Source organism: Ahaetulla prasina, chromosome 2 (genome assembly GCF_028640845.1).
Source record: "Ahaetulla prasina isolate Xishuangbanna chromosome 2, ASM2864084v1, whole genome shotgun sequence".
NCBI lineage: Eukaryota > Metazoa > Chordata > Lepidosauria > Squamata > Colubridae > Ahaetulla > Ahaetulla prasina.
The window spans coordinates 286,689,166-287,779,023 of record NC_080540.1 but is presented as its reverse complement, the minus strand read 5'-3'; the positions used below and the strand labels follow the sequence as shown (position 1 = coordinate 287,779,023).

General features: G+C 41.7%; 1 protein-coding gene across 1 annotated transcript; it reads left to right on the top strand.

Annotated features, from left to right (window-relative positions):
- The first annotated feature begins 115,318 nt into the window (after positions 1–115,318).
- Positions 115,319–1,042,100, top strand: DCC (DCC netrin 1 receptor). Its single transcript, XM_058168106.1, has 30 exons — positions 115,319–115,328; positions 115,660–115,980; positions 287,866–288,150; positions 332,545–332,695; positions 335,819–335,955; positions 527,766–527,920; positions 535,976–536,096; positions 642,518–642,674; positions 656,635–656,789; positions 680,399–680,547; positions 689,844–689,982; positions 704,825–704,874; positions 804,288–804,429; positions 809,126–809,236; positions 821,406–821,600; positions 845,367–845,462; positions 857,365–857,603; positions 865,945–866,083; positions 876,149–876,256; positions 888,522–888,716; positions 907,933–907,965; positions 922,266–922,331; positions 945,767–945,929; positions 973,117–973,343; positions 984,001–984,117; positions 994,120–994,275; positions 1,001,884–1,001,889; positions 1,013,552–1,013,764; positions 1,033,946–1,034,088; positions 1,042,011–1,042,100. Exons 1-30 carry the CDS (start codon positions 115,319–115,321, stop codon positions 1,042,098–1,042,100), a joined length of 4,269 nt encoding a protein of 1,422 aa, XP_058024089.1.
- The last annotated feature ends 47,758 nt before the right edge of the window (positions 1,042,101–1,089,858 follow it).

The window sequence follows — 1,089,858 nt, the reverse complement described above, 5'->3', positions numbered from 1 at the left end:
GTCACATTACCCCCCCCACCAAGCCATGCCCACAGAACCGGTAGCAACAAATTTTACATTTCACCCCAGGACCAAGGAGAAAAGCCCTTTCCATGGTGGCCTCATCCCTGTAGAACACAATACCATCGGAGATGACAACTAGTTTCGCCCTTTTGGCCTTTTGGAAAGGTATTAAAACTTGGCTTTGCTAGTTGGTTTGTGGTCCCAAGTCGGGCGGATACACACTGTTGGAGTGACCAATCTGGTAATAACACCTCATCCCCATCCTAAAACACAAATCTTACTAGATATTGGTTAATTGTTCTTACTGTCAGGAAATTTCTTCTTAGTTCTTGTTGTGTCTTGCCCGCTCTCACTGCAGCTGGGGTCTGCTTATCTGCTTCCGAACGCTGAAGAATGTCCTCCCGGCCCCAGCCCTGGCTCCATGCCCAAGCAGGCTGCAGAGGAGGGAGCACCCCCCGGCCCCAGCCCTGGCTCCATGCCCAGGCAAACGGAGCAGCTAGACCCCTCCCCCTCCTCCACAGCATGTGAGCCTGAGGACAGTTTATTTCCAACAGCTGCTGATTGGAGTGACCCTCGCATCAGAAGACTGGATAGGCGGAGGCAACAGAAGGAAGGGAGGGGCAGGCCTTAATGAGTGCTGAGTCATGGAGCCACACCCCATGGCCTATATAAAGGATCTGCTTTCTGGCAGTCTCTGAGTCAGGCAAAGTCGAACTTATCTTGCTGAAGTCACTTTCTGGTCTCCTGCCTGCTCTGAGGACTTTGCTAGGACTTTGGGCAGAGCTGCAGAGGCAAGCCTGATTCGGATTTCCCTGACCCGGCCGTCAGCGGAGGAGTGGGACACGACAGTTCTAGGTTGCTTTTCTCCTTGATTTTCCATCCGTTGTTTCTCGTCTTGCCTTCAGGTGCATTGGAAAATAGGCTGACTCCCTCTTCTTTGTGGCAGCCCGTCAAATATTAAAATACTGTTATCATGTTTCCCCCTAGTCCTTCTTTTCACTAGAGTAGACAAACTCAGTTCCTGCAACTGTTCTTCCTGTATTTTAGCCTCTAGCCCCCTGATCAACTTTGTTGCTGTTCTCTGCACTCTGTCCAGAGTTTTTCTATATATATTTTTATAACATGGTGATCAAAATTGGATGCAGTGTTCTAAGTGTGGTTTTACCAAGGCTTTATAAAGTGGTACTAATACTTCGTGTGATTTTGAGTTTATCCCTCTGTTTGTGCAATTTAGGATTGTGTTAGCCTTTTTGGCTGCTGCTGCACATTGCTGGATCATATTTAAGTGATTGTCCACTAGGACTCCAAGACTATCTTCCTAAATGGTTGGTATGCTCAGGTTGTTTCAATGTTTAGACTAGATTTGGAAGATATCCAAATGCCTCGGTAAGGCCACACTTGGAATATTGCATCCAGTTTTGGTCTCCACGATGTAAAAAAGATGTTGAGACTCTAGAAAGAGTGCAGAGAAGAGCAACGAAGATGATTAGGGGACTGGAGAATAAAACATATGAAGAACGGTTGCAGGAACTGGGTATGTCTAGTTTAACGAAAAGAAGGACTAGGGGAGACATGATAGCTGTGTTCCAATATCTCAGGGGTTGCCACAAAGAAGAGGGAGTCGGGCTGTTCTCCAAAGCACCTGAGGGTAGAACAAGAAGCAATGGGTGGAAACTGATCAAAGAAAGAAGCAACTTAGAACTAAGAAGAAATTTCCTGACAGTTAGAACAATTAATAAGTGGAACGACTTGCCTGCAGAAGTTGTGAATGCTCCAACACTGGAAATTTTTAAGAAAATGTTGGATAACCATCTGACTGAGATGGTGTAGGGTTCCTGCCTGGGCAGGGGGTTGGACTAGAAGGCCTCCAAGGTCCCTTCCAACTCTGTTGTTATGTTATGTTATGTTATATCTTGAGAAAGCAGAGATTAAACACATATTTCAAATGAGCAAAAATGCTTCTGACTGAGATCTGCCCAATGCAAGCATCTGTATTAAATTTGCTTGTCCAAAAGGATGAAGACTCATTAAAATAAGGCACCATCCAGCACTCTTTGTGTTAACCCTAGGAAGGCAAATCTTAAGACTAGTTCTTGTAATGTGTGACCTTTTCTTTTCCCCAGCTCTTCTTATTTTTGTTTTTGATTTGTGTGTGACTGATAGTTAAAGGAATCCTTTTCAAATCCTCATCCTGTCTTGTCACTTAATGATCTTCTTTTTTAAAAAAAAAAATGATGGGTGAAAATAGTTATTGGCAGTAGATGCTCAGGTCAGCATCCTCTAATGGAATTTAGTGCAGTACCGAAGCTTGGAAGATTAAGTATCACTGTCCTTCATTCTCCTTAATACCTGCTAACATCTGTTGCCCACAAAGCTATCGAGTTCTTTTTTCAGGAGCTCTTTTCTTTCTCTGACCATTTCAAGTAACATTTTGATTTTTTGAGCACCTGACTCAGCACCTGACTCTGACATTTGGTTCCCAGACTCTATATCTTTTCAACCTAGCAGAATTCACATACCTTTTATTTTTAAAAGAACCTATCTCCCAGGTTCATTTTTATTGTATTTTCCTTGCCTGAAAAATCGTGAATAGCGCTGATTGAACATCAAGCATCCTTTTGAATGAAAAGAAAAATAGAAGGCCAAAATGGCCTATTTTGGAATTGCTGTCCTTAAACCAATCAAGACACTTTTTTCCCCATGTGGGAATTCAAGATGGAATTTGTATTGACATATCCAGCCCAATGCTTGAGTGACCTAAAGGTGGAGCTTTTACCTCACAATCAGGAGGCTGTGAGTTTGATCCTAGGTAGAGGCAGATATTTCTTTCTCTGAGCACAATGAGAATGTATCTGCTGAATCAAACTTCGCATTGGTGACGGGAAGGGCAACTGGCCAGTAAACACTTAGCTCTGTTCAGTTGCCCAAACTCCACCCTGCATTAAAAGAAGATGATGATATTCAGCCCAATGCTTCTAATGATCAGACATTTTCAGATATAGACTTAGTGGCTCAGAGGATAAGATGCTGAGCTTGTCAATCGAAAGGTCGGCAGTTCAGTGGTTCAAATCCCTAGTGCCGCGTAACAGGGTGAGCTCCTGTTACTTGTCCCAGCTTCTGCCAACCTAGCAGTTTGAAAGCACGTAAAAAATGCAAGTAGAAAAAATAGGGACCACCTTTGGTGGGAAGGTAAGAGCATTCCGTGCGCCTTTGGCATTTAGTCATGCTGGCCACATGACCACGGAGACATCTTCAGACAGCGCTGGCTCTTCAGCTTTGAAAAGAGAGATGAGCACCACTCCCTAGAGTCAGGAACAACTAGCACATATGCGCAAGGGGAACCTTTACCTTTTTAACTATATGTTAGTTGCATAGTTGTATAGTTTTGAAGAAAAAATCTTGAGGGAAAATATAATTTTCAAATACTCATTGTGCAGTCTCAATTTTGATGATGATGATGAAGATGATGTACACCATATTATTAAGAATTTCATTTATCAACTCACAAATAATCTTTAAAAGTATCCCCAATGAAAATCCTTTTTCATAAAAGCAAATCATCCCTAAAACCCTAAAGATTATGAGGCATTGTGACTTCTTCTTCAATCTTCTGCCCCAAAGAAAAAAATTATAATCATTATTTTCCCAAAAATGTTTCTCCAATACTTCTTCATTTCATATGTTCTAAATATTGCACTTCTGTCTTCAAAATGGTTACCTGTCTAAGATATATGATAATGTTTTCTATAGGAATTGCTCCGTATTACTAAAATTACAAGACTTCATTTATAACTATTTGTAGGTAGGATTATAGGGAAAATATATGCACTTATGCATTACTCCTCTTGTCTGCAAAGAAGTAAATGTCATTGAGTAAAATGAATTTTTCTCCCATAAGGTGCACAAGGTCCACATAAAAAAAATAATTCTCTAGAAATCTAATTATTACCTGAAAATCACTGTTCATTTAACAAACTTGCCCTTTTGCATCATCATCATTATCATGATCATCATCAATCATCATACCTTTGAATTAAGATGATGGCATTCAGCGTGTTTTACTCATACTTGAAGAAAACCCTAGCAAATTGGAAATTAAGAAGCTAGGAGATTGACTCCTTCCACAGGTAGTGTGATCAGAAACTGATTAGAAAGATTAAATTGACAAATAAGGATGCCTGTGAAATCTACTAGACCAGGGATCTCCAAACTTGGTCCCTTTAAGACTTGTGGACTTCAACTCCCAGAGTCCCTCAGCCAGCTTTGTTGAAGTCCACAAGTCTTAAAGGGACCAAGGTTGGAGACCCCTGTACTAGACTACAGGAACGGAGGGATGAAAGAAAGAAAAAAATAGGAAAATGCTCTTCCCCAGAGGTCCATTTCATGGCTCACAAAATGAAACCTTTATGATTTACACAGACCAGCAACTGAACTGTAGACTGTGTGATGTTTCAATAGCAGATATCTGAGGAATCAGAGATTGGAGTCACTTAATGTAAAACAAGGGTCCCCAACCCCTGGTCTGTAGACCGGCACTGGGCCATGGCATGCTAGCAACCGGGCCCTGCAAACAGGTGAAGCCTCATCTGTGAGATGCAGATAGCATAAAAAACCACATCCTTTCCACTCCACAAGAAAATCCTTTCTCCATGGAACCAGTCCCTGGTGCCCAAAAGCTTGGGGACCACTGGTGTAGAACACAGAACATAGAGTATGTTCTGTCCTCCTTCGCTTCCATCCAAGTGATGGCTTAATTAGCCGGCACTATCAGCTCTGGCAGCAGAATAGCCAGCATCTGCCAAGAGCCTTCATTATCTTCCACGATGCTGGTGAGTCACCCACGAACAAACTTCAGCTCTTAAGTCAATCAGTGGATTTGCCTGTTACAAAGAGACACAGCAGCTCTCGCTGCCTTTTATATCCTGTGGGGTGTGGCTCCATGACTCAGCACTTCCTAGGCCTGCCCCACCCCTGCTTCTGTTATTCCCTCCTCTCCTGCCTACGAAACCTAGGGTCCAACGAAGCCTGATTGCCGTCAGCTGGGTCTGAAGATGTGGCCAGGGGGGGGAAGAGTCAGGGGATGGAGGCCTCATTATCTTTTTCACCTGGCCTGCCTCTGGCTCCTGGAGCTGAGCCAGGGAAGCCGGTGCTCCCGAGGTAAGTCCTGACGGCCCTTCCCCCTCACTTTCCAAGTCACTTTCTGGCATCAGGCCCGGCTCCAAGTCACTTTCTGGCAGGAGGGCCGGCTCGGGGGGCACAGACACAACAGAGTAATAGAGTTGGAAGGGACCTTTGAGGTCTTCTAATTTAGGGGTCTCCAACCCTGGCAACTTTAAGACTTGTGGACTTCAACTTCCCAAATCTGGGAGTTGAAGTCAGGGGTGAAATGCTCCTGATTCGGTCCAGTTTACCCGAACCGGTAGTAAAAAGGCTACTGGTTCACCAAACTGGTTGTAAAAAATATTTTTTAAAAAGTTCCAACAATCAGGTGAGCGACGCACGATCGTCGGAATTTTTTTTTTACTTTTTTAGCAATTTTTTCAGCATTTTTGGCGCATAGTGTGCATGTGCATCCAGAAAACGGTAGTAAACCGGTTCAGATTTTACCACTGGTTGACGTCCACAAGTCTTAAAGCTGCCAGAATTGGAGACCCCTGTTCTAATCCAACCGCCTGCTCAAGCAGGAGATCTTATACTCCTTTGGACAACTGGTTGTCTGGTCTCTTCTTGGAAAGTTCCAGTGATAGAACACCCACAACTTCCAGAGGCAAGCTGTTCCACTGATTAATTGTTCTCATTGTTAGGAAATTTCTCCTTAGTTCTAGATTGGATCTCTGTTTAATGATCTTCTACCCATTACTTCTTGTCGTTCCCTCAGGTGCTTTGGAGATTAGGTTGATCCTTTCTTCTTTGTAACAGCCCCCTCAAGTATTGGAAGATTGAGATGAGTGGCGTCTAAATTTGATAAAGAAACAAATAAAAGTTCTTTCAAATGATTGTAGAGCTGCACACTAAAAACGGGAGGGTGGCATAGTGTCTGTGATGAAATGGAAATTAGGAAAGGCAAGATGCCATCACATCCCTGCTTCTTTTATATTTGTGTCTATGTTCATTCTTTCTTTATTATTGTTTTTTATGCCACCCATCTCACTCTTACAGTGACTGGAAAGAGTAAGATCCATTGAATGAAAAATGACTTTTTGATGAGCACGTTATCAAAATGTATAGCCAATATAACCAAGCTCTGATGGTTGAGGTGAAAAATTCAAGATGGTGGATGTGACCTTGGAATGAAAGAACCACCCCTTTTAAGGTGTGTCATGGCCACCATTTTGATTAGAATGAACTTTTCACTTGCAAAGGTTTCCAAGCCCCAATCTTGCAGTGAAACTCTTGCTGTTGTTTTGATCACATATTTATTTTTTCTGGCTGCAAACCTCTTTTTCCCCTGTAAAGATGTTTGTGCTTCTTGGTCTCCCACATGGCAACCATTAGCAAACATGTTCATTTGTATAGTCTAATCTCATTACAGCGGTTCTGTGTGAATGACGGCTGAGAATCAGAGGTTTGCAACTATATCAGACTTCTTTCTTTCCTCTTTCCTTTACAAAAATACTAAACAAGGTTATTCAAGAGTTGATCATCATACAGACATCCTCTTTGTCCCAGATTTCTGTCTTTTCTTCATAATTCTACTTTCAAGTTTTCATCTTTTCTATAGTCCTTTCACCTCAAGCCACTTGTTTTATTGTTCTTTTATATTTTTCAGTAATAATAAATAGATATTATCCCCCAACCCCACTTGCTGAGAACTTATATTGTGAGTTACCATAATGTCAGCAGGTCTTCTTGAATTGATCAGAAATATAGAATATATATATATAGATCAAGGCAAATCAATAGATGCAATCTACATAGACTTCTGCAAAGCTTTTGACTCAGTAGTACACGATAAACTTCTCCTTAAACTAACATCCTATGGCATCTCAGGACCCCTCCACAAATGGATATCTGCTTTTCTGTCTAACAGACAACAAGTGGTCAAAATTGGCAATGCTTTATCAAATCCTGTTCCTGTCAAGAGTGGCGTTCCTCAAGGCAGCGTCCTTGGACCAACACTCTTTATACTATACATTAATGATCTTTGTGACCATATCTCAAGTAATTGTGTTCTCTTTGCTGACGATGTCAAACTATTTAACACCACAGACAACACTTCTATCATTCAAAACGACCTTGACCATCTAACCGCTTGGTCTAAAAATTGGCAGCTCCAAATTTCAACCAGCAAATGCTCAGTCTTACATATAGGAAAAAAGAACCCAAAAACTAAGTACATACTAGATGGACATTACCTTACAGACGACCCCATCCCGTTAAAGACCTTGGAGTTTTCATGTCAAATGATCTAAGTGCCAAAGCCCACTGTAACTACATAGCAAAAAAAGCTCTAAGAGTTGTAAACCTAATTTTGCGTAGCTTCTTTTCCAAAAACACCACACTACTATCCAGAGCATATAAAACATTTGCTAGACCAATTCTAGAATACAGCTCACCGGTTTGGAACCCTCACCACATCTCTGACATCAATACAATTGAACGTGTCCAGAAATATTTTACAAGAAGAGTTCTCCATTCCTCTGAAAACAACAAAATACCTTATCCCACCAGACTTGAAATCCTAGGCTTAGAAAACTTGGAACTCCGTCGCCTTCGACAAGACCTAAGTTTAACTCACAGAATCATCTATTGTAATGTCCTTCCTGTCAAAGACTACTTCAGCTTTAATTGCAATAATACAAGGGCAACCAATAGATTTAAACTTAATGTTAACCGCTTTAATCTAGATTGCAGAAAATATGACTTCTGCAACAGAATCATCAGTGCTTGGAATACTTTACCTGACTCTGTGGTCTCTTCCCATAATCCTAAAAGCTTTAACCAAAAACTTTCTACTATTGACCTCACCCCATTCCTAAGAGGACCATAAGGGGCGTGCATAAGCGCACAAACGTGCCTACCGTTCCTGTCCTATTGTTTTTCTTTTCTTCTTCCTATATATGTTTATATGGTTATATACTATATAATCTTTTTGTATGATGTTGTGACAAAATAAATAAATAAATAAATAAATAAATAAATAAATAAATAAATATATGTAAAACATTGAGCTTAATGGTGAAGGAAACCAACGAATACTGAGTGACAGGAAGAGTAAGGTTTTACTCCGTAACTTTCTTTTCCCTCTTGAGTTTGTATGAAAGGTTTTGTGTCAGGAAAATTGGCCTGGCGCCTTGCTTGGTTCTTGCCACCAAAGGGGAAGGGAGGGGGGAGACATTTGTGGCAATTCACACCTGTATATCAAATGGTAGGAAACAGGGGAGGTGGTGAGAAGGGGAAATGACAAGAGAAGAATACCAGATCACCAAACCAGCTTGTTCCATGATCTTCACGGCCCTTTGCCCTGAGAATGGAATGTTACCAGCTTCACACCTCAGAGCTTCTCAAAACATCACATTGGCTGGACAGGGGAACTGGTCATGGGGAGGAAGGATTGGGAATTGGAAAGAATAGCTTTGTTTTTGGCAGGGGAGCATCAGATTCCACCTGACTTTGCTGCAACCAATTTATTTCAGTAAAAGTTCATTTGCTTCAACTAAACGGAGTCACGAGTCCTACTTTCCTGAGAGAGCAAACTGGGGCAGCCCTGACACTTTGATTCAAGTGGCTTGAAATTGTGTTGTTAAATCCCACAATTCTTAATCACAAGTTTTTCAAGAGCAGCAATTCAATTTCCCAAACAATGAACAGTGAGATAGACAAAACACATGTGTGTGTGCGCGCGCACACACACAGACACACACTCATGCACCAAATACCAATCCATTACCGAAACCCTCCCCAAAATATAAATCTGTACTGTCACTTATAAAGATGTTTATTCTTCCAATAAAGCTTTTTTTTTTAAATGTCCCAGTCGAACTGTATTAAATGTGGAATAAATAAATCTCAAGGAAAGAAATTAAATTACACTGAGTTAAGACTTGCATCTTGTAATTAAAAGGAAGCTGAATTCATGAAAGCCCTAAATATAAATTAACATGTCTGTTTCCATTTTACACTCTCTTTTTTTGAGATGGGAAGAAATATGCATATGTTTGAGAAAGAGTGAGAACTTTACTTGTTATGATGCCCCATTTTTTTAAAAAAAATATTAAAAACATATGCCATTTAGCAAAGCATCTTGAGTTAGAAACTGAGTCTGCGTAAGGGTGAGAACCCTCAAATTTTTGTCACATTCTAGTGTGGCTGGAACTGTGAATAGGGTTGTTCAGAAGTAGATGTGAGACTATATAGATGAGCACATCAATCACTTTTTGGGTTGTCCTTGCAATGGATTCCACCTAAGTTCTAAAGTAACATCATCAGTGCCTGAATAAACATTTAAATAGACTATGTACATATATATGTATGTTTACCTTTGAGTTAATGGATGATCTTAAGCGTAATAACATTTTTAACACTTTTCCCCCCATTCCTTGTAAAGGATAGTGAAAGAAACATAAAAAGGACAATTTTAATTCTTGTGAAACTATGCTTTTTTGTGAATATTCAGAAAGTTGATATCAAATCCACATTATCTTTTCATCTACAGTGCTCACTACATGGGGCTCCCCTTGAAGAGCATCCGGAGGCTTCAGTTGGTTCAGAACGCAGCTGCGCGGGTAATAGAGGGAGCCCCTCGTGGCTCCCACGTGACACCTCTCCTGCGCAGACTGCACTGGCTACCTGTGGCCTTTCGGGTGCGCTTCAAGGTTTTGGTTACCATCTTCAAAGCGCTCCATGGCATAGGGCCGGGTTATTTACGGGACCGCCTGCTGCCACCGACTACCTCCCACCGACCCGTACGCTCTCACAGGGAGGGACTCCTTAGGGTGCCGTCCGCCAGGCAGTGCCGACTGGCGACACCCAGGGGAAGGGCCTTCTCTGTGGGGGTCCCCACCCTCTGGAACGAGCTCCCCCCAGGATTACGTCAACTTCCTGACCTTCGAACCTTCCACCGCGAGCTTAAGACACATCTATTTATTTGTGCAGAGCTGGCCTAGGGTTTAATTTTAAAATTAATTTTAAACAGGGTTTTGTATTTTTAACTATAGTTTTAAATTTGGCCTAATGGAATAAGTTTTTTAAATGTTGTTTTAACATGTATTTATTTTATGTTTTATAAGGCTGTAAACCGCCCTGAGTCCTTTGGGAGATAGGGCGGTATAGAAATTTGAACAATAAATAAATAAATAAATAAATAAATAAATAAATAAATAAATAAATAAATAAATACAGTGTATAGGGGATAATATTACAACTTCCTTGTCTTTTTTGTTGTTGTTGTTGGAAATCTATGTATTAAATACTTTTTATTTTTTTAAAAAAACAACAACAAGACATAACAAACATATACTCCTTCTTTAGATCAGTTTTGTTTCGGTATTCCTCTATTAGTTACATTTTTTCCCTCTCGTTTCCTTTAATTATACTTACCTTTTTTGTCCCATTATCCTTTATTTCTGTATAGATTCCATCATACCTATCATTATAGCAATTCATTTTCTTTCATGCACTACCCTTTTTTTGTGTGTGTGTGTATGTGACCTTTTCCCCTTTTTCGTCATTTACGATTTATAATTTCTATCCAATTATATACTTTATTCCATACTATATAATATTTCATATCTTCCTTTTCTTTTATCCCCTTTGTTAATTTATCCATCTCAGCACAGTCCTTATCACTTCCTCCTCTGATGGTATATTCTCATTTTTCCAGTTCTGTGCATAAGATACTTCCTTGTCTTTTACTGGTTTTAGATAATTTATTTTTTTTAATTACAGAACTTGCTCACAATGCAGATTCTTTTTGTCTTTAAAAAATCTTTTTTTTTATTGGACTCATAATCTGAAGTCCTCAGAAATTAAGTCAGTGAACTGATGCACCCAATGGTTTTCTCAAGTAATAGTGGTTCTATGTTTTAAAGCAGGCTATATCCAGTATTACATTTTAATAGGATGACTTCTTTTCCAATTTATTGCCATTTGCCAAGGGCTTCAGAAAGGGTTTTGTTGCACACACATTTACACCAATGCCAATGAATGATGTCTATTGCTTCCACATATAGACATTATATTAGCCCATGTAGACTTTGTATGGAGTCTGTAGAAAGTTAGTACCCACCCCTCTCCTAGAAGAATAAAATATTTTAGAAAATATTAAAAAGGGCAGAATATTATATTTCCCTGGATGAGAAATGGAGAAAACTGTTTCAAAGACAAAGCAGCTTCCTGCCTCCCCACACCTTTGTCAATGGGCCATTAAGGCCTCAGCCAAGCTCACTCATTCCCCCCACCTTTGTCAATGGACCATCATCTGCAACACAATAGGATCCATCTAGCAACAGAAACTTACCACATGGCAAGGCTCAAGCAAGCTTGAGAGACAACCTACAATGTTAGCTAAGACCCCTAAACCACCTGGGAGTTTCACAACCAATCAGGGTACATTTCTTATACAGGAACAGAAAACACTAAGGTGGAGCCCAACAAAAGGTATAAACTCAGGCACTCTCAGCATCTTGGGATCTTCTTTCCTCTTTGGTTCTTCACCCAACACCTTGAAGCATGTGATCACCTTTTCTGTTCAGGAACTCAAGCCATGTGATCCTGACCATCATTAAACCATCTTTCCAAGCAATCTCCATGTTTCCAGTGTCTATTTCTCCACTTGGAACTAAACTCAGAAGCACATTTCTTCCAATAAGTTTTTGCAAATTCAGTTCAAAGGATTATCATATTAGTAGCTTAGGTGACTAAAGTTATCAGAGATGAGGAGAAAGAGTAGACTGAAAAAAGGAATATTAAAAACTCATTCAGTCTATGTGATAGAAAAGGGTCATTTATTGGGGGTGGAGAGAATCCCGAATGTTCAGAAACATGATCAAGACCATAGAGTGGGAGAGCAACACATCAAAATTTATTTCTAGATTGAAAAAGGCCTTCAGTAGATGACAAACCAATTTTTCCTCCCAAACAGCTAGAGGGTTGCAATAACAACAGCACTTAGACTTATATACCATTTCATAGTGCTTTTATAGCCCTCTCTAAGTGGTTTACAGAGCCAGCCTATTGCCCCCAACAATCTGGGTCCTCATTTCACCCACCTGGGAAGGATGGAAGGCTGAGTCAACCTTGAGCCAGTGAGATTTGAACTGCTGAACTGCAGCTAGCAGTCAGCTGAAGTAGCCTAAAGTTTTTGTTGTTAGTCGCGAAGTCATGCCTGACACGTTCCTCCAGGTCTTCCTGTCCTCTACCATCCTCTACCATTTAAGTTCACACCTACTGTTTCAGTGACTCCATCCAGCCACCTCATTCTCTGCTGTCCCTTTCTTCTTTTGCCCTCAATGGATCCCAGCATTAGGCTCTTCTCTAGTGAGTCCTTCCTTCTCATTAGGTGGCCAAAGTATTACTGCACTCTAACCACTGCACCACCTGGGCTCTAGCATGAATACCATGAAAGACTCTCATGGATGTCTGGGTCTGGAGAAAATGTAGAAAAATATGTCTTTCCCAATTCTGCCAAGTTTGAAAAGCCAGCTAGATGAATAACTGATTCTTACTTCAACATTCTTTGAGTACATCTTTTGGAAGTTAATGCATCTGCAATTCCCTGCTCCTCATTCTCCTAACTATCCATATGCCTTTTTAGTCTCCAGTTCCTAGCTTGGAGCCTTAAGCAAATATATAGTTTTAGTTTGCTCTCTGTGAGCATGCAAATATTGATGCCAAAAAAGGAAGTAAAGCAATATCTTTCCTGATTTTCTTTATGTTTTTTTTATTAAATTGTAGTAGGTCTCCCTAGTAGGCCTCCCTGGGAGAAAAAATGGGCCACGGGGGCCCCACACCGCACCCCCCACACCCTCTTTTGGGCCTAGTAGGCCTCCCTGCAGTTACCTGGGAACCAAAACTGGGCACCTGGAAGGGGCGGGGAGGGTATGAATGGGGAGGGGCAGGGCCAAGCAATTTAACAACCGGTTTGTCTGAACCAGCTGAATCCCACCACTGGTTTCACCTTACCCACAGTGATGGTCTTCCTATCTCTGTATGGGAATTAAAGGAAGATGAATGAGATCCGGGGGTTTATGAAACTCAGCAAATCATCTTGACCCACTATAAATTTGAAAATTTCTCTCTTGCACAGGGGAAATAAATTCAAATGAGTCAGGCAGCTTTGGTATGCCAAGACTCATTGTTCTGTGCTTTAACCTATAATGTTTGCTTCTACTGTCTCCCTCTCTCTCTTTTTCTCACTGCACCCCCCCCCCCGCCCCGGTCTCTCTTTTCCCTACTGCAAATTAGAGTGACATTTGTGTATCTCAGAATAAAGTTCATTGAGCTGGAAACAAAACATTCTCCCACAACGCTCCCAGATCAATCTGAAAACAGGACTACAAGAACACTACCCATCTCTCCACACAACAATCATTTCTTTCTCTTTTTAGAGAAGACATAGAAATGCCGGGCTGGTAGTGATGAAAATCAATGCTATTCGATCAATATTGGAACATATGTCTGTTTTGGCCTTAGTCTGTTGGATGAAGTGATATTCAATGATTTAAGAAAAAAAAATGCTGAACAAAATTCCTTACCCGTCTCACAAAATTAGTAAGGATATTTTTGTTTATTTATTTATTTATTTACTTCTGTTGATTCAGTTCTACAGAGGAATTATTGAGTCTGTCATTTGCACCTCTATAACTGTCTGGTTCGGTTCTGCAACCCAACAAGAAAGATACAGACTTCAGAGGATAATTAAAACTGCAGAAAAAATAATTGCTACCAACCTGCCTTCCATTGAGGACCTGTATATGCACAAATCAAGAAGAGGGCCATGAAAATATTTACAGACCCCTCACATCCTGGACATAAACTGTTTCAACTCCTACCCTCAAAACGACGCTATAGAGCACTGCACCCCAGAACAACTAGACACATTCTATTCTATTCTATTCTATTCTATTCTATTCTATTCTATTCTATTCTATTCTATTCTATTCTATTCTATTCTATTCTTACTTACTTACTAGCTTACCTATCTATCTATCTATCTATCTATCTATCTATCTATCTATCTATCTATCTATCTATCTATCTATCTATCTATCGTACCTCAAAAGTAATTCATTTTTCTCATTTTTTATTTCCCCCCACATAGATTCATGTAGTAATAGAGATGCCTCTATATCAGTAGTCAACAACTGGTGGTTCATGGACCACTGGTGGTCTGTGAGAACATTTTGGTGGTCTGCAGAAAAATTATTTGCATTTTTTATATTGCACTAAATCAGGGGTCCTCAAACTACGGTCCCTGGGCCGGATATGTGCAATCAACGTTTGTGTTGCTGCAGAGAGTCTCCCCCTTCGGGGTCTTTTTGTGTAGATGAGAGGGGGTCAGAAATTTCGACTTGTGGTCTGCTTTGACCTCCTGGTGCTGGGCTTTAGGTGAAGGCTGGAGGGAAGTGCTGCTGGTGGCAAAGAACTGGAGGGCCTTTTTCCAGTGGGACTGCATCATGGCCTGAAACTGGCTGACCATCTCAGCCCACTGAGCCTCCAGGCACCGGTACCTGGCCTTGCGCTCCTATAGGTCTTCTCTCTGCTTGGAAAGCCTATGCTCATAGTCCTCAGTGAGGTGCTTCTGCTGAGCCTCCTTCTCGGCCAGATCCAATTTGAACTGAGCTGTTTTGCCAACTCTTTCTCGTGGTGGCTGCTTAGTTCCAACAACTGCTTCCTGTAGGGGGCCTAAGGAGCCCAGGCAGGGAGGTGAGGCGTGGCTGAGAGGGGAGGGGCGAATACAGACTGGTGAGGCACCCCTTGATGTGACATCGAGTTGGCCACGCCCACCCAGCCGGTCATTAGGCAGATCATATTAGTGGTCCATGGGATTTAAAATTATGAATTTAGTGGTCCCTGAGGTCCGAAAGGTTGGGGACCCCTGCTCTATATCTTCAATAAAAAATCAATTTGTTATTTTTGGCAAGGAATGTAATACCAAATCCTTTACTGTTGGCTTAGCAAATGCTGACGTTTCATTGTTGTCTTCTGCAGTGTTAAGATAAAGTAGCACAGCCAAAAAAAGACATGCATTGCATTGGTCCAAAGAGCTATATAAGCTTCTGAAGCATATGTCACTGTAATGAGAACTTTAACTCAATTTAAAAAAAATGTATTTGTTGTAAGTTATTAAATTTGGACTGAATTCTGATTGGGGAATTCTGCCCTATTTCCTCATTTATGGCCTCATAGAGGATACCAAAGGCATGCAATGGCTCAATGGTTAAAGACATTGAACATATCAGCTGGAAAGCTGACAGCTTGAGTTCGAGACCCGAGTGTTGTGCAATGGGGTGAGCTCCCATTCCTTGCCATAACTCCTGCAAACCTATAGTTCGAAACCCAAAGGTGCTTTTACAGGAGGCAACTGGACTTTCTTGGTTTTTTTTTTCTTTTGAAGACATTTCGCTTCTCATCCAAGACATGACTGGGAAGACTGAGAATCTCTACACACCTACAGTTAGAAAGCATGCAAATGTGAGGAGATAAATAGGTACCACTTTGGTGGGAAGGTATCAACATTCCCTGTGGTCACTTGACCACAAAAAATCTATTCTGACAATGTTGGCTCCCTCAGCCAAGAAATGGCGATAAGGACCATGCCCTGCAGTCAAACATAACTGGACAGGGAAGTCTTTACCTTTAGAGTTCACCAACCCAGATTGTCATGTGCAAAGCTACTATTCAACTAATAGAAACTTTAATTTTTTGCAAATCATTTCTGGGTGAAGGTTTTTCCTCTGCTGAAATGAGGAACAAGAATGTTGGATGATTTGCAAGGCAAGGTGGGAAACCGAGCTGAGGTTTAGAATTACAATAGCTTGAGATGAAAATTGCTTACGGTATATGGCTTCTGTTCTGCACGCATTACCCTGTCGTGAATTCTTATCATTCATCTCTGAAAACGTGGTAGAGTTTACCATGTTCTAATATTCCTGTGTGAACAAGGAATGATTCCCGAGAATTTCGAAGGGTTCAGTGAAATACTCGATGCTCGATACTTTCAGAATAAAAATCAGAGATATTTCTTACTAGGAAGGGTCTTATTAGAGTCTGGGTCATTTCAGCTTGGAACAAAAGGCAGGTAAGGAGAGGCATGCAAAATGCCCAGAAAAATATGGAAATAATAGAAAGAGATAAGAATTCTCTTTCTCTCACAATGCTGGAAGTTTGGATCATCCATTAAACGTAAGTACAGGGAGTTTTATATTCATAAGCAGATCAGCCCAGGCCAAGGAGATAGAATTAAATATACAGCAGCTGTCTTTGACCGATACACATTGTTCCTACATGAGATAAAAATGAAAGATGCAGTCATCCTTACTAGTTACTAGCAAGAGCTTAAAAACCTTCATAATCATAAATTAGAAGCACTGAAAGGGGCCCTAAAATTCCCCTACGTCAACTTTGCTGGAGGCGACCACTATTATAGCATCTTCATCAAAGCCTAATCCAGCATCTAGTTAAATATTTTCAGGGAAGAACAAATTTCTAAAACTCATCATCTGATGCTTGATCTATTTTTACATTCCATTAGCCCCTTCCTCAGCTTCTGCCTTTAACTACAAATGTAAATGCAAAGATAGTAACAGTTAAATAATTAATACAGTTTCTAATGGCATTCCATACTGTCCTACCGTCAGCGGCAAATATCAATTTTTCCACCTCGGTCTGTGACATTGATATTAAAACTTAACCTTGAGTTTTTTCCCCCCATCATTTCCTAATTCTTATCTCAAAGGTGGCACTGCAGGCACTATGATACATGAACCGAAGCTTTTATTTATCTTGATAACTACCTTTCCCCCCCAATAATTGCAGGTGTTGTTTCCTTTCTCGGTTAGTTGAGGTTTTCCAGAAGGAGGATCTTGATGACGTTTAGAAAATGACTGTCTGAATGGGTGAAGCACCAGGGTTAGCGTGGAAGAGGAAACCCAAGATCCTGAAATCTTGTCCCGACAAAGCCATACCGTGCGACTCTGTTGCTGAAATGATTGAAGAAACGTTGTTTGTGATGCAAACAGATGTAAATACATTTGTGCTACACTCAGGCAGATAAGAACATTTGAGTTATGAGCTGTCAGTTCTGTTGCTGTTTTGGAAGTAAAACGAAATATCTGGTTACTGTACCTAGAAAACTTTAAAAAAAAATAATTGGATGTAGATTGTCGTTATTTTGTTGAACGAGGGAAATGTGACGTTATGGCATTCCAGCAGAGCCTGAAATATATTAGTGGAATGATTCAGAGATTAGGGGGTCTCTTTTAATTCAAAGGAGGAATATGCCATCCATACCGCCAGCCAGGGGTGGTATTCACTTCTCCTCCTCCTCCCTCCTCCTCCTCCTCCTCCTCCTCCTCCTCCTCCTCCTTCTTCTTCTTCTTCTTCTTCTTCTTCTTCTTCTTTATTAAATTTCTATACCGCCCTTCTCCCGAAGGACTCAGGGCGGTTTACAGCCAACATAAAACAGTATATATAAATAAAATTAAAAGACAATATAAAAATCTAATTCAAATTGGCTAGCACCTATTAAAATTATTCAAAGAACAATAATAAAACCCCATTTAAAACAGTAATAATTAGGCCAACCCTGCGCGATGCAATAAAAAAGTCTTGAGCTCGCGTTGGAAGGTCCGGAGATCGGGGAGTAATCGTAACCCCAGAGGAAGCTCATTCCAGAGGGTGGGTGCCCCCACAGAGAAGGCTCTCCCCCTGGGGGTCGCCAGCCGACATTGTTTGGCTGACGGCACCCCGAGGAGACCCTCCCTGTGCGAGCGCACAGGTCGATGGGAGGCTATCGGTGGCAGCAGGCGGTCCCGTAAATAGCCCGGTCCTGTGCCATGGAGCGCTTTAAAGGTGGTTACCAACACCTTGAATTGCACCCGGAAGACCACCACCTACCGGTTCGCAAATGTGAGCACTCACTTCACTCACATGCATCCTGTCCACGCATGCACCCGGTCTTCCACGCATGCCCTTTGCTGGCGCGTGTGCCTTTGGCGCATGTGCCCAGCCTCATAAACATGACTAAATGGGATGGCATAGAGCCGGGGCAGGTGGGCAGGCCCATCCATGATTTCTGCTACAGGTTCGGGCAAATCTGTCCAAATCAGCTAAATACCACCTCTGCCCCCCCAGCTTTATGGATTTCTTCACATCAGTGATGGTTGAGTTAAAAATTCATGATCTACCTAGCTGTCTTCTTCCAGGACAGAGGTGGATGAACATCTGTTCCCTTTGCTTTTACAATATATTGGCTGTATTGGAGAAATGGAGTTACGTAGAACATCTGCTGTAGAGAATGTTGTTCTCTTCTGGTCGATAACAATGCAAAATACATTTTGATGATAAACATTTTCAAACTGTAAATTACGAGACATGAGTGTTCTTCCCTTCTGCTGTTTTTCCAAGGATTACATGGCAACGTCAGGTTGCTACTTAAGCCCTAGAGGTTTCTGGCAGAGGTATTTGCATTTCCTGCCAAAATAGATAATAAAAAGACATAGATGTTTTCAGGATTATACGATTGAAGAAAATTCACGCTGCCATGTTCTGCATGTGAAAACGTGATGGTTTTCCTGTTCTCTCATATGCAGTATTTTTGGGTGCTGCTCTGTGATATACCCACAAAAACCACAGCAGTCACATTCCTATACCCTGTTGTGCCACAACTGTGAGCCACAAAAGGAATGGACAAGCGGATAAACACCAGATGTGGAAGAAAATAATGGTTCGTTCTCATTTTAATAAAAAAACAGGCCGAATGCATCATTTCTGGATCAGTAGATGAAGTCATACATTGCTGTATCCCGTTTTCTTTTTGCCATTCTTACAATTTTGTGATAGAACTGATCCTATCATTTTTCATATGCAGAATTTCAAGTGACTCCCTCCTGAGTTTAGAAGGCTTATAAAGACTGTTTTATGAAAAGATTGGGTTGCTATGACTATTCCTCTTACAAACAGTTAGGTTCTCTCGCTTTGAATATTTATATTCCTGGTCTATATCTACTCGCATTGTGATTTATGGTGTCTAGTTTTGATGGATGGTGTTCTGTTTATTTTGCCTGTTGTTAACTCAGCTTACAGATTTGGAGAATTGTATGTCACTCAGAGTGGCTTTGATTGGTGTGGTTTATAAGCCTTCTAAATAAATGCATGGACAAAATATTTTCACAAAAAGTGACAATAGCATAACGTAGATCTTACGGCAGGGATAGTTAACGCTACTTGTGGATATCTATTTTAAGTTTCTTGCCCCACCTTTTTGGCATAATTCTTTTACTAAACATCTTAATGCAACTCTGGTACAACGTAGAGCAGTAACCTAGCACAGGAGTGTCAAACTCAAGGCCCGTGGGCCCGTGGGCCCGTGGGCTAGATCTGGCCTACAGATCTGGCCCACGAGGCTGCCCTGGAAACAGTGAAGGACTGGCCCACAATGCCTCTGCCAATGAAAATGAAGCTCAGGAGGGCTGCATATGGCCCTCCTGAGCTCCATTTTCACTGGCAGAAGGTTGCAGGAGGCTGTCACGCAACCAAAAACAGAGCTCGGGAGCCCGTTTTTGCTGGCATAGCGCTTGGGCCACCAGAGGCACCCCTGACATGAGTAATGTTGATCTGGCCACACCCAGCCTGGCCACATCCCCCCCCCCACAGGTCAAACACAACCCTGACGCAGCCCTCAATGAAATCAGGTTTGACACCTAGCACAATGTGATTCTTTCAGTCCACACAAACACCCAATTTTTCTAATTACTGATATCCGAAACTATATTAGCTGAATGTGCAAGGTCTATCGCATGTTCTCTCAGCATTTCAAATGTGCCCCAGACTTCAAATGACTACCTATTCCCATTTTAGGGGAAACTGAAACAGAAAGGGTTATGTTAGACCACACCTATGCACAAAAACATATATTTTAGGAAAAATGCTAGGACCTCAGATATGTAGATAGGAAGGAGGTGTGGAACACCTGGCTTGCTAAGAACATTAGGAATGACCTGGAAACCATCTTAATCATTGCACAGTTGAAACATATTTTCTTTCCTTCTCACTTTCCAATTCTCAAAATTTCCTGCCTCACCTCTTATTGAACAGGGTACCATAAAACAACCAGAGGACATTCAAGTGTTTTTTTTCCAAATCTATCTGTTACGAAGTTCAGTTTAAGATCCCATGGCTGATAGATTCCTTTTCGCACTAGGTGAAGTCTGGAGTTTGTATTTTTAACTACAGGTAACAATATGGGACTCAAATCATGTACTCATTGATAGAGATAAACTGTATTTTTTGGTCTCTAAGATGCTCCGGACTATAAGATGCATCTAGCTTTCAGGGAGGAAAACAAGAAAAAAAAATTGACCTCTGCCTCCCAGGATCCATCAGTATTCATCTGGCTAGCGTCCTTGCAGCAAACAGGAAACAGCCTGATCAGCTTCAGCAGATTATCGCAGCCTGATTTAGCATGAGCAGCTGATTGGCAGTTGGATCAGCCTCCCGGAATACCACTGATCAGCTGTTCCAGGCTGCAGGGATTGCCGCCGCCTATCACCACCTCTGAACATCCTGTTTTTGTCCCATTCCAGGCGGTGAGGATCGCCACCACCATCACCGATCACTGCCGATCACTGCCACCAGCTATTGGCGCCAGCAAATGGTAGTGCTGATTGGCAGCAATAAGTGGTGCTGATTGGTGGTAGTGGCAGAGGCGATAGGCAGCGGCGATCAGTGGCAGCGGTGGTGATCCCCACTGCCTGAAATAGGCCAAAAACGGGATGCATGGAGGCCAAAAATGGAATGCGTGGAGGCCAAAAATGGGGTGCATGGAGGCTGAAAATGGGGCACGTGGAGGCCAAAACTGGCTGAAGGGTGAGGGCCGATGGGTGGGCGGGGCTTTGGCAACGTTCACTCTATAAGACACGCAGACATTTCCACCCATTTTTTTGGGGGGGGGAAGTGCATCTTATAGACCAAAAAAATATGAGAACTTGATTTTTAAAAAGGAACATTTTAACTACAGCCTTAACTCCACACCTTCTGTTCACCTATTACAGTGGTACACTTTTCAATGGAAAATTGAATTCGGCAGTGAACAAGCCTACTATTCCTTCCTCCTCCTATTTTCCCTACAACAGGTTTGTGAGGTGGGTTGGACTGAGAAAGAGTGATTAGCCTGAAAGTCATCCAGCTGGCTTTCATACCTAAGGTGGGACCAGAGTTCTCAGTCTCCTGGTGATTATCCCAAAGTCACCCAGCCAGGATTCATGCCTGAGCCAGGACTTTTGTGGGAAAGTTATCTGTGCTCAAATAATCTTAGGAGCTGAAGAGGTGTAATGTAGATATTGTTATTTTCTGATATTGTCCTTCTCTTTGAAGCTAACTCTACTTTAAAGCTCTTACTCCCAATATACAAAAAAATATATAATAATTCAGACTTTAGATAGCATTTATAAACCCAGAATAACTCCCCGATACATTCTTTTTTTATTTATTTATTTTGTCACAACAGTATATATAATCATCAACATAAACAATAATTCATCATGAGAGAAAAAGTATATATAAGTAAAAGCATAAGTAAAAGTATGCATATAATACTATAATGAAGAGAACAATAGGACAGGAACGGTAGGCACTTCTGTGCTCTTATGCACGCCCCTTATAGTCCTCTTAGGAATGGGGTGAGGTCAATAGTAGACAGTTTTTGATTGAAGATTTTGGGGTTTTGACTAGAGACTATAGAGTCAGGTTGTGAGTTCCAAGCGTTAACAACTCTGTTACAAAAGTCATATGTTCTGCAATCAAGTTTGACATCCTCCTTCTTTCAGCCAGCTTCTCCACTAGAAGAGCTCATTCTGGTTACAATCATCTTAAGTTACCAAAAATGAATGAAAATGAAACTAGGAACCACTGTAAGACAAGAGAAGGATTCATAAAGTCTAGTTTTTTCAGTTTTCTATACAGTACATTCATGGACTGGGTAGAATCAAGGATTTAGGGTCACTCTTGAGGATAGAAAAAGTTTGTTTTTCTAAGAATCTTTGTAATTTTATTTCCACACTAAAATATTATGGATGTTCTATGGATGAAGAAAGCTCTTCAACGTCCTCCAAAGTTTACCTGATATTTTATTGTATGATAATATGTTGATTTTGTTATGCTTTTCACTGCAAATGAAAAGTTCCCCTCTATGCTTGGCAGGTGAGAATTGTGGAAGCAGAGAATAATAGGGATGTTTCTGTTAAAGACCACTTGTGAATTGTTGAGAAGGATAAAAGCATTTTATGAATCAAGGTGCTTGATCAAATACTCTTGAGTCAGCCAATTCTTTTCTGAGTGTTTTTTTTAAATTTATTTACATTTATATCCCGCCCTTCTCCGAAGACTCAGGGCGGCTTACACTATGTTAGCAATAGTCTTCATTCTATTTGTATATTTATATACAAAGTCAACTTATTGCCCCCAACAAACTGGGTCCTCATTTTACCTACCTTATAAAGGATGGAAGGCTGAGTCAACCTTGGGCCTGGTGGGACTAGAACCTGCAGTAATTGCAGGCAGCTGCTGTTAATAACAGACTGCATTAGCAGCCTGAGCCACAGAGGCCCCTGTTTACTGAAACTAGGAGACATTCGTGTGAATGATTATCAAAGAATTATAGTTGTTTATCCACTTGTAATGGAGAATTTTTTGCGATGCTCCTATGTTCCCCTCCATTTTTGTATCGGCATCGGCATTCATTAAGTAGTATCTTTTCACTTCCTTGCAAAAGTCATAGCTATTTGGTATAACTCACAATGATGTTGAATGCATTGTGGCATTATCATGCAAATGAAGCAAGACAAATTGTCCAATCAATTGCAAGATGATGTTAGGATACATGCAGTGGTGGTACTCAGCTGGTTTGGAATGGTTCGGGCAAACCGGTAGTGACAACCTGTGCCGTCCTATTTAGCCACGTTTTCTAAGCCGTGCATGAATGCAAGCCCCACGTGTGAGCAAAGCTCACATTTTTGGTGTGTGGTGAACCAGTGGTAAAATTATGTGAAACCCACCTTTGGATACATGTGATGTGACTTGCCACCCATCTCTTGCTCCTCCTGTGGACATCCATGAGACCAATGCTCATGGGGAGCAAATTTGAGGGAACCCAGGGGGAAAAAATCATTTTTTTCTCCCTTATCACTTATGTTAAGTTGGAAAGCCCAGGTGCCAGGCAGAAAGTCCAGTTAAACTAATTTATTGCTAATCATATTTATGCACAAGAATCTTCTCAACTGACAGTTAACATCTGCCTGGGATTAGATAAGACTCAGTGGAATTCAAGGAGGATTATAGTTAGTTTGCTTGTGACTAGGTAGGGATTCTAGGCTAATCCCTCTTTTAACTCTGTCCCATGTTCTGCCATTCCTTCTTCTATAACAGGCCAGTACAACAGGCCAACTTAAACAGTGTTACTTACTTACTTACTTACTTACTTACTTACTTACTTACTTGTGTCAGACACAACTTCACAACTAACAACAACAACTCTCATTGGCTCTATGTACTGTATTAAGCCATATTTTAATGATTTCTTGAATAAAGTACAAATGGATGGATTCACACTAAACCAAACTATATGCGTATGAGCCCAGCTATTATGATCTACTGCTCTGTCTCTCTCAGTCCAATGGAAAATATTTTCTATTATTCTATAATGACAGGTAGAATAAACAATGCAATTTAATATTAATTAAACAATTGCTGGTATGTCATAAGGCCTTTTCCCAATTTCTTCTAGTTGTGGCATTGTTGATTATTTTGCTAGTTCTAATATTGGGGATAATACAGAAACTGCTGGCAATACAGGGAGAATGTCGAATCATTATTTTCCAGTAAAATAGATTGGAAATAGACATCAGGAATCACCATTAATTTAACTGCCACGGTGGTGCAGTGGTTACAATGCAGTACTGCAGGCTACTTCTGCTGCCTGCCAGCCGCCTGCAATTTGGCATTTTGAATCTCACCAGGCTCAAGGTTGACTCAGCCTTCCATACTTTCAAGGTGGGTAAACTAAGGACTCGGATTATTGGGGCCAATAGGCTGACTCTGTAAGCCGCTGTAAAGCGGTATATATGTCTAAGTGCTATTGCTAAGTGCTATTGCTTTGCCTGTCTGATGTTGTTAGGGAAGGCTGGAACAGGGGTTCTGGGAATTCCCAGCTCATAGAAATGTTAAGAGCATAAGGTAGATGCCAGTGGTGAAATGTAAAATTTGTTACTACCGGTTCTTTGGGCATGGCTTGGTTGGGGGGGGGGTAATGTGACTGTGTGGGCGTGGCCAACTTTTTTTTTCCTTTTAAAAGCATTTTTTTTTGCCTTTAAAAGAAAAAAAAAGCCTCCGACAATCAGGCAACTCAGCTGGGATCGTCAGATCCTTTTAAAAGTATTTTTTTCTACAAACTCTCCGAAGAGGTTGTTAAAAAATGCTTTTAAAAGGCTCTGACAATCCCAGCTGAGCCGTGTGATCATCAGAGGCTTTTTTTTTTAACTTTTAAAAGCATTTTTTCGGCCAAAGGAAAAATGCTTTTAAAAGTAAAAAAAAATATTCTGATGATAACATGGCTCAGCTGGGCATGGGGTGGTGGGAGGCAGGGATTTTTGTTACCGGTTCTCTGAACCACCCGCCGCCATTGCTACCAGATCGAGCGATCCGATCCAAACTGGGAGTATTTCACCCCTGGTAAATGCATACGAGAAGGGCCACCATGCAGGGTGATAGATCTTACTAGAGTCCTTTGGGTCAGGTGTTATCACCTGAGGCCTAGATTAGACTGTTCCATCACTGCATATCAGGGAATGTATGCACCTGTCATTCAGGGACAGTTGCATAGCTGTTGAATTTATATTTCTGCAAATGTGAACGTTCTGGCTAGGGAGTGCTCAAACAGCAAAGCACAGAATATGGAATCAGATCAACCAATCAGCAGACAAGATGCCTACCTCCGCACAATATTCAGCTGGGATTTGGGAGATGTTGGGTCAGCCCATTTGTAGCCATCTGCAATCTACACTTAGCCTCTCAGTCCCTTCGCAGCATAGTTATGGGGTGATGCCTACATACAGTTGTGGACAACTCTAAATCAAGCTTAAGTGTTGTTGTTTTTTTCAAATCAGAATGAATGAAAATGATTGCTCTCAAAATTACAGTCTTGTGTTTCCTACTTCTACTTCAAGCTTAACCCACTCTTCCAACTTCAGGCTTAGACCAAAAACAACAAGAAATGTAATTTTTTATTAAAATTTCAACTCTGAGATATTGCTACAACTTTATCTCTGGGTAAATAGTGTCTCTCATATTGAAATGAGTTGTCTCAAAGGATGTCTTTGAGAATTTGTATGCCTGCAGCTGGGTAGTTTTTAGATATATAAATGCTGGAATAAGTGTGAAAAGTATAAAAGTGCATCACTTTGGTGTAGTGGTTGAGAGACTGATTTGGAAACCAGGAGACTGTGAGTTCTAGTACCACCTTGGGCATGAAAGCCAATTGGTTGACTTTGGGCCAATCGCTCTCTTTCAGCCCATCCTACCTCACAGGGTTGTTGCTGTGGAGAACATAGGAAGAAGGAGTATTATTTTTTCCTGAAGGCCATCTCTCTGCTAAACAAATAATTCCCTCAACACTGTCGAACTATTTACTAAATCTGCACTACTATTAATCTTCTCATCGTTCCCATCATCAATCTCTTTCCACTTATGACTGTATGACTGTAACTTTGTTGCTGGCAATCCTTATGATTTATATTGATATATTGACCATCATTGGTGTTGTAAATGTTGTACCTTGATGAAGGTATCTTTTCTTTTATGTATACTGAGAGCATATGCACCAAGACAAATTCCTGGTGTGTCCAATCACACTTGGCTAATAAAAAATTCTATTCTATTCTATTCTATTCTATTCTATTCTATTCTATTCTATTCTATTCTATTCTATTCTATTCTATTCTATTCTATTCTATATGTTTACTGCCTTTATTCCACCTTGATTACTTATCAAGGTGGAATAAAAATTTAATAAGTAAACAAATTATCAAGCCATAAGGTCTGAATTGCAGAAGTTTGAACGACCACTAGAAGACAGCAGAGATCCAGAAAATGGCAATACCCAGTTGCCATCTAGTGGTCATCTGAATTTTTGCAGTCTACAAAATAGGCTGAATGGGGATTTAAGTCTGAGATTCTCCCACTCATTGATTTCAAATCTCTCTGGGATTGTTCCCTTGCCTAGAGAAAAGAAAGACTAGGGGTGAAAAGATAGCAGCATTCTAGTATTTGAGGGGCTGTCACAAAGAAAAGGGGGTCAACTTATTTTCCAAAGCACCAAGACAAGAAACAATGGATGGAAACTAATCAAGGAGAGAAGCAACCTGGAATTAAGGAGAAACTTCCTGATAGAACAATTAACCAGTGGAACAGCTTGCCTTCAGAAGTTGTGGGTACTCCTTCATTGGAAGTTTTTAAAGGAGAGACTAGACGGTCATTGTCTGAAATGGTATAGCATCTCCTGCTTGAGGGAGGGAGTTGGACTAGAAGTCCTCCAGGGTCCCTTCCAGCTCTATTCTATTCTGTTCTATAACTTTGTTCATCACTTGGATCTTTGACTTTTCCAATTATATTTATGTTTAAACTCTGACTCCTTTCCTTTTGCTTTCTTGCTCAAGGCACCTCTTATTTATATTTATGTGCATAAGAAATTTGGCCCTGTCTGGGGCTAAAGACTAAAACTCTCAGGGTTAATTGGTTGGGTCAATTAGCTGAATTCTTGAGTTTGAGCTACACCTGACCTTCCTCTGACCCAATTTAGCAGATTGCAAAAACCAACCCCATCTTTCTTTCTTACACTATAGATGTATTTATTGTTTGCAACGTGTAAACAATCATTCTGAATTTAAGAGATGCGACTGAGGAAGCCAAAAGGCCTCAGGGTATGCCTTGATGCCTCTCCAGGTAGAAATTAGAAAAGGAAAGCTATCTGGAAGATGCAGATAGCTTCTTAACACTAGTGTGCTCTGATTTTTTTTTTTAAAAAAAGAAAGCTGCATTGAGGAAAATTTAAATTAAGAAAGGGTCGCTTGGAGAAATTGTGGTAAAATGGGAATTTATGGGAAACTGCATGAAGAATTACAGCAGAAATATAAAGATCCAGCACTCGCAAACTCTGTTTTAATAACTAAATAATAACATGGGAGGGATTTCTATGGAATTGCACACCTATATTAGGAATACAGGAAAGTCAGTTTGGTACAGTTTGAAGCAGTTTCGGTCACCACATTATAAAAAAGATGTTGAGACTCTGAGAAGAGTGCAGAGAAGAGCAATAACAATGATTAGGGGTGACTAAAACAAATGAAGAACAGTTGCAGGAATTGGGTAGATCTAGTCTAGTAAAAAAAAAAAAAAGTCTAGGGGTGACATGATAGCAGTGTTCCAATATTTGAGGGGATGCTACAAAGGACAGGAGGTCAACCTATTTTCAAAAGCATAGGAAGGCAAGCCAAGGAGCAATGGATGGAAACTAATCAAGGAGAGAAGCAACCTAGAACTAAGGAGAAATCTCCTAACAGTGAGAACAATTAACCAGTGGAACAACTTGCCTTCAGAAGTTGTGGGTGCTCCATCACTGGAGGCTTTTAAGAGGAGACTTGTACAAAATGATATAGGGTCTCCTGTTTGAGCAGGGGGTTGGACTCAAAGATCTCCAAGGTCCCTTCCAACTCTGTTATTCCGTTATTTGGTGGTGAAAAGCACCAAGCTAGAAACCTGAGAGGCTATGAGTTCTATTTCTGCACAAAACCAGCTGACTGACCTTGGGCCAGTCACTCTTTCTTAACCCTAGAAAGCCGGCAATGACAAAATGTTCTGAAAAACTTTGTGAAGAAAATTACAGGACCTTGTCCTGGGAGTCTGAAAATCAGACACAATTGATTAAAAGAAGAAGAAGAAAAATAGGAGTACATAAATAACCCACTGCCGCTACAGAAGATCAGTGGTGTTACCAAAGATTCCTGTATGAGATTTTTCCCCGAACAGTCACTATAGATCTCATTCAGTAAACCCTGAAAACAAAGTTGATGGTCTGTCTCAGAAAACGTTTGCTTGGAAAACATCCCAAATTCAATGTCTATGGAGATTCTCAATCATCCAGGTCATGTTTGTCCCAAAGAGGATTTTCCAAAACGCAACTGGACTTCCTTGATTACGCCCCCCCCCCCCCGCTTGAAAACGTTCCAATTCATGGAATATGCAGGGTGGGCCACCAGAGGTATGTGTGAAACCTTAGAAAGCCATTGTCATTCCCACAGTACTAATCCAAATAATCGAAGGATTTATTTCTGTGGACTGATTCATGATTTGCACCATGAAATGGTTTGTTTAATCCAGGTTTGTTGGCTAAGCCATAGCTTGCTGTGCGGTGCATTGCTCTGCCAGATAAATACAACCAGAGGCCTCCGATAACAACCTCTCTCCTAAATTGCCATGGAGTTACAATTGCCAATGTAACAAAAATGTAAAGTAACTATATATAGTCTACTTAAACTAACATAAATTACATTTATATTCAAAATGAAAGAATATTTAGTTTTTGCCATGTTCATTTCTTTAGTGCTAAGCAACATCTTTTGTAGTATAGGTATACGAAAAGACTCAAAATAGCAGCAGAAGAAGCGGAGAATAAGGAAGATGGCCTTATGGAGATACCATAAGGGTTGTTAAGTGTCTGGTTTTATGTCCTTGCATCCAGACGTTGTAGGTAGAGGTTCTTAAGAAGACATTAGACAATCATTTATCTGAAATGGTTTAAGGCAGTGACGGCTTTTTGTCGTCACATACCGAAAGCATGCCCACGCACCCAATGCACATGTGACACCCCATGCGCATGTGACACCCCATGCGCTCCCCACGCATGCACGCCCAACCGCCTCTTGCCCCGTTTGGGCCTAGTAGGCCTCCCTGCAGCCTCCTGGCACCAAAAACGGGCTGTGGGGAGTGTGTGCTGCTCCCTCCCACACTCCCCTCCCGCCCCATGTATGCACACATGCCCCGCCCCCTGCGCATGCGCATATGTCTCCTGCATGCACCCTGCCCCACACATGCATGACAGAGACCTAAAAATCATCTGACCGGCAGGAGGCATGCACGCATGCATGGTGGAGCTGAGCTGGAGTGATGGCTTGAGTGCCCTCAGAGAGGGCTCTGAGTGCCACCTGTGGCACACATGCCATTGGTTCGCCATCACAGATATAAGATAATAATAATAATAATAACAGAGTTGGAAGGCCTTCTAGTCCGACCCCCTGCCCAGGCAGGAAACCCTACACCATCTCAGACAAATGGTTATCCAACATTTTCTTAAAAATTTCCAGTGTTGGAGCATTCACAACTTCTGCAGGCAAGTCGTTTCACTTATTAATTGTTCTAACTGTCAGGAAATTTCTCCTTATTCTAAGTTGCTTCTTTCCTTGATTAGTTTCCACCCATTGCTTCTTGTTCTACCCTCAGGTGCTTTGGAGAACAGCCCGACTCCCTCTTCTTTGTGGCAACCCCTGAGATATTGGAACACTGCTATCCTGTCTCCCCTAGTCCTTTTTTTTCATTAAACTAGACGTACCCAGTTCCTGCAACCGTTCTTCGTATGTTTTAGCCTCCAGTCCCCTATCTTTTGCTGGAGTATGAGGTTGGACAAGAAGACCTCCAAAGTACTTTCCAACTCTGTTATTCTGTCTTCAGCTGTGTTATAGAGCAGGGGTCTCCAACCTTGGCAAGCTTAAGACTTGTGGACTTCAACTCCCAGAGTTCCTCAGCCAGCTTTGCTGGCTGAGGAATTCTGGGAATTAAAGTCCACAAGTCTTAAAGTTGCCAAGGTTGGAGAGCCCTGTTATAGAGCATCAACAAAGTTACCTGAAAGCTAATTAAAAAAAAAATCTTTATGAGGCCAATAACCCATAAATCATCATGGTGGGCCAACGCATAAAAGTGAAATCTGGCCCCCATGTGGCTACATGTCCAAACAGATGTTTGCTATGGTTCATTAATTTAATTACAGAAAGTCTTCTAAGAAACAAGAAACTATCCTAAGTCCACTAAAAGTTGGTGTGCGCTTCCTCATTAAGCCAATCTTTCTTTAGGAGATGAAGAGATGCATAGAAGTGGCAACTAATAGCATAAGAAAACATTGCCAAAAAAATAAGGGGTGGGGAGAAGGAGAGATAGGAATCATCTTCTTAGCGTCTCAACAGATGTTTCTCTCCACGAAATTCTAATTAAGTTTCTGACCCTTGAAATATGGCAAATAGGTAGAAGCAATTCTATTGGCCACAAGGAGACATCATGGTGGGATAATAGTTTGCCTGCTGTTCTTATTGATACCCTGAAACCTTGAATCAGCACTGGAGATACCATATTAGAAGAAAAAGACTTGACTTTTGAGTTTTGAACAGATTGAATGGGAATTTAGGCTAAGGATGGTAGTTTCAGGAGGGTGTGAGATGGCTGGGGAAAGAGGAAACCCAAGGCAATCCACCACCCACCACCCAAATAACACCTTTGAACTCTAGGCAACACTTGTATCCATGTCTTTGTCTTGTATAAATAAAAGACCTGTATTTGCAGAAGCAAGACATGTCTTCAAAGAGCAAAGCTGTACCAAGTCTCAAAGTGTTAATTTAAGCAATAAATAATGAAGAGAAACAGCCTAGAACAGGGCTGTCAAACTCATGGCCTGCGCTGGCCATGCCCACGCCCAGTTTAGCGAAGGTGAAAAAAAGTCATGATACATCACATGATGCTGCTGTGACGATGCGACTGTTGTGGTCTGCCAGCAGCCTGTGGAGCTGGCAATGGAGTCAGACAGCGATGAGGCTGAGGAAGAATATGGGCCAGTCCTGGAGGTTGGGGAAGGCCCGGAAGAGGGCTCTGCATCGGAGGCAGACTCCAGAGCCTCCAGAGACTGCCAGTAGTGAAGCAGAGGAACAGGAGGAGCCTGTTTGTAATGCACACATGAGAAGAGCTGCCGGAAGGCAAGAGCAGTGCAAGCAAAGAGGATGTCTCAGGATTAGGGCCAAGAGATGATTGGCCCCTCCCATAAGGCTTAAAAGACCAGCAAAGGCATTTGGGCTCTTTGTTGGAAAACAATGTTGATAGCTTTGTCTTGTTGCATTTCTTTTTGAATCGGCGTCTTCTGAACTTTTGCCAAGAAAGGCCTTTGGCAGTTTGCCTAATTGGACCAAGGTTGGTGATAGCACTGAGGAATTTGTGTTGGGAGGAATTTGCTTTGATTTAGTTGAACTACGCTGAGAATGAGTTAATTCTCAGCTGTTTGAATAAGGTTTGTTTGTTTTTACACTGACTGAGTTTCCTACTACCTATTTGTGCCTGGGTCACAACAGCGACTTTGACACTCCGGGCCTAGAACTAAGGAGAAAACTAAGGAGAACCAATCTAGAACTAAGGAGAAATCTCCTGACAGAACAATATTGGAATATCCTCCCTCCAGAAGTTATGGGTGCTCTAACACTGGAGGTTTTTAAGAAGAGATTGGACGCACGTTTGCCTGAAATGGTATAGGGTCTCCTGCTTGAGCAGGGGGCTGGACTAGAAGGCCTCCAAGGTATCTTCCAACTCTGTTACTCTGCATTGAAAAAGGAAGTTTGGTAAATGGGTTATGAAGCTGCGGGGATGCGTTTGCTCTACTACTGCTTTAGGTGGACCAGTGGCACACCCCCAGAGGTGGTATTCAACCAGTTCGGATCGGTTCACCTGAACTGGTAGCAGAAATCATGGGTGGGCCAGCCCACGCACTCTGGCTCTATGCCGTTCTATTTAGGCATGTTTTTGAGGTCGGGCGCATGCGCAGAAGGCCGTGTGCATGTGCAGGGGTGCGCATGTGCTCACATTTGCAAATCAGTAGAGAAAGTAAGTGAATACCACCCGTGCACACGCCCAAATAAAGCAATGCGAACAGTTCAAAAATTCCTTGAAATCGTCTATACCAAGTCTCCTTCTCCTCTCTCTCTCTCCTCTCTTTGCCTTTCCCAAACCACTTCAAGCAATTGGTCAGATGGCTTTGTGTTGGAGCAGGGGTTTCCAACCATTCTAGCTTTGCAGACCTGCGAAGTGGTGGGGGGGACAGAGAGGGGATGGTTCTGTGTGAACAGCCAACAAGTGTGTGCACAGCTTCATATGCACAAGTGATGGTCATGTGCACCCCCTGCTCACACAAATGCAATAGACATGCTCTCCTGCTGCTTGCGCAATTGGGGATGCACACATGGATGCTTGCCTGTCGTTTCCGAGGCCTGGTTCCAAACGGACCACGGCACAGTAGTGAGCCACAGCCCGTGGGTTGGGGACCCCGGAGTAAGAGCACTTGTGGCCCCAGGCATTTAGGATACCAGACAGTGAAGCTCCCCTGCATATCCTCATTTCCCTTCCCCTCCTTTATTGTAAGAGCTCAGTGGCTAAGACAATGAGCTTGTCGATCGAAAGTTCGGAAGTTCAACGGTTCGAATCCCTAGTGCTGCCTCCTAACGGGGTGAGCTCCTGCTATTTGTCCCAGCTTCTGCCAACCTAGCAGTTCAAAAGCACGTAAAAAATGCAAGTAGAAAAACAGGGACCACCTTTGGTGGGAAGGTAACAGAGTTCCGTGCACCTTTGGCATTTAGTCATGCCGGCCACATGACCACAGACGTCTTTGGACAGTGCTGGCTCTTTGGTTTTGAAATGGAGATGAGCATCGCCCCCTAGAGTCAGGAACGACTAGCCGGCATGTGTGAGGGGAACCTTTACCTTTTTACTGTAAGAAGACATTGAAATAAAAAAGCAAGTCCATCTAAGAATTTCTCTCATAAAGCGGGAGAAACTTACCTCACATTTGTTTTCAGTGCATTAATTATCAGTGCAGTGAACTACCTCAGAGGATATAAATATAATCATATTAGGCTTAATTACAGAGCATTAATTACAGGGGGACACTTTTAACTGTTGGCTTGGAATCGAGCAACATCTTTGTTGTACTTTTTTTTAAAAAAACAAAGTGTTGAAGAGCAGATGCAATTAAAGATGACTGGCCCCTATCCAGAAGCTAGCAATTGGGTCTTATTTACAATATATCTGTACTTATCTATACACGCGCCTATTCCAACAGAATATGGTGCAATATTAAACTGTAATTAATACATAGCATTTATGTAGGCATTTGTACAAAGTTAGCACCCACCCTTCTCCTAGAAGAATGAAATATTTTGAGAAATATTAAAAAAGTAGACTATTATATTCCCCTAAAGGAGAAACATGCTCTTAGAAAGCAGCCCTCACCTTTCTTAATAGCCCCAGCAGGACTGGATCAGCCTATCTACAAGAGAAAAGACATTCAGCTCCAGGGTGATGGGATTAACCCTCACTCAAGATCCAAACCACGGCAAAGCCATTAAGACATAATAGGAATTGCCCAATACCCTTTCAGAACATAAGCCTCTTCATTACATCATCACCATCCAAGCGTCAACCAAACCTGGGACTCAGACAACCTACAAAGTTAACTATGACCCCCTACAACAGCCAATAGAATACATGTTCTTGCACAGGAACAGGAAGTTCAAGTGCAAAGCCTAAGAGAAGGTATAAATACCGCTCACTCTTAACTCCATGTGGTCAGCTACCCAGAATCACACGTGCTTGGTGGTTATGCTTCATTAATAAATGGAACCTTTCTTTCCAATCAGCCTCCAGCTTTGATTTTGTCGCCAGTGCCTTTCTCCCAGCTTGGAACTCAACCAGGTGGATGTTTGTAACCTTCCCAGCTGGCTTCCGACAAGCAAAGTCAATGGGGGAAGCCAGATCTGCTTAATGACTGCAGTGATTTGCTTAATAGCTGTGGCAAAACAATCACAAATGTTGCTCAACTCACTTAACAACTGCCTTGCTTAACAATGGAAATCTTGGCCTCAGCTGTGATAGGAACTACCTGTACTACCTAGTCAAATCTGACCGGCCACATTGCACAGATTCTTAGAAGCTGATTCCTAATTGACTTGGATCATGAATTCCAAGAAGAAATAAAGCCAGTTCCAAAGCCCCGTTTTGTCCACTTACCCCAGTATTCAGAAAAAACTATCCTCTTCATGAAAACTTAGTAATAATGGTACAGCCACAGATTGCCTTATCGTTTAAAAGAAACTTGTCTGCTAGCCCTGAATTGATTTTATTTTTCAGCTATCTCTTTCTCCCACAGTCTGGGGTTTGGCTACGGTTTATCAAGGCCACACCCCAGCAGAAGGAGACCTTGACATCTGGTTCTTGAAGAAAAACATGGTTGTGTCATAATTCCTCCTTCCTTATTGACAGTTGGGTCCAATAGGAACACATTTATTTGTGACAACGGTCACCACTACATCCTCTAATTCAGGAGTCTCCAAGCTGGCTGAGGAACTCTGGGAGTTGAAGTCCACAAGTCTTAAAGTTGCTAAGGTTGGAGAGCCCTGCTCTAATTTATACAACGTTTCTCTTGGGATAAGAAACAGACACATTCTGTGGCAGAGCCAATGGGGTCATGGTAGATTTTAGATTCATTGGCTGATGTTCCCCCCAAAAATCAGGCAGCGGGCCAAGAAGACAGACTTTTTCCAGGATAAAAGAAAGAAAGATAAGGGCTAGCAAGGCAACCAAAATGAGCGTTTTATGGGTCAACTGTCAAAAATCCCAGGTAAGGTGGCAATCAAGCAATAGGGTCCTGCATCAAAGCAAGACCTGAAACTAATAAATAAATAAATAAAATAAATAAAAAAATAGCCTTTTTTATTTAAGAGAAAGAGAGAAAGACAAATCGACATTTTAAAATATATTCCATCAAGCAACACATTTTCCCCCTACAGGGACTTTGTGTATTGTTTGCTTTCGTATTTCAGCGTAAACCCATTTTGCAATCAACTTTGGTGTGTACAGCAAAGGAAATAATTTATGTCCCGTATTTCAGCAAAGGTCAGAGAATGCTGGATTTAACTCATTTGCTTAAATTTGCAAGGAAAGGACAGACGGAGCACTGATTAAAAGAAATTCATACCAAGTTACCTCTGGTAGTGTAGGAAGAAGAATATTCTTTTCTATGTCTAATTTGTGTCCCTTGAATATTAAAAGTTTAAGCAGGAGCAAAGATTGTATTTAGACGTGGCCTTGCACGCAAATATTCTTGCAGCAAATTGCGTTCAGAGCCAGAAAAATCTATATTTCTAGACATCTGAGGTAGGGGTAGTGGGACAACCAATGACAAAACCTATGATACAACATTGTGATGCAAACTCTACCCCTGTTGTACATGTGCATGCATATACCTAATGGGCGGAACTTATATCTTGATTACATAGTAGAGGTTTTATCATTCCGAAGAAACTCCTCGATTTTTGGACACCTGTGACAGAAGATTATAGCTCCGCTAGAGAGTCAAAATTAATATATTGAAATATTTCACACAAGAGGCATCCTACTAAATTTGCAGATGATGTGATTTATTTTGTATGGCGTAACAGAATACAGCATTAATGCATAAAATTGACAAAAAGAGCATATAAAATGTGTATCAAAATGTAGACTAGCAATTCTTCAGCTTCAACCTCAATAATACACGGGCACACAATAGATACAAACTCAAGGTAAACCACTCCAAACTTGAGTGCAGAAAATACGACTTCAGCAACCGAGTGGTCAACACCTGGAATGCTCTACCCGACTCCGTTGTTACATACTCAAAACCCCACAGCTTCAACCTTAAACTCTCTACTGCGGACCTCACCCCATTCCTAAGAGGTCCGTAAAGGGGGCATGCATAAGCGCACCAGCGTGCCTACTGTACCTCTCCTACTGTCCCCATTTATTTTTATTTATTTATTTATTTTATTTATTTAATCACATTTTTATACCGCCCTATCTCCCAAGGGACTCAGGGCGGTTTACAGCCTGATAAAACATACATATAAATACAAAATAAAACACCAATTTAAAAAACTTATTAAATAAGGCCGAATATTAAAATTACAATAAGATAATAAAACCCCGTTAAAACCAAATTTAAAATTTAAAATTCTAGTCCAGTCCTGCGCAGATAAATAGATGTGTCTTAAGCTCGCGGCGAAAGGTTCGAAGGTCAGGAAGTTGGCGAAGTCCTGGGGGAAGTTCGTTCCAGAGGGTGGGAGCCCCCACAGAAAAGGCCCTTCCCCTGGGCGTCGCCAGCTGGCACTGCCTGGCTGACGGCACCCTGAGGAGTCCCTCCCTGTGAGAGCGTACGGGTCGGTGGGAGGCAATTGGTGGCAGCACGGTCCCGTAAGTAACCCGAAGGAATTTTATTCATTCCTTCATTCTTATCCTTGTTCATACTTATACCTGCTATCTCGTACATGTTTGACAAACTAGTAAATAAATAAAATAAATACATGTAGATTGGCTTTCTCATGGTGCACCCTAGGCAACCTGATTTTGTCATGGCTAAATAGTTTACACATTCCAGTTGCTGGACCTCATGAGGGTTTTTCCCAGGAAGAAGCAGCACCATGAATGCCGAAAATCAAAGTAACAGCTCTTTTCAGAACCAACATAGTAGATGTCCTGAAAAATTGTATAGCTTAATGTGGAAGATATGAGCAGAGCTAAAGCAGTCTATTTACTTGGGCTTATGAATGATTACTCAGTGGGTGTTGTCCTACTACCAGAAGCTCATTGCATTGATGAAATCCAACTTAAAAACAAATGTAATCTTTCTAAGATTTAATCTGGCTGTAGCTACTTAAACATGCATAGAATTTCTATAGCAATTTCTTGTTCATAGTAGCCTCCATCTATGCTAGATCATTTTGAGGAAGATAAAAGAAAAAGTGTAGAGAAGAGCAACAAGTTTGATTACGTGATGGTAGGAATACTGCACCTTTCATAACTGTGAGGACCAGTTATAAATCCCTTTTTTCAGTGCCATTGTAACCTTGAACAGGTGCTAAATGAATGATTGGTTATAAGTTGAGGACTACCTGTCCTGCAGTGAAACTTTACATGGACTGCTTGAAGTTACACTCAAGTTACAACTGATCCAGAATGCAGCAACATAAGCAGCTGCAAGTACCCATGTATCACTGCTCCTGCGAAAACTGCAGTGATAATCAATAGGCTTCTGGGTGCAGTTTAAGGTGCTGAGTGCGATGCCTAAAACCATATATGACATAGGATTACATAATGGCAGGATTACCTGTGTCGTACTGTGTCAGCTTAATTGTAAGGTCCATCGGAAATGGCATGGTTTGTTTTTGCATCTATTGTCAGAGTTTGTTGCAGCACACAATCAGGTAGACAATTAATTAATTCTGCAGGATTCAACTACATAAGAAAATGTCTTTATATACAATACCATTGTAGGTTTTTCCACGTTGCAGAGAAGAGAAATATCAAGTACAAACACAGCACAAAATGGAAGCACAAAATAGAGAGGAGGCAAAATGGAGGAGAGAGAAGCCAGTCCCACCAAGCTTATATACAGAACTGTTAAGCCACGCCTAGGCTCCAAACTGTCTCTTATGGCCCCATACAACAAATACTATGTTTCAGTTTCCAAACAGTCCCCATTGGCTGACCTGTTGCTATCCCTATTCCAGTTCATGAATATTCTGGCATCTATTAAGCATTATTGGGAGGCAAGACTTCTGTCACTGTGCTTGTCCTTTAGAATAACATTCTCTTCAAGGTCTGTGTAGGTTTGGCTGACCTTCAAACGAACACCAAAGACCTTTCCATGGGCACAAGGGTAGGGCTTCTGGGGTGAACATACTGGCAAAGTGCTCATTGAGAAAATGCCTGGCCTTTTTCTGTATGGCCATTGGAATTCTTCAATTGCTATATGGTTAGCAATCCAGAGTTATGTAAGGATAGGAGGCTATACGATTTGAAATTACATATACATACAATTACATTCTTTCCCGCATGAGGACTGAATACATGGAGTCAAAGATTAAGGAGATGATTTTTTTGTTTCAGTTTGTTAAGGCCAGTGATCAAGCTAGATGGGGCAAGTTGGTTTGTACATACATTTGTAATAATATTATCTTTTTTTTTAGATTTGTTCAAATCCAGGAATAGGAGTGAGAGAGCAGGCTGCCCTATAACAACTGCAGCTGATTTCCCAGTTAAAATAGCTTGCCTTAGCTTGCTACTTGTATTTGTTTATAAGGTAGAGATGCAATTTAAATGGAGGAAGGAAAGGTTTATCCATTTCTTAGTGGCATGAACCTGATTTAATTTTCCCCTGAAGCTATTTGCAAGGTTATCTTAAGGTTTCTTATGCCTCTAACTGCCCTGTCCATTCTGATAATAGAAAATATTCTCTTCTCTTCTCTTCTCTTCTCTTCTCTTCTCTTCTCTTCTCTTCTCTTCTCTTCTCTTCTCTTCTCTTCTCTTCTCTCCTCTCCCCTCCCCTCCCCTCCCCTCCCCTCATCCCTTTATCTTCCCTTTCCGCTTTCCCCCTTTTTAATCTTTTCTCCCCTTCCCTTTCCTCTTTCTCTTCCCTTCCCCTTTCTCTTCCCCCCTCCCCCTCCCCTCCCCTCCCCTCCTTTTGTTTGACATATTAATTATTGACACACTGACCTCTGCTGGGGAGGATCAAGATGACCAAGTGTTGATTTCTCTGCTCTTTTGATGTCTTCACTAGGAAGTCCCTTCTGGGATGGCTTGATGCCATGTTGCTGAGCAGCCGGATCAATAAAACAGATACAGCCAGCCTTTCCTTCACCCTTTTCATTCTGATCACATTCTGCTGACCGCTAATCGCTGGTCAAACTGGGCAGTCAAACTGAAAGCATGAAAACATGATTGAAACGGGAGGGGGGGGCATTTTTTAAAAAAGGAATCTTGATCAGGCTGAAGGTGGCTTTATCCCTTTTGCTTCTATTCTTAGTTCTCGGGCTACCTTTATTCTGCAGGATAGATAAAGGGACTCTCCTGATCTCCCCCCACCCACTGCCACTGTAAAAAATACAAAGGCCAAGAAAGAGCCATTTCCTTTCCCTGAGTTTTATTTACCATCACAATGGAACAGTTTCCTTCTTTGTGTTGGTAGCTTTGCATCTCTCTCTCTCTCTCTCTTTCTTTCTCCCTCCCTCTTTCTGTGCGTGTATGTGAGTGTGTATTGACAGCGACAGAAAGGAGGTAGGAATGAGCAGATTATTTTACACAGAGTTCACTGGAGTTGTAAAAGCTGAGCAGCAGCCCTATTTCATTAAACTTCAGCCACTCCAACAAGGGGTGGGAAAGGGGGCAGAGGGGATGTGCTAACAGTGTTGGAAAAAAATGAAAACAGCATAAAAAATGATACTCTGTGGATTTGCCTTGTCCACTTCAAAAGGATTTCATAGGTTGACTATGCTATTCTGTTATTTTTGGACCATACTATTGATGAAACAATAGAATAGAATAGAATAGAATAGAATAGAATAGAATAGAATAGAATAGAATAGAATAGAACAGGACAGGACAGGACAGGACAGGACAGGACAGGACAGGAAAGGAAAGGATTCTTCATTGGCCAAGTGTGATTGGACACACAAAGAATTAAGACTGCCATTTTCTAATTTTCTGTGGAGTTTTGAGGGAAAGGAAATTGGGTTTTTTTTTAATCCCTTCAGAAAATGCTCTTTTTTTGCCCCTTTCATTTTGTGAGAGGGACTTCACAGAAATTAGTTTTTAGAATTAGATATCATTTAATTTGATGAAAGAGAATTGGCTTTTATATTTGAGGGAAATTCTCAGGGGTGGTACAAGTTGTTCTTGTGTTCACTTAGGGATGAGATTTGGGTGCTTGTGTGTTTTAGGTATTTATTTATTTTTATTTATTTTATTTATACCTTGCCTTTTTTATAGATAGATAACTCAGGGTGGCCAATACTCCTTCCTCTTCCTTCACACAATAACAACCCTGTGAGGTGAGTTGTACTGAAAGATAATGACTGGCACAAAGTCACCCAGCTGGTTTTTTTTGCCCAAGGCGGGACTAGAACTCATCGTCTCCTGGTGATTGGCCTAAAATCAGCCAGCTTTCATTCTGAAGGCGGGACTAAACATATAGAGGCACATATTTGCACAAGAAAACAATTCCAAAGCAGCTGTGTTTTTCTCATGTGGCTGACCTCTACATCTGCCTTGTGAGCTCAAAACAAAAATATAAAACTGTATTAAAGAGTTGCATACAGGTGGCAACTTTTTCCTCAGTATGTTCTGAAGCCTGTATGTTCTGAAGCCTGTGTTTGAAATTTATTTGTTTAATTTAATAGGGTCTCCTGCTTGGGTGGAGGGGTTGGACTAGATGACCTACAAGGTCCCTTCCAATTCTGTTATCCTGTTGCTGTTAATTTATGTATCACGTTTAGCAACTCGACATCTCGCTTGGATTACTGCAACGCTCTCTGGGGCTCCCCTTGAAGGGCATCCGGAGGCTTCAGTTGGTTCAGAATGCAGCTGCGCGGGTGATAGAGGGAGCCCCTCGTGGCTCCCATGTTACATCACTCCTGCGCAGACTGCACTGGCTACCTGTGGCCTTTCGGGTGCGCTTCAAGGTCTTGGTTACCATCTTTAAAGCGCTCCATGGCATAGCACCGGGTTATTTACGGGACCGCCTACTGCCACCGATCGCCTCCCACCGACCCGTACGCTCTCACAGAGAGGGACTCCTTAGGGTGCCGTCCACCAGGCAGTGCCGACTGGCGACACCCAGAGGAAGGGCTTTCTCTGTGGGGGCTCCCACCCTCTGGAACGAGCTTCCCCCAGGGCTTCGTCAACTTCCTGACCTCCGAACCTTCCGCCACGAGCTTAAGACACATCTATTTATTTGCGCAGGGCTAGCCTAGGGTTTTAGTTTTTAAATTTAGTTTTTAATGGGGTTTTATATTATTTTATTCTAGTGATATTTTTAATTTGGCCTAATTAATAAGTTTTTTAATTGTTGTTTTTACCTGTATTATTTGCATGTTTTTATCTGGCTGTGAACCGCCCTGAGTCCTTTGGGAGATAGGGCGGTATAAAAATTCGAATAAATAAATAAATAAATAAATAAAAACTGCCCATCACCCTCGGGGTGGGGGAGTTTGACTCAAATCTGAACTGTTGCACATCTGTACAATTCAACAGTTCTCCCATTGAGATGTTTTAAATCTGAAAGTGTAAGCAGCCAGTGGAGCTTGGGCAGAAATACAGAATGCAAATTGAATTTTTTCTCCTTCTCATCTTCTTCTTCCATCTATCATCTTTCTTTTCTAATATTGCCAGCAATAGCCCTCTCTAATACTCCACCAGCCATACTTAACATGCTGTCAGAGAAGTTTAAAAGAAAAACAGAACAAAATACTTAAGAAGTTGCAAAGCAGATCTTGGTGTCTTATTCCATAAGGCTCTTCGGATACATTGTCATCTTATCTGAAATATGAACAGACCAGAGCTTTTGAGGAGCTGTTAAATATAAAGCAAAAATAATCTCATCAGCTGGGAGAAAATTGGCCATGCTGCTAAGAATTAATTTTAGTACCTACATATCTGGAAGGTTGGAAGAAATGAGCATGAAAGATTAAATGAGGCTATAAAGCAGATTATACCAAATTAGGCTGCAGGTTAAAATGCCATTCCAAGGAAGGAAGGAAGGAAGGAGGAGAAGGCTGCATCACTAGACCAATCTACAAATTTTCTTATTGTTGTGGAGGAATATGGGAGGCAAACCTGAAGTCTGAAATTAATCATTTTATTTTACCATCTTGAGATAATGCATAAAATATTAACACATGGTATTCTAAGGAGACTTCCAAGCCCCAATGCCCTAGAATAGTTACTGATTTTCTCCTGTCTTACACAACCCCTTTGAAAATGTGATGAGTCACACAACAAATTCACTTTAGAGCTGCTCCAGGGTATTTCAGACAAATAGCCTTCTAGTGCTATCTGTTAGGGAGAAGGTCTCAATTGCATAGCAAGTCATTTACTATAAAATGACATGCTGATTGATGCAGAGAAGGTAATTCATAAACTAACTGAAGATCAACCTAGCAGAAAGGCAAAGCCATCTTATAGGGTTAATTTATGGTTCATTGTGTCAAGCAGATCCAGAAAACTGGATCACATGAATAAACCATAGTTCAGTTAAAATGGGATAAGTATGTGTTGCCCATCATCCTACTAGGACGATGTTGGAAGAAATGTCTTTCTGGGTTCAGTTCAGGGGTGAAATGCTCCCGGTTCGGACCGGATCGCGTGATCCGGTAGCGATGGGGGCAGGTAGTTCAGAGAACCGGTAGCAAAAATCCCTGCCCTCACCCACTGCCCACGCCTCAGTGTTCTTCTTCTCTGTCCCTAAAGCTCTTGGTGGTGATATAGCTGCAAACGGCCTTAAATGACTGCCACAGCACTTCAAAGGGCCGCACTACAGCTGATCAGCGCTGTAGTATTTTTAAAGAAGGTAGACCGGGGCCTGTCATAAAAGGCAATTGGTAGACCAGGGCCTCTATTTTTAAAGAAAGTAGACCGGTGCCTCCCAAGTTTTGTATACTTTATTATTTTTATTATTTATTATTATTGACCATGCCCATTCAGTCACCTGACCACCAAGCCACACCCACCAATTAAGCCACACCCACAGAACCGGTAGGGAAAATTTTTAGATTTCACCCCTGGTTCAGTTCCAAGTGGGGAAAAAGACACTGGATTCATGGAGGTTGGTTGGAAAGAAGGTTTATTGATGAACAGGATCATGTGGCTTGAGTTCCTGAGCAGAAAAAGGGCAGAGATGCTGAGAGTACCTGGGTTTTATGCCCTCTGTTGGGCTTTGAATTTGAGCTTATGTTCTGATTGGTTGTCAGAATCCCATGGGGCCATGCAGGGGTAACTGTGGGTTGACTTTTGAGTCCCTGGCTTGGTTGACTCTTGCTAGGTGATGATATAAAGAAAGGGCTTTGGGCAATTCCTATTGTGACTCTGCCTGAAGGAGGTAGATCTTCGTTATGTAGAATGGACTGGCTCAGGCCTTAAGGGCCCATTGACAAAGGTGGGGGGGGAGCTGAGTTTCTGCCTCCCTTTTAGGGGAAATATTCTGCCCTTTTAATATTTCCTAAAGTATCTCATTTTCCTAAGAGAGGGGTGGGTGCTAACTTCCTACAATGACACACACCATGTTTTTAGTGGAAAATTGGTAGTCTACATTTCATTTCTAAAACCCAAATATTTGATCTGAAGGTTTGAATTGCCAAATCAAATCTGAAATTTTAGATGATTGAACTGAATCAGTTCAGGCACTTTGGACAACTTTTGCGCTTGCAGGGAACTTTTTGAAATCAGAAGTCCAAATTTACTCAATTTGGCTGTTCACTTTGGAGGTACAGATTGAATGGAAATGATTTTTTTTTTTTGGAGGGGGGAATCAATTTACAAGTCTGAATCAAATTGGATTGCTGAGTTGAATGGAATAGAACCAGTGACTCACACCAGAGGTGCGTTTCAGCAGTTCTGACCAGTTCTGGAGAACCGGTAATGAAAATTCTGAGTAGTTCGAAGAACCGGTAGTACAAATTCTGACTGGGCCCCACCCCCATCTATTTTCTACCTCCCAAGTCCCAGCTGATCGGGAGGAAATGGGGATTTTGCAGTATCCTTCCCCTGGAGTGGGGTGGGAATGGAGATTTTACAGTACCCTTCCTCTGCCATGCCCACCAAGCCACGCCCACCAAGCCATGCCATGCCCACCAAGCCACACCCACAGAACCGGTAGTAAAAAAATTTGAAACCCACCACTGAGTCATACCTGATATTGCCTGACTTGCCCAGATTGCTTATATTCTCCAGGGGAAAAAATCCTCTCCATGCCTTGAAATAAGTGTTTAAGACAGCATTAAAATAGAACAGCCGGTGCTCCCTAAATTGAACTTTCAAAAATTTCAACAGGTGAGCACCGAGTCTGTCAGGCGCAAATAACCAGAACTACTTGCGAATAGTCTCAAGAAGAAGATTTATTATCAGTCACCTATGTTATAAGAATCTCATCAGAGTGACTGTACACTCTTGGGAATGGACAGATACTGGGGGGCTCAGGACTGCGCCCAGGGTGGATAAAAATCAATGATTTAAAAAAAAAAATAAGAAAAAATCAGATTTAGGTAGGATAGAAAGAAAATGTTGTTGCTGTTGTTTTAGTAAAAGGTGATATGATTAAAAGTTAGATAAGTGATAGAAATAAGAGAAGGGGGAATGTTAGTCTATACTCTTTTATATAATAAAACAAAAGTAACCATAAGAGAAATGCGGAATAATTGAATAATGACAGATTGCAACTAATTACAATTGTGTGTCATTATTAGAAATATATAAGTTGACTGAATCTAATAATTATGATTCATTTTACTGGTTTTATTTGTATTAGAATGTTGGACACCCAGGTGCCGCACTGTTCATGCATTGATTTGATAGGTTTGTAAAAAATTAAAAACTTCATTTAAAAAAATCCGATTTTTTTAATTTAAATTGGATTTTTTTTTAATTTAAATTGGATTTTTTTTTTATTTTTATCAAATTTATTTTAATAAAATGCTTTTGGAGTAAAAATCTATCTAAAGATACTTTTTGATTTAAGATACATTAATAATTTAGTGGATGAAATGGAGCTTAGTTATATAACATGAGGCTGTATGTTCTGGAATATTGGGTCTGTCGGTGAGTCAATAGCGGTTCAGAGGAGGAGCCGCTGCGGGACAGTTGCTCTTTAAAAAGTATGATTTAAATCGAGTTGATTTAAAACAAGCCTTTTTACGTGATTTAAATCAACGTGATTTAAATAAAATCCACCCTGCCTGTACCATTTTCTGCTGTGTAAGAACTCTTACCCCTCTTAACATCTCCTTCTATGAAGGGAAGATTGTACTTGTATTGTTCTTTTTTTTTTTTTTCTTATCTCTTTATTTTTATTGTGAGGGGATTTAAAGTTTTAGAGAGGGGTGGGAGTTTATGTATATTTAGTATATCTTAGCTTGTGATTGTTGGTTATAATACCCAATATTTGCTCTGGAAAGTCCGGGGGGGAGGGGGGAGGAGGGGGGGGGGGGGGGGAGAGGGGTGGAAAATGATACATTGATTGGTTATCAATGTACAGTAATGATTGAAGATACGAAATTAAAATTTGAAATGAAATTGGGGCTGCTCGACTGCCATTTCAGAAGGAAAGGGAGAGAGGAGTAGAAGGAGGGAAGAAAGTAGGTAGGAAAGAGTTGAGAAGGAGGAGGGGAATAAGAAGGTTAGAAAGGGTGGAAGATGGGAGGAGTGGAGAAGAAGGAAAGGAAGTAGTAAAGTGAAGGAGATGAAGGAGGGGAAAGTAGTAGAGGGTAGAGGGAGGTTGTGAAGAAAGGAAGTGGCAGTTGGGCGGGCCCGAACCAGTAATAAATATAAATTAATGATTAATGATGAATAACAGATTGTACATAAATATGATGTTGGAAAATGGAAATAAAAAACTTTTTTGAAAAAAAAAATCTCCTTCTAGTCTAGCTGGAGATTCTACAGTACCACAGTAAATCCTTAATGAAAATGTTTTTGAGAAAAATGTATGCAAAGCATTCTGAGTTCTTAAAAAAAAAAAGAAAAAGGTTCGGTCCTTGGCCACAATCCAATTATACTTCTTTTCATCCCTGCAGAAATCTACTAGAAATTCTCAAACTGCTGGTTGTGAGACGAAATGGATTTTGAAAACATTTCATAATACTGTAAGAGGGTGGGAACAATGTGCTCCCTGCTATAAACCTGTACCTCAAAAATGCAAACCCCAGATCAGCTCAGCATGAGCTTAAGGAGTGATTTGTAGCACCTTATCAGACACATTGCACTTGGGAAAGAACTGGGAACTGCATTGCTATGTTTTTGATTTCATACCTGAAATATTCCTTGTTGCTCATATCCTGATTGCTCGTTGCTTCTGTTTTGGCCACTTTTTACAGAGCCACGATTGGGAGCATTTTAACGAACTGCATTGCTGTTTGGTTTGGTGGCAGCAGTGCCTCAGATAGAAAGTCCATATGGAGAGTGGTAAGGACAGCCAAGAAGATTATCGGAAGCTTGTTTCTTGTCATTCAGGATATTGCTTATAAGCGCTATGTGCTTAGAGCTCAAACCATTGTTAGAGACCCCATACACCCTCTTCACGGTCTGTTTCTGTTGCTCCCCTCTGGGAGGATGTTTTAAAATATCTCTAGCAGGATTACCAGATTCTGTAACAGCTTTGTTCCCTATGCGATCCCCCTGGTAAGCTTGCAAGATTCGTTTCTCTCGCCATGTACATACACATATCTGAATGAGACTGTGTTGTTTCAACATGTCATAAATATATGTGGGTATATACATATGTATGTATGTATGTATGTATGTATTTATTTATTTATTTTGCCATGTTTAAGTAGTGCATATTAGAGGTGGAGACCCTCTGAGAGCTGTATGCAACGAAATTTCATTTTAATGTATGCCAATTAGTGTACATTCAAAGTGACAATAAAGTTATTCTAAGTCTAAGTCCAATATATTAACGTTTCTGTATCATTGAGAAAACAGTTCTGGTTTTTTTGCAAAACTTTTTAAAGCTCTATCAGTGACAGTGACTCTCAACATAACCTTCCAAGATTTTGAAGCTGCCTCTTTCTGTCTCTTTCGTTCTCTTGTAGACTTAAAAAATTTGGGGAGCCAACATTAAATTAAACATCTTAATATATACGTTGCTGAAAGCTCTGTGCAGACTGTTTTGGGGAAGAGGAGTTCATAAGAAAAATAGTTTTGAGAAGTCGGAAATGTTCTTTTTGAAACCATTTGGCTTGTGGGTGTATATGTATTATTAATATCAGCATGAATCAATCCACTGCACGATAAAGGATCATAGTATAATACAGGGGTCTCCAACCTTAGCAACTTTAAGACTTCTGGACTTCAACTCCCAGAGTTCCTCAGTCAGCAAAGCTGGATGAGGAATTCTGGGAGTTAAAGTCCAGAAGTCTTAAAGTTGCCAAGGTTGGAGACCCCTGGTATAATACATCTGTCCGCTGTAACTGTAGGTTAGTAGATGTTTTTCAGCTGTCTGGACTAGGGCTGAGAGAGAATGGCTGAAAGTCACCCCATCTGTTTGCAGATGCATCTGTTTTCATCAGGCAAGGCTCTTGTTCTAACAGCTTCTAGCCCAGCTCCTTTAACTGCTATGCAAAACTGTCTCCCAAGTGTGTGGAAGGATATGGGTGGTTATGTTCTGTTCCCCTTCGCCTCCGTCTGAGCGATGGCTTAATTAGCCGGCACTATCAGCTCCGGCAGCAAAACAGCGAGCACCTGCCAAGTGTCTCTCTTATCTCCCTCGACACCGATGAGTCACCCAGGAACAAACTTCAGCTCTTAGTTAAGCAGTTAATTTGCCTGCTAGGAAGAGGCACAGCAGCTGTTGCTGCCTTTATATCCTGTGGGGTGTGGCTCCATGACTCAGCACTTTGTAGGCCTGCCCCACCCCTGCTTCTTTTGTTCCTGCCTCTCCTGCCTATGAAACCTAGGGTCCAGCCAGGCCTGATTGCCATCAGCTGGGTCTGGAGGCATGGCGGGGGGGGGAGTCAGGGGATGGAGGCCTCGTTATCTCTTCCACCTGGCCTGCCTTTGGCTCCTGGAGCTGAGCCAGGGAAGCCGGTGCTCCCGAGGTAAGTCCTGACGGCCCTTCCCCCTCACTTTCCAAGTCACTTTCTGGCAGGAGGCCCGGCTCGGGGGGCGCAGACACGACAGGTTGGAAGGATGGATAGATAGACATAGAAATACCATTCATAGATTCTTTCCAATTCAAGTACTCCTCGTGTTATGACCATAACTGGGCCCAAAATTTATGCTGCTAAGTCAGGGATGTTAAACTCAAGGTCCATGGGCCAGATCTGGCCCATGGGGTGCTTAAATCTGCCCCGTGGGGCCAGCCTGGAAATAGCCAAGGACCAGCCTGCGGTGCCTCTGGTAGCCAAAACTGGGTGCATGAGGGCCGCACATCTCCTCTCCGCATCCTGTTTTTGACCTGGATGTCCTCCTGCAGCATTCTGCCACCCCCCATGCCCCTTTTTGGCCATTCCCCCTCCTCCTTCTCCTCCCTGCCAGCCCATGGAGGAGAAATACATGCTGATCCGACCCTTGAAAAATTCCAGTTTGACACCCCCGTGCTAAGTGAAGCATTTGTTAAGTGAGTTTTGCCCCATTTTATGACCCTTCTTGCCACAATGGTTAAGTGAAACCTTGCATTTGTTAAGTTAGCCACGTGGTTGTTAAGGGCATCTGGATTCACCATTGATTTTGCTTGTCAGGAGGTCGCAGAAGGTGATCACATGACCTCAGGACACTGCCACCGTCATAAATATGAACCAGTTGCCAAGTATCTGAATTTTAATCATGTGACCATGGGGATGTTGCAACGAATGTGAGTGTGAAAACCGATCACTTTTTTCAGTGCCGTTGTAACTTTGAATGGCCACTGTTGTAAGTTGAGGACTACCTGTACAGTGTTTGTTTTTTTAATCAGGTCTCTGGATGGGTGGGATGAAATCTGGAGTTGCAAGCTGGCAAAGTGGGAAGCAAAAGAAAGATTAAATTAAAAATGGCTTGGATGTGACTGGAGGCTGCCAAAAGAAAAGAAACCCACCCACCCCATTTCTCCTAGGGCAGGCCTATGGGAAAAGCAGGTGGACAGTTCTTTTGGAATGCTGGAATCCTCGTTTCCTTCCATCTTGGCTGACTTTCCTTCTGTTGTGATCCACCAGCAGCCTGCAGAGTTGGACAGTGAAGAGGGCTGGGGAGGACAATGGTCCAGTCCTGGAGTCAGGGGAAGGCCCGGATGAGGGCTCTGCATCAGAGGCAGAGATGGGGCCAGGGCCATCTGGGATTGATGCACAGCCTCCGGAGCCTCCGGAGACAGACAGCAGAGAGGCATAGGAACAGGAGGAGCCTGCTCCTAATGCATGCATGCGAAGAGCTGCCAGAAGACAAGAGTAGCTAAAGCAAAAAGGACGACTTGGGAGTAAGGCCAGGAGATGATTGGCCACTCCCAAAAGGCTTAAAAGAGCAGCAAAGGCTCTTGGGTTCTTTGTAGGAAAGCATCGTTGCTACATTTGGTTCTAATCGGCCTCTGAACTTCTGAACTGATCCTCATAGAAGTAATGAAAGTCAAACGAAGGCGAGGGCAGGGTCAATTTAAAAGCTACCTTTTCCAGGGAGAGCGATAGTAAATTGAAAAAGATGAAAATATTTAAGGGAGAAATTCTGAGTAGTTTTGATTCAGTTCTGTCACTCGCATGGATGAGTACTCATCCTGATCTTTCTTTTTTCCTAAACCAGCCTCAATTATTATTATTTTTTGCAACCTTCCTTGGTTCTGTCTCTTATTGCCACACACAAATATTGCCTACGTTTAACATAACTCTTCAGCAACTGGAACTTCCTGTCATCAGTTATAACTATACCCAAGGTAGCATATGTATGTTAGGTAAGTGAGCGAGAGAGCAATTCCAGTAATGGTCATGGCCAGTGACCTTTAGTAGAGATGGTGCAATGGATAAGAAATAATTACTTTTAGTCTATGCTCTCTCGGTGGTTTGTAAAAGCATTGCAAGTGTTTAAGCCATGGAGATTTATGTTGGAATCTCTCTTAATAGCATAATTGTGTTCTATATACAGGTAGTCCTTGACTTACAACCACAAATGAGCCCAAGATTTCTGTGTTAAGTGAGACGTTCGTTAAGTGCATGTTGTCCCATTTTGCAACCTTTCTTGCCACAGTTGTCATGTGAATCACGGCACAGCTAATAAGGAAGTAACCCAGTTGTTAAGTGACTCTGGTTTCCCCATTGACTCCGCTTGTCAGAAGATCGCAAAAGGGGATGACATGATTTCGGGACACAGCAACGGTCATAAGTATGAACCAGTTGCCAAGCATCTGAATGTTGATCCCATGATCATGGGGATGCTGCAATGGTTGTAACTGTGAAGTTTTTTTTTTATTATTTACATTTATATCCCGCCCTTCTCCGAAGACTCAGGGTGGCTTACAGTGTGTAAGGCAATAGTCTCATTCTATTTGTATATTTACAAAATCAACTTACTGCCCCCCTAACAATCTGGGTCCTCATTTTACCTACCTTATAAAGGATGGAAGGCTGAGTCAGCCTTGGACCTGGTGGGACTCGAGCCTGCAGTAATTGCAGGCAGCTGTGTTTTAATAACAGGCTTCTTACAGCCTGAGCCACACCGCCGTCAGGCTTTTCAGTCCAAGTCACTAAATGAACTGTTGTAAATTGAAAACTACCTGTATTTTTGTTGAGTGTGAACAGGGAGGGAAGGGAGGAAGGGAGAGAGAGAGAGAGAGAGAGAGAGAGAGAAGGGGTGAGGGAGGAAGAGGGAGAGAGAGAGAGAGACAGAAGGGGGGAGGGAAAGGGGAGGGAGAGAGAGAAAGAGAAAGAGAGAGAGAGAGAGATGGTTGTAGTTAATGCAGCCAGCAATAGTGGACGTGCCGGCCACCCAAGATTTATTTGCAGGTCAACCACTATACATTTGCAGCATTGCTACCTTCTGTAGAAGCAGAGCCATGATTTATTATAGGCTTCAATTCCCACATGCCAAGTATGTAGGTAAATGGAACTCAGCAAAGAGCACTTTATATATTTACGCTGTGTGGAAGCGGTTCCTCAACCATAAGCCACCAAAAGATTTAATTAACCTTTTTCTCGAGAAATCTCTGTCCATTGATCATTTCCTTGTTTTATCCCCGTCCCATTTAGATTCTCTTGTTTCTAAGGCCGCAGCACGGGAAATGATCCATTGCATCGCTGGGATGGAAAGATGGGGAGATTAGGGATGGGACAGGTGTCAGTTGCCATTCAGTTGCCAACTTATCCAGCTTTCTTAAGAAAGACTCCAGCTTTTCTGTTCCTGAATTGTTATGGCTAACAAGGCGGCTTGTTCTCAACCTTTTCTTTACTATGGACCCCCTTTAAATACCTTTTGTGGCCGGGGACCCCCCCCAAGTTAAAGGCCCCCTTAACTCAAGAGTTAAATCATAACATTTCTTCAAGACCATGGATCCCCTGTAATGACATCGCACACATACACCCCCCTACACACACAAAGGATTCTCTGGATCACAGGTTGAGAACCACTGGCACACCACATAGTGTACCATTCCACACATAGCATGCCACATCTGGTCTGTAAAAATCCAGAGGATTCTATACATCAGGGGTCTCCAACCTTGGCCACTTTAAGCCTGGTGGACTTTGTTGTCCACCAGGCTTTGTTGGCTGGGGAACTCTGAGACCTGAAGTCCTCCAGGCTTAAAGTGGCCAAGGTTGGAGACCCCTGCTATACATGGCAGGAAAGAGACACAGGTAGCTGTCATTCTTGGCTGCAGTCTCCTGATTTTGCAGACCAGTTCTGAGATGCCTATATGAAGGTCTTCTCCTTTCATTTGAACTCTTTTGCATTCCTTGTCTTTCTATCCCTCCCATTGTTCTTAATCTATTTACTTATTTCGTGGAGTTTTATCTCGCCTTTATTATTTTGTAAGCAACTCAAGGCGGCGAAGCTACTAAATATGACCACCTACTCCTGTTTTCTTCAGAAAAAACAACCCTGTGAGGTAAGTTGGGCTGAGAGAGAGTGACTAACTCGAAGATACCCATCAGACTTTTTTTAAAAATGTTGTTTTAATGTGATACACAATCTGACAAACACACAACATATAACATATAAATATCTCCTATTTCTAAACAGTGTTTCTTAGTGGTCTTCTTTCGCTTTTATACCTTTCCCTCCATATCATATTTGTTGTTTTATTTTCTTTCTCATCCCCTTTTCTTTATTTACATTAAATTATCTAATACTAATAGCTTTACTTTTCTAGATTCTTATGTATTTATTATTTACATATTGTACATTTCTAATAGATTCTGTAGATTCTAATTTCTCCCCTTTATTTTTTCCCCTTTATTTCTATTCTCAAGCCATTCGTACCATTTGTTCCAGACCGTGTAATAATCTGTCTCTTCTTCCTCTTTAATTTCTTTTGTTAACTTGTCCATTTCTGCACACTCTAAAAAACTTCCCCTATCACTTCTTCATCTGTTGGTATCTTTTCCTGTTTCCAATTTTGTGCATATGTTATTCGTGCAGCTGTTATAATGTGTAAAATCAGATATTTTATTTCTTTAGTGTATGTTCTCGTAAAGATTCCTAGCAAAAATGTTTCCTGTTTGCTTTCAGCTGGTTGTTCTGTTATTTTTTCTAGCCAGTTTTTAATATTTGCCCATAATTTGTTTGCCGCCGGACACGTCCACCATAGATGGTAATAAAGAGTGCAGAGAAGAGAAACAAAGATGATTAGGGGACTGGAGGTTAAAACATATGAAGAACGGTTGCAGGAACTCGGTATGCCTAGTTTAATGAAAAGAAGGACTAGGGGAGACATGATAGCAGTGTTCCAATATCTCAGGGGTTGCCACAAAGAAAAAAAAGTCAAACTATTCTCCAAAGCACCTGAGGGTAGAACAAGAAGCAATGGGTGGAAACTAATCAAGGAGAGAAGCTTAGAACTAAGGAGAAATTTCCTGACAGTCAGAACAATTAATCAGTGGAACAACTTGCCTGCAGAAATTGTGAATGCTCCAATACTGGAAATTTTTAAGAAGATGTTGGATAACCATCTGTCTGAAGTGGTGTAGGATTTCCTGCCTGGGCGGGGGTTGGATTAGGAAACCTCCAAGATCCCTTCCAACTCTTTTATTATTATTATTATGTTCCCTACCCATCAGACTTTCATGGCTAAGGTAGCACTAGAACTCACCATCTCCTGATGATTCGCCCGAAGTCACCCAGCTAGTTTCATGCCTAAGGTGAGACTAAAATTCACAGTCCCCTGATTTCTAGGACAGTACATTAACAACTTCACCAAACTGGCTTCTCTACTGCCACCTCTTTTATTACCATCTATTTTTCCTATTCTTACTCCACAGTAAAGCATTTTCAGAGAAGATGAAGATAAGCTAAGATAAGCTTGGCATCTTGGTTTCTTTTTTTGGGTGGGGAGCAGCGGTGAAATGTAAAATTTGTTACTACCGGTTCTGCAGGCGTGGCTTGGTGGGGGTGGGGGTAATGTGGCCAACGTTTTGTTTTTTTTACTTTTAAAAGCCTTTTTTCTACAACCTCTTCGGCCAAAGAGGTTGTTAAAAAACTGCTTTTAAAAGCCTCTGATGATCAGGCAACTCAGCTGGGATCTCCAGAGGAGCCTTTTAAAAGCATTTTTTCTGCATCCTCTTCGGCTGAAGAGGTTGCTAAAAAATGCTTTTAAAAGCCTCTGACCATCCCAGCTGAGCCGCGCAATCATCAGAGGCCTTTTTTTTTACTTTTAAAAGCATTTTTTCTGCATCCTCTTCGGCTGAAGAGGTTGCTAAAAAATGCTTTTAAAAGCCTCTGACCATCCCAGCTGAGCCGCGCAATCATCAGAGGCCTTTTTTTTACTTTTAAAAGCATTTTTTTCAGATAAAAAAGTAAAAAAAAACAACCTCTGATGATCACGCGGCTCAGCTGGGCATGGGGGCAGGGCAGGGATTTTTGCTACCAAAGCACCACCCGCCATCACTACCACCATCACTACCCGCCATCACTACCGGATCCGGTGATCCAGTCCGAACCGGAAACATTTCACCCCTGAGAGGGAGAGAGGAAAAGAGGCCGAGCCCAAGGGGTCCCGTTGAGTCAGGCCAAGCTTTAATGGAACCACTGAGCCTGAAGGGTCAATGATGAAGCCATCTTTCCTAGGAATTGAGTTCTCTGGAGAAAGCAAGGCTGAGCCACCATTCCAGGTTGACAATTCATCGGCTGCGAATGGCCTCATTAGAGAAGCGGCAACTCTTATTTTGCAAGTGTGTCATTAGGGAATCCTCCTTTTCAGTTTCCACGAGTTACAATCCATTAAGTGCAATGTTCTTCCTATTAGCCATTGCAGTTTATTAAAACTCTTTTTCCCTTGGACTGAAGACTTTTATTAGAAAGCCTCCAACTCAGTTTGTATCTACAAAGGCTTCTAAATCCATTCCCAGAAATGCTAGTTTGGCGTCCTGAAATGATGGAAGGGGGTGGGTGGGAGGTGAGTGGAAATCAATTTATTTCGTAAAAGGGACCATGTTTATAATCTATTGGCTGCCAGGTTCCTCTCTCTCTCTCTCTCTCTCTCTTTTGTTTCTTGCCCTTGACTTTTGTTCAAGAAACAGTCACATTAAAATGTTGCCCTTAATTTAAATTTATTTATAAAATATATGATTGTGTTGGCATCGGGTGGCTTAGTGTTCTCAGATTCAAGAACTGAGCATACATTTTCTCAGGCTGCCTCTTCCTCCCTCCATTTGTGCTGTTTATTCTCCTGTAGTTAGCTTCGTCAACTCATCGTAAATGCATAAATCTTATTTATTTTTTATCTTGGCTATATTCTCTAAAACATTGCCCTAAAAATAGCCCATGTGCCATTAAGTGATGGCATTAACTACAGTGGGAGGCACTTTTTGGAAACCCGAAGGAGTATCTTCTTTATTCAACCCATTTAATCCACCTAATGGGGAGCTCCCAGGAGAATTTAATCCCTTTTTAGGATTCCGTAATCCCTTAATTCAGGGTAGAGTCAGAGAGACCAGTTGGACCTGAGCATTTACTGACCGGATGCCCTTCCTGATGCCATGCAGTGTTCACAGCAGATAGTTTTGCTTTGTGCCCTGAGAGAGACACATCTGCTGTTACCTAGGATTGTACCCTTCTGAATGGGAGGCGATATCTTCACCACTACACTACCATGTCGTTCTCCCAGGGAAATCTACTAAAAAATCCAAATTTCTGGGATATTTAAGAGAGGGAGTTCTGAAAAGCTTGTTTTTTGATGGCAGGACTTTTCTAAGGAATTCCCTGACCCATGAAATCTGATCAATACCTACTTTGTTAAGTAGGCTTCGTTTTCCTCAAATAGAATGCGATAGAATCGGTAGAAAAGCTGTGGCTTTGTTTTGTTTTCCTACATAGCATTGTCATTAAATAGCTGGTAGGAGGAATGTAAAAACTAGGGTTACAGTTTGGCAAAGGAGGTGACATGTCATTCAAAACCTTACCGACTAGCTGGATCTCCTAGGAGTACCATGTAGGGTCTAGGGAAGGACATCCAGTCAAGATCCATTTATAAATCTGAGATTTTGTTATGGACCATCAATGCATATCTCTTAAATAGGGAACCAAGCAAGTTAACCATGAAACCTGTCAAAAATGTTTACTACAACAGTGCAAATGTTTTCATATCTATTAATATCATAGTAACAATGTCTAAATTTATAATTATACATCTATAAATAAAAATGTACATCTTTTATGCAAGTGAATCAGCTCCAGAAATAGTTTCTCTTTCTTCAGTTAAGGATTGATTCAGGGGTGAAATGCTCCTGGTTCCGACCAGATCGCCCAATCCAGTAGCATTGGCAGCGGGTAGTTCGGAGAACCAGTAGCAAAAATCCCTGCCCTGAGCCGCACAGCTCACCTGGGATCGTCAGAACTGTTTAAAAGCATTTTTTCTACAACCTCTTTGGCCGAAGAGGTTGTAAAAAATGTTTTTAAAAGGTTCTGGCGATCAGGCAACTCAGTTGGAATTGTCAGAACCCTTTAAAAGCTTTTAAAAGGCTCCTCTGGTGATCCCAGCTGAGTTGCCTGATCATCAGAGGCTTTTAAAAGCATTTTTTTACAATCTCTTGGCCGAAGAGATTGTAGAAAAAATGCTTTTAAAAGTTAAAAAAAAAGTTGGCCACCCTTACCCAGTCACATTAGCCCCCACCAAGCCACACCCACAGAACCGGTAGTAACAAAATTTTACATTTCACCCCTGGATTGATTGATTGATTGATTATGTGCTATTAAGCCATTTTTAACTCCTAGTGACCACATAGATTTTTTTCCATGATAATTTCTTTCCAACCTGTTCTCCCAACACTGCATCCATCATCATTCTAACTGAGTCTCTCTATCTTGCTTCTGGTATTCTTCTGCTTCTCTTTCCTTCCACCTCACCCAGCATTAGAGCTAAAGCCTTCTCTAAGGACTGGGTTTTCCCATAATGTACATAGAATAACAGATTTGGAAGAGACCTTGGAGTTCATCTAGTCCAACCCTCTGCTCAAGCAGAAGAGTCTCTACCATTTCAGACAAATGGTTGTCCAGTCTTCTTAAAATCCTCCAGTGTTCTGAAGGCAAGACATTCCACTGATTGACTGTTCTCACTGTTAAGAAATTTCTCCTTAACTCTAAGTTGTTTCTCTCCTTGATTAGTTTCCATCCATTGTTTCTTGTCCTGCCCTAAGGTGTTTTGGAGAATAGTTTGCTCCTCTCATCTTTGTGGCAGCTCCTCCAATACCAGAACACTGCTATCTATCTCCCCCAGTCCTTCTTTTCAGTAGACTAGGTAAAGGTAAAGGTTCCCCTCACACATATGTGCTAGTTGTTCCCTACTTGAGGGGGCAGTGCTCATCTCCGTTTCAAAGCCGAAGAGCCAGCACTGTCCAAAGACATCTTCGTGGTCATGTGTCCGGCATGACTAAATGCCAAAGGCGCAAGGAACGCTGTTACCTTCCCACCAAAGGTGGTTCCTATTTTTCTACTTGCATTTTTTATGTGATTTCAAACTGCTAGGTTGGCAGAAGCTGGGACAAGTAACGGGAGCTCACCCCATTATGCGGCACTAGGGATTGAGCCACCATGTCCCTATTCAGTTGACTAGACATACCCAATTCCTCCAACCATTCTTCATATGTTTTACCCTCCAGGCTCCTAATCATTGTTGCTCTTCTCTGTACCCTTTCCAGCATCTCAACATCTTTTTTATGTTGTGGTGACCAAAACTGGATGCGGTATGTGGCCAATGTAGGATGATTTGAGCCTGGTTGTCTATGCCTCAAGTGAAAACTCTGGGTTTATCCTAGAGTTCCCAGCTGCCGTTCCCTAACTTTTAACAATTGTCAAGTGGCTTTGAGGGACACTATAGACAGCAGCACACAAATAACTACATATACAGATGTGACTTGCCCAATAATTTCCTTTATTCAGATTTTTATTTAGGAATGTTGGTTAAGACCCTACTGTTTTCTCCGTCAATTTATGAAGTACAGATACGGCAGGCGAGAAAGTAATATTTTGAATCAAGTTTTGAAACAAGTTAAAAACTGATTCCAGGGAATAGAAAAGTTTCCAAGGTGGGTGTCTTTCTCTCTCTTTTCCTTTTGGCAGTTTAAATGTGGGACAAGGGAAATAATTTTTTTTGCAGCCTTATTTGAATGACTGATCTGTCTATATACCTAATTCCTTTTTACTGCTAGAAGCACATTTGATGAGGCATTAGTCAAGGAGGCTTTGACAAATATTGAGTTATGCTGTAGGTTAGATAAAGGTCCTCTACACTGAATTGCTATGAATCACCTTTTTAAAGTAAGCAAATACAAAGTGTGTCTTTTTCTTTCCCCAAATAATAATATTCCTTTCCAATTCTTTTCCACAGTTTTTTTTAACTTTACTGACTCTAAGCAGTTGATAATGTGTATAATAAAAATACAACAATAATAATAATTCATATGAACAATGCATAAATAATAGAAGTACTGTATTATGCACAAAAAATGTAAGGATGTAATGGAGTGGTTCTAATTCTGATGATAAATCTGTATTTGAGGATATATGAGCTCATCTATTAAATTAGAAAGAGGGAAGTAGAAATGTTCTCCATGAAGGAAGAAGCTGATTTGTTTTGTTTATATATGGAAAGAGAAAGTGGGGAGAGGGAAAGAGAGAGAGATGGAGAAAGAAGGGGGAGAGAAAGAGGCTGGGAGAGAGTGTGTGTTGTGACTCCGGCCCTCGAGCCTGTTCTCATGGAGGAGAGTGATTTGGAAAGTGAGGGAGAGGAGCCAGCAAGGCCTCCCTCTCCAGGACACTCCTCCTCCCTGGCAACGCCTCAAGTCCCAGTTGCTGACAATCAATTCTGGGAGTTGAAATCCACATGGCTGAAAGTGGCTGAGGTTGAGAAACACTGCTCCATGTGATCAAAGCTGCTACTTCACTTACAAATAGGGCGAAAGCAACAATCAGATTAAAATCTGGACATGTAATGTTTTGATCGACAGCTCAACTCTTTCTAAAATAAAACCATTTTATTACTCAAAATGGATGGTTGCCGGCACAGCTCAGGAGAATAACTTGAGATACTAGGTTTTAATTTTGTTTTTAGGGATTTATTGTGTTTGTAGTTTAATTGATATGAACTACCCCAGAGTTGTGATCTAAGATGGGTGACCATACAGAAAATATTTTGGGAGGAGCCAGGGCCTCTTTGGGGATGGGAAAACAGGTGGCACAGCCACTGACCAAATTAGGCATTATGGCTGATGGTCACAAAATAGGACGAGCAATTTGGAGGGGTGAGCCACAAAGCACATTGAAAGCATGCATTGAAATCTCCAGCACTGAGGTATGATGTCCAGTCAAGGGCTTGGTGAGGTTGTTTCAGTCACCTTCCCAAGTGATCTGAGATGGTGTACAAATTTACAATGATGCTTCCACTTTAACTGAAAACCCAATGAAATATAACTAAAGTAGTTATATAATAGCTGGAATTCTTCCCTAAAAGGCTTTGACTTAGATTATGAGAGACACTCAGAAATGACATTGTTTGCATGAAAACCCACATGCAATAGCAATCTAATCCAGGGCTCTCCAACCTTGACAACTTTAAGACTTGTGGACTTCAACTCCCAGAGTTCCTCAGCCAGCAAAGCTGGCTGAAGAGCTCTGGGAGTTGAAGTCCACAAGTCTTAAGGTTGCCAAGGTTGGAGACCCTTGATCTAATCACATGTATGTTTAAGGTTAACAACCTTATCTCTCTGATCTTTCTACCTGTCCATCCATCCCTCCATCCCTCCATCCATCCATCCCACCTACCCACACATTCATCCATTCAGTTTATCAGATTTCTATCCCACCTTTCATCTGTAAAGTGTTATATGGAGATTCCCCTTTATTTGTACCCACGCAACAACAAGCCAGAGAGGTTGCCTGGACTGTGAGAGTCTGCATGACTAAGGGAGAACTCAAATCTAGTTCTCCCTGGTTGTAGCTCAATGAATAGATAACTGGGACTGTCCAGAAAATCACATGAAGTTATGACTGAACTTTGCAATCTTAGGAAAATGCTTTTATGCGTTCCGTTGTCTTTCAGGGTCAAAGTGTGTTACCTCTGATCAAAATTGTTCCCGATCCAATAGTTCCCTTGTCATTCAAGCTACATTTTTGACACTGACTTTCCATTCAGTCACCCAGGCTGATGACTCCTGAGAAATATATTATTGACTCAGTGAACCTGAAAAGTAGATTGTAGTCTTTCTCCTTCCCCCAGAAGGAAAATAGAAAGTGTTGCAACCACTCTAATTTGGCTTGATGATGCTATTGCATTGCTTATGTAATTCTGTGATACGATCCCATAATCCATTTGGTACGATCAGCCAGGGGTGAAATGTAAAATTTGTTAGTACTGGTTGGCTTGGTGGTGGGGGTAATGTGACTGAGTGGGCATGGCCAACATTTTTTTTTACTTTTAAAAGCATTTTTTCTACAACCTCTTCGGCCGAAGGAAAAAATGTAGAAAAAAATGCTTTTAAAAGGCTCTGGTGATCCCAGCTGAGTTGCGTGATCATCAGAGGCTTTTCTTTTCTTTTAAAAACATTTTTTTTTTGCCTTCAAAAGAAAAAAAGGCCTCTGACAATCAGGCAACTGAGTGGGATTGTCAGAGGAGCCTTTTAAAAGCATTTTTTCTACAACCTCTTCCACCAAAGAGGTAGAAAAAATGCTTTTAAAAGCTTCTGACGATCCCAGCTGAGTCACGCAATCATCAGAGGCTTTTTAAAAAACTTTTAAAAGCATTTTTTGGCTGAAGAAAAAGTCCTTTTAAAAGTTAAAAACAAACAACCTCTGATGATTGTGTGGCTCAGCTGGGCATCGGGGTGGGGCAGGGATTTTTGCTACCAGTTCTCTGAACCACCCGCCGCCATCGCTACCGGATTGTGTGATCCGGTCCGAACTGGGAGCTTTTCACCCCTGCAACCAGCAAAAGGAAAATAATGATTTTTTTATTATTTTTAAAAATGCACCAAAGCACACTGAAAAGCACAATCAAGAAAACCAGAATGATGAGGAATTAAGGTTGGTCACAGAGTTATCAAGATGTTTGGACTAGATTTGACATTTATATCTACATATCAAGTCTTTCCCAAGAACCTGGAATAGGCAGATGCTGTTTGATGATGTTAAAGATATAGTTGTAAGGTGTTGCAAATAAAGCTGCCTTGTAATAGATTGTCCTTGTAAAGGAGATGGGACATCTCTCTTTCTGTTTTTGAAGTTTGATAGCCATGGCCTGACTTGTTCAATATTGTTCACAGAGGAATCGGTAGTGGTGATAGCAAGTCTCCTTGAAAGATTCCTCTCTTGATAACCTCTTCCAATGTACCACCACTGACCCAAAACCGTGTCTTCCCATTGTGCCATTGGTCTCTGCACAAAGCGTCTGATGTTTTTACTGGCTCCTGTTATTTCTAGACTCTTGATTATCCAGTCATGTGGTAGGGAGTCAAATGCCTTTTTGTAACCAATCCAAGCTACATTCAAGTTGGTCTTCCTTCTCTTGTACTTTTCCAAAATCATCTTTTTAGTTAGGACCTCACCTTTTGTTTCTCTGATGTTTGGGCAGTTTGTTTTCTGCTCAGAGAGAAAGATTATTCCAAACTCTTCTTTATATAGAATATTTTTCAGAGTACTTTGGTTTTTGTAAGGAACAGAAAGCTTCTGTATTGAAGAAATGGGTGGAGGGAAGGATTTGGCAAACTGGCACTATAACTAATAATTTTAGCTTATGTTGATTGATTTCTCCCATATTTAAAATCTATTTCAATGCTTTTTTTTTTTAGCTTCCATTATTTTTAGTTGAGATAATTATACAATTATACCTAATCAATGACATTCAGAATATGACACATCAGTAGCTTTGTTCATAGTTTAAGAAGTCTTCTCAACTAATTAGTCCTTGGAGAATTTCTATACTGCTCTTGTAAAAGATGCTTCTGATATAGCTGGCACTTTGCATGGTATTAGATAGATCGAAGCAAAATTTGGTGCCATCTGTTCTACGGGTCCATCTCGTTGGTGCTGAAACCACAGCATCCAATCCTCAGTTTAGTCTAATGGTTGGCATAGTAGACAACTTACTAAGTTATTTAACTAACTTATACATAGTTAAACAAACTATTTCCTTCTTTTAAAATATAATGAGAAGACCCATATCAAAAATGAGCATATAATTTATATGACACACAGATATTACAGATTTGGAAACGGTTCATCAAAGTTATTAAGTTCTACTATTAGACAGGAAAAGGATTTCATTCCAAATGCTGTATGGTTGACTGATATCAGTCTCTTTCTCCCAGAAAGAAGGTTTATAATATGCATTTATGGAATAACACTCTTCCATTAAAAAGAGAAACACTTTTGTGCTGTGGTTAAAGATAGCAGCCTAGAAATTGCTGTCTTTAACTGTTAGGAAACTATGAGTTCTATTCAGGTCCAGGGGTGGACTTCTGGGACTTCTGCAGGGTTCAGGCAATCCTCTAGCCAAGGATCGCTGGGTTTGGCGAACCCCCAAATGCCACTCCTGGCTGGCCATGCCTACCGCGCCATGGTCTGCCCCTCCCACCCCACCCTTCCCCTCCCAGGAGTCTCCACGTGGCCCATTCAACATTCCAGATAAGTACAGGGGATGCACGGAGGATCTGGGAGGGCAAAAAATGGGCCTACAGGAGGTTCTGGAAGTCCAGAAATGGGCCTGTTTCTGCCCTCCGGAGGGCCTCCAGAACCTGGGGGAAGCAGTTTTCACCTTCCTGAAGGCTCGAGGAAAACCTCTGGTGCCTAGGGAGGGTGAAAAACACCCCCCCACACACACCATGGTGCAGGAGGCCGACTAGGCCACGCCAACCATGGCCACGCCCACCCAGCAATGGGGCAGCAAACTCGTTGCTAAAGGATCTGAAGCCCCACCCCTGATCATGTCTGAGGTATGAAGCCAACTGGGAGTAGGAAACACCCTGGAAGCAGAGTCAAGAGAGTAATCAGCCTAGAACTTTTATGTTCCCACAAGGTTCAAAAGTATATTGAGGTTGCAAATGCTTGTAGTTTTGATATGTGTGAATAAATTTAGAAAGCAATTGCATAAAAAGTTGCTTAGCAACAAGATGTGATGGGATCTCTGTATTTTTAGTGACTAGACACTAGGAAAAGTTAGTTCATTTTATTCGTTATGGTAGGAGATGTTCTTATAAGAGCGCGCTAAAAATTTTACATGTAATAATAACAGTAACAGAGTTGGAAGGGACCTTAGAGGTCATTTAGTCAACCTTGCTCACACAGGAGACCTTTACTAGGAATTCAAAATGTCATTCAAATGTCATGTCTCCTTGAAAACCTGGTGTTTCATTTTAGATTAAGAAGGTGATTCTTTTGCTGTGTTTGTCACGATTTACTGTACACTAAATATTTATGATTTTTTTTGAAACCAAAAGGTGCTTTAAAAGCATTTTTTCACTTATATCCAAGGATTTTCTTACTGATTGGATTTTATTGCACATGGATCTGACTCAAACACTAGAACTTCCTTCCACAATATTCACCAAATGCTGTGGCCCTCATCTCAGGAATTAGGAATGCATTTATACCTACTCAAGATACTGGAAATTTTGATAGGCAGGAAGAAGAGTTAAGATGGCTCTTCTCTAGCAATTCAGAGAGTATTTCTAAAGTTATGCAAATATTTCTTTTAGTTTGGCAAGATTCTGTCTACAGGTGAAGAACAATGTCATTCTTGGTACTTGAGCCTGGCATCAATCTTGTCAGATTAATGCAACTAGGTTGATGTAACTTTTGATAGTCTGTGAACTGCTAAGGAGGGGCCATCTTAACTCGCTTCCTGCCTACCAAAGTTTCCAAACTTCATAAGAGCCGAGGTGGTGCAGTGGTTAGAGTTCAGTACTGCATGCTACATCTGCTGTCTGCTGGTTGCCTGTAGTTTGGCAGTTCAAATCTCACCGGCTCAAGGTTGACTCAGCCTTCCAACCTTCCAAGGTGGGTAAAATGATGACCCAGATTGTTGGGGGCAATATGCTGACTCTGTAAACCACTTAGAGAGGGTTGTAAAAGCACTATGAAGCGATATATAAGTCTATGCGGTATATAAGTCAGTAGCTAGGTGCTGCCGTCTTTGCCCTCTGGAATGCAGTCCCTCTGTCCTGGGACTATATTTCACCAAAAATACTAACAAACTGTGTTTAAGTAAGATGAAGAAATACAAATTAGCATAAACAGATAATAAGAGAGAAAATAAATAGGGCTAAAACATATGCCTGCCTGTCTGCCTGCATATCTATCTTTCATTTTATCTATCTATCTATCTATCTATCTATCTATCTATCTATCTATCTATCTATCTATCTATCATTTACTCTGCTTTGCTGTACTCTACTCTACTCTACTTGTCAGAAGACTAAATGCTTTCTTAAGGAGTTATGTTTATCTAGATCAATTTGGATTTGTTCCTAAAAGAACAGGAACAGTAGACTCAATTAGCCAAGTATAATATATTATGTTATATATAGTAAAATTATACTACCATTGCAATCATTAGATGTTTTAAAACCAGTTGACAGAGTAAGGAGTAAATCTTTTTTTTAAAAAAAGTCTTACTGGAAATGGATGTTGGCAGTAAGTTCATTTCTATCCTTTATAGTCACCCGCAGAAGCAGTAATTAAAATCCATGGCTCAGATATGGAATATCTTCAAATGAATAGGCCATCAAATAAGTATCCCCACATTCACTTAGTTTGTTTCATCTCATCACTGAAGAATTAATCATGAGTATAAGGGGGAGAGAAGAAAGAATATTCATAGCTTTAATGGAAAAAAAAACTAGAATGCTATCTCTTTTCAGGCAATATTTTTTCTTAGGAATCCAAAGATGTATCTTGGCTGTATAACATAAATTATGACAACAAAACATTTTGTTGACATTGTTCGGCAGTCTGTTCTACCTCAAATTCTGATTTTTTTTTTATCTCAAACATTTCCAATCCCATTGCTTATTACTTCACACCAGACAAGGAATTAATTATTCATTTAAAGAAAAGGATATAAAAGGAGGCACTGACAAGCTATACATTGTTGGTTTTATTACTATTATGGTTCCTCGCACAATCAGACAGTTGCTTTAGACTGGATTTGGTATCTTTATTCCCTATTGAGTCCTTCCCAAGGACCTGGGATAGGCAGATATGGTTGCTTGATGGGGTTAGAGGTATTGTCATAGTATGTAAACTGCTCTACTGAAACTGCCTTTTGCAATTGACTAATGGTGATTTTCTCAATGCCAATGGTGTTTAAGTGGTGCTCCAATTGTTATGGGATTGCAACCAAGTTACTATTGGTACTATCTTTGCTGCTGCTTCCTCTTCTTCTTCTTCTTCTTCTTCTTCTTCTTCTTCTTCTTCTTCTTCTTCTTCTTCTTCTTCTTCTTCTTCTTCTTCTTCCTCCTCCTCCTCCTCCTCCTCCTCCTCCTCCTCCTCGTGTCCACCATAGTTGATAAAAAGTCCCTTTACTTTTACACTTCCAACATTCATTTGACATAAAGGTAAAGATAAGGCTTCCCCTCGCGAATATGTGCTAGTCATTCCCGACTCTAGGGGGCGGTGTTCATCTCCGTTTCAAAACCAAAGAGCCAGCGCTGTCTGAAGACATCTCCATGGTCATGTGGCCGGCATGACTAAATGCCAAAGGCGCATGGAACACTGTTACCTTCCCACCAAAGGCGGTCCCTATTTTTTTACTTGCATTTTTTATGTGCTTTCGAACTGGTAGGTTGGCAGAAGCTGGGACAAGTAATGGGAGCTCACCCCATTACGCGACACTAGGGATTTGAACCACTGAACTGCCGACCTTTCGATTGACAAGCTCAGTGTCTTAGCCACTGAGCCACCGTGTCCCCATTTGACATATCTTTTGAAAATGAAGCTAGAGATGAAACCAGAAATTTTACTTTTGGGCATAATGAAAAAAGAACTGGAGAAAAAAATCTCCAAAATTTGTTACTCTATATGTTGGCAAGACTATTGTACACACAAAAATGAAAGGACACTTCGATTCCTACCATGGACGAATAGTTGCAGAAGCCGATGTTGTTGGCTCAAATGGCAAAATTGACTATTTTGATTAAGGAAAAGAATATAAATACTTTTTCTTCTGCCTCTGAAAGCCTCCGAAACAGAGCTTCAGGAAAAAAAGCCTCTGAAGTTCCATTTGGAAGGTTCTTTTCTGAAGCTGTTTGGGGGCTTCTTTTCTGAAGCTTCGTTTCTAATGCTTTTTTCCAGCCTCTGAAACCACCATTTGAGAAGCTGGGCAGGACTACATTCAGAGTATAAGATGCAGTGTAGTGTCCCACTCCTCCTCTGATGGCCAGGTCGGGGAAGTCCGTATCAAGCGTGCCTCTGCAGCTTTGCCAAAGTTCTGTCAAAGTTCTCAGGGCAGGCAGGAGACCAGGATGTGACTTCAGCAATCCAATTTAGACTTTGCCTGACTCAAAGAATGCCAGAAAGCAGATCCTTTATCTGAGGATCCTTTATGCTGAGTCATGGAGCCACACCCCATCCTTCATGGGGTGTGGCTCCATGACTCAGCACTTATCCAGGCCTGCCCCTCCCTTCCTTTTGCTGACGTCGCCTCTCCACTCTCCGGAAGTGTGGGTCCCTCCAGCCTCCAGCTGCTGGTAATTCCAGCTCGTGACTGGCTTCACACTCCCCAGGCTCACATGCTGTGGGGGAGGGGCCCAGCTTCTCCGTTTGTCCAGGCATGGTGCCAGGACTGGGGGCTGGAGGCATGCCAGGACATTCTTCTGCACTATCAGCATTCGGCAGGAGACGAGAGAGGCCTGGCTGCGGAGAGGGGGGCGAGCGAGGCACAACACGCAGCCAGATTTTCACCCTCTTTTTTGGGCGGAAAAGATGCATCTTATACTCCGAAAAATACGGTATTTGTATCCCACCTTTATTATTTTTACAAATAACTCAAGGCAGCATAGCCAATGAACCTTCCTCCTAGTTTCCCCACAGCAACACCCTTGTGAGGTGGGTTGGGCTGAGAGCTAGATGACTTGTCCCAATGTCTTCTAGCTGGCTTTCATGGCTAAGGCAGGACTTGAATTCCCAGTCTCCCAGTTTCTAAGATGCCTTAACCACTAGATCAAATTAGCTTTGCATTGATGTCAGGGTCCAGAACTGAAGAAAGAATGTCGTGATTTCTTTGTTGTTTTTCCCCCTTACACAGAATCTTGCCAAACTAAAGGAAAATACCACTCACATAAAGCATATACTCTGGGAACTATTGGGGAGGAGTTGTCTTCATTCTCTTTCTCTCACACAAACTATTTGCACTAAGTTACTCAACCAACAAATGCTCTGTCTTACACATTGGCAAAAAGAATCAGAACACAAAATATAAGCTAGGTGGACATGACCTCGTAGATGACCCTCACTCTGTCAAGGACCTTGGAGTAGTCCTATCAAATGATCTAAGTGCCAAAGCCCACGGTAACAACATCGCCAAAAAGGCATTAAGAGTTGTAAACCTAATCTTGCATAGCTTCTTCTCCGGTAAGATTACACTACTAACCAGAGCATACAAAACATTTGCTAGACTAATTCTCGAATACAGCTCACCTGTCTGGAACGCACACTGCATATTGGACATTAATACAATTGAGCGAGTCCAGAGATATTTTACAAGAAGAGTTGTCCACTCCTCTGCTCTCAACAAAATACCTTATGCCACCAGACTTGAAATCCTGGGTTTAGAAAATCTGCTACAATGTCCTTCCTGTCGAAGACTACTTCAGCTTCAATCGCAACAATATACGAGCACACAATAGATTTAAACTTATTGTGAACCGCTCCAATCTCGATTGCAGAAAATAGGACTTCAGTAACAGAGTTGTTAATGCCTGGAATGCACTACCTGACTCTGTGGTCTCATCCCAAAATCTCCAAAGCTTTAACCTTAGACTGTCTACTGTTGACCTCACCCCATTCCTAAGAGGTCTGTAAGGATTCCAAGGTCCTTGGAATCTGGATGACATTCCATTACATCCAATGCAATAACAGCATATAATTAATACATAAATCCAGTATAATAATAATTGCCAATAGATTAAATTCCAAAGAAACTGGCAGAAGACAATTTGCCTTAACTGAAAAATTAACCTAAAACAGCTATGACAAACTAATGGACAAATTCAGTTAAATTTGATCACTGTACATTAGTTATATTACTATATTATATTACTTATTGCAGAGAGTTGATGCAATAATTGCCATCCCAAGGGAACCTGAAGTGGAGAAAATTATTCTTGAAGAGTAGGGTAGCAACAGAAAATTCTTCTAGATAGGAAGATAGTTCCAAATCTTTACCCATATTGCTTCACATAGGGTAGGAACAGAAAAGTAGGCTGCATAGATATTTGGTTGTATATGAGAAGACTATATATCTGCTTTACTATTATTATTTTTTATTAAAAGTACGATAGGTTCTCTTTATATTTTTAAAAACTTCAGAAGGATGAACAATGTCCAATTTCATTTGGGACAGTCTCCTACAGCCCTCTGCCAGTGAAAATGGAGCTCAGGGGGATATGTGTGGCTCTCCCAAGCTCCATTTTCAACCACGACAGTCTCCTGCAGCCCTCTGCCAGTGAAAATGGAGCGCCTCCCCCATGAGTTCCATTTTTGCCTTGCAGAGGCACCATAGGCTGGTCCTTCGCTGTTTCCAGGGCAGCCGGCAGGCCAGATCTAAGCACCCCATGGGTCGGATCCTGCCCGCAGGCCTTGAGTTTGACCATAAAACGAATTCCTAGATTATACTCTGCCAAGGTTGCACTGCATAAATTGAACATTTTCTAAACTGTGGGAGGGAGGTATACCCAGTTCGATCCTTGTTATCACATAAATTCCAGCTGTTGATTTATTGCTCATGCCTGTACACAAAAATCTAGTAAACTAACCTTCAGTACTAAACTGGCGGTAGATAAGAGTTAATGGATTTTAAGAAGACTAAACTTGTATCATTTGTGACAATGTAACAATTCCAGGATGATTCCTCTTTTGACTATGCTCAACCTCTCCATCTTCTATGGAGAGTGGTAATATTTTGGTTAAATATTTTGGAAACATCTGGGAACCAGATGTTTCCTGGGTGTTGACAATTGGCCATAGGGAATCCTGAGATGGTTTACTGACTGCAGCTCCTCATGCATATAAATTCATCCAGCACAATAAATTGATTCACTTTTATTGTTAATTTGTTGTTGCAATGCAAGAGGAAATTAAAGTACATCTTTAAAGTACATCTTTAGTTAGATCAATGCTATTTAAGGAAAATGGCCTTGACCGAAAAATTAACATAAAATAGCTTTGACAAACTAATGAGGGACATATTTAATCATTGTGTGTTAGCTATAATAGTAGTATTTATTAATTGCAGAAGGTTTGAGGCAATAAAGTTCAAGAGTGCTAAATATTTTAAGAATGTACATACTAGTTGTTGTTGGTATGTCTCCAGTAAAGATCTTACAAAAAGGTGTGAATCATATTAAATCAAATTATATATTTATTATGGTCATAGGCCAGCATAAAAATAGTACAGATTATCTTCATTTAGCCACTGCTTCAAATACCGATTGTTCACAATTATAGTGCTGATGAAAAAGTAACTTTGTGACAATTCTTGCATTTATCACAACAAAAGTCTTCAGTATGAAACTGATAAGTTTCAGGTAGCAGCTATTAGCATGCCCCAGAATTCTCTTCATCAATAAATTGGATGAGAGGACAGATGGGGAACTCATCAAATTTGCAGATGACACTAAGGTGGCAGGAACAGCCAACCCTCCAGAAGATAGGCTTAAGATCCGGAAGGTTCTTGACAGACTTGAACATTGGGTGCTATCTAACAAAATGAAATTCAATGGTGAAAAAGTAAGGTTCTACATTTAGGCAAGAAAAACCAAATATATAGGTATGGTATAGGTGGTACCTGGCTCAATAGCAGTAACTGTGAAAGGGATCTTGGAGTCCTAGTGGACAATCATTTAAATATGAACTAGCAGTGTGCTGTAGCTGCCAAAAAAGCCAACACAGTCCTAGGCTGCATAAACAGAGGGATAGAATCAAGATCATGTGAAGTGTTAATACTACTTTATAATGCCTTGGTAAGGCCACACTTGGAATATTGCATTCAGTTTTGGTTGCCATGATGTAAAAAAAATGTGGAGACTGTGGAAAGAGTGCAAAGAAGAGTAACAAAGAGGATTAGGGGACTGGAGGCTAAAACATATGAAGATCAGTTGCAGGAACTGGGTATGTCTAGTTTAATGAAAAGAAGGACTAGGGGAGACATGATAGTAGTGTTCCAATATCTCAGGGGTTGCCACAATGAAGAGGGAGTCAAGCTATTTTTCCAAAGCATCTGAGGGCAGGACAAGAAGCAATGGGTGGAAACAAATCAAGGAGAGAAGCAACCTAGAACTAGGATGAAATTTCCTGACAGTTAGAACAATGGATCAGTGGAACAACTTGCCTCCGGAAGTTGTGGATGTTCCAACACTGAAAGTTTTTAAGAGATTGGACAACCATTTGTCTGAATGCCATCGCATGCCAAAAGCAGGGGGGAGTGGGGAGGAGCGCATGTGCGTGGCCATACCCATAATTCTATGGGTCCTGCCCCTCTGCATGTGCACATGATATCCCCATGCTCCTCCTGCTTTTGGCACAGTGGGCTCGATAGGTGCATTTTTTCCCTCTTCCCAGGCTCCAGAGCCTTTCTTTCCAATCCCACCAGAAGTCAGCAAATGGGCCATTTCTGGCCTCCAGAGGGCCTCGGGGTGGGGTAGGCCATTTTCACACACACCCCAGGCTCCTAGAAAGGCTTTGGAGCCTGGGGAAAGCAAAAAACCGGCCTTTCCCACCACCCCCAGGCCCTCCGGAGGTAGGAAACAGCCTGTTTCCCTACTGCTGGTGGACCCAGAAGCAGTAGGGCACATGTGCGCCGGAGATGAGCTTGCATGCCCACCATTATGGCTACACATGCCACCTGTTGTTATGCGTACCATAGTTTCGCCATAGTTTCACCATCACGAGTATAAGGTTTCCTGCATGAACAGGGGGTTCTAACTGTTCTGTTCTGTTCTGTTCTGTTCCGTTCCGTTCTGTTCCATTCTATTCCATTCACTAATTAGGGTCACAGAGCTGAACTTATTAATTTGTGATTAGCTCTTTTTAGGAACAGGGTGTGTTCCAGAGAAAAACAATTTATGAACAGGGTGCTTGTTAAAACAATCTCTGCCCTATGAGAGAAAGGGGGGAAAATAAATCAGACATAGGACATTGAATATCTAAATGTTACCGCAGCGACCAATGATTTTCACTGGGTGCCCCATGGAGAGCAGAAGAGAAATGCAAGTCAAAATAAGCAAGAAAGTGGTAAGATAACATTAGCTTCTTTGAATGAATTCAAGTTGCTGGGATCAGACAGAAAACATCTAAAGATGCTAAAGGATTTGATGGATGAAATCTCAGAACCGCTATCTGTAATCTTTGAGAGCTCCCGAGTGTCAGAATATTTGACAAGAGCTGATTTTCTTCCCATCTTTACAAAAGGAGAAAAAGTGGACCCAGCTTGACATACATGCTTGAGAAAATTCTAGCAAACATCAAGCATCTAAGTCCACAAGCACTTAGATAGGAACAAGGTGATTACTAGCATGAATTTGTTAAAAATAGATTGTGCCAGACAAATCTTTTTTTGCATTTTTGACAAAGTAGCTAGACAAATAATAACAATGATGATGATGATGATGATGATAATAATGATGATGATGATGATGATGATGATGATGATGATGATGATGATGATTATTCACCGATACATCACACAGTCCTAAATGCTTGGGAAGTGTTTTAGTGATCTGTGATATGAAATCCAGCATAGTTATCTCGTTTGCTGTGTATACTGTCATAATAATAATAATTGTAGACACTCTGGTATAAACCAGTGCAGGTGGTTCCAGTGGTACTCGACACACTGGGAGCTGTGCCTAAAGATCTAGGCAAGCACTTAAAAGCAATTGGTGCTGACAAGATCACCATTGGTCAGCTGCAGAAGGCCACCTTACTGGGATCTGCTCACATAATTCGCCAATACATCACGCAATCCTAAACGCTTGGGAAGTGTTCGACTAGTGATCTGTGATATGAAATCCAGCATAGTTATCTCGTTTGCTGTGTATACTGTCATCATCATCATCATCATCATCATCATCATCAATGCCGCAGGCGTAGTGTGGCTTACATTTTAGTAAGGCATTTGATAAAGTTGACTAGAGCCTCTTTGTTGATACTATAGAACAGGGGTCTTCAAACTTGGCTCTTTTAAGACTTGTGGACTTCAACTCCCAGAGTTCCTCAGCCAACAAAGCTTTGCTGGCTGAGGAACTCTGGGAGTTGAAGTCCACAAGTCTTAAAAGAGCCAAGTTTGCAGACTCCTGCAATAGAACAATGTGGTTTGAATGGCCCCAATGACAAATGGATCTTAACTTGGTTGAATAATGGTGCCCAATGCAGAGACTACAGAACTGATCTATGTCAGGGATGTCAAACTCAAGGCCTGTGGGCCAGATCCGGCCCGCAGGGTGCTTAGATCTGGCCCAGGGCCAGCCTGGAAACAGTGAAGGACGGCCCGTGGGGCCTCTGCCAGTGAAAATGGAACTCATGAGGGCTATGTGTGGCCTTCCCGACCTCCATTTTTGCTGGCAGAGGGCTGCAGGAGGCCATTTGCAGCCCCAAACGGAGCTCATGAGGACTGCATGAGGCTCTCCCAAGCTCTGTTTTTGCTAGCAGAGGGTTTCAGGAGGCCGTCACAGCCAAAAATAAAGCTCAGGAGCCCGTTGTCACTGGCAGAATGCTCAGGCCCACTACAGGTGCTTCCCCAACATGAGTGATGTCAAGCTGGCCATGCCCATCCTGGCCCCCTGAGGTCAAACACAACTCTGATGCGGACCTCAATGAAATCGGGTTTGACACCCCTGATTTATGTGTACAGGTAATCCTCAACTTACAACCGTTCATTTAGTGACCATTCAAGTTACAGTGGCATTGAAAAAAGTACCTTATAATTTTTTTTTTCAAATTTATGGCCATTGCAGCATCCCCAGGATCATGGGATGAAAATTCGAATGCTCGGTTCATTTTTATGATGGTTGCAGAGTCCTGGGATCATGTGATCCTCTTTTGCGATCTTCTGACAAGCAAAATCAAATGGGGAAGCCAGGTTCACTTAACAACTGGGTTACTAACTTAACAACTGCAGTGATTCACTGAACAACTGTGGCAAGAAAGGCTGTGAAATGGAGTGGGGCGGGATTCGACCGGTTCAGACCAGTTCAGGCGAACCGTTAGCTCTGACGATTAGCTCAGAGCGAACTGGTTTGCTTTGACGATCAGGTCAGCCTGCCTGTCTGCCCGCCCTTTCAGTTTATTTACTTTTATCTTCTCAGCTGATTGGCATGGCAGGGTGGATTGCTGTACCTCAGCTGTGTTACTCCCAAGTGGTAACACAGAAGGTTAGTATTTGTAAAACTGCGCATGCACGCACAGCGATCACTGAACCAGTTGTTAAACAGGCAGCATCCCACCACTCAGCGAAATTCACTTGACAATTGTCTTGCTTAGCAACATGAATTTTGTGCTCAATTGTAGTCGTAAATCGAGGGCTACCTGTACATGAAGAAAATTATTCTTGCCACTCTTTGACTCAGAAGAAATACTGAACTCTTTATGACGATATTTTTTTTTTAAAAAAGTGTACCTGCCCTTCTTTTCTTGCCCAAGAGAAATTCAAGACACCAAATCACAGATGGAGAAAATAGGTGGGTGGGGAAGACATCAATCCTTAACAACTCTTGTCAGAGCTCTGAAAAGAAAGTGGAAACCCTAACATTTATCTATTTTTGGAAAACAGAATTCTGTGTTTGAGAAGTCTTCCATCAACACTTTAAAAAAAAAAGAAGTGGAGAAAACAAAAGAAAGTTTGGGGGAAAGTTGTAAAAAAATAATCAGAAGCATTTTTTTTTTTAAAAAATCTTAGAAAATAATTGCTAGGTAGAAATAAGTTTTGCTTTTTTATTTTTTTAAAGTGTATTCTAAGATAAAATACAAATGAAGATGAAAAGAAGTGCAGAAAGAAGAGAAAAAGGAAAAGGAAAGTAATGATTATTTCCTACTTACTGCAGCAGAATACAAAAAAGGTTACAAGCTCCACCTTTTGTTTTACATTTCTAAATGTTTCGGTTCTTTAAAAACAAAATCATTCTAATCTCAAAACCCCAAATTAAACTTTCATTTTTGTTTCCATTTTGAGCACAAAATCCAGAAGTGGTTTCCAACTGGAAATAAAAATAGATATAGTCCTCTCTTTAATTAGAACAGTCAGTTTTGTGATCTCTGCCAATTTCACCAAGGTAGACGTATATTTTGGAAAGGGGCTGTTTTTAATCTGTCAGCTGCCTTCCCAGAAATGACATTGCAGGGTAAGGACCATAAGAGGTGATAATGACTACCTTTCATCAGGAGTGATCTGTTTTCCAATTCATATTTAATAACCGAACTCACCGTATGCTAAGATTAGAAATTAATATGTTAAAATCCAAAATGACAAAGCTGGTTGTGGATCACATCGTAGTTGTAGTTGCGGGGGTGTCAAACTCAATTTCATTGAAGGCTGCATCAGGGCTTGGGGGGCCAGGCAGGTGTGGTCAACTGGGTGGGCGTGGCCACCTTGACGCCACTTACCGGGCATGGCTGACTGGATGGGTTTGGCTGACTGGGTGGGCATGGCCAGCTTGATGCCACTCCCCAAACTGCTGGTATATTTCCTCTTCGAACTAGGTAGGTCAGGCGAAAGCCAAGCTGGCCCGATATTTCCTCTTCACACTGGGTAGATGGGGCCGAAGCCATACTGGCCTGATGTTTCCTCTTCGCATTGGGTAGACCAGGCCAAAGTGATGCAGGCTGGTCCCTTACATTTTCCAGGACAGCCCCGTGGGCCAAATCCGACCACAGCATGGGCCGCAATCAAGCCTATGGGCCTTGAGTTTGACATCCCTGGTTTACAGCAGGAGAGCCCAACCTTGGCATCTTTAAGACCTGTGGACTTAAACTCCCAGAATTCCCCAGCCAGCATTATTCCCAGGGATGATTTCTGGTTTAAAATCATAGAAGGAAACTTGGAGATCATCTTGTCTAATGCCTTGTCCGAAGCGGGAATCTATGCCTACCACAGAAACTCAACAGATTAGCCATTGAGTCTCATTTTAAATACCTTCACTATTAGAAGAGATTGATGATAGTCCTTCTGTTTTTAGTTTCACATCCTTCTCTTTTGTACTTTCTGCTATTGGCTTTTTAAAATCTTCCCTCTTTTAAACATCCAAGCAATAAATTCTTCATCGCTGCAGCCCTGGGCTTAGCTCACTAAATAAAACCTGACATTTCAGGACCGAATCTCCACTTATTCCCTAGGTAGTCATTTTGGGGTTGTGGAAGTAGGCAACTGCCAAAGTAGTATCAGTGAAGGTTTACTTACTGACCTAAATCCATGATCTCAGTATTTACATCATGTCTTTCAAAGGGATGTCCAGTAAAGGAAGAGCTTATACGGGTCACAGGTTACATAGCGACTAATAAATTCTACAAAAAGCACTTGTGTGAATTGGAAAATGGTCTGAGAGAATGATGGCTGGGTCCAAAATGCTATGTCTGATGCTATGTCTGGAATGTTCAGAAATGGATGGAAGAAAGGAAGGAAGGAAGGAAGGAAGGAAGGAAGGAAGGAAGGAAGGAAGGAGGGAGGGAGGGAGGGAGGGAGGGAGGGAGGGAGGGAAGGAAGGAAGGAAGGAAGGAAGGAAGGAAGGAAGGAAGGAAGGAAGGATGGATCTGTAAGATGAATCCCAAAGGTGCTTTTTCAGGAGGCAACTGAACTTTCTTATTTTTTCTTTGAAGACGTTTTGCTTTTCATCTAAGAAGTGAGTCCAGAGATATTTCATGAGAAAAGTCCTCCACTCCTCTGCTCCCAATAGAATACCTTATGCCACCAGACTTGAGATTTTGGGCTTAGACAACTTAGAACTACACCGCCTTTGGTCTGACCTAAACATAGTACACAAAATTATCTGCTACAATGTCCTACCAGCCAATGAATACTTCAGCTTCAACCACAACAATACATGAGTACACAATAGATACAAACTTAGGGTAAACCGTTCCAAACTCGATTGCAGAAAATACGACTTCAGCAACAGAGTGGTCAGTGCCTGGAATGCACTACCTGACTCTGTGATTTCTTCCCCAAACCCCCAAAACTTTAACCTTAGATGGTCTACTGTAGACCTCACCCCATTCCTAAGACGTTTGTAAGGGGCGTGCATAAGTGCACCAAAGTGCCATCCCTGTCCTAATGTCCCCTTTTATTCCTATCCATTTCATGTATTCATAATTATATTTATACTTATATCTGTTGTCTAATACACGCTTGACAAAATAAAATAAATAAAAAAGCTTCTTCAGCTTTGACAGGATAGTGGAGAATGGAAGGATTTATATACTTCGCAGACAGTTGGTCATTTGCATCCTTTTAGAGGGTCACTGAAGCACTTGGAGGTTTATCTGTGTCTTCAGTGCTCCTGGTTCCTATAGTCTGCAATTTTTTCCTCTGGAAATCCATTCCTACTCCCACACCGTTCCAAGGGGGTTCAGCGTATTAAAAAGCAGAGACATCACCCTGCCAACAAAAGTGCGTATAGTCAAGGCTATGGTTTTCCCAGTTGCAATGGATGGCTGTGAAAGTTGGACCATAAGAAAGGGTTGTATTGTGGGGACTTTGCTGCTCTCTGAACTTGGTGGTTTTCTTGCTAGCAATGATGATATTATCTAGTTTGGTAATGAAACATCTGCAAGAAAACCACCAAACTCAGAGAGCACCAACCCCCCAACCCCCAAAAAATGCATATTTTATTTCTCTCTGATAGATTGGAAGGGATAATAAGAGCATTTCCAATTACTAAAAACCACCCTGAATAGCACTGTGTTGTGTCTGCGCCCCCCGAGCCGGGCCTCCTGTCAGAAAGTGACTTGGAAAGTGAGGGGGAAGGGCCATCAGGACTTACCTCAGGAGCACCAGCTTCCCTGGCTCAGCTCCAGGAGCCAGAGGCAGGCCAGGTGGAAGAGATAAGGAGGCCTCCGTCCCCTGACTCTTTCCCCCCCTCAGGCCACGCCTCCAGACCCAGCTGATGGCAATCAGGCCTGGCTGGACCCTAGGTTTCGTAGACAGGAGAAGCGGGAACAATAGAAGCAGGGGTGAGTCAGGCCTAGGAAGTGCTGAGTCATGGAGCCACACCCCACAGGATATAAAGGCAGCAAGAGCTGCTGTGCCTCTTCGTAGCAGGCAAATTAACTGCTTAACTAAGAGCTGAAGTTTGTTCCTGGGTGACTCATTGGCCTCGAGGGAGATAACAGAGACACTTGGCAGACACTTGCTATTTTGCTACCAGAGCTGATAGTGCTGGCTAATTAAGCCATCGCTCGGACGGAGGCAAAGGGGGACAGAACACCCTGCTTGCTCATGCCTCATCTATCATAAGTTGGGACTATGACTAAACATGACCTCTCTTTTCGCCTAAACAACAAGAAATTTTTTACTTTAAGGTTTAAATTTAAAAACTCTGAAATGGGGCCAAGTAAATATTGGTGACCCATTTATGAAGCAGATCACATCCGTCTGATATCTCTGAAAGAAAGGATTGTGGAGGTCAGTTCATGCTACTTATTATTGACATTGAAATATTACAGGTAATCCTTGATTTACACCCGCAATTGAGCGTCAAATTTGTTAATTGCATTTTGCCCCATTTTATGACCTTTCTTGCAACAATTGTTAAGTGAATCACTGCCATTGTTAAATTAGTAACACAGATTCTTAAGTGAATCTGGCTTCCCCATTGACTTTGCTTGCCAGAAGTTTGCAAAAAGAAATTATGACAACCATCATAAATATGACTCAATCGCCAGGCGTCTGAATTTTGATCACGTGACTTTGGGGATGCTGCAACAGTTGTAAGTATGAAAAATGGTCATAAGTCACTTTTTCAGTGCCGTTGTAACTTTGAATGGTCACTAAATGAACGACTGTAAATTGACGAATACCTGTATACAATAAAACATATTTGCAATTATTTCATTTTAAAGACCAAAAGAAACAAATAAAAACTTCAGTCTCCTTTTCCTTTTTATTTATTGTTTCTAACTTCCTAAAGGCGATTAGGAAGTATTTTGTGTGTGTGTGTGTGTGTGTGTGTGTGTGTGTGTGTGTGTTTCTTTAAGTCCTCCACCAAATTATTCACTTGAACAGGTTTTCAAATGAAATCAGAAAGCTAGCGAGCATGGTGCTGTTTGCAACACAGGAATCCATTCGAAATAATTTTCAGATTGGAAAGCCACCATATGCTTCTGTTGTTTTCTGAGGAGAAAACCAGTCGCGTAGATAATGCTATGCAGATGGGACCTTGCTTGAAGGGGAACTCACACCAGGGCCTTGACTTACCTCTGGCCATCCTTGGAGCCAAAATACATCCCGATTAAACTCTACATGGATGGCAAAAATTTGCTGAAGGAAAACTGTCCATCCAAATATTTGTTATATATCAGCAAGTTCTGTTCATACAGTTGCTGGCACTTGATGCTTGACCGGCTTCATGCCGCATCCGTGAGGTAACGTAATGCTCTGTACTCTTTCAGCTTCAGTTAATTTTTCATGTCAGGTTTTAGGAGAATCTGAGTCTCAAATTGAAATCTTGAAGCAGTCAAGGGAAAAGAGAGAGTTTTTAGGAAGCAAGACTGCCCTATGGGTGGATGATTCTATCCCTTTCGTGTTTATCTTCCTGAATTTAAGCTGTGTGTTCAGTTGCACTTTTTATGCCTTTCCAGGGGGGGCTGGGGGGGGGATGCATTTGTAACACAACCTGGGACCAGTGGTGGGATTCAGCCAGTTCGCACCACTTCGGGAGAACCGGTTGTTAACTCTGTGAGCAGTTTGGCAAACTGATTGTTGGAAGAAATAATTAGGGCAGAGAACCGGTTGTTAAATTGCTTGAATCCCACCACTGCCTGGGACCCACTCCTCCATGTATATTCTCTTTACGAGCATTATTTTGTTAAGGAAGAAACAGAATAACAGAGTTGGAAGAGATATTGGAGGACTTCTAATCCAATGCCCTTCTCAAACAGGAGACCCTATATATTCTTTCAGACAAATGGTCATCTAATCTCATCTTAAAAACCTCCAGTGATGGAGCACCCATAACTTCTGGAGGCAAGCCGTTCCTCTGATTGATTGTTTTCACTTTCAGGAAATGTATTCTTAGTTCTAGGATGGTTTTTTTCCTTGATTAGTTTCCATACACTGCTTCTTGTCCTGCCTTCAGGTGCTTTGGAGAATAGCTTGACTCCCTCTTCTTTGTAGCAGCCCCTTAGATATTGGGAAACTGCTATCATGTCGCCCTTATTCCTTCTTTTCATTAAACTAGACATACCCAATTCTTGTAACCGTTCTTCATATGTTTATTTATTTATTTATTTATTTGTTCATACTTTTATACCGCCCTATCTCCCTAGGGACTCAGGGCGGTTTACAGCCACATAAAAACATAAATATATACAGAATAAAACATTAATTTAAAAAACTTATTCAATAGGCCGAATATTTAAAATAGAAATATAAATAATAAAACCCCATTAAAACCAAATATAAAATTTAAAAATTCTGGTCCAGTCCTGCGCAAATAAATAGATGTGTCTTAAGCTCGCGGCGGAAGGTTCGAAGGTCAGCAAGTTGGCGAAGTCCTGGGGGAAGCTCGTTCCAGAGGGTGGGAGCCCCCACAGAAAAGGCCCTTCCCCTGGCCGACGGCACCCTGAGGAGTCCCTCTCTGTGAGAGCGCACGGGTCGGTGAGAGGCAATCGGTAGCAGAAGGCGGTCCCGTGTTCTTATTGTTGTCTGACCTCTACATGTTACACTTCTGTAACAGAATCATCAGTGCTTGGAATACTTTACCTGACTCTGTGATCTCTTCCCATAATCCTAAAAGCTTTAACCAAAAACTTTCTACTATTGACCTCACCCCATTCCTAAGAGGACCATAAGGGGTGTGCATAAGCGCACAAACGTGCCTACCATTCCTGTCCTATTGTTTTTCTTTTCTTCTTCCTCTCTCTCTCTCTCTCTCTCTCTCTCTCTCTCTATATATATATATATATATATATATATATATATATATATATATATATATATATATATATATGCTTATACCTCCTTATATTTACTCATATATGTGCTTATATACTATATAATCTTTTTGTATGATATCTATATATATTGTTGTGACAAATAAAATAAATAAATAAATAAATGCATTTCCCCCGTATCCATTTTAGTTGTCTTTTTTTTTTCTACTTGTAAGTTATATCACCAGATTCTGGGGGGGGGGGGAAGTGCCTTGTTCTGAATGACCCAAACTCTTTTGGGCCAGAAGGACCCAGAGATTCACTTAGAACAGGGGTCAGCAACCTGCGGCTCTGGAGCCACATGTGGCTCTTTCACCTCTCTGTTGCGGCTCCCTGTCACTCAAAATATGCGTCACAGCCGCCAATGTGCGACACCCGCCACCATGCGATTTACTGAGTTTTTCAACCCCTGGTAGGCCAACCGTGGATAAATCCAAGAAAAGAAAAGTTTCAGAAGAAAACAGAATGCCTGTAAAAAATGCAAGTAGAAAAATAGGGACCACCTTTGGTGGGAAGGTAACAGTGTTCCGTGCGCCTTTGGCATTGAGTCATGCCCAGATGACCACGGAGACGTCTTCAGACAGTGCTGGCTCTTCGGCTTTGAAACGGAGATGAGCACCGCCCCCTAGAGTCGGGAACAACTAGCACATATGTGCGAGGGGAACCTTTACCTTTTCCAAAAACTTTCTACTATTGACCTCACCCCATTCCTAATAGGACTATAAGGGGCGTGCATAAGAGCACAAACGTGCCTACCGTTCCTGTCCTATTGTTTTCTTCTTTTATAGAAAAGATGATTCTGTAGCACATTCCTTTCAGTCTGAATTCATAGCCTGGAGAATTACTGTGATATTTGGAGAGTGTAAATGTGTTTTTCACATCCCTCTTTTCTTCATAGTGTCAATAACATTCTTCCTTAAGATTGTTCCATATGAAGAATTTGACTGTTCCATAAGAAGAAATTGACTGAGCCCTGAACTTCGGCAATATTTTCCCCAGAGAGTGTTAAATAGTCAAAACCTGGTCCCAGATTTATCCCAAAAGGTATACAGGCCCTTATTGTGGTGTAGAACAGATGATAAACTAGGAAAAAGATAATTTTGTCTCTGGAGTTTTTGCTGGTCCCCCCCACCTCATTCCCCTGATAAAGAGCCACTTTAGTTCCACAAAAAACATGCATTTCATTTGTCCACACATCGAGATAATTGATATGCATTAGCCCAGGGGTCACCAACCTTGACAACTTTAAGAATTGTGGACTTCAACTCCCAGAGTTCCTCAGCCAGCTTTGCTGGCTGAGGAACTCTGGGAGTTGAAGTCCACAAGTCTTAAAGTTGCCAAGGTTGGAGACCCCTGCATTAGCCTGTCCATATTTTCTGCTTTTTGTTTTAGATGTTGAGGATACATCATTTCCACAACAGGTAGAAGTTCGCTTCACATTCTGTCACCACTAGTTTGCCCAGCACCAGAAATGTGAGTGCGCTGTTGCGACGTCAAACAACATGGCAATTCACTTGCGTGCACTATCTTCACATGTGTGCAATGTCAAACAACACAGCAATTTGCTCACGCGTGCTGTCCACACATGAGTGCTGCGTCAAAACCACAGCGATATAGGATGGGATTGATCCTGGGAGGGTGGGCGGGTGGGCAGGCCTACCTGCAGTTCGCTACTACCGGTTCAGCCAAACCGGCCCGAACCTCTGGTAATAAGAAATACATTTTGTGTTTATTCTTCTATCTTGATAAAGCTAACTGGTGCTATTCCCCTTCCAATGTTGAGATTGAGATTGATTGGAGCAACAGGCTTGTCCTAGCTGAAATGCGGAGTAATTAATGCAGTCTTATGCTAATGGATGCAAATTCTGGAGTGTGCATAGATTTGCGAGGAGGGAGAGAACAAAAAGGGATTAAAGAGTTCACTCAAAGTACAAATTAATTTATTGCTTCATTAAATGGTCTCTGAAGGAGGAGGGGACCTATTAAAAGCGTGAACAAAGAATGGAAACACAGAAATGGATGCTTAAATATGTCACCTTTATAAACCTGATTTCGTTTTTGAATGTGTGTTGTTGTTTGGAATAGTTGGTTTAGCAACCAATGTGTTGTTATGTCCGATAGTTGAGTTTCTTTATAGGAACAGCACTTTATATAAGAGATGCTTTCATTGTAAAAAAAAAATCTTTCAGCATTTGCTCCCTTATTACATCTCATAAATTTCAATGTTTCAGTGTATAATTTATGAGCGCTAAATTATTTTTGCCCAATACACAGATATAGATTAAATTGTTTTTTGTTTTGTTTTTTACAAAATTAGGTGGTTTTTTCCCCTGTATGCTTAAAGTTGTGAAACGACTGTGTTATAGCAATACTATCTACTTTGATTTGAGAAGAATAGGAAAATAAAGCTTTAGCAGAATTTTGAGAGGAATATGTTGGTTCTCTAATTCCAGAATATATAAGAAAATCTGGAACATAATTGCACACTGAAGACAACACTTTTCAGAATATGTCAAGATAGCTTTTACTTCATAATACGCATAGAAACATCAACGTCAAAGAACCATTTGTTTATTTATTTGCTTATAAGATTTATATCTTATCCATCGTGTCATAACTCTAGATAGCTAACATGACAATAATAAAACCATCAATTCACCGATAAGCAAAAACTTCTCCATATATCCACATTCTTGGGCTTGCTGGCAGGGGTGGGCTTCAAAAATTTTAGCAAGAGGTTCTCTGCCTGGTTGCTGGGAGGGTGTGGCCATGGTGGGTGTGGCCTAGTTGGTACCACATGGTACCAAGTGCCCTGATGGCAATGGGGATCCCTGTCAAATGTTTCATCCATAATTGGGTAGTTTCGATGGCCAGGTCTCGATATTTCATGATTTTTTCTAGTTCTTTTTCCTCGATTCTGTCATTTCCTGGTACAGCGATATCAATAAACTGTACATTATTATTATTATTGTTGTTGTTGTTTTTGTTGTTGTTGTTGTTATTAAACGTGAAACTTAGTCAGATGAGTTTAAAAATGTGTCACAGATACTATTGACTGGTAATAATGGTTGATACAGGTTGCTGCCAGCATCCTAGATATCAACTTCTTCTTCTTCTTCTTCTTCTTCTTCTTCTTCTTCTTATTATTATTATTATTATTATTATTATTATTATTATTATTATTATTATTATTATTATTATCATCATCATCATCATCATCATCATCATTGTTATTATTAAATGAATAAAAGAAATAACAACAACAACAACAACAACAACAACAACGAAATATCACAAAATATTGTGACCTGCCAATCGAAACTACACAGCTATGGATGAAACATGTAACGGTGATACCCATTGTCAACAGAGCACTTAGTACCATGTTCAAGAATTTTACAAAACACATCAAAAAATTGCAGCTTCCTGCAATAACACCAACAGAACTGCAAAAAACTGTGCTACTCGGAACAACCTAGGACGTTGGCAGCAACCCTTTTCAACCATTAGCACCAGTCAATCATATTTGTGACACATTTTTAAATGTTCAGTTGACTTGAGTTTCATGTTTAAGGAATAAAAGATCATCATCATCATCATCATCTGTGATACAAAATCCAGCATAATTATCTCATTTGCTGTGTATACTGTCATTTTGTGTAAATAATAATAATAATAATAATAATAATAATAATAATAATAATAATAATAATAATAATAATAATAATAATAATAGCAGCAGCAGCAGCAGCTATGGTGGTGCAGAGGTTAGAATGCAGTATTGCAGGCTAACTCTGCCCACAACCAGGAATTTGATCCTGACCAGCTCAGGGTTTACTTCAGAATGAAATAACTCACCACAGCCAATTATTTAAAATAATTAAAACATTATTTCAATTTTTTTCATTTATATTTCGTTTTGCCCCTCCTTCGGCATCCTTTCTTTAAATTATTCTATTCCACTAGTTTTTCAATATTAGTGTCATGCCCCCATCAAAGCCTGAATCTGCCGGGGAAGATGAGCTGGAACCTGAGGGAGTGGCTTCTTCTGAGGGAAAATGGGGAAGGGCAGGGTCAATTAGCCAGGGCCTTTCAGGATTAGGTCAGCTTGTAGACCGGGAGGAACAGGGGCAGGATGAACATGAGAGACCAAGCTCAGGTAAGGAGTAAGAACCACCCACTCCTGATCCAAGAGCACTGAGAGTGGAGAGAAGGTGAGAACAGCACTGACTGAGCAGGTTACTTGGGAGAAGAGTGTCCCGCTCATCTTCACAAGGCACACCTGGGAAATGAGTCTTAAGGAGACGCTGTGGGGAAGGGCATTTGTCGGGAACAAACACAGTTCCTGAAGTGTTGAGTGCTGACATTTGAACTTCCCAAGAGTCCTTGTATTCTTTCTGACTTTCCAGACTAATTACCTGGATCCTTTGCTTCCTGAACTCCTTGATTTGCCCTGCTGTGTTTATTGCTGTGCAACCTTGGTATACATAGCTCTGGGCTGGTCTATTTGCAGCCAGAGGCTGCTTGAGGTGTGTGGGGCGGTTTGACATCACTTTGCTCTGGGACTAGCCAGAAACATGAGAGCGTTTGGGGAAATTTGGGGAAATAAAGGGGTGGTTTGAACTGCCAGCTGTTTGTGTTATCTCTGTGCCGTGCCCCGGTTCATCACAATTAGTGTAACTCTTCTCCCATGGTGAGATGTCCTGTGGTGAGTTGGCAATGGCAAGTTGACAGTAGCGAGTTGGCTGTGGCGAGTTGGCCGTGGCAGGTTGTCAGAAACCTGGTTGACTCAACCTTCCATCCTTCTGAGGTCAGTAAAATGAAGACCCAGATTATTGGGGACAATATGATGACCTTGAAATTGCTCAGAGAGTGCTGTAAAGCAGTGGTCTCCAACTTTTTGGCACCAGGAACCGGTTCTGTGGAGAGAGGGTTTTTTGTGGACTGGAGGAGGCGTGGTTTCATGTGCTGCCTGCATCCCGCAGATGGCGCTTCGCTTGTTTGTGTGGCCTAGTTTGTGGGCTGGTACAAGTCTACAGACTGGTGGTTGGGGACGCCTGCTGTAAAGCACCACGGAGTGGTATATATGTCTAAGTACTATTGCTCTTGCTAGTGCTATGCTCAGTTAGACCATTGTCTTCATCCTATATTCATCCAGTGCTGCGTTGTTAATAGCTATGATATATCATGCATTAATGTATCTACATCCAATGTACTTGAGATTCCAGAGGAATTTAGGATTTTCTCATTTAGTTGATAAACTGGAACGGTAACATGAATATTTCCTGAGCTGAATCTATCACTAATGGACAGACGTTTGTGAGGCATTCATTATCATCATGCCACATCTATGGGGATTAGAATGGAATGTGATAAGAAAGGAAGATTGATATTGCATTTACCAGACTGCTTGGCCTAATTACTTCAATCCACACATCCTTCCAAGAATTTTTTTTTAAAAAAATCAGGGTTTTGAGATGATGTTAAATGCTTGTTTGAAATGACTCATCTTGTCATATATTGAGTTTATGAACAAATTAGATCGTTTTTCAACCAGCATTGAGGCTGCAAAATGAAAACTATTGAAGACGAACACAAGGAATGGATTGGTTCATTCGTGGTGTTTAGACAAATGGAACCAAAAGATGTGTAATTACATTTTCCCATGCTTAATATGATGTTTACTGAAGCTGCTTGAAGGCTACCATTAGTGTTCACATATGATCCATAAGAAGGGGGTGAAAGTAAACAGATTTAGCCTGACTTTTAGAATTCATTAGTCAATTGGCTGTTTGGGACTTCGATTAATAAGATCTGAATGCTAGGTTGGACTTATAGCCCTTGAATTGCACCTTGTGGGAATGGAAACCCACTCCATCTGTTCACCTCCAAATCTAGCTTCTTGAACTTTGATTCATTTGCTAGATGAATCCCAGGGCAAACATTCAGTATGCATATTTATTTGGAAATAAGGCTTACTTTATCCAGTGAGAGTATTCTCTGGAAACTGTATTTAATGTGCCAAGTACTGATCTGAAGAATTAGTAGCTATAGGGTAAAAATACAGTGTTCTATTCAGGATAAAAATACTCTGAAAAGTTTTCAACCTGAGTTTTACATTTTTAAAATAAAAGCAAAAACTTGGAATTTGGGAATCTATAGGGTTGTATAACTTTCTAATGATGCTAGCAATGTACCAAAGACTTATTCAAAGTATTTTTCCCCTTAGTTCTTATATGCTACAAATATATTTTGAAAAATGAAATAATCCCAGCTGTGAAGCTCTGTTAGGAACCACAGGCATTTAAGAGCACAAAAGATTTTCTCCCCCTTTTCAACTTTATCACGTATTATTAAAAGAAAATGCACAGAATAGGCACCATATAAAGTGGCATTTTCTAGACTGACTTTTTCTTCTTCTTCTGGGGACATATTCACACTGTTTTGAATATTGATTTACAGGCTTATTCCATTGTCAGTTTTACAAAGTTGGCCACTGTTTATTCTCTCAACAGCCTTTCGGAATGCATACAAAGTCATTAAAAGAGTTGCATTAGTTTCTTCAATGAAGAAAATACATATGCATAAAGAAGGGACCCCCAAAAAAATTTCTATTAATTTTTTGATAGCTACAAATTTCATACAGTATAAAGGATTGAGCCTGATTGGTGATCTTCTTAAAATGTGTGTTTTCTTCAAATTCTTAGCTTTCTTATCCTGATTTTCCTTAAGTAGGTATCACAAGGAAAAACATTCCAGCTGCCTTTTAGAAAAAAAAGAAAGAAAGAAAGAAAGAAAGAAAGAAAGAAAGAAAGAAAGAAAGAAAGAAAGGAAGGAAAGAAAGAAAGCCCCTTTGAGACAACTATGACTTGGATGCAGGGTGGATTTGATTTAAATCACGTCAATTTAAATCATGATTTAAATCACTAGTAAAAAGTCAAGAAATTAAAAGACGCTTGCTCCTGGGGAGGAAAGCTATGGCAAATCTAGACAGTTTTTTTAAAATTTGCATTTATATCCCGCCCTTCTCCGAAGATTCAGGGCAGCTTGCACTATGTCAAGCAATAGTCTTCATCCATTTGTATATTATATACAAAGTCAACTTATTGCCCCCAACAATCTGGGTCCTCATTTTACCTACCTTATAAAGGATGGAAGGCTGAGTCAACCTTGGGCCTGGTGGGACTTGAACCTGCAATAATTGCAAGCAGCTGTGTTAATAACAGACTGTCTTAGCAGTCTGAGCCACCAGAGGCCCTGTTTACTAAAAAGTTTACTAAAAAGCAGAGACATCACCCTGACAACAAAAGTGCGTATAGTCAAGGCTATGATTTTTCCAGTTGCAATGGATGGCTGTGAAAGTTGGACTGTAAGGAAGGCTTATTTATTTTTATTTATTTATTTTATTTTGTCATAACAATATATGTAGGTATCATACAAAAGATTATATAGTATATAAACACATATATGAGTAAATATAAGGAGGTATAAGCATATATATAGGAAGAAGAAAAGAAAAAAAAACACAATAGGACAGGAACGGTAGGCACGTTTGTGCACTTATGCACGCCCCTTATGGTCCTCTTAGGAATGGGGTGAGGTCAATAGTAGAAAGTTTTTGGATAAAACTTTTAGGATTGAGGCCTTTGATTGAGGCCTGGTGCTGGAGAAGACTCCTGCGAGTCCCTTGTACTGCAAGGCGATCAAACCGGTCAGTCCTAGAGGAGATCAACCCTGACTGCTCTTTAGAAGGCCAGATCCTGAAGATGAAACTCAAATACTTTGGCCACCTAATGAGAAGGAAGGACTCACTGGAGAAGAGCCTAATGCTGGGAAAGATTAAGGGCAAAAGAAGAAGGGGACGACAGAGAATGAAGTGGCTGGATGGAGTCACTGAAGCAGTAGGCATGAGCTTAAATGGACTCCAGTGGATGGTAGAGGACAGGAAGGCCTGGAGGAATGTTGTCCATGGGGTCATGATGGGTCGGACATGACTTTGCAACTAACAACAACATAAAAAGGCTTGATTTAAACCAACTTGATTTAAATCGTAATTTTTAAAGAGCAACTGTCATCTCTATCCTGCAGCGGCTCCTCCTCTGACCCGCTGTTGACTCATCGACAATCCCATTCACTTTAATGGGATGGCTGGTAATGTAGCAGTGACACAACAAGGTGAGGGACATGGCAGGCAGCAAGTGAGTGGATGCCCGCTAACAGGTGCTGCCATGATGGATCTGAAATGACAGGTGCTCTTTAATATTATATTTATAAGCTGCTTAGAAGGTTTCACTTTCATTTTTACTGTTTGCCCTTCCTCCTCACACTTAGAGCCTGGTGGTATAGATGCATTTCTCTTCAAACAATCATGCAGTTTGTAGTGTACATAGATTTGCAAAACAATGGGATAAAGGAATATTCCTGAACTTTTTTTTAGAATAGAATAGAATAGAATAGAATAGAATTCTTTATTGGCCAAGTGTGATTGGACACACAAGGAATTTGTCTTGGTGCATATGCTCTCAGTGTGCATAAAAGAAAAGATATGTTCATCAAAGTACAACATTTACAACACAATTGATGGTCAGTATATCAATATAAATCATAAATGATTTATCTCATAGTTACTGTTAAATTGTGTGAATGCATCAATGCAGTGAATGTTATCTCAGCTTGCAATGCTTGGATTCATTGAATGGGTTTACCAAAAATGTTAATATTGCAGAATATAGTCTCATGATGCATAACTAAACTCCATTTCATGATGAATAAATTAAATTATTAATACATCTTCAATAAGCTTAAATAACTATCTTTACATAGGTCTTTACTCCAAAAGCATTTTATTAAAATAAATTTGAAAAAAATCAAAAAAATCCGATTTAAATTTAAAAAATCCAATTTAAATTTTTAAAAAATCTGATTTATTTTTATTTTTTAAAATAAAGTCATCAGTTTTTATCCACTTTGCTTGGATGACTGAGAATCTCCATAGACATTTAGCTATCACATAGAATAAGTAAGAGCCACATTTTCTCTGAGTTAATCTATCCTGGATGAATATGAGGGGAAGAAGGCCAGATGGCATCTGATGTATCCAGTGCCATATTCTTCCTCCTTTACCATTGAACTGATGAAAGAAGTAGAGATGGTATTAGTCAGGAAGTACGGATCGATTCCTTATATAAGACAGTTTATCACTATGGTTGTGTGGTGGAAATTACAGCTAGATTGGAGGGAGGTGTTAAGCAGGGATCTAGTTTGGAGTCATAGTATTGCAGCAAATGGCACAGACTTTACTTCCTTCCCCCAGAGTCTTTGAAGCCTCATCTTGCCATCTCCAAGGGAATGTGGACATTTTGCTGAGATTCATGTAGCTTAGTTGACTAGCAATAAAACTCCTGTTGAAATTCTTCATGATTGGTTCTGGTTGTTTTCATCTGACAGATTGTGCCTGTATGTGCCTGTATACTGATGGATTGTAAATTAGATTGAAGGAGAAGCTATGTAAAATTGTTAGATTATTCCTCTCCAGCATATTCCAACTTTGTTCTAGGTTCAATACACTTCCATGATGAGTAAAAAACAAATGAACCCTGTCTTCTGTCAGCAGGAAAGCAACACTGGATCAAGGCATATGACTGAATGTTAAACCGTATGCATAGATTGTAAGATATTCAAACATTGCTTTGTCCAAACTAGTCTTCTTATCTCTATTCTTCTCTCATGTCTCCTTACTGTCATACATTCCTCTCTCCAGCTGTATCAATAATTCTCTCCTCTTTCTTTCTAAATCATAAATAACATAATAACAGAGTTGGAAGGGACTTTGGAGGTCTTCTAGTCCAACCCCCTGCCCAGGCAGGAAACCCTACACCATTTCAGACAAATGGTTATCCAACATTTTCTTAAAAATTTCCAGTGTTGGAGCATTCACAACTTCTGCAGGCAAGTTGTTCCACTGATTAATTGTTCTGTCAGGAAATTTCTTCCTAGTTCTAGGTTGTTTCTCTCCTTGATTAGTTTCCATCCATTGCTTCTTGTCCTGCCCTCAGGTGCTTTGGAGAATAGTTTGACTCCCTCTTTTTTGTGGCAGCCCCTGAGATATTGGAACACTGCTATCATGTCTCCCTGGTCCTTCTTTTCATTAAACTAGACATACCCAGTTCCTGCAACCGTTCTTCATATGTTTTAGCCTCCAGTCCCCTAATCATCCTGGTTGATCTTCTCTGCACTCTTTATAGAGTCTCCACATATTTTTTACATTATGGCGACCAAAACTGAATGCAATATTCCAAGTGTGGCCTTACCAACCAAAAACCCTTCCATACTTCCACCTCTCACAATACTTGACAACACAGTATCAACAGTAGAAACCTTCAAATTTCTGGGTTCTATCATATCGCAAGATCTCAAATGGACAGCTAACATCAAAAACATCATTAAAAAAGGACAACAAAGAATGTTCTTTCTGCGCCAACTCAGTAAGCTCAAACTGCCCAAGGAGCTGCTGATCCAATTCTACAGAGGAATTATTGAGTCTGTCATTTGCACCTCTATAACTGTCTGGTTCGGTTCTGCAACCCAACAAGAAAAACACAGACTTCAGAGGATAATTAGAACTGCAGAAAAAATAATTGCTACCAATTTGCCTTCCATTGAGGACCTGTATACTGCACGAATCAAGAAGAGGGCCGTGAAAATATTTGCAGATCCTCGATCCTGGACATAAACTGTTTCAACTCCTACCTCAAAACGACGCTATAGAGCACTGCACACCAGAACAACTAGACACAAGAACAGTTTTTCCCAAGGCCATCACTCTGCTAAACAAATAATTCCCTCAACACTGTCAGACTATTTACTGAATCTGCACTACTATTAATCGTTTCATAGTTCCCATCACCAATCTCTTTCCACTTATGACTGTATGACTATAACTTGTTGCTGGCAATCCTTATGATTTATATTGATATATTGATCATCAATTGTGTTGTAAATGTTGTATCTTGATGAACGTATCTTTCTTTTATGTACACTGAGAGCATATGCACCAAGACAAATTCCTTGTGTGTCCAATCACACTTGGCCAATAAAAATTCTATTCTATTCTATTCTATTCTACCAAGGCATTATAAAGTGGTATTAACACTTCACATGATCTTGATTCTAACCCTCTGTTTATGCAGCCCAGAACTGTGTTGGCCTTTTTGGCAGCTGCTGGACGCTGCTGGCTCATATCTAAATGGTAGTCCACTAGGACTCCAAGATCCCTCTCACAGTTACTGCTATTGAGCAAGTACCACATATATCCACTCTCTTTATCTCTCCACCTTCCCAGAGGTGGCATTCAGCCAGTTCAGACCAATTTGCCTGAACCAGTAGTGAAAATCATAGGTGCCCCCTCCGCCCGCCCCCTGCCCTGGCTCTATGCCATCCTATTTAGTCACCTTTGTGAGGCCTGGCACATGCGCGGAAGGCTGGGCGCATGCATGGATGGGGCGTGTGCGAGTGAAGCATGCTCACATTTTGGAACCAGTAGGGAAAGTAAGTGAATACTACCCCTGCACCTTCCCCTCTAATTTTTCCAGAATCGAAAAAAAAACAAAAACCTTCGATAACTCAGATATTGGGCGTGTTATAGTTCCAATTAAGGAGGAAAAAAAAAACAAATTAGAATGTCCCTCCAAATCAAAAAAAGTGATTGAGCATTTAATTCCTCTGCTCATCTCAAAAATATCTGTTCTCATGCCAGCCCTTGTCATTGTGAATAACACTTGCTCATTCCCTGGCAGAAAGTTAATGGCCATTCCCCCCTTTGCAACCCACATTCATTCCATCAAATCGATTAGCTGCTTCACTAGAAGCATGTCTGCAACCATATCTCTGTCTCATCAACAGTTCAGCTGATGCCACCACCAGTTAATTACAGATAATGACTCGGAACCTGATCACACACTACATTTTTCTCCACCATGCCCCTTTTCGATTCCACACAAGTTGTTATTGTGCGTGCTAAGTTCTCTCTCGCGCTCCGAAAATGACAAAATCTGGATTTCTATTTGCATATTATGTTTATTGGACTTTTTCTTTTCTTTCTAATGTGTTCCTGCAAGTGCAGGGTCAGTTTCTTTCGCATCAACTCAGTGTTGATCCATTTGGTTGAAACAGGAATTAACTGACTAGATTGTTACATGAACCAGACACTGTGGGCTGAAAGAGAGTGACTGGTCCAAAGTCATGCCTTCACTCTGCTAAACAAATAATTCCATCAACACTGTCAAACTATTTACTGAATCTGCACTACTATTAATCTTCTCATAGTTCCCATCACCAATCTCTTTCCATTTATGACTGTATGACTATAACTTGTTGCTGGCAATCCTTATGATTTATATTGATATATTGACCATCAATTGTGTTGTAAATGTTGTACCTTGATGAACGTATCTTTTCTTTTATGTACACTGAGAGCATATGCACCAAGACAAATTCCTTGTGTGTCCAATCACACTTGGCCAATAAAAAATCTATTCTATTCTATTCATGCCTGAGGCGGGACTAGAACTCACAGTCTCCGGTGGCTCAGTGGTGATGGCACTGAGCTTGTCAATCAGAAAGGTTGGCAGTTCAGCGGTTCGAATCCCTAGTACAGGTCTCCTGTGTGAGCAGGGGTTGGACTAGATGACCTCCAAGATCCCTTCCAACTCTGTTACTGTTACTGGTCCTAGTGATTGGTCCAATGTCACTCAGACAGCTTTCATGCCTAAGGCAGAACTAGAACTCACAGACTCCTAGTTTCTAGCCTTAATCACTAGACCAAACTGTCTCTTTATGGTATTTATATGACTGATGGTGCAAATTTGAAAAAAATATATATGGAAGGATACAATGGGGTTACCTGATGAGGGAGAAGCAGATAAATGAAGTTACACCAAATCCAGTCACCTTTTAAAAATATGTCTTTGAGGATGGTCAACACTCTTAGATTGTCTGTCTAGAACAGGTGTTGTGGCTCCCGCCCCCAAACCTGGCCCTATGCCTGAAAGTGCCTTGGAGCCGGGCCTGCTGCCAGAAAGTGACTCGGAGCCGGGCCTGCTGCCAGAAAGTGATTTGGACAGTGAGGGGGAAGGGCCATCAGGACTTACCTCGGAAGCACCGGCCTCCCTGGATCAGCTCCAGGAGCCAGAAGCAGGTCAAGCGAAAGAGATAATGAGGCCTCCTTCTCCTGACTGTTCCCCCCCCAGGCCACGTCTGCAGACCCAGCTGACAGCAATCAGGCTTGGCTCAATCCCAGGTTTCGTAGGCAGGAGAGAAGAGAACAACAGAAGCAGGGGAGAGGCAGGCCTAGGAAGTGCTGAGTCATGGAGCCACACCCCACAGGATATAAAAGGCAGCAAGAGTTGGTGTGTCTCTTTGTATCAGGCAAATCCACGGATTGACTAGAGCTGAAGGTTGTGATTCACCAGCGTCTTGGCAGCTATCGAGGGCTCTTGGCAGACGCTGATTCTTTTGCTGCCAGAGCTGATAAGAGCCGGCTAATTAAGCCATCATTCGGACAGAGGCGAGGAGGACACAACAACAGGGGACCCCAACCTGTGGCCCGTGACCCACTACCGGGCCACTGATTAATTGCCACTGGGCCATGTGAGAGGCTGGCTGGGGTATGCATACATGGTCCCACTTGGTGAGCCCAATTGCGGGTGCTTGTGGCCCTGCTCACGCGAGCGTTGCCACGAATGTCATGGGAGCACATGCACATGCACACACAAAACACGCGTGCTTCAGGGGTGGGTTTTACTGACCTTTGCTACCGGTTTGCTCATGCACATGCCACTTCTCTGCATGCGCAGATCATATTTAATGATGTCCGGGCATGTGGGCGGAGCCTCCCACCACTGCTGTTACTGGTTCACCTGAACCGGGGCGAACCGGTAGCAACCCACCACTGGTGTGCTTTCCCCTCACACAAAATCATCCCCTCTTTCCCCCTCCCCCACTCTAGGCCTCCAACCTGGAAACATTGGGGTACTCTGGTCTAGACCTTTTTCAATCTGCATGAAAATAAGTTTATTTATGAATTGAGAAGGGTTTCTAGAACTTCTTTGGCCAAGGTAAACAAAGACTGAACAGACTCTAAACTCCCAATTTTTATACTTTTCTAAGATTGGGACTAATAGCACCAAATAGATTTATACTAGTTTTTACAACCCCAGACTGCATTAATGAGATAAGATGAAGAACATTCCTAATCTATTTATAAATTATATAATTTATTTATTTATTATTTATTTATCGTATTTATATACCGCCCTATCTCCCTAGGGACTCAGGGCGGTTCACAGGCAGATAAAAAAGTACAAATAAATACAGAATAAAATAACAATTAAAAAACTTATTCTACACAGTCGAATAATTAAAAAAGCAATATAAATAATAAAACCCATTAAAACCAATATAAATTTAAAATCTAGTCCAGTCCTGCGCAGATGAATAAATATGTTTTAAGCTCGCGGCAGAAGGTTCGGAGATCCGGAAGTTGGCGAAGTCCTGGGGGGAGTTCGTTCCAGAGGGTGGGAGCCCCCACAGAGAAGGCCCTTCCCCTGGGTGTCGCCAAACGACACTGTCTAACAGACGGCACCCTGAGGAGTCCCTCTCTGTGAGAGCGCACAGGTCGGTGAGAGGTATTCGGTAGCAGCAGGCGGTCCCGTAAATAGCCCGGCCCTATGCCATGGAGCGCTTTAAAGATAGTTACCAAAACCTTGAAGCGCACCCGGAAGGCCACAGGTAGCCAGTGCAGTCTGCGCAGGAGAGGTGTCACATGGGAGCCACAAGGGTCCCTCTATCACCCGCGCAGCCGCATTCTGAACTAAATGAAGCCTCCGGATGCCCTTCAAGGGGAGCCCCATGTAGAGAGCATTGCAGTAATCCAGACGAGACGTCACGAGGGCATGAGTGACCGTGCACAGGGCATCCCGGTCTAGAAAGGGGCGCAACTGGCGGACCAGGCGAACCTGGTAAAAAGCTCTCCTGGAGACGGCCGTCAAATGATCTTCAAAAGACAGCCGTTCATTCAGGAGGACGCCCAAGTTGCACACCCTCTCCATCGGGGCCAATGACTCGCCCCCAACAGTCAGCCGCGGACTCAGCTGACTGTACCGGGATGCCGGCATCCACAGCCACTCTGTCTTGGAGGGATTGAGCTTGAGCCTGTTTCTCCCCATCCAGACCCATACGGCTTCCAGACACCGGGACAGCACTTCGATAGCTTCGTTGGGGTGGCCCAGTGTGGAAAAGTACAGCTGAGTGTCATCAGCGTACAGCTGGTACCTCACACCGAAGCCACTGATGATCTCACCCAACGGCTTCATATAGATGTTGAACAGAAGGGGCGAGAGAATCAGCCTATAATCAGCCTATAATAAAAAATCTTATGTTCTGCTCCATTTTAATTGTATTCATATTTTTAAATTCTCTAATTATACAATCAAGGAGGTTCTAAAGCCACATTAAAAAGAAAAGGAGAAATAACGTGCGATGTGTATCTTGATATAAATTCATCTGTAGAGAAAAGACATGGTTAATAATCACTTGTAATTTAAGAGCTGAATAAATCCTACCAATCCCATGTATAAAACTTTGCAGATATCAAACATAAATCAAAATCCACCTTAACAACAGCCAAGAGGCCATATCAGAAGCTTTCTCAGCATCCAAAAAGAATTATATCTGCTACGTCTTGTCTGTTTGGAATAGAAGCTACTAGTACATTACTGAAAAATCTGATGTTGTCAGAAGTTTGATGGCTCAATATAAATTTACCCTGAATTGGGTGGATGATAGTTGGAAAAACATCCAATAATTTGTAGGCCAAAGTAGCGATTAACATTTTCGCATTCACATTTATCAAAGAAATAGAACTGCAAGGAGAACAAGCAGTTGATACTTGTCTGGTCTGTGCATAATTATAATGCCTACCTGATTAAAAACCAGAGATTTGTTTGAAAAAAAACCCCTTGACTTTAGACTTTGGGTCAAATGAAAAGCAACAGGCTAATGTATTTTTTGATGCTAAACTATGGGGATAAGCACGTTTTCCACGGATTTAATTATACTGTCTATTTCTTGAAGCAAAAGAATGTGTGTAAGAATAGCATTTGATCTTAGGATGAATGTGACTAACCAGTTTTCTGTAGAAAGGTGTCTATCTTATCTTCTGTTGATGAAGAATTAGTATTACAGAGTTGGAAGGGACCTTGAAGGTCTTCTAGTCCCGTGATGGTGAACCTATGGCACGTGTGCCCAAGGTGGCACACAGAGGCATGTTTCCAGGCACGCAAGCTATTGCCCAACTCACCTGCAGCTGCACATACATGCCCCCCCCCAGCTGGTGTTCGGGCCTCCGGTGCACATGCATGCAATTCAGGGGACCCAGCTGGTCATCGGAGCTCTCCCGTGCATGCGCGCATTTGCGCATGCGCATGAGAGTACTTCTGTGAGGTGTGCACATGCATAGACAGCTTTTGTGTGTGTGTGTGCACTGCATGCACAAGAACCACATGCACAGTTGGTGTGGTTGTGCGTGCAGTGGACGGGGGAGGAGCCACGTGTTAGCGCCGATAGCACAGGTGCGCGCAAAGCGCATACCTGTTCAGCACTCAGTGAGTAAAAGGTTCGCCACCACTGTTCTAGTCCAACACCCCGCTCATGCAGGAAAATGTATATCATGTCAGACAAATAGCTGTCCAATCTCTTCTCGAAAATCCTCCAGTGCTGGCAGTACCACAAGTTCAGGAGGCAACTATTTCCACTGATTTTGGAAAGTTTTGTCAATATTATATAGATTAGAGGTCTCAATTGTCTTTACAGTGGATTTTCAACTCCCAGACTTCCTCAGCCAGCTTTGCTGGCTGAGGAACTCTGGGAGTTGAAGTCCACAAGTCTTAAAGGGACCAAGGTTGGAGACCCCTTGATTAGAGCAACATTGAAATGATTCCTGATTAGTTAGGGGATCTGTATACAGGATTTACATTTACATTCCAAATAGATGTGCAAAATCTATTATTATATTACTTAATTTAAGTTTTAAAACCAATAACTTATTAGATTTCTCTCTCTTTCCCTATTATTATTGTGATCTGAAGTGCAATAAAAAGTCTATATCTATATCGGTCTGGAGATAAATGGGATGTATAAAGCAATAAGATTTCTTGGACTTTTTTTTTCTTTAAAAAATAAATTTTAATCAACTGTTGTCTCTTTTCACATGAAGTATGTGCCATAATGCAACATCAAACTCATGTTTTAGTGGTTTTCCATATCAAAGACAGTAATATAACTGAGTCCTGTTAGTATAAATAACACCTGCTGTTAAGTTCGGGAAGTAACGAGGCTGGAGACCCAGGGTAGTGACAACAGCTCTTTAATATAGGGTGAACCCAGCAACAGGCTGGGCGAAAACCCTCTCCTTTTATACAGTTCTGTTGGAGGTTTTGACCAATCAGCAACGTGCTGATTTCCCGCTCAAATATTTAAAGGTACAACATTAATACATAACACTCCTCCCCTCCCAGAAAACACTTTTCCTCTATTTACATAAATATTTACATGTTATTTTTCGACGTAGTCACGCAAATAACCTGGGCGTCTCCTAGTCCTTTCTGACCTGCGCGGTTCAGTTCTGGGTGGTGTTTTGAGCTGGTCGGAGGGGCTGTTTTCTCCTCCCAGCACTTTCTCTGGGCCAACGGGTTCGGATTATTGGCCGACTTTTTCTTGGCCATCCGCCTTGGATTACTTTTTCAATTTCCTGCCGCTTCCCTCGAACCTGATGGCGCCGCTGGAACTCTGGGATCTCAGCTAAGTCTTGCGCCTCCCGGTCATTGTTGGCTGTGGAATCAAATTGGTATTGATCATGATATGTTTCATTTGGTTCAGTTTGGTCGGTTATTCGCTTCCTTAACTGATCTATGTGGCGCCCACACTCTGTTGTCGGGTAGCTCTACCACGTATGATTTTGGGCCAGTTACTTTAATTATTTGTCCTGTGAGCCAACTAGGGCCGTCCCCATAGTTTCGAGCCCACACCGTCGCCTATGCTCATTTCCCTGGTCTTTTCTAGTTTTCCTTGTAACCCTCTGGTGTGTAATGGGATTCAAACGTCCAGTGGGCACCGGAGTTTCCGTCCCATTAGCAATTCGGCTGGGCTTTTCCCGTGGCCGTGCTTGGGGTTCTGTGCTGGATGGCTAGGAAAGTCTATTTTTGTTTGCCAGTCACCTGGCTTGAGCCTGACAATGCCTCCTTAGCGCCCGGACGGAACGCCTGCAAGGCCATTCGACGCAGGGTGAAAGGCGCAGAGAGGGCATGTCGGATGCCTTCCTCTGCCAGGTATTCTTCAAACTGGGCTGCCGTGAATTGAGGCTCATTGTCGGACACCAGAGTGTCCGCAATCCGTGAGTTGCGAATAGGTGGCGCAGGGTTGCGATTACTGCTTCGGCCGTAGTGGATTTCATGAGTATGACCTCCAACCATTTAGAAAATGCATCCACAACTATTAGGAATGTTTGGCCGTGAAAAGGGCCAGCAAAATCAATGTGGATTCTTGACCAGGGCCCTTGGGGCTTTTCCCATTCTCTGACTGGGGCCGTTGGGGGTAGAGGTCTGACTTGGCAAGCCTGACATTTCCCTACCCTCTCAGCAATCTCTGGCCCATGAGTGGCCACCACACATAGCTTCTAGCCAACCCCTTCATCCTTACGATCCCTGGGTGACCCTCGTGGAGGAGGTCCAATACCTTTCCCCTTAACTTTTCAGGAATTATTACACGATCACCCCATAACAGACACCCCCCTTGAGCTGAGAGCTCATCTCGTTTTTTGACAAATTCTTTGAACCTTTCGCCCGGCGCAGCGGGCCACCCTCTCTGTACCCAACCGAGTACAGTCCTTAACACAATGTCCCGGTATGATGCCCGAGCCACTTCCTTAGATGTGACTGGGCCAGAGTCCAAAGAGTCAATAAGTAGGATGGGTGTCCCTGGAGTGGGGTCTTCGGTCGCCCCAGGTAGTGGGCATCGGCTTAACGCGCTCATGCCCCACTTCTTTCCTGGTCGATGTTGCAGCTTGTAGAATAAGCGGCTAAGAATATAGTCCATCGGGTCAATCGTGGCGAAAAGTGCCACAGGCGTTGTCGCCAGCCAGTATTCCTAGTAGCGGTCTGTGGTCAGTCACGATTTCAAAATTCCGCCCAAAGACATACTCATGGAATTTTTGACCCTGACACAATGGCTAGTGCTTCTTTGTCTAACTGGCTGTAGTTCCTCTCTGGGGAGGACATCGCTCTAGAGTAGAACGCTATAGGGGCTTCTGTGCCGTTTGAAGTCTATGGCTGAGTACAGCCCCACCCCATAAGGAGGCATCGCAAACCAACACTAGGGTAATGAGTCGTGATATTGGATGAGCAGGCTATCACTTGAGAGCAGGTTCTTTACTGCTTCAAAAGCCCTATTTTCTGACTTTCCCAAGACCAAACAGTATTTTTCCCTAAGAGCCTATGCAGCGGTTCCAAGAACGGTTGCTTTGTTCTTTAAAAGACCGCGAAAATTAACCAATCCCAGGAATGCCTGCAGCTCTGCTTTGTTTTTGGGCGCTGGAGCCTTTCTAATTGCCTTAACCTTGCTCTCAGTAGGGTGAATTCCTTTCTTGTCTATCCGTAGCCCAAGAAATCGACGGATTCGACCCCTATCTGGCATTTGTTTGTCTTGACTTTTAACCCGCTGTCCGGAAAATGCTCAAGACCTTTCTTAACCGCCCCCAGTTCCTCCATGTTTTCCCTGAAATTAGGACATCATCAAGTAAGGAACTACCCTGGGAGCCCCTGCAGTCGTTCCATCAGGTTTTGGAACAGCCCTGGTGCCACACTGACCCCAAATTGCAATCGGTGCACTTGAAGGCACCCCTGTGCGTCACAATCGTTTGGGCTTCGGCTGTGCGGGCGTCTACTGGCAGTTGTTGGTAGGCTTGGGCCAAGTCTAACTTTGCAAAGACTTGCCCTTGCCCTAATGGGTGCAATAAGTGTTGCACTAAGGGAACCGGTAAGCGCTTTTCTGTAAGGCTTTGTTAAGCGCCGCCTTGTAGTCAGCGCAAATTCTAATTGACCCGTCCGGTTTTATGGGTGACGATTGGCGTCTCCCACTTTGCGTGATCGACTGGCACCAAGATCCCTGATTAATGAGCTTATCCAGCTCCTTATCAATTTTTGGTTTTAGGGCAAAAGGACTCTCCTCGCCTTAAGCCTAATGGGGGCTACCTGGGGGTCTAAGTTGAAGGAAATAGGGGTCCCTTTGTACTTGCCCAGGCAGTCCTTGAAGACATCTTCGAACTCGTTAAAGAGAATGTCTTTCAGGTTACAGTCACTTCGGTAGATGCCAGTCACTCCCATGCCCAGGGCACGAAACCAGTCTAGTCCCAACAGACTGGGCAGAGTTCCTTCGACGATCGTGATGGGCAGGGTCTTTTATGTGGACCATACTGACTCGGACGGAGGTGGTCCTCGAACAGGGATGCGATTCGCCTGGTAGTCGTGCACTCGTAGCCGTTGTGCTTGCAGGTGGCGCTTCGCGACGGACGGCAGCGACTTCGCCAGAGTGTCCCAGGACATGATGGTGATCGCTGATCCCGTGTCTACTTCAAGCCTGCACCGTACTCCCTCTATCTTGGGCTTTGTGAAGATCTTCTTTTCCACTTTGGTTGGTGACCTATAATGACAGTCGTTTGGTTAGACTTCGCGCCTTTCTTGTTTGAACCAATCGCGGGCCGCCTTTCCGGTTCCGCGTTTTGATTGGCCGATTTGAATTTTCGGCGGGAAGGTTGGGCCGCTCTGCAGACCTGAGCTAAGTGCCCTTTCTTCCCACACCGCCGGCATGTTGCGTCTTTAAACCTGCAGCGTTGGCGCTGGTGCTGCCCTCCGCAGCTTCCGCTCGCCACGGTCCTCAATGTCGCGTTTCTCGGTCCGGCAGACCCTTCCTCATCCTCGCCTCACCGTCGGATTCGGACTGAATCTCCTCCTGGTGTACTGGCGTTGCCTTTGTGCTTCGCTTGGATGGAAGAGGCTTTTGCAGGGTCTCTGCTGCTTTAGTAGACATTTCGTGTGCTCTGGCTTCGTCCAGAGCGTTGGCTAGTGTCAGGTTGCTCTTGGCTAGCAGCCGTCGCCGTAGACGGATGTCCTTGACCCCTCGGACGAGTTGCTCGAGTAGCACCTCGTCTAGGTCTCGGTATCCGCAGTCCTTGGACGCTCTTCTTAAAGCGGCCATGTAGTCACCGATGGACTCGCCCTCCATCTGTCTACGTTCTCCGAATTCAAACCGCTGCACGTATTTGGACGGCGTCGGCGCGAAATGGTTCTTCAGCAAAGTCTGCAGAGTCGGCCACGATACCGATTGTATCGGCGTTGGCTCTGCCAGGGCTTCCGCAATCTCGATGACCTCCGGCCCACAATGGCTTAAGAAGTAAGCCCGTTTGCGGTTATCAGGGATCCCCTGTAGTTCGTTGGCTTCTAAAAAGCTTTCGAAACGGGTCATATACGTTCCCCATTTCTCCTTGACCGGGTTGTACGGTGCGGGTGGCGTGTTTGCCATTTCCGCGTTTCTGCCCTGGGTTTGCTGGGTTCGGAACTATCGCGCTTCAGCTCGGTTCTGGTTCTCCTTAGCCTCGAGATCCCACCCTCGTCGCCAATGTTAAGTTCGGGAAGTAACGAGGCTGGAGACCCAGGGTAGTGACAACAGCTCTTTAATATAGGGTGAACCCAGCAACAGGCTGGGCGAAAACCCTCTCCTTTTATACAGTTCTGTTGGAGGTTTTGACCAATCAGCAACGTGCTGATTTCCCGCTCAAATATTTAAAGGTACAACATTAATACATAACACCTGCTGTTTCCTATACCATTTCATCACGTCGAAAACATATTTCAATAGGTCGCTTAAAGAATGCAGATTTTCATGAGCAGTAAACTTCATGGACGCAAGCCACTTTTTAGTGGTGTCCCCATTACATGCATTAACTTTAGTTGGCAGTGAATGGGAAATCAAATAATCTAGCTCAGGGATGTGTTTGACCTTGGGGGCCCAGGATGGGCGTGACCAGGATGGGCATGCCCAACTCAACACCACTCATGTCGGGTGTACCTGTGGTGGCCCGAGCGCTCTGCCAGCGAATTTTTTTATTATTATTTGCATTTATATCCCGCCCTTCTCCAAAGACTCAGGGCGGCTTACACTATGCCAAGCAATAGTCTTCATCCATTTGTATATTATATACAAAGTTATATTTATTGCCCCCAACAATCTGGGTCCTCATTTTACCTACCTTATAAAGGATGGAAGGCTGAGTCAACCTTGGGCCTGGTGGGACTTGAACCTCCAGTAATTGCAAGCAGCTGCTGTTAATAACAGACTGTCTTAGCAGTCTGAGCCACCAGAGGCTCCCCAGCTCCGTTTTTGACTGTAACAGCTTCCTGCAAACCTCTGCCAGTGAAAACAGAACTCGGAAGGGCCACCCACAGACCAATCATTTGCAGTTTTCAGGGCAGCCCCATGGGGTAGATCTAAGCACCCCACTGGCCGGATCTGGCCCCTGGGCCTTGAGCTTGACACCCCGATCTAGATAAAAGCAATTCTTAAATGCAGAAGAAATATTTTTTTTCCTTGGGAAGGATTACTAAAATGTCAGGTATCCAGAGGTGGACTTCTCATAATTTAACAACAAGTTCGCCCCAGCACCAAAAATGTGAGCACATGCATTTTGGGCATGCGCTTTACTCGTGCACATGCTTGCATGCATACGCGCAGCTTAAATAACACAGCTAAATAGGAAGGCATAGCACCAGGGTGGGTGGGGGCAGGCCGGCCGACCCACAGGTCACTATTACTGGTTCGCCGGAACCAATGTGAACCGGCTGAATCCCATCCCTGCAGGTATCTATAGAAACTTATAATCTTCCAGAACAGGGGTCTCTAACCTTGGTCCCTTTAAGACTTGTGGACTTCAACTCCCAGAGTTCCTCAACCAGCTTTGCTGGCTGAGGGACTCTGGGAATTGAAGTCCACAAGTCTTAAAGGGACCAAGGTTGGAGACCCCTGTTCCAGAAGAGCCAATACTTCGGATCTCAAAGCTTCATTATTTGATCCTGAAAAGTTTTTACTACTTCTAATTCACCAGTTTTAGAAGTTCACTGATTTTCCACAAACTTCCAAGTGTGAGATTCTGTTCTTGATCGCTTCTATTTTAGAACATCTAAGGTTGTCTTTAACATCTGCTCAAACAGTTGCTTTAAGAAGAAACAAAGATGGTTGGACTTTCCAGAATTCCATCCAGACAAATAATTAACGAATCCTGCCTGTTAATCTAAATAGTATTTTTTATGCTTATTCAAGGCATTTGGATGGGAGACACTAGTAGAATTCAGTTCCGAATATGTATGAAAATGTGTGCTACAAGCATATTTACTCAAAAGAAGGCATGGCTGTTTTTAAAATTATCTCCTTGAAAAGGCAAGTAGTTTTTTATATATGTAAGAGGTAAATGCAGACAAAATTTCTGGAGAATTTTAACTTTGGCTACTCTGAGATCATTGATAGAGGCCACTTTCAATCAATAATGTTTCACTTACTTGTGTGTTGATATGAATGGGTACACAAATACCAGCTAGGTGATGCAAAAGTGCTGGGCTAAGGCAAAGCTTTCATTATTAATTGGATTAATAAGAACTGATTAAAATTAATTAGCCCATTTATGAGATTCACTCCTTGAATATACCTTTTCCTGTCATATATAGATGACTTATGCCAGATAAGCAATAAAACACATTATTTATCTTCGTTTTTCCAGCTGAAATGGAAGAATGGGTGGATGGGTGGGTGGATGGATGAATAACATTCATAATAGAAATAGGTTGGCAAGAAGGGGAAGTTGTAGCAAAAAGAATAAAGAAAGAGAAAGAGATAGGAATAGAGATCTAACAGGAAGAGTTGGAGGAAAGGAATAGAATAGAATAGAATAGAATAGAATAGAATAGAATAGAATAGAATAGAATAGAATTTTTTATTGGCCAAGCATGACTGGACACACAAGATATTTGTCTTGGTGTATATGCTCGCAGTATACATAAAAGAAAAGATACGTTCATCAAGAATTCTAAGGTACAACACTTAATGATAGTCATAGGGTACAAATAAGCAATCAGGAAACAATCGCTATCAATATAAATTGTAAGGATACAAGCAACAAAGTTACAGTCATACAGTCATAAATGGAAGGAGATGGGTGATGGGAATGATGAGAAGATTAATAGTAGATTTGGTCAATAGTTTGATAGTGTTGAGGGAATTATTTGTTTAGCAGAGTGATGACGTTCGAGAAGGAACTGTTCTTGTGTCTAGTTGTTCTGGTGGGCAGTTGAGGGTAGGAGTTGAAACAGTTTATGTCCAGGATGTGAGGGGTCTGTAAATATTTTCACAGCCCCCTTTTTGACTTGCGCAGTATACAGGTCCTCAATGGAAGGCAGGTTGGTAGCCATTGTTTTTTCTGCAGTTCTAATTATCCTCTGAAGTCTGTGTCTGTCTTGTTGGGTTGCAGAACCAAACCAGACAGTTATAGAGGTGCAAATGACAGACTCAATAATTTCTCTGTAGAACTGTATCTGAGAAGGACAGAAAAAAAATGAGAAGTTTAGTTTAGATTTCAAAGGTAAGTTCCTCTTCTGCAGCAATGGCTGGAGTATTTCTAAAGGAGGAGTCTCCAACCTTGGCAACTTTAAGACTTGTGGACTTCAACTCCCAGAAGTCTGGGAGTTGAAGTCCACAAGTCTTAAAATTGCCAAGACTGGAGACCCCTGTTCTAAAGTACTCAGCATTGTATTTTTTTTTAAAAAAACTTGTTTATTCATCAAATGAAAGATACAAGTTTAAATGAGCAAAATGAGAAAAAATAAAATACAACGGGCGCAATAGGCACCCTAGTGCACTTACACATGCCCCCTTAGGAATCTCTTAAATATGGGGTGAGGTCCACAGAAGTTAGGATAGAATTAAAACTGTGAAAGTTGGCAGCTGAGACAAACGGGTAACGTATTCCATACTTTGACAACTCCGTTACTGATATTTGACAGCTCTGATATCTGCCATCATTTACAATTTTCTCCACTTTCTTTTATTTTCTCAGAAAATATAAAACATTTCTATTCATAGCTACTTATTTCAGGTGAGGGAAAAACCTATCAGATAAATGTGGAACTGAATGATGGCTCCCTCCTTTTGCTATATTGTAAACCTTGAGGCTAGTGTAAATACATGTCCAAAACATGAGAGCTGCAGCATCAGATGTTGCTGTTGTTTCAAGTTCAACTATCAGAGGGTCCTTTAGGAGAACGGAAGGAAATCTGAAGCCAAGGAAATCTTACGGAGGTTTGGAAATGTATGGTGTAGCAAAGTCCGGTTGGAACTCATTGTTATGTCTACCATATTTGGCAACAACATCAGAATTATGACAGCAAAGAATTGGAATTTCCCATCTCTTGTAGCTACTGTTTTATCAGTCCTCCATATCTGTGCAACTTAAGTGTGGTAGAACTACTCATGTTCTACTCCACACTCAGGCAAGAAACTCGGTTTTTCCATACTCTTGTTTTCTGACTTAAAGAAGTTAATGCATGACAGAATTGGCTTCAAATTTCTGACACACGCAGACAAAATCACTTACTTGTCTCATTAAAAGAGTAAAACAGGTGAATCTGAAAGCTATAGTGCAAGAAATTGTACAGATTGTTAGATTCGGGCAATAACGAGGCAGGAGACCAGGATAGTGACAACAGCTCTTTACTATATGGTGAACCCAGCAGCTCGGCCTGGGAAAACCTCCTTTTATACAGTTCTGTTGAGGTTTTGACCAATCAGCAACGTGCTTTTCCCGCTCAGTTTTCCTCCACAACTTTTAAAGATACATTACACTCCTCCCTCCCAGAAAAATTTACCAATATTTACATAGAATTAACATCTTATTTTTCAACGTAATCACGCAAGTAGACTGGGCGTCTCCTGACTCTTTCGGACCTGCGCAATTCATTTTCTGGGAGTGAGTCGAGCTGACCGGAGGGACTGTTTGTTCCTCTCAGCTCCTCCTCTAGGCCATCCGGCCCTGGATTATTTGCAGAGTCGTCCCTGCTGTTTTCAGGAGGAACGGTTGGCGTCGCTGGACCTCCTGGAACTCAGATAAGTCCCGCGTTTGCCCCGGGTTTGAGTCAGCTGTGGATTCAACATTGATAGTCAGGGCCTGTTTCGTCTGATTCTGATTTACCGTTATGCGTTTCCTTATTTGGTCTATGTGGCGCTTCCATACCCGGCCATCCTCTATCTCTACTAGATATGATTTTGGTCCTGTTATCTCTAGGATTTTCCTGCTAACCAGGTCGGGCCTCGCTGTAGTTGTGTGCCCACTAGGTCGCCTACTGTCATCCTCTTGTTTTTCCGTGTGTCCCTTTGTAACCGTCTGGTGTGTAGTTTGGGTTTAACGGTCTAGTGGGCACCTAAGCTTCCGACCCATTAATAGCTCTGCCGGGCTGCGCCAGTTGTTACACAGGGGTTCTGTGTTGGACTGCTAGGAATGTATCGATTTTGTTTGCCAATCGCCTGGCCTGATTCTGGACAATGCTTCCTTTGCGCTCGAGCGAAGCGTTCTGCAAGGCCGTTCGTCGCAGGGTGGAAAGGCGCCGAGAGGACATGCGGATGCCCTCCTCTGCCAAGTACCCCTCAAACTGGGTTGCCGTGAATTGCGGGCGTTATCGGAGACTAAAGTGTCGGGCAACCCGTGGGTTACAAATAGGTGCCGTGGGACTGAAATCACGGCCTCGGCTGTCATGGATCTCATGAGAATGATTTCCAGCCATTTGGAGTAGGCATCGACTACTACCAGAAAGGTTTGGCCGTGGAAGGGCGGCAAAATCGATATGGATCCTAGACCAGGGCCCTGGGGTCTCTCCCATTCCCGAATCGGGGCCGTTGGGGTAGCGGTCTGGACTCCTGGCAGGCCTGGCATTTCCCTACCCTTTCAGCAATTTCCGTGTCCATTAAGGGCCACCACACATAGCTTCTCGCTAGACCCTTCATTCTCACGATCCCTGGGTGGCCTTCGTGAAGGAGCTCCAATACCTTTTCCTCAATTTCTCCGGGATCACCACTCGATCCCCCATAGCAGGCACCCCCCTTGAGCTGAGAGTTCCCACGTTTTTACAAATTCTTTAAAACGCTCGCCCGGCGCAGCGGCCAACCTCTTTGTACCCAACCAATTACAGTCCTTATTGTAATGTCCTTGTACGAAGCCCGAGCCACCTCTTTGGATGTGACTGGGCCAGAGTCCAAAGAGTCAATTAGCAGAACTGGTGTCCCGGAGTGGGGTCTTCGATAGTCTCTGGTAACGGGCATCTGCTCAGGCGCCTGCATGCCCTAATTCCTTCCTGGCTGGTGTAGTAGTTTGTAAGAATACGCCGCTAGAAGATAGTCCATCTGGTCAGTCTGGGCGAAAGTGCCACAGGCGTTGGGCGGTCGCCTGCCAACAGGCCTAGCAAGGTCTATGGTCCGTGATGATTTCAAATCACGACCAAATACATACTCGTGGAATTTCTTTACTCGAGACTATAGCCAAGGCTTCCTTATCAAGCTGGCTATAATTCCTTTCAGCTGATGACATGGTTCGGGAGTAGTATGCAATAGGGGCTTCTGTGCCATTTGGCAACCTGTGGCTGAGCACAGCCCCCACCCCATAGGGAGATGCATCGCAGCTTAACACTAATGGCAGCGTGCCATTGTATTGGATAAGGAGGCTATCACTCGATAGGAGATTCTTTACCCCTTCGAATGCCCTAGCTTCCGCCTTTCCCCAAGACCATGCAGCCGTCTTTGCTAGTAGTTTATGAAGCGGCTCGGCTACTGTTGCCTTATTTCTTAGAAATACCGCGTAGAAATTGACCAGACCTAAGAATGCCTGCAACTCCGTTTTGTTCTTTGGAACCGGGGCCTTCCTGATGGCCCGTACCTTGCTTTCAGTGGGGTGAATCCCTTTCTTGTCTATCCGGTAGCCTAGGAATTCCACAGATTCAACCCCGATCTGGCATTTGTTCAGTTTAACTGTGAGACCGGCAGACCGGAAAATGCCCAAAACTTTTCGCAGCCTTACCCCTAATTCCTCTAGATTCTCAGCGGATACCAGTACATCGTCAAAGTATGGTACCACCCCTGGTAGTCCCTGCAATAACCGCTCCATTAGGTTCTGAAATAATCCTGGAGCCACACTAACCCCAAACTGTAACCGGGTACACTTAAAAGCCCCTCTGTGAGTCACAATTGTCTGCGCTTCGGCTGTGCTGTTATCTACAGGCAGCTGTTGATAGGCTTGGGCCAAGTCTAGCTTGGCAAAAACTTGCCCTTGCCCCATTGAGTGCAGTAAGTGCTGTACCACCGGGACGGGGTAAGCACTCTTTTGCAACGCTTTGTTAAGCGTTGCCTTATAGTCAGCGCAAATCCGGACCGACCCGTCCGGTTTGACTGGGGTGACTATAGGGGTCTCCCACTTAGCATGGTCAACTGGCACTAGAATTCCCTGGTTTACTAGCTTGTCCAGTTCCCGGTCAATCCTGGGCTTTAGGGCGAACGGGACCCTCCTAGCCTTTAGACGAATAGGGGCAACTTGTGGGTCTAAGTTAAAAGAAATAGGGGTCCCCGTGTACTTGCCCAGGCAGTCTCTGAAAACGTCCCCAAATTCTTTCATGAGTGCGTCTTTGAGGTTGACTTCGTTTCTGAAGATTCCAGTCACTCCCATGCCCAATGCTCGGAACCAGTCCAGTCCCAACAAGCTTGGCAGGGTCCCATCGACTATGGTGATGGGCAGAGTTTTCTTGTATTGTCCATACTCGACGTGGACGGACGTTACCCCTCGAACAGGGATGCGATTCCCTTGGTAGTCTTGTACCTTTAAGTTTTGTGGTTTCAGCTTGCGCTTTGCGATGGCGGGTAAGGCTTTCGCGAGAGTGTCCCAGGACATGATCGTGATCGCTGAGCCGGTGTCCACCTCCAATCGGCACGGCACCCCCTCAATCTTTGTTTTCGTAAAGATTTTCTTCTCTAGGCGTGTTGCTGCGTGACCCACTCTCACGACAGTCTGATTCAACTTCGCGCCTTTTTTGAATTGACCAATCACGGGCCGCTTCGCCGTTCCCGCGCTCTGGTTGGTCAGTTTGAATTTTTGGCGGGAAGGTTGGGGTGCTCGACAGACCTGTGCTATGTGCCCCTTCCTTTCGCACCGCCGACAAGTCGCATCCTTAAATTTGCATTGTTGTCGTTGGTGTTGCCCTCCACAACTCGCGCAGTCACGGTCTTCTTTCTCCGGCCTCCCGGTGTGGAAGACTCCTTCCTCCTCCTCACCGTCCGACTCGGCCTGGACCTCTTCATTGTGGACGGGGTTGATTTCGCACCAGCGTTGGTGCGACCTGCTTTGTAGGGTTTCCACCGCTTGGGTAGACATCTCATTAGCCCTGGCTTCATCCAAGGCGTTTGCCAGCGTCAAGTTGCTTTTGGACAGCAGCCGCCGTCGCAAACGGATGTCCCTGACCCCATTTTTCCTTAGCTGGGTCGAATGGCGCTGGCGGTGTGTAGCTGGACATCGCTGCTTTCCGCCCCTTGTTTGCTGGGTTCGCGTCTTCCTGGTGACTTCAGCTTTTTTTTCCTGGCGCTCTTAGCCTCGAGATCCCATCCTCGTCGCCAGTGTTAGATTCGGGCAATAACGAGGCAGGAGACCAGGATAGTGACAACAGCTCTTTACTATATGGTGAACCCAGCAGCTCGGGCTGGGAAAACCCTCTCTTTATATACAGTTTAGCCAGAGGCTTCATCCAATCAGCAACGTACTTTTTCCCGCTCAGTTTTCCCTCCACAACTTTTAAAGATACATTACACAGATGATATTTGTGTCTAGTAAATAATGAAATCTGGAAGAAACAGAAGACCTGTTTTGACCTCATTATGAAGGTTTAGGAAGTAGTTTAAAAGCTACAAAACAGTCAAGATGTTCTTTAAGAGTGCTCCACAATTTCATGTAATTGGGGGAAGATACCTTATTCAAAACACTGTTCCATCAAATTGCTGATACTCATGAATTAATAGAAGAGGCAGCTCGAGAAACATAGAAAATCTCCTTAGGTCAAGTCATATTAGTGGTATGTTTCCTAAGACAGTTCTAAAGTGGTTTTCCTAATTAATTGAGTCTTCCTTTAATCTATGGCTGTTCCAGAAAACATTTGAACGATTCTCACTGTGAAGACTTTAGAGCAAAAATGAAAAAGGGAAACACCCCCCCCCAAAAAATAAAAAGATAATAATTATGTAGAAGGTTGCTGTAATAAAACAAAAAAACGTACTGTAGATTTCTGTTGGTATCAGCCTTACAAGGTAGCTCAGACAGGAAGCACAGCAAGACGAAATAATTCAATTTTACTGTAAAGTTACATTATCAGTATCTTACAAGTCTAAAAATACATTTCTTTCCCATTGAATTTATAGCTGAGATGTTTGCTACTCTCCCATTCCTTTTGCAGACTAAACTGCCTTTATCTGACCCTTTCCTTGGTTCTTCCTTCTGTATCCCAAGATCATTCCCATATACCATACCAAATCAATTGGTTTCATGGATTTTTCAGAAGATCCTTAGCAAAATAATGAAAATCACCTGCATCAGAGATAGTATTCAGCCGGTTTGGACCAATTCGCCCAAACCGGTTGTTGTGGCTCCAGCCCCCTGCCCCTGGGCCTGGCCCCCTGCCAGAGAGTGACTCAGAGAGTGAGGGGGAAGGGCCGTCAGGGCTCCCTTCTGCAGGGCCAGCTTCCCTGGCTCAGCTCCAGGAGCCAGAGGCAGGCCAGGTGGAAGAGGTGACGAGGCCTCTGTCTCCTGTATCTCCCCTCGCCCAGGAAATGCTTCCAGACCCAGCTGAGGACAATCAGTCCTGGTTAGATCCCAGGTTTCATAGACAAGAGAGGTGGGAACAACAGAAGCAGGGGTGGGGTAGGCCTAGAAAGTGCTGAGTCACGGAGCCACACCCCACAGGGTATAAAAGCAGGAGGGGCTGCTATACTGCTTCGTGACGAACAAATCAAACTGCCTAGAGAGAACTTGAGCTGAAGTGCTGTTTATTTCTGACTTCCTGGTTGACACGCTGGCATCAAGAAAGATAACAGAAAAACCTTGGCAGATGCTCGCTGGGTTGCTGCCAGAGCTGATAGCTGCCGTGGACTCAATTGCCGGCTAATTGAGTCATTTCTTGTGCCTCCCAGACTGAGGTGGGGGGACAGAACACCGGTAGTGGAAATCGTGGTTGGGCTCTATGCCATCCTATTTAGGCACGTTTTTGAGGCCAGGCGCATGCACGAAAGGTGTGTGCACCAACAAAGCACATGCGCAGAAGGTCGGGCACATGCATGGACAGGGCGCGCACGCACTCACATTTGCAAACCGATAGGGAAATTAAGTGAATACCACCCCTGGCCTGCATGAACATTACGGTTGAGCCAGTTTTAATGTTAATTATTGGTTGCATCTAACGATTATACAGTAGTCATCTTGTCTCCATTGTTGATTGTTGACTTCAGCTTATAATGTTTGTAATTGTAATTTTATAAGACCTTAAAAGATGAACTGCAAGAAATTTCTTGGTTATGTTCTCAAAAACCTGTAGGACAGAATTCATATCATTCTTCTTGAGTTATTGGTTGCTTCTAAGAATTATACAGTAGTCCTCTTACCTCCATTGTAGAAGCTTGACTTCAACTTATAATGACTGTTGTAATTTGGTAACACTTTTCAAGAACTACAAGGATTGCTTGGTCATGCTCACAACAACTGTAGGACAGATTTCATATTATTCTTGTCGTATATAAACCAGCGACACCTCCCACTTGTTTTTTTTTTTCATACATGAACAACTTTGGAGTTTCTAGGCAGTATATTTCAAAGAAGATTTCCATTCCTTTCATATTCTTAAAAAAAAATGTTCACCAGTTATTCAAGCTGTTAAGCATCATATACCAAAGCAATTTTCAGATAACTGTAGCTTTTGACTGCATATGAATAACTGAAATTGCAGCTCACTGGCAGGGGTAATTGCATCAAAAGAGAGTTAATCTTTGTTTAACTCCCGTGACTTTATGTACTTGATATACTGAAAGCAATAAAGTGCCACTGTTTCAAAATAAGGAATTTGTTTTCTTTCGGTAAGATGGTAGAAGGCTTATCTGGAATGAAGAGTGGTGGGAAAGATGTAAAATCCCTTAAGAATCTTACATCTCGTTATAAAAAGGATACCTCTGGAATTTGGTTGAAATATGTTTTTCTTAGTGCTTCAGAACTTGGAAATTGGATTTTACCAATAAGGGCTCTGGGCTGATAATTGAAATGGTTTGAGACCACATAATCGCAATGCTATTCTTAAAAATCTCAGCAATCTATGGTAGGGTGCTTTGGAAGTGTACACTTAAAATACATCTTCCACAAAATGACAGGGCAGTGGAAATGAAGGAACAAGTATCTTACTGTACTTTCCTGCAAATAGAGTGGGATATGTAAATGGAACAAATTTACCTTAGTTTCCCCCTAAATCAATCTTTGTAGCTCATTTCATTTTTGTGTGCATTCATCAGCAGTCTATTCTGTCCCATTAAAATCTGAAACATTCAAGAGAAACATGTTTGAAAAGCCCATTGGAAATTAAATTGTTTGGAACCTCTCATCCTCTTTGTTTCCGAGGTCTCCTGTATATAAGCTCTCTTTCTATTAATTTTTTAACTGTTAAACTTTGAAATTAAAAGAAAAATGTCAAAAAAGGGAAATTACATTGTTTGAAGTACCTTTTTTCGATATGTTTTGGTGTAATTTGAAGATGAGATTGGCTTTGAATATTCAAGGAAGTTAAAAACTAGTGTGTGTGTGTGTGTGTGTGTGTGTGTGTGTGTGTGTGTGTGTGTATTTGTTTTCTGTGGTTTTCGTGGGTGTTTGTATGTAGGTCTTTGGTTATTCGGATTTTCTCCCGGGTAAAATTGGAAGTGTCTTGGCGACGTTTCGACAAAGTCTCATTCGTCATCTTCAGGCTTCAGATTTGTGCTTCTACCCAGAAGCATGAAGCTGAAGCCTGAAGATGACGAATGAGACTTTGTCAAACGTCACCAAGACACTCTTATTTTACGGGAGAAAACCCAATAACCAAAGACCTACATATATATATATATGTGGGGTTTGGTTCTGAGCCTCATAATTGAGTACTATGACGTTGACGAAACCATTCGTTCATTCAGGTTAGCTCGCGCTTCTGGGAGCAATGTCTACCCAGAAGCACGAAGCTGAAGCCTGAAGATGACGAATGAGACTTCGTCGAAACGTCGCCAAGACACTTCCAATTTTACACGGGAGAAAACCCGAACAACCAAAGACCTATATACAAACACCCGTGAAAACCTCAGAAAACAAATATATATATATATATATATATTCTTTAAATATGTATTCCTTTTGACTTATTGATCTAAATATACCCTCATATTTTAGATGTTGATATATCACATTAGAGAGCTAGTTTGGTGTAGTGGTTAAGGCACTAACCACTAGTGGTTAAGGAAGATAACATTGTTTAAAGTACATTTTTTGATATGTTTTGGTGTAATCTGACGATGAGAATTGGGTATTCAAGAAAGTTAAAAACTAGTGGATAGCTAAATTTGGATTTACGCAATATTCCAGCTTGTGCAGATATGCTCAAAAGTTGCAGAAAATGTACTCTTTAAGTATTTATTTCTTTTGACATTGATCTAAATACAGTCTCATGTTTTAGACCTTGATATATCACATTAGAGAGCCAGTTGGGTATAGTGGTTAAGGCATCAGGATAGAAACTAGGGGATTTGAGTTCTAGTCCCCTAGGCATGGTACACGGGTATACTTGCTGTCATGTGATGTATCATGACGTTTTTACCCTTCATGGAGCTGGGTTGCGTTTGGACTCTACGTGATGCAAATGGCCTGCGGGCTGCCGGTTTGACCCCCCCCTAAGTAGACATAAAACCAGTTGGGTGACCTTTTTTTTTTTTTTTGTTTACATTTATACCCCGCCCTTCTCCGAAGACTCAGGGCAGCTTACAGTGTATAAGGCAATAGTCTCATTCTATTTGTATATTTTTACAAAGTCAACTTATTGCCCCCCCAACAATCTGGGTCCTCATTTTACCTACCTTATAAAGGATGGAAGGCTGAGTCAACCTTGGGTCGGGCTCGAACCTGCAGTAATTGCAGGCTACTGTGTTCTTAATAACAGGCTTTACCAGCGTGAGCTAAACCGGCCCCTAAACCGACCTTGAGCCCGTCATTCTCTCTCAGTCATAGGAAGAAGAAAAATCTTGCCAAGAAAACGGCAGATGCTTGTCTAGGCAGGGGTGTCCAAACTTGGCCCCTTGAAGAGTGGTGGAGTTCAACTCCCAGAATTCCCCAGCCAGCATGAGCTATAAATATGAGCAAGTTGCTGGCTGGGGAATTCTGGGAGTTGAAGTCCACCACTCTTCAAGGGGCCAAGTTTCGACATCCCTAGTCTAGGAACACACACTCAAACACACACGTATATATCATATTAGGAATTCTTGATAAATGTATGAGAAGTCTCAGTACAGAGCTACCTAAGGTCTTATTTCCTTTTTTGGGTGTCTCCTTGCATTTTACTATTATAAAATACTATTGCACTGAGTGTTGTGACACTATAAAGAACATCATGTAATTAGATATATAATATGAGGTGGGACTTGGTAGCATTTGGAATTTGCTTCTCCTTTCCTTTGGAGGGGTTTGTTTGAGTAAACTGTTGAATAATTGATATCCTTTGGGAATTACATTCTTCTATGTGCAGAGGACTAAGATAGGAGTAATAAAACACTTAGAGTGGAACACAAGCTGAGCCCTCTAAAGTGAATTAGATCTTAAGATACTGATAGGCATCTGCTTTAGATGAATTTGATGCTAACTATTTCTTTTTTTCAACCTACTGTTGAGATTTGGAAAGTTAAAAGGCCTTGGGGAGTTTGGTTGAATTCTGAAATTGCAAATTAGTCTATCTTTCCTCGTTATTTTGTTCCTGCAGATGGCAGGATGGAAATATACACTTGATTAAATACTTCTTTAGGTTAACGAACGTTAGGATATACATACTTACACACACATATATATACTGACAAAGAAATAAAGGGAGACTAGTATAGATCTATTTCAAGGTATTTAGTTCTCATCAGCTAGCTGCACCTTCTGGGATTCGAACCTGGGCTTGCTTGCATATTAGGCGGATGTATTAACCACTAAGCCATAGGTTCTCCTCTTTGTCAGCTGTACCAGGGAAAATATTAAGTTGTTTAGGTATGTTGATGCTACAACTATATGTGGCACAGTATGTTTCCTAATTTTGGTTTCATTGCTGTTTAGAATAGATGGGGATTATTTTAATTGGTAACCTTAACTTGTAGTCAGAATGTTTCCTAAAATTAAAATCAAAATTAAATTTACTATTCCAGCTCAGGTAAAAAGACTGTATATTTCAAGGAGAGAGAGAGAGAGAGAGACAGACAGACAGACAGACAGACAGAGTCAGAGTTAGAGTCAAAGTCAGAGACAGAGATAAAGTTCAGGAAAGTTTCCAATTTTGACGATATTCATCTTGAGAAACAAGTCTTTCCTGGCATATAACTAACTGGATTATTGTTGGCTGTTCATCCCAACAGGTGCACAGATTATGGGATTTACAACATTGCATTTCCTGATTGAACCTTCAGATGCCGTCACCACACGGGGAACTAACGTTTTGTTGAACTGTACGGCAGAATCAGATCAAGGATTTCCTGTAATCAAATGGAAAAAGGATGGCGTCTTTTTAAACTTGGCAGTGGACGAGAGAAGACAACAGTTTTCCAATGGATCTCTTTTGATACAAAATATTGTCCATTCCAGACATCATAAACCCGATGAAGGCCTTTATCAGTGTGAAGCATCATTAGAAGGAACTGGAGCGATCATCAGCCGAACAGCCAAAGTTTCAGTAGCAGGTAAGGATTGAGGTTGGAATGAGAAGATATTTTATGGCTTATTTGAAGAAGGAATTACAAATCTGAAAGGTTGGGTTTTTTTAAGGTTTCTTTCATTTGCAAAGTTAGAATACATGGAATCTAGTAACATCTTCCAAGCTGATCAACTTTATTGAGGCATAAACCTCATTTATTGAGGAGCTGTAGTTAGCATACAGTATTGCAGGCTAACTGCCCACAGCCTGGAGTTTGATGTTGACCAGCTCTAGGTTGAATCAGCCTTCCATTCTTCTGAGGTCAGTAAAATGAGGACCCAGATTGTTGGCAGGGCAATATGCTGATCTTGTAAACCAGAGCTGACAAGCACTATGAAGCGGTATATAAATCTAAATACTATTACTATAAGGTTTCATGAACAGCAGCTCACTGGATCACTTGCAGGAGGAGATATGCTATTACATGAGTTAAAAGCTGAGAAAAGGCTTGGTGAGAAAATGGTGGGAAGCATTTATGCAATAGCTGAGACTGAGAAGAAGCTCTCATAGACAGCTGGGGGGGCTGAGTGTTACTAACAGTTTGCAAACTGAAAGGACAAAAAAAAATCCACTTTCCCTACTCAAGTCTGCTGGAATGGATTGGATTTTTTAATAGATTGGAATTTGGTGGCCAATTTTTGTAACTGTTTGTGAATGTGATGGACAAACTTCTACTCCTGATATTTTGAGGTTACTGAAGGAGAGTCCTTATAGGCTGAAATGTGCCATTGCCTTGTTGCTGTTGTCAGCTCTGATGTCCAATTAGGGCCCATGTATTATTTTGCTCATAGTCTGGCTAGTTTGTCCCTTGTAGAAGGACACTGTTGGCACACACTTGGCCAATAAAAATTCTATTCTATTCTATTCTATCTCAGAGGATAAGAATCTGGAAGTAATAACATTGTAGGTGATGTTGTGTGGACAAGTCGTTGTTGTAAATGTGGAGGCAGACTTGGCAAGATTTGGTTCTCATCTTTGTGACGTTACTGAGTGGGGATATAAAGGCGTTATAGACCTGCCATGAAGTGCTGTTAAAAATATAGTCATTTGGACTAAGTAGGAAGTCTCAAAATCTGGTATCTAGTTGTGTTTTTGTCTTCTCAATGTTTTAAATAGCCAAACAGTTTATCTTTGTTGGAATAGATTGCCTCAACATCCATGGTTGCTAGGATGATATGGTCCAGAGATCACCAGTAGCTTTCTCAATAAATCTGTGATTTCTCCTCTTTTACGTGATTTGGAATGTTGGTGGTTTTTCTGATGTTTGAAAATAATGGGCTGATTTGTGTGACCTGTATTTTGGGTGGTATACAATCTTTGGGGCAAAATACATTATACAGGTGATAGAACATATGTTTTGCTTTCTCTCTGGAGAATCTTGAGGTAAGGATCTGCATTTTATGTCTGACAATTTATAACTCGTTTGTAATTTAGTCTTCTCTCCTATTGCAAAATCTTATGCAAATGTAACCTGGAATTAAGAATAAATGGCAAGATGTACTGTAGAATCAGAACAAAAGTTCATAGATGACAAAAATAAAATGGAGAGATTGTTGTTTCCCAAGCTTGCTGGTGGCTTACCTGAAAATATCTTACTGATAATTCTTAATAGCAAGAGACAAGATGCACCTATGATCATGTCTAGTAACCACTTCTTGTGTTTTTGTAATAAAGCTTCATAACAGACAACTTAAAAGACAAGTCTTAGAAATTATAATATTTGCTGTTAGCCTGTTGCACTTAGAGAAATGTTAATTCTTTTGATAGCTGTCGGCAGTAATTAGCCTCAAGAAATCTTGCCTTGAGGAAAAATATAATATAAGGATGTTGAAAAAATATTTTTCTTTTGTTCAAACACTTGGTTTTTTCCCCCCTACAAAATTAGACATGACATTATTGCCATAGTAATATGTTTGTGCTATTCCTATTTGTCTTAAATGTCTCTAATCATCCCTTTCTTGCTCTGCACTGTTACATGCAGGTTTACGATCTGTAAAAATAAGAGGCATCTTTTGAAGCTAGGAATTAACTGGTTTACAGATTAATTCAGAGTCAGGAAAAAAAAAAAACCCTTTTCTAAGGTTGGAAGAAATGTCCATCTGGGTTCAGTTCCAAGTGGTGAAAAAGATGCTGGATTCATGGAAGTTGCTTGGCAAGAAGGTTTATTGATGAACAGGATCATGTGGCTTGAGTTCCTGAGCAGAAAAAGGGCAGAGATGCTGAGAGTGCCTGGGTTTTATGCCCTCTGATGGGCTTTGAATTTGAGCTTGTGTTCTGATTGGTTGTTAGACTCCCATGGGGGCCATGCAGGGGTGACTTTGTAGGTTGCCTTTTGAATCCTAGGCTTGCTTGAGCCTTGCTGGGTAATGATGTAAGGAAAGGGCTTTGGGCAATTCCTATTATGGCTCTGCCCGAAAGAGGTAGATCTTTGTTATGTAGAATAGACTGGCCCAGGCCTTAACGGCCCATTGACAAAGGTGTGTTTGTGGGGGGGAATGAGTTTCTGCCTCCCTTTTAGGGGAAATATCCTGCCCTTTTAATATTTCCTAAAATATCTCATTTTCCTAGGAGAGGATGCTAACTTCCTACACTAAAATGCAAACTGCACCTTTTCTGCTACTTTCTGCCTCCTTCTCACTTTATCGCTCGTGGAACTTGGTTGGTTTGGTTTCAGAACTTTGTGGTGACAGTTCATTTTTGGTGTGTGTGTGTAAAAAGTGTTACTTTTATGCCTTCTCTGCCAGCTTCGAAAATACATCAAGCTGGGGACAAGTGGAAACAGGATGATAAGGTGAAAGGAGTCTAAAAAGTGATCAAGCACTTGTATTAGTACTGCAGTCACAATAAGCAATAGACAATTTTCTTCCCATCATCCAATGGAACAGCCCTATAGCTAGATAGTGAAGCACTGGAGAAAAATAATGCGTTGGTGAATTTTTACGAAAGCCAGCAATTATTGGAGCCTGTCTGTTCTGTGTGCAAATGTGCCTTCTCCTTCTGTTTTATAAGCAGCAATACTAGAAAAACTGAGACTCCTAGGCAGAATGTTTATATATAGTACATATACATTATGAATATTGAGATAATTATATATATATATATAACTCTAATGGATCCCCTGGTGATATTACGGCAAATAGAATGAAATATGTGGCTCCGATAGACAGGATTCCTCAAAGTTTGATCATCCTCCATCTGTTATATTGAGTTATTTATTTGAATTCGGCACCATCTGACCGCAGATCAAATCTGACGAGCTATTAATAAAGATTTTTTTTTTTTAAAAAAGTCAATGTACAATAAATAATAAGCAAGGTGAAAGGTTTGAGCAAACAAAATAGAACAGGTTGACAGGCGGTGTTTACATGCTGAGTTCTACTGAATTTAAATTTATGTCTGTTAAATTCCACTCTATTAATTTTAGGGTGACTTTGTAGGTTGCCTTTTGAATCCTTGGGCCACTTCCTGAGGGTCTGTCTCACGGCACGTCTGAGGAACTTGTTGCGGCCTGGGAACGGGCCGCGGCAGGGGCCTTAGATCGTTTCGTGCCTTTGCGGCCTCTGACCCGGCGCAGGTCCCAACTGGATCCTTGGTTCTCCGAGGAGCTGAGGGGGATGAAGCGCCGGAGAAGACGCCTAGAGAGCTCCTGGAGGTCCAGCCGTTCAGAGGCTGATCGGACACTAGTGAAGTCCTATACTAGGACTTACCTAGTGGCATTGAGGAAGCGGCGTTGCTCGCCTCCTCCTCATTGCATCGGCAGATAACCGCCCAGCCGCCCTGTTTCGGGTGACTCGTTCCCTCCTTCACCAGGGGCGGGATGACCCGCTGCAGGGACGTGCTGAGGAGTTTAACGGTTATCTATCGATAAAATCGTTCAACCGGGACGGTTGGACCAAAATTGCGGCGACTCAGGTGAGACGTCCGAGGGTGGTCTTGGTGATGTTGTGTGGGATGAGTTTGACCCTGTGGCTCCCGAGGACATGGACAGGTTGTTGGGTAGGTTGAATGCCACCACGTGTTTACTGGACCCGTGCCCCTCCTGGCTGGTGCTGGCCACTCAGGAGGTGACACGAGGCTGGCTCCAGGCGATTACGAATGCTTCTTTGGTGGAGGGTGTCTTTCCGGCCGCCTTGAAAGAGGCGGTGGTGAGGCCCCTCCTCAAGAAGCCTTCCCTGGACCCGGCTGTTTTAGGTAATTATCGTCCGGTCTCCAACCTTCGCTTTGTGGCGAAGGTTGTAGAGAGTGTGGTGGCATATCAGTTTCCCTTACACCTGGATGAAACTGTCTATCTAGACCCGTTCCAGTCCGGTTTCCGGCCCGGCTACAGCACGGAGACGGCTTTGGTCGCGTTGGTGGATGATCTCTGGAGGGCCAGGGATAGGGGTTGTTCCTCTGCCCTGGTCCTATTAGACCTCTCAGCGGCTTTCGATACCATCGACCATGGTATCCTGCTGCGCCGGTTGGAGGGATTGGGAGTGGGAGGCACCGTTTATCGGTGGTTCTCCTCCTATCTCTCCGACCGGCCGCAGACGGTGTTGACGGGAGGGCAGAGGTCGGCCCGGCGCCTCACTTGTGGGGTGCCGCGGGGGTCGATCCTCGCCCCTTCTGTTCAACATCTACATGAAGCCGCTGGGTGAGATCATCAGTGGTTTCGGTGTGAAGTACCAGCTGTACGCGGATGACACCCAGCTGTACTTTTCACACGGACCACCCCAACGAAGCTATCAGTGCTGTCCCAGTGTCTGGAGGCCGTACGGGTCTGGATGGGGAGAAACAGGCTCAAGCTCAATCCCTCCAAGACAGAGTGGCTGTGGATGCCGGCATCCCGGTACAGTCAGCTAAGTCCGTGGCTGACCGTCGGTGGCGAGTCACTGGCCCCGATGGAGAGGGTGCGCAACTTAGGTGTCCTCCTGGATGAACGGCTGTCTCTAGAAGATCATCTGACGGCCGTCTCCAGGAGAGCGTTCTACCAGGTTCGCCTGGTGCGCCAGTTGCGCCCCTTTCTGGACCGGGATGCCCTATGCACGGTCACTCACGCCCTCGTGACGTCTCGCCTGGATTACTGCAATGCTCTCTACATGGGGCTCCCCTTGAAGGGCATCCGGAGGCTGCAGTTAGTCCAGAATGCGGCTGCGCGGGTGATAGAGGGAGCCCCTCGTGGCTCCCGTGTGACACCTATCCTGCGCAGACTGCACTGGCTACCTGTGGCCTTCCGGGTGCGCTTCAAGGTTTTGGTGACCACCTTTAAAGCGCTCCATGGCATAGGGCCGGGTTATCTACGGGACCGCCTACTGCTACCGAATACCTCTCACCGACCCGTGCGCTCTCACAGAGAGGGACTCCTCAGGGTGCCGTCAGCCAGGCAATGGCGCCTGGCGCCCAGGAAGGGCCTTCTCTGTGGGGGCTCCCACCCTCTGGAACGAACTTCCCCCAGGACTTCGTCAGCTTCCGGACCTTCGGACCTTCCACCGCGAGCTTAAAACACACTTATTTATTTGCGCGGAGTTAGATTTTAAATTTATGGGTTTTAAATTGGGTTTTAGTTTTATATTTTTAATCATAATTTTAACTATCGGGCTTTTAGAATAAGTTTTCTAATTGTTTTTATGTTGTATTTATGTATTTATATGTTTTTTAAGTGCCTGTTAACCGCCCCGAGTCCTTCGGGAGATAGGGCGGTATATAAATATGATTAAATAAATAAATAAATAAATAATAAATAAATCCTAGGCTTGGTTGAGCCTTGCTGGGTAATGATGTAATGAAAAGGCTTTGGGCAATTCCTATTATGGCTCTGCCCGAAAGAGGTAGATTTTTCTTATGTAGAATAGACTGGCCCAGGCCTTAATGGCCCATTGACAAAGGTGTGTTTGTGGGGGGGAATGAATTTCTGCCTCCCTTTTAGGGGAAATATCCTGCCCTTTTAATATTTCCTAAAATATCTCATTTTCCTAGGAGGGGATGCTAACTTCCTACACTAAAATGCAAACTGCACCTTTTCTGCTACTTTCTGCCTCCTTCTCACTTTATCGCTCGTGGAACTTGGTTGGTTTGGTTTCAGAACTTTGTGGTGACAGTTCATTTTTGGTGTGTGTGTGTAAAAAGTGTTACTTTTATGCCTTCTCTGCCAGCTTCGAAAATACATCAAGCTGGGGACAAGTGGAAACAGGATGATAAGGTGAAAGGAGTCTAAAAAGTGATCAAGCACTTGTATTAGTACTGCAGTCACAATAAGCAATAGACAATTTTCTTCCCATCATCCGATGGAACAGCCCTATAGCTAGATAGTGAAGCACTGGAGAAAAATAATGCGTTGGTGAATTTTTACGAAAGCCAGCAATTATTGGAGCCTGTCTGTTCTGTGTGCAAATGTGCCTTCTCCTTCTGTTTTATAAGCAGCAATACTAGAAAAACTGAGACTCCTAGGCAGAATGTTTATATATAGTACATATACATTATGAATATTGAGATAATTATATATATATATATATATAAAACTCTAATGGATCCCCTGGTGATATTACGGCAAATAGAATGAAATATGTGGCTCCGATAGACAGGATTCCTCAAAGTTTGATCATCCTCCATCTGTTATATTGAGTTATTTATTTGATTTCGGCACCATCTGACCGCAGATCAAATCTGACGAGCTATTAATAAAGATTTTTTTTTAAAAAAAAAGTCAATGTACAATAAATAATAAGCAAGGTGAAAGGTTTGAGCAAACAAAATAGAACAGGTTGACAGGCGGTGTTTACATGCTGAGTTCTACTGAATTTAAATTTATGTCTGTTAAATTCCACTCTATTAATTTTAGCCTGATTTTCAACCCTCTCTTGGACTTTCTAAAAAATCTTCTGCCTTTCATCTTCTCTCTCTCTGTCTCTATACAATAGAATTTTTCTTACAATAGTAAAAAAAAAACACTAATACTGGCTAAACTTAGATGAAAAAAAAAGAGAATGGAAAGAAATAATAAAAAAAAATGCAGGCTAAAAGGAAAAAGAAGAAAAGAAAAATATAATAAAGAAAAAAGAAAATATAAAAAAATGACTTCCAACCTTCATCGCAACAGGTATAAACATATATAATCACTCTTCGTTCTGTCTAAGGTTAAACAAATATCTCTTCATCCCATGTCCCATAAATTTATGGAATTTTCTGTTGAGCATCTCCTTTTTTTTTTTTTTTTGGTTTACATTTATATCCCGCCCTTCTCCGAAGACTCAGGGCGGCTTACAGTGTATAAGGCAATAGTCTCATTCTATTTGTATATTTTTTACAAAGTCAACTTTGTAAAAGTCATCCTGCACAATGATCAAGGTTGGAGAAAGAGGGTGTAATACAGGGGTGTCCAACCTTGGCAACTTTAAGATGTGTGGATTTCAACTCCCAGAATTTCCCAGCCTGCATGCTGGTGTTGTGGTCCGCCATCAGCCTACGGAGCTGGCAATGGAGTCAGACAGCGATGAGGCTGAGGAAGAACATGGGCCAGTCCTGGAAGCTGGGGAAGGCCTGGATGAGGGCTCTACATCGGAGGCAAAGGTGGGACCAGGGCCATCGGGGAGTGATGTGAGGACTCCAGAGCCTCCAGAGGCTGACAGTGGTGAGGCAGAGGAACAGGAAGAGCCTGTTCCTAATGCATGCATGAGAAGAGCTGCCAGAAAGCAAGAGCAGCTAAAGCAAAGATGACGACTCAGGAGTAGGGTGAAGAGATGATTGGCCCCTCCCATAAGGCTTAAATGACCAGCAACAGTGTTTGGGCTATTTTCCGGAAAACAACAGCTTTGTCTTATTGCATTTGTTTCGTATCGGCATCTTCTGAACTTTTGCCAAGACAGGCCTTTGGCAGTTTGCCTAATTGGACCAAGATTGGAGATAGGACTGAGGAATTGTGTTGGGAGAAATTTTCTTTAATTTAGTTGGACTATGCTAAGAATGAGTTAATTCTCAGCTGTTTTAATAAAGTTTATTTGTTTTTTCACTGACTGAGTTTCCTACTACCTACTTGGGCCTGGGTCACAACAGTTGGCTGGATAATTCTGGGAGTTGGTCCATAAGTCTTAAAGTCCATAAGTCTTAAAGTCGCAAAGGTTGAACATGCCTGGTGTAAAGTATTTGACAAATGTCAAGAGTTTAGGATAGAGTGAAGGCTGAGATTTGATTCATTATTCCTTGATGTAATTTCCATTGGGCTTCTTTCTATAACTAACTGTAGTTTCTTGTTGGAAGGAGAAATAAGTTTCAAAACGTATTTTAAGTTCCAAAGAGAAAGTTGCATGAAGTTAAAACTATAAACCAATATCTTTTTTTGTTGTTGTTAAGTATTAAATATAATAGTTTTACATAGAGGGGAAATAATTATCAAATCCCTCTTCAGAAAAACATAATTTATTTATTTTTCATTTAGTGGAATGATGTATAGCCTGTTCCTTAATAAATTTCTCAGAGCAGCTAGCAATTTTTAATATACAGCACAATAAAATTAAAAACTGCAAATCAAAGAGATACAAAAAAAGATATTAATATTTAAAGAAAGGGAAAAATTGGTTTGGTTTATATTTATTCTAAGTTCAATATACGAAATGAAAAAGAGCTTTGTTTAAAAAAATGCATTACTCCAAATGTTGCAGTCTATTAAAAAGGAATAGGTTATAATTGTTGTAAATAACTGTTACTCTCTACAATCTTTTCATCTTCTTCTGAAGTAGTACTCATACTTTAGACCAGGGGTTGGCAACCTGTGGTTCCCAGTGTTTTTTAACAACTGGTTCTCTGCCCTCTACCCCTAATGGGTAGGCGTGCTGGGGGTCATGTGACTGGTGGAAGTGAGTGACATCGAGTTGGCCATGCCCACCCAGGTTTTGTGGCTTCCGGTATTTTCTTTTCTGTGGGAAATGGGTCCAAACGGTTCTTTGAGTATTTAAGGTTGCAGACCCCTGCTCTAGACATTTTCACTCTTGTTTGGAGATTGTACACCTGAGTTATGTGCCAGAGCTCCATCCTATAGTCTGCAAAACATATAATGCCTTTTTTTAATTCACATTTTTCTACGCTATTTCCATCAATGGTTTATAGCTGGCAGTACATATTGAATTGTTTTTGCTACATTTACTCGTTCTCAAAAGTTTTATTTTAAAGGCTATCATTCTAGCGAAGATATTACAATAAATTACACGCACTTTAATATTTTATACACTGGATGGATGGTTTTGGTCCCTGAATTGTTACAATCTAATACTAGATTGTATCATTTAGAGGCAATAGCATCATCTACACAATTTTAAAATATGTTTGATGTATTTCAGAGTTATGAATGACAAAATACAGGGAGTCATTGAGTCAAACATATTTTCTCTCAATAAAGACTCTGAGCCTGATTTTATCTAATTTGTGAGACATTAGCTGTTTATAAAATAGTCCAGAATGGAAGCAATTAGATTACTGCTTTCAGAGGCTGTATGTGGATGTTTTTGAAAGCGGAGGAAAATCACCCAGAATTGCCAGTGAAAATTTATACAGAATGAAATTTGAAATAAATGTGGAGGCTTCTCAAATGTGACATCTGTGGGAAAATTGAAGTGGGCAAGATAAGAGTAGTGGAAGTTCTCTACAAGCTTTTTAAAACTTCTTAAGTTTATTTTTCCTCTTGCAAAAATGTTTATGAAACTGCTTAGACCAGTGGTAGTCAACCTGGTCCCTACCGCCCACTAGTGGGCATTCCAGCTTTCATGGTGGGCGGTAAGGGTTTTGTCAGATACTGAAGCACTTTCCTTTTTTTTTTATTTAATTGACTTTTTTTAAAAAAATTCATAGCATTATTTAAAAACATTTTCATTAGGTTTTCATAAAATTCCCTGTGACAATTTAAATTTCTGAAAATAAACTATTTGTATCGCCTGCACATAAGTTTAGTTCACATTACGTAAGTGAAACTAAATGGCACTATAGTGCGACCGCAAACAAAAGAGACTCATTTCAAAATAGCTCGCGCATCTCCCCCCATACCACCCAGCTGTAACAGACAAGCAGAGCTGATAGCCGGCGCCCCCCCCCAATCCACGATGCGCGAGAGGCATGCACAGATGATGATACACGGTGCATTACTGTGGAACTGGTGGGCAGTAAGAAAATTTTACTACTAACAGAGATACAAAAGTGGGCAGTAGGTATAAAAAGGTTGACTACCCCTGGCTTAGACAGAAGTAGAAGGTCATAGATCTCTATGCAGCTCTCTGAAAGAATGAACTCTATTGCTCCAATCGCATTTTTCATCCACCTTAGACATCTATGGAGACTCTCAAGCACCCAGGTCATAGTTGTCCCAAAAGTGCTTTTTCAAGAGGCAACTGGACTTTCTTGTTTTTCTTTGAAGACATTTTGCTTCTCATCCAAGAAGCTTCTTCAGCTCCGACTGGATGGTGGGGAATGGAAGGATTTATGCTCCTTGCAGACAGCTGGTCATGTGCATTCTTTAAAGAGAGTCATTTAGGCACTTGGAGGTTTGTCTGTATCCTCAGGGTGACCCCCATTTGCACTAGTCAGGTGGCCCTGAGAACACAGTTAACTTCCAAGTGGCCTAAATGACTCTCTTTAAAGAATGCACATGACCAGCTGTCTGCAAGGGGCATAAATCCTTCCATTCCCCACCATCCAGCCGGAGCTGAAGAAGCTTCTTGGATGAGAAGCGAAACGTCTTCGGAAAAAAACAAGAAAGTCCTTTTGCCTCCTGAAAAAGCAAACTTTGGGACATCCACCTTAGACCTTGATCTTGGTTCCCTCTTGAATGGGCACATATAGCTCAGAATGACTCAAGAACAAAAGCTGAAGAATTCAAAGAAGGAAGGGAAGGACTATCAGCATTGCACATGGGACATTCGTACCTCTGTCCCAGAGTAATTACCTCTGGGATGGCTATTTCTTCTCATCTCTTTCCTTCTCACATGGATGTTGTGTTTCAGTCATTGAATCATGTTTGACTCTTCATGACACTGTGGACCACAACATGCTATTTCAACTTTTTATTACTATTATTATTAATAATAATTTATAATATAAAATACAAACATACAAAACAAAATACTCTGTTTTTCCCAAAATAAGACATCCCCTGATAATAGAATAGAATAGAAAAGACTTTTTTATTGGTCAAGTGTGACCAGACACACAACGAATTTGTCTTGGTGCATATGCTCTCAGTGTACATAAAAGAAAAGATACGTTCATCAAGAATCATAAGGTACGACACTTAGTGATAGTCATAAGGTACAAATAAGCAATCAAATCATATTAGGAAACAGTCAATATAAATCATAAGGATACCAGCAACAAGGTTACAGTCATACAGTCATAAATGGGAGAAGATGGGTGATGGGAACGATGAGAAGATTAATAGTAGTGCAGCCTTAGTAAATAGTTTGACAGTGTTGAGGGAATTATTTGTTTAGCAGAGTGATGGCGTTTGGGAAAAAACTGTTCTTGTGTCTAGTTGTTCTGATGTGCAATGCTCTATAGCCTCATTTTGAGGATAGGAGTTGAAACAGTTTATGTCCAGAGTGCGAGGGGTCTGTAAATATTTTTACAGCCCTCTTTTTTACTTGTGCAATATATAGGTCCTCAGTGGAAGGCAGGTTGGTAGCAATTGTTTTTTCTGTCGTTCTAATTATCCTCTGAAGTCTGTGTCTGTTGGGCCAATCGGGCTTTAGAGTGCATGGCAATAAGTCCAAGCATTTATTTCTGGGTTCAAAAAAAATATAAGACAGGGTCTTATTTTCGGGAAAACATGGTAGTAGGAAATATCAACCTTTTGTAGAAAATGTAAAGCGTTCCAGCCTGAATCCCAAATATTTCCTTCCTTTCTATACCTGTTAAGGCTGAAAGACCATCTCATTGCAATCACCAGCATCTAAAATAGAATATTTGTTTGTTTGTTTGTTTGCATTTGTATCCTGCTTTATTAATTTTACAAATAGCTCAAGGTGGCAAATCCACCTTCTTCCTCCTACTTTTCCCACAACAGCAACCCTGTGAGGTGAGTTGGACTGAGAAAGAGTGACTGGCCCAAAGTCACCCAGTTGGTTTTTATGCCTAAGGCAGGACTTGAGTTCCTAATCTCCTGCTTTCTAACTTGGCACCTTAACCAAACTGACTCAAACTAAAGTAAACTAAACTAAAAACTAACGAAAAGTTGGATTTTAGACAAAGTAAACCTCAAAAAGGAAATATATGTTTTTTAAAAAATAGCCAAGATGTTTTATGCATGATTCGGCATTGGACTATAAATCACATTTTCCCCCCTCCTAAGACTTCTTTTGAGAGTCCTCCAGATCTTAGCAATCACCATTTGTAAAAATTGCACTCGGCTGTTCAGGAACGAGAGCAGCGAAGAGAAACTAAGAGGCTGCCTCCTACTTTAACATCTTATTAAAAGTCCCAATTTAACAGGCTGCTGATTATTGGTATTCCTCGTAATTGGCGAGTCCAAAGATAGAGACATTACATTAAATCATTTGGGTCCCTTCCTATCCAAGCGTTCCTGGGTCAGCGCATGGAGTTTTCTCTGGCTTGACTTGCAGATGTCAGCAGAGGTCATATGGGGTGGGCAGGGGATGGAAGGAGGAGAAAAGAACATTTTTCTTCATGCATCAATTCCATGCATAGGTAGTGATGAGATGGGTAATTGAAGAAGGGATTCTTGCTGTGATAATGATTGGAGATGAAAGGCATTTTGCTCTGATTCAGATCAGGTGTCAGTCTTGCAATCTGAGTTCTTTTGTGGGGAAGAGAAACGGGGATTAACTTTTACATCTGGGACACAACAAAATTTTGGAAATTCTAACGCTCGCTGGAAAAAATAAAATGGAAGGAGCATTGAATTGAAGGGAGCATAATGAGCTCGCTTTCCCCTTGAGCTATAACCACGCTGCTATGTTTTATTTCAATTAATATTTATATATCCCATCTTTCCACCAAAGATCTCAAAATAATGTGGGCTTTCCATCGTATTAGGACTGAGACACTGATCGTAGCACCAACAAGCACTAAACACAGTGGTGAAATCCAATTTTTTTTACCACCGGTTCTGTAGGCGTGGTTTGGTGGGTGTGGTGTGGCTTGGTGGGTGTGTCAGGGAAAGGATACTGCAAAATCCCCATTCCCTCCCCACTCCAGGGGGAAAGATATTGTAAACTCTTCTTTCCCACCCCACTCTGGGGCCAGCCAGAAGTGGTATTTGCCGGTTCTCCGAACTAGTCAAAATTTCTGCTACTGGTTCTCTGAACTGCTCAAAATTTCTGCTACCGGTTCTCCAGAACCTGTCAGAACCTGCTGGATTTCACCCCTGACTAAATACCACATCCATAAAAGCAGGGCTCTACCACACTAGACAGGACCAAAGGAGCAGGCTATGCAGAGACCCTCAGAGACGGTCCAAAACATAGTGGCAGGGTGGAAGATGCCGGCAGGTACAGAGTACATTGAACAGCACAACTAAGTAGCTGGCATTGTGTACAGGAACATCTGTAGAGAATACAGGCTAGACCCTCTTAAGTCCAGATGGGAGAGCCCACAAAAGAGGGCTAAGATCCTATGGGACTTCCAATTCTGAAAGATTGGCAGGTATTGGCCAATCAACCAAAGTATCGTGGTAGTAGGCAAAGAGTAGATGTCAGAATGCGCACAGTGTGACTATGTGAGACAACCCAGGAGCTAATACAGTAAACAGAGTTATTTAAATAGTGGTTTTATCTACAAAGGATATATACATACAGGTACTTTAGTCAGACTTCAAACAAACAGCAAACAGCAATTACAGCATGGAAGCATACACACACGCAGAGAGATGCCCCAACAGGGCCTCTTCTTATTACAGGTTCTTAAAGTGATATCAACCCAAAAATCTTGCTGACTCATTCCTAGCAGTACATCATTGTAGCAGTTGGTCAGCTCTTAAATCATTATCCTGACAGTAGAAGACAATGATGGTGATTGATATAATGATGCCAAGTGACAGTAACATCAGGAAGAAGGAGTATGAGAAGCTGGAGAAAAACTAGGCTCTGAAGGAGGAACTAAAGAGGATGTGGAAAGTAAAGTCCAAAGAAGTCTCAGTGGTTGTATAGAGGAACACTTGAAGCTGAGACTCCTAAACTCTAACAAATCCCAGGAACAATATGATAGCTCTTTATTGGGAAGAATGCTAGGAATAGCTAAGATATTTCACAGAACCCTCAAATTCCCAGGCCTCTGGAAGAGGACCAGAGATAGAAGAAGACACCAGCCACCTATAAGCAGTGGTGGGATTCAGGCAGTTCAGGCCGATTTGAGAGAACCAGTAGTTAAATTGCTGGCTGGCCTGCCCCTTCCAGGAGTCCCCACGTGACCCATTTTGGCTCCCAGGAGGAGGCAGGGAGGCTTATTAGGCCCCAAAACAGGGTGTGGGGTGAAAGGTGGTGCACACCCCTCACGGCCCATTTTAACTCCCAGGAGGCTGCAGAGATGCCTACTAGGCCCAAAATGGGGCACAGAAGGGCAGCGTGTCCCCCGCAGCCTGTTTTTGCTCCCAGGGGGGTGCAGGAGGCTGAGTGCTGCCTGTCACACCCCTGGCCACACCCACTGTGGCCATGCGCACCCAGCCGGTCATTAGAGCAGAGAACCAGTCTGAGAGGCATTGATTTAATTCAGACCATCCAAGGAATTTTGAAAACTGCTGAACTCCTTGAACCTTATGTGAGTTTAGAAACTTAGAATATCTTTATTGTCACTTTGAATGTACATTAATCGGCATACATTAAAATGAAATTTCGTTGCATACAGCTCTCAAAGGATCAAGGAGTCTTTTCATGTTATATACAACTTTGTTTAATACAAACATTATTTAATACAAACCATATTAAAAAGCCAACCTGATTGCTTATTTGTACCCTATGACTATCATTAAGTGCTGTACCTTAGAATTCTTGATGAACGCATCTTTTCTTTTATGTACACTGTACCAAGACAAATTTCTTGTGTGCCCAATAACACTTGGCCAATAAAAAATTCTATTCTATTCTATTCTATTCTATTCTATTCTATTCTATTCTGTTCTGTTCTGTTCTGTTCTGTTCTGTTCTGTTCTGTTCTATTCTATTCGGACCTTTAATAATGCCTGTTTTAAAAAAAGCATGCATAAAGATTCAAGGACATATTTTTTCAGATTGTGATATATTTATGGAGGTGGTCGCTGGAGAATTCATCTTCTTGACAGTGTCTTCTCCTATGACCCTCCTCGGCTGAAGGAGGAGATGGAGAGACATGGCTGGTATGCAGAGGAAGTAGAGGGTGAGATTTTAATTTGCTCAGGTATCAGATATAACTGAGGCTTTCAAATGTCTTCATAAACAAGGTGGCCAAAAAAAAAAAAAAACTTGAGAAATGAAGAGACATAAAATGCAAGAGAAACCGCAATCCTTATTTCACCTCCTCAGACCTTGGAAATTCTGGGTGAGATTAGGAAGTTTTAAAAAGAAGGAGAAATGGAAATGCAAAACTATTTGTCAGAGTGCACACAGCTTTACTATGTAGGGCAACTCAGGAGCAATAACAGCAAACACAGAGGTTTGTAATAAATAGTGGTTTTTATCTACAAAAGAATAAATACTATACATACACATGCTATAGGCAGAGGACAAACAATCAGCAAATTACAGCAGGGAAGAACACATACTGAGAGAGAGAGAGAGGGAGAGAGAGAGAGAGAGAGAGATGCCCTAACGGGTTCTTAAAGGGATAACAGCCAAAAACCTTGCTGACTCATTCCCATCATTGCACCATTGCAGCAGCTGGTCAGCTCTTAAATCACTACCCTGACATTATTTCTGTTCTTTTTAGCAACAATCTATGGTTCTGTCCAGAAAATTCCCAGAAGCTAATCTGAGATTGAAAGTATTTTCCCCACAGATATACCTTCTGTGTACAGGTAGTCCTTGACTTACAACTAATTGGTTAGCAACCATTCAAAGTTACGATGACACAGGGGAAAAAAACTAACTTACAACCAGTCCTTGCCCTTGTAAGTGTTACATCTTCCTCATGGTCACATAATCAAAAATTGAGCGCTTGGCAACTGGAATGTACTTTCGACAATTGGACTCTCGCACAGTTGCACACTCAATTTGATCACCACTTGTAACCTTCTCAGCAGCTTCGAACAGTCCAAATCAATGTGGGAAGACAGATTCACTGAACGACCTGTGGTGATTTGCTTAACGACTGTGTCAAAAAGGTCATAAAATGGGGCAAAGCTCATTGAACAACTGCCTAGCAATGGAAATGTTGGGTTCAATTGTGATCATAAGTTGAGGAATACCTGTAATTCAGTCCACAATTTCCACTTATATGATTAGTTCATTTAATAACTTTTCTAAATTGTTAAATTATTCTTCAAATAGATAATATTACATTTGGGAGGCAGCAAAGATTAGCCTCCATCTTTCAGTTTTGGCTACCCTGAAATTAATTCCCACAACACTGTCAAACTATATAATTAGACTGTATTACTATTCTTCTTCTTCTCATCCTTCCTATTACCTATCTCCTTTTCTGCTTATGATTATAACCTTGTTGCTTGTATCTTTAGGATTTATATTGTTTTATTTAGTTTCTTAGTATGATTTTGATTGCATATTTAGTACCTTGTGACTATCACTAAGTGTTGTATCTCATGATTCATGAGATGGATGTTAGCATTCCAGAAAAAAACCCCACTCCAAGTAAAAACTCCAAAGCAAGCATCTTTCAAAGTTCTATTTACTAGATAGTAAACTGGCACATCTGGGAAAACCCGAATCTGAGAGGTCCGGGTTTTCCCTCAGTAAATCGACCCCCACCCCAAAACCATCCCCTGACTCCGCAGTCAATCACATGCTCCAATCGCCAACCATCCCATCTCGAGACAGCACTCCGACCACTCCTTCTCCAGATGCAGGATCGACCTGACCTTGACCGACAGGAAGAATGCTATTATGTCTAAAGACAAACCCTCTACTAAATCCCCCCCTCCTACTTTCCCACACAGGAGAAAGTGGCAGCATGGAAGCTTAGTATGGCTTCCAAAGCTGACAATGTATTTATGAGTATGATCATGATTTATCACTATATCTTTTATGTACACTGACAGCTTATGCACCGAAGACAAATTCCATGTGTGTCCAATCACACTTGGCCAAATAAAAAATTCTATTCTAAAATGGAGAGACTTCAAAATCTCACTTCCAAATTTTGAAAGTTCAAAGGTTAGGTGATAGTTTGGTCTAAGCGTAAGGTCACTTATTGGCAATGCCTTTGTGAAATAAAGCAAAAGGAAAAAACAGTATTCATTCTTTTTTTTAAAAAAAATCAACACCACTTTGTTTCTGCCCTTAAAATACAAAATCGATTTGTTAGATAGAACTCTACAAATAGTTTCACTCTTGATAACAAATAATGCACCAGAGAACCAAGCACGCTGACAAAAATGTAAATAGCCAATCATAAATTTTCCAGAATGCCTGTCTACTACACACTTTGTATTAATTACTCCCCACCCTACCCCGGTGGATCTGTTCACTACAAAGTTTAATACTTCTGTATAGTGAGTAAATTTTTTAAACCATAAATAAGACAAATCTCCTGAATATCAAAGAATTGTTTTGGAGGACTAATAAGGATTAGAATAGAATAGAATAGAATAGAATAGAATAGAATAGAATAGAATAGAATAGAATAGAATTTTTATTGGCCAAGTGTGATTGGACACACAAGGAATTTGTCTTGGTGCATATGTTCTCAGTGTACATAAAAGAAAAGATACCTTCATCAAGGTACAACATTTACAACACAAATGATGGTCAATATATCAATATAAATCATAAGGATTGCCAGCAACAAAGTTACAGTCATACAGTCATAAGTGGAAAGAGATTGGTGATGGGAATGATGAGAAGATTAATAGTAGTGCAGATTTAGTAAATAGTTTGACAGTGTTGAGGGAATTATTTGTTTAGCAGAGTGATGGCCTTCGGGGAAAAACTGTTCTTGTGTCTAGTTGTTCTGGTGTGCAGTGCTCTATAGCGTCGTTTTGAGGGTAGGAGTTGAAACAGTTTATGTCCTGGATGTGAGGGATTGGTGGTGGAGGTAAAGATTTCTCCATTTTGTTATGCTACACCTTGGGCAAATATGTTCTTGCACTGTAGGTACAGGGAGTGCTCGACTTATAACCCCAATTGTGCCCAAAACTTCTGTAGTTAGGTGAGATAGTTGTTAAGTGAATTATGTTCAATTTTGTGACCTTTCTTGCCACAATTGTTAAGTGAATCATTGCAGTTGTTAAGTGAGTAACATGGTTGTTATGTGAATCTGGCTTCCTTGTTGACTTTCCTTGTCAGAAAGTCTCCAAAGTTGATCACAGAACTCCAGGATACTACATCCGTCTTAAATATGAAACAGTTGCTAAAGCATGTGAATTTTGATCACATGACCATGGGGGTTGCTGCAACAGTCGTAAGTGTGAAAAATGGTCACAAGTCACTTTTTCCCCAGGGCTGTTGTAACTTTGAACTGTCACTAAATGAATTATCGTAAATCGAGGACTACCTGTATTTGAATAAGAGCAAAAATTTGTGAATTTGTGAACATTTTGCTCGAGGTTATCTGAAACATTGCCTATAGCTGGTCATTCAGAAGGCTCGGCTGTATTTGTTTATATTCCTAGGAGTTTCACCCCCTGCATTGTCCCTTTCAATATTACCGTAGATGGCATGATTATGTCGGTTATGTTGATTGCTTTCATTTATTGTGTTTTATATCACGGAATAATTTTAGCTTTGAGTTTTTAGGAGATTAACAGAGTTGGAAGGGACCTAATAGGTCATCTAGTCCAACCCTCTGCTCAAGCAGGAGACCCTACACCATTTCTGACAAATGGCAGTCGAGTCTCTTCTTGAAAGCTTCCAGTGATGAAGCTCCCACAACTTTTGAAGGCAACTTCTGTTCCACTGATTGATCTGTTCCACGATTGTCAGAAAATTTCTCCTTATTTCTAGGTTGAATCTCTCCTTGGTCAGTTTCCATCTGTTATTCCTTGTCTGGCCTTCAGGTGCTTTGGAAAATAGCTTGATCCCCTCCTCTCTGTGGCAGCCCCTCAAATATTGGAACACTGCTATCATGTCTCCCCTGGCCCTTCTCTTCACTAGACTGGCCATGCCCAGTTCATGTAACCGTATGTTTTATACGTTTTATAACGTATAAATATGTTTTATGTGTTTTATTCTCCAGTCCCCTAATCATCCTGGTTGCACTCCTCCTCCTTTTCTTGTACCTTGTGCCCAAAATCTATTAAGATTGGAGGGTGGAGGGGAAGGGACATTCCATAAATAAAATTAAATATAGGATCTGTTATAGTCTGGACTGAAAAGATAATATTTAAATATAGGGAAAGTTTTGGATTGATAAGCACTCGTAATATCTACAACTGGCCAGCGATGTAGGCTTGTCAGAAATCCCATATGGGCGTTGTAATGTATCTTTAAATGTTTTGGCGGGAAACAAGCACGTTGCTGATTGGTTGAAGCCGCCGGCTAAACTGTATTTAAGGAGAGGTTTTTCCCCAGCCCGGTTGCTGGGTTCATCATATATTAAAGAGCTGTTGTCACTACCCTGGTCTCCTGCCTCGTTACTGCCCAGACTTAACACTGGCGACGAAGGTGGGATCCCGAGGCTAAAAGCACCAGGAAAGAGCTGAACGCACTACGAGGACCGAACCCAGCAAAATTCAGGGCGGAACACAGCGATGGCCAGCTACACACCGCCCGCGCCATTTGACCCGTCCAAGGAGAAATGGGGGACATACATGACCCGTTTCGAGAGTTTCCTCGAGGCGAACGAACTGCAAGGAGTTCCAGACAACCGAAAAAGGGCGATTTCTTGAGCCACTGCGGTCCCGAGGTCATCGACATCGCGGAAGCCCTGGCAGAGCCAACGCCGTACAATCGGTATCGTGGCAAACTCTGCAGAATCTATTGAAGAACCATTTCGCCAACACCGTCCAAATATGTACGGCGTTTTGAATTTGGAGAGCGAGACAGCAAGAGGCGAATCCATCAGCGATTACATGGCCGCCCTGAGGAAAGCCTCCAAGGATTGTGGGTACCGAGATTTGGATGAGGAACTGTTAGAGCAACTCATCCGTGGGGTTAGAGACATTCGCTTATGGAGGCGGCTGCTATCAAAAAGCAATCTAACGCTGGCAAACGCTCTGGACGAAGCCAGAGCTCATGAGATGTCCACCCAAGCAGCGGAAACCCTACAAAAGCCGCTCACACCAATGGCGAGCGCGAAATCAACCCCGGTCCACAACGAAGAAATCCAAACCGAATCAGACGGCGAGGATGAAGAAGGAGTTTTCCACACCGGGAGAATGAGCAAAGAAGACCGGGATGAATGCGGAAGTTGCGGAGGGCAACACCAGCGTCAACAATGCAAGTTCAAGGACGCTACATGTCGGCGGTGCGAGAAGAAGGGGCACCTGGCTCAAGTCTGTCGAGCACCCCAACCTTCCCGCCTAAAATTCAAACCAACCAATCAGAGTGCGGGATCGGCAAGGCGACCCGCGATTGGTCAAAACAAAAAGGGCGCGAAGTCAAATCGAACGACCGTGATAGTGGGTCGTGCAGGAACCCGCGTAGAGAAGAAAATCTTCACAAAACCGAAAATCGAAGGAGTGCCGTGCCGACTGGAAGTGGACACAGGGTCAGCGATCACAATCATGTCCTGGGACACTTTTGCGAAAGCTTTGCCGAAAATCGCCAAACGCAAACTGCAAACACAACGGCTAAAAGTTCAAGACTACCAAGGGAATCGCATCCCTGTTCGAGGGACAACCTCCGTCCGTGTCGAGTACGGACCACACAAGAAGACCCTGCCCATCACGATAGTCGAAGGGACCCTGCCAAGTTTGTTGGGACTAGACTGGTTCCGTGCGTTGGGAATGGGAGTGACTGGCATCTACAGAAATGACTTTAATCTAAAGGACAGACTCATGGACGAATTCGAAGATGTTTTCAAGGACTGCCTGGGCAAGTACAATGGGACCCCTATTTCTTTCAATTTAGACCCCCAGGTAGCCCCCATACGGTTAAAAGCAAGGAGGGTCCCTTTTGCCCTTAAACCCAAGATTGACAGAGAGATAGACAAACTCATCAGTCAGGGGATACTAGTGCCAGTCGATCACGCAAAGTGGGAGACGCCAATCGTCACCCCAGTGAAACCAGATGGGTCAGTTAGAATCTGCGCTGACTACAAGGCAACGTTAAACAAAGCCTTGCAAAAAAGCGCTTACCCGGTCCCCGTGGTGCAACATTTGCTGCACTCGCTGGGGCAAGGGCACGTTTTTGCCAAATTAGATTTGGCCCAAGCCTATCAACAACTGCCTGTAGACGCCAACACAGCCGAAGCCCAGACAATTGTGACTCACAGAGGTGCTTTCAAGTGTACCCGGTTACAGTTTGGGGTGAGTGTGGCACCTGGTCTATTTCAAAATTTAATGGAGCGACTTCTGCAAGGGCTCCCGGGGGTAGTCCCCTATTTTGATGATGTATTGGTATCAGCCGAAACCTTAGAAGAATTGGGGGAGCGTTTGAGAAAAGTTTTGGGCATTTTCCGGTCAGCCGGTCTAAAGGTTAAAGTGAACAAATGCCAAATAGGGGTAGAATCCGTAGAGTTCTTGGGCTACAGAATAGACAAGGAAGGAATCCACCCCACTGAGAGCAAGGTCAAGGCAATAAGAAAGGCTCCAGCGCCCAAAAACAAAACAGAGCTACAGGCATTCCTGGGTCTAGTGAACTTTTACGCGGTCTTTTTGAAAAATAAGGCAACCGTTGCCGAGCCGCTACATAAGTTACTGGGAAAGAATACTGTTTGGTCTTGGGGAAAAACGGAAGCTAGGGCTTTCGAAGCAGTAAAAAACCTACTCTCGAGCGATAGCTTACTGATCCAGTATCATAGCACAATGCCATTGGTATTAGTTTGCGATTCTTCCCCTTACGGGGTGGGTGCTGTGCTCAGCCACAGGCTTCCAAATGGCACAGAAGCCCCAATAGCCTTCTACTCCAGAACGATGTCCTCGACAGAGAGGAACTATAGTCAGTTGGATAAGGAAGCTCTAGCTATAGTATCAGGGGTAAAAAAGTTTCACGAATACGTTTTTGGTAGAGACTTTGAAATTGTTACAGACCACAGACCACTGTTAGGGTTACTGGCTGGCGACCGCCCAACGCCTGTGGCGCTTTCGCCCCGATTGACCCGATGGACTATCTTTTTAGCCGCCTACTCCTATAAACTGCGGCATCGGCCAGGAAAAGAGTTGGGGCATGCGGATGCGTTAAGCAGATGCCCACTGCCAGGGGCGATCGAGGACCCCACTCCGGGGACGCCCATACTGCTAATTGACTCTCTGGACTCTGGCCCAGTCACGTCTAAGGAGGTGGCTCGGGCGTCATACCGGGACATTATTTTGAGAACTGTACTTGGTTGGGTACAAAGAGGGTGGCCCGCTGCGCCGGGCGAGCGTTTTAAAGAGTTTGTAAAGAAACGTGGGGAACTTTCGGCTCAAGGGGGGTGCCTGCTATGGGGGGATCGAGTGGTGATCCCAGAGAAATTGAGGAAAAGGGTGTTGGATCTCCTCCACGAGGGTCACCCAGGGATCGTGAGGATGAAGGGTCTAGCGAGAAGCTATGTGTGGTGGCCTTTAATGGACTCGGAAATTGCTGAAAGGGTAGGGAAATGCCAGGCATGCCAGGAGTCCAGACCGCTACCCCCAACGGCCCCGGTTCGGGAATGGGAGAGACCCCAAGGGCCCTGGTCTAGAATCCACATTGACTTTGCCGGCCCCTTCCACGGCCAAACCTTCCTGGTAGTAGTCGATGCCTACTCCAAATGGCTGGAAATCATTCTCATGAGATCCATGACAGCCGAGGCCGTGATCTCAGTCCTACAGCACCTATTTGTAACCCATGGGTTGCCCGACACGTTAGTATCCGATAACGGCCCGCAATTCACGGCAACCCAGTTTGAGGAGTACTTGGCAGAAGAGGGCATCCGGCATGCCCTCTCGGCGCCTTTCCACCCTGCGACGAATGGCCTTGCAGAGCGTTTTGTCCGGAGCGCAAAAGAGGCATTGTCCAGACTCAAGCCAGGCGACTGGCAAACAAAAATCGATGTTTTCCTGGCCGTCCAACACAGAACCCCCTGTGCCACAACCGGCAGAAGCCCAGCAGAATTATTAATGGGCCGAAAGCTCAGGTGCCCACTAGACCGTTTAAATCCAAACTATACACCGGAGGGTTACAAGGGGGGACTTGAAAAAACAAGAGGAATGGACATAGGCGACCGAGTGTGGGCACACAACTATGGTGAAGGCCCGACCTGGGTAGCAGGAAAAATCCTAAACATAACAGGTCCAAAATCATACTTGGTGGAGATAAAGGACGGCCGGGTATGGAGGCGCCACATAGACCAAATAAGGAAACGCATAGCCGAACAATCCGAATTAGACGAAACAGGCCCTGACTATACAATGTTTGAATCCACAGCTGACTCAAACCCGGGGAAATCGCAGGACTTATCTGAGTTCCAGGAGGTCCAGCGACGCCAACAGGTTCCATTAGAAAACAGCAGGGACGACTCGGCAAATAATCCAGGGCCGGATGGCCTAGAGGAGGAGCTGAGAGGAGCAAACAGCCCCTCCGGTCAGCTCGACCCACTCCCAGGGAATGAATTGCGCAGGTCCGAAAGAGTCAGGAGACGCCCAGTCTATTTGCGTGATTACGTTGAAAAATAATATGTAAATATCATGTAAATATTGGTAAAGTGTTTTCTGGGAGGGAAGGAGTGTAATGTATCTTTAAATGTTTTGGCGGGAAACAAGCACGTTGCTGATTGGTTGAAGCCGCCGGCTAAACTGTATTTAAGGAGAGGTTTTTCCCCAGCCCGGTTGCTGGATTCATCATATATTAAAGAGCTGTTGTCACTACCCTGGTCTCCTGCCTCGTTACTGCCCAGACTTAACAGGCGTGACATTTGGTATCCCTTTTTCCAAACCCTATTCTGTCTCTCTTGCCTGTTTTTTGGGAGGAGGAGGCAGGGAAGAAGGTCTGTTGTAACTTGTGCAAGTCAAGGACTGCTTAGATCAGGGGTGTCCAAACTTGGCCCTTTGGAGAGTGGTGGACTTCAACTCCCAGAATTCCCCAGCCAGCATGAGCTATAAATTTAAGCAAGTTGCTAGTTGGAGAATTCTGGGAGTTGAAGTCCACCACTCTCCAAAGGGCCAAGTTTGGACACCCCTGGCTTAGATGGTGCAAATATTTTGGCAATGTTAGCAAAAGGGAGATCTTGCAAAACAGAGAAATGCCATAAAGTCCCATCCATAAAATATTCTCTACCAGTAAAGGAGAATATTTGTAACTCAGGGATGCAATGAGGGATCTCTGAGTTTGCTTAGTTTTCTTGCAGACATTTCATTTCATTACCTGAACTAGGTAACTGATGACTTTACCTAGTTTGGGTAACGAAAGGTCTGCAAGAAAACAACCAAGCTCAGAGATCCTCAAGGGCAGGGGTGGGCTGCTACGGGTTTGCCCGGGTTTGGGAGAACCCGTAGCTAACATTATGGCTGGTTCGGAAAACCTCCAAATCCCACCCTTGGCTGGCCCCTCCCAGCCAACCCCTCCCAGGAGTCTCCACGCGGCCCCTTTTGGATGCAAGGTAAGTGTAGGGCCCGCACAGAGGCTCAGGGAGGAGGAGAAACAGGCCTTCCGGAAGTTCCAGAAGGCCAGAAATGGGCCTGTTTCTGGCCTCCGGAGGGCCTCCAGAGTCTGGGGGAGGCAGTTTTTGCCCTCCCAGAGGCTCGAGGAAAGCCTTTGGAACCTGGGGAAGTCAAAAACAGGCCCCCCACTGTGATGCAGGAAGCCAACTAGGCCATGGCCACCCAGCAACCGGGCAGAGACCCCGTTGCTGAAATTTTTGAAGCCCACCCCTGACCAAGGGCCCCTCAAAAAGTTCTCGGTTGAACCAAATGCCAAAAATTGTTCGCAATAGGCCTTTATTTCAATTAACTGCTGGTAAACTGATGAGGATACATTATATTCACAAGCTGCCCATTTCATTTTTGTATTCCATAAAATATACCAGGCTTATTCACTGCAATGCAGAGAACGCACAGATTATGTACTCAACTTGTAAATGCAGAAATCTAAAAAAGATTTCCTCCCCTGTAATCCTCCATCTATGTTGGCCTTCAAGTTCCAGAATACTTAGCCAGAAAGATCAAATGTGTTTGTACACGTGAGATTTAAAAGTGTGCTGAAAGCAAGTCATTCCATCAAATATCATGACATGCTTAGCTTTACATAGCTAAGGTTCCATGTGGGAGAGAAAATAAATAAATAAAGGATTTGGATGACTTTACAAATATCCCCATGACTGAAGATCCTGGTTAAAGAGGTTTGGTGGTACAAATGGGTTTTGAGACAGGACTCAAACATAAGTCACAACTGTGTCTCTCAGGTCTGCCCAATCAAATTCCAAATGCTGAAAACTGATAACATGGTCTAGAACAGGAGTGTCAAACTCAAGGCCTGCGGGCCAGTTTCAGCTTGTGGGGTGCTTAGACCTGGCCTGCAGGGCCACCCTGGAGCCAGCAAAGGACCATCCTGCAGTACCCCTGACAGCAAAAATGGAGCTCACCCCTAGGGTCCATTTTCGGCTGTGATAGCCTCCTGCAGCCCTCTGCCAGTAAAAATGAAGCTTGGGGGGTGGGGTTGCATGCCCCGGACTCTATTTTTGATGGCAGTGGGTTACAGAAGGCCATCATGGCTGAAAACAGGGCTCAGGTTGGCCACGCACAGCCCCCTGAGCTTTGTTTTTGCTGGCAGAGGGCTAGCAAAACAAACTAAAAACAAAACAGAAGGAGAAATGTTTCCCTATTTGCATTTAAGCATGCAAAAGGAGAAAGGGAAAGAGGAAAGACAAAGAAAAAGAAGATGAGAAGAGAGCAAGGAATGAAAAATAAGGAAAGAGGGGAAGGAAGAAGAAAGAAGAATGAAGAGGGAGGGAAGGAAGGAAGGAAGGAAGGAAGGAAGGAAGGAAGGAAGGAAGGAAGGAAGGAAGGAGATTATAATGAGAATGAGCACTTGGGCATCACAGGTGCCCCTGATATGAGTGACGTCAAGCAGGCTATGCCCACCCTCGCCATGCCCACTCCAGCTATACCTATCCTGGCCATGCTCACCCCAGCCCCCTGAGGTCAAACATAACCCTGATGTGGCCCTCAATGAAGTAGAGTTTGATACCCCTGGTCTAGAATACTTGGCTTACAACCATTCATTTAGTGACCAATTGCACTGAAAAAGTGTCTTATGACCTTTTTCATACTTATAACAGTTGCAGCATCCCCATGGTCACACGAACAAAATGTGGACACTAGTCAAGGGGGTCATATGTATGATGGTTGCTGTGCTCAAGGTCATGTGATCTTCTTGTGACCCAGGCCCAAATAGGTAGTAGGAAACTCAGTCAGTGAAAAAACAAACTTTATTCGAACAGCTGAGAATTACTTCATTCCCAGCGTAGTTCAACTAAATTAAAGCAAATTTCTCCCAACACAAATTCCTCAGTCCTATCGCAAACCTTGGTCCAATTAGGCAAACTGCCAAAGGCCTTTCTTGGCAAACATTCAGAAGTCAAAAATAAATGCAAGACATAGATGAAGAAGAAGATGAAGCTACCAACATTGTTTTCCAGCAAAGCCCAAATGCCTTTGCTGGTCTTTTAAGCCTTATGGGAGGGGCCAATAATCTCTTGTCCCTACTCCCAAGTCGTCCTCTTTGCTTGAGCTGCTCTTGCCTTCTGGCAGTTCTTCTCATGCATGCATTGGAATAGGCTCCTCCTGTTCCTCTGCCTCACTACTATCAGTCTCTGGCGTCTCTGGAGTTTGTACCTCACTCCCCGGTGGCCCTGGCCCCACTTCAGCCTCATCACTGTCCAACTCGGTTGCCAGCTCCGCAGGCTACTGGCAGACCACAACAGATCCCCTTTTGCAACCTTCTGACAAGCCAAGTTAATGAGGGAAGCCAGATTTACTTATAACAACCGTATTACTAACTTAACAACTGCAGCGATTGACTTAACAAATGGGTCAAAAGTCACTTAACAACTCTTACTGGACAACGAAACTTTGGGTTCAATTGTGTTTGTAAGTTGAGAACTACCACTGTACCATGAAAGTTGGACTGTTTACTTCTTGAGCAACTTAACTGGCCAGATGTAAAAAGCAGAAGGCAAGCAACAAAACCAAGCACAAAGCCACAAGTCTCCAAAAACTCTAATCCAGAGATGGCTAACCTTTTCCGGACCAAGTGCCCAAACCATGCATGCGTGTGTGCGAATGAGTGTGTCCCCAAACCCCAAAAATGCAATATGTGTGCGGCTCCTGCACATGCGTCTGCCCCCACACATGCACATGCGCCCCCCCACATGCGCCCCGTCCCCCTGCGCATGCGTGCATGCTACCAATGACCAGCTGGCCAGTGGGAGGTGCAGGTGTATGCGTGGTGGAGTTGAACTGGGGCGACGGCTTGTGTTCCCACAGAGGGCGCTGCATGCCACTTGTGGCATGCGTGCCATAGGTTCACCATCACGGGTCTCATCTGACTTGTTGTGAGCCGTAACTTTGGAATTGTTTGCATAATTGGTGGCCATTTTATGTAGATGTCCCAAATTGTCTTCCTGTTGCCCTTCTTATATATACTTTCTCTGATTCTGCTCCTTTAATACATGGTATTTTGTGACACATCTGAAATAACAGCAGGCTCACACAAGGCATAAAACAGTCAAGACGAACCTGGTACCCTGCAGATATACGGAATTCCTTCCTAGTCAGAAACTCTAAGATATCATGTTTTGGCCTTTCGAACAGCCTAATCAATATATGCTGTAGAGTTTCAGCCCCATTTTTCAGTTCGTTCTAATACACTTCTGATACACCGTTTCCCCTAAAATAAGACATCCCCTGATAATAAGCCCAAACAGGCTTTTGAGCACATGCACTAAAATAAGCCCCCCCGAAAATAAGCCCTCCCTGAAAATATTTAAACGAATGTGCAGACGGTCCCCGCCATTTCCTCTGGTTTCTTCCAAGCACCCCAAAATAATAAGACCACCCTGAAAATAAGGCCAAGAGCTTATTTCAGGGTTCAAATTAATATAAGACAGGGTCTTATTTTCGGGGAAATGTGCTATTAATACCTATATTTTTACTAATTTGTACGTGTTTCTGTTTTACTGACAAACCATTTTTTAAAAATTCCAGCAAAGATCAATATTTGTTGCTGTATAAAATGTGCCTTCAGAAGCATAATTTTGTATGCAGTTTTCATTAATATATGCTGTCATATAATTATATTTTATATGCAGGTAAGATTCTGCTATGGACCAGTGATTTTTAAGTATCATTCCATAATATATGACATTGTATCCAGCTTTCTAAATTACAAATGATAAGGAATGCAGTTTACGAGCCATTCCTCAAATTATAGTTAATTTGAAAGTTCTTTCTTTCAAGATTTAGAAGGAAACACAATGATGGAAGAAAAATTTTAAATCAGTCTTACATTATGCTTTTGTTTGCTTCGCTGTTGGAGGAGCATATTTAATCATCTTTTAATTTTATTCTAATTTATTTGTTTCTAGTTTGATTCCACTTAAACAGTATTTTATTGAAAATAAGAAAGAGGCTATTTTAAAAAATTGTTAGTTAAAAAACAATGGAAATACTAAAACTTGGAGTATATAAGAGTATATAAGGCAAAGGAGAAACAATAGAAATCTCATAAGAAAAAAATTATCTATTGAATCAGCATTTTATAATTCTGCATTAGTGATAACACAACCATCAAATTCTATGTTTAGAAGGCAAAAAAGAAAGTTCTGTTTATTGACGCCTACCCATTTAACACGGTGGCTCAGTGGCTAAGACACTGAGTTTGTCGATCAAAAGGTTGGTATTTCAGCGGTTCAAATCCCTAGTGCTGCCGCGTAATAGGGTGAGCTCCCGTTACTTGTCCCAGCTTCTGCCAACCTAGCAGTTCGAAAGCATGTAAAAAATGCAAGTAGAAAAATAGGAACCACTTTTGGTGGGAAGGTAACAGCGTTCCGTGCGCCTTTGGCATTTAGTCATGCCGGCCACATGACCACGGAGACGTCTTCGGACAGCGCTGGCTCTTTGGCTGAGAAACAGAGATGAGCACCACCCCCTAGAGTGGGGAACGACTAGCACATACATGCGAGGGGAACCTTTACCTACTTGAATTTTCTGCTAACCCAGTAAAAAGGGATGTTTCAGCACAAATAATGTCTCTTCCCGTGGAAATATATAGCTCCTATCTCCATCAGAACTAACCATGAGCTTCTACAATTTTAAGCAGGACAATGCTTAAAATTGTCTCACAATAATGAGACATGGTTTGTTACTACTGAAAACCACTGCATGATGGTATTGGGGAATTTCAGAATTCAGTCTCATTAAAATGAAAAAGAAGAAAAGAACTACAGGCAATTGGCAGTGGAAAGTTGAAAGGTGAAACTAATTTTGCCTGCTTTCCTAGTTTCAGTTTAACCTTTTGGTTGATGGCATGACCTTTCTACCTGAATTCTATTCACTCTTGAAAAGTAAAGTTACAAGCATTCAAGTCTTGCCATTCGGATGGATAACATGGGATTTCCCAGAAAGGTATAAAATAATTGGATATGAAAAATAAAAGTATTGATTCTGCAAGACTACAAATCTGACTTTAAACACGTCTTTGTTCTTAAATTGTATTTGTTCCTTATAGAGATAGCTGCTGGGCAGAAACAAGAATGGAATTTAAGTTATGATGGATACTCATTTTGCTTCAATGACCGGAACAGGAAATGTATACAATCCCATTCTAGTCTCTTATATGGGAAGTCTTCAATTTACGACTGTAATTGAGCCTGGAATTATGCTTTTAAATCATGTAGGACATTAAGGAGGTCATCATGCAATTGCACCTGATTTTACAACCTAATTTGTGGTGTTTGTTAAGTGAATCATCACGATTGTTAAGGGAAGATGATGCCGTTAAACGAATCCATTGTTCGCAAAATGTAAATTGCAGTCATGTGACTGTTGGACACTGCAAACAACTATAAATGTGGGCCAATTGCCACACCCCCCCCCTCTGAATAACAGAGTTCGAAGGGACTGGGAGCTTGGAGGTCTTCTAGTCCAACCCCCTACTCAAGCAGGAAATTCTATACCATTTCAGACAAATGGTTGTCCAATCGCTCTTAAAAACCTCCAGTGTTGGAGTACCCACAGCTTCTGGAAGCAAGTCATTCCACTGATTAATTATTTTCACTGTCAGGAAATTTCTCTTTCGTTCTAGGTTAGTTCTCTCCTTCCTTAGTTTCCATCCATCGCTTCTTGTGCTGCCTCCAGGAGTTTCGGGGAATAAGATAAGCCTCTCTTCTTTTTGACAGCCCCTTAGATTTTTTTTAAATTTATTTATTTTATTTGCATTTATATCCCGCCCTTCTCCGAAGACTCAGGGCGGCTTACACTATGTTAGCAATAGTCTTCATTCTATTTGTATATTTATATACAAAGTCAACTTATTGCCCCCAACAATCTAGGTCCTCATTTTACCTACCTTATAAAGGATGGAAGGCTGAGTCAACCTTGGGCCTGGTGGGACTAGAACCTGTAGTAATTGCAGGCAGCTGCTGTTAATAACAGACTGCATTAGCAGCCTGAGCCACAGAGGCCCGTTGGAACACTACTATCGTATCACCTCTAGTCCTTCTTTTCATTAAACTAGACAGTCCCAATTCTTACAACCGTTCTTCATATAATTTAGACCGCAGTCCCCTAATCATCTTCGTTACTCTTCTCTGCACTTTTGCTAGAGTCATAAATGTGATCATGTGACTTCAGGAAAAAGATGGAACTTCACCAGAACTTTGAATCTAGGTTGTACATAGCCCTAGTCGCTTCTTAAAAACCTCTAGTGATGGAAGCACTCACAACTTAATATAATATAATATAACAACAGAGTTAGAAGGGACCTTGGAGGCGTTTTAGTCCAACCCCTTGCCCAGGCAGGAAACCCTACACCATCTCAGACAGATGGTTATCCAACATTTTCTTAAAAATTTCCAGTGTTGGAGCATTCACAACTTCTGCAGGCAAGTCGTTCCACTTATTAATTGTTCTAACTGTCAGGAAATTTCTCCTTAGTTCTAAGTTGCTTCTTTCCTTGATCAGTTTCCACCAACTGCTTCTTGTTCTACCCTCAGGTGCTTTGGAGAACAGCCCGACTCCTTCTTCTTTGTGGCAACCCCTGAGATATTGGAACACTGCTATCATGTCTCCCCTAGTCCTTCTTTTCATTAAACTAGACATACCCAGTTCCTGCAATCGTTCTTCATATGTTTTAGCCTCCAGTCCCCTAATAATCTTTGTTGCTCTTCTCTGCACTCTTTCTAGAGTCTCAGCATCTTTTTTACACCGTGGCGACCAAAACTGAATGCAGTATTCAAGTGTGGCCTTACCAAGGCATTATAAAGTGGCACTATCACTTCACATGATATTGATTCTATCCCTCTGTTTATGCAGCTCAGAACCGGAGGTCCTTCCAGAAGAACTGGTCCCTCCACTTTTTAATGGAAGCTCAGAGCCATTAATACACTGCTTATCTTTGTCTTAAGATCTTCCTGCTTCCAGATCAACCTTACTGAGATGGTATTACTATGTATATTTACTGTTTATGAGCCATGGTGGCACAGTGGTTAGAAAGCTACTTCTCCAGCTATTACAGGCTACTTCTGCCAGCTGCCGGCTGCCTGCAATTTGGCAGTTCGAATCTCACCAGGCTCAAAGTTGACTCAGCCTTCCATCCTTCCAAGATTGGTAAAATGAGGAGCCAGATTGTTGGAGGCAATGTGCTGACTCTGTACATCACCTAGAGAGGGCTGTAAAGCATTGTAAAGTGGTATATAAGTCTAAGTGCTATTGCTATTTAGACTTGGCATTGCTAACTGAATTTGGGGAAAAAAAGGTGAGAAGAAAGGCAAATAAAACAATGAGAATTGGCAGGACTATCAACTTGTAGCTGATGTGAAAAAAAAAAGATAATTCTCCTTTTGCTATAATAACTAATGAAACCGAGAAACAGCAGGACAGATAAAAGCAAGTAATTTGACACAGAGTGCACAGTTAACTCTGGAATTTGCATTCAGGGGCCTCTGTGGCATTAGCAGTCTGTTATTAACAGCAGCTGCTTGCAATTACTGCAGGTTCTAGTCCCACCAGGCCCAAGGTTGACTCAGCCTTCTATCCCTTTATAAGGTAGGTAAAATGAGGACCCAGATTGTTGGGGGCAATAAATTGACTTTGTATATAAATATACAAATAGGATGAAGACTATTGCTAACATAGTGTAAGCCGCCCTGAGTCTTCGGAGAAGGGCGGGATATAAATGCAAATAAAAAATAATTAAAAAAATAAAAAATAAAAACTGTGGACAGCAACAATGTGGGCAGATATAAAGGAATTGATGTATATACTGCATGGCATCAAGTCAATATTGGATCCTAGTGATCACACAGATAGGCTTTCTCAAAGGCTATCTGTCCCTAATCTGGTCCTTCAGGTCTTCCAACTGTGCATTCATGACCACTTTAATTGAGTCAATATTTCTGCTGGTTGTCTTCTTTTTACTTCCATCTTTCCTAGAACTATAGACTTATATGGAGACCTAGGTCTATGCATTATGTGTCTGAAATAGGGTAATTTGAGTCTGGTCATTTGTATCTTGAATAAGAACTCTAAGTTGATTTCTTTTCAAGGCTATCCATGGTATTTTCAAGAGACTTCTCCAACACCGAGGTTCAAAAGTGTTTGTAATCTTGCTATTCAGAATAACAGATTTGGAAAGGACCTTGGAGTCTTCTAGTCCAACTCTTTGCTCAAGCAGGAAACCCTACACCATTTCAGACAAATGAAATGTCATCTAGTTTCTTCTTAAAAATTTCCAGTTGTGGATCACCCAACTTCTGGAGTAAAGTCTAGAAAGAGTGCAGAAAAGAGCAAAAAAGATGATTAGGAGACTAGAGGCTAAAACATATGAAGAACGGTTGCTGGTATTGAGAATGAATGTCTAGTTTAATGAAAATAAGGATTAGGGGTGATAGCCGTGTTCCAATATCCCAGGGGCTGCCACAAAGAGGGAGTCAAGCTATTCTCCAAAGCACCTGAGGGCATGACAAGAAGCAATGGGTGGAAACTAATCAAGGAGAGAAGCAACTTCGAACTAAGGAGAAATTTCCTGTCAGTGAGAACAATTAATCAGTGGAACAACTTGTCTCTAGAAGTTGTGAATGTTCCAACACTGGAAGTTTTTAAGAAGAGATTGGATAACCATTTGTCTGAAATGGTATAGGGTTTCCTGCCTACGCAGGAAGTTGGACTAGAAGACCTCCAAAGTCCCTTCCAACTCTGTAATTCAATTCTATTCAAGTAGTTCCACTGATTAATTGTTCTCCCTGTCAGGATATTTCTCTTTAGTTCTAGGTTGGTCCCCTCCTTGATTAGTGTCCATTCATTGCTTCTTGTCTCGCCTTCAAGTGCTTTGGAAAATAGGCTGACCCCCTCTTCTTTGAGGAAGCCCCTCAGATATTGGAACACCACTATTGTTTCAACCCCAACCCCCTTCTTTTCATTAAACTAGACATAATCTATTCCTGCAACCATTCATCTGTTTTAGCCTCCAGTCCAACTTCTTCAAAGTTCAACTTTCACTGCCATTGACAAATTGCTAGAAAGAAAAACAATGCTATTTATGTAGAGAGAAAGTTACTCTTGTATAGATATTGGGAGAAACTAGAGAAATCCCAATTTATATCTTTTGTTAGCCATGGGCTCACTGGGTGGTTCTCAGAGGTGGGTTTCAGCAGGTTCTGACCAGTTCTGGAGAACTGGTAGTAAAAATGCTGACTGGCTCCACCCCCATCTATTCTCTGCTTCCCAACTCCCAGCTGATCGGGAGGAAATGGGGATTTTGCAGTAACTTTCCCCCAGGAGTGGGGTGGGAATGGAGATTTTACAGTATCCTGCCAAGCCCACCAAACCATGCCCACCAGGCCATGCCACACCCACAAAACTGGTAGTAAAAATTTTTGAAACCCACCACTGGTGGTTCTGAATAGCTTACTTACTATTTCTCTGTCCAAATTACCTCACAGGTTGTCCCTGTGAAAGCTTCCATGAGCTGTGAGAGGAACTGACATAAATGGAATAAATAAGCTTACAAAAGTGAAGGATGCTCAGATCTGCAGCATTAATATCACATTGGCAACTATGAGGAAGACAATGCTGGGTGAGCTAGTTGAGGTGCGTTAAAGTCAAGGCCTGCAGGCCAGATCCATACGCCACCCTCCCGAGCTACATTTTCACTGGCAGAGGGTTGCAATAGGTCAACCCAGCTGAAAATGGAGCTCGGGAACCCATTTTTGCTGACAGAGCTCTTGGGCCACAGGCACCCCTGACACAAGTGACATCAAGCTGGCCACACCCTCCTGCCCTGCCCCCGAGGTCAAACACAACCCTGATGTGGCCCTCAATGAAATCAAGTTTCATTGATCTAGTTAATATGGCAGAGTTGCTCTTTGGTCCCTGGATTTCACATTTAATTCATATTTTTATACATTTATCGCCACAGAGTTGTTTTGCTAAATGTCAGGGCAGTGATCAGGTGCCCAGGAAATTAGTTCTTTTGGATCCAGAGACAATGAACAAAGCAAATGTTCATTAAATAAATCTTAGGTTTTATTATTAATTCAAGCAAAAAGATTTAAAAGTATAATATAAAAAGCATACATATCAAGCAAGATGAAACATAAATCTCTTGCAAACTGCTAGGAGCTCCTTAATAATGACAGCAGAGCAGTGGTGAAATTCAGCGGGTTCTATGCGGCTTGGACTAACTAGTAACGCCAGAGGCAGGAGATTCTGCCCACCCATCCGGACATCATGACTTCCCGTTTTTGACCCTCTGCACATGCGTAGAAGGCTCTGCACTGGGGTGAAATGTAAAATTTGTTACTACCGGTTCTGTGGGTGTGGCTTTGTAGGGGAGGTAATGTGACTAGGTGGGTGTGGCCAACATTTTTTTAAACTTTTAAAAGCATTTTTTCTACAACCTTTAAGAGGTTGTAAAAAAAATGCTTTTAAAAGCCTGTGATGATCAGGCAACTCAGCTGGGATCGCCAGAGGAAAAAAAAGCTTTTAAAGGGTTCTGACAATCCCAGCTGAGTTGCCTGATCGCCAGAACCTTTTAAAAACATTTTTTCTACAACCTCTTTGGCTGAAGAGATTGTAAAGAAGGCTTTTAAAAGGTTCTGGCGATCAAGCAACTCAGCTGGGATCTCCAGAGGAGCCTTTTAAAAGCTTTTTTTTTACAAGCTCTTCGGCTGAAGAGGTTGTAGAAAAAAATGCCTTTAAAGGGTTCTGACGATCCCAGCTGAGCTGCCCGATCATCAGAGCTGTTTTTTTTTTTACTTTTAAAAGCATTTTTTTGGCTGAAGAAAAAATGCTTTTAAAAGTAAAAAAAAAACTTCTGATGATTGCGTGGCTCAGCTGGGGCGGAGGGGGGACAGGGATTTTTGCTACCGGTTCTCCGAACCACCTGCTGCCATCGCTACTGCATCGGGTGATCCAGTCCAAACCGGGAGCATTTCACCCCTGCTCTGCACATGTACAGAGATGGGGCACATGCTCACATTTGCGAACCGGTGGCAAAGGTAAATAAATTTCATCCCTGCAGCAGAGATACCCCAAGGATGGCCCATTTCAACAGTGCTAAGTTCTGTGCAGAAGCTACCAACTTAAAGGCCACTGTTAGGGTTTTTATTGAAACCATACACCATGGTCTTGGCCCAGGTTCTGTGGTCATTAGACTGCTAGACCTGACCTTGACCATATTATTTAAAAGTGTCTCAAAGGGGCTTTTTTTGAAAAAAGAACTGGACTTTGTTTTCCTTGATGACATTTTTCTTCTCATCCAAGAGGCTTTTTCACCTCTGAAGAAGAAGCTTCTTGGATGAGAAGCGAAACGTCTTCAAGGAAAAACAAAATCCAGTTGCCTTTTGAAAAAAGTACCTTTGGGACAACCATGAGCTAGATGACTGAGAATTTCTGTAGACATCACTTAAAAGTATGAGACTTAAAAGCATGAAGCTTTGCAGCTTCTCCTTTATTCAGCCTTTCTTTATTCCTGTATTCAACCGTCCCCCCCTTCTCCTTTATTCAGAAAGCCAGAGTGAAAAACAAACAGTTTAGCTCAGGATGAGCTCTAAAGTTTTCTTAATATGGAGGAGAAATCAAAATAGGTCACTAAACTCCTTGAAATAACAATGGTCTTCCATATTGCCAGTATAAGAGGAACCGCAAACAATGCATCATTAATTTCCAAGACCATTGTGCTGATCTATTTATCTAAACATTAGTTTGTTTGTACTTTCCCTTCTCTTGCCAAGACTGTTAGCTATGTGCTAAGAAAATGGGATTAAAGAAAATAAATCGAACAGGTTAAGTCTATTATGGGAAGCAGACGGTGAATTCGGTCATGCAAGCGAGCTCCATTGTCAACTTCTGCATGTCCCTCAGTCATCTGCAGATAAGAATTTTCCAAAAATGGTCATCAGTGTTTATACTTGTTCTATGCAATTGAAAACCTTCAAATAACAGGGATATTGATTGCAAAGGCAGAAACTGCAGACAATTTAGACAATCTTAGTGTAGAAATTTAGAAGAACAATCGACACTTAAGATGCAATTGCTTGAATTATCTCTTCTTTAACTGCAGTGCACAACCATCTGGGTAAAACAACAACTGGTGATGAATTTTTTTCTCTTTCATGAGAAATAGAACTATTAACCAAGTACAACTACTGGGCCAAAAGCTATCTTCTCAAGCTTTACTTTATTTTTCACACTTTAGCAGTTATTCTTTCAGCAAGATTTCACTGTATCATGATTAAAACAAACAAACTGTAAACTAAGGATACAAGAAGACCAATGACTCTATAGTGAAGGACCATTTATTTTACCCTTCCTGAGAATACAGTTAAATCCATTTCTAAGGACTATTTCACTTTCATCTAAGTGAAGTAGAGATTTTTATTGTGATATAACCATTTTTATACTCCAGATTTTTTTTTTCTGCTTGAAACAAAAGGCTGTGTTATTGCTATACAAAATCCACAAATAAATATAAATCCACAGTTAGGTATATTTTTTTATGGACTACCTAAAAACATTCTAAAATATGTCTGCCTCTTCTGCATTTGTCAAAAAAGTTAGAATCTTCCTTAAACATTTTTTGGGGGTGGTAATTATTCATATTTCATTTCACTTTTTTCTTCCTGCTTAGTAACTAACAGTGAAAAGAATATGTGCATATCACCTAACAATATTTGCAAAAAAGGTTTTGGGTTTTTTTTCTTTGGTTATGAGCATAGACATTTTCTATTTTTAGAACTAAAGCAGGCAAAGATATTTTGGATCTGATCTGATTGCACCCCATCCCCCCCCAAAAAAAGGTGCAAAGAAGAGTAACTAAGATGATTGAAGGCATGGAGACAAAAACATATGAACAGTGCAGAGGTGGCTTTCAGCAAGTTCTGACCAGTTCTGGAGAACCGGTAGCAGAAATTTTGAGTAGTTCAGAGAACCGGTAGTAAAAATTCTGACTGGCCCCGCCCACATCTATTCTCTGCCTCCCGAGTCCCAGCTGATTGGGAGGAAATGGGGATTTTGCAGTAACCTTCCCCTGCCACGCCCACCAAGCCACACCCACAGAACCGGTAGTAAAACATTTTGAAACCCACCACTGGAACAACAACATATTTACAAATTTCAGTAGATTGCTGAAGATTTTCTTAATGAAGACGATCCATTCTTTGGCTTTAGCTGTAAAGCGTCTCCCCCATCTCTTTCCCAGGTCTTCTGCTTACAAATCCATGGTACCTAGGGAGTAAAGCCAGATTTCTCAACAAAGAATAAATTACAGATTTTTTTGGGGGGAAAAAACACCTGCCAACACAAATGATGATTCTTAAGTGTGATGAAAGAAGCTACAATTGCTTCAGAAGATCAGGTGTTTCCAAAAGGGTTTGTAATGGAATGAATGCAACTTGTGTGCCTGTCTTCTTGAAGTTCCATAAACCATTGGAAATACACAGGCTTTATATCCCTGTAGGCGATCAAGGCTACTGAGCTCTGTTACAAGCAGTGCAAAATGCCAACTTCTGGAGCAGCGTCTTGACAGCAGTTGGCACCTTCCTTGCCTTTCAGCCTGGCATATGGAGTAGCTGGTCAGTTGGGAATCTCCAGCTGTTCCTTGGAAGACTTTTTGTTCTTGCTTCTCAGAGTTCTTGTAATCATGCCAGGCAGGATTAGGGATGAATCGAGAAATTTGGAAAGATCAGAATCTATCTGGCTTATTGAAAACAATCCAGAATGCCCATAGATAGGTACCAAAATTTACAGTTTTCAGAAAAGCTGCCAATTTGTTTTATGTTTTAATAGGGCTAGCCTGAATAAGTCATTTTAAATGGGGTTTTAGTTTTTTATACTGTTAGTTTTTAATATTTTGGCCACTATTTATATAAATTTTAGTCTGTTTTTAATTTTGTATTTATTGTACTTTTTAACTGGCTGTGAACTGCCCTGAGTCCTTCGGGAGAAGGGCGGTATACAAATGCAATTATAAATAAATAAATAAATAAATAAATATGCAGAAACAGACATTGATTAGACGGCACACACACAAATAAGTTTTTATTATAAAAATTGCAAACATTCCAGGAAAGCTGTTGATAAAAAATGCATCTGTTAAAAGTACAAAATAAAATTCTAACAAAATGAAATTCAGCGGGGGGAGTGGGGAGTAAGGTTCTATATTTAAGCAAGAAAAACCAAATATATAGCTATAGTATAGGTGGTACAGGGCTCAATAGTAGTAACTGTGGGAGGGATCTTGGAGTTGTGGTCATCACAATGTAAAAAAAGATGTTGAGACTGTGGAAAGAGTGTAGTAAAAAAGAAGATTAGGGGACTGGAGACTAAAATATATGAAGAATGGTTGCTGGAATTGAGTATGTCTAGTTTAATGAACAGAAGGACTAGGGGAGACATGATAGCAGTGTTCTAATATCTCAGGGGCTGCCTCAAAGAAGAGGGAGTCAAGCTATTCTCCAAAGCACCTGAGGATAGAACAAGAAGCAATGGATGGAAACTAATCAAGGAGAGAAGCAACTTAGAACTAAGGAGAAATTTCCTGACAGTTAGAACAATTGATCAGTGTAACAACTTGCCTCCGGAAGTTGTGGATGTTCCAACACTGAAAGTTTTTAAGAAGAGATTTGATATGAAAACTCCAAGGTCTTTAACAGGGTGGGGGTCATCTGTAAGGTAATGTCCATCAAGTATGTACTTAGTGTTTGGGTTTTTTTTCCAATATGTAAGACTGAGCATTTGCTGGTTGAGATTTGGAGTTGCTAAGTTTTAGACCAAGCGGTTAGATGATCAAGGTCTTTTTGAATGGTAGATGTATTGTCGGTGGTGTTAAATAGTTTGACATTTAACATTAAATAGTTTAATATCGTCAGCAAAGAGAACACAATTACTTGAGATATGGTCACAAAGATCATTTATGTATAGTATGAAGAGTGTTGGTCCAAGAACGCTGCCTTGAGGAACGCCACTCTTGACAGGAACAGGATTTGATAGAGCATTGCCAATTTTGACCACTTGTTGTCTGTTAGACAGAAAAGCAGATATCCATTTGTGAAGGGGTCCTGAAATGCCATAGGATTTTAGTTTTAGGAGAAGTTTATCATGTACTACTGAGTCAAAAGCTTTGCAGAAGTCTATGTAGATTGCATCTATTGTTTTGCCTTGATCAAGATTTGTAGTCCATATTTTTTTACAGTGGAGAAGTTGTAGGTTGCATGATAATTTTTTCCTGAAACCAAATTGTTTATTAGAGAGTAGGTTGTTTGTTTCTAAGTGTAAGGTGATTGATTGGTTGATGATTGATTCCATGACTTTGCAGGTGACGCAGCACAGAGAGATTGGTCTGTAATTTTCAACTAAGCTGGGGTTTCCTTTTTTGAAGATTGGGATGACTGTGGCTAGTGACCACAGTTTGGGAAGGGAACTGGTGGTGAAAGCTTTATCAAAGACATCTCAGCCAACAGAAGGAAAAGGGAAGCATCGCAGAAGAGATTTGGGATGCTTTGGATTTCTAGTTTTCTGGAAAGTCAAAGTAAAAGGAGGGAGATGAGTTTCAGATTTGTAAGTTTCTGTCACTGTAATCTTATAATAAAAGGGGTGTCAGCACTCATGGTTACCAAGAAGGTCTGAATGTCCTTCTTTAAAAGAAGGACACCGTACTTCATCCCACTGCCTTATCAAACTCAAGATTCCTTCTCCTTCTTGCTGTGCGCTAGACATCTCCTTCACCACTTCATCTCCCTGATGCCAACTCTAAATGTAGGTGCTACACTGGATCTGCAAACTTGGAAAGGCCACAAATGAAGGTGGAATATATGCATCCCTGGATAGTGTTGCAGGATCCAATCTGAGTTGGGGACTGGGACCATAGGTTTGTGTCTTCCAAGCTTTCATACTCGTGCTGAAGCCCATCTTCAGGGAACTTCTCTCTAGCAGAGCAGGGGTGAAATGCTCCCGGCGCAATCCAGTAGCGATGGGGATGGGTAGTTCGGAGAACCGGTAGCAAAAATCCCTGCCCCCCCCCGCCCACACCTTGCTGTTCCTCTTCTCTGTCCCTGAAGCTCTCGGTGGTGATATAGCTGCAAACAGCCTTAAATGACTGCAGCGGCACTTCAAAGGGCTGCACTGTCATGTCCCACTCCCCCTCCGACGGCCGGGTCTGGGAAGTCTGTATCAAGTGTGGCCACGAAGCCTCTGCAGCTTTGCCAAATTCCTGTCAGAGTTCTCAGGGCAGGCAGGAATCCAAGGTGTGACTTCAGCAAACCAGATGAGACTTTGCTTGACTCAAGGAATGCCAAAAAGCAGATCCTGTATATAGGCCATGGGGTGTGGCTCCATGACTCAGCACTTATCCAGGCCTGCCCCTCCCTTCCTTTTGCTGACGTCGCCTCTCCATTCTCTGGAAGCGGGGATCCGTCCACTGTGACTTTCCGTCCTCCTGATCTGCTGCTGGCAATTCTAGCACGTGGCTGGCTTCGTGCTCACATGCTGTAGGAGGGAGGTTTGTTTGCTCATTCTGTCTGGGCATGGTGCCAGGGCTGGAGGCTGGAGTCATGCCAGGCCGTTCCTCTTCATTATCAGACTCTGACTCAGATAGCAGGAGATGGGAGGGGCCCGGCTGAGGAGAGGAGGACGGGCAAGGCACAACACCGCACTATACTTTATAGTACTATACTTGATATTATTTTGATCAGCACTGTAGGCAGCTAGTAGACCAGTGCCTCTATTTTTAAAGAAGGTAGACTGGTGCGCTCCCAAGTTTTGTATACTTTATTATTTTTATTATTTATTATTATTGGCCATGTCACACCCACCAATTAAGCCCTCAGAACTGGTAGGGAAAGTTTTTAGATTTCACCCCTGTAACAGAGTGTGTGCTTTGGATGATTCTCTGTATAGTATTTATATGGTGCCTGTTGCATGTGGGTTTTAGATGTTGATTAACATTGGGTGTTGATGACTGGCTATTAAGTTGTTGGTTGTTGTTTGCTTGTGCTGCCGAGCCCTCGCCTTCTAAATACTTGATAAACTGGTGGTAAATCAGCATTCCTGTTGGCCCGTTTCCTAGGCTTCAATCACTTCCATGGCTGTTTTTGTGCCTGCTCATCCAACAATCTTTGTAGTAGCAAAATTGAATGAGAAAGGCAAAGCAACCTATTCCAGCAGCCTTTATTTTATTTGGCAAACAAAATCTCAGAGGAGCTGTTAACTTGATCTCTGGGAATCTTCCCTCTGATAATCAACAAGATCCATCAGATTCCTTGGGCAGACCAATCAAACAGTACTTCCCCACTGCAATTTTCCATGGTGATCAATCTGTGACAAAGGTCAAAGTTTAGTGCTTTCCTCTATCCACCTTCACATTCTATCACATCTGCCCTGAGACACAAAACAGATCTACTGTGTGATTTCTCATGTGTTGGACTCTCAAAAGTTCCATCTTTTCAAGTGTTGTTGATTTGACTGTATAGTGTTATGTAAAATTATTTTTATTGCTGTCTTGAAACGCTCTGGGATCCACTGGGAGGAAGACTATTTTGGTATCTGTAAATTGTAAACAGAATGAAATAGTCCTGTAATCTTGTTTAGGCAAAAAAAAATAATAAAGACTTATTTTTTTTTTGCATGAAGCTGCTGAAACCATTTGCATAGCTGGGGACAATTTAAGCAGATTTCTTTTATCCCCTTGGCTCTGCTTCTATGCAAAATAGTGGCTTAGCCCACACAGCACACAACACTTGCCAAAAAGTAGTTGGGTGGTTTGAGAATTCAGCATGAAATCTGGGAACTTGGTCATTGTCAAAACCTGAAATATACATCAGCCTTTAAGCCACAAAATGATGTTGCAATTTGGGCAAAACGTGCTACATGAACAAAGATTTACTTGAATTTAGAATATAGTGTGCTATTTAACACAGCTTTTGTCTAACTTAGTACAGTCAGTGGGTTTTATAAAATATCTCAATACTGTACAGAGACTGCTGTAGGAATCCAGCTGGAAAAATTTAGGGATCTTCTGGATTTTTACAGACCTGATACTATCTTTGAAGACTGGGAAGGGCTTAGATTTTACTACATTTTTTGCATCTATAATATTTCAAAATCTCAAAGTTCATATTTCTCAAGCTGATTTATTATTTCGATGAGAAAGATACTGAACAAAATAACAGAGTTGGAAGGGACCTTGGAGGTCTTCTAGTCCAACCCCCTACTTAGGAAGGAATCCCTACCCCACTTCAGACAAATGGTTATCCAATATCTTCTTAAAAACTTCCAGTATTGGAGCATTCACAACTTCTGGAGGCAAGTTGTTCCACTGATTAATTCTTCTCATCGTCAGGAACTTTACTATATTTCTTTGTAAAGTTGCATTTCAGAAAATTGTAAGAAACTTATTTTTCAATCAGTCGTTTAAGTGTTTCCTTTCCAGAGATAATTGAGTGTGAATAAATCAAATTTAATAAAGTAATGGTTTCAATTAGTACCTCATGAACATGCAAATTTAAAACAACAAAACACACTTCTTGTTTTGGATGCATTTTTAAACTGCCCTTCAAAATTTGTAGAGCGATTGAGGAAAAACAAAACATAAATGTTAACATCTTTTCAGTAGATATAAAAAGATATTTTATTCATTCATGGCATGATTCATTTGCTCAGAATGTTTTATCTACCTTTCAGTTTACACTTTTTAAGAGTTCATGATGTAAGTACAAATATAAACTTACAACAAATAGAATATTACATCAGGAGGAGCAAACAAAACAACCAATTTAAATCTACTTTGCAATTTTAAAAGAAACCAGTCTGTTGCCAAAATAGTGTCATTTGCTGTTCTCTTGACTGCTTTTGTTAGATTCGGGCAATAACGAGGCAGGAGACCAGATGAGTAACAACAGCTCTTTAGTTTATAGTGAACCCAGCAAGAACATGCGGCAAAAACCCCTCTTTATATACAGTTTAGGCTGAGGCTTCAACCAATCAGCAACGTGCTATTTCCCGCCCAAGTTTCCCTCCAAAACTTTTAAAGATACATTACACTCCTTCCCTCCCAGAATGCATTGTACCATATTTACATAAAAATTTACATCTTATTTGTCTAAGTAGTCACGCAGGTAGACAGGGCGTCTCCTAACCCTTTCGGACCTGCGCAATTCATTCTCTGGGAGTGAGTCGAGCTGGCCGGAGGGACTGTTAGTTCCTCCCAGCTCCTCCTCCAGGCCATCCGGCCCTGGATTATCTGCAGCTTCGTCCCTGCGATCGTCAGGAGGAACCGGTTGGTGTCGCTGGACTTCGTCGGACCCAGATAAGTCCCCCGTTTTTTCCGGGTTTGAGTCAGCTGTGGATTCAAACATGTGGTAGTCAGGGCCTGGCTGATCTGTTTCTGGTTTACTTGTTATCCGTTTCCTTATTTGGTCTATGTGGCGCTTCCAAAACCGGCCATCCTCTATTTCTACTAAATATGATTTGGGCCCGGTTATCTTAAGGATTGTCCCTTTAAGCCACGTTGGGCCCTCGCTGTAATTGTGTGCCCACACTGAGTCGCCTACTGTCATCTCCCTCGTCTTACTGAGTGCGCCCTTGTACCCGTCTGGTGTGTATGCTGGGTTTAGGCGGTCTAATGGGGACCTGAGCTTTCTGCCCATTAATAGTTCCGCTGGCTGCGGCCAGTTGTCACACAGGGGGTTCTGTGTTGGACGGCTAGGAAGGTGTCTATTTTTGTTTGCCAATCGCCTGGCCTTATCCTGGATAATGCTTCTTTCGCGCTCCGAATGAAACGTTCTGCAAGTCCGTTCGTCGCCGGGTGGAAAGGCGCCGAGAGGACATGTCTGATGCCCTCCTCCGCCAAGTACCCCTCAAACTGGGTTGCCGTGAATTGCGGGCCGTTGTCGGAAACTAGGGTGTCGGGCAACCCATGGGTTACAAAGAGGTGCCTCAGGACTGAGATCACGGACTCGGCCGTCGTGGATCTCATGAGAATGATTTCTAGCCATTTGGAGTAGGCATCCACTACCACTAGAAAGGTTTGCCCGTGGAACGGGCCGGCAAAATCGATGTGAATCCTAGACCATGGCCCCTGGGGTTTCTCCCACTCTCGGATTGGGGCCGTAGGGGGTAGTGGCCTAGACTCCTGGCAGGCTTGGCATTTCCCTACCCTGTCGCTAATTTCCTTGTCCATCAAGGGCCACCACACGTAACTCCTCGCTAAGCCCTTCATCCTTACGATTCCCGGGTGGCCTTCATGCAGAAGTTCTAATACCTTTTTCCGTAATTTCTCCGGAACCACCACCCTATCCCCCCATAACAGACACCCCCCTTGAACCGATAGCTCCCCTCGTTTCTTAACAAATTCCTTGAAACTCTCGCCCGGCGCAGCGGGCCATCCCCTTTGTACCCAACCAATTACAGTCCTTAATGTAATGTCCTTGTAAGATGCCCTGGCCACTTCCTTGGATGTGACCGGACCCGAGTCCAAAGAGTCAATTAGCAGGATGGGTGCCCCCGGGGTAGGGTCTTCGACGGTTTCCGGTAACGGGCATCTGCTCAGGGCGTCCGCATGCCCTAACTCTTTCCCCGGCCGGTGAATCAATTTGTAAGAATAGGCCGCTAGGAAGATAGTCCATCTGGTCAGTCTGGGTGAGAGAGCCACGGGCGTTGGGCGGTCGCCTGCCAATAGGCCTAGTAGGGGTCTATGGTCCGTGACTATCTCGAAGTCACGACCGAATACATATTCGTGAAATTTCTTTACCCCGGAGACTATAGCCAATGCTTCCCTATCTAGCTGACTATAGTTCCTCTCGGCCGAAGACATTGTTCGGGAGTAGTACGCTATAGGGGCTTCTGTCCCATTTGGCAATCTGTGGCTGAGCACAGCCCCCACCCCGTAGGGAGATGCATCACAAACTAGCACTAAGGGCAGCGTGCCATTGTATTGAATGAGGAGGCTATCACTGGATAGGAGGTTTTTACCTCCTTCGAATGCCTTAGCTCCCGCCTTCCCCCATGACCACACAGCTGTCTTCGCTAGTAATTTGTGCAGCGGTTCGGCGATTGTTGCCTTGTTCTTTAAGAACACCGCATAGAAGTTTATCAGGCCCAAGAATGCCTGTAACTCCGTTTTGTTTTGGGGAGCGGGGGCCTTCCTGATGGCCCTTACCTTGCTCTCAGTGGGGTGGATCCCTTCCCTGTCTATCCGGTAGCCCAGGAATTCTACTGATCCTACCCCGATCTGGCATTTGTTCAGCTTAACCTTAAGCCCGGCAGACCGGAAAATGCCCAAAACTTTTCTCAGCCGTACCCCCAATTCCTCTAAATTGTCAGCAGATATCAAGACATCGTCGAAGTAGGGCACCACCCCGGGTAGTCCCTGCAATAGCCGCTCCATTAGGTTCTGGAATAACCCAGGAGCCACGCTAACCCCAAACTGTAGCCGGGTGCATTTAAAAGCACCCCGGTGCGTGACGATTGTTTGCGCTTCAGCTGTGCTGCTATCTACGGGTAACTGCTGATAGGCTTGGGCCAAATCTAGCTTGGCGAAAACCTGCCCTTGACCTAACGAGTGCAACAAGTGTTGCACCACTGGGACGGGGTATGCACTCTTCTGCAATGCTTTGTTAAGCGTTGCCTTGTAGTCCGCGCAAATCCGGACCGATCCGTCCGGTTTGACTGGGGTGACTATAGGTGTCTCCCATTTTGCATGGTCAACAGGCACTAGTATCCCCTGGCTTACTAGCTTGTCCAACTCCCGGTCGATCTTGGGCTTTAGGGCAAAGGGAACCCTCCTAGCTTTTAAACGGATAGGGGCAACTTGTGGGTCTAGGTTAAAGAAATAGGGTCCCCTCGTACTTGCCCAGGCAGTCTTTGAAAACGCCCTCGAACTCCTTCATTAGTTCATCTTTGAGGTCGACTGCATTCCTGAAGACCCCGGTCACTCCCATGCCCAAAGCTCGGAACCAATCCAGTCCTAGTAAACTTGGTAATGTTCCGTCAACTATGGTGATTGGCAGGGTTTTCCTGAACTGTCCATACTTGACTTGGACGGTCGTTACCCCTTGAACAGGGATCCGATTCCCCTGGTAGTCCTGCACCCGCAGCTTCTGGGCTTGCAGCTTGCGCTTCACGATGGCAGGCAAGTCTCTCACGAGGGTGTCCCAGGACATAATCGTGATCGATGAGCCGATGTCCACTTCCATTTGGCACGGCACCCCTTCAATGTATGTCCTGGTAAAAATCTTTTCCTCTAGTTTCATTACTGCGTGACCCACTCTCACGGCAGTCTGGTTTAGTTTCGCGCCCTTTTTGAATGGACCAATCCCGGGCCGCTTCGCTGCTCCCGCGCTCTGATTGGTCGGTTTGAATTTTTGGCGGGAAGGTTGGGGGGCTCGGCAGGCCTGCGCTATGTGGCCTTTCTTTTCGCACCGCCGGCAAACCGCGTCCTTAAACTTGCAGTGTTGTCGTTGGTGTTGGCCCCCGCAACTCGCGCATTCGCTCCGGTCCTCTCTCTCCGGCCTTCCGGTGTGGAAAACCTCGTCCTTTTCCTCACCCTCCGATTCGGCCTGGACTTCCTCATTGTGCACCGGGGTTGTTTTCGCTCCAACCCCTGGCGCGTTCGGCATTTGCAGGGTCTCCGCCGCTTTGGTGGACATCTCGTGAGCCCTGGCCTCGTCCAGGGCTATCGCCAGCGTCAGGTTGCTTCTCGACAGCAGCCGCCGTCGCAGTCGGATGTCCCTGACCCCACAAATGAGCTGGTCGAGCAATGCGTCTTCCAAATCCCTGTATTCACAATGGTTCGCGGCTTTTCTCAACGCCGCCATGTACACACTAATCGATTCACCCTCGCGCTGTACCCGCTGTCGCAACTCGAACCGCTGGACGAACTTTGAGGGTGTCGGTGCGTAGTGTGCTCGAAGTGCCGTTTGCAGAGTTTGCCACGGTACCGACTGTACCGGCGTTGGCTCTGAAAGCGATTCTGCGGTATCGAAAACCTCCGGACCGCAGTGGCTTAGGAAGTACGCTCGCTTCCTATTGTCCGAGACTCCTTGGAGTTCGTTCGCTTCGAGGAAACACTCGAAACGAGCCATGTACGACCCCCATTTCTCCTTGGCTGGGTCAAATGGCGCTGGCGGTGTGTAGCTGGACATCGCTGCTTTCCGCCCCTTACTGTCTGGGTTCGCTAATTCCTGGTTAATTCAGCTCTTTTGGGTGACCTCGCTGCCTCGAAATCCCACCTTCGTCGCCAGTGTTAGATTCGGGCAATAACGAGGCAGGAGACCAGATGAGTAACAACAGCTCTTTAGTTTATAGTGAACCCAGCAAGAGCATGCGGCAAAAACCCCTCTTTATATACAGTTTAGGCTGAGGCTTCAACCAATCAGCAACGTGCTATTTCCCGCCCAAGTTTCCCTCCAAAACTTTTAAAGATACATTACAGCTTTCTTTCTTTTTTTTGTATAATTTGTGCTGTAGCGCAGAGAAGTAATTTAATAATGGGGTGGATGAAGCAGAACACACTTATAGATTTTGGATCCCCAGAATAAGTATGAATTGCAGGTTTACAATTGTAACATCTGAAGCAAAACTGGCTGAGGAACTCTGGGAGTTGAAATCCATAAGTCTTAAAGTTGTCAAGGTTGGAGACCCCTGTCCTAGGACATCCTTTTTTCTTTTAATATGCTCATTTTTGAAGTCAACTAAAGTATCAAATGCTTCCTCTCTTATATTAAATCATATGGGGAATATGGGGAAAAATTTCAGCTGAAGAAATAGGACAGCAAATGAGGAATATTAGTCGCAGAATCTATATTGGGCCTTTTGATATGCTTAAAATTAAATAGCAATACTGGTGGATTGAATTTTGCTGTAGGTTATTGCATCTTGAACAAAAAAGTGAGGAAAAAGGCTATTAAACCTTTTTATTGTTGTTATTAAAAAATAGGGCATCTATGGTTGATGGAGAAAATTGTATTGAGGAGGCAGAAAAAATGCACTTGACAATGGATAAAGTAAAGATCTGAAGAGTGTTTCATAAAAAAAAGATTCAGCTCTCAGAATATTTCAGTGCTCTGCTTCTCCCATTAAGATAAAAATCTTTTAAATCTTTTAAAACCCTTGTTCATTAAAAACGATACATGAAAAATAACTGCTTGAGATTATGTTGAAGTTTAGCAGATTGTGGACGATTTAAACCACCACAGCAAAAGTCTGCTTCAAACTGAACTCAGACCTGATGATTTTCTGGAGACGCATTTCTTTGCAATATAACAATTTGGAAATGGTTTTCCAGTACTTTCTTCTGGGATTTTATTTATTTATTTTGCCAACTGTCCTGGCAGTTTCCCATTCGGATGCAAATCAATCAGACCATGCTTAGTTCTTTGAGTTCAAACACCATAAGAAAAGGTTGTTTGGGGAAAACAAATCCATGAGAGGAATCTAGCGTATATAATGCATTATGAATGTGGAAAATATAAATTCTCCCAGCAAATTTGGGCAGAGGGAGAATGACTCTTCCGTTGTTTTTCTACCTACATGAAAAAGTGTCTGTCTGTCTGTCTGTCTGTCTTTAACCTTGACTTCTGTGTACATGTCCAAGTAGTTTCCTTGGCAACCCTGTAGAAGTGGTCTGTCAGTCATGTCAGGGTTCCAAGTTACAGACACAAAGAAATCAAAACTCTGAGGCCTGGAGTTCAAAGTAACCTCAAAGTAAGAATTTATTAGGAATGCCATATTGGCACAGCTGGTGAAGGACCCAAGATTTCCCCCACCTGAATCAAACCTCAAAGTTCATGCCCCCAGGTCACACATCCATCATATGGTCCAATCAGGTCACAGTCCTCCTTCAGCTGTCTCTGGTCCATGCCTTCCAACCACCTGGTGGGGATGTCCTTGGCTCCATGAGAAAGAATGTTATTTTGGCTACAGTTTCCCCTCTGATATCTCATCTTCCCCCCTCATGTTCCCACAACTACAACCGGCCTTGCTGTGGCAGCCCTGAAGATTTACAAAATGGTTCAGGGCTGACAATTAGCTTCTTTCTTCTGGAACAGAACTCAACTTTCCTCTCTAGGGTTGAGAGAGTCATTGGGCCAAATTCAACCAGCCAGCTTCCATGCTAAGAGAAGATTAAGTATGGGTCTTCCAACTCCTAGTCCAGCACCTTAATCAGGGGTGGGCTTCAAAAAATTTAGCAAGGGATTCTCCTTCCGGTTGCTGGGTGTGTGTGGCTATGGTGGGTATGGCCTAGTCGGCCTCTTGCACCACGGTTGGGAGGGGGGCATTTTTGCCCTCCCCAGGCTCTGGAGGCTTTCCTCGAGCCTCCAGGAGGGTGAAAACAGCCTCCCCAGGCTCTGGAGGCTCTCTGGAGGCCAGAATGGAACAGTTTTGTTTCCAGCCTTCCCAGACTTCTGGTAGGCCAGCTTTCCGCCCACCCTGAACCTCTGTGCGCGTCCTGCACTTACCTGCATCCAAAACGGGCCGCATGGGGACTCCTGGGAGGGGCAGGGTAGGCGGGTCAGCCAGGATTGGGATTTGGGGGTTCTCTGAACTGTACAGAATCTTAGCTAGAGATTCTCCCGATCCCCTGCAGACCCCCAGCAGCCCACCCCGGACCTTAATCCCTCTACTGCTGACTTTCTGTGAAAGTTACATCATTTTAGGGGATGCAAGTCCTTTGCAGCTGGGCTGATCAATACATTTCCAGTCCATTATTAAGTGAATCATGGCAGTCATTAAGTTAGTAATACAGATGTTAAGTGAAACTGGTTTCCCCCATTGATTTTGCTTGTCAGAAAGTTGCAGAAGGTGATCGTATGACCCCACAACACTGCAACCATCATAAATGTGAGTCAGTTGTCAAGCATCCAAATGTGAATCACATGACCATGGGGATGCTGCGATGGTGAAAAATGGTCATAAGTAATTGTTGGAAGCAAAATCCTGGTCCAGTTCCAAGCTGAGAATAAAATGGAGGCTGCTTAAAATAAAGGAAGTCCATATCAGTCCTGGAGGCCATCTTTTTCTTTGGATCTTCAGGGCTGCTACACTCAGTGCTGTGGGAAACTGGGAGGGGGGATTGCATGGAGTTGTAGAGATATCTAGGCATAATAACATTCTTTTCTCTGGGAGTCAAGGACGTTCAGCTTGCACCTGGTGTTGTGTCTGCGCCCCCTGAGCCGGGCCCCCAGCCAGAAAGTGACTCAGAAAGTGAGGGGGAAGGGCCATCAGGACTTACCTCTGGAGCACCAGCTTCCCTGGCTCAGCTCCAGGAGCCAGAGGCAGGCCAGGTGGAGGAGATAACGAGGCCTCCGTCCCCTGACTTTTTCCCCCCCAGGCCATGCCTCCAGACCCGGCTGATGGCAATCAGGCCTGGCTGGACCCTAGGTTTCATAGGCAGGAGAGAAGGGAACAACAGAAGCAGGGGTGGGGCAGGCTTAGGAAGTGCTGAGTCATGGAGCCACACCCCACAGGATATAAAAAGCAGCAAGGGCTGCTATACCACTTCGTGACAAGCAAATCAACTGCTTAGAGGGAGAATTAGAGCTGAAGTCCTGTTTATTCCTGGTTTCCTGGCTGACTCATCGGCATCAAGAGAAATAACAGAGACACTTGGCAGACGCTCGCTAGTTTGCTGCCAGAGCTGATAGTTGCAGGCTAATTAAGTCATCGCTCGTGTCTCCCGGACTGCGGAGGGGGACCGATCACCTGGAGTGACATGACTGGGAGGCATCTCCAGTTGGGATGGTGTATTGATTGGACCATGTGATGGACATGTGGGTGCAGGGGAAGGGACTTGGACTTTCTTTTGGGTGGGGAAAACCTGGGAAAACTTTCGGATTTGGGTTTTCACAGATGTGCCAATATGACATCTCTAATAAAATGGAATTTTGAGGAACTTCTATCCTCAGAGTCTTCTTTCATTGGGGGTGTTACTTGGAACCCTGACAGTCCATTTATTGATGAGCAGAATCAACACCCACCCACACACACACAGCATGTCGTTTATTAATGAACAGAACCACATGCTGGTTCTGTTCATCAATAAACAGAATCCTTCTTTCCAATCAGCCTCCATTTTATTTCCAGCACCTTTCTCCAAGCTTGGAACTGGACCTGGATTTTTCTTCCAACGTCACTTATTTTCAATGCTGTGGTAACTTCGGACGGTCACTAAGTGAACTGTTGTAAGCCGGGGACGATCCGTACTCTATTTCTTCCTGCTTGGTATCTCTCTGATAACCCTGACATTCAGCTTTGATCATTTTTTTTTGCAGTGCCCTCCTAGATGTTACAGATCAAGTATCAACTGCTGTTTTCCCTCAGACAAGTGAAGAGTGTGAATCTTTGATCTTTGATTGACATGCCATGGTTATAATGGCATGTTCAAAATTCATATGTATGTCAAAGAAAGAAAAAAAAAAGGCTTCAGTGGGAGGGTGGAACAAAAAGGAACATCAAAGAATAGATTAGAGTTTGGGGAGACACGCTGGAACTAATAAAAGCAAGCAAGACGCTCGGGGCTGCAGAGAAAAGTGGAAATGTTATTATAATGTTGTCAGGGAATCTGACTTTTCATTAAAAGCATCCAGAAGCCAAAAAAAAAAAAAAACCCCAGCTCTGCTATAATCCCAGTGTCTGCCTGTGAAATAATTTTGACAAGATCCATAATCATCCTCAAATACTCTCTGTGTTGCGTGTCTTACCAAATCTTTGGCAAGCTATGACCCGAACAACTGCTTATCCTTTTCTTAGGAAGATAGAGAGCATTTTAACATACAGCCAGCGAGTTGGGTGTGTGTGTGTTTTAATGTGTATTACTTTCCATTAGTATCCAGAGGGAGCTCATGCCGTTATGTAACCATCCTTACTAATCTTCCTTGCAGCATTGTGGGAATGAACGTATCCCTAAAGTCTTTCTATTATTCTAGGTCAGTTTATTGGCCCGCTATCAGGGTGGGGCACGATGAGGTGGGGTGGGGCAATGTTGGAGAGATCTCATCCTTGTTTTAGTTTAATACTTTTTAGTGACCATTTGAACGTAGAACAGCACTGAAAAAAGAGACTTATAGCAACAGCGCCTCTGTGGCTCAGACTGATAAGACAGTCTGTTATTAACAGCAGCTGCTTGCAATTACTGCAGGTTCAAGCCCCACCAGGCCCAAGGTTGACTCAGCCTTCCATCCTTTATAAGGTAGGTAAAATGAGGACCCAGATTGTTGGGGACAATAAGTTGACTTTGTATATAATATACAAATGGATGAAGACTATTGCTTGACGTAGTGTAAGCCGCCCTGAGTCTTCGGAGAAGGGCGGGATATAAATGCAAATAATTAAAAAAAAGCACTTAGACTTATATACTGCTTCACGGTGCTTTACAACCCTCTCTAAGCTGTTTACAGAGTCAGCGTATTTTTCCCAACAATTTGGCTCCTCATTTTACCCACCTCTGAAGGACGGAAGGCTGAGTCAACCTTGAGCCTGGTGAGATTCAATCTGCCAAATTGCAGGCAGCCGGCAGTCAGCAGAAGTAGCCTGCAGTACTGTGGTCTAACCACTGTGCCACGTAATCATTGTAATCATTTCTCACACAACAGTTGCGGCCTCCCCGTGGTCATGTGATCAAAATTCAGATGCTTAGCAACGTATTCAGGTTTATGATGGGTTGCGGTCTTCCAGGGGTCATGTTCCAATCATCCTTTGGTGACTTTCTGACAAGCAAAGTTAATGGGGAAGCCAGATTCCCATAACAGCTGAGTTACTAACTTGATAATCGCAGTGATTCATTTAACAACTGTGGCGAGAAAGGTCGTAAAATAGTGCAAAACTCATATAACAGGTGTTTCACTTAGCAAGAGACATTCAGGGCTCACTTGTGGTTGTAAGTCAAGGACTACTTTATTTTTCAGAGTATAAGGTGCACCTTTCCCCCCCAAAAAAGAGGGTGAAAATCTGGATGCATCTTATACTCTGAATATAGCTCCGCCCAGCTTCTCAAAGGGAGGTTTCAGAGACTGAAAAAAGCTTCAGAAAAGAAGACCCCAAACAGAGCTTCAGAGGCTTTTTTTCCTGAAGCTGTTTCTAAGGCTTTCAGAGGCAGAAAAAAGGTTTTTCTGAAACAGAGTTTCAGAGGCAGAAAAAAAAGCAAAAAAAAAAAAGCAAAATAAAAGCTAGGCACATAGCTCACAACCAAGGAACCTGTTGCTAAAGTTCACCTCTGGAAACAGCTGATTGGGGATATTCCAGAAGGCCCATCCACCTGCAAATCAGCCTATTTCTTATTTAAATAAATTTTCCTCCCCAAAAACTAAGTTGTCTCTTATACTCTGGTGCGTCTTATATTCTGGTGCGTCTTACATTCCGAAAAATATGGTACTTGTATTTGCCTCCCCTACTTGTGACTATGGACAACACAAAGATCTGTGACATTTTTCTTCTTTTATGTATCATTGCCTTAATCTTGTCTGGATACATCTAATAAATGTCTAATGAAGAGAAAGACTAGGGGTGATGTGATATATCTCATAAATGTCTAATGAAAAGAAAGACTAGGGGTGATGTGATAGCAGTCTTCCAGGACTGGATGGATTCTTACAGAGAAGAAGGGGTAGACCTGTTCTCCAAAGGATCAGAAAGCAGGCAAGATCATTAAAGAAAGATCCTACCTGGAACTAAGGGGAAATTTCCTGAGATTCAGAACAATTGATCAGTGGGCCCGCTTACCTCTGGAAGTGGTTAGTGGGCGCTCCATAACTGGAGGTTTCAAGAACTGGACAGCCATTTCCAGAGTATCCAACAGGGGAGTTGGACAAGAAGACCTCCAAGATCCCTTCTAACCCAATTATTCCATGTTCTATGAGTGACTGAAATTAGTAACTTGCAGGGGTGAACTCTAATTTTTTTTGTTACCATTTCTGTGGGCGTGGTTTGGTGGGGCGTGGCTTTGGTGGGGGTTCGTGTGACTGGGGGATCAAACAACAGAAACTCACTAGCAATGTCCTGCTGGAGCAGGGGTGAACTAGATGACCTCCAGATCCCTTCCAGCCCTGGATTATCCTCTGAAGCTGCATCTAGTGCCAGATTTGTACTCCTTCCTTCCTCCCTCCCTCCCTCCCTCCCTCCCTTCCTTCCTTCCTTCCTTCCTTTCTCTCTCTCTCTCAAAAACGCACCCCCACACACCCCATTTTTCCTCCCAGCAGGCTTGCTAGGCAAACCAAAAAATGGGGTGGGGGGTGGAGGGAAAGTCCGTTTTCCCTCCCAGCAGGCTTCAGGGAAACTTCAGGGAAGCCTGCTGGGAGGAAAAACGGACTCCTCCTCCCCCGTTTTTTGGCTAGTACCCAGCTGAGCTGCACGATCATCAAAGGCTTTTTTTTTTTAACTTTTAAAGCATTTTTTCTTCCGTGGGAAAAAATGCTTTTAAAAGTAAAAAGAAAACACCTCTGATCATCGCACGGCTGAGCTGGGCATGGGCCCGGCCCAAGGTTGACTCAGCCTTCCATCCTTTATAAGGTAGGTAAAATGAGGACCCAGATTGTTGGGGGGGCAATAAGTTGACTTTGTTAAAAATATACAAATAGAATGAGACTATTGCCTTATACACTGTAAGCTGCCCTGAGTCTTCGGAGAAGGGCGGGGTATAAATGTAAAATAAATGTAAAAAAAAAAAAATGTAAAATGGGCTGGGGGGGAGGGACAGTGATTTTTGCTACCGGCTCTCCGAACCACCAACCGCCATTGTTACCAGATCGAGCGATCCGGTCTGAACCGGGAGCATTTCACCTCTGGTAATTTGTCTCAACAAAGTACATCGTCACTTTGCAACCTATTCAGAAGTAGTATTCAGCCGGTTCGAATCGATTCTCCCGAACTGTTTGCGGAAATCGCGGGCGGGTCCACCGACCCATCCTGGCTCTATGCCATCCTATTTAGGCACATTTTTGAGACCGGGCGCATGCGCAGAAGGTGCGCATGAGAGCAAAGTGCATGTGTGAAAACCTGGGCGTATGTGCAGAAGGCAGGCACGTGTGCAAACTGGGTGCATCAAGTGAGTGTGCGCACATGGGTTGAACTGGTAGTAACAGGGGCATGCATAAGAGCACCAACGTGCCTACTGTTCCTGTCCTAATGTTCCCTTTGATTGTATCCAATTTTATATAGTTATTACATAATTATGATTATATATATGCTTATATATCGTATAGTTATTTCATGCTTATGCTTATATATACTGTTGTGACAAATAAAATAAATAAAATAACATAATATAATCTGAAACCCACCGCTGAACCTATCCTTAGTTTCTGCCAGAGAAATTTGTGCAGGGGCCCACTACCTACATAGAAGACTCTTCATCGCATTGGCAGCATTGGCAGGTGCTAGAGAAGGCTAGGAGGTAGAGTGTAGGAAAGTTTTTTTTAAAAAAAATCTGATGGGAGAATGAGTAGATTCTTTTCCAGAATCTTTGTTGAAGCAAAACACCTCCTTGAAAATCTATACATCCCTACATGGTTATAGATTGATATCTTGGAAGAACATCAGGTTGACGTGTGATTTTCTATGTTTAATAAAAAAAAAATAAAGGCAGAACTTCATTAGCAGGCATCAGGCAAGTATATCTACTCATAGGTTGGAATTATACAATCACCTTCCTTTTAATAATGCATTAGAGTCCCTTTCTCTCATCCCTCTCTTAATATTCTGTTGACTTTCGCATCGGTTTTCCGGATGCAGTCGGGCTATGTAAAATAGAAAAATAAAATCAGGTATGTTTTTGTCTCTTTCTGTTTCCCTCGGTGATAAGGCGGCTAAAAATAAAATTATGCTGCAATGGTAGGAAGGTGAAAGTTTGATTTATTGATTAATTTGTCAAACTTGAATGGCAACCATCTCACCATAGGCAACTTTTAAGTCATTATCCAGTTAAAATTATAATCAATCCAAGTTCTAGTCCACTTTCAGCCCCAGAAACATATTCTGTAATTTATGGAGGGAGGGAAAATGGGAACAGGAAGCACTACCAATATCATTTTGAATTCCTGAGGGAAGGCGGGAGGTTTTTCTCTTTCCTTCCATCTTTCCCAGCAGTCCAGCCTTTTCCTCAGAGTTGGGTCTTCATATAGTGTATCTGAAGTAAGATAATTTGATCTTGGTCATGTGTGCCTTGAGTGGAAATTCTAGATTGATTTGTTGATGATCCAACTGTTTGTTTTCTTGGCTATCCAGTGTTGAATTTTCTCCAGCACTGTTCAGAAGAATCAATACTCTTTCTATCCTGCTTCTTCAAAGTCCCAATTGCACTTTCATAGAGTGTATAGAGAGAAGAGCAGCAAAGATGATTAGGGGACTGGAGGCTAAAACATATGAAGAACGGTTGCAGGAATTGGGTATGTCTAGTTTAATGAAAAGAAGGACTAGGGGTGACATGACAGCAGGGTTCCAATATCTCAGGGGCTGCCACAAAGAAGAGGGAGTCAAGCTATTCTCCAAAGCACCTGAGGGAAGGACAAGAAGCAATGAGTGGAAAGTAATCAGGGAGAGAAGGAGAAATTTCCTGACAGGGAGAACAATTAATCAGTGGAACAACTTGCCTCCAGAAGTTGGAAGAAAAACTTCCAACACTGGAAGTTTTTAAGAAGAGGTTGGATAACCATTTGTCTGAAGTGGTGTACGGTTTCCTGCCGAAGCAAAGAGTTGGACTAGAAGACCTCCAAGGTCCCTTCCAACTCTGTTATTCTATTCCGTATATAAGAGATGAACCAGCTGAGCGCAAGGGTTCTTTTTACCTTTTTCATCATCAGTTTGGAGTCCCTAAACCCTCAACAGAGACCTACATTCACCCCTCCCTGAAGTCCGTTGATTCTTATCTGGGGCCACTTGGCATTGATGGTTAGTAGATCAGATTCTTGTGTATAGGTAGCATGGAATAAACTCACAGTTTATTTACTCCATCTGACTCCTGATTTCTTGTGTCTGAAAGTGTCACGGAGAACAACATGGCTTGCACAATCTTTGTAGATATAGACACTTCATGGTATCTGAACAACTTCTCCAAGGGAAACAACATCTTGAGATACTTGAGAGAAGTAACCTAGAACTAAGAAGAAATTTCCTAACACTGAGAACAATTTATTGTGGTGGCACAATGGTTAGAATACAGCATTGCAGGCTAACTCTGCATTCTGCTGCCAGTGGTTCGATCCTGACTGGCTCATGGTGGACTTAACCTTCCATTCTTCTGAGATGGGTAAAAGGAGGACCTGGATTATCGGGGGCAATATGCTGACTCTTTAAATCGCTTAGAAAGGGCTGTAAAGCACTATGAAACCATGTATTAATCTAAGTGCTATTGTTAACCAGTGGAACAAATTGCCTTTGGAAATTGTGGGTGTCTCAGCATTGAAGGCTTTTAAGAAAAGACTGGACAGCCATCTATCAGAAATAGTAGAGGTCTCCTGAGAGAGCAGTGGATTGGATTAGACAACCTCAAACATCCTGTTGTGTCTTCGCCCTCCCCCCACAAACCTGTCCCCCCCCCAAACCTGGCCTCCTGGCAGAAAGTGACTCAGAGAGCGAGGGGGAAGAGCCGACAGGGCTTCCCTCTGCGGAGCCTCCTTCTCTGGCTCCGCTCCAAGTCCCAGAGGCAGGCCAGGTGGTGGAGATGATGAGGCCTCTGTCTCCTGCATCTCCTTCCTCTCAGGCCATGCCTCAAGACCCAGGTGGTGACAATCAGTCGTGGCTGAACCGCCGGTATCGCAGACAAGAGAGACGGCAACATCAAAAGAAAGGGTGGGGCAAGCCTAGAGAATGCTGAGTCACGGAGCCACACCCCACAGGATATAAAAGCAGGAGGGGCTGCCCTATAGTTCTTGTGACAAACAAGCAATTGATTGTTGAAAATGTTGGCTGTACTTTGGCTCCTGGACTCTGTTTTGTTTCCTTCTGAACTTTGGGATTGTTCCAGCTCGGACTGTAGTCGCTCTGATAGATAAGAGGACTTGGCAAGAATAAATTACTGGCACATCTAGTCAGTTTGCGTTTCTAATTGATTGTGGTTGGGGGGACAGAACACGTCCCTTCGAATTCTGTTACTGTTGCTAAGGTCTTCATGGCTACTGTTCTATCAAGTGCTGGTCTGTGATATATTTCTTGACTGCTTGTTCCTTTACTGTTGATGATTGAGCCTAAAAGGTAGAAACTATCCAATATTTCAATACCTTCACTACAGTGGTGGGATTCAAAAGTTTTTACTACTGGTTCTGTGGGCGTGGCTTTGTGGGCGTTGCAGGGGAAGGATACTGTAAAATCTCCATTTCCTCCTGATCAGCTGGGACTCGGGAGGCAGAGAATAGATGGGGGTGGGGCCAGTCAGAGATGGTATTTACAGGTTCTCCGAACTACTAAAAATTTCCACTACCAGTTCTCCAGAACTGGTCAGAACCTGCTGAATACCACCTCTGCTTCACTGTCATCTCTAAGGCTGGTTGTAATAAATAAATAAAATAAACTTGGACAATAAATAAAATAATAAAAACCAATAGAATTAATAAATAAAGCAAACAAATAGACCAAATAGACCAATACAAAAACATGAATTTGGGCTCCTCCTTCGCAGTAATGTCACTGGACAATCACTAGGAACGACGGCCCCAAAACTGCTTAAAATATCTAATAGGATTCCTAATACAAATGATTAAAAAGCTTCAATTAATAACTGCTAGGAGCAAAGTAAAGTAATAAATTCATATGTTTATCACGTAATTCAAAGCTGCTTGAAAAATCTGTTCCCTTCCTCCATCAATACATATCAATTCTACTTATGAGTTGTTCTTTGAAGGAAGTGTGAGTTTTTCCACCGCAGGATAAAGAATAAAGTGGCCCTCTTCATAGAAGATTATGAATGAATGAATGAATGAATGAATGAATGAATGAATGAATGAATGACCTATGCCTATTCCTCTATGTCACGGGTGTTAAATTTATTGCATCACTTTTTTTGCCTTCACAGAGCTCGGGTGTGTGTGGCCTGCGTGTGATGCATCTGGCTCGCAGGCCCCAATTTGACACCACTGCTTTAGATAGAGGTGTCCAAGCTTGGCAGCTTTAAGACTTGTGGACTTCAACACCCAGAATTCCCCAGCCAACATCTGGGAGTTAAAGTCCACATGTCTTAAATTTGCCAAAGTTGGACACCTCTATCTAGATCTTTTGGACCACTCTTCCATTCAACTTGCCAGTGTCTACTCTGATGGGCAGGGACTTGTCAACATCTATGGCAGATACTTTTCAAAGATTATCCACTGATCCTATTCCTTTTGATTGATCATCATAGGGCTTCAAGCTGGAACCTTCTATATCTAAAGCAGGTATGCTTAAGCCTGAATATAAGCTTATTTTGATATTCTTGAAGTCCCTCAGAACTTAGTTCTCTTATGAGGCCTGGAGTATCCAGGAAACTGGAGACTTGCATAGATGGATCCATTGCAAAGCTGGTTAGTCTTATTCTTTCTTTTATTTATTTATTTATTTATTTATTTATTAATCACATTTATATACCGCCCTATCTCCCGAGGGTCTCAGGGCGGTTCACAAGCAAGTAAAAGACATATAAATACACACTAAAACCACATTTAAAAAACTTATTCTACAAAGCCGAATTAAAAAGCAATATAAATAATAAAAACCCATTTAAAACCAATATAAATTTAAAAACTAATCCAGTCCACTCTTTGCCAAGAGTTTTCCATCTCTGTTTTTTAAAAAAATAATGGTTACTTTTTAAAGTGATTTTTATATCTTGTTTTAATATTTGTGTTTTATCTGATCATTGTATATCATCCCGGGTCATTTTTTGTGAGATGGATGGCCATTCAAATTTAATTAATAAAATAAATCATCACGTTTTTGGCCTTCCTCAAGCACCGCCATTTTGTTCTATGTGAGTTGGTCTGACTTCATTTTTGTCTCCTTAGGCACCTTAAAGCAGGGGTGAAATTCAGCAGGTTCTGACAGGTTCTGGAGAACCAGGTAGTGGAAATGTTGAGCAGTTCGGAAAACCGGCAAATACCACCTCTGGCTGGCCCCAGAATTTTTTATTTTATTTTATTTTTATTTACATTTATATCCCGCCCTTCTCCGAAGACTCAGGGCGGCTTACAGTGTATAAGGCAAGAATGGGGTGGGAATGGAGATTTTGCAATATCCTTCTCCCTGGAGTGGGGTGGGAATGGAGATTTTGCAGTATCCTTCCCCGAGGAGTGGGGAGGGAATGGGGATTTTGCAGTATCCTTCCCCTGCCACGCCCACCAAGCCACACCATGCCCACCAAGCCATGCCCACAGAACCGGTAGTAAAAACAATTGGATTTCACCGCTGCCTTAAAGTCTCTGTTCAACATGACCAGATTGATTAAGCAAAATGAGAAACCTCACTTGGAAGGTGAATCACAGTAGAAAAATATTTCCCCCCGTCTGGCAATAGAGAGAGCGAGAGGGTTTTCCTCGCTTTGTAGAATTCACTCGAATCTGAGTAACATTATGTAAAACTCCATTGGAATAAAAGTGAAAAAGCGCTTTAGGCAATGCTAATATATTGCTGCGACTATTTCATCTGGAGATTTTGCTGAAATCTTCCACTGGACTTCTTTTGACTTTTTTTTTCTTCTTCTTCTGACCTTTGCACTAAGACTCCAATATAAAAAGGATCTAACAATTACAAGAGCTGAGTTGGGTGTTTAGCCAGCCACATGGTATAATCAACCATGTGATAATATTATTTTGGACTTCACAGAAAGGATTCTCTTATTTAAATGTCCTTATAGCTTTCCCTAGGGACGCGGTGGCTCAGGGGCTAGGACGTTGAGGTTCTTGATTGAAAGGTCTGCAGCTCAGCGGTTCGAATCCCTAGTGCTGCCGTGTAACGGGGTGAGCTCTCGTTCCTTGTCCCAGCTTCTGCTAACCTAGCAGTTCGAAAGCACGTAAAAAATGCAAGTAGAAAAAATAAGGACCACCTTTGGTGGGAAGGTAACAGCCTTCCGTGCGCCTTTGGCGTTTAGTCATGCCGGCCACATGTCCACGGAGACGTCTTTGGACAGCACTGGCTCTTCGGATTTGAAATGGAGATGAGCCCCCTAGAGTCGGCAACGACTAGCACGTATGTGTGAGGGGAACCTTTACCTTTACCTTTACGTATAGCTTTTCCTACATATAAAAGTATACAATGCCCCCCCCACTTAATTCATACCATTCAATGGGAGGAAATAGCATTTTCAGATAGCACTATTCATCTTGATGAATTGTAGCTATCTTGTCTTGTCAAGGTGTGTGTGGGATTTTTTTGGGGGGGAGGCATCACTTCAGTTATTGGAAATTATCTATAGAGATTCTCAGTCATCCAGGTCATGGTTGTCCGAAAGGTGCTTTTTCAGGAGGCAACGGGACTTTCTTGTTGTTTCTTTGAAGACATTTCGGTTCTCATCCAAGAAGCTTCTTCAGCTCTGACTGGAGGGTGGGGAATGGAAGGATTTATACGCCTTGCTTTGATACGTTTAAAGCAGTGGTGGGTTTCAAATTTTTTTACTACTGGTTCTGTGGGTGTGGCTTGGTGGGCATGGCAGGGGAAGGATACTGCAAAATCCCCATTCCCTCCTGATCAGCTGGGACTCGGGAGGCAGAGAATAGATGGGGCGGGGCCATTCAGAGGTGTTATTTACCGGTTCTCTGAACTACTCAAATCCTGGTACCAGTTCTCCAGAACTCATCAGAACCTGCTGAATACCACCTCTGGTTTAAAGCTATCTTTAAAGCTATTGTCTAGGACAGTAATGGTGAGTGTCGAAAAGGGCTTGTGCACATCTGGGCTGCAATCCGGAAGAGGAGCTGCCCAGGGCGCATGCATTCACCAAAAATGAACTTCCGGTTTCAGCTACTGAACTTCCGGTTTCAGCCAGCTACTCTTCCAGGTTTCTGGCATGCATGCGCACACAATGATCAGTTGGCTGGCGCGCATGCTCATGCAGGAAAATGGAAGATCAGCTCTTCTAGTTTCCAGTACTGCCGCATGCAAAAAGGCCAGCGGATCGTCGCGTGCGCATGTGCGCCAGAAACCCGGAAGAGGAACAGGCGATGCTGCACATGCCAGGCAACATGTCTCCGCGTGCCATTTCGAGCACGCGTGCCATAGGTTTGCCATCTCTGGTCTAGGATAATTCACAACTCTTGACAATTCACAGGATTAACCCAAATTATTGTTAAATCCTTAAAACATTCATAGCAGTATGAATCATCCGAGACAGGAAAAAAGGAAGGTTTCCAAGCATTTTTACAAGCTTTGTTTTCTTTTCCCCTGACAAGATTATCTGTGTATCACTTGAAAGAAAAACCTGAAAGCACACTGCTGTAACTATAGCGAATTTAATAACGTCTTGTCCCTTGTGCCTGCAAATTGGATTGATTTTATAGGTAGAATTAGGAAAAAGGATGTTCCTCAAAAGATCGTCTTAAGATGTGTGGGGGGGGAGGCTGCGTAAATAAAGATAGCTCTTGAAATAGTTTTTTCAAGGCTATTAAAGTTAATAATAGCATTTAAAACCAAACCTAGAAAGATGCCAGTGACCAAGGTACAGCAATGGGTGGAATAGCAGTATTCATTTCAACTCTCAATGGAGTGGAGAGACAGTGTTTTGCAATTTTATTTATTTATTTTATTTTATTTATTTATTTTGTCAAATACATATTAAATAATATCTATAAGCATGAACTGAATACATAAAATGAATACAACTAAAGGGAATATTAGGACAGGGATGGTATACACATTCATTCAATCATTCATTCATTCATTCACTCATTCATGTATTTATCCTATTTCCAACTGTCCATCTCCCTCAGAGAGGGGCTGAGGACAGCGTACAATAGAACCAATATAAACATTGTATAAAATTAACACTCAAATCAATTGAATTAATTTTAAAACGTCATTTTTAAAATAATAAAACTAGCATTATAGAATTTCAAAAAGTGAAAAATTCCAAGACAGGGGTAGCAGTTGTTAATATACAGTAGTGCCAAAATTGTGGAAACCTTTTGGGAAAAATGTATTTTCTAAAACTAGCTAATAACATCACATTTTTTGGAGAGTAGTACCATAAAATTATATATCAATGGAAAGATAATTTAATCAAGAATGTAATGCTATAGCTTTTATGAAGGATTTGCTATTAGAATATCAGTTACAGTATAAAGCAGAAAAGTGAAACATGTCGAAAAAATGAGATAAGCAAAAATTATCACCATAGAAAAAATGAGCTATACAAAAATTACCATGTGAGTTAATACTTAGTTGGGTAACCTTTAGCATGAATTACGGCCTTACAAGATCTTCCCATGGAGTGAACCAAATCTTTTAGTTCTGCAGCTGTTATAATGTGAAACCAAGATTGAATGATTGCTTCTATTAACTGGGTTTTATTGCTGGGTCGCTTCTGACTAACAAGTTTCTTTAGTCGGCTCCATAGATTTTCAATTGGGTTAAGGTCTGGGCTATTCCTAGGCCATTCCAGCAGTGGAATAGGATTATCTTGAAACTCCAAAAAAAGGTAGTGTTATTAGCCAATAAACCTCAAAAATACACTTTTCCCAATAGGTTTCCACAATTTTGGCCACTAATGTAGGTATGGAGCAGGGGTCTGTAAACTTGGCTCTTTAAAGACTTGTGGACTTCAACTCCCAGAAGTCTTAAAGAGCCAAGTTTGTATACCCCTGGTATGGGGGGTTCTTGTGGGGCCAGCCCCACAGTTGTATGGGCTTCTGTGTCCCCTTGTTTAGATCCAGATTGAGTCTAAGAAGCAAATTTTCAGAATAGTAATGTAGCTACTCAGTGATATAGGCAAGTGAGCTAACACCCATAATGGCATAATAAGGGAAATGCAATGTGTGTTGTATTCAGAAGAGGACATTTTTTCACAGTGGCATGGATTGCGGGGGGGTGTGGGGGGGGGAACCAGCTATGGATAAGTGCTAGTGTTCAGGAACAAAAAGTAAAATGGTTGCTAATTTCCAGGAAAGCACATATAGTTCTCGGCTTACGACCACAATTGAACCAAAAATTTCTATTGCTAAATGAAACATTTATTAAGTGAACTTTGCCCCATTTTATGCCCTTTTTGGCCACACTTTTTCAGTGAATCACTGCAGCTATGAAGTTAGTACCATGGTTTTAAGCGACTCTGGCTTCCCCACTTGTCAGAAGGTTGCAAAAGTTGATCACGTGACCTCGGGACATTGCAACCTTCCTAAATATGAGCCAGTTGCCAAGCATCTGCATTTTGACCATGTGACCAGGAGAAAACTGCAATGGTTGTTTGTGTGAAAAATGGTCATAAATCCCTTTTTTCTAATGAATAGAATAGAATAGAATAGAATAGAATAGAATAGAATAGAATAGAATAGAATAGAATAGAATAGAATTTTTATTGGCCAAGTGTGATTCGACACACAAGGAATTTGTCTTGGTGCAGATGCTCTCAGTGTACATAAAAGAAAAGATCAAGAATTCTAAGGTACAACACTTAATGGTAGTCATAGGGCAGGGGTGAAATATAAAATTTGTTACTACTGGTTCTGTGGCTGTGCCTTGGTAGGGGATAATGTGACTGGGCATGGCCAACTTTTTTTTTTCTTTTAAAAGCATTTTTTCTACAACCTCTTTGACCAAAGAGGCTGGAAAAAATGCTTTTAAAAAGTTCAGACGATCCCAACTGAGCCGAGCAATCATCAAAGGCTTTTTTTTTTTACTTTTAAAAGCATTTTTATGGCCAAAGAAAAAATGCTTTTAAAAGTTTTAAAAAAATCCTCTGATGATCGCGTGGCTCAGCTGGGCATGGGGAGGGCAGGGATTTTTGCTACCAGTTCTCCGAACCACCTGCCGCCATCGCTACCGGATCGAGCGATCTGGTCCAAACTGGGAGCATTTCACCCCTGTCATAGGGTACAATAACCAATCAGGAAACAATCAATATTAATATAGATTGTAAGGATGCAAGCATCAAAGTTACAGTCATACAGTCATGAGTGGAAGGAGATGGGTGATGGGACCAATGAGAAGATTAATAGTAGTGCAGACTTAGTAACTAGTGTGACAGTGTTGAGGAAATTATTTGCTTAGCAGAGTGATGGCGTTTGGGAAAAAACTGTTCTTGTGTCTAGTTGTTCTGGTGTGCAGTGCTCTATAGCGTAGTTTTGAGGGTAGGAGTTGAAACAGTTTATGTCCAGGATATGAGGGGTCTGTAAATATTTTCACAGCCCTCTTTTTGACTTGATGCCGTTCTAACTTGGAATTGTCACTAAATGAATTATTGTAAGTCAAGGACTATCTGTACATTATAATGGCAGCTGAAGCATTCTTGCCGAATATGAGCACAGCATGAATCTAAGTGATCAAGGATAGTGAACTATAACAGGTAGGATGTTTTGCCACAGGAAATACACTATAGGCCAAACATAGCATCTTCATGCGATCAGAGAAGAAGCAAAGATAAAGGAGAATATGTGTAGCTCTGAAATGGGACAACTTGCCATGGCCATCTTGCTGCAGGACAACTCATTGTGAGACGAGTAATATCAAAGAAATGTGGAATAGAATCATTAAAGAAAGGATGCAAAAGGAGGGACACAATGAAATGTGGATGGCAAAAATTAAAATATTTTAAATATTTACATCCAATTGTTAAATTGCCCTGCAGCGAATTGTCTTATGTGAGTTGGCCATGCGAGTTGGCCGTGGTGAGTTGTTCTACAGTGAGATGGCCATGGCAAGTTGACCACGGTGAGTTGGTCCCAATTTGACCCATTCTGGGGCAATACATATTCTCCTTTGTCTTTGCTTCTGCTCTGATAGTATGAAGATGCTGGGTTTTGCCTATTCTTATAACACTTTTTCACTTTTTGAAATTCTATAATGGTATTTTTATGATTTTAAAGCTTTCTAATCTTAAATTAATTCTGATTTGAATGTTAATTTTATACATTGGTTATATATTGGTTATATTATACATTGCCCAGAGCCCTTCTCTGAGGAAGATGGACAATTAAGAAATAGGATAAATACATGAATGAATGAATGAATGAATGAATGAATGAATGAATGAATGAATGAATGAATATGTTTATAGAATTGCAAAGCACTGTCTCTCCACTCCATTGAGAGATCACATATGAAATGTGTCAGAGTTTGTTGCAGAAATCACATCCAGAAAGCACACACAGGTAACTGATTCAGCAGAATTCATTAACTTCTCTTTATATACATAATAACACATGAAATAAATATACAATACCAATGGCAGATTCTCCAACATGGTAGTAGTTACAAGCAAAACACAGGCAGAGGAGAGAACAGTTTTAGTTTCAATTCAGCAGACAGACTAGACCAGACTTGCTAAGCCACGCCCAGGCTCCCTACTGCCTCCAGCAAATACTGTTTCAGTTTCCAAAAAGGCCCCTTTGGCTGGCCCAGTTGCTATGCCTAGTCATTGGCTGACCATGTACCATGTCTTCCCAGTCATGAACTCTCATACACATTGACAAAACGAATACTGATATTCCACCCATTGCTGTATATTGGTCGCTAGCATCTTTCTAGGTTTCGTTTTAAATGTTATTATTAACTTTAATAGCCTTCAACAGGCTATTGGCCAAATTGGGTTGGCCGTGGCAAGTTGGCCATGGAGAGTTGGCTGCGGCAAATTGTCATAGAGCCATATAGCTCAAGCCGTATAGCTTAAAAGGAAGGATCTTTGGTGCTCTCTGAGCTTGATTGTTTTCTTGCAGATGTTTCATTACCAAACTAGATAAGGTTCTTTCCTTCAAGAAACAAAGAAGAGGGAGTCTGTACCAGGAGTGCTATTCAGCAGGTTCTGACAGGTTCTAGAGAACCGGTAGCGGAAATTTTGAGCAGTTTGGAGAACTGGCAAAGGCCACCTCTAACTGGTCCCAATGGGGTAGGAGTGGAGATTTTGCAGAACCCTTCCCTTGCCATGCTCATCAAGCCACGCCCACCAAGCCACACCACGCCCACCAAGCCACGCCCAAGGAACCAGTAGTAAAAATATTTGGATTTCACCACTGGTCTGTATCTGTTTGAAAGAAAGGCAGTAAAATGTGAGCCTAGATGAGCAATTTCTTAAATAAAACACAGTTGGATATATAAAGAGGGAGACAGTGTATCCTTAACTCTTATACACACCTTCTTCATAGTAAGTTAAACGAAGTTGGATCACTGATGTTAGATTTGGATTCCAGCCTAAAAATACACACAGTAAGTCTCAGTAGTAACTCAGGCAGATGGGGAAGGAGAAAAGCTTAAGTATTGTAGTTTTCAAATGTCCATTGCCTGGAGCACTTTTAATGGCACCACTGCTTACAGAATACATAACCCACTGTTGTAAATTCTTGATCCATCAGCTGAACACGCTCAAGATATCTTTCTTAGCCTAAAGGGTATGAAACTTCAAGTATCGTGATTTTATAAGCAGAGACGGGGAAGAGTTTCCCAAGGGCCAAGGGTTTCCAACAGGCCAATGTGTAGCCGGGCTGGATTTGACAATCTGTGATATATTAGTGGAGAACTTTGCTGTTCCAGGCTATGCTCAACATTTGGAGAGGAACCGTGAAGACAAACTGCAGTCTGGATGAAACTGATCCCCAGATCTAAGTTTATGATATTTTGGAACAAGGAAGCTTAGTGGAAACATTCTGTGCACTCAAATGAGGGAGAGGATGGGGAGGGAGGGAGGAAGAAAAGGAAGGAAGCGAGGGAGGGAGAAAGGGAAGGAAGGAAGGAAGGAAGGAAGGAAGGAAGGAAGGAAGGAAGGAAAAGGAAGGAAGGAAGGAAGGAAGGAAAAGGAAGGGAGGGAGGGAGGAAAGAAAGAAGAGAAGGAGGAAAAAAGGAAGGAAGGAAAAGGAAGGGAGGGAGGAAGGAAAGAAAGAAGGGAAAGAGGAAAAAACAAAGGGAGGAAGTAAGGAAGGAAAAGGAAGGAGGGAGGGAGGGAGGAAGGAAAAGGAAGGGAGGAAGTAAGGAAGGAAAATGGAGGGAAGGAGGGAGGAAAGGAGGAAGGAAAAGGAAGGGAGAGAGGGAGAGAGGGAGGGAGGAAAGAAGGAAGGGAGGGAGGAAGGAAGGAAAACAGGGAGGGAGGGAGGGAGGAAGGAAGGAAGAAAAAGGAAGAGAGGGAGGGATGGAGGGAGGGAGGGAGGAAAGAAAGAAGGGAAGGAGGAAAGAAGGAAGGAAGGAAAAGGAAGGGAGGGAGGGAGGAAAGAAGGAAGGAAGGGAGGAAAGAAGGAAGGAAAAGGGAGGAAGGGAGGGAGGGAGGAAGGAAGGAATTTGCATTCAAAATACATGGTTATTGCCCTCCAAGCTGAAAATGCTATTTGCTCTAAGGCAAAAGATATGAGGGTGTGGGAAGGGGGAGAACTGCCGCTTTATCATATTCAAAAAAAGAATCCATTACAGAAATCACATTTTTTTTAAAAATGAAAACTCTTCGGCTGTATCATCAGGTGACCGGGAGCATGACATAGGCCGGTTATTTAATCTCTTATGTTTTCATGTCTTCTTAAGAAATTAACATAAGCCCCCACCAGCATAGAGGAGAATTTTAGGGGCATTTCCCCCCCCACCCCAATAAGCAATCCAATTTGCCAGTGTAATATGATATATATATTGATTTTAGATGCCTATTGTGAGATCTTGAAGACGTTAAACGGGGTTGCAAACCCTTCTCCTGATTGCAAAGCTGCTATTTAGATGATCCCCGGAATGATAAAAAGCCTGATCGAGGGATGCAATTTCTCCACCTGGCGAGGTGTGATATCTCAGTCACTCTTTTCAGGAGGAATAATTGCAAATCAGAGTGCAGATCTTCATGACTTTTCATGGGATATATCACCTGAATTCCTGGAAGCCCACTTCTTCTCAACAGAGCCAATCATTCAGAATGCAGCTGGAAGGGACCTTGGAGGTCTTCTAGTCCAACTTTTTCAGACAAGTGACTATCCATCTCTTCTTAAAAACCTCCAGGGATCAACATAGGACAGGAGTCAGCAACCTGTGGCTCCGGAGCCACATGCGGCTCTTTGGGCCCTCTGCTGTGGCTCCCTGTCAGGTGATCCCGCCACTGGCTGGCCCCGCCCCTCACCCTCCCCTCCCAGTAATTCCTCGCCTGGTCCGAGAAGGTAAGGGCGACGGTGGGGGATGGAAAAGTGGCCAGGCCAGAGACAGAGAGATACAGAGAGAGGGGCAGAGAGAGAGAGAGAGAGAGAGAGACATAGAGAAATACAGAGGGGGAGGAGAGGGAGGAGAGGGAGGGAGGAAAGAAGGAAGGAAGGGAGGAAAGAAGGAAGGAAAAGGGAGGGAGGGAGGGAGGAAGGAAGGAAGGAATTTGCATTCAAAATACATGGTTATTGCCCTCCAAGCTGAAAATGCTATTTGCTCTAAGGCAAAAGATATGAGGGTGTGGGAAGGGGGAGAACTGCCACTTTATCATATTCAAAACAAGAATCCATTACAGAAATCACATTTTTTAAAAAAATGAAAACTCTTCGGCTGTATCATCAGGTGACCGGGAGCATGACATAGGCCGGTTATTTAATCTCTTATGTTTTCATGTCTTCTTAAGAAATTAACATAAGCCCCCACCAGCATAGAGGAGAATTTTAGGGGCATTCCCCCCCCCCAATAAGCAATCCAATTTGCCAGTGTAATATGATATATACATTGATTTTAGATGCCTATTGTGAGATCTTGAAGACGTTAAATGGGGTTGCAAACCCTTCTCCTGATTGCAAAGCTGCTATTTAGATGATCCCCGGAATGATAAAAAGCCTGATCGAGGGATGCAATTTCTCCACCTGGCCAGGTGTGATATCTCAGTCACTCTTTTCAGGAGGAATAATTGCAAATCAGAGTGCAGATCTTCATGACCTTTCATGGGATATATCACCTGAACTCCTGGAAGCCCACTTCTTCTCAACAGAGCCAATCATTCAGAATGCAGCTGGAAGGAACCTTGGAGGTCTTCTAGTCCAACTTTTTCAGACAAGTGACTATCCATCTCTTCTTAAAAACCTCCAGGGATCAACATAGGACAGGAGTCAACCATTTATGACTGTAGGACTGTAACTTTGTTGCTTGTATCCTTATGATTTATATTGATATTGTTTCCTGATTGCTGGATATTGATATTGTTTCCTATGACTATCATTAAGTGTTGTACCTTAGAATTCTTGATGAACGTATCTTTTCTTTTATGTACACTGAGAGCATATGCACCAAGACAAATTCCTTGTGTGTTCAATAACACTTGGCCAATAAAAAAAAAATCTATTCTATTCTATTCTATTCTATTCTATTCTATTCTATTCTATTCTATTCTATTCTATTCTATTCACAACTTCTGGAGGCAAGCTGTTCCACTGGTCAATTGTTCTCATTGTCAGGAAATTTATCCTTAATTCCAGGTTGCTTCTTTCCTTGATTAGTTTCCATCCATTATTTCTTATCTTGCCTTCTGTTGCTTTAAAAAATAGGTTGACCCCCTCTTCTTTGTGGTAGCCCCTCAAATATCGGAAAACTGCTATGTCATCCTAAACTCTTCTTTTCGCTAGACTAACCATACCCAATTCCCGCAATCATTCATCATACGTTTTAGTCTCCAGGTCTTTAATCATCTTAGTTGTTCTTCTCTGTACCTTTTTTCCAAAGTCTCAACATCTTCTTTTACAATGTGGTGACCAAAACTGAGTGTTTTGTTGCCATGTGCTATATAGCAGAAGGGGGCACTGGTTTAATGCAAGAATAATCATATTTGACTGACTGGTTATGAATCTTATTTAAAATTTAATGCATTTTTTGACTTGGACTTCTGTGTAGGTCCTGACATGACATTGAAAAGCTAACTTTAGCTTCAACCGGAAAATGGTTGCAATGCTCTACCTTGGAAACAGGGAGAAGGAGGAGAAGAAGCTTTCTCCTACAGCATGAATCAGAACCAGACATGGGATAAATATCTGAATGTCAGAAGATGGCAACTTAATCTATGTTTCCCACCCCACCCCCATCCACTGTGATATCTGCTTCAGCACAATGCAGAGAAAGGCAGAGTTATGGGTTGAAGTACTGAAGACATCAATATTACAAGCCAGGATGACATGAAAATGACAACAGAGGTGCTGGGATGTCATTGCACATATGGTATAATTTGTCATGTTTGGCACAAGTACATAAAGCACATTTACCACTCCTGTGAGAAGGACAGGAGGTTAGATTGTGAGTGATGGTCAGCCCTTTAAGGTAGACTAGTTCAAGAAACAGATGCTGCAGGGATTACCTGAATTTTATGTAATTGTTGAAGAACAGAGCAACACAATTTTAAAAACTGGTCCATGGTTGTTGTTTGTGTTTCCTGTCTTGTCTTATACCAAATAATGTCAAAATGGAGTTACCTTGAGTTTCTTTCTGACACTTCCTTCGATTTCTGGTCTACGTAATCTCTTCTTCAAGCTTCTCTGTTATGACTCCTATCTTCCTCTCTTAACAGCTCTTTCATACTTCCCGTCAAGGTAATCTCTAAATTACTTTACAGTCACTGGGGGGATGGGGAAACAGGTAGGTGTGATGGTCAAGAAAGGAAGGAAGAGTGTTTCTGATTAACAACAAGATGGGTACAGTCAGGTGCATTATGGTGGCAAACCCAGATTTCAAGGGAATGCTTAGAGCTCTTAGGGCAGAAAGGATGGGTCCAGAGGTGGGTATTCGGACCAATTTGCCTGAACCAGTAGCGGAAATCGCTGGTGGGCCCCACCACCTGCCCACCCGCTCTGGCTCTATGCCATCTTATGTAGGCACCTTTCTGAGGCCGGGCACATGCGTGGAAGGCGCGCATGCCAGCAAAACGAATGTGCAGAAGGTCGGGCGCATGCATGGATGGGGCGCACATTTGCATGTGCACATTTGCAAACTGGTAGGGAAAGTGAATACTACCCCTGGATGAGTCATCCTTTCAAGGTAGACCAGGTAAGGCTTACACCTATAAGTACAAGCTCTAACTTTATTGTAAGATGACATTAGCAGAACCTTGCAAGTCCCCCCCCACTGCCTTGACTTTTGAATCCAAGAGGGAGAATTCCTTTTGAGATGTTTGCTAGGCCTCCATTTCTTCTGCAACTGTCGTGTCCCACTCCTCCTCTGACGGCCGGGTCTGGGAAGTCTGTATCAAGCGTGGCCACAAAGCCTCTGCAGCTTTGCCAAAGTTCTGTCAGAGTTCTCAGGGCAGGCAGGAGTCCAAGGTATGACTTCAGCAATCCAAATTAGACTTTGCCTGACTCAAAGAATGCCAGAAAGCAGATCCTTTATATAGGCCATGGGGTGTGGTTCCATGACTCAGCACTTATCCAGGCCTGCCCCTCCCTTCCTTTTGCTGACATCACCTCTCCAGTCTCCGGAAGTGTGGATCCATCCACCCTCCAGCTGCTGACAATTCCAGCTCGTGACTGGCTTCATGCTCCTCATGCTCACATGCTGTGGGGGAGGGGTTTATTTGCTCGGTCTGTCCGGGCATGATGCCAGGACTGGGGGCTGGAGGCATGCCAGGACATTCGTCTTGCTCAGTCTGTCTGGGCATGGTGCCAGGACTGGGGGCTGGAGGCATGCCAGGCCGTTAGTCTGCACTATCAGTCCCTGGCTGCGATAACAGGAGATGAGAGGGTCCCGGCTGCAGAGAGGGGGGCGGGCGAGGCACAACAGCAACCTCAGCCGCCACTTGTCTGACTAGTGCCTAGTCTGTGGCTCTTCCTCTCTTCAAGGTCATTCCCACACACCATTACGGGACAGCTTTGAGGCACAGATGGAAGAGCCGATATCAAAACAATGGTCACATAAGAGAAACCAAATTCCGGGGCAAGAATCTAATGTGAGTAAAAGTCTCAGCAGGGGCCCCTGTCTAGATTTCACAAAGATAAAGTACATTCAAACTTGCAGGTTTCTATTAGTTTAGCTCTACGATAAAAGTAATATTGTTAGCTACAGCTAGAATTGTGTTTGCACAACAATGGAAAAATGAAGACGAAAATGTTATTTAAAAAAATATTAGAATGTGCAGAAATGGATAGACTAACATTCAAAATTAAGGAGAAGGAAGAAACTGAATATTTTTTTTTAAATAGTGTATGTTGTATCAATGACTAACTAGCAAAAACAGAAATTAGAAACATAAAAGCATAAGGAAGGAAATGATTAACTACATTGAAGATTTACTAAAATGGCTAAGCAAATATTATTTTTATTATGTGATTATTATTAATGTTATGACTATCATCATCATCATCATCATTATCATTATTATTACTATTTCTCAAAAACAACTGTACCCCGACAACACACTGTTCATATAGACATTTATTTATTTATTTATTTATTTATTATATTTGTATACCGCCCATCTCCCGAAGGACTCAGGGCGGTTCACAGTCAAAAAACAACAGAAAACATATAATAGATAAAAAACAGCTAAAAGAATAGATAGTTAATTCAATTGATGCTCTAACTTTTAAATACAAATTTAAAACCTCATTTAAACCCCTTTTTTAAAAATCCCAATTTAAAATTACATTCAAGCTAGTCCTGCTCTTCGAAACAGCAACGTCTTCAGCTCGCGGTGGAAGGACTTGAGATCGGGGAGTTTACGAAGCCCCAGAGGGAGCTCGTTCCAGAGGGTAGGGGCCCCCACAGAGAAGGCCCTCCCCCTAGAGGTCGCCAGCCGACATTGTTTAGCTGACAGTATCCGGAGGAGGCCCTCTCTGTGAGAGCGCACTGGTCGGTGAGAGGCTAATGGTGGCAGTAGGCGGTCCCGTAAATATCCCGGCCCTAGGCCATGGAGCGTTTTAAAGGTGATGACAAGTACCTTGAAGGGAACCCGGAAGACCACTGGGAGCCAGTGCAGATTACGCAGGAGGGGTGTTACATGGGAGCCAAAAGGTGCTCCCTCTATCAATATTAAAAAAAAAAACTTGCAAGTTTCTATTAGTTTAGATTTATGATAAAAGCAATATTGACCTACATGGCATTGGTTCCTAATTTGTCTACCTTAAAGGGCTGACCTGCAATTCTAGAGCTTAAATATCCTGCCGTAGACTCTCGTGGTTGGCAGCAATGAAGCCATGATGAATGTTGGGGCTGAATGGGAGAGGCATTCAGAGGCAGACTGAGTTGTTTTGTGATGTTTCCTTTGGCAATTCACAAGCAAATGAAATGGACCGACTGGGCATCGTTTGCCAAATCACCAAATATAAAAGCCCAGTCATCCCATTTTCAGTTGTCAAGCCACAAAGCAGCTCATTCTGTCTCTGAAGATGCCAGCCACAGCTTCTAGCAAAGCACTGGAACAAAAGATCACAGGCATTTAGCCCCAAAGCTCATCACCGCTTCTACTGTAGAGTTAAAATTGCTTAACAAGGCTTAGTTAGAACTAACTTTATATCGGCTGGGATCAGGGGTGAAATACTCCTGGTTTGGACCGGATTGACTGATCCAGTAGTAATGGCGGCGGGTGGTTCGGAGATAGCAAAAATCCCTGCCCACCCCCATGCCCAGCTGAGCCGCGTGATCATCAGAATCTTTTTTTTTACTTTTAAAAGCAATTTTTCTTCGGCCAAAAAAATGCTTTTAAAAGTTTTTTTAAAAAGCCTCTGATGATCGTGCGGCTCAGCTGGGATTGTCAGAGGCTTTTAAAAGCATTTATTCTACAACCCCTTCAGCCAAAGAGGTTGTAGGAAAAAATGCTTTTAAAAGTAAAAAAAAAAAAAAGTTGGCCACGCCTACCCAGTGACATTACCACACCACCACCAAGCCACACCCACAGAACTGATAGTAACAAAAGTTACATTTCACTCCTGGCTGGGACTCTAAAGTCAATCCATCCCATCCAAGTGCAAACAGTGGGAGTGGGGGGGCAAGGCTACATACAGAGATTCAGAAGGCAGGGTCAATTACAATTTGCAATTCCCAGAAGGAGGTGCACTGAATGAGTGTGGTTATACCTGAACAAATATGCATTTCAGTTTTTTCAAACTTGGCAACTTTAAGACATGTGGACTTCAACACCCAGAATTCTGGCTGGGGAATTCTGGGAGTTGAAGTCCATGCATTGTCAGGTTGTCAAGTCTGAGAAACACGGCAATAACTGAACTTCATTCTAACTTGCTCAAAGTTGCTTTTGAGGCATTTTTGGTTTCCCGGAGGACAGGGAATTGAATTTCTAGCATTAATCTACTCTTCTATACTGTTTTGTTTAAGTCACTGTTGCCAAATAAACACTCTATAATCAGATCACACACAAAAGATCATTTTACTTCAAAAAATTAGAACTTACTAGAGTTTAGTAAATCTATCACTTTCCCCTGATATTAATATTAGTATTTTCTCTTGAACTGAAACATTCCATCAAACAATTTCAAGGTACAATTAATGAAAAATGGTTTTGGATGGCTAGGGATTTCTGTTGAGTGTTGAATTTGGAATTTGGCAATGTCTCCTCTTCATAAAGATTTCTTAGTGGCTGAGACAATTTCATCATTGTTCAGAATGTCAGTAAAGTAAAGGCCATTTAAGGCTCAAGGACATACTTTGCGAAGAGATTTGATTAAACCGTGGAGTATTACCATAGCAAAAAACAAAACAAAACCCAGAATGTGATTTGTTTAGAATAGAATAGAATAGAATAGAATAGAATAGAATAGAATAGAATAGAATAGAATAGAATAGAATTCTTTATTGACCAAGCGTGATTGGACACACAAGGAATTTGTCTTGGTGCATAGGCTCTCAGTGTGAATAGAATAGAATAGAATAGAATAGAATAGAATAGAATAGAATAGAATAGAATAGAATAGAATTCTTTATTGGCCAAGCGTGATTGGACACACAAGGAATTTGTCTTGGTGCATAGGCTCTCAGTGTAAATAGAATAGAATAGAATAGAATAGAATTTTTTATTGGCCAAGTGTGATTTGACACACAAGGAATTTGTCTTGGTGCATATGCTCTCAGTGTAAATAGAATAGAATAGAATAGAATAGAATAGAATAGAATAGAATAGAATAGAATAGAATAGAATAGAATTCTTTATTGGCCAAGCATGATTGGACACACAAGGAATTTGTCTTGATGCATAGGCTCTCAGTGTGAATAGAATAGAATAGAATAGAATAGAATAGAATAGAATAGAATAGAATAGAATAGAATAGAATTCTTTATTGACCAAGCGTGATTGGACACACAAGGAATTTGTCTTGGTGCATAGGCTCTCAGTGTAAATAGAATAGAATAGAATAGAATAGAATTTTTTATTGGCCAAGTGTGATTTGACACACAAGGAATTTGTCTTGGTGCATATGCTCTCAGTGTAAATAGAATAGAATAGAATAGAATAGAATAGAATAGAATAGAATAGAATAGAATAGAATAGAATAGAATTCTTTATTGGCCAAGCATGATTGGACACACAAGGAATTTGTCTTGATGCATAGGCTCTCAGTGTGAATAGAATAGAATAGAATAGAATAGAATAGAATAGAATAGAATAGAATAGAATAGAATAGAATTCTTTATTGACCAAGCGTGATTGGACACAAGAATTTGTCTTGGTGCATAGGCTCTCAGTGAATGAATAGAATAGAATAGAATAGAATAGAATAGAATAGAATAGAATAGAACAGAATAGAATAGAATTCTTTATTGACCAAGCGTGATTGGACACACAAGGAATTTGTCTTGGTGCATAGGCTCTCAGTGTAAATAGAATAGAATAGAATAGAATAGAATAGAATAGAATAGAATAGAATAGAATAGAATAGAATAGAATTCTTTATTGGCCAAGCGTGATTGGACACACAAGGAATTTGTCTTGGTGCATAGGCTCTCAGTGTGAATAGAATAGAATAGAATAGAATAGAATAGAATAGAATAGAATAGAATAGAATAGAATAGAATAGAATAGAATAGAATTCTTTATTGGCCAAGTGTGATTGGAAACACAAGGAATTTGTCTTGATGCATATGCTCTCAGTGTACATAAAAAAAAAGATATCTTCATCAAAAATTCTAAGGTATAACACTTAATGATAGTCATAGGGTACAAATAAGCAACCAGGAAACAATCAATATCAATATAAATCGTAAGGATTCAAGCAACAAAGTTACAGTCATACAGTCATAAGTAGAAGGAAATGGGTGATGGGAACGATGAGAAGATTAATAGTAGTTTGGTTTTTTGCATTAACATCATATGTGAATCTGAGAAATAATAGATTTATTTCTATACTATACAGCAATATAAATCAATCAGTTGTGCTTTAGCTTAATGGACCAATCATAGCTTCTTCTTTCAGAAATTCAGATCCTTGTTCCATAGGTCTGTTATTACCTACACATCTTTCTCAAAGGATACAAACTGCAATAGAAGAGAACATTTGTAACTCAGGGTTGAATTGTGGGGTCCTTTGTAATCTCTGAGCTTGTTTTTTTTTCCTTTGCAGAGTTTCATGACCCAATTAAGTAATGTCATCATGCACTGATGATGTTATCTAGTTGGATAATGAAATGTCTTCAAGAAAATCACAAAGCTCAGAGGGCACAAAGACCCCACAATTCAACCCTGAGTTACAAATGCTCTCTTTTATTGCAGTTTGTATTTTTTTGAGAAAGATATATGGGTAATAGCAGATCTATAGAATCATAGAACAGAATAATAGAGTTGGAAGGGACCTAAGAGGTCTTCCAGTCCAACCCCATGCTCAAGCAGGAAACTAAAGTATTGTCAGGGTTCCAAGTAACACCCCCAATGAAAGAAGACTCTGAGGCTAGAGGTTCCTCAAAGTTCCATTTTATTAGAGATGTCATATTGGCACATCTGGGAAAACCCAAATCTAAAAGCTTCCAGGTTTTCCCCACCCAAAAGAAAGTTCAAGTCCCAGCACCCCCATGTCCATCACATGGTCAGATCAATGCACCTTCCCAATTGGAGATGACTCCCAGTCACAACACTCCAGGTGCAGGGCAGGATGTCCTTGACTTTCAAAGAAAAGAATGTTATTATGGCTAGATATCTCTCCACTCTCATGCAATCCCCCCTCCCAGTTTCCCATAGCACTAAATAGGGCAGCCCTGAAGATCCAAAATAAAAGATGGCTTCCAGGACTGACAACTATGTCAGACAAATGGTTGTCCAGTCTCTTTTTGAAAGAGTGGTGGAGCACTCACAACTTCTGAAGGCAAGCTATTCCATTGGTTGATTGATCTCGCCCTTAGGAAATTTCTCTTTAGTTCTAGGTTGCTTGTCTCCTTGGTTAGTCTATTGTTTCTTGTCATGTGTTTTGGTGTTTTGGAAAATAGGTTGACTTCCTTGTCTTTGTAGACACCCCTCAAATATTGGAATACTGTGTTGTGACCCAGGCCCAAGTAGATAGTAGGAAACTCAGTCAGTGCAAAAACAAACAAACTTTATTATAACAGCTGAGAATCATCTCATTCTCAACGTAGTTCAAGTAAACTAAAGCAAATTCCTCCCAACACAATTCCTCAGTCCTATCACCAACCTTGGTCCAATTTGGCAAACTGCCAAAGGCCTTTCTTGGCCAAAGTTCAGAAGACACCAATACAAAACAAATGCAGCAAGACAAAGCTATCAGCGTTGTTTTCCAAATGCTGTTACTGGTCTTTTAAGCCTTATGGGAGGGGCCAATCATCTCTTGGCCCTACTCCCGAGACATCCTCTTCACTTGAGCTGCTCTTGCCTTCTGGCAGCTCTTCTCATGCGTGCATTAGGAACAGGCTCCTCCTGTTCCTCTGCCTCACTACTATCAGTCTCTGGAGGCTCTGGAGTCCGCACCTCACTCCCAGATGGCCCTGGTCCCACTTCTGCCTCTGATGCAGAGCCCTCATCCGGGCCTTCCCCAGCCTCCAGGACTGACCCATGGTCTTCCTCCACATCATCGCTGTCTGACTCCATTGCCAGCTCCACAGGCTGCTGGCGGACCACAACATACTGTTTTCATATCTCCCCTAGCTCTTCTTTTCTCTAGACTAGACATACCCAGTTCCTGCAACTGTTCTTCATATGTTTTAGCCTCCAGGCCCCTAATCATTCTTGTTTTCACGCTTTCCAGAGTCTCTCCTAGATGAATAGGAATCCAAAAGAAAAAAGTGTGCTTTTGCTATTACTTGTGAGTGATGCCTCCTATCTTTTTTGACTCTGTTATTCTAGAACAGAAGCTGCCACCATCTCCACCTGAAAGAGATATTGATATGAATATTGTTTGTCATTGCCATAAAAATGTGCCCATAAAAAAAAAAGAATCAACAGCAAGTAGTAAAAGACAATCAAATCTGGTTAAGACAGCATTGCAAAAACTGTCATGAACATTTGCCAACTGAAGCCTGGGAACATTCTTGCTTGATTTCCCAGTATGATGATTGATGATGTAGAGGTTAAAAACACAACACAATGCTAAATGATTTTTCACTGGTCTGTCCAAAAGCATTTAGGTAGCCCAGATGAATAGAGTAGGGGGGCTTTGCAAAGCTATGATAATATTCTAAGCATTGATTTGCTCTTACGTTTTTATGCTTTCCCCTTCTGAGTGATTTCCTTTTTACTAAGCATTGCTTTCAACAGTGATTAATACATATGACATTGACATTGTACATAACCACCTAGCATGGCTTTTGAAAGAGTACCCAGCACAGAAGCATATAAGGCTTAAATAAACATTTCAGTACAGAATAGTTGTAAATGATTTGGGAAACTGATTTCAGAAGATGATGGGTCTATTACAGCAATATGCAGCTTCACGCCGCACATCCAATCTGCTTTAATTGAATCAACATTCCGATTTGTTTGACAATTTGGATGAAATCCTCGTACAATCAAATCCTGCATGTACCAAAGGTATTTCTTAAAGTCAAACTTAGTTCCTGACTCCCAGATTTGATTTGGTGCACTGAACTGACTCAATTTGCTGAAGAGAGTCCCAAATTCAGATCAGAACAATGAAATGATCTGAATCAAATCCAGGAACTGAATTGAATCAATGTTTTGAATCCAACTGGAGCCACAACGCATACCTCTTGGATCACAAGTCATATATATATATAGGACTTGCTCCTAGAAACACGAAGCTGTAAACACCAGCATGAAGATGACGAATGAGACTTTATCGAAACATCGCCAAGACACGTCCAATTTTACGCGGGAGAAAACCCAAATAACCAAAGACATACATACATACATACATACATACATACATACATACATACATACATATATATATATATTTTCTGAGGTTTTCGCGGGCGTTTGTATGTAGGTCTTTGGTTATTCGGGTTTTCTCCCACGTAAAATTGGAAGTCTCTTGGCGACGTTTCGACGAAGTCTCATTCGTCATCTTCAGGCTTCAGCTTCGTGCTTCTGGGAGCAATGTGTGATTGCAGCTGTTTCTTCCTTTTTAACTGCTAGTGGGGGTTTGAACTGATTGGGTGGGAGCTTGGCTGTGATCTGATTGGATGGGGGGGGGGTTGTGCTCTGATTGGCTGGGGGGTGTCCTGTTTGGGTGGGGGCTTGGTTGTGCTCAGATTAATCTGAGTTGCAGGGGGATTTGAGCTGGTGAGTTGCATTGCTGTTGTTTGGCTTCGTGTTTGTGGTCGTGCTACATCTTCATAGTGGGTGTCAGTCTGCTGCATGTATGGATTGGAGGGGTTTGAAATGGCTAATGTTGCAGCTGCGGTCTGGCTTCTGGTCCTTGGTCGTGCTTCCTGATCAGTGTGGGTTTGGGTCTGCTTTCTGGGTGGATGTGTGGTGGTGACATCCTGTGTGGACCTCGTGAGTGTGGGTCTGGTGTCATTCCTCGTGTTAGGGACTCGTTTGTCAATAAGGGCGGGTTTCCAAATGGCTGGTAGGCAGGAGGTATCATCTCGTTTGTTCATGCTGTGTGGGCGTTTTTCTATCTCGATGGCTTCTCTGATTATTCTGTTGTTAAAGTGTTCAGTTTTGGCGATAGTTCTGGTCTTTTTAAAGTCAATATCATGTCCTGTGGCTTTAAGGTTTGGACCAGGGAAGAAGTTGGTTCCTCTTTTTTGACTGAGTTCTTGTGTTCTTCAATGCGTGCACTTATTCTTCTGTTGGTTTGTCCGATGTATGTGGTGGGGCAGGCGGTGCATGGGATTTCATATACTCCTTGATTTTCTAACTCAATTTTGTCTTTGGGGTTTCTTAGGATGGTGGATATTTTTCGGTTTGTGCAGAATGCTGTCTTGATGTTGTGTTTGTGGAGGATCTTGCTGATTCTGTCTGTGGTGCCTTTTATATATGAGAGGAGGGCTGTGCCGTTTTCTTGTTCTCTGTCTTGGATTTTAGTGTGGGGTTCTTTTTGGATTAGTTTGGTAATCTTATTTCTCTGGAATCCATTGGATGTTAGTACGTTAGTGAGAGTGTGTAGTTCGGTTTTTAGGTGTTGTTCGTCAGCTAAGCGTTTTGTTCTGGAGATGAGTGTCTTGGCTACGGAGTTGATCTGTGCTGGGTGGTGGTGTGAGAGTGCATGCAGATAGCGGTTTGTGTGTGTTTTCTTCTGGTAGATGGTGTGTCCTAGGGAGCCATTGGATTTCCTGTAGACTAAGACATCTAGGAAGGGAAGTTGGTTTTTATCTCTGTTTCCATGGTGAACTGTATTTTGGGGTGTAGGCTATTGAGGTGTGTGAGGAAGTTGTAAAGTTTTTCTTTCCCGTGTGGCCAGATTATGAAGGTGTCATCTACGTATCTGAGCCAGAGTTTGGGTTTGTGATCAGATTTTTCTAGTGCTTGGGTTTCAAAGTGTTCCATGTAGAGGTTGGCAATGACAGGTGAGAGGGGTGCAACTCAGACTAATCTGAGCACAACCAAGCCCCCACCCAAACAGGACACACCCCCAGCCAATCAGAGCACAAAAAAAGCCATCCAATCAGAGCACAGCCAAGCTCCCACCCAATCAGTTCAAACCCCCTCTAGCAGTTAAAAAGGAAGAAACAGCTGTAATCACACATTGCTCCCAGAAGCACGAAGCTGAAGCCTGAAGATGACTAATGAGACTTCGTCGAAACGTCGCTGGAGAATAGCCTAATGCTGGGAACGATTGAAGGCAAAAGAAGAATGGGATGAGAGAGAATGAGGTGGCTGGATAGATTCACTGACGCAGTAGGTGTGAGCTTAAATGGACTCCAGAGGATGGTAGAGGACAGGAAGGCCTGGAGGAACATTGTCCATGGGGTCGCGATGGGTCGGAAACAACTTCATAACTAACAACAAACAACAACAACCTCTTAATGTAAGAGATATACTTGTAAATAAGGACACCATTTGCAAACGAATAATAATGCTACTATTTTTTTTAAAAAAAAATCACCTGTATTGAGGAATGGGATAACTTATTTTTAATATTCTACTGCAAGATGCAGTGATAATCACCAGTTTGGTTAGGTTTTAATTATGGCAGAAAAAATTCATGGATATTGTTTATTAATACAGTTATTAGCCATGGCACTTAAGTAAAAACTCCATCTTCGGAGAGAGCAGACCTCTAATTGCCTGGGGCATAACTTAAGCATTAGATACGCCTGTCTTCATTAGGTATGGAAGGGCATCCAAATTCTTGGAAAAGAGACTCTGGCTTCAAGATGCCTCTGCATTAACTGGGAGATTCAATGTCAATGGTGCAAATGGTGAATTATGACTGATCATCACACTTACAACTGTTTCAGCATCCCATGGTCACACGATCAAAATTTGGATGGCAGGCAGCTGACTCTAGAAAGAGGGCAGAGAAAAGCAACAAAGATGATTAGGAGACTGGAGGCTAAAACATATAAAGAACGGTTGCTGGTATTGGGAGTGTCTAGTTTAATGAGAAGAAGGACTAGGGGTAACATGATAGCAGTTTTCCAATAATCCAGGGGCTGCCACAAAGAGGGTGTCAAGCTATTCTCCAAAGCATCTGAAGGTAGGATAAGAAGCAATGGAGGGAAACTAATCAAGGAGAGAAGCAACCTAGAATTAAGGAGAATTTTCCTGACAGTTAGAACAATTAACCAGTGGAACAACTTACTTTATTTTATTTTATTTATTTTATTTGTCACAACAGTATATATAAGCATAAGCATGAAATAACTATACAATATATAAGCATATATATAAGCATAAGTATGTAATAACTATATTAATTGGATATAATGAAAGGAAGCAGTAGGACAGGAACGGTAGGCACGCTTGTGCTCTTATGCACGCCCCTTACAGACCTCTTAGGAATGGGGTGAGGTCAATAGTAGACAGTTTTTGTTTAAAGCTTTGGGGATTTTGAGAAGAAATCACAGAGTCAGGTAGTGTATTCCAAGTATTAACAACTCTGTTTCTGAAGTCATATTTTCTGCAATCAAGATTGGAGTGGTTAACATTAAGTTTAAATCTATTGTGTGCTCGTGTATTGTTGTGATTGAAACTGAAGTAGTCTTCAACAGGAAGGACATTGTAACAGATGATTCTATGAGAAACTCAGGTCATGTTGAAGGTAGCAGAGTTCTAAATTTTCTAAACCCAGGATTTCAAGTCTGGTGGCATAAGGTATTTTGTTGTATTCAGAGGAGTGGAGAACTCTTCTTGTAAAATATTTCTGGACACGTTCAATTGTATTGATGTCTGAAATGTGGTATGGGTTCCAGACAGACGAGCTGTATTCAAGAATTGGTCTAGCAAATATTTTACAGTATATGCTCTGGTTAGTTGTGTAGCGTTTCTGGAGAAGAAGCTACGCAAGATTAGGTTTACAACTCTTAGAGCCTTTTTTGCGATATAGTTGCAGTGGGCTTTGGCACTTAGATCATTTGATATGAAAACTCCAAGGTCTTTAACAGGGTGGGGGTCATCTGTAAGGTAATGTCCATCGAGCTTGTATTTAGCGTTCAGATTCTTGCCTCCAGAAATTGTGAAAGTTCCAACATTGGAAGTTTTTAAGAAGAGATTGGATAACATATTTGTCTGGAATAATAGAGAGTTTCCTGCCTGAGCTGGGGGTTGGACTAGAAGACCTCCAAGGTACTTTCCAACTCTGTTATTCTATGTATGTATGAGAGCTGCAGCATCTCAGGGTCACATGATCACCATTTGTGACCTTCCCAGCTGGCTTCCAACAAACAAACTCCACTGGGGAAGCTGGATTCATATAATGGCTGTACAGTTCCCTTAACTGCAGTGATTTGGGTAACAGCTATGGCAAAAAGTGATTGTAAAAATGAGGCATGACTCACTTAGCAACCGCCTTGCTTAGCAACCGAAATTCTGGACCCAGTTACAGTCGTAAATCAAGGACTACCTGTACTGTAATTGTTTTCCTTCTTTTTTTCATGCTTTCTTTAATTAGTCAAAAGTTCCTCATCCATGCTAACTTGCTCCATGACAGTGAATATGCTTATAGGGAAGAGGTGAAGGCTCTGGATGGATTGGTGCAATAAAAGTAACTTGAATCTAAATTTTAATAAAAACAAAGGAGGCCGTTGTAGATTTTAGAAAGAGCCAACATGCTCATACTCCACTCAGAATCAAGGATGCAGCCATAGACGGGGTCAATAGTATTAAGTATATGGGGGTGCAGATAACTAACAATCTGAACTGGTCTCTGTACACATCATCCTTAGTGAAGCATGCAAACTAGCATCTGTGTTTCCTGCATCGGATGAGGACAGCACATCTTTCTTCTTCTGTCCTAGCCACTTTTTACACAATTTGCACAATTGAGAGAGTTTTAACAAACTGTATGTTTGGTTTGGTGGCAGCAGCTCAGGGGTGAAACTCAGCAGGTTCTGGAGAACCGGTAGCGGAAATTTTGGGTAATTCGGAGAACCGGCAAATACCACCTCTGTCTCGCCGCAGAGTGGGGTGGGAATGGGGATTTTGCAGTATCTTTCCCCTGGAGTGGGGTGGGAATGGGGATTTTGCAGTATCCTTCCCCTGCCATGCCCACCAAGCTACGCCCACAGAACCGGTATGGGAAAAAAATTTGAATTTCACCCCTGCAGCAGCACCTCCGATAGAAAGTCCATACAGAGAGTGGTAAGGACAGGCCGAGAAGATTATAGGAAGCTTGCTTCCTGTTATTCAGGATACTGCTTATAAGTGCTATGTGGTTAGAGCTCAAAGCATTGTTAGAAACCCCACACACCCACTTCACGGTCTGTTTCTGTTGCTCCCCTCTGGGAGGAGGTTTTTAAGTATTTCTAACAAGACTACCAGATTCTGTAACAGCTTTGTTCCCTACACCATCCGTCAAGTAAACTCGCCATATATGTACAATGTATTGTGTACATCTGAACTAGACTGTGTTATTTCTCTGTATCACATAGTATGTGTGGGTATATACATAATTATGTATGTATGTATGTATGTATTTACTATTTATTTATTTAGTCATTTTTATGTAATGTATGTTGGAGTGGTGACCCTTTGAGAGCTGTATGCAATGAAATTTCATTTTAATATATGCCGATTAATGTACATTCACAGTGACAATAAAGTTGTTATTCTATTCTATTCTATTCTATTCTATTCTATTCTATTCTATTCTATTCTATTCTATTCTATTCTATTCTATTCTATTCTATTCTATTGCTAGTCCTTTTGTTTTGTCACTGCTAGAACCAGAGGAAGGAACACAATTTGCTAATGGGTTAATTCCTCCACTGTGTATAACTGTAGACTTACAATTTTTTTTGCACTTTTTCACTCTACCCCCCCAAAAAACCTCTTTAATTTTCTAGATGTGGTGAAAATCTAAAAATATAGGAGTAGAGGTGCCTTTATACTGAAACTGTGTTATGCAGTTTGTTTTCCTTAATTTAGTTAAAAAAATAGTTGGGCTTTTTGAATTTGGAATATATACATTAGTTTTTGGAATCTCTTTGGCTCACCATAGATGCCACTATTTAATAATAGACAATTGCCAGATGTTTTCCAGCATACATGAGACCAGCCAAGTACTTCAATAGCATCCGGCTGCAAAAATAAAAAAATGAGATAGCCCAACTATGAATAGAAGATATTTATGCAAAACCCACTGGTCTCATAAAATATTAAATCTAAGAGGGACTGCGGGACATAAAGGACCTGACCAATCTGTATTTGCACTCCAGAGCAAGCTGTGGTTTTGAAAAAAAATAAATATATTGGTGAACTGAATTCATGCTAAGAAAAGTTCCTTTGTCCTTTAATTCTGCCTTTCCCAGATATCAAGATACTAATAAAACAATATACATGCATACGAGGTAGATTACTCAAGCATAACTTCTGCAAAATATCTCACACTATTTAATACGGTATTCATAGGGTCTATTCATCATATAACCCAGATTCACGTTCCTTTTGGTCAGGGACTTCTCTTGAGCCTCCGAGAGGATGAAAACAGCATCCCCCAGGCTCCAGAGGCCCTTCAGAGGCCTGTTTCCAGACTTCCAGACCTTCCAGGGGGGCCGTTTTTCACCCTCCCCAGGCTCTGGAGGCTTCAAAATGGCCTCCCCCAGGCTTCTGAGGCCCTCTGGAGGCCAGAAACAGGCCCATTTCCAGACTTCCGGAAGGCCCATTTTCACCCTCCCCAGGCTCTGTGCAGGTCCTGCACTTACCTGGCATCCAAAACGGGCTGTGTGGAGACTCCTGGGGAGCCTCCTGGGACAAAAAACAGGCCGTGGGGGACATGCCACAGCCACATGCACTCCACCCCCATGCATGAGTGCGCAACCACCACCCCCGCACATGTGCATGACACCCGCGCATGTGCATGACACCCGCATCTTTTTTTTTTGTCACAACAGTATACACAAACATCGTCATAAATAAAAACAAGGTATCATGAAAGAAAAATATGTATACATAAGTAAAAACATGCAACAGCTATGTTAATTTGGTATAATGAAGGGAACAATAGGACAGGAACGGTAGGCACTTTTGTGCTCTTATGCACGCCCCCATGCTGCATGAGCATATCCCACAAGAGCCCTGCCACCTGCACATTCTGAAAATCAGCTGGCTGGTGGGAGGTGAGCATACGCATGTGCAGTGAAGCTGAGCTGAGTGACGGCTCGTGTGCCCGCAGAAAAGGCTCTGCGTACCAGCTGTGGCACACATGCCATAGGTTCGCCATCATGGATCTAGAGTGTCTGCTGGGTTCGCCATGGTGTTCTTATCTCTTGCTCTTCGGTTCTAGCTTGGTTCTTTTTTTTTTCTTTCTATTTCCTATTGGATTGTTTTTGTATTGTCTGGGGTATTGTGAGTTGTGCAGAGATGTGGAATCAGACAGAATGAAATAAAAATAAATAAATGAAATGCAATAAAAGCTAAAATAAAATAAAATGTGTGATCTACTAAATAACAACAAAATCTGCTTTAAAAGTTTGGGATTGTTCTTTTTTTTACTTTAAATAAAATGATGTTTTTATTCATTTTTTTTTCTCCCACTAGAGAAGGAAAGCTGGGGAATCCATTAAATAATGGTAGGTAAGAATAGGCTAAGGTTGTTGTGAGGGAAACCACTATCAAAGTCCGGGGTAAGACAGAACAATCTTCCCTAGCTAGGGAATATTTCTACATCTGCTCTTCATCTTTCGGCTACCTGTCAACGTTCCGACTGATGAACCCCACTAAAACACACATGGTTGAGACGATTCAATCTCCAAATGCAAAACTTTATTGAGTACATTATTTTGGCACTGATGAGGGCAAAACCAGATCTACTCATTACCGTGCAAACCCACATAATTAAAGTATATGATTCTCCCTCCCCCCTATTATTGCAGGTCACATTGTCCAATTGTATTGTTATGAGGAAAAGTCTTTGGTTTTGGCAAAAACTTGTCCAAGTGTCCTTGGCTCTCACAGTTCATCTTCTTGATGTCTGGAGCCTTCATTCCATCTTATCCCTCCCTCCCGCCTGGTTTGTTGGCGAGCTGAGAAGCAATAATTGTTGCAACAGCAAAAGCACACTTCAAACTTGACACTACTATTCAAACACTGAAATAGCCATTCCTGTAGATATTAAGGATACGTTAAATTCATTTAAGGATCAGTGATCTATTAAGCATTAATTTCAAGCATAGAAAATCGCAGAACGTAGTTCTTAGTCCCCTGAATTCTTGGCTGAAGAAGTCTCCATGCCAACCTGAGATGTAAATAAAAATGCTGGCTATCTAACCCAATTCTGAGTTTTATCAGAACGTTAAATCATTAGCGAGGACACAATACGAAACCCGGAAAAATTCAACCTTGTCTTCCACTTCATTTTCAGAGGTCTCCACAAAAACCTTTGAAAAGCCTCAGTGGAACAGTTGGTTCTATGATTTGCTTGATGGCGTGGGGAATTTTGAGAAAATCCCTTCGGGCAATGCACCAGAAAACATGTGTTATTTAGGAAAAAAGTACACTACAATAATACATGGTTTTCCTGGAAGGAAGACATAGATTTGCTGATGGAACAAACAAGTAAGGGTGTTTAGAGGCTTTTGGTGCTTAAAACACTGGAAAAAAATTTTTTAAGGGACTGTTCAGCTGTGTGACCTCTTTAACTCTGCTGAGGTCAATGAAAGCCCATCAGACCGCTGAATAAATACTAGCGAGGGAAGTTTAAGCTCCTGGGGGCAAATGTATGAAGCAGAAAATGAGGTCTTAACAGCAGCTTTTAATGGGACTTGTCTAAGTAAATCCCGCCAGTGAGTGAAAATATTTCCCCGTTCTTTTCACTAAGTCCCACTTGCTTGCTTGTCCTACTTTCTGCTCATCTCTCCTTCCAAGTGTCCATTAACGTTTTGGAGATTCTTGCTACTCTTGCATTATCAGAGAAGTCAGTGGGATGAAATGAAAATATATCAGTTAATCAAAAGTGGCATTCTAGGCTGCTTTCCTTCCTTCCTTCCTTCCTTCCTTCCTTCCTTCCTTCCTTCCTTCCTTCCTTCCTTCCTTCCTTGCTTTTTGTCGTCTCCTTCTTCTTCTTCTTCTTCTTCTTCTTCTTCTTCTTCTTCTTCTTCTTCTTCTTCTTCTTCTTCTTCTTCTTCTTCTTCTTCTTCTTCTTCTCCTCCTCCTCCTCCTCCTCCTCCTCCTCCTCCTCCTCCTCCTCCTCCTCCTTCGCTGAAGGTAAAGAATACCGACCAGATGACTGCAAGGAATATAAATCCTTCCATCCTCCACCATGCAGTCAGAACTGACGAAGCTTCTTGGATGAGAAGCGAAATGTCTTGTTGTGTCTTGCCCGCTCTCACAGCAGCCGGGGCCTTCTTATCTGCTCCCGAACATGGAGGAATGTATGCCTCCCGGCCCCAGTCCTGGCTCCATGCCCAGACAAGCTGAAGAGGAGGGGGCACCTCCCGGTCCCAGCCCTGGCTCCATGCCCAAGCAGGCTGCAGAGGAGGGAGCATCCCCCGGCCCCAGCCCTGGCTCCATGCCCAGGCAAACGGAGCAGCTAGACCCCTCCCCCTCCTTCACAGCATGTGAGCCTGAGGAAAGTTTATTTCCAACAGCTGCTGATTGGAGTGACCCTCGCATCAGAAGACTGGATATGCGGAGGCAACAGAAGGAAGGAGGGCAGCCCTTAGTGAGTGCAGGGTCATGGAGCGACACCGCATGGCCTATATAAAGGATCTGCTTTCTGGCAGTCTCTGAGTCAGGCAAAGTCGAACTTATCTTGCTGAAGTCACTTTCTGGTCTCCTGCCTGCTCTGAGGACTTTGCTAGGACTTTGGGCAGAGCTGCAGAGGCAAGCCTGATTCGGATTTCCTTGACCCGGCCGTCAGCGGAGGAGTGGGACACGACATGTCTTCAAGGAAAACCAAAGTCCAGTTGTCTTTCGAAAAAGCATCTTTGGGATTTTCATGTCGTTGCCCCAAAAAGGTACAAGCTCATGAAGCCTTCGGGTTTTTTGCTGTTGTTTTTAGAATGGCAAAAATGCAACGCACAAAATGTCACAACACATAGAGAAAAGGGGCAGAGCTCACATCGCAATGCTGTGGCACCGCTTTCATTATTCTGACATGCTCCTTGGCCTGTCTTGTTGGAGGCTGCTACGTGGAGCTCAATTTGGAAGGAGATTTGACTTTTCTTTGGCTGCTTCCTACTGTTGTGCTCAACTTTCTTTTACCAGAGAAGGGAAATTGATGGCTGTTCAGATTTCGCTGAAGAGAATTCCCAGCAGTTTTGTTTTTTTTCAGCATGGCCAATGAGGAGGTGTGCTGGGAGTTGTCACTCATTAATAATTGGTGCCTGTTTCTACCCACACTGACTGGCAGCACTTTCTCAGCCAGGAAATTTCTATAGCTTTATGTGGAGATGCTTGAGGCTGGACCTGAAATGTTTTGCATAAAAACCATACTCTATTGCTATGATTCTTCTTCACTGTACCACAAGGGACTTTTCCCCTTCCCCTTTTCCTTCCATTTCCACTACCCCAGATTAGAGAAGCAATAGGTTTAATTCCTTTTCCAGCCCCACTTCCTTTCCCATTTTAAATCCCTGCATGTTAGAGGCAAGGATTCACTGAAAGTTGTGGCTTTATGTTGTGTCTCACCCACTTTCACCGCAGCCGGGGTCTTCTTATCTGCTTCCGAACGCTGAGGAATGTCCTAGTATGCCTCCCGGCCCCAGCCCTGGCTCCATGCCCAGACAGGCTGAAGAGGAAGAAATACCTCCAGCCCCCAGCTCTGGCTCCATGCCCAGGCAAACGGAGCAACTAGACCCCTCCCCCTCCTTCACAGCATGTGAGCCTGAGGAAAGTTTATTTCCAACAGCTGCTGATTGGAGTGACCCTCGCATCAGGATATGCGGAGGCAACAGAAGGAAGGGAGGGGCAGGCCTTAATGAGTGCTGAGTCATGGAGCCACACCCCATGGCCTATATAAAGGATCTGCTTTCTGGCAGTCTCTGAGTCAGGCAAAGTCGAACTTATCTTGCTGAAGTCACTTACTGGTCTCCTGCCTGCTCTGAGGACTTTGCTAGGACTTTGGGCAGAGCTGCAGAGGCAAGCCTGATTCGGATTTCCTTGACCCGGCCGTCAGCGGAGGAGTGGGACACGACATGTCTTCAAGGAAAACCAAAGTCCAGTTGTCTTTCGAAAAAGCATCTTTGGGATTTTCATGTCGTTGCCCCAAAAAGGTACAAGCTCATGAAGCCTTCGGGTTTTTTGCTGTTGTTTTCAGAATGGCAAAAATGCAACGCACAAAATGTCACAACACATAGAGAAAAGGGGCAGAGCTCACATCGCAATGCTGTGGCACCGCTTTCATTATTCTGACATGCTCCTTGGCCTGTCTTGTTGGAGGCCGCTACGTGGAGCTCAATTTGGAAGGAGATTTGACTTTTCTTTGGCTGCTTCCTACTGTTGTGCTCAACTTTCTTTTACCAGAGAAGGGAAATTGATGGCTGTTCAGATTTCGCTGAACAGAATTCCCAGCAGTTTTTTTTTTTTCAGCATGGCCAATGAGGAGGTGTGCTGGGAGTTGTCACTCATTAATAATTGGTGCCTGTTTCTACCCACACTGACTGGCAGCACTTTCTCAGCCAGGAAATTTCTATAGCTTTATGTGGAGATGCTTGAGGCTGGACCTGAAATGTTTTGCATAAAAACCATACTCTATTGCTATGATTCTTCTTCACTGTACCACAAGGGACTTTTCCCCTTTCCCCTTTCCCTTTTCCTTCCATTTCCACTACCCCAGATTAGAGAAGCAATAGGTTTAATTCCTTTTCCAGCCCCACTTCCTTTCCCATTTTAAATCCCTGCATGTTAGAGGCAAGGATTCACTGAAAGTTGTGGCTTTATGTTGTGTCTCACCCACTTTCACCGCAGCCGGGGTCTTCTTATCTGCTTCCGAACGCTGAGGAATGTCCTAGTATGCCTCCCGGCCCCAGCCCTGGCTCCATGCCCAGACAGGCTGAAGAGGAAGAAATACCTCCAGCCCCCAGCCCTGGCTCCATGCCCAGGCAAACGGAGCAACTAGACCCCTCCCCCTCCCCCACAGCATGTGAGCCTGAGGAAGGTCAATTACCAACAGCTGCAGACTGGAGTGACCCTCGCTTCAGAAGAATTGATAGGCGGCAGCGACAGAAGGAAGGGAGGGGCAGGCCTGGATAAGTGCTGAGTCATGGAGCCACACCCCATGGCCTATATAAAGGATCTGCTTTCTGGCATTCTCTGAGTCAGGCAAAGTCTAACATATCTTGCTGAAGTCACTTTCTGGTCTCCTGCCTGCCTTGAGAACTTTGCTAGGACTTTGGCAGAGCTGCAGAGGCACGCCTGATTCGGATTTCCCTGACCCGGTCGTCAGCGGAGGAGTGGGACACGACACTTTATATTTGTTGTTTATTAAAAGGAATTGTGGTTCATGGATAGACAAATATGTACAGTGGTAGAATAACTTTTCTGAATCTATCATTCCCTAATTTGGGATGTACCAGGGTTGAAATGCTACTGGTTCACACCGATTTGGGCAAACCAGTAGCGGAGGTGACAGGTGGTTTGGAGAAACGGTAACGGCAGCAGCGTCCACCTGCCCAGATGTTATTACTTCCTGGTTTTAACCAGGAAGTAAACTTTTTTTATCCTCTGCACATGCGCAGAAGGCTTTTGCATGCACAGAGGGTCCAAAATCACACGACATGCACACGCACTTCCGAACCAGTAGGGAAGGTAAGTAGATTTCACCCCTGGGGTGTACAAACATGTTAGCCTAATCTACTCAAACACAGGCAAGCTGATGTTTAAAATATCCGGAAGGTCCCAACTGATAGACTAATGAATCAGGTTTAAGTCTGAATAAAAGCAGGGATAAATAAGATTTTAGTAGTATTGCAGAGAGAGAGAAAAAGTGAATTTCACTCAACTGCTGGATTTCTTTTTTAGCTACACCCAAAGTTGCTTTTTCAAAAAGTAACTGGGCTTTGTTTTTCCTTGAAGAGGTTTTGTCTCTCATCCAAGAAGCTTCTTCAGTTCTGGCTGAACGGTGGAGGATGGAAGGATTTATATTCCTTGCAGTCGTCTGATCATGAGCACTTTGGTTGTTACAACACAGTCCTTTCAGCAGTTTTAAGAAGGTCCTACACCCATTTGCACTATTCAGGTGACCCTGAGGGCATGAATAAACCTTCAAGTGGCCTCAACGACTCTCACAAAAAGTGCTAATGACCAGATGACTGCAAGGAAAAATAAAATCCAATTGCCTTTTGAAAAAGCGCCTTTGGGCAGGGCTGGGCTTCAAATATTTTAGGAAGGGATTCTCTGCCTGCTTGTTGGGTGAGCATGGCCATGGTGGGCATAGCTTAGTCGACTCCTGCACCACGTGTGGGGGGGGTGCCCTCCCCAGACTCTAGAGGCTTTTCTTGAGCCTCTGGGAGGGCAAAAATGGCCTCCCCAAGCTCTGGAGGCCCCCTGGAGGCCAGAAACAGGCATGTTTCTGGCCTTCCCAAACTTCCAGTAGGCCCGTTTTTCGCCCTCCCCAAACCTCCGCGTGCGCCCTGTTCTTACCTGCATCCAAAACGGGCCATGTAGGGACTCCTGGGAGCGATGGGGTGGAGTGGGCAGGGCCAGCCAGGAGTGGGATATGGGGGTTCTCCAAACTGCATAGAATCTTAGTTAGAGGTTCTCCTGAACCCCTGCAAACCCCCAGCAGCCCTCCCCTGCCTTTGGGATAACCATGACCTGGATGACTGAGAATGCCCAGAGACATTTTTAGCTACACATTCTCCAGATCTTCTGCTCAGTTAAGCAAGGTGCAAGTCAGAAGCCCACAGAAGCTGAAAATATTTACTTTCTATGAGTTATTAATTTAGGAGCAATGATTTCCCAGAAAATATTTTTGCACTGTTTTCCAGTAGGCAATAATTCATAACAGAGGCATAACTTTGGCATTGCTAAAGCTCATTGGAATTAGCTTGATTATCCTTCTCCTTCTCCCACCCTTCCTTCTCCACCACAAACACCTGATAATAGGTATTGTTGGCACCTATCAGAGATTCTCAGTCCAGTAAACAGGGGGACCGAGAACCATGAACAAAGCAATTTCTAATATTCAAGCAGAACAGATGCCTAGATGTAAACCAGGCCTCTCCTGTGGCGGCCATGATGGAACATCAAAGAAGAAGAAAATGAAACAAACCATAACAGGTCAAAAAATCACAGCTGGCAAAATAGTGCATTCCTTTGAAAAGTCTTGATGAAATTACAAAGAGCCATTTCGCTGTGAAAAGTGGAGGTTTCAGTGTTTTAGCAGATTTAATAACATTTCTTAGGGAAAACAAACACAGGTGTGCCTCAACTTAACCACAGTTCACTTCATGATCCTTTGAAGTGACGATGGCGTTGGGAAAAGTGGCTTACGACCATTTTTCACACTTACGACCTTTGCAGCCTCCCCATGATCCTATGGTCCAAATTCAGATGCTTGGATAATAATAATAATAATAATAACAACAACAACAACAACAGACTTGGAAGGGACCTTGGAGGCCTTCTAGTTCAACCCCCTGCCCAGGCTGGAAATCCTACACCACTTAAGACAAATGGTTATCCAACATTTTCTTAAAAATTTCCAGTGTTGGAGCATTCACAACTTCTGCAGGCAAGTTGTTCCTCTGATTAATTGTCTTATCTGCCAGGAAATTTCTCCTTAGTTCTAGCTTGCTTCTCTCCTCGATTAGTTTCCACCCATCGCTTCTTGTTCTACCCTCAGGTGCTTTGGAGAATAGCTTGACTCCCTCTTCTTTGTGGCAACCCCTGAGAAATTGGAACCCTGCTATCATGTCACCCCTAGTCCTTCTTTTCATTAAACTAGGCATACCGAGTTCCTGCAACCGTTCTTCATATGTTTTAGCCTCCAGTCCCCTAATCATCTTTGTTGCTTTTCTCGTGTTTATCATGGTTGTAGTATGATCAGCTTTTGCGATCAACTTTTGTGACTTTCTGAGAAGTAAAGTCAATTGGCAAGCCACATGGTTCACTTAACAACCATGCTGCTAGCTTAGTAGCCGTAGTGATTCACTTAACCACTGTGCAAGAAAGGTCATAAAATAGTGCAAAACTCCCTCAACAACTGCCAATAACTCACTTAGCAATAGAAATTTTGGGTTAAATTGTGGTTGTAAGCCAAGGATTACCTAGAAACAAGGGTCAAGGCTCCGTGTTGTACACCATTTGTTCAGTGGCTATTCATTACACAAATGTTTATGTGACACCCAGTGGTGGTATTCAGCTGGTTATATCCGGCTCATGTGAACCGGTAGCAGTGGCTGCAGGAGGCTCCACCCACCCACCTGGACATCATCACATCCCGTTTTTGACACTCTGCACATGTGCAGAACGTCCTGCGTATGCGCAGAGGTGTCACACGTGCACTCACGTTTGCAAACCGGTAGTGAAGGGGACACCTGACTGGACTAGGCATTGGTCCCCTGAAGAATTCCCTCTTTTGCGTATTGGAGAAGAAAAGGAATGGGAAATCTACACTATCTTGTTGGGTTCCAAATACATTGCCTTTGTGTAGTCCAGAGTCGGCAACCTTAAATACTCAAAGAGCTGCAGAGGTCTTAACCGGAAGCCCCTTGTTGTGACCCAGGTTCCTGGACCCGGACTCCTGGACTCGGATGATTCAGAAAGTGAGGGAGAAGACCTGGCAAGCCCTGCTTCTCTTGGGCCCTCTCCCTCCCTGGCACCCACTCAAAGGGAGGAGGAGGGGCCGGCAAGGCCTGATTCTCCTGAGCCTTCTTCTGATTTGGCAACGCCCCAAGAACAGTTTTGGAGTGATGCAAGATTGCGCAGACGTGACCGGCGCGCGCAGCAGAAGCAGCGTTGGGATAAAGCCAAGTAATGATTGTCATGCAGTGACATCTGCAGAGACTATAAATAGGAGGCGGGACTTCCTGGTTTTTTGTCTTGGACAAAGCAATGAATTTGCGCGGGCAAACTGTATCAATGGAGGGAAGAATATATTCGTGAGTAATTCTGGCCTTATCTATAATTTCCTCGTTATCTCCAGAAACTTAGCAGGCCCGTGGGTAGACGTGGCCAGGACATTTATCTATGTAAATAAATTAGAAAAGGAGGCCTCTGACTGACTCTTTGCTGGGAGTATTGGGGGAGGGAAACAGAACACCCCTGTTCAATTTGGAGCTGAGCAGAAGTCCTGTTTCCCCATCATAGAGCCTCCTTCTAGCACAGCATCCTTTGTTGTTGATTTGTTGTGCTATGAGATTTGCTTAATGCTTTTGTCATCAATATACTTTTTCATTCAGGGATCATATATTGCGGTTGTTGTTGTTATTCTTTATTAAAATGTGCATGCCATTGCATCATTCCAACTACCAGCAGCTTACAACAAAAGTAAACAAAGTAAAACAGCTACCATTATAATGAAATATCCATAGTATGAAGGGAAAAAAAACACAGACACACACGATAAACATAGAAACAAAAATTACTGCCCATAACTGGAATAACCCTCAAACTCCCCATATAAGCAAAACTAACAACAATGATAGTAAAAAAGTAATAATAACGTTGGTGATCGATCACATTCCAAGACTCCCTGGAAGAGTTCAACCTTCATTAACTTCTGGATGGCTGTCACCAAAGAGGCAAGTTGAACTGTAGAGATTACAGACAAACAATAAATCACGCTGCTTTGATTCATGAACATAAAATGAATCCATCGCACCTTTTACCAAACATTGCACAGTGGCATAAAGTAATTCTAGTTAGTCCTTAGATCTGTATCTTCCCAGTTCTGAAATCAGCAATATTTTCCTTGGGGTAAATATTGTGTTAAAATTGGTTTTAAAAAGAGTTTCCTTTGAGCTTTAACTCAAAATTTTAATTTTTGCTTACTTTAGGCACACATCCATGTGGTTTTTTGGCATCAGTAAGAAAGCGATTTGAAAGTTTTCTTTTAGGATTGTTTTTTTGGTCTGTCCAGGGTAGCCTAATTCCCTGGGATGCCTTGATATTCTCTATATTCTCTTATAAATTGTTTCAACTTCTACCCTCAAAATGATGCTATAGGGCACTACACACCAGAAGAACTAGACACAAGGACAATTTTTCCCCAATGCCATCACTGCTAAACAACTAATTCCCACAACACTCTCAAACTATTTGCTAAGACTGTATTACTATTAGTCTTCTCTTCCTTCCTATTACCAATTTCTTCCCACTTATGACTATAACCAAGTTACTTGCATCTTTATGATTTATATTGTTTTATTTGTTTCCTAGTATGATTTGATTGCTTATTAGTATCCTACGACTATCACTGTGTTGTATCTTACGATTCTTGATGATTTTTTTTTCTTTTATGTACACTGAGGGCATATGCCGTGATAGCTCAGGCTGTTAGAAGCCTGTTATTAGAACACAGTAGCCTGCAATTACTGCAGGTTCAAGCCCGGCCCAAGGTTGACTCAGCCTTCCATCCTTTATCAGGTAGGTAAAATGAGGACCCAGATTGTTGGGGGGGCAATAAGTTGACTTTATAAATATACAAATAGAATGAGACTATTGCCTTATACACTGTAAGCCGCCCTGAGTCTTCGGAGAAGGCCGGGATATAAATGTAAATTTTAAAAAAAAATGCACCAAAGACAAATTCCTTGTGTGTCCAATCACACTTGGCCAACAAAGAATTCTATTCTATTCTATTCTATTCCATTCTATTCCATTCCATTCCATTCCATTCCATTCCATTCCATTCCATTCTATTCTATTCTATTCTATTCTATTCTATTCTATTCTATTCTATTCTATTCTATTCTATTCTATTCACACTGAGAGCCTATGCACCAAGACAAATTCCTTGTGTGTCCAATCACGTTTGGCCAACAAAGAATTCTATTCTATTCTATTCTATTCTATTCTATTCTATTCTATTCTATTCTATTCTATTCTATCCTATTCTATTCTATTCTATTCTATTCTATTCTATTCCATTTCATTCCATTCCATTCTTCAAGTGCTAACCAGTGGGCTGGGAATGCTTTTGAAAGTACTGTATTTGGAAGAATAACAGAATAATAGAGTTGTAAGGGAGCTTTGAGGTTTTCTAGTCTAACCCCCTGCTCAAGAAGAAAATCCTATAGCACTTCAGACAAATGGTTGACCAACATCTTCTTAAAAACTTCCAGTGTTGGAGCAGTCACAACCTCTGGAGGTAAGTTGCTCCACTGATTAATTGTTCTAACTGTCAGGAAAATTTTCCTTAATTTTATGTTGCTTCTCTCCTTGATTATTTTCCATATATTGTTTCTTGTCCTGCCTTCAGGTGCTTTGTAGAATAGGTCAGCCTCCTCTTCTCAGAGAAAGGAAGGAAGGAGAGAGAGAGGGAGGGAGGGAGGGAGGGAAGGAAGGAAGGAAGGAAGGAAGGAAGGAAGGAAGGAAGGAAGGAAGGAGAATGTGTTATCCAGGAACAAATAATTTTAAAGCTCTTGGCCTACCATAGATACATGAAACTAGTTGTTGACTTGATTACTTTATTAACCTAATTATTCAAGCAAATATTATTTAATGGATGCATTTCTGGGATCCATGTATTTGACAAAAGTAAATGTGGAACATCATATTGCGAATAAACAAATGGGATCTGCAAGAAAATATTGTCACCTGAACTTCAGTCCTGTTCAAGGCTCCCATCAATAAATCACAGTCCTTTTCCAAAATAGTCCATTCTTGTTCACATAGTCTTCCCCTTTTCTCTCTTTTTCGCTTCCCCTTCAATCATCAATTTTCTGTCTCCGTAGAACGTGCTCATCAACCCATTGAAGGACTTTTTTAGTTCCTCACCCATTTTTCTTTTGTTTTTCTCTAGGTAAGCTTTGTTTTTTCCTGAAATCTTTGGAGTCCCCATCCTCTGCCTGTTGGTACACTTACATTCATGTCTGGATTATGTAATTTTTGGGGAAGTGATAATGGATTGTCCATGTAAGGCTCCATTATGAAAACACTGACTTTTCCCATAATGTATAGAATAAATTAAGGATGTTCTATCTTTTGAAGAAGGGCTCATCAGCAGAAAGGCCATTTCCGTAAGTGGGTAATTTTAATATCAAAGTCATCTGAAAGGTTACCAACGGTCTGTAAGATGAAGGGAAGGGATTATAACACTAATGAGGCAGATCAGTTCCAATGAGAAAATAATAATCATCTTGTAATTAGGGCATCCTCTTTCCGTCTAAACATTGGCCATAAATAACTAAATCCTTCTCCATTATTTGGTTAAAGGGTATGTAATTGATTATCCCATAATATAGTTTTAGCGCTGAAATTGCAAAATTAATTTCCTTGCTAATGTACTGCACTCTTGATTTAGACAGTGCATCTTTTTGAATAAAATGTATACCCTTGAGCTTATTTGTGCAGCCACATTCGATAGATCATAAATTCCGCTGAATCTGGCAATGCAGGTTATGTGTCTGTCGGTGCAGAAAGCAGAATCAAATTAAGACGGTCCAGTTCCCATATCAACCCAGTAATCTAGGCAGGTCTTTGTTTTAACCTGGATGAAATAGGAATGAAATATTTTTATATGTTTGCAAAGAGGCCAGGTGTTGTTCTTCTAAAAAAAAAAAAGAAACTAAGAAATGAAGCTTTCTCTCTATTGTCCTTCTGACAAAACAGCACCCTAAGACTTTTCTATTCAACACACATTTAGAATTTCAACAAATTCCTCAGGGGTTTTAATTATTTTATATATGTTTAATTAGGACTCTTGTTCCAGTAATACAGCTCTTTGCAGACGAGTGCTCTTCTTTATTAAAGACACATTTCATTTTTCAGCCTTAACAATCAGTTTCTTAAATAGTCTATTACAGGGGTCTGCAAACTTGGCTCTTTTAAGACTTGTGGACTTCAACTCCCAGAATTGAGAAAGCTGGCTGAGGAACTCTGGGAGTTGAAGTCCACAAGTCTTAAAAGAGCCAAGTTTGCAGACCCCTGGTCTATTATAATAGGTTGACTTTTGTTTCTAGATTCAAGCCAGGATCCATATAAGATGATGCAAATCTAGTTGAATGTAGGACAGTGGTGGGATTCAACCAGTTCACACCACTTCGGGAGAACCGGTTGTTAACTTTCTGAGCACTTTGGCAAACTGGTTGGCAGAAGAAATCATTAGGGCAGAGAACCAGTTGTTAAATTACTTGTATCCCACCACTGATGTAGGACGTTGATTTAGATTACTGTGAATCAGAGGTGGGTTTCAGCAGGTTCTGACCAGTTCTGGAGAACCGGTAGCAGAAATTTTGAGTAGTTCAGAGAACTGATAAATACCATCTCTGACTGGCACCACCCCCAGGTATTCTCTGCCTCCTGAGTCCCAGCTAATTGGGAGAAAATTGGGATTTTGCAGTAACCTTCCTCTGCCACACCTACCAAGCCATGCCACGCCCACCAAGCCACACCCACAGAACCGGTAGTAAAAAAATTTGAAACCCACCACTGCTGTGAATCATCCTTTATGTCCCAGGACTCAAAATTATTGTCTAATGAAGACTAGTTTGAGAGATGCATAATGATGATTTGCTTAATTAGAGATGACAGGAAAATCAAAGAAAACTATGGAAATGAGAAAAACCCATGAAGCTATATATACTCCAGGTCAAAAGGTAGCCTGTTCCTCTATTAGCCTATCATATAAGGAGATGAATGGTGTTACACTAACTGGATTTATTTCATAATGGAACCAACATTTTGGGGAGGTGAATAATGATTAATATAAGCTATTGTTGATTTTATGCCTTGTGTGATTTATTTAGCTATGTTTTATTAAACAAAATACATTCGCAGGGCCAATGAATTGTTGCTATTATGGTTGGTGCAGCGTGCAGATCCAGCCAATGGTAGCAATTAGTCATGCTTTCTTTCAATAGAAGAGAATAGCTCAGGGCTGAACTGTGGAGAGGAAGGAAGGAAGGAAGGAAGGAAGGAAGGAAGGAAGGAAGGAAGGAAGGAAGGAAGGAAGGAAGGGTTATGTAGTCCAAGATGCTTTCTGAGCTTGGTTGTTTGCTTGCAGATGTTTCATTGCCCAACTAGATAATCATGAGGTTACCTAATTGGATAATGAAACATCTGCAAGCAAACAACCAAGCTCAGAGAGTATCTTGGACTACATAGCCTTTCTTTCTTTCTTTCTTTCTTTCTTTCTTTCTTTCTTTCTTTCTTTCTTTCTTTCTTTCTTTCTTTCCTTCCTTCCTTCCTTCCTTCCTTCCTTCCTTCCTTCCTTCCTTCCTAATAAGAAGTCTTATGCAGAACTGTAATCATTTTTTTTAACATACAGGTACTGATACCCTGGGAATTCTCTCCTAAAGTTGGAGCAATTTTGTGAAATTGCCCATATCCAGTGGTGGGATTCAGCCAGTTTGCACCTATTCGGGAGAACCGGTTGTTAACTTTCTAAGCAATTCAGAGAACCGGGTGTTGGAAGAAATCTTATTTTGTTTTTTTCCCACTTTACAGGGCTAATCCTGTAAGGAAGGCAGGAAGGAAACATTCTGGTGTTGTTTCTAGCTTAATCTTAATTGCCCTGCTTACAGAAACTGCCTTTCTGGTTAACCCTTATTACATTGTAACAGCTAAGGTGAAGCACCATCAACGTGAGTGATGTTCAGTTGGCCACGGCCACACGGTCACATGACCTCCATGCCACACCTACCCAGCTGGTCATTAGGGCAGAGAACTGGTTGTTAAATTATTTGAATCCCACCACTGCCCATATCCCATCATTATAATATCACCGTTACTGTCTTTTTCATCGATTGTAATAATTGATTTAGAATCATAAAAACCAATATATCCCAATCAGCTACTCCACCATCTAATTAAGACAGAATCTTGAAATTACCTTGAAGGGAACAACATTAGTTTTGTCAAGTAGCACCAAAAACAAAGGAACTGGCAGGACAGTTTAGAAATATCTCCAGGAACCTGATGCCAATTTGTTAACTTGCTTATAAAATGATGTAGGGATCTTCATAAATTCAATTCCAGTGTGACTCTCATCAAACATTTACCCATCTATGTAACTGTGGTAGTTGGTGGCCCTATTATATAGAAGGTTGGTGATTTGTTGGAATTTTCTTGGAGGGACTCCAAAGAAATGAATGAAAAAAAAAATCCTCAGCTTGGCCAAAGCTGAAGGAATTTATGCAGTCTTTAATGGCAAGTAGAAGGAAGCTATTTCATTTCCATCCAGTTTCTGGATGCACAGCACATGAAAGACAAACAATCGCTCATGTTTTAAAGATGTTGATAATACTCACTTTTGGAAACTTCTGTGGTTGAAATGCCAGCTACTTTATCGACTCCTTACTTCCTGTCTGTGAAGTAGATGAAATAATGTTGTGTCTGATTGGCTGGCATCCAGGTTCTATTGATTGGCTGTTGTCCACCAGCATTCAGTGAAGAAGGGCTGATAAAATATATACTCTTCATGTTCTGTATTAAGATGGGGCCCTGATGCTTCAATATAATTGATAAAGGGCCATTGTTAATTCCACTCATCCCAGTCAGAAAGTCCATGAGGGGAGGTAAAAATAATTCAAGATGGAGCCCATCACTGCACTGTCACAGTTCAACCCAGTGGTGGGATTCAAATAATTTAACAACCGGTTCTCTGCCCTAATGATTTCTTCCAACAAACAGTTTGCCAAACTGTTCAGAAAGTTAACAACCGGTTCTCCCGAAGTGGTGCGAACTGGCTGAATCCCACCACTGGTTCAACCCCTTTTTAGTGTGTTGTGGCTACCATCTCAAGTTTTGAATACTCCTCCATATAGGCTGCTTGCAGTCTCTTATTGGTCTCCAGTCTCTAAATATTATCCGTTCGGCATTCAAACAATGATAGAATGCTATCTATTTATAAAATATATTGTCCACCCAGCTTGTCACAGGGTAAGTTCTGGATGGCTTGCAATCATAATGTTCAAAGCATTTCTATCGAGTTACCATATTCGTAAACATTCATTTATTTCTTTACAACATTTAAACTGGACTCCTGGCAGTTTACAATTATCTGAAATATAAAATTCAGAAAAAAAGTCATTTAAAATTAATAAATACATAACAGTAATATGATCCCTGGGGTCCATATTATAGCAATGATACCAGAAAGTCATTAATACCCTTTCAAAGCTCAGTGGAAATGCTCAGTTTATTATTTTATTATTTTATTTATTTATTTGTCACAACAGTATATATAAGCATAAGCACGAAATAACTGTACTATATATAAGCATATATATAAGCATAAGTGTATAATAACTATATTAATTGGATATAATGAAAGGAAACAATAGGACAGAAACGGTAGGCATGCTTGTGCTCTTATGCATGCCCCTTACAGACCTCTTTTTGTGGCTCCAGCCCCCGAACCTGGCCCCATGCCCGAAAGTGCCTTGGAGCCGGGCCTGTTGCCAGAAAGTGACTTGGACAGTGAGGGGGAAGGGCCGTCAGGACTTACCTCAGGAGCACCGGCCTCCCTGGCTCAGCTCCAGGAGCCAGAAACAGGCCAGGTGGAAGAACTAATGAGGCCTCCATCCCCTGACTCTTCCCCCCACCCAGGCCATGCCTGCAAACCCAGCTGACAGCAATCAGGCGTGGTTGAATCCTAGGTTTTATAGGCAGGAGAGGAGGGAACAACAGAAGCAGGGGAGGGGCAGGCCTAGGAAGTGCTGAGTCATGGAGCCACACCCCACAGGATATAAAAGGCAGCAAGAGCTGGTGTGTCTCTTTGTATCAGGCAAATCCACTGATTGACTAGAGCTGAAGGTTGTGACTCACCAGCATCTTGGCAGCTAACGAGGGCTCTTGGCAGACACTGGCTCTTTTGCTGCCAGAGCTGATAAGAGCCAGCTAATTAAGACATCGTTCAGATGGAGGCGAGGGAGACAGAACACCTCTTAGGAATGGGGTGAGGTCAATAGTAGACAGTTTTTGGTTAAAGCTTTGGGGATTTTGGGAAGAGATCTCATGATCCTTCCTACTTTTTGGGTTTTAAGCAGGAGGTGTCAGAAAAATTACGACAGGGATAACTGGCTTGTGGCAGCCAAGCGTTCATAGCGACGTCGCTTTTTGATCCTTCGATGTCGGCTCTTCCTATCATTGTGAAGCAGAATTCGCCAAGCATTGGATTGTTCACCCAATTTATTTATTTCATCAAGCATGCATTTTATGACAGATACAAGTGTAAACTAATAGGGAACGTGAGCTGGGTTTAGACCGTCATGAGACAGGAAGTTCCGACTGAATTCCTAAATGACTTCAGGGAAGGTTTAATTCAGAAGCCTGGTAGTGAGCAGTTCCAAAAGTTTGGAATGTAAACTGTAAATATTATGTTTTTACTCCTCTACTTCTTTGGTTTCAGATGGAAAAGAGATGCTTGGCATCTCAGCCTGGGATTAATGCAAAAAGAAAATAATTGGTTCTATCTAAAGGAGGCAGTCCAGCAACTATCCAGTTGCAAAACCATAAAGGGCTTTGAATGTAGAGCTAAATTTATTTATGTATTTTTATTTATTTATTTATTTATTTATTTATTTATTTATTTATTTATTTATTTATTTATTTATTTGTTTATTTATTTCATCAAGCATGCATTTTATGACAGATACAAGTGTAAACATAATTATAAATACATGTAAAGGATATGAATAAAAGAAAACATTAGGACAGGGATGGTAGGCACACTGGTGCACTTACACAGACCCCTTAGGAATGGGGTGAGGTCTACAGTAGACCATCTAAGGTTAAAGTTTTGGGGATCTGGGGAAGAAACCACAGAGTCAGGTAGTACACTGACCACTCTGTTACTGAAATTGTATTTTCTGCAGTCTAGTTTGGATCGGTTTACCATGAGTTTGTATCTATTGTGTGCTCTTGTATTGTTTTGGTTGAAGCTGAAGTATTCATTGGCTGGTAGGACATTGTAGCAGATGATTTTATGTACTATGCTTAGGTCAGACATAAGACGGTTTGCACTCAGCAGCTTACTGGAAGCCATTGCACTGCCTGCAATATTGCCACTGTATGTTCAACAGATGGGTTGTTTCACTCCATATGTCCGGGTTCCAAGTAACTGCGTGGGTGATAGAGGGAGCACCTTTTGGCTCCCATGTGACACTCCTCCTGCGTAATCTGCACTGGCTCCCAGTGGTCTTCCGGGTTCACTTCAAGGTACTTGTTATCACCTTTAAAACGCTCCATGGCCTAGGACCGGGATATTTACGGGACCGCCTACTGCCACCATTAGCCTCTCACCGACCAGTGCGCTCTCACAGAGAAGGCCTCCTCCGGATACCGTCAGCTAAACAATGTCGGCTGGCGACCTCTAGGGGGAGGGCCTTCTCTGTGGGGGCCCCTACCCTCTGGAACGAGCTTCCTCTGGGGCTTCGTCAACTCCCCGATCTCAAGTCCTTCCGCCGCGAGCTGAAGACGCTGCTGTTTCGAAGAGCAGGACTAGCTTGAACGTAGTTTTAAACTTGGGATTTTAAAAAAAAGGGTTTAAATGAGGTTTTAAATTTGTATTTAAAAGTTAGAGCATCAATTGAATTTAACTGTCTATTCTTTTAGCTTTTTATGTATTATATGTTTTTCTGTTGTTTTTGACTGTGAACCACCCTGAGTCCTTCGGGAGATGGGCGGTATACAAATATAATAAATAAATAAATAAATAAATAAATAACACCCCTAACAAAAGAAGACTCAGAGGCTTGAAGTTCCTCAAAGTTCCATTTTATTAGGGATGTCATATTGGCACATCTGGGAAAACCCGAATCTGAAAGCTTCCAGGTTTTTCCCACCCAAAGGAAAGTTCAAGTCCCTGCCCAGCTCCCACATGTCCATCACGTGGTCCAATCAAAGCACCATCCCAACTGGAGATGCCTCCCAGTTCCAGCCATCCAGGTGCAGGGCAAGATGTCCTTGACTCTCTGAGAAAGGAATGTTATTATGAATATATATCACCCATGCTCCATACAATCCCCCTTCCCAGTTTCCCACATTAGTAAATGTAGCAGGTCTGAAGACCCAATGCAAAAGATGGCTTCCAGGCCTGACACCATGTGCAATCCATTGTAGTTGTTAATCTGAGATGTGAAAAATGTGTGGATAATCATTGTCAGAGTCCCATGCTCTGGGACGGATTGCAACTGGTGCACAAGACAAAAATTGAGAAAAGCTTCCCCCTAGCTCAGAGCTTTGCTGGCTGAGGAACTCTGGGAGTTGAAGTCCACAAGTCTTAAATGAGTTTGCAGACCCCTGTCCTAGCTGAATCTTCTACCCACACATTTAGCAGCAGCCACAAGTCAAGGAGGACCTCAAGTCATGGATTTGGTCCTCTAAGGTGAATGCTAGTTTGTCCCTCTTATAACTATTGAGGCTGACAAATTGTCCAGTTGGAAAATCGCCTGGACAAAGAGCCCTTTTGCAAAAACTAAGCCTTGGTTTCCCGTTTAAACTCTAACAGCCTCCAAATACCAGGTCAAGACATAGATGGCATTCCCAGACTGGAAACAACAAGGTAGCCTGAAGAGGTGACATAGAAAAACCTTGTGGCACTCCAACTATCTAGACCAGGGCTTTCAAACTCACAGCCTGTGGGCCTGATGCATCACACACTGGCCATGCCTTAAACTGGTTTAGCGAAGGGGGAGAAATGTCCTGATACGTCACATGATGACACTGTGATGAAACAACTTTGACACCGCTGATCGGGACAATTTTTCACTCTCACTTACTAGTACTACCAATCCAGGAAGTGGCAAAACCACAACAGAACAGTGCCCCTCATTGCTTAACCATGCAGGCAAGCCATCAAGACTCATTGTCAATGAGTATGAAAAGTGATGATAAGTATTGAAGGACCAGGAAGGAGGTACTTTGCCATCCAGACCCTGATGAAGATCATCTACCAATGTCAGTTCTTCAAGGCATAGGTTGGAGTGAACCATTTAGATCAGAGTTCTCCAACCTTTCTGGCCTTATGGAGCAGCTGGAGGGGAGGAGAGGGGATGGTTCAGAGGTGGAATTCAGCCGGTTTAGACAAATTCAGGTGAACCGGTAGCGCCAACTACCCGTTGCCTGCCTCTCCACCCCCGCTGTATCCTGTCCTTTATTTCCTGTTTTGTAGCTCATCTCAATCGCGTGGCACAGCTGATTTCCCCCCTCGCTGTTCTACTTACCGGGGCTGACCTGGAAGGTAAGCAGCTGAGCTTTTAAATGCTCCATTTTCAGCACAAGCATCTTGGCCACACGTGCACGCGCAAAGTGTGTGCTCACCGAACCGGTTGTTAAACAGGCAGCAATCCACCACTGGGATGGTTCCATGTGAGTGGCCAGCAAACACACGTGAACAGCTCCATTTGGGTGAGCAGCATGCGTGTGGACCTGCCCTTCACACAGATGGAGCTCATGCAAGTGGGGATGTCTGTTGCACATGCACATGCTCGCCCATTTCTGCGGCCCTGTTGCAAACACCTCACGGTCCACTACACTAGTGGGCTATGACCCAGAGGTTGTGGACCCCTAATTTAGACAAGGAAGCCAAGAATTCTGAGCATTTTTGATAAGTATAGGTGAAAATGAGAAAGCCATAATCAAAAAATGTTAGTAATTGTTGTGTTTCAGAGACAACCCTCATATAAAGAAACAACGTTTAACTTTCTGCATTTCTCTTTTTTTCCCCCTTCCTATCCTACATAATCCACTACTTGGCCTTTTCAGCAGACTGGCCTTTTCCCATTTGTTCTTTATTATTTGCTAATAGGTTGCTTTTCGCTGATTGTATGTAATGAAAGTCTCATAACCATGGCAACCAATCCAGCCTGAATTCTGATGGGAGAGCCTTGAAGTAATCAACTTTTTAGGTTATTCCATAATAGCTGCCCCACTATTTTCCCATAAGTCTTCCTAAGGAGAGAAAAATGACCAGGTGATTATGACAATGATCTAAATTGTATAGATCCAGGAAGGAACTCTTTACAAGGGAACACCACTTGTAAACCACTTGTATACCAGGGAACACCTGCTATAGGTTCTCTTGCCTGAGCAGGGGATGGGAGTAGAACAATGGTCCTCAACCTTTCTGATTTTGCAGATTGGCAGTGGTGGCAGCAGCAGCAGTGGGGAAAGAGTGGATGGTTCCACACGAGCAGCGGGGGTCCACCACTAACACAAATGGAGCTTGGCGCACAACGACAAGCATGCACCACTCATGCAAATGGAGCTTGGCGCACAAGGGCAATCATGCACCACTCACACAAATGGAGCTTTGCACACAAGGGCAATCATGCATCACTCACGCAAATGGAGCTTGGTGCACAAGGGCAATCATGCATCACTCGTGCAAATGGAGCTTCGCGCACAAGGGCAAGCATGCACCACTCACACAAATGGAGCTTCACGCATAAGGCCAAGCATGCACCACTCATGCAAATGGAGCTTCGCACACAAGGGCAAGCATGCACCATTCACGCAAATGGAACTTGGCGCACAAGGGCAATCATGCACCACTCACACAAATGGAGCTTTGCGCACAAGGGCAAGCATGCACCACTCATACAAATGGAGCTTCGCACACAAGGCCAAGCATGCACCACTCACGCAAATGGAGCTTGGTGCACAAGGGCAATCATGCATCACTCGTGCAAATGGAGCTTCGCACACAAGGGCAAGCATGCATCACTCACACAAATGGAGCTTGGCGCACAATGGCAAGCAAGCACCACTCGTGCAAATGGAGCTTCGTGCACAAGGGCAGGCATGCACCACTCACGCAAATGGAGCTGCAGGCACAAGCATACTCGCTTGCCACTTGCACGGCCCGGTACCGTGCCATGGCCCAGGAGTTGGAGGGGGCCCAGGCTAGAAGACGTCCAAGGTCCCTTCTAATTTCGCTTTCTGTTCTGTACTGTTGAGCATTTTATTGATTTTATTTGAAATTATACAGTGGACATTTACATCTTAGTTTCTATTGCACATGTTTTAATTGGAGTTTTGAAATGCACCAGGAATCTGTTTAGATTTGGCAGCCTATAAATCTAATAAATAAAGTCCCAGATGACTTTTGAAGCATAACTATGTTGTGTGAACCTACCCGACGTGCTTTGGACTTGAGGTTTAACTGCTGTCTCAGGGTAGCAGGGTGGAAGGGCAAACTAACAGCAAGTGTAAAACACAATCTTCTTCTTCTTCTTCCTAGCATATTCTCACAAGTGCAGGGTTTGCTTTTTGGATCATTGAATGTTACTTTGCATGGTCAGCTGCATCTCCAGGGCGCAGGCCCGCAGCTTGCATATCTTTGTTGATGGTGTCTTGCCATCTCTATTTTGGGTGCCCTCAAAGGCACTAGCCAATGACTTCTAGTCTTAGCAATGGTGGACATTCCTGCTCTCAGGACATGTCCATACCAGCGGAGTCGACCTTCTCTCATCTTCTCTTTAATTGGTGCCAGACCAAAATGTTGTCAAATGTTGTCATTTGTGATATGGTCAAGAAGGGAGATACCAGATATCCATTTGCATTTCCATGGCATGGAGATAGCTTTTATTCTGTTATTGCCGCCCACCATTCAATGCTGTACAGTCAGTGGTGGGATTCAACCGGTGAAGCAACCGGTTCACTGAGTGTACGCAATGCATTTGAAAACAGCTTTAAAACCTACCTTCTATTGCAGCCCCGGTAAGTAAAAGAGCCCCGTGCGCTCTCACAGAGAGGGACTCCTCAGGGTGCTGTCGGCCAGGCAGTGCTGACTGGCGACACCCAGGGGAAGGGCCTTTTCTGTGGGGGCTCCCACCCTCTGGAACGAGCTTCCCCCAGGACTTCGCCAACTTCCTGATCTTCGAACCTTCCGCCGCGAGCTTAAGACACATATATTTATCTGTGCAGGATTGGACTAGAATTTTTAAATTTTTAAATGTTTAAATTTTAAATCTGGTTTTAAATGGGGTTTTATTATTTATAACTCTATTTTAAATATTCGGCCTATGTAATAAGTTTTTTAAATTAATGTTTTACTCTGTATATATATATGTTTTTATATGGCTGTAAACCGCCCTGAGTCCCTAGGGAGATAGGGCGGTATAAAAGTGTGAATAATAAAATAATAAATAATAAATAATAAAACAGCTGAGGGGCGGCAATCCGCTCTGCTGTGCCTATCAGCTGGGCTTCAAACAAAGGAAATATAGGTCAGCATAGCGCAGGGGTGGGCGAGCTCAGATGATTGTCAGAGCAAACTGGTTCGCTCTCACCTGATCGTCGAAGATATCAATTCGCCTGAACCTGTCCGAACCGGCTGAATCCCACCCCTGCATACAGTGCAACCGGGTGGATGGTTCAGTGGTGGGTTTCAAATTTTTTTACTACCGGTTCTGTGGGTGTGGCCTGGTGGGTGTGGCATGGCCTGGTGGGCGTGGCTTGGTGGGCATGGCAGAGGGAGAATACTGTAAAATCTCCATTCCCTCCCCAATCCAGGGTAAGGTTATTGCAAAATCCCCATTTCCTCCCAATCATCTGGGACTCGGAAGACAGAGACTAGATGGGGTCGGGGCCAGTCAGAATTTTTACTACTCTCTGAACTACTCAAAATTTCCGCTGCTGGTTCTCCAGAACCTGCTGAAACCCACCTCTGGGATGGTTGTCTTGTAAATCTTAGATTTAAGACGGGTTAGCATTCGCCAGTTACATAACACACTGGTGAGTTCTCGCCAATGCCTCCAGGCTGCATTCACCCTTGCTCACACCTAACCATTGATGTTGCCACTGCCATTGGAGGGAATGTTATTGCATGAAACGCATATCCATGCAAAGTTATTGCTCCATGAACAAAATAAAACACGTCAAAGTTTGTCAGCTGCAGCAGCAGACAGAATTATGACCCATCTGACTTCCAGTTACACCTCAGTGATTTCTGCAAACATCAAAAAGAAATCTTAAGGTGCTGCAGCCGTGGCAGGAGTGTTTTAAACAAACCATCAAGGAGATAAAGGTCTTAGGGAATATTGCCAAAGATTGACCAGATTAAGAACCCCTTTGATCTTCCTATCTTGGAACTGATTGTCTTTAGAAGCCGAAGTTAAATTTTACACCAGTAGACCTTTACACCAGTAGATTTTACACCGGTAAATTTTACACCAGTAAATTTTACACCAGTAGACCTTTACGCCTGCCAACAAAAGTGTGTATAGTCAAAGCTATGGTTTTCTCAGTTGCAATGTATGGCTGTGAAGGTTGGACCATAAGAAAGGCTGATTGCCAAAGAATTGAGGCCTTTGAACTCTGGTGCTGGAGAAGACTCCTGCGAGTCCCTTGGACTGCAAGGCGAACAAACAAGTCAGTTCTAGAGGAGATCAACCCTGACTGCTCTTTAGAAGGCCAGATCCTGAAGATGAAACTCAAATACTTTGGCCACCTAATGAGAAAGAAGGACTCACTGGAGAAGAGCCTAATGCTGGGAAAGATTGAGGGCAAAAGAAGAAGGGGACAACAGAGAACGAGGTGGCTGGATGGAGTAACTGAAGTAGTAGGCATGAGTTTAAATGGACTCCAGAGGATGGTAGAGGACAGGAAGGCCTGGAGGAATGTTGTCCATGGGGTCGCAATGGGTCGGACACAACTTCGCAACTAACAACAACAAAAGATAGTCCATAGCACTAATGCTTTGAATTTAGAGGTATTATGATTGCAGAAAGCGCTGCTAACCCAGATTTTAATATCTACAAGAAACTATTTTCAATCTGCAATCTGAAACAAGTAAATAACCTTATTATGGAGTATGGCATTTTGTGACTACAGACACATTGCTATAATTTTCTAAGAAAATGATAGTTGTTGTTTTTTTACTTCCCAGTCTGGCCTGCAGCCCTGAGATTTCTAGGTAGTCTCCACAATCCAAGTACCATGCAAGTAATTTTCAGTAATCCAAGTATTAATCAAATCTTCCCTGGCTGTGTTTTTTTTTTTTTTTTTTGAGATAAGTTTAAATGGCTAGGGGCTGCCATTTGCTGAAGTGTAGGAATAAATAGAAGCTGCAATTAAACATCATTGTAGTTCAATATCCTTAAATAGAATTATTCTTTCAGATTTCCAGCCACCCAGAATAACAGAGTTGGAAGGGACCACGGCGGTCTTCTACTCCAGCCCCCTGTTCAGGCAGGAAACCCTGTACCATTTCAGACAAATAGTTGTCCAATGTCTTCCTAAAATCCTCTAGTGTTGGAGCATCCACAATCTCTGGAGGCAAGTAGTTCCATTGATTAATTGTTCTCACTGTCAGGAAATTTCTCCTTCATTCTTGAGGGGTTCTCTCCTTGGTTAGTTTCCAGCCATCCATTCTTGTCCAACCTTCAGGTGCTTTGGAGTATAGGATGACCTATATTTGATGGGTGTGGCATGGCTTGGTGGGCGTGGCAGGGGAAGGTTACTGCAAAATCTCCATTTCCTCCGGATCAGCGGGGACTTGGGAGGCAGAGAATGCAGTAGATGGGGGTGGGGCCAGTCAGAGGTGGTATTTATCAATTCCCCAAACTACTCAAAATTTTTGCTACCAGTTCTCCAGACCTGGTCAGAACCTGCTGAATAACACCTCTGTTATTCACCTGCTGAATAACACCTCTTCTTTGTGGCAGCCCCTTAGATATTGGAACACTGCTGTCATGTCACCCCTAGCCCTTCCTTTCATTAAACTAAACATACCCAATTCTTGGCAAGACATCTTGCCAGAGTAAAGTATTTATCTCTTCTATTATTAAATATACCCTGAGAGCTGCTAGGGAAGGTCCATCTTCACCCTTTTCTGGGATACCAAATATTCCAAGCTATTCTGATTCTTTGCTGTCTGGGAAAGTGCCCTCCTCAAGCAATTCTGGACTACATTCCACCACAGTTATCTTCCATTAGAGTCTTTTAAGAGACTATTTGCACATTTAAAATCTTCGGAATCTCAAAGCAGCCTCGTATCTTGTTAGCAAGCTATACAATATTAAAGAAAGATATTTGGCAGCAGCCCCTTTGGATTTTTTATGTAACCTAATTTATTCATGGGGTGGCCTTATATCCAAATTCAGATCATTTATTTACTTTATTTATCCACTGAGGCATATATGCTGCTCCATGCAAAGGCTCCTCTGAGTATTTTACAACTCCAAGGTATGGTATTAAGATTAGAAACGTGCGACAACATTATTTGATAGATAGGAAAGTTATAGATCTCACATATGCAGATCATAACCCTATAATTGTAAGATTAAACAGAAGAACAGAGGATCAAACAGTAAATTCCTTTACCGATACAAGGGAAACTCAAATTGAAGTTCCAACAGGGATTTAAAAGGTTCTTCCAAATCAGTTGGCTCTTTATTTACTGCATGGACTCCAGTAAAGCATTTATGGAAGATCTGTTTATTGCACTGGAATGCAATAGAAAGGAAGCTATGCAAAAGCAGACTGGTGAATAAATTGAAGCAATTAGAATCAAGCATAGCCCTGATTTGGATTTAGGACAAAAGATTTGTTGTGGCTCCAGTCCCCGAACCTGGCCCCATGCCCGAAAGTGCCTTGGAGCCGGGCCTGCTGCCAGAAAGTGCCTTGGAGCCGGGCCTGCTGCCAGAAAGTGATTTGGACAGTGAGGGGGAAGGGCCATCAGGACTTATCTTGGAAGCACCGGCCTCCCTGGATCAGCTCCAGGAGCCAGAAGCAGGCCAAGCGAAAGGGATAATGAGGCCTCCTTCTCCTGACTCTTCCCCCCCCCCAGGCCACGCCTGCAGACCCAGCTGACAGCAATCAGGCTTGGCTCAATCCCAGGTTTTGTAGACAAGAGAGAAGAGAACAACAGAAGCAGGGGAGGGGCAGGCCTAGGAAGTGCTGAGTCATGGAACCACACCCCACAGGATATAAAAGGCAGCAAGAGTTGGTGTGTCTCTTTGTATCAGGCAAATCCATGGATTGACTAGAGCTGAAGGTTGTGATTCACCAGCGTCTTGGCAGCTATCAAGGGCTCTTGGCAGACGCTGATTCTTTTGCTGCCAGAGCTGATAAGAGCCAGCTAATTAAGCCATTGTTCGGACGGAGGCAAGGAGGATACAACAAGATTTAAAAGATTCAGGGCCAAGCAACCCTGCAGAATTCAAATTCAGGTTCCACATGGAGTCGCACTTCTGGATTATTGCAACTGAGGAAGCTTCACTGGAACACAATATGCCTGCGGAAAAAAAAGTGCTTTCTGCTTAGATACTGATCTCCAGAAGCTCCAAAGAACTCCAACTAAAAGTATGGATAACAAACTGAATTGCCCTTATCCCCCATAATCGTCCAAAGATCAAACGGTTTGTAATTAATTAGACACACTGGAAGACCTATAAGAAATGACCCTTTGTCAAACGGAGAGCAAAATTTGATGGTAGAGTTCTTGGCGCTCTCTAAGGTTGGTGATTTTGTTTCAGCATCCAACTAGGTGACATCACCATTGCTAGTGAGTGTGAGGTCTATTCCCTGTGTTTATACAGTGATTTGGTGGGGGGGTTTCACATTGGTACATCCTTGATTCTTTCTACTTGCCACCTGGGAAAGCCAAGGGAAATCATCAAAACCATAAAAAAAGTGAAAGTTAGAATATTTTGGACATGAGATGCAACGGCTAGAAAAATATGGCATCCTTCATTTAATGAAGTCTGTGGCTCAGACTGCTAATGCAGTCTGTTATTAACAGCAGCTGCTTGCAATTACTGCAGGTTCTAGTCCCACCAGGCCTAAGGTTGACTCAGCCTTCCATCCTTTATAAGGTAGGTAAAATGAGGACCCAGATTGTTGGGGGCAATAAGTTGACTTTGTATATAAATATACAAATAGGATGAAGACTATTGCTAACATAGTGTAAGCCGCCCTGAGTCTTCGGAGAAGGGCGGGATATAAATGCAAATAAAAAAATAATAAAATAAAATAAAATAAAAATCCTCCAAGGAAAGATTGAAGGCAAACAAGGTCCAGGCAGAAGGAGAACATCAGGGCTTCAAAATCTAAGGGACTGGCTTGGACAAAACTCAGCTGCTGTTGATAAAAATAGGACCACCAAAATGATCGCCAAGGTCCAATGATGGATATGGCACAGGAAGAAGAAGACTTCCTTGATTAGCTTTATTGTTTTCTGCTTGTTTGTCTTGCTTATCTGGTTGTTTTGGTGGACAAGTTGTGTTCTGGTCTGTGTTTCCTTCTTAGATTTTTATTCTCTCTTTTGAAGGGTATGTAAATGTGCTTTACATGTACCTATCCGAACTAGACAGTGTTGTTTTTCTGTGTCATATAATATATGTGGGTATATGCAAATTTTGTATTTATTTTGTCATGTTTATGTAGTATATATTGGAGATGGTGACCCTTAGATGAAATAAAATTTCAATTTAATGTATGCCAATTAGTCTACATTCCAAGTGACAATCAAATTATTCTTCTCTTCTCTTCTCTTCTCTTCTCTTCTCTTCTCTTCTCTTCTCTTCTCTTCTCCTCTCCTCTCCTCTCCTCTCCTCTCCTCTTCGCCTAGCCTAGCCTAGCCTAGCCTAGCCTAGCCTAGCCTAGCCTAGCCAAGCCTAGCCTAGCCTAGCCTATTCTCCATGTGCTTAATGATGCTTTGTCTGAATGCCAAGTTTCAGGAATTCCCTAGCATTGTTTTGATTTAGCTTGATCTCAGATGCTCACAGTTTTCCAGTTGAAATTATGATTGAGTCGCTCCATGTGTTTTACAAGATGTTTCATTATGTCTTCTGCTAATTGGAGTCCATGGATGTGCTTTGCTAATCTTACGCTTGTCTGTCCTATATAGTTGCTGTATACATCAAAAGTTGTAGATGACGCCTATTTTTTCTTCTTGGGTTGCTGGTTTTTTTTAGTTGTTTATTTAAGGTGTTTTAGAGAACTTTAGTTGGTTTATGCACTATGGTGATGCTACGTGCTTGTAATAGTCTGAGATGTTTCTAATGTGTGGCATTGTTATTCTTTTCACAGCTTGTGTTGGTTGAACGATCAGGTACTTTATCAAGTTTATTATTTTACTTTAGTATTGCGGTATTTGTTGGACTTGATTTGTAAATTGTTGGTGAAATAGGACTCAGAAATTGAATACATTAAAGGCTGTTTGATTAAACAGATGCAGAATTTAGATACAATAATTGATTGGTTCCTGATTGCTTATTTGTACCCTATGACCATCATTAAGTGTTGTACCTTAGGATTTTTGATGATCTTTTCTTTTATGTACACTGAGAGCATATGCACCAAGACAAATTCTTTGTGTATCCAATCACACTTGGCCAATAAAAAATGCTATTCTATTCTATTCTATTCTATTCTATTCTATTCTATTCTATTCTATTCTATTCTATTCTATATGTAAAACCAGGAATTTCAATGGAAGAAGAAGAATAAATTCATAATGGAGATAAGTTTGCATCAGGACTCAAAACAAGGGCAAAGCTATATCAGAGCACTTTAACCTTTTAGAACATTGTGTTACTGATTGCAAAGTACACATTTGGTGCAAAAAAAATAAAAATAAAATGCTATCTGCATAACTGAGCAAGAGTTTGCTGACCACAAAAGGTTTCATGCGATTTCAGAAGCTAGCAAATGCAACTGTTTCCTTTTAACCATTACAATGATTAATTGATAAAGTACTTGTAATCACTCACTTCTCTCGTGTAATTGCACAATCACCATGTCTTTCTCTTTTCTTCCCTACCCTACCTCATCCTAATTTAAATCCTACATCAGTTTACCCACTCGTTGCATCTATTACAATGAGTTGTAGCTCATGAAAATGTACAGTAATGGCCAAAATTGTGGAAACCTTTTGGGGAAAATGTATTTTTGAAGTTTGATGGCTAATAACATCACTTTTTTGGGGAGGGGGAAGTTTCAAGATAATCCTATTCCACTGCTGGAATGGCCTGGGAATAGCCCAGACCAAACCCAATTGAAAAACTATGGAGCCGACTAAAGAAACTTGTTAGTCAGAAGCGACCCAGCAACAAAACCCAATTAATAGAAGCAATCCTTCAATCTTGGTTTCACATTATAACAGCTACAGAACTAAAAGACTTGGTTCATTCCATGGGAAGATGTTGTAAGGCCATGATTTTTTATTATTTATTTATTTGTCACAACATTATATATAAGCATAAGCATGAAATAACTATACAATATATAAGCATATATATAACCATGAGTATGTAATAACTATATGAAATTGTATACAATCAAAGAGAACATTAGGACAGGAACGGTAGGCATGCTGGTGCTCTTATGCACGCCCCTTACAGACCTCTTAGGAATTGGGTGAGGTCAATAGTAGATAGTTTTTGGTTAAAGCTTTGTGGATTTTGGGAAGAGACCATTTTAGCAATTTTAACTTTTAGCATTTAGATATTTTAGCAATTGACTTTAGCAATTCATGCTAAAGGTTACCCAACTAAGTATTAACTGACATGGTGATAATTTTTGTATAGCTCGTTTTTTCTATGGTAATAATTTTTTGTATATCTCGTTTTTTCTATGTGTTTCACTTTTCTTCTTTATACTGTAATAGCAAATCCTTCATAAAAGTTATTGCATTACATTCTTGATTAAATTATCTTTCCATTGATATCTAATTTTATGGTACTACTCAGGGGTGGGTTCTACTTACCTTTAGTACCGGTTCGCAACGGGAGCGCACTCTCGCACCCGCTTCACTCATGCATGCACGCTTCTGCGCATGTGCAGATCACCAAATGTGACATTAGGGCGGGTGGGCGGAGCCTCCTGCCATTTTTACAACCGGTTCTCAAGAACCAGACAGAACCGGGAGCAACCCACCAGTGGTACTACTCCAAAAAAAAGTGGTGTTATTAGCTAGTTTTAGAAAATACACTTTTTCCAAAAGGTTTCCACAATTTTGACCACTATTATATGCCTTTAATAAAATGTGATAGGCTGAAAAGGTGCCACCAGCCTCCTACTGGAAGATTGAGAAATACTATTGTATCAGTCAGAATACAGGTAGACCTTGACTTACGACCAGAATTGATCCCCAATTTTTTTGTTGCTAAGCGAGGCATTTGTTAAGGGAGTTTTGCCCCATTTTCCGACTTTTCTTGCCCCCTTTGTTTTATTTTATTTATTTATTTATTTTTATTTATTTATTTTAGTCGATTTTTATACCGCCCTTCTCCCGAAGGACTCAGGGCGGTGTACAGCCATTAAAAATACACAAAATACACATTAAAAACAAGATGAAAACAAGACATATTATAGGGTGGCTGAAAATTTAAAACAATTAACAAACCTTAAAATATAAATAACCCCAATTAAAATTTAATATAACTTTTAAGCCAGTCCCGCTTGAATAAATAGGTGCGTTTTCAGCTCACGGCGAAAAGTCCGAAGATGTTAAGTGAATCACTGCAGTTCTTAAATTAGTAACTCAGTTGTTAAGTGAATCTGGCTTCCCCATTGACTTTGATTGTCAGAAGGTCGCAAAAGGGGATCACATGACCCTGGGACACTGCAACGGTCATAAATGTGAGTCAGTTCCCACATGTCTCAATTTTGGTCACTTGACCATTGGGGATGCTACAATGGTTGTAAGTGTGAAAAATGGTCATAAGTCACTTTTTTCAGTGCAGCTGTAACTTCGAAAGGTCACTGAATTAACTGATGTAAGTCGAGGACTACCTGTACTCCCAGGTGCAGACTACAGGTAGTCCTCGAGTTATGACCACAATTGAGCCCAAATTTATGTTGCTAAGCAAGACATTTGCCAAGTGAGTTTTGTCCCATTTTATGACCTTTCTGTCAACTCTCAAAATGACTATAACTCAGAGTTTGCTTTACATTTGAACGTGCCAATGTGATGTACTCAATAAAAAGGATCTTTGAGAAAGCAACTGCTCAGTCTTTTTTTAGAATAGAATAGAATAGAATTTGCAGATGACACCAAGCTGGCAGGAATAGCCAACACTCCAGAAGATAGGCTCAAGTTACAGAAAGGTCTTGACAGACTTGAACATTGGGCGCTATCTAACAAAATGAAATTCAACAGTGAAAAAAGTAAGGTTCTACATTTAGGCCAAAAAACCAAAATGCACAGGTACCGTATATGTGGTACCCTGCTCAATAGTAGTACCTGTGAGAGGGATCTTGGAGTCCTAGTGGATAACCATCTAGATATGAGCCAGCAGTGTGCAGCAGCTGTTAAAAAAGCCAACACAGTTCTGGGCTGCATAAACAGAGGGATAGAATCAAGATCACGTGAAGTGCTAGTACCACTTTATAATGCCTTGGTAAGGCCACACTTGGAATATTGCATCCAGTTTTGGTCGCCACGATGTAAAAAAGATGTTGAGACTCTAGAAAGAGTGCAGAGAAGAGCAACAAAGATGATTAGGGGACTGGAGGATAAAACATATGAAGAACGGTTGCAGGAACTGGGTATGTCTAGTTTAACAAAAAGAAGGACTAGGGGAGACATGATAGCAGTGTCCCAATATCTCAGGGGCTGCCACAGAGAAGTGGGAGTTGGGCTGTTCTCCAGAGCACCTGAGGGTAGAACAAGAAGCAATGGGTGGAAACTGATCAAGGAAAGAAGCAACTTAGAACTAAGGAGAAATTTCCTGACAGTTAGAACAATTAATAAGTGGAACGACTTGCCTTCAGAAGTTGTGAATGCTCCAACACTGGAAATTTTTAAGAAAATGTTGGATAACCATCTGACTGAGATGGTGTAGGGTTTCCTGCTGGGCAGGGGGTTGGACTAGAAGGCCTCCAAGGTCCCTTCCAACTCTGATGTTATGTTATGTTAGAATAGAATAGAATAGAATAGAATAGAATAGAATAGAATAGAATAGAATAGAATAGAATAGAATAGAATAGAATTCTTTATTGGCCAAGTGTGATTGGACACACAAAAAATTTGTCTTTGGTGCATATGCTCTCAATGTACATAAGGAGAATAAAATACATTCATCAAGAATAAAAAGATACAACACTTAGTGATAGTCAAGGTTACTAATAAGCTATCAAATTGTACTAGAAAACAAATAAAAACAATGTAAATTGAAAGATACAAGCAACATGGTTATAATAATAAGTGGGAAGAGAGAGATACTAGTAAGGAAAAGAATAATAATAGTAATAATAGAGTCTTAATAAATTATTTGACAGTGTTGAGGGATTTAGTTGTTAAGCAGAGTGATGGCATTTGGGGAAAAACTGTTCTTGTGTCTAGTTGTTCTGGTGTGTAGTGCTCTATAGCATTATTTTGAGGGTACAAGTTGAAACAATTTATGTCCAGGATGTGAGGGGTCTGTAGATATTTTCACAGCCCTCTTTTTGACTTGGGCAGTATATAGATCCCCAATGGAAGGCAGGTTGGTAGCAACTGTTTTTTCTGCAGTTCTAATTATCTGTAGAAGTCTATGTCTGTCTTGCTTGGTTGCAGAGCCAAACCAGACAGTCATGGAGGTGCAGATGACAGACTCAATAATTCCTCTATAGAACTGGATCAGCATCTCTTTGGGCAGTTTGAGCTTTCTGAGTTGGCGCAGAAAGAACATTCTTTGTTGAGCTTTTTTTATGACATTTTTGATGTTAGGTGTCCATTTTAGGTCATGAGATACGGTAGAACCTAGAAACTTGAAGGACTCTACTGTTGATACTGTGTTGTCTAGTATTGTAAGAGATGGTAGTATAGGAGGCTGTCTTCTTAAATCCACCACCATTTCTACGGTTTTGAGTGTATTTAATTCCAGATTGTTCTGGTTACACCACAAGGCTAGTCATTCAACCTCCCATCTGTATGCAGATTCATCGTTGTCTTGAATGAGACCAATCACTGTTGTATCATCTGCAAATCAGTATTTTAACAGAGGGGTCTTCTGAGATGCAGTCATTGGTGTATAGAGAGAAGAGTACTGGAGAGAGCACCCAACCCTGGAGGGCTCCTGTGCTAATTGTGCAGGTACCCGATGTGACTTTGCCTAGCTTCACCTGCTGCTTCCTGTCTGTTAGGAAGCTTATGATCCATTTACAAGTGTGGTCAAGTACAGTTAGCTGATTTAGATTAGTTAGAAGAATATCCGGAATGATGCTATTGAATGCTGAGTTGAAGTCTACAAAGAGTAGACTTCAAAAAGTAGACTGCAAAAAGTCTACAAATTAGTCTTGAACTACCGTAGTTTTCAAAGTATAAGACACACCTTTTTCTCCCAAAACTGAGAATGAAAATCTGGGTGCGCCTTATACTCCGAATGTAGCCCCGCCCAGCTTCTCAAACGGAGGTTTCAGAGGCTGAGAAAAGCATCAGAAAAGAAGCTTCAGAAAAGAAACCCCCAAACAGAGCTTCAGAGACTTTTTTTCTGAAGCTGTTTCGGAGGCTTTCAGAGGCATAAAAAAGTTTTTTCTGAAATAAAGTTTCAAAAGTTTCAGAGGCAGAAAAAAAAAGCAAGGCACAGAGCTCACAACCAAGGAACCTGTTGCTAAAATTCACCTCTGGAAACAGCTGATTGGGGGTATTCCGGGAGGCTGATCCACCTGCCAATCAGCTTTTTTTCTTATTTTCCTCCTCCAAAAACTAAAGTGTGTCTTATACTCCGAAAAATACGGTAATTGGGAGCATTATTCGGAACCATGACACTTTATTCATGACCTTCCTTGTTGTTAAGTGAATCACGGCAGATCTTCAGTTAGTTACATAGTTGTTATGTGTGTCCTGGCTTCCTCGTTGACTTTGCTTGGTGGATGATCGCAAAAGGGGATCACAAGACCTCAGGACATTGCAACCATCATAATTATGACTCATAATTATGAGTCAGTTGCCAAACATCTGAATTTTGATCACGTGATCAGATGCTGCCATGGTCGTAAGTGTGAAAAGTGGTCATAAGTCACTTTTTTTCAGTGCCGTTGCAACATAGAATGGTCACTAAATGAGTTGTTGTAAGCAAGGACTACCTGTATTTATGTCAACAGATGGGATGCACAAAGAAAATTTAACAGGGTAGCTGCACCAGACGCACCAGCATCTGACTTACATTTCCCAGCATACAACTTGGCAAATGTAAGTCAGTATGTCAGAAACAGATGAATTATATTAAAGACCCTTATATTAAAGGGTCTCTGAGTTGCTATGGAAAGTGACATTGTAAAACCAACATGGCGAATCATACATACATATATATATATATATATGTATGTATGTATGTATGTATGTATGTATGTATGTATGTATGTAGGTCTTTGGTTGTTTGGGTTTTCTCCCATGTAAAATTGGAAGTGTCTTGGCGACGTTTCGACGAAGTCTCATTCGTCATCTTCAGGCTTCAGCTTCGTGCTTCTGGGAGCAATGAAGCTGAAGCCTGAAGATGACGAATGAGACTTCGTCGAAACGTCGCCAAGACACTTCCAATTTTACACGGGAGAAAACCTGAACAACCAAAGACCTACATACAAACACCCGTGAAAACCTCAGAAAACAAATATATATGTATGTGTATGTATGTATGTATGTATGTATGTATGTATGTATGTATGTATGTATTCCCAGGCATTTCCAAGAGTGAAAGATCAAAGTGGCTTTGAAAGCAAGTTGTCATAAAGTTGAACATTGACTAATGTCCAACTATGCAGACTTCCAATGTCAAGCAAGAAAAAACAAGGGAAAGTATCAACCAACATTTTCAGGAAAGAGAGGAATAGGAAAAAAAAAAATGGGAGAGCTTTTTAAGAACATGAGAAACCCTGGGAAAAATTACTGCTTAGGCAGGATTATTCTAAAGTAAACCCAGAAAAGTCTTTTTTTTTTAAAAAAAATTCTTCCTAGAATTTTCTCGCAAGAAAATACTTTTTAAAAAAAAATCAACAAATATTGATCCACTCGTCATGATTAAGTTGATTAACCAGCTTGTCAACTGAATGGGATGTCATATGCTGAGAGAGACTGATCCAATCTTGGCTTTCTTGCCCAGGATAGGACTAGAACTCTCAGTCTCCTGGTTTCTAGCCTGGTGTCTTTACCACTAGACCTAACTTGTTCTCTTAAACCCCCCAAAAGGTTTTGATTAATGCAAATGAATTAAAGGAAGGTGGAACGAGCACACTAAATTCCTTCATGAATTAAATTGTAGAATGTAAGAAATATTTGTAATGGGAGAAATCAATCCTACGCAAATGTAACGTCCAGCATATGATAGACCATCTGTCAAATAGTGAAGAATGAGACCCAGATGCCACTGAACTGTTTAAAGAACCGATTAAGTCCTTAAAGCTATAATTTTATGTTTTATTCTAATATAACGTAAGTTCTATAATTGTCAGCAATTATACAGCGGGACTAAACAAAAAGGGTTGGAAAAGAAAGGAGACGTTATAGTATATAAATGTAAGTGACCCATGAGTGAATGTTGTTGGGTCATGCTAACAAAGTTTTGCTTTAAAACCTTAAAAAGAATAGAGCCATGCAGGGGGAAGAGATCAATTGATATTAATTAAGAAGACAAAAATAATGTCTTCATACTTAATGAACCTCCAACTCCTGTAGTGGCAGAAAAGTAAATAGTTTTGTTTACTTTAGGGCTGAAAATAAGTACAGATAGTGTGATGGGGTAGTAAGAAATAGGTGAGTCTAGAGAGGAAGGCAATGGGAGACTTAGACAAGATCATGAAAGAGAAGAATGTTTCAATAACAACAAAGATCTGATTTTTTATAGAAAGGAGTGTGTGTAGTATGTGTGTGTGTGTGTGTGTGTTTGTGTGCGTTCATTCTGTCACTCTTAATGTTCATCTTTCTATAAAAATTCAGATCTTTCTTGTTATTGAAACATTCTTCTCTTTCGTGAACTTGTCTAAGTATGTATTTGTTGTTGTTAGTTGTGAAGTCGTGTCTGATCCGTTGCGACTCCATGGACAATGTTCCTCCAGGCCTTCCTGTCCTCTACCATCCTCTGTAGTCCATTTAAGCTCATGTCTACTGCTTCGTTGACTCCATCCAGCCACCTCATTCTCTGCTGTCCCCTTCTTCTTTTGCCCTCAATCGTTCCCAGCATTAGGCTCTTCTCCAGTGAGTCTTTCCTTGTCATTAGATGGCCAAAGTATTTGAGTTTCATCTTCAGGATCTGGCCTTCTAAAGAGCAGTCAGAGTTGATCTCCTTTAGGACTGACCAGTTTGATCGCCTTGCAGTCCAAGAGACTCGCAGGAGACTTCTCCAGCACCAGAGTTCAAAGGCCTCAATTCTTTGGTGCTCAGCCTTCCTTATGGTCCAACCTTCACAACCATACATTGTTACATTGTTAAATATGTATATCTAAGTATAACTTGTTTGTGTGTGTGTGTGTGTGTGTGTGTGTTCATTCTGTCACTCTTTCTTAATGTTCACCTTTCTATAAAAATTCAGATCTTTGTTGTTATTGAAACATTCTTCTCTTTCCTGACCTTGTCTAAGTATGTATATCAGGGGTGAAATCTACTTATCTTCCTTACCGGTTCGGAAGTGCAACCACCTTCTGCGCATGCACAGAAAGTAAAAAACACATTAAAACCAGGAAGTAATAACACCCAGGCAGGTGGGCGGGGCTTTGCCCCGCCATCGCTACCAGATTGCCAAACCAGCGGCCACAATCGCTACTGGATCGCGTGATCCGGTCCGAACTGGGAGCATTTTACCCCTGATGTATATCTAAGTATAACTTGTTTATACGTGTGTATGTGTGTGTGTTTGTGTTTATTCTGTCACTCTGTCTTAATGTTCACCTTTCTATAACCATACAAGTCTTTGTTGCTATTGAAACATTCTTCTCTTTTGTGAACTTGTCTTTATGTATATCTAAGTATAACTTGTGTGTGTGTGTGTATATGTGTACACACATTTAAATTATGAATTTGGAAATTAATATTGAAAATACCATGAATTGAAGGAAGAACCAATCAATCAGACTGAGTACATCTAAAGATTGCTACCATGAGTGATGACCAGCAAGTAAAAGCTCATATTACTTCAGACATGTGTGGGAGGAATTGATGGATCTGAAACAAGAGAGGATCAACAGACAGTATCAAATTACTGGCATGTCCATGAAAAGAGCATTAATTGTGGCTGAAGTGAGGTGGAGCTGATGGACCAGTTTCACCAGGTCAATAAAGTTGAGTCTGACTTCATGATAAGCAGCTTTAATAAAGAAAGAAAATCCATACTTGCTATAAAACTTGTTTCTAGCAAAGTGTCCATCCATATCAGGGGTGAAATCCAGCAGGTTCTAACAGGTTCTGGAGAACCGGTAGCAGAAATTTTGAGTAGTTCGGAGAGCTGGCAAATACCACCTCTGGCTGGCCCCAGAGTAGGGTGGGAATGGAAATTTTGCAATATCCTTCCCCCAGGAGGGGAGGGAATGGAGATTTTGCAGTATCCTTCTCCTGGAGTGGGACGGGAATGGAGATTTTGCAATATCCTTTCTCTGCCATGCCCACCAAGCCACGCCCACAGAACCGGTAGGGAAAAATTTTGGATCTCATCCCTCGTCCGTATCTTGTGGTATTTCGTGGTATCTGTTTACTAAAAGGTCAATACCTAAGACCAAAAGGTGTTTTTTTAAAAATTTCAGGCTTAAAGCAGCTTCTTTAAAGGAGACAGGAATATACCCCACACTCAAAGAGATGTTGGCAAGCCTTCATTAAAAAGTGGGGGGATGAGTTGCAGCAGGCTAGTTCAATAAACAAGTGGCAACAGTCATCATTCTACATCCTGTCTACCACCTTGATTGAGATCTTACACCAGCTGAAAAGAATCCATAGGAACCCGAGGAGTGGTTTCCAAGGCTACCACCCATATGACCTGGAAGTACGCTGGAGTCCAAATTGAGGTGAATTTGATTGACTTTACCTGCGAGAAAGATGAAAATTGCTCATAGCAAACCTCTGCCTAGATCCCGTTCCTCAACGTTTTGATTAATTTTGTCCCAATGTTGAGGTATTATTAAGACACTCTTCCTATCTCCCCGTGACTTAAATCCTGTTATTTTATGTCGTGCACTCCAAAACCATAAAGAATAGATTATGGTCTTCTGAATGATATATTTTTCTTTCTTCCTTTCTTTCTTTTTCAATATTTGAAGAGTGCAACCTGTACAGCATTAGGCTAACCCTTTCTATTGCTTCACTCTCTCAATTCCTTCCTTCAATAAGGCTATATAAGCACTTGATGTTTAAGCAGTTCCACTTCTAGGCTCCTGCTGGCTTGATTCTAAGCTGTTTGCAAGCCATTCAATCGGAGCTGAAGCCTACCAGTCCTCCCATTGGACAATTCCCATGGCCATATGTCCCTTCCTCATTATTCTCTCCCAGGGAAACAATTATTTTACTATATTTATATTTGCAATTATTTGACAAATATTTTACTAGAAGAGTTCTTCACTCCTCCGAAAACAACAAAATACCTTATACCAACAGACTTGAAATCCTGGGATTAGAAAATTTACAACTCCGTCGACTTCGACATGACCTGTGTTTAACACACAAAATCGTCTATTGCAATATCCTTCCTATAAAAGACTACTTCAGCTTCAATCGCAATATTACAAGAGCAAAAAATAGATTCAAGCTAAATGTCAACCGCTTCAAACTTGATTGCAGAAAATATGACTTCCTTAACAGAGTTGTTAATGCTTGGAACTCATTACCTGACTCCATAGTCTCTACTCAAAATCCCAAAATCTTCAACCAAAAACTGTCTACTGTTGACCTCACCCCATTTCTAAGGGGGCTATAAGGGGCGCGCATAAGAGCACTAAAGTGCCTACCGTTCCTGTCCTATTGTTCCCTTCATCATATCAAATTGATTTAGTTGATGCATATTTTTATACATATTAGTATATTTTCTTCAAAATATGTTGTTTTATCTATGACAATTGTTTGTGTATACTGTTGTGACAAAAATAAAAATAAAAAATAAATTGTCAATTACTTTCTTCGCGTAGAGCAGGGGGTGTCAAACTCGATTTCATTGAGGGCTGTGTTTGACCTCGGGGGGGCAGGTGGGCATGGCCAGTTTGACATCACTCGTGTCAGGGGGCCTGTGGGGGACTGAGCACTCTGCCAGCAAAAATGGAGCTGGTCCTTTGCTGTTTCCAGGGTGGCCCTGTGGGCCAGGTCTAAGCACTCCACAGGCCAGATCCCCTGGTGTAGGGGAATCTTATGATTTATATTGATATATTGATCATCAATTGTGTTGTAAATGTTGTACCTTGATGAACGTATCTTTTCTTTTATGTACACTGAGAGCATATGCACCAAGACAAATTCCTTGTGTGTCCAATCACACTTGGCCAATAAAAAATTCTATTCTATTCTATCTTCCTGGACATATATAGTTTTGTGTGTGTGTTTGTGTTTATTCTGTCACTCTGTCTTAATGTTCATCTTTCTATAAAAATTCAGATCTTTCTTGTTATTGAAACATTCTTCTTTTGCCCTCAATCGTTCCCAGCATTAGGCTCTTCTCCAGTGAGTCTTTCCTTGTCATTAGATGGCCAAAGTATTTGAGTTTCATCTTCAGGATCTGGCCTTCTAAAGAGCAGTCAGAGTTGATCTCCTTTAGGACTGACCAGTTTGATCGCCTTGCAGTCCAAGAGACTCGCAGGAGACTTCTCCAGCACCAGAGTTCAAAGGCCTCAATTCTTTGGTGCTCAGCCTTCCTTATGGTCCAACCTTCACAACCATACATTGCTACATTGTTAAATATGTATATCTAAGTATAACTTGTTTGTGTGTGTGTGTGTGTGTGTGTGTGTTCATTCTGTCACTCTTTCTTAATGTTCACCTTTCTATAAAAATTCAGATCTTTGTTGCTATTGAAACATTCTTCTCTTTTGTGAACTTGTCTTTATGTATATCTAAGTATAACTTGTGTGTGTGTGTGTATGTGTACACACATTTAAATTATGAATTTGGAAATTAATATTGAAAATACCATGAATTGAAGGAAGAACCAATCAATCAGACTGAGTACATCTAAAGAATGCTACCATGAGTGATGACCAGTAAGTAAAAGCTCATATTACTTCAGACATGTGTGGGAAGAATTGATGGATCTGAAACAAGGGAGGATCAACAGACAGTATCAAATTACTGGATGTCCATGAAAAGAGCATTAATTGTGGCTGAAGTGAGATGGAGATGATGGACCAGTTTCACCAGGTCAATAGAAGTTGGGTCTGACTTCATGACAAGCAGCTTTAATAAAGAAAGAAAATCCATACTTGCTATAAAACTTGTCCTTTGCTGTTTCCAGGGTGGCCCTGTGGGCCAGGTCTAAGCACTCCACAGGCCAGATCCCCTGGTGTAGGGGAATCTTCCTGGACATATATAGTTTTGTGTGTGTACATATTACTGTGTATAAGTTACAAAATTACATTGAATATAGGTAGTCCTCAACTTAAAGCAGGTTATTTAGTGACTGTTCAAAGTAGCAACGCCACAGAAAAGCATGACTTATGACCATTTTTCACATTCATGAATTTTGCAGCTTACCCATAATCATGTAATCAAAATTGAGACGCTTGGCAACTGGTTATTTTGTGACCCTTCAAAGTAATAATGCCTTAAAAATGACTTATGGCCATTTTTCACACTTACAACCATTGCAGCATCACCATGGTCGTATGGGGTCGAATTCAGCCATTTGGCAGCTGACTCATATTTATGACGGTTGCAGTGTCCTGGGGTCATATGATAACCTTTGGTGACCTTCTGACACTCCAAGTCAATGGAGATGCTAGATTCACTTAAAACAACCGTGTTACTAACTTAACAATTGCAGTGATTCATTTAACAACAGTAGCAAGAAAGGTGTTATGTCCTCCTCGCATCCGTCCGAACGATGGCTTAATTAGCCGGCTCTTATCAGCTCTGGCAGCAAAAGAGCCAGCGTCTGCCAAGAACCCTCATTAGCTGCCAAGACGCTGGTGAGTCACAACAAAAGGTCATAAAAAGGTCAAAACTCATTTAATAACTGTCTCACTTAGCAACTTAAATTTTGGGTTTGATTGTGGTCTTAAGTCAAGGACCACCTTTAAACGGAAAAGATTAAGACAGATATTTATCTTTGAGACTGATTTATATTTTCAAATATATTGTATATATGCCTTTGTATTACCTGAAGCAAATATATGTGTTGTGAATAGAACAGAATAGAATAGAATAGAATTCTTTATTGGCCAAGTCTGATTGGACACACAAGGAATCTATCTTGGTGCATATGCTCTCAGAGTACATAAAAGAAAAGATACGTTCATCGAGAATTCTAAGGTACAACACTTAATGATAGTCATAGGGTACAAATAAGCAATCAGGAACCATATCAATATAAATAGGGGCCGGTTTAGCTCAGGCTGGTAAGGCCTGTTATTAAGAACACAAAGCCTGCAATTACTGCAGGTTCGAGCCCGGCCCAAGGTTGACTCAGCCTTCCATCCTTTATAAGGTAGGTAAAATGAGGACCCAGATTGTTGGGCGGGCAATAAGTTGACTTTGTAAAAATATACAAATAGAATGAGACTATTGCCTTATACACTGTAAGCCGCCCTGAGTCTTCGGAGAAGGGCGGGGTATAAATGTAAACAAACAAAAAAAAAATCGTAAAGTTACAAGCAACAAAGTTACAGTCATACAGTCATGAGTGGAAGGAGATGGGTGATGGGAACGATGAGAAGATTAATAGTGATGCAGATTTAGTGAATAGTTTGACAGTGTTGAGGGAATTATTTGTTTAGCAGAGTGATGGTGTTCAGGAAGAAACTGTTCTTGTGTCTAGTTGTTCTGGTGTGCAGTGCTCTACAGCCTCATTTTGAGGGTAGGCGTTGAAACAGTTTATGTCCAGAATGTGAGGGGTCTGTAGGTATTTCCACAGCCCTCTTTTTGACTCGTGAAGTATACAGGTCCTCAATGGAAGGCAGGTGGGTAGTAATTGTTTTTTCTGCAGTTCTAATTATCCTTTGAGGTCTATGCCTTCTTGTTGGGTTGCAGAACCAAAGCAGACAGTTATAAGTGGTGCAGATGACAGACTCAATAATTCCTCTGTAGAACTGGATCAGCAGCTCCTTGGACAGTTTGAAATTCTTTGTTGTTCTTTTTTGATGACGTTTTTGATGTTGGGTGTCTATTTTAGGTCTTGAGATATGGTAGAACCTAGAAATTTGAAGGTCTCTACTGTTGATACTGTATTGTCTAGTATTGTAAGAGGTGGTAGTATGGGAGGTTTTCTCCAAAGTCCACCACCATTTCTATGGTTTTGAGTGTGTTCAGTTCCAGATTGTTCCGGTCACATCACAAGGCTAGTTGTTCAACCTCCCGTCTGTATAAATCACCCTGCTCTGGCAGGAGAAGCATTCAAGAATTTCACTACCTGAATTGGAGTTGCCTGTTGGGAGAGGCGGATTTTAATTTCCATTTTTTCAGACTTATTACTGGTCTTTTCTTTTAGTTTACATCACTTGATGGAAAAAAACAACAATAAACATACAAAATTCAGCTCCTTTCTGGCCTTAAGTTAAAAGCTCTTATTTAATCCCACTGGAATGCTGGCAAGCATTATGTTACGGGACAAATTCAATAGGTACACTTTAATATAAGAAAGATATTGCAAATATTCTGAGAAGCTCACAGGAAAAGCTCAGATTATAAAATATTTTATCCATAGCATTTTAATCTCAATAAAAACTTGATTTCTTATTATCTCTTGGAACCTGGCAGAAAATCCTGTTTCATCTGTTTTTTTTATCCACATACTTAAGCAGGCACCCAGCAAATGGCCACATTCTAACAGACTTAATGTGTAGTTGTTTATCCACTCTTTGCTAGTTAGTTGTTGATACATCCCTGTCCTGTTATCATATCCCCTTTAAACAGGTGGATGTTGTCTAATTCTCTTCAAGGGTCTAATAGCTTAAATACAGCTGCTCCTTGTTAGAATAAGTTGAAATTGAGCTTAAAGTGTGTAAACATCTTAAAAAGAAACTTACTTATGAAGCTATCCAAGTAGAAAAACAACTTTGTTTTGCTTACAACATAAATATTCAGCCAGAAAATCAAATTGGATTTCTAGTGGTCATGCTGAGTGATATCAGCAAATAAACCCTCAGCCAAAAAAACAAAACAAAAACATTTACAAAACTAAAGGTTTTTCTTGTAAATCATCACTTTGGTTTGAGTTATTCAAAGGTACATTCGATAAAGTTACAAGCAACAAAGTTACAGTCATACAGTCATGAGTGGAAGGAGATGGGTGATGGAACGATGAGAAGATTAATAGTGATGCAGATTTAGTGAATAGTTTGACAGTGTTGAGGGAATTATTTGTTTAGCAGAGTGATGGTGTTCAGGAAGAAACTGTTCTTGTGTCTAGTTGTTCTGGTGTGCAGTGCTCTACAGCCTCATTTTGAGGGTAGGCGTTGAAACAGTTTATGTCCAGAATGTGAGGGGTCTGTAGGTATTTCCACAGCCCTCTTTTTGACTCGTGAAGTATACAGGTCCTCAATGGAAGGCAGGTGGGTAGTAATTGTTTTTTCTGCAGTTCTAATTATCCTTTGAGGTCTATGCCTTCTTGTTGGGTTGCAGAACCAAAGCAGACAGTTATAAGTGGTGCAGATGACAGACTCAATAATTCCTCTGTAGAACTGGATCAGCAGCTCCTTGGACAGTTTGAAATTCTTTGTTGTTCTTTTTTGATGACGTTTTTGATGTTGGGTGTCTATTTTAGGTCTTGAGATATGGTAGAACCTAGAAATTTGAAGGTCTCTACTGTTGATACTGTATTGTCTAGTATTGTAAGAGGTGGTAGTATGGGAGGTTTTCTCCTAAAGTCCACCACCATTTCTATGGTTTTGAGTGTGTTCAGTTCCAGATTGTTCCGGTCACATCACAAGGCTAGTTGTTCAACCTCCCGTCTGTATAAATCACCCTGCTCTGGCAGGAGAAGCATTCAAGAATTTCACTACCTGAATTGGAGTTGCCTGTTGGGAGAGGCGGATTTTAATTTCCATTTTTTCAGACTTATTACTGGTCTTTTCTTTTTAGTTTACATCACTTGATGGAAAAAAAACAACAATAAACATACAAAATTCAGCTCCTTTCTGGCCTTAAGTTAAAAGCTCTTATTTAATCCCACTGGAATGCTGGCAAGCATTATGTTACGGGACAAATTCCAATAGGTACACTTTAATATAAGAAAGATATTGCAAATATTCTGAGAAGCTCACAGGAAAAGCTCAGATTATAAAATAATTCTGATAACGCCCAATAAATGTATCTGTTGGGTAAACTCAACCTCTTGGAATATTATATTCTGGGCCAACTTAGTTCTAATGTAGCATTTCTTTTTTAACAGTGAGTTTGAATTGCATTAAGAATGTTTCTAATCAGCTTATTCAATATTCATTTGTCATTTGGATAATTTGGTTTTACAGGTAGTTCTCAAGTTATGACTGTTCCTTTAATGATCATTCAAAGTTACGATGGAGCTGAAAAAAGGTGATTTATGACCGATGCTTGCCATTTGGACCACTGTAGCATCCCTGTGGTCATTTGATCAAAATTCAGTTGCTTGGCAACCAGCATTTATGACAGTTTCAGTGTCCCAGAGTCATATGATTGCTATTTGAGATCTTCTCAGCTAGTTTCCATTAAGCAAAGATAATGGGGGAAATAGGATTCACTTAACAACCGTGGTATTATTTAGGTAAAGGTAAAGGTTCCCCTCGCACATTCATGCTAGTCATTGCCGACTCTAGGAGGCAGTGTGCTCATCTCCGTTTCAAAGCCGAAGAGCCAGTGCTGTCCGAAGATGGTCATGTGGCTGGCATGACTAAACACCAAAGGCGCACGGAACGCTGTTACCTTCCCACCAAAGATGGTCCCTATTTTTTCTACTTGCATTTTTACATGCTTTCGAAACTGCTAGGTTGGCAGAAGTTGGGACAAGTAACGGGAGCTCACCCCGTTACACGGCAGCTCTAGGGATTCGAACCGTTGAGCTGCCAACCTTTCGATCTACAAACTCAACGTCCTAGCCCCTGAGCCACCGTGTCCCTTGTGGGATTATTTAAACTCCAGCAAAAAGCGGGTTGGATTTGAGACTTCAAATATACTTCTCAATTTTAAAAAGGTAAAGGTTCCCCTCACACATATGTGCTAGTCATTCCTGACTCTAGGGGGCAGTGCTCATCTCCGTTTCAAAGCTGAAGAGCCAGTGCTGTCCGAAGACGTCTCTCTGGTCATGTGGTCGGCATGGCTAAATGCCAAAGGTGCACGGAACGCTGTTACCTTCTCACCAAAGGTGGTCCCTATTTTTCTACTTGCATTTTTTACGTGCTTTCGAATTGCTAGGTTGGCAGAAGCTGGGACACATAACAGGAGCTCACCCCATTACGCGGCACTAGGGATTCGAACCGCCAAGCTGCCGACTTTTCTGATCGACAAGCTCAGCATCTTAGCCTCTGAGCCACCCTGTCCCTTTTTCCCTACTTTAGGATTTGTTAATTAACAGAGTCTAAAGGAACAGAATTACCAGTACATTCCTGCAAGAAATCCCTGCAACGAGATAAGACATTTTTCATTCAAGAAAGCTATATAGCTTTCTTGCAAACTTAATTTGTACTTTATAGATAGATTTTTAATCTTGGAAGCTCGGAGTCCTTAGAGGTTCTCAGTCATCCAGGTCATGGTTATTCCAAAGGTGCTTTTTTTCTGGAGGCAACTGGACTTCTTGATAAATATTTTTTGAAGACGTTTCACTTCTCATCCAAGAAGCTTCTTCAGCTCTGACAGGACAGTGGAGAATGGAAAGATTTATATTCCTTGCAGACAGCTGGTCATTTGCATCCTTTTTGAGGGTGGTTGAAGCAGTTGGAGGTTTGTCTGTGTTTTCCAGGGTCACCTGAGTAGTGCTGCTGGTTCCTGTAGTCTGCATTTTTTTCCCCCTCTGGAAATCCATTCCTACTCCCACACCATTCCAAGGAGGTTCGTCCCAAATTGTATAGCTAGAAGTCTTAGTAAAACTTGATAGCTCAGAGTTTCCTTCAGTTTTAATTTGCATGCGGAATTTCATTCCATCAAAAAGAAAAAAAAAACATTCAAGTCCATTTTTTCTGTTTTCCAGGGTTAGATAATAGAAGAACAGAGTCCTTCTCCCCCCCCACCAATTCAATGTCTAATACAGTAGGTAACGAAGAGGATAGAGAACCCCACTTAGTGACATAGTCGGTCTATAAAACAGGTCAGATGATTCTTATGGAGAATTATAAAATATTTTATCCATAGCATTTTAATCTCAATAAAAACTTGATTTCTTATTATCTCTTGGAAGCTGGCAGAAAATCCTGTTTTATCTGTTTTTTTTAATCCACATACTTAAGCAGGCACCCAGCAAATGGCCACATTCTAACAGACTTAATGTGTAGTTGTTTATCCACTCTTTGCTAGGTAGTTGTTGATACATCCCTGTCCTGTTATCATATCCCCTTTAAACAGGTGGATGTTGTCTAATTCTCTTCAAGGGTCTAATAACTTAAATACAGCTGCTCCTTGTTAGAACAAGTTGAAATTGAGCTTAAAGTGTGTAAACATCTTAAAAAGAAACTTACTTATGAAGCTATCCAAGTAGAAAAACAACTTTGTTTTGCTTACAACATAAATATTCAGCCAGAAAATCAAATTGGATTTCCAGTGGTCATGCTGAGTGATATCAGCAAATAAACCCTCAGCCAAAAAAACAAAACAAAAACATTTATAAAACTAAAGGTTTTTCTTGTAAATCATCACTTTGGTTTGAGTTATTCAAAAGGTACATTGGATAAAGTTACAAGGCAAGGTAATATTCCTTGTCAAACTTAAAGAAAATAAAAAATGGATTTAAAACATAAAATAAAATGTACTCTCAGTATCAGCTACTAAATTTCTACAACAGATATGGAAAGAAACAACAGCAACCAAAGCTATTGCAGTCCTAGGTTGCATCAACAGAGGGATTCAAAATCATGTGAAGTGATAGTACCACTTTATACTGCACTGGTGAGACCACACATGGAATACTCCATCCAGTTCTGGTAGCCACAATCCAGAAATGATATCTAGAAAGAGTGCAGAAAAGAGCAACAAAGATGATTAGGGGACTGGAGTTTACATCATGAATGATTGAGGGAAATAGGTATGTCCAGTTTAACAAGAGAAAGACTAGGACAGTGATAGGGAATGCCAAAAAGGTCATGCGGAAATGTTGGGCATGCGCTTGTCGGGGCTACACTCCAGAAAAGCCGAACTTACAGGTTCTAGCGCACATGCGTGCCTTATGATCAGCTGTTGGCTCACATGCAGAGGCTGGTTTTCAGCACTCCCTCACGCGTGAAAAGATCACGCTCCGGAAAAGGCTAACTTCCAGGTTCTGGCATGAATGCGTACCCGACAATAAGTTGGCTGGCGCAAATGCGCATATTGGTTTTCGGCATTGGCAGATGCACAGACAGGTGATCCGAGGTGCCCGGCCGAAGTTTCCCACGCCTCTTCAGTGAGTGCTCCTCTAGAGACGAGAGCTTGCAGATGACCGATCTGGCTTCTGCAATAGAGAGCAAAATCCGGCTGCTCCCCAGACCACTCGCCTTTTACAGCTCCGAGTCCCAAGCGGCAGGAGACGAGGGCTGCTTTGCACCACTGGCTGGGCAAATATACCAAAGCGTAAGGCTGATGCTGCGCAAGTGCAAGTGGTGCTTCGCTCCCACAGCTTCCAGCCATCGCAATCGCTGCTTCGGTCCGCTTGCGCCGTAGCTCCTCCACCAGGGTGCACCGGCAAAAATACAAAGATTTCTCCATGAACCATCAACATTTTCTCACAAACCACCAGTGGTCTGCGGACCACCAGTTGGTGACCGCTGCTATAGACCAAGGGTATAAAACCCACGGCCCGCAGACTGGATGCATCACACACTGGCCACACCCACACCTGGTTTAGCAAAGGGGGAAAAAAGTAGTGATATGTCACGTGACGCCGCCGTGATGACGCAAGTTTGACACCCCTGCTATAGACACTATTTCATATATTAAATGTAGCTCCTGATTCATGGAGTGCAGGCAATAGAATGTTGACTTGCAAGGTTGTCTCTAGGTTAGTGTGATCACTCTTGGGGGTCAAAGTGGGCATTTGACCTATGACCAAAGTGTGCCAGAACCAATCAATCTTTCTGACTATTATCAGAAAATGCTTTGTGTAGGATGGATAGGATGAAATGTACTAATCTAGCCCGAATATTCTTTATCCTACTAAACAGCATTCTGTGAGAGGCAGAAATGCTTGTGGTGTTTCTTTTGAAAATGTTCAATGACACGCTAATTTTTTTTTGTAATGCTAACGGCTTATCAAATGAACTCTCAACATCTGTACAGGTTGTCAGAGAATTGCTTTAAATATGGATTTCCTCAGAACAGTGCACAGCATATGTTTCCATAATTACACCAACGTATGGTTTTGCATATTTTACAGCATGTTCCAGTTATTCTAGATTGATCTTGTTAATATGGTGAAATCCAGCCTGGCCTCTCCACATTACTAGTTGAGAAGGTCCCCACTGGTAAACAAGATGTCGGACTGAACAGGTTGAGGTTCAGTCTGACCAAAGTCTTCAACTGTAAAGCTAGCAAGTTTGCAAAACTAAACTCACTTGGGATAAATACTCTGGAATCTGAGACCACAAATATCTGTTGCCAGGCTCAAGGAACCAGAAATGATACCATGAGCTTATTAAAGTTTCTTTAGTATTGTTGCATGCTTGTTTACAAGAATCTGGCCAAACTGACTGCATTCATGTCAAGTGTGGGGAAATTAGGAGATTCAGGCAGTTCAAAGGAGTATAAAGATTTAATCAGCACCGAAGGCCATCTTTTTCTTGGGATCTTCAGGGCTGCCACACTTAGTGCTGTGGGACCAGTGGTGGGATTCAATCAGTTCGCACCTATTCGGGAGAACCGGATGTTAAATTTCTAAGCAGTTTGAAGAACCAGTTGTTGGAAGAAATCTTATTTTGTTTTTTTTCCACTTTATAGGGCTAATCCTGTAAGGAAGGCAGGAAGGAAACATTCTGGTGTTGTTTCTAGCCTAATCTTTATTGCCCTGCTTAGGAGAAACTGCCTCTCTGGTTAACCCTTATTACATTGTAACAGCTAAGGTGAAGCATCCATCGACTGAGTGACATTGAGTTGGCCATGCCCACATAGTCACATGACCACTGAGCCTCGCCTACTCATCTGGTCATTAGGGCAGAGAACCGGTTGTTAAATTATTTGAATCCCACCACTGTGTGGGACAATAGGAGAACAACGGCATTTCCGTCTACCATTGTCACTAGTTCTAATAACAACTTTGATGATTCCAAGTTTACCCATGGCACTAATACAATGTTTATTTGGTTTTGATGTGATAGGATCCCAACCAATGGACTTGTAAAACCAATGGCTTGGTCTAGTGGACCTTTCGTGTTTCTTAAGAGGTCCCTAAGGGGGCGTGCATAAGCGCACCAACATGCCTACCGTTACTGTTCTGCTGTTCCTAATTATATGTAATCATTCTATGTGTTTATGGCTATGTTTTGCCAATTTATATCCTTTTTTTGTGCCAATTTTTTTCATGTGTCCATGTCTATTCTGTTACTTGTTTTCTTGTACTTGTTGACGAATAAAATAAAATAAAATAAATAAAATAGTGTGTGAAACCAGCACATTATAACTTATTCAATAGATCATGGTAAAATAAGCCGTGTTTTAGCACTCTAGTTGAACTTTATTTCCAAAGCTGACTCCTCTGATAGCTTGCTAAAGCATTTTAGAGTAAATTAGCCAACCTGCTTGGACAGTATAGAAGTTGATTACACAAACAAAGAAACAACCTTTGAACCAGATCTTCCTTCACAGATCATGGTGATATTGCTGTCTTTTAAAACCTTTGGACCATATGTCTCACGGAACATTAACTGAGCCCAGCTGTCAAAGCACGCAGCAATAACTAGATGACCTTGTCTCATCAGGAAAAAGCTGAAGAGGCTCAGATCTGATTAGCACCTGGAGGGTAGAGCTTCAGAAAATCTTAAGACTTGTAAGTTAGCGTGGGAAGTTAAATAGAATCCTGGAAGAAAATAACCGTCCACATCCACATTGCTACCAAAAAAAAAACCCTTACCCAAAGTCATTAACTTGAGAAAGTCTTTATTTTATATAAGCCTAGCAGGTATCACTATGGGACGTGGTGGCTCAGTGGCTAAGATGCTGAGCTTGTCGATCGAAAGGTTGGCAGTTCAGCGGTTCGAATCCCTAGTGCTGCATAACAGGGTGAGCTCCCATTACTTGTCCCAGCTTCTGCCAACCTAGCAGTTCGAAAGCACATAAAAAATGCAAGTAGAAAAATAGGGATCACCTTGGTGGGAAGATAACAGTGTTCCTTGCGCCTTTGGCATTTAGTTATGCCAGCCACGTGACCACGGAGACGTCTTCGGACAGCGCTGGCTCTTTGGCTTTGAAACAGAGATGAGCACTGCCCCCTAGAGTCTGGAACGACTAGCATATATGTGCGAGGGGAACTTTACCTTTACCTTTAGCAGGTATCACTAGTTAATAAATGGTATGCGATTGTCCCATTTTCCCTCTCTGAAAAAAATGTCATGGTCATCCAATTTTTCTCAACCGCTTTGGAGATGCTGAAAGTTCTTTCCTAAACTTCCAGAAAAGTTGATTTGAATTATTTTGGATCACTTAAAAATTCCTGGTTCAGTTATTTCATCTGAACCAAGATCAAACTTTAACTATTAATGGTTTTAGGCAAAATCCAGTAATGATTTTATTTGGTGGTTCCATTTAAAGAACTGTTGAGGTTTCAGGAGAATGAGTTTAAAGATCCTTCCTTCCTCCCTCCCTTCCTTCCTTCCTTCCTTCCTTCCTTCCTTCCTTCCTTCCTTCCTTCCTTCCTTCCCACTAATAAACAACTTTTTAATACAGATAGTCTTTGATTTATGTCCATAACTGGGACCAGAATTTCCACTGCTATGCAAGGCAATTGGTAAACAATTTGCACTCCAATTTTACATCCTTTTTTCCATGGTTGTTAAACAAACCATTGCAGCTGTTAAGTGAATTGTATAGTTGTTAAGCAAATCTGGTTTTCCCCCCATTGACTTAGCTTGTCAGAAGCTGGCTGTGAAGGTCACAAATTCAATCACATGACTCCAAAAAGCTGCAACCTTCATAAATACACGCTGGTTTCCTAATGAATGCCCGAATGTTGATCATGTGACCATGGGACTGTTGCAATAGTTATAAGTGAGCTGACTAGCTGTAAGATAACTTTTTTTCTGTGCTTTTGTAACTTCCAACAGTCATTGAATAAATGGTTGTAAGTTGAAGACTAACTGTAGTCCAAACTACTTCTTGTTGCAACGGGATGAGCAGCAAGTCAGTTTGAAACCACTGGGGAATGTGTATTTTATTTATTTATTTATTTATTTATTTATTAATCAAATTTTTATACCGCCCTTCTCCCAAAGGACTCAGGGCGGCTAAAACACCAAACAAAATAAATACAGGATAAAATACAATTTAAAAAACTAATTCAATTTGGCCCATATTAAAAATTAAAAGTAAAACCCAATCAATTAAAACCAATAAAAACTATAACCCTATGCCAGACCTGCGCGGATGAACAAGTATGTTTTCAGCTCGCGGCGGAAGGTTCGAAGGTCCGGGAGTTGGCGAAGTCCTGGGGGAAGTTCATTCCAGAGGGTGGGGGCCCCCACAGAGAAGGCCCTACATCTGGGGGCCGCCAGCCGACATTGTCTGGCGGATGGCACCCTAAGGAGTCCCTCTCTGTGGGAGCGCACGGGTCGGTGAGAGGCAATCGGTGGCAGTAGGCGGTCTGGTAAGTAACCCGGCCCTAAGCCATGAGGCGCTTTAAAGATAGTAATCAGCACCTTGAAGTGCACCCAGAAGACCACAGGTAGCCAGTGCAGACTGCGCAGAAGTGGTGTCACATGGGAGCCACGAGGGGCTCCCTCTATCACCCGCGCAGCTGCATTCTGAACCAACTGGAGCCTCCGGGTGCTCTTCAAGGGGAGCCCCATGTAGAGAGCATTGCAGTAATCCAAGCGAGAGGTAACCAGAGCGTGAGTGACTGTGCATAAGGCATCCCGGTCAAGGAAGGGGCGCAACTGGCGGATCAGGGAAACCTGATAAAAAGCTCTCCTGGATACGGTCGTCACATGATCTTCAAAAGACAACCGTCCATCCAGGAGAACACCCAAGTTGCGCATCCTTTCCATCGGGGCCAATGACTCGCCCCCAACAGCCAGCCGCAATTGCAGCTGACTGTACCGGGGTGCCGGCATCCACAGCCACTCTGTCTTGGAGGGATTGAGCTTGAGCCTGTTTCTCCCCATCCAGACCCATACGGCTTCCAGACACCGGGACAGTACATCGACAGCTTCGTTGGGGTGGCCCGGGGTGGAAAAGTACAGCTGTGTGTCATCAGCGTACAGTTGGTACCTCACCCCAAAACCACTGATGATCTCACCCAGCGGCTTCATATAGATGTTGAACAGGAGAGGCGAGAGAATTGACCCCTGCGGCACCCCACACATGAGGCAGATAACAGCACATAACAGCAGCTGCCTGCAATTACTGCAGGTTCTAGTCCCACCAGGCCCAAGGTTGACAGCCTTCCATCCTTTATAAGGTAGATAAAATGAGGACCCAGATTGTTGGGGGCAGTAAGTTGACTTTGTATATAAATATACAAATAGAATGAAGACTATTGCTAACATAGTGTAAGCCGCCCTGAGTCTTCGGAGAAGGGCGGGATATAAATGCAAATTAAAAAAAAAACATTTATCCTCCGTTCTGCAAGATGAAGAATGTGATGTTAAACAAGCTGCACATCCGCTGAATTCTTCAAACAAAGATGATTCCCCCCCCCCCCGTACTTGGTCTAAGATAACATTTTTAGCTTTAATTATAAAAAGTCTTTCTTAAATGTACATAATTAGCAGCAATGTTCTTCTTATCGCTAGGTGTGGGTGTGCGTATAAAATCTTAGTTATATAAGTTGACTCGAAACTTTGCAGCACCCTTATTATTTCCAGTTCTTTTCTTCTTCTTTTTTTTTTAAAATGAACTTCGTAACAACTGAAAGCAAACCATTTACGGAATCACTTGTATAAATTAATCCTAGTGGCAAAATTACTCATCCCACCTTTTGAAAGCCCACATTTTTTCTATCGCTACCGTAATATAGATGTCTGGGATTCCGAACTTCTACTTCTAAAAAATTCCAATCAGGGGTGGGCTTCAAAAATTTGAGGAAGGGGTTCTCTACCCGATTGCTCGGTGGGCGTGGCCATGGTGGGCGTGGCCTAGTTGGCCTCCTGCAACACAGTGGGGGGCATTTTTGTCCTCCCTGGGCTCTGGAGGCAATCGGTGGCAGTAGGCGGTCTGGTAAGTAACCCGGCCCTAAGCCATGGGGCGCTTTAAAGATAGTAATCAGCACCTTGAAGTGCACCCAGAAGACCACAGGTAGCCAGTGCAGACTGCGCAGAAGTGGTGTCACATGGTAGCCACGAGGGGCTCCCTCTATCACCCACGCAGCTGCATTCTGAACCAACTGGAGCCTCCGGGTGCTCTTCAAGGGGAGCCCCATGTAGAGAGCATTGCAGTAATCCAAGCGAGAGGTAACCAGAGCGTGAGTGACTGTGCATAAGGCATCCCGGTCAAGGAAGGGGCGCAACTGGCGGATCAGGGAAACCTGATAAAAAGCTCTCCTGGATACGGTCATCACATGATCTTCAAAAGACAACCGTCCATCCAGGAGAACACCCAAGTTGCGCATCCTTTCCATCGGGGCCAATGACTCGCCCCCAACAGCCAGCCGCAATTGCAGCTGACTGTACCGGGGTGCCGGCATCCACAGCCACTCCGTCTTGGAGGGATTGAGCTTGAGCCTGTTTCTCCCCATCCAGACCCATACGGCTTCCAGACACCGGGACAGTACATCGACAGCTTCGTTGGGGTGGCCCGGGGTGGAAAAGTACAGCTGTGTGTCATCAGCGTACAGTTGGTACCTCACCCCAAAACCACTGATGATCTCACCCAGCGGCTTCATATAGATGTTGAACAGGAGAGGCGAGAGAATTGACCCCTGCGGCACCCCACACATGAGGCAGATAACAGCACATAACAGCAGCTGCCTGCAATTACTGCAGGTTCTAGTCCCACCAGGCCCAAGGTTGACAGCCTTCCATCCTTTATAAGGTAGATAAAATGAGGACCCAGATTGTTGGGGGCAGTAAGTTGACTTTGTATATAAATATACAAATAGAATGAAGACTATTGCTAACATAGTGTAAGCCGCCCTGAGTCTTCGGAGAAGGGCGGGATATAAATGCAAATTAAAAAAAAAACATTTATCCTCCGTTCTGCAAGATGAAGAATGTGATGTTAAACAAGCTGCACATCCGCTGAATTCTTCAAACAAAGATGATTCCCCCCCCCCCCGTACTTGGTCTAAGATAACATTTTTAGCTTTAATTATAAAAAGTCTTTCTTAAATGTACATAATTAGCAGCAATGTTCTTCTTATCGCTAGGTGTGGGTGTGCGTATAAAATCTTAGTTATATAAGTTGACTCGAAACTTTGCAGCACCCTTATTATTTCCAGTTCTTTTCTTCTTCTTTTTTTTTTTTAAATGAACTTCGTAACAACTGAAAGCAAACCATTTACGGAATCACTTGTATAAATTAATCCTAGTGGCAAAATTACTCATCCCACCTTTTGAAAGCCCACATTTTTTCTATCGCTACCGTAATATAGATGTCTGGGATTCCGAACTTCTACTTCTAAAAAATTCCAATCAGGGGTGGGCTTCAAAAATTTGAGGAAGGGGTTCTCTACCCGATTGCTCGGTGGGCGTGGCCATGGTGGGCGTGGCCTAGTTGGCCTCCTGCAACACAGTGGGGGGCATTTTTGTCCTCCCTGGGCTCTGGAGGCTTTCTTTGAGCCTCCAGTAGGGCGAAAACAGCCTCCCCAGGCTCTGGAGGCCCTCTGGAGGCCCATTTCTGGCCTTCCTAAACTTCCAATAGGCCTGTTTTTCACCCTTCCCGAGCCTCCACATGCACCCTGCACTTGTTGTTGTTAGTTGCGAAGTTTATTAATTTTATTTTTATTAAGTTTATTAATAACTGTATTAATAAACAATATCCATGATTTTTTTTTCTGCCATAATTAAAACCTAACCAAACTGGTGATTATCACTGCATCTTGCAGTAGAATATTAGAAATAAGTTATCCCATTCCTCAATACAGGCGATTTAAAAAAAAAAATGGTAGCATTATTATTCGTTTGCAAATGGTGTCCTTATTTACAAGTATATCTCTTACATTAAGAGGTTGTTGTTGTTTGTTGTTAGTTATGAAGTCGTGTCTGACCCCATGGACAATGTTCCTCCAGGCCTTCCTGTCCTCTACCGTTCTCTGGAGTCCATTTAAGCTCACGCCGACTGCTTCAGTGACTCCATCCAGTCACCTCATTCTCTGTCGTCCCATTCTTCTTTTGCCCTCAATCGTTCCCAGCATTAGGCTCTTCTCCAGTGAGCCCTTCCTTCTCATTAGGTGGCCAAAGTATTTGAGTTTCTTCTTCAGGATCTGGCCTTCTAAAGAGCAGTCAGGGTTGATCTCCTCTAGGACTGAATTGTTTGTTTGCCTTGCAGCACCCTGCACTTACCTGCATCCAAAATAGGCTGCATGGGGACTCCTGGGAGGGGAAGGGTGGGGTGGGTGGGTCCAGCCAGGAGTGGGATTTGGGGGTTCCTTGAACTTCACAGAATCTTAGGTAGAGGTTCTCCCAAACCCCTGCAAACCCACAGCAGCCCACCCCTGATTCCAATATGTAATATGCCTCAATGTATTGGCTCTGAACTGAATCCATTTTTCCTGCAGAGAAGTCTTATTTTCTTCTGCATCCTCAGTGGGATGCATCCATTGTTTAGTGCGGCAAAGAAATTATCTATTTATGACAATAGAAATGCCGCTGTGAAATTTCAGAATTTCATTCCACCCAGCAAACCGAGCAAGCAAGCTAGCTTTTCTTTCAGGAGTCTACTTTCTAACCCATCTTTTAGCATGCGAGTGCATCTTATCTTTTTAATTTTAAGCATTACTCAATTACTAAGGTAGGAGAAGAAATAAATGGATGGAAGCTTATCAACGAGAGAGGGCCAACCTTAGAATTAAGGAGAAACTTTCTGTCAGTGAGAACTATTAATTGGAGGAACAGCTTGCCTTCAGGAGTTGTGGGTGCTCCATTACCAGAGGTTTTTAAGAAGAAACTAGATAGCCATTTGTCAGGAATAGTACTAGTAGTTCTCAACTTACGACCACAATTGAGCCCCGAATTTATGGTGTTAAGTGAGACGTTTGTTAAGTGAGTTTTGCCTAATTTTACAAGTTTCCTTGCTGAAATTTTAAGTGAATCACTGCTGTTGTTAAATTAGTAACACAGGGTGCTAAGTGAATCTGGCTTCCTTGCTGACTTTGTCAGAAGGTTGCAAAAGGCGATCCCATGACCCTGGGACACTGCATGTTGTGTCTTGCCCGCCCTCAGAGCAGCCGGGGCCTTCTTATCTGCTCCCGAACACGGAGGAATGTATGCCTCCCGGCCCCAGCCCTGACTCCATGCCCAGGCAAACGGAGCAGCTAGACCCCTCCCCCTCCTCCACAGCATGTGAGCCTGAGGAGGGTTTATTACCAACAGCGGATTGGAGTGACCCTTGCATCAGAAGACTGGATAGGCGGAGGCAACAGAAGGAAGGGAGGGGCAGGCCTTAATGAGTGCTGAGTCATGGAGCCACACCCCATGGCCTATATAAAGGATCTGCTTTCTGGCAGTCTCTGAGTCAGGCAAAGTCGAACTTATCTTGCTGAAGTCACTTACTGGTCTCCTGCCTGCTCTGAGGACTTTGCTAGGACTTTGGGCAGAGCTGCAGAGGCAAGCCTGATTCGGATTTCCCTGACCCGGCCGTCAGCGGAGGAGTGGGACACGACACTGCAACCATCAGTTGTCAAGCATCCAAATGTAAAAAAATCACATGACCATGGGCATTATGCAATGAGTAGTGCGGTGGCCTAGAGGTGGAGCTCTCGCCTCACAATCAGGAGGCTGTGAGTTCGATCCTAGGTAGAGGCAGATATTTCTCTCTCTCTGGGCCCACTGAGAATATCGCTGCTGAATAAAACTCCGCATCGGCGACAGGAAAGGCATCCGGCCAGTAAACAGTCAGCTCCATTCGGTTGCCCAGACTCCACCCTACAAGGGATTATGGGGTCGTTAAAAGAGGATGATGGGGATGGGGATGGGGATGCTGCAATGGTCAAAGGTCCTAAGTCACTTTTTTCAGTGCTGTTGTAACTTTGAATCAGGGATGAAATCCAGCAGGTTCTGACAAATTCTGGAGAACCGGTAGCGGAAAATTTGAGTAGTTCGGAGAACCGGCAAATGCCACCTCTGACTGACCCCAGAATGGAGATTTTGCAATATCCTTCCCCCAGGAGTGGGGAGGGAATGGGGGTTTTGCAGTATCCTTTCCCTGGAGTGGGGTGGGAATAGAGATTTTGCAGTATCCTTCCCCTGCCATGCCCACCAAGCCACACCCCACAGGTAGTAAAAAAAAATGTGGATGTCATCACTGCTTTGAACGGTTACTAAGTTGTAAGTCAAGGTTCACCTGTTTAAAGTCTCCTTCTTGAGCAGGGAATTGGACTAGAATAGGGGTCTCCAACCTTGGTCCCTTTAAGACTTGTGGACTTCAACTCCCAGAGTCCCTCAGCCAGCAAAGCTGGCTGAGGAACTCTGGGAGTTGAAGTCCACAAGTCTTAAAGGGACCAAGGTTGGAGACCCCTGGACTAGAAGACCTCTGACGCCTCTTCCAACACTGTTATTCTCTATTATTTCTATCGGTATCATCTCCTCTCTTCCCAGTGGTGGGGCAATTGGAGGTCTCCACCTGTTTTCCTTCCCTTTGGTAGTAATCAGAAGCAACCAGAGGCCGATAGTTCCTTTCCATTTACCACCCTTTAGATGCTGTGCACATTGAAGGGAGGAAGAGGGACGGATGGGAAACAGGCTTTTCATTTCTCTGTTAAATAACCTTGCAGTCTCTAATTCGAAACAAACAAAGCATCTCAAAGCATTTCTCCTTGGAGGATTGTGCTGAGTGTTACTAAATTGCTGAATATTTAATAGTCATACACATTCTCCAGACCCCAAGGTCTGTCCCCCCAATGATAAGCTCTTTTTTTATTAAATGAACTTTAATTACTTAATAATTAGACTGTCTGTAGGGAGAAGATAGGGATCTTGATAGGCTTCCAACCAGGCTGTAGGGCAAATCAAGCTTCCCGTAGCATTTTTCTTTTTTGATTAGAAATGAAAAGCAGGTGTGCTAAGTCTTTGCCGAGGCCGTGGTTAGGAGGCAATTTTCCCTGAGGGGATGAAGATTTGATGAGAAGTTGAGTTGCGAAAGACATTGTTCTGTGATGATTGTGCAAATTAACATGAACGGAAGGCTGAAAAAAAAAATGCTCACGACAACCTAACACGCTTGGAGGAAGAGATGAAGCTGACAAAGAGGAGGCGGCCACAAGAGTTCATTGTGTATTTCCAGCTCAACACAGAAAAGGAGCATTTACAATGCTTCCTTATAAAAAGCCACCTTGAGTTCCAGTTACAGTGAGAGAAAATAGAATAGAAAATAGAATAACAGAGTTGGAAGGGACCTTGGAGGTCTTCTAGTCCAACCCACTGCTTAGGCAGGAAACCCTATAGCACTTCAGACAAATGGTTATCCAACATCTTAAAAGCTTCCAGTGTTGGAGCATTTACAACTTCTGGAGGCAAGTTGTTCCACTGATTCATTGTTTTAACTGTCAGGAAATTTATCCTTAGTTCTAAATTGCTTCTCTCCTTGATTAGTTTTCACCCATTGCTTCTTTATTTATTTATTTATTTATTTATTTATTTATTTATTTATTTATTTATTTATTTATTTGTTTGTTTGTTTGTTTGTTTATTTATTTATTTATTTATTTATTTATTTATTTAATTTTGTCATAACAATATACACAAGCATAGCACAAAATATTATATAATATATAAACATATATATGAGGAGAAACAAGGTAGTATAAGCATATATATATATATAGGGGAAGAAACAATAGGACAGGACTGGTAGGCATGTTTGTGCTCTTATGCACACCCCTTAGAGTCCTCTTAGGAATGTGGTGAGGTCAACAGTGGATAGATTTTGAATAAAGCTTTTGGGGTTATGAGAAGAGACCACAGAATCAGGTAATGCATTCCAAGCATAGATAATTATGTTACAGAAATTGTGTTTTCTGCAATCTAAACTGGAGCGGTTGACATTAAGTTTAAATCTGTTAGTAGCTCTTGTGTTATTGTAGTTGAAACTGAAGTAGTCATTGGCAGGAAGGACATTACAACGGATGATTCTATGAGCTAAACCCAGGTCCTGTCGAAGGTGACGAAGTTCCAAGTTTTCTAGACCCAGGATATCAAGGTTCTTGTTCTACCCTCAGGTACTTTGGAGAATAGCTTGACTCCCTCTTCTTTGTGGCAGCCCCTGAGATATTGGAACACTGCTACCATGTCTCCCCTAGTCCTTCTTTTCATTAAACTAGACCCAGTTCCTGCAACCGTTCTTCATATGTTTTAGCCTCCAGTCCCCTAGTTATCTTTGTTGCTCTTCTCTGTACTCTTTCTAGAGTCTCCACATCTTTTTTACATCACGGCGACCAAAACTGAATGCAGTATTCCAAGTATGACCTTACCAAGGCACTATAAAGTGGTATAAACACTTCATGTGATCTTGATTCTACCTCCGTTTATGCAGCCTATAATTGTAGAGAACTTTAAACCTGTATCATGTCTCTCCAGAAGTAGAGACAAACAACCATAGAGAGATGTCATTAGGCTGCTCATTACAGGTAATCCTTGACTTACGACCACAACTGGGACAGGATTTTCCATTGCTAAGCAAGGCAGTTGTTAAATGAGATGTGCCCAATCTTATGACCATTTTTTGCCATGATTGTTCAATGAATCACTGCAGATGTTATGAGAATCCAGCTTCCTCAGTTGACTTTGTTTGTTGAAAGTTGGTTGGGAAGGTTGCAAATGGACCAGACCCCGGAATGCTGTGGTTGTCATAAATATAGGGGGTGCTGTTGCCAAGCACCTGAATTTGGATTGTGTGACTGAGGGGATGTTGTGATAGTTGTTAAGTGTGAGGAATGGCCATTAAGTCTTTTTTTTCCCCAGTACAATTGTAATTTCAAACAGTTGCTTAAATGAATGGTAGCAAGTCAGAAAGTACTTGTAGCTATTGTTACTCTTCTCTTATTGGCCTCCAAAGCCTGTTCTTTATAGGTGGGGTTGGCAGTTTCCCTGCAATCTAATGCTCCTCAAAGACAGGTAATACTAGTAAATGCCATCTCCTAAACATTGTTAATAATAGTGCTCCTTTCATTATTAGAGGAAGGCCTGGCCTTGCAAAATACAAATTATCTATCTATCTATCTATCTATCTATCTATCTATCTATCTATCTATCTATCTATCTATCTATCTATCTATCTATCATCTATCTATCTATCTATCTATCTATCTATCTATCTCATAGTCATTATCTATCTATCTATCTATCTATCTATCTATCTATCTATCTATCTACCTATCTATCTATCTATCTATCCATCCATCCATCCATCCATCTGTCTAATTCATCTATTATGTATTATCTGTTTGTTTGTTTGTCTCTCTCTCCCTCTATCTTCCATCTCTCTCTCTCTATCATCTATCCATTTATCCATCCATCCATCCATCCATCCATCTAATTCATCTATTATGTATTATCCGTTTGTTTGTCTATCTCTCTATCTTCCATCTCTCTCTCTCTCTATCTTTCTCTCTCTCTCTCTCTCTCTATCTTCCATCTGCTATCTATCTATCTATCTATCTATCTATCTATCTATCTATCTATCTATCTATCTATCTATCTTCCATCTGTCATCTATCTATCCATCCATCCATCCATCCATCCATCCATCCATCCATCCATCCAATTCATCTATTATCTGTTTGTCTATCTCTCTATCTTCCATCTGACTGACTGTCTATCTATCTGTCTGTCTATCTATCTATCTATCTATCTATCTATCTATCTATCTATCTATCTATCTATCTATCTATCTATCTATCTATCATCTATCTCATTCGTCTATTATCTGTTTGTTTGTTTGTTTGTCTATCTATCTTCCATCTGTTACCCACCATCCACCTGTCTATCTCTAGCTAGCTAGCTATCCTCTATCTATCTATTATGGAAAAGTCTCCCCCCCACCTCCCCAGAGAAAGCTCTGAGAGATCCAGATTGATTGAAAATTCTGAAAGGCTGTCTCTTATTTAAGCAAACTGCTGTAATTTCTGGTACTAATGCATAAATCAGAACACAAATTCTAGATGGCATCCTTCAATTGTTTTTGCAATGCAGTTCTCAGATTATATTCTTTATTAAAAACACATTTTGAAAACAATTAGGCCCCTAAATAATTTTTGAGGCTTTTTTTCCTTTCTTTTTATAAAATACAAGAGAGATTCACAGTTGATCTTGTCAGGAGGAATTTCTTGTCTGTAGAAAAGGTTAGAAAACCATTAGAAAAGGTTGTCATATCAAGTTCAGGGCAAGTTCTGCTTCACTGAAGATCTTTAAACAGAAGCTGGGTCATCTTCTGTCAGAGATGCTATATATGTTGTCCTTGACTTATGACCACAAGTGAGCTCAAGCAAGGAAGCAAGGAAGTTGTTAAGTGAGTTGTGTCTCATTTTACAACAATTTTAGCCAGGGTTGCTAAGCAAATCACTGCAGTTGTTAAGGGAATCATGCAGTCGTTGAGCCAGTCTGAATTCCCCCCACTGACTTTGCTTGTTGGATGCCAGCTGGGAAGGTTTCAAATGGTGATCAGTTGATCCCGGGATGGTGTAGCCATCCTAAATACAAGCCAGTTGCCGAGCACGTAAATTTTGTTCAATTTTGATCAACATCATGGGGATGTTTCAACGGCCATAAGTGTGGAAAAATGATCATAAGTTACTTTTTCCAGTGTTATTATAACTTCAAATGGTTAATAATGGTCAGCTTTTATCCGTGGGCTGTCAGACTCCTGAATGCAACATAACATCATAAGCATGTAGTATGATAGATTTGCAGAGCTGGCGCAACATGTTCATATTAGTGCAATATATCATAATGCAATGTTACGCACATATATGTATAGAGGATTGCATGTTGTAGTATGATTTATTGGATTAGGGATTTTTCTTTCTTTCACTGTGAGCTATTGATATGTATTTATGTTGTGGGGGTACATGTAGGGCAGTGGTAAAATCCAATTTTTTTTTACTACTGGTTCTGTGGGCATGGCTTGGTGGGTGTGGTGTGGCTTGGTAGGTCTGGCAGGGGAAGGATATTGCAAAATCCCCATTCCCTCCTCACTCCTGGGGGAAGGATATTGCAAAATCCCCATTCCCTCCCCACTCCTGGGGGAAGGTTACTGCAAATTCCCCATTCTCTCCCCACTCATGGGGGAGGGATACTGCAAAATTCCCATTCCCTCCCCACTCCTGGGGGAAAGATATTGCAAAATATCCAGCCAGAGGTGGTATTTTCTGGTTCTCCGAACTACTCAAAATTTCCACTGCTGGTTCTCCAGAACCTGTTAGAACCTGCTTGATTTCACCCCTGATGTAAGGAGGCTTAACCAATCTCATTGTACACGTTTTGTGCTATGACAATAAAGGTTGAATTGAATTGTAAAGAAATGGTTGTAGTGGATCCTGAAATAGAAGACAGTTGGACAAGATATCTTCTAAGGTCCAGCTTTATGATTCTATATGGTTCTATGAGCCGTGGTGGCACAGTGGTTAGAATGCAGTATTGCAGGATAACTCTGCTCACATTGCCAGGAGTTCAATTCCTTCAATCCTGACTGGTTTAAGGTTGACCCATCCTTCCATCTCTCAAAGGTCCGAGCTCTGGATCTAACCCACAGTCAGGTTGCCACTTGCTTTGAGTTTCCAATGGTTTATTAAGCCGGATTCTCGGTACACAGTGAGTTCCCAAAAATATAGGATTAAAGTTGGTGCTGGGAGCCTCCTCACAGAGTCTTTTGAATGCTGGAGCCACACCCTTCTGCCTCTGGAGCAGCCGGCAGGCCCAATCAGCTGATTGTCAGATCGCCCACAGAGTCAATCCACAGGCCATTTGACTGGCTTGCAGGCAATCATGATCCAGTCCGAATGCAAGACAGCTGACAATCAGCTGTTCATCGGCATCACATGGCTTGCCACCACTTCGATGTTTGACAGCCAGTCTTCCCATCACCCACCTCCTGTGCTGGGATCCCTCCCCCAGGTATGGCAAACCACGGGCCGGGGTTTGACACCATCCTTCCGAGGTCGGTAAATTGAGGGCCCAGATAGTTGGAGGCCGGCCATATGCTGACTCTGTAAGCCGCTTAGTGCTGTAAAGCATTGTGAAGCGGTATATAAGTCTAAGTGCTTATTGCTGTTGCTATGACAAGACAGCTGTGTAACTGAGGATATACAGAATTGAAGTGGAACAGATTTAGAATATCAGGAAGCCTAGCAGCCATGTAGGAAGTTATTCCATGTTATCAATAGATGAGGAGAATATTCAATGTCAAAGCAATTTTGAAATTCAGATAATACCAGATACCTCCTGTCACGAAAAAAAAAGGCAGAAATCCTTCCTTTCTGATTCCAATTCATCTTTGCTGCTATGTTATACGGTATTCTGCTGCCGATACCAGAAATCTAAAAGTAGTTTTAAACAGCTTCCTGAGGTCATTTAGAGAACTGTGTCGCCGTATGTATTTTTTAATTTAAACAAGCTTAAAAGGGACATTTTAATCTTTTCTTCTTTTCGAGAACATGCTGGATGGTTTGACATCCTGACACCGTGCCAAAAATTGAGTGTGAAAACCAGGAAGAGTTTGTGTTTTTATTTTCCCTGGTGACTAGAAGGAATGAAAGAGAACTAGCTAACAAGTCTTTTGCTCTGCAGTGTAAAATGAAAAAAAGTAAAATAAAATAAAATCAATCTGCTACCATGGGAACTTTTAACCATAGAAACAAGAAAGGGGATTTCCTGTAATTATTGGCAGCCAAGATGGCTATTTTAGGAAAAGAAGGTGAAGATGATGAGTATCCTCATCAAATGCAAAGTTTTTGTGGCCATCAGGCAAGTCAGGTAGTCCTTGACTTACAACAGTTTAATAATAATAATAATAACACACACACACACACACACACACACACACACACACACACACACACACACACACACACACACACATAATAATAATATTATTATTATATTTCTCTACCGCCCTTCTCCCGAAGGACTCAGGGGGGTTTACAGCCAACTAAAACAACAGTAAATAAATACAATATACAATTAAGAACAATTTTAAAAAACCTATTCAATTTGGCCCAATTAGTTAAAATATACAATAAAACCCTAAAAAACCCATTAAAATTAGTAATAAATATCTATTTTATGCCAGTCCTGCACGAGAGAATAAATACGTCTTCAGCTCGCAGCGAAAGGTCCGGAGGTCAGGAAGCTGTCGAAGTCCTGGGGGAAGCTCATTCCAGAGGGTCAGTGCTGCCACAGAGAAGGCTCTCCCCCTGGGGGCCGCCAGCCGACATTGTTTGGCCGACGGCACCCTGAGGAGGCCCTCCCTATGAGAGCGCACAGGTCGGTGGGAGGTAATCGGTAGCAGCAGGCGGTCCCGTAGGTATCCCAGTCCTAAGCCATGGAGCGCTTTAAAGGTGGTAACCAACACCTTGAAGTGCACCCGGAAGACCACAGGCAGCCAGTGCAGCCTGCGCAGGAGAGATGTTATATGGGAGCCACGAGTGGCTCCCTCTATCATTCGCGCAGCTGCATTCTGAACCAACTGGAGCCTCCGGGTGCTCTTCAAAGGGAGCCCCATGTAGAGAGTACATGACAGTAGTCCAGGCGAGAAGTGACGAGGGCATGGGTGACCGTGCATAAGGAATCCCGGTCTAGAAAGGGGCGCAACTGGAAACCTTTAGTTTGTTTAGTGACCATTCAAAATTACAACAGCATTGCAAAACGTGACTGATGACCGTTTTTCATAGTTTTGATCTAGTGATTAAAATTCAGATGCTTGACAACTGGTTCATATTTGTGACCCAAGATCATGCAATCACCTTTTGCGACTCTCTGACAAGCAAAGTCAGCGGGGGGAAGCCAGATTCACTTAACAAACCAGATGACTCACTTAGCGTATCAAGTGCAGGGATTTACTTAACAACTGTAGGAAGAAAGATTGTGAAATGGGCTCAGCTCAACAAATGTCTCACTTAACAACATGAATTGAGATTGTAAGTCAAGGACCACCTGTTGTACATGATACTTGAGGTAAGGCCAGAGTTGAACCCAAAATTTCTGTTGCTAAGTGAGACGTTTGTTTAGTGAGTTTTGCTTCATTATACAATCTTTCTTCCCACAATGAATCACTGCTTGTAAATTTCTAAGACGGTTGTTAAGTCAATCTGGCTTCCTCATTGACTGTACTTGTCAGAAGGTTGCAGAAGGGATCACTGTGTCCCTGGGACACTGCAACCGTCATAAATATGAATCAGTCAGCCAAGAGTTTGAATATTGATTATGTGGGCATGGGGATGCTACAATGGCTGTAAGTGTGAAAAACATAAGTCACTTTTTTCAGCACTGTTGTAAGTTCAGTCACTAAATGAATTGTTGTAAGTCAAGGACTATCTGTATTTTTGCTATACCAGAAGTAGAAAAATCTAGGTTCCAAACATTACCTAACATTGGAAGATGGGCTGAGTTCACTGCAGCTACCAACACAGCTAATGCAATCTTGGGCTTCATCGACAGAGATACAGTACTAGTACTTTCTATCTGTAAGTGGTAAAGGTAAAGGTTCCCCTCGCACATACGTGCTAGTCATTCCCAACTCTAGGGGGCGGTGCTCATCTCCGTTTCAAAGCCGAAGAGCCAGCGCTGTCCGAAGACATCTCTGTGGTCATGTGGCCGGCATGACTAAATGCAAAAGGTGCACAGAACGCTGTTATCTTCCCACCAAAGGTGGTCCCTGTTTTTCTACTGGCATTTTTTACGTGCTTTCAAACTGCTAGGTTGGCAGAAGCTGGGACAAGTAATGGGAACTCACCCCGTTACACAGCAGCACTAGGGATTCGAACCGCTGAACTGCCGACCTTTGGATCGACAAGCTCAGCGTCCTAGCCCCTGAGCCACCGCGTCCCTCTTACCTGTAAGTAGTAGTAAGTTACTACTCAACTTACAAGCACAATTGAGCCCAAAATTTCTACTGGCTAAGCAAGACAGTTATTAAATGAATTTTCCCTCACTTTATGACCTTTCTTGCCACAGTTGTTAAGTGAGTCACTGCAGTTAGTAATACGATTGTCAAGTGAATGGCTTCCCTATTGACTTTGCTTGTAAAAAGTTCACAAAAGGGGATCGTATGACCCCAGGACACTGCAGCCAACATAAAATGCATGCCAGTTGCCAAGCAATTTTTGATCACACGACTGGGGGGATGCTCCAACAGTTGAATGAAAAATGGTCATAAATCCAGAGATATTCCTGCTGGGAATATTCAACATGAAAAAGAGTAAAGAAATAGGATACCTAATTCTACATATAATAACAGCTGCCAGAATAGTGTACGCACAGAAGTGGAAAAACGAGAATATACCAACGGAGGAGGAAGTGATAAAAAAAACTTGGACTGTGCTGAGATGGATAAACTAACAAAAGAGTTAAAAGAAAAAGAAGAGTCGGAATATTACATAGTATGGAACAAATTGTATAATTGGCTAGAGACTAGAAATACTAGATGATGAAAAATGGTGAAATGCTTATATATACATGTATATAAAATGGCAATGTATGAAAGAAAATGAATAGTTAGAAGGGTAGATAGGATAGAAGATAAAAAGAAACAAGAGAGAACGGGACAAAAAAGAAAAGTATAATTAAATGAAACGAGAGGGGGAATAAGGATGTAAATATGAGAAGAATAAGGAAACGAAGCTGATGTAAAGAAGGAATATAAGTTTTTTGTCAATGTATGTTATGTATTGTTCATTTTTGTTAAAAAGAAAAATGGTCATAAATCAATTTTTTCAGTGCCATTATAACTTCAAATGGTCACTAATGAATAGCTGTAAGTTGAAGACTACCTGTGTAGTAAACACACTACCACTTCTATTGTAACCAGTACTGATCACCACACTAAAACAACGAAGCTGAGAAAATGGATACCGTCTAGTGACAAATGATAAAAATGGTGAGGGACTTCAAGGCTAAATTTTATGAAGAATGGGTAAAGGAACTGGGTATGCTTAACTCAAAGAAGAGAAGGCTGAGGAGAACCTGATAACAATCACAATAGCACTTAGACTTATATACCACTTCACAGTGCTTTACAGCTCTCTCTAAGTGGTTTACAGAGTCAACCTATTGCCCCCAACAATCTAGGTCCTCATTTTACCCACCTCAGGAGGGAAGGCTGAGTCAGCCTTGAGCCTGGTGAGATTCAAACTGCCAAATTGCAGTCAGCTGGCGGTCAGCAGAAGTAGCCTGCAGTACTGCATTCTAACCACTGTGCCACCTCAGCTCTTAATAGTATTCCAGTAGTGTTCCCATGTTATGGGGAAGGAGGAATGGATTTTTGTTCTCTATAATTCCTGTAGATAGGACCAGAAATAATAAATTGAAACTTTAGAGGAGATCCAAGTTTGAAGTAACAAAAAAATTTCTGATCATGAAGTCTATTCAGTGATAAAACAGTTTTCCTCCTGGAATCATAGGCATTTCCTCACTGGAAAATTTCAAATAATGGTTGGACAACAATTTTGATGCAGATTCCTGTCCTGGACTAGGAGTCCTGCCTCAATTACTGACTCACACAAAGTTGGTACAGTATATCAGTTTACTTAAAGTCAAGAGATAACAGCTTGCAAACCGGAGTCTCAGATAGTTGCCTGAACGATATGCTGTCAAATAGGAACGTTCAAAAGAATAATCCAAATACAGTCCAAATTTCCAAGAACTGAGCCAGAGTTGTCAGCTAATTCGACGTTTCTAACATAAACAGGATTCACATCATGCAAGAGCCACAAATCAGAGATTGTTTCCAGTAAAGAGAACATGGATCAGAGCTGCTTATTAAATCAGGCTGCAGCCAGCTGTTATCAATCAAGAGATTTCCTCTTTTGCTTGGCAAGAAGCCTAATAGAACAATGTTGCTCTTTACTCATCCAGGTGTGGGGGCCAAACGTCATCAAAATTAGCTGACTGTTCCAGCTGTGTCTATGTTTAATCAGCCTCAAGTGATTCTTGTCTTTATGTCTCCTAAGATGCAGAGGTTCTGCTGGAGCCTCTTCTTCGATGCCTGTCTTGTCTGAGTCCATGGCCATGACAGTTAGACTAGACCAGGGGTGAAATCCAGCAGGTTCTGACAGGTTCTGGAGAACCGGTAGTGGAAATTTTGAGTAGTTTAGAAAACCAGCAAATACCACCTCTGGCTGGCCCCAGAGTGGGGTGGAAATGGAGATTTTGCAATATCCTTCCCCTGCCATGCCCACCAAGCCACACTGCACCCATCAAGCCATGCCCACAGAAGTGGTAGTAAAAATAATTGGATTTCCACCACTGGACTAGATTAACTATATAGTTGATTGGATAGTGTTATCAGAATTGAGGAGTTCTAAGGAGAAAAAAGGACAATGAAGAGGATGGAGATAAGGGTCTGAAAATGAACCTTTTTGATGGTGGCCCCCACAACATAGAAGAAACTTTTAGATGCCTGTCCGTTCAGCCTTTCAATTTTTCACAAAGTTTTAAGACCATTTTATTCTGGATAGCATTTGTGCCTTAATAGTAATAGTGCTACTTTTTCCAAATGTTTTTGACAGACTTTTCAGTCAGTAATTTTCATTCATAGGACACAGAATAATAGAGTTGGAAGGTACTTTGGAGGTCTTCTAGTCCAATCCTCTGCTCAAGCAGAAGACCCTACACCCGTGTTGGCGAACCTATGGAATGCGATTGAAGCAGCACACAGAACCATCCCACACGGGATGCGTAGCTGGTCTTCATGTGCTGGAGTAAACCCAGAAGAGCAGTGTTCCAGACAGCAGCACCGGCACCCAAACTTCCGGGTTTCTGTCAGGTGCATGCACGAGAGCCAACTGTTTGTCGGCTGTGCTTCTGCACCGGAAACCAGAAGTTCAGCTGCCGGTGTGCGCATGCGTGATGGAACACTGCTCTTCCGGGTTTCAGTACTTCCATGAGTGTGAAGGCCAGTGAGGCTACGTGGTCCAGGCAGGATTGTTTTGTGTGCCATTTCCGGCATGCAGATCAGTACACGGTGACGTAAAAGGTTAGCTTTCTGTCGTGTCCCACTCCTCCGCTGATGGCTGGGTCAGGGAAATCCGAATCAGGCGTGCCTCTGCAGCTCTGCCAAAGTCCTAGCAAAGTCCTCAGGGCAGGCAGGAGACCAGAAAGTGACTTCAGCAAGATATGTTTAGACTTTGCCTGACTCAGAGAATGCCAGAAAGCAGATCCTTTATATAGGCCATGGGGTGTGGCTCCATGACTCAGCACTTATCCAGGCCTGCCCCTCCCTTCCTTCTGTTGCCTCCGCCTATCAAGTCTTCTGATGCGAGGGTCACTCCAGTCTGCAGCTGTTGGCAATTGACCTCCCTCAGGCTCACATGCTGTGGAGGAGGGGGAGGGGTCTAGTTGCTCCATTTGCCTGGGCATGGAGCCAGAACTGGGGGCTGGAGGTATTTCCTCCTCTTCAGCCTGTCTGGGCATGGAGCCAGGGCTGGGGCCGGGAGGCATACTAGGACATTCCTCCGTGTTCGGAAGCAGATAAGAAGGCCCCGGCTGTGGTGAGATCGGATGAGACCCAACACTTTCACTGCCCTACACCATTTCAGACAAATGGTTGTCCAGACTCTTTTTGCAAGCCTCCAGTGATGGAGCACCCACAACTTCTGAAGGCAAGCGTTTCCATTGGTTGGCTGTTCTCATGGTTAGGAAATGTCTCCTAAGATGCAGAGGTTCTGCTGGAGCCTCTTCTTCGATGCCTGTCCTGTCTGAGTCCATGGCCATGACAGACTAGACCAGGGGTGAAATCCAGCAGGTTCTGACAGGTTCTGGAGAACCGGTAGCGGAAATTTTGAGTAGTTTAGAAAACCAGCAAATACCACCTCTGGCTGGCCCCAGAGCAGGGTGGAAATGGAGATTTTGCAATATCCTTCCCCTGCCATGCCCACCAAGCCATGCCCACCAAGCCACACCGCACCCATCAAGCCACGCCCACAGAAGTGGTAGTAAAAAAAATTGGATTTCCACCACTGGACTAGATTAACTATATAGTTGATTGGATAGTGTTATCAGAATTGAGTTCTATGGAGAAAAAAGGACAATGAAGAGGATGGAGATAAGGGTCTGAAAATGAACCTTTTTGATGGTGGCCCCCACAACATAGAAGAAACTTTTAGATGCCTGTCCCTTCAGCCTTTCAGCTTTTCACAAAGTTTTTAAGACCATTTTATTCTGGATAGCATTTGTGCCTTAATAGTAATAGTGCTACTTTTTTCAAATGTTTTTGACAGACTTTTCAGTCAGTAATTTTCATTCATAGGACACAGAATAATAGAGTTGGAAGGTACTTTGGAGGTCTTCTAGTCCAATCCTCTGCTCAAGCAGAAGACCCTACACCCGTGTTGGCGAACCTATGGAATGCGTACTGGAAGCAGCACACAGAACCATCCCACACGGGATGCGTAGCTGGTCTTCATGTGCGCGGGAGTGTCTAAACCCAGAAGAGCAGTGTTCCGTTGTGCATGCTTGCACCGGCACCCAAACTTCCGGGTTTCTGTCAGGTGCATGCACGAGAGCCAACTGTTTGTCGGCTGTGCTTCTGCACCGGAAACCAGAAGTTCAGCTGCCGGTGTGCGCATGCGTGATGGAACACTGCTCTTCCGGGTTTCAGTACTTCCATGAGTGTGAAGGCCAGTGAGGCTACGTGGTCCAGGCAGGATTGTTTTGTGTGCCATTTCCGGCATGCAGATCAGTACACGGTGACGTAAAAGGTTAGCTTTCTGTCGTGTCCCACTCCTCCGCTGATGGCTGGGTCAGGGAAATCCGAATCAGGCGTGCCTCTGCAGCTCTGCCAAAGTCCTAGCAAAGTCCTCAGGGCAGGCAGGAGACCAGTAAGTGACTTCAGCAAGATAAGTTTGACTTTGCCTGACTCAGAGACTGCCAGAAAGTAGATCCTTTATATAGGCCATGGGGTGTGGCTCCATGACTCAGCACTCATTAAGGCCTGCCCCTCCCTTCCTTCTGTTGCCTCCGCCTATCCAGTCTTCTGATGCGAGGGTCACACCAATCAGCTGTTGGTAATAAACCCTCCTCAGGCTCACCTGCTGTGGAGGAGGGGGAGGGGTCTAGCTGCTCCGTTTGCCTGGGCATGGAGTCAGGGCTGGGGCAGGGAGATTCTCCTTCTGCAGTTTGTGTGGGCATGGAGCCAGGACTGGGACCGGGAGGCATACATTCCTCAGTGTGCGGAGCAGGTAAGAAGGCCCGGCTGCTCTGAGGGCGGCAAGACACAACACTATCCTCACCGCAGGGCCCTTCCCCGGGCTGACGATCGGGATGCGGTCGGGCCGGGTTCTGCTCGTGGAAGGCCCGCACCAGGTCCGGGGCGTGACGCCGGAGGCATTGACCCAGGTGAACTCGGTCCCGTACCGCCACGCCACCAGGTATTGGAAGCGCCTTCAGCCAGCGGGAGTCGCGATGCTGTGCACTGTACCTCCGCCCGCCCTCGCCGACAGCGACGGGTGGCGCTGGGCGCCGAGGGAGACGGCGGGCCTCAGGGACCAGCAAGGACCGATGGAAGACGGGATGGATCCGCATGGAACGCGGCAGGGTCAATCGGTAGGCCACCGGATTGATGACCGCCGACGGGAACGGACCGGCGAACCGTGGTCCAGTTTCTTCGCCGCCGGTCGGACGGGAGATGCTTGTGGAGAGCCACACGCGTCTCCGACCACCAGTGGGGTGTTGCCCGGGAACGATCGGCGACCCGCTTGTAGTCCTCCTTCGCCCGATTCAGCTGCCGACGCACCATCTGCTGGACCGCTGCAACTCGGAGAGAAAGGACTGTGTCTCGGGAACCGGGAGTCCGGGGCGCCAGAGGAAGAGCCGCGGATGGTACCCCAAGTTGGCCAGGAACGGGTGGTCTGGGTGGAGGTGTGTTGGGAGTTGTTGAATGCGAACTCCGCCAGGGACAGGTAATCGCCCAGTTGTCCTGCTGTTGGTTCACGAAGCACCGGAGGTACTGTTCCAGGACGCCAATGATCTTCTCCGCCCGCCCCGCCGGTCTCCGGATGGTGCGCCGACGACAGGCACACCTGCACCCAATGCGCCATCAGGCTCTTCCAAAGCGGGCCGTGAACTGCACCCCACGGTCCGACACCACCCTGTCCGCAGGCCGTGGAGGCGGAAGACGTGCTGCAAGAAGAGACGGGCTGTCTTGGTGGCGGTGGGCAGCCCGCGGCACGGGATGAAGTGTGCCATCTTGGTGAGCATGTCCACCACCACCAGCACCGTGGTGAACCCCAAGGACGGCGGCAGGTCCGTCAGGAAGTCCATGGAAATCGCCCCAGGGTCTGTCAGGAGTCGGCAAGGGCTGGAGGAGACCGAGGGCCCCGTGGCGGCCTTGGCTTGCCGGCCCGGCACGCAGGACGCCACATAGGCATGGACATCATGCCGCACCCGGGGCCACCAGAAGGTCCGCGTTACCAGGTTGAGAGTCTTGAAAAACCCGAAATGGCCCGCGGCAGGGTTGTCGTGGCACTGGGTCAGGACGAGGGACCGGAGCGCCCTGTGGCACATACAACCGCCCCGAACTTGAGTACGCTCCTTCCAATGTCCACGGAGACGTGGGGCCCGCCTCCGCTCGCCGCTGCTGAGACCAGGCGTCTTGGCGCTGCGCCTCGCACCCGGGCCCGTAAGTCCACCGGTTCCCGGCGGCGGCGCCAAGGCTTCCGCCGCAGTACAGTCCGTGGAGGAAGAGGGTCTTGGGCGCCAGGTACTCCGCTTACGGGACAGGGCGCCGCCCTCGCCAGGCCACTGGGGATATAGGTGACGCGAAGTTGAACCGGCAAAGAACAGCGACCACCGGATCTGCCGCTGGTTCAACTTCCGAGCCGTGGTGAGATGTTCGAGGTTCCGATGGTCCGCTCGACCTCCACCTGATGCCGGGCCCTCCAGGTGGTGCCGCCACGCCGAACGCGCCTTGATAGCCAGCAACCTTTTCCCAGATGGTATAGTTGCGCCGGAAGGGTTGAGCTCGCAGTAGTACGCGCAGGAAAAAGAGTGCCGCCATCCGCCGGGCCTGTAGCAGCACCGCCCGAGGGCGACGCTGGAGGCGCCCGTCTCACCACAAAAGGCCGGTGCGGGTCGGGATGTCGCAGGATGGGCTCCGTGACGAAAGCCTTCCTGAGAGCCGTGAAGGCTTCCTCCCGCGGGGACCCCACCGAACGGGACCTTCTTCTGAAGGAGCTGGGTGAGCGGAGCCGCCAGCGTGGCGAAGCCCGGATGAAGGTCCGATAGTAATGGGCCCAGCAGCCGCTGGACATCCTTCACCCGACGCGGGCTTCCCAGCTGCTCAGGGCCTCCACCTGCGCTGGTCCATGGCGATCCTCGGTGAGAGGATGTGCCCGAGGAACTCAATGGACGACCGGAGGAAAACACTTCTCCAGCTTGGCGAGCTGGTGCTCGCAGGCGCTGCAGGACCAGGCGGAGGTGCTGGAGGTGACTTTCCTGGACCGAGTAGACCAGGATGTCGCCCAGGTAGATCACCACGAACCGATCCAACATGTCCCGGAACACATCGCTCATAAAATGTTGGAAGACGGCGGGGCGTTGGTCAGCCCGAACGGCATGACCGTGTACTCGTAGTGTCCGTACCGGTGCCGAACGCCGCCTTCCACTCGCCCCTTCACGCATCCGCACCAGGTTGTAGGCCCCGGAGGTCGAGCTTGGTAAAGATGGAGGCCTCCCGCAGCCGTCCATCAGCCCGGATGAGCGGCAGGGGTAGCGATTCCGCACCGTGATGGCGCTCAGCCGGCGGTAGTCGCAACACAGGCGCAAATCCCCGCCTTCTTTTTACGAAGAGGACCGGGGCCGACAGAGGGACTTGAAGGCCGGATGAACCTCGGGCCAGATTTTTGTCCAGAAAGTCCCTGAGGGCGCCAACTCGGCTCGGACATGGAATACAGGCGCCCGTGGCAGCGGGCGCCGGGTTGCAGGTCCACGGGCAGTCGAGGGCCGCGCGGGGTAAGCGGTCCGCCTCCTTTCGCTGAAGACGCCAGCGAAGTCCTGCAGCTCAGGGGCACGGCGACGGCCGGGTGAAGACGCCCTGGCCGGGCGAGGTGTGGCGGATGTGGTCGACACACTGCAGGCTGGGAAACGAGATGGCGCCCGCGACCAGGCCACCTGAGGGTCGCGTCCGCAGCCAGGCCAGTCCGAGGATCACTGGGAAGTGGAGGTCCGCCGTCACGTAGAAGCGAATCGCCTCCTCGTGGTCCCCGGCGGCGAGGCGCAAGGGCTGCGTGGCGGTTAATGGGTCCGCCACCAGCTCCCTCCCGCCGATGGTCTCGACGCCATCGGAGGGTCTACCGGAACCAAGGGACACCAAAATGGTCCACGAAGGCCCGGTCCATAAAGTTCGTGGTGGCCCCTGAATCCACCAGCGCGTGTGCGGGATCCTTCCGCCGGTCACCCACCCACACCCGGTGTCCAAAATCAGGTGCCGAGGGGCCCCGTGGCGGCCTTGGCTTGCCGGCACGGCACGCAGGACGCCACATAGGCATGGACATCATGCCGCACCTGGGCCACCAGAAGGTCCGCTACCAGGTTGAGAGTCTTGAAAACCCGAAATGGCCCGCTGCAGGGTTGTCGTGGCACTGGGTCAGGACGAGGACGGAGCGCCCGTGGCACATACAACCGCCCGGAACTTGAGTACGCCTTCCAATGTCCACGGAGACGTGGGGCCCGCCCGCCGCCGCTGCTGAGACCAGGCGTCTTGGCGCTGCGCCTCGCACCCGGGCCCGTAAGTCCACCGGTTCCCGGGCGGCGCCAAGGCTTCCGCCGCAGTACAGTCCGTGGAGGAAGAGGGTCTTGGGCGCCAGGTACTCCGCTTACGGGACAGGGCATCCGCCTCCGTTGTGGCCACTGGGGATATAGGTGACGCGAAGTTGAACCGGCAAAGAACAGCGACCACCGGATCTGCCGCTGGTTCAACTTCCGAGCCGTGGTGAGATGTTCGAGGTTCCGATGGTCCGCTCGACCTCCACCTGATGCCGGGCCCTCCAGGTGGTGCCGCCACGCCGAACGCGCCTTGATAGCCAGCAACCTTTTCCCAGATGGTATAGTTGCGCCGGAAGGGTTGAGCTTCCGCGAGTAGTACGCGCAGGGAAAAAGAGTGCCGCCATCCGCCGGGGCCTGTAGCAGCACCGCTCCGAGGGCGACGTTGGAGGCGTGCCTCTCCCCCAACGAAGGCCGGTTCGGGTCGGGATGTCGCAGGATGGGCTCCGTGACGAAAGCCTTCCTGAGAGCCGTGAAGGCTTCCTCCCGCGGGGACCCCACCGAACGGGACCTTCTTCTGAAGGAGCTGGGTGAGCGGAGCCGCCAGCGTGGCGAAGCCCGGATGAAGGTCCGATAGTACTGGCGGCCCAGCAGCCGCTGGACATCCTTCACCCGACGCGGGCTTCCCAGCTGCTCAGGGCCTCCACCTTGCGCTGGTCCATGGCGATCCTCGGGTGAGAGGATGTGCCCGAGGAACTCAATGGACGACCGGAGGAAAACACTTCTCCAGCTTGGCGAGCTGGTGCTCGCAGGCGCTGCAGGACCAGGCGGAGGTGCTGGAGGTGACTTTCCTGGACCGAGTAGACCAGGATGTCGCCCAGGTAGATCACCACGAACCGATCCAACATGTCCCGGAACACATCGCTCATAAAATGTTGGAAGACGGCGGGCGTTGGTCAGCCCGAACGGCATGACCGTGTACTCGTAGTGTCCGTACGGGTGCCGAACGCCGCCTTCCACTCGCCCCTTCACGCATCCGCACCAGGTTGTAGGCCCCGGAGGTCGAGCTTGGTAAAGATGGAGGCCTCCAGCCGGTCCATCAGCCCGGATGAGCGGCAGGGGTAGCGATTCCGCACCGTGATGGCGCTTCAGCCGGCGGTAGTCGCAACACAGGCGCAAATCCCCGCCTTCTTTTTACGAAGAGGACCGGGCCGACAGAGGGACTTGAAGGCCGGATGAACCTCGGGCCAGATTTTTGTCCAGAAAGTCCCTGAGGGCGCCAACTCGGCTCGGACATGGAATACAGGCGCCCGTGGCAGCGGGCGCCGGGTTGCAGGTCCACGGGCAGTCGAGGGCCGTGCGGGTAAGCGGTCCGCCCTTTCGCTGAAGACGCCAGCGAAGTCCTGCAGCTCCGGGGCACGGCGACGGCCGGGTGAAGACGCCCTGGCCGGGCGCAGGTGTGGCGGATGTGGTCGACACACTGCAGGCTGGGAAACGAGATGGCGCCCGCGACCAGGCCACCTGAGGGTCGTGCGTCCGCAGCCAGGCCAGTCCGAGGATCACTGGGAAGTGGAGGTCCGCCGTCACGTAGCGAATCGCCTCCTCGTGGTCCCCGATGGCGGCAGGCGCAAGGGCTGCGTGGCGGTTAATGGGTCCGCCACCAGCTCCTCCCGCCGATGGTCTCGACGCCATCGGAGGGTCTACCGGAACCAAGGGGACACCAAAATGGTCCACGAAGGCCCGGTCCATAAAGTTCGTTGGCCTGAATCCACCAGCGCGTGTGCCGATCCTTCCGCCGGTCACCCACCCACACCCGGTGTCCAAAATCAGGTGCCGAGGGGCCCGGGTCCACGCCGCCATGTCTGGCGGGTTATCCGTGCCCGCCTAGGGTTTCCCTGGCCGGGCCTGCCCTGCTTCCGACTGGCCAGGCCGGGATTCGGGACGGGCGATGTTCCGCCGCCTGGGGCATGCGGCGGCGAAATGGCCGGGCTCCCCACAGTACAAGCACAGCCCCTTGGCGCCCGCCCGCCTCCTGGGCCGCCAGGCGAGGCCTGGCCGCCTTAACTCCATGGGCTCGGCGCGCGCCACGGCGCGGGGTGGCCCGGGACGGGTCGGCACGGGTCGAGGGAGGGCGACGGTCTTGACGGTTGCGGGCGGCGACAGGACGGGCGTTGCTGGAGACGGGTGTCGAGGCGCAGGCAGAGGGGCACCAGGTCAACGAGGGTCCGCGGCGCCCACCCGAGCCAGCTCGCCCTGGAGCTCTTCCGAAGGCCCTCTTGAACGTCCGCCAGTGCCGTGTCGCTCCAGTCCGAATCATGGCACAGCAACCGGAATTCGCGATGTACTCCCGGAGGGGCGGGCCCTTGTTGGATCTCTCCGAGGCGCCAGGCAGCCGCCTGGGCCCGCACAGGGTCTTCATACATCAGGCGAGTTGCCCCAGAACCCCTGGTAGTCCGCCAGCAAGGGGCTGTCCCTGAGCACCAAGGGCGTGGCCCACCGCGCAGCCTGGCCAGACAACAGGTTCATCACGGGCCACCCTGGCCCGGTCATCTGGAAAGTCCCCGCCGCATTGCCATGTAGGTCTGGCACTGGGCCATGAAGGCCGGGAACATCTCCATCCGCCCTGAGAACTTCTCCGCACCGTACCGGGCTGTGGCGCTGAGGAGGAGGAGGAGGAGGAGGTTGGACTGCTGGGGCATTCCCAGCAGCCAGTTGAGCAGTCAGCTGGGCGACTTGCTGTTGCAGTTGCTGGTTGTCTGTTTGTAGCTGCTGCACAATCAGCGCCAGCTGTTGCTGATCCATCTTGTAGATGTGTGAGGAGTCAGGCAAGATGTCGTGTCCCACCTCCGCTGACGGCTGGGTCCGGGAAATCAATCAGGCTTGCCTCTGCAGCTCTGCCAAAGTCCTAGCAAAGTCCTCAGAGCAGGCAGGAGACCAGTAAGTGACTTCAGCAAGATAAGTTTGACTTTGCCTGACTCAGAGACTGCCAGAAAGTAGATCCTTTATATAGGCCATGGGGTGTGGCCCATGACTCAGCACTCATTAAGGCCTGCCCTCCTTCCTCTGTAGCCTCCGCCTCCAATCTTCTGATGCGAGGGTCACACCAATCAGCTGTTGGAGTAAACCTCCTCAGGCTCACCTGCTGTGGAGGAGGGGGAGGGGTCTAGCTGCTCCGTTTGCCTGGGCATGGAGTCAGGGCTGGGGCAGGGAGATTCTCCTTCTGCAGTTTGTGTGGGCATGGAGCCAGGACTGGGACCGGGAGGCATACATTCCTTAGTGTGCGGGAGCAGGTAAGAAGGCCCCGGCTGCTCTGAGGGCGGGCAAGACACAACAAGCAGTGTTCCGTTGCGCATGCTTGCACCGGCACCCAAACTTCCGGGTTTCTGTCGGGTGCATGCACGAGAGCCAACTGTTTGTCGGCTGTGCTTCTGCACCGGAAACCAGAAGTTCAGCTGCCGGTGTGCGCATGCGTGATGGAACACTGCTCTTCCGGGTTTCAGTACTTCCATGAGTGTGAAGGCCAGTGAGGCTACGTGGTCCAGGCAAGATTGTTTTGTGTGCCATTTCCGGCATGCAGGTCAGTACACGGTGACGTAAAAGGTTAGCTTTCTGTCCCACTCCTCCGCTGACGGCTGGGTCAGGGAAATCCGAATCAGGCATGCCTCTGCAGCTCTGCCAAAGTCCTAGCAAAGTCCTCAGGGCAGGCAGGAGACCAGAAAGTGACTTCAGCAAGATATGTTTAGACTTTGCCTGACTCAGAGAATGCCAGAAAGCAGATCCTTTATATAGGCCATGGGGTGTGGCTCCATGACTCAGCACTTATCCAGGCCTGCCCCTCCCTTCCTTCTGTTGCCTCCGCCTATCAAGTCTTCTGACGCGAGGGTCACTCCAGTCTGCAGCTGTTGGCAATTTACCTCCCTCAGGCTCACATGCTGTGGAGGAGGGGGAGGGGTCTAGTTGCTCCGTTTGCCTGGGCATGGAGCCAGAACTGGGGGCTGGAGGTATTTCCTCCTCTTCAGCCTGTCTGGGCATGGAGCCAGGGCTGGGGCCGGGAGGCATACTAGGACATTCCTCCGTGTTCGGAAGCAGATAAGAAGGCCCCAGCTGTGGTGAGATCGGACGAGACCCAACACTTTCACTGCCCTACACCATTTCAGACAAATGGTTGTCCAGACTCTTTTTGCAAGCCACCAGTGATGGAGCACCCACAACTTCTGAAGGCAAGCGTTTCCATTGGTTGGCTGTTCTCATGGTTAGGAAATGTCTCCTAAGTTGCTTCTCTCCTTGGTTAGTTTCCCTCCGTTGTTTCTTGTCTTTCCTTTTTGGTGCTTTGGAAAATAGGTTGAGCCACACATCTCTGTGGCAGCCCCTCAAATATTTCTTTTCTTTTTTGGTTTGGGGTGGGAAGATGCAAGAGAGGTAGAATTTAGTATAAGGTTCGTTTGATTGTGTAAACTGCCTATCGTCTTTGACAAAGGACTATGAACATTTTTGTACAAGACGATAATGAGATCCTTTCTTGACTGATGGATTATGTGCCATCTAATTGAGGTTAGTTCTTAGTGAACACATAAATAGATTATCTTCAGTAGAATTACTCACCACTTTGGTTTTTCAGATTTTTCAATGGTGCACTCATCACTGCTATGATTGAGTCCAGATAATTTTCTTAGATGTATTCAAATTTCATCACAGACTTTTTTTGGTATGCTCCATTGTGTACTTTATTGTATTTCTATACCCCTAGCAGATGGTAATTCTGGGTGTTTTTTTTTCTTCAGCACTTCCAGCAAATAATCTCTGCTGTCAAATAATGTTTATCATTATGAAATTTCTTCTAATCTTTACCCCATATCTGTTGTCCTTACCAATACAATCCTTTGACTAGACTGACATATTGCATTAGATTATTATTTGTTAAAGCGTGATTTTGAATATAATGAAATTGGCAGGTTTCACATAATCTGACAGATAAAACCTGGAGAAAAAATATATATGAGAGTTTGGTATATTACATCATCCAAAAATACTGCTTCTTTTCCCCACCCGGAGCAATTTCTGATGCATTTATGCAAGTATTCCTGTAATTTATTCTAAAATGGCTATTAAGTAATTCCTTAATCCAAACTTTTCCCAATTAAATCAAGCTTTTTTTTTTCCTGGAGGATTTGACTTCTTATATTTTAATAGAATAGAATAGAATTTTTTATTGGCCAAGTGTGATTGGACACACTAGGAATTTGTATTGGTGCATATGCTCTCAGTGTACATAAAAGAAAAGATGCCATCATCAAGGTCTTACAACACTTAACGATAATCATAGGGTACAAATTTAACACTTAATGATACAACACGTAACAATAGTCATAGGGTACAAATAAGGAATCAGGAAACAATATCAATATAAATCATAAGGATACAAGCAACAAAGTTACAATCATAAGTGGAAGGAGATGGGTGATGGGAACGATGAGAAGATTAATAGTAGTGCAGATTTAGTAAATAGTTTGACAGGGTTGAGGGAATTATTTGTTTAGCAGAGTGATGGCCTTCGGGAAAGAACTGTTCTTGTGTCTATTTGTTCTGGTGTGCAGTGCTCTATAGCATCGTTTTGAGGCTAGGAGTTAAAACGGTTTATGTCCAGGATGTGAGGGGTCTGTAAATATTTTCACAGCCCTCTTTTTGACTCGTGCAGTATAAAGATCCTCAATGGAAAGCAGGTTGGTAGCCATTGTTTTTTCTGCAGTTCTAGTTATCCTCTGAAGTCTGTGTCTGTCTTGTTGGGTTGCAGAACCAAACCAGACAGTTATAGAAGTGCAGATGACAGACTCAATAATAATAATAATAATATGAAGAACATTTATCAGAATCATCTTGGATAATTTGTATTGCTGTGGTCTGATTTTTTCCCCTGATTATTATGATGATGATTTGTCACACAGTCAGTCAGATGTTCAGATCGGATGTTGCATTTCTGTGTGCTTATTGAGCTTTTCCCAAGGATTTGTGATGGGCAGATGTTGATGTTTTATGGTGTTAGAGGTATCGTTGCAGGAGGTAAACTATTCTGAGTAAGCCTCAGACTGCAATTGACTGATGGTGAATTTGTCAATGCCAGTGATGTTCAAGTGGTGCTCCAGTTGTTTTGGGATGATTATTTTATTTATTAAATTTGCTTGCTTCCTATATTGTTGCAAGACAACTTTCGGCAGCTTACAACCTCAAAATAAAACCACACACACACACACACACACACACTTAGGAAATCACAATAAGGTCATAATGAAAGTATAGATTGTAACTAAAAGTAAGGAAGGAAAGAAGCAGAATATATGTGTGGGGAGCTGGGATCTCCTATTAATCGATTCACCACCTCTAGTTCGATAGTCACTCAATGTTGAGAAAATATATCACACAAAATAAATGATCTGGTTTTAATCTAGGACTTTAAATTGTTTTTAGCTGAATTATATCTTGAGGAATGGCATTATCACAAAATCTCATTGCTTGAAAGGCTGAATATTACTATACTAATATGTGAAAATCATGTCCGCTTGGAAGTTTCAGGTATGAAAAATCAGGATCATACCCATTAAATTCCAGTTAAACTGATTTATTGCTCATGATTGTATAGAAGAATTTAGTCAACTCTTGGTCAGCACTAAATTGGTGCTGGATAGGAGTTAACGGAATTCAAGATAGGCTGGACCTGGATTGTTTGTGGCAACATAATGATTCCAGGCTAATTTCTCTCTTTACTCTCTCCCACTGATTGTGTCTTTTCTTCTTCTACCAGAAGGCAATTAACTAAATTTGCCAAAGCAACAAATAGAAAAATATTGTTTTATAATATTTTTTTATCAAGTTGTAAGCTCTCCAAAACTACCGTATTTTTCAGAGTATAAGACGCACAGGAGTATAAGACACCCCTTAGGTTTTGGGGAGGAAAATAAGAAAAAAGCTGATTGGCAGGTGGATTGGCCTCCCGGAATACCCCCAATCAGCTGTTCCCAGAGGTGAATTTTAGCAAGAGCTTCCTTGATTGTGAGCTCTGTGCCTTGCTTTTTTTTTTTTTTGCTTTTTTTTTCTGCCTCTGAAAGCCTCTGAAACAGCTTCAGAAAAAAAGTCTCTGAAGCTCTGTCTGGGAGCTTCTTTTCTGAAGCTCCGTTTGGGGCTTTTTTCCTATGCTTCGTTTAGGGCTTTTGTTTTAAAGCTCCGTTTGGGGCTTTTTTTCTAAGCTCCGTTTGGGGCTTTTTTCAGCCTCTGAAACCTCCGTTTAGAAGCTGGACGGGGCTACATTCAGAGTATAAGATGCACCTGGATTTTCACTCTCTTTTTTGAGTGGAAAAGGTGCATCTTATCCTCCGAAAAATATGGTATGTCATGGGTGAAATGGGTGGCATATAAATTTAATAAATAGATAAGATGTGCATTTGTGTATATATGTGCATCTTTTAGATTTATAGTCTTCCTTAATTTCAATTATCTTTTCCTTTCTGCAGGTCCACTGAGGTTTCTGTCCCAGACAGATTCCGTTACAGCATTTGCAGGTGACACGATTTTATTAAAGTGCGAAGTGGTTGGTGAACCTATGCCTACCGTCCACTGGCAGAGGAACCAAGAAGACCTACTTCTGAATCCTGGTGACTCTCGAGTAGCCATTTTGCCTTCTGGATCTTTACAAATCAGTCGGATTCAAGTAGGGGACAGTGGGATCTATAGATGCCTTGCCAAAAATCCCGCTAGTTCAAGAACTGGAAATGAAGCAGAAGTCCGAGTTTTATCAGGTAAGGTTATGCGTTAGTCATAATTCTTTCCCTGTTTTGTGGAAAAATTCAGGACAATTCTGCTCTGTCCCCTGAATGGCAGCTCTTCAGGCACTTGAAGAAAGGGTTCATGCAGTCTTCTCTTCCCAAGGTTAAGCATACCTACTAACTCCAGCCATTCCTCATAAGATTTTCTTTCCTTATCATCTTGCTTGCTCATTTGTCCATAACAACAGGATAATGGAGTTGGAATGGACTGTGAAGGTCTTGCAGTCCAACCCCCAGTTCAAGCAGGAGGCCCTATACCAGGGGTGTCGAACTCAAGGCCTGTGGGCTGGATCCGGCCCACAGGGTGCTTAGATTTGGCCTGTGGGGCCAACCTGGAAATAGTGAAGGACTGGCCTGCAGTGCCTCTGCCAGCAAAAACGAAGCTCACGACGGCCATGTGCGGCCCTTCCAAGCTCTGTTTTTGCTGGCAAAGGGTTGCAGGAGGCTGTTTTGCTAGCAGACTGCTTGGGCCCCCACAGGCACCCTTGACAGAAGTGGTATCAAGCTGGCCATGCCCACCCTAGCCATGCCCCTCACGCCCCCCCCCCCAGGTCAAACAGAAACCTGAAGAGGCCATCAATCAAATCGAATTTGACACCCCTTCCCTATATTAGACAAGTGGCTATTCCACCTCTTCTTAAAAGCCTCCAGTGATGGAGCACCCACAACTTCTGAAGGCAAACCATTCCATTGATCGATTGTTCTCGCTATTAAGAAGTTTCTCCTTACTTCCAGATTGCTTCTCTCCTTGATTAGTTTCCATAAGTTGTTTCTTGTCCTGCCTTCAGGTGGTTTGGAGAATAGGTTGACCTCCCCCCCCCCTTCTTTGTGGCAGATCCTCAAATATTGGAATACTGCTATCATGTCACCTCTAGTCCTTCTTCTCACTAAACTAGATATGCCTCCAGACACGCAGGCATTTATCAATGCCTAAAATGCAGTGCCTGGAACTGGATCAGTCTTCTCGACCTTCTAGAGCAGTGATGGTGAACCTTTTCGGCACCGAGTGCTGAAAAGGGAGCACTTCACGCGTGCACGCTCATCAGGGCCACAACCAGGAGGAGGAGCTGCCCAGGGGGCATGCGCATGCCAGATAAGGGACTTCCAGTTTCTGGCGCACGCATGCATGCCGACCAGCAAGTCTTCTGGTTACTACCATGCATGCACACGCCGATCAGCTGATCACATGCCGATCAGCTGAAAATGGAAGACTGGTTTCCAACACTGCCACACGCACAAAGGCCAGCTGATCATATTGTGCTTCATGTGCGCCAGAAACCCGGAAGAGGAACGGGCGATGCCGCACGTGCCTGGCAACATGGCTCCGGGTGCCATTTCAGGCACACATGCTATAGGTTTGCCATCACGGTTCTAGAGCAATTTTTCGTAATCTTGGCAACTTTAAGAAGTGTAGACTTCAAGCTGCCAGACTCCACACATCTGAACGTTGCCAAATTTGAAAAACACTGCTCAGTGTAAACAGTTTTCTAAACTATTGTTATGAAGTGTTATGAACTTGAGGGCTGAGTGAATTAACATCTGCTTTTAAATAGATGCACGCAGAGCCTCAATCCCTTTTGTGGCTAAATTTCTAAGTGAAATACCAAATTCATGTCCTTCACATTTAAAAAGCAGCAATTTATTTTTTGTATTTTATATTACAATCATTGTCAACAGATACGTTTATTTTGTGACAAAAATCAGGAGTTTGGTAGCACCCTTTCTGACTAACACGTTTTATTTAAAGGCACAAGCTTTTGTCAGCTACTGTGGTCTCCTCAGGTCAACCATGCACCAATAGAAACCATGATTTTTTTTCTAGAAAAAAGAATCACAATCTGGCTTTATTTTTTAATTTTTTTAAAAAAAGATGATCTTTTCAGTGCCAATCTTTTGACTTGTCGCATGATGTTATGCATTGACCCTGGATGAATATATATGGAATTAATTGCAGTTATATTTCAGGCTGTATCCATTGGTGAATGGGGTGATGCAAAAATATTAAGTATTTTCTAGTAAAGTAATGTAAAAATTGCATTAACATATGCAAAAATTGACTCAAGGCGGAAATAGATTGATTCATTTATCTCCAGCAAGGGATGCTTTGAGCTGCTTCACATTCCTGTTAAGAACCAACTGCATAAAGAACACCACAATCTATCTGGTGCAGATAAGTGTGGAACGTATTATTTCTCCATGTACAAGATAATGTGCAATTACAAAGTGTTTAGATATACATTATGCAGCGTGTTATTGCTGGATGTCCCATGTGCAGTGGCTTAATTCTGTGTTGAAAAAAAATGTTCTCGTTAAGACAGCTGCTTTTTTAAACTTGTCTTTGCTTGGCAGTTCTTTCATTTTATTTATGAACAGTTAGTGGTGGTTTTACTTCTGCTTTAACTATCACTGAGTTTCATTGTTTGTTTCTGCATTTTATAAATCCCTTTCTTTTGGGAGTGCAACTTCAGGAGCAATAATGCCCTACATAAACAGACTTCTGAAATTACTGTAGATAACAATCCATATATGGTACATATCAGGGGTGAAATGCTCCCGGTTCTGAACTTCGGAGAACCGGTAGCAAAAATCCTTGTCCCCGCCTCCCATGCCCAGCTGGGCCGCACAATCATCAGTGGCTTTTTTTTTTACTTTTAAAAGCATTTTTTCTTCGGCTGAAAAAAGGCTTTTAAAAGTTAAAAAAAAGCTCTGATGATTGCCCGGCTCAGCTGGGATCGTCAGAGCCTTTAAAAACCATTTTTTTCTACAACCTCTTTGGCCAAAGAGGTTGTAAAAAATGCTTTTAAAAGGCTCTGAGGATCCCAGCTGAGTTGCCTGATCGTAAGAGGCTTTTTTTTCTTTTAAAAGCATTTTTTTTGCCTTTAAAAGAAAAAAAAAGCCTCTGACGATCAGGCAACTCAGCTGGGATCCTCAGAGCCTTTTAAAAGCATTTTTAAAAGCCGAAGAGGTTGTAGAAAAAATACTTTTAAAAGTAAAAAAAAAAGTTGGCCATGCCCACCCAGTTACATTACCCACCACCACCACCAAGCCACACCCACAGAACCGGTAGTAACAAATTTTACATTTCACCACTGGTCCATATTGAACTCTACAACAAAAACACACACTTTTTTTTTTAGGGTACCAAGCTTATAATTATATGGAACTATACAACGTGTGTGTGTGTGTGTGTGTGTGTGTGTGTGTGAGTGAGTGTGTGTGTGTTTGAATTACTTGAAAGTTGATACAGAAAATAAATGATTGGTGGAATAAGTGGTCGTTGTGAGGAAAGGTTGGTTAGAAGACACTTAGGAAAGTAGGACATCCCTTTACCGGAAGAGGTTCTTTATCAGTTAGTTCATTATTGAGTTCTCTGACTGGATGTCTCCAGATTGTGGTGGATCCTTTGATCTGGACTGAGCTTGGGACCATCTGCATGAAGAGTCTGAGTGTAGTTCCCGAACTCTCTCTCTCTCTCTCTTTCTCTTAGTAGACCACAGCCATGGAAGTTTTTGCTTCAGATTGTGAGTTACCTGAATGAATGTCTATGGAGATTCTCAGTCATCCAGGTCATGGTTGTCTCAATGATGAATTGATGAAACTTCTTCGATGAGAAGTGAATCATCTTCTTCTTCAAAAGAAAAGAAAACATAGTCCAGTTTTGTTTTGAAAAAAGCACCTTTGTGTTCTTACCTAGGCTTCCTGAGACAGTAAAAAAGCACACAATTATGCCCCCAAAACCCTCTTTTTATTTCAATGGCTGTGAATTCTGTTCATTCCCAGCCCGTGATGAGTCACAAATAGTTTGTAAAGAGTCCGACAGAAGTCTGCCACAGTCCTTCGGGATAAGGCTAATAAGCACCCAGCTTTATCTCCCTTGACGCTGCCAAAGATCTAATTGGCAGTTAGCTTTGCAAGGCCACATGGAGCACAGAGTCAAAATGGACCTTCAGAATTTAAACTGACCAGCATGAACAAAGTTGCTTCCTGAGCCTTTGCTCCTCCTTTATGTCTTATGGGAGGCACCAATCATCTCCAAGCCTTACTCCTAAGTCGCCCCTTTTGTCTTAACTGTTCTTCTGGCAGCTCTGCACATGCACACACTGGGAACAGGCTCCCCTTGTTCCTTTGCCTCGCTGACATCAGACTCTGGAGGCTCTGGAGTCAGCAGATAACTCCCAGATGGCCCTGGCCCCATCTCTGCCCCCAATGCAGAGCCCTCATCCAAGCCTTCCCCAGACTCCAGGACTGGCCCATGTTCCTCCCCAGCCTCCTCACTGTCCGACTCTGCTGCCAGCTCTACAGGCAGCCGGCGGACCACAACACTTTGAGAGATTACCTGCATTTTACTCACCGTCTATAACTCCATCCTACCCACCTTTGTAACAATGTGCTGAATTGTTCTAGAGCAAGAAAACAACAATACAGATGTGCCCTCAACCTCCATGAGTTGACAAGTTTGTCATGAAGATGAACGGTCTGTAAGCTGAAAACATCATTGCATACTAAACATTCTGTAAAACTTATTAGTTGCAGTTGCAGTATTTGAAGTTGAAATGATCACTGTGTACTTTCTAGAGATCCAAGAAAAAGAGAACCAAACAAGAATATCAGCAAATAGCCCAAGCCTGTAAAGATGAAGTGAGGAAAGCTAAGGCTCACAATGAACAAAGGCTAGCGACAAAAGTAAAAAATAACAAAAAAAGCTTCTTCCAACATGTTAAAAACAAGAAAAAAGTCAAGGAAACAATTGGCCCATTGCTGGGAGAAAGTGGCAAGAAGGTGACAAGCAACAGGGAGAAAGCAGATCTACTTAACTCATTTTTTGCATCTGTCTTTACACAAAAGGAAAAAACAATCCAACCTATCAAAAACAGCACCACAAAAAACAGATTAGGAACACAAGTTAAAATAGGGAAGAAAATGGTAAGTGAACACCTGTCTACCCTAGACGAGTTCAAATCACCAGGACCGGATGGATTACACCCCAAGGTTCTGAAGGAACTGGCAGACGTGATCTCAGAACCACTGAACTATATCTTTCAAAGATCCTGGAGCACAGGGGAACTGCCAGAGGACTGGAAAAGAGCTGATGTAGTTCCCATCTTCAAAAAAGAAAAAAAACGCAGATCCAGGAAACTACAGACCTATCAGCCTAACCTCAATACCAGGAAAGATTCTGGAAAAGATAATCAACGAATCACTGAACACCTAGAAGCAAACAAAGTAATAACCAAAAGCCAACATGGGTTTGTCAAAAACAGATCATGCCAGACTAATCTTATTGCATTCTTTGACAAAGTGACAATATTAGTGGACCAGAGGAATGCTGTCGATATAATTTACTTGGACTTCAGTAAAGCATTTGATAAAGTAGACCATAACCTGCTACTAGATAAAGTGGAAAAATGTGGGTTAGACAGCACCACCACCAGATGGATTCATAACTGGCTGACCAACCGCACTCAACGTGTAGTCCTCAACGGAACTACATCCACATGGAGGGAAGTATGCACTGGAGTACCCCAAGGCTCTGTTTTAGGCCCAGTACTCTTCAACATCTTCATCAATGACTTGGACGAGGGGATAGATGGGGAACTCATCAAATTTGCAGATGACACCAAGCTGGCATGAATAGCCAACGCTCCAGAAGATAGGCTCAAGATACAGAAATATCTTGAAAGACTTGAACATTGGACACTATCTAACAAAATGAAATTCAACAGTGACAAAAGTAAGGTTCTACATTTAGGCCAAAAAACAAAATGCACAGGTACCATATATGTGGTACCTTGCTCAATAGTAGTAACTGTGAGAGGGATCTTGGAGTCCTAGTGGACAACCATTTAGATATGAGCCAGCAGTGTGCAGCAGCTGCTAAAGAAGCCAACACAGTTCTGGGCTGCATAAACAGAGGGATCGAATCAAGATCATGTGAAGTGTTAATACCACTTTATAATGCTTTGGTAAGGCCACACTTGGAATATTGCATTCAGTTTTGGTCGCCACAATGTAAAAAAGACGTTGAGACTCTAGAAAGAGTGCAGAGAAGAGCAACAAAGATGATTAGGGGACTGGAGACTAAAACATATGAAGAACGATTGCAGGAACTGGGTATGTCTAGTTCAATAAAAAGAAGGACTAGGGGAGACATGATAGCAGTGTTCCAATATCTCAGGGGTTGCAACAAAGAAGAGGGAGTCGGGCTGTTCTCCAAAGTATCTAAGGGTAGAACAAAAAGCAATGGGTGGAAACTGATCAAGGAAAGAAGCAACTTAGAACTAAGGAGAAATTTCCTGACAGTTAGAACAATTAATAAGTGGAACGACTTGCCTGCAGAAGTTGTAAATGCTCCAACACTGGAAATTTTTAAGAAAATGTTGGATAACCATCTGTCTGAGATGGTGTAGGGTTTCCTGCCTGGGCAGGGGGTTGGACTAGAAGGCCTCCAAGGTCCCTTCCAACTCTGTTGTTGTTGTTGTTGTTGTTGTTGTTGTTGTTGTTGTTGTTATTATTATTAAAGACAAACATTCAGAGCTGAGTTCCAGACTGAGCAGACCTGAGTTATGAGTCCAAAAGGGTCTATCTATTAGCAACACAAAATATTGTGACACACACTCCTTGTTTACAAGTTGGAGGGCACAAAGGAAACATTTAGCTTTTGTGAGGCTTTCCAAAGATCAGTTTTTTAAAAAAATTAAGAACTAAGACAAAGGAGAATTGTGATTTATATGTAGTCCTCAATCATGAATATGTTACACATTGCATGATTCAGTGAGCAAGGAACTTTGGATATAAAAGCAATGCTTGAACAATGGGAGAATATGTGGACGAAAGGTTTAATATTGACATTAAATAACAATTTAACAGAAAAAGTTTATAAGATGATTTATTGCTGGTATTTAACACCAGACAAGCTGTCAAGAATGTATAAAGGTATTTCAAATGAACGTTGGAAATGCGAAAGTAAAGAAGGGACTTTTTGTCACTTTTGGTGGACATGCGACAAAGCAAAGAAATATTGGAGTAGGATTCACATCTTAATACAGAAGGTTCTCAAAGTGAATATAAAGATAAATCCAGAAATTTTTTCCTTTGGGTTTAATAGAAAAAGACTTAGGGGGAAAAACTGGAACTTTGATGTTATATATGCTGATGGCAGTAAGAATATTCTATGCACAAAAACGGAAGGACACTTTGATTCCCACAATGGACGAATGGCTGCAAAGTTGATGGAGTTAGCAGAGATGGCTAAACCAAGCGTTGGCAACCTTAAACACTCAAAGAGCCATTTGGACCCGTTTTCCAAAGAAAACACCGGGAGCCACAAAACCCTTCCCGTGCCTGACTATTTCCTGAGCGGCCACAAAACTAGCAGATGTAGTTGACTTAAATGTTCTGTTTTCTTTTAAAACTTTTCTTTTTTTGGATTTAGCTATGGTTGGCCTACTGGGAGTCGAAAAGCTCAATAAATCGCGTGCCAGCACGTGTCACTCATTGGCGGTTGTGACTCATATTTTGAGTGACAGGGGGCCGCAGCAGTGGGATGAAAGAGCCACATGCGGCTCCAGAGCTACGGGTTGCTTACCCCTGGGCTAAACTGACTGCTTGGATTAAAGGAAAAAAAACACAATTTGTTGTGCCTCGCTCGTTCCCCCTCCCCCGCCGCAGCCGGGCCCCTCTCATCTCCTGCTATCTCAGCCAGAGACTGATAGTACAGAAGAATGTCCTGACATACCTCCAGCCCCCAGCCCTGGCACCATGCCCAGACAAACCGAGCAAACAAACCTCCCTCCGATAGCATGTGCGCCTGAAGCCAGCCACGAGCTGGGATTACCGGCAGCTGGGGACGAAACGATGCAATGGATAGATCCACGCTTCCGGAGAATGGAGAATCAGCAAAAGGAAGGGAGGGGCAGGCCTGGATAAGTGCTGAGTCATGGAGCCACACCCCATGGCCTATATAAAGGATCTGCTTTCTGGCATTCTTTGAGTCAGGCAAAGTCTAACTTGGATTGCTGAAGTCACATTCTGGTCTCCTGCCTGCCCTGAGAACTCTGACAGAACTTTGGCAAAGCTGCAGAGGCTTTGCAGCCACGCTTGATACGGACTTCCCCGACCCGGCCGTCGGAGGAGGAGTGGGACAGGACACAATTAGTTTTGTTTCTCCTTGGCAGCCGCTTCTGGACTTCAGGCTTGAGGTGGAAAAAATATATAAAAACTTTGATTTTGGATGTTTACCAATTATATAGATTTGTTGTTAGAGAAATGGCTAGTTTATACTATTACGTAAAAGTAAAAAAGTTGAGGTTTGATGTTATTATCTTATTCCATTGCACCAAAGGAAGTCGGAAATCAGTGCCTTTTCTTTCCTTTTCCCCTCTTTTTTACACATTTCTCTTCCCTTTCCCCTCAGAAACAGATGACAATAAGCTTTGTACATATTGTAGGAAGTTAGCACCCACCCCTCTCCTAGGAAAATGAGATATTTTGGGAAATATTAAAAAGGCAGAATATTTCCCCTAAAAGGAAGGTAGGTACTCAGCGCCCCCCACCTCCCAGTCAATGGGCCATTAAGGCCTGGACCAGTGTATTCAAAAGATCTACCTCGTTCAGGCAGAGCCAAAGTAGGAATTGCCCAAAGCCCCTTCATTACATCATCACCCAGCAAGATTCAACCAAACACAACAACCTAAAACCTATGACCTCTGACAGCAACCAATCAGGATACTTTTCCTGTGCCCCCGGAAGTTCAGAGCCAGAAAGGGTATAAAACCCAGGGACTCTCAGCATCTCTTCCCCTTGTTGCCCAGGACCTCAAAACCATGTGGTCCTGTCCACCGTTAAACCTTCTTTCCAAGCAACTTCCATGAACCCAGTGTTTTTTTCTCCACTTGGAACTGAACTCAGATGGACATTTCTTCCAACAATATAAACAAATAGATGGAAACCTTATGATTGTTCATGTTTAATTGTTCACTTTTTCATAACCTTGCATTCAGTAACTATTTAAATTCAGCTTGTAATCCAGAAAGGCAAAATGTTCCTTCCTTCCTTCCTTCCTTCCTTCCTTCCTTCCTTCCTTCCTTCCTTCCTTCCTTCCTTCCTTCCTTCCTTCCTTCCTTCCTTCCTTCCTTGTATTAGATTCCTAATACAATTTCAAGGCAATCAATGGTAGAAAAATGAAGAAAATCTTGTTAATCTATTTATTGTTTAACATTCAAGAGCCAATTAGCTTTTTAGATGATTCAGTACTATGCATAAATTGAATGCGTCTCTGTGTGAAGTTAGAATAAGATGACTATAATGCAGCATTAAAAGAAACTGGTACTCTGTCATTAAAATAAAACAAGACACAACAGGCTTTGCTTTAAAAAGCCTGATGGTTGTTAAGCAACAGCTACATTAAAAAAAAAAAATAGAACGTCACACCTCCTTAAGCACTTAAACTAACCCAACCCCAGTCAGTTCAGGAAGACTGCATTCTCATTCAGGAGAATTGCTTTAGTGTGTTCAAACATAAAAGAATAATCAATTAGAAGAAATCAATTCTGTGGGTTTTGCTTTCAGTGTAGTAGCTTTGCAGGCTCAACATCCTTTTGCATCCATATGATGCACCCCATCTGCGCCCACTTCTCCCTCGAACACATATGCAATTCATACAGTGTTCATCATTTTATTATAGAGTAAAACTAATAATGTGGACCATATGAAAGGCTGAGCACCAAAGAATTGAGGCCTTTGAACTGTGGTGCTGGAAAAGACTCCTGCGAGTCCCTTGGACTGCAAGGTGATCAAACTGGTCAGTCCTAGAGATCAACCATGACTGCTCTTTAGAAGGCCAGATCCTGAAGATGAAACTCAAATAATTTGGCCAGCTAATGAGAAGGAAGGACTCACTGGAGAAGAGCCTGATGCTGGGAAAGATTGAGGGCAAAAGAAGAAGGGGATGACAAAGAACGAGGTGGCTGGATGGAGTCACTGAAGCAGTAGGTGTGAGCTTAGATGGACTCCAGAGGATGGTAGAGGACAGGAAGGCCTGGAGGAACTTTGTCCATGGGGTCACGATGGGTCGGACACAACTTCGCAACTAACAACAACAAAAAAAAAACCTAATAATGATGGAATGAATAATGAATCCAAACCACCAAGAATATTTCAGAAAGACCAGTTTTGGTCACTAAAAATAGACATTGAGAGTTTAAAACAGAGGGCAGAAAAGAGCAACAAAGATGATTAAGGGAGTGAAGGCTAAAACAAATGATGAACTGTTTAAAAACTGAGTATATCTAATCTAACGAAGAGAAGGACTAGGAGTCCCATGATAGCAATCTTCCAATATTTTAGGGGCTGTTACAGAGAAGAGTTGACTTATTCACCAAAACACTTGAGGCAGAATAAGAAGGTAACGGAAACGGAATTGGAAGGGACCTTGGAGGTCATCTAGTCCAACCCCCTGCTTATGCAGGAGACCTGTACTAGGGTTTCGAACCGCCGAACTGCCGACCTTTCTGATCGACAAGCTCAGTGTTTTTGGAATGGATGGAAGGTCCATTCTTAGGATGGAAGGATGGAAGGATGGAAGAGAAATCCAATCTAGAACAAAGGAGAAATTTCCTGACAGTGAGAACAATTAATCAGCGGATTAGTTGTGGGTGCTCCATTGCTGGAAGTTTTCAAGAAGAGACTGGACAGTCATTTGTCTGAAATGGTGTAGAGCAGTCTTCAGTCCAAACCACCCTTAGTCCATACATCAGCGGGGGGTTTCGGATTATGTTACTACCATTTCGCCGCATGCATGCACGCTTGCTCCCTTCGTTCATGTGTGCGCCTGGTTCACATGCGCACCTGCCTTCCGCACGAGTCCCGACTTCCACGCATGCACTTTGCTCACACAGGTGCCTTCCGTGCATGCAACTGGCCCCCAAAATGTGCCTAAATAGGATAGCATAGAGCTGGGCGGGTGGGTGAACCAACCCGTGATTTCCGCTATCACTTTGGGCGAACCGGTCCAAACTGGCTGAATACCACCTCTGCCACACATGTGGCGATGAGCGCGCAAGTGCACGAGTGGTATAAAGTATCTTGCTTGAGCAGGGGGTTGGATTAGAATAGGGGTCAGCAACCTTGGCAACTTTAAACCTGGAGGACGTTAACTCCCAGAAAGCAAAGCTGGCTGGGGATTTCTGGGAGTTGAAGTCCTCCAGGCTTAAAGTTGCCAAGGTTGGAGACCCCTGGATTAGAAGACCTCCAAGGTCCTTCCAACTTTGCTCTTCTGTTATTCTGTTAATTCAAATTTTGATGGTTAGTTCATTTTTCCTATAAGTGAGAAAGTTTCAGAGATGCAGTGGTTAAACCAGATTATTTTTTTAAAAAATAATTCAACTGACATTTTTAAAGAGATTATTGTGGGAGGGAGGTAATAAATGCCCTATTTTCCCCCTCTTTCTGATTACTGGAGATAATTTAAACAAGCTTAATATCCAGCACTCCAACTTTAGTTCTATTACAATGAATTCATGTTTGCAGTTTTTCGTTTCACAGGAGGTCAGTGACTGGCTTCACTTACAGCTTTCTATGAAGACTGTAATTTTAGATTGTCCTTTGGCTGTGCTTGATCAAAATTTGGATTTGAAAAAAGATAGTTGATAACCTCTTGCTGTCTCTCCATGGGAACCCAGTAGGCAAGTTAATCATCAGAAAATATGTCTCATTAGAATTAACCCAAGAGAAGTAAGAAAAATCTTTCTGCATGTGAAAAGAATAATAACAGACATTTGTGATTCAGAAGAACTTGGAATCACTTACACTGTTAAGTATTTTAGGGTTACATGATGCAGGATTAATTTGTCCACCAATATTTAATTTTAAAGTCTAAGAGAAACAAAAAAAACCCCATACAAATAGAATAGAATAGAATAACAGAGTTGGAAGGGACCTTGGAGGTCTTCTAGTCCAACCCCCTGCTTAGGCAGGAAACTCTACACCAGTTCAAACAAATGATTATCTAATCTCTTCTTAAAAATTTCCAGTGTTGGACCATTCACAACTTCTGGAGGCAAGTTGTTCCACTGATTAATTGTTCTGTCAGGAAATTTCTCCTTAGTTCTAGGTTGCTTCTCTCCTTGATTAGTTTTCATCCATTGCTTCTTGTCCTGCCTTCAGGTGCTTTGGAGAATAGTGGCAACCCCTGAGATATTGGAAGACTGCTTCATGTCTCCCCTAGTCCTTCTTTTCATAAGACTAGACATTGTTAAGCTACTGAAGTTCGCAGATGACACAACAGTGATTGGTCTCATTCGAGACAATGACAAATCCGCATATAGACGAGAGGTCGAACGACTAGCCTTGTGGTGCAACCAAAACAATCTGGAACTGAACACACTCAAAACCGTAGAAATGGTGGTAGACTTTAGGAAAAACCCTTCCATACTTCCACCTCTCACAATACTTGACAACACAGTATCAACAGTAGAAACCTTCAAATTTCTGGGTTCTATCATATCGCAAGATCTCAAATGGACAGCTAACATCAAAAACATCATCAAAAAAGAACAACAAAGAATTTCAAACTGCCCAAGGAGCTGCTGATCCAGTTCTACAGAGGAATTATTGAGTCTGTCATCTGCACCACTTATAACTGTCTGCTTTGGTTCTGCAACCCAACAAGAAAAACACAGACTTCAGAGGATAATTAGAACTGCAGAAAAAATAATTGCTACCAACTTGCCTTCCATTGAGGACCTGTATACTGCACGAATCAAGAAGAGGGCCGTGAAAATATTTGCAGATCCCTCGCATCCTGGACATAAACTGTTTCAACTCCTACCCTCAAAACGACGCTATAGAGCACTGCACACCAGAACAACTAGACACAAGAACAGTTTTTCCCCGAAGGCCATCACTCTGCTAAACAAATAATTCCCTCAACACTGTCAGACTATTTACTGAATCTGCACTACTATTAATCGTTTCATAGTTCCCATCACCAATCTCTTTCCACTTATGACTGTATGACTATAACTTGTTGCTGGCAATCCTTATGATTTATATTGATATATTGATCATCAATTGTGTTGTAAATGTTGTACCTTGATGAACGTATCTTTTCTTTTATGTACACTGAGAGCATATGCACCAAGACAAATTCCTTGTGTGTCCAATCACACTTGGCCAATAAAATTCTATATCCAGTCCAAGAAAGTAGTACTATTTAACATCTAGTATAAGCCATATTCCAGTTACAATGATCTATTTAATGACTTTTAAAGTGACTTGAGTGGTCAAAATGAAAAAAAAAATTGACTTATGACTGGTCCTTGCCCTTACAACTGTTACAACATTTCTTGGGCATGTCAGGCTGGGCAACTGACATGAATTTACAATGGTTACAGCCTCCCATGGTCTCATGGTTGCCATTTGGGATCTTCCCATCCGGCTTCTGACAAGGAAAGTCGATTCACTGAATGACTGCATGATTCATTTGACAACTGCTTTACTTAGCGATGGAAATCCAAGTCACAATTCTGGTCATAAGTTAAGAACCGCCTGGAGCAAATCATAGAATCCAGATGATGTCAGCATACATTCAAGATGCGGTCAAGTGGAGATGAATTAGATCGGCAGTGTCAAACTCAAGGCCCGCAGGCCAAATCTGGCCCATGGGATGCTTAGATCTGGCCCGCAGGTCCACTCTGGAAACAGCAAATGACTGTTTCCAACCACGATAACCCTCCTGAGCTCCATTTTTACTGGCAGAGGGCTACAGGAGGATCCCACAGCCCTGCCCAGGCTACCATAGATGTCCCCAACACGAGTGATGTTGAGCTGGCCACAACCCTGATGCAGCCCTCAGTGAAATTGAGTTTGACACCCCTGAATTAGACAAAGAACAATGGTTTGCTCTCCAAGTTTGTTTCAGTTTAGTTTCTGAATGTTTTGTTACCAGACTAGGTAGCATCATCATTTCATCATCATCAGAATTTTCTTGTCCTATTCCTCTTTAGCTTATAAATGTCTTGTGTGCCAGTGTGGTCGGTTGGTCGTGTGATTGGTTGTCCATTTGGAGCTATATTTAAATTCTGAGCAGCTGATTGGTTCTCTTGTTGATTGGTCCTTCGAACAGTTTGCTTTCTTACATATTCATATACTGGATCTAGATCAATGTGCTTGTTCATTGCTCCTTTGGTAGAATACCGGGCTTCAATAAATTGACATGTTGGCACGGCCAATGATTTTTGTTCCTTCCCAATCGAACTGGTGTTGTTTATTATCAATGTGGTTTGAGATCAGGGATTTTTTGCAAAGAACAGTGGTGTAACAGATTTTTCAGATACAAGTAGTCCTAGACCAGGGGTGTCAAACTCAAGGCCCGTGATCCAGCCCAAGGGGTCCTTATATATGGCCCGTGGGGCTGCACTGGAAACAGTGAAGGAATGGCCCACAGTGCCTCTGACAGTGAAAATGGAGCTTGAGAGGGCTGTGCACGCCCCAGCTCTGTTTTCCACTGGCAGAATACTGCAGGAGGCTGGCACAGCCAAAAACGGCACGGGTGACGCAGTGGTGGGTTTCAAATTTTTTTACTACCGGTTCTGTGGGTGTGGCTTGGTGGGTGTGGCAGGGGAAAGATACTGTAAAATCTCCATTCCCACCCTATTCCAGGAGAAGGATACTGTAAAATGTCCATTCCCTTCCCAATCCATAGGAAGGTTATTGCAAAATCCCCATTTCCTCCCAATCAGCTGGGACTTGGGAGGCAGAGAATAGATGGGGGTGGGGCCAGTCAGAATTTTTACTACCGGTTCTCCGAACGACTCAAAATTTCTGCTACCGGTTCTCCAGAACTGGTCAGAACCTGCTGAAACCCACCTCTGGAGTGACATCGAGCTGGCCACGCCCACCCTGCCCCTCTGAGGTCACACACAACCCTGATGCAGCCCTCAATGAAATCGAGTTTGACACCCCTGTCCTAAACTTATAGCCATTTATTTAAAAACTAGCAAGTAGCACTTAGGATCATCGCAGTGTCCCTATTGTCAAATTGGTCACAACTCAGCATCTTGAGACGTGGCAAGTATTTCTGAGGGTTGCAGCATCCGGTGTGTGTGTGTGTGTGTGTGTGTGTGTCAAATGATCTATATCTGCGATCTTTCTGGGAGGCTTCCCACAAGCCACGCCAGTGAGGAAGTCTGATTTGCTTAATGACCACAGGAGTCACTTAACAAATGTGGCCAAAAGGTTATAAAATCAGGCATGATTCACTCAATGACTGCATCACATAGCAATGGAAGACACAATTCGAATTTTGGTTGTGAGTTGAGAACAACCTGTATACTATCTGTTGCCCTTCATCACTTTCATCATAAAAAATGTTTGTAACATGAATTATACTCCTTTTAGGGCCAGATGGACTTGAATTAGAGAGAAAAAGAGAGGCCAGGGCTCCTTTATGCTATATTAGCCTATATTGATTATCCATCTTTATCTCAGAGTGTCTTAATGTGACAAAGGGCATCTTGCACAGATGGCAGAAGCAAGCAAGATCCCTTGGTCTCTAACTGGATAAACTCAGTATGTAAAAACTGCCTTCAAAACAGCAAGGGGTAAAAAATATTGCGATAATGTAGGTTTCCATCAGTGGTGGGTTGCTACCGGTTCACCCCGGATTGGACGAACTGGTAGCGGCAGCAGCGGGAAGCTCCGCCCACCTGCTCAGATGCTTCTGCGCATGCGCCCATGAGTGAACTGGTAGCGACGGGTTTTGAAACCTACTACTGTTTTCCATCTATTTGTTTATATGTAATAATGTGTATTAGAGGTACTTCTGCCAGTTACATAACAGAATCACAGAATAACAGAGTTGGAAGGGATCTTGGAGGTCTTCTAGTCCAGCCCCCTCCTCAGGCAGGAGACCCTCTACCATTTCAGACAAATGGTTGTCCAATCTCTTCTTTAAAAACCCCAGTGTTGGAGCATCCACAATTTCTGGAGGCTTCCCACAAGCCACGCCAGTGAGGAAGTCTGATTTGCTTAATGACCACAGGAGTCACTTAACAAATGTGGCCAAAAGGTTATAAAATCAGGCATGATTCACCCAATGACTGCATCGCATAGCAATGGAAGACCCGATTCGAATTTTGGTTGTGAGTTTAGGACAGCCTGTATACTATCTGTTGCCCTCCATCACTTTCATCATAAGAATGATGAGAGTATAACATGAATTATACTCCTTTCTAGGGCCAGATGGACTTGAATTAGAGAGAAAAAGAGAAGCCAGGGCTCCTTTATGCTATATTAGCCTATATTGATTATCCATCTTTATCTCAGAGTGTCTTAATGTGACAAAGGGCATCTTGCACAGATGGCAGAAGCAAGCAAGATCCCTTGGTCTCTAACTGGATAAACTCAGTATGTAAAAACTGCCTTCAAAACAGCAAGGGGTAAAAAATATTGCGATAATGTAGGTTTCCATCAGTGGTGGGTTGCTACCGGTTCACCCCGGATTGGGAGAACCGGTAGCGGCAGCAGCGGGAAGCTCCGCCCACCTGCTCAGATGCTTCTGCGCATGCGCCCACGAGTGAACTGGTAGCGACGGGTTTTGAATTCTACTACTGATTTCCATCTATTTGTTTATATGTAATAATGTGTATTAGAGGTACTTCTGCCAGTTACATAACAGAATCACAGAATAACAGAGTTGGAAGGGATCTTGGAGGTCTTCTAGTCCAGCCCCCTCCTCAGGCAGGAGACCCTCTACCATTTCAGACAAATGGTTGTCCAATCTCTTCTTTAAAAACCCCAGTGTTGGAGCATCCACAATTTCTGGAGGCAAGTCTATCCACCGGTTAATTGTTCTCACTGTCAGGAAATTTCTCCTTAACAGATTTAACAGAGTTGGAAGGGACCTTGTAGGTCATCTAGTCCAACTCCCACCACCCAAGCAGGAGACCCTACACCATTTCTGACAAATGGCAGTTCAATATCTTCTTGAAAGCCTACAGTGATGAAGCTCCCACAGCTGTCAAGCTGTTCCATTGGTTGATTGTTCTCACTGACAGAACATTTCTCCTTAGTTCTAGGTTGGTTCATAAAAAACATATACATTGTAAGGAGATAGATTAAATAATTACATTATTTTGGAAAAGTAAGAGAACTGTTCTGGATCAACTTTTGTTGAGTGTTCCCATAGTGTACAATTAGATGTCAGTGGGAAGCCAAGACATCATCCTACTGCTAATGTTTCCTAGCAACTGGCATTCATCGTGACACGGAATTGATAAACACTTCTTTCTAACTAGTTATGATTATAGATTTATATGAAAGTATTTAAGGGATGTTCCTAACCTTTGGGGGTACTTCTTTCCCTTTGCTGTAAATTAACAAGATGTTCTCCCCCCACCCCACCCAAGGAATGCTTTTCAGATTTCCCTAATTTTAGTTTAACTGACTTTGTTTTTATTTTTATTTTTATTTTACTTTAACTGGCAGTGTCAGATTTACTAGGCTGGCTGAATTACCCCCTGAAATTGGTTTGAATGCAAGTATGACTATAAATAACAAGCCAAAAGGTGAATAGAAATGAGCACGGACATGGACATGCATTCTTTATCAGTGCGTCACTGTGGCATGGAATTATTCAAACAAAGTTAAAAGAATAATAGAGTAATAAGAGACAAAATGAATAGCTGTCACAAAAAAGTGCTGATTCCTCTGTTCCCCTGTTGAGTGTGTTGGCTTGTGGCCCGGTGTGGTTTTTAGTCTGCTCCTTATTAAATAAATTTGCACTTCTGCGATCAATCTGGGATTAGTAGGATAGCTTTTTCTTTGCTTAAGAAACAAGGGAGTACAGACCGGAGTCACAGCAAGAAGCTTAAGTAGAACCAGCTAATGTGTTTTGCATGCGCGTGAAGTTGGGGATGGATCATGCAGTCAATCAGAATAGAGCTGGAAAGAACCTTGGAGGTCCTCTCGTCAAACCTCCTGCTCAAGCGGGAGACCCTATACCAGGGCTGTCAAACTCGCAGCGCACGGGCCAGATGCGTCATGTGCTGGCCGCGCCCACGACCCATTTAGCGACTGGCAAAAAGAGTCACAACATGTCATGCTGTGATGTTGCAAGTCTGACACCCCTGCCCTATACCACTTCAGACAAGTGGCTGGCCAGTCTCCTCTTAAAAGCCTCCAGTGATGAAGCACCCACAACTTCTGGAGGCAAAGCTGTTCCATTGGTTAATTGTCCTCACTGTTAGGAGCTTTCTCCGTAATTCCAGGTTGCTTCTCTCCTTGATTAGCTTCCATCCATTGCTTCCAGTGGTGGGTTTCAATTTTTTTTTACCACCGGTTCTGTGGGTGTGGCTTGGTGGGTGTGGCAGGGGAAGGAGGCCTCTGTGGCTCAGACTGCTAATGCAGTCTGTTATTAACAGCAGCTGCTTGCAATTACTGCAGGTTCTAGTCCCACCAGGCCCAAGGTTGACTCAGCCTTCCATCCTTTATAAGGTAGGTAAAATGAGGACCCAGATTGTTGGGGGCAATAAGTTGACTTTGTATATAAATATACAAATAGGATGAAGACTATTGCTAACATAGTGTAAGCCGCCCTGAGTCTTCGGAGAAGGGCGGGATATAAATGCAAATAAAATAAATAAATAAATAAAAAGGATACTACAAAATCTCCATTTCCTCCCCAATCCAGGGGAAGGTTACTGCAAAATCCCCAATTCCTCCCAATCAGCTGGGACTCAGGAGGCAGAGAATGGATGGGGGCGGGGTCAGTCAGAGGTGGGATTTACCGATTCTCTGAACTACTCAAAATTTCCACTACTGGTTCTCCAGAACCTGCTGAAATGCCTTCTGGTGCTTTGGAAATAAATTGATATTCCTACAATAGGTTTTAGTTCATACTTTTCCTCCCTAAATTCTGCTTCTTTATCCCCAGGTGTATTTTCTGATTTTAGCTAATCTAAGAATTTGTGGCTCAGATGTTTTGCATGCAATTTACCAACTAGGATTAAGAGTCCAATAGAATGATAGTTAGCTGGATTGCTTTTTGTACTTCACTTGCTATCTCTTAACCTTTGGGATTTGGGGCCTGTTCAATTTACATGCGTGAATTAAGGTGTATGGTTGTCACTATTCCCCATTCACCGCTTTCTTTTTATTAGTTCAGATAGTACTGGCAGTCCTCCACATAGGAACACAACTGGGACCAGAAAATTTGTCATTATGCAATGCATAAATTTTGACCTTGATGAAGGTATCTTTTCTTTTACGTACACTGAGAGCATATGCACCAAGACAAATTCCTTCTGTGTCCTATCACACTTGGCCAATAAAAAATTCTATTCTATTCTATTCTATTCTATTCTATTCTATTCTATTCTATTCTATTCTATTCTATGCATCACATGACCGCATCTGTCCCAAAGGTTTTTTTTCAAGAAACAACTGAACTTTCTGGTTTTTTTTCTTTGAAGACATTTTGCTTCTCATCCAAGAAGCTTCTTCAGCTCTGACTAGACGGTGGGGAATTGGAAGGATTTACATTCCTTGCAGACAGCTGGTCATTTGAATTCTTTTAGCGAATTGTTAAGGCCATGTGGAGTTTTATCTCAGTCCTCAGGGTCACCTGAGGGATGCAAATGGGCGTGGAGCTTTTGGGGAACTGCTGAATGGACTGTGTTGTAGACTGGAGGTAGATGACGTCGTATCCCTCTCCCTCTGTTGGGAGACGGCTGTTCAATTTTGACATAGATGGCCTCTTTGACCTCTATTTCAAAGAAAAAAACAGAAAAGTCCAGTTGCCTCTTGAAAAAGCACCTTTGGGAAAATCATGACCTGAGAATAGACATGACTGCACCAGATTTTACCGCCTTTTTTTTTTTGGTTACCAAGTTTGTTAAGTGAATCACTGTGGTTGTTAAGTAAGAAATCACATGACCAAGTCTGCCAGCTTCCTATTTGACATAATGGGTAATCCATTACTACCTGTAGCAAGGTCTGGCTAGACACAAGAACAGTTTTTCCCTAAATGCCATCACTCTGCTAAACAAATAATTCCCTCAACACTGTCAAACTAGTTACTAAGTCTGCATTACTATTAATCTTCTCCTTATTTCCATCACCCATCTCCTTCCACTTATGACTGTATGACTGTAACTTTATTGCTTGTATCCTTACGATTTATAATGATATTGTTTCCCGATTGCTTATTTGTACCCTATGACTATCATTAAGTGTTGTATGATTCTTGATGAACGTATCTTTTCTTTTATGTACACTGAGAGCATATGCACCAAGACAAATTCCTTGTGTGTCCAATTACACTTGGCCAATAAAGAATTCTATTCTATTCTAATTGGTTGGAAGACAGCTGGAAAGGTCATGAATGGCAATCGCGTGACACCAGGACACTGCAACCATCATCAATGTGAACTGGTTGCCACCCCCCTTGGGTTACATCATGTGACTGCATGGACACTCTGACAGTTGTATGTGTGAGAACCGGGCATAAGTCACTTCTTTCAGGGCCATTGTAACTTCAAATAGCAATAGCAATAGCACTTAGACCTATATACCTCTTTACAGTACTTTACAACCCTCTCTAAGTGGTTTACAGAGTCAGCCTATTGCCCCCAACAATTTGGGTCCTCATTTTACCCAACTGGCAGTTGGGTAAAACTGGAAGGAGAGGAAGACTGAGTCAGCCTTGAGCCTGGTGGGATTCGAACTGCCGAATTTGCAGGCAGCCTGCAGTCAGCAGAAGTAGCCTGCAGTACTGCACTCTAACCACTGCGCCACCATGGCTCAAATGGTATTAAACGAGTGGCAAGGATAACCTGTACTGTGTCACTGCTTTTCTTCATTCAATCTATCAATCTCACAATCTCAGATATAAGTGCCATTCAACCTGGCAAAGGATCTGCGTCAGAAAGAGGCTGACAAGTATTTTCCGCAAGCCAAGCTCTGCATGATTTTCCTACCTTGATTGGTAGGTAGAAAGTTGATGATCTCTTCACACGTTATTTAATTACTAAAAAGCTGCACAGAACCTACCAAGCCACTTGGTATTATCTGTGCACTTCTTTGGATATAAGCCTCCTAAGACAAAGGTGTCCAAATTTGGCAACTTTAAGACTTGTGGACTTCAACTCCCAGAAATCCTCAGCCAGCTGGCTGAGGAATTCTGGGAGTTGAAGTTCACAAGACTTAAAGTTGCCAAGTTTGGACACCCCTGTCCTAAGCCGTCTGTTTCAGGCTTAAAAAGCATTGTTCCTCAAAAATGAAAAATTCACACCAGGTTAATTTTCTTCTCCTGGAAAAGAAAAGTTTTTTTCTAAAAAAAAATATCAAAATTATGGAATTAGCACACATTTTGTCATAGTATTAGCTAAACATGCAGAAAGAAATTGATCAGCTTTACCAAGAACTCTGAATGGCTTGTAGTTTTATTTTTATTTTTATTTATTTATGTATTTGTCACAACATTATATATAAGTATAAGCATGAAATAACTATACGATATATAAACATATATATAATCATAAGTATGCAATAACTATATGAAATTGGATACAATCAAATGATTGTATTGTATCCAAAGAACTTGGATACAATAGTTGGGGCAATTAGTAGTAGTATAAGTAGTATTTTATCTGTTCACTCTTTCTTGTGCTTGTTTCTCTTGTTTCCCTTTCTTCCGTTGCCCTAATTTAACTGCGATCCCTTTTCTGGTTTCATTTCAACCAACAAATGACATCTAAAGAGTTCACACAATATGGATTCAATGGGGTGAATTGCATTAATGCAAATAAATAACATAATAAACTGATCTCGCCACTAGTCAAAACATTCCTATATTTCGTTATACATTTGATGAAAATATGAGCTGCTGGAGATCACGGTAAGCATGTTATTATCCCCTTTCCTCCTGATTGCTTTAGACTTTTGCTTATCACATCTTCTGACAGTGCAAAGTCAGGCCACAATTTCCATCTTGTCAGAGAGAGAGAGAGAGAGAGAGAGAGAGAGAGAGAGAGAAGAAGAAGAAGAAGAAGAAGAAGAAGAAGAAGAAGAAGAAGAAGAAGAAGAAGAAGAAGAAGAAGAAGAAGAAGAAGAAGAAGAAGAAGAAGAAGAAGAGGAGGAGGAGGAGGAGGTAAAATCACATCCCACAAAGGTTCCCTGCACTGTGGTAAGACGCCTTAACAGATTCTCTTTATTGAGAGATGAGTATCACTTTAATGAGAGATTTATCCATCCGGGTTCCAGAAGCTTCTCTTTGACTGAGGGGATTAATAATGCCACACCCAAGGCCTCAAAGGCAAAACAACTGAGGTGGTGCGGTGAAGTTGATAAGACCTAGCATCGTGTTTTTTTTCCCCCTGCCTCTTTTCCCCTTAAAGATCCTTATCAGCTTTAATCCCTTTCCAATTCTTCGCAAATCAACCTGCAATTGCTAATCAACCATCTTTGAAACTGCAGAAACAAATCACAAGGTCACCCTCAGGCCCTGCTGTCACCAGAGATGAAGGGTGAAAACCCAGGGTCATCACCTCATCGTGAACAGCTCAACCGTATTTGGCATCATGTGTTTGATGATGTCACCAGGGAATAGCATGCCTCTTGCCCTCAGTTTCTTTCTTGTAGATCAGGGGTGTCGAATTCATGGAGGGCCGTACCAGGGTTGGATTTGATCTCGGGGGGGGGCAGGGGGGGCATGGCCAGCTCGATGTCACTCACGTTGGGGGCATCTATGGTGCAGTGATGGGTTTCAAACTACTGGTTCTGTGGGTGTGGCTTGGTGGGCGGGGCATGGCTTGGTGGGCGGGGCTTGGTGGGCATGCCAGGGGAAGGATACTGTAAAATCTCCATTCCCCCCCCACTTCAGGGAAAGGACACTGCAAAATCCCCATTTCCTCCTGATCAGCTGGGACTTTGGAGGCAGAGAATAGATGGGGGTGAGGCCAGTCAGAAATTTTACTACCGGTTCTCCGAACTATTCAAAAATTCCGCTACCGTTCTCCAGAACTGGTCAGAACCTGCTGAAACTCACCTCTGCTATGGTGCTCTGCCAACAAAAACAGGCTTCCAAGCTCCGTTTTTGGCTGCAAACGCAGTGGTGAAATGTAAAATTTGTTACTACCGGTTCTGTGGGTGTGGCTTGTTGGGGGTGGGTGGGTAATGTGACTGGGTGGGCATGGTTAACTTTTTTTTTTTACTTTTAAAAACATTTTTTCTACAACCACTTTGGCCGAAGAGGTTGTAAAAAAATGCTTTTAAAAGCCTCTGATGGGGGGCGTGGCCATGACCGTGGTGGGGTAAGGACCTTTCCTTCACTTCACAGGGCTTAATAATGAAGATTTATGAGGATTAATGCTGTTTGGAATGCACCGTTATGGATGAAAGTTAATAAATCATGAAGTGGAAGTGTTAATAGCCCAGCAGACTGAATTTAAAACTGGTAGGTCATCTGAAACTGCTTGAATTAAGGAGTTTTTACTGCGTGGGATGACCGAACTGGCAGATACAATGAGTTTGGAATAAACTGCTGTCTTTTGCTTTCCTTATTATAATTATCGTGTTCTGTGTTAAATGCTGAGGCTAAGGAATATCAAAGACTGAATTTGCTAATGAGAAGAATTTTAATTGAAGAGATCGATCTTTTGTGCTGGACTGACTGGCTGACTGGCTGAAGAAGCTTTTATTAGGTGGATAATTTTTTTTTAATTATTTTTCTTTTGAGAGGAAATTAATAGCTTGTTTATATTACAGAAAACAAAAAAAGGACTTTGTTTTGAAGTTCAAGCTGGTTTGTTTGTTTTTTTCTCTGCCGACGTGGAGAAAAAATGGCGCTGATTAAGCTGTGAGGTAATTGTGTTTCTTTGTGGAGTGAATATGACTCATAAGTTACTGATAAGCTACTAACGAGTGCAAATAAGCCGTTTCGCTTCAATTAAAGATTGTCGTCCTTGATCTTCATCAAGACCCTCTGTAAAATTGGTTTGACTGCTGTCCTTTGATCTTCACTAAGACTCTTTGAAAAATTGGAATCCCAGTTTGAGAAATTTTTGGTTTTTTTTTCAAAATGACTCAACAACTTTCAGAAACGCAGCAAATTGCTGCAGCTTTAAATAAAATTGGGGAAAAATAGCAGCACTATCAGGCGTATAGATAATTTGACATTTAAACTGACATCCGAAGTGCAAAATTTAAAGCAAGATATGAATGATAACTTTGCTAAACAAAAAGAGGAAATGACAATGATTAAAGATGAAATGGAGCAGCTGCATGTGCATGAGGCAAAAGTAGATCGGCAAATTGGCAAAATATTTTATAAAAATGAGCAGCAAGATAAGAGAATTTGTCTTTTGGAAGAAGAGATGAGGAAATATAATTTTGTTATCAGAGGAATCTCGGAAGAAAGGGAAGATAAATTGAAACAGCGGGTTTTGAAATGGATTAATGATTTGGATACGCAACTTACGTTCACAATAGCAGACCTGGCAAGCGTTTTTAGAATTGGATATAGAAGGCAAAATGGTTCTAACAGGAATGTGCTTGTCAGGTTCGCAAATCTTGGTGATAAGTTGGAAGTTATGGCCAAGTTAAGAGAGTTGGGAGATGCTTTGAAGTTTGAAGGGAAGACTATTCAAGTCTTCCCGGATATATCAAGAGAAGAAAGGGCATGGAGATTTTTTTTAAAACCAATTACAAAAGTTTTGAGAGATAATGGAATTAAATACAATTGAGGCCACCACAACAATTGAAATTTTTTATAAAGGAAGGATGCGTACAATCACCCCAGATATAGATGCATTATTATATTTACGGAGCTTGGACTGATTGAGATGGAGGATTTAATGGAGATAAAAGATCAAATGCTTCAGATGGGTGGAACATACGTGGAAACATCAATCTCAGAAGAAGAAAGGGGCTATTGGGGCAAGACTCTAAAGGGTTAAAGAGGAAAGAAATATCACCTGTGTTGGTTGAACAGAAGAAGAGTCGTGAGGATACAGTAGGAGAAGAAGCAGATAAGAGTCTTGGAAAATATGAAGCTGAATGCGGGTCATCGCTATCTTTTTTTTTGAGTGATGAATTTAAATAGACAGCGCGAAGAAGTGCCCGGGCATTGGCACGTCCCCTCTCCCCCATTCTCTTTATAGAGGCGAAACCGATGAGGATGTGGGGGAAGAAGATTGTTTGTATTTTATTGTTTGTTTTGTTTTTTGTTTTTTTTCTGTTTTCTTATTGTTGTTTATATGGTAGTTTAATGTCGGGTGGTGGGGGGCACAGAAAGGAAGATGCGGGGATAGGATTAAAAAATTTATATTTTAAATGGGAGTTATAAAAATAATGTCATGGAATGTGAAGGGTACAGGGAATCAGATTAAAAGAAGAAGATTGGAGCTTAAGATTAAAAGGGATTTACCAGACATTTTATTTTTACAAGAAACCCATCAGAAATCTGAAGATTCAAATAGAATGTATATAAAAGGTATGCAAATATATGAAAAAGCATTTGGAACTTCAAAAGCTAGAGGAGTTGCAACACTGATATCAGATAGGGTGTACTTTGAAAAACATAAGGTAATTTTGGATGAAGATGGAAGATATGTAATAATTGTTGGAAATCTTAATGAGGAAAAAGTGACACTTGTTAATTTATATTTACGAATGGAAAACAAAGAGAATTTCTTGAAAAAATAACAAAAATTTTGGAGAATGAAAGTGTAGGGAAAGTAATTGTGGCTGGGGATTTTAATTTAATCAGAGATAAAATAGACAGTACTAATCCCACCCGCTGTGGAGGAGCAAATAAAATGGGGATTTTAAATATGTGGATGCTTCGAAACGGCGTGGTTGATGTGTGGAGAGAGGTTAAAGGAATTGAGAGAGTATACACTTTTTTTTCTAAGATATATAATACATATTCTAGAATTGATTATATTTTTCTTTCTAAAGATTTGTTGAATAATGTGGATAAGGTAGATGTGGGAATTTTTAAAGATTCTGATCATGCAGAAGTTATGGTGGACTTAGATTTTAATTTTGAGAAAAAAAGAAGCTATTGGAGATATGACGAGAAATTGTATAAAAATGAAAAGGATAAAAAATGGATACTTAAAAAATTGGAGGAAAGTTGGAGATTAAATGATAACGGGGAGGTTAAATTTGAAATTGTTTGGGATGCGATGAAAGCGGTGTTTAGAGGGGAGAGTATTAAATTATCAAGTAGGAAATATAAAAATTATAAAAATTAAAATGGAAAGAGATAAAAATAAGATTAAAGAATTGGAAAATCAATTTTGCTTACTAAAGAAAAAAATTCTTCAGGAGCTTAATATGTTAAGAAATAAAATGATAGAAGAAGATACAGAGTTAGTAAAAGAAATTTGAGATTTTAAATAGGAATTTTTGAATTTAGTAATAGAAATTCTAAATTATTGGCAAAGATGGCGAAAGATAAAAGAGAGAAGAGAGAAATTGGAGTTTTGATAGATGATAGAGGTATAAGATGTTATAAAAAATTAGAGAAATGTGAAGTGATTAGAAACTTTTTTCAGAATTTATATTCAAAGAAACCAATTAATCGGGGAAAATTGCAAAGCTATTTAGAAAAGTATGTGGTGAAAATTGATCAAACATATAAGGAATTGATGGAAGAAGATATAACACAAGATGAGATTAATGGAATAATACAAAATTAAAATTAGGAAAGCTCCAGGTGAGGATGGATTACCTGTTGAGTTTTATAAAGAATTTAAAGAATTAATAATACCAAGACTGCAAAAATTATTCAATGGAATATTACATGGTGGGAAGTACCTTCATCATGGAATAGAACGGTGATATCCTAATTCCTAAACCAGATAAAGATTTAGAAAGGATTGAGTCCTATCGGCCCATTTCTTTAATTAATCAGGATGCAAAGATATTTACTGCTATTATAAGTAATAGATTAAATAGATTTATAGATAGATATATAAGTTATAATCAAGTAGGCTTTGTGAAGGGTAGATACATGAGTGATATTGTTAGAAGAGTATTAAATATTATAGATGTAGCTGAATATAATGGTGATAAAATTGGTATAGTATCATTGGATATTTTTAAAGCTTTTGATTCTGTACAATGGGAAACAATTAAAGTAATTGTGGAGGCTTTAGGCTTTGGTAATAAGTTTATACATGTTATTTCAAAATTGTACCAAAAGAGCAGTGCAAGAGTGAAGGTGAATGGAATATTAACTGAAGAGATAAAATTAGAAGCTGGTACGAGACAAGGATGTCCCCTGTCCCCAACATTATTTTTATTGGCTATGGAAATATTGACAAAAATGATAGAAAAAGATGAAGAATTAGAAGGATATAAGGGGTATAAGATAAATTTGTATGCGGATGATACTTTAATTATTTTGAAAAATGTAGAGAAAGATTTGAAAAAGATATATAAGCATTTGATAGAATTTGAAGAAATGACAGGATTGAAAGTAAATTGGTCAAAGTCAGAATTATTGATGGATAGTAATGGTAATGAGTCTGAGAATATGCAAGAGCAATTTGGGATAAGGATTAAAAACACATTGAAATATTTGGGTATAGTGCTTTCACTTAAGGTTAAAGAATTGAAAAAACTTAATTATGATGTGGTGATTAACGAAATTGAGAAGAAGATAGATAAATATAAAATTTTAAAGTTGTCTTGGTTTGGTAGAATTGCAATGTGTAAGATGATGTTGCTGCCCAAGTTCAACTTTTTATTCGAGATGCTACCACTAAATCTGACAGAGAAAGATATTGAAGGATATCAGAAAAAACTGGATAAATTTTGCAATGGTGGCAAAAGACCCAGATTAGTGAAGAAAATGTGGTATCAAAATCAAAAGGAAGGGGGATTAGGAATCCCCAAATTATTTAATTATTACTGTGCGTATGGTATCCGGATAGTGGTAAAAATACTTAAAGGTGAAGATAATTATTGGAGAGATTTAGAGTTAAGGGATATAGAAATTTGGATCAAGGTGGTTTTTAGATAAAGCAAATTTAAAATGTGTAAGTAGAAGTTATTGGTTAAAGGGATTAAGTAAAATGTGGAACAAATTTGTTAAAATTTTAATTCCGGATATAATCTTTTTGGGGGAGACAACTGGAATTTGGCCGATTAAAAATAATATAAAACGTAATGAAGTGATTAAAGAGGAAAATATAGAAATTATTAAAGATTGGATAAAAGTTATGGGAAATGAAAGGAGGAATAAAGAAATTATTGAAAAATTAGGGTTAAGTTGGTTTGAAAAATACAGATAGAAAAATGGACAAAAAAACTAAAGGAAAATTATTCGATAAATAGATGTGAAACTGAATTTGAATATTTAGTATCTCGGATTATGAAAGATGAAATTGGGCTAAAGGGACTCGTTAGTAGGGTTTATAAGATTATAAATTCTGATGAAAAATTACAAAGAGTGATGAGGACAAATTGGGAAAAAGATCTTAATATTGAAATACCAGAATCAGATTGGAATGTGAATTGGAAGAGTAGAATTATGAGAACTTTATCTATAAGGATTAAAGAGCACAATTATAAAGTTGTTTGGAAATGGTATTTGACTCCAGTAAGATTGTCACAAATGGATAAAAACTAGTAAAAATGTTGGAGATGTGAGATGGAATTGGGGACTTATGAACATATGTGGTATAATTGTGATAAGGTTAAAAGTTTTGGCAACAATTGGAGAAAATGATATTTGAAATGATGGGGAAAGTAATAACATTGAGAGTGGAAACTATATTATTGTTGGTAATTAAGGAAATAGAATTAACAAAATATGAAAAAGAATTGATTAGAATTATGATTATAATAGGTAGAATTATAATAGCTAGATATTGGAAACTAGATGTGATTTTTAGAATAGAAGAGTGGAATTCTGAAATGTGGAAATTAGCTTTAAATGATAAAATGACATGTGATATTAAAATTAGAAGTGGTGTGTATAAAGAAGATATTTTCTGGAAGACTTGGAAACCATTTGTGGACTTTGCGCTTGGAACATTGGACGCTTCAGTACCTGTACCTCGAGAACGCGGATTTTGGCAATCATGAGGATATATCCGAAGACCCAAATCTTCCTTTTATGTATAGCACAAGGGTGTAATAATGTATTTTCTTTTTGTTTGTTTGTTGCAAAAAAAATAATAAAAAAAAAAAATAAATAAAAAATAAAAGCCTCTGATGATCCCAGCTGAGTTGCCTGATCATCAGAGGCTTTTCTTTTCTTTTAAAAGCATTTTTTTTGCCTTTAAAAGAAACAAAAAGCCTCTGATGATCAGGAACTCAGCTGGGATCGCCAGAGCCTTTTAAAAGCATTTTTTTACAACCTCTTCAGCCGAAGAGGTTGTAGAAAAAAATCTTTTAAAGGGCTCTGATGATTCCAGCTAAGCTGCATGACCATCAGACACTTTTTTTTACTTTTAAAAGCATTTTTTCGGCCAAAGAAAAAATGCTTTTAAAAGTTAAAAAAAAGAAAACCTCTGATGATCGCGTGGCTCAGCTGGGCATGGTCAGGGGGGCAGGGATTTTTGCTACCGGTTCTCCGAACCACCCACCGCCATTGCTACCAGATTGGGCGATCTGGTCCGAACCGGGAGCATTTCACCCCTGTGCAATGGCCTCCTGCAATCCTCTGCAAGCAAAAACTGAGCTCTGGTTTCACTGGCAGAGCCACCACGGGCTTGTCCTTCACTGTCTTCAGGGCAGCCCCACAAGCCAGATCTAAGCACCCCATGGGCCAGATCTAGCCCCCAGGCCTTGAGTTTGACACCCCTGTTGTAGATGCTGCGGCCTTTTCAATTATTAATTTGGATTAGGGTTGGAGGTTCATTCTGCGAGCTTATGGGTTGGTTTCCAACTGTTTTGTTAATGGGCTAGGTAACATCTTCAGTGGAATTTAGGGGATGTCAATGTTGGGGTTCTTCTGCTTATAAGTGCTTTGTGTGGTCAACGGGTCTTGTGATGGGGAGGTCACATTGGGTGAGGGTCACGTCAGGTGAGGGTTTTGTGATGAGTCAGCTGTTGTCGTGTCCCACTCCTCCGCTGACGGCCGGGTCAGGGAAATCCGAATCAGGCTTGCCTCTGCAGCTCTGCCCAAAGTCCTAGCAAAGTCCTCAGAGCAGGCAGGAGACCAGTAAGTGACTTCAGCAAGATAAGTTCGACTTTGCCTGACTCAGAGACTGCCAGAAAGCAGATCCTTTATATAGGCCATGGGGTGTGGCTCCATGACTCAGCACTCATTAAGGCCTGCCCCTCCCTTCCTTCTGTTGCCTCCGCCTATCCAATCTTCTGATGCGAGGGTCACTCCAATTCCGTTTGCCTGGGCATGGAGCCAGGGCTGGGGCCGGGGGATGCTCCCTCCTCTGCAGCTTTTCTGGGCATGGAGCCAGGGCTGGGACCGGGAGGCATACATTCCTCCGTGTTCGGGAGCAGATAAGCAGACCCCGGCTGCGGTGAGAGCGGACAAGACACAACAGCTGTGGGTCACATCAAGTGAGAGTGTTGTGATGGGTCTTGTGATGGGGAGGTCGCATCAAGGTGAGGGTCATTGAGAGGGGAAGTGCTGGTTGGGGGCGTTGCATGGGTTGGTTGAGGATTGGTGCCACCGCTGGTTGGCTGAGGAGATAATTTGGATACTTGTGATGAGGCTGTAGGTCAGAATGCTGCAGATGGTGTCTTGGAGATGAGAACAACAAAATTTGAACTGTGGTCTTTTGGATCCTCAGTTCAGCCTCATGTAGAAGAATCCTGTTGTGCCTCGCCCGCCCTCCTCTCCTCAGCTGGGCCCCTCCCATCTCCTGCTATCTGAGCCAGAGACTGATAGTGAAGAGGAATGGCCTGGCATACCTCCAGCCCCCAGCCCTGGCACCATGCCCGGACAGAATGAGCAAACAAACCTCCCTCCTACAGAGTGTAAGCATGAAGCCAGCCATGTGCTAGAATTGCCGGCAGCAGAGCAGGAGGATGGAAAGACACAGTGGACGGATCCCCGCTTCCGGAGAATGGAGAGGCGACGTCAGCAAAAGGAAGGGAGGGGCAGGCCTGGATAAGTGCTGAGTCATGGAGCCACATCCCATGGCCTATATAAAGGATCTGCTTTTTGGCATTCCTTGAGTTAAGCAAAGTCTCATCTGGTTGCTGAAGTCACACCTTGGATTCCTGCCTGCCCTGAGAACTCTGACAGGAATTTGGCAAAGCTGCAGAGGCTTTGTGGCCACGCTTGATACAGACTTCCCAAACCTGGCCGTCGGAGGAGGAGTGGGACATGACAAATCCTAACTCAACAAGTCCAAATTGGATGGTTTTGCAGACTGCTGCAACAACACTTTAGCATATAAGCTTGCAAACTACAAGACAGGTATTTACAGGTAGTTCTTGACTTACAACAGTTAATTTAGTGGCCCTTGAAAGTTACAATGGCACTGAAAAAAAGGACTTATGACAGTTTTTCACACTTAACCACTGTTGCAGTATCCCCATAGTCTCATGATCAAAATTCAGATGCTTGGCTAACTGATCCATATTTATGACAGTCGCAGTGTCCCAGGGTCCTGTGATCAACTTTTGCAACCTTCTGACAAGCAAAGTCAATGAGGAAGCCAGATTCACTTAACAACCATGTGACTAAATTGACAACTGCAGTGATTCACTTAACAACTGTGGCAGGAGTGAAATCCAGCAGGTTCTGGAGAACCGGTAGCGGAAATTCTGAGTAGTTCAGAGAACTGGCAAATACCACCTCTGGCTGGCCCCAGAGTAGGGTGGGAATGGGGATTTTGCAGTATCCTTCTCCTGGAGTGGGGTGGGAATGGAGATTTTGCAGTATCCTTCCCCTGCCACGCCCACCAAGCCATGCCTACCAAGCCACACCACACCCACCAAGCCACGCCCATAGAACCGGTAGTAAAAAAAAAATTGGATTTCTCCACTGAACTGTGGCAAGAAAGGTCATACAATTGGGGAAAAAATGCACTGAACGGCTACCTTACTTAGCAACAGAAACATCGGGCTCAATTGCAGTCGTAATTCAAGGACTACCTGCATTTATTTGTTAAATTTATTTACTACCCATCTCACTGTCCAAAGTGACTTGCAGTGTAGTAAAGAATAGAAATATAAAAAAGAAAATTATAAATACGAACAGAATTAAAATTACAAGGATTAAATACAGGTTAAAAAACAGAGACTTGATTGTAGTGGAGGCGGTGCCTCCTCTGTCACTGCACCAATGAGCTCCAGCTTCTTCATTGGGGACCTACCCCAACAACCAAAAGATCCAGCTTTTAAGGCTCTTCCTGAAGGCCACATGGTTGGGGGGTGAATCTCACCTCTGGAAGCAAGATGTTCCAAAGGGGAGAGGCCGTGGCAGAAAAGGCTTTTCTCCTAGACCCCATCAGCCAAAGTATCTTGCTGATGGGGTCCTTGGTATGCCCCTTCTGCTAGTACGAATGGGGTAGGCCAGACCCATGGGAGCAAAACAGTTCCTCAGATAAAATATATGAAGAATGGTTGCAGGAACTGGGCACGGTTAGTCTAGTGAAGAGAAGAACCAGGTAGACATGATAGCAGGGTTCTAATATTTGAGGGGCTGTCACAGAGAGGAAGGGGGTCAAGCTATTTTCCAAGACACCTGAAGGCCAGAAAAGGAATAATGGATGGAAACTGAACGAGGAAAGATTAAACCTGGAAATCAGGAGAAATTTTTTGACAGTGAGAGCAATCAACCCATGGAACAGAAGTTGCCTTCAGAAGTTGTGAGAGCTTCATCACTGGAAGTTTTCAAGAAGAGACTGGACTGCCATTCATTAGAAATGGTGTAGGGTCTCCTGCTTGGGCGGCGGCGGGGGGGTTTGGACTAGATGACCTACAATTTCCCTTCCAACTCTGTTAATCTGTAATCTGTATATAGATGTTTACAATTTTCTCACCCTTCCTTCCTACTGTTTTGAAGATTTTGCATCATAAAATTTGGCCTCCCTCAGCCAAGCGGCCTCTACATTTTTTTTTGAACAAATCCCTGCATCCCATGTGCCTGATATTCAGGAGTGGAAGGAGTTGTACCCCAAAACATAGGAAAGGTTGGGAGAGAATGCCCTGAGCTTTTTACATGACCGGGTCACGTAAACTACACCTTTCTTGCCTGCCGTAAAAATCATGAGGCAAGGCAATCCACTAATCATAGTAGCCAAGTCTCAAATTCATTTTCAACTCACTCCTATGTTAGATTACGAGATGTCCTCTGTGCGCTTGTGTTTCTGCATATGTGCAGCGAAGCAAGTCACCTCTCATTTATTACAATCCAAGCCCCATATGTAGAAATGTGTAGTTTAATATCTGTCTCAATTATAGCTTGAATTATATCATAGGATATCAGAAAGTAATCAGTGTTTGATTATGTTCCATATGTTTGTCAAGAAAACATATAGCCATTAGCTGGGGGGATTAAGCTGCTGTAGTCGAGCTACTGATATGCCGTGCTTAGAAACTGGGATGAGATGCATTGGATTTGTATCTGGAAGAATTTTCAGAAGACACTTTATAAAACTCACCTCCAAGAACAGGCAAGATTTACAGGTCTGACCGGCAGCGTTGTATCTAGAAGTCATCTGTTCTGATCTTAGCAGAAGCCTTTAACTCTTATCTTCCAGGAAGGTCAAGATTCTGGTAAGGTGAGGACAGTTCCTTACTTTCATATTCCTCCAGCCTCTTAACCGCACAAATAACTTTTCCTATTTCTCACTTATTGAGTGAGTGAAGAGGTGCTCTTGTCAACCTAAATCGGGAAATGACAACCCTCGTCTTTCAGTGGACTACAGAGCAGCAAAACAAGAAATTGTAGTAGTCAGTCAAGCCATTTGGCTGCAGAGCTCGGTGACAAAAACAAGATCCAAATGGAGTTTCTTTTATGTCAAGAATCAGGGTTTTGAACACAGAATCTTGAAAACTCAGATGGGAACTGCAGAATCTTCCTTTGTTAGTGAATTCATTCAGGGATAATCTCTTTGAAGCTTGGCTGTCTCTTGTCTCCCATCCTGTTTGTATGAAGGATCAAGAGTCCTTATATTTGAGAAGCATGGTTTTATTATTATTATTATTATTATTGCCATGAATTAGGGTTTGGAGCACAGAATTTTGGAAATTTAGATAGGAACCCCCAAATCCTCCTTGGTTAGTGAACTCATTAAGGAAGAATCTCTTCAAAGTGTTGGAAGAAGTATCCTTAAGGGTTCAGTTCCAAGTGGGGGAAAAAGACACTGGAAACAGGGTGGCTGCTTGGAAATATGGTTTTAATGGTGGACAGGATCACATCCCTTGAAAATTTTGGGTGAAGAAGAAAAAAAGGGAAGAGATGCTGAGAGTGCCTGAGTTTTATGCCCTCTCTGGAAATTTTGAATTTGAGCTTGTATTCCGATTGGCTGTCAGACTCCCATGGGGCCATGCAGGGGCAGCTCTGTAGACTGCCCTGAGTTGGTTGACTCTTGCTGGGTGATGATGTAATGAAAGGGCTTTGGGATTCCTATTATGGCTCTACCAGAAGGACGTAGATCTTTGTTATGTAGAATAGACTGGCTCAGGCCTTAATGCCCCATTGACAAAGGTGTGTGTGGGGGGCTGAGTTTCTGCCTCCCTTTTAGGGGAAATATTCTGCCCTTTTAATATTTCCTAAAATATCTTATTTTCCTAGGAGAGGGGTGGGTGCTAACTTCCTACAGAAGCTTGGCTATCTCTTTTCCCCATCCTGTTTATACGAAGGGTCAAGGGTCCTTATCCTTGAGAAGCGTGGACTTTTTTTGATTGCCAAGAATTAGGGTTTGGAGCACAGAATCTTGCAAATTTAGTTAGAAACCCCCAAATCCTCCTTTGTTAGTGAATTCATTAAGGAAGCATCTCTTTGAAGCTTGGGTATCTCCTTTCCGCATCCTCTTGATGCGAAGGGTTAAGAGTACTTTTCCTTGAGAAGACAGCAAAGTCTCTCTTAGGTGTTGATTGTGTGGGAGAAGTACCACTTGCTTTCCCCTGTCAGCCTCCACACAATTTATCTTCAGAAACAAACAAAAAGGTACTGCAGTTGTGTAGAGTATACACACACAAACACTGGAACTCGGAAGGTTGATTGAACCTTCTTTTTCTTTTTCATACTCCAGCAACAAAACACTGGAGAAACAAGGGATGGAGAGGGAAAAGTTGACTAGATAAGAAGATTGGGAGCAGAAGGTGATGGCAGAGGTTAACTAAACAACAAAACGACAAGAAGTTTTAAGGAGGGTATTTATAGGTGTGTGTGGGTGTGGGTGTGTGCATGAGACAGGTTAGTTTTATTTTGGAAATAAATGCTATTTACCAGCCAAAGGAACATAAGTAAGGAAGGGCTGCTGCTTTAGTTCTGATTATACGATGCCTTTTAAAAATGTCACTGGATTTACTCAGTTCCTGCTTGTTTTACTTGTACTCTGTGCCTTTTATATATTGTAATCTTGGGTGAGGGATTTGCTTATAGAACCAAGAGCAAAGGTTCCGAAGATCCTTTTTCCAAATGCCAGTGTTAAATCTTTACACTAATTCCTCTTACTTCTTTCGGTATCAGAATACATATCCTGTACATTTGCATTTTTGAAAAACATCCTAAACCTGGTAGCGGCTTTTTCCCTGCATTTTTTTCAGTTTTACCCAGTTCATTTTGTATGTATGTATCAGGGGTGGGTTCTACTTATCTTTACTACCAGTTCGCAGCGCATGCGCAGAAGCTTCCTGATGACGTTGGGGTCGGTGGGCAGAGCCTATCCCCGGTTTGGCTACCAGTTCACAAGAACCGGTTTGAACAGAGGTGCAACCCACCACTGGTATGTATGTATGTATGTATGTATGTATGTTTGTAATGTATGTAATGTATGTATGCCTCCCAGTGGTGGGATTAAAATAATTTAACAACCGGTTCTCTGCCCTAATGACTAGCTGGGTAGGTATGGCCCAGTGGTCATGTGACTGGGTAGGCTTGGCCAACTCAACCTCACTCATGTTGATGGGTTCTTTGCCTTAGCTGTTACAATGTAATAAGGGTTAATTAGAGAGGCAGTTTCTGTAAGCAGGGCAATAAAGATTAGGCTAGAAACAACACCAGAATGTTTCCTTCCTGCCTTCCTTACAGGATTAGCCCTGTAAAGTAGGAAAAAACTGTAATGTATTACTGTAAGTTTTGGCGGGAGTTTTAGGCGGGAAATATCTCGCTTCTGATTGGATGCAGCCTCAGGCTGAAGTGTATATAAGGAGAGGTTTTTCTCCAGAGTTTTGCTGGGTCACACTATATTAAAGAGCTGTTGTCACTAACCTGGTCTCCTGCCTCGTCAATACCCAAACTTAACATTGGCGACGAGGATGGGATATTGAGGCAGAGCACCAGAACAGAGCTGAACTCACTACGAGAATCAAACCCAGCAAGGTGACGGCGAATGCAGCGATGACCGGCTACACGCCACCCACTCCGTTTGACCCTGCCCAGGAGACATGGGGAATATATATGACCCGTTTCGAAAGTTTCCTGGAGGCAAACGAGCTACAGGGAGTCTCCGACAACCGCAAACGGGCTTACTTCATAAGCCACTGTGGGTCCGCAGTCATCGCCGTCGCAGAAGCCCTAGGGGAGCCAACACCGCTACACTCCGTGTCGTGGCAGACCCTTCAGACCCTCCTGAAGAATCACTACGCACCAGCCCGTCCAAATACGCTCGACGGTACGAGTTTGGGGCGCAGGCAACAAGAAGGCGAGTCTATCAGCGACTACATGGCAGCCCTGAGACAAGCCTCCAAGCATTGCAGTACCGCGATCTGGACGAAGAGCTGCTGGAACAACTTATACGGGGGTCAGAGACATCCGTTTGAGGAGACGGTTGCTAGCCAAGAGCAACCTGACATTGGCAAACGCCTGGACGAAGCCAGAGCCCATGAGATGTCCAACCATGCAGCAGACACCTTACAAAGCGACTCACGCCGATGGCGGGCGCAAAGCGAGCACAGTCCACCACGAAGAAACCTATCGTGAGTCAACCAGCGAAGAGGAGGAAGAAGTCCACTACACCGGAAAATCGACAAGGAAGACCGGAGGAATGCGGAAGTTGCGGGGAGAGACATCAGCGCCAAAGATGCAAGTTCAGGGACGCCATTTGCCGGCGGTGTGAGAGGAAGGGGCACCTGGCTCAAGTCTGCCGAGCACCCCAACCTTCCCGCCGAAAATTCAAATCGGCCAATCAGAGCGGCTCTGAGTCAGAGATGCAAACCCCACATTCCCGCCGAAATTTCAAACCGGCAAATCAGAGCGCAGGATCGGCAAGGCGACCCGCGATTGGCCGAGAAAGGAAGGGCGCGAAAGCAAACAGAATGACAGTCACCATAGACCACGCAGCTACCCGCATAGAAGAAAACATCTTCACAAACCCGACAATTGAAGGCGTACCGTGCCGACTGGAAGTAGACACAGGATCAGCTATCACAATCATGTCCTGGGACACTTTTGTGAAAGCCTTGCCGCACATCGCAAAGCGCAAGCTACAGAAACAACGGCTCCGGGTGCAGGATTACCAGGGCAACGCATCCCTGTTCGAGGACAACGACCGTCGAGGTCAAGTACGGACATAAGAAAAGACCCTGCCCATCACGTTAGTCGAGGAACCTTGCCAAGCTTGCTGGGGCTAGACTGGTTCCGGGCGTTGGGAATGGGGTGACTGGCCACCGGCGGATGCAACCTGCAAAACGCCCTAATGGAGGAATTCGCAGACGATTCGAGGACCGTTTAGGCAAGTACAAGGGACCCCTATCTCCTTCAATTTAGACCCCAAATAGCTCCCATTAGGTTAAAGGCAAGGAGGGTTCCTTTGCACTCAAACCTAAATCGACAAAGAGTTAGATAAATTAGTCAGCCAGGGATACTAGTGCCAGTTGACCATGCCAAATGGGAGCGCCAATCGTCACCCCTATAAAGCCAGACGGGTCCATAAGAATTTGCGCTGATTACAAGGCTACCTTGAACAAAGCATTGCAAAAGCGCCTACCCAGTTCCAGTAGTGCAACACTTATTGCACTCACTAGGACAGGGACAAGTTTTCGCCAAATTAGACTTGGCACAAGCGTACCAACAGCTACCCGTAGATGCTAGCACAGCTGAAGCCCAGACCATTGTAACGCACCGGGTGCCTTTAAATGCACCGGTTACAGTTTGGGGTGAGTGTGGCCCGGGCTATTCCAAAATTTGATGGAGCGACTCCTACAAGGCTACCAGGAGTCGTGCCCTATTTCGATGATGTGTTGGTATCGGGGAAAATTTGGAAGAACTGGGGAAGCGATTAAGGAAAGTTTTGGCCATTTTAGGTCGGCAGGATTAAAGTTAAAGCAAAAAAATGCCAGATAGGGGTCGAATCTGTTGAATTTTTGGGCTATAGAATAGACAAAATGGATTCACCCCACTGAGAGCAAAGTCAAGCGATAAAGAGAGCCCCAGCACCCAAAAACAAGACAGAACTCAGGCTTTCCTGGGTCTGGTAAACTTTTACGCCGTGTTTTTAAAAGACAAGGCAACCGTTGCTGAACCGCTGCATAAATTGCTTGGAAAAACACTGTTTGGTCTTGGGGAAGTCAGAGAATAGGGCATTTGAGGCAGTAAAAGTTTGCTATCAAGCGATAGCCTGTTAATACAATACAACAACAGACTGCCGTTAGTATTGGTTTGTGATGCGTCCCCTATGGAGTAGGAGCTGTACTTAGCCACAGACTCCCAAACGGCACTGAAGCCCCTATAGCGTTCTATTCACGAACGATGTCCCGGCTGAAAGGAATTACAGCCAGCTAGATAGGAGGCTCTCGCAATAGTGTCAGGGGTGAAAAATTTCACGAATCGTTTTTGGGCGAGACTTTGAAATTGTCACTGATCACAGACCGCTATTGGGGTTACTGGCTGGCGACCGCCCAACGCCAGTAGCACTCTCACCTAGACTGACCAGATGGACTATTTTCTGGCCGCCTACTCCTACAAACTGCAGCATCGGCCTGGAAAGGAGCTGGGGCATGCGGACGCATTGAGCAGATGCCCATTGCCAGGGAAATCGAGGACCCCACCCGGGCACCCCGTTCTACTAATTGACTCTTTGGACTCTGGGCCAGTCACATCGCAGGAAGTGGCTCGGGCCTCCTACCGGGACGTTGTTTTAAGAACTGTAATCAGTTGGGTTCAAAGGGATGGCCCGCTGCTGCGCGAGCGTTTAAAGTTTGTAAAGAAAAAGGGAATTGTCTGTGCAAGGGGTGCCTGCTCTGGGGGATAGGGTGGTAGTTCCAGAGAAGCTGAGAAAAAGTCCTGGAACTCCTGCATGAGGGTCACCCAGGAATTGTGAGGATGAAGGGTTTGGCTAGGAGCTATGTCTGGTGGCCCCTAATGGACAGGGAAATCAGTGACAGGGTTGGCCGATGCCAAGTATGTCAGGAATCCAGACCACTACCACCCACGGCCCCAGTTTTGGAGTGGGAGAAACCCCAAGGCCCTTGGTCCCGCATACACATTGATTTTGCCGGCCCCTTCCACGGCCAAACATTTCTAATTGTGGTGGATGCATTCTCCAAATGGCTGGAGATCATCCTAATGAAATCCACAACCGCTGGAGCTGTCATCTCAGCACTAAAACACCTTTTCGCCACGCACGGGCTACCGGACACCCTCGTGTCCGATAACGGCCCACAGTTCACCGCAGCATTATTTGAAGGGTACCTGGCTGAAGAGGGCATCCGACATGCCCTCTCAGCGCCGTTCCACCCTGCGTCGAGCGGCCTTGCTGAACGCTTTGTTCGGAGTGCAAAGAAGCGCTATCACGGCGGCCCGGCGATTGGCAGGCACAAATCGACGATTCCTAACTGTCCAACACAGGACCCCTGTGGCCACCGCCGCAGCCCAGCCGAGCTATTAATGGGGCGGAAGCTACGGTGCCCGCTAGACCGGCTACACCAACTACACGCAGACGGGTTCAAAACAAAACCAGATAGAATCCGAGAGTTAAACATAGGAGACTCAGTGTGGGCACATAATTACAGCGACGGCCCTAACTGGAAGAGGGGGATAGTCATAGACAAAACGGGCCCCAAATCTTATCTAGTGGAACTAGACGATGGCAGAATCTGGAGGCGCCACATAGATCAATTAAGAAACAGATTGAGCGATAAGGCAGAATTAGGCGAGACCAGCCCTGACTATGATATAATTAACCCCACAGCTGACTGGAGCCGAGAACAAACAGAAAGCGTAAGCCAAGAACCAAACAGAGACTTATCTGAGTCAGGCGAGGTCCAGCGACACCCTCCGGTCCCTCTAGAGGACAGCAGATCCGAGCCGGTAAATAATCCAGGGCCGGTTGGCCGGGAGGAGGAGCTCAGAGGAACGAAAAGTCCCTCCGGCAAGCTCGACTCAACTCCTGAAAGTGAACTGCGCAGGTCCGGGAGAGTCAGGAGACGCCCCACGTACCTGCAGGACTACGTAGAAAAGTAATATGCAAATATCGGCAAAGTGCCTTCTGGGAGGGAAGGAGTGTAATGTATTACTGTAAGTTTTGGCGGGAGTTTTAGGCGGGAAATATCTCGCTTCTGATTGGATGCAGCCTCAGGCTGAAGTGTATATAAGGAGAGGTTTTTCCCCAGAGCTTTTGCTGGGTCACACTATATTAAAGAGCTGTTGTCACTAACCTGGTCTCCTGCCTCGTCAATACCCAAACTTAACAAAAACAAAATAAGATTTCTTCCAGCAACCGGTTCTCCGAACTGCTTAGAAAGTTAACAATCGGTTCTCCCGAATAGGTGCAAACTGGCTGAATCCCACCACTGATGCCTCCCCTTTTTAATGTGTGTTGTCCATGCAAGTAAGTAAAAAGAAGGCAGGGCTTTAAGTCAGCCGTCATGACAGCCATCTTGAGTGATTTTGGCCACCCTTTCAAATGTTTTTTGATCGCTTCCTGTACAGATAAGAGATGATTAATCTGCCTTTTTTCAGTCAAATCTAAATGAGGCATTCTATCTCACTGGGTTCAAAAAAAGGACCTGAGATAGTGTAGGAATCTGAACAAGAAGGTTTTATGTTGTTTTAACAAGCTAATTTAATTTTCACAGTCCAGTATATCTTGGTGAGATCAAAAAGAGATTGCACAACCATTTGTCTGGAATGATATAGGATCTTCTGCATGAGCAGGGGGTTAGATTAGAAGACCTTCAAGATCCCTTCCAACTCTGTTTTTCCTGTAAGCATTGACAAATACAACCTCCCTTGTTAAATGTAATTCTATGAAATCTTCAGTTCCTATAACACAACACAGTAGAAAATTATGGCTTTCTAATTGTTCCTATTCAAATTGTAAACTGAAGCAATCAAATTCATGTTTTTAAACTTATATAAAACTTAACCCTTAATTCAATTAAAATAATTTTGAGTTGATCGTTTACTGTTCTCTATCTTTCTCCCCATCCCAGTTTCTTCAATTGTAACTGCATTTCATTTAGGCAATTCAGAATGTAAGAAGTGGAAAAAGTTGTAATGATAATTACGAGACATTTTGTGGTAATTGTGCTGGGGAAAATCAATTATACTTCTAGGAGGGAGAACAGTTATTTTATTGAGAAATGGCCATGATAATTGCATAGAAAACGATTATTGCTTACTTCCGAATGCTAAAAAAAGAAGAAGATACTCTTCTAGGGTTCAGTGGATCTAGGAACAAGAGCGGTATTAACAATGAAGGAGACGGACATGGTGGCTCAGGGGCTAAGACACTGAGATTGTCGATTGAAAGGTCAGCAGTTCAGTGGTTCGAATCCGTAGTGCTGCCATGTAAGCACATTCGAAAGCACATAAAAAATGCAAGTAGAAAAATAGAGACCACCTTCGGTGGGAAGGTAACAGCGTTCCGTGAGCCTTTGGTGTTGAGTCATGCTGGCCACATGACCACGGAGATGTCTTCAGACAGTGCTGGCTCTTCAGTTTTTAAACGGAGATGAGCACCGCACCCTAGAGTCAGGAACGGCTAGCACATATGTGCAAGGGGAACCTTTACCTTTAACAATGAAGGAAACAGACGTCAATAATGTTTCTGCAGGATTTTGAGATGTTAAGATGGCAAGGAAAACGCATCTCCTATGTTTGTAATGTTTGTACCAGGAAAATGAAGATGTGAGCTTCGAGGTGAATTGCGTCCTGAAAGTGAAAGTATTCATTTGCCAAGATAACATAGCCTAATCAGAGATGGTATTCAACCGGTAGTGGAGATACAGCCTGAACATCCAGCTGACACACTTATAATAATAAATAATAATAATAATATTTAGTTAATAATATTAAATAATATTAATCCTAAAAGATAAGATACTATATAAGTATAGATTTAGAGAAGGCAGTAAAGATGATCAGAAAATTAGAAATTGACCCCAATACAGGTACAATCACAATCAATCCCAAAAAAATTTGTCACAGTTAAGGGAATCATTGCAATTGCTAAGTTAGGAACACATTTCTTAAATGAATCTAGCTTTCCCCATTAATTTTGCTTGTCAGAAGTTGGTAAAAAGTGATCACGTGACCCTGGGTCACTGCAACTGTCATAAATACATTCAGGCCTGGAAGCCATCTTTTCACAGGCGTCATTGTCAGGCCTGGAAGCCATCTTTTGCACAGGCCTCAGACCTGCCACGTTTATTACTGTGGGAAACTGGGAGTGGGGATTGTATGGAGCCAGGGTGATATATATAGTCATAATAACATTCCTTCCTCAGAAAATCAAGGACAAATTGCCCTGCACCTGGAAGGATGGACTTGGGAGGCATCTCCAGTTGGGACGCTATTTGATTGGACTATGTGATGGACATGTGGGTGCTGGGCAGGGACTTGAATTTTTATTTGGGTGGGGAAAACCTGGAAACTTTCAGATTTGGGTTTCTCCAGATGTGCCAGTATGACATCTCTAATAAAATGTAGCTTTGAGGGACTTCAAGCCTCAGAGTTTTATTTTGTTTTATTTTGTTGGGGGTGTTACTTGGAACCCTGACATATCTGACATATCCGTTGCTGAGGATCCAAATTTTGATCAGGTGACCCTGGGAGTGAAACACAGTCATAAGAAGCTTTTTTCCCAGTGTCGTTATAACTTTGAAAAGTCACTAAACAAATGGTTGGAAGTTGAGGACTACCTGTAAGGAACTGGGATCATTTAGATTTGTGTGTGGGGGCGGGGGGGAATAATAATTTGAACATACTTGTTCAAATATCAGAGGAACTGTCATTCGGGGATGTTTAAGAGCCTTTTTCTTCCAGGGCAGGGGAAAAAAATGATTAAGTTATATATAAGCAGATTCCAAATGAAAGTTTGGATCCCCCGATGATAATATCCGCTTCATAATGGAACCAATTACCCAGAGAGGTGGTGGGATCCTCTTCATTGACTGGGTTGAAATGCAGCAAAGATAACAAGAAGCGAGGTTTTGAACTCATTGATCTCCACGAAATTATAACTATTACTCTGTGATTGAGATTCATGGGGAAAAAGCAAGTTATTTGCAGAGGAAGAAAGAGACCTATTTTGCAATTGAGGCCTATTAATGTATCTCGGAATGATTTTATTTAAAGGATGCATTTCATCCAAAAAAAAAAAAAAATCTCACTCACTATTTTTTTTCCCCTCCGGTACTGGAGTAATCATGAGAAAGCTTACAATGAAAGCTGGGCTGCCTTGTTATCTAGAATCGCTATTTGAAATATTTTATTTTCTCCCTCTATTAGGTAATATACAGCTCTTCACATAGTGAAGGAGGATACTGTTAGCTCTCAAACTATGAATATGCCTCCCACCCCTGTGCTTAACCAAAGAAATGTACTTGATACAGCCACCAAGATTTCTATACTTATTTGTTATTCTCCTTTCTCTTTGTTTGTATTTTAATGTCTGATGCTATAATCTAATAAAATATTATTTTAAAAAGGATAAGGATAGGCATTTCTGTTGTTCTAGCTTGAATAACATTATCTGCCATTTTTCTCTTATACATTTCCTCTCCTCAGATGACACAATAGATTCCCACTGTGATTATTTAAACACTGTTCCCCATTGTTACTAAGAGAAATAAAGTGGTTGTTATAGAATAACCATTCTTTCTTTCTTTCTTTCTTTCTTTCTTTCTTTCTTTCTTTCTTTCTTTCTTTCTTTCTTTCTTTCTCTCTCTCTCTCTCTCTCTCTTTTTCTTTCTTTCTCTTTCCTTCCTCCCTCCCTCCCTCCCTCCCTCCCTCCCTTCCTTCCTTCCTTCCTTTCTTTTTTGTAGATCCTGGATTGCACAGGCAACAATTTTTTCTTCAGAGACCATCCAATGTGGTGGTTGTAGAAGGGAAAGACGCCATTTTGGAGTGCTGTGTTTCAGGCTATCCAGCCCCAGCATTTACGTGGCTGCGAGGAGATGAACCAATCTCATTCAGGTATGTAGAGGATTTAAAACCCATGGAAGGGCTGGCTGTATAAGTTTGATTGATAAATAAATACTGGTAGTCCTAGACTTACAGCCATTTGTTTAGTGACCATTCAAAGTTACCTGAAAAAGGGGAGATATGACCCACTTCCAGTACCTACAACATGGTCATCCTTTATGGCCATTTGCACTATTTCACAGTCACATGACCACATTTTATGACATTTCTTATTTTATTCATATCCAGCCTTTATTCGTTCTACAAGTAACTCAAGTTGGCAAACGTGCCCCACACTTCTTCCTCCTCCTATTTTCCACACAACAACAACCCTGTGAGGTGAATTGGGATGAGAGGATGTGATTGGTCCAAAGTCATCCCGCTGGTTTTCATGGCTAAAGCAGGACTTGAACTCATAGACTTGAACTCATAGACTCCTGCTTTATAGCCTAGTGCCTTAATCACTAGACCATTTCCCCCCAAAACCAGCACTCATTTCTGGTAGCAAACAATTAATTTGCTTTAAGGCCGGGGTCTCCAACCTTGGCAACTTTAAGCCTGGAAGACTTCAACTCCCAGAATTTCTGGCTGGGGAAATTCTGGAAGTTAAAGTCCTCCAGGCTTAAAATTGCCAAGCTGGAGACTCCTGCTTTAAGGCCCCCGCATTCACTTAACTTCCACAAAAAAAGATCATAAAATCCAGTCGGCCATATTACCATTCCCGACCAATGACTGTTGTCACAACAATAGTGGGCAGGGTCCATTACAGTTGTAACTTGAAGACTACCTGTAAGAGTTCAAAGAATTTTGTCTGGTGGGATCTAGCAGAAGTGTCTTTTTGCCATGACCTTCAATCTTTGGAGCATTTTTCACCTAAGGGAAAGAGCCGAGAGCTTTTTTGTTTGTTTGTTTGTTTCTTTGAGTTCTCACACATCTCAAAATTGCTCAGGTTATTAAAAACTGATCTGTGACCTCTTCCTTCTTGTTGTTTGAACTCCCAAATCTGCAAGAGTAACAAAATTTGAGACATGGCACAGGGAGAATTAGACCTGTATATAACATCCCAAGGGTTCATAATCCTCACCAACCTTCCCTGAGCTGACATAAAATTTTAGAACACTGAAATAGAAGCGTACATCACATTTTTCTGTACATCACTTGCAATATTTGCCTTCCAATCTTTGCAATAATCCCAACAGGAAGAAGGGACAGGAAGAACCAAAGCTGTAGTGTTTGTTGGATGCAGTCAGTTTTGTGGATTTGCCCCATCCCTTTTCTATGTGGATCCTGATGTTGCATTTGCATATGGAAAGGGAAGAGCTTGCAATGCCTGGTGCCGTGAGAATTTAATGAAAAGAAGGACCAGGGGTGACATGATAGCAGTGTTCCAATATCTCAGGGGCAGCCACAAAGAAGAGGGAGTCAATCTATTTTTCCAAAGCACCTGAAGGCAGGAGAAGAAGTTATTGATGGAAACTAATCAAGGAGAGAGCCAACCTAGATTTAAGGAGACAGAACAATTAATCAATGGAACAGTTTGCCTCCAGAAGTTGTGAATGGTTCAACACTGGAAGTTTTTAAGAAGAAATTGTCTGAAATAGGATTGAGCAGGAGGCTGGACTAGAAGACCCCCAAAGTCCCTTCCGACTCTGTTATTCTGTTTTGTCATTCGAGCAAAACCTCAAACTCCTGTCCATAGGTAGAAGCATTTAAAGCAATATTTCCCAACCTTGATGATTTCCAGGTATTTGGACTTCAGCTCCCAGAATTTTCATTTACTAGCCATGCTGGCTGTGGAATTCTGGGATTTGAAGTCCACACACATGGGAATGCCCAAGGTTTGAAAACATTGTTTTAAAGTGTCACCTGTAAAGCTCTCTGTGGCATAAAGCCAGGTTATATGTGGGACATCTTTTCTCTCAGGACATCTACAGTACTTGAACTATCAGTCAGGTAGGTTGGAATGCTCCTAAGCCTTTCCTTTTAACATTGGCACCTTATGGTAGCTAGGAAGCCTGTCTGTGCCTTATGGAACATTCTTCATCCTGAAGTTTGGAGCCCACCACATGCCTAGCCTTTTTTAAAGACCTGCTTTCTCACACACACATACACACCCCAAGTGCTGGGATACGATGAGGTGCCTACACAATGAAGCCTTAATTTAGTGCCAGTTTTTTTTTAAAAATGCATTTGGTTTTAATAGTTTTTTTTAAAAATAATTTTTATTTCCATTTTCCAACATCATATTTATGTACAAACTATTATCCATCATTAACCATTAATTTTATCTATTATTATAAAATATTGTTATTATAATAGGTTTTAATAGTTTTTAAATGGTTTTCTGTCATTTTAATTTTAAATTGGGAGTTTCCCAGTTTGTGATAAGATGGCGGGGGGAGGGGGGGCTACATTCATGTTTTAAATAAATACACAAAATTTCTCCATTCTTTCATCCTTGCCATACTTCACTGAGAAGCTAGAAATCTTGGTGTTTCCTAGAACAGGGGTCTCCAACCTTGAAGTCCAACCTGGTGGACTTCAACTCCCAGAATCCTGTTGAGAATCCTCTCAATTCTGGGAGTTGAAGTCCACCAGGCTTAAAGTTGCCAAGATTGGAGATAATAATAATAATAATAATAATAATAATAATAATAATAATAACAACAACAACAACAACAACAACAACAACAACAACAACAACAACAACAGAGTTGGAAGGGACTTTGGAGATCTTCTAGTCCAACCCTCTGCCCAGGCAGGAAACCCTACACCATTTCAGACAAATGGTTATCCAACATTTTCTTAAAAATTTCCAGTGTTGGAGCATTTAAAACTTCTGCAGGCAAATCGTTCCAATGATTAATTGTTTCTAACTGTCAGGAAATTTCTCCTTAGTTCTAAGTTGCTTTTCTCCTTGATTAGTTTCCACCCGTTGCTTCTTGTTCTACCCTCAGGTGCTTTGGAGAATAGCTTGACTCCCTGAGTCAAACTATAAAAGAATGGAATTGCCATGTTTCAGATCTTTGAGCAAAAGAAAAGTTGTGATAGAAATCTAAAATAAATCAACCCATAGAGAAAATGACCCGTGTATATTGTCTTACTTGAAACAGTGATATTATGTCAATCTTTCAGGGCCAAAAAATATTCACTCTTGGCTGGCAGTAACTTATTGATTTCTAATGCAACGGATGATGACTCCGGAATTTATACCTGTGTGGTCACATACAGAGATGAGAACAGTAGTGCATCAGCTGAGTTATCAGTATTGGGTAAGTAGAAAGAACTATTTTTGCCTCTTATATCACATTCTTCGTTGCTGAGTACTGATCCTGGTTAGGAAGGCCATCAGATGACCTTATAATTTTCAATTCTTTTGAAAGGACGGTTTGGGTTTTGCAGATTTTCTGCGGCGGAATTATTTTACAGAGCGAATGCTTATTTATTAGCACTGTGAAAAGGAACCGTGTGAGTACGTAAGTCATTTGAGAAAATAAAAAAAACACCACCGTTGACTATCTTGTTGTGTCTATAGAAGAGAGGTTATGAATTCACAGGGAACAATTATCATTCTTTCTTTAGTGTTTCTCTCCCAGCACTATAGTCCTCCTGGAACTGAACAGCAGCCTTGGGACTTTGTTCCCATTGCTAGTAGATTGTGGGGAAGAACAATAGAGATGCTTGTTTTGAAGTCTGACAGCTTAGACAGCTTCTTGGAGAAGGCAAAGGGCGATAGTAGAGTTTTCACTTTCTTTCCTCTGTTGTTGAATGTCATTGGTTCACGTACGTCACCATACTGATGCAGATTGAACTCTTCAATGTTTTAATGTTGATGATGCTGGGCTCCTTGATGCTCTCTTAGCTTAGTTGTTTTCTTGCAGGAGTTTCATTACTCATTCATTATCCACTGTATATGTTATCTATATATGTAACCAGTGGTGGGATTCAGCTGGTTTAGGCAGGTTCAGGCGAACTGGTAGTTAAAAGGCTAGCTGGCACTGCCATCTCCACCCCGGGTGTCACAATGCACCCCATTTTGGCTCCCAGATAAGTGCATGGAGGTATCCTAGGCCCAAAATGGGGCGTGCGCTTCCCCCCCATGGCCCGTTTTCGCTCCCAGAAGGCTGCAGAGAGGCCTACTAGGCTCAAAAGAGGGCATGGGGGGAGCAATGCATTGACCCCGCGGGCCGTTTTTGCTCCCAGGGGGGTGCGGGAGGCCAAGTGCTGCCTGTCACACTTCCTGGCCACACCCACCAGGGCCACACCCACCCAGCCGGTCATTAGGGCGGAGAACCAGTTGTTAAATTATTTGAATCCCACCACTATATGTAACATATGTACTGGTCAGGATCGAACTCCAGGCAGCAGGCAGAGTCATCCTGAAATACTGTGTTCTAACTACAGCACCACCATGGCTCTAGTTGATCTGTTCCTAACCTGAATTTTCAGGTCCCCCAATGGTGCACTCATTGCTACTGTAATATAGGCTATCCACTTGCTGCTGGCCATTTTCTTCTATTTCTTTCCACCTTTCCCAACTTTAGCTCCTTTTTCCAGAGAACTAGATCTTCCCATAACATGTCCAAGGTAGGATAATTTGAGCCTCCGTTGAGAACTCTGGGCTGATTTGTTTGATGGGCCATTAGTTTGTTTATTTTGGCAAATATTAAAATTCAGGAAACCATATATAACCACACGGCATCCATTCACCAAGAAACAAAAACACACGAATAATAACACAACTCATGTACCCACCTGACCAAATTCCCAGGGGAAAAGCCAGGTCTTCAATGCCTTGCGAAAGGCTAATAGGGTTGTTAGTTAAAACTTAGTTTTCGGTACAGTAGTTTTTAACAGGGGTGAAATGCTTCCAGTTCGGAATGGATCGGCTGATCCGGTAGCAATGGCAGCGGGTGCTTTTAAAAGTAAAAAAAAAGATTGTGCGCCACAGCTAATCACCCCCCCCCCAGCGCACATCTCTACTTACCCCATGCCTCCTTTTCGCATGCACTGAGCACACACATCTCGCATTTGGTGCAGCTAACAAACCGGTAGTAAACCAGTTCATATTTCACCACTAGTTTTCACTAAGTTTACTAGGTCAAAACTTAGTTTATGTGCCAGAGCAAATAGTCTTCGCCTCCATTATTTTTTTCTCTGCAAAGAATTAATTCATGACATCTGACAAATAGTTTAGTCCTGTTCTTCCCTCTTCCAAGTGCTGTTTAGCTTGTTTTTAAGGCTGATTGCTATATCTAAAGGAAACATTTATTTATTTATTTATTTATTTATTTATTTATTTATTTATTTTGTCACAACATCATACAAAAAGATTATATAGTATATAAACATATATATGAGTAAATGTTAGGAGGTATAAGCATATATATATATAGGAAGAAGAAAATAAAACAATAAGACAGGAACGGTAGGCACGTTTGTGCGCTTATGCACGCCCCTTATGGTCCTCTTAGGAATGGGGTGAGGTCCATAGTTGAAAGTTTTTGTTTAAAGCTTTTAGGATTATGGGAAGAGACCACAGAGTCAGGTAAAGTATTCCAAGCACTGATGATTCTGTTACAGAAGTCATATTTTCTGCAATCTAGATTAAAGCGGTTAACATTAAGTTTAAATCTATTGGTTGCCCTTGTATTATTGCAATTAAAGCTGAAGTAGTCTTTGACAGGAAGGACATTACAATAGATGATTCTGTGAGTTAAACTTAGGTCTTGTCTTGTCGAAGGCGACGGAGTTCCAAGTTTTCTAAGCCTAGGATTTCAAGTCTGGTGGGATAAGGTATTTTGTTGTTTTCAGAGGAATGGAGAACTCTTCTTGTAAAATATTTCTGGACACGTTCAATTGTATTGATGTCAGAGATGTGGTGAGGGTTCCAAACAGGCGAGCTGTATTCTAGAATTGGTCTAGCAAATGTTTTATATGCTCTGGTTTGTAGTGTGGTGTTTTTGGAAAAGAAGCTACGCAAAATTAGGTTTACAACTCTTAGAGCTTTTTTTGCAGATTATTCTCCACCTGAGTCTTGACAGATTTGGTATTGCTAATTGGGAGAACACCTACAAATGAGCTTGTTAGTGCCTTGTTTTGAAGTCTGACAGCTTAGACAGCTTCTTGGAGAAGGCAAAGGACGATAGTAGAGTTTCACTTTCTTTCCTCTGTTGTTGAACGTCATTGGTTCACGTATGTCACCATACTGATGCAGATTGAACTCTTCAATGTTTTAATGTTGATGATGCTGGGCTCCTTGATGCTCTCTTAGCTTAGTTGTTTTCTTGGAGGAGTTTCATTACTCATTCATTATCCACTGTCTATGTTACCTGTATATGTAACCAGTGGTGGGATTCAGCTGGTTTAGGCAGGTTCAGGCGAACTGGTAGTTAAAAAGCTAGCTGGCACTGCCATCTCCACCCCGGGTGTCACAATGCACCCCATTTTGGCTCCCAGGTAAGTGCATGGAGGTATCCTAGGCCCAAAATGGGGCGTGCGCTTCCCCCCCACGGCCCGTTTTCGCTCCCAGAAGGCTGCAGGGAGGCCTACTAGGCCCAAAAGAGGGCATGGGGGGAGCAATGCATTGACCCCGCGGGCTGTTTTTGCTCCCAGGGGGGTGCAGGAGGCCAAGTGCTGCCTGTCACACTTCCTGGCCACACCCACCAGGGCCACACCCACCCAGCCGGTCATTAGGGCGGAGAACCGGTTGTTAAATTATTTGAATCCCACCACTATATGTAACATATGTACTGATCAGGATCGATCTCCAGGCAGCAGGCAGAGTCATCCTGAAATACTGTGTTCTAACTACAGCACCACCATGGCTCTAGTTGATCTGTTCCTAACCTGAACTTTCAGGTCCCCCAATGGTGCACTCATCGCTACTGTAATATAGGCCATCCACTTGCTGCTGGCCATTTTCTTCTTCTATTTCTTTCCACCTTTCCCAACTTTAGCTCCTTTTTCCAGAGAACTAGATCTTCCCATAACATGTCCAAGATAGGATAATTTGAGCCTCCGTTGAGAACTCTGGGCTGATTTGTTTGATGGGCCATTAGTTTGTTTATTTTGGCAAATATTAAAATTCAGGAAACCATATATAACCACACGGCATCCATTCACCAAGAAACAAAAACACACGAATAATAACACAACTCATGTACCCACCTGACCAAATTCCCAGGGGAAAAGCCAGGTCTTCAATGCGTTGAGAAAGGATAACAGGGTTGTTAGTTAAAACTTAGTTTTCAGTACAGTAGTTTTTAACAGGGGTGAAATGCTTCCAGTTCGGAATGGATCGGCTGATCCGGTAGCAATGGCAGCGGGTGCTTTTAAAAGTAAAAAAAAAAAAAAGATTGTGTGCTGCAGCTGATCACCCCCCTCCCCCCCAGCGCACATCTCTACTTACCCCATGCCTCCTTTTGGCATGCACTGAGCACACGCACCTCGCATTTGGTGCAGCTAACGAACCGGTAGTAAACCAGTTCAGATTTCACCACTGGTTTTCACTAAGTTTACTAGGTCAAAACTTAGTTTATGTGCCAGAGAGCAATGAATCACAAATAGTCTTCGCCTCCATTATTTTTTTCTCTGCAAAGAATTAATTCATGACATCTGACAAATAGTTTAGTCCTGTTCTTCCCTCTTCCAAGTGCTGTTTAGCTTGTTTTTAAGGCTGATTGCTATAGCGAAAGGAAACATTTGAAGATTATTCTCCACCTGAGTCTTGACAGATTTGGTATTGCTAATTGGGAGAACACCTACAAATGAGCTTGCTAGTGCCTTGCTTTGAAAGCAATCTTTGCTCTTCTTTAACTATTTCTTGGCTTGTTAGCACTCACTCAAGGAAAGAAATCAGAAGAGAAATCAAAATAAATAAGCAAACACACAATCACAAGGGGCTAATTGCATTTATTTTGTTTTCTACTGCACTGCTGATAATTTTGTTAGTTTTCAGCTTTGCTTTTTTTTCTCTCTCTCTCTCCATTTAACATCTGCCTGCTTCCTGGAAGTTATGTCTCCTCTCTTTTCCGCCTTTATTAGTGCATTTACTTGATGTTCTAAATATTCAACGTGGAAAGTGCTTCCAGATTTTACAGGCTGTTTGGAAATTCCTTGGCTGATGTCTCATCAGTTTGTTGCCTTCTGTATAATAGGAAGCCTGCTACTTTTCTGCATATATTTTTGCTGTAAATACGCATTATTTTGTTGCTGAAAATTTTAAAAACCACAACTATGCATTGCATTCCAAAATCTCATTTTCATTTTTTTACTACCGGTTCTGTGAGCACGGCTTGGTGGTGATGGGGTTAATATGACTGGGTGAGCGTGGCCAACTTTTTTTTTTCTTTTAAAAGCATTTTTTTCTACAACCTCTTCAGCCAAAGAGCTTGTAGAAAAAAAAATGCTTTGAAAGGATTGTGACAATCCCAGGTGAGTCTCGCGATCATCAGAGGTTTTTTTTTTTACTTTTAAAAGCATTTTTTCACCCGAAGAAAAAATGCTTTTAAAAGTAAAAAAAAAAAAACCTCTGATGATCGCGAGACTCAGCTGGGCATGTGGGGGGAGGGGGGAAGTGGGGGGAGGGATTTTTGCTACTGGTTCTCCGAACCACCCGCCGCCATTGCTACCATATTGGGCAATCCGGTCTGAACCAAGAGCATTTCACCCCTGATGTACACTCAAAAACAGGGGTGTCCAACTCGATTTCATTGAGGGCCACAACAAGGTTTTGTGTGACCTTGAGGGATTGGGGTGGGTGTGGCCAAGGTGGATGTGGCCAGCTTGATGACACTTGTGTCTGGGGCACCTGTGGTGGCCCAAGTGCTCTGCCAGTGAAAACAGGCTCCCGAGCCCTGTTTTTGGCCACGACAGCCTCCTGCAGCCCTCTGCCAATGAAAAAGGCCAAAAACCGAGCCTGGGAGCCTCAGCTCCATTTTTGCTGGCAGAGGCAACAAGGGCCAGTCCTTCATCGTTTCCAGGGCAGCCCAGAGTTGAAATCCAGAAGGTTCTGACAGATTCTGGAGAACCGGTAGCGGAAATTTTGAGCAGTTTAGAAAATCAGTACCGGAAATTTTGAGTAGTTTGGCGAACTGGCTAATACCACCTCTGTCTGGCCTGAGAGTAGAGTGGGAATGGGGATTTTGTAGTATCCTTCCCCCAGAGTGGGGTGGGAATGGGGATTTTGCAGTACCCTTCCCCTGCCGCGCCCATCAAGCCATGCCCACCAAGTTACACCACGCTCACCAAGCCACACCCACAGAACCGGTAGTAAAAAAATTTGGATTTTACCACTGGGGCAGCTGCACAGGCCAGAACTAAGCATCCCATGGGTCGGATCCAGCCTGTGGACCTTGAGTTTGACACCCCTGTTCTAAAACTTCATTTTGCACAGGGATTTCTCCCAAGTTAACCTGTCTATCTAGGTTTCTTGCTTTTAGCCGTGGGAAATAGTATCATAGGTTGCTCCTTTTTAACTTCAAGCCCAAGAAGAGGCTCTATTTATAACTTGATTACTGCATGGCACTTTTGATGCTTGTGGTTATCACACAAAAATAATAGTATTTGACCAAAAAAAAAAGTTGAATGTTGTTCTGTGGATCACCTGCTGAGCAGTGAAGTTATAGTGCTTCACCCCTGTTTTCTTCCTATTACAAAACATTTTCTTTTCCTTGAGACAATTTGTGAGATGGTATGTGTGCTGTTTGACATCCACGCATGGGGAAAATGTCTCAGTTCTTGGATCAAAGGTCTGAGTTTACTACTATGTCAGTTTTCTTGAACCCCTGAATTATGTGAAGGTTTATTAAGAGTTCGAGGTGACAGCTCACCATTTTTCATTACCGTATATACTCGAGTATAAGCCGAGTTTTTCAGCACGTTTTTTGTGCTGAAAAGCGCCCCCTCGGCTTATACTCGAGCCAAGCCGTTCAGCCCTTCCTCTTGCAGCGAGTCCTTTCTACCGCAGGCAGCTAGCTCTCGTTAGTGCGCGCATGCGTCTTATTCCTATGTGGACACCGCGCACCCCTCACGCACAATTACCCAGCGTTGGTTATAATTGTTGACAGCGTTGACAGAGGCACGAGGAGGCGAGGCAAGGCAAGGGACCCGACCGAAGAGTTATAATTGTTGACAAATACACACGCGGGGGCGAAGAGTGAAAACCCTCCCGGTTTCAAGCGAAGGAAGGGCGCCTGGCTACACCGCCCCTTCAAAGAAATAGCTGGCATTCCTCATGGTGACGGTAGCGCAGACACACACACACACACACACACACACACACACACACGCTCGCCCTCCTAAATTCATTTCCCCCACCCCACCCCACCCCTTTTTTCTTGGCTGCTTCTTCTTTTTCTCCCTCCCCCCCCCCGGCGCCGCAGGCCGTCTAGGGCTCTCCTTACCCAGCCCCGGCAAGGGCGGTCAGCTGCCAAATCGCACGTTTCCTCTCCTCCCACTGAGGAGGTTTCAAGCTCTGGATTTAAATACAACCGAAAGGGGACGCTGGGGCTACAAACAAGACAGGGGAGGGGAGGGGAGGGGGGAAGGGGAAAGGGACGGAGGGAGGGAGGGGAGGTCGAGGGGAAGCGCAAGAAACTTGTCAGGTAAAACTCAACAGGCAAGGGCGGAAAAAAAACAGGGAACTGGGAAAACGCCCCCAACTAGGGAGAAAAGGGGAAGGTGGTGTTTTTTTTTTAAAAAAAAAAACAAAAGTCCCGAAACCCAGCGACGGAACCTTTTTCAAAACCGGCTGCCGAGCCGAGAAGTGACGGACGGACGGACGGCCGACTCGCGAGGCCAGAAGGTAGCCCAGCCGCCCCTCGTCAGGCTTTTCTCAGTTACTGCGGCCCCGCTCTCCCTCCCTTCCGTAGCGGTTTAGCAGGGCTGCTTTGGAAGAGCCTTAAACGAGCCCGTCCTCAGCCACCCCTCCCCTTCCCCTTCCTTCGAGCCTCCAGCTCCAGCAGCAGTCTATCCCGGTGACGCCTCCCGTTTGCCTTCCTGGAGCCTAGCGGCCCCTCCCTCCCTCCGTGGCGGTTCAGCAGGGCTGCTTTGGAAGAGCCTTAAGCGAGCCCGTCCTCAGCCACCCTCCCTTCCCTTCCTTCGAGCCTCCAGCTCCAGCAGCAGTCTATCCCGGTAAGAACCGCCGTCTACCTTCCCGGAGACTGGCGGCCCGATCTCCTCCTTCTCTAGCGGGCAGGTGTCTAGGGCTAAAGAACCTTGAGCTCCACCACCCCTCTCCCTTCCCTTCCTTCGAGCCTCCAGCTCCAGCAGCAGTCTATCCCGGTGGATCCCAGCAGTCTATCGGTGTGACGCCTCCCGTTTGCCTTCCGGAGCCCTGCGGCCCGCTCTCCCTCCCTCCGTAGCGGCTCAGCTGGGCTGCGAGCCCGTCCTCAGTCGCCCCGCCCGGCCCTTTTGCTGGCCTCGCCTGGGCAGGGCTGGGCAGAGCCGTGACATCACCTCCGCCCACCCGTTGCCGTCCGCCGCCGCCGCCGCCGCCGCCGCCGCTGCTCGCCTCCGTCCTCCCCTCCGCCTCCTCCAGCAGCCAGCAGCGTGGCCGGGGCGCTCGGCGCGGCAGGGCCGGGCTGGCGACGGCCTCTCCTGGCGGCAGCAACGGCGGCGGCAGCAGCATCAACAGCACCAGCAGCACCAGCGGCTCCCGCAGCAGCCCCCGCAGCCGCCTCCTTCCCGGGCGCCACCTGCATGAGCCACCGCAAAGGCGACAAGCCGCCCATCAGCATCCAGGAGCACATGGCCATCGACGCCTGCCCAGGTCCCATCCGCCCCATCAAGCAGATCTCCGACTACTTCGCGTTTCCCCAGCGGCCTCCCGCCGCCGCTTTGCTCAGCCGGAGCCTCCTCTCTCTCTCTCTCTCTCACACACACACACACACACAGAGAGACTTCTAAAGTGGGTTTAATGATATTAGAGACCCTTATTGCCCTGCCAAAAAAAAAAGAGCCACCCCAACGCCTATGAAAATTAACCTTCTTCCAAGAGACACTGTGCAGGGTATTTTCACTGTTGGTGTGCATACAGGCTTAGATTTGTGCTGGGTTCTTAGTACTTAGAGCACTGACCTTCAGAGGCACCCTGGTCCCTTGGAAGCTAAAGGAGGACTCATTTTCATGCTTGCAGTGTTCAATTTGGGAAGGGCATCCAAAGAAGTGGTAGATCCTTGTGCGTCCAATCACACTTGGCCAATAAAAATTCTATTCTATTCTATTCTATTCTATTCTATTCTATTCTATTCTATTCTATTCTATTCTATTCTATTCACTCACTCATTCATTCATTCATTCCTTGTGTGTCCAATCACACTTGGCCAATAAAAATTCTATTCTATTCTATTCTATTCTATTCTATTCTATTCTATTCTATTCTATTCTATTCACTCACTCATTCATTCATTCATTCATTCCTTGTGTGTCCAATCACACTTGGCCAATAAAAATTCTATTCTATTCTATTCTATTCTATTCTATTCTATTCTATTCTATTCTATTCTATTCTATTCATTTTATTTTGTCAAATACATATTAAATAATTATATAAATATAAGCATGAATTGAATACATAAAAGGAATACAACTAAAGGGAACATTAGGACAGGGACGGTAGGCACGCTGGTGCTCTTATGCACGCCCCTTACAGACCTCTTAGGAATGGGGTGAGGTCAATACTAGATAGTCTTTGGTTAAGGCTTTGGGGATTTTGGGAAGAGACCACAGAGTCAGGTAGCACATTCCAGGCATTAACAACTCTGTTACTGAAGTCACATTTTCTGCAATCTAGATTGGAGAGGTTCACTTTTAAGTTTGAATCTATTGTGTTCTCGTGTATTGTTGTGGTTGAAGCTGAAGTAGTCATTGATAGGAAGTACATTGTAGCAGATAATTTTATGAGCTATGCTCAGGTCATACCAAAGGCGGCGTAGTTCTAAATTTTCTAAAGCTGGGAATCCTCCTTCCCCCTTTTGCACTTTTATTGTTTTTCGTTCAAATAAATATTCATGTTATTTTACTTGGCTCTATCTTTATTTTTTACATTGACCAGTAGCTGCCTCATTTCCCACCCTCGGCTTATACTCGAGTCAATAGTTTTTCCCAGTTTTTGTGGTAAAATTAGGTACCTCGGCTTATATTCGGGTCGGCTTATACTCGAGTATATACGGTAATTAAAAAAAAAGAAAAGTAATTTTAAATTTTAAAATTCTCTTACCACATTTAAAGAACCACATGAATAATACTTATCAAATGATGATCTGGTTATTGATGCAATGCATCTTTTACACCCACTTTAAAAAAAAAACACCAAAAATGTTTTGATTGGCAAATGGTTTGGATTACAGGAGATTTGATGTATGTCTACCAAATATCTTTGCATTAATGTTAATCAAAACAAACTTTCATCTTAGCAGTTTACAATGCACTGACATTTGAAAACTGTGGTTAGGGACCCTACTGTGCATAATATTTTGCTTTTATGATTCTAAAGTAAACTGTTTGCTTAGTGTCATTCTCAGACCTTTTTTTGGAAGAATGTGTGCTCAATTTAGAACTGGTTTAGTGTCGTGTCCCACTCCTCCGCTGACGGCCGGGTCAGGGAAATCCGAATCAGGCTTGCCTCTGCAGCTCTGCCCAAAGTCCTAGCAAAGTCCTCAGAGCAGGCAGGAGACCAGAAAGTGACTTCAGCAAGATAAGTTCGACTTTGCCTGACTCAGAGACTGCCAGAAAGCAGATCCTTTATATAGGCCATGGGGTGTGGCTCCATGATTCAGCACTCATTAAGGCCTGCCCCTCCCTTCCTTCTGTTGCCTCCGCCTATCCAATCTTCTGATGCGAGGGTCACTCCAATCAGCTGTTGGTAATAAACCCTCCTCAGGCTCACATGCTGTGGAGGAGGGGGAGGGGTCTAGCTGCTCCGTTTGCCTGGGCATGGAGTCAGGGCTGGGGCCGGGAGGTGCTCCTTCTTCTGCAGTTTGTCTGGGCATGGAGCCAGGACTGGGGCCGGGAGGCATACATTCCTCCGTGTTCGGGAGCAGATAAGAAGGCCCCGGCTGCTCTGAGGGCGGGCAAGACACAACATTTAGACTGGAAAGGCCTTTTTGTCCATAAGTGACCTTCTCCAATCACGTTGATTAGAATAACAAAATAACAGAGTTGGAAGGGACTTTGGAGGTCCTTTAGTCCAGACCCTTGCTCTATCAGCAAACTCTGAATCAGGAAATCATTTCAGACAAATGACTATCTGATCCCTTCTTAAAAACCTCCAGTAATGGAGCACCACATTTTCTGAAGGCAAGTCATTCCACTGATTAATTGTTCTATCAGGAAATTCCTCCTTATTTCCAGGTTGGTTCTCTCATTGATTAGTTTCCATCAGGGGTGGTATTCACTTAGCTTCCCTACCGGTTCACAATTCTGTGCACACATGCCATCTTCCGCGCATGCGCAGAGCCTCAAAAATGTGGGAAAATGGGACGTCATGACATCAGTGCGGGTGGCCAGGGCATCCCGCAGTCGCCCCTACCGGTTTGCCAGAATCACAGCTTCGATTCGGCTGAAGAGGCTGTAGAAAAAATGCTTTTAAAGGGTTCTAATGATCCTAGCTGAGCCGCACAATCATCAGAGGCTTTTTTTATTTTTAAAAGCATTTTTTCAGCCGAAAAACAACCTCTGATGATTGCGCGGCTCAGCTGGGATGGGGTGTGGTCAGGGATTTTTGCTACTGGTTCTCCGAACCACCCGCCGCCATCGCGGGTGGTCCGAACTGGGAGCATTTCACCCCTGAATGAAAGTGCTATAACTCAGGGACAGTCACTGTTCAGTCTTCCCGCGAACACTTCTGAGCCTTTAGGAGAGCAGTGGGCAAAAATTATCTTTCTCCATCTCTTCACCACACCTCCCTGATTAGAATGTTGATCGCCTGGAGAGGGCTATAATCTAAAGGTTAGATGGCACCAAATCTGACGGCGGGTTAATTGAGTGACATTCAAGGGCAAGAAGTCTGAGAAACCATGAAATTTATGCCGCCGAATAATCAGCCTCTCACCATTAAGAAACAGAAAGGGATGCAGTCTGCAAATATCTGTAAGCATAACTGATTGGTTTTCATGGACATTCTGTCAGCTGCTGGGTTTTATTTCAACAAGTCAAAACTCCTGGAGCCCATCGCTTGTAAGAGAGACAAGTTTTTAAACACCAGCACTTGACTTTTCCTACAAAAAAGGGTTCAGCAGCAAATTGAAATCCAAAAAATTTTCTGAAAGGAGGTCTCCAAATCTATGCATTTTTGTTCAACTTTCACATATTGCATTCTTGATGCATTTCCTGCCCCCACCCCATGTATGAATGAATACCCCCCCCCCAATGTATGAATGAACATTTGGCACATAGGTCAGAAAGATGTACATTTGAATAAAGTGACCAGATTTCAGCGATGGCAAAGCGGGACACCATTGACCGGGGGAGGAGGGGGGACTGTGCATGCTCACTGAGTCTCGCCACCTGGCTGAAGGAGGAGGAGTGGCTGCTGCTTCTCAGCTCTTCCAGGCAGGCTCGGCTCCCCTCGGCTCTCCTCTCGGCTCTTCCAGGCAGTGGGCGATCTCGCACCCCCTTCTCCGCCACTCCCCCTTCTCTGCCTCCTCCTCCTCCTCTTGCGTTGCCGCCTCCCAATTTCAGAATGGGAGTGGAAAAAAAAATCGGGACTTTTTTGAAATGCCATGGGACGCGGGACAAATTATTAAAAAGCGGGACTGTCCCGACATCTGGTCACTATACATTTGAAGCAGTGGTGAAATCCAAATTTTTGGTACTACTGGATTTTGGTACTACCACTGGCGTGGCTTGGTGGGCATGGCAGGGGAAGGATAATGCAACATCTCCATCCCCTCCCCACTCCTGGGGGAAGGATATTGCAAAATCTCCATTCCCACCCCACTCTGGGGCCAGCCAGAGGTGGCATTTGTCGATTCTCCAAACTACTCAAAATTTCCACTACCGGTTCTCCAGAACCTGTCAGAAGCTGCTGGATTTCACCCCTGATTTCAAGTATGCAAAAGGCAGAACTGTAAGAACCATACTGCAAAATTTGGAAAAGTTCTCGACTTATCCAAAAGAGGTGTTTAACAATCTGAATCTTAGAGGGTTCATATTAGAGGACTTGGTTAAGCTTGTGGACAAAGCAAAATTCTTCAGCAACCCTACGTAAAAGGCTAATTTTGTAAATGTTCTCTCAGAAATATATATGGATTGACTATTTAAGTCAACCATTTAAATATGAGTCAGCAATATGCTGCGACCATTCAAAAAGCCAATGCAAACCTAGGCTGCATCAACAGAAGGATATGTTGTGGTCTGTCAGCAGCCTACGGAGCTGGCAACGGAGTCGGACAGTGATAAGGTCCATCGGAAAGTGAGGTGTGGACTCTAGAGCCCCCAGAGACTGAGAGTAGTGAGGCAGAGGAAAAGGAGGAGCCTGTTCCTAATACATGTATGAGAAGAGCTGCCAGAAGGCAAGAGCAGCTTAAGCAGAGAAGACAACTCGGGAGTAGGGCCAAGAGATGATTGGCTCCTCCCATAAGGCTTAAAACAGACCAGCACCAGCATTTGAGCTTTGCTGGAAAACAGCGTTGTAGCTGTGTCTTCTGCTTCATGTACATCTTTGTTTTTGTGGCTTCTGGATGTTTGCCAGGAAGGGCCTTTGGCAGTTTGCCTAATTGGACTAAGGTTTGTGAGATAACTGAGGAATTTGTGTTGGGAGGCATTTGTTTTACTTTGAGTTGAACAACGCTGGGAAAGAAGTAATTTCCAGCTGTTCGAATAAAGTTTGTTTTTCCACAAGTTTATTACTACCTCCTTGGGCTTGGGTCACAGCAGGATAGAATCAAGATCACGTGAAGCATTAGTACCATTCTATAATGCCTTAGTAAGACCACACTTGGAATACTGCATTCAGTTTTCATCACCATGATATAAAAAAGATGTTGATACTCTGGAAAGGGTACAAAGAAGAGCAATTAAGATGATTAGGGGGCTGGAGGCTAAAACATATGAAGAACGGTTGCAGGAATTGGATATGTCTAGTTTAGTGAAAAGGACTAGGGTGGTAAGAATGTAAAACAAGAAACATGGTTTGAAACTAACCAAGGAGAGAACCAACCTAGAACTTCCTAACAGTGAGAACAATCAACCAGTGGAACAGCTTGCCTTCAGAAGTTGTGGTTGCTCCATCAGTAGAGGCTTGTAAGAAGAGACTAGGCAGCCATTTGTCTGAAATAGTATAGGGTCTTGAGCAGGGGGTTGGACTAGAATACCTGCAAGGTCCTTTCCAACTCTGGTAATGGTGATGATGATGATGATGACGACAACTTGTATTACTTATTTCTCATGATTTATATTGTTTACTTAGTATCTTTGTATGATTTATGTTGATTTTTCCATTAGTACCCTATGGGCTATCCCTAAGTGTTGTATCGTATGATTTATGATGAAGGTATTTTTACGATGACTATGATCACGATTTATCACTTATTACTTGTATGTACACTGAGAGTTTACGCATCGGAGACAATTTCCTTTTATGTCCAATCACACTTGGCCAAAAAAGAATATTCTATTCTGTTCTGTTCTGTTCTGTTCTGTTTTGACTCTACTCTACTCTACTCTACTCTACTCTACTCTACTCTACTCTACTCTACTCTACTCTACTCTACTCTACTCTACTCTACTCTACTCTCTATTCCTATGCCTATGCCATGCCACCAAGAATTAATATTCAGAGAGAAATTTCTTTGCATCCAGAATTGGAAACATGAAAAAAAAAAAAAAACCTCTTCAGTTGCGATGCTCCAGTTATAAAATCTCCTCTCCCCCCTTCAAAAATAAATGAACACTTTAGATTGGAATTGATGCTAGTTTTTATTTGTGTAAAAGGACATATTCATCCACCCAAGTTTTTAGTTTGCAGGAAGCATAGGCCAATCTCAATTCATTTTCTGGTTTTAGTGGATCGTACGGTCTGAACTTCAGCGGCTCTGTTTATAATATTTCATCTTTGATTGTATTTGCTATGGGACAGATGATATATAAATAAAGAACTCTTCCACTGTTGATAGCCAAGTTCGTCCATGCAGCTGTTTCAAAAGAACAATAAGCCTCTCTCCTGTTCTTTGATTTCTTCAATAATTGCACTCGTTCGGTTTAAAATACAGTCATTACGGAATGAAAATAGTGGTTAAGTTTGCCTACTCAGGTCACCTGTTCTTTTCAGCAAAAGGGAAAGAATGAGTTCTGGACAAATAAAAACAGAAAAACACATTATTTGTTATACGACAATGGGAAAAAAAATCACAGCTGCCAGTTCTTTAACTGGCGTTGGCCTTCATAGGCATCGAGTCCTTCCCAAGAATTCTAGGATGTTGTAAAGTATCGGAGTAGCATAACTGTCTTTTGTGATTGACAGGTGGAATTTTTTTATTATTATTCTCATTGCAGAGCTACAATAGCGACAGTCCCAAGCTGTCAGACAAATCTTTTTGAGTTCTCAGATTGATTATCTGACATCAGGAACAGGGAGGAATTAAAACCTTAATCCGCCAACTAGAAATTTTTTGATTTCTCTCCTATAATTGGTTTATCTGGATCTCAAAGTGATACCTTTCTTCCATATCTCTACCAGCCATACTGATTGTCACTTAGCAAGACTACCATTCCTCCCTCCCCACATCCCTCCCTCCTTTCTCTTTCCTTCCTTCCTTCCCTCCTTCCTTCCTTCCTTCCTTCCTTCCTTCTTTCTTTCTTTCTTTCTTCATTTATTTATTTATTTCTTCCATTCAAGTTGACTTCACATTTTGAGCCCAGAGATGGATTGTTATAATTATGCTTTGATGAACTATCAGGTGAAGTAAAACCAGCTCCAAGAGGTTTGTGCATAATGTTTGCTGAATCCCATGCCTTTGCAAAAGTTTCTGGATCTTTTCTTGGTTCCATTTATTTATGTATTAATAAAATAATATTGATTGATATGAATACGGGGAGGTATGCTGGATACATTTTATCCATTCATTCATTCATTTACTTAGTAAGTTATCATTCTGTTTAAAATATGGGATTAAAAAAATCAAGAAGTAGTTTAAAATAAAATGCAATGAAAACAATTACTTTTTTTAAAAAAAATGTACATATATTTATATCCTATATTTCCATTTCAAATGGCAAAGTTGTCTTGACCAAAATATATGTGTATATCTATAGAGTTTATATCCAGAAAAACAGTATTACACACAAAGAGAAAGACAGAGTGAGAATAAAACTTCAAATATAGACCAATAAAAATGAAAAAAAGAAAGGAAAAATGAGCATTGTTAATCTCAACTTACTCAGCTCAATGACTCTCTTTAATTCTGGCTCCCTTAATAATTGAAGTTTTTGAACAATCTGCTAAAATAACTGCAGAATTTGGGGGGAACTGTTTTCTAGACCAGGGGTCCCCAACCCCTATTCCATGGACTGGCACCGGGCCATGGCATGCCAGCAATTGGGCCGCGGAAACAAGAGAAGCCCCATCCACAGGATGCAGGCACCACACAAAAATATGTCCCCTCCAGTCACCGGAAAAATCTTTTTCCACGGAACCAGTCCCTAATGGCCAAAAGGTTGGAGGCCACTGTTCTAGACCAGGAGTCTCCTACCTTGGCAACTTTAAGACTTGTGGACTTCAACTCCCAGAATTCCTCAGCCAAATTTTGCTGGCTGAGGAACTCTGGGAGTTGAAGTCCACAAGTCTTAAAGTTGCCATGGTAGGAGACCCCCTGATCTAGACTATTTCAAAATGACATCTTTAGATGCCAGTCTGTCATTTAATCTTGAAATATTTTTTTCCCCTTTTGGCCTTCCTAATTCACCTCTGGCAATTGAACAAAAAAATCTCAGAAGAAGACAGTCTTGTCAGTCCCACAAGGATAAACCAGATTTTTAGAAGCCTCATTAATTTGGTTCGGGTGAGGACTTCTTTTACTGTATAGTTTCTGTAACAAAATCTTGCAAATCTGAATGTGCTTTCCACCCAAACAAGAAATCTTAAGTTGTTGTTGTTGTTGTTGTTGTTGTTGTTGTTGTTGTTATTATTATTATTATTATTATTATTATTATTATTTACTTTATTCATTAAACATGAAACTCAGTCAAGTGAACATTCAGAAATGCATCACAAATACCATTGACTGGTGATAATGGTTGATACAGGTTGCTGCCAGTGTCCTAGGTATCAACTAAGTACCTTCTTAAGATATTCAATGTTCCAGGTAGCGCAGTTTTTTGCAGTTCCACTGGTGTTATTGCAGGAAGCTGCAATTTGTTGATGTATCTTATAAAATTCTTGGACATGGTACCAAGTGCCCCGATGACAATGGGCATCACTGTTACATTTTCCATCCATACCCATGTAGTTCCGATGGCCAGGTCGCGATATTTCATGATTTTCTCCAGTTCTTTTTCTTCGACTCTGGCATCTCTTGGTACTGCAATGTCAATAAATTGTACATTTCAGTTTTTGACAACTGTGATATCTGGTGTGTTGTATTCCAAGTGACGATCTGTCTGTATTCGAAAGACCTATTCTTTTATTCATTAAGCATGAAACTCAGTCAACTGGACATTTAAAAATGTGTCACAAATACCATTGACTGATGCTAATGGCTGATAAGGGTTGCTGCCAGCATCCTAGGTCAACCAAGTATCTTCTTAAAATATACAATGTTATGAGTAGCACAGTTTTTTACAGTTGTTGTTGTTGTTTACATTTATACCCCGCCCTTCTCCGAAGACTCAGGGCGGCTTACAGTGTATAAGGCAATAGTCTCATTCTATTTGTATATTTTTACAAAGTCAACTTATTGCCCCCCCAACAATCTGGGTCCTCATTTTACCTTCCTTATAAAGGATGGAAGGCTGAGTCAACCTTGGGCCGGGCTCGAACCTGCAGTAATTGCAGGCTACTGTGTTCTTAATAACAGGCTTTTACCAGCGTGAGCTAAACCGGCCCTTTACAGTTCCGCTGTAAAAAAATGCAATTTGTAGGAAGCTGCAATTTCTTGATGTGTTTTGTAAAATTATCGGACATGATACCATGCCCTAATGACGATGGCTATCAGTTACATGTTTCATCCATAAACATGTTGTTGTTATTATCTCTTTTATTCATTAAACATGAAACTCAATTAACTGAACATTGAAAAAGGCATCAAAAATACCATTGACTGGTGCTAATGATTAATATGGGTTGCTGCCAGCATTGTTGTTGTTGTTGTTATTGTTGTTGTTGGTGGTGGTGGTGTTATCTTTTATTCATTAAAAATGAAACTCAGTCAACTAAACATTTAAATATATCACAAATATCATTGACTGGCTCTGATGGTTAATACAGATTGCTGCCAGCATCCTAGGTATAGAATAGAATAGAATAGAATAGAATTTTTTATTGGCCAAGTGTGATTGGACACACAAGGAATTTGTCTTGGTGCATATGCTCTCAGTGTACATAAAAGAAAAGATATGTTCATCAAGTACAACATTTACAACACAATTGATGATCAATATATCAATATAAATCATAAGGATTGCCAGCAACAAGTTATAGACATACAGTCATAAGTGGAAAGAGATTGGTGATGGGAACTATGAAACGATTAATAGTAGTGCAGATTCAGTAAATAGTCTGACAGTGTTGATGGAATTATTTGTTTAGCAGAGTGATGGCCTTCGGGGAAAAACTGTTCTTGTGTCTAGTTGTTCTGGTGTGCAGTGCTCTATAGCGTCGTTTTGAGGGTAGGAGTTGAAACAGTTTATGTCCAGGATGCGAGGGATCTGCAAATATTTTCACGGCCCTCTTCTTGATTCGTGCAGTATACAGGTCCTCAATGGAAGGCAAGTTCAACCAAGTATCTTCTTAAAATATATGTTGTTCTGAATAGCACAGAATTTTGTGCTTTTGCAGCTCCACTGGTGCTACAGCAGAAAGCTGCAACTTCTTATTTAATATTATTATTATTAATATATTATTATCATCATCGTCGTCGTCATCATCATCATCATCTGGGAACATTCTGAGATGTGTTTGAAGTTCATTCTGAATTTTCATCGCACATTTGCGCACACACAGAAATACACATCACTGAATGGATGCAAATGACAGAAATGATTGCTAGCATTTTCAAAATTGTCTTCATGCTAAAACTCAGCACCAGTCTTCTTTTGATTAAAGTAACCAAGGTGAGAAAGGTATTTTAAATTTTTTCCCCTTAAAAAAAAGTACTATAGACACACACAAAGCGGATGGGGGCAGGAATGGAAATTCCAAACTACTCAAATATCATTTTTTTTTCTATTTATTTCAGAATAGTCAAATGTAACATATATAGAACAATCGTGGATGTCTCCTTTGAATTTATTTTTACTCTTTCCATCTGGACAATTAATTATAATTGTAATATATTGTAAATGCTATTCTGTGTTAATTAAATTCCTGCGTCAGAAAAAAAAAAAGATCTATACTGCAAAGGTCATGAGCTTTAGGCAGATGGCACCCAGATTTGCAATTGCAGATAATGTCAAATAGGGGTTGGCATTTTCTGCAATTAGAATGGAGTTTTACATCTTTATCTGACCGCATAGTTTTCCAGGATGATATGTTTGCAACCTGGTACTTAGCGCCATGTAATTTAGACCTTCTACCATGCTGCTCCGTGCCCTCTTTCCTTCCTTTCCCAGCATTATAACTTCTCCAGAGAACTAGGACTTCTCATAGTGTGTCCAAAATACGATAATTTGAGCCTAGTAATTTGTGTCGTCTGAATTGATTTGTTCTACAATTTGTATTTTAGCAACTAAATTTAGTCTGGAGGCTAAATTGTGTGATGAGTGGTTAAGGGAGCGATATATGTCTAGCCGATCGAAGAGAAGGATTAGGGATGACATGATAGCTGTCTTCCAGTTCTTGAGGGGCTGCCACAGAGAAGAGTGGATTGGCTTAGTCTCCAAATCACCAAAGAGCAGGACAAGTAGTGATGGACAGAAATGTATTAAAGAGAGATCCAAGCTAGAATTAAGGAGAAATTTCCTGACAGTGAAAACAAATTAACAATATTACATTTGTGTCCTATTTAGGTGCTTCTAGGTTGAAAGGATTAGCTAATTATGTCACTTTTGTCTAGGGGATGCCTGAGGGGGCTCCTTTCATATCCCTGTTATTTTCCTACCAAAGTGGTACCTATTTATCTGCTTGCATTTGCTTAAAACTGCTAGGCAGGCAGGAGCTAGAGCAAATTGATAGGAACTCATTCTGCCTCATGGATTGTTTTCAGGTTTCAAACCACCAAGCTTTTGACCTCACAATGGTCTATTGACTCAACATCCTAACCACATGAGCCAGTGGTAGTAATTAAGTGGCCTCTTAATTACAATTAATCAATGGAATAGCTTGCCTGCTGGAATTGTGGGTATTCCATCACCAGAATTTTTCAAGAGGAGACTGAACAATTATTTGACCAGGATGGTATAAGGTCCCCTGCTTTGAGCAGGAAATTGGACTAGGTGATCTCTGAGGCCCCTTCTAGCTATATGGTTCTATGTTCTATTATTATTTGTTCATTTCTTTGCCTATCAAAGATATCCTCATGTGTCTTCTCCAACATCAAAGTTCAAAACTATCAATATTCATTCTAGCATGCTTCTTCAAAGTCCAACCTTCTCCTCCATAAAAGGAAAGAAGGAAAACCAATTGTCAACATACTAGTGTTGGAAGAAATATCCATCTGGTTCAGTTCCAATCTGGGAGACACTGGAAACATGGAGGCTGATTGGAAAGATGGTTTATTGATGAAGCAGAACCATATGAGTGTGTGGTTCCAGGTAGCTGACAAAATCGAGTTGAGAGTGGGTGGCTTTTACACCTTCTTCTTCTTCTTTTTTTGCATTTATATTCCGCCCTTCTCCGAAGACTCAGGGCGGCTTACACTATGTCAAGCAATAGTCTTCATCCATTTGCATATTATATACAAAGTTAACTTATTGCCCCCAACACTCTGGGTCCTCATTTTACCTACCTTATAAAGGATGGAAGTCTGAATCAACCTTGGGCCTGGTGGGAATTGAACCTGCAGTAATTGCAAACAGCTGCTGTTAATAACAGACTGCATTAGTCTGTTGAGCCACCAGAGCCCTTTTGGGCTTTGTATTTGAACTTCCTGTTCCTGTACAAGAAGATGTCCTTTGTGGCTTGGTGGGCATGGCTTGCCAGGGGAAGGATGCAAAATCTCCATTCCCACCCCACTCCTAAGGAAAGTATATTGCAAAATCTCCATTCCCACCACACTCCAGAGGAAGGATACTGCAAAATCCCCATTCCCTTCCCACTCCTGGGAAGGATATTGCAAAATCTCCAATCCCACCACACTCTGGGGCCAGCCAGAGGTGGTATTTGCTGGTTTCCTAAACTACTACTGTTGCGAAGGTTGTAGAGAGTGCCGTGGCGCGACAGCTACCCCAATACCTGGATGAAGACGTCTATCTAGACCCGTTCCAGTCCGGCTTCCGACCCGGATACAGCACGGAGACAGCTTTGGTCGCATTGGTGGATGATCTCTGGAGGGCTCGGGACAGGGGTTATTCCTCTGCCCTGGTCCTATTAGACCTCTCAGCGCTCGATACCATCGACCATGGTATCTTGCTGCGCCGGTTGGGGGATTGGGAGTGGAGGCACCGTATATCGGTGGTTCTCCTCCTATCTCTCCGACCGGTCGCAGACGGTGTTGACAGGGGGCAGAGGTCGACCGCGAGGGGCCTCACTTGTGGGGTCCCTCAGGGTCGATTCTCTCGCCTTCTGTTCAACATCTACATGAAGCCGCTGGGTGAGATCATCAGTGGTTTCGGGTGAGATACCAGCAGTACGCTGATGACACCCAGCTGTACTTTTCCACCCCGGACCACCCCAATGAAGTTGTTGAAGTGCTGTCCCGGTGCTTGGAAGCCGACGGGTCTGGATGGGGAGAAACAGGCTCAAGCTTAATCCTCCAAGACGGAGTGGCTGTGGATGCCGGCACCCGATTCAGTCAGCTGCAGCCGCGGCTGGCTGTTGGAGGCGAGTTATTGGCCCCAAAGGATAGGGTGCGAACTTAGGTGTCCTCCTGGACGATCGGCTGTCATTTGAAGATCATTTGACGGCCGTCTCCAGGGGCCTTCCACCAGGTCCGCCTGGTCCGGCAGTTGCGCCTTCCTTGATCGGGATGCCTTATGCACGGTCACTCATGCGCTCGTTACCTCTCGCTGGATTACTGTAATGCTCTCTACATGGGGCTCCCCTTGAAGTGCGCTCGGAGGCTTCAGTTAGTCCAGAATGCAGCTGCAGCGGGTTATAGAGGAGCTACGTAGCTCCCATGTAACACCGATCCTGCGCAGGCTGCACTGGCTGCCTGTGGCTTTCGAGTGCACTTTAAGGTGTTGGTTATGACCTTTAAAGCGCTCCATGGCTTAGGACCTGGGTACTTACGGGACCGCCTGCTGCTACCACACGCCTCCCACCGACCCGTACGCTCCCATAGAGAGGGACTTCTCAGGGTGCCGTCCGCCAAACAATGCCGGCTGGTGGCCCCCAGGGGAAGGGCCTTCTCTGTGGGGGCGCCCACACTCTGGAATGAGCTTCCCCCGGGTCTACGTCAAATACCTGACCTTCGGACATTTCGTCGCGAACTAAAAACACATCTCTTTATCCGCGCGGGGCTGGCTTAAATTAGTTTTAAGGGGAAATTTTATTAATTTTAAATGGGGTTTTTAGTATGGAAATTTTTAATCTCAGGCTAATTTAAATAAGTTTTTTAAATGGTATTTTAATCTGTATATTGTATTGTTTTATTTTTGCCTGTACACTGCCCTGAGTCCTTCGGGAGAAGGGCGGTATAAAAATTAAATAAAATAAAATAAATAAATAATAAATAAATACTCAAAATTTTTGCTACCGGTTCTTTGAACTGCTCAAAATTTCCACTACCGGTTCTCCATAACCCGTCAGAACCTGCTGGATTTTGTCTTTGTTCAGACTTTGCTGCAGGCAGTTTCAAAATATCCTGTCTTGAATGGATGACCAAATCTGCATTTCTAAAAGGTGTCTTCTCAGTTTCTGTTTGGGGGCAGGGAGATTGGGGCTGCTTCCTGCTTCTAAAAAAACATGTTTCTCCATTTCTCATTCTGGGGAAATTTAATATTCTGCCCTTTTAATATTTCTCAAAATATTTCATTCTTCTTGGGGGGGGGAGTGACTTTCTACACTGGTTTATACACTACTTCATAGCAACTAAATATATTTTCCAAGCCTTTATTCTTGCCTTGCCACATGATGGTCTATGGCCGTGATGGTGAACCTATAGCACACATGCCACAGGTGGCACGCGGAGCCAATCTGTGGGCACGCAAACATTGCCCTAGCTCAGCTCCAGCATGCATGTACATGCTGGTCAGCTGATTTTCGGGCCTTCCGGACCCACCGGAAGTCGGGAAACGAGCTGTTTCCAGCCTCCAGGGGGTAGGGAAGTCCATTTTCGCCCTTCCCAGGCTCCTAGAAAGCCCCTGGAGCCTGGGGAGAGCAAAAAATGGGCCTTCTGGTCCCACCGGAAGTCGGAAAATAGGCCACTTATGGCCTCCAGGGGGTGGCGGTGGGGAAGGCTGTTTTTGCCCTCCCCAGGCTCCTAGAAAGCCTCTGGAGCCTGGGGAGGGTGAACAACAAGCCTACTGGGCCCACTGGATCATCACATGCCAAAAGTGGGGCTCGCACCGGGGAGGGCGCACATGCATTGGGGGGGGTGCATTGAATTATGGGTGCGGGCACACACACGTGTATGACCCCCATTCCCCCCATTTTTGGCACGTGATGGCCAAAAGGTTAGCCATCACTGGTCTATGGCATATTTCCTGAATGCTGATCCATTTACTGTTGATACTTCCTGCTAAAGAGCAAAAGCTATCCACCACCTTAGTATCTCCATTATCAATTCTAAAGTTGGTTAGGTAATAATTGCCATTTATCTGGCCTTCTTTACATGTAATCGTATTCCTATTTTTTTCACTCTGCTCCTTGACTTTCATTAATTATTAAAGCTTGCAGATCATTTGCATTTTCCGCTATCAGAGTCATGTCATCAGCACGGCTCACATTATTGAAGCTTATTCCTCTACTCTAAAAACATATTTATCTTCCAATTCAGGCCTCCCTCAATAAATGTTCAGGATACAGAGAGTACAATGCAAGACTTTATTCTTGGCAGATGGAGGTGGGAGGGGTCGAAATAGGAGAGCTCTGGTGAATAAGACAGAGCGGCACTATTTCATTCTGAGTTTCTTTGCAATCTTTTCCAGCGTTTACTCAATTGTTCCACTTTCAGACCTCCCCTCTTCCTTTATGGTGAGGGCTTCAGTTCTGCAAATTGTTGGAAGATTTTTTTTAAAATGAAAACTGCCAGCTTGTGCTTCTTCAAAGCCACTGTTTCTCCTCTGGTTCATCCAAGCGTTCAGTTGAAGTGCGCCAGTCCCTGAATGCTTCAAAGTTGAAACTGATGCTGCAAATATAACCAAAACACTTTCCTTCCTGCTTGGTTTTTTTATTTTTATTTATAAAATTTATTGGCTGCCCATCTTATCATAAGATAACTCTGGGTGATATCAAAATAAATGTTTGTTTGTTTGTTTGTTTGTTTGTTTGTTTGTTTGTTTGTTTATTTATTTATTTATTTATTTATTTATTTATTTATTATTTATTTATTTATTTATTTATAATTGCATTTGTATACCACCCTTCTCCCGAAGGACTCAGGGCGGTCCACAGCCAATTAAAAAATACAATAAATACAAGTTAAAAACAGACTAAAATTTATATAAATAGTGGCCAAAAATATTAAAAACTAAGTAATACAAAAAACTAAAACCCCATTTAAAATTACTTATTCAGGCTAGCCCAGCTCGATTGAATAAAAGAGTCTTCAGCTCACGGCGGAAGGTCCGAAGGTCAGGGAGTTGGCGAAGCCCCGGAGGCAGCTCATTCCAGAGGGCAGGAGCTCCCACAGAGAAGGCCCTACCCCTGGGGGTCGCCAGTCAAAATTGTTTCCCCAACAGCACCCCAAGGAGGCCCTCCCTGTGGGAGCACACAGGTTGGTGGGAGGCTGTTTGTGGCAGTAGGCGGTCCCGTAGATAGCCCGGTCCTAAGCCATGGAGTGCTTTAAAGATGGTAACCAACACCTTGAATTGTACCCAAAAGACCACCGGAAGCCAGTGCAGTTCGGAGAATATTTGTCTCTTAAGTCAGGGGCAGGGGTGAAATGCTACCAGTTCAGATGAACCGGTGGTAAAAAAATGCTACCGGTTTGGGTGAACCGGTATTCCCAACAATCAGCTGGATGACAATCAGCTGTGATGCACTATTTATATTAGCTAGAATTGTCAGATTTCCTGCTTTCTAGCTAATCTAAATTGAGTGGCACAGAGAATTCCCCCTTCCCCTTGCTATTCTACTTACCTTTCAGATTCGGAAGGCTTCAAAATGTTCCTTTTTTAACTCTGCACAGGCGCGCTCAGGCGAAGTGCGCACTTGGTAGCAGACTCACAGAACCAGTAGCAGACTTCAGGGGATTTCACAGCTGGTCAGGGGTCCCCAAGATTCAGGCCATGGTCCACTACCGGGCCTTGTGACTTTTGGAACCAGGCCATGGAAGTGGCAGGTGAGTGTGTGTGGGTGTGTGCATCTCGATTCGCGCTAGCAGCGGGTGAGCGTCTGCACGTGAGCTCCATTTGCAAAAGTGAGAGGCACATATGCCAACCACTCACAGAAATGGAGCTGTGCATGCTTGCCCACTGTGCACGGAAAACCATTCCCTCTCCTCTCCCACACCAGCCTGCAAAGCCGAAAAGATTGGGGAATTCTGTCTTAAGTTGCCCAACAACATTAGTAGTATGGTCCACCAACCTTTTTTCAGAAACTTTAATTACAGAGAAGTTGTTTTTTTTTTAAATACACATTCCTGCTCCAGGTTGTCCAAAGCACAAAGAATTTGGAAAAAACAACAAGCGTATCTCTCCAGTAGTCATTAAGATAAAAAGCATGTTTCCCATTATTACACTGGGTTTCTTAAATCTTTCTTTATTTTCACCAAACTGGTAGGTTTTTAAATGCACAGTGAGAGAGGTGGTATTCAGCCAGTTCGGACCGGTTCACCCGAACCGGTAGCGGAAATCATGGGTGGCCCCATCCTGACTCTATGCCATCCTATTTAGGCACGTTTTTGAGGCCAGGAGCATGCGCTGAAGGCACACTCACATTTGCGAACTGGTAGGGACGCTGTAGCTCAGAGGCTAGGATGTTGAGCTTGTCAATCGAAAGGTTGGCAGCTCAGCGGTTCGAATCCCTAGTGCTGCCGTGTAACGGGGTGAGCTCCCGTTACTTGTCCCAGCTTCTGCCAACCTAGCAGTTTCAAAAGCATGTAAAAAAATGCAAGTAGAAAAAATAGGGACCACCTTTGGTGGGAAGGTAACAGCGTTCCGTGCGCCTTTGGCGTTGAGTCATGCCGGCCACATGACCACGGAGACATCTTCAGACAGCGCTGGCTCTTCGGCTTTGAAACGGAGATGAGCATGGCCCCCTAGAGTCAGCAACGACTAGCAGGTATGTGCGAGGGGAACCTTTACCTTTACCTTTTTAGGGAAAGTAAATGAATACCACCCCTGCACAGTGAGTATGTTTGCAGTTGAGTCAAGGAGGCAAAATCTCCATTCCCACCCCACTCCTGAGGAAAGTATATTGCAAAATCTCCATTCCCACCACACTCCAGGGGAAGGATACTGCAAAATCCCCATTCCCTTCCCACTCCTGGGGGAAGGATATTGCAAAATCTCCATTCCCACCACACTCCTGAGGAAAGTATATTGCAAAATCTCCATTCCCACCACACTCCAGGGAAGGATACTGCAAAATCCCATTCCTTCCCACTCCTGGGGAAGGATATTGCAAAATCTCCATTCCACCACACTCCAGGGAAGGATACTGCAAAATCCCATTCCTTCCCACTCCTGGGGAAGGATATTGCAAAATCTCCATTCCCACCCCACTCCTGAGGAAAGTATATTGCAAAATCTCCATTCCCACCACACTCCAGGGGAAGGATACTGCAAAATCCCCATTCCCTTCCCACTCCTGGGGGAAGGATATTGCAAAATCTCCATTCCCACCACACTCTGGGGCCAGCCAGAGGTGGTATTTGCTGGTTTCCTAAACTACTCAAAATTTCTGCTACCGGTTCTCCGAACTGCTCAAAATTTCCGCTACCGGTTCTCCATAACCTGTCAGAACCTGCTGGATTCTGCCTTTGTTCAGATTTTGCTGCAGGGAGTTTCAAAATATCCTGTCTTGAATGGATGACCAAATCTGCATTTCTAAAAGGTGTCTTCTCAGTTTCTGTTTGGGGGCAGGGAGATTGGGGCTGCTTCCCGCCTCTAAAAAAACATGTTTCTCCATTTCTCATTCTGGGGGAAATTTAATATTCTGCCCTTTTAATATTTCTCAAAATATTTCATTCTTCTTGGGGGGGAGTGACTTTCTACACTGGTTAATATACTACTTCATAGCAACTAAATATATTTTCCAAGCTTTTATTCTTGCCTTGCCACATGATGGTCTATGGCCGTGATGGTGAACCTATAGCACACATGCCACAGGTGGCACGCGGAGCCAATCTGTGGGCATGCAAACATTGCCCTAGCTCAGCTCCAGCATGCATGCACATGCTGGTCAGCTGATTCTCGGGCCTTCCAGACCCACCGGAAGTTGGGAGACAAGCTGTTTCCAGCCTCTGGGGGGTAGGGAAGTCCGTTTTTGCCCTTTCCAGGCTCCTAGAAAGCCCCTGGAGCCTGGGGAGAGCAAAAAATGGGCCTTCGGTCCCACTGGAAGTCGGCAAATAGGCCATTTATGGCCTCCAGGGGGTGGTGGTGGGGAAGGTTGTTTTTGCCCTCCCCTGGCTCCTAGAAAGCCTCTGGAGCCTGGGGAGGGTGAACAACAAGCCTATTGGCCCACTGGGTCATCACATGCCAAAAGTGGGGCCAGATTGTTGGGGGGCAATAAGTTGACTTTGTAAAAAATATATATATACAAATAGAATGAGACGTGATACATTGTAGCGCCTGGTCTATGGCATATTTCCTGAATGCTGATCCATTTACTGTAAACCAAAAAAAAGCTATCCACCACCTTAGTATCTCCATTATCAATTCTAAAGTTGGTTAGGTAATAATTGCCATTTATCTGGCCTTCTTTACATGTAATCGTATTCCTATTTTTTTCACTCTGCTCCTTGACTTTCATTAGTTATTAAAGCTTGCAGATCATTTGCATTTTCCGCTATCAGAGTCATGTCATCAGCACGGCTCACATTATTGAAGCTTATTCCTCTACTCTAAAAACATATTTATCTTCCAATTCAGGCCTCCCTCAATAAATGTTCAGGATACAGAGAGTACAATGCAAGACTTTATTCTTGGCAGATGGAGGTGGGAGGGGTCGAAATAGGAGAGCTCTAGTGAATAAGACAGAGCGGCACTATTTCATTCTGAGTTTCTTTGCAATCTTTTCCAGCGTTTACTCAATTGTTCCACTTTCAGACCTCCCCTCTTCCTTTATGGTGAGGGCTTCAGTTCTGCAAATTGTTGGAAGATTTTTTTTTTAAATGAAAACTGCCAGCTTGTGCTTCTTCAAAGCCACTGTTTCTCCTCTGGTTCATCCAAGCGCTCAGTTGAAGTGCGTCCCTGAATGCTTCGAAGTTGAAACTGATGCTGCAAATGCAACCAAAACACTTTCCTCTCCTGCTTGTTTTTTTTATTTTTATTTATAAAATTTATTGGCTGCCCATCTTATCATAAGATAACTCTGGGTGATATCAAAATAAATGTTTATTTATTTATTTATTTATTTATTTATTTATTTATTTATTTATAATTGCATTTGTATACCACCCTTCTCCCGAAGGACTCAGGGCGGTCCACAGCCAATTAAAAAATACAATAAATACAAGTTAAAAACAGACTAAAATTTATATAAATAGTGGCCAAAAATATTAAAAACTAAGTAATACAAAAAACTAAAACCCCATTTAAAATTACTTATTCAGGCTAGCCCAGCTCGATGGAATAAAACAGTCTTCAGCTCACGGCGGAAGGTCCGAAGGTCGGGGAGTTGGCGAAGCCCCGAAGGCAGCTCATTCCAGAGGGCAGGAGCTCCCACAGAGAAGGCCCTACTCCTGGGGGTCGCCAGTCAACATTGTTTCCCCAACAGCACCCCAAGGAGGCCCTCCCTGTGGGAGCGCACAGATCGGTGGGAGGCTGTTTGTGGCAGTAGGCGGTCCCGTAGATAGCCCGGTCCTAAGCCATGGAGTGCTTTAAAGATGGTAACCAACACCTTGAATTGCACCCAAAAGACCACCGGAAGCCAGTGCAGTTCGGAGAATATTTGTCTCTTAAGTCAGGGGCAGGGGTGAAATGCTACCAGTTCAGATGAACCGGTAGTAAAAAAATGCTACCGGTTTCGGTGAACCGGTATTCCCGACAATCAGCTGGATGACAATCAGCTGTGATGCGCTATTTATATTAGCTAGAATTGTCAGATTTCCTGCTTTCTAGCTAATCTAAATTGAGTGGCACAGAGAATTCCCCCTTCCCCTTGCTGTTCTACTTACCTTTCAGATTCGGAAGGCTTCAAAATGTTCCTTTTTTAACTCTGCGCAGGCGCGCTCAGGCGAAGTGCGCACTTGGTAGCAGACTCACAGAACCAGTAGCAGACTTCAGGGGATTTCACCGCTGGTCAGGGGTCCCCAAGATTCAGGCCATGGTCCACTACCGGGCCTTGTGACTTTTGGAACCAGGCCATGGAAGTGGCAGGTGAGTGTGTGTGGGTGTGTGCATCTCGATTCGCGCTAGCAGTGGGTAAGCGTCTGCACGCGAGCTCCATTTGCACAAGGGAGAGGCACATATGCCAACCACTCACAGAAATGGAGCTGTGCGTGCTTGCCCACTGTGCACAGAGAACCATTCCCTCTCCTCTCCCACACCAGCCTGCAAAGCCGAAAAGATTGGGGAATTCTGTCTTAAGTTGCCCAACAACATTAGCAGTATGGTCCACCAACCTTTTTTCAGAAACTTTAATTACAGAGAAGTTGTTTTTTTTTTAAATACACATTCCTGCTCCAGGTTGTCCAAAGCACAAAGAATTTGGAAAAAACAACAAGCGTATCTCTCCAGTAGTCATTAAGATAAAAAGCATGTTTCCCATTATTACACTGGGTTTCTTAAATCTTTCTTTATTTTCACCAAACTGATAGGTTTTTAAATGCACAGTGAGAGAGGTGGTATTCAGCCAGTTCGGACCGGTTCACCCGAACCGGTAGCGGAAATCATGGGTGGCCCCATCCTGACTCTATGCCATCCTATTTAGGCACGTTTTTGAGGCCAGGAGCATGCACTGAAGGCACACTCACATTTGCGAACTGGTAGGGACGCTGTAGCTCAGAGGCTAGGATGTTGAGCTTGTCAATCGAAAGGTTGGCAGCTCAGCGGTTCGAATCCCTAGTGCTGCCGTGTAACGGGGTGAGCTCCCGTTACTTGTCCCAGCTTCTGCCAACCTAGCAGTTTCGAAAGCATGTAAAAAAATGCAAGTAGAAAAAATAGGGACCACCTTTGGTGGGAAGGTAACAGCGTTCCGTGCGCCTTTGGCGTTGAGTCATGCCGGCCACATGACCACGGAGACATCTTCAGACAGCGCTGGCTCTTCGACTTTGAAACGGAGATGAGCATGGCCCCCTAGAGTCAGCAACGACTAGCAGGTATGTGCGAGGGGAACCTTTACCTTTACCTTTTTAGGGAAAGTAAATGAATACCACCCCTGCACAGTGAGTATGTTTGCAGTTGAGTCAAGGAGGAAATTAGTAGGTTTACTGATCAAATAGATGATCAGTAAAGTTCAGGTTCACAATCTTAGTGAGAAGTATTTTCCCCAGTGGCTACTTCTGGCATTATCCAGTTCAATGAGGAAAGGCATCTGATCACTTTAGCAGTGTCTGGATGATGCTGTGAAGACTTGTTAGGAGGCAAGGAAAGTGCCAGAGAAGGCAGTTGTAAGGATGTAGAAAGTGGTGGAGGGTCCAACTCACACAACAGTGATTCTGGGAAGTGTACAGTGTTAAAAGTCCACAGTTTAAAACCCACAACTTAAACCCCACCTCATCTTGGGGAGGTGACAACAGAATCAGACAAACCACTTGAGTGGCTCTGAACTGCGTCCCCAAGCCCATTAATAAGACCATGTCTTCAAGTTCTTAATGGAAAAGCAACAAGATGGGAGCGCAATCTTATCCCTGGGGAAACGATGTTCTGAAGGGAGGGAGCCACTACAAAGAAGGCCTTTTTTCCCCTATGTCCCATCAGATGTAATTCCTTGATTGTTGAGATCTGCAACATGCTCTGCCTTCTTACTCTTGTGGGCCAGGTAGATGTAACAAGGGAGAGGTGGTCTATCAAAAATGAAGCTATCTAGTTGGGCAATGAATTGCCTACAGGCAAGCAACCAAGCTCAGAGCACCAAGAACTCTACTGTTCAACCCTGAGTTACATATACTTCTAGTACACCCAATACATCCATTGGATATAGCAATGTATGGGTACTCAATCAGACCATTGATTCTTCTGGCCAGTTATTGCCCATAGCAGCGATTAAGTGCAAAATATCCATGGAGGCCAAGGTGCTTACACGACCTGTAGATGGCAACCCCCCAAAATGAAATAAATTTAATAGGAAAATATCCAAATTTTATATGAGCAGTGCTGAAGTCTTGTAAGACTTTGAGTGAGAATGTGAACCTTATAAAATTGTGAACGCTCATGGGGATTCAGATAAAATTATTTTTAGTTTATGATGCCAAATTTGTGTGACTGGACCTCAGCTTGGAGTACTCTAATGCAGGGGTCTCCAACCTTGACAACTTTAAGACTTGTGGACTTCAACTCCCAGAGTTCCTCAGCCAGCTTTGCTGGCTGAGGTATTCTGGGAGTTGAAGTCCAGAAGTCTTAAAGTTGCCGAAGTTGGAGACCCCTGCTCTAATGGACACTATAACAACTTACCTAATGTTTTTCAAAATCTCATGAACTTTGCTTGCCCAGAAAAGTTGAGAAGAAGTAAACCATAACAGAATAACAGAGTTGGAATTCAACATTTCACATGCAAAGCATTACCAAGGGGATAGTTTTGCCCTTTTTAAAGGTGGATACACCAATTTCTCCATATTGAGTATTGCTGTTGTACATTCATGATCATTATCCAAAGTAGAAAGTATTACGAAAAATTGATTTTTCCCTTGAATTTTATCCACAATATCATGGTTTGTTTTTTAGCATGATTAAGCCATACTTGGGGGGAAAAAACCCTTCGATTTCCAATTGTTCATTCAGCCCCATAATTTTTTCCACTTTCAATAATCTATTACAAGTATTTGGAAACGCGTTACTGCATTCAGAAAATAGTATTTAGCACTTATTTAGCAATAGATTTTATCATCTTAGGAATCAAATGTTATAGGTAGGTATTGCACCTGTAACCTATGTATTTATTAAATTTATATTCTATTTTCCACTGCAAATAAGGAACATGTCCTCTAATAACATGACATGATGAAATATACAACCATCACTAAAATTTAGAAGTAATTAAATGCAAAGTCTCCTTTGAGACAAGCTCAATTGTTGCTAACTTGATAATATATATATATATTAATCCAGTTTTAGGGAAGAGTATAGAATGTGGAATCAACAAAATACAAATGGGGCTGAACTTGGAGCATTTGTGGATACTTAAGGATTCTAGGCTAAATCCTCACTTGACTCCACCACTAAGCTCTGACAAAAGTGAACTTTTGTGACATCACCCCAACTTTTTTTACTTCTGCTCAGAGGACATTGTTCACCTCTGCCTTGCTGGGCAAGCCTGCATTACTAACTTTCATGAAATCTAAGCACCTTTGCTTGGGGTGGGTACCTTTCTAGAGGATAAAGAGAATGGCCTTGAAGGACAGAAGGAAGAACCTGAACCAAGGCAACAGTCAAATAAGAGAGTCCTGAACCAGGGCCAAGAAAGCAAATTGCCACAAAAGACTCTCTATACTTCACACAAAGATTAAGGAACAGAGGGGAAAATACATTCAGACATGCAAGCTTTTTGGTATAGGGTCTCCTGCTTAAACAAGGGATTGGATTAGAAGACCTCTAAGTTCTTTCCAACCCTGTTATTCTGTTTTCTAATAAAACTAGTATAGGAGCATGGTGGCTTATGTGGCTAGGATACTGGGTTGGAGGTTCTGCATTTGAGACCCAAATGCTGCGGTGGGGTGAGCTCCCATCTTTTACTTCAGGGAATGTGAAAGGATCCCCAACTGGATATTGTTGTGACGGAGGCCCAAGTAGTGATTACCAAACATAATTCAAGCCTGAACAAACTTATTTTATTAAAACAGCTGAGAATTAATCCATTCTCAGCTTAGTCCAAAACAAATTCTTTATAAACAGTCCTGTGGCATTGTCACCAACCTTTGTTGTCTTTGGCAACCTGCCAAAGGCTTTTCTTGGCAAAACCCTCACAAAGTTCAAGAGACGGTGACAAGAAGCAATGGAATCAATGTTGCTTTTCCACAAAGAAGCCAACAGCTCATTGCTGCTCTTTTAAGCCTTATGGGATGGCCAATCATCTTCTGGCCTTACTCCAGAGTCTTCCTTATTGCTTCAGCTGCTCTTGCCTTCTGGCAGCTCTTCTCATGCGTGCACTAGGAACAGGCTCCTCCTGTTCCTCTGCCTCTCTGTTGTCTGCCTCTGGAGGCTCCAGAGTCCACGCATTGCTCCCAGATGGCCCTGGCCCCATCTCTGCCTCTGACGCAGAGCCCTCGTCTGGGCCTTCCCCTGACTCTAGGATTGGCCCATTATCCTCTCTAGCCTCCTCACTGTCCAACTCTGCTGTTAGGTCCGCAGGCTGCTGGCAGACCACAACAGATATTTCCTAGGCAACGGTGATGTCACCAGCTGATCCTTTCACCCCAGAAGTGCCTTGGTGCTTCTGACAGGAGTGTGATGTGATCACAGTAGTGCTGGCCTAGATGGCATTGGTTTTTTTTTAGGCTTGCAGAGCTGATTAGTAATAAATGTATTTAATATGATTTTCAATTTTTTCTTGTATTTTTACACAGAGAGAGAAGGACTAGCAAATCATAGGTGTATTACTTTGCAGTAATAATTGTATTCTGTTTATTGTATATATTTTCAAGGTCAAAATGCAAGGCATTGAATGAAGTAACTTCATCATTTTTATTTTCTCTTTTCTCAAATAAATGAGCAAATAAGAACATTTTCGTGAAAACCCAGGCACTATGCCAGTTATACCTAATGGTCTTGTTGCTGGGGTACTTCAGAACTTTGACAGAGCCTTTGAGACTCCTCAATGAATTCCTGTTCCTGAAAAAAAAAATACTGTATTTTCAGACTATAAGATGCACCAGTGTATAAGACGCATGAAGATTTTGAAGAGGTAACTAAGAAAAAAAAGTTTTTGCCCTCCCTGGACCTCAGGAGCACTCTGCAGGCCTCCCAAACCCTTTGTGTGCCCCATTTTTTGCCCTTTTTTGTGAAAAACAAGGCACACAGAGGGTTTGGGAGGCCTGCAGAGAGCTCCTGGGGGCTGGGGGAGGGCAAAAATGCTAATTTTTGTGAAAATCGGGCAAAAAACAGACCTGTTTTTCACAAAAATGGGACGTACGGGGCAGGCTTTGGGAGGCCAAAAATGGCTGTATTCGGTGTATAAGATGCACCAACATTTCCACCCTCTTTTAGGGGAGGAGAAAATTGTGTTTTATAATCTGAAAAATATGGTACCTCATTGATGCTGGATGCAGAAAATGAGAAGATTCTTATGAAAGAATAAAAAGTAATTATAATTGCCTGGCATCTGTTTCCCAGGTAGAACATTTATGAAAGTAACATTGCTCATTTTTTAGTGTGTGATATTTCCAGAAATAAATTTGACCCACACCTGCGCTAAACTGCAGTTCCATTCACTCCTTCCATGAAAAGAAAACTAGGCATAAGGGAAACGTATTGTACGCCAATTTCATTATGCCATACCTGCTTTTTCTAAGCAGAATTACCTCTTTTTTTTAAAAAAAAAAACAACCCCTATTGTCATGACTTATTTTGTAGGGAAAAAAACATTACAGGCCAGGGAATCCTGTTCTCTGAAAAAGGGCAGTCAAAAAACAGATTTTTCATTTCAGAGAGAGCAGTCAGTGATAATAACAATGAAATTGGTTCTAGATTGGAAATGCAAGTTTGAAATATCCAGAAAGGGGAGAAAGAACACCACAGATAAACATCTATGGCCACAAGATGAATATTCATCTCACAGCGTCCTGGCCGAAAGCCCAACTGAACAGTTAACTTTCTGTAGTCTTCTAAATGGGTCAGAGCCATTTGGATCTCATAGATGGTGGACAAGGGCATGCTATTCCACAGGTCACGCACATTAAGAGAAGCAGCAGCATCAGAACCATAGGGCTGAAAGGGACCTCAGAGGCCTTCTAGTCTAACCCACTGCTCAAGCTAGGAGTCCTTTTTCCGCCCCGGACAAATGTTTGTCCAATCTTTACCTCCAGTAATGTAGAACTCACAAGTCCAGGAGGCAATTAATGTTTCATTAATGAATTGCTCTCACTGTTGGGAATTTCCTCCTTAGTTGCAGGTTGAATCTTTCTTTAATGAGCTTCCATCCATTGCTGCTTGTCCTGTTCTCAGATGCCTTAGTTTTTCTTTCCTGTGACAACCTTTCAAGTACCAAAAGACAGCTATCATGTCCCCCCTAATGCTTCTCTTCAACAGGCTAGACATACTTAGTTCATCACATGCTGTAGTCTCCAGGCCCCTGATAATCTTGGTTGCTTTTCTCTGCACTCTTGCCAGGACTTCTTCATCTTTTTTTTTTTCTATCATGGCAACCAGAACTGGACACAGTAATCCAGGTGTGGCCTTATTAGCGCAGTACAAAGCGGTACTATAGAATAGAATAGAATAGAATAGAATAGAATAGAATAGAATAGAATAGAATAGAATAGAATAGATTTTTTTATTGGCAAATTATATTTCAAATATCTGGCCCTATGCCATGAAGGGCTTTATAAGTGACAACCAGCACCTTGTATTTCTTCAGGAAGTGTACTGTTAACCAGTGACTTTTATATCAATATACTAAAACATTTATTTATTTATTTATTTTTAAAACAGAAGGAACACTTTAAAAAATATCTTCTTCAGCTACCATATTATAAACACAGGAACAAGAGCAATGAAAATTAAATACTGATTCTGTCACTCCATGGTTATAAGGCTGAAGGGAAGGGGTGAGCCCCCTCAGGAGTGGCTGTCCAGAAGTTGCCGAAACTGAAGTTTTCTGGAGAAATGTTGGGATGTGACTATTGTCCTTTAGTTAATTTTTTTTTTTTTGCATTTATATCCCGCCCTTCTCCGAAGACTCAGGGCGGCTTACACTATGTCAAGCAACAGTCTTCATTCTATTTGTATATTTATATACAAAGTCAACTTATTGCCCCCCAACAATCTGGGTCCTCATTTTACCTACCTTATAAAGGACGGAAGGCTGAGTCAACCTCGGGCCTGGTGGGACTGGAACCTGCAATATTGCAAGCAGTTGATGTTAATAATAGGCTGCATTAGCCTGTTGCGCCACCAGAGGCCTTTCTTTTAAACAGTAATTTGCATGGCTATGTATCAGTATAATTTGAGACCCCACACATCCACTTCACAGATGTTGTTTCTGTTGCTCCCCTCTGGAAGGAGGTTTCAAAGTATTTCTAGCAGGACTTTGAGATCCTGTAACAGGTTGTTTTTTTTCCCCCTTGGCATCCATCTGGTAAACTTGCAAACTTTGTTTCTCTTGTCATGTACATGTATACATCCGAAATAGACTGTGTTGTTTCTCTGTGTCATATAATACATGTGGGTACATGCATAATTTTATATAAATTTATGTATTTATTTGTCAAGTTTATTTAGTGTATTTTGGAGGTGGTGACCCTTTGAGAGCTGTATGCAACAACATTTCATTTTAATGTATGACAATTAGTGTACAGTCAAAATGCCAATAATGAAGTTATTCTAAGTCTAAGTTCTAAGTCTAAGTTGTTGAATATTTTCAGAAAATATTTCTTCATCATTTTGAACCCTAATCCCTTGCAGTGTGGAGTCTGGGCAACTGAATGGAGCTAGCAGAGTGATTTAATGGCTGGATACCTTTCCTGTCTCTATTGAGGAGTTTGTCCAGCAGATATACTCTCAGTGTGCCCAGAGAGAGAAATATCTGCCTCTACCTAGGATTGAATTCACAGTCTCCTGATTGTGTGGTGAGAGTTCCACTTCTAGACCAGAGCACCACTCCGTTTTCAGAAAATATTTGCTGGGATGTAAATATTACTTTTGTTGTCACTAACTCGTATCCAACTCTTCATGACCCCTTGGATCATAGCATGCCAGCCCCCCCCCCCCCAATAACTCATCCTCTACTGTCTCCTAGAAAGTTCATTGCATTGAAGACACTATCTAATTATCTCATCTTCCTCTGTTCCCTTCTCTTTTTGCTTTCAATGTAGATATTATATATATATTTCATGATATTTATATTGTACGTGATATTGTAAGTGGCCATGCATCTGCTAGGAATTAGGAGTCCCTGCAGATTTTACTCCACTAGTCTTTGCCAACTGTAGGGAGCGGTGCACGTCTCCATTTCAAGGCCATTGAGCAAGTGCTGTCTGAAGTTATTTCTGTGCTCAGCATGACGTCAGGGAGTGCTGTTACCTTTCCACAGAAGTGGTACCTATTTATCTACTTGCATTTGCATGCTTTTGACCTGCTAGGTTGGCAGGAAATAATGATGCCTACAGCCTCACATTAAACTGCCCGCCCAAAGAAACTGCTCAAATAAAATGTGATTATTCTCTTCTACAAGTGTTCCGCCTCTAGTTCATTAAGGTAGTGAAAAATAAGTGCACAGTAAAGTCTAATTCATCTACAGGTATGGTTTAATTGAATAAATTGAAATGAAACATTGCCCATAAACCACACGCTGAGCATAACTAATATTTTTATAAAGGAAGAACAAGCTGCATGGCTTGTTCTTGACTACAAACTGAAAAATAGATTGATGTTGTCCTTTTTTTTTAAAAAAGCATAGACACACAAAAAACTATCTTGTTTTAATTGCTTGAATCTATGCCAGGGACTAAAACAGAACAGTAAGGGAAAAGAAATACATTCTCCACTCCTAATAGCTGCATGGATATGTTCATCTAATTTTCTTAGCAGCAATGCAGAAATGTCTTAGGGTAGTCCAACAATGAGCATTCTGGGGTCCCCCATCTTAGCATTAACCAAGCTGAACTCTGTTTAGCTTCCGAACCCAGGACAGACCAATTCTCGAATATAGCTCATCTGCCTGGAATCCACACTGTATAATAGACATTAAAACAAGTGAGAGAGTCCAGAGGTATTTCACGAGTAGGGTACTCCACTCCTCAGCTTGCAGTAGAATACCTTATGCCACCAGGCTTGAAATTTTGGACCTGGACAACCTAGAACTATGCCACCTATGGTCTGACCTAAGCTTAGTACACAAAATTGTCTGCTACAACCTGTCAATGACTACTTCAGCTTTAACCGCAATAATACACAGGCAAACAATAGATAAAAACTCATAGTAAACTTCTCCAAACTCGATTGCAGAAAATACATCTTCAGCAACAGAGTGGTCAATGCCTGAAATCCACTACTTGACTCTGTTGTTTCATCCTCAAACCCCCCAAACTTTAACCTTAAATTGTCTATTGTGGACCTCACCCTATTCCTAAGAGGTCTGTAAGGGGGCGTGCATAAGCGCACCAGCATGCCTACCGTCCAGTGGTGGGTTGCTCCCAATTCTCCCAGTTCAAGAGAGCTGGTAGCGGAGATGGTGAAGTGACAATGCACCGGTTCGCTCCGACCATCATCTGGGCCCTCCCGCCCGCCCCTGCGCTATATTTATCTTTATTCCTCTGTTTTTAGCCCAGCTAAATGGCACGGCAGAGCAGATTCCAATGCCTCAGCTGTTCAGCCTTTGAATGCATGTGCGTGAAGTGAACCAGTGATAACACCAGTTAGAACCCACCACTGCTACCATCGCTGTCCTATTGTCCCCATTTATTCATACTCATTTATTATGCTTATATTTATACCTGTTCATACTTATATGTTTATATATTATGTTCATACTTATACTTCTTTTCTCATACACGCTTGACTCATCATGAAATCTCCAGAACTGTAAAGCCTACAAACTTGAAATTTGGCATATATATTCCTCTTGGCTTCTAGGTGCTTGCTAAGAAAGGATTTTTTGAAATGGCCATCAGATCATTAGTATTTCATATCAGTGGTGGGATTCAAATTTTTTTACTACTGGTTCTTTGGGCATGGCTTGATGGGCGTATCATGGCTTGGTGGGCGTGTCATGGCTTGGTGGCCATGGCTTGATAAGCATGGCAGGGGAAGGATACTGTAAAATCTCCATTTCGATCCCACTCCAGGGGAAGGATACTGTAAAATATCCATTCTGATCCCACTCCAGGGGAAGGATACTGTAAAATATCCATTCTGATCCCACTCCGAGGGAAGGATACTGTAAAATCTCCATTCCGATCCCACTCCAGGGGAAGGATACTGTAAAATCCCCATTTCCTCTCAATCAGCTGGGACTTGGGAGGCAGAGAATAGATGGGGCTGGGGCTAGTCAGAGGTGGTATTTTCTGGTTCTCCAAACTACTCAAAATTTCCTGTTCTCCAGAACTGGTCAGAACCTGCTGAAACCCACCTCTGTTTCATATACAGTATATTCATATACAGTATATTAACATGCTCTGATGCTAAGGAGTTAGATGTTTGTTCTGTCCTCCCCCGCCTCCGTCCAAACGATGGCTTAATTAGCTGGCACTATCAGCTCTGGCAGCAAAAGAGTGAGCATCTGCCAAGTGGCTCTGTTATCTCCCTCAAGGCCAATGAGTCAAACAGTAATTCAGCTCTTAGTTCAGCAGTTAATTTGCCTGCTATGAAGAGACATAGCAGCTCTCGCTGACTTTATATCCTGTGGGGTGGGGCTCCATGACTCCGCACTTCCTAGGCCTGCCCCACCCCTGCTTCTGTTGTTCCCGCCTCTCCTGCCTATGAAATCTAGGGTCCAGCCAGGTCTGATTGTCATCAGCTGGGTCTGGAGGTGTGGCGGGGGGGGGAAGTGTCAGGGGATGGAGGCCTCATTATCTCTTCCACCTGGCCTGCCTCTGGCTCCTGGAGCTGAGCCAGGGAAGCCGGTGCTCCTGAGGTAAGTCCTGATGGCCTTCCCCCTCACTTTCCAAATCAATTTCTGCAGGAGGCCCGGCTCGCGGGGCGCACACACAACACTGTTCTATTCTCCTTCTGCACCTGAAAAGTTCCAACTGCCACTTGCCTCACATTCCGTTACCTCAGGTCAAACTAGTAGACGTTCCACTCCTTCACTCAGGGGCGGTCTGGGGCTCCTTACAGTGCTAAACATCGCTACCTCACCAAAATGTCTACGCCTTCCACCTATAGAACTGCTTCCAGACTCAAGGTGGCGGGAGAGATATTCCCTTATGTGTTTCAATCACCAACTGTTATGTCCTGCACCAGCAGTGGCGGCCCCTAGTGGTGGAGATGGTTTCTTGTTCTGTTCTGATTGGCTCCCACTTTGACAGCCGAGTATAAAAGGGCTGTCAAAGCAGGCGCGCTGTTCTTGTGTTGTTGCTGGTCTCTGTGAGTTAAAAATAAACATCTGTGAACATCTGTGAACATCTGTGGAGCCTCAATTATTACGGAACCCACAGAATATAATACCAACCACCACTGAGCCAACGGATTGTGAACTGAATTTCTCCTGCATAGAGTTCCAGGCCCAACTCACTTCTTACACTGTCCTCCTCAGTTCAGACGAATCTGTTCCTTCTACTGTAACACCAATTAAAGGGTTAAGACTGTCTTTCTGTTGCCCGGAAGTAGAACAGATGCTTCCAAATGACATTTTTGGAGGTAGAGAGGTGAAAGAGGGAAATTTTATGCCAACAGTCAAATACAGGGGCAGGTCTACCACAGAATAGGGAGTATCATGGCAGGGCCTCAGTAGCAGACTTCATTTCTCCAGGTATACCTAGTTGGTGATGATGACAATGAGAGTCTATCAAGACCATGGGGTTGCTACAATGGTCGTAAGTGTGAAAAATGGTCATGAGTAGCAAAGCACGGTTATCCAGCTAGTATTAAATAAATTGCAGAAGAAACCACAATGCCTTGCAGTGTTTTAGGACACCAGAAATGGTAACAACCGCCTCATTTTTGCATCTCCTCTCAAATCTTTACAGCATTATGAAAGCATCCGGGCATGGATAAGTCAAGAGGATAATAGAAAATAAACCAGTTGGTTTGATTTTTTTGCTTGTTCTAAACCAGGTCAGTAGCAAATACTAAAGGCAAGACCAAGCAACATTCTACAAACCTATTGAAAAGGCAGTAGTGAGCCAGATCAGAAAACAAAGCTGCAGAGGCAATGCCAAGATATAATTTCAAGATCAAGAATCAAGGCAGGGGTGATTCAGTGGTACGTTGCTTTGCTTCCTGCTTAGAATCCTTGTTTGTATTCTTTAAACATAAAAAGAGCTTGAAGAAACTTGAAAATAGGATTTGCATAACATCCACATTCTCATTAGAAACTATTGGCTAGGGCAAGCTTCAGATACATTTGGACCTTAAATTCAAAGCTATGACTTTGCAGAACTGGGAGCCATCTTAATGATGTCAAAAGGACACAAATGTTCAGGTCTAAAGAATGAAGGAAGTGTTCTCTGGTGTCCCATAGATTTTCATTCTCTGTTCTATCAAAATACCTTGGGAGAAGGTCTCTATTTCCATGCAGAACAGCAGGGATGAATGTAAGCCATATGTCTGCTGTAATAAGGAATACTTGGCAGTATCTAAACCCAATTTCTTTGGCTTCAGTGTAATAAGAAGAAAGCTTGTCCCAAAGGTGCTTTTTCAAGAGGCTACTGGACTTTCTTGTGATTCGTTTTGTTCTTTCACTGAGAAGTTGGAGCTGTGCTTTCTGCAGGATGACACTGTACTGTTAAACACAGGTGTAGGCTGTTGGGGGATGAGTCTGTGTTGTCTGCATGTCAAACTGAAGGGCAGATGGCTCCTGTAATCTGCCATTTTTTTTCCTGGCGATCCATTCATTCTCCTGCACCATTCGAAGGGTGTTCATCCCAAAGTATATACCATATTTTTCAGAGTATAAGACACACCTTTTTGCCCCAAAAAAGAGGGTGAAAATCTGGATGTGTCTTATACTCCAAATGTAGCCCTGCCCAGCTTCTCAAAGGGAGGTTTCAGAGGCTGAAAAAAGCATCAGAAATGAAGCTTCAGAAAAGAAGCCTCCAAACAACTTCAGAAAAGAACCTCCCAAACAGAGCTTCAGAGGCTTTTTTTCTGAAACTCTGTTTCGGAGGCTTTCAGAGGCAGGAAAAAGTTTTTTCTGAAATGGAGTTTCAGAGGCTGAAAAAAAAAAAGCAAAAAGCAAGGCACAGAGCTCACAGCCAAGGAACCTGTTGCTAAAATTCACCTCTGGGAACAGCTGATTAGGGGTATTCCGGGAGGCCAATCCACCTGCCAATCAGCTTTTTTTTTTTTGTTTACATTTATACCCCGCCCTTCTCCGAAGACTCAGGGCGGCTTACAGTGTATAAGGCAATAGTCTCATTCTATTTGTATATTTTTACAAAGTCAACTTATTGCCCCCCCAACAATCTGGGTCCTCATTTTACCTACCTTATAAAGGATGGAAGGCTGAGTCAACCTTGGGCCGGGCTTGAACCTGCAGTAATTGCAGGCTTTGTATTCCGGGAGGCCAATCCACCTGCCAATCAGCTTTTTTCTTATTTTCCTCCCCAAAAACGAAGGTGCATGTTATACTCAAAAAAAAAAAAAATGGTAGTTAAATGTCTATGGAGTCAGTTTACTTTTACAATTATAATGGTGGACAAGGACAAAGAAGGGTCAAATTCAGATTTTTCTTGATCCATGAAATCTTACTGGGTGACTTTAGTTCTTTAGACTTTAGTTTAGCATTCTCTGTCTCTGCCTCAGCACAACCTACCTCATGAAGTTGTTATTGCTAAAGACAGAATTTCACCTTGAGCTATGGGAAGAAAAGCATATTTATCAAATCAGCTCGAATAATCCAGTCTCTTTGGATGATTCCAGTTTGAGGAAGTCATGTGTGGCCTTTTCTGGAAGGCTTTTGATAATGATCAACTGCTATGTAGCTATTCAGGAGCCCCAAGCACTATTTCCCCCATGTATAGCCCAAATGATTGCTCAGATAATTAGGACAGGGACAGTAAGAAATAAGAAATGGGTCAGCAGCTAGGATTTTGGACCCAGCAATGTACCCTTTGTTCAGATTTAAATCTTATTAAAGTTGAATAAATTTTAAAATTACCATTTTAATAAAAATATTTAATTCAGATTGTCATGACAATGATACATCAGAGGACAATAATTTTTGAACCAGGATACTGGGAGGGAGGGGGGAAGGGAAGAAGAAAGGAAGGATGGATAGTGGGTTTCAATTTAGTTTGTTGCCGGTTTGCTTCTGTGTGTGTGTGTGTGTGTGTGTGTGTGTGTGTGTGCGTGTGCAATGCTTCTGCACATGCATAGACGTGTCCAGGTGGGTAGGTGGAGCCTCCCACCGCCTCTACCGGTTTGCCCAATCTGGGGCAAACCGGTAGCAAACCACCAGTGGAAGGAAGGAAGGATTTATGATGCTCTCTGCCAGCTACCAACTCAATGGGGAAGCCGGCAGGAAGTGGGAGGTCATTCTCACTCCCATTGTTGTTGTTTTTCTTCCGTGCATAATCATTCTTTTTTCTATTTAGCTATGACAATTTCTCTGAAACAGTGACCCAGTATCTAGTAATCATCTAAAAATCCATGAGATCAATTCCTGGTAGAGTGTTTTAACGCCATAGAATAAGAGCTAGCTGTGCATCTCTGATGATTCCTAATAAGGATGTCATGTTCTGACCCCTGGTTGGTCAGTGTAGGTGGGGAAATTTACAGGGCACAAAGCATGAAGTTACGGCAATCAGCCAAGAAGGAAGTGTCACCTATGTGCTTAACCTCTGGTGCTGAAAAGGAGAGCCTCCATCAGACCCTTAAATCTAGATCAGGGGTCTCCAACCTTGGCCACAAGTCCAAAAGTCTTAAAGTTGCCAAGGTTGGACTCTACCCACTAATTCCACTGGTGGGTTTTTCTTTTTTCTTTCTGTACAAATCCGCAAACTTCTAATGCCTTTCTCCTCTCCTCTCTTTCTTTCATCATTATCTTACTTATTGTGAACTCATTTTGTCATAAGTAACATCTGTAAAAAAAATTGACAGAAAAGAAAAAGGATCCCTCTTTGGACAAACTGACAAACTCTATTTGTATGTTTGGGTTCATTCATTTTAAAGGACTCTTGTTTCATATGACCTTATTTTATACAAATTATGCCAAATGGGGATTGTGTCTAGGGATGGGCAGCTAGGGGTTTGCAGGGATTCAGGAGAACGTCTACCTAAGATTCTGTGCAGTTTGGAGAACCCCCCAAATCCCACTCCTGGCTGGCCCCGCCCCGCCCACCAGCTCCTCCTGGGAGTCCCCACGCAGCCTGTTTTGGATGCAGGTAAGTGCAGGGCACACATGGAGGCTCAGGGAGGGCAAAAAATGGGCCTACCAGAAGTTCGGGAACGCCAGAAACAGGCCCGTTTCTGACCTCCAGAGAGTGTCCAGAGCCTGGGGAGGCTATTTTTACCCTTCCGGAGGCTTGAGGGAAGCCTCCAGAGCCCAGGGAGGGCAAAATTGCCCCTCCCACCATAGTGCAGGAGGTCGACTAGGCCACGGCCACCATGGTCGTGCCCACTCAGCAACTGGGGAAGAGAACCCCTTGCTAAAATTTTTGAAGCCCACCCCTGATTCTGTCATTGATAGCTTGTAGCTTAGAGTCCCTGCCTAAAAATCCATAACTCTGATGGGAGGTTGAACAACTAGCCTCGTAGTGTGATGGGAGCAATCTGGAACTGAACACACTCAAAATCGTACAAATGGTGGTAGGCTTTAGGAGAAACCCTCCATAATTCCATCTCTTACAATACTAGACAACACAGTATCAACAGTAGAGACCTTCAAATTTCTACCATATCTCATGACCTAAAATGGACACCCAACATCAAAAATGTCATCAAAAAAGTGCAACAAAGAATGTTCTTTCTGCACCAACTCAGAAAGCTCAAACTGCCCAAAGAGCTGCTGATATAGTTCTACAGAGGAATGATTGAGTCTGTCATCTGCACCTCTATAACTGTCTGGTTTGGTTCTGCAACCCAACAAGAAAGACACAGACTTCAGAGGATAATTAGAACTGCAGAAAAAACAATTGCTACTAACCTGCCTTCCATTGAGGACCTGTATATTGCACGAGTCAAAAAGACGACTGTGAAAATATTTACAGATCCCTCACATCCTGGACATAAACTGTTTCAACTCCTACCCTCAAAAACGACACTACAGAGCACTGCACACCAGCACAAATAGACACAAGAACAGTTTCTTCCCGAACGCCATCACCCTGCTAAACAAATAATTCCCTCAACACTATCAAACTATTACTAAAACCACACTACTATTAATCTTCTCATCGTTCCCATCACTCATCTCCTCCCACTTATGACTGTATGACTATAACCTTGTTGCTTGTATCCTTACGATTTATACTGATATTGATTGTTTCCTGATTGCTTATTTGTACCCTGTGACTATCATTAAGTGTTGTACCTTATGATTCTTGATGAACGTATCTTTTCTTTTGTTTACACTGAGAGCATATGCACCAAGGCAAATTCCTTGTGTGTCCAACCACACTTGGCCAATAAAAAATTCTATTCTATTCTATTCTAACTCAATACCCAGTACGGTAAATCCGCCGTTGCTTTTAATTTCTGGGCTTCTTGGATTTGGGAGGCTGTTTTGGAAGTCACAGAAAGTCAGGCTGCAGATATTGTCAGTTTCCTATCCTTAAAATATTTCTTTTCAGCCTTTAAACCAGCATGCTGGAAAAAGCTATGGCATGTTTTTATAACCTCTTCTGGAGGTATAAAATATAAGACTTTCCTGAAGTCATAAATTTTCAACTTCACCAACCAATCAAGCTGGCTAAGGACAGGGAAGAATTTTGAGCCTGGAGTGATGGTGCTGTTGCAAAGGTCCCAGAGCTATTCAGGCAGGCTCAGTCTATGCCCCAATAAATTTCAACTCAGTGTAGTGTCAGTAGCTCATTTGACAGTTACATTCTCCTCTTTCCCAAACTTAGAGGGGACTCCATTGCAAAGCATAACTGAGAAAAAACTGTAGTTGATAAATTACCAACTCTTCATTTTGAAGGTTACTTTGCAAATATGAAATCTGACATTTACCAAAAGAATAAATTTTCTTTATTTTCTTTATTTTATTTTTATTGCCTTAATACCTCCTCCTCTTTTCATAATGTTTCTGTAGTTATGATTAATCGTGGTTGGCTTGACACTATTATATATTTACTACTCAGAATCTGTAGTTTTAACCTACCGATTTCCCTCCTTCTTTCCTTTCTTTCTTTCTTTTTTTCAATTTTATAAGTTTGGATATTGATTAAAAAGTGAGAGAAAGAGGCAATCCAGCACTTAAAATTAACAGAGATAGAAAGATTCCCTAAGGTAAGATTCACATTTTGTTTTCAAATGTGCCTAAATTTATTCTACCGATTGAGGAGTGCCGAAAATTTCTGTTGATGCTGTTCCTTCTGTATCCTCCTCTTCCTGTTCTGAAAAAGACAAGCATCAATTTCTAATTTCCCTGCTAGAGTTTATTTATTTTACTAGATTATTATCCTGTCTTTATTACTTTATAAGTAACTCAAAGTGACAAATATACCTTATAAAGAGCCACGGTGACATAGTGGTTAGAATACAGTACTGCAGGCTATTTCTGCTGACTGACTGCAATTTGGCAGTTCGATTCTCACCAGGCTCAAGGTTGACTCAGCCTTCCATCCTCCCAAGGTGGGTAAAATGAGGACCCAGATTGTGTGTATGTGGGAAGGCAATATGCTGACTCTGTAAACCGCTTAGAGAGGGCTGTAAAGCACTGTGAAGTGGTATATACCGTATTTTTCAGAGTATAAGACACACCTTAGTTTTTGGGGAGGAAAATAAGAAATAAGGTGATTAGCAGGTGGATTGCCCTCCCGGAATACAGCTGTTCCCAGAGGTGAATTTTAACAACAGGTTCCTTGGTTGTGAGGTCTGTGCCTTGCTTTTTTTGGCTTATTTTTCCGCCTCTGAAACTATGTTTCAGAAAAAACATTTTTCTGCCTCTGAAAGCCTCCAAAACAGAACTTCAGGAAAAAAAGCCTCTGAAACTCTGTTTGGGAGCTTCTTTTCTGAAGCTCTATTTGGGGCTTTTTTTCTGAAGCTCCGTTTCTGATGCTTTTTTCAGCCTCTGAAACCTCCATTTGAGAAGCTGGGTGGGGCTACATTCGGAGTATAAGACGCACCCAGATTTTCACCCTCTTTTTTTTGGGGGGAAAAGGTGCATCTTATACTCCGAAAGATATGGTAAGTCCAAGTGCTGTTGCTACTGCTAATACTCCTCCTGTTTTCTCCTCAACAGCAATCCTGTGAGATGGGTTGGATTGAGAGAATGTGTTTGACTGATTATCATATCTAAGGCAAGACTGGAATTCACAGTCTCCTTCTAGGTCTTAACCTCTATAGCAAATTGGCTCTGTTAGCTTAATACTGGGAAAGCAGAGAAACTGAAGATCATTGTGCAATGGAACATACTCAGTGCAAAATAAAATTCACACGCTTCGTCTCTTTTGGAATCACAGTGTTTTTCAGAACCATCACTTCACTTTCAGGAGCACCCCATACATTTTTCTTCTCTTTCATTTTTCCAAATGCGTTTTCCTCCTTTTTCTCCAGGAGTGAAAATGATTGACATAAAATATGCCTGTAACTTCAACACAGCGCTAGATCTAAGTACTACTGGAAAAATAACTCTCAGAAGTGGCAAGTTTTCAGTTTTTGAAAACAGCGAGATAAATGAGGCAGCTGGACCAGGTTGAGAAACCAGTTTGGAAAGATTTGTCATTTGTTATTATTATTGGCTGCTCTTCTTTAGAGCATCATGCCTGGAACAACAACAACAACAACAACAACAAACAACAAAAAGACCTTGTTTTGGCAAACTCTTCCTGACTTGAAGGGGATGTCAACTTCTTAACAAGGGAAGCTGCAGCTGCCATTATAAATTTTCTAGGCTCATTTTCCACAGCTAATTATACTGCTCTGCTAGTTGAGCTGATTATCCTCAACGTTCTTTGTGTCCTACGGGATGCATTTTCTGCGGCTCAATCAGCTGGTTTTTTTTCCCCTCCCCTGTCCAGGAGTGCAGTGAGTCAACATGAACGTGTCACATGCATCTTTTTCAGTCTGCAGGGCTGTCAAACTCAAGTCGTCATGAGTTGTTGTGTGACGTATCGTGACTTTTCCCCCTTTGCTAAACTGGCCAGTGTGTGATGCATCAGACCCATGGGTCACAAGTTTGACACTCCTGGTCTATTGTAACATTTGATCTAGGTTACTGAATTTTTTTTAAAAAAAATAGATCTAGAAACATTGATCAACAGAAGGCACTTGTGGATTTTGCATACTGATGATCTCCTGAATTTGATAAACTGTGATAACTCCCCCAGATGCTTCCCTAGATACCTATCAAGATGTCAGCTTAGAGAAGGATGAACCAGGTCTGGACACATCTGGAGGGGAGTTGGTCAATGGTTCCAAGCAGCTATCTGATGGGGGATTGGCTGAAGCACAGTTGCAGTAGACAGCCCTGAGGCTTCAAGTGGGAAAAGCATGCAGCTCAGGGGTGAAATGCTCCTGGTTCGAACCGGATCATGCGATTCGGTAGCGATCGGGGTGGGTAGTTCAGAGAATCGGTAGCAAAAGTCCCTGCCCCAGCCATTCCTCAGTGTTCCTCTTCTCTGTCCCTGAAGCTCTCAGTGGTGATATAGCTGCAAACGGCCTTAAATGACTGCTGTGGTGCTTCAAAGGGCTGCACGACAGCTGATCAGCACTGTAGGCAGCTAGTAGACCAGTGCCTCTATTTTTAAAGACAGTAGACTGGTACCTCCCCAAAAAAGGCAATTAGTAGACCGGTGCCTCTATTTTTAAAGAAGGTAGACCTGTGCGCTCCCAAGTTTTGTATACTTTATTATTTTTATTATTTATTATTATTGGCCATGCCCATTCAATCACCTGACCACCAAGCCATGCCCACCAATTAAGCCACGCCCACAGAACTGGTAGGGAAAAAATTTAGATTTCATCCCTGATGCAGCTGTATCTGTTCAGTGAAGAGGAAGAGGAACTGCCTTCTGCATCTAATCCAAGAACACTTAGGGCAGAGAAAAGGCATGAACAGTAAAGGTCAGCCCTATTACATGTGAGGAGGCAGCCTCATCTTCTTGATGAGCTGCACCAGAAATTGGTAATTTAACACAGCAGACAGATGTGCATATGCCGTACCAAAATCAGGACATGAAGATGCCTTGGTTTGGGGGGTGGAGCCTCCCACCGCCAGCACTACCGGTTCTCCAAACTACCTACCGCCAGTGCTACCAGCTCCCACGAGCCGGATAGAGCCGGCAGCATTTCACTCCTGGTTCATTTCCTAGCTGTGTGTTTCCTGGTCATTGCGATTCCTGCCTTGCTTTGGATTGACAACATGTTTTGACTTGGATCATGCCTTGAAAACTTTGGACTCTTCTTGCTTCATGAAATCTCTTGTGGATTTAATCTTGCCTGGTGAGTTTATCTTGATTTGAAGACTTTCAAATACCTTGAGGACCCATTGGTCATTGCTATGCGAACTAAGATTGGTCTACCTTTGGCTGGACTTAATTGAGACAGTTCTCAGTTTTTGGTGAAGGGAATTGCTGGGGAATATTAATAAACCCACTAAACCACTGTTATGTATGTGAGCCCATGGTTGGGTTTTCATGAGAAGATGCTAACAGTCTATGACTTATCTTAATAGATGTGCTCTTAAGTCTTCATTCAGACTCAGAATTCGATCCCATCATCACATTAACTCTTATTTATTTTATTTCATTTCATTTAGATAGCCACCCATCTCACTTACGTGATTCTGGGAAGATCACAAATTAGAACATTAAAGACACGTTTGTATAAATGAATTCAAATAATTGAATTATTACTTTGAAGACACTCTCCTTGGGCTATTTAATACAGTCCAAGAAATTAATGTAGTTAAGCATTAGAGCCCTTGTTTTATATGATGGTTCAGTGCTAGGCATTGTCAAGGAGAACTGAATTATGGAGTTGAATTGGATGACAGAATGAAGAAAATCTACTGTGCTAATCTCCCAAGCAAATAACACAATAAGTCTGAACTTGGGATGTCTTTGCTTATACTAAAACAAAGGCATCCAGAACAGTGGTGAAATCCAATTTTTTTTTACTACCGGTTCTGTGGGCGTGGCTTGGTGGGCATGGCGTGGCTTGGGGGCGTGGCTTGGGGGAGGTGGTGTGGCTTGGTTGGTGTGGCTTGGTGGGCGTGGCAAGGGAAGGATATTGCAAAATCTGGGACCAGCCAGAGGTGGTATTTGCTGGTTCTCTGAACTACTCAAAATTTCCGCTACTGGTTCTCCAGAACCTGTCAGAACCCGCTGGATTTCACCCCGATCCAGAATTACTAGACCAAGCTTGAATGCAATACCGCCACCATTCCATGGAAAATGTCTATGGAGATTCTCCATCATCCAGTTCATGGCTGTCCCAAAGATGCTTTTACCGAAAGGCAACTGGACTTCCTTTCTTTTTTCTTCTTTGAAAATGTTTTGCTTTTCACCCTAGAAGCTTCTTCAGTTCATCCCATGGGAAAATACATGGTTTAATCAGTGCTTGGCATAGACAGGAAGACTTAAAAAAACAAAAAACGATTGGACTCCTGGGAAATTTGCTGCTGATTAGCATCAAACACAGAATGATCCAGAATAAGAAAATTCCATTGCTTCAGCAGGAAGACTAGACACAATCTTTAGCTCAAACCAGAAAGAAAGCCTTATGCCCCAGATGTTCTAAACTTTTCATTATAAGTTATTTTGATTTAATCAAGGAAATTGCATGTAATTTAGTTAGGGATTTAGGGAAAACCCATCATGCTACAATTCAGTGAATGTCTCGTTGGAAGCATCATTATTTATCACACATGCGAGAGCTGATTCCATCTGTCTAAAGTTGCATGCAATGCCATCCTAACAGATGACATCAACAATATGAGACATGCAGCTGAGTGACTCATTTAGATGAGCACTCTAATCATAATATGGTTGGTTTCCATTTAGGGAGAAAAGGGACACATCTCATTAGCAAGGACCTTGTGTCCAATACAAGTCAGTATACTTATTTGTAAAAAGCTCCAGTGCTTTATTTAAGGGATTTTCCCTTCTGATTGATTAGTTCACTTACTCTGTTCCACCAGTGGAGAATTATTAAGTGAACCCAGAAAATCAGCAGAGTCAGCAAACTGGAACAGTAGCTTGATTAAAAATGGATGGTTAAGCTACTGAGGGCTCTTAGCGATAAGAGAATGAGTTGGAAAGTGATGGCTTGTCTAACATCAATAGCTGGAAAGGAAATAGGGTATTCTTTTTTAATGCAACGGATCATTCATATTATGGCTTAGGGCCTGGGTACTTACAGGACCGCCTACTGTTACCTCATGCCTCCCACTCACCAGTACGCTCAGACAGAGAGGGACTTCTCAGGGTGCCATCCGCCAAGCGGCTGGCGGCCCCCAGGGGAAGATCCTTCTCTGTGGGGGCTCCTACCCTCTGGAACGAACTTCCCCCTGGTTTGCGCCAAGTGCCTGATCTTTGGACCTTTCGCCGCGAGCTGAAAACGTATTTATTTACTCGCGCGGGGCTGGCTTAAATTTTAAATTTTAAAATTTTAAATTTCTAGATGAATTTTAAGGGGTTTTTAGATTTTAAATGTTTTAAATTTCGGCCAATTATTTAATAAGTTTTTTAATTTTGTTTTAATTGTATATTGCTTGTGTTCTTATCTTTGGCTGTAAACCGCCCTGAGTCCTTCGGGAGAAGGGCGGTATAAAAATCTAATAAATAATAATAATAATAAAAATAATTATACGGGAAAAGTCAAAAGTTCCTGTTGACTTTCTATATTTTTTAGGGTGTATTATCAGAGGCTAAAACATATGATGAATGGTTGCAGAAACTGGGCATGGCTAGTCTAGTGAAGAGAAGGACCAGGGGAGACATGATAGCAGTGTTCCAGTATTTGAGGGGCTGCCACAGAGAAGAAGGGGGTCAAGCTATTTTACAAAACACCTGAAGGCCAGACAAGGAATAATTGGATGGAAACTGAACAAGGGCAGATTCAACCTGGAAATAACAGTGAGAACAATCAAGAAGTTGCCTTCAGAAGTTGTGGGAGCTTCCTCACTGGAAGCTTTCAAGAAGAAACTGGACTGCCATCTGTCAGAAATGGTGTAGGGTCTCCTGCTTGGGCGGGAGGTTGGACTAGATGACCAACAAGGTCCTTTCCAACTCTTTTAATCTGTTAAAAATATGTTAAAGAGCCTGCAGTATACAGGGCCCAAAATTTCTGTTGCTAAATGAGACATTTGTGAAGTGAATTTTATCCCATTTTACAATTTTTCTTTCCACATTGATTAAGCGAATCTCTGCCACTGTTAGATTAGTAACACAGTTGTTAAGTGAATTTAGCTTCCCCATCGTCTTTGCTCATCAGAAGGTCACAAATGGTGGTCACATGACCCCGACACACTGCAACCGTCATAAATCCAAGCCAGTTGCCAAGCATCCAAATTTTGATCATGTGACTATGGGGATGCTGTAACAGTCATAAGTGTGAAAAATTGTCATAAATCACTTTTTCGGTGCCACTGTAAGTTTGAATGGTCACTAAATAAAACTATTGTAAGTCGGGGACTATTTGTACTGGATTGATTTTGCTAGCAATTGCATGTGAAAATAGTACTTGTGACTTTTGACAAGCAAAGTCAATGGGGAAACCAGATTCAATTCACAACCGTGTTACTAACAATGACAATGATTCACTTAACAGCTGCGACAAGAAAGGCCGTAAAGTGAGGCAAAACTCACTTAATAACTGTCTCGCTTAGTGACATAAATTTTTGGCCTCGATTGCAATCGTAAATCGAGGACTACCTGTATTAACGTCTCTGAACATAGATTATTTTGCGCCTGTCACAAATCAGTTCATAACATTTTGAAATGTAAAACAAAAGAAGGGGAAAGGGTTCCATTGGAAAAAAAGATGGAGAGGGGGGCAGGGCAGGGCAGGGGTGAAATGCAACTGGTTCACACCAGTTCGGGAGAACCGGTAGTGACGGCGGCGGGTAGTTTGGAGAACCGGTAGCGGCATCAGTGCAAGGCTCCACCCACTTGCCCGGATGTCATTACTTCCTGGTTTTAATCAGGCAGTAATCTGTTTTTTACCATCTGCGCATGTGCAGAAGACTTTGTGCATGTGTGGAGGGTCCAAAATTGCATGTGACGGACACACGCATGCACTTCTGAACCAGTAGGGAAGGTAAGTAGATTTCACCCTGGGGCAGGGGTAATATATTTCTTGAATTGCTCTCATTGTGAAATGATTTCTCAGAAAAGCTTCGGGCTTCAAAGAGAAAATTAAAGTTCATCACTATAGCCAGCCCTTAACCTTTAACTATAATAATTGACTTTGGGTATCATACAAGTGATTATATCATTATGATTGTTTGTGTACCTAATAACGGAACTGGAAAATAGGACTTCAGGTATTCAAAGGATCAAATTAAAACAGTTAATTTTGTACAGGTGTTTTTTCTACATTTTTATAATTGAGGCTGTGAAGAAGTCTTCTTCAAATATTTCTTTTAAAATACTACTTACGTTGAATTGCACCCTTAATTAATTCATTTATTTGATATGTTTCAAGTGATGTTTCTCATTCATAGAGTAACTCATCAGCACTGGTAAAAAGTGTTTTCTTTAATGCAAATAGGAACAGGGTTCCAATCTGGCTGGCATAATCTATGTTCAAAAATGTTCCAAATCTATTATCACACACCCCCCAGGTGATGTATGGGGCAGAGAAATTTGATGGATAATATCTCTGAATTTCTGCATAGGAAGGAGAAATCTATCAACGACAGGTAGTTCTTGATTTACAATTAAAACTGGGACCAGAATTTTTGTGACTGAGAAAGGCAAGAGTAAATTGTGTCAGATTGTATGACTTTTTTCCCCAGGTTGTTAAGTGAATTACTGCAGTTGTTAAGTGAATCACATGGTCATTAAGTGAATCTGGCTTCTCTCCTTGAATTTGCTGGTTGCCAAATGCTCAAATTTTGATCACATGGCCATGGGGATGATGCTAAAGTTGTTAAAGTGTGGAAACAGGTCATAAGCAGAGGTGAGTTTCAACAGGTTCTGACCAGTTCTGGAGAACCGGTAGTGGAAATTCTGAGTAGTTCGGAGAACTGGTAATAAAAATTCTGACTGGTCCCACACCCATCTATTCTCTGCCTCCCAAGGCCCAGCTGATTGGGAGGAAATGGGGATTTTGCAGTAACCTTCCCCTGGATTGGGGAGGGAATGGAGATTTTATAGTATATTCTTTCCCTGGAGTGGGGTGGAAATGGAGATTTTACAGTATCCTTCCCTTGCCACCCACCAAGCCACAACCACAGAACCAGTAGTAAAAAATTTGAAACCCACCACTGGTCATAAGTCTCTTTTTTCATTGTCAGTGTAATTTCGAATGGTTGCTGAAGAAATGGTTATAAGCAGCGGAGAAAATTGTCTAGCATGGCCTCATTTTTTTTCTGGTAAATATATGTGTCTTAGATATGTGTCTCTATATCTGTGTGTCATCTTTCTTATGAAAAGAAATGTGAAAAAGCTGACCTCAGCTATAAAAGTAAGAGCAACCAAGCTGGCTAAAATTCAAATGTTACCCAAACCATTTTAAACATTTTTATGTCTGCTTTCAGAACTTAAAAAGTGGGTGTGATTCCCCCCTCCAATTATTTGGCATGTTATCTCAGTCTTCACAGTTCTGATGAATTATACCTCACACCTAGGATGACTACTCTGATAGTATAACTGTGTCTAATCAAACTGTTGCTTAGGGTTCCACACTATTATTAAAGTCTGGTGGTAGTGCCTTGACTGAGTTGAGTAGGAGTCAGAAAACAGAAATTCTGTTTTCATGTTTCCCCAAATTCTTGTCTTGTAAAAGTTATACCTGCTGAGTAAATAGCATGAAACTGAGTCCCTGTGATGCTCTTGATGGAATCAAATATTTATAGCAAATGCAGAGGTGTATCTTAAATGGATACAACTTTGCAGCAAGGGTTAGCCCCCAACATTTTAGTGTTTGCAAATGCCTCTTATGATGCCTATGGAACATGATATCTCATAGACCAGATGATATTTTTAGCTTTATTATTGTCAGAAATATGAAGACTACAGCATAGTCTGAAAATGTATTACAGCTTTCCATTATTCACAATACATCCATGTCTGAATCTTAATAGAGAAAAAGTGATATCAAAAGGGACCAATTTTATCCCACCATCACCTGCATTAAGAAGCAAATGTTGAGAGAGCGTGGAAGGGGGAGAGAGAGAGATGGGGAAGAGAGAGAGGGGGCTGGAGGAAGGAAAGGAAAGGAAAGGAAAGGAAAGGAAAGGAAGCTTGCTGTTCATACAGATTGCTTCTGATCTAAATTAGGGACATATGTTTTAAGTAAACAAGGAGGAACTGTATTCTATAGTGATTAATGTGACCTAAAATTTGAACTTTGAGGAATTTAAAAAATATGAAATGTATACATGTGGGAGAAGGGCTCATGAGGTCATTAATTTATTAACTAAAATTATATAATGCTTTTAATTATTATTTTTCAATCCCAAAATAGCGCACACTAAAATCTTCTCCAAAAACGAATAAAATGCAACCAAATGGATTTAAACCAATATGAACCAGAGTGAAATAATTTCCATGAATAGTTGAATGACCAGGATCTGCACCTGGTAAAAACTATGTTGGCAATACAATCCTGCAAATTGAGAACAATACCAATTTTTAAATTGGACCTTCATTACCTGTAGACGTGCATGATTTTTTTTTCATTAAAAACGTATTTGTAGATTACTGGAATCGGGCAGGGAGAAATGCTTCTGTTCATCTGTTACTTGAGCTTCTGTACTGAAAATGAAGAAACGAAGGACGTCCTGAGTTATGTTAGGACCTCCCTAAACCAATGGTTGTTAGAAAGAATGTTCTTCGGGATGTTGAAAAAAAATCAGGATGAATTTTGTACTTAGCCTTTTTTAAAAAAAACAAAAAACAATACACACACATCCCAATTTGGTGAGCTGTAGAATTGCCCCCAAATTTATATTCCCTTCAAGACAGTGAGGATTTACAAGTTGCCCGAAGCTAGTTTTAAGAGTGTTGAGAAGTCTGCTTTATATTGTGAACACTCATCTGTTTGCTTGTTCCATCAAGCATTTCGCTGTTTCAAATCAAACAGCAAGAATCTAAAACTGCTGGTTATGTTTCATTTTCTGAGTCACAGGAGGCAAATATGACTTTTGCTCCAGGGGTGAGGCTAGTATTTCTTTTTGAAATTAATGATGGAAGTATTTCTAGAAGGTTCCATAGTTGACACTGATTCTTAGAAAGTAACAGAATAAGAGAGTTGGAAGGGACCTTGGAGGTCTTCTAGTCCAACCACCTACTCCAGCAGGAAACCCTATACAATTTTGGACAAATGGTTTTTTGTTTTTTTTTTGCATTTATATCCCGCCCTTCTCCGAAGACTCAGGGAGGCTTACACTATGTCAAGCAATAGTCTTCATCCATTTGCATATTATATACAAAGTCAACTTATTGCCCCCAACAATCTGGGTCCTCATTTTACCTACCTTATAAAGGATGGAAGGCTGAGTCAACCTTGGGCCTGGTGGGGCTTGAACCTGCAGTAATTGCAAGCAGCTGCTATTAATAACAGACTGTCTTACCAGTCTGAGCCACAGAGGCCCGTTGCCTAATCTCTCCTTAAAATCTTCCAGTGATGAAGCACCCGCAACGTTTGGAGACTGGAAATTTTTTCCTTAGTTCTAGGTTGCTTCTCTCCTTGATTAATTACCATCCATTGCTTCTTGTTCTGTCTTCAGGTGCTTTGGAGAAGTAGAGTTAAGCAAGTCATTAGCCTAAAAGGTCTGCAACTTTAAACACTCAAAGAGCCATTTGGACCCGTTTCCCACAGAAAAGAAAACAGCGGGAGCCACAAAATCCTTCCCATGCCTGACTATTTCTTGAGCAGCCACAAAGCTAACATATGTACTTGAATTAAACATTCTGTTTTCTTCTGAAACTTTTCTTTTCTTGGATTTATCCATGGTTGTCCTACCGGGGGTTGAAAAGCGCAATAAATCATGTGCCGGTGGCTGTCGCACATTGGCGGTTGTGACATATATTTTGAATGACAGGGAGCCACAGCAGAGGGGTGAAAGAACCACATGTGGCTCCAGAGTCGCAGGTTGCTGACCCCTGGCCTAGAATCATTACAGTATTGTGAACAATCTAATAATAATAATAATAACAACAACAATAACAACAACAACAACAGAGTTGGAAGGGACCTTGGAGGCCTTTTAGTCCAACCCCCTGCCCAGGCAGAAAGCCCTACACCATCTCAGACAGATGGTTACCCAACATCTTCTTAAAAATTTCCAATGTTGGAGCATTTACAACTTCTGCAGGCAAGTCGTTCCACTTATTAATTGTTGTAACTGTCAGGAAATTTCTTCTTAGTTCTAAGTTGCTTCTTTCCTTGATCAGTTTCCACCCATTGCTTCTTGTTCTACCCTCAAGTGCTTTGGAGAACAGCCCGACTCCCTCTTCTTTGTAGCAACCCCTGAGATATTGGAACACTGCTATCATGTCTCCCCTAGTCCTTCTTTTTATTAAACTAGACATACCCAGTTCCTGCAATCGTTCTTCATATGTTTTAGCCTCCAGTCCCCTAATCATCTTTGTTGCTCTTCTCTGCAGTCTTTCTAGAATCTCAGCATCTTTTTTACATCGTGGCGACCAAAACTGAATGCAATATTCCAAGTGTGGCCTCACCAAGGCATTATAGAGTGGTATTAACACTTCACATGATCTTGATTCTAGCCCTCTGTTTATGCAGCCCAGAACTGTGTTGGCTTTTTTAGCAGCTGCTAAAAAACATTTAGCCCCTCTACATTTAGCCCCTCTTGAATTCTGTTCTGACTCTTTTCTAGCACCAATTTAACACTGACTATTAGTTGACTAGATTCCTGTATTATTGCTTGAGCAATAATAGCTTATATACCCCCCCACAACGTTTTACAGCACTCTCTGGAAAGTTTACAATGAAGAAGCATTATTTGCATATTGCCCCCAACAATGTAGGTCCTCATTTTAACAACCTCAGAATGATGAAAGGCTGAGTCAACCTTTTTTATTTATTTATTTAATTTTGTCACAACAGTATACACAAACATTGTCATAGTAAAAAAAAAAGAAAAACATATCATGAAATATATATCTTGAGCCCCATCAGGCTCAAACTCTAGCCTGTGGGAAGAGTTTGCCTACAATACTGCATATTTAACTACTGTACCACCAAGGCTTTTAATTAATCATCTTAACTGCAACTTAATGCATCGTTCAGATTCTTTGTGCCTGGCAGTGCCTGGCCAAAAATCACCTTTCTGGCTTTTCTTAGTCTTTATAGAGTGGCATTAGTACCTCTAATGTGATCTTGATTGAATGCAATTTAGGATTGCATCGGCTTTTTTGGCTGCCACTGCACATTGCTGGCTTATATTTAATTGATTGTCTGCTAGAAAAACTGGCTTCTCCCGTATTTGTGACAAAGGAGCAGAGCTTTGTCACAAATATGGGAAGAGCCAGATTTTCTTGATGTTTTTTGGGGGATTGATTGTGTCTATTTTTAAAGGATGGTGTCAGTTGTAGTTTCAAGTACATAATATGGGATGGTTACTTTGTTTTTTGGCTTTCTTGCTTCAGAATAATAGATCTGAGATGTTTGGAAAGTTGTGGTTAGGCAGGGTCATTGAATCACAAAGAAGAAAGTCATCAAGCCACATAACAGCCTTGTAAATTGCTTTATTCTTCTTCTATCCCTAAATTACACTTAGGGATAATCCGATCTGTCTTGAGTTAGAGTGAATCCAATCAGTTTGTAGCCATGATTTATATATTAAGATAATATGGGATTCAGAGCAGTAGTCCATTTTTAAAAAGTAGTTAAACATGACTCATGAATCTATTGGGAATTAAATGTTACAGCAGAAGCTGCCTAGAAGTAGTCTAAAGGAAGGGAATAACAGAGTTGAAAGGGACCTTGGAGGTCTTCTAGTCTAACCCCTTTCTCAAGCAGGAGACTCTACACCAGGGGTCTCCAACCTTGTCAACTTTACGACTTGTGGACTTCAACTCCCAGAGTACCTCAGCCAGCTTTACTGGCCGAGGAACTCTGGGAGTTGAAGTCCACAAATCTTAAAGTTGACAAGGTTGGAGACCCCTGTTCTATACCATTCTAGACAAATGGCTGTCCAGTCTCTTCTTAAAACCTTCCAGTGATGGAAATGTTCTAGCTATTTCTCCGAAAATATTTAAAACAATATTTGCCAAGAAGAAGGGGGAAAAAATACAAAGCTGTTTCTGTGTTATATTAATTTGTTCTAAGCTACCTCAAAGATCATTTCAAGGAACCAAAGAATATTCTTTCCAATTTCTATTTTAATTAGGAACCAGTGGGAGTGGGGAATCTATTGGCTCATATTTTCAGGCAGTATTATAGGTTCTAAAATGGTTATACTTCAATATTCACACTTTTCTAAATTTCTGGTGTGGTTTGAAAATGAGGAGGCCTATCCGAAAAAGAGATGTGGGGGGGAGACTTTGAGCAAAACTGAAACTAGCAGAATTGCTTATCTCTTGAAGAAGGGGTGGGGTGCTAACATTCTACACTAATTTAAGAACGGCAGTGATTTTCTTAACAACTGTGGCAAGGCATTTCGTAAAAAAGGGGCAAGATTCGCTTAAGAACAGAAATTTTCTGCTCAATTGTGTTTGTAAGTCGAGAACTACCTGTACTTGATACAACCACTACCTCCCCGAAGACTTGACAGTTAATCCGATAAGTGTAAACTGTTCTGTCTCCTTCCCCACTTCAGACCCACGAGCTGGCCTTCAGCCAGTGGATTCACGGCTCTTATCAGTCCTGGCAGAGAAATCGCAGCTGCCTTCCAAAGTTCAAACAAATGACTCATGTAGCAAGACTTTCAGCTCTTTCTGAAATGGATCAGCTAAACTTTGCTTCCCGTGGAGTGAGAGCAGTCCCAAAGCTCCTTATATATCCTGTGGGGTATATATCCCCACCCTTCCTTTTGATGACGCCGCCTCTCTAATCTTCTGAAGCGCGGGTCAAGCCAAGATTGATTATTATTATCAGCTGGGTCTGAAGGCATAGCCTGGGGAAGGGAAGAATCAGGGGATGACGGCCTCACTACTGGTCTGGTTCTGGCTCCTGGAGCCGAGCCAAAGGAATCGGTGCTGCTGAGGTAAGCCTTACCGGCCCTTCCCCCTCACTTTTGGAGTCACTTTCGGGCATGGGGCCAGGTTCGGGGACTGGAGTCACAACAGTAAACTGTGAATGCCTCAAAACAACATTTGTAAAGTACTCCAATAAAAGTATCATTTTGTAAGGCAGAAAACATTTGCATACACTCATACATACACAGTCATCCAGAAAGGCCTTGCCTTAAGATAGGATTTGTGTTTGTAGTGTAATACACTAACTCTAGCAGGCTTTAAAAAGTATTTTACAGCACAAGGTGTTATCCCCAAAACTTGGCCCAGATTCAGTAAAGTAATGAAGCATATGTTTTTGTCTTGTACTTAAACATCTAATTAAGTGCTCTAATGAATTTGATTCTGTAATACTGAGAGTTTTTTCCAGTTTTATTGGAAGACTTGCAGTTTTGTTTTGTTTTACAGCTAAAACCATTTTTTCCAGGGTTTCTTTGAACGTTTAATTAAAAATCAGGTTACCCTCATCCCTTTTCAGTTATAATAATTCATACTTAATTTGCTTCCAATCTGTCTTTATTTTCATGTTTGCTTATTACTTGTGTTGCCTCCTTAGAATCATGTTAGCTCTTTTTTTGGCATGCGGGCCTAAATATAGTTGAATCTTGGCTTGCTCAGTTAAACTCGGTGTGCGAATTTCTGAAACCGGAATGCTGAGATAGTGATTTACACATTTGCAAACTCTGGGTTGCATCTAAAGCAGGGGTCTCCAATCTTGACAACTTTAAAACTTGTGGACTTCAACTCCCAGAATTCTGGGAGTTGAAGTCCACAAGTCTTAAAGTTGCCAAGGTTGGAGACCCCTGATCTAAAGCAGTGGTCACCAACTGGTGGTTCGTGGACCACTGGTGGTCCGTGAGCAAATTTTGATGGTCCCCAGAAAAATTATTTGCATTTTTTTATATTGCACTAAATCAGGGGTCCTCAAATTAAGGCCCCTGGGCTGGATACATGCAATGAACATTTGTATTGTTGCAAAGAGTCTCCCCTTTTGGGATCTTTTTGTGTGGGTCGGAGGGGGGCAGAAATTCTGACTTGGGGTCTCCTTCAGCCTCCTGGTGTGGGGCTTTGGGCGAAGGCTGGAGGGAAGCGCCACTGATGGCAAAGAGCCGGAGGGCCTTGTTCCAGTGGGATTGCCTCAGGTCCTGAAACTGGCTATCCATCTCAGCCCGCTGAGCCTCCAGGTGCCGGTACTTGGCCTTGCACTCTCATAGGTCTTCCCTCTGCTTGGAAAGCCTATGCTCGTAGTCCTCAGTGAGGTGCTTCTGCTGAGCTCCTCCTCAGTCAGATCAATTTTGAACTGAGCTGTTTTGCCAACTCATTTCCATGGTGGTTGCTTAGCTCCAACAACTGCTTTCCTTTGGGACCCTAAATAGCCCAGGCGGGCAGGCAAGGAGTGGCGAGTAGAGGCTGGCAAAGTGCTCCTCGACATGAGTGACATTGAGTTGGCCACGCTCACCCAGCCGGTCATTAGGCAGATCATATTAGTGGTCCACAGGATTTAAAATTATGAATTTAGTGGTCCCTGAGGTCCGAAAGTTTGGTGATCCCTGATCTAAAGCATGAGTATCTAACCATTTGGCTTTCCTGGGCTGCATTGAGTACAGATGCTCCTTCACTTACAACTACAACGTTTGAAGTTACAACAGCACTGAAAAAAGTGACTTATGACCATTTTTCACACATACGACCACTGCAGCATCCCCATGGTCACATGATCAAAATCTAGATGCTTGGCAACTGACTCATATTTATGACAGTTGCAGTGTCCCTGGGTCACGTGATCCCCTTTTGTGACCCTCTGGCGTGCAAAGTCAATGGGAAAGCCAGATTCACTTAACAGCCATATGATTAACTTACCAACTGCAGTCTTTCATTTAACAACTGTGGAAAAAAAGGTCATAAAATGGAGCAAAACTCACTTAACAAAGGTCTCACTTAGCAGTAGAAATTTTGGGCTCAATTGTGGTCGTAAGTCGAGGACTACCTACCTGTAAAGAGGAATTCTCTTGGGCCACATATAAATATATATTATACAATTTTATATTATAAAATTACATAATAATGTTAAAGCTTTGCAATCACGTCGGATTGCATTGTTAGCTGTCCAGGGCCACATGCAGCCATTGAACCATAGGTTAGACATGCCTGACCTAAAGAATCTAGCCTGTATTGCTATTTTTAGTCTCCTACTTAGAATACAAAATACAGAAAAACAGAGTTAGAAGGGACCTTTGAGGTCTTTTAGTTGAACACCCTGCTCAGGCAAGAAAAATTATACCATTTCAATCAAATGGTTGTCCAATCTCTTCTTAAAAACTTTCGGTATTGGAGCATTCACAACTTCTGGAGGCAATGTCGTTCCACTGATTAATTGTTCTAACAGGAAATTTCTCCTTAGTTCTAGGTTGCTTCTCTACTTGATGATGATGATGATGATGATGATGATGATGATGATGATGATGATTTATTAGATTTCTATACCGCCCTTCTCCCGAAGGACTCAGGGTGGTGTACAGCCAAAATAAAAACAAACAATACAGTATACGATTAAAACAAGAATTAAAAAAACTTATTACACAATTGGCCTAAGACTTTAAAACATTTAAAATTCTAAAAACCCATTAAAATTCATAATATAAAATTAAAAACCAACAAAATTTAAGCCAGCCCCGCGCGAATAAATAAATGTGTTTTCAATTCGCGGCGGAAGGTCCGAAGGTCAGGTATTTGGCGTAAACCTGGGGGAAGCTCGTTCCAGAGGGTGGGAGCCCCCACAGAGAAGGACCTTCCCCTGGGGGCCGCCAGCCGACATTGCTTGGCGGACGGCACCCTGAGAAGTCCCTCTCTGTGAGAGCGTACGGGTCGGTGGGAGGCATGTGGTAACAGCAGGCGGTCCCGTAAGTACCCAGGCCCTAAGCCATGGAGCGCTTTAAAGATAATGACCAGAACCTTAAAGTGCACCCAAAAGGCCACAGGTAGCCAGTGCAGTCTGCGCAGGAGTGGTGTTACATGGGAGCTACATGGAGCTCCCTCTATCACCCGCGCAGCTGCATTCTAGACTAACTGAAGCCTCCGGATGCACCTCAAGGGGAGCCCCATGTAGAGAGCATTACAATAATCCATTATTAGTTTCCATCTGTTGCTTCTTGTCCTGACTTCAGGTACTTTGGACAATAGCTTGAGTCCCTCTTCTTTGGGGCCACCCCTGAGATATCGGAACACTGCTATCATGTCTCCCCTAGTTTCATTAAACTAGATATCCCCAATTACAGCAACTGTTCTTCATATGTTTTAGCCCCAAGAACCCTTATCACCTTTGTTGCTCTTTTCACTTTTTCTAGAGTCTCATCATCTTTTCTATAATATGGTGACCAAAACTGGATGCAGTATTTCAAGTGTGGCTTTACCACAGCATTATAAAGTGGTATTAACATGTCACATGATCTTTTTTTAAAAAAATTATTTTGTCACAACAGTATACACAAACAATTGTCATAGATAAAACAACATGTATTGAAGAAAATATATAAGTAAAAATATGCATCAATAATATTAATTTGATATAATGAAGGGAACAATAGGACAGGAACAGTAGGCACTATTGTGCTCTTATGCACGCCCCTTATAGTCCTCTTAGGAATGGGGTGAGGTCAATAGTAGACAGTTTTTGGTTGAAGATTTTGGGATTTTGAGTAGAGACTATGGAGTCAGGTAATGAGTTCCAAGCGTTAACAACTCTGTTACAGAAGTCATATTTTCTGCAATCAAGTTTGAAGCGGTTGACGTTTAGCTTGAATCTATTTTTTGCTCTTGTAATATTGCGATTGAAGCTGAAGTAGTCTTTTATAGGAAGGATATTGCAATAGATGATTTTGTGGGTTAAACACAGGTCATATTTAAGAATATCATATTTTTTCCATTTAAGAATCTTGATTCTTAAATGGAAAATCCCTAGAATGAAAAGAAATAACAGCCATTCTGCTGCATAGATCAAGAGATAAGATATATATTATATTTATTTATTTGATTTCTATAACTGCTCCTCTCACCAAACAACTCTGAGGGGCTCACAATTTACATATACACACACACACACACACACACACACACACACACAATTAAAAATCCTGAAAACATTGAAAACAATAAAAACAGTAAAAAGAACCATTAAAATAATACAAAATTAAAACATATTTTGTTTTGATTTTGTCTAATTAAATGTCTAATTTTGTTTCAGTGAAATATTTTTACAAGAAATTGTGAGAGGAATATCTTCTTCTTTCACTTTTTTTGAGTACTACAGCCACTGAAGCGAATTACTCCTGAGACATACTCACACTGGTCACTCACTCATTTGTTACTTCATCTTGTTTTACCACACACATAAATCTTTCATTCCCTTGAGGTCAACTTCCACATTTTTCTTGACATGCTCAACTGTCACTTCCATATAAACAGAGTAGGCACAAATGTACTATTTTACAAAGCCATGTTTCCTACCAGACTAACTGTGACGTATCTATCACCATTTGCAAGCCTTCCAATTTCTCCCTCCCTTTTTCCATGTATGGAACAAAGCAGAACAGAATAACAGAATTGGAAGAGACCTTGGAGGTCCTCTAGTCCAACCCCCTGCTCAAGCAAGAGACCTATACCATTTCAGTCAAATGGCTCTACAGCAGCGGGGTCAAATTTACATTGTCATGGTGGCATCATGTGACATATTTGGACTTTTTCCTCCCTTACTAAACTGGGTGTGGGCCTGGCCATCACATGACACATCCGGCCCATGGGCTGGGAGTTTGATACCCCTGCTCTACAGTCTCTTCTTCAAAGCCTCCAGTAATGGAGCGCCCATAACTTCTGAAGGCAAGCCATTCCATTGGTTATTTATTTTCACTGTTAGGAATTTTTTCCTTCGTTCCAGGTTGCTTCTCTCCTTGATTAGTTTCCGTGCATTGTTTCTTGTCCTGCCTTCAGGTGCTTTGGGAAACAGGTTGACTCCCTCTTCTTTGTGGCAGCCCTTTAGATATTGGAAGACTGCTATCATGTCTCCCCTCGTCCTTCTTTTCACTAGACTAGACCTTCCCAATTTCTGCAACCGTTCTTCTTATGTTTTAGCATGCTTTACATGTGTAGAGTAGCTTCTGTCCAAATAGGGATGTGTAGTTCTTTGGCTCCAAGGAATACAAGGTGTTTCAGAGAGGAACTGAATGTGCTGTACAACCTAGCACTTTCTTGAAAACGTCTTGCATTTTCTTGACATGACAGCTCTATCTGTCTCCTCCATTCGAACAAGCACAAGCAAAGTCACAGCTTTGTTAATACGATGTCTACAGGTGCAGCGACTGCAACTGCTGATTCCTCAAAAATCTTTTTTGATTCTGATCCAAAAAGTTGCATATTGTTACTAACAAGACGTGCACATTCATTTACTTGCCTGCATAATGTATGCATTACTCATAGCTATTCACTCTGTTTCCTTGTCAGACACGATGACCTTGGTCTTCGATACATTAATTTTCATATCTGTACTCTTCGCTGTGCTATACAAGCTGTCTAACATTTGCTGCAAGTCATCCAGGCTCTAAGGCAATCACCCATAATTTGTATTCAGAGCCCTCCCCCACTTGCACAAACTCATGGGTTCCCAACCAACATACCCCTTAAGTCACCATAAGCATTCCTTACAGATTTATCTATGCATTCATTAAACAATCACGCAAATATCAGACATACTTTTCTTACTCCACACTTAGCGCTAAATCCAGGGGTGGGATTCAGCCAGTTCGGACCAGTTTGGGCAAACCGGTAGTTATGCCCAGCAGCATGACCCACCCACCTGCCCCAGCGCTATCCTGTCTTAAAGAATTGCTGTATTTTTGACGCAACATGCATGCGCGAGCGAAGCTATCCTGTCCTATACAATCGCCCTGTTTTTGATGCAGCGTGCATGTGTGCAACACACACGCACAAGTAAGCTATCCCATCCTAAATAATCACCATGTTTTTGATGCAGCGCGTATGTGCGTGTACGCATGCTCACATTGTCGATTCTGGCCGAACCGGTTGTTAAATTATGCGAAGCCCACCTCTGGCTAAACCATTCACTGACCATTCAAGTTATGCTCATGCATTCTGTTTTCTATTATTTAGCATTCTTTTTTATTGAAAGAGTTTTAAAAAACAAAAACATTTTCCCCCTTTTTCCCCCCTCTCCCCCCAAAAAAAACCCCCTTCCCCCCTCCCCCCCCCCCCGGCTTCCCGGGTCAATCACAAGGTATTGTTATACATAAACCAAACATAGAATAAAATTTTCCTTCCAATCCAAATAACCACATCCAAAGCTTTTCATCTCCCAACCCCTCCCATTACATAAAATAACTTTCTAATTATTCAAAGGCAATCTGATATTTCTTAATCTGATATCTGTTTTGTAGATAATCAATCCATTTTTCCATTCAATTAAATATCTTTCCTGCGTATTGTCTTTTAAAAACGCTGAGATTTTAGCCATCTCAGCCAAATTAATGACTTTCAGTATCCATTCTTCTATTGTAGGTACCTCTTCTTTCTTCCAGTATTGTCCAATCAACAGTCTTGCTGCTGTTATTAAATTCAAAATCAATTTAGTCTCAATCCCTGTACAATCCATTATAATTCCCAAAAGGAAAAATTGTGGCAGGAACTTTATCTTCTTCTTCAGTACATTTTGAATAATCCACCAAATTCTTATCCAAAAGACCTTAATTTTCTTGCAAGTCCACCAAATATGAAAATATGTAGCGTCATCACAATCACACCTCCATTATTATTTAGCATTCTTACTGTACTCAGAAACCAATCTTCAGCTTCATATTCACACAAAGCTTTCCATTATCCGTAAAAGTACGATGAAGTAAAATTTCCGCTACCGGTTCTTCAGAACTTGTCAGAACCTGCTGGATTTCACCCCTGAGGTAGTCTGAATTATGACTGTAAGTCATGCTGGTTGTTAAATGTAACCACACCCGACTTTATTACCTTTCGTTAAGTGAATCGTTGTCATCATTAAGCAAATACAGTGGTTGTTAAGTGAATCCATGGTCTACAATGGATTTCTGGCAGATAGATCTGGAAAGCAGAAGTGCATGAGGTTTTCTGGCAAAGAAATTAGTAAACCACAGTTAGGTGAAATGCCTGTAGAGATTCTCAGTCATCCAGGTCATGGTTGCTCCAAAGGTGCTTTTTTTTCAGGAGGCAACTGGACTTTCTTATTTTTTTGTTTTGTTTTGTTTTTTTCTTTTGAGGACATTTTGCTTCTCATCCAAGAAGCCTCTTCAGCTCTGACAGGACGTAAAGGATAAGAAGACGCTTTTTCAAGAGGCAACTGGACTTTCTTGTTTTTCTTTTTCTTCGAAGATGTTTCACTTCTCATCCAGGAAGCTTCTTCATTTCTGACTGGATTGGTGGGGAATGGAAGAAAAAGAATGCAGATGACCAGCTGTCTGCAAGGAGTATAAATCCTTCCATTCCCCACCGTCCTGTCAGAACTGAAGAAGCTTCTTGGATGAGAAGCGAAATGTCTTCAAAGAAAAAAAAACAAGAAAAAAACAAGTAAGTCCAGTTGCCTCCTGAAAAAGCACCTTTGGAACAATCACAGTCATGTGATCACTAAAGACTGCAAGTGGCCATTTGCAGCCTTTGGTGGTCACATGACTGCAATTTCCTAATTATTATTATTATTTTTAACCAGAAAATATGGGCTGGTTTCTGAGCACTCCAAATCTGATCACGTAACCATGGGGAGAGCTCAGCCTTTGGAAGGTTGAATCTGGGTCATAAGTAGCCCTGAGGAAGTCTGCTGTAACCTTGAATGATTGCTCAGTGACCGGGCATAGGTTGAGGACTACCTGTGTTGTACATCATACGTATCTTTGTTTCACCTTCGTGCGTTTGCAACAATCATTCTTCTACCTGATTTTTGTTTGTCTCAGGCATGCCCTCTTTTACTTCATCATCCCATCATGCATTATTTTCTATACTTTGCATTAGCGCATTACGTTTTTTCTAAAATGTCATATCCAGGAATGAGAGTTGCATTCCTTCTAAATACATTTCATCAGTCATCTACATTTTTTTTTTTAAAAAGTGTAAAATTAGCATTTAAATCCATACCATTGAATGTATTTTCTCCCAGTTTTTTTTCCTTGTCTGAATGCTTTTTGCACCCCACCTCCAAAAGCTCACATTTCTAAATATCTTTCAGAACCATCCAATGCAATTATTTAAACTGAAAAGCGCAATACAAAAATCTGGCAGAGGATCCAATTCCAATCCACCTGTTGGCTGGATTTTGTCAGATTGTATAAAAAGTCACAATTTGCATGAAGCTCTCTTAACTTTCAAATGCGCTTGTGGGGAAATATACAAGCTGTGTGGAGCTACCTCGCTGTAGCTTCACTGTGTAGCACATGAACTGGCATTGCAAATATATATATATTTTCGAACACTCTGAAAGAAAGATTTTCTTGCAGCATCTTTAGTTGGTTTTATTAAAAGCAGTTTAAATTCCTGTGCCTGCAGCCTTTTGGAATTATAGAGATGGGCTTCCGAAATTTACATTTTAATTGAGGCAGAAGGCAGAATAAGGCAAGAACAGCATTCACACATTACAAGGCAGAATAAATAAGATATGTATCAGCCAGAGGAAAAGAAGTGGTTTGTCATTTTTTTTTATTCACTGTTTCCCTCTTGTGTTTTACTTTTGAATACAGAAATGTGATGCGTTCGTCTATCTGGTTGGTTTTCATCAATTTGCTGCAGCTAAGAGACATCTGTGTTTTTGAGAAGGTTGTCTTGTTAAAATCTGGAGAACAACTTGGCACAGCAGTTAGACTATATTTAATTGTCATCCTCATGAAGATGCAGCTGGAGATTTTTTTTTAAAAAGCCCACCATGAAAACTAGCATTTAGTTTCCAGCTTCACAGTATTCTTCAAGAAAAATCTAGACTTGTAAAATAAGCATTCTTTTCATTTTACACCTTGGTTCTCCATAACTTTTTGATGCTCCCTAATTTGCTTGTTTTGACATTGTACTCTGCCGCTGCAGCTAAATTACCAGTTATAAGCAGCTGTTTCCAGTTAGCCTGTTCATGGCTTTGGTCTCATATCATTTTATGGATAGTCCTTTATCTGCTACAGTTAATGGACAGACCAGGGGCATCCAACCTTGGCAACTTTAAGGCTTATGAACTTCAACTCAGTCATCTCGTGGCAAAATGGGTGGCAAACATATTTCATAAGTCAATCAATAATAAATAAGTAAACTCTCAGAATTCCCCAGTCAGCCATTCTGGCTGGGAAATTCTGAGAGATGAAGACCTCAAGTCTTAAGGATGTCAAGTTTGGACACCCCTAGTATAGATCTGTATTGATACGAAATACAGAGAATGAAATATGACATTGAGTTTCATGGAAGTATAAGTAAACGGTAGTCAAATATTTCAAGTTTGAAGTATTTGCCCCTTGAAATTATAAGAGATGACCAGGCTAAGCCCGAGAGAGGGGGTCAAACATGTCATAAATCACAAGCCCTGCATACCCACAAGAGATCTAAGAATAGAATAGAATAGAATAGAATTTTTTTTTTATTGGCCAAATGTGATTGGACACACAAGGAATTTGTCTTGGTGCATATGCTCTCAGTGTACATAAAAGAAAAGATACGTTCATCAAGGTACAACATTTACAACACAATTGATGATCAATATATCAATATAAATCATAAGGATTGCCAGCAACAAGTTATAGTCATACAGTCATAAGTGGAAAGAGATTGGCGATGGGAACTAAGAAACGATTAATAGTAGTGCAGATTCAGTAAATAGTCTGACAGTGTTGATGGAAGTCCAGCCCATCTTGAATGCCTTTCTTATCTCCCACTCATTTCTCTTGACTGATAGTTGGTCAGATTCTTGTAGAGAGTTTAAGCTTGCAACAAATCTGTATACTTATTTGAACTGCCTGAGTCCCCTGATTTCCCCAGCAATTGACATAAACATTTATTTCTGACCTTACTGGAATGATTTTGATGACAGAAGAGATTGTTCCAGTGTTATTGAAATCGAACTGAACCTGGAATGAATTGTTCCATACACAAATCAGACCTCTTTGGATCTAGGCATACTTCTAGTGAAGTTGGAACAGATTGTTCTAGCCCAGGGGTAATCAAGCTTTTTATACCTACTGCCCACTTTTATATCTCTGTTAGTAGTAACATTTTCTAACTGTCCACCGGTTCCACAATAATAAGCTGTGTATCGTTGTCTGCGCATGCCTCTTGCGCATTGTGGAGTGGGTTTTGGGGGAGGGCGCCGGCTACCAGCTCTGCTTGTCTGTTACAGCTGGATGGTGTAGGGGGAGATGCGCAAGCTATTCTTTTGTTTGCGGTCGCACTATAGTGCCATTTAGTTTCACTTACGTAACGTGAACTAAACGTATGCATGGGCGATACAAATAGTATATTTTCAGAAATTTAAATTGTCACGGGGAATTTTATGAAAACCTAAGAAAATGTTTTTAAATAACGCTATGAATTTTTTTTAAAAAGTCAATTAAATTAAAAAAAAAGGAAAGTGCTTCAGTATCGGACAAAACCCCTACTGCCCACCATGAAAGCTGGAACGCCCACTAGTAGGCGGTAGGGACCAGGTTGACTACCACTGTTGTAGCCTTAGTATGATTGTTTCATAGTTAGAAAATTCTGATCCAGAAATGTTTTGCACATCACTCCATATATCTTTAATAATCAGATAGTTGCATGGTAAATATACATTTATGTTTGAGAAATCAGCCAAAATTACTTACCAGCTAATAGTTACAAATTCAACTCAGTATTTAATTGAAGATGCCCAGAAATCTCTATTTGATGGACTAAAACCAAGGCATTTTAATTTAATAGTGCTAATATTGGATGCTCTAATTTAACTAATTTTCAGAATACTAAATTCCATGACTTAATGATCTGTAAAGAGCAATGTGCTTTTTCTGGGTTGACAGACTGGGTTTTTATATATAATATAATATAATTATAATCTAATCTAATAATATCCAAATAAAAGCTATAGCATAAAATCTATGAATACCAAAATGATAACAGAATAATGGAGTTGGAAGGGAACCTGGAGATTTTCTAGTTCAACTCCCTGCTCAAGCAGGAGACCTTATACCATTTCAGATAGGTGGCTATCCAATCTCTTCTTTAAAATCTCCAGTGATGAAGCACCTACAATTTATGAAGGCAAAGCTGTTCCACTGACTAATTGTCCTCACTGTTAGGAAGTTTCTCCTTAAGTCCAGGTTGCTTCTCTCCTTGATTAGTTTCCATCCATTGTTTCTTGTCTTGCCTTCTGGTGCTTTGGAAAGTAAATTGATATTCCTACAATAGATTTTACTTCATATTTCCCCTTCCTAAATTCTGCCGCTTTATCCCAGGTATATTTTCTGATTTTAGTTAATCTAGGAATTTGTGGCTCAGATGTTTTGCATGCAGTTTACCAACTAGGATTAAGAGTCCAATAGAATGATAGTTAGCCGGATTGTTTTTTGTACCTCACTTGCTATATCTTAAGGTAAAGATAAAGGTTCCCCTCGCACATACGTGCTAGTCATTCCCGACTCTAGGGGACGGTGCTCATATCCATTTCAAAGCCAAAGAGCCAGCGCTGTCTGAAGACATTTCTGTGGTCATGTGGCCAGCATGACTCAATGCCAAAGGTGCATGGAACGCTGTTACCTTCCCACCAAAGGTGGTCCCTATTTTTTCTATTGCACTTTTTATGTGCTTTCGAACTGCTAGGTTGGCAGAAGCTGGGACAAGTAACAGGAGCTCACTCTGTTATACGGCAGCACTAGGGATTTGAACCACTGAACTGCTGACCTTTCGATCGACAAGCTCAGTGTCCTAGCCCCTGAGCCACCGCATCTCTGTTTTTAAATTTAAATTTTACATTTTAATTTTAATAATTGGGATTATGGGCCTGTTCAATTTACATGCGTGAATTAAGGTGTATGGGTGTCACTATTCCCCATTCACAGCTTTCTTTTTATTAGTTCAGATAGTACTGGCAGTCCTCAACCTAGGAACACAATTGGGACCAGAAAATTTGTCATTAAGCAATGCATCACATGACTGCACCTGTCCGAAAGGTGCTTTTTCAAGAGGCAACCGAACTTTCTGGGTTTTTTTCTTTGAAGACATTTTGCTTCTCATTAAGAAGCTTGATTATTCTCACTATTAGTGTCGTGTCCCACTCCTCCTCTGACGGCCGGGTTTGGGAAGTCTGTATCAAGCGTGGCCACGAAGACTCTGCAGCTTTGCCAAATTCCTGTCAGAGTTCTCAGGGCAGGCAGGAATCCAAGGTGAGACTTCAGCAACCAGATGAGACTTTGCTTGACTCAAGGAATGCCAAAAAGCAGATCCTTTATATAGGCCATGGGGTGTGGCTCCATGACTCAGCACTTATCCAGGCCTTCCCCTCCCTTCCTTTTGCAGACGTCGCCTCTCCATTCTCCGGAAGTGGGGATCTGTCCACTGTGTCTTTTCATCCTCCTGCTCTGTTGCCGACATTTCTAGCACGTGGCTGGCTTCGTGCTCACATGCTGTAGGAGGGAGGTTTGTTTGCTCATTCTGTCCGGGCATGGTGCCAGGGCTGGGGGCTGGAGGCATGCCAGGCCATTCTTCTTCACTATCAGTCTCTGGCTCAGATAGCAGGAGATGGGAGGGGCCCGGCTGAGGAGAGGAGGGTGGGCGAGGCACAACAATTAGGAAGTTTCTCCTTAGTTCCAGACTGTTTCTCTCCTTGATTAGTTTCCATAAATTGCGTCTTGTCCTGCCTTCTCGTGCTTTGGAAAATAGGTTGACTCCTCTTTGTGGCAGCCCCTCGTATATTGAAAAACTGCTATCATGTCACCCTCTAGTCCAGGGGTGGGTTCCACTTACCTTTGCTACTGGTTCACAATGGGAGCATGCGCTTGCTTGTACTTCTGCACATGTGCAGATCATCCATGATGACGTCGTGGCAGGTGGGCGGAGCCTCCTGCTGGCTTTACTACCAGTTCTATAGAACCGGACCAAACTGGGAGCAGCCCACCACTGCTCTAGTCCTTCTTTTCATTAAACTAGACATACCCAGTTCCTGCAACTGTTCTTCATATGTTTTAGCTTCCAGCCCAGGGGTGGCATTCACTTACCTTCGCTACCGGTTCACAAATGTGAGCGCACACGCATGCGCAAAGCCTTCCCGGCATGCACAGAGGGTCAAAAACGGGAAGTGATGACGTCCGGGCAGGTGGGCAGAGTTTCCCACAGATGCTGCTACCGGTTTGCCTGAAGTGGATAGAACTGGGTGAATACCACCACTGTTCCAGACCCCTAATCATCTTTGTTGCTCTTTTCCCTGTAGTACAATTGTGTCCTGCAATTGTCTTTATTGATATTATAGATTAAACCAACAATTGCAGTTCTGCAGTGGTAACCCATCTTTATTTGTTTAGGAAGTAAAAGTTCAGAAAACCCTGTCTGCTTAAATATATTGATTTCTCTCTCTCTCTCTCTCACATACACATCCAAACACACAAAGACATTAAAAAGGGTAGGCTAAAATATGTTGCAAGCTATTTCAGTGTTTTCAGCTTGCTTCTAACGTGCACCAAAGTAATGCCAAAAGTAATTAAGAGTGGAAGACTAAGAGAGAAAAAATGAAGAAAGTGAAAGAAGGAAAGAGAAGTTGAAGGAACATTTTGATTTTACCCCCGGTATAGATAATAACTGGACTGGAACTGAAGCAGGAGGTCCAGTCATTTTATTGCTAGCAGTCATTCCAATCATAATATGTGCAAAAAAAAAAATCCTCCTACCAATTTATTTATATTCCATGCAAACCCATTTTCAGCTATTGTGTCTTCTCAGAAGTTTGTGAAATGTCATTGTCCCTCACTTCACAGACTCTTAATTTCTCACCTGCCCCAACGACAAACTTTGCTGGGGGGTTTGTGAGCAGAAGGTGGCCGAGAGTGGTACTAAGGAGCGGTAATATCCTGAACAGATTGGAGAAGAAGAGATTGTCCATCTCCAGTCCAAAGTATGAAGCTATTTTTGGCAGAGGCATCAAGCTTGTGAAGAAAAGGAGATGTTTTGGTTGCCAGTGAAATTGGCAATGGTTTTCAGCCATTCTCTTCGATTATAAGATGTGCCTGGGCCTGAAGGAACACCTATTAAATTGTTATTGCCCAGTGAGAGATAAATGAAGAGAATTCAGTTTGGCAAATGCAGGAACAATTGACACGCTCGTTGTCCTTACAGCTTCTTTCAAAATTCCGAGAATTTATCTGGCTGTTTGTGTGAGAGAGAAAAAAGTGCTTAATTTAACAAAAGAAGAAAACCAGAGGTGGGTTTCAGCAGGTCCTGAGCAGTTCTGGAGAACCGGTAGTGGAAATTTTGAATAGTTCTGAGAACCGGTAAATACCACCTCTGACTGGCCCTGCCACAATCTATTCTCTGCCTCCCGAGTCCCAGCTGATCGGGAGGAAATGGGGATTTGCAGTAACCTTCCCCTGGATTGGGAAGGGAATGGAGATTTTACAGTATCCTTCCTCTGCAACGCTCACCAAGCCACGCCCACCAAGCCATGCCACATCCACCAAACCACACCCACAAAACTGGTAATAAAAAAATTTGAAACCCACCAACTAAAGAAAACACTCTTGATCAAATCTCCATTGGCATCCTTTACCTTTATAAAGAAGACCAAAATGTCAGAAACACAGTCTTGAGCCACACATTTGTCTGCAAGGGGTTACTGATAGTAAAACGGAATTATTTTCTTTTCTTTTTTTTATCTATCCTGAAATTCTGACTTTTTGTCCTCTCCTGACCTCAGCAATCTTCAGTTTATGGCAACCGGTCTTTGATTTATGACCGCAATTACAGCCCGGATTTATGTTGCTAAGTAAAGCAGCTGTTAAGTGAATTGCAACCAATTTTATGACTTGTCTTTTTTTATATATATTTATCATGGTTGTTAAGTGAAATACTGCAGTTATGGAGTGAAAAAAATGTGTTTATTTAGCAAATCTGGCTTCGCCCTTTGGCTTTGCTCATCAAAAGCTGGCAGGAAAGGTCACAAATGGTGATCACTCAATCCTGTGATGTTACAACTATCATAAATACATGCTCATTGCTAAATGCTCAATTTTTGATCATGCGACCAGAGGAATCTGGGATGTTCGTAAGTTTAAGGCACTTTTTTTTTTTTTTAGTGTTGCTGTAACTTCAAATGGTTGCTGAACAAAGTGTTGTGAGTTGAGTAAATGGATGGAAACTAATCAAGGAGAGAGGCAACCTGGAATTAAGGAGAAACTTCCTAACAGTGAGGACAATTAAACGCTGGAACAGCTTGCCATCAGAAGTTGTGGGTGTTTCATCACTGGAGGTTTTTAAGTAGAGACTGGACAGTCACTTGTCTGAAATGGTATAGGGCAGGGGTCACCAACCTTTCGGACCTCAGGGATCACTAAATTCATAATTTTAAATCCTGTGGACCACTAATATGATCTGCCTAATGACCGGCTGGGTGAGCGTGGCAAGATGGTCATTTGACTGGGTGGGCGTGGCCAACTCAATGTCACTCATGTCGAGGGGCACTTTGCCAGCCTCTACTCGCCACTCCTCGCCTGCCCGCCTGGGCTATTTAGGGTCCCAACAGGAAGCAGTTGTTGGAGCTAAGCCGCCACCATGAAAAAGAGTTGGCAAAACAGCTTAGTTCAAATTGGATCTGACCGAGAAGGAGGCTCAGCAGAAGCACCTCACTGAGGACTACGAGCATAGGCTTTCCAAGCAGAGGGAAGACCTGTGAGAGTGCAAGGCCAGGTACCAGCGCCTGGAAGCTCAGCGGGCTGAGATGGTCAGCCAGTTTCAGGCTATGGTGCAGTCCCACTGGAACAAGGCCCTCCGGCTCTTCGCCACCAGCGGTGCTCTTCTCCAGCCTCTGCCCAAAGCCCCGCATCAGGAGGCTGAAGCAGACCCCAAGTCAGAATTTCTTCCCCCCTCCAACCCACACAAAAAGGGGGAGACTCTTTGCAGCAATACAAATGTTCATTGCAGGTATCCGGCCCAGGGGCCTTAGTTTGAGGACCCCTGATTTAGTGCAATATAAAAAAATGCAAATAATTTTTTCTGGGGACCATCAAAATTTGCTTACGGACCACCAATGGTCCACAGACCGCCAGTTGGTGACCACTGGTATAGGGTCTCCTGCTTGAGCCAGGGGGTTGGACTAGAAGACCGCCAACAGGTCCCTTCCAACTCTATTCAGATTGACTGATTGAGGACTACCAGTGTAGGCAACACAGAGTGATGCCTTGCTAATGTTGGAATAAGTAAGAGAGAAGCACAGTCCAAAGCATGGCTAAGAGAACTGGGTATTAACATAATCTACCCTTGAAACTAGTATGAAACTAGTATTAATTAGCCACCACTGAATTCTCAGGTGTTCTCATCCAAGTACTAACTGTATCTGATCCTGCTTAACTTTTAAGGCCAGCCAAAATCAATCAGAAGCTGCCACCTGCTGAATTTCAATAAACTGAAATATTTCAAAAGCATTTGCAGTAACTGCCTGTACTAAAAAGTGATTTTCTTTATTGCTGTATGAGTTTTTGGGAGGGAAATGGAAGAGACAGCACTATTTTCAAGAAAAATCTTGGACCCTCTGAGTACTTTAGCTTGCGCCAAACCAGCTGTATCTAGTTTGTCACAGCATTTGCTGATAAAGAATTAGGGAAGCACTGTTTCTGTACACTGTTTTAGGGGATGTTGTATAAATCCCTGGTAATCCTGTACATTCTTTCCATTTGAAAGTATTTTCATAAAGAAATGATAATTTCTGCTCTCTGATATTTTTTGCCTGGAAAAAGTGATTACTGATCTGGTAGCCGAGGGGCTGTTTGCAAATGTCTTTTTTTTCACAGAACAATCATTTGGAGAAAATTCTCATGCACCTAGTAGAAATACCCAGGTGAAAAGTGGAGATTGAATAGCAGAATTCAAATAGGAAAGAGGTGAAGGAATTTCTGCTCTTCTTACTCTTTCTTTCACAGTGCTAACTCAAATCGCTTTGGCAAAAGTCAAAAGAAAAAAAGAAAAGCAATAAATTTCACATGGCATTATCCCTGATCTGCGTTTGCTTTCTATACAGCCTTAAAAGGACAGACATGTTTGTGAATAAAGAGCCAATACCATCCATTGGTCCAGATGCTGGATTGTGCAGCACTAACCAGTTAATTTTTCCTTCTTTGTTCATTTTCACTTTTTATGCCCCAAACTAGAAATTATCCAGTGCAATATCTTAACATGACAAATTCATCTTAGCAAGCTTCGCAAAGGTTGCGTTATAATTTCAAATAAGTACTCTTTAATGTAGTATATAATTGATGTTAAAATAATCCTTCACGTATCCTCATTCATTATATTTACTAGGAAATGAACAATTATGGTAGGGTGTCAGCCTTCTCAAGTAACCTGGACAAGAAACATGACCAGATAAGCCAATACTATTTTATTGTAAGGTCTACACGAACAGAATCTTGCAAGTCTGAAAGTACAAATCCACCACCTTTGCAGGCTAAGAACTTGTAAGTGGGGGTCACTTCTGGGTCTCTTTCTCTACTCATTATGCAACTGTGGGCTATGTCTTCTCTTATCTGGCCATTTCTTGGACAATACCTGTTCCCTCAAAGGCTCATCTCTCGAGATCATCCCCATGCACCATTACAGGTAGTCCTTGACTTACAATCTAGGGAACTAGCTATGACATCCAAGCTCCCTCGCAACTCTCTTAATTTTGCATTTTGTATTCTGCTACAATACAAAATTCCTTGCTTCATGTCTGTAGAGATTCTCAGTCATCCAGGTCATGGCTGTCCCAAAGTGGCTTTCTTTTTCAAGAGACAACTGGACTTTCTTGTTTTGTTTTGTTTTTTTGTTTTTTTTGAAGACATTTCGCTTCTCACCCAAGAAGCTTCTTCAGCTCTGACAGGATAGTGGGGAATGGAAGGATTTATATTCCTTGCAGACAGCTGGAAATTTGCATCCTTTTAGAGGGTCCTTGAAGCACTTGGAGGTTTATCTGTGTCCTCAGGGTCACCTGAATGATCTCCTAGTTCCTGTAGTCTGCAATTTTTCCTCTGGAAATCCATTCCTACTCCCACACCATTCCAAGGGTGTTCACCCCAAATTATATATCCCAAAAATTGCAGACTACCCTCTGAAAGGATGCAGATGACCAGCTGTCTGCGAGGAATATGGATGAGAAGTGAAACGTCTTCAAAAGAAAAAACAAGAAAGTCCAGTTGCCTCCTGAAAAAAAGCATCTTTGAGACAACCATGAGCTGGATGACTGAGAATCTCTACAGACCTTTAGCTATACAATTCGGGATAAACACACTTTGAATGGTGTGGGGGTAGGAATGGATTGCCAGAAGAAGAAAAATTGCAGACTACGGGAACCAGAAGGACCACTCAATTGACCCTGAGGATACTGATAAACCTCCAAGTGCTTCAAGGACCCTCTAAGTGGATGCAAATGACCAGCTGTCTGCAAGGAATATAAATCCTTCCATTCCCCACTATCCTGTCAGAACTGAAGAAACTTCTTGGGTGAGAAGCAAAACGTCTTCAAAATAAACAACAAGAAAGTCCAGTTGCCTCCTGAAAAAAAAAAAGCATCTTTGGAACACCTTGCTTCATGTGTTTCGGTGCAAATAAATTCCACTGTTAGAGTCTCGCTAAGTGGTTCAACCCACATAAGTTAAAGACATTTTTGAATTACATCATCTGATATTTTAGATGGTCTTATGATTTCACAGACTAGTAGATTTCACTCTTAAGTCTACCCTGTTTGACCAAAAACACTTCGTACAAGTCGAGTTGATTCACATATCGTACTAAGATATGGTTTGTTGCAACCATCCTTCACTGCCCAAGCCATAATGGTTTGATTCACTCAAATCATTAAGCTACAAATCATGGTTTATGAAATTCAATCATTTCATAAAGCAATCTAGTATGGTATTTCCAGATAACACAAAAAATATATATTAGCTCCTGCACTTTGAGGATATTAGTCCTTTAAGAAATGTAATATCGAACACTTCACAAAGTTTATAAGGAACTTTTAAAATTTCAAAACAGCTAACATAGTTAATGTACAATGGTCAAAGTTTTCCTTTGTTTTGTTCCAACCTAATTAAAATAGAAAGAGAAATTAAAGCACTTTTTGAAAAAAAAATATACTTGGCAATATAACTTTTTAAAATAACAGAAAACATTAAATTGAGACCGAATGAAGTAGATAACTATAAAGATTAATTGCTCATATTAAGTGGTTTCCTATTGGTTTTATAATATCTGGTTTTCAATGTTCTCTATATATGCAGTCAGACAGAAATGGTAGTAACAGACTGGTATGCAAGCAGTAAAAAAAAATGATTAATTAAATATTCCATATTGAGAAAAATAATTAAAGATTTAACTATATAACTAATAACTATATTTTCTATAGATGGGAGACAGGACAAAAACAATTTTAAAAAACAACATAGGCTGAGATGTCTCACCAGGCTCAAGGTTGACTCAGCCTTCCATCCTTCTGAAGTTGGTAAAATGAAGACCCAGATTGCGGGGGGCAATAGGCTGACTCTGTAAGCCATTTAGAGGGGGCTGTAAAGCAGTATATATATATATATATATATAGAGTCTTATGTTCAGCCTGAGAAACCTTGGCGGCGTTGCTCATCATCTTCAGGCTTCAGCTTGAGCAATGTGATTGCAGCTGTTTCTTCCTTTTAACTGCTAGTTTAACTAGCAGTTAAAAGGAAGAAACAGCTGCAATCACACTGCTCCCAGAAGCACGAAGCTGAAGCCTGAAGATGACGAATGAGACTTCGTCAAACGCCGCCAAGACACTTCCAATTTTACGCGGGAGAAACCCGAATAACCAAAGACCTACATACAAACACGCTGAAACCTCAGAAAACATATATATATATATATATATATATATATATATATATATATATATATATATATATATATATATATATATATATATATATATATATATTTATTTACATTTATATCCCGCCCTTCTCCGAAGACTCAGGGCGGCTTACAGTGTATAAGGCAATAGTCTCATTCTATTTGTATATTTACAAAGTCAACTTATTGCCCCCCCAACAATCTGGGTCCTCATTTTACCTACGTTATAAAGGATGGAAGGCTGAGTCAACCTTGGGCCGGGCTTGAACCTGCAGTAATTGCAGGCTGCTGTGTTCTAATAACAGGCTTCTTTACAGCCTGAGCTACCATGGCCCTAATAAGTCTAAGTGCTATTGCTATTGCTATACGACTCAGGACTGTAGACTGAGCAACTAGGACTTCGGGGGGGGGGGAAGAAAATTCCTAAAATGGGGCAAATCTCACTAAACAAATGTCTCACTTAGCAACATTTTTTTTGGCTCAATTGCGGTCGTAAGTTGAGGATTACCTTTAATTAAAAGCTATTGATTTTCCTGATTGCCACCAAAAACTACCCCCCACTGTTTTACCTAGGTAATTGTAATTAGAATTTAGGTTGTGGTTGGTTGGTTATTTGATCTCCTTCATAAAATCTAGTGGTGCTGTGAATAATTGGCTAGAATTAATGCCACCATATTGTAGAGAGGGCTTGAGGCTGGGCAGCTGGTGTTTTTTTAGGCACTCACTCAGTTATGAGTAATAACTGAGATAAAGTAGCTAGCTCTCTGGTGCCATGTTCTGTCTGAATACATCAAACCAGCAGTATATTTGTATGCAGGGAATAGGAGCTGCCAGCAGCAGATAGACAGGCAAGCTCTTAATTTTCTGTTGGATTGTTATCGTTTTTTCTTTGATACCCTGAATCTTCCCTGCTTTTGTATTTGGTTAATTGCCTTCTACATTGTTGATTTTGTAAGCCACTGAGAATATGACAACGGAAGAGCAAATGATCACTTAAATACGCACAGTGCAGTAACTTTCCGCAAACTGGGCACAATAGGGGCTTTTTAGATGGGAAGCATGACTAAATGAGTTGATTCTACTTCATTATAAGTCTACGTTATCAGAACCTTGCAAATATGAAGGTAGAAACCTTTAACCATCTGATCAATTAGTGTTGGTCAGGGGTGTCAAACTCAAGGCCAGATGCGGCCCATAGGGTGCTTAGACCTGGCCCATGAGGCTGCCCTGGAAACAGCAAAGGGCCGGCCTGCAGTTCCTCTGCCAATGAAAACAGAACTCAGGAGTCCGTTTTCTCTGGCAGAGTGCTCAGGCCACCATAAGCGCCCCCAACAGGAGTGACATCAATCCGGCCATGCCCACACTGGCCCCCCAAAGTCAAACACCACCCTGATGCAGCCCTCAATGAAATCAAGTTTGACACCCCTGGTGTAGGTCCTTCCTAAGTTTCTTTTCTCTGACCATTAAGCCCTCAGGAGCTCCTCCTTTCCTTGTCTCCTTGTTTCCTAGGCAGCATCTCTTTCCTTTGCCCCCCCCCCAAGCCATCCATACCTTCCATTACAGGATGTGAAACAGGGATTTCTGTGGGTTGGTGTTTGTTTGTTTTTTATTGGTGAGTAGATAGACAAAAATCTATTGCAATGTCCTTCCTGTTGAAGACTACTTCAGCTTCAATCACAACAATAGAATAGAATAGAATTTATTGGCCAAGTGTGATTGGACACACAAGGAATTTGTCTTGGTGCATATGCTCTCAGTGTACATAAAAGAAAAGATACGTTCATCAAGGTACAACATTTACAACACTATTGATGGTCAATATATCAATATAAATCATAAGGATTGCCAGCAACAAGTTATAGTCATACAGTCATAAGTGGAAAGAGATTGGTGATGGGAACTATGAAACGATTAATAGTAGTGCAGATTCAGTAAATAGTCTGACAGTGTTGAGGGAATTATTTGTTTAGCAGAGTGATGGCCTTCGGGAAAAAATTGTTCTTGTGTCTAGTTGTTCTGGTGTGCAGTGCTCTATAGCGTCGTTTTGAGGGTAGGAGTTGAAACAGTTTATGTCCAGGATGCGAGGGATCTGCAAATATTTTCACGGCCCTCTTCTTGATTTGTGCAGTATACAGGTCCTCAATGGAAGGCAGGTTGGTAGCAATTATTTTTTCTGCAGTTCTAATTATCCTCTGAAGTCTGTGTTTTTCTTGTTGGGTTGCAGAACCGAACCAGACAGTTATAGAGGTGCAAATGACAGACTCAATAATTCCTCTGTAGAATTGGATCAGCAGCTCCTTGGGCAGTTTGAGCTTACTGAGTTGGCGCAGAAAGAACATTCTTTGTTGTCCTTTTTTAATGATGTTAGCTGTCCATTTGAGATCTTGCGATATGATAGAACCCAGAAATTTGAAGGTTTCTACTGTTGATACTGTGTTGTCAAGTATTGTGAGAGGTGGAAGTATGGAAGGGTTTCTCCTAAAGTCTACCACCATTTCTACGGTTTTGAGTGTGTTCAGTTCCAGATTGTTTTGGTTGCACCACAAGGCTAGTCGTTCGACCTCTCGTCTATATGCGGATTCGTCATTGTCTCGAATGAGACCAATCACTGTTGTGTCATCTGCGAACTTCAGTAGCTTAACAAATGGATCATTGGAGATGCAGTCATTGGTATACAAAGAGAAGAGAAGTGGGGAGAGCACATAGCCTTGGGGCCCCCTGTGCTAATTGTACTGGTATTTGATGTGATCTTGCTTAGCTTCACCTGCTGCTTCCTGTTTGTTAGGAAGCTTGTGATCCACTTACAAGTCTGTTCCGGTACCTGTAGCTGGTTTAGCTTAGTTAGAAGAATGTCTGGAATGATGGTATTGAATGCTGAACTAAAGTCTACAAAAAGGACCCTTGCATAGGTCTTTGGAGACTCAAGATGTTGTAGGATGTAGTGCAGAGCCATATTAACAGCATCATCTGTTGATCTATTTGCTCGGTATGCAAATTGCAAGGGGTCTAAGAGCGGATTCGTGATGGTTTTCAGGTAGGAAAGCACTAGCCTTTCAAAGGTTTTCATGACTACAGATGTTAGAGCAACTGGTCTGTAGTCATTCAGTTCCTTGATGGTGGGCTTCTTCGGCACTGGGATGATGGTAGAGCATTTGAAGCAAGAAGGAACATAACACATCTCTAGTGATTTATTGAAAATATGGAGGCCAATTGGTCAGCACAGACTTTTAAGCAAGAAGGAGTTATCTTGTCTGGGCCTGGAGCTTTTCCTGGCTTTTGTCTGTGAAATAGGTCCTGCACTTCCTTTTCTGTGATCACTAGGGGTTGTGAACCCAATGAAATGGGGTCAGTTGTAGGAGGCTTGGCTGTTGTTGTTGTGTCTGAGATGGGGGTTGTGGAGATAGGTGGCTGTAGTTTCCTTTCAAACCTGCAGTAAAACTCAATACAAGAGCAAACAATAGATTTAAACTTAATGTTAACCGCTCCAATCTTGATTGCAGAAAATATGACTTCTGTAACAGAGTTGTTAACGCTTGGAACCCACTACCTGAATCTGTGGTCTCTTCTCAAAATCCCCAAAGCTTTAACCAAAAACTGTCTACTATTGACCTCACTCCATTCCTATGAGGTCTGTAAGGGGCGTGCATAAGAGCACAAACGTGCCTACCGTTCCTGTCCTATTGTTTCCTTTCGTTATATCCAATTAATATAGTTATTACATACTTATGCTTATATATATGCTTATATATTATATAGTTATTTTCATGCTTATGCTTATATATACTGTTGTGACAAAATAAATAAATAAATAAAATAAAATAATATTGTTTGTTCACAAAGAACAGGATAGGAAAAGGTCTAGGAATGAATGCTTACAAGAATGGTATGGACCTAAAATAGCTTGATCTGAATTATTCCAAGTTAAAACAGCTCTGAAGTTCCCAGTAACATCAAGGACAGCTCTATCAATGGATTGGAGAATACATACAATATACAATTTTTATTCATTTTTTGCAATAATGGTGAATATCTGTAGCTCGGGTGTAGGATGAGGGTGAAGGTTCCTTCTCTGAACTTGTGGGTTGGTTTTCTGAATGTTTCATTACCAGGCTAGGCAACATCTTCAGAGGAGTTTAGGAGATCTGCTGAAGGTGTTACCCAGCCTCAGTGGTGGGATTCAAATAATTTAACAACTGGGTCTCTGCCTTAATGACTAGGTGGGTGGGTGTGGCCATGGTGGGTGTGGTCAGGGGATGACAGGCAGCACTCGGCCTCCTGCACCTCCCTAGGAGGAAAAAGAGGCTGCGGGGGTAATGCGCCATTCCCCCGCACCCCATTTTAGGCCTTGGAGGCCTCCCTGAAGCCTCCTGGGAGCAAAAACGGGCTGCGGGGGAGGTGCACTGCACACACACACACACACACACACACACACACACACACACGTGCCCTGTTTTGGGCCTAGGGGGCCTCCCTGCACTTACCTGGGAGCCAAAATGGGGTGCATGGGGACTCCTGGAAGGGGCGGGGCGGGAAAGGGCGGAGCCAGCCAGCAATTTAACTACCGGTTCACCCGAACCGGCAGAATCCCACCACTGCCCAGCCTGGTAACAGAACGTTTGAAAACCAACCCACAAGTTCAGAGAATGAACCTCCACCTTCATTTTATTCATCATCCCAGCCATTTCCTCCAAAATAAATCTGGATGGGAATAAACGTCGATTGCTTCCTGGTACAGATTATCCCTTGACTTACAACTACAATCGAGCCCAAAATTTCTGTTGCTAAACGAGACATTTGTTAAGGGAGTTTCATCCTATTTTACAACCTTCCCGGCCACGGTTATTAAGCGAATCACTGCAGTTGTTAATTTAGTAACACAGCTGTTAAGCGAATCTGGCTTCCCCATTGACTTTGCTCGTCAGAAAGTCACAAAAGGTGATCACATGATCCTGGGACACTGGAATCGTCATAAATATGAGTCAGTTGCCAAACGTCTGAATTCTGATCACATGACTCGGGGGATGCTGCCACAGTTGCGAGTGTGAAAAACATTCATAAATCCCTTTTTTCCCCCTGCCTTTGCAATGTCGGATGGTCACTAAACAAACTGTTGTAAGTTGAATACTACCTATATATTCTTTTTTTAAAAAAAGAATAAGCCTTTTAAGTTGATGGGGGTTTTCTCCCCTTCATTTTCCTTTTAAAATTTTTATTAGTAGCAACTGGAGAAGTCATGTGTCCTGGGGCAGGGGTCTCCATCCTTAGCAACTTTAAACCAGAAGGACTTCAACTCCCAGAATTCCTCAGCCAGCAAAGCTGGCTGGGGAATTCTGGGAGTTGAAGTCCTTCAGGCTTAAAGTTGCCAAGTTTGGAGACCCCTGTCCTGGGGTATTGTGTGCTCAACTGTGCATGTGTATGGCGGGCGGGCGGGGGGAGGTAATTCCCCAAATTACTGCTGGTTAAGGGTGAATTCTGAGATAAACTGTTTGCTTACTGTTGTTGATTGAATAACTACTTTTTGCTGAGTAAGCAAAGACTGTAGGGGGATTATAATGCAGTCAGGCAGTAGGGAGTGAACTCCGTTTACTGAGGGGGAAAAAACAGAAGTCTAATTAGGCAGGTTGGCATAGCAATTTAAAGAAACATCCTTAAAATATTCCCTCTAAATCGAAGGTTCATACTTGAGAGCATGAGAAAGGAACAAGAAGAAATAAAAGAGTTTCTGCCAATGGCTTTAAGCAGCAAAAGTGCTGATGAACAGGAGTCTATAATTATATTCTGAAAGGCTTTGTTTATCTTCCTACCCCAATTAACCTGACATGCATTTCCAGCAAATGAAAGTTCATAACAATCCTTGAAGAAAGTAGCCAAGATTGCAGTGGTACATGTTGACATTTTAGCTACTTAAGAAAGGATGAGGAATTTATCAGTTCCAAGAAAGAAGCTCTATAATAAGAATCTTGATAGAATCAAGATCACGTGAAGTGTTATAATGCATCACTTTATAATGCTTTGGTAAGGCCACACGTGGAAAACTGCATCCAGTTTTGGTCGCCACGATGTAAAAAAGATGTTGAGAGTCTAGAAAGAGTGCAGAGAAGGGCAATAAAGATGATTAGGGGACTGGAGGCTAAAACATATGAATGAGTTGCTGGAACTGGGTATGTCTACTTTGATGAAAAGAAGGACTAGGGGAGACATAGTAGCAGTCTTCCAATACCTCAGGGGCTGCCACGACGAAGAGGGAGTCAAGCTATTCTTCAAACCACCTGAGGGCAGGACAAGAAGCAATGGATGAAAACTAATCAAGGAGAGAAGCAACCTAGAACTAAGGAGAAATTTCCTGACAGTTAGATCAATGAATCAGTGGAACAACTTGCCTCCAGAAGTTGTGACTGCTCCAACACTGAAAGCTTTTAAGAAGAGATTGGATAACCATTTGCCTGAAGTTTTATTTATTTATTTATTTATTTTGTCACAACATCATACAAAAAGATTATATAGTATATACACATATAAACATATATAGGAAGAAGAAAAGAAGAACAATAGGACAGGAACGGTAGGCACGTTTGTGCGCTTATGCACGCCCCTTATGGTCCTCTTAGGAATGGGGTGAGTTGTGTAGAGTTGTGTAGGGTTTCCTGGCTAAGCAGGAGGTTGGACTAGAAGACCTCCAAGATCCCTTCCAACCGCTAACAGAAATTGACAGTGAAAGTAGCTTTCACAAACGAGATAGTCCCCCAAAAAGTGTTAGGACCCACACAACTGGGCAAGATCAAGCAAGCAATTACTGTATACAGTTTTCATTCAGTGAGGTATATTTAATATTACTCTGGGTAAAAAGAGAATCTTGCAAAGTACAAGAGGGGTGTTCGGTGCCCATTTATAGTGAATTCATTAAGGTGGAATCTCTTTCAATGCTCTGAAATGCTCCTTCCCCAGTTTCTTTCATCTGAGCTGAGATACTCTTTACACGAGAAGCTGCCAACAGATTTAACTTTTATCTTTTGATTTTTACATCTGTTCCCCCCCCCTTACATTACTTTGTCAGCCTCTTCATAATCTCTCACACAGAGAAGCCAAAATAGATGAAAATTGCAACCAGAAGCAAAAGACATGGAAGACCTGCTGAAGACAATTTTTTTTTCTGAATGAACTAAGAAATTGTTCGAGGCCAGTATTTTAGGCTCTGGCAAACAAAACAGTTTCTGAGTGTTTAGAGTGTCACTGCAGGACAAGAAATAGAATGGTGGGTTCTTTATGAGAAAAGTCACAGAAATTGGTGATTCACTGCTATGCAAAACTGAAATAAAATTGATGCCAGCCAGATTCTTAGGCTTGTGAAGTGCGCTCTTTGCCAAGAGCAAGGAGCAAGAACACAACAAAATACTTATAGAATTCACTGACAAGAAGCCTTCCTGCAGTGAATATTATATAAAATAACTTTAGTTGCATCACCATGTACTGTGAAAATGCCAGGAAAGAATTCAAGTCCTGGATGCAAAGAGAGTCTTGTTATTTATCCATAGAGAAGAAAAAGAAAGGAGAATAGTGAATGGAAGGGAAATGCTATACAGGTGTTGATAGATCTGTTTTTGAGGGTCAAGGAATAAGTTATCTGCCTCATTTGTTTCTGAACCATGGCAAACTTATAGCAAGTGAACTTCATCTCCCAGAATTCCCTAGCCCTCAAGATGAAGTTATGAAATACCCAGGAATTGGGCATGGCTAGTCTAGAGAAAAGAAGGACTAGGGATGACGCGATAGCATTGTTGTGGTCCACCAGCTATGCAGCTGGCAACAGAGTCAGACAGTGATGAAGCTGAGGAAGAACATGGGCCAGTCCTGGAGGCTGGGGAAAGCCTGGATGAGGGAGGCAGAGATGGGGCCAGGGCCATTTGGGAGTGAGGTGCAGACTCCAGAGCCTCCAGAGGCTAGAGGAACAGGAGGAGCCTGTTCCTAATGCACACATGAGAAGAGCTGCCAGAAGGCAAGAGCAGCTAAAGCAAAGAGGACAACTCACGAGTAGGGCCAAGAGATGATTGGCCCCTCCCATAAGGCTTAAAAGACCAGCAACAGTGTTTGGGCTTTTTGTCGGAAAACAACGTTGATAGAATTGCTCTTTGTCTTGCTGCATTTATTTCTTGTCGCCGTCTTCTGCTTTTGAATTTTTGCCAAGAAAAGCCTTTGGCAGTTTGCCTAATTAGACCAAGGTTGGTGATAAGACTGAAGAGTTGTGTTATGAAGAATTTGTTTTGATTTAATTTGGACTACACTGAGAATGAATTAATTCTCAGCTGTTCTAATAAAGTCTGTTGGTTTTTGAACTGATTGCATCTACTACTACCTACTTGGGCCTGGGTCACAACAAGCATTATTCCATTATTTGAGGGGCTGCCACAAAGTAGAGGGGGGTCAACTTATTTTCCAAAGCACCAGAAGGCAAGATAAGAAGCAACAGATGGAAACTAATCAAGGAGAGAAGCAACCTGGAATTAAGGAGAAACTTCTTAACAGTGAGGACAATTAACCAGTGGAACAGCTCTGCCTTCAGAAGTTGTAGGTCAGGGGTGTCAAACTGGTGGCCTGTGGACTGGTCCAGATGGGTTATGCACAGGCCACACCCACCCCAGCTCTGTGAAAGAAAAAATGTCATGAAAAATCACATGATGGCAACCTGACGCTGCAAATTTGACACCCCTGTTGTAGGTGTTTCTGTTGTGACACAGGCCCAAGTAGGTAGTAATAAACTTAGTCCGTGGAAAAAACAAACTTTATTCAAACAGCTGGGATTTACTTCATTCCCAGTGTCATTCAACTCAAAGTAAAACAAATGCCTCCCAAACACAAATTCTTCAGTTATCTCACAAACCTTGGTCCAATCAGGCAAACTGCCAACGGCCCTTTCTGGTAAACATCCAGAAGCCACAAAAACAAAGACGTATATGAAGCAGAAGACGAAGCAGAAGATGCAGCTACAACGTTGTTTTCCGGCAAAACTCAAACACCGGTGCTGGTCTGTTTTAAGCCTTATGGGAGGGGCCAATACATCTCTTGGCCCTACTCCCGAGTTGTCCTCTCTGCTTGAGCTGCTCTTGCCTTGTGGCAGCTCTTCTCATGCATGAATTAGGGACAGGCTCCTCCTGTTCCTCTGCCTAACTACTATCAGTCTTTGGAGGCTCTAGAGTCCGCACCTCACTTCCTGATGGCCCTGGCCTCACCTTAACCTCATCACTGTCCGACTCCGTTGCCAGCTCTGTAGGCTGCTGACGGACCACAACAGTTTCATCACTGGAGGTTTTTAAGAAAAGACTAGACAGCAATTTGTCTGAAATGGTACAGGATCTTCTGCTTAAGAAGGGATTAGAAGACCTCCAAGGTCCTTTCCAGCTTTATTCTGATTGATTGATTGATTGATTGATTGATTGATTGATTGATTGATCTCTGGGAGTTATAGTTTACACATCTTAAAGTAGCCAAGGTTGATCTAATAACAGAATAACAGAATTGGAAGGGACCATGGAGGACTTCTAGTTCAACTCCTCAAATAGGAAATCCTATAACATGTCAGACAAATGGTTGTCCAATATCTTCTTAAAAACCTCCAGTGTTGGAGCACCCACAACTTCGGGAGGCAAGCTGTTCCCCTGATCATTTGTTCTAACTTTCAGGAAATTACTCCTTAGTTCTACAATCTAGACAATGAAATGCTAGTGTAAGATTCATTCTTCTTCTTAAGGACTGTTAGAAAATATGATTACCTCCTAACCTGATTTGGGACCACAGGTGGGCTTTAAACTTTTTTTGGGAGATGTTTGTGTGTGGAAATGAAAAACCTGAAGTAAGGACATATAAGTAGGGGTAGAAAAGGGGAGTGTTGCTTCTTACACTAGTAAAAAAAACACCGGAATATTAGGACAGGGACGGTAGGCACGCAGGTGTGCTTATACACGCCCCTTATAGACCTCTTAGGGATGGGGTGAGGTCAACAGTAGACAGTTTAAGCTTAATGTTTGGGGGGGTTGGGGAAGAAACTATAGAGTCAGGTAGTGCATTCCAGGCATTAACCACTCTGTTATTGAAGTCATATTTTCTGCAATCAGGTTTGGAGTGGTTTACCTTGAGTTTGTAGCTATTATTTGCTCGTGTATTGTTGCGGTTGAAGCTGAAGTAGTCATTGACAGGTAGGACACTGTGGTAGATAATTTTATGTACTATGGTTAGGTCAGACTGAAGTCTGTGTAGTTCTAAGTTGTCTAAGCCCAAAATTTGGAGTCTGGTGGCGTAAGGTATTTTATTGCAAGCAGAGGAGTGAAGGACTCTTCTTGTGAAATATCTCGGACTCTCTCAATTGTATTTATGTCCGATATGCAGTGTGGGTTCCAGACAGATGAGCTGTATTCAAGAATTGGTCTAGCAAATGTTTTGTATGCTCTAGTTAGTAGTACAATATTACCAGAGAAGAAACGACTCAATTGTTAACATTAGGTTAACAACTCTTAGTGCCTTTTTGGCAATGTTTTTACAGTGGGCTCTGACACTTAGATCTTTAGAAATGAGTACTCCAAGGTCCTTGGCAGAGCGAGGGTCATCTATAAGGTCATGTCCATCTAATTTGTATTTTATGTTTTGATTTTTTTTGCCAGTGTGCAAGACAGAGCATTTGTTTGTTGAGATTTGAAGTTGCCAGTTGTTAGACCAATCTGACACATAGTCAAGGTCTTTTTGAAGGGTAGTTGCATTGTCTGTAGTGTGGAATAGTTTAACACTAGTTGATGAAAAACCATTCTGTCTCATAAAGTTCATGGTTTTCATTGTCTCATGGACTAATGCTCAGAGTATGGAAAACAAATTAGAAGAATTTAAATGATTTGAATAGAAAAACACATTTCATTTAGAATGGTCACTTGGCAGAGCATTGCCCACAACTACAATATAGCAACTATTTTATTCAAAGCAACAAATCAATTGAAATCGAGGAGGAGAAACTCTCTATCTTAAATATCCCTGATCAGATAGCCATGCCAGTGACCTTGGCAACGCTACAAAGAACATCTGGATTAAAATAATCCTGGAGGAACAAATAAATCCATTGCTGTGGTAGTTGTGAGATGTTGACTGCCAGACCAAGGAGAAGATGTGGATAATGCTTTCCATAAGCAAATTGGAGATATTTCAAAAAGGCCTGGAGGTATAGTGATGGCAAATCTTAATTATCCCAACATCTGTTGAGAGACAAACTCTGCCAAGCACGATCCTCTCACAAAATTCCTTGACTTGTCTGTCTGACAGCTTTTTCCTTCTGAGGATGGAGAAAGTCACAAGAGAATTGGTTACTCTTGACTTCATACTAATCAATTTGAAAGACATAAATGAGGAAGTAGCACTAGCAGAAAAAGTGCTTGTGGAAAAGTGACCATATATTGCTAGACTTCTTGATGTTGTAAAAAAGTAAAACAGAGTAAAGTCAAACATTTATTCTGGACTTCAAAAAAACAGATTTTAATAACCTTGGACCATTGGTAAATAAAATCCCACTAAAGAAGAAGCTAATGGAGAAAGAAGCTTAAGAAACCATCTCTATCTATTAAAACTCTTCATTTATCTATTAGCAGCCTATTACATAAATGACCTTTGTGATCATATTATAAGTAACTGCATTCTCTTCACCGATGATGTAAAACTATTTACAACCAACAACAATGCTTCTACCCTTCAAAAAAACCATGACTTTGTGTTGGAATGGTCAAAAAATTGGCAACTCCAAATCTCAACCAACAAATTCTGTTTTACACATTGGCAAAAGGAATCAGAACACAAAATGCAAGCTGAGTGGACATGACCTTGTAGATGACCCTCACTCTGTCAAGGACCTTGGAGTACTCATATCAAATGATCTAAGTGCCAAAGCCCACTGTAACAACATCACCAAAAAGGCATTAAGGGTTGTAAACCTAATCTTGCTTAGCTTCTTCTTCGGTAGTATTACACTACTAACCAGAGCATACAAAACATTTGCCAGACCAATTCTCGAATACAGCTCATCTGTCTGGAACCTGCACTACATATCAGACATTAATACGATTGAACTTGTCCAGAAATATTTCATTAGAAGAGTCCTCCACTCCTCCACTCTCAACAAAATACCTTATGCCAGCAGACTTGAAATTTTGGGCTTAGAAAATTTAGAACTATGCCACTTCGGTATGACTTAAGCATAGCTCATAAAATCATCTGCTACAATGTCCTCCTACCTGTCAATGACTACTTCTGCTTCAACCACAACAATATACAAGCACACAATAGATAGAAACTTAAAGTGAACCGCTCCAAACTCAATTGCAGAAAATATGACTTCAGCAACAGAGCAGTTAATGCCTGGAATGCACTACCTGACTCTGTTGTTTCTTCCCCAAAGCCCCAAAACTTTAACCTTAGACTGTCTACTGTTGACCTCATCCCACACCTAAGAGGTCTGTAAGGGGCATAAGAGCACCAGCGTGCCTACCATTCCTGTCCTAATATTCCCTTTAATTGTATTCATTTTATGTATTCATAAAATATATATATTATCTAATACGTACTCAACAAATAAATAAAATAAAAAGCAGGGAATTCTTAGGAAAGGAGAGAATAGAAGCATTTTGTAGAAGTACTGTGCAAGAATTTACAGTAGTGTCCAAAATTGTGGAAACCTTTTGGGAAAAGTGTATTTTTGAGGTTTGATGATTAATAATGTCACTTTTTTTTTTGAGTTTCAAGATAATCATATTCCACTGCTGGAATGGCCTGGGAATAGCCCAGACCTTGACCCTATTGAAAGTCTATGGAGCCAACTAATGAAACATGTTAGAAGCGACCCAGCAATAAAACCCAGTTGATAGAAGCAATCATTCCATCTTGGGTTCACATTATAACAGCTGCAGAACTAAAAGACTTGGTTCACTCCGTGGGAAAACATTGTAAGGCCATAATTCATGTTGAAGATTACCCAACTAAGTATTAACTGACATGGTGATTATTTTTATATATCTAGTTTTTTCTACGTGTTTCACTTTTCTTCTTTATACTGTAACTGCTATTCTAATAGCAAATCCTTCATAAAACTTATTGCATTACCTTCTTGATTAAATTGCCTTTCCACTGATATATATATATATATGGTACTACTCCCCAAAAAAAGTGGTGTTTAACTAATTTTAGAAAATACACTTTTCCCAAAAGGTTTCCACAATTTTGGCCACTACTGTATACAAATTCCAATCGGAATGAGTGAGGAAAAATGAGGAAAGCGGAAGAATTTCATGTGGCTATAGGAAAGGGAAAGGGAAAAAGAGAAAGAGGCGGTCAGCCCAGAAATGAATAAACCATAAATGATATCAGGAAAGTGAAATCTAAGAATGAACTGTGAGTAGTATGAGAATCTCCTTAGGTATGTTCATAATCAAAGGAAAAGAAAAGAATAAGCTTCCTAGTTGTTCAGTGAAGATGGCAAAATGTAAGTAACAAAGAAAAATAGAGCTCTGTGGCTTCTATTTTGGTTCAATCTTCTTCAACTTCAACAAAATGTCCCTTAGGACATTAGGGCATTGTGGTGAACAGGGGGAAAAAAAAGTCAGGGATAATGCTTGAGACTGATTGAAACAACCTTTCTGAATGCTTCTTTAATCCTTTGTATTTAAAATTCCAGGACCACATCAATTATATCTTGAGTAGGAAAAGGAACGTTTGATGGAATATCTCATCGTTCCCATCCCCCATCTCCTCCCACTTATGACTGTATGATTGTAACTTTGTTGCTTGTATCCTTATGATTTATATTGATATTGTTTCCTGGTTGCTTATTTGTACCCTGTGACTATCATTGACGAATATATCTTTTCTTTTATGTACACAGAGAGCATATGCACCAAGACAAATTCCTTGTGTGTCCAATCACACTTGGCCAATAAAAAATTCTATTCTATTCTATTCTATTCTATTCTATTCTATTCTATTCTATTCTATTCTATTCTATTCTATTCTATTCTATTCTATTCCATTCCATTCCATTCCATCCCATTCCATTATATTCTTTGAAAAAAATTGGGAACTGCTAGCAAGGTGGAGGAGTGTGAAGGGAGACAATTCTTATTCCTATCTATCATTTCTCCCAAGGGACAATCACGGTTTGGAGGAGAACCACAAAGGAAGAGGTGTTTTTTTGGTGGTTTTTTTTGGGGTGGGGGGCTGGATTGATTTTTATTTATTTATTTATTTATTGTTTATATTTATATACCGCCCTATCTCCCAAAGGACTCAGGGCGGTTTACAGGCATTTAAAAGCAATAAATACAATCTAAAAACAATTAAAAAACTTATTCAAAAGCCTAATAATTAAAAATATAAAAAATTAAAACCCAAGTTAAAACCCACAAACTAAAATCTAACTCAGTCCTGCGCAGTTAAATAGGTATGTTTTAAGCTCATGCGGAAGGTCGAAGGTCCGGAAGCTGACGAAGTCCTGGGGGCAGTTCATTCCAGAGGGTGGGAGCCCCCACAGAGAAGGCCCTTCCCCTGGGCGTCGCCAGACGACATTGCCTCGCTGACGGCACCCTGAGGAGTCCCTCTCTGTGAGAGCGCACGGGTCGGTGAGAGGTATTCGGTCGCAGCAGGCGGTCCCAGAGATAACCCGCCCTATGCCATGGAGCGCTTTAAAGGTGGTCACCAAAACCTTGAAGCGCACCCGAAGGCCACAGGTAGCCAGTGCAGTCTGCGCAGGATGGTGTTATACGGGAGCCACGAGGGCTCCTCTATCACCCGCAGCCGCATTCTGACTAACTGCAGCCTCCGGATGCCCTTCAAGGGGAGCCCCATGTAGAGAGCATTGCAGTAATCCAGGCGAGACGTCACGAGTGCGTGGGTGACTGTGCACAGGGCATCTCGTCCAGAAAGGCGCAACTGGCGCACCAGGCGAACCTGGTAAACGCTTCCTGGAGACGGCCGTCAAATGATCTTCCAAAGACAGCCGCTCATCCAGGAGGACGCCTAAGTTGCGCACCTCTCCATCGGGGCCAATGACTCGCCACCGATGGTCAGCCGCGGATTTAGCTGACTGTACCGGGATGCCGCATCCACAGCCACTCTGTCTTGGAGGGATTGAGCTTGAGCCTGTTTCTCCCCATCCAGACCCGACGGCCTCCAGACACCGGGACAGCACTTCGATAGCTTCGCTGGGGTGGTCCGCGTGGAAAGGTACAGCTGGGTGTCATCCGCATACAGCTGATACCTCACGCCGAAACCACTGATGATCTCACCCAGCGGCTTCATGTAGATAAAGAACAGAAGGCGAGGATCGACCCCGCGGCACCCCACAAGTGAGGCGCCTCGGGCCGACCTCTGCCCCTGTCAACACCGACTGCGACCGGTCGGAGAGATAGGAGGAGAACCACCGATAAACGGTGCCTCCCACTCCCAATCCCTCCAGCCGGGCGCAGCAGGATACCATGGTCGATGGTATCGAAAGCCGCTGAGAGGTCTAATAGGACCAGGGCAGAGGAACAACCCTCATCCCTGGCCCTCCAGAGATCATCCACCAACGCGACCAAAGCCGCTCTGTGTTGTAACCGGGCCGGAAACCGACTGGAACGGGTCTAGATAGACGGTTTCATCCAGGTGCAGGGAAACTGATATGCCACCATATTTCTACAACCTTCGCCGCGAAGGTTGAGACCGGACGATAATTACCTAAAACAGCCGGGTCCAGGAAGGCTTAAGGAGGGGTCTCACCACCGCCTCTTTCAAGGCGGCCGGAAAGACACCCTCCACCAAAGAAGCGATCGTAATCGCCTGGAGCCAGCCTCGTGTCACCTCCTGAGTGGCCAGCACCAGCCAGGAGGGGCACGGGTCCAGTAAACACGTGGTGGCATTCAATCTACCCAGCAACCTGTCCATGTCCTCGGGAGCCACAGGGTCAAACTCATCCCAGACAATGTCCCAGACAATGTCACCAAGACCACCCTCAGACGCCTCACCTGAGTCACCGCAATCTTGGTCCAACCCGTCCCGAAGCTGAACGATTTTATCGTATAGATAACCGTTAAACTCCTCAGCACGTCCCTGCAGCGGGTCATCCCGCTCCCCCTGGTGAAGAAGGGAACGAGTCACCCGGAACAGGGCGGCTGGGCGGTTATCTGCCGACGCAATGAGGGAGGAGGTGTAGCAATGCCTCGCTTCCCTCAATGCCACTAGGTAAGTCCTTGTATAGGACTTCACTAGTGTCCGATCAGCCTCTGAACGGCTAGACCTCCAGGAACTCTCTAAGATTGGGGGGGAAAGATTGATGTCAGAACACAAAAAAATCCAGCATGCTGTATGTGTTTTATTTATAGGCAATTCAAAGCTGTTAGAGACTGGCTTCCTTCCTTTCATGCTTCTGATGTTATGGAGAAGATGGTAGTCTCTTCTAAGGAAGGTCTTCTCATGGATCGTATTTAAATATTGGTCATATTCAGGGGTTGGCTTCAAAATTTTTAGCAAGGGGTTCTCTGCCCATTTGCTGCGTGGGCATGGCCATGGTGGGCGTGGCCTAGTTGGCCTCCTGCACCATGGTGGGGGACATTTTTTTCCCTCCCCGGGCTGTGAAGGCTTTCCTCAAGGCTCCAGGAGGGCGAAAACGGCCACCCCAGGCTCCAGAGGCCCGTTTCTAGCCTTTCCAAACTTCCGGTAGGCCTGTTTTTCGCCTTCCACAAGCTTCCACATGTGCTCTGCATTTACCTGCATCCAAAACGGGCTGCGTGGGGCAGAAGTGGGTTTCAGCAGGTTCTGACCATTTCTGGAAGAACCGGTAGCGGAAATTTTGAGTAGGTTGGAGAACCGGTAGTAAAAATTTTTGATGGCCCTGCCCCCATCTATTCTCTGCCTCCCAAGTCCCAGCTGATTGGGAGGAAATGGGGATTTTGCAATAATCTTCCCCTGGAGTGGGGAGGGAGTAGAGATTTTACAGTATCCTTCCCCTGCCATGTCCACCAAGCCACATCCACCAAGCTACACGCACAGAACCAGTAGTAAAAAATTTTGAAACCCACCACTGGTGTGGGGACTCCTGGGAGAGGCAGGGTGGTGTAAGTGGAGCCAGCCAGGAGTGGATTTGGGGGTTCTCCAAACTACACAGAATCTTAGCTAGAGGTTCTCCCGAACCCCTGCGAACCCACAGCAGCCTATCCCTGGTCATATTATCAGGATGAAAATATTCAATAGCATCACTTTTAAAATGTTAAAGGAGAAGGACCCAGAGAAAAGAGAACCGGTCAGTTTGACATTGACACACAAGAAGATTTTAGAGCACATCAAAGAGAGATTATTCTGTAAGCTCTTTGGAAGCTTGGATTTGTAAGAACGGAATCTTACCTGACTAAATTTACTGCCTTTTTGATGTGTTACTTCCTTAAGAGATTGTGAGAGTGCTTCAGACAAAATATATATTTCTGGACTTCAGCAATGTATTTAGTAATATACAGTAGCTCATGGCATACTGATTAGCAAAGTAATTTACAGATATAAGATGAAAAAAACTGACTTGATGGCAGAGATATTGGAAATGCAGTTAATTGTAAATTGAACATAAGCAGGATATCAATAAGGGAGGACCTGCATATACTTCTGTGGGAGACTGTTTCATAAAGTGGGGGCTGCCATACAGAAGAAGCTCACAATAACTGTCTTCTGGATAAACATTTGTCAGTTTCCTGGAAATGGAGGCAGGCTCTAGTGAAGTGAAAGATGACCCAAAGTCCTTCATATAACAGGCCAGCATGCAAAATGATAGATTTGGCATTCCTATCGCTAATATTATTTAGAAAGTTGGAAGACCCAGCACCTGAATGTAGCTGAAGACTGTTGTGGTCCACCAGCAGCTGGCAGCTGCAGACCTGGCAGCAGAGTCAGACAGTGAGGAGGCTGGGGAGGACAATGGGCCAGTCCTGGAGTCAGGGAAGTCCTGAATGAGGGCTCTGCATCAGAGGCAGAGATGGGGCCAGGGCCATCTGGGAGTGATGCGTGGACTCCGGAACCTCCAGAGGCAGACAGCAGAGAGGCAGAGGAACAGGAAGAGCCTGTTCCTAGTGTATGCATGAGAAAAGCTGCCAAAAGACAAGAGCAGCTGAAGCAAAAAGGGCCTCTGTGGCTCAGACTGGTAAGACAGTCTGTTATTAACAGCAGCTGCCTGCAATTACTGCAGGTTCAAGCCCCACCAGGCCCAAGGTTGGGCCTTCCATCCTTTATAAGGTAGGTAAAATGAGGACCCAGATTGTTGGGGGCAATAAGTTGACTTTGTATATAATATACAAATGGATGAAGACTATTGCTTGACATCGTGTAAGCCGCCCTGAGTCTTTGGAGAAAGGCGGGATATAAATGCAAAAAAAAAAAAAAAAAGGACAACTCAGGAGTAAGGTCAGAAGATGATTGGCCACTCCCATAAGGCTTAAAAGAGCAGCAACAATCTATTGGGTTCTTTGTGGAAAAGCAATGTTGATTCCATTGCTTCTTGTCAGAGTCTCTTGAACTTTGTGGGGGTTTTGCCAAAAAAAGCATTTGGCAGGTTGTCAAAGACAACGAAGGTTGGTGATAAGGCTGCAGGACTGTTTATGAAGAATTTGTTTTGGACTAAGCTGGGAATGGATTAATTCTCAGCTGTTTTAATAAAATAAATCTGTTCAGGCCTGTATTGTGTTTGGTAATCACTACTTGGGCCTCGGTCACAACAAAGACTGTGCTTTGTTAAATTAAGATATGTCTAATCGCACAGTTGGATTAGCAGCCCAACTCATAGATGACCACCCCTTCTTTCTACTCTTCTTTCTTCATTGCAAGCGGGAAAAGTGTTGTGTTGTGTTTTCCCTACAAGGGAGAAATGCCCATTTTCTTAGAATGAAATGAAAATATGATGTGAGTGATCTAAATGGATTTAGGTCTTGGTATACTTTGTTTCCTTGTTTCCTTTCTTCTCTGTTTTGGAGCCATCTACAAAAAATAAATAACACAGTTTTCCCAACCTATTTCATAGAAATCCTTTCCTCCCTTTGCCCTGAATTTGCTACAGCAACTGTTGAAGCAGCTACTCACATAGGCTTTGTTGATGGAGGAGAAGTACTACGCCCAGCTGAGCATGACATAGAATAATCCAGACAAAGTTCAGTTTTTTATTTGCTGGCGCTCAGTGGACAGAATCTTGCCAGATTAAAGCTTTACTACTTTCACTGTAATAGATATAACTGGGAAATTCTAGGGCGTTCCTATTTTTAGTCTCTTCCTCTGTTTTCTGTCCATCTCTGAGTTGGGCTACCTCTTGCCTGATTGCCCTTATGGAATGTGTACCCTCCTTCCTAGGAAATTGTTGCTTCATTGTATTCTATCAAACTATCTGGCCCAGGGGTGAAATCTAATTTTTTTTGCCACCGGTTCTGTGGGTGTGGCTTTGTGGGCGTGGCTTGGTGGTCATGTGACTAGGTGGGAGTGGCCAACAGGACATCAATCCTGTCTGTCTGTCTGTCTGTCTGTCTGTCTGTCTGTCTTTCTTTCTTTCTTTCTTTCTTCTCTCTCTCTCTCTCTCTCTCTCTCTCTCTCACACACACACACACACACACACACACACACACACACACACACCTGATCTGAGCAGCAGCTGCTGTGGGAGAAGGAACAAAGTGCTCTGGGAGGGCAGGCGGCCCAGCCTGGAAGAAGTGTGTCATGGGGTGGATGCAGACAGTAGGATCCGAGGCAGAGGGGAAGGCAAGCAGGTGTGGGGGACCGCTGGGAAGGCAGTGTGGAAGACAGGCAAGCATGGCAGGGCTTCAAGGAAGGGAGTAAGCTGCTAGCTCCTTCCCCGCAGCCCTGCCATGCTTGCCTGCCTTCCTTATGGGCTTCTGCTCACCTGCCTTTGCAAGCTTGCCACTGGGACGCCAGGAAGGCAGCATGAAAGCATGGCAGGACTGCAGGCTGTGGACCGGTTTGGTGGCATGGCCACCCAAGCCATTGCTCCCAGTTCGGCGAACCAGCCCCAATCTCCGCTATCTATTCGCCCGATCCGGTCCAATCCGGTAGCATTTCCCCCCTGATCTGTCCCTCTATAGACACCATCCCTCACAAAAAAAACCACCCAGTTCTGTTGTATTTTTATCTCCCATTACAAAATCTTATGGCCATCATTTTGAAAACCATAGCAGTTTGGCCTTTTCAAACAGTAGCTGGGGATGGGATCAGTGGATTCCACGCTCTTCAATGTAGTCTATTTTCCACATGACATTCAAGGGTTCCTATTAAAAAATTTTTTTGGGGGGTGGGGCAATATATGCAGTAAAGGATTTTTACCACAACCTCTTCGGCCGAAAAAGGTTGCAAAACAATGCTTTTAAAAGCCTGTGATGATCAGGAAACTCAGCTGGGATCGCCAGAGGGAAAAAAAGCTTTTAAAGGATTCTGAGGATCCCAGCTGAATTGCCTGATTGCCAGAACCTTTTAAAAGCATTTTTTACAACCTCTTCAGCTGAAGAGCTTGTAGAAAACATGCTTTTAATGGGTTTTGATGATCCCAGCTGAGGTGCACGATCATCTGTGGTTTGTTTTTTTTTACTTTTAAAAGCATTTTTTCTTTGGCCGAAAAAATGTTTTTAAAAGTAAAAAAAAATACTCTGATGATCGCACGGCTCAGCTGGGCTTGGGCTGGGGGGGGCAGGGATTTTTGCTATTGGTTCTCTGAACCACCCACCGCCATCGCTACCGGATCAGGCGATCCGGTCTGAACTGGGAGCATTTCACCCCTGGTACATATCCTTATTACAGCACGGTTGTCCAAAATTTGAAGAGTGCTTTATTTCAACAAAGATGTCACTTAATTACCCTATCAAAGCAATGTCTAAAATAGACATACAGATGAGAATGAAGCAACCACCACATTTCACTTTGTGAAACTTCTAACACATCAGTTTGGAATGGCCACATCTCAACACTTTGTGTAGACCTGGAATTTGTTTCCTCCTTTAGATGACCATCTTTTCAAGGCAATTCATGGAATATAATGTGGCATATTGATTAATTCTCCTGAAAAGGTCATCAGTATTGCTGAGGTAAGGTGTTAACAATATACCAATGACACCTGTTTGGTCACTCTTTATCATCCAATCGTAAATTAGTTATTGATGCCCTTGAAAGTTCCCTGACTTTAATCATAAAGATGAATGCAAATACTTTTTGCTTTTGGATGCAAAATTATTCAGTTATTGCTTCTTGAATAACTCCATAACCTGGAATGCACCCAAATATTAAAAATACAGTCTTTTGGGAAAACGGCATTTGCATAAAAATGTGCCTAGTAAGACATCCATAGAGGATACATGATAAACTAAATGTCTCCAAAGGAGCGGAGATGGCTTTGCATTGAGATCGGCCAGAAGGTGTTTTCCAGCTGGCAAAGTCTCTTTGGAAAAAGGAGAGATCACCAGATTCCCCATATGTACATTGGACAGCTGCTTCTCATGACTAGACAACAGGAACAGAGGTTTTTGTGGTTGATTTGTGAGTTGAGCTGTTGGCAGTCTAGGGATTCTATCTAACCTCAGAGTCATAACATAGCCTTTATACAGGTTCACCTTGTCTCACTTCTCAATCATTTTTAATCATTGCCTTTTAACTGCTTTTTAGGAACATTAGGAACCTTTGTAACAGCAAGATTTTAGAGCACTAGATGAATCATCTTTAACCCTTATCAAAAGGAGATTTAAATACAGAGTCCCTTTGGACAGCAAGATAAGGAGCATACAAATTTAATAAATATAATACATGCATACATATTTAACCCTTAACCACAGACGTACTATTCTGGCTACGCTAGTACAGACATGAGGTCATAATGACCGCTCTAGCTGCTGGCCACAGTCCAGGTAATTGCACTACAATATTGTGGCTAGTGGTTCTGGATCTATTGCTTCCAAAAAATGCAGACCACCATTTGAATTTGTTCTTGCCATATAAATTATTGCACGACATAGATTGTACCTGGTTATCAATTTCATCAGGAGCTTCATCATTGCTAATGTCAAAATTGGCAACGGCGATGGGTTCCCCCTCGTCCATTACCAAATTTTCTTGCAATCTGATTCCATTTAACTCAGATCACTCTCTGCTTCTCCATAGCATGTTAGAACAGTTTCTTTGAAGTTTGGGTTACCAAATCACACTCTTTTTGGCGGAAAACACGGCCCCGACATTATAAAAAATATACACGTTAACAAAGATCTGCAGTCAAAATGACCGCAATTCAAATTCAAACACTGCTACAAAAAAACATCAGATAACATATGTAAGCGCCATGCTGCATACACTCTTACTGGCGGGAAAACAAAAGCTATTTGCAACCAGAAAGGTCCATTTCTAAAAATAGGGGTGTTTCAAACATTTTGGAAAACTGTTGCGGTGACGATGAAGGCAGGTCTGTCGTTATGGTTTAAAGACATTTTTTAAATAATTATTGAAAAGCTAATAAGAATGTTGATTTTTTTTGGAAAGTTACAGAAGGGTTAACGATTCAGATGGAGTTGAAGTAAAATTTTGAAATAATTCTAAGTATCCTTCCCATGGGAAAACGTTTTATACAGCATAATAGGAATAGACTTTGAAGTTTGGATACTAGAGAGAACCATAATGAGTCCCAAAAATTACAATTAAGGAGAGGAATATTTAATTTTGATTTACTAATATAGACTGGAGCAAAATATTTTTACATTGGATGTACTGAAGTATATTTATGAACAATGGACCTAGACGATATTTAAAATGTATACCATTGTAATTAGACTATGGAAAAAAGGAACACCTTTTACTGCATAGGACTGAAACCAATTTCAAAGGGGAACAAAAAATGACAGACTACAAAAATATTGAAAAAGATGCTACACTAGATATATAACTGAATTCAGCTGACCTCATCATAATAAAAATGATATACAAATAGCAAACCAAAACAGTGATCTGGTTAAATCTCCTATATTTACCAAAAAAAAAAAAAAAAGTTCTGAAAAAGAGACAAAGGCACAAAGAAAAAAATAAATAAAATAAATAAAATTCAAGGATAGTATTTAAAGATCAAGATTGTTAAAAGTAAAAAAGAAAGAATATAAAGTTGGTTTATTTGATTAAGGTTGATTAATGTTCAGATGGATATGTTGTTATCTCTGGTAACCCTTAATGGAGTTTTATTAAATATACTAGTCACTGATTTCATCAAAGGTCTTCAAATATTTTTACTTAGATGACATAAAATTAATAAACGATGCAGAGGATCAAATGCTATAATGTTTGTTCCCCAAAGCGCAGTGCTTGGATATCATTTGGTACCCTTGTGCTATAAAAAGCTGCGGTGGCGCAGTGGTTAGAGTGCAGTACTGCAGGCTACTTCTGCTGATCACTGGCTGCCGGCAGTTTGGCAGTTCGAATCTCAGCAAGCTCAGGGTTGACTCAGCCTTCCATCCTTCTGAGGTCAGTAAAATGAGGATCCAGATTGTTGCGGGCAATAGGCTGAATCTGTAAACTACTTAAAGAGGGCTGTAAAGCACTGTGAACCAGTAAATAAGTCTAAGTGCTATTGCTATATTCAGAAGACAGACCTGTCATTCAGGTTCTGTCAGCTTTTCCAGGCAGACCAGACAGAAAACAACAACCAGATGAGCTAATTCTACATTATTGTAAGGCTACATTAACAGAACATTACAAGTCTGAAATTACAAACCTTCCATCACCGACTTTATAGCCTGGAAGGGTTTGTGTCCCTTCTAAGCTTTTTTCTCCACCTATATGTTAATATATATTGCTAGTCCATGAATGGAATGGAGTGGAAAATTCTTTATTGGCCAAGTGTGTTTGGACACACAAGGAATTTGTCTCCAGTGCACAAGCTCTCAGTGTAGGTACAAACAACAAAGTGATAAGTCATAGATCATAAATCATAAGATGCCAACAAAAAGTTATAAATCATAAAATACCAACAGGAGAAAGTAGTAGGAAAGATGAGACGATGAAAAAGGATAATAGCAATACAGCCCTAGTACATGGGTAAATATATTTAGGCATAAGAGAGTGCTGTGGGAGTTAGGTGTTGCAGAGTGCAAAGTGATGGCACGGGGTAAAAAAAAACTTATCTTTTTGTCTAGTTTATTTTTTTGGCATGCAGTGCCCTATAGCAGCATCCTGAGGGAAGAAGTTGAAATAGTTTATGTCCAGGATGTGAGGGGTCTGTAGATATTTTTTCAGTCCTATTTCTGGTTTGTGCCATATATAGGTCCTCAACGGAAGGCAAGTTAGTTGTTCTTTTGCCCTACACTATATAAATAAATAAATGGGGGACACGGTGACTCAGGGGCTAGGACGTTGAGCTTGTTGATCGAAAGGTCAGCAGCTCAGCGGTTCGAATCCCTAGTGCTGCCGTGTAATGGAGTGAGCTCCCGTTACTTGTCCCGGCTTCTGCCAACCTAGCAGTTTCGAAAGCACGTAAAAAATGCAAGTAGAAAAAATAGGGACCACCTTTGGTGGGAAGGTAACAGCGTTCTGTGTGCCTTTGGCATTGAATCGTGCCGGCCACATGACCACAGAGACGTCTTCGGACAGCGCTGGCTCTTCGGCTTTGAAACGGAGATGAGCACCGCCCCCTAGAGTCGGCAACGACTAGCACGTATGTGTGAGGGGAAACTTTACCTAAATAAATAAATAAATAAATAAATAAATAAATAAATAAATAAATAAATAAATAAATAATTCTCCACCCATTATGCAGCTTTGGGCTATCTGACTGCTTCCTAGGCAGCATCTCTTCCTCCCATTTCCCACAGTGGTTGCCACATATAGTTACAGTTTCCTGCTCTTTCCCCCCCTTTGCCTCCTGTTTGCTATAGATGGGAAGATAAATATAAATAGAAAGTAACATTTGCCTCAACCCCACTTAGTGCCTTAATGCTTGTAATGTTTGAGGGGATACGTTTCAGAAGAGCTGAGCATCACCTTGGAGACCGAGTTACGGATTTTCTATGAAGCAGCCAGATTCAATTTGGTGTTTAGTTTTCCTTTCAAATGGTCTTTTGTTCCCCTTCAAACTGAGGTGAAGTGCATTGACCAGACTTTGTGCTGTTAACATGTACTACCCGGCCTTCTTGGAACAGCAATTTGCGCACACCAAAGTTGCTCCAATCTTGTCAGCTCTGATGAGACAAGGACATAAGTTGCAGACATTGTCACTGCGTATCAGACAGATTCATCACTTCAGTCTTGGCCTGTCAAGGTCTCCGTAGGTTTTTGTAATGACTTAGTAAAAGCCCGTGAAAATAAATTCATTGTGTGCAAAGTTGTCGGCTGACTCTACTCTCAGAATCCCAGATTCATATTCTCCCTCCCTCCCTCCCTCTCTCTCTTCTCTCTCTCTCTCTCCCTCTCTCTCTCTCTCTCTAAATATATGTGTGTGTGTGTATATACGTGTGTATGTATATACACACGTATATAGTTTTGTTTTTGTTAAATCAATATTTATATAATTGCTTATTAGGAATGGGAAGAATATATTCACAACACCTTAAAGAATGAATTTTCTGTGCAATTCTAGGAAAAACTGCCCAGAATCACTTTGACACAAATTGGGTGGCAAATAAATTTCATAATAAAAAAATAAAAAGAAGCTGCAGACAGGTTCTTCATTTTGATTGGGAACAGCCTAGATTATGTATGTATGTATGTATGTATGTATGTATGTATGTATGTATGTACGTACATATGTATGTGTTTATCTGTCTCTCTGTTTTTCTTCATCACAGACATGTACATACACTTACACATCCACTTACAGCTGTTGCAGCATCCCCATGGTCACGTGATCAAAATTCAGATGCTTGGCATCTGACTCGTATTTATGACAGTCATAATGCTGGTAGAATCGGTAGAATCCCACCCCTGAGCTAGAGTTCTCAACTTACAACAGTTCAATTAGCAACAGTTTGAATGGCAGTGAAAAAAAGTGACTTACACTTACAACCATCACAGAAGCCCCTGGGTCATGCGATCCAAATTCAGACATCCATGTATTGATGAAATTTGCAATGTTATTGGGACGTGGGACCTCCATTTGCAACCTCTGAAAACAAAGTCAACGGGGGATACCAGGTTCGCTTAACAGCTTCATGACTCACTTAACTGGAGTGATTCACTTAACAACTGGGGCAAACACAGTCATAAAACCGGAATTTTGCAATCCAGTGTTCGATGCACGTAAGTTGATTGCAGCAGTGATGTGATTAGATTAGTGATGTAATCATTAGCGATGATTAGATTTTTATCCTGCCATTTAAATCCTCACTTAACAACCATTTTGTTAAGCAATGGAAATTCTGGTCCCAATTCTGGTCATAAGTCAAAGGCTATCTGTAACATGCATAATGGCATCCTTCTCTGTGGGTTGTCCATCGTGGTTGCCCATGGTTGGTGTTTTGTCAAGATTAACCATAGAGGCAGGGGTGGTATTCACTTATCTTCCCTACCGTTTCATAAATGTGAGCGTGCATTTGGCCTTCCATGCATGTGCTTTGCTGGTGCGCACACCTTCCACGCATGCGCCTGGCCTGAAAAACATGCCTAAATGGGATAGCATAGAGCCGGGACAGGCAAACTCGTGATTTCCGCTACCGGTTCGGGCAAATCAGTCCGAACCGTGTGAATACCACCTCTGCATAGAGGTAATTTTGAGGATTTTGTACCACTCTGTTTCCTGCTTTGATACAGGTGAGTTCTTGGCAAAATAATTACAATGTACAAATCTATTAGGAGTGGAGCAGAATAAATGCTAGTAATAAATACAATCAAACAATATTGAATTACTGAGAATGGAAGGAATTCCACTGAGCCCTCATATATAGTCAAACTCATCTTGTTGTTGTTGTTTTTTACTAAGAAGTAAGCCAAATTGAATTAAATGGTAAACTGAACAAGAACTAACGGGCAATTCTGTCTCAATGTGTTTAATGCTTGGAGAGATGGAAGAAAACATGCAAAGCCACAAAAGCAACCGAGAGGAAACTTATGTTTTTAATTCTCTTTTTTGCCAGGGATAGTTGCATTTTCTGAAAATACGATGCTTTTAAAATGTACAAAAGGACATAAGGAAAAAGGATGCTGGAGACCCAAACTGTTCCTTATTACCCAGCTGTCTTTTATGCTTTATGATATGAAACAAAACATTTTGAGAATTGCTGTAAGGAAACCAAATAAGTAAAGTAAATCTGCAAAATATACATTCCCCAATAAATCTGGGGGGAGAGGAAATATGTAAATATGTTTTATTTCATAATTATAAAGAGATTTTCTTCTGAAACCTTACTACATCTAGATTTTAACTGTTCAGCGCACTCATGATCACCCACAAAATAAAGTATGCAATCTAGTTCCCGAGTGAACCGAGACACCCATTTTAAATAAAGTATTGTTTCTATAAGAAATTAAGAATTGTAGTCCAAAAGAAGCCCGGTTCAGACCTTATTTCAACAGCTTACAAGTGAGTTCTTGGCACAATAATGATAATGCCCACACAGTGCCCATATAATTCACATTGTTCATTCTCTCAGTTTGGTTTTATCTAAAAGAATATGAAAAAAATAATAATTCCAGAAGTGCTATGCACACAGTTCTGCCATATTTTTGTTCCTTTCCTTGCCACACTACCGCAGAGTCTCTAAGTCCATATCCACAGAAAATCAATTGTAGAGGAATCTGATTATGATTGGTCCAAATCAATTCACTGCAGGATGGAAGCATCTTCATTGAAGGAAAATCTCCCATGCTATATTAATTTAATACTGCTCCAGTATGAATTGACGTGGTGGCTCAGGGGCTAGGACGTTGAGCTTGTCGATTGAAAGGTTGGCAGCTCGGCGGTTCGAATCCCTAGTGCTGCCGTGTAACTGGGGTGAGATCCCGTTACTTGTTCCAGCTTCTGCCAACCTAGCAGTTAGAAAGCACATAAAAAATGCAAGTAGAAAAAATAGGGACCACCTTTGGTGGGAAGGTAACAGCATTCCGTGCACCTTTGGCATTGAGTCATGCCGGCCACATGACCACGGAGACATCTTCAGACAGCGCTGGCTCTTTGGCTTTGAAACGGAGATGAGCACTGCCCCCTAGAGTCGGCAATGACTAGCATGTATGTGCGAGGGGAACCTTTACCTTACCTTAGTGTGAATTGAATGATGAGTGGTGTTTTTTTTCAACTCCCAAGGTAAGAAACAATGGTTGGGAACTAATCAAGGAAACAAGAAATCTAGAATTAGGGAGAAATTTCCTGACAATTGGAACAATTAATCAGTGAAATGACTTGCCTCCAGAAGTTGTGAATGCTCCAGCACTGGATAGTTTAAAGAAGAGATTGGACAACCTCTTTGTGTGAAATAGTATAGGGTTTCTTGCCCGAGTATAGGGGGCTGAACTAGAAGACCTGCAAGGTCCCTTCCAACTCTTTTGTTCCGTTATTCTGTTACTGCCACCTAGCCAACAGTCATGCTTAAGGGAAGATCAGAACCAGGGGTGAAATCCAGCAGGTTCTGACAGGTTCTGGAGAACCGGTGGCAGAAATTTTGAGCAGTTTGGAGAACTGGTAGTGGAAATTTTGAGAAGTTCGTAAAACCAGCAAATACCACCTTTGGCTGGCCAAGCCACACCCACAGAACCAGTAGTAAAAAAAAAATGGGTTTCACCACTGATCAGAACCTATGTTCCTAATCCAGTACCTACAGCAATATCCCGTACTGGATCTTTTTATGACTACTCAAGCAGTGTTCCCATTTTTTCTTTAACTTTTCACTTTCTGCCCTTCCACCCATGTCCTTTTTTTCTGTAATTTTCTTTTTTCCTGGATTAAATCTTCCTTTATCTAACTCTGTTTCTCTTCTCCACAGGTACTAATTTTTCTTTGCTTGCTTTGTTTCCTATTTTATTAGTGATCCTTTATTTATTTATTTATTTATTTATTTTGTCACAACATCATACAAAAAGATTATATAGTATATACACATATAAACATATATAGGAAGAAGAAAAGAAAAACAATAGGACAGGAACGGTAGGCACGTTTGTGCGCTTATGCACGCCCCTTATGGTCCTCTTAGGAATGGGGTGAGGTCAATAGTAGAAAGTTTTTGGTTAAAGCTATTAGGATTATGGGAAGAGACCACAGAGTCAGGTAAAGTATTCCAAGCACTGATGATTCTGTTGCAGAAGTCATATTTTCTGCAATCTAGATTAAAGCGGTTTACATTAAGTTTAAATCTATTGGTTGCCCTTGTATTATTGCAATTAAAGCTGAAGTAGTCTTTGACAGGAAGGACATTACAATAGATGATTCTGTGAGTTAAACTTAGGTCTTGTCGAAGGCGACGGAGTTCCAAGTTTTCTAAGCCTAGGATTTCAAGTCTGGTGGGATAAGGTATTTTGTTGTTTTCAGAGGAATGGAGAACTCTTCTTGTAAAATATTTCTGGACACGTTCAATTGTATTGATGTCAGAGATGTGGTGAGGGTTCCAAACAGGTGAGCTGTATTCTAGAATTGGTCTAGCAAATGTTTTATATGCTCTGGTTAGTAGTGTGGTGTTTTTGGAAAAGAAGCTACGCAAAATTAGCTTTACAACTCTTAGAGCTTTTTTTGCTATGTAGTTGCAGTGGGCTTTGGCACTTAGATCATTTGACATGAAAACTCCAAGGTCTTTAACGGGATGGGGGTTGTCTGTAAGGTAATGTCCATCTAGTATGTACTTAGTTTTAGAGTTCTTTTTTCCTATATGTAAGACTGAGCATTTGCTGGTTGAAATTTGGAGCTGCCAATTTTTAGACCAAGCGGTTAGATGGTCAAGGTCGTTTTGAATGATAGAAGTGTTGTCTGTGGTGTTAAATAGTTTGACATCGTCAGCAAAGAGAACACAATTACTTGAGATATGGTCACAAAGATCATTAATGTATAGAATAAAGAGTGTTGGTCCAAGGACGCTGCCTTGAGGAACTCCACTCTTGACAGGAACAGGATTTGATAAAGCATTGCCAATTTTGACCACTTGTTGTCTGTTAGACAGAAAAGCAGATATCCATTTGTGGAGGGGTCCTGAGATGCCATAGGATGTTAGTTTAAGGAGAAGTTTATCGTGTACTACTGAGTCAAAAGCTTTGCAGAAGTCTATGTAGATTGCATCTATTGATTTGCCTTGATCTAGATTTGAAGTCCATATGTTTTTGCAGTGGAGAAGTTGTAAGTTACATGATAACTTTTTCCTGAAACCAAATTGTTTGTTCCTTCATTAGTATTTAGATGATTCATTAAAAGTTCTGCAATATTGCAGAAGCTGAACTGGGAGGCAGGCAGCAAATACAGACAATTCTGAGATAATGGAAATACTAGTAACTTTAAAAAAAATACTGGTAGAAATTCTTATTTGATTGAAACAGTGAGAGTCTCCATCTTAGTATCTAAGGACAAGAGCTTCCCGTAACATTGTCCTCCAATTAAGAATTGTTGATATATAAGTGGTTCTTGGAGGAACGGATATTTTGTTTAAGAAGATTCTTTCCTACTTAATGCAATCTATCAACAATCCATCTACAAAATTCCCGAACTCAGGATTCTTTCATTCTAAAACTTCTTTAAATCTCTGTTACTTTTTTTTTTTTTTTGCAACTGAAGTTGGACTGTGTGTGCATTAGAAGTCATTTATAATTCTGAGCTGAGTTTTCAATGTGCACTTTAGATTCTTATTAGCTTCAAGTACTTCTTTTTTTTTCAATTTTGTCTTTTAAAACATCCTTAGGCTTAAAAGTCTTTCATATCTGGTTAATGAAGTTTGATGTTCATATATTTGGTTAATGAATTTTGATGTTCCAGTAGACAGTTCTGGGACTCAGGGAGATTTTAGATGGTCCATTTATTTCCAAACTTAATCATGTGGTTTATTCTGCTTGAAAGGACTGGATGGATGCCTTATTGTAAGGTCAAAAGACAAGAAGCATCAGCCCAAGTGCTTAGGTCGTGGGTCATATTTCCTTTGAGCCCCAACAGCAGCTATTGAAAGGATTGAATTAGTAGTACATAGTGATGACACCATATGAGAGAGCTTGGCTCTTGGGAACTTACCATCATGTTAATGATCTTAGCTAGGTTTGGTTAGAGTCATATCATAAACATCTTTCATGTTCTTAAAAAAATAATAGTAATAATAGAAACAATAGCATAAAGAAAGAAAAATGTTTTAAACAAATACAGTAACAAATAGAAGAGTGCTTCAGTTAAGCTTCAGTTTAGTTTTGGTCACTACAAAATAAAAAAAGATGTTGAAAGTCTAGAAAGAGTGCAGAGAAGAGCAACAAAGATGATTAGGGGACTGGGGGGCTAAAACATATGATGAATGGTTGCAGGAACTCGGTATGTCTAGTTTAATGAAAAGAAGGACTAGGGGAGACATGATAGCAGTGTTCCAATATCTGAGGCTGCCACAAAGAAGAGGGGGTCAAGCTATTCTCCAAAGCACCTGAGGGCAGGAGAAGAAGCAATAGGTGGAAACTAATCAAGGAGAGAAGCAACTTAGAACTAAGGAGAAATTTCCTGACAGTTAGAACAATTAATCAGTGGAACATCTTGCCTCCAAACATTGTGAATGCTCCAACACTGGACATTTTTAAGAAGATGTTGGATAATCATTTGTCTGAAGTGGTATAATGTTTCCTGCTTAAGCAGGGGGTTGGACTAGAAGACCTCCAAGGTCCTTTCCAACTATTCTATTCTATTCTATTCTATTCTATTCTATTCTATTCTATTCTATTCTATTCTATTCTATTCTATTCTATTCTATTCTAAACTTGTTTTCTGGCAATTTTGCAGACATGTTAATTTAGTTGTTTTTTTAACAATGAGATTGAAGTAGGTTGCCTTTTTCATTTTCTGGAAAGATTGGTGGGGGTGTTTTTTTGTTTCCCCTTTTAATTTCCATCAGTTTCCTTCTGGTCTTCCATCAAAGTACTAGAATATAAAATCATAGGGTTGGAAGGTCTTCTAATCCAATCCCATGGTTAAGGCAAGAGACCCATACTGGTCAAATGGTTGTACAATTTTTTCTGAAAATCTCCAGTGATGGAGCATCCACAACTTCCGGAGGTAAGCTGTTTTACTGGTTAATGTTCTCACCGCCAGTAAATTTCTCCTCACTTTTAGGTTGGATCTCTCTTTAACAAGCTTCTACCCATTACTTCTTGTCCTGTCCCCCAGGTGCTCTGGAGAATAAGCCAACCCCCTCTTCTCTGTGACAGCCCCTCAAGTACTGGAAGACAGTTATCATGTCCCCTTTAGTCCTTCTCTTTGATAAGCTAGATATACTCCTTCAACCATTCATCATACATTTTAGCCTCCAGACTCTTTATCAATTTTGTTGTTCTTCTCTGCACACTTTCTAATGTCTCAGCATCTTTTTCTTTTTTCGGTATGTCGGTGATAATCAAGTCTAACCATGAGATACACCAAAGTTTGAACACGTGAGAAGCTGCAAGGCGATTTCAGTGCAGAAGACAGATTGGCTTACTGTGAGCCAAGAGTCTTACCATACCTTTGAGGCCATTTTCTGATATCAAGCTAATGAAATTGCTTGCCTTCCAGGTGTCATAACACCGGTGGCTGTTTTGAGAAGGAGGCTGCAACTAAACTTGTATTGAAACTAGTCCTTCTCACAGTTTATTCATTATAATGTAGGCGATTTGATGTTACTGTCACCAAAAGCATTTTTCAAGTACTCTGAGCCACTATGGAGTTGTGATGATGGGCTGATGCATAGAAAGTCGCCTTCTACTGAATCAACCCTTTCCTTATCTTTACTTCTGATTGCTTACCTAAGGAGAGTTTTTATTTAAAAAAAAAATGAAAAGGACTTGCCATGCTCTGATTTTTTCCCTGCTGTGCACAGGAATTTTGGATGTATCTTACTTTTAGATGAAATGATATAACAATAAATATAACAACAGAGTTGGAAGGGACCTTGGAGGCCTTCTGGTCCAACCCCTGCCCAGGCAGGAAACCCTACACCATCTCAGTCAGATGGTTATCCAACATTTTCTTAAAAATTTCCAGTGTTGGAGCATTCACAACTTCTGCAGGCAAGTCGTTCCACTGATTAATTGTTCTAACTGTCAGGAAATTTCTCCTTAGTTCTAAGTTGCTTCTTTCTTTGATCAGTTTCCACCCATTGCTTCTTGTTCTACCCTCAGGTGCTTTGGAGAACAGCCCAACTCCCTCTTCTTTGTGGCAACCCCTGAGATATTGGAACACTGCTATCATGTCTCCCCTAGTCCTTCTTTTTATTAAATTAGACATACCCAGTTCCTGCAACCGTTCTTCATATGTTTTAGCCTCCAGTCCCCTAATCATCTTTGTTGCTCTTCTCTGCACTCTTTCTAGAGTCTCAACATCTTTTTTACATCGTGGCGACCAAAACTGGATGCAATATTCCAAGTGTGGCCTTACCAAGGAATTATAAAGTGGTATTAACACTTCACGTGATCTTGATTCTATCCCTCTGTATATGCAGCCCAAAACTGTGTTGGCTTTTTTAGCAGCTAATATTTCTGATTGCTTACCTAAGGAGAGTTTTTATTTTTTTAAAAAAAAATTAATGAAAAGGACTTGCCATGCTCTGATTTTTTTCCTGCTGTGCACAGGAATTTTGGATGTATCTTACTTTTAGATGAAATGATATAACAATAAATATAACAACAGAGTTGGAAGGGACCTTGGAGGCCTTCTAGTCCAACCCCTGCCCAGGCAGGAAACCCTACACCATCTCAGTCAGATGGTTATCCAACATTTTCTTAAAAATTTCCAGTGTTGGAGCATTCACAACTTCTGCAGGCAAGTCGTTCCACTGATTAATTGTTCTAACTGTCAGGAAATTTCTCCTTAGTTCTAAGTTGCTTCTTTCTTTGATCAGTTTCCACCCATTGCTTCTTGTTCTACCCTCAGGTGCTTTGGAGAACAGCCCAACTCCCTCTTCTTTGTGGCAACCCCTGAGATATTGGAACACTGCTATCATGTCTCCCCTAGTCCTTCTTTTTATTAAATTAGACATACCCAGTTCCTGCAACCGTTCTTCATATGTTTTAGCCTCCAGTCCTCTAATCATCTTTGTTGCTTTTCTCTGCACTCTTTCTAGAGTCTCAACATCTTTTTTACATCGTGGCGACCAAAACTGGATACAATATTCCAAGTGTGGCCTTACCAAGGCATTATAAAGTGGTATTAACACTTCACGTGATCTTGATTCTATCCCTCTGTATATGCAGCCCAGAACTGTGTTGGCTTTTTTAGCAGCTAATATTTCTGATTGCTTACCTAAGGAGAGTTTTTATTTTTTTTAAAAAAAAAATTAATGAAAAGGACTTGCCATGCTCTGATTTTTTCCCTGCTGTGCACAGGAATTTTGGATGTATCTTACTTTTAGATGAAATGACTTGGGTTTGATTGTTAAACCTTAAGGGCCTTCTGTTGCATGCTTATGTTATAAATGGTCAGGAATCTGTGTGAAATTCAGGGACAATTTGGAAGTATAGAAGGAAGGAAGAAGAAAGCATTATTAAGATACGGAGCTTCTGAAAGTATTTAGCATAAGATCTTTAAAAGAAGGTCACAGGCCTTTGATGGCCTCATCTAAAGCTACAGTTAGGGAAGGAAGGAATATATTTCAAAAGTCAACCCAGCCTAGTTACCCCTTAGTAGTTAGCAACTAGCTCGCAGTTGCTAACAGAAAATCTAATGAAGAACCTCTTGATCCCTCAAAGAAAGTCAAAAGCATTCAGAATATTTTTCCATCTAACTAAGCCAAGCATGCTAACCACAGATGGGCTTCACATAATTTAACAATCCGGTTTACCCAGCACCAAAAATGTGAGTGTGCGTCTTGCATGCGTGCAGCTTAGAAAACCTTGCTAAATAGGACAGCATAGCGCTGGGGCTGGTGGGCGGGCGGGCCCACCCATCCACAGGTCGCTTTTACCGGTTTGCTCGAACTAGTCCGAACTGGCTGAATCCCACTACTGATGCTAACAAGCCCTTCTTCATATTCCTACCCCAACAAGTATTTTTCAGCTGATAAACTTGAGAACAGGACTGTTAAAAGCAGGGGCCTTCCTCAGGGTTGGGGCCAAGATATCAATATGGTAGGCACAACCACACAATCCGGGCCTTATTTCTTTTATTGTAACTGCATTGTTACAACTACCATCCTGACTTGTTTAATTCTTCATCCGGCTAAATAGCTGTTTATGGTCACACAAAACCTCAGGATATTCCCTTCAATAAAAAAAAAAGATCCTAATCTACTACTAACTGGAAATCTTTACAAAACAGAACTCAACATTCAATAGTCTTCCCTTTAATCTTACTTCTTTAAGAATATACTCAAGACAGACAGACCTCGACTTACGATCACAATTGAGCCCCAAATTTCTATTGCTAAGTCAGAAATTTGTTAAGTTGAGTTTTGCCCCATTTTACTACATTTTACTACTTTCCCTGCAACCTTTCCTAAGTCAATCATTGCAGTTGTTGTTATTACAACAAGGGCCACTGTGGCTCAGACTGGTAAGACAGTCTGTTATTAACAGCAGCTGCTTGCAATTACTGCAGGTTCAAGCCCCACCAGGCCCAAGGTTGACTCAGCCTTCCATCCTTTATAAGGTAGGTAAAATGAGGACCCAGATTGTTGAGGGCAATAAGTTGACTTTGTATATAATATACGAATGGATGAAGACTATTGCTTGACATAGTGTAAGCCGCCCTGAGTCTTCGGAGAAGGGCGGGATATACATGCAAATAAATACATAAATAATGTTGTTACATGGTTATTAAGTGAATCCAGCTTCCCTGTTGACTTTTCTTGTCAGAAGGCCAGGAGAGGGGGTCAGATGACCCTGGAACCAAGTGTCATAAATATGAACCAGTTGTCAAACATCCGAATGTAAATCATATTTTTTTTTTATTATTTGCATTTATATCCCGCCCTTCTCCGAAGACTCAGGGCGGCTTACACTATGTTAGCAATAGTCTTCATCCTATTTGTATATATACAAAGTCAACTTATTGCCCCCAACAATCTGGGTCCTCATTTTACCTACCTTATAAAGGATGGAAGGCTGAGTCAACCTTGGGCCTGGTGGGACTTGAACCTGCAGTAATTGCAAGCAGCTGCTGTTAATAACAGACTGTCTTACCAGTCTGAGCCACCAGAGGCCCTGTCAGAGTTTGCAGCAGACACAATCAGACACAGTTAAATGAACTTCAGCAGGATTCAAATTACATAAGAAACATCTTTATATACAATACTGTACAAGAGAATTCAGCAAACAATATCAGGAACACAGAAGCAATACTCATAGAAGCAAGTCATTACAGAGTAAAGAGATACAGAGGCAAATATATTGTAAATATATTTTATTTAATATATTATATTGAATATAATATGATTAATAATTAACTAATTTTTATAATTTAAATATAATATAATTTAATATATATTAAGGGCCGTGGTTTAATATATATTAAGGGCCGTGGTGGCTCAGGCTGTAAGATAGCCTGTTATTAAAACACAGTAGCCTGCAATTACTGCAGGCTCGAATCCCACCAGGCCCAAGGTTGACTCAGCCTTTCATCCTTTATAAGGTAGGTAAAATGAGGACCCAGATTGTTGGGGGGCCAATAAGTTGACTTTGTAAATATACAAATAGAATGAGACTATTGCCTTACACACTGTAAGCCGTCCTGAGTCTTCGGAGAAGGGCGGGATATAAATGTAAATAATATATATATATATATTATATATATATATATATATAATATATTGTACAGAGGTTCTCATTAGAAGCCAAACCAACTCAGATATATTTCAGCAAGTCTAAGCCATGCACAGACTTCAAATTGTCTCTTATGGCCCCATACAAACAAATACTATGTTTCAGTTTCCAAACAGCCCTCAATTTGCTCATCCAGTTGCCATGTCCTATTCTAGTTCATGAATATAACTCTGACACATATGACCATACGGAGGCCGCAACAGTTGTAAGTGTGAAAAATGATCATAAATCACTTTTTTCAGTACCATTGAATAGTCCACTAAATGAATTGCTGTAAGTCAAGCACTACCTGTAATTACCTGTTCACACTGAGAATCAATGGGCTTGCTTCCACAAAATAATGGTGTCCAGGTAGAGATTCAGGTATTGGCGCTCCTTCAGAGATGTCCTCACACTGGTTCTCACAGGATTTTTATTGAAATTGGATCATTTGACAAACACTTGTCTTTCAGTCATCCAGTCCAGTGACATTAGTGCAGAAATACTGCATTCAGTTTTGGTCGCCATGATGTAAAAAAGATGTGGAGACTCTAGAAAGAGTGCAGAGAAGAGCAACTAAGATGGTTAGGGGACTGGAAGATAAAACATATGAAGAATGGTTGCAGGAACTGGGTATGTCTAGTTTAATGAAAAGAAAGACTAGGGGAGACATGATAGCAGTCTTCCAGTATCACAGGGGCTGCCACAAAGAAGACGGAGTCAAGCTATTCTCCAAAGCAGGGATCTCCAACCTTGGTCCCTTTAAGACTTGTGGACTTCAACTCCCAGAGTCCCTCAGCCAGCAAAGCTGGCTGAGGAACTCTGGGAGTTGAAATCCTGTAAAGGATCAGGTTGAGACTGCTTCAAAGCACCTGAGGGCAGGACAAGAAGCAATGGGTGGAAACTAATCAAGGAGAGAAGCAACTTAGAATTAAGGAGAAATTTCCTGATTGTTAGAACAATTAATCAGTGGAACAACTTGCCTTCAGAAGTTGTGAATACTCCAACACTGGAAATTTTTAAGAAGATGTTGGATAACCATTTGTCTGAAGTGGGGTTTCCTGCTAAGCAGGGGGCTGGACTAGAACAGGGGTCTCCAACCTTGGCAACTTGAAGACTTGTGGACTACAACTTCCAGAATTCCTCAGCCAGCTTTGCTTTGCTGGCTGAGGAATTCTGGGAGTTGAAGTCCACAAGTCTTAAAGTTGTCAAGGTTGGAGATCCCTGGATTAGAAGACCTCCAAGGTCCCTTCCAACTCTGTTTATTCTATTCTATTCTATTCTATTCTATTCTAGTCTAGTCTAGTCTAGTCTAGTCTAGTCTAATCTAGTCAAATTATTTTGTACCAGAGTGAATATTGTGTAAGAACACATTTTGGAACATGTTTTCCTAATTTAGGATGGAATCCAACATATGAGAGGAGGGGTTATTTGTCTGCTAGATGGAGACAGATTACAATGGATATTTTCAGTTTCTTTCTGCATTTTACCAAGATGACTATCATCCTCTTGCTTACATTATACTGATTACAAAGTGTTAGTATTTGGTCTGAAGAAGTGTGGGCTACGCTCGCTCGGTTCTGCCTGAAGGCTGCAGGGCTGAAATATATCGCTAATTATGTGGTTGTTAGTCTCAGTGGGTGGGAGAGCAAAAAAAAATGTTAATCAGCTTGAGACTTTTTGCCATTAATTAAAGTAAGCTTTCTATGATTTAATATGATGTTGATGATTTATGCTACAACAGAGCCGATCTGCTCAGAGATTTAGCAGAATTTATTTCATCGCTGCCTGAGAACTGAACCTTCTGCATCTTGCTTTGAAGTGTGTTGCACTGGAATGGATTTGTTCTTAAGGAAATAGACATAAATATGTCTATTTATACATAACAATATGCATAAGAGCACCCCTCCTTTATTAATCTCATGTGTGTGTATGTGTGTGTTTGTGTGGTGTGTGTGTAGGGAAATACACAGAGCTGTATTTCTGCCTATCTGTTGTGCCTTGCTCGCCCCCCTCTCTGCAGCCAGGCCCCTCTCATCTTCTGTTATCTCAGCCAGAGACGGATAATGAAGACGAACGGCCTGGCATGCCTCCAGCCCCCAGTCCTGGCACCATGCCTGGACAGACCGAGCAAGACGAATGGCCTGGCATGCCTTCAGCCCCCAGTCCTGGCACCATGCCTGGACAAACTGAGCAAATAAACCCCTCCCCCACAGCATGTGAACATGAGGATCAGGAAGCCAGTCACGAGCTGGAATTGCCAGCAGCTGGAGGGTGGAGGGATCCACGCTTCCGGAGAATGGAGAGGCGACGTCAGCAAAAGGAAGGGAGGGGCAGGCCTGGATAAGTGCTGAGTCATGGAGCCACACCCCATGGCCTATATAAAGGATCTGCTTTCTGGCATTCTTTGAGTCAGGCAAAGTCTAATCTGGATTGCTGAAGTCACATCTTGGACTCCTGCCTGCCCTGAGAACTCTGACAGAATTTTGGCAAAGCTGCAGAAGCTTTGTGGCCACGCTTGATGCAGACTTCCCCGACCCGGCCGTCAGAGGAGGAGTGGGACATGACATTATCTCTCATAGAGATACATAAGCAAGAAGCAACCTAGAACTAAGGAGAAATTTCCTGACAATAAAAACAAGGCATCAGTGGAACAGCTTGTCTCCAGTAGTTTGTGGGTGCTCCAACACTGGAAGTTTTTTTAAGAAGAGATTGGACAACCATTTGTCTGAAGTGGTGCAGGGTTTCCTGCCCGAGCAGGGGGTTGGACTAGAAGACCTCCAAGGGTCCCTTCCAAATGTATTGTTAGTGTTATTTGACTTCTTTCCATGAGAATCTGCCTGCCAACTCGCATTCAGTTTGCAATCAACTAGTACTTAGAGATCATTTTCACAAATATAATTATACAGTGTGGTATATATTCCGCAGATTGTCCAGTACTATAAAAGTGTGGTTGTCCAAGCAGAAAGCCAGAAGACTCCAAAAGATCTTGGATTATTAATTTTTTAACGAGAGTGGAACATCCATTCTGTTCTCTTCCATTCCTTGCCACCACCACCATCACCCACTCTCTAGATCAAGGGTCTCCAACCTTGGTCCCTTTAAGACTTGCGGACTTCAACTCCCAGAGTCCCTCAGCCAGCAAAGCTGGCTGAGGAACTCTGGGAGTTGAAGTCCACAAGTTGTAAAGGGATCAAGGTTGGAGACCCCTGCTTCAAAGCACCTGAGGGCAGGACAAGAAGCAATGGGTGGAAACTAATCAAGGAGAGAAGCAACTTAGAATTAAGGAGAAATTTCCTGATTGTTAGAACAATTAATCAGTGGAACAACTTGCCTTCAGAAGTTGTGAATACTCCAACACTGGAAATTTTTAAGAAGATGTTGGATAACCATTTGTCTGAAGTGGGGTTTCCTGCTAAGCAGGGGGCTGGACTAGAACAGGGGTCTCCAACCTTGGCAACTTGAAGACTTGTGGACTTCAACTTCCAGAATTCCTCAGCCAGCTTTGCTTTGCTGGCTGAGGAATTCTGAGAGTTGAAGTCCACAAGTCTTAAAGTTGTCAGGGTTGAAGATCCCTGGATTAGAAGACCTCCAAGGTCCCTTCCAAATCTGTTTATTCTATTCTATTCTATTCTATTCTATTCTAGTCTAGTCTAGTCTAGTCTAGTCTAGTCTAATCTAGTCAAATTATTTTGTACCAGAGTGAATATTGTGTAAGAACACATTTTGGAACATGTTTTCCTAATTTAGGATGGAATCCAACATATGAGAGGAGGGGTTATTTGTCTGCTAGATGGAGACAGATTACAATGGATATTTTCAGTTTCTTTCTGCATTTTACCAAGATGACTATCATCCTCTTGCTTACATTATACTGATTACAAAGTGTTAGTATTTGGTCTGAAGAAGTGTGGGCTACGCTCGCTCAGTTCTGCCTGAAGGCTGCAGGGCTGAAATATATCGCTAATTATGTGGTTGTTAGTCTCAGTGGGTGGGAGAGCAAAAAAAAAATGTTAATCAGCTTGAGACTTTTTGCCATTAATTAAAGTAAGCTTTCTATGATTTAATATGATGTTGATGATTTATGCTACAACAAAGCCGATCTGCTCAGAGATTTAGCAGAATTTATTTCATCGCTGCCTGAGAACTGAACCTTCTGCATCTTGCTTTGAAGTGTGTTGCACTGGAATGGATTTGTTCTTAAGGAAATAGACATAAATATGTCTATTTATACATAACAATATGCATAAGAGCACCCATCCTTTATTAATCTCATGTGTGTGTATGTGTGTGTTTGTGTGGTGTGTGTGTAGGGAAATACACAGAGCTGTATTTCTGCCTATCTGTTGTGCCTTGCTCGCCCCCATCTCTGCAGCCAGGCCCCTCTCATCTTCTGTTATCTCAGCCAGAGACGGATAATGAAGACGAATGGCCTGGCATGCCTCCAGCCCCCAGTCCTGGCACCATGCCCGGAGAGACCGAGCAAAACGAATGGCCTGGCATGCCTTCAGCCCCAGTCCTGGCACCATGCCTGGACAAACTGAGCAAATAAACCCTCCCCACAGCATGTGAACATGAGGATCAGGAAGCCAGTCACGAGCTGGAATTGCCAGCAGCTGGAGGTGGAGGGATCCACGCTTCCGGAGAATGGAGAGCGGCGTCAGCAAAGGAAAGGAGGGCAGGCCTGGATAAGTGCTGAGTCATGGAGCCACACCCCATGGCCTATATAAAGGATCTGCTTTCTGGCATTCTTTGAGTCAGGCAAAGTCTAATCTGGATTGCTGAAGTCACATCTTGGACTCCTGCCTGCCCTGAGAACTCTGACAGAACTTTGGCAAAGCTGCAGAAGCTTTGTGGGCACGCTTGATGCAGACTTCCCAACCCGGCCGTCAGAGGAGTGGGACATGACATTATCTCTCATAGAGATACATAAGCAAGAAGCAACCTAGAACTAAGGAGAAATTTCCTGACAATAAAAACAAGGCATCAGTGGAACAGCTTGTCTCCAGTAGTTTGTGGGTGCTCCAACACTGGAAGTTTTTTTAAGAAGAGATTGGACAACCATTTGTCTGAAGTGGTGCAGGGTTTTCTGCCCGAGCAGGGGGTTGGACTAGAAGACCTCCAAGGGTCCCTTCCAAATGTATTGTTAGTGTTATTTGACTTCTTTCCATGAGAATCTGCCTGCCAACTCGCATTCAGTTTGCAATCAACTAGTACTTAGAGATCATTTTCACAAATATAATTATACAGTGTGGTATATATTCCGCAGATTGTCCAGTACTATAAAAGTGTGGTTGTCCAAGCAGAAAGCCAGAAGACTCCAAAAGATCTTGGATTATTAATTTTTTAACGAGAGTGGAACATCCATTCTGTTCTCTTCCATTCTTTGCCACCACCACCATCACCCACTCTCTAGATCAAGGGTCTCCAACCTTGGTCCCTTTAAGACTTGCGGACTTCAACTCCCAGAGTCCCTCAGCCAGCTTTGCTCTGGGAGTTGAAGTCCCCCTGTCTTTAAGGGACCAAGGTTGGAGACCACTGCTCTAGATCTAACTTTTTTCTAAGGATAAAGTACCCAGACCAGCATAGCATTTCTTGGATGAGTGCTCCAAGCAGTCAGGCCCTTCCTTCTTTCCTTCCTCCCTCCCTCCCTCCCTCCCTTCCTTCTCAAGATCTTCCTTCCATCCTTCTCAAGACCAACTTTCCTGCCTTTCTCCATTCTTCCCTCCCTTCCTTCCACCTAGAGACTCAGAACAAAATTAAGTTGATTCTAATTATATGCTATTTTGACTTCCCAGAGGTAAGAAGGAACACAAATGAAAATGGGAAGGGCATCAAGATGGGCTATCAAAGTTTGATTTTGAAGGGGAGAACAACAGAGAAACCTATATTTAATGCCCAGTCAGAGGTTTTTTCCCCTCCATCATCAACCACCAATAATAGCAGCAACATTTTATTTTCAGCGATAAGATAGATAAATTTGGTAGAAGAAAAATTCACGAGAGCAAGAAGAGCTACTGACATTTCGTTAGAAAGGATATTTAGAAAGAATATATGGTTTAGAAATTGGAATTACCTTAAGAAATCAATTTTATTAACTGATTGAGGTACACATTAATATAAATGCCCCATAAAGTTCTAAAATAAAATCTATTACTCTTTTTAATGAAGCATTGACCTGTAGAAGGATTTAAAATTTTGTGCCTTTCCATTCATTGCAAATCTCAATATCCATTTTTCACTAATATTACATGACATTTCAGGTCTGATGGAAAATTATTGCTACAGCCTTCACTTTCTATACTAATATGATCAATTTGTTTTTTAAGAGCTAAGCCATTTTTCGTTTTCAGTAGGTACTGCTGGTGGCTAGGTCATTGTCAGCCCAACATTTATTAGAGAAGGCAGCTAATGGACTAGTGGAATCATTAATTACTTGCCCCTACGAAGTAAGTTTGACATATCTGAAGTTGATGGAAAATGCCCTTGTTCTCCAGACTCTTAGGGATCTGGATGATAAAGACTCTGTGAAGCAGATTCAGGAGACTGGTGAGAAAAACAGAGTGAGGAAACATAGTTTGCAAAGATAAAACTAAAAGCGAGGCCTCCCAACGGAGATGGGAAGTAAAATACAATACAGGTAGTCCTTGACCTACCACCACAATGGAGCCCAAAATTTATGTTGCTAAGTGAGACATTTATTAAAATTTGGCTCATTTTATGACCTTTCCTGCCATAGTTGTTAAGTGAATCATTCCAAATCATATGATCCAAGGGTGTCAAACTCAAGACCCAGGGCCCGAATCCGGCCTGCGGGGTACTTAGATCTAGCCTGCGGGGCTGCCCAGGAAACAGAAAAGGACCAGCCTGCAGTGCCTCTGCCAGCAAAAATGGAGCTCAGGAGGAGCTGTGTACAGCCATTCTAAGCTCCGTTTTCACTGGCAGAGGGTTGCAGGAGGCTGTCGTAGCCGAAAATGAAGCTTGGGAGCCCGTTTTCTCTGGCAGAGTGCTTGGGCCTCCACAAATGCCCCTGACCCAAGTGATGTTGAGCTATCCATGCCCACCCCAGCCCCCCAAGGTCCAACACAACCCTGATGTGGGCCCTCAATGAATTCAAGTTTGACATCCCTGATATAATCCTTCATCTGGTTGAATGGCTGTTATGGTCACCCAGAACCTCAGGATGATCTCTTTAATAAAAATATCCTAATCTACTGCTAGCTAGAAATCTTTACAAAATAGAACTCAGCATTCAATAGCCTTCCCTTTAATCTTACTTCTTGAAGAATATGCTCAAGACAGACAGTCTTGGATAACTGTTTGTCTGAAATGGTGTAGGGTTTCCTGTCTGGGCAGGGGGTTGTATTAGAAGGCCTCCAAGTTCCCTTCCAACTCTGTTGTTGTTGTTGTTGTTGTTGTTGTTGTTGTTGTTATGTAAAATCTTCTTCAGTTGAACTTTGGTTCTTGGGAAACATTCCTGTAGTATTCTTGAAAATAATACAAAAGAACTTTTAAGATCAGAAACTACCAGGTGGCCTCCCCTTCAAGTACCAACCAAGCATGATCCTGCTTAGCTTCTAAACCCAGACAAGATTGTCCCCATACATCTAAAATTGGTAGAAAGATGTAACTCTTATTTCAACAGACATAAAATATAAGGTTTGTATTATTGTTTGTATTATTTTTCCTGAATATATGTTTCCATGAAGAGTTATATTATAAATAGTTTAAATTTTAAAGCCTTCTTTAAAATTGCCCTAGGAGGTAGAATCTCAGCTTGGGACCTTGAGTAGATCAGTTGTTATCTACAGCAGAGAACGGGTATCTCATCCATAAATCAAGATATAGACATTTTTTTAATACCTTCAAGGGCCTTGTGGAACTGTTAGGTTTATGAATAAATGCAAGCACATTCATCTTTGAACATTCTGTCTGTGTGAAGTCTAAAATCATAGTACAAAGATGAAACAGTACATTTTGTTCAGATAAATAGCTAGATGGTAGACATTTGAATAATTCAGCATGATTGGGAAGCATATAATCTGCAGGAAAGCACTAAGATTCCACTTTAAAAACCCCTTGAAACCTCATGAAAAACCTCAATAAACATTTTATTTAGCAACTGCTTAAATTTATGTTCTCTGCGTTTCGGTACAGCCTCCTCTTTAGTCTTTTTGTTTTACTTGCCTGATTTGTGCTAAAGACTTTCCTAAAACAAAATATCTATTGTGCTTAGTCTTTATCTAAAATTGTTCTCCATGAAGTAATGATAGCATAATTGTTTTTGCCAAGAATGGTCCCAGTGATTCAGAAGTTTCACAATAGGGCCATGAATACGCTTTCAAAAGCAATTGTTGGTTGTATTTGTATCCCTCATCCTAAAACAGCCATTTGTCTCCGTGTTTGTAGGTATATGGACTTGTTTCACTCTGTCATTGCAATTAATTGGAATATGGATTTCTTAGACACGTCTAGTTTGGTGTTCATTTGATGAGCTTCTTCCTTTCTCCATCTGCATAACCATCCATACCAATGGAATAGGTTTCTGTGGCATGATACGTTAAATGTAAAAGTTAAGATGGTGGTTTTCCAGCTGATGTCACAGTGAGATCAGGTGCGGAGAGCAGGTCTCTATGTTCCCATGCCGAGTTCTCCCCGTTGGTGGGCTCCAAAAGGAGCCAAAGCCACAATGGAGGAGTGGTGAAGCAAAGAGCGATGCCCTGTGAGGTTTTGGAGAGTCGTAGCTCTCCTGTTTGAACTGGGGCTTACTTTCCCTCTCAGCCATGACAAGGAGAAGAGACAGCCTAAGATGTCTTGGGTACTAAGGACCAGTTCTGTGGAGGCAGATTTTTCCACGGACTGAAGGGGGTGTGGTTTCACATGCTGCCTGCATCCCATGGATAGGGCTTAATATGTTTGCGTGGCCAGTTTCTGGCATGCTCCAGACCAGTCCTGGTCCACAGACTGATCTAAGCCATTTTTTAACATGCATCAAGTAAAAAGGGCAAAGTTTTGATCACATGATAGCATCTGTCATCTTGACTTTTTTTTGACCCACTCTTAATGCCCCTGTGACTAGAGATAGAAGAGAAAATGGGAACATTCTGAACACCTAGATCCATATATTAATTTTAGATGTCTCAAATATCTAGAAATTAAAATGTATGCTAAGTTGCTTTTCTGAAGATCGTGGTTAGAAACTTCAATTCATGAAATGTGCAAATATGAACCCAAACAGGCATCCTAGGAAAATGTAGGAGAAAATGAATTTCCTGTGTAAAATTATTTGTCAATGGTATAGTCACGAAAATGGCTGCAATACTGAATGCATCCAGAGAAATGTTCAACTGCAGCTGTACCGGTATTTTTCTCTGAAAAAAATTTCTCTTTGAAAACATGAGTTGTTCTGTAAATGAATTTGAACAGTTTTTGTGACAAAGGCGGTGAAAAATGAAATCACACATGCTTTGATGCTTTCAAGTCTGATAAGTGAGATTCCTAAAAGAAAGGAAGATTATTTTTATTAATTAGTGAAAAGGCTATATCAAACTCAAAACAAAGCACCACATCAAAAACAGAAAAGTAGGAATAGGTGCAATTATTTCACCACTTGAAAATATGCTTATATAAATTAAACAATCTCAGTCTGTCCTAAAAAAAACAGTCGCCCATTTGGGCATCCCTAACCAAATTTGAAAGTGCAGTTCATTACATTTATTAAGAATGTAGATAATCTAATGTTAAGATCCCAGTGAACTGTTCTCACTAGAAATGGATCTAGATCATTGATTCTCAACCGGGAGAACTTTAAGATGCATGGACTTCAATTCCCAGAATTCCTCAGACAGAATTCCCAGCAATTCTGGGAGTTGAAGTCCATGCATCTTAAAGTTGCCAAGGTTGAGAAACACTGATTAAGATACTGGATCCTTGCTAATACAGCTAGTCCTCAACTTACAACCACATCTCAGCCCTAACTTTATGTTGTTAAGCTAGAAATTTGTTAAGCCTTGTTTTACGATTTTTCTCACCACATTTGTTAAGTGAATCACTGCAATTGTTAAATTAGTAATACGCTAGTTAAGTGAATCCGGTTTCTCCATTGACTTTGCTTGTCAGAATGTTGCAAAAGGTGATCACATGACCCTGGGACACTGCAAACGTCATAAATGTGAATCAGTTGTCAAGCATCCAAATGTAAATCATGTGACCATGGGGATGCCACAATGGTCATAAGTGTCAAAAATGGTCAAAAGTCACTTTTTCCATTGTTGCTGTAACCTCTAACAGTCACTAAACAAACTGTTGTAAGTTGAGGACTACTGGTACATATCAATGAAAATCAAATCTAGCATGCACTATATCTTCTATAGTTGATACATCCCATATGCTTTCTGGATATGATGTTTTATGGAGTTGCCAATATTTTACTACTATGTCTAAAACTTGTGTGCATTTTGGCTTCCAATATGAATGTCTTTAGATAATAGCAGATAATAGCAGCCTAATATTTATCTATTGTCTTTTTTTTTTCAAATGTAAAAAACAAAGTTGCTATAGAATGTGGAGGGATGGTTGGTGAGATCAATGGCTTTATGATTTTGAATATAATAATAATAAGAATTGGTTTTAATAAGATATAGGGGGAGAGGGGTAATCTGCAACTCCAAGATCCATGCAAGCACTAAACAATCTTGTAACAGAAACAAAACTCTTGCTGAAGACTTCCCTAATGTCACACTATTTGAGGAAGGAAACACATTAAAACTGTACTGCAAGACTACAGTAAATTTAACAGATTACTGTAATCTATTGTTTGGTTTGGCATTTTGGACCCTTGCATTAAATAAATTTTGCATAAATAAACTGTTGAGTCAGTGTAAATATGACTTTAATAAGACCCAATGTTTCAGAAGTACTGGAATAGATAGCACCACCAATAGGTGAGGATGATTTTTCTTCTATGTATCCTTTCATATGTCTATGGAGATGCTTAGTCATCCAGGTCATAATTGTCCCAAAGGTGCTTTTTTCAAGAGGCAACTGGAATTTCTTGTTTTTCTTTGAAGTCATTTCACTTCTCATCCAAGAAGGTATCTTTTCATACTTTTCTGACATCGAAGACAACATTAATGAAACAAATTTAATGTGAGCAATTGAGAAAACCCTTAACTCAGGGGTCAGCAACCTGCGGCTCTTTCATCCCTTTGCTGTGGCTTCCTGCTGCCAGTCAGTTCCACAATTGATAGGACTTTCAGTTAGGATAGGTAGAGGAAAAAGGATGGTGGGAGGAACCGGACTTCTGGTTGGCTCCAGAATTGAACAGGGGGTATCTGGTTTGGGCCTTTGAGTGTTTAAGGTTGCCGACCCCTGCCTTAACTATTCCAATTATTGCAGGCAATGTTATATGTTTCCTCCTTGATATCTTATTCTTTATGTACGTTGTTGGCCAAGGATCAGTCAACTATGATAGCTTTTCTATAGCAGAAATTGGTGGGGGATAAGCTGCTCAAAAGAGTTCGTATTTCATGATTTACCTGATATGAATTTTCATCCTTCCCTACTTGAATACCAGTAGTCTTCAACTTATAATCACAATTGGGACCAGAATTAACCACAAGTTGGTATGTTGTGTATGTTAAATATCTTATGACCATTTTTGCCATTTTGTTAAGTGAATCACTGCAGTTGTTAAGTGAATAACTGCAGTTGAATAACTGCAGTTGTTAAGTGAATCATGGGATTGTTCCCCCCTCCAAGTTTTTTTATTTTATTTTACATATACACATCAATGCTTGGACAATGTAGCATACATTTTGGTGCAAATAAGAATAAAAACATTAATCGCATTTGTTACGTCCTCAAACTTGTATAATTTTAATATTAATACATATATTTGTATTAAATTATAGTCCTTAATTATTTAATTATTCAATGTTTCAATATATTATTCTAATGCCAATCACAATATTGTTTACACGTATGATAATTCCATCATTCAATTTCTAATCTTTCCTTTAATTATTGCTTTTATCTGATTTTATAAAAATGTGTATATTAATAATCCCTCCTCTCTCTTATTTCTATCTCCATTCTAATTTTTAATCATGCCACCGTTATATTAAAAAAAATACATTTCCTTTTTACCCCCATCTCTTTTCCAGAATAATACTTTAATTCTTTTTCACTTTCATTTAAAAAAAAAAACAATAATAATATTAATCATATTCATTATACTCATCAAGCTAATATAGTTCTAACATTAATACACATAGTTATGTTAAGTTTTGCTTTTCCATTATTTAATTATTTGATGTTTCAGTATATTATTCCGATGCCAATCACAATATTATTTAAACATACATACTAATAACACCATTCAATCTCTAATTTTCCCCTCTTTGTTATTGCTTCTTCATGGCATTGTTAAGAAAATCTGGCTTCCACACACACACACACCCTTGACTTTGCTTGTTGGAGGTTGACTGGGAAGGTCACAAATGGTGATTACATGACCCTTGAACAGAGCAACCATTGTTAATACCATGCCAATAGAATAGATTAGAATAGAATTCTTTATTGGCCAAGTGTGATTGGACACACAAGGAATTTGTATTGGTGCATAGGCTCTCAGAGTACATAAAAGAAAAGATACCTTCATCAAGAATCATAAGGTACAACACTTAATGATAGTCATAGAGTAGAGTAGAGTAGAGTAGAGTAGAATAGAATAGAATAGAATAGAATAGAATAGAATAGAATAGAATAGAATAGAATAGAATAGAATAGAATAGAATAGAATAGAATAGAATAGAATTCTTTATTGGCCATGTGTAATTGGACACACAAGGAATTTGTCTTGGTGTATATGCTCTCAGTGTACATAAAAGAAAAGATACCTTCATCAAGAATCATGAGGTACAACACTTAATGATAGTCATAGAGTAGAGTAGAGTAGAGTAGAGTAGAGTAGAGTAGAGTAGAATAGAATAGAATAGAATAGAATAGAATAGAATAGAATAGAATAGAATAGAATAGAATAGAATTTTTTATTGGCCAAGTGTGATGGGACACACAAGGAATTTGTCTTGGTGCATATGCTCTCAGTGTACATAAAAAGATAAGATATGTTCATCAAGAATTCTAAGGTACAACACTTAATGATAGTCATAGGGTAGAATAGAATAGAATAGAATAGAATAGAATAGAATAGAATAGAATAGAATAGAATAGAATAGAATAGAATAGAATAGAATAGAATAGAATAGAATTCTTTATTGGCCATGTGTAATTGGACACACAAGGAATTTGTCTTGGTGTATATGCTCTCAGTGTACATAAAAGAAAAGATACCTTCATCAAGAATCATGAGGTACAACACTTAATGATAGTCATAGAGTAGAGTAGAGTAGAGTAGAGTAGAGTAGAGTAGAGTAGAATAGAATAGAATAGAATAGAATAGAATAGAATAGAATAGAATAGAATAGAATAGAATTCTTTATTGGCCAAGTGTGATTGGACACACAAGGAATTTGTCTTGGTGTATATGCTCTCAGTGTACATAAAAGAAAACATGCCTTCATCAAGAATCATAAGGTACAACACTTAATGATAGTCATAGAGTAGAGTAGAGTAGAGTAGAGTAGGGTAGAATAGAATAGAATAGAATAAAATAGAATAGAATAGAATTCTTTATTGGCCAAGTGTGATTGGACACACAAGGAATTTGTCTTGGTGTATATGCTCTCAGTGTACATAAAAGAAAAGATACCTTCATCAAGAATCATGAGGTACAACACTTAATGATAATCATAGAGTAGAATAGAATAGAATAGAATTCTTTATTGGCCAAGTGTGATTGGAATTTGTCTTGGTGTATATGCTCTCAGTGTACATAAAAGAAAAGATACCTTCATCAAGTTGGTACAGCACCAACAACACTTAATGATAGTCATAGGCTACAAATTTAACACTTAATGATATAAGTTGATTTTGATTACATAATATAACAACAACAACAACAACAACAACAACAACAACAGAGTTGGAAGGGTCCTTGGAGGTCTTGTAATCCAACCCCCTGCCCAGGCAGGAAACCCTACACCATGACAGAGTGGAAGTGCTGCACCAGTTGTAAGTGCAAGGACCGGTCTTAAGTCACATTTTTCAATGCCATTGTAATTTCAAACCGTCACTAAATGAATGGTTGGAAGTTGAGGATGACCTATTAATGTAGTGAAGGCACAGAGTGCTTTATTCATCCTCCCAGAAATGCTTTCAGAAATACTAGATAGCAATAAAGCACAGCAGAGACTGCTGAGGGGCTCCCTAGCTTACTCATTAAAATAGGTGCAATCAAAACCAACAGAATGGAGAACATCTCACACCGTTTTTAAATTAGAATTCTTTATTAGACACACAAGGAATTTGTCTCCGGTGTATAATCTCTCAGTGTACACACAACAATAGTGATAGATCATTATCATAGTCATTGTGAGTGTTGTGGTGGCCTAGCAGAACGGGTCGCCTCACATTCGGAAGGTTGAGAGCTCAATCCTAGGTAGTGGCAGATATTTCTCTCCCAGGGCGCAAAGAAAAAAAAATCTGCTGAGAACTCCACGTGACGTCAGGAAGGGCATCCGTCCAGTAAACGCTCAGCTCCATCCAGTCGCCCTGACTCTACCCCGAATGAGAGTCATAAAAGAGGAGTATTATCATAGTCATTGTAAAAATGCATTCATCATATAACATTAGATACAACACTTAGTGATTGTCATAGGATACTAAATAAGCAATCCACATAAATCATACTAGGATGCTAAGTAGACAATTTAAATTGTAAGATACAAGCATCAAAGTTATAGTCATAAGAAGATAAGGAGATAGGTAATAGGAAGGTTGAGAAGAAGAATAGTAATACAGTCTTATAGTCTGACAGTGTTGTGGGAATTAGCTGTTTAGCAGAGTGATGGCATGGGGGAAAAACTGTCCTCGTGTCTAGTTGTTCTGACTTGCAATGCCCTATAACGTATTTACTTCTCCTAACCTAATGTAGCAGATCTAAGTTTCAATGGCTCTATTCAACAATAATGCAGAGAGAAACCTGTTGGAACAAGCCAGTAAGAAGCCACTGCAGAAATACGAAAATGATAAGAAATAGAGGAGACCACTGCCTACTAACTCTTTTAGCACATATTCTGGGGAGAAAATGGGAATGAATCGGGTTTTATGACCACGACCCATTCCAAGAGTGTGACTTTCTTGTTGTTGTTTTTTTTCTTCAGGTCAGATGCCAAAGCTGCTGGAGCAAATATAAATGCACTGCAATGAGATTAGATTGTAACCAAATTGTCACATTTGAGACTTGGTTCAGAGCAGCTCAGAAAATAGTAATAATAATAGAATAGAATTTTAGAATAGAATTTTATTGGCCAAGTGTGATTGGACACACAAGGAATTTGTCTTGGTGCATATGCTCTCAGTGTACATAAAAGAAAAGATACGTTCATCAAGGTACAACATTTACAACACAATTGATGGTCAATATATCAATATAAATCATAAGGATTGCCAGCAACAAGTTATAGTCATACAGTCATAAGTGGAAAGAGATTGGTGATGGGAACTATGAAACGATTAATAGTAGTGCAGATTCAGTAAATAGTCTGACAGTGTTGAGGGAATTATTTGTTTAGCAGAGTGATGGCCTTTGGGAAAAAAACTGTTCTTGTGTCTAGTTGTTCTGGTGTGCAGTGCTCTATAGCGTCGTTTTGAGGGTAGGAGTTGAAACAGTTTATGTCCAGGATGCGAGGGATCTGCAAATATTTTCACGGCCCTCTTCTTGATTCGTGCAGTATACAGGTCCTCAATGGAAGGCAGGTTGGTAGCAATTATTTTTTCTGCAGTTCTAATTATCCTCTGAAGTCTGTGTTTTTCTTGTTGGGTTGCAGAACCGAACCAGACAGTTATAGAGGTGCAAATGACAGACTCAATAATTCCTCTGTAGAATTGGATCAGCAGCTCCTTGGGCAGTTTGAGCTTACTGAGTTGAAATGAAACTTTAACTGTCCTATCCCTAGGGTGCCATGCTTGCAATAAGAACAAATGTGTTCTCCATAAAACAGATGAGTTATCATTTTTCTTTGAAAACTTTTTAAACATACTAGAAAAATTATACAACCTGTGCTTGGATGGGGTGGGGGTGGCGGAGAGGAATGGTTCAGCTTGTATTATTGTGGATGGTTGCATAATAATATGCAGATGTTTAGACTGGATTTGGCATTGTTACCCACCTATCAATTCCTTCCCAAGGACCTGGAATAGGGAGATGCTCTTCTTTGATGGTGTTAAAGCAGAGGTGGTTCTGACCAGTTCTGGAGAACCAGTAGCGGAAATTTTGAGTAGTTCGGCGAACCGGTAGTAAAAATTCTGACTGGCCCCGCCCCCATCTATTCTCTGCTTCCCGAGTCCCAGCTGATTGGGAGGGAATGGAGATTTTACAGTATCCTTCCCCTGCAGTGGGGAAGGAATGGAGATTTTACAGTATCCTTCCCCTGCCATGCCCACCAAGTCACACCCACATAACCGGTAGTAAAAAATTTTGAAACCTACCACTGTGTTAAAGGTACTGTTGCAGGCTGTAAGCTATTCCAAGTAAAGCTGCCTTTTGCAATTGACTGATGGTGATTTTATTAATGCTGACGGTGTTCAAGTGATGCTCATGTTAAGTCATGTTCTTGGATAGTCAGCTGGTGGTTGGCTTGTTCGATTGCATCTATTTTAATGAAGAAGCTAGGGAACCCTCCTCCCAAGTCTGCTTTATTGTTGTCTCGTATTTGTGGAGGTGTTTCTGGGAGGAAGAATAAAGCACCAATGATACATTACAGGTAGACCTCAACTTATTGAGTCCTTCCCAAGAACCTAGATAGACAGATGTGGATGTTTGAAGATGTTAGAGGCATCATTGCACGATATACCATATCGGACTATAAGATGCACCAAGATTTTGAAGAGGAAAACAAGAAAAAAATAATTTTTGGCCTCCGCGCATCTGGTTTTTGCCCTCCCCGGCCCCCAGGAGCACTCTGCAGGCCTTCCAAATCTTCTGTGTATCCCATTTTTGTAAAAAATGGGCCCATTTTTGGCAAAAATGGGAAGTGAGGGGTTGGGTTTTGGGAGGCCAAAAATGGCTGTGTTCGGTGTATAAGATGCACCAACATTTCCATCCTCTTTTGGGGGGAAGTGTGTCTTATACTCCAAAAAGTACAGTAAATTCTTCTGGATTAAGCTGCCTTTTCCAATTGACTGATGAAGAATTTGTCAATGCTGATGATATTCAAGTGGTACTCCAGTTATTTGGGAATTGCACCCAAGGCACCTCTGATTAATTGCTTTCTTTTGCCACAGTCCTCAGATATCCTCCTTTTTGGCTCTGTAATAACCTATCATTATTTCTTTGTTTTAAATCTTTGTAGATTTGGGATGGGGAGGAAAAAACACCTTTTTTTCATAATCCTGCAGCTACGGGCCCTGGTTGTTCAGCTGATAGGCTTGAATATTATTACTATTGCATTCTCCCTACTGAATGGTCAACCTGAGCCTACTGTGCTTTGGATGGTATATTTAAAATAGAACACCTGACCAGTTAAATTGCTATTAATTAGGAATTAAAGTCCAATTAAATTTGTCAACTGTATTTTGTTTGATTACTTCTTTAAAAAAACAAAACCAAATAATTCTGGGGTGTATATGTGTATGGTTGGCACATCTCAGCTTTGTAAAAAGAGGAAGGAAGGAAGGAAGGAAGGAAGGAAGGAAGGAAGGAAGGAAGGAAGGAAGGAAGGAAGGAAGGAAGGAAGGAAGGAAGTGATTGGAAGTCAAGCATGGCCAATGCTATCTCTGAGTTTTAAGTTTCCAGGCAGATTGGAATTAATTTTCATTGGAAAACAAGACATTGGAAACAGGAATGGTGGTCTATGAGTAGTGTGAAATATTACTGAAAGGGTTAAAGATAGAGGTTCCCTTCGCACATGCTTGCTAGTCGTTCCCGACTCTAGGGGGTGGTGCTCATCTCCGTTTCTAAGCCGAAGAGCCAGCGCTGTCCGAAGATGTCTCTGTGGTCATGTGGCCAGCATGGCTAAATGCCAAAGGCGCACAGAGCACTGTTACCTTCCCACCAAAGACGATCCCTATGTTTCTACTTGCATTTTCTAACGTGCTTTCGAACTGCTAGGTTGGCAGAAGCTGGGACACGTAACGGGAGCTCACCCCATTACGCGGCAGCACTAGGGATTCGAACCGCTGAACTGCCGACCTTCTGATCGACAAGCTCAGCGTCTTAGCCCCTGAGCCACCACACCCCTTTATGAAAGAGTTAGGCTGCATTTAATTATTTCTGTTGGCTACCGCTGTACACTTTGAAAAGTATTTGTGAATAAATATATGTGTTGCCAAGATCTTCCTTCTTCCAGACTCGCTGTCTCTGAGTTGTTCTAACTCATACTGCTGGGGCTAGGACAATTTCTGTGCGAAGAATGTTCTCTACTGCTGCTCTATGGTTCCTCCCAAAGGAAATACTATTTATCCCATCATTAAAGAGAGGGAGAGAACTCTGTGGCTGAGAAAGGAAGAATCACTTTGGCCTTCTACTGTGGGAATCAAAACAAACCAACTGCAGAAATGAATTCTGTATGAACCTCACATAGCAGGTGTCTGTAACGAAAATAAATATGCAGCAAACTAACCTGAACTTTGAGTCTTCCAGGATTCAGAGAGCAATTAAAGACCTATACTAATCATATGTACATTGATTAGCTATTGCCACTCTTCTCCTTCCTGGCTAGAAAAACAGCTTAATTCAATACAAAAATGTTTATTATTTATGCCCTTAGAATGGTTACTCTATCTCTCCACCCAGCGCAGTTTCCCTAATTCCCAAAGACGGAATCAATTGCTGGCATCAAAACTAATCATTTCAGCACTGAAACACTAAAATATAGTGTAGGATTTCACACTAAATAATGCAGATCTCCCAGATTCCCCATTGATGCAAATCAAGAAACAGAATAATGGATAAAAGCAGAAGATAGAGACCGGAAAATCAGCACCGAGAGGCAACAGAGTCCTCCCAACACTCTTGGTATATTCAGTATTGATCTAGCAACTCTGCAGAAAGTATTTACAAAGCTTCTATATAGAGTTTGGCTGAAATCTATCCTAAATCAAGAAATCAGATATCAACATCAAATAAACTATGCCTCCCAAAACCAAGAAATACACATTGTGAAGTAAGTGTCTTTATTGTTCCACCCTTATAGACAGAACCTTGGCAAACTGAAGCAACCTATTATCTAAATCAGTGATTCTCAACCTATGGTCTGCAGATCCCTGGGAGGCCACAATGTCATCACAAGGAATTTGCAAAGGCTTGGAGAAACCATCATCATCTTTTAACAACCCCATAATCCCTCGTGGGGTGAAGTCTGGTCAACTGAATGGAGCTAGCGGAGAGTTTTAATGGCTGGATGCCCTTCCTGTTGCCAATGGGGAGTTTTGTTCAGCAGACATATTCTCATTGTGCCCAGAGAGAGAAATATCTGCCTCTACCTAGGATCGAACTCTTGCAGGCTTGAAGAAATGTTATGATTTAAATCTTGAGTTAAGTCTTGGTGGTCCGTGGCCATAGTCTGTGGCTACAAAAAGAAGTCGGTGGTGAAGAAAAAGTTGAGAACCGCTGATCTAAATCAATCAAATACTCTGCGAACTGCTAAGGAGGGACTGTCTTCATCCTCTTTCTCTCGCACAAACTCTCTGAACCAAGCTGCCTCTTACTTCTCTAGAATGGAACTTCTCTCTCTTGGGAACCTGGCCCACTACATTCCATCACAATATGCTTGCAGACTTGGGACCATTTCAGATTTCCATGCAACCTATGAGTCAGGGTTGAGAGCGCAATAGTCTTAGTACCGAACATATTTGGGTTACTTCGGACCAAGTGCTAATTAACAAGGTTGCCTTTACCACATAATCATTTCAACACTGTGCAATGCCTTGTTAGGTAAGAAAATTATTTCTGTTTATAAGCAAGTGGATCTGCACTTGGAAACATACAATCCATGAAAAAAGAAAGAAGAAAGAGGAGGAGGAGGAGGAGAAGGAGAAGGAGAAGAAGGAGAATATAAATTCACACAGCTAATTTAATTTCAGTAGTACTTTTAGGAAGCCCAAACTAACCCCTACATTTTAAGATACTGTAGATCATGTGCCTGTATATCTCCTTATGTCACTGTTTGTTTGTATCCCACTTTTATTATTTTTACAAATAAAAAGACAGTGGACATATCCAACAACATCTTCCTCCTCCTTATTTTGTCCCATAACAACCCTGGGAAATGGATGGGGCTGAGAGAGAGTGACTGGCCCAAAGAGACCCAGTTAGTTTTCATGCCTTCTGAAGTTGTTGATACTCCATCACTGGAGATTTTCCAGAAAACTTTGGACAGGCATAAATATCCCTGCATTGGACAGAAGGCTTGAGTACATGTCCTCCCAGATCTTTTCTACCCTATGATTTATGAGTTTACATATGGATGTCAGTTGTCATTAAAGTTAGAATTATGTATATATGAGGCATATTCCTCTGGATGATGGGTGTTGCTTGATTGATAAGATGAGCATAGTCAAATTTCAAGGTTAGAAAAAGAAGCTACGTTTTTGTTGAGTGCATATTTTTTTTATTTCAAATGCACTCATCAATAGCTTAGAAACCTGTTGATAATCAGCGCTCTGGTTTTAGGCCTTTGATTTCCCCAGATCTCAGTGCAAATCTTATGGGCTCTTTTATCTCAGCTGAAAACTGTTAACTTCTTCTTAATCAAGATTGTTTGTTAGGGGGCAAAAACAATTTAAATTTTATATGCATCGTAGATTGAACAACTTAATTCTACTATCTGCTTTGCTACTGAAAAGGAAGAGGGAGGGAGGGAAGGAAGGAAGGAAGGAAGGAAGGAAGGAAGGAAGGAAGGAAGGAAGGAAGGAAGGAAGGAAAGGAAAGGAAAGGAAAGGAAGGAAGGAAGGAAGGAAGGAAGGAAGGAAGGAAGGAAGGAAGGGAGGGAGGAGGAGGAGGAGGAGGGAGGGAGGAGGGAGGGAGGGAAGGAAGGAAGGAAGGAAGGAAGGAAGGAAGAAAGGAAGGAAGGAAGGAAGGAAGGAAGGAAGGATGAAAGGAAAGGAAGGAAGGAAGGAAGGAAAGAAGGAAGGAAGGAAGGAAGGAAGGAAGGAAGGAAGGAAGGAAGGAAGGAAGGAAGGAAGGAAGGAAGATAGGGAGGGAGGGAGGGAGGGAGGGAGGAAGAAAGGAAGGTCTTTTAGAGAAATTTTGTGCTACCTCACCCCATCAGCTACAAAGGGTTTTCCTGAAGGTTATTCCAGTCTGATAGAACAACTGTAATTCTAGATTGGAAATCCAGATATATGGCTTGTAATTTCACTCCAATATTCATACAAAATGAATACTATCCAAAGCATTTCCCTTCCAATCATTATGAAGAAGTATGGGAAGCTTGTATCATGTACATCACAGCAGCTGAGTTTTTCATGTAGAGTAGGGAAGCTGGAAGCCAGATGGCTAAATGGAATTGAACAATAGGAGCTCTACAAGAGTTCCATCATTTTGACCATGAAATACACTGTGCTAATGTGCAACGGAGATGAAGATAAATCAGTGCAGATTTATCAGATAGTAAGTGGGTATGACAGCATAGCATCACACGGAAATGCTACCAGTGGGGAGGGGTTCATATCATGTTTCTGGAGATGACCTTCCAGGTCTTTGGCAGCTGACTACATCCAAAAATAAAGTTCTCAAACCATTATTTTCACACAGTTTTGCTTAACAAGGGATGAGATTACATCCCTTCAGCAACTTTCTATTTTTACCCCGTTATTCTTCTAGTCCCGTAATGGCGAACCTATGGCAAGCGTGCCAGAGGTGGCATGCAGAGTCCTCTCTGTGGGCACCCACGCCATCACCAGCTACTCTTCTGGTTTCTGGCGCACACATGCACACCGGCCAGCTGGTCTTCACGCGTGCTGGAGTGTGGGAAACCTGAAGACCAATTGGCCAGTGTGCATGTGCTCGCCGGCCACCTGGTATTCCGCTTTCAGGTGCACATGGTCTTTGGGTTTCTGGCGCTCCAGCACATACAAAGACCAGCTGGTTAGTGGGTACGTGAATGCTGGAAACCCAAAGGTCAGGTGGTCTTTGGGTTTTCAGCGCTCCGGCACGTGTGCCCACATGCAGGCATGCATGTTCTGGTTTGGGCACTGAAAAAGTTCACCATCACTGTCCTAGTCCATTAGGGTTCATTTTCTGTTTTCCTTTCTAACAATCTTCCTGTGATCTGAGGAGGAATCGAACTATCTTTTGAAAACAGAGAAGCTTGCTGAAGATGAAATACTTTGGCCACCTAATGAGAAGGAAGGACTCCCTTGAGAAGAACCTAATGCTGGGAAAGATTGAGGGCAAAATAAGAAGGGGGCGACAGAGAACAAGGTGGCTGGATGGAGTCACTGAAGCAGCGGCGTGAGCTTAGATGGACTCCAAGAGGATGGTAGAGGTCAGGAAGGCCTGGAGGAACGTTGTCCAGGAGGTCATGATGGGCCAGACACAACTTCGCAACTAACAACAACAAAAATGTATATAGTTCTCTAAATAGTGTTCTTTATAATGACTGGACCAGCTATTGTATGCCCTATGTGCCACAGGAAAATATAATATGACTAGTCAAAACAGGACATATTTCTATCACCATCATGTTGGATCTGCGATCCCGCTGAAGCAGAAGACTCCCATCTCAAATAAGTGATCCAGAAGAATATTACACTTGAAATACTCAGCAAAACTTCTGAGATGAGAAATATTCGTAAGTGCCAGAGAGTGCTGCTTGAGGCAAATTATGTCAGCTCATCACCTTGACAAAGAGAATTGTGTCACCTCTACTCTATGAAACTCTTGGCTGAGGCTAAATCAAGATCTGTGCTCTTAAAGAGAAATAGAACTATTTAAATGACCCCTATTCATCTGAAACAATTCCAGATTTTAAATGGTCTTTTAGGAAGAACTATTGATACGTCCAATGAAAAGTGAGTTGTTTATGACTATATTAATCTTTTTTGGTAAGATTTTTCAAAAGCATTATATGTTTTGTGTGTGAAAGCAATTTCCCGCACTTTTGGGGTATTGCTATTTTAACAAAAGATGTATTTTAGTTTTTCCAGTACTGCCTAATAACAATTCTGATATTCGCCATAGGAATCAAATTTATTTGCTCTGTTACATCAATTTGTATGCTTTCAGAATAAATTGGGGAGGAGAAATTCATGAATTGAGAAGCATGATTTATTTTATGCTCAGGACAAAATTGTCTCCCTCAAAAGAGTCTCAATGGAACATTCTGAATAATCTCTCCCTGATATAACAAATCTTGAAATAATTTAACTGTTCCAGCATAGGAAACTGTGAAAATTGTCTTCAAAACTCTTGTTCCACCGTGTCGTGTCCCACTCCTCCGCTGATGGCCGGGTCAGGGAAATCCGAATCAGGCTTGCCTCTGCAGCTCTGCCCAAAGTCCTAGCAAAGTCCTCAGAGCAGGCAGGAGACCAGAAAGTGACTTCAGCAAGATAAGTTCGACTTTGCCTGACTCAGAGACTGCCAGAAAGCAGATCCTTTATATAGGCCATGGGGTGTGGCTCCATGACTCAGCACTCATTAAGGCCTGCCCCTCCCTTCCTTCTGTTGCCTCCGCCTATCCAGTCTTCTGATGCGAGGGTCACTCCAATCAGCAGCTGTTGGAAATAAACTTTCCTCAGGCTCACATGCTGTGGAGGAGGGGAGGGGTCTAGCTGCTCCGTTTGCCTGGGCATGGAGCCAGGGCTGGGGCCGGGAGGACATTCTTCAGCATTCGGAAGCAGATAAGCAGACCCCGGCTGCGGTGAGAGCGGGCAAGACACAACACACCGTTTTGTCCCCTAGGGCAGTGATGGATAACCTTTTTGCCATCGTGTGCCAAAAGCGAGGGAAGTGTAGGGAGGTCGCATGCACTTGTGTCCACACCCATAATTAGATGTGCCCCGCCTACTGCACTTGCATACGCGACCCCAACCCCGTGCTCCCCCCGTTTTTGGCACAGTGGGCCCGTTTTTTGCTCTCCCCAGGCTCCAGAGCCTTTCTAGGAGCCTGGGCCTCTCCGCCACCCGGAGGCCCTCTGGGGGCCAGAAATGACCCATTTCTCTACTTCTGGTGGGCCCAGAAGGCCTGAAAATCAGCTGGCTGGCACGCACATGTGCGTTGGAGCTGAGCCTACGTGCCCACTGATATGGTTCCGCGTGCTACCTGTGGCACGCGTGTCATAGGTTCGCCATCATGGCCCTAAGGCCACAAAAGTGAGCTTTCCCCTGTCAAAAATATAATTTAAAAAAAAGTATTTTTGAAAACCATAAAAAGTTCCTCATAGAAACACAAAACAACAGTGAGAAAACATGAATCTGTTATGAAAATCCCTATATCCTCATCTCAACAGATTTTTTTTTTAGAAGATGCTGCTTCCATTTCTGTTAATTTATTTGATGCTTTTAAAAATAATCCCTTGGTCAATATCTGTGCAGGTTAGGTGGCAGACGGCATAGACTATCATAGCATCTAATTGTGCATCTCTTTGGGCATGCGCCTTCAAGTCAGTTGACTCCTGGCAATTCCTGGAATGAGTCCCTAAAGAAAATTATATTAGCATAGAATTTTAGTTTTTGCCTTCTCTTCTGCTGCTTTTTCTGAATGCTGTCAGCCAATGGTCTCTCTCTCTCTTTAGAATGGGTGAAATGGAATGGTAGTGAAGGAGGCTGTCCAAGGCTGAAATAATAGGTTGTGCCTTCATCATCCTTTAATGACACCCAGTGGGGTCACCCACTCACTAAGGGTCACCTGGCTATGCCATTAGAAGTCTAGGGACCCTATCATATCTATCTAGCCAGCCAGCCAGCCAGCCAGCCATCTACCATGTTTCCCCAAAAACAAGACCGGGTCTTATATTAATTTTCGCTCCAAAAGACACATTAGGGCTTATTTTCTGGTTAGGTCTTATTTTTGGGGAAATACAGTACTAATGGCATCCATCTGGCTGACAATCGTAACGGGGGCTTATTTTGGGAGTAGAACTTATATTACAAGCATACTGAAAAAATCATGCTAGGACTTATTTTCCGGTTGGGTCTTAATTTTGGGGAAATAGGGTCTCTCTCTCTCTCTCTCTCTCTCTCTCTCTCTCTCTCTATCTATCTATCTATCTATCTATCTATCTATCTGTCATCTATCTGCTATATGCTGACTCTGTAAACCACTTACAGAGGGCTGTAAAAGCACCATGAAGAGGTATATGTCTAAGAGCACTGCACACCAGAACAACTAGACACAAGAACAGTTTTTTCCCGAAGGCCATCACTCTGCTAAACAAATAATTCCTTCAACACTGTCAAACTATTTTCTGAATCTGCACTACTATTAATCTTCTCATCGTTCCCATCACCAATCTCTTTCCACTTATGACTGTATGACTGTAACTTTGTTGCTGGCAATCCTTATGATTTATATTGATATATTGGTTTCCAATCACACTTGGCCAATAAAAATTCTATTCTATTCTATTCTATTCTATTCTATTCTATTCTATTCTATTCTATTCTATTCTATTCTGTTCTATTGCTATTATCTCTATCTATCTATCTATCTATCTATCTATCTATCTATCTATCTATCTATCTATCTATTCCCCCCCCCCAACCTGCCAGCCAGCCTACATGATATTAACTAAGATGATCAAAAGCCAATCCAATAAAGTGCTTCTTTGTTCTCTAAGCAGATAATCTGTCAGTTTTTTTCACCAAGGAGGTATACTCATTGTATTATTCTTTTGTAAATAAAAGATCAAACACTAATTGCTGTATTCTTCTATCATATGCATATTTTTTCTCTCAAATAGCAGTTCCAAAATATTTCTTATAAAAATGCTTATTACTTGGAACTTCAGTAAACCTTATAGTATTTATCTGCAACATTTATTAAGTTATCAGGACCAGCAGTATTGGACAAGGTCAAGACTGCAAAGGGCAAACTGATAAGGCCTTTGCACCAGCATGTAGGTTTTAGAGATTAACAAAACTGACAGCCTAGAACAATTTTGATTATACCTCCTAGAGGCCTTTTCCCAAAAAAACCCTTTTATCAATAATCAATAAATTCAAACTAATCCAGCAAATGCCTGGGAAAAGTGGAGTTCAAAAGAGCATTAATTTGGATACTACCATAATTGCAAATAGCACTCTCAAACACATACAATGATGGATGAGATTTGTTTCCTGAATCTCTGATTAAATTTTTCAGAGTTCAATAATCAGACAAGTATAGTGGAAAAGTATAAGGCTACCACCACAAAATTCCTTAGCTGTTGACTGACATTTTTATGTAGAGTAGAGTAGAGTAGAGTAGAGTAGAGTAGAATAGAATAGAATAGAATAGTCTTTATTGGCGAAATGTGATTGGACACACAAGGAATTTGTCTTCAGTGCATAAGCTCTTGCACATAAAGCTATAAGTGATAAATCATGATCCTAATCATCATCAAAATACATTCATCATAAAACATACAACACTTAGTGGTAGTTGCAGGATACTAAATAAACAATCAACATAAATTGTCCTAGGAAACTAAATAAAACAATATAAATCGTAAAATTAGAAGCAACAAAGTTATAGTCATAAGTAGAAAAGGAGATAGGTAATAGGAAAGATGAGAAGAATAATAGCAATACAGTCTTACTAAATAGTTTGACGGTATATATATATATATTGAGCATTAAGAATTTTGGTTCTTGCTTTCATTTCATCAGAAATATTTCAGCACTGGAAGAATTATAAGATCCTATATGTCAGGCACAAGGAGCCAGAACACCGAGGGTTGATCAGAGTAGTATGTTGATTGCTATTCACCTGTTTGCAAGAATCATAGACTAACTGTACTGACTACAAGGTGCTTTCCACTGCTTCCTCCCCTTCAGCAATTAGAGGTGGCCTAGAGGTGGAGCTCTTGCCTCACAATCAGGAGGTTGTGAGTTCGATCCTAGGTAGAGGATAAATGTAGGGTCTCCTGCTTGGGCAGGGAGTTTGTCTAGATGACCTGCAAGGTCCCTTCCAACTCTATTAATCTGTTCTCTGACAATTACAGGCTTGCCAGTTTCTTAACACTCCCTTCCCTCACTTCAGTGGCAGGTGATATCATATCTAAAGGTAGAAGTGATCAACCCTAGTTCATCCAAAGTTTAACTACCATCATAAATTGGATTATTGGAAGCTTCTGTCTATACAGGTAGCCCCCAACATACAACCCCAATTGAGCCCAAAATCTCTGTGGTTAAGTGAGACATTTGTTAAGTGAGTTTTGCCCCATTTTACAACATTTTGTGCCACAGTTGTTAAGTGAACCACTGCAGTTGTTAAGTCAGGAACACAGTTGTTAAGTGAATCTGGCTTCCCCATTGATTTTGCTTGTCAAAAGGTTGCAAAAGGGGATCATATGACCTTGGGGACACAGCAACGGGTGTAAGTACGAGTCAGTTGCCCAGCATCTGAATTTTGATTGCATGATCATGGGGATGCTACAAAAATCATAAGTATGAAAAACAGCCATAAGTCACTTTTTTTCAATGCCGTTGTAACTTTGAATGGTCACTAAATGAACGGCTGTAAGTTGAGGACTACTTATAGGTGGACAGAAGACAAGTCTTCTCGTAGAGATCTGGTAGATCTTCTTCTCGTTTAAGAGGGATACTCCAACTGTGGCTCTGGGTAAGTTGTGTTCTGTCCTCCTTCGCCTCCGTCCGAATGATGGCTTAATTAGCCGGCACTATCAGCTCTGGCAGCAAAATAGCGATCATCTGCCAAGTGTCTCTGTTATCTTCCTCGACGCCGATGGGTCACCCAGGAACAAACTTCAGCTCTTACTTACTCAGTTGATTTGCCTGCTACGAAGAGGCACATCAGCTCTCGCTGCCTTTATATCCTGTGGGGTGTGGCTCTATGACTCAGCACTTCCTAGGCCTGCCCCACCCCTGCTTCTGTTGTTCCCTCCTCTCCTGCCTACGAAACCTAGGGTCCAACCAAGCCTGATTGCCATCAGCTGGGTCGGAAGGCATGGTCTGGTGGGGGGGGAAGAGTCAGGGGACGGAGGCCTCATTATCTCTTCCACCTGGCCTGCCTCTGGCTCCTGGAACTGAGCCAGGGAAGCTGGTGCTCCCAAGGTAAGTCCTGACGGCCCTTCCCCCTCACTTTTCAAGTCACTTTCTGGCAGGAGGCCGGCTTGGGGGGCGCAGACACAACAGGTTGCGCTATCCTGTACATAAGTGGTTTGTAACTTCAGTCCCTCTTGGATTCATTGTTTCCAGATCACAATTATGATCTTTCCTAGATTGGAAGGTATTGCTTAGATCTTTCCTAGATTGGGAGGTATCTATGCCTTAATCACCTTTTGTTTAGACTACTGCAATGCAGGGGTAAAATGCTCCCGGATCGGACCGAATCACACAATCTGGTAGCATTCGTGGCCGGTAGTTCAGTGATCTGGTAGCGATGGTGGAGCAAAGCTCCGCCCACCCACCCTGGTGTCATTGCTTCCTGGCTTTAACCAGGAAGTAATGTGGTTTTTACCTTCTGCGCATGCACAGAAGGTTTTGCGCATGCACAGAAGGACTGTGCGCGGTGCGTACCCTTCCAAACCAGTAATGAAGGAAAGTAGATTTCACCCCTGCTGCAATATACTTTGTAGAGAGCTTCCCTTGAACACCACATGACATGTCCATGCGTGGTCCAGAATGAAACAGTCTGTGTACCTCTTCATGTAATATTTGAACAGCAAGAATTGCACTGATCAGCAATTTTCTTTCTGGTTGTTACCCCTAAAGCTCTACATGCTTAGGAACTGGATATACATACGACTTCCACCCTAGTTTATTCCTCCATCCCCAAAATGAATGAATATTTCCATGGCCCTGCCACATACTAGCCAATAGTTTACATGTGAAAAGGGAGTTATAGTTACTTTCTCGTTTCCTACTAAGTAACATTCAAAAGAACTTTTTTTTTTCTTATTGCTTGTAGAGAATAAATCGAAACCATTTCAAGGGATAGTCTGCATTTTTGATGTGTTTGGGACCATGGTAAACCACTCAACTATGAGCGAACAAGAGTCATGTTGGAACAGTAGTTAGAATGTAGTATTGCAGTATTGCAGGCTAATTCTGCCGACTGCAAGGAGTTCGATCCTGACCGGCTCAAGATTGACTCAGCCTTCCATCCTTCCTAGGTCAGTAATATAAGGACCCAGATTGTTGGGGGCAATACGCTGACTCTATAAACCTCTTAGAGAGGGCTGTAAAGCACTATGAAGCGGTATATAAGTCTAAGTGCTATTGCCATTGCTAAGAATCACCATTCCTTTTTTAGGTTCCTCTACGGTCACAAATCAGTGTCCTTAGAAGAATCAAATTGAAAATGTGGAAAGGAAAGGAGGAGAGGGAATCCAGTGCTGAAATTTGGATTTTGCTGCCAAAGAAAATCTGAAACTTCTTACAGTGCTTAGGATATTATCCCAAGAATCATAGGATTATGCACTTAATCAATAAAATCTCATTAGTTAATTGACTAAGAGATATTTCATTAACTCTAATTTAATATAATTAGAGAAGCACAGTAGTAATGTTTTATTAGAACTTTGAGAGAAAAAGAAGAGTCACGCTTTCCAAAGCTAAAAAGTAGCTTTATATTTAGTCATTTTATTTATCATTTTATTTCCTTTGGGGAGGTGCACAGATAGTCCTCACCTTAAGACCACAACTGAGCCCAAAATTTCCATTGCTAAATGAGACGGTTGTTAAGTGAACTGCGCCCCATTTTACAATCTTCTTTGTCGCAGTTGTTAAGCAAATCATTGCAGTTGTTAAGTGAATCACGTCATTGTTAAGTGAACTGGGCATCCCCATTGACTTTGCTTCCTGGAAGCCAGCCAGGAAGGTCACAAAGGACGATCACATAACTCCAGGACAGTGCAACTGTCATAAGTACATGCCAGTTGCCAAACGCCCAAATTTTGATCATGTGACCATGGGGATGCTGCATCGGTCATTGCTTTTTTCAGTGTCCCTGAAACTTCAAGTGGTTGCTAAATAAATAGAAGAATTACAGGTAGTCCTCGACTTACAACCATTCATTAAGTGACTGTTCAACATTACAATGGCACTAAAAAGAGGGACTAATGACCAGTTTTCACACTTAAGACTGTTGCAGAATCCCCACAATCACATGACCAAAATTCGGACGCTTGGCAACGGTTCTTATTTATTTATTTATTTATTTATTTATTTATTTATTTATTTATTTATTTATTTATTTATTTATTTAAATATTTCATATTTATTTGGGTCATATTTATGACCGTTGAAATGGTCCTGGGGTCACGGCATCCCCTTTTGTGACGTTTTGTTGAGCAAAGTCAATGGAGATGCCAAATTCGCTTAACAAATGTGTGTTCCTAACTTAATAGCTGCCATGATTCACTTAACAGATATAGCAAGAACAGTCGTAAAGTGGGGCAAAACTCCCTTAACAAGCGTCTCACTTAGCAACAGAAATTTTGGGCTCAATTGTGGTCCTAAGTCGAGGGCTACCTGTACCGGTATTTATTCTCTGGATTGAGTAGTTGTTCTTCATTCTTCAGCCATCTGAAATGACACAGGGTTTCCTGCCTGAGCAGGTGGGTTGTACTAGAAGAGTGATGGTTTATTTATTTATTTTTATTTTTATTTTATTTGCATTTATATCCCGCCCTTCTCCGAAGACTCAGGGCGGCTTACACTATGTCAAGCAATAGTCTTCATCCATTGGTATATTATAGACAAGTCAACTTATTGCCCCCAACAATCTGGGTCCTCATTTTACCTCCCTTATAAAGGATGGAAGGCTGAGTCAACCTTGGGCCTGGTGGGACTTGAACCTGCAGTAATTGCAGGCAGCTGCTGTTAATAACAGACTGTCTTACCAGTCTGAGCCACAGAGGCCCATATATGGTTAACCTTTTGGCCACTGAGTGCTGAAACTGGAGCATGCATGTGCGCCAGAGGTGGGATTCAGCAGGTTCTGACCATTTCTGGAGAACCGGTAGCAGAAATTTTGAGTAGTTTGGAGAACCGGTAGTAAAAATTCTGACTGGCCCCGTCCCCATCTACTCTCTGCCTCCCAAGTCCCAGCTGATCGGGAGGAAATGGGGATTTTGCAGTAACCTTCCCCTGGATTGGGGATGGAATGGCGATTTTACAGTATCCTTCCGCTGCCACACCCACCAAGCCACGCCCACAGAACCAGTAGTAAAAAAATTTGAAACCGTGGGTGGGGGAGGCTGTTTTTACCTTCCCCAGACTCCAAGAAAGTCTGGAGCCTCGGGAGGGCAAAAAAATGGGTCTACGAGGCCCACTGGTAACCTTTTTACCATTGTGTGCCAAAAGCAGTGGGAGCATGGGCGGGACGAAGAGGAGTCGCACGGACATGCATGGGAGGGTACGGGGTCATTAAATTATGGGTGTGGCACGCACACGCGTGACCCACTTTTGGGACACGGCAGCCAAAAGGTTAGCCATCACTGCAGTAGGGCATGATAGTCATAACATAACATAACATAACAACAGAGTTGGAAGGGACCTTGGAGGCCTTCTAGTCCAACCCCCTGCCTAGGCAGGAAACCCTACACCATCTCAGTCAGATGGTTATCCAACATTTTCTTAAAAATTTCCAGTGTTGGAGCATTCACAACTTCTGCAGGCAAGTCGTTCCACTTATTAATTGTTCTAACTGTCAGGAAATTTCTCCTTAGTTCTAAGTTGCTTCTTTCCTTGATCAGTTTCCACCCATTCCTTCTTGTTCTACTCTCGGGTACTTTGGAGAACAGCCCGTCTCCCTCTTCTTTGTGGCAACCCCTGAGATATTGGAACACTGCTATCATGTCTCCCCTAGTCCTTCTTTTTATTAAACTAGACATACCCAGTTCCTGCAACCGTTCTTCATATGTTTTAGCCTCCAGTCCTCTAATCATCTTTGTTGCTCTTCTCTGCACTCTTTCTAGAGTCTCAACATCTTTTTTACATCGTGGAGACCAAAACTGGATGCAATATTCCAAGTGTGGTGCAGAGCAGTTAGGAGAAAACTTGAGTCAATGTGATTGATAAGATTAATCTTACTGATTGGGTTAATTTATAGGTCTGCCAAAATGTTTAATGAGGGACGGATAAAACGAGATGTATCTCCTACACATGGAACATTTAAAGGCATAGCAATCTGTTGTTAAGTTTTTATTTAAACTAGACCATTGTCCCATTCCCCCCGCCTGCCCGCCCCAAAAAATTCCTTAATTTTGTGTGTTTAAGGTTAAACTGTTCCCAGGCATAGATTGTTAAGCTTTTTGGCTATCTTGAATTGTAGTTAACACTTTCACTATTTCAATAGAAGAGAACGCAGGTAGCTCGGGCTTGAACTGTGGAGTTTGTGATGTTCTCTGAACTTTGTTGCTTGGACGCAAATCTTTCATTACCCATCTAGATAACACCATCAGTGCATGGGTGGATCAGTGCACTGAAGATGTTACCTAGATAATGAAATGTCTGAAAGCAAACAACCAAGCTCAGAGAGCAACAAGGACTTCATTTTCACTATCCTGTTAGTGCCTTGTAACCTCAGGAGCCAGCACTGATTGCTTTTGGTAGAATTCACAATACTGCCATATGAAAGATGAGATAGAGAGAAAGATAGTGATAGCAATAGAGATGATGGAGACAGAGATACTGTATATTTAAAATCAAATCCCTCAAGTTTGCTCCTAACTGCTCTGCACCAGAAGCTTTGTTTCTTTTGGAGGTTTGTAAGATGTCCCAAAGAATATAAAATTGAGATGAGGATGGTGTCATAAAGCCACAACGCTACTTTCATCCAAGTCACAAGTTTGACCGCTTCTGTGGTCGTCGCTAAGAACATTGTTAACTTCATTCCAGTGGTGAAATCCAATTTTTTTTTACTACCAGTTCTGTGGGCGTAGCTTGGTGGGTGTGGTGTGGCTTAGTGGGCGTGGCTTGGTGGGCGTGGCAGGGAAGGAGACTGCAAAATCCCCATTCCCTCCCCACTCGGGGGGGGAGGGAAGGATATTGCAAAATCTCCATTCCCACGCCACTCTGGGGCCAGCCAGAGGTGATATTTGCCGGTTCTCTGCACTACTCAAAATTTCCGCTACCGGTTCTCCAGAACCTGTCAGAACCTGCACCAGTCCTTCACTTTTCTGCAATACATCATTTGCATCACACGGTAGGAATGACTTAGCAGCCCGATACTGAAATAGTAGTGGATTTAAATGGGGAATGTGTGAAAGCCACCCAAGTGTAGATTATCAATTTGGCAGATTGTATAATGTTGGAAGAAATATCCATCTGGTTCAGTTCCACGCTGGGAGAAAGTCACCGGAGACAAAATGGAGGATGGAGGCTGATTGGAAAGAGGGTCCATTTATGGATGAAGCAGAACCACATGTTTGTAGTTCTGGTGCAGCTGAGCACATGGAGTTGAGAGTGAGGGGTTTTTATACCTTCTCTTGGCTTCACTTGAGCTTCCTGTTCCTGTGCAAGGACATGTATTTTATTGGCTGTTGCCAGACTCCCATGGGGCCGTGTACAAATCCTAGGATTTTGTCTAAGCTAAGTTTGGTTGAAGTTTGAATTGCTGGGGTGAATGCAATTGAGATGATGCAATGAAGGGGCTTTGGACAATTCCTATTGTGGCTGAAGGCTAAGCCTACCTTTGTTGGAACTTGGGTTAAGGTATTTGCTTATGAATAGGGCTATCTATCTCTTTATCTCTTCAGTGCTGACAACTGCTGTGGGCTATTAAAGAAGGTGGGGGCTGCTTTCCAAGAGCATATTTCTCCATTTCTCATCCAGGGAAATATAATATTCTGCCTTTTTAATATTTCTCAAAATATTTCATTCTTCTAGGAGAGGGGTGGGTGCTAACTTTCTGCAATAATAATGTTTTGGTTTGCCTTTATGGATACCAGCAGCGGAAGTACGAAAGGCATGTGATATGATGTCACTGTGGCATCTTCTGGACAACTGTATTTGCATTTCAAGAATCTCCTATCTATTCTTGCTGGTGGACAAGCTAAAACTCCCAGCTTGTTGAAATATCAAAAGAGACAAAAATCTGAAATGCATAAATAATTCTCTGCTCTGAAACACTTTTTTTCCCCCTCCGAGGACAGATACGATATATTTCCAACATAATCAAAGGGGGAAAATATTTTGTCCCAATTTTGCACAGAAAGGTATAGTCCAGCCCACTTAAAGAAGGGGATGGTTAGAATGCTGGGTTTAAAAGCAAGAGCACCTAGGTCAAAATATCAAAAACAGTTGCTGAACCAGGACTGCCCCCCTGTCCAATTTATGAATCAGTGCCGCTGTGAGGACAATGCAGAATACACCAACTTGATATCCATAGGGGGAAAAGCAAGATACTAATGTTATATATACGAAACAAATAATTACTCTGCGATGTTGACCTTCAGGAATGTGCAGCGTATCATTATGTATTTCGGAGGCCATCTTCTAGTTCCATAATAACTCCAGTTATGCCAAATGGGGCTCTGAGTAAGAAAGTCAATTCTAATTTGGAGTTGCTTTATTTTGATTTGTTGTGTTTCCTTTGGGTGGAACATGTCTGGGTTGTTCAGGAAAAGTAAGAAGCCTCATTAAGATCTGTGAAATGCCTCAGGTGAAGGATGCAGAGATCCCCACTCCCCACCCCCATGAGCAGAAGGCCTCTGAAAGGAAATTCAAGGTGAATTTTGCTTGTTTTGAAAGAGAAGCCTAGAAGCATTTTGATCTGCTTCACAAATTTGCATAGGGGATTTTCACACTTTGGCAAGAGAAGGAAAAAAGAGAAAACTAAAGGAAGCTGGAGTTTCTATCTAGCAATGAAGAAGAACCATTTCTTATATTGTAGCATATGCCATCTTCCTTCAATATCATTATATACATACATACATACATACATACATACATACATACATACATACATACATGTATGTATGTATGTAGGTCTTTGGTTGTTCAGGTTTTCTCCCATGTAAAATTGGAAGTGTCTTGGCGACGTTTCGACGAAGTCTCATTCGTCATCTTCAGGCTTCAGCTTCGTGCTTCCCAGAAACACGAAGCTGAAGCCTGAAGATGACGAATGAGACTTCATCGAAACGTTGCCAAGACACTTCCAATTTTACACGGGAGAAAACCCAAACAACCAAAGACCTACATACAAATACCCGTGAAAACCTCAGAAAACATACATATATATATATCTTTGGTTATTCGGGTTTTCTCCCGCGTAAAATTGGAAGTGTCTGGGGGACCCGTTAAAATATCCCCCCCCCAAATGTAAGTATCTGGTAAGACCCAAAAATGCTTTTTCAAAAAGCAACTGGACTTTCTTTGTTTTTCCTTGAAGATGTTTCGCTTCTCGTCCAAGAAGCTTCTTCAGTTCTTCAGAGGAACTGATGTTCTTCAGGAAAATTGAAGCAGCTTCTCGGATGAGAAGTGAAATGTCTTCAAGGAAAAACAAAGAAAGTCCAGTTCCCTTTTGAAAGAGCACTTTTGGGATAACCATGACCTGGATGACTGAGAATCTCCATAGACATCTATCTGGTAAGACTTCATCCCAAAGTAGAGGAAAGACTGATTAAATATTTAAAATAAATAACAAAAAGCCAAATAAAAGTTTAGTTTATATAAAAAAAACTTAAATGAATTAAGAGGATTTGGACAAAACAGTATCTCTGTGGGAAAATAAATTGTTTGGTCTATTAGGAAAGAGATGATTGGTTGGAATTTCAGTATATATATATTCTCTTCTCACCCATATTGGTGCTATGTGTCTTGCTTCCCAGGAGTTTGAGAGTTCTGCGGAGTAACTTACCATATTTCCCCGAAAATAAGACTGGGTCTTATATTCATTTTTACACCAAAAGACACATTAGGGCTTATTTTCTGGTTAGGTCTTATTTTGGGGAAAATATGGTACTAAATGCACCCATCTGGCTGACAATCTTAACTGGGGCTTATTTTGGGGGTACGGCCTATATTACAAGCATCCTGAAAAAATCATGCTAGGACTTATTTTCCAGTTGGGTCTTATTTTGGGGGAAATATGGTACTAAATGTATCCATCTGGCTGACAATCTTAACTCAGGCTTAATTTGGAGGGAAGGCTTATATTATGAGCATCCTGAAAAAATCATGCGAGGACTTATTTTTCAGTTGGGTCTTATTTTGGGGAAAATATGGTACTAAATGCAGCCATCTGGCTGACAATCTTAACTGGCGCTTATTCTGGGGGGTAGGGCTTATATTACAAGCATCCTGAAAAATCATGCTAGGACCTGTTTTCTGGTTGGGTCTTATTTTCAGGAAAACAGGGTAGTTTTGTCTGCCACTGCACTTTTCTGGAGAGAAAGTACGTTTATATGTGTGTGTATATATTTGTAGGTATGTATATAAAAAACAATACATTTATAAAATACATAAGTTTATATACTGGTAGTCCCCTTCTTACAGCAGTTCATTTAATGACTAATGGAAGTTACAACAGCACTAAAAAAAGCAGCTTATAACCATTTTTCACACTTACAACCATTGCAGCATCCCCATGGTCACGTGACCAAAATTCAGGCGCTTGGCAACTGGTTCTTATTTATGACGGTTTCTGTATCCTGGGGTCATGTGATTCCCTTTTGAGACCTTCTGATAAGCAAAGTCAATGGGGAAGCCAGATTCCCTTAACAACCATATTACTGGCTTTTCAGCTGCAGTGATTCACTTAACAGCAGTCGCAAGAAAAGTAGTAAAATGGGCTAAAATTCACTTAACAAATATTTCAGTTAACAACATAAATTGCTAATTGTGCTCCATTGTGGTCGTAAGTTGACCAGGTCGTACCTGTACATACCGTGTTTCCCCAAAAATAAGACCCTGTCTTATATTTTTTTGAACCCTGAAATAAGTGGTTGGCCTTATTACCATGAGCACAAAAGCCCGATTGGGCTTATTATCAGGGGATGACTTATTTTGGGGAAAACAGGATATATACATATATAAATATATGCATAACCCGGGATGCTGCATCACAGCCATCTACTCAGGACATTACATCACCGAACCCAAGAGTCTACAACACCAAAGCTCAGGATGTTACACAACCAACCACCCAGGATGTTACAGCACAAGACTCAGGAGGTCACATTCCCAGAACTCAGGACGTTTCCACACAGCCCATTACCCAGGTCGTTACAACACAAAAGACTAATGGGCACACAACTAGGACCACTACCCACACAGGATACTACAAAACAGCCGACTAATCTGCAAACACCCACTCCACCTACCAATCAAAATGCAACCACACAGCCAACTAACCCGCTTACAGCAACAAAACCAACACTCCGCACCTCCCCACCAGTATTTATAGAGAGACGGCAGCTCCAACCACGCTTTGCTCGCACAAGCACAAAGCCAAAAGTACTAGCCTGAAGATGACGAGTGGGACCTCGTCGAAACATCGCCTAGATATTTTCAACATTACACGGGAAAAGACCCAAATACGCCAATACCTACAGATATATATATATATACATATATACATACATACATATATACATACATACATACATACATACATACCCTTCATCAGGCAAAGTGTCATGGCCTCTAGAAAAGTTGAAAAATGTGTTGTTTTTAATTTACTTCCTTTGCTTTGAATGATTGATACAATACCTGAATTTAAAGATGGAGCAGAACAACAAAATGTTTGTGAATCATTAATGCTACTGCTCCATAGGCTCTTCAAATAAATAAAAGCATTTTATTTATTTATTTATTTATTTATTTATTTATTTATTGTTCATACTTTTATACCGCCCTATCTCCCTAGGGACTCAGGGCGGTTTACAGCCATATAAAAACATATATATATACAGAGTAAAACATTAATTTAAAAAACTTATTACATAAGGCCGAATATTTAAAATAGAGATATAAATAATAAAACCCCATTAAAACCAGATTTAAAATTTAAACATTTAAAAATTCTAGTCCAGTCCTGCGCAGATAAATAGATGTGTCTTAAGCTCGCGGCGGAAGGTTCGAAGGTCAGGAAGTTGGCGAAGTCCTGGGGGAAGCTCGTTCCAGAGGGTGGGAGCCCCCACAGAAAAGGCCCTTCCCCTGGGTGTCGCCAGTCGGCACTGCCTGGCCGACGGCACCCTGAGGAGTCCCTCTCTGTGAGAGCGCACGGGTCAGTGAGAGGCAGCAGACGGTCCCATAAGTAGCCCGGCCCTATGCCATGGAGCGCTTTGAAGATCATTACCAAAACCTTGAAGCGCACCCGGAAGGCCACAGGCAGCCAGTGCAGTCTGCGCAGGAGAGGTGTTACGTGGGAGCCATGAGGGGCTCCCTCTATCACCCGCGCAGCCGCATTCTGAACTACCTGGAGTCTCCGGGTGCTCCTCAAGGGGAGCCCCATGTAGAGAGCATTGCAGTAATTTTCACTTGTTCACTGTTTATATTGGCTAATATTTGATATCTAGCTGTTTTTTTTAAAAAAAGTTTTTTATTTTTTTACAAACATATCAAATCAGTGCGTGAACATTATGCCCCCTGGGTGTCCAACCTTCTAATACAAATAAAACTAGTAAAATTAATCATAATTATTAGATTCAATCAACTTGTATATTTGTAATAATGATACACAATTATAGTAAATTGCAATCTGTCATTATTCAATTATTCCATGTTCTCTCTTAGTGTTACTTTTGTTTTATCATATAAAAGAGTATACACTAATATTCCCCCTTCTCTTGCTTCTATCACTAACTTTCAATCATACCACCTTTTACTGAAAAACATTTTCTTTCTATCCTACCTAACTTCTAATTATGTTCCCTAACTAAAAAAAAAGAAAAGAAAAGAAAAAGAGATAAAAGCAAAAACAAATCAACAAAATGTTTGTGAATCATTAATGCTACTGCTCCATAGGCTCCTCAAGTAAATAAAAGCATTTTCACTTGTTCGCTGTTTACATTAGCTAATATTTGATATCTGGCTGTTAAATGTCATGTAATTCCTTTCAAAATGTGTCTTGATATTGTCTTACTTCTCTTCATGGCTTACAACCTTTATCGAATTAGATTGTGGCGGTTAGAGACCTGACTTGCATATCCCCAACCCCAATAAAATATGCATTGTGTTCATCCAAACACTAAAATTCCAAAGGTCATTGAATACCAAAATGTACGGTAACATTTTGCCTGCTTACAAAATGACTTGGAGAGTATCAAAGGCATTAAAAAAAATATTGGTGCTGTGCTCTCAGATCTCCAATAGAGATTCTTCCAGATTCCACCGAATGGTTCTGTAATATTTATAGATGGAGGGACAATAGTAGATTGAATGGTGTAGCCTCTGAAAAATGCCAGCGGTGCAACTCACATAGAGTCATATGTATTGTAGTCGTATCTCTTTGATCCCCTATCACACACGCAAAAAAGTCAAAGCACAACGTTGGGCTAAAGTTTTCAGATATCTACAATTAAAATAGAATTCGAGAGGAAAGTCTCGGTTAATCTTGTTCCCTCTGCTCTCCCACCGAATTCTATATTAACAGTCCAAAATGTATATTAAGGATGACAATGAATGTCCTAAGAAGCTATTTTAGAGTTTAAGGCTAACTCCCATTATGTCTTGGCATCAAACGGACATCCATAATACGAGTCTCCGTGTTGTGTCTCGCTTGCTCCCCCTGCCGCAGCCGGGCCCCTCTTATTCTCCTGCCGGATGCTGATAGTTCGGAAGAATGTCCTGGCATGCCTCCAGCCCCCAGCCCTGGCACCATGCCCGGACAGGCCGAGCAAGACGAAGGGCCTGACGTGCCTTCAGCCCCCAATCCTGGCACCATGCCCAGGCAAATGGAGCAACTAAACCCCTCCCCCACAGCATGTGAGCCTGAAGAATGTGAAGCCAGTCATGAGCTCAGATTACCAGCAGCTGGAGGCTGGAGAGATCCTCGCTTCTGGAGAATTGAGAGGCGACGTCAGCAAAAAGAAGGGAGGGGCAGGCCTGGATAAGTGCTAAGTCATGGAGCCACATCCCATGGCCTATATAAAGGATCTGCTTTCTGGCATTCTCTGAGTCAGGCAAAGTCTAAGTTGGATTGCTGAAGTCACTTCCTGGTCTCCTGCCTGCCTTGAGAACTCTGATAGGACTTTGGCAGAGCTGCAGAGGCACGCTTGATACGGACTTCCCCGACCCGGCCGTCAGCGGAGGAGTGGGACACGACACTCCGATTCTTTCCAATCTTTCCCCCAGAGGTCTTCAGTAATTGAATGCACTTTTAAGAGTTATATCGGAGGCGACGATGGCGTTCCCACAGCATGTCTTGCGATATTTAGCCGTAGCAACGGTATACACTAATCTGCTGAATTTCTTCTGTCAAAACCAAATACTCCATATGGCATTCCTGACTCTAGATATTCCTAAAATCTGCAACAATTAATTGTAAACTATTTGTGATTTGTAATAACAGAAAGTAGCATACAAAGATAACTCATGTGTTTGCTGTGTACTACAAGTAGGTGATGTGTTGTGCCTAGCAGAGGTTCCCTAGCAAAATCCCTAGCAGAGGGATTCACTTACCCTCCCTACTGGTTCGCAAATGTTAGCACACAGTAGCATGCACAGTAGTCGCGCATTATGTCCAGGCAGGTGGGCGGAGCCTTCCGCAGTCGCCACTACCAGTTCGTGAAACCCGGAGAGAACCGGCTGAATCCCACCACTGGTGCCTAGTAAGATTTTTTAGGAAGTTGAAGAGAAATACAGTGGATAGCGATCAAAATTAAGAAGACAGTTGGAATCCTTGGAAGAGCCATGGAAAAAATGTTAGATAGGTCAGGATTGCAACCATTAGGTCATTAAGCATTGGGTCTGTCTGAATGAGATCTAATTAATTGATCAATAGGGCAGTGCAATGCTTCAGATTCAAAACTTAAGTGGATGTTTTGGCAGTTGTGTAACATTTATGCACAGCTGTTTAAACAGTTCTAAGTTCTCTCAGGATTATGCAGCTGCCGTACTTAAAGCACGAAGTGATTCTGAACGAATACATGTTTAAAGCAGGGGCTACTTTCATGTCCTCACACACTCTCTAAAATACATTGTTGTTTCAATTCAAAAAGGCCGCAGAGCCCTACTATCTTAAATGCAATTTGAAAGTTAAAAAAAAAAAAAAGTACGCAGGATCCAATCTGGGTTGGTCCAGAACCAGAGCTTTCGGACTCATGTTGGAGCCCATCCTCAAGGAATCGCTATCTACTGGAAGTTAGTAGAGAGAGGTTCCCTGAGGAACTTCTGGAAGAGGGAATCAGAATCAGAATAGAGCTAGGAGGGACCTTGGAGGTCTTCTAGTCCAGCCCCCTGCTCAAGCAGGAGACCCTAAACCAGGGGTCTGCAAATTTGGCTCTTTTAAGACTTGTGGACTTCAACTCCCAGAGTTCCTCAGCCAGCTTTGAAGTCAGGGAGCCAGGGAGTTGAAGTCCACAAGTCTTAAAAGAGCCAAGTTTGCAGACCCCTGTCCTCCTATACCATTTCAGACAAGTGGCTGTCCAGTCTCTTCTAAAAAACCTCCAGTGATGAAGCACTCACAATGTTTGAAGGCAAGCTATTCCACTGGTTAATTGTCCTCACTGTTAGGAAGTTTCTGCTCAATTCCAGGTTGCTTCTCTCCTTGATTAGTTTCCACCCATTGTTTCTTGTCCTGCCTTCTGGTGCTTTGGAAAATAAATTGACAACTTCCCCTTTTGGCAGCTCTCAAATACTGAAATACTGTTATCATGTCCCCCCAGTTCTTTTCTCTAGACTATCCTGCAACCCTTCTTTGTATGTTTTAATGTCCAGACCTTTAATCATCTTAGTTGCTTTTTGCACTTTTTCCAAAGAACAAAGAAGTTCCCTAATGATGCACTCTAGCACGAGTCCAAAACTAAACCTCTGGTCCCAGTGACCAACTCAGGCTGGATCTTGCTACATTATCCTGGGAAATGTATATTTGCCTTCATTCATTAAAAAAAAGTATGTTGGAATATCTATCCCTTGAGTGAGAAAAAATATATTTCCCATAAATCCTTTATTTATTTATTTATTTATTTATTTATTTAAATTTTTATACCGCCCTTCTCCCAAAGGACTCAGGGCGGTGTACAGCCAAGGTTAAAACAATTAAATATACAAAATTAAAATATCAATTAAAATACATATTCAATAATGGCCAAATTAAAACCGTCAAATTGACCCAGACTAAAATACCCCATATAAAATTACTAAAAATTAAAAAATTTGAAAATTTAAAAATCAAGCCAGTCCCGCTTGGATAAATAAATAAGTTTTCAATTCACGGCGAAAGGTCCGAAGGTCAGGTAGTTGGTGCAAACCGGGGGGAAGTTCGTTCCAAAGGGTAGGTGCTCCAACAGAGAAGGCCCTTCCCCTGGGGGCCACCAGCCGACATTGCTTGGCGGACGGCACCCTGAGAAGACCCTCTCTGTGAGAGCGTACGGGTCGGTGGGAGGCATAAGGTAACAGCAGGCGGTCCCGTAAGTACCCGGGCCCTAAGCCATGGAGCGCTTTAAAGGTGGTAACCAGAACCTTGAAGCGCACCCGAAAGACCACAGGTAGCCAGTGCAGACTGCGCAGGAGTGGTGTTACCCGGGAGCAACGTGGAGCTCCCTCAATCACCCGCGCAGCTGCATTCTGGACTAACTGGAGTCTCCGAGTGCACTTCAGGGGTAGCCCCATGTAGAGAGCATTGCAATAATCCAGACAAGAAGTGACGAGAGCATGAGTGACCGTGCATAAGGCATCCCGGTCCAGAAAGGGGCGCAACTTTGTGACTTATCAGAAAGCTATAGAATAGAATAGAATAGAATAGAAGAGAAGAGAAGAGAAGAGAAGAGAAGAGAAGAGAAGAGAAGAGAAGACTTTATTGTCACTTTGAATGTACAGTATACTAATTGGCATCAATAGTGGGTTTCAAAACCTGTCACTAGTGGTTTGCTCACGGACGTGCATGCACTCACACACATGTGTGATGCTTCTGCGCATGCACAGAAGCGTCTGGGCAAGTGGGCAGGTGGGTGGAGCCTCCTGCCGCCGCCTCTACTGGTTCACCTGATCTGGGATGAACTAGTAGCAACCCACCACTGATCGGCATACATTAAAATGAAATTATGTTTCATACAGCTCTCAAAGGGTCTCCATCTCTAATATAAACATAAATATGACTAACTGACTAACTAACTAACTAACTAAGTGAATAAATAAATAAATATGCATGTACCCACATTTATTATATGACACATATTGCAAGTTTACCAGATGGATAGCATGAATAACAAAGCTGATACAGAATCTGGTAGCCCTGCTAGAAATACTTCAAAATCTCCCACAGGGGAGCAACAGAAACAGTGGGTGTTTGGGATCTCCAACAAGGCTTTAAGCTCTAAGCAGAATAGCACTCAGAAGCCATATCCTGAATGACAAGAAGCAAGCTTCCTATAATCTTCTCAGCTGTCCTTTGTTGTTGTTAGTTGTGAAGTTGTGTCCGACCCATCGCGACCCTATGGAAGCAGTCCTTCCTGTCCTCTACCATCCTCTGGAGTCTATTTAAGCTCACGCCAACTGCTTCAATGACTCCATCCAGCCACCTCATTTTCTGTTGCCCCCTTCTTTTGCTCCCCAATCGTTCCCAGCATTAGGGTCTTCTCCAATGAGTCCTTCCTTCTCATTAGGTGGCCAAAGTATTTCAGTTTCATCTTCAGGACCTGGCCTTCTAAAGAGAAGTCAGGGTTGATCTCCTCTAGGACTGACCGGTTTGATCACCTTGCAGTCCAAGGAGGAGGACTTCTCCAGCACCATAGTTCAAAGGCCTCAATTCTTTGTCCTTACCACTCTCTGAATGGACTTTCTCTCTGAGGCACAGCTCTCTGAGGCACTGCTGCCACCAAACCAAACAGGGATGCTGTTTGTTAAAATGCTCTCAGTCATGCTCTATATAAAGTAGCCAGGATAGGAGAAAGATGTGCTATATGAATATTCCAGACTTCATTTTTATCATGTTTATCCCGACTGTGATACTGAAATTGTGCACTATATGCTATTTTATTTGAAATAAGACCATTTGTTGGGCTGTACTCTTTAGGACTGGGTAGATCAGTCAAGTCATCGGTATTCAATTCAGCGTATCTCATTCAGTTTGAACGAATACATTGAGACTTCAAATTTGCTTGATTTTATTCCAATTTCTGAATTCTTTTTTTTAAAGCATTTTTTTTTTGCATGCACAGAAACATCAAAACAATCTGAATTGATCTGGCGTCATTTCTTGATGATTCAAATGGGCTTTCTGATTAGTTTGGCAAAATCGATTCCATTTAGCAATTCCACTCCCTTGCTTCAAAACAATCTTTGAACTGAATGTTTGTACAGACTTAGGGCCCATTGTAAAACAAATGAACAAACAATGGGAAAAAAAGGAAATGTGAAAAAAAAAAGGAAACAGGAAGTTTTTTGAAAGAAAGAACCTCAAACATTTCTGCTTGAGTAGCTGACCTTATTATCTATAGTTCTTTAAGTTTGCATTTTTTTTAACTTCCCATAATCTGTAAAGCATGGGGGAAGATAAACAGTCTTGTGAAGGAAATGTCCTATTCTAGCTGTTTGCCTTGTAAAATCTCATCCTAAACTTTACTGAAAGAAGGAAAACAACTAAGTAAGGTTTTAGAACAGATTAACCTTTATTTCTTAAGACTGTGAGTTGAGAAGATTTTTTTAAAAAGATTAGATTTATTGTGGGATTTCAAATTTTCCCTTTACTTTGACTCAGTAACATCTGAATGTGCCAAATGGCCTGAACTTTACAGCCAAAAATGTTCCTTGGGTATTTATACAGTTTGTCGCCTAAAACAGGGGTCTCCAACCATGGCAACTTGAAGACTTGTGGACTTCAACTCCCAAAATTCCTCAGCCAGCAAAGCTGGCTGACGAATTCTAGGAGTTAGAGTCCACAAGTCTTCAAGTTGCCATGGTTGGAGACCCCTGCCCTAAAACAAGCCCCACTATTTAGAAAGTTTACTTTAGATCACACTGAAAACAACAGTTTTCACCTTGTATATTTTTTTAATTGTAGATAAAATGGGAACCCTTCTTTGATTTGACAGGCCATCTGAGGATTTTGAACTGAGCTAAATTTTCAGGCAAAACAAAGATCAGCTATTTTTAGCACTGAATATTAGAAATAAAAGCAAAGGGGGGTGATGGCAAAGTTTATTGGGAAATTAAGCAGACATTTACTATGAAATGAATGAATGTTTTAAGAATAAAAATGAAGGGATTATTTACAGTATTATCTAGTAAGGTCATGTGTCCTAAATTAACAAGATAGAAGTTATGTTGATGATGGTTATTGTTAAGTTTGGGCAATGACGAGGCAGGAGACCTTACAAGTGACAACAGCTCTTTAGTTTATTGTGACCCAGCAAAAGACCAACAGGCAAAACCCCTCTTTAAATACTATTTTGTCTGAGGCATCAGCCAATCAGCAACGTGCTTGTTCCCGCCCAAACTTCCCTCCTAAAGTTTAAATACATAACACTCTTCCCCTCCCAGAATGCATTGAGCCACTTTTTTGCATGGAATTTGCATGTTATTTTTCCACGTAGTCACGCAGGTAGACAGGGCGTCTCCTAACTCTTTCTGACCTGCGCAATTCATTCCCTGGGAGTGAGTCGAGCTGGTCGGAGGGATTGTTTGTTCCTCCCAGCTCCTCCTCTGGGCCCTCCGGCCCTGGATTACTTGCAGAGTTGTCCCTGCAGTCTTCAGGAGGAACTGGTTGGCGTCGCTGGACTTCTTCAAGTTCAGATAAGTCCTCCGATCGCCGCAGGTTTGAGTTAGCTGTTGGTTCAAATATTTGGTAGTCAGGGTCTGGTTGCGCGGTTTCTGATTTGTTTTGTACCCTTTTACGTAATTGATCTATGTGGCGCCTCCATACTCGGCCATCCCCCATGTCCACTATATATGATTTTGGACCTGTTACTCCAGTGATTGTTCCTTTAAGCCATGCTGGGCCTTCACTATAGTTATGTGTTCACACTAAATCACCTGTTGCCATTTCCCTGGTTTTTTCCTGGATGCCTTGGTACCTGTCAGGGGAGTATGTTGGGTTTAATCGATCTAAGGGACACCTGAGTTTCCTAACCATCAATAGTTCGGATGGGCTGCGCCCTGTGGCTACACAGGGGGTTCTGTGTTGTACCGCTAGAAAGGTATCGATTTTGGCTTGCCAATCACCGGGGGTGATTCTAGATAGCGCTTCCTTGGCACTGCGAACGAATCGTTCTGCAAATCCGTTCATCGCCGGGTGGAAAGGCGCCGAGAGGACATGTTGGATGCCCTCTTCTGCTAAGTACCCCTCGAATTGGGTAGCCGTGAATTGCGGGCCGTTGTCGGACACTAGGGTGTCTGGCAACCTATGTGTTACAAAAAGGTGCCGCAATGTTGTAATTACGGCTTCGGCTGTTGTGGATTTCATGAGCAATATTTCTAACCACTTTGAAAATGCGTCTACCACGATTAAAAAGGTTTGCCCATGGAATGGCCCGGCAAAGTCTATGTGGATCCTGGACCAAGGACCCTGGGGTTTCTCTTCTTATGGGGGCTGTTGGGGGTAGTGGCCTTGACTCTTGGCAGGCCTGGCATTTTCCTATCCTGTCGCTAATGTCTTTATCCATTTGTGGCCACCACACATAACTCCTCGCCAGGCTTTTCATCCTCACAATCCCCGGGTGCCCCACATGTAACAGTTCCAACACGTTTTCTCGCAGTTTTTCTGGAATAACCACTCTATCCCCCCATAACAGACAACCCCCTTGAACCGACAGTTCCGAGCGTTTTTTTGTAAAGTCTTTGAAATGATCTCCCGGTGCATCGGGCCATCCCCTCTGTACCCAACCGATTACAGTCCTTATAATAACGTCTCTGTATGATGCCCTAGTCACTTCCTTAGAAGTGACTGGGCCGGAGTCTAGAGAGTCAATTAATAGGATGGGCATCCCTGGGGTCGGGTCTTCGATCGTCTCTGGTAAGGGGCATCTACTCAATGCGTCTGCGTGTCCTAGGTCCTTCCCCGGACAGTGGGACAATTTGTACGAGTACGCCACCAGGAAGATAGTCCAACGGGTCATTCTGGGCGATAGTGCAACCGGAGTTGGACGGTCCCCCGCCAGGAGTCCCAATAGTGGTCTCTGGTCTGTTACTATTTCAAATTGTCGCCCAAATAGGTATTCGTGGAATTTTTTAACTCCCGAAACTATGGCCAGGGCCTCTCTGTCTAGCTGGCTGTAGTTTCTTTCTGCTGCTGACATCGTACGGGAGAAATATGCTATGGGGGCTTCCGCTCCGTTCGGTAGCCTATGGCTGAGGACAGCCCCTATCCCGTAGGGTGACGCATCACAGACCAGCACTAGTGGTAATGTCCCGTTGTATTGGATTAGCAGGCTATCACTGGACAAAAGGTTCTTAACGCCCTCGAATGCCCTAGCTCGACCTTGCCCCATGTCCAAACAGCCTTTTTTGCCAATAGCTTGTGCAGCGGCTCTGCTACTGTTGCCTTATTTTGCAAGAAAACCGTGTAGAAATTCACAAGCCCCAAAAATGCCTGTAACTCAGCCTTATTTTTGGGAGCCGGAGCTTTTTTATGGCTCGCACTTTGCTCTCCGTGGAGTGGATGCCTTCTCTGTCTATTTGGTACCCCAAGAATTCTACGGATTCAACTCCTATCTGGCATTTGTTAAGCTTGACCTTAAGTCCAGCAGACCTGAAATGCCCAAGACCTTCTGTAGTTTAGCCCCTAACTCATCTAGGTTCTCTGCTGAAACTAGTACGTCGTCAAAGTATGGCACGACCCCTGGTATTCCCTGTAACAGACATTCCATTAGATTTTGGAACAACCCTGGGGCTACGCTGACTCCAAACTGGAGTCGAGTGCATTTGAAAGCGCCTCGATGTGTTACAATCGTTTGCGCCTCAGCTGTGTCATTGTCTACGGGCAATTGTTGGTAGGCTTGGGCCAAATCGAGTTTGGCGAAGACCTGCCCTTGTCCCAATGAGTGTAACAGATGTTGCACTACGGGAACGGGGTATGCGCTCTTTTGCAACACTTTGTTAAGCGTTGCCTTGTAGTCAGCGCAAATCCAGACTGATCCGTCCGGTTTGACTGGGGTCACAATCGGTGTCTCCCATTTGGCATGGTCGACGGGGACTAGTATGCCCTGGTTTGTTAGTTTGTCTAACTCCCGGTCAATCTTGGGCTTAAGGGTGAAGGGGACCCGCCTAGCCTTTAGCCTAATGGAAGCCACCTGGGGATCTAAATTAAACGAAATAGGGGTCCTCATGTACTTGCCCAGGCCGTCCTGGAAGACGTCCTCGAACTCTTTCAGCAGTTCATCCTTTAGGTTGACTCCGTTTCTGTGAACCCCGGTCACTTCCATCCCTAGGGCTCTGAACCAGTCCAGGCCTAGCAAACTTGGAAGGTTTCCGTCTACGATGGTGATCGGTAGAGTTTTCTTAAAATTCCCATATCTCACTTTGATGGACGTGAGTCCTCGAACAGGGATCCGGTTTCCCTGGTAGTCTTGCACTCTCAGCTTTTGGGTTTGTAGCTGGCGTTTTGTGACATCTGGCAGGTTCCTTGTGACGGTCTCCCAGGACATAATCGTGATCGACGAGCTGGTTTCCACCTCCATCTTACACGGCACTCCTTCGATGTGCATCTGTGTGAATATCTTCTTTTCTAGTCGCATTGATGCGTGACCCACTCGTACAGTTGTTTGGTTCAATTTCGCGCCTCTTTTGGATGAGCCAATCCCTGGCCATTTCGTCGGTCCAGCGCTCTGCTGATTGGCCGGTTTGAATTTTGGGCGGGACAGTTGAGGGGCTCGACAGGCCTGTGCGATGTGCCCTTTCTTTTTGCACCGCCGGCAAATTGCGTCCTTGAATCTGCAATTTTGTCGTTTGTGTTGGCCTTCGCAGCTCACACACTCGTCCCGGTCGCCTCTCTCTGCCCTTCCGGTATGGAAGACCTCTTCTTCTTCCTCGTCCCCGGATTCGGCCTCGACGACCTCACTGTGGACTGGCATTGCTTTTGTGCCGGTGTTCAGTGTGTTCGGTTTCTGTAGGGTCTCCGCCGCTTTGGTGGACATCTCGTGTGCCCTTGCCTCGTCCAGGGCCAGGGCTAGGGTTAGGTTGCTTTCGGACAGCAACCTCCTCTGTAAACGAATGTCCCGGACCCCACAAATGAGTTGTTCCAATAGGGAGTCATCCAAATCCTGGTACTCACAGTGGTTCGCGGCTTTCCTTAATGCGGCCATGTACACGCTTATCAATTCGCCCTCTCGCTGAAATCTCTGTCTTAGCTCGAAACGCTGAACAAACTTCGACAGCACCGGTGCGTAGTGTGCTTTCAGTGTCATTTGCAGCATTTGCCATGGTACTGACTGTACCGGCGTTGGTTCTGACAGCAATTTGGCGGTATCGAAAACCTCCGGTCTGCAGTGACTCAGGAAGTAAGCACGATTGTCTGAGACTCCCTGTAGTTCGTTTGCTTTGAGGAAACACTCGAAACAAGCCATGTACGACCCCCATTTCTCCTTGGCAGGGTCAAATGGCGCTGGCGGTGTATAGCTGGACATGGCTATGTAACCGCTTCTGATACTGGCTGGGTTTTGCGAATCCGTACTCCTTCAGCTCTTTTCCTGGTCTCGCTGCCTCAGTATCCCACCTTCGTCGCCAATGTTAAGTTTGGGCAATGACGAGGCAGGAGACCATACAAGTGACAACAGCTCTTTAGTTTATTGTGACCCAGCAAAAGACCAACAGGCAAAACCCCTCTTTAAATACTATTTTGTCTGAGGCATCAGCCAATCAGCAACGTGCTTGTTCCCGCCCAAACTTCCCTCCTAAAGTTTAAATACATAACAGTTATGACCTGCAGTGACCATCATTTCAACTCCCTATGAACCCTTAGGGCAGGGGTGTCAAACTCAAGGCCCACGGGCCGGATCCAGTCCACGGGGTGCTTAGATCTGGCCTGCAGGGCCGTTCTGGAAACAGTGAAGGACTGCACACAGCTCTCCTGTTTTCACTGGCAGAATGTTGCAAGAGGTCGTTGTAGTCAAAAACGTAGCTTGGGAGCCCATTTTCTTTGGCAGAGCCCTCAGGCATGAGTGACATCAAGCTGGCCATGCCCACCCCGGCCATGCCCAACTGGCCCCCTGAGGTCAAACACAACCCTGATGCGGCCCTCAATGAAATTGAGTTTGACACCCCTGCCTTAGGGTATAATACATTATACCCTGCCTTAGGGTATAATACATCTTCTTTGTTCCGTCCATACAGATTAATTGACCAACCATAAGCATGTTAAAAATGTTGCAGATTTCCTGGACCCAGTCCGTCAAAAAGTTTCAGGTGGCAGGGACTAGAAGAACATTTTCTGTTATGGTTCTTGCTCTTTGGAGGTGAGGTGAGATCTGCCCTCATCATTTTGGCCTTTAGGAGGGGAGTTAAGACCTGGCTCAGCTGGATGGGTCTTGATGGGGGAGCTCTAAATTGGAAGTGTCTGGTGAAGTAATAAAGAAGATGCCACATCTGGATGATCCTAGCCTTCAAGTGATTTTCATTTATTGTTGCCAATACTTCAATATTTATTATTTTAATTTTAAACTACCCAAAGTCACTTTGCAGAATGGGTGACATGCATATTTAATATATAAATATAAAGTAAGAATGAATTTAAAATATCCATTTTTTTCTCATGTGAATTATAAAGGACTTTATGGATTCTCTAATCCAAGCCTTGATCAGTGCAGAATTATATAAATCCATAACTGATCCAATCCTATTTGAAAATCTCCAGAGAGCAAGGAGCAGAAGGGAATTCAACTCAACGAATTCTATATGCATTATTCTGTATAATGCTATATTATTTGGATAGGTTAGGAGCAGGCTACAAGACTTCCAACTGCATGTTAATAATAATGCTATGCAGAATATCCCTGAAGGGTTTTTAATACATCGGATTCTCATGCTAAAAGACATTATAAAAAGACAGCTGGGTTAGATTAGGACAGCCAGAAATCAAAATGAGTCTGATAATCCTTTTTGTGTCTAGGAAATTTTATTAAAAACATAGTCTTTCATGAACTATACCTCCCTTCATTAGAGCATAGAACAGCAACATATGTACGTCAGGGGTGAAATCCAGCAAGTTCTGACTGGTTCTGGAGAACCGGTAGCGGAAATTTTGAGTAGCTCGGAGAACTGGCAAATACACCTCTGGCTGGTCGCAGAATGGAGTGGGAATGGAGATTTTGCAGTATCCTTCCCCTGCCCACCAAGCCACACCACGCCCACAGAACCAGTAGTAAAAAAAATTGAACTTCACCACTGATGTACATCATGAAAGGAGTTGCAGAGTCCGTTATAATAAAATTGGTCAGTTTGAAATGGTGCTACCAGACTCCTACCGATTCAGAAATCTTCACGACATGCCTACTTACTTTGCAGAGATAAAACTTAGCAACAAAGATGATTCTGCCTGACTCTTTTGCTAAACCTATTCCTTTTTGTTAATTTTGTCTGTAGGATAGTAAGGCGACTGATAATGTAGTATTGGGGAAGAATAAAGGAAGGAAATATATATTGCAGTGTGCAGCAGCTGCTAAAAAAGCCAACACAGTTCTGGGCTGCATAAACAGAGGGATAAAATCAAGATCACGTGAAGTGTTAGTGCCACTTTATAATGCCTTGGTAAGGCCACACTTGGAATATTGCATCCAGTTTTGGTCGCCACGATGTAAAAAAGATGTTGAGACTCTAGAAAGAGTGCAGAGAAGAGCAACAAAGATGATTAGAGGACTGGAGGCTAAAACATATGAAGAACGGTTGCAGGAACTGGGTATGTCTAGTTTAATAAAAAGAAGGACTAGGGGAGACATGATAGCTGTGTTCCAATATCTCAGGGGTTTTGCCACAAAGAAGAGGGATTTGGGCTGTTCTCCAAAGCACCTGAGGGTAGAACAAGAAGCAATGGGTGGAAACTGATCAAGGAAAGAAGCAACTTAGAACTAAGGAGAAATTTCCTGACAGTTAGAACAATTAATAAGTGGAACAACTTGCCTGCAGAAGTTGTGAATGCTCCAACACTGGAAATTTTTAAGAAAATGTTAGATAACCATCTGACTGAGATGGTGTAGGGTTCCTGCCTAGGCAGGGGTTGGACTAGAAGGCCTCCAAGGTCCCTTCCAACTCTGTTGTTATGTTATGTTATGTTATGTTATGTTATGTTATGTTATGTTATGTTATGTTATGTTATGTTATGTTATGTTATGTTATGTTATGTTATGTTATGTTATGTTATGTTATATGGAGATTCTCGCTCAACCAGGTCATGGTTGTCCCAAAGGTGCTTTTTTCAGGAGGCAACCGGACTTTCTGGTTTTTCTTTGAAGACGTTTTGCTTCTCATCCAAGAAGCTTCTTCAGCTCTCTTCCAAACAGCTTCTTGGATGAGAAGTGAAATGTCCTCAAAGAAAAACCAGGAAGTCCAGTTGCCTCCTGAAAAAAGGACCTTTGGGAAATGAAGGAAATGAGAAGGAATACTATTATGAATTTTGCTGCCGGTTGTAATTTTAGAATCTGCATGTGGTAGGGTTTTCAAATCATTTAATTTTATTAATAAACTCCCCTATCGCTAGTCTTGTTCGGAGCCCTATGTTATCGCTAGCTGTAATAATGAATAATGGAACTAACCATATCACGAGGAATAACAGTACCGTACTAACTGGAGACATAGAACGAAAATGGATTGTCTAATAGAGACAAATAGAATATGAATGAAAAGGCAATGAGCCAGACTTCCATACAATTGTTACAAGGAAATCCATGCGGCCATTTCCTTCGGGTTCTTTGTCACTGTTCTTTGGCAGAAATGAAATTTCAGAGATCGATCGCCAACTAGCATAGTTGCATAGGATTAATGACTTTGACATTGTAGAAGCATTTGAAAATGTGATAAGTTCTAAGGGTCTGAAGGATAATAATAGAGAATCAGTGAACTCTGTCAATATTTTTGTAGCTGCTCCCTTTCTGAGTTAGGTTCCTGGCATCTGTTTTGAATACTGATTGGCCTCATTCTGGTAGGGATCTTACCTGAATTCAATCAGAATTATGGAGCCCTGAAATGTCATGGTTGCCGTCAGAAAAATATTGAAGGAAACACATCCCTGTGTGCTTAGGTTTTAAGGAGGCCACAAGGAAGATTCTTAATCAAAACCACAGCAATGAGCAATGATGTACTCCATCATGGTTCCCCCCCCCCTCAATTGTATGTTTTTGAAACCTAGGCTCCACCTGGCCTCTGAAGATGCCAAGAATAATTGCTGGCAAAAGCTTAAGAAACCTTTAGTTGTTAAATCCTGAAACTCAATACTGTCCAAAAAAGCAAAAAAAATAATAATCATTTGAATGTAGCAAATATATTTATTGCTGGAGCTCTGAATTTGATCAAAGTTCTGGGAATGTCATTTTTTAACTATCAGATCCTATAGCCTCAAAATATTAGATTTTAGATTTTAGACATTAGATTTTGCCTAGATTTGTGGTTTCATATGAGAATGTAGACTGTTGATTTTCCTCATGGCCTGATGTGTGTGTTTGTGTGTGTGTGTGTGTGTGTGTGTGTGTGTGTGTGTAGGTCTTTGGTTATTCGGGTTTTCTCCCGCGTAAAATTGGAAGTGTCTTGGCGACGTTTCGATGAAGTCTCATTCGTTATCTTGAGGCTGGTGTTTATAGCTTCGTGCTTCTAGGAGCAATGTGTGATTACAGCTGTTTCTTCCTTTTAACCGCTAGTGGGGGTTTAAACTGATTGGTTGGGAGCTTGGTTGTGTCCTGATTGGGTGGAGGTATGCTCTGATTGGATGGTGGGGTTGGTTGTGCTCTGTTTGGCTGGGGGTGTGTTCTGTTTGGGGGGGGGGCTCAGAACATAACCATGACCTACATACAAACAACCGCGAAAACCTCAGAAAACACACACACACACACACACACACACACACACACGTGTGTGTGTGTGTCTATATATATATATATATGTGTGTGTGTGTGTGTGTGTGTGTGTGTGTAGGTCTTTGGTTATTCGAGTTCTTTCCTGCGTAAAATTGGAAGTGTCTTGGCGACGTTTCGACGAAGTCTCATTCGTCATCTTCAGGCTTCAGCTTCGTGCTTCTGGGAGCAATGTGTGATTGCAGCTGTTTCTTCCTTTTTAACTGCTAGTGGGAGTTTTGAACTGATTGGGTGGGAGCTTGGCTGTGCTCTGATTGGATGGATTTTTTTTGTGCTCTGATTGGATGGGGGTGTGTCCTGTGTGTTCTGGGCCACCCAGAAAGCAGACCCAAACCCACACTGATCAGGAAGCATGACCAAGGACAAGAAGCCAGACCGCAGCTGCAACATTAGCCATTTCAAACCCCTCCAATCCATACATACAGCAGACAGACACCCACTATGAAGATGTAGCACGACCACAAACACGAAGCCAAACAACAGCAATGCAGCTCACCAGCTCAAATCCCCCTGCAACTCAGACTAATCTGAGCACAACCAAGCCCCCACCCAAACAGGACACACTCCCAGCCAATCAGAGCACAAAAAACCCCATCCAATCAGAGCACAGCCAAGCTCCCACCCAATCAGTTCAAAACCCCCACTAGCAGTTAAAAAGGAAGAAACAGCTGCAATCACACATTGCTCCCAGAAGCACGAAGCTGAAGCCTGAAGATGACGAATGAGACTTCGTCGAAACGTTGCCAAGACACTTCCAATTTTACGCGGGAGAAAACCCGAATAACCAAAGACCTACATACAAACACCCGCAAAAATCTCAGAAAACAAATATATATATATATCGCATATCGCATATCGCATATCGCATAAGCAGTAACTATTATTAATAATGTTTACTGGCTAGTTGCCACTGAGCCCTGGCAGAACCTCTACAGAAGTAATTTGGTATATGCCATAATGGATCTGAACATCTTAATCCTTTTGAGACACATTTTTACATATACTATGGAATTTGTATTAGTTATGAAGTTCCTCCAACCTCTGACACATAGCATAGGTAAAGATAAAGGTTCCCCTCGCACATATGTGCTAGTCGTTCCCGACTCTAGGGGGCAGTGCTCATCTCCCTTTCAAAGCTGAAGAGCCAGCACTGTCCGAAGATGTCTCCGTGGTCATGTAGCCAGCATAACTCAACGCCAAAGGCGCATGGAAGGCTGTTACCTTCCCACCAAAGGTGGTCGCTATTTTTCTACTTGCATTTTTTATGTGCTTTCGAACTGCTAGGTTGGCAGAAGCTGAGCCAAGTAATGGCAGCTCACCCCGTTACACGGAACTAGGGATTCGAACCGCTGAACTGCCGACCTTTCGATCAACAAGCTCAGCATCTTAGTCACTAAGCCACTGCATCCCATCGGACACATAGTATAGGATATCCTAAAGTTCTTTATCCTTCTTGAAAAACATGAAGTATCATTCTAAATTAAAGTATTTTCCCAACAAAAATTTGGGTTAGAAATGTTAAATTCACGCAGGCATTTAAGGGAAAATTTTTATAAAATGTTTTATAGATGGCATTTAGATCCTAAGAAATTATTGTGTATGTATCCAGATATGCAAGCAAAATGTTGGAGATGTAATTGTGATGATGCTATATATTTTCATATTTGGTGGACTTGTAAGGATATAAAGGCCTTTTGGATAAAAATTTGGTGGATTTTACAAAATGTTCTGAAGAAGAAGATAAAGTTCCTGCCGCAATTTTTTCTGTTGGGAATTATTACGGACTGTACAGTAATTGAGACTAAATTGATTTTAAATCTAATAACAGCAGCAAGATTACTAATAGGACAGTATTGGAAGAAAAAAGAGGTACCTACAATAGAAGAATGGATATTGAAAGCTGCCAGTTTGGCTGAGATGGCGAAAATATCAGCCTTTTTGAAAGACAATATGCAAGAAAGATATTTAAAGGAATGGAAAAAATGGATTGACTATATTCAAAGTAGATATCAGACTAAGAGTTATCAGACTGCTTTTGAATGATTATGATGTATTATTTTTGATTGTTTTTGGGGGAAGTTAGGAACTGATGAGAATTGTAGGAGTATAATTGAGTTGGGACGAAAATTTTTTAGCATATGTTTGTTTTATTTTTAACTATACCTTGTGCTCGTTGCAGGAAGTCGGGGGAGAGGGAGGAAGTTGTGAGGAGGGGAGGGGGGAAAAGGGGGGGAATTTTTGTAAAACTTTTTGAATAAAAAAAAAGTATTTTCCCAGCTAGCTGTGGTTCTTGAAGGAACAAAAGAGTTGCTTTTTTCTGGATATATATATATATATATATATATATTCTGAGATTTTTGCGGGTGTTTGTATGTAGGTCTTTGGTTATTCGGGTTTTCTCCCGCATAAAATTGGAAGTGTAACTGCTAGAGGTTCCCCCTCTAGCAGTTAAAAGGAAGAAACAGCTGCGATCACACATTGCTCCCAGAAGCACGAAGCTGAAGCCTGAAGATGATGAATGAGACTTCGTCGAAACATGGCAAGACACTTCCAATTTTACGCGGGAGAAAACCAGAAAACCAAAGACCTACATATATATATATATATATATATATATATATATATATATATATATATATATATATATATATATATATATATATAGGCAAGTTTCTTAAATTGTAAGGATGCATGATTGTTGTTTTCCAAAGAATAGCAACAAGACTGTAGCCATTTCTTTTAACTTTAAGAATGTTGAGAAGATAAATCTGCATTTACCAGCTTGTATCTATTGTTTCTAAACCTGGCAGTATATCCTTGAGTGTTTTGCAGTAAAAGAAAGAACACGTAGCTATATTTTAAAAATAAAGATGGGAGAAATTACTGATGAGAGGTAACATTTTTCCCACAAAGGCTGTGGAATAAAACTGAACATGCTGCATTGTGTAGTTTCAAGTGACAGCTACTTTATTCTTAAAAAAATGAGAATTGCTTTGCAGCAATAACGAACCCACTTCATATGAAATTATTTACCAAATCCTCCTTTGAATTTTCCCTAATGAGTTTGAACCAATCTGAATTAGCATGACCTCATGGCTATTACCCCAGTTTGTGGCATTCCTCTCTACATTGAGCCACTACATTCATTCAGATGGATTAAGGACCCCTTATTTTAGCTCCTTCTACCCTAAATTTTTAGACTTGGCAGTGGATTCATCTGGCTCCATCGCAAAAGGAAAAGTAGACCAGGAAGACAAAACAGGATCTTGAAAGAAAGCAATAACGAAGCACTTCCATACACTTTCTGAAAAACATGGATATAACCAGTGGTGGGATTCAGCCAGTTTGCACCACCGGGAGAACCGGTTGTTAACTTTGTGAGCAGTTTGGCAAACTGGTCGTTGGAAGGAATCATTAGGGCAGAGAACCGGTTGTTAAATTACTTGAATCCCACCACTGGATATAACAGGATAATAAAGGGACTTTGGAGGTCTTCTAGTCCAACTCTCTGTTCAGGCAGGAAAGCCTATACCATTTCAGACAAATCGTTGTGCAATCTTTTCTTTAAAACTTCCAGTGTTGGGGCATTCACAACTTCTGGAGGCAAGTGGTTCCACTGATTAATTGTTCTAACTGTCAGGAAATTTCCCCTTAGTTCTAAGTTGCTTCTCTCCTTGATTAGTTTCCACCCATTGCTTCTTGTCCTGCCTTCAGATGCTTTGGAAAATAGCTTGACTCCTCCTTCTTTGTGGCAGCCCCTGAGATATTGGAACACTGCTATCATGACTCCCCTAGTCCTTCTTTTCATTAAACTAGACATACCCAATTCCTGCAACCATTCTTTATATGTTTTACTCTCTGGTCCCCTTTATCCATGCCAACGCTCTGTTTGGCTTGAGGGAATTTTTATAACTTTTATTTCCCCTTGGATCATAAGCACTTTTTTTAAAAAAAGAAAGTCCCTTCATATATATATATGACCTTCATATAAAAAAGTCTCAACTTCAGTCACTTGGTAACTCCAGTTTGAAGAGATTGTAGACAAAAACTTGGCAAGTTAAGAAAGAAGGTTATATGACCCATGAGAATGGAAGTTGGTTTTTTGTTTTTTTTAACAAAAATAATAATTTCTAAACCTTTGAGGAAATAGCCTGTTCTGAAAGGTTGAATGCATTTTCTAGTTAATCTTATGTTATTTATTTGCTTTATTTCTTTCCAGAGATACAGTTATGTGGGCATCACAGAACAGACGTGTTCACACTTTCATTTTCACGTGGGCTTTTAATTTTCAATGAAAGAATGGCTTGTGGTTTCCAATTATTTTTCTCCTTTGTGTCTTTCCTTGTATAGCCATGTCTTCAAAGAAAATTCTAAGCCTCAAAGCAAAAAACAAGCAAGTTATTTCAAAGGATACCCCTCCTTAAAAAATAAAAAGTTTTGGAACACTCTCTGACTTATAAACAGACTGGATGGCAGTACATGTATTAATTTAATAGCAGTACTGAATGTACGTAGAGATGGAAAGTATATGCATTTGTAAATACGCATTGGAGAGGGTTTGAATGCAACACCTAATTATAAAATGGATATTTCTATAGGGAGAGGGTGTCAAAAAGTCACATTTATGTCACCACCATGAGATTGAAATTCTGCCCCCTTTTTAGAATAGAATAGAATAGAATAGAATTTTTATTGGCCAAGTGTGATTGGACACACAAGGAATTTGTCTTGGTGCATATGCTCTCAGTGTACATAAAAGAAAAGATACCTTCATCAAGATACAGCATTTACAACACAATTGATGGTCAGTATATCAATATAAATCATAAGGATTGCCAGCAACAAGTTATAGTCATACAGTCATAAATGGAAAGAGATTGGTGATGGGAACTATGGGAAGATTAATAGTAGTGCAGATTCAGTAAATAGTTTGACAGTGTTGATGGAATTATTTGTTTAGCAGAGTGATGGCCTTCGGGGAAAAAACTGTTCTTGTGTCTAGTTGTTCTGATGTGCAGTGCTCTATAGTGTTGTTTTGAGGGTAGGAGTTGAAACAGTTTATGTCCTGGATGTGAGGGATCTGTAAATATTTTCACGGCCCTCTTCTTGATTCGTGCAGTATACAGGTCCTCAATGGAAGGCAGGTTGGTAGCAATTATTTTTTCTGCAGTTCTAATTATCCTCTGAAGTCTGTGTTTTTCTTGTTGGGTTGCAGAACCGAACCAGACAGTTATAGAGGTGCAAATGACAGACTCAATAATTCCTCTGTAGAACTGAATCAGCAGCTCCTTGGGCAGTTTGAGCTTACTGAGTTGTCGCAGAAAGAACATTCTTTGTTGTCCTTTTTTGATGATGTTTTTGATGTTAGCTGTCCATTTTAGATCTTGCGATATGATAGAACCTAGAAATTTAAAGGTTTCTACTGTTGATACTGTGTTGTCTATGGGTGTCATATGTTTATGGGTGTCATATGACCCACACATACATTCATTCATTCATTCATTCATTCATTTCATCAAGCATGTATTTTATGACAGATACAAGTATAAACATAATTATAAATACATGAAAAGGATACAAATAAAAGAAAACATTAGGACAGGGATGGTAGGCACACTGGTGCGCTTATGCACGCCCCTTAAAGATCTCTTAGGAATGGGATGAGGTCTACAGTAGACAGTCTAAGGTTAAAGTTTTGGGGATTTGGGGAAGAAACAACGGAGTCAAGTAGTGCATTCCAGGCATTGACAACTCTGTTACTGAAGTTGTATTTTCTGCAGTCTAGTTTGGATCGGTTTACCATGAGTTTGTATCTATGGTGTGCTCTTATATTGTTTTGGTTGAAGCTGAAGTATTCATTGGCTGGTAGGACATTGTAGCAGATGATTTTATGTACTATGCTTAAGTCAGACTGAAGACGGCGAAGTTCTAAATTGTCTGAGCCCAAAATTTCAAACCTGGTGGCATAAGGTAATGTAAAATTACCTTATATAATATACCTTATAAAGTAATGTAAAAAAGGAAGCTGGGGCTTCAAATTACACATACACAAGTAATATTTTTATTCCCCTTCCTTCTTTTACTATTCTGATTTGCCCATTTGCTTTCTTTTTCTTTCCTCTTGGAGGCCATCAGAGGAGGTTTTCAAAAATAGTCTGGACAACAATTTGGCCAGAATGGCATAAGATCTCCTGCTTTGAACCAGTGTTGGACTAAAAGACCTCCAAGGTCTCTTCCAGTTCTACAATTCTATGTTCTTTAAGGATGCCTCTGACATGCGAATAGCTTCAAGCACAGGATCAGGAAGAAGCTGGTTAAACACATACCCAAACATGGCTAGTTCCTTGTTCCCTTGCCTTGAATTAGTCCTTCGATCAAAATGGCTTCCCTTTCTGCAAAGTAGATCAAACAACTATGGCACAATTTGCATTAATTTACTTATTATTATTTTTTACGTATTTCAATAAAAGCCCCAAAGAGTTACCTGTTAATGAGGACTTGTTGAATTTAGCAGTTGGCAAGTCTTTTAAAAACCTCAGTACTGAAATCGAAGCAGCACTCAGAGAGTTAGTGAAAACAGCAAGAAAATCAGTTGCTTTTCTCTCGACAATATTTATTTTCAATAGGGTGACTGTTCTCCTTCAGCTTTCTCAATTCAGTAGATTGGGTCAGCTATTTGCTGAGCTGTTATGCCTTTCCACACTCCCATAAATAAATAAATACTTGGCAGCCCTCCAAACACATCCCCATTTGGGTCACTTAAGTTTATAAACCAGTGGCTTCTTGCAAATGGGCTTAGCTCAGGACTTTCCAACATTTTTGTTTGCCTGGACAACATTGAGTGAAGAGGAATTATCGTGGGTTGCATATGAAATACATACATGGATAAATAGAAAAATCACATAATAATGTTAAAAGTTTGCGATCTTGAAGGACCAGCTGTCCAGGGCCTCATGCGGCCCATTTGCTGCAGGCTGGACATGTCTGGTTTATCTTATAGTATGAATCCAGGCACTGTTCTTTGTAAAGCATGAGTTACAAACCTGGAGTGTTATTCAAATATCCCTTCCTCTCCATGGTTATTCATAGCTTGTATTTTATCGTAATTTTCCTTATATATATACTTTATTGAACTTTTTTACATTAAAAGCATAGGAAAAAAGGAAAAAGAAAAGCTTATATCATTTATCAGCTATTTGTGGTATTTTTCATCTAACAATAATCCGTGCAATAATGACAAACATTAAATTATACATATTTGTGTTCTTATTTTATCTATTGATTATACTTAGTAACTAAATATTCCTATCTCCTTTCCATCCATCCATACCACCATTCCCATATACCATAAAATACTGATGTCTCTTTATCCTTCAGACTCAGAGTTAGTTTGTCCATTTCTGCACAATTCATAATCTTTTGTATAATAAGTCTCTCTGTGGGCACACATGGCTGTTTCCAACATTGAGCGAAGGCCATCCTAGCAGCAGTTAATATATGTAGTATTAAATATTTTATACTCTTCACGTATTTTTTTTAAAAAAATCTCCAATAAAAAAAGTTTGGGTTCTAGATCCAATTGTTCATTCGTGATTTCTTGTAGCCACTTTTTAATTTTTAACCAATATTTACGGGATTCGGGGCAGGACCACCACATATGGTAATATGTTCCCTCTTTATTTTTACATTTCCAGCATATGGGAGACATTTTGGGATACATTTTCGCTAGTCTCGAAGGGGGTAGGTGCCACCTGTAAAACATTTTATATGCATTTTCTTTGTATGCTGCTGATTTTGTTAGTTTATAATTTCTGTTCCATATTTTCTCCCAATCTGATAAATTTATATTGTGTCCAATATTTTGACCCCGTGCAATCATACATCCTTTCACTACTTCTTCTTCCAATTCTACTACTAGCAAGTATTTATAAATTTGGGTAATATTTTTTTTGTCTGGCCCTAGTAAAAATTTTTCTAATTGCTGTAATTTATCCTATCTTCAGTTACAAAATCGATACAAACAAGATGTAAAAGAATATGGAGTATATTTTATCGTAATTTTAATGTGATTTTATATATTTATGGTTTCAGCTTAACGTTGTAAGCCACCCAGAGTCCACTTGGGATGAGATGGGTGGCAAACAGATTTAACAGATTAACAGAGTTGGAAGGGGCCTAATAGGTCATCTAGTCCAACCCCCTGCTCAAGCAGGAGACCCCAAACCATTTCTGACAAATGGCAGAGAAATGGCTACCGGGTGGCCCACATGCAACAGTTCTAGTACCTTTTCCCGTAATTTTTCCGGAATAACCATCCTATCCCCCCATAACAGACACCCCCCTTGAACAGATAATTCTTCCCGTTTCTTCGCAAAGTCCCTGAAACGCTCACCCGGCACAGCGGGCCATCCCCTCAACACCCATCCAATCACAGTCCTTATGGTAATGTCCTTGTAAGACGCCCTTGCCACTTCCTTGGACGTGACAGGGCCAGCGTCCCAAGAGTCAATCAGTAGGACGGGTATCCCTGGGGCTGGATCTTCAATAGTCTCTGGTAACGGGCATCTGCTCAAAGCGTCCGCATGCCCCATCTCCTTTCCGGGCGGTGGACCAGGTTGTCCGAGTATCCCGCCAGGAAAATAGTCCATCGAGTTAGTCTGGGTGACAGTCCCACGGGCATGGGGCGGTCGCCCGCTAACAGGCCCAACAGGGGTCTGTGGTCCGTTACAATTTCAAAGTCTCGGCCGAATACATATTCGTGAAATTTTTCACCCTGAGACTATAGCCAAAGCCTCCCTATCCAGCTGGCTGTAGTTCCTTTCAGCCAAGACATTGTTCGGGAGTAATATGCTATAGGGGCTTCTGTTCCATTCGGTAACCTATGGCTGAGCACAGCCCCACCCGTAGGGGATGCATCGCAGACCAGGACTAATGGCAACGTGCGTTGTATTGGATGAGGAGGCTATCACTAGACAATAGGTTCTTTACCCTTCAAATGCCCTATTTTCCACTTTCCCCATGACCACGGCATTCTTAGCCAGTAGCTTATGCAGCGGTTCGGCTATTGTCGCCTTGTTCTTGAGAAACACCGCATAGAAGTTGACCAGACCCAAAAATGCCTGCAACTCCGTTTTATTTTTTGGGGCTGGGGCCTTTCTGATGGCCCTCACCCTGCTCTCTGTGGGGTGAATCCTTCCCTATCTATTCTGTAGCCCAGGAATTCTACGGATCCGACCCCGATTTGGCATTTGTTTAGCTTAACTTTAAGCCCGGCAGACCGGAAAATGCCCAAAACTTTCCTAAGTCGTACCCTTAGTTCCACTAGATTTTCGGCTGATACCAAAACATCGTCAAAATACGGTACCACCCCGGGTAGACCCTGTAATAGTCGCTCCATTAGATTCTGGAACAGCCCTGGGGCTACACTCACCCCGAATTGGAGCCGGGTGCATTTGAATGCGCCGCGGTGTGTGACAATGGTTTGCGCTTCGGCTGTGCTGCTATCTACTGGTAATTGCTGATAGGCTTGAGCCAAGTCTAGTTTGGCGAAAACTTGCCCTTGTTCCAATGAATGCAGTAAGTGTTGCACTACTGAGACGGGGTATGCACTCTTCTGCAATGCTTTGTTTAACGTTGCCTTGTAGTCAGCACAAATCCGGACTGACCCGTCCGGTTTGACTGGGGTGACTATGGGTGTTTCCCATTTTGCGTGATCAACGGGCACTAGTATTCCCTGGTTTACTAGTTTGTCCAGTTCCCGGTCAATCTTGGGCTTTAGGGCGAATGGAACCCTCCTAGCCTTCAACCTGATGGGGGCAACCTGGGGGTCTAAATTGAAGGAAATAGGGGTCCCCTCGTACTTGCCCAAGCCATCTTCAAAAACGTCCTCGAACTCCTTCAGCAGTTCACTCTTGAGGTCGATTTCACTACGGAACACCCCGGTCACTCCCATGCCCAAAGCCCGGAACCAGTCAAGTCCAAGCAAACTTGGTAAGGTTCCGTCGACTATGGTGATTGGCAGGGTTTTCTTGAACTGTCCATACTTGACTTGGACTGACGTTCCCCCTCGCACAGGAATTCGGTTTCCTTGGTAGTCTTGAACTCGTATATGCTGGGACTGTAACCTGCGCTTCGCGATGGCTGGCAAGTCCCTCTTGAGGGTGTCCCATGACATCATTGTGATAGATGAGCCGGTGTCCACCTCCATCTTGCAAGGTACCCTTCGACGTGTACCTTTGTAAAATCTTTTCTCTAGCAGCGTCGATGCTAGGGCTACTCTTGCTGAAGTCTGGTTTAACCGCCCTTTTGAATGGACCAATCCGGGCCGCTTTGCGGTTCCCGCGCCTGATTGGTCGGTTTGAATTTTGGCGGAAGGTTGGGGGCTCGACAGGCCTGCGCTATGTGACCCTTCTTTTCGCACCGCCGACACGTTGCGTCCTTGAATTTGCATTGTTGTCGTTGGTGTTGGCCCCCGCAGCTCATACATTCACTCCGGTCCTCTTTCCCCGGCTTCTGGGTGTGGAAAGCCTCTTCCTCTTCCTCACCTTCCGACTCGGCCTGGACTTCCTCGTTGTGGACCGGAGTTGCTTTTGCTCCAGCTCCTGGCGCTGTCGGCTTTTGCAAAGTTTCTGCCGCCTTGGTCGACATCTCATGAGCCCTAGCCTCGTCCAGCGCTAGGGCCAGGGTTAGGTTGCTCTTGGACAGCAGCCGGCGTTGTAATCGAATGTCTCTTACCCCGCAAATGAGTTGTTCGAGTAAGGAGTCCTCCAAATCTCGGTACTCACAGTGATTTGCGGCTTTTCTTAGCGCTGCCATGTACACGCTTATCGACTCGCCTTCTCGCTGTACCCTCTGCCTCAACTCGAACCGTTGCACGAACTTTGAGGGTACTGGGGCGTAATGCGCTCGAAGTGCCGTTTGCAGCGTCTGCCACGGTACCGACTGTACCGGCGTTGGCTCTGATAGCGACTCTGCGGTGTCGAAGACCTCTGGACCGCAATGGCTCAGGAAGTATGCCCGCTTCCTGTTGTCCGAAACTCCTTGTAGTTCGTTTGCTTCGAGGAAACACTCGAAACGAGCCATGTATGACCCCCATTTCTCCTTTGCTGGGTCGAATGGCGGTGGCGGCGTGTAGCTGGACATCGCTACTCTCCGTCCTTGAAACTGGCTGGGTTCGCGCCTTTTTTCCCGATCTCACTGCCTACATCCCACCTTCGTCGCCAGTGTTAGATTCGGGCAATAACGAGACAGGAGACCAGATGAGTGACAACAGCTCTTTAGTTTATAGTGAACCCAGCAAAGAACGTCCGGCAAAACCCCTCTTTATATACAGTTTTCTCCGGTGCATTAACCAATCAGGAACGTGCAAGTTCCCGCCTAAATTTCCCTCCAAAAACTCTTAAAGATACATTACAGTGTTCTTATTTTATCTATTGATTATACTTAGTAACTAAATATTCCTATCTCCTTTCCATCCATCCATATCACCGTTCCCATATATCATAAAATACTGATGTCTCTTTATCCTTCAGACTCAGAGTTAATTTGTCCATTTCTGCGCAATTCATAATCTTTTGTATAATAAGTCTCTCTGTGGGCACACATGGCTGTTTCCAACATTGAGCGAAGGCCATCCTAGCAACAGTTAATATATGTAGTATTAAATATTTTATACTCTTCACATATTTTTTTTTAAATCCCCAATAAAAAGAGTTCGGGTTCTAGATCCAATTGTTCATTCGTGATTTCTTGTAGCCACTTTTTAATTTTTAACCAATATTTACGGGATTCGGGGCAGGACCACCACATATGGTAATATGTTCCCTCTTTATTTTTACATTTCCAGCATATGGGAGACATTTTAGGATACATTTTCGCTAGTCTCGAAGGGGGTAGGTGCCACCTGTAAAACATTTTATATGCATTTTCTTTGTATGCTGCTGATTTTGTTAGTTTATAATTTCTGTTCCATATTTTCTCCCAATCTGATAAATTTATATTGTGTCCAATATTTTGACCCCGTGCAATCATACATCCTTTCACTACTTCTTCTTCCAATTCTACTACTAGCAAGTATTTATAAATTTGGGTAATATTTTTTTTGTCTGGCCCTAGTAAAAAATTTTTCTAATTGCTGTAGTTTATCCTATCTTCAGTTACAAAATCGATACAAACAAAATGTAAAAGAATATGGAGTATATTTTATCGTAATTTTAATGTGATTTTATATATTTATGGTTTCAGCTTAACGTTGTAAGCCACCCAGAATCCACTTGGGATGAGATGGGTGGCAAACAGATTTAACAGATTAACAGAGTTGGAAGGGGCCTAATAGGTCATCTAGTCCAACCCCCTGCTCAAGCAGGAGATCCCATACCATTTCTGACAAATGGCAGAGAAATGGCTTTTTCTTGAAAGTCTCAAGTGATGAAGCTCCCACAATTTCCGAAGGCAACTTCTGTTCCACTGGTTGATTGTTCTCACTGTCAGAAAGTTCCTCCTCATTTCTAGGTTGAATCTCTCCTTGGTCAGTTTCCATCCATTATTTCTTGTCTGGCCTTCAGGTGCTTTGGAAAACAGCTTGACCCCCTCCTCTCTGTGGCAGCCCCTCAGATATTGGAAGATGGCTATCATGTCTCCCCTGGTCCTTCTCTTCACTAGACTAAAATAAAATAAAATAATATAATATAATATAATATAATATAATATAATATAATATAATATAATATAATATAATATAATATAATATAATATAATATAATATAATATAATATAATATAATATAATATAATATAATATAATATAATATAATACGAAAACATTAGATAGATAGATAGATAGATAGATAGATAGATAGATAGATAGATAGATAGATAGATAGATAGATAGATAGATAGATAATAAATAATAGCCAACTGGTTTATTTACTAAGCCATGATAAATAAAACATGACTTGATGTATAGAACAGAACAGAATAGAATTTATTGGCCAAGTGTGATTGGACACACAAGGAATTTGTCTTGGTGCATATGCTCTCAGTGTACATAAAAGAAAAAATACGTTCATCAAGGTACAACATTTACAACACAAATGATGGTCAATATATCAATATAAATCATAAGGATTACCAGCAACAAAGTTATAGTCATACAGTCATAAATGGAAAGAGATTGGTGATGGGAACGATGAGAAGATTAATAGTAGTGCAGATTCAGTAAATAGTCTGACAGTGTTGAGGGAATTATTTGTTTAGCAGAGTGATGGCCTTCGGGAAAAAAACTGTTCTTGTGTCTAGTTGTTCTGGTGTGCAGTGCTCATATTGTCGTTTTGAGGGTAGGAGCTGAAACAGTTTATGTCCAGGATGTGAGGGATCTGCAAATATTTTCAGGGCCCTCTTCTTGATTCGTGCAGTATACAGGTCCTCAATGGAAGGCAGGTTGGTAGCAATTATTTTTCTGCAGTTCTAATTATCCTCTGAAGTCTGTATGAATGTATGAATTTAGTCATGATGTCACTGGCAACATGAGCACTTGAGAAAGATTCACATGTTCAGAGAAAGTCAACCGATAGAGGCAAAGGTGCTATATAGACAAAATTGTATCAAAGGTGCTTTTTCAAAAGGCAACTGACTATATTGCTTCCTTGAGAAAGACATTGCGCTTCTCATCCAAGAAGCTTCTTCAATTCTAAATGACTGAAGGGGATTAAAACTGAAGAAGCTTCTTGGATGAGAAGCGAAACATTTTCCTCAAGGTAAAAACCAGGGTTGGGTTTCAGCAGGTTCTGACCAGTTCTGGAGAACCAGTAGTAGAAATTCTGAGTAGTTCAGAGAACCGGTAGTAAAAAATTTGACTGGCCCCGCCCCCATCTATTCTCTGCCTCCCATTTCCCAGCTGATTGGGAGGAAATTGAGATTTTACAGTATCCTTCCCCTGTCACTCCCACCAAACCACGCCCACCAAGCCATGCCACGCCTACCAAGCCACACCCACAGAACCGGTAGTAAAAAAATTTGAAACCCACCACTGGTAAAAACATAGTCCAGTTACCTTTTGAAAAAGCACCTTCGACACAACCATGATCTGGATGACTGAGTATCTCCGTAGACATTCGGAAATTGTACTTCACAGCATAGGACAATGCTGACTCTGTGTTTGGGCTTAATGCCACAATCTTGGGAGATAAAGAAGAGAAACAGAGTAATTCATGGATTCTAGAGATGCAGGGCTGGCCCCGGAGAGAATCCTCTTGGCAGCCTTGCGGTTCTTCTAAAATAATAATGAAAAATAAGAGATGAACAAATGCATAGGACCATCAATAAGGTCTGAATATGGTTTATTTCAAACTGCCGCAGGGCTTATGCTATTGTGAACAACATATGAAAAAGAGCAATATGTTTCTAACCGGTGAAGTTGGGTTCCTTGCTTTACTAGTAATCAAATTAGAATTTGATGATTGCTTCACATTTGATCGAAATGGTACCATCTCATAAAAACAGGGAGGGTAGTAATATAATGGAGTGCCTATAACTGCAAGGCTTAGTCTGATTCCCTTTCATCTTTTTGCACTTAACTTTTAGAGCTGAGAACAAAGGTTATCTACTCCCTAGAGCAACAAATTGACAGGATAGGAAGAAAGTAGACTAGTTCAGCTGTGATCCTTCTTTTTAATATTTCCACATTTATTTTAATTTCAGCTTCTACCCCCAGAGATTTTTTTCTTCTTCTTCTTCTTCTCTATCTCAGAGCTGCATCATGCAAGTTATAAAATTCCAGCTGTACATTATGATTTCTATTCCTTCTTAGGTTTGCTGTTTGGGGTATCCTTTGGACAAAACCTTGATGAAAAATAAATCATGAACATTGATTGGGTTTAAACTTACTTGTTTTCATTCCCCTCCTAGATTTGTGATTCTTCTATCTACTTCTGAATCAAGAATTATAAGAGAGGTTGTCGGTAGTTAAAATTAAAATCCATGTGAAAATTCAAATAGAGTCTTTTCCTATATTTCCAATAGAAATATATATATATATTTCCAATACATACATACATACCATATTTATATTTACTATATAAGTTCAAGGTTGACTCAGCCTTCCATCCTTCCGAGGTGGGTAAAATGAGGACCCAGATTGCTGAGGGCAATATGTTGATGCTGTAAACTGCTTAGAGGGGGCTGTAAAGAACTGTGAAGCAGTAAATAAATCTAAATGCTATTGCTATATAAGAGCCATGATGGCACAGTGGTTAGAATATGGTTTTGCAGGCTGACTCTGCTCACTGCCAGGAGTTTGATCCTGACTAGCTCAGGGTTGAATTAGCCTTCCATCTTTCTGAGGTCGGTAATACGAGGACCCAGATTTTAGGAGCCAATATGCTGACTTTGTAAACCACTTAGAGACAGCTGTAAAGCACTATGAAGCGGTATATAAGTCTAAGTGCTTATCCCTTCTCATTCCTATGTGTCTGCCTCAAACTCGGGTCCTGTACTAAAGGCCTGGGAGTTTGAGTGTTCTGTGCAGGATCTTAACTATTCCTAGCACTGCACTGTTCTGGATAGAGAACTATATGGTCATTCCCGAGATCTGTTAGAGCCCCTCTCCTGGCTTAGGAGTCACAGCCCCAAGTGTTCCTTCCTACTACCATTGAGATCACCTTGGCTTTTTACATTCTACATTCTCTCTAGTTCATCCTTCAGGGCCTAATACTTCTCCAGCTTCTCTTACTCCTTCCCAATGTTACCGTCATTTGGTACTGTTACATCAATCACCACCAATGTCTTCTGATTCTTGCCTACTACCAGGTTACCTGGTTGATTAGTCAGTACTATCTGTCTGTCTGGATCTGGAAGTCTCACAGGATCTTAGCCCCTGTTATTTTCTATGAACTTCTATGGAATCTCTTATCTGAACTTGGGATGGTCTAGCCCAGGGGCCTCAAGCCTTGTCAACTTTAAGATTTGTGGACTTCAAGTTTTACTGGCTGGGGAATTCTGGGAGTTGAAGTCCTCAAGTCTGAAGGTTGCCAAGGTTGGAGATCTCTGGTCTAGCCCATACATGGTGCAAATATTCCTGCATACAATGCCAACTATTGTTCATGTTGTTCGTGCCTGGATTGTTGTATGTGTTGAGCTGTTTCTGAAGCCTCTTTGCATAGTCCAGACCTTGGGTCCTGTCTGGTGTGGGCTTCCTTGAAGACTACTTGGAAACTTCAGCTATTCTGGAAATAGTTAGCTCTAATGACAATCATAATTTCCTAATGGAGAAGTGCCCCAGTGCACTGCCTGTATATTGAGGTCAAGGTGGTTGTAATACCTAAAGCCAAGTGAGCATAACTCCCAGACAGACACCCCTTTTCCTTACTCACTCAAATTTTGATCATACATGCTGTCTTTACTTAAGCTTGCTTATTTGTACCCTATGACTATCATTAAGTGTTGTACCTTAGAATTCTTGATGAACATATCTTTTCTTTTATGTACCCTGAGAGCGTATGCACCAAGACAAATTCCTTGTGTGTCCAATCACACTTGGCCAATAAAAAAGTCTTCTATTCTATTCTATTCTATTCTATTCTATTCTATTCTATTCTATTCTATTCTGAGTTTAAAATTTGGATTAGAATGGCGCTTACCACATTAGATTTGGCATTTAGGAACAGCAGCCAGAGATCAAGGTCTCCAACAATGTACAAACTGAAGTTGGATTTTCAACCCCTTTCCTGTGATAACCCTCTTTTCCTCTTCTCTCTCTCTCTCTCTCTCTCTCTCTCTCTCTCCTTCCTTCCTTTCATCCTTCCCTCCCTCCCTCCCTCCCCATCACAGCACAATTTCCTAGTTCCAGTGCTCATCAGTTGACCAGACTATTTCCTAACTTCTCATTTCCCCAACTGTCTCTTCAAGAGCTAGGTGACAGTCGTGCTAGTCTTGGGAATAACCGCAATAAATCTCAATGCATTTGAAAAGAGCAAATGCTGTCTGCCTTCCCCTGGCTTTACCCTCTGCTGACTGAAAGAGGATGTCATTTCCAAAGAAGACATTTTGAGAAAACGGTGAAGTCACCTGGTCATGCACTTTCCACAACTAGCTCCTTTGCCAGTAATCTTACAATTGGCTGCTGAGGTACTTTTGTGGGCTCATTATAGGACATTCTTGGCATTGTTCATTGTAAGCTTGAATACTTGCATGTCTTTGATACAGAATTTCATTTCTTGGCATCTGAGCTCTTGTCACAAAGTAGAATGAGATACCAATATGGAGAAAAAGAGTTTTCAGAAAATAAAAAGAAAATGGTTTTTTTTGAAGTCACCCAGTAATGTTTCATTGTCAGTGGTATATTGGCAGAAGAAGGAAATTGAACACCGTTCTCTTTTGAAATAATTTATTACTATCTCCTTTGAACAGCTAGGAATTGATTACAAAAATTCTTTGATCTCCTATATTGCATTCCTCTTCAGGTTTGTAAAATCTAGTACCCTACAAATAAATTGGCTCTTATAATTCTACAGCTGTTGTATCATGTTGTTTGGGGAAGAATGGGAGTTGAACTCCCAGCACATCAACCAGGATACAAGCCTGGGAAGTTAACAGACTTAACAGTAACAGAATTGGAAGGGACTTTGGAGATCATCTAGGCCAACCCTCTGCTCACGCTAGGGGTACTAGGGATTCGAACCACCAAACTGCTGAGCTTTCTGATCGACAAGCTCAGTGTCTTAGCCACTGAGCCACCTAGTCAGGCTTAATATCAAGTTAATATCATTATTGGTTATTTTTATTCATCTTTTTGTATTATTCCTCTTTGAAAAATGACATTGCTTCGTTTAACTTTGATAACTGTTTAACATTATCAAAGATATACACAATTTTTTTCAAAGCTGTATGATAAAAGAAATGTTCCAAGCTCTTTTTCCTTTATTCTTTTTCCTTTACAATTTTGTAACAATTGATTCCAACAACATCCAGAGATATTTTGGAGAATTACTGCTACACTACCTTGTTCTGACATGCCTATTTTTAACTTGGTACAGGTAGTCCTCGACGTATGACCACAATTGAGCCTAACATTTCTGTTGCTAAATGAGACATGTGTTATTTTAAAGTTGTTAGCTTTGATATGGTTGTTTTAATATAGAATTGCTGAAGACCAAGGATGTATATTTTTAAATAGACATATGTTTCTTCCTTGGCTTACATATTTCATAAAAGTCCTTTGGGTTGATGGTTATTTACCTCATCCCAGTTTTGGGCGTGATGCTTTAATGGCCCTTTTATAACTAGTGGACTTCAACTCCCAGAATTCCTGAGCCAGCCATGCTCAGTCATAAAGGGGCCATTGTTCCCTACCTCTGCTATAACCACTACCCCAAACTGCCTCTTTAGATATCTATAAGGGTAAAATAAATATAACAATCTATAGGTCTGATAATTTTGCAACCCAAAGAACTCAGTATTAGTTATACATGCATATTCTATTAGATAATTCCTCCTTGTATTGATACAACTGTAAAAACCGTATTATTCAGACATTACGCATGGCTGCTTCAGAAACACAATTGCATTTTCCATGTCAAAAAACAAGCCGTGGATGCTATCCTGAAAATTAAAAATCTAATCTGGCTTTCTTGCAGCTATGAATATTCAAAATAATGAATATTGTTCCCTTGTTGAAAGCTGACGAACAGGACCGATTCCCTCCACCTCCCGTCTTTTTTGATGATAGAAAAACTCATTAGAAATGTGATGTTATTAGCAGTTTCTCTTGAATTGCAAATTTCTATCATACTATAACTAGTATTATGATAATGATGAAATTAAATTAAATTAGCATATCACATACTATACAGGAAAAGTGTTAATACATTATAGTAATACAAGACAACAGATAATTGCCAGCTTAATAAGAATTTGTCCTCTGAAAAGATCATTTGGCTTACATCTTCTTCCTGCAGGCTTGGAAAATTGTTGCTCATACTAGTTTATTTTGTAAAGCCAATCACAGGTTAAGTAAAAGACTATCTATCATAATACTTTGGAACTGGATGGTATATTTTTATTTATTTATTTACTTATTTATTTATATCTTGCCTTTATTATTTTTATAAATAACTCAAGGGGGTGAACATACCCAATATTCCTCCCTTCTCCTATTTTTTCCTACAACAACCCTGAAAGGTGGGTTGGGCCAAGAGAGAGCGACTGGTCCAAAGTCACCCAGCCAGCTTTCCTATCTAAGGTGGGACTAGAACTCACAGTCTCTTGCTGATTGGTCCAAAGTCACCCAATCAGCTTTAATGTCTAAAGTGGGACTAGAACTAATGTTCTCCTATTTGCCCAAAGTTACCCGGCCAGTTTTCATGCCTAAAGTGACATCGTAACTCATCTTCTCTTGGTGTTTGGCTCAAAGTTACCTAGCTAGCTTTTTTGTCTAAGGCAGGACTGGAACTCATAGCCTCCTGGTTATTAGGCCAATACCTTAACCATCCAATTTTGATCTACTGACTAGGTTTCGTCTGATAGCTGAGGATTTGTCACAGATAAATAATTGCATATCGGTTTTCTGATAACAGCTTTCCTTCCCGCCTTGACTTCTGATCTCTCTTTCTCTTTGTTCTTGCAGTTCCTCCGTGGTTTATCACTCACCCTTCAAATCTCTATGCCTATGAAAGTATGGACATCGAGTTTGAATGTGCTGTCTCCGGAAAACCAGCCCCTACAGTACAATGGATCAAGAACGGAGAAGTTGTCATTCCTAGTGATTATTTTCAGATAGTGGTAATTATCAGTGCTTGTTATATAACACCTTGTGAAACCAGTTCAACAGCATCAATCTCAATTGTAAAATGATTCCAGCAAATTTGTTTTTTTTTTAATGGTCATAGAGCAAGGTGAGCTTTCAAAGTTAGCACTTGGCTAATAATGTACACGGCGGCTTAGTGGCTAAGACGCCGAGTTTGTTGATCGAATGGTTGGCAGTTCAGCAGTTCGAATCCCTAGTGCCGCGTAACTGGGTGAGCTCCCATTACTTGTCCCAGCTTCTGCCAACCTAGCAGTTTGAAAGCATGTAGAAAATGCAAGTAGAAAAATAGGGACCACCTTTGGTGGGAAGGTAACAGCGTTCCGTGCGCCTTTGGCATTTAGTCATGCCGGACACATGACCACAGAGACGTCTTTGGACAGTGCTGGCTCTTCAGCTTTGAAATGGAGATGAGCATTGCCCCCTAGAGTCGGGAACGACTAGCACATATGTGCGAGGGGAACCTTTACCTTTTAATAATGTAATAAGATACATCAATTAAATGATTGTGTTGAAAGTAAGGATGGAGAGGAAAAAGATGAAAGCCATTTCTCCCATGACCTTCTGTAATTTCTGTTTCAAGTAGTTTTAATCATAAGAACGATGCCCAACAAGCCATCATTACAGGTATATATCTACATATGATAGGAACTGGAAATACCTCACAGAAGGCAGCTCCTTGAGAGTCAGGGAATACGTCTCAAACTAATCCTGCCAAGACTGCAGACATAACCCTTGTAACATCTTCCCTTTTTCATTAATGCAACTATCACATTTTAAACCCTTATAAAACCTTATTAACCTTATAAGCATTATATATATACATTAAAACAATATAAAACACTGTATTATTAAAACATTATAAACATTATAAAACATTGTGAAACATACAAAGGTCCGATGCAAGCAACTGTAGCATCTTCCCTTCATATTAACACAACTATCACATATTAAAACATTAGAAAACACAACTATTACATATTAAAACATTATGAAACATTATGAAACATACAAAATTCCAGTGCTAGCAAATGTAACACCTTCCCTTCATATTTACACAACTATCATATATTAAAACATAATAAAACATTGTGAAACTGTCAGCCTGCCCCAGATCAGTGTTTGAGAAAATAAAAACCCAACTCCATCATGTTGAAGAAATTGGTAATTTATATCAGACAAGTCTGGATGCCGCAAAAGCAAAGCTGGAACTGGAAGTAAATCAAAACCCCAGAGTCATATTCTCTCCTGAACCCTCCCCCTACTAGAGGTCAATTCAGTAATAGTCCAATGTCTTCTCCCTCCTCAGCCACGTGTAGTTTCACTTCCGATATTCTCCCTCTGTCAATCTTCTGGATGGAATGTGGAGTCAGCAGCTGCCGTTACATTCACGCGCCAAAACAATTCAAACATCTATTTTCAAAAAGGCTTTTCCCCTCTCCCACACATGCAATGTCAGCCGACGCTGGGAACAGTGAAAACCTCCCCCCTCCTCCATGAAGCAAATAAGACATTCAGTAGAGCAAACTTTTAACAAGGTAATAAAACAGTCAGATAATCTAGTAGGAGAAATACACTAAATTAAAGCGGAGGCTGACAGAAACATACAAAGTTCCGATGCAAACAATTGTAACAATTCCCCCCCACCCCTTTGCTCTTTTCTAATAACTGGGTTTTTTTTTAATTTCTATATAAGTGATTTTAATTAGTCATCATCTGTTGAGAGTGATGATATCATAACACTACGCAATAATTTAGCTAGATTTGTAGACCAAATCAGATCTATAAGAAGGTATACTTTGCAATGCAGGTTAAGTGGGTGATTTTGACCCAGTTAAGAACTTTTGTAGTACTCCTTGAAAAAATACCCTTCCAATTATACTCTTCCAATTCTGACATATGTTTAAACTAAGTAATAAAGCACCCATATCTTATTTGTACCAAGCCCTATTCAAAATGTGCTTTATTCAGTGACTTCTCCTCAACCATGGCCTGCTACACTCAGGGCCTCTGGTGGCTCAACAGACTAATGCAGTCTGTTATTAACACAGCTGCTTGCAATTACTGCAAGTTCAAGTCCCACCAGGCCCAAGGTTGACTCAGCCTTCCATCCTTTATAAAGGTAGGTAAAATGAGGACCCAGATTGTTGGGGGCAATAAAAGTTGACTTTGTATATAATATACAAATGGATGAGACTATTGTTTAACACAATGTAAGCCGCCCTGAGTCTTCGGAGAAGGGCGGGATATAAATTCAAATAAAAAAATAAAATAAAAAAAAAGTATCATTGACTTAATCTTGAACTCACGAGACAGTTTACAAAGTGATAGTCCTTAAATCAGTGTTTTTCAACCTCAACAATCTTAAGAGGTTTAACATCCAGAAATCCCCAGCCAGCATACCCAAATTTTTGGAGTTGAAGTCCATATATCTTATAGTCTGTAGAGATTCTCAGTTATCATGGTTGTCCCAAAGGTGCTTTTTCAGGAGGCAACTGAACTTTCTTGTTTTTTTCTTTTGAAGACATTTTGCTTCTCATCCAAAAAGCATCTTCAGCTCTGACAGGATAGTGGGGAATGGAAGGATTGTGGGGAATGGAAGATATAAATAAAATAAATGGATATAAATCCTTCCATTCCCCACTATCCTGACAGAGCTGAAGAAGTTTCGTGGATGAGAAGTGAAACGACTTCAAAAGAAAAAAACAAAGTCCAGTTGCCTCCTGAAAAAGCACCTTTGGGACCACATATCTTAAAGTTGTTGAGGTATGGATGGAAACTAATCAAGGAGAAAAGCCCTAAAATTAAGGAGAAATTTCCTAACAATAAGACACTGAAACGGCTTATCTCCAGAAATTGTGGGTGTGCCATCATTGGAGGTTTTTAAGAAGAGATTCGATAACCATATTTTTGAAATGGTATGGAGCAGAGGTGGGTTTCAGCAGGTTCTGACCGGTTCTGGAGAACCGGTAGCGGAAATTTTGAGTAGTTCAGAGAACCGGTAATAAAAATTCAGACTGGCCCCGCCCACATCTATTCTCTGCCTCCCGAGTCCCAGCTGATCGGGAGGGAATGGGGATTTTGCAGTATCCTTCCCCTGGAGTGGGGTGGGAATGGAGATTTTACAATATTCTTCCCCTGCCATGCCCACCAAACCATACCCACCAAGCCATGTCACACTCACCAAGCCACACCCACAGAACCGGTAGTAAAAAAATTTGAAACCCACCACTGGTATGGAGTCTTCTGCTTGTGCAGGGGATTCAACTAGAAACCTTCCAACTCTGTTATTCTGAGAAACACGGCCGTATATAAAGGAACCACAGAACCATCATGCCAAGCAGTCTCATTCTGATTTTGCTTCCTTCTTTAGTTATATGTTAAAAAAATGGGTGCCTTTTGTTACATGCACTTTTTAACAAGCCAAAAGTAACTTCTTCCCAATAAAAACTAGACATTTGAAGAAAATTTCCTGTCAGGAGAAAAAAAGAAAAATTGATTTCCCCATTTTCAGTCTCCCATAGGCCCAATAATTTCCAAATGGTGTAGTAGTATTTTTCATGTTTAAATCTGAAAAAAAGGCCAGAAGGGAGTCCTTGAGGCCAGGAGGTTTCAGAAAATCTCCACAAAACAGAGAAAAATTGCCAAAGAAGTTATGCAGCACTGCAGTATAAATCTGTAGCTTGACCTAAAAGGGAATACTGTAAGAGCATGATCACTATACAAAGATCTGAGAAAAAATGTCGGGTCTTGATGCATATTCAGAGAAAAATGGGCTTGAGATCAAACTGTGAAGAATATTTGCTGTTCAGAGTGAAACTGTTGGGTTCTTGGTGCTCTCTGAGCCTGGTGATTTTCTGGCTAGCACTGATGATGTTACCTAGTTGGGTAATGAAACATCTTCCCCCCCCCCAAAAAAAAATCAAGCTGAGAGATCACCAAGAACCCCACAGATCAAACTGTTTGATGTGTGGGGTCCTTGGTGCTCTCTGAGAATGGTTGTTTTTTTTGCAGACGTTTCATGACCCAACTAGGTAACATCATCAGTGACTGCAACTGTGCGACTGAAGAAAAGGCCCATCATTATATGAAAATTGAGACTTTATCAAACAGCATATACACACATTTCAGAAAGGAAGCACCTTGATACAGAACTTCTGTAATATTTTTAACAGAACTGCTAAATCAAAAGTTAATATTCTGTATCGTAAATGGATACCTGTGTGACAACTCTGCACTCACAAATGTGGCATGTTATTTTTTATTTCAGAAGACGTTTACTGGGGCTTAAAACACTATGACCACACAGTACTATTCCCCAGTTTTAACAGCTTAGTTGTAAGCGATGTAACACATCTCGTACATAAGGCCATTAGTCTGCTGATACAAGACCCTTCTGTCAATAAATGGACAATGATGATCTAAATCAAACACCTTTTATTTATAAATGGCTTGGAATCCTTTCTCCTTATTTTCAGAAAATATCTGTTCAAGTCCATGCAACCTTACCTATTACTGTTTATAAGAAAGACAATAATAATAATAATAATAATAATAATAATAATAATAATAATAATAATAATAATAATAATAATAATAATAATAATAAAGATAATGCAATTTTGCTTGCCTGGAATTTTATTTTGCAGTTCTAAGCAAAACTGCTTCTATTTTCTTTTGTGTTCTCACTCAGAAATCTAAGTTTTACAGCAGAGGGTGCCAACTTAGAATTTTGTAGCTGTCGAACAGACTGACCTTCAAATCATTTTTCTTACTCGGAAGAAATATTTGAAAAACAAGGAGAAAACAATGAACAATTCAAATGCACTTCATATGCAAGATAGTAGTGGAGATGTTTTTTAGTAACAATTTTAAGTGCTAGATAAGAAATGTGAGCTACATTCTGCTCTGCAACATTATTGTTCTTTTAACAGCATAGTCTTTGGCTTTATAGCAGCGTAAACAAATAAGAGTAGCACATTTGCTTAGAAAATATACATTTTATTAAAGTTCTAGGATAGTGATGAGGGGAGATACATATGAATAGATATCTATATATTTGTCTCATTCAATGTTTTCTCAATGAAGTTAACATTTAGGCTTTTTTAATAACTATTTTCTTCTATAATTAGGAATCTCACATGCTAAAAATGTTAAGACGTAATGTATTAGTAATTTTTAAATTTATTTATTTTTATTTATTTTGCTATTGTCTTCTTCTAGGTTCTTTTCTCTTTTACAAACATCCTGGGCTAAGCTATAGTTTAGAAATACCCCTTATGATAAAGCATAAAATTTAGAATAAAACAGCACTATAAAACAATGCCTGCTGTTTAAATAAAAAAAGGCAAATGCAGAAAACAAAAGATATAAATATCAACATTGTCAACTTTACCATTTTTCTCAGGTGCTTAGCAGGGTTCGGTATGAATCATCTTTATCTCCCTGAGGAGAATATTTGAGAGCCTTGCTCAAATCAACAATATTTCAGAAAATAAAGATATGTGACTGCTCACTTTTTCATCTAATTTTATTAAAGCTTTCAATTAAAAAGTAAAAATTAATACAAACTACATTTTTTTAAAAAATAGAGGGTGTAGAAAAGGAAAAACAGAGAAAAATACAAATTACTTCATCCTGACAAGTACAAACAATGCTTTGTCACTACTCTCTTAAAATACAACAGATGCATTCTGCTCGTGATAACTCATCTCTCAATTTTAAACAAAATTTTGAAAGTTATTCATTTCTAGTCATGTGACAGCTACCTCCGTATATTGGGAAGTTTGCTTAGGAGGAAATGAATTGTCCATCCCATTTCTGTAGTTTCTGGGAAATTCAAGTACGATATACAGTTGAGGTAATTAGGTTTGTCTAGCACAGTGATGGCGAACCTTTAAAGCACCGAGTGCTGAAAAGGTCATGCGGAAATATTGCACAAACATGCACATGCTCGCTGGGGCCACACTCCAGAAAAGTTGAATATCCAGGTTCTAGCATTCATGCATGCCTGAAGATCAGCTGGCCAACGCCCATGCGCAGGCTGGTTTTCGGCACTGCTGCACACGTGAAGGCATCGCGCTCTGGAAAAGCCAAACTTCCGGGTTCTGGCGTGCATGCACACCTGACAATCAGCTGGCCGGCGTCCATGCACACACCAGTTTTCAGCACTGCCATGTGCGGAAAGGATAGCTGATCATCGTGTGCACATGCATGCCAGAAATCCAGAAGACAAGCAGGCAAGGCTGCGCGTGCCGGGTGACATGGTTTCACATGCCACTTTGGGCATGCGTGCCATAGGTTCATCATCACGGGTCTAGCATATCAAAGAGAAGAATTGAGGGGACATGATAACCATCTTCCAATACTTGAGGAGAAATCACAGAGTAGAGGGGAAGAAGCAATGGGTGGAAGTTCATCAGAGGGAAATTCAACCTGCAACTAAGAAGAAATTTTCTGACAGAACAATTAATCAATGGACTAGCCCAGGGGTCTCCAACCTTGGCAACTTTAAGCCTGGCAGACTTTAAGCCTGGCGGACTTCAAGCCGCGGTGTGGCTCAGGCTGTAAGAAGCTTGTTATTAAAACACAGCTGCCTGCAATTACTGCAGGTTCTAGTCCCACCAGGTCCAAGGTTGACTCAGCCTTCCATCCTTTATAAGGTAGGTAAAATGAGGACCCAGATTGTTGGGGGGGGCAATAAGTTGACTTTGTAAATATACAAATAGAATGAGACTATTGCCTTACACACTGTAAGCCGCCCTGAGTCTTCGGAGAAGGGCGGGATATAAATGTAAATTTAAAAAAAACAACTCCCAGAATTCCGAAGCCAGCTTTGCTGGCTGGGGGGTTCTGGGAGTTGAAGTCCACCAGGCTTAAAGTTGCCAAGGTTGGAGACCCCTGGACTAGCCTGTCTCTTGGAGTGATGGGTTCTCCATCACTGGAGGTTTTCAAAAAATAGACTGGATAACCATTTGTCTGGGATGGTAGAGGTTCTCCTGCCTTGAGCTATCACTAATTGCAACCTTCCCAGCCAATTTCTGACAAGCAAACTCAATGTGGGAAAGCTGGATTCATTTAACAACTAAGTCACATGATAGTGAGATGGGTGGCCCATAAATTTGATAAAGAAATAGAAACAAACAAGCAAACAAATAAATAAATGTCTACTGGATTAATATAATAACTGCAGCGATTCACGCAAAAAGTTGTAAAATCAGATGTGATTCACTTAACCACCTTGCTTAGCAACCAAACTCCCAATTGTGGTTCTAAGTAGAGGATTATCTATACAGGTAATCCTTGACTTACAACAGTTCATTTAGTGACCGTTCGAACTTACAATGACACTGAAAAATGTGACTTATGACCAGAGGTGAAATCTACTTACCTTCCTTACCGGCTTGGGAGTGCATGTGTGTGCACCACTTTTGATTTAGCGTCACATGCGCATGCAGAAAGGTAAAAAACACATTACTTCCTGGTTAAAACCAGGAAGTATTCACATTCAGGTGGATGGGTGGAGTTTTGCTCCGCCATCGCTACTGGATCATTGAACTACCAGCCATGATTGCTACTGGATTGCGTGATCCGGTCCTATCCGGTAGCATTTCACTCCTGCTTATGACCATTTTTTCACATGACTGCTGCAGCATCCCCATGGCCATGTGATCAAAATTCAGACACTCGGCACGGGACTCATATTTGTGTCCGTTGCAGCGTCCCGGGGTCAAGTGATCTGCTTTTGTGACCTTCTGATAAGCAAAGTCAATGGGGAAGCCAGCTTCACTTTAACAACTGCATTATTAACTTAACAATGGCAGTGACTTCTCTTAACAACTGTGGCAAGAAAGGTCGTAAAATGGGACGAAACTCACTGGACAAATTACTCACTTAGCAACCTTAAATTTTGGGCTCAATTGTGGTCAGAAGTCGAGGACCACCTGTACGCAAAACAAGTTGTTCCCAATGTGATCCCTTCCTTGAATTCACAGCTCCAATATAACCCTTTGGTTTGTTTTCTCTCTCTTTAGGGAGGCAGTAATCTGCGGATTCTGGGCTTAGTAAAATCAGATGAAGGCTTCTACCAGTGTGTAGCCGAAAACGAAGCTGGGAATGCACAAACCAGTGCACAGCTACTCATCCCCGAACCCGGTAAGCTGCAAAGAATGTACAGAATTTCCCGTTTCAATTTGTATGATTAACAGAGCTTTGAAATATGCCACCTTCTCCGGTCTGTGGCAGCATCCTTACTCATATGCTGGTTGGTTGCAATGACAGTGGTGGGTAATCACTCACGATATGCGTCAGCGGTTTCTACTTCAGGAGAAAGCCATTAGAATTTCCCTTAGAGGGAAGTGAGAAACCTCTGAGTTCATCAGAGCTATGGAGTATGTTAGATAGATGCATAAAGTATCTCCCTTGGGCAGAAATCCCATCTGGGTGGATAGAAACACATCCATGTCTAAGTGGTGCTTTTACTTCTGCTGACTCCTGGGATGAACTTTTCAGGAGCTTTATATCCGCCTCAAACAACCAGACCCATACGCGGAGAGTTCAAGATAGCTATTTTTATTATAAAGGAGACCCTGCGGATTTTATTCTGCTAGCTTTACCTACCGTATTTTTCGGAGTACAAGACGCTCCAGACTACTTTTGCACCTACTTTTTTTGGTGAGGGAAAAAAAGAAATCTGCCTCTGCCTCTGCCTCCCAGCAACTTTGCCTCATTGCAGCAAACAGCAAACAGCCTGCTTTACTTTCATTTTCATTTTCAGCATAGCTTGATTAGCACAAGAAAAAAATATATGCTCCCAGCAATTTACCTCTTTGCAGCAAGCAGCAGAGACCCGCGCAAAACAGCTGAGAGTCAGGAGGGCGATCCAACAATCAACTTGTGCTAATTAGGCTGCGCTGGAGCCGAAATGGGCTGTTTCTTCTTGCTGCTTGCTGCAAGGAAGTAAATTGCTGGGAAGCAGAGGCCAGACGGTGGGGGGCCAGCGGGTGGGTGGGGCTACATTCCGTGTATAAGGCGCACCTAAATTTTCACCCCCTTTTAGGGGGGAAAAAGATGCGTCTTATACTGCAAAAAATACTGTATTTATCTACTTGCATTTGCATGCTTTTGAACTGGTAGGTTGGCAGAAGCTGAGGCAAGTCACGGGAGCTCACCCCATTATGTGGAGCTCAGGTCTCGAACCTGGACAGCCGGCTTTCCAGCCGACAAGCCCAGAGTCTTAACTACTGAGCCAATGGGCTGCCCCAACTATTTATTATGTTCTTTATTATAAAATATAGGATTCATCCCAGGACTGACAGCATTCTCTTGGGAACCAACAGATATAAGGTCCCGAAGTTTGGTCCTAGCCCTTTGGCAATTGTGCAGTGACTCCCTGCTAATTCTGCACTTGAGTCCTTTATTTATTTATTTATTACTGGTAGTGAAAGCTTTATCAAAGATTATGCTTAGGGGTTCTGCTATATTAGTGGAAAGTTTTTTTAAGAGGTATGCGCATAGTCCATCAGGTCCAATAGATAGCGATGGTTTCAAGTTATGAAGAGCTTTTTCAACGTTATCTTCTGTGAAATCTATATGGGTTAAGTCATCATACTCAATGTTGGTGCGTTTATGGAATGTCGGATATGTGTTATTGCTGTTAACAAAAACTGAGCCAAAGAAACTGTTGCATAGGTTAGCTTTAACTGTTTTGTCATTGTATTCTTTGTATTCATATTATTATTATTATTATTATTATTGTTGTTGTTGTTATTATTATTATTATTATTATTATTATTATTATTATTATTATTCATATCATTTGTATTCATCATTGTATCCTTCTCCTTGCCAGGTTGGGTGCTTCCCAACGCTTTATGAGAAGGGAAGAAGAAGAAGAAAAAAAACCAGGGAAAATTTTCTTTGTTTTTTAGTAGCCAGTGCATTTTGACAAACAAAAGTGAAAAAACAAAAATGTGCATCCAATCCAATCTATATCCAATTCATGTCAGTGTGACATTCCTCCAGATTTAATCTATCAAACAAATGCACTGTGATCTTTTTAAGCGAAAGTGGGGGGGGAAATTGCCCTAGATAAAGTATTTTAGTTTGTATACATTTTCCCCAATGTACACTTCCATGCAATTTATCCTTATATATTCATTTTATGTAATTATCCTTAATACATAATGTTGTTTACATGAGCATTCCCAATGCACGCTTTTTTCCCCCTGCACGCTGCCAAATGTACTTTTTTGCCTGCAGACATGTTTTTAATATGCAGCGTTGGAGTTTAAAAAGATTTCGAGACAACTGATATAGTATAAAGTACATGCCAGTTCATACCATAGCAGTTTCTCTCTCTCTCTCTCTCTCTTTTTTGACGGATTGCAGAATTGTTCTTGGAAACATAGAATAGATTTTTTTTTTTTACATCCCTGATGGAAGATAATGTCATTCATGGGCCTGCCTATCCCTGTTGCAAACTGTTTATTTCCATATGGGCAGCTATAATTAAAATACTTTGCATTGGAACAAAAACATCATCCGAGGATGCTCAAACAGAATGCCTTATCTGGTTATTTTAAGCTGCCTTGTATTGGACCATTGTTTCAGAATTGCTTTGGAAAAGAGGAGCAGGTGAACGATAAGAAAAGAAATAATAGGTATGCAGGATATCCTTGCACTATTCTTCAGTAACAACAATTATTGCATCTCAGAGTCCTGCAGTCAGTCAAGAAGAGAGCAACAGTGAATAGGGAGGAGATGAAAAAAGGTAGAAACCCACTAATTAAAACAGAAATAATAATAAAAAGGTACACAGTGGCTTAGTGGATAAGACGCTGAGCTTGTTGATCGAAAGGTTGGCAGTTCAGCGGGTCAAATCTCTAGTGCCGCGTAACTGGGTGAGCTCCCGTTACTTGTCCCAGCTTCTGCCAACCTAGCAGTTCGAAAGCACGTAAAAAATGCACGTAGAAAAACAGGGACCACCTTTGGCGTTCTGTGCGCCTTTGGCATTGAGTCATGCTGGCCACATGACCACGGAGATGTCTTTGGACAGCGCTGCCTCTTTGGCTTTGAAACAGAGATGAGCACCACCCCCTAGAGTCGGGAACAACTACCACATATGTGCGAGGGGAATCTTTACCTAGTAATAAAAAATATAATAGAGCTGGTCTTCAACTTAGAATCATTTATATAGCAACTGTTTATTATAATTCATTTGCTAATTTCCACACCTGTCCTAGAAAGAAACAGGTAATTCAATAGAAGAGAATGCGTATAGCTGAGGGTTGGACTACGGAGTCCTCAGTGCTTTCTCAGCTTGGTTGTTTGCTTGCAAACATTTCATTGCCCAACTAGGTAATGTCATCAGTGCTACAGTGGGATGCGGGGCTTCCTCCTTGTTGATATATAGTAGCTTGCCCTGCCAGATTGGTAGAGATTTGATTAGGGGTAATTGATTAGGATAAGGAACTAGCAAGGAGAAAATGACACTCTCATAATACTGGTAGGGCAAGCTACTGTTTATAAGCAGAGAGCAAGCCCTACATTCACTAAGAGTGATGATAGCAATAGCACTTAGATTTATATACAGCTCCATAGTGTTTTACATCAGGGGTCTCCAACCTTGGTCCCTTTAAGACTTGTGGACTTCAACTCCCAGAGTTCCTCAGCCAGCTTTGCTGGCTGAGGGACTCTGGGAGTTGAAGTCCACAAGACTTAAAGGGACCAAGGTTGGAGACCCCTGTTTTACAGCACTCTCTGAGTGGTTTACAAATGTCAGCATGTTGCCCCCACAACAACCTGGGTCCTCATTTTATTGACCTCGGAAGGATGGAAAGCTGAGTCAATCCTGAGCCGATCAGGATCGAACTCCAGGCTGTGAGCAGAGTTTAGCCTGCAATATTGCATTCTAACCACTGTGCCACCATAGCTCATGATATTACCTAGCTTTGTAATGAAACAGCTGCAAGCAGATGACCAAGCTTAGTTAACTGCTTGAAATTATAACTGTGAAAATTGAAAACAGTGACTTATGACTGGTCCTCATACTTACAACCACTGTAACATCCCCATGGTCACATAATCAAAACTCAGGTGCTTGGCAACCAACATGTATTTATGATGGTTGCAGTGTCCCAGGGTTGCGTGATCACTATTTGCAAACTTCCCAGCTTGCATCTGACAAGCAAAGTCAGTGGAGGAAGCTGAATTCACTGAGGACCAGAGGTGGGTTTCAGCAGGTTCTGACCAGTTCTGGAGAACCGATAGCGGAAATTTTGAGTAGTTCGGAGAACCGGTAGTAAAAATTCTGACTGGCCCTATCTATTCTCTGCCTCCCAAGTCCCAGCTGATTGGGAGGAAATGGGGATTTTGCAGTAACCTTCCCCTGGAATGGGGTGGGAATGAAGATCCTTCCTCTGCCACACCCATCAAGCCATGCCATGCCCACCAAGCCACGCCCACAGAACCGGTAGTAAAAATAATAATAATTTGAAACCCAATACTGTGATTCACTTAACAATTGCAGTGATTCCCTTAACAACCGCAGCAAAAATTATAATAAAATGAGGTGGGATTCACTTAACAGAAACCTTGCTTAGCAACAGAAATTCTGAGCCCAATTGCCGTCAAAATTTGAGGGCCACTTTTAATTGGGTTTTTTGCTTTTTTCTCCTCTTCATATTCACTGTTATTTTCTTCTGTTTGACATTCATGTCTAAGTAAACACACCCAATCCAAAGGTTTTTGACCAGTGATCCTGAAAATAGTCTGAATCATTTCATTTATAGTGTACACTTAACAAATGTATGTGATACGTGGATTACAAAGCATATTGAATACTCTTGTTGGAGATTCCTTTTCGAATGTTCTTCTGAGCCTGTAAGAATTCCAGCATAGGACAGGGTAGGGACACACATGTGTTTCTCTTTTTATGTCCATGTGCTCAGTCAATGTGCTTCCTTCACTTACCTTGAATTTAGCTACTTAATTAGTATTTGTGGCCATGGACACTATTGCAAAGATTTAACATGAACAAAATACATGGCAAAACCAGAGAGCAGTAGCCTCTGGAGGGGTGGTACATAGGTAACATGGACCAATGTCAGCAGCACACTGGTGTCCTGTTGCAAATCTTTCTGACTTGTATTATGACCATGATGGCGAACCTATGGCATGCATGCCAGAGGTGGCACACAGAGCCCTCTCTGCTGGCACGTGAGCCCCAGGTCAGATCTTCGTGGCGTTTCTTTTGTGAGCTTCTATTTTCCTGCAAACGACGAACTAGAAGCTCACGGAAGAAAAAGATCTTAGCTATTGCTGTGCTGCCGGTGTTGGGATGCCCTGCCTCCCATCAGCCAGCTGGTCGTTGGGTCTCTGCTACGCATGCGCGCATGCCTGCCCATGCACACCTTTTGTGCATGTCCATGCATATGCACATTCACGCATGTCTGTGCCTGTACAACTTTCAGTTTGGGCACTCGGTGTGTAACAGGTTCACCATTACTGTATTATGACATTCAACACAAGCTGTGCTGTTGCCAAATAGTGTGGAGAGAGGCTGGATGGTAGAGAGTTCTCTGCATTGGACTCTTGTGTATTAATAAAAATCAATGAAGGACGCCTAAATGTGATACTGAATTTATCGGTGCTGATCATCTTTATGCTCCCTCCTCTCATTCCATTGGGAGAGCATTCCATAGATAGTGCTTTGTTTCCCATCCCACTCCTTGGTGCTTCCAGGTTGAAAGGATTAGTTGGTGACATCACTGTTGCCCAGGGGACACCTGGTGTCCTTTCATGTCCCCATGAAGTTGCCCACCAAAGTGCTACCCGTCTATTTACTCACGGTTGCTCATTTTTGAACTGTTGGGCTGGCAGGAGCTGGAGTGGGTGATGGGAGCTCGCCCGGCTACGCAACAGCAACTGGGTCTCAAACACAAGCCTGACGATTGTCAGCCCAGAATGAGCCCTACTTTGTTTTATTGGCAACATGATTGTGAACTCACATGTTCACTACTGGCACTCAGCTTAGATTTACCGTATTTTTTGGACTATAAAACGCACTCTCCACCTCCCCCCCCCAAAAAAAAAGTGTGTGCGCATGTGCTCACATTTGCAAACTGGTAGGTAAAGTAAGTGAATACCACCCCTGGTTGTAAGGATATTTTATCCACCTATTTATTTGTTAATGACAAACTAGAATTTCCATGTTCAACTCATGGTATTTCACACCGATATCAGCCTTCCTCCTCTCCCTGCTACAATGCAATTTAATTCACCTCTGACAGCTGTTATTTGATTTTTGGTGTGTGTTGTTGTTGTTTTTTAAATGATTTGGCATTAGACTAAAATGAAAGCGAGCAGAAAGGAAGGCAAGTCCTAAAAGGTGACGGAGACCCATTGCAAATGGTCTCCATCCCTTTCCCGGCCCCTATCAGTGATGGATTGCTTTCCCTTGGCAATTTAATCAGATCTCCATACAATGCCACCCTGAGTCCTCCGAGAATTTGGAAACGGCAGCCTGCACAGATGGCAGGAGAGGCAGAGAGAAATACAAATGGATCACTGGGTTTGACCACAGCGGGAAGAACATTGTTTAAAATTTCATCAATAAATGGGCACCATTCCTTGCTCACACAGTGCAAATGCCGGCTCCACATCTGTCCTGTTCCTGCTTCTCCATGGGCCCCACGGACAAGGACTTTCCCCTGGCAATTAGGACAATTCGCTTTGTGCTGAGACCCAGACAATAACCTATTAAAGTAACCCATTTGCTCTTGGTGGATATTTATAAAAGCCTAATGAGTTTTCGATATAGTATTGTGAGAGGTGTCTAGCTCATCCTTCTTGCAGTCGTTACATCTGATGAAAGGCTAGGAGGAAGGTGTTAATGGAAGATGGATCTCTGTATGAAGAGGCACCATCAGGGATAATTCATCCCAAATGATTGAATGCTAAATGCTTTTCAAAGTAAGGCCAAAAGCCTCATTTTAAAAATGAGGTCAGGACTATGTTTTATGTTTGAGGACTATGGGAATATAGAAATAAATGTACACCATGTTCTGTGGGCTTCAGCTTTCTGGAAATCAATTATTATTATTGTTGTTGTTGTTGTTATTATTATTATTTTATTTACACAAAATGACAGTATACACAGCAAACAAAATAACTATGCTGGATTTCGTATTATTATTATTGTTGTTGTTGTTGTTGTTGTTGTTGTTGTTGTTGTTGTTGTTGTTAATCTTTAGTCATTAAACATGAAACTCAGTCAACTGAACATTTTAAAAGGCATCACAAATACCACTGACTGGTGCTGATGGTTGATACGGGTTGCTGCCAGCATCCTAGGTATCAACCCAGTACCTTCTTAAAATATATGATGTTCCAAGTAGCGCAGTTTTTTTGCGGTTCTGCTGGTGTTATTGCAGGAAGCTGCAATTTGTGATGTACCTTATAAAATTCTTGGACATGGTACCAAGTGCCCCGATGACAATGGGCATCACTGTTACATGTTTCATCCATAGCCCTGTAGTTTTGATGGCCAGTTCGCAATATTTCGTGATTTTTTCCAGTTCTTTTTCTTCAACTCTGGCATCTCCTGGTACAGCAATATCAATAAACTGTATGCTTTGGCCCTTGACAACTGTCATGTCTGGTGTGTTGTGTTCCAAATGATGATCCGTCTGTATTCAAAAGTCCCACAAGATCTTCACCTTATCATTTTCTATAACTTTTTCCACTTTGTGCTCCCATGACTTTTTGGCTACAGCTAAATCATGTTTTTTACATAACAGCCAGTGGATTAATTTAGCAACTCGATCATGTCTAGTTTTGTAATTGGTTTGTTCAATTTTGCTGCATTCACATATTAAATGTGAAGCAGTTTTGACTTTGTTGTTGCATAGTTGGCAGTTTGGATTGCCAGTGGATTTTTGTATCTTTGCTTTCATGGGATTAGTTTGTAGTGCTTGTTCTTGAGCAGTGAGTATTAAACCTTCTGTTTCTTTCTTGATGGTTCCCATCTTAAGCCATGGCCATTATTTATTTATTTATTTTTATTCCTATTATTATTATAGCAAATTTTACCCTTGAAAACCTACTGATCAATTCCAATTTTCAGAACATGGAAGTGTGTCTTCATAACATTCCCAGAGATCCAAGTGGTGGATTTTGCACTACATGAGTAGTTATCCATTCTCAGACCTCTTCACTTTTACTTAAAATACGCTACCTACTGTATACTGACTTATGGGTAATAACTTATGGTTCTGACGGTAAGAGTTGCCTTGTAGTGAGATGGGCAGCAAACAAATTGAATGAATGAATGAATGAATGAATGAATGAATGAATGAATGAATGAATGAATGAATCCACATCAGCTAAAGCTAACAGGTTCCCACAAAAGCAGGTACTAACACAACCTGAAACCATATGTTTGTTGCATTCCAGAGAATGGTAATCATATTAACTATTTGACTGATTCTGAATAATGTGAATAGTGAAATCACATGAATTACATTTTTTTTAAAAAATTGATTGATTTATTAATTAAATTTTTATGCCACCTATCTTGCTGTCATGCAACTCTGGGCAGCTTACAATTTGAGAAATCTGTATTGCAAAAGAATCATGGGACAATAATTATAGCATTAAAATTGTCAGTGAAATAGCTAAGATGGGGGGTGGGGTGAGGACATAAAATGGAGTGGAAGTGGGGTCTTCTATTTAATGCAGTAATCACCTCTGCAGAGGATGACATGCCCACGTCCAGATCTCAGACCAAGTGGCAAAAGGAGGTTTTTAGGCCCTTACAGAAAGTCAAAAGGGTAGGAGCTGTCCAAAATAAATAAATAAAAACAGATGTGAAGATCCGTTTAAACCGATTTATTGTTACCTAGCCTATGCACAGGTATCTTCTCAACTAACAGTTAGCACCTGTTTTGAATTAGATATGTGTCCATGGAATTCAAGGGGAGTTGGACTTAGTCTGCTTGTGGCTACATCCTCTTGTGGTCCGCCAGCAGCCTACGGAGCTGGCAACGGAGTCAGACAGCGATGAGGCTGAGGAAGAGCATGGGCCAGTCCTGGAGGTTGGGGAAGGCCCGGATGAGGGCTCTGTATCAGAGGCTGAGGTAGGACCAGGGCCATCTGGGAGTGAGGTGCGAACTCCAGAGGCTCCAGAGACTGACAGTAGTGAGGCAGAGGAACAGGCTCCTCCTGTTCCTAATGCACACATGAGAAGAGCTGCCAGAAGGCAAGAGCAGCTCAAGCAAAGAGGATGACTCAGGAGTAGGGCCAAGAGATGATTGCCCCCTCCCATAAGGCTTAAAAGACCAGCAACAGTGTTTGGGCTTTGCCGGAAAACAACATTGATAGCTTCATCTTCTTGCATTTATTTTGTATCGGTGTCTTCTGAACTTTTGCCAAGAAAGACCTTTGGCAGTTTGCCTAATTGGACCAAGATTGGTGATAGGATTGAGGAATTTGTGTTGGGAGGAATTTGGTTTAATTTAGTTGAACTATGCTAGAATGAAGTAATTCTCAGCTGTTTGAAAAAAGTTTGTTGTGTGTTGTATCCCCCTCCCCACTTCACAGAGTTGACGCAGAGAAACGCGTCCCACAGTCCTTTATATTTGAAACAGACCTGATTTTCTGTAGTGAAAGCAAGACTTGGCAGTTACAGTGCAATGGCCTGCCAAGTTCTGAGTTCTTTATCTCTTACAGAGACAGAAGCCCACGTGTCCAAGATCTATTGCCAAGAGCTCACAGAAAAACGCCTTTGCACAGTCCAGGCCTTTAACTCCCAAATGACCAATCTGCAGTTCGCACTTGGTAGCTTTTGTCCATCACAAGGGCCTGATGGCAACTCCACCCGCTTTTATCCCCTGTGGGGTGTGGCTCAGTGACTCAGCACTCTCTGGGCCTGCCACAACTCTTCCTCTGCTGCTCACGCCTCTCTTTCCGACGCTGCCTAGGATCAATCCAGGATTGATCCTCCTCGTCCTCTATCTGTGGGGGCTCTGACATGCCTTCTTTCTGGCCTTCCGCTGGCACTTGAGGCATTGCCAGGAAGGAGGGACCTGGAGCGGGAGGCCTTGTCGGCTCCTCTCCCTCACTCTCCGAGTCATCCTCCTCCATGAGGACAGGCTCGGGGGCCAGAGTCACAACAGTTTTTTTTTACACTGACTGAGTTTCTTACTGGGTCCCAACACATCCTGATTCTAAGCTGATCCCCTTTTCACTCTGTTGATTCTTCTCCTATATCAGCGGACCTTAGATATTTGATTTTATGCAAAATGATGCAAATATATAATGAGGTATATTATAATGACCTTTGTTTTCAGAAAGAAGCATGATGGAAGTTTTTCAATAAAGGGGAAATATAGAAAAACTTAGTGTCATGCTCATATATCATCTTTACAGATGTTGTTAACACTATACTATGGCAGCATATGATGGTACAATGTTTCAATCAATTTCAGGATGAAAACTCATCAATGAGGAGGAGGAGTATAATTTATTAACCTTGTATGATATCAGTTTCTCAAGGACTCTAGAAGGACCCGAGGAAGAAATCTCTGCCCCTCCCACTTTCCCTTTCCAACCCAGCCTTCCAAGGGGACCCGAGAGGAAGAAATCTCTGCCCCTCCCACTTTCCCTTTCCAACCCAGCCTTCCAAGGGGACCTTTGAGGGAGAAATCTCTGCCCCCTCCCCACTTTCCCTTTCCAAGGCAGCCTTCCAAGAGGACCTCTCGAAAAGAGCGAAAGCTTTCTCCTGGTCGTTTTACCACCACCATACCCTCCACGCCGGCCATCCTAGGCTGGGTTAGAAACAAGGAGGGGGAAGTTCAAGGACCACATCGATGGCACGAGCTCAGATTGCCGGCTGGGGATGATGGGCGCTGCAGTGCGATCTCGGGAGAGACTAGGGGGGAAGAAAGAATGACTGTTTCCCCACACCCTAGGATTGGGGAAAACATTGACCCCCCCCCCTTAGTTGCGGGAGAAGGGTTGCGCTTCAAAGCGGTCGCCTCCATCCATCAATCCATCCTTCCTTCCTTCCTTCCTTCCATCCTTTTTTTTTTCCCAGCGAGCGGCGCGGGGGGGTGGCACGGAAGCAAGACGTGTCACGGGGCATGTGAACTGGGTATGTCTAGTTTAGGGTGACATGATAGGAACATTCCAATATCTCAGGGCTGCCACAAAGAAGGGGGAATCAAACTATTCTCCAAAGCACCTGAGGGCAGGACAAGAAGCATGGGTGGAAACTAATCAAGGAGAGAAGCAACCTAGAACTAAGGAGAAATTTCCTGACAGTTAGAACAATTAACCAGTGGAACAACTTGCCTCCAGAAGTTGTGAATGCTCTAACACTGGAAGTTTTTAAGAAGATATTGGATAAGCATTTGAAGTGGTATAAGGTTTCCTGCGTAAGCAGGGGTTAGACTAGAAGACCTCCAAGGTCCCTTCCAACTCTATTATTCTGTTTTTTTGTTCTGTTTTCTTTCTAATCTATCTATCTATCTATCTATCTATCTATCTATCTATCTATCTATCTATCTATCTATCTATCTAATTAGCTAGCTAGCTAGCTATCATTATCTCGCTTCAAAAGACAAAACCTAAACACGAAGTTGTAGCTGAATAGCCCTACATAATTTAGCTTTTTCCAAGCTGGTGATTTCCAAAGGCTTTGAAATGCGACTTTCCTCATCCTCTGCCAGGATAAGCTGATGTGCTCAGAAGGCTGGGAATGGTGGCATTTCACATTTCTTGTGGGCAGAAGGTGGACCCTATGTTTCCTTGAAAACACCTCCCAATATTTATTAGAGTGACTTCTCTCCCAGAAGAAAGGTGCGAGCGCTGTTTAACAATCCGTCAGCTAAATCCTATCGAGTCAAAGGGCCAGTCAATGGGGCTAGGATGAATTCTGGGTCACCAGGGACCCTTTTTGTGCCCGTTCCCCAACCAGGGCGGCCAAGCAGCCGCTCTTTAGCGGCTCTGGAATGGATGTTGAGGTAACCCAAGAGGCAGCCTCTTTTCAACTCCCCGCCTTTTTTAAACGCGTCCTGCCGGGCGGCGACAGGGACGCGGACACCAAAAGCGGCGCCTGCTCTTCTCCGCTTTTATTTTATTTTAGTATTCAATCGGCAGCAGAGGCTCGAGCCTTCTGGGGCGCCGGAAAAGGAGCCGAGGAGCTGCAGCAACGTTGCAAGAGAGCAGAAAGAGGGGTGGGGAGAGAAGCAAAAAGAAGAAGAAGCAGCAAGCTTTCCAGCCGACTTCGTGTGGCGCGAGAATCCGATCCACCGCCTCCTTCCCCGGCCGACAGGGCTGAACTGCCGCTGCACCACCACTTCCCAAAACAGATTTCCAGACTTGGAAGCAGCCCGCCAAAAGGAGGAGGAGGAGGAGGAGGAGGAAGGCGAGCGCCGGCTGCTCCTGCTGCTGTTTCGCCTCCGCCCCTTCCAGCGCCTTGACGAGAGCGAGAGAGAGCAGAGAAGGAACCGCGCCGTCCGACCGGCTGTGTGTGTGTTTGTGGTGGGGTCTCGTCCCAGCCACCCACCCACTCGCTCCCTTTCCTCTTCGGAGCGTGGGCTGATCTTAGCCGCTGTCGGCGGGCCGCCGCCTCCTCCTCTTCCTCCACGCCGCTCCTCTTGCACGCCTCAACCCCCATCCCCCACCCTCTCCGCGCGTGAAGGTCACCTCCTCCCTCTTCCAGGCGGCGGCGGCGGCGGCTCCCGGCGGGGCGCCACAGCCCGCAGCTCCGCCTCCCACCTTCCTCCTTGCTAAAGGGCCAAAGTCGGCTCCGCCGCCCCGCCGCGGGGACCGAAGGTCGCAGTCAGCGAACGGTGAAAGCGACATGCCGAGCGCCACTCCGCTTTCACCGTTCGGCTGGACTGCGACCGCTTGGCTCGGCTCCGCAGTAACTCCCGCCAGGCTGTGCCGCGAAGAAACCATTTAAAAGCCCAACTTCTGAAGCACGGAGGGAGAAGAAAGAAAGCCCTGGCGGGGCTTTTAAATGGTTTCTTCGCGCACCGAGCTGCCGGTCGCAGTCCAGCCGAACGGTGAAAGCGAGCGGCGCCGCATGTCGCTTTCACCGCTCGCTGGACTGGGACCGCTTGGCTCGGGTCCGCAGTAACTCCGCCAGGCTGTGCCGAAGAAACCATTTAAAAGCCCAACTTGAAGCACGGAGGAGAAGAAAGAAAGCCCTGGCGGGGCTTTTAAATGGTTTCTTCGCGCACAGCCTGGCGGAGTTACTGCGGACCCGAGCAAGCGGTCCCAGTCCAGCCGAACGGTGAAAGCGAGCGGCGCCGGCATGTCGCTTTCACCGCTCGCTGACTGGGACCGGCTTGGCTCAGGTCCGCGCGGCGAACTGCTCAGCCTTGGGCAAATCCCGCCGGACGATCTCGCCGCCTCTTTGGCGTCTCCTGTGCGGGGTTCCCGAAGTACATCAAGACGTAGACTCGAGTATAAGCCGAGGGGGCGCTTTTCAGCACAAAAAACGTGCTGAAAAACTCGGCTTATACTCGAGTATATACGGTATGTGTCCATGGAATTCAAGGGGAATTGGACTTAGTCTGCTTGTGGCTACATCATCTTGTGGTCCGCCAGAAGCCTGCGGAGCTGGCAACGGAGTCAGACAGCGATGAGGCTGAGGAAGAGCATGGGCCAGTCCTGGAGGTTGGGGAAGGCCGGATGAGGGCTCTGTATCAGAGGCTGAGGTAGGACCAGGGCCATCTGGGAGTGAGGTGCGAACTCCAGAGTCTCCAGAGACTGACAGTAGTGAGGCAGAGGAACAGGCTCCTCCTGTTCCTAATGCACACATGAGAAGAGCTGCCAGAAGGCAAGAGCAGCTCAAGCAAAGAGGATGATTCGGGAGTAGGGCCAAGAGATGATTAAAAGACCAGCAACAGTGTTTGGGCTTTGCCGGAAAACAACATTGATAGCTTCGTTTTCTTGCATTTATTTTGTATCGGTGTCTTCTGAACTTTTGCCAAGAAAGACCTTTGGCAGTTTGCCTAATTGGACCAAGGTTGGTGATAGGACTGAGGAATTTGTGTTGGGAGGAATTTGGTTTAATTTAGTTGAACTATGCTGAGAATGAAGTAATTCTCAGCTGTTTGAAAAAAGTTTGTTTGTGTTGTGTTCCCCTCCCCACTTCACAGAGAAGACGCAGAGAAATGCGTCCCACAGTCCTTTATATTTGAAACAGACCTGATTTTCTGTAGTGAAAGCAAGACTTGGCAGTTACAGTGCAATGGCCTGCCAAGTTCTGAGTTCTTTATCTCTTAGGGAGACAGAAGCCCACATGTCCAAGATCCATTGCCAAGAGCTCACAGAAAAAAGCCTTTGCACAGTCCAGGCCTTTAACTCCCAAATGACCAATCTGCAGTTCGCACTTGGTAGCTTTTGTCCATCACAAGGGCCCGTTGGCAACTCCACCCGCTTTTATCCCCTGTGGTGTGTGTCTCAGTGACTCAGCACTCTCTGGGCCTGCCACAACTCTTCCTCTGCTGCGCACGCCTCTCTTTCCGACGCTGCCTAGGATCAATCCAGGATTGATCCTCCTCGTCCTCTATCTGTGGGGGCTCTGACATGCCTTCTTCCTGGCCTTCCACTGGCACTTGAGGCATTGCCAGGAAGGAGGGACCTGGAGAGGGAGGCCTTGTCGGCTCCTCTCCCTCACTCTCCGAGTCATCCTCCTCCATGAGGACAGGCTCGGGGGCCGGAGTCACAACAGTTTGTTTTTACACTGACTGAGTTTCTTACTGGGTCCCAACACATCCTGATTCTAAGCTGATCCCCTTTTCGCTCCTATATCAGCGGACCTTAGATATTTGATTTTATGCAAAATGATGCAAATATATAATTCACACCATTTGTTTGATGAAGTTACACACTGACCCCCGTTGTGGATCCTTGTTGCACCAGAATTTTTAATTCTTGGGGACAGAATATTTAAAAGCATAACAGAGTTGAGTTTCATCAACCTGCTGCTTTACATTTCAGAGAGATTCTATGAGCCATCAAAGCCATTTGGGAAACTGTCTTCAGCTTCAATGCTGGCCAGCAGATGGACACTAGGATGGCTGAGAAAATGTCATTTGCATTTCAATGCTGTTGTGGGGGGGGGGAAGAAAGGAAAGCAATAAAAACAGTGGTCATCCTGCTTGCCCCAATTTTGCTGGCATTTTTGGAAGGAGACATTTCCCATAATTCCGGAATAAGTTCCACATGTCCTTATTATAAAGGACAAAATTTCCAAGCCTATCTGCCAAGGCAAGAAGCGCTGGGACCACAATAAACTCTAGAGCCAACTTACTGTAGATCCAGTTCTAATTTGAAATAATATCCAGTGTTGAGCATGTGTCCTTGGAATCAGTTCTTGTTAATAGGATCCATCCATTCCATGGTGAGGTTCATTCAGTTCTAATATCTGTAACACGTTTTTGGCATTTCAGCTTTTCTTTTTAAAAGAAGATTATATTGCTAGTTTTCTTTTATTTGTATGTGATTTCAAAAGCCACTTTTCATTATTAAAAATTATCCCGGTGTGGAAGGAGAATATACAATAAAAATAAAGCAACACGAAATTCCATCAAATTAAAATATTACAAGAAGAAAGGGGAGGAAAAAAAAATGCAATGCATCCACAGAAATGCATGCAGACAGTAAATCTAATCAATTGCTCACTCAGAAGTAAATTGGCTCCCACCTTCCAGAGGTCTGGCTAATGAATGCAAAGCTGGTGAGATTTAGACAAAATGCACTTATGTTTAAACATTATTACAGTTTTATTGCAGTACTGTATATGGGATTAATATTTAATACACTCTTTAATATGCACACATGCACATGCATCTGTATCCACATTACGCTACCTGTGCTTTGATGTTTGCTTTGACTCTACCATCTGTAGCAGGGTCACCTTAAGCCTTGTCATTGCAAAATTGCCAATAATAGGCTTTTCATTCGCTCTTCTGTAATGTAATTCCCTGCCTCTTATTCTGTGGAAATCCACGAGAGGAATCTGTGTGGTGTTAGCAGTATCCTGAAACTGAGAACAGAGTCACCCTGCAGGTAACTAAATAGCAATAGCACTTAGACCTATATACCATTTTAAAGTGCTTTACAACCCTCTCTATATGGTTTACAGAGTCAGCCTGTTGCCCCCAACAATTTGCCTCCTCATTTTACTGACCTCAGAAGGATGGAAGGCTGAGTCAACTTTGAGCCTGATGAGATTTGAATTGCCAAATTGCAGGCAGTCGGCAGTCAGCAGAAATAGCCTGCAGTACTGCAATTTCACCACTGTGCCACCGTGGCTCAGATAAATGTAAATTCCTTTAGATGCTCCTTTCAATGTTTATATAAATATAAAGTTGAAGAGGGTGGACATCAAAAGGTCACTCATGTCCAGATGGAGGCTAATTAGGAATTGGACACCTTTTATTTATTACATCTCTGTAAGATACAACCTGGTTTCAATTTGTGCCAATGTGGAGCCATAGTAGGCAAGAATGGTGGGAGGGAGGAAGGGAGGGAGGAAGGAAAATGTGCTAGCCTTGTCTTTACGAGAGGTATGGTTTGTTTTTCAAGTGACGCTTTCATGGATGCATTAATTTGTTCCATGAAAAAAATTAAGGGAGAGAGAACGGCATGATTAGCTTTTCTTGCATCTAATACATACTCAATTGGATAAATGAATAAATATTCATTTCAGACCACCATTCTTCTTGCTAGCTTGCAAACATGACTCTGGCCATGTGAGAACATTATTAATCTTTAATAGCTGTAGATCTTGTTTGGGTTGGCTAATTTACAATAATAATAAAAAAACACCCTTGTATTACAAACAATAGGCTGTTAGATAGCTCCCACTCTTGGCTAGATTCAGTCATCCAGAGAATATATTATAGGGCATCCTGGAATCACTTGCAAAAATTAGTTGTTATGAATCATTGGCCAAACGCTTCCTACTTTTTGTAAGTGTTTCTCTCTCCATATGGGAGAGAATTATGGCAGATTAAACCTATCTATTGGTAGATTTTAAAGCAGAGTTAAGCAACTGGTAGCCCTCCATTCTTGCTACACTGATTATGTGTCAAGAACATATGGAAGAATTTGAACCAAGTGTTCTAAATTACACTCACATCGGTCCTCCAGGAGCTGGAACAAACATCAAAGTACATCAAACCCAACTCACCAAGGGGAAATGTCACCTGGGTAGTTACAACAAACTTGAAATACAATTTATGGGGTTGACATAAGAGTGCTATTATAATTTACAGTCAACAAGGGGACTGCTTCGGAAATCAAGACCATTTTAGAACAATTCAATGATTGCAGCATTGACTATTTGACTCTTTACTGAAACATTGGAAAACTAAAATCATAGGCATTTGTTGTGTGTGGGGGAGGGGAGGTCCAACCTTAGCAACTTTAAGACTTGTGCATTTCTGCTCCATAAGTTCCCCAGCCAGCCATGTTAACATGTTGGCTGAGGAATTCTAGAAGTTGAAATTCAAAAGTCTTAAAAGTTGCCAAGGATGAACACTTTTGCTTTAGAGTTTCATCTCCTCCTATTGAATGTACCTTAGATATTACAATCCCAACACATCATACATCTAAAACCAGGGGTGAAATCCAGCAGGTTCTGACAGGTTCTGGAGAACCGGTAGTGGAAATTTTGAGTAGTTCAGAGAACTGGCAAATACCACCTCTGGCTGGGAATGGAGATTTTGCAATATTCTTCCCCCAGGAGTGGGGAGGGAATGGGGATTTTGCAGTATCCTTCCCCAGGAGTGGGGAGGGAATGGGGATTTTGCAGTATCCTTCCCCAGGAGTGGGGAGGGAATGGGGATTTTGCAGTATCCTTCCCCAGAAGAATAGAATAGAATAGAATAGAATAGAATAGAATAGAATAGAATAGAATAGAATAGAATAGAATAGAATAGAATTTTATTGGCCAAGTGTGATTGGACACACAAGGAATTTGTCTTGGTGCATATGCTCTCAGTTTACATAAAAGAAAAGATACGTTCATCAAGGTACAACATTTACAACACAAATGATGGTCAATATATCAATATAAATCATAAGGATTGCCAGCAACAAAGTTACAGTCATACAGTCATAAGTGGAAAGAGACTGGTGATTGGAACAATGAGAAGATTAATAGTAGTGCAGATTTAGTAAATAGTTTGACAGTGTTGAGGGAATTATTTGTTTAGCAGAGTGATGGCCTTCGGGGAAAAACTGTTCTTGTGTCTAGTTGTTCTGGTGTGCAGTGCTCTGTAGCGTCGTTTTGAGGGTAGGAGTTGAAACAGTTTATGTCCTGGATGTGAGTGGGGTGGCAATGGAGATTTTGCAGAATCCTTCCCCTGCCATGCCCACCAAGCCACGCCCACAGAACCAGAAGTAAAAAATAAATAAATTTTACCATTGTCTAAAACCATACAAATGCTCACACACTTGAGATACGCAATTACTTTTTGTGTGTGTTTTAAGGCTATGTATCTTTCCTTTCACATTCGTCTATTAGTCTGTAGTCTCATAGTACATTGATAAATAAAGTCTCTGATTTTCACAGTTATAAGTCTGACCTCATCTCATCCTTTTTATCTTTCCTTTTATCATCTGTGTCCTTTTATTCAGCCTGCCATGTTTTAATGATGATGCTTTGTTCAAATAGGAAGTTTAAAGGTATTTTTTTCCCCCTTTGAACAGCTATATAATAATTTTAAGATATCCTATTTTGAAGAGCGGCAGCATTCATGCCAGTGTTTGATTTGATCACCACAATATAAAAAAGATTTTGAGGCTCTAGAAAGAGTGCAGAGAAGAGCGACAAAGAGGATTAAGGGACTAGAGCAGGGGTCTCCAACCTTGGTCACTTTAAAACTTGTGGACTTCAAGTTTGAAGTCTGGAAGTTGAAGTCCACAAGTCTTAAAGTGACCAAGGTTGGAGACCTCTGGACTAGAGAATAAAACATATGAAGAATGATTGCTGGTATTGGGAATGTCTAGTTTAATGAAAAGAAGTACTAGGGGTGACAGCAGGTTTTTCAATATCTCAAGGGTTGCCACAAGGAAGAGGGCATCATTCTATTCTCCAGAACACCTGAAGGCAAGGCAAGGAGCAATAGATAGAAATTAATCAAGGAGAGAAGCAACCTAGAACTAAGGAGAAATTTCCTGACAGTTAAAACAACCAATCAGTGGAACAACTTGCCTCCAGAAGTCTGAACCATTTGTCTGAAATGATTAGGGTTTCCTGCTTAAGCAGGGGAGGGGGTTGGACTAGAACAGGAGTCTCCAACCTTGGCCACTTTAAGACTTGTGGACTTCTACTCCCAGATTTCCTCAGCCAGCTGGGAACTGGCTGGCTGAGGAACTCTGGGAGTTGAAGTCCACAAGTCTTAAAGTGGCCAAGGTTGGAGACCCCTGGACTAGAAGATCTCCAAGGTCCCTTTCTAACTCTATTATTCTGTTGTTTTGCAATGTTGCAATTTGATGAAACATTTTGTTTTCCAACAAGGTTAAGAGAAATGAATCCTCTATTTCAGGAGTGTCAAACTGGTGGCCCATGGGCTGGATGTGCCAAACATAGGCCACACCCACCCAGGCTCCTCAAATGGGAAAAAACGTCGCAAAAGTCACGTGACAGCAACATAACGAGTTTGACACCCGTGCTCTATTCTATGCCATCCCATTCCTTTTCTGATGAAAACACCAATGTATGTGGGAGAGCAGGAGCCAAGCAGTGTCATGTGTTGGAGATTGAAGCATTCTGTTATGACCCAGGCCCAAGTAGGTAGTAATAAACTTAGTCAGTGGAAAATTAAACTTTATTCGAACAGCTGGGAATTACTTCATTCCCAGCGTCGTTCAACTCAAAGTAAAACAAATGCCTCCCAAACACAAATTCTTCGGTTATCTCACAAACCTTAGTCCAATTAGGCAAACTGCCAGAGGCCCTTCCTGGCCAATGTCCAGAAGCCACAAAAACAAAGACGTACACGAAGCAGAGGACACAGCTACAACGTTGTTTTCCGGCAAGCTGAAACACCGGTGCTGGTCTGTTTTAAGCCTTATGGGAGGGGCCAATCATCTCTTGGCCCTACTCCTGAGTTGTCCTCTCTGCTTGAGCTGCTCTTGCCTTCTGGCAGCTCTTCTTATGCATTAGGAACAGGCTCCTCCTGTTCCTCTGCCTCACTACTATCAGTCTCTGGAGGTTCTGGAGTCCGCACCTCACTTCCCGATGGCCCTGGCCTCCTCACCTCAGCCTCATCGCTGTCCGACTCCGTTGTCAGCTCCGTAGGCTACTGACGGACCACAACACATTCTAGCTATGCATCTGAACATTCCCATATCAGGAATCTGACATGAACAGGGATTAGTGAAGTTGGTTTTATAATTATAACGAAAAGGATATATATTTGCAGGAAATTCAGTATAGAGATAGGCAAAGCTTAGCACTTATAAAGAAGAATATTTGTAGTTTAGGGTTGAATGAGGGATCCTGGGTGCTCTCTGAGCTTTGTTGTTCTCCTGCAGATATTTCATTACCCAAACTAGATAGCATCATCACTGCTAGAGCACTGTCAGTCTAGCACTGATGATATTACCTAGTCTGGCTAATGAAACATCCGCAAGAAAACTACAAAGCTGTTAAAAAAGCCAACACAGTTCTGGGCTGCATAAACAGAGGGATAGAATCAAGATCACGTGAAGTGTTAGTACCACTTTATAATGCCTTGGTAAGGCCACACTTGGAATATTGCATCCAGTTTTGGTCGCCATGATGTAAAAAAGATGTTGAGACTCTAGAAAGAGTGCAGAGAAGAGCAACAAAGATGATTAGGGGACTGGAGGCTAAAACATATGAAGAACGGTTGCAGGAACTGGGTATGTCTAGTCTAATAAAAAGAAGGACTAGGGGAGACATGATAGCAGTGTTCCAATATCTCAGGGGTTGCCACAAAGAAGAGGGAGTTGGGCTGTTCTCCAAAGCACCTGAGGGTAGAACAAGAAGCAATGGGTGGAAACTGATCAAGGAAAGAAGCAACTTAGAACTAAGGAGAAATTTCCTGACAGTTAGAACAATTAATAAGTGGAACGACTTGCCTTCAGAAGTTGTGAATGCTCCAACACTGGAAATTTTTAAGAAAATGTTGGATAACCATCTGACTGAGATGGTGTAGGGTTTCCTGCCTGGGCAGGGGGTTGGACTAGAAGGCCTCCAAGGTCCCTTCCAACTCTGTTGTTATGTTATGTTATGTTACAAAGCTCAGAGAGCACCCAGGACCTCTTGCTTAGCATTTGATTAGGTACCTCCTACAAGGAAGGGTGCTTAAGACCATGAGCTCTGGGCATGTCTTTGGGGGAAAGAAGGAAGAAACGAATGATATCAGATTAGCAATTACAGGCAGTCCTCGACTTACAACCATTCATTTAGTGACCATTCAAAGTTACAACAGCACTGAAAAAGTGACTTCTGACTGATTTTCACAGTTACAACAATTGCAGCATCCCCATGTTCACATGATCAAGATTTGGACACATGGCAACTGGTTCGTATTTATGACGGTTGCATCAGTGGTGAAATCCAATTTTTTTTACTACCGGTTCTGTGGGTGTGGCTTGGTGGGTGTGGTGTGGCTTGGTGGGCGTGGCAGGGGAAGGATACTGCAAAATCTGCATTCCCACCCCACTCCTGGGGGAAGGATATTGCAAAATCTCCATTCCCACCCCACTCCTGGGACCAACCAGAGGTGGCATTTGCCGGTTCTCCGAACTACTCAACATTTCTGCTACCGTTTCTCCAGAACCTGTCAGAACCTGCTGGATTTCACCCCTCGGTTGCATGGTCCCAGGTTCATGTGATCACCTTTTGCAACCTTCTGACAAGCCAAGTCAGATTCACTGTACAACTGTGTTACTAATTTAACAACTGCAGTGATTCACTTAACAATTGTGGCATGAATTGTGGCATGAACTTGAATTGTGCATAAAATTGGGCAAAATTCATTTAACAACTGTCTTGCTTAGCCACAAAACATGAGCTGAATTGTGACCATAAGGTGAGGACTACAAGTACTGGACAGAGTGACACAAAAGAGCAACTGGCAAAGTGAGACAAAGTGAGGACAGAGACTAGATCCCTAAATCTCTTTGTATACCTCACACAGAACTGAAAAGTTAATAATGGACCTCCCTCAATCAGATTCCTTCTCTATTCCTCTCTTTCTCATCCTATAAACCAGACAAAAATAGTGGATTCTTTTCAGCATAAATGTATTGGGTGGTTCATATTAGGATAATATATGAACGGTGTGGTGGCTTAGTGATGAAGATGTTCATTCAGAAAGTTGAGAGTTCAATCCAAGGTAGCAGCAGATATTTCTCTCCTAGGGCACAAAGAAAAAAAATATCTGCTGTGAACTCTGTGTGGCATCAGGAAGGGCATCCAGCCAGTAAATGCTCAGCTCAGACTCTACCCTGAATTAAGAAATTACAGGATCATAAAAAGGGAGTCATATTAGGAAAATATTTCTTCAGGACTTTTAGTATACTCCAAATAAGATTCTTCCCTACCTCAAATCTGCTATTAAATTTGCAGATTAAAAATAATTGTAACTTTGCAGTTTGTAACAATGCAAAACTTTGCATCTTTTTCAAAGATGATCCCAAGTAAGGAAATATTTCTATATTCTTTCCATCTCCGTGCTGCTATGCCATTAAAAATTGTACTGACTACTTTTAACCTTCAAAAACTTATTGGGAGATCTAATCATGAACTCCCATGTCACATCTGTTTTATCATAAGAAGGAAAAAAAAGGAAAGTATCTTTTATGAAATCAGTTGGAAAAGGAAATTACTGAGCCCAATGAACAAGCAGAATTCAGAAGGGGCAGAGGCACTAGAGAATACCCTACATTCTTAACATCCAAAGGATAATGAAAAGGTTTAGGGAATTTCATTTCCATTTTAATTATTATAGAAAGGCTTTTGATTGTGTAGACCATAATACATTGTGGATAGTCCTTAAAAACATAGATGTACTTATCTGCTTCTTGAAGAATTGACACAATGCTTAAGAAGCCACAATTAGATCAAACATGAAACAGCTAAGCAGCTTTCATGAGAAAAAGGAATTATAATTTCCAGAAGAAACATCAATAGTCTCAGATACATACACCGATGATGCCACTTTGATGGCTCCCAGAGAGGATGATATAAGAATATTTTGTTGACAATAAAGACAATATAAAGATATATTTGCATATGAAGGTAGATAGGTAGGTCAAGGGATAGTACCAACATAATACAGATATGTGCAAAAGGTGAAGCAGAGCAAATGTCTATTGAGATTCCCAGTCATCCAGGTCATGGTTGTCCCAAAGGTGTTTTTTTTTTTCAAATGGCAACTGGACTTTCTTATCAGGATCGAACTCCAGGCTGTGAGCAGAGTTAGCCTGCAATACTGGATTCTAACCACTGTGCCACCATAGCTCATGATGTTACCTAGTTGTGAGCGTCTGCAAGCAGACAACCAAGCTCAGAAAGACCATCAAGAACCCGACTGCAACATATACCATAATTTAGAGTTGAAGAAAAAGACTTATATGAGAGAGACAGATGGGATAATCCTTCTAATTCAGGGGTGTCAAACTCAAAGCCCTGGGGCCGGATCCGGCCTAGGGGGTACTTAGATGGGGCTGCCTTGGAAACAGCAAGGGACCGGACCGCGGTGCCCCTGCCAGTGAAAATGGAGCTCGGGAGAGCCATGGGCAGCACTCCCAAACTCCATTTTCACTGGCAGAGGGTTGCAGGAGGCCATCACAGCCAAAAATGGGAGCCCATTTTTGGTGGCAGACCACTCAGGCCACCACAGGCGCCCCCGACAAGAGTGATGTTGAGCTGGCCATGCCCTCTGGCCACATCCACCTGCCCCCTCCCAAGGTCAAACACAATCCTAATGCGGCCCTCAATGAAATCGAGTTTGTCACCCCTGTTCTAATTCATGACAGCCATGTTATGAATGAGCAAGCAACAGCCCAGGTACATGTTTCTTGAGAATGCCATGACACAATTTCAACTTTTGGCAAAAGCCATATGCCCATCAGATTCAAAATTATGACTACCCCGTCTAAAGTCTTTTGAAGACAAGGCTCTTGGTTCATGTAACTATTTTTTGGAACAGACCTGGGTATTGTACAGTTCTCAGGCCACATCTGGCCCCTTGGCTGTCATTGTGTCGCCCACATGAGGTCAACTGGAAGTTAGAAAATAAAATATAAATAGGTGTGCTGCAAAGTACAGGAGAAAAAACTGAGTGCGCTCCTTTAGATCAGCGGTTCTCAACCTGTGATGATTTGCCAGGGGTCGCCTAAGACCATTGGAAATATGGGAAGTATACTTGTGAGTCGAAGAATCGCGCTCCAATGGTTGATTCCACAAGCCAGCTGCAGGCTCTTCAAATTGCTAGCCAAAGTCAGGCGCGATGAATTAAAAAAGAGAGAAATCTTTGCTCTGATGTCTCCCTCTCAAGCCAGCTGCAATCACTCCCAATCGCTAGCCTAATCTGGCTTCAGGCGCGATAAACTTAATAGGGGAGGAGTCTCCACTTTAATGCCTCCGTCCTCAAGGCAATCGCAAGCAGTTCAGATTGCTAGCCAATACGGCTTCAGGCGCGATAAATTCAAAATGAAAATAATTTTATAGTTGGGGTCGCCACATTGTGGGGAATTGTATTAAAGGGGTCGTAGCACTATAAAGGTTGAGAACCACTGCTTTAGACACTTGGTGAGAGAATGAGCTTTCCTGCTGCTGGGACAGAAGAGCAAGGTGGGGCAAAGCTCCACGCTTCCTCCTCCCTCAACATGTGGGCTCTGGTGGCAGAATTAGGTTCTACCTATGCCAACAAAAGTGCATATAGTCAAGTTTTCCCAGTTGCAATGTCTGCAGTGGTGAAATCCAAATTTTTTTACTACCAGTTCTGTGGGCGTGGCTTAGTGAGCATGGTGTGGCTTGGTGGGCGTGGCAGGGAAGGATACTGCAAAATCTCTATTTCCACCCCACTCTGGGACCAGCCAGAGGTGGTATTTACCGGTTCTATGAACTGCTCAAAATTTCCCTACCGGTTCTCCAGAACCTGTCAGAACCTGCTGGATTTCACCCCTGAATGTATGGCTGTGAAAGTTGGACCATAAGAAAGGCTGAGCGCCAAAGAACTGAGATGTCGTGTCCCACTCCTCCGCTGACGGCCGGGTCAGGGAAATCCGAATCAGGCTTGCCTCTGCAGCTCTGCCCAAAGTCCTAGCAAAGTCCTCAGAGCAGGCAGGAGACCAGTAAGTGACTTCAGCAAGATATGTTTAGACTTTGCCTGACTCAGAGACTGCCAGAAAGCAGATCCTTTATATAGGCCATGGGGTGTGGCTCCATGACTCAGCACTCATTAAGGCCTGCCCCTCCCTTCCTTCTGTTGCCTCCACCTATCCAATCTTCTGATGCGAGGGTCACTCCAATCAGCTGTTGGAAGTAAACTTTCCTCAGGCTCACATGCTGTGGAGGAGGGGGAGGGGTCTAGCTGCTCCGTTTGCCTGGGCATGGAGCCAGGGCTGGGGCCAGGGGGTGCTCCCTCCTCTGCAGCTTGTCTGGGCATGGAGCCAGGACTGGGGCCGGGAGGCATACATTCCTCCATGTTTGGGAGCAGATAAGCAGACCCCGGCTGCGGTGAGAGCGGACAAGACACAACATGAGGCCTTTGAACTATGGTGCTGGAGAAGACTCCTGCGAGTCCTTTGGACTGCAAGTCGATCAAACCAGTCAGTCCTAGAGGAAATCAATGCTGACTGCTCTTTAGAAGGCCAGATCCTGAAAATGAAACTGAAATACTTTGGCCACCTAATGAGAAGGAAAGTCTCTCTGGAGAAGAGCCTAATGCTGGGAAAGATTGAGGGCAAAAGAAAAAGGGGATGACAGAGAGCGAGGTGTCTGGATGGAGTCACTGTTGCAGTCGGCGTGAGCTTAAATGGACTCCAGAGGATGGTAGAAGACAGGAAGGCCTGGAGGAGCGTTGTCCATGGGGTCGCGATGGGTTGGACATGACTTCGCAACAAACAACAACAATTGGTTCAGCCTTCCACAATAGCTCCAGTTTCTCCTGTGGCTCTTTGGGAAAACGAATTGCCCACCCCTGCTTTGGAACAATTCTAATTCCTGAATAATTCTTTCTCTACAATGCAATTCTTCATAGCATTTTATCTTTTTTTTAAAAAAGGAAGAAATATTTTTGGTTTTGTTCTACATGTATTATGTTGTGAATTATTCGATTAAACTTACCTTCGTCGCTACACCTGCTTGAGTTTGACTCAATTGCAGGGTAATTTGTCATCCCTGTGCCCATACTTTTTCCCTGGCGCAACTGCAGGAAAGATAGGGATAGGAATTAGTTATTTTGTTTCCTAGAAAACAATCAAAAGTCCCTAGGATTAGAGGGCTAGCGGTCTTCTGCTGAAATATAAAGAATAATGACAGAGTTTTCTGTAACACTCCAGGATCTTTTTAAAATTTCCTTTATGAGTGGATTTGCAGCACTAAAGTACTTGAATAATAGCAGCAAAGTAATGCACCATTTAGTTCCATATTAGTGAGTTGCAGGTAATTAAGTACAAAGATTAACACTGTAATACATAGTGTATGTTTATCTACACATCTATCTATCTATCTGTCTGTCTGTCTATCTTCCATCTATCATCTATGTATAATTTGAGTTGCTGAATGTGTTTATGCTGAAAAGTGTGCTTGATTTTGATCTGTTAAATACAATGTCCAGTACTGACAGTATGTGTGACCTTCTTTACGCCAGACGTCCACACTATGAATGGGAAAACCATTGGTTAGTTGAGCTAGCTGTGAATCATAACTTGCACTGTGAACACAGTAGGCAATTCTGTTTTGAATCTGCATTGTGAACTTTTTGGCGGAGGCCAGCATTTCATTTTGCATTAGGTTTGGCCTTATTATACAGGTATTTGCATCTTTGGTTGAAATTTCAACAAGAGAATATTCAATCTATGGAGAAACTAGCTGCACTGAGTGGATTAGATTCATACGCCTTCTAAAAACCTGGGAAAGGTTTTGCAAATGCAGTGGGAAGAGTTTAATACCGTAAGCTCATCTGATAGTGCCTAAGTATATGTACATTTATGTGTGAGAGGGAGAGAAGGAGGGAGGGAGGGAGGGAGGGAGGGAGGGAGGGAGGAAGGAAGGAAGGAAGGAAGGAAGGAAGGAAGGATTTGAAAAAATAAACAGTTTTTATGTCTTCTCTTCTGGAGTTGCACCTAATTATACAATGATTAGAAATTTGCAGGAAGAAGAAGAAAGCTTCCGTAAAAGTTGTTGGGTATACAGAATACTATAAAAAGCTAAATTGTTCCTGTTTAACATCACATGCCTTGAACACTTATTTATCTATCCTTTTTTTTCATATTTGAACATTGCTATTCCCAAAAGCATTTTGCATATAATCAATAACTCCTTCAAAAAAACCCGCAGAGCTAAGGAAAAGGGGTGAATGACATGGCTATGAGTTTGGGATTATTCACTTGACATTAAGGATTTTTCTACTGCCGCTTCCACTTTATGCCACCAGTGGGCACTGGGTCTTTTGTGAACTGGGTTGACAGATGAAAAAAAGAATGGACATTCCAATGAGATCTCTGAGTGAAAGGCTCAAATGCTACTGACGTATTAAATGCATATGTTCTCTGACAGATGTCCTTAGTGTTTGCTAAAGTCGATCACCAGATGTAAACTGTCTCAGTTAAACCCACTCAGCATGTGATACCTGGATATCTTCCAATTTGAATTATAAAGATGTTTGCATTTTGGAATGAAGAATATGAAGTGCAAGTTATAATACTCATGTGATGTTTGGTACTAATACAGAATCAAATACTTTAGAATAGAATAGAATAGAATTTTTATTGGCCAAGTGTGATTGGACACACAAAGAATTTGTCTTGGTGCATATGCTCTCAGTGTACATAAAAGAAAAGATACATTCATCAAGGTACAACATTTACAACACAATTGATGGTCAATATATCAATATAAATCATAAGGATTGCCAGCAACAAGTTATAGTCATACAGTCATAAATGGAAAAAGATTGGTGATGGGAACTATGAGAAGATTAATAGTAGTTCAGATTCGTAAATAGTTTGACAGTGTTGAGGGAATTATTTGTTTAGCAGAGTGATGGCCTTCGGGAAAAAAACTGTTCTTGTGTCTAGTTGTTCTGGTGTGCAGTGCTCTATAGCGTCGTTTTGAGGGTAGGAGTTGAAACAGTTTATGTCCAGGATGCGAGGGGTCTGTAAATATTTTCTTGATTCGTGCAGTATACAGGTCCTCAATGGAAGGCAGGTTGGTAGCAATTATTTTTTCTGCAGTTCTAATTATCCTCTGAAGTCTGTGTTTTTCTTGTTGGGTTACAGAACCGAACCAGACAGTTATAGAGGTGCAGTTATAGAGTTATAGAGTTATAGATAAAAAAATCACCTTGAATGCTACCTTCGTCCAAAATGTAGGCTATTGTTTGGATGCATGACTTAAATATATGAAGCCGCTTGTTCACTAACTCCAGTCCCAAAAATGGGAGTGGGGGAGAGTTTATGGTCAGGTTGATTTCAGTGGTGGGATTATTATTATTTTTACTACCAGTTCTATGGGCGTGGCTTGGTGAGTGTGTTGTGGCGTGGTGGGCGTGGCTTGGTGGGCATGGCAGGGGAATGATACTGTAAAATCTCCATTCCGTCCCCAATCCAGGGGAAGGTTACTGCAAAATCCCCATTTCTTCCCAATCAGCTGGGACTCGGGAGGCAGAGAATAGATGGAGGCGGGACCAGTCAGAGGTGGCATTTACCGGTTCTCCGAACTACTCAAAATTTCTGCTACCGGTTCTCCAGAACTGGTCAGAACCTGTGAATACCACCTCTGGTTGATTTCCTAACTTCCTAACAGTGAGGACAATTAACCACTGGAACAGCTTGCCTTTAGAAATGTGCTTCATCACTGGAGGTTTTTAAGAAGAGACTGGACAGTAACTTGTCTGAAATGGTATAGGGTCTCCTGCTTGAGCAGGGGGTTGGACTAGAAGACCTCCAAGCTCCCTTCCAGCTCTATTCTGATTGATTGATTGATTGATTGATGTGTATAGATTAGCAATGTAGATCTGAATATTGGAGTAACTTTAAATGTTGAACTGAAAAGACTTTTGGGGAAAAATCTATCATATCAGGTTGCACTACTAAAATCCTAAAGATATTGAAAAGGAAGTAAACTTCAGGACAGACGTTTCTCCTCCTCTTCCTCCTCCTCCTCCTCCTGATTCTTCTTCCCCTTCTCCCTCCTCCTCCTCCTGCAAGACAGTCCCTTTTATACAAACAAACCTAATAAAAATGAACAACTCACCCTTCAAAGAAAAAAGAAAAGAACAACACTACAAAAAAACCAAAGAAAGACAAAAAGGCTATAATTACAAATATGTTCCCACTTCACCTGATTTTTTATAGATCTTTGGGGGAAAAAAAGTAAACCAAGCTTTCAGTAATCACCAAGCCTGTCCAAGAATTATTGTTCCAGAGGGAAAGAGAATGTAACATTTTCTGATTGACAGAATATATTGTATAATTTCCTCAAAACCTGCTAGATCAAAGATCTGTAAAATCCAAGCTTTTAAATCTGGAGTTAAAAGTATTTTTCCATCTCCTACGATTATTCTTTTTGCTATTCCTAGAGCATAAAAAACATCGGAACGTGTTAAATCCCAGTAGCAGGCATACAATTCAATACAATATGCTTGTTGTTTTAAAAAAACGTTTTACCAATAATTCTATCAATATATTTCATAACATTGCTCCAAAAGGAATACAGAAAACATGACCACAATGTACTGTGTGAGTTAAACTGCCCTCAGAATACTTCTTAAATAAACATTATTAGGCTTGATCTATATAAAAAGAAGTTCCTCTTTGTATTCTCACTGAGAATGTTACATAATAGAGAGACTTACGTTGCTTTCTAATGATTCTCTTGTTCAACAACAAAGGTATTATTTAAATAAAATATTTGACATTCTTACTTTCAATGAGTTGAATCAAAGAGCAGGTGGCATTCCCATTCTGCTGTAAATATGCCTCCATATGTTCTATAAAATCTTATTTGTTAATCTTTCCTTCTTTTTCTGTATTAGTTGATTTTTTTTTTCTGGTGCCTTGAAATCAATGTTGGCTTTTGATGATTGCCTGGTTTAGACCAGGCAAGGGTTTTTTTTGGCAGCATTTGATAGAAATGCTTTGCCCTTGTCTTCTTCTTCTTAGGGACTGGTCCAAAGTCATTCAGCTGGCTTCATGCCTAAGGTGGGACTAGAACTCACAGTCTCCTGGTTTATAACTGACTTCCTTGGTGCCTTAACCACTACTCCAAACTGGGTCTCTGCTGGTTAATTTACATGATTTGCTACTGGTTTATTTATTGATCACGGGAAAGGATAACCAATTTTGACATCAATATTTCCTCTTGTCTATACCCAAAATATCCTTCTTGCAGGACATGTTTCCATTTTCTCTTCCCTACTGTCCATGAATCCTTATGTGTTTGTCATCACTTTTAAATTGAGGCTTTAAAATTGGGAAGAAGTCATTCGACCCATTTGTCAGCTTTCTCAGATAGACCAGACAAGAAACTCAACTGGATCAGCTAATTCTACTTTATGGTAAAGCTACATTAACAGACTCTTGAAAGTCTGAAAGTACAAATCTCCCAAGATCTTTGTTTTTTTTAGCCTGATAAGCTAGGGAGGTTACTTTCTGAGTTTCTTTCTTTGCCTGTTATGAAATCAAGGACTATGCACTCTCTTATCAGATTGTTGAAATGTCTTTAAATATTAGTATATCTCTTATCTGATTGTTTTCCAGGCAGCATCTCATCATCATTTCCCAAGGTCATTCCTCTGTCTGTCATCTGTCTGTCTGTCTGCCTGCCTGCCTGCCTGTCATCTCCCTCCCTCCCTCCCTCTCAGCTCTCTCTCATCTTCCTTCCTTCCTTCCTTCCTTCCTTCCTTCCTTCCTATCTATCTATCTATCTATCTATCTATCTATCTATCTATCTATCTATCTATCTATCTATTCAAATTTGTATACCGCCCTATCTCCCGAAGGACTCAGGGCGGTTCACAGGCATATAAAACATTTATATACAATTAAAATAACTATTAAAAAACTTATTCTAATGCCAAATATTAAAAATATAAATATAAATCTTAAAACCAAATTTAAACCCCTGTGAATTTAAAAATCTATAAATATAAAATCTAAATTTAAAATCTATCTATCTATCTATCTAATTTATTGGCATCCATCTTGCCTTTCAGGCAACTCTGGCTTATGTGTATACCATATATCATTTGATTTCACTGCTTCCTATCCAAAAATATTGTCCTCTACTGTTTTGCTATCATTCATTCATTCATTCAGAAAATTTATGTGACTGCAAAACTCAGTTGCTTCTCTTTTACTGACAAGTGTGGGTTTACTGGCAAACTCAAAATGGGTGGTAACTAATTTGATGAAATAAATAGCAATAGCGCTTAGATTTATATGCGGCTTCATAGTCAGCATATTGTCCCCAATAATCTGGATCTTCATTTTACTGATCTTGGAGGGATGGAAAGCTGAATCAACTTTGAGTCAGATTAAGATTGAACTCCAGGCCGGGGACAGAAAATTAACTATAAAGTGGCATCTGGGTTTTTTGTGTTTTGTTTTGTTTTTTGTATCTGTATATAGGTGCAAAATGTGTAACTTTAAAAATAGATGCATCTCAATGTTAAAAGGTTAAAAAATACAGCCAAGAATCTCCATAGCATCAACAGGATTCACTGTTTTTAACCTGAAAATCCAGCATCATCACTTTGATTTACAATAGCAGAGTGAGCAGAAAAGGTTATGTGAGAACTTGGGTGCCATCAGTCAAACAATGCCGACTGGCGGCCCCCTGGGGGAGGGCCTTCTCTGTGGGGGCTCCAGCCCTATGGAATGAGTTGCCTCCGGGGTTGCGTCAACTCCCCGACCTCCGGTCCTTTAAACGCGAGCTCAAGACTTTCTTATTCCCCTGTGCGGGGCTAGCATGAGGAAATTTTAAGTGGGGTTTTAGGATTGTTTTACTTTAGTTTTAATTTTAAATTGGCCATTTTATAATCAGATTTTTAATATGCTTTTTAATTTGTCTATGTGCTCGTTGTTTTTACTTGGCTGTGCACTGCCCTGAGTCCTTCAGGAGAAGGGCAGTATAAAAATCTAATAAATAAATAAATAAATAAATAAATAAATGAAAAGGGTCTGTGTGAGGAATGGGAATTCTGTTTAAATCCTTGAAACGGTTCTTTCTTTCCTAACTCTCTGTATTATAGATGGATACTGTTTATAAGGAAAGATAATAATGCAATTTTAAATTTTCAGTAAAGAATTGGTTGCCTGTTTTTTTTTAAAGCATTTTATTTAATCTAAAAATTTTCATATTGTGAATTTTTGATATATATATTTTTCCCGCTTATGGCTATATCCATGTTGCTTGTATCTTTACAACTTATATTGTTTTTATTGCTTCCTAGTATGATTTGATTGCTTATTAGTATCCTATGACTATCACAAAGTGTTGTATCTTACGATTCTTGAAGAATATATTTTATTTTTTCTTTATGTACACTGAGAGCATATGCACCAAAGACAAATTCTTTGTGTGTCCAATCACACTTGGACAATAAAGATTTCTATTCTTCTATTCTATTCTATTCTATTCTATTCTATTCTATTCTATTCTATTCTATTCTATTCTATTCTATTCTATTCTATTCGTTAATTTGGTGGAGTTGCATTATGAATATCTCTAAGATCAGAGTTTCTGTATTTTGATTAGTATCTGTTTCTTTTAGGATTCTTGCCTCAATAGTTTTCAGTTTCAGATTTTAACTAATCTGATTTCTCATTCACCTTTTTTTTATTTATAATTGTTCTTTAGGGATCCCTGCTTTGGCCTGAATTTTTTGGGGTGAGTGGGAAAATGAATAGGAAGGGTTTGGGCTGAATAGTTTCAAAGAAATAAGGTATTGGAAATGTATTTGCAAAAATTCTCAAAGTTAATAGTTGAATATTTGAGTTGTATACAGTTCTGCTTATGAGAAAAAAAGAAGGGAAAATATATTTGCTTCTCTCACGTATGTGATGTCATACACCAAGCCATCATTTCTTTTAAGAGAGAAAGCTTTCTTTAGAACAAGGCAATAGGCATAGAGTTAAGGAAGCCCAGGAAATATTTTGTCAATAGAGCCCCAAGGATTGCATTTATCGATCTCATTAGTGTTTAAAGATGTAGTAATGAAGGACTGTCAATTTTGCTACCTTTCCTTTTGAACATGTGGGCTTCATTCTCCTCTAGGCTCTTTTAAGGGCTGATTATTTCCTCCCCTCTACTCTTATAAAAGATTACAAAGCTACAAAAGAAGAAGCAAGGTTAGGGTTGGCTTTCTGCCACAGAGAAATGAAATCCATTTAATTTACCCTGACTATCCTTGTTATAGGGTTAAATATAGACTAAATAGTTTAATATGGATTTATGCAATGTGCTGACTCTTGTGTGTGAAGAGGAAACCCAGTTGAGTCTAGGAACTGATAGTCTCTTAATGAGATCAAAAGAGCACTCTTGTACTGTGACATTTGGCATTGTGTGCGTGTGTGCGGGGTTTTTTTTTTTCCATACTATTATTAGAACTGTTTGTGTATTTTTGGAGCTGTGTGGCCTAGCCAACTTTTCACTCTAATTTATATAGAGCATTTTGCCAGAGACAGTATTCCCCAAAAAAAAAAAGTAAAGTTTTCCAATCAAGTGTAAAATGCTTATAAATTTATATTAAGAAAACATTTTGTTTCCTTTATGCCTTGTAATAAGCGATCTCTAAGACACAAAAGCTATGCAGAAAAGCTTTCCTTCTTATCTTCAGTGGGTGGGGGGAAATAAATAAAGAATGGCATTGTGGGTAAAAATGCAAATACTGCTGTCTAGCTCTGAATGACAGGATAAAATAGGCTTTGCATCCTTTCCCCAGCTCCCCTCTGTTCGGGAATAATAGATATCACAGACCTGGTTTCAACATTAATTATTTAGCTGGAATGATCTGTTGATCATTTATGGAATGGGATTCCTCCTAAACTCTGGGCTGCACGAATCCCGGAGAAATGGATTCTCTTTGTACCCAGGCATTTTCTGAACCAGGTTACTTGGCCTCTGTTAGCTGCATTTGTAATTGATGTCTAACTTGGAATGGCAATGTCAGCCTCTCATTTTAAGGTTTCGACCAAAGCATTGGGTAGCTGCATTTGTAATTATAATAGACTTTATTCTTATTTATATTCAGAAGCCGTTCCTTCCACTGAAACGGAAAGGTGGATGGATGGAAGGCAGCGTAGGTTTCACAGAGCGGTGAAAACCTCTCGGAATATGCTGGTTTTCTTCTCCAGAGGACTAGACTTTCAAAGAGAAGATTTATGGCAGCATTAGAATTGTTTTTGCTGGTTTAGTTCAGGCATTTAAATAAACCAGTCATGGTTGGTATCCTTTGGGGCTATTTAGGAAGAGAGCAGAACAGCCCACATTGTCCATTTGGGTGTGTGAAACAGCAGATTTGGAGTTTTATGAATGAATAAAAAAATCTTTCACCGTTATCAGCATCCCTAGGTATAACATTTCAGTCCCATCTGATTTTCAGTGGAAGGAAAAAAAAATATGGTTGGGTATTTTATGCCTCATAGGCTGGTCCTGCATGTATTCCATCTTCACCAGGGCTGGGAGGGGTGAGCGGATAAGGGACTCTTCATATCAAGCAGGAACTTATCCTGAATCAGCCCTGATACTCAGGATCTCTTTCTCTGCTTGTGTTCTTGGAAAGGCAGATGAACTACAGGAACTGGAATTAGTCAGATGACTGGGGCATTTCATAGCAAACCTTATAGCTGAGTGTCTTGAACCATTGCAGTGAAATACGAAATGAGATGGAACATTACACCAAATATTATGATCCATCCATCCAACCAACCATCCATTAAATTTTACGATGCACACTGAGGTCCTGAAAGGCAGAGACGAGATGCAAAGAGACTACAATTTAAACAAAAATCAACCTCTTCTTTTTCTCTAGTTTGGGTATATCTAGTCTAATGAAAAGAAGGACTAAGGGAGACATGATAGCCATGTTCCAATATTTCCAGGGGCTCCTACAAAGGAGAGGGGAGGGGGAACTATTTTCCAAAGCACCAAAAGGCAAGACGAGAAGCAATGGATGGAAACTAACCAAGGAGAGGAGCAATCTAGAACTAAGGAGAAATTTCCTAATGGTGAGAGCAATCAACCAATGGAACAACTGGCCTTCAGAAGTTGTGGGTGATCCATCACTGGAGGCTTTTCAAAATGAAACTGGACAATTATTTATCTGACATGGTATATGGCTGTGATGGCGAACCTATAGCAGGTGTGCCAGAGGTGGCACACAGAGCCCTCTCTGCTGGCACGTGCGCCATTGCCTCAGGTCAGATCTCCGTGGTGTTTCTTTCGTGAACTTCTGTTTCCCTGCAACAATGAAATAGAAGCTCACAAAAGAAAAAATATCTTACCTCTTGCCCCGCTGCCAGTGTTGGGATGTCCTACCTCCCACCAGCCAGCTGGTCTTTGGGTCTCTGCTGCGCATGCACGCATGTCTGCACATGCACTCATGTCCATGCATATGCATGTTCATGCATGTCCATGAATGTGTGCATTTGCGCACGCACTTGCACCTTTCAGTCTGGACATGCATGCGCATGCAGTTTGGGCACTCGGTGTCTAAAAGGTTTCCATCACTGGTATAGGGTCTCCAACTCAAGCAAGGGGTTGGACTAGAAGACCTCGAAGGTCCTTTCCAACTCTATTATTCTGTCCTATGTCTTAACTGCTCCCTCCAATCTGATTTATTCAGCTAATTCTGGTGCCAATATGCCTGCGGATACCTCTTTATCATCTCCAGTCTTCTGTCTCACTTGATATTATATTGAATGCAATATTTATTTGAGAGAGGGGGGGGGAGCATTTTATAAAGAAAAATTGCCACCCTGGCACCTCTTTTAGTCCCTAAAATGTCTCTGAGATGTGATTCTCAACATGTCCATTGGACTTGAAAAAAGGGCAAACAAGAGTAGCAAGAAAAGATTGGCAGGTACTGGTCTGGAAAATTGGTACTTTCTAAATAATTGATAGATGGGTAAAACCTCTAAGTAGACATTTTGTAAGAGCACTTACAATGTGTGCTCAAAATTCAAAGGTGCCCTCCTACCAAAAAGTTTGGAGTACTTTATGGAGTCATCTTATCAGGATAGGAACTAAGTGGTGCTTATGCTGGTGTAGACTTTCCTGGCCAGTATCTATTGAGCACTGTTGAGCTTCATGGATTAGTGATCTTGGTCTATACGGGCAATTCTAGCCAAAATCACTGGGAGGCACGAAGCATGTAAATTTAATAAATTATGATGTTTGGTCATACAGTCAGCCAGATGTTTAGACTGAAAAATTGGCATTTTGATCCACCTATTGAGTCCTTCCCAAGGATGTGGGATAGGCAGATGTTGTTCTTTTACATGATATAGAATAGAATAGAATAGAATAGAATAGAATAGAATAGAATAGAATAGAATAGAATAGAATAGAATAGAATAGAATAGAATATATTTGTTTTCTGAGGTTTTCGCGGGTGTTTGTATGTAGGTCTTTGGTTATTCAGGTTTTCTTCCTTTTGAGGAAGGAAGAAACAGCTGCGATCACACATTGCTCCTAGAAGCACAAAGCTGAAGCCTGAAGATGATGAATGAGACTTTGTCGCCAAGACACTTCTAATTTTACACGGGAGAAAACCCAAATAACCAAAGACCTACATATATATCTACACACAAACACACACACACACACACACACAGACACACACACACACACACACACACACACATATATATATATATATGGATCCAGGTCCCCCTCCCCACAGAAATGGCAGGATCACAATAGGGATCTGACACGTAGTCGACCAGATGTTTAGACTGGAATTGGCATTATATCCCCAATTGAGCTTTTCTCAAGGATCTGGGGTAAGCAGATTGGTTTGACGGTGTTAAAGGTATTGTTCACAAAATCTTGCCAGTCCTTTTGCCATGCCTAACCCCAAAAATAATGGCTCATCTCTTCCGTGTGAGCAATACACATTTAAAAGTGGGTGGGACTTCTATCACCTGGTTTGAGTAGCCATTTTGACATTGCTGATTCCCTCTATTCCTTCATAGATGCTCCTATGATCTTAATGCTTTCCCCCAGATTTGTTAGTCAGTGTTACTTGGATAAGAGAAGGAGCAAAGCCATCAGCCCCTACACTGAAATTTTATCACAGTACAATTATGGCTGAGGTTTCTTCCAACAAATTGTGGCCGAGCAGTGCAACGGATGGCAAATGAAGTGACTAATATTTACCTAGAGATGAGTGCAGAAAAATGTTTGAAAAAAATATGATTAGAAATGGTGGTTTTATGGTACTTCTGAACTATGGCTACATCACTGAGATCAGTTGTTAGGCAATAGCACTTAGACTTATTTATTTTATTTGTTTATTTATTTATTTTGTTAAATACATATTAAATAATATATATATAAGTATAAGCATGAATTGAATACATAAAATGAATACAACTAAAGGGAACATTAGGACAGGAGTGGTAGGCATGCTGGTGCTCTTATATACCATTCCATAGTGCTTTACAGCCCTCTCTAAGTGGTTTACACAGTGAGGATATTACCCCCAACAATCTGGGTCCTCATTTTACTGACCTCGGAAGGATGGAAGGCTGAGTCAAGCGCAAGCCTGTCAGGATCGAACTCCAGACTGCAGGCAGTGTTTGCCTGCAATACTGCATTCTAACCACTGTGCCACTGTGTTATATAACTGGGTTTCAATGCTAAATATGAGAACGCCTCTGTATACAGAATGCTGTAGTATGACTAGGTAATTCAAGGCATTTCATTTTTAATAGAATAGAATAGAATAGAATAGAATAGAATAGAATAGAATAGAATAGAATAGAATAGAATAGAATTTTTATTGGCCAAGTGTGACTGGACAAACAAGGAATTTGTCTTGGTGCATATGCTCTCAGTGTACATAAAAGAAAAGATACGTTCATCAAGGTACAACATTTACAACACAAATGATGGTCAATATATCAATATAAATCATAAGGATTGCCAGCAACAAAGTTACAGTCATACAGTCATAAGTGGAAAGAGATTGGTGATGGGAATGATGAGAAGATTAATAGTAGTGCAGATTCAGTAAATAGTTTGACAGTGTTGAGGGAATTATTTGTTTAGCAGAGTGATGGCCTTCGGGAAAAAACTGTTCTTGTGTCTAGTTGTTCTGGTGTGCAATGCTCTATAGCATCATTTTGTGGGTAGGAGTTGAAACAGTTTATGTCCTGGATGTGAGGGATCTGTAAATATTTTCACGGCCCTCTTCTTGGTTCATGCAGTATACAGGTCCTCAATAGAAGGCAGGTTGGTAGCAATTATTTTTTCTGCCGTTCTAATTATCCTCTGAAGTTTGTGTTTTTCTTGTTGGTTTGCAGAACCGAACCAGACAGTTATAGAGGTGCAAATGACAGACTCAATAATTCCTCTGTAGAACTGAATCAGCAGCTCCTTGGGCAGTTTGAGCTTACTGAGTTGGCGCAGAAAGAACATTCTTTGTTGTCCCTTTTTAATGATTTTTAATGATCCTGACTTTTCTTCCTGTGTCTCTGCACTATGTTCTTGAAACTGTCAGGTGCAACAAAAAAAATCAGGACCATCGGTTAGATTGCAGCATAGAAGATTTATTCAACCCTAATCCTATTAACTAAAGTTTAACAGTAAATTGGCACCAGATAAGGGTCAATGGAATTCAAAGAGAACTGAACTTGGACCGCTTGTGGCCACATAAGCACTCTAAGCTGATGATGCATTTAACTCTACCCCCAGCTTTTCTCCTACAGAAATAGTCTCACTCACAAATGTTGCTTACTGTTTCATCATGGGTCTCCTCATATTCCCACCTCACACATATGCTTACTGTCTTCCTAAAGCATGCACTCTTTGGCCTGAAGCTTTGTTGTCTCAAGTGCCCTTAAGAATGCTGTGCAAATTGATGCAAAGGGTGGGATAAACCAATGTCTTCAGCTAACAAGAGGCATTGAGAGTCTTGAGATGTATGGAAGCCTTGACCTGGAGGATCATGTCTTACTCTGCCATTGCAATTATTGTATAACCTTAAGCGAAGGCATTAGCAACAAATATTGCTGGTAAATTAGTTTCTTATTTTGTTTTCTGCTGCTTCAGAATTCAAAATCCAACAAGATGGCATATAAGGGGGGAAATGGTGCTCTCCTTTCAAGTTGCGCTAAGACTCTGGTCCAACCAAGTGCAAGTCTACCAAACCATTAGCCATGGAGACTAGTATTTTGTTTAAGAGAGACGGGGGTGGAGAGGGAGAGAGACGGAGGGAGAGAGAGATGGAGAGGGAGGGAGGAAGGGAGGGAGGGAGAGAAAGAGAGACAGAGAGGGAGGGAGAGAGAGGAAGGAAGAGAGAAAGAGAAAGGGAGGGAGGGAGGGAGACAGAAAGGGAGGGAGGGAGAAAGAGAAAGAGAGTGAGGGAGGGAGAGAGAGGAGGAGAGGAGAGAGAGAGAGGCAGAGAGAAAGAGGAGGGAGGAGAGCGAGAGGAGGAGGGAGGAGGAGGAGGAGGAGAGAAAGAGAAAGAGAGGAGGAGAGAGAGAGAAAGAGGGAGGAGAGGAGAGGAGAAAGAGGGAGGAGAGAGACAGAGAGGGAGGAGAGACGGAGGGAGAGAGAAAGAAAGAGAAGGAGGGAGGAGAGGGAGGAGAGGATGGAGAGAGAGAGAGAGAAAGTGGGAGGAGGAGAGAGAGAAGGAGGAGAGGGAGGAGAGAGAGGGAGAGAGAAAGAGAAAGGGAGGGAGGGAGAGAGAGGGGAGAGGGATGGAGAGAGAGAGAGAAAGAGTGGAAGGGAGAGAGATGGAGAAGGAGGGAGAGGGAGAGAGGGGGAGAGAGAAAGAGAAAGGGAGAGAGGGAGAGAGAGAGGGATATAAAGAGAGGGAGGGAGGGAGAGAGAGGGGAGAAAGAACATTATCTTGGTGAAGAATATGGAAGCATCTAAGTGGTTTAGAGAAAGTATATTACTTTCTTTAACAGGATATTATCTCCATATCTCTTCTTCATAAGAGATTGTCCTTGACTTACAACCACAATCGTAGTACCTGTGAGAGGGATCTTGGAGTCCTAGTGGATAACCATCTAGATATGAGCCAGCAGTGTGCAGCAGCTGTTAAAAAAGCCAACACAGTTCTGGGCTGCATAAACAGAGGGATAGAATCAAGATCACGTGAAGTGCTAGTACCACTTTATAATGCCTTGGTAAGGCCACACTTGGAATATTGCATCCAGTTTTGGTCGCCACGATGTAAAAAAGATGTTGAGACTCTAGAAAGAGTGCAGAGAAGAGCAACAAAGATGATTAGGGGACTGGAGGATAAAACATATGAAGAACGGTTGCAGGAACTGGGTATGTCTAGTTTAACAAAAAGAAGGACTAGGGGAGACATGATAGCAGTGTTCCAATATCTCAGGGGCTGCCACAGAGAAGTGGGAGTTGGGCTGTTCTCCAGAGCACCTGAGGGTAGAACAAGAAGCAATGGGTGGAAACTGATCAAGGAAAGAAGCAACTTAGAACTAAGGAGAAATTTCCTGACAGTTAGAACAATTAATAAGTGGAACGACTTGCCTTCAGAAGTTGTGAATGCTCCAACACTGGAAATTTTTAAGAAAATGTTGGATAACCATCTGACTGAGATGGTGTAGGGTTTCCTGCCTGGGCAGGGGGTTGGACTAGAAGGCCTCCAAGGTCCCTTCCAACTCTGATGTTATGTTATGTTACAATCGAACCAAAATTTTTGTTGCTAAGGAATGTATTTGTAAAATAAAAATTGCTCCCTTTTACAACCTGTTTTGCCACACTGCAGTTGTTAAATTAGCAACACAGTTGTTAAAGTCTCCCATTGTGTGATCTTCTTTGTTTACAAACCATTGATTATTTAGTGAAACATCATGTTTATTCGGATAAAGAAGTACCGTAAGACCAGCCATAATAGGAAACCCGTTTTGTAGGTGTTCTCCCAATATCCTGCTTGTCATTGGCTTAGACCAGGGGTGTCAAACCTGCATCGTCACAGGGGCGTCATGTGATGTATCAGGACTTTTCCTCCCTTTGCTAAACCAGGAAGGGGCGGAGCCAGCACATGACGCATCTGGCCCGCGAGCCGCGAGTTGGACACCCCTGGCCTAGACCAATTTTAATATCCTTGTTCATTTTTTAAGCTCTCTTAATAGTTTCCTTTAGTGTTGGATTAACTATTCTCACCAAGTTCCCCTACATTCTGTTACACTGACAGGGTTGTTGTCAGTAGGAATGACAGCCACTTTAGTCTTTGATTCACCAGTACAAATCTGATGTAATTTCATTAAGTGAAACAGATTTGTTCCAGATTTAAATTAATGTAATTCCCTACAAAGCAGAGATAGATAAAAATTGAGACAGCTGCTCACTTATTGATGCAGAACCAGGCATTAAATAAGAAAAAAAAATGTGTTTATTTTCTTCCCTCTTGCTCATTAAAAACATATCACCTACACTACAATAGCAGAAGCCCGAGTTCAATCAGGTTTCTTCCTTTGTTCCTTTCTTGTAGAGACCTACTAATTTTTCTTAGGGCCTATCCCGATTTCCTGTTTGCTAGAGTGGGCACCAACCAATGTTTTGAGGAGGGAAGTAGAAAGTCTGTCTTTTTCTCATCTTCCTTGCATCTTAAATGTAACTTTCTGGCATGGTTTTCTGCTGAATTTTAAATAAGTCCTTTCATCATGTGTCACCTTGTATGTATTTTTTTTTAATTTGCATTTATATCCCGCCCTTCTCTGAAGACTCAGGGCGGCTTACACTATGTTAACAATAGTCTTCATTCTATTTGTATATTTATATACAAAGTCAACTTATTGCCCCCAACAATCTGGGTCCTCATTTTACCTACCTTATAAAGAATGGAAGGCTGAGTCAACCTTGGGCCTGGTGGGACTAGAACTTGCAGTAATTGCAGGCAGCTGCTGTTAATAACAGACTGCATTAGCAGTTTGAGCCACAGAGGCCCCATTGTCCATTTCATCTGGTGCTTTTTAATTCATTGGCTACCTCACAGAGGAAAAATCACCCTTTAATGGAGCCACTTGCACTGCTATCTTTTTCACCTTCCGTTTACCTTGACTCCTAACTTAAAGCTTTCTGAATGCGTTTTAAGCAGGGGTGGGATTCAGCCAGTTCTGGCTGGTTCGGGAGAACCGGATGCTAATTTTACATCTGGTTCGCTAAACCAGTAGTTGCAAGGACCGGCTGGCCCCGCCCACCCCTCCCTTCCCCTTCCAGGAGTCTCCATGCAGTCCATTTTGGATGCCAGGTAAGTGCAGCACCCACATGGAAGCTCTGGGAAGGCAAAAAACAGGCCTCCTGGAAGTTCTGGGAGTCCGAAAACAGGCCTGTTTCCAGCCTCCAGAAGCCCTCCGGAGCCTGGGAGAGGCTGTTTTGCCCTCCCGGAGGCTTGAAGAAAGGCTTCCAGGAAGTTCTGAAAGTACAAAAATGGGCTTAGGCTTTCCAATCAGAGGGAAGACCTGCAGGAGTGCAAAGCCAGGTACCTGTGCCTGGAGGCTTAGCGGGCTGAGATGGTCAGCCAGTTCCAGGCCATGAGGCAGTCCCACTGGAATGAGGTCCTCTGGCTGTTTGCCACCAGCGGCGCTTCCCTCCAGCCTTTGTCCAAAGCCCTGCACCAGGAGGCTGAGGCAGATCCCAAGGTAGAATTTCTGCCCCCCTCTGCCCCATGCAAAAAGACCCCAAAGGGAGAGACTCTCTCCAGCAACAAAAACGTTCATTGCATGAATCTGGCCCAGGGGCCATAGTTTTAGGACCCCTGATTTAGTGCAATATAAAAAATGCAAATAATTTTTCTATGGACCACCAATTTTTTTTGTGGACCACCAGTTGGTGACTGTGGCTGTAGTCCATTTGTCATCAGATGTCCAGGAACTCAAATGTCTAGGACAGTCCTTGTTGACCCAGGTGATGACTAATCCAGCAGAGCAGCAGTCCCCAACCTTTTTGGCACCAGGGAATGGTTTCATAGAAGACAATTTTTCCATGGACCATGGGGGGGATGGTTTTGGTTTCGCTCGCTCACCCGTTGCTCATCTCCAGCTGTGCACCCTGGTTCATAACAGGCCCGGGGGTTGGGGACCCGTGGAGTAGAGTCTTTTGTAAATGATGTCCCATCATATCTTTTTTATGAAAGAAATACTTTTCACCTGGGTCCTCTGATGAGACCTGTTCAGTATGGTTGAACTTCTGGCATAATTCTCATTTTCCTCAGGGCACAACCATATCAAGGTACTGCCTCACTGGCAGGGGTAAAATACTCCTGGTTCGGACTGGATCAGCCGATCCAGTAGTGATGGTGCAGGTGGATCGGAGAACCGGTAGCAAAAATCGCTGTCCCTATGCCCATGCCCACCCAATCGCTCGCTTGCTGCTTATTTTAAAAAATGCTTTTAAAAGGTAAAAAAAAGGCTCTGATGATCACAGCTGATCTGTGCGATTGTTAGAGCCTTTTTTTAAATTTTAAAAGCATTTTTTGCAACCTATTCGGTCAAATAGGTTGTTAAAAATGCTTTTAAAAGGTAAAAAAGGCTCTGACAATCACAGCTGAGCTGCCTGATCATCAGAGCCTTTTTTTTACTTTTAAAAGCATTTTTTACAACCTAGTTGTAAAAAAATGCTTTTAAAAGTAAAAAAAAAAGATCGTGCAGCACGCACGCGCAGCCAGCGAACCAGTAGTAAATTGTTTCAGATTTCACCACTGCTCACTGGGTGTTTTATCTTTACTTATTTTATTTATTGTATATGCCATCCAACTCATTGTCCCAAACAACTCCAAAATGAATAATATAGTGGTGATGGGCCAAGCTGTTTAGTATTTATCCTAGATGTAATTCTTGATCTTTGCTTTGCTGATTTGCAGGATATGGGTGTCAAACTCCAGGTCATGGGTGTCAAACTCATTCCATGGCCAGGGTGGATGTGACCAGCTTGACATCACTCGTGTTAGGGGCGTCCATACTGGCCCAAGCACTTTGCCAGCAAAACCAGGCTCCTGAGCTCCATTTTCAGCTGCAACAGCTTCCTGCAACTCTCTGTCAGTGAAAACGGAGCTCAGGATAGCCACCAGCGGCCCTTCCAAGCTCTATTTTTGCTGGCAGAGGCACCACAGCCCGATCCTTCAATGTTTCCAGAGTGGCCCCGTGGGCCAGATCTAAGCACCCCATGGGACAGATATGTGCTCCAGGCCTTGATTTTGACACTCGTGTTCTAGACTAACAAGAGAGAGGAACTGTTAGAAGATATAGAAATACTACTTTTGGTTGTATGCAGTGGTGGGATTCAGCCAGTTCGCACCACTTCGGGAGAACCGGTTGTTAACTTTCTGAGCAGTTTGGCAAACTGGTTGTTGGAAGAAATCATTAGGGCAGAGAACCGGTTGTTAAATTATTTGAATCCCACCACTGGTTGTATTGATCATGAAATAATAACCCGATGTAAATCATTTAAACAAAATATTTTGATGCCTAGTATTCCTCTTACTTCTACTATACAGGAATATACAAAGTTCCGTAGAAGTGAATTATTTGTACTGTTCTCTACAAAATAAGTAACTAATACTTTCAGAGGCAACCTCTTTCAACAAAGCTTTAAAGTAAACTTTATAGAAAGTTTCCTTTCTTTGTCTTAAAATTGCATTCAAAGCAACTAAGATTAAAAAGAGAAAGGAAATAAGATCAAATGCGCTGAAGATACAATGAAAAGATACAAGAAAATGCAGGGAAGCAAAGGCAAATATAACCTCAAGAGTTGAAATTCATAAAAAGATGCAATATCCCTATCATACCCACAGTTGGGTCTTAGAAAGAGCAGAACATAGGACAGTGTAGTAAGAAACTTTGGACTGGAGAATTTGAAGGTTGAAGAAAATTGGAAAAAAGGAAATACACCAATAGAAGAAGAACTGTTAAAGAAAATCTTTGATTGTACCGAGATGGACAAATTAACAAAATAAATTAAAGAAAAGGAAGATACAGAATATCATGTAATATGGGATAATTCGTACAAGTGGCTGGAGACTAGAAAAAATGAATAGTGATGAAAGGGGAGAAACAATAAGTGCAAGATGTATGTAAGATAATGAATAAAATGTACAAATTTAATATTGTAAGTGGTAGGAATTGTAGAGTAATAAGGGATAATAGGACAAAAAGGATATAAATAGTATAAAGGGGACTGGGAGAAAATGTAAATATTAGGAGATCGTGCTACAAAAGAGTTGTAAAAAGGGAATGTAGGTTGTGTGTTTTGTGTTTGTTGTGTTGTGTTATAAATAAAAAACTTATTAAAAAAAAAGAAGAACAACTGTGGACTAATTTAAAGAAACATACATCACCAGTAGAGTTAAGCGTTTGGAAGCCTAGCCTATTAAAGATGATTGAAACCTCATCTAGCTAAAGCCATCTTCCGATCTTGGAAAATACTAAAACAACTTTAATGGACACCTCCGAAGAGATCAAGTTAGCATTCCAAGTCCTTTGGGAAGAGATTATTGGGAAAAACCCCTCCCCCCCAAAAAAAAGCTTCTTTAAAGAGAAGGAAAGAGGAATCAAAATGAGGAAGAGGAGGAGGAAGAGAAAAGAAACATCTGGAAATTGAGCTCTACTGTCTATACTCCCTTGTCCAAATGCTGTCCAATCTTGCTGAAATTCTTTTTTTTCCAATTCCCTTGTCCAATCTGCTGAAATTCTTTGAGCAAATGAAAGCTCTCGCCACCTTCCAAGGACATCTGTTCCATTGTCAAATCACTCTTATCATTAGGAACCTTCTCCTAATATTTATCTGAATTTTGCTTCCCTGTAATTTCCACCCATCGGTTCCTTTACCTCATTCTCCCAGATCACCTCCTTCCCATTGGCTGAATATGAAAGCAAGAAGGCATCATTTCCATGTGCCCATCCCAACGCAATGGGAATCCGTTGAATATTCAAAGATTTACATCTTGAGTTCCTATATAATTATTGACACCTTCTCACCATTGAGAGTCTACTCTGGTACAGCTGCCGTGGAACATGTGTACATTATTGTTGCCAGCGCAGGCTGATTGGCATTCATGCATGAGTGTCTTTTTATTTTCTCCTTGGCTGCTGAGAGTAGCTTGGAAACTAAAGAGCTTCATCTATTAGGCGTGACAGATTTGTATTTAGCGGTAAATGGCTGACCTTGCTTAGACTCCCTCATCCATTCCTATCACAACCACCCCTCCCTCTTCAGATGAAAGATTCTGCTTAACTCCAGCTTCCTGTCTGTTGCCTTGGAAACATGGACAAAGCAACTTGGCTAAGAGAATATTTAATAAGGGGATATCTCTGTTTTAAGGATGGAGGGTGTGTGCCCATGCGCGCAGGTGCTTTAGAGTAGCCATAGGTTTGAGCAGTTTCAATCAATCAATGAATCAGATTAGAGCTGGAAGGGATCTTGGAGGTCTTCTAGTCCAACTGCCTGCTCAAGCAGGAGATCCTATACCAGGGGTGTCAAACTCGCGGTGCAGCGGTGAAATCCACTTACCTTCACTACTGGTTCAGGAATGGGAGCACGCGTGCCTCTTCTGCGCATGTGCAGAGGGTAAAAAACGAGACGTAATGATGTCCTGGCGGGTGGGCAGAGTCTCCCGCCGCTGGTGCTACCGGTTCACCCGAGCCGGATAGATCCGGCTGGATTTCACTACTGTCGCAGTGTCACGTTGCTGTCATGTGACATATCGCAACATTTTCCCCCTTTGCAGAACTGGGGTGAGAGTGCCTTGAGCGTGACGCATCCAGCCCGCGGGCCACCAGTTTGATATTTATTTATTTATTTGTTTGTTTATTAGATTTATATACCGCCCTTCTCCCGAAGGACTCAGGGTGGTTTACAGCCAAAGTAAAACACAATTACACAAAAATTAAAACACTTTTAAAAATCTGATTCACTTAAAGGCCGAAACAAAACTTTAAAACTATAATAAAACCATAATGACCCCTAATTAAAATTACCAGCCTTGTGCGGGAAAACAAAAAAGTCTTCAGCTCGCAACAGAAGGTCTGGAGGTCAGGGAGTTGTCGTATCCCTGGAGGCAGCTCATGATACTCCTGCTCTATACCATTTAAGACAAGTGGCTGTCCAGTCTCTTCTTAAAAACCTCCAGTGTAGGAGCACCTACTGTACAACTTCTGAACGCAAGTTGTTCCATTGGTTAATTGTTCTCAGTGTTAGGAAGTTACTCCTTAATTTTAGGTTTGCTTTTCCCCTTGATTAGTTCCCATTCATTGTTTCTTGTCCTGACTCTGGTGCTTTGGAAAATAAGCTGATCCCCTCCTCTTTATGACAACCTCTCAAATACTGGAATACAACTATGATGTCCCCCAAGTCCTTCTTTTTTCTAGACTAGAAGGAAGACTTTTCCATCAAAAGGAAAGTGCCCCAGACAAAGGTAGACATGGTGAGCATGGTCCCTGGGAAATAGTCTCTCACATGAATGTGGTAGTTATGATTCAAAATATACTTAAGTGTTTATAGTAACCCACTTCATTTCAGTCGGACTTGTAAACAATGCATAGAGCCCAAAGTTAACATTACACCATAATTGTACTGTCAAAGTTTCCAGTGAAGTGAGATTAAGGTTTAGCTTCCAGAAGGTTTAGGTATATGTAAAAGACTTTCTTGGCTAATAAAGCTGATGTTTTCATTCCCCCCCCCCTCTGCTATTGGGAAATATGTGTATGCTAGTTAACTGGAAAGTTTGGGCTCGTGGAAAGCTCTTAGTATCATTCATTGTGAATGTTGAAGGTTTTTCTCTCCGTCTCTGGAGATTCTCAGTCATCGAGGTCATGGTTGTCCCAAAAGTGCTTTTTTCAAGAGGCAAGTGGTCTTTCTGGTTTTTCTTTGAAGACATTTCGCTTCTCATCCAAGAAGCTTCTTCAGCTCTGGCTGGATGGTGGGAATTTCCCCACTGCCACCACCATCCAGTCAGAGCTGAAGAAGCTTCTTGGATGAGAAGCGAAACGTCTTCAAAGAAAAACCAGAAAGACCACTTGCCTCTTGAAAATAGCACCTTTGGATTCCTTTAGAGTTGAAAAAAAAACCAAGGGCAGTCTTCCTTAAGAGACCAAGCTGCTATCTTAAATGTATCTGCTCTGGGCCTTTGAGTGATGTGACTCCAACCATAGCTGTTTACCAAGCTATTGCAGGAATCTTAACTTCTAAGCAGGAGATGCAGCTTCTATGCCTCAGAGGTTGTCCACTCCTTTACTGATGCGTAAGATAGCAATAAAAGATCACCATACCACATCCTAGGAAGCTGCTGAGGACCAGTAGAGCAGTGCTATATATTCTGCTGAACTGGAAATTAGTTGCCATTTTAAATTCCCGTAGTAATTTTTGTCTTAACTTTAGCCTAAGGCCAAGAATTTTTAGATTTTTTTTAAAAAAAAACCTCTGTAAAACCATTCCAAATCATCATCATCATCATCATCATCATCATCCTGTGGAACTTTCAAATATAGATGGATTGTTATTTAGAAAACAACACGCCAGATATCACAATCATCAAAAACCGAAGCGTACAATTTATTGATCTCGCTGTACCAGGAGATGCCAGAGTCGAAGAAAAAGAACTAGAAAAAAATCACGAAATATTGTGACCTGGCCATTGAAACTACCTGATTATGAATGAAACATGTGACACTGATACCCATTGCCATCGGGGCACTTGGCACCGTGTTCAAGAATTTTACTCAGTACATCAAGAAATTGCAGCTTCCTGCAATAACACCAGCAGAACTGCAAAAAACTGTGCTACTTAGAACATCGTATATTTCAAGAAAATACTTGGTCGATACCAGTGGTGGGATTCAAAATTTTTTACTACCGGTTACTACCGGGAATGGAGATTTTACAGCATCTTTCCCCTGGAGTGGGGAGGGAATGGAGGGAATCTGGCTGTTAATCGCCCTGAGTCCTTCGGGAGAAGGGCGGTATAAAAATTAAATTATTATTATTATTATTATTATTATTATTATTATTATTATTATTATTATTATTATTATTATTATTATTATTATTATTATTATTATTATTATTATTATTATACAGTATCCTTCCCCTGGAGTGGGGAGGAAATTGGGATTAAAATTGGATTAAAACCATCAAGTTTTATTCAGAAAAGAAATGGAAATATGGTGGTATTTTACTGCATTTTTTTCGGCTTTAGAAGTATGGATTGTTTATTTTTTTTTAGCTATGGGAGACAAAAATGAAATACTCTTGGAAGAAAAATCTTGCTCAGTTTCATCACCCAGGATGGCATTTTATAGAGAAAATCCAAATCATTATAACCTTGACAGTATATTAGGAACAGACACAAGGGTATAAACATCCACCTCTCTTAAGTAATTTCTTCAGTGGATTAGTGATGCTTGAGCTATTGCTAGTATCAGATATGCATGGATATTTGTTCCAGTAATTCTGAGAAATTATAGGCAACGTGAACCAAAACGTGTCCCTGAACCCCACAAACAATTTTAAAGAGACAAGGGTAGGCAGGAAAAAAAAGGTGGGAAATGCATCCTTTTTCTTTTGTTCTGCATTGTTTTTATTCAGAAGTGCATTTGAGGGACAGTTCTCTCAAAGCAGAAAATAGGAGTGTTTGTGAAGAATCTATTTTGCTACAGAATAAAAATAAAATGGAAAACTGCAACCAAGCAGACAACGATAGGCCCAACGTCCAGCAAATTTCATGTTGATGTAACACAAAACGTCACTTTCTGGGCTGGGCTACAAAAATTTTAACAAGGGGTTCTCTGCCTGGTTCCTGGGAGGGCGTGGCCATGGGAGGAGTGGCCTTGTCAGCCTCCTGCACCATGGCAGGGGGCATTTTTGCCCATTCCAGGCTCCGGAGGCTTTCCTTGAGCCTCCGGGAGGGCGAAAACTGCCTTCCCAGGCTCCAGAGGCCCTTTGGAGGCTGGAAATGGGTCCATTTCTGGCCTTCCTGAACTTCCAGTAGGCTGTTTTTCAGCCTCCCCAAGCCTCCATGTGGACCCTGAATTTACCTGCATCCAAAACGGGCCACATGGGGACTCCTGGGAGGGGCGGGGTGGGCAGGGCCAGCCAGGAGTGGGATTGGGGGTTCTCCGAATTGCACAGAATCTTAGCTAGAGGTTCTCCCGAACCCCTGCAGACCCCCAGCAGCCCGCCCCTGGGGGTACTGCAAACAAATGAACCAAGTTTTAAAACATAGTTCTCTGATATGTATCTGAAACCTTCCCAATTTTACGAAAAGTCTTCAATCTGGTGTCTTCCAGAGCCATTAGCTGAAACAATCTCCTTTAAAAAAAAATGATGCAAAGGAACCTGATTAAAACTGAGCTAGAAATCCATTGGAAAGTGGGCTTTCAAGGCCTACAGGAAACCCATAGGTGTTAGGTAAAATGTGCTCAAAACAGGATTTCCTGCTGTTTTTATATATTGTCTAAGATCAGGGGTCTGGAAACTTGGCTCTTTTAAGACTTGTGGACTTCCACTCCCAGAGCAAAGCTGGCTGAGGAACTCTGGGAGAGGAAGTCCACAATTATTAAAAGAGTCAAGTTTGCAGACCCCTGTCTAAGGTCAATCTCTATGGAGATTCTCGGTCATCCAGGTCATGGTTGTCCCAAAGGTGCTTTTTTTCCAAGAGACAACTGGACTTTCTGGTTTTTCTTCGTAGCTGTTTTGCTTCTCATCCAAGAAGTTTCTTCAGCTCTGACTGGATGGTGGGGAACAGAAAGATTTTTATTTCTTGCAGACAGCTGGTCATTTGCATTCTTTAAGATAGATCTTGGCTAAAATCAACCATACTATTAAATCATGTTGTTTTGTTTTGGGCTTTGATTCGGTGTGTTGTAGAAATCTAGCCATTGGAGTTAGTAAATTATAATTTCTCTCTCTCTCTCTCCCTCCCTCCCTCCCTCCCTCTCTCTCTCTCTCTCTCTCACACACACACACACACACACAATTAGATGTGTGGCAGGAAGTGTGTCTAGGATCACGACAGTTGCACAAGAGTATTAGTGGAGTCTTTGGTACTCACTGGTTTTGTTGCAGATGGGTCACTTCCAAACTAGGTAACATTATGAGTACTAGGCTAGGTGCTAAGATATGTAATATTTTTATTTTTGGCTTCTAAAACATTTTGTAAGTATTTTCTTTGTAGGCGGCCAACAACGTCATCTTATAATTTGTTCCCCATAATTTCCCCCAATCCTCTAATTCAATATTATACCCAAAAAATTTTGTCCAAATTATCATCATTTCCTTCACCGTTTTGGTACATTATTAAAGTAGACTGTGGAGAACCAACCAATGTCTGGGAAGACCATATGCAAATGAAGAGTTGCTTACCTCTGCTTTATTATGCAGTATAAGGATAAGCAATTATTTGTTCAGTAAAAAGTGGTGAACCGTTCCATGGTTTAGCCTGATTTAAATGCAAAGAATTCCCATATGAGGCACAGAATAGTTTCTCTATCTCCCCCCTCCCTTTTTTTTTCCTGCAGAGTTTGAAGAAGTTTTTTTTTAATGGAACTATATAGTTGGAGACCGTAATGCAGATGTAGATTTATGCACCAAATATATGCAGAGTCATCCTAAAACATCAGTTTCCATTCTTGTAATAGTTTAATTACAAATAACGTGTGTAAAATACTGTTCCCCAAATCCAGTGGTGGGATTCAGCTGGTTCTCTCCGGATCAGATGAACCAGTAGCTGCGACTGCGGGAGCTCCGCCCACCCGCCCGGACATAATGCGCGAGCACTGCGTATGCACAGAAGGCCGAGCGCATGCGCATACGAGGTGCGTGCACTCACATTTGCGAACTGGTAGGGAAAGTAAGTGAATCCCATTGCTGCCTGAATCCCAATCATAATATCTATGATAAGTACAATATTTTACAGAATATTTTACAGAAAATATATATAACATACATACATACATACATACATATACATATACATATACATTTGTAGGTTTTCACGGGTATATATATGTAGGTTTTGGTATGTTTGGGTTTTTCCCCGTGTAAGGTTGAAAGTATTTAGGCAGCATTTCGATGAGGTCTCACTCATCATCTTCAGGCTGGAATTTTTGGCTTTGTTCTTATGTGAGCTAATGTATGTATGTATATATAAAAGGAAGCCTGAAGATGACGAATGAGACTTCGTCGAAACGTCGCCAAGACACTTCCAATTTTACACGGGAGAAAACCCGAACAACCAAAGACCTATATATATATATATATATATATACACACATTTATATATGTATGTATATATATATATATATATATAGGTCTTGGTTGTTCGGGTTTTCTCCCGTAAAATTGGAAGTGTCTTACGATGTTTCGACGAAGTCTCATTCGTCATCTTCAGGCTTCAGCTTCGTGCTTCTGGGAGCAATGTGTGATCGCAGCTGTTTCTTCCTTTTAACTGCTAGTGGGGGTTTGAACTGATTGGGTGGGAGCTTGGCTGTGTTCTGATTGGATGGGGTTTTTTCTGTGCTCTGATTGGCTGGGGGTGTGTCCTGTGTTGGTGGGGGCTTGGTTGTGCTCAGTCTAATCTGTGCTGCAGGGGGATTTGAGCTGGTGAGCTGCACTGCTGCTGTTTGGCTTCGTGTTCGTGGTCGTGCTACATCTTCGTAGTGGGTGTCAGTCTGCTGCATGTATGGATTGGAGGGGTTTGAAGTGGCTAATTCTCCCGCGTAAAATTGGAAGTGTCTTGGCGATGTTTCGACGAAGTCTCATTCGTCATCTTAAGGCTTCAGCTTCGTGCTTCTGGGAGCAATGTGGGATTGCAGCTGTTTCTTCCTTTTTAACTGCTTTTTAACTTCATCGAAACGTCGCCAAGACACTTCCAATTTTACGGGGGAGAAAACCCGAATAACCAAAGACCTACATACAAACACCTGCGAAAACCTCAGAAAGCACACACACACACACACACACACACACACACACACACACACACATATATATGTATGTATGTAGGTCTTTGGTTACGAAGACCCACGAAAATCTCAGACAACAAATATATATATATATATATATATATACTTTCTCCAGAACAAAATGCTTAGCTGATGAACAACACCTAAAAACCGAACTACACATTCTCACTAATGTACTAACATCCAATGGATTCCAAAGAAATAAGATTACGAAGCTAATCCCAAAAGAACCCTGCACTAAAATCCAAGACAGAGAACAAGAAAACGGCACAGCCCTCCTCCCATATATAAAAGGCACCACAGACAGAATCAGCAAGATCCTCCACAAACACATCAAGACAGCTTTCTGCAAAAACTGAAAAATATCCACCATTCTAAGAAACTCCAAAGACAAAATTGAGTTAGAAAATCAAGGAGTATATGAAATCCCATGCACCGCCTGCACCGCCACATACATCGGACAAACCAACAGAAGAATAAATGCATGCATTGAAGAACACAAGAACTCAGTCAAAAAAGAGGAACCAACTTCTTCCCTGGTCCAACACCTTAAAGTCACAGGACATGATATTGACTTTAAAAAGACCAGAACTATTGCCAAAACTGAACACTTTAACACCAGAATAATCAGAGAAGCCATTGAGATAGAAAAACACCCACACAGCATGAACAAACGAAATGATACCTCCCGACTACCAGCCATTTGGAACCCTGCCCTTATTGACAAACGAGTCCCTAACACGAAGAATGACACCAGACCCACACTCACGAGGTCCACACAGGATGTCACCATTGCACATCCACCCAGAAAGCAGACCCAAACCCACACTGATCATGAAGCATGACCAAGGACCAGAAGCAGCTGCAACATTAACCATTTCAAACCCCTCCAATCCATACATGCAGCAGACTGAAACCCACTATGAAGATGTAGCACGACCACAAAGCCAAACAACAGCAATGCAGCTCACCAGCTCAAATCCCCCTGCAACACAGACTAAACTGAGCACAACCAAGCCCCCACCCAAACAGGACACACCCCCAGCCAATCAGAGCACAAAAAAACCCCCATCCAATCAGAGCAAAGCCAAGCTCCCACCCAATCAGTTCAAACCCCCACTAGCAGTTAAAAGGAAGAAACAGCTGCGATCACACATTGCTCCCAGAAGTACAAAGCTGAAGCCGGAAGATGACGAATGAGGCTTCGTCGAAACGTCGCCAAGACACTTCCAATTTTACGCGGGAGAAAACCCGAATCACCAAAGACCTACATACAAACACCCGCGAAAACCTCAGAAAACAAATATATATATAAAATCAGGTAAAGCTTCCCCTCGTACATACGTGCTAGTCGTTCCCGACTCTAGGGGGCAGTGCTCATCTCCGTTTCAAAGCTGAAGAGCCAACACTGTCCGAAGACGTCTCCGTGGTCATGTGGCCGGCATGACTCAACGCCAAAGGCGCACGGAATGCTGTTCCCTTCTCACCAAAGGTGGTCCCTGTTTTTTCAACTTGCATTTTTTATGTGCTTTCGAACTGCTAGGTTGGTAAAAGCTGGGACAAGTAATGGGAGCTCACCCCGTTACGCGGCACTAGGGATTCGAACCGCTGAACTGCCGACCTTTCAATCGACAAGCTCAGCGTCTTACCCACCAAGCCAATATACATACATACATACATGCATGCATGCATGCATGCATACATACATACATACATACATACATACATACATACATACATGTATATATATATATATATATAGCTTTAGTGTAATTTGGACATGATGTGTGTGCATGTTTGTGTGTATTTGCCATGTCCAAAGCTTTTTCTATTTCCTGAGATTTTAGTCATAACATTAATTACACTAAAGCCGATTATTTCTGATCTGCCTCCCTAATGCATCGTCTGTTTTGTTCACAGCATTTAGGTTCATTCTGTTGTTTCTATAAGAAAGAGGGATAAATGTACTCTGAATGTGTGTGTGTGTGTCTGTGTGTGTGTGTGCATACCAATTGTAGATATACTGAAATAAGACTAATATTGTTTTCAGTTATCATCAGTTAGAGAAACGTTCCTCAGTTCCACACATCTCATTGGACAGATAAGAAATTCATTACTTTTTTTTTTTAATCCATTGTAACATTCTTTTTGTGCTGGTCATTTTTACATGCATTTCTGATTCCACACGTCTGCTGTTTGAATGTTCTGCATGGTGTACTCTTAAGTTCTGCCTGAGGCAGTTTGTCTTTCTGCCACTTTATATATATATATTTATAAATATATATATATATAAACATTCTCATGACTCGAGAGAAGAAAAAACAGCCCGTAAGGCAAAAAACAGCACGTTGTATTGCACATTGATCTGCTTTGCATTCAGTAACTTTTGTTCTTCTGTTTCACTTAGCTGAAATAGATGTTTCCAGACTTGCTGGGTTTCCCCCCCCCACCCCTTGATAAAAGCATATTGCGGTTTGTTTCAAAAGAGTTGAACTATTTTTCCTATGAAAAGGGAGGTTATTCAGTAAGATTATATTCTCAAAACTAACTCCTTCCTCCCTCCCTCCTTCCCTCCCTCCCTCCCTCCCTCCCTTCCGTTATGTCTTCAGGAGGTGGGGGATGTTTTTACCAACTCAATGATAATAGGTCCCTGCTCCTTGTCCACAAAGCAGGCTGTGAATTAAAAGGAAAAAGTCTCTGTAGAGTCCAGCTTCATTCCTTCTGTCAAATGTAGACATTCTGTGAACAACTGTTCGTATTACATGTTGCTTTCTTGGCAACAATAAAAAATAAAATAAAATGCTGTTAAAGTGATTAAAATCGAGCTAAGTGTGTAAAAATATTTACTGCCAATCCTTCATAAATCCATTTTTGAGATTTGCTGCCATACCCCTCCTATTCTCAGCTATGCCTTTTTACTTATTTATCTGTCTGGGACTGATTCAGAAAACCTAAACAGGTTTGGATCTGGTTAGTATTTGGAGAGGAGACCAGCAGGAATTCATAGCAGAATTTGAGGCTAATCTGAGAAGTAAAAAAGAAAACAGATTAATTAATCCGAAAAGAAAGAAGGGGTAAACCCTTTCCATAGTAAATCAATACAATGCACAGGTCCCTTAATTCAGCAAGTAATTCTACTTGAAGAAAACTACCTACTTATAAACTACTTTAACTGCACTTTCCAAATAAAGAAAACTTTGAAATACTGTATTTTACAAAATAAAATTTGACAGTACAAATTTTGGAGGCACCTGTGGGTATACTCTACTCTGTACAAACTAGGTATTCAGGATAAGGTTGATACCCTGAAATTCTAAACAGGGCTTATCCTGCGTTTGACTTTGGAAGCTGATGGCCTAAGATGAAAAATATTAATAACAATTATATTTCCTCCTTCTCCTCTCCTCTTGCACTTCCCGGACAGGTGATATAGCAGTATTGTTTCTGTTGCATCCAGTGGGAAAATTATCTTTTCAAAAGCAGGCAGTAGAGACTAGAAATAACATTCTTATTTGGGGCTGAAGTGCTGGGTTATTTACATGCAGGTCAGTTTCAGCCCACCCGATCTCTTCTCTCCAGAATAACGTGAGCCTTCAAATCATTCTGACTAGACAATACAATACCATACAGATTCCTGCAGGCCTCTCAATTTGATTACATTTATGGTTGGATTCCCAAAATTTATTTTGGATGGGGGAAAGAAAGAAGGGTGGTGGTTAAGGAACACACATCAATTATCTGAGACCAAACGGAATATACACAGAGCAATTTTCATATAACTCGTGATGAAAAAAAAATGCATAACCAAATGCAATTATTTCTTTTGTGCGAAGGCAAATAAAGTGGGTTTCAAATACCCAATGGTGAAGTAAAATTGTAACCAAATGCAATTACCACCTTGAACTTGAAAAGATCTGAGCTAGCGTGATTATAAAATCCCAGGGCAAAAAAATTAATGAAGAAATAATGAAAGACTCTGTTGGAAACATACTCCGTCAGCCCCAATTTTCATGTATGTCACTGCTCTTGATTTCATTTTCCTAAAATCTGAACAAGAAACAATACCATACCAGATAATGTGGCTGGGGGATGTGAATATATGTCATGAAGATACTGAAAAAATATATATTTTCTTTGTAGGTTTTGAAAGAGACTGGCTCTGGGGGCTGTCAAAAATCAACATCCAAAATCTTTAAATATAGTACACAGCATCTACTATGCTTTGGAAACTTCCTACCCAATGTAGATAAGAATTTCTCAACCTCAGAAACAACAGTAGGACAGGGATGGTAGGCACTTTGGTGCGTTTATGCACGCCCCTTACAGACCTCTTAAGAATGGGGTGAGGTCAACAGTAGACAGTCCAAGGGTAAAATTTTGGGGGTTTGGGGAAGTAACCACAGAGTCAGGTGTGCATTCCAGACATTGACCACCCTGTTGATGAAGTCATATTTTCTGCAATCGAGTTTGGAGCGGTTCACTTTAAGTTTGCATCTATTGTGTCCTCGTGTGTTATTGCGGTTGAAGCTGAAGTAGTCATTGACAGATAGGATGTTGTCCACATGTCTTATGGTTCCTGAGATTGAGAGAGAGTGATCTAGATCCCCTGGTCCATGGACCAGCACTGCCGACAAACAATGCTGACTGGCGACCCCCAGGGGGAGGGCCTTTTCTGTGGGGGCTCCTGCTCTTTGGAATGAGCTCCCTCCAGAGTTACGTCAACTCCCTGACTTCCGGACCTTTAAACGCGAACTTAAAACCTTTTTGTTCCACCGTGCAGGTCTGGCCTAACACAATTTTTAAATGTGGGGATTTTTATGTGGGTTTTACGACAGTTTTAACTATTGTGACCAAATTTTAGAATCAGTTTTTTAACATGTTTTAATCTTTGTTTATGTTGTTTTATCCTGGCTGTAAACCGCCCTGAGTCCTTCCGGAGAAGGGTGGTAAATAAATAAATAAATAAATAAATAAATAAATAAATAAATAAATAAATAAATAAATAAATAAATAAATAAATAAATAAATAAATAAATAAATAAATAAATAAATAAATAAATAAAGCCAGAAACTGGGCCGTGCAAACAAGCGAAGGATGCATTCTGTGGGATGCAGGCACTACGTGAAACCATTCCCCCTCCAGTCTTTGGAAAAAAAACTTTCTCCATGGAACTGGTCCCTGGTGCCCAAAAGCTTGGAGGCCACTGAGCTAGATAGTGGTAGCTTTTGAATTTTAATTTCCACAGGAAAATGTGGAATTTGAGGTAAAGTTTGGAGATTCTACTATGGAAGATTTTACTATGTCACAACCAGCAGTGGGTTTCACATTATGTTAGTTCGCCCCACGCACATGGGCACTTTGTACACGGGCGCATTTGGTTCGTGTGTGCATCTGCCTTCCATGCATGCACCCGGCCTTCTGCGCATGCGCTTTGCTCATGCATGCACCTTCCGTGTATGCAGCCGGGCTCAAAAACATGCCTAAACAGAATGGCATAGAGCCGGAGCAGTGATTTCCACTACCGGTTTGGGCGAACCGGTCTGAACTGACTGAATTCCACCTCTGGTCATAACATGTTGGAGACTGAAAATTTATTAGCTTGTAGGGACCCAGTATTTTTATTTTGTGTTTTGCTCTACTGGGAAGAAGCTGGCCATGAGGCTATTCTTGAAATGAAGGCTGAGTTGTCTTAGCTGGCTAATTCTTGTGTTTTTTAAAGATATCAACATATTAGCATTTAAGGGTTAAATAGAAGAAAGAAGGAATTTCAGAGCATTCTAATAACTTTCTAAGATGACCAAGTGAAGCCATAAGTACACAGCATATGGGAGAATTGTCTGGATGTGACTTTGTTCAAGTTCACTTGGAATTTAGACGTTTTAAATGGTGTGGTAGAAATAGAGCTGACACATATGTCTCTTGCTGTATATATAATAAAACCTTTTAAGTCAAACAAAATCTAATTCAACTTACCCAGTCAAGTTCGAAGCATTGATTTAGATTGAGACAACAATGCAAATCAGTTCAGAAAATCCATTCAGTCATTCATTAAGCCACTATAATTTATCTTTCAAAGCAGGTCAACTTGATTTGGATTTTTGTGCAGGAATGTGAAAACTGCCAAATCACCTGATTCAGTAGACGTGATAGAATCTCCATTCAATCAAATCTCCAGATCACACCTGTTATGTCTTAGCCAGTGATGGGATTCAAAAAATTTTACTACCAGTTCTGTGGGCGTGGCTTGGTGGGCGTGGCATGGCTTAGCAGGTGTAGCTTGGTGGGCGTGGCAGGGGAAGGATACTGTAAAAACTCCATTCCCACTCTACTCCAGAGGAAGGTTACTGCAAAATCCTCATTCCCTCCCGATCAGCTGGGACTCGGGAGGCAGAGAATAGATGGGGGCAGGGCCAATCAGAGGTTGTATTTACCGGTTCTCTGAACTACTCAAAATTTCTGCTACTGGTTCTCCAGAACTGGTCAGAACCTGCTGAATACCACTTCTGGTCTTAGAGTACAGAGATTACCAGATCAATGGGTTAGTTTAGTTCTACTTAGTTCTGCTTTTGCAGATCAATTTCCAGGCAAAGTTTTAGGACCAATAGAAGAGAATATTTGTAGCTCAGGATTGAACTGTGGGGGCCTTGGTGCTCTCTGAGCTTGGTTATTTGCTTGCAGACATCTCATTACCCAACTAGGTAACCATCATCATATTTTATAAATCTGGCAGCATTTTTTCCAACTAACAATTTTTATTAAAAAGCAAAAGCTATATCCTGCAGCTCCCAAAAGCTTATTATGATTAATAAAAAGGTGGTAGCAGATTTCTTTTAAGTTTGTCCTAAGTTTGTCTCCCTCTACAATGTCCAGCAAATTTTTGGATCTTTGATTAAATAACTGTAAACAAAATTCCCAGGTGGGACCTAAATGAATGAGAAATTCACACGTTTTCTATATTGTACTAGGTACTTCAGGATTTTATTATTTTTTAATGTTTAAAATATCAAAAACTCCAGCCATTTTTAATATTAGATAGTATTTCTTCTTCTTCAGAATTCCCTGCATTGGCATGAAACTATATTAATATCTTGAAATTCTGCAGTCTTGAAGTTCTGGTTTTCTTTTTTGGTTTATTTGGGGCGGGGGATTGGCAGGGAGTATATACTGGAATAGCTCAAGGGTGAAATCCAGCAGGTTCTGCCAGGTTCTGGAGAACCAGTAGCAACAATTTTGAGTAGTTCGGAGAACTGGCAAACACCACCTCTGGCTGGTCCCAGAGTGGGGTGGGAATGGAGATTTTGCAGTATCCTTCCCCTGGAGTGGGGTTGGGATGGAGATTTTGCAGTATCCTTCCCCTGTCATGCCTACCAAGCCACACCACACCCACCAAGCCATAGAACTGGTAGTAAAAAAAAATGAATTTCACCACTGGAATAGCTCCTGCACATGTAAATTGACATCTCCTTCCATTTCTCCTCTTTGTGTTCATCCTGTGTACTCACACAGCAAACTGGGAATTTTAACATCCTTGCATTTATGTCTAGTTATCTGTAAAGTTCATTTGTCTGCCTGATTGCGATGCGAGATTGTCCCTTGTCTCTATTGGTATGGTTTAGGGGCAAGACCAAATGAAGCACTAATAGAAGAGAATGAAAGTATTATTAAATAGTAGGACTGCATTTTTCATGTTAGATTTAATTTTTGAAAATCTACTTATTAAATATAGGAAATACAAAATAATAAGAGTTGAAAGGGACCTTAGAGGTTTTCTAGTCCAACCTCCTATACTATTTCAGACAAGTGGTTGTCCAATCTCTTCTCCAATAATGAAACACTTACAAGCTGTTAGGAAGTTTCTCCTTAGTTGTAAGTTATTTCTCTCCTTGATTAGTTTCCATTCATTGTTTCTTGTCTTGCCTTCTGGTGCTTTGGAAAATACTATAGGTTTACCCCATCTTCTTTGTGGCAAATCCTCAAATATTGGAATGCTGCTGCCATGTCACCCCTTGGCCTTCATTTCTCTACCCAGTTCCTACAACTGTTCCTTGTATGTTTTAGTCTCCAGGCCTTTAATCATCTTAGTTGCTCTTCTAGGCACTCTATCCAGAATCTCAAACATCTCTTTTTATAAAGTGGAGACCAAAAATGGATGTTGCATTCCAGGTGTGGTCTTACTAAGGTTTTATAAAGCGGTACTAATACTTCATGCAATCTTGATTCTTGTTGTGGTCCGTCAGCAGCCTACGGAGCTGGCAACAGAGTCAGACAGCGATGAGGCTGAGGTGAGACCAGGGGCATCGGGAAGCAAGGTGCAGATTCCAGAGCCTCCAGAGACTGATAGTAGTGAGGCAGAGGAACAGGAGGAGCCTGTTCCTAATGCATGCGTGAGAAGAGCTGCCAGAAGGCAAGAGCAGCTCAAGCAGAGAGGATAACTCGGGAGTAGGGCTAAAAGATTATTGGCCCCTCTCATAAGGCTTAAAACAGCAACGGCGTTTGGGCTTTGCCGGAAAACAATGTTGGTAGCTGTATCTTCTGCTTTGTCTATGTCTTGCATTTATTGTTGCGACTTCTGAACGTTTGCCAAGAAAGGCCTTTGGCAGTTTGCCTAATTGGACTAAGGTTTGCGATAGGACTGAGGAATTTGTGTTGGGAGGAATTTTCTTTGATTTAGTTGAACTATGTTGGGAATGAAGTAATTCCCGGCTGTCCGAATAAAGTTTGTTTGTTTTTTCACAGACTGAGTTTATTACTACCTACTTGGGTCTGGGTCACAACAGTTCTGTTCCTCTGTTCATACAACCAAGGATTACTGTTATGTATTCATGTATGTACCTTTAAATATTTGAGCGGGAAATCAGCACGTTGCTGATTGGACAAAGCCTCCAGCAGAACTGTATAAAAGGAAAGGTTTTTCCCCCAGCCTGTTGCTGGCTTCACCCTATATTAAAGAGCTGTTGTCACTACCTTGGTCTCCAGCCTCGTTACTTCCCGAACTTAACATTGGCGACGAAGGTGGGATTCCGAGGCTAAGGAGAACCAGAACCGAGCTGAAGCACGATAGACCCGAACCCAGCAAACCCAGGGCAGAAAAGCGGAGATGGCCAGTTACACCGCCCGCACTGCTTGACCCGGCTAAAGAGAAATGGGGAACGATATGACCCGCTTCGAAAGCTTTAGAAGCCAACGAACTGCAAGGAGTTCCAGATAACCGAAAAAGGGCTTATTTCTAAGCCACTGCGGTCCGGAGGTCATTGATATCGCGAAGCCCTGGCAGAGCCATCGCCGTGCAGTCGGTGTCGGCCAACTCTACAGAATTTACTAAAGAACCACTGCACCAACGCCGCCCAAATACGCGGCGGTTTGAATTGGAGAGCGAAGGCAGATGGAGGGCGAATCCATCGGTGACTACATGGTCACAAGAAAAGCGCCCAAGGACTGCGGATACCGCGACTAGACGAGGTGCTCTCGAGCAACTCATCCGAGGGGTCAAAGACATCCGCTTGCGGCGACGGCTGCTAGCAAAGAGCAACCTAATCGCTGGCCAACGCTCTGGACGAAGCCAGAGCACATGAAATGTCCTCCCAAGCGGCAGAGACACTGCAGAAGCCGGTCCCACCAAAGCCGAGCGCGAAGGCAACTCCGGTGCACCAGGAGGAGGTTCAGACCGAATCCGACGGTGAAGATGAGGAAGGGGTCTGCCGCACCGAGAAACGCGACAAAGGGGACCGAGACGAATGCGGAAGCTGCGGGGGTCAACACCAGCGCCAACGCTGCAAGTTTAAGGACGCGACATGTCGGCGGTGTGGGAAGAAAGGGCACCTAGCTCAAGTTTGTCGAGCAGCCCAACCTTCCCGCCGAAAATTCAAATCAGCCAATCAGAGCGCGGAATCGGCAAGGCGACCCGCGATTGGCTCAAACAAAAAGGCGCGGATTCCAACCAAACAACTGTGGTCATAGGCGCGCCGACCCAAGTGGAGAAGAAGATCTTCACCAAACCAAAATAGAGGGAGTACGGTGCCGGCTTGAAGTAGACACGGATCAGCGATCACCATCATGTCCTGGGACACTTTGGCAAAGTCGCTGCCGTCCGTCAAGCGCCACCTGCAAGCACAACGGCCACGAGTCCACGACTACCAAGGTAATCGCATCCCTGTTCGAGGACCACCTCCGTCCAAGTCGAGTACGGTCCACACAAGAAGACCCTGCCCATCACGATCGCCGAGGGACCCTGCGCAGTCTGTTGGGACTAGACTGGTTTCGTGCCCTGGGCATGGGAGTGACTGGCATCTACAGAAGTGACTGTAACCTGAAAGACATTCTCTTTAACGAGTTTGAAGATGTCTTCAAGGACTGCCTGGGCAAGTACAAGGGGACCCCTATTTCCTTCAACTTAGACCCCCAGGTAGGCCCCAATAGACTTAAGGCGAGGAGAGTCCTTTGCCCTAAAACCAAAATCGATAAGGAGCTGAATAAGCTCATTAATCAGGGGATTTTGGTGCCAGTCGATCACGCAAAGTGGGAGACGCCAATCGTCACCCCCATAAAACCGGACGGGTCAATTAGAATCTGCGCTGACTACAAGGCGACGCTTAACAAAGCCTTACAGAAAAGCGCTTACCCGCTTCCGTGGTGCAACACTTATTGCACTCTTGGGGCAAGGGCAAGTCTTTGCAAAGTTAGACTTGGCCCAAGCCTACCAACAACTGCCCGTAGACGCCCGCACAGCCGAAGCCCAAACGATTGTAACGCACAGGGGGGCCTTCAAGTGCACCCGATTGCAATTTGGGGTGAGTGTGGCACCAGGGCTGTTCCAAAACCTAATGGAACGACTACTGCAGGGCTCCCAGGGTAGTTCCCTACTGATGATGTCCTAATTTCAGGGAAAACATAGAGGAATTGGGGAGCGTTAAGAAAGGTCCTGGGCATATTCCGGACAGCCGGATTAAAAGTCAAGGCAAACAAATGCCAGATAGGGGTCGAATCCGTTGATTTCTTGGGCTACCGGATAGACAAGAAAGGAATTCACCCTACTGAGAGCAAGGTCAAGGCAATTAGGAAGGCCCCAGCACCCAAAAACAAAGCAGAGCTGCAGGCATTCCTGGGGTTGGTGAATTTTTACGCGGTCTTTTTAAAGAACAAAGCAACCATGGAACCGCTGCATAGGCTTTTAGGGAAAAATACTGTCTGGTCTTGGGGGAAGTCGGAAAATAGGGCTTTTGAAGCAGTAAAGAACCTGCTCTCAAGTGATAGCCTGCTCATCCAATATCACAACTCATTACCCCTAGTGCTGGTTTGCGATGCCTTCCCTTATGGGGTGGGGGCTGTACTCAGCCATAGACTTCCAAACGGCACAGAAGCCCCTATAGCTTTTTACTCTAGAACGATGTCCTCCCCAGAGAGAAACTACAGCCAATTAGATAAAGAAGCACTAGCCATTGTGTCAGGGGTTAAAAAATTCCACGAATATGTTTTTGGGCGGGATTTTGAAATCGTGACTGACCACAGACCGCTACTAGGAATACTGGCTGGCGATCACCAACGCCTGTGGCACTTTCGCCACGCTTGACCCGATGGACTATATTCTTAGCCGCTTATTCATACAAGCTGCAGCATCGACCAGGAAAAGAAGTGGGCATGCAGACGCGTTAAGCCGATGCCCACTACCAGGGCGATCAAGACCCCACTCCGGGACGCCCATCCTACTTATTGACTCTTGACTCTGGCCCAGTCACATCTAAGGAAGTGGCTCGGCATCATACCGACATTGTGTTAAGGACTGTACCGGTTGGGTACAAAGAGGTGGCCGCTGCGCCGGGCGAAACGGTTCAAAGAATTTGTTAAAAACGAGATGAGCTCTCGGCTCAAGGGGTGCCTGTTATGGGGTGATCGTGTAATAATTCCTGATAAGTTAAGGGAAAGGTATTGGACCTCCTCCACGAGGGTCACCCAGGGATCGTAAGGATGAAGGGGTTGGCTAGAAGCTATGTGTGGTGGCCACTCATGGACGCAGAGATTGCTGAGAGGGTAGGGAAATGCCAGGCTTGCCAAGAGTCCAGACCTCTACCCCAACGGCCCCAGTCAGGAATGGGAAAAGCCCCAAGGGCCCTGGTCAAGAATCCACATTGATTTTGCTGGCCCTTTCCACGGCCAAACGTTCCTAGTGGTTGTTGATGCATTCTCTAAATGGTTGGAGATCATACTCATGAAATCCACTACGGCCGAGCAGTAATCGCAGCCCCGCGCCACCTATTCGCAACTCACGGGTTGCCGGACACTCTGGTGTCCGACAATGGGCCCCACCACGGCAGCCCAGTTTGAAGAATACCTGGCAGAGGAGGCATCCGACATGCCCTCTCTGCGCCTTTCCACCCTGCATCGAATGGTTTTGCAGAGCGCTCCGTCCGAGCGCTAAGGAGGCATTGTCCAGGCTCAAGCCAGGTGACTGGCAAACAAAGATAGATTTCTTCCTGGGCATTCAGCACAGAACCCCAAGCACGGCTACAGGCAGAAGCCCAGCCGAATTGTTGATGGGACGGAAACTCCGTGCCCACTTGACCGCTTGAATCCCCATTACACACCAGAGGGTTACAAGGGGAACTAGAAAAACAAGGGAAATGAGCATAGGCGACTGGGTGTGGGCCCGAAACTATGGGGACGGCCCTAGTTGGCTCGCAGGACAAATAATAAAGATAACCGGCCCAAAATCGTACTTGGTAGAACTACCAGACAACCGAGTGTGGAGGCGCCACATAGATCAGATAAGGAAACGAATAACTGATCAAACCGAACCAAATGAAACAGATCATGACCAATACCCATTTGAATTCACAGCTGACAATGACCCGGGGGAGGCGCAAGACTTAGCTGAGGTCCCAGAGTTCCAGCGACGCCATCAGGTTCCCGAGGGAAACAGCAGGGAAAGTTACAAAAGTAATCCAAGGCCGGATGGCCAAGAAAAAGAGGCTGCCAATAATCCAGGGCCCGTTGGCCCAGAGAAAGAGCTGGGAGGAGAAAACAGCCCCTCCGACCAGCTCAAAACACCACCCAGAACTGAACCGCGCAGGTCAGAAAGAACTAGGAGACGCCCAGGTTATTTGCGTGACTACGTCGAAAAATAACATGTAAATAAATATGTAAATAGAGACAAAGTGTTTTCTGGGAGGGGAGGAGTGTTATGTATTCATGTATGTACCTTTAAATATTTGAGCGGGAAATCAGCACGTTGCTGATTGGACAAAGCCTCCAGCAGAACTGTATAAAAGGAGAGGTTTTTCCCCCAGCCTGTTGCTGGGTTCACCCTATATTAAAGAGCTGTTGTCACTACCTTGGTCTCCAGCCTCGTTACTTCCCGAACTTAACAATTACATTAGTTTTTTTGGCTGAAAGGGAAAATGGTAGGCTGAGCAAATTCATGGAACCTAGGTGCCTGATGGGAAACAGGATGAGTCAAAAGCTTATGGCTTAAAAGCTTTGTTGTTGTTGTTAGTTGCGAAGTCGTTTCCGACCCATCGTGACCCCATGGACAATGTTCCTCCAGGCCTTCCTGTCCTCTACCATCCTCTGGAGTCCATTTAAACTCATGCCTACTGCTTCAGTGACTCCATCCAGCCACCTCGTTCTCTGTCGTCCCATTCTTCTTTTGCCCTCAATCTTTCCCAGCATTAGGCTCTTCTCCAGTAAGTCCTTCTTTCTCATTAGGTGGCCAAAGTATTTGAGTTTCATCTTCAGGATCTGGCTTTCTAAAGAGCAGCCAAGGTTGATCTCCTCTAGGACTGACTGGTTTGATCGCTTTGCAGTCCAAGGGACTCACAGGAGTCTTCTCCAGCACCAGAGTTCAAAGGCCTCGATTCTTTGGCGCTCAGCCTTTCTTATGGTCCAACCTTCACAGCCATACATTGCAACTGGGAAAACCATAGCTTTGACTATACACACTTTTGTTGGCAGGGTGATGTCTCTGCTTTTTAGTACGCTGTCTAGATTTGCCATAACTTTCCTCCCCAGGAGCAAGCGTCTTTTAATTTCTTGGCTGCAGTCCCCATCTGCGGTGATCTTGATTTTGGCTTAAAAGCTAAATTTATCCAAACCCAAAAATCTTTAAGAAGAAATAACATACTAGGACTAAATCCATGCTAAAAAAAAAGAGTTGAACTATGACAAAGGTGTGTCTTGTGTCACAGTTTAAACATGAGCTATTGGTCAGGTAGGATATTAATTATAACCATTAGCAGTAATTAACAGAACTGATAAATGCAAAGATCTCACTCTACATGACACTATGAATTATAACTACATAAGCTGGATCTGGGTCACATGTTGGCTGAAAGGTGGGCAACTAGTTTGTGTGTCTGTCATGCACACACAATTTAATTATGTACGGGTTCATTTAACATACTGGTGTTATTTTTCTTGACTCCTTGTGATTTACAGTAACCACAATGTGAAAGGGGAATAAATAAAACTGTAATATAACACAGTCAATGATATCCCTCAGCCTCCCTCAAAATAACCATTACAAAATAAGGCTAACCTGCTCTCAAGGTAGCAACCTTTCTATTACTACAATAATGCTTGTGAAGTCTGTCCCCTTCACCTCTCCATAAGGGAGACCACCCAGCGGGCTTTGTCATACACTGTATAGGTCCATTTTAGAGAGAAAAAGATGCCCCTGTGGATATATAACAACTTACCAAACTACCATATTTTTTGGACTATAAAATGCACCGGAGTGTAAGACGCACCTTAGTTTAGGGGAGGAAAATCAGAAAAAAGATGATTGGCAGGTGGCCATCTGGAATACCCCCAATCAGCTGTTCGCAGAGGTGAACTTTAGCAACAGGTTTGTTGGTTGTGAGCTCTGTGCCTTGCTTTTTTTCCCAGCCTCTGAAACCTCCCTTTAAGAGGCTTTTTTTCAGCTTCTGAAACCTGCGCTTCAGAGGCTGGGCGGGGCTACATTCGGTGTGTAAGACACACCCAAATTTTCACCCTCTTTTTTTGGGATGGGGGGGGTGGGAAAGGTGCATCCTATACTCCCAAAAATATGGTATGTTTGGTTTTAGAACAGAAATCTCCAAACTTGGCAACCTTAAGACTTGTGGGCTTCAATTCTCAGAATTTATCAGCCAGTCATGCTGGCTGGAGAATTCTGGGCATTGAAGTCCACAAGTCTTGAAGTTATCATGTGTGGAGCCCCCCTGCTTTATAGAATAAAACCAGCACTTTGCATAATGCCTGGAAGCTCCTTGGTAAACACTGCAGTGGGTAGAGCACAGTTGTTAAACAGTAGTGATAATGGTCATTCAGTAGAACAGTGCATTATGGGCCAGTGAGAGCTTCCAGTTTTTGAAAGCACTCCCTAGTACCATTGGGTGCAAATAAGAATATAAGTTACATCTACCTGTAGGAATTTAGCACCCACCCCCCTCCTAGAAGAATGAAATATTTTAGAAAATATTTAAAAAGGCAGAATATATTTCCCTGGATGAGCAATGGAGAAACATGTTTTAAAGACAAAGCAGCTCCCTGCCACTTCCTGCCACGCCCCACCTTTGTCAATGGGCCATCATCTGCATCATAATAGAACCCATCTAGCAACTAAAACTCACCACATGGCACCTGGGAAGATTACATCAGCCAGCAAGACCCCCACCCCCTGGGAGTCTGACAGCCAATCAGGGTACTCTTCTTGTGCCCCAGAAAGTTCAAAGCTCAGAAAAAGCATAAAGCCAGGGAGCACACAGGATCTCATCCTTTTTCTGTTCAGGAACTCAAGCCATGTGATCCTGACCACCATTAAACCATCTTTCCAAGCAGCCTCCATGTTTCCAGTGTCTTTGTCCCCACTTGGAACTGAACCCAGATGGATATTTCTTCCAACATACCTATCCTACCAGGTCATATAGAGGGAGCATGCTGCTAGTCCCTTTCCTTAAATGTTGTCATCTGATGGGAGCTGGGAAGCATGCCTTTTCCATGGCATACCTTCCCTATGGAAGTCTCTACCCCCTGGTAGTGTGGCAGGTCTCTGCTCTCTTAGTCTTCCATAAGACTTTGAAGACCTGACTTTTCTCTCAAGAGTTGGTAGGAAATTAGATAATCGCACATTAGAACTGATTTGGTGCCAGGCTTTTGTTGTTTTTAATATTTCAATTATTCAGTTTTACAGTTTCAATATTATATTGAATATGTTTTATATTGGGGTGAGGTTTTTTTGTTAAATATTTTTATATTATATGTTTCTTTTTTAAAAAGTTTTGAATGGGAACTGTCCAGAAATGGTTGAAAGATAAGTGGCTATATAAATGTTATAAATAAATAACTGTTGCCATGGTGTTCCACTCCAGGTTAGCCTATATAATAACATGATAGGCCAAAGCTTGACAGAGGTTCCCTAGATATGGTCTCCACTTGCTCCCATCTAGTAAATTTGAGTCCAAGAGGACCCTAAAGTAGGGGTGTCCAAACTTTGCAATTTTAAGACTTGTGGACTTCAACTCCCAGAATTCCTAAGCCAACAAAGCTGGCTGAGGAAATCTGGGAATTGAAGTCCACAAGTCTTAAAGGGACCAAGGTTGGAGACTCCTGTCCCAAGTCATAGACCTGTAACTGCATGACTGTAATTTTGTTGCTTATATTCTTGCCATTTATATTAATATTGATTGTTTCCTAGTATGATTTGACTGCTTATTGTACCGTATGACTGTCACTGGGTGTTGTGCCTTGTGATTCTTGATGAGTGTATTGTGTCTTTTTCTATAACTGAGAGCATATGCACCAAAGACAAATTCTTTGTGTGTCCAGTCACAATTGGCCAATAAAGAATTCTATTCTATTCTATTCTATTCTATTCTATTCTATTCTATTCTATTCTATTCTATTCTATTCTATTCTATTCTATTCTATTCTATTTCTTCAGGAGCTGTGATCGTCCATATGGAGTTACAGCCAGGCTGACAGAGATCAATTCTTTGTTGGTCATTTCAATCTGGGTTCAACCAAGGTTGTCAAACTTGATTTCATTGAGCACCACATCTGAGTTGTCTTTGACCTCGGGGGACTGGGGTGGACATGGCTGGGGTGGGCGTGGCCAGCTTGATGTCACTCATGTCGGAGCACCTATGGTGGCCCAAGCACCCTACCAATGAAAATGGGCTTCTGAGCTCCGTTTTCGGCTGCAATGGCCTCCTGCAACCCTCTGTCAGTGAAAATGGAGCTTAGATGGGCCACAGGAAGCCCTCCCAAGTTCTGTTTTCATTGCCAGAGACACCATGGGCTGGTCTTTTGCTGTTTCTAGGGCAACCTTGCAGGCCAGATCTAAGTGACCCCGTGAGCCTGATCTGGCCCCCGGGGTTTGAATTTGACACCAAACATACACCATGAGATGATTTCTACATCCCATCTTGTAGTAGATCAAAAGTAGATTTGGTCTCAGCATTAACTCTTATATTAGATGATCACAAGGTGTTTGCCATTCCTATGAGTTGCTCTGTTAATCAAAAGGGTCATGTAACCCAGCTTTTCTATGGATGCATGAATGAACATGCTTGGAAAATAATTGTCTCCTGCAGTATGATTTCAAATGAGGAAAATTACAATAAACCAAAGACATCTTTACTTAGTGTTGTTCTAATTCTCATTCTTTGCATCTGTTTTTTTTTTTTTTTAGTCATCTTACTGTTTACAAGGGATGGAATGTAAAACACACAATACTAATTATCGCATAATGATTATGAATAATGAATCTTGGGAACTTTGAACACAGCAAAGATGCATTTTGATGTCAAGTTTCATCCCTCAATTATTTAAAACTTGATAATTATGTGCATGTTTTTAAGTCTGCCTCCATCAGTGATTAAGACCTCAGCTATAAAGAATATTTTGACGTGCTATATTAAAGAGTCTATTTAAGAATGAAAAGCTAGCCTTCTAAAAATATATATTTTGTTCATGAATCTCATAAAATCAAATCTAATTGATCAGAGGATTTGACAGAACAAAGCTAAAAAAAAAATCTTCTTTTCTTAAAAATTCCAGTAAAAGGGGATTAGAAATTCAAGATTTGTTTAATGTTCTGTGAACTTTGAATGTAATTTAGTTCTTCTACAATGGAAGATTTTAAGTCTGATTCAGGACAAGTTGCTCAATTTATGGGAAAAAAACTTTTCAAATAAATGTGATAGCTTGTAACAGCTTGCAAGTATTAAGTGTATACTTATCACTTATAACAAGTCAAAAACAGCACACGTACATTGTTATGGTGTACTTGTGTGCAAGTATCACAATATTTGTTATTAATTCCCATCAGAATTGCACAATGTTGGGGTTCTTTGGACCTTGGTTTTTTAAATGACATTTAAAATGTCTGTGGTACAAGAAGCGAAACTAATTTTAGTTTGCATTTAAATGAAAATAATTAAATGCATTTTAGCAAGTTCCTTATCGTATTAAAAGCTCCCATTTTAGGGCCATCTTTAGACGCTCTTGATGGTAGCATAAAGAAAGGTCCCCTGCCTTATCTCAAATAATCTGTTAGACTCAAAAGGATCGAGACCTTACCTTAAGTATCAGCACAGAAGATTTATTCAAACCTATACATAAGAATCTAGCCAACTAAAAGTGTAGTACCAAATTGCCACCAGATAAGGGTCAATGGAATTTTGAGGAATTGGACTTGGATCATTTGTGGCAATGTAATGACTCCAAGCTGATGATGTGATTAACTTTACCCCACTAGCTCTGCCTGCTTTTCCCCTACATCAGGGGTGTCAAACTCGGCTCATCACAGCAGTGTCACGTGACGTACCAGGACTCCCCCCCCTTTTCTAAACCAGGTGGGGACGGGGCCAGCACATGAGACATCCGGCCTGCGGGCCACAAGTTTGACACCCCTGCCATACATCATCAGTTAACAGATTAACAGAGTTGGAAGGGACCTTATAGATCATCTAGTCCAACCTCCCTGTTCAAGCAAGAGACCCTACAACATTTCTGACAAATGGCAGTCCAATCTTTTCTTGAAAGTCTCAAGTGATGAAGCTCCCACAATTTCCGAAGGCAACCTCTGTTCCATTGGTTGATTGCTCTCAATGTCAGAAAGTTCCTCCTCATTTCTAGATTGAATCTTTCCTTGATCAATTTCCATCTATTATTTCTTGTCTGGCCTTCAGATGCTTTGGAAAATAGCTTGACTCCTTCCTGTCTGAGGTAGCCCCTCAAATATTGGAACACTGCTTATCATGTCTGCCCTGGTCTTTCTCTTCACAAGACTAGCCATGCCCAGTTCCTGTAACCATTCTTCATATGTTTTAGCCTGCAGTCCCCTAATTATCTTGTTGCTCTTCTCTGCACTCTTTCTAGAGTCTCAACATCTTTTTTATAGTGTGGTGACCAAAACTAGATGCAGTACTCTAGATATGGTCTTATTAGGGTTTTATAGAGTGGTATTAGTACCTCACTTGATTGCATCATTCTGTTAATACAATTTAGGATTGCATTGGCATTTTTGGCTGCCGCTGCACACTGCTGGCTCATATTTAGCTGGTTGTCCACTAAGACTCACAAGATCCCTCTCACAGTCACTGCTATTAAGCCTGGTTTCACCCAGTCTACATGTGCACTTTTAGTTTTTCTTACCTAAGTATAAGACTTGACTTTTACACCATTCTCTTCTTCCAGCTTTCCCCAAAATCCTTGAATTCAGAGAGGATGGCAGACATGTTAGTTAATTCATTTAATATTTACTTACTTATTTCTGTGCTATTCTAATCCATGAAGCTATTGATTTTCTGATTACATTTAAATTGATGTATCGTTAAGCTGATATATCTACTGTTGTGTACTTCCAGAAGTTGTTGAGATAGAGGTGTGTGTTGAAATTTAATGAATGAAATAAATACATTCCAGATGCCTAGGTTTAGAGATACTAATGCCAGGTTGGAAAAAAAATCCAGATGATGACTGGATGGCAGCAGATAATTATAGTTTTCTACAGATAGGATTTTTGAATTTTTGCAACCTCTACATCTCGGCAAACATAAGGAAAGGGAAGGGAAGAGAAGAAGAAGGAAGGAAAGAAGGAAAAATTGAAGGAAGGTCTATATATGATAGCAGTGATAGCAGTGTTCCAATATCTCAGGGGCTGCCACAAAGAAGAGGGAGTCAAACTATTCTCCAAAGCACCTGAAGGTAGAACAAGAAGCAATGGGTGGAAACTAATCAAGGAGAGAAGCAACTTAGAACTAAGGAGAAATTTCCTGACAGTTAGAACAATCAATAAGTGGAACAACTTGCCTGCAGAAGTTGTGAATACACCAACACTGGAAATTTTTAAGAAAATGTTGGATAGCCATTTGTCTGAAATGGTGTAGGGTTTCCTGTCTCGGCAGGGGGTTGGACTAGAAGACCCCCAAGATCCTTTCCAACTCTGTTATTATTTTATGTTATATAGTAATTGTAGAAAATAAAGGTAGCAGGGCTAATGCATAGTCTTTTTTGATTTTCTGAGCTAAAGCAAAACGAATTAGACCAGTTTGTATTATGTACGTTATAATGATGATTAAATTTGACAACTGTTTTTTTTTTTACCAGTCTGGACTACTCATACAACAAAAACATATTTATGATAATAACTTGCAAAAAAACAAAAAAACAAAAAACACCACACCATGGCATGATTTCAACAGTCTATATTGTATACGGGCTATTTTTCAGTCTTAAATTCTCTACTGGGATTTATATCAAATTAAAATCAAAATTGATTCCTGGCAGCAGCAGATGACTTTCGTTAGAAGAATACAATAGTTTATCATTGTGTTTGCCTAAGATATACCTATATGTTCCTTGCTCTAAAAACTGATTTTTTCCCCCCTATGATTTATACATTGAAGCAATATCCAATCTATCCTAGAAGTATAAAATGTGAGCTGCAAAAATCCGGACAGCCAAAAGGAAGCAGCAAAGAGATAAAGAAAAGTCTAACTGCTTCTATCTTATGCTCATCTGAAATTTTGTAGAACAATTATGATAGCATCAAACTTTTATACACACACACTGAAGTTTGGAGTTCGTAGTATGATTCCTAAAGATAGTGGAAGATAGTGGAAGATAAGTGGAACGATTTGCCTGTGAATGCTCCAACACTGGAAATTTTTAAGAAAATGTTGGATAGCCATCTGACTGAGATGGTGTAGGGTTTCCTGCCTGGGCAGGGGGTTGGACTAGAAGGCCTCCAAGGTCCCTTCCAACTCTGTTGTTATATTATATTATAAATTTACGTCTAACATTTGAGGCAGATGAAACTTTCAGCATTGCTGCCTGGGCTTGTTCCCATTTCTTTGGGAGGCAAGTCCACACACAGAGTAGAAAAGGATACATAAAATTAAGGGCCTTTCCTTTGGAATTTTTGGTCCCCTCGAAATCCAAGGACATCTGGGTAAAATTAACAGATCAAAGATCTTCAAAAAAGGGAAGATTTGCCAGGAAAATGGTAGAAAAACTGTGTGCTGCTAGACACTACTTGCCACCTGGTAATGCATGACATAGAAAGAGACTATGCAAGAGGCTAAAGTTGTCCTGAAATTTAGGAAATTTGGCATACCTAGAATGGAATAATTCAGACTCTACTCTATTCAGTTTCTGCATGGCTAGACAGCTGCACTGAGGTTCATGCCTTGTATTAGTATTCCACATCTTCTGATGTGGAAATGGGAACAGTTTTGGTGATCGATTCCTTTTTTGTTCCCTGGGATGTTTACCTGCATGAGGTACAGAAAGAATATTAAAATGATCTATATAGCTGCAAAAGTACAGAAATAAAACATGATTTAAGAGTCCACACATCTTAAGGTTGCTGAGGTTGAGAAACACAGCTATGGAAAGATCCGTGCTTCTTTTAAGTCACCACATTCTATATTTTAGACATTATAGAATTAGTTATACTGTTTTAACGCTGAATACTAGGCCAAAGTTGTTTATGTAGGTCTCTGAAACTCCTAGTATCCATACTAGAAAATAGCTGTTCATCAGCATCGGGAATATTATAGCCATCCCCAGCCTGTTGATGTCCCCAATTTGGGTCTAAACCTGGTATGGAAACCAATGATGGATGCCAGACGCGAGGTGCAGGTTTTCTGATTGCTTTTTATTTGAGTACTCCAAGGAAACGGGCTCCTGGCCAAAATGCCAAGCACCAAAAACAAAGGATTAAGAAAGCTTTATATATTTTCACTAAAGGAGAGAAGGTGGGATAATAAGAAATACCATCTAATAAACATTTTAGTAATAATTCTACAATTTGTTCTATTGATCTCTAGCTGTCCCTATTCCTAAGCCTTGGCTAATGAATGCCCCAGGAGTTATCTAATACACATTTAATTGGCTGCAGGCCATCTGTATTCCTAACTTTTATATGAGGCCTGCAAGTTGTCTAACTCAGGGGTCTCCAACCTTGGTAACTTTAAGCCTGGAGGACTTCAATTCCCAGAATGCCCCAGCCAGCTTTGCTGCCTGGGGCATTCTGGGAGTTGAAGTTCACCAGGCTTAAAGTTGCCAAGGTTGGAGACCCCTGGTCTAATTGTTGTTACTTTTATCAGCTTTCTAACTACCCAGAATTGTTACAAGATTTACACATGCATATTTCCTGTAGATAAACGTTTTTTTGCCAGACATACTCCGCAATTACAGGCTTCCTGATTTACTTTCAAGTGTGTATCATGATCTGGGTTTATTTTAGCATACAGTCCATCACTGTGTTAGATCTCATCTAAGGACCACAATTCTGCTTGTAAAATAGCATTTTCATTCTCTTCTTTCCTTTTAAAAGTCTGTAGAGATTCTCAGTCATCCAAGTCATGGTTGTCCCAAAGGTGCTTTTTCAGGAGGTAACTGGATTTGCCTTTTTTTTCTTCTTTCTTTCTTTTGAAGACGTTTCACTTCTCATCCAAGAAGCTTCTTCAGCTTTGACAGGACAGTGGGGAACGGAAGGATTGATACTGACCTGTCAAAGCTGAAGAAGCTTCTTGGATGAGAAGCAAAACATCTTCAAAAGAAAAAAAACGAAAAAACAAAGTCCAGTTGCCTCCTGAAAAAACACCTTTGGTTTCCTTTTAAAACTTCTACTCTCTTCTCAGAATTAAAGAATTCTCCAAAATGGCACCCAAGGTGACAAATAGACTTCATGCAGATGCCTTTGCCTCTCTCAGGACTGTTTATGGGGTCAATTTGAGTAAAACAGAGGTGGCAGATAATCCATCCATTGCCTGCCAGAAGTTTCCATAAATTTCAGGCAGCAAGGCAGGATATTACACAGTTAGTTTAGGTATCTAGATCAGGGGTCTTCAACCTTGGCAACTTGAAGACTTGTGGACTTCAACTTTGCCGGCTGAGGAATTTTGGGAGTTGAAGTTCACAAGTTTTCAAGTTGCCAAGGTTGGAGACCTTTGCTCTATGGTACATTTTACAGATAGTCCTTGATTTACAATCAAGCAAATCAAAGCTCGCTGAGGAATTCTGGGAGTTGAAGTCCATAAGTCTTCAAGTTGCCAAAGTTGGAGACCCCTGATCTAGATGATCACAGGATGCCTCTCCATGTTGAAGGATCTTTGGGTGATTGGTACCAGTTTTCCTGCTTGCCAGTTTTTTCCTAGACCCAGTTCAAAATGTTGAGTATCCTCTTATATAATTAGCATTGGAATGGCTAAATACCTGGGTTTCTTTTCTTTGCATAATGGATTGTATCCATCATCACTAATTAGCAGATGATCTCTAATATATCCAGATATATCCAGGCAAATTCATTTCAGTATACTAATCTTTATTTGGACTGGTACAAAATTTTCTTATTCTTCCATCCCACAAAAAGTATATCTAGATAGTTATTTGTTGTGCCCTTCTATGCTTTTAACTGTTAAGGGTTTTGTTTTTTTTTGGTCACAACAGTATATACAATCATCAACATAAACAATAACCCATCATGAGAGAAAAAAGTATATATAAGCAAAAGTATAAGTAAAAGTATGCATATAATACTATAATGAAGGGAACAATAGGACAGGAATGGTAGGCACTTTTGTGCTCTTATGCACAAAATTCATTTGGTTTACTTTTAAACTTACAGTGTTATCTACTTAGGATTCTGCATTAAGTAAAAAAATAATTACTAAGAAGATGAATACAATGTTGAGAAAAGGAGTGGATTTTAAGACATTTGTTACAGTTGTGAATTCCCTTAGTATTGCCATAAAATAATGTTTTTATTTTATTTATTTATTTGTCGAGTACGTATTAGATAATATATATAAGTATAAGCATAAATTGAATACATAAAATGAATACAATTAAAGGGAACATTAGAACACAGATGGTAGGCACGTTAGTGCTCTTATGCCCCTTACAGACCTCTTAGGAATGGGGTGAGGTCAACAGTAGCCAGTCTAAGGTTAAAATTTGGGGGGTTTTGGGATGAAACCACAGAGTCAGGTAGTGCATTCCAGGCATCGACTACTCTGTTGCTGAAGTCATATTTTCTGCAATTGAGTTTGGAGCGGTTTATCTTAAGTTTGTATCTATTGTGTGTTCGTGTGTTGTTGTGGTTAAAGCTGAAGTAATCATGTACAGGTAGGATATTGTAGCAGATAATTTTATGAGCTTTGGTCATACTGAAGGTGGCACTTCTAAGTTTTCTAAGCCCAGAATTTCAAGTCTGGTGGAATAAGGTATTTTGTTGTGAGCGGAGGAGTCGAAGACTCTTCTTGTGAAATATTTCTGGACATGTTCAATTGTATTAATGTCCGATATGCAGTGCGGGTTCCAGACAGATGAGCTGTATTTGAGAATTGGTCTAGCAAATGTTTTGGTTAGTAGTGTAATATTACCAGAAAAGAAGCTACGCAAGATTAGATTTACAACCCTTAATGCCTTTTTGGCGATGTTGTTACAATGGGCTTTGGAACTTAGATCATTTGATAGTCCTTCGGGAGAAGGGCGGTATAAAAATCAAATAAATAAATAAATAAAATATGAGTACTCCAAGGTCCTTGACAGAGGGAGGGTCATCTACAAGATCATGTCCATTCAGCTTGCATTTTGTGTTCTGATTCCTTTTGCCAATGTGTAAGGCAGCATTTGTTGGTTGAGATTTGGAGTTGCCAATTTTTGACCATTCCAACACAAAGTCAAGGTCTTTTTGAAGGATAGCAGCATTGTTGGTGGTGTTAGTTTTACATTCCTTGAATGTGGACATGCGTGAATGTGAAGACCTTTCTTTTCTTTTTCTGTTTATCTAATCTACCAGTACTTTTGTTATTGTGTAAATAAAAATGAAACAAACTCCATGAATCTTCCTTACATCTTAAGTTTCCCTACAGACATAAAAGAATGTGTTTCACTCATAGATCTCCTGTTTGCTCTTATAGCCTAAATTAAAAAACATCTCTACCTTGCAAAAATTACACTAAAGAATAAAATCTAATGAATTTAAATGGACAGATCAAGCATACATTTGTATTGTAACTAAATCAAAGGCCTGGGCTGCTTTAGAAGAACCTTTATGTGTTTATTTGAATTTCTTAGCTGCCCATTTCCAAAACAACGTGCATATTTATTTAAGAAAATTGATACGGCTGCCCAACTCAGTCTCTGTGACTCCTGGGAGCTTATATGAGCAAATCTCATATAAAATGCAACATAAACTGATACAGCCCCCTCCTCCCCAACCCCCGAGACAACAGTCAGTCAAATAAGCCCCTTGATGGGCTCCATCCCGCTCTGAGTTCCCCAGGCCTGTTAGCAAAACTAAATCTTCAGGGGCTTGTGAAGTATTCTTCACTACTTGCTACTCATAAGAATGTATCTGGAGTACTATGCAGTTTGGTTGTCACATTTCCAGAAGTGTATTGATAGGGTTGCGAGGAAAGCAATGAAGATGATACACGGACTTGAAAATGTGCGTTATAAGGATAGGCTAAAGGAGGAGTCACCAGCCTTTTGGACCTCAGGGACCACTGCATTCATAATTTTAAATCCCCCAGACCACTAATATGATCTGTCTAATGACCGGGTGGGTGTGACTAGGTGGTCATGTGACTGGGTGGGCATGGCCAACTCGATGTCACTCACATTGAGGGGCACCTCGTCAGCCTCTACTTGCCCCTCCCCTCCCAACAACTCCTCGCCTGCCCACCCGGGCTTCTTAGGGCCCCAGCAGGAAGCAGTTGTTGAAGATAAGCAGCCACTAGGAAAAAGAGCTGGCAAAACATCTGGCTCAGTTCAAATTGGATCTGACCTAGGAGGAGGCTCAGCACCTCACTGAGGACTATGAGCATAGGCTTTCCAAGCAGAGAGAAGACCTGTAGGAGTGCAAGGCCAGGTACTGGCACCTGGAGGCTCAGCGGGCTGGGATGGTCAGCCAGTTCCAAGCCATGAGGCAGTCCCACTGGAATGAGGTCCTCTGGCTCTTTGCCACCAGTGGCGCTTCCCTCCAGCCTTCGTCCAAAGCCCCGCACCAGGAGGCTGAAGCAGACCCCAAGTCACAATTTCTGCCCCACTCCAACCCACACAAAAAAATTACTGAAGGGGGAGACTCTCTGCAGCAACAGAAATGTTCATTGTACATATCTGGCCCAGGGGCTGTAGTTTGAGGACCCTTCATTTAGTGCAATATAAAAAATGCAAATAACTTTTCTGCAGACCACCAACATTTTCTCGCGAATCACCAGTGATCTACTGGTGATCTGCGAGTTCGTGACCGCTGGTAAAGGACTTCAGGAAGTTCAATCTGGAAAGAGGAAGACAGGGTCATTCTTGACATAAAGACTTGCATGTTTCCAGTTTCAGAAATGTTCGAATCATCCCCTATACAACACGTTGCTATTTTATTTTATTTTTAAAAAAGGATAACTGAAAGAATAATTAAAAATGCACAGGGTATAACTAATGAAACACAGACAGGTGTTTAAAGCATTAAAATATTACCATAATATCTACAAAGGCCTAGGAGAATTAAAATAGTTTTTGCCAGATGGTGACAGGATAGTAAAGTGTGTGTGTGTGGGGAGGTGTAGCCATACCTGGGGAGGACATCACAAGTTCAGACAGCCACTACACTTTAATGTGAGAGGACAGTTGCAATGAGGTTTTTCAAAATGGACCTAAACTATCAAGGTAAAGGTAAAGGTTCCCCTCGCACATACGTGCTAGTCGTTCCCAACTCTAGGGGGCGGTGCTCATCTCTGTTTCAAAGCCGAAGAGCCAGCGCTGTCCGAAGACGTCTCCGTGGTCATGTGGCTGGCATGACTAAATGCCAAAGGCTCACGGAACGCTGTTACCTTCCTACCAAAAGTGGTCCCTATTTTTCTACTTGCATTTTTTACGTGCTTTTTGAACTGCTAGGTTGGCAGAAGCTGGGACAAGTAACGGGAGCTCACCCCGTTATGTGGCACTAGGGATTCGAACCGCTGAACTGCTGACCTTTTGATCGACAAGCTCAGCATCTTAGCCACTGAGCCACCATGTCCCTTGAAGCTAAACTATATTTATTTATTTATTTATTTATTTATTTATTTTGTCACAACAATATATGTAGGTATCATACAAAAAGATTATATAGTAAATAAACACATATATGAGTAAATATAAGGAGGTTTAAGCATATATATAGGAAGAAGAAAAGAAAAACAATAGGACAGGAACGGTAGGCATGTTTGTGCGCTTATGCACGCCCCTTATGGTCCTCTTAGGAATGGGGTGAGGTCAATAGTAGAAAGTTTTTGGATAAAATTTTTAGGATTATGGGAAGAGACCACAGAGTCAGGTAAAGTATTCCAAGCACTGATGATTCTGTTACAGAAGTCATATTTTCTGCAATCTAGATTAAAGCGGTTGACATTAAGTTTAAATCTATTAGTTGCTCTAGTATTATTGCAATTAATAATAATTAATTATTTATTAATTAAATATTAATAAATAATATTTAAATAATGTTTATATGTAGATCTTTGGTTATTCGGGTTTTCTCCCGCGTAAAATTGGAAGTGTCTTGGCGACGTTTCGACGAAGTCTCATTCGTCATCTTCAGGCTTCAGCTTCGTGCTTCTGGGAGCAATGTGTGATTGCAGCTGTTTCTTCCTTTTTAACTGCTAGTGGGGGTTTGAACTGATTGGGTGGGAGCTTGGCTGTGATCTGATTGGATGGGGGGGGTTTGTGTTCTGATTGGCTGGGGGGGTGTCCTGTTTGGGTGGGGGCTTGGTTGTGCTCAGATTAATATATATATGCTTATACCTCCTTATATTTACTCATATATATGTTTATATACTATATAATCTTTTTGTATGATGCCTACATATATTGTTGTGACAAAATAAAAAAAAAAATAAAGTTTGGGTAATGAAAGCTCTGCATGAAAATAACCAAGCTCAGAGCACTGAGGACTCCTTAATTCTAGTCAGTACTCTTTCTCCCCCTCCCCCCCCCCTTTTTTTTTTTGCATGAAATGTTTCTGTGTCATCTTCAAGGACAAGAAGAAAACTTCTTGACTATTTGTTTAGTGATAAAGACTTGTCATCGTTTCATCTTAAACAGAAATATTTTAACCTGCCCTCTTTGGAGACTGGCTGCTGAAAAGACATATTCCTGTCACTACGCTAAGAATCTTTTTTTTTTTAATTTCTTTTTGTCACAACAGTATACACAAACAATTGTCATAGATAAAACAACATATCTTGAAGAAAATATATATATATATAAGTAAAAATATGCATCAACTATATTAATTGGATATAATGAAGGGAACAATAGGACAGGAACGTCAGGCACTTTTGTGCTCTTATGCACGCCCCTTAAATCTGTCCCATTTCTCCGCCCACCTTTCAGATAACGTGCATTATGGATGTTGCACTGTATCCTGATCACTGATCCTATACATTCCATCAGTGTGTGGCCAAGAAAGAAGTCTATGTACTCACCCCAGAGATGGTTTATTTAAGATTATGAGTAGTCTGTCTACTCTTTTCTGATGATCACCTGGTTAGATTTGGGGTGATATTGAATAAAAGTCAACACAAAGTTTAATTCCTCACTAGGAGACTTAGAAAGGCACCATGACACGTAAATATCACAATGAATAATGAAGGTGCGAGCAACACAACCCAAGAACTTTAGAAACCATAAAATGTCTTCAAAAGTTGTTGTAAGTAAGGGCTTTGGTTCATTTTGTTCATTGATTTGCCGTTTCTGTTTCACAGCCACAGCAGGCAAGGCTGCAACAGTGAAATACATTAGTATGGTTGAAGGTATTGGATCTGTAAGAACCCTTCATAATAAATCTTCACAGGACTCTCTATATAAACAAATATGGCCCATGAGCACAAGGAATGTAAAGACGTGTTCTCCCAACAAATATTCTGACAGTTTTCTTGCTCACCAGCCTAGTCAATGTCTCCTGGGTAATGTTCTCTCCTCTTTGAAACTGAATTGATTCCAGAATAAGGGAGCAAATGTCAATCTGAAGGACCTTTAATCCAGCTGGTTGTTTTAATGTAGAATTCTCAACAGCCGTTCTTGCCCATATTGCTTTATAAGTTGGAGCTAGCCTGGTTGAAATGCTTCTACTATAGGATATACATTCCACAGGACAAAATCATGCAAGATTGAGAGACATATGTAGTCCATAGGAGATAATCCTCTGATATTTTTTCCTCCCACTTAATGGCAATCAGCTCTGAGTTTGACTGGAAGACTTAATCCTTCCTATATAGGATTTTTTAAAATCCACATCATATGAGTTTCCCCAATAACTTATATTTAGCATGAATACTATGGATACTAGTATTATTTCCCCCGGGGAGTTGAACAATAAAATGATCACGGAGAGAAAGAAACATTAAGTATTGAGATTTCTTTCTTTTTCAGTTCACTTGCTGTCCTGCTCCAAATTTCAATTACACACTCAAACACGGTTGCTATGGAGATTAGTAGTTTACTCAGGTTTGAGGAGATACCGACAGAAAAGAAAAGGACTGTAAACCAAAACAGACCCTCTGAAACAGGAAACTTGCTTGAGTGATTTTGCTTTCAAGAGGAGGATGTAGAAGAATAGTCAAAATCCAATCCAAAATTCAGAGAGCCAGGTCAGAGTTGTCAGCCAGTCTAAACATCAGAGTTTCATGAGTAGAATCCACAAGAAATACTTGAGCTAGAGATCAAGTAATTGTTCCCAATGAACGGACATGAGTCAAGACTGCCTCTTAAATCAGGCTGCAGCTTGCTGTCTTTAATCAAGATGTTTACTCCCTTGCTCTGCTTCCCATTGTATTCACTGGGTAAGGGGGCTTGGATACTTGACATAATCATCAAACTGTTCAGGTGGTTGCAGAGGTTTGATCAGCCTCTGGCGGCTTTGCATCTCCTGTCATCTGCACCTCTATAAGTGTCTGTTTTGGTTCTTCAACCCAACAAGACAGGCACCGACTTCAAAGGATAATTAGAACTGCAAAAAAACACCAAAAACCAATTACTACCAATCTGCCTTCCATTGAGGACCTGTATACTGCACGAGTCAAAAAGAGGGCTGTGAAAATATTTCCACACTCGCATCCTGGACATAAACTGTTTCAACTCCTACCCTCAAATGACGCTATAAAGCACTGCACACCAGAACAACTAGACACAAGAACAGTTTCTTTCCAAACGCCATCACTCTTCTAAACAAATAATTCCCTCAACACTGTCAAACTATTTACTAAACCTGCACTACTATTAATCTTCTCATCGTTCCCATCACCCATCTCCTCCCACTTATGACTGTATGACTATAACTTTGTTGCTGGTATCCTTACAATTTATATTGATATTGATTGGTTCCTGATTGCTTATTTGTACCCTATGACTATCATTAAGTGTTGTACCTTAGAATTCTTGATGAGCGTATCTTTTCTTTTCTTCTGAGAGCATATGCACCAAAGACAAATTCTTTGTGTATCCAATCACACTTGACAAATAAAAAAAATGATTCTATTCTATTCTGAGACTGACCTTCCATAGGTTCATCTGGTGCAGCTTTATCAGAACAGCATTTGAGTCCTGGGACATGACACTTACAGTATATTTCTTCTCTTGATATTTTTTCCTCTTTTTTTCTACTTGGTGTTAATTATTCACACATGTTCATTATGAATCTCTCCTCATCTGCTTTCATTTGAACTCTCTGTTGAATTTATTGCATGTGCTATAACTACTTGGGATGCTAAAACAGGCCATCCTCAACTTACGACCACAATTGAGCTCAAAGTGTCTGTTGGTTAAGTGAAACATTTGTTAAGTGAGTTTGGCCTCATTTTACGATTTTTCTTGCAACAATTGTTAAGTGAATCACTGCGGCTGATTAGTCTGTTAAGTGAAGCTGGCTTCTCCATTGACTTTGTTTGTGAGAAGGTTGTAAAAGATGATCACATGACCTTGGGACACAGAAGCGGTCATAAATATGAACCGGTTGCCAAGCATCTGAATTTTGATCCCATGATGATGGGGATGCTGCAAACATTGTAACTGTGAAAAATGTCCATAAATCACATTTCTTTAGTGCTGTTGTAGCTTTGAATGATCATTAAATGAACTGTTGTAAGTCAAGGACTACCTGTACTTTTATTTGGGAGCAGATATAAATAAGTTAAGGGATGCGGTGGCTCAGAGGCTAGGACGTTGAGCTTGTCGATTGAAAGGTCGGCAATTCAGCAGTTCGAATCCCTAGTGCTGCCGTGTAACGGGGTGAGCTCCCGTTACTTGTCCCAGCTTCTGCCAACCTAGCAGTTTCAAAAGCATGTAAAAATGCAAGTAGAAAAAATAGGGACCACCTCTGGTGGGAAGGTAACAGCGTTCCGTGCACCTTTGACGTTGAGTCATGCTGGCCACATGACCACGGAGACATCTTCGGACAGCACTGGCTCTTCGGCTTTGAAATGGAGATGAGCACCGCCCTCTAGAGTCGGCAACGACTAGCACGTATGTGCGAGAGGAACCTTTACCTTTACCTTTATAAATAAGTTTGCATCCCTCTGGATACATCAGTGATTTTTCATAGGTCTCCAAAAATAGATACATAGGAAACTACTCGGAATGATACAAACCCATTGCTCTAAGCCAGCTTTCCTGACCTTCTTCTCATAAATCCAGACTAATTTCATTTTAGACAAGAAACAATGCATACATCCTCAGTTAACCACCATAACTGCAACCAGGAGCTTTGTAGCTAAGTGACATGATTGTAAAACGACAACAACAAAACCCACATGATCACAGAGACTTAAAAGGTTTCCTAAGGGAACATTTGTGGGTGCCTGATTTTTTTTTGAATCCTTAAGCACTTGCTCCTTCAACAACCTTCATGGTTTTATTGACTAATTGCTTGTGGCTCATGTCACCTCAACTATGAAACAAATGCAGCATGGCCTCCACAGGTCTCGATTGAGACGGATGGTGGCAGTAACAGGACTCCTTCAAGATTCAGGTCCTGATCACTGTTATTTTTGCCAATTGATTTTCCAGCGTATGGTGTGTCAGTTAATTACTGAGCCCCGCTCAATGCCCAAATGAAAGCACCCATTATGGCTGTATTTCCAATTGATTTTTCCTCGCAAACATGAACAGCAATTTGCCTGTCCAGTGAAGGAGAGCAATGAAATAATATATATTTTTCAAAGCAATCTTGATGAAAATTCCCCAATGGCTGCCTGAAAGAATGAGGATGTGAGCTTCTTTTGAAACGCAGCTTTGAAACTTCAGCTCCAGGTAGAAGCACAATGGAATTTTATTCAGAATGAAACAGAAATCACATCTTGAAGCTTTTCCCATTGAAGTGGATGGGGTGGGAGGGGAATCCAAGAAACCTATATAAAAATGGATTTGCTTTGGTAAGATAAAGTTTTAATACTTCATGGGATCCTCAACAAGGTAAGTTGTAGCTGTGCCTTGTTTGAACTGAAATTAGAAGGAATTTAAAGATTTCTCCTCATGCAAGAGAAGCATTTTGATATGTCTAGCGAACTCTCTCTGAAAGATTCAACTAGGCCTTTTAGACATCATCATGTTTCTTGTCGAGTTCTTTTAGTATCATCCTTTTAACATCTGATGGGGATACAGTATGGGGATAATTCTGATTGTGGCTGATAGATGCCAATCTGCTATAGGGATATTTATATTTGGTGTTTCTAAAATGTGTTTTTTTATTATTAACTTATATATGTATGTGAAGTGAAAGTTTCAGCGTTCTTAAAGGACTGAGATAGAAGATGAGATAAACCTGTGTTTAACTCATAGAATCATCTATTCCAATGTCCTTCCTGTTAAAGACTACTTCAGCTTCAATCACAACAATAGAATAGAATAGAATAGAATTTTTATTGGCCAAGTGTGATTGGACACACAAGGAATTTGTCCTGGTGCATATGCTCTCAGTGTACATAAAAGAAAAGATACGTTCATCAAGGTACAACATTTACAACACAATTGATGGTCAGTATATCAATATAAATCATAAGGATTGCCAGCAACAAGTTACAGTCATACAGTCATAAGTGGAAAGAGATTAGTGATGGGAACTATGAGAAGATTAATAGTAGTGCAGATTCAGTAAATAGTTTGACAGTGTTGATGGAATTATTTGATTAGCAGAGTGATGGCCTTCGGGGAAAAACTGTTCTAATAGATTTAAACTTAATATTAACCGCTTCAATCTTGATTGCAGAAAATATGACTTCTGTAACAGAGTTATTAATACTTGGAACACACTAACTGACTCTGTGGTCTCTTCTCAAAATCCCCAAAGCTTTAACCAAAAACTGTCTACTATTGACCTCACCCCATTACAGTCATACAGTCATAAGTGGAAAGAGATTAGTGATGGGAACTATGAGCACAAACGTGTCTACCGTTCCTGTCCTATTGTTTCCTTTCATTATATCCAATTAATATAGTTATTACATACTTATGCTTATATATATGCTTATATATTATATAGTTATTTTCATGCTTATGCTTATATATACTGTTATGACAAAATAAATAAATAAATAAAAATAAATAAAATAAAATATCTGGCTGACATTATTAGGGCTCAGAAGCTAAGCAAAGATGGGTCTGGTTTATACATGGTTGAATGACTATGATGGAATTCCAATCTTGTAGAATAGATTTTATTTTGTTTGAGTGGCATTTCTGTCCATGAGTTTAATGAGCTTGAGTCTCTATTGTGTTTGCGCTGGGTCATTCACGGTTGGCTGTGGCCCTAATCTCTTCTCCATTCTGTGTTGTTCATCCATCTTGAGGGGTGTTTTTCTCACTCATGGGGCAAATGAGGCTAGAGTCATTAACACTAGTTGCTGTGGAGTAGATAGTTAACTTCTTCTGCCAGCTTGTTTGTACGTAGTCGGTAAGGTCTGTTGTTGTTGTTAGTTGCGAAGTTGTGTCTGACCCATCGCGACCCCATGGACAATGTTCCTCCAGGCCTTCCTATCCTCTACCATCCTCTGGAGTCCATTTAAGCTCACGCCCACTGCTTCAGTGACTCCATCCAGCCACCTCATTCTCTGTCGTCCCCTTCTTCTTTTGCCCTCAACCTTTCCCAGCATTAGGCTCTTCTCCAGTGAGTCTTTCCTTCTCATTAGGTGGCGGAAGTATTTGAGTTTCATCTTCAGGATCTGGCCTTCTAAAGAGCAGTCATGGTTGATCTCCTCTAGAACTGACTTCTTTGTTTGCCTTGCAGTCCAAGGGAATCGCAGGAGTCTTTTCCAGCACCAGAGTTCAAAGGCCTCAATTCTTTGGCACTCAGCCTTCCTTATGGTCCAACTTTCACAGCCATACATTGCAACTGGGAAAACCATAGCCTTGACTATACACACTTTTGTTGGCAGGGTGATGTCTCTGCTTTTTAGTATGCTGTCTAGATTTGCCATAGCTTTCCTCCTCAGGAGCAAGCGTCTTTTAATTTCTTGGCTGCAGTCCCACCATCTATTACCATCTGTAATAGCTGAAAGCCAGAGACATGGTGGAAACAAGGACTTGGTTTGCCTCCTGATCTTGAAAAAGAAAATAGCCAGCAAGAAGATGGTAGCAGGTCACTTCCATTTTGTTGTGAAAAAAAAGTCCTGTATGGATGAGTCTGTCAGGTGACTCCAAATCCAGTCAGGTCAAATTAGCAGCTATCTGTGTTCTTTGTCCTAACAGTGGAAATTAAAAAAAGAGGATGGAGTGATTCTCTACCAAATAGTAAAGGTAGTTTATGTATTATTATTGTCAAAACATAATTTTCTCCTCATGAAAATTTAACGATAGTGTGGCATTGAGGAAGCATCCTTGTTTATAAATCTCTAGATATAACAAGTTATCAAATTTTCTCTGTGCTGGCAATCCAGACTTTACAATTATGCTATCAGTCTTTTCTTTTTGATTTTGTTTTATCTTTAGTTGGATGAGCAATTTAGAAATGAGCAATTGCTGATATAAATATATTTAAATCCCAGAAATCTACTGAATTCTTTGGAAAATGGAAAGTTAAGAAAAGATTAGGATGAGTCAGAAGTTAAATTCCACTAAGTTTTCTTCCAACTTTTAATATGTCCTGCCAGCTACACATGTATAAAATGTGGGAAACATTCATTTAATAGAAAAATCAATGCCATGAATGATGCTGAAATGCACTTATTTTGAGCAATAATGGAAGCCGTCCTCTATAAAATAGAATAGATTTTTTTATTGGCCAAGTGTGATGGGACACACAAGGAATTTATCTTGGTGCATATACTCTCAATGTACATAAAAGAAAATACATTTTCATCAAAAATTCTAAGGTACAACACTTAATAATAGTCATAGGGTACAAATAAGCAATCAGGAAACAATCAATACCAATATAAATTGTAAGGATACAAACAACAAAGTTACAGTCATACAGTCATAAGTGGAAAAAGATGGGTGATGGAAACAATGAGATATGGGAACAATAGTAGTGCAGATTTAGTAAATAGTTTGACAGTGTTGAGGTAATTATTTGTTTAGCAGAGTGATGGTAATGAATATAATGAATATATATGAAGGTCATGTCCTAAGATCTGATATACAGTTTGACAACAAGACATATTAGTAAGAGAGGAAAATATTGTCCCAAATTTACCAGGTGAATTTCTATGGCTGGAGATGGACTTGAATTTAAACCTGGGGCTACCCAATCTTCGCCCAACACTTTAACCATAACACCACATCATTTCTACTACAACGTACCTAGTGAAACAGTGGCGCAAGATCAAGTTAAGATAAAACTGACTCACATATCAGAGATAGCCACCTTGCCAAATAGCCATTTTGCCTTCGTTTACTGAATGCCTTTATATCTTGTTAACTTTATCTTGGACAAGATAGTTTAACATATGGTTAAAGGGTTGCTTGGGACTAAAATAGTCCCTTTCCTGATCTAATGCTAGCTGGGTCTTCATCTTTATGTGATGAACTCAAACCTGGCCTTGAAACTAGTCAAACATCCTTAATGAACCCAACTATTTATTATTTTTATTTATTTATTTACATTTATATCCCGCCTTTCTCCGAAGACTCAGGGCGGCTTACAGTGTATAAGGCAATAGTCTCATTCTATTTGTATATTTACAAAGTCAACTTATTGCCCCCCCCCAACAATCTGGGTCCTCATTTTACCTACCTTATAAAGGATGGAAGGCTGAGTCAACCTTGGGCCGGGCTTGAACCTGCAGTAATTGCAGGCTGCTGTGTTCTAATAACAGGCTCCTTACAGCCTGAGCTATTACGGCCCTTCTATCATTTCTATCATTTCTGTGTTTTCCAAAGTCTTCAGAGTTTTGGTATAGAAAAATAAAAATGCATTTTTGTTAGTACAATGGTACATTTTTATTATTAGAAATAATCTTAAATACTCATGAGTTATTCCTTTTTTTTAAATAAATGTAAAAGCAATTTAATAAGACATATTTGACCATCAGCTGGCATGGTCTGCTTTTGTTTGCACGCAGTATTAGATTTATAAGATGGCTCACTTTTTTGTGTAATACTAATATTTTTAGCTCTATGCTTCTTCACATCACTGTATAAGAACATTAAGGAAAACAAATCTTCTGATGTTATTTAGAAAAAACAGCAGAAATGTTTTTTTTTATTATTTGGCAGCATATCATTATATCCCAAACTCCAAAAAAATAACAAAAAAAATCATCACGTTTTCTACCTAAAGTAGAAATGAGCAGGAAATGAGACAGCAGTTGATGCATTCCCACTATTTATGATTACTTAATGAGTTTTTATTACTTTAATTAATCATTGCTGGAGTTATTCCTTTTCATTTGCCTACATAATGGATTTTGAGCAGAAGCGACACATGCAGGCGAATAAGCTTTCTGCTGAAACTTCACAGTTGTACCGGTGGATTTTCCATGTTTGCAAACATTAAAGGAAAGAGACTTTCAACAGAGTTTTGGCTTTGCAATAGCGGACCTTACTCTGTTGCATGCAAATTATGATTTCCTGGATAGTGTTGCCCAAAGTTTATGTTAAATCTGTACTGTACTGTACTGTAAAGAACCACAGTGGCGCAGTGGTTAGAAATGCAGTACTGCAGGCTACTTCTGCTGATCACTGGCTGCCAGCAGTTTGGCAGATCGAATCTCACCAGGCTCAAGGTTAACTCAGCCTTCCATCCTTTCTAGGTGGGTAAAATGAGGATCCAGATTGTTGGGGGCAAGATACTGACTCTGTAAACTACTTAGAGAGGGCTGGGTGAAGTGGTATATAAGTCTAAGTGCTATTGCTATTTTCAGTGGGAAAATGTGGCTCTTGATTCCAGAGCTCGTATTGAGATTGAATGTAATTTTCCTTTGGTATGCCATTCTTTCTCCCTGCACAAATGTTGCTCTCTGTAGTGGGAGGATCAAAGATATACTTGTCAATCTATAATAAGTGCTGCTTAGTGTTCAAGAAGATCCAAGTTTAAATTTAATAAATATATACATACATTCATATATACTTCCATCTTCTGTTATTCCCAATATATGCCCGTAGAAGGAATCAACAGATTTAGCTGAACATTATCTTCATAAATTGTGAGAAAAGCCAGTGTCATTCAATCACTCCCTATCAAATGCTACAGTACCCTTACAACGTGTTTGTGTTATATGTATGCACTTCTTAGAAGCGATAGGTCTTGCCCTTCATTCATTTATCTTGTTATACTTTCTGTGACATGCCAGCTCCACTTAATCGTTAATAACAGGTTTTACAAGAAGGCGTGATGCCCCTGTTATGACCTGATGAACAATCATTTTCTTCTGTTTGCATCTGTTTATCCACTTGCCTTTGAATGTTCTGCCCTTGTGCTGGCAGATCGTATTATATCAAGAGATTTAATGAAAATCAGAGTGGTCTGTCTTTTTGACAATGTGTGCATGTTATTTGTTTTTCTGTATTGGAAAAAAATAAATGCAATTATGATTATAGTACCTCATTATCTTCAGGTTCTTCCAAAATATTTGTGGAAGATCATTATTTTATGTATCTAATCCTGGGGCAGGCATGATCCATTGTGTTCATTGGTTGAATCGCAAGGTTCAGTCTCCCAAAATGTATAAGCCCATTTATATTTATATTTACAGATATACACATACAGATATTTAAATGGAAAGATCCATAGGAGGCTATGGAAGCAGAGATGCTTAAATAAGGAAATGACTCTACTGCAGAAGGGTGATAAAATAAATTGATAAGTCACTTTGCCAGTGAAAGTTATGAAATTTCCTACAGTGGTAATCAGCTGGGTGATGTTATTGGTTGCAAATGAGGCTGTTGAAAAGGCTATTTCAGTTTATTTTTGTAGTTATACCTATTGAATGCTGAACTGATCTACTAGTTATCTCTCTTCCTTGATAAATCAGAGAACGGAATGAGAAGGTGTATTGTTCTGATTTTACACTGCATTTGGAGTGAAATTCAAGATTGAGACAGCATTATTCAAAAGTACTTTAAAAAAAAATATCTTCAGAACCGTAAGCACAGTTCAGCAGAAGAACCAGTTCCCAGATTTTAGACTCCTCTCTGCTAGGTAGGTGTATTGAAGAGAAGCTGGATAGTCACATGTCAGATAATTCTTGCACTGAGTAGGAGCTGGATCTGATGCCATCAGTGGCGGAATGGAGTGGAATCGGAATGAAATGGAGCAGAAAATATGGAATAGAATAGAATAGAATAGAATAGAATAGAATAGAATAGAATAGAATAGAATAGAATAGAATAGAATAGGAATGAAACGGAACAGAAAATATGGAATGGAATGGAATAGAATAGAATAGAATAGAATAGAATAGAATAGAATAGAATAGAATAGAATAGAATAGAATAGAATAGAATAGAATAGAATAGATGGAAGGGACCTTGGAGGTCTTCTAGTCCAACCCCCTGCTCAGGCAGGAAACCTTATAACATTTCAGACAAATGATTGTCCTGTCTCTTGTGTCTCTGATTTCTCCGATTGTTCTCAAATAAAGCCAAAAGAAATGGGAGGGTTATACAGTTGTATAACTCCACCTCCTAAGTGCATATTCTTGCTGATCCCATTGCCAGATAGATTAAGTCATGCTGCATCGGAAACCAGGAATATGCCAGCCTCTTGGATTCAAAAGTTAGCACTCTAATTTAATTGATCTTTGGATTCCATTCAAAAATGAAGTCACTTTGATTTATACTCCTTCTGAACTTGCAGGCTAATGGCAAAGCCTTTAGGCAAGTCACTATCATGTCTTACAAGAGAGACATTGAGGATAAATGAGTTGAAAACTGTGAATTGCTTTGCACATTGAAAATGCCCATGGAGATAATTAACAGTAATGGATCTGACTCGTAGATTCTTTCCTGAGTCAGTCAGTGTGTGCAAGGCCTAATATTGAGGAAGCATCACTTGTTTGAAGGCCTGTATCAACCAATTTGAAAGATAGCTCCTTGGACAAATATCTTGCCCAGGAATAAAATGTTTGAGTATGCTTTAAAAAACCCCGAGTGATTTAATAAGTAAGCTGCAAAAATATACAAATAGATACAGTTGCAGAAGATTTGCTTTTCTGCACATATTTTTGGGGTGAAGCCAACCATTTGCAAAATAGATATATACATGTGGATTTTTCCATACTACCAGCAAATGTTTTATCAAGAGTACTGCCATTTACATAACAAAGAAATAAATAAAAAGCGGAGGCAAAAGTTGCTATGAAATGACAGCTGAATGCAACATTGATGCCAGGAAATGTAAATTCAGTTTGCTTTCAAAAAGTGTCCTTTAAATCTATGGAGATTCTCAGTCATCCTGGTCATGGTTGTCCCAGAGGTGCTTTTTCAAGAGGCAACTGGACTTTGTTTTTTTCTTTCAAGATGTTAACTGAAGAAGGTTCTTGGATGAGAAGCAAAACGTCTTCAAGGAAAAACAAAGAAAATCCAACTGCCTCTTGAAAAAGCACCTTTGGATTGTAGAGTAGAGTAAAGTAGAATAGAATAGAATAGAATAGAATAGAATAGAATAGAATAGAATAGAATAGAATAGAATAGAATAGAATAGATGGAAGGGACCTTGGAGGTCTTCTAGTCCAATCCCCTGCTCAGGCAGGAAACCCTATAACATTTCAGACAAATGGTTGTCCTGTCTCTTGTGTCTCTGATTTCTCCGATTGTTCTCAAATAAAGCCAAAAGAAATGGGAGGGTTATACAGTTGTATAACTCCACCTCCTAAGTGCATATTCTTGCTGATCCCATTGCCAGATAGATTAAGTCATGCTGCATCGGAAACCAGGAATATGCCAGCCTCTTGGATTCAAAAGTTAGCACTCTAATTTAATTGATCTTTGGATTCCATTCAAAAATGAAGTCACTTTGATTTATACTCCTTCTGAACTTGCAGGCTAATGGCAAAGCCTTTAGGCAAGTCACTATCATGTCTTACAAGAGAGACATTGAGGATAAATGAGTTGAAAACTGTGAATTGCTTTGCACATTGAAAATGCCCATGGAGATAATTAACAGTAATGGATCTGACTAGATTCTTTCCTGAGTCAGTCAGTGTGCAAGGCCTAATATTGAGGAAGCATCACTTGTTTGAAGGCCTGTATCAACCAATTTGAAAGATAGCTCCTTGGACAAATATCTTGCCCAGGAATAAAATGTTTGAGTATGCTTTAAAAAACCCCGAGTGATTTAATAAGTAAGCTGCAAAAATATACAAATAGATACAGTTGCAGAAGATTTGCTTTTCTGCACATATTTTTGGGGTGAAGCCAACCATTTGCAAAATAGATATATACATGTGGATTTTTCCATACTACCAGCAAATGTTTTATCAAGAGTACTGCCATTTACATAACAAAGAAATAAATAAAAAGCGGAGGCAAAAGTTGCTATGAAATGACAGCTGAATGCAACACTGATGCCAGGAAATGTAAATTCAGTTTGCTTTCAAAAAGTGTCCTTTAAATCTATGGAGATTCTCAGTCATCCTGGTCATGGTTGTCCCAGAGGTGCTTTTTCAAGAGGCAACTGGACTTTGTTTTTTTCTTTCAAGATGTTAACTGAAGAAGGTTCTTGGATGAGAAGCAAAACGTCTTCAAGGAAAAACAAAGAAAATCCAACTGCCTCTTGAAAAAGCACCTTTGGATTGTAGAGTAGAGTAAAGTAGAATAGAATAGAATAGAATAGAATAGAATAGAATAGAATAGAATAGAATAGAATAGAATAGAATAGAATAGTTGGAAGGGACCTTGGAGGTCTTCTAGTCCAACCCCCTGCTTAAGCAGGAAAACCTACATCATTTCAGACAAATGACTATCTAACATCTTCTTAAAAACATCCAGTGTTGGAGCATCCACAACCTCTGGAGGCAAGTTGTTCCACTGATTAATTGTTCTAACTGTCAGGAAATTTCTCCTTAGTTCTAAGTTGCTTCTCTCCTTGATTAGTTTCCACCCATTGCTTCTTGTCCTGCCCAAGGGCTGGCTGAGGAACTCTGGGAGTTGAAGTCCACAAGTCTTAAAGTTGCCAAGGTTGGGGACCCCTGCTTTGGAGAATAGCTTGACTCCCTCTTTAAATCTTTTTACTTTTTTTGGTTCTATAGTCCTTTTAGTTGCTTACTTGGCAATAAAGGTCACAGGAACCAGTCACATGGTTCACAATTTACCAAACCAAAATTAGCTGCATTATGCTTAATTGCAATGTGGTTTCCAGCCATTGGTTTGTATGTGTATGTTTGCTTACAACTGATTGGCACTGATTTCGGTATAATAACAAGTCTGTACAGGTGACAGTTTATTGCCTTCTTGTGGTTACTAACAGTAGTAGTTATTTAGTTGACTTGTAAAGGTGGAAGGAGCCCTTAAACAATCATCTCCAACTTATTGCAATTATTTTCTGGGGTTTGTTGACCTTATTGTAGTCGCTGCTGATTCGCATCCAGCTGGTAATCAACTACTTATTACCAAGCCAAGTAGCACCAATCGTATATATTTCTACATTTGATTTTTGTTTCCTTAATGGAAAGCTTTGCACAGATTTCTATTACTTTTTGTCTGTTATTCTCAGCCAGTTCCCTTAATCTGTCAACCAGGCTCTGGATTTTCTAAGTTTTCTGATACGTGTTCTCTTCGCATCCCCATTTGAATCAGTGATAAAAATGTTGTACCCTGTTCTGAATTCTATGTTATCCTATTTGATACCATCCTTCAGTTTGATGAAGAATGATTCTTGAGGACTCTGAGTGCAATTTCCATGCCAGTTAGCCAGCGCACACTTAACCAGCTTGCTAGCCTGAATGCCATGTGGCATTTTGTCAAATGCTTTGCTGAAATCAAGTTATATTATTTCTACAACATGACCACAATCTGTTCAAGGCATATACCTTAACAAAAGAGATCAGATTAGCCTGGCAAGATTTTGTCTTGACATTTTGGGGCAATCATCACATTATTTTCCAAGTACTTACAGATCAATCTCTATCTAATTTGTTCAAGAAGCTTGTGATTCCATCATCTCACTGATTATTCCGTTGCAGTTCAGCTGAATTTGCTTTCATCCCTTTGGCAGATAGGAATAATATTTGCTGTCTTCCAGTTGTTTAGCACTTTTCTTTAGCATTTCTAAAAGATAACATGTGAGTTCTATTAGACAGATGGAAACTCCATCACTGCCCCAGGATATAACCCATCTGACACTGGGAATTTAAAGTTATTTAAAGAATTTAAAGTTGAGTAAGTATTCCCTGCCCATGTTTATCACTCTCACTTTTCAGCTTCTTCATAATTTGCCTTCATTCTTCCCAAAGAATATAATGCTGTCTCTTCAGCTCTAGACTACTTGAATAGGTTGATTAATGACTTACTCCTTTAACCATCTCTTATACATATGATGGTGTTGTTTTGACTGTTGTTCTTCTCAAATCTTAATTAAGATTTTGTGAACTCAGACTGAATATTTGAGCTGTCTTTCTTCTTTCTTTGTTTACATTGTTTACAGCTGTGCTTTTATAGTACTACTACCTTTTCTAGGAATTTTTTTTTTACCTATTTGTAATCTTTTTCTTATTATCTACTAATAATTCTCCAATGCTTATTAAATCCCATCTTTTTGAAGTCCAACATATACTTTTGACTACACTCAGGGACACAGTGGCTCAGTGGCTAAGATGCTGAGCTTGTCAATCAAAAGGTCGGCAGTTTAGCGGTTCAAATCCCTAGTGCCATGTAATGGGGTGAGCTCCCCTTACTTGTCCCAGCTTCTGCCAACCCAGCAGTTTGAAAGCACGTAAAAAATGCAAGTAGAAAAATAGGGACACCTTTGGTGGGAAGGTAACAGTGTTCTGTGCGCCTTTGGCATTTAATCATGCCGGCCACATGACCACAGAGACGTCTTCAGACAGCGCTGGCTCTTCAGCTTTGAAACGGAGATGAGCACCGCCCCCTAGAGTTGGGAACGACTAGCACATATGTGCGAGGGGAACCTTTACCTTTACCAGCCATAGGTTCCCTTAAACTCGTGAACTCCAGCTTTACGTATTCTTTTAGTCATGTTCCTATTACATCCACTCCATTCACAATGTTTTCCTCCGTTGATTAGGGTTAGGATTCCTCAATGTCTTTCTGCCATTCCCTAGAACAGGGCTGTCAAACTCGCGAGCCACGGGCCAGATGCATCACACGCTGCCCACACCCATGCCCGGTTTAGCGGAGGGAAGTCATGATACGTCACATGACGCCACCGTGACACCACAAGTTTGACACCCCTGCCCTAGAAGAATGCTGCCAGCAGTCATGTATTTTGCAGAAGAACCAAATTTGTCAGAGTTTGTACTGCAACAGATGTAGGGATAATTAAAATTCACCCTCATTATGGGGATTCCCTACCTGTCTGAAAGAGCTATGGTTTGTTTTTGAATCACAGCAACCATACCTTCTCTTTGGTGGAAGGCAATAGCAAACAGCATGAAAGTATTGTTTTATTTATTTATTTATTTATTTATTTATTTGATCATATTTATATACCGCCCTATCTCCCGAAGGACTATTGATCCTTCTACACTCTATGGTATAATTCATTCACTTGGGAAAAATAATTGTGCTTATGTGAATATTTTCAACACACAATGTGACATTTCCTCTCTTTCAAATGCTTCTTGTCACTTTGAATAAGTTACACTTTTCAATTGCTATGTTTGGATCTTATCTTGCAGTGGAATTTGTGGGTGGGTGTTTGTGGGTGAGTGGGTGGATGGGCAGACACCTTCAAGTCATTTTGTTGTTGTTGTTGTTTTTACTCCTGGTGACTGCTTCATTCTGTTATTATATAATTCTAGTTTTCATGTAGAGTCAGTTTCCTGACCTAGTCTACCACAGAGGTCTGACAGGAAATGCTTGTTTACAAGTGACTATGGTTTCTTGGAACCAAATACTGTGTTCTAACCTAGGCTTCTTTAGAAAGTATCCAGCACAAACTTAGTCCCGGCAAACCTCTTTAATTCATACGGCTGTGAATTATTGTCATTCCCAGTTCGAGAGGCTTATCAAACAGTCCTTCAAGGGAGTGTTTACAAACACTCACCTTATCTCCCTTGGAATGCTGACAAGGCCAAACTTAGCACAGAGTCAAACAGAACTTTTTCACAGCTTTTACCGACCAGATGAACTAATTGCTTCCTGCAAACGTTCACATTCTGTTCACTCTTCTTTTATATCTTATGGGAGGGGCCAATCATCTCCAAGCCTTACTCCCAAGTCGACCCTGTTTTCTTAATTGTTCTTGTTGTCTGGCAGCTCTGTGCATGCGCACGTTAGGAACAGGCTCTCTCTGTTCTTCTGTCTCTCTGCTGTCAGACTCCGGAAGCTGCACATAACTATCAGATGACCTTGGCCCTTTCTCTGCCTCTGATACAGAACCCTTGTCCAAGCTTTACCCAGCCCCCAGGACTGGCCCAAGTTCCTCCCCAACCTCCTCACTGTCCAACTCTGCTGTCAGCTCTGCTGGCCACTGGCTACTGTTCCTCTGTAATATCATTATTTCCCTTTCCACTCCTTTACATTAAATGGATAACTGGAACCATCACCTCAACAGACAGATTTGTAAGTTCCCTTCATAAACATTATATCCGAAGCCCATAGTAATATGATTGGGGCTGTTATTGGAAGTATTATTTGATTCCACAAGGATAAACAGGAAGACATTGTCAAACCTGAAACTTACTTACTTACTTACTTACTTACTTACTTATTTATTTATTTATTTATTTATTTATTTATTTATTTATTTATTTATTTATTTATTTATTTATTTATTTATAATTTAATTTCTATACCGCCCTTCTCCCGAAGGACTCAGGGCGGTTTACAGCCATATTAAAAACAGAGAATATACAAAATATAAATAACAAATTTAAAACGAAATATTTAATAGGCCTAATTAACTAAAATGGTCATAGACCGACATAAAACCATTTAAAATTTAAAATTATAATTAAAATGCACTTAGGCTAGTCCCGCATGTTTAAATAGTAAAGTCTTCAATTCCCGCTTGAAGGTTCAGAGGTCGGGGAGTTGGCATAACCCCGGAGGTAACTCGTTCCAAAGGGCCGGTGCTGCCACAGAGAAGGCTCTCCCCCTGGGGGCCGCCAACCGACATTGTTTGGATGGCGGCACCCTGAGCAGGCCCACTCTGTGGGAGCGCACAGGTCATTGGGAGGCTGACCTGACTGAAGCCATTTTGAGGCTTCAGTGTTGTCACACTGGAGCTGAGGGGTAAGGAGGGGGGGAATAGAGATAGCTGGGCTTTTATAGCCAAAACCAAGGACATTCCCACAGGTGGCCAGAGAGAGGAGGAGTAAAGTTACCAGGCAACCAGATGACACCTTGATTGGATCATGTGACTGGTTGTTTGGGAAAGGGGGAAAACTTTTACTTTTAATTAGGTGAAAACCATGGGAACATTCAGAGTCAGTTTTCACCAGGCCTTTCCAATATGATATGTCCAATAAACCAGTTCTTTGAGGAACTTGCTTGCCTCAAAGTCCTGTTTGTTGATGGTCTATTACTTGGAACCCTGACAGACATAACAGTGGATTTTGTTTTATCATAACATTAATCCATGTTCCCATAACACAACACTCTTCACAAACTGATGGAACCAACTGGGCTACCCTGGGTGCTCTCTGAGCTTGGTTGTTTTCTTGCCGACATTTCAATATCCAAACTAGGTAACATCATCAGTGCTAGCTGGCACATGTTATTTCTGTTTTCATGGAGATGAATCGCCAAGTTCCACAATTCTTCTCTTTGTCATCTTGAAGGCTACTACAAATACATGCCATTTGTTTTCAGGCAGGAGCATAAACATTCATTTTATTAGGAATTCTAGATGGCCTACACAGGTTCCTCTTTCTCTAAACAACCATAGGTCTCCCCAGCAATAGTCTAATAACAATAGTTGGATTGACAGGGTCATCAAAAATCACCCTATGAGCTTCCATGGCTGGAGGTGGACTTGAACCTTGGTTGCAGGTAATTCCGGTCACTTCATCGTTATTTCATTTCTTAATGAAAGCTCCATTGATGGGGGGAAATGTCAATATGTTATTATTTTCTCAGGCAAGGAAGTTAGCCAAGTATAAGCTCTAGATTTGTGATAAGCTCCCATGTGACATCACTCCTGCGCAGACTGCACTGGCTACCTGTGGCCTTCGGGTGCGCTTCAAGGTTTTGGTTACCATCTTTAAAGCGCTCCATGGCATAGGGCCGGGTTATTTACGGGACCGCCTACTGCCACCGATTGCCTCCCACTGACCCGTACGCTCTCGCAGAGAGGGACTCCTTAGGGTGCCGTCTGCCAGGCAGTGCCGACTGGCGACACCCAGGGGAAGGGCCTTCTCTGTGGGGGCCCCCACCCTCTGGAACGAGCTTCCCCCAGGACTTCGCCAACTTCCTGACCTTCGAACCTTCCGCCGCAAGCTTAAGACACATCTATTTATCTGTGCAGGGCTGGCCTAGGGTTTTAGTTTTAAATTTAGTTTTTAAATGGGGTTTTGTATTATTTTAACGATAGTTTTAAATCTGGCCTAATTTAATAAGTTTTTTAAATGTTGTTTTAACTTGTATTTATTCTTATGTTTTATTAGGCTGTAAACCGCCCTGAGTCCTTTGGGAGATAGGGCGGTATAAAAATTTGAATAATAAATAAATAAATAAAATAAAAGATTTAGAGGAAAATCTCACCAACTATGTTAACTGCTAAACTCTTGTCAGTCCTTCCTGTCGACGTCTTCAGGCTGCTCATTCCTTGAAAATCCTTTTTGTTAGGTTATATTGAGGAAAAAAGCTACACAAAGCATATTTGCTGAATTATTAAAAATGGATTGTATACTGAAATCAAAGACAGTGCCAGTTAGGTCAGCTAGCTGTCCTGACAAAGGGCACTTCAGAGGAACTTTGAAGTATGAGTGAGTTCTCCCAACTAGAGGGGTTAACATCTTGTTGACCAGCAACAAAAAAAAAAGAAAGGTGACTCAGCCTGTACTTACCTATGGCAGCAATTTCTATTGAAGTATTGGTCTTTCTTTGTTAGGGTTTGTCTTGCTTTCAGCTTCTGTAAATGGATTTGTTTTGACAATATTTACAAATACAAGATGAAGATTAAAAAAACAAAACTTAGGACAAATCAGGAGTAATAGACAATCCTTTTTAATATAAACAGAAAGAAAAATATAGGGGCTAGGAATTAAAATCAGCCTTCAGTCCAACTTCACTCCTGGGTTCTACATGAATATGTTCATATCGTAGGTAATAGCGAAAAGTGGATAGCAATGAGCGGGGCAAGCGGGCAGATGGGGTGAGTGGCGGGTGGGCGAGCGAGGTGCGCAATGAGCAGACAGGCGGGGATGGGGTCAACCAGATGTGGTATTTGCCAGTTCTCCAAACTACTCAAAATTTCCGCTACTGGTTTGCCCGAACTGGTCCGAACCAGCTGAATACCATTTCTGATGATGATGTTTCTTAGGTAGGTCATGAAATGTCTGCCAGCAAAGAGCCAAGCTCAGAGAGCATCAAGAACTTCCCCATTTTTGTTTTATCAGAGGAAGAAACTCAGTGACTCTTCTGGATTTGCATTGTAATTTATACTTAGATTTTTATTTATTTTTTTACTTTTTGATGGTGCTCAGAGAAAAAGAATTCAGAACTCATGGTCTAATTCTCCAATCTCTGTGATGCACAGATTGAGAAAATTTTAATCTTCTCACAAGAAAAGATTGGATTATAAAAATGAGAGAGCTCACGGAGATGGCAAAGCCAAATAATTTGGATATGGGGAAAATGATAAACACTTTTTTAAAAAAGGATAGAAGATTTAGATGGATTGAAAAAAAAGAAAAAAATAGCTGAAAGGAAAAAGTGACCTGATGATTTATGTTTAAATATTAAAAAAAGTTAAGGAGGAAGAATAAGATGGCAGTTACTTGATGAAAAAATGGCTGGAATTCAAAATTCTGTGTTTTATCCTCTTTACTTTTTCTTGGTTCCTATCTTTTTTCTTGTTCTTATTTTTAAAACTTTTCTTTTTTTAAAATAATTTTATTGTATTGTGAAATTCTAATGAATTTGAAATTCCACAATAAAATGAATTCTGATGTGAATTCTAATTGAATATTTAATAAAAATAAGGCAACCTATCAATCTCACCTTTCATCATTTAAAAAGGTAAAGGTTCCCCTCACATATACGTGCTAGTTGTTGCCGACTCTAGGGGGTGGTGCTCATCTCTGTTTCAAAGCCGAAGAGCCAGTGCTGTCCGAAGACGTCTCCATGGTCATGACTCAACACCAAAGGCGGTGGAAACACTGTTACCTTCCCACCAAAGACGGTCCCTATTTTTCTACTTGCATTTTTTACCTGCTTTCGAACTGCTAGGTTGGCAGAAGCTGGGACAAGAAACGGGAGCTCACCCTGTTATGCGGTGCTAGGGATTTAAACCGCTGAACTGCCGACCTTTTGATCGACAAGCTCAGCGTCTTACCCACTAAGCCACTGCATCCCCTAGCCACCGCTCCACCATCATTTACATACCTATAATCAAAAAAGGAAAGCTTTATGCTCTCCCACAAAGACTGAATTGCTAAAAATGGAGGCAAGCAGCTATCCAAATAACATCCATTTTAAAGATATATAATCTTACCTATGACTTCTATCCCCCAAGATGAGCAGAATAAAATGTCTCTTGCTTCCTTTCCTTCCACTGTGGCTGGAAGTAAGAAACATTTGGTAGAACCTCAACCACCATAAAGGGGCCGGTTTAGCTCACGCTGGTAAAAGCCTGTTATTAAGAACACAGTAGCCTGCAATTACTGCAGGTTCGAGCCCGGCCCAAGGTTGACTCAGCCTTCCATCCTTTATAAGGTAGGTAAAATGAGGACCCAGATTGTTGGGGGGGCAATAAGTTGACTTTGTAAAAATATACAAATAGAATGAGACTATTGCCTTATACACTGTAAGCCGCCCTGAGTCTTCGGAGAAGGGCGGGGTATAAATGTAAACAAAAAAAACAAACAAAAAAAAAACAAACTTTAGTACAACCATAGAGGCTGTGGTAGGATTCAGCCAGTTTGAGAGAACTGGTTGTTAAATTGCTGGCTGGCACCGCCCCACCCTGCCCCTTCCAGGAGTCCCCACATGCCCCTTTTTGTCTCCCAGGTAAGTGCAGGGAGGCCTACTAGGCCCAAAAAAAGGCACAGCCCATTTTTGCTCCTAGGAGGCTGCAGGGAGGTCGACTAGGCCCAAAACGGGATGTGAGGAGGGTGGCACGGCCCCCCTCCGAGGCCTGTTTTTGTTCCCAGGAGGCTGCAGGGAGGACTACTAGGCCCAAAACGGGGCATGGGGAGGGTGCGGCGAAGCCCCTCCAAAGCCCGGTTTTGCTCCCAGGGGGGTGCAGGAGGCTGAGTGCTGCCTATCACACCCCCTGGCCACGCCCACCATGGCCACGCCCACCCAGCCAGTCATTAGGGCAGAGAACCGGTTGTGAAATTATTTGAATCCCACCACTGCTTATTGGCTTATTCATATGGATTCTTTCATCTTCACTCCTATAAAGCCATGGTGTCTATTTCCCCAAAGGCAGAAAGAGAAGGAAAACTAGAAGATGGGCCTTGTCTGTTGTAGCACCTTCTTCATAGAATATCCTCCACTCAGAAATAACCTTGGCCTTTCATTAGGCTTTAAAAATTTGGCTATGTACACCTGGGATTAACAATGTGTTAAGAGCCCCATTTTTTTTGGCTTTACTTTTTGTATGTTTTTATTGTTTTACTGTTTGTAACTATTAAAACTGTTTTATAGTTTTAGAATTCTAAGTTATTCGGAGTTATTTGGCTGAGATGAGCAGCTATAATAAATTAAATAAATAATCTTCTATGGAGATCCTCACTCATCCAGGTCATGGTTGTCCCAAAGGTGCTTTTTCAAGAGGCAACTGGATTTTCTGGATTTTCTTTTGAAGACATTTTGCTTCTCATCCAAGAAGCTTCTTTGGCTCTGGCTGGATGGTTTCTATAAATAAATAAACAAATACATAAAATATAAATTTTATATTTATATAAATATATATAAATATATATATATTATATATATATAAATATAAATGTCCAAGGGGACATTTCTACTTTTCAAATTAGCACCAACTGTCATAGCCAAAGGATTCTCAAAGGCTGCAGTTTATTTGCTTTTAAATATTTACTGTTTTTCCCCCCCATTTCTGATCACTTATACTGTTTGGGAGCCCCTCAGCCTACAAAGATCCACATGATTGTAATAAATGCATTCTACATTACAAACTTCAGTCTTACAACTGTGACTGTTTTCTCAAATATTGCCCCCTCTTCGATTGCTTACTTGTGAAAATCAATTTATTTCACAACACTTTGGGAAGTTTTTCATTTTAACTCCTTGTTTTCCTTTACAATGTTGTTCTTTTTTATTTTTATTGATTACCTTATTTTTCGGAGTATAAGACGCACATTTTTTCTCCAAAAAAGAGGGTGAAAATCTGGGTGCGTCTTATACTCCGAATGTAACCCCCTCCAGCTTCTCAAACGGAGGTTTCAGAGGCTGAAAAAAGCATCAGAAATGAAGCTTCAGAAAAGACGCCCCCAAACAGAGCTTCAGAGGCTTTTTTTCTGAAGCTGTTTCAAAGGCATAAAAAACAACAACAGTTTTTTCTAAAACAGAGTTTCAGAAGTTTCAGAGGCAAAAAAAAGAAAAAGCCCCCCCAAAAAAGCAAGGCACAGAGCTCACAACCAAGGAACCTGTTCCTAAAATTCACCTCTGGGAACAGCTGATTGGGGGTATTCCAGGAGGCCAATTCACCTGCCAATCAGCTTATTTTTTATTTTCCTCCCCAAAAACTAAGGTGTGTCTTATATTCCAAAAATTATGGTATGTTGCTTCTGTGGCATTATGTTACTATAGCCCAAACTATTTGTAATATGCTTTCATCTTCAGGCATTTTGCATGTCATTAGTTGTGAAACTGGGGAGACATAAGAATGGCTAAGACATTCTGTGTTGTATCCTAATCTTTGAACTCTTAAGAATAGAACTGTCATTGTTTTTAAGCTGGGACATTTGTATGATGAGGGCAGTCCTTGACTTACAAACATTCGTTTAGCAACCATTCAATGTTACAATGGCACTGAAAAAAAAAGTAAATTACAACCAGTCCTTGTACTTACAGCATCCCCATGGTCATGCGACTAAAAATCAGTGCTTGGCAACCCACATGTATTTACAAGGATTGCCATGTTCAGCGGTCGTATGATTGACCTTTCCCAGCCAGCTTCCAACAAGCAGTCAATGGAAGAAGCCAATGGATTTGTTGACAACTGAGTGATTCACTTAATGGCAAAAGAGGCCATAAAACTGGGCAAAATAACCTCACTTAACAATCACCTTGCTTAGCAAAGGAAATGTTGGTCCAAGTTATGGTTGTAAGTTGAGGACTACCTGTATTTACCTGCAAATATAGTATCTTGCCAAAATCCAATCTGCTTAAGTACACTTACAGAAATGTTGGGTTATGACATTTAATATCCCATTTCTTTCTTAAAAGAAACTGTGCTTTAATTATCCCAAATGTAAAATTGGCTAATAATTTTATGAGCAACAACAAAGGTAACACAAGAGTCGGTAATCTTATGAATGCTTAAAGGGTTACCGTATCTGCACTGTGGAATCTAGAAATCTACTAAACAAGGCAACCCAACGTACAGATTTGTACTTCTTGGTTGTCATCTAATATTCCGTTTTTTGCAGCTCAGCTATGGTAGCCCTGCTATAAAGAATTTTTAATCAGAAAAGTGAGTTGGAAAAAAGAGGAGGATATTTATACAAAGGCTAATCTATAGGTTTGTAAAAAGAATATGAATTGTTGATGCATTTAAAGGAGAAGTTTTATGGCTAGTTTTTTTTATCTCTTTCTCTCTCTTTCCCTGTGTTTATCCTAGCCACAGTTGATTTATCTAGCCCTGTGTTTTCTGAAATGTTAGTTGTACCTATGACAGTGCTTCCCTCCCACCCTGCAAGCCCTACACCATCTGTTTGCCTGATAAATTCCTCTCCTTCCCCTTCTTTAGCTATCCCAAGTTCCAGGATCCTTCCCTCTGCTCCCCGAGACGTGGTCCCTGTCTTGGTCTCCAGCCGATTTGTCCGTCTCAGCTGGCGTCCACCTGCAGAAGCCAAAGGGAACATTCAGACCTATGCAGTCTATTTTTCCAGAGACAGCATCAAGAGGTAGGTCTGGATCATGTTGGATATCTCTAAAGACACAGGTGGGCTTCTTCTTCATTGAGGAAGTTCAAATTCTGAGATCTGCATGAATCATATAATCTGATTTACCTAGTGATTGATGCAAGAGATAGAAGACAGCTAGCTAGCTAGATAGATGGATAGAGGCAGTCAGTCAGGCAGAAAGAGAAGAGGGAGGGAGGAGGGAGGGAGGGAGAGATGATTAGAGAGAGAGAGAGAGAGAGAGACAGACAGACAGAAAGACAGACAGACAGACAGAGGGATGACAGAGATGATGATGATATAGATAGATAAATGATGATAGATGATAGATAGATAGATAGATAGATAGATAGATAGATAGATAGATAGATAGATAGATAGATGATAGATAGATAGATGATAGACAGACAGACAGACAGACAGACAGACAGATATTGAATGTTTATGTATGTGTATGTTCTGTTTCAACTGCTCTAGAAAAAATTCTCCTTCTCTGCTTTATTTTCAATCATACCTTACATTTAGTTAGCATATGATCATTGGGTGTACTTGTGTACGTGAAATGAACGAGGAACAAAATATAAAACATGAAATAAGAATGCTAAATTATGGGAGATGGTGGAATTAGGCACAAAAAACATCCAGTGGTACAGAAAAGATAAAAGATCTTTAACAAATACTTAAAAGATGTAAAAATAGGTGCTACACAAACTTGAGGGGAGAGAATATTTCAGAAGGTACGCCCCATTCTGGTAAACCCAGAGTGAAGTCCAGTTGGTGCTCTGTGATTCTTGAAGACTTGCAGTAAGACTTCCCCAAACAATGAGTAATCGACAGGTTGGCAAAGGTGAAGCTGCCCTAAGTTCAGGGCCTTCTATGTCATAATCAACACCTTGAAGTTCGGAAGATTAATTACCTTTTCTTGAGCCAAATGCAAAATGTGGATATATTCATAAGGTGTATACAGTTTTTCAGGGGAGAAAAGTCTAGTTGTGTGGTAGGTTGCTTTGAAATAGCAGAAAGGGCAAGAGGTGAATGGAATTGGTACTTACTCACCTTAGATAAGGTTATCAACGCTGCAAATCAGTGGTGGAATTCAGCCAGTTTGGACAGATTCAGGCGAACCAGTAGCGGCGATCGCCCGGCGGTATGCCATCCTATTTAGGCACGTTTTGGAGGCCAGGCACATGTGCGGAAGGCGAGCGTTCTTGGCGAACCAGTGGTAAAAATATGAGAAATCCACCTCTGCTGCAAATGATCTAAACATTACAATATTAGCATCAGATGCCATACTACTTAACAAGTAGTTAAGAAAGTTTCCTGGTTTTGAAACTTCTTCATAAGGCAAATAGGTTAAAAGTCCACTAAGAGATAATTGGTTATGGGATGAATCTCCATCCACAACCAAGCAGAGAAATCCTATTTGTAAAGACAAGCTAACTCAGAGAGGTCAGTTTGTCCCAACCAATTGTTGAGATGAAGTCAAGTGTCTCATCATAATAGAACATCCTACAGAATGATGGTGCTTCACGCAACTTTACCAATGGAGTGTTTTTTTTTCAATAATTCACCAGTTATAATTACCTGCCCTGTATCATGAGTCTCTAACTTTGGAATCTATACCTGTCAAATCCATCAGTGAGGTGGGTTCCCATCAGACCAAAGGCTATATTGTGAAGAATTAGAGATCCATCAGTGTTAGGATGGCAGGCAGGTAAAAACAAGGAAAGTGTCAACTTCAACTCAGTTGTAATTGAATTCATGGCCATGTGAAATGCTACTGAAGTATTTTCGCATTGCTTCCAGGCAAATACAAACCAAGTTCAACCTTGCTTTGCTTTAGAATAGTCAGATATTATGTCAATTATTTTACAAAGTATTTAAAAAAAAAATCTAAAGAAACCAAACATTTTTCAACTGTTTAAATCATAGGTGTCCAAGTTTAGGAACTTTAAAACCTGTAGACTTCAACTCCCAGAATTCCCTAGTGCTGTCTGGGGGATTCTAGGAGTTGAAGTCCACCAGTCTTAAGTTTCCCAAGCTTGAACCCCCTGGTTTAAATAGTCTAATATAGATACATTTTAAACTGTTTCAACTCCTACCCTCTAAATGACGCTACAGAGCACTGCACACCAGAACAACTAGACACAAGAACAGTTTTTTCCCGAAGGCCATCACTCTGCTAAACAAATAATTCCCTCAACACTGTCAAACTATTTACTAAATTTGCACTATTAATCTTCTCATCGTTCCCATCACCTATCTCCTTCCACTTATGACTGTATGACTGTAACTTTGTTGCGGGTATCCTTATGATTTATACTGATATTGATTGTTTCCTGATTGCTTATTTGTACCCTATGACTATCATTAAGTGTTGTAAGTGCTGTATCTTTTCTTTTATGTACACTGAGAGCATATGCACCAAGACAAATTCCTTGTGTGTCCAATCACACTTGGCCAATAAAAATTATATTCTATATATTTTAAAATTGATATGATTGTGGAGAGGAGAGGTTACAATAAACGGTTTACTATGCAAACATTTGCATGAAATAATCAATATAAAACACAGTATCTTTCCTTAGTAGAATCTATTTATATAAGGAGTATCATCATCCATTTAGCTAGAGGATATAAGCACTCAACATTGGGCTTAAAATGCCACATTTAATTAAAAAATAAAACTTTGAAAAAACGATTTAAGATTTTGTATGGTGGTGATGACAGCCTCAGGTCTTGTGAACTTTCAGGCTTTCAGCATGAACAAACTAAACACAGTTTCCTTTAAGTGCCTGGGTAGAATACTGAGTCATTTATTTTTTCTACATTTTTTTTTTAACCAAAGATCTATTTTTCTCCTTATAATAATAGCAGATCTGACATTAACCTGAGGCATGCAGAGAAATTGTCAGACAAATTACTGTAACTCCTGAGAACTGAATGATTCTCGGTATTGCAGAATAACAGTGATTTTGCTTCAGAATTGACAGTTTCCCCATGATTGGCATGGCATCGTTCTGTGACATGACTCCAGCCCTTATACATGCCTGGATTGCTGAAGTCCTATGACATCTCCCTAAAAGCTTATGCTTACGGTATACGGTTTCCTGCTTGAGCTGGGGGTTGGGTTAGAAGACCTCCAAGGTCCCTTCCAACTCTTATTGTTCTATTTTCTTGGAAAGATGCAATGGAGCTTTTGATGACTTGAGCTTTTGATGTCTTGAGACTAACTGCAACACAGTTAACTTTTCACGATTACTTTCCTGAAGCATTCCCCTAACATGGACGTCCTTCCATCCCCAAAACTTAAGTCTGTTTCAGAGATAAAGTAACGTTTTCCCCTTTGAATTAGTTATGGATGCCACATGATGGCCTTCACTAGCATTCAGTTATGTAGTCGGATGAGCCTGTGGAGATGTCCTTGATTTATGACCACAATTGAGGCCAAATTTTTTGTTGCTAAGCAAAACAAGTAAGTTAAGTGAGTTTTGCCCCGTTTACATTTATTTTCCGCACCTCACTCCCCAATGGCCCTGGCCTCACCTCAGCCTCATCGTTGTCCATTGCCAGCTCCGCAGGCTGCTGGCGGGACCACAACAATTCTTCGTAACTGTTACAAAACTCCTTTATTGGTTAAAAATAAATAAATAAGATAATCTGGAATAACCCTGATTTACTTTAACTATTTAGTGGCTCATTTCCTCAATCTGAAAAGAGAGATGTAAAAATAATCTCTTCATCTAATATGTTGAACTATTGTGATGGAATACAGGCAGGAAGGGAATAACCAGGAGGAAGGGGATTCATTTCAGAGGAGTAAGAGGCAACTCAGTTTAGATATTATATGGGTGAAAAAAAGGGTGAAGGAAACTTCTCCATAATAGATCACAGAATATATTGTGGATGCAGATATGAGCTGTGTGGTGGCCTAGTGGTGAAGATGCTCGCCTGCCATTCAGAAGGTTAAGAGTTCAATCCTAGGTAGCGGCAGCTGAAAAAAAAAATATGCTGCAAACTCCATGTGGTGTCAGGAAGGGCATCTGGCCAGGAAACTCTCAGCTTTATCCGGTTGCCCTGACTTTATTCTGAATTAAGGGATTACAGCAGGGGTGGGTTCTACTTACCTTTACTACCGGTTCGCAGCGGGATCGCGTATGCATGCGCAGAAGCTTCCTGATGATGTCAGGATCGGTGGGCGGAGCCTTCCCCTGGTTTTACTACCAGTTTGCAAGAACCTGTCCGAACCGGGGGCAACCCACCACTGGATTAAAGGATCATAAAAAAGAAATTTTATTGTAAATGCAGATACTAGAGTCCTCAGTCTGGCAAGATTGTCTCTATAGGTATATTTTTAAAAAAAACAGCTTTGGGCCTATATATCAGATTTTGTTTGCATACCACATTTTATTTCTAGGCTATAAGGGGCTGAAGAGGCCAAATGATTCTAATAGCTTTTAAATTCATTTGTAAAAAGTAGCTTGAGGAAGTAGGAAAGAAAAATAATGCCACTCATGAGCCCGTTTTTCTTTTAACTGAGTATTGAACAACCAGAAATACTACCAAGATTCTTTTACCTTGAAGCAACTAATTAGATATTTAATAGATTATAGCAGCAGTTGTCAGCTACCTACTAAATGTGCAAAAATGATGCAATTACATTTTATCACTCTGAAACATTTACAAATGTTGTTCTACCTTTCTGAAGAGTTCCATGTTTTTGAATCATTATTGAGCAATTTTCTCATTTTCTCCATGACTTCTCAGCATGTCCTTGCTGCCAACACATTTTAAAATAATATTTTACCATTACTGTATTTTATTAACTTTATGAAGCATTTTGTATTTTTGTTTAATCACCTGATTTTTTAAAAGTCCCAAAGACTGAAAATGCAATTTACTGTTTCTGATTGACTGAGGAGCCATTGTACATATCTGCTCATTTTTTTAATTCATATCCTGCCTTTAATGTTTTTTATAAACAACTGAAGGCAACAAACATACCTGATACTCCTTCCTCCTCCTATATTCCCTGCAACAACAACCCTGTGAGGCGAGTTGGATTGAGAGACAGTAACTGGACCAAGGTCACTCACTCAGTTTTCATGCCCAAAGTGGACTAGATTTCACAGTCTCTTGGTGATTGGCCCAAAGTGATCTAGCAGGAGGCAGCTAAGGCAGGATTAGAACTCACAGTCTCTTTGTGATTGGCCCAAAGCCATTCATCTGGCTTTCATGTCTAAGGCTGAACTAGAACTCAGAGTCTTCTGGTTTCTAGGCCAGCACATTCACTGCTGGCTCTTATACTTCATTGAAGACTTACGATAGCAATAGCATTTAGACTTATATCCCACTTCACAGTGCTTTTACAGCCCTCTCTAAGCAGTTTAGAGTCAGCATATGGCCCCCAACAATCTGGGTCCTCATTTTACTCACCTTGGGAAGGATGAAAGGCTGAGTCAACCTTGAGCCAGTGAAAATCAAACTGCTGGCAGGTGGCAGAGTTAGCCTGTAATACTGCATTCTAACCACTGCACCACTACAGCTGTTATACCATATTCCATGGGTTATCTTCCCCCCCCCCCAAGTCATGAGTCACAGATAGTGAGGAATGCAGGATGACAAAGAAAAGAAATGTATGTGACTATAGTTATTCTATCTGCCAGTCACTTTTCAACATCCTTTAAGTCTGCATTAAGTTCTTTTTAGGACAGTGATTGCAGTTAACCGTTAAATACTGGGACCACACTTTGAAAAGTAGTTGGGATACACCCATGGTCAGGACAAACGATTCACGTTTAATTTAATTTAATTTTAATATCCTTCAAATCAAATTAATTCAGAGTAATCAATACAATTACACTCCAGATATTTACTTATAAGGCCATTGCAAGGTAGTTTAATTGACCTTGATTTATTTATTTATTAATTTATTATTTACATTTTTATACCGCCCTTCTCCAAGGACTCAGGGCGGTGTACAGCATAGATAAAACATAAGTACCAAAACATTTAAAATACAATATTCATTAAAAAACTAATTCGATAGGCTGAATATTAAAATAAGTGTATAAAATTTTAAATAAATTAAACCCCTTAAAAACCCCACTAACAGACCCACAATTACAATTTATCATTAGGCCAGCCCTGCTTGGTGAAAGAAAAAAGTTTTGAGCTCGCGCTTAAAGGTCCGAAGATCAGAGAGAAGACGTAGCCCCACGGGTAATTCATTCCACAGGGCCGGAGCCCCCACAGAGAACGCTCTCCCCCTGGGGGCTGCCAGCCAACATTGTTTGGCCGATGGCACCCTAAGGAGGCCCCCTCTGTGAGCGCGCACTGGTCGATGAGAGGCTACTGGCGGCAGCAGGTGGTCCCGTAAATATCCTGGTCCCATGCCATGGAGCGCTTTAAAGGTGATGACCAAAACCTTGAATCGCACCCGGAAGACCACCGGCAACCAATGCAGCCTGCGCAGGAGAGGTGTTACATGGGAGCTATGCGACACTCCCTCTATCCCCCGCGCGGCTGCATTCTGTACCAGTTGGAGCCTCCTGGTGCTCTTCAAGCCCCATGTAGAGAGCATTGCAGTAATCCAGGCGGGAAGTAACGAGGGCATGAGTGACTGTGTATAAAAAGTCCCGGTCAAGGAAAGGGCACAACTGGCGAATCAGGCGAACCTGATAAAAAGCTCCCCTGGTGATGACCATCAAATGGTCTTCTAAAGACAACCGTGCATCCAGGAGAATGCCTAAGTTGTGCACTGATTCCCTGGGGGCCAATGATTCGCCCCCCACAGTCAGCGATGGAATTAGCTGACTGTGCTGGGACGCTGGTATCCACAGCCACTCCATCTTGGATGGGTTGAGTCGAAGTCTGTTCGTCCCCATCCAGACCCGAACGGCCTCAAGGCACCGGGTCATGACATCAACGGCTTCATTGGGGTGGTTCGGGGTGGAAATGTACAGCTGAGTGTCATCAGCGTACAGTTGACAACTCATCCCGAAACCACGGATGATCTCCCCCAGCGGCTTCATGTAGATGTTGAACAGGAGAGGCGAGAGGATCGACCCCTGTGGCACCCCACAAGTGAGTTGCCTAGCGGTCGACCTCTGCCCCCCTGTCAACACTGTCTGTGAACGGTCGGAGAGGTAGGAGGAGAACCACCGAAAAACGGTGCCCCCCATTCCCATTCCCAGACCCTCCAACCGTCGCAGCAAGATACCATGGTCAATGGTATCAAAAGCCACTGACAGATCTAACAGGACAAGAACAGAGGAACAACCTCTGTCCCGTGCCCTCCAGAGATCATCAACCAACACAACCAAAGCCGTTTCCGTGCTATACCCAGGCCTGAAGCCGAACTGGCATGGGTCTAGATAGACAGTTTCCTCCAGGAAGCTGCCATGCCACCACACTCTCAACAACCTTTGCCACAAAGCGAAGGTTGGAGACGGGACGGTAATTAGCCAAAACAGCCAGGTCCAGGGAAGGCTTCTTAAGGAGGGGCCTCACAACTGCCTCTTTCAAGGTGGCTGGGAAGACTCCCTCCACCAGAGAAGCACTAATAATTCCCTGGATCCAGCCTCGTGTAACCTCCTGAGTGGCCAGCACCAGCCAGGAGGGACACGGGTCAAATAAACATGTGGTAGCATGTTTATTCCATCCTTGTCTAAAAATTCAGAAGACTCCCTCCCTACGTGGCTATGAGAATGAAACAAAAGAACAAAAGTTTCAGCGATGGGAGTGAATAGCATAAAACATTCACTTGCTTTGCACAACATTAACTCCAAGTCAACATCTTCGGTGAATAAATATGAACTGCTGTGGCTGGAATCAAATGGGATCAGATGCTGCAATTGACATTCGGAGTTAAGCATTGTTAACCTGCTTTCCACGGGCTCCGTTATCAACATTCTTTATGGCTGAACCATTGTATTTTGCAGTCCTTGTAGAAAGTCTCTATATTTCCAGTAAGCACCTAAGATGAGAATAATGAGAACGAAGCGAAGCATGCCTTAACTTTAGGGGTGGGGGAATGGATTAAGCTGGGTCCACTGCATTTATTTCAGATCTGATGTCAATGAAAACAGAGCCTATCGCAAGAATTATGGACAGAATTACTGCTGTAAACCTTGTTTGTATCTATGTTTGCTTTGAAAAATTCTCACCCAGAGACAAATTTAATGGTCTGTGATTGTTTGAGCTCTTAACCCATTACTCAGTATTTCTTTGGGCAAATTTGAAATTATTTAATTTTTGCCATGCTTCATTTCTTATTTAATTTTGTTTATATAATAATAGCCTGAAGAGTGGTTATGAAATAAATATTGGAAGTCGGGAGTGAAATGTTATCATTTCTCCTTTCCAGATAATGGATTAGTTAGTTTGGGGCCATTAATTGGTGATCTATGGCATAACATGGATTCCATGGGATATGAAACTAACTTGTTTGTTTGGGTTTTTTCAAACAAACAAAACAAGTTGTTAGAAAAATAAATACTATTACTTTTCTGACAAATAGAGACTCACCTAAAGTACAATAAAATAATATCTGTCAAGTACGGGAAAATCAGGAAGTCCAGGCAGTTCAAAAGAATATAAAGGTTTATTGCAAGCTAGAATCTGAACTACTAACAGTAAAAACAAATAGGTGGCAGATAAGAGTCAGTGGAATTCAAAATGGGCTGGATTCAGATCTCTTATGAGCTCAAAAAGACTTGAGACTGATGATCCACTTGATCCCTTCCTCGGGCAGGGGATCATCTCCCTGATCATCTCCTAAAAGATCAAATGCAATGAAATACTAAATGAATATTAAATTACTTTTTAAAAATATTTCAAATATTCCAAGGAAGGGGCATCCACACATTTTTTAATGCTTTCTCATTATCTTAATTTTCCAAATGGAAAATATTTTTCCAAAGCTGTGATTTGCAAAATAGGAACTTCAAAGATTTTGTTAAGGGAAACTAGCCAAGACAGAAAAATTGTGTTTATATCATGGACAAGAAAATAGACAAGTAAGCATGTTAAGTGGCCTGAACTAATTTCCTGGAGACAGATTTTGAAATTAATCTGAGTGCTTAATTTACATACATTTTCATGAGGACTGCAGGTTATCCTCCTAGCTTGCAAAATTTTCTCAAAGAGCCAATAATTGTCCAGGGTTGAAATGAGCAGAGGCGCTATATAATGGTTTGAAATCAGCTGAGTTTTTGATTGGTACAGGCATAATGAGATGGGTTCTTCAGGTTATAATTTGGAGTTAAAAGATAGAAATAGGGTTAGGCTGTCACACATTGGGGCAATCTTCAGCTGCCTTTTTAAATAACAGAATTGAAAGGGACCTCGGAGGTCTTCTAGTCAAACCCGTTGCTCAATCAAGAGACTTTATACCATTTCAAGCAAATGGTTGTCCAATCGCTTCTTAAAAACCTCCAGTGATGGAGCACCCATAACTTCTGATTAATTGTCGATTAATTGTCAACAATGTTGACTGGCGACCCCCAGGAGGAGGGGGCCTTCTCTGTGGGGGCACCTGCCCCCTGGAATGAGCTGCCTCCAGGGATACGACAACTCCCTGACCTCCGGACCTTCCATTGCGAGCTGAAGACTTTCTTGTTTTCCTGCGCAGGGCTGGCTTAAAGTAATTTTAATTAGGGGTTATTATGGTTTTATTATAGTTTTAGAGTTTTGTTTCGGCCTTTAATTGAATCAGATTTTTAAAAGTGTTTTAATTTTTGTGCAATTGTGTTTTATTTTGGCTGTGAACCGCCCTGAGTCCTTCGGGAGAAGGCCGGTATATAAATCAAATAAATAAATAAATAAATAAATAAATAAATAAATAAATAAATAAATAAATAAATAAATAAATAAATAAATAAATAAATAAATAAATAGTTCTAATGAAGGAAACTTCTCCTTGTTTCTAGATTGGTTCTTTCTTTGATTAGATTCCCATCTATTGTTTCTTGTTCTGCTTTCAGGTGCAATTGAGTATTCCCAGCTTGGATCTGAGCACAGCTCAGCTCTGACTGCAAGAATTAATTTATTTGGAAGTTCCCAAGTGACATTCCATGTAACATGGTGCTTTGTTGTTCCCTGTCCTTCACAGGCTTTTTTTGGACAGTCAAGATCCATCCATCCATCCATCCATCCATCCATCCATCCATCCATCCTATTCGTCTATAGCCACCCATCTCACAAAATGTGACACTGGATAGCATAGATCCTACATTGAGGTCAGATCTAGAGCGAGTACAGAACTAGAAGCAGTGAGACATGGATTGTTCCTCAACTTGGGTGCTAGGTTCTAGTCCTTCAAAGTCTCAGGTCGCATTTTGCTTTGCCTAATGACATATATTACCCATCTGATTTCTTCAACCTGCTCTTAAATCCTAAATCATTGACCTGGGGACAAGTCCACAGTTTGAAGGTGGGTAGATGGACCTCTTACAGCTTCACAAATTCGACACAACTTCACTCAGTTCCTGAACAGTCCATTTATTCAACCCAGAGCTGTTAATGAATGTTGTCTGAGAAATGGTTTCAGGTTGTTAAGTGTTGTGTTTATTTTTCCTTTACTAATAAGCTTCAACAAGCCTAACCAGGTTTCTGATTTCCCCTCCTTAGTTCCCCAATCCCTTTGGATGGGTTAGTATCGTAATGGCGAACCTATGGCATGTGTGTCCAAAGTGGCATGTGGAGCCATGTCGCCTGGCACGCATGGCATCGCCTGTTCCTCTTCCGGATTTCTGGCGCACATGCACATGCACCAATCAGCTGGCCTTTGTGTGTGTGGCAGTGCCAGAAAAGGGAAGAGCTAGTCTTCCATTTTCCAGCATGAACATACACACCAGCCAGCTGATTGGCACATGTGCATGCATGGCAGTAACCGGAAGATTTGCTTGACGGTGTGCATGTCCCCTGGGCAGCTCCTCTTCCTGGTCCTCTTCCTTAGTCACGAGGTGCTCCCCTTTCAGCACTTGGTGCCGCAAGCATGCACGCTGTTTCTTTTTGGCACTCAGTGCTGAAAAGGTTCGCCATCACTGGGCTAGTATAACCCTGCATTAGGGGTGAAATCCAGCAGGTTCAGACAGGTTCTAGAGAACCAGTAGCGGAAATTTTGAGCAGTTTGAAGAACCGGTATTGGAAATTTTGGGTAGTTCAGAGAACCAGCAAATACCACCTCTGGCTGGCCCCAGGGTGGGGTGGGAATGGGGATTTTGCAGTATCCTTCCCCTGCCACGCCCACCAAGCCACGCCCACCAAGCCACACCATGCCCCAAGCCACTCCCACAGAACCGGTAGTAAAAAAAATTGGATTTCACCACTGCCCTGCATACAAATCTGCTGTGGTATTCTAACCTCATCCTATATGGATTTGTGTTATTAGTGCTCAGTACAGCTAGAGGCCTAAGAATTCCTGTCTGGAGAGATTTCTACCAAGTTAAAATTGGTGAGATGTTTATTATTTGACTGTTACCACACCCCATAAAGTTGTGTTGATTGATATTTTTAACGATCAATTTCTAAACAGTACACAATGTACTTGTACTTCTTGTACTTTTGGAAAAGAAGCGTAGCTTCTTTTCCAAAAACACCATACTACTAACCAGAGCATATAAAACATTTGCTAGACCAATTCTAGGATACAGCTCGCCTGTTTGGAACCCTCACCACATCTCTGACATCAATACAATTGAACGTGTCCAGAAATATTTTACAAGAAGAGTTCTCCATTCCTCTGAAAACAATAAAATACCTTATCCCACCAGACTTGAAATCCTCGGCTTAGAAAACTTGGAACTCCGTCGCCTTCGACAAGACCTAAGCTTAACTCACAGAATCATCTATTGTAATGTCCTTCCTGTCAAAGACTACTTCAGCTTTAATTGCAATAATACTAGAGCAACTAATAGATTTAAACTTAATGTCAACCGCTTTAATCTAGATTGCAGAAAATATGACTTCTGTAAGAGAATCATCAGTGCTTGGAATACTCTACCTGACTCTGTGGTCTCTTCCCATAATCCTAAAAGTTTTATCCAAAAACTTTCTACTATTGACCTCACCCCATTCCTAAGAGGACCATAAGGGGCGTGCATAAGCGCACAAACGTGCCTACCATTCCTGTCCTATTGTTTTTTTTTCTTCTTCCTATATATATATATCCTTAAAGCTCCTTATATTTACTCATATAAGTGTTTATATACTATATAATCTTTTTGTATGATACCTACATATATTGTTGTGACAAAATAAATAAATAAAACAATATTCATACCAATTTACTGCGACAATGAGTACCGCGTGTCATAAATAGTAAATTTGGACAGATGTCATGTAGGAGTTGGGGGGGAGGGAATTTTTCTTTCTGTAACTATTCAAGATGCTCCTTGTGTTTTGTTTTGTTTTTCACTTCAGTGGTTCTTTTTTTATTGAAAGAGTTTTAAAAAACAAAAACATTTTCCCCCTTTTTCCCCCCTCCCTCCCCAAAAAAAAAACCAACCCTTCCCCTCCTCCCCGGCTTCCCGGGTCAATCACAAGGTATTGTTATACATAAACCAAACATAGAATAAAATTTTCCCTTCCAATCCAAATAACCACATCCAAAGCTTTTCATCTCCCAACCCCCTCCCCATTACATAAAATAACTTTCTAATTATTCAAAGGCAATCTGATATTTCTTAATCTGATATCTGTTTTGTAGATAATCAATCCATTTTTTCCATTCAATTAAATATCTTTCCTGCGTATTGTCTTTTAAAAAAGCTGAAATTTTAGCCATCTCAGCCAAATTAATAACTTTCAGTATCCATTCTTCTATTGTAGGTATCTTCTTCTTCCAGTATTGTCCAATCAACAGTCTTGCTGCTGTTATTAAATTCAGAATCAATTTAGTCTCAATCCCTGTACAATCCGTTATAATTCCCAAAAGGAAAAATTGTGGCAGGAACTTTATCTTCTTCTTCAGTACATTTTGAATAATCCACCAAATTCTTATCCAAAAGACCTTAATTTTCTTGCAAGTCCACCAAATATGAAAATATGTAGCATCATCACAATCACACCTCCAACATTTCGCTTGGATATTAGGATACATACATGATAATTTTTGGGATCTATGCCATCTATAAAACATCTTATAAAAATTTTCCTTAAATTCTGTGCTTGTGTAAACTTAACATTTCTAACCCAAATTTTCTCCCATGTTTCCAACATTATTGGTTCCTGAATATTCTGTGCCCATTTTATCATACAATCCTTTACCAAATCCTTTTCCGAATCTATTTCAAGCAACACATTATACAATCTCTTTATATGCTCCTGGGTCTGATTTCTAATTTGCTTTATTAAATTTTCCTCCCTTTGCATTATACCAATTTTTTGATCTTCTTTCCATCTAGCACTTATTTGCCCATATTGAAACCAAGTATAATTCCTCCCTTCTTCATTTAATACCTGTAATGATTTTAATTGCAATCTACCTCCTTCAGCATACAAAAGTTCTCTATAAGTAATCATTTCCTGTTTCTGTTCTATATTTATATTCTCTATTGCATGTCTAGGGCTGTTCTTTTTTGTTTTTGTTTTAGTACTAGCCGGTGCTTTAATCTCCTGTTCCCATCCGTTTTTTTTTTTCTAGTTTATGCTTGTCAGTGTTTTTGTTTTATCGCTTTAGATTTTGCTTTTCTGCTATGCGATAAGATATTGATGATTCGCTGTTAGATACTGCACTGAGAACCTAATAAAAAGAGGTATATAAAATGATAATGACCGTAGCAAGACAGGAAGTCCTTCTCCTTCTGTTTAGCCTAGACAGTTCATCACAGCCATTCCTCAATTTTCTCTCCCTTATGATTTTATGAAACCTCCTGGAACGTTAGTTTGGAATTCTTTCTTTTTTTTTTTTCATCTTGACATTTATGTTTTCTTGCATTGCTCTTTTTTTTTTGGTTAGGGAGCGAGCGCTGAATACCTCCCAGTCTGGGTTGCTCCAGCTTACAGTGGGGAATCTGAAACCTGAAGAGACCTATACCTTCCGAGTAGTGGCCTACAATGAATGGGGACCGGGAGAAAGTTCACAGCCTATCAAGGTGGCAACACAACCTGAGTGTAAGTACATTAATTGGGTTCTAATTGGGTTTTGATGTTCTTGCAAGTTATTTTTACTATGCTTATGTATGGTTGTAAAGTGATATGATGTATGGTATGGTATGGTATGGTATGGTATGGTATGGTATGCTATGCTATGCTATGCTGTGCTGTGCTGTGCTGTGCTGTGCTATGCTATGCTATGCTATGCTATTATGCTATGCTATGCTATACTAAATATGCTATACTATGCTATGGATAAAGTGGGAGATGTTACATCCAGGGGCATCTGTGTGGTAGAGAGACAATAACAGAGCAACACATTTGAAAGGGACCTCAGAAGTCTTCTAGTCCAACCTCCTGCTCAAGCAGGAGCACCTATACCACTGACCTTTTAGACACCGTGCCCAAACTGCATGCGTGCATGAATGTGCACATGTGCAGGCATGCACAGGCATGCGCAGATGTGTGCAGATGTTTGCAGACATGCACAGACATGTGCATGCATGTACATGCGCGGACATACACACATGCGCAGCAGAGACCTGAAGATCAGCTGGCCGGCGGGAGGCAGGGCATCCCAACACCAGCAGCATGGCAAGAGGTAAGATCTTTTTCTTTCGCAAGCTTCTGTTTCATCGTTTGCAGGGAAACAGAAGCTCACAAAAGAAACGCCACGGAGATCTGACCTGGGGCGACGGCACACATGCCAGAAGAGTAGGCTCTGTGTGCCACCTCTGGCACACATGCCATAGGTTCTCCATCATAGCCCTATATCATTTCAGACAAGGGACTGTCCAGTTTTAAAAACCTCCAGTGATGAAGCACCCTCAACTTCTGGAGGCAACTCGTTCCACTGGTTGGTTGTTCTCGCTGTTAGGAAGTTTCCACTTAATTCCAGGTTGCTTCTCTCCTTGTTTAGTTTCCACCCATTTCTTCTTGTCCTGCCCTCAGGTGCTTTGGAGAATAGTTTGTGGCAGCCCCTGAGATATTGGAACAGTGCTATCATGTCTCCCCTAGTCCTTCTTTTTCATTGAACTAGACATACCCAATTCCTGCAACCGTTCTTCATATGTTTTAGCCTCCAGCTCCCTAATCATCTTTGTTGCTCTTTTCTGCACTTTTTCCAGAGTATCTACATCTTTTTTATAACACAGTGACCAAAATTGGATGCAGTATTCTAAGTGTACTAAGGCTTTATAAAGCATTAGTAGTATTTACTAAAAGTACATGTGAAATTTTTCCTAATACTGCATGTGTCTTGCTTCCATCCCCCTGTTAAGTGAAAACTAGGATTGTATTGGCTACTTGGCTGGAGGGATAGTTAAGATAAGTCAAGACAACAGCTACAACGATGGAATGGAAACCTGTCCTCATTTTATCTGTGGTTGGACTGTTGTCCATTTTGATTTTTTGATTTTTTTAAAACTGCTGCTCCTTCCCCTGGATGATTAGATCGTGTACTTTCCTTCTTTGTCAAATCCCTTTACCCCCAAGTTGTAGATAAATCCTCTATGGGGAATTTTATCTTTGGTACACCACACCCACACATGCATTGGAGTGGAAGCAAAATATGTATTTTTCTAGCCCATAACATGCATATATTCCCTGTGCCACAGGTACAGTATGCACCTGTGATCTTACTATGGTATTGCTATTTATCCTCAGGGGAGAATCTTCCATCTACTCAAGGATGTTACCATTTTGAAGGCATCCAGTCTTCCATTCTTAGTACAGGTAGTCCTATACTTACAACAGTTCGTTTAGTGACCATTTAAAGTTACGACAGCACTCAAAAAAGTGACTTATGCCTGTCTCTCATACTTACGACACTTTGAAGCATCCCCATGATCATGTGATCAAAATTCAGATGATTGGCAAATGGTTCATATTTATGACTGTTTTTGTTTCCCAAGGTCATCTGATTACCTTTTGTGACCTAGTGACAAGCAAAGTCAATGGGGAAGCCAGATTCACGTAACAACCAGGTTACTAGCAATAACAATAGCACTTAGACTTACCCTGTTTTCCCCAAAATAAGACATTCCCTGATAATAAGCCCAATCGGGCTTTTGAGCGCATGACAGTAAGGACGAGCGCTTATTTCAGGGTTCCAAAAAATATAAGACAGGGTCTTATCTTCGGCGAAACATGGTATATACCACTTTACTGTGCTTTACAGCCCTCTCTAAGTGGTTTACAGAGTCAGCCTAATGCTGCCAACAATCTAGCTCTTCATTTTACCCACCTCAGAAGGATGGAAGGCTGAGTCAACCTTGAGCCTGGTGAGATTTGAACTGCCAAATTGCAGAAGTAGCCTGCTGTACTGCACTCTAACCACTTTGCCACCATGGCTCATGATACTAACTTATCAACTACACTGATTCCCTTAACAACTGTGGCAAGAAAGATCGTAAAACTGAGCAAAACTCGGTGTTGTGGCTCCAGCCCTACCCCACTGCCAGAAAGTGACTCAGAGAGTGAGGGGAAGGGCCGTCAGGGCTCCCTTCTGCAGGGCCAGCCTCTCTGGCTCAGCTCCAGGAGCCAGAGGCAGGCCAGGTGGAGGAGGTGACGAGGCCTCTGTGTCCTGTATCTTCCCCCGCCCAGGAAACGCTTCCAGACCCAGCTGTGGACAATCAGCCCTGGTTAGATCCCAGGTTTCGTAGACAAGAGAGGCGGGAACAAAAGAAACAGGGGTAGGGCAGGCCTAGAAATTGCTGAGTCACGGAGCCACACCACACAGGGTATAAAAGCAGGAGGGGCTGCTATACTACTTCGTGACGAACAAATCAACTGACTGGAGAACACTTGAGCTGAACTATCTGACTGAGCATTTGGCCTGAATTGCTGTTTGCTCCTGACTTCCTGGTTGCTCCGGTAACGAGCTCTGTGACACTGGCATCAAGGAGATAAGAAAACTTTGGCAGACAAACGCTGGTTTGCTGCCAGACCTGATAGTTGCCGTGGACTAAATTGCTGGCTAATTGAGTCAGTTTGCGTGCCTCCCGGACTGAGGTGGGGGACAGAACACTTGGTTAACAAATGTCTCACTTAACAACAGAAATGTTGGGCTCAATTGTGGTCATAAATCGAGGACTACCTGTAGTGGATGATTTCTCTCTTTCTGGCAGAGGACCTGACTAGGAATAGAAATACCAATAGCACTTAGACTTATATACCGCTTCATAGTGCTTTTACAGCCCTCTCTAAGCGGTTTACAGAATCAACCTATTGCCCCCAACAATCTGGGTCCTCATTTTACCCACCTCGAAACGATGGAAGGCTGAGTCAACCTTGAGCCTGGTGAGATTTGAACTGCCGAACTGCAGCTAGCAGTCAGCTGGAGCAGCCTGCAGTGCTGCACTCTAACCACTGCGCCACCTCGGCTCTTAGAGACTTCTACACACATGCCACAATGACAGACGCTGTGATAGCCTTTTTAATAACAGCGTATGATTTTCTATGGCATATCAATATTGCTTAATGCAAGCTTAATAGGGAGAATTATACCTCAGAGTAATTTAACTGAATTGCAGTTTAGTAGTTCATACAGCTGACAGTCTGTAAAACATTTCCATGTTTGTCATTGCTGTGTCCTATTAGAATGATACTCACGGTTTCAGCCTTTCCTAATAAACAATTTTTTCTTAAGGGCAAAACACACCTTGCTATTTGAAATGCTGTTATGTGTGTGCATACGTATGCCTTTAAGTCAATTTTTGACTCCAGGGGACTGCCTGGGCTAGTCCTCGCAGGTGTTTTGGCAAACATTTTTGAACGTGGTTTGCTTTGCCTTTGTCTCCTTTTTAGGGCTGGGAGAAAGTGGCTGGCCCCAAGTCACCTAGCCAGCCAGCTTCATGCCTAAAACAGGACTAGAACTCACAGCCTCCTAGTTTCTAGCCTGATGCCTCAACCACTAAGCCAAACTGGTAGCACCAGAAAAAAAGTGCAGGTAGAACTCAACTTACAACCACAGTTGGAATCAGAATGGTCACTCTTAAACAAAGCAATTATTAGGTGAACGGTATCTGATTTTACAACCTTTTGTTCCCCTAAGCGAATCCCTGCAGTTGTAAAGTGAATCACGAAGTTGTTAAGCAAATCCAGCTCCCCCCCCCCCCATTGACTTTGCTTGTCGAAAGCTTTCTGGGAAGGTCACAAATGCAGTCACATGGTAAATAAGGGCCAGTTGCCCAATGCCTGAGTTTTGATTACATGACTATGGTTCAAACAATTGTAGACTGGTCATAAGCCATTTTCTTCACTGTCATCGTAACTTTGGATGGTTGCTGAGCAGATGATTATAAGTCAAGGACTTCCTGTATTCCTCCCCCCCATATACTTTTTATATGCTTATCTGCCCCTTCCTAGATGTTTATGTATGGTGTCAGCATTCCAAGTGTTACACCCATAGAACTTAGAACTCAGAGGAAGGCAAATTCCTCAGAGAACAGTTTTACTGGGTATATCATATTGGCACAACTGGTGAAAGTTGACTCTAACAGTTGACTCCATGGCTTTCATCTAATTAAAGGTAAACATTTTCCCCCTCCCCCCCCAAGTCACTGGTCACACTGACCAATCCAAGAGCTGGATGGTTGCTTGGTTACTTCACTTCTCCTCTGGTCAGCCACCTGTGTGAATGTCCTTGGGTTCCCACAGGAAAGTTGTTGTGTCTCCTCCGATCTCACCACAGCCGGGGCCTTCTTATCTGCTTCCGAACACAGAGGAATGTCCTTGTATGCCTTCCGGCCCCAGCCCTGGCTCCATGCCCAGACAGGCTGAAGAGGAGGAAGTATCTCCAGCCCCCAGCTCTGGCTCCATGCCCAGGCAAACGGAGCAACTAGACCCCTCCCCCTCCTCCACAGCATGTGAGCCTGAGGGAGGTCAATTGCCAACAGCTGCAGACTGGAGTGACCCTCGTGTCAGAAGACTTGATAGACGGAGGCAACAGAAGGAAGGGAGGGGCAGGCCTGGATAAGTGTTGAGTCATGGAGCCACACCCCATGGCCTATATAAAGGATCTGTTTTCTGGCATTCTCTGAGTCAGGCAAAGTCTAAACATACTTGCTGAAGTCACTTTCTGGTCTCCTGCCTGCCCTGAGGACTTTGCTAGGACTTTGGCAGAGCTGCAGAGGCACGCCTGATTCGGATTTCCCTGACCCGGCCGTCAGCGGAGGAGTGGGACACGACAGTTGTATTGTTTTGGCTACAAACCCCATCTAACTATTTTCCCCCTCCCTCTAGTGCAGTGATGGCAAACCTATGGCATGCATGCTGGAAGTGGCCCACAGAGCCATCTCTCCAGGCACGCCAGCCATCACCCGTTGCTCTTCTGGGTTCAACACATTAGAGCCGTGTTGGGAAATCTTTTCAAACGGAGGGGGGTTGGAATGGAGATTTTGCAGTATCCTTCCCCTGGAGTGGGGTGGGAATGGAGATTTTGTAGTATCCTTCCCCTAGATTGGGGTGGGAGTGGGGATTTTGCAGTATCCTTCCCCTGGAGTAGAGTGGAATGGAGATTTTGCAGTATCCTTCCCCTGCCACGGCCACCAAGCCGCGCCCACAAAACCGGCAGTAAAAAAAACTTGGATTTCACCACTGCGTTAGGGAAACAAAAGTTACTGTACTATAAAATATTTGACAAGTAGCTTCCCACAGAAAGGGCCCCCTTTTAAAACTCAAATGTGGAGTGGCAGATGTTGTTACTCTATTTTACTTTCTTCAAACACCAATCATTTAAGAAATTGACAGCGGTAGCAGTTTGAACAGAACACCTGAGGGAGAAGCAAACTCTTGGAGTTTGGAGTCAATGGTGTGGCATTTGGAATGGTGCACGTGGCCTTCGGGGCTTAATGACTGCTTTTGTAAATCTTCTGTTCCTCTCCTCCTGACAGCGCATGGTCCTTGAATAAGACCTTTATTTGACAGATTTCATTATATATTTTTTTTATATATGCTCAGCTTGTATGCAATTTGGAGTCACGAGCTACATCACAACACTTGAATGACTTCATGGCCCAAAATATATTTTTGTTTGAAAGGTAGTTGTTCTGCACAGATGTTTAACGGGAGAATCCAGATTTGATTTATTCAACATGCAAACAAATTTAACATTTTGTTCCTTTTGATACGCAGGAGAAAAAAGACCATCATTGTACTTAACCCTAAGGCTAGTTCTATCATGGTGGTTTATTATTCTAAAATAATAATAATAATAAATAAATAAAATAAAAATTATATCACTGTGGTTTATTATACTAAAAGGATTGCTCTTCTCTTCTTTAGTCCAGGTCTTTTGGAATTAGGCAGTATTGCATTACACTGTTATGGACTATCATTCATTCATTCATTCATTCATTCATTCATTCATTCATTCATTCAATTTCTATAGCCGTGCTCTTCAACCAATTGATTCTGGGTGGCTTATAGTTCTAAAATTATGAAAAAATTAAAACAAACATTAAAACAATATTGCAAAATATCTTCCATGGATGGTGAGACAGATGAGATGCCAAGAATAATTCCAGATTTTTTAGAAAGCAAGAGGTTTGCAGAGAAGTGAAAGATCTAGATGGGACCTTGGAGGTCTTCTAGTCCAAACTCCTACTCAAGCATTTCAAACAAGTGGCTGTCCAGCCTCTTCTTAAAAACCTCCAGTGATGAAGCATCCAAAACTTCTGAAGGCAAACTGTTCCACTGGTTAATTGCTCCCACTATTAGGAAATGTCTCCTTAATTCCAGGTTGCTTCTCTCTTTGATTAGTTTCCATCCTCTGTTTCTTGTCCTGCCCTTTGGTGCTTTGAAAAATAAGTTGACTTCTCTTCTTTGTGGCAGCCCCTCAAATCCTGGAATACTGCTATCATGTCACCCCTCGTTCTTCTTTTCTCTAGACTAACCAAACCCAGTTTCTGCAACCGTTCTTCATATGTTTTAGTCTCCAGGCCTTTAATCATCGTAGTTGCTCTTCTCTGCACTTTTTCCAAAGTCTCAACATCTTTTTTTTGTAACATGGTGACCAAATCTGGATGCAGAATTCCAGGTGGGGTCTTACTAAGGTTTTATAAACTGGTGCTGATACTTTCACATGATTTTGATTCTGTGCCTCTGTTTATACAACCAAGGATTGTATTGACTTCTTTGGCTTCTGTGTTGGATGAAGCAATTTATAGCCCAACTCCCTATTAAATGGATCCTATGGAAAGAAACCATAGGAACCAGTGATGTCATTAGTAATAACGTTGACACAGAAATGTGAGTGGACCTAATAACAAGCACTCTTATTCAAGTTATAGAATGAACATATATACCTGTGACTCATTTCTGATCTGGACTGTGAGTACCCAATACATGCTCACGTCTCCTCGTTTCTTAAGGTCCTAAAAGACATAAAACAGAGAGGCTGTTTCAATAGAAGTAAAGCATCTGTTTTTGTTTTTTTGTTTTTTGTTTTTGCTGATAATTGAATAGCAATAGCACTTAGACTTATATATCACTTTACAGTGTTTACAGTCCTCTCTAAGCAGTTTACAGAGTCAGCCTATTGCCCCCAACAATCTGGCTCCTCATTTTACCCACCTCAGAAGGATGGAAGGCTAAGTCAACCTTGAGCCTGGTGAGCTTCGAACTGCCAAATTGCAGACAGCCGGCAGTCAACAGAAGCAGCCTGCAGTACTGCACGCTCACCACTGCGCCACCACGGCTCATTGAACACCCTAGCAAAAAATATGTCCATAAGGTGGCTCATTCTCTCTGTCTCCATAGTATCCTGGAGAAGCATTCTTTACCATAGGTTTTCTTTGGCCTTCATCACAGGGACAAAAACAACTGCAGTGAAAGTATGTAGAAAGTCATCGACTTACAATCACAATTGGACCCAACATTTCTGGTACGAAGTGTGGCAGTTGTTAAGTGAATTTTGTCCCACTTGACAGCCTGTCTTGCCCCAATTGTTAAGTGAATCATGGCAGTTGTTAAGTTAGTAACATGGTTGTTAAATGAATCTGGCTTCCCCCATTGATTTTGCTTGTCAAGAACACTGCAAAAGGCGATTAGATGACTCTGGAACATTGCAATCAGCATAAATACTGGTTAGTTGCCAAGCATCTGAATTTTGATCGTGTCACCACGGGGATGCTGCAAAGGTCGTAAGTGTGAGAAATGATCCTAAATCATTGTTTTCAATGCTACTGTAACTTCTAACAGTCACTAAACGAAGCATTGTAAATTGAGGACTATCTGTATAGCGAGCATTCTCTTTTTGGAGAGTTGAGAAGTGAATTGCTCGAGAGGCTTAGATAACCACAGACAAACCATGGATAGTAAATGCAGGGAGGAAAAAAAATGATAATCTTCTCCTGTTTTCTTTGTTTCTGGGACAAATTTGGCCAATTCTTCATTTTTGCAGAGTATAATATGTAGCCAGGATTTCGGGAATAAAAAGACGGGCATGGAAAGAGACTTATTTTTCTCTTGGAAGGACTTCAGCCTATGGTGCATGCAATTCCATCACAGAAATTGTTAACTAAATAGAGGCCTTCATTTTAGAGGATCAAATAAATAAATGAAATGGTGAAGTAAAGCTGACAGTCTTTTAATTCACTCTTTGAATTTGTAGGGTTTTTTTGGTTAGATTTATCAGTGCCCTGTGCATGACTAAAGTAAATAAACCCATCATCCCATGATAGACAAATGCCAATGAGATAATTCTGTCACCTGCATATTGTCAGAATGTACTTGCCAGTCAGCTAGGATTAAATTCTGCAGCTAATCACACCATCCTATTTTGTGAGAGCAGCTTTAAATGAGGACAAAATCCTGCATCCTGGATAACTCTATTAGATCAATACCGTCAACTTGCTTTCAGCCTTAGACTTCAATATGTAAGACAAGGAAATGAACATAACTTTTAATACAAAGTAGAGCTGCTGGTCATCTGAGTCAAGTTTTAAAATCAATAATTCCTTCCAGATTTATCACAAAGAAATTATGTATGGGAAAGAGCCGCAGTGAATATTAGAAAGACAAGTTATGAAGAGCAACGTGTTTCCAGCGTGTAAATTAAGGTGCCTTTGTAAGGGAGTAGCATAGAGCATTAAAAACTCCTGTAATATATTGTGCAAGAAACTCTGTGTGAACTATCTCATTTTGTTTTGACTTTCTCTCACTTGAAGCCTTACAAATATGTTGGGATGGCAACTCCTATTAGAACAGGTCAATAACTCATAGGGTGCCCTGCAGAGAATCATGGGAGCTATACCTCAGTGTATATGGAGGACATCAAGTTAAAAAAAAAAAAGTTCCATTTTAGGCATTATGGTAGATCTGGTTCACCTGTTCTATGATATCATGAGAAATTCTTTTTTTTTTATTTGCATTTATATCCCGCCCTTCTCTGAAGACTCAGGGCGGCTTACACTATGTTAGCAATAGTCTTCATCCTATTTGTATATTTATATACAAAGTCAACTTATTGCCCCCAACAATCTGGGTCCTCATTTTACCTACCTTATAAAGGATGGAAGGCTGAGTCAACCTTGGGCCTGGTGGGACTAGAACCTGCAATAATTGCAGGCAGCTGTGTTAATAACAGACTGTCTTACCAGTCTGAGCCACAGAGGCCCTTTGACCTCAGATACTTCAATGTCCATCTGCATTGGATATTTAAAACTCAAAGGGTACAAACACTGTCCCCAGGGAATAATCTCTCCTTCCATAAAGAGCATATGGTTGTCCATTTAATGCATCCAAAGATAAAGTCATAACCAATGGAACAAGAGAGTAGCCAGTGTCAAGAACCCAGCCAGGATTGATGGGTATTCTACAAAGCAAGAATCACAGATAAACCAGAAGCTTGAAGAGCAACTGTGGAGCACAAAGGACAAATCAAGAGAGAACCAAAGGACAAAGGATAGAACTCAGATGCTCAGGCAAGTCTCCACTCCCAACTGCAAGTTTCTTCTGCTGGCTTTCTTTCTAGAAGAATCTGAGGGTCGTTATGGGTGACTAAAAAGAGTCCAAGGTAGAACATTCTTCACCAAAATGGCCCTCAGCTTCAGTTCAGTAGTTCATTATGCAAGGCAGCTCCACATACTGTAGGTTCCAGTGGCACTTAAGGTAGAAGCCTTAGAAAATGTCCTACATATAGTATAGGGATTCTGTATTTGCTTTCATACTTAATGTATTGTTGTTGTTTAGTTGCTAACTTGTGTCCAACTCTTTGCAACCCCATGGACCACAGGCCCCCCTGTCCTCCACTGTCTCCTGATATCTGCCCAAATCCATGTTCATCGCGTTGATGACACTGTCTAGCCATCTCATCCTCTGCCATCCTCTTCTCCTTTTGCCTTCAGTCTTTCCCAACATCAGGGTATTTTCCAATGTGGCAAGAGATGTCATAAAATGGGGCAAAACTCACTTAAGAACTGTCTTGCTTACCAATGGAAATTTTGGGTTCAACTGTGGTCATAAATCAAGGACTACCTGTATCTATTATGAGAACTTGAAGGATTGTCTTGATAGCAATGGATAGATCTGACACTTGGACTTTTTCTAAAGCAGTTAATTTTGATTTGTTTCAAAGGCATCTCTGTAGATGGAAAACACTACGCTATATTATCTCATTGAGAGATTTAGCTTCTAGATTTTCCCTTTTTTTCAGGGGGAAAAAAAAAGACCAAGGCCCAATTTTTTCCCCAGTATGAAATATTTCACTCTTCAGAATAGCTAAAAGCCCACGACCAATTTGTCCTCTTCATCTTTAGCTACAGTGAGGGAAATTGTGATTAAATGGTTCTTTGAATAGCCCGATAGTATATTTCGTTCACTTTTGGGCCTGATACAATCTGAAAGGATTTGACAATTATTACAAAGTAAAACAGATCTAATCTTTCCCTTTGTGAGGGAACACAAATAATTTTAGATGCATTTGTGATTATTTTGGAAACTGCTGTCTGAAATCTACTACAGAAAGCTATTTGTCTTCTTCCAGCTTTCTCTCCACCAGCCTAAATCTTCCAGGGAGGTAATGAACTTTTTATCTGTTGAATTCCAGGACTGAAATTGGCATAATCATTGCTGAGGTTTCAGTTAGTAACTAAACGTTTCTGATGTTCCAGAAAGATACGACCGCACCATTTTATTTTTTTGTTACAATAATGGCATTATTGATCGTTTTTGTCTGGATAGGAATGAACTCAAAGGGTTTAAGGGTGTGATCTTTCATCGCGTCTTCTCCATCAGAAATGGTTATCAAGAAAAGTCATTTTAGGAAAGCATGTGTAAGACTGCCATGATAAATTTCCTCATTTCGTTTTTTTTTTCTTTCCCCTGACTCTTTCAGACCTTTTCAGAAAGCGGGCAGCTCTCAATTTCATTTCATTCGAATTCATTTTGGGTGTCTACCTAGGAAAAATGAGGAGTAACTTAAATAAATGCATTCCATTTGCTTAAAATACTTCATATTAAGTGGGTGTATACACACACACACACACACACACACACACACACACACACACACACACATTTAGATCTTGTTTCTGTGAAGAATGGTCTCTTCCCACATTAACTTTTAATTTTGCTTTAGGCTGATTTCTTTATGGCTACCATAATAATCGGGTCATATTTGCAAGAAGGCTAGAATTTCATTGGCATTTCTGTGAATTCATGTGGAAATATGTTAGAAGGTATTCTTTTCAGCATATAATAAGACGACTACAAAAAATGCAAAAGAAGAACACACACACACCCCAACTACCAGTCTTTTAAGAGGATTTGTAATACCTCTCAAACTAATTGCAATCGTATAGTACATACTGTTGGAGGATTATCATAAATTACTCACCATTTGTGGGAAGCTTATAATCATCTTTATAAGTCCACAACTTCAGAGCTCAGAGAACTCTCAGCCCAATAAGAGTGATGATTGTACAGATTTTTTCATCTGTCTCCAAAACCTAGTCAGCATCCATCTTTCTTCTACCATCACTTATCATAACCCCACTCATTCTTTTTCCTTTTCTCTTTGGAGGAAGTTTCATAATGCAGGGATCCCCAATCCCTGAGCCGCGGACTGGTACCAGTCTATGACTAAGTCATAGGAAGTGGACCACGCAAGTGTGCAAAGTTTCATGTACACATGCCCAGGATCTAGGTAGCACATGAAACCATTCCCACCCCTCCATATCCATGGAAAATTGTTTTCTATGGAAGCAGTCCCTGGTACCCAAAAGGTTGGGGACCACTGTCATAATGGATGTACTATTATGGATTGTCTATGGAGATTCTCAGTCATCCGGATCATGGATGTCCCAAAGATGCTTTTTCAAGAGGCAGCTGGACTTCTGGTTTTTCTTCAATGACGTTTTGCTTATCATCCAAGAAGCTTCTTCCACTCTGACTGGATGGTGGGGAATGGAAGGATTTATATTTCTTGCAGACAGCTGGTCATTTGCATTCTTTTAGCGAGTTGTGAAGGCCACCTGGAGGTTATATCTGTGTCATCAGAGTCACCTGAGTGTTGCAAATGGGTGTGGAGCCTTCTTGGAACTGCTGAATGGACTGTGTTGTAGACTGGAGATAGATGATGCTGTATCCTCCCCCACCCTTGAGATAGAGCTGTTCAATTTTGACGTAGATGGCCTCTTTGACCCCTCTTTCAATCCAGTGGTCCTTTCTGTCTAAAATGTGGACTTTGGGTGTTTTATCCTTGGGGTGGACAAACTTCTGCCTTAGTGTATTCTTGGGTTTGAAGTGTGCATATCAGGGGTGAAATGCTCCTGGTTCGGACCAGATCACATGATCCGGTAGTGATGGGGGCGGGTAGTTTAGAGAACTGGTAGCAAATATCCCTGGCCTCCCCACTGCCCACGCCTCGCTGTTCCTCTTCTCTGTCCCTGAACCTCTTGGTGGTAATATAGCTGCAAATGAACTTAAATGACTGCCGGGGCGCTTCAAAGGGCTGCACTACAGCTGATCAGTGCTGTAGATGGCTAGTGCCTCTATTTTTAAAGAAAGTAGACTGGTGCCTCCCAGAAAAAGGCAATTGGTAGACCGGTGCCTCTATTTCTGAAGAAAGTAAACCGGTGCGCTCTCAAGTTTTGTATACTTTATTATTTTTATTATTTATCATTATTGGCCATGCCCATTCAGTCACCTGACCACAAGCCACACCCACAGAACCAGTAAGGAAAATTTTTAGATTTCACCCCTGGTGCATGTATGTTGTATTGGCTGAAGATCCTCCTGAGCTTTTTCAGAAAGGAAAAAAACTAGAAAGTCCAGTTGCCTCTTGAAAAAGCACCTTTGAGACATTAAGCGTTGGTTGTTGGTTTACACCGGTGGTGGGTTGCTCCTGGTTCTGTCCGGTTCTTTAGAACTGGTAGTAAAAGTGGTGAGAGGCTTCGCCCACCCACCCGGACATCATAATTGACTATCTGCACATGCGCAGAAGCACAAGTGCAAGAAAAGCAAAGCAACCACACACGTACTCCCATTGCAAACCGGTAAGTAAAACCCACCCCTGGTTTACACCAAATGTAAATCAATAAAATCCTGGACTTAATCTAGTCCAACCTGTAGGAATTACTGATGAACATTTTAAAGACTAATGAAACATAGAATCACTTCTCGGTGAAATGCAGATTTCAACCTTTATGGATCAACAGCGGTAAAAGTGTATATGTGCTGAGATTTTTTTTTTTTTTTTGACAAATAGCTGTCATGTCTTCCAAAATTGTTCAGAGCAGGATAGCAGGGATTTCATTATGCTAATAATTACATTGCCTCCAAGCTTTCTGAAGCTGCGTCACCCCACAGAGCCCAGAAGCAAATTTTCTAGAAATGTAATTAAAGCTGTTAACTGCAGTAAGACAAGAGAAGACGAAGAAGAGAAATCACAGACAATCAAATCACACTCCTGTTTATTGATAGGCAAAGGGCTTCACAAACAGCTTGCGCTGGATTTTTTTTTTCCCTCTGCAGAAAATTAGGAGGCGTAAAGCAAAGTGAACTGTATTTTATTTATTTATTTATTATTATTTATTTATTATTTAGATTGTTATACCGCCCTTCTCCCGAAGGACTCAGGGCGGTGTACAGCCAGATTAAAACAGAACAATATACAGATTAAAACCATAGTTAAAATAACATATTCTAAGAATGGCCGAAAATTAAAACCGTCAAATTTGACCCATCAATAAAATACACCAGTTAAAAATTATTAAAATTTAAAAATTTAGAATATTAAAATTAAGCCAGTCCCGCTTGAATAAACAAGTACGTTTTCAATGTATGTATTCTTAAGGCTATAAATAGAAAGACTGCTGGTTCTCATTATTAGGGCCACATAAGTAGGTAAGATAAAGAGGAAGGAATTGTAAGACTTCATCAGTCTACAAAGCAGGAAAGAGGAATTCTTGGAAAATAACTTGTCTCAGATCTTAAAGAAACCCTTCAAATCAGTACAACGTTGATGGGCCCCATCATTTTCCTTGTCAGGCCATCTTGAAACTTGGTGAGATATTTTAAGGAGAATTTAAGGAAAACGGCAAACAGAGTCTAGGGCGGAGTCAAGGAAGTCATCTGTCTAGATTCCTTACGTTCCCACAAACGGTCTAAGTCAGTGGTGAAATCCATTTTTTTTTTTACTACTGGTTCTGTGGGTGTGGCTTGGCGGGCGTGGCAGGGGAAGGATACTGCAAAATCCCCATTCCCTCCCCACTCCTGGGGGAAGGATATTGCAAAATCTCCACTCCCATCCCACTCTGGGGCCAGCCAGAGGTGGCATTTGCAGGTTCTCTGAATTACTCAAAAATTCTGCTATTGTTCCTCCAGAACCTGTCAGAACCTGATGGATTTCATCCCTGGTCTAAGTCCAATCCCTCTTGAATTCTGTTGACTCTTATCTAGTTGACTCCTATCTTAGTGCTGACTGTTATTTGTACAGATCCTTGTGTATAGTCAAGAGCAATAAATAATCTTAACTGGGATTCGATGTGTGGCTTCGATTTTTTGCACCTGACATGGAAGCCCCATTCAGGAATATCCTACAGCAGAAAGGACCATCATCCCCTGCTCTCCTCTCTCTTCCCCCCTTTCCCATTTTCCAATTCCTCTCCATAGAACCGTACAGTAAATCCTGGGAATACAGATGATGGAGCACATGTAGGCAAAATCTTGCAGTCAGCAGCATAATGGATGGTTGGTATACATACCCTGCTCCTGCTCCTGCATTGGAAATTTCATAATAAGCTGGAAAACACAAAAATTGCACAAAAATGCATTGTTTTAGGGTGATTTCTTGCAGAAATATGCAAACTTATACAGAACAATTTCCAGAGTAAGAAAAACATACAGAAAATATCTGTGCAGACTTTTTTTAAAGAAAAACAACAACACTACAAACTAATATAAACATAGCTGAAATAAATTTAAGATGGCACTGATTGGTTCATCCCTCCCTACTGTCTTTGATTAATTTAGAGATTTAACTCTGTCCATCAATCATTTATTTAAGATTGTTTTACAGTATAGAACACCATATCATACCATCCTTGCAGATGTATATTTGAACATGTGCTTGACTTAACACTTTGGGACAAGTCACTAATTTGTATAGGATTTAATAGTCTATATCTGTCAATGAGAACCAGACATGCAGCTATTGTACAGTTTACTTGTAATAAAAATTCAAATTGTACAAACTGGCTGTCATTACATACACTGCATGTGCCTTTATTTATTTTCCTTTTTGGGGAAAAAAATAAATTCCATCCTTCAAAACTGAATTATTCCAAGACAAACTAATGATACTGTAAAATGATACTGTAAAATTGCAGAAATCGATAAATGCAAAGCAACAGCCCAACTAGTTAAGATGGTTTCATGCAGCACAATTTAGTATGTTAATAGATCAATATACTAAAAGGCTTGAGAGGAAGAAAAGGAAAAAAAAAATATTTGCACAGCACTACAAAGACAATAAATATATTTTCCAGTAGAGTAATGGGATTGTAGAACTAGGACACTAAATGAAATAATAATCCAGCTACTGTATGTAGAAGACAATTGTTCTGTTGGTAAGAAAATTCTCGTGTCTGTTTCATTTTTCTATAATTGAAGAGAACTTAAGGGAAATGAAAAGAGAAAAAAAAAAGCCTTAGGCATTAACGTTCAGTAAACTGAGACTTAATGGCAGGAAGACATGAGTTTATTGAAAATGTTTCCATAGAAAGAATGCAAATAGAAAGTTTGGGAGATGAAACAGAAAAATAAATAAATAATACGAAGTACTTTTTAAACTCCATTGTTTTTTGTTTTTTGTTTTTAAGGTGACATATGATGTTAGCTTCCTATTAATTTCTACTTCTGCATTTAAAAGCTTGAAGTGAATTTCTATTTTAGATTTTCTATTTCTGCATTTAAAAGCAGTGAACTACAGCTTATTTGCTGTAAATGAAATGGGCCTTTGAAACTAATAGCTGGATATTAAGATGTGACTTCTTTGGTTCTTCTTCTTTGTCCACCTAGTTTATGATTTATTTTCTCTCATCCTCAAAGGGATGGATAAAAGCCAAACATTAATGGAGATTAATAGGTCCTCACACTGGAATAACATTAAACATATTCCTTTTACCAAATCCCCCACAAAGAGCCCTTAAAAGCTCCTGCAATTAGAATTATAGGATCAAAATGCTGAATACAGAAAAGAAGAGTTGGAAGGGATCTTGGAGGTCTTCTAATCCAACCCTTCCCAAGAAGACCCTATACCAGGGATGGTTAACCTTTTTGGTGCTGAGTGCCCAAAATGAGTGTGTGCATGAATGCACACGCGCATGCCCAAACCCCCAAAATGATACACACACCTGCGCATGTGCCCTGCGCCCCGTTTTGGCCCTGGAAAGCCTCCTGACCAACCTTCATCCCTCACGCATGTGCTCCACCCTGCTGCGCATGTGCGGCAAAAACCCAAAGACCAGCTGGCCGGCGGGAGGTGCGCACACATGCGCGGTGGAGCTGGGCTGGGGTGATGGCTGGCGTGCCCACAGAGTGGGCTCTGTGTGCTACCTATGGCATGCATGCCATATGTTCCCATCACGGCCCTATCCCATTCCAGGCAAGTGACTGTCCAAGCTCTTCTTAAAAAGCTCCAGTGTTGGAATACTTACAACTTCCGAGGGCAAGCCATTTCAATGATTGTTATCAGTGGTGGGTTTCACTTACCTTTGCTACCTCTTCTCTCGCAGAGCGTATTTGATGTGCAGAGCATATCTGATGAGGTCCGGGCGGGCAGGCAGAGCCTCCCGCTGCCGCTGCTACCTGTTCGCTGGAGCAAACCAGTAGCAACCTCCCACTGATTGTTATCACTGTCAGGAAATTTCTTCTCACTTCTAGGTTGGATCTCTTCTTGGTAACTTTACATCCATTACTACTGGTTTTGCCCTCAAATGCTTTGGAGAATAGATTGTCCTCCTCTTCTTTGTGACAGCCTCTCAAATAAAGTAAGGCTACTATCATATCACCCTTAGTCCTTCTCTTTGTTAGATTAGACATTCCCAGTTCGTGCAACCATTTAACATATGTTTTGACCTATGCTCTTTTCTGCATTCTTTCTAGAGTTTGAACATCTTTTTTTATATATGGTGACCAGAACTGAAAGCAATATTCCAAGTGTGGACTCACTCAAAGCAGTACTAATGCTTCATGTGGTCTTGATACTATTCCTCAGTTGATGCAGCCTAGGACTGCATTGGCTTTTTTGGCACCTGAAACACACTGCTTGCTCATACTTAAGTGGTTGTCCACTAGGACTATATCACAGGCATCCAAGTCTAATTATGATAATGACAAAATGGGTGTCACAAATCACAATGCAATTGTGCCATTTCTTTGTCCTTTTATAACCCCATCACAGGGTTATACCAAAGTAAGGAAGGGGTAGATTTTGACACTCACTACACCTGATGGATGCCTACTGGAGCTGTGATGGTACAGTGGTTAGAGTGCAGTACTGCAGGCTACTTCTGCAGATTCTCACTGGCTCAAGGTTGACTCGGCCTTCCATCCTTCCGAGGTCGGTAAAATGAGGACCCAGATTGTTGGGGTCAAGATGTGACTCTGTAAACCATTTAGAGAGGGCTGTAAAGCACTGTGAGGCGGTATATAAGTCTAAGTGCTATTGCTATTGCTATTAGGCCAACAAATTCAAACCCCTAACATTCCCTATTCCTCCAATCCCTCTTTATTATGACTTAACTTCTTACATTATCATTCATTGTCACTGATATTCATTATATTGGTCATCATTATTGCCAAATGCATTGTTAGAATGCCATTTTGAAACAGGCATCTACTAAAGAAATTGCTCCATTCTATCACAATCTGTCTTTTAATTTAAGATTAATATTTTATTTTTCTCTTTGGCATATTAATGTTATCAGGTTTGATTTCTCTGAAGTTCATCTGCTGTAATCCTGTTCTGATGTGGAAGTATCACTTCTGATCCTTTCCTACTTCCAAGAAGTAGCCTGCATTTATTTGCAGGCTGCTTATCTGAGTTCCATAATCCGAAAATTCAGCTAAAAGTTCACAAAATTCATGAAGATGATTACAGTCTAGTCAAGCTGTAAACTGAATATTGAGTAGTGTTCAGTATCACTATGCATAGATATGGACAGTGGGGAAAAGGTAATTTAGACCACACAGAGATTTGCATATAATACTTGTAAGCAACTTCTTAAAGAAGTTGTATCTTTAAGTTCTCACATCAGCAGCTGCAGGAATTCAGACAATCTGAGTTTAATTTTTCTCTCAAATGAGACAGTAGTTTGTCTGCTACCATCAACTACAGCTGATTTATGAAAAGTCCTTGGCGCTCTCTGAGCTTGCTTGCTTTCTTGCAGATGTTTGATTACCAAACTAGACAGGGGTGAGATTCAAAAATTTTAGCAACCGCTTGCTGGGTGGGCGTGGCCATGGTGGGCAGGGCCTAATCAGCCTCCTGCACCATGGCCGGGGGCAGAGGGCGTTTCACCCTCCCCAAGCTCCAGAGGCTTTCCTTGAGCCTCTGAGAGGGTGAAAACAGCCTCCCCCAGGCTCTGGAGGCCAAAAATGGGACCGTTTTTGGACTTCCAGAACTTCTGGGAGGCCCGTTTTTCACCATCCCAGAGCCTCCACGTGGACCCTGCACTTACTTGGCATCCAAAACAGGCCATGTGGAGACTCCTGGGTGGAGCGGGGCAGGGTGGGTGGAGCCATCCAGTCCTTGTCACTACCGGTTCAGCGAACCAGATGAAAAATTAGCATCTGGTTCACCTGAACCGGTCCAAACCAGCTGAATCCCACCTCTGGAACTAGGCTTGATTTTAAATTCTAAATTTTAAATTTTTAATTGTGGGTTTTAAATTCTGTAATTTTTATGGGGTATAAGGTTATTTTAAATTTTTTGGCTAAATTTTGAATCAGTTTTTTAAGGGTTGTTTTAATTAAGGTGTATGTTTTTGTTTGTATTTTATTTGCCTGTTCACCGCCCTGAGTCCTTCGGGAGAAGGGCGGTATACAAATTAAATTATTATTATTATTAGGTAACATCATCAGTGCTAATGATGTTACCTAGTTTGGGTCATGAGGCATCTGCAAGAAAACAAACAAGCACAGACAGCACCAAGGACCCCTCATGTCAGCCCTGAGCTACAAATATTCTCCTTTATTATTACAGCTCAGTTACGATTCATATTCTAAGTTTTGCCCCTTTAGATTCAAATGATCAATGGCAAAGCTTCAGATGTAAAAAGTGCGCCTTGGGTCCTCCTTGCAACTGAGGTGAATTTATCTCAAATGAAGACTTGTCGATGGCTGCTGATTTTCAATCATTGGTCAAACTTAACTTTCCTCCAGCGGACCTAGTTTCTTTCGTAATCTTTGCTAAGTTTAATTTAGCTGGGAAGGAAACTCCATTAATTAAACTGCTGAGTTATAGGTTCTCTCCAGAAGTGTTTTGTTTTGCTTTTTTTTTTTTTTTTGCTACCTTTATGTGCTGCAATCAAATCAAAGTGCTTCTTAAGGAGGATGTTCTGGATGCTGAATGACAACATGAGTTAAATCTAGTCTCTAATAATGTTAGGTTCTAGAGAACTGAGTTTGCAGCCAGTAAAACATAGAATAGAATAGAATAGAATAGAATAGAATAAAATAGAATAGAATAGAATAGAACAGAACAGAACAGAACAGAACAGAACAGAACAGAACAGAACAGAACAGAACAGAACAGAATAGAATAGAATAGAATAGAATTCTTTATTGGCCAAGTGTGATTGGATATACAAGGAATTTGTCTTGGTGCATATGCTCTCAGTGTACATAAAAGAAAAGATCATCAAGAATTATAAAGTACAACACTTAACGTTAGTCATAGGGTACAAATAAGCAATTAGGAAACAATATCAATATAAATCGTAAGGATCAATATAAACCGTAATCATCTTGGACCTGCCTAACCATTTTAGAAGTTTCTCTCAGCTCTTCAGCTACACAGGCAATTAATTATCATAGGAAAAACATACGTACCTTTGTGGCATGGGGCAGAAAACAAGTATATTCCACAAATTTTGTAAAGATGTATGCAATATCCCAAAGGTACTTTTTCAAGAGGCAATTAGAATTTCTTGTTTTTTTTTCCTTTGAAGACATTTTGCTTCTCATACAAGAAGCTTCTTCAGCTCTGACTTTTCTTTCTAAAAAAAACCCCCCAAGAATATCCAGTTGGCTCTTGAAAAAGCATCTTTGGAACAACCATGACTTAGATGACTGAGAGTCTCCATAGACATTTAGCTATGCACTTTGGGATGAACATCCTCAAATGGTGCAGGAATATGAACGGATTGCCAGAAAAATTGCAGGCTACAGGAACCCTTTCAGCAGTTCCAAACAGCCTCCACAACGCCCATTTGCAGTACTCAAGTGACGCTGATGATCCAGGCAAACCTCCAAGTGGAGTCAACGACTCTCTAAAAGAATGCAACTGACCAGCTGTCTGCAAGGAATATAAATCCTTCCATTCCCCACCATCTAGTCAGAGCTGAAGAAGCTTTTTGGATGAAAAGTGGTGTAAGGTTTCCTTCCTAAGCAGGGGGCTGGACTAGAAGACCTCCAAGGTCCCTTTCAGCTCTGTTATTCTATTCTATTCTCTGATCTGGCTGATTGAGAATCTCCATAGATCTATGCAGTACATTTATTCTGCCTCTTTTAACAAACTTTCCAGGCTACCCAGCAGTGGTGGGTTTCAAAAATTTTTACTACCGGTTCTGTGGGTATGTCTAGGTGGGCATGACATGGCTTCGTGGGTGTGGCAGAAGAAAGATACTGTAAAATCTCCACTCCCACCCCACTCCAGGGGAAAGATATTGTAAAATCTCCATTCCGTCCCCAATCCAGGGGAAGGTTACTACAAAATCCCCATTTCCTCCAGATCAGCTGGGACTCGGGAGGCAGAGAATAGATGGTGGCGGGGCCAGTCAGAATTTTTACTACCGGTTCTCCGAACTACTCAAAATTTCCACTACCGGTTCTCCAGAACTGGTCAGAACCTGCTGAAACCCATCTCTGCTACCCAGATGAATTCCTTCTTTCCTGATCTGTTACAGAATCTACTTCTGCGTGTTACACGACAGAAATTTGCCCAATGGGTCTTACCGCAGTGTTTCTCAACCTCATCATCTTTAAAGTGTATGGACTTCATCTCCCAGAATTCCCCTGCTGCACATCTTAAAGCTGCTGAAAAATGGTCTGCAGAGAGTGTATCCACAGATAATGAGGAGATCCCAAATATCAGCAGGCAGTCTGTCTCCCCAGTTGTACTCGATAAAGTTCTGGTGCTTTTATTTGGTGATCTCATTTATTATTTATCATATTGTTTGCATGTTTTTCCCCTGGTCAGCTTTCTAAGCTGTGAGCTTTTGATGATCATCATAATAATAAATCATTATTTCATTTCTAGTCCTTTCAAAGTGTAGAGAACAGGTCTTTGAATGATATTACTCCAGATGGGTTAAAAAGTGCTATTGCAACCTTACGTTCCCCCTTCTTACAGCGATCTGATGCTAGTAATTTCAATTTTTCCTTACAGGATTCAGGCTGAGGTCCCCAAACATCTTCACAGAATTTGTTCTGAACCTTTTTCAACAACTTCTGAATCCTTCTTCATGAAAGTTTTCAAGTCATTATTGCAAATATAATGGTCCCGAGACTGAACCTTGTAGCACCTACAGTATTTGATGCCTCTTTCCAATATGATCAGGGACAAGCACTCTTAAAGTTTTCAAGCCACTGGTAGACCCATCTTGCAGCCTCAGCCTATATTTAATTAGGTTTCTCATCAGAAAGCCCTGCAGTACTTTGGCAAACACTATTCTGAAAGTCAAGATTCATGATGTGCTATAATATCCCTTGTCAGTCTGCTCCTAATAAGACTAAATACTCCCAGTAACTTCAATCGCTCTTCACAAAGTTTAATTTGTCGTCTCCTGATAATCCTCATTACCTTACTCTGAACATATTCCAATTTGCCTAAATCCTTGTTAAAGCCTTCTGTGTAGAATAGAATCGCATTTATATCAGATTGATTGCTCTGAATCACTTGGGCCCTCCTTCCCTGCCCCTGGAAGATGGGAGCAGCATTAGCCTTCTCCAAGCAGTATTCTGTTGTCCAGGATTTCACAATAAAACTTGAAGTCATCATAGATGCTATTGGAATTGATATGGCCATAATACTATCCTATATTAGTGGCCAAAATTGTGGAAACCTTTTGGGAAAACACCACTTTTTTTTCCAGTTTCAAGATAATCATATTCCACTGCTGGAATGGAATAGCCCAGACCATAACCCAATTGGAAATCTCTGGAGCCAACTAAAGAAACTTGTTAGTCAGAAGCGACCCAGCAATAAAACCCAGTTAATAGAAGTAATCATTCGATCTTGTTTCACATTATAACAGACTGCAGAACTGAAAGACTTGGTTCACTCCATGGGAAGATGTTGTAAGGCTGTAATTCATGCTAAAGGTTACCCAACTAAGTATTAACTGACATGGTAATAATTTTTGTATATCTCGTTTCACTTTTCTTCTTTATAACTGCTATTCTAATAGCAAATCCTTCATAAATGTTATTGCATTACATTCTTGATTAAATTATCTTTCCATTGATAATATAATTTGATGGTACTACTCATAATAGTACCACTACTATTGTACTACTCATAGTAGTGGTGTTGTGGTAACACCACAAAAAAGTTTTAGAAAATACACTTTTCCCAAAAGGTTTCCACAATTTTGGCCACTACTGTAATTTTGTATTTGAACTCCCATTTTATGACCCTGTAATCCCTCAATCTGGAATAGAGTTGGGGGTGACAGAATGGACCTGAGAATTTACTGGCCAGATGCCCTTCCTAATGCCATGGGGAGTTTGCAGCAGATATTTTTTCTTTGCATCCTAGGAGAGAAATATCTGTGTAGGATTGAACTCTCAACCTTCTGAACAGGAGGCTAGCATCTTCACCATTATGCCACCACACCGCTCAACTTTATATCTGAACATCTGAACTATTCCTGTTTATTTTTTTCCCCCCAATACAGTGCAAGTTCCTGGACCAGTAGAAAGCCTCCAGGCTGTCTCTGTCTCACCTACCTCAATTCTTATCACATGGGAACCACCTGCCTATGCAAATGGCCCAGTGCAAGGGTACAAATTGTACTATACAGAAGGACCAACTGGGAAAGAACAGGTGAGGAAATGAAGGCATTTATAGCAGTTAAAATGACAAAAAAAATGGAACGAATAAATCCCAGAAAGGTGGAAAGTTTTCTAAATTTGTGTGATTTAACATCTTCATCCCTCCCCCCCAGCCCCCCAGCCCCCCCCCCCAAGAGGGAAATGTGATTCTTTGATGTAAGCTATGCATTATCAAAATGTGGGCACTCAGTGACATCGGAGAAATCTGGCAGAAGAGAGCGTCACAACATTAGGCAGTAATTCTTGCTTTTTCTGTGTTTCATTATTCAGACAGGAAGAAGTAGATTTCTTAGCAGGAATGTGTCTCTAGTTACTTTGCCAGAGATGGAGATTTTCTGGCTTTTATTGGGCCATTTTTCCCAGTTGAATATAAATTCCATTCTACATTTTGTAGGAGAAAAATGGTATTTGGTCCATCATACATTACAGGGGAAAAAAATTTAGCAACATAAAATTATAATTTCCCTTACTTAGGACACATTCCTACCACTGCTGTTTCTTAAGCTGCAGTCTTTAGAATTTGGATGTATGTGAGACACCTGACCTCTGACATATAGAAAATATTATATGTGCAATAGCATTTTACCTGTTTTTGTGTATCCTTTAATACATTAAATTGTCAATCCCCTGTTCCTACTTACAGATTTTACAGACATCTTTTTTCCTTAGACAATTGTATTTGGGTATATACAGTGGTGGGATTCAGCCAGTTCGCACCGCTTCGGGAGAACCGGTTGTTAACTTTCTGAGCAGTTTGGCAAACTGGTTGTTGGAAGAAATCATTAGGGCAGAGAACCGGTTGTTAAATTACTTGAATCCCATCACTGGGTATATACTATTGTTTCTAATTTGCATAATGTATATTGATGCACTTCTCTCCAGTTGCAAACCACACTGTGTGTAGTTGGAATTGTGCATACATTACAGGTTCTCCTTTATATCCAATAGGCCTAAAACAGGTGTTGGGTTTTAAGTAAATGTAACTTTAATATATTTTAATTGTATCTCAGCCATTTCTTGCAGGAGTATCACACAATCCCAAATTCTATATATCACAATCTGAGAAACAGTAGTTGTAGGAATAGATCCTAGAAAATGATTTTTAAAAACTAAAGTTATGTTATGAGGGATCAATTTTTTGGAAATTTAGGAATGAATAACTCCATAATGCTTCCATAGTCAATTCTTATCACATGGGAACCACCTGCCTATGCAAATGGCCCAGTGCAAGGGTACAAATTGTACTATACAGAAGGACCAACTGGGAAAGAACAGGTGAGGAAATGAAGGCATTTATAGCAGTTAAAATGACAAAAAATGGAACGAATAAATCCCAGAAAGGTGGAAAGTTTTCTAATTTGTGTGATTTAACATCTTCATCCCTCCCCAGCCCCCAGCCCCCAGCCCCAAGAGGGAAATGTGATTCTTTGATGTAAGCTATGCATTATCAAAATGTGGGCACTCAGTGACATCGGAGAAATCTGGCAGAAGAGAGCGTCACAACATTAGGCAGTAATTCTTGCTTTTTCTGTGTTTCATTATTCAGACAGGAAGAAGTAGATTTCTTAGCAGGAATGTGTCTCTAGTTACTTTGCCAGAGATGGAGATTTTCTGGCTTTTATTGGGCCATTTTTCCCAGTTGAATATAAATTCCATTCTACATTTTGTAGGAGAAAAATGGTATTTGGTCCATCATACATTACAGAAAAAAAATCTTTAGCAACATAAAAATATAATTTCCCTTACTTAGGACACATTCCTACCACTGCTGTTTCTTAAGCTGCAGTCTTTAGAATTTGGATGTATGTGAGACACCTGACCTCTGACATATAGAAAATATTATATGTGCAATAGCATTTTACCTGTTTTTGTGTATCCTTTAATACATTAAATTGTCAATCCCCTGTTCCTACTTACAGATGTTACAGACATCTTTTTTCCTTAGACAATTGTATTTGGGTATATACAGTGGTGGGATTCAGCCAGTTTGCACCGCTTCGGGAGAACCGGTTGTTAACTTTCTGAGCAGTTTGGCAAACTGGTTGTTGGAAGAAATCATTAGGGCAGAGAAGCGGTTGTTAAATTACTTGAATCCCATCACTGGGTATATACTATTGTTTCTAATTTGCATAATGTATATTGATGCACTTCTCTTCAGTTGCAAACCACACTGTGTGGAGTTGGAATTGTGCATACATTACCGGTTCTCCTTTATATCCAATAGGCCTAAAACAGGTGTTGGGTTTTAAGTAAATGTAATTTTAATATATTTTAATTGTATCTCAGCCATTTCTTGCAGGAGTATCACACAATCCCAAATTCTATATATCACAATCTGAGAAACAGTAGTTGTAGGAATAGATCCTAGAAAATGATTTTTAAAAACTAAAGTTATGTTATGAGGGATCAATTTTTTGGAAATTTAGGAATGAATAACTCCATAATGCTTCGATAGTCAATTCTTATATAGTGAAATGAAATATAATTAATTGCATACATACATACATATATACATATATACATACATATATATATATACATATATATATATATATATATATATATATGTTTTCTGAGGTTTTCACGGGTGTTTGTATATAGGTCTTTGGTTGTTCGGGTTTTCTCCCGTGTAAAATTGGAAGTGTCTTGGCGACGTTTTGACGAAGTCTCATTCGTCATCTTCAGGCTTCAGCTTGTGCTTCTGGACGAGAGCTGAAGCCTGAAGATGACGAATGAGTTTATCGCCAAGATAGAAAACTGACAATAAATCTCAGAATGTGTGTGTGTGTGTGTGTGTGTGTGTGTGTGTGTGTGTGTGTGATCTATCTATCTATCTATCTATCTATCTATCTATCTATCTATCTATCTATCTATCTATCTATCTATCTATCTATCTATCTATCTATCTATCTATCTATCTATCTATCTATCTATCTATCTATCTATCTATCTATCTATCTATCTATCTATCTATCTATCTATCTATCTATCTATCTATCTATCTATCTATCTATCTATCTATCTATCTATCTATCTATCTATCTATCTATCTATCTATCTATCTATCTATCTATCTATCTATCTATCTATCTATCTATCTATCTATCTATCTATCTATCTATCTATCTATCTATCTATCTATCTATCTATCTATCTATCTATCTATCTATCTAGCTATCTAGCTATCTCTCTATCATCTATCTATCTATCTATCTATCTATCTATCTATCTATCTATCTATCTATCTATCTATCTATCTATCTATCTATCTATCTCTGTATCATCTATCTAGCTATCTAGCTATCTCTCTATCATCTATCTATCTATCTCTGTATCTATCTCTGTATCTATCTATCTATCTATCTATCTATCTATCTATCTATCTATCTATTGTATCTATCTATCTATCTATCTATCTATCTATCTATCTATCTATCTATCTATCTATCTATCTATCTATCTATCTATCTATCTATCTATCTATCTATCTAGCCGGCTATCTATCTATCTATCTATCTATCTATCTATCTATCTATCTATCTATCTATCTATCTATCTATCTATCTATCTATCTATCTATCTATCTATCTATCTATCTATCTATCTATCTATCTCTCTATCTATCTATCTATCTATCTATCTATCTATCTATCTATCTATCTATCTATCTATCTATCTATCTATCTATCTGTCTATCTATCATCAGTTGATCCATTAAAAAAATTCACTACCTGACAAGAATCCCAGAATATATGTTAACAATATATAGCGGGATAAGGAAAAGTACAATAGAAACAAAGTTATTGTTACCTTCCCAAGGTTATGTAGCTCCATTATTTTTCAATATCCTGTTCTCTCACATATACATTCACACATGCTGTTGAATGACCCTCCAGATTATAGTTTACTTTACTCAACTGGAAATTAAAGGATTGGCAGAGAGTAGAAAATCTTAAATTTGCTTGTGGAAAACAAAACACACAATACCAAGGTAAGGGAATGGCATCTCCATGCAAGAAAAGGTCCAGGTTGTTGTATGCATCAATTTCATAGCTGCAGTCTTTTAATGTAGGTTGAGCTGAGAAGGAGTGACTGGCTCCAAGTCATCCATCTTTGAAGAAGAATAGAACCTGGTTGTTTTTGCTCCTAAGGCCAGTAGCATAAAACTACTCTGCATTGACTATTTTACTTGATGTCTAGTTAAATTCTAGGATTTCAGCGTCTCTGGAGATTCTCAGTCATCCAGGTCAAGATTGTCCCAAGAGTGCTTTGTTTCAAGATGCAACTGGACTTTCTTGTTTTTTATTTGAAGACATTTCAAATTAACCCATCTAAGAAGTTTCTTCAGCTTGAATTTCAGCCTTAATATAAAAAGAATACTGATTTGGTATATATTATGAGTTTCCAGTCATTTCATATAGTAGCCTATTTCTTCTTCTCTGAAAATATTTTGCTACACAGTATAGAGATACATGACTGAATTATTTTTTCAAACATTAATTTCAAACTTCAATAAGGAATTAGTCAACAAACTGAAGATCAAATAAACAGAAATTATAGTCGCACTACAAGTTCTAGGAAACTATAAAACCAGACTTTGTAAATTAACTCAATCAAGAAAAATATTACCTGAGCAAATTGCATATGATAGTTGTACATATTTTGACGCAATCAATTTCTGATTTCCCCTAAACTCTTACTGTCGATTTCCATATTAATTTTGCCCTAAACGGTTCTTGCAAGTTTTGTAATTTCTCCCATTAGAGAATTCCTGCAGAAGGTGGACGGATTTAATCAAGTAACTAAAGATTACTAGCCAGCATGTTATAAACGAATACTTTTTTTTTAAAAAATCACATTGTAATCAATGCTGACATTGTTGCCCAGTGATGTGCTTATTTGAGAATAAATAAATTTAAAAGTCTTTGTTCGTAAGTTCACAATATATAACTTATTAGAGCATTGGTCAGCCATAAAGTAATGATTTCGACTCTTTAAGTGCTTAAAGAGCCAGTCTCATTAAAATATTTTACAATGCAGAAACTACGTTGAAATTTGGAGAATTTTATTTGAGATATTAGAAGATATTGCATAGGGAGAAACAAAACGTTATCAGATCTCATGAAAGAACCCCTAAACTTCAAAGTTTTAACTTTGCTTTCTCTGTTTTGGTGGTCAAGGCATGTGTAGGATAATGTAAAGCGGATGTTGGGAAAAAAAAGGTAACAAGGCCAAATTTAGAAACCAAAAGTCATGGATGCAGTTGTCATGTTAGTTTCCTTAAAACAAACAAACAAAAAAATATTTTTATTTCTTGGGGTTCTAGCTCAATGCTAAAAGTTCTTGGTTTGTAAGTTGAATGTTCAATTACCGAGAATGAATTTTTAGGAAGAAAAGCAAACTTGCTAAAACCCTGTAAAGCTTCTCTCTTTTAATATTCAGCAATACTACATGGACCTCTCTGACTTTATGAGCCAAACCAGATACAATTCATTACTTGTAACTTGGAAGCTGTTCCATTATCCCTGGATTTTACTTTCTAATCAATGGACGTCTGTTAATGCTAGTGCTTAGTTTCTTATAGCTCTTAGATCAAGGTAGTAATCTTATTGGCAAGCAAATTGGTTAAAGTAACTAATTAAATTGGTTATCAGATCTTCAGCCAGAGTTAATCTATTTGCAGACAATGAAATGTTATGATTTGAGGACCCTCTGGATTTGCTTCTGGGTTCCACAAGAGACCCTCACATGGGTGGGTGATAATTCCTCAATGATTCATTCATCAGTTTGGACTTCCTTTCCCAGAGAGTAATATCTCGATATTTTCTCTAACATCTTTTACAAGAGCTAGTGGGGATTTGAACTGATTGGGTGGGAGCTTGGCTGTGCTCTGATTGGATGGGGGGGGTTTGTGCTCTGATTGGCTGGGGGTGTGTCCTGTGTTGGTGGGGGCTTGGTTGTGCTCAGTCTAGTCTGTGCTGCAGGGGGATTTGAGCTGGTGAGCTGCATAGCTGTTGTTTGGCTTTGTGGTCGTGCTACATCTTCATAGTGGGTGTCAGTCTGCTGCATGTATGGATTGGAGGGGTTTGAAATGGCTAATGTTGCAGCTGCGGTCTGGCTTCTGGTCCTTGGTCGTGCTTCATGATCAGTGTGGGTTTGGGTCTGCTTTCTGGGTGGATGTGCGGTGGTGACATCCTGTGTGGACCTCGTGAGTGTGGGTCTGGTGTCATTCCTCGTGTTAGGGACTCGTTTGTCAATAAGGGCGGGTTTCCAAATGGCTGGTAGGCGGGAGGTGTCATCTCGTTTGTTCATGCTGTGTGGGCGTTTTTCTATCTCAATGGCTTCTCTGATTATTCTGTTGTTAAAGTGTTCAGTTTTGGCGATAGTTCTGGTCTTTTTAAAGTCAATATCGTGTCCTGTGACTTTAAAGTGTTGGACCAGGGAAGAAGTTAGTTCCTCTTTTTGAATGAGTTCTTGTGTTCTTCAATCGTGCACTTATTCTTCTGTTGGTTTGTCCAATGTATGTGGTGGGGCAGGCGGTGCATGGGATTTCATATACTCCTTGATTTTCTAACTCAATTTTGTCTTTGGGGTTTCTTAGGATGGTGGATATTTTTCTGTTTGTGCAGAATGCTGTCTTGATGTTATGTTTGTGGAGGATCTTGCTGATTCTGTCTGTGGTGCCTTTTATATATGGGAGGAGGGCTGTGCCGTTTTCTTGTTCTCTGTCTTGGATTTTAGTGGGGGGTTCTTTTTGGATTAGCTTGGTAATCTTATTTGTTTGGAATCCATTGGATGTTAGTACGTTAGTGAGAGTGTCTAGTTCGGGTTTTAGGTGTTGTTCATCAGCTAAGCATTTTGTTCTGGAGATGAGTGTCTTGGCTACGGAGTTGATCTGTGCTGGGTGGTGGTGTGAGAGTGCATGCAGATAGCGGTTTGTGTGTGTATTCTTCTGGTAGATGGTGTGTCCTAGGAGCCATTGGGTTTCTGTAGACTAAGACATCTAGGAAGGAAGTTGGTTATTAACTTCTGTTTCCATGGTGAACTGTATTTTGGGGTGTAGGCTATTGAGGTGTGTGAGGAAGTTGTCAAGTTTTTCTTTCCCGTGTGGCCAGATTATGAAGGTGTCGTCTACATATCTGAGCCAGAGTTTGGGTTTGTGATCAGATTTTTCTAGTGCTTGGGTTTCAAAGTGTTCCATGTAGAGTTGGCAATGACAGGTGAGAGGGTGATCCCATGGGTGCTCCTTCTATTTGTTTGTATTTTGTCCATTATAGATGAAGTATGTGTTGGATAGGCAGTGGTTGGTCAGATCTAGGATGTGCTTGGGGGGGTTATATTTGTTTTGGATAGCTGTCAAGGCTTCTTTGATTGGCACTTGGGTGAAGAGGGATATGACATCAAAGCTCACGAGTAGGTCGCTGGGCTGTAAGTTTTGTTTCTTTATGATCTCTATGAACTGGAATGAGTTTTTTACGTGTGAGGTGATGGATTCTGCATAGGGCTGTAGTTGTTTGGCGAGAAATTTGGCTAGGTTTTGTAGAGGTGAGCCTATGGAGCTGACTATGGGTCTGAGTGGGGTTCCTTCTTTGGGGAGGCCATAGAGCTTAGGGCATCTGGATGATTTCTCTCTGGGAATGATTCTTTGTTGGATTTCTTCGCTCATGGGGGAGGCTTCTATTTTGGATCTAGTGGGATTTTCTAGGTAGGTGGTGGGGTCTGTGTTTAGGGGCTTGTATGCAGGGTCTTGGAGTAGGTTGGTTAATTTGGTTTGGTAGTCAGATGTGTTCATAACCACCGTGGCGTTGCCCTTGTCTGCTGGTAGGATTATTATGCTGGTATCTTTTTTCAGGTTAAGTAGTGCTGTCTGTTCCTCTTTGGGTAAGTTGCTTTTGGGTGGCTTGCTGGTGCAGAGGATGTTGGAGATCTCGAGTCTGATTTTGTTAGCGTCATCGGGGTTGATTTTGGTCAGGCTGGTTTCAACTCCGCATATAATGCTTTCAGTGGGGATGTATTTGGGAGTGACTGCAAAGTTGAATCCTTTGGAAAGGACATCGGTTTCAGCTTTGGTGAGGATCCTATCTGAGATGTTATGCACTGTTTGTTTCATGTGTTGCTGTGAGGGTGGAGGGGTTTGTTTCTGGCGTTCTTGTAGTCTTCGGAGTTTGTTGGTGTGCGTGTCTGTCTTGAGGGTGGTCTGTGTTTCGGCTCTCCAGACGGCAAGTTGTTTGGATTTGTCCCAAAGTGCAGGGTGCATCTTGTTGCTGAGTTTGAGGTGAAGTGTGAGGAGATCTTTGTTGATTTGATCTAGGAGGAATCTTTTTGTGTGAAGTTCATTTCTGATTAAGGCCAATTCTGTTCTTTTAGGATCGTTTGGTGGCTGCAGAGTTGGAGTGGAATTTCAATTGGAAGCATTTGGGGATTAAATTTTGATCATGGCAGTTTCAGAGGAATGCGAGGTCACATAAAATGGAAGCTCTTTGGACTTCTAGTTTTCATAGGTCCTGGTCAGATGGTGGATTTCCTCCCGTAGAGGTGCAATATTTGTTTTCTGAGGTTTTCACGGGTGTTTGTATATAGGTCTTTGGTTGTTGGGTTTTCTCCGTGTAAAATTGGAAGTGTCTTGGCGATGTTTGACGAAGTCTCATTCGTCATCTTCAGGCTTCAGCTCGTGCTTCTGGGAGCAATGTGTGATCGCAGCTGTTTCTTCCTTTTAACTGCTAGTGGGGATTTGAACTGATTGGGTGGGAGCTTGGCTGTGCTCTGATTGGATGGGGGGGGGTTTGTGCTCTGATTGGATGGGGGTGTGTCCTGTGTTGGTGGGGGCTTGTTTGTGCTCAGTTTAGTCTGTGTTGCAGGGGGATTTGAGCTGGTGAGCTGCATAGCTGTTGTTTGGCTTTGTGGTCATGCTACATCTTCATAGTGGGTGTCAGAACCATAGTGGGTGCTTCTGGGAGCACGAAACTGAAGCCTGAAGATGACGAATGAGACTTCGTCGAAACGTCGCCAAGACACTTCCAATTTTACGCGGGAGAAAACCCGAATAACCAAAGACCTACATACAAATACCCGCGAAAACCTCAGAAAACATGTGTGTGTGTGTGTATGTGTGTGTGTGTGTGTATAATATTTATTTTATCTATCTATCTATCTATCTATCTATCTATCTATCTATCTATCTATCTATCTATCTCTATTTACTGTATCTATCTATCACAATGTTCTAATCTAGTATTTTCATGCTGTCATATTTTTATGGATTTTTTGTTTATTCTTTTCTGCATCCAGACTGTAGAAGTTAATGGTGTATCGTACAAGCTGGAAGGTCTGAAAATATTCACAGAATACACTCTCCGCTTTCTGGCTTACAATCATTATGGCCCAGGAATATCAACTGAAGGCCTGACAGTTAGAACTCTTTCAGATGGTAAGTTAGAGCTACGAAACATTAGGATGTACAATTAATCAGACCTGATTAATGTAATTTGAAACAAGTGTCAGCTTGGTTTGGAAACCCAGTGGCATTTGACGAAATATCTGGACTTATACTCTTCTGAATCAATGACTTGTTGATATGGTTCAGAGAATGAATTTGGTTTCCTAATTCACTCAGACTACCTTCCAATTAGATCTTCAAACTAGATTCTCATGGTCATAAATACTGCTATTTAGTTCTCCTCTTTCTTCATTATATATTCAGGTGTTGGCAACTTTTGCACATCATAAAACACTTGGTAGTTTATCCTCCTGAAAGGACATTGAATGGTAGATTGGATCATCCACTTATTCCCTGGTTATATTTTGAAAATTGTTGTTGAATATATGCCAAACAGAAAAAGAAAGAGAAAGCAAAAGACATATGGAATTAGGGATTTTGCTGGATAAGTTTTGGATATCCTATATAACATGAGAATATTAATGAATGAAATCAGTGTCTGTCTGTCTGTCTGTCTGTTATCTATCTATCTATCTATCTATCTATCTATCTATCTATCTATCTATCTATCTATCTATCTATCTATCATCTATCTATCTGTCTATCTATCATCAGTTGATCCATTAAAAAAAAATTCACTACCTGACAAGAATCCCAGAATATATGTTAATGAATGTATAGCGGGATAAGGAAGAGAGTACAATAGAAACAAAGTTTATGTTACCTTCCCAAGGTTATGTAGCTCCATTATTTTCAATATCCTGTTCTCTCACATATACATTCACACATGCTGTTGAATGACCCTCCAGATTATGGTTTACTTTACTCAACTGGAAATTAAAGGATTGGTAATAGAGAGTAGAAAATCTTAAATTTGCTTGTGGAAAACAAAACACACAATACCAAGGTAAGGGAATGGCATCTCCATGCAAGAAAAGGTCCAGGTTGTTGTATGCATCAATTTCATAGCTGCAGTCTTTTAATGTAGGTTGAGCTGAGAAGGAGTGACTGGCTCCAAGTCATCCATCTTTGAAGAAGAATAGAACCTGGTTGTTTTTGCTCCTAAGGCCAGTAGCATAAAACTACTCTGCATTGACTATTTTACTTGATGTCTAGTTAAATTCTAGGATTTCAGCGTCTCTGGAGATTCTCAGTCATCCAGGTCAAGAGTGTCCCAAGAGTGCTTTGTTTCAAGATGCAACTGGACTTTCTTGTTTTTTATTTGAAGACATTTCAAATTAACCCATCTAAGAAGTTTCTTCAGCTTGAATTTCAGCCTTAATATAAAAAGAATACTGATTTGGTATATATTATGAGTTTCCAGTCATTTCATATAGTAGGCTATTTCTTCTTCTCTGAAAATATTTTGCTACACAGTATAGAGATACATGACTGAATTATTTTTTCAAACATTAATTTCAAACTTCAATAAGGAATTAGTCAACAAACTGAAGATCAAATAAACAGAAATTATAGTCGCACTACAAGTTCTAGGAAACTATAAAACCAGACTTTGTAAATTAACTCAATCAAGAAAAATATTACCTGAGCAAATTGCATATGATAGTTGTACATATTTTGACGCACTCAATTTCTGATTTCCCCTAAACTCTTACTGTCAATTTCCATATTAATTTTGCCCTAAACGGTTCTTGCAAGTTTTGTAATTTCTCCCATTAGAGAATTCCTGCAGAAGGTGGACGGATTTAATCAAGTAACTAAAGATTACTAGCCAGCATGTTATAACGTAACTACTTTTTTTTAAAAAAAAATCACATTGTAATCAATGCTGCACATTGTTGCCCAGTGATGTGCTTATTTGAGAATAAATAAATTTAAAAGTCTTTGTTCGTAAGTTCACAATATATAACTTATTAGAGCATTGGTCAGCCATAAAGTAATGATTTCGACTCTTTAAGTGCTTAAAGAGCCAGTCTCATTAAAATATTTTTACAATGCAGAAACTACGTGAAATTTGGAGAATTTTATTTGAGATATTAGAAGATATTGCATAGGGAGAAACAAAACGTTATCAGATCTCATGAAAGAACCCCTGGGAAACTTCAAAAGTTTTAACTTTGCTTTCCTCTCTGTTTTGGTGGTCAAGGCATTGTGTAGGATAATGTAAAGCGGATGTTGGGAAAAAAAGGTAACAAGGCCAAATTTAGAAACCAAAAGTCATGGATGCAGTTGTCATGTTAGTTTCCTTAAAACAAAACAAAACAAAAAAATATTTTTATTTCTTGGGGTTCTAGCTCAATGCTAAAAGTTCTTGGTTTGTAAGTTGAATGTTCAATTACCGAGAATGAATTTTTAGGAAGAAAAGCAAACTTGCTAAAACCCTGTAAAGCTTCTCTCTTTTTAATATTCAGCAATACTACATGGACCTCTCTGACTTTTTTATGAGCCAAACCAGATACAATTCATTACTTGTAACTTGGAAGCTGTTCCATTATCCCCTGGATTTTACTTTCTAATCAATGGACGTCTGTTAATGCCTAGTGCTTAGTTTCTTATAGCTCTTAGATCAAGGTAGTAATCTTATTGGCAAGCAAATTGGTTAAAGTAACTAATTTAAATTGGTTATCAGATCTTCAGCCAGAGTTAATCTGTTGCAGACAATGAAATGTTATGATTTGAGGGACCCTCTGGATTTGCTTCTGGGTTCCACAAGAGACCCTCACATGGGTGGGTGATAATTCCTCAATGATTCATTCATCAGTTTGGACTTCCTTTCCCAGAGAGTAATATCTCGATAAACCCCCTTTCTCTAACATCTTTTACAAGAGCTAATGGATGAAACAAATCAAGTAGAGAAGCAACCTAGAACTAAGGAGAATTCCTGACAATTGTTAGAACAATTGATCAGTGGAATGACTTGTCTCCACAACACTCATTTGCAGTACTCAAGTGACGCTGATGACCTAGGCAAACCTCAAGTGGAGACAGAGACTGTCTAAAAGAATGAAAATGACCAGCTGTCTACAAGGAATATAAATCCTTCCATTCCCTACCATCCAGTCAGAGCCGAAGAAGCTTTTTGGATGAGAAGTGAAACATCTTCAAAGAAACACAAGAATATCAGTTGCCTCTTGAAAAACCACTTTATGTCTAGTTTAATGAAAAGAAGGAATAGGGGAGACATGATAACAGTGTTCCAATATCTCAGGGGCTGCCACAAAGAAGAGGGAGTCAAGCTATTCTCCAAAGCACCCGAGGGCAGGAGAAGATGCAATGGGTGGAAACTAATCGAGGAGAAAACCAATCTAGAACTAAGGAGAAATTTCATGACAGGTAGAACAATTAATCAGTGGAATAATTTGCCTCCAGAAGTTGTGAATGCTCCAACACTGGAGGTTTTTAAGAAGAGTGTTATGTTCGGGAAGTAATGAGGCTGGAGACCAGGGTAGTGACAACAGCTCTTTAATATAGGGTGAACCCAGCGACAGGCTGGGCGAAAACCCTCTCCTTTTATACAGTTCTGTTGGAGGTTTTGACCAATCAGCAACGTGCTGATTTCCCGCTCAAATATTTAAAGGTACAACTCTAATACATAACACTCCTCCCCTCCCAGAAAACACTTTGCCTCTATTTACATAAATATTTACATGTTATTTTTCGACGTAGTCACGCAAATAACCTGGGCGTCTCCTAGTCCTATCTGACCTGCGCGGTTCAGTTCTGGGTGGTGTTTTGAGCTGGTCGGAGGGGCTGTTTTCTCCTCCTAGCACTTTCTCTGGGCCAACGGGCTCCGGATTATTGGCCGACTCTTTTTCTTGGCCATCGGGCCTTGGATTACTTTTTTCAATTTCCCTGCCGCTTCCCTCGGGAACCTGATGGCGTCGCTGGAACTCTGGGATCTCAGCTAAGTCTTGCGCCTCCCCCGGGTCATTGTTGGCTGTGGAATCAAATTGGTATTGATCATGATATGTTTCGTTTGGTTCAGTTTGGTCGGTTATTCGTTTCCTTAACTGATCTATGTGGCGCCTCCACACTCTGTTGTCGGGTAGCTCTACCACGTATGATTTTGGGCCAGTTACTTTAATTATTTGTCCTGTGAGCCAACTAGGGCCGTCCCCATAGTTTCGAGCCCACACCGGGTCGCCTATGCTCATTTGCCTGGTCTTTTCTAGTTTTCCTTGTAACCCTCTGGTGTGTAATGGGGATTCAAAGCGGTCCAGTGGGCACGGAGTTTCCGTCCCATTAGCAATTCGGCTGGGCTTTCGGTGGCGTGCTTGGGGTTCTGTGCTGGATGGCTAGGAAAAGTCTATTTTGTTTGCCAGTCCCTGGCTTTAGCCTGGACAATGCCTCCTTAGCGCGCCGGACGGAACGCTCTGCAAGCCCATTCGACGCGGGGTGAAAAGGCGCAGAGAGGGCATGTCGGATGCCTTCCTCTGCCAGGTATCCTCCAAACTGGGCTGCCGTGAATTGAAGCCCATTGTCGGACACCAAAGTGTCCGGCAATCCGTGAGTTGCGAATAGGTGGCGCAGGGTTGCGATTACTGCTTGGCCGTAGTGGATTTCATGAGTATGACCTCCAACCATTTAGAAAATGCATCCACAACTATTAGGAATGTTTGGCGTGAAAGGGCCAGCAAAATCAATGTGGATTCTTGACCAGGGCCCTTGGGGCTTTTCCCATTCTCTGACTGGGGCGTTGGGGTAGAGGTCTGGACTCTTGGCAAGCCTGGCATTTCCCTACCCTCTCAGCAATCTCTGCGTCCATGGTGGCCACCATACATAGCTTCTGGCTAACCCCTTCATCCTTGATCCCTGGGTGACCCTCGTGGAGGAGGTCCAATACCTTTCCTTAACTTTTCAGGAATTATTACACGATCACCCCATAACAGGCACCCCCTTGAGCTAGAGCTCATCTCGTTTTTAACAAATTCTTTGAACCTTTACTTGGCGCAGTGACACCTCTCTGTACCCAACAGTACAGTCCTTAACACAATGTCGGTATGATGCGAGCCACTTCCTTAGATGTGACTGGGCCAGAGTCCAATAGTCAATAAGTAGGATGGGTGTCCCTGGAGTGGGGTCTTGGTCGCCCCAGGTAGTGGGCATCGGCTAAGCGTCTGCATGCCCACTTCTTTCCTGGTCGATGCTGCAGCTTATGCGAATAAGCGGCTAAGAATATAGTCCATCGGGTTAATCGCGGCGAAAGTGCCACAGGCGTTGGTGATGCCAGCCAGTATTCCTAGTAGCGGTCTGTGGTCAGTCACGATTTCAAAATTCGCCCAAATACATACTCGTGGAATTTTTGACCCCTGACACAATGGCTAGTGCTTCTTTGTCTAACTGGCTGTAGTTCCTCTCTGGGAGGACATCGTTCTGAGTAGAAGCTATAGGGGCTTCTGTGCGTTTGAAGTCTATGGCTGAGTACAGCCCCACCCCATAAGGAGGCGCCGCAAACCAACACTAGGGGTAATGAGTCGTGATATTGGATGAGCAGGCTATCACTTGAGAGCAGGTTCTTTACTGCTTCAAAAGCCCTATTTTCTGACTTTCCCAAGACCAAACAGTATTTTTCCTAAGAGCCTATGCAGCGGTTCCATAGCAGTTGCTTTGTTCTTTAAAAAGACCGCGTAAAATTAACCAATCCTAGGAATGCCTGCAGCTCTGCTTTGTTTTTGGGCGCTGGAGCCTTTCTAATTGCCTTAACCTTGCTCTCAGTAGGGTGAATTCTTCTTGTCTATCCGTAGCCCAAGAGTCGGATTCGACCCGATCTGGCATTTGTTTGTCTTGACTTTTAATCCGGCTGTCCGGAAAATGCTCAAGACCTTTCTTAACCGCTCCCCAGTTCCTCCATGTTTTCCCTGAAATTAGGACATCATCAAGTAAGGAACTACCCTGGGAGCCCTGCAGTAGTCGTTCCATCAGGTTTTGGAACAGCCCTGGTGCCACACTGACCCCAAATTGCAATCGGGTGCACTTGAAGGCCCCCTGTGCGTCTGTCGTTTGGGCTTCGGCTGTGCGGGCGTCTACTGGCAGTTGTTGGTAGGCTTGGGCCAAGTCTAACTTTGCAAAGACTTGCCCTTGCCCCAAAGAGTGCAATAAGTGTTGCACCACGGAACCGGGTACGCTTTTCTGTAAGGCTTTGTTAAGCGTCGCCTTGTAGTCAGCGCAAATTCTAATTGACCCGTCCGGTTTTATGGGGTGACGATTGGCGCCTCCCACTTGCGTGATCGACTGGCACCAAGATCCCTGATTAATGAGCTTATCCAGCTCCTTATCAATTTTTGGTTTTAGGGCAAAGGACTCTCCTCGCCTTAAGCCTAATGGGGGCTACCTGGGGTCTAAGTTGAAGGAAATAGGGGTCCCTTGTACTTGCCCAGGCAGTCCTTGAAGACATCTTCGAACTCGTTAAAGAGAATGTCTTTCAGGTTACAGTCACTTCGGTAGATGCCAGTCACTCCCATGCCCAGGGCACGAAACCAGTCTAGTCCCAACAGACTGGGCAGAGTTCCTTCGACGATCGTGGTGGGCAGGGGCTTTTTATGTGGACCATACTCGACTCGGACGGAGGTGGTCCTCGAACAGGGATGCGATTTCCCTGGTAGTCGTGCACTCGTAGCCGTTGTGCTTGCAGGTGGCGTTTCGCGACGGACGGCAGCGACCTCGCCAGAGTGTCCCAGGACATGATGGTGATCGCTGATCCCGTGTCTACTTCAAGCCTGCACCGTACTCCCTCTATCTTGGGCTTTGTGAAGATCTTCTTTCCCACTTTGGTTGAGGCGCGCCTATAATGACAGTCGTTTGGTTAGACTTCGCGCCTTTCTTGTTTGAACCAATCGCGGGCCGCCTTTCCGGTTCCGCGTTCTGATTGGCCGATTTGAATTTTCGGCGGGAAGGTTGGGCCGCCTGCAGACCTGAGCTAAGTGCCTTTCTTCCCACACCGCCGCATGTTGCGTCTTTAAACCTGCAGCGTTGGCGCTGGTGCTGCCCTCCGCAGCTTCCGTGACTCGCCACGGTCCTCAATGTCGCGTTTCTCGGTCCGGCAGACCCTTCCTCATCCTCGCCTCACCGCCGGATTCGGACTGAATCTCCTCCTGGTGTACTGGCGTTGGCTGCGCCGCCTTGGATTGAAGAGGCTTTGCAGGGTCTCTGCTGCTTTAGTAGACATTTCGTGTGCTCTGGCTTCGTCCAGAGCGTTGGCTAGTGTCAGGTTGCTCTTGGCTAGCAGCCGTCGCGTGAGAGAATTCCTGCAGAAGGTGGACGGATTTAATCAAGTAACTAAAGATTACTAGCCAGCATGTTATAACGTAACTACTTTTTTTTTAAAAAAAATCACATTGTAATCAATGCTGCACATTGTTGCCCAGTGATGTGCTTATTTGAGAATAAATAAATTTAAAAGTCTTTGTTCGTAAGTTCACAATATATAACTTATTAGAGCATTGGTCAGCCATAAAGTAATGATTTCGACTCTTTAAGTGCTTAAAGAGCCAGTCTCATTAAAATATTTTTACAATGCAGAAACTACGTGAAATTTGGAGAATTTTATTTGAGATATTAGAAGATATTGCATAGGGAGAAACAAAACGTTATCAGATCTCATGAAAGAACCCCTGGGAAACTTCAAAAGTTTTAACTTTGCTTTCCTCTCTGTTTTGGTGGTCAAGGCATTGTGTAGGATAATGTAAAGCGGATGTTGGGAAAAAAAGGTAACAAGGCCAAATTTAGAAACCAAAAGTCATGGATGCAGTTGTCATGTTAGTTTCCTTAAAACAAAACAAAACAAAAATATTTTTATTTCTTGGGGTTCTAGCTCAATGCTAAAAGTTCTTGGTTTGTAAGTTGAATGTTCAATTACCGAGAATGAATTTTTAGGAAGAAAAGCAAACTTGCTAAAACCCTGTAAAGCTTCTCTCTTTTTAATATTCAGCAATACTACATGGACCTCTCTGACTTTTTTATGAGCCAAACCAGATACAATTCATTACTTGTAACTTGGAAGCTGTTCCATTATCCCCTGGATTTTACTTTCTAATCAATGGATGTCTGTTAATGCCTAGTGCTTAGTTTCTTATAGCTCTTAGATCAAGGTAGTAATCTTATTGGCAAGCAAATTGGTTAAAGTAACTAATTTAAATTGGTTATCAGATCTTTAGCCAGAGTTAATCTGTTGCAGACAATGAAATGTTATGATTTGAGGGACCCTCTGGATTTGCTTCTGGGTTCCACAAGAGACCCTCACATGGGTGGGTGATAATTCCTCAATGATTCATTCATCAGTTTGGACTTCCTTTCCCAGAGAGTAATATCTCGATAAACCCCCTTTTCTCTAACATCTTTTACAAGAGCTAATGGATGGAAACAAATCAAGTAGAGAAGCAACCTAGAACTAAGGAGAAATTTCCTGACAATTGTTAGAACAATTGATCAGTGGAATGACTTGTCTCCACAACACTCATTTGCAGTACTCAAGTGACGCTGATGACCTAGGCAAACCTCCAAGTGGAGACAGAGACTGTCTAAAAGAATGAAAATGACCAGCTGTCTACAAGGAATATAAATCCTTCCATTCCCTACCATCCAGTCAGAGCCGAAGAAGCTTTTTGGATGAGAAGTGAAACATCTTCAAAGAAACACAAGAATGTCAGTTGCCTCTTGAAAAACCACTTTATGTCTAGTTTAATGAAAAGAAGGAATAGGGGAGACATGATAACAGTGTTCCAATATCTCAGGGGCTGCCACAAAGAAGAGGGAGTCAAGCTATTCTCCAAAGCACCCGAGGGCAGGAGAAGATGCAATGGGTGGAAACTAATCGAGGAGAAAACCAATCTAGAACTAAGGAGAAATTTCATGACAGGTAGAACAATTAATCAGTGGAATAATTTGCCTCCAGAAGTTGTGAATGCTCCAACACTGGAGGTTTTTAAGAAGAGATTGGACAACCATTTGTCTGAAGTGGTCTAGGGTTTCCTGCTTGAGCAGGGGGTTGGACTAGAAGACCTCCAAGGTCCTGTTTTATTCTGTTTTAATATTAATGCTCAGCATTTCCACTACAATATAATGCTTTACCTAATTTTTGTCTCTGGTTTTTTTAAAAAAAGGTTCCTTTACATTGAATTGGGTATTTTACTCAAGAGTATAATGCCACAATTTTGCATATTTTTCTACCGTTTTTATTCAATTTCCTAAAAGAGATTTGCTTTTGAATTTTTTTCCAAAGCAAAAAGGGATTTTGGTGATATTCAGATGAATAAATTTTAATTTTCTTGTATTTATTTATTGAAACATATTGCAAAGGTATGTGTGATAGTTGTGTTTTTAATTGTACAATTGTCTCTTCAACATTCAATCACTTCACTTGTTTTTCAAGGTTTCCATGAAATTCTGAGCAGCTAATTAGCCCAAGTAAATACCTTTTCCCTCTGGTTAAATTTTGAAAATTGTCCTCCCATTTTAATTACTTAATTTTTTTTTATCGCTTAAGCAGTACCTTTATTGTATGACACCTTGACAGCTGTTTGAATACAATAATTGATATAAGTCAGAAACGAATGAATGGGCCTATTTTCATACTGAATTAAAAGGAATTTTACAGAGTATATCCTACAGTAAAGCAATCACTAAAGGTATTAGAATCAAAGCAGAACCACCATTGCCCCAGAAAGCAAAAGAAATAAACTATTGTAAAACATCTATTGGAAAGGTGAATTTTTCATTTTCCAATTTCCTTACCTTGAGCCAAATTGTGTAAGGTATGGGGAACCAAGAACAACACTTACAACTTAGATGAGGGAATAGAAGGGGAACTCATCAAATTTGCAGACGACAGTAAGCTGGCGGGAATAGCCAACACTCCAGAAAACAAGCTCAGGATCCAAAAAGATTTTAACATTTTGAACAATCAAACAATATGAAATTTAAAGTGGAGAAAAGCAAGGTTTTACACCTAAGCAGGAAAAAACAAAGGTACAAATACAGATTAGGTGAAACCTGGCTCAAAAATAGTAACTGTGAGAGGGACCTTGGAGTCCTGGTGGACGATCACTTAAACATGAATCAGCAGTGTGCAGCAGAAGTAAAAAAAGCTAATGCAATCCTTGGTTGTATAAACAAGCATAATCACATCTGGAACACTGTTTTGGTCACCTCAATTACAAAAATGATGTTGAGACTTGGGGAAAAACGTGCAAAGATTAAAGGCCTGGAGGCAAAAACATATGAAGAACAGTTGCAGGGATTGGGTATGGCCGGTCTAGAGAAAAGAAGGACTAGGGGTAGCATGATAGCAGTTTTTCAGTATTTGAGAGGCTGCCATAAAGAAAATGGGGGTCAACTTACTTTCCAAAGCACCAGAAGGCAAGAAAAGAAACAATGGATGAAAACTAATCAAGGAGAGAAACAATCTAGAATTAAGGAGAAATTTCCCAACAATGAGGACAACTAACCAGTGGAACAGCTTGTCTTCAGAAGTTGTGGGTACTTCATCACTGGAGATTTTTAAGAAGATACTGGACAGCTAGTTATCTGACAAGGTATAGGGTCTCCTTCTTGAACAGTGGGTTGGACCAGAAGAACTCCAAGATCCCTTCCAGTTCTATTCTGATTGATTGAACACAATAAATTGCTCAACAGAATCTTGCCAGACTAAAACATGCTCTGTATAACTATCAGATAAACATTGTGAAGATTTTGGCAGAATCCTTCCTAGGTCTCTTTCTATGTACTTATTGTTGATTTGGCTCTTCACTCTTCCCTCCTGCAACTTAGTGCCAAATTCCATCACATCTTGGTTCCAATGATAGGAACAATATATGCCTGTCAATGTGGTCCTATCTTAGTTTCTCTGCTTCTGACATCAGATCGCATAAGCAATACTGTGGCTATGACAAATATGCACTACAAAACGTCATATGACTTCTAGACAGCAGCCCAGAGATTGAGATATCAGACTATTTATTGTCCAGGTGTGATAACATCATAGAGCACTAATCAGTTAATATCCCTTCCTGTACCCCACCTAGTTGACCATTTGCGAAAAAGACATCTGAGATTTCAATACTTCCTTCAATTTGTTCCAGGTATCAAATGGGTGTATTTAAGATGCAAATATACTGACCAGCTTTTGCAAAGAGAGTTGGGTGGTGGAGAAATTTGACAAAACAGATCTGTGTCTTAGCTTAAGGTCTAACAATAAAGCCCTTCTCAGTTTATATTTGAACAATATTATTGAGGATCATAGCAGGCAATATGCTCCAAGGTAGAAGCTCCCAGTGGGACTGCATGGACTCTGGGTCCTTCTTCACTGTGTGGGATGATCAATGCCCATGATGGGAAGAAGTCATTAGAAAGCAAAAATAGCTTTACTTCTTCTTAGTGAAAACTTGACAAACAGAATTATATGTGCTCTAAGTCTAAGAAATACTTGATTCCATGAAATAAAATACTTTCCCCTACAACTGGCATTCAGTGGCTTTGACATTTTGCTCATCTGTTTGGAGGTTTCATGCATAATGAACAATCATAAGAGCCAATGATCAATCAAGAGGATAGTAAGATCAGGAGAACATAGGATGGTACCTTTTTCCAAGCCAGGCCATTAGCTCACATAATGATAACATGCTGGTGTTGTGGCTCGCCAGTGGCCAGCAGAGCTGGCAGCAGATTCGAACAGTGAGGAGGTTGGGGAGGAATGTGGGCCAGTCCTGGAGTCTGGGGAAGGCTTGGATGATGGCTCTGAGTCAGAGGCAGAGAGGGGGCCAAGGCCATTTGGTAGTTCTTTGCTGCCTCTGGAGTCTGACATCAGCAAGGCAGAAGAATAACAGGAGCTGTTCCCAGTGTGTGCGTGCGCAGAGTTTCCAGGAGACAGGAACAATTAAGAAAATAGGGTCAACTTGGGAGTAAGGCTTGCAGATGATTGGCCCTTCCCATAAAAGACATAAAAGAGAAGTGAACGGGATGTGAGCTTTTGCAGGAAGCAATTAGTTCATTTGGCCGATTCAAGATTTGAAAGTTCTGCTTGTGGCTCTGTGCCAAGTTTGGCCTTGCCCTGTGTGTGGAAATTAGCTCTTCAGCAGCCTTCCACGTGAGATAGGTGGGAGTTGATAACCTTACTCTGAAAGACTGTAAATGAAAGTAATTTACAGCCATAGGAATTAAAGAGGTTTGCCGGGACTAAGTTTGTGCTGTTTAATTTTTAAGGAAACCTAGGTCAGAACAGGAGGAGGAATAATCAGAGTTTTTGCTCTCATCCACTTATTTTTCTAATCAAATGGAGTCTATCAAAACTAGGTTATGGAAGATGTGGAGGTTCCTCAAGAACAGGGGCATTTTAGGACTGGGTGAAGCCCTCAGGTTTTTGTAGTCCCCAGAACATCCTTTGATCATAATTCTGAGCGCTACGGTAATAGTGTGGTTTTTCTGCTGTTGATGAGACAGATAATATGAAAAAGTTTACTCAAGTCCTAAAATGAGCTTCAGAGGAAGATCTTAAAAGTCTTCTCTCAAGCCAAGGAATACAAAAACAAACATTCCACCTCTGACCTTGCTCAATGTGAACCTTAAGTTCCTCTAAGTCTTAAGTGCACAGAAATTGTCCATTTTTTTACCTTAGAGCAAGACAGAAATGGCTCTTCAATTTCAGCAGGTCAGAAATGATGTTGACCGATATGGACAGAGGATCAAATTCTTTCTAGACTTGCTTATTCCGTGGAGTTATATACTTTGGTGATTTGTAAAAAGCTGGTGCTTGGCATCTCTTTCCTGCAAGAATCTCCATGCAGACTGCTAATCTGATTTTCAGCAGAGGTATAAATTTCCAAAACACTAATTAACAGCAATCAAAACTTCAGACGAAATAATCGAAACAAAGAAATCAGGAAGCATCAGCAAAAGAGAAACCATGAAACAGTCAGAGGTGGTGAAAATAACAATCACCTATAAACAACAATAGTACCATTAAAACATCAATTAAAAAGTTTGGTATATTAAATTGTTTGGATCTGGCACCTAAAGACTGTCATGGTAGGTATCTGCTGGGCAGTCCACAAGCTGCCTATAAGCACTGGGACCAAATGAAGATTACTGCCAACATTGACAAAGGGTTGACCATTTGGTCAAGGCATCCCTCTTCCCCACAGACACGCAAAGATATAGTACACAATGACAAGAAGAAGCCTAATTCAATGTAAGAGGTGGTCTACTGGGATGAGTCCCATTAACCTGTAGGACAGTGGTTCTCAACCTTTATAGTGCCGCAACCCCTTTAATACAATTCCCCATGATGTGGCGATCCCAACAGTAAAATTATTTTGTTTTAGGCAGCAATCTCAGTGCGCCTCAGCAGCCGCAGAAGGGGAAAACAAGTGGCAAACTGTTTTTTTGAATTTATCATGCCTGAAGCCGTATTGGCTAGCGATCTGAACTGCTTGTGATTGCCTTGAGGACGGAGGCATTAAAGTGGAGACTCCTCCCCTATTAAGTTTATCGCGCCTGAAGCCAGATTAGGCTAGTGATTGGGAGTGATTGCAGCTGGCTTGAGAGGGAGATATCAGAGCAAAGATTTCTCTCTTTTTTAATTCATCGCGCCTGAAGCTGAATTCACAATTCTTCGACTCGCAAGTATACTTCTCATATTTCCGATGGTCTTAGGCGACCCTTGGCAAATCGTCATTCGACCCCCAACGGGGTCGCGACCAGTGGTGGGATTCAAATAATTTAACAACCAGTTCTCTGCCCTAATGATTTCTTCCAACAACCAGTTCACCAAACTGCTCAGAAAGTTAACAACCGGTTCTCCTGAAGTGGTGCGAACTGGCTGAATCCCACCACTGGTTGCGACCCACAGGTTGAGAACCGCTGATGTAGGACGTCTATCATAGCACCACTTTGGAGCACTGCTATGTCAGAACTGCAGAGCCATTGTGGAAGACCTACAATAGTTGACTTAGATAGAAGTTCAAGGGTAGAGATCAGATCTTTTTTTTTTAAAGGGATCTGGGGCTCTTGGTGATTGCCCTGCATTGTCCACTCTAGAGGGAAGAACTAATCTCCATTAACAAAATCCCTGTATCTCCAACCTAATTTTCAAAGCCAAAACTACTCAAGTACCTTTTAGTAGGAGAGTAGCTATGAGGCCCAGGCATCCCAAAAGACTTTTCTGCCTTTCAAAAGGCAATTTGACTTTTTTTCTTGAAAACCTTTTGCTTCCCATCCAAGAAGCTTCTTCCGTTCTGACTGAATGGTGGAGAATGATTGAATTCAATCAGAATGGAAGAAGCTTCCTGGATTGTGAAGCAAAAGGTTTTCAAGAAAAAAAATAAGGCAGTCCAGTTGCTTTTTTTAAAAAAACAAACAAACACCTTTGGGACAACCATGACTTGGATGAGTGAGAATCTTCATAGACATATGAACTCCAGAGCTTCAATAAGCAAAGAATCTTCTATTTATTTATCATTTAATTAAATTTATATGCCACCCATGTCGCTATCAAGTAACTCTAGAAGAAAAAAAAGCAGTATAGAAAAAAAAAAGGCAGCACAGTACAGGGTTCTACTAACATTGCTGGGCCAACTTACACCTCTTTCTTTTACAGAAAATTGAGTTTACAGAAAGCTAAATTTTTGAATAAAGTGGCTAAAGATTATTGGAAATGGGAGGAAATTGTGCAGATGTGTTTAGTTTTCACCTCAGCGGGGAAGTTTTGAGATGCCAGCTGGAAATGTTCTCCCAATTGCTTTCTCGTTATTAAAGTGAGGAAATGTGATATAGATGGAACTTTGGGAAGGGGAGGGGAAAGAGTTATCGTTTATCTTGTGTAACTCTAATTACAGCTTTTCCACTTTCATCCATTTTTCTCCCCCATCCCTTTGCATTTCAGTGCCAAGTGCTTCTCCTCAGAATATCTCTTTGGAAGTGGTGAACTCAAAGGTAAGCCAACACACTGTCTTCTTACCTGAGATCACTATGGATGTGTGTCTGTTCATTTATGGGCTCCATGGGTCGTTGTCCTGAACTATCACTCTGGCATAGTTTTCTCTGATGTTGGAGTCTACCTCTAGAGGCAGAAGAATGTAGGAGGCAGCTCCCAAGAGCCCATAGAGGGTTGAAGGCATTAAGATAGGAGAAGCTGCTCAGATAAATAACACAGGGTCCCATTTTCATACTCTTCAATTTGTATTATATGTGTATAAAATATATAAGAACCATGGTGGCGCAGTGGTTAGAATGCAGTATTGCAAACTAACTCTGCCCACTGCCAGGAGTTCAATCCTGACCAGCTCAAGGTTGACTCAGCCTTCCATCCTTCAAGACAATCCAGAGGATCCAGACAATACGCTGACTCTGTAAACTGCTTAGAAAGGGCTGTAAAGCACTGTGAAGCGGTATATAAGTCTAAGTGCTATTGCTGTTTAACCTTTTTTGTGTTACATGGAAGCATGTACATATCCACCTCATTACCTTTATGATAAAGCTTTTCTGCTTTGTTTGCATTTAGGGTTAACCAGCTACCAAAATTCTAGGTTAAGACAGCTGTGAATAATTTGTGTTTCCTTTCTTTTGAAAAATGGATGTACAAAATGTCCCCTTTGTAATTTGTTTCTTATAATCAGGACATTGTGGGTTGTGCATATACTGGGCTTTCAACATTCCCAGTGGTAACATAAATTATCTGAATTCTAAACTTTGATGGTGAGAGTGCCCTTAAACTCTAAGTTGGTCTCTAGACAAATTAGGGTCTACCAGCATCATGTTTCAGCTTTTCATGGATGTGGTTTCATTTAGAGGCAATTTCATTTCTTCCTTTTGCAGGCAATGTTTAGGAAAAAGAATAGCCCCTTTTCAGGTTGAGAGAACTAGGTTTCCTACTATTCAGCACATCTTAAAAGGGCTACATTTAGAGTATCCAGATTATTCTGTGATAGCCAAAGTGTGTAGTAGAAAATTATTTTTTTCCAGGACTGATAAAAATGACTTTCATTACTGAATTTCCTACTTCCTTTCAATAAATTAATGATTTCATTGGGTGAGGCTTATAGTATTCCCTGCCTGGAATTCTTTTTGGAATTTCCCACTCTAAAGACCCTAGTTCTTATTTCTGAACAGAAATTGCTAGGTATGAGGGGGGGGGGAAATGAAAATGTAATTTTCTGTCCAAAGCCTGTCGTTGATCTAGAACAGTACCAATAGAAGAGAATGTTTGTAGCTCAGGATTGACTCTAGAACAGTGTTATCCAAACTTGGCAACCTTAAAATGTATGAACCTCAACTCCCAGAATTCCCTTGGCTGGCATGCTGGCTGGGGAATTCTGGGAGTTGAAGTTCACACATGTTGAGGTAGCCAAATCTGGGGGAAAAAACCCTGATGTATAGGGTTGGGGAGTAACCAGTGGTGGAATTCAGCCAGTTCGGGCCGGTTCAGACGAATTGGTTGTTAAATCAATGGCTGGCCTCTCCCAGCCCCGCCCCTTCCAGGAGTCCCCATGTGCCCGATTTTGGCTCCCAAGTAAGTGCAGGGAGGCCTACTAGGCCCAAAATGGGGCTGGGGGGGTGCGCTCCCTGCAGCCCGTTTTTGCTCCCAGTGGGGTGCAGGAGGCCAAGTCATGTCATGCATGTCATGCATGTCATACCCCCTGGCCACACCCACCCAGCCGGTCATTAGGGCAGAGAACTGGTTGTTAAATTATTTGAATCCCACCACTGGAAGCAACAATTCCTTCTCCCCCTCTTGGCAACCTGGTTTTTGTTCCTATTGGATCCATAAAATTGGCTCCTTAAAATCAGAGGATCTCATTTTGTGCGTCTGTGCACATGTGTTTTATAGACATACATTTTTAATGTAGTTAAATGTGCACTGCTATTCTTTTTTGTTGAGTATCCACTCCCCTATCTCATTAGCTGTGCCAGCAAACATGTCGCCATTCTCTAGAAAGGTAAGTTTGTACAAGAAAGGTGGCTGGGGGACCATTTCCCTCTTTTTCGCATTGTATAAGTCAAGGTGCCCTGAGTATTGGAGAGCCATGCTTAATTAAGAAAACTACTCTGCTTTGTTAGAATTTGAGCAGATGTGGTTAGTTATTAATTGTGGGTAAACAAGACTATATGCAAGGTATTTGCTGACTCCAAGAAAGAGAGGACGGCTGCTTCTGATGCTTTTAATGAGGTATTGCTCTTGTGGCATACTTGATGGTGCAATCTGGATTTTGTAAGTTAATGCCAGCTTTCCGCCATAGATACTAACAGTTCCTTGTCCCCACAAAGCAGCTCATTTGTGTGCTGGATGCCAAGATCGGAGTCATCAGAGGCAAGAGACTGAAAGAGCAAGGAACGAAATGGCTTATTCCTTTAAACAAGTCTTGACAGTGATGAATTGCCCTCTGTAATCTGGGACTGTTGAAGATAGACCCATCAAGGAGCAAATGATGGCCTCATTTCACAGTTCAGATGGTACAGTAGGTGGACTGTCCCTAGGTCTCAAAAACACAGAAGCAAACAAATCTCTGGGCGACAGGCTGGACAATGAACCCATTTAGAACTTGCCTAGAGTTACGGACAGTGAGATATTTGTCTTAGGCTGACAGTTTGGGGTATCTACAGAGGGTAGCAAATGCTTTGGCTTGGAGGCATCACAGGTGGTCTACCAAGAAAAAGAATTTTTAAATTATATGTCCTCATTGCATTTTAAATGATGAATGGAATATGTAGATCAGGCGTAAACTGTGGGGGTCCTTGGTGTTGTATGAGCTTGGTTGTGTTCTTGCAGACATCCCATTACCCAACTAGGTAACATCATCAGTGTTAGTAGGGAATGGTGCTTGCTCTTGTTGTTTATATTAGTAGTTTGTCATATCAGTGTTGGTAGGAGTGGTCTTGGTGGTTCTTTGCTTGGAATGTCTGCAAGAAAATTGTGCAGATGGTGACACTATACCTCTTGTTTATCTTGAAATGATACTTGTACCCAGTGGTGCAATTCAACCGGTTCTATCCGGCTCGGGAGAACCGGTAGCACCGGTGGCAGGAAGCTCCGCCCACCTGCCCAGATGTCATCATGTTCCTTTTTTGACCCTCTGTGCACGCGCAGAAGGCTCTGCGCATGCATGGAGGTGCGTGCGAGCACTCACATTCGCGAACTGGTAATGAAGGTAAGTGAATTTCACCCCTGCTTATACCTCTAGTTCAGTTGTCTCCACTGTTGTGGTTACCAACATGAAATCCATGATCACCTTCAGTTGCCTTCTTGGTAACTGCCCATTTTTTGTTTCTTCTGATTTTAAGAGTTCGGATACGTTAAATTCAGAAAAAAACAAAACAAAACAAAACACCAAGCCCTATCACTGGTATTGCTTTCATTTCTTAGCTGTATTTAGTCCCCAGATATATCCTATCTGTATTCTTAGGAAAACAAACAATGGAGGCAGCCAGTATTTAATTCGGTGCAGACAGGTAGACTTAACTGCCCAAAGGGGGAAAAAAATTAATGTAAGCCAGGCTAATAAAGAGCAAATTGAGTCACTAAAAAGTAGGGTGAGAAATGAACTCATCTGTTTGTCTTTGGGCAAATGACTCAGTGCAGCCATTTTGTGAAAGCTCTCCATTGGGCTATCAAAATTCTAATTTTTTTTCCTTGTCATTCCTCAAGACTGTAGACTACAGTAATTATTTTGGCTGCTTTTCCCCCCCAGATTTTCTGACACTGTTCCCTGAAGTTTTTTTTTTTTTTAAAGAAAACAGATGATGGAATCAAACTCGGTATGGTTTTTAGTCAGTGAGGTTGTGACTCAGCCTCTTCTTACTTAAATATGAATTCAGATAACACAGGTTATGTATTGACTTACGACCTCAATTGGGACCAGAATTTCTGTTGCTAAGCAAGGTGGTTGTTCAATGAGTCATGCCTGATTTTACAACCCCTTTTGCCATTATTTGCATGTAGCATTGAGGCTAGATGCCAAGTTCGTACCTACTCTTTTTTTTTTTTTTGGTTTTCTTCATTTGAGGGTTTTCCTCAATTAATTGTGCAATCCTTACATTTAAAAGTTGTTTAACGAATCACTGCAATTGTTAAATGCAACATGGTTGTTAAGTGAGTGGTGTGGTGGCTTAGAGGCAGAGCTCTCACTTCACAATCAGGAGGCTGTGAGTTCGATCCTAGGCAGAGGCAGATACTTTCTCTCTCTGGGCACGATGAGAATTTATCTGAAAAACAAAATGCACAGGTACAGTATAGGTGGTACCTCACTCAATAGTAGTAACTGTGAGAGGGATCTTGGATTCCTAGTGGACAATCACTTAAATATGAGCCAGCAGTGTGCTTCAGCTGCCAAAAAAGCCAAAACGGTTCTAGACTGCAATAACAAAGGGCTAGAATCAAGATCATGTGAAGTGTGAATTTATAATGACTTGGTAAGGCCACACTTATTGCATCCAGTTTTGGTCAACACAATATAAAAAATATGTTGAGACTCTTGAAAGAGTGCAGAGAAGAGCAAAAAAGATGATTACAGAACTGGAGGCTAAAACATATAAAGAACAGTTGCTGTAACTGGGTATGTCTAGTTTGATGAAAAGAAGAACTAGAATAGAATAGAATAGAATAGAATAGAATAGAATAGAATAGAATAGAATAGAATAGAATAGAATAGAATTTTATTGGCCAAGTGTGATTGGACACACAAGGAATTTGTCTTGGTGCATATGCTCTCAGTGTACATAAAAGAAAAGATACGTTCATCAAGGTACAACATTTACAACACAAATGATGGTCAATAGATCAATATAAATCTTAAGGATTGAAAAGAAGAACTAGGTGTGACATGATAGCAGTGTTCCAATATCTCAGGGGCTGCCACAAAGAAGAGGCAGTCATGCTATTCTCCAAAACACCTGAGGGTTAGGACAGGAAGCAATGGGTGGAAACTAATCAAGGAGAGAAGCAACCTAGAACTAAGGAGAAATTTCATGACAGGTAGAACAATTAATCAATGGTAAAACTTGCCTCTAGAAATTGTGAATGCTCTAACACTAGAAATTTTTAAGAAGAGATTGGATAACCATGTGTCTGACATGGTATAGGGCATCATGCCTAAGCAGAGGGTTGGACTAGAAGACCTCTAAGATCCATTCCAACTCTGTTATTCTATATTCTATATTCTCTCTACAAGAATCTGGCCAACTAACAGTCAAGGGAAATGAGTGAGAGATAAGAAAGGCATTCAAAGTGGGCTGGGCTTAGAACTCTTGTGGGCCTGGAGTGACTCATGACTTACAACACATATGACTCCTCCCTCGGGCTCATTCTGGTCATCTCATACAATATCTTGTTGCAAAGACACAGTCTGGGTGAACTCCTATCGATGTGGGTGCTCTTTATCTTGAGTTATTCTGGTTCATTTAGATCAGTACAATATTCTACACTACGTGAGAACAATCTAAACGGAGTCATTCTTAGCCATACTAGTTAATGCCAATATTTGTCACTAAATTACAATCCTATGATGGCTCTGAAGTACAATCCTAGGGTGGAAAGAAAGGGCATTTAAAGTAGAGTTAGTATGAAATTATGAATTTATAGAATGTTCTTAATAGTCTTTCAAACCGGCCAGGAATAGAGCAGAGTTTCTCAACCTTATCAACTTGTTCTATAAATGCCAATTCCCAGAATTCTTCAGCCAACAACCTGTCCAGATTAAGAAACATTGATGTAGGGGCACCAATTTACTTGACCTCATTTATCAGTTGAATAAAGTAAAATTATCTTAGTAGTTCTTTTGGAAAGGAAGAATCCTTACTGCTTGTGAAGATTCATGTTAAAGAAAAAAAATAGCCATCTTCTTTTGGGACTTTTGGGACTTGGTTTTAGCACATTGTCTGGCAACTAGATGTTATTTGGTTGAGGTGGCAGCTAAATATTTTCAAATGGCATTTGGCCATGTGAATTGTTGCCATGAAGGAATAAACATTTGTGGGAAATTACTATTCAAAATTTGAAAAAGTACCTCAAAATTGAAATTGTATCAACTAAGATCCAGTACCCATCTTTGGGTTTGTAACACAATATCATATATATATGTATGAAAACCTTAGGTGTCTCTTCATACCAGGTAAAATCCATTCCCCGTTTCAAAATTCAGTGAATAAAATCTAATCTAAAAACTAGGGGTGAAATTCAAAAATTTTCCCTACCAGTTCTGTGGGTGTGGCTTGGTGGACATGGAAAGGGAAGGATATTGTAAAATCTCCATTCCCACCCTACTCTGGGGCCAGCCAGAGGTAGTATTTGCCGGTTCTCCGAACTACTCAAAATTTCCGCTACTGGTTCTCCAGAACCTGTTAGAACTGGCTGGATTTTGCCCCTGATCAAAACCTTCCAAATAAAGTTTTGATCCTTTGACAGAGTTAAGGAAATACTCACCCAGCTTGCTCGCATTAATATCAAAGTTTTTCTTATTTAGCTTCTAAATGGAGTAGGTAGGTCCCTTGGCAGTACAGAAGTGTTGTGATCCTATACTATTTTCAATCTAATGAGACGATTGCATTGGTTTTAAGGCATAAATTCTCTAAGGCTGAATTGCCCATTAAAGAGACTCCTAACAAATTTGTGAGCCTCTCTCATTGAACTGGTGTAAGATTTGTTAATGAAGCAAGGCCACAGTCCGATGAACTGAACATGAATGCACAACCCAGTTCTTAATGGAGAGGTATAGGATTGTGGTACCCATAGTGGGTTATTTTGCTATAGAAATAGCAATCATGTGATGTCCAGTATATACTAATGACTTACAAATTATCAATATAAGAACAATTTTGCATTTACTAAGGATAGACAATAGCAAAGAATATTTTTTATGATGGAAGTATAATGCTTAATGTTACTTTAAAATCTTCTCCCCGCCCCCTTCCTCCTTCCCTTCCCTTCCCCTCCCTTTCCCACTCCCCTGCTTCCATCCTGGAGAAATGAGGTTGCAGGAAAAAAAGCAAGCAAACTTGATAATATGATAGAATAGAATAGAATAGAATAGAATAGAATAGAATAGAATAGAATAGAATAGAATAGAATAGAATTTTTTATTGGCCAAGTGTGATTGGATACGCAAGGAATTTGTCTTGGTGCATGTGCTCTCAATGTACATAAAAGAAAAGATACCTTCATCAAGAATCATAAAATACAACACTTAATGATAGTCATAGGGTACAAATAAGCAATCAGGAAACAATCAATATCAATATAAATCGTAAGGATACAAACAACAAAGTTACAGTCATAAGTGAAAGGAGATGGGTGATGGGAACGATGAGAAGTTTAATAGTAGTGCAGATTTAATAATAGTTTGACAGTGTTGAGGGAATTATTTGTTTAGCAGAGTGATGGCATTTGGGAAAAAACTCTTCTTGTGTCTAGTTGTTCTGGTGTGCAGTGCTCTGTAGCATCGTTTTGAGGGTAGGAGTTGAACCAGTTTATGTCCAGGATGCGAGGGGTCTGTAAATATTTTCACAGCCCTCTTTTTGACTCATGCAGCTCAATGGAAGGCAGGTTGGTAGCAACTGTTTTTTCTGCCATTCTAATTATCCTCTGAAGTCTGTGTCTGCCTTGTTGGGTTGCAGAACCAAACAGTTATAGAGGTGCAGATGACAGACTCAATCATTCCTCTGTAGAACTGGATCAGCAGCTCCTTTCTATTCTAGAAGGAGGAACTCATAGCATACTGTGTGTGTGTGTGTGTGTGTGTGTGTGTGTGTGTGTGTGTGTGTGTGTGATAGTACATAGAAGCTATGTAATTATATTCAAATATATGATTATCACACACATGCATAATTAAGCCTACAAATCTCGGCTGGTATCAAAGCCATGCGATAAAGTAAAGTTGACATTGAGGCAAGTTTGACATACACAGCCACAACTATGTTGCTTTCTTGGCATGATTTGGAAGCAATTTGTCATGGCCTTCTGAGGGGTTCCCCACACCTCAGCTTCCTGCTTTAGCCATGGAAGTCACAGCCAGGTCCTAACAAGAGCTGATATTGTCTAGCTTTCCAGATCAGACAAAGTTACTTAGTTGTGTTATCAGTGAAACACATATATAAGAAGACATAGGGTGAGCAAAATAGCCACCTATTTTCTTGACCCGTAGACTAAGCAATCAGGGCAGGGATGTCCTCCAGGTATAGTTAAGATGGCAACCATGCTGATGCACTTTAAACTTGCAAATCCACAAAATCATGTTTTTATGTGAGAAAACTTTGTCATTGGAAATATTGCATCAGACATATTTGTCATGAATGAAGGCAAATATACATTTCCTAGGATCATGTTAATTAAAAGACGCTTGCTCCTGGGAAGGAAAGCTATGGCAAAGTTAGACAGCATATTAAAAAGCAGAGACATCACCCTGACAACAAATGTGTCTGTAGTCAAGGCTATGGTTTCCCAGTTGCAATGTATGGCTGTGAAAGTTGGACCATAAGGAAGGCTGAGTGCCAAAGAATCGAGGCCTTTGAACTCTGGTGCTGGAGAAGACTCCTGCAAGTCCCTTGGACTGCAAAGCAATCAAACCAGTCAGTCCTAGAGGAGATCAACCTTGGCTGCTCTTTAGATGCAGATGAAGATGAAACTGGAATACTTTGGCCACCTAATGAGAAAGAAGCATTCACTGGAGAAGAGCCTAATGCTGGGAACGATTGAGGGCAAAAGAAGAATGGGAGAGCAGAGAAGGAGGTGTCTGGATGGAGTCACAGAAGCAATCGGTGTGAGCTTAAATGTTCCCCGAGGGATGGTAGAAGACAGGAAGGCCTGGAGGAACGTTGTCCATGTGGTTGCGATGGATCGACTTCGCAACTAACAACAAGGATCATGTTACATTCTGGTAGACAGACGTTCCCTGAGGATGGGCTTCAGCAAGAGTCTGAAAGCTCGGAAGACTAAACTTCTGGTCTCAGTGACTGACCTAGATTAGATCCTGCAGACATATTTGTCTTCGTTGTTTACTCAGTTTAATCAAGACAATTCTATTTTTCCTTTGATTGGGTATGTTTTATAGTACCCTAAAATAATCCAACCAGACTGATAGTTAATATTAATATGTTACCTTCTTCCTGCCTCAATGAAAGATGCCAATTTAGGGTCTATGGATGAGATTTGTGCTAATGCATCACCATAGCAACAGGACTGTGAGACTAGCACCTGAGAACAGGTGTGATTCACCACAGGTGAGCAAGTAAGTATTTGCAGGCATGTTAGAAATAATTCAGAGGTTTTGGAAAGTCAATAATTCTGGCACTGATACAACTCAGAAGCTCTTTTTTTAAAAAATCCGTTTCCCTTTTTTTCCTGTTTCTTCCCCAGGAAAGCAGTAGTTTCCAAAGAATTTGAGAAGCAGAGATAGACTCAGTAGATGAAAATAGAGAAAACAGCATCTTCTAATTGAACTGACTGCCAGTTTCCATCTTGGAAATTGGAATCCCTGACCAAGATAAAAGAAATTCCTCTGTCGGTGTAATTAACCCCCATTGTGTTGATATAGCTACTACTGGAGAAACACCCCTTCCCCACTGCTAATAATAAACCCACTTGAATCCGGACATATCAAAGCAAACTTTCAGTACAATGGCTGAATAATATATATGTCTTGCCAGAGGAAAAGAAAAAAAAAAGAGTGAGAGAAAGAGAAAGACAATGTCAACAAGCATGAGAATTTGGCAATGTCTTTCTATTGTTGATAGCCTTTTCTGCTGAAGTGATTATTTTGTGATGAAAACAATTGTGTTGATTCAGAAACATGATGATTTTGTGTTACCAGTGGCTTGTATTATCTCGTTCCAAGCATTACCAAGTTCTATGCAAGATACAATTTGGCATTTATCTAGTGTACTGTATGACTGAATCTGCATTTCTACTGATTCACCATCCTGTTATTTAATGGGAGGAACACGGCAGGGTATTTTAAGTATGAACTTCCTTGTTCAATGGTCATTATTATTTGATTTAGCTGTTTTGCAGGAACAACGTTCCTGATATTTCTGTTTTCACTGCGTACAGACAATGTATAGTCTGCTTCTAATTTCTTTGCATCCCGAAGCACACTACAAAATATAGTTATTTTATATTTTTGGCAGAAAGGAGATGTAGTGTAAAGCAACAATCTCCAATCTGGCGCCCCAAAGGCATGTTAACAAACAGTGATATACCCGTATTTTCTGGAGTATAAGACGCACCGGAGGATAAGGCGCACCTTAGTTTTTGGGGACGAAAATAAGGGGAAAAAGTTATGCCTACCAGGTATTCATCTGGCTAGCGTCCTTAGTCTGGTCAGCTTCAGCACATTAGTTTGCTGGTTTTGAGTGAGTGTGTGTGCGTACACACCAGGTTGGGGATAAAAAACAGCTTCTAAAGCACAGCTGATCGTCTATGAGAAAAGCAGGTAAAGCACAGAAGATTCCTGTTATGTATTCTTGTATGTACCTTTAAATATTTGGGCGGGAAATCAGCACGTTGCTGATTGGACGCAGCCGCCAGTAGAACTGTATAAAAGGAGAGGTTTTTCCCCCAGCCTGTTGCTGGGTTCACCCTATATTAAAGAGCTGTTGTCACTACCCTGGTCTCCAGCCTCGTTACTTCCAGAACTTAACACTGGCGACGAAGGTGGGATCTCGAGGCTAAGGAGAACCAGAACCGAGCTGAAGCACGATAGACCCGAACCCAGCAAACACAGGGCAGAAAAGCGGAGATGGCCAGTTACACTCCGCCCGCACCGTTTGACCCGGCTAAAGAGAAATGGGGAACGTATATGACCCGTTTCGAAAGCTTTCTAGAAGCCAACGAACTGCAAGGAGTTCCAGATAACCGCAAAAGGGCTTATTTCTTAAGCCACTGTGGTCCTGAGGTCATTGATATCGCGGAAGCCCTGGCAGAGCCAACGCCGTTACAATCGGTGTCGTGGCCAACTCTACAGACTTTACTAAAAAACCACTTCGCACCAACGCCGTCCAAATACGTGCGGCGGTTTGAATTCGGAGGCGAAGGCAGATGGAGGCGAATCCATCGGTGACTACATGGCCGCCTAAGGAAAGCGTCCAAGGACTGTGGATACGCGACCTGGGCGAGGTGCTCCTCGAGCAACTCATCCGAGGGGTCAGAGACATCCGTTTGCGGCGGCTGCTAGCAAAGAGCAACCTAACGCTGGCCAACGCTCTGGGCGAAGCCAGAGCACATGAAATGTCCACCCAAGCGGCGGAGACACTGCAAAGCCTGTCCCACCAAAGGCGGCGAAGCCAACTCCAGTGCACCAGGAGGAGGTTCAGACCGAATCCGACGGTGAAGATGAGGAAGGGTCTGCCGAACCGAGAAACGCGACAAAGGGGACCGAGACGAATCACGGAAGCTGCGGTGGTCAACACCAGCGCCAACGCTGCAAGTTTAAGGACGCGACATGTCGGTGATGGGAAGAAAGGGCACCTAGCTCAAGTTTGTCGAGCGCCCAACCTTCCGCCGAAAATTCAAATCGGCCAATCAGGCGCGGAATCGGCAAGGCGACCCGCGATTGGCTCAAACAAAAAGGCGCGGATTCAAACCAAACGACTGTGGTCATAGGCGCGCCTCGACCAGTGGAGAAGAAGATCTTCACCAAACCAAAAATAGAGGGAGTACGGTGCCGGCTCGAAGTAGACACGGGATCAGCGATCACCATCATGTCCTGGGACACTTTGGCGAAGTCACTGCCGTCAGTCGCGAAGCGCCACCTGCAAGCACAACGGCTACGAGTCCACGACTACCAAGGGAATCGCATCCCTGTTCGAGGAACCACCTCCGTCCGAGTCGATCACGGACCACACAAGAAGACCCTGCCCAACCCGATCGTCGAAGGGACCCTGCCCAGTCTGTTGGGACTAGACTGGTTTCGTGCCCTGGGCATGGGAGTGACTGGCATCTACAGAAGTGACTGTAACCTGAAAGACATTCTCTTTAACGAGTTCGAAGATGTCTTCAAGGACTGCCTGGGCAAGTACAAGGGGACCCCTATTTCCTTCAACTTAGACCCCCAGGTAGCTCCCATTAGGCTTAAGGCGAGGAGAGTCCCTTTTGCCCTAAAACCAAAAATTGACAAGGAGCTAGATAAGCTCATAAATCAGGGAATCTTGGTGCCAGTCGATCACGCAAAGTGGGAGGCATCGTCACCCAATAAAACCAGACGGGTCAATTAGAATTTGCGCTGACTACAAGGCGACGCAACAAAGCCTTACAGAAAAGCGCTTACCGGTTCCGTGGTGCAACACTTGCTGCACTCTTTGGGGCGAGGGCAAGTCTTTGCAAAGTTAGACTTGGCCCAAGCCTACCAACAACTGCCGTAGCGCCCGCACAGCCGAAGCCCAAGCGATTGTAACTCACAGGGGGCCTTCAAGTGCACCGATTGCAATTTGGGGTGAGTGTGGCACCAGGGCTGTTCCAAAACCTAATGGAACGACTTCTGCAAGGGCTCCCAGGGTAGTTCCCTACTTGATGATGTCCTGATTTCAGGGAAACGTAGAGGAATTGGGGAGCGTTTGAGAAAGGTTCTGGGCATTTTCGGACAGCCGGATTAAAAGTCAAGGTAAACAAATGCCAGATAGGGGTCGAATCTGTCAATTCTTGGGCTACGGATAGACAAGAAAGGAATTCACCCCACTGAGAGCAAGGTCAAGGCAATTAGAAGGCTCCAGCGCCCAAAAACAAAGCAGAGCTACAGGCATTCCTGGGGCTAGTGAATTTTACGCGGTCTTTTAAAAACAAAGCGACGTTGCTGAACCGCTGCATAGGCTTTTAGGAAAAATACTGTTTGGTCTTGGGAAAGTCGGAAAATAGGGCTTTGAAGCAGTAAAAACCTGCTCTCAAGTGACAGCCTGCTCATCCAATATCATAACTCATTGCCCCTAGTGCTGGTTTGCGATGCCTCCCTTACGGGGTGGGGCTGTACTCAGCCATAGACTTCCAAACGGCACAGAAGCCCCTATAGCTTTTACTCTAGAACGATGTCCTCCCCAGAGTGGAACTACAGCCAATTAGATAAAGAAGCACTAGCCATTGTGTCAGGGGTGAAAAATTCCACGAATATGTTTTGGGCGGATTTTGAAATCGTGACTGACCACAGACCGCTACTAGGGATACTGGCTGGCGACCGCCCAACGCCTGTGGCACTTTCGCCACGCTTGACCCGATGGATTATTTTCTTAGCCGCTATTCTTACAAGCTGCAGCATCGACCAGGAAAAGAAGTGGGGCATGCAGGCCGCGTTAAGCAGATGCCCACTACCAGGGGCCATCGAAGACCCCACGGGGCGCCCATCCTGCTTATTGACTCTTTGGACTCTGGCCCAGTCACATCTAAGGAAGTGGCTCGGGCATCATACCGACATTATGTTAAGGACTGTACTCGGTTGGGTACAAGAGGGTGGCCGCTGCGCGAGCAGTTTAAGGAATTTGTTAAAAACGGGATGAGCTCTCGGCTCAAGGGGTGCCTGTTATGGGGTGATCGTGTGGTAATCCCGATAAACTAAGGGAAAGGTACTGGACCTCCTCCACGAGGTCACCCAGGGATCGTCAGGATGAAGGGGCTAGCGAGAAGCTATGTGTGGTGGCCACTCATGGACTCAGAGATTGCTGAGAGGGTGGGAAATGCCAGGCTTGCCAAGAGTCCAGACCCCTACCCCAACAGCCCCAGTCAGGGAATGGGAAAACCCCAAGGGCCCTGGTCAAGAATCCACATTGATTTTGCTGGCCCTTTCCATGGCCAAACTTTCCTAGTGGTTGTCGACGCATTCTCTAAATGGTTGGAGATCATACTCATGAAATCCACTACGGCCGAGGCAGTAATCGCAGCCCTGCGCCACTTATTCGCAACCCACGGGTTGCCTGACACTCTGGTGTCCGACAATGGGCCGCAATTCACGGCAGCCCAGTTCGAAGAATACTTGGCAGAGGAGGGCATCCGACATGCCCTCTCTGCGCCTTTCCACCCTGCGTCGAATGGCCTTGCAGAGCGTTCCGTCCCGGGCGCTAAGGAGGCATTGTCCAGGCTCAAGCCAGGTGACTGGCAAACAAAGATAGACTTCTTTCTGGCCGTTCAGCACAGAACCCCAAGCACTGCTACAGGCAGAAGCCCAGCCGAATTATTGATGGGACGGAAACTCCGGTGCCCACTTGACCGTTTGAGTCCCCATTACACACCAGAGGGTTACAAGGGGGAAATAGACAAAACAAGGGAATTGGGCATAGGCGACCGAGTGTGGGCCCGCAACTACGGGGACGGCCCAAGTTGGCTCGCAGGGCAAATAATAAAAGCAACCGGCCCAAAGTCATACTTGGTCGAATTACAAGACAACCGAGTATGGAGGCGCCACATAGATCAGATAAGGAGACGAATAACTGAACAAACTAAGCCACAGGAAACAAATTATGACCCCTCCTTATTTGAACCCACAGCTGACCATGACCCGGGGGAGGCGCAAGACTTAGCTGAGGTCCCGGAGGTCCAGCGACGCCATCAGGTTCCGAGGAAACGACAGGAAAATTACAAAAGTAATCCAGGGCGGATGGCCAAGAAAAAGAATCTGCAATAATCCAGGGCCCGATGGCCTAGAGAAAGAGCTGGGAGGAGAAAACAGACCCTCCGAACAGCTCAAAACACCACCAGGACTGAACATAGGTCTGAAAGAACTAGGAGACGCCCAGGTTATTTGCGTGACTACGTCGAAAAATAACATGTAAATAAAATGCAAATAGAGGCAAAGTGTTTTCTGGGAGGGGAGGAGTGTTATGTATTCTTGTATGTACCTTTAAATATTTGGGCGGGAAATCAGCACGTTGCTGATTGGACGCAGCCGCCAGTAGAACTGTATAAAAGGAGAGGTTTTTCCCCCAGCCTGTTGCTGGGTTCACCCTATATTAAAGAGCTGTTGTCACTACCCTGGTCTCCAGCCTCGTTACTTCCAGAACTTAACAATTCCTTCACTCGCTAGTGCCTTGTTTGTCGACGCATCAAGCATTTGGTGGGCTTCTCATGAAGGAAATGAGACAAACACGCAGTTTTTCTCAAGATGAGAGAGCATCGAACAAAATTCTAGCCTCTCCTTTTATTAGGATTCTTATCAGAAGGCGTCTACATCAAAGGCAGGCTTGCATGCATAAATCACATAGCAACAAAGGCACATTCTAAAACATCAAGAAACTCGTGTAGCAAAATTACAGTAACAAACATAAATTCATCTTGTACCATCCCAACCCTACATACTAATAAATCTCATATAATTGTGTGTAGGAGCAACTTCTTTTGAAGCTCTGTGAAGTGAGCCTTATCAGAGAAGGAATGTTCTGTGGCTATCACAAAAGTGTTGATACATTTACAGGCAAACATCTTTGCAACCTTGGCATCAAACAGATTTCTGCTTACATGATAAAAATTAGCCAGACTTACTTATGCTGATCTTTTTTGCACATAAGCAATTTCTCAAAAATTGCTCATGCTTATATTTGCACATAAGTAATTTCATAAACAATTTCATAAAGGAGTTCATATGGCTTTATATTGCAACACTTGTTAGGGTTGAAAAAAAGTTTTGAAAAAGCTGCATTTGGTGTATAAGACGCATCCAAATTTTCAGCCTCTTTTAGGGGGAAAAAAGTGTGTCTTATACTCCCAAAAATGTGGTAAGCAAAAGGAAGGGGAGCAATAGAAACTAAATAGAATTTAATTTTAATAAACACTATCTTGTTTGACTTAATACTTCAAACATTTCTCATTTTATTGGACGTATTTTTTCCTTTCAACAGATATTTTAGCAATGTCTCATTAAAAATGATTTTTATGAAAAAATAATAACACAATCAAAAAGCTGCACAAAACTGAACATAGGTAAAGTAACATTACCTTAATCACATATCCCAATCTCAGCATTGTGTGACTGTATGCACTGGGTGTTTAGTATGTTATTTTAGTGGTTCAATAATTATTGTAGATCATAAGTATTTAAAATGACTTTTTGGACATTATTCTTGGTCCATCTAGCTGTGGGAAGAAATAATCCATCTAGTTCAATTCCAAGCTTGGCTTTACTGTTGGTTGGTTGGTTGGTTAATTATCTTGGGTGCTGTTATATTTATTATGGTTTTTTTTTTTATGTTTTACTGTTTTTAATTGTTTTAATTGTTCTATAATTTTAGAATTGTAAGCCACCCAGAGTTATTTGGTTGAGTTGACTATCGAAATTGAATGAATGAATACATAAATACAAATCTTACGGAAACTTCCATTTGTCAGCTAAAATATTTATGAATATATAATTAATGTCAAAGAAGACAAGGATTGATAACCCATAGGTAAGTTGTCCTATTAAGGAAACCTGCTTGCAACCCATTTTAAGTTAGTTTGTAAAAGTTTGATTCCTTATTTAAATGTTAACAAAATGATGGACTCTCCAAATCCTATCCTAAGACAAATCCTTGACTTAGGACCACAATCGAGCCTAAAATTTCTGTTGCTAAGTGAGACAATTGTTAAGTGAGTTTTGTTCCATTTTATGGCTTTTGTTGCCACAGTTGTTAAGTGAATCACTGTAGTTCTTAAGCTACTATCATGGTTGCTAAGTGAATCTTGCTTCCCCATTGACTTTGCTTGTGAGGAGGTTGCAAAAGGTGATCACTTAACCCCGGGACACTGCAATCGTCATAAATATGAGTCAGTTGCCAAGTGTCCAAAATTTGGTCAAGTGACCATGGGGATGGTGCAATAGTCATAACTGTGAGAAATAGTCGTAAGTCACTTTTTTCAATGCCTATTGAAATTACTGTTTTTCAAATAGTCACTAAATGATCTGTTGTAAGTTGAGGGCTACCTGTACCATACATTGAGAGAGAAGAAAAGAATTAGTAGAGAAAAATCAAACAAATTTCTAAATCAGGAACAAGTTTGATGGTAGTAGCAAAAGCATTAGAAATTTTAAATGTAGCTGTAGACTAAAGGGAATATACTTTAGTTTTGAAGAAGAAGAAGAAAAAGAAAAGAAAAGAAGGAGGGAGGGAGGGAGGGAGGGAGGGAGGGAAGGAAGGAAGGAAGGAAGGAAGGAAGGAAGGAAGGAAGGAAGAAAGAAAGAAAGAAAGAAAGAAAGAAAGAAAGAAAGAAAGAAAGAAGAGAAAAGTACTCCACAAGAGACCTCTGTATCCACTTTCCTTTAATCAGTTTTCTAACTGTTCAGTAGTCTTCTATGCATCATGAAAAAGCTAGTACTTCTCTATGGTTTATGTCAGTGTTTCTCAACCTCAGCAATTTTAAAATGTGTGGACTTCAACTCTCAGAATTTTCTGGGGAATCCTGGGAGTTGAAGTCCACACGTTTTAAAGTTGCAGAGGTTAAGAAACACTGTTTTATGTAATACAATATAGCCCTCGGTTGCTTTGCTTTGCCAGATTTCTTCACTCCTATTCTTAAAGTGAAAATCCGAGTGGATCTTGTTCCATTTGCACGGACTTTATCCAGATCGGATTTACTGATCAAGGATTTAATCCACAGTCTTCCCAGTTCTAATCCAAACCACTGTGATGGTATCGAAGTACTTAGATATGTGTTATGCAGGAAAGAAGTTCTAACGCTGTGTTCAAATAGCTATGCATGATCTACAACACTGATTCTTAAGCTGAGAGTAATTTGGGCATGTCCTGCAACAATTTGTAGTGAGTTGAGGATCCAGTTCTGCAGACATTTCTGCAAACCAATAGAATTTATTTGGGGTTTGTGTGTGTGTGTGTGTGTGTGTGTGTGTGTGTGTGTGTGTGTATGTGTGTGATGGGGAAATAAGTGAGATTAGAATAATAGACTTGGAAAGAGGGCAGTTGATTCAAACAATTTAAGAAGCATTGCTGCAGAGCAATTTTAGAATTCCAAAAAAACAGCTGCCCTGGTTTTCTTCATGTTGCATGAATAGGTCAAAGCTGAAGAATAAGATGGCCATATTTAATTAAAATGACACAGTTGTATTCGAGATAGGCAGTAAAGAACTTCCGTAATCATTGTTCATCTGGTTGAGCATCCTACATCCTAGCAGTTCAGTTCCAGGTCATGAAGAGTGATCCATCTAAGATATTATCAGAAATGTGTGCTTGGGGACATACAAATGAACTTCTTTGTTTACCTGATAGCTATTTGCTTCCTGCTACCAACGCAAACAAATCATGGGAGATGTTTGTTGTGCGGGGAAAACAAACAAAGTTAATTTCCAGCCTTTGTTGTGTCTGCACACACACACCCCGAGCCGGGCCCCCTGCCAGAAAGTGTCTCAGAAAGTGAGGGGGGAGGGCCATCAGGACTTACCTCTGGAGCACCAGCTTCCCTGGCTCAGCTCCAGGAGCCAGAGGCAGGTCAGGTGGAGGAGATAAAGAGGCCTCCGTCCCCTGACTCTTTCCCGCCCCCAGGCCACGCCTCCAGTCCCGGCTGATGGCAATCAGGCCTTGCTGGACCCTAGGTTTCGTAGGCAGAAGAGGCGGGAACAACAGAAGCAGGGGTGGGGCCAGCCTAGGAAGTGCTGAGTCACGGAGCCACACTCCACAGGATATAAAAGCAGCAAGGGCTGCTATACCACTTCGTGGTGAGCAAAACAACTGCTTAGAGGGAGAGAATTAGAGCTGAAGTCCTGTTTGTTCCTGGTTTCCTGGCTGACTCATCGGCATCAAGAGAGATAACAGAGACACTTGGCATACGCTTGCTAGTTTGCTGCCAGAGCTGATAGTTGCCAGCTAATTAACTCATCACTCGTGTCTCCCGGACTGCGGAAGGGGACAGATCAGCCTTTGTGATTTCCTGCTGAATTTTTAATTATTGTTGCCTATCAACAGTGCTTGTTGCCATCGTCCTTTCCTGCCACTGTTTGTTTGTTTGTTTGTTTAATTATTGCACTGTAGAGGCTGAGCAAATATGGAGAGGAGAAAATGTGGCATTTGTTGTAACTGTAGCATACCTAGAGAGCCTAGTTATTTATCTTATTTAGCCTCGATTTTGTCATCTCCATCACATTTTGATGACATTTTGTCATCACAAGGATGCTGTGGCTCAGTGGCTAAGACGCTGAGCTTGTCGATCGAAAGGTTGGCAGTTCAGCAGTTCGAATCCCGCTGTAACCCCATGTAACAGGGTGAGCTCCCGTTACTTGTCCCAGCTTCTGCCAACCTAGTAGTTCGAAAACACATAAAAAATGCAAGTAGAAAAATAGGGACCACTTTTGGTGGGAAGGTAACAGCGTTCCGTGCACCTTTGGCGTTGAGTCATGCCGGCCACATGACCACAGAGACGTCTTCGGACAGCAGTGGCTCTTCAGCTTTGAAACGGAGTTGAGCACCGCCCCCTAGAGTCAGGAACGACTAGCACATATGTGCGAGGGGAACCTTTACCTTTACCTTTGTCATCTCCAGTTCCTCCAAAATTTAAACTTTGCCGTTTCTGAATGTGAAATGACAGGTGACCATAACCAGAACTTACAAACTTCCCAATATAAATGGAGTTCAGGATTATAAAATATTTCTTTGAATGTAAAATGGTCTAATATGTCAAGGAGGTTCTGAGCCAGCCCAGATACAGCAAGGTACGGAGTTTGCTATCCCCTCTTCATAAACCAGTGGAGATTCAAGAAACTTTTCTATAAAATCAGAATGTGGTTTGCAAATGTTGCAAATGAAAACTTGTGCATTGAATCAGCGGTTTCCGACCTTACTGGGTCCACAAACTGGCAACGGCTGTGGTGGGAAGGATGGTTTTGCGCATTTATGCGCCACTTCGGGAAATAGAGTTTTGTGCGAAGACTATTCCACCATTTATGCTGATCTATAGGAGCATAAACCTATATGGTGAAGGCAGACTAATTCCACCATTGAATAGGTTTATGCTAATCTATAACCATAATAAAAATTTTGATTTTTCTCTCACTTGGTCAGGAAACCCTTCCTTGTTTCAACTTTGGGTTTATTTCCACAAAAAAGCCACTCAACAGTTCTTGTCCTATCCTTGGGTACTACAGAGAATAAATCACACCATGGCAGCTGTTCCAGTATTAGATACCTGCTACTGTGTTCCCGTTTAGCCTTGTTTCTTGAGGTTAAATATATCATATTCTTTTTACCATTGTCACTACTGCTTATTTCTCCCTTAATATTCACCCATACCATTTTGGCAGGATTTTCACTCTTGGTATCACCGATTTCCATAGTGGCATAATAGCTCTCTATGTCTAATGGGATACACACACTTCTGTGGGATCTTTTCAGTGATGAGATTCAAGTAATTTAACAACCAGTTCTCTGCCCTAATGATTTCTTCCAACACCCAGCTTGCCAGACTGCTCAAAAAGCTAACAGCCGGTTCTCCCAAAGGGGTGCAAACTGGCTGAATCCCACCACTAGATCTGTTTCTTTTCTGAAAATGATGTCCTTCTATCCTGTTTCCCCGAAAATAAAACTCAGCTGGAAAATAAGCCCTGGCATTATTTTTCAGGATACTCGTAAGATAAGCCCTACACCAAAAATAAGACCCAGTTAAGATTGTCAGCCAGATGGACGCATTTAGTACCATATTTCCCTGAAAATAAGACCTAACTGGAAAATAAGACCTACTGTGTCTTTTGGAGCAAAAATTAATATAAGACCCGGTCTTATTTTCAGGGAAACACAATAGTACTAATTTCCAATCATGATGTCCTGAATTGCATCCCAATATGTTTCAGTAATTCCACTAAGGTTATATTTGCTCCCCTTTAGGTGGCTTCAAATTCTCCCTGTTCTTCATTTTGCACATTGATGTACAGAATAATATATCAATAAATGGTGCTATTTTAAGTAGCCTTAAAGATTAGAAGAACTTTGCTTTCCATGCAGAAAGTCTCAAGGTTAGCCATTGGCATAGAGACTGGAAATGTCTCTTGGCAAGATTGTACTGAAAACCAGCTTGGCGTGGTGGTTAAACACATTGGCCTAGAAACTGGAAGACCATGACTTCTTGTCTTACCGTAGGCATGAATTCAGTTGGGGGACTTGGGGCCAGTCATTCTTTTAGCACTAGGAAGAAACCAATACTAAACTACTTTTTAAAAAATTCCAAGAAAACTCCATGGACTTATCCATGCAAGACTGACTTGAAAAGTGCACAAAGTTGCCTGTAGTAAGATGGGCAGCCAATAAGATTTGACAAAATAAAGTAAATAAATAAATACACAGTTGGAATACACATATATTTGATGAACATTGGCTTATTTTGACTTATTAAAGGCTAGTTTGGAGGACCTGTATATATATTAAAGGCTAGTTTGGAGGACCTGTATATATATATATATATATTTGTCTATTTATTTACATATTATATATTTATTCCATTTTCCAGTCAGGAAGAAAAGCTGGTCTTCATTTTGTTTCCACAGCAACAGCTCTGTGGGTTAAATAGCTGAGTCAGATTGACTAGCCTCAAGTCCCACAAGGAGCTTTAATGGCTGAGAATGGACTTAAATTCACATTCATTCATTCATTCAATTAGCCAGCCATTCATTCATTCATTCATTCATTCATTCATTCATTTTCTATAGCCACCCAACCTAGCCAAGAGACTCTGAGCAGTTTGCAATTCTAAAATTATAAAAACATTAAAACATCCACAAAATAAATCTTTGGTTCTAAACCAGAAAGTAAATTGGTGGCCCAGTGGTTAGAATGCACTACTGCAGGCTAACTCACTGCTTACTCCAGGAGCTCAATTCTCAGTGGCTCAAGATTGACTCAGCCTTCCATCTTTCCGAAATCGGTAAAACGAGGACCCAGATTGTTGGGGACAATAAGCCCACTCTGTAAACTGCTTAGAGAGGGCTGTAAAGCAGTTTATAAGTCTAAAGTGCTATTGCTAATGCGATCCCAAAGGTGCTTTTTTCAAGAGGCAACTGGACTTGGTGGTTTTTCTTTGAAGACGTTTAGCTTCTCATCCAAGAAGCTTCTTCGTTGCTATACCAAGCTGTGTCAGGTATACCTCCGTTCAGAACCCAAGAAAGAAAACCCCCGACTCCATAGGTTTAGAGCAAGGTACTTTTACTGAGTAGAACTGAATGCACAAAAGGAAAGCAAGATCTGAATAGTAGGAGTGGCGTACACAAGCATATCCCTCATAAATCCCTCCTCCCTCCAAAGGTCAAACAATCTAGTCCAATTCATTTCTTCTTAGGCTTCACGTGGCAGTTCTTCTTCCGGTGACCTCTGCTTGTCTGGTATGCAGAGTTCGTTAGTGTCAGCCCGCCTCTTGGAGTTTGAATTCCTCCTCCCCCTCTTTGTATGGCGGCCGAAGCAAACACTAAAATAGCAATAAAACATTTAACTAAGCAATAAACAGTAATAAAACAATTAAACACTTAACTAAGTAAATAAAACAATCAAGATAGCATGCGGAGGCTGACAAGCTGGCTGTCTCTTATGAGCAAAAAATTTCATAATAATAATAATAATAATATAATAATAATCCATGTATCTTTTCTTGGAGACTCAAAGGTTCTTTGAACAAACAAGCTTGGAAAGAGTCAGTTTCAAAAAGGCACATTAAGTGTCTTAAAATGTTCATGGGAAGTAGCACTGGCTTCCATCTTCTGCTATTCATAGCCCATTTAGAGTCCATCTATAAAGCGCAAGAGCTTTATTACTAAGATATATAGACTTTGCCCATCAGACTTACTTCTTAGTGTGTGTTTTTATTTTTATTTTTATGAAGAAGTTTCGGTTTTTGTCTCTCTGCCCTTATTTTCTCTGCATTATTTCATTATGCCTGTTGTTTAGAGATCCTAATATGATAGATGTTGCTCTCAGTATCCCTTTTCTGTACCTGACATAAGTACATTATCTGAGCAATTTCATATCTCCTGTTACTGTAAAACAGCCCCTTAGAGCTTTCTTTGAATTACAGCCATTACATAAACAGGGAACAGGGGAATCTCATTAGTAACAGGATGTCGCATTGCTAACAGACAGAGCAATTTTTCCTACTGAAAAAAACCTGGCTAGGTCAAAATAGCTTTTTCTCTAGGTCTTGAATGCATGTTATATCAAGTTGAGGGATATCAAATATTGATTCACTGGTTATTTGCAAGGAACAATTACTTCCTCCATAACTGCAAGCTACAGATTAAAATGTCCCATCATGAATTCTCCTGCAAATGAATTTAAATGTTTTACCCCAGTGGATCCCTGATGGGATGAGAGCAAGCAAGAACAAAAGGAGTTTTCTAACTATTCCAAGAAGTTGGAATCCATGTTTCTTCCTTTTAACTGCTAGTGGGGTTTGAACTGATTGGGTGGGAGCTTGGCTGTCCTCTGATTGGATGGGGTTTTCTGTGCTCTGATTGGCTGGGGTGTGTCCTGTGTTGGTGGGGCCCCACCAGCACAGGACACACCCCAGCCAATCAGAGCACAGAAAACCCCAGCCAATCAGAGCACAGCCAAGCTCCCACCCAATCAGTTCAAACCCCACTAGCAGTTAAAAGGAAGAAACAGCTGCATCACACATTGCTCCCAGAAACACATTGCTCCCAGAAGCACGGTTGAAGCCTGAAGATGACGAATGAGACTTCGAAACGTCGCCAAGACACTTCAATTTTACGGAGAAAACCCAACAACCAAAGACCTATATACAAACACCCGTGAAAACCTCAGAAAACATATATATATATATATATATATATATATATATATATATATATATATATATATATATATATATATATATATATATATATATATATATATATATATATATATATTTGTCTATTTATTTACATATTATATATTTATTCCATTTTCCAGTCAGGAAGAAAAGCTGGTCTTCATTTTGTTTCCACAGCAACAGCTCTGTGGGTTAAATAGCTGAGTCAGATTGACTAGCCTCAAGTCCCACAAGGAGCTTTAATGGCTGAGAATGGACTTAAATTCACATTCATTCATTCATTCATTCAATTAGCCAGCCATTCATTCATTCATTCATTCATTCATTCATTCATTCATTCATTCATTCATTCATTCATTTTCTATAGCCACCCAACCCAGCCAAGAGACTCTGAGCAGTTTGCAATTCTAAAATTCTAAAAACATTAAAACATCCACAAAATAAATCTTTGGTTCTAAACCAGAAAGTAAATTGGTGGCCCAGTGGTTAGAATGCACTACTGCAGGCTAACTCACTGCTTACTCCAGGAGCTCAATTCTCAGTGGCTCAAGATTGACTCAGCCTTCCATCTTTCCGAAATCGGTAAAACGAGGACCCAGATTGTTGGGGACAATAAGCCCACTCTGTAAACTGCTTAGAGAGGGCTGTAAAGCAGTTTATAAGTCTAAAGTGCTATTGCTAATGCGATCCCAAAGGTGCTTTTTTCAAGAGGCAACTGGACTTGGTGGTTTTTCTTTGAAGACGTTTAGCTTCTCATCCAAGAAGCTTCTTCGTTGCTATACCAAGCTGTGTCAGGTATACCTCCGTTCAGAACCCAAGAAAGAAAACCCCCGACTCCATAGGTTTAGAGCAAGGTACTTTTACTGAGTAGAACTGAATGCACAAAAGGAAAGCAAGATCTGAATAGTAGGAGTGGCGTACACAAGCATATCCCTCATAAATCCCTCCTCCCTCCAAAGGTCAAACAATCTAGTCCAATTCATTTCTTCTTAGGCTTCACGTGGCAGTTCTTCTTCCAGTGACCTCTGCTTGTCTGGTATGCAGAGTTCGTTAGTGTCAGCCCGCCTCTTGGAGTTTGAATTCCTCCTCCCCCTCTTTGTATGGCGGCCGAAGCAAACTTATTTCCTAATACTTAACACTAAAATAGCAATAAAACATTTAACTTAGCAATAAACAGTAATAAAACAATTAAACACTTAACTAAGTAAATAAAACAATCAAGATAGCATGCGGAGGCTGACAAGCTGGCTGTCTCCTATGAGCAAAAAATTTAATAATAATAATAATAATATAATAATAATCCATGTATCTTTTCTTGGAGACTCAAAGGTTCTTTGAACAAACAAGCTTGGAAAGAGTCAGTTTCAAAAAGGCACATTAAGTGTCTTAAAATGTTCATGGGAAGTAGCACTGGCTTCCATCTTCTGCTATTCATAGCCCATTTAGAGCCCATCTATAAAGCGCAAGAGCTTTATTACTAAGATATATAGACTTTGCCCATCAGACTTACTTCTTAGTGTGTGTTTTTATTTTTATTTTTATGAAGAAGTTTCGGTTTTTGTCTCTCTGCCCTTATTTTCTCTGCATTATTTCATTATGCCTGTTGTTTAGAGATCCTAATATGATAGATGTTGCTCTCAGTATCCCTTTTCTGTACCTGACATAAGTACATTATCTGAGCAATTTCATATCTCCTGTTACTGTAAAACAGCCCCTTAGAGCTTTCTTTGAATTACAGCCATTACATAAACAGGGAACAGGGGAATCTCATTAGTAACAGGATGTCGCATTGCTAACAGACAGAGCAATTTTTCCTACTGAAAAAAACCTGGCTAGGTCAAAATAGCTTTTTCTCTAGGTCTTGAATGCATGTTATATCAAGTTGAGGGATATCAAATATTGATTCACTGGTTATTTGCAAGGAACAATTACTTCCTCCATAACTGCAAGCTACAGATTAAAATGTCCCATCATGAATTCTCCTGCAAATGAATTTAAATGTTTTACCCCAGTGGATCCCTGATGGGATGAGAGCAAGCAAGAACAAAAGGAGTTTTCTAACTATTCCAAGAAGTTGGAATCCAAGAACAATTGCAAGAAGGTGCAAGGACAAAGACTGTTTTCTCCATAGATCTCAGAACTTCTGTAAGATCACTGACCTTTTTAAGGATAAATTTTTAGAAAGTATAATCCCATATATTCCAATTGTGCTTTGGCATATATATTTAAAAAATAAAATAAAACAGCAGTACAAATATTAAACCTATGCATTATTGTTGAATGCTCTGAAAAGCAAGATGTTAACTGAACAATTTCTCTTGGTCCATTAACCTCTCTTTTCAGCATCTCTTTGATATCTCTACTAGTAGCTCTTGGACCAAAGGGGGGTGGGGGAGTTTGTGATCCTCCAGATATTGTTGAAATAGAGCATTCAGCATTGCAGCATGGCTCTCTATGGGCCGTGCTGTCTTGATGTGCTGGGAAATGTAGCTCAAGAGATCTGGAGGACTTCTGGCTCTCCATCTCTGTATTAAGAATATAGAATGGTGAAATGATGTCTCATTAGCTGTAAGTAGTAACCATCCTCAACTAGTCTCTCAGAGGTGCATGATTGGACAAGCAGCTGCAGAATCAACCCATTGGATATGAAAACAGGAGGTTCTGGAAGTTGTAGTTCATCTAAAGCAGCGGTTCTCAACCTGTGGGTCGTGACCCCGTTGGGGGTCGAATGACAATTTGCCAGGGGTCGCCTAAGACCATCGGAAATGTGGGAAGTATACTTGCGAGTCGAAGAATCGCGCTCCAATGGTTGACTCCACAAGCCAGCTGCCGGCTCTTCAAATTGCTAGCCGAATTCGGCTTCAGGTGCGATAAACTTAAATAGGGGAGGAGTCTCTGCTTTAATGCCTCTGTCCTCAAGGAAATCACAAGCAGTTCAGATCGCTAGCCAATACGGCTTCAGGAGCGATAAATTCAAAATGAAAATAATTGTACGGTTGCGGTCACCACATCGTGGGGAATTGTATTAAAGGGGTCGCAGCACTATAAAGGTTGAGAACCACTGATCTAGAGGATACCAAGTTTTGTCCCAAAGGTACTTTTTCAGAAAGCAACTGGACTTTCTGGTTTTTCTTTGAGGATGTTTCTCTTCTCATCCAAGAAGCTTCTTCAGCTCTGGATTTTCTTTGCTTTTCCTTGAAGACATGTTGCTTCTCATCCAAGAAGCTTCTTCACTTCTGACTGAAGAAAGCTTCTTGGGTAAGAAACAAAATGTCTTCAAGGAAAAACAAAGAAGTCCAGTTGCCTTTTGAAAAAAGCACCTTTGGGACAACCATGACCTGGATGACTGAGAATCTCCATAGACAAGTCATAGAAAGTATAGTAGTCTAAGTAAATCTTCCTATAAGTTGACACCAGGATGGGAGTTACAATTCCGTAAAAGGCTCTCCCCCTCCGACAACTGGGTCTGGGAAGTCTGTATCAAGCGTGGCCATGAAGCCTCTGCAGCTTTGCCAGATTCCTTTCAGATTTCTCAGGGCAGGCAGGAATCCAAGTTGTAACTTCAGCAAACCAGATGAGTCTTTGCTTGACTCAAAGTTGCTTGACTCAAGCTGATCCTTTATATAGGCTGTGGGGTGTGGCTCCATGACTCAGCACTTATCCAGGCCTCTCAGATGTCACCTCTCAGATCTCCAGAAGCGGGGATCCGTCCATTGTGGATTCCCTTCCTCTGAATCTGCTGCCAGTAATTCTAGCATGTGGCTGGCTCCCTGCTCACACGCTGTAGGAGTGAGGTTTGTTTGTTCATTCCCGACATTCTGTCCGGGCATGGTGCCAGGGCTGGGGGCTGGAGGCATGCCAGGCCGTTCCTCTTCATTATCAGACTCTGAATCTGATAGCAGGCCCGGGAGGAGGCGGGAGGGGCCCGGCTGAGGAGAGGAGGAGGACGAGGCACAACAAAGGCAATTTTGGACAGAGTCCCTCTGGTGAATGTAAAAATGTGTAATAATGAGCAGAGGCAAATGCTTTCTGAACTTGTGTCATTGAACACTGCTTTCAACATTTCCCCTCCTAATCACCCAGGGCAAAAGATGATTACCCAGGGGCTGGTACTTTTTTATTTTTATTTTTTAATGAAAGCAGAAAGTTAATTTTATCCTTATTCGCTGGTAGCTTTAAATGAGGTGCTAGGGATTGGGTTTGCAATAGATGTGCCCTAGAAGAGTTCCTTCTTCTTAAACATAAATAACAATGTGCTGTTCCTTAATAATGGAGAAGAGAGATGCATGATGCACTTGCAAATTACTAAAGCTTGGCTTTATAGCAGGGAAGAGCTCACTTCTGGCTGGAGGCCACACCTGGCCTTTGAGTTATATGCTGAGCCTGCATTTCTGGAGAAAGCCAGCTTGGTGCAGTGATTAAGGAGTTGGATCAATTCCAGGGAGACCCATCCTTTAATTTACCCTTAGCCACAGAAACTCACTGTGTGACTTTGGTCCAGCCACTTTATCTCTCATCTCCAACCTTTCTCACAAGGTTGTTATGGGAGAGGAATAGGAGGAGAGAGCATTGGGTATGCTACCTTGAAACTGCTCTAGGAAAGGCAGACTATAAATCTAACCAATAGAAAGAAAGAAATTCGTGAAAATGAATGGAGCTAAACTTTTTTTAACTTCTTAAAAAAAAGCTTTCCACTAATTTAGCAGAACCCCTAAGCATAATCTTTGAAAAAGTTTTCACGATCAGCTCCCTTCCCAAACTTTGGTCACTAGCCACGGTCATCCCTGTCTTCAAAAAAGGAGACCTCAGCCTAATTGAAAATTACAGACCAATCTCTTTATGCTGCGTCACCTGCAAAGTAATGGAATCAATCATCAACCAATCCATTACCCTCCACCTAGAAACAACCAACCTACTCTCTAATAAACAATTTGGTTTCAGAAAAAAATTACCCTGTAATTTACAACTTCTACACTGCAAAAACATATGGACTACAAATCTTGATCAGGGCAAAGCAATAGATGCAATTTACATAAACTTCTGTAAAGCTTTTGACTCTGTGGTACATGACAAACTTCTTCTAAAACTAAAATCCTATGGCATATCCGGACCCCACCACAATTGGATAACAGCGTTCCTATCAAACAGACAACAAGTGGTCAAAATAGGCAGTGCCCTATCAAATCCTGTTCCTGTCAATAGCAACGTTCCCCAAGGTAGCGTTCTTGGACCAACACTCTTCATATTATACATTAATGATCTCTGTGACCATATTATAAGCAATTGTGTTCTGTTTGCTGATGATGTTAAACTATTTAACACTACCAACAATACAGCTACCCTTCAAAAAGACCTTGACTTTGTGTCGGAATGGTCAAAAACTTGGCAACTCCAAATCTCAACCAACAAATGCTCTGTCTTACACATTGGGAAAAAAGAATCTGAACACTAAATACAAGCTCAATGGACACTACCTTATAGATGACCCCCACCCCGCTAAAGACCTTGGAGTTTTCATATCAAATGATCTAAATGCCAAAGCCCACTGCAACTACATCACAAAAAAGGCTTTAAGAGTTGTAAACTTAATTGGCCTATAACTTCTGAAGAAATTATAATGGCAATTAAACAATTAAAAATGGGGAAAACTCCCAGTACGGATGGGCTTACAGCAAATTATTATAGGAACGTACAGGATGAGATGCTAGGTCCACTTAAGGAATTATTTAATCAGATACAAATAGGAGGGGGAATACCCCCATCATGGAGAACTTCTTTTATTTCATTGATACCAAAAGAGGAACAGGATTGTTCTAAACCTGGGAATTATAGGCCGATTTCACTCTTGAATAATGATTTTAAGATTTTTGCTAAAATAATAGCAAGTAGATTAATGTTAGTTTTACAACGAAGAATTCACACTGATCAATCTGGATTTATAAAAGGTAGACAGATGAGAAATAATGTTAGGCAGATTGTAAATTTATTGGAATATTTAGAAAAGAAAAATTTTATTCCAGCAGCATTTATTTTTTTGGATGCAGAGAAAGCTTTTGATCGTTTGTATTGGGATTTTTTATTTAAATTAGTAGATAAAATGCAATTTGGTAATGGTTTTGTGAGAATAATTAGAGCGATCTATAGATAGCAAACAGCCCAGATAATAATTAATGGTAATTTAACAGAAGTCTTTAAAAGCAGAGATAGACAGAGTCCAAAGGAAGACCAAACACGAGTTACCTGGCATTCAAATTAAACTGCAGTGATCCCATGTAGACTAGATTCACAGTAAAATTTATTTCTTCTGTAACATTTCATGAGAGTTTTTGAAGGAATGGGAGCAGGGGTGAAATGCTCCCAGTTCAGACCGGATCGCCCGATCCTGTAGCGATGGTGGTGGCTGGTTCAGAGAACCGGTAGCAAAAATCCCTGCCCATCCCCCCAATCGCCTGCTTGCCCGCTTGCTGCTTCTTTTAAAAAAATGCTTTTAAAAGGTAAAAAAAAGAGGCTCTGACTATCACAGCTGAGTCACGCAATTGTCAGAGCCTTTTTAAAAAACTTTTAAAAGCATTTTTTTTTACAACCCATTCAGCCGAATAGGTTGTAAAAAATGTTTTTAAAAGATAAAAAAAAAGATTGCGCACCATAGCTGATCACACACACACACCCTGCCCACTGTTCTACTTACCCCTTGCCTCCTTTTGGTGTGCCCTGAGCACACGCATGTTGCATTTGGTGCGCGGTGCACACTGCACATGCATGCATGCGGCGTGCATGCGCAGCCAGTGAACCGGTAATTCAGATTTCACCACTGAATGGGAGGGACAGTCAAGGGTCAGATTGAATCACCGTGCTACAGTTCCAATGACCACTGTACTGAGCTCAACACCCTGCCTTCTGAGTTTTTGCCTGGCTTTGGGATCTTCTTCCAAAACTAAAGGTAAAGGTTTCCCCTGTCCAGTCCTGTCCAACTCTAGGGGGCAGTGCTAATTTATGTTTCCTAGCCCTGGATGGGACGAGGTGGCTCAGTGGCTAAGATGCTGCGCTTGTCGATTGAAAGGTCGGCAGTTGAGAGGTTCAAATCCCTAGTGCTGCATAATGGAATGAGTTCCTGTTACTTGTCCCAGCTTCTGCCAACCTAACAGTTCAAAAGCACGTAAAAAATGCAAGCAGAAAAATACTTTGGTGGGAAGGTAACAGCATTCCGTGTGTCTTTGGTATTTAGTCATGCCGACCACATGACCATGGAGATGTCTTCGGACAGTGCTGGCTCTTTGGCTTTGAAATGGAGATGAGCACCACCCCCTAGAGTCAGGAACAACTAGCACATATGTACGAGGGGAACCTTTACCTTTACCTTTAGCCATGGGTGCAAGAATTCTCCAAAGATTCTTCTGTGGTCATGTGGCCAACATGACTATGCACCAAGGTGCATGGAACACTGTTACCTTCCCACTGAAGATAAGATGATACCTATTTATCTACTTGTATTCACATGCTTTAAAACTGCTAGATGGGCAGGAGCTGGGGCAAATAATGGGAGTGCACCCCATTGCGCAGCATTTGGGTCTTGAACCTGTTCTGTCAGCTTTCCAGCTGATAAGCTCAGCATCTTTAACCACTGAGCCATTGCGTCCAAACGAAATGCCAAAACAAAATGCAAGAAATTGCAAGAGGGATATAAGGAGTTTCACAGAGTATAGAATTCTATTGTGGAATTTGCAGAACTCAAACTTTGGAGTAAGCTACACATTTAAATGGCTTCAAAAAGAGACAGAGAGGATTGCTGAAGGATTGGGCTATGAGCAGATTCTGGTTTTGGCTGAAATTTGTTATTTCATGAATCACAGGCTGCTGGCCTTGAATGCATTTTCTAGGGACTTAAACAAGAGGAATGCTGGCCTCCTATATGTGTTTGTGAGCTTCCTGGACGGAATTGATGCTGTTCTGAGTTCCTTATGGTCATTCCCTAACAGTTTCCTCCATATGCTTGTACGTGCCCCTAGATTCTCCATATGTCCAATTGTGGAAATGAATCTGGCTCTAAAATTATTTGGAATCCTGAAATAACCAACCAGCAGTTTTGCAAAATTTGCAGTTTTGCAGACCAGAATTTCTAAACCGTTACCTGAAAGTCCTACTTTTTGCAAGCACAGTCCACTTACATATTTAAAAGATTTATATTGCTAGCCATCTTAAGCAACAAGAAGGAAACCAATAAATAAAACAGTAAAAAGAGCAAACAACAAGCAAAAACCCAGTGCCTAAGTCATCCCCTTGGGAAGCCCTGCCACAGGCTCAGTTGTTGTCCTTCCATACTATCTGTCTGTCTGTCCGTCCATCCATCCATCCATCCATCCATCCATCCATCCATCCATCCATCCATCCATCTATCTATCTATCTATCTAATCCTATTCCAGCTTCTCAGTAAGTGGTCAGGTTTTAAGGTCTTCTGAAAGACTAGAAAGGTGTGTGTCTGTCCAATTGCCAATGGGAAGATGTCCCACAAGTAGAGTAGCCATGGAAAAGCCATGCTTCCAAAACATGATTTCAAGGAGGCGACCATGGAGGAGTTTAGGAGCATGTCCAACATAGCTGGAATATTTGCCCATCTAGTAGGGTGGACAGATATCCTTAAGGAAAGGTGTGTCCCACAAAAAAAACAAAACAAAAAAAAAACACATCCTGTGCCATGTAACACTTCAAAGGTGATAAACAGCACCTTGAATTGCACTGGGAACATGTGAAGCTCACACCCTAATGGTGTAACATGGATGAGCCTATGGGCACCCAATACCGTGCAGGCCACTGCATTCTGGATGAGTTGTAAATTCTGAGTGCTCTTCAAGGGCAGACCCATGTAAAACATATTGCAGCAATCCATTACATACCGACGACACTGCACCCCAAACTAATGGATGACCTTTCCTAGCAGTTTCACTTACTTGTTCAAAAGGAGAAGTGAAAGGCTCAAGCCCTGAGGCACTCCACATTGGAAGAGCCTAGGGCTTGATCTCTCCTATCAACATCAACTGGAACCAGCCATGGAAGAAGGAGGAGAACCAGTAATGCAGTGCTTTCCACTTCCAATCCCCCAAAGCCAGTCCAGAAGGATACCATGGATGATGGTATCAAAAGCCACTGAGAGGCAGGAAAAACCAAAATTCAGGAGGGCCAGCACCCTCATCCTTCACCCTAAGACAGCAATTCTCAACCTGTGGGTCGCGACCCCATTGGGGGTCAAATGATGATTTGCCAGGGGTCGCCTAAGACCATCGGAAATATGGGAAGTATACTTGCGAGTCGAAGAATTGAGCTCCAATGGTTGACTCCACAAGCCGGCTGCAGGCTCTTCAAATTGCTAGCCTAATCTGGCTTCAGGCGCGATAAACTTAATAGGGGAGGAGTCTCTGCTTTAATGCCTCTGTCCTCAAGGCAATCGCAAGCAGTTCAGATTGCTAGCCAATACGGCTTCAGGCGCGATAAATTCAAAACGAAAATAATTTTACAGTTGGGGTCACCACATCGTGGGGAATTGTATTAAAGGGGTCGCAGCACTATAAAGGTTGAGAACCACTGCCCTAAGATGACCCCAATAACATTTCAGTGTTGTGCCCCAGCCTGAATCCAGACTGAAAAGTGTCCAAATAATCCACTTCATCCAAGGCTGTGGAAAAATGTAGTCTGGATTCCCAGGAGGGTCCGAGTCCGAGTCCTGATACCCCTTTTATTTAATTTACAGTGAATTCCTCTCCAGCAAAGTCTTTCCTCTCCCACAGTCTTTCAAGATAGTTCAAAATTACTGACCTTTATCAGGCTTGGAAAGTGGCCAGGCCGATAGCTTTCAGACGCAGCAATACTTGGCAAGAATGCAGTAATAAACCAGGGGTGAAATCCAGCAGGTTCTGATAGGTGCTGGAGAACCGGTAGCGGAAATTTTGAGTAGTTTGGAGAACTGGCAAATGCCCTCTCTGGCTGGCCCTAGAGTGGGGTGGGAATGGAGATTTTGCAATATCCTTCCTGCAGGAGTGGGGAGGGAATGGGGATTTTGCAGTATCCTTCTTCTGAAGTGGGGTAGGAATGGAGCTTTTGCAGTATCCTTCCCCTGCCATGCCCACCAAGCCACGGCCACCAAGCCACACCACGCCCACTAAGCCACACCCACAGAACCAGTAGTAAAAAATTTGGATTTCACCATTGTAATGAACTAATTGTCTCCTGCAGACTACACTTCCCTTTCGCTCTTATTTTATTACCTCTGAGAGGGGCCATTCATCAGCCACCTGTGCCCTTACTCCCAAGTCAACCTTTGTTCTTTAGCAGTTCCCTTCATCTGGCAACTCTGCGCATGCGCACACTGGGAACGGGCTCCAACTGTTTCTCTGCCTCAGTGATGTCTGACTCCAAAGGCAGCTGATAACTGGCCTCCGGCCCTGGCCCCCTCTCTGCCTCCAATGCAGAGCCCTCATCAGAGCCTTCTCCAGACTCCAGGACTGGCCCATGTTCCTCCCCAACCTCCTCACTGTCCAAATCTGCTGCCAGATCTGCTGGCCACTGGCGGGCCACAACAGGAGCACATTCTAGAGGAGCAGGAAAGGTTGTGTGTGGGGAAAGAGAGTTAAGACAGCTCCTCTCTAGGAGTTCTCATAATACATGCTCAAGTAGTTTTCTTTAGTCTGGCAAGATTCTTGTCTATAGGTGAACAATAATGAAGAAACTGCTCTGAAGTAACTCATTGTGTCATTCTTGGTTCCTTTGGCCTGGCACAACTACCCACTCAACAACCTTCTCCCAAAAGAGAAGGAAATCTGTCAAACTTCATGCCAATGTTTGAGGGGAAAACCCTAATTTCTTCTAAAATTATACAGGGTCCATCAGGTGTCCATCAATCTGCCTGTTATGTCCTCCTCGCCTCCGTCTGAACATTGGCTTAATTAGCCGGCTCTTATCAGCTCTGGCAGCAAAAGAGCCAGCGTCTGCCAAGAGCCCTCGTTAGCTGCCAAGACGCTGGTGAGTCACAACCTTCAGCTCTAGTCAATCCGTGGATTTGCCTGATACAAAGAGACATACCAGTTCTTGCTGCCTTTTATATCCTGTGGGGTGTGGCTCCATGACTCAGCACTTCCTAGGCCTGCCCCTCCCCTGCTTCTGTTGTTCCCTTCTCTCCTGCCTACGAAACCTAGGATTCAGCCAAGCCTGATTGCTGTCAGCTGGGTTTGCAGGCGTAAACCGGAAGAGTCAGGGGAAGGAGGCCTCATTATCTCTTTAGCCTGGCCTGCTTCTGGCTCCTGGAGCTGATCCAGGGAAGCCGGTGCTTCCAAGGTAAGTCCTGACAGCCCTTCCCCCTCACTGTCCAAGTCACTTTCTGGCAGCAGACCCGGCTCCGAGTCACTTTCTGGCAGCAGGCCTGGCTCCAAGGCACTTTCGGGCATGGGGCCAGATTCGGGGGCGGGAGCCACAACACAGCCAAGTTTATGAAAATAACTTTGCAAAGAAAAAAAAAGTCTTTGGGTCAGTAAATTATTGTAATACAGTAAAATGAACACACATTTTATGATCCGTTGCCCAAACAGTACATCATGTTTCTGACTAAATAGCGATACATAAAGATAGCAATTTGTATTATTTATTTCCACCAATCACAAATATCACATTGATAAATTTGATTTATGGAGGAAAATTTGAGCAATGAAGTTTTATGCCTTCTTCCTTTAAAAAGTGTGGAAAGGCACTTCCGCTACTGGGCCTGATTAAAAATAATTGACAACCATTTTGTGACCTCTCGTGCTAAAGCCAAGTCATGGGCTGTGTTCTGAATTTAATTAAAAAGCTTACAGATGAACGAGCAACATGAAAGTTAGAATTTCAGCTCAGCAGAAACGTGGACACTAATTATATCAGTAGCCAATGACCTCTGAGTTTCTTAGATAGATTATCAGCCATTAAAATGGTTATAGAAATACATAAAACTGTGCAGTTATTATGAAAAAAAACCAAGTGTATTTTCTCTCTGTCTGTCTGTCTGTCTGTCTGTCTGTCTCTCTCTCTCTCTCTCAGACACAAACACACACACACACATTTTTCCCCCTCTTTCTCTCCTCGCTTTGTTTTCATTTCCCTTTTTTTTTTTGGTTAATCAAGACTAAACTAGGAAAGATACCTGTACCTATTTAAAACAGCATCTCAGATTTTCACATTTGTCGTGAATGGGATAATAAGAAAATGGCATAAATATTTCAAGGCTTTCTCAAATCAACTGTATGCACTCTCATAATAGCAAGAAACCATGCTGCTGATTGTCAGTGCTTATGGCAAAAAGAAGCTATGGTGGGTATAAAACAGGATTTGTGGCCTTGGGGTTTTAAGTTGCTCATCTACGGTTTCAAGGTGTACCCCTTATCATAATGCTGTCGAGACATTCCTTGTTTAATGAACGTTCTTTGGCAACCATCCAAAATTACAATGATGCTGGATCAGTGGTCCTCATAATTGACAGCCATTGCAGCATCTTGCAATTGCATGTGATCACAATGTGTGACTTTCCCTGCTGGCTTTTGACAGGCAGAGTCCATGGGGAAGCCATAGGTAAAGTCAATGGGGAAGCCACAGGAAGTCACCAGTCTGGTCACAAAGTTTGTATGTAAAGTCTTCGCATAATGACCTGCACAGCCTTCGCTTAATGATGGCAGTCAGGACTGCTGGAACGGCCATCACTAAGTATAGTCAAGTGATTTTTTTTTTATTTATGACCACGTTCCATTCTGCAGTGTTGTTGAATGAGGAACACCTGTAATCTGAATGGAAGTTGATAAGTCACAGATAGTTCTTGCTTAACAACCACAATTGGGACTGGAAACTCTGTCACTAAGTGACATAGTCATTAAGTGAGAATTGCATGACTACAAAGGATTTATGATCTCATGGCTGCCATGGGTCATTAAGCAAGTGACCCACAGTCATTACACAAGATATCACATGACTGCATTTTGCTGCTGGCTTATCTATTGGCTCTGCTTGTTAGAAGCCAGCTGGGAAGTGCTCATATCTCAACCATAAAGATGCTTCAGCAGTTGTAAGTGCAAGGACTTACTTTTTCAGCAGTGTTGTAATTCCAAATGGTTGTTAAACAGAGCAGCCATTAAGTGAGAACGATCTGTATGCGTCACAGCAGCATAACCCTTATTCTCTCTTACCAGCTATTTTGAGTAAAAAAAAGGTACTTTGCCACATATGACTGAATTTACCTGAATAGAATAGAATAGAATAGAATAGAATAGAATAGAATAGAATAGAATAGAATAACAGAGTTGGAAGGGACCTTGGAGATCTTCTAGTCCAACCCCCTGTTTAGGCAGGAAACCTTACACCACAACCAGACAAATGATTATCCAACCTCTTCTTAAAAACTTCCAGTGTTGCAGCATTCACAACTTCTGGAGGCAAGTTGTTCCACTGATTAATTGTTCTAACTGTCAGGAAATTTCTCCTTAGTTCTAAGTTGCTTTTCTCCTTGATTAGTTTCCACCTATTGCTTCTTGTCCTGCCCTCAGGTGCTTTGGAGAATAGCTTGACTCCCTCTTCTTTGTGGCAGCCCCTGAGATATTGGAACACTGCTATCATGTCTCCCCTAGTCAATTAGACTTCAGCTCCAGTTCCTTTTCCCTGAATTGTGTAAAAACATCTGACGGAATGGCTAATATAGGTACGCAGGAGAGTTACTGCTGACATTGTCCCACCCCCACTTCTTGGTTAAGTTCTTCCTCAAGTCAGTTTTAGATAGAGCTAGAAAACTAAGAACTGTGTGGAGCAGGGGTCTCCAACCTTGGTCCCTTTAAGACTTGTGGACTTCAACTCCCAGAGTTCCTCAGCCAACTTTGCTGGCTGAGGGACTCTGGGAGTTGAAGTCCACAAGTCTTAAAGGGACCAAGGTTGGAGACCCCTGGTGTGGAGGCCATTCAGATAGTTCAGACTGTTCTCAAGTTGCAAATTACTTCATTATACACCTCTGTTCTTTGCACACATTAAAGCTTTCTTTTGCAGGGCACAGACATTTCAAACATAAGATGCTAGGCGAAAATGCTCCCACATTCTCCTTTCTATTAAAAAAGCCTGGCCATTAATCAGAAATAACACTGCAGTCTCCTACAACAGTTCCATGGAAGTGCAAAATTGTTATGAGGATATAGCACAAATGAGAAAAAGTGTGCGCAAGAGAGCGACTATACATAGGTTGTTCAATTACGGTACCATTCTTGCTTCAGTGTCACATTCTATCTTATTTTTTATTTATTTTTGTCACAACATTATATACAAGCACATATAATGAAAGAAAAACAATAGGACAGGAACGGTAGGCACTTTTGTGCACTTATGCACGCACCTTATAGTCCTCTTAGGAATGGGGTGAGGTCTATGGTAGACAGTTTTTGGTTAAAACTTTTGGGAATTTGAGAAGAGACCACAGAGTCAGGTAGTGTGTTCCAAGTATTGACAACTCTGTTACTAAAGTCATATTTTCTGCAATCAAGATTGAAGCGGTTAACATTAAGTCTGAATCTATTGTTTGCTCTTGTGTTATTGCGATTGAAGCTGAAGTAGTCTTTAACAGGAAGGGCATTGCAATAGATGATGTTGTGTGTTAAACACAGGTCATGTCGGAGTCGGCGGAGTTCTAAATTTTCTAATCCCAGGATTTCAAGTGTGGTGGTATAAGGTATGTTGTTTATAGAGGAGCGGAGAACTCTTCTTGTAAAATATTTCTGGACTCGTTCAATTGTATTAATGTCAGAGTGTAGTGTAGTTTTTTTGGAAAAGATCACAATATTAATATAAATATTGTGATATTTTTGGAAAATATCACAATGCTGCAAATGAAGCTGTGGAATATTATTCCCCTTGTGAACATTTTTTTAAAGTGTTGTGGAGACATAGACTTTTGGGAGAGATAAGTAACCTTTTCAGAGCGGTAAACACATCTGGACTTTTAAGAAGTTGCTTGGAAGTTCTTAACAGGGACCTTATCCACAGGAATTTGCCTCTTTGTTATCTGGCTGTAATGATAGAAGAGAAGAGAATTTTTTATTGGCCAGGTGTGATTGGACACACAAGGAATTTGTCTTGATGCATCTACTCTCAGTGTACATAAAAGAAAAGATATGTTCATCAAAAATCATAAGGTACAACATTTAATGATAGTCATAGAGTACAAATAAGCAATCAGGAACCAATCAATATTAATATAAATCGTAAGAATACAAGCAACAAAGTTATAGTCATACAGTTATAGGTGGAAGGAGATGGGTGATAGGAATAATGAGAAGATTAATAGTAGTGGAGATTTAGTAAATAGTTTGACAGTGTTGAGGGAATTATTTGTTTAGCAGAGTGATGGCATTCGGGAAGAAACTGTTCTTGTGTCTAGTTGTTCTGGTGTGCAGTGCTCTGTAGCGTCGTTTTGAGGGTAGGAGTTGAAACAGTTTATATCCAGGATGTGAGGGGTCTGTAAATATTTTCACATGATGGATCTGGACCATCGTAAATCACTGCCGAAGTTGAAGTGTCTACCATCACTCAACCCTTTCTCCCTAGGAAACTCCTTAGTTTGTTTGTTTCTTTGTTTTTGCCCTGGGCAGACAGACTCTTTTTCAAAAAAAAACAACAACCAAAAACCACCCATCCCTTTTAATTTCAAATGCTTTGGTAGTTTAATTTGGCTCAGAAGTTTCTTCTATAAATAAAAGTGATGGTGGAGAAATTTTATTTCACATCTTGCTACCTTAATTTAAGGGCTGTTAGTTCAAAAAAAAAAATCTCTTAAAAATAATAAAAGAAAATGGGTAAAGATATCCATGTGTCTAGGGCAGGGGTGTCAAACTCAAGGCCCGGGGACTGGATCCGGTCTGTGGGGTGCTTAGATCTGTCCCGTGAGGCAGCCCTGGAAACAGCAAAGGACTGGCCCGTGGTGCCTCTGCCAATGAAAATGGACTCCTGAGCTCCGTTTTAGGCTGTGACAGCCTCCTGCAACCCTCTGCCAATGAAAACGTAGCTCTGTTTTTGCTGGCAGAAGGTTCAGGAGGCTGTTGCAGCCAAAAATGGAGCTTGGGAGCCTGTTTTCTCTGGCAGAGTGCTTCGGCCACCACAGGCGGCCCCGACATGAGTGACATCAAGCTGGCCACGCCCATCCGGGCCATGCACATACACACACACACCGAAGTCAAACACAATCCTGATGCTGCCTTCAATGAAATTGAGTTTGACACCCCTGGTCTAAGGTGATTCCTTATGAACACCCTTTCGACCTGATCCTTCAGGATAAGAGCTATAGATCAGGGGTGTCAAGTTGGCAGCCCACAGGCTAGATGTGTCACCTGCAGACCACACCTACCCCAGTTCCATGAAGGGAAAAATGTCATGATACATCACGTGATGGCAACATGATGCCGCGAGTTTGACACCCCTGGTCTAAGGTGATTCCTTATGAACACCCTTTCGACCTGATCCTTCAGGATAAGAGCTATAGATCAGGGGTGTCAAGTTGGCAGCCCACAGGCTAGATGTGTCACCTGCAGACCACACCTACCCCAGTTCCATGAAGGGAAAAATGTCATGATACATCACGTGATGGCAACGTGATGCCGCGAGTTTGACACCCCTGCTGTAGATGCTTCTCCACCCAATTCAGCAGGCGTCTCTGATCTGGGGGAGTTTGGTCTCTCAGATTGGATGATGGTTACATTTTTCTTAAGTCATTTGCACACAGGGATGATTGCAAGCAAGACCTGCAATAAAATATTATGATATGGATTCCTTATGTTCAGGATGCTTCATTACTTGCCCCTCCCATTTTTAGGGTTTTTTTTTTCCATATCAATTTCTATTGTTCTATTCTGAGGGAGAGAGGATTCTTCTCAACATTATCATTATTTTTTGATAAAAAATAAATAAAAGGCTGCTTTAAAGAGTTAATCTCATTAAAGCAGCTGTGTCCATTTGGAGGCTCTCAGCAAAATCTTTAAAGAAGTGCTGGGTTTTACAACTATGTAATCCAGAATGTTTCTTATGAATCATTTTCAAAACATACATAGCTTTTGATGAGGCATTTTGTCCTTCCTTCCTTCCTTCCTTCCTTCCTTCCTTCCTTCCTTCCTTCCTTCCTTCCTTCCTTCCTTCCTTCCTTCCTTCCTTTCCTCCCTCCCTCCCTCCCTCCTTATTTCCCTCCCTCTTTCCCTTCCCCTTTCTCCCACTTCTTTCTTTTTTCCTTCCTTCCTTCCCTCCCTCCTTCTTTCTCTTCCCCTTTCTCCCACTTCTTCCTTCCTTCCCTCCCTCTTTCCCTCCTCCCTCCCTCCCTCCCTCTTTCCTTCTCCTTTCTCCCACTTCTTCCTTCCTTCCTTCCTTCCTTCCTTCCTTCCTTCCTTCCTTCCTTCCTTCCCTCCCTCCCTCCCTTTTTCCCTCCCTCCCGCTTTCCCTTTCTCCTACTTCTTCCTTCCTTCCTGCCTTCCTTTCCTTTCCTTTCCTTTCCTTTCCTTTCCTTTCCTTTCCTTTCCTTTCAAAATCCACGTATACAAGGTTAACAATGTCACTTCCATCCACGTGACCATTGGCATTCTCAATACAAAACAAAACAAAAATGGCTGAAGCAGGATTTACCTTGGCAGAATCCACACGGATGTTCTTACAGCGGTCTTGCTCCTCTATGTGCTGGGTTATTTTTTTCTTGGTTACATTTTCTACCCAAGGTCTGGAACAGCCATTAAGCCAACTGGCCTATAATTTCCCAGATCTCCCCTGGATGTCTTTTGGAAAATTTGTGACTCGTTGACTACCTTCCAGTCATCTGCAACTGAGCTACTTACAACGGATGCCCAACAGGCAGTTAGGTACGTATTTGACACTCTAAACAATAAAGTGGTTTGTAGAATTTATCTAAAGTCAGAATTGACTTGACAGATAGTGATATGATTCAGACCCTATGGCGTTCTCCATAGTTGTTCAGTCTGATTCGTCAGAAATGAAAGATTGTTTCAAAGGAGATCTTCAGGGGGAAAGGTGCAGATATTATTATTATTATTATTATTACTTCTTTCACATTTCAGTAATATAATCTGGAAGATTGTATGTCCAGAGGAGGGAATATGTCTTCCTTTCTTTCTCATATCAAACTCATAGACAGCCACGGGAGATTAAAAAAATATATGCTCATTAGGAAGAGATTTGATGAGGATTTTAATATGATAAAAACTCATAATAAAATACAAGAAATCCTGGTTTAAGCTATTGCTGGATTATGAATTATTGTCCTCCTGGGCCATTCTGTTCTCAAAAAAGAAGAAGAAGCAGCCAATGTTTAGACTGTGATTTGGGTTTTGTTTTTTTCCCCTCCCTCATACAATGAATTTAAAAAAATGGTATTGCCGACTGAATATTTTAAAATTACCCAGGGTGCAAATACCTTAATATTGAAATATATCTTGAGTACAAAGATAAAAGAAGAAACTTTTGTTTTGTATTTTCTTTTTCCTTTCCTGAAGTCTGAATGAGACAGAATTATTTAAAAAAAAACCTTAAACAGTGATAGAAATTACATGCACACTAGATAAGGTTGATTATGACAAATTTCTTGCGAGTGAAAAGATAAGGAAAGAAAAAGGAAGTAGGAAGGAAGCAGAGAGCAATAAAACTTAAGGAATTGTGTAATGTAAAAGGGGCAGAATTGTTGTTATAAGCCCCAGATGGAATGGAAATGATTTAAGGAGGAAAAAATACCCCATGGTTGCTAGTTTGTCAAAGGCAGTGTTTCTCAGCTATGGCAACTTTAAGATCTTAGAAAACTCAGAACTAAGCCGCCTTCAGTACGACCTAAGTGTAGCTCATAAAATTATCTGCTACAATGACCTACCTGTCAATGTAGGACAGGTACCTGTTACTTCAGCTTCAACCACAACAATACACGAGTACACAATAGATACAAACTTAAAGTGAACCACTCCACTCGATTGCAGAAAATATGACTTTGGTAACAGAGTGGTCAATGCCTAGAATGCACTACCTGACTCTGTGGTTTCTTTCCCAACCCCCCAAAATTTTAACCTAAGACTGTCTACTGTTGACCTCACCCCATTCCTAAGAGGTCTGTAAGGGGTGTGCATAAGAGCACCAGCGTGCCTACCATCCCTGTCCTAATGTTTCCTCTATTTGTATCTATTTTATGTATTCAATTCATGCTTATACTTATATATATTACCTAATATGTTCTTGACAAATAAAAATAAATGAATGAATGAATGAATGAATGAATAAATAAATAAATAAATAAATAAATAAATAAATGTGTGGACTTTGACACCCAGGATTCCCCAGCCAGCAATTCTGAGAGTTGAAGTCCACATATCTGTTGCCAAGGCTTAGAAATGCTGATCAAAGGCAGTAGTACACCCTCGCCTTGCATTTCTATTGCTCTCACAGCCATAAGAATTACCAAAAACATTCACATGACCCTTTCCAAGGCTCTTTCCAGAATCTCAACATATTGTGATGACTAAAATTGGATGCAGTATTCCAAGGGTGGTCTTATCAAGGCATTATAAAGCTGTAATATCACTTCTCATATAAAACACGAAGAATGGTTGCTGGAACTGGGTATGTCTAGTCTGATGAAAAGAAGGACTAGGGGAGACATGATAGCAGTCTTCCAATATCTCAGGGGCTGCCACAAAGAAGAGGGAGTCAAGCTATTCTCCAAAGCACCTGAAGGCAGGACAAGAAGCAATGGGTGGAAACTAATCAAGGAGAGAAACAACCTAGAACTAAGGAGAAATTTCCTGGCAGTTAGAACAATTAATCAGAGGAACAACCTGCCTCCAGAAGTTGTGAATGCTCCAACACTGAAAGTTTTTAAGAAGATGTTGGATTACCATTTGTCTGAAGGGGTGTAGAGGGTTGGACTAGAAGACCTCCAAGGTCCTTTCCAACTTTGTTATTCTAGTTCTATTTCTCATGATCTTGATTCTATCTTTTTTTTAATTTTATTTATTTATTTATTTATTTGTCAAACACAACAGTATATATAAGTATAAGCATGAAATAATCATACGAATTGGATACAATCAAAGGGAACATTAGGACAGGAACGGTAGGCACACTGGTGCTCTTATGTACGCCCCTTACAGATCTCTTAGGAATGGGGTGAGATCAATAGTAGATAGTCTTTGGTTAAAGCTTTGAGGATTTTGGGAAGAAACCACAGAGTCAGGTAGTGCATTAACAACTCTGTTACTGAAGTCATATTTTCTACAGTCAAGATTGGAGTGGTTCACATTAAGTTTAAATCTATTGTGTGCTCGTGTATTGTTACGATTGAAGCTGAAGTAGTCTTCGACAGGAAGGACATTGTAGCAGATGATTTTATGAGTTATACTCAGGTCATGCCGAAGGCGGCAGAGTTCTAAATTTTCTTAACCCAGGATTTCAAGTCTGATGGCATAAGGTATTTTGTTGTGAACAGAGGAGTGGAGAACTCTTCTTGTAAAATATTTCTGGACACGCTCAATTGTATTAATGTCCAAAATGAGGTGTGGGTTCCAGACAGGCGAGCTGTATTCGAAAATTGGTCTAGCAAATGTTTTGTATGCTCTGGTTGTAGTGTAGTGTTTTTGGAAAAGAAGCTACGTAAGATTAAGTTTTCCTTCTGTTTACAGCTCAGTAAACATATTGGACTGTTGTAAAAGGAGGTGCTAGCAAAGCTAGGTGCTTGTTCATCTCCTGTGCTTCATATCTTGCACAGTGGGAAGAGGTGCTGAAGTCTGCCTGCCTGCCTGCCTGCCTGCCTGCCTGCCTGCCTGCCTATCTATCTATCTATCTATCTATCTATCTATCTATCTATCTATCTATCTATCTATCTATCTATCTATCTATCTATCTATCTATCATCTATTTATTATCTATCTATCTATCTATCTATCTATCTATCTATCTATCATCTATCTATCTATCTATCTACTATCTATCTATCTATCTATCTATCTATCTATCTATCATCTATCTATCTATCATCTATTTATTATCTATCTATCTATCTATCTATCTATCATCTATCTATCTATCTATCTACTATCTATCTATCTATCTATCTATCTATCTATCATCTATCTATCTATCATCTATTTATTATCTATCTATCTATCTATCTATCTATCTATCTATCTATCTATCTATCTATCTATCTATCTATCTATCTATCTATCTAGGCTGGATTATTGCAATGCTCTCTACATGGGGCTGCCCTTGAGGTGCACCCGGAGGCTGCAGTTAGTCCAGAATGCGGACTCTTGTAGTAATGTGAGCGCTCGTGGCTCCCACGTGACATCGCTGCTCCGTAGCTTGCACTGGCTTCCTGTGGTCTCGGTGCGCTTCAAGATTTTGGTAACTATCTTTAAAGCGCTCCATGGCTTAAGACCCGGTACTTACGAGACCGCCTGCTGTTACCCTTTGCCTCCCACCGACCCGTGCGTGCACAGAGAGGGTCTCCTCAGGGTGCCGTCCGCCAAACAATGTCGGCTGGCGGCCCCCAGGAGTAGGGCCTTCTCTGTGGGGGCAGTGACGCTCTGGAACGAACTTCCCCCCGGCCTGCGTCAAGTGCCTGATCTTCGGACCTTCCGTCGTGAGCTCAAAACATATTTATTCATTAAAGCGGGACTGGCATAATTAGGGATGTATTTTAATTGGGTTTTTTAATTTTTTAACTTCTTAATTTAAATTTTAATAATCAGCCTTTAAAATTTGCTCTTTTTAATTGTTGTTTTAAATTGTATACATTCTTGTTTTATTTTGGCTGTACACCGCCCTGAGTCCTTCGGGAGAAGGGCGGTATAAAAATTTAATAAATAAATAAATAAATAAATAAATATCTATCTATCTATCTGAGTTAGAAGACCTATGTATCACCTGCAAAGTTTCTTGAGTGGATTGTTTGTTGCTAAATTATTGAGCTTAAAAGACTATCATTATGACCATTGTCTATTTCCCACAGTGGTTCCCATTTACCGCATAAAGTTTCAGATGCACACCAATAGTCATGTATTGTTTTACCTCTTTTCGGAAGGACAGAGACTAGCCAACCAGTTTACAAAGCACAGGATGATTTTGGGCAACTAGAAATCAGACCATCTGTTTCAATGGCTGTGCTCACATGTTGGGAAACGATCAAAACCAATTTAAGGCTATGTGAAATCCCTAGAAAAAATCAGCCCATCCCAAAATCCTAGAGCTGTCTTTAAACTGTCCCTTTGAGGAAAAAATGATAGAGGCCATTTAAGGATAGGGAGTCTCATTTGTTTCCTTTGTAAATTAATTTTCATATCTCTTTAAATTCTTTGGAATTGTTTCTTAATAGATACTGCCAAATTTGCCAGTGGGCAAAATTGAATGGCAAATCCGCTCCCCAGTTTGTGGAAATTAGAAACCAAGAATTATGTTCCTGGAATCGGTGTAATTGTGCGTGCTCACATTTATCCATCTGTCCATTAACTGGAATACTAATTTTGGTTACTGGAAGTTCAACTCTGAGGAATTGCTACCTAATCTCAGATCCTAAAATCAAGAGGAGTGTTAAAGTCATACTACCCCCTGTACAATATAGCAAATGTTTTGTGAAAATCACTTCATTTAAATAACTGAATAATAGTAATTGCAGGAATTAAACCAGGAGAGGGAAACTGTAACAAAAACAGAGAGAAGCAATTGAGATCTTAGTGAGTGGGCAAGGAAAAACAATTTTCTTCCAGAAGGCTGTGAATGCTCCAACCCCTGAAGTTTTAAAGAAGAGATTTGAAAACCTGAAATAGGGTTTCCTGCCTGAGCAGGAAGTTGGACTAGAAGGTCCCTCCCAACCCTGTTATTCTATTAAAGTTGGAAAAATAAGAGATTCTAAGTGGATCAAGGGATTGTCCTTGATCAGACCAACATTCTGTCCACTCCAACTTTGTCTCCGTGATGCCAATAAAAGATTGAGATTTTGTGTTATTTCATTGCTCTTCATTGCTTGTTCTATATACAGCACAAATAGAGCCTCTGGTGGCTCAGACTGCTAAGACAGTCTGTTATTAACACAGCTATTAACACAGCTGCTTGCAATTACTGCAGGTTCAAATCCCACCAGGCCCAAGGTTGACTCAGCCTTCCATCCTTTATAAGGTAGGTAAAATGAGGACCCAGATTGTTGGGGGCAATAAGTTGACTTTGTATATAATATACAAATGGATGAAGACTATTGCTTGACATAGTGTAAGTTGCCCTGAGTCTTCGGAGAAGGGCGGGATATAAATGCAAATTAAAAAAAAAATTGGTTGTGAAACCAGTCTGGTTTCAGACCCGGATACAGCACCGAGACGGCTTTGGTCGCGTTGGTAGATGACCTCTGGAGAGCCCGGGACAGGGGTTGTTCCTCTGTCCTGGTTCTATTAGATCTCTCGGCGGCTTTTGATACCATCGACCATGAGTCCTTCGGGAGAAGGGCGGTATAAAAATTTAAATAATAAATAAAAATAAATGGTATCCTGCTGCGACGGTTGGAGGGATTGGGGGTGGGAGGCACCGTTTATCGGTGGTTCTCCTCCTATCTCTCTGACCGTTCGCAGACGGTGTTGGCAGGGGGGCAGAGGTCGACCCCAAGGCGCCTCACTTGTGGGGTGCCTCAGGGGTCTGTTCTCTCACCTCTCCTGTTCAACATCTATATGAAGCCGCTGGGTGAGGTTATCCGTGGTTTTGGGGTGGATTATCATCTGTACGCTGATGATACTCAGCTGTACATTTCCACCCCGAACCACCCCAACGAAGCCGTTGAGGTGATGGGCCGGTGTCTTGAGGCCATGCGGGTCTGGATGGGGAGGAACAGGCTCCGACTCAACCCTTCCAAGACAGAGTGGCTGTGGGTTCCGGCGTCCCGGTACAGTCAGCTTACACCATCGCTGATTGTGGGGGAGGAAGTCCTGACCCCTAGGGAGGGAGTGCACAACTTAGGCGTTCTCCTGGACGATCGGCTGTCCTTAGAGGATCATTTGACGGCTGTCGCCAGGGGAGCATTTTATCAGGTTCACCTGATTCGCCAGTTGCGCCCCTTCCTTGACCGGGACGCCTTACGCATGGTCACTCACGCCCTCGTCACTTCCCGCCTGGACTATTGCAATGCTCTCTACATGGGGCTCCCCTTGAAGAGCACCCGGAGGCTCCAGTTAGTCCAGAATGCGGCCGCCCGGGTGATAGAGGGAGCACTGCATTGCTCCCATATAACACCCATCCTGCGCGGTCTACACTGGCTACCGGTAGCCTTCTGGGTGCAATTCAAGGTTTTGGTTACCATCTTTAAAGCGCTCCATGGCTTAGTTCTGGGATACCTTCGAGACAGCCTTCTGCCACTGATTGCCTCCCCACGACCCGTGCGCTCCCACAGAGTGGGCCTCCTCAGGGTGCCGTCGACCAAACAATGTAGGTTGGCGACCCCCAGGGGGATGGCCTTCTCTGTGGCAGCACCAGCCCTGTGGAACGAGCTTCCTCCGGGATTACGACAACTCCCCGACCTCCGGACCTTCAGACGTGAACTGAAGACTTTATTATTTCAGCGCGCTGGACTAGCCTAAGAATAAAATGTTTTAACTAAATTTTAAGGGTTTTTTAATGGGTTTTTATCGTTTTTAGTGATTTGGCTATGATAATATTTAGTTTTAATTGGGTTTTTAATGCTTATTTATTATATTGTTTTTTAATATGCCTGTGAACCGCCCTGAGTCCTACAGGAGATGGTGCGGTATAAAAGTATGATAGATAAATAAATAAATAAATAAATAAATAAATAAATAAATAAATAAATAAATAAATAAATAAATAAATAAATAAATAAATAAATAAATAAATAAATAAATAAGAGACCTCCAACCTTCCAGAGCAAATTCTGGGGAAAGCAAGTTAATCAAACTCATTGTGTTTGTGCAAGCTATCATTAAGGGTTAAATTGCAACCTATGACCATCATTTGTGCTGTAAATGTTGTACCTTTGATGAAGGTATTTTTTCTTTCTTTTTCTTTTCTTTTATGTACACTGAGAGCATATGCACCAAAACAAATTCCTTGTGTGTCCAATCACACTTGGCCAATAAAATTCTATTCTATTCTATTTCTATTTTCCATTGGTGAACGGAAGCAGTAGAGTACTCTCCAGTGGTGGGTTTCAAATTTTTTACGACCGGTTCTGTGGGTGTGGCTTGGTGGGCGTGGCATGGGTTGGTGGGCATGGGTTGGTATGTGTGGTAGGGGAAGGATACTATAAAATCTCCATTCCTACCCCACTCCAGGGGAAGGATACTGGAAAAATCCCCATTTCCTCCCAATCAGCTGGGACTCGGGAAGTAGAGAATAGATGGGGGGACGGGGCCAGTCAGAATTTCTACTACCAGTTCTCTGAACTACTCAAAATTTCTGCTGCCGATTCTCCAGAACTGGTCAGAACCTACTGAAACCTACTTCTGGTACTCTCATATAGATGCAAAGAAAATAAAGAGAACAGAGATTCGTCCCCCAGATAATTAATAATTAAAGTTGTATTACAATCTATAGCCCAGTATTAAGATAAGAACAAAAAAAGTAAATATTACAGAAGACATGGCTGCAAGAATGAATAGTACATAACTGCAGCACATCGACCCTAAATAATTCTTGACTCATGAGATAGTCCTTCCTTCTAGCAACACGTTGCTTCCTCATTGTAATAGCCATTGTCAACCTTGGCTACTAACAGAGTAATCACTGGAAAATTATCTTCCAAGTATTACTGTCTTTGACATTAAATGGAGCAGATCTGCCTGGCTGTGCCATCACTATAGGCCAGGGGTGTTAAACTCAATTTCATTGAAGGCTGCCTCAGGGCTGTGATTGACCTCAGGGGGCCAGCTGGGCGTGGCTAACTGGGTGGATGTGGCTGACTGGGTTGGCGTAGCCAGCTTGACGCCACTCATTGGGCATGACTAACTGGATGGGCATGGCCAAGTGGGAGGGCATGGCCAGCTTGATGCCACTCCCCAAACTGCTGACATGTTTCCTCTTCACATTAGGTAGACCAGGCCAAAGCCATGCTGGCCCGATGTTTCCTCTTCGCGTTGGGTAGACTGGGCCGAAGCCGCATTGGATAGACCAGGGTGAAGCCGTATTGGATAGACCGGGCTGAAGCTGCATTGGGTAGACTGGGCCGAAGCCACATTGGATAGATCAGGGTGAAGCCGTATTGGATAGACCGGGGTGAAGCTACATTGGGTAGACTGGGCCAAAGCAACATGGTCTACATTTTCCAGGACGGCCCCGTGGGCTGGATCTGACTTCACTGCGGGCCAAATTCGGCCCACAGACCTTGAGTTTGACACCCCTGCTATAGGCCTAATCATTTGCTGGCAAAATGCAAATTTACAAATTGCAAAACAGAAAAACCTGTTCCAGAGATTTCTCTTCTCAAAACCAAAATCTCAAGGGCGGGAGCACCCCGTGGTATCTTCCCTGCAGAACTCGTGCAGGGTCTTCCCAAGTGAAACGCACACTGAGTCTTTTCAACTGAAAGCAGCTTGATCGTTTCTGAAAGCTTCCAAGATAAGCAGCTGGCCAAAATGCTGCTTCAAATCAAAAACGCTCAAACGGTTTGGTGAACATTTGAGCAAGTCTAAATAGAAAGATCCTGAAGGGGAAGTCTTGCCAAGTCTTTGCTTGGTTAGCGCAACTGCAGAATGTTATCCCATCTGATCAAGAAAGTCAGCTCCGTTTAATGAAGTCTTGGGGCTACTAATGTGCCTGAGTATTTGTGGCCATCTGCAGAAAGACAATAGTTCTGAGTTTGTCTCGGTTCGTCTATTCTCTCAAGTCAGAGATTTAGGCCGAGCAGTCATGTCCTTATCTTTTTACAATATGTCCTGGCTTGTTTCCAAGTAGAATGACTTCATGGGGAGCAGATTTCATACAGAACAGCTTGTATGAGTCTAACTTGGGGACTACTTAAATTTGAAGACAACTCCTTGATCTTAAAAAAAAATAGTTCAAAGAGAGAAAGAGAGAGAGAGAGAAGGAGAAGTGGAGGCGGAGGTGGAGATGGAAAGAGAAGGAGGCAGGGAGGGAGGGAGGAGGGAGAAAGGTCACCTGGAATATTTTACTAATTGTGGGAATATAGCCATTTTATTATAAAAGATCTGAAGAAGAATTTGAATCATTGATACTTTCTGAGTAACTTCAGAGAAGCCTTTAATGATGGAAGGAACTGATTAAGAACAAAATACACAACTTTGAGAAAACTTTAACCTCATTGTTCAAATTCGCTTTGTTACCGCTTACACAGAGTTCTGAAACTGAACACTTTATTTAGCATATCTGATAAGAAATTGCCTCCAAAATAAGAAGGAAATTCTTTCTCTGAGTAACTGAGCATTTTTGATAAATAAATAAAATAAATTATAATAGCAAATGCTTAAACCCTGGACAGAAACAAAATCCCCTCATTTATACATAAAATATCAGATTTTCTTCTTACCTAGTTTGGCAAATGTCCATCAGATTTCATTTAGTATCTTTTCAGTATCATAGAGATATAAAAGGAATAAGGAATGGAATATTTTCAAGTTTTAGAGTTGTGTCAGAGCAGTACCTCTTCCCAGCAGAAAAGTAAAAGTCTGAATAAAATTGTGTACAAGTGTTGTGGTAGAAATATCAGGGGAGATGGAGGCAATTGAGAACCAGAGCTACAGGCTGCGATGAAGGATTATGTAAAACTGGAGTTTTCACTAGAATGCAAAATGAATTCCATCTTCCTGTTACGGTCAACAGTTCTCAACAAAATGTTACCTCCATTTCCTATGTTGTCATTCCCCATGATCATTAAATGACAGCGCAAACTCCCACAATTATTTCAAATGAGCTCATTTAGTGTTGAAAGCAAATAATGGAAGTTTGTTTCTTGATCCCATGAGTAATTAATTCTGCACCGGTATGATTGACTGCACACAGTATTACTAGCATGTGCTGTTCTGACTGTCCCTAGGAAGTGAGAACGTCCTAAGGTGAAACATAATTATGACTATGTGGATTTTTTTTTTAAAAAAAATTGCATTCATATAGATGGGATGTACAAAGGAGTGGTGTGGTGGCCTAGAGGTGGAGCTCTCACCTCACAATCAGGAGGCTGTGAGTTCGAGGCAGATATTTCTCTCTCTGCACACAGTGAGAATATACCTGCTGCAAACTCCACATTGGTGACAGGAAGGGCATCTGGCCAGTAAGCCCTCAGCTCCATTCAGTTGCTCCGACTCCACCGCATTGCAAGGGTGAAGTCGGAGCAACTCGGCACTCTCTCTGAGCACAGTAAGAATATATCTGCTGAACTAAGCTCGGCTTTGGTGTCAGGAAGGGCATCCAGCTAGTAAACACTCTGCTAGCTCCATTCAGTTGCCCAGACTCCATCCCACAAGGGGTTATGGGGTCGTTAAACGATGATGATGATGATGATGATAGATGGGATGTACAAAATTTGACAGGTTGCTTTTCAAACCCAGTTGCAAACTGAACTGCTAACAGCTCAATATTTGCTTCATAGAATAAAATAAGCATTTTCTTTCTAATGTCCAAGAAGTGATATATTAAAGTCTTCTGTAAAAGGGGACAAAGATCTATTACATGGTAGTAGAATTTAATGGCCACTGATGAGCAATATGGACTTCCAGATGTTGCCATTTTAAATGTCGGTCAGTGAGCTATTTCTATGTAAGTCATCATCCCTGCCTTGGTATCATCATAAATATCAGCTGTCATCTTAGGCGTCGGACATATCATGATGGGCTTGCTGGTCACGTACCTGGCTCCTTGCTGCGTGACAGCTGCCCTGCCCGAGCTCCTGGAGGTGCTTGCCGGGGTGGCAGTGGAGACCCCCAGACTTTTAGTCATGGGGGACTTTAACTTGCCATCTGCCGGCTCGTCATCGACAGTGGCTCGGGAGTTCATGGCTTCCATGACGGCCTTGGACCTGACTCAAGTAGTGGATGGCCCCACTCACATCGGGGGTGGCACTCTGGATCTTATTTTTATCTCTGGTCAGTGGTTGAAGGATCTGGATTTGAGAGATGTAGTCATAGAACCTTTGTCATGGTCAGATCACTCTCTCCTTCGCCTGGACTTTCTGACCGCCACTCAACACCGCAGGGAGACGGAACCACAACGTTGGTTCCGTCCCAGGCGCCTGATGGACCCGGAGAGGTTCCGGACGGAGCTTGGGCCACTTCCTGAGGGTCTGGCTCACGGCACGGCAGAGGAACTAGCCGCAGCCTGGCAACGGGCTGCGGCTGGGGCTTTAGACCGTGTCGTGCCTCTGCGGCCTCTGACCCGGCGCAGATCCCAACCGGCTCCTTGGTTCTCCGAGGAGCTGAGGGGATGAACGCGGAGAAGACGCCTAGAGAGCTCCTGGAGGTCTAGCCGTTTAGAGGCTGATCGGACACTAGTTAGGTCCTATACTAGGACCTACCTGGTGGCACTGAGGGAAGCGAGGCGTTGCTACGCCTCCTCCCTCATTGCGTCGGCAGATAACCGCCCAGCCGCCCTGTTTCGGGTGACCCGTTCCCTCCTTCACCAGGGGGAGCGGGATGACCCGTGCAGATCCCAACCGGCTCCTTGGTTCTCCGAGGAGCTGAGGGGGATGAAACGCCGGAGAAGACGCCTAGAGAGCTCCTGGAGGTCTAGCCGTTTAGAGGCTGATCGGACACTAGTTAGGTCCTATACTAGGACCTACCTGGTGGCACTGAGGGAAGCGAGGCGTTGCTACGCCTCCTCCCTCATTGCGTCGGCAGATAACCGCCCAGCCGCCCTGTTTCGGGTGACCCGTTCCCTCCTTCACCAGGGGGAGCGGGATGACCCGTTGCAGGGACGTGCTGAGGAGTTTAACAGTTATCTATACGATAAAATCGTTCAGCTTCGAGACAGTCTAGACCAAAATTGCGACGATTCAGATGAGGCGTCAGAGGGTGGTCTTTGTGACATTTTCTGGGATGAGTTTGACCCTGTGGCTCCCGAGGACATGGACAGGTTGTTGGGTAGGCTGAATGCCACCACGTGTTTACTGGACCCGTGCCCCTCCTGGCTGGTGCTGGCCACTCAGGAGGTGACACGAGGCTGGCTCCAGGCGATTACGAGTGCCTCCTTGTTGGAGGAGTCTTCCGCCGCCTTGAAAGAGGCGGTGGTGAGGCCCTCCTCAAGAAGCCCTCCTGGACCCGGCTGTCTTAGGTAATTATCGTCCGGTCTCCAACCCGCGGTGAAGGTTGTAGAGAGTATGGTGGCATATCAGTTTCCCCTGCACCTGGATGAAACTGTCTATCTAGACCCGTTCCAGTCCGGTTTCCGGCCCGGCTACAGCACGGAGACGGCTTTGGTCGCGTTGGTGGATGATCTCTGGAGGGCCAGGGATAGGGGTTGTTCCTCTGTCCTGGTCCTATTAGACCTCTCAGCGGCTTTCGATACCATCGACCATGGTATCCTGCTGCGCCGGTTGAAGGGATTGGGAGTGGGAGGCACCGTTTATCGGTGGTTCTCCTCCTATCTCTCTGACCGGTCACAGACGGTGTTGACAGGGGGGCAGAGGTCGGCCCCGAGGCGCCTCACTTGTGGGGTGCCGCAGGGGTCGATTCTCTCGCCCCTTCTGTTCAACATCTATATGAAGCCGCTGGGTGAGATCATCAGTGGCTTCGGTGTGAGGTACCAGCTGTACGCTGATGACACCCAGCTGTACTTTTCCACACCGGGCCACCCCAATGAAGCTATCGAAGTACTGTCCCGGTGTTTGGAAGCCGTACGGGTCTGGATGGGGAGAAACAGGCTCAAGCTCAATCCTTCCAAGACAGAGTGGCTGTGGATGCCGGCATCCCGGTACAGTCAGCTGAGTCCTCGGCTGACTGTTGGGGGTGAGTCACTGGCCCCGATGGAGAGGGTGCGCAATCTGGGCGTTCTCCTGGATGAACGGCTGTCTTTTGAAGACCATTTGACGGCCGTCTCCAGGAGAGCTTTCCACCAGGTTCGCCTGGTGCGCCAGTTGCGCCCCTTTCTAGACCGGGATGCCTTATGCACGGTCACCACGCCTCGTGACGCCTCGCCTGGATTACTGCAATGCTCTCACATGGGGCTCCCTTGAGGGGCATCCGGAGGCTTCAGTTAGTCCAGAATGCGGCTGCGTGGGTGATAGAGGGAGCCCCTCGTGGCTCCCGTGTTACACCTATCCTGCGCAGACTGCACTGGCTACCTGTGGCCTTCCGGGTGCGCTTCAAGGTGTTGGTGACAATCTTTAAAGCGCTCCATGGCATAGGGCCGGGCTATTTACGGGACCGCCTACTGCTACCAAATACCTCTCACCGACCCGTGTGCTCTCACAGAGAGGGACTCCTCAGGGTGCCGTCAGCTAGGCAGTGCTGTCTGGCGACACCCAGGGGAAGGGCCTTCTCTGTGGGGGCTCCCACCTTCTGGAACGAACTCCCTCCAGGACTTCGTCAACTTCCGGACCTCCGAACCTTTCGTCGCGAGCTTAAAACACACTTATTCATCTGCGCGGGACTGGATTAGATTTTAAAGTTATGGGTTTTAAGGGGTTTTTATTATTTATACTATTTTTAAATTTGGGGCAATAGAATAAGTTTTTTAATTGTCGTTTTTAATCTGTATTTATATGTATTTTAACTGCCTGTGAACCGCCCTGAGCCCTTAGGGAGATAGGGCGGTATATAAATTTGAAAAAATAAATAATAAATAAATAAATAAATAAAATGTCATTGCACAAACTGCAAAATTAACGTCCCGTGCATAAATACTTTTTGGTGACAACACTTGCCTCCTCCCTCATGGCCAATAGCTGTCAGAGCCAGTTGGGAATGGCAATCGCTCCACCTCTGAATGATAATAATGAGAGCTGTACTCTCTCCTAAAAGGATTATAGGTAGTCCTCGACGTACGACCGCAACTGAGCCCAATTTTTCTGTTGCTAAGTGAGACAGTTGTTAAGTGAGTTTTTCCCCACTGACCTTTCCTGCCACAGTTCTAAACTTAATCACTGCAATTGTTAAATTAGTAATGCTTGTTAAAGGAATCTGGCTTTCCCATTACCTTTGCTTGTCAGAAGGTTGCAAAAGATGATCACCCTGGGACATTACAACTGTCATAAATACATGACGGTTGTCAAGTGTCTGAATTTTGGTCACGGGACCATGGGAATATTGCAATGGTCATGTGAAAACTGGCCATACGTTCTTTTTCCCCCCCCATGCCATTGTGACCTTGAACAGTCATTCAATGAATAGTTGTAAGTCGAGAATTAGTTATATAGAAAATTCTTCTAGATGTGATTCACAAAAGCAATTCAATATTCTTAGTTTGCAGATGTTATATTTCTTTAGAATAGAATAGAATGGAATGGAACGGAATGGAACGGAACGGAACATAACATGACTTGGAAGGGACCATGGAGGTCTTCTAGTCCAACCCTCTGCTTAGGCAGGAAACCCTATACCACTTCAGACAAATGGCTATCCTATCTCTTCTTAAAACTTACAGTGTTGGAGCATTCACAGCTTCTGGAAGCAAGTTGTTCCACTGATTAATTGTTCTAACTGTCAGGAAATTTCTCCTTATTCTAGGTTGCTTCTCTCCTTCATTAGTTTCCACCCATTGCTTCTTGTCCTACCCTCAGGTCCTTTGGAGAATAGCTTGACTTTGGAGAATAGCTCAAATATTTATACTGTATATTTGAGGGTGTTTTTTAAAGCCAGTTCACAATGTCACAACTGGCTTAAAGGTTTACAATACTTCATTCTCTACGAATGTTAGATTTCATGGTTATTCCTATAATGACACAGAATTAATTAAAGCAAGCCAAAAGATAGATTGTTAAATATATCTTAATCTGTAGAATATCCAAGTAAATGCTATCCACTAACACTATGGCTGTTGAACCAAATGAATGGTAGATTTGGTGATTCACACCTTTTTACCTTGCCTTGGATATGCTAATAAAACAATGAATCATGGATTGCTTTAAAATTAAATTACTGTATTATTATAATTTAAGTAATGTTGTGTTTCTGGGAGAACCCAGAAATATACTATTTGCATATCTAAGTTATAAATTAAACTTATGTTTAATACATAATCTGGAAGAATTTTGTGGAAAAGAGCAAGATATATTTATTGGAAAGCATGTTTGCTAGGAGATAAAAGATATTATTAGTAACTCATAGCCCATTCTAAAATTTACTTACATTCCACATTAACATTGCTATTCGTTGAAAAGCTAACATTTCAGGTATAGCATTATAACTCTCAAACTTAGAGAATGTATGAATCCCAAATGCAAAGAATTTCTTCCGCCAAAATTCCATTCTGTCATGAAATTGTTGTCATCCTCATATTTCCAACTCTCTATCACCACACACACACACACACAAAAACCACAGCTGTGAATTGTCTGTGGAAATTCTCAGTCATCCATGTCAGAGGTCTCCAACCTTGCCAACTTTAAGCCTGGAGGGCTTCAACTCAGAATTCAGCTAGGGAATTCTGGGAGCTGAAGTCCTCCAGGCTTAAAGTTGTCACGGTTGGAGACCCCTGGCCCAGGTCATAGTTATCTCAAAGGTGATTTTTCAAAAGGCAACTCGGCTGCCACAAAGAAGAGGGAGTCAAGCTGTTCTCCAAAGAACCTGAGGGCAGGACAAGAAGCAATGGGTGGAAACTAATCAAGGAGAGAAGCAACCTAGAACTTAGGAGAAATTTCCTGACAGTGAGAACAATGAATCAGTGGAACAATTTGCCTCCAGAAGTTATAAATGCTCCAACACTGGAAGTTTTAAAGAAGAGGTTGGATAACCATTTGTCTGAAGTGGTATAGGGCAGTGGTGTCAAACTCAAGGCCCAGGGGCTGGATCCTCCCTGCAGGGTACTTAGATCTGGCCCATAGGGCCACCCTGGAAACAGCGAAGGACTTGTCTGTGGTGCTTCTACCAGTAAAAACAGGCTCCTGAGCTCTGTTTTCGGCTGCCACGGTCTCCTGCAACCCTCTGCCTGAAAACAGGTCCCTGAGCTCTGTTCACTGGCAGAGGGTTGCAGGAGGCCGTGGCAGCAGAAAACGGAGCTTGGGAGCCCATTTTTGCTGGCAGAGTTCTTGGGCCACCACAGGTGTCCCCAACAGGAGTGACGTCAAGCTGGCCACTTCCATCTTGGCCTCCTGAGGTCAAACACAACCCTGATGCAGCCCTCAACGGAATCGAGTTTGACACCCCTGGTATAGGGTTTCCTGCCTGAGCAGAAGGTTGGACTAGAAGACCTCCAAGGTCCCTTCCAACTCTGTTATTCTATTCTGTTCTGTTCTGTTCTGTTCTGTTCCTCCCTTGAGGAAGAAGAAAATGCTTTGCTTCTCATGCAAGAAGCTTCTGGGCCTCAAGAATTTTCACTCAGAGAGAGTGCTAACAACCAGATGGCTGCAAAGAAAATTGATCCTTCCAATTCCTCCACCCCACATACATCAGAACTAATCCTTCTATCACCCCATCATCCTGCCAGAACCGATGAAGCCTCTTGGATGAGAAGCAAAATGTCTCCTCCAAAAGGAAAAACAAAACAAAACCCAGTCCAGTTGCCTTTTGAAAAAAAAAAAACATCTTTGAGACAGTTCTGAATTCTCGCACAGCACAAGACTACAAAGTGGTTTGACTGAGTGTGCTTTGTTAATTCAACATCAGAGCAACCTGGAGCGTGTATTTTCAATTTTGTGTGTGAATGCGAACATTTCATCCACGCCTTATATCCGTAATATGAAATTATGTGCCTCCGCTTCCATCTTAAGAGTTCCTCGGGGATACCTTTGCTTGTCAACCCCTCCTATTTTTCTAGCAATCCCTACATTTCTCACTCCTCGCCATCGGAAATCTCTTTTTCCATACAAGATTATCTTCCTCCCCACCCCTCCTCCTTTCTATGTTTGCAGCTCTGCCGAAATGAATTCAGCTCTGAGTTAAAACGTTAGCAAAGTAATGACTTCATATGAAAAGTGCGTGGAATCTAGGAAATCATTGTCACCACAAAATTGACAAACTGTGCAATTGAGAGAGCATGAGCTGGCATCTAATGGCTACATACACTGAAAACCAATCTTTATTTATTCAGTACTGGAACAGCAGCTTTAACGCGCAGCCGTTTATACTGTTTTCTTCATATCAGATTTTTATTTCGCTTCCAGTTTTAACTTATGGCTAGGCAGTTGCTTGTTACGGTAAACTGTAATTCATACGCGTTACGTTTTTCTCTCCTCTATACTTCATTCAAAACCCAAGGATTATCAGAGGTTTATCAATCATTTCCCTTGATTGTTTTATTTTCTCTGTTATTATAAATAAGGATGGATGGATTTCCCTTGTTCCGATGAACTGAATTCAGTCTGTTCGTTTTCTTGTTCCGTATTCTGCTGACTCTCCCCTTGGTTTATAACGTTTTATAAAATTTAAAGTTTGTAAAATATGGGGCATTCTGGCATGGTTTTTTGAGTTTACATAATTTTCTTCCTAGGATGTGCCAGCACAACACACCAAGTATATTGATAATATTTATTTATTTATTTATTTATTTATTTATTTATTTATTTATTTATTTATTTATTTAATTTATTTAATTTAATTTAATTTAATTTAATTTAATTTAATTTAATTTAATTTAATTTAATTATTTAATTTAATTTAATTTAATTTAATTTAATTTAATTTATTTATTTATTATATTTGTATACCGCCCTTCTCCCGAAGGACTCAGGGCGGTTCACAGCCAATAAAAGACAAAATACCTATAATACAAATTAAAAACTATATAAAAAACTGATTCGATTAATGGCCTAAATTTTTTTAAATACAATTAAAACCCCATTTAAAACCCCTAATTCAAAACCCTGGTTTAAAACTATGTTCAAGCTAGTCCTGCACGTCGAAACAACAGCGTCTTCAGCTCGCGGCGGAAGGTCCGGAGGTCGGGGAGTTGACGAAGCCCTGGAGGCAGCTCGTTCCAGAGGGCGGGAGCCCCCACAGAGAAGGCCATCCCCCTGGAGGTCACCAGCCAACATTGTTTGGCTGACAGTATCCGGAGGAGGCCCTCTCTGTGAGAGCGCACTGGTCGGTGTGAGGCTACTGGTGGCAGTAGGCGGTCCCGTAAGTACCCAAGTCCTAAGCCATGGAGCGCTTTAAAGGTGATAACAAGAACCTTGAATTGAACCCGGAAGACCACTGGGAGCCAGTGCAGACTGCGCAGGAGAGGTGTCACATGGGAACCACGAGGTGCTCCCTCTATCACCCGCGCAGCCGCATTCTGGACCAGTTGAAGCCTCCGGGTACCCTTCAAGGGGAGCCCCATGTAGAGAGCATTGCAGTAGTCCAGGCAAGACTATCAGATCATGTGACATAACGTCATTATTGGGTCAGAAAATATTTAACCATAAGCGTTGGTCAAATACAATGGTCTGTATAGCATGGCTGGCTTAGGAATTCTGGGAGTTGAAGTCCACAAATGGGACATCATTTCCCACCCCTGCCTACCATAATGATGTTATAATTCTGTAACCCTCTATGGCCGTGATGGCTAACCTATGGCACGTGTGCCACAGTTGGCACACAGAGCCCTCTCTGCGGGCACATGAGCTGTCACCCAGCTCAGCTCTACCGTGCATGCCAGTGGCAGGTTTCAATTTTTTTTACTACCGGTTCTCTGGGTATGGCTTGGTGGGCATGGCATGGTGGGCATGGCAGGGGAAGGATACTGTAAAATCTCCATTCCCTTCCCAATCCAGATGAAAGTTACTGCACAATCCCCATTTCCTCCCGATCAGCTGGGACTTGGGGGGCAGAGAATAGATGGTGGCGGGGCCAGTCAGAATTTTTACTACCGGTTCTCCGAACTACTCAAAATTTCCACTACCAGTTCTCCAGAACTGGTCAGAACCTGCTGAAACCCACCTCTGGTGCATATGTGTGTGTGCCTCCTGTCAGTCAGCTGATTTCTGGGATGCATGGGGGGCGGGGTGCATGCAGAAGATGTGTGTGCATGTGCGGGGGGATTGCGCATGTATGCATGGATCGGGGTTGCATTTGCATGCACGGGGGGGAGCTCGGGGTGTGTGGTGGGCCCCCTTCACGGCCTGCTTTTGGGCCCAGGAGGTTGCAAGAAGGGCTGCTATGCCAAAACTGGGGGGGGTCCACACATGCATGCATAGGGAGGCGCATTGCATTATGGGTGCTGTCATGCCTGAGTATTGTCGCGGGCGCACGCGTGCTTTCGGCACACAATGAGAAAAAGGACAGCCATCACTGCTTTATTGGCATCCTTCAGTCTCAAAAAACTATGGTATCATGCTCTGGAAACAGCATCTAGTGTGGCTAAAAAGGCCAATTCGAGAGTGGCCATCCCTTCCACACTGAGGGCAGGTACATTCTCTCCCCTGCTCAGCCCCCAGATTTCGCTGGTTCTGGGACTGCCTCTTTGCCTCAGCCTGCTGAACAAATGTCTCTTCGAATTGGAGAAGGCCATGCTGTGTCTTTTGCCTCCAAGCTGAACGATCGGAGGTCAAGGTTTTCCAGTTGTTAATGTCCATTCCCAGGGCCTCTTGTAGATATCCTTATATTGCAGCTGTGGTCTCCCTCTGAGGCACTTTTCTTGCACAAATTCTCCATACAGGAGATCTTTCGGAAACCGACCATCAGCCATTCTTAGGACCTGCCCAAGCCAGTGTAGACGTCGCTGTTTCAGTACTGTATACATGCTAGAAATTCCAGCATGTTTCAAGACTGCGCTATTTGGGGTTCACAAATGAATAAGGAAAGGTTCTTTCAATGGTAGTACCATCTTTTCTGTGAGAGGTACTGCTCAAATACAGTCACCCAACGTGTATTTTTTAAATCCATTATTTTTTGTGTTGGCTAAAATGAACTTTTTTTAAAAAAAAATAGTTTCTTTATTTGGCTAAGTCTTGATTTTCTCAACCCCTTTCATTCACTTTATCTTTACCACTTTCCTTTCCTGTTTCATGTTTCATAGCATATACTTTAATATCTTAACCTTTTGGTAAATGTCTTTGAGAACCAGTGGCAGGAAGAAATGAATATATATATATATAATATTAAAATGAACATCTGAAACAGCATTTTTGCACAGTAAAACGGTATCTACATATTTAGCTGCAATGTTGCCTGCACTTCTATCCAAGTTGTTTCTCTGGATGTTTTAAAATCTCCAATTAGTCACTAATAAATATTTATACATTTTTGGAAACAAAACTACTTCCTTAGGTAAATGTTTTTGCTAACTCCCTCTTGAAATACAGTCTTTTTTCTGCACTGCTGCATAGGCAGCTATTTTTCCATAAACTCATATATTTTTTTTACGGAGTTGCCTTTACAGGTAACTGCAAGCAGTAGGAACAACCCACAAATGCAACCTTAAATTTGTGTACTGTATGAAATTCCCAGATCTATGATATTTTCTTTTTCATTTATGACATTGCTAACCCAGTTTCATTTTGATACACTTTTTGGAGAATGGAGGAGTGTCACCTGAAAATTCATGTCAACATTCACATCAGGTTATTCACCATCTTGATCTGCTGCTATTTTTTAATTTCTTTATTTAGTGCATGGCATTTACAGAGGTCACACAATCACGGGTATGCAACACTAATAAAATGCATTATACGTACAAACACATATATAAGTTTAAGTAGAACATCAGAGGGATAGGGATATGGATACTGATACCAATATCTATTGATCCATCCATCCATCTATCCATCCAAATAAGTAAATAATATGTGGATATTACAATATATGAGATAAAATATTCAATTAAGGTAAAGCCATGATAAAATCACCATAATATGTCATCTAAGAGTCACAATAGGATAGATGTTATAATTTGATATCTAAAAAAGTTACTCATCTAATTGCTTCTGGTGTGGCAGTGATGAGATCATCCCAAGTGCCTTGAAATGTTCTAAGGACACATTCTCAAACTGTACATGCTATTGTTTGTCCTGGGGAATCACAGTCACTTTGTGGGTTCTCAGCCATTCCCAACTTAAAGAACATTGCCACTCTTCTAGCATGGTTTGTCCTGATTCTATTTAGGCGATTCCATTTTTTTTTTTACGGGGGAACTGATTCCTGGATATGCTGATGCGATGTATGTAGCGTGGAGGTGGATCCCCAAAAGAGAAGGACTCTGCAGTCCAGAGGAGTAAGAGGCAACTCAGCCCAGATATTATGTGTAAGAAAAGGAGGATGAAGACAGTCCCTCCCTAACTGTTCATTGTTGAATGTATTGTGAAAGCCGATAGCTAGATAGATAGAGTCCTCAGTCTGACAAGATTTCTATATCAGTCTATACCTCTGAAACACTAAAGAATTCCAATTCCCATGAGTCATTTCGATTTGGGGCATGACATCTGCTCAGATTAAAATCTGAAGAGCACCAAAATGCCCTTGAAAACAGCTTGAAGAATGTTGTCTCAAAGGTGCTTTTTTCTTTTTTCTTTTTTTTTATTGAAAAAGTTTTACAAAAAAATTTTTTTTCAACAATTATCCCCCCACCTCCCTCCGCCCTCTCCCCTCTCCCCTCCCCCGAGCAAAATACAGGGTATTACATCTAACAATCATAAGCTAAAATACAACAATAAACCATCACCCATTACTTCTCCTTTCCCCTTTGCAACCTTAACTCCCCTTTCCCATTTAAACAAATACACTAATACAGTACAATTCCTACAATCACTCATAAGCTATTTGATACTTTTTAGTCTGATATTTGTTTTGAATATAATCAATCCAACTTCTCCATTCCAATATATATCTTTCTTGTGAATAGTCTTTTAAATACGCTGAAATTTTTGCCATTTCTTAAAGTTCGATACTTTAAGTGTCCATTCTTCAATTGTAGGCAAATCCTCTTTCTTCCATTATTGCACAACCAAGAGGCAACTGGACCTTCTGGTTTTTCTTTGAAGATGTTTGGCTGAAGAAGCTTCTTGGATGAGAAGCAAAATGTCTTCAAAGAAAAACCAGAAAGTCCAGTTGCCTCTTGAAAAAAAACATCTTTGGGACAACCACGACCTGGATGACTGAGAATCTCCATAGATACTTGAAGAAGGTTGCTGCAGGAAGGCCATGGGTAGTTGAGCATGACCTCTTTCTGTTTTATTAGTGGTCCATCTCCAGAATTCCAGAGTTTCAGATCAGAAGTTGAAGTTGAGAAAAACATCATTGCTTTTTGGCAAAAATGTTGTAAAATGCAGCCACATGACTGTGGGACAATGCAAACAGCCATAAATGTAGGCCAATTGGGGACCGTCCATCATATGGTAATGTAACATTTACAACCATTGGATCTTTGGAACAAGGTAATACTGTATGTACCTTTGAAGGGGTCTATTGTAAATATGAACAGTCGCTAAGTGACTGGTCATAAGTTGAGGCTACCTGTATGTCTCTCTTGTAGATTTAAAAAACTTGTACATTTAGTCTCTAAGGTTTTCCCCCATTAATTAAGATGATTAATGGAGATAGAAAGCAACAGGCACCATCTATCGGGGATTCAATGGAATATGGGGAGCTAAGATGGATGATAAATAATGTTGATCGCAGCAGTGGTAGAAATAATAATTTTCAAACTCCATTTAGAAAGTTCAAATTTTTAAAACCTGTGTTCAAATTCAGCTTCTTTTGCACTATATTTGTAACAGAGAGTATTTTCCAACTGTCACATGAAAAGAGAGGTGTTTTCTTTCCTGTGTAACACAGATTAAAAAAAAAAAATACACACACATGTAAAATAAAACCCTGAAACCTGGCAGTAGTCGGTTGTTATTGTTTTTTATGGCAAGGTTGACGATTTTGAAGAATTCATTTATGGCCTCTGAAGGTCATAGAATTAAAAAAAAAAAGGTAACTTAATTAAACAGATGCCATCAGAGCAAAACTAGAAATCTGTGTTTAAATGACCCTGGTCATTAATTCTATAAAAATCAATGTAATGTGCTATCTTTACTGGTGACTTCTCGTCATACTGTTATACCTGTGTATGATAGCTGACTCTCATGACAATTACTAAATGTTTGGCAACTGAGAATTTAAGAAGACTAAAGAGAAAACTAGAGAGATCAAAGGCCAAACCATTAGTTAAGATTTTGTATTTTCACGGACAGCTGCAGCCAGGATGATTTAGATAATGCATAATATTGGGGAGGGAATCCTCAGGGTTTAAGAACTAATAGAGTTCAGTCAGAATCACTGAGTAAAAAGAATAATTTGGAGTAGGCAACCTATAGAGGAGTGCAATAAATAAAATATGATGACGATAAAATTTAAATCAAGAGGGAAAGCTCATGTTTGCATCTCTAAAACATTATTGCTGTTAGGAGACAATTGCTTTGTCTGGAAATAATATTAACCCACCGCTTCAGATCAAAGGCCATGCATTTATACACTCTATAAAGCAATCGCAGGAATTTTCAGCTAACCAAACTAGGAAACATGTATTAAATAATTAACATATTATTGACCCCTTTGAAATTCAAGAGCAGAGTTCTCCACCCTAGAGGAAAAAAACAAAACACTCTCCTCATAATATAAGGCACATGAAAATAATAAAATCAAAGGACTTTCCTAGATGCAATTCAAACATTGAGACAGACAGACGAGAAAGAGAGAGAGAGATGATAGACAGATAGAGATTCAGATCGTCAGATAGAGAGACAGACAGACAGATAGGCAGACAGGCAGACAGACAGACTGGCTTAAGGTGTATGACTCAAATTTGCCCAATTCCACAGCGCGAGACTTCTGTACCTATTAAGACATTTCAGTTGAAATTTTTGTTAAGCAGTGTTTCAACAGAGCAAATGAAACAGTCCTCGTGAGCCCTGCCATCATGATTTTTTTTTTTTTTGCAAATTAAGTACAAAGAAGAGGATAGATTGAAAAAGAAAAGAAATCAACACTTCTGACACCTAGGAGTTATCTTCACTTTACATGATTTGCTTCAAACTTTCAAGAACTCCCAAGGAACCATTTACTTCTAGGGAAACATAAGAGTAATCCCTTAGACCAGCAACAGCAAACAAGTGTCAGGGCTCATCTTCATGTCCTGCCACACACAAGGATGGCACTTGTGTGCCTTAAGTGCAGGTAAAAGGAACTAAGTGGATCAAGAAATACAAAAGTTACACTAATATCTAAAAAAAATAATGGAACAGACTCATTAAAGAAAGAATGATAAATGATAGAGGAGGGACAAAAATGTGAATGTGAAATGTGAAGGACAACAATGAAACCAATGACAAAGAAACAGTGGCAGATAACAGTACAGTTAGCTTAAATTAATTACCAGTAAGTTGTGGTGAATTGTCCCATAGTTAGTTGGCTGTAGAGAGTTGACCATGGCAAGTTGTCCTGCGGTGAGTTGGCTGTGGAGAGTTGGCTGCAGCGAGTTGTCCTAGATACAGTAATTTATATACATGTCCAGCAGTCTACCAGTTGATTTCTAGTCCCATGTCTACTTGCTCATGGTCCTGAAGTCTTTGGCACATGGAGATAAACTGTATTCTTCATGGGGTTACCATCAAGTTCAAGCAACTCTGGTGGTTCTATGAATACCCATTCAAGGAAACCATGGTCCGCTTTAGCAATAGCACTTAGACTTGTAAACTGCTTCACAGTGCTTTACAACCCTCTCTAACCAGTTTACAGAATGAGCATATATCTGGGTCTTCATTTTACTGACCTTGGAAGGATAGAAGACTGAGTCAATCTTGAGCTGCTCAGAATCGAACTCCTGGAGTGAGCAGTGAGTTAGCCCTGCAGTACTGCATTCTAACCACTGGGCCACCATGGCTCTTTACAACAGTGCTATCATAGAATAGAATAGAATAGAATTTTATTGGCCAAGTGTGATTGGACACACAAGGAATTTGTCTTGGTGCATATGCTCTCAGTGTACATAAAAGAAAAGAATACGTTCATCAAGAAAAGAAAAGATACGTTCATATATCTCATAGACTAAACGTTCAGATTTATGGTAATTAAACCAATGAGAACGTAAAGAATTTTCTGGGAGTGTGGTTTCTTTATTTTGACTAATGGGTTTTTTCCAAGTTATTTTGACATCTCATAGAAAAACCAATTGCTTAATGAAATATTAATAATTGCTATCCTGTTCCTATTAGTTCATTTTGGATTGCAGGTCTAGTATATTATTCCTGTTAAAAGTAGAATTCCTTTTACAGATTAAGTTCTCATCTGAATATTAATATGTCAATTACCTTAATATTTTGCCTTTTTGATAAATAAACTCTTAATTATTAGACTTGGTGTAAGTATTATATCAATAACTACAGCAGGTGTAATCAGTAATTAAAATGGTAGTCAATTAGAGGTGCCACTGCCTGCAGACCATTTAAAACACATAATGATGGTAACTTTAATTGAAAATTGAATTAATTTTCAATTTTGTTTTTTGAAAGAGGAAAGTACCCCATGAGGTTCCTTTAAAAACACACTTGGTCACCTTAGAGAGAGAACCTGATATAAATATAAATTTTCTTCCATCGTCATTGTTATGCTCTCTACATTCTTCTACAATGGCAAAGTAAAACCAATACGCTAGATCAGAACCGCACTGCAAATGTGAATTTTAATAGATTTATTTGCATGTTAATAGGCAGCCTTCCACATGCGGTTTCACTGTTCCGGGAACAGCTGCAATTGGTAAATGCCAAGCCCATTACAGAGGCAATATGACAAGCCTTAAACAACAAAAAGAATCATTCCCATGCAAAGGGTTGTGGTTAGGATTGGGGTCAATCTGCGACTCAGCCTTAAAAAGGTTAGCTAGTCCACGTTTTAGTTACCCTTTGGAGTAGCATACAATGAACACCTAATCATTAGCATGCAGTGTTGCATATACTAGCATATAGAAAATACCTAATAACAATAGCAATAGCATTTAGACTTATATACCACCTCACAGTGCTTTACAACACTTTTACAAACTTTGGAAGGATGGAAAGCTGAGTCGAACTTGAGCTGATCAGGATCGAACTCCTGGCAGTGGGCAGAGTTAGCCTGCAATACTGCATTCTAACCACTGAGCCACCATGACTCTTATTAATCTTCAGGCTGAATATGTAAATATATAAGGGTGTTGTGGTCTGCCAGCAGCCTGCAGAACTGGCAGCAGAGTCAGACAGCAATGAGGCTGAGGAAGAACATGGGCCAGTCCTAGAGGCTGGGGAAGGCCCGGATGAGGGCTCTGCGTCAGAGGCTGAGGTGGGGCCAGGGCCATCGGGGAGTGATGTGCAGATTCCACAGCCTCCAGAGGCTGACAGTAGTGAGGCAGAGGAACAGGAGGAGCCTGTTCTTAATGCACACATGAGAAGAGCTGCCAAAAGGCAAGAGCAGCGCAAGCAAAAAGGACAACTCGGGAGTAGGGACAAGAGATGACTGACCCCTCCCATAAGGCTTAAAAAACCAACAACGGCATTTGGGCTCTTTGCCAGAAAATGTTGATAGATTTGTCTTGTTCCATTTGTTTCGTATCGGTGTCTTCTGAATTTTTGCCAAGAAAGACCTTTGGCAGTTTGCCTAATTGGACCAAGGTTGGTGATAGGACTGAAGAATTGTGTTAGGAGGAATTTGCCTTAATTTAGTTGGACTACACTGAGAATGAGTTAATTCTTAGCTGTTCTAATAAAGTTTGTTTGTTTTTACACTGACTGAGTTTCCTATTACCTACTTGGGCCTAGGTCATAACAAAGGGTGAAGACAAAGCTATGTTTGAGAAGTAAAATTTATTTATTAATATCCCATTATTATTTTTTTATCAATAACTCAAGGTGACAAACATATCTTATACTCCTTCCTCCTCCTATTTCCCTCACAACAACAAACCTGTGGGCTGAGAGAAAGACAGCTACTGGCCCAATATCACCCAGCCGGCTTTCATGCCTAAGGCGGGCCTAAAACTCATAGTCTCCTGATGATTGGCTTAAAGTCACCCAATCAGCTTTCATGATTATGGCGGGAGTAGAACTCACAATCTCCCAGCCTGTTGCCTTAACCGCTAGACCAAACTGGCACTAAATTGTCTAAATGAGCTGTGGTGGTACAGTGGTGAGAGTGCAGTACTGCAGGCTACTTCTGCTGACTGTTGGCTGCCTGCAATTTGGCAGTTCGAATCTCACCCGACTCCAGGTTGACTCAGCCTTCCATCCTTCTGAAGTGGGTAAAATGAGGAGCCAGCTTGTTGGGGCCAATATGTTGACCAGTGGTGGGATTCAGCTGGTTTGGGCGAACCGGTAGTTAAATTGCTGGCTGGCTCCACCCCTTCCAGGAGTCTCCATTTCAGCTCCCAGGTAAGTGCAGGGAGGCTTCAAGGAAGCCTCCTAGACCCAAAACGGGGCATGGGGGTGTACTTCAGGGAGGCCTCGTAGGCCCAAAATGGGGTGGGGGAGAATGTGGCGTGCCCCCCCCCCCGTGACCCATTTTTGCTCCCAGGGGTGTGCAGGAGGCCAAGTGCTGCCTGCCACAATGGACACACACCCATCCGGTCATTAGAGCAGAGAACCGGTTGTTAAATTATTTGAATCCAATCACTGATGCTGACTCTGTAAACTGCTTAGATAGGGCTGTAAAGCACTGTAAAGCAGTATATAAGTCTAAGGGCTATTGCTATTGCTAAATATGGATTTTTTTTTGCTTCTTGGAGAAGGGGACTGAACAGAGCAGAGCAGAAGGGCTGACCTTGGAAGAAACCACTATCCCATTTCCCTGTCTCATTAGTAATCTAAGTAGGGTACAAAAAGATCAAGGTTGTTCCTCTGACATTCTCCCAAATGCATTAGAGTAGGGGGAGAATAATCCTGGAATTGGACTAGCAAAAAGTCACAACCTTTTCTGGCTTGAATATTATGAATCCAGTAGCATTTAGATGCGATGGCTCCCCTGTTATGAATTCTTCCTCTGAAGCCCCAGAGAACTGCTCTGCTGAATCTTTGATTTGAATCTTTAAAAAAAAAAAAAACTCCTGGCCTTAAGTCTGATTTATACATTTTTATCAGCTTATAGAATTGTTTAAATGAGTCTACATAACCATACATATTCATTTCTGCGAACATAATATATGCATTTTTCTCCCTTTGCAAGCAATTTTCCTTTGTAGTACATTTTTTGCTGATACTTCGCCTAATACAATCGTTTTTCACACACTTTGCCACTCTAAACATTTTTTCATCTTTTAAAAAAAAATATTAAGCTGCATTGCAAAGTTCAGAAAAGTGTGATACTTATATATTAGAGTGGTTTAAATTCACATGTAGATCAGGAAAAGTTTGGGAAATGGGAAGTGGAAAAGATTGCATTAATATCTATCAAGATCAGAATGGAGTTAAAATGGCCGAAATTCTGATCCTTCGTGGCTATGATTTCCTTCCTTCCTTCCTTCCTTCCTTCCTTCCTTCCTTCCTTCCTTCCCTCCCTCCCTCCCTCCCTCCCTCCCTCCCTCCCTTCCTTCCTCCTTCCTCCCTCCCTCCCTCCTCCCTCCCTCCCTCCCTCCTCTGTATAATGCCTTTATAATTAATGTAAAGTGAACAGATTTCAGCGATGGCAAAGCGGGACACCATTGACGGGGGCGGGGTTGCGCATGCACGCTGAGTCTTGCCACCTGCCTGAAGGAGGAGGAGCGGCTGCTGCTTCTCCGCTCTTCCAGGCAGGCTCCGCTCTCCTCGGGTCTCCTCTCAGCTCTTATAAGCTCCTCTAGGGTGAAATCAAGCGGCATCTCTCCTCCCTCTCGCGCCCCCTTCTCCACCACTCCCCCTTCTCTGCCTTCTCCTCTTGCGTTGCCGCCTCCCATTTTCAGAATGGGAGTGAAACAAAAAAAAAATCGGGACTTTTTGGAATTGCCGCATCCCGCGGGAACAAATTATTAAAAAGCGGGATTGTCCCGCCAAAAGCGGGACATCTGGTCACTATAAATTAATGTGACTTCAGAACAAGCAATAGAAAAGAAGGAAGGAGATATCCTTCCTTCCACATGAGGATAAAATAATGAAATATGTGTCTTATTCTTATTTTTCTTTCTTTTCTATTTTTCCTCCTTTTTTTCCTTTCTTTTATATATAAAAATGTACATTTGAGCAAAACAAAGAATTCCTTTGAAGCTCTACACAGTATTTATACCAAGGTATCTGGGCACTTTTACCAAGTAGTAATAGCATAGGACAGTGATGGTTAACTTTTTACCAGGTCCGCCTAGTCCGCCAGTTGCGCCCCTTCCTTGACCAGGGTGCCTTATGCACGGTCACTCACGCTCTTGTCACTTCTCGTTTGGATTATTGTAATGCTCTCTACATGGGGCTTCCCCTGAAGTGCACCCGGAGGCTTCAGTTAGTTCAGAATGCAGCTGCGCGGGTGATTGAGGGAGCCCCACGCTGCTCCCACGTAACACCGCTCCTGCACAGTCTGCACTGGCTTCCTGTGGTCTTTCGGGTGCGCTTTAAGGTTTTGGTTACCACCTTTAAAGCACTCCATGGCTTAGGGCCCGGGTACTTACGGGACCGCCTGCTGTTACCTTATGCCTCCCACCGACCTGTACGCTCACTCAAGAGAGGGTTTTCTCAGGATGCCGTCCGCCAAGCAATGCCGCCTGGCGGCCCCCAGGGGAAGGGCCTTCTCTGTGGGAGCTCCTACTCTTTGGAACAAACTTCCCCCTGGTTTGCGCCAATTACCCGACCTTCGGACCTTTCGCCGTGAGCTGAAAACGTATTTGTTTATTCAAGCGGGACTGGCTTAAATTTTTAATTCTAAACTATTTTAATCGGGGTTATTATTTATAAATTTTAAGGGTTTTAAATTTGACTGTTTTAATTTCGGCCATTTATTAATTATGCTTGTTTTAAGTTCTTGTTTTAATTGTATATTGTGTTGTTTTTTATGACTTGGCTGTGCACCGCCCTGAGTCCTTCGGGAGAAGGGCGGTATAAAAATCTAATAAAATAAATAAATAAAATAAAAAATAAAAAAAAATAAAAATAAACTGGAGCATGCGCACGAAAATCAGCTGGCTGGCGCGCATATGCACGACAGAACCCAAAAGAGAGCAGCTGGCCAGTGTGCATGGATGCCGGATCAGCTGTCTAGGGCGCATGCATGCAACAGAACCCGGAAGAGCAGCTGGCGACAGCGCATGTGCCCATAGAGAGGACTCTGCGTACCACCTCTGGCACGCGTGCCAAAGGTTCTCCATCAATAGGACTAGCCCACTTGATGTCCAGAACACTCACTTATTATGAAATTTGAGCCGGATGGGATCCTATTGGAAGCCCAGGTGATTCCCAGTAGAAAGCTATCACAAAACTCACGTCACGTTCCTGTTCAAAGATTACCTTGGTGAAGCAAGAATGTAGAAGAAAATAGATGAATCAAGTGCGCTGAAACTTAAAACGGATTTCAGGATGGATATCATTGAAGAATAAAATCATAAACTGCACCTTTTATGTAACTGATAATGCTACATTCCTGGCTCCTGAACTTGATTGCCACGAACTACCATTCAGTGCATAACTGGTGTGAAAGAGACCGGCAGTTTAGTATGTAATGCACATTAGAACAGATAAGGAATGCAATTTATAACTATAGCATCTAGGGGTGATCTGCCAATGCAAATGGGGGTTAAACATCAAAAGGAATTTCTACTGCAGTCAGATTATAAGCAAGATACTAAGTCTTAGAGGCAGTTCAGACATTCAAGTGATAGAAAATGAGGAGGAAATTTCTGAATGTATATTAGGTCAATGACTTCTCTTTCATTTTAGGGGTGGTCGCAGATACACATAGTAGAACATTAGCTTTCCCCTCCCCCCCTCAATATCTTTAATGTTGGGATAATTTGACAGTGCTGAAGTGTTATTTAACATAAAAGCCATTTATGGAAATCGTTGTGGAAGGTAAACACTGCAACATGAAAATGAGTTTGTGTGCTCTGGGTTTGATGTTGCCAGAAAGGCTTAATGTTTTAAAAGCTACCGGCAAATATAATTTTCTTTTTGTTGATTAAGAAAGTGGGGGGAGGGGGGCTGAAAACACAGAACATTTTTTTTCCCAAAAAAGAACCACAACAATTCTCAGCAAAGTGATTTCAAAATGTGAAATTGCCTTTAGCCAGGACAATTGCTGGCAATCCTAAGCCGTGCGAATAATTTAACTTTCAGCATCCACGTTGGGTTTCCAGCAGATGGGTTTTCTCGCTTCTGTGCCAGAAAAAGTCACCAATTGGCCGGGTACATGCCTCTCATCTTCTAATCAAATGAAATTTCTTTTAATTCAGGGGTCTTCAATCTTGGCAACTTTAAGACTTGTGGACTTCAACTCCCAGAATTCTGGGAGTTGAAGTCCACAAGTCTTAAAGTTGCCAAGGTTGGAGACCCCTGTTTTAATTCATTGGAGAAGGGGCTTCTAAGGTACACCTTTTGCCACTGCTGTAGGCTGGTCATGTTCATGAGCAATCAAGTGCATTGAGAAACATGTATGTGTATATGTGTTCGTGTGTGTGTGTATGTGTGAAAATGTGTATCTGAGAATGTGACAGATATAGGTGTCGAGATGAGATTCAGAGAGATTCAGATTCTCCTTCCTACTTGCCGGACTCTTCCTCTTAGAGGAATATTGCCATGCAGGAGCAGAGGTGGGATTCACTTACTTTCCCTACCAGTTTGCAAATGTGAGCACAGTTGCTCGCGCATTACATCTGGGTGGGTGGGTGGAGCCTCCCCAGTTGCCGCTACCAGTTTGCCCAAACCGGACAGAACCGGCTGAATTCCACCACTGTGAAGGAGTGTCAGTTTTATTGAGGGCTGTATCAGGGTTGTGTTTGACCTGGGAGGGTCAGTAGGGGAGGCATGGCCATGGTGGGTGTGACATGGAACTCATGTCGGGGGCACCTAGGCCAAGTGGTAAGGGAGGACTTGCCTGATACCCTCCCTCCCTCTCATTATAATCGCCTTCTTTTTCCTCCCCTCTTCATTCTCCTTTCTTCTTCCTTCCCCTCTTTCCTAATTTTTCCTTCCTTGCTCTCTTCCCATGTTTTCTTCTTTGTCTTCCCCGTTTCCCTTTCTCCTTTCCTGTCCCTTCTTGCATGCTTAAATGCAAAAGGGGAAACATTTCTCCACCAGCGAAAACGGAGCTTGGGGGAAGGGGGTTCACACGGCCACCCTGAGCTCCATTTTCGTGAGCAGAGGCATCACGGACCGGTCCTTCACTGTTTCCACCTTGTCCTTTGGACCAGTTCTAAGCCCTGTATGGGCCAAATTCAGCCCATGGGCCTTGAGTTTGACACCCCTGTTGTAATGAAATGTAGAAATTGCAGATGGAAACACAGCTTTCCAAGGGGGTAAAGAGGCAGTAGAACTTGGAATTTCTGGTAGGCAGGAAGAGAACAAGGATGCACACTCTCTCGCTATTCCCAGAGGATCTCTATACAGGTAGTCCTCAACTATGGTTATGGTGTTCCCAGTTGCCATGTATGGCTGTGAAAGTTGGACCATAAGAAAGGCTGAGCACCAAAGAATTGAGGCCTTTGAACTCTGGTGCTGGAGAAGAGTCCTGCGAGTCCCTTGGACTGCAAGGCAATCAAACCGGTCAGTCCTAGAGGAGATCAACCCTGACTGCTCTTTAGAAGGCCAGATCCTGAAGATGAAACTCAAAGCCTGAGCCGGGATAGCTCAGGCAGTATAGAAGCCTGTTATTAGAACACAGAGCCTGCAATTACCGCAGGTTCGAGCCCGGCCCAAGGTTGACTCAGCCTTCCACCCTTTATAAGGTAGGTAAAATGAGGACCCAGATTGTTGGGGGGGCAATAAGTTGACTTTGTAAAAAAATATACAAATAGAATGAGACTATTGCCTTATACATTGTAAGCCGCCCTGAGTCTTTGGAGAAGGGCGGGGTATAAATGTAAACAAAAAAAAAATATACTTTGGCCACCTAAGGAGAAGGAAGGACTCAATGGAGAAGAGCCAAATGCTGGGAACGATTGAGGACAAAAGAAGGGGATGACAGAGAATGAGGTGGCTGGATCTCCACTGGATCTCACTGAAGCAGTCGGCCTGAGATTAAATGGACTCCAGAGGATGGTAGAGGACAGGACCATTTTTCATACTTATGGCCATTGCACCATCCTCATGGTCATGTGATCAAAATTCTGACTCTTGGCAATTGGTTCATATTTATGACCATTGCTGTATCCCAAGATCATGTGATCATCTTTTGCAACATTCTGACAAGCAAAGTCAATGGGGAAACCAGATTCACTTAACAACTGGGTTACTAACTTATCAACTGCATGATAAGTTCACTTAACAATTGTTGCAAGAAAGGTTGCAAAATGGGGCAAAACTCACTTAACAAATGTCTCACTTAATAAGAGAAATTTTGGGCTCCATTGTGGTTGTAAGTTGAGGACTATCTTTAGTTATGCAAATAATTGTTTTAGTCTGACAAGATTCTGCTTTAGGTGAAGAACAATTTTAAAAACTACTCAGAAGTAACTCCACGTTTCTTTCTTAGTTCTTGGGGCCTGACAAATATATTGAGAAAAGCTAAGGTATATTCAGATCGATATCTACCTGAATCCATATCCAAGATTGATTCTATGAGTTATTTAATGTAAAACAGTTTTGTAAGAATCACTTGGATGATATCTAATTAGTGATTGCTAATTCAGGACACAGAAGGAAGGAGTCATCCAACTAAACTCACCTGTTTGCCAGAATTCTGCAGGTTAAATATGAACTTGGATAGCCCAGTGTTGTAGCTCATAGTGAGAAAATAAAAATTCATCCTTGAAAAGACACTGGCAACCCACTTCCACACTACTGCCAAAATTATAATGAGAGTCCCTGAAAGTTCAGTTTAACTCAACAAAATATTTTCCTTTAACGGGAAAAAATGGTATAGTTATGGATTTCTTAACACTGCTATTCTAGGAAGCATGTTGTGATATGTTAATATAGGACATCAAGATGTTCATTATGATTTCACAGATGTTAAATCCCACTGCCAATTAATCCTTCTGTTACTACTTAATGTGTATTAGCTGTTATGCATTGATGGGAAAACTTGACTCAGATTTTATAGAATTACATTTCCCACTATCCTTATTGTTGATCTTCCTGGCTGGGTGCTGATTGGACCACACCTGCAGCTGGAGTGTGCTGAAGAAGAATAAAAGAAAATAACATTTTCCTAATTCTCACAGGTTGTAGTGAATTTAGAGAATCTGATGCATCTGCCCTTTATATAAATTGGTTTTAAACACAATTGAAATAAACTAATGCATTCCTTAAAGTGAAACATAAAATTACAAGTCTCCAAATATATGAATTCTGTTAACAGTTTAGCCTCAGGCTGTGCTTGTGGAAAGAAGAACACATCGGTCAAGATAACAGGAACAAATAAAAAAATCATTCTTCTAAAAAATACCTACCTTCCAATAAATATTAATAATAACTTGCAAGAAATACCACTTGCCTTCAAGCAAGAACTGGTGGAGCCACAAAATAGACAAAGTAATAGAAAATGAAAACGCTTAAGTGCTCTGGGAATTTAGAATTCAAACAGACAATCATCTGCCACATAACATAGCCGACTTAACAAGTATTGATAAGGAAGACAAGGGAAAAACATCTGGATAATGACATTGCAGAACCTGGAGATAGCAGAATAGAAAAGAACTGGGGGGAAAATACAAAACATAAAACCTGCAAAGAGAAAAAGAATGAGTGTGGCGAAAGAAAGTAAAAATAGTACAAATGTTAATAGATGCTTTGGGTACAATCCCAAAATATCTGGAGTATCCCTTGAACACTTATCAACATTGACAAAATCCCCATCAGTCAATTACAAAAGGCAGCTTCACTTGGAACCGCTTACATCCTGCGCCAAAACTTTAACACCATCAAAGAACAACATCTGCCTATCACAGGCCTTTAGAAAGGACTTGATAGGTCGATAAAAATGACAAATCTACTCTAAGCATCTGGCTGACTGTGCAACCAACTATAATAATAAACTTCACCTAACACCTCCCCCCAAACTCTCTGAACTCTCTTATCCTAAATCTTATCCTCCTTTCCTCGGGTGGAAATCTTTTACAATCTTTTACACATATTATGATACTGTTAGCTCAGCTTCTCTTACTTTCCATGTTATTCTTCAGTGAACCATGTTAATATTCTTTAACCTCCACCATGTGTGCATAGTTGTTAGCATTGTTTTGCTTTCAACAAACCTTATCCATAAGTCACTTGGCACATAATGTCCGTATTTCGCTTATCATTAGAACTATTCTTAGTATGTGTATCTAACATGTTTAATGACCTCTGTGCTTTTAGGTCCTTGACCAGAGGTGGCATTCAGTCGGTTCGGACCAGTTTGGGCAAACCGGATGTTAATTTTACATCTGGTTTGGCAAACCGGTAGTTCCAACGACCAGCTGGCCCCGCCCCACCCTGCCCCTCCCCTCCTAGGAGTCCCCACGTGGCCCATTTTAGGTCCAAGATAAGTGCAGGGGCACGTGGAGCCCAAGTGTGTGTGTGGAAAATGGGCCTCCCAGAGGCCCATGGAGCACAAAAATGAGCCTATTTTCCAGCCTCCAGAGAGGCTCCGGAGCCCAGGGAGGTGGAAAACAGGCCTCCCATAGGCCCGTGGAGGGCAAAAATGAGCCTATTTCCAACCTCCAGAGAGCCTCCGAAGCCTGGGAAGGTTGAAAATGGGCCCTCCACAGCCTTTTTTTGCTTCCAGGAGGCTGCAGGGAGGCCTACTAGGCCCAGAATGGGGCGTAGGGGGCAGTGACACCCCCCCCCGCAGCCCATTTTTGCTCCTGGGGGTGTAGGAGGCTGAGTGCTGCCTGTCATACCCCCTGGCCATGCCGACCATGGCCACGCCCACCCAGCCAGTCATTAGGGCAGAGAACCAGTTGTTAACATATTTGAATCCCACCACTGTCCTTAACCTCAGCAAAAGCCCTCGGGTAATACATGTGCACTTACAGGCGAGCCTACCTCTTTCTTATAATGTACTCCTTGCATAAATGCCAGATTAACCTATGTATCACCATGTATAAGACATCTCAATTAAAAGTTAATATCAAATCACTGCTCCAGAAGAACTTAGTAGTAAAATTCATGATGTCAGGTGCAAGAAACCAAGAATGACATGGGGAGTTACTTCAAAGTAGATTCTTTATTGTTGCTTGCCTATAGACAGGTATCTTGCCAAACTAAAGTACAAATCTTCTTTAACTATTAGATATGTCCTGTGAAAGGTTAAGGAGAGTTTGCCTTGTCCCTCTTCCTGCATACCAAATATTCCAATTGATTTGCTTCATTGCTCCTTGGGAAAGACCCTCTCCCCCATCCCACCCCGCAACTCTGTGCTACTATTCACCACATCTATGACTACATACACCGATTAGGTGTATGCAAGTATATTAGAATTTTTAAAATGCCTATATGTGTAGCCTTTTTGGTCATTGTACATCATGTATACAACAAAATTGATTATTATTAGATTGTACTAGATTGTATTAGATACAATCTAAATGTATTAGATTCCATAGATTTACAAATGTATAAATGTACATCTTCCTACAATGGCCTGTTTCCTCTTCTTTCCTTAAGTTTGTGGCTAGGTAAAGGATAACACATATACACATAACACATATAACTAAGCCTGAAACGTAGTGTGTTCTGTAAATCCGGCCACTTAAAATGATAAATCCTCCTTTGTGGTTCAGTTTGATGTATCAATCAGGACAGGAGGAAGAAGAAGATGACTGGAGTTCTAACAAGCATAAACATTTGTCTGGTTTCCTGCGAAGCGTTATCTGTAGTCTCCCCAGCCCTTTTTTGCAAACTGAGCAATCTGAACGAACGATGTGTATTGTATTCATGGTGATCTCTCAATAGTTGGTATCTGCAGAACATTCACAGCTGCTATAGCAGACATTTCTGAGGATAGATTTTCCTCTTTGAAGGCTCATTCCTGGTAGGGTGTCACTACATCATGTTCTGCTCATTTCTCCTCAGGATGCTCCATTTCCTGGCGAAATAAATCTTTTTCCAGTTATGCCAGCTGCACAAAGCTGCTCACTGGTCAAAACAATAAAAAGGGAACAAAAATCCATCAACTTCTCCATTAGGGAAAGAAAAAGTGAGCTCAACAAAGCTGAGGCAGTCCTTTTTTATTGACTGAAGGATTGGCTCATTTAAGTCTCCTTTCAAGATAATGAATGATCGAAATGGACCAGCTCTAAGAATGCCCTTAAGGTTGGTCCATCTTAAACACCTTTCCCTCTACAAAGAGAAATGCATTTTTTAAAAAAACAAAACAAAACAAAATTAAAAGTGTACAATAGCTAAACACAGAAATAGGCTGGAGAAATAGAGTAAAAAATATAGACACCACAAAGTTGATATTACTAGGGTGGGTTTTTTAATATATAAGACTAGCTGATAAGCCAGAATTACCCGACCATTTATTTATCCCAATCTTGTATTAGAAAAGAAGAGCAACTTCACCCTGAGCCCTGATTTTGGCAAGAATTAAATTAGTTAAAAATGTTTTCCCTGTGCACCCAGAAGCCTCAAGTAAAATGATACCACCTTGTTGTTTTGCTAGCTGATCCATAATCATTTGGTATGCTTTTTTTCTGATCTTGATTACGAAGTGGCTTCTTGGTCGCGATATAGGCACTAAGCTGTTCGATGTTATAGTTCTTTTCTCATATGTAATCTGTGTGAAGTACATCGTGTTGGTTTTGTAGAGGTGCAGGCAGGCCCAGTTGCAGTAATGTGTTGGATTTTCCCCCTTACCAGAGGGAGCCCCCTTGCAGAGTAGTGTGAAGCCATTACCATGGCAGCTCCACTGTGCTGCACAGTAGAAGCCATTTTAAGGCACAATAGGATGTATCTTAACAGAACAAACATCCCGAGGAGTGTTAGGGGTGTCTTACCCCCACAGTATTTCTTTCCAGAGAGTAAGTCATCTGTGTACCAAGTTTGGTTGAAATTGCTCAAGGCGTTCCAGAGTTATGCTAGAACATACACATACACACACACACACACACACAAAGCCATTTATATATATTAAATAATATATATTAAATATTATATATTAAATATATATTAAAGTCACAGGACACGATATTGACTTTAAAAAGACCAGAACTATCGCCAAAACTGAACACTTTAACAACAGAATAATCAGAGAAGCCATCGAGATAGAAAAACGCCCACACAGCATGAACAAACGAGATGATACCTCCCGCCTACCAGCCATTTGGAAACCTGCCCTTATTGACAAACGTGTCCCTAACACGAGGAATGACACCAGACCCACACTCACGAGGTCCACACAGGATGTCACCACCACACATCCACCCAGAAAGCAGACCCAAACCCACACTGATCAGGAAGCACGACCAAGGACCAGAAGCCAGACCGCAGCTGCAACATTAGCCACTTCAAACCCCTCCAATCCATACATGCAGCAGACTGACACCCACTACGAAGATGTAGCACGACCACGAACACGAAGCCAAACAGCAGCAGTGCAGCTCACCAGCTCAAATCCCCCTGCCGCACAGATTAGACTGAGCACAACCAAGCCCCGACCAACACACGACACACCCCAGCCAATCAGAGCACAGAAAAAAACCCCATCCAATCAGAGCACAGCCAAGCTCCCACCCAATCAGTTCAAACCCCCACTAGCAGTTAAAAGGAAGAAACAGCTGCGATCACACATTGCTCCCAGAAGCACGAAGCTGAAGCCTGAAGATGACGAATGAGACTTCGTCGAAACGTCGCCAAGACACTTCCAATTTTACACGGGAGAAAACCCGAACAACCAAAGACCTATATACAAACACCCGTGAAAACCTCAGAAAACATATATATATATATATATATATATAGAGAGAGAGAGAGAGAGAGAGAGAGAGAGAGAGAGAGAGGGATAGGGATAGGGATAGGGATAGGGATAGGGATAGAGATAGAGATAGAGATAGAGATAGAGATAGAGATAGAGATAGAGATAGAGATAGAGATAGAGATACGAGATAAGAGATAGAGATAGAGATAGAGATAGAGATAGAGATAGAGATAGAGATAGAGATAGAGATAGAGATAGAGATAGAGATAGAGATAGAGATACGAGATAGAGATAGATAGCCAGGAAAGCTGGATGAGGAACTCTGGGAGTTGAAGTCCACAAGCCTTAAAGTTACTAAGGTTGGAGACCCCTGATATAGATATAGATATAGATAAAGCAAAATTTGCAACAATTTTGCAGGATGGATTAGGACAGAGGTGGGGAACTATAGATAGCAGGATGGATTAAGACAGAGGTGGGGAACTATGACCCCTTTATGACTTGTGGACTTCCAGAATTCCTGGACATGGCTGGCTCAGGAATTCTGGGAGTTGAAGTCCATAAAGGGGCCATAGTTCCCCATACATGGATTAAACTATCCTGGAATCAAGCAAAAACTTATCTGGGTCCAGCTGTTGCCCCATGCTTCAGTCTCTCTTACTAATTCTTAATTTGGTTCCACCTGCAGAAAGTTGCCTGTTTTAGAAAAAAAATGTCCACTTCCAAATTCAGGTAATCCGCAACTTACAACAGTTCATCTAGTGATCGTTCAAAGTTACAACGGGTCCCCAAAAAGTGACTTATGACTGATTTTCACACTGATGACCACTGCAGCCTCCCCATGGTCACATGATCAAAATCCAGATGCTTGGCAACTGAGTCATATTTATGACTGTTGCAGTGTCCCGGGATCATATGATCACCTTTTCCAATCTTCTGACAAGTAAAATCAATGGGGAAGCCAAATCCACTTAACTAATTTAACAACTGGGATGATTCACTTAACAACTCTGGCAAGAAAGGCCTAGGGCCTGGGTACTTACGGGACCACCTGCTGTTACCACATGCCTCCCACCGACCCGTACGCTCTCACAGAGAGGGACTTCTCAGGGTGCCGTCCGCCAACCAATGTCGGCTGGCGGCCCCCAGGGGAAGGTCCTTCTCTGTGGGGGCTCCCACACTCTGGAGCAGAGCTTCCCGGGTTTCGCCAAATACCTGACCTTGGACCTTTAGCATGAACTGAAGACATATCTTTTCATTCGCAGGGCTGGCTTAAATTTTATTGATTTTAAATTTTCTACTACTAATTTTTAAATGGGGTTTTAGTTTTTATATATTTTAAAGTTTTAGGCCAATTATAATAAGTTTTTTAATTTGCATTTTAAATTGTATATTGTATTGTCTGTTTTTACTTTTGCCTGTACACCGCCCTGAGTCCTTGGGAGAAGGTATAAAAAATCAAATAAAATAATAATAATAAAATAATAATAAAATAATAAAATGAGGCAAAAGAAAGTAAAACTAGTACAAATGTTAATAGATGCTTTGGGTACAATCCCAAAGTATCTGGAGTATCCCTTAACATTGACAAAATCCCCATCAGTCAATTACAAAAGGCAGCTTCACTTGGAACCGCTTACATCCTGCGCCAAAACTTTAACACCATCAAAGAACAACATCTGCCTATCACAGGCCTTTAGAAAGGACCTGATAGGTGGATAAAAGTGACAAATCTACTCTAAGCATCTGGCTGACTGTGCAAGCAACTATAATAATAAACTTCTCCTAACACCTCCCCCCAAACTCTCCGAACTCTCTTATCCTAAATCTTATCCTCCTTTCCTCGGGTGGAAATCTTTTACAATCTTTTACACTTATTATGATGCTGTTAGTTCAACTTCTCTTACTTTCCAGGTTATTCTTCAGTGAACCATGTTAATATTCTTTAACCTCCACCATGTGTGCATAGTTGTTAGCATTGTTTTGCTTTCAACAAACCTTATCCATAAGTCACTTGGCACATAATGTCCGTATTTCGCTTATCATTTGAACTATTCTTAGTATGTGTATCTAACATGTTTAATGACCTCTGTGCTTTTAGGTCCTTGACCAGAGGTGGCATTCAGTCGGTTCGGACCAGTTTGGGCAAACCGGATGTTAATTTTACATCTGGTTTGGCAAACCGGTAGTTCCAACGACCAGCTGGCCCCGCCCCACCCTGCCCCTCCCCTCCTAGGAGTCCCCACGTGGCCCATTTTAGGTCCAAGATAAGTGCAGGGGCACGTGGAGCCCAAGTGTGTGTGTGGAAAATGGGCCTCCCAGAGGCCCATGGAGCACAAAAATGAGCCTATTTTCCAGCCTCCAGAGAGCCTCTGGAGCCCAGGGAGGTGGAAAACAGGCCTCCCATAGGCCCGTGGAGGGCAAAAATGAGCCTATTTCCAACCTCCAGAGAGCCTCCGGAGCCTGGGAAGGTTGAAAATGGGCCCTCCACAGCCTTTTTTTGCTTCCAGGAGGCTGCAGGGAGGCCTACTAGGCCCAAAACGGGGCGTAGGGGGCAGTGACCCTCCCGCAGCCCATTTTTGCTCCTGGGGGTGTAGGAAGCTGAGTGCTGCCTGTCATACCCCCTGGCCATGCCCACCATGGCCACGCCCACCCAGCCAGTCATTAGGGCAGAGAACCAGTTGTTAACATATTTGAATCCCACCACTGTCCTTGACCTCAGCAAAAGCCCTCGGTTAATACATGTGCACTTACAGGTGAGCCTACCTCTTTCTTATAATGTACTTCTTGCATAAATGCCAGATTAACCTATGTATCACCATGTATAAGACATCTCAATTAAAAGTGAATATCAAATCACTGCTCCAGAAGAACTTAGTAGTAAAATTCATGATGTCAGGTGCAAGGAACCAAGAATGACATGGGGAGTTACTTCAAAGTAGATTCTTTATTGTTGCTTGCCTATAGACAGGTATCTTGCCAAACTAAAGTACAAATCTGCTTTAACTATTAGATATGTCCTGTGAAAGGTTAAGGAGAGTTTGCCTTGTCCCTCTTCCTGCATACCAAATATTCCAACTGATTTGCTTCATTGCTCCTTGGGAAAGACCCTCTCCCCCATCCCACCCCACAACTCTGTGCTACTATTCACCACATCTAAGACTACATACACCGATTAGGTGTATGCAAGTATATTAGAATTTTTAAAATGCCTATATGTGTAGCCTTTTTGGTCATTGTACATCATGTATACAACAAAATTGATTATTATTAGATTGTACTAGATTGTATTAGATACAATCTAAATGTATTAGATTCCATAGATTTACAAATGTATAAATGTACATCTTCCTACAATGGTCTGTTTCCTCTTCTTTCCTTAAGTTTGTGGCTAGGTAAAGGATAACACATATACACATAACACATATAACTAATCCTGAAACGTTGTGTGTTCTGTAAATCCGGCCACTTAAAATGATAAATCCTCCTTTGTGGTTCAGTTTGATGTATCAATCAGGACAGGAGGAAGAAGAAGATGACTGGAGTTCTAACAAGCATAAACATTTGTCTGGTTTCCTGCGAAGCGTTATCTGTAGTCTCCCCAGCCCTTTTTTGCAAACTGAGCAATCTGAACGAACGATGTGTATTGTATTCATGGTGATCTCTCAATAGTTGGTATCTGCAGAACATTCACAGCTGCTCTAGCAGACATTTCTGAGGATAGATTTTCCTCTTTGAAGGCTCATTCCTGGTAGGGTGTCACTACATCATGTTCTGCTCATTTCTCCTCAGGATGCTCCATTTCCTGGCGAAATAAATCTCTTTCCAGTTATGCCAGCTGCACAAAGCTGCTCACTGGTCAAAACAATAAAAAGGGAACAAAAATCCATCAACTTCTCCATTAGGAAAAGAAAAAGTGAGCTCAACAAAGCTGAGGCAGTCCTTTTTTATTGACTGAAGGATTGGCTCATTTAAGTCTCCTTTCAAGATAATGAATGATCGAAATGGACCAGCTCTAAGAATGCCCTTAAGGTTGGTCCATCTTAAACACCTTTCCCTCTACAAAGAGAAATGCATTTTTTAAAAAAACAAAACAAAACAAAATTAAAAGTGTACAATAGCTAAACACAGAAATAGGCTGGAGAAATAGAGTAAAAAATATAGACACCACAAAGTTGATATTACTAGGGTGGGTTTTTTAATATATAAGACTAGCTGATAAGCCAGAATTACCCGGCCATTTATTTATCCCAATCTTGTATTAGAAAAGAAGAGCAACTTCACCCTGAGCCCTGATTTTGGCAAGAATTAAATTAGTTAAAAATGTTTTCCCTGTGCGCCCAGAAGCCTCAAGTAAAATGATACCACCTTGTTGTTTTGCTAGCTGATCCATAATCATTTGGTATACTTTTTTTCTGATCTTGATTACGAAGTGGCTTCTTGGTCGCGATATAGGCACTAAGCTGTTCGATGTTATAGTTCTTTTCTCATATGTAATCTGCGTGAAGTACATCGTGTTGGTTTTGTAGAGGTGCAGGCAGGCCCAGTTGCAGTAATGTGTTGGATTTTCCCCCTTACCAGAGGGAGCCCCCTCGTGGAGTAGTGTGAAGCCATTACCATGGCAGCTCCACTGTGCTGCACAGTAGAAGCCATTTTAAGGCACAATAGGGTATATCTTAACAGAACAAACATCCCGAGGAGTGTTAGGGGTGTCTTACCCCCGCAGTATTTCTTTCCAGAGAGTAAGTCATCTGTATACCAAGTTTGGTTGAAATTGCTCAAGGCATTCCAGAGTTATGCTAGAACATACACACACACACACACACACACACACATACAAAGCCATTTTTATATAGAGATATAGATAGAGAGATATAGATAGATAGATAGATAGATAGATAGATAGATAGATAGATAGATAGAGAGATAGAGATAGAGATAGAGATAGAGATAGAGATAGAGATAGAGATAGAGATAGAGATAGAGATAGAGATAGATAGCCAGGAAAGCTGGCTGAGGAACTCTGGAAGTTGAAGTCCACAAGCCTTAAAGTTACTAAGGTTGGAGACCCCTGATATAGATATAGATATAGATAAAGCAAAATTTTCAACAATTTTGCAGGATGGATTAAGACAGAGGTGGGGAACTATAGATAGCAGGATGGATTAAGACAGAGGTGGGGAACTATGACCCCTTTATGACTTGTGGACTTCGACTCCCAGAATTCCTGGACATGGCTGGCTCAGGAATTCTGGGAGTTGAAGTCCATAAAGGGGCCATAGTTCCCCATACATGGATTAAACTATCCTGGAATCAAGCAAAAGCCTATCTGGGTCCAGCTGTTGCCCCATGCTTCAGTCTCTCTTACTAATTCTTAATTTGGTTCCACCTGCAGAAAGCTGCCTGTTTTAGAACAAAAATGTCCACTTCCAAATTCAGGTAATCCGCAACTTACAACAGTTCATCTAGTGATCGTTCAAAGTTACAACGGGTCCCCTAAATTATGACTGATTTTCACACTGATGACCACTGCAGCCTCCCCATGGTCACATGATCAAAATCCAGATGCTTGGCAACTGAGTCATATGTCAGGGTTCCAGAAAAACCTCTTCTGCATAAAAAAAACTCAGAAGCCATTGTCTTTCAGAGTTCTTTACTAGCATGAGGAAACTGGCACACGATGAGTGAAATTCCAAAACTGAACTTCCAGATTCTTTTCCCAGTTATACAAACCCCAAGAGTCCCACCCCCCTGACCCCTTTGATGGTCACATGGTCCCACGTTCTCCCAGTTCATTTGAATATCTTCTCGCCACTCTTCCTGCAGATGTGAACACCATCCGACCTTGACCGCCTGAAGAATGTTACCATACCCCTCAGCCCCCCTTCTTCCCCTCAGGGGAAAAAAGTGGCAGCGTCTGGAACCCTAAAGTCTAGTATGGTTTCCAGGCCTGACATCATATTTATGACTGTTGCAGTGTCCCGGGATCATATGATCACCTTTTCCAATCTTCGGACAAGCAAAATCAATGGGGAAGCCAAATCCACTTAACTAACTTAACAACTGGGATGATTCACTTAACAACTCTGGCAAGAAAGACCGTAAAATGAGGCAAAGTTCACTTAACAAATGTCTCTATGGTATTAGCAACATAAATTTTGGGCTCTGGTAGTCTAAACTGAGGACTACCTGTCTGTGGACGGTAGTCCTTCTTGCCCCAATATCTACTACGATTACTAGATCCTGGCATTGATTGGTTGATTAATTGATTGAATAAGTGCTATCAAATTGACATTCGCTCTTAGCGATCATTTAGGTCAGGGGTGTGAAACTTGCAGCCCACGGACCAGATGTGCCACGTGCTGGCCACGCCCATGCTCAGTTTAGTGAAGGCGAAAAAAAGCCACGATACATCATGTGACGCAGCCATGACAGTGGGAGTTTGACACCCCTGATTTAGATCTTCTCCAGAATGTTTTCAGTCTGGCCCTTTTAAAATATTCCGACAACACATCCATTGCCAGTATACCCAAGCTACTGGCTGTCTCTCTTCCACTTTCTCTGAATTTTTCCCAGCACTTTTAAGTCTTTCCTTTGGGCCTCTCAATCGTTTTTTTCTTTTTCTTCCTATGCTGCAATTGACTGTTTTCTTGGATGTGTGTGGTCTTCTTATCCGTTTCAATATTTTATTAGTTTATCAAAATAGAAGTACAAAAAATACAAAAATACAAAGAAAAAATAATAGGTAAATAAGGGAGGGAAAAAGGGAAGGGAGGGTAGAAGGGAAAAAGAAAGAAGAAATGGTGACTTCCGACCTCTTTTGATCAGAGGTGGGATTCACTTCCCTTCGCTAGCGGTTTGCAAATGTGAGTGCGCACACCACCTTGCATATGTGCACGGCCTTCTGCACATGCACAGTAGTCGCACTTTATGTCTGGGTGGGTGGGCGGAGCTTCCTGCAGTCACCGGTTCGCCCGATCCGCAGAGAACTGGCTGAATCCCACCACTGTTTTTGATGCAGTAGAATAAGGTAATAGCATAAAACCCCAACCTTTTTTTCTTTTATATAATAATATATAATAGCCATTTCTATAGCAACAAACCTGTCTAATCAGCAAAACCCAAAATCAAAGTTTCAATTTTTTCCATCTCAAGCACAACAGTCCAAAAGTGGTTTCCAGGTAGAAACCAAACTAATTGTATGTTTGTGGTCTCCTTAAAGATCTTAAATTGTAAAAAAGGATCAGTGCTGTTTCTATCCTGATTCTTCATAGTCTAACTTTCACTTCCATAGAAAGTCACGAGGAAAACTGGTTCCTCTACTATTAATAAAAGGTAAAGGTTCCCCTCGCACATATGTGCTAGTCGTTCCCGACTCTAGCGGGCGGTGCTCATCTCCGTTTCAAAGCCGAAGAGCCAGCGCTGTCTGAAGACGTCTCTGTGGTCATGTGCCCGGCATGACTCAATGCCAAAGGCGCACGGAACGCTGTTACCTTCCCACCAAAGGTGGTCCCTATTTTTCTACTTGCATTTTTTACGTGCTTTCGAACTGCTAGGTTGGCAGACAAGTAATGGGAGCTCACTCTGTTATGTAGCACTAGGGATTCCAACCGCTGAACTGCCGACCTTTCGATCGACAAGCTCAGCGTCATAGCCACTGAGTCACCGCGTCCCTTCTACTATTAATAATCGATCCTAAAAGGAAGAAACTATCCATTAATGTCTTCATTGTCAATTTTATAACTAGTTGCTATCATAATTTGGTCTTATTTTTAATTGCAGTCCTATTTCCCCCCACACACTGTGGTTCTTGGCTTTCATCACCAAAGCTGGCAGAGAGCTGTATTTTCAGCTATCAGAATAATGTTATCAGCATAGCCCAGATTATTGATGTTTCTTTCTCCAGTTTTTAAACCACGATTATTTTCTTCCAATGCCGTTTCCCTCAATATGTATTCAGCATCAAGACTGAATAAATAAGGAGAGACTAATCAGTTTTGGAAGGTTTCATCCACATTGTAGATTCTTGTCCTGTCTATAGAATCAGAATCAGAATAGAAGTGACCTTGGAGGTCTATGAAGCAGATAAATGTGAAAATAATTATCTGTTTTTCATCAATTATTGCAGTGAGATATTCTGGTGAGAGAATTGGAGTACATGGGTAAATTATTATTATTATTTTATTGAAAAAGTTTTACAAGATTTCCCCCCCCATCCATCCCCTCCCTCCTCCCAACCCTAACCCTTCCCCTCCCTCCTCCCTCCTTCCCCCATCCCCTCCCCCCCCCACTTCCCAGCTCAAATACAGGGTATTGTATCTAACAATCATAACATAACATAACATAACATAACATAACATAACATAACATAACATAACATAACATAACATAACATAACATAACATAACATAACATAACATAACATAACATAACAACAGAGTTGGAAGGGACCTTAGAGGCCTTCTAGTCCAACCCCCTGCCCAGGCAGGAAACCCTACACCATCTCAGTCAGATGGTTATCCAACATTTTCTTAAAAATTTCCAGTGTTGGAGCATTCAAACTTCTGCAGGCAAGTCGTTCCACTTATTAATTGTTCTAACTGTCAGGAAATTTCTCCTTAGTTCTAAGTTGCTTCTTTCTTTGATCAGTTTCCACCCATTGCTTCTTGTTCTACCCTCAGGTGCTTTTAATATATCATAAACTAAAATATGCTAGTTAACATAAACTCCCATCCCTCTTCTTGAACCTCAACTCCCCTTTTTCATAAAAAAAAGAAAAAAAAGGAAAATATTAATACTAATACTATTTAGTATTAATATTTAGCTATTTAGTATTTTGTTATTTCAATCTCCATTATATATATATATCTTTCAAAAATAATCTTTCAAATATGCTGATAATTCTACCGTCTCATCTAAGTCCATTAAGTTTAAAGTCCAATCTTCTGTAATAAACAGTATCCCATCTTCCAATGCTGTAATATCAAAAATTATTCCTCAATATACCTTATAATCCATCATATTTGTATATCCATCATACATAATAATAAACATCATCTTTCCTTATATAAATTTAACATTTACCTCATATTCTTACCCATATTCCCCATACCATAAATTTCTAAACAATTTACATCCCATTTATCATACAATCCATAACTTCTTTCTACTTTTTATATTCAGAAATATCGCTTATAATTTACCCCATCCCATGAAAGGAAAGTCTTTTCATTTGAAAATAGTACATGGCTAAATTATATTGTGGACCCCGAAGTAAGTTACATCTCTCTTTCTGTTCATTGATCTGTCCAAACCTGCTCACTTCGATTGAACTCATAGCTGCTCATCTATTGCAGAACTGAGGCATATATTTCTACTACTACTACTAAATAAAATCTTCCTTTTCAACCTGTCGTATGTGATTACATTTAAATCCTGCACTGCTAGGATGCTTCTTAACCTCTAGAAATAGTATTGTTTTCAAAATATTTTATAGGTTTGCTCTTGGGTTTATAAAGTACATTTTAAAACTATGTCTTTGCATTTTCATTTTCATATAACCGCTACATGCCTAAAGCTTTCTTTCCAATCTTGGCTACAAAACTCACATTTAACAAACCTATTTCCAGAATGGATAAAAGCAGTCTGTTAATCCATATGGACATTTTATATCGTACAGCACAAAATGCATTTAAGATGGCATACAAAAGGATTTTGACATATACTTGCAGAAATTGAATTTCATCCCTGTATTATAACCCTCCTTGTATATCAATGTTTTAGATTTATCTTTGAATTAATAAACTCCCTTCTGCTGTAAATTTGGATATTTTGCAAAAGATTTGTCAACATCTGCTGCTTTTAATTGGCTGGATTTCCAGCTTTGTTTGAAAGGAACAGCTAGACCTTACATAGCTAATTCCGGGCAGTCATTGAGAAATGCTATTAAAATCTTGTTTAATTGGTGATCTTGATGTAAACACAGTTTATCTTGGTGCCAGAGAGTATTACTGTGATGCCCTTAAAAATAGGAGCTCCAGAAAAGGCAATTGTAGCTAGATTTTGGAACCAAACACCTAGTTTCTGCCGCTCATTCATAATTTCAGACTAATAATTTCTGCAGCAGCCTCAAAATTCAAGCATTCTAGAATCCATCCATGGTATATAGCTCATTACAGCAATCACATCTTCAAATATTTGAAACATAGTGGCCACTCCTTAAAACAACTGTGTCTTTTCTTAAAATTACAGCTTCAATATAATCCCAGAAAAAAATACCTGACATTTAAGGAGCTGCTACAGATGCTTAGATGGAGCCTCACACATTTCAAAACCCCCTTTTTAATTCTATGTCCAAAACACTGCGCAGCCACACTGCTCTGTATTCTTTTGTCACATATATTTTTTTAAAAATAGTTTCTAAGGAGATGGTCGTAGGCCAGACATGTGCCTATCTGCAGGTTTATTATTTTCCTCTAAAATTATATCTTTCTAAAGCAGAACAATCTTTTTCTTTGCGTAAATGTATTTAGCATTGTCGCAGTGAAAGCCAAGTGGTTTAATTTTCATCTGTAGGTGGATTTCCAAATGCAAAACTACACATGTTGGGAATATGTCTTTACCAGGGGTTTCCAACCTTGGCAACTTAAAACTGGCTGGGAGCTGAAGTCCACAAGTCTTAAAGTTGCCAAGATTGGAGACCCCTGGTCAATACAGTACATGTGCATTTTAAGGTTGGCAAAGAAGTTGTTTGTTCTAATCTAGGGATAAGCATTCTCTAGTCTTCCAGATGTTGGCAAAATCTGCATGGAGGAATATACAGATGCTCCCTGCTGTTCCATATCTGAAAAGTAGAACCAGCTCTCAATTAGAAAAGGCCAGGTTAGGGAAAAAGAGATATCAAGTCTGTGTTTCAGTACTGAATAATGTACATGACTCTCCTGAAGGGGAAGGATTAAAACATGAAGACCAAAGCCTAGAACTGTGATAGTGAACCTAAGGCACGCATGCCAGAAGTGGCACACAGAGCCTTCTTTGTGGACATGCGCGCCGTCATCAGCTGGTCTCGTGGTTTCCGGCACGCCAGCTGATTGTTGTGACCCAGGCCAAAGCAGGTAGTAGGAAACTTAGTCAAACAAACAAACTTTATTTAAACAGCTGAGAATTACTTCATTCTCAGTGTAGTTCAACTAAATTAAAGCAAATTCCTCCCAACACAAATTCCTCAGTCCTATCACCAACCTTGGTCCAATTAGGCAAATTGCCAAAGGCCTTTCCTGGCAAAATTTCAGAAGACACCGATACAAAATAAATGCAACAAGACGAAGCTATCAATGTTGTTTTCCAGCAAAGAGCCCAAATGCCGTTGCTGATCTTTTAAGCCTTATGGGAGGGGCCAATCAACTCTTGGCCCTACTCCCGAGTCATCCTCTTTGCTGGAGCTGCACTTGCCTTCTGGCAGCTCTTCTCATGCGTGCATTAGGAACAGGCTCTTCCTGTTCCTCTGCCTCACTACTGTCAGCCTCTGGAGGCTCTGGAGTCCGCACCTCTCTCCCCGATGGTCCTGGCCCCATCTCTGCCTCCGACGCAGAGCCCTCATTCGCGCCTTCCCCAGCCTTCAGGACGGGCCCATATTCTTCCTCAGCCTCATCGCTGTCCGACTCCATTGCCAGCTCTGCAGGCTGCTGGCGGACCACAACACTGATCTTTGTGCATGCCGAAGCCCCAGAAACCTGAAGACCTGCTGGCCAGTGCGCATGTGCACCGGCCAGCTGGTATTCAAGTTTCTGGAGCTCTGGCATGCACACACACACGTTCCAGTTTGGCACACGGTGCCGAAAAGGTGCACCATCTAGCACTACAAGGGGCAGGCAGAATTTACCAGGTCTCATCCAATTTAATGGGAAAGAATTTGCTTCTGAAATTTCAGTGAAATTGTTATGAATAGAGTATGACCTTCTTGCAGTTATTTAGTTACAAGGAAACTCATTGGTGAGAATGTGACTGGCTTGCCTTTCATTGGACAGTCCTTTCTCCAAAGGTCTGTAGCAGGGGTGTCAAACTCAATTTCATTGAGGGCTGCATCAGGGTTGTGTTTGATCTCAGGGGGCCAGAGTGGGCGTGGCTGGGGTGGGTGTGGCCAACTCGATGTCACTCATGTCGGGGGAGCCTGTGGTGGCCCGAGTGCTCTCCCAAGCTCCATTTTCACTGGTAGAGGGTTGCAGGAGGCAGTCAGAGCCAAAAATGGAGCTTGACAGTCCATTTTAACTGACAAGAGGCACCGTGGGCTGGTGATTCATTGTTTCCAGGGCATCCTCGTGGGCCAGATCTCAGCACCCCATGGGCCAAATCCAGCCCCCGGGCCTTTGAGTTTGACCCCCTTGGTCTATAGCAAGGATGGCAAATATGGCCCCATTTCTCCAAAACACCTGAGGGCAGCACAAGAAGCAGTGGATGGAAACTAATGAAGGAGAGAACTGACTTAAAACTAAGGAGATATTTCCCAACAGTTGGAACAATTCATCAGTGGGACCACATGCCTCCAGCTTTGACACTGGAGATTTTTAAAAACCGATTGGACAGCCATTTGTCTGAAATGGTATAGGGTCATGATGGCGAACCTATGGCACGCTTGCCACAGGTGGCATGTGGAGCCATATCTGTGGGCATGTGAGCGTTGCCGTAGCTCAGCTCCAGCACGCATGTGCATGCTGGCTAGCTGATTTTTGGGCCTTCTAGGCCCACTGGAAGTCGGGAAATGGGCTGTGTCCAGCCTCCAGAGGGCCTCCGGGGGGTGGGGAAGGCAGTTTTCACCCTCCCCAAGCTCCTAGAAAGCCTCTGGAGCCTGGAGGGGAGATGAAAAATGGGCCTTACAGTCTCATCAAAAGTTGAGAAATGGGCCATTTCTAGCCTCCGGGGGATGGGCAAGGCCATTTTTGCCCTCCCCAGGTTCCAAGAAAGCCTCTGGAGCCTGGGGAGGGGACAAAAAGTGGGCCTTCCAGTCCCATCCTCAAGTTGAGAAACAGTCCGTTTACGGTCTCTGGAGGGCCTCCGGGGTAGGGGGTAGGCCCTCCCCAGGCTCCAAGAAGCCCTTTGGAGCCTGGGGAGGGTGAAAAACGGGCCCACTGTGCCATCATGTGGCAAAAGTGGGGGGAGCAGGGGGGGGGTCATGCGCGCATGCATGGGGGAGCAGGGCGCATTGAATTATGGTGTGACCACACATGTGTGTGACAGCCCCCGCCCGGCACTCCCCCACCCCCACTTTTGACATGCAACAGAAAAATGGTTAGCCATCACTGGGATAGGGTTTCTTGCTTGAGCAGGGGATTGGACTAGAAAACTTCCAAAGTCCCTTCCAACTCTGTTATTCTATTATACTGTTATTCTCTTTTCATCTGGGCTCTCCCTGTGTACCCATCATGGAAGATATATGGACTGTCTGGCTTGAAAAGAAGACCTAGATCAACCTAAATAGAATTTAGTCACTCATACGGGCTAGAAGCAGGAGGAACATCCTCCCTCAGTCCTGCTTCATAGCACAGTTCTCTCTGTCATCTGTTGCTCATGCTGGTTTTTTATGATGGGTTTAGCACTTTTCTGGAATAGCACTAAACCCACAATCAGAAGGAACCTGATTATCAGCTCTGGGTTGACATGAGTGGTTTGTGTTCCGTGGAATCCATTTTGACAGGGCTCACTTCAAGTAAAAATGTTTTCACATACAGCACGATAATTGCAGTTGGCAAAGTAATTCTTTTGATTGTTTTATGCCGGCCTTTAAGGTTATCTTCATAGGTCTTTGCTTGCAAACAAAAATAATGCCTTTAGCTATTCCTTTCTTTTACTTTTGTTGATTTTCCCTCCTCTGTTGTTTTACTCAATTAAGACATTTTATGAGCCTCCCCTTTACATCCATGTTGCTCCCAGGAGTGATAATGCCACGGAAAATAAAAGAATTGAAATTTCCTACAGCAAAATAATAACTTCTATCTATTTTCTTTATATTATCTGCTACTTTATTGGCAGCGGCTGCTGTTCAGTTTGGAGCCACAGTATAGTCATTTATTTTAATGAATGAGTGGGCCCATTGAATGATTTCTTCTTTGATGTAAAGGGAAAAGCAGAAAGGAACATAGAACAGAGCTTCTTCCCAGGCCTCTCCTGCTAAAAGTAGTGTCTCCGAATGCTTTTACATATAAAATAAATTTATTTTATTTAAATTTATTTATTTAAATTTATTTTACATATAAAATAAATATGGCATAAATAAATAAATGCTGAACAAGAAAAGAACAAAACTTTACATATTACATCAGTGTAGCCGTTAGATCTTTAACTCATCTTCGTTTTGTTGTTAGTTGCGAAGTCGTGTCCAACCCATCGCGACCCCATGGACAACGTTCCTCCAGGCCTTCCTGTCCTCTACCATCCTCTGGAGTCCATTTAAGCTCACGCCTATTGCTTCAGTGACTCCATCCAGCCACCTTATTCTCTGTCGTCCCTTTCTTCTTTTGCCCTCAATCTTGCCCAGTATTAGGCCTTCTAAAGAGCAGTCAGGGTTGATCTCTTCTAGGACTGACTTCTTTGTTCGCCTTGCAGTCCAAGGTACTCTCAGGAGTCTTCTCCAGCACCATAGTTCAAAGGCCTCAATTCTTTGGCGCTCAGCCTTTCTTTTGGTCCAACTTTCACAGCCATACATTGCAATGGGGAAAACCATAGCCTTGACTATACGTCCTTTTGTTGGTAGGGTGATGTCTCTGCTTTTTAGTACGCTGTCAAGATTTGCCATAGCTTTCCTCTCCAGGAGCAAGCATCTTTTAATTTCTTGGCTACAGTCCCCATCTGCGGTGATCTTGGAGCCCAGGAAAATAAAATCTGTCCCTACCTCCATTTCTTCCCCATCTATCTGCCAGGAATGGAGAGGGCCGGATGCCATGATCTTAGTTTTCATAATGTTGAGTTTCAAGCCAACTTTTGCACTCTCCTCCTTCACCCGCATCAAGAGGCTTTTTATTTAATTTTCATTTAATGACCCCATAATCCCTTGCGGGATGGAGTCAGGGCAACTAAATGGAGCTAGCTGAGTGTTTTAATGGCCGGATGCCCTTCCTGTCACCAATGTGGAGTTTTTGTTCAGCAGATATATTCTCAGTATGCCCAGAGAGAGAAATATCTGCCTCTACCTAGGATCAAACTCACAGCCTCCTGATTGTCCGGCCAAAGCTCCACCTCTAGGCCACCGCACCACCCCACTAGCTGCTAGATTTTTAACTGACCTGGTAAAATATGTTTTCTGGACAAAACTGTTGGGTTGGGTGTGCAATCATTTCAATATAAGGGGCAGTAAGAGAGAATGGCTCAAAACCATTATGGTGTGTTCTGAAATCGTTTCCTACAGGAAAAATGATTGCTTGGCATATTGAAAAAAGATTGCCAGCATGCACGAAGGAATATTTTATGGACTCCTACTGCCCCCTGTACAATTCATGATCACAGGACATGGTGATAGTTAATACAGGTAGTTCTCAATGTCAAGGTTCCAGAAAAACCTCTTCTGCATAAAAAAAAACCTCAGAAGCCATTGTCTTTAAGAGTTCTTTACTAGCATGAGGAAACTGGCACACGATGAGTGAAATTCCAAAACTGAATTTCCGGATTCTTTTCCCCAGTTATACAAACCCCAAGAGTCCCACCCCCCTGACCCCTTTGATGGTCACATGGTCCCACGTTCTCCCAGTTCATTCGAATATCTTCTTGCCACTCTTCCTGCAGATGTGAACACCATCCGACCTTGACCGCTTGAAGAATGTTACCATACCCCTCAACCCCCCCTTCCTCCCCTCAGGGGAAAAATGTGGCAGCGTCTGGAACCCTAAAGTCTAATATGGTTTCCAGGCCTGACACTCAACCTACAATCACAATTGGGACCAGAATTTCTGTTGTTAAACAAGGTGGTTATTGAGTTCACACCCAATTCTATGAGTGTGTTTGCTGTGGTTGTTAAGTGAACTACTGCAGAATTGTGCAGTCATCAATACATGCTGATTGCCAAGTGTGCAAATTTTGATCATGTGACCATGGGGTCATAAGCGCTACGGTTATAAGTGTGGGTTCCAGTTGTAAATCACATTTTTCAGTGCCAGTGTGTAACTTCAAGCAATTGCTAAATGAATGTTATAAGTTGAGGACTATCTATTACTCAATTCACAAAAAAAATATGTCTCCAAGGATTATTGGTCTTTAAGATTCAGTGTGACCTCCAAGGTTTTTTTTTTTATTTGCATTTATTTGCATCTCCGAAGACTCAGGGCGGCTTACACTATGTCAAGCAATAGTCTTCATCCATTTGTATATTATATACAAAGTCAACTTATTGCCCCCCCCAACAATCTGGGTCCTCATTTTACCTACCTTACAAAGGATGGAAGGCTGACTCAACCTTGGGCCTGGTGGGGCTTGAACCTGCAGTAATTGCAAGCAGCTGCTGTTAATAACAGACTGTCTTACCAGTCTGAGCCACAGAGGCCCTTTGAGTTGAGAGCAGTATATGTTCAAATAACATTAGAAGTGAACAATGGGAGGACAAGATAATTTCTTCTTCTCTTTTTCTTTTTTTCCCGCTTTTAAGTCCTATAGGAACTTCTGATTGGTTCCTATATTGGTTCCAAGAAATAGATGAGAAATTAGAAGAAGCAGTGGAAGGGAAAAATCAAAATGAGACACAAGAAGCTAAAAATAAAGAAAAGAAAGGATTAATAAATAGGAATTAATTAGATAGAACAAAGAGAAGAGGAAAAAAAATTCCAAAAAAAAAAAGACAAAGATTTAGAGAAAAAAGAAAAGAAAAATCTCTTTATAAATAGAGGAAGTCTTGTTGATGGGTGTTCAAATAATACATCAGAAAGAGACAAAGGGCACTCAGAAGGGAATGTTCATTAGGCATAAAAATATCAAGAAGAGCTACAAGATTCCAAGAGAGAGAGATAAAAGGCTGACTAAAAAGTCAATAAATGATGGAATTTTGAAAAGGTTAAGAGATGATGGATAATGAAAAAATATATTAATAAAATGAGAAAATACAAATAGGGAAAATACAACTGATTATAACTAAAAATAAGCTAAGCTTAGTAGATGGAAATTTAGGATTAGGTAATTTAATTGTATTATTAACATTAATTGTGTGCTAAAGTATATTGTGAATTTAAAATATTAAGTATTAGAAATTGTGGAGATTTTGAGATATATTCCCGGGATTGATTAAATATTGTTAATATTTGGCTTTATTAGTAATCCTACACATTCGGAATATTGAAGTTATGGTGGAATAACGAGTAATTCTTAAAATATTAATTAGTAATTTAGTAGGGGATAACAAATCCATTGCTCAAAGAAATGTTATCTATGTTTAAATGAATTAATGGGGAAAATGATAAAGAATTATGAAGAGAGAATAGCATTGTTGAAGTTGGAAGATTAGGATTACATATATTTATTTGTATTATTATTGTTAGTGTTGTTTAAAAAAGATTTAAGTCAACACATTGTCCACAAAATATGTAATTATTATACTAATTTGTGTGTGTGTGTCTGTGGAAGGTAACGGTTCCCCTCGCACATATGTGCTAGTCGTTTCTGATTACAGGGGACGGTGCTCATCTCTGTTTCAAAGCCGAAAAGCCAGCGCTGTGGTCTTTGGCTGACATGACTAAATGCCAAAGCCGCACGGAACGCTGTTACCTTCTACCAAAGGTGGTCCCTATTTTTCTACTTGCATTTTTTACGTGCTTTCAAATTGCTAGGTTGGCAGAAGCTGGGACAAGTAACGGGAGCTCACCCCATTACACGGCACTGCAGACCTTTTGATCAACAAGCTCAGCATCTTAGCCACTGAGCCACTGCATCATTCATTCATATATATATAAAGACCTACATACAAACACCCGCGAAAACCTCAGAATGTATATATAAACCTCAGAATGTATATATATATATATATATATATATATATATATATATATATATATATATATATATATATATATTCATTCTGAGCTTTTCGCGGGTGTTTGTATGTAGGTCTTTGGTTATTCAGGTTTTCTCCTAGAAGCACGAAGCTGAAGCCTGAAGATGACGAATGAGACTTTGTCGAAACATCACCAAGACACTTCTAATTTTATGTGGGAGAAAACCCGAATAACCAAAGACCGACCGACCGACCGACCGACCTACCTACCTACCTACCTACCTACCTACCTACCTACCTACCTACCTACCTACATATATATATATATATATATATATATATATATATATATATATATATATGAGAGAGAGAGATGTTATCCAGTCTGAAATGGGTAACCTCTAGATGGCAGCAGAGAAAACAAAACCTCTAATTCCTTGCTGCCACCTAGTGATCATTTGGTAAGGATAGCTCAACCTTTACCTAATCAAGACAAGCAATTTATACACACTTATTAGCATGCAAGGAATTATTTCTAGATTTACCCCTTCAAATCAATGGGACATGAATTAGCAAGGCTTTTGAGTAGGTTGGCATGCTTGCATTCTTAGGGAATCAGAAAATTAATGCGGCAACATCTTTGCTTTCCAGAGCATCAAAGTGAGTTGGTTACCCCCGCCGTCCAGCATGCAAAATGGATTTATCACCGGCTATAAAATACGGCACAGAAAGACAGCTCGCAGGGGTGAGGTAGAAACATTGGAACCAAATAACCTCTGGTATCTGTTTACAGGTGAGTGTTTACATGACATTAGCCTTATAAAACAGTGGAGGAATGAAATACTAGGGGAATAAAATGTGCTTTTACTTCAAGCGAATGTTGGTTGCCTTGCATTCAGCTGACATTTATTGGACTGTACAACAGCAGCCTTCGTGCATTTTTACTTTGTTTCCTGTTTAATGGTTTTATCCAGTAGTGGGATTCAAATAATTTAACAACTGGTTCTCTGCCCTAATGATTTCTTCCAACAACCAGTTCACCAAACTGCTCAGAAAGTTAACAACCGGTTCTCCCGAAGTGGTGCGAACTGGCTGAATCCCACCACTGGTTTTATCATCTATTTGTAACTCCCTCTATTCCATGCCTTAATGAGTTTGCAATACAATCCCCCAGGCTGTCTTGCAGGTTTTATCTTAAATTAGGTTTTACGAATGACAGCTCCAAAGCAAAAACCAAGCCTGTCACCCTAGAACAAAACGTTGTGGTCATAATTTCTAAGCAAACAAAATGGCCGTTGTTTTGATAGGCGAATGAAGAGGAACTCTCCATAGGGTATTCGATTCCACCTGAAGTTTCCATGCTTACCTTTTTTGGCTTTGCTAAGAAAGGTTCTTTAAGGCGCGCATACTTGGAGGCAACTTTTAAGCCAAGATATACAGTACTTTCAGAGCTGTTCAGTCATAACATGTCCATTTCTGGTCAGAAATAACAACTTGTTTTCATTTCTCAGCTAGCCCAAGTAAATTCAGCGGCATGCTGAATCCCTTCCAGTAAGCATATAAAGATATGGAACTAACTGTTGATAGACTAGTTTGGTCTAGTGCTTAACGCACCGGGCTAGAACTCAAGAGACTGTGAGTGGTCCTGTCTTAGGCATGAAAGTCAACTGAGTGGGGTTGGGCCAATTACCAGGAGGCAGTGAGTTCTAGTTCCACGACAGGGACAAACCAAACTGAGTGACTGGCCAGTCTCTCTCTCTCTCTCTCTTTCTCAATCTCCATCCATCCCTCCATCCTTCCATCCCTCCTTCTTCTCTCTTTCCTTCCCTCCTCTCCCTCCATCCCTGTCTCCCTCCCCCTCCCTCTGTCCCTGTCTCCCTCCCTCCCTCCATCTCCCTCTGTCTCTCTCCCTCCATGCCTCCATTCCTCTGTCCGTCCTTCTCCTTGTCCTTCTCTCTCCCTCCCTCCCTGTTTCCCTCTCCCTCCGTCCCTCTCTCCCTCTCCCTCCCTCTGTTCGTCTCTCTGTCTCTCTCTCTCTCTCTCCCTTGATCCCTCCATCCCTCTGTCCCTCCTTCTCCTTCTTCTCCTTCTCCTTCTCCTTCTCTCTCTCTCTCCTTCCCTCCCTCTCTCTCCCTCCCTCCCCCTCCCTCTTTATCTCTCTCTCCCTCCCTCCCTCCTTCTCTCTCTCTCTCTCTCTCCCTCCTCCCTCTCCCTCCCTCTCTCTCAGTCTAACCCGTCTCACTGAATTGTTATTGTGGAGAAACTAGGAAAAGAAAAGAGGGTGTGTTCACCACTTTGATTTATTTATGAAAATAATAAAGGTGGGATAGATAAATAAATAAGCAAACAAGCAAACAAACAAATAAATCATGTAGATCGTGTAAATCAATTTCAAGAAAGGCTGTTCAACACTACAGGCTGAATGGAATATAACCAAATGCAAACCTCATTGTCGCAGTTTTGCTTCTATATTACAGAATTTTCCAAAGGAACTAGGAATCTTGCAGCTTTTAAAGAGATTATTTAAATATTCAAGCAGCAAGACTTCATGTTTCCTTAAGAGCATCTGCTAGTAAAAGCAGGTGTTTTTGCCCACTAATGAGGACAGCTGCAATACCCAAGTAATTCAGAATTGCAACAATGACTTTAAATCACTATTGTTGATTTTATAGTTACACATCCAGCATCAGCTAGAATTTTAAAGGTGGATTTGGCTCTTTTGAGTTTCAAACATCCTTCCCCAGGGGATCTCTGCAATTAAATGTGCCCGCTTATTGTTATGCTTCATGGATAGTATAAGATGCGTGAAATGATAAACATGTAATGTTGTTAAAGAGAAGAGAAATCTGGTACAAAATAACTTCATGGCACTCCTATGGTGGAATGCAACAATTGTCAGAACAAAATATTTGCTCCAGGATTCAAACTGGATTGAATGCCTCATTAAAATTCAAGATGGGAGCTTAGCTTACGGTACGTCTATTCAGATTCTCAGTCATCCAGGTCATAGTTGTCCCTAAGGTGTTTTTTTTTCAAAAGGCAACTGGACTTCATTTTTCCTAGAAGACGTTTCGCTTCTGTGAAACGCCTTCAAGGAAAAACAAAGTCCAGTGCCTTTTGAAAAAAACACCTTTGGGATCGCTTGTTGTATCTACCACAGTATCTGCTTTAGGTAAAGCAGATTACCTAAAGGGTTATAGAATAGAATAGAATAGAATAGAATAGAATAGAATAGAGTAGAGTAGAGTAGAGTAGAGTAGAGTAGAGTAGAGTAGAGTAGAATAGAATAGAATAGAATAGAATAGAATAGAATAGAATAGAATAGAATATTTATTATTTATTTATTATTTTGATTTATATACCGCCCTTCTCCCAAAGGACTCAGGGCGGTTTACAGCCGAGTAAAAACAAAAATACAAAAATTAAAACATTATTAAAAAACTGATTCAATTTGGCTAAGAATAATTAAAACTCTAATAAAACTCTAATAAAAGCCCCCATTAAAACTATTAGGCCAGCCCTGCACGATGAAACAGAAATGTCTTGAGCTTGCGTTGAAAGGTCCGGAGGTCAGGGAGTCGACGTATCCCTGGAGGTAGCTCGTTCCAGAGGGCAGGAGCCCCCACAGAGAATAGAATAGAATAGAATAGAATAGAATAGAATAGAATAGAATAGAATAGAATTTTTTATTGGCCAAGTGTGATTGGACACACAAGGAATTTGTCTTGGTGCATATGCTCTCAGTGTACATGAAAGAAAAGATACATTCGTCAAGAATTCTAAGGTACAACACTTAATGATGGTCATAGAGTACAAATAAGCAATAACTTTTTATAGGTAGGAATGGAAAAAGTGGTGCAGCAACAACTCGGTTTCCTGAACGTTTCCCTCATGACAAGAGTGCTGGCAGAGTTCCCAGGCAACCATTTTGTCTTTTACCTCCTTTCCCCTTGCTCAACACTGTTGTTTGATTGGCAGTTGTTGTTTGATTGGCAGCTGCATTGTCCTGGCAATGGGAGAGAGCCAAGAAGGTATGGGGAGAAAGGAGCACAGGTACATATCGCTTGTTCAGGCTCTCTGTTCTTCCACAGAAAGGAATAAGTGGGACTGAGCTCAGAGGAGGAGGACCAAGGGTTCAAGATAACAGCCTCTGTGAGAAACGTTAAAGGCCCTGGATGTGGATTAGCCACAGAAGAGATGGTTGAGTAGAGATACAATAGCAATACTGGCAGTCCTTGACTTACGACCAGTTCAGGGGTGGGTTTCAGCAGGTTCTGACCAGTTCTGGAGAACCGGCAGCAGAAATTTGGAGTAGTTCGGAGAACCGGTAGTAAAAATTCTGACTGGCCTCGCCCCCATCTATTCTCTGCCTCCCAAATCCCAGCTGATCGGGAGGGAATGGAGATTTTACAGTATCCTTCCCCTCCCAACCCACCAAGCCATGCCATGCCCACCAAGCCACACCCACAGAACCAGAGTAAAAGCTTTTGTAACCCATCACTGGACCAGTTGTTTCCCAACCATTCAGAGTTGATCAACTTCCCCAGGAAGTTATGACTCAGTTCTGCAGTTCCATCAGCCCTTCGCACCCCCACCCCCACACTCATGACTGCATTTTGAGTGCTTGGCAAATGGCCCGCATTTAGGTTTTCTCTGAAAAAGGAAGTTTACTTCTGGTTTTTTGTTTTTGTTTTTTTTCAAAACCGGCCCATAGCAAACGATGGGTTTGCTTTATAACCAAGGCATTTGCTTTACGACTGTGGCAGCTGCTTTACAATTGCCGTAATTGCTTTAGGAGTGCAACATTCAAATAATGACTGTTGCAAAAAAGTCAGGTTGGTTACCTTGGTGACCTGCTTTACAGGTGTCAGAAGTTATAATGGACAGACTCCTTCATAGTCATAAATCAAGGACTACCTATATCTGAAGAGTTGTCCCATTATATAGGGGATGGAATAATTCTCGGTTCCCCAGAGGCAGGACCAGAACCATAAGTTTATACAACTAGGGGAACAGACTGCAGCTGGGAAGCTGTTTCAGTCCTCCCTTATTTATCTACGTCAACTTGGGCCACTCTCTGTCTTTATGTCTTAGACTGCAAAGTTTAAAATTAAAAACAAAATCTACCAATCTGCCTACACTGGGCCAGTGAGACATCTTCGTGGTCATGTGGCCGGAATGATCAAATGCCGAAGGTGCATGGAACGCTGTTACCTTCCCACCAAAGGTGGTCCCTATTTTTCTACTTGCATCTGTTTACGTGCTTTCGAACTGCTAGGTTGGCAGAAGCTGGGACAAGTAACGGGAGCTCACCCTTTTACGTGGCACTAGGGATTCGAACCGCTGAACTGCCAACAAGCTCAGCATCTTAGCCACGGAGCCACTGCGTCCCCTTATACTGCTATGCTAGAAGTGGGTGTGTTAACGTGACTTGTAGAATGTCAGCAGCATTAACTGGATGTTTTCTGCTTGATTTCTGTTGCAAATAGGCCTTGACAAAGGAAGCCAATATAGTTTCCAGGTTGCAGCTATGACAGCCAATGGAACGGGACCTTCTTCAGAGTGGTATACGGCAGAAACTCCAGAGAGTGATCTTGATGGTAATTGTATTTATTTTCGCAGCTGTTATAACTGTTTTGTGCTCAGATAGTTGCCTTGCCTTTTGGGTAAAACTCCTGTGGAGGTTAGGATGATCCAATGTCCAAGCCACTGGAGTTGATGCCTGAATATTTTCTCCAGCAGAAGTGTTTTCATTGATCGCATGCTGCTAAATTTCTCTCTGTGTATGGACAAGTGAAGCAGAAATGAGAAAAAAAGACAGTTCTGTTCTCTTCCATTATTTTCACAAGGTGTTTCTAAGCATCTGTCTGATTTTAACTTCTGGACCAGCTGTTGCTACCATGTCTTTTGCCAAAATGTAACAATTGGATGGATGCTCAGAGCAACGGTAGTTTTCACCGTAGCCTTCAACTTCAATATTTTTTATGCTCTGGGTACCACAGGAGATAGCTAAAGAGGTGCTTTACTCTGTGGCAGGTCTAAAAATTTATCTGCTCAATCCAATCTATTGGAATTCATAAAGCCTGAAGGCAAAGCCTTCCAGATTCTGAAATATTTCAGCCACAAAGTCATAAGTCTAGGGCTTCATTAGAATACGTGTATGGATTCACTGGAGGAAACCAAGATCTCTTAGGTCTGGAAGAAAAGAAAAAAAGCTTTCCAGAATCTCATGACATCAGGAGACATCTCCCATGGTTTCTCCCAAAGCTTGTACAAATGTAGAAGCATCCAGTTTTGGTCAGCACACTATGAAAAAAGATGTTGAGACTCTAGAAAGAGTGCAGAGAAGAGCAACCAAAATGATTAGGGGATTGGAGGCTAAAACATACAATGAACGGTTGCAGGAACCGGGCATGGCTAATCTACCGAAGAGAAGGACCGGGGAGACATGATAGCAGTCTTCCAATATTTGAGGGGCTGCCACAGAGAGGAAAGGGTCAAGCTATTTTCCAAGGCACCTGAAGGCCAGACAAAGAATCATGGATGGAAACTGATCAAGGAGAAATTCAACCTAGAAATAAGGAGAAATTTTCTGACAGTGAGAACAATCAACCAATGGAACAGAAGTTGCCTTCAGAAGTTGTGGGAGCTTCGTCGCTGGAAGCTTTCAAGAAGAGACTGGACTGCCATCTGTCAGAAATGGTGCAGGGTCTCCTGCTTGGGTGGTAGGTTGGACTAGATGACCTATAAGGTCTCTTCCAACTCTGTTAATCTGTATCTGTGAGATGAACCCTAAAAAGTTATATTTTAGCCTTTTCTTGAAAGATTCAACCTTGCAAGCAGGGATGAAATGCTCCTGGTTCGGACCGGATCGCTTGATCCGGTAGCGATAGCGGCGGATGGTTCAGAGAACCGGTAGCAAAAATCCCTGCCTCTCTCCAATGCCCAGCTGAGCCACATGATCATCAGAGGTGTTTGTTTTTTTTTAAAGCATTTTTTCTTCCGCCAAAAAAATGCTTTTAAAAGTAAAAAAAAAAAGCCTTTGATGATCATGCAGCTCAGCCAGGTGCTAGCCAAAAAACAGGGGGGGGGAGTCCGTTTTTCCTCCCAGCAGGCTTCCCTGAAGCTTCCCTGAAGCCTGCTGGGAGGAAAAACGCCCCCCCCCGTTTTTTTGGTTTGGCTATCAGGGAAGCCTGCTGGGAGGAAAAACGGGGTGTGTGTGTGGGGGGTCGTTTTTGAGAGAGAGAGAGAGAGAGAGAGGAAGAAAAAGAAAGAAAGAAAGAAAGAAAGAAAGAAAGAAAGAAAGAAAGAAAGAAAGAGAAAGAAAGAAAGAAAGAAAGACAGACAGACAGACAGACAGAAAGAAAGAAAGAAAGGAGGCAGGGAAGGAAGGAAGGAAGGAAGGAAGGAAGGAAGGAAGGAAGGAAGGAAGGAAGGAAGGAAGGAAGGAAGGAAGGAAGGAAGGAAGGAAGGAAGGAAGGAAGGAAGGAGTACAAACCGGGCACTAGACACAGCTTCAGAGGATAATCCAGGGCTGGAAGAGACTTAGAGGTCACCTAGTCCAACCCTGCTCCAGCAGGACATTGCTGTCTTTTTATGTAACCAGCCACATGGTTACATAGCCATGCCCACCCAGTCACATGACCCCCCCCACCAAGCCACACCCACCAAGCCACGCCCACAGAACCGGTAGCAAAAAAAAAAATAGATTTCACCCCTGCTTGCAAACCCACTCTGATCCTTTCCCGAATGAAGCAGAGCTGTATTAGTGCTGTTGCTAAGGCTTGGGAAGCCATATGATTAGTTTTCCAATTATGCGCACCTCAGTTTAAAAAAACAGAACTCAGAGAACCTGGGACAGGTGCCAAGAAGGATAATGAAGTGGTCAGGGGACTAGAAACAAAGTCATAGGAGAAGAAATTGGATATATTTAACACTGAAGGGGGAAAGGATCAAGCAAAAGAAATATGGCAATACTTTTAAAGTATCTAAAGAGGGTTTTGGTTTTTTTTTCACAAATGAGGGCCAAGACTTGCCCTCTGTTTTCCCAAAGTGCAGGATCAAGAATAATGGTTTTAATTAAAGAAAAGTAGTGTAGATTTCAGTTGAATGCAGGAAAAAAAATAGTAATATTTTTGAATACGTTGGAACTTATTTTTGAATGCATTGGAACTGATTGAGTAGAGATCAGATCAGATAGATCCATTCTTCTGGAATGTTTTTAATTCAGACTCCTGCACCGGAGCAGGGGGTTATATCATACAGACCTGTTGCATAAGAAACATTATTATGCAAAGCACAGAAAAGGAATAGTGAAGCAAGAAAAAGAAATATCACTAAATCTAATTGGCATCAACAATTGGCAACTGGCCTTTCTATATTTTTTATTATTATTATAATAATAATAATAATAATAATAATAATAATAATAATAATAATAATAATAATAATAATAATAATAATAATAATAATAATAATGTCCTTCCAAGCCATTCTTCCTTCAGCTATGCCTCTATTTCTTTTCATGCTTTGCCTTTTGGTCTTCAAATATCTCACTTTTTTCCATTTTGAAGATCTCCTTAACTCCACCTGACTACAATTTCCTCATTTTGTTTCTCTTCCGAGCTTTAAGCCTTATTCCTTTGCTTTATAGGACCAAAGTATCTCGAGATAATTCTTTTGTACTGGTCTCTCGCTTTTGTGTTCAGTTCACATTTATTCTAGCCACGTTCAATCTTAATCCTGTCTTTTCTTCTTAAGCTCTATAGTAACCTGATCCTCTCCATGTGTTGGCATTTTAACCCCAAAGAATCCCCCAGTCATTCTGACCTCCAGTTTTGTCTCTATAAGGTAAAGGTAAAGGTTCCTCTTGCACATATGTGCTAGTCATTCCCGACTCTAGGGGACAGTACTCATCTCCATTTCAAAGCTGAAGAGCCAGCGCTGTCCTAAGATGTCTCCATGGTCATGTGCCCGGCATGACTCAATGCCAAAGGCGCACGGAACACTGTTACCTTCCCACCAAAGGTGATCCCTATTTTTTTTACTTGCATTTTTTACGTGCTTTCGAACTGCTAGGTTGGCAGAAGCAGGGACAACTAATGGGAGCTCAGCCCGTTACGTGGCACTAGGAATTTGAACCGCTGAACTGCTGACCTTTCGAACAACAAACTCCGCGCCTTAGCCACTGAGCCACTGCATCCCTATATTTGTCTCTATAGGAATGAGCAAATCAGTAGGAATTCTTGAGTGCCTGAATCCTAACAGCAACTGGAAATATGAGATGGGCAAATCTTTCCTGAAATTGACTGAAATTGACATGGCATTTGTTTTTTTGTCAGAGAACTATAGAGCCGGTTTGCTCAGTGGAAATATTAAAATTGGTGCGATCAGCTGAAGTCTTGAGAGCAGAGAATCCTCCTGAGTGCTTGGAAAGAATGTCTCAACTGAATGGATCACAAATCCATGACTGATAACCCAATATTTATTCATTTCAGGAGAACGGTTTCAAATCTAAGGAGACTCGTTTTCTGCGCTTTCATGATCTGCACGCCGTTTTGCGCATCTTTGTAATTTAACAGCCTACTGCGGATCAGCCAGAGACCTCCTATTAAATCTGGAACTGACTTTGGCCTATCCCAGTTTGAGGGGATTTCTTTAAGGCTCATCCCTGTAGAGGATTTTTTCTTTTCTTTTCTTCTTCCTATATATATGCTTATACCTCCTTATATTTACTCATATATGTGTTTATTTACTATATAAACTTTTTGTATGATACCTACATATATTGTTGTGACAAAATAAATAAATAAATAAATAAATAGAGGAACAGATCTGGTAAATTCTACCAAGCTAAGGAAGAGATTGGTTATGGCAGGTCCTGTTTCTCATTTTTGCTGTAACAGTTTTGTCACCACCGCTGCCTTCTTGACATTTGCACTAACGTGGGAAACAAATAGTATTTTTTAAAGAATTCCCTTAACTCCCTATAGATATGCCTTTTAATCAGTATGTTTTGCTAAAGCAGTTAGAAAACTAAACAATAAACTACCCAAGATTCCCTGGAAAACCAAACAGCTTTTGCAACTGTTGGAAAGATTTTAAATATCCATTTTGAAAGAAAATCCCAGGTTTCATTTTCTTTTTTTAAAAAAAAAAAGATTTTTGTCTGACCTCCTGAAATTTTCTACATCAGACCCTGCTTAGCTTTTGCAAAATTAGCCAAAGAATGCTCGTTGATACTGTATATCATTCCACAGTTTGAATTAAAGAAACAATCAAATTTTTACAGTGAAAAACAATTACTTTTATAGTATATATATTTTTTCTGCTATACTTACTCTGTGGAAGTGAGTATAGCAGGAAGAATAAGACTTCTCATCCCATGGATGGGGGGGAAGCATTTCCTATTGCATTTTGAGGGAGGAAAATCCTAATATATTTCATCAGTTCTTCCTTTATTCTGGAGAGAAAATAAAATCCAATCCACATATATGTGTAGCATTTGTCAGGGAGAAAAAAAAATACTTTTTTGTGTTAACTTTTTTTTTTAATCTAGGCTATCTGCAAACATCTCCTTAAAAACTAAGAAGAGTTTTACCTGGATAAAAACAAAGCAGGAATTCTACTAGGTAGACGTGGAATTTTCTCCTGTTTTTTCCTAGTCATTATCCAGCAAGGATCCAATTTGGGTCAGTCACCGGGACCAGAGGTTTTGTCTTCCAAATTTTTGGACTCATGCTGGAACCAATCCTCAGGGAACTGAGGAAAATATGACTTCAGTAACAGATTTGTTAATGCCTGGAATGCATTAACAGACTCTGTGGTCTCTTCTCAAAATCCCCAAAGCTTTAACCAAAAACTATCTACTATTGATCTCACCCCATTCCTAAGAGGTCTGTAAGGAGCATGCATAAGAGCACCAACGTGCCTACTGTTCCTGTCCTAATGTTCCCTTTGATTGTATCCAATTTCATATAGTTATTACATACTTATGATTATAGTTATGCTTATATAACATATAGTTATTTCATGCTTACGCTTATATATACTGTTGTGACAAATAAATAAATAAATAAAAATAAAACTTCAGGAAACACAAGTCCAAAAATTCGGAAGACAAAACCTCAGGTCTCAGTGATCGACCCAGATTGGATCCTGAGACATTATCCTGAGACACATATATTTGTCTTCATTCATAATGATCCAGCCAATTCATGCCCCCATGAAGTTGAAGTCATTTTATCCCTGAACACTTTCTGAAATCTTTCTGACTTTTTCCTTGCTAAAATACTATGTTCCCTTTGGTCAAGCTCCTTCCACTCTTAATGATTGCTTCCTTGGCTTTTCCTTTAACCAAATAGATCCCAACAGTCATGTCACTAATTTCTTCCTGTCTTCTAACTGATTACTCCAAACTAGAGTTATAGAGTAGAGAAAACTTAGAATAGTGTTTCTCAACCTCAACCACTTTAAGGAATGTGGACTTCAACTCCCAGAATGCCACAGAGAACATGCTGGCTGAGAAATTCTGGGAACTGAAGTCCACACAAGTTTTAAAGTTGCCAAGGTTGACAAACACTGTTCTAAAAGATGCTTCCATGAAAAATTCAGTTTCTTGCAGATTCAGTCTTCGGCATTACAGATCATGTTCTTAGTGCCAGTTATAGGCTGTGTACAAATGGATTAGCAATGCCGATGAATTCTCAGAAGTCCTTCTTAAGACCAGAAAATGGTGCAAACATTTACAAAATAAATTAGGCATAAAAAGGAATGTAGTGCTTTGCATAATACTATGTAGGCAGGTTTCAAAATCAGTTTTTGGAATGGCCTGGCTATGTAATTTTATTATTTTTACATTATTAGCACATCACATATTGAAACCAGTTTGATATTTAAGATCTATTTCTGGAATCATTTTTTTTCCTAGCTCTTCATCAAGTCATCAGTTATAATTATTAATGAACTATGTGATAGTTAACAACTTTCAACACCAAACTTTCTCTTTCATCAGCCTTTCCTCTCTCTTTCTCTCTCTTTGTTATTCTTACTTCTAACATTTATAAAAATAGTTACATTTATAAGAATCTTTCCTCAATACCCAAGTGAATACAGTAGCTTTTATAAAGCTGATTTAAAATGGCATTTAATAATTATTACAGAAATAAATAGCAAAGAATTTCAAATATTTTTATGCAATTGTAAAAAGCAAATTACATAAGCCCTGTGTTCTCAGGATATCCTGTCTTATAATGTGTGATATATTCCAATCTATTTCCAATTATGTAAGCATTTTTTTTAGCCAAGCATAGCTCAAAAAGAAATTCACCTGAAAATGGTGCTTTATTAAAATTTTGTTAACGCTGCTATATCTTAATTCTAATCTTCTTCAATTCTAATCAAACTTTGAGAGTGGGTTGAACTTTTTATTGGAAACTTGGCCAAAATTCATCACAAATCCCATAAAAATGTATTAAAGGCACAGAGAACGCAGACAAGGTCAGCAACACTGACAAATGTTAGTCTCATCATTTTTTAAAAAAAAGTTTGCTTTTTGTAATTTCAGTGTTTATGGTAGGAATCTTTCATAGACCTTTTTGTCTGAGTTTGCTTAAACATTTTGCGTTGATATTTCAATGATAAAAGAGAATATTTGCACAGGGTAAGCTGTTGTATATAAACAGAGAGCAAACCAGGGGTGAAATTCAGCTGGTTCTATCCGGTTCATGCGAACCAGTAGCAGCAGCTGTGGGAGGCTCTGCCCACCCATGCGGATGTCATGATGTTGCTTATTTGCAACAGTTTTAAGCCTCTGCACATGCGCAGAAGGCTTTGCGCATGTGCGGATGACAGCATGAGCACATTTGGAAACCGGCAGTGAAGGTAAGTGGATTTCACCCCTGGAGAAAACCCCACTCTCTTCTAGCACTGAAGATCTTAACCAGTTGGGTAATGAAACATCTGTAAGAACACAGGAGAACAAACACATCAGGACTAGATTCAGCAGTCCATCTGCATTTAAAAGACACGGGCACTCTTTTGAAGACAACAAAGTCCATATTTTGGACAGAGGGGACCACTGGTTTGAAAGACGGGTTAAAGAGGCCATCTATGTCAAAATTGAACAGCCCTTTCTCAACAGAAGGGGAGGGATACAACATCATCTATCTCCAACCTACAACATAGACCAGTGATGGTTAACCTTTTACATCACTGCGTGTCGCCTGTGTGCCAGAAATGGCACGCAAAGCCATCCTGCCTGGACCGTGCGGCCTCGCTGGCTGTCGCGCACATGGGAGTGCCAAAACCCAGAAAAGCAGTGTTCCATCACACATGCGTGAGCTGGCATCCAAACTTTTGGTTTCTGGCATGGACGTGCACCTGACAAACAGGTGGCCATCGTGCATGCGCGTGACATAAACCCCCGAAGTTTGGGTGCTGGCTCGCACATGTTAAACAGAACGCCGCTCTTCCAGGTTTTGCGATCCTGCACGCACAAAGGCCAGCTGAGCGGCACGCAGGTGTGTACATGAATGTGGAAGAGGAGCCAACGAGGCCGCACATCCCTCACAGGATGGTTCTGCATGCCACATCTGGCATGCATTCCATAGTTCTCCAACACGGACATAGACATTTCAACAGTTCCAAGAAAGCTCCACACCAATTTGCACCACTCAGGTAACCATGATGACACAGATAAACCTCCAGGTGACCTTAACGACCTGCTAAAAGAATGCAAATGTCCAGCTGTCTGCAAGGAGTGTAAATCCTTCCATTCCCCATCATCCAGTGAGAACTGAAGAAGCTTCTTGGATGAGAAATGAAACATCTTCAAAGAAAAACTAGAAAGTCCAGTTGCTTCTTGAAAATAGCACCTCTGGGACAACTATGACCTGGATGACTGAGAATCTCCATAAACATCTGCAAGAAAACATCCAAGTTCAGAGAGTACCAAAGATCTCACATGTTCTTTTACATGGAACTTCTTTGTGACTTTAATACAAGTGGGGCTCAGAGGTGTCCACAAATCAAGAGGGCATCTGTGATAATACAACTGAAGTTCTACCTGTCTTTTAGATGCACTGATACTTCTTGACCATACCCTGCAGATATAAGAACCTAAGCAGTACCCTGATGAATCAGACCCCTAGCCTATTTAATGCATCAGTCTAATCTCACACAAAATCAACTACATAAGGAAGTCCACTTGTCTCCCAACAGATGATGGTCTTCAGAGGCAGTCCCACTGCCATCAACTCTTCACAGTCATTGACCTCCATAACTTCCATGAATCAATCCAACCCTTTTTTCTGAAGTAGCCAGGCTGCTACCCCGATACTACATCTCATGTAGCTAATTCCTATATATCCATTTGTTGCAGGATCCAATCTGATTCAGTCACCAGGATCAAAGGTTTATTCTTCCAAGATTATAAGATTATATGAAAAGTAACTGTGTTCTGTTCGTTGATGATGTTAAATATTCAACACCACAGACAATGCAACTACCCTTCAAAAAGACCTTGACTATGTGGCAGATTGGTCTAATAAGTGACAACTTCAAATCTCAACAAACAAATGCTCTGTCTTGCACATTGGCAAAAAAAATCAAAACATAAAATACAAATTAGATGGACATGATCTTGTAGATGACCCTCACTCTGTCAAGGACCTTGGAGTACTCATTTCTAAAGATCTAAGTGCCAGAGCTCACTGTAACAACATTGCCAAAAAGGCACTAAGAGTTGTTAACCTAATCTTGTGTAGCTTCTTCTCTGGTAATATTGTACTACTAACTAGAGCATACAAAACATTTGCTAGACCAATTCTTGAATACAGGTCATCTGTCTGGAACCCGCACTGCATATCAGACATAAATACAATCGAGAGAGTCCAGAGACATTTCACAAGAAGAGTCCTCCACTCCTCTGCTCGCAATAAAATACCATATGCCACCGGGCTCCAAATTTTGGGCTTAGACAATTTAGAACTACTCAGACTTCAATCTGACCTAAGCATAGTACATAAAATTATCTACCACAATGTCCTACCTTTCAATGACTACTTCAGCTTCAACCACAACAATACACGAGCAAATAACAGATACAAACTCAAGGTAAACTGCTCCAAACTTGATTGCAGAAAATATGACTTCAGTAACAGAGTGGTTAATGCCTAGAATGCACTACCTGACTCTATAGTTTCTTCCCCAAACCCCCTTAAACTGTCTACTGTTGACCTCACCCCATTCCTAAGAGGTCTGTAAGGGGCGTGCATAAGTGCACCTGCGTGCCTACCGTCCCAGTCCTAACATTCCTTTTTACTTACTCTTTTCAGATATCCAAATTATGTTTATACTTTTACCTATTATCTCATATACGATTGACAAAATAAATAAATACAAATAAATAAATAAAGATTTCAGGCTTGTGCTGGAACCCATCATCAGGGAACTTCTCTCATTCCAGAATATGTGCACTGGGCTGTTCTATGTGAACCCAAAAACTTGGAAGAATAAACCTTTGGTCCTGGTGATCAACACAGATGGGATCCTGCAACATTATTCTGAGACATGTATATTTACCTTCATATCTGTATTTGTCTTCCCCAGTTCTACCTATTCAGTAAAGAAATGCTAACAACTTATCTCTTTCTGTTGTAAAGATACGAGCCAGTCTTTGCTTGCAAACTGGCAAGCAAAGAATTTCCTTTAATTTTGCAAGATTTTAAAGCACCCATTGTTACGAATGATGGCCATCAGGAATATCTTTTTTCATGGCATAACATTCATTCCAATGCTTTGTAAATGCATAGTCAGATATTTTTTTTAAAAAAAAAAGGCTGCTGTGAGTGAATCATAGGAGCTTAAACAATTAGGAGGTTGACCTGAATAAACATAGAAGCATAAAGGAAATTTTACAAGCACTTTGGTTATGGATAGCTGACTGGAATGGTTATGTTTATCTTTGACTATATAATAGTTATGCACTGTTAAAAATGTGCTTGTAGATCCTTTCCCTGCTTTCTCTCTTACATTTATTGATTTCTTCTTACCCCCTCATTATTGTCATCTCTCTCTTTTTTTCCCCCCTTAAATAATAATTGTGGTTTCATTATATTTCAATATTTCCATTTAGGGGGAATAAACGAGGAAGATTGCATTTAGCAAATGCTATGTTTTGTCCTGTGAGGTATTATAATTGAAAAAAAATATTCAGCTAGGTAGGATTATTCAGAAGCTAAGTGCAGTACTGAAGTAATTTGCAAGTTAAGTCCCCACCACAAAAAACCCAGAAGCGTTTTACCTAATATTGAAATCAATCAATTAATCAATCAATCAGAATTTTACATATTGCAGTGAACTTTCATTTTAACTAAAAAAAAGTAAGGTTCAAAGACAACTGGCACATCTGAATGGGAGAGAAAGGTTAAAAAAAATCAAGACAGCATCCATATAATCAAAACCCAGGAACTCTTTAATGTGTATTGTGCATATCACATATAATTACTGTAAAAAAGGACCAGAACTTTGATTTCATGTCCTACTATGGAGTTTTTAATGCTCTACAACAAAATCATTAATGTTAGCAATTAAAACAATTTAGCAAACTCATCTAGAGATCTTTTGGCAAGTGTTTTATCTAACCAATATAATGTCAATACACATAATGTTCATCAGAACACACTTGTTTTGTTTTTTTTTGCATCGTGGCCTTTGACAATAATAGAATAGCAGAGTTGGAAGGGACTTCGGAGGTCTTCTAGTCCAATCGCCTGCTCAAGCAGGAGACCCTATACCCATGATGGCAAACCTATGGCACGTGTGCCACAGGTGGCATGCCAAGCCATACCAGTGGGCACCCAAGCTCAGCTCTGGTGCACATGCTTGCATCACCCAACTGATTTTCAGGCTTTCTGGGCCCACCGGAAATCAGGAAACAGGCTGTTTCTGGCCGCCGGAGCAGGGGGAAGGCCCTTTTTTGCCCTCCCCAAGCTCCAGAGCCTTTCTAGGAGCCTGGATCGGGTGAAAACGGCCTTTCCCCACTCCCCCAGAGGCCCTCCAGAGGCCGGAAACAGCTCTGGAGCCTGGGGAGATCGAAAAACGGGCCTACCGGGCCGACCAGGCCATCACGTGCCAAAAGCAGGGTGAGCACAGGGGGTCACGTGTGCATGCATGGTGGGCGAGTTGCATAGAATTATGGGTGTGGGCACATGCGCGCGCGACTCCCCCGTACTCTCCCCACTTTTGGCACACAATGGCAAAAAAGTTAGCCATCACTGGCCTATACCATCTTTTTTTTTTAAATTTATTTACATTTATATCCCGCCCTTCTCCGAAGACTCAGGGCGGCTTACAATGTATAAGGCAATAGTCTCATTCTATTTGTATATTTACAAAGTCAACTTATTGCCCCCCCAACAATCTGGGTCCTCATTTTACCTACCTTATAAAGGATGGAAGGCTGAGTCAACCTCGGGCCGGGCTTGAACCTGCAGTAATTGCAGGCTACTGTGTTCTAATAACAGGCTTCTTACCAGCCTGAGCTATTACAGCCCTTTCTGAGACAAGTGACTGTCCAGTCTCTTCTTAAAAACCTCTGGTGATGGAGCATCCACAACTTCTGAAGGCAAGCTGCTCCATTGGTTAATTGTCCTCACTGCTAAGAAGCTTCTCCTTAATTCCAGGTAGCTTCTCTCCTTGAAAAATCTTCCTGTTGTTCAGATGCCTTTCTGTCAATGGTAACAATCCCTTCTTTCTTTTGACTCCCAGAATCGCAGGTGCCCGATCAGCCGAGCTCTCTTCACGTCAGGCCTTTGTCAACCAGCATTGTCATGAGTTGGACGCCACCACTGAATCCAAACATCATCGTACGTGGCTACATCATTGGCTACGGGGTCGGCAGCCCCTATGCCGAGACAGTGCGGGTAGACAGCAAACAACGGTACTATTCTATCGAACATCTGGGTAGGTGATTGTTTTCTTTCTGGTTGCTTAATAGAGAACCGTTTCAGCTAGTAACTACAACATCGTAACCCTACAGGGGAATTACAAGCCAGCTCCTGCCTGTTTGCAAGAAATTCACAGCAAAAGCATGTCTATGGAAAAATTGATTTTCGATTAACTGGAAACGCCACACACACAGTGTGGGAAGACAATGAAAGTCCTCTTAGATAATATATTTCTACAACAGTATACTCTGGCTTCATTACTCAATACTGTTGCACTATGAGTAGAACATGAGAAGCATTTTGGGGTAGTGATTAAGGCATCAGGCTCCAAAACCAGAAGACTATGAATTCTAGTCCAGGGGTCTCCAACCTTGGCAACTTTAAGACTTGTGGACTTCAGCTCCCAGAATTCCTCAACCAGCTTTGCTGGCTGAGGAATTCTGAGGGTTGAAGTCCACAAATCTTAAAGTTGCCAAGATTGGAGACCCCTGTTCTAGTTCCTCTTTAAGCATGAAGCCAACTCAGTGCCTCTCATCCCTGGGAAGAGAGCATCAATTCTGAAATCTTGCCAAGTAAACTGCAGGTTTACTACTACTTGAGGCAGTCCTCAGGAGTCAACGCTGACCTGAAGGCATTCAAACTCATCTCTAAAATTTAGATAGGCACAGAGTTCCTCCCAGCCTAAGGGGTTCATGGTACATTTGTCAGAGGCACCATTAGGATCAGATTATCAGGCAAAACTTAGGATTTCTTTAGCCTAGATAATGTCAGGGTTCCAAGTAATAGATCCATAGCAAGAAAAACTCCAAGGCAGGTAGATTCCTGAAAGAATAGCTTTATTGGAAATATCATATTGGCACATATCTGGTGAAAACTGACTCTGAAGTCTCCTGCGGTTTTCACCTGATTAAAAGTTGTTCTACTTTCTCAAAACGATCAGTCACATGGTCCAATCACGGTGCGGACTGGCAGCCGGGTAGCATCACTCCGCCTTCCTTCGACCAGGTGTGAGAATGACCTTGGTTCCCAAGAGAAGATATTTTGTTTTGGCTACAGAATCCCCTCTATCTCAAATCCCCCTCACCTCCCTATCCCTCAGCTCCAGGGTGGCAACCCTGAAGTGGTTCAAAATGGCTTCGGTCAGGCCAGCTTCAGGGTTGACAGATGTCTTCCGACAGACAGCAATTTATCCTTAATAGTCATCCCTTGTTGTGGAGGAGGTGTCTTGCCTATTCTGAAACTGAGTAGCAGAGAATTGTCGTCATTGATACTCATGTGATAATAATATGGAGATGTTCTTCCACTTTCAGCCATTACTCTGCTCTCATTTAAACTTAAGGAGAAATACTTAAGTTCTTAGCTGCAGCGTTGGCTTTATTCTGTTGTAACCTTTTCATATCTAATACTTACTCCATTGCTTTATTTTATAATGTTACTATTTTGTTATTTTATTCTGTGTTATGACATTCCTATGTTATGGCTTGTGATTACAATGGCTTGTTTACTTACTTACTTATATTGTGATGGTTGACAAACTGGCCAGTGTCCTAGGAAAAGATTTCCTGTTTCCAGTGATGAAATTCAAAATTTAATAATAATAATAATAATAATAATAATAATAATAATAATAATAATAATAATAATAATAATAATAATAATAATAATAATAATAATAATAATAATAATAATAATAATTTAATTTTTATACCGCCCTTTTCCCGAAGGACTCAGGGCGGTGAACAGGCAGATAAAATAATACAATATATTACAATAAAAATACTATTTAAAAAAACTTATTCAATATAGCCTAAATTTAAAATACAATACAAAATATAAAATTAAACCCCAATAAAATCCATGTTTAAAAACCCTATTTAAGCCAGTCCTGCTAGGAAGAATAGATATGTCTTCAGCTCGCGGCGAAAGGTCCGGAGGTCAGGAAGTTGTCGAAGTCCTGGAGGAAGCTCATTCCAGAGGGTAGGTGCCCCCACCGAGAAGGCTCTCCCCCTGGGGGTTGCCAGCCTACACTGTTTGGCTGACGGCACCCTGAGAAGACCCTCTCTATGGGAGCGTACCAGTCGGTGGGAGGCATGTGGTAACAGAAGGCGGTCCCGAAGATATCCCGGTCCTATGCCATGGAGCGGTTTAAAGGTAGTAACCAGCACCTTGAAGTGCACTCGGAAAACCACTGGTAGCCAGTGCAGCCTGCGCAGATTTTCCCTACTTGTTATGTGGGTGTGGCTTGATAGGGGAGTCATGTGACTAGATGGGTGTGGCCTGTGGTAGTCACATCAGCTGTGACTACTGGTTCGGGCAAATAGTAAAAAATGCTTTTAAAAAGTAAAAAAAAAAAGGGTTCCGACGATCGTGCAGCATAGCTGATTGTGAGAGCTGATCACTAGAACCGGGTTTTGTTTTTTTTTACTTTTTGTAAGCATTTTTTTACTACCTATTCACCCGAACCGGTAGTATTCCTTGTGTGTCCAATCACACTTGGCCAATAAAAAATTCTATTCTATTCTATTCTAAAAAAAATGCTTTAAAAAGTTAAAAAAAAAAAAAAGATTCCGACGATCAGCTATGACATTCAGCCTTGCTGCACGATGGTCGGAACTCTGTTTTTACTTTTTAAAGCATTGCTTTACTACTGGTTCGGGCATTTCACCCTTGCCTGTTTCCTTTCTCTTCTGTGCAAATCCCTTTTCAGAGGATATCTGGGACCAAATAGTCCAGCCTTAAGAAATGTAAGACAGGAATGATATAAAGTGGGCTACAGATAAAACCTAATAAATAACAAACTTGCTTCTCTGAGGCAAGAATTCCATTCTGTGGGACTGGATTTGGAGGAAACCAAGAAGAATTATTTATAGGAAAGATTAAACACAAGTTTGGGAAACCCACTTTTTTTCATCTTCTCCCTCCCAGTGTTTAGATTTCTGCCACTCTTATAATGGCTTGCAGTTCAGAGGCAATGTCTTAGTCCTTTGTAGTTACAGCCTTCCAGTATTTTGGATTTAATTTTTAATCATTGGAACAGGCATTTCAGAACCTGGGACCATGTGAATCCCACATCTGTCGAATTCTAGTGTCACTTTCTAACATTGTCTCTGTCACTTTCTAGCATTGTACAGCTGCTGCTTCCGTTGCACTTGCGCAATCTTGGAAACAGACACAGTTGCTTTAATGAGTCCCAGAGAGGTCTGATGTACAAGCCATCTCTTCTGAATCAAATCCAAAGCATTGGCTAACCTCATTAATTAGCACCAAAGCAGCAGAGAGCCTGGGTTATGTGCTTTGCCCCCAATATTAGAGTCTAATCTAGAAAATGGCAAACTTAAGAGTCTCTGTAATTACTTAACTTGCCTGCTGCTTGTTAAATTTGTTGTCATCCCTAATGCCTTTAATAAAGCTGTTGAATTGTTCAGGAAAGTGTAAAACAGCCGATCAAATGAGGAGCCCATTGATCCGGCGATGGATTCCTAAACACAATCAGCATTTTATATTCTATGACTTTTGCAACATTAGCAGTTATTCAGAACACACCTTTGCCTCATCCCCAATTTTAAATGCTAATGAGCCCAGCACTATATTTCAGAACAAATTTACGCCATCGGTGCCCAGGTTCGAACACGATGGCAATCAAAATTGCATAGTTTTTTATGTGTCAAAATAGTGTCAGGAGGTGTTTCATTATCTAGTCTTCATTACATACTTTCTCTGACATTTTGCCTTGGCACCATGCAGAGAAAATGTTTCGTTCTATGGATGGAAAGGAAACTCTGCCAGGGAACAAAGATCAAATGTTGAGAGAAAGACTTCTTGATGTTTTTCTTCCATGTTCCTTTGTTGCATAACTTTTAAACCACTTCTTGGACATTAGAATACCCAAGATATACATATACATATACATATACCAAAGACCTATATATATATATATATATATATATATATATATATATATATATATATATATATATATATAAATATATATACACATACGTGTGTGTGTGTGTGTTTTCATAGGTTTTCACAGATATAGGTATATATATATATATATATATATATATATATATATATATATATATATATATATATATATATATATATATATATACGTAGGTCTTGGCATATTCGGGTCTTTTCCCATGTAAGGTTGAAGGAAAAGACCCTAATATGCCAAGACCTACATACCTATACCCGTGAAATCTACGAAAACATATATATATATATTCTGAGGTTTTTGCGGGTGTTTGTATGTATCTATTTTATTTTTATTTATTTATTTATTTATTTATTCTGTCACACAGTATATATAAGCATAAGCATGAAATAACTATACAATATATAAGCATATGTATAAGTATGAGTATGTAATAACTATATTAATTGGATATAATGAAAGGAAACAATAGGACAGGAATGGTAGGCACGTTTGTGCTCTTATGCACACCCCTTACAGACCTCTTAGGAATGGGGTGAGGTCAATAGTAGACAGTTTTTGGTTGAAGCTTTGGGGATTTTGGGAAGAGACCACAGAGTCAGGTAGTGTATTCCAAGCATTAACAACTCTGTTACTGAAGTCATATTTTCTGCAATCAAGATTGGAGCGGTTAACTTTAAGCTGAAGTAGTCTTTGAAAGGAAGGACATCTTTGGTTATTCGGGTTTTCTCCCACATAAAATTGGAAGTGTCTTGGCGACGTTTCAATGAAGTCTCATTCGTCATCTTCAGGCTTCAGCTTCGTGCTTCTAGGATCTCCTAGAAATATATTTCTGGACACGTTCAATTGTATTGATGTCAGAGATATGGTGAGGGTTCCAAACAGGTGAGCTGTATTCTAGAATTGGTCTAGTCAGGTAGTGTATTCCAAGCATTAACAACTCTGTTACTGAAGTCATATTTTCTGTAATCAAGATTGGAGCAGTTAACATTAAGCTTAAATCTATTCTGTGCTCGTGTATTGTTGTAATTGAAGCTGAAATAGTCTTTGACAGGAAGGACATTGTAATAGATGATTCCATGAGTTAAACTCAGATCATGTCAAAGGCGGCAGAATTCTAAATTTTCTAAACCCAGGATTTCAAGTCTGGTGGCATAAGGTATTTTGTTGTATTCAGAGGAGTGGAGAACTCTTCTTGTAAAATATTTCTGGACACATTCAGTTTTATTGATGTCAGAAATGTGGTATGGGTTCCAAACAGTCGAGCTGTATTCAAGAATTGGTCTAGCAAATATTTTATATGCTCTGCTTAGTAGTGTAGTGTTTTTGGGGAAGAAGCTACGCAAGATTAGGTTTACAACTCTTAAGGCCTTTTTTGCGATGTAGTTACAGTGGGCTTTGGCACTTAGATAATTTGATATGAAAACTCCAAGGTCTTTAACAGGATGGGGGTCATCAGTAAGGTAATGTCCATCAAGCTTGTACTTAGTGTTTAGGTTCTTTTTTCCAATATGTAAGGCTGAGCATTTGCTGGTTGAGATTTGGAGTTGCCAAGTTTTAGACCATTCAGATACAAAGTCAAGGACTTTTTGGAGGATAGCTGTATTGTTGGTGGTGTTAAATAGTTTGACATCGTCAGCAAAGAGAACACAATAACATGAGATAAGGTCACAGAGATCATTAATGTATAATATGAAGAGTCTTGGTCCAGAAAGCTGCCTTGGAGAATGCCACTTTTGACAGGAACAGGATTTGATAGAGCATTGCCAATTTTGACCACTCGGTGTCTGTTTGATAGGAAAGCTGTTATCCAATTGTGGAGGGGTCCTGAGATGCCGTAGGATTTTAGTTTTAGGAGAAGTTTATCATGTACTACTGAGTCGAAAGCTTTACAGAAGTCTGTGTAGATTGCATCTATTGCTTTGCCCTGATCAAGATTTGTGGTCCATATGATTTTGCAGTGAAGAAGTTGTAAATTACATGATAATTTTTTTCTGAAACAAATTGTTTATTAGAGAGTAGGTTGTTTGTTTCTAGGTGGAGGGTAATAGATTGGTTGATGATAGATTCCATTACATTGCAGGTGACTCAAAAATCTACTCAAAATTTCCGCTACCGGTTCTCCAGAACTGGTCAGAACCTGCTGAAACCCACCTCTGCTGAGATGCCAGCTGAAACGCAGTGGAGGCAAAAATAGACACCCTTCTTCATTCCCTTCAAAAGTAAAGACTAGCAAGTTAGCAAAGAAATGTAAACAAGCATAAGAACAGTACAGCAATCACATTTAGACTTCATAAAAATGAACAATTGTTGAGAATTCCTGCGCAGCATGAAATAATGCTATGTTTAGACACTTCTTGGCAATTCCCACTTAGCTTCTCCTGTCACTAAAGGGGTGAACTAATGTTCAGATGCTGCTTCTTGGTTTTATTTAGCAGAACATTCAAAACAGAATCTCGAGATTTTAACAGGCTAGAAATAGCTTTCAACCCTCTTATTAAACAGAAATAAGTTAGGACTCTCACTATGGCATCGCACTCTGACGTTCTTTTAGACTGCAACTCCTATGAGCCCTTGTCCATGACTATGTTGGCTCATTGATCAGATGTGAGTTTGTCTAACGTATCTGGAGGACATTAAGCTGGCATACCTCCAAGGTAAATGTATTTCTCAGAGAGGGAAAAGTAAGAACTGGTGACCAGAGTTGAACTGTACTTTGCAAACAGAACAGATTTTTGTCTTAGCATTAGTGACACCAATTACAGTTAATTAATTAAAGTTGTCTAGATCAGGGGTCTCCAACCTTGGCAACTCTAAGACTTGTGGACTTCAACTCCCAGTATTCCTCAACCAGCTTTGCTGGCTGAGGAACTCTGGGAGTTGAAGTCCACAAGTCTTAAAGTTGCCAAGGTTGGAGAATCCTGGTCTATATGGTTTTCAACCACAGGTCAAAGTTTTCCCCCCTCTGTTTGATATCCTTTTTTGTTTGTTTGTTTGAAGGCTCAATTCTTGTAGCTATTGCTGATGCTACAAACAAGAAATTTCCAACAACTCTGATACACAGCATGGTACATAAGCCCAAAGGGATTCACATCATTGGAGTGTCTGATTTTCACAACAGCTAGTCCTAAAGCTTGCCTTACTTCTGTGCGGGAAGACAAATAGAAGTTGATCCCCATAAGACTAAATTCCAACAGAAATCAATGAAGTTGTGAAAGAGGCACCACTAAATTTGTAACGGCAGTAAGAATTTCTCTCTGACAAAAAAAAAAAAAGGAAAAATTCTGCTCATACAGTTTGAAAATAGATCTGTTTCAACCAACAACACACTGAAACATAGAATCATATGTTTCTATGTTTCTAGAAACATAATCATATGTTTTTATGTTAATCATAGTCCAAAGGTCTGCACGTGGCTTGCATGCAGCTTAGACTCTGCCATCCCCTTGTCTTTTTGCCTTCAATCTTTCTCAGAATCAGGATCTTTTCCAATGCAGATACAAACTGGTTTGTGTTGTGACCCAGGCCCAAGTAGGTAGCAGTAGGTGCAATCAGTTCAAAAACAAACACTTTCTTAGAACAGCTGAGAATTAAATTCATTCTCAGCTTCGTCCAAACTAAATCAAAGCAAATTCTTCACAACACAATTCTTCAATCTTATGACCAGCCTTGGTCTAATTAGGCAAACTGCCAAAGGCTTTTCTTGGCAAAAGTTCAAAAGCAGAAGACGCTGACAAGAAATAAATGCAGCAAGACAAGGAGCAATTCTATCAAGGTTGTTTTCCGGCAAAGAGCCCAAACGCCATTGCTGGTCTTTTAAGACTTATGGGAGGAGCCAATCATCTCTTGTCCCTACTCCCAAGTCATCCTCTTTGCTTTAGCTGCTCTTGCCTTCTGGCAGCTCTTCTCATGCATGCATTAGGAGCAGGCTCTTCCTGTTCCTCTGCCTCACTACCGTCAGCTTCTGGAGGCTCCCAAGTTCATACATCACTCCCAGATAGCCCTGGTTCCACCTCTGCCTCCGATGCAGAGCCCTCATCTGGGCCTTCCCCAGCCTCCAGGACTGGCCCATGTTCTTCCTCAGCCTCATCACTTTCTGACTCCATTGCCAGCTCTGCAGGCTGCTGGCGGACCAAAACAGTTTGATCCAGATCCTGAAAAGATAAATAGGGCCTTAAATTTAGCATCTGTAGAGGCTGGTTTTTCAAGTTGTTGTTTGTAAATGCTTAGCTCCAGCTGGTCCACTTGGACTCTACCCCAAATTAAGGGATTACAGGGTTGTAAAAGAAAAGAAGGAGGTTTATCTTTCACTATGTTTTTTTCCCCCACTGCCCTCCATTGCTATTCAGTCCTGCTACATCTTTCAAAATTTTCTTTCCTGATCTCTAACTTTCATTTACTTGAAATGTCCATCAGCAGAATTCTGGTTTTTGTTGTTAGAACAGATTTCTAGACTAGCTGCTCATTCCACTGGCCCGTTAACATAAAATTAATATACAAGTGGGTGGAAAAATCATTTTAGAGATGAAATAGAGTGGGAAAAATCAATTGACTTTGAAGGTGGATGGGGAAAAGAATGTATCTGATTAATCTTAAAAAGGGATTTGGAGAAATTAATGAATGCAATAAATTAGATGCGTAAGTTAGATGGGGAGATCCATTGATTTTAATAATGGTTTGGGGAAAATCTCATTTCTGATAGATGGGCATTGGAATTAAATCATCTCAAAAACATTAAGAAGTGTATTTATTTCAAAGTGGATTCTAAAGTTTTAATGTGGCTACCATTCTAGAACAGGGGTCCCCAACCTTGGTAACTTTAAGCCTGGAGGACTTTAACTCCAAGAATACTTTGCTGGCTGGGGAATTCTGGGAGTTGAAGTCCACCAGACTTAAAGTTGCCAAGGTTGGGGACCCCTGCTCTAGAAGGATACTAAGCATATTTGGATCTAAGAGCTTAGAACCAGTTTGATGAAGATTAGAGCCAGTTTGGTGTAGTGGTTAAGGTGTTGGCCTAAAAACCAGGAGACTGTGAATTCTAGTCCTGCCTTAGATATGAAAGCTGTCTTGGATGGCTTTGGTCCAGCCACTTTCTCTCAGTTCAATTCACCTCACAGCAGAGGAGGTAGTCACCCGGTTCAGATTGGTTTGGCCAAACTGGTAATGGAAATAGCAGGTGGCGGGTGGCCCACCTCCTACCCCCACCCCCAACTCTATGCCATCCTATTTAGGCACATTTTGAGTCTGGGCGCATGTGCGGAAGGTGTGTGAGCAAAGTGCATGCATGGAAGGGCAGGCACATGCACAGAAGACATACGTGTGCGCAAATCGGGCACACGCATGCACAAAATACGCATGCACGCATGCACAAAGTGAGTGTGTGCATGCTTGGCGAACCGGTAGTAACATAATGTGAAATCCACCACTGCCTCACAGGATTGTTGTAGTGGGGAAAATAGAAGGAGGAAAGATGTTTTAAGTTACATGGTAGTAAAGGTTGGATAAAATAAGATAAAAATTTGTGAATATATTTAACATGTACTGACCAGGTCTTCTGTTATCAAAGCTGTTTTTAATTTCCCCAATCTTTCCCAATCTCCTGCAACAGGCAGCAATATATACTATACATTGGGGCTATAAAATGGATACAGATGCTTTGTTTTAACAAACTTTCAAGCTAAGTTTCCCTTGAAACTACTTCACAAAGCAGGGCAGTCCTGTTGTGGTCTGTCAACAGCCTATGGAGCTGGCAATGGAGTTGGACAACGATGAGGCAGAGGTGAGGCCAGGGCCATCAGGAAGTGAGGTGCAGACTCCAGAGACTCCAGAGACTGATAGTAGTGAGGCAGAGGAACAGGAGGAGCCTGTTCCTAATGCAGTCAGGAGAAGAGCTGCCAGAAAGCAAGAGCAGCTCAAACAGAGAGGACAACTCGGGAGTAGGGCCAAGAGATGATTGGCCCCTCCCATAAGGCTTAAAACAGACCAGCACTGGCGTTTCAGCTTTGCCAGAAAACAATGTTGTAGCTATATCTTCTGCTTCATGTATATCTTTGTTTTTGTGGCTTCTGGACATTTGCCAGGAAGGGCCTTTGGCAGTTTGCCTAATTGGACTAAGGTTTGTGAGATAACTGAGGAATTTGTGTTGGAAGTCATTTGTTTTACTTTGAGTTAAACGATGCTGGGAATGAAGTAATTCCCAGCTGTTTGAATAAAGTTTGTTTTTCCACGGACTAAGTTTATTACTACCTACTTTGGCCGGGGTCACAACAAGTCCTTCTGCTCCTAAGAGTAAAGCAAAGGAATCACGTTGCTTCACCTCACTCTACTTTGGAGTCCCTGTCATCTTTCTCTTCTTACACAAGAGAGGAAAGCTGAGAGGGACTTTTTCAGCGAACATTGCAACAGAGCTTCCGTGAGCACTGGAAGATTATCCACAGTGTGTTTGAAGAACCCTCCCAATTTCACCAGAAGTCCTGCAAAAAGGGGTGGCTTTGGCATTTCAGATCAGGAAAACATCTCAGTAGAAGAAGAACGTTGAAAAGACTTTATTCCCACTGCACTTTCCCTCAGAGAGCTCGAAACTATGCCCGTCTCTTTATACAGAGGCCTGCTTCACAAAAACCTAACCCAGTAACTTGTAATGTCTGCATTTCTGAGTAAAAAACAACTATCCACAGGGTATTTGCATTAGCATTTCTGGCAATGCAACAGCAAAATACGTCAGTTTTTATTTTCCAGTGCTTTGTAACTTTCTACCCTTCTCTGAAAACTCTGAGGTTCCCTCTGTATAACTGGTAGCACACAGGGCTGCGTCATAAATACATTTGGTATTCTGAGATCCTTTCGGATTATGTTGGACATTTTTGCAATCTATTCCTTTGGGTTTCTTTTTCTCCACCTAACACTCATTTCTGATCTGCATTTGGACAGTTTATTGCTTTATTTCCTAACATATAACACCACCATTTTTTCAGCCGGTTAGGACTGGTTTGCCTGAACCAGTAGCAGAGATTCGCTCTATGCCATCCTATTTAGGCACATTTTTGAGGCTGGGCACATGCACGGAAGGCACTCTCGCAGCGAACCACAAAGCGCATGCATGGAAGGCGTGCGTGCAAAGTGAGCATGCACAGGTGCGGCGAACCAGTGGTAACAAAATGTGAAACCCACCACTGCATTTTTTTTAAAGCTTGGTTGAATGTTACGCCTTATAATCATAGTCACTTGCAATGCATATCAGGATAATTAGAAGGTTTCACAATGTTAAAAGAGTTTGAGTTTCTTGAAAATCTGTCTACGTTTGTCTTCCAAATGCCTTAGCAGTTATCAGGAGCAGAGCTCGATCTTGTGGGGAAAAATAGAGAGTAGGTGTTGGCCAGGAAAAGCTAATGTCCAGAAGTTTCTTTAATGTTGAGATTTACTCTTGAATTCTTGAACTGTTTTAGTTAGTTACTTATTTAGTTAGTTAGTTAGTTAGTTAGTTAGGTAGGTAGGTAGGTAGGTAGGTAGGTAGGTAGATTTAGGGACCACCTGACTCTCTCAGTGGCTCATCTATTAAAACTATAACAAATGCAACATAAAATATACAAGATCAACAGCCATTAGATTAACATAATTAATTAGGTAATAAAACAAGAACTTATATTGAGAAAATTGAATGTATATTTTTAGGGTTCTAGCATCAAAATATTGGCTGAAGAGCAAGGAAAAAAATAAATAAATACATTTTATATAACGGATTGTACAGGGATTGAGACTAAATTGATTCTGAATTTAATAACAGCAGCAAGACTGTTGATTGGACAATACTGGAAGAAAGAAGAAATTCTACCTACAATAGAAGAATGGATACTGAAAGTTATTAATTTGGCTGAAATGGCTAAAATCTCAGCGTTTTTAAAAGACAATACGCAGGAAAGATATTTAATTGAATGGAAAAAATGGATTGATTATCTACAAAACAGATATCAGATTAAGAAATATCAGATTGCCTTCGAATAATTAGAAAGTTATTTTATGTAATGGGGAGGGGGTTGGGAGATGAAAAGCTTTGGATGTGGTTATTTGGATTGGAAGGGAAAATTTTATTCTATGTTTGGTTTATGTATAACAATACCTTGTGATTGACCCGGGAAGCCGGGGGGGGGGGAGGGGTTTTTTTTGGGAGGGAGGGGGGAAAAAGGGGGAAAATGTTTTTGTTTTTTAAAACTCTTTCAATAAAAAAAATAAATAAATACATTTTATATAACGTGAGAACATTTTACACAGACACCACCATTCCAAAGTTTCCTTTATTTCAAAATCTTGGCTCCCTCTGCTTGTATCCACTTCAACTTCACAAAAAATCATGCCTAACAGAAAAAGAGAACCTGAGATGGGGTGGAAAATACTTAACGGGAAGAGATTGAAGCTTCATCATTGCGCAGATGATGCAAATCACATAATTTGCATTGATCCCATGATATCCTGTGTGCGATGACATCATGTGGCTTCTGGGTGGGTATTTCTGGAACTGGGAGGATTATTGTTTCACAGGGTTCTAAGCCATCCGTTATTTCCAGCAGAATTTCTTTGAAACATGAGTTTCATAGAAGTGCATTGCAATCTTGTAGATTGGGTTGCATCTATTCTGTTTCTCCATGCATTAAAAAAAAAAAAAGAGGAAGGTGCTTCCATTGGTATCAATTCTGCTTTAATGACAAATCGTCCAAGAACACAAATGAGGTTAAAATTTAAATTAACCTGGATTAAGTCCTCCTGAGAGGCAAGATTATTTTTTGAAATCATCTCAGCCAGGGTGTCTGCATAAGATGGAAGGGAACCATTTTCCAAGCAGAATCTCGCTGTGTATCTAAACAGCAAGGGAAATTAACCGCTTTGGTGAACACTAGACTGATAGGAGGTTAATGCTGAGCTAATGCAGCATTAAAAAATGAAAACTGCTAATATGATTAAGAGTAACTTAATAGGATTAAAAGATTCTTCAAAATGGGATATGTTCTTAAGATGGGCTTTAGGTCTACTTTGCATTACTCTGGCTGGATGTTGCACCTGCTCCAACAAAGAAGACAAGCTTCAAGCAAAGCATCCAGGACTTAAATTGCAGTGTGCCTTTTGTTTTAAATGGTGTCATGAAATTTTACGGAAAGGGGAGAGGAAACCTTTGAAACGGGTTTCAAAGGAAACGAAACAACTTGTGGCTTCTTATATTCACCTTTGTTGAGAGTTGGCCAAGAGGCCAGGGGTGAAATCCAGCAGGTTCTGACAGGTTCTGGAGAACCAGCAGTGGAAATTTTGAGCAGTTCGGAGAACCGGCAAATACCACCTCTGGCTGGCCGCAGAGTGGGAGTGGGAATGGAGATTTTGCAATATCCTTCCCCCAGGGGTGGGCTGGGAATGGAGATTTTGCAGTATCCTTTCCCTGGAGTGGGGTGGGAATGGAGATTTTGCAATATCCTTTCCATGGAGTGGGGTGGGAATGGAGATTTTGCAATATCCTTCCCAGAGCTGGGTTTCAGCAGGTTCTGACCAGTTCTGGAGAACCAGTAGTGGAATTTTTGAGTAGTTCAGAGAACTGGTAGTAAAACTTCTGACTGGTCCCGCCCCCATCTATTCTCTGCCTCCCGAGTCCCAGCTGATCAGGAGGAAATGGGGATTTTGCAGTAACCTTCCCTTGGATTGGGGACAGAATGGAGATTTTGCAGTATCCTTCCCCTGCCACGCCCACCAAGCCATGCCCACAGAACCGGTAGTAAAAAAAAAATGTATTTCACCATTGCAAGAAGCATGTTTGAGAAGAAGCATCAACTACCTGACACCATAATAAGGAATCCATTGGAGTGGGGCAACTATGTTTTTGTTGTTCAGTCACTAAGTCGTGTCCGACTCTTTGAGACCCATGGACCATAGCATGCCAGGCTCCCCTGTCCTCCCGTGTCTCCCGGAGTTTGTCCAAATTCATGTTCTTTGCGTCGATGGCATTATTTCACCATCGCATCCTTTGCCACCCCATTCTCCTTTTGCCTTCGATTGGGCAACTATAGCAAATTATTCCAATTCCATCATATTATCATCTATCTATCTATCTCATCATCTATCTATCTATCTATCTATCTATCTATCTATCTATCTATCTATCATCTATTCATCCATCCATCCAACCATTCATCTATCCATCTATCCATCCATCCATCCATCCATCCATCCATCCATCCATCCATCCATCCATCCATCCTATCATCATCATTATCTCTCTAGCTATCTACCTATCTATGCACAATCTACATATCAGTATTATTTCCAAGTATTCCAGTACTATTTATCTAACAAAATTATATGGTGAGGGTACAAACATTATTTTTTTCCCCTACTTGGCATCTCATGATTCATCAAGGCTCATTTGCATTTCATAAAAGAAGATCCTGAAATGAGTTCTTTTTACCTGCGGATGTCATTCAGGAATGGGTAATGGGGATTAATGAGTAGGGTTGGGTGGGTAGGGTTTGAGTTTGTAGAAAAGAAGCTGTTGGCTTTTATGGACCCCCTTCTCTCTAATGACCCATAACAATGAAAACATTAATTGGACTTCTTTCACCAAAGGACAGGAGAAAGTGGTCAGTCATGTTGCTATAGAAACAACTCCCTTTACTTTCCCTCTTATGCACAATTGTGGGAAGGGACCTTGTGCAAATGTGTTCCTTGCAAATCATGTTCTTAGTCGAAAAGCTAATTGTGGAAAATTTTGTGAATAAATCTCTGAATCCATCTCCACGCATACCAAATGATTTCTGCTCAGCCAGTGAGGGTGCAGTGAGCGCCGGTACGATGAATAATTCTGGGGGAATGATCTGATCACCCTCAAGTGTTATGAATGAATAACTGCTCCAGTTATTCATCAGGCCATTTTTTTTTTTTAAAGTAGGCTTCTTTTTCTGGCAGTGAACATGCCATCCATCTCATTAGTAACATTAACCAAATGTATCAATGTAGGACATAAAAGTAATTACAAAATATGGGGGTAGAGAATCATTGAGCGGTATTGTAAAATAAGTAATATTGATTCATTTGGCATTTAAATAATAGGATTAATCATCCTCAGCATGTCCAGGATTATAAATTGAAATGAAATATGGAATTTCATATCAAGGATGTCAAGTCTCTCAAGCTTAAGTTTTTTTCCACTTTGAGACTGACCAAATATTTCAGGAAAAATCCATCCACAAGACTCATGGAGACATAACGTGTAAGGCAGTGGTGAAATCTGAACTGGTTTACTACTGGTTCTCCGGCTGTGCATGCCTGGAGTGCGCCAAACACGTTCTACATGCACGCATGCGCAGTGCGCACTATGCACCAAATGTGAGGTGTGTGCGTTTGCAGTGCATGCCAAAAGGAGGCATGGCATACGTAGAACAGCACATGGGGGGGTGGTGATCAGCTGTGGCACACGAACTTTTTTAAAAAAATTTTTACAGCATTTTTTTACAACCTATTCCTACCATTTGGGCGGGAAAAGCAAGTGAGCCGGAAAAAAGCGGCAAACGGGCAAGCGGGTGACTGGGCAATTGGGTGGGCATAACGGGGAGGCAGGGATTTTTGCTACCAGTTCTCCAAACCACCCACCGCCATCACTACCGGATTGGCCAAACCGGTCTGAACCGGGAGCATTTCACCCCTGATGTAAGGGTTGAAAGAGATCATGGAATTCATCTAGTGCAACCATCTCTCTATGTGTCTAAGGAAATTCCCAGTCATTGAAAAAACACCTTTGGGATATCTCTCCAGTGAAGAAACCCACTGTTATAGCAACTCCAACACATGGCTATCCAGCCCCTAAATAAAGTTAAGGAAAGCCGCCATACTAAGGCAGCTCTTCCATTCTTGGATAGCTGCGACTTGTAGGATTTTTTTCCTTGATGAACTAAAATGTACCTCCTTGTATTTTAAGCCTATTGTTTTTCATCCTGTCTTGTGGAACAAGAACGCTTTTGCCCTTAAGACATTTGAAAACAGCTATTGTGCTTCCCCATGGCCTTCCCTTTTCCAGATTAAACATACTCAGGGTCTCCAACTATTCCTCTTTTTCTTCACCCAAATTCTACATCATTTTTATTGCTGCCTCTTGTCTATGTTCTGCCTAAAATATGGTGCCCGGAGCTAAAATACAAAATCAGGTATGGTTTGACCAACCCCAAATAGAGCCAAATAACAAAATAACAGAATAAAAGTAGAATATCAGAATAGGAAGGGACCTTGGAGGTCTTCTGTTCCAACCCCTTGCTCAAGCAGGAGACTCTATACCATTTAAGAGAAATGGTTGGCCAATCTCTTCAAGTAATGAAGCACCCACAACTCCTGGAGGAGAGCTGTTCTACTGATTAATTGTTCTCATTGTCAGGAAATTTCTCCTTGATTCTAGGCTGGATCTCTCCTTGATTAATTTATTAGGTTGATAAGAACAGTGACTTCTTTTGATCTTGGATTTAGTTTGATTTCGTCCATCAATATACCCTGACCCAATATGCCCCCTCTACCTTATACTTATGCCTTTGATTTTTCACTCAGCTGTTCAAATCCATATTGCTCATTGTTCCAGCTTGTCAAGATCCTCCTGAATCTCAATGCTGTCCTCTAAGTTGTTTTCTATCTCTCCTATCATTGTGTCATTTGGAGATTTGGCAAATTGTATTTTCTATGATTAATTATCATATATATATATGTGGAGCACAGAACCTAAAATGGAGCCCTACAAAGCTTGCTACACTTTGACATGGGAACAATGGCATAACTTCTCCTGATGTAGTTGTTCAGACAGCTCTGTATCTACTTAATGATAGCATAATTCAGCCTAACTTTTCTCTGTTTGTGGCATTATTAGACTTCCTTCCTTCCTTCCTTCCTTCCTCCCTCCCTTCCTCCCTCCCTCCCTCCCTCCCTCAAAGCAGGTTATAGAAATGCTTTGATTGATCGGATACAGTGGTGAGTTGCTACTGGTTCACCCCGGTATGCGAGAACCGGTAGCCAAGGTAAGTGAAACCCACTCCCGATCAGATAGGACTAGAATTAATATAAAATTTGACAATGATTGGCTGCTCTACAAGGTCCTGGTGAGATACCAGTGTCTCCATGTGTATGTGTCTCCATGGACCCAACCTTAGTTCCCACTGGTTAAAAATTGTAGATTTTTTTTGAGGGGGGGGGGAATCAGAGGTGGTATTCAGCCAGTTCAGACCGGTTCGCCCGAACCATTAGTGGAAATCAAAGGTGGGCTGGCCTCCTGCCCCCCACCCCCAGCTCTATGCCATCCTATTTAGGCACATTTTTTAGGCCAGGCACATGCACAGTAGGTGCGTGATTTAGCTAAGCGCATGCACTGAAGACAGTGCATATGCGTGGATGGGACGCATATGCTCACATTTGCGAACCAGTAGGGAAAGTTAATGAATACCACCTCTGGGAAAGATGCCTTAAACTTAAGCTTCACAGAAGTCTTAGGGGAGAGAAAGATGCCTTAAGCTTCTCAGAGTTCTAGTAGGTCTGGGCAACGCAATGCAATTTGCTTCCATGAAGTAGTTTGGACTGCAGAAACGAGCCGATTTGCTTCACCAAAGGAAAAAGGGCCCCTACTTTCCTAATTGAAACAACTCAAGTCATCTTAGCCTCTTCAGGCCAATGCTGCAGGAGGGGATGACTTTCAGCTTTCAACCCAAACACTGACCAAATTGTTTCAGGATTGGAGTGGGGGGGGCTTCTTGAATTGCACGGCACCCCTTTTTTTCCAGTTTGAAATAGGTAGCACTCATCAAATCCTCTGGCCACAGTGAAGTCATAACTTGCCTTAAACTAAGCCACCTGAAATGAGTAATATGGAGTACTAAAGTTACATGGAGCCCCAGTTCCCTATTATCGTTCTTTCTAGTGTTCCTTTCTCTTTTACTTTGCTCTTGATACCGTGTTTTGCTCTGTCTCCTTTTTCCAAATAACATTGCAGACCGCTAGCAATAGGAGAAATTGCTCTTGCCAAGGATCTTAATTATGTTTTTACAAAAGTCTTTTAAAGGCCATACAAGCTGAAGCCAGGGGGCCAAAGTGTCCCTAAGATTTCACGCAGCACCTGCTGTATGTCTCAGGTTTCATTTTTGCCATTGGCAGTTTTGACAAAGAAAAACTCTACTTGAATTCTACAACTGCCGATCATTGTGACCAGGACTGGGCTAAGGGCTCCAGTGGTCCGATTTATACAAGGTCACTTTCCATTATTCATCACTCTTCCTTAATTGGAAATGGGCTGTTAAAATTTCATTCCTGGTATGAAAGCAAAATATTTAGCCCCCTCCATGAAGACTGGTTGTATAACACCAAAAAAATAAATAAATAAAAAAGCTGAATTATTAACTTGAAAGCCAGTCAGAGTTAAGATTTTTAACTCCCCATCAGCCTGAGGTCTGTTTTGAATCGATAGTTAGACAACTCTCAGTAAGTAGCATGGACAGGAAGAAAACTGGTGGCTAAGAAAATGAATACATTGATTAGGCTTCTAGCTTATGTCCAACCCAATAACACTAAGCTAATATATTTTTTCTTTATGGATCAGGGTCAGCATTATTTGGATAAAGAAAAAAGGAGGATTCGTTTACAAAGATTTGGCAATAATCCATAAATACTTTTTTCTTGGTCGTTCTCAGCTATTTTGCTTCAAGACTCTTCTATATTTCTAACATCCTTCCTTCCTTCCTTCCGTCCTCCCTCCCTCCCTCCCTCCCTCTCTTTCCCTTCCTTCCTTCCTTCCTTCCTTCCTTCCTTCCTTCCTTCCTTCCTTCCTTCCTTCCTTTCTTTCTTTCTTTCTTCTTTATAAAATAAGAATGGTAATTAAAGGCATTGGACTAAAACATGAGAATCATCATTGATTCTCATGTTGTAGTCCAACAACGCACAACAAAGAATGTTCTTCCTGCTTCAACTAAGAAAGTTCAGACTGCCCCAGGAGTTGTTGATACAGTTCTACAGAGAAATTATCGAGTTTGTCATCTCTACTTTGATAACTGTCTGGTTTGGTACAGTAATCAAACAGGATGGTGTAGACATCAATGGATACTTAAGACTGCAGAAAAAACAATTGCAACCAGTCTGCTTTCCATTGAGGACTTGTCTATTGCACAGATCAGAAGGAGGGCTGAGAAAATATCTACAGATCCTTCACATCTGTGAAGAAAACGAAAACTTTTTACTACTGGTTCTGTGGGCGTGGCTTGGCTTGGTGGCCATGGCTTGGTGTGTGTGGCTTGGTGGGCATGGCAGGGGAAGGATACTGCAAAATTCCCATTCCCTCCCCACTCCTGGGGGAAAGATATTGAAAAATCTCCATTCCCATCCCACTCTGGGGCCAGCCAGAGGTGGTATTTGCCGGTTTTCTGAACTACTCAAAATTTCCACTACCAGTTCTCCAAACTACTCAAAATTTCCGCTACCTGTTCTCCAGAACCTGTCAGAACCTGATGGATTTCACCCGTGCTTCACATCCTGGGCATAAATTGTTTCAACTCTTCCCCTCAGGATGCCACTATAGGGGATTGCATGCCAAACATCTGGGGCTGGGGCTGGGAAGTGGCTCACCAGGCTAATGCAGCCTGTTATTAACACACAGCTGCCTGCAGTTACAATTACTGCAGGCTCGAGTCCCACCAGGCCCAAGGTTGACTCAGCCTTCCATCCTTTATAAGGTAGGTAAAATGAGGACCCAGATTGTTGGGGGGGCAATAAGTTGACTTTGTATATAAATATACAAATAGGATGAGACTATTGCCTTACACAATGTAAGCCGCCCTGAGTCTTCGGAGAAGGGCGGGATATAAATTCAAAAAAAAAACAACCTTCTAAACACAGGGACAGTTTTTTCCCTCGTGTTCATCACTCCACTGAACCCCTAATCTTCACACTATTATTTTTAATGTCAAAGTATATTTACTCATGTTGCATAGTAGTAGTAATAGTAGTATCCTTTTCATCTTCTCTACTACTCCCTCTTATTGGTATCATAATTATTATTACTCTGTTGTTTTGCATGCCAAATTATTCTATTCTATTCTATTCTATTCTATTCTATTCTATTCTATTCTATATTGTGAGTTCTAGTCCTGCCTTAGGCCCAAAGCCAGCTGGGAAGCATTGAGCCAGTCTATCTCAGTCAGCCTTAGAAGGGATGCAATGGCAAAGCACTTTTGAAAATGTTGCCAACAAAATTCAGGATCTTATCCATATAGCTCCCAGAAGTCAAAACTTAACTTGAAGGAGATTATATATGTATGTATGCATGTACCAGTATGTATGTATGTATGTATGTATGTATGTATGTATGTATGTATGTATGTATATGTACTGTATATACTGTACACTGTGTGCACAGTAGTATATATTTGTGTGTGTGTGTGTGTGTGTGTGTGATACAACATTGCTAATATGTTACTTATATATTATTACCAAAGTTAAGTGCTTTAAAACATTCATTATACCACTTCAAGAAGTATTTTGTGTAATTATTTTGTTGAAATAGTAACTGAAGTGATTATTTATAGCTATGTTATACTTAAGTTGTTTTTTTTCTTTCTTGTCACATGATGAAACTTTATAAAATGTAGTTTTAAGAATGTCTATAGCAGCGAAGAGAAATGCTGAGCCCATTTGGTTGAGAATTGAAAAACTTGATTTCTAAATATAGATATGTATCTTTAATGACCTTTTTTCAGAAGGAGAATACATTTCTTCTGCATGTGGTGGTGAAATGCATAGCTCCTCTAATCAAGTCAAGCAAATCCACTTTATTTTACCAACTGAGCAGCTGAGAAACTCTCAGCGGTAACAAGATGGATTTCTTTTTAATGAATATTTTGAGTAGGTCTCCTATCACCAAGAAACTGGCAGGGGTGATTATTCAACAGCCAGGCCATAGCAATGAGCAACACTTTAAGATGTGTGCTGTTCCAGTGATGTATCCCATGTGTGAACGGCAAGCTGCATCTCAGAAAGTGGTCACGAGGTGGATGGGTTGAGTTGCTCATTGCTTTTCCCAGCCAAATGTACAGAATATATCTATTCACTCTCAGAGCAATAAATGTCCTCAGGGAATGGTCACCTTTATAGTTTGCTGCCAAATTATTCTATTCTATTCTATTCTATTCTATTCTATTCTATTCTATTCTATTCTATTCTATTCTATTCTATTCTATTCTATTCTATATTGTGAGTTCTAGTCCTGCCTTAGGCCCAAAGCCAGCTGGGAAGCATTGAGCCAGTCTATCTCAGTCAGCCTTAGAAGGGATGCAATGGCAAAGCACTTTTGAAAATGTTGCCAACAAAATTCAGGATCTTATCCATATAGCTCCCAGAAGTCAAAACTTAACTTGAAGGAGATTATATATGTATGTATGCATGTACCAGTATGTATGTATGTATGTATGTATGTATGTATGTATGTATGTATGTATATGTACTGTATATACTGTACACTGTGTGCACAGTAGTATATATTTGTGTGTGTGATACAACATTGCTAATATGTTACTTATATATTATTACCAAAGTTAAGTGCTTTAAAACATTCATTATACCACTTCAAGAAGTATTTTGTGTAATTATTTTGTTGAAATAGTAACTGAAGTGATTATTTATAGCTATGTTATACTTAAGTTGTTTTTTTTCTTTCTTGTCACATGATGAAACTTTATAAAATGTAGTTTTAAGAATGTCTATAGCAGCGAAGAGAAATGCTGAGCCCATTTGGTTGAGAATTGAAAAACTTGATTTCTAAATATAGATATGTATCTTTAATGACCTTTTTTCAGAAGGAGAATACATTTCTTCTGCATGTGGTGGTGAAATGCATAGCTCCTCTAATCAAGTCAAGCAAATCCACTTTATTTTACCAACTGAGCAGCTGAGAAACTCTCAGCGGTAACAAGATGGATTTCTTTTTAATGAATATTTTGAGTAGGTCTCCTATCACCAAGAAACTGGCAGGGGTGATTATTCAACAGCCAGGCCATAGCAATGAGCAACACTTTAAGATGTGTGCTGTTCCAGTGATGTATCCCATGTGTGAACGGCAAGCTGCATCTCAGAAAGTGGTCACGAGGTGGATGGGTTGAGTTGCTCATTGCTTTTCCCAGCCAAATGTACAGAATATATCTATTCACTCAGAGCAATAAAATGTCCTCAGGAATGGTCACCTTTATAGTTTGCTGCCAAATTATTCTATTCTATTCTATATTGTGAGTTCTAGTCCTGCCTTAGGCCCAAAGCCAGCTGGGAAGCATTGAGCCAGTCTATCTCAGTCAGCCTTAGAAGGGATGCAATGGCAAAGCACTTTTGAAAATGTTGCCAACAAAATTCAGGATCTTATCCATATAGCTCCCAGAAGTCAAAACTTAACTTGAAGGAGATTATATATGTATATATATATATATATATATATATATATATATATATATATATATATATATATATATATATATATATATATATATATCAAACACTTTTTGTCATTGTTGTTATTGTTGTTGTACTTGAAATGCCTCTTTTTTGAAACCAACTGCTTCTATAAAGGACAAATATTGGTCTTAATTTTAAAAGCATTGTTGATGGAGGGGCACATCTGTAGCTCAGGGTTGAAATGAGAGGTCCTTAGTACTCCCTGAGTTTGGTTGTTTTCTTGCAGAGGTTTCATTAGCCAGACTAGGTAACATCATCACTGCTAAACTAGTTCATTACCTAATCTGACAATAAAATGTCTGTAGGAAAATAACCAGGTTCAGAGAGCACTGAGGACCTCATCACTAAAAATACCTCTATATATTCTTGCCAGGATTCATAAGGAAGGGGTCAATGATAAAAAAAACAGAAAAGGGGGAAAATGAAATTAGAGAACTGTGTGATGACCTTTACAATTCTCTGGTGAAATCTTTAAAATTCTCACTGGGATTAGTTGAGGCTACTTTTCTCATGAAAGTTGTAACAGGTAGTTCTGAACTTAAATGCCTTATGATCTACCAAGTAAACTGCAATCGATAAGATATGGCCAGGAGTTGAATAAAATGGTCAGAAAAAAAATAGCTTCCTACTATTTCTGGTAGCCTAGCAGTTATTTATTGCTCCTCCAAATGAACCTGGGAAGAAATGAACGATTTTATTTCATCTTTTATTTTTTCCTTAATAGGACTGGGAATATGATTGAAAATTGGTTTTGAACATTGGATATGTACATGAGTGAGAAATCTATGGATCATTCTGAGCTTTTCTTAAGATTTCATTTTCTTCTGGCATGCAGTCATTTTTTTTTATTTATTTGCTGATTTATTTGCTGATTTATTTGCTGATTTATTTGCTGAATTATTTGCTGATTTATTTGCTGATTGATTGATTTGCTTATTTGCTTATTTCATTATATTTTAGATGCCCTCCAAAGCAATACGCAAAGAACAACGATGTAAAAAATAATACATACAGCATAATATCAGTAATCATAATCAGTGCATGGTGAAAAATGTACCCTAGTTTCTAATCTCTTAAAACAGTTTCATGCTTGGGAAGCTTCAAAGCTTCTCTATCCAAATTCCCAAAGCTGAGTCTTTTCTTAATTCACAGACCATAACATAAGTTGGCATAATCAAAGGCTCCTTGAAAAAGCCAAGATCCAGTTTGATCAATATCATACGTAAATACATTTGTATCGCTCATTTGAATGAATCAAAGAAAGTCATGTTAAGTATTCATATTTGATTTGATTTGGCAAGCAGGTTTATCTGCTTCACATTGTTAACTCTGATGATGTTACATTTGCTTCATTTACAGAACCAAGTTCCCATTATGTCATATCTCTGAAAGCATTTAACAATGCTGGGGAAGGAGTACCTCTTTATGAGAGTGCCACCACCAGATCACTGACAGGTGAGTTAGAAGGGGTTGCTATCTTTATTCACCCATCCTCTCTCTTATAGCAACACATACGGTTGGATAAAGTAAGTATATTTCTTTTAATGGTGATGTCATTCCATGGGCTGGGATGGAGGTACAAGTCTGGAAGATGAGTCTCAGAGACATTATAATTGACTCAAAAACTGCAAGTGAAGGAAGGAGTTTATCTCACTAGAACTATGGTGACAGCATTTTGAGACTCTAGAAAGGCTGTAGAGAAGACCAACAAAGATGATTAAGGTACTAAAGGCTAAAACATATGAGGAATGCTTGCAGGAAGTGGGTATGTCTAGTCTAGTGGGAAAAAAAATTCCAGTGTTGGAGCATTCATAATTTCTGCAGGCAAGTTGTTCCACTTATTAATTGTTCTATCAGGAAATTTCTCCTTGGTTCTAAATTGCTTCTCTCCTTGTTTAGTTTCGACCCATTGCTTCTTATTCTACCCTCAGGTGCTTTGGAGAATAGTTTGACTTCCTCTTCTTTGTGGCAACCCCTGAGATATTGGAACACTGATTATCATGTCTCCCCTGGTCCTTCTTTTAATTAAGCTAGCCGTGCCCAGTTCCTGCAACCGTTCTTCATATGTTTTAGCCTCCAGTCCCCTAATCATCTTTGTTGCTCTTCTCTGTACTCTTTCTAGAGTCTCAACATCTTTTTTACATCGTGGCGACCAAAACTGAATGCAATATTCCAAGTGTGGCTTTACCAAGGCATTATAAAGTGGCACTAACACTTCACGTGATCTTGATTCTATCCCTCTGTTTATGCAGCCCAGAACTGTGTTGGCTTTTTTAGCAACTGCTGCACACTGCTGGCTCATATCTAAATGGTTGTCCACTAAGACTCCAAGATCCCTCTCACAGTTACTACTATTGAGCAAGGTACCATATATACAGTACCTGTGAAGAAGGACTAGGGATGAAATGACAGCAGCGTTCCAATATTTGAGTGGCTGCCAAAAAGAATAGGGGGTCAATCTATCCTCCAAAACACCTGAGGGTAGGACAAGAAGCAATAGATGGAAATTAATCAAGCAGAGAACCAACCTAGGACTAAGGAGAAATTTTCTAACAGTGAGAACAATAAGCCAGTTCAATGACTTGCCTCCAGAATTGTGGCGTCTCCAGCACTGGAAGTTTTTAAGAAGAGAAGCATTTGACTGAAATAATATAGAGTTTCCTGCTTGAGCAGTGGGCTGAGCTAGAAGGCCTCCAAGATCTCTGTTATTCTGTTAACTGAGCTGTTGTGCCTGAGATGACTTTTTCACACATTCTCATCAGAAAACATTGAAAACCAAACACGGATATCACATGTATAAGGCACTAAGCCAGTGTTGCTTAACCTTAATTTATTGAATTAAGAAAAACCACAGTTGTCTGGGCTCACAGTTGTCTTTGGCTTAGTCAAAACTAAGCCAACCCACATCATCACTTAAAAATGATGTGTGAAATCTGGCTACTGTATATCATGTATCTTTGTGACAGGAAATCGTGCTGTCTAGTTTAAGTACCAGGTTCTGTTACATGCATACTCTACAATCTTTTGATGCTGAATTCAGTGATGCTGAAAAGAGTTTAAAATGTAAGATTCGGTATGTTGTTTACCCTTTCTTTTTCTCCTCTTCCAAAATTTCCTAAAGCTTTAGTAAATTACAGATAATTAACTATAAGAGCAGGGGTGAAATGCTCCCGGTTCTGACCGGATTTTGCGATCCGGTAGCGATTGTGGCCGGTGGTTCAGCAATCCGGTAGCAATCGCCGAATGACCGGTAACACTGCCCGGGTGTCGTTACTTCCTGTTTTAACCAGGAAGTAATGTGTTTTTTACCCTCTGCACATGCGCAGAAGGTTTTGCGCATGCACAGAAGGTCTGCACATGCATGTGATATGCGTGCACAAGCGAAGCGAGTGCGCGCACGGGGCATGTAGACTTCTGAGCCGGTAAGGAAGGTAAGTAGATTTCAACCTTGTATAGGAGGTCCTTGATTTATGACCACATTGGGACCAGAATTTATGTCGCTAAGAAAGGCGATTGTTAAGTGGGTCATGCTTGATTGTATGACCTTTTTTTTAGCCAAGATTGTTAATTGCAAATCACAGCAGTTGGTAAGTGAAACATGCAGTCACTAAGCAAATCCAGCTTTCCCCATTGACTTGTTGGAAGCTGGCTGGAAATAGCAAACATGTGTCCCTGTGTCACTGAAACCATTGCCAAAGAACCAAATTTTGACCACGTGTCCATGGGAATGCTGCGTGACTAGATAAATAATGATAAATGATAAATAATCATTTTAATAAATTTAAAAATTATTAAAAATTTAAAATTATTTAATAAATAATTTTAAGCCTGACTAGGTGGCTCAGTGGCTAAGACACCGAGCTTGTCGATCAGAAAGGTCGGCAGTTTGGCGGTTCGAATCCCTAGTACAGGCCTCCCGCGTGACCAGGGGGTTGGACTAGATGACCTCCAAGGTCCCTTCCAACTCTGTTACTATTAAAAAAAACCTGTTAAGCGTGAAGGCTGGTCATAAGTCACTTTCTTCAGTAGCATTGTAACTTCAAATGATTGCTAAATGAATGGTTGTATATGTATGTAGTTAGCCTGTACTTTCCATGGAACAGTCACGGGAATCCAGCCATCCCATCTCTTTTCTACTGTACCTCTTTCTCAAGGTAGAATGAAAATCCTATTATCTTTCCCTGAATCAAATTTTCCCATTGGTTGCCAGTGGGATACTCTTGAAGAAGTCAGATTTGGCAATTGGGCTTGAAGTTCATGAAAGAGTCCATGTACCACCCATTTCACCTTTGCCCCTTCTGTGCTACTGTAGAAAGAACTGAATACATCATATAAAGTTTCTTCCAAGCCTTTTTAAAAATATCTGGATCCATTATGCTTTTAAAAATGTTGTTGTTAGTTGCGAAGTCATATCCGACCAATCACGACCCATGAACAACGTTCCTCCAGGCCTTCCTGTCTTCTACCATCCTCTGGAGTCCATTTAACCTCACACCTACTGCTTCAGTGACTCCATCCAGCCACCTCATTCTCTGTCGTCTGCTTCTTCTTTTGCCCTCAATCATTCCCAGCATTAGGCTCTTCTCCAGCAAGTCCTTCCTTCTCATTAGATGGCCAAAATATTTGAGTTTCATTTTAAAAATGTAGAAACCTTCCATTTATGGTACACCAGAATAACAGAATAATAGCATTGGAAAAGGCCTTGGAGGCCTTCTAGTCCAACCTCTGCTCAAGCAGGAAACCCTGCACCACTTCAGACAAATGGTTGTCCAACATCTTCTTAAAAACTTCCAGTGTTGGAGCATTCACAATTTCTGGAGGCAAGTCGTTCCACTGATTAGTTGTTCTCACTGTCAGGAAATTTCTTCTTTGCTCCAAGTTGCTTCTCTCCTTGATTAGTTTTCATTCCATCTATGGCTTCTTGTTCTACCCTCAGGTGCTTTGGAGAATAGCTTGACTCCCTCTTCTTTGTGGCAACCCCTGAGATATTGGAACACTGCTATCATGTCTCCCCTAGTACTTCTTTTTATTAAACTAGACGAGTTCCTGCAACTGTTCTTCCTATGTTTTAGCCTCCAGTCCCCTAATCATCTTTGTTGCTTTTCTCTGCACTCTTTCTAGAGTCTCAACGTCTTTTTTACATCGTGGTGACCAAAACTGAACGCAATATTCCGAGTGTGGCCTTACCAAGGCATTATAAGAATAGGTTGACACCCTCTTCTTTGGGAGCAGCCAATGTACTCTCATCCCACACTTATTAGAAGAATAATGTGAGGAATCAATAATGTTTTCCCACTGTACAAATTCTCCTAATGAAAATATGGAGATTAATTAATAGTAATATCATATTGCAAGTTACCAGAATGGTATGGGAGTTCCTTGCTTCATCGCTCAGTACTCTCAGCTCTGCAAAAAATGGAATAATGACGGTTGAACCATTTACAAAACACTTTCCCACACCAGAATGTGAAATTACTACTTCTCGGTTTGAAAGCGCTGTGTCATTCACACATTCAGCCAATGAGCTCCCTCATTAGAGATGCTACGGCAATTACACAGAGTCCATCCATATGGAAGCAGCTCTAGTAATACGTGAATTAATTATCCTTCTGTTTGGAAATGAAAAACCTGACCTATCCACCCTGAATATGCAGCAGAGTCCATAATAGCCCCCTTTTTTTGATAAATTTGACTACCTGCTAAAATGAGTCAATTGTGCCTTTGTCAAGATTCAGCTGGAAAGACTACTGATGGAGCAAAATTAAATGATTATGCTGCAAAGAAACGTATTATATTTTCACTGGTGGCTTTAACTCCGCGCAGGCCTTATGATAATGGTCTCTGCTCCAGCCATTTTACATTTCAAATGACCAAATTTAGGCATAATTTGAGGAAGTGTAATGCCAGTATACCCCAAAAGGGAAAGAGGGGGAGAGGGAGGGAGCTTCTTAACATTTATTATTCTGCTAAACTGAAGTTAATTAGCTCTAGACAGCCAAAGCAGAGATATCAACCAGAGTAAGAAAGTGAGGTCTCATTCAGAGATGGGGCATCCGTGGTAATGCAAGATGCTACAGTTTCCAGCACCATTCACATCTCCTCTCCTGACTCATCTTTCATTCAAGCTCAATGCTTGCGTGTTCCCAGTGGTCCAAGTTTTGTAGAGTTAGAACAGGAACATTAAGATGCAATGATGAATAATGGAAAGTAGAATTCAGGAAGGAGCAATAATTCAGGGACAGAGAATAGAGGAGGACGTTGACTTACAACCATTCATTTAGCATTTACCATTTAGCGTCCCATCCCATTCATATCTAACAAATTATCAGAGTTGGGAGGGACCTTGTAGGTCATCTAGTCCAATCCTCCATCCAAGCAGGAGACTCTACATCATTTCTGAGAGATGGCAGTCAAGTCTCTTCTTGAAAGCCTCCAGTGATGAAGTACCCACAACTTCTGAAGGCAAGCTGTTCCATTGGTTGATTGTTTTCCCTGTCAGAAAATTCCTCCTTATTCTTGGTGGAATCTCTCTTGATCAGTTTCCATCCATTATTCCTTGCCTGGACTTCAGGTGCTTTGCAAAACAGGTTGAACCCTTCCCCTCTGTGGCAGCCCATTAAATATTGGAACACTGCTATCATGTCTCCCCTGGTCCTTCTCCTCACTAGACTAGCCATGCCCTGTTCCTGTAACCGTCCTTCATAAGTTTGAGCCTCCAATTCCCTAATCATTTCTGGGAGTGGTTACAAACGGGAGTACATTCAGCCTATGGTACGGTCAACCCCAGCTTAAAAACATTGGTAGCCTTACAAAAGCACCAAGGTCGAAAGCACCAAGGTACTTCCAGGTTGAAACAATTAGCCAGTGACATCACTGTTGCCCAGGGGACAGCCAGTCGGGTGCTCCTTTCACGTCCCCATTAATGTGCCCACTGAAGTGGTACCTATCTACCTATCTGAGGTTGCTCACTTTGAACTGCTAGGCTGGCAGGAGCTAGAGTGAATGACAGGAGTTCATCCCACCACACAGCAGCACTCAGGTCTCAAACACGGGCTTGCGGATTGTCAACCTAGCATCTTAACCGTGTGAGCCACCATGTTCCTTCCATCTGAAGTTATAATAGCACTGGGGGAAAAAAGTGACTTAGAACAGATCTTTGCACTTACAATTCGTTCCCATAGTCACATGATCAAAATTGGGGAACTTTGCAACCAGCATGTATTGACTGCAGTTGCTGCATCCTGGGTTCATGTGATCACCATTTACAACCTTTCCAGGCAATGTCTGACAAGCAAAGTCAATGGGGGGGTTGGATTTTCTTAACAACCGCATGATTCACTTAATAACTTTCCAACTTTGTCAAAAAAAAAAAAAAGTTGTGACGTCAGAGAGGATTCACTTAAAAACTACCTTGCTTAGCAACAGAAATTCTAGTCCCAATCATAGTCGTAAGTCAAAGGCTCCTTTTGTTTCTACCTGGAAACCGCTTCTGGACTTTGTGCTAGAGGTTGAAAAAAAAATAAAACTTTGGTTTTGGGCTTTACCAATTAGATAGATATGGCGTTATGGACATGACTAGTTTAAACTACTATGTAAAAGTAAAAAAGTTGATACTCTTACCCTACTCTACTGCACCAGAGAGGGATGCGGTGGCTCAGAGGCTAGGATGTTGAGCTTGTCGATCAAAAGGTCGGCAGCTCGGCGGTTCGAATCCCTAGTGCTGCCGTGTAACGGGGTGAGCTCCCATTACTTGTCCCAGCTTCTGCCAACCTAGCAGTTTCGAAAGCACGTAAAAATGCAGGTAGAAAAAATAGGGACCACCTTTGGTGGGAAGGTAACAGCGTTCTGTGCGCCTTTGGCATTGAGTCATGCCGGCCACATGACCACAGAGATGTCTTTGGATAGCGCTGGCTCTTTGGCTTTGAAACGGAGATGAGCACTGTCCCCCAGTCGGCAATGACTAGCACGTATGTGAGAGGGGAACCTTTACCTTTTACTGCACCAAAGGGTGTCAATGCATTTTCTTTCTTTTTTCACATTCTTTTCCACACTTTTCCCTTCCCCTTTCCCTTCCCTATTTCTCCTTCTTTTTGCTTTTGTATTTTTTTTGCTATGTTATATCATAAATTAATAAAATTGTTATTAAAAAGTAAATAGGAACCAGTTGCCAAGCAAAAACAAGAAAGAAAGAAATGTAGTCTCAATTATAGTCATAAGTCAAGGAGTCCCTATATGTGTTTCCTGCAGAAAGTCTCAGCTTCACAGCCTTCCATCAATATCTTGGAAATAGCCATGGCCGAGAATTATGAGTTGGAAGGGATACTGCAGAGCCAGAAAGATTAGTAGCCCAACTCACCAAAAGTGGTTTTATATTGTCATTTGGGCATCAGTGTTTTAAATCGTTTTCCATAAGTACAGGTTATTGTAAGATGGAAAAGTTTCACAGGAAGATAAATGTGACATTCTTGCGGTACATTAATGATAGGTTATAACTCTTGGATCTGCAATGTCAAGATGAGATCATGTAAAAAAGAAAAAGTATGAAGGAAGAGTTTCATAAATACTTTTAATAAAATGGTTCGGTGTACCAGGAATACTCAATATAGCTTGTCTCTTCCCCTCCACCCCAAAATCTTACTAGGTAACTTTAAGGAAAACACTCTTTCTCATTTTTCTTGGAATAATACTAACCTGTCTTAAGAGGTGTTATAAGTTATGTTAAGACAGTAGAAGAGAAGTTGCCTGAACAATGAACAACACGATTCATATTCTTAATATAGTACAGTATTACCTTTTTTCCCGCTGCTGCAAAATGTACCATCTAATCATTCTTGATTCCTGGTGCATAGCCCAACCTCTTTAAAACATTTGCGTAGGAAGAAGGTTAAGTCACGGAGAGCAAAAAAATATATATGAAAAAATAGAAAAGTTACAAACCACATTTGTTCACAAGAAATAAGTGAACCAAACTACAGCAGGCTCATAATTATTCTAGAATTTTGCGAAATATTTCCATTAAAAAAAAACATACACTCTTGAAAAACAACAAAGAAAGAAGAAAGAACATTTTATCTCAGTCTCCCAAATACTCTTCCTAATATGTTCCTGGATCTTCTTTTTCTTTTGAAGCCTTAACAAGGATACATTTATCCGAAATGGTGAGATTACTTTTCCCCTTTTTAAAAATGTTTTAAAATATGCTACCTCCCCAGCTGGGTGTCTAACAACTAGATGATTTTATGGAACTCAAAGAAAAAGCTCTTTAAATTATCAAACTAATTATCCTTAGGGATTCATGGACCAGATAACATGTTCTCTGGAACTTGCTTCTCCTTTGCACCTGCTGATTTAACAGAGAACTTGCCCCTTTAGAAAATAGCTTACGAAGAAAATCAGAGATACAGGTAGTCCTCAACTTACATTTAACAATGTAAGTCATTTAACCATTTAACAATGGTTCAAGGTTACAGTTTGATGATGTTGAAAAAAAGTTACTTACAACACATCCTTTTCACTTATGGCTATCACAGCAACCCAGTGCTCAGGTGATCATGATTCAGGAGCTTGGCAACTGGAATGTATATGTATGACCCAGATTGTCTAGACCAGGGGTCTGCAAACTTGGCTCTTTTAAGACTTGTGGACTTCAACTCCCAGAGTTCCTCAGCCAGCTTTCCTTTGCTGGCTGAGGAACTCTGGGAGCTGAAGTCCACAAGTCTTAAAAGAGCCAAGTTTGCAGACCTCTGGTCTAGATCAGGGGTGTCAAACTCAAGGCCTGGGGGGGCGGATCTGGCCCACGGGGTGCTTAGATCTGGCCCACAAGCCACCCTGGAAGGGAAGGACCTTGGGAGGGCTGTATATTCCGTTTTTGCTGGCAGAGGATTGCGGGAGGCCATTCCAGCTCAAAATGGAGCTTGGGAGCCAGTTTCCACTGGCAGAGCACTCAGGCCACCACAGGCACCCCAACACAACTGATATCAAGCTTGCCACGCCTCCTGGCTATCCCACCCCCTCCCGAGGTCAAACATAACCCTAATGCGGCCCTCAATGAAATTGAGTTTGACACCCCTGGTCTAGACAGATGTAAGCTGCAATAAAGTCCTTTGTTGCCATGCTATCCCCTGGCAAATGGCCTTACAATGGCCCATAAAGCTCTACCTCAAACTTTCCCGAAGGCAGCCACCCACAGTCAGCTCAACACAGTCCCACAAACTAGAGCTAATACTCACCAGAAGTTATTTCAGTAGAGGGTTTCAATTTCATTTGCTACTGGTTCGCTCATGGGCGCGCATACAAATGCGCAGAAACGTCCGGGGTGATCCAGGGTGAACCTGTAGCAACCCACCACTGGGCAATTCACAAAGCAAGGAGGAAGTCTGTAGTCCAGAAACAAGATGCAAGTCCACAAGTCAAGGTCTGTAAGCCATAAACAAGGTTCAAGGTCCACAAGGCAAGATCAAGAGTCTTCAAGCAAGGTTCAATATCCAGAGGCAGAAACATGGTCCAAAGCAGAGTTTTTCCAAGGCTGGGAAAATAATTGTTCCTGACGAAGACACCCTCCCCCCCGGCCTCTGATTAAATCAACTAAAGCCAGGTGTTCCTTATGAGGAGGGGCAGGATGGCCTCCTCGCCAGCAGCCTTGTAGACCTCCTCTGAACTTACCTCTGTTCCACTCTCCCTGCCCTCGGATCAAATGGGGGAGGTAGCTGTTCCTCATCAGAGGGAATCTGCTACTTCTCCTCCCACTGCCTGTCTGCAGCTGATCCTCTTTGTGTTTGTGAGGGCAGGTAGCTCCCCATCTGGTTAACCACCCCCCTCAATGCCAAAGTGATATGGAACAGCAGCATCCTCAGCCCCTGGACTATCCAAACATTCCAGAGGAGACATGCCATCCCCATTGGATGGCCCTAGTTCCAACTCTTCCTCCTCCAAACCGGGATCTGTTGGGCCATGACAGTATTTATGATGGTCGCAGTATCCACCCAGGGTCATTGATTGCCAGTTGCAACCTTCCTGAGAGCTTTCAACAAGCAAACTTTTGATGAAGGAAGTTGGATTCATTTAATGGCTGTTGATTCACTGAACTGCAGTGATTTGCTTAACAACCACACAACAACGTTCAGTGCCAGATCTTGACTGTCTGTAGAAGACACAACATTGAACCCAGGGAAGTTGTACAGAGCTGGTGGTCAGGATTACTTCTGCCTACCATGTGCCCAAAATGGGAATTCCAGGAGGGAAAGGAATTTAAATCCTTCTTGAAAATTGCACTGTTCCTATCTGTCTGAATTCAGGATAGGTGCAAAATGCTTCCCATTAGAATTTCAAATCATTAGATATGTCTTGAATAATATGCATTGTTACATTCATAAATGGAAAAGGCCTCCAATTTAAACCAATCAAAAGTATTGTAGTTCTGATGAAGGCCCACTTGAGGAGAAGGAACATGTCTTTTTCTTTCTCTCCCGCCTCTCTGTGTAAGATCTATTGATTGAAACATTTTCAATCCTGACTTTATAAGGCCAACTGAATTTGTCAAGCCACAAAGGCAAAAACAAGAAAATTGACTGATACACAGAAATAGTTGGGTTGTTTATCCCTCAAGCGCTTGGTCTACAAGATTTTGAACAAAGCTACTAAGCATCATCAACCATAAATCATTTTAGCAGCATCAAATCAGGGAAAATGGACCTTCATTCCAACCAGAGCTGCAACAAAATAGTCATTCTATGATTTGCATGGTGTCGTGTCCCCCTCCCACTCCAACGACTGGGTCTAGGAAGTCCGTATCAAGCGTGGCAATGAAGCCTCTGCAGCTTGTCAAATTCCTTTGAGGTTTATCAGGGCAGGCAGGAGTCCAAGTTGTGATTTCAGTGATAGCAGCAAACTAGATGAAACTTTGCTTGACTCAAGGTTGGAATGCCAAAAGCAGGTCCTTTATATAGGCTGTGGGGTGTGGCTCTATGACTCAACATTTATCCAGGCCTGCCCCTTCTGCTGGCATCGCCTCTCAGATCTCCGGAAGCGAGGATCACTCTGACTTCTCTTCAGCTGGATCTGCTGTCAGTAATTCCAGCACGTGGCTGGCTTCCTGCTCACACGCTGTAAGAGTGATGTTTATCGGGCTTATCTGTTCACTCCTGACCTCCTCTCCGGCATGGGGCCAGGGCCGGGGGCTGGAGGCATGACAGGCCATTCCTCTTCATTATCAGACTCGGAGTCTGATAACAGGCCCAGGTGGATACGGGAGGGGCCTGGCTGAGGAGAGGAGGGAGGACGAGGCACAACACATGGTCCTTCAAGGACCAAACATATTCACTGGACCAGAAGAACTGACAGGGACCAGCACTTTCGTCAAAGTGATGAAAGCGGCATCACATTGTTGCGATGAAAGCCCCCAATCCTTTTATATGTCCCTGCAACTTTGTGGCACACATATGAAAGGGATGGAGCTTGTATATCGTTCCTTTCACCCTTTGCCCCTTATTCATCCCATAAATGCCCTTGACCAAACTTTTTCATTTTAATTTTCTTGCATTTCCCCAAATATTCACATAACTATGATACTGCCTCAACATCCCATAGCATTACTATGCCATCTTTAAAACTTTGCTTTGCCCACATATCTCCTCCTTCTGCTCCCTTACCTTCTTTTCTTCCTTCCTTCCTTCCTTCCTTCCTTCCTTCTTTCTTTCTTTCTTTCTTTCCTTCCTTCCTTCCTTCCTTCTTTCCTCCCTCCCTCCCTTCCTCCATTTTATTTACTTTTATCATTTGGTGTGCTATACCAGACCACATGTTTTTCTTTAAAATTTCTGTTTATTAAATTTATATATGTATATCAATAAATTGTATTTAGATTTATAATACAAGTATCTGGAATCTAGCCTGCTCACACAGACAATCAGTTGAATTATCACATCCAATTTCTCATAATGGGGTATATTGTGTTTATCAGGCTTTCAAGTCAATGCCATGCCTTCCATATGTGCAGGGATTTTGAAACTTGTGTATAATTTTCAGGTTTCATTATAAATGTGTGTACATGCATTGTACGAGGCAAGGTAAATGTGGCAAATTCCATAGAACGGCAGGAGGGAAGAAAATTGTGTATTCAGTATGAATTTAAGTGTGCCTTTTAACCCAGTGAATTTGATCACCATAATGTGACAATTGTTTCTCCCTGATCGTTCAATTAATGGCTGTTTTTCTCTATTCTTCTCCCATCATTCTTATTCTCATACATTTAACGCATTGTGATGTGCATCTCACTGGTGGTTGTTTTGTCAATTTATTTGACTATTCCACATCTTTGTTTTTAATTTGTGGTATGCTCATTTTTGGTGGCTTTGTGACCCAGATCCCATTGACCCATTAGAAGTTGATTTTTATCCTTTGCTTGATGATTTCCCTACCTCAGTCCCAGATATCTCCACCCCCATGCTCCCACCAGTAGGTGTCCAGGCTGTTGCATTAACCCATGATGCTGTGAGGGTCAGCTGGGCAGACAACTCTGTTCCCAAGAACCAGAAAACCACAGAAGTTCGGTTTTACACAGTGCGATGGAGAACCAGCTACTCTACAAATGCTAAGTACAAGGTGAGAGCTTGGAAGCCATTATTTCCTCAACCTTTATCTGGATTTGTTTGAGATTGACGCTTCATGGCATACTCCACAATTCCAGAAGCAGAGAATACTGTAATCTAGACCACATGGTACTGTAATATTACAGGATCCATTGGAGCCATCAATAGTTTAGACAGGAAACCAGTAAGGGACTTGCATGATCAAGATATAAACAATAAAAATATGAGATCCGTGGTGCTTTCTAAGCTTGGTGGTTTTCTTGCAGATGTTTCAGGACCAAACTAGGTAACATCATCAGTTCTAGATTAGTTTCATTACCTAGTTTGGTCATGAAACGTCTGCAAGAAAGCCACCAAACTCAGAGACCACTAAGGACCCAACAGTTCAACCCTGAGCTACAAATATTCTCTTCTATCAGTATTGAAACACTGTTAACAATTTGTAAATGCATTGACTGTTGGGATGGATAAATCTGTCAAAATAAATTTTGCTCATTTTGCTCAAATTCTCTTATCTATCCTTTTTCCAAATTAGTGTGTAATTGTAAAATCATTTGAAAGTGGGAAAGTCACAAGCACATCCTTATTTAATAGAAATATTTTTATCCATACTTCCCATGATATACACATTTTTTTTTTGCCGTTCCTAGTTTAAACTTTTTTTCCCAAAACTTCATTTATTCAGGGTGCTGTAAACTGAATTGCAAATTCAGAAAAAAAAATGTGGATAGAAATCTATGCTTACTTTATTTTATTGCTTTAGAGTAAGACCAAAGAAATATACGTGTAGAAAAAACATAGTATATAAATAATTCCAGCTCCTGTATAATTTTGGGAAGTACAACCTGGCTGTAATGCAAGCCAAAGCATTGAGGAGCACTTTGCAGACTCATAGAGTCATAATTCTATGATCGGAAAGAGAAAATAGAAACAAAAAATGCAGCTGTCCTTGCACACTATGTATATTTTTGTCAATTTTCCTTTTCAGCTAATGCCAAGAGTGAGAAATGTGGCTGGCCACAGATGACTGATTTTATTCATTATTACAGCATTTTATATACTGTCTGTCAGTGGTTTAGAAGAAAACAAAATTTAGTTCAAAACAAAATGAAAACCTAAAACAGAAGGAAAAAAAGTCTACCTAAAACAAATCGGTATCTAGGGGTCTCTATTTTAATTTCCTCAATAACATCTCCATGGTGCCATGGTGGCACAGTGGCTAGAATGCAGTTTCGCAGGCTAACTCTGCCCACTGCTAGGAGTTCAATCCTGACAGGCTCAAGGTTGACTCAGTCTTCCATCCTTCAGAGGTTAATGAAATGAGGAGCCAGACTGTTGGGGGCAATATGCTGACTCTGTAATCTGTTTTGAGAGGACTATAAAGCCTGCAAAGTGGTATATAAGTCTACGTCCTATTGCTATTGTTATTGCTATAAATATATATAAAAGGTTGACTCAGTCTTCCATCCTTCTGAGGTTGATGAAACGAGGAGCCAGACTGTTGGGGGCAATATGCTGACTCTAATCTGTTTTGAGATGGCTATAAAGCCTGCGAAGTGATATATAAGTCTATGTGCTATTGCTATAAAGATGATTGAGGAAAATCGTTATTCTTGACATATGTGTAAAGGAAGAAGGGGTTTTTCACTTGCTCGTCTCCACCAAAAAGGGAACATTTTATGATATTAACCGAAGTAAGGTTTATCTGTGGGCAGTTGTCTTCTTGAAAATGTCCAAAGATCTTAATAGGAAACTAAGAAAAGGTAGAATTATTTATTCAATTTATATAGCCACCCAACTCATACATAGGTGACTCCAAAGAGCTTCTAACATTTTTTTTAAAAAAAACCCTCCACTATATAATAAAAACCCATAAGAACCACCATCAGGAAATTCAGTGGCTGGTTTGCACGCTTCACTAAGGATGATATGTGGAGAGACTAGTTCAGATTGTTAGTTATCTGCACCCCCAGATACTTAATATTATTGACTACTTCTAGGGCTGCATCCTTGATACCGAGATGAATATGACCATGCTGGCTCTTTCCAAAATCTACAATGATCTCCTTTGTTTTATTAACATTTACAACCAGATGGGGCCACCACCGAGAAGAGTCTTTTTTGTAGGTGTCTTTCAAAAGAATTTGCCTGACTTTGTCATCCATTAATATGATACATGCTAAAATATGAGGCTGAATGCCCTATATTTCAATCTATCCACATTGCCATCACATCCCTGTTTTGAGGAAGGATTGTCTCTGATTCCCCATTCCATATCTTGCATGAAGTCTTCACCATTTGCTCTCTCTTCCCTGTTGTGTTCTATACCAGGGGTCTCCAACCTTGACAACTTTAAGACTTGTGGACTTCAACTCCCAGAATTCCTCACCCAGCTTTGCTGGCTGAGGTATTCTGGGAGTTGAAGTCCACAAGTCTTAAAGTTGCCAAGGTTGGAGACCCCTGTCCTACACCACAAAGTTCAGCGAGTATGCTGGATTGGATTTCTGAATTCATCCATTTTCTGGTTTCCCATGGTTCCATTGAACTGACCCGATGATCTAAGTAATCTTCCCTACACCTGACATTAAAAAAAATGAAACAAATCCCAAGGTAGAAGCCAGTTAACTGCAGTATGAAGTATGGATGCATTTCAGAGGTGGGATTCAGCCACTTCTGTCCAGTTCGGAAGAACCAGTAGCGGCAATTGCGGGAGGCTCCGCCCACCCATCCATCCATAATGGGTGATCACTGCACATGCGTGGAAGGTTGTGCACATGCGCAGAGGCGCCGCATGTGAGCAAAGTGAGCGCACGCTTGCGCGCTCTCACATTCCCGGTAGGGAAAGTAAGTGAATCCCACTTCTGATGCATTTGCTGGTCTTAGTTGAACATGTGCTGCAAATCCCCCAAATAAATCACTAAGCTAAATTTTAATTATATATATGCATATGTATATGTGTGTATATATATATATATATATATATATATATATATATATATATATATATATATATATATATATATATATATAATATATATAGATATATATATATGTGTGTTTTCTGAGGTTTTCACGGGTGTTTGTATATAGGTCTTTGGTTGTTCGGGTTTTCTCCCGTGTACACCAGACCCACACTCACAAGGTCCACACAGGATGTCACCACCGCACATCCACCCAGAAAGCAGACCCAAACCCACACTGATCATGAAGCACGACCAAGGACCAGAAGCCAGACCGCAGCTGCAACATTAGCCATTTCAAACCCCTCCAATCCATTCATGCAGCAGACTGACACCCACTATGAAGATGTAGCACGACCACAAAGCCAAACAACAGCTATGCAGCTCACCAGCTCAAATCCCCCTGCAGCACAGACTAGACTGAGCACAACCAAGCCCCCACCAACACAGGACACACCCCCAGCCAATCAGAGCACAGAAAAACCCCCAGCCAATCAGAGCACAGCCAAGCTCCCACCCAATCAGTTCAAACCCCCACTAGCAGTTAAAAGGAAGAAACAGCTGCGATCACACATTGCTCCCAGAAGCACGAAGCTGAAGCCTGAAGATGACGAATGAGACTTCATCGAAACGTCGCCAAGACACTTCCAATCTTACACGGGAGAAAACCCGAACAACCAAAGACCTATATATATATATATATATATATATATATATATATACACACACACACACACATACATAAATATATATATATATATACATACATACACACACACACACACACACACACACACACACATACCGGAGTGAAATGTAAAATTTGTTACTACCGGTTCTTTGGGTGTGGGAAACAGGCTGTTTCCTGCCTCCAGAGGGTCTGGCTGGTGGTGGGGAAGGCTCGTTTTTCTCTCTCACCTGGCTCCAGAGCCTGTCTAGGAGTCTGGGGTGGGTGGAAAAGTACCTTTCTCACCCCTCCCCAGGCCCTCCAGAGGCCAGAAATGACTCTAGGAGTCTCTGGAGGCTGGGGACAGCAAAAAATGTCACTTCCTGTCCAACCGGAAGGTGGTAAACGGGCCGTTTCTGGCCTCCGGAGGGCCTCCAGGGAGATGGGGAAGGCCATTTTCCACCACCACTACCACCCCAAACTCCTAGAGAGGCTCTGGAGCCAGGTGAGAAAGAAAAACAGGCCTACCGGGCCATCGCATGTCAGGAGCAGGGGGGGGAGAGTCACGTGTGCATGCTCATGGGTGGGGTGCATAGAATTATGGGTGTGGGCACATGCGCGCACGCCCCCACTCCACCCCACCCCATCCTGGCATGTGATGGCAAAATGGTTAGCCATCATTGACTTATGAGAAGCCTTTAAGCAGGATATGGAGTCAATAGTCCTTTGGCTGTTTTTTTCCAGGAACTGTCACACTTTGAATCCTAACAGCATAGTAGCTATGGATACCATTGAAGTATTTCATTGGATAGGATAGATAATAAAAATGGTTGTGACTGGTATGGTTTTCAAATTTATCTGAAAATTCATGAGGAAAAAATGATGTTCTTTCAAAAAAATCTGAGATTTCAGTTTATTTTACATTATGATAATCCCTAATCATAAGGGATTTATCAATATCAATATCAAAAAGTATCATAAAAGATGACCGGTTCCCAAGTCTGACCTATGCTCACGTATGTTCTGTATGCCTTTAAAATTGAATGATCTCACATCCTAGCCTTGATGCTCCTTTACTTTATGCGCTTTTCTCTTATTCTATTATTGTCTGACATACTTTAAAATGAAACTTGTCATATTCAAATGGTTCTTTGATATGAGTTTAAATAAAAGGAAATAAGGGAAGATGTTGAATATGAATACTTTAAAATTGCCTTATCCATCAGTTCTGTACTATCATCAAAAAGAATAATGCAATTTTGACCACTTTGATTAACTTAAAACCACTCATACAAATGTCATGATGATGTGTACAATACCAATAGCACTTAGACTTATATACTGCTTCACAGTGCTTTTACGACCCTCTCCAGGCGGTTTAGAGAGTCAGCCTATTGCCCACAACAATCTGGGTCCTTATTTTACCCATCTCGGAAGGATGGAAAGCTGAGTCAACCTTGAGCTGGTCAGGATTGAACTCGTGGCTGTGGGTGAAATTAGCCTGCAATACTGCATTCTAACCAGCACATCACATAGCTCTGCATACACACAGACACACACACACACAAACAATGTCCAAAACAATGATTTATTTTCATTTACTTGATTAAATATGTATGAAGGTTGCTCAAACGGGTCTTCTTGAAAAGGGATTCTAGCAAAGATTTGAAAATGCCTTCATTTAAGACCAAAATGGCGGCTCCCTAGATGGCTGAGCTTGTTGATCTGAAAGGTCGGCAGTTCGAATCCCTAGTATAGGTCTCCTGCATGAGCAGGGGGTTGGACTATATGACTTCCAAGGTCCCTTCCAACTCTGTTACTGTTACTTCAAATCACATTTTACAGGATGTCAAAAAAATAATATGCCTGTTCTTTTTCATTGTTGTTCCTTTAAAGAACAGCAATACATTTTTTTACATATTATTGCATTGCTAAAAGTTATTTTTTTAAAAATCTAATCTACTCTCCCAAGTCTGACACACTTTCAGCCCTTCCAGGAAGCAACGTGGGAAAAGAAGAGTCTGGGATGAAGTAGAAGGGTTTTTCTGCTATGGAGCGCTGCTCATTTATTTTAAAAGAGACTTTAATTTACTTTCATATCCTTCTCTTGCCTTTCTTACCTGGATAGTCTCTATCCTGAAGAGAATTCAGAGTAAGGAGAGATGTCAGCCTGATATTTTATAGCAGTGGTAGTCAACCTGGCCCCTACCGCCCACTAGTGGGTGTTCCAGCTTTCATGGTGGGCAGGTGGGGTTTTGTCCGATACTGAAGCACTTTCCTTTTTTTAAATTTAATTGACTTTTTAAAAAATTTCATAGCATTATTTAAAAACATTTTCATTAGGTTTTCATAAAATTCCCCATGACAATTTAAATTTCTGAAAATATACTATTTGTCTTGCCCGCGCATAAGTTTAGTTCATGTTACGTAAGTGAAACTAAATGGCACTATAGTGCGACCGCAAACAAAAGAGCCTCATCCCAGAATACCTCGCGCATCTCCCCCCACACCACCCAGCTGTAACAGACAAACAGAGCTGGTAGCCGGCACCCCCCCCAAAACCCAATCCATGATGCGCAAGAGGCATAGCATTACTGTGGAACCGGTGGGCAGTTAGAAAAGTTACTACTAGCAGAGATACAAAAGTGGGCGGTAGGTATAAAAAGGTTGACTACCCCTGTTTTATAGTAACATGAAACAGAAGAATGTAAAACAGAAGTTGGTAGAAGAGGGCATTGTTCCTAAGAGTGGGAGGAAAGGAAGGAAGGAAGGAAGGGAGGAAGGAAGGGAGGGAAGGAGGGAGGGAGGGAGGGAAAGAGAGAGGGAGGGAGGGAAAGAAAGAGAGAGAGAGAGAGAAAGGAAGGAAGGAAGGAAGGAAGGAAGGAAGGAAGGAAAGAAAGAAAGAAAGAAAGAAAGAAAGAAAGAAAGAAAGAAAGAAAGAAAGAAAGAAAGAAAGAAAGAAAGAAAGGAAAAGAGGGTAGGAGGAAGGAAGGATGGAAGGAATTAACTTCCTTCTCCATTATAATTCATAATGACAATTTTGTTACATTTTGTAAGCCATCTAAGGCTGACAGACTCAGGGAAAAAAAATAATCACTAGGAATTCAACTGGTTCATTCATAACAAAGCCTTGAGTGTTACCCCTGGAGATGACAAAATTGTAGAAGCAGTAGCTCAATCAAGAAGAGGTTGTCCACCATGATTAATACTGATGCCTAATGGTTTCAGACACAAACCATTTTTGAGTTTGGATCAAGTACAATAAATCAAGAACCTCACAGGAATGGAAAGTTTTGAGGGAAATGAAAAATGTGGGAGAAATGGTCTCTTTAGTGGCCTCCAGTATGATTGATCTTTAAAGACACAGATTTTCTTTTCTTTTCTTTCTAGTCAGCAGATACAACAGCCTTGAGCCATACTGTGTCTGGTCTTAAGCCAAATACCATGTATGAGTTCTCTATCCTGAAGAGAATTCAGAGTAAGGAGAGATGTCAGCCTGATATTTTATAGCAGTGGTAGTCAATCTGGCCCCTACCGTCCACTAGTGGGTGTTCCAGCTTTCATGGCGGGCAGGTGGGGTTTTGTCCGATACTGAAGCACTTTCATTTTTTAAAATTTAATTGACTTTTAAAAAAAATTCATAGCATTATTTAAAAACATTTTCATTAGGTTTTCATAAAATTCCCCGTGACAATTTAAATTTCTGAAAATATACTATTTGTATCACCCGCGCATAGGTTTAGTTCATGTTACGTAAGTGAAACTAAATGGCGCTATAGTGCGACCGCAAACAAAAGAGCCTCATCCCAGAATAGCTCGCGCATCTCCCCCGACACCACCCAGCTGTAACAGACAAACAGAGCTGGTAGCCGGCACCCCCCCCCCCCAAACCCAATCCATGATGCGCAAGAGGCATACGCAGACGACTATACATGGCGCATTACTGTGGAACCGGTGGGCGGTTAAAAAAGTTTACTACTAACATAGATACAAAAGTGGGCGGTAGGTATAAAAAGGTTGACTACCCCTGTTTTATAGTAACATGAAACAGAAGAATGTAAAACAGAAGTCGGTAAAAGAGGGCATTGTTCCTAAGAGTGGGAGGAAAGGAAGGAAGGAAGGAAGGGAGGAAGGAAGGAAGGAAGGAGGAAGGAAGGAAGGAAAGAAAGAAAGAAAGGAAAAGAGGGTAGGAGGAAGGAAGGAAGGAAGGAAGGAAGGAAGGAAAGAAAGAAAGAAAGAAAGAAAGAAAGAAAGAAAGAAAGAAAGAAAGAAAGAAGAAAGAAAGAAAGAAAGAAAGAAAGAAAGGAAAAGAGGGTAGGAGGAAGGAAGGATGGAAGGAATTAACTTCCTTCTCCATTATAATTCATAATGACAATTTTGTTACATTTTGTAAGCCATCTAAGGCTGACAGACTCAGGGAAAAAAAATAATCACTAGGAATTCAACTGGTTCATTCATAACAAAGCCTTGAGTGTTACCCCTGGAGATGACAAAATTGTAGAAGCAGTAGCTCAATCAAGAAGAGGTTGTCCACCATGATTAATACTGATGCCTAATGGTTTCAGACACAAACCATTTTTGAGTTTGGATCAAGTACAATAAATCAAGAACCTCACAGGAATGGAAAGTTTTGAGGGAAATGAAAAATGTGGGAGAAATGGTCTCTTTAGTGGCCTCCAGTATGATTGAGCTTTAAAGACACAGATTTTCTTTTCTTTTCTTTCTAGTCAGCAGATACAACAGCCTTGAGCCATACTGTGTCTGGTCTTAAGCCAAATACCATGTATGAGTTCTCTGTCATGGTGACCAAAGGTCGGAGGTCAAGTACATGGAGCATGACAGCTCATGCTACGACATATGAAGCAGGTAGGTCTCTAGAAAAATTCGAATAAGGCTTTTTTCCCCCCAAATTTGATGCTTCGTTTAATTACATTAAAAACCATTTCCTTATACTGTCCACACAGATTGCAATATATCATAAATAGTGTTAAAAATGAATTATTTTAATTGAAACTTTTTTTTAGAATGCAGTGGACGATTCATTTAACATTTGTTTAATCTACTTATTTTGAGGCCAAGTTGATACACTCTGATGCATGGGATACTTGGATGACATAAATAAATAAAGATCCTTTTTTTAATTTTTTCACTACTGCTAAGTGGTGGTTGATATCTACCACAATTTAAAGCATGTAGAAATTATGGTGATAATAATTACAATTTTACTAATAATTGGTGATGCAGTTGAAGTCAGCATAGTATACTAATATTTATAACGAAAATTATGGGTCTGTTTTCAAACTCGTAAAGTCTCATTTTCTTCAGAGTTATATATTAGTCTTCATTTATAGAATAGAATAGAATAGAATAGAAAGGAAGTGTGAGGAAGGAAAAGGTGAAGCTCTCAGTGTACATAAAAGAAAAGATACATTCATCAAGGTACAACATTTGCAACACAATTGATGATCAATATCAAAATATCAAAATAATTTTTGATATATCAAAAATTGATATATTGATCATCAATTGTGTTGTAAATGTTGTACCTTGATGAACGTATCTTTTCTTTTATGTACACTGAGAGCATATGCACCAAGACAAATTCCTTGTGTGTCCAATCACACTTGGCCAATAAAATTCTATTCTATTCTATTCTAATATATCAATATAAATCATAAGGATTGCCAGCAACAAGTTATAGTCATACAGTCATAAGTGGAAAGAGATTGGTGATGGGAACTATGAAACGATTAATAGTAGTGCAGATTCAGTAAATAGTCTGACAGTGTTGAGGGAATTATTTGTTTAGCAGAGTGATGGCCTTCGGGAAAAACTGTTCTTGTGTCTAGTTGTTCTGGTGTGCAGTGCTCTATAGCGTCATTTTGAGGGTAGGAGTTGAAACAGTTTATGTCCAGGATGCGAGGGATCTGCAAATATTTTCACGGCCCTCTTCTTGATTCGTGCAGTATACAGGTCCTCAATGGAAGGCAAGTTGGTAGCAATTATTTTTTCTGCAGTTCTAATTATCCTCTGAAGTCTGTGTTTTTCTTGTTGGGTTGCAGAACCGAACCAGACAGTTATAGAGGTGCAAATGACAGACTCAATAATTCCTCTGTAGAATTGGATCAGCAGCTCCTTGGGCAGTTTGAGCTTACTGAGTTGGCGCAGAAAGAACATTCTTTGTTGTCCTTTTTAATGATGTTTTGATGTTAGCTGTCCATTTGAGATCTTGCATATGATAGAACCCAGAAATTTGAAGGTTTCTACTGTTGATACTGTGTTGTCAAGTATTGTGAGAGGTGGAAGTATGGAAGGGTTTTCCTAAAGTCTACCACCATTTCTACGGTTTTGAGTGTGTTCAGTTCCAGATTGTTTTGGTTGCACCACAAGGCTAGTCGTCTGACCTCTCGTCTATATGCGGATTCATCATTGTCTCAAATGAAACCGATCACTGTTGTGTCATCTGTGAACTTCAGTAGTTTTACAGATGGATCGTTGGAGATGCAGCCATTGGTATACAGAGAGAAGAGAACTGGGGAGAGCAAACAGCCTTGGGGGGCTCCTGTACTAATTGTACAGGTATCTGATGTGATTCTGCTTAGCTTCACCTGATGCTTCCTGTCTATTAGGAAGCTTGTGATCGCTTACAAGTCTGTTCAGGTACCTGGTTTAGCTTAGTTAGAAGAGTGTCTGGAATGATGGTACTGAGTGCTGAACTAAAGTCTACAAAGAGGACCCTTGCATAGATCTTTGGAGACTCAAGATGTTGTAGGATGTAGTGCAGAGCCATATTAACAGCATCATCTGTTGATCTATTTGCTTGGTATGCAAATTGCAAGGGGTCTAACAGCGGATCCGTGATGGTTTTCAGGTAGGAAAGCACTAGCTTTTCAAAGGTTTTCATGACTACAGATGTTAGAGCAACTGGTCTGTAGTCATTCAGTTCCTTGATGGTGGGCTTCTTCGGCACTGGGATGATAGTAGAGCGTTTGAAGCAAGAAGGAACATAGCACATCTCTAGCAATTTATTGAAGATACGGGTGAAGATGGGGGCTAATTGGTCAGCACAGACTTTTAAGCGAGAAGGAGTTATCTTGTCTGGGCCTGGAGCTTTTCCTGGCTTTTGTCTGTGAAATAGGTCCTGCACTTCCTTTTCTGTGATCACTAGGGGTTGTGAACCCGATGGGATGGGGTCAGTTGTAGGAGGCTTGGCTATTGTTGGTGTGTCTGAGATGGGGGTTGTGGAGATAGGTGGCTGTAGTTTCCTTTCAAACCTGCAGTAAAACACATTCAGGTCATCTGCCAGTTGTTGATTACCTTTAGCCTGGGAAGGAGGTTTGCCATAGCCGGTGATATTTTTAAGAGTTTTCCACATGTTTGCTGGTTCATTTGCTGAAAATTGATTCTTTAGCTTTTCAGAGTAGCTTCTTTTGCTGCTCTTATCTCCTTGTTAGTGCATTTCTGGCCTGATTGTATAGCATTTTATCACCTACTCTGTAGGCTTCCTCTTTGGAATGTCGTAGCTGCTTAAGTTTAGGTGTAAACCAAGGTTTGTTATTACTGTGTATTCGCAAGTTGCTTGTACGTACATAGGTCTTCACAGAAGCTGACATATGATGTTACAGTATCTGTGAGTTCATCCAGGTCTGCAGAGGTATCTTTAAAATATTCCAATCAGTGCAGTCAAAACATGCCTGTAGCTTTAATTCTGATTCCTCCGTCCAGGTTTTCACTGATTTAATTATTGGTTTTATGGCTTTAAGTCTTTGCCTGTAAGCAGGTACAAGGTGAATCATGCAATGATCAGAGTATCCTACAGCTGCACGTGGTAAAGACCGATAGGCATCTTTTAGTGTTGTGTAGCAGTGGTCTAGAGTATTCTTGCCTCTGGTGGGACAATTGACATGCTGAAAGTATTTTGGTAGTTCTTTCCTTAAGTTTGCCTTGTTTAGATCTCCCAAAACAATGGCCAGTGAATCAGGGTGTTTGGCTTCAGCCTCCATGATTTGGTCAGCTAGAGTTCGTAATGCCTTGTTTACACAGGCTTGTGGTGGGACATAAACAGCAATTAGAAGAAATGAGGAAAATTCACGAGGCGAATAGTAAGGTTTGCAGTTGATAATTAGAGTCTCTAAATTGTTGTCACAGAATTTGTAAATTATGTTAAAATCTTGACACCAGGTTGAATTAATATATAGGCATAAGCCTCCTCCTTTCTTTTTACCAGATGTTTCTGGAATCCTGTCTGATCGTTCAATTTGAAATCCTGGAATGTTCAGGCTGCTATTTTCAATTGATTCATTTAACCAGGTTTCAGAGAAGCATAGGACTGCTGAATTGCGAAAATCAGAATAGTATTTGTTTAAGAGGAGTATTTCATCCATCTTATTTGCAAGTGAGCGTATATTTGTTAGGAAAATTGAAGGCAGAGGAGTTTTAATGCGACTTCTTAATCTGTTTAAGATCCCAGATCGTTTACCTCGTTTCCGTCGTTTGGTTTTTTTAGTAATCCATGGCTCCGTGGGAATTGCCTCCTCCTGTGTTAGAATCTCCTCCGTGTTTGTAAAGACAGGCGGGGGTGAGATTAAAGAAAGCTGCTCCTTAAAGAAATGTTCCTTAAGTAGTTTCTGTCTGGGAGGTCTACAAGCTGATGTCCACCACACATGTTAAAATGGGTGGAGCTTCAAATGTGTGACCGTGATCCCCTCTTGACTTTTTCCATCCTCTGTGGACACTTTTGCTTTCATCCAGAACTTATCTAACAGTGAAGTTTCTCTATTTGCTAACATTAAGTGAAAGTATACTCTGCGAAGAGAACAAAAAAGGTGTTCTGTCTCCTTCCCCACTTCAGACCCACGAGCTGGCCTTCAGCCAGTGGATTCACGGCTCTTATCAGTCCTGGCAGAGAAATTGCAGCTGCCTGCCAAAGTTCAAACAGAGTAAGACTTTCAGCTCTCTTTGAAACGGTTCAGCTAAACTTTGCTTCCCGTGGAATGAGAGCTCCTTATATATCCTGTGGGGTGGGGCTCCTGCCCCACCCTTCCCTTTGATGACGCCGCCTCTCTAATCTTCTGAAGCGCGGGTCGATCCAAGCTTGATTATTATTATTATCAGCTGGGTCTGAAGGTGTAGCCTGGGGAAGGGAGGAATCAGGGGATGACGGCCTCATTACGTCCTCCGACTGGTCTGGTTCTGGCTCCTGGAGCCAGGCCAAAGGAATCGGTGCTCCCGAGGTAAGCCTTACCGGCTCTTCCCCCTCACTCTCTGAGTCACTTTCGGGCATGGGGCCAGGTTCGGGGGCTGGAGTCATAACAAAAGGCTACTACGTGGAGGAAAATTTTAACACTGCTAAAAAGAATAAAATATTTCCAAATGTATTATTAGTTTAAATTTAGCCCTCAGGGTGATTTGACCTAGCAGCTTCTTTTGTAGAATGCAAAATTTCTCTTTCTGTTTTATCAAGAGAGCCGCTTAAGACCAGGTTGTTGAAACGTGGGGTTCAGCTGAAGGCAACATTTCCTTTTGAAATGTATGAATTGATCAAATTCATATCTCTGTTGATAAAATTCATATATAAGTATATAAAATGTTGAGAGTTTTGTGCTACTCCATATATATATGGAGTATATATATATATATATATATATATATATATATATATATATATATATATATATATATATATATTTGTTTTCTGTGGTTTTCACGGGTGTTTGTATATAGGTCTTTGGTTGTTCGGGTTTTCTCCCGTGTAAAATTGGAAGTGTCTTGGCGACGTTTCGAAGTCTCATTCGTCATCTTCAGGCTTCAGCCGTGCTTCTGGGAGCAATGTGTGATCGCAGCTGTTTCTTCCTTTTAACTGCTAGTGGGGTTTGAACTGATTGGGTGGAGCTTGGCTGTGCTCTGATTGGATGGGGTTTTTTCTGTGCTCTGATTGGCTGGGGGTGTGTCCTGTGTTGGTGGGGGCTTGGTTGTGCTCAGTCTAATCTGTGCTGCAGGGGGATTTGAGCTGGTGAGCTGCACTGCTGTTGTTTGGCTTCGTGTTCGTGGTCGTGCTACATCTTCGTAGTGGGTGTCAGTCTGCTGCATGTATGGATTGGAGGGGTTTGAAATGGCTAATGTTGCAGCTGCGGTCTGGCTTCTGGTCCTTGGTCGTGCTTCCTGATCAGTGTGGGTTTGGGTCTGCTTTCTGGGTGGATGTGGTGGTGACATCCTGTGTGGACCTCGTGAGTGTGGGTCTGGTGTCATTCCTCGTGTTAGGGACACGTTTGTCAATAAGGGCAGGTTTCCAAATGGCTGGTAGGCGGGAGGTATCATCTCGTTTGTTCATGCTGTGTGGGCGTTTTTCTATCTCGATGGCTTCTCTGATTATTCTGTTGTTAAAGTGTTCAGTTTTGGCGATAGTTCTGGTCTTTTTAAAGTCAATATCGTGTCCTGTGACTTTAAAGTGTTGGACCAGGGAAGAAGTTGGTTCCTCTTTTTTGAATGAGTTCTTGTGTTCTTCAATGCGTGCACTTATTCTTCTGTTGGTTTGTCCAATGTATGTGGTGGGGCAGGCGGTGCATATCCCTCTTCACCCAAGTGCCAATCAAAGAAGCCTTGACAGCTATCCAAAACAAATATAACCCCCCCAAACACATACTAGATCTGACCAACCACTGCCTATCCAACACATACTTCATCTATAACGGACAAAAATACAAACAAATAGAAGGCGCACCCATGGGATCACCCCTCTCACCTGTCATTGCCAACCTCTACATGGAACACTTTGAAACCCAAGCACTAGAAAAATCTGATCACAAACCCAAACTCTGGCTCAGATCGTGAGCGACACCTTCATAATCTGGCCACACGGGAAAGAAAACTTGAAAACTTCCTCACACACCTCAATAGCCTACACCCCAAAATACAGTTCACCATGGAAACAGAAGTTAACAACCAACTTCCTTCCTAGATGTCTTAGTCTACAAGAAACCCAATGGCTCCTAGGACACACCATCTACCAGAAGAAAACACACACAAACCGCTATCTGCATGCACTCTCACACCACCACCCAGCACAGATCAACTCCGTAGCCAAGTTGATACACTCTGATGCATGGGATACTTGGATGACATAAATAAATAAAGATCCTTTTTTTAATTTTTTCACTACTGCTAAGTGGTGGTTGATATCTACCACAATTTAAAGCATGTAGAAATTATGGTGATAATAATTACAATTTTACTAATTGGTGATGCAGTTGAAGTCAGCATAGTATACTAATATTTATAACGAGAATTAAGGGTCTGTTTTCAAACTTGTAAAGACTCATTTTCTTCAGTGTTATATATTAGTCTTCATTTATCTATTATTGCATTGCAGAATAATCATTTTTAAAGTACATCCATAAAGTATTTGTTTTTCTTATGTAAGGTTCTCAAAGGCTTTAAATATGTGACAAAGTCTACAAGTATCCAGCAATATTTAATCTAATCATGTATATCAGGGGTCTCCAACCTTGGCAACTTTACGACTTGTGGACTTCAACTCCCAGAATTCCTCAGCCAGTGCATGCTGGCTGGGGAATTCTGGGAGTTGAAGTCCACAAGTCGTAAAGTTGCCAAGCTTGGAGACCCCTGATGTATATGTTTCAAACCACTATCATTTAAGCCGTTTCCAAATATCATATCACATTATGCTTTCTTTACCTTTAAAAAGATTTGAAATGTGTGCAAACATGGTGATTTTGAAGAAGAGAGCATGGAATCATTCTAAAAATGATAGCGATTGGCTATTCTTCAAAACTAACCCCAAATTTATTTCTATTCTTATACCCAAACTATTGCTCCTGTTATCGACTCTAAAGCTACAGATGTTTAATGATTCTTGAATTTACCATTCATGGAATATGTAGCAGATGGGATTATATTCATCATTTCTGTTTAGTAAATTCACCTAATTTATGGCTATCTCTTTGTCCCAAGTCCCCCTAAAACCTAGCAACCTGATGTCCTGAAATCTGCAAAGAAATGCTAGAGATGTTAACCCCTCAGTTGGATTTTTTTTGTTTTTTGTTAGTAGGACAACTTACTATGTTACAAAATGTTCTACAAAACTAATAATATTGAGGATGGGAAGACTGCCAAGAGTCACATTATCATGGTCACCGGATAGCAAGTAGTTTCTGTCTGGGAGGTCTACAAGCTGATGTCCACCACACATGTTAAAATGGGTGGAGCTTCAAATGTGTGACCGTGATCCCCTCTTGACTTTTTCCATCCTCTGTAGACACTTTTGCTTTCATCCAGAACTTATCTAACAGTGAAGTTTCTCTATTTGTTAACATTAAGTGGAAGTATACTCTGCGAAGAGAACAAAAAAGGTGTTCTGTCTCCTTCCCCACTTCAGACCCACGAGCTGGCCTTCAGCCAGTGGATTCATGGCTCTTATCAGGCCTGGCAGAGAAATCGAAGCTACCTGCCAAAGCTCAAACAGAGTAAGACTTTCAGCTCTCTTTGAAATGGTTCAGCTAAACTTTGCTTCCCGTGGAATGAGAGCAGTCCCAAAGCTCCTTATATATCCTGTGGGGTGGGGCTCCTGCCCCACCCTTCCCTTTGATGATGCTGCATCTCTAATCTTCTGAATCCAAGCTTGATTATTATTAATTATCAGCTGGGTCTGAAGGCGTAGCCTGAGGAAGGGAGGAATCAGGGGATGATGGCCTCATTACGTCCTCCGACTGGTCTGGTTCTGGCTCCTGGAGCCAGGCCAAAGGAATCGGTGCTCCCGAGGTAAGCCTTACCAGCCCTTCCCCCTCACTCTCGGAGTCACTTTCGGGCATGGGGCCAGGTTCGGGGGCTGGAGTCACAACAAAAGGCTGCTACATGGAGAAAAATTGTAACACTGCTAAAAAGAATAAAATATTTCCAAATATATTATTAGCTTAGGTTTAGCCCTCAGGGTGCTTTGACCTAGCAGCTTCTTTTGTAGAATGCAAAATTTCTCTTTCTGTTTTATCAAGAGAGCCGCTTAAGACCAGGTTGTTGAAACGTGTGGTTCAGCTGAAGGCAACATTTCCTTTTGAAATGTATGAATTGATCAAATTCATATCTCTGTTGATAAAGTTCATATATAAGTATATAAAATGTTGAGAGTTTTGCACTACTCCATATTTTTTTTTTTTGCAATGTAGTTCTCCTATGGGAAATAGGAATATGAATGCATAGTTGGGAGAAAATTATTTAGACAAATATCGTTTATAAAAAACAAGGAGAAGTGCTTGTAAAATGAATATGGGGGAAAAGCTTACAAGTTCACAAAAAAAGGTTGGTGCTGAAACTGGGTGGATCTTTATTTACAACATTTAATGACACCTTCCCACAAGGGGGAAGCCTGGGAAGCTTGCAGGGAAAGTCAGTGGGGATCACATGATTGTGGCCGAGTTTGAGAGCGGGGCAGTCGATTGGCATTTGCATTTTAGGTAAGGAAGTATATATGAAAGAATGACTTATAGGGTTACAGTCGATGGTGGGATTCAGCCGGTTTGGGTTGGTTCAGGCTGGTTTGGGCGAATCAGTAGTTAAATTGCTAGCAGGCCCCTCCCCTCCCTGTTCCTTCCGGGAGTCCCCATGCGCCCCATTTTGGCTCCCAGGTAAGTGCAGGGAGGCCTACTAGGCCCAAAACAGGATGCGGAGGGTGGAACGCCCCACCCCCCATGACCTGTTTTTGCTCCCAGGAGGCTGCAGGGAGGCCAAGGGCTGCCTGTCACACCCCCTGGCCACACCCACCATGGCCACGCCCACCCAGCCGGTCATTAGGGCAGAGAACCAGTTGTTAAATTATTTGAATCCCACCACTGGTTGCAGTTATCTACTCTAAATTAAACCATCCCTGGCAACAGGTTGAGAGTACTTTGAACTCCACGGCCAAACAGCTCCTGCTATTTTTCTAACATTCCATCTGAATCTGCATTTCTGCAATTTCCATCCATTATTCCGTGCCTTGTTTTCTGAGACGAGAAAGAAGTCTTGAGTTGCCTTTGCCTCATTATCTTTGTAAGCATTTGAAGAGTGCTATCAGTTGCTTCCTCAGCTGTCTTATTTTAAAAGTAGACCTTTCTGATTCCTTCACATCCCCATTGGGAGGAGCTAATTTCTCATCTCCTGGTCCTCCTCATTGCTTTGTTTTGTTACCGGGTCTACCTTGTCGGAATCCTTTCTAAAGGTGTCCAGATCTCAACACAAATACTCAAGGTGGGACTGAACAATGAAGGGCGGGAGCATTTTTGTGATCTGGGCACTTTGATTTGATTAATCCTCATGCTGCATATATATCTTTGTGCAGCCACTTCACACCACTGAGATATATTTAGTTTGCAATAAAGTACTGTTCCAAAATCTGTCACACAAGTACAACTCAGAGGTACTTTTATCCCTCAGTTAGTTGATTTCTCTTTCCAAAGTGAAGAATTGTACATTTTGCTTTACCATGTACCAGATTTACCATTGATCTCTCTCTGGCTCTGCTTTATTTGCATTGTTATCCTGATATGGCACTGTCTTTTCATTAAAATAAAATTAAAAACTTTTTTTTAAAAAATAATTTCTTTATTAGCAATAACAACAGAGGTGGGATTCAGCCTGTTCTGTCCGAATCGGGCCAAGCAGTAGTGGTGACCGTGGGAAACTCTGCCCACCCAGCCGGACGCAATGTGCAAGCGCAGAAAGCCAGGTGCATGCGCAGTGAAGGCGTGTGCAAGCAAAGCGCACTCTCTCACACATTTGCAATCCGGTAGGGAAGGTAAGCGAATCCCACCTCTGAATAACAGTAAGAATGTCTAGTGTGTACAACACTTCATGGTACGGTAGATTGTATCATTATTGTATTAATGTGTCATCTTCTGTGGGTTTTTTTCCCCCTCTTTTGGGCTTCTGTCTTTCTCTAAGCCCCGACCTCTGCTCCCAAGGATTTGACAGTCATTACCCGTGAAGGGAAGCCTCGAGCTGTAATTGTCAGCTGGCAACCTCCATTAGAAGCCAATGGGAAAATTACGGGTAAGTGTCTCTTGAACTCTGTATCTTCTCTCCTCAACAGGTGACACAGAAAAGTGTGGGATTTAAAAGGTCTGCGCCACAACCCCTTCCTGGGAATGACCATGGTAAACTCGCTAGGTGAAAAGGGAAGGGGGACTATAAGACGCACCAAAGTATAAGACCCACCAAGATTTTGAAGAGATAAACAAGAAAAAATAATTTTTGCACTCCCCAGCCCCCAGGAGCACTCTGCAGGCCTCCCAAACCCTCTGTGCATTTTTGTGAAAAACGGGAAACGCAGAGGGTTTGGGAGGCCTGCAGAGTGCTCGTGGGGGCTGGGAAGGGCAAAAATGCAATTTGTGGGGGGTTTGGGAGGCCAAAAACGGGCCCGTTTTTTCGCAAAAAACAGGGCGCACAGAGGGTTTGGCAAGCCTTCAGAGGTCTCCTGGGGGCTGGAGAAGGCAAAAATGGCCCTGTTTTTGGCCTCCCAACCCCCCTCCCATGTCACGTTTTTGCCCTCTTCAGCCCCCAGAAGCACTCTGCAGGCCTCCTAAACTCTCTGCACATCCCATTTTTGCAGAAAACGGGCCTGTTTTTGATGAAAACAGGACGTGCGGGGCAGGGTTTGAAGAGGCCAAAAATGACTATATTCAGTGTATAAGATGCACCAACATTTCCCCCTCTTTTAGGGGTAGGAGTATGTCTTATACTCCAGAAAGTACGGTAATCACCTAAGAACCTCAGCCTATTGTATTTTTAAAAGAGGGCCAGCTGTTTTGAAGAAAAGAGAAATATTTACTTCCCATCATAGAATTACCAGCAAAAACCAACAAACAAAAAATACTTCCAGTAGGATCTATACTGGAATTCATCTGGAATTGGAATTGTCCTACCTGAAACTAGGACAAAAAACAGGCACAAAATATTGTCTAATATTTCCCAAAGAAATTTTTTAAATGGGAGGAAAACAACAACTGAGGTTTGTAAATAGTTGTAGGGGGCAAAAGATCTACTACTACTGAAGTCCCTAGATAATAGTGGCAAATTACCTCTTGCCTATTTATTTATTTACAGGAGTTATATGGCTGCCTATTTCATTTGATAACTTTAGGGGACTTACAGCAATCTATAAAAAATCTTAGTTAAAACAAAAGTACCTATCCTGTCAGGCCCAGAGATGACCCAGTGAAATCCAACCGAGTTCAGTCTTTTATTTGCTTTCACCTAGTGGACAGAACAAGGGTGGCTCAGTGGCTAAGACGCTGAATTTGTCGGTCGAAAAATCGGCAGTTCAGCGGTTTGAATCCCAAGTGCCGTGTAATAGAGTGAACTCCCGTTACTTGTCCCAGCTTCTGCCAACCTAGCAGTTTGAAAGCACGTAAAAAATGCAAGCAGAAAAATAGGGATCACCTTTGGTGGGAAGGAAACAGCATTCCGCGCGCCTTTGGCATTTAGTCATGCCGGCCACAGACATCTTTGGACAGCGCTGGCTCTTCGGCTTTGAAATGGAGATGAGCATCACTCCCTAGAGCAGGGGTCTCCAACCTTGGCAACTTTAAGACTTGTGGACTTTAAGACTTAAAGCTTTGCTGGCTGAGGAACTCTGGGAATTGACGTCCACAAGTCTTAAAGCTGCCAAGGTTGGAGACCCCTGCCCTAGAGTCAGGAACGACTAGTACATATATTCGAGGGGAACCTTTACCTTTAATGGACAGAATCTTGCCAGACTAAAGCTATAACTGTCTACCTTAGTCGATAGAGCCTGAGAAATTTTAGGATGTGGCTAACCTAAACATCCTCATCTTCCCCATTTCCAGCTAAGGACAGTTTCTTCTTCTGGGCCATTCTCTGGGAAAACTCTGTGTTGCCAAACTCTCCCCCTCCTGCATGTGTAAATTCCATCACCCTTCTGCTACCTCCATCCCCAGTTGCTAGATCAAACATCCTTACAGATTAACCTCCATCCTAGTCCAATGTTTGGAGGAAGAGCCGATGTAGGAGATGACCAGGCTGAGCCTGAGGGAGGGGTCAAGTGCCTCATCAGTCTCTAAGCCTCTTCATGACACAAGAGATCTAAGCCCATCCCTCCTTGAATTCTGTTGACTCTTACCTACCTCCAATTTGCTTTGACCGATAGTAACATAATATAACATAACAACAGAGTTGGAAGGGACCTTGGAGGCCTTCTAGTCCAACCCCCTGCCCAGGCAGAAAACCCTACACCATCTCAGTCAGATGATTATCCAACATTTTCGTAAAAATTTCCAGTGTTGGAGCATTCAGATTCCTGTGTCAGCATGCAATAAATCCATATTCGGTTGAACTGCTTTGGCTCCTGATTTCCTGTGCTTGACAGCCAAATCTTCACAACCCTCCAGAAGGCTACGGGTAGAGATCCCACCAATCTCAGGTGGGAGGCTGTTCCAATTGATTTAATTTTTGGATTGATTAAGGGCTGTAATCTCCATAAATCTGCACATCCATTGCAACAGAGGTGCCTGTGTTGTTGTTGTATAATTCAGAAAAAATAGTTAAGGAAAAAAAAGCCACATCTTTCATATGAAATGTTAATTCTCAGCACTTTAATCCAGAATATTTAGCAGTATCCTTATTACTGTAGAACTGTGAGGGCAAACCTATGGCACGCAGCGCCCTCTCTGATGGTACGGGAGCCGTTGCCCCAGCTCAGCTCCACTGCACATGCGAGCACCTAACACCAGCCAGCTTGTCTTCGGGTCTCTGCTGTGCATGTGCAGGGGGTGGGGCGCGTTCTGGGGAGCCATGTATGCATGCATGGGAGCATGTGTGCATGCACAGGGGGTGGGCTGCATGCAGGGGATCACACGTGCATGCAGGGGGGCGGGCCGCATGCAGGAGGTTCATGCAGGGGGCACATGCAGGCATGGAGTGGAGCCCATGGAGGGGCCATGCATGCATGCTCATGCACACGTGGATACATTGTGCGCACATTACATTTTGTGGGTTCAGGTGTGCATGCTTTGGGAACTTGATCTGGAAAATGTTAGCCATTACTGACACAGAATATAAAGGTAAAGGTTCCCATCGCACATATGTGCTAGTCATTCCCGAATCTAAGGGACAGTGCTCATCTTTATTTCCAAGCCGAAGAGCCAGCGCTGTCCAAAGACGTCTCCGTGGTCATGGGGCCGGCATGACTCAACGCCAAAGGCACACAGAAAGCTGTTACTTTCCCACCAAAGGTGGTCCCTATTTTTCTACTTGCATTTTTTACGTGCTTTCGAACTGCTAGGTTGGCAGAAGCTGGGACAAGGAACGGGAGCTCACCTGTTACGCGACACTAGGGATTCGAACCGCTGCCAACCTTTTGATCGACAAGCTCACCATCCTATCCACTGAGCCACCACGTCCCTTGATATAGAATATACTCGACTCTAATTTTATACAGCTCTAAGTTTTCAGATGGTTTATACTTTTTCGGTGAACTCATTGATTCTCCTCACATTTACTTTAAGTCTAAAAGATCCCTCTGGTTTCTATTTTGATTCTGACCAATACTGTCCACGAATGTTGTGTGCATCTGATTTTTTTTTTAAGAAATGGACATTTCATAGTCTGCAATTTTATTTCATTAATGATAGGTTTCAAAAACTTATTTGATGTTTCAGCGCTCACCACTTTCTATACTGCTTACCATTTAGAGCTGATTCAAGTTCACTGTAGAACAAGTTTTCAACTTCTTGCAAAGCCATAATTAACAAGCACGGGGCTGTTACATATTTAGATCATCATATTCTTAAAAATAAACCGTAGGCAGCAGAATCTGGGGGTTAAATGCTTCCAAGTCTCATTTAAATAATTTCTTATTTAGCGTTAGCAATGAGTTGAGTCATCTTTCTTTGGGATCTACTGAGCCAGCAATATGTGGTGATCTATTCATAGTTAGATGGCCCTGCTTTTTAAGTTTTTGACAGATGGTGCAGAACACAGATAGAAGAAATAACAAGCTGATCATCGCACATGGCAGGTGGTTGCATTTGAGTTTGGATTCATGAGATTTCATTTACTTTAGTTACCTTCAGTCCAGTTCTCTGGTAGAGTCTGAGATGGATCCCAAAAGCTAAACCCAGCTTATTACATCAGCTAATCTTTTACAATAAAAGATTAGACAAACAGAATGCAAAGTAAAAGGCCTCTGCCCTCTAGTGAAATATTTATTTTATCCCATCCTTATTATTTTGATATCTAACATAACATACCCAATATTCCTTCATCCTATTTTCCTCAACAACTCTGTTGTTCCTCTGTTGAACTCTTAATACTTCCTCAGGTGAAGTATTAGTGCCACTTTATAATGCCTTGGTAAGGCCACACTTGGAATACTGCATTCAGTTTTGGTCGCCGCGATGTAAAAAAGATGCTGAGAACCTAGAAAGAGTGCAGAGAAGAGCAACAAAGATGATTAGGGGACTGGAGGCTAAAACATATGAAGAACGGTTGCAGGAACTGGGTATGTCTAGTTTAATAAAAAGAAGGACTAGGGGAGACATGATAGCAGTGTTCCAATATCTCAGGGGTTGCCACAAAGAAGAGGGAGTCGGGCTGTTCTCCAAAGCACCTGAGGGTAGAACAAGAAGCAATGGGTGGAAACTAATCAAGGAAAGAAGCAACTTAGAACTAAGGAGAAATTTACTGACAGTTAGAACAGTTAGAACAATTAATCAGTGGAACAACTTGCCTGCAGAAGTTGTAAATGCTCCAACAGAGGAAATTTTTAAGAAAATGTTGGATAACCATCTGTCTGAGATGATGTAGGGTTTCCTGCCTGGGCAGGGGATTGGACTAGAAGGCCTCCAAGGTCCCTTCCAACTCTGTTGTTATTATGTCTGAGGCAGAACTAGAACTCACAGTCTCCTGGTGATTGGCTCAAAGTCACCCAGATGGCTTTGAGGCTTATGGTCTTGTACTGGCTGGTCATTACGATGGTTCAGATCCAGCACAATAATAGCAAGCACCAGATTAACTTTCCTGTTTGCAGTTTACTCATGAGGGAACGCTCTCAAACTCAACCAGGTTTGTAGCCTGGTGCCTTAACCATTAAACCAAATTGGCTCTCTAGTTTTGACACCAGACGTTTCTTTAGGAAGAGAGCATTCAAGGTACCTCTGACATCTTAACTCAAGGCAGTTGAGCAGGAACTTGATCTGAAATGGAAATGGACATAACGGCATCAGTTCAAACAAGCACAATAGGCTTTAAAGTTCTTACATCAGTTGACGATGTAGCTTTTTCACTCTCTGGTCTCTAGCTATATTTTACTGAATTCAGAGCTGACCTTCAGCAGTCATGTAGAAACATACCATTGATATCCAATGAAGTTGACTTCCATTATGGAATCTCAGGGTTTGAAAAAGAAGCTCTTCAAATGACTTTCAGCCAGTAGTTCTCTCTCAACCCAACCGATTACACTAGATGACTACAGAAACGAGGCAGGGCCTCTATGTGTTTCATTTTTAAACCCCTAGAGGAAAGAGGGGTTGCAATAATAATAATGCTTGTTACGACATTCAGGAGAATTCTGTGGAACGCAGAGATGGCATCACCTTTTACCAAAGTAGCCATTTTTTTTTATTTCTTTTTGTCACAACAGTATACATAAACAATTGTCATAGATAAAGCAACATATCTTGAAGAAAATATATATATATAAGTAAAAAAAAAATGCATCAACTATATTAATTTGATATAATGAAGAGAACAATAGGACAGGAACGGTAGGCACGTTTGTGCTCTTACGCACGCCCCTTATAGTCCTCTTAGGAATGGGGTGAGGTCAAGAGTAGACAGTTTTTGGTTGATGATTTTGGGATTTTGAGTAGAGACTATGGAGTCAGGTAATGAGTTCCAAGCATTAACAACTCTGTTACAGAAGTCATGTTTTCTGCAATCAAGTTTGAAGCGGTTGACATTTAGCTTGAATCTATTTTTTGTTCTTGTAATATTGCGATTGAAGCTGTAGTAGTCTTTCACAGGAAGGACATTGCAATAGATGATTGTGTGTGTTAAACACAGGTCATGTCGAAGTCGACGGAGTTGTAAGTTTTCTAATCCAAGGATTTCAAGTCTGTTGGTATAAGGTATTTTGTTGTTTTCGGAGGAGTGAAGAACTCTTCTAGTAAAATATTTCTGGACTCATTCTATTGTATTTATGTCAGAGATGTGATATGGGTTCCAGATGGATGAGCTGTATTCAAAAATAGGTCTGGCAAATGTTTTGTATGCTCTAGTTAGTAGTGTAGAGTGTTTAGAAAAGAAGCTGCGTAAAATTAGGTTTACAACTCTTAGGGCCTTTTTTGCTATGTAGTTGCAGTGGGCTTTGGCATTAAGGTCATTTGATATGAGAACTCCAAGATCTTTGACAGGGTGGGGGTCGTCCGGTAGAAGTATTATTAGTGGTATTATATTTTGGGCAATATAGTATCTTGTTTTGCTGCCCTTGTTTTTGTTTTTACACGGAAGGAGGTTTTGCAAGAAATGCTAGTAATTAATTCCATGCAAACACAACAAGAGCTGAGGACAGCAAGTCCTTCATATTTTTTTTCTGGAAGTAAAAATGATATGCTGTAAAATAATATAGCCCCTCAAAGCAAAGTTCTATAGATAGTGTTAGACTCAGTAGCAATTAGGGACAGCTCATAATAAGCAAGTTGTTTGGCCAATAACTTAAAACACAATATAGATAATGACAGGGTGCCCAGATTGACACATCATAATATAATTTATTGGTGGACGTTTTAACTGGATAATAAAAAACTAAAGCACGGATCACCTCAAACCCCTTAATAGTGACTGACAAAGGACTGGATTTAATGAATGGTATACAATGACCGATAGTAGGGCGCAAAATATTGCTATTAAAAACTATGCCTAATTAAGATATCCATTAGGAGCTGGTCATGTTAATTTGCTATGAAAAATAGAATGAGGCTTTTAAAAAGAAAGGAGAAAAGAGCTAATAATGTAATTAAATGATCCCTGTAGACTATCCCTGTAATCCTATTTTATGAGAAATACTTTGCAACTTATAAAACTGTCCACGTTTATAATCACACAAATAAAAAAAAACAATGCAGTTATTTGTCCGTGAGAAATTTCCTTTAAAGACTTTTATTAATACAACCTCAAAAACTTGCTAGTTATAACTTCTAGACATATAGAAAGTTTGAACAATTCGTACAGTTGAAATGGTCAAGACCTTGGGAGACTGAACAAAGAGATGCTGCCAAGGAATCAGTCAGATAACAGGCAGCATAGACCACAATTCTTACAGTTGAAATGGTCAAACTCTTAATTCCTGTCTTATTAACGACTACAGTAATAGTTAGATGAAAGCCTTCCTGATCCATACAGTCCTGTACCTTTCCTAATTTATACCTAATTCGTTCTTCTTTTACTTTGGATCTTTTAGAGGTGTTACAGTTCACACTGTTGTTGATGAATTTTCAGGCCATGTATATAAGAACATCCATTTATTGCAATAACTTTATTAGTAATGATGTTCCTGTGGTTTGGCTTAATTGTGCATCAAGATTTCCCCACACATCAGACTGGTCAACCTTGATGGTATATGAAAAAGACCTTGGGAGACCGAACAAAGAGATGCTGCCAAGAAATCAGTCAGATAACAGGCAGCATAGACCACAACTTGATAGTGAGTGAGGCAAGAGGTTCAAAGAGACCCTCCCTAGTGTCGAACCTCAGCCCCTGATCCGGGGCTCGCCATGGCTGCGGGGGTGGGGGAAGAGACAAGCAAGGCAGTGGCAGATCCTCCTGCGATGACACTGCCCAGCCATGGCAGCAACCTACCGGACCCATGCCGGCCTGCTGGCTGATGCCGGCGGCCTTTGGCAATGGCCACAAGCCACCCGCCAGACAAGCTTGACTTGTGGGGCTGCGCCACACAGCTGAGCACTTGACAGCTTCTGGCAGCCTCTGCAGTGGCCAGGAGCCATCCACCGAACATCCCTTGAGGTTGTGGCGCTCTGCTGAGTAAGCGGCAGCTTCTGGAGGATTCCACAACAGCTGGGCCACCCCGACCGTGTGGGCTTCAGCAGCCGGACATACACTGCCCGCCACCAGATGGTGGCTACTGAACATGGCTTCTGGCTGGCCAGGGGGCGGGGCCCAAGGACTTCAAAAGGCGGTGGGAGGCGGATGCTCCCAGTGCTGACTTTACAAGGACTTTTCTTTTTCCTGCTCACTGTGTTCTGAGGCTCCGGCCTGGTTTGGGGGAAATTAAAGCAGAGTTTGCTGCATTTGCTTGATTGTCCTGACTCTTACTTGTCCCCTTACAATGTCCACCCTAGACCAGCTGAGGCCTAGACTATAAGGAAACAGGTGTGTGGGCTGCACTTTTAGACTTGCAAGATCCCTTGCAAGATAGAAATTGCAGCAAGGTGAGCTAATTCTACTTCATTGTAAAGTTTCATTGACAGAATCTTGCAAGTATGAAAGGACAGACCTCTCCCCCACCCCCTCTCCTTTACAGCCCAGGATACAGAGAGGGTATCTTCTGAGTCTGGCCTTACCCACTATCCAGTTGCAGGCTATGCTGTCTCTTATCTGATCCAGAAAGTCTGTAGAGATTCTCATTCATCCAGGTTATGGTTGTCCCAAAGGTGCTTTTTTTTCTCAAGAGGCAACTAGACCTTCTTGTTTTTTTTCTTTTGAAGACGTTTCACTTCTCATCCAAGAAGCTTCTTCAGCTCTGACAAAATAGTAAGGAATGGAAGTATTTATATTCCTTACAGAGACCTGGTCATTTGCATCCTTTCAGAGGGTCATTGAAGCACTTGGAGGTTTATCTGTGTCCACAGGGTCACCTGAGTAGTGCTCCTGGTTCCTGTGGTCTGCAGTTTTTCCTCTGGAAATCCATTCCTACTCCCACACCATTCAAAGTGTGCTCTTATTTGATCATTCCCTTGGCAGCATCTCTTTGCCCAGTCTCCCAAGGTCTTATCCACAAACCTGTCACGCTGGAGATCAAGACCCCGGACTCAGGGAATTCAGGGAAGCTGGTAGTGTTGTTAAAGTTAGATTCGGGTTAATGTCAGGGCTCCAAGTAAAACCCCTAAGGAAAGAAGTCTCCTAGGCTTGAGTTTCCTCAAAGTCCCATTTTATTAGAGATGTTGTATTGACCCATCTGGCACATCTGGGAAAACCTGAATCTGAAAGCTTCCAGGTTTTCCCCACCCAAAACAGAGGTGGGTTTCAGCAAGTTCTGATCAGTTCTGGAGAACCGGTAGCGGAAATTTTGAGTGGTTCAGAGAACCGGTAGTAAAAATTCTGACTGGCCCCCACTTGCATCTATTCTCTGTCTCCCGAGTCCCAGCTGATTGGGAGGAAATGGGGATTTTACAGTAACCTTTCCCTGGATTGGGGACGGAATGGAGATTTTACAGTATCCTTCCCCTGAAGTGGGGAGGGAATGGAGATTTTATAGTATCTTTCCCCTGGAGTGGGGAGGGAATGGAGATTTTACAGTATCTTTCCCCTGGAGTGGGGAGGGAATGGAGATTTTACAGTGTCCTTCCCCTGCCATGCTCAACAAGCCACACCACACCCACCAATCCACATCCACAGAACTGGTAGTAAAAATTTTTGAAACCCACCACTGACCCAAAAGAAAGTTAAAGTCCCTGCCTAACACCCACATGTCCACCACATGATCCAATCAGGCACCATCCAAAACTGGAGATGCTTCCCAGTCACCTCATTGCAGCTGCCAAGCACCGTGGCCTTGACTCTCTGAGAAAAGAATGTCATTTTGACTATATCTCACCCATACTCTATACAATCCCCCTCCCATTTTCCCACAGTAGAAAATATGGCAGGCCTGAAGGCCCGACCATAAAAGATGGCTTCCAAGTCTGACAATGCCATTATACCATTCACCTTTTCTTTTTTAAGATTCTTTTGAAGCCAGAAGAGCTATTAATTGCAGTACCCAATACTACCAATATCAGTTAAGGCTGATATTAGATAATGATTGTCATGCCATTATCATTCACACACAGGCTTATGGATTCAGGCTTACCTTAAATATAAGTGTATGCGAAATAAAAATGATACGCTGTACTTCAACAAGAAGTATTGTACAAAGTCTGACAAACTTATGCATGCTATTATTCTTTGAAATGTTTTCTGACTGAGGGTACAATTTTATATATGCTTGCTAAAAGGTAAGCAGAATGCCAGGCAACCCTTCCCTACTGACTCGCCACATCCAGCTGCCCAAATCTTCTCATTTCACAGCTGACTGGAACGGTTAGAAGCTGAAAACAAGGGAGCCATAAGATAAAATGTGGGAGTATTTCAGTTCCTTATGAATGGCTAAGTCCCTTGCAGGGTTTATCACAAAAAGGAGACATGTACACTCAAGCAACTTGGCAAGAGAATTACTTAGCAGGGAATTCGTATGTGTGTTTTGTATACAAAGGGAGGGTCCTTAGGTCTTCAGAAATACTGGCATCTGTGCATTGTTCCACATGAACAACCGATATCAAAGACAACGATTGCCCTGCTAATAGAATTTGGCCATCCATCTATCTTAACCTGACGGGCGGCAAATGAAATGGAAAAATACTTGTGGATGTGTTGGATTTTTTGGTGCTCTTAGAAGTTTTTATGCATAACACCAGACCTTCTCCTGACCTATTTAATTTGTTATGTTGTATATGATAAAGATATGGCAGTTTGAAAGCTATGGGTCGCATTATTTGTAGCTTTCAGCCCATTTTTACAACCCACATAATCCTAAATTCAAGTCATCAAAATTTGACAGCCAATCATATACGATAGAGTGGAATGGGAAGATAAAAGGAGAAAGAGAAGAGAAAATAAGGAGAGAGGAAAGAGAGAGGAAGGGAAGGGAAGGGAAGGGACAGGACAGGACAGGACAGGGAAGGAAAGGAAAGGAAAGGAAAGGAAAGGAAAGGAAAGGAAAGGAAAGGAAAGGAAAGGAAAGGAAAGGAAAGGAAGTAAATTGATGGGGAAGTTCAATTTGCAGCCCAAGAGCAGCATGTATAGAGTTGAGGAATTTCAGTGAATTAAACTTCAATAATATATCTTAAGCAGTTTGGTTTAGTGCCGTGACAGCAAACCTATGACACACCCAGCATGCCTGGTCTTGCCTGTTTGTCTTCTGGGTTTCTGGCACACATGAGCATGTGACAATCAGCTGTCCTTCACCCTTGCAGCAGTTCTGAAAACCAGTGTGTGCATGCGTGCCAATCAGCTGATTGTCAGGTGCACATGTGCGCCACAACCTGGAAGTTTGGAAGTTTCTGGAGCATGATCCATTCGCATGCACGGCAGTGACGAAAAACAGCCTGCGAATGTGCAGCAGCTAGCTGATCATCGGGAATGCATGCGTGCTAGAACCCGGAAGTTCAGCTTTTCCGGAGTGCGTCCCTGCCAATTGTGCATGCATGTACACTTGGTGCCGAAAAGGTTCATCATCACTGGTTTAGTGGTTAAAGGTACTAGGCAAGAACCAGGGACACCACGAATTCTAATCCTGTTTTAGGCATAAAAGCATATGGTGACCTTAGACCAGTCCTACTCTCTGGTCCCTAGAATATAGGCAATGGCAAACCACTTAAAGAAACAACTGTTGCTAAGTCCATACTGTCAACTCACAAAGCATTTCTAGTTTGCTCTCGAGTTGCCACGGGCAGAAAGGGGAGAGAACTGACAGAGCAATTTAGCAGCCACATTCCACGCATACCTTCCTCCAAGGCTGAATCTCAGATTACCAGAGCCAGTTTGTGAGGCATGGTTTCTACAGCCTGTGAAAGTGCCTTGTTGGAGAATGTGATGTATGACACAGCCTTTGAGGAGGGGGGAAACATGGTCATAGTTGAGCCATAAATTACATGCAACAAAATTGGCTACACTTGGGAAGCTGCCAACACGTTGCTCCTGATAAACAACTGGATTTCTTTTGAAACTTGGCTCCAGGCTCATGGGTTAATTAGGGCATTCGTAGGAACCCTGACATATACAGTTGTCAGAAGTTAAATCTGACTCTGAGGCACCAACTCCAAAAAAATACCCTTTACGATACACTTGTAAAATAATACTAAGGGTAAGTCGATTTATAACACTGTTGAAATTGGAAAGGAAATTTCACATTATTGAGATTGGGTTAGATCTGTACTCTGTACAAGCATTGACATTTCTACTTTAATAAATTCAAAGATGTGTGTAAACAGAAAAGCATGGCATGTCCTTCTATATTTTACAGCTTACATTCTGTTCTACACCTTGGAAAAGAATTCCCCCATTGATGATTGGATCATGGAGACCATCAGTGGAGACCGACTTACGCATCAAATTATGGAGCTGAATCTGGATACAGTATATTACTTCAGAATACAAGCTCGAAATGCCAAAGGAGTGGGACCCCTCTCTGACCCTATTCTCTTCCGGACTCTTAAAGGTTTGGCCTTGCTCTTTATTTGTGCTGACATTATAGAAAAAGTTTAGGAGACAGTAAATATTACTCATGTTTCCGTGTTGACATCAGAAGGGCCCAAACCAGGCCTTGTAAGATCCTACTGGTAAAATTGTGAAATTTTAGTTTAGTTTAGTGTAGTTGATTATAACCAGATAAAACCAATTAATAATAGTATTATACATACAATATACAATACAATATATATATATACCACTTTTGTGTGTGTGTGTGTGTGTGGGTATGAATGAATACTTGAAGAAATATTTCACAAACAAGACTGGGAAAAATATGGAGTAAAAATCAATAGTGCCTATTTAAATCACTTAAAATTTAGAGATGGTATTATTTGTAGATGATATTATTGTTCTTGTCTCACAAGACCCAAAACCAAGATACATACATACATACATACATACATACATATTTGTTTTCGTAGGTTTTCACGGGTATAGGTATGTAAGTCTTGGCATATTCGGGTCTTTACCCATGTAAGGTTGAGAGAATCTTGGCAACATTTCGATGAGGTCTCATTCATCATCTTCAGGCTGGTGCTTTCAGCTTCGTGCTATATATATATCAATGGATCTCAATGGAAGATGACACAATAAAGAAAATTGAATGGTGTGCTAAATGTGGTTTGCTGGCATTTGGCAAGCTAAGCATAATTTTCAAGAACACCCTCCCCCTATTCCTGAAAAGTTTTCAATCAGTGCTACCTACTCTAACATATGCCGGTGAAAAATGGATGCTAAACTCACAATCAATACAAAAGCTACGAGTGGCGCAAAGAGGCATGGAAAGATACATGCTCAGCATCACAAGACAAGGTACAATGACCTGCACATGGATTCGAGAAACGTGTGAAGGCATATGATATCAAGAGAGTAAAAGAATTGCAATGGAAACGGGCTGGTCAGATAGCAAGAAGAATTGATGGCAGGTGGACCAAGGCAGTCATAGATCCCACTTGATAAAAAGCATCCACAAAAGAGACCTAAAACAAGATGGATCATTAGCATCAGCAAGTATTGTGTATATACACACAGAAACACAAACTATCAGTGGTATATATATATATATATATATATATATATATATATATATATATATATATAGGTCTTTGGTTGTTCGGGTTCTCTCACGTAAAATTGGAAGTGTCTTTCAAGTCTCATTCGTCATCTTCAGACTAGGTGTTTACAGCTTCGTGCTTCTAGGAGAAATTCCTTGGCAACATTTCTGTAAACACCTAGCCTGAAGATATGGGATTCGTAGCCAAGACACTTCCAATTTTACACGGAGAAAACCCGAACAACCAAAGACATATATATATATATAGATATATAGATATATAGATATAGATATATAGATATATAGATATATATAGATATATAGATATAGGTCTTTGGTTGTTCGGAACCCCCACTAGCAGTTAAAAGGAAGAAACAGCTGCGATCACACATTGCTCCCAGAAGCACGAAGCTGAAGCCTGAAGATGACGAATGAGACTTCGTCGAAACGTCGCCAAGACACTTCCAATCTTACACGGAGAAAACCCGAACAACCAAAGACCTATATACAAACACCGTGAAAACCTCAGAAAACAAATATATATATATATGTGTCTTGGCATATTCGGTCTTTACCCATGTAAGGTTGAGAGAATCTTGGCAACATTTCGATGAGGTCTCATTCATCATCTTCAGGCTTCAGCTTCGTGCTTCTGGGAGCAATGTGTGATTGCAGCTGTTTCTTCCTTTTAACTGCTAGTGGGGTTTGAACTGATTGGATATATATATATATATATATATATATATACTGATATATGTATAATATATTGTATAATATATTGACATTATTGCTCAGTCATGGCTTGGAAGAATGAAATGGTTGGGCGTGCATTAAAACCATAGAGGAATAAATGAATAGTGTTGTCCTAGCTATACTGTTGTTTCTGACCTAGGCTTAGCTCATTTGTTGTGATTCAATTTTTCAGGGAAGCGGAGATCTTTTTTTGTCTGAAATATTAAAAAATTAATATGTTCAGCTAAATTGTTTCACGATTCCACCAAAATTTAATAACATTACATTATACAAGAATTTTTTTGTTCTCTAAAAAAAACCCCAATATGTATTGTGTGCTGAATATAGATCTTTAGGGCAATATTTTATCTATAGATATTAATTTAAAACTGTATCCCATAGAGCCTAAAGATGGGAGACATGTCTTACCAGTAAAAAGGACTTGAACCATAGCTCATTCTTGTGGCATGTATATATAGTGAGGAGAAGTGGTTAAGACCAGTGGTGGATTTCAAATTTTTTTTTTACTACTGGTTCTGTGGGTATGGCCTGGTGGGCGTTGCATGGCTTGGTGGACGTGGCTTGGTGGGCGTGGTAGGGGGAGGATACTGTAAAATCTCCATTCCGTCCCCAATCCAGGGGAAGGTTACTGCAAAATCCCCATTTCCTCCCAATCAGCTGGGACTCGGAAGGCAGAGAATAGATGTCAGCAGGGCCAGTCAGAATTTTTACTACTGGCTCTCTGAGCTACTCAAAATTTCTGCTACCGGTTCTCCAGATCTGGTCAGAACCTGCTGAAACCCACCTCTGGTTAAGACACCAGGCTAGAAACCAGGAGATTGTTAATCCCATTTTAGACACAAAGCCAGTTGAGTGACCTTGGGCCAGCCACATCCTCTCAGCCCTAGGAAGTAAGCAGGGTAAACAACTTCTGAAATTTTGCTAAGAGATCTTCAGGGACTTGACAAGGTAGCCTTCAAGAATTGGACATGATTTAATGGAAGAAATCCCTCTCCCTGTCTCTTTGTCTCTGTCTCTCTCTCCCTCCCTCCCTCCCTCTCCCTTTCTCTCTCTCTAACATGATCCCTAAATGTTTCTAAGCATTAAAGAGTCTAAACCTCTAGATCTAAACTGTAGTAAAAGATCAGCAAACTCTACAAAATTCAGGTTCTGAACCATCAATTGCAACCTTTCTTCTTTCCCTAGCAGAGTTAAAGACAAGGAAAGACATCCTTTTAGCATGATTTTAGCTGAGTTAGAAAACTGTCCCAGCTGGGAGAGAGGTGGAAAATCAGAATAAAATATTCACGGGGAACAAAAGAGCTAGTTATGAAGTTGGATCCTTTTAGAGAGCTGACTGATGGGTTGATCTGAGAGTGGTAATATATTCTGAGTCTTATTGGGTTCTTGCTGTATTGTATTTTGCTGGATAGATGTGCATTCCTTCTCCTTCCTCTTTGTCTTTGGTTAATTCTTTGACTTTGTTTTACATAATAAAAAACATTTGTTTTCTTCTGCCATCAGTAACCTAAGCCCGCTAGGGAATTTATCCTCTCTGATAGCACAAATACTCTGCTAAATTACAGAAAGGGCAAGACAACCAAGAGTGTGATTTTTCACTCGCTTCCTTCTGTATAAAGATGCAGGGTGGACTTTTCTTCTTAAAGAGTGCATGGTGGTAACAGGCAGAACAAGTTCCCATGAAAGTGTGCGAAGTGGGTGAAACAATAGGACTGTCAGCAGGGATGGGCTTCAAAAATTTTAACAAGGGGTTCTCTGCCCGGTGGCTGGGTGGGCGTGGCCATGGTGGGGCCATGCCTAGTTGGCCTCCTGCAACACAGTGTGTGTGGGGGTGTTTTTGCCCTCCCCAGGCTCCAGAGTCTTTCCTCGAGCCTCCGGGAGGGTGAAAACGGCCTCCCCAGGCTCCAGAGGCCCTCTGGAGCCCAGAAATGGGCCTGTTTCTGGTCTTTCCAGACTTCTGGCAAGGCCCATTTTTTTGCCCTACCCAAGCCTCCGCGCGCACCCTGCACTTACCTGCATCCAAAATGGGCCTCATGGGGACTCCTGGGAGGGGAGGGGTGGGCGGGGCCAGTCAGGAGTGGGATTTGGGGGTTCTCCGAACTGCACAAAATCTTAGCTAGCGGTTCTCCTGAACCCCTGCGAACCCCCAGCAGCCCATCCCTGACTGTAAGACAGGGTTTAGGGATCCCTGCTTGAGAGACCTACCACATCCCCCTATATTCTCATGCAATTTACACTTGTATCACCAAATATCACATTTATTTTTTAATTTATTTATTTTTATTTTGCCACAACAATATATATAAGCATAAGCATGAAAGTAACTATATAATATATAAGCATATATATATATAAGCATAAGTATGTAATAACTATATTAGTTGGATATAATGAAAGGAAACAATAGGACAGGAACAGTAGGCACGTTTGTGCTCCTATTCACGCCCCTTACAGACCTCTTAGGAATGGGGTGAGGTCAATAGCAGACAGTTTTTGGTTAAAGCTTTGGGGATTTTGAGAAGAGACCACAGAATCAGGTAGTGTGTTCCAAGCATTAACAACTCTGTTACAGAAGTCATATTTTCTGCAATCAAGATTGAAGTGGTTAACATTAAGTTTAAATCTATTGTTTGCTCTTGTATTGTTGTGATTGAAACTGAAGTAGTCTTCAACAGGAAGGACATTGCAATAGATGATTCTGAGTTAAACACAGGTCCTGTCAAAGGCGGCGTAGTTCTAAGTTTTCTAAACCCAAGATTTCAAGTCTGGTGGCATAGGGTATTTTGTTGTATTCAGAGGAGTGGAGAACTCTTCTTGTAAAATATTTCTGGACACGTTCAATTGTATTGATGTCTGAAATGTGGTATGGGTTCCAGACAGGTAAGCTGTATTCAAGAATTGGTCTAGCAGGTGTTTTATAAGCTCTGGCAAACCATATGCGCCAATGTACAAATGATCACATGTAGAATCAGAGACACAGAGATACTGGTACCTCTTTGTAGCTTTAGTAGCATCATGTGTGGGATTTGCACCCTGATAAATGAAGCACATATGGCATTCAAAGAACCGTTAGAGGGGAGCAGTCTTTTGTTAAATTTAAATAACGATCTATTACTGACCTTCCTACTGAGGAACATCTTTGGAAGCTGACAGTTGGTGGTTGCTCTTTTTTTAGATCATCTTGTTTCCTTTCCTCCCCTTTTATAAAGCAGCTCGGATACTCTTTTATTTTCTTATAAAGGTGTGTTGTCGTTCCTGATCATTGTGGGGAAAATATTGCCTTTCAAGGAATTAGGGGGTAAAGCAACGATCAGCCCGACTGTTAAAACATGAACAGCCCTCCTATTCTTCCTACATGAAGTAGTAGGAAGGAGAGAAAAGGGAAGTTAAAGGAGGATCTGGGTCAGCCAGAACTGTAAAGAAAAGCCACTTCTCAATTTGGTTGGAAGATTTTACTCCCTTTATGAAAGAGGCAGAAAAATGCCTTCTTGCAAGGAGCAGGAAATTTATTCTCCAATACTTCTTAGCTAAATTTGCCCCCAGACTGGAACATCTAGCTAAACAGAGCCTGAAGGAAGCTTGATCATAATTGCCTCTGTTTTAAGAATCTATAATAATAATCATTTCCATGAGGTTATATAAAGCAGGGGTCTCCAACCTTGATCCCTTTAAGACTTGTGGACTTCAACTCCCAGAGTTCCTCAGCCAGCTTTGCTGGCTGAGGGACTCTGGGAGTTGAAGTCCACAAGTCTTAAAGGGACCAAGGTTGGAGACCTCTGATATAAAGGAGTCAGCTATGTTAGGGGGAGGGAGGGGGAATTGAATCTTTTAAAATTAAAGTTATTGTTTGTTTGTTTATATTTCATACTTCTTAACCAATTATTTCGCTCAGAGAGGGGCTTTGCATTAAAAACAATATTTTTTTAAAAAAATGTAAAACAACATTATAAAATTTCAAATGACGGAGAGTTGCGAGATGGGGAGATTGGCACTTGTTAATACAGTTTGGTGGGCAGATGGATGGGGGGGGGTGTCTCGTGGGGCCAAGCAAACCCATGACTTTGTGGGGCTTCCTTATCTCTGAGGGAAAGATGTTTAGGGACAGTGGCAGAACAGATCCTCTTCCTAAACCCCGTGTAAGGTCCAGCCTCTCCCCTTAATTCAAGAAAGTAAAGACTCTTCAAACTTGGTATTTCAAAAGAAACTTTTTATTGAAAAGGGGTGATAGCAGGACAGAATCAAAGCAGGCTCTGAGGTCCCTCAGGCCATACAACTAGAATAAAGGAAATTAGGAACCCTTCCCAACAGTCCGATGTGTCAGGTGTGAAGATGTTATTGTACAGGCTGCTCTGAGAAAGAGATAAGGGGACTTTCTTAGGGTCATCTTCCGGCGTTGCCGTCCATATGGCCCACCCTCCCCTTACGTTCCCCAAGAGGTGAGAAATTTCCAGGCAACTAAGGCGCCAGGAAATGGTTATTAATCAGTTGAAAGGTTATAGAAGAATGCAAGGCAGGAAATAGGATACAAGAACCAAATCTACCCTCCCTTCCTCTGAAGAATGGCAGATACACGGATTTGACACCCTGCTAGTTGAATTTCTTGACTGACATGGTCTGTAGCCCACCTCCCCTCTATACTCATAAATTCAGCCTAACTGTACTTAACCAATAGTATTCATTTCATATTCCTCATACTAAGGACTACAACTACAGAGGAATAACATCAGTTCGAAAAAGAAAAACAAGTGAGCTTTCCCCATTGCAAAGAAACAGAAAAAGTTGACCACAACAATGCAATTGTACTGTACTGTGTGTCAAAAGAAATATAGAGGGTATTGTTTTCACCCGGTTTCTTAACCTTGGCAACTTTAAGATGTGTGGACTTTAAGTCCCAGAATTCCTTAACCAGCATTGCTGGGGAAATGCAGGCTGGGAAATTCTGGGACATGAAGTCAACACATCTTAAGATCGCCAAGGTTGAGAAACAGTGGCTTCAAGTGTTTAAGGTCCTTTTCAGCCTATTTGCAGCACCAAGCAAATATCTCCTTGTCTAGCTGTATTCAGGCAGCCTGGGATCACTGCCCAAAATAATCCAAGGACTAACCTATTTTTTCATCCCCAAAGGGGGAATCATTATTGTTCTCCCCTATAGTACAGTTTCTTCAGTTTGAGGTTTGGGAATAGGACTTTCAATATAGCTTTAAGGGCTCCCATGTAGAAATGGCTTGTCCCAAACCAAATAAATATTCAAATGGTGCCTTTAATATCAGGAGACAACGTTGTTTCCTTCTTCCTGCCCTAAGAGCCTTTATTGGGCTTTACTTGTCTACCTAATTAAAACTTCAACAGATCATATCAAGCGCTTTCCTTGAATCAGGGGTGAAATCTGCTTACCTTCCCTACCAGTTCTTCTTCTTCTTCTTCTTCTTCATCATCATCATCATCATCATCATCATCATCATCATCATCATCATCATCATCATCATAATATTTTAATTTTTATACCACCCTTCTCCCGAAGGACTCAGGGCGGTTAACAGCCAGATAAAAATACAATACAATTTACGATAAAACCCATTTAAAAAACTTATTCAACCTTGGCCAAATTAAAACTATAAAGACATGATATAAAACCCCGTTTAAAATCCAATTTAAAAACCCATATTTATGCCAGAAGTGCACGCTTGGACCCTCTGCGCATGCGCAAAAGGTCAAAAACAGATTAAAACCAGGAAATAACAATGTCTAGGTGGGTGGGCAGAGTTTTGCACTGCCGCTGCAACCGGTTCTCCGAACCACGTGCCGTCACCACCACTACCGGTTCAGCCGAACCAATCCGATGGTAGCATTTCATCCCTGCCTTGAATTCGTTTTCAGCAACAAGATATGTGCCCTTAGCACACCAATGCCTCTCTGATTGTACTTGGCAAGAGACAGGATGCTGAGTCAGCTTGCTAGCCAAACTGATAGTTGAGTGGTGAGGAACAACAATATAAAGTCTGAAGCTGCATGAAGCTGCACTATTTTTTTTTTTAATCTGAGCTGCTCTGAGAGCAAATGAAATTGTGTTTTTTGTGAGATTAGAAATTATCCAAAGAATACCTTTGATGGTTGGATACCATCAAAGCCGACACTAGCCAGAGCATAGAAAAACTCAAAAGATGTAGTGCTAGATTAGAAGATGTGGGGAAACCTACCCCATAGAATTGTCAAGAGTTGGGTGTCAGAGTTCCAAGTAATGTGCAAACAGAACTCCAAGGCAAGTAGATTCCTTAAAGAACAGTTTTATGGAATATCTCATATTGGCACGGACTGGTGAAAACTGACTCTAAAGGTCCCTGCAGTTTTCATCTAATTAAAAGTAAAAGTTTTCCCCCCTTTCTCAACCAAATAGTCCCATGGCCAAATCAACGTGCTGTCCAATTGCTTGGAAACTTTACTCCTCTCTTCAGCCACCTGTGGGAATGTCCTTGATTCTCAGGGGAAACTATCTCTATTCCTCCCTATCCCTCATCACCAGTGTGGCAATGCTGAAGCCTCCAAGATGGCCTCACTCAGGCCAGCTTCAGAGTTGAGATTGGGCACGACCAGTGGTGGGTTTCAAAAATTTTTTTACTACTGGTTCTTTGAGTGTGGCTTGGTGGCGTGGCTTGGTGGGTGTGGCAGGGGAAGGATACTGTAAAATCTCCATTCCCACCCCACTCCAGGGGAAGGTTACTGCAAAATCCCCATTTCCTCCCGATCAGCTGGGAATTGGGAGGCAGAGAATAGATGGGGGCGGGGCCAGTCAGAATTTTTACTACCGATTCTCCGAACTACTCAAAATTTCTGCTACCGATTCTCCAGAACTGGTCAGAACCTGCTGAAACCCATCTCTGGGCATGACTGGATGGATAACATCAGCACATCATCTTCATCAGAAATGACCGTGCACACCCCCTTTGACAGAGTGTACAGTACAAATGTCCAGTTTCCAAGCCCGAAGCCATACTTTTCTCGGCATTGATTTTGCATGATCTTTCATGATCTTCCTGAATATCAAGACCAGCTGCTGCGGAATTAAATTATTATTATTATTATTATTATTATTATTATTATTATTATTATTATTATTATTATTATTATTATTATTATTATTATTATTATTATTAAAATTTTTATACCGCCCTTCTCCCGAAGGACTCAGGGCGGTTTACAGCCATAATAAGAAACAACAACAATATACACATAAAACCATAATTTAAAAAACTTATTATACAAATGGCCGAATTAAAACATTTAGAATAAAACCCCAAATTTTAAAATGTTAAAACATTAAAACTAATTAAAATCCTATTAAAATCCTATGCCAGTCCTGCGCGAACAAACAAATAGGTCTTCAGCTCTCGGCGGAAAGTCCGAAGGTCCGGCAATTGCCGAAGTCCAGGGGGAAGTTCGTTCCAAAGGGTGGGAGCCCCCACAGAGAAGTCCCTCCCCCTGGAGGCCGCCAGCCGACATTGCTTGGCGGATGGCACCCTAAGGAGTCCCTCTCTGTGCGAGCGTACAGGTCGGTGGGAGGCATTCGGTAACAGCAGGCGGTCCCGTAAATTGACTATCATAAACTGCCTCCCCACCCAAAAACAGTTTTAATGAATTAGCAGACCATTTAGAAGGAATGTGTTATTGAAGTTCGCATTGTTTTCTGTCCACTTAACAAATCCTCAACAGATTTTGGCAAGTTTGGATTCCCCTTTGTTAAAACCATCAACGGGGATCTAACACATCTGCAAAGAGAGAGAACAGGCTTTGATGGTTCTTCTTCTTCATCAAATCAACAAGTCAAAGAATTCCTCAAGTCAGAATTTTAGTGCATAAAGTAGGGGATATTCCTCAATTTACCATCACAGTTGAGCTCAACCTTTCTGTTGCTAAGCAAGGTAGCTATTAAGTGACTTTGCCCCATTTTATGATCTTTCTTGCCACAGTTGTTAAGTGAACCAGTGTAGTTGTTAAGTTAGTTACAAGGTTGTTAAGCGAATCTGGCTTCCCCCTCAATTTTGCTTGTCAGGAGGTCGCAAAAGGGGATCACATGACCCCGGGACACTGCAACCATCATAAATACATGCCAAATACATGCCAATTTGCAGATCACTCGCATCCTGGACATAAACTGTTTCAACTCCTACCCTCAAAACGACGCTACAGAGCACTGCACACCAGAACAACTAGACACAAGAACAGTTTTTTCCCGAAGGCCATCACTCTGCTAAACAAATAATTCCCTCAACACTGTCAGACTATTTACTGAATCTGCACTACTATTAATCTTCTCATAGTTCCCATCACCAATCTCTTTCCACTTATGACTGTATGACTATAACTTGTTGCTGGCAATCCTTATGATTTATATTGATATATTGACCATCAATTGTGTTGTAAATGTTGTACCTTGATGAAGGTATCTTTTCTTTTATGTACACTGAGAGCATATGCACCAAGACAAATTCCTTGTGTGTCCAATCACACTTGGCCAATAAAAAAAATTCTATTCTATTCTATTCTATTCTCAAGTGTCTGAATTTTGAACATGTGAGCATGCAGATGCTGCAAGGGTTGTAAGTGTGAAAAATGGTCATATTAAAGTCACTTTTTCCAGTGCTGTTGTAATTTCGGTCGCTAAACAAATGGTGGTAAGTGGAGAACCGCCTGCATAGTTTTTGTTTTATACGGATTAATATTTCAGATTCATAACCTGGGTAACAACAGTATTTACATAGTAATAGAGGAGTGGATGTTATACTCTGCTCTTTATTCCACTAGTTGTTAATATATCATTCTATATATTTGTTTTCACTCTGTTTTTGTTCTTTAAAATTTTGCTGGCCATTGATGGAGTGGAGTGGAGTGGAATGGAATGGAATGGAATGGAATGGAATGGAATAGAATAGAATAGAATAGAATAGAATAGAATAGAATAGAATAGAATAGAGCCACGTGATCTGCTGATGTAGTTGCTTTGGTAGTTGTACTTGCTTTGGCTTTCCCAAACCAGCTTGAGATTTCTTAGTTGGGTCCCATTCAAGTATTCAGTCTGTGCCTATCTGCGCACTTCAGCTAAGGGGCTAGCCATGCACATGAATGTGGCAACATATGGGAAAGAGGTAGCTGCTTTAATGAGATTTTTTTTAAAAAAAAAAAAAGATAGCTAGTCTACCCTCTCATTGGGTTCTGAAATCTCCTTTAAGGATTCGAGATTCCTGACTAGACAAGTCTTCATTTGTTTCCTTTCTGTTGTGATGAAACAAGATCTAAACGTTGCCCCTGTACCAATTTTACTTCTTCTGTGTGCAGAAGGGAAGGAAAAAAGTGTTGGACGCTTTTTAAAAAGGAAAGTGACACAGCATTAAAGTATAATAACTGCTGTGCAATGTGACACGGCGGAATAGACAGACCGGGTTATCTAATCAGCCCCGAGCAGTTAATGAATTCAGAATCATGCCCTTGGTGGAATTAATGTCAGATATCACAAAATTCTGTAGAGAAAAGAAATTTAGATCAGCCAGGAGATGCATTTAAAAAAGAAAAGGGGGGGGAGAATCCTCATTTCATTCTGTTTTCTAAAACTCTATGCAGAATATATTTAAAGCCTTGGTGTGAATATGTAATATTTTTCGACCCTAAAAGGACTGAGAGCAACCCATTAAAACTGATTTATTTTTCTCCCCAATATATCTGCTTCCCCATATATGGTGCAAAGAGCTTCTGATAGTTGGCTTACCTTCTGGATTATATAACAGTGGATTTTTCCCTTTTGGAATGCTAAAGAATATGTTTGATGTTGCATAAAAGGGAAAGGTAACAATTATTCTGTGTAGGCTCCCGCAGAGAGAGTTAAAGAGACATGGAGCCTAAAGCCTTTTATTTCACGTGGACAAAGGATGCATGAGAAAAAAACTAACTTGAGTTCTGCAGTATGCAAATATGCGCATTACAATGTTTGGAAGACTGAAATAATAACTTGCAAATTGTTGTGGTTGCCTACAGTACACGTAATCTAATGGGAAAAAAATATGCAATGCTACTTTTAAGTACCTTTTACAATTCGACAATTATTTTTTTCCAGTTAAATGTTTAGCACCCTCTTCTTTAAGTCACTGTTGATTTTTGTGACATACATTAATGTGAACCAAATAAAAATAAACACCCTTTTCGTGCCACCTTAGCTAATTCCAACCAAACTTCCAAGAAAACCCAGGTCTGTTGAGAAATGGGAATTACTTATTCCTTGAGCAGGTATATAAATTATTTTTACGTAACTGGTAACAGTGATGCAAAATTACACTTTGACGAAAGTTAGGTGTGCTTGGGTAACAATAGTCAAACAGAAGCCAGGCATTCTTGACATATTTACAAACTGACAAGAAATGTCACAACTTCCCAAGGCTGAATCGTGCAAAAAGCAAATCTTCAATTTCCAGCCTTCCATTTTGTTTTTAGCAGAAAGATATCATAGGGACTCATAGGGCCGATAGAGACTTTAGAGGTCTTCTAGTCCAACCCTCTGCTTGAGACAGGAGACCTTATTACATCCCAGACAAATCATTGTCCAATCTTTTCTTGAAAACCTCCAGCCATGGAACACCCACAGCTCTGGAAGACAATCTGTTCCATTGATTAATTGTTCTTACTTTCAGGAAAGTTATTTTGAGATTGGATCTCTCTTTAACAAGTATTCTGACCTAGGCTCCCTTAAAAAGCAGGAAGCAGGAATTGGTCCTGGCAAAACCTCTTTTATTTACACAACTGTGAATTACTTTTATTCACAGTCAGCAAGGTTTGTCCAAACAGTTTTTCAAAGGAATATTTATCAACACACCTTATCTCACTTGGCAAGCTGCCCCATAATTTGTTTCCAAATGCAGAGTAAGGCAAAACTTGGCACAGAGTCTCTTAGAATCATGAACAGAACTTTCCACTCGAAACTACAGAACAAATAAATTGTTTCCTGCAAAAGCTCCCTCCCCATTCGCTCCTCTTTTGTTTCTAATGGGAGGGGCTAATCAATTCCGAGGTGTGGCTTTACTCCCAAGTCGACCCTCCTTTCTGAGTTGTTCTTACCTTCTGGCAGTTTTGCACATGCGTACACTGGGAACAGGCTCCAGCTGTTCTTCTGCCTCACTGCTGTCTATATCACCCTCTCTCCCTCCAACACAGAGCCCTTGTCTGAGCTTTCCCCATCCCCCAGGACTGGCCCATGTTCCTTCCCAATCTCCTCACTGTCTGACTCTGCTGCCAGCTCCACTGGCCGCCGGCGGGCCACAACAACAAGCTTCCACCCATTGTTTCTTGTCTTGCCCTCTCTTCTCTGTGACAGCTCCTCAAGTACTAGAAGACAGCTATCTTGTCACACTTACTCCTTCTCTTCATTAGACTAGATATACCTAGTTTCCTTAACCATTCACCATATGGTTTAGCCTTCAGAACCCTAGTCAACTTAGTTTGTTTGTTTGTTTATTTATTTATTTATTTATTTATTTATTTATTTATTTATTTATTTATTTATTTATTTATTTATTTGATTTTTATACCGCCCTTCTCCCGAAGGACTCAGGGCAGTGTACAGGCAAAGATAAAACAGATAATATAATGAACAATTTAAAATGCAATTAAAAAACTTATTTTAAAATTGGCCTGAGAAGTAAAAAATATACAATAAACTAAAAACCCCATTTAAAATTAATTAATAAGAATTTAAAATTAATAAAATTCAATTTAAGCCAGCCCCGCGCGAATAAAAAGATATGTCTTCAGTTCGCGACGGAATGTCCGAAGGTCAGGTATTTGGCGTAAACCCGGGGGAAGTTCGTTCCAGAGTGTGGGAGCCCCCACAGAGAAGGACCTTCCCCTGGGGGCCGCCAGCCGACATTGCTTGGCGGACGGCACCCTGAGAAGTCCCTCTCTGTGAGAGCGTACGGGTCGGTGGGAGGCATGTGGTAACAGCAGGCGGTCCCGTAAGTACCCAGGCCCTAAGCCATGGAGTGCTTTAAAGGTAGTAACCAAAACCTTAAAGTGCACTCGAAAGGCCACAGGTAGCCAGTGCAGTCTGCGCAGGAGCGGTGTTATATGGGAGCTACGCGTAGCTCCCTCTATCACCTGCGCAGCTGCTCTTCTCTTTAGTTGCTCTTCTAGTTGTTCTTCTCTTCACACTTTCTAGGGCCTCAGCATCTTTTTTGCGTCCCTGTGACCAAATTGGACACAATATTCCAAGTGTGGAGTATTCCAAGTGCAAAATAACATTTCAGTATCCACATTTCTGTTGCAACATTTCCATGAGCAACTGAACATTGGAAAATGAGCAGCTCCATTCAAGAATGTAAACTAAAATTTATCAGTTGAAAAGAGTAGCCTATATTCATATCACGCCAGGAAGCGAATCCCTTGGTTTTTCAAATCACTTGTTACGAGACTGTGCTAGCTTTCACCTAGATCTAAAATTGGGAATTTGGGAAGAGTCAGACTGATGAGAATTATTCCCCTCTGCTCCAACTGTGGCATAATTTTATTCAAAACTGTCACTTCCAATTTTCACATTAATTTTAATTGCAGACTGGATTCTGTAAGGCAACTGAATATTAAAGGTCCTTATCAGGTACCTTTGCCAAGGGATGAATTTCAAACAATACACTTCCTCTGCCAATCCCTATTAAGACACTTCTTCATGTACATGGGATGAATACTATATGGATATCCTTTTGTATTCTTGGATATGTGTGAATCTTTCATTAAGTAGAATTGGAAGCAGGTGCCTATTCGGTTTCGTCCTTGGAATCCTACACATGTTCCTTTGAGGATAGGCAGGTAATCCTATTTTATCGAGTCTTCTTATTGCTTAAAGACTTCAGGTAAACGAGCCTGTTTTGGAGCATTTGTAAGGCCTACAGAGTGCTCCTGGGGGCTGGGGAAGGCAAAAACGTGATGCATGGGGGATTTGGAAGGCCAAAAACGGGCCCATTTTTCCCAAAAATGGGACATGCAGAAGGTTTGGGAGGCCTGCAGAGTGCTCCTGGGGGCCAGGGAGGGCAAAAATGTTTTTTTTTCTTGCTTACCTCTTTGAAATCTTGGTGCGTCTTATGTTCCAGTGCGTCTTATAGTCCGAAAAATAAGGTGTAAGGGTTACTTTAACATACAATACAATATAATGAAAATAGTTTTTTAAAAGAAGGAGAAATTAAAAAAAGGAAGGAGAAAGAACAGAGGGAAAAAAAGAAAAAAAAGATTTCTGACCGTTTCCAGCACCATAAAATACTAATTTACAACTTCTATTTCTTACATTACCTAGAATTATGATACTGGTACTATAACTACTCAATTATTAACTGTTCAAATGAAATTCTAATTTTTTTCCCCTATTTCGAGCATAACCACAAGAAGCAACATCACCACAGAAAGAAAGGCAAATAAATGATCTTTCTTTAAAAGAGTTTACATCGCTATCTTAACCAAATCCCAAAAGACTGTGCAGTCCTTAACTGAAAATGGGAGCAAGAAAAGATTCAGGATAGATTATGAAATCTCCCAGGGTATATTTATTAGGTTTTGTGGTGTTGGAGAAGACTCTCAAGAGTCCCTTCAAGCGTCAGGAGATCAAATCAATCAATCCTAAAGAAAATCAACCTGATATTTTTTTTGGGGGGGATGGGGAGACAGATATTGAAGCTGAAGCTCAAATACTTTGTCCACCTAAGGAGAAGAGAGGAGTTGTTGGAAAAGACCCTGATGCTGAGAAAGACTAATGGTGTTGTGTCTGCGCCCCCCGAGCCGGGCCTTGTGCCAGAAAGTGACTTGAAAAGTGAGGGGGAAGGGCCATCAGGACTTACCTCAGGAGCACCGGCTTCCTTGGCTCAACTCCAGGAGCCAGAGGCAGGCCAGGTGGAAAAGATAACGAGGCCTCCGTCCCCTGACTCTTCGCCCCACCCCCGGCCACACCTCCAGACCCAGCTGATGGCAATCAGGCCTGGCTGGACCCTAGGTTTCGTAGGCAGGAGAGACGGGAACAACAGAAGCAGGGGTGGGGCAGGCCTAGGAAGTGCTGAATCATGGAGCCACACCCCACAGGATATAAAGGCAGCAAGAGCTGCTGTGCCTTTTCGTAGCAGGCAAATTAACTGCTTAACTAAGAGCTGAAGTTTGTTCCTGGGTGACTCATCGGCGTTGAGGGAGATAACAGAGACACTTGGCAGACGTTCGCTATTTTGCTGCCAGAGCTGATAGTGTCAGGAATTAAGCCATTGCTCGGATGGAGGCAAAGGGGGACAGAACAAATGGCAAAAGGAGAAGAGGTCAGCAGAGAATTAGATGGTTAGATAGTATCATTGACACAGTGAATATGAATTTGGACAAGCTCTGGGAGACACTGAAGGACAGTGGGGCCTGGCGTATTGTGGTCCATGAACAATCAGACACGACTTAGCGGCTGAGCAACAGCAACAGTTATATAGCTTTAACCTTGCAAGATTCGGTCTACTTGGTATAAGCAAATAAAGTTTCAAACTTGAATGGATCGCGCTGTGTCATTTCTCAGACATCAGACTGCTATTTTCCATCCCATTATGTCAGGAATACTTTTATATTGCCTTGATGCAAATATGTTCCCTTTTATTACATCTAACAGTTGGACGGAGGAGGGATATTTTTGTAAAATAGGAAAACTAAAATCGAGATCTTTGCTCCTGCCCTGAGAATTTGAAAATGGAGAGTGTTGGATATATTGTCAGAGCATTGCAATTGATAGAGAGAGTATTCCTACATCTCGGCCAACTCTTCAGTTAGGCCAAATTTAAGAAAATCTGCCAAATGTGATTTTTTTAAAATCATACTTGGGATTCTGGCTGCCACTTCAACATAGAAAAAGAAATGGAACTGCAGTTACTTGTTATAAATGCCAAAGCAGAACTGAACGAAAAAACAAAAAACAAACCCCGCCAAAAGCAAAGAAGAAAAACCCAATTGTCCCTGCCTGACTACAATACATGTTTTTCTTTAATCGTGTGAAAACAGTTCCTAAATACTCAGATCTTGAAGGTTTTCCTCAGTAGAACTCAAAAAAAAAAAAATGCAATGCAAACAAATGGAGAAAATGTACCCAGAAACAAACTGGCAACCAATGTCGTTCGTGAAGCAGAGCATAACATGCTCTGTTCTAAGAGACACATAACTGCCAGTGCTGTTGCAATCTGTACCAGCTGAAGATAGTCCTATTCGGAAGTCTCTTTGACACAGTGTGAGGAATCACGAAGATGAGTTAACTTAGATCTAGGAAGGTCATGTGAAGTGTCCACTGATTTGGATAGGAAGAGAGTGAAGAGGAACAAGATTAGACAATTAGGGCCCAGTGATAGCCCTATTCAGAAGTCTCTTTGACACATGGCTGCCAAATAGAGATACTGTACAGCAGAGGTGTCAATCTCAATTTCACTGAGGGCCGCATCAGGGTTGTGTTTGACCTCGGGTGGCTGCGTGGGCATGGCCAGGGTAGGTGTGACCAGCTCACTGTCACTTGTGTCGGGGAGCCTGTGGTAGCCCGAGTACTTTGAGAGTGAAAACAGACCTTGGGAGGGCCAGACCTTGGGAGGGGAAGGTCCTTCTCTGTGGGGGCTCCCACACTTTGGAACGAACTTCCCCTGGGCTTACGCCAAATACCTGACCTTCGGACCTTCCGCTGCGAACTGAAGACACATCTTTTCATTCGCGCGGGGCTGGCTTAAATTTTAAATTTTAAATTTTAAATTACATAAATTTTATCGATTTTAAATTTTTTTACTAATTTTAAATGGGGTTTTGGTTTTTATAAATTTTTAAAGTTCTAGGCTAATTATAATAAGTTTTTTAACTTGCATTTTAAATTGTATACTGTAGTGTCTGTATTTTATTGTTGCCTGTACACCGCCCTGAGTCCTTCGGGAGAAGGGCGGTATAAAAATCAAATAAATAAATAAATAATAATAATAATAATAATAATAATAATAATAATAATAATAATAATAATAATAATAATAATAATAATAATAATAATAATAATGCACGACCTTCCCGAGGTCTGTTTTCTCACTGGCAGAGTTTCAGGAGGCTGTCGCAGCCGAAAATGGAGCGGGCCTTGAGTTTGACACTCCTGCTGTACAGCATTGTTAGGTCAGGTGCCTGGGAAACTTTTTTTTAAACTTCTGTCAAATATTTTGAAACAAGATGTCCATGGAGATTCTCAATCATTCAAATCATGGTTGTCCCAAAGGTGCTTTTCTTCAGAACTGAAGAAGCTTCTTTTAATGTATCCAAAGATTTTAGTTGTAAATTTCCCCTCTCATTATATAAAAGATCTTTATAAGTAATCATTTCTTGTTCCTATTCTATATTTATATTCTCTACTGCATGCTGAGGACTTGCCCATATAGGAATTTTATAATTTAACTTATAATAATATGTTTTCCAGACACGCAGAAGAGAAATTCTCAACGTATGATTCTTAAAATCTTTATCTACTTTCTTATCATACAATAAATATGCATGCCAACCATATAATAAATCATAACCTTCTATATTCAAAATCCTTTCCTCCGTCAAATTAAACCAATCACTTATTACCGAAAGAACAAATGCTTCATAATACAGTTTTAAATTAGGCATTTTTAATCCTCCTCTTTCCCGTGTATCTTGTATGAACTGAAGAAGCTTCTTGAATGAGAAGCGAAAAGTTTTCAAGGGGGGGGGGGAAACCAAGAAAGCTCTTTTGGAAAAGCACCTCTGGGTTTTGAAACAACAAGATAATGTTTAGAATTCCATGTGATTTTGAACTTGACTTGGGTTATTGTCTACAGTTTAATAAAGAGTTTGTGGCTGTACTTCAGGATGTAAAAATCTTAGGCATTTCACCTAATAATAATTATTATTAAAAGCCAGAGAGATCTCTTTTTGAAAGGGCTTAAAATGTTAACTACTTCAGTCAGAACTAGCTTTCAGAACTATCACACAGGAGGATTCACGTCTAATTATTCAAAGGAACAATCTCTCTTCCATCTCATTTTCACATTTAATTAAGCTTTCCAGATGATACCTCACATCTAAAAGGAAAACAATGTGGATTACTCCCCCATTCAGAAAAGCAACATCTAACTTCATTAGTAGTGAGTCACAGATGAGCCGAGTCACACTTGTGCTTCCAGCCCCTCAAAATGACTCTGAGAAACGCTAAAATCTCGCCTTTTCTGCCCACCAATCTGCCGAGGAAAAGTGTGAAGTGGCACCATCTTGAAGTAAAACTTGGTTAACAGAATTGTTGACTTGATGTGTCAATGTACATCCCAGAAAGTGTCAAAAATCTGACAATATTGTATTTGCTTTTCAGTGGAACATCCTGACAAAATGGCTAATGATCAAGGTAAGATGTTCTTTCTATATCTTCTTTCCTTTTGGAATCCATGCCCAATCCTTAGCTTTCTCTCCCTTGCGTTCACCTCTTCACCTGACTAGCACACCTGATGAGCAGGCACCGGCATGATAATTAATCTTGTTAATGAAGTTCTGCTCACAGGAGGCAACTGTTTTGATGGGAGAGATGTAAATTTCCTGGAGAGGAAATTGTTTTGTCTGTTCTGAAGGACCAATTAAAATGTCAGGCTCCTTTGTATGTTTTTCCCCCTGTCTCCCTGCTATGCTTTGAATAATTCACATTAAGTATAATTAAGCCCAGCATAATTTCCATAACATACATACTTTTGTGGATGATAGATTGAATTTCCGAAGCATCTTGGTAAGGTACAAGCCCGTATTCATACACTTACGATAGGGAAAGATAATAAATCACTTTCTCTCTCAATCTGGAGCCCTTACTCAATAAAACATGACAAACTTTAATCAACTTTTTGAGACATTGTATTGGTCACTTTTCTTACGCTTTTTTTTTTTTAAAAAAAGGACATTTGTTCTTTTTTATTATTATTTCTTCCACTTGATAGTTTTTCACTTTAGGTTCATGTTACAAGAACACAGAAATGTGAGTTGGTAACATTTTGGTTCCCGCTTGCTAAACTGAAAAAAACCCTAGGAGGCTGTTTTTTTTTTTTTTAAAGATTCTGAAAATTGACTTTTCTTGCCATTTGATCCCACTGATTTAGCTGCAGAAAATATCACATCATATTGAAGTTCATAGCTTAGTTTCGTGTGTGCTAAAGAATCCAGTCTAGAGAAATGGTGTTTATTGAATTCATTCTCATAATATGCAAATTGGGTCTTAGAATAATCCATTGTCTACCTAGTTATATTCTAAAAATTAAAATGTTCTTCCAAAAGCTGCAAGGACATCAAAAATCACATTACAATGAGAAAATGTTGCGTTGTGGCATCGGATGAATTTATCTATGAGTAAAAAGGTGGCTCAGTGGCTAAGATGCTGAGCTTGTTGATCGAAAAGTCGCAGTTCAGCGGTTCGAATCCCTAGTGCTGCGTAGTGGGGTGAGTTCCCATTACTTGTCTCAGCTTCTGCCAACCTAGCAGTTCGAAAGCACGTAAAAAATACAAACAGTAAAATAGGGACCACCTTTGGTGGGAAGGTAACAGTGTTCTGTGCGCCTTCGGCATTTATTCATGTCAGCCACGTGACCAGGGAGACGTCTTCGGACAGCGCTGGCTCTTCAGCTTTGAAATGGAGATGAGTACCGCCTCCTAGAGTCAGGAACAACTAGCACGTATGTGCGAGAAGAACCTTTACCTTTACCTTTAAAACCTGTAGCATGCCCAGAGAGAAACAGACTGGATCTTTCTGCTAAGAAATGACTTTTATATTCTGACTCAAGGATCTAGCCTTTCTCTCTAGATTACACAGTACAGCGCCAATGCAGTGATGCTAATATTTGCTTTGGACCTAAGAATCTAAGATTCCAACAAATGTAATTTTGAAGTTGGCACTCAATGGCCCATAGAGAGCCCATAAATCAGCTGACAGAACAACAGTGTGTATAAAATCTTGACAAATGTTATATCCATGCACATATGATCAGCAATCCCAGAGGTGACAATAAAGCTTTTGACTGATGTGGCAGGGCAGGACTAGATGAGCTCACTTCTCTGTTACACCTTGTCTGTCTTTCAGAATCTTCTCTAGAAGTTTTTAATTTTATGGCTAAATGTTTCCTTGGAGTCAGGAATATATATATATTCAGTCCCAATATAAAGCCAAATTTGAAGCGAAGAGTCATGACACCTTCAAATATTACTTTTCGAAAAAGAAATCTACAGAATAGACCAAATGAACCCATGCAAACTTTTTTTTGCTAGAGTTTGCAACTCCATTTCCAGAATTACACAAGTAATTATATAAGACAGAGAATTTACCACTCTCTCAATATAGACCGATTCAAAATAATCCGAGCTATTTAAAAAATAAAATCCAAAAACATATGTTTTTTTAAAAAAAAACACAATCTGTGTTTGGAGATCATTTTTCCAACCCAAAGTTCTTTAGGGACAGAATAACTTTCCCCAAAGCAACAAGATCTTCAAAAGAAGTAAGACAGTAAGACAGAAAAAGGAGATTGGAGATCTTCCACTTTTCCCTTTTCTCACAACATTTTAATTGATTGCGTGCCATTCAATCATCTTTGAGTCTTAGTGACCACATAAATAGATTTTCTATATGATGATCTGCCCCCAAACCTGATCCTTCATGTCTTCCAATGGTGTAGTATCACTGGTTGCATTGATTTCATCCACCCTGTTTCTGGTTGTCCTCTTCATCTCTTTCTTTCCATTTTTCCTGGCATCAGAGCCTTCTCCAAAGAGTTAGATCTTTGCATAGTATACTCAGATATATTTGAGCCTCATTATTTGGGTCGTGAGTGAGAATTCTGGGTGGGCTTCTCATAATTGGAATGCTAATAAAAGGGAGAAAGAAGGGGGAAATTCCAGAATAATGAAGAGAGAGAGGGAAGGAAGGAAGGAAGGAAGAAAGGAGGGAGGGAGACAGAGGGGGGGGGGGAAGCTATGTTCCCCAACTCAGATTTTAATCCTGGCCTAAAACTAATTAAGAAATCTAATCAGGCTAGAATTAAATCCACTTGCATCTTTGGTTAAAGAATTTCACAGTAGACTCCAACAAACACTATTGTTTTAGTGTAGTGTCGGCAAACCTATGACATGCATGCTGGAAGCGGCACGCAAAACCATCCTGCGAAGAATGCACGGCCTCACTGGCTCCCATTCTGCATTCCTATGATCACACGCGCGCTGGTCAGCTGGCCATCGGGTGCGCGGGAACAGAGGAACCCGGAAGAGCGGTGTTCTGGCACACATGCACAGGTCAGCGCTTGACCTTCTAGACTGATGTTGCGTGCATGCGCGATGGCCAGTTGTTCGTCAGCGCGCTTCCATGCCAGTATCCGGGTGTTCGGGTGCTGGCTCTCGCATGTGCGATGCACCACTGCTTTTCCGTGTATCGGTGCTCCCATGCACGCGAAGGCCAGCGGGGCTGTGCATACCTTGCAAGATGGTTTCGTGTGCCACTTCCGACATGCAGGTCGGCACATGGGCACGTCAAAGGTTCGCCATCACGGTTTTAGTGTATCACTTTTTAAGGCTGTTTTTTTAAAAAAATAACAAAGACTTTTTTAAAGTAAAAACAAAAAAACACCATTAATTTATAATCCACACTTTCCACTATACAGTATATACATACTGTGTATACACAACACATACCGACACAGAGAGAGATGTATAAACAAGGACTTAGGTTGGGCTTCTATCTCTCCTGTCAATCTGTGTTTGCTAAATACTCATGATTTTAAAAAAGTCACCAATGTTAGTACCAGTTATAAATAGAATACCAATTTACTGTATTTGCTCTGACTACACATGTTAGAACACAAAATAGGTACCGTTTCCCTTCCATCATGGTAGCAATTTTGAATAAATATAAAACAGATCAAAGGCAAAGATTTTCTATTATTTGGGTGACAGTACAGCTAATTCTCCTGCCCACGTGCTACCACCACAAAAAACTGAAATTTGAAAAGCAACATGATAGAAGAGCAAGAGAAAGTGTTTGAAAGCTAGAGATGCATTTATCGTGCACTTACTTTTGTTGCATAAAACTGTTGCTTTGGTAAGTGGTGTTCACTGCCAGATTGGTTTCAATTTAACATTTAAAGAGATGTAGATAGCTTAGCTTTCGGAAGGGAAAGTGTACATTGTAAAATAACAGAGCATTTTGCAAGAAGTGTGTGTGTGGTGCTTTTTCTGAATTTGATACAATTTCGACTGAGAAAATGAAATACTTCAGATAAAAGGTGATTGATTTTTAAAAACAGTTTAAAAAGCATGTTGTAACTTGCCTCAAAGATATTATTCTATTGCAGTGTTTTTCAAACTTGGCAACTTTAAGAGGTGTGGATCTTCACTCCCAGTTGACCAGATAGTTCTGAGAGTTGAAGCGCATACATGCTAAAGTTATCGGTTTTGAAAAAACACTATCCCAGTCAATGGTTGTGTGCTTTGGTGGTGGTGTTTGTGAAACAGGGCAACGTCTTCCTCCCCCATGCTCTGTAGACAGATCCATGATCCATTGGCTAGACCCTTTGGGCTAGATTAATATCATAAAGTCAACTAGTGCCTTTAGATTCCCACAAGTGTTGAGACTGTAGAACAGGGGTCAGCAACCTGTGACTCTGGAGCCACATGTGGCTCTTTCACCCCTCTGCTGCGGCCCCCTGTCACTCAAAATATGTGTTACGAATGTGCAACAAACGCTGGCACATGATTTATTGAGTTTTTTAACCCCCGGTAGGCCAACCATGGATAAATCCAAGAAAAGTAAAGTTTCAGAAAAAAACAGAAAGTTTAATTCAACTACATATGCTAGTTTTGTGGCTGCTCGGTTTTCAGGCACAGGGAGGATTTTGTGGCTCCCAATATTTTCTTTTCTATGGGAAATGGGTCCAAATGGCTCTTTGAGTGTTTAAGGTTGCAAACCTCTGCTGTAGAAAGAGTGCAGATAAGAGCAACAAAGATGATTAGGGGACTGGAGGCTAAAACATAAAAAGAACAATTGCTGGAATTGGGAATGTCTAGTCTTGTGAAAAGAAGGACTAGGGATGACATGATAGCACGTTCCAACATCTCAGGGGTTGCCACAAAGAAGAGGGCAAAGAAAATATAGAAGAACTCTATAGCACTGTTTCTGTGCTATGGTGTTTCTGTGTGAGTGTAACAGTGTGTTGATTGTATCTGAGCCTTTTTATGTATGGAAACACTGTATATTCTTTTCATAGCTTGTATTGTTTGAATGATCAAATGCTTTTTGATAAAGTTTGCATTTTGTTGGAAGCTGTTATATAGACAGTCTAAATATGAATATTCTGAGTCAGAATATGATCTGAATATGGTAGTAGCCTAGTCAGGGCTAGTAGAATAGCCTAGTAGAATAGTCAGGGCTACTACCAGTAGCCTAGAGGTGAAGACCCTTGCCTCCCACTCATAAAGATTAGGCAGCAACAGATGTTTCTCTATCAGGATGCAAAAAGAAAATATCTGCTGCGAACTCTGCCTAGGTGTCAGGAAGGGGATCTGGCCAGTAAATTCTCAGCTCCACTCAGTCACCTCAACCCCACCCTAAAGCAAAGGATTACAGGGCCATAAAAAAATGATAGTAGGCCTGATTCAGATATTAGTCTATAAAAAGTAATACAAATGTCCTTTTCTTCTGTCTCAATGCCATCCTTGCAAGGTAGTTCAGACAAGAAGCAAGCCTATGGGGGTACTTAGCTTTACCTTTATTGTATGGTTACATTAAAAGAGACATAGCCTCAGCCTCATTTCTTCTGCAGCCTCAACTGCCACCTGTCTGACTGTTGTTTAGTCTGTGGCTCTTCCGTTCCCCAAGGTCCTCCCCACTTACCATTACATCCGGTCACAATATCTTTTCCATTTCCATCTTCTATGATAGAAAGCTAAGGAATTAACCACTTACAGGACAATTTTCTGGAAATGTTTCCTGTCTTTTGGCTACTTTTTTTTTGTAAAGAAACAAAAGTGTATGTCGTTTCATTTTGATGGATATGTAGGGAAAATACCCAAAGCCCAAACAATTGTGTCCCTTCTAAGCTGATGTCAGGGTTCCAAGGAACACCCCCAACAAAAGAAAACTCTGAGGCTTGAGTTTCCTCAAAGTTCCATTTTATTAGAGATGTCATATTGGCACATCTGGGAAAACCTGAATCTGAAACTTTCCAGGTTTTCCACACCCAAAGGAAAGTTCAAGTCCCTGCCCAGCACCCATATGTCCATCACATGGCCCAATCAAAGCACCATCGCAACTGGAGATGCCTCCCAGTTTCATCCATCCAGGGGCAGGGCAAAATGTCCTTGACTTTCTGAGAAATAAATGTTACTATGACTATATATCACCCATGCTCCATACAATCCCCTCTCCCAGTTTCCCACAGTAGGAAATGTGTCAGGCCTGAAGATCCAGTGAAAAAGGTGGCTTCCAGCAGTGGTGAAATCCAATTTTTTTTACTACCAGTTCTGTAGGTGTGGCTTAGTGGGCGTGGTGTGGCTTGGTGAGCATGGCAGGGGAAGGATACTGCAAAATCTCCATTCCCACCCCACTCCAGGGGAAAGATACTGCAAAATCCCCATTCCCTCCCCACTCCAGGGGAAGGATACTGCAAAATCTCCATTCCCATCCCACTCTGAGGCCAGCCAGAGGTGGTATTTGCCACTTCTCCAAACTATGCAAAATCTCTGCTACCGGTTCTCCAGAACCTGCTGGATTTCACCCCTGGCTTCCAGGCCTGGATGATCCTAATAGCTCCCCCCCACCCCGGTTTCATGTCATTTAAGCAGAACTTTGGACAAAACTCCCAGTCCATTTTGCAAAATCTTATTTGAAAAATAAACATGGAGACAAAATCAGAGAGGGAGAATTTTTTTGGGGGGGTGGGAGGGAAACTCTGCAGAAACAAGAATATCTTCAAAAGGATTGGTGTCAGTATCAAAATGAAATTGATAGCTGGGTGTTTCTTTTTTTTAAAAAAAATATCTTAGAAGGACTGCCCCCCCTCCATACACACAAAGTTTTATAATCCCCATCACAAGAACCTCACTTGACACACTATTGATGATGATTCCAGGGCACAGGTGCCTATCTGGCAAATTCGGGCTGCGTAAAATCCACCAGCACTTTGAATGCAGCTGCCAAGCCTCCTCTCAAAGTTTCATCAAACAGTTATTAGGAGCATCCCTCCATCGTAACCTCTAAACAAAGGACTTCGTTCCAATTGCTCAATTATTTCTGAACAAGAATTGGCATTGGTGCGTCTGACATGGCACTTGTTGACGGCATTGAATCTCATTAATAAAGTCTCTGTTGATTTATTTATTTATTTATTTTGTCACAGCAATATATGTAACTATCATACAGAAAGGTTTTATAGTATATAAAGGTATAGAAGAAAAGAAAAACAATAGGACAGGAACGGTAGGCACGTTTGTGCGCTTATGCACGCCCCTTATGGTCCTCTTAGGAATGGGGTGAGGTCAATAGTAGAAAGTTTTTGGTTAAAGCTTTTAGGATTATGAGAAGAGACCACAGAGTCAGGTAAAGTATTCCAAGCACTGATGATTCTGTTACAGAAGTCATATTTTCTGCAATCTAGATTAAAGCGGTTGACATTAAGTTTAAATCTATTGGTTGCTCTTGTATTATTGCAATTAAAGCTGAAGTAGTCTTTGACAGGAAGGACATTACAATAGATGATTCTATGAGTTAAACTTAGGTCTTGTCGAAGGCACGATTGTCTGAGCGAACAGAGGAACAGAAGCTGAACATTTTTTCCCGCCCTCCCTCTAGTTATTATTATTATTTTAGTTCCATTTGCTCTTGTAACAAAACAGGACAATTCATCCTTTGTCTTCCTTGGACTATAGCAAACACATTGCCGCTTGGTTACACGAAGCACAGAACTGTCGCTGCTCCACATTGCTTGGCTGCAAACCAGAAAATGTCTATTCTGTCTTGTCACAATGCTTCCACTCAGCTGGTGGTGGCATCTTCTGCAAATTACTTCTATTTTCTAATTCCGGCATTCGCCCAGATGCTTTTGCTCTATGCTGGAGGCCTCTTTGCCACCGGGAAAAAACAAACAAAATAAAAGCAGACCAGAACAAACAAAGCAAAACTTTCGTTCCTGATGTTTTCTTCCTCTGTATGTACGTGTGTGTGTCTGTGTGTAGAGGAAGACTGTCAAACGGAAGACAGCGTAGGACAATGCAGAGGGATTCAGATGGATTTCAAAGCTGTTTTTAAAGAAAGCAGCACATTTTCTTCTGATTTGGGGATATCTACAGTAAGCACAGAGATGGAAGAGAGGAAGTAAGAAAGGATTTTTTTTTCCCCAAAAAAGGCTTATTTGTCTCCTCATCCAAAAAGTTGCCACCACCCTCGGCCCACTCCTGATTTTTATACAAATGGATGAAAAGGTAATATGTTCAGAGCTTAGGAATTTGAAAGAGTCCCTGCAGTTGGAATACACAGCAGGCTCTGGAGATAATAGAATATAATTGGACATCATTCTTATTGTTTTGGTTTGGTTTTAAAAAACAGAACCTGAAAAAGCCAGAAGATTCGGGAGTTTAGCAGCTATTAGCATTATGTAGTCTTTGGTGGGAAAAGAGTAAACATTTATCATGATTAGTATTTTTAGAATTAATCATCATAATACCTGTCCCTTTTCATTAACATGGCCAGAAGTACAAGTACAATTCATTATTACAGTCTTAGACCAGAACAAACAAAAGCACTCAGTTTATATACACTTAAGAATTCTAGTATGAAATAATAAATAACAACTAAAATCTATAATAAAATCCAGTGTCAATTATACATGGTCTGACTATATGATAGCTTTCAATCCAGTGGTGGGTTTCAAAAATTTTCACTACCAGTTCTGTGGGCGTGGCTTCGTGGGCGTGGCAGGGGAAGGATACTGTAAAATCTCCATTCCCTCCCCACTCCAGAGGAAAGTTAGTGCAAAATCCCCATTTCCTCCCGATCAGCTGGGACTCGGGAGGCAGAGAATAGATGGGGGCGGGGCCAGTCAGAATTTTTACTACCGGTTCTCCGAACTACTCAAAATTTCTGCTACCGGTTCTCCAGAACCGGTCAGAACCTGCTGAAACCCACCTCTGCTGCAATCCCTAAACTGTGTGGGCTCAATGCTAAAAGGGAAATGACTAAGCAGTACAAAGGGTTAGCCACAATTGTTATATACATCGCTATGGTGGAAAAGATACGTATTTGCAATGAAACCCCAGTGCTGCTGCGCAGAATCTGGCTACCTGTGCTGTAGTTACGGACTGCTCATCCTTAAGCAGCCACTGAAGATAGGTAGTGTTGGAACAGCCAGGATTGGCAGAATATGTTTTTTCCTAATCTCCATATAAAAGGAACCTCTAAGGCAGGGGTCTCCAACCTTGGCAACTTTAAGCCTGGCGGACTTCAACTCCCAGAATTCCCCAGCCAGTTTTGCTGGGGAATTCTGGGAGTTGAAGTCCACCAGACTTAAAGTTGCAAAGGTTGGAGACCCCGGCTCTAAGGAACATGTGACCCACAGTCTCCACCTCTCCTGAGTCACAGGGACAGGGTCTTTCCATGAATGGTATCCTTTTATACTTGCCATACAGAACGACCGATGGAAGTGCACGGCGCCATGCAAGTGCAAATGCTTTCTGGTGGTTTGCTGATTCCAACTGACTAAAATAGCTGGCAGGAGCAACAACACATCTAATGGCACCTGGAGCCAGAAACAGCGGAACTTTCGCTAAGTCTGCCTGCCGCTCGCTTGTGTCTAGTTGTTCTGGTGTGCAGTGCTCTGTAGCATCTTTTTGAGGGTAGGAGTTGAAACAGTTTATGTCCAGGATGTGAGGGGTCTGTAAATATTTTCACAGCTCTCTTTTTGACTCGTGCAGTATACAGGTCCTCAATGGACCTGTATATATCAGATTGGTAGCCATTGTTTTTTCTGCAGTTCTAATGATCCTCTGAAGTCTGTGTCTGTCTTGTTGGGTTGCAGAACCAAACCAGACAGTGATAGAGGTGCAGATGACAGACTCAATAATTCCTCTGTAGAAGTCCTGTAGAACTAGTCCTCTAAGAAAAATCAGATCATGGATTGACAGTAACAGTCAAGTTGCACTATACATTTATTTATATATAAATTGAATTATTGAATTTATTAATTATTCAGTTATTTCCAATCCATTTTTTAACCTAGTGAGATTGTTCTGGATTTTATTTCTCTCTACATTATGTTTGCAAAATCCCCACAATCTACTTGGAAATTTTCCCCTTTAAAGAAAAAGAGAAAAATGAGGTTTATCTGTCAAGTCTTCTGTTGACAAATTCATGCTGACTTGATAATTTCCTTTTTTTAAAAGTCCTTACAGTCAGGTCACTTCTTCTAATAATTATAGGTAGTCTAAAAAGAATGAAAAGAAAACACGTATTCAATCATTTTTTTCTCTGTGTGTTTTTTTTAAATAGAAGTTAAATGCAAGTTAAATGCAAGTTAAAACGAACCGTTTATTCCTTGCGATTTCTGATTTGGAAACTAAAGAGGCAATTTCATCCCTGCTGAATTGAAAGCAAAAAATTATGGTCAGTCAAAGTAATCTAGAAATGGGATTGTATTTGCCCGATGTCTCAGGGCAATAGATTGTTTGTACATAAAATAGTTTTGAAGCTTTGCAAGGGAATAGAGCAGGGGTAGTCAACCTTTTTATACCTACCGCCCACTTTCGTATCTCTGTTAGTAGTAAAATTTTCTAACCGCCCACCGGTTCCACAGTAATGCGCCATATATCGTCGTCTGCGCATGCCTCTTGTGCATCGTGGGTTGGGGTTGGGAGGGTGACTACCAGCTCTGCTTGTCTGTTACAGCTGGGTGATGTGGGGGGAGATGCGCAAACAATTCTGGGACGAGGCTCTTCTGTTTGCGGTCGCACTATAGCGCCATTTAGTTTGAGTTACGTAACGTGAACTAAACTTATGCACGGATGATACAAATAGTATATTTGCAGAAATTTAAATTGTCACGGGGAATTGTATGAAAACCTAGTGAAAATGTTTTTAAATAATTCTATGAATTTTTTTTTAAAAGTCAATTAAATTTTAAAAAAAGGAAAGTGCTTCAGTATCGGACAAAACTCCTACTGCCCACCATGAAGTTTGGAACGCCCACTAGTGGGCGGTAGGGACCAGGTTGACTACCACTGGAATAGAGGTACTAAGTGAAATATTATTTTAGTCTGCATGCACAAAACAAAAAGAAAATAAAGGGTGAGAGACACATTGGGCTCGTGACTATGAAAAATGGCCTGTTTGCTCTCCAGTCCTAATGATTATGACTCAATATTGTGCAACTTTACTGAGGATCAAATGCCAACGACTCTGCAATTAACTTGACTGAGAAGTTGATTATGCTGAAAGCTCCTCTGATGATAACGACTTTGCATTCCTAATTGTGCCTTTCATGCCAAAGCACTTCATACGTTGACAGGAAAAAAAGCATTTAAAGAAAAATAATTTCAGGTATACCGAAGCTGGAAGCACTTCATCTAATGAAAAATAAATAAATAAATCAACTCCTCAATTTAACTTCGTCTTTCTCAAGTGCATGACAGGTTCTCCAAGAAGTTATTAAGCAATTGCTGGATTTGCTTCATGAATTTTCAGGATAATGTGGGCATGGGACAGGATTGCCCCCTGGCCTTTTATTGTGAGACTTCCATAGTTTCGTATAATCATTTAGGATCCGGCATCTGTTGTGGAAAATGTATCATGGCTTCACTCTTTTATCTGGCTTTCTAGCCCCAATTATTGCAGCAAGCATGAATGAACCCCACTGTGCTAGAAATGGTAGGGAAGATAATGTGGAAGTTAAAGAAGTAATTTGGAAACCTTTTTGGTGTGTTTGTTTGATTCTTTTACTAAGGAAAAAAAAATGACTATTATGAAATACTTTGAATAAGCTGGCAAAAAGTGAAAGGAGGGGAGAAGATGACCCTGCAGTGAAAAGCCGACTGATAGCATAAAGCAGGCTGGTGCTTTTCCTAGAGGGTATGAAAAGGGTCATTTTAGGAGCATGATAAAGAATAAATGTTTATATTAGCTAGTTTTAACATCAGAAAGGGAGGGCAGAGAAATAACCCCCGTTGGAAATGCAGAGATTTGAAGCACCAGAAGAGTCTCCATAGTAAGTTCACCCACCCTCTTCTAAAGTAGCATTACTAGTGTAAAAGTTCTATAATGTTTTATATTACTGTATCTTTGTAATGCTTTGCATCATCCTGAAATCTTAATTTTGTAGGCTTCCTAGCTCTTTAGCACTTCTCTCTGGCCAGGAGCCCAGTGATCACTGTAGGTTTTTTTTTGTGTGTGTGTTTTTTTTGCATGCCAACAAACTATGTTTTGCTGCAATATCACCAAATGCTTTGGTTTCTTGGGATGGGATGGGATGGGATGGAATGGAGTGGAATGGAATGGAATAGACTAGACTAGACTAGACTAGACTAGACTAGACTAGACTAGACTAGACTAGACTAGACTAGACTAGAAATAGCCATAGCAATAGCAGTTAGACTTATACACCACTTTGCGATGCTTTACAGCCCTCTCTAAGCGGTTTACATAGTCATCCTATTGCCCCTAACAATATGGGTCCTCATGTTACTCACCTCAGAAGAATGGAAGGCTGAGTCAACCTTTGAGCCTGGTGAGATTTGAACTGCCAAACTGAAGGCAGCCGGCAGGCAGCAGAAGTGGCCTGCACTACTGCACTCTAACCAGTGTGCCACCATGGCATAGAATAGTTTTTTATTGGCCAAGTTTGATTGGGCACCCAAGGAATTTGTGTGCGATGCACAAGTTCTCAGTGTACATACAAACACCAAAGTAATATCATCATAAATTACCAGTAGGAGAAGTAGTAGGAAAGGTGAGAGAAGGATAATAGTAATCCAGCCCTACTACTCAAGAGATAAGCAAAGGCATTTTTATGCTGGAAGTAAAGCATAAGATGACAAGACTAAAAGTTGGCTCTTTTTCAGTACCATCTAAGTGATGAAATAACCCATCAAAAGTGTGGATATCTTTAATCACACTCATTATATATATATATTTGCTAAACCATTGAAATTAACAAGCCTGTTTGGGTGCACTGCCGTGTCTGATGTTATTATGGTTATTCAGAAATAGATGAGAAAGACTGTTTAGCATGATGGCGAAAGCTTTTCAAATTCTGCAATTATAAGAAATCAAGTCATTTTGTATCATTTTATCACACTTGAAATATTCATTCATTTATGTCTCCATCCATCTATCAACAAGGCAGGGGTGAAATGCAGTAGCGATGGCAGCGGGTGATTCAGAGAACCGGTAGCAAAAGTTCCTGCTCCCCCCTCCCGCCCATGCCCACCCAACCTCCTGGTCGCCCACTTCCCCACTTGCCTTTTAAAAAAATGCTTTCAAAAGGTTAAAAAAAGAGGCTCTGATGATCACGTGGCTTAGCTGTGATCGTCAGAGCCTTTTTTTACTTTTAAAAGCATTTTTTACAACCTCTTCAGCTGAAGAGGTTGTAAAAAAATGCTTTAAAAGGTTAAAAAAAGGCCTTGATAATCCCAGCTGAGCCGCATGATCGTCAGAGCCTTTTTTTTACTTTTAAAAGCATTTTTTTCAACTTATTCGGCTGAAGAGGTTGTAAAAAAATGCTTTTAAAAGGCTCTGACAATCCCAGCTAAGCCGCCTGATCCTCAGAGCCTCTTTTTTTTTTACTTTTAAAGCATTTTTTTACAACCTATTCGGCTGAATAGGTTGTAAAAAAATGCTTTTAAAAGTAAAAAAAAGAGATCATGCGCCATAGCTGATCACTCCCCCCCATGCGCTGTTCTACTGTCCTCCTTTTGGCGTGTACTGCACACACGTGATGCGTGGTGATGCATGATGCACAGTGCCATGCTCAGCCAGTGAACTGGTAGTAAACCAATTCAGATTTCACCACTGCTACAAGGGCTAATATATTGCTCCAATCAAGAAGAACTCTTGAATATCTTGTATCTCCCCTTTGCTAAGAAGGTTTTAAGAAAACAACAGTGCCACCAAATATCCATTAGCAATTACAGCTGAAAGGAACTTTTCAGTCATCAATGCTGGTTGTAATTCAAGCGCAGGAGACTTTTAAAGTTCTACACAACCCACTTCCATGTGTGCCAAAAGCTAAGCATCTACATGCTATGGGAAAGAGGCTGGCCCTTGATAGAATAATACAGTTACCTGGATAGAAAAGAAATGTTATGAGAGAACTTGATCCACTGCAAAAAGAGGTTGGTGTTGGTCATGGGAAGTATGCCCAGCTCTTCTATCAGATCTGTCGTCTTTTGAGAGCAAAATTTCTGATTGGAACCACATTCTTCACCTATTTTGTCACTTTCAACTAGCAATCTTGGATAGTAAAGGAAGGCTGGAGTCAAAGCCCTCCGAGATTTTACTTTAGAAAGTCTGCTTTCACGTCGACCTACAAATATTGCCTTCTCTAACAATATTGACTGGCTTAAACATCCCACTGACACCCTTTCAAGCTCTGGACTCAGCTGGCTATTCAGTTCTGATGTTTGTTTGTTTTTTCCCCTCAGGTCGTCATGGAGATGGAGCCTATTGGCCCGTTGACACTAATTTGATTGACAGGAGCAGCCTCAATGGTAAATATGACTAAAGCCAAATTCTTCCCTTTTCGATTGCCATTGGTTAATTCTGTCTGATCTGTCTGAGCTCTCTATTTTTCTACCTTTTCTTCTCTCCCATTTCATCTCACTGCCCCTTAGATGAGGCCAAAGTTTCAACTTTGGGAAGACCTCAAGTAAACTGACACAGGAGTTCTTGTTAAATGTTAAGAGTATGGGTTGACGCACTTCATGGCTGAAATGGGCATGAAGACGATTTTAACAGGTTCAGAGCTTAACTGCGGGATGGGCAATGGCTCAGTGGTAAAAGACACTGAGCTTGTCTGCTGGAAAGCTGACAGCCTGAGTTCAAGACCCGAGTACCACATACCCTAGCAGTTATGCAAATGTTAGTAGATTAATACACACACTTTGGTGGGAGTCTTTGGAACAGAGGTCTCCAACCTTGGCCAATTTAAGCCTGGAGGACTTCAACTCCCAGAATGCAAAGCTGGTTGGGACATTCTGGGAGTTGAAGTCCTCCAGGCTTAAAGTGGCCAAGGTTGAGACCCTGCTGGAACATAGTCATGCTGGCCACATTACCATGGAAAATGTCTTTGGACAATGCTAGCTCCTTGACCAAGAAATGCACCATGATCTAGAGCTGAGTCTCAACCTTGGTCCCTTTAAGACTTGTGGACTTCAACTCCCAGAATGCTTTGCTGGCTGAGGGACTCTGGGAGTTGAAGTCCACAAGTCTTAAAGGGACCAAGGTTGGAGACCCCTGATCTAGAGTGAGACATGCTGTAACAGGAAAACCTTTACCTTCAGAACTTAATTACAGCATATTCACTTTATTTATTGGGTGTTCTGTTTCCCTTCCCCCAATACTCCCAGCAAAGAGTCAGTCAGAGGCCTCTTTTCTGATTTATTTACATATATATAAATGTCCTGGCTACGTCTACCCACGGGCCTGCCAAGTTTCTGGAGATAACAAGGAAATTACAGATAAGGCCAGAATTACTCACGAATATATTCTTCCCTCCGTTGATACAGATTGCCCGCGCAAATTCATTACTTTGTCCAAGACAAAAAACCAGGAAGTCCCGCCTCCTATTTATAGTCTCTGCAGATGTCACTGCATGACAATTATGACTTGGCTTTGTCCCAACTCTTCCGCTGCTGCGCACGCCGGTCACATCTTCGGAATCTTGCATCACTCCAAAACTGTTCTTGGGGCGTTGCCAAATCAGAAGGAGGCTCCAGGGAATCAGGCTTTGCCGGCCCCTCCTCCCTTTGAGTGGGTGCCAGGGAGGGAAAGGGCTCACGAGAAGCAGGGCTGGCCAGGTCTTCTCCCTCACTTTCTGAATCATCCGAGTCCAGGAGTCCGGATCCAGGAACTTGGGTCACAACATTGGGGTTATTTATATTTTAAGATTTAAGTCTGCTTTCACGTCGACCTACAAATATTGCCTTCTCTAACAATATTGACTGGCTTAAACATCCCACTGACACCCTTTCAAGCTCTGGACTCAGCTGGCTATTCAGTTCTGATGTTTGTTTGTTTTTTCCCCTCAGGTCGTCATGGAGATGGAGCCTATTGGCCCGTTGACACTAATTTGATTGACAGGAGCAGCCTCAATGGTAAATATGACTAAAGCCAAATTCTTCCCTTTTCGATTGCCATTGGTTAATTCTGTCTGATCTGTCTGAGCTCTCTATTTTTCTACCTTTTCTTCTCTCCCATTTCATCTCACTGCCCCTTAGATGAGGCCAAAGTTTCAACTTTGGGAAGACCTCAAGTAAACTGACACAGGAGTTCTTGTTAAATGTTAAGAGTATGGGTTGACGCACTTCATGGCTGAAATGGGCATGAAGACGATTTTAACAGGTTCAGAGCTTAACTGCGGGATGGGCAATGGCTCAGTGGTAAAAGACACTGAGCTTGTCTGCTGGAAAGCTGACAGCCTGAGTTCAAGACCCGAGTACCACATACCCTAGCAGTTATGCAAATGTTAGTAGATTAATACACACACTTTGGTGGGAGTCTTTGGAACAGAGGTCTCCAACCTTGGCCAATTTAAGCCTGGAGGACTTCAACTCCCAGAATGCTTTGCTGGCTGAGGGACTCTGGGAGTTGAAGTCCTCCAGGCTTAAAGTGGCCAAGGTTGGAGACCCCTGCTTTGGAACATAGTCATGCTGGCCACATTACCATGGAAAATGTCTTTGGACAATGCTAGCTCCCTTGACCAAGAAATGCACCATGATCTAGAGCTGGAGTCTCCAACCTTGGTCCCTTTAAGACTTGTGGACTTCAACTCCCAGAGTTCCTCAGCCAGCTTTGCTGGCTGAGGGACTCTGGGAGTTGAAGTCCACAAGTCTTAAAGGGACCAAGGTTGGAGACCCCTGATCTAGAGTGAGACATGCTGTAACAGGAAAACCTTTACCTTCAGAGCTTAATTACAGCATATTCACTTTATTTATTGGGTGTTCTGTTTCCCTTCCCCCAATACTCCCAGCAAAGAGTCAGTCAGAGGCCTCTTTTCTGATTTATTTACATATATATAAATGTCCTGGCTACGTCTACCCACGGGCCTGCCAAGTTTCTGGAGATAACAAGGAAATTACAGATAAGGCCAGAATTACTCACGAATATATTCTTCCCTCCGTTGATACAGATTGCCCGCGCAAATTCATTACTTTGTCCAAGACAAAAAACCAGGAAGTCCCGCCTCCTATTTATAGTCTCTGCAGATGTCACTGCATGACAATTATGACTTGGCTTTGTCCCAACTCTTCCGCTGCTGCGCACGCCGGTCACATCTTCGGAATCTTGCATCACTCCAAAACTGTTCTTGGGGCGTTGCCAAATCAGAAGGAGGCTCCAGGGAATCAGGCTTTGCCGGCCCCTCCTCCTCCCTTTGAGTGGGTGCCAGGGAGGGAAAGGGCTCACGAGAAGCAGGGCTGGCCAGGTCTTCTCCCTCACTTTCTGAATCATCCGAGTCCAGGAGTCCGGATCCAGGAACTTGGGTCACAACATTGGGGTTATTTATATTTTAAGATTTAAATTTGTTTTAAAATTTGGGCCACATTATAATATGCTTTTTAATTTTCTCTTAATGTTTATATATTGAATTTTACTTGGCTGTACACCGCCCTGAGTCCTTCGGGAGAAGGGCGGTATAAAAATCGAAATAAATAAATAAATAAAGCCAACGGGCAAAGTCCTCCTTAGCAATACTCTTAAAAGGATTTTACCAACATAGTTTACAATATATTGCTTTTACTGATTTTTCTTTTCTTTCTTTTTCATTTTTTTCATTCCGTTTTTCTATTTTTTTTCTCTCTTTGCAAGGCAATCCACATTCAATTTTGGAACATTGACATATAGTCATGCTATCAATATCGAGATCATGTTTATGATTTTTAAGCATTGTAAGATATTTTGAGTTTCTTAAAAGTAACATAGTGAACTTAGTCCTATACATTGCTATACATATGTATTAATGAAGTAGAGCAGAGGTGTCAAACTCAAGGCCCGGGGAGCCGAATCAGGCCTGCGGGGTACTTAGATCTGGCCCACTGGAAAACAGTGAAGGACTGTCCCGCGGTGCCTCTGCCAGTGAAAATGGAGCTTGGGAAGGCCATGTGCAGCCCACCCGAGCTCCGTTTTTGCTGGCAGAGGGTTGCAGGAGGCTGTCACAGCCAAAAACAGAGCTTGGGAGCCCGTTTTTGCTGTCAGAATGCTCAGGCTACCACCGGTGCCCCCAACACAAGTGATGTCAAGCTGTCCACGGCCACCACACCCGTGTCCCCCCCCCGGGTCAAACACAACCCTGATGTGACCCTCAATGAAATCAAGCTTGACACCCCGGAAATAGAGGATTTTGAATTTTATGACAACTTTTCATTGCTTATTTACTGGTATCTTCCTGTTATCAACTGTGTCCCTTTTTTGCCTTGGTTTCCTTTTATACAGCTATTTACTCTGTTCCTTTAAATCAGTGGTAGTCAACCTGGTCCCTACCACCCACTAGTGGGCATTCCAGTTTTCGTGGTGGGCGGTAAGGGTTTTGTCCGATACTGAAGCACTTTCCTTTTTTTTAATTTAATTGACTTTTTAAAAAAATTTCATAGCATTATTTAAAAACATTTTCATTAGGTTTTCATACAATTCCCCGTGACAATTTAAATTTCTGAAAATATACTATTTGTATCGCCTGCGCATAAGTTTAGTTCATGTTACGTAAGTGAAACTAAATGGTGGTATAGTGCGACCGCAAACAAAAGAGCCTCGTCCCAGAATAGTTCGCGCATCTCCCCCCACACCACCCCCTCAAACCCAATGCACGATGCACGAGAGGCATGCGAAGATGACAATACATGGCGCATTACTGTGGAACCGGTGGGCGGTTAGAAAATTTTACTACTAACAGAGATACAAAAGTGGGCGGTAGGTATAAAAAGGTTGACTACCCCTGCTTTAAATGTTTCAATAAACAAATTATAACAGAATATAACACACCCAAAAAGCAAGTGTACTGAATTGCGACAGTCTATATGGCTGAACCATTTGTTTTTGTGGTTGATAAATGTTAGCAGTTGTGGTCCCATCACATCAGGGCAGTGATGAAATCTGAACCGGTTTACTACCGGTTTGCTGGCTGTGCATGCATGCTGCACGGGCGCATGTGCAGTGCGCACCACACACCAAATGCAAGGTACGCGCACAGTGCGTGCCAAAAGGAGGTGCGGGGAAGTGATCAGCTATGGAGGGTTCTTTTTTTTTTAATTTTAAAAACATTTTTGTACAACCTATTCGGCTGAATAGGTTGTAAAAAAATGCTTTTAAAAGTAAAAATTAGGCTCTGACGATCACGTGGCTCAGCTGTAATCGTCAGAGCCTTTTTTTTAACCTTTTACATTTTTTAAAAGGCAAGCGGGGGAAGTGGGCAACCGGGTGATTGGGTGGGCATGGCGGGGGGGGGGGGCAGGGATTTTTACTACCGGTTTTCTAAACCACCCGCCACCATCGCTACCAGACCGCCCGATCCAGTCTGAACCGGGAGCATTTCACCCCTGAATCAGGGTGGAAAAAATTTGGGTAACCATGTCCCGCTACATTATTTTCTGGCAAAGCAGAACACAGATCTACAGATCTGACTTTTGATTGCCACCACAATGGTAACTTCCTAATAAGGCTGTATATTTATGATTATAGTATTTCGTAGACTAACTAAACCTCTGAACCTTCACTTTATTTCACTTATGGTCATTCAAAATTCCAGCCATCTTAGACAAATCAATATACCCTAGTTCCTTACATACATTCATGTGGACTTCCTTGGTGATTTTCAAAGCTGTTGCTCACTTAACGTTTTGCATAGGTAACATAGCTGTCAGGAATGTTGATTCATACAACGATTTACTGCTGATTGCAAGGTAAAAGAAACAAGTAAAGTTGCTGATTTGGAATATTGTTTTGAATGTTCTTAATTGAAGATGATTTTGGCTTGACACCCGTGGCATACAAATTATTTGAACTGGCATGGAACATTTCCCTAAAAAATAAATTATTCAATAGATGTCTAGTAATTGTTTTGGATATTTGTGACTAGGATGCTGTTCAGTGCAATATGGAGACATTTCATGGAGCCCATTTTTGATAAGGATGTCCATCCAAAGTTATCTTAATGAAGGACTTTCAAACCAGATTTTCAAATCAAAAAAGTTTTGGCTACTCAATAGCCAGTTATTGGCCTAATCAAAGTTTCTGTAAACTACACAGAGCTTTGCAAAGTCAAGAGTTTCATATGGCTACTGATAATCAGGAAAGCTCAAAAGGATGCAAATGCTGAGCCATCTCTCCACATGTTATGGTCTAGTGGCCAATATGATCTTCTGAATTCCAAATTAGTATAAGGTGTCCTTGCATAAATTATCCTTAGTTTAATGAGGCTTTCACGGAATAAAATTCCTGGAGAATGCTGTGTAACATAGCAACTATGTTACGGGCCTCTCGTGGCTCAGACTGCTAAGACAGTCTGTTATTAACACAGCTGCTTCCAATTACTGCAGGTTTAAGTCCCACCAGGCCCAAGGTTGACTCAGCCTTCCATCCTTTATAAGGTAGGTAAAATGAGGACCCAGATTGTTGGGGGCAATAAGTTGACTTTTACAAAATAGGATGAAGACTATTGCTAACATAGCGTAAGCTGCCCTGAGTCTTCGGAGAAGGGCGGGATATAAATGCAAATAAAAAAAAACACCCTAAAAATTATAAAATGACAAAATTTCAGATACTGTATTTTTCAGAGTATAAGACACTCCGGACTATATCTACCCTTTTTGGGGAAGAAAACAAGAAAAAAAAATCTGCCTCTACCTCCCAACAATTTGTCTCCTTGCAGTAAACAGCAGAAGCCTGTGCAGCAATAGGCAATGGCAATCCCTACAGCCTGAAACAGCTGAGGGTCAGGTGGCTGATCTTACCGACAATCAGCTGCTTGTGCTAATCAGGCTGTGTAGAAGCTGAAACGGGCTGTTTGCTGCAAGGACGCAAATTGCTGGGAGGCAGAGGCAAAAGGGTGGGGGCCGGCAGGTGGGCGGGGCTACATTTGATATATAAGACGCATCCAAATTTTCACCCTGTTTTGGGGGGGCGGTATGTTTTATACTCCAAAAAACACAGTAATTTAGCAGAAGTAAAATGCATTTGAGGATGTAATATTTATATTTAATATTTTAAGGGTCCTAATGGAAATTTAGTTTTAATTAAGCCTGAACTAACATAGCAAACCGTGAAGGAAAATCTCCTATGGTTTTCAAAAAATTAATACAACATAATAATTACTAACTTTGTTTGAATAGGCTATCATTACACCATTCCCTGACTAATGGGAATTTAGAATTTTCAAACTGTTGAATACATTGGGAAAAATAAGTAGCTGAAAGTTGCATAAAGCCACTCATAAAAATACAACATTAGTACCAAGCCAATAGCTGATTACATCAGTTGGGTTCGTTTTTTAACACATGAAATGAGAAAGGGATGCTTAATGTTGTCATTATGTCCCTTTGTATATTAGGGGCATGAGTCAGAAATGGTACCATGAAATCTGGATGCTGACAGTCAGGATATTATTTGATAGCTAACAATTTTCTGTAGCAAAGGCAGAATAAATGAAGCTTCTTGAGTGTTGTTATAATTTTCTCTTGTTAGTGATAGAAAGGCCTTCTAGGTTTGTTTCTCAGGATTCCCACTGTCCCTAAATGTACAAATGTTTGAAATCAAATAAGGGAAGGAAAAAAAACAACAGCTATTTACAAAGAATGATGGAGAGGCTCATGAAAATATTCTATGTTAAAAAAAAACTTGCACTCTATGGAGATTCTCAATCATCCAGGTCATCGATGTTCCAAAGGTGCTTTTCCAAAAGGCAACTGGATTTTTCTGGATTTTTCCTTGAAAATGTTTCGCTTCTCAACTGAAGAAGCTTCTTCAGTTCTAACTGAATGGCAAGGAATGGTTTCCTCATGATTTAGTTAGAACTGAAGAAGCTTCTACAGTTGAGAAGTGAAACATTTTCAAGGAAAAAGCCAGGAAAATCCAGTTGCCTTTTGGAAAAGCACCTTTGGGATATTACATGTAAAATATGATAGACTATGGGAAGCCCTGATTCTATGTTTAAAAGAGAGAGAGAGGTTGTATCTCTTAAAAGCGAGATACAACCTAAGGTCTTGAGGCTATAACTTGATGTTCCAAGACCACATATGACCCTGGAAACCTTGCGTACTATTTGAAGGACCATTCACATAGAATAAATGGTAGGTTCCTCTCTCATAATTGGAGAAAAAAATGTATATTTTGTTGTGTATATGAGATGGTGATGGAATGGTTTAAATCCAGGATGTCATATTAAATCTGAAGACTTGGTCATAGGGTTATATCTTGATTGAACAGCCAAGAAGTAGATGCAGACAGAGATAAAGATCCAAGAGAGGAATATGGGAGGCAAGTCAAAAAAAGCATAGCAATTAAAGTGTTGAAGCGGGCAAGAGATGATGGATAGATGATTTCTCCTTTCTGTTGTTGTTCTGATTTGCTTTTCTTTCTCTCACACTTTCCTTTCTTTTTTTAGGTAGGTGACGTGACTGGAAGTTAGGTAGGATAGAAAGAAGATTTTTTTTTAATAAAGGGCGACAAGTTAGAATAAGAGATAGAAATAGGCGAAGGGGGAATATTAGTGTATATACTTTTATATAATAAAATAAAAGCAATAACGAGAAAACAAGGAATAATGGGATAATGATAGACTGCAACTTAATATAAATGTGTATTATTAATAGAAATAAGTTGATTGAATGTAATAATTATGATTAATTTTACTAGTTTTATTTGTATTAGAATGCATGACACTCAGGCGCCACACTGTTCACGCACTGATATATTTGTAAAAAAAAAGAAAAAAAAGAAAACTTGCAAAAAGAAAAAAAGACTTGGCAATAGGTATTACTAGAGTAGCATTAACGTGAATTGGATGGCTTCATAGAGGTCCAGTCTACTAAAGATTACATGTGGTCTCTGAGCTCAGATGTAGCACATCTCCAAATGTCAGCTACAGGAGAACAAAGGAGAAAAATAGAATAGAATATAATTTTTTTTATTGGCCAAGTGTGATTGGACACACAAGGAATTTGTCTTGGTGCATATGCTCTCAGTGTACATAAAAGAAGAGATAAGTTTATCAAGAATCGTAAGGTACAACACAATGATAGTCATAGGGTACAAATAAGAAATCAGGAAACAATCAATATCAATATAAATCATAAGGATACAACCAACAAAGTTACAGTCATACAGTCATAAGTGGAGGAGATGGGTGATGGGAACAATGAGATTAATGGTAGTGCAGATTTAGTAAATAGTTTTACAGTGTTGAGGGAATTATTTGTTTAGCAGAGTGATGATGTTCGGGAAAAAACTGTTCTTGTGTCTAGTTGTTCTGATGTGCAGTGCTCTATAGCGTCGTTTTGAGGGTAGGAGTTGAAACAGTTTATGTCCAGGATGTGAGGGGTCTGTAAATATTTTCATGGCCCTCTTTTTGATTCGCGCAGTATATAGGTCCTCAATGGAAGGCAGGTTGGTAGCCATTGTTTTTCTGCAGTTCTAATTATCCTCTGAAGTCTGTGTTTGTCTTGTTGGGTTGCAGAACCAAACCAGACAGTTATGGACATGCAGATGACAGACTCAATCATTCCTCTGTAGAACTGGATCAGCAGCTCCTTGTTTGAGCTTTCTGAGTTGGTGGAGAAAGAACATTCTTTGTTGTGCTTTTTTGATGACGTTTTTGATGTTAGCTGTCCATTTTAGATCTTGCGATATGGTAGAACCTAGAAATTTGAAGGTTTCTACTGTTGATACTGTGTTGTCTAGTATTGTGAGAGGTGGACGTATGGAGGCCTTGGTTCAAAATATTGGGCTTCGGTGGGCCTTTATTTATTTATTTAATTTATTTATTATTTAGATTTTTATACCGCCCTTCTCCCAAAGGACTCAGGGCGGTATACAGCCAGAATAAAACAGTACAATATACAAATTAAGACAAAAGTTAAAATAACATATTCAATAAATGGCCGAAAATTTAAAACCGTCAAATTTGACCCATAAAATTCATAAAATACCCCAATTAAAATTATTAAAATTCAAAAATTTTAAAAATTAAGCCAGTCCCGCTTGGATAAACAAGTGCATTTTCAATTCACGGCGAAAGGTCCGAAGGTCAGGTAATTGACGCAAACCAGGGGGAAGTTCGTTCCAGAGGGTAGGTGCTCCAACAGAGAAGGCCCTTCCCCTGGGGGCCGCCAGCCGACATTGCTTGGCGGACGGCACCCTGAGAAGACCCTCTCTGTGTGAGCGTACGGGTCGGTGGGAGGCATAAGGTAACAGCAGGCGGTCCCGTAAGTACCCGGGCCCTAAGCCATGGAGCGCTTTAAAGGTGGTAACCAACACCAGCAGGGTTATTTTGTTATTGTTATGTATTAGCTACATCTGGATTTACACATCTGCAATGTGTTCAATTGGATCCTATCTTCAAAGAATGCTTTAGAACAGAGGTCTCCAACCTTGGTCGCAGAGAATTCTTGGAGTTGAAGTCCACAAGTCTTAAAGCGACCAAGGTTGGAGACCCCTGCTTTAGAAGCTGCTATTGATCTCACATGCAAGTTTTCATACAAAAATTGGCTGAAGTGGGACTCTGTCCCCAAAAGGAGACTATTAAAAGAATACCTCTTCTAATCCTCTTATCCCTGCTAAATTGCCTTTGCAAAAAAACAATATAAGAAAGTACGGAAGCCATTAATAGAGACCGTACAATTTAGTGTGCTGTCTCTTTCAGTGATTTCATTGACACAAACAGAGAGTGAGAGATCATCAGACCAGGCTTGATATATATCAATTATTGCTGAAAGGATAGCAATCATAATTTGGAATCAAGTATGCTACACACAATACATTAATTTAACATATTTTGTGCCAGATTGTGAGCAGAGCATTAAAGCAGGCAATCAAATGAGTCGGCAGATAGGAGGCCCATTATGCCATAAACACCAGTGGGCAGGAAAATAAAAGTCCATCGCTCCTCTTATTCCATCTTCAAGGACATAATGGTAATAATGATGTCTGATGAGCTTCACCAACTCCTAACCTAATGGATTTCAGTGCAGTAGGAAATGACTGGTGCCACATTCAGCCCGGCTTTGATATTTTTCCAGCTTTCTGTGTTACTTTCCCTTAAACTTGTAAAGCTCCCTCTGTTTTCTAAAGCATTAGCGAAAGATAAGGCAGTTCCTTTCTGCAGCCTCAGATTTTAAAAGACCTGGCTTTTTAAAAAGTTGTGGGGGGGAAAACAACTTAGATAAAAAAGAATAGAATAGAAAAATAGAATAACAGAATTGAAAGGGACCTTGGAGGTCTTCTAGTCCACACTCCCCTACTCATACCACATTCCAGACAACAATACAATTGAACGTGTCCAGAAATATTTTACAAGAAGAGTTCTCCACTCCTCTGAATACAACAAAATACCTTATGCCACCAGACTTGAAATCCTGGGTTTAGAAAACTTAGAACTCCGCTGCCTTCGACAGGACCTGTGTTTAACTCATAGAATCATCTATTGCAATGTCCTTCCTGTTAAAAGACCACTTCAGCTTGAATCACAACAATACAAGAGCACACAATAGATTTAAACTTAATGTTAACCGCTTCAATCTTGATTGCAGAAAATATGACTTTTGTAATAGAGTTATTAATGCTTGGAACACACTATCTGACTCTGTGGTCTCTTCTCAAAATCCCCAAAACCTTAACCAAAAACTGTCTACTATTGACCTTACCCCATTCCTAAGAGGTCTGTAAGGGGCGTGCATAAGAGCACAAACGTGCCTACCGTTCCTGTCCTACTCTTTCCTTTTATTATATCCAATTAATATAGTTATTACATACTTATGCTTATATATATGCTTATATGTTATATAGTTATTTTCATGCTTATGCTTATCTATACTGTTGTGACAAAATAAATAAATAAATAAAAATAAAGTGTGGCATCAGTCCAACTACACAGCCATGAAATACTACAGCACTATTACTACTGTATAGCTTTGACTGTACAGACTGTTGTTCTGTTGTGTCCTAAGGCAGCATCCAATCCCTGACAAAATAATCCTTCTAAGGCCATGATTTCATAACACCTGGTAAACCTGACAGTTCCTTCTGTCTTAGCTGGTCCGTCACATGAAACACATGCTATCTTGGAATTACTGGGTTTAGAATAGAATAGAATAATTCAGTTGGAAGGGACCTTGGAGGTCTTCTAGTCCAACCCCCTGCTTAGGCAGGAAACCCTACACCATTTCAGACAAATATGTTGTTAACATCATCTTAAGAACTTCCAGTGTTGGAGTATTCACAACTTCTGGAAGCAAGTTGTTCCACCGATTAATTGTTCTAGCTGTCAGGAAATTTCTCCTTAGTTCTAAGTTGCTTCTCTCCTTGATTAGTTTTCACCCATTGCTTCTTGTCCTGCCCTCAGGTACTTTGGAGAATAGCTTGACTCCCTCTCCTTTGTAGCAGCCCCTGAGATATTGGAACACTGTTGTCATTTCATCCCTAGTCCTTCTTTTCATTAAACTAGACATACCCATTTCCTGCAACTGTTATTCATTCGTTTTAGTCTCCAGTCCTCTAATCATCTTTGTTGCTCGTCTCTGCACTCTTTCTAGAGTGCAGAGAAGAAAATATACATTTGCTTTTTCTTTTTCTTCAGCATATAGAGAGAAACAGACTGATCGGCCTTTCCATGTCATTTTTCTAGGCTGGGTCACATCATTTTGGGTTTCTTGGGAATGGCACGAGCCACGATTGACTGTCTGTTCCAAATGAGGGTTTTCCCTGCAAATAGTTAGCCATGGCTGATGCTGTCATCTTATCTATTTGACTTCACATCAGTTGATTAGAACAGAAGATGCTGTTTAAAATAAAAGAAATGTCAAGAGGTGCAAATATAACTGCTGGAAAAAAACCTGAAGAATAGCTTGAAGGTTAAGAGTTCCGTGGGAAGAACTAATTTTCCTAACAAATTTTAACCCTTTCTTATACTGCAAACAGGTCAAGTTTTTCCCTTCTCTCTCCATCGATTTCTTCCTTGCACCTTATTCCCCATTCTGTATTTTTTTCTTGTGCTAATAAGAGGAAGAAGTGAAATACCTGTACATGTAAGATCTGGTTTGTAAGAGAGAGAATGTTGAATATAAAAGAAAAAAAAAGAGTGGTATTTGCAGATGGAGGGTCCTTTCATTTTATAATGAGCTGATTAGGGGGCTGGAGGCTAAAATATACAAATAATGCAGGGGTGAAATCCAGCAAGTTCTGACAGGTTCTGGAGAACCAGTAGCAGAAATTTTGAGCAGTTAGGAGAACCGGTAGTGGAAATTTTGAGTAGTTCAGAGAACCAGCAAATACTACCTCTGGCTGGCCCCAGAGTGGGGAGGAAATGGGGATTTTGCAGTATCCTTCCCCTGGAATGGAGAGGGAATGGAGATTTTGCAGTATCCTTCCCCTAGGAGTGAGGAGGGAATGGAGATTTTACAGAATCCTTCCCCTGCCATGCCCTCCAAGCCATACCCACAGAACCGGTAGTAAAAAAAATTGGATTTCACCACTGAAAGAGTGGTTGCAGAAATTGGTTATGTCTAGTCTACTGAAAAGAAGGACATGAGACCAGTGTTCCAATATTCAAGGGGCTTCTACCAAGATGAGAGGTCAGACTATTTTCCAAAGCACCAAAAGAAATAATAGATAGGACCAATAACCAAGGAGAGAAGCAACCAGGAACTAAGGAGAAATTTCCTAACGGTGAGAGCAATCAACCAATGGAATAACTTGCCTTCAGAAGCTGTTGGTGCCCCATCACTGGAGGCTTTCAAAAAGAGACTGGAAAACTATCTGAAATGGTATATAGGGCAGTGATGGTGAACCTTTTTGGCACTGAGTGCCCAAACCGGAATGCGTGTGCATGTTGGTCTTTGGGTTTCTGGCTTGTGCATGCACACCAGCCAACTAGTCTTCACACACACCAGAGCTCCAGAAACCCAAAGACCAGTTGGCCGGCACGCGCATGCCTGTTTTTGGGCTGGTTTGGGCCATTTTGGGGGGCGCTTTTGGCCATTATCAGGCCATTTTCCAGTGCTCCGTTACCCAGAAAAACCATGTTCACCAGAAACCAGAAGAACAGCTGGCAACAGCGCATGTGCCCACAGAAAGGGGTCTGCGTACCACCCCTGGAATGATAGTACCATAGGTTCGCCATTACGGGTATTGGGTCTTCTGCTCAATAAGGGGGTTGGACTAGAATAGGGGTCTCCAACCTTGGCAACTTTAAGACTTGTGGACTTCAACTCAAAGTCCAACTCAAAAAGCAAAGCTGGCTGAGGAACTCTGGGAGTTGAAGCAGGGGAGAAATGCTCCCGGATTGGATCGGCTCGCCCGATCCAGTAGCGATGGCAGCTGCTGGTTCGGAGGACCGGTAGCAAAAATCCCTGGCCCCACCCCCCCCTGCCTCTGCTGAGCCGCACCATATGCAGAGGTTTGTTTTTTTTTACTTTTAAAAGCCGGTTTTGCTTCAGCCGAAACATGCCTTTAAAAGTAAAAAAAAGCCTTTGAAGATCCTGCCCTCTCTGCTGAGATGGCAGAGACTTTAAAGTTAAAAAAAAAAAATTAAAGTCTCCTCTGGCGATCTCACCTGAGTTCCTCATCAGCAGAACCTTACTTGTACTCTTACAAAACATGTTTTCTACAAGTAAGAGTAGAGATTCTAAGGCACTTACCTGATTTCTGATGAATGCATGGCTCTTTTTCCAGCCCGAAAGCAGTTTCACTTTCAGCCAGACAGAATCAATCTCTTAGCTAATCTATTTCCTCGGTGATCAACTGGCTGGCTTTGCTGGCTGAGGAACTCTGGGATTTGAAGTCCACAATAAAATAAAATAATAAAATAAAATATTTGTGCAGCTTTCTGAGATTTGGTGTGTTTCTGTAGTGTTTCACTCTAACTACACAAACACACAAAATCTCAGAAAGCTGTATGTGGTATTTTGTGTGTGTGTGTGTGTGTCAGTTGTGTGTGTGTAAAGTGTGAAAGTTGGTTTTTGAGCTTTTTGTGGCTGTGTGAAGTATGAAGTGCAGCTGCTTTTACATTCTGTGTGAGTCGTGTTGTGTTGTGTTGTGTGTGTGTAAAGTGTGAAAGTTGGTTTTTGGTACTCTTATTGTTTTTTATACTTTGTTAATTATTTTTATTTATTGTTATTGGCCACGCCCACCCAGTCATCTGACCACCAAGCCACGCCCATCAATTAAGCCACGCCCACAGAACCGGTAGGGAAAATTTTTAGATTTCACCCCTGAGTTGAAGTCCACAAGTGTTAAAGTTGCCAAGGTTGGAGACCCCTGGACTAGAAGACTTCTAAGGTCCCTTCCAACTCTGTTATTCTATGTTCTATTCTATGTTTTATGTTCTACAAACAAGCTACCATATTGTTTTGATGGGGAGAAGATCCATGTTTAGTCTGTGACAACAAGGTAGACATGAAGTCTGGTGATGCCTTCAAGACTAATCCATTTTTTTTTGGAGTGGCTGTTTATGAAAGTTCATTTCCCAATAAAGTGGTTCAGTTTGGAAGGTACTAGCAAATTCCATTACGTATGTTATGGGTAATTAATTTTAATTGATAGTTATTATCTCCCCCCACCATTCTCCTTACGTTGACATGGTAGAGAGGCTGGATATTTTACAAAGATTTTTTTTTAATGACTAGTCTTTCTTTTGTAATGGGAGTTCATTGAGGCCTGCTGTTTTTTTTTTTTTTTTAGATAAATAGGGAGATATCTTCATGTAGTAGTGCAAGCCCATGGTAAATTTTGGTAGGTTTTTGTTGTTTTTCTCTGATATATCAAGCCATATTTTTCCTCTTGTTAGGCTTCTGTTCTAAACCGCAGCCTCTTTCTTTTCTCTTGTTTTGTTTTCTGGAGCAGAATTCATGTGGCCTTGGCCGGCAGTAAATTGTATCTGTTTTTATATGTAGCTTCTTTACAAAAATAGTAATAATAAACAAAACAAAACAGGTAAGAGGAATAAAATATGAAAGTGGAGCGGTATGTTGTTGACTTCCTATAGATCAGGCGAGTTGGATATTTCTCATAAATTCTAATCTTTTATATCTTCGTGCCACAGATATATTTCTCCAGCATAAAACAACTTTTTAAAAAAGAAAAGAAAAGAAAGAAAACGAGTCTCATAAACCTCCTATGAGGCATCTTCATCACATTTCAGGAACCCATGCTGTGGCCATGTACATAATGGTTCCTGTGGTGAAATTCAAATTTTTTTTCTACTGGTTCTGTTGGCGGGGCTTGGTGGGCTTGTGTAGCTTGGTGGGCGGGGCTTGGTAGGCGTGGAAGGGGAAGGATACTGTAAAATCCCCATTCCCTCCCCACTCTTGGGGGAAGGATATTGCAAAATCTCCATTCCCACCCCATTCTGGGGCCAGCCAGAGGTGGTATTTGCTGGTTCTCCGAACTACTCAAAATTTCTGCTAGTGGTTTTTTTTTTTTTTTTTTGCATTTATATCCTGCCCTTCTCCGATGACTCAGGGCGTCTTACACTATGTCAAGCAATAGTGTTCATCCATTTGTATATTATATACAAAGTCAATTTATTGCCCCCAACAATCTGGGTCCTCATTTTATCTACCTTATAAAGGATGGAAGGCTGAGTCAACCTTGGGCCTAGTGGGGCTTGAACCTGCAGTAATTGCAAGCAGCTGCTGTTAATAAAAGACTGTCTTACCAGTCTGAGCCACCGAGGCCCAGAACCTGTCAAAACCTGCTGATTCTCACTCCTGAATGGTTCTGATCCAAACAATTTCATTTTTTTTTAGATGTGGGAATGATTATATTCATTTGCATTTGAATGCAGATTTACCTATTTAATATTTTCAAATCAATGCAAGAATGGAAACCGAGTTATTTGGAATTCAGCGTTTATTTGACAATAATAAAAAAAGAATACTATAGAAAAGTATGTCAAATAATGAATGTACATTCCTAAAAATGTAGCAAGAAAATAGTTTGTATACATTAGTCAAAATAGTAAAAAACATTTCAAACATGTTCTCCAAAATACATATAGATGTTATTGCAAACATTTCAAAAGTATGTTGCATGGACAATCTGATTTTAGTATTTGCAAAAAATGAGGAAATAAGAAAAAACACACAATTGTGTGCTATTTGTGGAAATAGAAATTGAAAGGGGATAACCTACTACATAACCTACTACTAGATAAAGTAGAAAAATGTGGGTTAGACAGCACCACCACCAGATGGATTCGTAATTGGCTGACCAACCGCACTCAACGTGTAGTCCTCAACGGAACTACATCCACATGGAGGGAAGTATGCAGTGGAGTACCCCAAGGCTCTGTTTTAGGCCCAGTACTCTTCAACATCTTCATCAATGACTTGGACGAGGGGATAGATGGGGAACTCACCAAATTTGCAGATGACACCAAGCTGGCAGGAATAGCCAACACTCCAGAAGATAGGCTCAAGTTACAGAAAGATCTTGACAGACTTGAACATTGGGCGCTATCTAACAAAATGAAATTCAACAGTGAAAAAAGTAAGGTTCTACATTTAGGCCAAAAAAACAAAATGCACCAGTACCGTATATGTGGTACCTTGCTCAATAGTAGTACCTGTGAGAGGGATCTTGGAGTCCTAGTGGATAACCATTTAGATATGAGCCAGCAGTGTGCAGCAGCTGTTAAAAAGCCAACACAGTTCTGGGCTGCATAAACAGAGGATAGAATCAAGATCACGTGAAGTGTTAGTACCACTTTATAATGCCTTGGTAAGGCCACACTTGGAATATTGCATCCAGTTTTGGTCGCCACGATGTAAAAAGATGTTGAGACTCTAGAAAGAGTGCAGAGAAGAGCAACAAAGATGATTAGGGACTGGAGGATAAAACATATGAAGAACGGTTGCAGGAACTGGGTATGTCTAGTTTAACAAAAGAAGGACTAGGGAGACATGATAGCTGTGTTCCAATATCTCAGGGGCTGCCACAAAGAAGAGGGAGTCAGGCTGTTCACCAAAGCACCTGAGGGTAGAACAAGAAGCAATGGGTGGAAACTGGTCAAAGAAAGAAGCAACTTAGAACTAAGGAGAAATTTCCTGACAGTTAGAACAATTAATAAGTGGAACGACTTGCCTTCAGAAGTTGTGAATGCTCCAACACTGGAAATTTTTAAGAAAATGTTGGATAACCATCTGACTGAGATGGTGTAGGGTTTCCTGCCTGGGCAGGGGGTTGGACTAGAAGGCCTCCAAGGTCCCTTCCAACTCTGATGTTATGTTATGTTATGTTATATGTAAAATTAAGAGATTTGCCTATCCTTGGACAATGCACAAGATATGTATGGATCAACAAATATATGAAGAACGTTGAAGAACCATGCAGAAAAATTCCATGCGGCTCACTTGCTACCGTCAAAGGACCGTAACACCCTGCTCTATAATTCTTTATGGCATATTCTGAACAAAATATTCTGCAAATAATCTTAGAGAGCTCCAGCAAGAAAGGAAGTTCCAGATCATATTGACAAGGCAACTTGTATGGTTGAGAATCCTTTTCTGGAATTCCACAAACAAATGATTGATGATACATGAATAGATGTGGTTGCTAATTTCAGATAGAAGAGACTGGGCACTTGTTGGGCACAACTAGGTGACTCATATAATCCCCTCCCATCTCCAATCACTCACATTTGAATATATGGTCACTTTTCTACTACCTTGTAGCTTACATGCTCTCTATTGTACCATCAGGATTTCTGGCATCCTTTGAGATAAAGAGGATCCTGAAATATTAATTAATCAATCAATTAATTAATTAATTAATTAATTAATTAATTAATTAAATTTATAAGATCTCAGTGATTCTGGGTTTTCTTGCTTTCTTGCTTTCTTGCTTTCTTGCTTTCTCTCATTCTCATTCTCATTCTCATTCCTATTCTCATTCTCATTCTGTTTAGATCAAACTTTAAACTACCAAAATGAAATTGGCTTTTTCATTGGCCAAAAATAAGTCACTGGTACATGTTTCTGGTAGTAGCCAACATACCAGCAGATGGGCCAGACTCTGTGTCTCTCTACATTCACATAGTGAGTTGTTACCCATTAAGTAACATCACTTGAGCATACTGATTTTACATTTAGGCACTCCAGCTCTCAAACCTATTCAGGGTCCTCCAGGTAATATAAGGGAGATCAGATCCTTCAACCATATCCTCCTTTAATGTTATTCCTTGCTCAATGATCTCCTTCCTCCATCTTTTAAATCAATTGTCTTTTTTTGTACCTTCAAGAACGTTTGTTCTTGTAATAAAGCTTTGCCTAGATTTGAGTCAGCGGGATTGGCATATATGTCCGTTCAGAGAAGATTGAAGATCATTCTCTTGCTTAGCTCTCTCGTCATCTGCTGTTACTAAGCCAGCAGTTTGCAGCAGCTGCCAAAAAAGCCAACACAGTTCTAGGCTGCATAAACAGAGGGATATACTCAAGATCACGTGAAGTGTTAAAACCACTTTATAATACCTTGGTAAGGCCACACTTGGAATACTGCATTCAGTTTTGGTCGCCACAATGTAAAAAAGATGTGGAGACTCTAGAAAGAGTGCAGAGAAAAGCAACAAAGATGATTAGGGAACTGGAGGCTAAAACATACGAAGAACAGTTGCAGGAACTGGGTATGTTTAGTTTAATGAAAAGAAGGACTAGGGGAGACATGATAGCAGTGTTCCAATATCTCAGGGGCTGCCACAAAGAAGAGGGAGTCAAGCTATTTTCCAAAGCACCTGAGGGCAAGACAAGAAACAATGGGTGGAAACTAATCAAGGTGAGAAGCAACCTAGAACTAAGGAGAAATTTCCTGACAGTTAGAACAATTAATCAGCCTCCAGAAGTTGTGAATGGTCCAACACTGGAAGTTTTAAAGAAGATGTTGGATAACCATTTGTCTGAAGTGATATAGGATTTCCTGCCTAAGCAGGGAGTTGGAATAGAAGACCTCCAAGGTTCCAACTCTGTTATTTTATTCTATTCTATTCTATTCTATTCTATTCTATTCTATTCTATTCTATTCTATTCCTCTCCTGATCTTAGGTGGGGTAATGCCAGCAAGAGGGTATATTTTCTCAATTGGTGTAGGTTTGAGGCATCCTTTCACTAAGTGGACTGCTTCATTGACAGCCACATTACCTTGTTTTATTTTCAATGACAGGACTTTTTTTTTTTAAAAGCAGGTAGGACAAGGAACCTCTAGTGTTGAGGCAAGTGAGTGTCCATTGCTATCCCATTGTCTATTTGTTGCCTCTAGGGTTAAGAGTTAAGAAGAATTCCATTTTAGTAGCAGCATGGAGGAACAATTTTTAGCTTTCTTCTAATTTCTCATTGTATAAATCGCAGGATATTAATTTGGCGAGGGGGAGGGGAAAGCAGTAATATCCACGTGCATTTCTATGCACATTTCTTCTCAAGTGTACCTTTTTTGTCCATACTTAGCTCAGAATATAAGCCAATTTTCTCAAAGAAAAATACATTTTTAGCTGAATAATTCTTTAATAAAAGCAGTAGGGGTATATGCTATATTAAAGTATAGATTTGGGACTTTTATGTGAACTAAGTACTGTACAATGCTTTTAAAAAGTCTGTAAAGAGCAGATTTCAGCCACATTTGGTCTCTAATACATTCAGCAAGAGTATGGAGACTTGGGTGTCGTCCTCTCCTAAGCTCATGTTGGTTACGTGTCTTTGAACCAGCCTTTCCCTCTCAACCCTAGATTGGGTAGTTGAAAAACATCTTTCAACTCACACTGGACCAGGATCAGAGGTGGCATTCAGAGGTGGTTTGTACCGGTAGTGGAGATTGTGGGCCCTGGCTTTATGCTGTTCTATTTAGGCACATTTTCGAGGCCAGGAGCATGCACAGAAGGTGCGCATGAAATGAGCATGCACACATGGGGCAAACTGGTGGTAAGAATATTGGAAACCCACTGCTGACCAGGATGATATGTTGCCCTGGAGCCATTTTGTCTTGCTATGTCTTATTTTCAATGTAGACTTTGCATGAGGACAATGAGATGTTTTGGGATTTAAATTTTCCTAAGAACCTTCCACAGCTTTGCATGGTCTATGCAATCAAAGGCTTTTTTTTTTTTACGTAATCAGTCACCAGTTGACTTGATTTTGGAGATTGTTGGCTTTCTCAATTATGCAGCATGCAACACCTATAGTGTCTCTTGTTTTTCCAGGTTTTTCTAAAACCATATTAAGCATCTGGTATTGCCCTTTTCATATGTAGTAGCATTCTAACATGTTAGCATGTGAAATTAAGGACATTGTGTGCTGCTTTGCAAACTCTGTTAAGTCTCCTTTCTTTATTAATGCTATTGTCAAGGCTCCAAGTAACACCCCCAACAAAAGAAAACTCCGAGGCTTGAGTTTCCTCAAAGTTCCATTTTATTGAAGATGTCATATTGGCACATCTGGGAAAACCTGAATCTGAAAGCTTCCAGATTTTCCCCAGCCAAAAGGAAGTTCAATTCCCTGCCCAGCACCCACATGTCCATCACATGATTCAATCAGGCACCATCCAAAACTGAAGATGCCTCCCAGTCCCCTCATGGCAGCTGCAGGGCACCACGGCCTTGACTCTCTGAGAGAAGAATGTTATTTTGACTATATATCACCCATGCTCTATACAATCCCCCCTCCCATTTTCCCACAGTACAAAAAATGTGGCAGGCCTGAAGGCCCAACTATAAAAGATGGCTTCCAGGCCTGACAGCTATATAGATTGATCTCTTCTGCTCTGTTGGTCACTGCATTGTTTTCCACATTTGTAGACCTAATTTTGTTAGAACCTTAACAGATTCTTCTTCTGTTGTTTGCTATATTTCTGTAGATATTCTATTTCCTTAGCTTCATGACTTGGAAATTACTGGAGAGCTGAGCTAACTTCATCTCCTATTGCTTATGATGATGAAATATCTTCAAACTATAAGATATTAATACATGTCACTTGTACCAAATTTCAGTATGTTCCTTCCCCGTTTGTTTATTCTTCTTGGAATCATTTACTCTCAGTCCATTTGGCATGTTTCGGCATACTACTTTGGCAGAATATAACTCATTTCTTCATATCTGTTTGCTATGACTTACAGTACAGATACATTTTTTTCCCTTACTATTTCCAACTTCGACATTCCAGTCTCTAGCCATAAGCAGTAATTCTGCCTTTACAACTTCAGATATTCTTCTCTCTCTTTCTCTCTCTCTCTCTCCCCCTCCCTCCCTCCTTTCTCCCTCCCTCCCTCCCTCCCTCTCCTTCCTTCCTTCCTTCCTTCCTTCCTTCCTTCCTTCCTTCCTTCCTTCCTTCCTTCTTTCCTTTCTTTCTTTCTTTCTTTCTTTCTGCATAACAACATCAGTAACTATGTCTTTAATCTATTATACCTACCATAAATGCCATTAGTACTCCAAACAATCCTCAATTCTCAATCCTTAGTAGGATGCTTTTTTTTTTTTTTTTTTGAATTTATATCCTGCCCTTCTCCGAAGACTCAGGGCGGCTTACATTGTGTAAGGCAGTAGTCGCATCCTATTTGTATATTTATATACAAAGTCAACTTATTGCCCCCCCAACAATCTGGCTCCTCATTTTACCTACCTTATAAAGGATGGAAGGCTGAGTCAACCTTGGGCCTGGTGGGACTCGAGCCTGCAGTAATTGTAATTGCAGGCAGCTGTGTGTTAATAACAGGCTGCATTAGCCTGGTGAGCCACTTCCCAGCCCTTCACAAATGCTTATTGCTCATTTGTGTGATTTTTATAAAAAATAAAAGAATGAATGGTTTTGTATTGTCATTTCATACATATCATGAGATTATGCCCTTGCCATTGTCACTAAAGTGATCATCCATTTCCTGTATCTTCCTATATCGCTGTTGCCCAGTATAAGTTGCTATTTGCTTTAACTGGGCAACTGGCATGACCTTCATGGGTAACATTCCTAAAGTATATACTCCTGACATTCATTTCTGTTGTTCTTTACCCTCCCAGGAATATACCTGGGTGGTACCATAACTACTACCACTACCACCAAGATAAGGCAGTCCTGCCATAATTACCAACATATTAAAGGCCTCTGTAGCCAGTTCTTGCAATTGTTTATGATGGCAGCGTAATTTATAGAAGTAATGCATGAATGCATGATAATATGAACCAATCCTAGATCCTCCATATTCGGAGATCTGGTACATTAAACTTCACAGAACCAAATGACCCTATTTTATGGCTGGGACATAAATGGCTGTTCATGCTAATCACATTCAAATGATACATTTGATTTGTTTATCGGTTTAAACAGCCGTCAGAACACGCAGTCACATCCAATCAACAGTTTCATTCAAAGCATGGATGAGACCTCTTCAATTTTCTCAATTGCTCTGAATTGTCAAATCTGTTTTGATCTGAAATCAACATCAAGTTGAGTATCAGAGCTGGATTTTCATAAAGAGGCTGCATTTTTGTCAGATTTGGGGGCAGAGGTTTGATAACCCAGACCGTATAATCAATTATTCTGAAATTAAAGCCAATTTGCTGGGGAAAGCTGGCTGGGGAATTCTAGGAATTGAAGTCCACCAGGCTTAAAGTTGCCAAGGTTGGAGACCCCTGAATAGAACTAATCCTGAAATAATTTTCTTGGTTGCTTCAGTGCTCAAATAAACCTCTGCAATTCATGTTAACAATTCACTTAATCAAGGCAACCCACCAACATATTTCTAATATTTCAGAGCCCCCCATTGGACAGATGCACCCTCCGCATGGAAGTGTAACCCCTCAGAAGAACAGCAATCTTCTCGTCGTTATTGTTGTGACAGTCGGGGTCATCACTATCATTGTGGTGGTGATTGTGGCTGTGATTTGTACAAGGCGTTCGTCGGCACAGCAGCGAAAGTAAGTCATTTGAACACTTTTGTCAATTCGCCCGAGAGGACTTTTGTCAATTCGCCCGAGGGCTGGAGATACTTAATATCATGTCATTGTAGGGAGGTTCCCCACTGATTTCATTTCCTGAATTGTGTCAAAGTGTTGATGGCACTACAGACAAGTTAAAAACTGTCTAGCACGTTTCTGTGACTTGAGGAGCAACCCAGATGGTCACTTAAATATACCATGTTGATTAAGAAGTACAGTAATATAGTGAATAAATGATTATTTCCTTCTTACTTAACTATACCACGATGATTAAGATTGGTGGGGCCTTTTCCCATTAACGTAAATCTTGATAGTACTATAGACAAGTAAAAATAGAACAGCACATTTCTGCGATTTGGACAGCAATCCAGATGGTCACTTAACTATGGTGATGATTAAGAAGTATAGTAATAGATTGAATAAATGATCATTTCCTCTTTCTCAAGATGGGAGTTCAGGCTCACCTTTCCTGGAGCAGGAATTAATAGAGCTTTCATATCCCCAGTAAAGTTGGCAATCTACACCCTCTGAAGTTCTTTATTTTTAAATCACCGGAGCATTTATCTAACTATTGTATTGAATTTAACAGCATGGTTCCATTACATTTTCAGGCGAAAAACACAAAGGAACTGCAATGTGAAGCCTGAAATGGTTAAAACCCAAAGAAAAGATTGAATTCCCATCTCCACAAAGAAAAAAAAATGCAAGGGAATTGAAACTCTTGGTTCATACAGAATATATATAGTCTGGCCTATTTTGACAAATATCCAAAGTGTATTAAGATGAACAAGTGGAGAATGAATGTTGGAAGATGAATGGCCAGTTATCTTATTTGAAATTTAAGATCGTTAATGAAGCAACTGAGATTCTAGAACAGGGGTGTCCAAACTTGGTCCCTTTAAGACTTTTGGACTTCAACTCCCAGAGTTCCTCAGCCAGCTTTGCTGGCTGAGGGACTCTGGGAGTTGAAGTCCAAAAGTCTTAAAGGGACCAAGTTTGGACACCCCTGTTCTAGAAGGAAGACTTGACAGAGTGAGAAGCAGAGATGTAGATATCCTGAGTGCTCTTGGGCAGTTTTTCCTAGCCTAGATAATTTTCAGATACCTGTACTTCAACCCCCAGAATACCTCGGCCATTATGACCATTGCTGAGAATTCAGGAATGGTGAGTCCACACATCTGGAAATTGTCCAAATGGGGAAACGCTACTTTAAAATAACTCTATCCACTGTAATTTCTCACTGATAAAAGCCAATCAAACCAATACAAGTGAAGATTTGTAGCTCTGGGTTGAATTGTGGGGTCCTTGGGGATCTCTGAGCTTGGTTGTTTTCTTGCAGATGTTTCGTTACCCAATGAGGGTACATCTTCAATGCTAGACTAGGGCTAGGCTAGCACTGAAGTTGTTACTAGTTAGGTAATGAGACATCTGCAAAAAAACTACCAAGCTCAGGGAGCACCAAAGACTCCACAATCAAACCAGTGTCAGATCAGTTCTTCCATTGGGGCTAATGAAGGTTTGCTTATGATAGCTCACATCCTTGTCTCCCTCAAAACTTCCCATTCCAAAATAGTTGTGTGTTCAAGTTCCTTACCATATTTTGCCCCAAATGTGCTTTTTCAAAAGGCAACAATTCTGAAGAACTAGAGAAGCTTCATGGATGATAAGCAAAACATCTTTAAGGAAAAACAAAGTCCAGTTGCCTTTTGAAAAAGCACATTCGGGACAACCATAACTTGAATAAAAGAATCTCTGTAGACACTCACAATTTCTTCTTTCATGTGATTAACAGCAAGCATAGTGAAGTCAAAAATACAGTTTTTTCGTGGCTATAGAAGTATTCCCAAAGTAAAATGGACATGAGAATTTGATTTAGAAGGGTACTCTTCTTATGCCTTAGAAAACCATTAGTTTGCACCCATTAAAGTAGAAGCTAGCTTGAATAAAGTCAATCTTACAATTGAAGGCAGAAAATTAAGCTCCTGTTAAAATGCCTTCTAGCCTACTTTTTCCTAATGGTGACAAGCAACCATTAGTCTGGGACAGGCTTTGAAGGTGAGTGGTGAAAATGACGAAGGATCACCCAGGTGCTCAGAAAATATACAGTAATAGCTATTTCAGGCTCTCAGCCATTTTTCCGTTGGATAAATTTCTGCTTTCAGCTTTGTGCACAACCTCCCTGAGCTCCAGCATTGTATTTTCAAATATTGGCTCTAACACTGAGTTTAGATGTACTTTGGGCCCTGGATGGCCACAGGGAAGCTGTTCAACTATACTCTGAGACCACTAATGACAATAACTCATCAAGCCCAAATTATATATTCTTATTGCTAGGTTCACTATATCTGAGGCTCCCTGTCGTGTCCCACCCCTCCTCTGACGGCCGGGTCTGGGAAGTCTGTATCAAGCGTGGCCATGAAGCCTCTGCAGCTTTGCCAAATTCCTGTCAGAGTTCTCAGGGCAGGCAGGAATCCAAGGTGTGACTTCAGCAACCAAATGAGACTTTGCCTGACTCAAGGAATGCCAAAAAGTAGATCCTTTATATAGGCCATGGGGTGTGGCTCCATGACTCAGCACTTATCCAGGCCTGCCCCTCCCTTCCTTTTGCTGACGTCTCCTCTCCATTCTCCGGAAGCAGGGATCTGTCCACTTTTTGTCTTCCTGCTCAGCTGCAGGCAATTCTAGCTCGTAGCTGGCTTCATGCTCACATGCTATAGGAGGGAGGTTTGTTTGCTCAATCTGTCCAGGCATGGTGCCAGGGCTGGGGGCTGGAGGCATGCCAGGCCATTCTTCTTCACTATCAGTCTCTGGCTGAGATATCAGGAGATGGGAGGGGCCCGGCTGCGGAGGGGACAGGTGAGGCACAACACTCCCTTTATCAAAACATGTACAAGGGAAAAAGGTCAGTTGTGTGACGTTAATAAATTAACAGATTAAGAGAGTTGGAAGGGACCTTGTAGGTCATCTAGTCCATACCCCCCCACCCAAGCAGGAGACCCTACACCATTTCTGACAGATGACAGTCCAGTCTCTTCTTGAAAGCCTCCAGTGATGAAGCTACCACAACTTCTGAAGGCAACTTCTGTTTCATTGGTTGATTGTTCTCACTGTCAGAAAATTTCTCCTTATTTCCAGGTTGAATCTCTCCTTCTTCAGCTTCTATCCATTATTCCTTGTCTGGCCTTCAGGTGCTTTGGAAAAAAGCTTGACACCCCCCCCTCCTTTCTGTGGCAGCCCCTCAAATATTGGAAGACTGCTATCTCCCCTGGTCCTTCTCTTCGCTTGCCCAGTTCCTGCAACCTTTCATCGCATGTTTTAGCCTCCAGTCCCCTAATCAACTTGTTTGCTCTTCTCTGACTTCTTTCTAGAATCTCAACATCTTTTGGTGTGGTCTTACTAAGGCTTTTAACAGAGGTATCCCTCCATTAATACAGTTTAGGATTGCATTGGCTTTTATTTTATTTTTTTGGCTGCCACCGCACACTGTTGGCTCATACGGGGTGCTCTATCTCTGTGCACCCATTGTCCAAAGACACTTCTGTGTTCATGTGGTCAGCATGACTATATGCCAACATGCACAGAATGCTGTTACCTTCCCACCGAAGGTTACCTACTGACGTTTGCATGCTTTCAAACTGCTAGGTTGGCAGGAGCTGGGGCAAATAACGGGGACTCGCCCCATCTTGTGATGTTCAGGTCTCGAATCTGGGCTGTCAGCTTTCTAGCCAACAGGCTCAACCCCTTTAACCACTGAGCCATCCGCCCCCTCTTATGTAAAAGGAAAGGAGGATAGAAAAGCAGCATTTCCATGCAGAAATGTCTTCAGCTAAATACGTAAACTGAATCTATATTTCTTTTGTTGTCAGTTTGCCATTGTTTGAGTAGAACTTTGAACTGCTGGACTTTTTATATGATACAGTAAGCTAAAGCTGGCATTTATACCTAGCCACTAAATAAAAATCCTGATGCTAATCCTTTCTGAGCCATCCTTTCTTCCTATGATTTAAGCATTTCAAACTGCAGAGATGTAAGATTGCTCGAACACTCAGAGATTTTGTAAATAGAAAGGAAAGGGAAAACTTTTATTTTTAATTATATCGGTGAATGCAAAAGAAAGTCCCGTTCTTTAAAAAACAAACAAACAACTACCCATTAACACTTGCAAAAAGCAACTCTGATCTCTTTTAGGTGCAGTCCTAGATTGCCTTGTTTGTGCTGAACAATGCACTGGTTTTCCAGCCACAGTCCCTGTTGCAACTTTTATCTCTCTGTGTTTGGATTTGCATTAAACCAATTGTGTTTCCTTTACTGGCAATGCGTACCACAAATAGATCTGATGGTGCCTTTTCCTTGGTATTGTTATAGAGATAGTAGATACATAAATGTATACCCATCAAGTATTTCCCTTTTGCGATGAATAACTTTATGCAAAGAATAAAAAGGGGAGTAAGGAATAGAAAGTCAAAGAAATTAAAAGCAAGAGATGAGAAAAAGAGAAGGGAATATAAACTAGATCTAGTTATGCTAGCACCATCCATAATGCAACTTTCATATCTTCTGTCCTTGCACACAATTGATTTCCATTGCATTCATATATCGTAGCATATAGGATCTTTTGTTCCTCAAACTTCTTACATCTCCCTTTTCGAGAATCTCATCAATTCCACCCAACCATACCTTTCGAGTCCTCCTCTTCTCAGCTCACTCATTCATTGTTGTCACATTTGTTTTGCAATTATGGAGTCCTTGCTGCTGACTGAACTTGCTTGCAAATATTTCATTACCTAATTAAATAACATCATCAGTGCAAGCCATGAGAGGTTTGTTCTCTGTTTATACATACATACATATACATACACACACACACACACACACACACACACACACACATATATTTGTTTTCTGAGGTTTTCGTGGGTGTTTGTATGTAGGTCTTTGGTTATTTGGGTTTTCTCCCACGTAAAATTGGAAGTTTCTTGGCGACGTTTCGACGAAGTCTCATTCGTCATCTTCAGGCTTCAGCTTTGTGCTTCTGGAGCAATGTGTGATTGCAGCTGTTTCTTCCTTTTTAACTGCTAGTGGGGGTTTGAACTGATTGGGTGGGAGCTTGGTTGGGCTCTGATTGGATGGGGTTTTTTTGTGCTCTGATTGGCTGGGGGTGTGTCCTGTTTGGGTGAGGGCTTGGTTGTGCTCAGATTAGTCTGAGTTGCAGGGGATTTGAGCTGGTGAGCTGCATTGCTGTTGTTTGGCTTCATGTTCATGGTCGTGCTACATCTTCATAGTGGGTGTCAGTCTGCTGCATGTATGGATTGTTGCAGCTGCGGTCTGGCTTCTGGTCCTTGGTCGTGCTTCATGATCAGTGTGGGTTTGGGTCTGCCTTCTGGGTGGATGTGTGGTGGTGACATCCTGTGTGGACCTCATGAGTATGGGTCTGGTGTCATTCCTCATGTTAGGGACTCGTTTGTCAATAAGGGCAGGTTTCCAAATGGCTGGTAGGCAGGAGGTATCATCTCATTTGTTCATGCTGCGTGGGTGTTTTTCTATCTCGATGACTTCTCTGATTATTCTGTTGTTAAAGTGTTCAGTTTTGGCGATAGTTCTGGTCTTTTTAAAGTCAATATCGTGTCCTGTTGCTTTAAGGAGTTGGATTAGGGAAGAAGTTGGTTCCTCTTTTTTGACTGAGTTCTTGTGTTCTTCAATGCGTGCACTTATTCTTCTGTTGGTTTGTCCAATGTATGTGGTGGGGCAGGCGGTGCATGGGATTTCATATACTCCTTGATTTTCTAACTCAATTTTGTCTTTGGGGTTTCCTAGGATGGTGGATATTTTTCGGTTTGTGCAGAATGCTGTCTTGATGTTGTGTTTGTGGAGGATCTTGCTGATTCTGTCTGTGGTGCCTTTTATATATGGGAGGAGGGCTGTGCCGTTCTCTGTCTTGGATTTTAGTGGGGGGTTCTTTTTGGATTAGCTTGGTAATCTTATTTCTCTGGAATCCATTGGATGTTAGTACATTAGTGAGAGTGTGTAGTTCGGTTTTTAGGTGTTGTTCATCAGCTAAGCGTTTTGTTCTGGAGATGAGTGTCTTGGCTACGAAGTTGATCTGTGCTGGGTGGTGGTGTGAGAGTGCATGCAGATAGCGGTTTGTGTGTGTTTTCTTCTGGTAGATGGTGTGTCCTAGGGAGCCATTGGGTTTCCTGTAGTGTAGTGTAGTGTAGTGTAGTGTAGTGTAGGATCACATTTCTCCTAGAAGCACGAAGCTGTAAACACCTAGCCTGAAGATGACGAATGGGATTTCGTCGAAACGTCGCCAAGACACTTCCAATTTTACGCGGGAGAAAACCCAAATAACCAAAGACCTGTATGTGTGTGTGTATGTATGCATGTATGTGTATATATATATATATATATATATATATATATATATATATATATATATATATATATATATATATATAGAGAGAGAGAGAGAGAGAGAGAGAGAAACCAACACAGTTCTGGGCTGCATAAACAGAGGGATAGAATCAAGATCACCTGAAGTGTTAATACCATTTTCTAATGCCTTGGTAAGGCCACACTTGGAATACTGCATTCAGTTTTGGTCACCACGATGTAAAAAAGATGTTGAGACTCTGGAAAGAGTACAGAGAAGAGCAACAAAGATGATTAGGGGAATGGAGAATAAAACATATGAAGAACGGTTACATGAACTGGGCATGGCTAGTCTAGTGAAGAGAAGGACCAGAGGAGACAGAGATGACAGGGCAGCCAAAATGGGGCATGGCGGGGGGGGGGGGGGGGCTGTGCACAGCCTCCGTGCATCCCCGTTTTTCTCTGGACAGCCAAAACGGTGCACTGGGGGGGACGACATATGCATATGATTTTGGCCTGGACAGCCTCCTGCAACACTTTGTGAGCCAAAATGAATGCCCCCCACACTCCATTTTGGCCAGCAAAGTGCAGCAGGAGGCATCCATCCTATCTCTCCCTCCCTCCCCCACCAGGAGAGCTACAATGCTGACCAGGCACTCAAACAAATCCAATTTTGACACCCCTGGACATGTGAAGAAAACAGGATGGATAACCTTTCTTTTGGGCGGGGGGATTCTGAGAGCATTCCATGGATGCTCTCACAAAAATTTTGCTACAGTGGCTGACAAAAATACTCACTTATGTAAGAGTAACTATGGAACATACTATCATCTCTGGTGGACCTGTCCGGTGGCAAAACAATTCTGGGCTAAAATCAAAAAGTGGTTAGAGGAGATAATACAGGAATCAATAAAGAGAGAGCCAGAACAATTCTTATTAGGGGTCCCAACAGAAAACTATACAAATGATGCACAATATTTAATACTACACTTTTCTTCTTTATACTGTCACTGCTATTCTAATAGCAAATCCTTCATAAAAATTATTGTATTACATTCTTGATTCAATTATCTTTCCATTGATATATAATTTTATGGTACTACTCAAAAAAAAGTGGCGTTATTAGCTGGTTTTAGCAAATACACTCTTCTCAAAAGGTTTCCACAATTTTGGCCACTACTGTATATTTTAGTTGAGGCCTTTGTGGAGGATATTGTTTTCTGCTGTGGATAGTGGGGACTTAACATAACATAACATAACATAATAACAGAGTTGGAAGGGACCTTGGAGGTCTTCTAGTCCAACCCGCTGCCCAGGCAGGAAACCCTACACCATTTCAGACAAATGGCTATCCAACATTTTCTTAAAAATTTCCAGTGTTGGTGCATTCACAACTTCTGCAGGCAAGTTGTTCCACTTATTGATTGTTCTAACTGTCAGGAAATTTCTCCCTAGTTCTAAGTTTTATTTATATTTATTTATTTATTTATTTATTTATTTATTATATTTGTATACCGCCCTTCTCCCGAAGGACTCAGGGCGGTTCACAGCCAATAAAAAACACAATACATAGAATACAAATTAAAAACTATATAAAAAACTGATTCAATAACGGCCTAAAAATTTAGATACAATTTAAAACCCCATTTAAAACCCCCAATTAAAACCCATAAATTTAAAAAAACAACCCAGTCCTGCGCAGATGAATAAATGCGTTTTAAGCTCGCGACGAAGTTGCTTCTCTTCTTGATTAGTTTCCACCCATTGCTTCTTGTTCTACCCTCAGGTGCTTTGGAGAATAGTTTGATTCCTTCTTCTTCGTGGCAAACCCTGAGATATTGGAACACTGCTATCATGTCTCCCCTAGTCCTTCTTTTCATTAAACTAGACATACCCAGTTCCTGCAACCGTTCTTCATATGTTTTAGCCTCCAGTCCCCTAATCATCTTTGTTGCTCTTCTCTGCACTCTTTTTAGAGTCTCAACATCTTTTTTACATCGTGGCAACCAAAATTGAATGCAATATTCCAAGTGTGGCCTTACCAAGGCATTATAAAGTGGTATTAACACTTCACGTGATCTTGATTCTATCCCTCTGTTTATGCAGCCCAGAACTGTGTTGGCTTTTTTGGCAGCTGCTGCACACTGCTGACTCATATCTAAATGGTTGTCCACTAGGACTCCAAGATCCCTCTCACAGTTACTACTATTGAGCAAGGTACCACATATACAGTACCTGTGCATTTTTTTTTTTTGCCTAAATGTAGAACCTTACTTTTTTCACTGTTGAATTTCATTTTGTTAGTTAGCGCCCAATGTTCAAGTCTGTCAAGATCCTTCTGTATCCTGAGCCTATCTTCTGGAGTGTTGGCTATTCCTGCCAGCTTGGTGTCATCTGCAAATTTGATGAATTCCCCATCTATCCCCTCGTCCAAGTCATTGATGGAGATGTTGAAGAGTACTGGGCCTCAAACAGAGCCTTGGGGTACTCCACTGCATACTTCCCTCCATGTGGATGTAGTTCTATTGAGGACTACACGTTGAGTGCAGTTGGTCAGCCAGTTATAATCCATCTGGTGGTGGTGCTGTCTAACCCACATTTTTCTACTTTATCTAGTAGTAGGTTATGGTCTGCTTAAAAAAACAAAACTTGGGCATGTTTTCTACCCATTGGGTTCAGGAATCTCTTTGTTTCTGGGGTTTACCTTGAGCAGTTTGGTACGGAGTTTTGTTTTCCTTTTTTTCAGCTTGCCTCTGAGATGGAGTCTTGATAGTGGTTATCAGCATTTTTGAGTGTTAGGGAGTCGTGTTTTTTTCTTCTCTTCCCAGTTGCTCCTTGAGGTTATGTGATGATGTGCTAGTATGTGTTTAGTCCGAGGTGAGCATCCCCGATCATTAACCATATCATTTTTCACCCACTTGGCTGAGCTATTTTCCATCCAGCTGTGCAGCTTATTGGAGGTTGTACCTGACACTGGTGGGCAGGGCATGTGTGTCCTTGGCATCCAGGCAGAAAGAATAGTTGCTCCTTGGTGGTCTGTGGAGGTTTGCCTACGTGCAAATTTCTCCCATTTGCTGCTTTCTGAAGCATTTGACACCCATATGTATTTCCCACAGAAGAGAATAGCTGTCCACATCAGTGTTGAACTCTGGAATCCTTTATTCTTTCCAAGCTTGGTTGTTTGCTTGCAGATGTTTCATTACCTGACAAATTCATGATTGTTTGTTGGCTTTGTTGTGCGACATTTGTTTTATGAGATGAGCAGCTATGTAAATTTGAAACATTAAAACAAACTAATGGCATCATCGGCATGAGTGTGGGATTTTCCCCCTGCCTTTCCAGCATCCTGCTAATCCCTGACTTTCCAGCAGTCCGCACCTAGATAAGCAGGGTTTAATCCCAGGCAAACAATCAAGCAGAAAACTCTACCCTAATCAAGGATCTACCAAGGGGAAAAAACCACACCCCCTCCAAAACTGGTAGAGCCAACTACTGTATATAAACAATCTCCACATTTGTGTTCACTGATGATCCTACATACCAATAAAACATCTGCAAGCAAAGAACCAAATTCAAAGAGCATCAAGGACTCCTCAGTTCAAACATGAACTTCAGATATTAAGGAGCTACTTCAGTGTACTTCCTTCTTACTGGTCACTCATTTTTGAATTCAGCCCACATTCATTTAGCACCCATTTCTTCTCAACCCTTGCTTTGTTTTATCACAGAAACTCCTTAAGTATCTCATTCAAGCTGCACTTAACTTTTATGCTTCATCTCACATCCATACTTTCACTCCTATGTGATAATGTGGGTAGAAGCATTCCTTATATATATTATAAGGAATAGCAATAGCACTTAGATTTATATACTGCTTCACCACCCTCTCTAAATGGTTTACAGAGTCAGAATATTACCCCTAACAATCTGGGTCCACATATAAGCAGCATGCATTCCAAAATGTATTAGATAGATAATGATAGATAGATAGATAGATAGATAGATAGATAGATAGATAGATAGATAGATAGATAGATAGGCAGACAGACAGACAGACAGACAGACAGACAGACAGACAGACAGACAGATAATAGCAGTGGTGGGATTCAGCCAGTTCGCACCACTTTGGGAGAACTGGTTGTTAACTTTCTGAGCAGTTTGGTGAACTGGTTGTTGGAAGAAATCATTAGGGCAGAGAACCGGTTGTTAAATTATTTGAATCCCACCACTGGATGATAGATAGATAGATAGATAGATAGATAGATAGATAGATAGATAGATAGATAGATAGATAGATAGATAGATAGATGATTGACAGACAGACAGAAAGGGAGGGAGAGACAGACAGACAGACAGACAGATAGACAGAAAGGTAAGTAGGTAGGTAGGTAAGTAGATAAATAGACAGATGATTGACAGACAGATAGATAGACAGAAAGAGAGAGAGAAAGAGAGAGACAGAAAGAGAGAGAGAGAGGCAGACAGACAGATAGACAGACAGATAGACAGAAAGTTAGGTAGGTAGGTAGGTAGGTAGGTAGGTAGGTAGGTAGGTAGGTAGGTAGGTAGGTAGATAGATAGATAGATAGATAGATAGATAGATAGACAGACAGACAGATGATTGACAGACAGACAGACAGACAGACATTCTTATATATTTTGGCTGCAGCTGCCAATAAAGCCAATGAAGTCCTAGGCTGCATTAAGAGAGGGATAGAATCGATATCATATGAAGTGTTAATATTACTTTATAATGTCGTGGGAAGACCACAATGGAATATGCATCTTGAATGAGAAGCTAAATGTCTTCAAGGAAAAACAAAGTCCAGTTGCCTTTTGAAAAGCACCTTGGGATTTTTTATGAATAATAATTCATTCCAACAGATCATATTGTTATCCAAGATGTAGAAAGAGAACAATTTATTATCCTGTACATTTATTTCTGCACATTGCCTCAAGCCCCACTGACTATAAACAGGAATAGAATTTTGAGACAAGGATATAGGAAGAAATGTCACTAATACAAATAAATGAAAATGAATGACTCATTGTAGAATATGTTCTCCCTGTATAAACATCGCTACCCTGTAAGACTTAAAGTAATAACTACTAGTCACATCACACCATCTCGCCATCTCTAATTTTCTGAGCCTATAAACTCTTCTGTCTCTTTCCATTTCCAGTGAAATTCCCTCTTAATGGCCTTAAGGGGAAATGTAGGTTAGTGAGCATAGAAGGAGTTCTATTTAAATCCCACTATGATGATTTTTGGAAGGTAAAAATATTCCATTCAAAGAAGTACCTTGCATCAGTTTAGATCCTACACTCCATCATCAGCACCAATCTTGCAAGCATGTCTGACAGTTCCTTCAGATGGGCAATATAATCACAAATCTAAAAGTAACACAAGGAAGTATATAGTCCAACGGGGATGGTCTTCACAGGTTAACACCACACTGTTAATTGTTATCACACTGTGTTAACACCACACTGTTAACATTTTTTTTTCTTTTATAATGATCGAGTGTGCATAGAAGTAGCTCCCCGGGGTACCTGTTGCCTAAAACATTGATTCCTATTGGCCTGAAATAAATTGGGCATGCTAATTTAATTATGTAATGTTAATCTAAATACTCAATTCGAGCAAGTCTGGTGCCACTGTTCATTTCTTTTTCCTTCACTGTATGCAAAAGAGAGACTGAATGAAAGAGGAATGAACTAAAATAGAGACGGATAGATTCTTTTTGATTTGGAGAGTACCCTGGATATCAAAATGTGTGATCCTTAGTAACCATAATCAAACAGATCCCATGGATCCAACAAAACCACTTCCAGGAAGGCAGCTACCTTGAAAAATATGGAGCCACTCAGTGGTGGGTTTCAAAATTTTTTACTACTGGTTCTGTGGATGTGGCTTGGTGGGCGTGCCATGGCTTGGTAGGCATGGCAGGGGGAGGATACTGTAAAATCTCCATTCTGTCCCCAAACGAGTGGAAGGTTACTGCAAAATCCCAATTTCCTCCCAAACAGCTGGGACTTGGGAGGCAGAGAATAGATGGGGGCAGGGCCAGTCAGAATTTTTACTACCGGTTCTCCGAACTATTCAAAATTTCTGCTACCGGTTCTCCAGAACTGGTCAGAACCTGCTGAAACCCACCTCTGGAGCCATTTGAATAGAAACAAGGAAGGCCATGCAAGAACTAGGGCGAAACTTTTTAAGTAGGGAACAGCCAAGAACCCCAGTGTGACTGAGGTACACTAGAACAAATGATAACACATATAGTTTGAGAAAGTCTTGCCAGGAATACTGTACCTGGAATACAGCAACCAATTTTGATCACCAAGTACACAAAAGACGTTACGACGTTGAGAGCAACTTAGATGATCAAAGGCCTGCAGACTAAAACAGATGAAGAACGGTTGCAGGAATTGGGTTGGGCTAGTCTAAAGAAAAGAAGAGCTAGGGGTGACATGATAGCAGTGTTCCAGTAACTGAGGGGCTGCCACAAAGAAGAGGGGGTCAAATTATTCTCCAAAGCACCTGAAGACAGGACAAGCAACAATGGTTGGAAACGAATCAAAGAGATAAGCAACCTCAAATTAAGGAGAAACTTCCTAACCGTGAGGATGATTAACCAGTGAAACACTTGCCTTCAGAAATCGTGGGTGCTCCATCACTGGAGGTTTTTAAGAGGGGACTAGACAGCCACTTATCTGAAATGGTATAGGTTCTCCTGCTTGAGCAGGGTATTGGATTAGAAGACCTCCAAGGTCCCTTCCATCTCCTATTCCTGTGATGGCGAACCTGTGGCACGCGTGCCCAAAGTGGCACATGAAGCCATGTCGCCTGGTATGCGCAGTGTCGCCTGGTCCTCTTCCGGGTTTCTGGCGCACATGCGTGTGTGATGATCAATTGGCCTTTTTGCATGCAGCAGTACCAGAAACTAGGAGAGCTGGTCTTCCGTTTTCCTGCATGAGCATGCACGCCGGCCAGCTGATCGTCGTGTGCACAGGTGCACCAAAAACCCGGAAGAATAGCTGGCTGAAACTGGTTGTTCAGTAGCTGAAACCGGAAGCTCATTTTCAGGCACGCACATGCGCTCCGGGCAGCTCCTCTTCCAGGTTGCAGCCCAGATGGTGCATTCGGTGCTGAAAAGGTTCACCATCACTGTCCTATTCTATTCTATTCTATTCTATTCTATTCTATTCTATTCTATTCTATTCTATTCTACTCTACTCTACTCTACTCTACTCTACTCTACTCTACTCTACCCTACCCTATTTCAAAGCACCTGGGATGATCTCATCTCAGCCATACCAGAAGCAGTTAGATGAGTAGCTTCCATAGATATTGAACTGTAGAATCTATCCTATTGCAATTCTATGGCACCATATTATGGTGACTTTATCACAATTTTATTCTCATTCTCATTCAATATTTTATCTCATCTGTTATATTTGCCACCCACTTTACATACATGTGTTTGCTGATTCTTTATTTAAACTCATATTTGTGTTTGTACATATAATGAGATTTATTAGTTTGGCATATCAGAGATTGCATGGTCTCTACGGACGCTAAATAAAAATAAAGTGCCCTGGAGTTTTCCTTATCTTGAGGGAAGAAGATGGTTTATCTTTCTATTATTTGTGTTAAACAATCTCTTGGAGTGCTAGAAATAATGTTCCCCTAATCAAGATGAAAAATGGGAGGGAGGACAATCTATTTATCCATTTCCAACAGCTAAGGTGATTTTCATGGGTGAGCATGTGGATGTGTGTGTCTGCGTGTTCGATAAACAATGTGCCTTTTTAAAATTAAGGAGTATCAAATACTTATTGATTGAAGAGATTTTGGAGATCATCTAATCCAAATCTCTACCTCATGCAAAAATCCCTGACAGAAGACCACCCAACCTGTTTTTAAATATCTCCCATACCATCTATGTCCACAGGCTGTCACCCCTTTTGTCGGAATAAAGAAAGCAGAGTCCCAGTGTTGTGCCACAAACTCCATCCCTTTGGGGCACATGTGCAAAATCATGACACACGTAGAAACAGGGCAAGTCTTACACCAGAATGCCAAAACATTACAAAATGCACTACTTGCATTACACCTATCCTGCCCATCCACCTATATCTGATGCCTCTGATGATGAAAGTTATTATATCTCTTTGGAATTTCCTCTTCTTTTCTCTGGAGTAAACATATCCAACCTCTCTGATAATTCTTATAACAAGTAGTCCTGGACTTACAACCAGTTTGAAGTTAGGACGGACTTCTCCAGGGCTACTCACAACTTAGATTTGAAGTTCCAGCAACTGCCCCCTCCAGTCCAGGGGTGGTAATTCATTTACCTTTGCTACCGGTTTGCAAATGTGAGTGCGGTGCCTCAGGACCTTCCACGCATGCAAAAACTTGCATTAATGGGACGTGATGATGTCCGGACGGGTAGGTGGAGCCTCCTGCAGCCGCCCCTACCAGTTCACCCGAACCAGATCGAACCGGCTGAATACCATCATTGCTCCAGTCACAGGATTGTATTTTGGGTGTTTAGCAACTGGTTTACATTGATGTCTGTTTGCAGAATCCCACGGTCATATGGCCACAATTGATGACATTTTTTGCGGGACAGGAACTAACATTTACTTCCAGTTTCTGGCAAAAAAAAAAAAAAGCCCATTGAGGATAGTGCAGTCACTTAATGAACACTACAGAAAGGGATGTAAAATCAGGTATGATCATGTGGTGACCTGCTTAATGACCAACATCACTTATGACTGTGATTCCCAGCTCAATTACTGTCGTACATTGAAGAGTACCAGTTGTTGTCCTCCAGTGTTGCTCCTAATAAAAAATATCCTGCAGGCAGAATAGATTTTTCCCAGCCTTCCTTTGGTCCTAAAAATTTATTGAACAGTTTGTTCATTAATAGAATTGGTGTTGCTATAAACCAAGAAGAATGGTTTGCAAATTCTGCTCCAGAAGAACCAAAGGCAAGCTTTTTTCACCCAACAGTATATGCATTTCCCAAAGAAGTGATATCGCTTCAATGTGGCTTATAATTAGGCATTACAGATACAGACTGTGCACTATGACGATCACCATCTGTGCTAAAATATGTTTCTCCCAAAATAATCTACATTGTGCTAGAATTCCCTGTCAGAAAGTCTGGAAATCCTTTGATTAGTGAATCTACATTGATATTGTTTCCTTGAAAACTAGAAAACAGTCATCTTCGCTTGAACAAGGTTTTTGTTCCTGCAGTTTTGGTTAAGTAGGCAAACAGCATTTTGCTATCATATATAGGATGTTAATACTACTCATGATAATAATGAGTGTATATGAGGCCTTGGCAAAGGACTATTTCATTCGGTAATATTTATTTGTGTGGTGATTTTTGCTGTTTTAAACTTGTTTTTACATGTGGTAGGATAATAAGCTGTTCGGAATTAGTTAAGCACTGGAGTGGCATAGGAGTTTAGTAAAATAAAGGAATGTGTTGTATATGCATTTATTACATTATTATACAAATTTTCACATCTCATGAAAACACATGTATAGTTTGTCATCTTTTCTCTTTTTCTGGTATGAAAAGCAAAGGTGAGATATTTCTGACGGGGGAAATATGCAAACATCCCTGTCATATAAGAAGAGACATACTGTAATAAATATTCATAAAATGCTAACATGTAATGAATACATTCTGATGCCAAATAATACCAAGATTAAAATGCATCTTAATGTATGTCTAAGATAAATATGGTTGTGTGGGAAATATATCCGTCCGTCCGTCTATCTATCTATCTATCTATCTATCTATCTATCTATCTATCTATCTATCTATCTATCTATCTATCTATCTATCTATCTATCTATCTATCTCTACATATAGATAGATAGATAGATAGATAGATAGATAGATAGATAGATAGATAGATAGATAGATAGATAGATAGATAGATAGATAGATAGATAGATAGATAAATAGATAAATAGATAAATAGATAAATAGATAAATAGATAAATAGATAGAAGCTTCTGTTAATTAAAGATCTACATTACCAATGGAGATTGGTGATATCAGGAAATAGGCATTTTTTACTGAGGAACTTCGTGCATTCCCTCCGTTTCTGGAGGGAATTTTATAACAGTTTTGCACCACCTAGTTAACAAGTGACCTCTGCTGAGCTGCAAGCTGGCACCACTTCAAGATGTTATTGACATTTTGTCTGGTTGGACTTTGTCAGTTTATCTTCCCAACATATGCTTTCAGCATGAAGCTTTGTGTCTAGCTGCAAGGGGTTGGCAAGTAGCCTCAGCTGGAGCTAATTGATGGTGGTCAATAAAGCAGTCAGTGGAAGAGAATAGGAGAAGGAGCTTAGAATAGAATAACAGAGTTGGAAGGGACCTTGGAGGTCTTCTAGTCCAACCCCTAATTAGGCAGGAAACCCTACACCACTTCTGACAAATAGTTATCCAATCTCTTCTTAAAAACTTCCAGTGTTGGAGCATTTATAACTTCTGGAGGCAAGTTGTTCCCCTGGTTAATTGTTCTCACTGTCAGGAAAATTCTCCTTTGTTCTAGGTTGCTTCTCTCCTTGATTAGTTTCCACCCATTGCTTCTTGTCCTCAGTTGCTTTGGGGAATAGCTTGACTCCCTCTTCTTTGTGGCAGGTCCTGAGATATCAGAACACTGCTATCACATCACCCCTGGTCCTTCTTTTCATAAGACTAGACATATCCAGTTCCAGCAACCATCCTTTATGTGTTTTCTCTTTGAATAAGAGATCAAAGATTTACTTGTTTCAATCCCATCCCTCTCTATCATCCCTTGGGATTGAAGATCTATGGATAAGGTCCCTTGGATCCTAAAAGGTAGAAAAGAGGCACCAGGATTCATAGAGCCTGGAAGCTAAATTAATTTTTAAGCTCTCCCCATTTAAGCAATCTTTTAAGATGTTGGTGGTCATCAGTATATTACTTGTTAAGATATTTCCTAATTTGAGTGAAGTATTTCCTTGCTTGACATAGTGTAAGCCGCCCCGAGTCTTCCGAGAAGGGCGGGATATAAATGCAAATTTAAATTTTTTTTAAAAAAATCTCTTTGATGATTCCAGGAATGAATCTGTGTGTTTTCCCCCCACCCCTCTTCTTCTATTTCTTGCATGCACTTTCTAGCTTTATAATCTTTGTAAATTATCTCTAACTTAACCACCTTTTTAAAGAATTCTCTGAAATATGTCAAACATTATGAAGTGTTCTCCCAGATGGTCTTCTCTGGCTATTTCCACCTCCCTTTCTCTCCCCCCACCACTCCCTCCATTTTATTTTATTCATTTTCCTGCATATATTTGTTCTCATGAGATGCCCCGATTCCTACATCATGTTTCCAAATCTAAGATACATATTTCATGAAGACATTACTGTAAGGTATTGAAAGTATTTTCATAGAACATTCCTTCAGAGCTCCAAGATCCCTTTCTTACTTAGCGATACTAGCTGAAACATTTTTTTATTGGATATACCTGGTGCATTTCTTCATCCAGTGTTTATCACTTTGTAAGATTCTTGCTGTTTGTCTCCAAATGTATATTTTTCTCCTTGGATACTTTGACAGACTGCAATATGTGTTCATTGCCTACTTTTAATCTCGATCTGATAATGCTGCCTCTTGCCATAGTGGATTGGCTAATGGATGAGATGCCAAATTGGGATTGCTCCAACCTAGATAGAACCTCTGGAAATAGTTTTATCCTTATCTAGGCTATGGATAATCAGACATATTTTCTGTTTGATTCTTGGCGATGGAATAAGGAGGTTCTTCAGCTCTTGTCGGCTTTCCTTTGCAAGCCAGTTTAAAAGTTGGGATATTAGGTGCTAATATTCTGGTTATGTTTCAATTCAGAGGTGGAGCCTATGGATTTTGTATTGATGCTTAACGTAACATAATAACAAAGTTGGAAGGGACCTTGGAGGTCTTCTAGTCCAACCCCCTGCCCAGGCAGGAAACTCTACACCATTTTAGACAAATAGCTATCCAACATTTTCTTAAAAATTTCCAATGTTGGAGCATTCACAACTTCTGCAGGCAAGTTGTTCCACTTATTAATTGTTCTAACTGTCAGGAAGTTTCTCCTTAGTTCTAAATTGCTTCTCTCCTTGATTAGTTTCCACCCATCGCTTCTTGTTCTACCATCATGTGCTTTGGAGAATAGTTTGACTCACTCTTCTTTGTGGCAACCCCTGAGATATTGGAACACTGCTATCAAATATAAACTGATATATAATATATAAATATTATATATAAAATATAATATATATATATAAATATATATAAATATATTATTATATTATATTATATATTTTATATATATATAAAAATATAACAGCAGACTGACACCCACTATGAAGATGTAGCACGACCACGAACACGAAGACAAACAACAGCAATGCAGTTCACCAGCTCAAATCCCCCTGCAACTCAGACTAATCTGAGCACAACCAAGCCCCCACCCAAACAGGACACACCCCCAGCCAATCAGAGCACAAAAAAACCCCCAGCCAATCAGAGCACAGCTAAGCTCCCACCCAATCAGTTCAAACCCCCACTAGCAGTTAAAAAGGAAGAAACAGCTGCAGTCATACATTGCTCCCAGAAGCACGAAGCTGAAGCCTGAAGATGACAAATGAGACTTTGTCAAAACGTTGCCAAGACACTTCCAATTTTACGCGGGAGAAAACCCAAATAATCAAAGACCTACATAAAAATATAACATATATATAAAATATAAATAGTATATATAAAATATAAACTGAGAGCATATGCACCAAGACAAATTCCTTGTGTGTCCAATCACACTTGGCCAATAAAAATTCTATTCTATTCTATTCTATCATGTCTCCCCTAGTCCTTCTTTTCATTAAACTAGACATACCCAGTTCCTGCAACCGTTCTTCATATGTTTTAGCCTCCAGTCTCCTAATCATTTTGTTGCTCTTCTCTGCACTCTTTCTAGAGTCTCAACATCTTTTTTATATCGTGGCAACCAAAACTGAATGCAATATTCCAAGCGTGGCCTTACCAAGGCATTATAAAGTGGTATTAACACTTCACGTGATCTTGATTCTATCCCTCTATTTATGCAGCCCAGAACTGTGTTGGCTTTTTTGGCAGCTGCTGCACACTGCTGGCTCATATCTAAATGGTTGTCCACTAGGACTCCAAGATCCCTCTCACAGTTTGATTGATTATGTGCCATCAACTGTGTGTCAATTCCTAGAAATATCTGTATTCATGTGCATGTTGTATACTTTTATTGTTGTTGTTGTTCAATTGATAAACCATTTCTGACCCTTAGGGACCCTATGGACCATAACACGCTAGCTCCCCCTTCCTCCACTGTCTTCCAGAGTATGCCCAGATTTATTTTCATTGCGTCAATGACCCAATCTAAACCATCTCATCCTCTGCCATCCTCTTCTCCTTTTGCCTTCACCATTTCCCAACAGCAGGGTCTTGTCCAAGGAGTCCTCTTTTCTCATTTGGTGGCCAAAGTATTTCAGTTTCAGCTTCAGCATCTGTCCTTCCAAAGAACAGTCAGGGTTGATTCAATCAATCAATCAATCAGAATAGAGCTAGAAGGGATTTTGGAGGTCTTCTAGTCCAACCCCCTGCTCAAGCAGGAGACTACTTCAGACAAATGACTGTCCAGTCGCTTTTTAAAGACCTCCAGTGATGAAGCCCTTTAGGATTGGCTGATTTGAGCTCCTTACAGTCCAAGGGACTCTCAAGAGTTTTTTTCCAGCACCACAATTTGAAAGCATCAATTGTTCAGCGGTTGGCATTCCTTATGGTCCAAGTTGCACAGCCATAAATTACTACAGCCATAAAATACTACAGTACTATTACTATTGTATAGCTTTGACTGTACAGACTGTTGTTCTGTTGTATCCCAAGGCAGCATCTAATCCCTGACAAAATAATCCTTCTAAAACCATGATTTCATAACACCTGGTAAACCTGACAGTTCCTTCTGTCTTAGCTGGTCTGTCACATGAAACACACGCTATCTTGGAATTACTAGAATAGAATAGAATAGAATAGAATAGAATAGAATTGGAAGGGACCTTCCAATTAGATTATAATATAACAACAGAGTTGGAAGGGACCTTGGAGGCCTTGTAGTCAAACCCCCTGCTTAGGCAGGAAACCCTACACCACTTCAGATAAATGGTTATCCAACATCTTCTTAAAAATTTCCAGTGTTGGAACATTCAAAACTTCTGGAAGCCAATTGTTCCACTGATTAATTGTTCTAACTGTCAGGAAATTTCTCCTTAATTCTAAGTTGCTTCTCTCCTTGATTAGTTTCCACCCATTGCTTCTTGTTCTACCCTCATGTGCTTTGGAGAATAGCCTGACTCCCTCTTCTTTGTGGCAACCCCTGAGATTTTGGAACACTGCTATCATGTCATCCCTAGTCCTTCTTTTCATTAAACTAGACATACCCAATTCCTGCAACGGTTCTTCATATGTTTTAGCCTTCAGTCTCCTAATCATCTTTGTTGCTCTTCTCTGCACAGAGTTTAAAACTCTGATTGGCTATGATAACAGAGGAATTCTCACTCTGCAGTGGGATACTAATATAATTTTCCTACATCTAACTCTTATATTTCTCTGCTTCTCTCAACAGCTTCAGATCAACTGCTTTGATCTCAGTGGAATAGCTTTATTTCCAAGAGCCAGGAACTCATTATCTGAAAACATTCTTTCTAGGAAACAGAGGGTCCTAGAAGTACCATTTGCTCTTAACCTCTTTCTTGATGTCCATCAGACTTCCTGCTTCACCTGCCTTTTAACTAGGTAGCTAGATAAATAGTTAGAATGTACACATAGTGTATATCTGTCTATTCATGCATATGGGGAAGCTACATTTGTATTTGGACACATTTTGTCCAAATGTGAGATTTTGTAATTGATAATGGACAAGCCATTCCATCAGCCATCCTGAACTCCTGACATATTCTCATAATTCCACGTGTGCCTACCAGCCTGAAAGAAGGTTGAGGATCATTGGCTTTATTTTTGAAATATGCTAAATAAGGCCTACCGTATATACTCGAGTATAAGCCGAGTTTTTCAGCACGTTTTTTGTGCTGAAAAGCGCCCCCTCGGCTTATACTCGAGTCTACGTCTTGATGTACTTCGGGAACCCCGCACAGGAGACGCCAAAGAGGCGGCGAGATCGTCCGGCGGGATTTGCCCAAGGCTGAGCAGTTCGCCGCGCGGACCTGAGCCAAGCCGGTCGCAGTCCAGCCGAACGGTGAAAGCGACATGCCGGCGCGCTCCGCTTTCACCGTTCGGCTGGACTGGGACCGCTTGCTCGGGTCGCAGTAACTCCGCCAGGCTGTGCGCGAAGAAACCATTTAAAAGCCCGCCAGGGCTTTCTTTCTTCTCCTCCGTGCTTCAAGTTGGGCTTTTAAATGGTTTCTTGGCGGCACAGCCTGGCGGGAGTTACTGCGGACCGAGCCAAGCCGGTCGCAGTCCAGCCGAACGGTGAAAGCGGGCGGCGCCGGCATGTCGCTTTCACCGTTCGGCTGGACTGGGACCGCTTGCTCGGGTCCGCAGTAACTCCCGCCAGGCTGTGCCGCGAAGAAACCATTTAAAAGCCCGCCAGGCTTTCTCTTCTCCTCCGTGCTTCAGAAGTTGGACTTTTAAATGGTTTCTTCGCGCACAGCCTGGCGGGAGTTACTGCGACCCGAGCCAAGCCGGTCGCAGTCCAGCCGAACGGTGAAAGCGGAGTGGCGCCGGCATGTCGCTTTCACCGCTCGCTGGACTGCGACCGGCTTGGCTCGGTCCCAGCGGCGGGCGGGGAGCCGACTTTGGCCCTTTAGCAAGGAGGAAGGTGGGAGGCGGAGCTGCCGGCTGTGGCGCCCGCTGAGCCGCCGCCGCCGCCGCCTGGAAGAGGAGGAGGTGACCTTCACGCTGGAGAGGGTGGGGATGGGGGTTGAGGGGCGTGCAAGAGGAGCGAGCGTGGAGGAAGAGGAGGAGGCGACGGCCCCGCCGACAGCGCTTCTAAGATCAGCCCACGCTCAGAAGAGGGAAAGGCAGCGAGTGGGTGGGTGGCTGGGACGGGACCCCCACCACAAACACACACACAGCCGGTCGGACGGCGCGGTTCCTTTCTCTGCTCTCTCTCGCTCTGCGTCAAGGTGCTGGAAGGGGGCGGAGAGCGAAACAGCAGCAGGAGCAGCCGCGCCGCCGCTTCCTCCTCCTCCTCCTCGTTTCGTGGCGGGCTGCTTCCAAGTCTGGAAATCTGTTTTGGGAAGTGGTGGTGCAGCGCGGCAGTTCAGCCCTGTCGGCCGGGGGAAGGAGGCGGTGGATCGGATTCTCGCGCCACACCGAAGTCGGCTGGAAAGCTTGCTGCTTCTTCTTCTTTTTTGCTTCTCTCCCCCCCCCACACCCCTCTTTTCGGCTCTCTTGCAACGTTGCTGCAGCTCCTCGGCTCCTTTTTCCGGCCCCCCCGCAGGCCCGAGCCTCTGCTCCCGCTTGAATACTAAAAAAAAATAAAAGCGCAGAAGAGCAGGCGCCGCTTTTGGTGTCCGCGTCCTGTCGCCGCCCGGCAGGACGCGTTTAAAAAGGCGGGGAGTTGAAAAGAGCCTGCCCCTTCGGGCAACCCCAACATCCATTCCAGAGCCGCTAAAAGAGCGGCTGCTTGGCCCGCCCTGGTTGGGGAACGGGCACAAAAAAAGGGTCCCTGGTGACCCAGAATTCATCCTAGCCCCATTGACTGGCCCCTTTGACTCGATAGGATTTAGCTGACGGATTGTTAAACAGCGCTGACCTTTCTTCTGGGGAGAGAAGTCACCTAATAAATATTGGGAGGTGTTTTCAAGGAAACATAGGGGTCCACCTTCTGCCCACAAGAAATGTAGGGAAATGCCACCATTCCCAGCCTTCTGAGCACATCAGCTTATCCTGGCAGAGGATGAGGAAAGTCGCATTTCAAAGCCTTTGGAAATCACCAGCTTGGAAAAAGCTAAATTATGTAGGGCTATTCAGCTACAACTTCGTGTTTAGGTTTTGTCTTTTGAAGCGAGATAATGATAGCTAGCTAGCTAGCTAATTAGATAGATAGATAGATAGATAGATAGATAGATAGATAGATAGATAGATAGATAGATAGATAGATAGATAGATAGATAGATAGATTAGAAAGAAAACAGAACAAAAAAACAGAATAATAGAGTTGGAAGGGACCTTGGAGGTCTTCTAGTCTAACCCCTGCTTACGCAGGAAACCTTATACCACTTCAAATGCTTATCCAATATCTTCTTAAAAACTTCCAGTGTTAGAGCATTCACAACTTCTGGAGGCAAGTTGTTCCACTGGTTAATTGTTCTAACTGTCAGGAAATTTCTCCTTAGTTCTAGGTTGCTTCTCTCCTTGATTAGTTTCCACCCATGCTTCTTGTCCTGCCCTCAGGTGCTTTGGAGAATAGTTTGATTCCCCTTCTTTGTGGCAGCCCTGAGATATTGGAATGTTCCTATCATGTCACCCCTAAACTAGACATACCCAGTTCACATGCCCGTGAGACGCCTTGCTTGCATGTCACACACACGCACCGCTCGCTGGGAAAAAAAAGGATGGAAGGAAGGAAGGAAGGAAGGATGGATTGATGGATGGAGGCGACCGCTTTGAAGCGCAACCCTTCTCCCGCAACTAAGGGGGTCAATGTTTTCCCCAATCCTAGGGTGTGGGAAACAGTCATTCTTTCTTCCCCTAGTCTCTCCGAGATCGCACTGCAGCGCCCATCATCCCCAGCCGGCAATCTGAGCTCGTGCCATCGATGTGGTCCTTGAACTTCCTCCTTGTTTCTAACCCAGCCTAGGATGGCGGCGTGGAGGGTATGGTGGTGGTAAACGACCAGGAGAAAGCTTTCGCTCTTTTCGAGAGGTCCTCTTGGAAGGCTGCCTTGGAAAGGGAAAGTGGGAGGGGCAGAGATTTCTCCTCAAGGTCCCCTTGGAAGGCTGGGTTGGAAAGGGAAAGTGGGAGGGGCAGAGATTTCTTCCTCTCGGGTCCCCTTGGAAGGCTGGGTTGGAAAGGGAAAGTGGGGAGGGGGCAGAGATTTCTTCCTCGGGTCCTTCTAGAGTCCTTGAGAAACTGATATCATACAAGGTTAATAAATTATACTCCTCCTCCTCATTGATGAGTTTTTCATCCTGAAATTGATTGAAACATTGTACCATCATATGCTGCCATAGTATAGTGTTAACAACATCTGTAAAGATGATATATGAGCATGACACTAAGTTTTTCTATATTTCCCTTTATTGAAAAACTTCCATCATGCTTCTTTCTGAAAACAAAGGTCATTATAATATACCTCATTATATATTTGATTTGATGATATTTCAGTTAATAAATACCATTTAAGGTGTTAAGCTTCCTTTCTTTTTCAGCAGCAAAGTGAATTACAACTTTAAAGAACTTTATTACTTTATATTCATTTATTTTAAGTATAGATTTTAGATTTTTAAACAAATATGTTTAGAGCTTTTATATCTTTCAAGTTATTCAAATTATCCCCTCAGCAGGTATATAATGGCATCCAATTCCAATATCATGTTGGGGCTTTTGAGCAAGGGAGGAGGAACGCGAGCACCACCTTTCGCGCTGGCATTCCGGGATTTCCCTTTGTTTAGAGCTGGGAATCCTCCTTCCCCCTTTTGCACTTTTATTGTTTTTCGTTCAAATAAATATTCATGTTATTTTACTTGGCTCTATCTTTATTTTTTACATTGACCAGTAGCTGCCTCATTTCCCACCCTCGGCTTATACTCGAGTCAATAGTTTTTCCCAGTTTTTTGTGGTAAAATTAGGTGCCTCGGCTTATATTTGGGTCGGCTTATACTCGAGTATATACGGTATATCCCTGGTGGTTTCATAGCTGTTAGAATATTTATTGATTTTGAAAGCTGAAGCCCACAATATATGTGTGTGTCTGTGTGTTTGTGTGTAGCTAGCTAGCTAGCTAGATTAGAGAGAGAGAGAGAGAAGGATAGGTAGGTAGGTAGGTAGGTTGATCAATAGATAGATAGATAGATAGATGGATGGATGGATGAATGGATGTAGAGGTAGAGGTAGAGATAGAGGTAGAGGTAGAGATAGATAGAGATAGAGATAGAGATAGAGATAGAGATAGAGATAGAGATAGAGATAGAGATAGAGATAGAGATAGAGTTAGATAGAGATAGAGATAGAGATAGAGATAAGGAGGAGGGTTGGTAGCTCTGCATAATCATCCAGTTTCAAAGCTTAAAGACCATGCAATATATCAAGTGCTTATCAATGTATACAGGCCTGGCATATAGGTAGTTCTCAACTTAGGACACAATACAAACCAGTATTTATGTTGCTAAACAAGGTGATCATTAAGTGAATCATACCTGATTTTACAATTTTTTTTCTCATGATTATTAAGCTAATCATTAAAGTTGTTAAGTGAATCACATGATCCAGCTTCCCCTTCCCCTTTGCTTGCTGGAAGCTGGCTGGGAAGATTATAAATGGTGATCCCATGGCCCTGGGGCAGTGTGACTATTGTAGATATGTACCTGACGGTTACCAAGCAGTCAAATTTTAACCACGTCACTGTGAGGATTGTTTGGAAGCTCAAGGAGAATTTGTAAGCCCCCTTTGTTAGTGCCATGGTAGCTTTGAACAGATGCTAAACCAATGGTTGTAAGTTGAGGACTACCTATATTATCCTATATGCTGCCCTTAATTCTTGATTCTATTCCAGCCTGGAACATCTTCCTCATATCAGTCATCTAATAAAAAGAATGATTTACCATACAAAACCATTTTTATTAAATTTCTCCATGCAGCCTAAAAGATGCATAGATTAGGTGATGATTAAGCCTAACTTGGTATGATACTGCTGCATAAGGCATCTAAGAATCATCATCTCAGATGCATCTAAGCATCTAAAAAGGCATCTAAAAAGACAGATATTGTCTTTTTTCCTCCCAAATGGCATCTTAATAGAGCAATGGGGGTTGATGGGAATAATCCACTTGATAAATTGCCCTTAAAGTAGAATTTGGGATCACAGCCATTTGGGGTCCATTATATAGGTGAGTGTCCTTCCCCAAGATAGGATAAAGTTTGATCATTTTTTAAAATTTATTTATTTTGTCAAGCATGTATAAGATAACAGATATAAGTATAAACATGATTATGAATACGTGAAATGGATACGAATAAATGGGGACATTAGGACAGGGATGGAAGGCACGCTGGTGCACTTATGCACGCCCCCTACAGACCTCTTAGGAATGGGGTGAGGTCAACAGTAGCCAGTTTTAGGTTAAAATTTTGGGGATTTTGGGATGAAACCACAGAGTCAGGTAGTGCATTCCAAGCGTTGATCACTCTGTTGCTGAAGTCGTATTTTCTGCAATCTAGTTTGGAGCTGTTTACCTTGAGTTTGTATCTATTGTGTGCTCGTGTATTGTTGCAGTTGAAGCTGAAGTAGTCGTTGACAGGTAGGACATTGTAGCATATAATTTTGTGTGCTACGCTTAGGTCAGACCGAAGGTAGTCTGTAGTTCTAAGTTGTCTAAGCCTGTTGTTCTTGATCAGTTTAGGCTGAAATTTTACTCGGGCAAAGGGAATAAATGTAATCAATCCCTCACTGCATCCATTGAGTACTATGAGAAATAAGATCATTATTTAAGAAACTGGGGCATTTTGACTTTTCTCTCCTACCTTCTTCCTCTCCTGAACAGAAAGCGTGCTACTCATAGCGCTGGCAAAAGAAAGGGCAGCCAGAAAGATCTGAGGCCTCCAGATCTTTGGATACACCATGAAGAGATGGAAATGAAGAACATTGAAAAGCCGTCAGGTTCTGATCCACCGGGAAGAGTCTCACCAATCAAGAGCTGTCAAGAAATCACTCCAGGCAGCCACAGCCAATCTGAAACGCAGATGGGCAGCAAGAGTGCCCCACAGTCTGGTAATATTGCTTCTTACCATATGTAAAAAAGCACTGTACAGCACAGGTTCACACCCATATACAATCCCTAATGAATTCCAGGGAAACATCATGCGAGAAGCAATTATGGAATTTCATCCACAAGTGTGCCTCAAGATGGGATGTGGTAGGCATTGTGTGAAAAACACAACCTAAGCACCAGTTCAGGTTTATTGGCTCCTCATAGTGGTCAGATAAGGGGGAAAAATGTGATGTTTTTGATGCCAAATATATACGGTAGGTTTGATGGCAAGTAATATTGCACTAATCTTGCTAGCAACACATGGCAGAGGGAACATTCCACAAGACATTAATTCATAAGATTTTGTTGTTGACGATGGCCTATTGATTAGTCTCTGGATATGTTCTGTATTGTGTTTAAGGTTTCTGTATGTTTTTACGTTCTTGTGTGTCTCTAGCTATAAATGTTATAAATGCAGGATTGGTAGCTTTTTTTTCAAGCTTAGGCTTCCCGCCAATCGTGGTCAAAGTCATAGCCTGACTGAATGAAGTCACTGCTGATACTGTCACCACCATATTTATCTCTCCAACCAACCTCATTAGTAAACATCATTCAAGCATGTATGCACTCCAGTGGTGGGTTTCAAATTTTTTTACTACCGGTTCTGTGGCCGTGGCTTGGTGGCCGTGGCTTGGTGGGTAAAATCTCCACTCCCACCCCATTCCAGGGGAAGGATACTATAAAATCTCCATTCCCTCCCCAATCCAGGGGAAGGTTACTGCAAAATCCCCATTTCCTACTGATCAGCTGGGACTTGGGAGGCAGAGAATGGATGGGGGCAGGGCCAGTCAGAATTTTTACTACCGGTTCTCCGAACTATTCAAATTTTCCGCTACCGGTTCTCCAGAACTGGTCAGAACCTGCTGAAACCCATCTCTGATGCACTCCCTTATTTAAACACACTTATTCACACCACTTTTATTATTTTTATTATTATTATTTAAACTCTCGACCACTTTTATTATTTTTATTTATTTTTTATTCCGTTTCTATATCCACCCATCTCAACCAAGTAACTCTGGGTGGCTTACAATTCTAACACTATAAAACCATTTCAACAATACAAAACAATAAAAACATCCATAACAAGTACATAGATAACCAAGTAGTATTTAAGCTTTAGCTTAAATTGGTCTTTAGCACATTCTGAGTCCTGGGCCTGGACACATAGCCAGGTTTTTAAAGCCTTATGAAAGGCCAACCAGGTTCATTCTAATCTCTGGTTAAGATAATCTCCAATTATCCTCTAAATTTTACTTAATCACTGACACCTCAAGGCCCGAAGATACAAATTTCTTTAAAGTACATAGCTGCCTGGACCTTGGGCATTGCAGAAATAGGACATTCTACAAGATGCTGAGACTCTAGAAAGAGTGCAGAGAAGAGCAACAAAGATGATTAGGGGACTGGAGGCTAAAACATATGAAGAACGGTTGCAGGAACTGGGTATGTCTAGTTTAATAAAAAGAAGAACTAGGGGAGACATGATAGCAGTGTTCCAATATCTCAGGGGTTGCCACAAAGAAGAGGGAGACGGGCTGTTCTCCAAAGCACCCGAGAGTAGAACAAGAAGGAATGGGTGGAAACTGATCAAGGAAAGAAGCAACTTAGAACTAAGGAGAAATTTCCTGACAGTTAGAACAATTAATAAGTTGAACGACTTGCTTGCAGAAGTTGTGAATGCTCCAACACTGGAAATTTTTAAGAAAATGTTGGATAACCATCTGACTGAGATGGTGTAGGGTTTCCTGCCTGGGCAGGGGGTTGGACTAGAAGGCCTCCAAGGTCCCTTCCAACTCTGTTGTTATATTGTAATCTAATTCTATTCTATTCTATTCTATTCTATTCTATTCTATTCTATTCTATTCTACTCTAGTTAGTCTAGTCTAGTCTAGTCTAGTCTATTAGCTAAAAGTAGCCCTGAGATTGGTTCAGTTCAAAGATCTTCCTAGGCCAGCATCTATCACACTGGCCAAACAGATACTGTATATCAGAAGTTCAAAAACAGGTGAATGATGGCCCTCTTCCTCTGTTCCTCCTAGCAACTTTGTGAGTAAAAGTTTTGGGTGTGGCGTGGATCTCAGGCAGGTTATTTATCTAGTATCTTTTCATGACTTAAGATCTCAAGCTTTGGATTCCTGTTGGATAGGTAATTTTTTCCTACCTAGATTACATTTGAATTGGATCTCAGATATTTAAAATAGCACATTTTTTTCATAATCATTAGTAAATATTAGATATGAAATCTACAGAGAGGTCAATTCAAAGCAAAACTCTTAAATAAACAATTACAATCAGATTTTCTTCTGCAATTCTAATGCTCACAAAATCAGTAATTGCTATTTCAGATATAAACAGGGATGTTTATATTAGGGTTTAATATAGATAATAATGAGTATAGCAAATCAGTGTAATTCCAGATATTTATACTTGTTTGTATGTGGAACTAAAGCTTCTCATTTTATGCTATTAATTTGCCAAATCTTCCACCATAGACCATAATCCTGGCATTAGAGTTTGATCTGAAGTTATATATATATATATATATATATATATATATATATATATATATATATATATATATATATATATATATATATATATATATATATAGGTCTTTGGTTGTTCGGGTTTTCTCCCGTGTAAAATTGGAAGTGTCTTGGCGACGTTTCGACGAAGTCTCATTCGTCATCTTCAGGCTTCAGCTTCGTGCTTCTGGGAGCAATGTGTGATCGCAGCTGTTTCTTCCTTTTAACTGCTAGTGGGGATTTGAACTGATTGGGTGGGAGCTTGGCTGTGCTCTGATTGGATGGGGGTTTTTCTGTGCTCTGATTGGCTGGGGGTGTGTCCTGTGTTGGTGGGGGCTTGGTTGTGCTCAGTCTAATCTGTGCTGCAGGGGGATTTGAGCTGGTGAGCTGCACTGCTGCTGTTTGGCTTCGTGTTCGTGGTCGTGCTACATCTTCGTAGTGGGTGTCAGTCTGCTGCATGTATGGATTGGAGGGGTTTGAAGTGGCTAATGTTGCAGCTGCGGTCTGGCTTCTGGTCCTTGGTCGTGCTTCCTGATCAGTGTGGGTTTGGGTGTGCTTTCTGGGTGGATGTGTGGTGGTGACATCCTGTGTGGACCTCGTGAGTGTGGGTCTGGTGTCATTCCTCGTGTTAGGGACACGTTTGTCAATAAGGGCAGGTTTCAAATGGCTGGTAGGCGGAGGTATCATCTCGTTTGTTCATGCTGTGTGGGCGTTTTCTATCTCGATGGCTTCTCTGATTATTCTGTTGTTAAAGTGTTCAGTTTTGGCGATAGTTCTGGTCTTTTTAAAGTCAATATCGTGTCCTGTGACTTTAAAGTGTTGGACCAGGAAGAAGTTGGTTCCTCTTTTGAATGAGTTCTTGTGTTCTTCAATCGTGCACTTATTCTTCTGTTGGTTTGTCCAATGTATGTGGTGGGGCAGGCGGTGCATGGGATTTCATATACTCCTTGATTTTCTAACTCAATTTTGTCTTTGGGGTTTCTTAGGATGGTGGATATTTTTGGTTTGTGCAGAATGCTGTCTTGATGTTATGTTTGTGGAGGATCTTGCTGATTCTGTCTGTGGTGCCTTTTATATATGGGAGGAGGGCTGTGCCATTTTCTTGCTCTCTGTCTTGGGTTTTAGTGGGGGTTCTTTTGGATTAGTTTGGTAATCTTATTTCTCTGGAATCCATTGGATGTTAGTACGTTTGTGAGAGTGTGTAGTTCGGTTTTAGGTGTTGTTCATCAGCTAAGCATTTTGTTCTAGAGATGAGTGTCTTGGCTACGGAGTTGATCTGTGCTGGGTGGTGGTGTGAGAGTGCATGCAGATAGCGGTTTGTGTGTGTTTTCTTCTGGTAGATGGTGTGTCCTAGGGAGCCATTGGGTTTCTTGTAGACTAAGACATCTAGGAAGGGAAGTTGGTTGTTAACTTCTGTTTCCATGGTGAACTGTATTTTGGGGTGTAGGCTATTGAGGTGTGTGAGGAAGTTTTCAAGTTTTTCTTTCCCGTGTGGCCAGATTATGAAGGTGGCGCTCACGATCTGAGCCAGAGTTTGGGTTTGTGATCAGATTTTTCTAGTGCTTGGGTTTCAAAGTGTTCCATGTAGAGGTTGGCAATGACAGGTGAGAGGGGTGATCCCATGGGTGCGCCTTCTATTTGTTTGTATTTTTGTCCGTTATAGATGAAGTATGTGTTGGATAGGCAGTGGTTGGTCAGATCTAGTATGTGTTTGGGGGGGTTATATTTGTTTTGGATAGCTGAACCGCTATCTGCATGCACTCTCACACCACCACCCAGCACAGATCAACTCCGTAGCCAAGACACTCATCTCTAGAACAAAATGCTTAGCTGATGAACAACACCTAAAAACCGAACTACACACTCTCACAAACGTACTAACATCCAATGGATTCCAGAGAAATAAGATTACCAAACTAATCCAAAAAGAACCCCCCACTAAAACCCAAGACAGAGAGCAAGAAAATGGCACAGCCCTCCATATATAAAAGGCACCACAGACAGAATCAGCATGATCCTCCACAAACATAACATCAAGACAGCATTCTGCACAAACCAAAAAATATCCACCATCCTAAGAAACCCCAAAGACAAAATTGAGTTAGAAAATCAAGGAGTATATGAAATCCCATGCACCGCCTGCCCCACCACATACATTGGACAAACCAACAGAAGAATAAGTGCACGATTGAAGAACACAAGAACTCATTCAAAAGAGGAACCAACTTCTTCCTGGTCCAACACTTTAAAGCCACAGGACACGATATTGACTTTAAAAAGACCAGAACTATCGCCAAAACTGAACACTTAACAACAGGATAATCAGAGAAGCCATCGAGATAGAAAAACGTCCACACAGCATGAACAAACGAGATGATACCTCCCGCCTACCAGCCATTTGGAAACCTGCCCCTATTGACAAACGTGTCCCTAACACGAGGAATGACACCAGACTCACACTCACGAGGTCCACACAGGATGTCACCACCACACATCCACCCAGAAAGCACACCCAAACCCACACTGATCAGGAAGCACGACCAAGGACCAGAAGCCAGACCGCAGCTGCAACATTAGCCACTTCAAACCCCTCCAATCCATACATGCAGCAGACTGACACCCACTACGAAGATGTAGCACGCACCACGAACACGAAGCCAAACAGCAGCAGTGCAGCTCACCAGCTCAAATCCCCTGCAGCACAGATTAGACTGAGCACAACCAAGCCCCCACCAACACAGGACACACCCCCAGCCAATCAGAGCACAGAAAAACCCCCATCCAATCAGAGCACAGCCAAGCTCCCACCCAATCAGTTCAAATCCCCACTAGCAGTTAAAAGGAAGAAACAGCTGCGATCACACATTGCTACCAGAAGCACGGTTGAAGCCTGAAGATGACGAATGAGACTGTCAAACGCCGCCAAGACACTTCCAATTTTACACGGAGAAAACCCAACAACCAAAGACCTATATACAAACACCGTGAAAACCTCAGAAAACAAATATTGCACCTCACGGGAGGAAATCCACCATCTGACCAGGACCTATGAAAAACTAGAAGTCCAAAGAGCTTCCATTTTATGTGACCTCGCATTCCTACGAAACTGCCGCGATGAAAATTTAATCCCCAAATGCTTCCAATTGAAATTCCACTCCAACTCTGCAGCCACCAAACGCATCCTAAAAAGAACAGAATTGGCCTTAATCAGAAATGAACTTCACACAAAAAGATTCCTCCTAGATCAAATCAACAAAGATCTCCTCACACTTCACCTCAAACTCAGCAACAAGATGCACCCGCACTTTGGGACAAATCAAACAACTTGCCGCCTGAGAGCGAAACACAGACCACCCTCAAGACAGACACGACACCAACAAACTCAAGACTACAAGAACGCCAGAAAACAAACCCTCCACCCTCACAGCAACACATGAAACAAACAGTGCATAACATCTCAGATAGGATCCTCACCAAAGCTGAAACCGATGTCCTTTCCAAAGGATTCAACTTTGCAGTCACTCCCAAATACATCCCCACTGAGACCATTATATGGAGTTGAAACCAGCCTGACCAAAATCAACCCCGATGACGCTAACAAAATCAGACTCGAAATCACCAACATCCTCTGCAGCAGCAAGCCACCCAAAAGCAACTTACCCAAAGAGGAACAGACAGCACTACTTAACCTGAAAAAAGATACCAGCATAATAATCCTACCAGCAGACAAGGGCAACGCCACGGTGGTTATGAACACATCTGACTACCAAACCAAATTAACCAACCTACTCCAAGACCCTGCATACAAGCCCCTAAAACAGACCCCACCACCTACCTAGAAAAACCACTAGATCCAAAATAAAAGCCTCCCCATCAGCGAAGAAATCCAACAAAGAATCATTCCCAGAGAGAAATCATCCAGATGCCCTAAGCTCTACGGCCTCCCAAGATACACAAAGAAGGAACCCCACTCAGACCCATAGTCAGCTCCATAGGCTCACCTCTACAAAACCTAGCCAAATTTCTCGCCAAACAACTACAGCCCTATGCAGAATCCATCGCCTCACACGTAAAAACTCATTCCAGTTCATAGAGATCATAAAGAAACAAAACTTACAGCCCAGCGACCTACTCGTGAGCTTTGATGTCATATCCTCTTCACCCAAGTCCCAATCAAAGAAGCCTTGACAGCTATCCAAAACAAATATAACCCCCCCAAGCACATACTAGATCTGACCAACCACTGCCTATCCAACACATACTTCATCTATAACGGACAAAATACAAACAAATAGAAGGCGCACCCATGGGATCACCCTCTCACCTGTCATTGCCAACCTCTACATGGAACACTTTGAAACCCAAGCACTAGAAAAATCTGATCACAAACCCAAACTCTGGCTCAGATACGTAGACGACACCTTCATAATCTGGCCACACGGGAAAGAAAAACTTGAAAACTTCCTCACACACCTCAATAGCCTACACCCCAAAATACAGTTCACCATGGAAACAGGAGTTAACAACCAACTTCCTTCCTAGATGTCTTAGTCTACAAGAAACCCAATGGCTCCCTAGGACACACCATCTACCAGAAGAAAACACACACAAACCGCTATCTGCATGCACTCTCACACCACCACCCAGCACAGATCAACTCCGTAGCCAAGACACTCATCTCTAGAACAAAATGCTTAGCTGATGAACAACACCTAAAACCGAACTACACACTCTCACAAACGTACTAACATCCAATGGATTCCAGAGAAATAAGATTACCAAACTAATCCAAAAGAACCCCCACTAAAACCCAAGACAGAGAGCAAGAAAATGGCACAGCCCTCCTCCCATATATAAAAGGCACCACAGACAGAATCAGCAAGATCCTCCACAAACATAACATCAAGACAGCATTCTGCACAAACCAAAAAATATCCACCATCCTAAGAAACCCCAAAGACAAAATTGAGTTAGAAAATCAAGGAGTATATGAAATCCCATGCACCGCCTGCCCCACCACATACATTGGACAAACCAACAGGAGAATAAGTGCACGCATTGAAGAACACAAGAACTCATTCAAAAAAGAGGAACCAACTTCTTCCCTGGTCCAACACTTTAAAGTCACAGGACACGATATTGACTTTAAAAAGACCAGAACTATCGCCAAAACTGAACACTTTAACAACAGAATAATCAGAGAAGCCATCGAGATAGAAAAACGCCCACACAGCATGAACAAACGAGATGATACCTCCGCCTACCAGCCATTTGGAAACCTGCCCTTATTGACAAACGTGTCCCTAACACGAGGAATGACACCAGACCCACACTCACGAGGTCCACACAGGATGTCACCACCACACATCCACCCAGAAAGCACACCCAAACCCACACTGATCAGGAAGCACGACCAAGGACCAGAAGCCAGACCGCAGCTGCAACATTAGCCACTTCAAACCCCTCCAATCCATACATGCAGCAGACTGACACCCACTACGAAGATGTAGCACGACCACGAACACGAAGCCAAACAGCAGCAGTGCAGCTCACCAGCTCAAATCCCCCTGCAGCACAGATTAGACTGAGCACAACCAAGCCCCCACCAACACAGGACACACCCCAGCCAATCAGAGCACAGAAAACCCCATCCAATCAGAGCACAGCCAAGCTCCCACCCAATCAGTTCAAACCCCACTAGCAGTTAAAAGGAAGAAACAGCTGCGATCACACATTGCTCCCAGAAGCACGAAGCTGAAGCCTGAAGATGACGAATGAGACTTCGTCGAAACGCCGCCAAGACACTTCCAATTTTACACGGGAGAAAACCCGAACAACCAAAGACCTATATACAAACACCCGTGAAAACCTCAGAAAACAAATATATATATATATATATATATATATATATATATATATATATATATATATATATATATATATATATATATTTAAAATGTTTTATGTATGCAACCCTATTAAAATCTTGAAATATGATATAATTTCATCCTAAGATTTTATTCTTGAATGTACTGCTGAAGTTATCAGGGTTCATTTGTGCAGTAAATGACTTCAAGTAACTGGAGATCATATGTTGCCTTTCAAATGCTCTCCTGAGGGTATCTGCCCATTCAATTAGATTAGAATCAGACTACAATAGAGCTGGAAGGGACCTTGGAGATTTTCTGGTCCAACCCCTGCTCAAGCGGGAGATCCAGTGGTGGGATTCAGCCAGTTCGCACCACTTTGGGAGAACCAGTTGTTAACTTTCTGAGCAGTTTGGCGAACTGGTTGTTGGAAAAAATCATTAGGGCAGAGAACCGGTTGTTAAATTATTTGAATCCCACCACTGAGGAGATCCTACACCATTTCAGACAAGTGGCCGTCCAGTCTCTTCTTAAAAGCCTCCAGTGATGAAGCACTTACAACTTCTGAAGGCAAAACTGTTCCGCTGGTTAATTGTCCTCACTGTAAGGAAGTTTCTCCTTAATCCCAGGTTGCTTCTCTCCTTGATTAGTTTCCATCCATTGTTACTTTTTCTGACCTCTGGTGCTTTAGAAAATAAATTGTCCCCCTCCTCTTTGTGGCAGCTTCTCAGATACTAGATACTACCATCTGTCATTCCCCCCCCCACACCCACAAAATTCCTTCTTTTCTCTAGACTAGCTAAACCCAATCTTGCAATTAAGACTAGGTAGAGTGGATATGCTCCAAGTCCCTTGCACCAGGCCTTGTCTTGCTTTAGATTTGAACCTTCTCAAGTTAGAAGTCCTCAAGGCTTGGGTGAGCTGCAGTCCCACTTGTCTTTGTCTTGAGTTATCCTGTGGTGAGTTCTTCCATGGCAAGTTGGGCTTGGCAAGTCTGCTGGGGCGAGTCGACAATGGTGAGACTGCCAGGGCGAGTCAGCCATGGCAAGTGTCCTGCACCAGTCTTAGTGCTCCATGAATTGATGAAAGTTGGACACTGGAAGAATAAAGTTGAAACCTTGAGATTAAAGAGAATAGGTATAGATATAGGGGCTGTGGTAGCTCAGGCTGGTAAGAAGCCTGTTATTAGAACACAGCAGCCTGCAATTATTGCAGGTTCAAGCCCGGCCCAAGGTTGACTCAGCCTTCCATCCTTTATAAGGTAGGTAAAATGAGGACCCAGATTGTTGGGGCGGGCAATAAGTTGACTTTGTAAATATACGAATAGAATGAGACTATTGCCTTATACACTGTAAGCCGCCCTGAGTCTTCGGAGAAGGGCGGGATATAAATGTAAACCAAAAAAATATATAGTCTGGGCCTCTAATTTATTTTTCTTCCTTTCATTTTGTATTTGCTTTTATTGTCCACTTTTTATTGCCATAGTTAGTGACTCAGTGTTGTGTGCTACAAGATGGATGACTTTTTCTTTTCTTCCTAGAATTTCCCCACAAGTGCAGGATTCATTTCCCCCCCCAGATCCATTGGTAGCAACAGGATTTGATGGAATGACTTGTCACCTGACCCTGACATTGCAGGCTGAGAGAGTGCCTGGCTTTCACAGCTAAGTCAGGACTAGCACTCCCAGAATCCTGGTTTCTAGGCTTGGGGGGAAATATTTAAATAAATGAATAAATAAAATCACACCAAATGTCAAATGCTGACTGGACCAAATAATTAGCATATGAAAATATGATGGTTCTTGCCGTGAATTTTTTTCCACGAGCTATAAGGAAGTCTAGTCACAAACTATATTTTTGAAAGACGATCAGCATTTCTGCAAAGTACTTTCCACTGGAGCTACAAGGAGACATGACTAAGCTGTGACACAAATTTACAAGTGGAATTAGCATTCAAAGTCAATTCTGAGAAAATGAGAAGCAATTCATTTGATTCCAAAGTGGCCCTTAATATTTTCTATGCTACTATTAAGAAGGGATGTTGATTGAGTCCCTCACTTTTTAAATTGGAAGCTATGACAAAACATGTCCATTTATCTTTCCACGGGCTGGGAAGCAAGGAGCCAAACAACTTGTATTTGAATTTTATTTAGTCCTTTAAAGCATTTATATAGCCGCTCATCTTACGCTCATGCATTTAAGCTTTGCTTTGTTTTCTTTCAGTTCCTGACACAGAAGAAGTTGGAAGCAGCATATCCACATTGGAACGTTCACTTGCAGCTCGACGAGCAACGCGTGCCAAGCTCATGATTCCTATGGACTCACAACCCAGCAATCCTTGTAAGCTTAACATCTACCCTAATATTCAAACAGGAATTCCATTGTGTTGTCATGTTGTTAGATAACTCTCTTCATTCAGTTGGATAAATAGAGTGGCGCGGTGGCCTAGAGGTGGAGCTCTCGCCTAACAATCAGGAGGCTGTGAGTTTGATCCTAGGTGGAGGCAGATATTTCTCTCTCTGGGCACGTTGAGAATATATCTCCTGAATATAACTCCACATTGGTGTCAAGAAGGGCATCTGGCCAGTAAACACTCAGTTCCATTCAGTTGCCCAGACTCCACATCGCAAGGGATTATTATGGGGTCATTAAAAGAAGATGACGATTCAGTTTGATAAATAGACATGTTTACATGGAAGTCTTCTCCTACACAGTTGTTTCTACCTGCTTGCATCTTGAATGGAGATTGTACCCTAACTCATGTTGGTGAGTGAAGTACAATTGATGGATATATAGTATGGAGCCATCAACGGTCTTAATTGCCCACAGCAACAACATTCACCTAAAAAGGGATTATGCCTAGAAATGCTACAATGGGAATATCAGCCACTATGATTGATTAGAGTCAGTTTAGTGTAGTGGTTAAGGTGCTGGCCTAGAAACTAGTAGACTGTGCGCTAGTCCCTCCTTAGCTATGAAAGCTGGCTGGGTGACTTTGGACCGATCACCAGGAGACTGTGAGATCTAGTCCCACTTTAGGCATGAAAGCTGACTAATCCACCTCACAGAGTTTTTGTGGGGGGAAGGATAGAGTATTATGCATGTTACCACCTTGAGTTACTTAATAAAGCTGGGATACAAATCTAATATAATAATAAATTATCTGCAGGCATTTTTCAAGGTTTCCAAATATTTTTGGCTATCTGAGATACAGAAAAAAGTATCTCAGATAGCCAAAAAAGGGGTTGAGAAAATCCAAGCATATATGTTAAAACTCATCTTCTAGAGCAAGAGTGTCAAATTTGTGGCCCACGGGAGAGATGCGTCACATGCTGGCCATGCCCACACATGGTTTAGCAAAGAGTGGGGGGAATGTTGTGATATGTCACGTGATGACGTGAGTTTGACACCCCTGTTCTAGAATAACAGAATAATTGAGTTTAAAGTTTTTTAGTCCAACCCAAGCAGGAGACCCTATATCATTTCAGACAAATGGCTGTCCATTCTCTTGTTAAAAAAACTCCAGTGTTGTAGCATCCACAGCATCTGGTGGCAAGCTGTTCCACTAATAGTCAGAACATTGCTCCTTAGTTCTAGGCTGGTTCTCTTCTTGATTAGTTTCCATCCATTGCTTCTTGTCCTGCCTTCAGGTGCTTCAACACTTCAACAATATCTGGCATTTACAAGGATGGTGAATGCAGGTTGGTTATTCACCACACAGCCACTAAAAAAAAAAAGCAAAGAAAACACCTCCCGAATTATTTGGAAAAGCTGTTAGTGCTGGATAAAGCATAAAAGAGAGGCAGCTTTCGCTTTTAATTATTATCTGTATTAAGGATCACTTGATTTAAGTCTCTTATTGAAACAATGAAATAAGGCATTCAGGTTGGTAAGAACAGTTTCCTCAGGTATTGATTGTTTTAATAAGATAACCAAAAAGCCTTCCACTAACCCACAAAGACAAAATTGTTTTAAAATTGGTTGAGACAACTGGTGATCTACTAGCCAACTGTGCAATTGCTTCTTATACACCGTGGCCGAAACACTTTTTACGTTACTGGAAGTGAATTGTAAGCAGGGTTTTGGGTTTTTTTCCCAATTCTGCTTTGGGATTATTGATAGGTATGATAGAAAAACAACGTTTTATAGAAATAGAGATATTAAAAAAAAAACTTACAGTATGCATTGGGCCAATCTTCTTAATCTGATCCCTTCTTACACATTTCTGGAAAGTGTAGTTGGAGAGAGTAGTGTGCTTAAGCAGCCACAACTTTGCCAGATTTCAACCCCACAGGTTCCCCTTGGACTTGGATTTTGGACACATACTGTATGTTAGTCCATTTGAGATATTTTGATTTAAAAATTGTTATTTTATGATAAACCATTTTGTACCAATTGAAGGTTACAAGGTATCAAACAAGACACAAGAATTTTAGTAGTATATCCAGTGGTGGGTTGCTACTGGTTCGCCCCAGTTCAGGCGAACCGGTAGCAGTGGCAGCAGGAGGCTCCACCCATCTGCCCGGACGTCATCAAATACGCATGCGCAGAAGTGGCGTGTGCGCACGAGTGAACCGGTAGGAAAGATAGATGAAACCCATCACTGAGTATATCGATATGGGAAGGAAAGGCCTCCATGCTTCTGCCCTGGATTTCCTGCCAGTTGCACCAACAAACTTTAATTTGCTCTGCAGCTCACAACATGAACTAATAGTAACAAGCTTGAAATCAATAGCTCACAGTGGAAATTTTGAATTAAGTGGGGAAAAAAGCAGAGGACATGCAAGCCAGCAGCATATTTTTATAAAATTGTGCAAAATAACTTTGAAAAATGATCGAAACATTCAGCTTTCACCCAAACACCATCGAAAAGACTACCCAGATGTGAAACAAGTGGCATATTCACTCAAAGGATTCGAAAAGGGACAGCCTAGAAATCCAATCTGCTTCGCTAGTTTATAATTGTTTTGTAACAGCAGAACTGGTAATTGGACAATATGAATTTGTGACTTCGTTCACTTCTGCCACCATAAATCAGCTGGGCTACCACTGAGCCTGTCACGAGAGGTGGCTTATTTATCCATTTGTCAAGTAGAAGGCCCAGAGCTAATCTGAAGACAGCTGTCAGTTATTTTAATGACATGATCTGATTCCTTTTCTGTGCATGTACACACATACACTCAGATGTGCAAATGCTTTATCAAAAAGAATTAATCATCTTGTTTGTTCTTCGAAATAAGTCTTTATGTACCATCGTTTCAAAGGGCATGGTATGAATATTTATTCGCAGTACTTGTGCTTCTGCCTTTCAAAAAAAAAAAGCCCACAATTCTCTAGACCGTGGGTGTCAAACTCAATTTCATTGAGGGCCCCATCAGGGTTGTGTATGACCTCAGGGGCAGTGGTGAAATCCAGTTTTTTTTACTACCAGTTCTGTGGGCATGGCTTGGTGGGCATGGCAGGGGAAGGATACTGTAAAATCCCCTTTCCTTCCCCACTCCAGGGGAAGGATATTGCAAAATCCCCATTCCCATCCCATTCTGGGGCCAGCCAGAAGTGGTATTTGCCAATTCTCTGAACTACTCAAAATTTCCGCTACCGGTTCTCCAAACTGCTCAAAATTTCTGCTATCGGTTCTCCAGAACCTGCTGGATTTCACCCCTGCTCAGGGGAGCTGGGTGTGTGTGACCGGGGGTGGGTGGGTTAATGGCCAGCTTGATGTCACTCATGTCGGGGGCACCTGTGGTGTCCTGAGTGCTCTGCCAGTGAAAACGGGCTCCCAAGCTCTATTTTCAGCTGTGACGGCCTCCTGCAACCCTCTGCCAGTGAAAAGTGAGCATGTGGCCCCCTCTGAGCTTCATTTTCTCTGGCAGAGGGCTGCAGAAGGGTGCCACAGCCAAAAACGAAGCCTGGGAGGACTGCAGACGGCCCTCTCAAGCTCCATTTTCACTGGCGGAGGCACCATGGGCCAGTCTTTCACTGTTTCAAGGATGGCCCTGGGGGCCAGATCTAAGCACCCGGGGGCCTTGAGTTTGACACCCCTGCTCTAGACAATTTGTCCTTGAATTTAGCGGCAGGGGAAGAATCCCAGCCTTCCTTCTCTTTTGGAAATGCAGATGGCAAAAAAAGAGAGGAAGTAGATCCATTAGATCAGGGGTCTCCAACCTTGGCAACTTTTAAGACTTATGGACTTCAACTCCCAGAATTCCTCAGCCAGCTTTGCTGGCTGAGGGACTCTGGGAGTTGAAGTCCACAAGTCTTAAAGGGACCAACGTTGGAGACCCCTGCATTAGAATACATTCAGACTAGGAGTACTTGGCAAAGAATACCATCAAGTGTTGTAGTCATCTCATGTGAGTATAAATGCTGCATTTTCACCAATCAGTTCAATAGGTTACGAACCTAATAATCATTGTCATGTTAGCTGAGGGAAAGGACCTGACTGGAAGTGTCGTTAAATTAATTTCACAGCACAAATAAAATGTGCTTAAAATTTTGACTCCCAACCATTTGAGCAAGATTGCCCCGATTTTAATATACATCTGATGAGCAATTATTATTTGTTCAGTATTACAAAACACCAGGAATTCTTTTTTTGGACTAGTGTCTTGGAGGTACCGATCTGGCCCCTGAATTAAGAACAAAATTATATCTCCTTGAAATAGATGGAAATAAATGTATAATTTTGCTGCTATCAGTAAGTAGAGGTACCTCAGGGGTCCTTAAAACTTTTTGCCATCAAAACTCATTTTAGTGTAATCTTAATGTACAAACCTACCCTAAAAATCCAAACACCAAAATGAACACAAATGAACAACAACAACAAAAAGCAATACGATGAAAATCTGGGGAAGGTAGATTTATTGTAATTTATTTTGTCTTGCAATACAATTACAATATATATACTAATTGATTGTAAATCCATCTTTGCACCTCCTTTGGACTTTGTTTGCACCTCCCTAAGAGAGATACACCTCACAGTTTGGAAACTACAGAGATAGAACTACTATTTGATTGACTGCTACTTCAAAACTTTGCTGGCTCTTGTTGGGGAAGTTAACACTACTAGACTTGATCATTCTAATTTTGCTCTACATGGAGCAAGATATATTTACAGTGGTACCTCAATAGCTCTTGGGGCCTTGACAATAAGTTGAAAAAGAATAACAGAATAACAGAGTTGGACAGGTCCTTGGAGGTCTTCTAGTCCAACTTCTTGCTTCAACAGGAGCTATACCATGTCAGACCAATAGTTGTCCATTCTCTCCTTAAAAACCACTAGTGTTGGAGCACCCACAATTTATGAAAGCAAGTGTTCCACTGATTAATTGTTCTTATTGTCAGGAAATTTCTTCTTAGTTCTAGTTGGAACTAGGTTGGAGTTGATGGCACATAATTAATTTCAACTAAATTTCAACACAAGGGATATTAATAGATTTAAACTCAATGTAATTCGCTCTAATCTTAATTGTAGGAAATATGACTTCTGCAATAGAGTAGTAAATGTCTGGACCACTCTACCTCATCCTGTTGTTAGTCTCTCTAATCCCCATACCTTTTACCTTAAACTGTCTACCATGGACCTTTCATGTTTCTTAAGAGAGCACCAGCGTGCCTATCATCCCTGTCCTACTGTTCCCAATTATATGTAATCTTTCTATGTGTTTATGGCCATGTTTTGCCTATTTATATCCTTTTTTTGTGCCAATTTTTTTTCATATATCCATGTCTACTGTATGTTTATGCTGTTACTTGTTTCCTTGCACTTGTTGACAAATCAGTCAATCAATCAATCTTTGGCTATGACCCAATCGTAAGCATCAACAGCCAGTTGATTAGACTGATATTCATTTGGACAAATAGAGTTATTGTAGTTGTTTTTATTACTATTATTCTTCGAGGCAGAAATGAAAACGCCCAGCTGGGATAGTAGATGCAACTTGTGCCAAACTATGTATTGAAACAGTTGATCATACATTAAATGAATACAGCAAAATCGCATAGCTTAGTTTAAAAAAGGGCATTAAGAAGTTGGGTAAGTACTGCACTGACTTTTATGTTAGAAGTGCCAATTAACAGTCAATAAGAATTACTGGAAGCATGAAATCACATATAAAGTCCTTGGAAATGACACCAAAAGTTATGGGATTTTAAAATTCAAACCAACTGATACCTAGAACAGACCATACTTTATTCCTGAACCCATTACAGGGGACAGTAATGTTGAAGACAAGGAATTGGAAAGGTTACAAAATACAAAAATCTGCAAATAGGGACAGGAAAAATGGGAAGAAAATGCTACCGATGCCAATTATTGTTGGGATAATAGATGCTGTTTCACAAAGACCTGGGATGGTTTTGGACTGCTTAAATTAGGAAAAACTCTTAACTCCAACTAAACAAAATCACAAATGAGTATTTCAAAATTAGGTACCACTTTCATGATTCTCAAATCCTTGAGTAGCTCTGAAATTATGAAGAAAAAAACTGGTCAACATTGACTATGATTCTTGATTAGTAAAACCGGAGTTTAATGTGTTGTGATATTAATTAAAATAATTACTCTAGCTCTAGCAAAAAGTCGGTAGAGATTCTCAGTCATCCAGGTCATGGTTGTCCCAAAGATGCTTTTTCAAGAGGCACATGGACTTTCTTGTTTTTCTTTTTGAAAATGTTCCACTTCTCATCCAAGAAGCTTCTTCAGCTCTGACAGAATAGTGGGGAATGGAAGGATTTATATTCCTTGCAGACAACTAGTCATTTGCATCATTTTAGAGGATCATTGAAGCACTTGGAGGTTTATCTGTGTCCTCAGGGTCACCTGAGTAGTGTTGGGAATATACATCCTTCCATTCCCCACTATCCTGTCAGAGCTGAAGAAGCTTCTTGGATAAGAAGTGAAACGTCATCAAAAAAAAAAAAAAAAGAACTAGAAAGTCCAATTGCCTCCTGCAAAAGCACCTTTGAGTCTAACACTAGCAGTTTGAGACTTTCCTTCATTAATATCAACCAGGCTGCATACTTTTTTAGTTATATCTCTGCCAAGAGTAGATTTAAGCATCATAAGTTCTAAAAATATTTATTTATTTATAAATGAATGAATGAATGAATGAATGAATGAATGAATGAATGAATGAATGAACAGATTCTCCTCTTCCCACCCCACTGTTCTCACTGAATTTGTTATTGAAAGTAGATGGGGAATTGCTTTACACATTGTAAAGCTGAGTGTGATGTTCTTGCACTTTTGTTGCGATGAAGCATTTAATGTATCTTCTCCATGCGGGTGTAGGTGCTGTGACTATGTCAATTATTTTCCACCTCCTTGACTGTTAGGAATTAGAAAAACCATTAAGTATCTATGAAGTTAAAAGGTTGCCCTATTAAACTTTGCTCTTGGCCAAGTAAGGAATGGCAGAGAAACAAGTCATACCTGTCAAAGAAGCCCTGTGTGAATCTGACCATTTTTATTAGCTTTTATCCATTCCATATAGTGCCTTCTGACGTCATGCATTTACAAATAATTGAGTTGCCCTTTGTATATTCTGCTCTGTTCCTGCCCTGCCTTTACATTGCCTAATATAAATGTTGGATCTGGCAAGAGACATTCTCTTTGCCCTTTTGGATAAACTTACTGAGTGTCAAAATTTCATAAGTATCTAAAAATTCTCTTCAGTTATCTTTGAAAATCCTCATTTCTCTGAGTTATGTGATGCCTTCCTTTGGGCATAAAAGAATATAAAAGTCGATATACTGGGAGAGAAATAGTAGCAATAGCACTTAGACTTATCTACCACTTCATAATGCCTTGCAGCCCCTCGAAGCAGCTTACAGAGTCAGCATATTGCCCTCAACAATCAGTCTCCATGAATCTGTTGCACTAGCAATAGCACTTAGACCAGTGGTTCTCAACCTTTATAGTGCTGCAACCCCTTTAATACAATTCCCCATGATGTGGCAACCCCAACCATAAAATTATTTTCGTTTTGAATTTATTGCGCCTGAAGCCGTATTGGCTATCGATCTGAACTGCTTGTGATTCCTTGAGGACAGAGGCATTAAAGCGGAGACTCCTCCCCTATTAAGTTTATCGTGCTTGAAGCCAGATTAGGCTAGCGATTGGGAATGATTGCAGCTGGCTTGAGTGGGAGACATCAGAGCAAAGATTTCTCTCTTTTTTAATTCATCATGTCTGAAGCTGAATTCGGCTGGCAATTTGAAGATCCTGCAGCTGGCTTGTAGAGTCAACCATTGGAGCGCGATTCTTCGACTCACAAGTATACTTCCCATATTTCCGATGGTCTTAGGCGACCCCTGGCAAATCGTCATTCGACCCCCAATGGGGTCCTGACCCACAGGTTGAGAACCGCTGACTTAGACTCATGTACAGTGCTTTTACAGCCCTCTCTAAGCAGCTTACAGAGTCAGCCATTTGCCCCCAACAATTTGGGTCCTCATATTACCAACCTTGGAAGGTTGGAAGGCTGAGTCAGCCTTGAGCCTTGTGAGATTCGATCTGCCAAACTGCAGTCAGACGGCAGTCAGCAGAAGTCGCCTGCAGTACTGCACTCTAACCACTGCGCCACCAAGCAATAGCAATGCAAATGCCATTACTGAGGGAGACTTGGGAATTTCCCTTGGGAAATTTTTGGATCCTCTTTCCTGCTGGAGAAATTATGAAAAGCTCTGCACTCAAATTCTCTCCCCAAAAGTCTGGTGTAAAGTTTTGAAATGCCATTTGTGCCTGGTTCCTGGGAATTTGGGTCATAGAGTTTTCTACCAGCATTACCAATGAATGTAACATGAATATAATTTTCATCTCTGGAACTCTATTCTGCAGAGGACACAATGCTAAATTACAAATTTTCAAAGAAGATCTTTCTCTGTTTCTAGGCCATCCCACCAAATGGAAGTTTCTCTCTTCCAAGTGCCTTTTATATTTGGGAGATGTTATCTTGTAGCAGACTCACAATTTGAAGCTTAACAGAGAATAGTTTGCACATATTTGTGTTATCCTTCTTCTCTAATCGTTGTGCCTTTCTAGAGGAACTATGTTTGATATTTTTAACTATAGTTTTACTCAAAGCTAAAACTGCCTAAAGAACTGCCTTTGTATTACAGAAGTGGAACTGAATGGATGTACTTATTCAGAAAACGTAAACATTAGTTTCTTCTTAACAATTTTAGCAGCAACACAGTAATAACAATACTCATAAAACACTTATCATAATACACAGTAATGGGAGACAAACCAATAAACTGATTTGCCCTTGAGTGCAGTGGCCGTATTATTAGCGATAATAGTTTGCATAACTATATCACAGTGACCCTGAAATGATTATGGATATCAAATAAAAATAAACTTTTTTTAAAAAAAAAACCATAATGCTACTTTCAGATCGGAATAATTGAAATGCACTTCACCTCCCAGTCTCTCTCTTTTTTCTGCTGTCTGAGAGGTAACTGAAGTATGTACTGCTCTAATTCTGACAGACCAACATGGAGAAATAAAGTAAAGCAATGAAACATGATAGTTGCCTTTCGCTCCCCTTTTTTTTTAAAAAAAAGAAAGAAAATTAATCTCATACTTTAAATTTATTCTCTTGCAATCGTCATTGATTTGATAGCACTTGGGTATCTTCCAATTACTAGCTGCCATTAAATCACACTTTGCTCTTAATTTGGAGGACATTTTCAATGAGAAATAAACACTAATTGATCAGTTTTTATAATAAATAGCATCAACTTCATCTGTGACTTAATCCATCATGTGTCTCTTTCTTTTAAATAGTTGAGTTTACTTTGATGTCATAGTTTAGATTTATTTTCTTCAAGGCAGCAGAGTAGTGGTAGCTGGAATCTCTAAAATCATAATTACGTTTCTGTCAAATGGCAGGTTGCGAGTCCTCACCCAATGCCAGCCTGACAAAAATAGCACCTTCCCCCATAAAACCACAATATTTATCAGCTTCCCCGCACATCACTGATATTAGCCAATTTGTTCCAGTGATTAAGGCACCGGTGTAGAAAACCAAGAGACTATGAGTTTTAGTTCATCCCGAGGCATGAAAACCAGCTAGGTGACTTTGAGCCCATCACCAGGAGACTGAGAGTTCTAGTCCTGCCTTAGCTATGAAAGCCAGATGCGTAACCCTTTTTCAGGCTACTCACCTCACAGGGTTGCTCTTGTGGAGAAAATATGAGGAAGCAGGAATATTAGTTATGTTCATTGCCTTCTGGAAAAATTCTGAAAAATTCTCCTCCCAGTTTCTGGGATAAACGTCTGTGTTTCCATAATGATGTTGATGAGCACAAGTGACCGGATTCCATTTTTCTCTCCAGCTGTTGTCAGTGCCATCCCAGTGCCAACACTAGAAAGTGCCCAGTATCCAGGAATCCTGCCATCCCCAACCTGTGGATATCCACACCCTCAGTTTACTCTCCGTCCTGTGCCATTCCCGACACTTACAGTTGAACGGACCTTTGGAACAGGGAGAAGTAAGTAGAGTCTTGCTTGATTCTAACTTCAGTACTGGGGAGAAATAGGTAAGACACAGAAACCACAAGACAATCTGTCTCAAAAACTGATTGAGACGGAGATGGCCCCTTCCCTGAACCATCGGAACAGGTGGAAGAAGAGGAAGGAACAGCCTTGCATTTGGCGGTAAGTGCTTATTTTGGAGATGGGAAGGCCAGCTGAGAAATTAACCATCTTTCCTTCTCTACATCTTTTATAATAACAATACAAGGGGGTTGTATGGTGAATTCTATTGATTTCTTATCTTTTATCACATAAGAAACATTTTAAATATGGAAAGTCCTCATTCTTCATTCCAGCACCAGCACCTCCCATTATTAAGTAAATGAAACTTCTACTAAACCTTTACCGGACTTTTCGCCGTGAGCTGAAAACATACCTATTCTTCCGAGCAGGACTGGCTTAATAGGGGTTTTTTTTAATTTGTTTTAAATGGGGTTTATTTTTATATTATGTATTTTATATTTAAATTTAGGCCATATGGAATAAGTTTTTTAAATATTTTTTATTGTAATATATTGTATTGTTTTACTTGGCTGTTCACTGCCCTGAGTCCCTCGGGAGAAGGGCGGTATAAAAATTAAAATATTATTATTATTATTATTATTATTATTATTATTATTATTATTATTATTATTATTATTATTATTATTATTATTATTATTATTATTATTATTATTATTATTACCAAAATCCTTGAAACTCCAGGCTTCCCTAGTTTTCCAGCAATTGGTTAGATACTTCAAATTGTGCACAATATTTTAGGTCAGATTTTGCTTCAGTTGTCTCTAATGTTCTACCTTTTTCCCCTTAATGGACACGTTAGCATAATATGACTTAAAACCTAGAACCGTGTTCACACTTCTTGGCTTTTCTTAGAAACAACAGGGACAAATAATGCAAGCAGGGTATAGGTATAATATGGTTTAATATATTCAACATTCCTCAAGTTTTGCCATGTTGCTGCATTGTGGTGTGGGTGTAGGTCAGAGGTGGGTTTCAGCAGGTTCTGACCAGTTCTGGAGAACCATTAGCGGAAATTCTGAGTAGTTTGGAGAATCAGTAGTGGAAATTCTGAGTAGTTTGAACTGGTAGCGGAAATTCTGAGTAGTTCGAAGAACCAGTAGCGGAAATTCTGAGTAGTTTGGAGAACCGGTAGTAAAATTTCTGACTGGCCCTGCCCCCGTCTATTCTCTGCCTCCTGAGTACCAGCTGATCAGGAGGGAATGGAGATTTTACAGTATTCTTCCCCTGCCACGCCCACCAAGCCATGCCATGCCCACCAAGCCATTCCCACAGAACCGATAGTAAAAAAATTTGAAACCCACCACTGGTGTAGGTGCTGTGACTACGTCAATTATTTTCCACCTCTCTGACTGTTAGGAAAACTATTAAGTATCTATGAAATTAAAAGATTGCCCTATTAAGCTTAGCTCTTGGCCAAGTAAGGAATGGCAGAGAAATAAGTCATACCAGTCAAAAAAGCCTTATGTGAATCTGACCATTTTTATTAGCTTTTATCCATTCCATATAGCGCCTTCTGACATCATGCATTTACAAATAATTGAGTTGCCCTTTGTATCTTCTGCTCCGTTCCTGCCCTGCCTTTACATTGCCTAATATAAATGTTGGATCTGGCAAGAGACATTCTCTTTGCCTTTTTGGATAAACTTACCGAGTGCTAAAATTTCATAAGTATCTAAAAATTCTCTTCAGTTATCTTTGAAAATCCTCATTTCTCTGAGTTATGCGATGCCTTGGGCATAAAAGAATATAAGATTGCGTATACTGGGAGAGAAATAATATTGTCTTTCCCCGAAAATAAGACCCTGTCTTATATTTTTTTGAACCCCGAAATAAGCATTTTGCCTTATTTTAAGGGAGGTCTTATTATTTTGGTGCTTGTGGAACAAGACGGGGCTCCTCTTGCCGTCTTACCTGATTTCCAGTTCTGTCTCCCTAACTCTAACCAGAGGAAATGGTGGGGACATGTGTTTAAATATTTTCAAGGACGGCTTATTTTTGGAGAGGGCTTCTTTTCGGGGAGGGCTTCTTTTCAGGGAAACAAGGTAGCAATAGCACTTAGATTTATATACCACTCCAAAATACTTTCCAGCACTGTCTGATCAGTTTACAATGTCACCATATTGACCCAACAATCTGGATCCTCATTTTCCATCCTCAGAAGGATGGAAGGCTGAGTCAGCCTTGAGCCAGTCAGGATCAAACTCCTGGCAGTGAGCAGAGTTGGCATTCTAACCTCCCACCCACTCCTCTCTCCTTCCCTCCCTTTCCCCCTCTCTCCTATGAGAGTTGAGCTTTCAAATTGTGAAGGGGAAAGAGGAAAATGACTATATTAACAGAAATGAACAGAAATGTTTGTGTGTATCTGTTTTTAATTCTCAGATAGTTGTAGAACTTCAACAAGAATGAATTAATTTCAGATTGAAAATAAGGGAGAAACGGTGAGAAACTAACACCGACATCTTTCTGCTTTGGAAAATTGGATATTTTCCCCTTTCTATACCTGTTTGTTTATCAGGGAAAGAATAGTAAGAAGCACATGACCAATTTTTAAAAATCCTATAAACTGTTCTCCCCTTCTGGAGGAAACTCTAGCAAAAGTTCAAATGTATTCTTATTTATCCTTGATTGTCTATAGCCTTCACCTTGTTTCTCTTTGCAACCAATCAAAGGAGGGGTAAGTCTTTTTCCTTCCACTTGACAAACTGTGAACTGGGAGAATGATTATTCTCCTGATTAAATTTCTCCAGTTGTTGCCAATGGTACACCTGGTGTCTAGACTCCTTTCCTATGTGCTCGTAAGCAATCAGAGGAAAACAATATATTATCATTGACATGTAACAAACTCATCAGGTAAGTACTTTTCTTACTTTCCCCATGCTTGGTTAGAGACTACTTCAGGAATCCCAAACGAGCTCACCCTAAACTTTACACTGTATCTTTTTCTTGTCTTTAATGCCCTGCTAATCCTTCACACAAAGATTTTTTTTCTGAAAAGAAACATCAATATTTTTGAAGTCTCTGTCACATTAGACGTTCCAATGCAAACCAGCAGCAACAAAGTTTGGGCTTGATTGAAATGTGACAGATGACCCCTGAAATAAATGCAGAAATTAAAATTGAATTATTAAAATGTAAAATTAAAATGTAGAACAGATGTTGAAGCCTTGGAAAGAGTATGGAGAAGAGCAACAAAGACGATAAGGGGACTAAACTGCATGATGAATGATTGAAAGAACTAGGTGTGTCTAGTCCAGGCCTGTCAAAATGGTGGCCTGGGGGCCAGATATGTCACGTGCAGGCCATGCCCACCCCATCTCCGCAAAGGCAAAAAAACATCACAATACATCACGATCTGGTCCGTGACATGATCCAGTTTGACACCATGGTCTAGTATAACAAATAGAAAGATTAAGTGTACTAGTATTTGATGGGTACTCACAAAGAAGAGGAGCTCAACCTCACAAAGAAGCAAGATCCAACCTAAAACTGAGGAGAAATCTCCTGACAATAAGAACAATTCATCAGTAGAATGGCTCACCTCCAGACATTGTGGATGCTTCATCACTGGAGGCTTTCAAAAAGAGACTGGGTAGCCATTTGTCCAGAATTATATAGGGTCTCCTGCTTGAGCTCCTGCTTGAGCAAGATCCTTTTCCAACACTCTTATTCTATGTTCTATTTTCTAAATCAGGGTTCACCAACCTTTCGGACCTCAGGGACCACAAAATTCATAATTTTAAATCCCGTGGACCACTAATATGATCTGCCTAATGACTGGCTGGGTGGGTGTGGCTAGGTAGACATGTGAATGGGTGGGTGTGGCCAACTTGATGTCACTCACATCAAGGGGTGCCTCTCCTGCCTCTACTTGCCCCTCCCCTCCCAGCCACTCTTCACCCGCCCGAGGTGACTGCTGTTCTAAATGGCTTAGTAAGATATTCCAGACTGATATAGCAAATGCCATGGTCTAAGGAACCAGTGACAAGATGGTAGTAAGAGTATGAAACTATGCATATTACAAACTTGCCAGTGAAGAGTTATCAAAGGGAAAGATGTAGTTGTTCTGTCCCCCTTGCCTCAGTCCAAGCAATGGCTTAATTAGCCGGCAACTATCAGCTTCTGGCAGCAAACTAGTGAGCGTCTGCCAAGTGTCTCTGTTATCTCTCTTGATGCCGATGAGTCAACCAGGAACAAAGAGTACTTCAGCTCTAGTTAAGCAGTTGATTTGCTTGCCACGAAGTGGTATAGCAGCTCTTGCTGCTTTTATATCCTTTGGGGTGAGGCTCCATGACTCAGCACTTCCTAGGCCTGCCCCACCCCTGCTTCTGTTGTTCCCGCCTCTCCTGCCTATGAAACCTAGGGTCTAGCCAGGCCTGATTGCCATCAGCAGGGTCTGGAAGCATGGCCTGGGGGGGGAAGAGTCAGGGGATGGAGGCCTCATTATCTCCTCCACCTGGCCTGCCTCTAGCTCCTGAAGCTGAGCCAGGGAAGCCGGTGCTCCAGAGGTAAGTCCTGATGGCCCTTCCCCCTCACTTTCTGAGTCACTTTCTGGCAGGGGGCCCGGCTCGGGAGGTGCAGACACAACAATAGTCCTGGTTTCTTTCCAAATTGCAGAAGCAAACTCAGGTGGCCAAGATCAGGTCAAGCTGGAGAAACCAATGGCTAAAACCAGTGGTTTTATAAATTCCTTTGCAAAGCAGTGGCACCCTAGATCAGGGGTGTCAAACTCGATTTCATTGAGAGCCGCATCAGGGTTGTGTTTGACCTTGGAGGGCTGGGAGTGGGGGCTCATCATGATGTGTGTGGCCGGGGTGGGCATGGCTATGATGGGCATGACACAGGATCGTGTCAGGGGCACCTGTGATGGCCAAGTGCTAAGGCAAGACTTTCCTGAGACCCTCTCTCACTCTCTTTATAATCTTCCTTCCTTCCTTCCTTCCTTCTCTTCTTTTTCCTTCCCTCTTCATTCTCCTTTCTTCTTCCTTCCCCTCTTTCCTTATTTTTCTTTCCTTGCTCTCTTCCCATCTTTCCTTCTTTGTCTTTCCCCTTTCCCTTTCTCCTTTCCTGTCCCTTTTTGCATGCTCAAATGCAGAAGGGGAAACATTTCTCCTTTTGATTTGTTTTTAGTTTGTTTTGCTAGCCCTCTGCCAGCGAAAATGGAATGTGTGTCCCGTCCCGCGCCCCCCCCCCAAAGCTCCATTTTTGCTGGCAGATGCACCGTGGGCCTGTCCTTTGCTGGTCCTGCAGGCCAGAACTAAACACCCCTGCATTAGATAAACATGACAGGCATTTTAAACCTAAGCTGCTGAGATTCCTACCCCTTTGTAGACAAGTACAAATGGCGTGTTGCAGTAACTCAGTTCCAAGTAACTTGCCTTGCATTATTACATGACTGAACATCCTATTGATTGGAAAGAGTCTCCCTTCAAATCCATCATGTGGAATCGCGTTAGAGAGAGAGCTTCGCCATCGAGTGTAGCCATTCACTCTGCCCAATGGGCCGTATTTGGATTTCTCTTTGTCTGTTTTTGAAATCTATTTTAGATAAATGGGAAGGTAGGAGTGGATGGTCTCAGGGCTGTGGGGTGGGGGGGGAGAAAATATCACCCTCAGCAAAAAAAAAATCCTTTCCACCCTTTGCTGCAAGAGAAATAGAAGAAAATAATAGAGAAAGGCAGAGTTCAGGTGTTAAACCTGTCTGTCATATTGACCGTTGTCAAAAATGGCTGGTAGCAATAGTCCAAAATAATGGCTTTATATTGACTTCTTTTTTTTTAATGCCTTTTGCTAGAAGGGGGAAAAACGTGGCTATTTCGTCAAAGTAATCTCGTTCTATAGATCAGCTTCAGGGTGCAAACGGAATGTTATGGAGACATGTGAGTGGTATTTTCTCAAATATCGAGGATGGATGTGTTTTAATTCCCTGCACCTTGAATAATGAGACCATCGTTGCAGCCAATTTTTTTTCAGTGGGGGTTCTCCAGACCTGCATGTAGGGCTGATTCAAAAGGCTCACACCACATGAAAGGAGGGTAGGTGGGGGTCTAAGCAGGAGCTTTCCCCCATTCCCCATATATTCTTTCCTCCTTGAACAAGTTTGAGGCCTTCAGCCATTGCCAATCTCCTGTGTCCATATGGCTTCACTAATTCCTGGCAACAGTGAATCCTTCTGCCTTCTATTCTCACTTCCTAAAGGCATTAGGCCACAGAAGCAATGGAGGAGAACCAGGTCGGAAGGACTCAAGTGACAACAGGTGCTGCATAAGCAGAGAACGGTAAAAGAAAAGAATTCTGAATTACCAGACATCACTGAGAATCATCCTGAAGGTCCAATGAATAGAATAGAATAGAATAGAATAGAATTTTTATTGGCCAAGTGTGATTGGACAAACAAGGAATTTGTCTTTGGTGCATAGGCTCTAAGTGTACATACAAGAAAAAATACCTTCATCAAGGTACAGCACTTATAACACTTAATGATAGTTATAGGGTACAAATAAGCAATCAGGAAACAATATCAGTTTGAGCTTTCTGAGTTGGCGCAGAAAGAATATTCTTTGTTGTCCTTTTTTGATGATGTTTTTGATGTTAGCTGTCCATTTTAGATCTTGCGATATGGTAGAACCTAGAAATTTGAAGTTTCTACTGTTGATACTGTGTTGTCTAGTATTGTGAGAGGTGGAAGTATGGAAGGGTTTCTCCTAAAGTCTACCACCATTTCTATGGTTTTGAGTGTGTTCAGTTCCAGATTGTTCTGGTCGCACCATGAGGCTAGTCGTCCAACCTCCTGTCTGTATGCAGATTCATCAGTGTCTCGAATGAGACCAATCACTGTGGTATCATCTGCGAACTTCAGTAGTTTGACAGATGGATCATTGGAAATGCAGTCATTGGTATACAGAGAGAAGAGAAGTGGGGAGAGTACACAGCCTTGGGGGGCCCTTGTGCTAATTGTACAGGTGTCTGGTGTGATTCTGCTTAGCTTCACCTGCTGCTTCCTGTTTGTTAGGAATGTTCTGTCTGACCACCAGAATATGGGTCCACAATCCAGCTTGTCTGCCCACCGAATCTCAGGCATCTGGTGGGATGTATTATGCCTCTAATAGCATACAGTCCAGATCTTTTAAATGTTGCTTCCATTTATCCATCTCTGGTAGACTCACCTGTTCTTCACCTCGTTGGTCTGCTCATTTTTGGGGTTGGGGGGTTGGGGGGGGAGTTCTACTCCTAAAACCTCATACAAGCCTAAAGAAACTTCAACTTCTTTTCTGCCATCAAATGAGAGTTTGGATTTTAGCCACTCAGATCCCCTGGACCTATAAGAAAAAGCTAAGCATTCCATATGGGATTGAACTGACTGAAAACAGAGATCTTTATATACATCCCAAAGAAAAGTATACATGTGAAAAGAGAGAAGATGGTGGAAAAAATGAAGAAGTGTACCTTATACTTAGTTTCTGAGTTGAAGGAAGGATGTATTCTTGCATTTTGCCCAGACATCCCAAAGGCTATTTTGCCCAAAATGATCATTGATTATCTAGCTCAGTGTCGGCGAACCTTTCACGTTCTTGCGTGCCGGTATATGTGCTGGAAGTGGCATGCGAAACCCACCCATGGCAAATGCGTGGCCTTCCGCATTCCTGTTCCTAAACGCATGCCAGTAAGCTGGCCGTCGCACGCGCCTGGACAGCGGACCCCAGAAGAGTGGCGGTTCATTGCGCATGTGCAAGCCGGTACCCAAACACCCAGTGAACAGCTGGCCTTCATGCATGTATGGGATGCCAACCCGGAAGGTCGGGTTCCAGCCTGCACATGCATGATGGACCACCGCTCTTCCAGAATCCACTGCCCACGCGTATGCGACAGCCAGCTGACCAGTGTGGATTTAGGCACAGGAATATGGAAGAGGAGCCTGCGAGGCTGCGCATTTGCCGCAGGAGGGTTTCGCACGTCGCTTCCGGCACACATGCCATAGGTTCGCCGACACTGGTCTAGCTTATCCAAAATGTCAAAACAAAAGACCTACAACCAGCCTGCAAATCCCTCAGAATCCAGATCAACTGCACAGCCAACCAGAGAGGGCACCGACCCTCAACCAACCACGCAACTTCCCCCACCTGCAGTTCTCCTCCCAATGACCCTGACCTGATGTAACCTTCCTATCACAAGACCCATCACAAGACCCTCACTTGACACCAGAGGTGGGTTTCCGCAGGTTCTGACCAATTCTGAAGAACTGGTAATGGACATTTTGAGTAGTTCGGAGAACCGGTAAATACCACCTCTGACTGGCCCCGCCCCATCTATTCTCTGCCTCCTGAGTCCCAGCTGATCAGGAAGAAATGGGGATTTTGCAGTAACCTTCCCCTGGACTGGGGTGGGAATGGAGATTTTGCAGTATCCTTCCCCTGCCTCACCCACAGCCATGCCCACAGAGCCGATAGTAAAAATTTTTGAATCCCACCACTGCTTGACACACCGACACCTGAAGCCTTTATAAACAGAAGAACATTGACATTGACATCCCCTAAACTTCTCTCGAGATATTATCTAGCCTGGCGACAAAATGTTTGGAAATCAACCCACCAACTCAGAGAACAAAACTTCACCTTCATCCTACACCCGAGCTACAGATTTGCCACTATTGCAAAACAAAAGACTTCCATGAATTTCAGAATACTTCATAGAACGTACATATATGTATCCAGAAGTAGAAAGGATGGATCTTATGTATTTTGTACTGTGGTGACTGTGTTATGGACATTGGTACCAATAGGGGGGAAAAAATATTCTTTCAACTTTTGCTAAGCAACAGTGCTAGCCAGGAAAAAGAATGCATGTCAACGCTTCGGTGAATGTGCATCTGACATTACACTTGATTGTTATTAAGTTTACTTACCGGGGCTGCAGAAACAGCTAAAAAAGCCAACACAATCCTAAATTGCATTAACAATCAAGATCAAGTGAGGTACTAATACCACTCTATAAAACCCTAGTAAGACCATACCTAGAGTACTGCATCCAGTTTTGGTCATCACACTATAAAAAAGATGTTGAGACTCTAGACAAAGTGCAGAGGAGAACAACCAGGATGATTAGGGGACTGGAGAATAAAACATATGAAGAACGGTTACATGAACTGGGCATGGCTAGTCTAATAAAGAGAAGGACCAGGGGAGACAGGATAGTCGTCTTGAGAGCTACCACAGAGAGGAGGGGGTCAAGCTGTTTTCCAAAGCACCTGAAGGCCAGACAAGGAATAATGGATGGAAACTGACCAATGAGAGATTCAACCTAGAAATGAGGAGGAGCTTTCTGACAGTGAGAACAATCAACCAATGGAACAGAAGTTGCCTTCGGAAGTTGTGGGAACTTCATCACTTGAGACTTTCAAGAAAAGATTGGACTGCCATTTATCAGAAATGGTATAGGGTCTCCTGCTTGAGCAGGGGGTTGGACTAGATGACTTATTAGGTCCCTGTTCTGTTTCCCTCCCCCAATACTCCCAACAAAGAGTCAGTCAAAGGCCTCCTCTTCTACTTTATTTACATAGATAAATGTCCTGGCCACCTCTACCCACGGGCCTGCCAAGTTTCTGGAGATAACGAAATTATAGATAAGGCCAGAATTACTCACGAATATATTCTTCCCTCCATTGATACAGTTTCCCCGCGCAAATTCATTGCTTTGTCCAAGACAAAAAACCAGGAAGTCCCGCCTCCTATTTATAGTCTCTGCAGATGTCACTGCATGACCATCATTCCTTGGCTTAATCCCAACGCTGCTTCTGCTGCGTGCGCCGGTCACATCTGCGCAGTCTTGCATCACTCCAAAACTGTTCTTGGGGCATTGCCAAATCAGAAGAAGGCTCGAGAGAATCAGGCCTTGCTGGCCCCTCCTCCTCCCTTTGAGTGGGTGCCAGGGAGGGAGAGCCCAAGAGAAGCAGGGCTTGCCAGATCTTCTCCCTCATTTTCTGAATCATCCGAGTCCAGGAGTCCAGGTCCAGGAACCTGGGTCACAACAGTCCCTCCCAACTCTGTTAATCTGTTATCCTGTAAGCAGCTGAGCTTCAAATTGCTGTATTTTGAGTGCTATGTGCAAGTGCGTTAGGCATGAGTGCGCACAAAGCATGTGTGCCTAAGCAAGGCGCATGCCACACCGAACCAGTTGTTAAACTGCTTGCAGCCCACTACTGCCGAGATGCATGGAAGTTGTTATCTCCCCACCAGAGTGGTACCTATTTATCTACTTGCATTTGCATGCTTTCAAACTGCTAGATGTGCAGGAGCTGGGACAGGAATGGGAACTAATCCCAACATGCAGTATTTGGGTCTTGAACTGCCAATCTTCTAATCGACAAACCCAAAATCTGAACCTCTAGACCACTGCAGTGGCAGGATCCCTTTTATTGGATGTATTCAGTTTCCAAGAAGTCATCCGTCAGGGATGCTTTAATTTAGGTTCCTGCAGTGAGCAGAAATCTGGATTCCGTGACCTTTTCAACCCTTGGATTCTAGGAGCTCTTCTCCTATTCTGTAACAAAGACCAGCACATTCAAAAGCAGCCTTAAAACTATGTTGAAAAGGAAATGGCTTTTTTTTCTTGGTGTTTAGTGAAAGAGCCCTGTAGCCATGCAATGTGATTAGCCACGATGAAAGAGGCAACGTTACTATTTTTAGAAAACAAAGGCTGTTGAGTCCACAGATCTTGCAAATCTTCTCTCAACAAACCAAACAGATTTTTTTTTTTTAACCTGCCCCAATTTTGGAGTCAAACCAGAAATGCAACGCAGATGAAAGGTGAAGGCTATAAATCCTATTCAGTTTGAATAGGGAAATGTTGGCCTAGTTCCACCCTTCACTATGATTTCCATGGTTCCCAATTTGGAGAGAGTTTAAGCAGAAGCATTTGCATTTTTGCAAACACTGAAATGACTGAAAGGCTTGTTAGGCCTCCTTGTACGTTGGCAAACCCAAGAAAATCTGATGATGTCACTACCCGAGAATATATAAAACGCCGCCTTTGGAGTTGCTTCCAGGTTGAGAGGTTCCTATCAATGGATCAGATGATTTCCTAATTCTACAGCTCTTTGGGTGGTGTGTGCGTGTGTGTGTGTGTGTGTGTGTGTGTGTGTGTTTTTCCTGGCGCTTTCAGTTACCTGCTTTGAGGTCATGTGGTGGGATTTGTCTGAGATGAAGTAATGTTTGAAACTTGGACCAAAACAGGCATAATTCTTGTTCTACTTTTCAAGGGGATTTATAGGGCCTCCGAGCTTTACAAGTATAATCCAGACAAATTATCATTTTTGAACAGGCAATTCAGCCCCGTCTCTACCAATCGTCTAATTTGGAAGGATTGCTAAGAAGAAAATAAGCAAAAGCACCTTTGTTCCCCAACCATTAGAGGAATGAGAAGAGCTTAAGTACACAAAAGAAAGCGCTGGCAAATGTTAATGCCCTTGGCTTCCTGTAATGCCTCCAGATTATTAAAAGAGAAACACTTGCACTTTTAATGGTTTCTGTTTAGTTAGCCTATTATTAGGAGCTTAGAGCTAGAGCTAGAGGTAATGGTAACGTTACATTCACATGTATTTATTGCCTGGATATTTCCAATGGTGTTTTTACCCCCTTTCCTAGATATTTTGAACCACCAGCCGTGATTTTTATTTTATTTTTACAAACAAGGGACTAGCCAGCCAAAGCTCAACGGTCTTTTCTCAGTACGTAAAGAAGCAGAGCGCTGGTAACCTCTAACCCAAGGATGTCCAGCCTTAACAACTTTAATACTTGTGGACTTCAATTCCCAGAACTCCCCAGAATGGGGAGTTGAAGTCCCACAAGTTTTAAAAGTTGCCAAGGTTGGACAGCCCTGCTCTAGTCAAATGATATGGTTTTTTTGGAAACTCTCAATCTGAGTGGTGTGACCACTAGACAGTAGCCATGCCCAATGGCATAAAAATTGAGAGAATGTTAACCTCTGTGAACTCAACAGTGCTTTAACTTTTAAAACACTGCACTCCGTTGCAGTTGTCCCTTTTAGGTTTTGGGCTCCAGTATGCCAGTTGAGTAAGGGATGTGGTGGCTCAGTGGCTAAGATGCTAAGCTTGTCAGTCGAAAGGTTGGCAGTTCAGCGGTTCGAATCCCTAGTGCCGCGTAACGGGGTGAGCTCCCATTACTTGTCCCAGCTTCTGCCAACCTAGCAGTTTGAAAGCACGTAAAAAATGCAAGTAGAAAAATAGGGACCACCTTTGGTGGGAAGGTAACAGCGTTCCATGCGCCTTTGGCGTTGAGTCATGCCGGCCACATGACCACGGAGACGTCTTCAGACAGCGCTGGCTCTTCAGCTTTGAAACGGAGATGAGCACCGCCCCCTAGAGTTGGGAACGACTAGCACAATGTGCGAGGGGAACCTTTACCTTTACCTTATGCCAGTTGAGTAGGAAGACTGGTGTGAATTTTAGTAGCCTGAAAATATCTCAAGACAGTTTCACACAATGATCTAGTTATGCATGACATAATAATCACAGTGTCATTGTCAACTATGGTAAACTGCTCTGATACAGCAGAGTAATACTAATATTCAGATGTTCATCAAATATTCCCCAATTCATGGTGGGGAGAGCAAATATAAACACCTACAACATTAAGTAAGGAGGGATGTCCTTAGAGTATGTTCTATCTAGCACAACAGATGGCAGAGACCATGTGATGATGTCATAAACGGCATCTAAATTCTCAATATCTTCTCAATATCTTTAATAGTACCATTGCATGGGTCAGTGACTGACATGATTATTGGAAAATGAGAATGGATGCTCCTTTGGTGTGATATATTTCTACCAGGGGTGTGTTCTACTTACCTTTACTACCAGTTCACAATGGGGCTGCGTGTGTGTGCTCGCTTCGCTCGCTCACATGCACGCGCTTCTGCGCATGTGCAGAAGGTTCCTGATGATGTCTGGGTCACTGGGTGGAGCCTCCCGCTGGTTTTACTACCAGTTCTTGCAAACCAGTCTGAACCGGGGGCAACCCACCACTGGTTTCTACCACTTAAATAACTGTCTCTAAGTTTCTTCTAATTAAAGAATGGGGGGGAGGAATTCACCCTGAAGCTATCTTGGCCACATCTATGACTACTAGCAACAGAAGGAAGGAGTAGTTTTATTGGAAGAATAGATGGTTGGAGAAAAAATGACCAAGCCACAGGGAGGAGTCAAATGGGGAATTAGTTTGGAATCCATACATGGGGATAAGAGAGTGAAGTCTGACCCTCCCCCCTCCAAAGCCGTTAAAACTTTTCTAGTCTGACCCAGGGGCAAACTGCAAGCGTGAGAAGGTTCCTGAGTTATAGGCTTGAGCAATAAAATAGCTAATTGATGCCTGACATTAGCTTATGGAGGAAAGTTAATACAAATTGGGTCTTCTCCGTCTTCAAATTTCAAATTTCAAATACAGCATTTCTTAATGCTTTATCAGACTGAGAAGTCTGGTCAGATCTATGATTTGCAAGAACCTAATGAATTGCTCAGATACCCATTACATCTGTTGGAATTCTTTGCTTTCCTCCCCAGGTTAATTATTAATGAGATCAAAGGAAGTTTAATCAACTATTATTCCGTGCATTATTACCGCGAGCTGCGATAGTATTATCAACCTGGTTTTTGCATCGCTGTATGACATTTAATGAAAAATGTGTTATTTTAATGGTCCTGCTAGGGGTTTCTTCAATCTGAAATGATTACTCATTATCAGGCCTTGGAGTTCTTCCTGCGGCTGTTGCATTTAACTTTATTTTCTTGGGGCAAATGGAGCAGTCACTAATGGGAATAAGTGCAAAGGTGCAATCATTTGACATGATTCTTGCTCTTGCCTGGGTTGTAACCAAGCAACAAATGGACATGAAAATTGAACCAAACACTCATTTCTCTCCAGGTGGCCCCCTGAAGTTATTCCTGTATCACATTGGCAGAATGGTCTAGACTGCAGGCATTAGGTCGGCCAAAGTTGTATTAATCAGCCTGCAATCATAGGCCTGCATACAAAATAAGCAGGGGGAGGAGGAGGGAAATGGGGATGTTGCTGTATATGGTCACCTCTTATGGCTCGATTGCCTTTCACTTTTATTTCTGCTCCAATTTTTGCATTAATTCCAGTTCATGGAATTGCCAGCCATTACAAACATGGGGATAGTCATAAATTATAATGGCAGAAGCAACTCTTAGTATTATTATATGCATGTGTAACCTCAAATGTTGAACCTGCAGGCTGATGCTATAGAAGAGGATAAATCTCCAGGTTTGAGAGGACTCTGTGACTCAGACAATTATGATAATACTTACTTGGAAACAATGGAAGGCAGATGGTTTGGAAAACCTGTTACTGCAGATGTTCCAAGTATGGGAAATATTCAGTGGTGGCCCATTGCTTTGTACTACTTGATACCAGGGAAGGATCAATGATCCATCACCCACCTCAACACTCTTCTTTAAATACTTTCTTGAGGTTTCAGTCAAAAATCTTCATGGAGCTAGTCAAGGCTAAGCTTGAGACTTGTATGCACAGGCTTTGTCTTCAATTTCTGTCAATCATTATGTGAAGAAAGTAGCTAAATCAATTATCCATTTTGGGAAGCAAAATTCACTTTCAAATCTGAGGTATGTTGTACAAAACAAATTTCTATGTTGAACAGAAATCTGCAGTCAGGGTTGGAGGCAGGTGACAAAAATGTGTTGTGACATCACAACATAAATTCCTCCCTTTATTTAGATCTAAACTCAATGTTTAAATTTAGATTTAAACTCAATGTTAACCGCTTCAATCTTGATTGCAGAAAATATGACTTCTGTAACAGAGTTATTAATACTTGGAACACACAACCTGACTCTGTGGTCTCTTCTCAAAGTCTCCAAAGCTTTAACCAAAAACTCTCTACTATTAACCTCACCCCATTCCTAAGAAGTCTATAAGGGGCATGGATAAGAGCACAAACGTGTCTACCGTTCCTGTCCTATTGTTTCCTTTCATTATATCCAATTAATATAGTTATTACATACTTATGCTCATATATGTGCTTATATATTAGATAGTTATTTTCATGCTTATGCTTATATATATTGTTGTGACAAAAATAATAATAAAAAAATAAATCTGTGCAATGTTGCAATGCAAGTACAAACCCAAGAAAAAACTTGTGATACAATGACACAGTGCAAGTTTCCTAATCTTCCTTGGGGATGGGTGTTAGATGCAGTTAGTTTCAGTTTTAAAACTTGAAACATATACAATTTACATCCAATGTTCCTAAATTCCTACAGATTTGTTTATCAGATTTCTTGAGCTTGCTCTGAATGCGTATATTTGACTGTGCAGATAGCTGTTGGCTCAGATTGATTTAAAACGAAGAACCAACTCTGAAACATATTTTTAAAGAATTCCCCAGCATACATATGTATCTTGTTTTTTTCCATCCATGAATGCTCTGAATTGACTCCTAACTTTGACAATAACTCAAACAGTAAGACTCCTAACTTTGTACAGTTGACTTTGTATATAATATACAAATGGATGAAGACTATTGCTTAACACATTGTAAGCTGCCCTGAGTCTTCGGAGAAGAGCGGGATATAAATTCAAATAAAAAAAAAAAGTACTCCATTTCTTGGCTTAAAAACTTCAAGAGCAGAATCAAGTTATATTTTCAACAAAAACAGGAAAGTTTTGTGCCACCTTAAAGCCAAAGAAAGTTAAAAGGTTAATAAACTGGTTAGTCATTAAAGTACCACAGCATTCTCGCTTCTTTATTTTACTAAAAAGCTGGATTGGACCAATAACTCTGAGAACTTCAACTATTAGATGTTTTAAATAGTTTTTTGAGACCAAACTTATGTTAGGGGTTGTTGAATATTTTGTTGTTAGATTTTAATTATATTCATAGAAGCCATTGAGTTGACTCTTTTATATTGTTTTGCCCTGCCCAGAATCTTGGGACTAAATAATATAAACATTCATTTTCTAATAAATAATAAATACAAATTGATATCTGACATCTCAAATTGAACTATACAAACAAACATATGTTAAATCTTATTTTCCACAATGATTGATATAAATCAGGAGAAGGAATAATGTAAAACTGCCAGTGTAGATGCTTTTTTATTCCTGAGAATTGTCCAGTTAATAATCATTATGATTTGTTACTTATGTGTCAAACTGAACCTCCTGATTCCTATCAGTTGGTTCATCATGTGCTCTGTTAGTCTCCCACCTAGGACTTCTCCCTGCATCCATCTCTATGAAGATCAAAAACAAAATGCTTTGGATTATCCTGCCCAAAGCCCTGAAATACAAAATGTAATAAAAATTGTGCTAATCAGGGAATACAGGAATTACTTTTTTTTTTTAATTTACATTTATATCCCGCCCTTCTCCGAAGACTCAGGGCAGGTTACAGTGTATAAGGCAATACTTGCATAACCAATGCATATGGGAAGGTTTTAATAAGGAATTCCTTTTCAGAGTACTCAAGTTGAAGTTCTACATAGAAAAAAAAAGTTTACTGGGGAAAGGAAAATAGAGGGGAACAACAACAGAAGGAAACATTACATATGACTAATGGACTGACCTAAATTACATAAGACTAATATAGACATTGTACAGCTAAAACTCTCGTGTCTGATGGTTTATAATCTTCAGGTAATTAAATTTTGTGCATCATAAGGCAACAATTTTTTGAATCAAGATATCTCAAATGGGCTAACTTATGGAATGCATCTAGAAAGTGCGACCTATAATTCCTATAGGATTGAAATTTGGCAAGACTTATTTATTTTCAGATGTTTTTTCTCTCCCACGTTGATTACTTTATAAAGTTTATAAAGTTTGGGCTGCTTTGCTGCTGTTGTGCTGTCACAGTCAGCTGCAGTCACATAATCAGCATTTCCAACGCTCTTTGCCAACTTTCCACAAAGAAAGTCAATGGGGAAGCCAGCAGGAAGCCGAAAGTTGCTCCAGCTCCTGCTGGTATTTTTTGCCTGCCTGTGCTCATTCATTCATGTTTAGGTAAGGAAATGTCTTTGAAACGTTGACCCGATGGGTCACAGGATGTCTAGTTTTTAAATAAGATCAGTACTATCAGCCTACCTAAATTTGTTTTCTTCCTTCCTTGAATAAGCTTTTGGGTTTCACTACTCATTCACTGCAGAGATGAGTCAGCCTTCGATTTGGCAAAGCAAGCTATAGAGATTAGTTGGGCTCATCCCTTATAACAGGAGTGTCAAATTCAATTGCATTGAGGGCCGCATCAGGGTTGTGTTTGACCTCGGGGGGCTGGGATGGGTGTGGCCAGCTAGATATCATTGTTGGGGCACCTGTGGTGGCCCGAGTGCTCTGCCAGTGAAAATGGGCTCCCAAGTTCCGTTTTCAGCTGCCAAGGTCTCCTGCAACCCTCTGCCAGAGAAAACAGAACTTGTGCGGCCCTCCTGAGCTCCGTTTTCACTGGCAGAGGGTTGCAGGAGGCCGTGGCAGAGAAAAATGGAGCTTGGAAGCCCTTTTTTGCTGGCACAAGCACCACAGGCAGGTCCTTCACTGTTTCCAGGGTGACTCCATGGGCCAGATCTGAGTACTCCATGGGTCAGATCCAGACCCTGGGCCTTGAGTTTGACACCCATGCCTTATATTCCATCAAACTAAGGAGAATAGGGAAAGAGAAGGAATAAGGAGGAAAAGTGGAGGACTTGCTTAGAAACAATCCAGCCAACAATAATGTGCCATCTGTGAGGTCCTTGATCTATGCAGCAAATCAAAACATCTCTAAGCTCATCTGTTTAATGACCATTAGTAGACCATAACAGAGCATCCTAGTTTAAACAAATGGACCTGCATGGAATAGGCTTTGGGAAGAAGCACAAAAATAAATTCTATTATGACTCTCAGATGTTTATCAGATGAATCAGTTTGCGGTTAAAAAAACAACAACCAGAAATGAAAGTATAATAAGGAATACATGAAAATTATATAGAAATGGTCATGAGAATTAAGTATATTAATGGAAAAGATGGCAGAGGTAAAACATTCTTCCAACCTTCATACCAGAAAGGGATTGGTTGATATGAATTAGTCTTTAGGTGATATTGAGATGCTGTATCAAAACTGAAGTTTCTCACATTGCTATAACATTTGAATTGAATTGTAATGATTATTTGCAGATTGATAACGAGACGTTATAGAATGAGCCAGCTGCTAATTTCTACATTATCACTGAAATACTTGCCTCCTTACTCAACTATTAGCAGAGTATTAGAAAGAAAATCAAAACATCTTCACCCTAATCAACACAGACTAGTTCTAATATAGGGGAATAGTTCAATTGCTGGAATTCTTGTAGATCTATACCATTCTTATCAATAAATCTTGCTAAAGAGAACTCTGTAAGAATTGTGTTTGGAAGAATCACTTCTGGTTTGAAGCAAACGCTAAAGATCTTGAAAGAATTAAATCTGAACATTAAGAGCCAGAGAATAGATGTTTGGTAGAAAGGATAATTAAGCAATGAGGCATCATTATTACTAATTTGATTCTCATGAACTGCTGTTGAAATCTTATGGGACAAAGTAAACAACTGTAAACTGAGTTGATAGCGGAGAATTTACAAACTATCTTTCTCTGAGATTGGAATTATTAAGAGATGTCAGGTCTTAACTGATATCCCAATAGCATATCTAAGAATTCCCTTAACTTGCTTATCGGCAAGAGAATGGTACTATTCACTGCTATGGAGAAATGAGTTCCTTAAGATACATTGCTACTTTGAAGAGACCACACTGTTATTGTCTACTGAAGAGACAATGAATAATCCCTGTTAGCACACAGATCTGTCTGAGGAATACTTCCACTCACATTCTCCATCAATCATAATCTAAACAGTTTAGATAAAGATGCGACTCTTAAAAAAGATTATTTTGCCAGATTTTCCAGGAGGCTTTTGTACTGAACATTTATAAAATATTCAGAGCAGATTATGATATGTGAAATACAATTGCGTCCTTAAAACAACTTTCCAGAGCCTTCAAACAAACAAACAAACAAACAAACAAACAAAGTCAGGAACAAATCACCAAGGTGATAGAGGAGCAATACTTCTTCATGTCTAAGTGAGTTTACAGCTCTAGTGGACTTTCAGATTGGTTACATTTTCTTTCCTTTTCTCTTACAGCTGTGACTGAAGGGCCAGCCACACCACAAAGTTCCATGTTACCGCAAACACAGCCTGAACATCCAAGCAGCGAGGAACCTCAAAGCAGGACAATTCCTACTGCATGTGTCCGGCCTACACATCCCCTCCGCAGTTTTGCCAACCCCTTGCTACCTCCGCCAATGAGTGCAATAGAACCGAAAGTCCCTTATACACCACTTTTATCTCAAGCAGGTATGGAAACTGTTGATGTGAATGTTGGTTAGGGAACAAAACCTTGATGATTAACAAGCAGATGTTATTTCTCTGTATCCCCATGATCTCTATAACCTAATCTACTAACCACATTGCAAACCTGATACTGGGTTTGGAACCTCAATGGAAATAGAGCTCAAGAGTCAGTTGCTATCTCAGAACTAGCACCTCAGGAGACAGATGTGATGAAGTTGCTATGCTGAATTGAAATGTAAGCTGCATTGTTGTCAGTGGGTTACAGTAAGGGCTTTAAAAAAGCCATTGTAGACAAAATTTGATCATTTGTGAACAAAATGCTGACACTGAGCTAAAGAAAAACTCAAAAGCACCCAGCTTTTTATTTATTTTATTTTGTCAATCATATATAAGATAACAGGTAAAAGTATAAATATAATTTGGATACATGAAAAGAGTAAGTAAAAAGGATAGGGACGGTAGGCATGCAGGTGCACTTACAGACCTCTTAGGAATGGGGTGAGGTCAACAGTAGAAAGTTTAAAGAGGACTCTTCTTGTGAAATGTCTCTGGACTCTCTCTATTGTATTTATGTCCGATATGCAGTGTGGGTTCCAGACAGATGAGCTGTATTCAAGAATTGGTCTAGCAAATGTTTTGTATGCTCTAGTTAGTAGTACAATATTACCAGAGAAAAAGATATGCAAGATTAGGTTAACAACTCTTAGTGCCTTTTTGGCAATGTTTTTACAGTGGGCTCTGTCATTTAGATCTTTAGAAATGAGTACTCCAAGGTCCTTGACAGAGTGAGGGTTTCTCTCTGAAACTTCTCTGAGAAACTTCTCTGAGAAAGTGATGACACAGATAAATGGTGAAACAATGTAATTAAAGGGCTAAAGGATGGACCAGAGTCTTGGTTTGAATCTTATCTTTGTGTCAAGCTAAGCCCAAAAATAATGCGGAAGAATTCAGCCAGAGTTCAGTTCTTTATTTGCTTAGGAACAACAGATAGAATCTTGCCAGACTAAACCTATGTTACTCTTACTTTAGAATATTCTGGGAGATTCTAGGGAGTTCTTCCTCTCTCTTCTACCCAGCTCTGGGCTCTGTTGACTCCTTTTTTTAGAATGTGCTCCCATTTTCCTGAGAAACTGCCTCTTCACCGTAGTCCATCACATTCTGCCACAAACTCATGGGCTGATACTATTACGGTTGATCAGCCTTATTTCCAATACGAAGCAAACAAAAAGTATTTCTTTGCCATGGAGAAAAATCCTAGATTAAAATCTTCCTGTTGAGATGTTAGCACTGGCAAATTTATTTATTTATTTATTTATTTATTTATTGTTTCAATTTCTATATTGCCCTTCTCCCAAAGGACTCAGGGCGGTTTACAGCGAAAGTAAAAACAATTAGTACAATTTTTAAAACCAGTTATAAAATGATAACAATACTTACCTAGAAGGAATATGTAAGACTTGCATGCAGAGTCTTTGGCTTTAATTTCTGTCAATCATTAAAGGAAGAAAGTAGCTTAATCAATTATCCATTTTGGGAAACAAAATTCACATTCAAATCTGAGGTATGTTGTACAAAACAAATTTCTATGTTGAACAGAAATCTGCAATCATGGTGGAGGCAGATGATAAAAAATGTGTTGTGGCATCACAACACAAACTCTTCCCTTTATGTACATCTATGCAATGTACAAGCCAAAGAAAGTACTTGTGATACAATGACACAGTGCAAGTTACCTAATCTTCTTTAGGGATGGCTATTAGATATTGTTAGCTTCAGTTCTAAAACTTGAAACATATACAATTTACATTCAGTGTTCTTAAATTCCTACAGATTTGTTTTTCTTGAGCTTGCTCTGAATGCATATATTTCAGAGGTGGGTTTCAACAGGTTCTGACCAGAGGTGGGTTTCTGCTACAGGTGGGTTTTTGCTACAGGTTCTGGAGAACCGGTAGCAGAAATTTTGTGTAGTTCGAAGAACCAGTAGTAATAATTCTGTCTGGCCCACCCCCATCTATTCTCTGCCTCTGGGATTCTCTCTGGGAGGAAATGGGGATTTTGCAGTAACCTTCCCCTGGATTGGGGTGGGAATGGAGATTTTGCAGTTTCTTTCCCCTGCCACGCCCACCAAGCCACGCCCACCAAGCCACGCCCACCAAGCCAGGCCACGCCCACCAAGCTACACCCACAGAACTGGTAGTAAAAAATTTTGAAACCCACCACTGATTATATTTGATTGTGCAGATAGCTGTTGGCTCAGTTTAATTTAAAATGACTTGCTTCTAAGAAATTTTAGTTCTTAAACTTTTCTTCCCATTCCAGCTCAGTGCACAAATTCATCATAATTTACCTGATTTTACAGTCCTGGTACATTCCAACCACAAATAAAAAGAAGGCCAATCCTATCTTTTTTTAATAAAATAAAATAAAATAGACTGGAATTATATTTTAAGCTTGTTTAAGTAATAACTTGTGTGATTCTATGAAAAGTCTTCTATGAAGAACTTCGTTTTATAATTTATTTTTTTAAGCAAAAGGATGCTACTATGAATGGCATCTGTCTGATAGTTACCAATGTGCTCATGTAAAGGTAAGGTAAAGGTTCCCCTCGCACATACATGCTAGTCATTGCCGACTCTAGGAGATGGTGTTCATCTCCGTTTCAAAGCCGAAGAGCCAGCGCTGTCCGAAGACGTCTCTGTGGTCATGTGGCTGGCATGACTAAATGCCAAAGGCGCACAGAATGCTGTTACCTTCCCACCAAAGGTGGTCCCTATTTTTTCTACTTGCATTTTACATGCTTTTGAAACTGCTAGGTTGGCAGAAGCTGGGACAAGTAACGGGAGCTCACCCCATTACATGGCAGCACTAGGGATTCGAACCGCTGAGCTGCCGACCTTTCGATTGACAAGCTCAACGTCCTAGCCCCTGAGCCACCGCGTCCCCTAATGTGCTCATAGTTACCTGTTATTTCCATACTAACTGCTGGTATAAATAGTCATTTCTTAGAAACCTATATATCTTTGTGTAGTACGGAGCCAGAATTATCTCTAACCACTTACTGTGTGGAACAAATATACACCTGTTTTATATGTTGAAGTTTTCCTTGCAATGTGTTCTTGATATAAACTTAATGTAAGTTTGAGTTGGGTTTTTTAGATCAAATCTCTGAATGCCAAACTTTATCACTTGTTTTAGTAGATATTTCTACCGAGACCTTGTTTTGCCAAGTGTCTGGGCAATGGTCAGATGCCAAGGCAACTGATTTTGTTTTTGATCCAGAGACAATGAGCATTCTAGTGAATAAAGAGTTTTTAAGCTTTATTAACTCAAGCAAACTGAGTTAAAAGCATAACAGAATAGAATGGAGCAGAACAGAACAAAGTTGGTATATCATACATACCAAGCAAGATAATACCCAAATCTCTTATAAGCTGTCAGGAGCTCCTTTTTTATATATATAATTTTTTTATTTTATTTTAATACAAACATTTCATCTTTCATTAAACAGTGTGTCGTCTGGGTAGAAATATTTTGTGCAATAATAGTTAAGGTTTACAGCCATATTTAATATTTTGTCTATTCTTAATATTAATACCTAACATACCTACTATTATAACACTCCTCTTCTTAGCTTATTTAACTTTATTAAAACATTTTCCATATTTCAGTTCTCTGCTTTTCTAAATTTCATATTTGTTCTCTAACCATTGATAGAATAACTCCCATATACTTCCTTTTCTTTAATTGCAAGTGTTAATTTATTCATTTCTGCACATTCTAATATTTTCTTAATAATATTCTCATCCATCGGGATCTCTTCGCTTTTCCAATTTTGAGGAGCTCCTTAATAATAACAGCAGTGATACCAAGGGCGGCCAATTTCCACAGTAACCAATATTAGGTTTTGTGCAGAAGTGGCTCAGAAACAAAATAACCCCAAGGTTTTTACCAAAACCTGGTGCCAGAACTTTGTGGACCTGCTACTGTGGGCATGAGACTGCAAGACTTAACCTTGACAAAGCGGCACATGACTCTATGATGGAAACTGAAGTTCTGTATCTTTCACAGATTTACCAGCTGTGTGAAAATGTCCCATCCCTTCTTTATTTGGTAAACAGGACTTTAAAAAAAAAAAAAAGCAGAAAGAGCTCTAAACTTCTAAACTATTCTTAATATGAAGGAGAAATCAAAATATGTCATGAAACACCTCGCACTAACAGTGGTCTTCTGCACGGCCTCTGCATGCCATATTCGTCCCATCTGTCTTGTTCCTGACAAAACTCCTTATGTATAAATAAGTTTCCAATGACAAAATGTATATACTGTGAGTGAATCTTGCAGAATGTCATGGCTCAGATTTGCAAAATGGGACTATTTCATGGTTTTAAAGGATGATGCAACACAGCATTTGACTGTAGTCTGCACACTGCAAGATGAAGATGTTTGGAAGTTTATCGCCTGCTGCTCTGTATCCTAAAGATGATTAAATCCTTGATTTGACAGATAGGAATAGAATAGAATAGAATTTATTGGCCAAGTGTGATTGGACACACAAGGAATTTGTTTTGGTGCATATGCTCTCAGTGTACATAAAAGAAAAGAAAAAGAAAAAGAAAGAAAAAAAAATACCTTCATCAAAGGTACAACAGTTACAACACAAATGATGGTCATAGGTTGCAGTTTAACCCTTAGTGATAGCAACAAAAAGTTATAGTCATACAATCATAAGTGGAAAGAGATTGGTGATGAAAACGATGAGAAGATTAATAGTAATGTAGATTTAGTAAATAGTTTGACATTATTGAGGGAATTATTTGTTTAGCAGAGTGATGGCCTTCGGGAAAAAACTGTTCTTGTTTCTAGTTGTTCTGGTGTGCAATGCTCTATAGCGTCGTTTTGATGTCAGGAGTTGAAACAGTTTATGTCCAGGATGTGAGGGATCTGTAAATATTTTCACAGCCCTCTTCTTGATTCGTGCAGTATACAGGTCTTCAATGGAAGGCAGGTTGGTAGCAATTATTTTTTCTGCAGTTCTAATTATCCTCTGAAGTCTGTGTCTTTCTTGTTGGGTTGCAGAACCAAACCAGACAGTTATAGAGGTGCAGATGACAGACTCAATAATTCCTCTGTAGAACTGGAAACTTTTAAAACCATGTCCATGCTTCAAAAATATGCTAGCCATTACTAAACAATCCTCTTCTGACAGCAAATTGAAGCCCTAAAATCCCTTACATCAAGAGGAACATCTTTAAACTAAATCCCACTGGCACTAAAACTTAAAATTCAGTTAGTCAGTTCGCCTAAGATGGAAACACTCAGTTCTGTTCAATAAATAGGGTGAACAGATAAATATGTATATGGGATGCTGACACAAAGCACAAAGGAACAGGCTCCTGCAGGTGCATCACAGACTCCTGCAGATTCATCAGTTGTGATATAATGTGTTCAGGAATCCACATCGACCTGATTTATTTCAGACTGCACACAAACCCCATAGGAATTCTTACAAACTAAGTGTGGTGGTTGTTTGCATCTCAACCCTCAATTTGGGCTTGGGCTCACATGACCAGACAAAAGATGATCTAAGGAGCACCCCGATGATCTAAAAGGACCAGGGAGAAACTTTACCAATAGAAGAAAATATTTATAGCTTAGGTTTGAATTGTGGGGTCCTACCAAGGTTTATCACCAAGCTCAGAGAGCACCACAGAAATCACACCAGTTAGTCTTCTGGAAAAATCAGTATTTTTGTCAACCACTGTAGCAAAATTTTTGTGAGAGCACCCATGGGATGCTCTCAGAATCCCCCCACCCAAAATAAAGGTTATCCATCCTGTTCTCTTCACATGTTTAAGCTCTAGGCCAGGGGTGACAAACTGGATTTGTTTGAGTGCCAGGTCAGCATTGTAGCTCTCCTGGCGGGAGGGTGGGGGGAGGGAGAGACAGGACGGATGCCTCCTACCCAGGGCTGAAATGCTCCCGGTTCAGACCGGATTGCCCGATCCGGTACCGATGGCGACAGGTGGTTCAGAGAACTGGTAGCAAAAATCCCTTCCCCCCTCACCATGCCCAGCTGAGCCGCGCGATCATCAGGCAACTCAGCTGGGATCGCCAGAGGAGTCTTTTAAAAGAGGTTGTAAAAAATTGCTTTTAAAAGCCTCTGATGATCCCAGCTGAGCCGCGTGATCATCAAAGGCTTTTTTAAAAACTTTTAAAAGCATTTTTTTTCGGCTGAGGAAAAAATGCTTTTAAAAGGCTCCTCTGGCGATCCCAGCTGAGTTGCCTGATCATCAGAGGCTTTTAAAAGCATTTTTTACCTCTTCAGCCGAAGAGGTTGTAAAAGAAAAAATGCTTTTAAAAGTTTTTTTTAAAAATGTTGGCCACGCCCACCCATTCACATTACCCCACCACCACCACGAAGCCATGCCCACAGAACCAGTAGTAACAAATTTCACGTTTCACCCTTGCTTCCGCTGCACTTTGCCAGCCAAAACGGGGTGTGGGGGCATGCATTTTGGCTCACAAAGTGTTGCAGGAGGTCATTCAGGCCAAAAATGGGCTGCATATCCACACACACCCCATGCCCCATTTTGGCCAGCAAAAGTGTTGCAGGAGGCTGTCCAGGCCAAAAACGGGATACGCAGAGGCTGTGCGCAACTCCCCACCATACCCCATTTTGGCTGCCAGGGGCACTGTGGGTTGATCCTTTGCTATTTCCTGGCCAGCTCCATGGGCCATATTTAAGCACTTCGTGGGCCGGATCCAACCCGCAGGCCTTGAGTTTGAAACCCCTTCTCTTGGCATTGCTCATTCATGGATATAATATTAGGCAGACAGATTCCCATCAATCCATATGATGTTCAGCATCTCTGATGGTGCCCATATTAATAAAATCCCCCAAATTAAGGAACAAATTATTGTTGACCCAAAACACCGACTTTGACAGGAAGCTTACTAGTGCCCTGGACGTTCCCCTATCTAGCTTTGACCTTTCTGCTTCCTCTTTCATATTTAACTAGTGGTGAATTCCAGTACCACAATTCTACATCAGAACATTGATTAACCATTATTGGTAACCTTATGTATTACAATAGGCTGTGTTTCTACCACATCTCACTATTAGACGTCTTTAAGATCCTCTCCGTACTCCTGCAAAATGAAATCTTTCTGATTTTCAGGGCATCAGTTAAGATTGCTGGCAATGTAGAAATAGGTTCTGGATATTATTGGTTAGATGTAGATGACTTGTGCATGTCTGTGGAGTTATCTGATGACGCTTTATTTCTACTAGCAATGCCAAAATTATATATATTCCTAGATTCTGTATTGACCCCTTATTTATGTATTGAAAAATGTCGTATAGATGTCTATTTTATGTACTCTAACCCTGAATGGCTTGCAGACAGCAATAAAAAAACACTAAAAAAAAAGCACCATAGCAAAAACTCCTGGGGCCCCCAAAACAACACATCTTCACAGATCAACAATCAACTTTACTGGGCTCCAGCCTCACTCTATTGCAATGCTGGTAGGAAGATCTCCAGGCAAGACCATTCCAAAATTGAAAATTGTGTTCTGCCTCATCCCAGAAAGTAACCACCTTAATGAAGAGGACAGTCCTACAACAGAATATGAGTATGACCTTGGAGAGGGGGAGAGAGGCTGCCTAGGAAAGGATCTGTTCTGTCTCTGTCCTCACTTTGGAGTAACGAGCTGGCCTACAGCCAGTGGTTACATGGCTCCTATCTGTCCTGGCCGAGAAAACGCAGCTGCCTGCCAAAAAGTTCAAACAGATTAAGACTTCAGCTCACTTTGACACGGTTCAGCTAATTTGCTTCCCGTAGAAGTGACAGCAGTCCCAAAGCTCCTTATATATCCTATTCCCTTTCATGACGCCGCCTCTCTAATCTTCTGAAGCGCGGGTCGATCCAGGCTTGATTAGCATGGTTATCAGCTGCGTCTGTAGGCGTAGCCTGAGGAAGGGAGGAATTGGGGGATGTCGGCCTCATTACATCCTCCGACTGGCCTGGTTCTGGCTCTTGGAGCCGGGCCAACGGAATCGGTGCTCCCGAGGTAAGCCTTACCGGCCCTTCCCCCTCATTCTCAGAGTCACTTTCGGGCATGGGGCCAGGTTTGGGGGCTGGAGCCACAACAGGATCAGATAAAAGGAGGAGGAGGAATTGGCAGAGAAAGCACCTTAGAAACGATCTGCCCTAATTTATCAGGCAGTAAAAAAACAGAGACAGTGGGGGAGATTTATACTTTCAGATTTGCAAGATTCTATTAACATGGCCTTACAATAAAATAGAATTAGCTCATCTTGGTGTGTTTCCTGCCTGGTCTAATTAGAAGGCCACACACACACACACATTTTGGCTGTCCATCTCTCCCCACTTACTCAATTGGCAAAAACCAAGAACAGAAAAGCAAAATGGATGGTGGGTGAGAAAAGAGAAAAGCATTGTAGCTGTGGGGATATTTGTGTGGGTGAGAGAGAAAGGGAGACATTATTACACAAGGAGAAAATATAGGATAGATTTTTATGCTGGGAAATGAAGGGGTAATGAGAAAGGGCATCATTTTCCATATCCCCTATATTTCCATCCACTATGTTCTGGAGTGCTCTGGAGCATTATATCTAGTGGTAATATTCAGCCAGTTCGTACTGGTTCAGGCGAACCGGTAGTGGAGATCGTGGGTTTTACCATTCGCCCCGGCACTATGCTGTCCTATTTAGCCACGTTTTTGAGGCCGGGCACATGCACAAAAGGCACACACATGAGCAAGGCACATGTGTGGAAGGCTGAGTGCATGCACAGAAGGCGCGCATGTGCACAAAGTGAGTGTGCTCACACGGGGTGAAGTGGTGGTAAAAATCTTTGAAACCCATCTCTGATTATATCCAGAAGGTTATGGCTGCTTCTTCCAGTTCCCATTCAGAAAAAGTCTTATTTTTTTTCCTAACGGTCTTGAGTAAGGCTAGATTTTATGGTCGTGGATGCTTCAACTCCGATTCCAGCACTTAGCTGTGGTCATCAGAGTTCAACAAAAGAAAAGGAACAAGAAAAGTACTTCCAAGAATTTTTTGGCTCAGGTCTATTAGTAGACAGTTCAGTTGCTCATTCTGCCTTGATCTCTCCAGACCTGAATCCCCAATTAGTTAATTCCAGCTCTCAAGTACATCTTCTTCATTTAAATTCAAAGTACATTGGCCTGACTTATTCCACCATCTCTCTGATGAGCCTAGAGAGAGATGGGAGGAAAGGAGCAGAGCTATAGGTGAATTGCCTTTACAGAGACCAATCGCTAACCGTTTGCAGCTATTATAAGAAATTCAAGTCATCGTCTCAAAGTATTAATCAAAAATCAGTTTTACCAGAAAGGTTTCCCTACAGCTGCAATATTCTGTAGATAAAGAGATAATCAAAATGCACATTTTTTTCCAGAATGACATGGATTATTTCATGCATTTAAAAAAAAGAAAACTTAGAAAAAATATTTGGTTATTGCCTCTCCCTTTTTTCCTCTTTCTTGTAGCTCATAACTCAGCAGTTATGATGAGCTGCAGCAGTTCCAGCATCTCACTATTTTTCTGTTTCTTGAAAGAGCTGAGAAAATAGGTTGCTTCAGATCACGTTTATTTTGTTGAGTGATAAATTTTTAAGGAAATTTGCAAAGTTTATTTAGCCTACATTTTTAAAAAATTATTCACCTCTCTTTATGCTGAATATGGAATGTGCTGTCTTTGCCAACAATTTCACCAAAGAGTACAACTTATTTCTGTACATTATATTCGTACGCACTGTCCCCTATTATAAATTCAAACAACACTAAATTTCAAATATCTAAAGTTCAGTTGCATGTTGGCCTGAAGATGCAAGAACAGATAAATCTGTGTGCAAATTAAAACCCTACCTTTAAAGGTCTACAGTGGAAGTGGATGTTTTAATCAGAGAATGTGCATTGAATATATACAAACAAAATGCAGAAATTGTCTTTCCTTTTACTTAATTAATAGAATATAAAGCATGGAATAACAGAGTTGGAAGGAAACTTGGAGGTCTTCTAGTCCAACCTCCTGCTCAATCAGGAGACCCTATAGCATTTCAGATAAATGGTCGTCTAGTCTGTTTTTGAAAACCTCCAGTGATGGAGCACCCACAACTTTTGGAGGCAAGCTATTCCAGTGATGGATTGCTCTCACTGTTAGGGAATTCCTCCTTAGTTCTAGGTTCCTTCTCTGCTTGGTTAGTTTCCATTCATTGTATCATGATACATTCGTAACTGGCTGACCAACCGCACTCAACGTGTAGTCCTCAATGGAACTACATCCACATGGAGGGAAGTATGCAGCGGAGTACCCCAAGGCTCTGTTTTAGGCCCAGTACTCTTCAACATCTTCATCAATGACTTGGATGAGGGGATAGATGGGGAACTCATCAAATTTGCAGATGACACCAAGCTGGCAGGAATAGCCGACACTCCAGAAGATAGGCTCAAGATACAGAAAGATCTTGACAGACTTGAACATTGGGCGCTATCTAACAAAATGAAATTCAACAGTGAAAAAAGTAAGGTTCTACATTTAGGCAAAAAACCCCAAAATGCACAGGTACCGTATATGTGGTACCTTGTTCAATAGTAGTAACTGTGAGAGGGATCTTGGAGTCCTAGTGGACAACCATTTAGATATGAGCCAGCAGTGTGCAGCAGCTGCTAAAAAAAGCCAACACAGTTCTGGGCTGCATAAACAGAGGGATAGAATCAAGATCACGTGAAGTGTTAGTGCCACTCTATAATGCCTTGGTAAGGCCACACTTGGAATATTGCATTCAGTTTTGGTCGCCACGATGTAAAAAAGATGTTGAGACTCTAGAAAGAGTGCAGAGAAGAGCAACAAAGATGATTAGGGGACTGGAAACTAAAACATATGAAGAACGGTTGCAGGAACTAGGTATGTCTAGTTTAATAAAAAGAAGGACTAAGGGAGATATGATAGCAGTGTTCCAATATCTCAGGGGTTGCCACAAAGAAGAGGGAGTCAGGCTGTTCTCCAAAGCACCTGAGGGTAGAACAAGAAGCAATGGGTGGAAACTAATCAAAGAAAGAAGCAACTTAGAAATAAGGAGAAATTTCCTGACAGTTAGAACAATTAATAAGTGGAACAACTTGCCTGCAGAAGTTGTGAATGCTCTAACACTGGAAATTTTTAAGAAAATGTTGGATAACCAACTGACTGAGATGGTGTAGGGTTTCCTGCCTGGGCAGGGGGTTGGACTAGAAGGCCTCCAAGGTCCCTTCCAACTCTGTTGTTATATTATTATTATATATTATATATCCATCATACTATTAAATTACAGAGGTTCAGTTCCCCGCTTCTGGCCATTCTTATTCAAGGAGCTCTGTGGAGTTTCTGACAGATATTTTCCTCCTTGCTATTGGAGAACATTTTTATCTGCACTTGTTCCAGAAGAAGCTTAGGACTTCCTGTGTGCAAAATTCAGTCCTCATGGAGGATATGCAAATATTGTTTCAAAACCCAGACAATCAAGTAAGCCAGTAGTCCGATTTTCTGAAATTTCATTTTGTCTTAGAACATCCTCTTCAAAATAAGCCCCCATTGGCATAAAGATTAGAGAATAATCAGCAGCTGATTATTTTGCAGCATGGAGGCTGAAATTGGGAGGGGATGGTCGTGCATCTGAAAACCAGATCCTCATGTTGGCATGCCTTTGTGTAAATTCTGTATTCCAGTAACAAGCCCAGGTTTCTACCTGGCATTCATATATATCATAAAATTAATGAGGGAATGTAACATTTATTAACCCCAGCAAAGAAAATAAGACTCATAGTAGCATTGGCTGCTGAGGTCATGCAGTGTTGGTGCTGACCAACTTTGGCATCTTCCCAGCTTCCAATTTCTAATTACTTCTCCATTTTAGTTTCTGATCCATAACCACATAACCAGGGGTGAAATCCAGCAGGTTCTGACAGGTCCTGGAGAACCGGTAGCGGAAATTTTGAGTAGTTCAGAGAACCAGAAGACCCATCACCAGTGGTGGGATTCAGCCAGTACGCACCACTTCGGGAGAACCGGTTGTTAACTTTCTGAGCAGTTTGCTGAACTGGTTGTTGGAAGAAATCATTAGGGCAGAGAACCAGTTGTTAAATTATTTGAATCCCACCACTGCCCATCACCCTAGTTCAGCTCTGCTGTGCATGTGTGCATGCCTCCCACCGGCCAGCCGATCTTTGGGTCTCTTCCATGCATGTGTGTGGTGGGGCACGTGTGCGGGGTGAGCACACATGTGTGGGGCACATGCGGGGGTGGGCATGTGCAGGGGCATGTGCAGGAGGCATGTGCAGGACATGCGCGGGGCCATGCACACATGCGCTGGGGCAGGGTGCATGCACGGGCCGTGCACACACTGCAATTTGGGGGTTTGGGCATGCACCTGTGCATTCGCGCATGCGCAAGCTTTGGGTGCTCAGTTCAGAAAAGGTTAGCCATCAATGCCTTAGAAGGACCACATTTGGAATACCAAATCCAGTTTTGGTTGCCATGATATAAAAAGTATGTTGAGATTCTAGAAAGAGTGTAGAGAAGAACAACAAAGAGGGTTAGGGGACTGAAGGCTAAAATATACAGAACAATTGCAAGATTTGGGTATGTTTAGTTTAATGGGGGGGGGAATGGCTAGGGGTAGCATGATAGGAGTGTTCCAATATCTAAGGGGCTGCCACATAGAAGAGAGGTTGGGTCAGGCTGCTCTCCAAAGCACCTGAAGGCAGGGCAAGAAGCAATGGATGGAAACTAAACAAGGAGAGAAGTAACCTAGAACTAAGGAGAAACCTCCTAACAGAACAATTAATCAGTGGAACAACTTGCCTCCAGAAGTCATGGGTGCTCCAACACAAGATTTTTAAGAAGAGACTGGAAACCATTTGTCTGAAACAGTATAGGGTTTCCTGCTTGGACAAGGGGATCCGACTAGGTCTAGGACAGGGGTCTCCAACCTTGTCAATTTTAAGACTTGTGGACTTCAACTCCCAGAATTCCTCAGCCAGCTGGCTGAGGAACTCTGGGAGTTGAAGTCCACAAGTCTTAAAATTGACCACGTTGGAGACCCCTGGTCTAGGAGACCTCCAAGTTCCCCTCCAACTCTGTTATTCTGATGCTTTTAAAAAAAACCTTGGGATGCTCATCTCAGGTTGGAGCCTCAGTTTCCACTGCTGAACTCTGCTCCAGTTGCCAAGGTTGACATGATTTCTTGAGTATTATTGAGTCGAGGTGGGCTCCTTTCTGAAGTTTTCCTTCACTTCAGTTTTCGAGCTTTCATGTTCACCTGCTGCTGATCCCGGTCTAGAGGGGAAGCCTTAATTAGCATCTTGGTTCCTCATCAGCAATGCCCAAATGGAGCCATCTGCCTCTTTGCCGAGCTCTTAGCTCTTTAAGGCACCATTGTATTAATTAATGAGTTCCGTATGACTGACATAGCTTCCCTTCCCTTATCCACATCAACCTAGCGATTCACAGGTGTGAGTATTCTTCATGCCAGACAGTTATGCTCAAACCTTGTTTCACCATCCATTTTTCTGTGCCAGATCTAAATGGATTTTGCATGACTAATTTGTTTGGGGACAGGCAAAGAGGGAGGTTTCCTGTCACCTTGTTTTCACAGAAGTTTAATTAACTGCAAACAAAACAAAAACAAAAGGAAAGGAAGTAACATAAAGGTTGGAGTTGAGTTTATTCTGTTTGTGCTGTTGATATATGCTTGCTGGCCCTGGTCCAACCAGCTGGGGCTGCTCCAGACAAAGATGCTTTCTCTTAAAAAAAAAAAAAAAAAGTAAGTAAGAAAGAAAGAAAGAAAGAAAGAAAGAAAGAAAGAAAGAAAGAAAGAAAGAAAGAGTCCATCCCAAAACAAATACTGCAGGTCTTTAGCAATTGTTGATGTTGTCGGTCTTTAACTTGCAGTTAAATGATCTTGGTTGATTTATTTTAAAGGTTAGGCAGTATTGTAACTTATTAGATCTTTGATCAAAGACCACCAGAAAATCCATTTCTACCGGGATTTGGGTATCTAGAAAACCATCTAGGAAAAGATGATGGCAGATCATTTATTTGTTTATGCTGCAATCTATGTGACCAGCAGCAGATGGGAATCTGTCCTAGGAACAATGCGCAAAAATTAACCCAGTACATTCATACGATGTAGAATAGAATAGAATAGAATTTTTTTATTGGCCAAGTGTGATTGAACACACAAGGAATTTGTTTTGGTGCATATGCTCTCAGTGTACATAAAAGAAAAGATACCTTCATCAAGGTACAACACTTACAACACTTAAAGATAGTCATAGGGTACAAATAAGCAATCAGGAAACAATCAATATCAATATAAATCGTAAGGATACAAGCAACAAATTTACAGTTATACAGTCATAAGTGGAAGGAGATGGGTGATGGGAACGATGAGAAGATTAATAGTAGTGCAGACTCAGTAAATAGTTTGACAGTGTTGAGGAAATTATTTGTTTAGCAGAATGATGGCGTTCGGGAAGCAACTGTTCTTGTGTCTAGTTGTTCTGGTGTGTAGCGCTCTATAGCGTCGTTTTGAGGGTAGGAGTTGAAACAGTTTATGTCCATGATGTGAGGGGTCTGTAAATATTTTCACATCCCTCTTTTTGACTCGTGCAGTATACAGGTCCTCAATGGAAGGCAGGTTGGTAGCAATTGTTTTGTACTACATCAACTCACCAGGGGTGGGCTTCAAAAATTTTAGCAAGAGGTTCTCTGCCCAGTTGCTGGGTGGATGTGGCCATGGTTGGCGTGGCCTAGTCCGCCTCCTGCACCATCATATTTAATTAAGTGTAGAATGACTATACTTGTCTGCAAAAAAACCAGACAGTCATCTGATAGCAACAAAGCCCACTGTCTTGGCCATCTTGAAGTCTATAGTCCAGATATGATGACACGACTTACAGTAGCACATTGTAGATGAGTACTCACCAAATGGTTTGCTCGCCTTTTAAGCATGTTGTATGGAGCTGCACCGCATCTAACTTATTTAATACAAGTACATACTGCGCTGGCCCTGCAGTCCATCATACTACATAGTTATGACATTATTTCTCATTCAGGAGTGTGACAGCCCACATATAAAAACTGTTCTTCAGACTGTTTGTGAGTCTGGCTATGCTTCTATATCACCTTCCTGATGGTAGGAGGATAAAAAAAGTGGTGACCAGGGTGAGAGTCGTCCCTGAGAATTTTCCTCATTCTTCTAAGGCAGCGAGCCCTAGCGATCTCATCTAGTGGTATCAGGGGACATCCCATGTTGTTTTGTGCTGTGCTCATCACCCTTTGTAATGTTTTGGCAAACCTATGGCATGCATGCCCAAAGTGGCACACAGAGGCATGTCACCTGGCATGCGTGGTGGCACACAGAGGCATGTCACCTGGCATGTCACCTGGCATGCCCATTCCTCTTCCATGTTTCTGGTGCGCATGCAGATTTGCGCCAATTCTGCTTGGCATATCATATATATAGTTAACTTGAAAAGGAATATAGAACTGGAAAAAGTAGTGAAAAGTATAACCAGAATTATTAGATGGATAGAGAACAAGTAAAGGAAGAGAAGATGGAAGTATATAAAATCATGCATGACATGGAAAATATGGATAGAGAGACAGATTTCCTCCATCTCTAGGAACGTTAGAAGATAGTCTGTTGTTAAAACTAAATAAAAAGAGATTAGGAATTTATAATTTATAGGAATTTATAAAAGGAACTTTCAAAACAGATCAGCCGGCCTTTGTGTATGCAGCAATGCTGGAAACCAGAAGAGCTGGTTTTCCATTTTCCAGCGTGAGCATGCACACCGGCCAGCTGATCGGCGTGTGCACATGTGTGGCGGTAACCGGAAGACTTGCTGGCCAGTGCGCATGTGCACACCGGAAACCAGAAGTATCTTATCTGGCATGCACATGCCCCCTGGACAGTTCCTTTTCCTGGTCGCGGCCCTGAGAAGCGCATGCGCGAAGTACTCTTTTTTCGGCACTTGGTTCGCCATCACTGCTATAGACTATAACTAGCACTTTAAATGGGATCCATAAACTTACTGGCAACAAGTGAAGTGAATGCAAAGCAGCTCCCTTGTAATAGTCTCAATGTTAGCTTGGGGGGGGGGGCGTACATCAGAAGATGAGGCATATGTGTCATTTTCTTTGGCCCCTGATCTTCACTGAAGACATCCCTTGGGTTAACGTGAGCAAAGTTGGGCTGAGTAGATCCTCAGGCAGATCATCAAAAGAGTCAAAGAGAGAGAAAGAAGAAAGGGAAGAGGAGAGGAGGAAGGGTAGGGGAAATAAGAGTAGGAGAGAAGGTTAGATACGGAGGAAGTAGGGTGGAGCGGGAGAAAGGAAGGGGAAGTAGAGAAGGAGTAGGAGAGGAGAGAAGAAAGTAGGTAGGAAGAAAGGAGGGAGGGAGGGAAAGGAGTGAGAGGAGAAGAAAGGATTGCTGTGAAAAGGAAAAGATGAAATGGAAGAAAGGCAACCCTGAATATATTTGAATATATTAGGATAAAAATTGAAATAGTTAAAAAAAAAGAATGAAAGAGAATGAACACAAATAAAAATGGAGAAATTAGAACTTGAGGGCGAAAGAAGATGTGACTTAATAAAATGAGTAAGGAAGTATTAGGAAATGAATAAAAACTATGAAAAAAGAATATTTTGGCAAAAACTGTAACTAAGTAAAATATATTTGAATATATTGAATTGTATAAGATATGATATGGCCAATACTCTGTTCATAAATCATGTATGTGTGTAGGGAGGGGAAACTAAAAAACCAATAAAAACGTGTTCTAAAAAAAAAAGAGAACCTTCCTATAGGTTATTAATATATTGATGGTTGCAGAATGAATTCTGCAACTTTGATCTTGGGTTAGGAAAGTGGGAGAGCAATTATGAGCATCAAAAGGTTTTAAAAATGTCTAGATACATATTATTATTATTATTATTATTATTATTATTATTATTATTATTATTATTATTATTATTATTATTATTATTATTATTATTATTATATTGTACTGCTTAAAAAGCAAGCCTGAACACCTACGCATAACATCATCTTGAATCAATACACCTTCTGTTCTTTCTTTGAAGAAATTGAAGTTGAGGCAAATCAGTTACTACAGAAGTCTTTTTTTCCCCTATAAAGAGTGCAACGCGTAGAATCTTCTGAAGAATTCTTTGAGTTTCTTTGTTTCCTTGGTTCCCCTGGCTTTTTCCTTTCTGTTTTTTAAACCTTGGATTTCAAAGGGATCCAGAAGTGCAAAAAATCTCTTGTTTCTGACGAGCTACTTAAAGGTGGCCCTTTAATATATGTGTCTTCCATTTGCTTTTAATACTGTTGAGTTTTTGTTACAGCAACCCCCTGTGTTTCAGCATTTAATTAAAAATCAAGCAAAGTAGAAACCTAATTTTTAGCACTAGGAAATCAGTGTAAATTTTCAGCGTTGCTTTTTCTTGGGCTTTCCATGGAATTACTCAGTCTTTTAAAACCTGGTAGAAATATAGACTTTTAGGGCATTTCAAAAGAAAAAGAAAAGGATTTCGGCCAACTTTAGAATTAGCATCACGATCCTATGGTACCTTGCTGAGCTGATGTATTTAACTAATTATTTAACAAATCAAGGAGAGAAGCAAGCTAGAACTAAGGAGATATTTCCTGATAGCAAGAACAATTAACCAGTGGAATGGGTTTGCCTTCAGAAGTTATGGCTGTTCCATCACTGGAGGTTTTTAAAAAGAGGCTGCACAGCCACTTGTCTGAAATGGTGTAATAATAATAATAATAATATCAGAGTTCGAAGGGACCTTGGAGGCCTTCTAGTCCAACCCCCTGCCCAGGCAGGAAACCCTACACCATTTCAGACAAATGGTTATCCAACATTTTCTTAAAAATTTCCAGTGTTGGAGCATTCACAACTTCTGCAGGCAAGTTGTTCCACTGATTAATTGTTCTGACTGTCAGGAAATTTCTCCTTAGTTCTAGGTTGCTTCTCTCCTTGATTAGTTTCCACCCATTGTTTCTTGTCCTACCCTCAGGTGCTTTGGAGAACAGCCCGACTTCCTCTTCTTTGTGGCAACCCCTGAGATATTGGAACACTGCTATCATGTCTCCCCTAGTCCTTCTTTTCATTAAACTAGACATACCCAGTTCCTGCAACCGTTCTTCATATATTTTAGCCTCCAATCCCCTAATCATCTTTGTTGCTCTTCTCTGCACTCTTTCTAGACTCTCAACATCCTTTTTACATCGTGGCGACCAAAACTGAATGCAATATTCCAAGTGTGGCCTTACCAAGGCATTATAAAGTGGTATTAACACTTCACGTGATCTTGATTCTATCCCTCTGTTAATGCAGCCCAGAACTGTGTTGGCTTTTTTGGCAGCTGCTGCACACTGCTGGCTCATATCTAAATGGTTGTCCACTAGGACTCCAAGATCCCTCTCACAGTTACTACTATTGAGCAAGGTACCACATATCCGGTACCTGTGCATTTTGTTTTTTTGGCCTATATGTAGAACCTTACTTTTTTCACTGTTGAATGTGTAGGACAGAGGTCTTCAAACTTGGCAGCTTTAAGACTTGTGGACTTCAACTCCCAGAGTTCTCCAGCCAGCAGAGCTTGTAGCATAGCTGGCTAGAGAATTCTGGGAGTTGAAATCCACAAGTCTTAAAGCTGCCAAGTTTGAAGACCTCTGGTATAGGATCTCCTATTTGAGCAGGTGGTTGGACTAGAAGGCCTCCAAGTTTCCTTCCAACTCTGTTTTGTTATTCTGTTATTTATTTGGGCATTGGTTGCAGCACAGTACAAGCATTCACAAAAGTTTCAGATTTAGATAGTGGTGTTCCATTGAGCCCCACCCCCGCCCCTAGATTGGAATGTCTGACTCTTCTGTTTTGTTTTGTTTTCATGTTTGCCAACATGCACTATTTTGTTCTCTGTCAACACAATAACTCAATTACCAATTATATCACAATTCTATAAATAGTTAACTGGAAGAGTGCAGTCTTCCATGATGACTGCAGGGAACCAAAGATGGGTCCCTTTGTAAACTGCTTCTGTGGGTTTGAGAACCATGGTGGGTGTGGCTAGGGGGTGTGACAGGCAGCACTCTGCCTCCTGTACCTCCCTGGGAGCAAAAACAGGCTGCGGGGAGGGCACCGCCCCCCTTCCCCCACAACCCGTTTTGGGCCTAGTAGGTCTGCCTGCAGCCTGGAGCAAAAACGGGCTGTGGAGGGTTTGTTTACCACCTCCCCGGGCTCCAGAGGCTCCCTGGAGGCAGGAAATAGGCCCATTTTTACCCTCCATGAGCCTCTGGGACAGTGGTGGGTTTCAAGTAATTTAACAACCGGTTCTCTGCCCTAATGATTTCTTCCAACAACCAGTTTGCCAAACTGCTCAGAAAGTTAACAACCGGTTCTCCCGAAGTGGTGCGGACTGGCTGAATCCCACCACTGCTCTGGGAGGTTTGTTTTCCACCTCCCTAGGTTCCACTCACCCCTGCACTTACCTGGAATCCAAAATGGGCTGCGTGGGGACTCCTGGGAGGGGAGGGGCAGGGTGGGGCAGGTCCCGACAGAACAACCGGTTTGCCCAGACGGACATAAAATTAGCATCCGGTTTGCCTGAACCAGTCCAAACCAGCTGAATCCCACCTCTGTTACAAGTACATATAAGGATAGACCTGATTTATTGGAGTGGAGGAAAAGTCCATTTTTGTTCAGTTTTTGTCTCCGTTTTCAAACAAGCTGGGGATAACAGGCACTGCACGGATGCTGGGGGTGATTGGTTTTTGTTTTTCATTTGTTCTCCCTTGTTGAAGGAGAGGGAGATCACCTTAAATTGATGGATATCATCCTTTCATATATATGGTAAGTAAATCCAAAACTGAGAAGATATAGTTTATTACACCTCATTCATTACTGAAGGTTTTATTGTATTTCCATGATGAGCCTCTTGGAAGAAAATAGCTCTCTGAAAAACAAGATAAACATTCAGGGAGAACATGCATCAGTAAATTTGCTCATGTGGCTTTCACCTGTTTTTGTGTCTTCTTCTTGTGTAGTAATATTGAAATGGTTTGCCCCTTCCTATTGCAGCACCCAATCTTCCCAAGGCTCAGGTTAAGACAGCATCCCTTGGACTAGCTGGAAAAGCACGATCACCTCTGCTTCCTGTTTCGGTACCGACAGCTCCAGAAGCCACAGAAGAAGGTCACAAACAAGCAGAAGATCCTGCTAATGTAAGAATAAATCTAGGCATGTAATCTCAATATGATGGCTTGGAGGATTTTACTGCATCTCCCTTTAGTCCATTTGAGGTGCATTCTTGTGAAAAAAACAACAACACAGTACTCAAAACCAGATATTATTGCAAACCCCACCACCTCACTCATTCATTTTGTTACTTCCTGTCTTTTTTTTCCCATTTCGAGTGGGGCTCTTAGCTGGTTTAAAATTCGAATTTATCAGATAAACTGAAGAATGTTTTGAGTCTCATCTTTCATTCAAGCAGAGGTGGGATTCAGCCGGTTCCGTCCGGTTCGGGTGAACTGGTAGTGGCGACTGTGGGAGGCACGACCGAACTGGTAGGGAAGGTAAGTGAATCCCCACCTCTGCATTCAAGATCTTAAGGTGCTATTCAGGACACTCCTTTCTCTTGATTTTCCTTACAGCAAATCTATAAGATAGGTTGAACTGAGAGAGTGACTGATCCAACATCCCCACAAATGAGATTTCATAGATGAGGGGGCACTTAAACCTGGTTTCTCCTAGTCCAACACTTAAACCATTCCACCACAATGGATCTTGGAATAACTTCACTGGTTTTGCCTTAATGCCTCCAAAGCTTCCTAAATCTCCCTGGACTCTTTTAGAGTTGTTAGCAATGTAGTCCAATGGAGGTGGCATCCAGAGCAATTGGATTTCAACTCCCAACTTTCAGCAATGTCCATGTTAGCTTAGAATTGCTGAAGCTTGCACATTTGAATGATGCTCAGGTTAGAGAAGCATTTTAGTCTGAGCTATAATTCATATCCAGGTATCATTTTTTTTATTTTTATTTGTATGTATGTGTGTGTGATTCTGATACATACAGTGTAAAAATGAATAGAATAGAATAGAATAGAATAGAATAGAATAGAATAGAATAGAATAGAATAGAATAGAATAGAATAGAATAGAATAGAATAAGCCACAGTGGCTAAAGTGCAAAACTGCAAACTATTTCTGCTGACTGCTGACTGTCTGCAATTTGGCAGATTGAATCTCACCAGGCTCTTCCATTCTTCCGAGGTCGGTAAAATGAGGACTCAAACTGTAGAGGGCAATAGGCTGACTCTGTAAGCCGCTTAGAGAGGGCTGTAAAAGCACTCTGAAGCGGTATATAAGTTTAAGTGCTATTGCTATTGCTATCCGAGGTTATCTCTTTGTAAAATATTTCTAATCATATTTGTAATTACTGACCACTTTGTAATCTGCAGTCAACTTAATCCCTGAGGGTTCACATTTAACAAATGCATGATACATCTTTTGATTTCCCATCTCCTTTAAGCCAAACTCATAAAGTGAAGCGGGCATGAGGATGCTCAGCGTATGATGATATCAGGTCACAGTTTCATCCTGCTTCACAACATATTGTTGTAGAGGAAGGAGTAGAATGAGGTTCAGGAAGAGATTACATCATCCAATATCTAAGAAATAATACCCAGGAGAAAATCTACAGCATCTTTGTAGTCACTAAAAGTCAATATTGACTTAACTGCAGAAAAGCAATCAAAATAAATCCTCCTTAGCCCCTTCCAGATACATGAATTCCATCTCCAGAAGCCTCAGAAATTCTGGGGTACAGAGTTTACACACCTGAAAGGTTCTGTGGATTGGGGAACATTTGATTTAAGTAGTTTTTACATTCCATATTTACAGCCTATATTCCAGAAGCTAGCCCCAGAATGGAATTCCTTGTGCAGAGAATGACTATCTGTGAAATTTAGGCTCTGCTTATACAACTGTTGTGCTGTCAATTTCAAAGGCCTATGGTGTTGTGACCCAGGCCCAGGTAGGTAGTAGGAAACTCAGTCAGTGTAAAAACAAACAAACTTTATTCGAACAGCTGAGAATTAACTCATTCTCGGCGTAGTTCAACTAAATTAAAGCAAATTCCTCCCAACACAATTCCTCAGTCCTATCATCAACCTTGGTCCAATTAGGCAAATTGCCAAAGGCCTTTCTTGGCAAAAGTTCAGAAGACACCGATACAAAACAAATGCAACAAGACGAAGCTATCAACGTTGTTTTCTGGCAAAAAGCTTAAATGCCGTCGCTGGTCTTTTAAGCCTTATGGGAGGGGCCAATCATCTCTTGGCCCTACTCCCGAGTTGTCCTCTCTGCTTCAGCTGCTCTTGCCTTCTGGCAGCTCTTCTCATGCGTGCATTAGAAACAGGCTCCTCCTGTTCCTCTGCCTCACTACAGTCAGCCTCTGGAGGCTGTGGAGTCCGCACCTCACTCCCCAATGGTCCTGGCCTCACCTCTGCCTCCAATGCAAAGTCCTCATCTGGGCCTTCCCCAGCCTCCAGGACTGGCCCATGTTCTTCCTCAGCCTCATCACTGTCTGACTCCGTTGCCAGCTCTGCAGGCTGCTGGCTGACCACAACATATGGAGACCATTGTGAAATAAAATCTTAGCAGCACCAAAGTTCCTCCCCTTGTGAAAATGCTGTTCTTTTGAATTCTTAAAAAAAAGCACACGATAGAATGGGACTTTGAAGGCTGATCACTAAAGGAAAGCTGAAAGAACTAAACAGTGTAATTAAAATAGAAGAACACTTAAATTTGTCTTACTAGTGCAGAATGAAGCGAAATATTTTAACATGGGTGTATTGAAGGCCCTTTGTGACCAATGGAGGCAGAAGTTAATATTAAGACTGTCTTCCATTCTAGATAGACTAGGGATGTCCAAGCTTGGCAACTTTAAGACTTATGGACTTCAACTCCCAGCTTGCTGGCTGAGGAATTCTGGGAGTTGAAGTCCACAAGTCTTAAAGTTGCCACATTTGGACACCCCTGAGATAGACATTGTTATAAAGATGTTGTGGAAGACGAACACATTTTACCTGACAAAACTGAGACTGATTTCAAAGTGGATTAACAAATGACAGGCCACAAAAATGACATGGGAAAAGATGCTACATTGGATAAACAAATGAAACTGACTGATGTCTTAAAAGGGATATATATAAGTAACAAGCCAAAACAGTAACCTGAATAACTTTCCTATATTGGATATACAAAAGAAACTAGTCAAGATTTTGAAGGATTTTGTGAAGAGGAACAAAAAAAAATTGGAAGGAATCAAGCTTTAGGACTCTATTTAATGGGGTTATAGATCAAGATTATTCAAAATATATAGGAAGGAATATAAAGTGGTTTATGTTTATGTGTAAAACAGACATATTATCTCTAGTAATTCTTAATGGACTAAATGAGGCTTTAAGGATTTACTTATAGAAAACCTTATGGAATATGGAAAGAAGTCATAAGCTTCTTCATAAATAAGAAGGTGATAATTTAATAATATACCATATTTTTCAGAGTATAAGACACACCTTTTTCCCCCCCAAAAAAGGGTGAAAATCTGGGTGCGTCTTATACTCCGAATGTAGCCCCGCCCAGCTTCTCAAGCAGAGGTTTCAGAGGCTGAAAAAAGCATCAGAAACGAAGCTTCAGAAAAGAAGCCCCCAAACAGAGCTTCAGAAAAAAAGCCCCCAAACAGAGCTTCAGAAAAGAAGCCCCCAAACAGAGCTTCAGAGGCTTTTTTTTCTGAAGCTGTTTTGGAAGTTTTCAGAGGCAGAAAAAAAAGTTTTTTCTGAAACAGAGTTTCAAAAGTTTCAGAGGCAGGAAAAAAAGCCAAAAAAAAAAAAAAAAGCAAGGCACAGAGCTCACAACCAAGGAACCTATTGCTAAAATTCACCTCTGGAACAGCTGATTGGGGGTATTCCGGGAAGCCGATTCACCTGCCAATCAGCTTTTTTTTTAATTTTCCTCCCCAAAAACTAGTTGTAGTTGTTGTGAAGTCATTTCTTTATATATTTGCTTTGTTTTCTTTACTATATTTTTATCTTTTCCCTTTACTATTTTTCAATTTTTCTTTTCTGCCCTTTCTATTTTTTTTAATTCCTTTCTATTTTTTTAGTTTGTATTAATTTTTAATCTTTTAAATTGTAAAGTTAATTTATTATATAAAAAACATTTTCCTGCTCAAAGTCACATAAAGAAAAGTCTGGGGTTTTTTTTTTTTTCTAATTACAGCTTTCAGCTTCTTCTAATTGGCAAGCTGTATGTAGAAATTGTCTATAATCATATTTAAACTTCCAATTAAAAGCTGTTTTCAAAAGTTGGAAAAGAAGACAGAAGTCTGTCCAGATTAGATTGATGAGTTTTAGCATTTGCTATGAACCTTTATCTGATGAAGATGCACTCAAGCAGCATAAGAAAAAACAAATCTTTTTTCTGCTTTTTCTAAGTTAAAGTTAAAGGCTCTATTGGGAATCAGCAGTGCGGAAAATATATATCTAAGATGTTCCTTTGTACAAATGAGAAACACAAATTAGAAACAGAAAAGAATTGGATCCCAAACCCTTCCAGATTTTCTCTGGCTCTTGCCAGATGGCTTGCTTTTTATATTAATATCAATATTAAATTTATTGACCGACCATCTTACGACAAGTTAATTCTGGGCAATTTACAATATTAAAAAAAGATAAACTATTACAAAACCTATACACAATAAAAAGGTAATATCTAAGTCTTTACAGTATTGATAAATATGTATAGAATATACCTGCAGGTCAGCATTTTAATTGTAAGTCTGATAGGCTGCTGAGGAAAAAATGATAAGAGTATGGGTGATAGAAAGGAACGGTAATCAGGTAAATGATAAATAGGACCGACCGACCCTTCCTTCCTTCCTTCCTTCTTTCTTTCTTTCTTTCTTTCTTTCTTTCTTTCTTTCTTTCTTTCTTTCTTTCTTTCTTTCTTTCTTTCTTTCTTGGAATCCATTCCTCACCAAAGGAGGCTCATCGTTAGTGAGCTATTTTTGAGTTGACCTCATGAAACATTGCCTATTAAACTGACCATATCAACGTACGGTAGGAACCCAAAACTCCAAAGAGGCGCTTTGATTCAACAAAGCTTTGACTGAAAAACCACCCGGGAAGCAAATTGTCTTCATATCAAAGCGACAGCACAGATCAAAGCATTAGAACGGACTGGCTATGCTGCTCTGATCCAGATAAGAAAGGGAGCTTTTAAGCATGAACGTCCATGAGGAAAAATACCCTTTGCTCCATAACAGAAAGGCTAGCTGAATGGAAATGGATCATTTCCATCAACGTATTAGTTAGAATCACAAGATGAAATGACTCGGTTGATGCCTGCTTTGATTGCGATCATTTTGTCCACTCAAATCAATCAAACTGCAGCTAATTAAGCGCCCCCTACAGAATTTCAGAGAATTTCTTTTTAGAATGTTTTGATGTCTGGAATTGGTTTCAAGAGATAAAACCATGGCTGGCTGGGGAATTCTGGGAGTTGAAGTCCACACATCTTAAAGTTGCCAAGGTTGAGAAACACTGGGCAAAGCAATTATTGTACAGCCCGATTCTGCACAGTCTGATTTATGTACGGACTTGACTCATTTCATTCAACATTCCTCTAAATAAGTGTGAAGAGGAATGCACCCTTTTGTGTTAATTTCGGAGTATTACAACTTGTGATTCCAGGACAACAAATGTGACTTCCCAATACCTTGCATGTAACTGACAAGAGACATTCTCCCAAAAAAAATTTAGGTCATAATTTTGTGATAGAAAGGAAAAGGATGAATGACTGAAGCATGATAGCAATAGCAATAGCACTTAGACTTATATACCGCTTCCCAGTGCTTTACAGCCCTCTCTAAGCGGTTTACAGAGTCAGCCTATTGGCCCCAACAATCTGGGTCCTCATTTTAGCCACCTCAGAAGGATGGAAGGCTGAGTCAACCTTGAGGCTGGTGAGATTTGAACTGCCAAATTGTAGGCAGCCAGCAGGCAGCAGAAGTAGCCTGCAGTACTGCACTCTAACCACTGCGCCACTGCGGCTCATGATTATATTGGTGTATAATTTAAGTGCTTTATGATAAATGAAATCAAAGATAAGGGTTTTTGTTTTGGTCCCAATATTCTTTTGGGGTGCAATCCCTGACAAGGATAACTCATAAATAATAAATCTTTTCATGATAGCAGCCTTCCCAAAGAAATATGAAGTGATTGACAGGACCTTTGCTGGTCCTGTCACGTAATTGGTTTTCAAAATGTTTTAAGGAAGAAGCCCCTCCCTGCATCCTGCCAGTTTTGTCAATCTCTGCTGCCTCCCTTCTTACAGACATTTTCTTCCTTCATCCCCAATTTGAACAAACATCCCAAACAAAAGTAATTGAGTTGCATTTGTTACTCACCCTAATGCTTTGGGGTAGAATGAATCACGCCAGCTTATTTTAGTAAAATATTTTTATTTATTTATTTGTTTGTTTGTTTATTTATTTATTTATTTATTTCATCAAGCATGTATTTTATGACAGATACAAGTGTAAACATATCTATAAATACATGTAAAGGATATGAATAAAAGAAAACATTAGGACAGGGACTGTAGGCACGCTGGTGGGCTTATGCACGCCCCTTACAGACCTCTTAGGAATGGGGCGAGGTCTACAGTAGACAGTCTAAGGTAAAAGTTTTGGGGATTTGGGGAAGAAACCATAGAGTCAGGTAGTGCATTCCAGGCATTGACAACTCTATTAAGGAAGTCGTATTTTCTGCAGTCTAGTTTGGATCGGTTTACTATGAGTTTGTATCTATTGTGAGCTCTTGTATTATTTTGGTTGAAGCTGAAGTATTCATTGGCTGGTAGGACATTGTAGCAGATGATTTTATGTACTATGCTTAGGTCAGACCAAAGACGGCAAAGTTCTAAGTTGTCTAAGCCCAAAATTTCAAGTCTGGTGGCACAAGGTATTTTGTTGCGAGCAGAGGAGTGGAGGACTCTTCTTGTGAAATATCTCTGCATTTGTTCAATTGTACTAATGTCTGATATGCAATGTGGGTTCCAGACAGATGAGCTGTATTCAAGAATTGGTCTGGCAAAAGTTTTGTATGCCCTAGTTTGCAGTTCAATATTCCCAGAGAAGAAGCTATGCAAAATTAGGTTAACAACTCTTAATGCTTTTTTAGCAATGCTGTTACAATGAGCTCTTGCACTTAGATCATTTGAGATGAGTACTCCAAGGTCTTTGACAGAGTGAGGGTCGTCTGTTAGATCGTATCCATCCAGCTTGTATTTTGTGTTCTGATTTTTTTTATTTGTTTTTGCCAATGTGTAAGACAGAGCATTTGTTGTTTGAGATTTGGTAATTCCAGTGGTTTGACCATTCTGATACATAGTCAAAGTCTTTTTGTAGAGTAGTAGCATTGTCAGTGGTGTTGAATAGTTTAACATCATCCTCAAAGAGAACACAGTTGCTTATAATATGATTGCAAAGGTCATTTATATAAAGTATAAAGAGTGTGGCTCCTAAAACGCTGCCTTGGGGGACACTGCTGTTAACAGGTGTAGGGTTAGATAAGGTGTTCCCTATTTTGACTACTTGCTGCCTGTTTGATAGGAATGCAGCTATCCACTTATGCAGTAATCCGGAAATGCCATAAGATTTTAGTTTTAGAAGTAGCTTGTCATGTACCACTGAATCAAAAGCTTTACAGAAGTCTATATAAATTGCATCTATTGATTTACCCTGGTCAAATTTTGAAGTCCATATGTTTTTGTAGTGTAACAGTTGCAGGTTGCTGGACAATTTTTTTCTAAAGCCAAATTGCTTGTTAAGGAGTAGGTTGTTAGTTTCTAAGTAGAGGGTAATAGATTGGTTTATCATTGATTCCATGACTTTGCAGGTGACACAACATGAGATTGGTGTGTAATTATCAACTGGGCTGGGGTGGCCCTTTTTGAAGATAGGGATGACCGTGGCTAATGACCATAAGTTAGATAAGGAGCTGGTTCTGAAAGGTATTTCATAGATTATGCTAAGTGGTTAAGTTAAAAATAAACTAGCTTCTTGCTTTCTCCACAGGTATATGAACAGGATGACCTTAGTGAACAAATGGCAAGTTTGGAAGGGCTAATGAAGCAACTTAATGCCATCACAGGCTCAGCTTTCTAAAAGGAGTTGCCCAGGAACATTGCAGCATACCAGCCTTTCACAAAGACCACAACCCAAAGTCACATCTCCATGAAGGCCACCAGTACATCACTGAACCCCATTCGAAGGAGGATCTCACCACCACCCCACCCCCAGACAACGTTGTGTGTGCTTATCAGTCAAGCAGAAGTCAGAAATAGAGATGGAAAAACAATCCTCTGAAGCAAGAACCCACTGCACAAAAGATGAGTGCCTCCAAGTAGCCAGTCCTGTCCCACTGGCCTTTGTAGCATGCAGGGAAGAGTCATGCTAATGGTCTGCTCCACACATTATCTTCTTCCGGTAGCTGTTAATTATCAACACTGGTCTCCCCCACCCCAGTGGGAGACGCTGCCATCTTCATCTTAAATCGAATTCAAAGTGGATTTCAGTCTACTTCCTGGAGTGAAACCCTGAGCAACTTTAAGGAAGCGTAATACGTTTCCAAGAGACTAGCAAAATTTGGTAATTTGTACATGGAGTTCAAGAGGTTATCTTCTGCTGACAATGAATCTCATTACACGCTAAGCCTGCAACTTTAGTGGACGTGTTATAACTTTGTGCTTGTCCATCTCTCTGTGACTTAATAGCTGTTCCCTCTTCCAGTTCTTCCCTTTTGCTAAACTTAGGTTTCCTAAAGAATCAAAAGAACTTGTCGCAGTCCAAAATAATAATAATAATAATGTAGAGTTAAAGTCTGAATATTTATTCAGGACACCAATTAATACCAATGAAGTGGGCAAATGATTTTTCATGTCAATTTCTAGCATCAGTGACAGGTTGTAGGAGCAGCCAAGCTGGAGTATCGTGGTTTAGAAATATGGCTATCTGTCCCACAAGCCCACCATTGTTCCCCATAATAAAGTTAAACCATAAAAAAAGGAACTATAGGAAAAGGAACAGCTGTAGAGAGAACAAATAGGTTTATCAGAAGGACTAAAACTGCAGAATTGTAGAAGAAAGAGATTAGAAAAGAAACTAGATTATCATCCCTAGGTGCTCTTTGAGCTGAGCAAAATATTTTGACTGTGAAAATAGGTAAATGGGCCATTATGGATTCAAAATTCTCACCATTCTAGGATTTCAATGTCACAGCCCCATTTCAGGTTCAAGACATTTGTCTAGCACTCAGAATGGATGTTTTGAGCTTGAAGCTCTTCAGGAATGGCTGAGACCTCTGGTTCAAAATCAAAACAACAGCCTCAAACACAAAACAGTGCTTTGAAGTCCAAGCATTTTGAATTCAAAGCATTTTTTCCCCATGCCACCATTTACTGATGATGCTGACGAAAGCAAATCTGGAGGTGCAATTTTCTGCATATTTCGAGGGCACCAGATTGGGGAAGAAGGCTGAACTAGTAAACAACTTGGAAAAATGTTCTTAAGTATAAAAAACCGAAGTACTTATCTCTCTTGGAGAAAAAAGGGCTTCCCAGCCATTTCTAAGTATGCTAATTCTGCTCATACCAGTTCAGTTAATAGGTTGATTAATCAACCTATTTGTGTAGGTTGTGTCAAAGCCATAGAGATCCTTCCTTTTGCAAAACAGAAATCTGTGAGATTTCGCAGTCATTCAATTTCCCATCCACAGCTCTACAGCCAGAATAATAGGTGAAACAGGCCTTAGAAGACCTTGTTCTGCTACAAAATTTGGTAGGGATGTAGGTGCGCAGCCATCATGGAAGTGCATTGTGAGATGTGTTGAAGGCCACCTGACTTCATCTGTAATACATACCTCCTCTTGCTTGGACTCGGGTGTCATCTCCATACATCACAGCAACTGGACCATCACGTGGCATCATAGGGTTAGAAATAATATTCCTAACAGCACAAAACACAAAGACAAAAGCCTTCTAATGTTTGTTTTTTTTAAAAAAAACAACAACAACAACCCAGGAAATTATTACACTGTTTTCAACCATTCACTTTGCAGAAATGGAAGATGGGAAAAAGTCACCCACTTAGCAAGCATTTGCAAAGCTCCCCATAGGTATTGAGTGGGTAAAGTGCAGAATAGAATTTAACGTGCAGCAGTAGCAAACATACCAGTAGTACATTTTGAAATTAACTAGCAGTCAGTTTTTTGCTTATAAGCAAAAAACAAACAAACAAACCCAGAGGCCTATATTAAAAATTTGTTGGGGTTTCTACCACCTTCAACAGAATCAGCAGGATGGGGGGGGGGAGGGAAATACCCTCTTGTTCTTTTTGTGCATTATTTTTGATGCTCCAAGATTACTCAGTTCCCTAAAACCACATTCAACCATCCAGGAAGACAACTTATAGTCGATACCGAGTGTTGCCACTGTCGTTCAAATCTTAGGTGCAGGTAATGAGTTGAGAAGAAGAAGAAAAATCAATAGCCAGGTTGTATAGCTTGTTCAGCCGACAAATGAATTCCTGGAATGGAGTGATACGGCTAGCATTGTGTGTCGCAAGGCGTGACATTTTGCTGGCACTGTTGGGATGCTACATCCAGCACAAATGTTTACAAACCAGCTATAGAAAGTCCTTCTGTAAGAGCTGTCATATTGGCATAAAGGTAGAATGCCCTCTTTACATCGATTTCCTGGATTATGATCACAACTAATGACTTCTAAAGTGTTACCTTCCACTCCCATTTCAATATCCTTTTATTGTTATTTTACTTTCTCCTTCCGTGTTTTGCTCACCGATAATCTATAACCGGTGACACAAACAAAGTGGCATGCACATTCCCAATTGCTGAACTTTCTACATTTGTTCAGAGTTTACTCTTGTTTTTACAGTCAAATCCCTGAAAAAAAGGAGCTGAATTTGCATATTTATCAGTGATGAGGTTGCAAAAGCCCAATGAGAAAGTTTCGGCTGAGTTACCGTTCTCCACACTGCTTTTGATTTCAAGCCTGAGTAGGTCATAATTTAAAAGAGCATGGAAAGGAGAGGGGATCTTTACATCCTAATAGCTCTTTTTATTAGGAAGGTAATTATATGTAAATTTCTGAATAAAATGGTTGGAATAAAAAGGCAGAGGATCACAAGTCAAAACCCAGCACCCTTTTTTAAAAAAAACAAAAAAACAAATACCTTGCCATTCTGCATTCTAAAAAGCCTCGGAATTTGAGGAAAGAAGCATTGGAAATATTAGTGTAAAAGATTACACACACACACCTCCTAGTATGGTTTCTTACAGATTAACAGAGTTGGAAGGGACCTTGTAGGTCATCTAGTCCAACCCCCCACCCAAACAGGAGACCCTACACCATTTCTGACAGATGGCAGTCCAGTCTCTTCTGGAAAGTTTCCAGTGATGAAGCTCCCACAACTTCTGAAGGCAACTTCTGTTCCATTGGTTGATTGTTCTCACTGCTAGAAAAATTCTCCTTATTTCTAGGTTGAATCTCTCCTTGATCAGTTTCCATCCATTATTCCTTGTCTGGCCTTCGGGTGCCTTGGAAAATAGCTTGACCCCTTCCTCTCTGTGGCAGCCCCTCAAATATTGGAAGACTGCTATGTTGCTGTAACATAGCCCAGTTCCTGTAACCGTTCTTCATATGTTTTAGTTTCCAGTCCCCTAATCATCCTGGTTGCTCTTCTCTGCACTTTTTCTAGTCTCAACATCTTTTTTATAGTGTGGTGACCAAAACTGGATGCAGTACTCTAGGTGTGGTCTTACTAAGGCTTTATAGAGTGGTATTACTAAGTGGTTTACTCAGTTAGCCAGGGATTTTAATGCATTAAATTCATTTAGTATAAGAAGTTTCAATGTTCCGTCCAACTGGGGAGGACACGCAACTGCAACCAGTTGGACTGGTGCTGCACAACTCTGGGTCCTGCTTCAAGGAGAGGCAGAATGATGAGTCCTTTTCCCCGATTGACAGGATATCAGAAAAATGGGGAGGAAATCATCTCTCTGAATTTTGATTAATAAAGCCAGGTTCTGACTTTGCAGGGAAATAGCCAACAGCTGGAGAATTTATAAGAATGGCAACTTCATCTAGGAAAGTCAACGTACCCAAGGTTGAAATCTTCCATTTTTCCTTTCCAGACATCCCAGAGTGCTGAGAGCAGTTGGTTCTGCAATGGAGCAGGTGGTTGATATCTCTGCGTTGTTATTTTCATCAGTCCCCAAATCCATTTCAATCTTTGGTATCTGCATCTGACTTTGAGCCTTGACCCCCACCCACTCCTACCTCCAGCCTTGACTTGGACCTTTCTATCTTTCGTTACTGGATAGATTTAGAAGTATTTTGTTCTTTCTGTTTCTTCCTGTGTTTTCAAAACTTTCCACAGATGCTCTCACCTAAGGCTCTGTCTTGGAATAGTCAGAAGCAGTGAATGTGTGTTTTGAGGACTCAACAAGTGCCTTCCCATCGAGTTTTTTTTTTTTATTTGCATTTATATCCCGCGCTTCTCCGAAGACTCAGGGCGGCTTACACTATGTTAAGCAATAGTCTTCATCCATTGTATATTATATACAAAGTCAACTTATTGCCCCCAACAATCTGGGTCCTCATTTTACCTACCTTATAAAGGATGGAAGGCTGAGTTAACCTTGGGCCTGGTGGGGCTTGAACCTGCAGTAATTGCAGGCAGCTGCTGTTAATAACAGACTGTCTTCCAGTCTGAGCCACAGAGGCCCAATAACCCAATATAAGAGCTGTCTTCCGACCTTTATGGCGCATGTCACCTGAAGTCTATAAGTGGTATCTTTTTTTGTATATAATTGATGTTTCTAGCCTTATATTCTCAGATCATCTTCTGTCGCCAAAACTAACGACGACAAAAGTTATTCACACAGGAGACATCAAAAGACTTCCTGTCCATCCTCAACTTTCAGATATAAAGGGCTCCTGAGGGGCTTCCTCTGGAATTTGGAGAGAGCAATTCAAAAAGCAATTCAATATTTCAGATACTCATAAAACCGTAGTAAAGCAGAACAATGCAACTTCCAGTTATGAAACTCAAGACATCTCTATAGCAGTTCCAAGTGAATCTTGTTCATTGATTTCAGTCTGGACATCCCATTGTGCTAACAGCAGCTCATTGCTCAATGGGAAGGGCGGTTGATATCTGTGCATTGTCATTTTAAACACATCACAGACTCCATTTCAGTCTCTGGTTTCAAGCAATCCATATCTTTGATCCTTGACCCCTACCCACATTCCCAACCAACGTAGACCTGGACATTACTGCCTTTAGTTACTTGGAATATTTAGAAGCTGAGATCTACAGCAACATTCAAAGCATTTTTTTTTTTAAAAAAAGGGAGAATTTGAAAATGCACATAACTCCAAACACGTGCACAACATCTGATCACCAAAAGTATTTTTGCCCCTTTACATTTCATGGTAACATGCATTTCCTTGTAAAAGGAAGACCCAAAAGCTATGTGCCGAGGTTGCAGGGTGATTAGAATGCAGTACTGCAGGCTAACACATTGCTCACTGCAGGAGTTCGATTCTGAGTGGTTCAAGGTTGACTCAGCCTTCCATCCTTCCAAGATCGTTAAAATCAGGACCCAGATTGTTGCAGGCAATATGCTGACTCTGTAAACCACTTAGAGAGGGCTGTAAAGCACTGGGAAGTGGTATATAAGTCTAAGTGCTATTGCTATGAAGGGACGAATCCTTGCCGTTGTCAGATTAGAGTGTCCAATGAATTTTATGCTGTACTGCAGTCCAAATATATATGTTAATTACTTATTGTTTGCAAAAAAAAAATACCTGTGTTATAAACCTATCCTATCTTTTTCAATTACATGGAATCATTTGGTTCAATTTCAAGTTTCCCATATCAGATCTTTCATTTGAACTCTCTACAGTACTCAGATTTTCATTAAATATATTACAGGCATTCTTTGTTTCAGGAACCTACCAGTACTTCTGCCTATTGACTTCCATCTTCTTGATCACTCTGTGTTCTTGTTGAGGATGCAACATTATACTGCACAAAAAGATCCACATTTCACCTTTGATCATGATCAATGAGCTCATCTTACACATCAATTTGGACAAAAATCCTGTTAATTGGGTTCATTTAGAGAGTATGCTTTCTTCTTTCAGGATTTTGTGTCTATGGTAACTGTTCTTGCATGCTAATTTTGTTTGCCTGTGATACAAAAGTCTGCACTCAGATTCTTAATGCTGTCTAAATATACCATCCTGGTATACAGACAGAAGCCAAGTTCTTTTTAAAGACAAGCAGATTATGGATTTTTGGATTTAATTGACTGACTTTCTTTGTGCATAGCCTCTCTTCCTCCTCTTCCTACTCCTACTCCCCCCTCCTCCTCCTCTTCTTCTTCTTTTTCTTCCTCCACCACCACCTCCTCCTCCTCCTCCTCCTCCTCCTCCTCCTCCTCCTCCTCCTCCTCCTCCTCCTCCTTCTTCTAGGTCTAGATCAAACTTTAAACTGCCAGAATGAAGCCACATTCTTGGCTTTCTTGTTGACCAAAAATAAGTAATTATCAACACATATTTCTGGTAGTAGCCAATATACCAACAGAGCCTCCTTGAAGAATATGTTGTCAATATTTCAAACCACAATCCTGGGCAACTGCAACCGGGTTTGCTGGCTAATCCTTCTCACACTAGATCAAATCTGGGAAATAGACCCTCTGCGTCTCCACTATTCTTTGACTTCTTCAAAAACGATTGTTTTAAACTGACTACATATTCATTATTCCTTGATATGATATTCCTCATATCAGCTTTAATTCAGAAAATTTCACTTATTCTAAAATAATATGTTTATTTCTCCAACAGGGTCAGAACTATTTTGTTGGGCATCAAATTAGGGTATTGCACCCCTATTCACTCTTCTTTCAGTCTCTCCATGTGGAGTTGGCTTGGTCTCCCTTCTGATGAATGTAACTTATTATTGAGCTTGATTTCAGTTCACTAGGCTAAAAAGTGTCTTAAGTGGCCAGCTGGTCTTTTTGTTCATCTTGGAAGATCTTAGGATCCTGAAGAAAATTGATTCAGAATTGTTTTATATAAACAATTCCTTCAGACTATCTCCTGCATTTTTTCTCCATATCTCATCTCATAGTTTGAGAAGGTATTGTTTAATTATGTACTGGTTCTAGGATGCCTGTTTTCTGTTCTTCTGTGGCTGTTCTTGATGTTTTTGTAGTTTTACAAAATTCTTGACCGTGGTATTTATAATGTTCTTTTTCTGTGAGATAAAATTATTGGCGACAGACTCTGCATGTAGAAAACTGAAATGTCCACTCTCTACAGGGATAAAATGTTAAGTCTTTCTAGCTTAACCTCTTGTGTATTGTTCTTGATTGCCAACTGGTGCCAGACCATGCCATGAAATCAACTCCACAATAAGTCTTTTATTTTATTGATATTGGTTATAATAATGGAATCTACATATCTCCAGCAAGGTCACTATATTTAGTCTATGCAGTTGGTGATGCAATCCCTTTCACTAATCTTGACAATTCTTCCAGCAGGGATGGGACTTGGTAAATCAGCTTTCTTCCACAGTGTTCTTTTATTTGATATGCTTTCCATATACTTGAAGATATATTTATGCAATGAGATAGGAATTTAAATCCTTATACTATGCATACGGAGTTTTTCATTAACCCCATCATTATTCACTTCATATGTATCTTATCTTACCTTACCTTACCTTACCTTACCTTACCTTATCTTATCTTATCTTATCTTATCATCTTATCTTATCTTATCACCTTATCTTACCTTACCTTACTTTACCTTACCTTACCTTACCTTACCTTATCCTACCTACCCTAACCTTTGTTCATTCCCTTCCCTTAACATCTCATCTCATCTTATCTTATCTTATCTTATCTCATCTCATCTCATCTCATCTTATCTTATCTTACTTTACCTTACCTTACCTTACTTTACCCTACCTTACCCTACCCTACCCTATGCTCCTTCCCTTCCCTTCCCTTCCCTTCTCTTATAATCTTATCTTATCATCTTATCTTATCTATCTTATCTTATCATCTTATCATCATGTCTTATGTTATCATCTTATCATTTTATCTTATCATCTTATCTTACATTACATTATTTTATCTTATCATCTGCATGCTTGCAATATGTCAGAGAGGTAGAAGGAACTCAACAGCTCCTCATATGTTAGGAAATGTGTGCATGGAAAGTTTCCACCTTAGTGAAGTATAAAACCCTTCAGTTGAGATGTGATGCAGAACCCAAAAGCCCAATTGCAAATCACCATGTAAAGAATATCAAGTGTTTTTCTATGTTTGATAATAGACAATTAATAAAAAAGAGTTGGATGGATGCTTCTTTGAAGATATATAGTCAAAAAAAGTGCTAGTTTTTTTTATACAGTTTGGAACTGACGCAGTTTAGACTTTTCCATCCAAAAAAAAGACAGATTATAAAAAATTCAACCCTTAATGGACCTATCATCAACCCTTCACTGCAATAATTAACCTCTTTCTATCCAAATCCATCAATTAATTCATAACCAGGCATCACTATAGAGACATTTTCAATTCTTCAGCACATTCTCAATATAAGTATGCATCCCAGATGCAAGGATCAGTGAAGCTGTAATGCCCATAAATATTAAGATCCTAAAATTAAGATCTATAGAAATTTCATTGTATTAGACCCTTACCTAGGACGCTGCTATGCATGCTCAAAATAATACAAGTTGCATTAAAGAAGTTATTCCCATGGTTTCCGAAGATCATAGTTGGACATCAGATTTAAGTGAGGTAGATTTCTTATAAATTCTCCAATCTTTGAAAGTGTCAGGACATTGAAAGTCTATCAGCAAGAGTTCCCTTTTATGAAGCTTGACCACTATCAACTTTGGGGAAGGAAATAGCAAGACCAAAGATAAACTGGTGTGCTAACTATTCCTTAGAAGAAGAAAAGGAGACTAATGTGTGACAAATTCCTTATCCTGCTCATCCTTTAAGCAGAAAAGTGGGATATAAATCAAATAATTGGTATAATAATGCTCTCCCCAGGTTCAAAATATTCTGGAGTACTTAGCTTCAGGCACTGCTGTAATTTATTTGTAATTCTATCCATTCTGATTCCTCTCAGCATGTAAACATTTTGCAATTGCCAAGTTATTTAAAATCAGGAAGGTTAATTATCTGTATATTATTTTCATTTTAGCTTTCTGATTCCCTCTTTATGTTGTGTACACACTCAAAACATACAAGTTGCCAAATATATTTACAGTGGCATGGATATCCAATAACACAAGCTAAGAATTAAGGAAGAATTTTAAAATGGAGTTAAACCTATACAATAAAATAAAATGGGGAAAAAAATATGCCAAAAAGGCACTGTGCATATAAAAGCAACAGCAAGGCACTTGTCAAAATCTAAAACAAAATGAATGAAAATACAATTAAAATATTATTAAAACACAATTAAGTTATAATTAAAACACAATTAAAAAGCCTGGGGAAATTAAACAGCCAGATTTACCTTTTACTGTGGATGCCAGCCACTCATAGTGAAGTCTGAATCTGCTCCCTTGTGTTTGTCTAAATACATTTTCTACTTAAACCGAGGTTGCCATTTTTCTGAAAATTGGATCAGCATTTGTTTTCTCCCAAATATTCGGGAGAGCGGAAAATAGGCTGTGAAAATAACAAGAGCTCTGAACCAATGTGAAGACAAAATACTGTTCTGAGAATTCTTGAGATGTTCTGCAAGAAAGTGCATAAAACTTTGCCTGACTTATTGGTTAGAAGAACTGTAGTACGTTACAGGTAGCCCTTGACTTGCAACCGTTCGTTTAGTGACTCTTTGAAGTCACGACGACACTGAAAAAAGTGACTTATGACCATTTTTCACATGACTGTTGCAGAACCACATGATCAAAATTGGGTTGCTTGGCAACTGCCATGTATTTATGATGGTTGCAATGTCCCAGGATGATATGATCACTTTTATGAATTTCTGACAAGAAAAGCCAATAGGGAAACCAAATTCACTCAACAACTGCATTAGTAACTCAACTATTGTGATTCACTTAACAACTGTGGCAAGAAAGATCGTAATATGGGCAAAACTCACTTAACGACTCTCTTGCTTAGTAACAGAGATTTTGGGCTCAACCTATGAATGTAAGTCAAGCACTACCTGTAGTTAAAAGGGGAACAAAGCCCATTTATACTGTTTCAAACAACTGCTATGGTCATTTTCTTCCTGTATAATCAGTGTTGAACTGACATTCACTGGGGATAGAAACATAGATTTGTTCAATATTTAAGTTACAAGGACAAATGATGTTTGGAAAAGCTGGCTTTGGTCACCAACCTCTTTAACAGCGGCTTCCCTGTCAATCGAAAGTCAGGCTCCGAAGTTATGGATTTTACCCAACGCTTGAGCTAATCTTTTGTTTCTCAGTCATCCATTTTTCCCCCCTTCTTCTTCGTTTTTCTTCTTAAGAACAGGAAATTCACTCTCTGGTGTAAGCTGTCGTAAAGTCACCCCGGGCCAAATGCTCTCTCACTGTATGGCTGTAGAGGTTTTTTGGTGAAGAAAGGAGGAAGCGATGCTTGATAGACGAAAGGAACAATGCTGTTTTTATTCTTGTAAGATAAGCTTGGCAATTTTTTACCTTTGTGGATTGCCATCATAAGCTGGGAAGCGGGGAGGGAAGGGGAGGGAGGACGGGCCCTTTTTTTATAAGTAATATTTAATTTATTATTTAGAGTGGTTTCTTTGGGATAATTTATGAGCGGGGAGGGAGGGATACCTGGTATGAAATCTAGAGACAGAACATAAAACTGTGGTGCATTTCATGAGGCTGTCTATGGTTTTTCCACTTAGAATGCACTTCCTTCCTCATGTAACCCCATATAAGTAACTCTGAAGCAGTTGTGTATTCTAAACTTTTTGTTTGTGTGTGTGTGTGTGTGTGTGTGTGTGTGTGTGTGTGTGTGCGCATATGTGTGTATCTTTCAGGAGACTGAAACATAAGGATGGAGAAATCTGTCTATTTCTCTCTGTCTCTGTCTCTCTGTCTCCCTCTCTCCCTCTCTCTCTCTTTCTCTCTCTCTCTCTCTCTCTCTTTCTCCTCCATTCTCTAGTCTTCAATTATTTATCCCCCATGACTGTGTTATTTTCTAATTTTTAAAGAAAGAAAAATAGCACAAGTATTTTTCTGCCTGTTTCTGCTCACACCAATGTTTTGTATGCTACCTTCCCTCCTATGCCCATCTCTGCGAGTTATTTTCCTTAATATAATCAATACTGAAAAATAGTTGTGCTAGAGATCATATATTAGTTTGGACAGCATGGATTAGATTAGCTTGTATTAAAAATCATCCCTCTTCACTTCCCCAAAAGTACTTTTATAGTAGTGGTTTATTTATGTAGTTAAATCGACGCAAGCAGAAATCTTAGCAACTACAAACTTCTAGGTACTCAGTTAAAAATGTGTCACTGTAATCCGTTTTTAAAAAAAATAATAATAATACAAGAATGGTTTGCCTATATTCTCTATGTCCTGGAAGACCTAGAGATGAAGCTGATCTTTATGTACATAATTAAAATCAGGGTTCTTATTGTCACTGAAATAGTTAACCCATTGCTGGACTGAGGCTGATACAATTGTATGCCTCAGCATACTTTTCTTTACTGTAGCCTTATACACATAGAATCTTGTCTGGCCTACAGTGGATGAACATCTGTTTCTACAATTATAAGTAGAGTCATACAAAATGCCCTGTATTTCAAAATAACTCCAAACAAATTTCTTCTGGTCTTTTCTAGATGGATTCTCACTTTGTTGAATCTTTCGAACAGATTTCAAGGGTGAGATGGCTCAATCACCAAACTTCAAACATATGTTGGTGCCTAGTTGTCTTAGACTGCCCTATGCCATATAGGTAAATTCAATCTGCCTGTCTGCTTTCTGAATCCACTTCTCTATTCTCTAATAATATTTAATTTTTTTCCTTTTTTCATTGGCATTTTCTAAAATGACATATAAATTAGATGATGGCAATCTGAACGTATGCTTGACCGAAACACAGCCAGTCCTAATTCTTTAGACTTCTCTGGAACATAGTTTCCGCTATCCATGCATCACATTTTTAGAACAATACCTTAAAATAACAACAATCACCTACATACAACTGTTTACACCAATCTCCTGAGAGAATCTCTGGAATTTTTCTTAGCAAGGAAGCAGATTTCTAAAAGGGCATAAATTTATCTTAATGTGCATAATTTATTTCAGATACAGACTTTAATTTAGGAGATAGTTTTGTTGGGAAAGTTGTGTTTTAATACCGAAAGCACCTAGTTATAATTCATGAGCATCATAATGTTAAATTGGAGGAGGGGAGGAGAAAGAGAGTTGGTTTTTTAAAACTTTTTTTTAAAACAGATATTAAATCCCATTGAGTTTAGAGTTACTTACGTTCAGGTAAATAGGTATAAACTACCAGCTCTAACCATGAGCATTTCACCATATTGATTTATTTGTAGCTGACTGAGTGTTTTAAAAATCAATGACATTATCCAGTGGGAAATTCTGCCTGAAATTCCATGTGTTTTTATTCATTTTTATTGGATCTGTGCAAAGAAAATTCCCAGTAGGTTAACCACTTGACTATGACAAGTCCTTTGGTTGCTAAAAGTGTTGTAAACATTGTTCCTTCACCCAGAAAAGATGTGTGAATACAAAAAGGAAGAATTTAGTGTGACTAAATTTAGTATAATTTGTGTGTGTGTGTGTGTGTGTGTGTGTGTGTGTGGCTTTAAGTGGTTTCCAGATTTTCATATTTTCACCCTCAATTTACAGAAATTGTTCTTTTCTACCTATTTTGTAAGGCCTTTGATAGCGATTCTACAAGCTACCCTGGAATGCATTTATTCAGCAGAAATGAGTTACACCACAGCTTTAATTAGCCTTAGCGGGGGGGAAAAAATATTGTTACAACAAGCCTAAAATTAGGCATTTTGAACCTACAAAGGTTTTCTTTAAATTGTTGGACTTTAGCATTGTTAACCAAATTAGATTAGTGACTGCAATATTTAAGTGTAAATCTTGTTCTACCGCAAAGGGAACTTGCTTAGGGTTTGAAATAAATGACTGTTTCTACACACAATCTTGTATACTATTACACAAGGAGAAAGGGGGGGTTTTGTAATGTACTGTAGAACAGTCTCATTCATTTTTTTATAGAAATGTTATTCCAATGGTGCATTTTTTCTTTAATAAAGTTTTGATACAAAACAAAAAATCTTCCCTGTTTGGTTGCTTCATTCATTAAAAACCAAAAGATATTTAAATTCTATAAACATAACAAGGCAGTCACAATCTTCATTCACATAGTTTCATTCAAATGATTGGGATTATAATATGGTACATTTATCATGCAATTGGGAAAAATGACTGCAATTAAATTCCTTTTTAGTGGTGGTATCTAGGCCACAGTATGGCTGTGAAAATTGGACCATAAGAAAGGCTGAGCGCCAAAGAATTGTGGCCTTTGAACTATGGTGCTGGAGAAGACTCCTGCAAGTCCCTTGGATTGCAAGGCAATCAAACTGGTCAGTCGTAGAGGAGATCAACCCTGATGGCTCTTTAGGAGGCCAGATCCTGAAGATGAAACTCACAACAACAACAACAACATCTAGGCCACTCTTCTCCAAGATGGTAGCTCCTTTTCCTCAATTCCAAATTCAAATAACTTTAAAGTTTCAAACATAATAGACTTTCTTTTGCTTTTATTGTTTCCTCTGTTACAATCTCACTCTGGTATCTCAGCCTTCATGAATGACAGCTTCACTTTGTTTTTCTTAGCAAGGAACCTTGTGGAAATGGGAAAATGGAAGGGTTGGGATTACATCGTAAGAAAGGAAATTATACAGAGCCAAGCATATAAATTGATTTGCAAAAATATTAAACCAGCAGCAAGTCTTCAGTCTCTTCAAATCATTTTGCTGGGTTCTATTAATTAAATAAGGAAAGGGTTCCAGATGTCTATCAAAAGGTTCTGATGGATATCAACATACAAATGAGTATGGAGATGGGCAAAATGGGGTCCACATGTTCTATCCAAATACAATATGAGCCACGGTGGCACAGTGTTTAGAATGCTGCCTACCAGCTGCCTGCAATTTGGCAGTTCAAATCTCACCAGACTCAAGGTTGACTCAGCCTTCCATCCTTCCAAGGTTTAAGGACCCAGATTGTTTGGGCAAGAGGTTGACTCTGTAAACTGCTTAGAGAGGGCTGTAAAAGCACCATGAAGCGTTATATAAGTCTACGTGCTATTGCTATCAGACATAGAACATGTGGGCCCAATTTTATCCGCAAATATTCTATTTTACAGATAACAACAAATCCAGGAGTAATAGATTTACATAACAATTCATATTTTAAGGTGGCCCAAGATGAAAGCTGAATTTTATATATTCTTTTAAAATAAGTCGATATATCTTTCTTTAACTCTTAGAAAGTGCAACCAAGTAGAATTTATAGCCATGGTCTGAATACAGAAGAGAACCAGGGTACTGTAGTGGTTCAGTGCTGGATGAGGAGCAAGGAAACCAGGTTCAAGGCCCAGAAGCCAGCTGGGTAACTTTGGGCCAGTCACACCTTCTAAGCTCAGACCCTGCAACAACTGAAGGAAGAGCAAAATTCCTCTTTGCAATGAATAGTTTTGCTAGGTGAATTGCAGCAAATGCAGAATGCAAAACAAGCAGACCCTCCAACCAGGTGATACAAATGCTGTGAACAACAACAGCCAAGTTCCCCAAACTCTTCAGCATGTCAAGCCCTTTATGATGTTTCAGATTGTTCCTCAACCCTCAAACATTTATTATATGAAAACAATTTAACTAATGCTGCTTTTAACTAGTAGAGCTGTGAATAACAGCAAGAAGAAGAAGAAGAATGGATAGTCCCATCAACCCTCGGTGGTCAATATTGACTATTTTGGGGAATCCTGATCAAGATAAACAAATCTTTCGATTTGAGACCTCTTAATAAGGAGAATAGAAACGCAATGGCTCAGTGGCTAAGACACTGAGCTCGTCGATCAAAAGGTCAGCAGTTCAGCGGTTCGAATCCCTAGTGCTGCATAACGGGGTGAGCTCCCGTTACTTGTCCCAGCTTCTGCCAACCTAGCAGTTCGAAAGCACGAAAAAAATGCAAGTAGAAAAATAGAGACCACCTTTGGTTGGAAGGTAACAGTGTTCCGTGCACCTTTGGCATTTAGTCATGCCGGCCACATGACCACGGAGACGTCTTCAGACAGCACTGGCTCTTCGGTTTGAAACGGAGATGAGCACTGCCCCCTAGAGTCAGGAACAACTAGCACATATGTGCGAGGGGAACCTTTACATTTGCCTTTAATAAGGAGAATGCAAAACACATTTTTAAATTCAGCCCTCACCCAAAATTGTGATTCAGATGATGATGATAACTTTATCCAATTGTATATATGCAATGTAAACATATTCAATGCACATGCACCAAAAGTAATAAGACTGGAAATAGTCTCACCAATTTTTTTGGTGGGTTTTATGATTCAGATCTATTTTCACTTTTCTGTTCATTTTAACCAGTAAATTGTATAATGCTTAAGAGTTTTTCAGCTGCTTTGCTTAAACTTCACATCCTAGGTTTCATTTTTGAGAATGCTATTCACTCTATGGCAACCCTGACAAGTCTGGATACTCCTGCATGGGTTCATTTATATACCCAAAATGCCATGCAGGTTGGATTTTAACTTCCAGAATGCAACAGCTATGCAGATTGAGGCATGCTAACCATTAAAATACTCACATTCAAAGAATCCACTTTCAGCATAAGATTCATCTGGTTTCACACAGTGTCAGAGCAAATGCCTCTTGGAAGCCCGTAAGCAATTTAAAGGGCAACAATTGCTACCCTACCCATGGAAAAATCATACAAGGGTACAGAAGTAGTCCACTCTCCTATTCATGAGACTTGTAGGAGAAGCACTGCCAGAGCCCGGGGATGGAGTCAAGAGAGGAATCAGCTTGGAGTCATTATGTTCTCACAAACAGTCTAAACAGGGTTGTCAAACTCAAGGTCCGGGGGGCCGGATCCAGCCCACGGGGTGCTTAACCCTGGAAACAGCAAAGGACTGGCTCACAGTGACTCTGCCAGCAAAAATGACACTTAGGATGGCCGTGTGCAGCCGTCCCAAGCTCCATTTTCATTGGCAGAGGGTTGCAGGAGGGCGTTGTAGCCAAAAACAGGGCTCGGGAGGGCCCCAGGTGGTCCTCCTGAGCTTCATTTTTGCTGGCAAAAAGTTGCAAGGAAGCTGTTGCAGCCAAAAACGGAACTCGGGAGCCCGTTTTTGCTGGTAGAGCACTCGGGCCACCACTGGTGCCCCGACTTGAGTGATGTCAAGCTGGCCATACCCACCCTGGCCACACACACACACACACACGGGTCAAACACAACCCTGATGTTGTCCTCAATGAAACTGAGATTGACAACCCTGGTCTAAACCCAATCCCTCTCAAATTATTTATCTATTGCCAATTTAGTGCTGTTAGTTGATTAGATTCTTGTGTATTGGCATGAGCAATAAATCAGCTTAAATGTAACTTAACATGTGGTCCTGATTCTTTGTGCCTGATAGGAATCAGTGAATTATTTATTTATTTATTTATTTGAATTTATATCCCGCCCTTCTCCGAAGACTCAGGGCGGCTTACACAGTGTTAAGCAATAGACTTCATCCATTTGTATATTATATACAAAGTCAACTTTTATTGCCCCCAACAATCTGGGTCCTCATTTTACCTACCTTATAAAGCAGGGGTGTCCAAACTTGGTCCCTTTAAGACTTTTGGACTTCAACTCCCAGAGTTCCTCAGCCAGCTTTGGAGTTCCTCAACCAAGCCACACCCACAGAACCGATAGTAAAAAAAAATTGAATCTCACCATTGGGCTAGAGCAACAGATTTCAGATACAGGGAGGTAAAACATTTTAAGGGGTAGGAGTATCCATTCTCTAACCACCATAGTGAGCTAAGCATTCTACTCAGAAGGCTAAGTCCAAAAGTCTTAAAGGGACCAAGTTTGGACACCCCTGTTATAAAGGATGGAAGGCTGAGTCAACCTTGGGCCTGGTGGGACTTGAACTTGCAGTAATTGCAAGCAGCTGTGTTAATAACAGACAGACTTAGTCTGCTGAGCCTTCCAGAGAATGACATGGAAATTAGCTTTACAGGGACTGAAACCTTTCCTTCCTTCCTTCCTCAGTCCCAATTGAAAATCCATTCTTCAGTTACACATTCAACATTTTACAAGAATGATTATTTATTTATTTATTTATTTATTTATTTATTTATTTATTTATTTATTTATTTATTTGTTTGTTTGTTTATTGGCTGCCCCATGACTAATGCCGGTACATTATTTTTAGATCATCATGACATCCCATTCTTCAACAAAGAGGTGTGTTAGTCTTTAAATAGGTTTTCTAGGTGTGTGATGAAAACCAAGCCTCATCCTCAGAGAAAGATAGTTAAGAATGGAATGGTTTTTATGATTTCAGAACCATTTCCCAGGTGGCACGATAGCTTTAAGAAAGGATATTCGATGGCTGACCTATGATTAAAATATAAAAGGTCACCTTAGATTTAAATCTATTGAAAATTAAGCAGACAATTGTGTCATTTATGTAAGAATATGATGTGTTAATAATAGAATAATTATTAATGTTAATGTTGTTTTGGGGAATGGAGGAAAGGATTATAAAATAGATTGGGGAAAGAGGGAAACCGGTGTTAAATTTTTGAGGGAACAGTTGAATAATTTACTTGGACTTAATTTACTTGGACTTAATTTACTTGGACTTCAGTAAAGCATTGGATAAAGTAGACCATAACCTACTACTAGATAAAGTAGAAAAATGTGGGTTAGACAGCATCACCACCAGATGGATTCGTAACTGGCTGACCAACCGCACTCAACGTGTAGTCCTCAACGGAACTACATCCACATGGAGGGAAGTATGCAGTGGAGTACCCCAAGGCTCTGTTTTAGGCCCAGTACTCTTCAACATCTTCATCAATGACTTGGTGGAGGGGATAGATGGGGAACTCATCAAATTTGCAGATGACACCAAGCTGGCAGGAATAGCCAACACTCCAGAAGATAGGCTCAAGTTACAGAAAGATTTTGACAGACTTCAACATTGGGCGCTATCTAACAAAATGAAATTCAACAGTGAAAAAAGTAAGGTTCCACATTTAGGCCAAAAAACCAAAATGAACCGGTACCGTATATGTGGCACCTTGCTCAATAGTAGTACCTATGAGAGGGATCTTGGAGTCCTAGTGGATAACCATTTAGATATGAGCCAGCAATGTGCAGCAGCTGCAAAAAAAGCCAACACAGTTCTGGGCTGCATAAACAGAGGGATAGAATCAAGATCACGTGAAGTGTTAATACCACTTTATAATGCCTTGGTAAGGCCACACTTGGAATATTGCATCCAGTTTGGTCGCCACGATGTAAAAAAGATGTTGAGACTCTAGAAAGAGTGCAGAGAAGAGCAACAAAGATGATTAGGGGACTGGAGGCTAAAACATATGAAGAACGGTTGCAGGAACTGGGTATGTCTAATTTAATAAAAAGAAGGACTAGTGGAGACATGATAGCAGTGTTCCAATATCTCAGGGGTTGCCACAAAGAAGAGGGAGTCGGGCTGTTCTCCAAAGCACCTGAGGGTAGAACAATAAGCAATGGGTGGAAACTGATCAAAGAAAGAAGCAACTTAGAACTAAGGAGAAATTTCCCGACAGTTAGAACAATTAATCAGTGGAACAACTTGCCTGCAGAAGTTGTGAATGCTCCAACACTGGAAATTTTTAAGAAAATGTTGGATAACCAACTGACTGAGATGGTGTAGGGTTTCCTGCCTGGGCAGGGGGTTGGACTAGAAGGCCTCCAAGGTCCCTTCCAACTCTGTTGTTATGTTATGAATATAATGTAAGAGAACTAAGTTAAATATGAAATTGAAACTGAATTGTTAGGTTAGAGACATTTTATATTTGCTTTTTTTTCTTTTTTTTTTCTTTTCTTGTAGTTTTTTTATGAGATTAAACTACTGTTATATTTGGATTAAAGGAGTCGAAGGGGTTTAAAATTTGGGGACTAGACTTGATTTAAATATTGATTTCAGAATGGGGGGATAGAATAGAATTTTGGGGAAAATTCGTGCAAATAAAAATAATTTTATAAGGGAAAAGGAAATATAGTGGATTTAATGTATGATGGGGGGGGGTGAAATTTGATTTGTTTAAAGATGTACCTAACTGATACTCTGTTCAAAATGATTGTTTTATGTTTTACAAAAATAATAAACATTTTGTCAAAAAAAAAAGAAAAAGAAAATCAAACCTCATCCTTTTGTTTGCTATTAAATCTTTAGCATTGTAACCAATTGTTGGGAGGGGGGGAACACCTGCTCCCACAAAAATGTATTTTCCTCTTAACCTACTAGGCTAGAGGAGAGGTGGGTTTCAGCAGGTTCTGATCAGTTCTGGAGAACCGGTAGCGGAAATTTTGAGAAGTTCGGAGAACCGGTAAATACCGCCTCTGACTGGCCCCGCCACAATCTATTCTCTGCCTCCCGAGCTTCAGATGATCGGGAGTGTTAAGTTCGGGAAGTAACGAGGCTGGAGACCAGGGTAGTGACAACAGCTCTTTAATATATGGTGAACCCAGCAACCAGGCTGGGGAAAAACCTCTCCTTATATACAGTTCTACCGGCGGCTTTAACCAATCAGCAACGTGCTTGTTTCCCGCCAAAACCATTTAAAGATACATTACACTCCTTCCCCCCAGAAAACACTTTACCCATATTTACATGATATTTACATATTATTTTTCAACGTAATCACGCAAATAGACTGGGCGTCTCCTGACTCTTTCGGACCTGCGCAGTACATTCCCTGGGAGTGGGTCAAGCTTACCGGAGGGGCTGTTTGCTCCTCTCAGCTCTTTCTCTAGGCCATCCGGCCCTGGATTATTAGCACAGTCGTCCCTGCTGTTTTCTACTGGCACCTGTGGGCGTCGCTGGACCTCCGGAATTTCAGCTAAGTCCTGCGAGTTCTCCGGGTTTGAGTCAGCTGTGGAATCAAACATTGTGTAGTCAGGGCCCATTTCTATTGATTCAGATTGTTCAGCTATGCGTTTTCGTATTTGGTCTATGTGGCGCCTCCATACTCGGCCGTCCTTTAACTCTACTAAGTATGATTTGGGACCTGTTCTGTTTAGGATTTGTCCTGCTATCCAGGTTGGGCCTTCACCATAGTTGTATGCCCACACTCGGTCGCCTATGTCCATTTCTCTTGTTTTTCCTATTTCCCCCTTGTAACCCTCCGGCGTATAGTTTGGATGTAGACGGTCTAGGGGGCACCTGAGCTTTCGGCCCATTAACAATTCGGCTGGGCTTCTGCCGGTTGTGACACAGGGGGTTCTGTGTTGGACTGCCAGGAAAATATCTATTTTTGTTTGCCAGTCGCCTGGCTTAAGTCTGGACAATCCCCCTTTCGCGCTCGGGCCGGAACGCTCTGCAAGGCCATTCGTCGGAGGGTGGAAAGGCGCCGAGAGGGCATGTCGGATGCCCTCCTCTGCCAAGTATTCTTCAAATTGGGTTGCCGTGAATTGTGGACCGTTATCGGACACTAGCGTGTCGGGCAACCCATGGGTTACAAATAGGTGCCAGGACTGAGATCACGGCCTCGGCTGTCATGGATCTCATGAGAATGATTTCCAGCCATTTGGAATAGGCGTCTACTACGACCAGGAAGGTTTGGCCGTGGAAGGGGCCGGCAAAATCAATGTGTATTCTAGACCAGGGGCCCTGGGGTTTCTCCCATTCCCGAACCGGGGCCGTTGGGGGTAGCGGCCTGGACTCCTGGCAGGCCTGGCATTTCCCTACCCTTTCAGCAATTTCTGAGTCCATTAAGGGCCACCACACATAGCTTCTCGCTAAACCCTTCATCCTAACGATCCTGGGTGACCTCGTGGAGGAGGTCCAACACCCTTTTCCTCAATTTTTCTGGGATCACCACTCTATCCCCCCATAGCAGGCACCCCCCTTGAGCCGACAGTTCCCCACGTTTTTTTACAAATTCCTTAAAACGCTCGCCCGGCGCAGCGGGCCACCCTCTTTGTACCCAACCGAGTACAGTTCTCAAAGTAATGTCCCGGTATGATGCCCGAGCCACCTCCTTAGATGTGACTGGGCCAGAGTCCAGAGAGTCAATTAACAGTATGGGCGTCCCCGGAGTGGGGTCTTCGATCGCTCCTGGTAGTGGGCATCTACTTAATGCGTCCGCATGCCCCACCTCTTTTCCCGGCCGATGCTGCAGTTTGTAGGAATAGGCGGCTAAGAAGATAGTCCATCGGGTCAGTCGTGGCGACAGTGCCACAGGCGTTGGGCGGTCGCCAGCCAGTATCCGTAACAGTGGTCTATGATCTGTCACAATTTCAAAGTCTCTACCAAAACGATTCGTGAAACTTTTTACCCTGACACAATAGCTAGCGCTTCCTTATCCAACTGGCTATAGTTCCTCTCTGTCGAGGACATCGCTCTGGAGTAGAAGGCTATTGGGGCTTCTGTGCCATTTGAAACCTGTGGCTGAGCACAGCCCCACCCGTAAGGGGAAGCATCGCAGACTAATACCAATGGCAATGAGCTATGATACTGAACCAGTAAGCTATCGCCGAGAGTAGGTTTTTACTGCTTGAAAGCCCTAGCTTCCGACTTTCCCCAAGACCAAGCAGTATTCTTTCCCAGTAACTTATGTAGCGGCTCGGCAACGGTTGCCTTATTTTTAAAAAGACCGTAAAATTCACTAGACCCAGGAATGCCTGTAGCTCTGTTTTGTTTTTGGGCGCTGGAGCCTTCGTATTGCCCTGACCTTGCTTTCAGTGGGTGAATTCTCCTTGTCTATTCTGTAGCCCAAGAAATCTACGGATTCTACCCCTATCTGGCATTTGTTCACTTTAACCTTTAGACCGGCTGACCGGAAAATGCCCAGAACTTTTCTCAAACGCTCCCCCAATTCTTCTAAATTTTCGGCTGATATCAATACATCATCGAAATAGGGGACTACCCCCGGGAGCCCTTGCAGAAGTCGCTCCATTAAATTCTGGAATAGACCAGGTGCCACACTCACCCCAAACTGTAACCGGGTACACTTGAAAGCACCTCTGTGAGTCACAATCGTCTGGGCTTCGGCTGTGTTGGCGTCTACGGGTAGTTGTTGATAGGCTTGAGCCAAATCTAACTTGGCAAAGACGTGTCCTTGCCCCAGCGAGTGCAGCAAGTGTTGTACCACGGGGACCGGGTAAGCGCTTTTCTGCAAGGCTTTGTTTAACGTCGCCTTGTAGTCAGCGCAGATTCTAACTGACCCATCTGGTTTTACTGGGGTGACGATTGGCGTCTCCCACTTTGCGTGATCGACTGGCACCAGAATCCCCTGACTGATGAGCTTGTCTATCTCCTTGTCAATCTTAGGTTTAAGGGCAAAAGGGACTCTCCTTGCCTTTAACCTAATGGGGGCTACCTGGGGGTCTAAATTGAAGGAAATAGGGGTCCCCTTGTACTTGCCCAGGCAGTCCTTGAAGACATCTTCGAACTCATTCATGAGTGTGTCTTTTAGGTTAAAGTCACTTCTGTAGATGCCAGTCACTCCCATGCCCAATGCACGGAACCAGTCTAGTCCCAACAGACTTGGCAGTGTCCCTTCGACTATCGTGATGGGCAGGGTCTTCTTGTGTGGTCCGTACTCGACGCGGACGGAGGTGGTCCCTCGAACAGGGATGCGATTCCCTTGGTAGTCGTGCACTCGTAGCCGTTGTGTTTGCAGTTTTCGTTTGGCGATTCTCGGCAAAACTTTTGCAAAAGTGTCCCAGGACATGATTGTGATCGCTGACCACTTCTAGTCGGCACGGCACTCCTTCGATTTTCGGTTTAGTGAAAATTTTCTTCTCGACGCGGGTTGCTGCACGGCCTATGATCACGGTCGTTCGATTTGAGTTCGCGCCCTTTTTGTTTTGACCAATCGCGGGTCGCCTTGCCGATCCCGCGCTCTGATTGGTTGGTTTGAATTTTCGGCGGGAAGGTTGGGGTGCTCGACAGACTTGAGCCAGGTGCCCCTTCTTCTCGCACCGCCGACATGTAGCGTCCTTGAACTTGCATCGTTGACGCTGGTGTTGCCCTCCGCAACTTCCGCATTCCTCCCGGTCTTCTTTGCCCCTTCTCTCGGTGAGGCAAACTCCTTCCTCATCCTCGCCGTCTGATTCGGGCTAGATTTCTTCATTATGGACCGGGGTTGATTTCGCGCTTGTGCTCGCCGTTGGCGAGAGTGGCTTTTGCAGGGTTTCCACCGCTTGGGTGGACATCTCATGAGCTCTGGCTTCGTCCAGAGCGTTTGCCAGCGTTAGATTGCTTTTTGATAGCAGCCGCCTCCGCAAACACATGTCTCTGACCCCACGGATGAGTTGCTCTAACAGCTCCTCATCCAAGTCTCGGTACCCACAGTCCTTGGAGGCTTTTCGCAGGGCGGCCATGTAATCGCTGATGGATTGGCCCTCTTGCTGTCTGCGCTCCCCAAATTCAAAACGCCGTACGTATTTGGACGGTGTTGGCGCGAAATGGTTTTTTAATAGATTTTGCAGAGTTTGCCACGGTACCGATTGTACCGGCGTTGGCTCTGCCAGGGCTTCCGCAATGTCGATGACCTCAGGACCGCAGTGGCTCAGGAAATATGCCCTTTTGCGGTTGTCTGGAACTCCTTGCAGTTCGTTTGCTTCTAGGAAGCTTTCGAAACGGGTCATGTACGTTCCCCATTTCTCCCTGGCTGGGTCAAACGGTGCGGGCGGAGTGTAGCTAGACATCTCCGCGTTTCTGCCCTGAGTTTGCTGGGTTCGGTTCTTCCGTGCGTTCAGCTCGTTCCTGGTGCTCTTAGCCTCGAAATCCCACCCTCGTCGCCAGTGTTAAGTTCGGGAAGTAACGAGGCTGGAGACCAGGGTAGTGACAACAGCTCTTTAATATATGGTGAACCCAGCAACCAGGCTGGGGAAAAACCTCTCCTTATATACAGTTCTACCGGCGGCTTTAACCAATCAGCAACGTGCTTGTTTCCCGCCAAAACCATTTAAAGATACATTACAGGGAGGAAATGGGGATTTTGCAGTAACCTTCCCCTGGAGTGAGGAGGGAATGGAGATTTTACAGTATCTTTCCCCTGCCACGCCCACCAAGCCATGCCATGCCTACCAAGCCACACCCACAGAACCGATAGTAAAAAAAAATTGAATCTCACCATTGGGCTAGAGCAACAGATTTCAGATACAGGGAGGTAAAACATTTTAAGGGGTAGGAGTATCCATTCTCTAACCACCATAGTGAGCTAAGCATTCTACTCAGAAGGCCAAGGCAGAAATTTAAGATGGAAACTACAACAGTCCTCCGATCGCAGTCAGTCACTGAACTATGAAGACCAATTCTGCAGCAAAGATAACAAATCCAAAATCGGGGTTAAGAAAATATAAAAGAGCAAATTGCTTTCAGCTTTTTATGTTTCCTCCCTAGCTGGGATAATGAGTAAGGAGATGACATTTTTCTTAAGTACTGAAAATCTGTGACAAAAGACAGCAATCTTTAATCAAGTATCAAATTCGCTCTCTTTTTCTTTTCCTCATTCAATCAAAGACCCTCTCTAGCTTTCTGTCAGCCCTTTCCCCCAAGCCCGCCCCATTCCTCAAAATCTCTCTGCTTTTAAGAATGCAGTTTGCACTTCATAGAGCAGAACTGCTTCTCAAAAGACCTAGGTTTGCACATTTGCAGGTCATTTGACGCATAATTTAGTTTAAACATGATTACCTGTGTGTTATAAAACTGTAACTGTTTCTGTTCTAAGCAATGGAGGCAGGTGGACCCCGTCAATTTCAACTTGCGAATAATTGTATGAAATGCCCTTATTGAATGAATGGAGTTTGTCCATCTTCTGCTCTGGTTGTGCTGAAGCCAGATGTCGCCATTCAACCCTTGTTCCAGCACTAAGCAAGGCAAAGAAAAATAAGGGGGAATAAAACAGACCTTCTACAGTGCCTGTATTACAGAGACATTTGTATTGTAGGAACTGAATATAGGGGTGGGATTCAGCCAGTTCGGACCAGTACGGGTGAACCGGATGCTAATTTTACATTTGATTTGCCAAACCGGTAGTTGCAAGGACTGTCTGTCCCCACCTCCCCTCCCAGGAGTCTCCACGAAGCCCGTTTTGGATGTGAAGTAAGTGCAGGGCCCACGCGCAGGCTCTGGGAGGGTGAAAAATGGGCCTCCCAGAAGTTCTGGAAGTCTGGAAACGGGAGGCCAGGAGAAGCCATTTTCTCCCTCCCAGAGGCTCAAGGAAAGCCTCCGGAACCTGGGGAGAGCAACTCCCCCCCCCCGGATGTGATGCAGGAGGCTGAATAGGCCATGCCCCCATGGCCACACCACCCAGCAACCGGGCAGAGAACCAGTTGCTAAAATTTTCAATCCCATGCCTTACTATATACAGCCCAAAGGACAGAAGGGAAAGGGGAACCTTTAAGAGTGTGAATTAGGTTCTAGAAGGCAGTATTTTTCAACATTAAGCAAAACATCAAGAATACAGGGGCATAACCTACACGGGCATTACTTCAAAGAAAGAATAGTGGAAGCTTGGGACCAACTTCCAACTGAGATATTGGCTCAGTCATTAGTTTATTTATTTATTTAATTAAATTTCATTAGTAACTGAGTTTAAACATTCTTGGGATAAACACATATCTATCATCTGGTGGTGCAGAACTATGGTGGCACAGTGGTTAGAGTGCAGTATTGCAGGCTAATTCTGCCTTCTGCCAGGAGTTTGATTCTGACCAGTTCAAAGTTGACTCAGCTTTCCATCCTTCTGAGGTTGATAAAATGAGGACTCAGATTTTGGGGGGCAATATGCTGACTCTATACACCACATAGAGGGGGCTGTAAAGCACTATGAAGCAGTATATAAGTTTAAGGGCTATTGCTATTTGACTAAAAAAAATTTAAAAATGAAAAATATAAAAAAGGGGGCCAGACTTGATGGACTACTAGGTCTTTTTCTGCCACCAGTTTTGTATGTTTCTACTGCAAAAATATCTCTGGTGTACAGGAAATTTTATGCTTTCCTGCTGCCTTCAGTCAACTAGCCCCATTATAACATACAACATTGCCAGGTTCTGCACATCACATAAGATTTTAAGATCTTATGTGTTGATAATAGTAATTGCACATAAGATTTTAATAGTAATTGAACGTAAGATTTTAAGATCTTATGTGCAATTGCTATTAAAATCTTATGTGCAATTACTATTATCAGATCAATACAAAGTAATTTCTTTGAATATGGCCAAATTTGTTATGATGTATAACTTTAACTGCCCACTGATAATCCATCACCAACCACAATATATTATTCTCCCTGTCCTTTATTTTTGTTTTATTACTATTATTATTGTTTTTAATGCTTTTGTTTGTGGTGCTATGATCCATGACTATAATAAAAATTGATCGATTGACTTAAAATCCATCAAACAACCTGTGCCATAAATCAGTTTTAATGAACATCTTATTCTAGAGTGATTTGCATTGTGATATATTTAATTTGATTTATATATATATATATATATATATAGGTCTTTGGTTGTTCGGGTTTTCTCCCGTGTAAAATTGGAAGTGTCTTGGCGACGTTTCGACGAAGTCTCATTCGTCATCTTCAGGCTTCAGCTTCGTGCTTCTGGGAGCAATGTGTGATCGCAGCTATTTCTTCCTTTTAACTGCTAGTGGGGGTTTGAACTGATTGGGTGGGAGCTTGGCTGTGCTCTGATTGGCTGGGGGTTTTTCTGTGCTCTGATTGGCTGGGGGTGTGTCCTGTGTTAGTGGGGGCTTGGTTGTGCTCAGTCTAATCTGTGCTGCAGGGGGATTTGAGCTGGTGAGCTGCACTGCTGGTGTTTGGCTTCGTGTTCGTGGTGGTGCTACATCTTGGTAGTGGGTGTCAGTCTGCTGCATGTATGGATTGGAGGGGTTTGAAGTGGCTAATGTTGCAGCTGCGGTCTGGCTTCTGGTCCTTGGTCGTGCTTCCTGATCAGTGTGGGTTTGGGTGTGCTTTCTGGGTGGATGTGTGGTGGTGACATCCTGTGTGGACCTCGTGAGTGTGGGTCTGGTGTCATTCCTCGTGTTAGGGACACGTTTGTCAATAAGGCAGGTTTCCAAATGGCTGGTAGGCGGGAGGTATCATCTCGTTTGTTCATGCTGTGTGGGCGTTTTTCTATCTCGATGGCTTCTCTGATTATTCTGTTGTTAAAGTGTTCAGTTTTGGCGATAGTTCTGGTCTTTTTAAAGTCAATATCGTGTCCTGTGACTTTAAAGTGTTGGACCAGGAAGAAGTTAGTTCCTCTTTTTGAATGAGTTCTTGTGTTCTTCAATCGTGCACTTATTCTTCTGTTGGTTTGTCAATGTATGTGGTGGGGCAGGCGGTGCATGGGATTTCATATACTCCTTGATTTTCTAACTCAATTTTGTCTTTGGGGTTTCTTAGGATGGTGGATATTTTTGGTTTGTGCAGAATGCTGTCTTGATGTTATGTTTGTGGAGGATCTTGCTGATTCTGTCTGTGGTGCCTTTTATATATGGGAGGAGGGCTGTGCCATTTCTTGCTCTCTGTCTTGGGTTTTAGTGGGGGTTCTTTTGGATTAGTTTGGTAATTTTATTTCTCTGGAATCCATTGGATGTTAAATACGTTTGTGAGAGTGTGTAGTTCGGTTTTAGGTGTTGTTGTCAGCTAAGCATTTTGTTCTAGAGATGAGTGTCTTGGCTCTGGAGTTGATCTGTGCTGGGTGGTGGTGTGAGTGCATGCAGATAGCGGTTTGTGTGTGTTTTCTTCTGGTAGATGGTGTGTCCTAGGAGCCATTGGGTTTCTTGTAGACTAAGACATCTAGGAAGGAAGTTGGTTGTTAACTTCTGTTTCCATGGTGAACTGTATTTTGGGGTGTAGGCTATTGAGGTGTGTGAGGAAGTTTTCAAGTTTTTCTTTCCCGTGTGGCCAGATTATGAAGGTGTAATCTACGTATCTGAGCCAGAGTTTGGGTTTGTGATCAGATTTTTCTAGTGCTTGGGTTTCAAAGTGTTCCATGTAGAGGTTGGCAATGACAGGTGAGAGGGTGATCCCATGGATGCCTTCTCTTTGTCATTTGTTATACATGACACTTTGAAACCCAAGCACTAGAAAAATCTGATCACAAACCCAAACTCTGGCTCAGATACGTAGACGACACCTTCATAATCTGGCCACACGGGAAAGAAAACTTGAAAACTTCCTCACACACCTCAATAGCCTACACCCCAAAATACAGTTCACCATGGAAACAGAAGTTAACAACCAACTTCCTTCCTAGATGTCTTAGTCTACAAGAAACCCAATGGCTCCCTAGGACACACCATCTACCAGAAGAAAACACACACAAACCGCTATCTGCATGCACTCACACCACCACCCAGCACAGATCAACTCAGAGCCAAGACACTCATCTCTAGAACAAAATGCTTAGCTGACTAACAACACCTAAAACCGAACTACACACTCTCACAAACGTACTAACATCCAATGGATTCCAGAGAAATAAGATTACCAAACTAATCCAAAAGAACCCCACTAAAACCCAAGACAGAGAGCAAGAAAATGGCACAGCCCTCCTCCCATATATAAAAGGCACCACAGACAGAATCAGCAAGATCCTCCACAAACATAACATCAAGACAGCATTCTGCACAAACCAAAATATCCACCATCCTAAGAAACCCCAAAGACAAAATTGAGTTAGAAAATCAAGGAGTATATGAAATCCCATGCACCGCCTGCCCCACCACATACATTGGACAAACCAACAGAAGAATAAGTGCACGATTGAAGAACACAAGAACTCATTCAAAAAGAGGAACTAACTTCTTCCCTGGTCCAACACTTTAAAGTCACAGGACACGATATTGACTTTAAAAGACCAGAACTATCGCCAAAACTGAACACTTTAACAACAGAATAATCAGAGAAGCCATCGAGATAGAAAACGCCCACACAGCATGAACAAACGAGATGATACCTCCCGCCTACCAGCCATTTGGAAACCTGCCCTTATTGACAAACGTGTCCCTAACACGAGGAATGACACCAGACCCACACTCACGAGGTCCACACAGGATGTCACCACCACACATCCACCCAGAAAGCACACCCAAACCCACACTGATCAGGAAGCACGACCAAGGACCAGAAGCCAGACCGCAGCTGCAACATTAGCCACTTCAAACCCTCCAATCCATACATGCAGCAGACTGACACCCACTACGAAGATGTAGCACGACCACGAACACGAAGCCAAACAGCAGCAGTGCAGCTCACCAGCTCAAATCCCCTGCAGCACAGATTAGACTGAGCACAACCAAGCCCCCACCAACACAGGACACACCCCAGCCAATCAGAGCACAGAAAACCCCAGCCAATCAGAGCACAGCCAAGCTCCCACCCAATCAGTTCAAACCCCACTAGCAGTTAAAAGGAAGAAACAGCTGCGATCACACATTGCTCCCAGAAGCACGGTTGAAGCCTGAAGATGACGAATGAGACTTCACGAAACGCCGCCAAGACACTTCCAATTTTACACGGGAGAAACCCGAACAACCAAAGACCTATATACAAACACCCGTGAAAACCTCAGAAAACAAATATATATATATATATATATATATATATATATATATATATATATATATATATATATATATATATATATATATATATATATAGAGAGAGAGAGAGAGAGAGAGAGAGAGAGAGAGAGAATGTGTTCACTGGTCCTATACCCACTTTTAGATTTTTGTTTTTATATTTTCTACCTTTTTATATGTACTTTTTTTATTCTGATGTAGTGTAAGCTTTTATGCTTCTTTGTTTTTTGTATCCCATCCTCTTTATGTTGATCTTTGGCCATAATGAAGGTTTGATTTGAGTTTCATGTGAGATGACTCACTGTTAATCTATAAGTTTTTGCCTCCAAAAATTAGAGTTACGCTTCCAGATTGCCCCCAAATGCAGCTTTTTACTAACAAGATCTCCCTGCTTGAATTTTTCCCATCAGATGTTTAGCTTTTAGCCTTTTATTTCTTTTCTAGCCCAAAGAATTTCAGAGCTGGAGATGGAAGAAGTAGTAGATGAGTGCTTTTTCCCACCAAGATATAGGAATATAATGATCAGCATCTTTGATGAGAACGGATTGTAAATTAGTAACTGTCTGGCATTTTTTTTTAATAGAACGGTATACACATATTGGTAATTGATAAATATATTTATTATGAGAATTCTGGGCCCTGTCTCAGATATAAACCTCATCCGAAAAACATACTCTAGTAGGGTTTTGGAACACATGTGGTATTTGAATAAGATTTTGATTTCATGAGAAATCCCAAAGCTTTTCTGGCTTTCAGATTAGAATATTTGAAAAAAAAAGCCCATTTGGGGCATATATACTGTACATTAAGACAATATTTCTTCACCTTGGCCAGTTTAACATGCTGGCTGGGGAATTCTGGGAGTTGAAGCCCACACAGCTTAATGTTGCCAAAGTTGAGGAACCCTGCAAATAAGAATGTATTCAGTTTCTCATTTTCCAACCTTACGTTTGGTTCGCCTGTTCTCAGATTAGTGTGCAAATTCAAGAAGAAACTGCAGGTTCTTTTGCAAATTTCAAGATTGTAAAAAAAAAATGGTAAAACAACTGCATTTTTTCTTTAAATTGCAGATGTTTTTATAGCTTTAGTTACACTGATGAATTCTGAAGAGTATGGTAGTGCACAGATGTTTATCCCACTTGATATGTAGGATGGAAGGTACAAACTAATAACTATACGAAGAGAAGGGGGTGAACCAAGGGTGAAATGCTACCGGTTTGGGCCAATTCGCCCGAACCAGTAGTAAAAAAATGCTTTAAAAAGTAAAAAGAAAAAAGAAAAAAGGGTTCTGACAATCAGCTGTGAAGTCAGCTGTGCCATGTGAGAGAGAAAGAAAGAAAGAGAGAGAGGGAAAGAGAGAGAGGGAGGGAAAGAGAGGAGAAAAAAGAGAGAAATGATATTGTTGCTAAATGTAATATTTCAAAAGCACAAAAAAAAATGAAGGGGCATAAAAGTGCATTATCACGTTTTTCTTAGAACAATTAGCTGAACTCTGCATTGCTTATCATTAAAATAGAATAGAATAGAATTTTTATTGGCCAAGTGTGATTGGACCCACAAGGAATTTGTCTTGGTGCATATGCTCTCAGTGTACATAAAAGAAAAGATATTGTTGTGTCTGCGCCCCCCAAGCCGGCTCTCCTGCCAGAAAGTGACTTGGAAAGTGAGGGGGAAGGGCCGTCAGGACTTACCTTGGGAGCACCGGCTTCCCTGGCTCAGCTCCAGGAGCCAGAGGCAGGCCAGGTGGAAGAGATAACGAGGCCTCCGTCGCCTGACTCTTTCCGCCCCCCCCCCCCAGGACACACCTCCAGACCCAGCTGATGGCAATCAGGCCTGGCTGGACCCTAGATTTCGTAGGCAGGAGAGGCGGGAACAACAGAAACAGGGGTCGGGCAGGCCTAGGAAGTGCTGAGTCATGGTGCCACACCCCACAGGATATAAAGGCAGCGAAAGCTGCTGTGTCTCTTCGTAGCAGGCAAATTAACTGCTGAACTAAGAGCTGAAGTGCTGTTTGACTTATTGGCGTCGAGGGAGATAATGGAGCCACTTGGCAGGCATTTGCTCTTTTGCTGCCAGGGCTGGTAGTGCCGGCTAATTAAGCCATCGCTCAGACAGAGGCGAGGGAGGACAGAACAGATACCTTCATCAAGGTACAACATTTACAACACAAATGATGGTCATAGGGTACAATTTAACACTTAATAATTTAAGTAGTAAAACCTCATTATTCAGGTTAAATTGCCATGTTGGCACTTTGCGAAAAATATAGTGGGTTTTGGGCTGCAGTTTGGCCACTCAGTCTCTAAAAGTTTCGCCATCACTGTCCTAGAGGAAAAGCAAATTGGTTTTACCTAGGGGACCGAGCAGCCCTTCAAAACCTGGATCTGATCTATCCTTTTGATGGGATTAGTCCAAGAAGTATGATTCTTTTGAAATCACATGCCCTTCTACACCTGCTGAGCCTTTCTATCCACTTCTCCAACTACAGAAGAGTGATTCCTTCTCTCCCGTGATCTAGAGAAAAGGTGAAAATTATTTCTGACTCATCTCCTCGACGGAGACCCCTAAGGTTATATTCTAAACTATCTATGTTATGGAGTCCTTGAAAAATTCTATTTGGAGTTGTCAGGATGGATTAATGACAGCCTCTTCCATTATGCTACATTTAAGTGCAGCGAAATATGACTGGGAGGTAAACCAACCTGTGATGAATGGTGTGGTTGAGGTTTTCATTTTGAATTCACAACGCTGGGCTCTAATAAATTTATCATGCTTCAGTATATTATCAGACAAGTGGGATATTTTACTCGGTATACAAAAAGAAGCTGGCCTCCTTATGGCCTCATAAATTAAATCCCATTTGAGTTTCTCAGGTAACACAATAATGTTATGCTTCATGATCAATCAGAAGGGACTGTAGCAGGAGGGGGGAATTGGTACAAGGTGGTTTCGTTTCTAAAAATCAACCTGAGGAGGGTTTAAGAGATATGTCTTACTTTTTCATACTTCTCCTTCTGAGAGGTCCTTGGTGCTCTCTGAACTTGGTTGTCTGCTTGTAGACATTTCACTACCCAGTGAGGTAACATTGTCAGTGGGAATGTGGAGGGGCTTTCTCGCTTTTATATACAGCAGTAGCTTGCCCTGACAGTGTCATTGAGAACATGTTTTCTCTTTGGTAGTTCCTTCATTGGGGTATTGTTTTTTACGTGATTGTTTGTCTGGTATTAATCCCTGTTTATCTGAGTGCTGCTGGAAAAGATGGGTTCCAATCTTTTTGTTTCCTTCTTAGCTTTTTATTGTCTCTGTTGAATGGTGTGTAAATGTGGTATTTCTCTATGTGTCTATTGATGGCTGATTTTTATGGTTCTCTTCTACTTCTTCTCTTTAGTATTTAAATAGTGTCAGGTTGTGTGTTATCTATCTTAGACAAGTTCCCCAGTTTTGGAAACTGGGTATCTTAGGGTATGTCAAAATCTGTCCTCCACTTTTCTAAAGCTTTTCTTCTTTTTTGAAAGGGCTTTCTCCCTTCCCCCTCCCTCCCCCGCCCCTTTATTTTCGAAGTGCTTTTTAACACCTCGATGCTTAGCTGGGCTGGTTTAATTCACTTTATCAGGACAAAGACGTTTAGAGTTTTACTGTATTTCTGCTTCTACCTGAGTCTCTGAACCCACTGAGATGCCAATCCGATACCATTGATGAGTCAACAAAACAAGCCATGAGCTTCCATGTTCTCAAATGAAGTTATCTAGTGGTTGCAATATTCTGCACACTGAACCCTCATTTTTTTCAGCCCTGACTCATTCAGCTCATTTTTTTTATGGGGGGGGGGGACTCTGGAATTCTCATAATTTGCTGAGCTTCCAGAGTTTGCAGGAATGTGCTAGCAGAAGAACAAGAGAAGAAAATAAATGCAGCAACGCTAGATATCCCAGTGCAGGGGTATCAAACTGGTGTTGGAAGAAATATCCATCTGGGTTCAGTTCCAAGTGGGGACAAAGACACTGGAAACATGGAGGCTGCTTGGAAAGATGGTTTAATGGTGGTCAGGATCACATGGCTTGAGTTCCTGAACAGAAAAGGGATGAGATCCTGTGCACTCCCTAGCTTTATGCTTTTTCTGAGCTTTGAATTTTCTGGGGCACAGGAAGAGTATTCTGATTGGTTGTCAGACTCCCAGGAGGTGGGGGTCTTAGCTAACCTTGCTGGCTGATGTAATCTTGCCAGGTGTCATGTGGTGAGTTTCTGTTGCTAGGTGGGTCCTATTATGTTGCAGATGATGGTCCATTGACAAAGGTGGGGAGAATGAGTTTCTGCCTCTGGCCTATTGACAAAAGTGGGGGGAAATGAGTGAGCTTGGCTGAGGCTTTAATGGCCCATTGACAAAGGTGGAGGGGGTGGCAGGAAGTTGCAGGGAGCTGCTTTGTCCTTAAAACACGTATCTCCATTTCTCATCCAGGAAAATATATTCTGCCTTTTAAATATTTTCTAAAATATTTTATTCTTGTAGGAGGGGGGATGGGTGCTAACTTCCTACACTGGATTTCTTTGTGGGCCAGATCAGTATTGCAATTCTCCTCTGTGGGCTGGCTGGAGCCTTTTTCTGGCTCCGGGAAAAGACTCAGCTTCACCAACTCCCAGGCGTGCTCCCTGTGCGAGTCTGCCACCCCTCAGCAGCCTCACCTTCCAGCCCCCCTGTGCTCCATTTTTGGCCTGGACGGCCTCCTGCAGAACTTTGCTGGCCAAAATGGGGCATGGTGAGTGCATCTGGTCCGCCCTGTGCCCCATTTTGGCTGCCAGATGCATTGCATTACTATTTCCAGGCTGGCCCCACGGCCCATATTTAAGCACCCTTGAGTTTGACACTCCTGTCCTAGTGGACCACAACTTAAGTGTGAGCCAGCATTGTGATGCATCTGCCAAAAAAGCCAATGCAGTCCTGTACTTTGTCAACTGAGGGATAGCATCAAGATGATGAAAAGTGATAATATTGCTTTATACTGCACTAGTATTGGAATATTGCATTCAGTTCTGGTCACCACAATACAAAAAAGATGCTGAGATCCTAGAAAGGGTTAAGAGAAAAACAATAAAGCTGATAAGTGGTCTGGAGGCTAAATTGCAGGATCAACCATTAAAGGAATTAGGTATACTTAGTCTAATGAAGAGAAGGCTTAGGGATGACATAATAGCTCTCTTCCGATATTTGAGGGGTTGTCACAGAGAAGAGAGAGTTGATTTATTCTCCAAAGCATCTGAGGGCAAAACAAAAAGCGATGGGTAGAAGCTTGTTAAAGACAGATCCAATCTGCAACTAAGGAGAAATTTCCTGACAATAAGAACATTGAATAATCAATGGAACCATTTGCCTCTCAGAGTTGTGGGTGCTCCATCACCGGAAGTTTCAAGAACAGATCAGGCATTGTCTATAATGGTATAAGGACTCTTGCCTTAGGTAGGGAATTGAACCAGAAGACAACCAAGGTCCCTTCCAGCCCTGTGATTCTATGATTCTAAATTGCAAGTTGGACACTGAGAAATGATATACCGATTGTCTGGCAAACTCGGAACTTAATTTTTGATTACATTGGCCGTTCAGTGATGGGGTTAAAGTACTTCATGAAAGCTCTGGACATTTGCTAAATAGATTTGGGGGTCTACAGATGGTGAGGTGAAAATGCAAGTTACTTTTAATGAATTTGGAGGTAATTTGCAGATTTGGAGGTAATTTGCAGATGGAAGAGATGGCATTATGGAAGAGCTGTTCTTCGTGATATACTTTTTGGGGGACTCATTTGAAATACAGAAAGCGGGTGAGAGTGCGAAGGAGAAGGTATGGACAGTTTTTTAAAAAAAAACTGGAGAGTCCTACAAATCTCCTGATCATTTTACAAGTAAAATGTCCTTTTCCCCTTTCTAATCTGTCCTTGAAATTTAAAATATGTATTTTCAATAGTCTGATTTTCCCAGACTATTCTCCTGGAAAGCAAAACACAGCCCAGGATCCTTAAATGTTGTCTTCAGGTGCTTTTGATGAAGAGTCAGTTGTCCTTTTTCTGAGTCACCTTTGAAAGAATCCATTCTGAGACTGTCTACTGAAGAAAATCAATGTGAATCATAATATGGTAAATAGCAAATGTATTGTTTATTTATTTTTTTATTTTTTTTTTTATTTTGTCATAACAATATACATAAGCATCACACAAAAAAAGATTATATAGTATATAAACATATATATGAAGAAATATGAGGAGGTATAAGCATAGATATATATAAGAAGAAGAAAAAATAAAAAAACCCAATAGGACAGGAACGGTAGGCACGTTTGTGCTCTTATGCACGCCCCTTATGGTCCTCTTAGGAATGGGGTGAGGTCAATAGTAGAAAGTTTTTGGTTAAAGCTTTTGGGATTATGGGAAGAGACCACAGAGTCAGGTAAAGTGTTCCAAGCACTGATGATTCTGTTACAGAAGTCATATTTTCTGCAATCTAGATTAAAGCGGTTAACATTAAGTTTAAATCTATTGGTTGCTCTTGTATTATTGCAATTAAAGCTGAAGTAGTCTTTAACAGGAAGGACGTTACAATAGATGATTCTATGAGTTAAACTTAGGTCTTGTTGAAGGTGACGGAGTTTTAAGTTTTCTAAGCCTAGGATTTCAAGTCTGGTGGGATAAGGTATTTTGTTGTTTTCAGAGGAGTGAAGAACTCTTCTTGTAAAATATTTCTGGACACGTTCAATTGTATTGATGTCAGAAATGTGGTGAGGGTTCCAGACAGGCGAGCTGTATTCTAGCAATTGAACTCATTGTGCTTTGAACTCTGGATTAGTTGAATCTGTTTCAATCTGTGCTCATCCTAGTTTCAGCTCTTACATTTTCCAGGCTACGTTAGTGGCTGCTGTGTACCAGGAGATGATCAAAAGAAGCAGATTCATACCAATTTCCTCAGTTTCTCATCAACTTTTAGTCCCATCAGCCACGATGGCCTTCTGGATCCGTTCTCAAGTTTGGGCGCTATAGAAATTTTGCTCCTAGCAAAATTTCCTAGGTCTAATTTCAGAAATGCTAAAAAGGGTTATTTCTTTGGTGTCCTGACACTGGAAGCTGCAATTAGCCAGTAGGAGATTAAATCCTAAATTATAGGGTCACTGTAAACTTAACTATAAATTACATTTATGTGTTAGAAGTGCAATTTACAATGTTTCATTTGGTCAGAAGAAGGTAACTCCAAAGCAGTTTGATATAGTGGTGAAGGTGTTGGCTTGGAAACCAGAAGTCTGCATTAGGAGTCTTAGGAACGGAGGCAGTGGTGGGATTCTGCCAGTTCGCACCACTTCGAAAAACTGGTTGTTAACTTTCTGAGCACACTGGTTGTTGGGAGAAATTATTAGGGCAGAGAACCGGTTGTTACATTACTTGAATCCTACCACTGAACGGAGGTGACTGGGTGACTTTGGGCCAATCACCAGGAGATTGTGAATTCTAGTCCCACTTTAGGCATGAAAAAAGTTGGATGACTTTCGACCCAGTTCTTTCTTTGCCAAGTCCAACTCACCTCACAGAACTATTGTTTTTATTTTGTTTTGTTTGTTTTGTTTTATTTTATAGACAAACATACATTTAATAATAATAATAACAGACTTGGAAGGGATCTTGGAGGTCTTCTAGTCCAACCCCCCTGCCCAGGCAGGAAACCCTACACCATTTCAGGCAAATGGTTATACAACATTTTCTTAAAAATTTCCAGTGTTGGAGCATTTACAACTTCTGCAGGCAAGTTGTTCAACTTATTGATTATTCTGACTATCAGGAAATTTCTCCTTAGTTCTAAGTTGCTTTTCTCCTTGATTAATTTCCACCCATTGCTTCTTGTTCTACCTTCAGGTGCTTTGGAGAATAGTTTGACTCCCTCTTCTTTGTGGCAGCCCCTGAGATATTGGAACACTGGGATCATGTCTCCCCTAGGCCTTCTTTTCATTAAACTAGACATACCGAGTTCCTGCAACCGTTCTTCATATGTTTTAGCCTCTGGTCCCCTAATCATCTTTGTTGCTCTTCTCTGCACTCTTTCTAGAGTCTCAGCATCTTTTTTACATTATGGCGACCAAAACTGAATGCAATATTCCAAGTGTGGCCTTACCAAGGGATTATAAAGTGGTATTACCACTTCACGTGATCTTGATTCTATCCCTCTGTTTATGCAGCCCAGAACTGTGTTGGCTTTTTTGGCAGCTGCTGCACACTGCTGGCTCATATCTAAATGGTTGTCCACTAGGACTCCAAGATCCCTCTCACAGTTACTACTATTGAGCAAGGTACCACATATCCGGTACCTGTGCATTTTGTTTTTTTGGCCTAAACGTAGAACCTTACTTTTTTCACTGTTGAATTTCATTTTGTTAGATAGCGCCCAATGTTCTAGTCTGTCAAGATCTTTCTGTATCTCGAGCCTATCTTCTGGAGTGTTGGCTATTCCTGACAGCTTGGTGTCATCTGCAAATTTGATGAGTTCCCCATCTATCCCCTCGTCCAAGTCATTGATGAAGATGTTGAAGAGTACTGGGCCTAAAACAGAGCCTTGGGGTACTCCACTGCATACTTCCCTCCATGTGGATGTAGTTCCATTGAGGAATACACAATGTGTAGTCCATGTGACATCTCGGTGTTTTCTTCCTGGCTCCATCTTTTGTTGTTTCTTCTTTCTTCATTCCAATTTAACCTATTATCATTTTTCCACAGATACATTATTATCATTTTCTTACATAATTATCCATTGCTCATCTATACCTTTCTTCTAACCAATGATAAAATTTATCCCATATCTTAAAATATTCTGAATCCTCTCTTTCTTCAATCATCAAAGTTAATCTGTTCATTTCTGCACAGTCTAAGATTTTTCTAATAATTTCTCCTTCCAGGGGTATTTTCTCTGCTTTCCAATTGTTGGAAGAAATATCCATCTGGGTTCAGTTCCAAGTGGGGACAAAGACACTGGAAACATGGAGGCTGCTTGGAAAGATGGTTTAATGGTGGTCAGGATCACATGGCTTGAGATCCTGAACAGAAAAGGGCTGAGATCCTGTGTGCTCCCTGGCTTTATGCTTTTTCTGAGCTTTGAACTTTCTGGGGCACAGGAAGAGTATCCTGATTGGTTGTCAAACTGCCAGGTGGTCTCGGGGTCTTAGTTAACATTGTAGGTTGTCCCTCAAGCTTGCCTGAGCCTTGCCATGTGGTGAGTTTCTGTTGCTAGATGGGTCCTATTATGTTGCAGATGATGGCCCATTGACAAAGGTGGGGAGAATGAGTTTCTACCTCTGACCCATTGACAAAGGTGGGGGAAATGAGTGAGCTTGGTTGAGGCTTTAATGGCCCATTGACAAAGGTGGGGGGGGGGCAGGAAGTTGCAGGGAGCTGCTTTGTCTTTAAAACATGTTTCTCCTTTTTTCATCCAGGGAAATATATTCTGCCTTTTAAATATTTTCTAAAATATTTCATTCTTCTAGGAGCGGGGTGGGTGCTAAATTCCTACACAATTTTACGCAAAATCAATTCTTGCTGCTGTAATTACATGTATAATCAAATAAATATTTTCTTTACTAATTTTCTCTGGTAGGATCCCCAGTAAAAACAACTCCGGTTTTGAATCAATATGTTGTTGGGTCATTTCTTCTAACCAACCCTTTATTTTCTCCCAATAGTTTTTGGCTTCCGGACATGTACCTCACAGGACTATTGTGATGGGGAAAAAGGAGGAGGAAGGAGTATTAATTATGTTTACTCTCTTGAGTTACTTATAAAGTAAGAAAGGCAAGATAAAAATCTAATAATTTAATAAATAAGACAGTAGAGGATTCAAGGAACACGGAAATATATATTCAGAAATGTTGCCTCTGTGCTTTCTTATCTTTTATTCTCACACGTCCTCCCTTTATTAAATTGTACAGGTGAGCTATGGCAAATCTAGACAACGTACTAAAAAGCAGAGACATCACCCTGCCATCAAAAGTGCGTATAGTCAAAGCTATGGTTTTCCCAGTTGCAATGTATGGCTGTGAAGGTTGGACCATAAGAAAGGCTGAGCACCAAAGAATTGAGGCCTTTGAGCTCTGGTGCTGGAGAAGACTCCTGTGAGTCCCTTGGACTGCAAGGTGAACAAACAAGTCAGTCTTAGAGGAGACCAACCCTGACTGCTCTTTAGAAGGCCAGATCCTGAAGATGAAACTGAAATACTTTGGCCACCTAATGAGAAAGAAGGACTCACTGGAGAAGAGCCTAATGCTGGGAAAGATTGAAGGCAAAAGAAGAATGGGACGACAGAGAACGAGGTGGCTGGATGGAGTCACTGAAGCAGTAGGCGTGAGTTTAAATGGACTCCAGAGGATGGTAGAGGACAGGAAGGCCTGGAGGAATGTTGTCCATGGGGTCGCGATGGGTCGGACACGACTTCGCAACTAACGACAAAACAGGTGACAAATATATATATATATATATAAATTCTGGAGGCAAAATTGGAATTTCTTTGCTTCCCAAGCTTCTCTCCTTGCTGTTAAGAAGCACTGGAAATGTGTCATTGTTGCCTGACTGATAAATGATTGTAGAAGCGAACATCGCTCAAGGACAATGCAATCTGTTCAATTGACTAGCTATCCCTCCATGCTCTTTGGTATTAATGGGTGTGGAAAGTAATAGCTTAGACTGTCAGCAAGCATATTTTCCAAAGTAGGACAGTTGGAGCATGAAAAAAATTAGCACCAAATTATCTTCCATCAAACCGATATGTTCATTTTGGGAGAAATGCTTCTTATTTACAAAACCCAGCCTCTGTTGACTCTAATTGTCAGAGGCATTTCAGTCCATGAGATAGCTCTGCTGACACATGCAAATCTAAGCCAATTATGCTCCTTTGAAGAATAAAGGGGCTGCGATGGTTTTAGCGGAAGATTTCTGTGGTATCTAGTGCATGGAGAAGGCTAAACAAAGTTATTAACTGTTGATGATGTTAGTTCAATTTGCCTCCTTTAATGAAGGAATTAACATAAAAGAGAAATGCAAGGTGAATCGCGAAAACGATGTCATCAGGCAAGGACAGCCACTCCACTGTGAAACCTTCAGAGAGTGAAGGTTAATGGTGGAATTATTGCTATTGGGTGGGTTGTGGTGTTTTTTTTAGAACTATTGAAAAAAATCAAAACATTTAAACGTCGAGTCTTTGAGAATGCAGCACGATCATTTATATCCTCTTGACTTCTGATCCATAGGCCAATCTTCCACTTTAAAAAGAAAGAAATCCACACCAATCCTTTGGAAATAATATTAGATCATCATGCAGAGTGTTTCTTATTAGGACACATTAAGCTTGAAGCATTAATGGGATCAAATGCTTGAAGCAAGGGAAGCTGGAAAGGAAGGGGAAATAGCAATAGTGATAGCATTTAGACTTATAGACCCTATTTAGACTTATCTACTTTGGTCGTCACGATGTAAAAAAGATGCTGAGACTCTAGAAAGAGTGCAAAGAAGAGCAACAAAGATGATTAGGGGACTGGAGGCTAAAACATAGGAAGAACAGTTGCAGGAACTGGGTATGTCTAGTTTAATGAAAAGAAGGACTAGGGGAGACATGATAGCAGTGTTCCAATATCTCAGGGGTTGCCACAAAGAAGAGGGAGTCAAACTATTCTCCAAAGCACCTGAGAGTAAAACAAGAAGCAATGGGTGGAAACTAATCAAGGAGAGAAGCAACTTAGAACTAAGGAGAAATTTCCTGACAGTTAGAACAATTAATAGGTGGAAGAACTTGCCTCCAGAAGTTGTGAATGCTCCAACACTGGAAATTTTTAAGAAAATGTTGGATAGCCATTTGTCTGAAGTGGTATAGGGTTTCCTGCCTGGGCAGGGGGTTAGACTAGAAGACCTCAAAGGTCCCTTCCAACTCTGTTATTCTATTCTATTCTATTCTATTCTATTCTATTCTATTCTATTCTATTCTATTCTATTCTAGTCCAGTCCAGTCCAGTTCAGTCCAGTCCAGTCCATTCCAACCACTCCATAGTGCTTCACAGCTTTCTCTGAGTGGTTTGCAAATGTCAGCATATTGTCCCCAACAATCTGAGTCTTCATTTTACTGACCTCGGAAAGCTGAGTCAACTTTGAGCTGGTCAGGATCGAACTCCTGGCTGTGGGCAGAGTTAGCCAGCAATGCTGCATTCTAACCACTGTGCCACCAGAGCTCACCTTGAAGCTCCTCTCCCTAAACATGCAAACTTCTAGAAACAACTTTACATCTTCCTAGGCTTTCCAAGAAAACTACAGTAAAAAAATAGACGCTCTCCCCCATGCCCCATTGTACCCCTGTAAGATAATGTCAGTTATTAATTGAATTATTTTTATAAAAAGGTTTATATATTATGAATTAGGGTGGCATATGTGTGTGTGTGGGGGGGTCTTCTGTCATTTAATCCTGACAACCAGTGGTGGAATTCAATTTTTTTTTACTACTGGTTCTGTGGGCGTGGCTTGGTGGGCGTGGTGTGGCTTGGTGGGCATGGCAGGGGAACGATACTGCAAAATCTCCATTCCCACCCCACTCTGAGACCAGCCAGAGGTGGTATTTGCTGGTTCTCCAAACTACTCAAAATTTCCACTACTGGTTCTCTACACTCTAAAGTCTACACGAGTGAAAGCTGCCAAAGTTGAGAAACACTGGTATAATTTATTTTTGTAAGCCACCTACGGTAGCTCCATGGCACGATGGGTGACAAATTTAACAAATAAATAAATGAAATAAGCTTGGGGGAGGGATGGAGAGAGAGGTGCAGGGGTCTAGACCTGAAGGCTCTCACCTCACACTTGGGAGATTGAGAGTTCAATCCTAGGCAGTGATAGATGTTTCTTTATCAGGATGCAAAGATATAACATCTGCTGCGAACTCTGGGTAGGCATCAGGAAGGGCATCCAGCCAGTAAATGCTCAGCTCCATTTAGTTGCCTCCGATTCCACCTCAATAAAAGGGACAGCGTCATAAAAAAGGATAGATAGATAGATAGATAGATAGATAGATAGATAGATAGATAGATAGATAGATGATGGATGATGGATGTTAGATGATAGAAGATAGATAGATAGATAGATAGATAGATAGATAGATAGATAGATAGATAGATAGAAAGGTAGGTAGGTAGGTAGGTAGGTAGATAAAGATAGATAGAGATTTCTAAACATCATTTATCCACTCATTCCCTTATTTTTCTTTGCCAGCTGTTCCAATTAGATGGCAAGCAATATTGAGGAAAACATCCTTTTTAGTACTTTTCTTTCTGTAAGTTAATGCTACAAAGGTATGAATTTTCTACTCCTTCAACAAATCTCTTCTCCCCCGCACCAAGGAAGCAAAAGTCCTTTGAAGGACAAAAAGAAGAGTTTTCAGGTTTGTGATGGAATGCAGCCATCAGGCAAATACAGCTGGAGGGGGGGAAAGAAAAGACAATAGGAGAACAACACAGAGAGGAACCGTTTAGCATATTCATCCCATACGGCTCCTTAAATTGAATTTGGATTCTCCAGAGGCTTCATTAAGCTAAATGTGAAAACCGTTGAGAGATACCTTACACGGAGTGTGAAACTTCATTCGGAGGCATCAAAATAAATCAGTTGCTGTTGATTCCACATTTAGAGGCAGTGTTCTGCCAAGCTCATTTCTAGTGAATTGAACTTTAGAATTAGATCGGTTCAGTTTGCCAATTCAAGCAGATTGAACTCTTTCAAATGAAGTGCAAAATCAAATGAGAACTTGGCTGATGTCTACACCCAAGTCAGTTGGATTTAGTTTGCATCATGTCTAATATTGTCCTGAATCCTAACTCTACCACCATGCCACCCATCATCAAAGCAAGTGAAAATCCTTCGCATCAGATTTGTTCAATTGCTAAGTTGTGTCCAACTCTTTGAGGTCCCATGGACAATAGCATGCCCATAGCCAGGGGTGAAATCTAAAATTTTTCCCTACCGGTTCTGTGGGCGTGGTTTGATTGGTGGGCATGGCTTGGTGGTCAGGTGACTGAATGGGCATGGCCAATAATAATAAATAATAAAAATAATAAAGTATAGAAAACTTGGGAGCGCACCAGTCTACCTTCTTTAAAAATAGAGGCACCAGTCTACCAATTGCCATTTTTTGGGAGGCACCGGTCTTCCTTCTTTAAAAATAGAGGCACCGGTCTACTAGCCGCCTACAGTGCTGATCAGCTGTAGTGCGGCCCTTTGAAGCACCGTGGCAGTCATTTAAGGCCAATTGCAGCTATATCACCACTGAGAGCTTCAGGGACAGAGAAGAGGAACAGCGAGGCGTGGGCAATGGGGGGGGCAGGGATTTTTGCTACCGGTTCTCCCAACTACCCGTCCCCATCGCTACTGGATCGCGCAATCCAGTCCAAACCAGGAGCATTTCACCCCTGCCCCCAGCCCCCATCCTCTACTGTCTCCTAGAGTTTGCCCAAATTCATGTTCCTTGCACTGATGACAATATCTATCTCCATGGTGGCTCAGTGCTTAGAATGCAGTACTGCAGGCTATTTCTGTTGACTGCTGGCTCACTGCAATTTGGCAGTTTGAATCTCATCACCAGCTCAAGGTTCACTCAGCCTTCCATCCTTCAGAGGTCGGTAAAATAAGGACCCAGATTGTTGGGGGGAAATCGTTGACTCTGAAAAGTCAACAGAGTTTTACAGAGAGAGCTGTAAAACACTGTGAAGTGGTATATATGTCTAAGTGCTAAGTACTTGGTAGTTCCTTGATTAGGCTGTTGTTCACTGTTTGTTTGTCTGAGTTGTAGCTACCACCAAGCTCAGAGAGTGCCAAGAACTCCACAGTTCAACTCAGAGCTACAAATACCCTCTTGCAAAGAATAGTATTTAGCATTGGGGCCATGATCTAATGCAGGGGTCACCAACCTTTCGGCTCTCAGGGACCACTCAATTCATAATTTTAAATCCCACAGACCACTAATATGATCTGCCCAGTGACCAGCTGGGTGGTTGTGGCTAGGTGATCATGTGACTGGGTGGGTGTGGCCAACTCGGTGTCACTCATGCTGAGGGGCGCCTCACCAGCCTCTACTCACCCCTCTCCTCCCAGCCACTCCTCACCTGCCCGCCCGGGCCAAACAGGAACCAGTTGCTGGAGCTAAGCAGCCACCACGAGAGTTGACAAAACAGGTGACTCAGTTCAAATTGGATCTGACTGAGAAGGAGACTCAGCAGAAGCACCTCGCTGAGGACTAGGAATGTAGGCTTTCCAAGCAGAGGGAAGATTTGCGGCAGTGCAAGGCCAGGTACAGGCATCTGGAGGGTCAGCGGGCTGAGATGGTCAGCCAGTTCCAGGCCCTGATGCAGTCCCACTGGAACAAGGCCCTCCAGCTCTTTGCCACCAGTGGCACTTCCCTCCAGCCTTCGCCCAAAGCCCCACACCAGGAGGCTGAAGCAGACCCCAAGTTGGAATTTCTGCCTCCCTCCGACTCACACAAAAAGACCCCAAAGGGGGAGACTCTCTGCAGCAACACAAGCATTCATTGCACATATCCTGCACAGGAACCATAGTTTCAGGACCTCTGATTGAGTGCAATATAAAACAAGCAAATAATTTTTCTGTGGACCACCAAATTTTTCTCGGGGACCACTGGTTGGTGACCGCTGGTCACCAACAGTTGGTGACAGTTGGTGACCGCTGATCTAATGAACTAATCTTCATCAGAACTTGTGACAATGTAGATATGCCTCATACCACAAACACCTGGTATTTGTAACCAGGATGGCTAAATTATTCTGATCCAAAACCAGAAAACTCCTCAAGTACTCCTCACTAACATCTCTAGCAGGAAAAAATATATATATTGACATGTGGGCAGTTAACAGTTCGCTAACTTTCCTGCAGATCTGCAGTTCTTATAAGGCTTCCCTGTTTTATCAGCTCTGAGAGGCTGTCACCTTATTTGCTTTTTAAACTTTTTTTTTTAAAGCAAGGTTAAAATGCCCGTGGAACTTTACAGTTTTGAAAAAAATACAGCTTTCCATCCTTCTGAAGTGGATAAAAGGAGGGCCCAGATTGTTGGGGGCAACATGGTGACTCTGTAACCTGTTTAAAGAAGGCTGTAAAAGCACCGTGAAGTGGTATATAATTCTAAGTGCTATTGCTATTTTATCCTTTGCTGTCTCTGTCTTCTTTTGCCTTCAATCTTTCTCAACATTAGGGTCTTTTCCAATGAATCCCCTCTTCTCGTTTGGTGGCCAAAGTATTTGAGCTTCAGCTTTAATATCTGTCCTTCCAGTCAGGGTTGATGTCCTTTAGGATTGACTTATTTTTTTTTTATTATTATTATTATTTTATTTTGTCACAACATTATATACAGGAACATATATTTTTTTAATATGCTTGCAAATCATTTTTTTTTTTATTTACATTTATATCCCGCCCTTCTCCGAAGACTCAGGGCGGCTTACAGTGTGTAAGGCAATAGTCTCATTCTATTTGTATATATTTACAAAGTCAACTTATTGCCCCCCCAACAATCTGGGTCCTCATTTTACCTACCCTATAAAGGATGGAAGGCTGAGTCAACCTTGGGCCTGGTGGGACTAGAACCTGCAGTAATTGCAGGCTGCTGTGTTCTAATAACAGGCTTCTTACAGACCAAGGGACTCTCCAACACCACATTTTGAAGCATTCACATCCAACTGGTTAATCGCAATTTTGTTCTGATGCTGATGAATGAGAAATTTAAGATCATTTGAAACACTGTTAGGCTCGTCTTGGGCTGTGCTGATGAGTTCCATGGAGCCATCGCTCTCCTAGACCACTTTAGGGAATGCTGTGGAAGACCTGCCATTCATCTCCATTGGCACTGTTTGAACTGTTCATCACAAATGTGAATGAGGTGCACCAGAGAACATCCATCTTCTTCTCCAGCATGTCCTTGCCAAAACTTGCTAAAACTCAGTAGTCTTCTCCTCTAGCTTTGAGAAATGTTAAGGTAATCTGGGTTCACAACCAAGGTTGTGGACTGTTGAGCAGCGTACCCTACGCATGAAAACGACTGAGACTGGTTGTATACAATAACAGTCACTTGCAGACAAACTGGGGTTTGATATTCCTTTACTTTTAGGGAAAAGGCAAAGACATAGTCCAAAAACAATTCCAGGTCATACGCATATAAAGTCAGTCAGTCAGTCAGTCTTCTTACCAATGTAGACTTGCAAAACAAAGAAGGTCTTCTTTCAGTTCGGCAAAACACAGTTCAATCCACAACAGTCAGTATCTTGAGGATTCAGTAACTAGCCATGATCAAGCAACGATCATAAAGGTCAAATATACAGTTGCAGCATGTCATCAAGTTACAGTGCTGTAGCATCCCTGTAAATTCCCAACAAGCCATAATTTAGTTGTCCTTTTATACATTGGCTACAGAGCTCAACCAGTCAGGATGCTTGCATGATGTAGCACAGCCTTAAAGCGATATCATGCCTTTCTACAAACATACATAGTTAGTTTATATATTGCCTGGCCAACTAGTTAGGCAAATAACGATTTCCTGACAAGAAGTATCAAGTAGGAGACCTGGAGAACCTCAAGAACTTCTTTGGTTGAAGCAAACTGTATTTCTTCTAAACTTCAGAGAAGTTTAGAGAATCCCATTGTGTCTACAGCACGGAGCTTTCATCAAAGGGAATCCGGGTTGCCTTGAACAGGCCTACTAGAAAATTATCTGACGAGATGAGAATTTAACAGCCAAAAAAGGTTAATTCATGCTTTCTAAATAAGTATCTTTGGGGCTGCATGAATAGTGATGGTGGACAGAAAGCCTCGCCAAGAAAAAGAATTGAAAGAGTGACATCTCTTTTACAGATAATTTGCAGCAGGAAAAATTTACTTAGGTGGCTGAATACTGGTGACAGAAGTATACACTTTTTTTTTTCAA

Bases quoted from the DNA above. Each gene is read 5' to 3' on its own strand.
- DCC (XM_058168106.1), top strand. The intron at 335,956-527,765 runs GTAAGTAGAAAG...TTGTTCTTGCAG, and splicing joins AGCTGAGTTATCAGTATTGG to TTCCTCCGTGGTTTATCACT. The intron at 857,604-865,944 runs GTGAGAGCTTGG...TTTTCTTTCTAG, and splicing joins CTACAAATGCTAAGTACAAG to TCAGCAGATACAACAGCCTT.